At 39.8% G+C, this 1,103,883-nt stretch overlaps 5 protein-coding genes across 11 annotated transcripts; 3 read left to right on the forward strand and 2 right to left on the reverse strand.

The window, feature by feature from the left end:
* The first annotated feature begins 135,260 nt into the window (after window positions 1–135,260).
* Window positions 135,261–143,583, forward strand: LOC132829520 (uncharacterized protein CXorf65 homolog). Its single transcript, XM_060846740.1, has 5 exons — window positions 135,261–135,285; window positions 137,038–137,124; window positions 141,810–141,926; window positions 143,346–143,420; window positions 143,531–143,583. Exons 1-5 carry the CDS (start codon window positions 135,261–135,263, stop codon window positions 143,581–143,583), a joined length of 357 nt encoding a protein of 118 aa, XP_060702723.1.
* Window positions 143,584–148,243: 4,660 nt separating this feature from the next.
* Window positions 148,244–194,975, reverse strand: LOC132829488 (potassium-transporting ATPase alpha chain 2-like). The gene is made up of 17 exons (XM_060846702.1): window positions 194,796–194,975; window positions 191,636–191,749; window positions 180,246–180,444; window positions 176,218–176,327; window positions 168,194–168,328; window positions 166,610–166,802; window positions 164,598–164,773; window positions 163,706–163,842; window positions 161,868–162,018; window positions 160,593–160,761; window positions 159,431–159,585; window positions 157,534–157,657; window positions 156,011–156,156; window positions 153,102–153,235; window positions 152,594–152,695; window positions 151,306–151,397; window positions 148,244–148,465 (listed from the first exon to the last, which is right to left on the reverse strand). The coding sequence occupies exons 1-17, from the start codon at window positions 194,895–194,897 to the stop codon at window positions 148,437–148,439; spliced, it is 2,268 nt and encodes a 755-aa protein (XP_060702685.1). The 5' UTR covers window positions 194,898–194,975; the 3' UTR covers window positions 148,244–148,436.
* A 58,367-nt stretch (window positions 194,976–253,342) lies between these two features.
* scn3b (sodium channel, voltage-gated, type III, beta) lies at window positions 253,343–272,328 on the forward strand. Its single transcript, XM_060846741.1, has 6 exons — window positions 253,343–253,475; window positions 258,723–258,922; window positions 263,120–263,345; window positions 266,153–266,291; window positions 267,925–268,023; window positions 272,263–272,328. The coding sequence occupies exons 1-5, from the start codon at window positions 253,343–253,345 to the stop codon at window positions 267,989–267,991; spliced, it is 765 nt and encodes a 254-aa protein (XP_060702724.1). The 3' UTR covers window positions 267,992–268,023; window positions 272,263–272,328.
* Window positions 272,329–306,919: 34,591 nt separating this feature from the next.
* Window positions 306,920–906,180, reverse strand: LOC132829473 (protein Aster-B-like). Of its 6 annotated transcripts, none has more exons than XM_060846670.1 (23): window positions 906,074–906,180; window positions 631,952–632,029; window positions 588,782–588,808; window positions 433,756–433,963; window positions 390,949–390,969; window positions 382,416–382,439; window positions 350,252–350,336; window positions 348,692–348,795; window positions 343,015–343,110; window positions 341,159–341,239; window positions 339,898–340,013; window positions 338,157–338,313; window positions 331,467–331,644; window positions 330,800–330,838; window positions 328,548–328,691; window positions 326,047–326,165; window positions 325,474–325,616; window positions 320,610–320,713; window positions 319,504–319,707; window positions 316,507–316,597; window positions 311,747–311,854; window positions 310,823–310,943; window positions 306,920–309,285 (listed from the first exon to the last, which is right to left on the reverse strand). In XM_060846670.1, exons 4-23 carry the CDS (start codon window positions 433,864–433,866, stop codon window positions 309,199–309,201), a joined length of 2,133 nt encoding a protein of 710 aa, XP_060702653.1. In that variant the 5' UTR covers window positions 433,867–433,963; window positions 588,782–588,808; window positions 631,952–632,029; window positions 906,074–906,180; the 3' UTR covers window positions 306,920–309,198. The 6 variants fall into 6 exon arrangements, with proteins under 6 accessions (XP_060702653.1, XP_060702654.1, XP_060702648.1 ...); XM_060846671.1 differs by lacking the exon at window positions 906,074–906,180 and adding an exon at window positions 843,251–843,276; XM_060846665.1 differs by lacking the exon at window positions 906,074–906,180 and adding an exon at window positions 689,457–689,593.
* Window positions 906,181–974,276: 68,096 nt separating this feature from the next.
* On the forward strand, window positions 974,277–1,102,737 carry LOC132829584 (CXADR-like membrane protein). Of its 2 annotated transcripts, none has more exons than XM_060846848.1 (7): window positions 974,277–974,346; window positions 1,073,364–1,073,521; window positions 1,091,049–1,091,253; window positions 1,093,460–1,093,627; window positions 1,097,027–1,097,149; window positions 1,099,189–1,099,330; window positions 1,101,688–1,102,737. In XM_060846848.1, exons 2-7 carry the CDS (start codon window positions 1,073,408–1,073,410, stop codon window positions 1,101,971–1,101,973), a joined length of 1,038 nt encoding a protein of 345 aa, XP_060702831.1. In that variant the 5' UTR covers window positions 974,277–974,346; window positions 1,073,364–1,073,407; the 3' UTR covers window positions 1,101,974–1,102,737. The 2 variants fall into 2 exon arrangements, with proteins under 2 accessions (XP_060702831.1, XP_060702830.1); XM_060846847.1 differs by lacking the exon at window positions 974,277–974,346 and adding an exon at window positions 974,902–975,201.
* The last annotated feature ends 1,146 nt before the right edge of the window (window positions 1,102,738–1,103,883 follow it).

Below are 1,103,883 nucleotides of genomic sequence, written 5' to 3' on the forward strand. Positions count from 1 at the left end.
CGGTTACATTATAGTGGTTTGTAAAATCATGAAGAGAATAGATAGAGTGAAAAGCGAAGTCATTTTCTCAGCATAAGGGTGTTCAAAACTAGAGGGTATATGTTTAAGGTGAGAGGAAAAGGATTGAAAAGGGAACTAAGGGCCAACTTTTTCACACAGAGAGAAAAAAAACTCACAGAGGCAGGCACAATTACAGCATCTGGATGGGTATATGTATAGGAACAAACGGTTTAGAGGGATATGAGCCAAATGCTCACATATGGGACGAGATTAATTTAGAATATCTGGTTTTCATGGACAAGTTGGACTGAAAGGTCTGTTTCCATGCTATGCAACTCTATGACCTGCACCCACACCTTCCCCACACCGCCATCCAAGGTCCCAGTGGCAGAGATTTTTCTGCACATCCACCCACCTCATTTACTGTGTTTGCTCTCAATGTGGTTTCCTCTACATCTCACAGAACATTTCCGGAAACATCTCTGGGATACATGCACCAAACAACCCTGCCAACCACTTCAACTCTCCCTCCCACTCCACCAAGGACATATCAACCATACGGCAACATCGATTTCACTAGTTTCCAAATTTCCTCTCCCCTATCTCATCCCAGATCCAACCCTCCAACTCGACACTGCCCTCTTGACGTGTCCTATCTGTCCAACTTCTTTCCTACCTATCTGCTCCACCCTACCCATTGACCTGTCACTCTTACTACCCCCAACTGCATCCATCCCTACCTTCCTATTTATCTCTCATCCATCTCTCCCCTCCACCTTCCTGATGAAGAGCTTATGCCCGAAATGCCGACTCTCTTGCTCCTTGGATGCTGTCTAATCTGCTGCTTTTCCAGCGCCACACTATTCAACTCTATGACTCTACCTGGTAAACTATTTTGTTTTATTAAAATGAGATGGATACTGATGGTTGTTTTTTTTTAGGATTCTTCTGTGAAGGTATTGGGCTGTTTCATCCGACTGGCCTCTGTGTATCTGGTTATTACTGCCCAGGAGGACAGAGTTCTCCCACCCCAGCAAACCTTTCATGTCCTCCTGGGTCCAGGTGTCCAGCAGGAAGTCCCAGTCCTGACCCTTGTCCAAGAGGTAAACTACTTCTATTAAAAGAAAACTATCCAGAAATTTAGTGAATTTATATGCTTTTTTTTTGTTTTCTGCATTCACCCTGCTCATTTGAGTTACCTTGGCCATTGCTTCTATTTCCTTCTTCAAGTTACTTTGTCTATTAGATAGTGTTAAGACGGACCCGCGGGGTCCCGTCTTTGCATGTTCTTTTGGAAGGAGAGACCCACACTGGCAACTTTAGTTTGGCGCAGACTGCCGTTTATTCACAGAATCTTAACTGATACAACGAATTATCAAGCATGCATTCGTTGGAGAAGGCGTTCTGCCCCCTCGTTCGGACTTGGCACAGTTATACTTCGCGCTGCCTGGAGTCCCCGGTTAGATTTCCCTTATCCGCCTTCCTCATTGGTCCATTCATCTGCGCACGATGGGATCCGTCTTCCCATTGGCCGCATCGAGATGCCTGTCCAGCTCCCGCTGTGCTTGACAATGGCACAGACGTCCTGGGGCCAGCGGTTCCGATCCCGTAATCAATAGTTCATTGTTTAGAGAATCAACTCTCATTACTATGCGTCTGACAGGCTAGTCGTTTTCCGAGATTTAATCAATAGTTTCAGTAAGTAAATTAACAGGTACTTTTATCAACTATGAGTTCCGATAGAGCAATTCACACTGTCTGACAGTTACCGGTTCCTTTATCAATTATGAGTTCCGATAGTATGAGTTCCGATAGAGCAATTCACACTGTCTGACAGTTACAGGTTCCTTTATCACCTATGAGTTTCGATGGAACAATCGACACTGGCTGGCAGATACAGGCTCCATGATTTAATTAACAAAATGTATATCAATTACGAGCTCCAGACAGGTAGTCATGCAGTTGCCAGCATCAGCCCGCATGGCTGTTATTAACCGTTTCAGGGCTGGAACTAGAAGTGTCTGCTGCAGTAATAGTATTACCCTCCCTAGCCCTACATTAAACACCCCAGTAGTGAAATCACCCCAACAATAGATTGAGCTTATGACTTCAATCATAATTTGATGGTAGACAAATCAGCTCTTTTACCTCTCTCAGAATGAGATAACCTAAATATCTCCTCTGGAGATCACCAAACTCATCCATAAAACTCATACGTTGAACTCATGACTTCAACTGATCTTTCTGTTTCATCAACTAAATTAGAAGGATGATTTTTCTCATCCTGTGCCCAATTGTATTGGACCATCGAGGGAAAGTGAATGTAACAGTAGAGTGAAGTACTCATCAATAAAATCCATTAACTCAAAATGGAAGGAAAGTCAAAGGTATTCTATCAGAGCTGTTCCTTCTGCCTTGTGATTCTGTACACCTGAGTAGAGGTATATGGCTCTTTACCGCTCTTTCCTGATCTCCTTTAATAGTTTGATCCTTAAATCCATTTTCAAAATATCTTAATTGGCTTGACTTCAAAGAGCATGCTGTTTCATGAAAAGAATGCATCTGATTCACACCGGATTTTAGGTGTCTCATATTATATTTTTAAATTAATCTCTTTGTACCCAATTCTCTGACAAGTAAAGATGATAGTTTCTGTTTACACTTTTTTATGCAGTGCATGTGATGCAGGTTCTTTTGCAATGCTGTTCGGTAAGAAATTGCAGAATGTTGGTCCAGAGGCAATGAGTGTACTTCGGTATATCCGAGTCAGGATGTTGTGTATTTTGAAGGGAATCTTAAGGTGTTGGTTTTCTCTACATTGCCCTCTTGTCTTCCTGTGTAGCAGTAATGGTTTTTGGAAATGCTGCCCATGATAATTTGGTTAACTAACACCCAGTGTAGATATAAGAAACCAACCAGAACTGAGAAGCTAACCTATATCACACATCAGCAATTATTTTAGGTTCTTTATCAAAGTATTTCCTTTTCCATGGCTAATAATACTCACAACAATCTTTGTGATTAATAGGTTTCTATCAGGCACTGCAAGGCCAGTTTGAGTGTAATCCTTGTCCTGCTGGAAGCTACTGCTATACATCTGAATTGGACAAGTGGGGAGTTGAAGCCCCTCAGCGATGTCCACCTGGGCATTTCTGTCCACCAAGAACAGAATTTGGTACCCAGTACAAATGTCCTCCTGGAACTTTCAGCAACAAAGAAGGACAAATCTCAGCAGGTAAATACTTCTCCTCAAGAACTGTTCATTAAGAAGAAATAATGGTATTGTGACAGAAGAGGGCGGTCAATCTAGTACTATGTCTGTTCTGAAGGGCAACAAATAAATCTAGTGCATGGTTTTTAAAAGATGCTGTATTTCATCAGAATAATCGTTGTCAATATCCTGCTCCTGTTCTTCTGACAGTGTTGGCATCTCAATTAGTGCCCAGTTATGTTAAGTTGCCAATTGTGTCAGGTTAAGCTGGACTCATCAACAGGAGTTGGGTTGAGTCCATTGAGGTGACTCCTAAAAGTGAATGACATTTGGACCATAAGATCACAAGAAAAAGAAATAAGTAGGCAGCCATTTGGCCACTTGAGCCTGCTCCACCATTCACTAGTATCATGACTCATCCAGCATTCCTGACAACCACTTTCCTGCCTGTTCCCTGTAAACCTGGATTCCCCTACTATCAAGAATATATCAATCTCAGCCTTCAAAATGCACAAGAACTCTGCCCCCACAGCTCTCTGTGGCAAGGAATTCCAAAGACTTGCACCCTCTGAGTGAAGAAAGTCCTCCTCATTTCAGTCATAATGAATCAGGGATAGTGGAGGGAATTTGTGCCTGGAGTCAGAGGAGGTAGGGGAGATCTTTAATGAACACTTTGTTTCAGTATTCACTAGTGACAGGGACCTTGTCATTTGTGAGGACAGTGTGAATCTTCTCTGAACAGCTTCCAGTGCAATCATTGTTATACGTGCAGGCTGCTGTTTCTTTCCGTGGAGGTTTGATGCTTTCAACTTCGGTGTGCTACCTGCAAACAGTGTTTTCAATCAAAAGTGCTGTACCTAACAATTGGCTCTGATCTGTATATCTATTAATGTCCTGCAGCTAATTTGAACATTCACCTGTTCATGATTCAGTGTATTTAAGCACTAAATACTTAAAATAATGGGACTATTACATGCTAATAACTGTCTCTATCACTGCCATCTTCAATTGCTCCCACTTCTGTGTCCTCTTGTGTACAATGTAGATTTTTTAAAAAAGCTTATTTGAAGAATTTTTTTCTGTTTCTAGCCGAGTGTGACCTTTGCCCCCCGGGGCAGTTCTGTGGTCAAGAAGGTCTGATTGAACCTTCTGGTTCCTGTCTGACTGGTTTTTATTGCTTCAGGGGAGCAATGTACCCCAATCCAACTGACGGCATCACTGGTGATATTTGTCCAATGGGCAAGTTCTGTGCAGCAGGCTCTGTCGCAGGTAAGAAACCTTCATATTTTAAAACAAAATCTGTGCACATATATACCTGATATATGAAAGCATTGGCTTATTTCTATTAGCGTTGTGTACATAGTTTGGAATTATTTATGGGCCAGATAATTATATAAGTATGCTTGAACTGAAGTAGGATATTGTAAATGAGCACTTCCCCTAAATAAACGCCTTGCAAATGTGAAACTCCTGTAATGAAAAATGAATGCAGTTTTTGAAAATTTTGCTAATGGGCTCTTTAAGTAAAAGGGAGCACAAGGACTTGTAACAGTATTTTGTTGTAATACGCACTACTTATCACAGCTTGCTCCCCATAAGGGTCTTGTCAACGTGACTTCAATGGTTGCACAAAAGAATACCTCTGAAAATAAATATCTTACCTTTTATTACTCCTCTTAAATATTTGTATTTTTTTCCATTAAAGACACCAGAGTTGCTTTTTTCCTTTGTCACTATCTTTAGTTCTTGTCTGTCATTATTTTCCTTACTGCTCTAATCATTACCACAGACTATTGCCCAGATATATGGTCAAATATGGAATAATATGTATTGAGAGGAAATGACAACACAGGCCCATATAAGGAAATACCAACCCTCTTGCTTATTGATTTCAGTATAAGATAATTATAGGATAAAGCTTGCCAGGTTTTGATCCGACCCAACACATAAACCTATTCAAGGGAAAGTGATGTTTGGAGCACGGGATACATGGGCAGCACATTTTGATTATTTCTCCAGTCTTTAAAATAAATTCCCAGGAATTTGAGAGTGCCACAAGTCATTTACTTGGGTTGGAGTTAATGCAGCCAATCTTTATGACAGAATCGAAGGCTGATAAATTTTTGCTTATCAAGCTCACAAAAATGAACCATTTGATCTGATATTTTTCAAAAAACAAAATGCAGGTGTTGACTGTCCAATTGGCCACTACAGCAATAAGACTGGTTTGACTTCTCCAAGTGATTGCACCCCTTGCGATCCTGGCTTCTACTGTAGTCGTCCTGGATTGACAGCCCCACAGGGTCCATGTGCAAGAGGATATTACTGCAGACTAGGTAACAGCAAATTTCTTCACATATTTCCTTTGAACATGGGCATGTTGAAAAGTGTATGTTTGCAACTTATCCGTTTTGGGTGATGGTTTACATAATAGATTGGTTGCCAGGCAACTTCTCTCCATGTAAATTGATCAGATTTATTGCATTTAATAACTTGCCATACTGAATTTTAGACTATCACTCCCTGCTAGTTCAATACCAGTACTTAACCGTGTTCAATTTATTTGATTACGAGACTAATTCAAGTTTATATAGTATTCAGCAGTACAAAATGTATCCTACTCTAGAATATTGCAATGAATATAATGAGAAAACAAAACATTGAGGCTGCTTAACTTTTAAAAAAAAATGAGGTTGGAGCTAGGATTGTCCTTAAACATTCAGGTTTTGATTTTTTAAATCATTTTATTGCTTCAAATTTGTGTTGGGTGCTTACTGTATGTATATTGATTATCAGAAACAAGGTGGGCAATATGCACAGTTTGCTATCTGATGTGAAATTATTTATATCTGTATTTGCCTCTCTAAATCTAAGGTATAAAGATGTGTATAGATACAAAGTGTATCCATTTACAATTTTATCCTACATTTCGAACAGGAGAAACCACATTATTAACAATCCCTTTGGCAAAAAAGATGACGTGAAGCATTAGGCATGAAGTAGGAAGACAATTATCATTACATGCAAATAATGTAATACATCAAAATAATGTTTAGCACTTAATAAAATGCAACTGGTAGCTGCTGCTGCAGCCTTTCAAAAAGCTATTTAAACCATGATGGGATGAATTTGTAGAGTAACACTTGCACCATAGTGAGACCTGCAACCTTCTCCCTGGGCAGCCAAATTTAACATACGTCTCAATGATACAATAAGAAATATAAATTAATAGATTGTCTTTCTCTAGCTTAGAGTAACAATCTAACTGCAGTGTGTTTTAATGTGATTAATCATCATTTAATCCAGAGTTAGGGAGACTGTTTATTTGTTTGTTTGTTGGATGAGGAGTCTAGGATGTTCACCAGAGGATTGACATCAACTGAAAGGCTTTTCCCAATGCTGAAGACCTGAAGCGTTCAATCTGTTTTCTCACCACAAACCTCCTGAGGTTCTCCTGCAATTTCTGTTTCTGTTTCAGATTTCAAGCAACCACAGTTCTTTTTATATTATTATAACTGAATGTAGCATCATGGGTGAAAATGAGTCAGTCACAAGCAGTGATCTCTTCAAACTGAGAATGATTGGGCGTATCAGCAAGTGTAGAATCTAGAACCTAAACTCATACTGTACAAAGCTACGTTTTGTTGATGCATTTCAAGATCCTTTGAATGGAGAGAGAAAAATTTCTGGAACATATTGCATAGTTAATTATCTACTTTTGAATTATTAGGTATAACAAGAACAAAATGTCATTAACTATTTGGGATTACAGAGCATTGCTTGATCTTTACAGGTGCTCAGTCACCAAATCCAGATAATGGCATTGAAGGTGCTATTTGCCCTGCTGGTTATTACTGCGTGAGTGGGACTGAGAGGCCAGTGCCTTGTCCAGTTGGGACCTACAATCCTTCAGAAGGTATAAGTAACTTATGAAACATAAGTCAAAGTCATATTCAACATTTTAATACGTGAAATCACAAAGAATATCCTCTGTACAATATCAATATGCTTAACTTCACAACACATATGCAATTTCTCTTCCATGTTCACTATAGTTCTATTTTAGAAATAATTAAATTATAATAGACTGTCAGCAGCAACCTTTGATGTCAAATTTCTCGTGATTTTAGTCAACTTCCCAATAAAACTGATTCTGAGATCCATATGTCAGTTGTTAATATATAAACATAAATATTTGCAGAGATCTCCATTTGAGTTCATTTGGTGTCGGATGCCAGTCAAAAGAGGAAAATCAACTGGATTGGAGCACAAGCCTGAAAGACACCCAATTTTCTACCCTGCTAATTTACTTCAGAAATATGAGTTGCAACCCTTCTGATTTTCCAACTGTGTTGCATCCAGGCGAACATGTATGGCACTGAAAAGGGCTATCTGTGAACACCCTGCACCAGAATTCACTACTTTATAATGCCAGACCATTTTATTTCTAAAAGAGTGTGGTGGAGAAACACAGCAGGTCCAGCAGCATCTGTTGAGAGAAAAGTAGAGCTAACATCTCAAATCATCACCCTTCTTTGAAACGTTAACCCTGTTTTTCTTTCAACAGCTGCTACCGACCTGCTGTGTTTCTCCACCACACTCTTCTCGAAGTAAAATGGTCTGGCAATATAAAGTAATGAATTCTGGTGCGGGGGTTCACAGGTAGCCCTTTCTCAGTGCCATACATGTTTGCCTGAGTGCAACACAGTTGGAAATTCAAAAGGGTTGCAACTCATATTTCTGAAGTAAATTAGCAGGGCGGAAAATTGAGCGCACTCTGTTTTTGTTTTCTAATGACAACATCTGCAGTTCTTTGCATTTAATTTGTTTCTAACACGGGAATGATCCGGTGCTTTCTGTAGGAAGGGATTCAGTGGCTGGTTGTTTGCCATGTGATCCAGGACATTACTGTGGAAACATTGGCCTCATTCAACCCAGTGGCCTGTGTTTTGAAGGCTATTATTGCATAGGACACACTTCCCAGCCTACTCCACAAGGTATGTGTAAAAGTGTTTGTTATAATATGAATTCTTTCAATTGAAATATCTAAAGAATTTTCCAATAATCTATCCAGGTAAATGTATTACTTGTCACAGCCTTTTGACAGTAAATAAATTATATTTTCAATGTGAAATGAAGACAGTCTAACAGGCCAGAGAAATTATTTTTACACTAATGGATGTAGCAACTCTAGATATTTCAATGCTTGAACCCAAATGCTGAGATTTGATAGGAATGTCTATATTATTAAAAAATTAGCAATTTATCCTCAGAATTTCTTTTTCTCTAAAACCTCTTTCATTTAAGTGTTGAATTTGTCCTATGTTTTTTAACAAAATTTTTTTGGGGCTTAACTCTGTCACACAGCAATGTGTAAAACAGAATGTAACTTAGTATCAGTAAGGGAGAAGAGTCTAGAATCTACAGTCTACAATGACGAATCAATATTTGAAGAGCAATGTCTTAGATACTAAACTAGAGAGCTTTATTTGAAAATATATTATGTACACAGATAAATAAAGGTGAGTCAAAGCATAAAAGGAGTAAAAATACCTTTCTTGGAGATAAAGATCAGTAGCCTCAGAGACAGTGTACGTGCAGACATCCACAGCATGTGATATCAGACTGGTATCTCATTATGTAGGTAGGAGAATTGGTTTAGAGCATAAACTAAAGCCTGGTGACAGCCAGGGGCTGAATATCCAGAGCCAAGAGCTGAAGTTAAAAGATCCAGCCGTCACAGCTGCAAAGGGAAGCCTCCAAAGGTAGACCACGGAAGACATAGTGGGAAAAGAAGCAGGAAAATTAGAAGAACCTGATGATGAAGAAAGGCCTCAGAAAAATTGAGTTGCAGAACTACAGAGAGTCAAGTCTTTGAAAGATGGAAAATAACCTGAAATACTTTGAAACAAACTGGCAGTACTCTGGAGAAAAAAAACACAGGATTGGAACCTTCAACAGGAAGAGAAGAAAACTTAAAAAAAACTCAGAGGGTCAGTGAGGCATGATGGTCTGTGGGGACAGCAGCTCCAGTACAGAGTCATGGGAAGTTCCTGTGGTGTGGTAATATCACTAGATTAGTAAGGCAGAACGCCTGGCTAATGTTCTGGGGACATGGATTTGAATCCCACAACGGCCAACAATGAAACTTGATAGGGCAGTGAGATTTAATTAAAGACCTCAACATTGCGGGGAGATCAATAGAAATCTTTCCAACCAATTTATATCACTTCAAAGTTTCTTGCAGTTACAGAACTTTGAAATATTTAGAGACCCCTTAGTAGTTAGTGATGGGGATGAGAAGCTTTCCAATTTTCTATAATCTGAGGAGAATATAAGCTACTTTTCTATACAATGCATTCAGAGATGTTATTACAGACCACTGGAACAGGGGGGCATTGAACCTTGATCTCTTGGTCCAGGGGTAGGGACACAGCTATTACGCCACAAGAACACTCAGTAGGGCCATGGAGAATTTAATACTGGAACAGGCAATCTAATTCACATGCAACCAGTAATCAGGAACCAAAATCTACTACAAGGCAACATTGGAAATTCTTCTAATACAGTTGGATGGATCGGCCCCAAAGTGACATCATCACACTCCCAAAAGCCTGCACTGCACCAAAAGCATAGTAACCAATGTCATTGGTCATGTATTATATTCTATAAGATTAGGCTACAAGTTGAATCACAAACACAACAAATGTCCACCAAGGGTGGTAAGTGCTAGAAGTATGGCTAGTTGGTACTTTAGAAAATATTGCCAGTTGACTATGTCTTCATCGCTTCAGAAACAAAGACAAGATCTTGCAAAAACAAAATTTCCAGCACCAAGGGAAATGTTCGAAAAGTTAAGAATACAGAATAAGCGGTGAAGACAGCATTCCAAAGTGAGGTCAAAGTGAGTCAAAACAGATTCTAGACCAAATTTGAAAATGCAGAGCTTTGAAATGGAATTTAAACTTGACGAAAGAGCAATTGGTTCAATACTGGCAGGCAACTTGTCATGGTTGAAGTCTGCGAGAGTCAGAGCAACAGTTGTAAAACTTCCAAGGTTCAGGTGGCACAGATCATAAGATGCATGGGTAAATAACCACAAAGCTTAGTCAGAGAAGACGAAATATTAGTGTAATATTGTACATGCTGAGGCATCAGAATACCTCATTGTTGAATAGCAATGCACATCTTTGTCCAAGCCTCTTAATTTGAGTATATGCAATACTTCAGTTAAAATGGGAGACAATTTCAGCAAGAGTTTCCAAAGCTATTCCAAAGTTAGGCAAAATAAAGCAGGCGTATCCTATAATTCCATAACGATGCTAAACCCATCTATTTATACACTCTCTGAGGTTTTAAAAAATTATCCTTTGATGAGAGAAATAAAATCTCAGGCGGCCTGATTGAAGTGAGATCCTATCACGAGTAACAGTACTGACACACGTAAAGGTCTTATCATTTTTCTGTATTTTTAATGGACTGTAATGGGAAGCGAATGGTTTTAAAACCAAAGATTATTGAAAGGATTGGTGCATTTTTTAAAAACAAATTATTCAGCGCACGTTGTAAATGCTGTTTAGACAGCTACTTATTTAAGCAATGAAGGAAGGACTAGCGATGGACTGGAGCCAGAGGTGTATACAAAATGAAATTTAGCCAGCAAGAATTAGCTGACTGATCTGTACTATATTGAACAATTTTTCTGCCGCCTTCGCCTCCGTGCCTACTTTCACAACCAAGACTCCCGCCCACCCTCTGACAACCCCTTCTCCGGCCTCCAACGCACCCCATCCACCTGGACACCCCTTGCTGGCCTCTTACCCACCCTCGATCTATTTATAGCCAACTGCCGCCGCGACATTAACCGACTCAACCTGTCCACCCCTCTCACCCACTCCAACCTCTCACCCTCAGAACGTGCAGCCCTCCACTCCCTCCGCTCCAATCCCAACCTCACCATCAAACCCGCAGACAAGGGAGGCACGGTAGTAGTTTGGCGCACCGACCTTTATACCGCTGAGGCCAAACGCCAGCTCGTGGACGCCTCCTCTTATCGCCCCCTTGACCACGACCCCACCTCCCACCACCAAACCATCATCTCCCAGACCATCCATGACCTCATCACCTCAGGGGATCTCCCATCCACCGCCTCCAACCTCATAGTCCCACAACCCCGCACCACCCGTTTCTACCTCCTGCCCAAAATCCACAAACCTGACTGCCCCGGCCAACCCATTGTCTCAGCCTGCTCCTGCCCCACCGAACTCATCTCCGCATACCTCGACACGGTTCTGTCCCCTTTAGTCCAAGAACTCCCCACCTACGTTCGGGACACCACCCATGCCCTCCACCTCCTCCAGGATTTTCACTTTCCCGGTCCCCAACGCCTTATTTTCACGATGGACATCCAGTCCCTGTACACCTCCATCGCCCATCACGAAGGACTCAAAGCCCTCCGCTTCTTCCTTTCCCGCCGCACCAACCAGTACCCTTCCACTGACACCCTCCTTCGACTGACTGAACTGGTCCTCACCCTGAATAACTTCTCTTTTCAATCCTCCCACTTCCTCCAAACTAAAGGAGTTGCCATGGGCACCCGCATGGGCCCCAGCTATGCCTGTCTCTTCGTAGGATATGTGGAACAGTCCATCTTCCGCAACTACACTGGCACCACCCCCCACCTTTTCCTCCGCTACATCGATGACTGTATCGGCGCTGCCTCGTGCTCCCACGAGGAGGTTGAACAGTTCATCAACTTTACTAACACCTTCCATCCCAACCTCAAATTCACCTGGACTGTCTCAGACTCCTCCCTCCCGTTCCTAGACCTTTCCATTTCTATCTCGGGCGACCGACTCAACACAGACATCTACTATAAACCGACTGACTCCCACAGCTACCTGGACTATACCTCCTCCCACCCTGCCCCCTGTAAAAACTCCATCCGATATTCCCAATTCCTTCGTCTCCGCCGCATCTGCTCCCAGGAGGACCAGTTCCAACACCGCACAGCCCAGATGGCCTCCTTCTTCAAGGACCGCAGATTCCCCCAGACGTGATCGACGATGCCCTCCACCGCATCTCCTCCACTTCCCGCTCCTCCGCCCTTGAGGCCCGCTCCTCCAACCGCCACCAAGACAGAACCCCACTGGTTCTCACCTACCACCCCACCAACCTCCGTATACAACGTATCATCCGCCGTCATTTCCGCCACCTCCAAACGGACCCCACCACCAGGGATATATTTCCCTCCCCTCCCCTATCAGCGTTCCGCAAAGACCACTCCCTTCGTGACTCCCTCGTCAGATCCACACCCCCCACCAACCCAACCTCCACTCACGGCACTTTCCCCTGCAACCGCAGGAAATGTAAAACTTGCGCCCACACCTCCTCCCTCACTTCCCTCCAAGGCCCCAAGGGATCCTTCCATATCCGCCACAAGTTCACCTGTACCTCTACACACATCATCTATTGCATCTGCTGCACCCGATGTGGCCTCCTCTATATTGGGGAGACAGGCCGCTTACTTGCGGAACGCTTCAGAGAACACCTCTGGGACGCCCGGACCAACCAACCCAACCATCCCGTGGCTCAACACTTTAACTCTCCCTCCCACTCCACCGAGGACATGCAGGTCCTTGGACTCCTCCACCGGCAGAACATAACAACACGACGGCTAGAGGAGGAGCGCCTCATCTTCCGCCTGGGAACCCTCCAACCACAAGGAATTAACTCAGATTTCTCCAGTTTCCTCATTTCCCCTCCCCCACCTTGTCTCAGTCGGTTCCCTCAACTCAGCACCGCCCTCCTAACCTGCAATCTTCTTCCTGACCTCTCCGCCCCCACCCCACTCCGGCCTATCACCCTCACCTTGACCTCCTTCCACCTATCACATCTCTATCGCCCCCTCCCCCAAGTCCCTCCTCCCTACCTTTTATCTTAGCCTGCTTGGCACTCTCTCCTCATTCCTGATGAAGGGCTTATGCCCGAAACGTCAAATTTCCTATTCCTTGGATGCTGCCTAACCTGCTGTGCTTTAACCAGCAACACATTTTCAGCTGTACAATGATAACCAATTATCAGTGACAAAGGCCTTCTGTCTGCTAGCAACTGTGTGATTGGCTCTTGGGTGCAATTCATAGTTCATTTCAAATATGCTTAGAGGAATAGTTTAGTTCTGGAATAATTATTGTGGTAAAGGGGAGATTATTAAAATGTGCTTGGGCTTTTGTAATTGCCAGAACACCTGAAAAAAAAATGCAGTTCTGAAGATTGCCCTTTTTTGTTTCATAGATTGAAATAGACATATAATCTATAAATCAGCAGGTGGGTTTACATGTCAAGATTAGAGTGGTGCTGGAAAAGCACAGCAGGTCAGGCAGTATCCGAGGAGCAGGAAAATCGGCATTGATTTTCCTGCTCCTCGATGCTGCCCGACCTGCTGTGCTTTTCCAGCACCACTCTAATCATGACTCTGATCTCCACTTTCTGCAGTCCTCACTTTTGCCTAGGTGGGTTTAATTAGCTGGAGAAATTGTAAATATGTGATAATTAGATTAAAGGTTGTTTTAACAATAGTCCAGACCAGGGTGATTTGGCCTGAAGATGAACGAAGTATAGGAAGGCTCTTTACTCTCCATTTATCTGGTTGTTTTCTGGGAGAGATTGTTTGTTGCACTTCAGAACTTGTGTGCTTTGCAGGTCACTTAACACACATTAGTCAAAATAAAAAATGCTAGACCTGTGCTGTAAGCATAAAGAGCACTTGCCTCTTCATTAATTGCATGGAACAGAGATAGAGTTTGAATAAGTTAAAATCAGTTTGAATATTGAGGGAACATAAACTAGAAAATTTGAAGTTAGATGATAATCTACAGTAGGTCTCATAGTGTTTTGTTGGAAAATAAAGTAATCAGATTAGTTTGACAATCTTTGAAAATTACCATGAACAAGGGGCTGGCGCCCTCACACTCAGGAGAGTCATTTAAAGTTTCAAGTAACGGCTGGAGCTAAGAAGAATTTTCCAGATGACAGTGATATAGTTACCAATTACTTTCATGGAACATTATCACTTTAAGATGGATGTGTATGGACAGGAATTCTCGAGGAAAGTAGAAAATAAACCTGGATGCTTAGCATGATTAGCTTGCTTAATGCTGAGGAGTGGCAGATGGGGTTTAATTTAGATAAATGCGGGGTGCTGCATTTTGGAAAGGCAGATCAGAGCAGGACTGATACACATAACGGTAAGGTCTTGGGGGGTGTTTCTGAACAAAGAGACCTTGGAGTGCAGGTTCATAGTTCCTTGAAAGTGAAGTTGCAGGTAGATAGGATAGTGAAGAAAGTGTTTGGTATGCTTTCTTTATTGGTCAGAGTATTGAGTACAGGAGTTGGGAGGTCATGTTATGGCTGTATAGGACATTGGTTAAGCAGCCTTTTGAAATATTGTGTGCAATTCTGCTTTCCCTCCAATTGAAAGGATATTGTGAAACTTGAAAGAGTTCAGAAAGGATTTACAAGGATGTAGCCAGAGTTGGAGGATTTGAGCTACAGGGAGAGACTGAATAGGCTGGGGCTGTTTTTCATGGAGTGTCGGAGGCTGAGGGGTGACCTTATACAGGTTTATAAAATCCATGAGTAGCATGGGTAGGATAAATAGGCAAGGTCTTTTCCCTGGGGTCGGAGAGTCCAGAACTAGAGGGCATAGGTTTAGGGTGAGAGGGGAAAGATATAAAAGAGACTTCAGGGGCTGCTTTTTCACACAGAGGGTGGGACGTGTATGGAATGAGCTGCCAGAGGAAATGGTGGAGGCTGGTACAATTACAGCAATTAAAAGGCACCTGGATGGGCATGTGAATAGAAAGGGTTTAGAGCGATATGGGCCATAGATTAGATTAAGATATTTGATTGGCATGGACTGAAGTGTCTGTTTCTGTGTGTACATCTCTGTGACTCTAAGTCTTTTATATAATAATGTTTGTTTTGTTAAAAGAAAGTAACATCTTGTGATATAGTTGATCTAGTGAAAACAAGAGAACAGATTTATTTTTAAACATTGATAGTTCCTAACCAGATCATAGCACAAAGCTTTCCCTAACATCATTGCTGGTATTGTCAATTATAATCTAATCAGTGAAGGTGGAAACCTATAAAATCATTCAGCACAGATAAAAGTTATGACTTGTATCCCTAATACATTGCTTTATTTCAGATGGAGAAAATGGAGGTGTTTGCCCTGAAGGATTTTACTGTCAAGCTGGAACCTATAAACCTGTCTCTTGCCCAATTGGGACCTTCCTGAATCATAGTGGTGGAACAGAGTGTGTTGTGTGTCCTGCAGGATTTTATTGTATCTATGGCAGGAAGATTAATCCATGTCCATTAGGATTTTATTGTCCTGAAGGTACAGGAGCAGACATTGCACCTTGCCCTGCAGGTGAGTAGGAGACAAATATAATTGCTTTGTGACGTTGGTTTCAGCATGATCATTACGATTTATATATTTCAAATAAACAGCTGAATTTTTGTTAAATGTATTATTTCACAGTAATTATGAAATGCAATTGTAAATACCATAGTTTAAACTATTTCAAATTTAAGTAAACTTGGAAGTGGACTTTCCTGCTCATTGTAGTCTTGCGGTATGATTGTTCCAATCTCATCTGACAAATTTAGCAGTTGCTGATCGTGCCAAACTGAATTGTTTTCAAATTTTCTTTCTGCCAAACAGACCACAAGAGGGTCAGTGGTGTTATGGCAGATTTTATCTAAATATAGGAATTTTTTTTTCTGTTTTAAGTATAATAGTAGGAAAGTGATTAAAGCAAATCCTTCATTCATAAAATTGAGGGATATAGGGATAACACAGGTTTAAAAAAAATGTTCATTTTAATCCTGATTATATTGAATGGCAGTGGAGGCTGAGTAGATCGTATGCACAACTCTTTTTACATAGAACATAGAAAAATACAGCGCAGTACAGGCCTTTCGGCCCTCGATGTTGCGCCAATCCAAGCCCACCTAACCTACACTAGCCCACTATCCTCCATATGCCTATCCAATGCCCATTTAAATGCCCATAAAGAGGGAGAGTCCACCACTGTTACTGGCAGGGCATTCCATGAATTCACGACTCGCTGAGTAAATAATCTACCCCTAACATCTGTCCTATACCTACCACCCCTTAATTTAAAGCTATGCCCCCTCGTAATATGTGACTCCATATGTGGAAAAAGGTTCTCATGGTCAACCCTATCTAAACCCCTATCTACAGTCTTTCATGATCTTAATCAGAGCCTTGTAGCAAGTTTGCAGTTGCTCAGCCCATCATTCCTGTGGTAGCTTGAAGGAGCTATAGGATTAGATCCACTAAGCTGCTGGTCAGCCACGATCTGAATTCTTTACTTTCTTTCAGTCTTTATCCACTTCAGTTTTTTTTTTGAAGGCTACTGTTGACAAGAATTTAAACTCCTTCAACTCTCTGTAATTTTTTTTCAATTAAAATTCAACAAGTACATAAATAACTTAGAGAGATGTACTTTTTTTTTTACCTCAGGAACATATGGTGAACATATGGGTTTGAAAGAAGAGAATGATTGCTTTCCATGTAAAGGGGGATCCTATTGTGCGCGAGATGGTCTTTCTTCACCACAAGGGAAATGTGATCCTGGACATTACTGCATCTCAGGTAAAAGGAAAATAGAATTTTGATCCAAGCCAGAGTCTGTCAAAGCAATAACGAAAGGTGAAAACCTTAGAATAAATGATGGGAGCATTGTCAGTATGAATATATTTTAGATATTGTGATTTTGAAATTCTACAACCCTTCACCAATAATCATATTCATATACTTGAGTTCTTCAATATTTTTAGTGAGAAATTTTGTTCCAGAGAGATATCTTGTCTCCAGGAGAGGAAAAGTAATTAATCCATATGTTTAAATTCTCTTTACTGGGGAACTGGACAAATTGAATTGCCAAGGGTATTAATACCAGAGCAAAATATCGCAGTTGCTGGGAACCTGAAGTGAAAACAAAAAGTGCTGGAATTCTCTGCAGGTTTGGCTGCAGCTGCATGGAGAGACATGGAGTTAATGGGCTGAATTTTACCATAAATTGGTTACGTGTCAATTTAGGGTAGTTTTGTGGAGGACTTCCTTCCCTGAGCCCCCAGTGAATCTTCTCTCTCGATTCTCAACAGCTCACTTCATTATCTCTGCACCACATCTCTACACCAGCTCTGCTGCACCAACACTGCTCTACAGCTGGAGTACCCTGTCACTCTGGGAGCTTCCAGGATTCCTATCACCAGCACCATTTCTAAAGCCCAGTCAGTTAAGCACTACCAGGCAAGAGCTGCTCTTTGCAGTGAACATAGTAGGAGGGGATTGAAAAAAAGGCTTCTGAAGGCATATATGTGGCATAAGATGTGTTATTGCAAATACAATTGCACATTTGTAATTGAATTGTTCTTTAAGAACGAAGATACAAATGATTACCCATTCTTAGCATCATCCCATCTTAGAACCCTGTCCAAGGGACAGCTACCCTTTCTTTAATTTCTATTCATAGAATCCCTACAGTTTGGAAACAGGACCATCTGCTCATCCAGTTCACACCAGCCTTCCGAAGAGCACCCCACTCAGACCCACCCTCTTACTGTATCCTTATAACCCTGGATTTTCCATGGCTAATCCACCTAGCCTGCACATCTTCGAACTGTGGGAAGAAACTGGAGCACCTGGAGAAAAAACCCACACAGACACAAGGGAGATTATGAATCCATGCAGACAGTCTCCCAAAGCTGGAATTAAATCTGAGTCCCTGGGTGCTGTGAGGCAGCAGTGCTAACCACTGAGCCACTGATTTAGTTTTCCTTTTGTTTTTTTCTGATTTTTTTGGCTTGAGAGATGACTTTCAGTGGCTTCCAGCGAGGTAGATGCTCTGTTACTTATGAAATCCTGAGCCAGAATCATGTTGTCTATGAATGATTTAGCACCATGTTTCCCAGGAACACGCTGTATGTTTACAGTAGAGAGAGGTGGCCAACGTATGGCCCTGCTCCTGCCCTGAATCGAATGGCATTTTGCACTGGCCAAAGTCAGTTATCCCAGACCAATCAGTGATCCACAGGCCTAGGGTATTGTTAGATTTATGTAGGATTCTCACTAAGAGGCATTCAGTCATAATCCCACAGGTGGTAGCTTCACGCCATTGGTTCCTCAGTCAAGCACATTCACCAAATGTCAAAACCTGTGGTTCCTTTCATACTGAGCAGGAGTACCATTGCAACAACACATCAGTAGTAAGGTAAATCTAATGTGTCTCATGACGGTCTAACCCAGCTCACATTCTCTGATAACGGGTAATTCGGAAACAACAAAGTCAAAAAAAAATCAAATACAGGAAAGCTGTACTTGCTTCTTGGAATAGACAGGAATGGCTGGCCATTTGAGCAACAACAGATTTAAAGTTGGTGAAAGATCATGACATTCTAATGGAACCAAATGTCAAATAAGTCCAGACTGGCTTGTTACACCAGTGATGCACAATCGATCATGCAGAAGATGATGACACTCCTATTCAGTTTCCTCGTCTTTCTCTTCAGAAGATTATTACTGCTCGCCTAGCTCTTCAGTCCATCACATTCTCTTTTTGAACCTTCTGGTTGGGCAAAGCACAGCATGCAAAGATTATGCAGCATTCTCTCCAAGGAGTGTATCCCAGACCAATCTAAGCATCATATTCGTATCTTCAGTGGGCCTGCCCTCTACTCCACCATGACCCTGATTGAATAACAGGCAGCTTCATCAACATTCAACCTCAATCTGGTGTTTGTGCCATGGAGTTATCAGCCATGATAACAGAGAATCACTGGAGACTTCTAGTAAACATCTTTGCAAGACATCCAGACTTTGAAACGAAGCAGGAACATGGGAGTTTTCAAGGATATAAGTATCATGGGTGCTCCCAGTGATGTTTCTTCTTTTGGGAGGATCCAGGGATCACTGCTTAAAAATCAAGGATTTGACCATTTGAAACAGATGGTACAAAAGTGTTTCCTCTGTGGATCACAAATCTTTTAAATTCTCTTCCCAAAAAGGTGATGGAGGTAGAGTATTTTTAGCCAATGTTTGGATGGCACAATAGGAGGTCGGAGGAGAAGTGGTGGGAATAGCACAGAGTCTGCAAAGTCTAAAGACAGGCTAACTGATTAGATTCTGTATAGTATGGAAACAGGCCCTTCAGCCCATCAAGTGCACACCATCCCACCCACCCCCAATATTTACCCTAACACACTTAACACTTTGGGTAATTTAGTATGGTCAATTCACCAGATCTGCACATCTTTGGATTGTGGGAGGAAACCCATGCAGACACAGTGAGAATGTACAAACTCCCCACAGACAGTCACCCTGTGATGGGGCTTGAACCTGGGTCCCTGGCACTGTGAGGCAGCAGTGCTAACCACTGAGCCACCATGCTGCATCATGTCAATGAGTGGGCAAGAAACTTAGCACGTGTGATATAATGTCAAAAAATGTGAGATAATGCACTTTGGCAGAAAAAAATGGAGGAGCTGAATATTATTTAAATGGAGAAAGACTGCAGAAAGTTCCAGAATAGAGACATTTTGGAGTCTTTATCCATGAATCATAAAAAGCAAGTATTCAAGTTTAGCAAATAATATGAAAGGCACATCAAATGTTGGCTTTTATTTCCCACGGGGTGGAACATAAATTAGGGAAGTCTTGCCAAAACAATACAAAGCACCAGTAAGACACCACTTAGAATATTGTAAATAGTTTTGGTCACACATTGAGAGGAGAGATGAGAAGAAATTTTTTCTCTAAGAAGGTACCTATGGAATTTTTTATCGCAGAAGATTGTCAAATCTATATTGTAAGAATATCAAGACTGTATTAGATTTTTTAAAAATCAATATGTAGAAAAGGGATATGTAGAAAAGGTAAGAAATTAGAGTTGAGGATTCAAATCTGTCATGATTTCACTGAATGGCCAAACCAACTCAATGGATTAAATAGCCATCTTCTGCTCCTATATAGAAATCCTTCAATCCAACTAGTCCATGCTAAACTTAATCCCAAACTAAATTATTCCCATCTGCCGACCCCTGGCTCATATCCTTCCAGATCTTTCCTATTCATGTATCCATCCAGATGTCTTTTAAATGTTGTAATTCTATACACATCTTAAAATAAACACTAAGACTTTGTTGAAGCATATTATTTAGAAACTTGAGATGGAAAAGCAGTCATATGGTAAAAGAAACTGGAAATAAAGCATCTGGATAATTCTGAAATCATTGAAAAGGATTTTGGTTCTTCTGTGTTTGCAGGAGTAAACGTTCCCAATCCTGGTTCTACCCAGATCTTCTTGGGCAAAGGTGGAAAGTGTGGTGCTGGGCAACAGTGTCCCTCAGGATCAGTTCTACCACAAACATGTCCACCAGGAACCTATACTGAAGAGGAGGGACAGGAGCATTGTAAAACCTGCCCAGCAGGTAAAACATCTTTAAGTGATTAACATCTATCCTTATAGAGATGCTGTATCTTTCTATGTTATTCTACATATGCAACAGGTTGCTGCTCCCTCATCCTTCCTTCTAATTGATCTTGCTACGGTTTCAGAAGTGTTGACACCTGCAACAATTTCCACAGCTCCCTGTTGAGTAAGTGTAATTTGAGTGTTTGCTTAATTTCAATAGTGCTATGTTGATTATGCTATTTTTGTTACGTTTGACCTTTTATTTTGCACTTTCATATTGCTTCATGAATATTAATATATTATGTTTAGATCTGATGAAGCTTTGAAGAGTAAGAAATTACTTAATTGAACCATATGCCTGAGGCATCCCGACAGGGTATGTGTGAGGAGGATATTTCCTCTTATTGGAGAGCCTAGATCTAGGAATCATCACTTAAAGTTCAGAGAACACCCATTTAAAACTGAGATGATGCAAAAAGTTTCCTCTAATGATTATGAGTCTTTGGAACACTCTTCCTGAAAAGGTAGTGGTTGAAGAATCTTTGAATATTTTTAAGGCAAAGGTAGATAAAATCTTGGTGAGGATGTAAAAGGTTATCAGGGATAAGTGGGATTGTGGATTTGAGGTGTCAGTCGGATCACCCAGATTTTATGAAATGGCAGAGCAAAATTGAGGGACTGAATGGCCTTATACTGTTCCTTGTTCATATCTTCTTAGCATTCAGTTCTTCTCAATTGATTTTAAAGGGGCTACCCGAAGGATAAGTGGTCTGATCATGTCCTTTATTTTTAAATTTTTTTGTTTGCAATCCTTTTACTTGCAACCTCTCAAACTGCCAGCATTATGATTAGTAAATTAGTCATTTATTATTGAAGGTGGCAATGTTTTAAGTCTTTGATTCAGTTACAGGAGGATTAGAGACACAAACAAATTTAGTATAGCGCTAGTTGTTTTCAATCTCACCATTGATAATACAACTTATCCAAGGCAAATTATTTAAATAGCTGTTACTAAATTCACAATCATGAATGGTATGCAGAAAGGGCTGTCATAGTCCATCCATCGTGCTGTGGACTTGTCTTAATCATGTGATCAAAATGTTTGATTATAATATTGCAGACTACAACTGAAAATGATCACTCCCACTGCCTCTTTTTTTTAAGATATGGAAGAGCCAGTGTTGGACTGGAGTGGATAAAGTTAAAAATCACACGACACCAAGTTATAGTCCAACAGATTTGTTTGGAAGTTCTAGCTGAAAATGATATATTGAACAAATCTGGGTTTTACATATTAATGAACCAAAACCTGCAACCTATTCTAAAAGATGAAAGACTTAATAGCAATCTAGACTTGTCTAATCTTATCATTTCAGTTGCATGACACTATCTTTTGCTATAAATTCAGTGTGTTATAGTCCTGCTCTACAGCTACCTGATGAAGGAGCAGTGGTCTGAAAGCTAGTGCCCCCATAGGGGCGGCACGGTGGTTCAGTGGTTAGCACTACTGCTTCACAGCGCCAGCTCTTGTGATTTTTATATATTTTTCACAAGTGTTTTCAGCGCATCTAAAATTACTGTCACAATTTAACTGTTGTTGCAGGAAATTACTGCCCTTCCACTTCAATGATTCCTAAACTCTGTCCACCTGGTTATTATTGCCCCACTGCAACAGAGGAAGGCACTCAATATTCCTGCCCTCCAGGAACATACAATGGCCAGTCAGGTATTATAATCATCAATATTGTAAACATAGAGACATCAAACTGTTTCTCATATTGTGAGCTTACTGTGATCAATCCATGATTTTCTGATAGGATTTGACAATTTAGGAAAACTGCATTTATTTCTGAATAAAATTTTGTGGAGCTTGTTTGGAATTACTGAAAAGAATTTGGTGATTTCACTGAGAGAAAACGTTTCTGTAAATGTGGTGGGCTTTTGATGTTAAATTTTATAACAGGGCAATGAGTTAATGCAGGGTGTCTTGAGCCACCTCAGCACTAAGACAAATATTTTATCTTTCTTCAGGCAGCAGAAGTGAGAGAGAATGTCTAGTATGCCCTGCAGGACAGTACTGTAGTGGATCTGGTCTCTCGAAACCCTCTGGGCTTTGTGCTGCAGGTTATTACTGTACTGGAGGATCCACAACTAATAAACCAACACCAAGTCATTTAACGTCTAACATCTCCTTGAACCCCACCTCAGAGTAAGTGCTGAAATCCTCCTTTTGTTCTACTGTATTTAAAAACTATCAGGTACACTTTGTTTCATATGGCCTGAAAATGGATCTCGGTCATTAAATTTTAAGATGCAGGTAGATACTATTCAAAATAGCTGCTGGAAGTATTTTAACATTGCAGCAATTGTTTACAAATGTTTAAATAGATCTGGATTCAGTTGAAATTTCTCAACCTTACCTTGTTGAGGGAAACAGTCTGAATGGTTTCTTGTAATCACAGCAGAAAATGTATGGAATATAATGTTCAATACTTCTGAGACTCAACCTTATCAAGCTGCTTCATGGTGATTGTCCAATATATTGTGTATAAATCCGATGCATGCTTGTTTTAAACTCCATTCCTTCTGATCTTCCCCTTCCAAAGATCTATGGCAATTTATGGTGTATCCAATTTAAGAGGTATAATTCAATTATAAGCTTCCAAGGACCTTCAAAGATTTGAGTTGTCTGTTAACCAACATTCTCATCTAGCCTTACCTAGCGATCTTTTTAGATTGAGGGAAGAGCAAAACAACTGGCTCAGGGATATATTTTTAAGGTGAAAGGACAAAGATTTAAAAAGGACATGAGGGGCAACATTTTTCGCAGAGAGTAATTTGCATGTGGAATGAACAGCTAGAGTGCATGCTGGATGCAAATATAGTTATGATGTTTAAAAGATATTTGGATAAGTTGAATAACAAAGGTTTGGAGGGATATGGGCCAAGTGCAAACAGGTGGGACTGGTTTAGATCGGGAATATGTTCCATGTGGACTGGTTGGGCCAAAATGTCTGTTTCTATGGCTGTATGGCTCCATGACTCTATATCAGAAGACAGTGCTTATCAAATGTTTCTTCTTTTAACAAGATACAATTTAATTGAGCTCATTAGTATAATCAGAAAGGCTGCTGTATCTAGCCTTCCTGCTTCTGGCACTTAAAGAACATAAAAAATAGGAATATGATTGGGTTATAAGGCCCCTTGAGCCTGCTTAGCATCCAATCATGGCTTTACCCCTAATTTCCTGTCTTTCCCCATAATTTTTCACTCTTCTATAGTACATGTTGTACTATATTCTGATTACTAGCTGGACATATTTATGCCAGCTTTGGTAATCTAATTTTTTTTGTCCTCAAAGTTCTAAATAAGTGCAAACTTTCGCAAACTATTCCACTTATTTATTATTTTGATAACCTTACTAGGTACGAGTGGTGTTTCAAGCAACATTATGTGATGGGTGGGCTTTGCCCAGCTGGTTATTATTGTCCAACTGGATCATCTACTCCACTACCATGTGATGGAGGGAAATACTGTTCAAATCCTGGACTTAGTATTCCAACAGGTTTGTTCTTTCTTAATGTTTTATGTGTAACTTACAGTAGAATCAAAATGTCCATTAAAGTTTCAGAACATTTTCAAAAAGAACAATGATAAGGAAAAGTGGTTCATCTGAACAGAAAAGCTGTAGTTCTAATGTTCTTAAAATCTCCTTGAACAATAAATGTAAATTGGCTAGTATTTTATTGCGATCTTTTTCTGCTGTTGCTCCAATACTTTTGTAATCTAATTATTGTAAGAACAATTTCTACTTTCCTCAAATTACATGTAACTGTTGCTCCAGTTGCCTTTAAATGAACGGCTCCCTTGCACTCTGGGATGGGTTATTGTACAAACATTATGTTCTGCAGTAAAACGTAAAGGAGGACTGTGCCAGTTCTGATTATTATTTCCTCCTCTTGCCACAGATGGATGTTTTGCAGGATATTACTGTGATGCTGCCTCCACTCAGCCTGACCAACATATCTGCCCTGCTGGGTTTTACTGCCCAAACAGTACGACTATTCCTGTGCCATGTTTACCTGGTACTTACAGCAACAGCTCTGGTAACGAAAAAGAATCAGACTGCCAGCCTTGTCTGAGTGGACAGTTTTGTGATGGTAAAGATGACTAACAGCTGGATCTAAGTAAATCTTTGTATTTAGGCAAGATTCTGAGGCAGTATAATGGGAAAGAACTATTAAACATAAAATTAGTTTAATCACTTTAGAAATTGTACAAATTTTGACAAATGTTGTAAACATGTCTACTGCTCCTTCTAAGCCTATGCAATTAAAGTGGCAGCTGTTTTCATACAATATTTTTCCCCAAATGACCTGTTCCCAATCATTGCACATCATAATAGGAATGTTGATTACAGCACTCTAGGGGATACTTTACACTAACATTAATGAAGAGAAAATACTGATAAGTTTAGAACTTGCTTTGGCAATTCCAATGATGAAACCTTAATATCTTTATAATGTATTCCTCTGTCCATTACACAACTAGCATTTACTATTGTCAAAAGAACACAGTAAACAATGCACTACAAATGCTGCCCACACTAATTTCTATGCCAGATATTTTTCCCAGATTTTCTGGACCGTAGAGTTCTGTCTGAAAGAGAGCAGATGTCTCTTGCTGTGGGATCTTATGCTATTTTGTGACTACAATAGGATTTCCAGTCTGAAACAATGAATTCTCTGAACGTACAAAGTTAACAATCACACAACACCAGGTTATAATCCAACAGGTTTATTTGGAGGCGCTACCTTTCGGAGCACTGCTCCTACATCAGGTGGTTGTGACATGTCTACTCTCCATTTAACAACTCCTACCCCATCAGCACATCCTCACTGCAGCATGACTGAGAGCAGTGAATTAATATAAAGCAGTTGAATGGCTCTTGCATCTACATATGCATTGGGGTGTTGATGATTCAGTGTCTCTCTCTTCTGTTAGGTTGGTGCTATATTTCTCCTTATTTGCATAAGTGATGTGAAGTTTGTTGGAGAGATTATTATTTAAAAGACATGGGTTATTTAAATATCATCTCTAAAGTGGCACTACTTCCTTTTCAAGGGCCTGGTAATGTGATTCCTGATGGTCCTTGCTCCATGGGATTCTATTGCCCTCCAGGTCAAAGTTCAGCTCGCCCCATGTTGTTTGTTTGTCCAATAAACTTCTATTGTCCTGAAGGAACTTCCATTCCACTACCATGTAGAGGAGGAACTTACCAAACTAATAAAGGCCAAGGATCCTGTGACCCATGTCCAGCTGGTTTCTTTTGTCAGTTCACTAATGGTAAGGAAGTCAACATAATATTTTAACTGGTTTCTAAGTTTCATGGCTGAATACACATATATATGGACAATTGTTCATCAAAGTTTGGTTACTTTACAACCTGAAGAGCTATGCAATTATTTCTTTCACACTTGCTTTGACTCACACATTGTGTCAACTTCAATCTACGATTTTATGATTTTAGAACATGTGGTATATGATTATGTGCCCCCATTGCCTACACCACGACTTTCATGACTTGCTATGAGAAGAGCAATCATACATATTTACAAGGCAGGCTTTAGGCAAAAGAAGGTCAGATTGGAGAGTATCAAGACCACCACTGAATGCTGTCCACGTTCCAGCTGTTGCTCTGTGGCAGATTATCACTGTCAATATATGTGAAAAGATATCATTGGCACATTTGTATACTTTCCAGTTTTCCTGTCACATAATTTGAATCCATACAGATCTCAATATTGTTACAAGTAAGGGTCAGGACTGAACTGGTTGCAGCACCTTCCTGTCATGACCACTGCTATAGAGGAGAAAATTCACAAAGTACAGAGGAACATTGATTATCAGAAGGAAACGGATGGGGAATATTTCATTTGGTTAATCGAGTTCCAGATAAACAAATGCTGGATAACTTAGTTTAGCCAAGCATCCGGATCTTGTGATCCTACCGGATAACCCGATATTCGGATAATTGAATGCCGGATATTTGAGGTTCCTCTGTAATTAATTGTAAGTGAGATTTAGTTAAAGAGGACACTGCAGCAAGCTCTTGTATTGAACTAAGTTGTTAGCATGTATTTGCAAATGCATCTGCCATGGGCTGTTATCCACAATCCTCATTTTATCCAATGAAATGAATGATAAAGACTAGACTTTCATTTGAGGTTAATATGAATTAATTTAGTAAACTGAGCTCTTCAATTGCCTCAGATAATAGAATGAGATATGCTTGAAAAGTCTAATCCATTACATTAAAATGAAAAAGCATATTCATTAAATTATTCAGTAACTTAGAATATTTCAAGGCAATAAGTCATCTACTATTAAATAGCAGTTACACATTTTACTTGTTTTCTTTGTCACTTAAGGTTCTAGTGGGAAGTTGTATGAACCATGTCCTGCAGGTTTCTTCTGTCCAGCTGGCACCACTATGGGCACAGAGCATCCATGTGCCATGGGTACATTTGGTCCTCGACCTGGTTTAGCTCATGAATCAAGCTGTGTGCCCTGTTCACCAGGTAAGAAGCAACTTTAGAATGTATAGAGAAAAGCATGTAATTTCTCTGTTAGAGGGAGTAACCTTAAGCATGCCATATCCTTCTGAAGTAATGATTATTAAATGCTTAAGTTTCTTTGCTTAAAATTTAAAGTTAATATTGCTGAAATTAGATAATTTTATTTTTTGACCAAACTGCACAGAACAGAAGACAGATACTGATATGAAATACAAGTTTAAGAAATTGCATATTTTGCTTAAAGCACATTCCTTGACTTAGGGAAAGTCAAAACAATTTGACTTTTGATGCAAGTATTCTTTATTTGTAGGCAGACCAAAAGCAAATTTTATGCCAAATGAGATAAATATTTAATATTGTGCAATGTAATTCTTCTTCTGACATAACTGGTTCTTGTGCATGTATGCTTTAACAAACACAGTCTAATTTCATTAATGTAATAAAGACATCCCAGAGCACGTCCCAGCAGCCATTTTTTATATAAAAGATTGTTCTCAGGAAGTAGATCATTGCTGTCGTTTCAACCTATCCTTAGGTGCCCTTAGAAGATGACATAATGGGCCAGGATCACCCAGAAGGGATTCAGAATCAAGCATATCACATAAACTGGGTAGCATAGCCTAATACTCTCCCATCTCTGAAGGACCAGTTAACTTATACAAAATAATGGAAGTTTTCATCATCATTGTTTGCTGTTTTATTTAATCAACATCATAATTTGCCGTAGCAATTTGAGGTCAAGAGAAAGTTGCTGGATGAGTATCATGGTGACAACACTGCCCTTCACATGAAGCTCAGCTCGGTTTGTTCAGGCTCTTGTCTGTCTCCCTCACAGGTATGCATTGTGCTTCTCCTGGACTCTCTCATCCTACTGGATCTTGTCATCCTGGATACTACTGCACTGGAAGCGCCATTAGCCCAACTCCCATCAAGCATTTGGTACAATATAGAAACTGGGATTAGAATGCTATGTAATATTATTTAAACAAGATATTTTTATCAAATACTAGAGAATACTGAAGAAATTAATATTGCACATTAACATTTTACATTGAGTCTTCTGACCTTGTACAGTTTCAGTGAGATAATGCTCATGTTGTCATTTAATATTTTTAGGTTCTGAAGTTGATTTTCTTTGTTAATTATTATGCAATTCATAAAGACACTTCACTGAATGAAGAAAGTTTAAAGGAAAATGATGGGTGCTCAGATATACAGGCAGCGTATGTTGAATTAAACCAGAGCTTGCCTTAAAATGTCCAATGAAGGAATTATGAGAGAGAGAGAGAGAGAGAAAGAGAGAGACCATTATCCAACCTGATAGTCACATGACATAGCAACACCAGAACTATTCTTCTTCGTACCAATCAATCTCTAGCAATTAATTCACAATAGACCCAGACATGAAGTGAGAGAAAGTTGTGAGTGATGAGCAGTTTTGTGAACTCTGGCCAAATCTTCTACACTTATCAAGTCATTTATATGCATTAAATGTATCACATAATAACATTTTCTGAAAGTGAAATATCCAATTTGCATTTGAGTGAATCTACACCAACTACTTTCATCACCTTTTGATAAACAGTTGGACTGATTTACAACTCTGTTCTGATCAACCTTAATGCAAAACTTGATTAAAAATGTCGTCTCCTTTTCCTAGCAGCAGACAAGCACATTGAGAGAGTGGCTCAGTGAGATGCAACAGGCTTTTGGATTATCCCAGTTGTCTTCTCCGTATTCTCTTAATAATTGTAATATCCTTCCTGTGCTACAATGATCAGAATTGCTGGAGTATTGTGGGTTGAGTTGTGTCAATATTTTATGATGCAGCAGGATCGTCCCATTATTTCAGCTTTGCATTAAACTTATAGAGCATTCCAACATCTGATCCAGACTTCTTCCATTCCAATGTGAAGCAATATAACTTTCTCAACTAGGAACGTTATTTTCCACCTGCCTGCCAAATTCACGTATACATTAATTTTTCTCTTGTTACTTATCTGCTTTGCTTTGCCATATGTTCTTCAATATCAGTTGCATTTTAATCATGTTCTAGGATTACAGCATTCTATTTAGCTGTTATAGTACAAACCTACATGCTAGGTTTACATCCATAAACAATGAGATTGTAATCATTTATTGGATCGTCAATGTAACAAAGCAGCCAGTAATTATTCTGCTTCCACAATATGCACCCTGTTTGTAGTGTATGCATTAATGTGTTCATTAAAATACATAAATACAAATATTCTAGCACATGTTTCTCTGTCTACTATTCAGTATATTTAAAATTAGGAGTCTCCATAGGATCTTGAATCGATCTGTACTATTTTGCCACATGGCCACTGCTGGCACCTTGCGGTATTTTGTGGCAAAGGATTTTTTTGAGGTAATTCACCTCCACAAATTACGAAGAGAGGTTGACTGAACTCGGACTTTTTCCATTGTAAAAAAGGAAGGAAGAGAGGGGACCTAATTGAGGTGTACAAGCTAATGAGAGGCTAGATAGAGTTGATAGAGTTGAGACTTTTTCCCAGGGCAGAAATTGTTAACATGAGGGGTCATAGTTTTAAGCAGTTTGGCAGAAAGTATAGAGGGGATGTCAGAGGTGGGTTCTTTATGCAGAGAGTTGTGAGAGCATGGAATGCGTTGCCAGCAGCAGTTGTGGAAGCGAGGTCATTGGGGATATTTAAGAGACTGTTGGATATGCATATGGTCACAGAAATTTGAGGGTTCGTACATTAGGTTTACCTTACATGAGGATCAATGGTCAGCACAACATTGTGGGCTGAAGGGCCTGTTCTGTGCTGCACTGTTCTATTTTCTAAATTCTATTATCTGTCTTATTTAGTGGTTAGTAGTGAAGGATATATCACCATGGAATATAATAAACCACTGTGCTTAGATCACAAGATTTTTGCTTTATAGCAACAACAATATGATTTGGTCAAGTCCTACTTTTGATCTGACATAATTACTCGGACCTTATGGAGTTGTATAAATATATCTGCTCCCTCCAAAAGCTGGAGTAGAATTCCCTGCCTTTACCTATCAGTAAAGTGGGTGGAGCCCATGTATTTTTAACATGAACCTCTTCAGAGTTACTACCTTATACAACAATGTCCAGCTTTAATTTTGTGTGTAGCTTTTCGTTGAAGTAATGTTATAGATTGAATTATTAAATATGAGTCAGTAGAGACAGGATTTTGTGTGATGTGAGCTGCTGGATTAATTATACATTTTTTAAAAAATCTTTGTTTTAGGTTGCATTTGATAATACCACTTTTACTGGTAATGATGTCTGTCCCATTGGTCACTACTGTCCAGAGGGTAGTCAGCATCCATGGCCTTGTCCACAGGGATCATACTCACATACAATAGGGCTGGCCAGTGAATCCCAGTGTCAACGCTGTCCTCATGGACACTATTGCAACCAGTTAGGACTGACAGATTCGAGCCAAGCTCAACCTTGTGACCCTGGGTAAGTGTCAACCTCTTCAATCCTAAAATTGATTTGTTATAGAGTCATGCAGCACGGAAACAGACCCTTCAGTCCAACCAGTCCATGCCAAACATCATCCCAAACTAAACTAACCCCAGCTTCCTGCTCCTGGCCTATATCCCTCCAAGCCTTTCCTACTTACGTATCTATCCAAATATCTTTTAAACCTTGCAATTGTATCTGCATCTACCACTTCCCTAGAAAGTTCATTTCATACATGAACCACACTCTATGTAAAAAATTTGCCTATCATATCTCTTTTAGATCTCTCTCCTGTCTCCTTAAAAAATATGCTCCTAGTCTTGAAATCCCCCATCCTAGGGAAAGACAACTACCATTAACTCTATCTATACCTTCATTATTTTATAAATTTCTACCAGGTCACCTCACTCCAGTGAAAAAAATTCCAGCCGATCCAGCCTTCCTCCATAACTTAAACCTTCCATACCTGGCAACATCCTGGTAAATCTCTTCTGAACCCTCTCCAGTTTGATAATATCCTTCCCATATTTCACCTATGTCCTTTTGGATCTCTGACTCTCTCTGTCAGTTTGGGTAGGTTTGGTTTATCATTTTGCCTTCACTTTCTGTGATTATTGTAATTTCTAGCTGAGGCAATTTTGAGATATGTTTAAACCACAACATCCTTTATCACTGGTTAACCTATAGATTGCCAGTGCTTTAGACCATTTGAGCAGCAAGTTATGTTTGCCAATAATGTTGTCACTGTACATTGTCATGATAATAGAAAGAGGAATAAATGAAGTCCGCTCAATCTGTTGTCCAGTCAATCTGATACATGATGTTGCTCTTGTTGGTTGCAGATGATTAGTGAGACAGCCCTGAAAAATTGGCTTGTGTAAAAAGCAACTAAAGTTAAAACATTTCTAGACAATAGGTTCTAACAATTGATTACAATTTGAGCAATTTACTGCATGTGAAGTGCTTCAATGAGGCTAGAAATTAATTTGAAATATTGATACATAATGGTCAGCATCAAAATAGTCTTCTGTTCTGGCCACACTGGGACTGAATATCTGATGTTGTGCAGACCAGGAGGCTGATCCAATACACCCTGGTTTGTACCACAAACTGAGATGAATTTCTAGCCTATTATTTAGTAATATATATTTCTCTGTTCATTTTCAATATTTTCACTAGAAGAAGTCCTCCATTGTTAATATTGCTTATTCTACCAACTACCTGTATGAAAGTACTTTGGTTTCGTAAATAACTTCTCTTAAGCCTATATCTTTTTAAATTTTAAAGTACCTTTCACCATACCTAGTTGTTCTACGCTCATACATGTCATTCATGCAAATGTAACTGTAGCTCTCATCTGAAAATGGATAATTGCTGTTTCTGAATGTATCTATGTATTTTTCACAGGTACGTCTGCCATACTGGAAGTACTGTGCCTCGTCCCTCAGATGGTATTCAGGGTTATGTGTGTCCCAGAGGCCACCGCTGTCCTGCTGGTGTAATCAGAGAGTTAGCCTGTAAAGCTGGTACATACAATCCATCTCCTGGAGCTGGTATTTGCTTGCCTTGCCCTGCTGGTACTGTGTGTAGCAACAGCAGCACAGTGGAACCTACTGCTTGCCCAAAGGGTAACTTATTCTGATTTATCTCAAAGAAGCTCTCACTGACCAATTGCTGAATATGGCAGATGGGGTTTCATTAAGAAAGTGCCAGATTTATTGAAGTTAAGAAATCACACAGCACCAGGTTATAGTCCAACAGGGCAGAAGTGAGGACTGCAGATGCTGGAAACCAGAGTTTAGAACAGAGTGGTGCTGGAAAGGCACAGCAGGTCAGGCAGCATCCAAGGAGCAGGAAAATCAACGTTTGCCCAAAATGTCGATTTTTCTGCTCCTCAGGTGCTGCCTGACCTGCTGTGCTTTTCCAGCACCACTCTGATCTAAACTATAGTCCAACAAGTTTGTTTGGAAGCACTAGCTTTCGAAGCGCTGGTCTTTCATCAGGTGGTTATGGAACAGGCCATAAGACACAGAATTTATAGCAAAAGTTTACAGTGTCATGGAGCTGTAATGGTATGATTAAGCAAATTTAGATTAAGTCTTTCATCTTTGTTCTTATCTAAATTTGCTTAATATATCATTACAGCTCCATGACACTGTAATTCTTTTGCTATAAATTCTGTGCCTTATGGTCTTGTTCCACAACCACCTGATGAAGGAGCAGTGCTTCGAAAGCGAGTGCTTCCAAATTAAACCTGTTGGACTATAACCTGGTAATGTGTGATTTTTAACTTTGCTCGCCCCAGTCCAACACTGGCACCTCCAAATCAAAACGTATTGAAGATCGTCATGTTACAGCACAGCCCACTATAATCAGGGGCAGAGTGTCATAGAGTCAAACCTGTAACATTGGTGTAGCTGATCAAGTCCCACTTTGCCAGTATGTAAACTTCTTTAGCTGACAAGTGAACATTGAAACATTCTCTATCCATAAATGTGAAAGTTAAATGTGCATAAAATTCAACAATGGTGAGACACCATCTGGCCATACCAAATCAAGGTGTTACATTGCACAGAAATGGACTATCCTTTAGACGTAAAATTTGAAAGCTGATTTTCTCTGCATGCTTTAACACCTCATCATACCTTGTGGCCCTGTCAGGGTCTTTGCCTGGAGGTCAATCTGATTAATAGACTTGGCTCCTCATCAGGAGGGAAGCACCCCCCAGACGAGGCCACAGAGCCGATCCTTTATCCTGGGTAGTTAATAAGGCCATAAGAAAGAGCAACAGGAATAAGCCAATCAAGTCCTCAAGTCCACTCCAACATTAATTAGGATCATGACTGATTCAACACTTCTCATGTCCACTTTCCTGCCTTTTCCCTATAATCTTGATTCCCAAATGATCAAAGGTTTATCTTATCCTAAAATATACACAAGGAATTTGCAAATACAGCTCTCTATGCCAAGGAGTTCCAAAGGATCTCAACATATTGAAAGATGAAATTCTTCTTGATCTCAGTGTTAATTTGGTATTTTGATACTATTACCTCTAGTCCTATAATCTCCAATGAGGGGAAACATCCTCTCACATTTATCCTGTCAAATCCCTTAAAAATCCTATCTGTTTCCATGAGCTCACCACTCATTCTTCTAAACTCCATTGAATAGAGTCCCAACCTGTTCAGTCTTTGCTCATAAGACAACCCTTCCATATTAGGGATCATCCTGTTGAACCTTCTCTGAACTGCCTCCAAATATTTATATCCTTCCCAAAATAAGAGGGCCAAAAGTGCCCACAGTACTCCAGATGTGGTCTCACCAGCACCTTGTACAGTTGCAGTAAGATTTGCCTTCTCTTTTACACTGCAACCCCTTTGGGGTAGTACAATGGCTCAGTGGTCAGCACTGCTGCCTCACAGTGCCAAGGACCCAGGTTCGATTCCAGCCTTGGCAACTGTCTGTGTGGAGTTTGCACATTCTCCCTGTGTCTGCATGGGTTTCCTTCAGGTACTCTGGTTTCCTCCCACAGTCCATAGATGTGCAGATCAGGTGAATTGGCCATTCTAAATTACCCATAGTGTTAAATGCAATAGTGAGAGGGAAATAGATCGAGGTGGGTTATTCTTCAGAGGGTCGGTGTGGACTTGTTGGGCTGAAGGGCCTGTTTCTACACTGTAGGGAATCTAATCTAAATGTAAAGTAAGGTACTGCATTCAATTAGCATTCCTGATCACCTGCTGTACCTGTGCTTACTGTGTTTCAAGTGTTGCAGATTTCTGCAGTTTTTCTCCTACAAGTAATCTTCTGTTCTCTTGTTTTCCCTTCCAAAATGTCAACATTGCATTTCCCCACATTAGACTCCATTTGCCATTTTTTGCAAACTTATTTAATCTACCAGTTGATCAGATTCCCAACTCATAGAATAGTCTGTGTAATTTGGGGGGCTGCAGGGAAACACTCTCAGCTCTTCATGGTCCACAGCAATGGTAAGAAGACACTTCACCAGAAAGCTGTCCTCAACACACCTAGCTGCCAAGTTTTCTGAAACAGAAGAAATGCAGCCTTCTGCTATTAAACCTGTGCAATAGGCTAACTCCGAGGCTTCCAGCCTCATTAAAATGTTTACATTGCCAACTCCTCTAAGATCTAAAAATAGTTGTTTTTACTTTGGTTATAAATGGCAGTCTAACACTTGGATCCTGTGCCATCAAAAATGGTGTACCATTATAAGACCACTAAACAATAATACTCCTCCACCACCACCACCCCACATCCCACAAGAAGTGTTTGGTTGCTTCTTCCTTTTCCTGCCTTTATAGAACCCAGAAGTAGGATTGTTGGGGTCAGCATTCTGAATTTTAAAATCTGTATCCTCCACCTGGTCCAGGTCCTTCTGTTGATGTGGACTAATACTCCCCAGTTTGCTGCTTTGTTTCTTCATGCCTCTGTCTGCAAGATAAAATAAAATATTAAAAATAACATAGCTGCATCCATTGAAATTGATCTTCTTTGATCTTAAAGATTTTGTGTGACCCTTTGCTTTTCAGGCTACTACTGTTCATCAAGGACGACATTTCCATTGCCTTGCCCAGAAGGAACATATAATGCATTGAATGGGGCCTCCTCTGCTGATATGTGCCTAAGCTGTCCAGTTGGGTTATACTGTCAGGACATGGCAAATTCTGAACCAGATGGTGGGTATCACTACCCTTGAGTAAAATATACTAATAAAGGAATGCTTTTGTTTATAAAGGGACATGAACAAAAATCAGGAGCATAAAAGTCTGACCTAGTGTGGTAATATTGTATCTATGAACAACTATCAAATTTTACTCAAACCTGTTATTTTGTAGTCGTGTTGTTGGATTAATGTGTCGATCTTCTCAATGAGCTGTGTTATTCTTCCAATAGAGTTGTATTAATATAAGCTGAAAATATAATAGCTGTTAAATCTTTCTGTTGTAGGTCCATGTACAGAAGGATATTACTGTCAGGGAGGTGCGAGCAGTCCCATACCACAGAGCAATCCAAAATTTCCAATGAATGGTCCTTGTGCTGCAGGTTATTATTGTCCAGCTGGTACTAAATCACCAATTGCGTGCCCAAAGGGAACATTTAAGAATACAACTGGTGAGTGAAGACATTTAGCTTCTTTATTATTTGTAGCACAGAGTTTTCTCCCTCAACATTACGGTTTGAAGAATAAATCTAAGACACTTAAATATAATGTGATATGGATGTCTATGGGATCATGCTCCAACTTTCTGCAACTTGCAGCCTGTGGTCCCTGTTTGAAAGTGTTCCTGTGCTATTGTCACAACACAAATGGGAAGAGTGCATTGATAATCATCTCACTCTGTACTACAAGCCATCAAGAAATTATAAATGCCTAACTAAACTACCAAGGTGTTCAATTTACCAGCTTGACTACTACTTAGGATTAAAGCAAATGACATCAGATTTCACTATTACCACAAAATGACTCTATTTATAGTAACCTCCTTTAACTTTAACAAATGGCACAGTAAATAAAAGATTCCTAGTCCATTCCAATGCAAATTAATAAACCTTTAAAATCTGACAGCTTTATGTAAATATTTTAGATGAAGCAAATGCTGTAAACAGGAAAAATACAATTCCAAAGATCAGAAGTCCAGGTGTGAAGTTAAATTTAAAAATTTTTTCTCTCTCAGTTCATTTTTGATTTCAGCAGTGATGATGCGTCTTTAAAGTGATGGTCATCATTTACAACGATCATTGATCCAGTAGACTTCGATCTTTCCTTGTTTAAATTATACAGTTTAAACTTTGTTGGGTTTTTTTTTGCCCATTACGTTCACCCACGCAGTAGAGAAAAAAAAAGTTGTCTGTTTCCTAGCTCTGGAGATCTCTGGTTGCCCTTACACTTTGGTTGAGCTGCAATTGGTTACAAGGCTCTCATAAGGCAGAACTTGCTTACCTAAAAGATTTTCAACGCCACTCTGTGTCTTAAAATATCACCTTCACTGCTTCAATATTATCTTGCACAGTTAAACGTATGCAGTGCATGATTTTTCCAAGTTGCAAAAGCCTCCTGTTATTTTGGTTATATAGCGGCGCAACCTGCAGTTCAGTTTATAGCCCTAAAAAGAAAACATATGTGGTCCCCTGCACATAGCACATTATCCTTTGCCTATTTGACCATATTGCCCCTTTGAAAAGGGTCAGTATACTGTGTGCAGCACCCAGGTATCATATCCCAGGGGGAAAAGTTCCATCTCACCCGTACAACAAACCAATGATCTAATTGTTAGTTTTTCCCTGCAATCCCCAACCCAGATATCCTTTTGATATTTTGGAAAGTTCTTGATTAAGGAGCTGCAGGAGATGGGGGAGATGCTAAATGAGTATTTTGCATCAGTGTTTACTGTGGACAAGGACATGGAAGATATAGAATGTAGGGAAATACATGATGACATCTTAAAAGTGCTGGATATCTTGAAACACAAAAAAGCGGATAAATCTCAAGCACCTGATCAGGTGTACCCGAGAACTCTGTGAGAAGCTAGGAAAGTGATTGCTGGGCCCCTTGCTGAGATATTTGTATCATTGATAGTCACAGGTGAGATGCTGGAAGACTGGATGTTGGCTAACATGGTGCCACTGTTTAAGAAGGGTGGTAAAGACAAGCCAGGGAACTATAGACCAGTGAGCCAGACGTCGGTGGTGGGCAAGATGTTGGAGGGAATCCTGAGGGACAGGATATATATGTATTTGGAAAGTCAAGGACTGATTAGAGATAGGCAACATGGCTTTGTGCATGTGAAATCATGTATCACAAACTTGATTAAGATTTTTGAAGAAGTAACAAAGAGGGCAGAGTGGTGGACATGATCTATATGGACTTCAGTAAGGCGTTCGACAAGGTTCCCCATGGGAGACTGGTTAGCAAGATTAGATTTCATGGAATACAGGGTGAACTAACCATTTGGACACAGAATTGGTTCAATGGTAGAAGACAGAGGGTGGTGTTGGAGAGTAGAGGCCTGTGACCAGTTGAGTGCCAGAAGGATTGGTGCTGGGTCCACTACTTTTCATCATTTATATCAATGATTTGGATGTGAGCATAAGAGTTATAATTAGTGCGTTTGCAGATAACACCAAAATTGGCGGTGTAGTGGACAGCGAAGAAGGTTACTTCAAATTACAACAGTATCTTGATCAGATGGGCCAATGGGCTGAGAAGTGACAGATGGAGATTAATTCAGATAAATGAGAGGTGCTACATTTTGGTAAAGAAAATCTTAGCAGGACTTATACACTTAATGGTAAGGTCCTAGGGAGTGTTGCTGAGCAAAGAGACCTAGGAGTGCAAGTTCATAGTTCCTTGAAAGTGGAGTTGCAGGTGGATAGGATAGTGGAGAAGGCATTTGGTATACTTTCCTTAATTGGTCAGAGTATTGAGTTCAGGAGTTGGGAGGTCATGTTGCGGCTGTACAGGACATAGATTCGGCCACTTTTGGAATTTTACATGCAATTCTGGTCATCTTCCTATCAGAAGGATGTTGTGAAACTTGAAAGAGTTCAGAAAAGATTTACAAGGATGTTGCCAGGGTTGGAGGATTTGAGCTTTATGGAGAGGTTGCATAGCCTGGGCTGTTTTTCCTGGAGCATTGGAGGCTGAGGGGTGACCTTATAGAGGTTTATGTAATCATGAGGGGCATGGATAGGACCTGGGTTGGGGGGAGTCCAGAACTTGAGGCCAAAGCTTTAGGGTAAAAGGGTAAAGATATAAAACAGACTTGAGGGGCAAAGTTTTCACACAGATGGTGGTACGTGTATGGAATGAGCTACCAGAGGATGTGGTGGAGGCTGATACAATTGCAACATTTAAGAGGCATCTGGATGGGTATATGAATAGGAAGGATTTGGAGGGATATGGGCTGGATGCTGGCAGGTGGGACTAGATTGGGTTGGGATATGAGGTGAGGGAAGCCATTAGCGTCCCTGCTGAGTACACTTGCAAGAAGTGCACCCATCTCCAGCTCCTCCAAGCCCGTGTTAGGGAACTGGAGCTGGAGTTGGATGAACTGCGGATCATTCGGGAGGCAGAGGAGGTCATAGATCGGAGCTTTAGGGAAGTAGTTACTCCGAAAGTTTTAGACAGATGGGTGACAGTGAGGGGGAGTGGGAGGAAGCAGCCAGTGCAGGGACCCCCTGCGGTCATTCCCCTCAAGAACAAGTATACCGTTTTGGATACTTGTGGGGGGGATGACTTACCAGGGGCAAGCAACGAGGTTCAGGCCTCTGGCACGGAGCCTGGCCCCGTTGCTCAGAAGGGAAGGGTGGAGAAAGGTAGAGCAATAGTTCTTGGGGACTCAATAGTGAGGGGTACAGATAGGCGGTTTTGTGGGGGCGACAGAGACTCATGATTGGTATGTTGCCTCCCAGGTGCAAGGGTACGTGATGTCTCTGATCGTGTTTTCCGGGTCCTTAAGGGGGGGGGGGGGGAGGGGGAGCAGCCCCAGATCGTGGTCCATGTTGGCACCAACGATATAGGTAGGAAGAGGGGTGAGGATGTCAGGCAGGCTTTCAGGGAGCTAGGTTGGAAGCTCAGAGTTAGAACAAACAGAGTTGTTGTCTCTGGTTTGTTACCCGTGCCACGTGATAGAGAGTCGAGGAACAGGGAGAGAGAGCAGTTAAACGCGTTGCTACAGGGATGGTGCAGGAGGGAGGGATTCCGGTTTCTGGACAACTGGGGTTCTTTCTGGGGAAGGTGGGACGTCTATAAAAAGGATGGTCTACACCTGAACCTGAGGGGCACCAGTATCCTTGGGGGGAGGTTTGCTAGTGCTCTTTGGGAGGGTTTAAACTAACTCCGCCGGGGCATGGGAACCTGGACTGTAGCTTTAGGGTACAGGACCTTGAGTGTAGGGAGGTTATGAACAAGGCAGCAATCTCAAAGGAGGGTGCCTGTAAACAGAAGGGTGGCTTGAAGTGTGTATACTTCAATGCCAGAAGTATAAGAAATAAGGTAGGTGAACTTGCAGCGTGGGTTGGTACCTGGGACTTCGATGTTGTAGCCATTACAGAGACGTGGGTAGAACAGGGGCAAGAATGGCTGTTGCAGGTTCCAGGGTTTAAATGTTTTAGTAGGGTCAGACATGGGGGTAAAAGAGGGGGAGGTGTGGCATTACTTGTCAAGGATAGTATTACAGCGGTGGAAAGGACGATGGAGGAAGACTTGCCATCTGAGGTAGTTTGGGCTGAGGTTAGAAATAGGAAAGGTGAGGTCACCCTGTTAGGTGTTTTCTACAGGCCCCCTAATAGTCCGAGAGAAGTAGAGGAAAGTATTGCGAGGATGATTCAGGAGAAGAGTGAAAGTAGCAGGGTGGTTGTTATGGGGGACTTTAACTTCCCAGATATTGACTGGGAAAGCTATAGCTCGAGGTCGTTAGATGGGTTGGTGTTTGTCCAATGTGTGCAGGAGGGTTTCCTGACACAATATGTAGACAGGCCAACAAGAGGTGAGGCTATACTGGATTTGGTTCTAGGTAATGAACCAGGCCAGGTGTTAGACTTGGAGGTAGGTGAGCACTTCGGGGACAGTGACCACAACTCGGTGACTTTTACTTTAGTGATGGAGAGGGATAAGTGTGCACTGCAGGGCAAGAGTTATGGCTGGGGGCAGGGAAATTATGATGCGGTGAGGCATGACTTGGGATGTGTGGATTGGAAAAACAGGCTTCAAGAGAAGAATACTAATGATATGTGGAGATTGTTCAAGGAACAGCTACTGAGTGTCCTTGATAAGTATGTACCAGTCAGGCAGGGAGGAAAGGGTCTTGTGAGGGAGCCGTGGTTTAATAAGGAATTGGAATCCCTTGTGAAAGGGAAGAAGGCGGCATATGTAAAGATGAGGCGTGAAGGTTCAGTTGGGGCGATTGAGAGTTATAAGGTAGCCAGGAAGGATCTAAAGAGAGAGCTAAGAGCAGCGAGAAGGGGACATGAAAAGTCCTTAGCTGGTAGGATTAGGGAAAATCCAAAGGCTTTCTATAGGTATGTCAGGAATAAAAGGATGACTAGGGTAGGTATCGGTCCAGTCAAGGAAAGTAGTGGGAAGTTGTGCGTGGAGGCGGAGGAGATTGGAGAGACACTAAATCAATACTTTTCGTCAGTATTCACTCAGGAACAGGACACTGTTGCTGGTGTGAATATTGAGTCACAAGTGATTATAATGGATGGCATTGAAGTATGTAGGGAAGAGGTTTTGGGAATACTGGAAAGGATGAAAATAGATAAGTCTCCTGGGCCTGATGGCATTTATCCTAGGATCCTCTGGGAAGCTAGGGAGGAGATAGCAGAGCTATTGGCCTGGATTTTTATGTTGTCATTGGTCAACGGGAATAGTACCAGAAGACTGGAGGATGGCGAATGTGGTCCCCTTGTTCAAGAAGGGGAGTAGGGATAGCCCGAGTAACTATAGGCCAGTGAGTCTGACTTCTGTGGTGGGCAAAGTCTTAGAGAGAATTGTAAGGGATAAGATTTATGAACATCTGGATAGGAATAACGTGATCAAGGATAGTCAGCATGGTTTTGTGAAGGGCAGATCGTGCCTCACAAACCTTATTGATTTCTTTGAGCAGGTGACTAAGGAGGTGGACGAGGGTAAAGCAGTAGATGTTGTGTATATGGAGTTTAGTAAGGCGTTTGATAAGGTACCCCATGGTAGGCTAATGCAAAAACTACGGAGGTATGGCATTGAGGGTGCATTAGAGGTTTGGATTAGAAATTGGCTGGCTGGAAGGAGACAGAGGGTAGTAGTTGATGGTATAGGTTCATCTTGGAGTGCAGTTACTAGCGGTGCACCTCAAGGATCTGTTTTGGGACCATTGCTTTTTGTTATCTTTATAAATGATCTAGAGGAGGGGCTTGAAAGCTGGGTGAGTAAGTTTGCGGATGACACAAAAGTCGGTGGAGTTGTGGATAGTGAGGAAGGATGTGGCAGGTTACAGCGGGATATAGACAAGTTGCAAAGCTGGGCAGAAAGGTGGCAAATGGAATTCAATGTAGCTAAGTGTGAAGTCATTCACTTTGGTAGGAGTAACAAGAAGATGGATTACTGGGCTAATGGTAGGCTACTTGGTAGTGTGGATGAGCAGAGGGATCTTGGTGTCCATGTACACAGATCTCTGAAAGTTGCCACCCAGGTAAATAGTGCTGTGAGGAAGGCATATGGTGTACTGGGCTTTATTGGCAGAGGAATTGAGTTCCGGAGTCCTGAGGTCATGTTGCAGTTGTATAAGACTCTGGTGCGGCCTCATCTGGAGTATTGTGTGCAGTTTTGGTCGCCATACTATAGGAAGGATGTGGAGGCATTGGAACGAGTGCAGAGGAGGTTTACCAGGATGTTGCCTGGTATGGTAGGAAAATCGTATGAGGAAAGACTGAGGTACCTGGGGCTGTTCTCATTGGAGAAAAGAAGGTTTAGGGGAGATTTGATAGAGGTGTACAAGATGATTAGGGGTTTAGATAGGGTAGACACTGAGAACCTTTTACCGCTAATGGAGTCAGCTGTTACAAGGGGACGCAGCTTTAAATTAAGGGGTGGAAGGTATAGGACAGATGTTAGGGGTAGATTCTTTACACAGCGGGTTGTGAGTTCATGGAATGCCCTGCCAGTAGCAGTGGTGAACTCTCCCTCTTTATGGTCATTTAAGCGGGCATTGGATAGGCATTTGGAAGTTATTGGGCTAGTGTAGGTTAGGTAGGATTCGGTCGGCGCAACATTGAGGGCCGAAGGACCTGTACTGCGCTGTATTTTTCTATGTTCTATGTTCTATGTTCTATATCTGGTCGGCATGGATGATTTGGATTGAAGGGTCTGTTTCCGTGCTGTACATCTCTGATTCTGTAAACCCCTAGAAGAAGGAGGAGGACAAAAGCTGGGGAAACTATTCCATCCAGGTTTTCTGGTTGTTGACCAGCACTCATGTATTCTTCACATTGTTATTCTTCACATTGTTATTCTTCACTGGAGCACTGGAAATCAAGCCCTGCTATCCCCAGAGTGATCATAAAAGTTAAAGATTTCATAAAAGCAAATTGACAGAAAGTGTGGAGCAGTTTTCTATACTTGGAATTGCTACTTATTACAAATGAATTGATTTGTTAACATTTACATAAGAATATAAATGGTGAGTGAAGAGAATTAGCTTCATTACTATTTGTAGCAGAGAGATTTTTCATTCTGCAGTTTGAAGAATAAATCTGAGACACCTAAATGTATCATGTGATGTGATATTGGTCTTTATGGGCTATGGGCTATTCTATCTATGTAAACATTTGTGAAATGTCAATACATAACTCTTAATTAAAACTCTCCCTACACCCACACTAATAAATCCAGATAAACACAAGCAAGTTGTTTCATGGAAAGAGGGAAATTCGAGCAAGGCAGGACAATAGTCCCTGTCCACAGAGTTTACTGCTGTGATTCTTCTAGCTTGTTAAGCCGTACTGTAGCCCAATCCCTCACTTTAATTTGCCTGCAGGAGGCACACAAAATCTAGCTCACACTTATAAATTCACTGACCTATTAACTTAAGAGCACAACTAACAACATCTGTTGAAGGAAAATAAATTGGCTTTTCCATATTTGAAATGTCCTTTACCAAAGAGAAACGACAGAACCTTCCAATTAATCATTCACACTCAGACAGTGTTTTGCTATCTGGGAGCCAATCACATGGTTGTTGTAAAGCAGAAGCTTATGTCATTAACAACAGGTCACTGTTCCCCCAGATCGATCAGTTATTTGTTGCTGGCCAAATCTTAATTTGGTACACTCCTCTTGACTTCAGCCCATCTGCAAATAAGTTTCCCTCATTGCTGAACCAAACAGCATTATAATGATTGATGGTTACCTGCTTTTATAAAAGAGCAGTGATGCATTCCACAATCATTGGCTGTTAAAATAGTCCTTTTTCCTATTTAAGCCCACAGTCAAAAATACAGAAAAAAAAGGACCATCTTTGTAATGACTAGGATCTCAAGAGAGACACTAAACCATAGGAAAATGAACATGACTTGCATTTATTTGTATCATCTGTGTAACTATAACAGACAATACGTCAAAGATAATTGTTGCAGCAAATGTTGAGATAGCTATGTTATTTTAAAACATATTAAGTGCCAATACCATTTGCAGACAACAAATTATGTCTTGTATTAAAGACTGCACTTCCTGGTTAACAATGTAAATTTTTGCATGACTTTCCTTATTTCATTGTTCTTTATTGTCTCCTTGTATGTCATTTCTGGCTATCTTAATAGTCATTTATCTTTGAACACTTCTATAACATTGTAAAAATAAACTGTCAAAACCTAATTTCTCTGTAGATATAAAAGTTGTTTGCTTAATTTTTAGGCAATAAAAACTAATTCACTATTCATTTCATTCTCCCTAACAATATTGCAAATATGACTTTTTCTATGCAAAAATGTGACAAACAATAAGATTGTCCTCCAACATCTCACTGCCACTGTTGGAACAGCTCAATAGAAAGGAAATGCAAGTATCAGCTCAAACAAGTGTCCAAAATGATTTCAAAACAGACAAAAGAAATCTTTTTTTCTAAGCAGAAATGAGTGGGGAAAGAATAGTATTTGAACTAGAAAAGATACAGCATTCCAACAAAGGATTTTGTAAATTTACAAGGCTTAGGAGACGGAATGGGACTCATGGGTGGATATTTCAAAGAACCAGTACATACATAATAAATGGCTAATTACTGAATTAGAAATTCCCATAAAATGCCTTCTGACAATATATATAATGTAAATTTTGACATTTTGAATGTGGTGCAGACATAATAGCATATGGAAATAATACAGATTTGCCCATTAAAGACAATAACTCTTGAATGGCTCTGTAATGGTAAATACTGTAATGAGTATGATGGTAATTAGAAAATGCCTGGGAAACAATATTACTGGCTCAACTCTTTTTCTGTAATAAAATGAAATTGCATTCTAGAAATATGGACAGAGTAGCACTCCCATTCAAGATGTCACTGGTCTAAAAATTTGCGATGCTGTTATGAAAAAATGCATAAGAATGAGTACTTAGAGACTTCCTACAGCCATTATTTTAATATCGAGCTAAAAGACAAAAAGTACCATTAAGTGTACTGTAGACATTTCTTATAACATTGATAAATAGTAAGTAAAACAGAAGGTTATAATTGGATATTCATTTCATAGTGGTAGATTAATCGATGGCATGTTTAAACTGGGAAGGTAGAAATTACATATAATTGAGTCAATCCTCCAACCTTAATAACACATTTCTTCAATTGTTCCATTTGTTCTTAAATCAGTACATTGAAAGATTATTCAATTTCCACTCTCAAATTGGATTTTCAACTGTATTCTACCTAAAAAGGTTAAGAGAAATTTGAGAAATGTATGTTGTCTGTTCTGATTTTATTCTGCTGAATCTGTAGAGCTATGCCAATTAATTTGATTAACTCATAGGAGGAGCTTCATCAGAGTTCTGCGCACCATGCTATCCTGGCTATTACTGTGCAAATGAAGGTCTCAGCCAGCCTAGTGGACTATGCTTTGCTGGGTTCTATTGTCCTGGCAATCACAATTCAGTCAACCCCAATGTTTTCTCCTGCCCAAAGGTAAGTGTTGCCACTTGACAATCATCGCATATTGAAGACTTTTTACATCAATCAGGCTAATAATAGCTCATCAAAACCTATTGACAATAATTGTAGTAGCTGAGCTCCTTTTAAAATGAATCATGAATTTCAAGAGTTAGGCTTTAAATTCACTTTGCAGTGAGTGTTGTATGTAAGTGGAGAGTGCAGTCAGATGAAAAATACGTTACACAGATCTGATTATTATTTACTGCATTGAATAATTCATTGCTGAAATTATTGAATATTTGAGATGGTTCCTCAACACGTGTACAAATCTTAAGAATAGGTGAAAAAATGTAAGTAGAATTTGGTAATGCTTTGATATATACAATCAAAAGCAAAATACTTCAATATTTTTCTTGATATCAAAGAGACTTATGGAATAGAAGCAGACCTTTCAGCCCATTTTGCATGTACTAACTCTTCAAAAGAATGGTAATGCTTAGTCCCACATCCCCATATTTTTCCAAGTGCAGCAGTGAGAGAGCATTGCACTCAGAGGTCCCATTTTTCAGATGAGATATTAAACCAAACTGCCATCTACTTGCTCAGGTGGATGTCCTGGATTCTATGGCATTATTTCAAATTGCAAGGGAGTTATCCTATTGTCAGCCGTTTGTGAGAATTTGTTATTCCTGCTGTGTTTCCTACTTTACAATCAGTGACTACACTTCAAAAAGTACTTCATTGATTCGAAAGTGCTGTGAGTCGTTGAGTGGTTATGAGAAGTACTACATAAATGGATTACCTTTTTATTAACTGTTCCTTGTCCTCCAGTGCATGTTCAACTCCTCTTTTAAATTGTTTATGGCATCAATATCCATCATCTTTTCGGGTAGCAATCCAGATCAGAATAACCCTGGTTTGGAAAAAAAAAGCTTCTCGTCCCCCTTAGATCGCCTAAAGGTTTTGTATTCATAGCATCCATTTATTGAGCCACTCATCAGAGTGAATAGTTTTTTTTCTTTCTACTCTATCAAAATCTCCGTATCTGTTAGGCCTTGTGGGAATGAGTTTTCCGGAAATAATGTGTTCAGGAGACAGCAAAGCTCGAGGCACATGATAATTTATTCATGCATTTCACTGGTATCGTGCAGGGAGAGGCCAAAGACTACGCCAAATCTGGCCTTGACGTGAGGATCCAATCACCCCCTTAATCTGTAGTTGATATCAGAAAAAAAGTCAATGACACAGCGATTTCAAGTACAAGTAAAGTGTTTTTTATGCATTTTTCTTGTAACATTAATATGGCAGCACATACTCTCTCCCCCTGTATACTATTGGTTAATTAGTGCTGGGTTGCCCAACTATGATTGGGTTTCCAGTGGATCATTCAATTAGTAGTCCTGTTGATATGATCTGAATCAGCCCCTTTTAGTATGTGGGAAAATGAGCTTTCACATGGTCGCTTGTGACCTTTTATCTCTAAACTATGATGTCTGCATCTGCTGTTTTGTACAGGATTATAACAGAGTTCTCTTTGAGATTCCTCACCATTCCAACTCTCTTTGCCGCTGTCCTTAATAAGAGATAAGAAGGTCCCTCTCTATTACTATAACATACATAATTAGTTTTTAAATCTTTCTTTCTAATGTTTTGTTTAGCAATTATATATGTAGAAGTGTGTGTTACATCTATAATTTATTAGGAAACTATATCTATGATTATCTTAAAGAATCTTAATTAAAACATACTTGTGGTATTATAACTGATTAGAAAAACTTTAAAGAAATAACTAATTGGTGTGAAATGTTCTTGTCTTTGGGATAGCAAAGTATGTTGGACACACAAACTTACTGGGGAAACATTGTCCTTCTGTGCTGAGAACACATTAAACAAGTGTTTCTCATATTTTATCATTCCTATTAAACATGTACTGCAAGGCTTGTTGAGGCTGTCATCAGCCATTTTTGCTCTATTGTCATGGGACAGCCCTAACAGGCCTCCTCTTGCCCCTTCCTAATCCAATCAGAATTATGCTATCTTATTTAATCTCTCATCATTAAAATTCCTCAACTCTGGTAACCATCTGATAGACCAATTGTGGATCCAATTTTAGCCTGCGTAAAGTCTTTGCCCATTTCCCAAAGTTTGGAGCCCAGAATTCTGAGCAACTCTCCGGCAACAGTGTTTTTTAAGGGTTCTGACATATTCTCTTTGCTCTTGTGTTCAGCTCCTCTATGGACCAAACATAACCCATAAGCCTTTTTCGCCTGCATTTCAATATACTTTACCCATTTTAAATATTGGGTATGTGAACTCGAAGTTATTTGTGCTTCCAAATTTTGCCAGTTGAGCATTTTTGCCGTTTTTAAAACTCTCCGTCCATAATTGCTTTGAACTAAATTATGTTGTTGTCACTGTGAGTTAAATGGTCTCCTATTCCACACTTCAGTTGCTGTGCTTCATTTCCCAGGAACTCGCTCCTTGTTGGACTGGACTGGACAGATATTTAAGGAATGTTCTGGAAATCAGTGCAAGTGTGAAGATAGAATATATTAGACTTGAAACATTAGTCTAATGAAACAAATTTAATGTGCATCACATTAAAATTACAGTATCATTACTTTAATATAACTTTGACGTAATTTATGGTGCCTGTCTTCTTGTATAAATAATTGTGCTGCTCACGAGCTTGCTCTACAATATTTATTTTGTGACCTTTTTCTTCTTGACATTGACACCAACCAATGAATGGTTCTGGTGTAGTGCGTTTATGTTTGTGGAATGATAATAGTTGAGCAGCAAAAGATAATATGACTGTATGTACTATGGATTTTTCCATTCTCTGAATTGCAATCTGAGTTTGATATTCTGTTCCTACCTAGAATTTCCAAATTGTACACCTATCTATAGTCTATTGGTCATGATCTCTTTAAAACTAGGCCAATGCTTTTTATGGCCAAATTGAATAATTTCTGATGAATGGTTAAGTATGAATACTTCAATTTTATTTTCTCTGGCCAGGGATATTTTTGCTCTGAAGGTTCAGGATCTCCCATTGCATGTCCAGCTGGAAAATATCAACCAAATATGCGTTCTGAAGTGTGTATCCCTTGCCAGGCTGGGTTTTACTGTAAGGAAGCTGCAACTGTCAACCAGATAACATGCCCACCCCACTTTTACTGCCCCAATGGTTAGTAAATGCAGTGCTATATTACAGGATTGACTTTTGTATCAAGTTTGCTTTTTGACTGTGCATTTTCCTATAGTGCATTTCCAAATTATTATTCTAAAGATAAATTGCACTGTGAGTGCTGCCAAGAATTGCTTGTAACCTGAACTGCACTGAGGTTGTGATCACTAGAGAGATCTGTCTTTGTAATTGTTGTCAGTCAGACAATTCTCAATTTTCAGTTGGGATTCATATTTCTGTTCATAATTGAACCATGCTCCAAAGTAACATGTTAAAATCAAACTGTAGAAATAATATCCTGAGATCAAGTGGGGATAACTTGACAGAAAACACAATTCATTTTCTAAAAGCCTTTGCTGATATCAAAATTTAACCTCCTTCCTTATCATCATGTGGCAGAATGGATACAAAATCAGATGCAAAATCACCTTCAAAATAAGGCATCCAAAATTGCTAAGTAATGTTGTAGGTCTGTGCAGGCAGATTAAACTTGATGTTTCATGGAATTTTGGATATGTTAGCCAATGAGGTAGCAAATAGCTTTGAAATACTGGCCAAGGAAGCCTGCTGCCTGGCATGCATTTTTCTCAGTACAATTTAATTGAGCATATTTTCAACTGGAGGTCTGACTGGTACACATTAATATTCATCTATTTTAACACAAGCTGCAATACACAACGGTACCTAAGGTAGAAAAAATGTGAAAAACTACTGGGCATTTCACTTTTCAATTTATTTTAAATTTCCAATATAAGCTGGGCGGCGGCACGGTGGCACAGTGGTTAGCACTGCTGCCTCACAGCGCCTGAGACCCGGGTTCAATTCCCGACTCAGGCGACTGACTGTGTGGAGTTTGCACGTTCTCCCCGTGTCTGCGTGGGTTTCCTCCGGGTGCTCCGGTTTCCTCCCACAGTCCAAAGATGTGCGGGTCAGGTGAATTGGCCATGCTAAATTGCCCGTAGTGTTAGGTAAGGGGTAAATGTAAGGGTATGGGTGGGTTTCGCTTCGGCGGGTCGGTGTGGACTTGTTGGGCCGAAGGGCCTGTTTCCACACTGTAAGTCTAGTCTAATCTAATCTAAGCTCAGGATTCTATCAGCTATTTATTAACATTAAAAATGAGTAAACTGCTCATTTTTCTGAATATAGAAAAACTTAGATCATCAAACTAGCTCACTAAAAAGGATACTGTCATGAGAAGAGGAATAAAATTTACAGTTTAGAGCAAAATATCTCTGTAGATTAATGGTAAAACTCTGGTGGTTGATTCAAGTAGTTGTGAATTGAAGTTCCATTGCAAGATTTGAGTTTCTAAGTTCTGAGGGCTTCACTGTCAGAAGTACTGTCTTTTGGGTGAGATGTTAGACAGTAGCACCATCTTGGTGTGCTAATCAAGCTTAAAGATCCATTTTACTATTTGAAGAAAACCAGGGGAAATTTTCTTGGGATCCTGGCCAATAATTATCATTCATCAATACCTCCAAGCACGGATTAAGTGACTAATAGCTAATCGCTGGTTACAATGTGCCAATTGAGTTCTCCCTTTCCCTTTTTCAAAAGTGACTGTACTTCAAAAGCAAATGACCAAATTAACCAAATAATTCACTTTATTATATAAATTTAGCAACCATTGTTTCCAGTTACCTCCTCCAAAGCTGAGAAGGATGATCATTTTATTCATTGACTGATTCTATCTTCATCGATATCTACTGTAGAGTGTAACAATTTATTTTTCAGGTACCCAGAATCCTATTCCATGTCCTAGTGGAACATTCACATCAGGACAAACAACAGGCTTAAAGGAGGAAAAGGAATGCTTACCATGTCCCACTGGCAAGTACTGCAGGTTAGCTACGGCAGATTTCCCTTGTCAAATACAAGTTTGCAACTGTTCAATTAATATGTGTGTTCCAAGAAAATTGGAAATTTCCTCCATTTTTTACAGGAATCATGTGTATTATGCTATCAGTATCCAGATTAATGTAACAACAATGATCAACTGATCATTCATGTACCCTTCCATTTCATTGTCAAATGAAGATTCAAGTCTCAAGCCCCAGCACTACAAGTTTCTAATGCATATTACAGAAAATGGGGATTGCCTCAAGGAAACTTGGACCCCATATAGGCTGTGTTTTTCTTGACCAGAATACAATTGATAGACATTATTAGGGACTCTGTGTGCTCATTCTCTCAGTGACTTTGTTGTAAATCAGTCCTGGTCTTCCTGCTATTAAAAAAAAGATGATGTTAAACTTGAAAGGGTTCAGAATAGATTTATAAGGATGTTGCCCTGATTGGAGGATTTGAGCTAGAGTGAGATGGTGAATAAGATCATAAGACCATAAGACATAGGAGTGGAAGTAAGGCCATTCGACCCATCGAGTCCACTCCGCCATTCAATCATGGCTGATGGGCATTTCAACTCCACTTACCAGCATTCTCCCCATAGCCCTTAATTCCTTGTGACATCAAGAATTTATCAATCTCGGCCTTGAAGACATTTAGTGTCCCGGCCTCCACTGCACTCTGCGGCAATGAATTCCACAGGCACACCACTCTCTGGCTGAAGAAATGTCTCTGCATTTCTGCTCTGAATTTACACCCTCTAATTCTAAGGCTGTGTCCACGGATCCTAGTCTCCTCACCTAACAGAAACAATTTCCTAGCATCCACCCTTTCCAAGCCATGTATTATCTTGTAAGTTTCTATTAAATCTCTCCTTAATTTTATAAACTCCAATGAATACAATCTCAGGATCCTCAGCTGTTCCTCGTATGTTAGACCAACCATTCCAGAGATCATCCGTGTGAATCTCCACTGGACACACTCCAGTGCCAGTATGTCCTTCATGAGGTGTGGGGACCAAAACTGGACACAGTACTCCAAATGGGGCCTAACCAGAGCTTTATAAAGGTTCAGTAGCACAACGGTGCTTTTATATTCCAACCCTCTTGAGATAAATGACAACATTGCACTTTCTTAATCACGGACTCAACCTGCATGTTTACTAGCACTCTCAGATCCCTTTGTACTTTGGCTTTACGATTTTCTCACAGTTTAGAAAGTAGTCTATGCTTTTATTCTTTTTTCCAAAGTGCAAGACCTTGCATTTGCTCACATTGAATTCCATCAGCCATTTCCTGGACCATTCTCCCAAACTGTCTAGATCCTTCTGCAGCCTCCCCACTTCCTCAGTACTACCTGCCTGTCCACCTAACTTCGTATCATCAGCAAACTTCACTAGAATGCCCCTAGTCCCTTCATCAAGATCATTAATATATAATGTGAACAGCTGCGGCCCCAACACTGAACCCTGCGGGACACCGCTTGTCACCGGCTGCCATTCCGAAAAAGAACCTTTTATCCCAATTCTCTTCCTTCTGTCAGACAGCCAACCCTCAATCCATACCAGTATCTTACCTCGAACACCATGGGCCCTCACTTTGCTCAGCAGCCTCCCATGTGAATAAATTGGAGCTGTTTTCCCTGCAGAATCGGAGGCTGAGAGGTGACCTTCTAGAGGTTTATAAAATCAAGAGGAGCATGGATGTGGTGAATAGGTGAGAGTCCAAAACTTAGAGGGCATAGGATTAAAGTAAGAGGGGAAAGATTTGAAAGGGACCTGTGGGGCAATTCTTTTCATGCAGAGGGTGGTGCATATATGGAACGAGCTGCCGGAAAAAGTGAGTTCAATTACATAATTTAAAAGGCATCTGGATGGGTACATGAATAGGAAGAGTTTAGAAGGTTATGGACCAAATCCTGGCAAATGAGACTCGATCAGTTTGGGATATCTGGTCAGTGCAGACAAGGTGACCAAAGGGTCCGCTTCTATGCTCTATAACTCTATAAACCTATAAAAGAAGAGAATTCAGGACAGTGGGCATTTGAACCAGAAATCTAACTGGTTAATTAGGATACAAAAATCCCAGAAATGCTATAGAAACAAGGCTCTAACATGAAAGAATAACTGAAAGAAATCTGTATTAGAAAAAAAGAACTCATGCTGGAGAAATTACTGGTACTGAAAATTGGTAACACCCCTGATATTTGTTTCAAGTATTGAAAATAGTTACTGTTAAGATCCTGGTACATTATTGATGACTGTCTTCAGAATCCTATTGACTCCTAACAGTCCTGTGGATTGGAAGATAGCAAGTGTAAATCCATTATTGGGAAAAAAAGAATGAGTAAATGGGGAACCTAGAGACCAGTTAGCCTGATATCTTTGTGAGCAAAATGTGTGGATCTAAAAGGAACACACTGAAAATAATGGTAGAATTGGGGAGAGTCAGCATTAGTTTATGAAAGGGAAACCATATTTGGGGCAGCACGGTGGCTCAGTGGTTAGCACTGCTGCCTCACAGTACCAGGGTCCCAGGTTCGATTCCAGCATCGGGTGACTGCCTGTGTAGTGTTTGCACATTCTGCCCGTGCCTGCGTGGGTTTCCTCTCGGTGCTCTGGTTTCCTCTCACAGTCCGAAGATGTGCAGGTCAGGTGAATTGGCCATGCTAAATTGCCCATAATGTTAGGTGCATTAGTCAAAGGGAAATAGGTATGGGTGGGTTACTCTTTGGAGGGTCGGTGTGGACTGGTTGGGCCGAAGGGTCTGTTTCCACACTGAGGGAATCTAATCTAAACCTATTAAGAGTTTTTTGAAAGCTTATTAAAAGCTGGTGTATTTGCATTTTCAGAAGATTTTTGATTGGAATCAACAAAGGAGATTAGTGCACTGATTAGATCACCTGTGTAATATACTGGCACAGATTGAGAATTGATTAATGCACAGAACACTAAGCGTTGGAATAAATGGATTATTCTCAGTTTGGCAGGTTGTGGTGATAGGAGTAAAGAAGGAGTCAGTGCTTGGTCATCAATTATTGACAATCTGTATCACTTATCTGGATACATTGACCAATCTGTAAAACGTATTTGGATATACTGGCCAAATGTAAGAATTCCAACTTTGTTTGATGACACACATTAGGTGGGAAGGTGAGTTATAGACAATAGGTGCAGGAGTAGGCCATTCTGCCCTTCGAGTCAGCACCACCATTCATTATGATCATGGTTGATCATCCTCAATCAGTCTCCTGCTCCAGCCTTATCCCCATAACCCTTGATTCCACTATCCTTAAGAGCTCTATCCAACTCTTTCTTGAAAGTATCCAGAGACTTGGCCTCCACAGCCTTCTGGGGCAGAGCATTCCATACACCCACCACTCTCTGGGTGAAGAAGTTTCTCCTCAACTCTGTTCTAAGTGGCCTACCCCTTATTTTTAAACTGTGTCCTCTGGTTCGGGACTCACCCATCAGTGGAAACATGCTTCCTGCCTCCAGAGTGTCCAATCCTTTAATAACCTTATACGTCTCAATCAGATCTCCTCTTAGCCTTCTAAACAAGTCGCTCCAATCTTTCAACATAAGATAATCCCGTCATTCCAGGAATTGACCTTGTGAACCTACACTGCACTCCCTCAATAGCCAGAATGTCTTTCCTCAAATTTGGAGACCAAAACGGCACACAATACTCCAGGTGTGGTCTCACCAGGGCCCTGTACAGCTGCAGAAGAACCTCTTTGTTTCTATATTCAATTCCTCTTGTTATGAAGGCCAGCATGCTATTAGCTTTCTTCACTGCCTGCTGTACTTGCATGCTTGTGAGTTGTGAGGAAGAAGATGATTCAAAGCAATTTAGTTGCGCTAATTGAATTGGCAGATCAGATGTGATGTGGAAAATCTGAGGCCATTTTGGTAGAAAAAAGCTAAAAACACAGTAAGTGATAAAAACAATGATCTGATGATATACAGAGAAATCTGGGTATCCTGGTTCTTAAATCATTGAAAGTTAAAATGTAGATACAGCAAGCAATTAAGGAGGCAAATAGTATGTTGGCCTTCATTGATATATTTGAGTACAGAAGTAAAGAAATCTTGCTGCAATTACGTAGAGCCTTTGGGCGATAGCACGTCTTTGTGATTCTGGCCTCCTTGCCTGAAGAAATTAAAAATCACACAACACCAGGTTATAGTCCAACAGGTTTATTTAGAAGAACTAGCTTTCGGAGTGCTGCTCCTTCATCAGGCGTTTGATGAAGGAGCTACACTCTGAAAGCTAGTGTTTCCAAATAAATCTGTTGGACTATAACCTGGTGTTGTGTGACTTTTAACTTTGCCCACCCCAGTCGAACACCGACACCTCCAAGTCATGCCGAACAAAGGGTATGCTTGCCATAGAGGGAGTCCAAAAGCTGTTCACCAGACTCCTTTCTGGGATGATAAGATTAACCAATGGGTGGAGATTGAGAGTCTGCATTCTGAAGAGTTTCGAAGAATGGGAGGAGATTTCATGGAGATATTCAAAGTTCTCACAGAGCTCAGTAGGGCTAATGCAAACATGTTTCCCCTCATTAGAATTTCTAGAACCAGGGTACAAAGGCTCAAAATAAAGAGCAGACCATTTTATGAGATGAGGAGGAATTGTTACAGTCTGATATTCATGAATCTTTGAAATTCTCTACCCTTTAGAGCCTCGAAGGCTCAGTTTTTAAGTACGTTCAAGTCATAGATATTAAGGGATGGGGTAAGGGGATTGCTTGTCATTTAGCTGAGGTTACATGATTTCTTTGAAATGTTGTCTTAAGCTATTCAACATGAATTTCTGATCATTTTGAAACAAAAAAAGTCAGACTTTCATTAAACTGAAATATAAAATCCATTTTTCCTCCACGTTAAACTAACTTTTCAAATAATCATATATCAATAGCTTTTACCTCAGCTATACATTATGACAAGTATTATGCAATCATTGAAATTGTATTACTAATAAATTAGCTTAATACATTGTAAATATTAAAGTTTGCTGGATTAGTCAAAATTAAATTAGACTGAAATAAGCAGTAAAATGAAACCTGGTGATGACCCAATGGTTAGAAAGGTCATGTGTTTTTAAAGAGTTTATGTTGGCCTGAAGCAAATGTGTTTTTTTTTATTTGAGGCATTGTAACTCAAGCAGTAATGGACAGGACTGTCACAGCAATTCTGGAAAAATTGAAGTGGTAATGTGGACTATTATCAACTGATTTTGTGATTGCCATGGAATTGTGTTGTGTAAATATGACACAGTTAATGAAATGACGTATAAGTGGTGAACAGTGAGCACAAGCTAAACCTTATGTTAAAATTCTGTTAAGGAAAGCAGTAAGCAATTTCCAATGAGGCACAAGCAAGTCTTATGTGGGTCAATTGCTCAAACCAACGTGCAAAATATGACTCGTTTGTGATATTGACCAGTGATCAAACTGATCACTTTCTGGAGGCTGGATAATGTCAAGAGTTGAAAATACAAAGCATATTTGAATGGAAAGAGTATAAAACAAGCATGTCTCACAGGGAAAAGGTCAGCTAACTCAGGAAATGGTCAATTGATCAATGACTGGAAGTTGAGATGAATAGCGTCATAGAGATGTACAGCATGGAAACAACTCAACCTTCTGTCCAACCCATCCACACCAATCAAATATCCTTAATTGATCTAGTCCCATTTGCCAGGACTTGACCCATATCCCTCTAAACTCTTCCTATTGATGTACCCATCCAGATGCCTTTTAAATGTTGCAATTGTACCAGCCTCCATCACTTCCTCTGATAGCTCATTCCAGACACATATCATGTGTAAAACGTTGCCCCTTATATCCCTTTTAAGTCTTGCCCCTCTCGCACTAAACTTATGCCACCTAGCTCAGGTCTCCCCCACCCCAGGTAAGTGTCCCTCATGACTTTATAAACCTCTAAAAGGTCACCCCTCAGCCTCCAATACTCCAGAGAAAACAGCCCCGGCCTATTCAACCTCTCCCTTTAGCTCAAACCCTCCAAGCCAGGCAACATCCTTGTAAATCTTTTCTGAACCCTTTCAAGTTTCACATCATCTTTCCTGTAGGAGGGAGACCAGAATTGCACACAATATTCTAAAAGTGGCCTAATCAATGTCCTGCACAGCTGCAGCATGACCTCCCAATTGCTGTACTCAATACTCTGATCAATAAAGGAAAGCGTACCAAACGTCTTCTTCACTATCCTATCTATCTGTGACTCCACTTTCAAGGAACTTTCTTCAGCAACACTCCTCAGGACCTTACCATTAATTGTATAAGTCCTGCTCTGATTTGCCTTTCCAGTATGCAGCACCTCACATTTATCTAAATTAAACTCTAAATTAAACTCCATCTGCCACTCCTCAGCCCATTAGCCCATCTGATCAAGATCCTGTTCTGCTCAGAGGCAACCTTCTTTGCTGTCCATTACACCTCCAATTTTGGTGTCATCTGCAAACTTACTAACTATACCTCCTATCTTCACATCCAAATTATTTACATACAGAGGAACCTTGGTTATCTGAACAAGATGGACGGCACTATTTCGTTCAGGTAATTGACTATTTGGTTAATTGATTCAAAGTCTCTCCTCCTGGTGCTCGGAGATTTCTGAAGTTCTTTTCCCCTGCTCTGCCTGCCTTGTTCCCTCTCTCTTGGGGTTTGTTTCTAAGGAACCTGCTGCATTGCTGAAGCCTCTCACGCAACCCCCCCCCCACCTCAAGGTTCAATGGGATTGACACAGCGAGCACTTGCAAAGTCTGCTCCACATTCAGGAAACTAGGCAGCAGCACTCTGCGTGCAAGCCCCCACTCCCATTCCCCTTGTCCACCTCACAACTCATCCAAACCTGCCCCCTCCATGTTCCCCCACCCACCTCCTCGCCCCCCCCGTCTGACCCAGCCACACCCTCCTCCAGGGTAGCCAGACTGGACACCAACAGTAAGACTGCTGCTTGCTTTGGGGGGAGAATCTCAAAGTAGCACACGTGCACGCACCCGCACAAACACACACAACTTTTTACTGCAACATTTTGACAAGTTCCACCTTAGTCCCTTACAGGACAATGTTGGAGACATTATCTGGGGAAAGGGAGGTTTAGGTATATCCCTGTGTAGAACTCCAGGGAAAGTGTGGGAAGAGAGAGACAGAGGATGGGTTGTAAATCATTTTGAGATGGTGCCTGGGCTCCCCATCAATGTCCAAGACTGGTCTCAGCAGCATTTCAGTAAGATGAGTTCATTTTTAATCACTGTAAACAAACCTTCACAAACCTTGCACAAAAGAGGTGATCAGTATTGGAAACACCTCTTCATAAAATGTTTCTGTCGGGACCTTGAGCTCTTCTTCAGATAATCCGAAATTCAGAGAATTGATTTTCAGATAATTGAGGTTTCTCTGTAAATGACAAAAAGGGCTGATCACCTGTTTTCATCTGTTCTTCAGACCACATCCACATAAAATAATTCACTTGTGATTGTAAGCATTTATGGATGAGATGTTTGCAATACTTTTTATAATGTACTTTAATAGAGAACATTGGGTATATTCTGTTTTTAGAGTGTCTTGGATTATTGAAATCCAGAATTTATATCAAGAAAAGTGGAATAAAAGTGTACAGCATTCCATAAGGGACTAATAGCTACTTAAGTTATATAATGAATGACATTCTACATCTCAAAAATCACCATTATAGCCCAAATAATAAAATCATAACTGCTGCATTGAATGTCAGAAAGTTGATCTATTTCAATGTTTAATTTAATTTTGAAATAAAGGGATCTTCTGGATTAATCAGAGCAATACAGATACAAGGTCAATGTGATAAAATGGCCAATCAATCCATTGAAGCTCAATCTTCTGATATGTTAAATATCCTCTTCTAACACTGAGCTGCTCTTTAAGTTACGCAGGACTAAAACTCAGATGCATTGTATGGTGAGTTATCCAAAAGATGTGTTACTCATGGAAGAAAACTGTTTTCTGATTGAGTGATAAACAAATCATAGCATCTATTTCACTTCTGCTTTTTTTGGTCTTATTTCAGTGCTGCTCTTGAAATATTTACTTAGGGAGAAAACTCCGAACATTATATTTTCCCTATAATGATATCAGCAAGATAATGAGCAATGTTCTCAGGACTTGCTCCAGAAAAATGAACAAGTCAGTTTTTGTGCTCAAGTATTTGGATAGATTTAAACCTTGTGTTTGTTTTGTAGTAGAGGAAGGATTCAGGGATTCTGTGCTGCTGGTTACTTCTGTCTTGCTGGCAGCCATAGTCCTATCCCTCAAGGGATTTTCCCTAATGACACACATGAACGAAATCTCTGTGAGCGGGGCCAACTGTGTGCTGGACAATGTCCTGCAGGTAAGTTGTTTAAGTGACATATTATTAACTAATAAACCTCATTATTTCTCTGGTTGATTTCTGTTACTTTCTAAAAATTGGGTTTTATCAAGTGACTTTCAATCCTTCTTTGGGAATCTTTCACCAATTGTGTTGTGAGGTCATGTCATTTTCAAAGTTGGGCAGTTTTTTTTCCGTATTGCAAAGCCTTTGAGAATGACCTACATTTGTGTTGCATAATAAAAACAGGGAATTCAAAGGAACTGCATAGTCAAATTTTACAGCCTGGAGTCTCCCACAAATGTTGATCGTTTGTCTTAATCCCACTCCCATTAATTCAGAACATCCCTCATTCAAACTTTGGCATAACAAGAAGTTTTCTTTTAAATGCATACCCTCAGAAGAAAAGACATCCTGCTTTATTGATAGGTAATTCAGTAAAAAGAAAGATTCAGAGATCCAGTCATCCCATTGCGAAGTTTGCAGGGAACAGTAATTAGTCAGTCAACTTGATCTGGGAGTAAAACTTGACCTATCGAGAAGAAGCTCTCAAATATCAAGCCCTGAACTAGTTAGGATGTTTTCTCTGTTTCCAAGAAAAATCCACTGGTTCTTTAAATCAAGGAGCAATTTTACATTTAGCAGCTCAATGTTTCACAACTCACAAACTTTTTCAGTTTGCGTTCAGCCAAACTGATTAAGCATGGGACCAAAAATGGTTTCTGCCAGGAAATGAGGGTTACATCAGTAGCATTTGGAAACCTATCATGATATAGGGAACACAGAAAGATAGGAACAAGAGTAGGCCATTTAATTCCTGCTTCAGACATTTTAGGCTGATCTGTTAGCTGACCCACTTTGTCCCTATCCATAATTCTAGGGAAGGTGCATCGTAGAATAGTAGCAATATCTCTGAACTAATAATCTAGAACCCCCAAGCAAATGTTGTAAGGGCATGGATTCCGTTCAGATCAAATGATAACAATGAGTGGAATGTATGTGTAATTTATCAATTCAATAAATTTAAACATCTGGAATTAGGTGTGATCATTGTCATAAATTCCAATTTAGGGCACTAATTTTCTTCAGTCCTGTCACTACCTACATGTGATTTCAGACCCACAGGAATGTGTTCAACTCTTATCTGCTCTCTGAAATGGCCAAACAAGTCACTCAATTGTCATGGATAATTAGCAATGGACAAGAAATGCTAGTATTACCCACAGTAAAAAATGAGGTCTGCAGATGCTGGAGATCACAGCTGAAAATGTGTTGCTGGTCAAAGCACAGCAGGCCAGGCAGCATCTCAGGAATAGGGAATTCGACGTTTCGAGCATAAGCCCTTCATCAGGAATGAGAGAGAGTAGCCAAGCAGGCTAAGATAAAAGGTAGGGAGGACGGACTTGGGGAAGGGGCGATGGAGGTGGGATAGGTGGAAGGAGGTCAAGGTGAGGGTGATAGGCCGGAGTGGGGTGGGGGCGGAGAGGTCAGGAAGGAGATTGCAGGTTAGGAGGGCGGTGCTGAGTTGAGGGAACCGACTGAGACAAGGTGGGGGGAGGAGAAATGAGGAAACTGGAGAAATCTGAATTCATACCTTGTGGTTGGAGGGTTCCCAGGCGGAAGATGAGGCGCTCCTCCTCCAGCCGTCGTGTTGTTATGTTCTGCCGGTGGAGGAGTCCAAGGACCTGCATGTCCTCGGTGGAGTGGGAGGGAGAGTTAAAGTGTTGAGCCACGGGGTGGTTGGGTTGGTTGGTCCGGGCGTCCCAGAGGTGTTCTCTGAAGCGTTCCGCAAGTAAGCGGCCTGTCTCCCCAATATAGAGGAGGCCACATCGGGTGCAGCGGATGCAATAGATGATGTGTGTGGAGGTACAGGTGAACTTGTGGCGGATATGGAAGGATCCCTTGGGGCCTTGGAGGGAAGTGAGTGTGGAGGTGTGGGCGCAAGTTTTACATTTCCTGCGGTTGCAGGGGAAAGTGCCGGGGGTGGAGGTTGGGTTGATGGGGGGTGTGGATCTGACGAGGGAGTCACGAAGGGAGTGGTCCTTGCGGAACGCTGATAGGGGAGGGGAGGGAAATATATCCTTGGTGGTGGGGTCCGTTTGGAGGTGGCGGAAATGATGGCGGATGATACGTTGTATGCGGAGGTTGGTGGGGTGGTAGGTGAGAACCAGTGGGGTTCTGTCTTACCCACATCCCATGAAAAACATTAAGCCCATTTTAAGACTTTTCATTCATGAAAATACTTTGATTGGCAGTTGGTAAATCAAGATTGACAAATAATCTGATTGGTATTACAGAGTTTTCCTGTGGTAGATTAGCAATACAAATTTCTCCAAGAAACATTACTCTGTAAAATTGTCTGCATGTAACATCACGTTATTCTCTCATTGTAATATATTTAAATAAGGGCACCTGGCGATCAGCAGGTGTGTTACAGAATGGGCTAAGAAACTCAAGGGAATTTGTGCAGAACAATTTTGTTGTAATGTATCAGCAGATATAGCTTCTGCATCATTTTTTCTGCATTGCGCACTTTCTCCGTTTAACTATGCACTGGATGACACCAACAACAATGTGAAAATGCACCCTTTTAACCATTTCTATCCATTTAATTGGCTGTAGGATCAGAAGAACTTTTAAATTTCTATGACAAATATGGTGGCTGTCCAAAATTAACATTGGCTTTAAAATTTCAACAGATATATCTGCATTACCCAGCAGAAATATTAATTTTCATGAATCAATCTGTTTTAAAATACGGTGAGGAGTTTAGTTTCACAATGGCCTATCTCGATCATCTTTTGTCAAACAAACTGCTGAAATTCTATTAAATGCTCACAGCAACATTTAAACCATTTTGCTGGTGCTTTAGCAATTGTGCTGCTAAAGGTATAGAGGAGAGGCAGAGAGTGGAGTTAAGGTTAGGGAGGAGGTTCTCTGGAATTTCATCCTCAGGATTTTGGGGATGTCTTGTGTTGGGTGAATTGGGAAATGTGGGCCTGACCTAATTGATACGTTTCAATTTCCTGTTTAATGTTACCATCAGATTTGCTCTTCCAGGTTTCTATTGTCCTGAGGGGACTGAAACAACCAAAGCTTGCCCTGAGAACACCATTAGATTACAGCCTGGTGGTAGGCAGCTCGAGGAGTGCCAGCCTTGCTCACCTGGACATTGGTGTAAACAAGGTATCAGCTTAACTTACTAGGTCAAAATGAACTTTAGTACATTCTCAAGAGCATTAAACATTGTTGGTAATAACAGATTTTTCATGTTAATAGAATACAATTGTTTGCGTCTTCTCAAGGAAAATATCCTTTTGAAGTATTCAGTTTTAAATTCTGCAAACACCTGTAATTGTGTTAAATCTTTTGCTCATTTTGTTCACTGCTATTGATTTCATAACACATGTTTCAATCTTAAAGTGTGTTATAATACATGTTTGCCAAACTCCAGGTGATCCTATTCTACACCGCTGCCCTGCTGGGTATTTTTGTGATGACGTTGTCCGAGCTCCCTTTAACCTCCCTGTTGGACCCCAGAAGTGCCCTGTCCACACATATTCCAATATCACTGGAGCAACCAGCCAAGCAGCATGCCAGCCTTGTCCTCCAGGATATTACTGCAATGAGACAGGTACATTTCTGTTTCCACCCAAAAGCAGCACTAATTTAAAGGAAATGTCTAACAGTCCAGGAAGTCAAGGTCAGCATCTGATTTACAAACAAATTCTATAAATTGTAGTTAAAATGGACTTTATTTGTTTACTCATTGCTCCCATTTCGATGCATTCATTTTTATTAATCAAGACTTGAGCAATTCTGAAAAAAAGACACAGTTTATCAAAACTTTTTGTAATGCAGTCATCAGGACAATTCTGATGAATACTAATTTGTCTCTATCAGTCAGAGTCCACTTGCCAATCAATCAACACTGTCCATTTATGCAGTATTAACATCAGTTTTCCCTTGAATTGGTATTCTCATGAATTGCCTTGTGAAGTGGACTATGCAGAGTTTCAACAAAGTGTGTCTATTTTCAGCAATGCACAAGTTCTATACTATCAAATGGTTGAATGGAAAACGTTTGAAGATCTAAAGTCCATAAATGCTGTAAAATAAAGCCTCAGACATCCGTTCCTCAATGTCACTCAGGCATCATGGCATTCCTATGATTGATCTATGGTATTTCTGGGTGAAAGACTGCATGGGGAAACAGTTTGTGACATTGTTGGGAAAAGGAGGCTGCATAGGTCTGGGAGCTCAAGGACCACACTGCCAGTAATTAGAGACTGCCTCAGTCATTATTCATTTTGCAAAACTCCCAGTCTCAAACATTTAGCTGAATAGATTGACAGAGATCCTTAATAACATTTGAAAGTTAGCTGACATTATAGAAGCATTTATTTTAAATCATTCATTTAAGTTTAATATTTCACCCCAACTTATTTTTTTGGAAATAATTGGTTCCATTCATTTTTATTTATGATTTTTCTTGATGACTCTGAGTATGTAAATGCTGCCGCTCAATAGTCAAGCATGATAGTGTACTGCAGTAAACACCATGACTATTTCCAGGACTAACCAGCTATGAAAATTATCTCTGTCCACTGGGCTATTGGTGCCCTGGGAAAGGAAGCCATCACTTCTGTCCTGGTGGAACAATCGGAAATCGGACTGGTGCCTCCTTTTATAAACACTGTCAACTATGTCCACCTGGTTACTACTGCCCAGATCCGAGAAGAACTGGTCAACCAAATATCAATGGAGTGCTGTGCCGAGCTGGATATGAGTGCCCTGCAGGTAAGGTTACCCTAGACAAAGTCTTGAGTACTCTTGTGGAATGAGATCTCGGCCCACCAAAACATTACATGTTGAAGTCTCTTGTCTTACTCCCATTAACCTTAGTGAGCAGAAAATATTCAGTTTCTCACCTTGACTCAGGATATGCAAGCAAATGATTTGCCCCACTACAGCCAAATATGAGCAAGTAGAATTTAAGACCTTGATTTGACGCTAGATCTATATCTTTTTGACAATTTTTCAATTGAACAGAGTTAATTTGTTCTGGGATGTCAGCATCATTGGTAAGCCAGCATTTACAATCCATCCTTAAACTTTCTTGAAAAATGTGGTTAGTCAGCTTCCTAAAATGAGGATTGTTTCAAATTCTTACTAAGGGTGACCATTCTTTGAAACCGCAGTAATAACAACATGTCACAGGCTCAAAACAGCAAATAGGCAAATGAACTTTAATTCTAAAAATCCGTTTTTAGGCTCTAGTTTCCATTTTAGAATTTAATAAACAGCACTTAAAATTCAAATACGCAACAATGCTATTTCTGCTAGTTTTGTTTCATGAAAATATTACTGGTATTCAATAAATGCAGCCATCTTATTAACATCTTAATGCATGAATGAATTTAACTTACTGATCAACAAGAAATGATTTGATTTCTACAATTCCCAATTTCCTTTAGCACCTATGAAAGAATTTCTGGACCTATCATACTTGTTTACAAAAGCCTCCTTTATTTTATTGTATATAAGTCCACTTGTCATCTGTTAATTTCATGAACACCAGAGACATAGGGGGTTTGCAATAGTTTTTGGATGGTGTAAGAAAAAATTGCCAAGTTTCAACTTCCTCTTAATGAAGTACATGTAAATTTACAAATTAAGGCATAAAGTTCAGTCCAGCACAAAACACAGTTCTCAGAATTCACCACCTTCTTTCAAGGCTGATGTGGCTGCCATATGTTTGTTTCTCTCTGACACAGACATAGGAAATCCCATGGGATTATTTAAATAATTGGGCAGACCTCTTCCTTGTGTCTGTTCTGTATTTATCTCTGACCAACCTTCTGAAAACAAATGTTTTGGCCTTTATCGCACCATTTGTGGGAGCTTGCTAAGAATAATTTGTCTGCTGCTACCACCTTACACTAAAACAGTTTTCAAAAGTAATTCACAGGCCGTGAAGCACTTTGGAATGTCTTACGTACATAAAATACATTGTATGAATGTTATTTTTATTTGCTGTTTTTCTTTTTGAATTACACCTGAATCTTTCAGAAAGTGAATGTTACTCGTGTATTTGTTTTGTTGCAGGTTCCATCACTGAGATTCCATGCAGGCCAGCATCATACTGTGGTCCTAGAACAGGAAATGCAACTGTCTGCCCTGGTGGTTACTTCTGCCCACTTGGTTCCTCTACATACAACACCCCAAAGCAATTGTATGTATCAGCTTGAAGCTTTCCTTACAATTACATAAGACTAGATTTTCCTGCAAAAATAACAGGTTAGTTTCACATTCCTGATGAAGGGCTTATGACCGAAACGTCGAATTTCCTATTCCTTGGATGCTGCCTGACCTGCTGTGCTTTAACCAGCAACGCATTTTCAACTGTGATCTCCAGCATCTGCAGACCTCATTTTTTAACCGGTTAATTTCACTGTTGGTTAATAACTATTAGACTTTGAGAGTTACAGTTATTCTCAAGTATCCAGAGGTTGCTGACTGAGTTCACTGCTCCACCATTAATTTCCCCCAAAAAGCATCTTGCTCTCTGTATAACTAGTGAATAGAGTGTAATTTCTGCACCTGCATAGTAGACACATGCTGAACTCAACACAGAATGTAAATTCTTGTCTATTTCAACGTAACTACACTTTTAACAATGTGATAAATGTGAATAAGAGCCAAAAACTTCCCTGAGATGTCAACTTAATTTTACAAATATGGAGCCTTATTCCTTTGGATGTTTTATTGGAGATTTTTTAAATGTCAACCTTTATATTATTTTTCCTTTGTGTTTTCTCATAACCCAATCTCTCTATCTCTCCGTTTATTTCTCTTGTACATAATTGAACATTCATTGTATTTGCATGTGCTATTTCAACTGTTAATGTCTTTTTCTGTGTCTGTTTTAATTTGTTGTGGGTTGTCAGCATCATTGGTAAGCCAGCATTTACAATCTGTCCTTAAATGTTCTTGAAAAATGTGGTGAGTCAGCTTCCTGAGTTGGTGTAACCTGTGCGGTATAAATACAACCATAGTGCTTTTTTTCCAGAGCAATTTAAAACAAGTAGATTACTTGCTACACCACTACAGTGTGTAGTTAAGAATCAACCACATGGTTTGACGTCACATGTAGGCCAAACTATATTAGGGTGGCAGATTTCCTGCCTTGAAGTGAACCAGCTGAGTTGTTATGACAATCAGTATTTCGTGATCATTTTTGATTTGACCAACGTTTTCTTCTAGTTTTACCTGTTTATTATATTTAAATTCCCTCTGCTATCTTTGTGGGATTTGAACTCATCTCCAAAGCATTAATCCAGACTTCATAATTACTAATTTATAATATTAACATTATTCTATAGTGCTAATAAATTGGATACGTAAGGTGGTACATATTTGCTTGTCCTGTTTGCTCAAGTCTCAACTACTCAGGGCTGGATTTTCCTGTGGTCTTTTGGACAAAAGGGGAATTTCAAATCTGCAGTTAATGGCAGCAAGGTCAGAACAATCTCCTAACTGTTGCTTGCAAGCTTGCCATCTAATTAAGGATGGACAACATTCTCCTTCTGCTATTAGCCAAAGCTGGAGACTGGACAGCTGCAGGAGAGGTCGGCACTTCTGAAGCAGGTTAGGGAGTATGAGGGTCCCTGAAAACCATTCAGGTGAGATAAACATTCAGTGGAATAAAATCAGCCAGGTTGTGGAGAAGGTGAGAGTTCCCCTCCAGCTGAACGTCCAATGTCAGGACCATATTTGCACCCTTTCGTATGACCCATCCTCAGGGGATCATTCGATGGGCAGCTGTCACAAATGCCTGTGGGAGGGATGCATTCAGCCTACAACAAAATGCCTGTGAAATCACAAAGTCGCCCCTGATTTGAACCTTAACTAGGCAAATTGGTAACAAAAACAGAAAATGTTGGAAAAAGCTCAGCAGGTCTGGTAATAGCCGTGAAGAGAAATCAGAGTTAAAATTTCGGGTCCAGTGACCCTTCCTCAGAACTGTTGGTAGCTAGGATAAAAAAACTGAAACAACTGTGGATACTGTAACAGAGGTTGCAAGTAAAACTCAGTAGGTCCGGAAGCATCTGTGAAGAAAAATCAGAGCTACAGAATTTTGGGTCCGATGACTCTTCCTGGCTACAATCCGATCTATTTTAGTAGCTAGGAAAATGTCAGTTTTTATGTAGAAGATATCGTGTGGGAGGAAATGAAAAGGAGTAAATGATAGGGAGGGATGGAGCTCAAAGAGTGAGATAGACAAAACATCTCATTTTCTGCTTGGGGACCCTACAGCCTCGGGACTCGATATCAAGTTCAACAACTTGATGGCTTGAGCACTCCCCTGTCCCACACCCCACTCCCACACACAGGCCTTGTAATCACATAGTCTGCTATTACATACAGCCCATTGTGAGCCACAAACAGTCTCCATTAACAGCTATTCACCTTCTAGCCAGATCCTTATCTACTCCTTTGTCTGTTCAACAGTCTTTCCCTCTCTCTGGACTCTATTGTCACCTATTGTTTACTCCTTATCCCCTCCCCCACCCTATCTTCTGCATAAAAACCAGCATTTTCCCAGCTACTATCAGTTCTGAGAAAGGGTCACCGGACCCAAAATGTTAAATCTATTTTCTCTTCACAGTTGCTGTCGGACCCATTAAGTCTTTCAGCAATTTTTGTTTTTGTTTCTGATTTACAGCATCCATAGGTTTTTTTTTCATTTTTTAATGCAAATTAATAGCCTGCCTCTGTGTAGCAGGCAGCTGGTTTGCTTTGCACCTTAGACCATCTGGAAATAGGAATGCTTCAGAGAGATCAAAATGACATCCTCCCTAAATCACCTCAGCTCCCCAAATCCCCAAACACCTACCCCTTTTCCAAGTCCATCACCTTGTCGGACACATTCTCAGCTAACACCTCTTAACAAATTGCTACCTAAAATAGCATCAAATAAGTGACAGTGAGCAAGATCAGCAGATAAAGAGCATTAGGCATATTTTCTATCATTATCCTTTTCTGTCCTGCTTTAGGACTAAAATACATGTACTGAAATTAGCATAGGATTGTTTGTTCTGGACAGCAAAGCCGTACGACCAGCCATTTTAGAGAAAACCATACGAAATAAGAAAGGGATGATGACCTTATTGGGATTGTATTATAGACCCCCCCCCCCCCAATAGTCAGAGGGAAATTGAGAAACAAACTTGTAAGGAGATCTCAGCTATCTGGAAGAATAATAGGGTAGTTATGGTAGGGGATTTTAACTTTCCAAACATCGACTGGGACTGCCATAGTGTTAAAGGTTTAGATGGAGAGGAATTTCTTAAGTGCATACATGACAATTTTCTGATTCAGTATGTGGATGTACCTACTAGAGAAGGTGCAAAACTTGACCTACTCTTGGGAAATAAGGCAGGGCAGGTGACTGAGGTGTCAGTGGGGGAGCACTTTGGGGCCAGTGACCATAATTCTATTCATTTTAAAATAGTGATGGAAAAGGATAGACCAGATCTAAAAGTTGGAGTTCTAAATTGGAGAAAGGCCAATTTTGACGGTATTAGGCAAGAATTTTCGAAAGCTGATTGGAGGCAGATGTTCGCAAGTAAAGGGAAAATGGGAAGCCTTCAGAAATGAGATAACAAGAATCCAGAGAAAGTATATTCCTGTCAGGGTGAAACGGAAGGCTGGTAGGTATAGAGAATGCTGGATGACTAAAGAAATTGAGGGTTTGGTTAAGAAAAAGAAGGAAGCATATGTCAGGTATAGACAAGATAGATCAAGTGAATCCTTAGAAGAGTATAAAGAAAGTAGGAGTATACTTAAGAGGGAAATCAGGAGGGCAAAACGGGGACATGAAATAGCTTTGGCAAATAGAATTAAGGAGAACCCAAAGGGTTTTACAAATATATTAAGGACAAAAGGGTAACTAGGAAGAGAATAGGGCCCCTCCTCTAGGTTATCTCTCCACGCTTCAGGCTCACTGCCTTTATTCCTGATGAAGGGCTTTTGACCGAAACGTCGATTTCACTGCACTTTGGATGCTGCCTGAACTGCTGTGCTCTTCCAGCACCACTAATCCAGAATCTGGATTCCAGCATCTGCAGTCATTGTTTTTACCCCTCAAAAATCAGCAAGGCGGCCTTTGTGTGGAGCCACAGAAAATGGGGAAGAGACTAAATGAATATTTTGCATCAGTATTTACTATGGAAAAGGATATGGAAGATATAGACTGTAGGGAAATAGATGGTAACATCTTGCAAAATGTCCAGATTACAGAGGAGGGAGTGTTGGATGTCTTGAAACTGTTAAAGGTGGATAAATCCCCAGGACCTGATCAGGTGTACCCGTGAACTCTGTGGGAAGCTAGAGAAGTGATTTCTGGGCCTCTTGCTGAGATATTTGTATCATCAATAGTCACAGGTGAGGTGCCGGAAGACTGGAAGTTGGCAAACATGGTGCCACTGTTTAAGAAGGGCTGTAAAGACAAGTCAGGGAACTATAGACCAGTGAGTCTGACCTCGGTGGTGGGCAAATTGTTGGAAGGAATCCTGAGGGACAGGATGTACATGTATTTGGAAAGGCAAGGACTGATTTGGGATAGTCAACATGGCTTTGTGTGTGGGAAATTATGTCTCACAAATTTGATTGATTTTTTTGAAAAAGTAACAAAGACGATTGATGAGGGCAGAGCAGTAGATGTGACCTATATGGACTTCAGTAAGGCGTTCAACAAAGTTCCCCGTGGGAGACTGATTTGCAAGGTTAGATCTCATGGAATACAGGGAGAACTAGCCATTTGGATACAGAACTGGCTCAAAGGTAGAAGACAAGGTTGTAGTGGAGGGTTGTTTTTCAGACTGGAGGCCGGTGACCAGTGGAGTGCCACAAGGATTGGTGTTGGGCCCTCTACTTTTTGTCATTTTCATAAATGATTTGGATGCGAGCATAAGAGGTACAGTTAGTAAGTTTTGTAGATGACACCAAAATTGGAGGTGTTATGGACAGCGAAGAGGGTTACCTCAGATTACAACAGGATCTGGACCAGATGAGCCAATGGGCTGAGAAGTGGCAGATGGAGTTTAATTCACATAAATGTGAGGTGTTGCATTTTGGGAAAGCAAATCTTAGCAGGAGTTACACACTTAATGGTAAGGTCCTAGGGAGTGTTGCTGAACAAAGAGACCTTGGAGTGCAGGTTCATAGCTCCTTGAAAGTGGAGTCGCAGGTAGATAGGACAGTGAAGAAGGTGTTTGGTGTGCTTTCCTTTATTGGTCAGAGTACTGAGTACAGGAGTTGGGAGGTCATGTTGGGGCTGTACAGGACATTGGTTAGGCCACTGTTGGGATATTGCATGCGATTCTGGTCTCCTTCCTATTGGAAAGATGTTGTGAAACTTGAAAGGGTTCAGAAAAGATTTACAAGGATGTTGCCTGGCTTGGAGGATCTGAGCTACAGGGAGAGGCTGAACAGGCTGGAGCTGTTTTCCCTGGAGCATTGGAAGCTGAGGGGAGACCTTATAGAGGTTTACAAAATTATGAGGGGCGTGGATAGGATAAATTGACAAAGTCTTTTCCCTGGGGTCGGGGAGTTCAGAACTAGAGGTCATAGGTTTAGGGTGAAAGGAGAAAGATTTAAAAGAGACTTTGTCATGTAGAGGGTGGTACGTGCATGAAATGAGCTGCCAGAGGATATGGTGGAGGCCGGTACAATTGCAACATTTAAGAGGCATTTGGATGGGTAGATAAATAGGAAGGGTTTGGAGGGATATGGGCCCGGTGCTGGCAGATGGGACAAGATTGGGTTGGGATATCTGGTCGGCATGGATGGGTTAGATGGAAAGGTCTGTTTCCATGCTGTACATCTCTATAACTGTTTGATGCAGAATAGAAATGAAATTTAACACAACATGTACTTTATGGAGTGGGTTAGATGAATGAGGAAAAGGCAAATTTTCTAATTTATTCTATTACAACAATCAGTTTTAAATATGAAAGGAGTCAATGGAATATCACAACAGATCCCTCAGAATTAGTTAAAGGGTAGTGTCAAGTTGTGGAGACATATATTGTGCAGTTTCCACCGTTGCACGATCCTCATGTCTCATGAGAAATCAACTATAATAAACATGTAAGAATACTGAACTAATCATTGAGGTACAAAAACAACAAATGCATATGTCACATTGATTTGCATCCATGAAGATAAATGTGATAATTCAGTTGTGAAAGCAGGAAAACATGCATTTCAAAAGTTAATGCAGTTGGATTTTCGATGGGATTATGTGATGAGATTCTTTCAATTCCTTCTCAAACTCCGGCAATAATGCATGATTAGTTCCCTCAGCTGAAATACAGGTAATGTATTTTAAATCAGCTATTAAAGAGTAAGAGTAAAAGTACTTTTATTTAGTTTTACAAGACTCAATTAACAACCTTACAAGGAGGATACTTGGAAAGAGTTCCCCCTTCTAAAAAATATTAAAAGCAAAGTACAGAGGAACCTCAAAGTTTGTGCGAAGATTTGTAGCTCGGGTGCTCGTTGTTGTGGTTCTGTTCGCCGAGCTGGAAGTTTTTGTTGCAAACGGTTCGTCCCCTGGCTAGGTGACATCATCAGTGCTTTGGAGCCTCCTGCGAAGCGCTTCTTTGATGTTTCTTCCGGTATTTCTAGTGGTTTGTCCTTGCCGCTTCCTGTTGTCAGTTTCAGCTGTCCGCTGTAGTGGTTGGTATATTGGGTCCAGGTCGATGTGCTTGTTGATGGAGTTTGTGGATGAATGCCATGCCTCTAGGAATTCCCTGGCTGGTCTCTGTCTGGCTTGCCCTATGATAGTGGTGTTGTCCCAGTAGAATTCATGTTGCTTGATGTCTGTGTGTGTGGCTACTAGGGATAGCTGGTCGTGTCGTTTCGTGGCTAGTTGATGTTCATGTATGCGGATTGTTAGCTGTCTTCCTGTTTGTCCTATATAGTGTTTTGTGCAGTCCTTGCATGGTATTTTGTACACTACATTAGTTTTGCTCATGTTGGGTATCGGGTCCTTCATTCTAGTGAGTTGTTGTCTGAGCGTGGCTGTTGGTTTGTGTGCCATTATGAGTCCTAAGGGTCGCAGTATTCTGGCTGTCAGTTCAGAAACGCTCCTGATGTATGGTAGTATGGCTCATCCTTTGGGTTGTGGCATGTCCTCGTTCCATGGTCTTTCTCTTAGGCATCTGTTGATGAAGTTGCGCGGGTATCCGTTTTTGGCGAATACCTTGTATAGGTGTTCCTCTTCTTCTTTTTGCAGTTCTGGTGTACTGCAGTGTGTTGTGGCCCTTTTGAATAGTGTCCTGATGCAGCTTCGTTTGTGTGTGTTGGGGTGGTTACTTTTATAGTTTAGGACTTGGTCTGTGTGTGTTGCTTTCCTGTATACCCTTGTGGTGAATTCTCCGTTCGGTGTTCTCTGTACTATCACGTCTAGGAATGGGAGTTGGCTATCCTTCTCTTCTTCTCTCGTGAATCGGATTCCTGTGAGTGTGGCATTGATGATCCGGTGTGTTTTCTCTATTTCCGTGTTTTTAATGATTACAAACGTGTCATCGACATATCTGACCCAGAGTTTGGGTTGAATTTGTGGTAGGACTGTTTGTTCTAACCTTTGCATAACTGCCTCTGCTATGAGTCCCGAGATTGGTGACGAAACGTTTGCAACAAAAACTTCCAGCTCGGCGAACAGAACCACAACACAGAGGAACCTCGATTATTCAGCATGTGATTATCCGAATTTCAGATTATCTGGAAAAAATCATAAGGTCCCAATGCTTGGTGAAAATATGTTATTTGGTATTCAATTATTCGAACATTCGATTATCCAGACAAAATATACCCTGTCCGTGTTATTCAGATAATCAAGGTTCTTGTGTACAGCAACATTTCTGTCTTACCTTGTAACTCTGGTGAGTGTGTGCTGAAGAGAACATTAACTTCTTGTTGTAGGTGTGTGTTTCCGTACTTCTGTCCTGCAAATAGTTCTTCAATGCTGCCCTGTGATGGAGGGTACATGCCAATCAATGTGACAGGGCTGAGGGATCGTCTGGAAAAAGCTTGTCTAATTTGTGAGGCTGGAACCTATCGAAGTGGCTCTGCCAATGAGCTTCATTGCAGCCCTTGCCCAGAGGGTTTCTACTGTCCAGTGGGTAAGTTAGATGAGGATCAGATCAAATATCAAAGCTCCTATTTGAACTTGGAGCACATTTTGGAGAGAGGAATGGGAGAGGCCATCAGCAAATCTTAATGACTTGGTAGTGTGGGGTCTGGGTGATTTTAACTCCTAGGCCTCATCTGCTAACCCATAATGACCATGAGGTAGATGCTTGCCAGTGGATGCTGTTGTGATTTCTGAGCCTTTGTGATATCTTATGCTATGCCCAAGGTATTGACCATTCAGATTGGCATTGCTGCAATATGGTTTCTCATTCCTGCCTACCTTTTTTTTCTTTATTCATTTATGGGATGATGGCATCACTGGCTAGACAGTACTTATTGCCCATCTCTCATTGCCTAGAGGGCAGTTAAGGGTCAACCACATTGCTGTGGATTTGGAGTCACATATTAGCCAGACTAAGGAAAGATGGTAGATTTTCGTCCCTAAAGAACATTAGGGAACCAGTTGGGATTTCCGACAAGCAACATGGATTAATAGTCATCATAAGATTGTTAATTCCAGACATTTATTGAATTCAAATTCTACTTTATGCTGCGGTGGGATTTTAACCCAGGTCCCAAAAATGTTAGCTGGATTTCTGGATTAAAGTCCCACAATAATACCACCAGACCACTGCCACCCCTGCCAGCTTTTTGAAAGTTGCCAATTGTTTCTTGGGCACCTTGCTTCTGAGATGACCTTCAGCTCTGTCATATTCAAATCCAACTCACTCCAGATCTGATTTCCATGACTCTTGGTAATTCTAAAAGGAATTCATTAACAGTTCTTAAATGTTAATCTCTGATGCAGCACCATTGTGTATTGCTGTTATTTCATTGAAGGTATATTTGCTGCATTTCATTCCCATTAGGCTCTGTAAGTTACTTACTGAATCCTTGCCCGGTTGGCTACTACTGCTCTGAAATGACCAGATTACCGATCCCCTGTCCTCCTGGTACTTATGGAAACAGCAGCCATGCAAAGCACAACAGTGAGTGCTACCCATGTCCTGAAAACACATTTAACCATCTGGATGGACAGCGAGCTTGTTTTCCCTGTGGAAGCACCTCCTATTCAAGTCTAGGTAAGCAATCAGTCAAATAATTAAAATTAAAGAGGATAATAGATTCACACGTAGGAACAAAAGCAATCACATTTCGGATTAAGTACAGGTCATATTCAAAAGTCTATTTTCTGTCCCTTGTCCTAAAAGAATATCCACTTTACTGTATACAAAAGTCAGGAAAAGGAAGAAAAGACCAAATGACTAGATCCTTTTCCCTTTTGCATTGTCCTTGTTTTTCCAGAGCTTTCCAGAGAGAGCTTGTCCTGTGGTCATACTTTCCAGATGACTTTCCGATGAGGTTCTTGGAAAGGCTGTTCTGTAAATGAGGTGCTCTGGTTAGAGAATTGACAAATGCCACAGGATGGAGAATTTTATGTGCTATAAGTAGATCCGCAATGCCATCAGGGAGAGAATTCCAGGCGTTTAAGCCAGCAACACTGAAGGAGCACATTATACTGCTGTCACTGAGCATTGGTGTTGGCAGGAGTACATGGTTGTGGATGTGTTGCTTTGGGATCTTCTAACTGCTGATTACATCGGCAGCTGATAGGCCCTGATGGCTGAACCCTGATATGTAGCTCAAACCCTGCATTTTTTTTAATGCTCTTTCCCTCCCCACTGCACCCCCCCAACCCCCCCCAACCTTCCCCAAAACTTGTTCTTGCCAGGTTGGTAAATGGACCAGTTTGGAATTCATATTGATCCTGCAGCAGGTTTGTGGCAGGAAAAGTAAGGTAAGGGCCATTATGATGAACGTGAGGACTCTGGAAAAACTGAAGATCAAAGGGACCTTGCTGTGCATATCAATGGGTTCTTTAAGGTTTAATCAGGTGGATGAAGTGTTTAAGAAGGTGTATGGAATACTTACATTTATTAGCAGGGACATAGAGTTAAAGAGCAGGGATGTTTTGGTGGAACTGTATAAAAAGTTGGGTCGGCCACAGTGAGTGTATTGTGTGCCATGCAGGAATCCACATTATATGAGGGATATGTATGCACTGGAGAGTTTCTATTATAAAGAGAGATTGAAAGATTGGGCTTGTTTTCCTTGGAGCAGAAGAGATTGAGGGCATCATAACTGAGATGTATAAAGTTATGAGAAGCATAGAGAGGATATACAGGAAGAAACAATTCCCTTTGATGAAGGAATCGATAACTAGGAATTAAGGTAGAGATAGAGAAGATATGAGGAAAGGTTCTGTTACCTGGAGGATGGTGGGAATCTGGAACTCACTGCCTGTAAGGGTGGCAGATACAGAAACCCTATAACATTTAAAATGTATGTGGATACGCTCATGATGCCAAGAGTACAAGGCTATGGGCCAAGTGTTGGAAACTGGGATTAGAATCGTCAGGTGGTTGTTTTTGGCCAGCACAGATATGATGGGCCGAACGCCCTTTTTCTGTGTTGTGGACCTAATGCACTTCAATTGGATTGGTACTTGAGGGATATAAACAAGCAGGACATGGAGAAAGAACATAAAGGTAGGACAGACTGGGTTATTCTATGGAGAGATGGCATAAAGTTCATAGGTTGAATGACCTTCATTTGTTCTAGACTGACCCTAAGTGCATCTGTAATGTCAAAGATTGTTAGGGTAAGGAGTTGTGAATAGGGATGTGAGGCAAGAAAATCCTCTCTTCCATTTCTCTGCATTATTGTACAGCTGTACACCTATATGTCTTTATATCGGCATGTAAGGTAAGTTAAAAACCTTAAGGGAAGCAGGAGACCTCATGTGGCTTTTAAACACATAAACAATACTTAGCATCATAAATTAGCACAGCCATCTTCATACACAGGGTGGCACAGTAACTCAGTGCACCAGGGGCCTGGGTTCAATTCCAGCCTTGGGTGACTGTTTATATGGAGTTTGCACATTCTCCCCGCATCGGCATGGGTTTCCTTCAAGTGCTCCAGTTTCCTCCCACAATCCAAGAATGTGCAGGTTAAGGAAATTGGCTGTGCTAAAATTGCCCATAGTATTCAGGGATGTATGGGTTAGGTGCATAAATTAAGGGTAAATATAGAATCAGTCTGGGTGGGTCAGTGTGCAATTGTAGGGCCAAATGGCCCGTTTCCACACTCTAGGGATTCTATGATTCTACATTTTTGACAAATTCAAATATATTAATTATTCTGTTATAGATTGTTTTCTTTTTTCCAAAACGTCCCATGCGCCTGGATGACTATAGCTCTAATAACACTCAAAAAGCTTGACACCATCCAGGACAAAGCAATACTCTTTGGTACGACATTCACAAGCATCGACTCCCTCCAACACTGAAGCTCATTGGTAGATACTTGTTTAAATCATCTGCAAAACTCAACACAAAAATTCACAAAGGTTCCTGAAACAGCACCTTCCAAACCCATAACCACTTCCATCCAGAAGGAAAAAGGCAGCAGATACATGGAAATGTCACCACCTCAAGGTCCACTCGAAGCCACTCACCATCCTGACTTGGAAATATATCATCGTTCTTTTGGTGTCATTGGGTCAAAATCCTGGAACAGCATTGTGGATTTACCTACAGTACATAAGGCAGCAAGGTGGTTCAAGTAATTAGCACAGCTGCCTAACAGTGTCAGGAACTTGGATTTGATTCTACCCTCAGGCAGCTGTCTGTATGGATTTTGCACATGCTTCCCATGTCTGCATGGGCTTCCTCTGATGTCCAAAGGTGTACAAGCTATGTGGATTTTCTATGCTGAATTGCCCGCAGTGACAGGCTGGGTGGATTAGTCATAGGAAATATAGGCTTATGGGGATGGGAAACGATGCTGGGTTGAGGTAGGATGCTTTTCGGAGGATGGACACAGACACAATGAGACGAACAGCCTCTTTCTGGACTGCAGGGATTCTATGATTCACATGGACTGCAGCAGGTCAAGAAGGCAGCTCACCCTCACATTCTCGAAGGCAACCAAATGCGGGCCAGCCAGCAACACTCACATCCCACAAGTGAATAAAACATACCAGATTTCCTATGAGTTGTATCAAAATGAACATTTTTAAGCTTTCTCCTGCAAAGACTCTCCATCCACTTCATTCACAGGCTCAGAGAAGAGTCTGAGTCCAGATTGTCCCAACTGTGCCATTTCAAACAAACAGAGTTCATAACACTTCACGCAGATAATTAATGCCAATGTGAGTGCAATCTTACTGTAATCATTGTTACATCAAAGAGGGACCGATATCACTCAAAAAAGAACAGTTAAGTTCAGAAAAGGAATAAAAACACAGATGATGTGAAAGATCTGGAGTTTTATTGATGACTAAATGTTCATTATCTAATGATCTTTGCCTCCTGTAGGTTCCATAACGTGTAAGTGCCAAGGTTTCAATCGTGCTTTCCAAGAATCTGATGGATCATGTATCTGTAAGAATGGGCATGTTTATTATGATGAGACAGATCAGAAAAACTCAAATAGTAACAGTGACATGGACTGTTACCCAGAGGTGAGAAGAGATCATTGAGAAGTAATACCAGAAACTCTTATCTATTACGTTCTTGGAAGTTTGGGTGAAATTTTCACACCAGTTGCCTTCTGCATTAGGAGCTGATCTATCATCTGCAGAGTCATAAATTGAAACTCTAAACTTGCCTATTGATTTAATTCTCACCTGGTAGGGCAGGTTTCACTACAGTATGTTGTATAGGGTTAGATTTTATAGCTGGGTGTTTCCCTTGTAGGGCTTCACAGAGCAGGAGTATTTTAAGATTACAAGCACAGCAACTTCTTCCAATTTCTAAGATGCCATCACATCAAATTAGAGATCAAAGATGGCTGCCATTCAGCCCCTGGTATCTGCTCCTTCTTTGAGATATCCAGTCAGTCCTGCTCACCTGAATTTCCAAACATTGCTAGGCTCTGGAAAGTAGCAAATATAATCCCAGTTATTCAAAAGGGGACAGAGGCAAAAAATAAAGCTAAAAGCCCATAGGCTTGACATCCTTTGAGGGAAAGACATTATAATCAGTCATTAAAGATGTTACAGTTGCACATTGAGAAATATTCTAATCAGGAACAATATAGTTTTGTGGAAGGTAATTCATAATTAACCAGTTTATTGTGATACTTTGAAAGTAACATTCTCTGTAGATAAAGGGGAGCCTGTCAATATGGTATATCTGGATTTCTGGAAGGCCTTTGACATGCTACCACATAATAATGTATTACACAAAGAGGCGTTCATGACAAGGGGTGACATACCAGCACAGATTAAACATAGGCTGATGAGGGACATGCATACATGGTGTTCATCTAATTATCAAAATTAGAGTGTGGTGCTGTAAAAGGTGGCTGGGCCCTCCACCTTTTACAGTTTATATCAATGACTAAGATCAGGAGAGCAAAGGCACAGTAACTAAATTTTCAGATTGGAAAGTATGCTATGAAAAAGACAGAATGTGATTCTAGACCAATATAGCTAGATTAAATGAGTGGGCAAAAATTTGATGATTTGAACTATAATGTATGAAAATATGAAATTCTTCACTTTGGCAGGAAGAATTATAATAAATGGAGAACGACTGCAGAATTCTGAGGTACAGATGGATCTGGGTGTTATAGAGACACAAGAATTACAAAATGTTAGTATGCTGGTACAACAAGTTATTAAGAAGGTTAACAGATGTTATCCCTCATTATGGGAGGAATTGAACATAAAAATAAGTATCAAAAACAGAAATTGCTAGAAAACTCAGCAGGTCTGGCAACATCTGTGGAGCAAAATCAGAATTAACATTTCGGGCCTAGTGACCCTTCCTCAGAACTGTTCTGTTTTCATGTTTTAATTCCAGCATTAGCAGCTCCTTTGGTTTTTATCAAAGTAAGTATGTTCTGCTTCAGTTATACGTTGGATTGATGAGACCTTACCCCAAATAATGTGCGCAATTTGGACTCCTGAATTAAGGAGGAATATCAATACAATGGTGACAGTTCAAAGGAGGTCTATTTTGTTGATGTATGGAATTTCTTTGCGGGAAACATTCAGCACACTGGGCTTGTTTCCACAGAGGTTTAGAAGAGTAAGGGCCATAAAATCATGACGGTCTTAACAAGGTGGACATGACCTATTAAGGACGTTTCCTCTCATGTGAGAGTCTAGAGTTATGGAGCAATGTCTTAAATTAGGGTGAGTCCTTTTGGACAGAAATGACAAGATTTTTTTCTCAGAGGTCAGTGTGACTTTGGAATTCTCTGCCTCAGAAAGCCATGGAAGTAGAGTCATTGAATATTTTAAAGGTGGATGTAGATTTTGAGGCAAGGTCCTCAAAGGTTATCAGATTTGATGACACTGTGGAATTCAAACTGCTAACAGGAGCAACCTTGATCTTATTGAATGGCAAAGTCAACCTGAGCATCCAAAAACTCTATTTTTGCTCTCATTCCTATGTCCGTAAGACTGCTCATTTTTCAAAAGCTTTTAAATTGAAAACAAACTGTTTTAAGTTAAAGTTCAAAAGAATTGATTCAGCCCATTGAAATTTCAGATACTTAATTTTCACGTTGCCATGTATTTCTTTGAAATGGAAAAATGTTTCAAAGCAAGACAAATGAACAAGAAATGACTGCAACACTTACAAGACCACAAATCTTGTGCCCAGACAAGTAAACCTGATGAGCAGTGTGATAATTGGGCATTTCATTAGTGTTAAAGCTGTTCATTCATAGATTTAGATCTTTTGAATTACACATCGATTAAGAAGACCTATTCCTTTTTAAAGTCATAAAAACACCTAGCTTTGGTATAATTGAGATGGTTACAAGTCAAGCATAATAATTATTTAATGCTTGTTGATAGAGACAGCCTCCTCTTGTCTGGGTTACTAGATTGTTTTTCACTTTTTTCAGACTTGCATGTTTTCCAGATTTTCACTCATACTTATGTCCTGTCTCCCTCTAGGTGTATGATCGCTGCAGTGTTGGTGAGATTCGACTGGCTTCTACAAGAAAATGTGTTCTCCCAGAGCGTCACAACTGCACTCCAGCATGTGGGGAATATGGAGGCAGGCTGGATGTGGAACTGGGAATGTCAGTCACAAAGAATTATGTATCTAATGCAGCATCTCGAGAAATACAATAAGAGCAGACACAATTGCATAATGATTTGCATGTACTTGTCATTTTTTTCCATGATTAATTCCTGTGTTGATATGCATTCTGGAAATTGCCATGTTGTTACTGACTGAAGAGTGCAATTACAGAGTGACAGTCGGTTCATTGTGAATGTTATCAGAAGAATTTGTGTAAGCAATTTAACAGTGAGGAGAGAATACATTATTTTAAAATGGGGATTAAATTTCATTGGCATGTCCCATCCAATGATACCTTGGCCTTCAACTTTACTTTAATTGAAAGCTACAGAGTTCTGATTCCCTGCCGATAATGTGCCGATTAACCAATTTCCTGAAGGGATGATGCATTCACATGGTATTCATGGAATTTACATTCCTCCTGAAATATATCTTGTGGATAATTCCCTTCTGAACCTTGTAAAGGGAATGATATAACATGTTTCAGAATTAGAAGCAGGAGTAGGCCATTTGAAACATCATATCTGCTCCACCATTCAATAAGACGATAGCTGACCTGATTATAGATCTAACTCCATTTCCTACCAATGGACATGACAGATCTCTCACCATGGTTCTAGATTACTTCATGAGGGGAATCCTTTTCAGTATCTAGCCAGTCAACCCCCATCCTCAGACTCATACTTTTTCTCGAGTAATTAAGTTCCTGTCTCTCATTTGTTCCTTGACTTTCTCTTATTCTTGAACTGCTTTTTGTGTCATCTTCTTTGAAGACACATACAAAATATTTGTTTTAAATTGCTGCCATTTTCTTGTTTCCCTTTATTAATTCCTCAGTCTAATATACAATGGGACTTCTTAATTTTGTCTGCTGTCTGTTTTTATTTTACTTGCTAGTTTTTTCTCATAATCTAATATTTCCTTCTGTTTTTAGTCATCTTTTGTTCATTTCTAGGATTCTGTTAGTCTTCCTGCCAATCAATCAACCATCACCATCTCTTTCTTCCAGTAGTTCTTGCTCTATACAGTGTTGCTGCTTTTGAGGGCCTATAACATTCTTCCACCAGTGACTTGCTTTTTTTGCTGTTTTAGACCTCCACTCAATCTAGTTCCACACTTGCAATGTTATGTGTTGGCACCATCCTAGCCTACTGAGGAATGTAAAGAAGGAAGAGGGAACCAACTATTTGTATGTTTCTAGCAAGACTAAGCAAGCTGTTTTCCTGCTGAAAGACTCTTATGCTATTCATAAACTTCAAAGTCTTTTCTATTCTTATTCTCAGAAGTATCATTTCATGAAGATCTTATTTCTGACATTGGCCATTCTGTTAGTCTTCCTGCCTATCAATCAACCATCACCATCTCTTTCTTCCAGTAGTCCAGACAATTGGCCCATGAGCAAAGGATTCCTTAAAGCAAAGGGAAAGGTTAGAATATGAGAAAGCAATCAGTGCCTTAGTTTAACGTCCCATACAAGAGATAGCAGTTCCAAATGTGCAAAACATACTTCAATACAGTTTGTATTTTGTGCTTCATTCTTTGGGCTAAGACATAAACCTTAATCTTCAACAAGCAAATAGTAGCTGTTGAGCAAGTTAATAGAATGTGTATAACATCCCTCACACAATCAGACCAAAGACCAAAAATAACTATTTATCCTTGAACGTACTAATCCACCCCCTCCCTTACCAGTTTTTTTTGTTGCACCTAGTGGAGAAGTGTTGAATTTACACTCGGCTCAAATGTCTGTGGTTTTTCTCTATTTGCAGGTGTCATTGCAATAAATATATCTCTGCTGAAGAGCTCTGTGACAGAGTTTGTATGGCTGGAATTCTGAATGTGTCAGCACATGCCAGTCATACTGGGGAGCTTGTGTTAACTGTTAAGAATGGCATCTCCAGAGACCATAAAAATTGGGTGAGTCAGCAACATGAAAATTGTATGTTCCCTCTTTCTTCCTCTTTGTAATACTTCTTCCATGTCACTGTACATTCCTTCAGTAAACAGACAATTGGGCAGAATTTTGCAAGGCTTTTATATCCAAATCAATGGCTTTGATCGTATTGTGGAATTGTGCAACAAGATCCCTGAAATCAGCAGCATTCATCCCGTCATAATGTAGCAAAAGGTGACATCTTTCTTTCCGCTAGATATTTGATAATTGGGAATGAATTTCAGTCTTCATTCAACTAAATTACATGTGATAAAATGCAATTTATCTGCTTTGTCTCTTTGCAAACAGTACCAAATTGTTAATAACTACAATGTACAATTTTGGTTTGTCGGGATTATTTTAATTGGTCTATTTTAGGAGTGAGTCTTTTGGCAGGTTTATTTGGTGTGCAGCACCTGGAAACACTCATTGTTTGATTATTACAATAAATTTTTAAGATTTCTATTTCACCCAACTCTTCTTCCAGATACAGAGCAACAGAGTTTTTAGGAGTTGGCAACAACACTACAACATGAAGCTCCTTGCAGGAGGAGGGCGAATTATGGGGATGTGTGGAAGTAAGGAACATCATGGGGAGAGGGTAAAAATAGCTTAGAAAGGAAGATTATAGGAGGAAGTGTGGGTTGGGAATGAAGATGACCTTAGGATGGATTTGATGGGTTAGGGATAATATTAGACTGATGAAATAATTAGAATTGATGTGAGGTGGAAAAGATTTATTAAGTTGGGAATTAATTAAGTACTTTTGCAACAATATTCTAACTGCACCACTAGTTATATGTAAGTCTCTGCTTGTTAAAGAGAGAATTGGTTCAGTTTTGTTCGTCTTATTAACTGATTAACTGCTGGTGTATTTTGCCTTCTCAGGTTGTTCCTCATGTGCTGGGTCCAGATGGACACATTACAGATAGTCTAAGAGTTCTGTTTATCCTTTTCAAACCAAATGGAATTTTTGGTTTGATTTTATCTGGAAAGTATGTGGTTGACAAGTTCCTGACAGGTTAGTGACCAGGATGAGGTGAGCTCTGATTTGTTACAGCAGGTACACAAACAATGCCTGGTGTTGGATTTGGATGAGTGTTGTAATCAAGGCCACATGGAAAATATATTAAAGTAGGCCTTGGTAGCACAGTAGTGAATTTGCTCAAGTATTTCAAACTAGCCATTCTTTATTCACCTTTTTATGAAATAGGAGGTACATATTAAATGAGACACCGATACAATGAAATGGTGTTTCACGGTTTAAAAAGTTTTCACCACCTGTTTCTTGGGTCTTTAAAGTCATGGGGTGACATGTCCTGTCTGGAGGTGTTGGGGTGGTGGTGGTGATGGTACTGATTGGAGTCAAGGGATGCATGGGGCATATGGGGGAATAGGTGTGCAAAGGTTGGAGTTGGGGAGGGGTATTTACAAATACAGCATTAGCCTGACTCAACCTGTCACATAATTTTTGGTGGCCACGGATATTTGAAGTGTGGAGGACCAACCTGCTGTTTAGCCATTTGAGCCCTTAAGTAGCCAATTAATAGATGTTTAGATGTCTCATATATGCCCTCTTTGCTATGTTAACCACAGCAGAGTGAGATGATGCTGTGACATAAACAAGGCTGTTTTGTCTTTAGGTTTTTGTTGAGAGAGGTCATAAAGGCAGAGGTGCCGAGGTGTGTAAAAATAGCCTAGTAAAACAATGGCAGGGGAGTGGCCAGTTCTCCCAGATCAGTTCTTTTCTGGACTGATTTAGCTGTGACAGTCAGAAGATGCTGGAGTCCAGGAAAGGTTGCAAACTTTAAGAGATGATTCCTGACTGACTCTCTCTCTGATATCTCTTTGGATATTGTTCCTCCTGCCTATAAGAATCTGTATTTGTATTTTCCTTTTTGCCAAGGGGTGTATTCATGGAATGTTACTGGATTGGAACTGTTCCTTAGTTAAGTTGCTGTATCAGGTTTGTTAAGTTTTCCAATAGTGAAGTTATTCCAAATTCAGTTTTCTTTTGTTCATGTTTCAACTGTAGTGTTTAAATAAATTTTGTTTTGCTTAAAGCTGAATAGTTTGATCAGCTGCATCACTCCTGGAATATCCACTTCACTTCTACTTTTGAAATAAGAAAAAGTTAGTGTCAAGGCTACCGTCTTAATATATTTGTGAAGGATTCTGACCTCATCCATAACAGACGAATTCCCATGCTTACGTAGGTAATTCACCAGTTTTTACAGATCAGACTGGGTTCAGGCATTTTGGGACTAAGACCCCTGTATCCAGTAGAGGTATACAGCTGCAGAATATATTGTTCTTTATTACCCCATCTCTCAAATGGCCTCTCGAATCCTTCCCCTTAAACTTTCACTACTGGCAGCATGACTCACTTACAGTTTGATTTCTCTAGCCCGAGTTTTTTGGGGGATACTACAAGCTAATTGCTGCTGCTGCTGCTTTAAGGTGAGATGAAATCCCCAGATGGGGTGGGAAGGATGAACCTCAGACCCTTAACTCCCATATGAAATGGTGATGGCATTGTCAGTAAGTAGAAACAGGGCTCCTCAGTGACTTCAGTAAAACAAAGAATTATGGATGCTGTAGACCTGAAGCACAGATAAACCGAAATTGCTGAAGAAACTCAGTCGCTCTGGCAGAAATGAAGAAGGGTCACTGGACTCAAAATATGAACTCTGTTTTCTCTCCACAACTGCTGCCGGATGTGTTGAGTTTCCTCATTGATTCTCTTTAGGTAGGGAATCTTGCCTTCAAAAACATCTTTCCCCAAGCACCATTTATGGCATATAATGACGCCATTCAGCACATGGAGTCCATGCTGGCTCACTGTGGGGCAGTCTAGTCAATCACTCCACCTCTTGACCCCATGGCCCTGCAAGTTTATTTCCTTCATGGGCAGCACGTTCCAAATCATTACCACTCCCTGCATTAGAAAAAAAGTTCTTCCTCATATTCATCTATGCAACTTTTGTCCAGAATCTTAGATCTGTGTCCCCTATTCTTTCTACCATCAGCTAACGGGATGGTTTTCCCTGTCTAACTTGTATAAGCTGTTGGTAAGCTTGTACACTTCTATCAAATCTCATGCAAAATTCTTTGTTCTAATAAGAACAATCCTTGCCTTTCCTAATTGACGTTGTGACCAGGATACCCACAACCCCCCACAGAACCATCTGGTATATTTACACTACACTGGGGCCTTCATATCTTTCATGAAGTGTGCTGACCAGAACAGGACACAAAACTCTAGCTATGGTCTTTCAGATCTTTGTAAAAGTTCAAGGATTAAGACAAGATTTCCTTATAAGTGGTACCCCTACCTATAAATTTTGCAAAAAGTGTGCAAACGCACATTTTCTGTTGACCAACATCACTTGTCATAACTTGGGCATGATATTTATGTCAATTTTTAATTTTGGATATGTCTGCGTAATAAAGCCTAATGAAAATTTCTGATGTAACAGGTCACTTTGATACTGTGGTTGCTTTTTGAAAATGTATCTCAATTAGAACAATGCCATAGGATGTCTACCAGGGCACCTAAATCAGCTTCACAGTAACTTATATTTTCAAGTAGTCCAAATTAGATTTGTCAATGAATAAAGTGATCTTTTGGTGCAGGAAGCTATTGAGATAGCGAAAGGCTCAGATTTTCAGATCATCTTTATGTGAGTTGCTGTCACCATTAAAGTAAGATCATAGAAATGGGAGTAGGCCATTCAGCCCCACAAGCCTGTTCCATTGAGATCATGACTGATTTGTGGCCTAACTCCATACACCTGCCTTTGCCCCATATCCCTTAATACGTTTGCTCATCCCACCTGAATATTGCAGTTTTAGATTGAAAAGTTATATTATGCAGTGTATAGAATGGGAATCCAATGCATACTTACCAGCAGGGTTTAGTTAAAATCAAGACTTTTAGCATTTATTATACTGGCATTAATTTTCAAGTGTTGTCTTCATTTTTCTCTGTATAGAGTCTGAATGGCCTGATAAGTTTCAAAACCCACATTTCAAAACAAAAAGAAGCTATTTGCAAAGGCCTGTTAGTGCTGCTATAAATGGAGCGATTCCCAAAATTCCAAACCCCATTGTCTGTCTGAGGCCAAATGATTTAATCCTCTTCAAACTCAGTGTTCATCAAAGCAGTGAGTATCAATTTCCTGGGATGGGAAGGTTTATTTCAAACTGTGTGTGTTGTCTAACTACTCTGCTTAATTTCCTCCATTTTTTTCTTCAACATCTCTTCAGCTTTGGTCAAATCCCATACTTGGGACTACTACCTCAGGTGCCATGATTTGCGATGTGGGTGACCATAGTATTCTAACCATCATGGTTATTGATAATGGCCCAATATTTTGATGGTGTTCTCACAACCTCTACTGTTCATCTTAAACTGTAGGGTATCTCACTTTTACTGTGCTGCCCTCAATTTTACCTGGTACTGCTTGATGTTCAAGTTTCTCTTTCCGAAATGCTTAACGAATTGTAGTTGTGTGCTCGCTATCCGCTAACATTTCTCGTGAATTACAAATGTTATCCAGCCTATCATCATTGTCCAACTCATATACTTCCTTTTTGTTGCCTTTAATTTATCTTCATTTGTCTTTTTTATATTCCAACTGTCACATCCATAAACCCATGTTAACCAGATGGCTTATCCTTATCTTGGGTTCTCAATTACATGTTAAAAGTTGTGTCAGAATGAAGCACTTTACCTGTACAACTTCCAGACTTTGCCTTATTGAAATCTGGGATCCAAAGTTATATTTTCATTCCTCGTTTTCTTTTATCTTCCAGAACTGGAAAAAATAATCTAATATTGGGGAAAAGGGCCAAGAACGTGAGAAGTCTGGTGGGCAGTGTCAGTCAGTTTTCACTCTTCACCAGCATTGATTAAAGAATCAACTGTGCTCTTAGAGTGAAGGATGTTTCTAGCTGGTAGCTGCAACAGCTGGTATTATTGTCACTGGTGTTTGAAATGATTGGTTAATTTAAAATGCTAGTGTAGGGAGCTGAGAAGCATATGCGACAGCAAAAAGCTAGAACCATCCAGCGCAACAGCAATATACTGCAGATGCTCGAAGTCTGAAATTAAAATAGAAAGCATTGGAAACACTCAGCAGATCAGGCAGCATTTGCGGAGTGAGAAACAATTAATTTTTCAGGTTAATGACCTTCCATCAAAATGCAGGATTGGGTGACCACTTTGCAAAATGTTTCCAATTCAATCTGTAAACATAGCCCTCAATTTTCCACTAAGGAACAGGGCATTATCTTTCAATTAGGCACTTCACAGTCTTGAGCATTGAGTGCAATGATTGTTTCTGTCACCTCACGTTTGTTACGACACGGGGTAAACCCTTCTGCTAATTAAACCAAACACGCAGAAAAGCTCACCTCGTCCCGTAATCCATTAAAGTATGCATGACAGAGAACTAACCAAATTCCACGATTTAAAGAAAAAATAACAGTTTTATTCTTTAACTCTAAAATGAATACTAAACAACAACTATTCACAACTCTAAGCTTCCTTTCTCTTTGAGGTTTGTTATCTATCTCCTAGTCTATAATAATATACAGATCCAATAAAGGTTCTATTAAATTTACAGCAACTCAGTTTTCAAAACCAGACAGCAGCTGTCGTTTGGTGTTGATCTTCCTCTATTTGGAGACCTACCTGGGTTGTCTTTGGTCTTCTGCTACAAAGCCGTTTCAGACAAGAAAATATGCCCTTGACAGAGAGTGTGGTGAATGGCAGTGTTTCAAATAGTAGATGGTGTTCCTTTTGACTAACTGCCTGCTTTTTATTCCCAAATATTGGATCGTCTCAGTGGTTCCATGTTGTCAAAATAGAAAAATTGAAATTCAATTGGGCTTTAGTATCTTGAACATAATTTTAAACTGATTAAATTCCAACTGCTGTGAAAACAACCAGTACCTAGGTTACAGCCAAAATGTTACATCTTTCAATTTTTCAGCACACTGTTACATGACAAGTGCTTGCTAGCTTACACTCTCTTAAAGGTACAGTGCATGCATTCAACTTCATAACACCCTTTTTTCTTTTCACTTTTTAAAGATAGAATCCCTATAGTGTAGAAACAGGCCAATCATCCCAACACTGACTCTCTGAAGAGCATCCCACCCAGATCCATCCCTCTACCCTTTCCTTGTAACCTGAAGTTCCCATGGCTATCACACCTAACCTGAACACTATGAGTAATTTAGCACGGCCAATCCACCTAACCTGCACATCTTTGGACTGTAGGGGGAAACTAGCACAACTGGTGGAAACCCACGCAGTCACAGGGAGAACATGCAAACTCCACACAGACAGTTGGCCAAGGGTGGAATTGAACCCAGGTCCCTGGGGCTGTGAGGCAGCAGTGCTAACCACTGAACCACCATCCATCCATATTTGTTTTTTCTTATATTCTTGCTTCCTGTCCTAGAAATATCTTTTATTTGCCTCTTTTCTTGCTCCATCGCCATTCTCTTTCGGCCATTTCAGCCTAACTCTTTTGTCATTCAACTCTTCTATCTTTCTTCATTTTTTTTTGTCCTTGCCCCACAGACCCTTATCCCAAACCTAATTTATGTCTAACTTTTTGGATGAAAAATCAGCAGTCTGAAACATAACTCTTTTTCTCACTACAGAAGCTGCCAGAACTTGTGGAATATTTCCAGCATTTTCTGTTAATCTGGTACAATCCTTTGCTGTGGGATACACAGAGGTGGAAGAATATAGAGCTTTAAAACCAGTTTAGGTACAAATTAAAGTGTCAGTGGACTGAAATATTAACAGGATGCAATGCATGGTGGGATAAAAATCACAAAAGTTTGCAAATGCTTTTGCATCTTTCAAACAGTAATGAATCATAGACTGATACAATTTGGTGAGGAGGTGTGATTCAGCTTCCTTCTTTCTATCCATCTTAGTTGGCTACAACAAAGATTTGATGATCTTTTGAACATGCTGCTATTCCTCACTGCAATTAAAATATAGTTAACTAATTCAACAGAAGCAATTAAAGAGCAAATAACAAGGGGTTTTTTTGAGTGAAAGGGAAACAAAACTTATTTGCTATCCCTGCAAAAAATCTAAAAATGCAACAACAATCTCGCGCATGTGTGCACATGTGTAAGTACAGGTAAAAAGTTTTAAAAGCATTTTTTTCCAAGAAAGATAAAATGATATGCAGTTTAAAGTCCTGAGGATGTTCTTCAAGTATTAGTTTTTAATCTAACCACAATTGTTTAGGAATATTCTGGGATTATTGGAAGATGTGAATGTTGCAGATATCTCCAAGTTCTCAGTGATGGGATGTTTCTGTCTTGTTTGTGTTTTGTCTTTGATAATCCTGAGAGAAAGCAGGGAGACAAAGATAGACACTTCTCCAATTCCAATAGAAATCCTTCTTACCACTGCTCTGTCAATAAACGAGCTCTCAGAAATACTGCTGGTTTGTGCACTGTACTGCTTTCAAGGTTTTAAATCATAGGTAACTCTCTTTATCTCCAACACATGAACCTTCCATAAAGGTGTACATCAAAAAGGAGGTACAAATCTGGTCAACTGATTTCATTCTGTTTGATGGCATGTTAACTTCAGTTTAGACTGGTGCTTGTTTATTCATGATTTGATGAAGCTTGGCTTAGTGTTGAGGTGATCACTTCAGCCATTTTAAGTCAATGTACTTTTCCTTTTTTGAGCCATTTTAGTTCATGAAATGTAGGAAATCATATCAGATGATGGAAGTTGAAAATTGAAGTCCATGTTTTACCACTGTCATGTCAAGATGACTTCAGGACATAGCACCTACTATTTTAGTTGCCTGCTAATATTTTATTATAGCTGAAGAGTCAAAATTGCTGATATCCTAATTTAAGAAACAAAATTGATCAAAATGATGTCTATTGTCAATGGCAGAATCCAAATGATGGATCTTTGAAGTATTGGCATTACTCTGCCAATATTGTTAAAACCAATTTTTTGTGGAATTACTTACCAATGAAAACTTTGAAATCTATGACATCTCTTGTACAGTGCTTTTGAAATGGGTTAATACCTTGTTTTAAATAAAGGGTGGTGTAATGTCAAGACAGCTTTATCAGATTTTAGTTTTGCTGAAGAAATCATTTCAAAGCTTGTGGTATTCTCTCTGGGTACTTTGTTTCTGAGAAGTTCAATAAAGAGCTCTATATTTAAAAAAGTTTTTTTTAATTTTCTTCAATAGATCGCAGTTTAAGTCACTACCCCATCTATCAGAAAGACCATCTTTTCAACACAAATTCAGACTGGGACTTTGGGCCCTTCAGGAAGTTGGATCATTTCATTAAGGAAACCAATTTCAACATTTCCAGGTAAAGCTCTGGCTTCACATTTTTGCCCTTAACTGGCAGATAAAACATTAGGAAAGTTCCATTTACTGTCAAATAACTCATGCTTTTCAACAGTTTTCATGAAAAATAGCTCCTTGCTTTTTATTTAATAGCAAAAGTTCAATTATTAATTCTAAAGTAGGCACAATCTCTAGTTTGATCATTTGTCCACCTTGTCTTCATCCAGTTTGTCATCAGGTGCTCAAGTCAAATGTGTTCTTTTACATTTCATTAACCCATATGCACAGGCGTGAATTTTTCAAGGAAGTATTGACTCTGTGCACAGACTGAAATGTTACAGGCAATCCCATTTTAGCAACTATTAGGAGCTCCAACCCCATCCTGTAGCAATCAGACAATTATCTGCCTGCCATCAGAATGTCATCCCTTTAAGAACTGAGCTCCTGCCTCCAGGGCAACTGACCATTCAAAGGATCAGAAGCTCCTTTGTCACAACAGCACCATAGGGAGAGGTGATCATTGCTGGGGTTATGTTCAACCAGAAGAATCATGATGAATAAACCTTGAAACCAAAGTAGGTGATGTCAGGGTCCCTGGGACACATTAAATCGAGCAGGATAGGACATGTGGTAGCGGTTGGCAAGCGAGGAACCACAGAGGGCTTTCTGAGTTAGAAGATAGCCACACTCTCTCCCTCTCCCACAGACACACACGCACACAACTTTTCAAACCTCTCTCTGACACTGACCCACATATTCTACTTCATGTACGTTCTCATTCCCTCATATACACATTTTCTGACACAAGCACATATTCAAACTCTATTATTCACACTGACTTCCTTCTGCACATGCTTTTTTAGAGAAAGTTATACATATGAAGCACTTTTCAATGATCTCAGGACACCCTGAAGCAACTTGCAGCCAAAGAATTAAACATGAAATTTGGCAGCTAAATAACATACAAGATTCCATAAAGAGTCATGTGATTACAAATATATATACAACATATATATATGTTGTTTGAGAGATATTCATTGGACAGTATGTTTGGGCTGAATCCCCCTGTTAGAAGAGTGTTATGCAATCTCTTACATCCACTTGAGAGGGCGGATAGGTTATCGATTTAATATCTCATCCTAACCTCCAAGAATGTAGACTAAATTATGGTGCTCAGGGACTGGATTGGATTTGATTTCTGACTTTGAAACCAGACAAAGAATCTACGTCACCAGGAACCTACCGTGTATTATTTCTGCAGATTCTTCAATGTCACAATATATAATACTGATGTTCTCTGTTTTAACTTAGATTTGCTCATGTTTTCATGGAACCTGGGAAATATGTATTTTATGATAACGCTGAACCTGAACGAGCCTTAATAGTGAGTGTCAATAAATTTGGAGAGTGTGACAATGTACCTTCACTGGTTCAACCATCCTCTCCAATCCACCTGGTACAACATGGAATTCTGAAACAACAAGATCTCAATCTGGCACCTGATTGGGCTCTGATCATAGGTAAATAAAGAATTCTGTTGTAATTGTGATTAAAAAAAGATACATTAAGGTTTCTCATACTCGTGTCCTTACATTTATGCTTGAGATAATATATTTATTACATTGAGGGAGTTACATTTCTTTTAGCTATTCATAGGTAAGTTTGTGAAATAAGAAATGTAACAAGTCATTGAAGAATTGATATTATCGCTAGGTAGTTTTCAACCACAATTGCAATCTGAAATATAGTTCAAAAATCTCATTTTGATTTCTGAATGAAATCAGATGCAGTCACCTACACTGACCCCAACTTGATTGGCCAGGCAGAGTTTGAGTGCAGAAAGGATGAGATAAATCCTCTTCATCAATAAACAATACAGTATTAGATTTGTCAGTTCTCAAACTACTTTGTCTACAGACTACATGGATTAGGTAAAAGACTTCACACACCACCTATCCATCCAATTGTACCTGCTTTCGCTTGTTCCTGCAAAACCTCATCGCAGTTAATGGCAACTTATGGTTAGCCCCATAAATATATTGCAACTTTTATTCAAAGTGCAATAAATTTAAATGCATTTTTTATTAATTATCGCAAGTATTAATTCAGGCTAGAAAAAATAGTACAGACATTTCCATACAGAATTATTTAAAACATTCTGCAACAACATCACAATCTTTTTCTGTGAAAGTGATATTTACATCTATAAGCATGCAAACAAAATCAATAATAAAGCATATCTTGCTAATAAAACTATATTGGATGTGCCAACTCATGCCTTGCAAGCAGGAGCCAGTCTGGCCATGTAATCTCACGCAAGTGGTGAGAATGAAAGTTCTGGCCTGCTGTCTCTCATAACCTGATCTGAGCACATGTTGGTCCAGTCATTGGCCAGAGGGTACCATACTTTGAGAACCATTGTATTAGATATTAATTTGTGATTAACTTCTTCCACCGAGCACAATTTCCCATTCCCTGTATATCAATAATACCTGATCCCTGACACAAAGCAATTTACTCAAAGTTGATCTGGAGTCTGAAGTCTACAATCTCTCATGAACCTGAGAAATTTACCATCAGCTGCAACTGCCTAAATTTTCACTAACCTTTAAAGGAACAGGTCAGGTAGGATAGAGTTGAAAAGTGTGGTGCTGGAAAAACACAGCAGGTGAGGCAGAATATTCAACATCATCACCATGTTCCAGAACCTCAACCAATCATGAGTAATGAGGGCCAGGGGGATATGTAAAACCTTTAGCACATATCTGAATTTTTGGGCTGACTGTAAAAGAGCTTTGAAAAGCCAGTCAACCCAGTGATAGTTGCTTCTGTCAACCTTGGAAAGTAAAAATTAAAATTTATACCGTGCTTTCCATAACAATTTGAAATTGGAGTGAGTTCACTTGTATATTTTCCTTCAGGTACACTGTGTATCCTTGCTCTGATTACTGTACTGTTTACAGTGTCTGCTATGGTGATGACACCTATTCAGTCAGTATTAAATCCCATGCAAAAGTGGAAGCCAAAATGGCGCAGTTTGGGGGAACCTTATATGCCACCTGAGTATATCATACTAAAGGACAGGTAAGGAAATAAAACATGAATGTTTAATTAAAAAAAATTTGTTTGCCACAAATAAAACCTCAGAATTCAGATGTTGGTTATAAACTCCATGCAACTATTGCTCCTTAGCTTTCTTTGTAAAGTGGTGCTCTGGTGCTGAATTTTTTAGATCTCAATTGCACGGAGGCAGGTTGGTATAGTATGTCACCTTCTATAATGGTGGACTGACTCATGATCCTGTTTATTTTTATTTAAAATTTTAGAACTTATGAAGGTGATGCCTTCACCTTAGCTGCATTCTTTCCCTCCTGAAGAGGCAAACTGGTCAACCTTAAAAACTGGAGGGTTCATTTTAGTCCTCCAGCTTTGAGTCCTGACCTGTCATCCTCAATTGAATGGCAAGACCACAATCTGTGGCCATGAATTTGGCCAATTCAAGGAAAATCACAATGGGGGCAGTGTTCCTGGACAGCGTATGCTTCTGACCCCACTTGACAATTCAGAGAGACGCGTTCCCAAACCTGCAGAGTAAATCCTGCCTGTAGGTGTTACTTTTGTTTAACAAAAGAAGGAAATTTGGAGATATCGATGAAATATTCAAACTTGTTTTAGATACTGACAGAGATGCCCCCAATGTGGAAACTTTAGGGTAGCTTGTTTGCCTTTGCTGCTGTTGTGCAGCAGACATTGCATTCCAATGTATTGTGTCTTTGAGTGGCACAAAGGGGCTTTTGCCTGCACCTCACACTCCATTTTCCACAAAGAGAGACAGTACACAGAGGCAAAATCTCCTGAAAAGAGAAGGGAAACCAACAAGTGAGTAACCATGAGACAATGTCTAGTCAGTTGCAGAAGGCATTGTTAGAGGCCTTCAATCACATCACTTGTCAATTATCTGGACCAGCTCATGCAGGAGCTACAAAAGAAATGGTTGAAATGCAAATGCACAAATCCAGATGATGGGTTAATGTGTAGTTTATAGGTTTGATAATGATTGTGTTTATATCCTTGATTGAGAATATTGAATAAAGTTGTAACATTTTTCCCTAGTTTGGGTTTATATGAAACTCTTAGACCTCGAACTGCTGGAGAAGGAGCAGAAGCAGAAGAGGAGTCGACCCTAATAGTAGGTATGGATGATTTCCCTTCTCCTCCACATCTTTGCTCCTGAGTTAGCACATTGTCTCAAAATATTTACTCTTCTGGTCTTGTACCATTGCAATACTTTATTAAAAGCACTATAAAGCTAGATTAACTTTTCTCATTTTATAGAAATAGCTTTATGAAACTGAATTTCTTTTAATAGCAACGTCTAAGTTCAGCATTCAGTTCAAACCCTATCTATGGGCTTGAACACATTACCACAACTGAATTTCAGTCCAGTACTGAAGAAATGCTACATAGAAGAGTTAAAAATCACACAACACCAGGTTATAGTCCAACAGGTTTAATTGGAAGCACACTAGCTTTCGGAGCGATGCTCCTTCATCAGGTGACAGTGGAGGGCTCAATCCTAACATACAGAATTTATAGCAAAAACTTACAGTGTGATGTAACTGAAATTATACATTGAAAAATTGATTGTCTCTTAAGCCTTTCATTTGTTAGAATACAGTGATAGTTTCACTTCTTTCATGTATAAATCACAAAACCTTTTTTTTAAAAGCTAGTGTGCTCTAATTAAACCTGTTGGACAATAACCTGGTGTTGTGTGATTTTTAACTTTTTTTTAAAAGTTGCATTCTTGGGTTAGCTGTTAACAATGGTGATAGCTAGACAGTATGTTGAAGGTGTTGGCCACCATTGGGAGGGCTTCAACCGGGACCTTGGGTTCATGTCACATTACAGGTGACCACCATTGCACTATATGCACACACAGATACTCCTACACACACACACAGGCACTCCTATACACACATACACATGGACACACATACACACAGAAGCTTACACAGACACCCACACACACCCTTACAGACACACACACTCACACATACACTCCCTCACAGACAAAAGACACTCTGCACTCACTACACACACACATACAATTTCTCACACTCACAACCCCCAACACACACACACACACACACACACACATGCACACACATATTTTGTGGGGTGAATTTGTACTTGCAGGGTTACATTGCACTTTGCTCAAAAACTGCATGCATTCATGTAGAACTCTGAGCGCAAAAACTGCATGAATTTATGTAAAACTACGTTATCTCACTTTTTAGATTAGAATCAATCTAAACATCATGGCATAGACAGAGAACACAGGGCCAACGCCTTCAACATAGTCTAGCTATCACCATTGTTAACAGCTAACCCGAGAATGCAACTTTTTAAAAAAAAGGTTTTGTGATTTACACATGAAAGAAGTGAAACTATCACTGTATTCTAAGAGATGAAAGGCTGAACAGACAATCAATTTTTCAATGTATAATTTCAGTTACATCACACTGTAAATTTTTGCTTTAAATTCTGTGTGTTAGGATTGTGCCCTCCACTATCACCTGATGAAGGAGCGTCGCTCCGAAAGCTAGTGTGCTTCCAATTAAACCTGTTGGACTATACCCTGTTGTTGTGTGATTTTTAACTTTGTACACCCCAGTCCAACACCGGCATCTCCAAATCATACATACAAGAGGGTCAAGTATCAAATGAGACAGTAAATAAAAGTTCCACCTGTCTGTTTGGATGGTTACGAAAGATGTTTGTATTTCAAAGAGAAGCAACGTATTCTGCTGGTGTCCCAATACCATTCAACACTCAAATTAACATTGCCAATGTAGATAAACTGCCTATCATGTTTGTCTACAAATCAACAGTAACCACATTCCATTGACTGTGAAAACTTGAGGGCATCCTGAAATTACAATGTAAAATACAATATTTTTTCCATATTTCTTCCCTCTTTGTATGCTCCAGTGCAATGTCACTGTTAAATTTTTGCCAAATTAAAAATATCAGGACTTAAAGCCAGTATCCCCTTACAGTACCATTTAAGGAGTAGACACTTATATAGTATGAAAGAAACACTGAATTAGATAGTTAAACAAAGGTTTGTTCATGTCTATGATCCTTTACACTCCTTTTATATATTGCCAGGTAAAAGTCTAGCAGAGACCGAACTGGAGGATTTTAATGTTCGTACTTTATATGACAAACTGGAGGATCAGAATCTTCACCTTGCTGCTCAACTAAATAAACACAAGAGTGATGTTCAGGCATTTTATCGACACATCAGCCAACAAATCCAGGAGTTAAAGGTTTGAAATGCCAAGGAGTATATTAAGTGATCTAACTTGTAAAATAGGTTGAAATATTATGCAATCTTCACTGTTTAAAAATGAAATGCTATAGCATAACAACAAGTAAAATTGTTTGAAAAATGTTCAATCTGAAGCAATACTGTCATGATACAAGTTTGGGATTACAATAATATAGCTAATGTTGGAATCTTAATGCTGTATTCTAAAAGTGCAGTTCCCACTGACAGCATTGGAATGTGGTGTCAGTCCTAATTTTCTCAAAAAGGACTAAAATAAGCCTTTGAGCATCAGTCCTCGTTCCAGCATTAGTTGGATTATAATTGATCTGTACATCAATCCTACTTTCCCTGTCTCTGATCCAGATTCCCCTCCATCACACACCAAACAAAACTCTGTTGATTTCTGTCTTAAAAGTTTAAAGCCCCCAGCTTTCAAAGCATTTAGTGCAGATGGTATCAAACTGTCTTTGGTGTGCAAAAGTGGCTTCTGATTTCACTCCTGAATGACTATGAACAGATTTAATCAGTGAGATTTGAGATGTTATAATTTAGCATTGATATTTTCTATTCAGCAAATACTGCAGTGCTTTAATTCTTGCAAGTGCCAAAACAAGGAAGGAAAATGGACCTTCGTAGAGGAGCTGGAAACCATGAGCAGAGCACAAACTGAAGCTCCAAGTACAATGACAAGAGATCGATTTGGCAACTGTACCACCATTAACTTCTGGGAGAGAAGCCCAGTAACACAGAGTAAGAAAGACTTTTGCTTCGTTTCAATCCTGGCATAAGTACAATGCGAAATACATTGGGCCAGGTAAACTTGCAGCAAAGAAAAGGCACAAATATGACATAATTCCAATTTTCAGCATGAAAAATTGAGCATATTCTCACTGAAGTAATTTGCATTATGTTCAAATTTCCTTCAGCGCCAAGTTAGCAAAATGTCGCTGAAACCCTCTGCAGCTGCTTTTATGCCAGTTCTGAACAATCTGTTACTTTACATTTAAGATGTTAGGCACAGCTTTATCTAAAGTTAAATTCCTTGTTTTTAATGTCACTTCCTACATTTAAAAAAACAAAAATTATCTCTCAGTGCTTGGGGTAAAGTTTGACTTTCAAGAATCCAACTTGCAGAATGCATTGACTGGCCTCCCATGCAGCATTAAAGAAATAGCATTTGCCTGAGCCATCTATGGAATTCAAACAGGAATCCTAACGCAGTGAGCCACAGCTTGGCCTCAAGAATGTGAGCTTGCCAGAGTGCCAGCAGAAAAACATAAATAGATGCTGAAGCACAAATAGAAGGCTGAAATCAGTCTACTTTTTTTTTTGTTGGGCCTTGAAATGGACTGTTCTGTGTGCGTGTGTACACATGTGTGTGTTCCTTAAAATTGTGATCAAGGTGCTAGATCCATCATTAGGAGCCAGAGTTACATGCACAAAAGACTATGAACTTGATTCAGACAGTCATTTGAGGCAGTCCGTAGTAAACCAATGTAAAGATATTCCCAGCCCAACATTGGGGTTCCTTGGACCCATACAGTTACTGACTGATTTGATTAGACTTATAATTTTCACACATACCAAGTTACAGTGGAAAGTATTATTTTGCATGGTACTCAAGGAAATCATACTTGGACAAGTGCATCAGAGTGATAGAACAGTATGCAGAATATAATGATATCACTATAGAGAATGTGCAAATAATATATGGGAGATCCATTTAGAAGTCAACAGGAAAATGCAGTTCTTGAATCTGTTGGTGTTTTCAAACTTTTATATCTTCTGCCTGATGGAAGACGGTGGAAAACAATATAACCAGTGTGGGCGGGGTCTTTAATTATGTTGGCTGCTTTCCTGAGGGAGCGGGAAGTATAAATGGAGTCACTGGACGGAAGACTGGTTTGTATGATGGATTAGGTTGCGTTCACAATTCTATGTAATTTCTTGCGGTCTTGGGCAGAACATTTGTCATAGAAAGCTGTGATGCATCCAGACAGAATACTTTCTATGATGAATCTATAAAAATTGATAAGTGTACTTGTGCGCATGCTGAATTTCCTTAGCCTTCTGAGGAAGTAGAGGTATTGGTGTGTTCTCTTTACTAGAGTTTTAGGAGCTTTCCAACAGAAAACCAAGCCAAACATTCTTTCCTGCAACCTATTCACAGATGTTTGTCTTCAGAATGAAATAAATAAAAATTGAGATGTTTCACAGTTTTGTTTTTGACTATGATGTCTCCAGTGTGTAAAATTAAAATTGGATGCCTCCAAACTTCAATTTTCAAACACATTGGAGACTTAAAGAAAAGCGATATGAAAAGTTCCTTAATCGTTGTGCTCTGATTAGTTATACTGATATTAATTTATTTTATGGCAATTTTTACATTCCAATGAACACAAATATGACTTTTGGTACAAAGTGTTGATGGGAAGATCAGTATAAAGGTTTTAAAGTTTTTATGTAACCTTGCTGGTTATGCCATTTCATGAAAGTCTGTCCCAAATTACATTTATCCCAAACCAATTTCCTACTATTCATGTGCATATAAGCAACTCGCAAACAGAACAAAAGCAACATTCTCATGTATGTTTTGTAACTGTTTATTTTGAATGACTTCAGTGCCTCTTGTGGATTAATTCTATTCATCATAGTTACATGCAGGATATGGCCTAATGGATAAGAATTTTTCTGTAATAAACAATTATAGATTCGTCTGTAATTTATTTGGGAAAACTGTGAAGGTAACTGTTTTCAACGATGGAAAGCTTACCCAATTGCCATCAGCATCCTAGATGTGCCAAATAAATATGACAGTTGGTCATAACCTGGGAATTTTGTGGCGAGTAACCCATCTCCTGACTCTTCAGTCTCTCCAGTGTTCACAAGAAACAAGTCAGAAATGTAATAGAACATTTTCCACTTGCTTGGATGGATGTGATTCCAACAACACTGAAGAAGGTTCAGGACAAACCAGCCACTTGATGAGGACCCTATTTGCCACCTTCAACATTCACTCCCTCCACTATTGCTCAGTGGCAACAGTATGTACTATCTCCAAGGTGTGCCACAATAAGTTACCAAGGGGGCTTTGACTGCACCTCCTAAACTCACAGCATCTACCACCTAAAAGGACAAAGGCAGCAGATATATGGTGAAACCACTAGCTGCATTTCCTCCTCCAAGACACACATCATCCTGATTTGGAACTGTATCAGCTTTCCGACACCACGAATGGGAAATCACGAACAACAGTGTTGGTGTACCTACTGGTGGTAGTGGAGTGCAGCAGTTCAGGAAGGCAGCTCATTACCACAAGGGCATTTAGGAGTGGGTGACCGATGCTCGCCTTGCCCACAATTAAGGAAATGATTTCAAAAATCATACATTGTGGCTATTAAGTTGACTTACATTCAGTTTCCATCCCAGACAAGATAAGTGTGCAGCATTTTTCTGTTTATCAAACCCCTATTTTCTATGTAGTATTCTAAGATCATTTTGAAGATTCTTCTTGGTGAAGTATCCTATCTTCAGCCTTGCATTGAGCTAATGGCAGATTCAAACTCATTAACAAAATTCGAGGTTGACCTATTGGTCAAAAGTTGTGAAGCTGAATTCTGCCATCTTGACAATGTGAGGTATCTTTAAGTGTGTAGAACCACTAACTAAGGGCTCTTATGACACAATGGATGGTCCCTCCCTCTGGACCATAAGGCCTGAACATCTGCTCCTTGTGTACATCTAAAACTGAGAACATTAAATTCTTCATCGGGAGGGAATCAAGATTACTGGGAGAAGGCAGGAAAGTGGACATGAAGAATGTTGGATCAACCATGATCCTACTAAATGGCAAAGCAGGCTTGAGGGACCAAATAGCCTATTCCTATTATTATTTCTCATGGCCAAAAATTATAGTTAACATTTGATCATCATGGAAATAATTGTTTGGTAGTTACTATACCATAATATGACATGATCATCTGATACTGAAAGAAAGGTGATACATATTACAATCTGATAGAAACAGTATTAGCCATTGAAGACCTTTGGAAATGAAGAGAACAGTGTGAATGACAAGATATTTACTAGAGAAATGCCAATCCCTCATATGCAATAAATCTGTACAACTCCATAGTGATCAACTTTATTGTGCAGTGTTGCTCACACCATAATGGACCGAAGGGTCGGTTTCCATGTTGTACGAATGTATGATTATAAGTTATTTCACTTTTTTTTTTCAAAATTCTTTTTCTTATTTAGGAAACCAGTCTAGCCAGCATCTTGAGGAACTTTTCAATAAGCTAAATGTCTTGGTTCATAAAATCAATTCTGGACACATCACCATCTCCAAAGAAATGATTGCAAGAGCTCAAAGATTGTATATGTTTTCAGATGGAGTAACAGTATCAGCTCAAACCAACACAGAACAGGAGGTAAAAGTTAGATAAGGAGTGCAGTTTTTTTGCATTGAATAAGAGTTCTATGGAGAAGTAGTTTTGCCCACTCACTTAACGTTTCGGAAATTTTTCATGTAAATTCCCAATAAATCAACACAAAAGGTAGCAATAGTCCACAGAATAAGCCACACTCTGTCATGGAGCACAAAAAAACAGCAAGGTCGTGCATCACGATGAGTGTAATAGTTAAACATTTTAAAGCTTGCAGCACGTAATGTAAGAAAAAGAAATCACATATAGTGGGACAACTATCAAAATTACCATCTACTTTTCTCCAGTTGTGAAGGACAGCCACCTCAAATAATGCTAAATAATTATCCTTTTCTGCACGAGAATCTCATTTTAGCCAGGACACCTAAAGTAAATTTCATTCTGTAGGAAACAAATCCTGTTGAACAATTTGCCGTCGACAGTGCAGAAGTTTCAGGCAATATGGAGAAGTTGGGAACAATCTTGCCTCCAGTGAAAGGTGAGTCTGAAATCAGTGTTCACTGTTATTGAAGAGTAAATCATACTGCAACATCTGATGCCTGCACATAATCAGTTCAATTCAGAAAGCAAGATGTCACAGTCAGAATTGCCCAAGCTTACCTACCATATTGGTATTTCATGAAGAACCTAAGCATTTATTCAGGTTTAGAATATGATTGAAATTGTTCTTTGTAGTTCCATTGTTTTTATTCTGAAAGCTGGTGGAATTCCTTTCTCTTCACAAATGCATCTGGTCACTCGAGGTCCAACGGGTGGCCATCAGTGACTGCTTGGGTGATGTCTTATAGGGAGTGCCCATTAGGGTCATCATGGCCAAACTCAGCCTTGCTTCAGCCTCATGTTCTCACATAAATGCACCTAGAGCTGGGCAGCATGTGTCAGTCATGTGTCGAAATCTTGCTTTCTCCTTAGACCTGAAACTCTGAAGTGAACTGCAGTGCACTTACTGCCAGCCCAGCAGGAGTTAATGGTTGAGACCAAAGCTTAAATTCTTCTTAATCCTTGCTGAATCCTTTACCAACTGAGCTATTGCAGAAGCTTTATGTTAGTTTTTGAATATGTTAGCTGATATATTGGAGGCGCATATATTTTGCAAAATTAATTTCCAGGTTGTTGGTGTCATCAAAGAAGAATGTTTATTGGTGACCCCTCATGATCCTGAGGGCATGAAATGCAAATACTCGTGCCCAACTGTAGTAACTTGGTGAAGTTGTTCATGTATATTATGTGGTAAAAACAATGACTGCAGATGCTGGAAACCAGATTCTGGATTAGTGGTGCTGGAAGAGCACAGCAGTTTAGGCAGCATCCAAAGTGCAGCGAAATCGACGTTTCGGGCAAAAGCCCTTCATCAGGAATAAAGGCAGTGAGCCTGAAGCATGGAGAGAAACGCTAGAGGAGGGTGGGGGTGGGGAGAAAGTGCATAGAGTACAATGGGTGAGTGAGGGAAGGGATGAAGATGATAGGTCAGGGAGGAGAAGGTGGAGTGGATAGGTGGAAAAGGAGATAGGCAGGTAGGACAAGTCCGGACAAGTCATGGGAACAGTGCTGAGCTGCAAGTTGTAACTAGGGTGAGGTGGGGGAAGGGGAAATGAGGAAGCTGTTGAGGTCCACATTGGTGCCCTGGGTTTGAAGTGTTCCGAGGTAGAAGATGAGGCGTTCTTCCTCCTGGCGTCTGGTGGTGAGGGAGCGGTGGTGAAGGAGGCCAGGACCTACATTTCCTCGGCAGAGTGGGAGGGGGAGTTGAAATGTTGGGCCACAGGGCGGTGTGGTTGATAGGTGTGGGTGACCCGGAGATATTCCCTAAAGCGCTCTGCTAGGAGGCGCCCAGTCTCCCCAATGTGGAAGAGACTGCATCGGGAGCAACGGATACAATAAATGATATTAGTGGATGTGCAGGTATAACTTTGGATGTGGAAGGCTCCTTTAGGGCCTTGGATTGAGTTGAGGGAGGAGGTGTGGGCACAGGTTTTACAGTTCCTGCGGTGGCAGGGGAATGTGCCAGGATGGGAGGGTGTGTTGTAGGGGGGCGTGGATCTGACTGGGTAGTCACGGAGGGAACGGTCTTTGCGGAAGGCGGAAATGGGTGGGGAGGGAAATATATCCCTGGTGGTGGGGTCTTTTTGGAGGTGGTGGAAATGTCAGCGGATGATTTGGTTTATGCAAAGGTTTGTAGGGTGGAAGGTGAGCACCAGGGCGTTCTGTCCTTGTTACGGTTGGAGAGGTGGGGTCGGAGGGCAGAGGTGCGGGATGTGGACGAGATGCATTGGAGGGCATCTTTAACCACATGGGAAGGGAAATTGCAGTCTCTAAAAAATGTGGCCATCTGGTGTGTTCTATGGTGGAACTGGTCCTCCTGGGAGCAGATACGGCCGAGGCGGAGGGATTGGGAATACTGGATGGCATTTTTGCAAGAGGTAGAGTGGGAAGAGGTGTAATCCAGGTACCTGTGGGAGTCGGTGGGTTTGTAAAAAAATGTCAAGTCGGTCATCCATTAATGGAGATGGAGAGGTCTATGTATATTATGTAGCCATCACACGTCTGGTGAGGCTACGGTAGCAGAAAGTGAGTAACTTCGAAGAAAGTCCAGGGCATTACATGGGACTGTAGTCACATGTAGGGAAGTTCAGGGAATGGTGGACAAGTCCCTTCTCAAAATGGCATTAAGCTGCCAGTTGTCATTTGATTGTTATCCAGTCAATGTTCATGCCATTTTAACTTGTGCCATCCCATGGATGATCACACTGAATTCATTTTCACAAATTTCCATGGTGGGGTTTTACAGACACTGATGGAATCTTCGATTTTGATCTGGTGTCTCACTTCATTGCTGAAAAGGTGACGAGGCAGTAAAGAGGGCAGCAATAAGCTTTCCCCAGGTATCAGATTCCTGTGATGGCATTCCCAGTCAGTGAGAGCTGGAGGCCAGTCAGAGACTGGTAGCTCCTTCACTTGGCAACACCGTAGAGAAGACCATGCCAATTATCAAAAGATAACAAAGATCACCAGGACTGAAATTATAGGCAAATTTTGTGTTCAATAGGTGCATTGTTTCCGCGGCAAAAGAGTTTGAAGGTGGATGGATCTCAGTAGATGTTCTCCTACTCTTTGCCCAGGCCTTTGATCATGCACAAATGACCCCAATCCCAACTAATAGGCAATATGCACTGATTTGCCAATCAATTGGGCAACTTCTTACTTAGTCCACCTGGAGCTGAATTAATTACAACCCAGGCATGAATTGGAAGTGAGGCAGCAAGGACCTTCTGAAACAGAATCTAAATCTGGCAAAAGAATATCTCTCTGAGAAAGCTCTGGGGGAATCCTTTCATGTCAACTCATTTTGTCTTTGATTGAAATCCATCAAGACTTTTGAAAATAACTTAAGTTTTATACAGTGGCTCAGTGATTAGCACTGCTGCCTCACAGCACCAGGGTCCCAGGTTCGATTCCAGCCTCTGTCGGCTTTCTGTGTGTGTTTCCTCTGTGTGCTCCAGTTTCCTCCCACAATGCAAACTTGTGCAGGTTAGGTGAATTGGCCATGTTAAATTGCCCATAGTGTTAGGTGCATTAGTCAGAGGGAAATGGGTCTGGGTAGGTTACTCTTTGGAGGGTCGGTGTGGACTGGTTGGGCCGAAGGGCCTGTTTCCACACTGTAGGGAATCTAATCTAATCTAATATAGTGATGATGTGGAGATGCCAGTGTTGGACTGGGCGGACAAGGTCAAAAGTCACAAGACACCAGGTTATAGTCCAACAAGTTTGTTTAAAATCACAAGCTTTCAGACTGTTGTTCCTTTGTCAGGTGAAGTGTGATGAAGGAACAGCACTCTGAAAGCTTGTGAATTAAAATAAACCTGTTGGCCTATAATCCGGTGGTGATTGGCTTCTAACTTTACCATAAAGTGAAACATCCCAAGGTGCTCTATATAATTAAATTGGAAAAGTTGAATTTAGGGTCTCAATGCGTACCCTCAGCAAAATGTAGACCAATGTGTATTTCACTTTAGAACTTGAACCAGATTTGTACTCTATGTAAGCCTTAACTACTGTTTTTGTGTTTAATCTGAATGATATTTCATTCATCAAAAAACAGTAGGTACATTTGGCTAGTGTTTGTATTCCAATATGCTCTGTAATTAAGTTTCATAAACTCTTGATTTATCTCCTTCAGTCAACTGCCCAACAAATGACCAAAGCCTTGTAGAGTGTAGACTTAACCACTTCCCCAGAGTGGTAAAAACAGAAAGCCATACAACGTCTTTTTATTCCCTTGTAATATGTTGTGATTATTAATCTGAAGAAAAAGAAGAGGAGGTGGAAATTTTTTTTCCTTTGTCATTCCTCAATTTTGATTTCCTTCCTTGAATCCACACAGTTGGAATTTTGAATAGTCTGTTCCTTGATTGAACCACCAGAGGGTGCAACTAAACACCAGTGGGAATAGTTCTTCCAGTGTAGATTATCGGCAATGTGAATTGTACATTATAGAGCTATATTTACAAATGTTCTTTTTTTGACAGAAGACCTGTCAGTGCATGATTCATTCACTAAGTCAATCTTTCCCTATGATGAGGGTTTAACTGAGATTCTTGTTTCCTCGTCACTTCTGAAAAAATTAGAAGAACTGAAACAAGCAATCGTAAAAAACCACTGTGCCCTCAAAACAGGTATGAATAAGAGTTGCTAAAACACATACTGTCAAGATTTTCTGCTCTGAAAATACCATATTCAGCACTTAATATTGGAATAACACCAGCTATTATAAATTTAATTGTTTGGTAGTACAGAACTTGATTATTAGGTAAAAACAATGACTGCAGATGCTGGAAACCAGATTCTGGATTAGTGGTGCTGGAAGAGCACAGCAGTTCAGGCAGCATCCAAGGAGATGCTGGGTGGCAGTATGAGTGGCAAAGTGGCATAGCAGTTAGCACTGCTGCCTCACAGCGCCAAAGACCCGGGTTCAACTCCCGCCTCAGGCGACTGACTGACTGTGTGGAGTTTGCATGTTCTCCCCGTGTCTGTGTGGGTTTCCTCCGGGTGTTCCGGTTTCCTCCCACGGTCCAAAGATGTGCAGGTCAGGTGAATTGGCTATGCTAAATTGCTCGTAGTGTTAGGTAAGGGGCAAATGTAAGGGTAGGGGTATGGGTGGGTTTCGCTTCGGCGGGTCAGTGTGGACTTGTTGGGCTGAAGGGCCTGTTTCCATACTGTAAGTAATCTAATCTAATCTATATCAGAACTTGATTATTGCTGAGAAAAAAAAACATAACTTGTCAAAGCTTTTCTTCCTGTATTATCAGGTCAATTTGCAAGAACACCTATCTAAAGGGAAAACAGCATTCATATTGTGTAAAAAGATAGTGCCAATTGGCTGGGCTTTACCCTGGAGACTGTACCAGTTTAGACAATAACTAACAGTTAACTGCAAAGCTTGTATAAATTTTAAATTTAGATTAGGCAGATTGACTCAGATCGGTCAAGACATTGTCTTTTAAAAAGAACCAGGGAGTGGCTGTCAATTTTTTTAAAAAACTGATATCTGGCACTGTACATGTACATGTAATTTTCTGACTGCAAAGAACAGGGCAGCATGTTTCAATATATGTAGCACTTGTGCATGGAAAGGATATAACAGTCCAACCGATCTTGACATCTTGGCCTTATAATCATAACTTCCATCAGTCCCACCCGCACCAGGCCAGAGCCTCTTCCAGGCCCATGGGTGGGAACTGCGAATTTCTGGCACAAGGTGATCAGTAGGACATGATGCACATATTTATACAGAGATGTGCCATTCTGAAAAGACAATGTTAACATCAAGCCACTGCAACAGGACAGTGAGAACTGAACTTATTTTAACTGAGCTTCCTACCAACTTTCTGTAAAGTGGCAGGGTTCAAGTCCAAGACCACTAACTTTAAAAATAGTTGTCATTTCTTTGGACTGGAATGAGAATGAAGCTAAAATTTACCCAACACTGAAAGTTGTATCCATTGTTGGGAGGAAGTTCTGCATCTGAGAAAAGAAACTAGGACCAGTCTGCTAGGACAATGTCAACTGTGTCGTAAGATTCTCATCATGATCCAGTGAGTAACTCAACCATACAGACTGTGAAAATGTGGGGTTCATTCAATATCTATGCTGAATGAACTCATCTTGGTCAGATGGCAGTAGCACAATCTCCAGGGATGAACAAAATTAGGATTGAGAAATATGCATAGTTTTACTTGATTATTCTCTCACACACAAATTATTTTAAATTCTTAATTGTATTCATTAATGTCTATTTCATTATAGAAAGCTGTGATGTTAATCCTTTGAATCCCATTCCATGGAGCAATCAAAACCTGATTCCAGCTGACCTGGGCAGTCTGCCCCCACACCACTTTGTGATCTATAGATTTGGGTGTTACATTGCCCACCTGCTCTGCAGTAGCTGCAATCATTCTCCTCTTACCCTCCTACTGGCAGACCACATTCCCACAGAAGTAAGGGCCCTGTGCCAGAATATTTTATACAAAAATAGTTTTTACTATGACGCCAACAACAGGATATTGTATATCAAGACAACCTGGCTCAACAACGCAGGAGGGTTTATAGTCAGCATTCTTCACACAATGGCACATATTAAAGCTGGTAAGTGTACAAGCTACTACACTTTACTGTTGTACAAATATCAATATAACTGGTCATATGTATCTCTATGGGAAGGACATTTGGTCTATCTCATATTCAGTACTAAGTGGTATATCATAGAAGTTCATTGACTTTGGTGTAAGATTTTGTGGTTATTGGTAAGGTTGATGTGTCTGCCCACTGCTCACAGGACTGGAAAATCTGTACTCTTATGGCTAGATTCTTATGGAGCGAGATTTTCAACTTCTTGCTGCAGCATGGGCCTCTCACAGAGTGCAAGTGTGAAATTGTTTCCAAATTGCCCAACAAACCTCACCCAAACCAGCTAAAACCTCAAATAAAAATGTTAAAACTTTTTTTATATATATATAACTTTGTTAAAGTCACTTCAGTCTTTTTTTCAGAATCAGATAAGTAAAGTCTATTTACGATGTGTGGTAAGTTTTGCTACAAGTGGAAAGTGACCATTAACAAATGAAATGCAATATTTGAAACATCAGCACATACCTCCTGAAAATTCTCATATGCTGCAGTTGTTTTATGTGTTTCCTAATCGATTATCTATTTATCTGAGCAAACTTTGTGCCTGATAATACCAGATCCAAAGAAGACAGCAAAGAAGTCTGCTTTAGTGGTGACAACAACACATAATGAGCCAATGAGCCATTGTTCCTTGCCAGTTTATAAAAGCAGTTGGGGAGAGCAGCAGAGGCAGTTTTAGAGCATGCTATTGTATTGTAGCTTCTAGTTTTCACCACTAGCATGCATACCAGCTGTTGCAGTGTTAATGTGACCCACAAAAGTGGCAAATGCATTAACTTTGATCACTGTTGCAATCACAAAATCAAGCCCTGCATAAATACCAGTAACAAGCAGTTAACTATACATCATTGTTTGGTAGGACAGAACTTGAGTAGTGCTGAAAAAAGAGACATTTTATCAAAGGTTTTCATCAGAACATTTTGCAACAATACTGATTCAAGGGGAAAATCAACATTTATGCTGTATATGAAGAATGAGGTAATTGGTTGTCAAGTGGCTCAGGTTGAGGTGTTTCCATGGTGACTGCAACCATTAATGCTGATTGACAGTTAATAGCCAGGCTTTATTATATTTTCAACAAGGCAACACTGACAAATGAGCCAGCAAATGGCTAGCTCTTGTTTTGTTGAGTTGAAACTGGCTCAGTAAATATAGATATTCTTTCTGTCTGCAAAACACGTGGCACTGTATATTAATATGTGGCTTTGAGTACACACAAGTGTGATACAGTGAGGCCTCAAAGCTAACATGGACATGCATATGGTTAATCCAACAAAGAGACTAGAATATTGATTCTTAACATACGAGACTATATATAAAAAAAATGCTTGCCATCCTCAGTGACAAATCCAAATTTGCATCCACTGTTGTTTTGAATAAGAAATAGACTTGAAACATTAACTTTGCTGCCAGACCTGCTGAGTTTCTTCAGCATTTTCAGATTTCCAGCATCTCCCATGTATTTGTTTATCTGTATTCTTTGGGCCTGCTGCTCAGCATGGCCAGACAGCCTTACTATAAAGCAAACTTTTTTTAAAAAAATGAGCATTTGCTGCATGTGAGCACTGAGCGACTGGGTGAGATTTATGATAAGGTTCACTGCTCTATGTGGCCATGTATGTACAGATTGCTCCAGGCACACAAAAGTCTTGTCTCTTTACATCCGCTCTTATCTATGATGGGTACTTCACAACATGAACCGGTCAAATCAAGAAACAGGAAATCAAGCAGCAGTGTACAGAACAAAGAATGCAATTTGTCCTAACTTTGTATGATTTATTTCTTTTTTATAATTTATGTACTTAAAATGGTCCTGGCTCATGGGAAATTATTCACATTTTACTGTATTTTCATAAATATATGTAACAATATTTTTCTATTACTACGAAATGGTTAAGTGAATTGCTGCAATCAGTTTTGAAAACGTTCTGCATTTTCATAATGAAGCATTCCTGCACATTTGTGAAGAAAATACAGGATTTGTATTTAATTGGCTATGCAGCATCATCCATGTGGTCAGTTGACATTGCTAGCTTTATCATCAATGTATCACTCCATTACCTAGATATGTAATTATCCACAAAAGAATTTGACGTTTCGAGCATAAGCCCTTCATCAGGATGAAGGGCTTATGCTCGAAACGTCGAATTCCCTATTCCTGAGATGCTGCCTGGCCTGCTGTGCTTTGACCAGCAACACATTTTCAGCTGTGATCTCCAGCATCTGCAGACCTCATTTTTTACTCGAAGAATTATCCACAAAAGGCAGGGCAAATCTAACTTGACAATTACCACACCACCAGTGATATAAGGGGTACAGTTTAGTACTATCTGTGGCACTTGCTCAGCCATAAGCTGCTAATTGATCCTTAGTTCAGTTTCTGCCACATCCACTAAGCTCCTGAACTCAGTTCAGCTTTGGTCCAAACATGGACAAAAGAGCAGAACCCAAGAGGTGAGATGAAAGTGACTATCCTTAACATCAAGGTGCCATTTGAGCAAATGTGAGAACAGAGAAGCTAGGCAAAATTAGAATAATATGAAATGGAGGTTCACTCTCCACTGCTTGGAATCATCCCTAACATGAAGGATGGAAGTTGTGGTTATTGGAGATCAGTCATAGCCTCAGCACATCACTGAGTTCCTCATGATAATGTCCTAAACCCAACCACCTTCATCTACTTTGTTAATGATGTTTACTTCCATCAAGAGATCATAGGTTGGGATGTATGCTGGTTCAGCACAATTTATGACTCTTCAAATACTGAATCAGTTTGTGCTTATATGCAGCACAACTAAGACAACATTTAGGCTTAGGGTCATAAATGGGAAGTAACGTGCATGCTACACAAGTGCCAAACAATGACTGTCTTTGACAACAGAGAATTGACACATCTCTCATTAACATCTAAAGGCCATTCCATCACTGAATTTCCAACAATCAACAATCTGATGTTATCTTTCACCAGATACTGAACAGAACCAGCCATATAAATGCTGAGATTTCAAAACCAGGTCAGAGGTTAGGAAGTCTGCAATGAGTAACTCATCTCCTAACTCCCAAACCAGTCCATCATTGTTCAGGTACATGTCAGGGATGTGAGAGAATCATTTCCACTTGTCTTGCTGAGTGCAGCTCCAATAACACAGAAAACCTTGACACCAGTTTGGATGGCAGCCCATCCATCACCCTAATCATTCACTCCCTCTACAAATAACTAACACACCATCTGCAAGATGCACTGCAGCAGCTCAGTAAGATTCCTTCAACAGAGCCATCCAAGGTCCTACCTCAACATCTAAACAAAGACATCAAATCCATGAATATCACCAAATGAGGGATCCCCTCTGAGAAACGAAGCTCACTCACTTCAATAATTTCAGTCTGAGACAAGATCTGAATCAGTAGTCTCACTTATTTCTCTCTTGCAAGAGGGGTGTGGTGTCTACTGTGTACAAAGGCAGTCACACACTGAATTCAACTAATATGCAATATTTATGTAATTTATTTCCCTTCTCTCCTCCCATTGCTCCTCCCCTGTTTATATCTCCCACTTCTCTAAGATCGGCGCCCATTACTCTTGTTTATCTCTTGCCTTATCCAGCCTTGTCTGTGACAAAATGCTTATTTCTGGCCTCACAAGGCTGTTTGGCCACATCCTGCTGTGGGCCATTGTTAGGTACATCCTTCTTCACTGCCATCTGTTTCCCTTACTTTTTATGACCTCATGACTTCTTGATTTGTGCTTTGTTCATGTTTTTGCAGAAGCAGGAAATAGATGCTTATAACTACTATTTGTACAGGCATATCTAACTTAACCTATACCCTCACAGCACCTTATCTATTTGTGTGTGACATCTACCATTGTTTGCAGATGCATTTCATTCTTGTGTGCACATTTGAGATAATATAAAAGCAATTACGTATTTCCTTCACATAATTTTCATTCTCGTTGACTTAGCTCTTGGCTGAAACAATTATACACTGGTATGAGGTCATTTACCTTGCATAAGTAATTATGATTGCAGAAGTAACACTACTTTACCTATATCCCACACCCTCCAAGTTATGCACTATCCTGGCTTGAAACTGTATAGCCATTCCTTCATTATCACTGGGTCAAAATCCTGGATCCCCTGTCCTGGTAGTGCCTATGTCAACCCCTACCTTGAACTGCAACAGTTCAAAAGGAGATCTCACCATTTCCTTCTCAGAGGCAATAAATCTCGGCTCAGCCAGTGATGCTTACATCTTATGTAGTAATACTAAAAAAAACAAACATGATCCTGAACTGCTTAAATAATTAGTAAATTACAATTGTAAACAAAACACAATTATTTAAAGTCAGGGTTTGGTTTGTATGAGGGTCTATTTTATTTGAAGTGCATGATATATATTTCAGCCACTATTTACATAAATGTGATGTGTTTACAAATTAATGATAATTTGGTGCTGTATTAATCAGGAATAATGCATATTCTTTGTGTAACTTCAGGCTAAAACACTCATTCTAATCATGTATTTCTTTGATAAATATACAAAATATGAAAGACAGTTCTAACATAGGGTAATTTCTTTCATCTCCACTCAGGCTCACTTTGAAGTTAGACTGCTTTGACCCATGATATAAAAGTGTGATAACAAGGGAATTAAAGAAGTCACCATAACCATAATGTACTTCCTATGAGCAAACTTGAGGTTAATCACAAATAAAAGTATAGAATTGCTAGTTTGTGTGGGAAGACTAGTATTGCTCTGTGGTTGAAAGAAATGAAAAAGATACATTATGTAAGACAGTACTGATACATTATTGTTAAGCTTGGGCTTCAAAGGCTCAAATTGTAGCAAAAAGAAATGATTTGACAGAAACTCTAGTTGTGCAGTTCTGAGGTTAAAAGAGCAATCAAGTAGAAGTGATTGAGATGAATGATAAATTTAGGAATGAAATGAAAGCATTTGAGCAGGTGTCTTTAAATTATGCAAACAGGAGGAACATCAACATCCTGTTCACATTGATGAAATAAAGGAAGTCTTAAAAACCTTCACTGGAGATCTAAGCAAGCAATCACCCATCAAATTGTGATGTTTTTCTTCTATCCTAACCATGATTATGTGAGAGATTAGAGAAGTTACTCATGAGATATCAGAATAAAATTTGTCTCAAGCAGACTGTTTTAAGCAAGTTAAGCGTTCTTAAAGAAAAATATGCTGCTTGACACAAAAAAGCAAATTGAACTTCTTAGACATTTCTACAGCAATGGAAAGTAAGTAGGAGTTCCCTTTGAGATTAGATTCAATAGCAAGGCCAGCAGTGTTAGATGGAGAAAGACTAAGCATTGAGACATCAACATTGAGTGACAAGAAGACATAATGTTTTAGAAAGATTGGAAGAAACAAAGCTTTTATTGAAATTGAAGGACATGTATAGAGCAAGACATAGTGCTTTGTCCATTGAATTGTTAGAGGAGCAGAGTGCAAAAACTGTGTGTGTAATCTGAAGAAAGTTGAGTGATCCAAGTGCATCATGCTCCACTGAATGGAACGGGTTATAACCCATTAGGGAAATGGAGGGAATACAGTAAAATGCAGTGAGGAAACAGAAATTAGAAGGCTTTTGTTTAATTGGTTATATGATCGAAGGCTTTAAGATAGAATCCTGCATGAAAGTAGACATTGTAGACAGAAGTACTGACTTGTCTACTTATTCGCTATGTAATATAAGGCAATACCAGTAAGGTCCTGCAACAAAACTACAAAGAAAGAGCAATCAATGTATGTAACATACTTCCATACTTACTATTTTGCATATTTTTCAAATGAAACATTGTTTGGAATGTGAGTCTTAGCAGGTAGTTACACAAAGAACAGCAATTACTCCTGATTAATTCTGCACCACAGTTCTTATTTAAGAAAGTAGTTAATGCCACTAGCACAGAAGGCAAAGCAGTTGATATGTCAAGCAATCTTGCACTATTGTCATGAATATAATACTTATAATGTTAGCAAATTAAAATGTGAACTGCATGCTTATGTAGTATTAAACTGGCATAAACATATTAAGTTTTTTTTTGCAAAGAACTGGCAGATGTGCTTTTATTAAATTCTCTCTATCTTTAGGAACCCAAATAAATGATAGTCATCACATCTTCACTGAGGAGTTTGAGCGTGCTGTTGCCGCTGTAGGCACCACTCTGTTCATAATGTGCTGTGACACCACTGATAACGGGACAGACGACAGCAAAGATACAAAAATATTGGTAACAAATCATGGAATGTCTAGCCTGTAGTGATATGGTCATTGGAATCTGGTAAAATAAAATTTTGCTGGTACTTCCATTAGGGTCTGAAATGATTAGACTTCCTGGAGTAGCATTTCTGCTTTAAGTGCAAAGAAGATTAAATTGTAGGAAAAGCTCAATAGGTCTTAAAGCATCTGTAAAGAGAAATCAGAATTAATGTTTCAGGTGCAGTGATCATTTCTCAACCAGACCCGAAACATTAACTCTGGTTTCTCTTCACAGATGCTGTCAGACCTGCTGAGCTTTTCCAGCAATGTCAGTTTCTGTTGCTGATCTACACCAGCTTTTGCTTCTTTTTGGTTTTTACTTAGGAACAGATTGGGATTTTTTTCACCCATATTTATTTGCATAATTACAATTAGAAAAACTCCCATGAATGAACACAATTGAATATCATAATAAAACATATTTGTAAACAAATCTCATTCAAGAGTGGTAATGTTAGAAAGTGTCTCACCACAGCTGAAAATATATTTATCACAAAAATAATAGCATTTTTAATCAGTGCTCAATTTTTCAGCTTTGAGAAACCTGATTTAAAATCATTGAATATGAGATAAAATCTACACTGAGCCATGGGCTCGTTTAATTGGGGTATGCAAACATTTTTACAAAATTAAATACTTTACTATTTAGAAACTTTAAAGCTAATCCCTAATAGAAAAACAGCTCCAGCTTAATTAGCAGAGCTTCCTTGAAGAATTGCAAATAGACTCAACCTTCTTTACATCGTGCAAAAGGTTGTGAAAACTCAGTGCATTCATGAATACAATGCATAAATCAGGAGAGAGGAATTGCCAGATGTCCATTTTACACTGTCACGTCATGAAAATCTACACCAACAATATCACAATACTGAATATTGTCATTTTCTTTCAAGAAATTTATTGATCCATTTTTATTAAGAACAGCTTCCACTATTGTTCAGTCATCATTTTCAACTAAGATAATGTGTTCGGCTAATAGAAGGCTCAGTCAAAACAACTGAAAAGTCCAATTCACTATTTTTATAGTTCTCTCTCACACACACACACACACACACACACCTGTTTAACTCAACCAGTTTGAATAAGCTTGACTGTGTGTTTATTTCTCATTTGTCCATAAAACAAGAAATCTACCACCTACATAGCTCCTCCTAAATTTGCAATTTTCAGTTTCAATTCAGAGTGACTGTTGCCTAAGGTGATGGTTCTGAAGTATGATTGTTCATGTTACGTTTACTCCATACATCCTACAGATGTCATTGTTGTTGGGTGGAAATAAAGAGTTCTAGCTAGTAAGGGAGCAGATGCATCTGTGCAAACTCTGTCAGGACCTAGTATGATGGACCAAATGTATTTGTACTGTTGCAATAAACATCCCTGTTATCTAAGACTAGCTATTCTCTAGATGCTGCATAGTGGTGTTTCCTCTACCAATAATGATTAGGTAGGCCCAAGACAAAGGAGGGTTGGTGGCAGTGCACAATCTCACAATCCAAACACAATGTCACATATCACATACTGGTACTTAGTAAATGCCAAAAGTACCAGAAGTAATCATCTGGGAAAATACTGTGATGTTTTAGTCTGTATTGGTCTTTACTTCTAAAGTTATTTCTCAATACCTCGCTAGAATTACCCGTTTCATGAATTCTTAATTAATTTTTCAAAGCTATTATATATATTTTGCAGAATAAATTTGTTACTCTATTATAAATGTTAAATCACAGAGCACAAGTAGTTGGTCTATTTAGTTTAGTTTGTTCCTCCAATTGTTAACCGGCATAAAGTAAAAAATTGTGTAACAGTAAAAAACAACTGTTTTAGATGTTTTTTTACCACAATAGATCACTTTGTGTCATAGCATCCACAATGCATTAAAACCATCTCCTTTTCCTACTTTTCATTTCATTGTAACAGCAGTGGCTCAATGTACTTGGGTTGGTTTCTTTGTTGAGCTGAGAACTAAGTGTGAATTATGGATGACCAGTAACTGAGAGAAGGCTGTTAGCAAAGAATGTCTAGACTGCTCCTCTATAATTTGTTTTAATGCATTTTTATGAACTAATATTTCTATCCTGACTGTGATCTCTGGAGTCCAACCAATTCAATTTCAAGCATCTCCAATTTAAATGCTGATGATTGCTGAACCATATCTGATGGGTCATATATCTCTGCAATAAAAAAAGTCATCCTCATCCTTTTCTTAAATTGAAGCAATAATTTCCACACTAACACTTCACATTATTGATAGCTGATTTTCATATATCTTATGATATTATTTGCATGTTGTTTTTTACTCATAACATGTATTCAGAAAATAAATCTCAAATCTTTCATTTCATCCATTCCTTTCTAATTTAACTTATTGGCTTTTACTTTATCTTTTTTCATTCTTTCCGATGAAGAAGCAAAATTGATTCCACCACTCAGTATTTGCACAAATTTGTGTTCAGCCCTAAAATTACCATAGTTCCTTTGTCTGTGACCTACCGCAATCTGTTTGTACGTTCAAGGATTCCTTTAGAATTAGACAAAGTTAAAACTCACGTGACGCAGGTTATAGTCCAGCAGGTTTATTTGAAATTACAAGCAATCAGAGCTCCTTCGTTCTGGTAGTTAGATGCAGTATTCTAATTGTTATTTCAATGAAAACGTGGTTGTTCCTCACTGCATTTGTGATTAGCTGCAATATGTCAGCCACACTCCCATTTTCAAGATTTTTCACTTGTAGTTTTTGTTAGAGACCCCTCTTGTTGCTACAGAATAATGCACATTGTCTTGCCTTTATCAACATGTGAAGCCAATTAACTGTTCACAGCTAGATGTTCCACTTTCTTATGTGTGATAACTGCTGCCTCTTCATACTTCGTCACTTAACCTTGTTATTTATAAGTCACTGTTTGAATGTGAACTGTGGTGCTGTTTCCATTTTACAGGATTCTGAAAACCGAAACAAAGATAAACAACTACCTTATGTTCAGTCAATTTTTGAGGATCTTATCCACATCAAAGTACCACCTGAAACAAAATTTACTGAAGAAATCCTAAAGGAAAGGTAGGTATCTTCCCACAAGACATTACATATAGTAACGTGGTGCTCTCTACTTTGAAGCACTGACTAATAGTCAACCACCAAATGCTAATATCTTTATAATTCCACTTTCCAAAATCTATTGAACAGTTTAGTTTCCCTGTAAAAATATTAAAATTGCAAGTTCAGTTCATTTTAATGAAACATAATCCAATAATGTGCAGGGATTTATTTAAATGGTGTAAACAGCATGACCATTCAATGGCGGCAAGCTCCAACTCAAGACTTTGGCGATGGGTTAAAAACTTTCATGCCCTTATCCAACCTTTCCATGTTGGCCCATTTACAGAACATGTCTAGCCAAATTTGCAAAAAAGCATAATAAGAAACAAAATGAATGAAGGTGTGCATACCAATAAGTCGTGGACAGAAATTCGTTGCCAAGATTTCAGCTGGCATCACCACTTCTTTCCTCACTCTACAAAGGCCAGTTTATCATCACAGAAGCTGAGTCCAGCCTAGAATCCAACACTGATCTGGTGCTTAAATCATATTCAATAATGTATTTATTTTCATTAAACAGGTTGTGTAAGTATAAGCCTGTATATGTTTTGCACCTTGTTGACAACACTGCATTTGTTGATGTGTGTAAAATATATTTTAAAAAGAGCAGGATATGCCCACCAATTCATTTGCAAATATTATGTTTTAACATGTCAAGCAGCACTCGACATGGAATAATTTTCTTCAACTCGACATAGACGTAGAGTCATACCTAGGACCAATTTTAAAATTAAGATAAATTGACTGTTAAATAATTGTGTTTGTAGCCTAGTTTGTGTTTGAAGATCCAGAATGTAAAAGAAAATAAGACAGACAATAAAATCAAAATACAATCTCCCTAATGTTATATTGCTAGAGAATTGGGAGAGACAGTCTGAAATGGAATCGTTGTTTGTGTTCTTTCCGCACAGTACTGAATATATCTTCTGGTGCTGTAGTTAATCAATCTGTTCTCACATTTGAAAGTGGTTAAAACAAGCTTTAGAATTTTATCCACAATTCCAATGAGCTGCCTTTGGCTTGTAGTGGTTTAGCATCATAAATCATTGATTCTGAGTATAAATATAAGCTAGAGAATATCCTAAAACCAAACATTTCCAAATAATCAAACTTGCATATAACATTTCACAGAAATTTATTGATGTTTAAAAAAAACATGGAATTTTATCAACTAGAGAGTCTCACAAGTGACAGTGGAGGTTTTTTTTTGTTGAGGAATTGGCCACCAAATGTATTTGTCATACAGCAACATGGCACAAAATATTGTCGATTTACCTCAAAGTTCCCATCTATAAGATATATAATTTCCTTACAAACGTACCCCTAACTCCCTCTCCTTTTTTACAAAGCACATTAGTACCTACTTTTTGATCAAACTTTTGACTACATGTCCTAATACCTCCTAATGTGGCTATTTGTCAGATTTTGTCTAATATTGCTCCTGTGATGTCTTTGTAATGTTTTACTATTTTACAGGTGGTGCATACATACAAGTTGCTGTTACGTTGCCTTCTGAATATATCAATATCAAGAGTTAACACTTTGGGCCAAGCAGAGAAATAAAACAACTTAAAATCTTCCTATGACAAATTCATTACTAAAAGGATGCGCGCAATAATGATTTGTAAAGAGTTAACATTGAAGTTGCATTAACCTCAACCCAGTTTAATGATGTCACATATTATTTGGGTGGATAATTGGGCAATATTACATGAGATCCCAATGGGTTTAGATTAGACATACCTGACTGCTGATAATTTTATATAATTATGCCTAACTAGTCAATGAAACTTGCCCCTATTGCTATCTTACAAGAGGCTTCCTTAAAGTTATGTAAGAGAGGTGCCTCTTCTGCTTAAGACTTGCCATGATTTTAACCTCTACCATTGATAAGTATTAGACAGGCTGTTTCGACTCAGTAGGTGCTTTAGTTACAGCACTATACACCAACTACCCAGAGCTCAACACATGACAGGCAGTTTTTTAAAATCTAATTTCACTCAGCATAGCTTGCTTTCTTTCACCTTCCCACCATTTAACACAACTTTTTAATTTTCAGACTTAAGAAATACACATTCTTTACATTGCACAGCATGGGACAACAGATCCTGGAGCCTTCAGGAACTTCAAGGAAATTTCCAATACTGGAGGGAGGAACAGCAGCTACAATTCATTCAGAAATGGGTAATTTATTAGCAGTTGAAACATTTCTATATAACATTTACATTTGTTTATGTTATAATCATGTCACCCATGTTCTTATTTAATGTAAAAAAAATTCAATATTTACAGAATGTTATGAAAAAAATGGAATGTAACTGATAGAAACGCGAAAAATGAGGAACTCATCATTCTGCTCATCTCCTCATCTCCCCTTTATCTGTAGCTCCCCCTACCCCACATCTATTCCTGAAGAAGGGTTACTACCGAAACGTTGACTTTTTCACCTCCTGCTATGTTCTTCCAGCCTCCAGCTTGTCTACCTAAGATTCAAGCATCTGCAGTTTTTTTTTGTCTCTATAGGTTATTTGCTTCATTATGTTATTCTCATGCAGTGGCAGCTAATTTGGCATCAAGATCAGTTTGGAAAAAAATTGGGGTGTGAAATTTTTTTAACATTTCTCATGAACAATTCTGATTGATTTGTTACTATAAATGGACATGAAATAACAACTAGAAGAAAGTGAGGACTGCAGATGCTGGAGATCAGAGTCGAGAGTGTGGTGCTGGAAAAGTACAGCAGGTCAGGCAGCATCTGAGGAGCAGGAGAATCGACGTTTCAGACATAAGCCCTTTATCAGGAATAAGGCTTATCAGTCGGGGCTGAGAGATAAATGGGAGGGGTGGAGTTTGGGGGAAGGTAGCACAGAAAGGGAGGGAGAAGGTGAGGGGGAGTGATGGACAGGTCTGGAGGGCAGTGCTAAGTTGGAGGCTTGGGAATCGGATAATGTGGGAGGAGAAATGAGGAAGCTGCTGAAATCCCATTGCGGTTGCAGGGTCCCAAGGTGGAATATGAGGCATTTGTCATCCAGGCATCGGGTGGTAACGGTTTGGCCGTAGAAAAGGCCCAGGACCTGCATGTTGTTGACGCAGTGAGAGGGGGAGTTGAAGTGTTCAGCCATGGGGTGGTGGGGTTGGTGGGTGCGGGTGCCCCAGAGATAATCTCTGACATGATCTGCAAGAAGTCGTCCTGTCTCCCTGATGTAGAGGAGACCACACTGGGTGCAACAGATGCAGTGGATGACATTGGCAGGGGTACAGGTAAATTTCTGATGGATGTGGAAGGATCCCATGGGGCCTTGGATGGAAATGAGGGAAGTGGTGTGGGTGCAGGTTATGCATTTCCTGCGGTGGCAGGGAAAGGTACCAGGAATAGGGTGTGGACTGGTGCGGGGTGTACACCTGATGTGGGAGTCATGGAGGGAATGGTCTTTTCGGAATGCTGATAGGTGTGGGGAGGGATGTATGTCTCTGCTGGTGGGGTCCGTTTGGAGGTGGTGAAAGTGGTAGAGGATGATACATTGGTTTGGTGGAAATGGGAGGATTAGAAGGAGAAGTTGTTGAGGGTGAGGACCAGATCAGCCAGGCAGATGAGGATGTCAGTGGAAGGGTACTGGTTGGGACGGCATGAGAAGATGAAATGGAGGGCTTGGAGACCTTCGTTGTGGCAGATCAATGTGTACAGACACTGGATGACCAAGGTGAAGATGAGGCATTGGGGGTCGGGGAAACAGAGATCTTGGAGGAGGCGAAAGGGCATGGGTGGTGTCACGAACATAACTGGGGAGTTGCTGGACTAAGGGGGACAGGATGGTGTCAAGGTAGGAGGAGATGACTTCGGTGGGACAAGAGCAGGCTGAGATAATGGGTCGACCAAGGGGAATCTTGGAAAGGAGGTAGAATTGGGCAATGTAGGGTTCACGGACAATAAGGTTGGAGACTGTGGATGGGAGATCCCCAGAGGTGATGAGGTTGTGGATGGTCTGGGAGATAATGGTTTGTTGATGGGATGTGAGGTCATGGTTGAGGGGCAGTAGGAGGAGATGTCTGCAAGTTGGCACCTGACTTCAGCAGTGTAGAGGTCAGTGAACCACACTACTACTGCGCCGCCCCCATGTCTGCAAGTTTGATGGTGAGGTTTGGGTTGGAGTGGAGGGAGTGGAGCGCTGCGCACTGTGAGGGCAGGAGGTTGGAGTGGATGAGCGAGGTGGACTGGTTGAGGTGTCGATGTCATGGCGGCAGTTTGAAATGAAGAGGTCAAGGGCGAATAACAGGCCGGCATGGGGTGTCCAGGTGGATGGGGTGTGTTAGAGGTGGGAGAAGGGGTCCTTGGTGGGTGGGCGGGTGTCTTGGTTAAAAAAGTAGGCACGGAGGCGAAGGTGGCAGAAGAAATGTTCAAGGTTGCAGCATGTGTCAAACTCATTAATCTGAGGCCATAGAGGAATAAAGGTGAGGCCTTTACTGCGAAGTAAATGTTTGTCCTCCATGTAAGGGAGCTCGGGGGGGATGGTGAAGACACGACAGGGATGGGAGCTAGGACCTGGAGTGGAGCTGGAGCTCGAGGTGGGGGCGGAGACAGTAGCTTGAGTGGGCATGGTTATAGGGTCAGTAGTGACATCACAAACACAACTGAGGCTCACAAAGGGGCTGGAAGTGGGTCTTACGGCTGGGTTAACGGGGGCGGAAGTGATGTCATGAGCAGTGAGGGCAACATTTCAGTTAAGTACTCAGTTGATGATGGAACTTGCGGTGAAAGTGACGTTGGCGATTGAGGCTTGCCACAGGGCGGAAGTGGCAGCAACTGTGGGGGCAGACTGGGGTGGGTGGGCGGTGGGCAGTGTTGGATGAGGGAGGGAGGATGAGGTGGAATTGGACAGATTTGCAGGGGCAGGCAGGGTTTGCAGCCCCATCTCCTGAATGGGGAGTAAACTTAACAGAAAATTCTAAGCCCCAGAGGAACAGCATTGAATCAATTAACTAAATAATCAATTATCCGAACAAGATAGTGCCCGCCCATCTCATTTGGATAATCAAAGTTCGTCCTTACTTTAGTTTAACGCTGAGTAGTTCTGGAAGCAATTTTCTAGTTTTAGAAGCAGGAGGAAATGGTAATTCTGGATAAGGGTAAACTGCTTCTCTATTTTAAGTACATTGTCAAAAGATCATATCCCTGATTAATCTTAGAAAATTGACTTTCTTACTCTAGATTCTGAAGATAAAGACGAAGGTGTTGCAGAATATAACATGCAGGTATTCCATCATTTAATTTCTCCCACATGCTGAATTATATTGTCTGACATGAGAGGTTACCTGATACTATGGAAGTGGCATATAAGGTTTGGTACTATATATCTTTCAGTGATCAAACATAATTTCAACATAGAAGCATGGAACTTAAAAGCAGGAGTAGCTTTTTGGCCTGTCAAGCCTGCTCTACCATTCAATCATGGCTGATCCTCTATCTCAACAGCAAATTTCTGCTTTCCCTTGATACCTTTAGTTTCTAAAAAATAAAGCATTCTTTTTTTTTTAACATACTCCATGACCAAGCCTCCACAGCCTGCCGAGGTAGCACTTTCCACAGATTGAAAAAATTCATTTGAATTGCATTTCCTGAAACTATTGTCATTGTTATATTAGGAGAAAGTGAGGACTGCAGATGCTGAAGATCAGAGCTGAAAATGTGTTGCTGGAAAAGCACAGCAGGTCAGGCAGCATCCAAAGAGCTTCCTGAAGAAGGGCTCATGCCCGAAACGTCGATTCTCCTGTTCTTTGGATGCTGCCTGACCTGCTGTGCTTTTCCAGCAACAAATTTTCATCATTGTTATTTAAAATGATTAAACATATTTCCAGAATTACTACAGTAGAAAATAGGTATAAATGGCCATTTGGTAACAACTACAGAAAACGGATTGAAAGTATGAATTTGAGCAGAGGCATATTTAGATTTCACTCGAATATATTGATGTATTGTAATTGCCTTCAGTCACTATTGAGTGGCATCACCTGTGTATGTATGGTACAAGTGATTCTGAAAAGGAGATTGCTTATTTGATGTCACATTGTCCATTATTGATGTTGCTATTGTGTATAAATTAAGAATTCACAAGTAGCATGAAAATCCTTGCTTGCAAACAAAAATGATATTAAAGTAGATTTTCAGAATAACCAGTCATTAAATTAAGCAGCATCTTCCTTCTGCCATTGTTCCTGAGAATGTGGTGGAGACAGAGTCAAACATGATTTCAAAACACAGTTGCATTATTATCTGAGGAGAAAAGAAATTACAGGGTGATAAAGGCAGGCAAGTGGTACTAGGTGAATTAATTTTGCAGACAGCATGTACAGTTTTGATCTCAGTTTTGGCTTCTTCCTTGCAATGAGAGTTTATCATTACCTCCTCAACTCTCAAACAGTCTTCTTTTCACAAGCACACTGTTATGATCCCAGCATATTGTAATCCTAAACAACTCAGATCCCAAAACGAAACCTGACTTGAAAACTCATACGTTTGTTTCCATTTAGTTTGTTAACATGATGCCAAGTCGCTGAGACATTTTCACGTGACGTTGCAGATTTCCTTTAACAACAGAACATAAGTTTATTATACAAAAGCATTTTAAAAAACTAAACTACTTAAATATCAAAGTTTGCTAACATGATATAAAACACAACAAAAATGGCTCCAACCAATTTCCTGACAGTATCTGTTTAATTCAAGTCCAGAGAAATTACATCCTAAACTCAACTCTTTAGAATTCTACTCAACTGACTCCTTCTGGATCCTTTTCTGTCATCTGTGGAGAACATTCAATGAGTCATTTCCAAATTTGCCAATCTGAACTTTTCCAGAGACCTGAGAGTCGAAATTTACCCAGTTCGAATAACCTGCAGGTTTCTAACCAAAGACTCCTGGTTTGAAAGTTGCACCTAAAAAAAATTCTTCTGCTGACATAACTGGCCCCCGAATGTCCATCATCATCTCCTAAAAGAGAAACTAAACTAACTTTGAAACTCAATGCTGGTGTCTTCTGAATTGAATTTTTAAAAAATTACTCATTCTAGGATCTGCTGCTCTGGAATCAAAGCTAAGAACTTACAGGCTTAGTCTGCCTGTCAACAGTATAGACATTTTCCCATTAACACCATGGGGTCTTTAGGCACTTTTCCCTGACAAATATTGGATTTAAGCACACTTTCATTATGGCCTCTCTGACATTTCTTTTGAAAGAAAACGCTTCACAGAGGAAATTAACATCAACTTACATTTATTTAGAAATCCAAATTCAAAAGACTACAATTAGTATATAAAAATTATGTACTTTTCATTACATTGAACTTTGTTATTTCGTTTCTTTAATCCAATATTACCAAAGCTGAATTTCGCCAAGTCAGCCTTAATGTTTCCCGTGACTGTACTTAATGTTTTGACTCTAGGTCTTGATTGACTAACTGTGCAATAATATTGGGTTCCACAGCAGAAGAAACACATTCCCTCTGGCACTGTGTCTAAGGAAGAAGAAACCCAGCCAAAAATGCAACTTCTGGTCTTAGCCCAGTGACCTTTCTTGGAAATTGGCCACCTTGGCACAATGCCCGAGAGCTGCCGACACTGCTGGATTGTGCAGGAGGATGATTCATTGCCCTGAAGGCAGGAAGAGGAAATACATTTAAAATAAAGTCACATTTGAAGTGCATCATTGCCCAACCATGCTAAGCTGCAAAACAAGAAAATCAACTTCATGTGACAAAAGATATATCCCACTGTGTTTGCAACGTATTCTAAGGGAAATATTTTTATAACATAATAGTTAGATTTTCTAACTTTAATGAAACAGTATAAAGTCAAGAGATCTTTAAGTATAACTATACACATGGCAAGGCAAACATCTAGCTATGTGCGTCAAATTCTCTTCAGCAGTATGCATTTCTATTAGATAATTGTGTCATGAGAACTGAGAAATCTCTGACTTGCTAAGGCACAATTACCTACTTTTATTGTAGACCAGAATTGCAGAACTGGAAGAAGAAATAGATAAAACAAATGAAGCATTTTCTCTTTACACAACCAAGATTGCAGAGGAAAACCAACAACTTGAACATCTGGAGCAGGAGCTAAGAATCCAGGCAAACTTGGCACAGGTTAGAGAGCCATAAATACAAAATGTTGGACAATTTTTCCCTGAGTGTATTTTGTTTCTGTGGAAATCATTATATAATAATGTATATCCAGGTATTTAATTTTGCTCTTTCCTGGAGCATCTGCACAAATTAGAACTGGCCCAACAGGATTCCTAATGGAATTGGCAGCTGACAGCTGAGTAAGATGTGCACAAAATCCAGTCTTTTTGACTCCTCATAACCAGCGCACTCTCTGTATTGTTTTTAAATTAAATGTGTCAACTAACTAGTCAATTCAGGGTAACAATAACTATCACAATTCGAAATACAATAATATTATATGAGCCTAAATTTTAACTTACCTAATATATTTACAAAATTTCTTGTTAAGTATCAAATCAACATAATTTTCTCTGAAATAAATGTACATTATTGTCTTGTCTTTAAAAAAGAGAGATCTTTTTCATTAATATTCTTGATTTGGAGATGCCAGGGTTGGACTGGAGGGGGTGTCCAAAGTTAAAAGTCACACAACACCAGGTTATAGTCCAACAGGTTTAATTGGAAGCACTAGCTTTTGGAGTGCTACTCCTTCATCAGGTGGTTGTGGAGTACAAGATTGTAAGACACAGAATTTATAGCAAATATTTACAGTGTGATGTAACTGAAATTATATATTGAAAAAGACCTGGATTGTTGTTATGTCTCTCATCTGTTAGAATGACCACATTGGTTTCAGTTCTTTCTTACGTAAATCATGAAACCTTTTTAAAATGTTACATTCTCAAGTGAACTTTAACAATTGGTGTCTGTCAGCTCAGTGTATTGAAGGTGTGAGCTCCCCTGTGTGATACTGTCTGTGCCACAATGTTTAGACTGGTACTAATCTAAACAAAATGAATTTACAGAATCTTACATGGATTCACACAGTTTTTGAGCGAAGTAAAATATAACTCTGCAAGTACAAATTCACCCCACAAACTTATATCTGTGTGTGTGTGGGGGGGGGGTGGTTGGGAGGGTGGAGGGGTGTGAGGGGTGTGGTGGTGGTGGTTGGGGGGTTTGTGAGTGTGAAAGAGTGGATGCATGTGTGTGAGTGTAAAGGGGTATAAGTCTCTGAGAGGGTGCATGTGTGTGAGTGTAAATGGGTATAAGTCTGTGAGAGGGTGCGCGTGTGTGAGTAAATGGATAGAAGTCTGTGAGAGGGTGCACGTATGTATGTGTATGTGTGTGTGTGTGTGTGTGTTTGTGTGTGTACGAGTGTAGGGGTGTGTGGAGTGCAATGGGTCACCTGTAGTGTGACATGAATCCAAGGTCCTGGTTGAGGCCCATCCCCAAAATTCTTCCCTCACTAAAAATCCATTGTAACATGAACTGGTGTAGTGATTTGAAAATGTTCCTAGATGTTTTATTAATGGCATTAGTAAAAGAAACTAGACCCTGCAACAAAAGAATAGATGTTAGGTTCTGGTGATCAAAACTATTGTCAGAGTTTTTAAAGAAAAAAATGAATTCTCAGGGAATTCTGGAACATTCCACGTGGTGGGAACATGGTACTCCAGTACTAGAACTGCCAGTAATATGTTGATCAGATAAGGATGCATAAGATAAATGGTTCCCTAAAAGGCATTTGCTACCTTGTCAAAAGCAATTTGTCCTGTCAATGCAGGGCCTAATTTGTGATCTGAAATGTTCCTTCATTGCCAATTATTATTCTGTTCAAATCATGAGGGACATGAATAAGATAATAGGCAAGGTCTTTTCCGCAGGGTGGAGGAGTCCAACACTAAAGGGCATGGGTTTAAAGCAAGAGGGAAACGATTTAAAGGGAAAACTTTTTCACACAGTGAACATGCATGGAATGAGTGCCATAGGAAGTGATAGAGACTAGTACAATTATAACATTTAAAAGGCATCTGGATGGGTATGTGATTAGGAAGGGTTGAGAGGGATATGGGCTAAATGCTGGCAAATGGGACTGTTTGGTATTGGACAGCTCAATGTCTCTGGGACCTATGCAAGCAATAATTAATTCTATCTGAAATTTTAGGTTGTCTTCATGTTTGTTCTGGAATTTCTTTGTGTTTCATTGATTCAGGAGCCTGGGGAAGAGTGTAAGTCACTTTTGGAAGATTTCCGCAATCTGTTGAAAAATCTCTCACAGGCAAGGGATGTGCTGTCAATGCTGGACTTACAGAGACGTTGTGTAATAAACAGGCTGACGGAACTGGAATCTGAATTAGCAGGTTTTTACACAGACCAACCAGAATCTCACACCTGAGAACAGAAGCACGGCCAGAAAGTAAAATGTTACGTCGAGGCAGATTAAACTAAGGAATATGCAATGTAACATCAAAATAATTTAGTTTTGTATTTCAGTATGAGAGAGCAAAGAAATCACACCTGCCTTTCCAATTATTCACAGACACTGGAGTCAAATGCTCAATCATCTATCATGGTTAGACTCTGACCCTGCTGATAAATAATAAAATGCTAATGTTCAGGATAAATTATAGTATTTAGGAAACATGTAACATGCATTCTGCATTGAGTTCCTCTAGGTTAACTGATTTCTCCCATTTTTACTTGCACCAACTTTGGGCTACAATAGAAACTCCAAGTTAAGGGACATAATTGAATGAGAGATAATCTACATTAGATGAATTTGCTGGTGGAACGTCTTAAGTCAACCTAACTTAAAATGATTGTCTGCTTGACCATATCGGAGCATGGTCAGGACTACTTCTGTCCTCTGAACAAGGAAGTCATATTTGGAAGGAGCCCTGTTCCTCTGACATACAAAGATATGAAGAGGAGCAGAAGTGGGCCCTTAAGACAGCTCCACCATTCAATAAGATCATGACTGAAGTGTTTGTGTTTCAAATTCCATATTCCCATCAATCTCCATAGTCCCCTTGCCTGACAAGAATCTATCTTTTTCTACCTTAAAAATATTCAGTGATCCTTTCCCATCAACTTCTGGGAACAAGAGATTCAAATTCACATGACCCTCTGAGAGAAAAAAAATTCTCCTGATCTCTGCCCTAAATTGGAAACCTCTAATTTCTAAACTGTGCTCCTAATTCTGGACTCATTCACAAAAGGAAACATCCTTTTTGCATCCACCTTGTCAAACCCATCCAGATTTCCATACACTTCAATTAAGTGGCACTCATTCTTATAAATCACAGTGGAACAAGTCCAGCTGGTCCAGTCTTTCCTTGTAAGATAACCCATTTGTTCCAGTAATCAATCTGGCAAACCACCTCTAATGTATTTACACCCATTCTTAAATAAGGAGAACAAAACTACACACAGTATTCAAGATGTGTCCTATTTTCTCTGTTCATTTGCTCTTATAGGAAAAGGCGAGCATTTCATTAACCTTCTTGATTACGTGCTGTACCTTCACACTAATATTTGTTGTGATTCATGCACCAGAACACCTAAATCTCTCTGCAACTCAGAATTCTGCAGTTGTTCTCCTGTTAAGTAATTCTTTGTTTTTTATTCTTCCTGTAAAAGTGAACAACTTTGCATTTTCCCACATTAAACTCCATGTGCTACATTTTGACCATTCCCTATTGGCCTGCATTCTCCTTATGTCCTCTTCACAACATTCTTTCCTATTAATCTTTGTGTCACCTGCACATTTAGCTATTATGCCTTCATCCCCCTCATCTAAGTCATTGATGTAAATTGTAAAAAGCTGAGGCCCCAACATTGACCCTGGAGAATTCCACTCATCGTATCCTAACAATCAGAAAAAGACCCATTTATGCATTCTCACTGTTTCCTGCCAGCCAATCCTCTATCCACATTAATATGTTACTGTTGACATCATGAGCTCCTACTTTAATTGATGCTCTTTTATGTGGCACCTATCAAATGTCTTCTGGAAATCCAACTGCAATATGTGTATAGGCTTCTCTTTATCCGCAGTGCATGTTATTCCTTCAAAGAACTCCAGTGAATTGGTTAAATGTGATTTCTCCTTGAGAAAAGCATGCTAATTCTTCCAAAATACTTTAAGTTCCCAGCTATGACCTCCTCAAAAATCAATTCTGGCACCTTCCTCATAACAGGTGCCAAGCTAACTGACTTATAGCTCCCTGTCTTTTTTCTTTCCTTCCTTCTCAAACAGAGAAGTTATATTTGCTACTTTGCAGTTGTGATGGAATCTTTCCAAAGTCTAGTGAATTTTGGAAAATTAACACTAACATATCTACATCATCAGCCACCTCATTTAAAACCCCAGGATTAAGTTCATCAGGACCTAATGAATTAGGTGAAAGTTAAGACTGCAGATGCTGGAGATCAGAGTCAAGATTAGGACAGTGCTGGAAAAGCACAGCAGGTCAGGCAGCATCCAAGAAGCAGGAAAATAGAAGTTTCAGGCAGGAGCCCTTCATCAGGAAACTAATGAAGGACCTGATGACTTGTCTGCTGACTACTTTGCTCAGTACTATTTCCTGAATGATTGTAATTTCACCCAAATCTCACTCCCTTCCAACTCTAAACTTGCAGCTATTACTGGAATGATTTTCATATCCTCTACAGTGAAGCAAAAGCAACATGTTTGTTTCATCTGCCATTTCCTTATGTGATAGTCTATTAATTACCCCTTTTCACTCCCGAGAAGACCAACACTCATTTTGTTTACTATACTTTTCTTTCAAAAATACCTACTATTTTTAAATTCTAGTTGCCATTTATATCCTCCACTTTTGGTAATTTAATGTATTAATATTTATATGCCCCAATGTTGTTCAATAACCAGTCGAACTGTTTCACTCAAAGATGCTTTTTTAAAATTTAATTCAAATTTTCACCAGTACCACTAAGTAGTGTTTTGTTTGCATCTTCATTTTAATTCCTTACAACTGAAGCAAAAGGAGTTAAAATGTATTCTGTACTGTAAAATGAGGTGAAGACCTCAGCCATTTCATTTAAGAGAAACCTAACTGAACTTTCTAAGCTTCCTACTGAAATGTGACTTGTGTTTATGTATCACACTATCACTTCTGATCATTATCACCAGGAAAATGAAAGATTTCTGCTTTCTAAATCATTAAGCTTAGAATTTTGTTTTCTTCAATATTTCAAAGGGTCATTTATGATTCCGATTTCAGTGCAGTACATTGTTCTAGTTATCTTGGAACACACTTTCCCTATTATACTGTTATTTGTTTATTTTAGGGTAATTATTGCCTGTACTTCTTCATGACATTAATTCCTTGAACAACTTGACTAATTGTCAAACTACAGCCACATAATTAAACCATGTAAGTCTTTCGTAAAAGCGAAATACTATGGATGCTGGAAACCTGAAATTAATCCAGTGAATACTGGATAAACTCAACAGGTCTGGCAGCATTTGTGGAGAGATAAACCAAATTAGTGTTTTGAGTCTGGCATAACTGTTTTTCAGCCTGACCTGAGAGTTTCTTGGGCATTCTCTGTGTTTGTTTCCTCTAAACCTATACCCGCGTTACTCTAAAGTAAAAACTAGAAGATGCACAAAAATAGACTAATATCAAGTATTTTTTTTCTTTCTGTCTCTGATTTGCTCCCTCTTGAAGCTTCAGTACTTTGTTAGGAATTAAAATTAGACTCTCAAGCATGGGTGCTTTAATCCTGTATCTCACAACTATCTTTATTCTTGTAAATAATTATATTTTTCAAAGGTTTTCCTTCACCTTTCTCTGCATAGCATCCTTGATTCTACCCTTCAAGTTTGTCCATTAAAGCATTTGTTCCATAAGCTTTGGTGGATCCTCCAACTACTGTGTCTCTATACTCTAAAATTCTCTGCATAAGTCCCTCAATCCCTCCATACATTTCAAAAGTCTTGCCAAGTCAATGTTCTACTTCATTCATTCCCTCTGTTGCATAGTCCAACTACCTCCTCCCATTCTTCAGTATCTGCTAATGCCCTATACCTTCAGGTTTAGGAACTTAGCGCATTCCCTGACTGCCTCAGGGAGAAATGAATTTAAAATAATGCAAGCTTGCAGAAAATTGATCTTGTTTTTTAATAACATAACAAACTCTCCCTCAGCTTTAACAGCTGGCTGCATTGTAGTAATATGGCAATTTAGAAATGTTTGCTTTTTTTCTTCTAATCTGAAACTTTGAGAATGTTGATGTTTTGAATTCAATGTGGACAATAAATTATTAATTGTGGTGGAAATGGAGATGTGTTTATATCAAGTATTAATTTTCTAATTCATTGGCTGAAATCGGATCTTTAACTTCTTTATAAAAGACACTTTTACTAAAGTCAACGAATTGATTTCAATATCGTGATGACCGCAACTAATTACCTCACTACACACTTCATCTGAAAAACATTTTCTTCCTTCAAAAACTCGTTTTACTGGAGATGTGCGAGCATGTTTCATCCTGCTTTATCAAAAGATATCCTTGGACATCCATAAAATATCGAAACATTTGGAAACAGGATGCTAATGTTTAATCTGGAGAGGGTGCAGAGAAGATTTATCAGGATGTTACCTGGACTGATATGAAGGAATGCCCTGAGGGAGTTTTGCCCTTCCCTCTGCCAGTGCACTATCAACACCTTTTCTCCCTCAGCACTCTACCCCACCTCACTATCACATGGATGCTGTCCCCTCCACACTAGAAAGGTTAGCTTGCCCTGTCTTCACAGATACTGCCTGACTAGCTCTGATTTGAGATTTGACTAGATTAGATTCCCTACTGCATGGAAACAGGCCCTTCGTCCCAGCAAGTCCACACCAACCCTCCGAAGCGTAACCCACCCAGACCCATTTCCCTCTGACTAATGCACCTAACACTATGGGCAATTTAGCATGGCCAATTCACCTGACTTGCACATCTTTGTGACTGTGGGAGGAAACCAGAGCACCTGGAGGAAATCTACGCAGACACTGGGAGAATGTGCAAACTCCACACAGACAGTTTCTGGCATTTTTTGTCTAATAGACTGGGGTTGCTTTCCTTACAGCAGAAGACCCTGAGGGATGACATGATTGAGATGTATAAAATTATGCAGGGCATAAACATGGTAGCTGGGAAGAAACTTTTCCCCCGGTGGAGGGATTAATCACCAGGGCATAGAGTTAAGGTTAGAGGCAGAAGGTTTAGAGGGCATGTGAGGAAAAAGGTTTCCACCCAGAGGGTGGTAGGAATCTGGAACTCTCTGCCTGTAAGGGTGGCAGAGGTGGAAACTCTCAATATTTAAGAAATATTAAGAACATAAGACATAGCAGTGGAAGCAAGGCCATTCAGCCCATCAAGTCCACTCTGCCATTTAATCATGGGTGTTTCAATTACACTTACCCACACTCTCCCCATAGACCTTAATTTCTTGCGAGATCAAGAATTTATTAGTCTCTGCCTTGAAGACACCCAACGTCCCAGCCTCCATTACACTCCAAGGCAATGAATTCCACATGGCTAAAGAAATGTCTCTTCATTTCCATTCTAAATTTCCCCCCTCTAATTTTAAGGCTGTGCCCACGGATTCTAGTCTCCCCACCTAACAGAAACAACTTCACAGCGTCCATCCAATTTAGATATGCACTTGCAATGCCAAAATATACAAAGCTATGGGCCAAGTGCTGCAAAATAGGATTTGAATAGTTAAGTGATATTTTTAATTCATGCAGATTTGATGGGCCATACGGCCTTTTACTGCGTTGTAAAGCTCTATGATTCTAGTCACTGGGGATCAAGACTAACATAAGCTTTGCAATTGTGAGCTAATCAGTATTACCATCTGAACCACTAATGGCAACCATGCTTGTGTGGGTGTCTACCAAGGTCATCTTGTCTCTGTCTATATTAACACCCTATGTGGTGTGTTTGATTATGTCCACATTCATTCAAATCAGACAAAGAACTCTTAAACAAAGATTTCAGTTCCAGCATTTCCAAAATAAGGAGAAACATCAGCTACGGCCTTTGAACTGTTGGCTGAAGACCAAAACCTTGTGGATAGTTAAATGGATACAAGACAGCCAGGTATAGCCGGTTAACTTATATTTATCCTTTCTTTATTATTGAAATTTAATATCAATTAGCCAACGTTAAAGTTCTGCTCTGAACTTTTTACTTTGCATGTTTGATTTGAGTATATTTGTAAGGGAGTTGCAGAGGTTGTGACATGTGATTGTATTTTTGATGATTTTGGTATTTTCACCTTGCTGGGTGTTAGCCCAGAAACTAAGCCTTTACTTCTGGAACTCCAGGAAATCTGTCTAGTTCTTTATAAACTGTACGGAAACAGATAGGCACACATTGAATTGACAAATACAAACTTTTGTAATTCAAAATCATGTTACAGACAAATGAGGAGCTAATAAAGAGGGGAGCCATTCCATCCCTTCTCAACTGGTCACAACACAGCACTCATTAAAATACATAATTAATTGTGTTTGAATGAATATATATGGCATATATATGACAATGAATGGTATATGACAAATGTATTCAAAACAGCAATGTAACTTATACTCCCACCAACTGTCATGCTTCTGAATAATAAAACAAAGCTCTGGAACAAAAATAAAGTTTCTGGAGAAGCTCAGCAGGTCTGGCTACTTCTGCGTAGAGAAAGCATAGTTAACATTTTTAGTCCAGTTGCTCTGCTCCTTGGATAGCATTCTAAAAGTTCACGCCGTCTATACAATGCTTGATTTTGCAGAGTTGTTCTCTTTCAGATTAAAAGTCAAACTGAGGCTCTGTTTTGAGAGAATGGCACTATTTTGAAGCAAAATAGGGGAGTTATCCCTTTTATGCTGGATAATAATTATCCTTGAATCAACATTCATAAATCGATTCTCTGGTCACTATTCCATTGTTGTTTGAGAGATCCTGTTGAGTGTATATATTGGCTGGCACATTTCAGTCACAATGCTTTAATAAGTAATTAATTAGCTGTTGAGCACTGAGAGATGGTTGTGAAAACTGCTATATAAGATGCAGATCTTTTTGAAAAGAAGGCCTATTTGGAGAGACTGCTTTTCTGAGTGAAATCAAATTAATTACTCGGTGCACTGCAGAGGTCTAACAGTTTGCAAGTGAAATGAGCCAACTGTGCAACAAACAAATTGTGAGAAACAACTCCCGAACAATCCAGTGGAATCAAACATTGTACTGGCAATTCACGCACTGCATTCAGTGTGCCAACCACCTTGGATTTTAATCCTCATGTCTCATTGTATTTCAGTCATGTTCTGTGGTCTTTATTATGTCCAACTGGAAAGGTGAACAGGTCCTTTATTGAAATGTGCATCCAAAATAAAGCATTCCCTTGGTATGACACTTAAGCATATTCAAGTCTTGGAATGGATCTTCGGGAACCCTGATTCAATAGTGCTACAAATTGGCCTAAGCTGAAAAAAGTAGGTCAGTGATTGGATAATAAATCATGTTTATTTAATAAATAATTAAATAAAGTTAAGTTCTACCCAAGCCAAGGAACAGAACAGCATGTTCCTCATACTCATAATATATTGTAAATGACCTTTCAACAAAACATAATAAAAACACTGAGGATTAGATTGGCAGATGAAAGCCACTCAACTATGACCCTTATTCTGCTTTCCTTCTGAAAAGTATCCAATAAACATTTGAGCCACTGCTTGTTAATAATTAACTATATACTGCATTTATCTTACTCATTGAGCACGTTTCCTCAGCTGAATCATTAATTTATTTACTTGCTTCAGGATGGGAGTGAACCACGGCATGCCCAGTCTTGCATTCCTGTTGTTAAATAAATGTTCCAATGATCATCTGAAGGACTTTTAACTGTCGAAGCTTCAGAATCGTGTTAGCATTTTACTGCTGCGATTAAAACCCCTCATGTTCATTACAGTATTACATGGAGGTAAGTGTGAGAATACTTATCAACAGTTAAATTAATTGCCCAATTCCCTGAATCTTTTATTACAGCTGCAGAATCCTGTATTGCTAAACCTGCTTGTATGTGGTAAGAGTTAGCAGTCAGATTTCAGTTTCACTCAAAGACACTCTGGGCAGAATGTTCAAAAAATTAAAATTATAATATCTCATCCAACTACAATGGATGTTTCATTCAGAATCAGGTTTTAAAAGATTTGCTGTAGCAGAAATAGTTGTAGTCATTGTTAGTTATCTTTCAACTTAAGGATAATGTCTATTTAGAACCATGAGTTTCAGCAATGTGCCTGCATATGACTGATCAGGTCAATTCTGAAATTGAAGATCTTCGTGCTCATCTGATAATTGGTCTGCAACAGTGACTCAGTGGTTAGTATTGCTAGCTCACAGTGCCAGGGACCCAGATTCGATTCTACCCTTGAGTGACTATCTGTGTATAGTTTGCACATTCCTCCCATGTCTTTGTGGGTTTCCTCCAGGTGCTCCAGTTTCATCCCACAGTCCAAAAGTGCGCAGGTTATATGGATCGGTCATGCTAAATTGCCCACAGTGTCCAGGGATGTGTCAGCTAGGTGGATTATCAGGGCATTGGATCTGGGAGGGATGCTGTTCAGAAGGGCAGTGTGAACTGCTTCCAAACTATTGGGATTCTATGGTCGCGGAGTGCAGGATTTTCTTTCTGGACACAGATAGACAGAAACCTCTGCATGACTTTTTGACTGATTTAAAAACAAGAAATTAACCATTTTATGCCCTCACATAATTAAACTGTAATTGTATGGTGCTATTATAGAAATATGTTTAATTTAAAGCTGCTTGCATTCTGAAACACTTGTGACAATGGTAAATGTGGCCAACATGAAGGGACAATGTTTCACCCAGTGGATGAGCACAAATGCTTCTCGTGGAAACACAAAAGGGGTTAAAAAGGTGTAAGAGAAGGCTTTGTGACCATTTTTCTTGCACTCCTTTTCATCTGAACCTACTGGGTAACATTTCAAAACGGTATAATGCATGCTCATACAGATTTGAATGGAGGAAATAGGAAGGAATTATTTCCACCAGTCATGGAATCCAGAGCAACAGGGGCAACTTTGAAATTAGAGCTGGGTTATTCCGAAGCAATCGTGATCAAGGAGTAATTTTTCACACAAAGGAAAGGGAACTAAAAATCTTGACCTGCTTTACCTGTTAACTCGACAGTCGCTGAGGCTTGGTCAATCAGAAATATTTTGATTTCTGTTTGGCAACCAAATGAAGGGCTAAGGAACCATGGTAAGTAAACATAACTAAGATGCTGATTAACTATCATCAGGTTCATAGGGCTGAATGGCCTCCTCCTGTCCCTAAAATCTGCAATGGCTGGATTTCCTTACAAAACAAGACAGACTTAGTGGATATCAGTGTAAGTAGGAGATAAAGGTTTTACATTATTGGGATCACATCAGAGTTTTCATTTCTATGTGCTCATTTTTGGGTCCTGTGCATGTACATGCATAGTGCCAATGTCTGACTGTGTAGATATCCATGATTGAGTATTTTCCCATGAGGAATGAATGGCCAACAGTGGTCAAGATCAATGAAAGTTAGGGAGAAGTTAAACACAATAATCAGATGGAATATATTTGTTAAATCCTCCAATTTGTATTAATTGATTTTCCAAGGTACACGTAAGGAATAAAAACTATCCTATGGCCTTTTATGTATATGTTGACTGCAGATAATGAACATGCCCTTTTCAATATATTCTGTAAAATTCCGGTTTTGCTGGACTGTATCAAACAGAACTGTCACCATGAGATCAAAGGTAAGAGCTACCTCAAAGTTTCCACTTTTCATGCTGTCATTATCACCAAAGAAAAATATTCCCTAGTTACCAATAGTAAGCAGCTCTATTTGTAGTGAATGTGCTGACTAGCCCTCATTAAGCCTCTGTGTGACCCTTTAATATTAATGCATACCCATCGCATTTTACATTTACGTCAAATTTATGATGATTTTCTTCATACACTCTTTCATGGGTGGCAGAACTATAAAACTCCTAAAAGTATTCTGGGACAAAGGATTTGTGAACGCTTCTGCCAGTGACTCTGGATGGTGAACACTCAATCTCATGATTTCAAGAGGTGCAAATTAGATGTTCATGTGGAAACAAAATGAGGCTTAGAAGGAAAGTCTGTCATGACCATTTTTCATGTTATCTAGAGCTGAAAATCTTTTTTGAATGAGCAAGTGATTAAAATATAAAAATGATGGTAGGAACATTCATTGCAGTATATAATGTGATTAAACCCAGGGATTCTCCCACATGTGTAATGTATCTTTGGTAGAAAAACCACAAAAATCTTGGAAAAATGATGAAGATGCAACCTGAGACTTCATGCATGCCAAGGAGCATAAGCAGCATATGAAAGGTGGGGATAAACAATCCCACAATCAGTGGATCAGTTCACAGCTCTACACATTCAGTTGTGAATGTTGTTGGACAATTAAACAACTAACAGGAGGTGGAAGTTCCACAAGTATCCCCATCCTCAACAATGAGGGAATCCAGCGTATATTACAAGAGATCAGGCTGAAGTATTTGTATCCATGTTCAGTTACAAATGCCAAGTAGATGATCCATCTCGGCCCTCTTCAGAGGTTCCCATCTCCACAGATGTCAGTCTTCAACCACTTCAATTCACTTCACTTGATATCAAGAAATGGCTGACGACATTGGATACTGCAAAGGCTATGATCTCTGGGACCCTTTTTGTTTGTTATAAATGATATAGATTAAAGTGTGCAGACAATGTTAAGCAAATTTACAGATGACACCAAGATTGGTAGAGTGGTTAATAGCGAAGAAGATGGTTGTAGGTTACAGGAACATACAGATGGATTGGTCAGATCGTCAGATCGGTGATAGATGGCATTAACCCTGATGAGTATGAGGTGGTGCACTGTGGAAGATGAACCAAGATGAGGGAGTATTTAATTAATGGGAAGTAATTGGGTTGCTATGAAGAAAAGAAGGATCTTGGGAAATATTCACAGATCCCTGAAGTCAACAGAACAAGTGAATAGGATAGTTAAGAAGCATATGGGACACTTGCCTTCATCAGTCATGGCAGAGAGTATAAGAGCAAGGAGGTAATGTTAGAGTTACACAGAACATTGGTTAGGCCACAGCTGGAGTATTATCTTCACTTCTGGTTACCTCACTATTGGAAGGATACAATAACATCAAAGGGGGTACAGAGGAGGTTAACCAGGAAGTTGACTGATGTGGAGAAATTGAGCTATTAGAAGAGACTATAGGTTTGGATTGTTCACTTTAGGACAGAGAGGTTTAGGGGAACATGATTGAAGTGTGTGAAATTATGAGGGGTGTGGACAGGGTGAATAGAGAGCAGCTATTCCCTTTGGGTGAGTGGTCAATCATAAGAGGGCATAGATTCAGAATCAATGACAGAAGATTCAGATGAGATTTGGGAAAAAAAAATCTACATCAGGTGATGGGAATCTGGAACACATTGTCTGAGAAGGTAGTGGAGGCCAGAAATCCTACAACCTTTTAAAAAAAATTGGATGAGCATTTGAAATATTATAGCATTCAAGAATACAGGACAAGTGGGAAATTGGGATTAGTGCACCTTTAGTACAGTTATAACAGTGCAGACCTGATGGGCCTTTTCTGCATTTTATGAGCCTGTGAATATCTAGCAATAATATCGAAGACATGTTCCAGAACGCTACCTGATGGAGGGCATCCCCAGTGTAAAGAGGGCACTTTATCTCCACAGGACTATGTAGTGATCATACTTACTGATATTGCCATAGATGATCTCAGCCACCCCAAGCAACTTGGTGAGGATGAGCACAAGTAGATATATCCTTCTAGCTGCATCACTTGCCAGGCTGTTCCAGTATAATTACAGTGCTAGCATCTACTCTCAAAATATAGGACAAGTTCGACTTGGCTAATTACCGACATTTAAGTCAACTCTCAGTCAATAGTAAAGTCATGAAAGGTGTTATTAACAGTGCTATCAGACTTGGGCTAAGAAGTGGCAAATAAAATGCACATAAGTGCACCTTCAACAAGAGAGAAGCTAACTATTGTATCTTGATTTTCAATGGCATTACAATCACTGAATCCCACAGGATTAACATCCAACAGACCAGTCAGATAAATACTGTGGCTACACAGGTCATAAATTAGGAATGCTACATTGAGTAATCCACCTCCTACTTCTCCAAATTTATCCCTCATTTGCAAGGCACTAGTCATGACACTGCTGTGATACTCTCCACTTGCCTGAATTATTGCAACTGAAAAATGGGTTGCTGGAAAGCGCAGCAGATCATGCAGCATCCAAGGAGCAGGAAAATCAACATTTTGGGCATAAGCCCTTCTTCTTGTTGCTTTTCCAGCAACACATTTTTCAGCTCTGATCTCCAGTATCTGCAGTCCTCACTTTCTCCTAGTTGAATTATTGGAACTCTGACAAAACTCACGCAATCTCAATCTTGGGTATGCCTAATACTGGTCTTGGCACACTGTCTTGCATTCTTCATTCAAAGTTTGTGAGAAGATTTGTAGCTCGGGTGTTCATTATTGTGGTTCTGTTCGCTGAGCTGGGAATTTGTGTTGCAGACGTTTCGTCTCCTGTCTAGGTGACATCCTCAGTGCTTGGGACCCTCCTGTGAAGCACTTCTGTGATCTTTCCTCCGGCATTTATAGTGATTTGTATCTGCCGCTTCCGGTTGTCAGTTCCAGCTGTCCGCTGCAGTGGCCAGTATATTGGGTCCAGGTCAATGTGCTTATTGATTGAATCTGTGGATGAATGTCATGCCTCCAGAAATTCCCTGGCTGTTCTCTGTTTGGCTTGTCCTATAATAGTAGTGTTGCCCCATTCAAACTCATGTTGCTTGTCATCTGAGTGTGTGGCTACTAAGGATAGCTGGTCGTGTCGTTTTGTGGCTAGTTGGTGTTCATAGATGAGGATCATTAGCTGTCTTCCTGTTTGTCCTATGTAGTGTTTTGTGCTGTCCTTGCATGGGATTTTGTATACTACATTGGTTTTGCTCATGTTAGGTATCGGGTCTGCGTTCTTCATTGAAATGGTTTTAATGATAGTGGTAGAGTGGGGATTGCAGGGCTATGAGATTGCAGATTGTGGTTGGATATAATTCTACTGCTACTGATGGCTCCACTCCTCTCATGGGTTTCCAGTCTTGAATTGCTTGATTTGTTCTAAGTCTGTCCAATTTAGGACAGTAGTAGCACCACACAACCTGATGGAGGGCATCCCCAGTGTGAAGATGGCACTTTATCTCCACAGGACTATTTAGTGATCACACTTTCTGATACTGTCATGGATGATTTCAGACACTTATATTGCCATGGATGATCTCAGCCACACCAAGTAGAATGGTGAGGATGAAGACAAGTAGATATATCCCTCTTGCTGACAACCCCACCACCTTCCACCGACCTCGTTTACTTACTGTCAGATCAGCAGCTCAATTAGGCCTGGTGCTAGCAAGCCACTCTCGGTGATGAACATTAAATTTCTCTAACCAGAGTACATTCTGTGCCTAGGCAACCGACAGTGCTTCCTCTAAGTGCTGTATAACATTGTGGAGGATCTGATTCAACAGTAAAGGATGGTAGTAACCAGAAGGTTTCCTATGTTTGACCTGGTGTCATGAAACTCAGTTTCCTGAATCAATGTTGATAATTCCCAGGGCATCTTTCTCCAAACTATATAACACCACACCTCTGTTGAGTCTGTCCTGCTGGTGGTTCAGAACATTCTTTAGCATAAGATAAAGGTAAAGTCAGCATAGTCTTACCATTCTATTAGAGAGAGAGAGAGAGACTAGTGATGCTTTACCATGCCTTAGACAAAGGTAGGGGTTGATGAGGGGAGGCCATCTTGGTGACCTCAGCTTGTACAAGAATTGAACCATACTGTTATGGTAGTGTCCAGACACTAAGGTACAATTACTTTTGAATATGAATGTATCTGGTTGTCACTTGACTGTCTGAGTGACAGTTCTCCAAATGTAGGTGGACTTGCAAGGTCAACAGAACTCCTTTTAGTGTTACCATTCCCAGTACACAGATCAGGTGGCCCACCCAGTTTTATTCTTCACAGAGTGTAGAAACTCCAATACGACTGAGTGGATTACTTGACCATCTCAGAAGATAGTGAAGAATCAAGCACTTTTCTTGTGCATCTGGAATCACGTTCAGTTCAGACCAGGTAAGGAAGTAGATTTCCTTCCATCAAGGATATTAATGAACTAGTTGGGTTTTCATGATAACTGGTAGTGGTCATATCATTGCCAATAAGCTACATTTGTGAGCATAATGTGTTAACTATTTTTCAATAATTTTGCTGCATTGTTTAAATCCAGTATAAAAGAAATTGAAAAGACAGAGGAGTTGATATTGGGATTTTACAACATTTTTTTATACTGATTTGATCTGCACTTCAGCTGAGATTGACCTAGCTGATGAGAGTGGACAAGTGAAGAATTTATTGCAAAACCAACATTGCTACGCTTCTGACATCCTGGCTGAACGAGAAGTTTATATTCTTCTTGGTGTGAACAGTAAGTAAATTCCACAAAAGAAATAGGCTAGGTAATTACACACAGGTCAGTTAAAAAGGAGAAATGTTCAAAGGTGTAGTAATGGGTAAGGTGAATACTTTGAATTAAGTCTGTTCATTTAAATCTGAACATTTAACAGTTTTCTTTGAGGTACTCATGGTTTACTGAGAGTGCTGTGAAAGGTTTTACATATTTTTAAAGCATAAAAACCATAGCAAACTTCGGGTATTGGAGAAACAATAACACCTGTTCACAAGTAACATTAATTATAGAGTTTTACAGCAAAGCAAGGCTAAAAATGACGAATAGTAGAATTTCAGTCAGTTTCAATTCCTGGAAGGAAAACTCAAGGATTCTGTTAATCTATAATGTTACCCTGATAACTAGTACAAAAGTAACACTTGGGAATATTGAAAATAGGAGCAGAAATACGCCATTCAGCTCTTTGAACCTGCTCCACCATTCAATACAATCGTTGCTGATCATCTAATTCATACCACATGCCTGCTTTCTCTGGTATCCTCTGATCCTGTTACACTTATGGACTATATCTAACTTCTTCCTGAAAACTGTCAACATTTTGGCCTCAGCTACATTCAGTGATAGAATTCCACAGGCTCACAACACTCAAGACGAATAAGGTTTTCCTCCTTTGTCCTAAATGGTCGAGCCAATATCATTAGACTGTGACTCCAGTTCTGGACTCCTGATCATTGGAACATCCTTCCTACATTTACCCTGTTAGAATTTTATAGGTTTCTATTGGATCCCTCCATGCACCTCCTAAGTTCCAGTGAATATGGTACTAACTGATCCCGTTTCTGTTCGTACATTAGTGCAGCCATCCCAGGGATCAGTTTTGTAAACCTACTTTGCTCCCTCCTTCCAAACCCAGATAACTGTCCTCTGATAAAGAGATAAAAATTGCACAAAATGCTCTAGTGTAGTCTCCCTAAGACCCTTTGCAGTTGCAGCAGGTCACCCTTGGTTCTGTACTTAAATCCTCTCACAGTGAAGGCCTGCTGTTCCTGCATGCTTACTCTCAATGGCTGGTATACCAGGACACCAAGGTTGCATTGCACCTCCCCTCTTTCCCAATCTATCTCCACTCAGATAATAATCTGCCTTCCTGTTTTTGCAACCAAAGTGGATAACCGCACAATTATCCACTCAATCAATTTTGACTCAATCACACTGAAGCATCTCTGCATCCTCCTCACAGCTCACCCTGCTGCCAAGAACCCCTGTCATCTATGAGCAAGACCATTTTACCCTCTGAAGTGAAGGAGAAAAGCAAATGAGGCAACAAAGCAATAATTGTTGGGTTACAAAAGGAAGGGAGGTTTAAAAATCACAATAACTGCTTTGTGCCTTGGAAAAGTGTTTTTTGCTCTGAATGTGCATTTTTGTATCTTCTAGAACCGAGCAGGGCATCAACACCTGTGTACATACCATTACTGAACAATGATAATATAGTCAATTCCAAATTCCTAGGTAGGTCAAAATATTTGTGTTCATTCCTTTCATTAAAAAAGTGGCTCTACTCATCAGTGTATAGAATGAGAATTAATGGAACAATCATACTGTAGCATTTTGTTTTTCAGCTGGTGTTTACAAAATGCCATTTAAGTTGCAATTGAAGATGCTTGCCAGGTAGAAAGCCTCTTCAAAGGCAGTGGGGATGTTCTTTAGCTGGCCTAATGTTACACATGGGTTAGGCTGTTTCATCATACAGTGATCCTCAAGTTGCCAAGATAGGATATCAGGCACGGTGTTGTACTGAAACCTCTGGAAGGCCAAAGGAAGCAAAAAAGTTCTTTCAGTGACTTGATTTGAGGGGGTGAGGGTGGGGGTGCATTGGCACTGGGGAGGTTTTAAGGGAGAGAGTGGGAGGGTGATGAGCAATTTCCTCCGGCACCTCCTAGAGTCTGGTTGGATGGTAGTGGTGGCTACCTGGCAGCAATTCATTTGCTACCAACTTCTTTCTGAAACAAGTGAGAGAAACAGGTAGGATATTATAATTAAAGTCAATGCAAAAACCAAAGAAACTACATTTTTTTTAAAAAAAGAGATTTCAATGCTCACATTATAAAATTAGTTTTGAAGATTAAGAAAAACGTTATTTCAGTGTTGCAGAAGGAGACTATTTAGTCCAGCAGGTTTGCACTGGCCTGTTAAATGAGCATTGTTATCTTGTGCTAATCTCCTTTTTTCCAACACTCTTGCACATTATTATCATCTAAATAATCATCTACTTTGAATGCTTCAATTCAATCTTCCTCTGCCATACTTAGAGGCAATGCATTCCAACCCTAACTATACGCTGAGTAAAAGCCATAACTCACTTTACCCTTGCTGCTTTTGCAGATCACTAAATATATTCCCTCTTATGAGTGGAAACAGTTTTCTCTGTCTACTCTATCTAACTCGCTCATGTTTCCTCCTAGCTGCCTTTTCTCCAAGGAGAGCAGTCCTGACTTTTTCAGTATGTTTGATAAACTTTAGTCATGACATGTCTTGCCCTAAATTAAGGATTCAAAATTCAAATAATTATTTGTGAAAACAAACATTGCATATAATTCAGTGTTTTTAGACATCCTATGGACATAAAAAACATGAACAGGTGATTTTGAAACATTGTCCCGTTGTGTATTGTTTGGCCAATTTGATCATTGTGGAATTCTGCAAACAGCAATGATCAGAATTTTTTCATAATGTTGCTTTAGTGAAAAATAGTGAATAGGAATCACGCAGCACAAAATCAGAACCTTCTCAAAACCTTGCAAGTTTTTTAAACCTGTTGGGCTATAATCTGATGTTGTGATTTTTAACTGTTTAAATTGGAGATCTAGTTCCCTTTTAAAAAGATCATCCTCCAAAACCATTCCAGATCACAATAAATAAATAAAATAATTATTTGTTGTCTCTTCTTCCCTGATGATTTTGCCAGAATTATTATTTCTCTTTGCTGGTAAGAGACATACTTGCCAACTTTTCACTAATGACTGTCAAAACTTTGGAGAATTTTGAACACCTCCATTAAATATCCCAATAATCTTCTCTCTGCTCAAAGGAACTCTAGCGAAGTTCTCCTTCAGCAAGTGGCTTGAAATCAATGAGTGACCAACCATATGAAAATCAGTTCCAAAATCACTGATGTCTCCAATAAATGACAGAGATGACAAAGTCTATCTTATTTAAAATATGTCATCCTCAGCTGGCATTTGGTAGAACTGTCTTTCACCACAACTGAGGGGTCTCATAATCAAAATAAAACAAAGAGATTTGATTGCAGATGCAAATCATTTTCTTTGTATTCTTTATCTTACAGCTAAACTTGGAGCTCGACTAGATCCTCCATGTCAACCCCAAGGTAAAGTAAAGAAGATCCACAAAAATTCTGCATCACCATCTCCCTCACGCTCATCCAACACAGATGGTGAGAAATCTTTCTAACTGCAATAATCCCAGTTCAAACTAAAAAAATTAGTCAAAGTAGCCCCTGTTTAATGCATATTTTTAATATCCATTAAATAGATACATTAGGGATATTCCTCAATCGTGCTGCCAACACTTTGAGTTCATTTACATCTTCGCTTGTTCCCCTGCTGACTCTCTCCTCACCTTTCCTTTCATAGAACATAGAACATAGAAAAATACAGCGCAGTACAGGCCCTTCGGCCCTCGATGTTGCGCCGATCCAAGCCCACCTAACCTACACTAGCCCACTATCCTCCATATGCCTATCCAATGCCCGTTTAAATGCCCATAAAGAGGGAGAGTCCACCACTGTTACTGGCAGGGCATTCCATGAACTCACGACTCGCTGAGTAAAGAATCTACCCCTAACATCTGTCCTATACCTACCACCCCTTAATTTAAAGCTATGCCCCCTCGTAATATCTGACTCCATACGTGGAAAAAGGTTTTCCATGGTCAACCCTATCTAAACCCCTAATCATCTTGTACACCTCTATCAAGTCACCCCTAAACCTCCTTTTCTCCAATGAAAACAGCCCCAAGTGCCTCAGCCTTTCCTCATACGATCTTCTTACCATACCAGGCAACATCCTGGTAAACCTTCTCTGCACCCGTTCCAGTGCCTCCACACCCTTCCTATAGTATGGCGACCAAAACTGCACACAATACTCCCGATGCAGCCGCACTACTCCAGATGCGGCCGCACACTCCAGATGCGGCTGCACACTCCAGATGCAGTTTTCTCACAGTGAGAATTTGGAAAAGGAGACTGTTGAAGAGAAATGATGAGTGATTTAGTAGACTTAGTAAGAGCAAATTTTAAGTTCTAATTATGTTCAAGGTTTTTGATTTTAATTACAGGTCAGGTACGTAACCAAAACTGATTGGACATATTTTCTGATGAAAAAGTAATTTGGTACATCTGAAGTTCTAAATGTGGGATAATTGTAATGTTCCTGTTGGCTATGCTCTGGCCATGTTTAGATAATCAAGGACTGTACTAAATCTAGCTTAATTGTTCACATATTTCTAGCTTGCAGAACTTGCTTCCTGCATCCTGCTGATTTTAAAAATGTGTTGCTAGATAAGCGCAGCAGGCCAGACAGCATCAAAGGAGCAGGAGAATCGATGTTTCGAGCTTATGCCCGAAACGTCGATTCTCCTGCTCCTTTGATGCTGCCTGACCTGCTGCGCTTTTCCAGCAACACAGTTTTAAGCTCTGATCTCCAGCATCTGCAGTCCTCATTTTCTCCCGCCTGCTGATTTTGCCTAGATTGTCACAGTGGCCACTTTTTTTTCACAAAGTAATTGATTGGGTGTTAAATAGTTTAGGAAGCCCAAGGATATCTCAAATGCGTAGAGTCTAAAACTAAGAGATTTTTTTTTCTAAAAAAAAAATTAGCAACAGCTCCTTCTCATTCAGCATAAATTGTCCGACTTGGAAAAGTCTACTATTTGAACCAAGGAAATGGTGCATCCGATCGTACTTGCTAAGATTTCAGTATCTCCCAGACTGCTTTGCAGCAAGCAATTTCTGAACAGCAAGGTCCCACAAAAAACAATCAAGGTTTAGATTGTGATTCAGATTAAATGTCAGTCAGTTTAGCTGAAGAACTCCCTTGCACTTTGAATAGAGTCTTGTCATCTTTTATGTCTACCTGATTGGGCCTCGTTTTGGTGTCATAACCTCATTCAAATATACTTCCTGCAATCCTTAGAAGCAGCACATCAAGCTCTAATACAGAATTAAATCTAACATTTGAAACCTAGAGGTTGACTGTTGAGTAAGTAAGCAATTAATTATGGCCAAGTATGATTTATATTCAGCCTTATTGTTTTACAGCAGCTTTGTGTTATTGTCGCCTGTCAGGTGGTAATACTGTTCATATTTTGTCTGTCAGGTAAACAGAGCACTTCACCACATGGAAAATGTAAAAATACCTCAACACCTTAATCAGGAGAGCACTGACCCTGAAGCACACTCATCGCAATTACTGAAGTTGCATTAATTGCGTATCATGATCATTAAAACTATTTTCTGGTCACAAACTTTCTGAAACTGTGGTTTTTCCAGTTATTCTACAAGACTAGGAGTGGAAATTAATAAGGCACATCAACTTATGTTTTCTTTTCATAACTCATTTACTTGGAGTAGGAATAAAGATCATTTAAAATAGCATTTTAATAGTTTATTTGGACAAGTTCGTATTTCTAACCTCCTTAGCTATTGTTCTTCTTTCCTTATAAGCAGAAGGTTTTATTTCACCATAGGGGTGGCACGGTGGCACAGCGGTTAGCACTGCTGTCTCACAGCGCCAGAGACCTGGGTTCAATTCCCGTCTCAGGCGACTCTCTGTGTGGAGTTTGCACATTCTCCCCGTGTCTGCATGGGTTTCCTCTGGGTGCTACGGTTTCCTCCCACAATCCAAAAATGTGCAGATTAGGTGAATTGGTCATGCTAAATTGCCTGTAGTGTTAGGTGAAGGGATAAATGTAGAGGAATGGGTCTGGGTGGGTTGCGCTTCGGCGGGTTGGTGTGGACTTGTTGGGCCAAAGAGCCTGTTTCCACACTGTAAGTAATCTAATCTAATAAGATTAATTAGATAAGTAATCTAATCTAATAAGATAGATGGTAGAAAAAGCGCAATACATTTTTTTTTGTTTTCTATTGATTTAATAAGGTGCTGACATTATTTAATTAGAAATTCATTTGTGCAAACTGCAAGAGCCTGGGATATAATTACATAATCATTTTTTAAAAACTAGGCGCAAATCTAAGTTGCTTCTAGAGAACTAGTAGAGTGAAGTAACCAGCAAACAGAAATCTTGCCATTTTCAAAATTACTGCTCCCCAACATTAGTTATATAGAAGCAAACCATGATAAGAGAAAATTGCAATGAGGTTTTCACACAGAGCAAAGTAATGATTCTTCCCTCCTTGCTGATGCTGGCTAGACTCGCTATCTTCTCCAATCTCGTGGGCACTTGACAACTTCAGTCCAGTAGTGAAGTAGTTTCACAAGATGACTGTCAATAGTACATATTTTTGTCCCACCAACCTGTCACAAACACATTGTCCTATTAATATTTAAAATTATTCCATACTTATGATTTTGTCATTAGCATTCTGTAATAATGGATTAAGCCTTGACATGTCCAGTAAAGTATGCATTCACTCACCACTTTCAATTTACGTTTCTTGCCAGAATTTGTCATGCCTTTTTCAAAATGTGTATGGTAACTCAAACAAAGTTTTATTTTGCATCCCTGAGACAGATTTTACTGTGTAATGTTACTTGTAAAAAAAAAAGTCATGTCCTGAAAGTCCCCATTTTCAGCTTGTGGAAATAGCAAACACTAATTGTTGTGTGATAGATCCCTTACCACAACTCATCAGGGTGTAAAGTTACGGGGAGAATACGGGTAAGTGGAGTTGAAATGCCCATCAGCCATGATTGAATGGCGGAGTGGACTCGATGGACTGAATGGCCTTACTTCCACTCCTATGTCTTATAGTCTTAAAATTCATAAGACATCCTCTTTCTTGTTCTTGCCTTAAGCAATATGTAGTTCCTTTTTATAGATTATAGCAACTATGGACAAAGTATGTTGGAATGATAAGCATTGTTAATGAGAGACTCAATATTAGGTGTTACTTCAAGGTCCAAATTGTTCTTTTGCCTATGACATCATATAAGGCAGTGCTTTCCTCAGCATTAACCCTATCAGATTCTTATAGCTCTTTAGAGGATGATCATCAGATTATAAACTTTAGCAAGGAGGTGATTTCATGGGTTCACATTACTGTTGTATTATGATACTATCTGCACTGGTCATTAATTTCGTTCCAAATAAAATGGCGACCAGGAAATTGGTTATGTCATAAGCTGTCTTTCCCAGCAAGTATTTAACTGCTGTTAGAACAAGACCGGAGGCCTGTGATCAGTGGGGTGCCACAAGGATCGGTGCTGGGCCCTCTACTTTTTGTCATTTACATAAATGATTTGGATACAAGCATTAGTAAGTTTGCAGATGACACCAAAATTGGAGGTATAGTGGACAGCGAAGAGGATTACCTTTCCTCATATTCAAAGGAACAAAATTGGAGTTAACTCTTAAAATAGCCAATTATTTTCTGCAAGGGCCAATTTATTGCCATAAGGGAATGTAGCAGAGATGGTTCTGTCAATATTCTGACCAATCAGAATCTACCTGCCTGGTCTGAGTTTAAGTTTCACAGCATCTCCATATTAACTATTGCTCAACAAATGAGCAGATACTTCTCATGTATAAATTGCTATTCCCTTCTAAGTTTGGTTTCTTGTGTCAACTGTCAGTGTTGAAGTGTGCAAAATGCAATCTTTGAATTTGTTTCAACAATGTTTAAGATAAAATTCCTTAGGCTACAAGATTACAACAGGTTCTGGACCAGATGGGCCAATGGGCTGAGAAGTGGCAGATGGAGTTTAATTTAGATAAATGTGAGGAGCTGCATTTTGGGAAAGCAAATTTTAGCAGGACTTATACGCTTAATGGCAAGGTCCTAGGGAGTGGTGCTGAACAAAGAGACCTTGGAGTGCAGGTTCATAGCTCCTTGAAAGTGAAGTCACAGGTAAATAGGATAGTGAAGAAGGCATTTGGTATGCTTTCCTTCATTGGTCAGAGTATTGAGTTCTGGAGTTGGGAGGTCATGTTGCAGCTGTACAGGACATTGGTTAGGCCACTGTTAGAAAATTGCATACAATTCTGGTCTCCTTCTTATCGGAAAGATGTTGTGAAACTTGAAAGGGTTCAGTAAAGATTCACAAGGATGTTGCCAGTGTTGGAGGATTTGAGCTATAGGGAGAGGCTGAACAAGCTGGGGCTGTTTTCCCTGGAGCATCAGAGGCTGAGGGGTGACCTTATAGAGGTTTACAAAAGGGGCATGGATAGGATAAATGGACAAAGTTTTTTCCCTGGGGTCGGTGAGTCCAGAACTAGAGGGAATAAGATTAGGGTGAGAGGGGAAAGATATAAAAAAGACCTAAGGAGCAACTGTTTCACACAGAGGGTGGTACGTGTATGGAATGAGCTGCCAGAGAAAGTGATGGAGGCTGGTACAATTGCAACTTTGAGGAGGCATTTGGATGGGTATATAAATAGGAAGGTTCTGGAGGGATATGGGCCGCGTGCTGGCAGGTGGGACTAGATTGGGTTGTGGTATCTGGTCAGCATGGACAGGTTGGACAAGGGTCTGTTTCCGTCTCTATGACTCTTAAAAACATACTTCTCAGTGACCAACCTAAAGGTGTGAAGCCTAAGGAATTTTATCTTAAACATTGTTGAAACAAATTCAAAGATTGCATTTTGCACACTTCAACACTGACAGTTGACACAAAAAACCAAACTTAGAAGGGAATAGCAATTTATACATGAGAAGTATCTGCTCATTTGTTGAGCAATATTTAATACCGAGATGCTGTGAAACTTAAACTCAGACCAGGCAGGTAGATTCTGATTGGTCAGAATATTGATAGAACAATCTCTGCTACATTCCCTCATGGCAATAAATTGGTCCTTGCAGAAAATAATTGGCTATTTAAGAGTTTACTACAATTTTGTTCCTTTGAGGAGGTAATTTCATTGTACGAATAGGAAAAAAATGACACCAATCTCCCACTGTAAAGCGATAAAGAAATCATTCAAGGAATAACTAACAGGATTTTTAGAACCGAAAAACCAAAGTGAGCACTCGGAACAGTTCACGCAATTCACAACATACAGAAATTTTTGAAGATGCTACGCTGACTGCAAAACCATTAATTCAGAAAAAAAGTCAGTAATGTCAACTCTTCACTACAAATCCATTTGCACTGAAAGATGTTTTTATAAAAATGGAGAATGCATTATGAAGACTTACTTCCAGGGTATTTGCGAATGAAGAATTTACGGATTTCGTCATATACAAATATTAGAATTGCAAAAGGTACCGCGACAAACCAGTACTGAAACCTGAAAAGAGTAGAAGTATTTAACATTAGAATTTATGCCATGTAATTAAACGTTTAGAGCTCTTAGTACAAAACTGAACAATAAATGCAAATTATTTGCAAGTACAGAATAAAGGGAAGCCGTGGCATTGGCCAATCCTTTGGGAATGTACGTTCAGATACCACCTGGAAAATGGTGAAATATAGAGTTGTACGGCACAGAAACAGACCCTTCAGTCCAACCAGTTCATGCTGACCATAATCCTACACTAAACCAGTCCAACTGCCTGGGCTTGGGCCATATTCCTCCAAACATATCTTATTCATGTACTCACCTAAATGTATTTTAAAATGTTGTAACTGCACCCACATCCACCACTTCCTCTGGAAGTTCATTGAATTTAATAAAAGCCTGGAATAAAGAGCTGTCAACAGTCACAAAAATGTAATGTCCTTTAAGAGAGGAAATCTGCCATCCTTACCCAGTCTGGCCTGCATGTGACTGCAAATTGGTTGACGCAGAACTGCCCTCTGGGCAATAAATGTTGGCCCAGCCAGTGCCAACCCCATCAAAAGCAGTCAAGCTTTTAAGTGTATTTTTGATTTCTGTATAATGGTTCCATAAAAATTTATTGAATAACACTCAGTGCCTGATTGCAAACAGGGCAACATTTAAAATTTTATGATGTTTTCAACAGTACTAATTTCACTTGTCACCAAGTGGTGATACTTACTTTACAAAGGTGTGATAACATTCAAAATGGGCCAAACTCCGCAACAAAATATGCTTGTCTGTCCTTCACATAATTGTGCTTCATAAAGTCTTTTCAAACAGCTTTGTAGCTGCAGATCTTAGAGTTCTGTTACAAATGGGCTGAAAAATCCATCTACTTGGTTTTGAAACTTAGATTTGTACTAGCTTTCAACAAGGAATTAATCAACTGCTTTTGGAATTGGAACAAGTTAGAGCGTTCTAATGCTTTAATCATTAGTTGAGATATTTTTTAAGGTTTTTATTATTTTCCAACTGGTCACCTTCTTGCCACATTAACGTAAAGTTCCTTTTACAATCAAATAATTTGAGTCTCAATCAGAGTTCCTTACACAATATTGCTCCTAGACAAAGCAACATAATTTTACAAAAATTGAGATACATTCTCAAAATATTGCAGGAAAAAAAATCTCAGCGTTCAAACAACACTAATGTCATTTCCTCACCTGAGAAAGGTGAAGTGAAGGCTATTTTGCATCCCAGGAACATAACATAGCAAAAGTGCAATGCCAACTTGAGAAAGAAGACCGATCCAAAGCATTTTATTTCTAGAAAATAAAGAAAACATGACTGGTTTAGAAGCTTTAAAACAAAATAATCCTACTAACCACTGACCTCACTACCTCCCTCTGTCGCTTCCAATTTACATTCTCAGAATCACATCCCTATTTATAGTCTATATCTTGTGGTATTTGCGTGATTACTCCTGAATCCCCCTCTATTTAACTGTCGCAGGAAAAGCATCACCCCATAAACAGTTTGGCAATAAATTCTGCACAAGCTCCAGATAATAATTGTACTGCCCTTGTCAGTGTTGATCCAAAACGTAATGTTAATTTTTCAAACTTCCTTAGTGAACAGCAACATTGGTCATTTGTAACGTTAAGATATAATGTGATTCAAAAGTGTAATAATCTAAACAATGCAAATGTTACAGAAAATCTAGTGACCTACCCAAATATCCCCTGCTGGAAAATAGAGTTCCGTCTGGTTTTACGAATGATTAAGTCAGCAAGCTGTTCGATAACAATTCCGACAAAGAAAGCAGTGTAGCAGGTCCACTCCACATGCAGCCTCTGTTGGTAGGTCTTTTGGAAAAGAGAATCAAAAGTTTTACAGATGTATCTTAGACAAGAGCTTTACCTCAAAGCAGTAGTTTCCCAATTCCACTCCATTTCATATTGACTTGGCCATCTATTTGCTTGCAATGGAGGAGGAGCACATTGGCCAAGGCAAAATTGAAGGAAGGCCTTAAGGTATTGAGATTCAAAAGGCACAAAGGTCTCTCCTGCAAAGTGTATTCGAAGGAGAGTGGGGCAACAACCTTGGAAACTGGGGAAGTTGGCAATCATGGTTTTTCTGACTGTGGAATGTTGCACAATTCCAGAAAGGTGATCTATCTGAATGTGGCAGAGTCTAATGTTAAAACAGTGCCAACCCTCTACAAATGGTACTAATGTGTTCCCAAGGAAACAAGTCTCTCTGAACTCAACCTTGAATGCTGATGCCTCCTTGTTCATGTTTTAGGGAAAGCAGCTGCTAGCAACGTCAAGGGATCTGTACTAACCTTGGGAGAGGAGGATGGAACACCAAAGGGTGCAGTATCAGATATTCACTCTGCACCTGGCACAAGCACAGATACACATCAACTCAGTCAGTACACCTGATTCAGCTGTAAAAGATCCATGCACTGGTGCAAGCACATTGACAGCTAATCTTCAACTATGAAGACTGAGATGGAATAGGCTTCACACAGTCACAGGGTTGCTGAACGTGACCCAGATGCTGAGTCCTAAGCTGGTCATTAGACTCTGGGGTCACTCAACAGGTAACAGATTGTGGATATACCTCGTGAGGCACATGGCAAAAATACCAGATTGTTTGCATATGTTGGAATAGATATTGGAAGAGTCCATCCAGGCTGTGGTCATTGTGATTACCTGCTCTACAGATGCATAGCTTCTTCCATTGAGTGTGTTATGGAACAGGCCAGACTCCCTCAAGAAAGTAACCCAGACCCTAACTTTGCTCATTGTTTTAAGTAGGTGTAACACAGATATTCCAGGAGATTTGCAGCTAGCCAAACCACTTAGTTTTAAACAAAACAGAATTTGTTTACAAGATTGACAAAAGTAACACAAACAAAAAAAAACAGAATACAGAATAACAACCTATCCAAAAATCCAACAGATTATACCAACTTAATGACGCTGTTCCCAATACTTGCAACAATCCCCATTAACTCCCCTTGGCACCAAAGGTAAAATCAAACCCGAGCCTTACAGGAAAGAAGTCAAAGAGAAGATGATTAGCCTGTACCTCCTTTTTTTGGGTCCAGCAATTTTTAAAACTGCCTGACTGCTTTCAATGAATAGTCAGACCACAGAAGAACTGAGCTGGGAGAATTGGCCACTCCACTTTCATTGTATAAGCGTTTTTTTTTAATTGAAAAGCCTTTTGCCTGAGGCAGTATCCATTTGTTATAATCAAATTGGCCCTAAAACCCTTTAAAGTTAAACTTTTCGGTGCGTATGTCTTTTTTTTTACTTGTGGAAAACAGCACCAAGGACACCATAATCTTGTTAAAGGAGCAGCATCATCACAAGAGATGAAGGATTGTCATGAAGGGTTAAACTCATGTTCTCAGGACTGGGGCCAAGAGCAAGATTAGAGTGAGAAGCCTGGAGTCAAATCTGGATCCTGCTTTCTCTAAGGAAAGCAGGGAAAACCAAATGGACCACACAGAAGCAGTGTACACTTTCAGAAGGCACCCCTCAGGACATCTCAGATACAGGCAGCTACCCAACCTCTATTTTATGGGAAGTTGTTCCATGCATAACATTCAACCCAGGAAGCCAATGAAGGTTACCATGAATAAAGATTTTAGACAAGTGGGAACATGTAATGGGAGATGACATGCGCAGAAAGGTATGTAGCACGATGCATGGCAAGTCAGCCAGTGCAACATAGCAAATAGTCATGACTCAAAAAGGGACAGAGGTACAGATGAAGGTTTCAGGGAAGGATAGGCTGAGGGAGGAGTAGAGTTGAGCAAGGTTTGGCTCAGGGGTTAGCACGCTGCATCACAGCACCAGCAATCAGGGTTCGATTCCAGCCTCAGGAAGCCATCTGTGCAAACTTCACAAATTCTCCATGCCTGTGTGGATTTCCTCTGGGTGCTCCAGTTTGATCCCACAGTCCAAAAATGTGCAGGTTAGGTGCATTGGCCATGCTAAGTTGCCAGTAGTGTTCAGGGGTGCCTAAGGTAGATGTATTAGTCAGGAGAAATGTAGAGTAATAGGGTGGGGGAATGGGTCTGGGTGGGTTACTCTTCAGAGGGTCGGTGTGGAGTTGTTGGGCCAAATGGCCTGTTTCCACACTATAGAGATTTTAGGTGAAAATAGAGAGCCTTCACAAGAATATATGGGGTCAGGTATTGAACTAAAGTTAAAAATGATGCCAATGTTGCATACAAACTGGTCCAGCTTAAGACAAGTGCCAAAAACTTGACCACATTTGTGACAGAGACCAAAGACAATTAATTTTATTTTTTTTTGCGTTTTACTGGAGGAAAATTTAATCTCATTCAAGTCCGGATTTTGGAGAATTTGGTCACTACATAAGCTGTCAAGAGATTAGGGCTGAGTGTTAGCCATGCACCAGAAGCCAATCATTAAAATGGTATTGAGTTGATATAAATGCCTAAGTATATGTAAATGAGATTATGTTCCACTTCATAAAAGTGACTACAATTCAACAACTTTAGTTGCAAAATGAACTGGGGTGTCCTGAGGACATGATAACATATTATATAACTATGAAGGTCTAAAGCTCAATGATGTCTCATTGGGAATAATTCATACCCATTCTTGTCCATAGCTGTCTTCAACATCATTGTTAGTGGAGTCTTCCCATGCTAGACGTATACCAATAATCCTTGAAGGAAGCCAGCCTTGGTCTGCCAAGACAGTAAAATAACAAAGAAACCCTCCAACGGACTGCGTCACTCCTGTATATACAGGCAAAATCAGTATTTTAGTTTGGTTCACACAGAAAACCATAAAGTAACTGACAATCACATACAAAAACAAATAATTATGGCAAAAGTCTTCATTCAAAATAGATTTAAAACTTCGCTTCTTTGAATGTTTTTTCAAAAAGTGTTTTCTGGTTTTAAATTGATCCAGAAACAGGATCAAAAATGCAATTTTCTTCAAAAACACTATTTCATTGCTCTTTACTCTCTAAGTAGCTGCTTCATTTGCCAGGTGAAATTTTACAAATTTATACAGATGCACACTCTATCATACTTAAGTACTGAAATTGCTGGGGAAACTCAGTGAAGGGACTCTGTGGTTATATTGAGATTCACAGATGTGTTCAAAGGCAATAAAAAGTAAAATATTTACCAATCTATATTGTTTTATTGACCAGTTTGCTTGTTGATTATGATGGTTTATATTTTTTTTTAAATAACAGGAATAAGCCAGTTACATCATGTATGCATTGAACAAATGACTGATGACCCTTCCTCAATAAGTCTGTCAATCTCAAACTTTAGAATTCCAATTAAATCTTCCAGAGTTCCAATATCCTATGTGTGAAAATGTACTCCTCAACAATCCAGGTCCAATAGTATCCCTTTGTTCTGGTATTCCCCAGAAGAGGAGGTAGTTTTTTAATAGAGAAAAACTATCAAATTTCAAAGACTTGAATGCAATCATCACTCAATTGTCTAAACCCAAAGGAATGCAAGTTAAATTTGTGTGAACTATCTTACTTTTAGAGGAAATGTGCTGTCTCTTGTCAGGTCTCATCACTTGAATTTTTGATACATTTTTTTCTCGTCACTGGAGCATGTAGATTAGTACACAGCACTATCCCACGCTAAATACAGGAGCTAGAAATGCCTGATGCTATTTTGGCAACTCTCAATCGACTGCTTCTGCTCACTATCTTCCTGTACACCTACTTAAGATCCATTCAACAGCTCCGAAGGTCAAACCTGCCAAGCTCCATCCTAGGGCACAAAACTCTAGTGTTTAGCGTCACCACTCTGAATATTTTCCATGTCTGAAAGGAGGCTTTGGCAGAGAGATTTACAAATGAAAAATGTTTAATGCAGTTGGTTTCCCACATAAAAAAGCATCCTTTTTTTGAATGGATCTTTTAAGATATTGCTCAAAGTAATAACTTTGAAAAAATGCATTGAACCTGGAATATCAAAAGTAAAGAAAATATACTAACCATCATTAAAAATGCACCTATAGCCTCATTGTATAACTTGGACTGACCATCTCAGTAGTGAAGAGAGCATTAAAATTCCAGCAGCGAATGGCAAATAGTAAGTTATAAGGAATTACAAGTGTGAAGGTTCCCAACTCACCAATTTGCAGATATGAATACGCTGCAAGCTGCAAGTTCACCAATCGATCTTTGCTGGGGTTCCGGGGTTGGACATGCATTATATCTCTTTCAGCTTTCTCATATGCCAATGAAATAGATGGGATCTGTTGATGAAGCAATGAGTTAATGTGAAGTCTTACCGACAATTGTGAATCAAATAGCTCAGTGTTTAGATAACACAGGGTTCAAATGCATAATAAAATAAATCAAAGGCTTTTTTATGTTGCTAAGAGAGATCTTGAGACACAGTAAAATGTTACCCTCTCTGAGCCAGGAGTTCCAGATTCAAGCCCCATTTGAGGATCTGATGGTCAAGGAAGGTGGCCAAATAGGCTGAGTATCAACTTGTAAAGACACAGAATCGATAGAGAGTGAGAGAGACTCCTGGTTGGCTGTGTGATTGAAAGAATTTGAGGTCTCTATCACTATTGACCATCGCTATTTATAGCTTGAGGTTACATTCATGTGAAAGTGCATGTTACCACAGCAACCTAAATTTTACAGGAGAGGTCAGTTGGCTGGATGGCCAGTGTTGATCAGATTGGTGCCAGTGACCCAGGGTTCAATTGCCATTGCAGCTGGAATAGATTTGGGACCTGTTTCCAGCCCTTGTGCTGCCTATTGTGGAGATCACGGCATTGTGCACCAGACTAGCCTTTGAACTGGAAACCTTAGTGACATCATCACCTTCAGCTTTCTGTCTACAGGGGAGTGGTATCCCTGATTCTAAAATTTGGCACTGCCATCATTACAATTTTGGATCTAAATTTCACTCACTCCTTTGTGGGGCCATAGTGGCATGTTTGTATAGTCTTTTTCAATTTTCACTACCAATTAGATTAGATTCCTACAGTGTGGAAACAGGCCCTTCAGCCCAACGTGTCCACACCGACCCTCTGAAGAGTAACCCACCCAGATCCATTTCCTTCCGAATGATGCACCTAACACCATGGGCAATTTAGCATAGCCAATTCACCTGGCCTGCACATCTTTGGACCGTGGGAGGAAACCGGAGCACCCGGAGAAAACCCACACAGACATGGGGAGAATGTGCAAACTCCACACTGACAGTCACCCGAGGCTGGAATTGAACCTGGGACCCTGGTGCTGTGAGGCATCAGTGCTAACCACTGAGCCACCGTGCTGCCTGCAGCCTAAACATGAGGAAAGTAGCATGACAAATAACTCTATCCCAGACCTAATTCCCTCACTCTTATCCAGAATCACTGCTGTTCTTCCTTTCTCCATCAATTCATTGTAAATGCTAATGGGAGCAAGGGTCAAACCCAACTTTCCTCTTACCCTATTACTATTGTTTCTTGGAAGGAACTGGTGTCAGGTTGTGGTTGCTCTGAGGCGCCAGTTGCAGGGACTCCCTTGTCCACAAACAGAACAGAAGAGAAATGCAAAATCTACTTTGCCATTCAATCGGATTCCCATTTAGTGGGCTTCACTCTCTACTCATGCCTACAGTCCTACAGTGGAGGGGTATTTCTTCCCTTTTAAAGTCCAAGATTACATTTTATAGTTCAGCTGCTGTGATAGGTCTCATTACAGAAATACAAGAACTCCCTCCTTAACCTTAGTAAGCTACCTATTGCTCAAATAGTAAAAGTCCATCTATGATTTTACAATAACCTATCTTGCTAGACTAAGATGTATGTTAAAATTAATGAATAAATTAATTATGTGAGTGTGAATAATGTGGTTTGAAAGAGAAAATGTAGTTTGAAATTTAACTTAAATTGCCCATTATCTTTCAATTGATTAAGAATAAAGCAATCATTAATCAGCAAGAATAGTTAAGAAAAAGGGGGGACGGAGGAAAAAAGAAGTTGGTACAATTCATTCTCAAGGATGAGTAAGTAATTACTTACAACATCTGTACCCAGGTCAATGAGGAGAATAGTAATAGTCCCAATGGGAAGTGGTATACTGGTAATGACGTACACAATGAATGGACACAGTTCAGCCATGTTCTTGGTCAAGGTGTAGGCAATGGCCTTCTTCAAATTGTCAAAAATCAGACGACCTTTTGAACACATTAAAATGAGTTAGTAATGCAAAGTAATTTGTAGTCTGATGCAAATTGCTTGAGTACTATGATCTTTATTCATTTACATCATTAAAAACACCAATCTAAAGGGATGATTCAATGCACAACTGATCATTTCTCAAGTTCCCAATTTAATTCCCATGAACCTTAACTAGATTTGAATAATTGGCCTGGAAGTATTTGAAGTTTGAAGACAATTATTCTTTAACATGACGTTCCTCCCCCAAATGCTTGTTCGGCATTCTTACTCTTCCATCTGATTTGAGATAATAATCTCATTCACCAGCTCACCAAGGCCTTTATAAAGTTACGACTGAGTGAAAAAGAGCAAGATGATTGTATATGCTGTAACCTTTGTAAAAGGATGTGTCCACAGTGTTTCTTACTCTTTAATCTGTCACTGCTTGATAACAACATTCTACATATGCGTTAGAATTGGAATCAATAAAGAAAAGACATTGAATTCAGATTTGCACATGATGCACTAGGTTTTGCCTAGATGCCGGGAGACTTGGTAATGGGCCAGAAACCTGACGACAAGAACCACCCCCCCAAGGACATGTAAAGTTAATGAATTGCCATCAGTTCACCTGTCCCTTTAATAGTCAACATCTTGCCTTCAAACACTAATAGTTCTTTGATTGGTTGGCATCTATTCATCTCTACAGTGCCACCAGAAGCAGTGGTCTTTTCTAAGTCAGGACCTCACTGATATGCAGCGGTGAATGCTGCCTGTGGAATAAAATGAGTTGCATCGTACATCACCAGACCCTGACAAGGAGAGATATGTGGTTGGTGAGTACAATGGGAATATTGCCACAGGGGAAGCTATTACCATGATCCATGGTGTTCCTGCTTAGGAGAACGTCCATCCCCCTGCTAATGAGCCAGCAGAGAAGTCACCTGTTGGGTTCCCAAGCTTTGGTTTGCTTTCTATCTCATCCATAACAACATACATAATGCTACATTGTAATGTCTTGTACCTTCTTCTACTCCAGTGACTATCGAGGCAAAGTTATCATCCAGTAGAATCATATCTGCTGAATTTTTGGCTGCATCTGAACCCACGATCCCCATAGCTATTCCAATGTCTGCTTTTTTCAAAGCAGGTGAGTCATTAACACCATCTCCAGTAACTGCCACAATAGATCCCTGGTGTAGAAAAAGGAAGGAGAATCCAATGAGAACATCAAAACCTGAGGAACCTTGTAACTGAACAAGCTACAAATCTTCATGTTCCCTGATCTTACTCAAATACATGTCAAACTTACAGTAATAGCAGTAGTCAGTCACAATAAACAATATTTGAGGTCAAATGACAAAGTAAGCAATCAAATGAATTAGGGCATGAAAACCATTGTACTAACTCATTACGTCTTTGTAGGATTAATGACGTGACTAAGAACTAAAGAGCTGGTTCTCCACAATCTGTTCCATTCAATTCACACAGGATCAATAACGTACTGCAAACGTTACACAGCTCCATGGTATCCAGCGTTCTCAAATGGCTTTTTTGTTCTAAGCTACTTATTGCAGACAAGTAGTAAGATGCTCAACTGTGGGATGACTCCCTGTGATGTTTAATGATTTCAACACTTATAGTGATGCTTACGTAACTCTAGGGTGTTATACTAGGTTTAGTTGCTAAACTGAGAATGTCACAAAGTTACTTCAACCTGGTGAATTCCTTAACTGGAAAGTCACGATTTCAATTAGACTGGGGCATCTAAGCTGTAATCTCTGGATCACATTCAGCCTCTGAAGCCCTCAGCATTGTGGCAATTGAGCGGTAAATTCATTTTATCTGAGAGAATGTTGTAGGCCTGGAGACGTCAAAATGATGCCTCCTTGGTGTTTAAATTGTGGGTCAGAACACCATCAATGGTTAGTTACCATCCCAAGAAAAGACACGAAAAGCCCAGGAAAAAGTGGACAGATTAATGTCTAATCTGAGAACGTGGTTACCTCAACAACATTACACTTCCTTAGTGTATACAAGAGCATTAGCTTAGATTCTGTGCTCCATGCCTGATAGTGGACTTCAATCCATGACCTTCCAACTTAGTGATGAGAATTTTCCTACTTGTCCAAGCAAACCTATTGGATTTACACGTAATGGTTACCAGCCAGATTTATACATAAATGGCAATCTGTCGGATTTACATGTGAATGGTTACCTGCTGGATTTACATGTGAATGGTAACCTATTGGATTTACACGTGAATGGTTACCTATCAGATTTACACGTGAATGGTTACCTGTCTTTGGCAGGCTTCTACGATATATAATTTCTGCTGAGGTGATGTCCTGGCAAATACGATTTCAGTGTAGCTTCTCAAAATGTCATCCAGGAACTCAGGGTCCATGTCTTGGAAATTCGAACCATTTATGACAGCAGCTTTGGCATCACTTCAATATTCAAAACAAAAAGAATAATTATACCAGTTTTCTTTACTGATCCAATGATTTGACATTCTCACATCAGAGGATATACAGTTAGCGTAAGAGATGTCAAATGTTCAATTTCTATATTAAAGCCTCTCTGTTGCCCCTGTTACCAGTACATTTCAAATCTGTATTAGTGAGCTTAATGAGAAAAGTTTATCCTATTAGGCAGAAATTCACTATTATATCAAGGGATACTATGTGGAAGTAATCAGTTTTACATGTCTGAACTCGTCTTGAGATATTTACCTACCTGTGGAATTGTGTCTTAGTTCAGGGCATCACCTGAAAATCTAGGTATAATTCTATAATTCTACACCCTTGGAAGAGAGTGAGCACTGCAGATGCTGGAGATCAGAGTCAATGTGGTTCTGGAAAAGCACGGCCAGCCATGCAGCATCTGAGGATTAGGAGTCAACATTTTGAGCATAGGTCCTTCATCAGGAATCAGCACATTTCTGAAGAAGTGGTATTGCTCGAAACAGTGACTCTCCTGTTCCTTGGATGCTGCCGGACAGACTGTGCTTTTCCAGCACCACACATTTTGAATTCTACTCATCTGGCAGGGAGCTGAATTGATAGGGAGCATTGATTAGAGGCATTCAATTTGCAATGTGTGAACCTGTCTTCAAATCTAATGCAGTGCCTGTCCCCACTTTCCTTACTCCAATCTAAGCGTGTAAGGTCATGGAATTCCATCCTGTATTCCTCATATGTAAAATTTGAAACTGTTGCAAAAACCATTAAATCCCAATACAAGTGTGGAGGCTTGAACAGCGATTCTCCCATCAGTGAGAAAACCCATTAGGTCAAGTACCAATCAAGTACTTTTGTGGTAGGCTGCTTGGCCTGTCACATGCCCTGTCAGTGAAGGCCCATCCCTCCTGAAGCTGCCACCAATCAAGGGCTGGCAGTTACTCAGACACACAGAGGGGGCACAGGGGCCTAAGCTAGGCAGGCATTAAGATCTGGACAAATGAAGGGGGTGTGTGTCACAAGGAGAGAGTAGGGCATCTGAGGGTTCAGAGGCAAGGGCAAGTGGGTTGTTTTCAGGAGGTATCGTCTGCCCCTAATTGCCCCAGATTGAGATTAATTGACATTTCCAAAACCCAGGGCAGACCACCCTGATTTTCCGAGGGGGAAAACAGCCCTTATCTGTCTATACAAAGGCAGGTTGAGACCATTAAGTGGTTGTTGATTGGCCACTTGAGCCATACTTCTTGGAGCTATGAAGTTGTCACCCAGGGGATCTTCAATCAGCACTTAGTGGCAGGAAGGAGGCAGGTATCTGTCAGGTGCCAACTGATCCCAATATTCGCCCTGTCATCTTGCCCATCGCTTCTGGAATCAGGGACATTCCATCTGTGAAGGGCTAGAACTAAAATACTGCAGACACTAAAAAGTGCTAGAAACAATTAAAAAAATCAGCCAACATCCAAGTAAAGAGAAAACAAATGAACATTTTAAGTTGATGACCCTTGTACCCAAGCCAAACTGAGGAATACTTGCAACACGAGGAGAACTGGAGAATGCAATGAATATCTTATAACAAATTCTTGTTGATTAGCCAGCACACTTTTCGCACTAGTTAAGTCTCAGTAAAAGTACTAAAGAAAGATTATTTTGTGTAACACAGATTACCTCAATCTACCTTTTATTCACTTGGTTGACTGAGATATTAAGACGCTTTGCAATGTCTTCCACTGTCTCACTACCTGCAGAGATAATGCCTGTACTTCTTGCTATAGCGGTTGCTGTGATTGGATGATCACCAGAGACCATAATGACCTGTGGGGGAAGAAATAGGAATCGATCATCAATAACAGGTCTTTCTAAAAAATCAAAAATTCAAGACTTTTAAATACATCTCATTAGTTTTGAGGTTTTATTTAATTTTGTTGGTTCTGCAAAATTCTCATTCAGATCAAAAACATTAAATCACTACATTTTGGTTTTAAAATTCAGACATTTCAGGTTTTATACCTTTCTATGCATTGTCCTTTTGTAACTTAATATGCATAGAATGGCAATAAGTTAAGACGTTAGAGTGCATTGTCATCAATCTTCTTTCTCCTTTCCTACTGTGTCTCTCTTTCTCTTTCCTTTCCCATTCTCTCTACCTCTCTCTCTCTCTCTCAATTACCTGCTCTGTCTCTTCTTTCCACTCAATTTCTCTCCTCCTTTCAGAACTTCTCTTTTTAAAAAATGTTATATTTCTGGTTTTTCAAGGAACCAGTCAGGTTATGCCACCAGTTGACTGTGTAATGGGATTATGCAGCACACACAGTGTCAAACCAGAATAATAACCAATAGAATGTCTTACATGACCATTCAGTGGGAACATTTTAAGATTTGAGCTGACTATTTTGTCTTTTGATTGTGATATTAACAAATAATTGGTCATGAAAAGTAGGTTTGGGATATTGAAGTTGTATAATTATGTATCATTCTCATGGCATAATAGTAAAGAACTTCAAGGCAAAAACATATCAAAATTCACCAAAAATATTAAAAGCTAATTACATGCAATGGAAGACACATACTTTAATTCCTGCACTTCTGCATTTTAGAACTGCATCTGGTACACTCGAGCGAGGTGGATCAATCAAGGACAGAAGACCAACAAAGCATAGATTGGAAATTGGAAAATTTCGGCTGTCTGCATCAAATATGTATAAATCTGGATATTTGTCTTTTGGCAAATATTGATGACAAAATCCTAATTGAATTTTAAAAGAAGTCAGTCAAAACTCACAATATATAATTGCAATTAATTTCCAACAAAATCTAGATTGGGCATAGAAATGTTCAGCACAGAAAAAGACCCTTCAGCACATTGTATCTGCACTGGTTAAAAACCACCATCTAACTATTCTAATCCCATTTTCCAGCACTTGGAGATGCAGAGGATGCCCAAAACAAGGGAACACAGATGAAGTAGCTGTTTGATTTGAGGAAGAAACTTTTAAAGTATTTAAAAAGAAATTTACAGAGATTAAGTACAAAATATCAAGAATCGTGCAGAGAATCAGTACAAATGCAATGGGTTAAATGGCTGTTCTCTGTGCTGTAACCATGCTATGATCATATTAAACTTATCTCAGAAGAAATGTCAATTAACATTTATGTTGAAAATAGCACCAGTCAGCAATTTAGTCTCAAACAAATCTATACAATCATCTGCTAAATAGATGTCCAACAAAAATTAGGTGAAAAATGATCACTTCCTTTTGAATCTGTATAAAACCCTATCAATAAATTTAATACTGCCATAGGAAAAAATAAGTAGAATGCAGTGTGTTTCAGAGCTAATTTTTCATACACAAGTCATTTGAATTCAGATAGTCTTTCTTCAACTCAATTGACATTGATTTCAGTGTCAAAAAGTGTGGAGCTGGAAAATCATCGCAAGTCAGGCAGCATCCGAGGAGCAGGAGAATCAATGTTTTGAGCATGTCTTTCATCTCCACGTTCCTGATGAAGCACTCATGCCCATCAATGTTTTGAGCATGTCTTTCATCTCCACGTTCCTGATGAAGCACTCATGCCCAAAATGTCGACTCTCCTGCTCCTCGGATGCTGCCTGACCTGCTGTGCTTTTCCAGCTCCATACTTTTCAACTCTAATCTTCAGCATCTGCAGTCATCACTTTCTCTCTGACATTGACTTCAGTAATATATTTTAAAAAAGGATATTGGAACATGGGAAGCATCAAAGTAGGAACAAAATCTAAAATCACAAAAATACTCTTGGGCTAGGCCCTAGATGAGCAAACTGTTTAAATCACACTCTTGTTGGACCAATTAATTGAGTTAAGTATTACCATCTCCAATTGATGATGAACCTCAGTAAAATAATCTTCTCAAGTTAATGAATGAATAATTTATTGTCACATATATCTAGAGAGATACAGTGAAGAGTGTTCTGTTGCTACAAGTCAGCACCAGTTTGAGAGTAAAAAAAAAATTAAATGTAAAGTTCAGCTCCATTGGCCAGGATCCAAACATGGCTCCAACAAGGTTCCCGCTCTGGGCCTACTGCAGCCAGGTGTCCCCACTCCGCCATTGCTGCAGCCAATACGTCACTGCCAGTTCCAGAAGTCATTCACTGCTAATGCTGCTCCAGCCTCACTGTGACATCAGGAAAAAGAGGAGAAGAAAAGAAGAATTTGTAAAAGAAACAAAAGACAAAAAAAGGAGAGAGGGAGGGAAAAAAAAATGCAGTCAGCCTGGAGTAGATGGGCCCACCGGGCGGATGTCACTATCTTGAATAAAAGGGCTTGCTCTCACCTGTTGCCACCACTACTGCACATGCCTGGAAGGCCAGGCCTGCTCTTGATCTGCGAAGAGGCTGCCAAAGGCTTTTAAAGAGAAACAAAGAAGAAAAAGGAAAAAGAGCAAAAGTATAAAGAAAACAAATGAAACAAAGAAAGCTGAGGAAGGCGGACAAGCCCTGGACCAGGAGCTCGAATGTAGCACTGCTATTCTGCTGCCATCTTGGAGTTAATGTATGTAGTAAATACTGTAATGATTAGTAAATGGTGCAGTCCTCTTACCTAGAACTCTCTCACCCAACCCACCATATTCATGATAAGCCATCTGAATGACTTCTATCTCACTTTCATCCAGTGGAACTTCTCTGCCCTGGAACATTACAGTGGAACAAGACTCCAAGATACGTTCTGGTGCTCCCTTCATCACTAAGAGGAGACGTTTGTCATATGGATTGTTGGTCCTATGAATGGACAGCTAAAATATAAAGTATATTAAACATCTATTATATTGACTTTATTTTGATCAAAGAAGGAAAGATGCAAGTGAAGTACTTTGTGATCAATAACTCTTCTAGTTAAAGATTTTAATAAAAGGAGAAATTGGACCTTCCTACTCTTGCTGCCAAGGAACAGCCAAGGAAACCCAGTTTCATATTACATCATCATGTGTGCCCAATATCCACCTCAAATTGAGATGGATGATTTTTAAAATATCATTGGTGGCTATGTAAACCAGACTCTAATCAATTAGTATAATGAGTGAGAGGCCTAGCACCTGTTTTAAGATCCTATTCCTAAATTAAAACTGCATGGAGGTCTCTATGCAGGATTCTTCAGCAGCAACCACTGAAAAGCACTTTTTTCAAGCTTAATATTAAGTCAGGAGTTGAAGTTACCAGCCAACAAGATACCACTCTTTCTTCTATCTTCTGGTCAGGACTTACCCAATGGCAGTACGTAGCAAAACAAAATTGCCATCAATTACATTTCCTCAAAAAATATTAAAATAGCACCAGCAGCTCCATTTAGGATGAGTCACATTTGGTTATGTGCTTGGAGACAGATCATAACTAAATTTCTACTCTTCAATTTCCAGCTTTCTTAGTGGAAATTAAATTTTTTATCATTATTGGAATTTAGCATCCAGTCATTTCATGTTTAAAATGACAACCAGCTGCCATTCAGTAATCCAGAGTCTGGTGTTTTGTGATAACTACAGTGGTGATTACAAATGTTTTACTTCTTCAGGATACCTGTAGCTTATATCAGCTCTGTACTAAATTTGTGATTCAGACTGGCCTGAATCCAGAAAGCTGTCTTTCTATGGATCAGATTAAAAGATGGCAGAATTTTGAGTGAATTATTCAGATAAGAACAATAATCCCTAATTTTCCATAAACTGTTCTGCTTAAACAAGGATCAGCTTATATAGAGATGTAGGTTATGGGTTCATCTTTATTCCTGGATTTCCAGTTGTTTATGCTGAATTACATGTTCTTTTGACTTTTGAGCTATTCAACTGAAAATGGCAAACGGGGTTGATAACACTTTGAACATGACAGTATTGGTATCATAGACAGATGTTGGGTGCACTATGCCTGCAGAGGTGGGGGATGCTCTATTGTTCCTGAGGATTCTCATTGGTGGTGAAAGCTTCAGGCACTCAGATTGTGAAAGGGGCAGTGCATAATGCAGGTTGTTTCTTCTATAATTAACAACTTAATAGAGGGAAGAAAAGCAGATTGGAGACGGATCACATAGCTTATTCCCATCAATGGAGCATGACATGGTTGAATTGATACGTTACTCTAACAGAGGCTTTCACATCTGCCAAAATCATATGGCCCTGTGAAGCTTGTACGTTACCTGAAATTTGTTGGTTGAGTTGAATGGTATTTCAAATATTTTAGTATTCTCCTCTCTGAATTCCATCACATTGCCAAATACTGTTTCAGAGAATTTCAAAAGAGCACTTTCAGAGGCATCGCCAACTATTTCCCGCTGTGTGCGAACAAAATTAAATAACTGAGTGAGATAAGCTCTTTTCAGAGAGACATCAAGCTTTAAACCAAAGGTACATTAACTGATCACTATTCTTAATAACAGAATGAAAGGCTTGATTCCGTCCAGCATTTGTGCATGTTTACATCACTAATAGTTCTATTTGAAGCTTTAAGTCACATGAATTATAAAGCTCATTTATTTGGAAACTGATGTGACAAATAACCCACTTAAAATAAAAACTTATCAAACAGTTCAGTTTAAGTGTAAGTCCGAAGAAGTCCCATTAATAATTCCCAATCCATTGGATGTTGCCAGGAATTAGAAGCTTTGAGTTATAAGGAAAGGATGGATAGCCTTGGTCTTTTTTTCACTGCAGTATAGGAGGTTGAAAACGAGGTTGAGAAAATAATGAGGGGTATAGATAATTGAATGTCAAGTGTCTTTTCCCCAGTGTGGGGATTTCAAGAAGATGGAATCCAAAATGGAGGACAAGAAAAAATTGTGGCTGTAAGAGTATTTGAGGTATTTTCATTGCTGGAGCTGACTTCCTCAAATTCTAGGAGCAATAAATAAGCTTTTGAATTATTTTGGGACTTTAGGAGAAAAAAAATCAAAACAACAGCACTTTAGAAAGGAGGAAGAGAAACAAAGGCAAGGACTACATGGAAAGTGATTTGAACAGAGCAATAAACCTGCACAGCTGCCTGACCCAGCAGTAACTGCCTCTGCTGTTTGGTTTCAAGTGTTTTTGGATATTAGAGATTATCTAAGAAAAATTAACAAACAGAATAGGCCCCAGCTATGCCTGTCTCTTTGTTGGCTACGTAGTACAGTCCATCTTCTGTAGTTACACCGGCACCACTCCCCACCTCTTCCTCCACTACATCGATGACTGCATCGGTGCCACCTCGTGCTCCCATGAGGAGGTTGAGCAGTTCATCAACTTCGCCAACACATTCCACCCTGATCTTAAATTTACTTGGACCATCTCTGACACTACCCTCCCCTTCCTGGACCTCTCCATCCATTAATGACGACCAACTTGACACTAACATTTTTTTTACAAACCCACCGACTCCCACAGCTACCTGGATTACATCTCTTCCCACCCTACCACTTGTATAAATGCCATCCCGTATTCCCAATTTCTCCGCCTCTGCCGTATCTGCTCCCAGGAGGACCAGCTCCACCACAGAACACACCAGATGGCCTCCTTCTTTAGAGGCCGCAATTTCCCTTCCCACATGGATAAAGATGCCCTCTAATGCATCTTGTCCACATCCCACACCTCCGCCCTCGAACCTCACCCCTCCAACCGTAACAAGGACAGAAACCCCCGGTGCTCACCTTCCACCCTACCAACCTTCGTATAAACCACATCATCCACCGACATTACCACCACCTAAAAACGGACCCCACCATCAGGGATATATTTCCCTCCCCACCCCTTTCCACTTTCCGCCAAGACCATTCCTTCCGTGACCACCTGGTCAGGTCCATTCCCCCCTACAACCCATCCTCCCATTCTAGTACTTTCCCCTGACACTGCAGGAAGTGCAAAACCTGTGTCCACGCCTCCTCCCCCACCTCCATCCAAGGCCCTAAAGGAGCCTTCCACATCCATCAAAGTTTTACCTGCACATCCACCAATGTCATTTATTGTATCCGTTGCTCCCGATGTGGCCTCCTATACATTGAGGAGACTGGGCGCCTCCTCGCAGAGCACTTTAGGGAACATCTCTGGGACACCCGCATCTATCAATCTCACTACCCTGTGACCCAACATTTCAAATCCCCCCCCCACTCTGCCGGGAACATGCAGGCCCCGGGCCTCCTCCACCGTCAGTCCCTCACCACCCGATGCCTGGAGGAAGAACGCCTCATCTTCCACCTCAGAACACTTCAGCACCAGGGCATCAATGTAGATTTCACCAGTTTCCTAATTTCCCCTCCCCCCACCTTACCCCAGTTCCAACCTTCCAGCTCAGCACTGTCCCCATGACCTGTCCTACCTGCCTATCTTCCTTTCCACCTATCCACTCCACCCCCCTCTCTGACCTATCACATTCATCCCCACCCCCATTCACCTATTGTACTCTATGCTACTTTCTCCCCACCCCAACCCCTCTCATTTATCTCTCCACCCTTCAGGCTCCCTGCCTCTATTCCTGATGAAGGACTTTTGCCTGAAACATCGATTTTCCTGCTCCTCGGATGCTGCCTGACCTTCTGTGCTTTTCCAGCACGACTCTAATCCAGCAAAATTCACAGTTCACCTTGGAGAAACCTGTGCGGGGGAGCTCACAGCAGGGGACCAACTAGGTGGCTATTTTTTAAGTGTAACCCTACTTCTTTTTTATACACTTACAATAGTGAATAGAGCAGGTTCTTTTTTGATTATTTGTTTTTAATCAAGATCTGAATCAAGAACTAACTAGTAAGTTAGCGTGGAGCAGTGATTTTAGAGCAGTAAGACTATGCTATTTTCTGGATCAGTGGATTGTTAAGGTACACAGATGGCCTTTAGTAGAGTGATGTGCTCTTCCTGTCAGATGTGGGAGATTAGGGAAAGTTTCCATGTTACCGATGATGATGTCTGCGGGAAGTGTTTTTGGTTGCAAATCATATTGGATCACATGGATTGGTTGGTGCAGCAGTTAGAAGCAATGAGGAAAGGGAGATAGTGAGGAAAGAGATCAATTCATGACTGATACAGTTGGGAAAAGGGACAAGTCAAACAGTCAGGGCAGGCAGGAACAAAGTTAGATGTAAGACTGATAAATAAAACTGCATTTATTTCAATGCAAGGGGCCTCACAGGTAAGGTAGATGAACTCTGGGCATGGTTGGGAACATTGGACCAGGATATCAGAGCAATTACAGAGACATGGCTCACATGGACAGGACTAGCAGCTTAATGTTCCAGGGTTTAGATGCTATCGGTAGGATAGAAAGGGGACGGAGAGAGGAGGGAAAGTGGCATTTTTGATTATGGATAACATTATGGCGGTACTTGTGGAGGATACTTTTGGGAATACATCGAGGGAAGTTAATTTGGGTAGAATTATAAGAAATGGATGATCACCTCTTGCGCCATACCACCCCTCCACCACCTACCCCCCCCCCACCCCCACCCCTGGCGCCACCAAATTGTTGGCAGGAAATTGAGAAACAAATTTGTTAGAAGGATCTCAGTTATCTATAAAAATAATAGGGTGGTGACGGGAAGGGATTTTATTTTTCAAACATAGACTGAGTGTTGAGAGCTTGGATGGAGAGGAATTGTTAAGTGAAGACAAGAAAATTTTCTGATTTAGTATGTAGATGTATCTGCTAAAGAAGGAGCAGACTTGACCTGCTCTTGGGAAATAAGATACAACAGGGAACTGAGGTGTCAGTGGGGGAGCACGTGGGACCAGTGACCAAAATCCCACTAGTGATAGAAGAGGATAGACTGGATCTAAAAGTTAAAGTTCTAAATTTGAGTTCAGCCAATTTTGATGGGATTAGGTAAGAACTTTCAAAAGGTGGTTGGTTGAAGATGTTTGCAGATAAAAGGAGGGCTGGAAAATGGAATGCCTTCTAAAATGCGATAATGAGAGTCTAGAGGTAGTATTTTTCTATTAGGGTGAAGGGCAAGGCTAGTAGGTGTAGGGAATGCTCGGTGACTAGAGAAATTGAGGCTTTGGTCAACAATAAGAAGGAGGCATACGTCAGGTACAGAGAGCAGAGACTGAGTGAATCTTTACAAGAGTATGTAAATAGTAGGAGTTTACTTAAGGAAATCAGAAGGGCAAAAAGGGGACATGTGATAGATTCAGCAAATAGGGCTACGGAGAATCCAACGGAATTCTACAAAAATATTTAGATCAAAGGGTAATTAAGCAGAGAAAGGGTCTCTTAAAGATCAGCTAGTTTGGAAATGTAGGAGATGGGGGAGATTCTAAAAGGGTATTTTATATCAGTGTTTACAGTGGAGGAGGATATGGAAGATAGAGAATATGGTGAAGTAAATAGCGACATCTTGACAAATGTCCATATCACCAGAGGTGGTGCTGCTGGATCTCTTAAAATGCATAAACGTAGATAAATCCCTGGGACCTGATCAGGTTTACCCTAAAGCCTCTGTGGGAAGGTAGGGAAGTGATTGCTAGGCCCCTTGCTGAGATATTTGTATCATGGATTGCCACAGGTGAGATGCCAGAAAACTGGAAGTTGGCTAACATGGTGCCTCGATGTAAGATCAGTGATAAGGAAAAGCCATGGAACTACCGACCAGTGAGCCTAACATCAGTGGTGGCCAGATTCTTGCAAGAAATCCTAAGGGACAGGATTTAAATGTATTTGGAAAGACTTGGACTGATTAAAGATAGTCAACATGGTTTTGTTTGTGGGAAATCATGTCTCACTAATTTGATTGAGTTTTTTGAAGAAGCAAAGAGGATTGATGAGGGCAAGTGTTGTGGACTTAATCTGAATGGACTTCAGTAAGGCATTTGACAAGGTTCCTCATGGGAGACTGGTTAGCAAGGTAAGATGACATGGAATACAGGGAGAACTAGCCATTTGGATAAGGAACTGACTCAAAGTTGGAAGACAGAAGGTGGTGGTTGTTTTTCAGACTAGAGACCTTTGACCAGTGGTGTGCCACAAAAGTCAGTGCTGAGTCCACTGCTTTTTGTCATTTACATAAATGACTTAGATGTGAATATCAGGTGTATGGTTACTAAGTTTGCAGATGACACCGAAATTGGAAGTGTAGTGGACAGCAAAGAAGGTTACCTCAGAGTATATTCCATCTTGATCAGATGGGCCAATGGGCTGAGGAGTGGAAGATGGACTTTAATTTAGATAAATGTGAGAAGCTGCATTTTGGAAAGGCAAATCAGGGCGGGACTTATACACTTAATGGTAAGTTCCTGGGGAGTATTGCTGAACTAAGAGACCTTGGAGTGCAAGTTCATAGCTCCTTGAAAGTGGAGTCGCAGGTAGATAGGATAGTGAAGGTGGTATTTGATATGCTTGTCTTTTTGTTCAGTCCATGAAATATTGGGAGGTCATTTGCAGTTGTCAAGGACATTGGTTAGGCCTCTTTTGAAATACCACATTCAATTCTGGTCTCACTGCTACGGGAAGGATGTTGTGAAACTTGAAACGGTCCAGAAAAAGATTTAAAAGGATGTCACCAGGGCTGAAGAGCTTGTGCTATAGCAAGAGGCTGAATAGGCTGGAGCTATTTTCCCTGGAACGTCAGAGTCTGAGCTGTGATCTTGTAGAGGGCATAGGTTTCGGGTGAGAGAGCAAAAGATTTAATGGGGACCCAATGGGCAGCTTTTTCCATGTAAAGGGTGGTGTGTGTATGGAACTATCTGCCAGAGGTGGTGGTAAAAGCAGGTACAATTACAACATTTAAAAGGCATCTGGATAGGTATATGAATAGGAAGGGGTTAGCAAGATATGGGCTAAATGCTGGAAAAAGAGACTAGATTTCTTTAGCATATCTGGTCGGCAGAGACCACATTTTCCTACATTTCATATCTCGAGAATACCAAGTAATGGCAGGGAACACAGCTCCTAGTGGACAATGACAGCACTGGGCTTTCCCAGCCACCAGGTTTCCCTGTACCAGAATCATCATTTACCTCACACTACCACAACAGCCCATATCAACCCAGCTCCCCTCCCTTCATGTCACAATCCAGTTTTTATGCTGGATGAACATTGTCTCTAACTATACATCCCCACCCCCACCCCTTTACACCACAACCTCTGTTCTCTCCTTGTAAATACGATAGTGGTGGTCATTGTCAGTAACCCCTTCCCATAGTCTAGCATGCTCAGTGAAGCTGTAATTTTCCCCCATCACCACTCTTGTCCCCATCTTTACACATGCCTTTTGCCCTACAATTGTCACTTGTACCCTCCTCAATGATCAATAAATGGACCCCATGGAAGGTATTCACCCTAAGACTCTGGCCTGACTTCGGTGAACAGCCCCTACACATGACTGACTAAATCCACCAGTGTGCAGCTCCCTGACTGACAATGTCTTTCTGTGAATGCCTCAGGAATGATTGCTGTCCACCCCCTGTACTGCAGTGGGACATATCCCTGACTGTGTCGAGCCCACATGGAGAAATGACTGTGGTCAAGCCCTGGTCTGTGTGCAGGCTATGCTCATTACTGATGGTATCAGGGCCCCTGATAAGACTGAGTACTAGCCCCTACATACTTTCCAATGTGGCTGTTTGGTTGAACTAGTTGGCCTGTTTGACCACTGCTCCAAAATCGTGGTGTTGATTTTTAAACTGAATGAGAACTATTAACTTTGTTGACAGGTGTTAGTGGGATCAACATTTACTGAATTTTTTCATGTGACGTCTTGTTGCTGCATGAGTGCCTTGGTCTCCCATCATTCCTTGCAAGGTGCCTCACAAAAAAATGCAAGATATTAAAATTTTAGTCAGACTACATTTGTGTAGTCTTAGCAAATTGCATGTACTATTCCAATTCAGCTCCCTAAGATTTCTTACTCACTAAATTAGGCCACAGTGGAATACAGGCCAGTTAGAAAATGCCAATCTATCCACAACATCAACAAAAATATCAGGTTGTTTTATTTATAAATTATCAGAATGTGAGTATCTCTGGCTAGGCCAGCATTTATTGCCCATCCCTAATAACCCAGAGGACAGTTAAGTGTCACTCACATTGTTATTGTACTGGAGTCACATGTAGGCCAGACCAGGGAAGGATTGCAGTTTCCTTTCCGAAAGAAAATTAGTGAACCTGATGGGTTTTTCTGACAATCGGAAATGGTTTCATGGACATTGTTAGACTTTTAATTCCAGATTTTTTTTTTATTGGCAGAATTCAAACCTGGGTGTTTGGAGTAACAGTCCAGTGATGATACCACTCAGCCATCACCTTGAGCATAGAAGCAGCAACAGCAGGACAGCCCCAAGTTATTGTCACAGATATTCCTCCACCTTTTTAATCTTTCTCCATGACCATCTGCAAAACATGTATGCTCCATTTTCTCCAAATGTTATTTGAAAATAGCCATCAGTTGGGAGAAGCAAAAGATGCACACTTTTCCCAACCTTCAGCACTTCAGTGATTTTGAAATGGTTTGATTTTTGCATTCTCAAAGTGTTCCTGTACTTGGCACTGTTGCAAGTACAGTTCAGTAATGATGTAGGGGTAAGAAATCGATGCAAAGAAAATTATTTATAATTGAGGGATTCTGATGGCTAAATCTTAAATTGGTCTAAACAATGTAGGAGCGCATGGTACCAGTTTGGTGTATCACATTCTCCTTTGGAAAGCCCCAGTAAAGCCATGCACTCTGTACCAAAATAGTTTTTGTTGTTTCTTTATTCAGGTGACTACAGTAGCTGAATTATAATTAGCCTGATCAACTCAGGAGGTCATGGCAATTGTTCTGATGTATCACATGCCACATCAGAAAGTTCTAATAGGGCTGCATGAAAACATGCCTTACACATACACAAGTCGCCTATTTAGAGTAGGTACATGCTGTGTGTTTGCCTTGAGGGCAGCTGGCATATATTGAGGTGTTAGATGGATGTCTTGGTGTGCCATACAACAAGATGTTCTTCTCCCAGCCCTCCTCCAACAGATCTCTATTGACAAGCAGACAATATGTCTGTTCAAAAGAGCACATTAATATGGCATTGAATTTACTTCACTCAGTTACTTGCCTCATCCATTTACTTCCTTGCCTGTGATTTCCCTCTCTACATCTCCGACATTTCCTATTCACCATCAAGCTCCATTTATTGTCACATTTCTCAGTATTTATTAGGTGCCTTCTTAGTATTAAAAAAAAGACTTTTGGAAGTGGAATAGTCAATTCTGTTGTACCTTCATAATTGGAATATCCTCCTGCCCTGGTTTGAATTCTGCTCGGTTACAGAGTGCAATAATCCTGGCCAGAACTGCCCATGTTTGTGATGTTTGGTCAAAGTGTTGAGCTGTGGATGGATACAATAATTGTACATCAGTGATTCTTTCTAGTTTTGTATTTGCCCAAGACATTCTGCCAAAGAACAAAATAAATACCAAACTAGATTTTAACTGGAAATATGTCCCTGGTGCACATCCAACACATTCACACAACACTCAAAACTAAGTTGCTTATAGGAGAGGCAACTTCAACAAAGAAAAACAGCCGCTCAAATGTCTGAGTTCAGCCATGTTAAACTTTTTCACTTATAACTAACCTTCATTTACACTATAATTTTCATGACATTAGGATATCCTAAAATCATCCATAATGCACAAATCAAGATTTTGATGGAATAGTCTCCACTTGCCTGAAATGAGTACAACTCCAACACACTTGAATTTGATCACCATCCAGGACACAGCAACCCAATTGATTGTCATCCCATCCACCACATACAATGTTCATTCCTTCTGCCACCAATAAACCACAGTAAGAGTACGTATCATCACGATCTAGGGAAACTCACCAAAATTTCTACAACCACATCTTCCAAACTTGAAATATCTACAGCCCAGAAAGACAGGGGTAGCAATGGAATGGGAAAGCTACCATCTCTAATTCTTCTCCAAATAAGATTCGTAACATCCTAACCTGGAAAGATATCACCTTTCCTTCTGTTAATGGGTCAAAGTCCTTGAATGTGCTATCAAACCACATTATGGATTTACCCACTCAGCACTGACACTAATGATTCAAACAGACTACTCCTTAGCAAGAGCCAGTGGGATTGGATTATAAATGGTGGCCTTACCAGAGATCTCCACATCCAATAAATAAACAGGAGGGTGCTTCACAGCCAATTTGAAGAGTTGTAATGTTAGCAACCAAATTGGACACAGTATCTTTCCCCAGACTGTGACATGATAAAAATCAAAATTCTTAAAGAGATTGTTTGATCATGAGTAAATATTGACCATAACACCAGGTTGATTATTTTTCTTTATAATATTATATCATCAAATGTTTTGTATCCAATAAAGAGAACAGACCAGACAATGTTTTAATTCCTCACCTGATTTGGACCCATTCAGCACTCCCTCAGTATTCCATGAGAGTATCAGCCTAGATACTTAGGCTCAAGTCTCTAAAGTCAGACTTAAACCCAGAAACATCTGTCTCACAGACAAGAGTGTTACTAACTCAGCCATACTGACGTAATGGAGTTGATACTTCCACACAAAAATACATGGTCCCATTCTACATATGTACAGATGAAATATAAAACTTAAGGAATGACCAACAAAAAACATTTCTGAGCACCTCTAAGGTGCTCTAGATGCCATTACTCTATGATTTAGCGGCTTCACCTGTTCTCAAGCTTCTTGCCTGACCTTTCACCTTGGATGAGCCGAATTTCAATCAATAATCGGGAATGCTAAAGCCACTGTCTTTGGCCCATCATAAACATTGTTCCTATTTGATTGATTCCAGCACTATCCATGGTCACTGTCTCAGGTTATATGTTATCAGTTATTCTGACCAGAGGTGGACTTGCAATCCTACATGCTCTCCAAGATGGCCTAAATCCAACATTTTAATGTCACCATCTCCATCTCATTCAATTCCATCTGTTGCTGAAATCCTCATCCATGTCATTGTTAACTCCAAACTTGAGTGTTGCAACTCTTCTAGTTAGCCTCCCAACTACCATTTGTAAACTCAAGCTCATCCAAAATTCATCCATATTCCAATTCACACTAAGTCCCACTCATCCTTGATTAATTACATAATTACATATTACATTCCTGAAGAAGGGCTCATGCCCGAAACATCGATTCTCTTGCTTCTTGGATGCTGCCTGACCTGCTGTGCTTTTCCAGCAACACATTTTCAGCTCTGATCTCCAGCATCTGCAATCCTCACTTTCTCCTAATTACATATTGTCTCATAGTACAACCAACAGCTAAATTTTAAAATCTTCATCTTTATTCTAAGATATATCTATACAACCTTAAGGAACTCTGTGTTCCTTCAACTCTTTGCTTCTCATGTAAGGTCATGTTTTACATGCCATTGTTGGTGACCAAGCCTTCAGCCATCTAGTACAGTCTAAGTACCAATCTAATCCTGAAATTGCCTTCACACAAAATCTTCCCTTCCCTCATCTCTTCCATGACTCTGATTAAAAGCCAAACACTTAAATACTTACCTTAGTGTCTCCTTCCTGGGTCCAATGCAAAATTTTGTCAGCTAACAATTATGACAAAGCTGCTCCCTTGACAAGATTATGCTGTCCATGTCATTTTTTTTCCAAAGCAGTCATAAATGACACAGACTCTGAAAGGTCTGGGGTTGAAGGGTTTTCGGGCCAAGTTGATAATAGCTAACAGATAATGCCTGAGGCAGAAGGCTTTCGAGTCTTAAAAAAGAACACTTTTACAATGAAGGGGGAGTGGCCAGTTCTCCCAGATCACCTTTTTTCTGGTTTGGTTTGATTTTTAGCAATGTGAAAAAAGCTGCTGGAGCCAAAAAAGCAAGTCCAGGCTGGTCCTCGCTCTCTTACGTCTGTCCTGTAAGAAGCTGTATCTGATTTTAACTTTTGTGCCAAGAGTGTTTGTGGGCATTATTGCAAGTATTTGAAACAGCATCATTAAGTTGGGATGATCTGTTGGATTTCCCAAGAGGTTAAGTTATTTGGTATTCTGTAGTTTGTGTTTAATTCAGTAACCATGTAAATAAATTCTGTTTTGTTTAAAACTAAGTGGTTTGACCAGCGGCATCGCTCTTTGAATATCCACTTTACACCTGCTTAGAACTACTGGGGTCTGGGCTACCTTCTTGAAATGTTTTGAGAGGTCTTTCCTGGGCCATATTATAATATTGTGATTCTGTGTCTGCTCTACTCTAAAATACCTTACTGAGTTCAAGCCGCATACAGGTATGTATACTTGTTCATAACTCTGTTGTATTATATAATAAAAATAGGTTAGCAAAGTAAAAAAAAGCACACCAACTTCTAGGAATGCATTTATTGCTTTTAAAGATATGCAAAAGCCTGGAAAATGCCAATGGTTTAACAATAAATATGTTCAATTTATGATTTCATATCAGTAATTTCAGGAGTATAGAGTAGTGGATATTTAATCTTGTCTTATACACTCTGGCAAATTACAGTGTGAAGTTGTTGGCTGATCAACACTACAGATGCTGAACTCATGAGTTTGTCAAGTCAGACTGATTAATGTTGGCATCATTGGTGCTTAAATATAACTTGCACTATTTTGGAAGGTACAGAATTCATGCGTGAGCCTAACTGTCATTTCACACCACATTGCAGCAGAGGCAGCAAACTGCTTGGTTGCACTGATAGCTGGAGTGCTATAAATTTGAGCTACGATTCTAAGGATTTTCATCACAAGAGATATTGGAGTCAATGTCCCACTTGCATTGCAATGGATTGAGAATAGCCAGAAAATGTTGGAAAAGATACCTTGTGACATAAAAAAAGTAACTTATAATTATTGAGATTGCAGTAAATGTATGGTTAATTTTAGTGATAGTGCTAAAGTGACGTGCATTAAACCCTTGTATGTGTTACTTAGTTGGCGGATAGCCTAATTAAGGTGTGAGCTAAAAATCACAGAGAGCGAGTGTAGAATGGAATTATAACATGACTGCATTACTCAATACAGCTAGCACTCAAAATTAAACCCTCTTGATTTTTTGTACTTATTTACAATTCAAATAATTATCCATGTTAAAAGTAGCTGCACAGAAATCAAAATTACTGTTTCAAGTTATCTTTGGGCAATTGACAAAAATTTACTGAAAAAGATGATAAAGCTAAAATACGTGAATCATCTCTGAGCTAAGAAGTCAATCAGAAAATAATCAGTAAAATTAGGACAACAGGAATACAGATTTAATCATAGTCTTCCATTACCTGACTGTTCTTCACTAGTATCTGCTGCATGGTTTTGATTATCAAACCAAAGATGTGCTACAGTCATGCGATTCTGTGTAAGTGTCCCTGTTTTATCAGAGCAGATAACAGATGTGGATCCCAGAGTTTCAACAGCCTCCAGATTCTTTACCAAGCAGTTCTTTTTGGCCATTCTTTTGGCTGTCAGTGTGAGGCTAACCTGCAAAAGAAAAGTGAACTTATGTTTGTTATCCGAGGTCATATTAACATGTGATAAAGATCTAAAACCATGTCATCAAATAATTCTAAATAACAACAATGCAAGCATCTAAATAGCAATGATATTAGATTTTTGGGAAGAAAATGATCAGATTTATGAAAAAAAACAATAATCCATAATTTACACTTGGAGATATTTGTTGTGTTAATGTAAAATTCCTCATCCACCACTTTTGAGAGAATTAAGATTTTGAGACAAACACATCATATTCCACATTTATATATAAAAGCCCAGCAGTTGAACCCATCACTCAATGGCCATTCAAGCCATAGCTTCAAGAGAGACTGTTATGACCCTGGCAGATTTTAGTACTGGACAAGTCAGGTCCCAGAGTGAAATCTGGTTTGTTAGACCCTAACTTTTTTTTTCCAAAAAAAACGGTGGCAGTCAATTCCTGAACACATTCGCAATGTACTTTTAACACAAGTAAAAAATATTAATTAAAACGAAGGGGAAAGAACTATGTCCTACTGTATACTCAACAAAAAACTTGAAAAGTCATCATTGATAACACCAGAAAGAAAAATCAACTTCTCACTATTCCTTTTATCCCAGTTAAATCTTTACAAATGCCAAATCTTAATGAAGAGCCTTCACTAATTCAGGTTTGTTCTGTTGTAACCACTTTCTTGTCAATGCATTTTGGTATATTTACTGGCAGTACTTCCTCAGCTGATTTCACTCCCTGAAACACCTAAACCAAACCGTTAATTAAACTCACTATTACTTGTAACTTTGGGAAAACTTGAGTTCCCTTAATGACTGCAGGAAGCAGAGTTTGAGTCATAGGGATGTACAGTACGGAAACAGATCCTTCAGTCCAACTCTTCTATGTAGACCAGATATCCTAAATTAATCTAGTTCCAGCATTTGATCCATATCTCTATAAACCGTTCCTAATCATCCACCCATCCAGTTGCCAGTTAAATGTTGTAATTGTACCAGCATCCACCACTTCCTCTGACAGCTCATTCCAGACACACACCACTCTCTGCATGAAGAAGTTTCCCTTTAGATCTTTTAAATCTTTCCCCTCTCACTTTAAACCTATCCCCTTTAGTTTTGGTCTCCCCAACCCTGGGGGAAAAAAAACCTTGACTATTCACCCTATCCATGCCCGTCATGATTTTATAAACCTCTTTCAGGCCACCCTTCAGCCTCCGACATTCCAGGGAAAATAGCCCCAGCCTATTCTGGCTCTCCCTATAGCTCAAACCCTCCAACCCTGGCAACATCCTTGTAAATCTTTCTGAGCCCTTTCAAGTTTCACAACATCCTATCTATAGCAGAGAGGATAGAATTGAATACATTATTCCAAAAGAGGCCAAACCAACCTCCCAACTCCTACACTCAATGCACTGACCAATAAAGGCAAGCATACTAAATGCCTTCTTCACTATCCTGTCTACCTGGGACTTGCCTTTCATGGAACTATGAACCTGCACTCCAAGGCATCTTTGTTCAACAATACTCCCCAGGACCTTACCAGTAAGTGTATAAGTTCTACCCTCATTTGCCTTCCCAAAAGGCAGCATCTCACATTTATCTAAATTAACTTCCATCTGCCATTCCTCGGCTCATTGGCCAATCTCATCAAGGCGCCATTGTGCTCTGATGTAACCTTCTTCACTATCCACTACACCACCAATTTTGGTATCATGTGCAAATTTACTGTCTATACCTCCTATGTTCATATCCAAACCATTTATATAAATGACAAAAAGTATTGGACCCAGCACCAATCCCTCCAGTCTGAAAAGTAACCCTCCATCACCACCCTATGTCTTCTACCTTTGGGTCCGTTATGTATCCAAATGGCTAGTTCTCCCTGTATTCCACATCATTTATCCTTGTTAACCAGTCTACCATGAGGAACCTTGCTGAACACCTTAGTGAAGTCAAAATCCACTGCTCTGTCTTCAATCCTCTTTGTTATTCTTTCAAAAAACTCAAACTGAGTTCGTGAGATGCAATTTCCCATGCACAAAGCCATGTTTACTATCCCTAATCAGTCCTTGCCTTTCCAAGTACATGTGAATTCTGTCCCTCAGGATCCCCTCCAATAACCTGCCCACCACCGATGTCAGGCTCACTGGCCTATAGATGCCTGGCTTTTCTTTACCACTTTTCTTAAATAGTGGCACCATGTTAGCCAACCTTTAGCCTTTCAGCACCTCACCTGTGATGATTGATGATACAAGTATCTTAGCAAGGGGCCCAGCAATCACTTACCTAGCTTCCCACAGAGTTCAGGTACCTGATCAGGTCCCAGGGATTTATTCTCTGGCACACACCACACTGACTCACTTACTGAATTGTTCTGTCACTGTGTCACTGTCACTAGGCAACAGCAATTTTTCCTATCCCTTTTCTTTAGATGCACTGAAGTGTTAAGCGCTATCTCCACTCCAAATCAAGTTGTAAAACCTCTTAAAACATATGTAAGCAAACCAAGCCCCCAGCTTCCAAGCTCACAAAACACCTCTACAAAAATGAGCAAAACCACATTGTCTCTCGTTAGCACAAAAAAATACAAAATATAATTAAAGTTACATTAATATATTGTCCTTAACAAGATCAGGAGCAAGATCTGGTGTGGTGTTGTGAACTTACAGTGAGGGTGGCCAGGAGGCCTTCAGGCACATTAGCAACAATGACGCCAATCAAAAAGATGATGGAATCCAGTAGTTTGTATCCCAGACTCATGGCAAGGATGAAAAACACCACTCCTACAGTTACAGCCATTCCCGTAACAATACAGACAAAGTGTTCAATTTCAATCGCAATGGGTGTCTTCAAATTATGTACTTCTGATGCAAGAGATGCAATTGCTCCAATCATAGTTTGATCGCCAGTGCTGATCACCATGCCAGTTGCTGTGCCTTTGAAAATTATAATTTTAGAATGAGAAACAGACACATTTGTGGCAAGACATTTTTGATTGCAATTTGGCCCCTATCTTAATGCCCCCTATGACATCTGACAGAGGGTCAGGGTGAGACGTTAATATGTTCTAGCTCCCTCCCACCTTTAAAAATAGAAGTCCAAACATTACAGCCTGAAAGATGTGCCCAAAAAGGTTGGGTTTCAATCTAATACTAAAGTACATGGCCTAATGACATTTATCATCATGAGGCTCTGTGGGTCTGGCACTCAAATCTGTGAAGCACCACAGAATGTTTTATTACATTAAAGGCCCACCCCACCAATATTTATTTCATCTGTAAGCAAGCTATTAATCATAAACTGACTTATGTCTTAACCCAAGAGTTTCTCTCAAATACGTTTGTTGGGAAATGTTGAATTATTTAATAATAAGAAGCTGGCTAAAACCCAAGATTACCTCCTCATTCTTTGCAAATCTTCTCATTTTCAGTAAATCACATGAAAACTTCCTTCACATCATGAAGATAATTATAAGAAGCAAGATTTATAAAGCTTGCATTAACAGAATTTATTCTCAGGCAAGAAAGTACCTACTTTTAAAATATTTGAAACCTAAACCTACCAAAAACTTTGAGTACAACACTCACATTTTCCATTTAAACCAGGAACTTGTTACAAATAAAACATAAATACTTCATCATACAGAATAAATTATATATTGCATGCATATTTACAACATATAACCATAAAACAATGCTGTAATTTATTATTTTGATTTGTCTCAGCTATGAGATGCCCTTTCTATGACTAGCCAACTAACATTCAAGTGGATAAGCTGACGCAAGAAGATAGTTATCATCATTTGGACAAAGTCACCTCGAAGTCAGTAGAATCACATCAGAGTGTGATTAATAAAGTAATAAGGAAAAGGAGAATTAGTAGGTCATTTTGCTTTTTGAGTCTGTTCTGCCATTGAATAGGATCTGAAATATAGCTTTAACTTCTCTTGAGTACAATTGTCCATCAAAAAACCTGTCTAACTCAGTAACAAATATGTTCAATGGTCCAGACTCCAGTACTTTTCCTGGTGGAAGAGGAATCTAAAGTCTAACAATCCTATGAAAGATAAATAAAAATCCTGCTCATCTCCATCATTAACGAGAGAACTCTCATTTTCAAACAGTGTTCCCTAATTCTAGGTTCCCCCACAATAAAATATCCTCCCAGTATCCAGTCAATGAAGCCCTCTATCAGAATCTTAAATGCTTCAATAAAATCACCTCTCATTCTTAACCCCATTGTGTATAAGTCCAACCTGTTCATTCATCCCCCAGATTACAAATGGCTCATTGCAGAAATCAGCCTACAGAACATTCTCTGAACTGCTTCCAATTCAACTATGTTCTTCTTTAAGTATGCAGTATTCCAGATTTGGGTTATACTAATTTTCTTTGTACATCACAGAAGACACACTTCCATAAAACTATGGACATCCTGAGGAGCATACTCCTGCCACTGCCTATCATTATCTACAAGACGTATATCAAGAATGCAATGGAACACTATCCAAATGCTCAGATTGGGTGCAGCTCAAACATTCACAAAGTTTGACACCATCAAGACAAAGCAACCCTCTTGATTAGCACCCCATCCACGACCTTTAACATTCACTCCATTCACCATTAACTCTCAGTGGCAGCAGCGCATTCCCATCTACAAGATCAATGTAACAACCCATTCAGTTTTCTTGGACAACATTTTCTCCACACACAACCTCTGCCACCTAGAAGGGCAAGGGCAGCAGATGCATAGAAGCACCATGGTCTACATTGCTCCCCTCAAAAATGTACTCCTTCCTGACTTGGAACTATATCATCACTCCTTCACTGTTGCTGTGTCAGAATCCTGGAATTCCATCTGAACAACATTGTGGGCATCCTTAGACCCCAAGGATTGCAACAATTCAAGACAACCACATTCTCCAGAGTTATTATGGTTGGATAATAAATACTGACCTAACCAGCAAAGTCTACATCCATAAATGAATGAAACAAAAAAAAAGCTTTTTTGCAGTAAAGACCAATATTCCATTTGCCCTTTGAATTAATTGCTGTATGTGCAAGCTAATATTTTGTGAAGCAAGTACATGGATATCCAGATTCCACAGTATTGCAGCATTTTGCTATCTCTATCAATTTTAATAATATTTTGTTTTTTATTCTCCCTGCCAATTTTGACAAGTTCCCATTTTCCTATATGAAACCCAGCCTACCATTTTCCTCTGTTCACAATCTATAACCCTTTGCAGGCTCTCTCTCCCAACTCTCTGCCCTGCATATCATCAGTGAATTTGCTGATATTTTCCATCCCTTCACCCAAGTTATTCATTTAGATCTTTATTTGTTAAAGTCTGTTAGGGATGCCCCATGACTGAGTAGCACAAAATGGCCGACAGGTGCCCGTGGCTAGTGGCTGACAATAGTCAGAGGGCTTGGGAAAAATATTTGCTTAACATAGTCTTCACAAGTAAAACAACAGTAGCTCAGTAGACTCAAGGCTACTGGGATAGAATGAGCAGATGCAGTTGCTTAGCATAGAATATAGAGAACATGTCTCAATAATTAATTGTTTCTCTTGATTACTTACTCCATCTGTTACATGATAAAGAGTAGGTTTTAGTTAGGATTCTTCAGATAATCATAGATATAGATTCTGAAATAGTTATAGAGCCACCTATATACAAAAAAATACTAAAAGCATTAGAGGAAAACATTCAAACCAGTCTCAGACAGTAAAAGTAGCCCCCATATCATTGCAAGGAGAAGTGAATCATAGGTATAGAGACAAGCAGACATTAGAAAGTGGGTTGAATGAACACATTAAGACATAACTTGTTAGCTAAAGAATTCTAACATTAGGTGCAACCACATAATTTTGTGGAATTGATCAAAAATCAATATTCTTTTGCATTTCCTGTAATGAGGAATTTAATAGGCTCTGAAGTGATTGGCAAGTATCCAATTAATTGGCAGCTGACACAATGCAGCGGGTAAATGTTACTTGGTATGCAATATCTATTGTGAAACGCCTCAGGAAGGAAGACAAGAAAGTCTGGGAAACAGCACGAAGGACTGTGGGTGGACCGCAAGCCTGTCTATCTCTTTGTCATTCAGTGATATGATTAGCTTAATTGGAAATACATTGAAATTGCTGAGGAAATCTTGAACTGTATAACATGCTGTACCAGAGAACCAATTACAACTCGATGCCACTGATTAATAGCAATCAAAGAGGGGGCATGTGTGCTTTAAGCTTAAATTGTATAAGTTAAGACATTCTGAAGCTATCTTATTTCTCTGGAGAAATTAAGCTGTAAATCACAATGAAGGTTACCTGACACCATCCCACGACTCAGACGCTATGAGATCTAATAAAGCCCCAGCACATATCCAAGTGGTGGTCCACTAATTACAGCTTGCCCACTTGAAAATAATCCATTTTCCTGATTCTCTTCCAATTGGTTAGCCACTCCTTTATTCATACTAATACAGAGGAAACTCGATTATCTGAATACCAATTATCCAATGGAAACATTACATCAAAGACGTGTTTCCAACAGTGTCTTTTGTTTACAATGCTTAAACAATCACCATTTCCAAATGACTCTCTCTCTCCCCACACTTTCCATGGAGTTCTACATAGAGGTGAACTCTAAACCCCCTTACCTAAACAATCTCTTCAACATTGTCCTGTACAAGGCAAAGGTGGAACCTGTCAAAAAAGGTGCACTAAAAAGTTGTGTGTGTGTGTGTGTGTGTGTGTGTGTGTGTGTGTGTGTGTGTGTGTGTGTGTGTGTTATTTGTAGACTTACCCCACAAAGGCTACAGTTGTTGGTGTCCAGTCCAGGTGTCCCGGAGAGATGGCAGTTATATATGGGGTTGGGGGGGGTTGGGCGAGGGGGTGTTGCACGGGGTTGGGAGTAGGGGGGGTGTTGGCAGCGGGGTGGCATGGTGTCGGGAGCAGGGAAGAGGTGTTGCACAGTTTTGGGGGCGGGGGGTGTTGGGGGCAAGGACGGGGTTGGACAGGGTCGGTGGGGCGGTGTTGGGGGCGGGGGGGCGTGTTGTACGGGAGTGGGGGGTGGGTTTGGGGGTCAGGCGCTGTGTGCTGCTGCAGTCTCCTGAAAAGGGAGCAGACTTTAAAAACTCCAAGCCCCAGAGGAAAGGCATTTGATCGATTAACCGAATAATCGATTATCCGAACGAAATATTGCCTGCCCATCAAGTTCGGATAATTGAGGTTCCCCTGTATATCTTTCTCAAAATGGAGAGCTCTTACCTTCTGAGTAATCTTTTAAGTCATGATTTCTGTTGCACAAGTGATGAGGAACTAGAAAGTACTAAGAATAGCTGTATGGAACTGTGTCTCTTTCTACCCATCCCCTACCTTCAAGGCAAGTGGTGGAGTAGAACACAATATTCTTTGTTTCAAGGATATTCTCATGTGTAAATTCAGTGGAACGAGACTGTGCTTCAGATTCGCCAGTCAAGCTTGAGTTATCCACCTGCCAGGAAGCAGCAAGTCAATTAAATCTTGTACAGAACTGCATTCAAATCATTAGTAAAACTATCTGGATCATTTCAAATAAATTTGAAATTGCTTTCTGAAAACGTAACCCGGACTACTTTGTGAAGGAGACATATTCAAGAGAAATGGTAACAGTGGTAATTTCATTCGAGTGAACCAGAGGCACTGACTCCAGAGAAAAGCAATTGAATCCTCCCTAAGTAGCCAATAGAATTTAATAAACTTGTAACAGTGTCATGACAAAAATCATTTGCAACATTGGTTCACTTCATATTCTTTCATAGGATATGGGATTTATTGGTATTTTTTGTTAATCTTGATTCAACCACATTACTGTGACTCTGACAAGAGCCTGAAGTCTTTTGTAGGCCACACCAGTTAAAGGTAGCAGGATTTCTTCTTAGAAAGGACATTGGTGAACCATATGGAATTTCATCACCATTGTTGATAGTTTTATCAAACTGTACTGAGATCAATTCAAATCCTACCAGCTGTAATGTTGGCCTTGAATGTACGTTGAGAAAGTGAGGTCTGCAGACGCTGGAGATCAGAGCTGAAAATGTGTTGCTGGAAAAGCGCAGCAGGTCAGGCAGCATCCAAGGAACAGGAAATTCGACGTTTCCTGAAGAAGGGCTTATGCCCGAAACGTCGAATTTCCTGTTCCTTGGATGCTGCCTGACCTGCTGCGCTTGAATGTATGTTCCCAGGATATCAACTTGAGCCTCTGGACTTTCAATCCAGGTACATTACCACCATTTCCCCTGCTTTATCAACTGAAATTTGCCATTGGCTAGCCTACTATGTAACTTCAAATCATTTGTATGCTCAAGACATCAATTGATAGCAGGATACCAGCTTTTCCTATTTGTTATCTATAATGCAAAAGGCACCAAATAAAAAGATTATTTTAAAGGTTGTACTGTGATCTCTAAAAATAGATTCTCTTTTACAGCAGTCTTTGCTGGCTTGTCTGTTAATTTTTTTAAAATGGTCTACCTTGCAACCCTGAGCAGAGAGCAGACGGAGATCTGCTGGAATTTGGTCACCAGCTTTAATCAACACAATGTCGCCAACAACCAGTTTATCTGCTGTAATCACTTGCTTCTCACCATCTCGAATCACAAGGGCTTGCTGAAATAGAATATGGACCATTATAACAAAATTCATTCAACAAGAACCTATGTCATCTGCATCTATTTCTCAGTTTTGTACAAGTAAGAAATGATTTTCTTGACCAAACAGAACCAAGATTAATGTTGAAGCTTACACAGAGAATGGTGGAGACAATTTTAGTAGTATTTGTGGACACAGAGTTACCATTTTGAGTCTGGTTTGACTCTTCTTTAGAATTTTTAGAGATTAGATTACTTACAGTGTGGAAACAGGCCCTTCGGCCCAACAAGTCCGCACCGACCCACCGAAGCGCAACCCACCCATACCTCTACATTTACCCCTTATCTAACACTACGGCACATTTTTGGACTGTGGGAAGAAACCGGAGCACCCGGAGGAAATTCACGCAGACACGGGGAGAATGTGCAAACTCCACACAGTCTGTCACCTGAGTCGGGAATTGAACCCGGGTCTCCGGCGCTGTGAGGCAGCAGTGCTAACCACTGTGCCACCATGTCACCCACTAGAAGCATTGAAAATCCTAAGTTACCTGCTATCACTTTCAAAAGGCAATAATTAATTCTTTAGGATGGTAGAATTGCTAGCGTTTATTTTCCATTCTTTCTATCTCATGTCCTAAGGTGATGGTGTGCAGCCTTCTCCTTAAATCTTCCTGGTAACTAATGCATGTAACTGTTCATTGTTTAGTCCCTTTCATAACTCCTCAGATACTGAGGCAGTCTGTATCCAGATACAGAAAGAACTTGATAACATTGAGGCTTGGGCTGGCAAGTAACATTCATGCCACACAAGTGCCAGGCAACAACCACCTCCAAAAAAGATAATAATCTAACTATTATCCCTCGACTGCAGTTTCCGGGTATTCCATCCGAGGAAGCCGTTAACTGAACTGTGATGAACCTTGTTTTAAGTTTACTTTTTCTTTTACTATATACGAATTCTGCCATTATTATAGGCACCATGGCATGGTGAGTTATAAAACTTTTCACTGTATTTTTTATGTAAAAGCACATGTGACAATATTCTAGTCTACATTTAATGGAATTACATTGCTGAACTCCCCCACTATCAACATCCTGGAGGCTACTATTAACGAGAAACTGTACTGGACCAGCCATATAAACACTGTGGCTATAATAGCAGGTTAGAGATTAGGAACACTGTAATATCTGTCTCCCTAAAGCCGTCCACCATTTATAAAGGCATGAGTAAGGAGTGTGTTGGGATATTCTCCACTTCCCTGGGTGAGCATAGCTTCAGCAACAATGAAACAGCTTGACACTAGCAGGAATGAAGCAGCCTGCTTAATTGGTACCCTACCCACCATCTTCAACGTCCACACCCTTTGATCCTTATCCACCGTGGCAACAGTGAGAATAATCTGCAAGATACAATGCAGTAGCTCAGGAAGACCCCTGCAACAGTACCTTCCTAACCCAGGAACTCCAACATCTAGAAGGATAAGACCCACATGGGAACACCACCACTTACAAGATTCTGTCCAAGACACATACCATCTTGATTTGGACCTATATCACATTCTTTCAGTGTCGCTGGTCAAAATGCCTTCCTAACAGCATTGTCACATCTCTACACACACAGAACTGCAGTGTTTCAAGAAGGCAGCTCACCACCATCTTTTCCAGGGCAATAAAGGATGGGCAACAATGAAACTCGCATCCCACAAATGGATTTAAGAAAAACAATTGATTGCATAGCCAATCCAGTCAAGAGTTAGTATTAGATTGGAATTACTTAAAGGCTACACCAGCTGAATTTCCTTTCTCAACAGGCATTAGTGAACTAATTGCATTTTTAAAACCACAGTGTCAGAAGCTCAGGCCCATCCAAAAGCTGGGAACAAAGGTCAGCGGATGATTTTTAAAAAATAGGTTAGTACAGACTGTATTCTAGATTCTTAGATCCATCCAGCCCCAGGTTATTTTCCTGGAATTGAGGCAGGGCTACCCAACTGCATGATTGAAGGAGCTGACTGCTTCCTAGGCGGACTGAGATTTCCATGAGTGGTGGGAGCCAGATCAGCCACTTGAAGTTGGCCTCCCAAAATCATGGCAAGGCTCTCTTTGCATAGCCACGTGCAGCAACATTCACTAGCTACCCCATAGACAGTTCCTTATCCAAACTCCACCACTCCTCCACTGTTTAGGATTGATAAGGTTGAGAACAGGCACCTACATTCTGAACCATCTTTCCCCCTTACCTTCCATTACATCCTGATCCTACATTCAGCATGCGAGGCCCTCCAGTTGGTGCTCTGCATCAAGAGCTTACTGCCATCAACAGTAGATGGCAGAGCAAATCACTGGCTATTAATCAACGTAGGGAAAATCATTGGTAACGGGTGGCTGTTCTCCACACAGCATTAGCTTTGACACCCATTTGAGCTCAACGGAGAGACTCAGAAGCCCCAGGAAAATTCTGCACTCACGTTTTGGTTCAATTGAATTCTAATTCTTATAATGCCATTAGCACCATCGATAGTTGAAGAATAAATTGTATTACCCACCTGAGGAACCATCCTGTGAAAGCTGGCCATGATATTGGTGCTCTTTGCTTCTTGGTAGTAGGCAAAACAGCCCGTGAGTATGACAACTCCAGCCAGCACAACACCTAAATATAACTGATGAGATAAAACCGTTACCAAGAGAGCTCCAGTTTCATATTACTCCTTAACATATTAGAAGTGATATTAATTAAGTCAAACCTAAGTCTGAACGCTTCAATATTTCTGCTTGTATGTGCATCCCCAACCATCTTTTGCCACACAGTGACTTGTCGTCATCAAGCCCATTTTCCTCTGAGATTTTCCTCTGATTCAGTTCTCACAGAACTGAACAATAACTCCATTCCTTCTGCCATGACTCAATGCTCCAGCTGCAATGGGCTTCCTTCAGGTCTGTGCACCCTCACATTTACAGATACACAAAATGTCAGATTAATGATCATTTGTTAATGCAGCACCTCTCAGTAATTGCAATAGAGCCGATTCTACTCAAACTTAATTTCAAACATAGCATGTTTAATAGCTAAAAAATACTTCATATGTTTCCTTGCATCAAATCACAAAATAAATTCAGTGCAAACTAAATGGTGGTTCAATTTGTAAATGAACAAGTCCACAGGAGTCTACGTTGACACAGATTTGAGACCATGTCAGGATGTATAGAGGGCTGAGCTTAGAATGGAATGCAAGGGGTGGGCTAAAAACTCAGGAGGAAGTGGTGGGAGCGGGGTTACAGAGGAACCTCGAATACCCAGCATTCGATTATCCGAATTTCAGATTATCCGAATAAGATCGCAAGTCCCCAGTGCTTGGCTAAACTGTGTTATCCGGCATTTGCTTATCCGAAGAAAATACTCCCCACTTATGTCATTCAGAAAATCGAGGTTCCTCTGTACATGTTGTCTTCCCAGCACTAGCATTTTGCAGCAGTGAGGAAGATGGAAGAAAGAGCACTGACTGTCCAGCGATTAATTGCAATACTTAAAAAATTGAGGGCTTCTTCCTGTCATCACTGACATTTCTGACCAACAGAAACAGGACCCTCAGACATTGGGTTATTGTGCTCTCACCTCATAAATAGTATTTGTCTCGAGTAGGTCTTCTATTCTGGCCTACCACATCTCATACCTTGCTGCAAGGTTGACATCCAATGAGTATCAAAACCAAGCAGAGTCCCAGCCATGATCACCGAGGTCAGTGGCACTGCTTGGACCAAAAAGCTCGCAGTTCTTGGAAGCAGGGTGTTATCCCTAAAGTGTGGGTAGCCTGAACACAGCTCATTAATTGCTAGATTGGTGCAAAGTGTGGTGGAATCCCAAACCCAAGCAACCCAAGCAGTATTGTCCACAGCAGCTCATCATTGGAGTCTACAATCACCCCACAAAATCTAACTCAGGGACTACAATGATGAACAGTAAGGTCCAGACCAGGCCTGACAGTCAACCCCAGCCCCACTTGCAAACAGGCAGTAACTGGCAGTTCCTCAGTGAAGTGAGTGTGTGACAACCAACACACTGTAATTGGAATGGAAAACATTACCTTTGTATTGGTATTAATGGAAAAGTAAATTGGCGGCCAAGGCTAATGCTGTGGTGAAGCAATTAAAAATCCTACCCCAACAGCAGAGGAAACTTCAATTCATACATCTGGAACATGCAAAAGAATGTCCTTCAGGGAAGGTATCCCTATCCATTCTGGACTGCCTGTGACTCCAGACTCACAGCAATGCGGTTGACATTTAACTGCCTTCTGAAATGTCCAAGCAATCCATTCAGTTCAAGGGCATTTGGATGGGCAGCAAATGTTGGCCTTCCAGTGAGGGTCCTATCTTGTGAAATAATAAAAATGTTCAATTGTCTTGAGTTTGCTGTATTATACCTGATCCTTCTTCTCTGTACTGCGTGCAATTAATTAAGCCTAGATATGATGATTTAGGTAACAAATGAAGCAATCAGCTGTAATCATGAGAGTGCAGATATTTTAGAGCCTTGAATATAACCCGTGTCATCTTAGCATATCTCCAATATACAATAATTCAAAACAATAATAGTTATTAAGGGGAGCTGAAATAAGCGATTTATACCCTTGAAACTATTCACACATTCCATGAGACAATGGTTGATCTGTGACCTAACTCCCATATCTATTCCGTACACGTTTGATGAATTTCACTAAAAACAATCTCAGGTTTAAAATTAACAATTGATTGAATAGTAACTGAAGATTGTGGAATAGAATTTCAATTTCAACAACTCTCTACACCTAGAAGTGTTTCCCAATCTCACGCTGAAAGATCTGGCTCTGATTTGGACCGCTTGCTGTCATGTTATAGACTTTCTAAACAGCAAAAAAAAAGGTTTTTCTCAACTCTACATAGGGTGGCAGTCTAAGTAAATGGGGTAAGCTATTGAAGGTGAAATCAGGTGAAATTTCTTCATGCAGGGAGCGGTAATTTTGGAATTTTCAGAGATAAATAAACTTCCGAGGTCCAAAGGCATCAAAGGATATGGCGAGAAACAGGAACAAGTATTGAGCTGGATGATCAGCCATGATGTTGTTGAATGGTGGAGCGGAGTCAAAGGGCTGATTAGCCTACTCCTGCTCCTATTTTCTACGTTTCTACATTTCCCTTGATATTTTGAAAATTTAAATCAAACCCACACATTAACTTCCTAAATTCCAGGGAATATGATGCAGGTGTATGCAATCTCACCTGGAGTCTAGATATCATCCTGGTATAAATATGCTGCACTTCCTCAGAGGTCAGTGTCTCCTCTCTATGGTGAGGGACAATGAAAAGCACAATGGTCTAAATAGGAAAGGGATCCCATCAGGGTTGAAGTGAAGTGGCTGCCTGAAAATAAACTAATTTTGTGGTGGTCTCATACAGGTACTGGGCTCCTTATTTAAATTTTTACTTGCACCTGTTTGAAGCATGGGCAATCCATGTCTTTTTCTTGGTCCCTCCCAAATACAATAGACAATGCACTTTGTATCTATTATAGTGGAGGCTTTCAAAGTCATCTACAGACAAAAAAGAATTAGCTCTATAGGGCCAATTATTGGAGCTGTTAATTTCCTATTCATTTCATCTGCGAATAATTCAACCTTAAAAATAGACACTACCCAAATTTCACTGAAAATCTTAGCATGACTCACTTACATTGTCTTTGGCTGCATGATTGCCTTCTCCTGTTTGAATGACATAAGCAAGCCAACAGAGTATAGCTCCAACCCAAAGCAGAAGGGAGAATCCACCAATCATTTGCTTCAAGAACTTGACTATCTCAGGGATCTGTTTGGGAGGCGTGAGCGCATTGGGACCATCCCGAGCCAGGATCTCAGCTGCTCTTGCACTAGTCAGACCCTGTAATAAAACCATTAGAGCTATAGAAGTAATAAAGGAATTCATGCCAAACATGATAGCACTCAAAGTAACCTAAAGGTTTAACCAGGCATAAGCTAATCTATTCAATTTGACCTGGCTCTTAAAGTTTTTACTATTCATCGAAAACTTCATTCTATTCTCAATCATTATTTCCCTTTATTGAAGATTAATGCGAACTCATATCCTTGCGATTCATTTCTAAAGGCTGAAGTTGAACATCAACACTGGCAGACAACCACAAATTAAACAGTGTGCATAGACAGCAAGTTCCTGAATTGAGACGCTACTGTGAATTTACAAAAACAAACATTCTGTTCATGAACAGTACCAGAAAGCCATATTACATTTGAAAGGGTCTTTTTGTGAAACGTACACATTGCAAATTTTGGCTACACTACAAATATAAGAAAACCTAGTTTCATAATCCAAGCAGACCATCAAAGGCATGTTGAAGAGTGATATAGGCATCAGCTACCATTACACCTACCACCCATTCTAGGATTTAGCAGAGACAATTGAGTTATCTTTTTCTCATCGATTATTTTATCATGAGCCACACAAACACACTTAAATGGTAGCATTCAGGCTTTCATGCTAGATTTTCCATCCAGGAGCAAGAAACAGGAGAAGTCTTAGTTTCCAGGTTTCAAATTTGCCCCGAGGGGTAGAACAGTCACTCTTTGCAAATTTCATGTGAATACTCCATAACTAGACTAGAGAGTGTTTCCTTGTTCAACTGATGGCAGTGGATGGATTCAAAGTTGAGGGCCAGACAGTGGCCTTGTGAACTAAAAAGGAGCAATGGGTTAAAATGTTTGACAAGTAACAGGGAAAGTGCTCTAGCAGGGAGACACCCACTTTATAACATTTTGTAAGAAAATGACAAAACAAATAAATCCATCAAAAAGACTACTGTTGTTAAGATGGAAAGATATTTCTCCATTGACTGCACCCACACTGCACCTAAGCAGACAGACCTATCTGACAGACAGACAGATGGATTTGTTAACCTGTCTAGAGAGCTACTGATGACCAAGAATGATGTCTAAATAGACATTAAGAGACATACATTAAGGCTTACAGATAATTTTTAAAACTAAGAGCATGTGAAAGCAAAGAAATTGATTGGGTGAGAGGTGACAGAGTATCAATAATGTATCACACAGATTAACTGGATATGAAAACTATAGATTTTCATCTTCAAGTTTTAATGAGCACTGCAATAAGTAGGATGAAAAGCAAAGAATCTTTTTTTGCAAAACAAACAAAGAACACTGGAAAAAAGAAACTCAGCAGGTCTGGCAGCATGTGTCGAGAGAGAAACATTTTGAGTTTGTTATGACTCCTTTAAAACTGAAGAACTGAAGAGCGTACTTCTCTTCTAGGTATGCCCACATTGAAGAAGTTCTGCTCTTCTCTCCAATTTTCAACATCCATGGTGTTTTAGTTTTAAAATTTTATATTCAGGTTTGTGTATAACACTAAGCTAAGATTCACATAAAGTTGTGTGTATGGAATATGAAAGGTGACAGAATAAGCGTGAAAGAATCAGGGCTTTCAATTTAGAGTTTTCAGACCAAATATTAAGGTAGCCTAAAAGAAGGATTTGAGCAGATTTGACAGATAGGATGGATATTATTGTTGTCACACATTGTTCTCACAACAAGTGATTGGTTGTGCTCAAGATCAAAGATAAAACACTTATCTCCTGAATCTTGGCCTAAGTACTATCAGTTTAATCTTGCAGTAACAAATGGGTATAAAAACAACTGCATTAGCACCATTTTAAAAGAAAAAGTTAAGTCATGAACACAGTTTAAAGATTAGTTGCTGGAAAAGCGCAGCAGGTCAGGAAGCATCAAAGGAACAGGAGAATTGACATTTCGGGCATAAGCCCTTCTTCAGGAATGAGGAGGGTGTGCCAAGCAGGCTAAGATAAAAGGGAGTGAGAAGGGACTTGGGGGAGGGACGTTGGGAATATGATAGGAGGAAGGAGGTTAAGTGAGGGTGATAGGCCGGAGAGGGGTTGGGGGCGGAGAGGTCGGGAAGAAGATTGCAGGTCAAGAAGGCGGTGCTGAGTCTGAGGGTTGGGACTGAGAAAAGGTAGGGGGAGGGGAAATGAGAAAGCTGGAGAAATCTGCATTCATCCCTTGTGGTTGGAGGGTTCCTAGGTGGAAGATGAGATGCTCTTCCTCCAGGCTTCATGTTGCCATGGTCTGGCGATGGAGGCCAAGGACCTGCATGTCCTTGGCGGAGTGGGAGGGGGAGTTAAAGTGTTCAGCCACGGGGTGGTTGGGTTAGTTGGTGCGGGTGTCCCAGAGGTGTTCTCTGAAACCTTCCACTAGTAGGCGGCCTGTCACCCCAATCTATAGGAGGCCACATCAGGTGCAGCGGATGCAGTAAATGATGTGTGTGGAGGTGCAGGTGAATTTCTGACGGATATGGAAGGATCCCTTAGGGCATTGGAGGGAAGTGAAGGGGGAGGTGTGGGCGCATGTTTTGCATTTCTTGCAGTTGCAGGGGAAGGTGCTGGGAGTGGAGGTTGGGTTGGTGGGGGGTGTGGATCTGACGAGGGAGTCCTGGAGGGAGTAGTCTTTCCAGAACGATGATAGGGGAGGGGAGGGAAATATATCCTTGGTGGTGTGGTCTGTTTGGAGGTGATGGAAATGACGAAGGATGATACGATATATCTGGAAGTTGGTGGGGTGGTAGGTGAGGACCAGTGGGGTTCTGTCCTGGTGGCGGTTGGAGGGGCGGGGTTCAAGGGCAGAGGAGCGGGAAGTGGAGGAGATGCGGTGGAGAGCATTGTCAACCACGTCTGAAGGGAAATTGCGGTCTTTGAAGAAGGAGGCCATCTGGATTGTTCGGGATTGGAATTGGTCCTTCTGGGAGGAGATGCGGCGTAGGTGAAGGAATTGGGAATATGGGATGGCGTTTTTACAGGGGGCAGGGTGGGAGGAAGTGGAAAGTTCAGCATGGAACACCATGGCTAAAAAAAGAACTGTAATACTGAACTTTGAACTTTATTTTTTATGCTTTGTACTTCAGATTTTGTACCTAGGTGCCTTTGTAACTATGATAGTGCCAGGAATGGCAACATTGTACACTTTACACTGCACTCCTACATGTGACAATGTAATCTAATTCTATATTCATTTGAGTTTAGATATTTGAAGGGTGAAATAATTGACATTTTTCACATTATGAAAAGGTTTTAATCGAATAGATAAAACCAAGCTAGTTCTTTATTGTATAATGTGGATGTGAATCCAGAACAAGATTGCACAACCTTAAAATTTACATATCAACACAACAGGTGGTAGAAATCTGGAAATTTTACAAGTTCTCTGACCCACAAAAGGCTGTCATTGTAGGTCAATGGCATTTGTAATTCAGGGGTATCAGGAATGTGAATCAAAGACAAATAAAAAGAATGAAGGTAAAAATCAGTTATGATCTGAGTGAAAAGCAGAAAATGTTTAAAGACTGATTGGGTTGCACCTGTTTTGTACAATACGATACTATAGCCCATGCAAATCTAACACAACAAGTTACAAATTCAAGTGAACAGCCTTGAAGAGTATAATTTTGTCAAGACCATTCCACAATCATGTGACACTGGCTAAAATATTAACTACTTTTACTCTTTAATGATATTCACCCACTCACAGACTTTCATCACCTCATTCACCTTTAATTACTTACTTTAATTACATACTTAATTACTTACTAACTAACTACTACTTAATTACTATTAGTTACTGTTAATTCAAAGATTGCTAATTATATTTTTTTAAACTAGGAATTTCAGTATCTAAGTTTCACAAATTCAAGTCATTGGTTAATTCATTTTATTAGTGCATAAAATCTTAGAATTATCAAGTTTGCAATACAACAAGCTAACTCTTGGCTACATCCAATTCACTGGTATTAGAAGTTGTGAAAATGCCTTTCATGAAGTCTAAAGGTTGAATTGCGAAGCTTAATATACTCACATTTACAAGGTTGGTTTCATACTTTTTTACCAGTTCTTTAATGGAAAGTTTGTGGTCTTGCTGAAAAGAAGAAATATGCAAAATTTCAAAAATGCACTTAAAGTATTACGAGCAAGATTTGAATTACATTTCAGTTTTCTTCACTATTAATTTTGTATATTCATCTAACAGTAAGGCTCATGTTACTGATCCTAATCATTATCTGTTCACATTTTGCCAACAAATGGAGTTCAATTGGGTGCTAGTGGTGATTAGAATCATCATTATGAGGTACTCAGCTATTATTCTTGAGTAACAGGGATGTGGAGGTGCCAATGTTGGACTGGTGGGAATAAAGTTAAAAATTACACAACACCAGGTTATAGTCAAACAGGTTTATTTGGAAGCACCAGCTTTCCGAGCGCTGTGGAGCAGGACCATAAGACACAGAATTTAGTTTCACGTAATCTTTTGCTATAAGTTTGCGTCTTATGGTCTTGCTCCATAGCTACCTGAAGGAGGAGCAGTAGTCCGAAAGCTAGTACTTCCAAATAAACCTGTTGGACTATAACCTGGTGTTGCATGATTTTTAACGTTAAGTCAAGTAAGAGTAAGAGCTGATGATGACCAAACCACAGGTTCCCTGTCTTCTGATACCTATATCATAGAAGTGACAAGCTTAAAAATTTTTCAAAATCTGTAATCGCAAATAAATAAAACATTCTAATCACCTTTTTACTACTAATAAAACTAGTTCAGTAAAATCCTCCATGTTTTCAAATCTGGTCCGATGGAGGGTTCTGTTCTTTGCTGCAGTAAGCTGATAGATAAATATTTAAACTGCATTACACCTCAGATCAAGTCAATATAACTGAACCAGGCCTGATAGAAGACAATAAAATGGTATAACTTGTCAGTCAGCATCAGAATATTTTTCCAATCAATCTCTATATTTCCTTCTTATATCTAAGTGTATTCTTTCAGAAAAGAATTTTTAATAATTCTCCTTCTTGTTGGTCTCAAAATCTAAAATGAGTTTCTTACTTTTTCATTTCAAAGTCAGTAGTTATTTAAAGAATACATTTCACTCAGATAGCTCAATAGGAGGACCTTTTCCATAGGATAAAGGCACTTCTCTTTCCTGAAAATGAGATAGACAAGGAAGGAAAAGAGAAAACAAACTTCATTGGAGTGATACTCCTGACAAAATGTCCAGGATGTGACCTTGTCAGCACCAATATCTGTTCCCCCAGACACACAAGCAGAAGACACAAAAAAGCCCAATACAGGCATTTGCTCAACTATGTTATCATTCGAGCAAGCGACCACAGAGTTGTCCACATCACCCATACCATGATTGATATTGACGACCAGCTTATGCAATCCATGATCTCCATCTATCTGCTCCCAAACAATGAAGGCAACAGAAACAACGCCATAAGAAAATAAACATTGACGGCCTTACAGATAACACCAAGGAAGTCCTCATCAATCAGCACCTCACTAAATGACTTCTTAACCTCCAGCCACCAAGGGTTACAGTGTTCCCATAAATGGCTGGTCAACCTGGAAGTCCATTACAACAAGGACCTAAGGAGGTTCTTGGTCTCTCTCTGAGGAAAAATCATGATGAGCAAGAAACGCAGACCTAGTTGAGCATAAGTGCAAAGCTTTCATTGACTGGACAACACAGCAGCAGCAACATGGTTTCATCAGTGTTGTCAAAATGATCTGTTGCCCAGACATTCAAAGGCCCATCCCAATAATAGCCGAGCATGGAGAGGAGTTCAAAGACAGCAAGACAGTCAGCACTCAGTGAAGAGAGCATTTTGAAAGGCTCAACCACATCTCTGTCCTTAACTTGAACATCCTCAACTCTGTTCCTCCAAATTCTGTCTGGTTCAGTTTCAGCACTATCCTGTTCTGCAGGAAAGTTTAAAAATGCCATTTGATAGCTAAAGGACAATAAAGTCTTTGGAGCAGCTGGAAACTCAGCTAAAAATTCCAAAACACAGAGATACACTCCTGGTTACAAAACTTCATGATCCCATTTTTGGAAGCACAAAATTTGTGGACAGCACGGTGGCACAGTGGTTAGCACTGCTGCCTCACAGCGCCAGAGACCTGGGTTCAATTCCTGACTCAGGCGACTTATGGTGTGGAGTTTGCACATTCTCCCTGTGTTTGTGTGGGTTTGCTCTGGTTTCCTCCCACACTCTAAAGATGTGCAGGTCAGGTGAATTGGCCATGCCAAATTGCCCATAGTTTGGGGTAAATGTACAGGAATGGGTGGGTTGCGGGTCGGTGTGGACTTGTTGGGCTGAAGGGCCTGTTTCCACACTGTAAGTAATCTAATCTAATGGATCTCAGGATACCATGATTGGGACGTTATTTAAAAGAAGTGACAAAGTTTTAAATTGTACTAACTTTCGAGGGGTCTCCCTACATTCTGTCACATGGAAGATCACCATAACTGCCTCTTCACCTTGGCCAGGGAATTTTTCCAAAGTCACCGTGCAGTTCTCACATTGAGATGCACCAGAAACATTATCTTTTCTACGTGGCAAATTCAAGAAAAGCATGAACAGCACCAACTATTTTTTTAACCTCACAAAAACCTTTAAATCTACCAACTATGAAGGATTATTGAATATCTCCTCAAATTTGCCTGCTCTCATAAATTTGCCATGACCTTTGCCAATTCCGCAATGAAATGCAAATGTGATCCTTCCTAAAGCAACCTCACAAGCCATACCACAGTTAGGGTTAACCATGGCTACAGCATTGCATCAACTTAATTGTCCATCTTCCTCATTGCAATACTGCATCTCACCTCCTCCAAATTGCCATAAACAGGGGGACAAATCTATGGAACAAACAAACTGTTCAGTCTATGCCACCTTAAATACAAATTAAAGCCTCTCCAATCACAGAGTTTGGTATGCAGATGACACTCGTGCACACTCACTCACAAACTGAGCTTTAGATCATTGTTGAAGCATTCTCAGAAGCATATGGGAAAATGAATGTTTCACTAAACACCCAGAAATCCAAGATCCTTTCAAGCCAGCTCCTGTAGTAAAATGCCTTCATAGGGAATCCTGGTTTGCGACTGATCAAAGTGGAGAAGACTCTTTGGAAAAGGTTTTGAACACATTGATAGACTTCACTGGGAATATGAAGCGGTGAGGTCAAGGCATTGAAGAGAGTGAACAAAAATTAGGAAAGTGTCCTGAGTGAGTGAGTAGGGAGCACAGAGGGAGTGTTGGGTTAGTCAAGCTGCGGTTGGTGAGAGTGAGTGAAGTAGAGCAGGAGTCATGGTGAGAAGTCAGTACCATGGAAGAGATAGAGTAAGTGAGGTATCCAAGAGGAGATGGTGACACTTATGATGCTGGAGTGAAGAAAATGATTGACTTTCTTACTATAAAACTTGGTATCCATCAGAGAGCTGAGACTAATTAAGCCTGGGTGGCAAGCTGGGACTGCGGCATGGTCTGGTGTCATGGCCTCCACTGTTGGTCCTGGGGCTCCACTCCATCCAGCAGACACTCCACATTCCTGCACACACAGGCACCAATTTCCCTGTCTACCATATCCAGAACAAATGCCTTGAACTTTGCAGGACAGCTCCAGGCTGACAGTGCTCATCTTGGTGCACAATAGGCTTTTAAAGATTCTGCTGGCAGAAGAGATGCAGGTGAATTTCAGGATTACGTTGAGGATTTAAATGCTTTGGGAATGCTTGTGGTAACGTGGGGCTGAAATCAGACATGAGGGATGCCATAGGAGTGGGGGAGATAATTAATGATGCAAATTTTGAAAGATACAGCGAGAAGACTTACCAGGCTTCAGGGCAGAAATCCTTCCAAAGAACCTGACTAAAAATAAAGATTCATCCCTGGATTACTGAGAGTCTAAGGATCATATTGATGGCCCATTATTTGAAAGGGTATGAGAATAGAGTCAATAAATATGGATAACATTATCTGTACTTGTGGAAGGTAAATGACGTCATAGACTAGTCGGGCAAACAACAATCTTGAAATATTATCAGGTCATGCACTTTTGGAATATTGAGTTCAGTTATGGTCTTCCTGCTATAGAAAGGATGTTGTGAAACTTGAAAGGACTCAGAAAAGACTTAGAAGGATGTTAGTCAGAGTTGGAGGATTCGAGCTATAGGGAGAGGCTGAATTGCCTGGGGCTATTTTCCCTGGAGCATCGGAGGCTGAGTGGTGTCCTTATCGAGGTTTATAAAATCAGGACAGGCATGGCTAGGGTGAATAGACAAGTTCTTTTCCTCAGGATAGGGGAGTCTAAAATTATAGGGCGCAGGTTTAAGGTCAAATGGAAAAGATTCAAATAAAGTAAGGGGAAACTTTTTCACACAGAGAGCAGTATACGTATGCAATGAGCTGCCAGAGGAAGTGGTGGAGACTGAAACAATTACAACATTTAAAAGGTATCTGGATGGGTATATGAGTAGGAAGGGTTTGAGGGATATGGACCAAATGCTGGCAAATGGGACAAGATTAGTTGAGGATATCTGGTTGGCTTGGACAAGTTGGACTGAAGGGTCTGTTTCCATCCTGTACAGCTCTATGACTCTAGAGTAAAAAGAAAATCATATAGATCTATTAAGGGAACTGTGGTGAAATGTAAAAATGCTAAAAATACTTCATGAAGTGAATTTTCCATTCCCCAACATCAGAATGGAGATTAAAATAAACAAAAAAGAGGTGATTTGAAAACAGAGAGATAAAGGAAATATAATAGCATCCTTTTGTCCAAGAACATGAGTACAGAGACTGTTTTCAGTAAAATTAAAGCACAAGTTCAATAAACATTAATTCATTTCTAATGTAAATTATCAATATAGGACTTGTTCCATAGACATTGTAATGTGCTGATTGCCCCCAGGTTTGTTTGTATGCCTTGAGCTAATTTTTTTTTAGCTGTGCTTGTAAGTAATTGCCCCTAACTGTGAGAGGAACACTGGTTGATGACTGCCAGTAAACAAGTTGGCTCCATGGAAAAGAGCACATGTAAGTTGAATCTGTATTTGTATCTGTAACTGTGATTAACCACAATGAGCCCTTATTTGTACCAATGTCTTAATTTCTACAATTTGCATAAGCTGCTTTGCTTTCAATACAGTAATTTGAGAAAGAATACTAAATACGTTGAAAGCCATCACTAACATAAGCATATCACAGTATGTCTTATTTTCTTAGCAGTGTCTCTGACTTAAATAGAGAAATACATGATAATATGTGAGAATTTCAAAATATAATAGGTAATGCTGAAAACTCAATTCCAAGAAGATAACACTAATGGAACATAAAATCAGGTTAACTAGCAGAGTGATTCCTTATTTTAGTAAGGCTTGAACTACCTCCAGCACAGAAATGGCTGACTGCCTAACTCCAGAGCTTTCCTTACCTCTTGAATGTCCATATGTTCTTGATAGCTCATTATTTCTGGGATAAATTCCACAGGTAACAGTTTCACCCATGTGTGGTCCATACTGGATCATTGCCCAAATCCATGGACCAAAACAGGCCCACAGTGGTGTCTTCCATTTTTGGAAGTGTCCTCCTCAGAACCACCATGCTTGACCTTGCTTTACAGCCTTTATCAGCTGCTGCCAATTATAAGGTACCAAATAATGTCATGTTCAATTAAGGTTGCTTAGCAGCCCATTGTTTGCCTGTCTGGGTGATGTGGCAAAATTGCAATGAATGGACTGATTAATAGTTCAGGAGGTCATAAACATTTAAGCTAGCTGTCTCCCTTTTTGTTGCTCCTTTATCCTGAATGCTGCTACAGTATTTAAAACTGACTGTCATACAATTGAGGAGATATGTCTTGCCTACCTTTTAGTTTCACTGGCTAACTGTACATCATTACAATGGGTTTTTCTTTCTCTTCCTTTTGGAAGTGGAAAATGAGGACAAATATATGCTGCACTGGATATTGAATACACTATTTTCTTAAAGTACTCCTTGCTAGGAGTAAAACAATAGGCTTACTTTGCCAGGTAAATCTTAATTATTATAGCTTAAATTATATGAGATTTGGTATCTGCTTATAAGACAAGAAATAAGACTTTTTTTCCCCAGTTGCCTTCTCCCTCTTGAATTATGTTGGTTGATTGAAGTGGTATCCAATATAATCCCTTTACTTTTGTCTTTAGATACATTCTCTCTGTAGTGGAAATAGCGAATAGCTGCTTCTAGTACTCTGCACTTGCACCGTCTCATTTGTATGCAGATTAGACATAAGAATTTTTGGTAGAGCTTATTACCAGTTATTAATGTTATAGTTCAGAAAATGTGGACATGACTACTGAGAATCTATCCATCATAAAGAAAATATATCGGTCTGAAAAAAAGCAATAATGCTCAGCACAGTCTGAGTACAGGTGCTAAACTAATTCAAATGAACTGCAAGATATTGTTTATAGTACATTGTGATAGTTTAGTATATGTACCTGATGACTATAAATTAACTACGTTTGCCTTATTTACGCTCCAACTAGCAACTCTCAAAAAGCTGACATAAGTCCAGGCTGCCTTAAAAACATTCTAGATAAATCTGAATACTTTCACTTTCAGAGAATTGTAAACTTTCGATTTTTAAAAAATTAATTTTACTTATAATGGATGAATAGAACCAGAGAAAAGATCTGAGGAAAGTTGATTGACTCAGAATGTTAGTATTATTTCTCTCTTCACCTATATCGCCCAAACTGCTTTGCTTTTTCTAATGTTTTCTAATTTTATTCCAAAGAGAAATATTATTGTGACTTATTCCACACCCTCTGAAAATGCATGGCTAAGTAATTTGATCCATTGAGTCGATTATTTATTTTTCATCCATTATTATCAATTCAAAATGTTATTTTAAAATTGCAAGAATAATTGACAAATAACCCATTTGGTAAGGCATTTTGTTTCCCTTTCATCACTCAGGTATCATGTATTCCTCTTACTTGTACTTTGGATTTCATTGGTTTCACCTCAGATCTTTCTTTTCTAAGTTTTTCTGTTGCTTCAGTTTCTTCAGGGTAAAAACGTGCAGGCGAAATACTAAAAGCTCTTTAAGAAATTCTTGATGAACACTTTTTTGAAATGTTTAAATTTATTATATGTGGCATTGTTTATTTAGCCAAGAATCTGAATTTTAAACTAAAATAAAAGGCCATCTTGAAAAAGTTCTGAATTTTAAAGTCCTGGAGAAAGATAACTTCCTACCCTCAATACTGACCATCTTTGTATCAACAAATCTTTTTTTTAAACTCAATTTTCATTAGTATGATTGTGTCATCTATTGGAATTAATCATTGACGTTGATTTTTTTTTCCAAAGGGCAGAATTCTTTCAATTGTGACATTCCGTTTCCTGAATGATATAGTCAGAAAATCATTGCAAATATTTCCTGCATATTGCTGGCCAGGCCAATGGAAAATTGAGAGCGATAAACAAGGTCAAACAGGATGCGTGCAGCCGTCATAATAAAGTAAAACGTTCTGCTTACATCAGTCATACACATTGTAGAGATGTCAATCGCATTCCTGATTCAACTCAAAGCGTGTCAGCCACATTTAGCAACAAAGCAATGTTATTAACAACTATATACCAAATTAAACATGATCCAGGGACATTAGAAGTACACTGCCTGAGGAGATGAAGATAACAGTAATTTATAAAAGGAAACTGGACAGTACCTGAAGAGAAAGAATGCAGGCCGTGTGGATCTTTCGAAAGAGCGAGAGTCTGACAAACTGAGGTTCTTCCGAAGAGTTGGCACAGCCAACAATGTTTTTATCATTCTCCCAGTTTTTACCGATTCCAAAAATCAGAAACAGAAGGCTAAACCCCTGTGTATTTTACTTTTGCGCTATCCACCTGCTGTGTTGCAAGTTGGAAAAGTCCAATGTCTAAACTGAACCTATCACCAGGAATTCTTTCACTCAATAATGTTAACGTTCCAAAACATTACTAGATTGAAAATTAATTTATTTTATAAAAGTAAATAGTAATTGCTCCTCGGTCGTCTCCGGGCATCTGTTTTGTTGAGAAACCATTTGTTGTTTTAGAGATGGTTAACCTACAGAACCTTTCCTCTGTGTGAAATTAACCATCCCTAACATATTTTCTTTTGAGACTTACTGTACATGTCAATCTGACCAAGCCTCCTACTATTTGCTCAGGTTGACTCCACGCGTGGATTTAAAACCCTGTCCTGCTGGTGTAGGACAGTCTTTAGCCCTCACTCTGACCTGAATCAGAGCCTTTGTTACGCGTTGGCGACCTACACACGTCCCTGAGACGCCTGCACACGGTTAGTTCCATTACCGGGGGACAGCGGCTTCTCTCTCCTTCTCCACTCACGTTCAGACGATATCTCACAACACAAGGGGATAGATGCAAGATTCTGTCAATGAAGATTTCGTTCAAATGGATTCCCGTGTTACCACTGATCTGTTCATACAGTTCTGTAATTCCCGGGCTTTTATTATTGTTCGGTCTCCTAGCATCATCCAAGTTCAGCTCCCATGGGATTGGAAGGGCCGACTGTTGAGAGGGTCTTGATAATAGGGGCTTACCTCAATAGTTTCTCTCTTTCTCTCTTATCTGAATTGTTCAGGTTGTAACTGAATGCTTTCACTTGAGTGTCCTATTTGGGATTTATTTGAAAGAAGCGTGTCAATTTAGTAAAAGCGTTTAGACTGTATAGTGATGAGTGTACAATTTACCACTGGTAAATGTGTGCTCAGTCCACCCCCTGTTCTGACCTAGGGACGGTCTGTTCAGTGTTGCAGGCTAGAGGTGATAATTTTCCACAGCAGTTATTTTGATTTATTTTCTCTCCACCTGACTAGGTTTCAAGTTACTGATTGAGAAAAAGGGTAGGGGGAGAATCAAGCCCAAAACATTCATTCAACCTGAACCCTTGAACAAACTCACCTGTACAAACATACAAAATAGGAGAAATAGACCACTCGGCCCCTCAAGCTTGCTTTTATTATGGACTAGGCCTGACTCCCTCAAAACATTTCAAGAAAGTGGCCCAGACCCTAACATTTTTAGTTGCTTTAAGCAGGTGTAAGGTGGATATTCAAGGAGTGATGCAGCTGGTCAAAATACTCAGTTTTAAACAAAACAGAACTTATTTACAAACTACCAAATGAAACAAACAAAAGAGAACAGGCTTGTGGAGTAGCTGAACCTATCTGAAAACCCAGCCGACTCTATCACAACTTAATGATGCTGTTCCAATTTCCTGCAACATTCCATAAACACAATCCTTGGCAAGAAAGATAAATTCAAACTCTTATAGAAGAGATGTTAGAGAAAAAGAGGGTCAGCCAGGGATCATTTGCTGAAGCATGGAACCTCATTCCACCATTGCAGCTTTCTTTAGGCCCCCAGCTAAAACTAAACCAAACTAAAAACTGGGAGAACTGGCCACTCTCCTTGCATTGTACAACTGTTTTTAAAAAAACATAAACACCCTTTGTTTGCCTCGGGTAGTTAGCCATAATCAAAGATCCTAAATCCCAGACAAATCAGGACCTCTGTGTTTTACAACCCCTCTTGAAGAAAAGCAAGGACAACATAACCTTCCCTTTTGTTAAAGGAGCTACATCATCACAATTTGTGATTCAATAAAATAATGGCTCAACTGTTCATGCTTCAAATTCCACATCCCCACATATTCTCAATAATCCCTGATTCCCATATCAGCAAGAATCTGTACAGTTCTGTCTTCAAAAGAAATTGACTCACAGAGTCATAGAGATGTACAGCATGGAAACACACCCTTCGGTCCAATCCATCCATGCCAACCAGATATTCCAACCCAATCTAGTCCCACCTGTCAGCACCTGGCCCATATCCCTCCAAACCCTTCCTATTCATATACCCATCCAAATGCTTCTTAAATGTTGCAATTGTACCAGCCTCCACTACTTCCTCTGGCAGCTCATTCCATACACGTACCACCTTCTGTGTAAAAAAGTTGCCCCCCTAGGTCTCTTTTATATCTTTCCCCTCTCACCCTAAACCTATGCCCTCTAGTTCTGGACTCCCCCCACCCCAAAGGAAAAGACTTTGTCTATTTATCTTATCCATGCCCCTCATAATTTTGTAAACCTCTATAAGGTCACCCATCAGCCTCCGACTCAAGGGAAAACAGGGAAAACAGCCCCAGCCTGTTCACCCTCTCCTATAGCTCAAATCCTCCAACCCTGGCAACATCCTTGTAAATCTTTACTGAATCCTTTCAAGTTTCACAACATCTTGCTGTTAGGAAGGAGACCAGAATTGCATGCAATACTCCAACAGTGGCCTAACCAATATCCTGTACAGCCGCAACATGACCTCCCAACTCCTGTACTCAATACTCTGACCAATAAAAGAAAGCATACCAAACACCTTCTTCACTGTCCTATCCACCTGCGACTCCACTTTCAGGGAGCAATGAACCTGCACTCCAAGATCTCTTTGTTCAGCAACACTCCCTAGGGCTTTACCATTAAGTGTGTAACTCCTGCTAAGATTTGCTTTCCCAAAATGCAGCACCTCACATTTATCTGAATTAAACTCCATCTGCCACTTCTCAGCCCATTGGCCCATCTGGTCCAGATCCTGTTGTAATCTGAGGTAACCCTCTTCACTGTCCACGACACCTCCAATTTTGGTGTCATCTGCAAACTTACTAACTGTACCTCTTATGCTCGCATTCAAATCATTTATATAAATGACAAAAAGTAGAGGGCCCAGCACCAATCCTTGTGGCTCTCCCCTGGTCACAGGCCTCCAGTCTGAAAAACAGCCCTCCACTATAACCTTATATTCTACCTTTGAGTCAGTTCTGTATCCAACTGGCTAGTTCTCCCTATATTCTGTAAGATCTAACCTTGCTAACCAGTCTCCCATGGGGAACCTTGTCGAAAGCCTTATCACATCTACCGCTCTGCCCTCATCAATCCTCTTTGTTACTTCTTCAAAAAAACTCAATCAAGTTTGTGAAACATGATTTCCCACACACAAAGCCATGTTGACTATCCTGAATCAGTCCTTGCCTTTCCAAATACATGTACATCCTGTCCCTCAGGATTTCCTCCAACAACTTGCCCACCACCGACGTCAGGCTCACTGGTCCATAGATCCCCAGCTTGTCCTTACCACCCTTCTTCAATAGTGTCATCATGTTAACCAACCTCCAGTCTTCCGGCACCTTACCTGTGACTATCGATGATACAAATATCTCAGCAAGAGACCCAGAAATCTCTTCTCCAGCTTCCCATAGAGTGCTCAGGTACACCTGATCAGGTCTTGGGGATTTATCCACCTTTATGCGTTTCAAGACATCTAGCACTTCCTCCTCTGTAATATGGACATTTTGCAAGATGTCATAATCTATTTCCCTACATTCTATATCTTCCATATCCTTTTCCACAGTAAATACTGATGCAAAATACTCATTTAGTATCTCCCCCATTTTCTGCAGCTCTACACATAGGCCGCTTTGCTGATCTTTGAGGGGCCCTATTCTCTCCTTAGTTACCCTTTTGTCCTTAATGTATTTGCAAAAACCCTTTGGATTCTCCTAAATTCTATTTGCCAAAGCTATCTCATGTCCCATTTTTGCCCTCCTGATTTCCCTCTTAAGTATACTACTATTTCCTTTATACTCTTCTCAGGATTCAATTGATCTATCCTGTCTATACCTTACATATGCTTCCTGCTTTTCTTAACCAAACTCTCAATTTCTTTAGTCATCCAGTATTCCCTATACCTACTAGTCTTTCCTTTCACCCTAACAGGAATATACCTTCTCTGGATTCTTGTTATCTCATTTTTGAAGGCTCTTCTCATTTTCCAGCTGTCCTTTACCTTCGAACATCTGCCTCCAATCAGCTTTTGAAAGTTCTTGCCTAATACCATCAAATTCAGAGCTTCAACTTTTAGATCTAGTCTATCCTTTTCCATCACTATTTTAAATTGAATAGAATTATGGTCGCTGTCCCCAAAGTGCTCCCCCACTGACACCTCAGTCACCTGCCCAAGATTAGGTCGATTTTTGTACATTCTTTGGTAAGTACATCCACATACTGAATCAGAAAGTTTTCTTGTACACACTTAACAAATTTCTCTCCACCTAAATGCTTAACACTATGGCAGCAACCCGCACCCCCCCCCCCCCCCGCCACCTTACTAGTTTAAATCCTCCCGAGCAATTCTAACAAATCCTTGCCAGTATATTAGTCCTCCTCCAATTTAGGTGTAATCCGTCCTTCTTGTACAGGTTACTTCTACCCTGAAAGAGATTCCAATGATCCAAAAATGTGAATCCTTCTCCTATACACCAGCTCCTCAGCCACATGTTCATCTGTTCCTTCCTCCTATTCCTGCCCTCACTAGTTCGTAGCATCAGGAGTAATCCAGATATTACTACTCTCGAGGATCTCCTTTTTAAATTCCTGCCTAACTCTCTGTAATCTCCCTTCAGAATCTCAACCTTTTCCCTTCCTATGCCATTGGTTCCGATGTGGACAATGGCCTCTTGCTGGCCCGTCTCCCCCTTGAGAACATTCTGCACCCTCTCTGAGACATCCTTGATCCTGGCACCAGGAAGCAACACGCCATTCTGATTTTTCGCTGCTGGCCACAGAAACATCTATCTGGACCTCGGACTAAAGAATCCTCAAATACAATTGATCTCCTGGAACCCGACGTACCCATCGTTGCATTAGAGCCAGTCTCAATACCAGAAACTTGGCTGTTCATGCTACGTTCAACTGAGAATCCATCACCCCCTAAATTTTCCAAAACAGCATTCTTGTTTGAAATGGGTATAGCCACAGAATACTCCTGTACTAGCTGCCTACCTCTCTTACTTTTCCTGGAGTTAACCCATCTATGTGACGGTATCTGAGACTTTCCCCCCCTTCCTATAACTGCCATGTATCACATACTGTTCCTGTTGCAAATTCTTCATTTTCTTCTAATTGTCTCTCCAACCGATCCATTTGATCTGATAAGATTCACAAACACAGCAATTACTGCAGATAAATCCGCAGTAACCATTAAACTCTCTTTAAACTCCCACATCTGACAAGAAGCACATATCATTCTACCAAAGGCCATTTTTGCTCCATCACAATCTACAGACCCAGAAAATAATACTGTCTTATTCCTCCACAAACACTGCCCCAGGTTAAATTAATAGTTATGGCTTATATTTGAAGTTTAATCAGGAGACATATCTCCAAAGACATATAGTCAAGAAAGAACCCACTCTATTCACTACTGCAGACTTTCTGTAGGCCACACTTAAAAACAACAATTCACTTATCTGATTCTGTGCTATGAACATCACCCAACAGTTCCTCCAAGATCAGTTGTGAATTTCACTGTTTGTTCATTTTCCCAAACGCACTTCGATGTCCAGCGATACATGAATTTAAACAGCAAAGGCAGTAACTGTGCAGGTACATTGTGGTGTTAGTTTCTTTTTTTCTCTCTCTCTCCTGCACTGACCTCACTATGTGCTTCCTTTGTCTGTTCCTATCCTTTTTAAAACTGCTGTTGTTTAAACTTTTTTTCTCCAAAGTTCCAAAACAACGCAACAACATATAAAGCAGTAATTGCTCCTCCTGGAATTCAAGGAAATCACCTCCAGCACCTAAAATATCTCAAAAAAGGAGCAGCTGTTACAGCTGTTTCCCGTCCTCCATCTTGGATTACAGATTGGTTAGGCCAAGGATGTGTCAATTTTCTCTTTTGTTGGTTCCTCACTACTGAGACCCAGTTTAACAGCTGGGTCCTTCAAGACTAGGAGAAAGTGAGGACTGCAGATGCTGGAAATCAGAGTCAAAAAGTGTGGTGCTGCAAAAGCACAATGGTCAGGCAGCATCCGCAGAGCAGGAGAATCAACATTTAGTGCAGAAGCCCTTCATCAGGAAAGAGGCAGGGATCCTGTGAGGTGGACAGATAAATGGGAGGGGATGGAGCGAGGGAGAGGAAGGTAAGAGTGCAATAGGTGCATGAAGGTGGGGATGAAGGTGATAGGTCAGAGGGGTGGGTGGAACACATAGGTGGGAAGGAAGATTGGCAGGTGGGACAGGTCATGAGGATGGTGCTGAGCAGGCAGGTTGGAACTGGGGTAAGGTGGGCGAAGAATGAGGAAACTGGCGAAGGCCACATTGATGCCCTGGGGTTGAAGTGTTCTGAGGCAGAAGTTGAGGCATTCTTCCTCCGAGTGTCAGGTGGTGAGGGAGTGGCAGTGGAGGAGGCCCAGGACCTGCATGTCCTCGGCAGAGAGGGAGAGGGAATTGGAATGTTCAGCCACGGGGCAGTGGGGTTGATTGGTGTGGGTGTCCTGGAGATGTCCCCTAAGGCACTCTGTGAGGAGGCGTCCAGTCTCCCCAATGTAAAGGAGATCACATCGGGAGCAACAGATACAGTAAATGACATTTGTGGATGTGCAGGTGAAACTTTGATGGATGTGGAAGGCTCCTTTGGGGCCTTGGATGGAGGTGAGGGGGAAGGTGTGGGTGCAGTTTTGCAATTCCTGCAGTGGCAGGGGAGGGAGCCAGGAGGGGAATGTGGATTGTTGGGGCGGGCGTGGACCTGACCAGGTAGTCATGGAGGGAATGGTCTTTGTGGAAAGAAGATAGGGGTGGGGAGGGAAATATATCCCTGGTGGTGGAGTCTGTTTGTTGGTGGCAGAAATATCAGCGGATGATGCGTTTTATGGGGAGATTGGTGGGGTGGAAGGTGAGGTCCAGAGGGGTTCTGTCCTTGTTGTGGTTGGAGGGTTGGGGTTTGAGGGCAGAAATGCAGGACGTGGATGAGATACGTTGGAGGGCACCTTCAACTACGTGGGAAGGGAAATTATAATCTTTAAAGAAGGAGGCCATCTGGTGTGTTCTGAGGTGGAACTGGCCCTCCTAGGAGCAGATAAGGTGGAGATGGAGGAATTGAGAATACAGGATAGTATTTTTGCAGGAGGTGGGGCGGGAGGAGGTGTAATCCAGGTAGCTGTGGGAGTCGGTAGGTTTGTAAAAAATGTCAGTGTTATGTCAGTCTTCGTTGATGGAGATGGAGAGGTCCAGGAAGGGGAGGAAGGTGTCAGAGATGGTCCAGGTGAATTTAAGGTCCGAATGGAACGTGTTGGTGAAGTTGATGAACTGCTCAACCTCCTCACGGGAGCCCGAGGTGGTGCTGATGCAGTCATCAATGTAGCGGGGGAAGAGGTGGGGAGTGGTGCCAGGGTAACTACAGAAGATGGATTGTTCTACATAGCCAACAAAGAGAAAGGCACAGCTGGGACCCATGCGGGTGCCCATGGCTACCCCTTTCGTCTGGAGGAAGTGGTAAGATTTGAAGGAGAAATTGTTAAGGGTGAAGACCACTGCAGCCAAATGAATAAGAGTGTCAGTGGAAGCTTACTGGTGAGGTTGGCAGGAGAGAAAAAAATGCAGGGCTCTGAGGCTCTGGTTATGGCGGATGGATGTGTCGAGGGATTGGATGTCCATGGTGAAGATGAGGCATTGGGGGCCGGGGGAATGGAGTTGGAGGGCGTGGGTGGTGTCGTGAAGGTATGTGGGGAGTTCCTGGACTAGGGAGGATAGGACAGTATTGAGGTAGGTGGAGATGAACTCGGTGGGGCAGGAGCAGTCTGAGACAATGGGTTGGTCAGTGTGGTCAGGCTTGTGGATCTTGGGAAGGAGGTAGAATCGGGCGGTACTGGGTTCCCAAACTATGAGATTGGAAACTGTGGGTGGGAGATCTCCTGAGGTGGTGAGGTTGTGTAAGGTCTGGGAGATGATGGTTTGGTGATGGTGGGTCAAATCATGGTTGAGGGGACAGTAGGAGGGGGTGTCTTCAAGATGGCATCTAGCTTCAGCGGTGCAGGTCAGTGCACCAAACTACCACTGCACCCTCTTTATCCGCTGGTTTGATGGTGGGGTTGGGATTTGAGCAGAGGGAGTGGAGGGCTGCACGTTGTGAAGGTGAGAGGTTGGAGTGGGGGAGGTTGAGGCGGCTAATGTCTCGGCGGCAGTTGAAAACGAAGAGATCCGAGGGCTGGTAATAGGCCAGCACGGGGTGTCCAGGTGGATGGAGTGTGTTGGAGGCAAGTGAAGGGATCCTCAGAAGGTGGGTGGGAGTCCTGACTGAAAAAGTAAGCTCGGAGGTGGAGGCGGTGGAAGAAGTGTTCGACGTCACAACGCATGTTGAATTTGTTGATGCGTGGATGGAGGAGAATGAAGGTAAGGCCTTTGCTGAGAACTGATCGTTCATCCTCAGTGAGAGGAAGGTCTGGGGGAATGGTGAAAATTCAACAGGGCTGGGAGCTAGGAGCTAGGAGGTGGTATAGGTGCGGAGGTGGGAGTGGGGGTGGAACCTATAACTGGAGTGGGTGTGGTGGTAGGGGGGATGGGGTGGAGTCATTAGCATGGGTAATGTTCCCCTCAGGGTTCTGGGGGATGTTGACAGTGGGATCCGTAGGGGCACGTGTCGGCAGTATGCAGGTGAGTAGCATTGGTTGGAGCAGAAGTGGTGGCGATGACAGCAGTAGGTGAGGCAAAAGTCATGGAATGTGTGATGTCAGCGATGACATGAGGGGCAGAAGTGATGTCATGCGTGGTGCATGTGAAATCGTTAAGGGCAGAAGTGACTGCGGAAGCGGCCTTACCCCAGTTCCAACCTACCAGCTCAGCACCATTCTCAAGACCTGTCCTACCTGCCAATCTTCCTTCTCACCTATCTACTCCACCCTCGTCTCCGACCTATCATCTTCATCCCCACCTTCATCCAACTATTGCACTCTTAGCTACCTTCTTCCCCGTTCCACCCCCCTCCCATTTATCTCTCCACCCTAGAGGCTCCCTGTCTCATTTCTGATGAAGGGTTTTTGCCTGAAATGTCGATTTTCCTGCTCCTTGGATGCTGCCTGACCTGCTGTGCTTTTCCAGCACCACTCTAATCTTGACTCTGGTCTCCAGTATCTGCAGTCCTCGCTTTGGCCTATATCAGGCTGGTGTTTGACTAGCCTAAGGGACAGATCTCCCAATTTTGGCACAAGCTCCAGATGCTGATAAGGAGGACTTTGCAGAATTGACAAGACCATGTTTCCTGTGGCTATATCCAGTGCCTAGGGCATTGGCAAGTGGGCTATCTGGATTTATTTCCTTTCCTTAGACTTTGTAGGATGTTAATACAACTAAGTGGCTTGCTAGGGCAGTTCAAATTTAACATATTGCCATGGACCTGTGTCACATATAGAGTAACCCAGGTAAGGATGGCAGGTTTCCTGCTGTCAAGGGCATGAGTGAACCAGGTAAATTTTTACACCAATTGACAGTAGTTACATGGTTGCCATTAAGATAGCTTTTCATTCCAGACTTTTTAAATATTTAATTGAAATTTCACTATTTGCCATGATGGGATTCAAACTCATGACCCCAGCACATTATCCCAGGATTCTGGGTTATTCGCGCAATGACATCATGATGCATACCACCTCTTGAAAAATCCTAAATGGGCCTGCATTCATGGATCCTCTCACTAAGTCTCCAGTGCAACAGCAAGTATCATAAAATGAATATGAAGCAAAAGTGAAACAATATTATTTTCAAGTTAACAATAGAACATATGAATAACCTGTTAGCAAAATATTGCTGTGCTAAAAATGAAGTATCTAGACAGTTTGTAATATAATATGTGGAGCTCACATATCTGGAATCTCTCACCACTATTTCAGGATGTCACCTGATAATGTTGACAAGTTAAATAATACTGCAGAAATCACTTTGATATTTCATAGGATGTGGGCATTGCTGCCAAGGCTAGTATTTATCACTTATGCCCAACTGCCCTTGAGCAGCTGATGGGGAATCATTGCAGTCCTTGTGTGCAGTTACACCCAAAGAGTTCACTGGAAGTGATTTCCAGGATTTTGACCCAGAGAAATGGCACAGAACTGCAACACTTGTTGAAAATACTCATCCTTGCTGCCCTATAAAACAACATTCTACAGATGTGCAGGGCAGTTGAATTGGCTATGCTAAAAAATATTGCCCATAGTGTTAGGTGGAGAAAGTGAGGTCTGCAGATGCTGGAGATCAAAGCTGAAAATGTGTTGCTGGAAAAGCGCAGCAGGTCAGGCAGCATCCAAGGAACAGGAAATTCGACGTTTCGGGTATAAGCCTGAAGAAGGGCTTATGCCCGAAACATCAAATCTCCTGTTCCTTGGATGCTGCCTGACCTGCTGCGCTTTTCCAGTAACACATTTTCAGCATAGTGTTAGGTGCATTACTCAGAGGGAGATGGGTCTGGGTGGGTTGCTCTTCGGAGGGTCATTGTGGACTTGTTGGGCCGAAGGGCCTGTTTCCACACTGTAGGGAATCTAGTCCAAACTAATCTAATTTAAATGTCAACTGAACATATTTCAATATAGTCATGTGGCCTTGTACAGTGACGATTCAGAGGTTACACTACTTTGAAAACAGTGTTAATAGATATCAGAAAAAAAAACCAAAAATGTTACCAGTCTTTTCCAAATCATTCACTTCTTACAACATAAATGAGGAAAGAACTAAAATAGAATTTATATACTTGAAGATGGCATACTAATGTCAATAGAATCGCAATATTTCAATATTGAATGGGACATTTTAGATTTATCGCTTAAACTGTACATGTTCAATATGAGCACTCAAATCTGTAGCCTGTTCTAAATGTATTTAACTGAAGTGCTGGTTTGTGATAACTTCTTATTTGCTGAACTATACAAAATCAGATACTTGATCAAATAAGCTTTAGTTAGTGCTGTTAGTTGAGAGAAAAGTAATAGTCAAAACAGGAAAATTTCAATGTCCTTTGTCAAATAGGATCTTCTATGAACCCTGAAGGGACAGGCAGGATCTTAATTCAATATTTCATCCCAATAATTCCATTGTTCTATTCTGACATTTCAGTCTGGATGTTGTTCGCAAGTCTTTGTATTAGAGTTGAATGCACAAATATCTGACTCTAAAAGTAAATGTGTCATCACTAAGCTAAAGCTGCTAAGCTGTGAACAGATAAACATCAGACATACAAGCTTCCACTGGTCTATGGGAAATATTGAACCCTTCTTGTATAATGGAAAAAATAACAAATGCCTTTGTCCTGCAACAATGCAGAAATCTAATCTCACCTTTCAGGTAACCATTATCAACCTACTATAAATCTCACTACTTTTATGATGTTTGAAAGTTTTGATTAGATTATGCCAATTAGCCCCACATATTCAATGTTGTCTATTTGTTCTAGGGATGAATGATTATTCCAACAGCCATATATTAGAAAAATGTGTTGAATAATTACCTTTGAGCCCACAGCTGCTGCAACATTCTAAAATTATCCCAGAGCTTGGGAATGATTCTGTCCCATTAAAAGAAACCTTCCTGAGAACGAAGAGTTTTAGAAGTACATGATCATAGCTCATCCGCAAACATGATGCTCTTGAATTATGAGTCATTCATATTTTGCGTATCCTTCATTAATTAAAATCACATTACAGGAGACAGCAGGTGCAGTAGAAAGTAATAAATAGTTCACCTGTTATTTGTTAAAATGTTTACATTGGTTAGAAAAGGAATAAAATAATTATCTAGAACTATCTTAGGAGTCTTCATAGTTTGTTTTCAATTGTTTCAAAATTATGTCTGAGTCAAATAATATTATTAGGGATGAAATATTATGACACATAAATCCATTTTATTACAATACCTATAGTGGAGGTGTGCCTCAACTAAAAGTTTTTCATTATTAATTTGTAATTAATAAATACAAGCTGCATGCATTCAGCAACACAAAGATTTTATAAACAACTAACTCATCCCAGTTGAAACATTCTTGCAGTCAGAAAACTCCAATGAATTATTATTAGATGTTGCTGCTGCTTGTGGTTACTCTTCCCAGAAATTTTGCTGTCATGATATATCATTCACCTTGCTCCATCCTCATTTGTTTTTCTGCAAATGCTTTGTGGTCTCTGTCATACACCTACAACTAAGTTGATCCCTCTTTCTGCTGCCACTATTATCAGGCATTGATAAATTCATAGCCCAGATCATCCACCCTCCGGAAAAGACAGTCGATGGCCTAGTGATATTAATACTAATAGTCAGTGGTACAATCACTTTGTAGAAATTTCAGATGGCTTATCATTCACCTTTAAACAAATAAAAAGATACATGATTAAACTTAAGATAACTATGCAGCTCGATCCAATCATTGGCGGTCTGACAAGGAGACCTGCCGGCCCAGCATAGCAATCTCCCAGCAGCCCATTGTGGTGGTCTCTTGGCCCAGCATTGCCTCACGGTGGACTTCCAGTCTCGAGGTGATTCTAGAGTGATCTCCAGGCCTCATGAACTCTGAGGTGAAGCCCAGCGCAGTGTAGAGTCAAGGCTTGGTGCAGATGGGAGGATAAGTGCCAATATGGACTGTCTTGGAAGACTGGATTTTGTTTTCTCCATTTTATTCCTAAGTTATTCCTAAAATCTGCAATGCTGGACCTTTTACTTCTCTATTTTTCTGAGAACTGCAACTAAAGAAGCAGTACTTAGGGACCTTGCACCTAAGACGACACTACAAGCAGTGACTTATACACTTTTCACTGTATGTCAGTTCTTCTTTAATGTGATGGTTGTGTTCTGGTGCAATCCCCCATTATAGAAAAATAATGTTTTAGAAACAGTGCTTACATCCAACATGTTTTAAAAGTTTGCACTTTAGAAACAGTGTCTGCAATTCATCAATTGTGTTACAGCAAATTCGGATTGACAAAATACATGTTATAGCAGAACAACCTGAGTATGTTTGATACTAAAGCTCATTCGAATTCATTGCTGTGAAGAAGGCATATGGTGTACTGGGCTTTATTGGTAGAGGAATTGAGTTCCAGAGTCCTGAGGTCATGTTGCAGTTGTATAAGACTCTGGTGCGGCCTCATCTGGAGTATTGTGTGCAGTTTTGGTCGCCATACTATAGGAAGGATGTGGAGGCATTGGAACGAGTGCAGAGGAGGTTTACCAGGATGTTGCCTGGCATGGTAGGAAGATCGTATGAGGAAAGGCTGAGGCACTTGGGGCTATTCTCATTGGAGAAAAGAAGGTTTAGGGGAGATTTGATAGAGGTGTACAAGATGATTAGGGGTTTAGATAGGGTAGACACTGAGAACCTTTTTCTGTTAATGGAGTCAGCTGTTACTAGGGGACACAGCTTTAAATTAAGAGGTGGTAGGTATAGGACAGATGTTAGGGGTAGATTCTTTACTCAGCGGGTTGTGAGTTCATGGAATGCCCTGCCAGTAGCAGTGGTGAACTCTCCTTCTTTATGGTCATTTAAGCGGGCATTGGATAAGCATATGGAGGTTATTGGGCTAGTGTAGGTTAGGTAGACTTTGGTCGGCGCAACATCGAGGGCTGAAGGGCCTGTACTGCGCTGTATTTTTCTATGTTCTATGTTCTATGAATTCAATTCAAGAAAGCTAAACTACTGAATCTAACAAATGGTGTACAGTTGAAAAGTTAACCATCTTTTTGCAGATCCTTATGAATTTAATTTTTCCAACATTTCATAGATACAACATTGGCAAGTATTTTCAATTTAGTTCTACTGCCTTAATCAACATCCCCAGTCACAGAACAATATAGCAAGTTTTGTGGCACTGTTTTTCTCGTGATGGTTACAAATCCCAGAGGAACTGCTATGGGGAGTCAAGGACCTCAATCAGAAGGGAAGTCATTCTACAGGGTGGTCACACTTCTCAATAATGTGTTCATTTGGTATCAATGCAAGTACCAATGAATGTGTAACATTCAACTCTATAAACCGTGTGACAATAGGTGACTTAAAAAGGAAATGGATTTGTATGAAACAATTAAGTGAAATTCAATCGTTGTACAAATTTATTCCATATAAATATTCAATATTTAATATCCAAAAATATTAAGATCTGAGTGTCATCCATTGGTGAATTATCTCAGCTTATTTGTTACTCAAGCCCACTCTCATGTCTTCATTACCTCTAGATTTGACTATATTAACGCAATCTTGGCTGGTTTCGCTTCAGTCTATCCTCAATAAACTTATGATCATCCAAGTCTCTAATTCCCACATCTTAACTGGCACCAAGTCCCAATCCTCACAAGACCTATGCTTACTCATCTACATTGAATTCTGGTCAAGCAATACATTAACTTTAAAATTTGCATTGTTCTTGAATCCCGCCAGCTCTACAACTTTTCAAGATAACATCCCTCCTCTACTTTTCGGTCTCTTGAGTATCTATGATTCTAATTGCTTTGCCATTAGTGGCCTACTTTCAGTTGCCTAGATCCCAGCTCCAGAATACATGCTTGACATCTCTCTATCTCATTTCTACTGTTTAAGACAATCCTTCAAACCTATTGTTTTGCTACACTTCTCATTATTTGACTGAATATTGCCTTACATGGCTTGGTGACTTGTTTATAACATTCCTATTAAAGGTGCTAGATCAAATAAACTTGTCATCAGATTAAGTTGCTCAGCTATTGAGTTTTGTTTAAAATTTTCACTTAAGGTTGCTTTGAGACTGTCCAAACTTACTTTACAGTCAGCAGATAAAGGAGTCTTCATCCTATACCATAGTGTTGGTGTTTCTGAATGCATACCATAAAAGGAAAAATCTGAGTCCAATGCATCATTGGGTTCTGTAAAGCTTGTAAGGGGAAGGATTCTCTGTACCCCCATTGGATCTTCAGCATCTGCTCCAAACAGATATATTTTGAAAGCTATGAAATGAGTTCTGTAATAGTTTATTCTCCACCAATGTTCCAATTGTGATCATTGATCGTTTTCACAAGCACTCTATTTTTTACTTTCATTTGCTATCCACAGAAAGAAGAATCTGTTCTGATTATTTGTTCCAGAAGGCAGTTTGCTGCATAAATTACATGGCTGTGGTTTATCTCCAACAGCTGCTCTGTGTGAAAGATAAAACTGGAAAAGCTGATGACCTGTCTTCCTGGCCATGTGCCAGCCCCAGCTAAATAAAGACATTCCAAGCAGAGATACAAAAGCCAACAGCATTAAATGTAACCAGGATCATGGCAGCCTTAAAGTAGATATTCTGTTTGCTACAGTTTCAATTGTTAGGAATAAATTCTGTTCTGTGCTTGGTTCTTTGTGCAGCTAACGATAAAAACCTTGCCAAGTAATAATGTTCCACGTAAATTATACATATTTTTATTCAGAGGCAGACATACTAAAGTAGTTAAAGCCTGAATTAAAACATCTTTTTAATCAGCAGCTCATGGTAGAAATTATGCAGATTGTTAAATTGCCTTAATGAACTGTAATCACCATTCCAAAAGCACATTGCAAAGTAACTTCTACTATTGTTGAAGTTCTTCACATCTTCAAAATTGCCAGAACTCACTTCAGGTTTCACACTTTGGTACAGTTAAGGATGGCAGAAGTGAGATAGACTTGCATGTCTAGCCATCATTTAGAAAGCTCTTAATTTGTTGTTTGTTAGAATTTAGAATGAGAAATCAATGACAATTTTTTTTAAAAAAAGAGCTTGAAGATCAAATCTCATGCTGATATAAGAAAAAGTGCATAATTTAAAAGAGAGGTCACTGGACCCAAAACATTAACTCTGCTTTTTTCCTCCATAGATGATGCCAGACCTGCTGAGTTTTTCCAGCACTTCCTATTTTTGTGCTCACAACTTTGAAAATGTATTAACTGGCAAAACAAAGTACTCATATCCAGGACTGACTGAACACTTTCTGACATCATTTCCAGAAGTCTAATACTTCCCAGTGAAATGTACGTATTGGCTTGGGTTCCTCACTTAAGCATCTAACCCTCAGCTGGCAATTCAGTGTGTTCTGAGGGACAGCAACTTGTTTCATACTCTGTCTTTCAGATGAGAAGTTAAACTGTGGCATTGTCCACTATATCAGTTGATTCAATTAACATGAGAGACCCCATGTACCATTTGAAGACTAGGGAAATCACCCAGTCCTATACTAAATACATTCACAACCACCTATCAATATCAGAAGTAGATTTATGCTTGTGAAATCTTGCGATGCACAAGTTGGCTGTACAAAATGAAATGGATCAAATTTTCTCAAAATTTGCCCAAGTGTCAATTTTTGGGAGTTTCATGGATGATTCCTTTCTGTAAACGCTAATGACTTTTCTTGCATAATTTTCAGACAACCATAAAATCCCTGCAGTGTAGAAACAGGCACTTTGTCCCAACAAGTCCACACTGACCCTCCAAAGAGTAACCCACACAGACCCATTCCCCTACCCTATTAGTCTACATTTACCCCTGACTAATGCACCTAACCTACACACCCCTGAACACTATGGGAAACTTGTCATGGCCAATGCACCTAACCTGCACATCTTTAGACTGTGGGAGGAAACCGGAGCACCCAGAGGAAAATCACGCAGACACAGAGAGAATAGCTGTGTGGAGTTTGCACAGTCGCCCGAGGCTGGAATCCAACCAGGCAGCAGCGTAAACCACCAGAATTTGCAGCATACTTTGATAGTTGTATGCTCTGATAGTCATCTTGAACAAGGAAGTGCTTGCTGGGGCTGGGTATTCTGGTGTATATATCATTGCCACCATATTTAAAAGCCTAACTCCTTACCAGTTCAAATACAGCAAGTCAGGAACAGCCCTTCGTAGTTCCAGAATGTGATCTCCAGGCAAACTGGCTAATCGAGGCAAAGTGGCATTTCAGTTTCTGGTGAGGAACCTGGATGTCCTGGTGTTCAGGATGGTGGGGAGGTGTGTCATTCTCATTCCTCAACACCATCAGAGCAAACCACTGTACTTTACCCTGCTATCCCTGACCCAAAATTACCAATCATTTCCATGGGTCAGAGGAGTACCAAACAATGCAGGAAGAAGGTTAATGACCTATTGCAATCCCAAGGGTAAGTGCCACCATCTTCTACTATTTTTATTCACTCCTGGGATGTAGACATGGCGAGCTCAGCCAGACATTATTGCCCATTCCTAGTTGCCTTTGAAAAAGATGGAGGAGAGCTGCCTTCTCGAACCCCTGTGCTGTAAGTTGGCTCACAATACTGTCATGGAGAGAAATCCAACATTTTGACACAATGACACTGAAGGAATGTAATAATTTCCAATAATCTCAGGATGGTGAGTAACTTGGAGAGACACTTGCAAGTGGTTGTGTTCTTTGTATTTCCTGGCCTTGTCTTTTTTTATAGAAGTGGTCATTGGTTTGGAAAGTGTGTTCACACTGAGTTTAACTCTGCAATTATGCCCACCTCCCAACTGGCTAATAGTCTACTTCTCCCACTACTGTATGCAGCATCTTGCCTCAATATTCGAATTACTCCATTCTCCCAAATTACTAGCCTTCCCTGTCCTCTGATGTTCCTGCTCACTTTCTCTATGACACCTCACCACCTTTCCCTCTCTGCTACCAGCTTACAAAACTAGAATCCTGTCTGAAGGAGCACTGTTCTTGCTCTGGCACCCATCCTAGCATAATAATATTGTTGTATCTGAATGTAAGCGTATTAGATGTTGTGACGCTTTCCCACAGTTTGTAACATTAACTTTTATTACACACAGGAAAAGCAAAGAATAAATCAAAATGTTGCATTTGCATTTGAGAATAATGAGGCTGTTTGCTTGCCAAGCCTCACACATTTGTAGTCAATGCATAATGATATCACTCATGACTGTTCCTTTGGAAGCAGGTGCCAAATAAATCTTAAGTTTTTGGAAAAACCCATGTCCTTACCCCAACACACTTATGGTCCCCATAAGTAGATATTATTTCTCCCGGCCTGACCTTTACTCAACCATTTCTCTCTCTCGGCTCAATTTCACTTATTGTTTACTTCTTCCCCCTCCCCTTCTGCAGCATATATATCAACTTTTCCATAGCTACAACCAGTTCTGAAAAAAGGTCATTGGACCCAAAATATCAACTCTGCTTTCTCTTCACAAAGGCTTCCAGACCTGCTGAAATTTGCAAGGAATTTCTAGTTTTGTTTCTAATTTCCACCATCTGCAGTTCTTTTGGTTTTTGTTTTGTCAAATGATTCTTGTCTGGCTTGCTGCTGCCGATGCTATTGCATCTATCATGGTGAAGCTGATATTCCTCCCGATCAGTATCCTCTTCTTCCTTCTTGGAAAAGTGCTGCTGTTCTCACAGCCTTTTGTCACCCGTCAGATCCCCTCTTTTCTTGCTCCAGTGTTCAGAAGACAGCATACAAGGATTGTGAAGTGCATTCTGTTTTCATGTACTGCAAGGTAGGCCCAGATGTGTCCTACTATATTCAGGAGCCCTATTGTATGGTCCCAATGAAAGAATCTCCACTCATACTCTGTCAGACAGTTGCATAATAGTGAAAATCAGCCATGGTTGAAGAGAGTAGGAACCCTTCTTGTGAAGCATGTGGCTCTTGGAATGAAGCAGGAATCCAAGATTATCAAGAATATAAGCATCATGGAAAGCTTCCAGGGTACCTGCCATAAACATATATATTGTGGTCATGATAATCACAAGATAGACCTGAATGGAAGTCTTTCCTATTAATTAAGTCAGTTGTCTTGTGGCATGGCACTTTCAATGTTAACAGGCCTCCTGACTGACTATAATCCCCCTTGACTGGACTAAGGACTATTTGCTGAGATATGGCCATTCGTTTGAAGCACAAGCAGTGTGTTTGGCACATAAGCTGCTGGCTTATGTGATGATGTGATGCTGCAGAGTATTGTGTCCATTCCCTTGACTGTTTATTACAGGCAAACATGACTAGCTGTCTGACTTTCTGTCTATATTAAGAGGCAATGCAAGACAGAACTGTGAGTTTGTAAGCACTGAACAAAGCGGCAATATGCAAGAAGACAAGTTAAGGCAGATGCTGTGAGCATTCACAAAATGCAACATGAGTGAGTTCTAAGCAAGTAAGGTAGAAGATCTAAGATACACCATATTCCAATGCATGAAATGGATAGTTGTCCCTGTGCACAACATTACCTTACAGCAACATTACAATATAAGATGTTAGCGAGCTGCGAAGTACACTACTGAAGTGCTGACTTGTATTATAAGCATCTGAGATATGCCATTGAGATGTGTTGAGGTTGATGTTTTGCTAATGCTGACCTTGGTGGACAGATAATGCAACCAGTTCCTGCCCTGTATGTTGAAGAACACTGGCCAATATGAAGGCTCAGAGAAGATACTGGGGAGCTGCAGTGTTTGGTAGCCACTCTGACCATCTCAGAATCAGTACCATCTATTTTTCTCTGGTACCTCAGAAAATGTTAACTTGCGACATCAGTGATGTGAAATGTGACAATAATGAGATATTAAAGTATGCAAATAAGCCTTTGCCACTCAATAGTGAGATTCTCATCCAGCTATTATGTCCTTCTGCGGAAAATTGGCCTTTATTTTCTTGATGTTGAGAAACCGACATTTTCATTCTTGCTGTATTTTCTTAACTTGCTATATTTTCTCTTAATCACATCATTCTTTGTATCCAGGAACTTCTTTACTGCCTCTGATTGACCCTTCAACTTTAAAAGCCCATTTAATTGAACAAGGAATACATCTCTATGCCAGCAAAGGAAGGAGATGGGTATAGGCAGAGGGAAGGGAGGGTTTGAGAATTCTAATGAGCAACTAATTCCCCCCCCCCCATGTTGGGTTCAAAGCCTAGAAAGAGTCCGGTCACCTGATTCCTGCCCCAAAAATGAAATTCAATTCATGGAATATGAATTTGCAATAAATAATCATCTTAGTTGTCAAGTACAATGATATTTTTGTGCTATAGCTTTGAATATTCAATCTTTTTCAATATGCTGGAATTTGCTAAGCGTAAAGTAATCAATAACTGTAAAACTTTTGAAACAAAAATGTTTTCTAAATTCTGATATCTTATCTGGAAATGTCATGAAAGAAAGAGTGAGAGGTTTAAGGATCTGTTATGACCTGTTAGAGCATTGTTCTGCTGAATTGGCTGACCTCAATTAAAGGCACTTCTTGTTCTCGTTCCCTGATATTGTACATACCATTGTGCAGCCCAAGGGCAGGCAGGCAATTTGCTGCCAAATCTCTGTCAATGTCCCTTGAGCCAGCAGCTGAGAGCTGTGCATGAGAATCCCTCAATGACTCACTCTCTGGGTATTCCTGTACAGAATCATCTACTCTCTACTTGGCCCATTCCTTTGATGGCCCAGTCAGCTAAAAATAAAATTGTTGGCATATGTGAAGACCTACAGAATACAACACAAACACAATTTAGAATACTACCAGATAAGGAAAGCGGATTATGCCAGGAGTGATGGAATTCTGCGATAGCTGAAAATTTAATGCCAGCACAGTGCAGAAAACCATGCCAGTTTACAAGGCAAACTGCACTGTTCTGCAAGCAGCAAAACGAGACTTTAAAATTCCAATTCTAGTTACAAATTTTAGCAAGTTTATCTTCTTGGACAATACTTTGGGATCAAGAATGGCTTGTGCAATTCTGGGTTGATGAGTTGTGAGATGTCTGGTAAGCCCAATGCATGGTCTGCAGGCTCTGCCACATTTGGAGCTTGACAGGTTGGTTAGATAGGTTGCAAAGAGGTTTGTTTGTTCCCTTCAACCTTGCCTCTGCATACTCCTGAAGAAGTTTCTTAGTGTGGTCTGTATCGTCTTAAATAAATCTTGTCCATTTTGATTGATCACAAGCCAGGGTTTAACACTGGGGCGGGGTGACCACTTCAGGGTTGCTTTGAGGACAAAGCATTTCCGCTTCCTGCTGCAAATTTCTTGCCAGAACTGAGTTCCAAGTAGAGCAGTTGTTTAAGGAGTCTTGTGTCAGGCCTGACAGTTATATGTGCTGCCCAGCAGAGCCCATTTTGAGCAGTTAGCACTTCAACGCTGAACAAGTTGGATTCATTGCTGCTTTTCCTGTCACTAGATATGCAGGTTTTTGTGGTGACTACTGCAGATCATCCAAGTCTCCAAACCATATTGGAGCATGAAGATCAGTGCTGCCCCATATGTCATGACTCGAGACTCAGGTTTGAGATTCTGTTAACCTCAGACAGCTGAAGACTGTCTGAGCTGATACTTTCAGAGTGGTGTTGAATTTCGTTGTCTGTGACTATCTTTGTCAAGTGTACCCTCCCAAGATTCAAACTTTTCAGGATCTTGCTATTGGTTGTAATCAACAGAGAGAAGCTGCTTCCCTCTTTCCAAACTGAACTGGAGCCATTGTGATTCCAATGAAAAAGAATTCAGTGACCACATAGTAATGGAACACATATAAGGATGTTATTACACACCCTAGTTAGCTGTATAATGCAATAAATGTGCCAGAGAATTTCTGTAATTAAATCCATACTTGGTACTTAGATTGTCAGCACACTGTTTTGTACTGTTAAGAACTGTAAGAATAGCTTTCACACTGACATTCAAGAATTGTGAATACAGAATTACACAATATTTCTCATGATATTTGTTGAGTTAATCCTGAATTATATTAATCTTCAAATCATCACAAGTAGGGAACCAAGTGAAAAATAAGCTCAAAGGTTTAAAGTCTTCAACTTCATGCTCAACATATAATGCTATTACCTTACAATTAATGGCTTGCTATTCTGGTGCCATGAGATGCATACCAGTGTCATCTCCTGATTTATTCAAATTTAGTTTTTGTCATTGCCTGTGATTCCTTAGCTGCTACAACAAGAACGTAATGGGATTTCAGGTCCAATTTAGAAATGCTCTTCATCAAAGTAAAGTTATTCAGTAGTATGAAAATACTATTCTGCTTGTTAACTGTAGAAAATTCTTTAATGCACAGACTTTAGTTGTTATGGACCAAGCCAGACCCTCTCAAAACATTTCAAGTAGCCTGGACTCTGATTTTGCTAGTTGTCGAAAGCAGGTGTGGAGTGGATATTCCAGGAGTGATGAAGCTGGCTCAACCACTTAGTTTTAAAGAAAACAGAATTTATTTGCAAGATTACTGAATGAAACATAAACAAAAGAGAACAGAATGCAGAATAAGTTAACCGATGCAAGGGTCAGTTTTGGGACAACAACTTCTCACTTCATACATTAAGGACCTAAATGAAGGAACTGAGGGTGTTCTTGCTATGTTTGCAGATATAGGTAGAGGGACAGGTAGCATTGAGGAGGCGGAGACACTGCAGAGGGATTTGGACAGGTTAGGAGAGTGGGCAAAGGAATGGCAGATGGAGTACAAATGGCAATGCACCTTGGAGGAAGAATAGTGACATGGACTATTGTCTAAATGGGGAGAAAATGCAGAAGTCTGAAGTGCAAAAGAGTTGCGAGTTGTGGATAATCGAGGTTCCTCTGTATTCTACGCAGTTTTGGGCTCCATGTTGTGAGTAGAGTGGGGTCTTTCTTGATTATATGTTTTTATTGAGATCTGTCTCTTGACTAAAGTTTAAAAATATAAGCCATCAGTATTAAGTTAGCATGGAGCAGTGTTTGGTACAGCACTAAACTGGCTCTGTAGATTGGAAGGAGCAAAATGGCTTTGAGTAGAGTGATATGCTCTTCTTGTTGGATGTGGGTATTTCAGGAGAGTTGAAGGCTTCCTGGGGATTGTATCTGCAATAAATGTCTTCAGTTGTAAATCCTGTCATATTGAATGGATAGGTTGGAGCGACCGTCAGAGGCAATGAGGAATTTACAAGAACTAGGGGTGAGATGGCTGGCAGTTATAGGAAGGGAGAAAAGCCATATATACAATCAGGAAGATGGGTTAACTCCAAGAAAGGTAGGAGAGGTAGTTGGGTAGTACAGGAGTCTTCTGTGGCAAACCCCATCTCAAACAAGCATTCTGTTTGGAAAATATAGGGGTTGATGGACTTTCAGGAGAATGTAGCAAGAACAGCCAAGTTTCTGGTATCAAGACTGGGTCTAATGTAATGAGGGGTATATCGGATTCCAAGCAATCAATTGTCTTAGAGTATTCTCTAGTCAGGGGCACAGACAGATATTTCTGCAGACAGCAGTGAAAACTCAGAATGGTGTGTTGCCTCCCAGGTGCCAGGATCAAGGATACCTCAGAGATGGTGCAGAATGTTCTCAAAGGGGAGAGGGACCAGCAGGAGGTCATTGTACACATTGGTACCAACGACATAGGAAGGGAAAAGTATGAGATTTTGAAGGGAGAATATAGAAAGTTAGATAGGAATTTAAAAAAGGTCCTCAAGGGTAGGAATATCTGGATTACTTCAGGTACTATGAGCTAGTGAGGGTAGAAAGAGGAGGATAGAGGAGATGAATGTGTGGCTTAAGAACTGGTGTATGAGAGAAGGCTTCACATTTTTGGATTATTAGAATCTCTGGGGTAGAAGTGACCTGTACAAGAAGGATGGATTGCACCTGAATTGGAAGGGCACTAATATTCTGGAATGGAGACTTGCTAGAGCTGCTCAGAAGGATTTAAACTAATAAGGAAGGGGGATGGGACCCAGGGAGATACTGAGGAAAGAGGTCAATCTGAGACTGGTATAGTTGAGAAAAGAAGTGAGTCAGGGCAGGCTGGAACAAAGCAGAGAACAAGGTAGGACTGATAAATTAAACTGCATTAATGCAAGAGGCCTACCAGGGAAGGCAGATTAACTCAGGGCATGGTTAGGAGCATGGCACTGAAATATCATAGCAATAACAGAAACTTGGCTCAGGGATGAACAGGACTGGCACTTTAAGGTTCCAAGATACAAATGCTACAGCAAGGATAGAAAGGGAGGCAAGACAGGAGGAAGTGCGAAGTTTTTGATAAGGGATAGCATTACAGCTGTACTTAGGGAGGATATTCTCAGAAATACATCCAGGGAAGTTATTTGGGTGGAACTGAGAAATAAGAAAGAGATGATCACCTTATTGGGATTGTTTTATAGACCCCCTAATAGTCAGCAGGAAATTAAGAAACAAACCTGTAAGGAGATTTTGGTTATCTGTAAGAATAATAGGGTGGTTATGGTAGGGGATTTTAACTTTCCAAACATAGACTGGGACTGCCACAGTGTTAAGGATTTAGATGTAGAGGAACTTGTTAAGAGTGTGCAAGAATTATTTCTGAGTCAATATGGGAATGTACTTATTGAGGAGTTGTAAAACTTGACCTACTCTTGGGAAATAAGGCAGGGCAGGTTATTGAGGTGTCAGTGGCGGAGCATTTTGGGGCCAGTGACCATAATTAGTTTTAAAATAGCAATGGAAAAGGATAGACTAGATCTAACAGTTGAAGTTCTAAACTAGAGGAAGGCTAATTTCGATGGTATCGGGCAAGAACTTTCAAAAGCTGATTGGTTCACAGGTAAAGGGACAGCTGGAAACCTTCAGAAATGAGCTAAGGAGAGTCCAGAGTTAGTATATTCCTGTTAAAGCTGAAAATGTGTTGCTGGAAAAGCGCAGCAGGTCAGGCAGCATCCAAGGAGCAGGAGATTCGACGTTTCGGGCATAAGCCCTTCTTCAGGAATGGAGAGTCTAAGGAGAGTCCAGAGTCAGTATATTCCTGTTAAAGTGAAAGGAAAGGCTGGTGGGTATAGGGAATGCTGGATGACTAGAGAAACTGAGGGTTTGATTAAGAAAAAGAAGGAAGCATATGTCAGGGATAGACAGGAGAGATCGAGTGAATCTTCAGAAGAGTATAAAAAGCAGTATGATTATACATAAGAGGGAAATCAGGAGGGCAAATAGGGTGAAGGAGAATCCAAAGGGTTTTTACAAATATGTTAAGGACAAAAGGGTAACTAGGGAGCAAATAGGGCCCCTTAAAGATCAGCAAGGCAGCCTTTGTGTGGAGCCACAAAAGATGGGGGAAATACTAAACATGAATTTTGTATCAGTGTTTACTATGGAGAAGGACATGCAAGATATAGAATGTGGGGAAATAAATGGTGACAACGTGAAAAATGTCCATATTACAGAGGACATGCTGGATGCCTTGAAATGCAGAAAGGTGGATAAATCCCCAAGACCTGATCAGGTGTACCCTAGAACTTTGTGAGACGCTAGGAAGGTGATTGCTGGGCCCCTTGCTGAGATATTTGTATCATCGATAGTCACAGGTGACGGACGACTGGAGGTTGGCTGACGTGGTACCATTATGTAAGAAGGGTGGTAAGGACAAGCCAAGGAACTATAGACTGGTCAGCCTGACATTGGTGGTGGGCAAGTTGTTGGAGGGAATCCTGAGGGATAAGATTCACACATATTTGGAAAGGCAAGGACTGGTTAGGGTCACAGACGCTCCCTCACCACCAGACACCTGGAGGAAGAACGCCTCATCTTCCGCCTCGGAACACTTTAACCCCAGAGCATCAATGTGGACTTCAACAGTTTCCTCATTTCCCCTTCCCCCACCTCACCCTAGTTCCAAACTTCCAGCTCAGCACTGTCCCCATGACTTGTCCTATCTGCCTATCTTCTTTTCCACGTATCCACTCCACCCTCCTCCCTGACCTATCACCTTAATCCCCTCCCCCACTCACCTATTGTACTCCATGCTACTTTCTCCCTACCCCCACCCTCCTCTAGTTTATCTCTCCACACTTCAGGCTCTCTGCCTTTATTCCTAATGAAGGGCTTTTGCCCGAAACGTCGATTTTGCTGCTCCTCGAATGCTGCCTGAACTGCTGTGCTCTTCCAGCACCACTAATCCAGAATCTGGTTAGGGATAGCCAACATAGCTTTGTGCGTGGGAAATCATGTCTCACAAACTTGACTGAGTTTTTCGAAAAAGTAACAAAGAGGACGGATGAGGACAGAGTGGTAGACGTGATCTATATGGACTTCAGTAAGGCGTTCGACAAAGCTCCCCCCGGTTGGAAGGTTAGATCTCATGGAATACAGAGAGAACTAGCCATTTGGATACAGAACTGGCTCGAAGGTAGAAGACTGAGGATGGTGGTGGAGGGTTGTTTTTTTTCAGACTGGAAGCCTGTGACCAATGGGGTGCCACAAAGATCGGTGCTGGGTCTATGACTTTTCATCATTTGTATAAATGATTTAGATATGAACATAGAAGGTATAGTTAGGAAGTTTGCAAATGACACCAAATTTGGAGGTGTAGTGGACTGCGAAGAAGGCTACTTCATATTACAACAGGACCTTGATCAGATGGGCCAATGGGCTGAGGAGTGGCAGATGGAGTTCAATTTAGATAAATGCAAGGTGCTGCATTTTGGGAAAGCTGATCTTAGCAGGACTTATAGACTTAATGGTAAGGTCCGAGGGAATATTGCTGAACAAAGAGACCTTGGAGTGAAGATTTATAGCTCCTTGAAAATAAAGTCGCGGATAGACAGGATTGTGGAAGAGATTAGATTAGATTAGACTTACAGTGTGGAAACAGGCCCTTCGGCCCAACAAGTCCACACCGACCCGCCGAAGCGAAACCCACCCATACCCCTACATTTACCCCTTACCTAACACTACGGGCAATTTAGCATGGCCAATTCACCTGACCCGCACATCTTTGGACTGTGGGAGGAAACCAGAGCACCCGGAGGAAACCCACGCAGACACGGGGAGAATGTGCAAACTCCACACAGTCAGTCACCTGAGTCGGGAAATGAACCCGGGTCTCAGGTGCTGTGAGGCAGCAGTGCTAACCACTGTGCCACCGTGCCGCCCACAAATGGGCGTTGTTTAGTATGTTTTCCTTTATTGGTCAGAGAATTGAGTACTGGAGTTGGGAGATGATGATGCAGCTGTACAAGACATTGGTTAGGCCACTTTTGGAATATTATCTGCAATTCTGCCCTCCCTCCTAGAGGAAGGCTGTTGTTAAACTTGAGAGGTTTCAGAAAAGATTTACACGGATGTTGCCAGGGTTGAAGCTATTAGGAGAGGCTGAATATGCTGGTCTACTGAGAGGTAACCTTATCGAGGTTTATAAAATCATGAGGGGCATGGATAGGTCTTTTCCCTGGGACAGGGGAATCTGGTTCTAGAGGACATAGGTTTAGAATGAGAGGGAAAGATTTAAAAAGGACCCAAAAGACAACTGTTTCACACAGAGGGTGGTGCATGTATGGAATGAGCTGCCAGACGAAGTGGTGGAGGCTGATACAATTGCAGCATTTAAAAGGCATCTGAATGGGTAGATGAATAGGAATGATTTAGAGGAATATGGGCTAAGTGCTGGCAAATGGGACTAGATTAGGTTGGGATATCTGTCGGCATGGATGAGTTGGACCGAAGGGTCAGTTTCTGTGCTGTACATCTCTATGACTCTATGACTGTACATCTCAGGAAGGATATACTGACCCTGGATCATAGGCTGCTCTCCCATTAGGGAGGGATGATGGATGGTGAATTCAACAAGAAGGGTCACGAAGGGGGGTGAGGTGGGGAGGCAAAGCTTTCATGGTGACCTCAGTTAGTACAAGGATTGAAGTCTTGCTCTTGGCATTACTCTGTATCATGAATGAGCAAACTAAACTAACTGACCATCATTCCAAAGTTCAAGGGCACTAAGGCTCACTGTACTGTCTCCATTGTCATTCTGGATGAAAGCAGCTAACGTAACACTGAATTGAACTGAGTGTATGTCGCGCAGTTAAACCCTGGTATTGGCAACTGACTAAATTGCAAGTGATCAATATAAGCTAATTGATTTGTAAAGGCAATATATTTGATGAGCTAGAAGATCATAAGACAGAGAAGCAGAAGCTAGCCATTCAGCTGAGTCTGCCCCACCATTCAATCATGGCTGATATGTCTTTCAACCCCATTTTCCTGCTTTCTCCCTGTAATCCTTGATTCCACTGATACACAAAAACCTATCCATCTCAGTCTTAAATATACTCAATGACCTGTCCTCTTCCAGCATTCTGTGACAATGAATTCTATAGGTTCACCACCCTTTGGCTGAAGAAGTTTCTTCTTATCTCCATTCTAAAAGGTTTACTCTAAGGCTATGCCCTCAGGTCCTAGTCTTCAACGAGTGGAAACATCTTGTCAACATCTACTCTGTCCAAGCCATTCAATGTCTTGTATGTTTCAATTAGATCTGCCTTATCCTTCTAAGCTCTATTGAGTATAGACCCAGAGTCCTCAAATCTTCCTTATATGTTAAGCTTTTCATTGCTGGGACCATTCTCACGAACCTCCACTATATTGGTAGAAGACTAGGATCCGAGGGCATAGGCTTAGAGTAAACCTTTTAGAATGGAGATAAGGAGAAACTTCTTCAGCCAAAGAGTGGTGAACCAAAGTGTGGAATTCATTGCCACAGAAGGCTGGAAGAGGACAGGTCATTGAGTATATTTAAGACTGAGATGGATAGGTTTTTGTGTATCAGTGGAATCAAGGGTTACAGGGAGAAAGCGGGAGAATGGGGTTGAAAGACATATCAGCCATGATTGAATGGTGGAGCAGACTAGGCTGAATGGCCTAATTTCTGCTTCTCTGTCTTATGATCTTTTGGTCATCAAATATATTGCCTTTACAAATCAATTAGCTTATATGGGGCACTTGCAATTTAGTCAGTTGCCAAAACCAGGGTTAAACTGAGCCACATACACTCAGTTCAATTCAGTGTTACGTTAGCTGCTTTCATCCAGAATGACAATGGAGACAGTACAAAGAGCCTTAGTGCCCTTGAACTTTGGAATGATGGTCAGTTAGTTTAGTTTGCTCATTCATGATACAGAGTAACACCAAGAGCAAGACTTCAATTCCTGTACTAACTGAGGTCACCATGAAAGCCTTGCCTTCTCAACCTCACCCCACTTTGTGACCTTTCTTGTTGAATTCACCATCCATCATCCCTCCCTAATGGGAGAGCAGCTATGATCCTATAGCAAGTTACATTTCACCAAATTATGGAATTGGTTATGAGTCAAGTTTACCACCCTGACTAAATATGGCTGGAAAATACACAAATGAGTAGTGTACAGGGCTGATAAACACCTACTTTCCAATACCCTGCAGATATTCATTGTCTAGATTTATTCATGATAAATGCCTCTTAGGCTGCTAGTTAGTGACTTTGGAGTCACTGTTTGTCAGAAGACCATTAGAAATAGGAGTAGGCCATATATCCATTGGGCATGCTCAGCCATTTCATATGGTCATAGCTCATCTTCAACATCAACTCCATTTTCCACCTCATCCTTTGAATCCTTGGTTCCATTAGAGTTCAGAAACCTGTTTATCTCAGCTTTAATTAAGAATTGATATATCAACAAACTGGGAGCAAAAGAAAACTTAAATAAGCAAGTTCAAAAAGTGCAATCACGTAATTGAGGATAATTATTGTAACATTTTTCTAATAAAACAAAAACAAATTATCAACCTCACGGGTTTATTTAATTTGAAGCTTTCAATGAGGCACTTCCTACCACACAATCCAACATTGTCTTGTCATTGATGTCTTCCCTATTGAAAACTTCCTCAAGAAAGACAATGGTAAAATTACACATGAGCTGTGTTCTGCTGGAATGTTACAATGGATTTGAAAAGGAGGTTGGAAGAAGAATTACAGAGGTCAATTAAACTTTTTTTAAATACCATGCTGAAGGTCACTTGAAGGGCATGCTTTTACACAAACAGCAAAACAATTAGAGGGGAACCTCGATTATCTGGCATTCGATTATTCGAATATTGGATTATTTGGCAAGTTCCCGACACTCGGCTGAACTATGTTATCTGACATTCGATTATCTGGAATTTGATTAACTGAAAGAAATACTCCCTGCCCATGTCTTTCAGATGATCAATGTTCCTCTGTATTACATAAATATCCAAGATTCCCTAGGCCTAGCAATAAGGAAGGCAATATAGATTTAGCTGCTCAGACAACCGCATCGATGAACCTAGCCACCTTTTACCAGGTTAGCTTCATATTTCTTTTAATTATTGCCATAGATTTGAATCAAATCATAGTTATCACTGTATGAATAATTACATTAATACTCTGTTTCTGTTTTATTTTATGAGAAATAATAAGGTTTGAAAGAAACACCATGCCAGCCCACAGAAAATCCCAAAGCTACTTTTGCTATGAGACAGAGATAGCTGAACCAAATCAGACTTTCTACTCTGTATTCACAACATGGTAAAATTAAATAAACACCAAAAGAACAATGGATGCTGTAAATCAGAAACAAAAACAAAAGTTGCTGGAAAAGCTCAGCAAGTCTGGCAGCATCTGCAGAGAGAAATCAGAGTTAATGTTTCCAGTCCAGTGACTCGTCCTCAGAACTGAATGCTAGGAAAATGTTGGTTTATGTGCAGAAGATAGGGTGGGGGGAGAGATTAAAGAATAAATGATCCATGGGCTTAGAACCCAAAGAGAGAGAAGAACAGGTGTGGATAATGATCTGGCTGGGACAGTGAATAGCTGTTAATGGAGACTGTTAATGGCTAACAATAGGTAATGTGTAACAGCAGACTACGTGATAACAAGGCCTGGTGTGGGGGGAGGTGGGCAGGGTTGGAGGCTAGGACATAGGAGAGTTCAGGCCCTTAAATTATTGAACTCCATATTGACTCTGGAGAGCTGCAGGGTCCCCACATTCTTCCAGCTTGAGCAGCAAGCTTGAGACAGAGATGCTGGCCAGGGAACAGGGTGGTGTGTTAAAGTGGCAGGCAACTGGAAGCTCAGAGCCTTTTCTGCGGGTAGAACATAGGTGTTCTGCAAAATGGGCACCTGGCCTACACTTCATTTTCCCAATGTAGAGGAGATCACATTGTGAGCAGCAAATTTAGTAGAGTAGATTATGATAAGAGTCAAGATTAGAGTGGTGCTAGAAAAACACAGGTCAGGCAGTATCCAAGGAGCAAGAAAATTGACGTTTTGGGCAAAAGCCCTTTATCAGGAATGAGCTCACATCATTCTTCCTGTGCTTTTCCAGCACCATTCTAATCTTGACTCTAATCTCCAGCGTCTGCAGTACCCACTTCTGCCTAGATTGTGATAAGTGTGATCAGTGCAGGTAAAGTGCTGCTTCACCTGGAAAGTATGTTTGGGCCCTTGGATACTGAGGAGGGAAGAAGTAAATGGGCAGCTGTTACACTTTCAGCAGTTGCAGGGAAAGGTGCTGTGGAGAGGGTGTTGGGAGTGATTAGTGAACCAGAGTGTCCCACAGGAAATAGTCCCTGCAGAAGGCAGACAAGGGAGGGGAGGGGAATGTGAGTCTAGTGGCAGCATTTCGCTACAGATGGCAGAAATGGTGGCTGATGATCTTCTGGATATGACTACTGGTGGGATGGTAGATATGGACAAGGGGAACTCTATGGTTGTTCCGGAGGGAAGAGAGGGGATGAGGGCAGGAGTGCAGGAGTGCAGGAGATGGATTAGACCCGGTTGAGAGCCCTGTCAACAGGATAAAGGGCTCTGTTGAGGATAAAGGTAAAATTTAAACATTCTAAGATGCACTCTGGCCACCCTCTCAGTGAAAAAAAAGCCCATTATTCCGCTAATACCTTAATCTATGTACCTTATTAACAGTTGTTTTGTTAATGAACCCCGTTAGTTAGAATCAAAATGCAGCAGTGTTATTGAGTGGATATTTCTGTTCCCAATGTTGCTGGTGGACTGACAATTATTAGAAGTTCATGATCACAGTGCATCAGTAAATTGGGCACTCCGTGGGTATAGATTAGCATAACAATCAATTCCTAGCTCTTTAAGAGAGTAACAGTATGTATTTCATATTAACCATCATATATAACATAGGTCCCTTGCACCCATTATCCAAATCAACCAGGTTTCCCGGACAAATTGGGCGTGTCTGCTCATCTCAGTGCAATTGAACCTCTCGTCACTACAATGTAATTCCCATTTTCCAAGCAAGTTTCAGCACGAACAAAGTAGACGATGGCTTCTCACAGTAAGGGCTGTGTGTTCAACTCAAAAAAGGAATTAAAAAAACAAACAAACATCTGATGCCATTCTTGGCGTTGTTTTGCTTGTGCCAACTCCCCGAGGAACCACACGGTCTCTGGGGAAGGGTGGGGTGGAGCATTGCTAACAAGTATCATTTTGACGAGGACAGGAATAAATATTACTGATAAATACAACCAGAACTCGTTTTAAAAAGGACGTAAATCAGGCGGGGATGTGTACCGATAATCCAGCAGCATTATTCAAATTTCTAATTCATACGCTTCAAAATAAAAAAGGCTTAAAAAGATGGCATTCTCTTCCATTTTAAACGGCATGTGTTCCTTCTTTTATTTCATCCAGCTGAGCAAACCTGCTCAGACAAATGAAATAGACACCGACTTCAACTCGCCACAATGTAGGCTGCCAACGCATGCGTGTTGGCATTGTTGCCCATTCTAGAAGGAAGGTGGAGTAAGCGTGGGAATATTAATAGAGAAAGCGAGACAGACAAAACGGCACAAAACAAACAGGAAACCACGAGCAACTCGACCGAGCAACTCGACCGAGCAACACTAGCTGTCCCTTGAATTCATCAATAACAGGGCGATCAGTTACACATCAGATCGATACTTTCACAAAACAAAGGGAGAGTGTTCTTTGTTCTCGCCCGAACACATTTGAAGATGCAATGATTAAATAGACTGGACATTTTGATGGCATTCGACGAGTTGGCTTACTTCTGGGCTGTGTCAGGGTTGATCATTGTTTGAGCGGTTTTGGGGGAGTCCTTTTGTTGCTGTGGACGAGGCGCTGTCTGTGGTGCTGAAATCCCAAGCGAAACAACGGCGACTCGACAACTGAACAGCACAAGAGAATCCAACCCTGAGTGGATTGAAACCTGTTGGGAGGCTGACTTCAAATCACCACAGGGGGCCTTTCCATTGCAACCCCAGTCGATTGCTATAAGCGACGTTCTTCAGCGAGCCTCAGTCTGTGGACTGACAGGAGGAGTTCTCAGTAAACAGCTACAAGTGGATTCCGTAAAACGTTTCGAATTCAGCTGTACTTGTTCTGATTCTTCCTGACCATGCGTTTCAGGACCACCTTTCTTTATTCTGTTCCATTGTTCTTCATGCTGTTGGGTAAGTTAACGTTGTTATTAAAAAGAACCTCGGTCGCCAATGTCAAGTGTTATGAGATGAAAGGTATTAATAGGATTTTTCAATGAATAACAGTGCATTAGAAATGGAACAAAGCAATGACTTATTTTCTGACGGTAAGTATTCAACTATTATATTACATAATAAATCCAATATGATGGCATATATATATACAGATCCTCATCAATTAAACTTTCAAAGGTGATGCTAATCACTTTCAATATGGACTTTTATGACTGTTTCACATTCTTTTATATGATTTAAATAGTGAATATTGTTGACCTGATGGGATTGGGAAGTCGTGCTGAAATCATCAAGAGAACATTAGCATCTGAAGCAGCCATTAACCTCACCTTATTACGTGTCTTACATTTGTTTTTGCATTCGTCAGATATAGTTCCGTTCCAGTTACGTAGAGCAATCTCCCCATTTTCTTGTTCATATTTCACACTAAACACTGCGTTTCCCAGGTCGAAAAGTTGCACACTTTATATTAATATACTTCTCCAATGGCTTGAGCAATAAAGTTTTAAAAGGGGGCGGGGTCCTCGTCAGATAACAGGAAAAAAATCGAATTAAAAAGGCTTCCAAAATGACAAATTTCGAATTTGCTGTTCGATCTCGCCACAAGCATGAAACCCCCGGAACAGTTTTTTTTAAAAAATGTATTGATAGATTAACAAATTAGATATGGAAATTATTTCCTGCGACATTCAGAAAATGAACATATTACAAGATCTGACATGTTGAACAGGTTATCTGTGGACTAAGCTTCTGGGAGATTCTTTACCACCGCCAGTTTCTCCAGAGCACCCCTTATTTCCGCGTGTAGCTGTAGCTGGAGCATATATGTGGCTCTTCGCAGTGGTGGGGGTGGGGGAACCAGCGTTGCATTTTGCCAGTGTTGGAATGTAAGAAGCCCTTCCTCCCAACCCATAGTCTTTCATCCCCATTCCAGAAACACTACACACAAGAAAAAGACAGAACTTCAATTCAGGAGCAGAAAGGCTATTAGCACGTGAAAATTGTCTGGAAATATGTTTAGAACGATGCCTTAAAAATGCATAGAACAAATCACACAAAACATTGTAGGTTAGAAATAGTGCTGTATTAAACCAACTCTTCCCCCAATTGCTTCTTCAAAAACTGAAAGGGCATCAGGTGTAATTAAAATAAGGTTTACTTAATTATTAGTTGACTGGTATAGTAACATTATCTTATGTCCACCCTTCCTACTCAGCATCTGTATGAATACATAAAAGAGAAATGATTAAAATGCTGTACATCTCAACACAATCAAAAAAGACAGGTTTGAATTTGTTAAGCCGCCTTTGATTTTCTGACTTGGATTTCTGCTAGTTAGCGACTTTCATATTTGTGATTGTGAATACAGTACAAGTCATAGTGTCCTACTGACATTGAAGAAACCATGTAATGACACTCCTTCTGTCTGATCTGACACCTGTTGCTTGACCACTTCTTGCCAATGCAAGTAGTTTTTACAAGTTTTTTTTATATGTAACATTTGATAAACTATAAAATAAAATTTCTAAAAATAATGGTCGTAAAAATGGTGAGAAATGATTTTATGTTTAAAATAACAGATACACTTGCAGAACATTTGCAGTTTGTAATTAGAGAATGACATTCTCTGTAACAGAAGTTGAATTTTTAAGCTGCCTTTCTTTGAGTGGGATGATGTTTGGAGTATTCCAGTTCAATCTGGTTTTCCATCGCTGGTACTGTCAGAATCAGACAGACAGCTTGATATCACCACATCACTGATCACTTCTCTGAAAAGCATGTTAACACCCCTGTAGTAGAGTAATAATCTCTGAATTCATGTTGGTGTTTTGTAAAGATTACTTTAAAATAATTGGATTTTAGTGTAAATATCATAATAATTTAAGCATTATTTGAATAAATGAAGGAGACATTTTATTTGTGTTAATGAATTTCTGAAAGGCTTTAAAAAAACAATTGTTGCAGATTTTGGAGAATCTCAATCAATCTCAAAGGTGTTCTTAAATAAAAAAATTCAAAACATGAATATCTTGACATAAGTACTCCATATTCCATTAAGAAAAGGGCCTTATGATACTCTATTTCTGGATCAAAAGGTCCAGGGACTTTTTTTCACCCAGAGAGTGATGAGCTTGTAGAATTCATTACCACAGAATGCAATCTTATCCAAAATGTCATATGATTTCAATACAGAGTCAAATTGAGCACTTGGGGTGAAATGGATCAAAGGAAATGGGTAAAAGCAGGAACAAGTTGTTGAGTCAGGTGATCATAGAATCATAGCGATGCACAGCATAGAAACAGACCCTTTGGTCCAACCCGTCCATGCTGACCCAACATCCCTGATCAGAATGAGTGGGAAGGGAGAACTCCTGCTCCTTTTTCCTAAGCTTCTGCATTAAGTACCATTTGCCCAGATGTATGTCATAACATGTTTGAACAGATTCATTCTGATAGTTATACCATTAAAAGAAAAATGGCTGTATTTTTCACTTTTTCATTGTTAAGAGGCTACATTTCTTGGATGTACGTAAGGATTTTATTGTGAACTCTGCAGCTTCTCAACTTGACTTTCTGTAGGTGAACCCTATTTTGAAACATCATATTCACTGTTGTGTTAGAGGATGTGGTTGACTAATACTAAAAACAGTTTATCATAGAATGTACTGGATTTTACCACATTCTGAGCTTCTCCCAACAATATTAATAATGCCAACTTCTGTGGGGACCATTCTTGAGGTGATGATGCAATTTAGCAAGACAATAGAAACTAAATAATTACCATCATTTCCTAATTAACAGCACCATAAGTTACTTGCAGATATACTTCATGTCACAGAAGTAAAACCTACTAAGTTTAATGTTTAATAGAGATAACTCAGCCTGAGTCTACATGCAAGGCCTCGGTGGCATCCTCTGAATGGTTGGGAAAGCAGTAAGAGAAAGATGAGAGAAAACTATGAATCTTTAGTATTTTGAACAATGTTCATCAGCAGCTGTGAAGAGAAAAATGCTTTGAGATTACACATGTTGGTCCTTTGATTGAACTGAAATTGTAAAATAATAAATAATAATAGCCTTGGAAGAGTGTGAACATAATCAAAGACCCCTCCCACCCTGGTTACACTCTCTTCCAGCCTCACCCTTTGGGCAGAAGATACAAAAGTTTGAAAACATACCAACAGATTAAAGAACAGCTTCTTCTCTGCTATAATCAGACTTATGAATGGATTTCTCATATATCAGACTTGATGTTTCTCTGTACCTTCATCTATAGCTGTAACACTATATTTTGCATTCTGTTCTATTACCTTGATGTACTTATGTAGGTATGATTTGTGGGGATAGCACACAAAACATACTTTCCACTGTAACTCGGTTATCCAAATAATAGGACAAATTTTTCTCTCTTTAATACTGCAGAAAAGAGGTGCATGTTGCTGAAGATGTTCATATTGCATTCATCAGAACAAATGCAAAAATAACAAAATTCAAAAGATATGAGCAACTTTATTACATAAGAAAAGCATTCTGTTTGGTTGGCAAATCAACTCTCATTGTGCATGGCATTGTCACAGAGAACTCAAAGATGAATTGTAGACTATCCATAACCTTGGGTAATTCAAAGGCCAACTGAAAAACAATCCAACTTGTGCTAGTAAGTGCATGAACAATCAATTTAAGTTAATCAGTCGAGCTGATAATGTGGCTCATTGACGCTTGCCAAGTGACATACATTCATACATTGCAGCACTCTGAATACATAGCAGGCAGTGAAATGTCCAGGCAATTTCAATCATGGATGACCAGTCAGACAAGTCTTCCCTATAAGTGCAGCTAACATGATATGCCCCAATCACTGGCTAGTTCAGTTGCATCAAAGTGAAGCAAGAAATAGTATTTGTTTAGCGGAACAGTGAATAGAAAAGGAATGTAAGCAAACTAAGTGGGCAGCAGTGATGGTGGTAAAGGAAAGGATAGGAAGGAAGCCATTTTCCTGGTGACATTGGTAAATGCCTTTTGTTGTGGGGATAGGTAAGACTTTTGTTGTACACAGGGCAGAGAAGAATTATTTTGTATCCAGGGTGTGTGTTGGGGGTGGGGAATAATGAGAGAGAAAATCTCTTCTGCCAATGTTGGGAGGGAGATGTCTTTTACTGCTGGCATTGGGTGAAGAAGCCTTATGCTTTCAAAGGGCTGAGGTTGGGTTAAGTGTCTGATGTGAAGGAAGAAAGAGGCTGCAGGGGAGGGTTAGTGTTAGGGTTAGGCTGCAAAGGGGGAGAGCAGGAAGCTGCAAGGGAGAAGAGAGGACAGTGAGGGCGTGGGGGCGTTCAAAATGGTGGCTGTAAAGTTGTGGGAGAGGGAAACTGCAAAAGACAGTTTTTTTTTCTACTTGTAAACAAAGGATAACTCTCTTAAGTACCAGGAAAACAGAATTGTTAAGATAATGAATTCCTTGGAAATTAATGAGAAATCTGAAGCTTTAAGCAGTGTATGTTCAGAATGTAATAGATTTAATTGAAATAAACTTTGTGTCATTAATTAGATTTTAATCTGAGGTGCAATGAAAATGGTAGTAATCGTCTGATTAAAATGTTCCAGCTTTGTACATATCTGGTGCAAATGCACTAACTATGACATCTGCAGAAGGTATCGTTATTATATGAATGCATCACCAAATAATTGAGCTGGTGAGGCTGAAAAAGTAGACCCTCAAAATCAAAAGAATAACTTTTGAGAAACTCTCAAGATGATCTCTCAAAAAATAATATGTCCTGTTGCACAATGTCCTGATGCCCACAAACAAAAGGAATAAGCTAATCTTATGTCTTTCTGAATTCTGTGAAGCTATTATTTCTCTGTTACTTTCCCTATGGCAATGGTCTTATGGGCCAACCAATCAGAGTCAACTTTATAAACAATCAGCACTCTTTCTTCTTAGTCCAAATTGTTTAGGTCTGAGTATCAATTTGTGAAACCTTCCAACATTCACTGATGGCAGGTGGTAGGAGTGGGAGAGATTCCTGATCAGCCAAATGGCAGAAATAAATTGGAACCTCTGCCAAAGCTGTAATAGATCCAAGCTACAGCATGCATGTTTAAGTGCATGTTGCTATAACAACTCAGACTCCTTGGGGTAGATGCTTAACTCAATTGGATGGATCTGTTGTGGATCAGATTGGTATCAACAGCATGTGGTGCAATCCCAGTTTCAGCTAAGGTGGATTCCAGAGTAGCCTCTTTGTCCTACCTGCAGCAGAGGTTATGGTGCTATGGGTTGGACCTTCCTATAGCAGAGACCTCAAGGAAAAGGATCCAATTGTAAACAATACACAAAGCAGAAAATTATTGAGTATTAATTAGATGCACAGTGTGGAAGATGGACAGTTTCTACACATTGATAAACCTCAAAGAAAATGGTCAATGCTAACGTTTTGCCTTTTGTTTTAAAATTCACATGTTGGAAGCTTTATGTTCAAATTTGGATATTTAATACAAAAGCAACATAGTGAGTAAGATCTTTTACCAATTTACTGCTGACTTGTGTTGTGGATCAGACCAAACCCCCTCAGAATATATTAAGAAGATAGCCTAAACCTAACTTCTTCTTATTTTAAATAAGTGTTAGGCATTGTATTTCAGACACAATTCAATTGGTCAAGCTATTCTAGTTTAAGCAAAACATACACTATTTTTACACTTCAGTTAAAATACGGATGAAATAAAAATAAAAGAATCGGCTTAACTGTAACTCTATTAAAATGCTGAAGATGATAATATACATATATATTAGCTACTGTTGATTAGCAGTTCTAATATAGTAACATCCCATAAACACACCCTTGGCAAAGGCAAATTCAGTAAAATAGATTGCTTTACATGCAATTCTAGCAGCAGGAGGAGAACCCCAGTTGTATCAGAGAAACCCCAACAACTGCTGAATGCTGAGACTAAAACTCCTGGTTCTGTAGGATCTTGACCCCACTCATTCAGACTGCTTCCATTGTTCTAGCCTCTTTTTTAAAAAAGACAAGGCCTCACAAGCTGTTTACTCAACTGGCGTTGAGCACTTCACTCAGCACCACTGTCTCAACCTTTCTTTGTGAAAAAAAACCACAACAAAACACACCTGTCAAAGCCATAGCATCATCACACTTGGCCAGACTGCATAGCTTCATATATCAATTTTCATAGATTTCAGCACAAAAATTGACTAACTGCATTTCTGTTACTTACCACGTGGCCTTGTTCTTCCTCACAGACTTTAGCTGATATTGCAATTTCATAGCATCCAAGTGTATTTATAGGTCAGTGGATAAATTGTTGCTGAATGTCTAAAATTGATTCATTTATTAAATTGTTGAGTAAGCCAATTAGCAGAAAGCTGACCTATTTCATGATTTAATTCAACAACTTTAGCTTCCGAATCAGGAACAAGTCACAGAAGCTTTTCTTTGTATAATAAGATAGCATTTATAAAGATTATCATTTTGATTTCTCTACACGAACATGCAGAGCCTCAAATTCCTCTTTGAAGATTTAAAAATAAGAATTGTGTGTGTCAGGGTCATTGGCTTCACCTTTCAGACTGGAGGATGGTGGGCAGTGATATCTCGAGGGTCAGTGCTAGGACCACAGGGTTTTTTTTTCATGTATCAAAGTGACTTGGATATTGGAACACAGAGTACATGTCAAAAATGCAAAGAATACTGAAGTCATGTTATGGAAAACAATGAAGATGATATGAATTGATTGCTACAAGACAAGTGGAAAGATGAACCAGATAGAATTTAATATTGAGCAATGTGAGATTATGCACTTTGGAAGAACAGAAAGGCAATATATAATGAGAGCAGGGTTTCCCAAAGTGCACGTTGAAACCTCAAGTGGGATTGCCTGTTGAAATTTTGAAGCTGTGAGCATTAAGATGGGACAATGATGGCTACTGTGGAGCTCTAATTGATTAATAACAACTGCATCTCCTCTCCATCAAGCTTCCAGTCTCACAGGACAGCAGCCATCAGCATTCCCTGCCCTATCCCCTGTCACAGAATTTAATTTGGCCCCATAATCCCACTGAGGAGTTATATCAATTCCCATAACTTGAACTAAAATCATAGTTGGAAAATAAAGTACTGATTTTAAAGGCATGGCTCAAAGAATGTGCGGATTCAGGTATATCGCACATTGAATATGGTAGATCATGTTGGAAGCATGATTAGAAAAACATACAGAGAAAACTGCGCTTCTTAGAGGTTAAAATAACACCAAAAAACTGCAGATTTGAAACAAACAAGATCAGAAATTGCTGGAGAAACTCAGCAGTCTGTCATTACCCGTGGAGAGAAATGTTTTGAGCCCAGTGACTTCTTCTCCAGCAATTTTTGTTTTTGTTTATTTTATAATATGTTAGGCAAAATCCTTACAAAGCTCTAATTAGGCCACAACTTGAATGTAACATTCAATTTTGAGCATCACATTTTGGAAAGAACATGAAAGCTTTCGAGAAGGTACAGACAAATTGGAGAATGGTACCAGGAATGACAGTCTTCAGTTTCATGGATGGATGATGGCATATAGTCTATGGGTCAAAGGTCCTTTTCTGTACTGTCTGATTCTATGATTGAAATTCTCCTCAGAAAAAGAGTAGCTCCAGAGAAGATTTTGTAGAGATATTCAAAGTCAATGGATCTGGAGAGATTAGATTGAAAGGAAGTGTTCCCATTGCTGGAAGAGTTGAGAACCAAGGTATTTCAAATTAAGGTGAATAGCAATAGACACAATAGTGACATAATGAGTAATCTGTTAAAGGAGTTTAAATGGAGTGAATGCTTAGGATGTGGAACACACTGCTTGAGAATGCGCTGAAAACAGATTCAATCATGGCTTCTATAAAGGGGCTGGATAATTATCTGAATTGATAAATTTGCAAGATTAAGGGGAAAAGGCAACACGATCTGTATTTGTTCTTGTGGTGAGTCAGCACAGGCACAGTGGACAAAATGGCTTCTTTATGAGTTGCAACCACTCCATAATTTTTGTTAAAAGCTTTGCTTATTCTGGTAATAGGTGGTTCTTTATTCATAGGTAGCAACATTTTTCATAAATGTAGGAGACTTGATTACCATTTAAGACTGTAAAAAATATGAACAGAACATAGGGTTTTGGCCCCTCAAGCCTGAACCCCCATTCAAATTGACATTCCTCAAATCCACTTTCCTGCCCTTTCCCTGTCACCCTTGATTCCCCAACTGACCAAAACTCTAGCTCAGCCTTTTTAGTAGTCTTGGAACCATCTATTTCTGAGTAGCTGCTTGAAATTGAAAAATTAATTTCTTGGTACAACTACCCAGACATCAAAAATATGTTTTTAATTACAATATTAATTATTGATTACAATAATAAACATGGAAAATATGCTTTTGCTCTCGTTTACATTTCTCTATTTCCAGATTGCATTATTTCCTGTTTTTTTCTCCCTCTGATATTCAGATGTGACTTGATAACTTCTTTCTTGTGTTATAAATGGTGTTACATTTTCCTCCATCAGTTCGCATTTGCATAATTATTCTTCACATTCTCTTGTGCTTTCACAGTCATAATTTACACTTCTGATTGGAAAACCACGTGAGCCAAATGTTGTGTCTGATGAGCTGAACATTGACAATTATTATTTTTCAGCTCTGTACATATAAAGACATTTGACTTATTTATGCTAAATCCTTGAATCAAACATATGAAGCCTAGGATGATTTATATTTCACATTTTTGGTGCATTGTCAGTTGCTTTAACTTAGTGCCTATGATAGCAGACACTGTAAACCTATCAGCCCTTTCCATGATCATGCTCTTCTATGAAATATTCTCTAATGTTCAGGACAACAGAGCACCCTGTTTTAGTTCTCATGTCATGTTTCCCATACAGTGTGATTCTGAACTCTGTTGAGCCTTTGGGCATTGAAAATTAAGCATCCAAGGAACAGGAGAATTGACGTTTCGGGCATAAGCCCTTCTTCAGGGCTTATGCCCGAAACGTTGATTGTCCTGTTCCTTGTATGCTGCCTGACCTGCTGCGCTTTTCCAGCAACGCATTTTCAGCTCTGATCTCCAGCATCTGCAGTCCTCACTTTCTCCCCGTATTGAAAATTAAGCCTTATTTGACAGATAAGGGAAATGACCAATGTGATTGACTCTCACAAAGCTCCGAGCAAGTGAATCATTACTTGAGAATATCCATTTAGACTAAGATGCAGACTTTGCAAATTTCCCAACCCAGAAAACCCATCTCTGTTTACAGACCCTATTGAAGCCCCAGTTTCTGTTCTGTGGGGGCTGGAACAGAATTGACTTAATGCCACCTGTTTAACCAACAGGTATAGGGGAATAGTGAGGCAGGCTGATTAGAAGACCTGCCTTGTTTCCTTGGGACTTATTGCTAATTGTTTTGGAAGCTGTAGGCCCTCCAGCTCTCTCTCACCCCTTACTCCCCACCTACTTGTAATGATCCCATCCACTCCCCATGTTTCATTTTACCCCATGACCCTTTCAGGTCAACTCATGACTCCAGCCTCATTTCTGCTTATAACATCATGCCACCTCCATAGCCAGAAAACTAGCATTCACCACAACAAGCTTCCAGAATGAGAGATTTTAAAAAAAGCTTCAAATGATCAAATATACTTTTCACTCATAGCTACCATTCATTAAGGCCAGCGAATGTTTTTAAATCTCATTTGCCTAATAAAAATGAACAAACCTCTATTCAGAATCTCCATTAAATTCCAGAAATGTTGCAATTGGTTCTTTACTCCGTCATTGAGCCTGTGAACTCAGAATTGTCTGGAGAATTAATTGTGGTTTTTGACACTCAGCCAAGCATTCATAAATACATACTAATGTTCCTTCAAAAATGTCAATAAATCACAACAACAAATGGCCTGTTTGTCAAAGTAGTCCAGCAGACTTATTTAAAAAAAATAGCTGTCACAGACAACTTTATTTTGCTTTAATTTCAAGTTTAGAGCATGGGGTTTAAAAAAAACTCAGATCATAACATTTAAACCGACCCTATTTGCCCTGAAAAATATTTATGAACTCTCTCACTCTGTGACACCAACACCGAATGTTAAAGCCTTACAACAGCCAAAATAGGGTCTTTTACAACTAACACTAAGTTCAAATGGCCCTGCTAAGTTCAGCTTGCCTTCCTGTGCATACCATTTCCCACCAGCAAAAACATCCTTCAGAATTCTGGACAGGAATTTCACATCTGGTTGCAGTCACTAGTTTTAAAGATCCGCAGTGTTTTTCCAGGTCTGTGAAAAGAAAGCTAGTCTAATTGTAACGTTATGACACCAATTCTCTTTCAATGCATAAATAATCTATTCCTCCTTAAGTATTTTTTTTTGCATGTATCGATTGATACTTGCGAGACCAGAGTTTCAATTTGCTTTTTATTTTGTCTGTTAACCAGGAATTGTGCAAAATTTGTGGAGGCCTTGACATGATTTCCTGTCCACTTCAATCTTGCAAAATCTATGACTGATGCCCACGGAATTAAATGTATTCCCATGCTGCTTTATTAAAATAAAGGAAACAGGGTAACAAACTTTATGGAATATTCTTATTTTTAAAATTCATTTTGTGGGATGTGGGCATTGCTGGATGGTCAGCATTTTTTGCCCATCCCTAGTTAAAACTAGTGACTTTGAATTTTGAACGACAGATTTAAGAGAAAGATTAGAGATAGCAAATATGAATTGATGTGAACAATTTTGGGGTTAGATTAGTAAATTTTATAGAGAGGCTGAGGACATTAAATTGATTCCATTCCAAGAAAGGAAGATTTAGAGACACTAATGAAACATGAAGAAATGGAAGAAAGGTTTTATGGCCAAGAAAGTATGAAGAGCATCATTGGGCAAACTGCAGAGACACAAATGATGAACATTGAGACCAAAATCTATGGTGATATTTTATTTTTAAATCAACCTCCAGTGGTTGTTTAACTCCCTGAAGGTAATAGAGATTGTTGATTTATTCCACAGTAATTAAATTGGTAAGATAGGAGTTATTTATTAATTTTTTAAAAAAGTCATAAAATGTTATCTTGTCAGATTTTCATTTAAATGTTTGTCTTTAGCAATTGGATACTTAGTGGCACAAACAGTGTGTTGCACGTGAAGTTGAATAATACAGATTTCGATAAAGGTAAAATATTGCGGATGATGGAAATCTGAAACAAACACAGAAAATGTTGGAGACATTTAGTGGGCCTGGAAGCATTTGCAGAGAGAGCAAACATCTGTAGATGTAATACAGAAGGAATGCAGATTGTGATGGTATGTTAGCTATAGTTGTTTAGACTCTCTGGGAGTCCAAACACCTTTCCATTGATAAGGAAAGATTGTCAAAGGAAAATTATCCTCAAGTATTTCATGTACTTTACGTAGCTATGATTGAGAAATTGTATTACCCAAGATTTGAGAGTCACAGTCTGTTTGCATTTAACCCAGGTTATGGCTCAACTTAAGATTAGAAAGAAGAAAAATATTTATTGTTAACGAATAGTTTAATAGATCTCAGTAGTGCAGAAAAACACTGAACTAATTGATAATTTTAATTCTGCTCTGGGGGAGTTTAGGATCTTTATAAATGAGTGAGTCAAAATGAAGTATTAGAGGTAGACGTAAGTTAGCAATCTCATGTTTACTTAAAACTATCATTGGAATTAATAAGGAGTAGACCTTATTCAATTACTTCCTCATTGATACAAAGAAGCAATGACTAAATTCTGAAATAATTAGCAAATATTTCTGAAAAATAAAGATGGTCAAATAAACAACAAAAATATTGATTTGGATTTCACCAGCTGAAGAGGGATATAAAGAAATAACTGGAGTCATGTTCTTAAAACAACTTAAAACATACAACATTTTAAAGTAATTTAACTGCATGTTTCCACATCTTTTGCATGTTTAGAATGGTAAAAAAAAATTGATATATTAAAACTTAGATCTGTCGTTCATCATTGCATCATATGAATGGAAAATAAGGAAACACATTTTCTAAATAAAGATGTCTTTGACCCACATAACAAAGAATAATCAAGTACATCTAAAGCTGGATGCTCTCAAAGGATCAGTGAAATGAAAAAGTACAAGTATAAACTTATGTAAAGGAAATGTGTATACTTAGACATGGATCATTGAGGATAATATCTGTGAAGCTGCTTTCATATTGGAACTATAGTGAATCGAAACACTAAATTTCTGAGTACAGGCTTGTACAATATTTGCTGTCCTGCCACAAACTAGATAAACAATTACAATTTTGTTTTTTTCAGTTGAGCATATATCACTTTCCCGAACATGCACAAACCAACTTATGATAAAGGTTGACACGTTGACTGATAATAAAATGAATTGGATGAATAAGCTGCTCACTTTACCAAATTCAAAGAGGCAACAGCTTAGATCTCAAAAAGATTGGCTGCAATAATCCATGAATGTTCTTATAAATGAATGCTTTGAAAACAAATCCTGCCAAACGACTCTTAACAAAATGTTAAAATCAGCACTACAATGGAAAAAATAATCTGTTGAAGTGACTAAAACAAAAAAAGTTAAAATTGTCTCTATATCAAATAAACTAAATAGAAGCAAAAATAGATCACTCAGCTCCATTATTCAAAAAGATCATGGTTGATTTATTTGTGTTTCAAATTCTACATTCCTATCTCCTCCCAATAACCTCAGACTCCCCTGCCTAACAAGAACCTCTGGCTTCAAAATATTCAATGACGCCTAACTCCACAGTCTTCTGAGATGGAGGGTTCCAAAGTGACTCAACTCTCAGAGAAAAATATTCTCACGATCTCTGTCCTGAAAGCAAGACTCATAATTTTACAATAGCAGTCAGACTGGACTGACTGATAAGAGGAAACATCCTTTCCATATCCACCGAGTCAAGAAAAATTCAGGATCTCTAAAACTTCAATCAGTTCATCTCTTATCTTCCAAATACCATAGCAAACAAGACCAGCATGTCCTCGTTATCTTTAAGACAGCATGTGTTTATCTAGAAAATCTCTTCTGAACCTTCTTCCAAGCATTTACATGATTATACAAAGCAACCAAAACTGCACACTGCATTTGATATGTTCTCAATCTAAGGAGCCAGCACTCAGACTGGGAGGCTGGAATATACAGACCATGGCCACTGGCATATCAGATGACCTTCGGGAGATCAGCAACACATGCAAGACAGCAATGATTAACAATGAACTGCTGAGAATCCAAGTGGACATTGCAACGCTCCAAGAGACACGCCTCACAGAATTGCATGGTCAGAGAGTGTGGTCGGCTTTGCATGAAGAACTCGCTGCTGATGGTGGAGCCTTGGGAGAATGGGACAGAGTGAATTTTCTCAAATTGACTCCACACATCCAATGGGCCTGTCAACCTTGTCAATGTCTGTGCCCCAACTCTCTACTTTATACAAGACACAAAGGAAAGGTTCTCTGACCAGCTCTCAATGATTATGTAGGGGATCCCAAATCAGGAATAGTTGCTGCTACTTGGTGACTTCAACACCAGAGTGGGTGTCGACCATGACTCCTGGCCTAAGCTGCCTGGGGCAGTATGGGATTAGCAGTATGAATGACAACGGGCAATGAGCTTTGCACACTCCACAAACTGTGCATCACCAACGCCTATGTCCAGACCAAAGCTCAGCACAAAGTGTCGTGGTGACATCCTTGCTCCAAACACTGGCACAGATAGACCTGATACTCACCAGACACCGACATCTGAGAAATATACTCAAACCTCACTCCTTTCGGAGTGCCGACAGCGACACAGATCACTCTCTGGTTTGCTGTAAGATCAGACTTCGACCAAAGAAGGTGCACTACGCCAAACTCCAGGCAAGCAGTGCAGTGATGCCAGTAAGATTCAACACCCAGACAAAGTGGCAGAGTTCATCAAGTCACTGGAAGATGCACTCCTTGCAGACCCACCAGAAGGAAATGCTCAGCAGAAATGGGACTCTCTCAGGAATACTATGCACAGCACTGCATTTAAGGCCTTCAGGAAGAAATAGGGCAAGATACTGGACTGGATCAAAGCAAGTTCAAGTAAGTTCACTGCTGTCATTGGAGAAAAGCATGTTGTACAACTAGAGCACAAACGCCACCCTACCCAGGCAGCACTGCAAGCACAAAGGACAGCACGAGGCAAGGCCAATCAAACAGCCAATCGCTGCATAAATGGATTACTGGCTACAACTATGCGGAAGACATTATTTGATACAGGCAACATCCGTGGAGTGTACAAGGGGATCAAGAAACCATAGGTCCAACCCAGAGCAGGACAGCCCCACTGAAAACCATAACAAGCGAGATCATCAAAGACAAAGGCAAGCAGATGGAGATGGGTGGAGTATTACTCCAAACTCTACTCCAGAGGAAACAGCATCTCAGACAACGCGCAAGATGCCATGGAATGCCTGCCTGTCATGGGGGAACTGGATGCATTGCCAACTGCTGAAGAGCTGAGTAAAGCAATCTACAGCCTTCCTACTGGGAAGGTACCAGGATTGGAAGGCATTCTACCAGAAGCCAGCAAGTGCACAAATGATGTCCTGTTAAACCCCCTGCACCAACTACTGCGCCACAGCTGGAATGACAGAGCAGTGCCACAAGACATGAGAGACTGAAACATTGTCAACTTATATAAGAACAAAGGGGATAGAAGCGACTGCAACAACTACGGGGAATCTCTTTGCTGAGCATCGTTGGGAAGTCTTCACCTGCGTGGTCCTGAACAGACTGCAGAAAATCGCCAAAAGGGTATGTCCCGAATCTCAGTGCGCTGTCAGGTCAGAATGCTCCACAATGGACATGATTGTCTCCCTTCAACAGCTACAAGAGAAGTACAGAAAACAAAATCAACCACTCTACGTCACTTTCATCGACCTCATGAAGGCCTTCGACCTTGTGAGCAGAGGCAGGCTGTTCAAAATCCTTGCCAGGATTGGTTGCCCCCCCCAAGGATCTCAGGATAGTTCAATCATTCCACACACCCACATGAAGGGCGTCGTTTAGTTTGACGGTCTTCTTCAGAGGTCTTCAGCATTCACAACGGTGTGAAGCAGGATGTGTACTTGCCCCCATACTGTTCGACATCCTCTTCACAGTCACACAGAAGCACTCCTTTGGAACATCAACTGATGGTGTCTACCTCCACACCAGATCGGACAGGAGGCTGTTTGGTCTGTACCAGCTGAGGACGAAAACCAAGATTTGTGAAGTACTCATTAGGGAAATGTTGTTTGTAGACAATGTAGCACTAGCAATACCCTCTGAAGGGCAACTGCAATGCCGCATGGACAGCCTCTCAAAAGCCTGCCAATATTTCAGATTGACCATCAGCCTGAAGAAGACCAACATGTTGAGTCAAGGCATTGAGCACCTGTCTGCCATTACCGTCAAGAGCTATGGGCTGAAGTATCTTGGCTCCACCATCATGGATAGTCTCTCCCTGGACTCTGAGATCAGCAGATGGATCGGATGAGCAGCTTTAACATTCATAAGGCTGACAAAGAGAGCCTGGGAGGACGGAAAGCTGATAAAACACAATAAGGTTGCAGTCTGGGGGCCTGCATCCTCAGCACACTGCTTTACGGCAGCGAGACCTGGAGCCTCTACTCCAGACAAGAGCAGCATCTCAACGCCTTCCAGCTCCGCAGCCTGAGAAACATTCTGGACATCAAGTGGACTGACTATGTCACCAACAATAATGTCCCAGCGTGCGCCCAGATACCCAGCCTCTTCACCCTGTTCCAACAACACCGTTACCACTAACTGGGCCTGACTCGTGCCCAGATACCCGCCTCTTCACCCTGGTCCAACAACACCGTCACCGCTAACTGGGCCTGGCCCGTGCCCAGATACCTATCCTCTTCACCCTGCTCCGACATCACTGTCTCTGCTGGCTGGGCCTGGCTCATACCCAGATACCTAGCCTCTTCACCCTGCTCCAACACCGTCACGGCTGGCTAGGCCATGTACACCGCATATCAGATGGGAGGATCCTGAAAGACCTGCAGACAGGGAACTGGCCGCCAGCAAGGAAGTACAAGGGTGGCCCCATCTTCGTTTCAAAGATATCTTCAAGACAGACATGAAGTCACTGAACATGAACATTGAAAGGTGGGAGGATATTACAAGCGATCGCTCTCGCACAGAGGTCTAAAAAGAGGAGAGAATCTGAGGCCTGCTGTTGAAGAAAAGTGCACACACCGAGCAAACAGCACCAAGACAACACCAGAGGACAGCGCCTTCAAGTGCAGTCACAGCAGGCAAGACTGCCACTCCCGTGTGGGCCTCTACAGCCACAACAGATGCTGCTCTAATAACAAAGATTGAAGCAAGACTTCCCAGGTGCAGATCCATAGTCTCGCAAGACTAACGGATGCCACTATACCCTGTGCAACTGAAGCATAATATCTTTACTTTTATGCTCAATTCCTCTGACAATAAAGGATAGCATTTCAGTTGATTTCCTGATTCAGTACAGTGTCTATGGGCTTACATGTTGTGACCTATGCACTGGAACACCTAAATCCCTCTGCATCCTGAAATTCTGCAATCATTCTCCATACAAGTAAATTTATTCTTCCTGCCAAGGTGAACGAGTTCCTGTTTGCCCCATGTGAAACACCACCTGCTAGATTTTTGCCCACTCACTCAGACCATCTGTATCCATCTTGACAGCTGCAACACTGTATCCTGCACTCTGTTCTGTCACCCTGACACACTTGGATAATACAATTTGCCTTGTAAACCACATAAGACAACACTTCTCATTGCATCTCTTTTTAAACAATTAACCTCCCTACCCACCTTCGTGTCATCTGAAAATTTAGCCACCATGCTTTTACTCCCTTTATTTAAGTCAGTAATGTAAATTGTAAAAAGTTGAGGCCGCAGCACATATGTGCCGACTTCACCCATCACATCTTGACAATCGTTTATGCATTCTCTCTGTTTTCTGCCTGGCAGCCAATCTTCTTTCATACTAACATGTTACCTCCTATACAAAGAGTTGTTATTTTGTGCAATAACCCTTGAAGTGCTACTTTATCAATGCCTTCTGAAAATTCAAGATTAGTAAATCCACAGATTCCCCTTGATCCACATCACATTACTTCCTCAAAGGACTCCAAAACATCAGTTAAATTTGATTTCCCTTTGACAAGAGCACTCTGGATCTTTCCAACCACATAAAGATTTTCCAAGAGCACAGTATAGCCTTCCAATGACTGGCACAAATCTAACTGACTGATGGTCTCCTGTTTTCTCCTTCCTCCCTCCCTGAATAGAGGGATTATACTACTATGCTACTTTCTAGTCTGTTGGAATCTTTTCAGAATCCAGGATTTTCTCCTTAAAAAAGACACACTTTTCTAGTTGATGAATAACCTCTTTTCAGATTTTAAAATGAAATCCATTGGACCCAGAGATTTATCAGCCTGTCAATTCAACCATTTTCTGAGTACAACTTAATACAATTTTGCTAAGTTTCTTTCTCCTGTCCTGTAACAGTAATGTTAGCTTTATTCTCTTTAGTGAAGATAGCAGCAAAATATTTGTTCATTTTGACCACCATTTCCTCATTATCTGTGATTAATTCCAAATTCTCATAGTCTAGAGGACCAATACACATTTTACGAAGCCTAACATAACCTGTTGTCCACATGGTTCTAAAATGTTTTGGTCTGAGAAAATATAAGTGCTTTATGCCTTCAAAACGTCTTAATGTACTTTTTGTCCAATGAAATGTTTTAGAAGTGTAGTCTCTAGTTTAATGTAAGAATGACAGCAAGTATCAAAGTGAACCAAACAGTAATGTGATACTGACCAAACAATCTATTTTTTGTGATGATGACTGAGGGATAAGCATATACTGGATATAGAGTATAACTGCTCTGGTCATCTTCTATTAGAATGCTTTGAGGTCTTTATCTCCAGTTGAACGAGCAGATAGGCCTTGGATTAAAATCTCATGTGAAAGCTTATGCCTCCAACAGTGTTGCATTGGAGTGTCAGCCTAGATTTGTGTGTTCAATATTGGACTTGAACCTGCAACATTATGACACAGAGGTGAGGCTGCCACCAACTGAGATGCAGCTGACATTCAAAAAAACTTACCTCATTGCTACCACACTTAGGGACAAGAACAAGTTTTTCTTGTTTATGAGATAGTGTAACTTTTCACCAAAATAGCCTTTACTTCTTTTTTTCTTTCCTCTAAAAATAATTCTTTTGGTAAACAGTTATAATCATCTGGGTCTGTGGAGATAAAATCAACTTGTTCTATCCAAATTATGAACTTATGTCAAAAAAACACCCTGTGGATTGTTGGTGTGGAAAAAATAATCAGAATGGTTTATTGGGGTTTTCTGAAATGGACTTTTAAGAACATCATTGCGGAAAAGTGGACACCATTATGTCATTCACCTAACACATGGCATACTTTCAGGGTGACTTTGCTGCAGTTTATACTTAGTACAGGGGGGATGCAATTTGAGGTGAATTTAGACTGATACTGCTTCTATTTTTTACAGTCCGTTGTTGTTGGTTAGTCTGTGTTGAGGTTCCTTCAGACACTGAAGCATTACATGGGACCAACATGAAACTCACTTGCATTTCCTGCGTGAAGAGAGAAGAAGTGAATACAGACACCATGGTTGAATGGACCTACATCACGAATGATGGGAAGGAGGTAGCGGTAAGTGTTTACATTCAAATAAAAATACAGATGTAAATAGATTAGGTGCTAAGTAATTGTAACAAAAGAAACTAAATCTGTCAATTACATAGATCAGTTTTCAGAAGTAAAGGTTGTACAAAGGCTCAATACATATATCTTGTTCACAGGCTATATTGGGTTTTTCACAAGAAAAATTGTACTGACCTCAATATATCAGCTCAAAGTACATAACCTAAGCCTCATCAATCCCCTCTGAATCTTTCCATATTGTAAATTAGTGAACCCCTAATTAGCCATAAGGTTGATGAATTAAAAGAAACCACAGGAAATTGCTCATTGCAGAGAGAATATTAGCTGTGCTAAAACAAAAGCAGACCAATATTCCATAACATGTGATTCTAAAAGCAATTTTAACTCACGCAACAATTTTATTTGACCTAAAATGCACTGCTTTACTTTTTCACTAGAGCTGGGAGTTCGTGGTTGTAACTGAATAAACCAGATGGAATCCCAGAACAGGCGAGACTAATTGATAGGTTGATTTCCAAGTCTCCACTATTCACATCATACCTTTCCAACATTGTCCAAATCATTTGTTGCATACTCAATATAAAGACAGTCATACTTTTGAAACTGAATTTGTGCTAAGTTGATATAAGCAAGTCGACACTGTTTTTAAGAGCTTGTATGTGTATGAAAAATAACTAAACTACAAACTGTGCTGGATTTACTGACAACCGGTAATCTCATTCAGATTGTCACTTTGTTCCTTCTTTATACAATTCCTTTCTCACAATTCTGACAGAGATGCTAATAGGTCTCCTTCAGAAATGTGGAGCTGTCCTTCCATTCAGAAAGGTCTCTTGTAGCATAAAACAGTCAAGGAAGGACAGGTTATGCCACCTTTTCCATAGCAGTTAGTCATCCTGTTCTGAAATTTAAAGATCCAAAATCAGAGTCACTTCGACAACTAGAATCATAGAGTGGAAAGAGGCCATTGAACCCATCAAGTCTGTACTGACAGTATGAAGAGCATCCTATCCAGACATAGCGCCCCCAATCCCCCCTTAATCCCTCTGACCCTGCATTTACCATGACCAATCCACCTAACCTGTACGTCTTTGGATTGAGGGAGGAAACCGCAGCACTCGGTGGAAACCCATGCAGACACGAAGAGAACATGCAAACTCCCCACAGACAGTCGCCCAAGGTGGAAATCGAACCTGGGTCCCTGGAACTGACAGGTACAAGTGCTCAACACTTTGTCGCAGTGCTGCCACTTTTTGCAGTCAATACGTATATACCTAAGGTAAGTGACAGGAGGATAAGGTGCCAACTGGATAGGGGTAAGGTGGGAGGGGTTTATTTCAGGTAGATTGGGGTGGGTCAAATATTTTGAGTTTAATTAGAGATGGTGGTGTCAGGTTCTGGAGGTGGGGGTGCAACAGAGGTCTGCAGTATTGGGCAAGCAGGCTGCAGTCTGGCAGTAGGGCTGGGTATGGGGTTCAGAGCCAGGGAGAGGATCAGATCTGGCAGCAGACGAAGATAGGCTTGGTCTGGAGTGGGTGGGAGTACTTTGGGACCTGGGCAGGCTGGAGGGAGGAGAGTATATTAGGTCCAATGTGGAGCAGTGTTGGGTCCAAACAGTGGGTGGGTGGTGGGTTTGGAGTGTAATGGGAGTCGGGTCCTGACTGGGTGGGTGTTTTGGTCGGGGAAGTGTCGTTGGGCATATGTGAGCTAAATTGGGATTTCAGTTTAAGAGTTACTCAGGTATTAAACTAGATAGCTCGCTAATAGTCTAACCTTTCCTTAACAACTACAGAGGAAACCCGATTATCTGAACAAGATGGGCGGGCACTATTTCGTTCGGATAATTGATTATTCAGTTAATTGATTTTCCTCTGGGGCTCAGAGTTTTCTGTGAAAGCTGCTCCCCATTCAGGAGACTAGGCAGCAGCACACTGTGCGCGAGACCCCGCCCCCACTGCCTGTCCACCCCCCACCCCAACCTCACCGCCCGCCTCCCAAACTGCCCCCAACCCTGTCCATTCCCACCCTGCCCCCAACCCAGTCCACTCCCACCCCGCCCCCCCAACCCAGTCTGCTCCCACCCCGTCCCCAACCGTCCCCAACCCAGTCCGCTCCCATCCCGCCCCCAACCCAGTCCACTCCCACTCCGTCCCCAACTCCACCCAACTCCATCCAACACCACCCCCATCTACCCAACACCACCCTCACCCAACTCTGTATCCCCGTTCGTCCCCACCCACCGTCCCAACCCTCGTTTTGTGCCTCTGCCACACGTCCGACCCCTCCCCTGGTAGGTTAGATGTGTGTTTGAGGGCAAAGACCACGGGATTGAGTGTGGCAGTAATTACAGCAAGCAAATACAGAGTTTCATTCTATTCTGCTGAGCATTGGTTTGCCCAGTGACAGTGACATGGGCAGCACAGTGGTACAGTGGTTAGCACTGCTGCCTCACAGCGCCATAGACCCGGGTTCAATTCCCGCCTCAGGCGATTGACTGCGTGGGTTTCCTCTGGGTGCTCCGGTTTCCTCCCACAATCCAAAAATGTGCAGGTCAGGTGATTTGGCCATGCTAAATTGCCCGTAGTGTTAGGTGCAGGGGTAAACATAGGGAAATGGGTTTGGGTGGGTGCGTTTTGGCGGGTCGGTGTGAACTTGTTGGGCCGAAGGGCCTGTTTCCAGACTGTAAGTAATCTAATCTAAAAAATCCTCTTGCGCTCGATGTCGTGGGCATGATTCACACTTGCAAAAGAGAGCAAAAGCAGACTAAGCCCTTACGTGCAGAAATTAATGACCTGATACCTGCTTCTGATTTGTGAAAAGGATAAGGCTGGTTTAGCCTTTACCAAAATGGTGGACACCAAGACCTGCACCAGAATTCTGGCTGCATAAACTGACAGCTTGGCAGATTAAATAAGCCATTGAGTACCAGAGTGTCACAATTCTTTCATACAAAGCAAATCCCACGCTGAAATCCCAGATCTAAAATGAATGATCAGAAGTGGCTATAGAATTATCTCCACACCTCAGGTCTGGGAAGGAAGTAAATTGGCCAAGGTTCCTAATCCCAGTCAGTATCCAGTGTTTCCCGATGGGAAAAGTGCATGTGGCTACAGATAAAGCGTAAGATTGAGAAAAGCTCAAATATGACATCCCCTTTGTCAAAGAACTCAATGCAAATCAAAAAGTAATTTCAAAAATGTCGACCACAGAATTAACAAATTGGAAAAGGTCCCAGAAAACAATGTTTCTATAATCATTGAAAATTAGAAACATTAAGGAAATGTATCAAAGTTGAAGGCCACGAGATGAATTACTTAGGTCATATTTAGTATATTAAAATTGGCTATATTAAAATTGCCTAGATAAAATGATTATTAAGGCATCAATGAGGCAGAATTCAAATTTCCATCAGGTTAATTTTGTATGTAATCAAGTCTCAGATGAAATAACTTTCTAACTGATTGCAAGAACAGATCTCCGAAGTAATATATTTTGTTGTGTAACTGAAAGTGTACAATAATGAATCACAATGATTATCATTTATGAACATAATACCAATTTTTTTCCAGCACTGTTTTAAATGAACTGCGTATTAATTTGTACACATCATTCAATGTGACTCCAATAGTTCATATTTCTCAGTTTTGATCTTTAGAAACTAAGATTATGCCCATTATTTTATAGCATTTTATTTGGCAAATTCATAGTTTCATCACTGCAGAAGCATTCGTTCATCAGGTAAGCCCCTTGGGTAAAATTCTCCAAAACGTCCCAGATACTGAGTACCTTCCACAAGTGTGGAACCAAGACAGATGGCAGGTTAATGGTTGGTTAAATATTTTCACTGGGGTGGTCATTGAGATACTGGAACAACCTCAAGGCCTTTGGGCTTGTGAAAATAATTAAATGGGTTTTCCTTGTTTCTCTTGGTCAAAAGCAAGTCCCTAGTGAAAAGCATGCGTGGATGTTGATGGAAATAGGAACACGCTTGAATATGTCCCTGCTGCATGGTCAATCAGCCTGCCTAAGCTAACCGTCTTGGTTTATATGTTGTTAAGACAATCTCAGCAAGAACCCATGCCTTCAGGGTAAGAGGGGATAGTACTGAGGGGAAGGAAACTCTGAAGTATAACATTAACGTTAAAGCAATTCATCGCTTGATCAAAATCTGTGTCTTTGTGACAGATTTATGAGTACAACGGAGAGCCACGAGAGTTAAAAGGACCTTATCAGGGCAGAATTCTGTGGAATGGAAGTAAAGATCTGCAAGATGTATCCATAACCATAGTGAATGTTACACTAAACGACAGCGGTCTGTACCGATGCACAGTCAAACGGTATTTTAATTATGAGATACACAGACCTTCTGTGACAGATGTGAAAGAAGTGCAGCTAACAGTCCATGAAGACGGTGAGGAGATTAAGTTCTGTGTGCTGAGAATTTCAGAAATAAATTCACAGCATGGATCAATAAAAGTAATTATATTTGACCATTGAAAGGTACCAGAATTTTGAGTACCCCATAACGGGGAAAGAAACCACATGGAGCTGCTCTTAGCCTTCCAAACATAACAAGTCCAAAACTCAATGCTGCTCCTGTGCTGGTCTCATCCTGGTGATCAATTAGGTGGGAAAATTGGGTTCAGTGTCCTGGGACAAAAAAAAAACCATAATTATGATCCTGCTTACTATCCAATGACTTCCATTGTTATAAAATCCACAATGTGACAGGCAGCTGACAACCTGGCAGGGATGGTCTAGGGGTGTGCAGAGGGGGTTGGTGGTGTGGGGATTGTGGGGTGGGGGGGGGGGGAGGGGAGGGGGAGGTGGTGGTGTTGCATGTTGCCTTTTTAACCAGGTAAGAGCAGGACAGGCAATGGGTTTCCAGCAGAATGTGGGAAACCCAGCATTTGGAACTTCCTCCTACATGCTATGAAGCCTGGTCTTTAGCTGAAAGACACGAGGGATAAGATGCCATGAGGAGATCAGATGTCTGGAGATGGGGTGTGGAGGGGAAAAGCATAATAACAAAGGGGCAATCAGAAGGAAATGAAAGGTGAAAAGGTAATATATCCAAACATGAGAGCGGAGATTGGGCGAAGATTGTTGGCAGGTTGTCAAGTAAGTCAAACGAGATCCAGTGGGTAAACCCTCACTTTTGTTTAGCCAGCAGGTTCTTTTCCAAAGGACAGGAAGTGTAGCCAGCCTGGGTTACATTTGAAATGATGAATAAAAACAAGGCACACGGCTTCATTACAGTATTTTAAATAGCAACCTGCATCCCGAGAGCAGGAAGACTGCTCCCATTTCTGTAAAATCAGGGTGACAGGTGAATTAGGGTTGGGGTACAGGTTTAATTCCCTCCAGGAGCCCCAGTTGAGCATCCTGTACTTTGGGGTTGAAGTCCCTCATCACCATCCGCTACTCTTTAGGCTCAAACAAAAGATACCAAAAGGTCAAATGTCATCGATTTAGCAAGGACAGCATTTTCAGGAGAGAAGGGGAGGTAATACAAGGAAAGATACATTTGTAACTTAAAAAAAAGTCCTTCTTTCAGTTTTTTTCATGTTAGATTAGAAAGGGTTATATGGTGCTTAACATATCTGAAACAAGAAAATTCATTTGGATATGACAATTATATCAAATAAGTGGATTACCTGTTCACACAGGGCCCAGATACAATGTTTTCCTTGCTGTGTTGTTATCAGCTCACACTTTCAGTAACTTTGTGGAAAAATGACCATTGAGCTAAAGTGAAGAACAAAACTAACTTATGGTAAATACCATTAGATGTCAAACTACATGAAAACGTGGCCCATTATCTCACCTAACAGTTATTAGGTAGATTAATAATGTGCTAAATAAGGGAAGTGCCATGCTTGAACGTAGGTAATTGTCGTGCACAACGATTTCAGTAAAGCAGCTATAATGGTTTACAATTTGCTCTCGTAGCCCTGGGGCCAAGGAGGAGAGAAAAGAAAGTAGCCAGAAATTTTGCTGCCGATCACTATACAATGACCAGGCCCCATCAAAGAGAGCGCATGGAGACATGTCAAATAGGACTGGGTAGATTAAACAGAAAGAGTTGGCAGTGCTGCCACTAATTGTGCAATTGTGCATCAACACATTGACGTGTGGGGTAAAAAAGGAAAGAAACAAATCATATTAGATTTCAGGTGCAAAGACAACTTCTTTGCAAATATTACACTGTAGAGCTGTGAAGATGCAGATTTTCAAGTTGTAGCCTATGTACAAATAAGTCCTCTAATTAGAGTAGCAGCTCAGGATAATCAGAGGTGTTAAGTGTCATAAAATATACCAGTGACCAACAGATGTTAGACATCAAATTCAAACCAAATAAATTCAGAAACTAACACTTCCTAGATGTAAATAGGGCATAAATTAAGAGATGAAATGTGTGTCTAGTATCCTATATGGACTTCATACAGGATCCAATTACATTTGACTTTCAGTTTGAAAAGCATGTGTTCTCACCTGTTTTGAGTCAGACCAGTACCCTTCAATATATATCAAGGAGATAACCTAGACCCTACTTATAACTTATTTAAAGGCAAGTGTAAGGTTCTGTGTTGCAGATGTGATTCAATTCGTCAAATTACAGATTTTAAGCAAAACACACTTTATTCTTACACCACAGTTTAAACAAAAAAAGGCATAATTTTAATGCTATAGAAATGCATAATAAAATAATATACATTTTAATGACTGTTTCAATACAGCAGCATCCCATAAACACACCCTGGCAAAGGCAAATTTAACAAAATAGTGTCATTTTCACATTCGGTCTTCTCACTTTAATTCAACAAAATGAAACACTGAGACAAATAGTCTAGCAGCACATAGAGTCCTTACGCTTGTTACTGCCTCCAAACTCCAACTTCAACAACTGAAAGTTAAAAGTAAAACCTTGGGGCCTGATTCCACCCACCCCCTCATGCTTCTTTTTTATATGAAGAAACCCAAAGCTATTTACTCTGCTTTCTGTGGAGCAGATAACTCAGCACCAGGTCTAGAACATGTCTCTTCAAGAGAAATGGGACAGAACAAATCCCATCAAGGCACATTTCTTCACACAACAGAGAAATGGGAAAACAGAATATTCGGAAAATTGGAATGTCTAATCTAGTGAAGGGGAAAGGATTTCAAACAGGATAAGCTTTGCAAAAGGTAACTGATTTCACTTCTGTTTCTTTCTAGCCCTTGAAGATTTTACTGCATACATTTCGGAAATCATGATGTATCTTCTCCTTGTTTTCCTCACTCTATGGCTTGTAATAGAAATGATATATTGCTATAGGAAGATCCTGAAATCAGAAGAAGCTGCACAAGAAAATTCGTAAGTTATCTCAGGACATTATTTGTACACACATTTAGGCAAATGCTTATTGATCTACAGCAACAACAATTAAATATTTTACGTTGAGTTTAGTACCTGACAGATACAGATAGGAAGTTAAGGAGTTATTATCTTATTATCATTTATTTTTTGCACATATTTCTAAAAGCTAATTTGCCTTCTGTACAAGTGTGTTCCCTAAGACACAGATTCAACCACCCTTCTTCTTGAATTGATTGCTCTTTTTCATTGATGTTAAGCCTTTGCTATTGGCGCAGCAGCCTTTCTTTAATCGTGTTCATTGGCTCAAAGAGAAAATAGCCTCAGCCTATTCAGTCTCTCCCTATACTTCAAACCCTCTAGTCCCAGCAACATCCTTGTGAATCTTTTCTGCACCCTTTCAACAACACCATTCCTATAGCAGGGAGTCCGGAACGGAATGCAGTATTCCAAAAGTGGCCTCAACAATGTCCTGTACAGCCACAACATGGCAAGCCAAATCTATGTTCAATGTCCTGATTAATAAAGGCAAGCATATCAAATGCCACCTTCATCATCCTGTCTACCTGCAGCTCCACTTTCAAGGAAAGGTGCACTGCACCTCTTGATCTCTTTGTTCCCCAGGTCCCTACCATTAACTATATAAATCCGGTCCTCGTTTGCCTTACCAAAACACAACACCTCACATTTATCTAAATTAAACTCCAGCTGCCGTGCCTCAGCCCATTGGCCCATCTGATCAAGGTCCTGTTGTACTTTGGAGATAATCTTCTTGACTGTCCACTACACTGCCTATTTTGGTGTCATCTATAAACTTAGTGACCATTCCTCCTATAATCATATCATAAATGACAAAAAGCAGTGGACCAAGCAGGATCCTTGTGGCATACCACTGTTCATAGGCCTCTAGTCCAAAAAAAGCCCTCCACCACCACCACCACTCTCTGTCTCCTACCTTCAAACCAATTTTGTATCTAATTGGCTAGCTCCCCCTGGATCCCATGTGATCTAACCTTACTAAACAGTCCATTGTATGGAACCTTGTCAAGCGTTTTGCTGGGGTCCATACAGATGATGTTTGCCAATCTGTCTTCATCAATCTTCTTTGTCACTTCTTCAAAAAACTCAATCAAATTAGTTAGTCATGATTTCCCACACACAAAGCCATGCTGGCTACCTCTAATCAGTCCTTGCCTTTCCAAATGCTCACAAGTCCATCCCTCAGAAACCCGCCCAACGACTTACTCACCACTGACAGAAGGCTATAGTTACCTGGCATTCCCTTACAGCCTTTCTTAAATATAGACACCCATATCAGTCAGTCTCCAGTCTTCTGGCACCTCACCCGTGGTTATTGATGACACAAATATCTCAGCAAGGGGCCTAGCAATCTTTTCCCAGCTTCCCATAAAGTTCTGGAAAACAGATGATCAGGTCTCTGGGATTTACCTAATTCCTTTGAAATCACATCATATTGTAAATGAGGACAGTTCTTTCAAGAGGTTTACTGGGCAATTATGAAAATGGTTACGCCTGTATTTAGCTGTTATTAAGTCAGTCATTAAGTATATAATACACAAAACACATACATTCTGAGTATTCAAATTGATTTCCAATTCAATTCTTATTACAGGACAGACTACCTGGCGATACCTTCTGGAAACAAAGAGAATCACTCCACGGTTCCTGTGGAGGAGTAGGAATGTATTCAGTTTTGACAGTGGATAACTTGGTAAGAACATAATATGAGGCTGGTAACAAGGAGTTTTTTTTAAACAAAAAAGAATTTAATGCTGAAAAGCAAGAAGCATGAAGAACAATCCATAACATACAAGCTTTTAGCAGTATACTTTGAGGGGAACGCTAGAGAATTTAAAAAATCTAAATGCTTTATTTACTTCATCTGGCGATTATTTAATTTCTGTCAAAAGCAGATCAGGGATTCGGATATACATAGCAGACGCTGTTTGTTGAGCAGCCGGCATTCAAAATGATCCCATACACCTATTATTAGGCTCTGTTAGTTTATATGTTCAACTTAGATTCACACATAAGCAAATTCCTTCTGATTAAAGGTGAGTTTATTTTTTGATAAATTGAATGCACTTTTAATTAAATTTGCTCATGGGATGTGCTGTTGCTGGCTGGGTCAGCATTAATTACACATCCCTAGTTGCAATTAACTCCACTTAGGTATTGTTGATGCGATGCTCGACAACTTAAAAGATGCCCAAAAGAAACAACATTTCAAAAGTATGTATGTAGAATAAGTAAAGTTCAAATATTTCATTGCGCATCATGATGTCAGATTCCTTCTAGATCTGAATAGCATCTGGTTACAAGCTGATTAATGTTAGACATTTCCTGACCTTCTCTTAGAAGTTTACATATCTCAAATTAGTCCAGGAGCAGATGACAAGTGCAAATTTTATATAGTCTACTGGAAGAAATTAGCTTGAAAAGTGCTTTTTCCTTGCTCCACATTTTGTTGCATTCATATTCAATCTAAATCATGTCCAACATCAAAGCCTTCATGATACAGAAATACCAATCATGGCAAAAAATGTACTGTTACCTGTGAATAATTTTTTAAAAAGTAACTGCACATGTAATAAATCTTTCTAGAAGTGACAGCATCTCCCATTCCCTGGACCTCATTCTGAACAGCCTTCACCAGGTTTTCAATATCCAAACTCTGAACTATATTGACCTTTCCCCCAACACCTTCAGTAAGAAATCATTTTATATCAGAGAAAGGTAATTTCTATTAGGATGTAATCTTGATGGTTCCAAAATACATCTTAGATTTTTAAAATCAGACAAGTACAAAAATTATAATTCCAATGCTTACAGTGTCACTTTATTTCACAAGCACCAATGAGCATCCACTCCTAAACATGCCTTGTATTGATTTAATATATGAACAAGAAGTGGAACGGGGCCAGATTTCCACATGAGGTAATCAGTTACAATTTCACTGGTGTAACAATATTTCTAGGATATGCACCATTTTTTAAATTTAATTGGTCTTTTTCTTAGGGTAGCAGAGTGAAACACTTGTTTTGTTTGTCAGATCCATAAAACAATCGGGGTATAGTGAGAAAATACATTGATAACATAATACAGAGGAACCTCGATTATCCAAATGAGATGGGTGGGCCCTATTTCGTTAGGATAATTGATTATTCGGTTAATTGATTCAATGCCTGTCCCCTGGAACTCAGAGTTTTCTGAAGTTTCCTTTTTCCTCATTCTGCCTGCCTTGCTTCCTCTGTCTCAGGGTTTGTTTCTGAGCAGACACACGTTTGAGTGTAACGGGTCTGCAACATTGCTGAAGCATCCTCACCAGCATCCCACCCCCATCAATTCAATCAGATTGACACAGCCAGCACTTGCTTAAGTTCAGGAACCTAGGCAGTAGCACACTGTGCGCGAGCCTCCACCCATGCCCTCGAACTCCGTCCAACCCTGCTCCCCGTTCTGCCCCCAACCCTGCCCCCCACACCATTAGCCCCTTTGAGCCCCCATCTGCCTCCGTCCCTTCCCCCTCTCCGAAGCAGCCAGACTGGACACCAACAGCAAGATTGCTGCTGCATTTGGGAGGTGAGTCTCAAAATAGCGCATATCCACACAACTTTTTGACAAGTTCCACTTTTGCCCTGTACAGTACAATGTTGGATAGATTATCTGGGGAAAGGGGGGTTTAGGGTACCCTCCTGTGTAGAACTCCAGAAAAGTGTGGGACGGTGGGAGGTCAGTCATTTGGAGATGATGTCTGGGCTCCCATCGAAGTCCAGGACTATTCTCAGCAGCATTTCAGGAAGCAGACTTCATTTTTAATCATTGCAAACAAAAGATACGATCAGTGTTGAAACACCTCTTTGATGTAATGGTTCCACCAGGGCCTTGAGCTCGTCTTCTGATTATCCAAAATTCGGATAATTGATATTTGGATAATTGTGATTCCTCTGACACATCTGTACTAGCTAGTTAAACATAGACAAGCATTTCTAAAGTGCACAACTAGTCTGTCTGTGCTACAACCCTGGTGTCTTTTCAACATTGTTTTCTGTTGTTCAGCTATTACTGGTAAACGCAGAAAAGAAACACTATCAAACTGTAGTACCAGTTTTCATGCAGTATTAGCAAAAGAACCAAAATCAATGTTCTGAATACTTCATGATAAATCACCATAAATATATATAAAACAAAACCAAAAATTGAAATGGACTTTGAGTCGAATGTCTCAGAATAGTTAAGATAATCAGTTGCAGAAAACAAAATGCTTTTTTAAATAGAATTGTTTTAGACCAATAATTCCTAATTTTATATTTTAATCAATGAACATCAAATACCTATGCCAATTATAAATGCATTTCTCTTCATTTACAAAATATCAAATACAATATGAAAATTGTGGAAAAGTTGCTTCCTCTATTTTAGACCAGTTATATTTGTGATTAATAGAATTTTCCACTTTTAACTAAGGGAAAAATCCAAATATCAAAAAGTCTTGGTTAGTACACATAAGTGAAAAATTAGGCAATAATGTTTGTTGTGGCGCCATAGTCTTACCAGACCACAGGGACCACTCTCTGATTAGAGAGAGAAGTGACTGATGGTGACTTAACCTGAGGGCCAAGAGAAGAAAGTGAGGTCTGCAGATGCTGGAATATCAGAGCTGAAAATGTGTTGCTGGAAAAGCGCAGCAGGTCAGGCAGCATCCAAGGAGCAGGAGATTCGACGTTTCAGGCATAAGCCGTTCTTCAGGATTCCTGAAGAAGGTCTTATGCCCGAAACGTCGAATCTCCTGTTCCTTGGATGCTGCCTGACCTGCTGCGCTTAACCTGAGGGCCATCGGACTTCAGGCAAGGGGAGAGGTTGAGAAGGAGAGTCCTTCATGGTAACCTCAAACCAGCGATGGGAACTGAACCCATACTGTTGGCACCACACTGCTCTGTAAACCGACAAGCCAGCCAACTAAGCTAAACCAAGGCAATAATGCTGTGTACATCAAGTAGAAATAATTAAAAACTTTCATCTCAAAAAAAGGCTAAGCTAACCCATTGTTTTAGGATGCATTCTCTTAACTAATGATCATGCTACAAACCTATCAAAATATGAGTCAGTCAGCTTGCCTTACATTCGTGGTGCCTGGATGAAATCTGGTCAGATGCTCCAACACTTCCCCCACCCCCTAAGCCCCTACCTGAGGCCATACAGAATTATGGGTGAATTAAAAAACAATTACAAAAGAAACTCAAGGTCAAACAAGATTAAAAATCTGGAAATTCCTCTCTGATGATTGTGTAGGTAGTCAGAACAAGTTGGGGAGACATTTGCAGTTGTTGATATTTTTTCAGTTAATCTTGTTTAAAAAGGAGTCAGAAATAAGTAATTAATAGGGATAAATCACAAATGTTAACATTTTCACATCACTGTTTTAAAATTAAACAGAAATGCTGATGTATATTGGTTCCTGTTTAGACAAAACCACACATTTAAATTTCTCATCGTTCTCTCAGCCCAATCATTATCCGAGATCTTTGCACTTCTTGGACAGCCTCTATTTTAATCCCAATTCCAATGGTGCCCAACCTTTCTGCTGCCAATTAAGGCATAAAATTTGGAATTCTCTTCCGAAACCTACTTATCTCTCAGCTTCACATTCTTCTTTTATGGTAGTCCTTAAAGTCTACCTCTTTGACCAAGTGTTTTGTCATCTGTCCTAATATGATAAAGACGTTCAATGTTAAATGTTTTTTGTTAAATGTTTCGGGAAGTTTTATTACTTTAATGGTTTGTAAAAATATAAGCTGTCATTCTTGTGCACCCAGTGGATTTCATCCAGGGAATTACAATATTTTTTCCACAGTTTTCTTGTGATGAAATAAGTGATAGAATATAGGCTTGGCATCTTGTTCATATTATTTCTCTTTTCAGAGTCAATGACTGACTTTCCTTTGTTTAGGTTCTGCAATCCCCAGGATGATCAGCCACTAGCATTGTGATGGACTGAGTTGTTGAAAAGCAGAGAAAACCATGAAGCCTTTGGCTTTGAATCCATGCAGCATTCATTATTTTGCTTATAATTAACAAATCAGAAGAAATTTATCACCTGGACTCAGAAAATTTCCCTTTGTTTACTTTACAGAGGATTCTTTATGTGCAATTTTGGAAGTTTTATCTTTTGATTACTCAATCTCCAAATTTAATGTCTGACTTTATTTTCACATGCACTGTTTTTGCAAATTTATTTCTTACCTGATCACATGCATATGAAGATGATTTCAATTGGAGTGCAGATTCACTGAAATTCTGATTGTTTTTCTGAGTTCTCTTAGCCTTTTCTATTCACACAATGGATAAATAATTTTAATTTGTTCACAAGAGATTGCAACATGTGCTCTTTACATTATTTGCTGCAGTAAATTGTATGCATCTGATCATATTTGACGATAGATTGCTCAGAGATCTGGAATATTTCAAGTATCATACAATTGACCAAGGAGCAAGGGGGTTGTGTTACTTGTGAACAGCTGAAAGCCAGCTCTGCTTTTCCTCGACCTTCTAAGTAATTCTGAGGCCTATTCTTGACCACTATTGTACCGTCAATACAACTTTTGTAGTGAAGTGTTAAAAGGAAATAGTTATTGAAAAATGCTATAATAAGAGTTAGTGTCAGTTGTTCGTGTATAGTGTTTCGACATGTTGCTAATCAAGTATTATTTGTGTGCATATTTCAAATTGTTCATGTAGAAATCACATTGATAATTGTGATGACTGCATGATTTGTTCTATTTTATGAGCTACAACAGTACGTCCAATTGTGACATTTCCTTAAATAGGACAAGTCTTAGCATCGTCAGCAGATGAATGAGAGAATTGAAAACAACTGACACAGCAACACTCCAGTAAGCAACAGTTAAAAACAGAAGACATACAGAAACTAGAAGTGAGATTCATTTTATTCAACTGATTCCATACTGTCAATTCTCCACATCAGCCTGGTAGTTGGAGAACTTGTCACTTTGTTGTGAATTAAGAAACTGACTCTTATTGAACCAATTCAGAACTGCTAAGGATTCATAATTGTAACATCAGACCAATTAGATCTTTGTCCTTGAATTCGATACATAGAGCTTTTAGGCTCCAACTTACTTATTACATGGATGACATTAACCCATCAATTTTTCTCTCTCATAGCCTTTTTCTAATATTAGGAATAATTTAAACAAGTTGAGGCAATTTTCAAAATGTTAAGCACAATTCTTGTTTTTTTTTGTTATCTTTATTTATTCAGTCACAATGGATTTAGAGATGCATTCATTCAAGGTGGATGATGTATGCAAAGCATACCTGATTTTCAAAGGATTGTTCAATCACAGAAGTGTCACATATTAGAACAAATTTTAAAGAACACTGGAATAACTTTAAATGACATTTAAGAACAGCATGCCATTCCAAACCCCAAAATTAACTTGGAGGCAATGCAAGATGCCTTGTCTGATTTGTGACAGCAAAAATTATATTTCAATTAAATTCAAAGACAGTTAATCTCATTATGCTTAAAGGCAGCAGGAGTTTTACAATTTCTTTATTGGACTTGCAGTACTCATTAATAAGAGATGTCTACTAAATAACGGACAGCAATGTCAGTGCAGATAAGTGTTGAGAATTGTTACGCATAAAATCTCTGATCAGATTTTGGTACTGTAAAATCGTCCACTGCTGTTTGCCTACCATCATTTGCATAGTCCCTCACATGATTCAGTGTCAAATAAAGAGATTCAAAGTTTTATTTTAATCCAGATAATTTTACAATTCCTAACATCAAAATAAACAAGGATATCTTTTACAAGATGCATGATTTTTTTTTCTGTATTTCAGAAACTTTCCGTGTATTTTATCCAAAATCAGAAGATTATTATAAATCTTGATACAATACAACATAATCATGATTTGGACAACTTGAAGGTTATTTCAGTTTTGATAGTAAACTGCTAAATCTGAAACTAACTTACCCATCAACAAGTCTTACGAACAATACTCAAACAAGGTATTGAGTGCAATACATCTTGCACTTTAAAAAGAAATCATATTGTCAGCTGTAACAAAGTGTTTCAGAGTCAATTGAGATATAGGTAAATAATAAAAGCTGTGCAAAAATGTTGAATCCAATCAAACCATTGTAATTCAGATGCACTGATTTTACTTAGCCTGCATTAATAAGAACATTAGACATTTCCCAAATCAAGATTAAGCAAGCTGACATAAGATTATTTTAAAATTTGTTCACCTTTAAACATTAATGCTATTTAATAATTAAATGTGTAAATTATACTGACACTTAAGTAAAAACAAAGATATACTTTAATAATTATCTTCTTGAAATCTATACGTTCCAAGGGATTCCTCCTCTTCAACTGAATGCTATAGTTAAATTAAACTTAGACTAGATTAATTTGTAGATTTATTTAGACTTTTACAATGAAGAAAATCGGATTGCTTTTACTCATTTCTCCCTGAAACCTATTGATAAGGTTTATTTCAAAGTTTTTGTTTTACACATAGCTTTAACAGATGTTGTATTAGCAAAAAAAGTACTTTAAAAAATGGCATAAGATAGGCTGTCTGAAAATAAACTAAATGGTTTAGATAAATATCACATTTTAGAATTAGATGCATATTAGAAGACATAATTGATATTTTGTATTTTAAAGTTGTACAACATGGTGAAACGTACATTGGAGTTGATTTTCAATTAGATTCTTGGCTTACTTGCAGAGATTTGATCAAACTTCACAAATACAGCAAGGAGGGAAAGGACAACAGCCCAGGTATTCTTCCCCTGCTCAAGTTTATCTTATGGTTGTTCTTGCCAAAGAGTATGCTCCTTCTGGAGTAATCACAAAAAAAAAATCAGAAATAGGCTATTCAATATAATCCTGCTTGGTCCTCTAATTCAACCTTTCCCAATACAAACTTGATGCCTTGAGTGTCTACAACTCTCCCTCGTTTTTTTTTCTTAAATATATTCAGTGATATAGCCTCCACAGTCTTATGTATTAGAGAATTCCAAAGGTTTACCACCCCGAGAGTGAAAACATCTCTCATTGCAGTCCGAAATGATCCACTCTGTATCAAAAGACCATGACTGTGTTAGATAGTGGGCCATATGCTGAGCCTTTCCAGCTTGCCACTCAATGTCAAGAGCCTGGATCTGAAGGATAGTATGAACTATGGAATTGCAAAATATAGCAGCAAACAAAGCAAGTAACACAATTCATTCAAGAACATAATTTTGTGGAAGTCTTGGCATTAGTTCGGACAAGAAAATTCAATTTAACCTTTATGGTCAACATTTGAAAGTGTGCTGTGTCTATTCCTGAGAACCGATATACTATAAAATACTGTTATTGTGAAACAAACCCTCAGAAATACATTTTAAATTAAACTTTTATTACTGACTTATCAGTCACACAAATATAATCCAACCTACCCCAGAGAATGAGCTAAGCATAACATTTATAGAAGGCCTCTCAACAGCTTTTAATTGAGACTAACCTTATTTTTACGTTCACTCCCATATTTAGATTCTCTGGTGACTACATTATCATTGAGTCAGCATTGCTGACAGAATGCTATAACACCTAAATGTCAACCAAAAGGAATAAAACAATTGCACCCAGCAGTACTGTATAGGCTTGACTTTACTTGTGTGAATAATTGTCATATTAATTGCTAATTTGGTGGTTCACTAAGTACATACATTCTTTGCAATGATTACCGCAGTGGGAGATACTTAGTAAACCTGAAAGTGCACATTTTTGTCAGGTTCTTTAGAAGGCAAATGTAACAGCATTCTAATTTTAGGTCCCTTTTGCTGCCTAAACAGCAAGTTGCTGCTCCAAACCCTGGACTGAAACTGAATTTTACTGAAATCATCTTTTTGAGGCTTTCCTTACAGCCCTCTTCCCATAGCACCCTAATCTTCCAAACGATCAACTACAGCTTCAGATCCGAGACAGATATTTTTGTAAGCGAATATGGTTGGATGCTAGCTATATACTGTTCATTGCATTGGAATAAAAAAAGCAAATTCCTTTAACGTGAGCTCAGGAAAATTATTATTGGCCATCTCATTGAACAATGGAGAAATAACTCCATGGTGATACCATTTGAGGGTTTTTCAAGTATCGTGGCTCAGTTGTTTTGACAGTAGGTAAATCAAATATTGGGAGTTCTCTAATGAAGAAGTGATACTGAAGTGAGATGTGTGGTTAGAAGAATATCACAGATGTAATTCATTTTTTTAAGGCATTGTTCTAAGAGTATTTTAAAATTCCATATTACTTCATGAAAATGGTGGATCCATTGGTGACAAGACTGCCAATTGAGAGATGTGGTAATATCAACCATTCTGCTTTAATTTTGTAGGAGATGCTGGAATAAATCCCGTCACCCAGCTAATTACAGACCCATGCAGTTACGTCAACTTGTGATCCATTATTGGTAGTGACTTAATTGGGGAACAGTCTGTTGCATCTTGGTTTTTGAAAGTTCTTGGAAAGTGAAATATTCCTTTGCAAATTGACTCCTCATAGAAATTGCATTTTCCTCTTGAAAAATTAGAGCTGATATCAGAAAAACCATTACGTTCCTTGAAACATTATATTTCCAGCAATTGCAGGAACCTTTGCTCTGTAAACAGCCATTTTAGAACAGCAGGCTAATGAAAATAATGATTTGGCTTCAGAAAAAAAGCAAAATCAGCCAGTACTGCATCAGTCACAGTACAATTCCTCATTGCATTAAACAATTACCAAAATAGTAGTATCCAATAAAACAAAAAATGGCTTTCAAGAAGGGTCACATTGAATTAAAGTATACTGATATCAGAAGGACTCAGCAGATCCACACTCTTTATAAAATGCTCTGCATCTCAGATGATGCCAACAGAACTCTACAGATTTTGACTACAAGTAGATCTCTCTTACCATCGATCATTTACGCACCAGAAATTAAAACAATAGTGTTTTGGCTAAACAGGTTTGAGGCTAACCATGCAATAAAAAAAGAGGAAAGCATTTTTTTGCCCATCTTTTATACACCTCACTTTGAGAATCAAAACATTCATTTAAATTGATGTCAACAATTTCATTTTCAGTTTATTTTGACATTGATTGTTTCAAATGCTGATTTATAAGCACTAAGAGTTTGGTCAGTAAGCTATCAACTATTAAATTGGGACTTTACTGTTTAGAAATTGACTACACTGGAAGAGATAAGCATTCAACGGAGGATTTCCAGCGAAGGTTTTTATAAAACATCTGTGAAAGTCACTTTTTTCAAGACAATACTGAAAATCAATCAGGACATTTTATTGGTGGATATAAAAAATCTACTTCTCTTCCCCCTCTCGCACAGGAAGTTGGGACCTGGCTCATTTTTAGAAGTTGTGTGTTTTGTTTGCATGGGATTGTGTTATGTGGGATCTAATATTGTTGTGACAGTCTTTCACAAGACTTGGTGCTGGCGCATCCCAAAAGCTGTAACTTATTTCTAAAACTGGTGTCCCAGCCAGAGGATTCATACAAGACCATAGCATACAATGCCGGTCTGGGAATTATTACAATGTTCAAGAGATAGGTCAATGTAAATGGCAAGATTTTCTTCTGTGTGAGGCAAAATTAACTTGACCTAAAGGTAACAAAGAAGCACTTTTGAAAAAAAAACTCCCTGGCCAGTAGAACAATGAGGTAATTGATGTTAGTGCTAGAGATAATTTGTGTTGTGTGACAAATGTTTGTATCCAAATAGATCATTTTCTCTAATTTGATTAATTTATGATCTATGTGCTGACACCGGTCTACCATGGCTGTGGGTCCAAGGGTAGATAAGGTGAATTTCATTGGGTCGTCTATAGAAAACCAAAATGACCTATGAAATAGAAGTCGGCTCACAGAAAGTTTTTAATTACAAGTTTCCACCACCTGACACCATTTTAAATGAGGAGTCCTTCTTAGGTGAAGATTGATTAGGAACCAGTAATGTTATCACATTGATACATTAGGACATGAAACTGGAGCTTGATCAGTTTATAACCAACAGTAGCTATTTTGAAGTACCATGTGGCATTTACATGTATATAGTGGTTGGCAGCAGCAATCTCGTTCCATTTTCACTGACAATGTTAGACATCATTGTGCCTATTGAGAGCCAGTTTCATGCAAGATAATCCCTCAGTCACAAAGATTAAAGGATTAATAATTGTAACATGTTTTATGATATGATTCTGACTGCTTTCACCTGGAGTGAATTTCCCTAAATGTGCTGCGTACTTAAAATATGAATTTCTGTCATACTAATCAAGGGTTATGCTAATTACATTGAGTCGCTATTTAACTTGTTAACAAGTCTATGATGTAAATTGCTCCTTGTTGTCATAAGTCTTGATTCCTCACGTGCTTTGGTATACTGTAGATAAAACAAATGTTTTGTAATATGAAAGTGAAGGTGTTGAATTAGAGCTGCAAACCTGCTCAAATGATTTTAATATGGATAACAAAAAAATGACATTATTAAACTACAAATTGTACAATAGAAAATAGTGTGTGAATTTTAGATACAGAGTTATTTACAGAAATATTAATCGTGAAGATATGACTGAAAAGCAATTGATTTAAATCCCATCGTACTCACCAGGCAATTCAGAGTAAGGAGTGCAAAGTAGATTAATTAGTTTAATTATAAAAGCCTGACTTTCTTTATGAGGTTTCTAATTCCTATATTATAAAATTTTAAAATAGTAACCCTGACTTTTTCAGGCTCTATTTCATGTGGAGTTCCGAGATATTCACAACAGTTTTTACAAAACACAAGCTGCCTGGTTCCTGAAAGCCTTCATTATTGAGGTGGAGTTTGTATTGTGAAATCCAGATTAGATTAGAATTGATGTAATCAATCGAATTCACCTGGATTCTACCCCACCTACAAATCAGATTCAGAACATGGGAAGTCTCCAAAACAATTCATAGGCCCCTATGAAAGTTTTCTGGAATAGTGTCCTCTCCAAAGACTTCAGGATGCCAACAGAAGAATATTTAATTGTGTCAGCTGTACAAAATTTAAGTGTCAATGAATGGACACTTGTAATATTTGAAATAACATGCTGCAGACCTTTTTAATTCTTGATTTGTTGTGTGCTATACTATCCAAATGTGATTGTTCTGAAATATTACTGAGACTGCTCATAGCAGCAAGGTATATGACTGCTTCACTGTTCTATTCTCTATTCCTGCCATGATCAAACTTGCATTCAATTGCACCTGTGATTGCCAGAGTGGCTCATAAATGCAGTAATGATACACAAACATTTTAGAATGAGCCTTTCACTGGTCTATAGCTTTTCTGCATTTTTGTGGATTGTATATGCAAGAAAATGTTGTACAGAGTAATGGATACAACTCGGGACCAATTCCTTTTCATAAGTGCATTTTTAATTGAATTTTAATGCAAGTATGAGTTGATCAAACACCTGCTGAGAAATAGTGTCTGTGGTCATTATTATAAGCATTTGAGAATCATATACAGTTGAAGAGAAATTATTGGAAGCAGGCTTATATCAAATTCAGAATTATCTGTCTGCTTAAACAATATGCTTTGTTGATATTTTAAGGGAATGATTTTTATTTGACATGCAAGTATGTGAGTAGGCATGAAAGCGAGCAACTAGTAAGGGGATTAGATAATTTATTAAATAACAACCAATTGGTACTGGATCATTATTGATTCAAAGACTGCACTTTTACAATTTTTCGACTCTGGCTGGTGAGTATTATACTTACCATGATCCTGGCATTTTGCTGTTTTTTGGATTCTCTGTATGGTCACAGTTAATACTGATGTACACAGGATATATTGTGCTATGTGTTTATATTGTGTTTTCCAGTGAAATAAATGTCTTTACAACTTTAAAGGATAATTGTGTTTCATAAAGGTTTTGGGGGGAGGAGTTTGGCTTTAAAAAAACATTCTTTGTGCAAGTTTCAATCAGTTGAGGTCTGAAAGTCAAATTGAATATCCAGTAGAAATCCACACTTAGCAGGCTTGTGAGAATCTCCATAAAACTAGTGGAGAAGGGGCAAGTGCTGGCCCTGTTCTGCCCAAGTTCTTCTGCAACCTCCAATGGAACATTTCAATGCTGTTTTTTTTAAAAAAACTTTCCTGTGGAAACAGGAAAGGCAGAGTCAGTATCCCTGATTATGTAATAGCTAGGACAGTCCACTTGTATCTCAATTTCTTTGACTTGATATTCAGCTTTTGTTTGTCAGAGATGATGTGACACCACAAGATTTAATCTTTGGTTGGCCCTTGGTCTCTGGTAGACTCAATGCCTGAGTTCTGTTGCATCTGGCCCCAAAATCAACCAAGACTAATTGCAATCCTTGCAGCCATAAATTATTTGAAATTTTTCTGAAAATACATTTCCGCTGTAGCTCTCTGAGAAGTTTAGGTGTTGGAAGTCTTAGCTTCTCACAGCCTCTATAGCATTACAGGTGATATATGACACAGAAAAAAGGCCATTCTGCAAAACCAGTCCATGCTGACGTTTTTGCTTCACTTGAATTTCCTCCTATCTTATCTCAGCCACTCTACCATCATAACCATATATCCCTCTCTTCATCAAAGAGTTGCTGAAAAGATTCAATACGTAGCTCATCATGTAATTCTGTGCCTACACCTCTCAGAATGTGTATTTATTTTGACAACAATCTTTCTCATAACATGCAAGAACATATTATTTTAAGTCTTATTTCTTTGAGTGTGTGAATATATATTTATTGATATACAAAAAAAAACAAGATTGATTAAGATACTCCAGAAAAATAATGAAAGAAACATGATACTTCAAAGAGAAATAAATGAAACAATTAATGCAGAGTTGGAGTAAGTAATATTAGGAAAGATACCTAAAATTTGGCCAAAGAGTTAAATCTCAAATATGATTTTACAGGATGAAGAGGGGTAGGAGCAGACATAGAATGGCTTAGATAGCTGAAAAAATAGCCATCATTCAGGAAGGAATGGCAATTAAGGTACTGAAAAAATGTTTCGATCAAATTCCACCTGAGCCACTGCATCACTTCTATCCAAACAAACAGGAAAAATGGGTTTAGTGAGTTTAACTGAATGGGTCAGGTAACAGATTAATTATACTGTGAGGAAAAATGTGAAACGACCTACTTTGGTAGGAAGAATAGAAAATCAGATTTCTTTTTAAAATGTGATAGATGAGCAGATGTTGTTATTCAGAAGAAATTGAACATGAATCACAGAAAGTTAGTGTGCAGGTACACCAACAAGCAGGAAGAGTAATGGTTTACTATCCTTTATTGCCAAGAGGTTGGAATAAAAGTGTAAGTTTTGCTTCAATTATTCAAGGTTTTAATGTGACACCACCTAAACAATTGAGAGTTGCTTTGGTTTACTCTCTTATGGAAGTATATTATTTGCCTTAGGAGGAGTGCAATAAAATTCTCTAGATTGGTTCTTGTGTGAGGGTTGATGTATGAGCAGAATTTATGTCGACTAGGTTAACATTCCCTGGAGTTAGAAAAGGACCAGATCTTATTAAAACACTTAACGTTCTTAGAGGCTCGTGGAAGGATGTCATGAGGCTGTTTCCCTTGATTTTTCAAATATCAGAATAAGGAGTCGGACATATCAGCTTGAGATAAGAAGTAATTTCTTCACTCGGTGTTGCAAACCTTTTAAAGTTCTCTTCTTCAGAGGCCTATGTATGCATAATCGCCGAGTACATTCCAGAATTCATCAGTAGATTTTAGGACATGAGCCGAATTAAGGAATGGGGAGAGAGGGCATGAAAATAGAGTTGGAGAAGATGATCAACTCAAGGGGAATAATGCCGAATTACTGTTCTTAATCCTAATTTTTTATGATACGGTTGTAATATCTCACCCAAAAGACTGTCTTCAACTGTGCAGCATTCCACATAACTGTATTGGACTGTCAACTTGTATTTATAGATTAAGCACTGAATTATGGTTTAGATCAAAGCCTTTGCCACTTGAGTCAAGAGTGCCTCAAAAGGAACATCTGACCGGAATTTGTTTTCAAGTCTAAAATATCAAAACAAACTCAAGCACAAGCAACTCAACATTTTCTGAGGTAACTTTACCAAATAACACACTAATTGAAGCTGAATGAGTTGTTTATTTAGATATGACAGTATGTAGTGCGTGAGACAAGTAGAACTTTGTGTAACAATTTTGACATTCAGTTGTTTCGTTTTGCATTTTGTTGTACAAGATTACACTTCTTCTATTCATGTTTCTTTCAAAAAACAAGAAAGCACTGAACCAAAAATAATAAGTTGCAAACCCTGGAAAGATTGTACAAGTACTTAGGTTTAAAGGGACATTTTGCTCAAAAATCGTGACTTTTAGTTTCAAAGTTAAAGCTAAATATTTCCATAAATTCCCCATGAAAAAATCTTGAAGTCAGAAATAAAAATAAATATTGCTCAGAAAACATGGCAAATTCTAATGTGTTCTTTGAGTTTTATGAGCAATTTTTATTTTATTCTTGTGAAGTACCTGAAGAGAAGACAAAGGTTAAATCAAATACGTCCAATAAGAAGAACAGGCAGGGTCAGGTTAATTAACATGGTGGGATAACGGTTTGAAGTATATTTATTTTAATACAAGTAATGTAACAGATAAGGCAAACAAGATTAGAGTTTGGATTAGTACATGGGGTTACAATCTGGTAATTATTACAGAAATTCAGTTGAGAGAAGGGCAGGACTGGCAACCTCATTGTTCCAGGATATAGCCGTTTATAGTGAGATACAGGGGGATGCAAAACGGGTGCAGCAGTTGCATTATTAATTAATCAGAACAACAGAGCTGTACAAAGAGAGGACATTTTTGAGGGCTTATCTAGTGAGCCCAAATGGGTAAAATTGAGGAATAAGAAAGATGCAATCGCTATGATGGGGTTAGACTATAGGTCCCTCCAATAGCCAGCAGGAGATAGACAATAGACTTTTTAGCAGCTCACGGAAAAAAATGTAAAAACAGAGTTGTTGTAGTAGGTGATTTTAACTTCCTGAGATTCCCTTTGTGTGAGGGGCTGAGGTAGGACAACATTTGCTAGGTGTATTCAGGAAGGTTTCTTGAAAACATATGTAGACAATCCAACTAGGAAAGGACTGGGTTAGAACTTGGGTTGGAATGAGCCAAGCCAGGTAATCAATATTTCAGTGGTGGGAATATTTTGGGAACAATGATCACAACTCCATACGTTTCAAGACAGTTATGGATATGGGTAAGACTGGTTTGGAGGTGGAAGTGCTAAATTGGGGAAAGGTTAATTACAACACTATTAGACAACAACTGGAGAAATTAATTTGGGGAAGGTTGATGAGGGTAAATCCACATCTGACATGTAGGAGTCTTTTGAAGGCCAACTGATCAGAGTTCAGGACCAGCATCTTCCTGTGAGGATGAAATATAAGGATGGCAAGATTTGGGAACCTTGGATGACAAAAAGTGTTGAATGTTTAGTCAACAAAGATAAAAAAATGTAAAGGTTTAGGAAACTGAAATCAAACAAGGAGTATAAGGAAGCAGAAAAGAATTTAAACAAGAATTTAGGATGGCTTGAATGAGTTCTTGGTAAGTCAGATTAAGGAGAATCCTAAAACATTTTACAGATTCATTAGGAATAAGTAGGTAACGAGGGAAAGGGTACGTCCATTCAAGGACAGAGAAGGGAATTTATGCGTGAAGCCAGAGGAAGTGGGTGAGGTCCTCAGTGATTACTTTGCATCAGTATTCACCAAGGAGAAGGACATGGATAATGATAAGCTTAGAAATATGTATATTGATATTCTAGGGCCTATCAATATTAAGGAGGAAGTTGTGTTGTATATCTTGAAAAATATGATGCTGTAAAAACACAGCAGGCCAGGCAGCATCCGAGGAGCAGGAGAATTGACGTTTCGGGCATAAGCCCTTCTTCAGGAATGAGGCAGGCGGGCTGAGACAAAAGGTAGGGGGAGAGGATTTGGGGGAGGGGCGCTGGGAATATGTTAGGTGGAAGGGGGTGAAGGTGCGGGTGATAGGCCAGAGAGGGGGTGGGGGCGGAGAGGTTGGGAAGAAGATTGCAGGTCAAGAGGGCAGTGCTGAATCTGGGGGATGGGACTGAGATAAGGTGGGGGGAGGGGAAATGAGGAAGCTGGAGAAATCTACATTCATCCCATGTGGTTGGAGGGTTCCTAGGCGGAAGATGCGCTCTTCCTCCAGGCGTCATGTGGTCAGGGTCTGGCGATGGAGGAGGCCAAGGACCTGCATGTCCTTGGCGGAGTGGGAGGGGGATTTAAAGTGTTCATCCACGGGGCGGTTGGGTTGGTTGGTGCGGGTGTCCCAGAGGTATTCTCTGAAATGTTCTACTAGTAGGCGGCCTGTCTCCCCAATGTAGAGGAGACTACATCGGGTGCAGCGGATACGGTAAATGATGTGTGTGGAGGTGCAGGTGAATTTGCGATGGATATGGGAGGATCCATTGGGGCCTTAGAGGGAGGTGTGGGCGCAGGTTTTGCACTTCCTGCAGTTGCAGGGGAAGGTGCCGGGAGTGGAGGTTGGGTTGGTGGGGGGGTATGGACCTGACGAGGGAGTCACGGAGGGATGGTCTCTCCGGAACGCTGATAGGGGTGGGGAGGGAAATATATCCCTGGTGGTGGGGTCTGTTTGGAGGTGGCGGAAATATGATGTATCCGGAGGTTGGTGGGGTGGAAGGTGAGGACCAGTGGGGTTCTGTCCTGGTGGTGATTGGAGGGGCGGGGTTCAAGGGCAGAGGTGCGGGAAGTAAAGGAGATGCAGTGGAGAGCATCGTCGACCATGTCTGAGGTGAAATTGCGATCTTTGAAGAAGGAGGCCATTTGGATTGTTCGGTATTGGAATCTGTCCTCCTGGGAGTAGATGCGGCGGCGGCAAAGCAATTGGGAATATGGAATGGCGTTTTTACAGGGGACAGGGTGGGAGGAGGTGTAATCTAGGTAGCTGTGGGAGTCTGTCGGTTTGTAGTAAGTGTCTGTGTTGAGTCGGTTGCCCGAGATAGAAATGGAGAGGTCTAGGAAGGGGAGGGAGGAGTCTGAGGCAGTCCAGGTAAAATTTGAGGTCGGGGTGGAATGTGTTAGTAAAGTGGATGAACTGTTCAACCTCCTCGTGGAGGCACTACTTGAGGTAGTGCCGATACAATAATCGCTGTAGCAGAGAAAAAGGTGCGCGATGGTGCAATTGTAGCTGCGGTACTGGTTGGGTCGGCGGGAGAGGAAGAAGCGGAGGGCTTGGAGGCCTTTGTGATGGGGGATGGAAGTGTATAGGGACTGGATGTCCATCGTGAAGATAAGGCGTTGGGAGCCAGGGAAACGAGAATCATGGAGGTGTAGGATAATGTCCTGAACGTAGGTGGAGAGTTCTTGGACCAACCTGTACCCTTCAACTGACATCCTCCTTCGACTGACTGAACTGGTCCTCACTCTTAACTTCTCCTTCCAATCCTCCCACTTCCCCCAAACCAAAGGGGTTGCCATGGGCACCCGCATGGGCCCCAGCTATGCCTGCCTCTTCATCGGATATGTGGAATAGTCTATCTCCCGCAGCTATACTGGCACAACCCCCCACCTTTTCCTCTGCTACATCGATGATTGTATAGGCGCTATCTCGTATCAAGGAGGTTGAACAGTTCATCACTTTACTAATACCTTCCACCCCGACCTCAAATTTACCTGGACCATCTCAGACTCCTCCCTCCCCTTCCTAGACCTCTCCATTTCTATCTCGGGCGATTGACTCAACACAATTATCACAAACTGACCGACTCTCACAGCTACCTAGATTACACCACCTCCCACTCTGCCCCTGTAAAAATGCCATCCTATATTCCCAATTCCTTAGCCTCCGCTGCATCTGCTCCCAGGAGGACCGATTCCACTAATGAACAACTCAAATGGCCACCTCCTTCAAAGACCGCAATTTCCTCTCCATGTGGTTGATGATGCTCTCCACCACATCTCCTCCATTTTCCGCACCTCCGCTCTTGATCCCCACCTCTCCAACTGCCACCAGGACAGATGCCCACTGGTCCTCACCTTCCACCCCACCAACCTCCGGATACATTGTACCATCCTCCGTCATTTCGGCCACCTCCAAACAGACCCTACCACCAGGGATATATTTCCCTCCCCACCCCTATCAGTGTTCCGGAGAGACCACTCCCTCTGCGACTCCCTCGTCAGGTCCACATCCCCCACCAACCCAACCTCCACTCCTGGCACCTTCCCCTGCAACCACAAGAAGTGCAAAACTTGAGCCCACACCTCCCCCCTTACTTCCCTCCAAGGCTCAATGGATCCTTCCATATCCATCGCAAATTCACCTGCACCCCCACACACATCATTTACTGTATCCGTTGCACCCGATGTGGTCTCCTCTACTTTGGGGAGACAGGCCGCCTACTTGCGGAATGTTTCAGGGAACACCTCTGGGACATCTGCACCAACCAACCCAACCGTCCCGTGGCTGAACACTTTAACTCCCCCTCCCACTCCGCCAAGGACATGCAGGTCCTTGGCCTCCTCCATCACCAGACCCTGACCACACGAAGTCTGGAGAAAGAGTGCCTCATCTTCCGCCTAGGAACCCTCCAACCACACGGGATGAATGTAGATTTCTCCAGCTTCTCATTTCCCCTACCCCCACCTTATCTCAGTCCCAACCCCTGGATTCAGCACTGCCCTCTTGACCTGCAATCTTCTTCCCGACCTCTCCGCCCCACCCCCTTCCCGGCCTATCACCCTCACCTCCTTCCACCTATCGTATTTCCAGCGCCCCTCCCCCTACCTTTTATCTCAGCCCGCCTGGCACACCAGCCTCATTCCTGAAGAAGGGCCTATGTCCGAAATGTCGATTCTCCTGCTCCTTGGATGCTGCCTGGCATGCTGTGTTTTTCCAGCATTACATTTTTCAACTCTGGTCTCCAGCATCTGCAGTCCTCACTTTCGCCTTGTATATCTTGAAGAACAGTAAGATAGACAAGTTCCCAGGGCCTGATGTGATTTATCCCAGGATACAGAATGAAGCAAAGTAGGAGATTGCTGGGATATGGACAAAGATCTTTGTGTGCTCTTTAACCACAGGCAAGGTCCCAGAAGTCTGGAGAATAGCTAAAGTTATTGGTTTGTTTAAGAAGGGTAACAGGGATAATCTAGAAAATTATAGACGAGCACGCCTGACATCTGTGGTAGGGAAATTATTGGAGAAGATTCTTCGGAAAAACATTTACTCACTTTTCAAGAAGAGTGGGCTCATTAAGGAGGATGAATATGGCTTTATATAGGGGAGATTTTGTCTCAAACTTGATTGAAGTTTTGAGAAAGATGATTGATGAGGATAGGGCAGTGGAGGTTGCCTACATGGTTTTTATAAAAACATTTGACAAGGTCTGTCATTGTAGTCTGGTCCAGAAGATTAAGTTGCAAGGAATCCGTGGTGAATTGGCAAGTTGGATACAAAGTTGGCTTGGTCATAGAAGACTAAAGGTAATTGTCGAGTGATCTTTTTTCTGGCTGGAAGTCTCTGATCAGTCGTGTTTCTCAAGGATCAGTGCTGGGACCCTTTTTATTTGTAATAAATGATTTAGATGAAAATGTAGGTGGCCTAATTAATACATTTGCAGATGATATGAAAGTTGGTGGAGCTGTGAATAGTGAGGAAGCTTATTAAAGAATTTAGCAGGATATGGATCAGTTGGAAAGGAGGGCAGAGAAAGAGCAGATAGAATTAATTTGAACAAGTGTGAATGATGTATTTTAAAAGATCAAATGCAAATGACAAGTAGACAGCAAATGGCAGGACTCTTTGGAACAATGATATACACAGGGATCATGGAGTCCAAGTCTACAGCTCCCTATAAGTGGTAACAAAGTGGAGAATGTGGTAAAGGATGTGTACAGCATTCTTGTCTTCATCAGTTGGGGCATTAAGTATAACAGTAGGCAAGTCATGTTGCAGCTGTACAAGACTAAGGGGCAATGTTTTCATGCAGAGAATGGTGTGTGTATGGAATGAGCTGCCAGAAGAAGTGGAGGAGGCTGGTAAAATTGCAAAATTTAAAAGGCATCTGGATGGGTATATGAATAGGAATGGTTTACAGGGCTATGGGCCAAGTACTGGCAAATGGAACTAAATTAGGTTAGGCTATCTGGTTGGCATGCAAAGGTTGGACCAAAGGTTCTGTTTCTGTGCTGTACATCTCTTTGACTCATTGACTTAGACTTTAGATTAAGAAGAGACTTCAGTTAGGCCACATTTGGAGTTGTGTGTGCAGCTACGGTTGCCACACTAGAGGAAGAACGTAAAGGTTTTGTAGAGGATGCAAAAGAGGATTACCAGGATCTTGTCTGGATTGAAGTGTATTAGGTATAAGGACAACTTGGACAATCTTGGATTGTTTTCACCAGAGTGTTAGAGGCTCAGGGGCAACCTGAAAGAAGTACATAAAATTATGAGATGCATGATAGGGTGCATAGTCAGAGTCTTTCTCTCAGGATGGAAATGTCAAATACTAGGGACATAGGTTCAAGGTGAGAGGAGGAAAGTTCAAAGGAGATGTGTGTGACAAGTCTTTTTTTTTACACAGAGGGTGTTAGGTGCTTGGAATGCACTGCCATGGGAGGTGATAGAAGCAGATATGCCAGCAAAGTTTCAGACGCATTTAGACAGAGATGTGACCAGACACATGAGGGATATGGACCACGTGCAGGGATTAGTTTAAAATTCGCATCATGGTCCATCCATGCTTGGAAAGAAACACCACTGGATAAAAATGTTCCAGATAGCATTTAATACTAAACATTTTGTATTTGAGATATCTAGAATTCAGGTGTTAATAGATTCCACAACTAACACATTCTTGAACAGCTCGTACAGTAGATAATGGTCATGCACAATTCTTTCTCCAGACCGTAAATTATTTGATCCAGAGCCCATTATAATGATCAATCATTTACACTACCATCAAGATAGAATTCAAACACTAGTTTCTCTTCTAAGCAAATAGTATTTAAAAAACTTTTCATGCTATTGGTCCAGTTGTAGATATTTGTTGTTTACAACATTGATGAAGTGTAAACTGTCTGACCACGCAGATTGATTCGAGTAAGTTGTGAATTGTTTTCAGCTTCTCTCAGTTTCATCTGTTTATGGAAAGTCACTTACAGCAATGTCACAATAATAAAACAGTGAAAACAATGGCAGATAGAATAAAACACCATTAATTTTGTGGAACTTAGTGTAGATACAAATCTTTTGGCCGAACTAACCACGTCTGTGCTTACATTCTCCATTTAGGTCTCCTTCCACTCCCTCTTCAGCTGTCTTTCTTTCTTCCTCAAGTGCCTATCTGTGCTGTTACCCTTAAAAATCCACTGTGACATCAAGTTCCAGCTTCACTCTCTAAGATATTGTCCTGAATTCCCTACAATATGCACACATCACAACTTTCCTTTCTTAATATATTGTGCTTTGTCCCCTCCAAGGCAGGCTTAGAAGAGGTTTCAAATAATTCTAAAATGTAAAAGTTTAAAACAAGTCATGAGATGAATACAGAGGAACCTCGATTATCCAAACGAGGTGAAACCCTGTCTCAGGGTTTGTTTCTGAGCAAAGACACAGTTATATGTAAGGGGCCTGCAGCATAGCTTAAGCCCCCCCTATCCGTGCCCCCAACCTCGGGGCAGCCAGACTGGACACCAATAGCAAGACTGCTGCTGCCTTTGGTGGAGGGAGTCTCAAAATAACACACATACAATCACACATCTTTTTGACAAATTCCATCTCTGCTCTGTACAGGACAATGTTGCAGAGATTATCTGGGGGGGGGGGGGGGGGGGCGGTTTAGGGTACACCCCTGTGTAGAACTCCAGGGAAAGTGTGGGGACAGGGAGACAGTGTGGGTGGTCAGTCATTTAGAGACGTTGCCTGGGTTCTCATTGATGTCCAGGATGTTTTTGGCAGCATTTCAGTAAGCCAAGTTCACTTTTAATCACTGTAAACAAAAGGCGCGATCAGTGTTGGAAATACGTCTTTGACGTAATGTTTTTATTGGGGCCTTGAGCTCTTCTTCGGATAAGCCGAATTCAGATAATTGAGGTTCCTCTATACACAACTAAATACTGGTGACTTTTGAGCACCACAATTTCTCACAATATGAAGAAGCATGCTGAGAGGTCTGACATAGAAAAGAAATCTGACACTCTTAATTAAAATGTTATTATAAGACATCATTGACCCATAGAATGCAACAGTACACTTGGAAGCCATTTGGTCCATAGACTCTGTGTCAGCTCTTTCAAAGTCATCAATTCAGTCCCGCTCATCTATCCTTTCCCCAGAGACTCACTTTTCTTTTCACTTTGAGTATTCATCCATTTTCCATTTGTAAATTATCATTAAATCTCCATCAACATTTTTCAGGAAATGCTTCTAGTTCAAAACTAACAAACAAAATCTTTTGAGCTACATTCCCTATATGTCAACAAGATGTCAATGTGCATTTGAAGAGATGTTTTAGAAACATTTACAAAATGATAAAGAGATCGTGTCCTATCAGTCAATTCTGCCAGTTCCATGTAAATAAAGCTTTGAATTTCTCGTGTTTCATTTCACTATCTACTCATACTATTCTGATAAAATTCCATTGACCTGAAAATAAATTAATTTATCTCTCCATAGATGTTACCTAACCAGCTGAGCAACATCCCTGTTAAACTTCATTTCAATGTGCAAGACCAGTACATTTGAATACATACTTCTTTTAATTGAGAGCATCTTACAGGGGACTTGTATGCTGTATACCTAATGGTATTTCCTAGGTTGCAATGTGCCGTTGAATATTTCCAGTATCACCAATTTTATTTCAGATTGCTGGCATTTTGCTGAGCTACCCATTTAATTTAGGAGATCTTATGGAAGTACTGCTTCAAAAGAGGAAATGGAAGATTGGAGTTCTGCCAAAAGCTGCTTATGGGGCAACTTTTTACAAACATGTGAGCATCTGACTATCTTCCATTAAAAGGGTGAAATTATGCAGTAATTTCTTTATTGCTGATTTCTGACTTGCAGCAATTCAGTTCCAACCATTTACGAATTGAATCGGGTTCTGGACCTCATCAGTGTCATTTAAGAGTCTTTGGGGAGGCACAGTCCATCCACGATGGCATATCATTTCAATGTGGTGTAAAGTTGGATTCCAAAATGCTTGCAATATCAATTTACCTTATACATTGAAGGAGAGTTTTCTTTTCACAAGTTTTAACAGCACTGATTCTGGTGCAAAAACATTCAAAATTCGAGCAGATGCTGTCTGCACTTAGGCAAGCATTTGCATCCAGAACTTACTTCTGATAATGCAAAGTATGATTCAGCCTTTAAAACTCGGGAATTGTTACTCTGAAGTGTTTTTTCCAGGTTTTGGACTTTTACTAATTCCACAATACTACAAAATTGCATTGGAAAATCTAAAATAAGGAATGGATATTTTAGATGAAGATGAATGGGCTGCAACTACATTCAGATTACCAGATACTTCCCATTCAAGAATGAGTTATAGTGCTATGGTTAACAGTATTTAAGTCCCATAAAATTTGCCACCTGTCTGTGAAATACAGATGCATACTTTAAATTTTGCTTAAATTATTATAGAGCCAAATGTAGTTCATATAGAGTCATTAACAATCATTTTCACTTAAATGGCTAATTTTCAAAATGACATTTTTAAGAAATGTAAAACAATTTTAAATGCGAATGCAATTGTGTAGTGAAATGACGAACAAAACTTGACTTTATTGACTAATAAAACAATTGTGGTTAGTTGCTTTTTGTTGATATACTGTAACAATGGGATGTCCTACTTTCATGGACTAGCCTGCATCAACTATCTCATGAGAGTTGGGTGTCTATACTGCAATCCTGAGATTCTTCCACATAGTTAAATTGTTCCTACTGAGTTTGCAGTTTATCTATCTGAACATTATCCAAGAAGAGCAAAACTTTGCTTTTTTTGTAAACATATTTATTAGCAAAAAAACTTGTTTTTGACTTTACAAAAATATGAAGTTATAAAAAATAACAAATACCAGTATAATAAAAAAAAACAAATTACAATATGAGAAAATGCTGGAAAATCTCAGCAGGTCTGGCAGCATCTGTAAGGAGAGAAAAGAGCTGACGTTTCGAGTCTAACTGACCCTTTGTCAAAGCTAGAAAGGGGAGAAATAGGGAGGTATTTATACGAGGCGGAGAGAAGATGAGTCATGGCTCCAGAAGCCAAGGTTCTCGGCCTGCTGCAATGTTCGAGTGAAGCTCAACGCAAACTGGAGGAACAACATCTCATCTTCCGACTAGGCACGTTATAGCCTGCCAGTCTCAACATTGAATTCAACAACTTCAGATAATTTTATTTCATTTTTTTTAAATATATTTTTTCACTGTTCTGTACCTCATATTTCTTGATTGTCTCTCTTTCTCTCGCTCCCCACTCTCTCATCACCTTTGTCCTCTTCTCTTCCCACTTTGCTACCCTTCTCCCGTTTTCCATTTTGCCTCTTCTTTACCCATTCCCCACATACTTTGTCACAAAGCGCTGGCTTCAGCCTTGGTTATTCACAGTTCCTAATCTCTCTATGCACTATCATTATCACCTCTTTATTGCTCCCTTTGCTTCTGGAGCCATGACTCATCTTCTCTCAGCCTCATATAAATACCTCCCCCTATTTCTCCCCTTTTTTTAGCTTTGACAAAAGGTCAGTTAGACTTGAAACATCAGCTCTTTTCTCTCCTTACAGATGCTGCCAGACCGGCTGAGATTTTCCAGCATTTTCTCTTTTGATTTCAGATTCCAGCATCCGCAGTAATTTGCTTTTATCCACAAATTACAATATAACGACTGTCTACTACCTACTAACCTACCCTATAAAACCAAACCAAAACCAAACACTGTGCAAAACAACACTAACAAATAAGTGGCTAAAAAAAAACACAGAAGAACACAAAATAACAAATGCTTGACACAAAGCTCCCAAACAAAAGAACCCTTATATATACCCTTATTAAGTCAGGAGCCCCCCCCCCTTCCAGGGCCCAGGGCTCAGCAGGTCTAATCATCCTGGTTAAATGAATGCCCTAGTTAAGATAGCAGACAAATCTGTGTCCAACTAACTCAAAAATGGCTGCCATTTCTTATAAAAAAGACTTGTTGTGTGGTGCACCATATATGTGAGAAAATCCAAGGGAATGTAATCTTCGCTGTCGCAAGCCTGGTGGGTTCTCAGATACCCAATTCATCAGAACATTCTTCCGCGCACAGTAAGTGAGAATATTGAATGGTTTCTTCCCATGCCTGTCAAAAGATGATAAATTTGGTAGACCTAGAAGGAGAGATGTCAGGTCTACTTTAACTTCGGCCCTCAATACCCTCCCTATCTCTCCCACCACAGTGCTCCAATAAACACAGAAGCAATGGGTAAGAGTACCTACACTTATTTTACATTTGGGGCACATTGGAGATGCCCCTTTTTTAAACTTCACCAGACGGTCCAGTGCCAAATGAGCCCTGTGCAGAACTTCTAACTGCGTAATGTACGTCCTATTACAGATTGAGATCTTTCACAGGTTCTCCCATATGTCCTCCCACGTTTCAGAAAAGATCTCCACTCCTAACTCTTACTCCCAAACTTCACACAACCGGTTGATATACTGCCAGGCCCTACCGCTAGACAGCACTAACCGAAAGGGTGCTTGTGGCACGTAGCAACAACTTCTCTGTATCCGGCTTATAGGGCTTACTGAGAAGCGTAGTCTTCTTCTAGATAAAATATCTAACCTGAAAAAAACGGAAAAGATCTCTGCTGGGCAACTCTTATTGCTCAATTGCTGAAAGGACATCGTAACCTCTACCTCAAACAAGTGACGCAAACTAGAAATTCCTCTCGCTGCCCATAGTTTGAACACTGAGTCAAGCATCCCTGGTCAGATTCCCAGCATACCAACAATGGGAGTGAGTGGCAAAGCCTTGGATAAACAACCCTCACTCTGACGCAGTGCCCTCCATGCCTTGACTGTTCTAATAACAATAGGGTTCCGTCAATGGTCCATGACTGTCTTCATCTTATCCATGAACAACAGGTAATAAAAGGACACTTTATCTGGGAGGCCTCGATATCCAGCCATATTGAGCCTGGATCGTTACCTGCCCAATCGCACACAAAGGACAGAATGGAACGCAATTGATATCTTCTGATGTCTGGGAAATCAACTCTTTCCCATCCTTGAGGCAACTGCAATTTAGTAAGTTTGATGAGGGGCCTCCCACAATGCCAGACGAAGGAACTAAAGCAGCCTATGAGTTTCCGCAACGTTGACCTGGGAAACGTTATAGGGAGCATACGCATGGGATTAAGCAAATGAGGGAGGACATTCATCTTAATAAGGGCTATTCGGCCCAACCTCAAAATTGGAAGAGCCTTCCATCTCTGGAGATCTCGTCTAATATTGACAAATAGGTGTACAAATTTAGTCTGAAATAACCGATCAAACATGTAGGTCATAAAAATACCTAGGTATCGGAAACCCATCTGTGACCACTTAAAGGGGAATCTAGGGCCACCTTCAACTTCCGCCACTTCCTTAAGGTCCCCCAAAGGCATAGCCTTCGACTTTGCAAAGTTGATCCTATATCCTGAAAAAGCCCCAAATGAATTAATACATTGTATCAGATGGTGTATGGAAGTCATCAGGTCCGATAAAAATACAGTGATGGCATCTGTATGCAGTGTAATCTTGAGTCCACTTGATCCCCTTCCGGAGTGGTTATGTGGACGTTCTGAGGAATGGCCTCTGCCAGCGGCTCTATCACCAATGTAAACAATAACGGTGAGAGGAGGCAGCCTTGATGACTACCCCTACTAATCCTGAAGTTCCCAGACTTCACCCTGTTGGTGATGACCGTGACCAGATGGTGGCGATATAAAACCTACACCCACCAAGCAAAGATCCCATCCAGCCCAAACCGCTCTAAGACATAAAAGAAATATGGTCATTCCATTCCCGCAGTCAAATGCTTTCTCTGCATCTAAGGAAATCTCCAATCCCTGGATTGATGATTGCTACATGTTTCGACAATTTTCAGCAACCTTCTAATATTATTAGAGGACAATAGACAATAGGGACAGGAGTAAGCCATTCTGCCCTTCAAGTCTGCACCACTATTCAATATGATCATGGCTCATCATCCTTAATCAGTATCCTGTTCCTGCCTTATCTCCATAACACTTGATTCCTCTATCCTTGAGAGCTCTATCCAACTCTTTCTTAAATGAATCCAGAGACTGGGCCTACACTGCTCTCTGGGGCAGAGAATTCCACACAGCCACCACTCTCTGGGTGAAGAAGTTTCTCCTCATCTCTGTCCTAAATGGTCTACCCCGTATTTTTAAGCTGTGTCCTCTGGTTCAGCACTCACCCATCAGCGGAAACATATTTCCTGCCTTCAGACAGTCCAATCATTTAATAATCTTATGTGTCTCAATCAGATCCCCTCTCAGTCTTCTAAACTCAAGGGTATACAAGCCCAGGCATTCCAGTCTTTCAGCATAAGGTATTCTCGCCATTCCAGGAATTGACCTCATGAACTTACGCCGCACCCCCTCAATAGCCAGAATGTCTTCCCTCAAATTTGGAGACCAGAACTGCACACAATGCTCCAGGTGTGGTCTCACCAGGGCCCTGTACAGCTGCAGAAGAACCTCTTTGCTTCTATACTCAATCCCTCTTGTTATGAAGGCCAGCATGCTATTAGCCTTCTTCACTATCTGCTGTACCTGCATGCTTACCTTCATCAACAGGTGTACAAGAACACCCAGATCTCTTTGTACTGCCCCTTTACCTAAATTGATTCCATTTAGGTAGTAATCTGCCTAATCAGGACACATTGGGGACTCAAGGGTTAAACATTTCACTACCAAATATTGCAGTATCAACTGAAAGCCTGTACTCTTACAATAAAGATAGAACATCTCAGGAGGGGGGAGGCTGCCTGTAACTCAGAAATAGAGCCTAGTGGAGCCACACATGTGGATTCCCCCTGTAGCCCAAGAAGTATTTGCCCTTTCCAGACAAGACCGATAGCCTTGGCCGCAACCCTGTTAAACTGCCTCCTGTTCCCATTGCCTTAATTCCTCTCCATGTTAGCATAAGTCATAGAGATGTACAGCATAGAGATGTACAGCATGGAAACAGACCCTTTGGTCGGCATGGACGGGTTGGACCAAAGGGTCTGTTTCCATGCTGTACATCTCTATGACTTATGCTAACATGGAGAGGAATTAAGGCAATGGGAGCAGGAGGCAGTTTAATAGGGTTGCGGCCAAGGCTATCAGTCTTGTCTGGAAAGGGCAAATACTTCTTGGGCTACAAGGGGAATCCACATGTGTGGCTCCACTAGGCTCTATTTCTGAGATACAGTCAGTCTCCCCCCTCCTGAGATGTTCTATCTTTATTGTAAGAGTACAGGCTTTCTGTTGATACTGCAATAAGTCTTTTGGTAGTGAAATGTTTAACCTTTGAGTCCCCAATGTGTCCTGAAAGAGAAACATATCATGGAACTGATCCCTCTGTGGTATTTTAACCTCCTCAGTAGGTCCTCTAATAATATTAGAAGGTTGCTGAATATTATCCAAGCATGTAGCAATGATCGATCCAGGGGTTGGAGATTTCATTAGATGCAGAGAAAGCATTTGACTGTGGGAATGGATAAGTATGTGAATCCCCCATTTATAGCAGCCAACACCCTTCTCCCTTAATCTCTTCCCATCAACCCATAATCAGTTTCTGTAATCCATTCACATGTTATCTATCACAGGACATCAATATTCATTGGGCTTTGTGAATTCATTATTACCTCCTTTAAACTATGTGATGACAGACTGATAAACTTTTTGTTTAATTCCTCTAAAATATACTGTCTGTATGTGTAGAGCAGAGATTCATGGAGAAGTGTCACAAGTAGACATGGCTACTTTGGGGACATATTAAATCTCTTGCCGGCTATCCAATATTAAAGCATCTAGCATTGTACAGAAACTTGTGTCGTCTGGATTTGTGGAACAAGATATACATCAACTTTATGGCCCCTTATAAAACCTGTCTGGTCCTCTTTGACAAAATAGAGCAACACCTTCTCCAATCTCAATGCCAAAATCTTAGAATCTTAAAATCTGAACTTAATAGAGACATGGGCCTGTATGAAGCACAACCCTCAGGAGCCTGCCCCTTAAGAATGAGGGAAATATTAGCTTCTCTCAAAGATGGTGGTAGGCATTCATGCATATAGGAGGGATTCTACATCCCCAGCATCGGCCCTGACAGAATCCCTATAAACTCTTAATAAAACTCACCCAGCAGATCATCAGGGCCAGCCGCTTTCCCACTTTGAAGTTGCCTAGCTGCCTCCTGTATTTCCTGAAATGTCGGGGGGGGGGGGGTTGGGAGCCGTCATTAAGGAGAGAGACCTGTTCAAAGGTTACTCCTGGGATGTCCAGGCTCTTAAAAAAGGTTTCCAGCTTGGCCCTCCTATCTTCACAACCTTTTTACAATTCAGAGTTAAAACTCTGAAAAGCCTCATTAATCCTTTCGGTATCATATGTAAGGACCTCGGCGCTGCCTCTAATTGCAATAATGGATTGGGGAGTATGCTTTTTCCTAGTCAGATAAGCTAAATATTTCCCTGGCTTATCCCAATACTCGAACAGCCTTTGTTGAGCATAAGCAAGTTCTTTCTTTGTGGTTTGTGTAAGTACTGAATTCAGGGTAGCCCAGAGGGCCATAATCCACTGTAGCTTGGTCACCGAAGGCCTTGCAAAATGTGCTGCCTTAGCAGCTTTCAGCCGTGTCTAAAGTAGACACTGCTGCTCCCCCTTTTGTCATTTCTGGCTAGTCGAATAGGAAATTGCTAAACCTCTAGCAAAGGCTTTAGTGGTCTCCCATAGCAGAGACAGACTACTAACCATGCCTAAGTTGATAGTCAAAAACTTCTGAAACTCACTCAAAAAGTATTCCACAAATTTGGAATCCTTGAGAAGAGAAGGATGTAGACACCAATGCCACGAACCTAGCCCCTCATTCTTGGCCTTAACCTCCAAATATACCTCCATGTGATCAGAAATAGTTATGTTCCCAATTTTACAACCCATAATCAAATCCAGAAGGGTCGAGGGTGCCAGAAAAAGATCAATTCTCGTGTGACATTTATGCTGGTTTGAAAAGAAAGGTGAAGTCCCTGCCAGTAGGGTGAAGACATCTCCAAATGGCCAACAGCCCAACTCCTCGCATAAGTCAGTCACCTTCTTAGCCAGTGAAAAGAGAGTTGGGGTCCACTAGGCATCCTGTCCACTGTTGGATCCAAAAGGCGATTGAAATTCCCCCAATAATAATGTGGCATGTTCCAAAGGCACTCAAACATTTGAGGAATGTGTCAGGTGACAGTAGACCTTTAAGATGCCATATTCCTCCCATGTATCACAGCCTTAAGTATCACAAACCACCCTTGCTCATTTTTCACCTGCTCTAATAATGTGAATGGAAGATTTTTCTGGATAAGTACCACCACTCCACTATTTTTAGTAGTAAAGGATGAAAAGAATACATGGTCATAACCCCCCACTGTTGTAACTTCAGGTGTTCTCCATCATCAAGATGGATTCCCTGTAACAGGATGATTTCAACACTCCCCCTCTTAAGGCTAGAAAGCACTGTTTTCCTTTTAACAGGCAAATGACTTCCCTTGATGTTCCAGTGTACCATTTAACAAGATACTTAGCCATATCCCCTGTCAGAGACCCTTGAACCCCTGGGAGGGAGAACCCTGCTTGAAATGTGTCAAGCACAAGTCGAGTCGTAAAATTGTGTACACAAAAACTATTCAAATATAACTACAAACTACTATTGCTACCAAAAAGCTAGAAAGAAAACCAACTGTAAAACCTTGACCGGGAGACTCTTCCCCCTTGCTCATATGGGGCACTCCCCTTACCCATCTTCCCACCACCCGCTATAGCTCCTTCAAGCCCAGACTGTTCCCCAGCCTTAGACAAAAAAAAGTAAACAAACAAGGAGATGGTCCTTAAAATCAACAAGAGAAAACAAAATCAGGATAGGCACTCTACCTATCCCTGCTCTGTGTCAACTCCAATTATGATTAAAAGAGAAAAAGAACAAAAAAAGGGGAAAACAACAAAGGGCACCCATAGAATTTCTCAGATAAAATTCAGTTATAAAAATAGAATAGCAACAACATATTCCAAGATTTTTCTTAAAAAAAATTATTAGGGACAGAGGAAAAATGGGGTAAAAAGAAAACACAGAGAAAGGAAAAGAGGACAAACATTAACCATATTCTTCAGTTCAGTTGGTCTATTTTAAAGTGTACACAAAGTTCTTGGCTTTATTTGCCGAGTCAAAAGTAAAAACTGAATCCTTGTGGCTGAAATGGAGCACCACCGGGTACCTCATGGAGTACTGGGTGCCCAGGTTCCTCAGCCTCTTCTTAACTTCATCAAAGGACTTCCTCTTTTGGATTACTGCTGCCAAGAAATCTTAGAAGAACATAATTTTTGACCCCTTGTGCAGCACCGCCTGTGGATCTTTCCCCAGTTATATGGAGGCTTCTATCACTCTTTGCTTCTCCTTGTACATAGGAAATGCACTAGGATTGGGCAGGGGCACAGTACAGCCCGGACCTGCACACTGCCACCCAATAAGTCCTTTCAATCTACAACTGTCCGGACTTGATTGGAAGGCCCAGGAACTGTGGCGGTAAGCGTTCAAAGAAGCCGACTTGGTGCTCATCTTCTCCACCCTCTGGGAGCCTGCCAGTCTAAACATTTGTCCTCTGACTCAATTTTCAAGTATGTCGACCTGACCTTGCAAGGCACACACTTCCTGTTTTAGGGCTTGGATTCATCCGGACGAGGACTCAGTCACCATTTCCGAGGCCATGGTTTGACTTTTCACTTCCCCCATCCATGACCAGAGGCTCTGGAGATCCCGTTCATGCTTCTGCAGCATGGACACGATGGCTTGAATCTGGGCACAAGTCTCCTCGAATGCAGCCTCAACCTTCGCGTTAAGTCTCGCAATCGCCACCGCCAATTCCTGCGGGTCCGTGAAGTCCCTCGGGAATTTGGGAGAGGCCGCTACTGTGTGCCTGGTGCTGCAAGGGAATGTCCTTCCTGCTGCTGTTGACTCACTACCTTTCCCTTTGGCATCCTTCCCACTCTAAAATGTGAACAAATATGTGTTCTCAAAGTTTAAATTAACAATGCTCTCATAGAAGTTAGCCAGGGATGGCAAAAAAACCACCAATATGCCTTGGATGTTAGGTAGAGCCGTCTACGGCAGTTCTAATGAATTGCTGCCATCTTGCCAAATCCAAAAATTTGTTTCAATCAGCACATTATGAATCAGCACTCTCGACAAATCAGCAAAAATGATATAACTCAAATACCAAAGTTTATTGTACTGTTCTATTTAATTATTATTTATTTTCTAATTTATTTACCTCAGTCTATATACTTGTTGTTCAATTGAACAAATGATTCAATTTCGAGTCAATTTCTCCTCAAATATTGCAATGTTCGAGTAGTCAGTTATGGGTGCGAATGAGAAGGCTCTCTACTACTAAGCTCTATTTAAGACAAAGTTGCATTATTACTTAAGCAATTTATAAGGTAAATGAAGTATACCCCCTTGCATTATGTTTCTATTACTTAGTGTGTGTTTTCACAATATGTGGGCCTCTTAATTATCTGGAATATTTGATTAACTGGCTCACTTCCAGTCTCATAGGGTGCCAGTTAATAAAATGTTTGCTGTACTTACATTCTGATATACAGAATAGTGATTCAACTCTTGAGTGCAGTGTCCCCAATTTTCTCTTCTTTGAATCTCAATAGCATTTGACTGTTGATGTCAGCGTTGCATCATCATGTACATTATTTTTAATGTATAAATTCTCATTAATAAGCACATACAGAAAAAGAATTGAAGGTGGCACAGTGGTTAGCACTGGTGCCTCACAACGCCAGAGACTTGTGTTCAGTTCCCGCCTCAGGCAACTGTCTGTGTGGAGTTTGCACATTCTCCCAGTGTCTGCGTGGGTTTGCTCCGGGTGCTCTGGTTTCCTCTCACAGTCCAAAAATGTGCAGGTTAGGTGAACTGACTATGCTAAATTGCCCGTAGTGTTAGGTGAATGTAGGGGAATGGGTCTGGGTGGGTTGCTCTTCGGAGAGTTGGTATGGACTTGTTGGGCCGAAGGGCCTGTTTCCACACTATAAGTAATCTAATCATAAATGATGGATTGAGAATGGCCTAAGTGCTTAACCTCATCATTCATATTACAGGGCCCTGATTACAGGTAAGAAATACGACACTGATGACGAAAAATAAATTCCATTGTTACCAAGGAAAGACAGATGACAGAATAATTAGGCAATTTTTTTTCAACACTTTTATTCATACCTTGTGTCTACATTAACGTACATGTGGGTTGCCATAGTAACCTAAACTCTAGTAGGCAAGGTTATTAAAACTAAACCTGCGCACAGCGCAAAGTTTACAATTACATTTCATGTGGAGATCAAAACAGTTCTAAAAAATGTACCTTGTATTTGAGTGCACATCGTGATACTTTGTTACATAATATCAGACATAGTTAAGCCGCACAATCCAATTTTATCTCATTTCAACTGATGTTGGTTGCATAGCCTATTGGCTAGCATTAGGCAGCATCAGACACACATGCAACATATTTAAAAAAGAAATATCTGCCTGGAGTGGGCACCATGGTTATTTGACCTAAATTACATTACAGTGCAGCATCAGCCAACTAGCAGACACCCTGTACAACGGGAAGGTTAATTTTAAAAGGGGACTTTTCCTCAGGCACCGGTTCATTCTCCATGCATTTATACAGAGTTTACATAACTGAGAAAAAGGGATAAAGGGATAATTTAATATTATCAGGACATTTGCAATACAGTATCTACTGTATTCTTGTACACATGAAAAACGTTTTGCACATTCATTTAATAGCATTGAAGAGTCAATAATTAGAATTAGTTTTTTTAGTAAAGGACTCCAACTGTTCCAGTAAATGATTTTGTTCAATTCTTCATGCACTGTGCCAGTTTAAAAAACAGTGCAGCAAGAAATAGTAATGACTTTTGTGGTTCATTTCATTATTTGAAAAGAAACAAGTTTAATAACCCACATGAGGCAGACACTGTCCCTTTTAAACTATACTGTCATCATATTCACATTTTCAAATCCTGCAAACAGCAAAACTGATCATTACTTCAAGTCTTGTAACACGACGGCAATCAGTGTAATAAAAAAAACTTACCACAAAGTTTTGAAAATGTACAGCCCATAAAATTCCTCTGAGCAACAAATTCTTTTCATGATTTTAACGATAAAGAGAAGTCAACTTCGTGGTATCAGTATCAACATTGTGAATATTGAGAAATAACTGTCTACACAAGACCTTATATGGGCTGTCAAACGTTTTCAGAAATAATACTATATTCAAGGAAAAGAAAATACAATATACTTTTTACCTTGAGAAATCGTAAGGAGGATGACTATTATGGATTGACAGCACATGTTTTAGATTTAACAGTAGGTGTAAAGAAAATTGTAATGTATTCAGCAAGAAATGGTGAAAAACTCAAAAACACAGCCTAGAAACATGGGTACACCATATTTGGGCATAGTGATGGTGGGCTTTTGTGTTTTTGTGTGTGTGGGGTGGCTGGGGGTATTTACAACGTCAACTCCCTACATCTGAATGTTCAGATCTGAGGCACATCTGTTAATCTGTATCAGCTCTCATTAGCATTGTACAGTGAGCTTGTAGTAAACGGGTCAATAGTTAAGTAAAATTGATGATTGGCCTGCTGTGATAACAAGTGAGGCTGCTCAAAATTAGGATCATGTTGGGAAAGAAAAAGAAATGTCAGGATGAGGGTTTAAAGGGAGGCTCGTAATGCTGATGACCAGCAAAAGAAAATAGCAGCATTGATAAAGGCTGGGGATACAATACCAATTCACTTTGCATTCTGAATGTGAGATCATAAATGGAATTCCTACTCCCCCGGTTTGACATGTAAGTAAATAGATTTGAAATCTTATTGATTAAAGTCTAACAGGTGGTCCCCTTTTAGACACCCTACACTGTTGTGTGTTTAATTTACCTGAGTTTAGCTGGTGCCAGCACTGGCTAACTCAGGAAAACGCAACACAAAATGCCAAATTGCAAACACAGGAAATCTGAAATTAAACAGAAAATGCAGGAAATACTCAGCGGGTCAGCAGCATTTGTGGAATGAGAAACAGTGTCAATGTTTCATGTCAACGTGAGTTTGCAAACCTGAAATGTGAATCTGGACAATGTATGGGGCGGATGGGGTTCATGTGAAGTAGAGCAGATGGCTGTTCCACCATTTTCTCATTCACCCCCATAATAGATGATGAATGGGTCCCAAAATCAGCACCTTGCTCATCACATCTTGATTAATAGGGGAATCAAGGAGTGCAGGGAAAGGGCAGTAAAGTGGTCTTGGATGTGTTGGATCAGTTATGATCTAATTTAATGGTGCAGCAGGCTCAAGAGGCTGAATGGCCTACTCCTGCTCCTATTTCTTATGGTCTTATGATACGTTAAGAAATAATGAATTTCAAAATGATCTTATTAATAGTTCAATTCCACTCAATATTATCCACTCATGACATAAAACAGTTGGGGTGGGCAGGTGACTGGGAATCTGGCAGTCCATTGTTTTGAGGGAAGGAATGAGATACTCATCTGCAAAGCCACACAGACAGCAGAAGGCCTACCTCCTTCCAGATGGTCTTAAAAATCCACTTCCACCATGCCCGACTTACCTGGATCTGGGATCCAATGGGCTTTCTTCATGGCTCTTCTTTAAATTCTATCAGTGCTCACCACTGAGCTTTACTCTGGCACTTAGCTTTCAGAGCTACCAGCTCAGCGGATCAGAAATCCCCGAGTGAGGGCTGTAAGTAGCACTCTGCAAAAATGTGGCCTACTCACCGTGCTTGGAGAAATGAGGACTACAGACGCTGGAGATCAGGGTCGAGAGTGTGATGCTGGAAAAGCACAGGTCAGGCAGCATCCGAAGAGCAAGAGAATCAATGATTCGGGTATAAGTCCTTCAACAGGATTCCTGATGATTCCAGTACCACACTCTTGACACTGTTCATGGTGCTTTCTTGCTGCAGGACAAGCTTGTTATTCAGCTGTCAATCATTGCTGTTTTCCTTCTAGGAGTGGGGGCAGGCGGTGTGGGATCTGTCTAACCTCTGTAAATCTTTTCCTTCATCTATGTTTCTCTCTCCACGTATGCTGGCTGGCTCGCCAAACATTTACAGCATTTTTTATTTCTCATTTGAGGAAAGGCCAAATCTGCAGTGGGAGGACTGAAGGGCTAGACTTCTTATCTGTATGATATTTGACTCTACTAATGTGATCATGCACATTCTACCCATTATATTAAATTTAGCAGGCTGTGTGACTGGGTTTCTAGGGCCAAATTGAGAATATCACATGCAGCAAAGCTCTATGTTATCAGAAATGGTACTTCATCTACCTCCGTCTGATTTTAGATTTATGCTAAATTTGGGAATCAGTGAAACATGTGCTAATTATGTTTAACCATAAAATGCAAAAACTGAGAGATAAAAGATGGACAACGGGCATGCCTCAAGAATTTGCGAATAAATCACAGTAAACGAGGCAATGGTTCTAAACATACGTACACATTATTAGTATGTTTTACAATACAGGATACGGTTTCTGCAAATGTAATGTAAATCCAAGTCGTATTAATACACAGATTTCAAAAGTGTCATATCAATACAAAATGACTAGAAATAACTGCTTTGAAATAGTTTACTCTAAATCATTGGACCAGATCTGTTTTACTGTTGCTCTATACTTTTAGAATTCTTTTGGTCACAAGTTATTTTCAGGCACAGGGGTCACTTTACCACCTTCATTATAATATGATTACTATGTCATGGTAAAACACACTGTGCTACCTTAAAAAAATTAATAAATTTAAACCAAATGATCCTACACTCAAAGTAACACTTGTCATAAGAAAAGAAATTTTAAAAAAAAGCTAAGTCAGTAAATTCCATGTAAATAAATACAAAAATCAACCTTTATCAAATGTCCACTGGAATAGATTTTGTTTCAGAATTTGTCCTAAGACTTCAGATAATCCAGTTAGGACATTTTACTACTTTTTAAACAGGATAGGTATGGGATATCTCTGTAAGGGTAACACACCAAGAATGGTACTGTATTTGAAGAAAATTAGCCCAGTTTAACTGGAAAATATTTTCATTCAGACTGCTTCAACAGCGTCATGTGAGGAACTCAAAAGTTGATTCGCTGACTATCACCCAGTTGTCAGCACATTAATTTATGCATTTTATATAACTCGTCTCTTTCCTTCTGACAGATACAGGCACACATGCACTCATTCACTCATTTATTCATGGCTTGGAAATTTACTTTCAGGCCTGCATTATTTTTTCCTGATTCTAGCACTTCTCTACAATTCTGCTCAACTGATTTTTGATGTTGCACATAATGTAAACTCTAAAATCAAAACAAACCATATAATTGAACAGGTTTAAGAAAATGTTTCAACTAATAATATGCTGGCAAAACTATGCCATACTAAGCACAGACACAAAAATACTAAGTAGCTGAACAGTGTCAAAATATCCAATTTTGTTTTGCAGTGCCAATATTTTTTCAACTATTTTTAAATTTGATTCCATTAATTGAAAATATAGTCTCAAATATTAAAAACAACACAAAAATGTAGCAATGAGTTTAGAATTCAAAAAATTATTTTAGTACAAAAAGCAAAACCTGTGTTCATCGACATGATACTACTGTATATGGAGTGATTGACATTTTGAACCTATCAAGTCTGATTTGTGACTTTACTGCAAAGTATCTGCCATTTGATTCTACCATTCACATTAAACATGGTTTCAGTGCATGACAAAAAGCAAGATGAATGCAATATCTGAGAGTGAACTGTTCACTGAACAATGATACTATAATTCAGGTAGATCAAACTTGTCAATACTTATTAAAATAGCTGAATTCTACATTTGAATTAATCATGGCTATTTCTATTTCCCATGATTGAAGTCGATTGTGGGATGTAGGCTAGGTTTGTCCTATAGACAACTTAATGTGGGCTTATGGATGAATTGCACTGAAATATTCTGACAATAGGTTACAATGCACTGGCTATTTGTGGTCACACTTACAATGCAAATAGCTCATCGATCACACATCTCATTTTAATTTATTAAATATTGTTAAATAATTTCAGATTGACAACACAAACTTTGGAACTAATAGAAAGTTTTGTTCTTTTTAGAAATCCATTTCTTCTAAGAAAAGGTTGTATCAGTCATACTAAAGCACCTTAATTTTGGTATCATATCTTATTGCATCTGACTGCATTGACATAGTACACATTGGCAGCTGTATTATAAATCTATTCATTGCCCATGCAGGGATGCTGTCAGGTACGAGGAGTTTATAGAGTAAGTTACTGAAGTTTAATTCCCTTCAAAATTCTAAAGCACATTGTTGTTCCTCCACTATTCATTACAAGTCTTACAAACATCGGTTTCATAAGACTAATAAAAAAGCACTAACAAAATCCACAATTCTGGGGGGGGGGGGGGGGGGCGGGGAGAGCATCTACACACATCAAGTTATCATAAGTTTCATGTTGAAAAGCACTGAAGTCTGACAACACTTTTTTTTGCTCTGAAACATCAGATATCATACCCCCAATATATCCCAACATTACTGAAACATATCAAGACTAGAGTGGCCATTGAAATGAATGCTCAACAATGCTGGTCAATCTTGGAGCAAGAAGAACCAATCAGCATCAATCAACCTACACACACACTTTCTGATTCAGTCAGCTCACAGACAAGACATTATACAATAACATATCATAAGTGAACTATTTAAATAGTACATTTTTTGGATTATGGGAACAGGAGATAATTTATTTAGTTCTAAACAGTTTGCACCAGGTGAACCTCCATTTCCAAGGTCCCACATGGTTTTGTTTTATTCTTGTGCATATTGTTGCAAATGATCGACCAATGTGTCAGCATGTATTAATTCAATGATGATACTGGGGCCTGGGTGGATTAAAGTGCTTGGCTGTTGCCACTTCATTTTATCACCTCTCTGTCCCTATTCCACAAAGCAGCATGTATGCTCCCCCACAACATTCCTCTTATCACATTTATTTCTGTTCTCATGAGATACTCGCATTGAGTTTTGGTCACTCAACATTATATCCTTGTATCTTCCATGTGCTATGTTAGCAAGCAGGGTGTTTTTTCTGTTCTTCAAAGTGGCAGGACATTCAAATTAAAAATCCCACTGAACTGATAAGATCCTGCTTGGTCTATCAACCAAATCTCACAGGGAAATTCAAGATAAATTCTTAACTCTTTCTTTTAATAATTTAGAGCGATGGACTCCTGCTGGGAAATTTAAGTCTCATTAAGCCAGTCAAAATGAATAACATATGTATATTTAGAAAGAAAACTGTACTAATTTGTAGATTTTTCTATTTTCTATGATACAACTGCAGAAATAAAAACAGACCATCCTGTACTTCTGCAGTACTGCTAAACGTGACAACACAGATGTCCTCAGCCTTGCACTTCCCAGAAACTCCCTCAGCATTTTAATGGTACTGATAATGACACTTTCATCAGCAGCAAACTGTTACCATTTTAACACAGAACATGGAATGCCTCACAATCAGGGTCCACACATGCATTCTATGAGCATAAGGTGGGCAATTTGCAGCATCAAGACACTGCAATGAGAATGACAGAACAGAGACACACTTTTGCTCTATATATTCTGTGACCTGCCTATGATAGATTGTTTAGTCTGTATATACAATAATATAAATATTTAAGTCAGTCACATCAGGATTCCAGTTACTTCTCTGTAGTTTTTCAATTTTCTACTGTACAACTGTAGAACTAAAACTGAACAGACTGACGTGCCATATATCTGCAAGTCACTTGTAACTTAGAATGTCTTCAAGTTTTACCAATACAGATATTCACAGTTTCTTTATCCATCATTGAGTCAGAATCAATACATTTGATTAATTTGTTAATAATAAATGGTGTGTTTTCAGGCATAATGACCTGTAGTTTCAAGATCCTCATCCTGCTCCTATTTGTGTTTGATGAATATCTTACTTTAACACAGAGCACATGGAACTTCAATTCACATGTCTTCCACAACAGAGACAGCCCACAAATTATTACATGCTTTTGTTACATGTTAAAGCTTACAGTACAACATTCTAGGATTTACAAGGAGTGTGTAGTCAGATTAGTGAGGCTGTTGTCTTCTCATGATGCTTCAGTGCTGTCAGAATTTAATTCTGTCACAGTTTCTAATCAGTAAAGGATCTTGATTTTGCCAATTGTGATTCCGCTGACTGGGCAGCAGTCCTGAAGGTCCAACTCAGCGTGTGATTCCAGTGTCTTTTTTAATTTTTATATATATATGTATGTGTGTCTATGTATATATATATAAAATTTATACATAACTATATTGCACACTATTCCCTCTTCGGCCTTGGTAATGCCCATCAGTGAAATCGATCTCGTTTGTCTGTTTCAGAACTGTAATCACGCAAACCGATGCCTTTTTGTAGAGTTACTAACGAGTCTCTCATCTGTAGGATCAATTTAAAAGACAAAAATGAAATTCCAAAGTCTACTTTAAAAACTCAACTTTCAGCATCTTATACAAGGAAGGCTTGAATCCAGCCTAGCTGATGACCAGGTCTTCAAGACAAAGCAGAAGCCAGAGTTCCATTTCTGCCAATGTCACACACGTCCTTAATGGATTAAGCATTGATTACAGAGAAACATCACAGCAATGTGCTGCTCCTTTTACTGAAATCAGAGAAAGAAAAAAGCACAGTCTTCATGAAGACCATTGAACTTTATAGGGAGGAAACATGAGGTTGACCAGGGTAGCTCTGTATAAACAATGGTAATGGTCTGTGAAGCAAACATCACAACACACTATAACAATATTTATTTAGGCAGTATTCTCAAAAAATCTATTCCACTAATTGGCAGTCATTTAATATACCTCACATTTTCTCTCACAGCCTGGAGAAGCTCTGATTGAGGCTGCACCACTTGTTAAAACCTAATAACAGTTAAACATAAAATAAATTTCCTCACTTCATCAGTTTAGTGTTAAATAATTTGCAGGGGTTAATTTTCCTCTCATCAGACTGAGATGAAATTCTGAATTGGCAATCTCTTTAGCTTCAGCAGTTATTTTTACAAAAGCAAGACTGACATGGCTATAAAGCTTTCCAGGATTCACAGCTTATTATTCATGCTCTTGAGATACAGAATGTGAGCACACCAGTTTACATGACTGTTAAGGTTCAGATTTAACAACAAATTCATCTAAATGCGATAAATTTTCTGTTTGGAACAAAGAATGATAGGGTTGGGAATTGGTACACTCTCATTTCAGTCAACTAAGTTGAGTTTTCAACCTTTCTGTTGTAGAAACAAGAGGGAAACTACCAGAGGCCACATTATACTGTATCTCCATTTCTCTGATCTTTGTTAGTAATTCAGTCTGACGAAACCTAGGCCCTAGTGTTGGAAGCATGCATATATAGGTTATGCACAATCTACTGAGATGTACGCTGAAGCTGAGATGTACACTGATACCTCAACACTGCGTGTCAATGTTACTTTCAGAACACAGTACCTTACATCATTATCTGGTTGTTTGCCTCCTCCAGCCCTTCTGAGTGAAGTTAACAACTTATCAGCAATTCATGCTGTCTTGGGGGCAGTTTTATGAGACAAGGCCCATTGAGCAATGCATTAAGGTTCCCCAAATTCATTTTGCATATTATTGTTTTACCCTTTCGAGACACTTTTATTATAATAAAAAAGATCCTTTGAAGCTAGATCCCTGAGGTGAAAAAAATGGATTTAACAACTCCAGTAGAGAGCCCTGAGAATATTTGGTACAATATGTTAGACTAGCTTAATAATCTACTTTTACATACCACAAAAATGTTTGCAGTCAATTCTATTAAGTTTAAGAAAAAAATATTCAAGGAATGGAATTTAATCCAAATTTTATCTTCAATATACTAGTCAGTTCTGTCACACTTGTGGAGCTACTGAGAAAATCTGTTCCCAGTGTTTGTCAGTAAAAAAATAAGTCACCTGATCTAGAAGCACCACTGATGATTTTAAAATCTCTCTCCATTTTTGCAGCTCAGCATCATGGTAACGTTGCTGTGATTCTAATAATTGGGCCCACTCCACCTGTGACTGGGGAAGTTTGCTGCATAGAAGAAAATAAACATGTAATAAAATGCATACAAATTGACTTAACCAGTACAAATTTCAGCAAAATTCATTCAGTCCCTGAATGAATTAATCATTATGACAAGTTTAATAATTATGTTAATTTGTGACCCGTTGAGGAGACTCCTGAATTAAGCTATATTTTAAGCTCGATGACACTAAAAGTTTAGTGACACAGATGTTAAATATTAAAAATACGAACAAAACTGACGAGTGTATGCCGGTGAAACGAAGACCAATGACCTCGCTTTGTTGAAGCAGCAGCGCCCATGAAAAACAGTCTGTTTCCAGATTGAGCATTGGAATTAAAGAAAGTTTCTTGATTTACTGAACTACTGCCCACTGAGTATTTCCACAGGTGCTATGCAAATTGTCATGTTTTAAGTTCTGATTATTTAAGAACACAAGTAGGAACAGTGCAATCCAGCACCTCAAGCATGCGCGACCATTCAATAAGATCATGGCTAATCAGATTTTGGCCTCAACTCCATTTACCAGTTTTGTTTCTCATAAACTGGCTTCCCTACAGTTCAAAAATCATTTGAATGGATTAAAAGGACGCAGTCTTCATAGTATTGTGGGATAGACAATTCCAAAATGTCTCAATCTTCTGACAGAATAAATTCTTCACCTCTATTTAACTGGATGATACAATATTTTAAACAATGCTGCAGTTCTAGAGTTTTCCATGAGGGGAAACATCACCAGCATTTATTCAGAATCCTAGATCTTTCAACAAGATTATCTTTCATCTTCTAAAAATGTCAGAGTCGAAAATACCTCTCCTGGAGCCTGATCCCATGCCAGGTAGTGAGACTCTGTGTGGTATATTCCAACATCCATAGCTTGTAAAATAGCATCATATTCAGAAATACTAATAACACCAAGCTGTGAATAGAGCAACAGTTAAGATTAGAATTTGAGAAGTAGGAGAAGGAGCATGTTATATAGCTCTTTGAGCCTGCTTCACCATTCAATACAATTCTGACTGATCTTCTAAGTCAATTCCACCTTTGTGAAATACCCCACATTCCTTTCGCTCCCAAAATTCTACTTCCTTTGCCCTGAATATGTGTAATAAGGAGTATTCATAGTCAGCGGTAGAGAAATCTAAAGATCCACAACCCTTTGAAAATTTCTTCTCATCTTAATCCTAAATGGTCAACATCCTAGTTTAAGGCCTTGATATCCAATTCTAGACTTCTCAATCAGAATAAACATCCTTTCAACATATACCTTTATCAAACTCTTAAAGAATTGTCTAGGTTTCAATGAGATTACCTCTCATCATTCTAACTGCAGAAAACATGGCACAGACTACTAAATCTCTCCTTGTAGGACATCGATTTCTGGGTTGAGTGTAATCTGGAGAATGTTCACTGCGCATCCGTCTTGGTGTGTAAATCCTTCTTTGGCCAAGGGGATCAAACAGCAAACAGTACTCCAGGTACAGTCTCACTAAAGTCCTACTCAATTCTCTTGCTGTATCTGTCATTCTGAAGGATGAGACCATAATAGTTAGCACTGCTACCTCAAAGCACCAGGGACCCGAGACCGATTCAAAACTGTCTGCGTGAAGTTTGCATTCTCCTCTGCATGGGTTTTTTCTGGGTGTTCCCGTTTCCTCCCACAGGCCAAAGATGTGCAGGTTAGATGGATTGGCCATGCTAAAAATTGTCCTGTTGTGTCCAGGGATGTGCAAGTTAGTTGAGTTAACCATGATGAAACCCATGCAGGGTTGAATGCTTTTTGGCAGTCAGTGCAGACTTGATGGGCTAAATGATCTCTTTCTGCAGTGTAGGGATTCTACAAGTCTAATGAAAGGTGTTTAAAAATTAAGACAGATGGCCAGACAACAATGTTTGAAATTCCTTTCTACCTAGGTGCCACCAAGAGGCAATATAAGTTACGGTATCTTCCACCATGAAAAATAACTGAATTATGAATTTATGATATTTGCTGGCTACAATTCAAGGGCAGGTGACAGCTTTAAATCAAAGCAATACCTGAAAGGTTTTGATTGTTCATATGCAACTTCATCTTACTTGTATTCAATACAGATGTTGTCCAATATTATGGTGAATAAAATTTGAATATAAAGTTAAATATCATAGAAAATAATAATCTCTGAATATCATATAAAGAACTTTATTTGTCGCACATTAATTCTTTCCTCTCCTAAGGTGTTGACTCCTTGCTGAGGTAGTGTGATTTTAAGGATATCATCTTCCACTGGGACCTAGTGCAAGTATTCACTAACAGAGAACAACATTACAATAAGTATACTGCACAGGAACAGATTGGTGTTAATGCCTTCCTCCATTTTTTTCCCATCTAAATTTGCTATCCGTTCTTTCTCGGTTCCTTGCCTAGCTGAGTGTGGAGAACTTGAATTATCCATACTTTATTTTCCAAGTACTATAAAAATGTTAATTTGCCTCTGTTCTAATTAACAAAAAGAGGAAGTGTAAAAATAACTTCTTATTAAAACAGAAATCAGGTAACATCCATTTCAAGTTCAGTTTCTGCTCTGATTGTTTGGAGTAGAGATTTTAAAACAGGCTGTCCAGCAAGTCAAATTATTTTAACCTCTATCTTAAATTGGACATTTAGTTTGTCTATTTTAAAAACTGACATTGATTCATTTCTGCTATAAATACTCAGTTATCTAAATCATTTTGCTGTTTGCCTAATATGGAATGCATGCATTGTACAGAAAACAAAACTGAAAGACAGTGCAAAAGAACTACAGATGTACCTTAAACAGATCCTAAAGTGAGCAGTAAACAGAAGAGGAAAATAGTAATCAGAAGGGAAAATGTATCAGTGATGCGAGCACAGTTTGGTTAAAGCAATTAGTAAAGCTTGGTGTCTCAAATGGAGAGGTTGACATATTTCTATAAATTGTTGAATCAGCATGATTAGGCTTATAAACAATAGACATTGGTCAAAAGTATCTCAAATCAATGTGAATTCATTTTAAATAAGGAAATTTGACAAGTAAGTTAGTTGATGTAGACCTGTTCCCTGATATGGTCAGAAAATGCCTTTCTGAAATTTCTAAATATTCATAGACAGTGAAAAGTACAACAGATCCTTAACCAATTTTAAGTTTAGAGTAGATTTAACTATTTGATAAAAATAGTAAGACAATTCATACACTATTCAAACATTTACCCTGGAAGAATACTATTATTTAATACTAGGATCACAATCTCATATACCCACTGAAGCCATATACATACATGGACTATGAATCTAGCCTATTCGCTTACCTATCTTTCACATTAGGTTAGTGGCATACTGAGAAGACAGAATTGTGGAATTATCCTTTTCTATTTCAAAATATGTCTTCTGCATAAATTATTTCTAAGTTAAAAATAAGTACAACATAAGGCTATACAGGTTTTGCAGAAAATATAGTGGACTTCTGACATTCCTCATTATGGCTTCAATCCTGTTACAACAAAAGAACATTTTCCAGTCATACAAGGAAACTATTCACATTAAGGTAAACGAGGAAGTCTTGGATATAAACAGACACTTATTATACTTTGCCAGAAAGGTCTTGGACGGTGGTCTTTCCCCACTGCGCCATGAACTACCAAGCTTCAGTGAATGAGATTCCACTGTGCTAACTGCTCCTCTTCAGGGTTGGGGTGAGCAAGTCAGGAATCAATGGTGATTAGAAGTGTGAGCCCTAACTAGTTGCAGCAAATTTAAGTTAGCCTAAAGCACAAATGTAAAAGGTTCTTTCCAGCAACTTCAAACAATGAACAACTTAGCATAAATGCCCCTTACCGTAAATTGCGGGGTCACCTACACACTAATAATGGAATGCATATTACTTTCATCCTCAATTTTCCAAAACATTCTGAGCTAATAATAATTTTCGCAGTATTTGTATTTGTTTTTCTCAACAGAACTTTACGGAAATCTTAAATGATCTCTTTGACAAACTACACTTACATACAAAAAGTTTAATATATTATTTATACACCTACATTCTCATCATATCTACGTTTCCTGGCATTTTCTGGAGCCAAAATTCCTTTCTGTCTAGATGCCACCAAGAGGAAATATAAGCTATGATATCTTCCACCATGCAAAACAAATGAATTATGAAGTTGTGCACTGAGCATACAAGTGAATTCACATTCTCATTGAATGTTCAGCAAATTTTAACAATGACTGAACATTACATAGTAAAAGTTTGGTCATAGTGACAAAGAGATTTACAGCACGGAAACAAGACTCTTCAGTCCAACTCGTCCATGCCGACTAGATATTCTAACCTAATCTAGTTCCATTTGCCAGCACTTGGCCCATATCACTTCAAACCGTTCCTATTCATATACCCCTCCAGATGCCTTTTAAATGTTGCAATTGTACCAGCCTCCACCACTTCCTCTGGCAGCTCATTCCACACACACACCCCCTTAGGTGCCTTTTAAATCTTTCCCTCTCACCCTAAACTATGTCCTCAAGAACTAGACTCCCTCACCCCAGTGAAAATACCTTGTCTATTTAAAATCATGCTCCTCATGATTTTAAAAACCTCTATAAGATCACCCCTCAGCCTCCGACATTCAAGGGAAAACAGCCCCAGCCTACTCAACCTCTTCCTCTAACTCAAATCCTCTAACCATGGCACCATCCTTGTAAATCTTTTCTGAACCCTTTCAAGTTTCACAACAAACCTCTGATAGGAAGGTGACCAGAATTGCATGCAATATTCCAAAAGTGGCCTAATCAATGTCCTGTACAGCCGCAACATGACCTCCCAACTCCTGTACTCAATGCTCTGACCAATAAAGGAAAGCATACCAAATGCCTTCCTCGCTATCCTATTTACCTGTAACTCCACTTTCAAGGAACTATGAACCTGCAACCCAAGATCTCTTTGTTCAGCAACACTCCTGTTCTGACTCTGATTTGCTTTTACAAAGTTTAGGAGTCAGCAAATTCTTTTTCTCTCAAGGGAATGATACTCTGGTTAAGGTACCAACAAAATGATATAGCATTGAAAGAAATAATATTGCTGATTTCATTTTTCTTGTGTTTCTGACAAATTTATCCAGTTAAGTTTTATTCCCTAAACTTCCATTTTCCACACACTGGGATACATCCTTTATAAAAATTATTACGGATGCTGTTTCAGGAGAGTATTCTATCCAATTACAAAGCCACCCTACCCAATAAATAAGTAATTTAACCTATCTATTCCTTTGATGATGATACATTTTTACCTTTCCATAATCTATTGACTGACCAATGGAAATAATTTTCTCTTATTTACGAACCAAAGCCATTCAGAACATTGAACATTAAGATTAAGAACCAAAAAGCCCAACTTGTTAATTCAATGTATTTCCTGTCAAAATAACTGAAATAAATTGTTTCCATTTAATTATAAATTCACTGGGGATATTCACTAAATGATGTAATAGTTTACAAAGACCACTCTTGCAACTTCCTACATCTCAGAATCAATTGCAATGTGTCTATCAAATAAAGCACTATGTATTGTTGTTACTCACACAAAGCTTACGATGAGCAATAACTTGGAAACACTGTAAAGTTGAATTCCTCCTGGAATTTCTTCTGGGATGTATTTAGTTTGTGTGGAACCTGTGGCAAAAAAAAGATGATTTTTCATGCAAGCAACCATGATGTTTCCAATAGTTGTGTTAGTGTTTACGCATTAAGAACTGATTTCATCTGATTAAATTTCCCCTTGTAACTCACAAAATTGGCAGACAGCCTGAGTGCAAAAATAAGGGACAAAAGCAGAGTGTGAAGACAATGGGCCAAATTGCCTTGAAATTGAAGCTCTTGTCAAGAGGAAGAAGGCGGCTTTTGTGAGGATGAGGCATGAAGGCTCAGTTAGGGGGCTTGAGAGTTTTAAATTAGCCAGAAAAGATCTGAAGACAGGGCTAAGAAGAACCAGGAGGGGATAGGAGAGGTTATTGGCATATAGGATCATGGAAAACCCTAAGGCCTTCTGTAGGTATATCAGGAATAAAAGAATGATTAGAGTAATATCGGGACAATCAAAGATAGTAGTCGGAAGTTGTGTGTGTAGTCTGAGGACGCAGGGGAAGTGCTTAATGAATAATTTTCGTCAGTATTCACATTGAAAAAGGGCAATGTTATGAGAATATGGATTTACAGGCTACTAGATGAGATGGGATTGCGGTTGACAAAGAGGAAGCTTTGGCAATTTTGGAAGATCTGAAAATAGACAAGACCCCAGGGCTGGATGGGAGCTATCCTCAGATTCTCTGGGAAGCCAGCGAGGAGACTGCAGAAGCCTTTGGCTTTGATCTTTATATCATCATTGCCAACAGGACTGGTGCCAGAAGACTTGAGGACAGCAAATGTCATCTCCTTGTTTAAGATGGGGATTCGGGACAACCCTGGAAATTATATACCTGTGAGCCTTACTTCGGTTGTGGGTAAGGTGTTGAAAAAGATTATAAGAGATAAGATTTATAATCATCTGGAAAGGAATAATTTTATTGGGCATTTGTGAAGGGCAGGCCGTGCCTCATTAAACTTATTGAGATCTTCGAGAAAGTGACAAAACAGGTGGACGAAGGTAAAGCAGTTAATGTCGTGTATTTGGACTTCAGTAAGACATTTGATAAGGTTCCACACAGTAGGCTAGTGCACAGAATACTTAATTTCAGGATTGAAGGTGTTATAGCGGTTTGGATCAGAAATTGGCTGAACGATGACAGAGGATGGTGGTTGATGGGAAATGTTTATCTGGAGCTCACTTACCAGTGGTGTGCCGCAAGGATCTGTTTTGGGGTCACTGCTGTTTGTCATTTTAATAAATGATCTGAATGTGAGCGTAGAAGAACGGATTAGTAAATTTGCGGATGACATTAAGGTAGGTAGAGTTGTGGATAGTGCCGAAGGATGTTTTGGTTACAGAGGGACATAGATAAGATGCAGAGCTGGTCTGAGAAGTGGCAAATGGAGTTTAATGCAGAAAAGTGTGACGCAGTTCACTTCGGAAGTAGTAGTAGGAGTGCAGAGTACTGGGCTAATGGTACAAGTCTTGGCAGTGTAGACGAACAGAGAGATCTGTGTCCAGGTGCATAAATACCTGCAAATTGCCACCCAAGTTGATAGGGTTGTTAAGACTGCATATAGTGTGTTGGCATTTTTTGGTAGGGGGATTGCGTTTCAGAGCCACAAGGTCATGCTTCAGCTGTATGAGATATTGGTAAGGCCACACCAGAATATTGCATACAGTTCTGGTCACTGCACTATAGGAAGGATGTGGAAGACTTGGAAAGGGTTCAGAGGAAATTTAGCTGGATGTTGCCTGGTATGAAGGGAAGGTCTTACAAGGAAAGGCTGAGGGAACTGAGGCCATTTTCACTGGAAAGAAGAAGGTTGAGAGGTGACTTAATCGAGACGTATAAGATAATCAGATAAGGTGGACAGTCAGAGCCTTTTTCTTTGGATGGTGAAGGCTAACATGAGTGGACATAGCTTTAAATTGAGGGATGATAGATGTAGGACAGAGATCAGGGTAGTTTCCTTACTCAGAGAATAGTAGGAGAGGGGAATGGCCTGCCTGCAACAGTGGCAGACTCGTCGATGTTAAAGGCATTTAAATGGGCATTGAACATACATATGGATAATAATGGAATGGTGTAGGTTCGATGGGCATCAGATTAATTTATTTTGCTTTTCTATTTACATCATACAAACAGCAGCCTGCTCTTGACCTCCCTGTTATTTGTAAGTGCATGCTTATTTGAGCATTAGTTGTCCACCAATTTGCCGCAGAAAGTCAGGGCTCATAACTAAAATTGAAAGTACCCTTTTAACTATTTCTGCAATACACTTCCAGCCCAGAAGGAAAACAATTCAAGTTGCTCAGTTACAAGACTGCATGCAACAAACTGTCGCTTCTGAAGATTCTGAAAATTTCAGATATTTGTTATTTTCTTGTCTGTCTTCTTCACTTTTGTCTCTTCATGCAAGCTTTCTTCTCCTGTCTTTATTTTTCTGTCCCCAATTTGAGTCTAATTCACACTGTCTGATTCTCGCTTCTTCTCTTTTTGTCTCTTTTTCTTTTCCAATCCTTAAATACTATAGGTCAAGAAGAAACACATTGGTCCTGTTATTGACTGAGGATCCAGATGCCCCATTGACTTCATTTGTACAGCTAATGAGGTATATACACAAAAACATGAGTTGAAGGATGCAGACAAAAATCTAACATTAACAGGATGCAACCAATAATTCATGATCTACAAATAACTCAGTGCTAAAGGAATTCCTTAGTAGTGGGGGTATGTAGATAAAACTAGTTATTAAAATAAATAACGAACTGGTCATGTGCTACCAGTGAATTAATTTTGCAATATAAATTAATGCCATGATTCATATCCATTCAAAATTGTCCAAAAAGCATGCTTTTATTTAAATATAAAAATGAGTAAGAAAGAGACTGGAGAGCCACTGATAGAATATTTTCACCACTGACATTGCTTCTTCACTTTCAATTTTACCTGCCACATGTTTAATCCTCTGGGCTACCTCTTCGTCAGTTGGTGTAGTAACAGGGCTGACTGTTTCAACAAGGTGTTGGCTTCGCACATGCATGTGAGGCCGTTTTCTCCTTCGAATTGTGGATGATTTGTTAGGCTTTTCTTTCGGAGATTGCCTGTGCAGTTCAGCAGCATATTGTTTCTCTATTTTTGCAAGTTCAATATCTATGGATACCAAAACGGAATGTTTGAAGATGAAACCAATCAAACAAAACCACTCCGATTAAGTACTGTTAAGTAGAATAGAACCAATATATTCATCATCTCTTTTTTTTAAACACATTGCCTGTAAGTATGCCTATTTTGTTTAGAAGTTCACAAATTAAGTTAGAGGAGAGAGGAGATCATGGGGAGGTTTGGCTCTTGCTGACTGCCAATTCAAAGCACCTGTTCCTGCATCTACTGTCATGTCCTGAATTGTCACAATTAGTTTAGGAAGCAGTTAGTAGTTAACACAATAGTCTCAAAGGAGCATTATACTATTAACGTATCTAGTATAACTTTCAAAAGCATTTTTAAAGTTAATTTGTTTGGATACGTTCTGATAGACCTTCAAGTAAAGTGGGACTTTAACAAGAACCCTCTTAAAAGAATTTTTAAAAAATCAACCTGTTCAGCCCAGAGACTGGGACAACCACAACACCCAAGGTGTTCCTAGTAGGTTACACTTCCATGGTGTGCTTAGCAATCTTCTGTTGTTATAAGAAACAACGATTGCACCGGGACAAAATAACATTCCTTACCAAGAAACAAATCTTGTTTCTCAGTCTTCATTAACTTAATCTCAGATACTATACCTTAAGCACACTTAAAACATGTGGGGGAAGAATGTAATGAAATTTCCACTCCTGGATCAATATTCAGAGATCAAGAAACAACACTTAGATATTGACTATGTGCAGGATTGTGTTTGGCTGTGTTGGCACATGGGTAAAAAAATTTACCAGCTTCCAACATTGTTTTTCATGCATGAAAAACAGTTGCTTAGATGAGATACCATATTTCAGGCAGAATTCATGAAACTATACTTCACAATAAAAAAAGCGAGAAAATAAAATATTGCTCACCTAAATGTCTGAAGTAGTCATCTAAACCACTCCAAAAATTCTTCTCAATGAACGATTTCACTAACCCCCATGGCTGTTTCCTATACTTCAGTTCAGTTGAAATCCTGGATACAAGAAGTTATGTTAATTGATTAAATAACATGTTTATAGTTCAGCTATCAAATATCCTGGATATAAAAAAATTAGTCAATTGACTAAGTAATACCTTAACTGTTCAGCTACCTTGCAAAACTTCATTTATACATGCAATCGATAACACCATAGCAAAGTGTATGATGCAAATGACTGACCAGCTAAATTTAGCAAAGATCAGAATGCTTGAATGTGATTTTATGCTCAGTTAGGTTTTTGACAACTATCTGCATGCAGGTGACACATTCTCTCTGTGTCAGTGTGGATTTCTTCCCACAGTCCAAAGATGTGCAGGTTCGGTGGATTGGCCATGCTAGATTTCCCATTGCATCCAGGCTTGTGCAGGCTAGGTTGATTAGCCATGGGAAGTGCAGGGTTTCGGGAATGGGGTGGGTCCAGGTAAGCTGCTCTTCTGAGGGGCAGTACAGACACCATGGAATGAATGGCTTGCTTTCACACTGGAGGGATTGTATGAAGTCAACTGATTCTGACATGCTAACTTTGCACTCATCACCAAAGAACAAGGAACAACTTTGCAGTTTGGCAAACAAGTAAATCTCTGCTTTAGTATAGATTGCTCCCCCATGAGAAGAGCTGTGAAAACCAAATTCAATTTAGGATAAGTAAAAAGTCACATGCTGCTTGCTACTTACAACATGCTTTACTGTATAATAATGGAGAATCAGTGATTCACCGGTATTCTGCGATGAACATGACATTTTGATCAAAATTCCAAGTTTTAAGCTCTTTGATTTGAATGACAGGCATTACAGGTCAAAATCAGTTGAACAGAAAGATCATTGTTCTCTTACAACTATACTTATTTTTTAAAAGAGTGGATAAGATTCAATGTAGAACAACTTGACACAATGGCAGCTTTGTTCTGTCCATTGTTCAATAAAGTGAAAGGAATTTGTAGCCTGATGACAAATGATTCTGACATTTATTTGATCGATTTTGTGGCTCAAGAAGCAGTCACTGGACCTGAATTTATTCCATCAACCTTTAAATGAAGAATTGGCAACTTTATTGCATTTCAACAGGTACAGTTTGATCCTTTACTTCCCCTTCCTTAAATTTCAAAGGGTACTGGGTGTGAATCTCCAGGAGGATACACCAAAACATTTCTAAGGTAATCAGAATGAAGAAGGAATACAGGACCAGGTGTCACCCATTTAGCCTCCTGATCCTATTCTGCCATTCAATTCAATCAAGATCACATAAGGAAATACTTCCATGCTTAGTCAGAGATGTTCAGCATGGAAACTGACCCTTCGGTCCAACTCATCCATGCTGACCAGATATCCCAACCTAATCTAGTCCCACTTGCAACAACTTGGTCCATATCCCTCCAAACCCTTTCTATTCATATACCCATCCAGATGCCTTTTAAATGTTGCAATTGTACAAGACTGGACCACTTCCTCTGGCAGCTCATTCCATGCACATACCACCCTCTGCATGGAAAAGTTACCCCTTAGGTCCCTTTTTATATCTTTCCCCTCTCACCCTAACCCTATGCCCTCTAGTTTGAGGCTCCCCGACCCCAGGGAAAATACTTTGTCTATTTATCATATCCATGCTCCTCATGATTTTATAAACCTCTATAAGGTCACCCCCTCAGCCTCCAGCGAAAACAGCCCCAGCCTATTCAATCTCTCCGTAGAGCCCAAATCCTCCAACCCTGGCAACATCCTTTTCTGAACCCTTTCAGGTTCCACAACATCCTTCCAATGTCCTAACGAATGTCCTGTACAGTCGCAACATGACCTCCTAACTCATGTGCTCAAATACTCTGACCAATAAAGGAAAGCATACCAAACGCCTTCTTCACTATCCTATCTACCTGCGACTCTACTTTCAAGGAGCTATGAACCTGCACTCCAAGGTCGTTTTGTCCTAGGACCTTACCATTAAGTGTATAAATCCTGTTAAGATTTGCTTTCCCAAAATGCAGCACTTCATGTTTATCTAAATTAAACTCCATCTGCCACTTCTCAGCCCACTGGTCCATTTGATCAAGATCCTGTTGTAATCTGAGGTAACCTTCTTCACTGTCCACTACACCTCCAATTTTGGTGTCATCTGCAAACGTATTAACTATACCTCTTATGCTCACGTCCAAATCTTTTATATAAATGACAAAACGCAGTGGACCCAGTACCAATCCTTGTGGCACTCGAGTGGTCACAGGCCTCCAGTCTGAAAAACCACTACCACCTCTTGTCTTCTATCTTTGAGCCAGTTCTGTATCCAAAAGGCTTCTTCTCCCTGTATTCCATGAGATCTAACCTTGCTAACCAGTCTCCCATGCGGAATGTTGCCAAACGCCTCACTGAAGTCCTTATAGATCACTCTACCACTCTTTGTTACTTTTTCAAAAAACTCAATCAAGTTTGTGAGACATGATTTCCTACGCACAAAGCCACGTTGACTATCTCTAATCAGTCTGTACCTTTCCAAATACACGTACATCCTGTCCCTCAGGATTCCCTCCAACAACTTGTCCACTATCAACGTCAGGCTCACCAGTCTACAGTTCCCCGGCTTGTCCTTACCACCTTTCTAAAATAGTGATATCACATTAGCCAACCTGCCATTTCCAGCATTTCCCCTGTGACTATCGATGATAGAAATATCTCAGCAAGGGGCCCAGCAATCACTTCCCTAGGTTCCCATAGAGTTCTAGGGTACACCCGATCAGATCCTCGGGATATATCCATTTTTATGCATTTCAAGACATCCACCATTTCCCCCTCTGTAATATGGACACTTTTCAAGATGTCACTACTTATTTCCCTACATTCTATATCTTCCATGTCCTTGTCCATCATAAACAATGATGCAAAATACTCGTTTAGCATCTCCTGCGACTCCACACAAAGGCGCCTTGCTGTTCTTTGAGAGGCCCTATTCTCTCCCTAGTCCTTAATGTATCTGCAAAAACCCTTTTGATTCTCCTTAACCTTATTTGCCAAAGCTATCTCATGTCCCATTTCTGCCCTCCTGATTTCCCTCTTAAGTATACTCCTACTGCCTTTATACTCTTCTAAGGATTCACTTGATCGCTCCTGTCTATTACTTAAGATATGCTTCCTTCTTTTTAACCAAACCCTCAATTTCACCCTAACAGGAATATACTGTCTCTGGACTCTCGTTAACTCATTTCTGAAGGCTTCCCATTACCAAGCATGGCTGAAATTTTAAACACTTTCCTGAAAAGTGCAACTGATGCTCAATCAGTTTAAAGGTTATGGAGAAAAGCCAGGTATGTGGAGTTACTTTGTAGATCAGTCGTGATCTCACTCAAAGACCAGAACAGGCTCATGTGGTAAATTGATTCAAAGGCTGATTGACATTTTACTTCTATTTATCAGTGAGTTTTGAGAAGATTTATAGCTCAGGTTGAGGTTCTGGTTGCAAGTTTGTTTGCTGAGCAAACTCAGCAAGCAAACTTACATCTATTTATCAGTCTTGTTTCTGTAATCCTTAATCTCCTTGTCAATAGGAATCTACTGATTAAGTTATGACTTCAACCAGCATCTTCCAAGGATTGCACGTTAAACCCAATTCCAGAGTACTCAAAACATTTGGCTGTGTTTCCACTAACACAGCCGATGGCCCTGATGTGTTGTCCAGTAAACTTCATAAGATGACATCAAACACTTCGGGGCTCGGGAAAAAATTTCATTGCCAAAAAGAGTTCAAATCCTCCAGGTGGAAAAAAAAAGAGGATTTCAGTGCACTGGAACCATTTTCTTCACAATCAGCTGCAGTTTTAACTGATACAGAAAGCAATGTCTTTGGGAAACTGGTTGCTCTGCACAGTTCCAAACAAACCAAAGGATGTAACATATTTATTCCCTGGTATTGCAGATGAGGGGTTGAGAGCTGAATAGAAGGAGGATAAGATAGTGAAGAGGGAAAAGTTGACAAAAAGCCAAAGAAACCTCCAGATGGCAGACTAACATTTTCCTTGATCTGAGGGGGCTGTCTAATCTGTTTGATCCCAAATGGCTTTGCTTTAGACTCAACAGTTTTTTTAAAAATGGACAAGGTTTCGTATTTCCATTAGCCATTATATGAAGTAGTAAGAGTAATACAAGCTATAATAAGTTGCACAAGGGGCTTATTTTTAAGGGATGTCACATTGGATTTGGAATTCGATATTCTTAATACAGACATTGTTAATATTCACTATTTTCTGTATTCAAGGATGAATGGATTTGCTCTGGGAAATTCAGTGATCTTCTCGATTGACTTTGTTATTGCTAAATCCTGGCAGACTTTTTCAGCAAACTTGTGGTGAAACAGTGTTGTTTCTACTGCTTTCTAACATCTAGGAGGCCAAGAGAGGACTCATAACATATACAGATAAATACAGGTACAAGAGTTTTTGCTTGATCGCCTGACGCACTAGGTTTTGAAATGAGGTAAATGGCTCAACTCCAGAGATGATGCTTGACACTGAATAGAAGACAATGTCAGACTACCAAAGCAACAGTCTAAAAAACATAGCATTGCACTGGGTGAAGAACTATTCCAGTTCCATTCTGATTCATTTGATTTAAACTTACTTCCTTTGTGTTAAATTATGCTAACTGAGATGAAAAATGATGAAGGATCTTAAAACTGTTGCGTATCACTTTCTGCACTTAAAAAGGCACTATGATGTGAAACCCAATACACTTTTGCACAAAAACAACTAATTGAGGAGGATTATCGTTCTTACCTCAGTCTGCTTTTGTTTTTTGCCACCCGCGTAAGGCTGTATCTGTTGATTGTGTAGAAGTAGTCATGATATGGAACATCATGTGTAATCACCTCTGCATCGATCACATAACACTCACTCTCCTGGCTGGCTTTGTACAAAGTCTGTATTGAAAAAAAAACTTCAAAGCATGCAGATAACTTTAACTGCAATGAAAGAATACTCTGGGGACACAGTTATTACACGATCAGTCCTCGAGAAATAATCTGAAGTGCTATATTAAACTAATGAGTTACTTAGCTTGATGATGGTGAAAATTACCAGCCTCTAGCTTGCTGACAGCAAATTGAAAGGATTTGTCCAACAGTGCTATAAAATGCTCATTTTAACTTGTTACGAATAGCAAAGCCTTCTCTTTAATCTTTTGGAAGTCTCCATCACTAAATGTTATCTCATTAAGTTGGTGTTGGCAGACAATAGGTGCTTAAACAGCTGGAAACACTGTACTGAGCTAACCTGCTTCCATAACACTGACCCAAGTAAAATGTATTCTTGGTCAAATCTTTAACGTTGGCTTTGATCAGCAAGTCTTACCTGGGTCTCAGTCACTGTGGCAGTTTTTGGCGCAAGTGGGTTTGAGAGAGCAATAGTGTATAATATCACTCGGGTCTGATTGCCATTTACTTCTTTCTTCCAGGGATGACTAACCATGTCTAGAAATAGAAAGTAAAATATCTATGTTGTTGGCAATTGTTCATCTGGAATTAGGATTTGTAGAAATACGCTGCATTATGGCTAACATTCATGCTCAGTTTCATTATACATGTATGTTCTTTTCTTAACATCTCTGCCAATGAGGCCATGAAAACAGGTTGGAGATGAGAAAAATCTTCGATGACAGTGTTCAATAGAACAAGAAAAAACATTTTTCTTCCGTTTTGAAATATTTATTAATGGATTATGTTGTTAAAAATGAAACCTGTTTGCAATCTCTGCCCACAAAACCTCACTCCTGTCAGTGCTTTTCACAATCTGAATTCTGACCTTCACATGTTTAAATGTTCTGCTTCCATTCATCCTACTGTATTTGTATTGTATTGCTGCAGCTTTGCATGTCCAGCTCTTCGACTTGCATTGCAGAAAGAACCTCATGTCTCAAACAGATGCACTTGTATACTTCCAAAAATGTCATATGTTTTGCAGGGGCAACAAAGGACCTTGGATGAATGGATACTGGAGGGAAATAAACTTGCAAGGACGAACCTGGGGAATAGCACTGATTCAATTTCTCTACAGAGAGCTAGCCTGAATTCAATGGCTCAAATGACTTCTTTTTTGCCATAATAATTCTAGCATCCAGTTATGAAGAAACTAAAATCAGATCAGTGTAAATAATTAAGAATGAAATGGACAATTATAAAATAGGAATTGATGCAAGCTTTCAAGTGGTCCACATGGTTGATTGAAACATCCTATTCCAACGCCTCTTGATTTGTGTCTATCGAGATGGGACTGCTCTCTTTCTAAGTGTAGCCAGACAATTATTAGCAATGGCTTCTCTTCTTGGTCCTGCACTATTACCTTTGATGTCCCCAGTGATTTATCCCTAGTTCCCTGCTATTTCAAATCTGCAAGCTGCCCCTTGGTGACATTATCCAAAACCATTGTGCTGTTCTACTCAGTTCTACCAGCTTCTCAAACCCTCCAGTGTTGCAAAATCATCAGATTGCTTATGCAACGTACATCGCCAGAAAGCAGAAATTTCCTTCAATTAAATATTGCTAAGACTTAAACCATTGTTTTGTTCTTTGCTACGAACTCTGTTCCATACTTAATGATGCCATCAATCCCCCTTTCATTTGTCTGAGATTAAGCCAATCTGTCCATAACCTTGGTGTTACATTTGATGCCAAGGTGAAATTCCAACTTGATATTTCTATTTCTAAAACTGCTTGACCTTTGGGCAGCACGGTGGCTCAGTGGTTAGCACTGCTACCTTACACACCCAGGGATCCTGGTTCAATTCCAACCTTGGGCGACTGTCTGTGTGGGGTTTGCACATTCTCCCCGTTTCTGTGTGGGTTTCCTCCGGGTGCTCCAGTTTCCTCCCACAGTCCAAAGATGTGCAGGCCAGGTGAATTGGCCACGCTAAATTGCACGCGGTGTTAGGTGCTTTAGTCAAAGGGAAGTGGGTCTGGATGGGTTACTCTTCAGAAGGTCGATGTGGACTTGTTGGGCTGAAGGGCCTGTTTCCACACTGGGGAATCTAATCTTATCCCCGTCTCAGGCCATTTGCTGTTGAAATCCTCCTCTAAGCCTATTACCTCTGGACATAATTATTCTAATGCACTCTTGACTGGTCTCCTACATTCTACCCTCTGCAAACTTGAGGTCATCAAAAGTTCTGGCATCTGACTTAACTTGCAACTAGCCCCAATTCATTGCAAGTCCTGGTGAAGCAATGTCTTGATTTTAAAATTCTCATTCCTGTTTTCAAATCCCTCCATGGCCTTCGCTTTTCATTTCTAATCTCCTCCTTACCCACAGTCCTCCCCGAAATGGGTATTCCTCGGAATCTGATATTTATTGTGCATTTCCAATGATAAATATTCCATCATTGATGGTTATGCTTTATGTTATCTAGACCCCAAATTTTGTGATTCATTCCTATACTTCACTACCTCGCTATTTGCTTTCCTATTTTAACACACTCTCTAACACATAATTTGACCATATTTTGGTTGTCTAAGCTCATCCTTGCACACATAACACAGTATCATACATTGTTTTGCAATGCTCCTGTTAAGAACCTTGGGACGTTTCATTATATTAACAGTGTTACATAAATAATATGTTGTTGTTGATGTGATGGCAATAAAATTTGAAACTGTAACTTAAATCATTTTCCTTTTAATTAACTCTGGAATTTAAATAGTTTTAATGCATAAACTTCATATTTGTTCTGAACAACAATATTTGTGTTTGAGGAAAATAAACTTGTCTAAGCCATATAGAATGGAATAATTGTCCAGAAAACACTGAACTCTCCAGGTATAACTGGAGTCTATAACAAAGTCTTATGAAATCCAGTTTACCAGTGAATCTCCGCTGCTCAAAGAAATCACGCAGAAATTGGGAATCAGTGAAGAGTAAATCATACAGCTTGTCCACGTTGACATGAAAAACCTCATTAATGTACTGTCTGCCATTGAGGTCATCGTAAAATGCTTGCACTTCTCCTGGAGTGAGGCAGCAAGAGATGTGAAAATAAAGTTAAGACATAAATTCACCTCACCCTACAAAATCAAAACTCAATATACAATTTGTTCAAGATCATAGTCACAGCTTTAAAAGATAATGCTGATTATCATTCAACTTCCCTTAATTTAGCTTCGTATCTCGAGTTATAGCCAATTTTCTACGGTTACAATATCTCATCAACTAAAACGGCCAGACTGAGGAGCTGTTACAGAAAGCAGTTCTTGGAATTCTACTACCTTATAGATGCATTTTTCTTGCCGTTTCTTGAGTCATTTTTCATTTGTCCATTTAAATAAAAATGATTTTGTCTGGCTCCTTATTGTTACTCAAGTAGTAATGGATTATTTTCCAATCAGAAGCAATAAACAAAAGATATATGGGATGGCAGAATTGCAAATCTATACATCACTAATATTCATTTACTATTACTCAAATTAAGTGAGATGGGTAATTGACCACACTGTAGTACTAGCAGTTGACAGTAGCTATCCATAAACATGAACGTCCTTCCCAACTATCATTACAGAAAATATCACAACCTCTCGGCCGAATTTAGTCCTGCTCCCCAAGTAAGAAAGAATAGTTTGATTTAAATTCTGATATGTCCCGTAACCAGCATTCAAGTTTATCACTAGTTTTACTGTAGGAATATTTGTGCATATGTATTCCATCATAATTTGAAGCAGCGACTTATTAAAATAAAATGTTCCTGACTTCTTCCTCCAATTGAGTATCAGTTAATGATCCACATCATGATGTCAACTTTGGGGCTGAGTTTAATGCAAGGAGAATCAGCCATGCGCTACAAAAAAGAGATTTAAAATAAAAATAATATTGCATTGGTGTTGTTGCATCTCAATCTCTTAATGCTTTAATTGACAGTTTGCCTTTATATAAGACTGTGGAAATTGTAGAAATGAAAACAACACTGCAAATGCAGCAACTTATTCTGTTAACAGCTTTTAATAATATGCAAAAATAAATTTATTTTATTTAGAAGAAATTAAAGGGAATTTCAACTCCACTTAAAATGGAAAAGATGAACTATCTACTCACTAAAATAATTGTTTACTGTGCTTATTATTTTATACTTCTAACATAATTATGTTTGAAATGGCTAGCAGTAATATACACATATATAGATTTAAAACAAACAATAGATTCAATACAAACAAGCTTTGAGAATCCTTCTGGATCTCTCGAAAGGGCTGGGATTCAAAAAATTGAAGGGAAAGAAATTAATAAGTAGGCACTGGCAGGAAGCAGAAGAGGAAGGACAAATGCTACGTCTGCAAAACTTGTCTGAAGTGAACAATCCTATGTTACAATCATTCAAGGAATGAAGGGTTTAAATCTCAGGGAAGCACTGCAAGGCACAGTCTACCATGTTTTATAAAACACAAATAAACTCCCCTGCACAGTAGTTGGGCGGCATGGTGGCTCAGTGATTAGCACTGCTGCCTCACAGCGTCAGGGAGCTGAGTTCAATTCTGGCCTCGGGTGACTGTCTGTGCGGAGCTCGCACATTCTCCCAGTGTCAGTGTAGGTTTCCACCGGGTGCTCTGGTTTCCTCCCACTTCACAAGAGGTGTACAGGTCAGGTAAATAGGCCGTGCTAAATTGCCCACAGTGTTAGGTGCATTAATCAGGGGTAAAGGTAGGGAAGTAAGTCTGGATGATTTATTCTTTGGAGGATCACTGTGGACTTGTTTGTGCCAAAGGGCCTGTTTCCACACTGTAGGAAATCCAGTATAATCTACTTCTCCAGTCATGTCAAGTGATTTTGAAGTTCCTACTCTCAACATAATAAACAATGTAAGATTAACTATATTGGGAAAATGTCTTGGAAAAATAGTTATATATGGCAATATAATAGAAGCAATTTTGCAAAAACATGAGGTAGTTCAGTGTTTTGTGTTTGTGACTATACTGTGGAACTTGATAATTTATTTTAAACTGAGTTGAATTCCCCTTACAGGTATGAGACCTGTGCTCCGTTTTAGTATTCACATGACACAAAAAGATTTATTAAATACTCTTTAAATCTAAAATAAAATTGCATATCTTTAAACTCAATGGTTCCATACCTGTTTTCAGTTTTTTAAAATCAGCTGTAGTTAGTCCCACTGAAATGAATGCAGACAGGAAAAATGAAAATGAAAATAGGACAAAATTTTCGATTGAGCGCTGTGCTTAGAGTAGTTTTCATCACGGGTGCCAAACGTACATGAGATTCCATTTTTTAAAAAATGGCCGAGCAAGCCTTCAAAATTCTGTTTGTGTACGTTTGATGCAATCAAAACATACTGAAAATAAACCAAGCTGCTCCTAATATTCCATAAAATAAAAAAAAACACAATTTGAAAATGCACATTCACCTCTTATTTTACATGCATTTTTTCCTTTAAAAAGAAACCTTTTTCTCTCCCTGAGAGGGCATGGCCCTCATGCAATTTCAAAAGCAAATCAAGATAAATAAAGTTATGCAAAACATGCCTTGGTTAATTTAAAATAATCCCCACAAAGTTCACAGTTTCAGCATGATGGTTGATCAATATCACATGATTAATATTGTCTAAATCAATTTCACAGGCCCTACGTAGTATTTACCAATTAATCAATATCTGCCTAAACAGATTTGCTGATATCCCCTTTCCACCTTCTCAGTCCAATCCTGGTTTTAGATCTTAAATATTAGAAAATCTCATAAGTCATGTTAAAAATAACATCAGATGCACTGGATTAATTACACACCTTCATCATGTGTTTCAGAGGAATCACTAAGTTCAGTTGGAATGTCCTCATTATCGTTAAAGTCCAGGGAAGGAGTGTTTACTGGCAAACTGATTTCATTCTTCTCAATGGCCTGAAGGGGTTCAATTTCACCTTCTAGATGACAGTCAACCTCCTCATCTGGTGGAATGCCGTCAAACTATGACAGTAGAAATAAGAGAAACTAAACCTGTAATGTGAACTTTAAAATATATTTGAAATCCAAACACACCATCCATATTTAGATTTATGATTCTGTTTTCCCAACATTATTGCACTTAAAATATTTGCGTACTTTCTAGGCTCAAATCCCTCAAATTCAGGTTTGTTATTTTTTCCATTTATAATACTTACCCGAAATTGATGAAGTATGTCAATTAAAAACATTGCATAAAAATCTTGCTTCCACACAGTGCAGCAAGAACGATGTTGTGATACTGCTGCTTTAAATTGAACTTTCTTTCAATTTCATGTATAATTTAATTAATTTATGACTAAAAATGGATCCAAATCAAAGGAGAATCCAGATATTGGATGAATTGGGATGATGAGCTATTAGGGACACGAGAAAATGCAGAGTAATCAGATCATGATGCATCGCATTGAATGACGGAGATGGATCAAGGAGCCAATTAGCCCATTTCTGCTCCTAATTCAAAGGTCTGTCTATGAAGGCCACTTCACATGCCCGAATGAGGCAGCTGCCAGGACAATACCAATTTGGCCGAACACCCTCATTAGCAGAGAAACATCAAGGGTCCAAGACATATATTGGGGAAACAAAAGAGCAACTGTTTTGATTTGCAGGTAGAGAGAAGAGACAGAATGGTGGTTATCAGTGGCCTTCAGTTTAAGGAACATTTTCTGAACTTTTTCTTTTAGTGTCAGCCTTCAGAAATCTCTGTATCGTGAGACTGAAGATGTGATATCTATATAATTAGCATCATGTTTCAACTTTGTGTTTCAAACAAAGTGGTACATTGGTGTTGACTTTGTTTTAAATATACCCTTAGAAAAGCAAACAAGTTCAGACAGTCCTTCCCGAACTGTCATTTAATCCAATATATGTCAAAGAGCAGGTTACTGCAAAAAGCATGGGGTGTTAACGGTGAAGTATTAATGACATGAAGTAAACATTGAAAGACATTAGTTTGCTTTTGATTTATAATGATTAAGGATTGATTTTAGCTTAGAAAAACTCAGAACTCAAAAGCTTTTCAGCAGTTTTGCAGGAGGCCTGACTGGGGTCAGAAACAAATGTAATCTCACTCCCAGAGAGGTCTATAGATTGTTCAAGGAAAATTCAGTTATGTTTGGTTGGGTAGATTGGTTAGAAATCACTGTATAATTAAAAGTCTAAGCTTTCATTTCCCTGAATTTCATTTAAGATGACTTCACAAGTCACAGGACAGAATTGTTGAGAAGCAGTTAACATAATATTTGATATATAAGGTTTAATTTGCCATGCTATAAAGTTCTGGTGTTGGGGTGTGGATGAAATTGTTTTGCTGTGTATTTTAAGATTTTTCAAATTGTAATTGAGATAGATTGGTTTATTTTATTGTATTTTGTCTATCTTTTATAATAATAAAAAAATTCTGCTTTATTGTTAATCAAAATCTGCAGCCTTGTGAGCCTGTGAATGAACACCACATCAAATGCAAAAAAACAAAATCTTCAAGCTTTGTTTCTTCAGGGAAATAACTTGTCCAGTTAGATCAGCTGGGATAAGAGCAATGGACTGCTGGTTAGGGTGCCCATGGAACAAATAGTTCTGTTCCAGTCACATTCAAACCTATTCTGGAAATGCACCCTCACATGCTTTTTTTGTGAAGACAGTTTTATATTATTAGGAACAATAATCTATTTTATTGTTCTTGGATCTAGCTCTTTGAGGTCAATTGTATGAATGCTCCCGTTACCTTAAGCAAAATAAACCAACCCAGCATAAGCCAGGAGTTGAACTGGGACTTCATTTATGGGTCTTCATTTTGGAATTACTGGGATATCAAATACCCTTTTTTTTATATTCTGTAGTTTTATTCAATTTTTTAAGGTTATTCACAAACAGCAAATCATCAAATGCCATGTGACTTGTTGATTGTTTGGGAGTGGTTCAGAACAGTCCAGGGATTCTCCACAGTTTATGTCACTTATTGTTAAGCACTGATCTTCACATTGCTTTCCATAGTAGTGCAGCTAATACTCAAACTTCAATGCAGTAGATTCAATTGCACTGACTTTACACTGTTTATTGTGTCTAGTTCATTTTAATGTCTAGCAATTTATAGCTAGACTTAATGTCATTTATTGAATGGCACTGTTTCTTGACCAAGGAATTGAAGTAGCATATTTGTGTTGCACTTACTCAACATGGTATTTTCGGGGGTAAATTGCCAAATTGAAAGTTCTAACGTTCTACAATAATTTATATAAAAATTCTGAAGAATTATTTCCAAAGAATATTATAGTAAGGATCAGGTGGGGCCCAGAACGGTTCAAGAAGGGTAAACTACTTACTGAAGCAAAGGGTACAGCGACGGTTCTAAATTAATACTTTGCTTCTGTCTTTATCAAATTAGAAGATGATAACAACAGCCCATTTTGGCATTGAGTATTGAACAACTGAGTAGTATAGTGGTACATAAAGTGGAGGTGCTAAAAAGGCTGGCAACATTCCAGATAGAGATGTTGCCAGGCCCGGTTGGGATGCATCCGAGATTGCTGAGGGGGGTAAGGGAGCAAATCACAGAAGCAGTGACAGAAAGTTTCTAGGCCTCTCTGAACAAAGGATTACACCTGGAGGACTGCAAATATAACATCATTGTTTAAGAAAAGGGCAAAGGAAAACCCGGGAAATTATAGACCGGTCAGCTTGACATCAATGGTGGGGAAACTGATGGAGGCCATAATACGGATACGATAATCAGACACTTCGAGATAAATAAGTTACTACTACACAGTCTACGTGACTCTGTCAATGACAGGTCATATGTGACAAATTTAATTGACTTCTTTGATGAGGTGCCATAGGTAGCTGATGAGAATAATGCTGCGGATAGTGTGGGTCCTAAGCAGAATGGATTAGAAGTTAGCTAAAAGATACTAAACAGAGGATAAGTGTAGACAGACATTTCTCAGACTGGAGACTAGTCAAAAGTGGTGTTCCCTAGGGATCAGTGTCGGAATTCTTGTTTTTTCAATTTATATAAATGATTTGGAGATGGGTACTGAGGGCAAAATCTCGAAATTTGCAGGTCATACTACATAAGGAGAACAGTGAATTCTGAGGATGACACTGAGTGACTTCAGAGAGAGATTGATCAAGTTAGCCAAATGGACTGACACGTGGTAGATGTATTTCGATGAAGAGAAATATTACATTTTGATAGAAGAAAAAAAGAGATAATACAGGCTCACTGGTAAAACTTTGAGGGGACAACTGGAGCAGAAGCACCATGGGATTCAAGTACATAATTCTTTAAAGGTGGCCTGCAAGTTGAAACAGTTGTTAAAAAGGCTTATAAGATCCTTGGCTTTACAAATAAAGGCAGAGACTATAAAAGAAAGCAAGGGATGCTACATCTCTACAAATCATTGGTCAGACCACATTTGGAGTATCATGTTCAATTCTGGGTACCTTATTCAAAGAATGATGCCTTGGAGACAATGCAAAGCAGATTTACTAGGATGATACCAGGATATCAGGAATGAGGGATTTTAGATACAAGGAAAGATTACAGCAGTTGTGATTATTCTCTTGTGAACTGAGAAGATTAAGAAGTGACATTACTGAAGGGTTCACAATTATGAAAAAATTTGACAGGTAAAGAAAGATATTCTATTTCCATTAGTTGATATACCACTAACGAGAATGACAAATTCAAGACTGTCAACAAGATAGCTGAGTGAGATTAGGAGAAACTTCTTTATTTAGAAAGCTGTTACATTTTGGAATGCACTGCCAGGAGACTGGTGGAGGCAGATTGCATAGGAGGTTTCAAAAGATAGCTGGATATATATTTAAAAGTGACTAATAGAGGGCGACAGAGTTAAAGCTGGAGAATGGGACTAGCTGGGTAGCTTGTTTGGGAACCGGTACAGGTATGAAGGGCCGATTGGCCTCCTTCAGGACTATATAATTCTAATCCTATTTAAAGTATAGTAAATTTTTCAACTTTGACGCAACACTGCTTCAACCCACAGTGTGACTTTCTGATTGAAGTCCGAGAAAAACTTTTAGATTTGATATCCAGACACTCAACAATTAATAAATAATCATCAATGCCACCAGCCAAGAGCAAACCACTGAAGTGTTGCTAATTAATATAGTTGCTTTCTCTTAGCAAGGTTTAACAAACAAATAATGCTTTAGCCACCATATTAGATAAAGAGTTAGACACAGATGCCTTGGAGAGATGGGTCAGCCTGGAGGAAAGGACTGCTGATGAGCAGATCTTTTCGAACTACCCTTAGTACTGGAGGTGGTAGAAGGGGAGGGAAGAGTTGAAAAGGAAGCCTCAAGAACTACATCTAAAAGATGCTCAGCCCTTATCAAAAAGCCAAAAACAGCATCGGAACATGGTATAATAGTATCAATTATCACACTGATTGCTTTCTTGAAAATTGTTCTGAAAATTGTCAAATAATATCTTGATTCCACCACGAGGAGCTCAGGGAACTAGTTAAGTATACTGCAAATTGAATGTTTCTGAACTTTTAAATTAAAATTTCCTTCTAGAATACATTGTTGAGTTTATTCAATATGTCTGATTACAGTTTCAGTGACATAATTTCAGATTGACAAATTGCTACCCATTATGAAAAATAAATGCTTGAGATAAACTAATCCATCAGGGGGTGATTTTAATTTTGCTCATTTTTTTCCTTTTTTCTTCCTTTTATAAATTATTGATTCTTGCTGGAATATCGATCCTGGTACCTCAGCCAAGTGGAAAGACTGCACAATGACTACCAAAAGGCTATTTGTAAAACAATCTACTCCTGTTCTTATTAGAGCTCCCAATAAGTGCAATTCTGAGCAAGAAATCTTGAAGAGCAATTAGTGTTAAGAATCTGAACTGATTTGTCTTCCAATAAACATTGTTAATGTAGTGATTTACAATGCCTGACTGCCATCTTGCAGTGGAGAAGTAGACGTTTTGGGTGTAATCTTTCTTCAGGCGTGCTGAAGGGTTAAACTCAAAACGCTAACTTCTTCACCACCTGATGTTGTCTGGTTTGCTGTGTGCTTCCAGCCTCCTGCCTGTCTGCTTTGGATCCAGCATATGCAGCTTTTTTGTCTCTGACTGCCATCTTGGCTGGGATTGTTTAACTCAGTATAGCCTGGAACACGTCTGTGTTCTCAGCTGGAAGTATAATGAAAGCAAAGATTTGATATTGCTAAATATTAATATGCAATTTTCCAAATTCTAGGCTTTGGCTTCTAACAATATTACCTCTAAGGCATGGTATATTCTTACTCTGATTTTTCTCAAATGACAAAGAAGTTGAGGTTAGGATCACGTTAATTAATTTGAGGATTTGGAGGTATAATTACAATTGAACATGCAAAAACAACTATGCTTGGATTTTCACAGCTGGGAGTTGAGCATGGGACCCTGCAGAATCCCACTAGTAGCAGACTCCAAAGCTACTCCAGGCAGAAGATTCTGCTGTGCAACACTCCTCCATTTGGAATGCTCTGAAAGTATTCATCTGATTTGGAGAAGTTGAAAGGTTTGGAGGGGAGGATCACAAGTAAACACTTACTTAGGTAACATTAGACTATTAAGTATACAGCCTAACTCTGGAGTAACTATTCAACAGACCATGTATTGGGTCACATAATAGCAAATGCACTAACCCTCCGACCTCTTAAAACACCCAGACCCTGACCCAACACCCCCTTCAGCTCCTGCTTGACTGAACACTCCAGACTCAATAGCCTTCCTCTGTATCCCTAGCATGACTGAAAATCTCCTACCCACCCCAATCTACCCTAACTTGGCATCACTTATTTGGCCTTTATCACCTTGTACTCTTGCACGTCTGGCAGCTTTGCAACCCCCCCCTCCCCCCACCCCATTTGGCATCCTATCCCCAGTACTACTACCCCTACCCACTTGGTACCTTACCTTACCTGCTAAAGTGGCTGCCTGTGATTCTGGACCTTTACATTTCAGAATCCAACTGCTGATTTCTGTGAAAAGGGGACTTGAGTTGCCTTGTTGAGATGGTGCTGCACTATCAGAGAACTGTCAGAACAGAAATATGGCTCTGCAGTTCTGAAAGAGCCCAAATCAAAATCTCCTGTCAGATGTACATATCTCTCCTCTCATTGAAATAAAAGGTCAGACTACTTGGGAGTTCATTCCTTGGAATCTGGCCTATTCATTCATTCTTTCCTGAACTGCCTGTCAAGTTTGCATGTTTCTCTGTCTATTGTTTCTGCCAACTAAACTACTTGAGTTTGTCACATTAAATGCAAAATAAATTAATACATCAGTAATAAATAATTTTAATATTATGAAATATGGTGCATTTCATTCTCTTAAATGCAAATTTCATTGATGAAATGCCCTTTTTACAACAAGGCTTGCAGTATTTGAGTTTTATTTACATACTTTTGAATAATATAGCAAATTAAAAATGTCTTGGTTATTCACATACTGAGGTAGGGGCCTCACTACTCGCTGTGGAGGTTATTGTGCTGTTTGTGACTGATTTCTTCTGCAACTGTGGACTGGCATCCGTCTTTACTTCTAAGCTGCTTTTAGACGCATTATCATTCACCTCTACTTCTTCCACTGGGATTTCTTCACAGAACCTGCCAGAAACATAATGTATGCTGTTTCATATATGTCAGCACTTTATCATATTTCACAACAGACAAAGAAGGCAAACACTGAAAAGCTCTCTGCTTTTATTTTTATCGATACTTTGCATATAGTTAAGATGATATATTTGCTAATAGTCATTCATCTTGTGACGATGACGCTCCTTTAACAAGGTTATGTTGTCCTTGGTGTGAGGTCGTAAAAGACACAGACTCAGAAAAGTCTAAGTTGAAGGGTTTTAGGACCAAATTGATTATAGCTAACAGATACTGCCTCAGGCAGAAGGCTTTGAAGTAAAAAAAAACGCTTGTACAATGAAAGGTGAGTGGCCAGTTCTCCTAGTTTAGCTTTTCTCTGGTTTGATTTGCTTTTTAGCACAGTAGTGCTTTGAAACTACTGGACCCAAAGAAGCAGCTCCATGCTGGTCCTCTCTCGCTAACATCTCTCCTGTAAGACTGTGCTTGATTTTACCTTTTGTGCCAAGGCGTGTTAATGGGAATTGCTGCAAATATTTGGAACAGCATCAATAAGTTGGGATGATTTGTTGGTTTTCGGATGGGTTAAGCTACTCTGTATTCTATTCTCTTTTGTTTTGTTTCATTCGGTAATGTTGTAAATAAATTTTATTTTGTTTAAAACTAAGTGGTTTGACCAGCTGCATTCCTCCTGAATTATCCGTGTTACACCTGCTTACAACAACTAGCCAAGTTCAGGAAATTCTCAGAATTACTTTTCTTCCAAACATTTCAGCTCAATGCTTCTGCCACTAATCAATTCTCAAACAGAATGATTTCAATTTAGTGGAAATTGTAGAGATTTGACTTATTTGAATGTGCATTTGATTTTGTTGCTTGTTGTACAGTAGATGTGTGCTAGATTCTAAGGTGAGAAATTCCATAATTTTATTCAGTCTTACAAACAATTAGGTGCACAGACTTTGCAAAAATGTATAAAGAAAATATCCACATTTTAGATTTAAACACTCAAGATGCAATTCAACACATCTTGAAAGGTCTGGCACACTTAGTGACAATGTTATTTTAATTTACCTTTGAGAATAAGATTGGAAGGCCATAGAACATACGTATTTCCCATGTTGTACCATTGGATAGTTTTCACTCTATCTGTACATTCCTATTGACTGGACAATCCCTATACTAAACTATGAAAGGCAACAATTTGAAATGACATGAATTTACAATCTTTTTCCCAACTTTCTAACTGTTGTCAAATTATTTGCCGCAACCAATATCTCCTACTTTCATTGAGCAGCCTGAGGATTCTAGATTAGAGGCATTTATATTGTTAATTAGATTTGATCAGTGTGATTTACTAGTTCTCTTAAATGTAGTATTAGATGTAATAGATAACATTCAGACATTCCAACACAAGTGAAAGGAAAAAAATAGTACTGCAAATGCCATTGACCTGCTTTACATATATATGTTTGAGCACAGTTATTCAGCAATCTTCACCACTTCTTTCCATGTTCTGTGAGCCACATTGGTTTTACATCATGGAGGAGCAATGCAAGGAAACTGGGGTTTGCTTAAAGGAAATACAGAATTTCTTACCCCATTGTATTGAAGTCATCATCTGGAGGAACATAATCTTCATCATCACTGGTCAGACCAAGTTCATTCCCATAACACTGATGAACAAAGTGCCACAGCTCTTTGGGACAAAGAGGCTGCAAACAGAGACATGAATTAATACAGTATTATTACTGATACTACATCTCAGTTCACAAACAATTGCAAGCAAAGAAACACTGGTCTTATTTTAACTGCCAATAGCTTGGCATCAGAATTACATTTTCCGTTTGAATCTGGCACACCTGTTCAAAAGTATTAAATATAAAGAAACCTTCTCAATGTGATATTGTGTAATGAAAATGAAGCATTTATTTCTCTCCTACGTGCTTATCACAAATCACTTAACTCTGTTCAAGGATGTGAAACATGCCTGCAATACCAGTTTCAAAAAGCATTTCTACAAAATATTTTGTATTAATAGTTTAGACAGGAATAAATTGCATCTTGCAGGAGTGGAAGTGGTGTAGGAAATTCAACCCAAGTAGCTATAAGATGTAAAGAGAACATGGCCAGATCCTGACAACACTTTCTCCATCACAAATTTTTGTCACTTTTTATGATGAAAACCTGCCATACTGCACTTTATCCTCTTCCTCAACACAACCACCAACCTCCAATTACCACCATCCCACCCTCCCACCTACCCAACTGAACAATCTGTAGTGCAGGTTGTAATTACAGAACATTAAGTTTATCTGGGCTAGCTGTTCCCATGACAAATTTATACTGTCATTGTGTACTGTCATTACGACTGTGAACATGAGCTCAGAACGTGTACATTTTAAACTGGGAATTAAAATTTATCCCCATTCTTACCCTACTTCACATGAAGGTAATGTTTTGGCTCAATTTTAATTCTATATAAATTAATGGGTCGTGAGCGAGTTAAAACATTGCTCTTTATTTCAACACGTTCTATTTGACAAAGTGAGAATTGGCTATGTTTTTATTCTTTTTAAGATTGATCTCCCCATATTTTTCCATTTTTGTTTATCTTCTGGAGCTATGTCAACAGATTTTTAATATATGACACATTGAGTGATAACCACAGAGTTAACTTATGTGGCCTGGAAATGACTATTTTTCTCGCGCCATGATTTCTTTGATCCCAAAATGATTTAGCAATGAAGGTTCAGACACAAGAATAGGGGAAATCAAGCCTACATCCCAAATGATACTGCACCATCAATTTTTATTTCTTCAGTAGGGAGTTTGATTTTCAATAACTTTTTATTGATACCTTTTCAAGCAGTGCATTTTGCCAGAGTCTGAACATCATCATGTAGGTTCTGTCTCGGGCTCCAAATGAAGTAAAAAAGTGCTACAAACAAACAACAAATACAAAACATTGCCACAGAAAGTAAATAACCAGCTTCATAAATTGAACTGACTGAAAATGATTTTACAACAACTCATTTAGTGTTCTTAGAAAGTCAGTTGGTGCAATCATATCCTTTCTGCACACTTGTAACAGAAGTCACAAATTTCAATCACGCTGATATATCATTAGTGCTAGTGAAATGGTCTTACTGAATCATAAAGTTACTCATGATTCAGCTGTCTCTGGTTAAGATCAACAAAAAACTCACTTGCAAACTGTCTCATTTACAGAAGTTAATACAGGCATCAGATATCAAAATCCAATTAATTAGAAGCAGGAATTCTTTTCCAGCTTTCCAACCCCAAAGTTTGTTAATTGCAGGAGAAGAGCAAAGAGAGGGTACTTGACTTGACAAAAAAGGAAATTCTGCAGGTACTGCCGCTGAAACACCAGGCTAGTTAAGTGTAGCGCTAAAGAGCAGAGGTGCCTCTGATATTGTCAGATTGTTCGACCAAAGCCTCGGTCCAACATGCGAAATTTGTAAGTTTGGGCTGCCTCCCATATCTTTCACTGCTCCTCGGATGCTGCCTGAACTGCTGTGCTCTTCCAGCACCACTAATCCAGAATTCCATATCTTTCAGACAGGTTCTCTGTATTAGTCAGTGTTAATCTAAATCAATGGAGGAGAAACAAAAATATGTCAAGTACCTGGGCCCTTCCATGCCCTCTAACACACTGAATTCGCCCGACCATCACCATTTAATATGGTAGGAAGGGAGGGAATGGTCAATGGCAATCCGAGCAGGGTTGGAAAAGGAAACTATCTTTCAGGTGGCATTGCAGTGATATACTCACTGCCAAAAGTTCCCCTGATTTCTCCTTATATCCAGTATAGTGTCAGATGTGATACAAGAAAAAAATATTCATTATTCATCAGGCAAAGCTTGACTTTCATGTGCAAGCTGGACCAAGTGTAAGGTCAAACTGTGAATTTATGTCCTTCTGTACAGAGAGCAGATGCATCTTAATTCAAAGTCACTTAATGCAGATTAACTGAAAATGTACATTTCTAGCACTAAATTATTATTTTGCCAACCATGTTGCTCAATTCTTATTTTTTGGGTAATTGTTTTTATTTTAAAATTATCATTTTTACAATTGACTAACAATATTTCATGTACAAATATAATTGTTTTTCACAACCAGTATTTTTTACATGTTCCACAGTTAAATTTTCTTGAGTAGCCATGAATGCACAGTACTAAACCTGGAAAAAGGTTTGTGCTGTACTGTCAACACTACTACCTGTGTCCACTTATATTCAGCCTAGTAAGAATATAGTGACTAGCCAAAAACAGAACATATTTTGTATATGAGTAAGGGTGATGTGATTGCATAGTGGCTGTTAGATCTTAGATGAGTCTCTGCTTCAATGCCTAGTCATCTTAAGGTTCATTTAAAATCATTTTGATAAGGCATGGTTTTACCAGCAGTAAGAACCAAGTGTAAAGGGGTCAGAGGAATAATTGATACTCATGCATTTAGCATTGCTGAAACAACTTTACAGTTTTCATAATAATTACATCCACACTAAAATGGATAATTAAAGAATTACAATGATTTATATGTAAACAAAAAACATGCATTTTAATTTTAATTTCTATCTCACTGGCTTTCCAGTGAATCTAATTTACTGCATTCCAAGCAGTATCATGTTTTACCCTATATATAGGTTGGCTAGTTCTACCTGAATACCTTATGTGACTGCACCTTACCTTTTCAGTGTCAGTGCAAACTTGGACAGCATTGGGAATGAGGCGAGCTGTTTTCTCCTTTGTCATTGAGCAGACATCCTTGAGACGTACAGTGAGCTAGGACCACACAGAGATCTTACAATCAAAGATTGCCAACAGAATACAGCATGCTGTGAAATCAGTCAATGAGAAAATCCTGTTTATGCAAATACGTTTTTCTCTTAAACTGGACATTTGTACATCTTAAAAGGCCATTTGTCACATGGTAACATGCATTGCAAGGCACATTGCTGTAAATAGAAGAAAGTTTGTGAAAGATTACTGTATCTTTAATGCAATTAAATATACATTTTCTAAAAATGCCAATTTGTAAATGAAAACATATTCCTTCTCAAATGTCAAACAGATATTTTGTTCAACAGATATGGGACCATGCTACCTCATCTGCAGCATGAGAAAATAAACAATCAGCCACTTTTTCACACATTTTCAAGTTTCTACTGACTGTTACAACAACTCAAGATTTAATTTAAATCTCAATAATTTAAACCCTAAATATAATAAGCAGCAGCTTTCCAAAGACAAGGGCCTAACTTTCAATTTCACCTCAACAAAAATATCAAAGAAGTGTAAGATGAAAATCAAATGGCATGCATGTATTTGGAAATCTGGACATTTCATGATCATGGCTCCATTAACTTGTGGGAAGGGAGTAATTCGTCCAGTGAAGTCAATTTCATAAATAAAATGAGCACCAGTAAGTGATACAAAAGATCACATCCTGACTGCAGGACTTACTGTGGAATTAAAATTCTAATATGTAGATTGCCAGGAAAAATTTTCACGAGGATCTAGTTGTTGTGGTCCACGTTGGGACAACATAGGACCTGTTTGGGGATTATCAAGCACTAGGAATGAAGTGAAGGAGCAGGTCCTCAATGGTTAGAATCTCTGGATTACTACTGAGCCATATGCAAATTGGCTTGGGGATAAGAAAATTAAGGAATTAAATAAGGAAGTGGTGTTTCCATTTCATGGGGCATTGGCATCAAATTTGCAACAGGAGGGATCTGGACCGATGGGATGGTCTCCACCTGAACTGATCTGGAATCAATGTCGTAGTGAAAAGGATAAATAGGGTGGTCACTCGAACTTTAAAATAGTGAGTTGAGTGGAAGGGAAGGGGAAAACGACAGAAAGTATGATGGTAAATAAAAAGGTGACCAGCAGGTTAGCATGTGTGCAGGAGGATTTAACTACTATGAAAGTAAAAAGGAAGGATAACTGAGAAGATATTATTAGAGATGTTGAAAACTAGCATTCAGGCATTTTACCTGAATACTTGTAGTATTTGTCACAAGGTTGATGAGTTAACTGCATAAATCATCGCGAATGAATATGATTTAGTAGCTATTATGAAGACATGGTTACAGGATGGTTACGACTATGAGTTAATTATTCAGGGGTATTAGACTATTCGGAAGGACGGACAGCAAGTTAAGGTAGGTAGTGTAGCTCTGATATTCAAGGACAGCAGGACAATACTGAGAGATGATATAGATTCTATGCAGAATAAGGTTGAAACCATTTGAATGGAAATTAAAAATTCCAGGAAATAGTCACTGACAGGCATAGTCTATAGGCCACCAAATAATAACATCACAATGGGGCGGGCAAAAAACAAAGAAATAACTAATGCCTGTAAAAATAGTATGGCAATTGTCATGGGGGATTTTAATCTAGACGTTGATTGGTGGAACCAACTCAGTCAGGATAGCCTTGAGGGGGAATTTGTTGAGTGTACTTGCGAAAGTTTTCTTGAACAGTGTGTAATGGAACCGACGAGGGAGCAAGCTATCCTAGATCTGGTCCTGCATAATGAGACAGGATAATTAAAGACCTCATAGTTACGTAATCTCTTGGAAGATGCAATCACAATATGGTGGAATTTAGAACACAGATGGAGATTGTGAAGATCAATACTAGAGTCCTGTACTTACACAAGGTAGACTACAATAGCATGATGGAGGACTTGGCTAAAGTAGACTGGAAACAAAGACGTTATAGTGGGACAGTTGACGAGTGTACAGAACCTTCAAAGTAATTTTGCAAAGTGCTCAGCAAAAGAATATTTCAGTGAAAAGGAAGGACTGTAAGAAAATGAGTAATCTACCATGGGTGTCTAAGGAAATAAGGGAGGTTATTAAATTGAAAGTGAAGGCATACAAAGTGGCCAAGTTCAGCAGGAAACTAGAAGATGGGGAAAACTTTAAAGATCAACAGAAAGCTACAAAAAAGTTTTAAAGAAAAGATAGAACATGAGAAAAAGCAGCACAGAGTATAAAGACAGTTAGGAAAGATTCTTACAAATACATAAAACGATAAAGAGTGGCTAAAGTAACCATTGGTCCTTTAGATGATGAGAAGGGGCATTTAGTCATAGGATATGATGAAATGGTCGAGGCATTGAACAAGTATTGTGTGTCGGTCTTCACAGTGGAGGACACAAATAACATGCCAGTAATTGACAAGGAGTCAAAGGTAGGTGAGGACATGGAAACAATCATTATTATGGAAAAGGTAGGGTTGGGCAAGTTAATGGAGCTAAGGATAGACAAGTCTCCTGGCCCTGAAGGAATGCATCCCTGCATTAAAAGAGACGGCGGGAGAAATAGCAAGTGTACTTATGGTAATTTTCCAAAACACGCTGGACTTTGGGGCAATTCCAGCAGATTGGAAAACAGCAAATGTGACACCACTGTTTAAAAAGGGTGGTAGACAAAAGATGGGAAATTATAGACTGGTTAAGTTAACTTTTGTCGTGGGGAAGATGCTTGAGTCTATTATCAAGGAAGAAATAGCAAGGCATCTAGATAAAAATGGTCTCATTGGGCAGATACAACATGGGTTCATGAAGGGCAAGTCATGGCTTAACTAATCTTTTGGAATTCTATGAAGACATTATGAGCATGGTGGACAACAGGGACACAGTAGATGTGGTGTACCAAAAGGCCTTCAACAAGGTGCTGCACAAAAGGCTGCTGCATATGATAAAGATGAATGGTGTTATGGGTAAAGTAGTAGCATGGAGAGAGGATTGGCTGACTAACAGGAAACAAAGAGCAGGGATAAATGAGTGCTATTCTGGTTGGTAATCAGCAACTAGTGGCATGCCTCAGGGATCAGTGTTGAGACTGCAATTATTCACAATTTATATAGATGATTTGGCATTAGGGACCACGTTTAGTGTGTCAAAGTTTGAAATGACACTAAGAAGAGTAGCAGAGCAAAGTGTGCAGTGGACTTCAAAACTTTGCAGAGGAGCACTGATACTTTAAGTGAGTGGGCAAAGGTCTGGCAGATGGAATACAATGTTAGTAAATATGACGTTCTCCATTTTGGTCGGAGTAACAGTAAAAAGGACTACTACGTGAATGGTAAAAAGTTGTAGCATGCTGCTCTGTAGAGGGACCTGGGTGTCCTTGTGCATGAATCACAGAAGATTAGTCTGCAGATACAACAGGCAATTAGGAAGGCAAAATGGAATGTTGTCCTTCATTGCTAAAGGGATTGAGTTTAAAAGCAGAGAGGTAATGTTGCAGATGTATAGGGTGTTGGTGAGGCCACACCTGGAGTACTGCATGCAATTTTGGTCTGCTTATGTGAGAAAAGATGTACTGGCACTAAAGGGGGATGCACAGGAGATTCACTAGATTGATTCTGAAGTTGTGGGGGTTGGCTTATGAGGAGAGACTGAGTAGACTGCAATTATATTCATTGGAATTTAGAATTGAGGGGGAGTCTTATAGAAATGTATAAAATTATTAAGGGAATGGATAAGATAGACATAGAGAGGATGTTTCCACTGGCAGGTGAAACTAGCACAAGAGGGCATAGCCTCAAAATTAGTGGGAGCAGATTTAGGGCTGAATTGAGAAGGAACTTCTTCACCCAGAGGGTTGTAAATCTATGGAATTCCTTGCCCAGTGAAGTAGTTGACACTACTTTAGTAAAGGTTTTTAAAGCTTGAATAGATTTTTTTTCAACAATGAAAGAATTAAGGGCTATGGTGAAAGGGTAGTAAGTGTAGCTGTGGCCATGAAAAGATCAATCATGATCTTACTGAGTGGCAGAGATGCTCGAAAGGCCACATAGCCTACTCCTGCTCTGAGATCTTACATAAAATTAGGCATACAGGAGAAGGAAAATTTCAATATTTTGTTCCACAACAGACATAAAAGCTTTCATCTTTGCATTTAGTTACGTCAACATTGGCAGAAAGCAGATCAAAGCTGAAGCTCTACCTTGTGGTTCATCCAAGACTGCTGCCAAATAATTTCAGTGAGCTGTTGAATGCATCACTACCTAAGCCTTGAAGGAATATTACCTTTGGAAGAGATTCTATTTTGCTAACAATATAATGTTTTAAATGCTTCTTTTGGTAGATTGACAAGATCCCTACACAGAACAGATTCCGTAAAATCAATTTGTTGACTATCCCCCACCATTCTGCATTCATTTCAATCATTCTAAACCTTGCTTCGTTAAAAAGGTTCATGACTGCATTTTATGAGAAAATTATTTTATTTAAAATTATATGCAGACATCAATGAAATGCTAAAGATTAGTGCATTAGGACCTTTTTGAAGTAAGTTATAAATAATAATTATCTCATTCTTTTAAAAATTTACAATTACAGTGAAGTAATAATGATAAAATTCAAAGAGATTACTATTTATTTAAATTGTTGGGTTTCTTCAATGTCCACCCACAAACACCTTTTATTTAGAAGATCTCTTATGTTTTAATAGCAGTGCTGAAATTTCAATAGAGAACAATTTGAATTTCTGATTAACAGACCGAAATTTTTATTTTGCCTCAGTAACCAGTTACTTATAACTTTTTAAAAAAAATCTTAGTTTTATCTTACATGTCCTCTCTGCTGTAGCTCCTCAAACTTTCTGACAATTTACTTAGCATCCACACTCTAAAATGGTGAACTATACAATTAGCTTTGCTGACTATGATGGTAACCTATACATTTGGTGTTCCAAAACAGAAACGCAGTTTGTTTAGTTCCGTACCTTATTCGAATTCAATGATAAATCTCTTACTGATGAAGTTAAATTTCCATTTGGCTAAACATAATCTATTCCAATAAATTTACATGATTAATCAAATATATTAAATAATGCAAACTTTCATCACCTTTACTTAAGCTGAGCAAAATTCAATTAGGAAATTAGTGTATATGATATTCCCTGAAGTAGTAATGTGATCCCATTAAAGCATATATAAATGATCACTTTTACTTCAAAACAATCCATCTGATCTGTTACAGTTTATCCTGTAGCTTACAGACCAATCAATTAAACTTCTCATTGGCTAAAGTGGATAATTCTACTTTACGAGTTTACTCAGTGTCTCACAAACCAAGCACTACACTATTAGTTACTTGCTTAATGAAATAAATTTTGTTTGGGAAAATTATTGTACAAATAATTTTATAACATGATTTTATTAGGTGACAATACTGTCTACCTGACTTTTTAAATTACATTTATAAACTTACCTGTAAGAATGCTTAATTTGTCAATAAATACAAATATGAAGTACAATATTTTGGCTCAGCTGTGGTGCATATTTACTTCTTAAAACCATAATAAAATAATATTTGTATTAGTTCAGAATTCCATACCAGTGTTTCCCATCTGAATATGTTGCTATAGAAACAGATCCAATTTTCTGAGAGGTAGAGACGCCCCTGCAGGAGGATGTCCCTTTGAAGGGCACATGAGTAATCTGCAAGGTCACAACAAAAACACCATTAATATTATGTGTAGGCATAAAACTGCCCACTAGAACCAGGAATCCAATAGAAACTCCTGAAAATCTAAAGGAACATGCACTCTTTAGATCACTCTTTAAGTGCTTATGTTTGTTAATGCTGGCACTGAATTGAAATAGTAAACCAAAGGTATTGAGTGACTGGAACAAGCAAAACTATCATCAAATTGAGGTGAAACAACTTACCATGAAAATGGTTTCAGCCATCCGCAACAGTCAAATATCAAGTTTCCAGAAAGAGTTTGTGTTTTAGAATTGAAATAGTTTTTAGCCAGCACCTATTTTAGTCCATGATTGAGGCTGTTTCTGTACCAATGAATGAGTTAATTGCAGTCATTGGTACAGAAAGGCTCTAATAGGAAGAATCTATTTGTCTTAGCAGAGCGCTCCATAAATTCCAGGGGTTTGTCAATTTAATGTAATTGGTGGAAGGTTTAGAGGAGAGCATTTTTCCACTCTGAAGGTGTTGAGAATCTGGAACACACTACATGAAAGAAGTGGTGTGGTAAAGCCTCACTACACTAAAATAAACCTGGGTTATTTATACGTGATGTCATAATGTACAGGGCTATTAAGCAATAGCTGGAAGACAGAATTAAACAACATAGTCTGTTTTCATCTGCATAAACAATATATGAGTCCCCATTTTGCTATTATATGTCTATATCATATTACACCTGTGATAAGCCAAACTGATTTTGAAAAATAAATGTAACTTTCAAATAAATAAATGCACAGCAGCTTTAAATTAAGTGAAATAGACATAGAATTTGTTTTGGAACTAAAACCATTTGACATAAAAAAAGTTACAGAAACTGGTGATAAGCAGCAAATGGCTTTTACTAACATTCAGCCGTTGACAATTCTGGCTTCATCCCAACAGGAATAATGACAAGGAAACATCAGATATGATCATTCAAACTGACTCTGAAATAAAAGGTGTAACTCCTGCTTCCAGTAATTCCAGTCCACTTCACTCTCATGCTAGTTTAGGTTCCGATTCTGGTTTCAGGCCATTTTTACATGACAATGCAATGTTGGAGTAGGAGAACATCACTGTGCTCTAATTATCCAGTGGATTTCATTCTAAACTCCTCATAAAATGATTTCAATTGAATCTTAGAGCATGCAACAATTGCAACAAAGTCATTTTCAATGTTTCTTGTGAATTGCCACAAATATATAAGCCAAAATCGAGACGTTAAGTACTACTGTAAAAATCATTGGAACTAAGTGTTTTTCTTTCATCTCAGGAAGACCAGTTTATCAGTGATTCATTCCTTTCTTGTCATCCAAATTTACCTTATTTAGTATGGAAATGTTTATCTAGTGATAAATACTTGGTCTTTTCATGTAACTGGTCTTAATTGAAACATGCTTATCGACATTTTAGCAGATGCTTGTTCATTACCAACAATGAGGCGTTCTGTGTCTGGCAGCTGCTTAAAGAGTTTTCTGAAATCCTCATTCCGTTGTTTGTATGTTGGACTCAAAACCTAAAATATAAAAGCAAGTTATTACAACCTAAAACAACTATTTTCTAAATTATCGAAAAGAAGCCTTTTCAGAACATTTAACAAGGTTTTCTTTATCTGAAATAGGAATGGAATTCATCTGCATCTAGAAATACAATATGAAATATCAATTTAGTACAGTTTGCCAATCAGAAAATCCATAGGATTGGAACAACCATACTTTATGTTATTTATTAAGGGATGTGGGCATCATAGGCAATAAATGTCCATTTATTTCCAATCTCTAACGGTGCAGTGAGATGCTTTCTTGCACCACTATAGCTTATGTAGTGAAGGCCCTGACAGTGCTGTCAGGGAGTACCATGATTTTTACCAGGTAGAGATGTGTGTGACTTAGAGGGAAACTTAGATGCAATGGTATCAAATAAATTAGCTATTTTGACCTGAATATTTTTGGGATTGAGTGTTTTTCGAGCTGCACTCATCCAGTTGGTTGAACAATCTCAATTGCATTCCTGATTTTGTCTTTGCAAAGGAAGAAACATTTGATATTTACTACCCAACCCTAACTGCCCGAGAGAAGGTGGTGGATACATTATCTTCTTGAACTGCTGCAACCTTTGGGGTTAGATTCTCTCTTGGAGACAGTCACTGTCTCATGGTCATGGATACAATAGGACAGAGTTACTGGGCCTGAGATGGTATTTGGCCCATATCAATTTTCCCCTATTCTCAAAGTTAGCCCACGGGGCAGTGTTCAATACTTTTCATGGGTTCTTGGTTAATGAGAATGCAATACCAATGTTAATTACCTATAATCATGGCAAACATGTTAGCTAGGGGTAATGGGAATATGATGACTAAAAAGCAACAAATATTTAGATGTTCCAAATGTCAACTTGCATTATTAATACACATGGACAGTGAAATTTAGCTTACAACATGTTATGAGAAACCATGTCCATTAAATATCATTGAATACTGTCCAGAATAACAAAAGGATGAATGCAACCAAGATGGGTAACACTATCAAGAATAACAACCTACATTTATATTGTATGCTCAATGAAATGAAACATCCAAATGTTATGACCCCAATTAATGTTAGTACTGAACATGTCAGATCCCAGATTGAAATCTGCCTTGATGGATTTTTTTTGTTAAACTTGGTGGTGTTAACATTAAAACAGAAGTATATAATCCTACAAATTTTATTTACAAATAATAGGTAAAATTTTGAAGCACAGCATAAATACAATCCCACCTATCCCGACACCATCTCTTTATACTACTCACTTATTCGAGAGTTAGCGTCTTTGTCACATCTATAGCTTGAGCTTAACTGTTTCTTTCAATTTCTGGTCTTCAGAGTTTAGTAGTCTCTTCCTTGATTAGGCACACAATTGAGCTTAGACTTTGTCAATGTCAAATAACATCCTCAGGATTCTACGGAAATCTTTCTGATCTATCTCCTTTCTTCAAGAGAAACAGTATTAGACATCTAACTTTCATTAGAAACTCTGGCAACTGAAGAACAGAAGCTTCCCAAGCATTGCCTTTTTACCTCAGCAAAAGCAAAGTTCCTGAACCTTCTAAACAGAGAACAAGCTAATAATTTACAATGTTTACTTTGTTCATTTGTAAAACTCTCAATACAAACAAATATCCAACACCCACCATACAGACTCCAAATCTCTCTGATTTTTAAAAAAATGGCTCCAAAAGCACTGACACGTTAATTGTTAAACTCCTCATGGACAGAGTTTTAAAAAAAATCACCTGTCACTAGCTCAAAATCTAACCTCTAACATAACTAATATTAACATGTACATAAATCACATACCTTACATCACACAACGTATTGCAGGAAGAAAACTGGCACTGAATATTATTTATGTGGAGAAGTTCATAAGATAAAAGAGCAGAATTAGGCCATTCCGCCCATTGAGTCTGCTCCGCCATTCGATCATGGCTGATATGCTCCTCATCCCCACTTTCCTGCCTTCTCTCCATATTCCTTCTATCCATTGCCAATTACAAATCTGTCTAACTCTTCCTTAAATTTACTCACTGTCCCAGCAGGCATCCTACTTTGGAGAATCGAAATCCACAGAATCACAAATCTTTGGAAGAAGTAGCTTCTCCTCAACTTTGTTTTAAATCTGCTACTGCCAATCCTAAGATTATGACCTCTCATCCTAGAATGCCCCACAAGAGGAAGCATCTGCTCCACGTCAATTTTATCTACAAGTTTTATCAACTTGAATACCTCAATTTGATCTCACCTCATTCTTCTAAATTCCACATAGTTAAGGCCTAAACTGTTCAATCTCTCTTCAAATGTCAAACCCTCATCTCTGGTAAACCTTCTCTGACCTGCTGCCAATGCCACCTACATCTTTCCTCAAATAAGGGGACCAAAACTGTGCACAATACTCCAGGTGTGGTCTCACCAATACCTTATATAATTACAACAATACTTCTTTATCTTTATATTCTATTCCTTTGGTTATAAAAGTCAACATTCCATTCATTTTCTTTATTATCTGCAGTACCTGAATGCTAGTATTTGGTGACTTATGAATTAGAACAGCTTCAACCTCTGCACTGGAGCACCCCAAAATCTCTCCCCATTAAGATAATAGGTTGCCGACCCAAGTGCATGTTATGAGAAACCTATTATATAATGTATCCATGTTAAACTCCATCTGTCATATTTTGGCCCACTCTCCTAACCTATCTGTATCCATTTGTAAGGTTCTTATTTCCTCATTGCAATTTACAGTCCTGCCTATTTTTGTGCCATCCTCAAATTTGGCCATACAGCCTTCAATCCCTGTATCCAAATCTTTAACGTAGATTGTAAATAGCTGGAATCCAAGGATCGAACTCTGCGGCACCCCACTAGTGACATTTTGCCATTCAGGAAAAACACCATTTGTCCCAACTCTCTGTCTTCTGTCCATTAGCCAGTCATCGATCCAGGCTAATAACTTACCCCTAATCCCATATGATCCGACCATGTGAATTAACCTTTCGTGCAGCACCTTCTCAAATGCCTTCCAGAAGTTCAGATAAATTATATCTATAGCATCCCCATTATCTACCCTGCTTGTTACAACTTTGAAGAACCCTAGCACATTAGTCAAACATGATTTGTCTTTTATAAAACAATTCTGACTCTGAGAATGACTGCAGTAAGATATAAAACATAACAATTTGGGAATTTTATCCATGAATTGCAGAAAGTTAGCACCTGACTTCAATGGGTAATAGGGAAGACAAATGGAATATTGACTTTTATTTCAAAGGGAATGGACTATAAAATAAGGAGGGTTTGCTAAAACTATAAGGCACTAGTCAAGCTACAGCTGAAAGTCTTGGTCACCTTCTCTAAGGAAAGATGTTCATAGCACTGGAGCCAATCCAGGAAAGTTTCACTAACCCGTTATAAGGTATGGAGACATTGAGTAAATTGATCTTTTACTTGTTGGAATATAGGAAAATGAGAGATAACCTAATTTAAAGATAGGGGATTTAACAGAGTAGATGCAGACAGATAGTTTCCTCTTGTGGGAGAGTCTGGACCAGAAGCATAATCTCAGAATAAGGGATCACCTTGTTAAGACAGAAATGAGGATGAATTTCTTCTTTCAGAAGGTGGTCAATCTGTGGAATTCTTTATCATAGAGTGCTGTTGAGGCTGGATCATTAGAGTCATTGAGATGTACAGGACAAAAACAGACCCTTTGGTCCAACTTGTCCATGCCGACCAGATATCCCAACCCAATCAAGTCCCACCTGCCAGCATCTAGTATTAGGTGTATTCAAGGCTAAGGTAGACAGATTTTTAATCAGTAAGGGTTTAAGAGTTATGGGAAAAGGGCACTAGCATAGAATTGAGGATTATCCCTTCAGCTATGATCTATCTCATTCAATGCTGGAGCAGTTTCAGCTGAGCTGAATGGTCTTATTTTTTTCTACTTCTTATGGTCTGGTATCATATTTACCAACAGAAAAATCAATAAAAACTCAAGTCACAGAAGAAAATACAGAATCATCAAGGACAAAGCAGCCAGTTGAATGGTATTCCAGCCACCATTTTAGACATGCACTTCCTGCAATAAAGGCACATTTGAGCTGCATATCTTTGCAATTTGCCAAAGTTTCTTTGCCAACTAGAAAGTTAAGGGTAGCTAGGGTACAGGAATTCTACCACCTCCAAGCTTCCTTTGAAGTCACACACCATCCTGATTTGGAAAAATGCATGCATTCCTTTAGAGTCATTGGGGCACTACCCTAACAATATTTTGGGTGTACTATCACCATGGACTGCAGTAAATCAAGATGGTGGCTCACCACAATTTGCAAAGGGCATTGATGGAGAGGCAATGATGCCCACGTCATGAATGGTATAAAAAATTCTAAAATGAAAAATATCAGCGTTTGAGGTAAAAAAAAAATCCATCTAGGGCACATATTTAGATTTCAGTATGCACAATAAGTACAGAAGAGGGCAGTTATTCAATTTTATATGTTAATAAGTTACATGCTAAGCCATTTGTCCGTCAATTGACATGTGAGTCGATAATTTTTAGTTGGTTAAGACATGAATTTGTGATGTACCATGAAATTCTAAACTGCAAAATAAACAAACAATGTAAACACACATTAAACAGCATTGCCATAGACAATGGCACTGCCTACAATTCATTTCTGGGCAACACAAGCAAAATTTAAATCTTCCATCTAGTTCATACCTATTTCAGTATAGGTAATGAAAATATAAGATAACTCTGCTAATTTCATTTTAACCTGTGACACTTGGAGTGGCAGCTAAGGGTGATAACGGAAACACCTTTGGTTCTTCTCCTCTCTCCCGAAGAAATTCTACACTTCAAGGAAGTGACATACATCAATCAAAGCTTGTTCCCCTACTTCTTGTCCTGACCAATACAGACAAACAATAATTAGGGCTTTTTTACTTAAAACAGTTCCTGTTTGAAGCACCATTACTCTGTCAGACTCCAAGAATTGCCTTAAGTTGAAATATTAAAAAATACAATGTACTTGAAAGGCCACAGACAGATAAATTTTAGGTATAATGAAATGATGAACCACTTATGGCATTAAGTTGATGTGCCAGCTAAAGTATCAAAAACATAAAGGTGCTGATTAATGTTGGAGCTTAACACAATAATAATCAGACCTTCCGATGTGTTGTGTGCATGGTCATTCCACACACTTATCTTGATTGGTAATGACAAAAGACTGACCATTGATAATATCATAGCAAATTCAATCTTATCCATACTGCCAACCACAAACATACAGTTTCCAGATAAATCACTGGTTGGTGATGAGCAACAGGATAAAAACAATGACTGCAGATGCTGGAATCCAGATTCTGGATTAGTGGTGCTGGAAGAGTACAGCAATTCAGGCAGCATCCAAGGAGCAGTGAAATCGACGTTTCGGGCAAAAGCCCTTCATCAGGATAGCAACAGGAGACTGCTTCATTTATTTCCTCAACAGAGATATGTTGTGGTCAAGGCACCTTTGTTACTCACCCACCTGAAGCAGTGAACATAACACTGCCGAAGTGCAAACCTGAAACACCATCACCTTTCTGATCAAACATTTCGATAACATTCACATTGGTATCAACAGACAGTTAGTTCAATAATTGTGATGTGTAAAAAGTATACTTATAAAGGAATACCAAAATACTATCTCTAGAATAAATAAGGTGAGACAAGATTCTAATGCATCATTATTTTTCAGCTGTTGTTTAGTTTTCTTTTTCAGGAATAATGTCTACTCTTGACTTGCAATCCTGTAATAAATAAATACAAGCAGCACCACTCATGATGCTAGGAAAACTCCAGAAAAATGCCTTAACTCAAATTACTAGCTTTTGTGTTTATAGAACCAATGTACAGATTTTGGTATAGGTATCTCATACACTTTAGAAGATTAGCTCTCCTTCGCATTTAATCATATTGCAATCAGAACAACATATTCAGATTGAAAACAAGTCCAAAAAGAACAAACTCCTTTTACTAATTACTTTTCCTGTTAAGGAGGAGTGATTATTCAGACTGAATCAATAATCCAACAAAGCCTAAAATCTAAATAACTAATGAAAACTACTTAGCTGTTGGCTGGATGATTAGCATGCAGTACAGAATAACACCAACAGCATAAGTTTGCTACCTGTTCCAGTTGATGTAGACTTGGGAGCTGCCTCCATGGCCTTCTGGCGAGTGGAAGGCAATGACAAACCACTATAGTCAAAAAATGACCAAGAAAGTAGCTCAGGAAGAAGCATCTGCAACCAATGAATCAAGAACCCACCTTCAGGCAGATCACCCATACTATAAAGTATATACTAATTTAATATCTGTTGGAAACATTTTTAGAGCAGAAGCTAAGAACACTTGCTTCTGATAATCTTACATACTTCAACAGCAAAAGCTTGGTTGGTTTCTGATTACTTGGACCCAGAAAATATGCAAGACATCTGACGCACTCTCAGACATTTTTTCGCCAGTGTGTATCTTCTATGTCTATTTGTGAAATGTGTTATGCAATATTTTTCGTTTTCCTCTCACTATTGTAAATCCTTAACAATGAATTTTACAGCACAGGAATTCATGGTTAGGTCCGTCATGTTGACTCTCCAAAAGAGATATACAACCAGAATTCACCTCGTAGCTACATGACATGTAAAAGGAAGAAGTTTACTTCGTGCTCATCAAGGCAAGAGATTTTGGTTTTGGGTAATGAATACCAATTTCAGCATCAGCTGATAGTATCAAACTCAAATTACACGCAGAGTAAAAATCCCTCTGTACATACTCTACACAGTAAAGTGTCGCATTTTAGAAATTGCCCTGTACTTGCAGCCTTTGTAAAGTAACATCAATTAATGTCAAGTTTGATATTTTTTGATATCCAGTTTGTGTAGGTAATGGGATTGAAACTCTCCAAATTTGTTTTGCAGTCAGAGAGTTCCTGCTGTGCAGATAGAGGCCATTCAGCCTATTGAGTTTACAGTGACACTCTGAAGAGCATTCCACCCAGACTGGTCTCCCACCTTATCCCCGTAACCCCACATTTACAATAGCTAACGAATCTAAATCTGCACATCCCTGGACACACAGGGCAATTGAGCATGGCAAATTCACATAACCTGCACACCTTTGGACTGCGGGAGGAAACCCAAGCAGACACGGTGAGAACGTGCAAACTCCACAGTCACCCAAGGCTGGAATTAGACCCAGGTTCCTGGCTGTGAGACCGTGCCAACTACTGCTAACCAACAGAAGTCTTGCAAACAAACAACTTGCATTTATTGCTCTGGGTTATATGTAAAAGCAGACCCTATATGCCGCTAATCAGTTCCCTTGTTCATAAATGCCGATCTGCTGACAATATTAATTGACATGAAGATCACAGTTCATTAGAAAACATAGCCCATTTTATTAGTTAATTCTGTTCCAGTATTATCCTCCTTAATTATAGGGTGTGTAAAGAGCCAAAATAATAAAATAGCTGAAATATGCCTTTTGAATATCATCAAAACTGGTAATTACACCTATGGATGCTTTCCCCTGAATTTATAACTTTTATATTGCATGGACATATTTGTCATTCGTTTTTTTTTAAATAGTTGCATTACACTAACCTGGTATAAAACTTAAGAATTTATATGCAATTCATTTTGACACTATTTTGAAAAATGTAAAATGCATTCAGACCCTTTATCTATTAGCTTAAAATTTAAACTATCCCCCTGTAGTTTATAAGATGATGATTCTGTTATTTCAGACTGTTACAAACTATGGGAACTTGTTATCTGAAAACAGACATTCACATCATTACCACAAGCAGACAGTGTGGTGGACAGAGTTCAATTATGGTCTTTCATCTCTAGTTCTCAATTAAACCTCAGCCTAACCCAGCCTGCTGGCTGTGAGGGACCTATTTGCAAGCCCACAATACAAATCACATTAAATTTAATATAAAATCAAAAATCAATGAGGATGGTTGAATGGTCAGTATTGGAATAGAAATGTCAGATGAAGTGGCACGTGCTTTAATAAATCTGGGGTTGAAGCATGTCACTTCAGTGCAAGATATAGAAGGTCCTCCACTCCATTATTTAGTTTGAATTGCTTAAGTTAAATTTATTATTTATTTCTGCAGCTCCTGGAGGTCCACATCCACCATCTAATTTAAACTATCCCTGTTTACATTATCTTAGCAGGTTAAATGAATATAAAATGAAATACTGTAAACACTAGTGCATATGTCGTACTGTCAGGAATATTCCTTGATGCTCCAATGACAGGCAAGCAATTTAATTTTTAAAAAAGTGTACAAGTTAAACACCAGACAATTCATCAGACTTTAACAAGCTTTAGCTGAAATATTTTCCCTTTTTCTTAAACGCAAGATGAGAAATTCTAATCAGGAGTCAATTCAATTAAGAACAATACTCTCTATTCTCTAAAATTCTACTTGAGCTTAAACAAAATTGACTGCAGTTAGGATCGAGGCATGGATTTAATGAATAGTCCAGTCGAATAGCTAATAGGTCACTTGCATTGCAAGCTTGTGGTTATGGACTGAAGTCCCAGTGCCTACTGCTAGTCCAATCCACCAGCCTCATGTGCAATGATTGTCAGTTCTCAACAGGGCCATCAGGTGGGACGGTGGAAAAACATCGTCCAACTCACCCCGCAGCAAGCGCAACTCCTATCAACTGAACATGGAGCATCATCAGAAGTCGTCAAAGAGAAGCCTGTGTTCCCGTCCGCCTCGCCCTCCAGGATTATGGAGGATGCTTTGGGGTGAGTGGCCTTGGTGTAGGGGAGGGGAGGGAAGGGAAGGGAAGAAAAATGGAGGGCAAAAAATACATTTGAATTGAATTATTACAAATGACTTTGATATAGACAACAAAACTGCAGAAGATAAAATGTTGAAGACTAATTTAAACAGGGAAGTTTACTGCCAAAGCCAGTTTCAAATAAAAATCTTGTTTCTCCAGACAAGAGCAGAAAGATGCTGAGGATGGGTTAACACTAGCCAAACTAACAGAGTTGCTATAACTATCTTTTCATTTGAAGTAATTCAGCCTCTTTACACATGTGGAACCTGGAATTTCTCCCAATGAATTATGCCAATTAGATCATTAGTACCAACTATTCCAAAAAAATACAAAGAAAATTGACAAAAAAAAAGCTCAAAGAACATAGCACGGAAGAAAAAGGAGTCGATATTTTAAAGAGTACTCCATACTTCAATGCTTAACCATTTTATATACAAAAATATAAATACCTAGTTTCTCAACTCCTCACTACTAGGCCACTCCAAAGCATCAACAATAGAAAGATACACTATAAACAACTCCAATCATGGAGAGCTGGTCTAGAGTCAGAACACTGCAAAAGCACAAACATTCGCATGGGTTCATTTCTTTAAATGCATACAAAGGAGTGTTTCAAAATAAAAATGCACCCCAGACTATATCTCCTTATCTGACATCAGTCTTGGTAACTGCATGACATTAAAACACCATTTATGATGACAATTCATCATTTGTTGATCACGTCATTGTCCGTTACATTATGTGTTTAGTAGCATTCTAAAGCTTACGTGGAAGACAAATTTCAAAATAATCTATTTAAAGACAGAAAGTTGGTGAAATGCAGAAATACTAAGTATGAGGCTCATGGATCAGAAAGCTACTTTTGGGTATTTTGACATCTTGGAAAAGCGGGCACTTAAGGTGACAAATGTGCGGTCTACAGAGAAATACTAGGGTGGCTTACTATCCAAAAACAAACATTTCAGAGCAACCGTGGTTGTATAGGGGTCTGGGGGGATGACCAACAACACTTTGTGAAACTGCCTTCATACTTGGCAGCAACAAATGACCCATATTGTGGTATCAGAAACACTCTGTGCTGCTTGTGAAATATCTGATATAGTTTCCTCATATTTTCATGCATACCAAATAGATAGATTAACCTCCCATATATTACAGTGCATATTGCTTGTTAATATTTCACCTCACATGACTTAGTGGAGGCTGGTACCTGGTACTTACTATTTTGTCAGCCTCTCCTTACTTGAGTAAACAAATCCAGGAATGTGGTTTCTAGCCAGTTGAATAATGCAGTTAAAGATAATCCTCAATTTTCCAAACTGCAATTCATAAATTAAACATGATAAGTACAACAAAAAAACTGAATTCCTTATAGTCAGCTTACATCTAGTCACCTGTCCAATAGCCAAATCAGGTTGAAGAAATGGCATCCTACATGGAATTCTATTAAATGTTTCACAATGACAGTCAATTACATTCCTAAATTTCCTATTCAAATGAACTGTCGAATGAAGATAGACCCAGCTGTGAAGAATTGAGCCGGACCAAATAAACTTCCTCGAAGTATAGAAGTCCTCACAATATCATCGAGATGTAAAGTGAAATGAAATGAATTTTCAAAAAAAGAATATAAGACAAAGAGATGGATAAAAACAAACCTGTTTATGGATTTAGTTGAAGAAGCATTGAAAGTTACTGCTAAGATATAACTAGGTATGGTGATAGTGCTGAAGCCAGTTTTGAAACATTAATCTGTATCAACTTGAATCTTCATTCCAAGTCACAAAACTTCGAGGTAAATGTCAAACATATACACAGAAAGTTCATAAGTAATCAGCCACTTAGAAGAAACAAAGAGAAAACACAAAACGTAACTTTAAACGTTAGTGAAAGCTTAATCTCTTCCTTCATATCTTTGTAATACAAATTTTCATCTGTTTCTGTTTCTGTTCCAGAAACCAGTGAACTATTGCAACTGCTGTTTGAGCAGCCTACATGAGTCATGATCACAAAAATTGCTTTTTTTAAAAATCATTGTTGACTTTTTAGAAGTAATTTTTTTTGATGATAGGAAATTAGAATATTGTTCTGAAGTATCATTGCCCATTGCTGTTCACAGTCTGTAAGTTTGTTTTCAATTATCAGTGCACAATGCTCCATAAAATTTAAGCAGTGTTACTTTTAGAATCTCTTCATTCACACATAATGAAGACACTCACTAAAGATGGTCCAAGGTAGTACATGAATTGCATGGAAAATAGCAATGAATGTAATTGCTTGCTTCCACACACATGCACAACTTCATAGCTTTTAATACAACCTTTTTCCTTACATTAAAACCAGAAACTGCACTTTGAATTTTGTACAAATACTTTAGTTGCACCATAAATTCATTTCCATCATTTGAGACTCGACACATATAGAAGACATTATACACGTTGCCAAAACTCGCCTAAGGTCACAAGCAAATTAAGGCAGCAAGATAAATGGCAAGCACAGTAAAAGGACACCCTCTTGTCATTGAGCTTGGCAGTAGATGCTTCATATTGAGCATGTGCATTGTAAAGTTAACTTTGCTTGCAGGCTGAACCACTTCTCACATCATATCCAGAAGTAGACTTGAATGTGCTAAATATGTTTGCTCATTACCATGACTGAAACATTGAGAGAACTTTGCACAGTTGGAGATGTCATTGCTTGGAGAAAGCATTAAACTGGATCTTGGCTCCCTTCTCAGGTGGATATACACAATTCCAGTTCACTACCTGAAGAAATGCATGGACTCTCCTGGCTTTTTAGCTAACACTTAACTCTCAACCAATACCACGAAAAGCAGATTCTCTGGTCATTTAGCTCATTGTTGTTTGTGGAGCCTTACTGTGCACAAATCCAATACTAGGTTTCTTAACCTTACATTTATCACATTTATCAATGTCTTCAAGGCAGAGATTGATAGATTCTTGATGTCTCGAGGAATTAAGGGCTACAGGGAGAATGTGGGTAAGTGGAGTTGAAATGCCCATCAGCCATGATTGAATGGCGGAGTGGACTCGATGGGCCAAATGGCCTTACTTCCACTCCTATGTCTTATGTTCTTATTTTCAAAATATTCTGCTAGTTGTAAACAGTACTGGAATGATTTAATGGCTTGAAAGGTGCTACATAGAAGAAACATTCCTCTTTCCTAGTTCAAAATGAATATTTTCTTGAACAAAATGAGTTGATCCATGTTGAAAGTGCAAACATAGCACATGTAATGAAATGAGCTGATTTTGACTGAAGATACAATACTTTGAAAGTACACTGCCAACACTTTTAAAAATTGAGGTAATAGGATTACCCTGCCGCTGTGTACCTGGCCAGGAAGTAAAAATCAGGAACAAAAACATGAAATTACTCCAAAAACTCAGCGTCTGTGGAGAGAAAGCACAATCAACATTCCAGGTCCAGTGACCCATTTTCAGAACTGACTGCAGATAGAAAGATTGGTATATAAGTTTAAAATGGATTAGAGGAGGGGCGAGGATAGGTGGAGATGGAATGCAGGACAGAACAGGAATTGAACAGAGAAAGGGATGTTAAAAGGTCAGCCTGGGGGAATCAAAAGCTGTTAATGATGACCATTAGTAGCTGACAATGGGTTTGTTGTGGTAGCAGCCCTTGTGATGACAAGGCTTGGTGTATAGGGGTTGGGATAAGGAGATGGGAGGAGATGCTCAGGCCCTAAAATTATTGAACTTGATACCGAATCCAAAAATCAGTGCTTGCTGTCTAACTCAAAGAGCATACAAGGATAATGGGTGAGCTGAGATGAAAAACAGGTAAACATTTAGCAGTAAAATTTATCAATAAAGTTGCTTTCAAAGGCCAATGTCTGATCTCGTCAGACAAAGCCAATTATAATGTTATGCAGTATGTCCAAACAATGACGGGAGAAAAAGTGAAACTGGTCACTTTTAGGTAATCAAATATTCTAACAGTCTCAGTGGATACGATATGTAAGTGGAATTACTGTTATTCAACTAAGTACATATTAGGTATGTAAACATTTCTTTTCAATGGATATTATCAGTTTTATATCGTCAACCTAGAACTGTGTTATATAATTTGGTTAATGTTATCATTAACAGTAAAATTAAAATAAACAAATTATCTTCAACTAATCTAGCATTCTAAAATTGCCAAAAACTAAGCACATTTTCTGTTTTAAGAACGAAGGGATGACCCTTTAGAACTGAGATGAGGAGGAACTTCTTCAGCCAGGGGTAGTTGATCTGTGGAACTCATTGCTACAGAGAGCTGTGGAGGCCAAGTCATTGAGTGTGTTGAAGACAGAGATAGACAGGTTCTTCTTTGGTAAAGGGATCAAGGGTTACCAGGAGAAAGGGGTTGAGAAACATATCAGCCATGATCAAATGACAGAGCCGCATCAATGGGCCAAATAGCCTAATTCTATGTTATGGGCCTAATCACACACTGTAATTTTGGAGGAATTCATTGTGATATAGAACAGTATCACCAGCAATTTGTAAGTTTCACATTGAAAACAGTTACTTACATGAGGATCACAAATAATATAACTCTCCTTTTGAGAAAATACAATACAATCATTGTACAAAACTCAATATAACATATCTGATCAACTCTAATAGAACATAGAACAATACAGCACAGAACAGAACAGGCCCTTCGGCCCACGATGTTGTGCCGAACATTTCTCCTAGCTTAAGCACATATCCATGTACCTATCCAATTGCCGCTTAAAGGTCACCAATGATTCTGATTCTGCCACTCCCATAGGGAGCGCATTCCATGCCCTTAATCTTAAATATAGTCATGATTTTAATTACTGTTAACAAATGTGACCTCCAACTCACAACAGGATGTCAAATCTTAAAATAGATAAATCCCTAATGAGTGGAATGAATGTTGTGCTTCCTAAACTTGCAACAAGCTCTGGCTGATCAATACATTTGACTTCTGATTCTGAACAATGTGAATCATTCAAAGAAAATCTGTAAAAGGTTCAACTTTTAAGAAAACATGGCAATTTAAACATTTTTAAACTGGATGCTTATTCCTTCATTACAGCAATTCTCAAAGCGCCAAGACACAATGAGCTTTAACAAAGTTAAAAATCACACAACACCAGGTTATAGTCCAATAGGTTTATTTGGAAGCACACTAGCTTTCAGAGCACTGCTCCTTGATAAAGATGCAGCGCTCTGAAAGCTAGTGCTTCCAAATAAACCTGTTGGACTGAAACCTGATGTTGTGTGATTTTTTAACTTTGTACACCTCAGTCCAACACCGGCATTTCCAAATCATGAGTTTTAACAGTAATACAGATCTGAAAACACCAAATATCACTGGTTCAACAATTGCAAGAAGTTGGAAAATGTTTTATTAATTGTGGCTTACAAATCAATATTAATTTGAGTGGCTTCAGACAATACCTATGGAGCGTAAAGACTTCTCCGATTCCCTTTGAGCTATGGAGTCTAACCTTCTGCACCATTGCCTTCTGTTCCCAACCTCTTATTGTCTACCACTGCTGATGAAGTCTTCAGCCTTCACGACCCTCCTCTCTGGAACTGCCTTTCTAAATTTCACCACATTTCAACTTTCCTCTCTATCTTTAAAGGTCTTCTTAAGAAATACTTATTTGGTTAAAAGTCCATACAGTCGATAAACTCAAAACTCAATGTCTCATCTTTTCAAACACTGTGAAGCAATTCTGCCATCCTACATTAAAATTACTGTCTTGGATATTTGACGAGCAGGGCATCGCAATGCATTAGACACTTTCTTGCACTACATCATTTTGCTGGTAATGTGAGCTTATGACATAAGGGATCTGGGCGTTTATGAGATGCAAAATTATAAATAGAAAAATAATGAGACAGGAAAGTGAATTAGCTCAGTTGAATTAGAGCCAAATCAGTAAAGGAAGCGCAATAAAAAGCAAGAAAGAAATAGCATTAAGGAATTGAAAAAAGACAGAAAAGAACTCAATTTAAAGGTTAAATAAAACATGACATATAGCACAGCGTTTTAATTTACATAGTATTCTTCTAACCATTTGCCATAGATGGACATGGAATATCACATGTAAACATTTTGACAAAGAACAGGCAAGTTACCTCCAGTGGTCTGGACATTGTTTGTCCATCAATAAACATTACAAAAACAGATTATTTGGTCATAATCATATTATTATTTGTTGGTGTTCACAAACTGATTGCTACACTTCCTACATTACAAAACTTCAATTAGTACTTTGTCAAGCTGTAAAATGTCCAGATGTGTGGTGATCATGGAAAACACTAAATTAATGCAAGATTTTTTTCCCTCCTGTAGCTTCAGTGGAAGTTCTGCAGAAACCTTGCAGAAATTACAGAATCACAATATCTCCAAGGTTCCTCTAAAGATTGTACAGGTGTTGCTGCAGAAGATTGAGGAAATCCTTGTGGAAATTCAAGCTCTTAGGGCACTTACATGACAAGCTATTACTGCTTAGATTACAACAGATATCTCTGAAGTGCAGAATCATGGTGTTCAGTTAAAGAAAGCTGTATTTTTCCCACATAGGAAATATACATGTTTCAAACAAATAAAACTCAAAATACATTTCAGAAAATTTCAAGTATAAGGGTGCATGTGAATTAACCATTGACTATTAAGTGCAGTTTGTGACTGGGCAGCCTCAAGTAATTATACCCTGAAACTCTTGGGCAGTTTCACAATATAATCTGGTTCTCAGTTTGAGAATGTGCCTTCTGCTTACGAGAAGGAACAAGCTGCACTTATGAGAATGACTGCCCTCAATAATAAACACATGGTTCCCACTAAATGTGCATACAAATGGGTGATATACATGAAGTAATTTTAAAATTACAGCGCTTATTAAGACAGATAAAAACTTATTCCTTTTGACAAAGTTAACACATCATCTCCAAATAAAAGTTAAATTAATTTTTATAACCTGTATCTGACACTGCTTTCATCAAATATAAAAGTTCCTAATCTATTGAGAGGTATTTTGAAAAGATACATGTAATGCAGCAACAGTTATACAAAGATCAAGTAAGTACTTCACTCACTGCTGGAATTTCTTCATCATCCATATCTGGGTCAATCCAGATAGAAGCATCGTCTGGCAAATAGCAAGCCGTGGTCATTTCATTACTCTGACATGAGAAGTCCCAGCCAGGATATACCTCACTTCCAATATTCATAATTTACAACGAATTAAGCTTCCAAAGACTTCTAAACCTTTTCTTAAATTTCCCCTGCCTGATGATGTTTTGCAGTTACTCCTGAGGAACCATGCTTGGATGTCTAATTTATTCTCAATTTAATTATTTTGCAATTTACCAGTAACACTTGAAGATGGAATTAGCCTGACTCCCACATGCAACAAATTAGGTATCTGACTGCCTTGATACTATGCGTTTCCACTGTCCTATAGTAACCTCAGCTCACACACATTGCCAACTACAGATGTTTCCTGTCAACAAGAATGAAGGAAGATTCTGTTCCAAGAATTAACTTAATGTAACTCCGCAATTATACACTGTTAAGTGTTTCCCTCTGTACTGTTAACTAAGCATCAGAACATCTTCAGTGTTTTCAAATATATAAGCAGTTCTGACCTCTCGTGGGAGGAGTTTGGTGTGGTTTCACAACCTGAGCAAACACTGGCTGTGCAGATGTGCCAAGGAAGTGATGGCAGTATTAACTATTAACCTATTGGCAAACAATATACTCTGGGACCTGTTGGTACGTAAATAGACTCTCTCCTCCTCCCTAGCATGGTTTATCCTGGAGTGAGTCAGATAATTTTAACTTCACAAATGACAAAACTTTGTTCTCCAGCAGTTAACCCAGCATACATGCATGTGTTATCGGGTGCACACCCTCATAAACACTGCACAATGAGTCAGAGTGAGGCCAGATGATATTGAAACCAGATGTGATATTCATTGCAAGGGAGGAAAGGCACCAAGTTCACAGGGTGAATGAACTTCAGGTTCTGTTCATCTGCACTCCAGATAACAAGCAGAATACAGAGATGAAAAGGTTTTTCACATAATATTATTTTAACCCCTTCAGATACATCCCCAATAGGTTTCTGATTTTTAAATTCATAGTGGGGCACAGTACCCCTTTAACAAACTACAAACAAGTTTAATAGTTCTGCACTGATTGCACCACCCTTTTTGTACTGTACAGTCCAGCTGACTTCCAAGTTAACTGCATATAACCTCAATGAAAAAGTGCTATCACATGAAAGCACAGCTTATAAGATCTATCACTATTACTGATATGGCAAGTAAGACAGGATCAAAGTCAAAAAAGTCTATAAAATTTAAACAAAGTTCAAACTCATTACTACTACAACGGAAATTTTGAACCAATCTCGGAGTTCAGACAATCAAACAGCAATTTATTATTCAATTGGAGAAAATAACAAGAACTACAACATATCACAAGGAGTTTAAAGACTCTCTACTTTCAATGTTCATTTCACAAGCTGCAATCCCAAATGATCTTCATTTATATGGCCTCTCCATGACATTTTGAAGGAAAATTGAAATATTCTTCATATTGACCCCTCCATGGCCTCATATGGGGATAAACTTGGAATTTTGTGGTCACCTGGATTATGCTAAATAGTTGCTATGGTTGAAGTGGGTTTATATCGGCTGTCTTCTGATTTTTTAGCTGTTTTTCAGACGCTCCATTTTTAGCACTCAGGAGGCTCGTGTTGGATAGCAGGAAGAGACAGTGAGGTTACTTTGTGCAGATGCATCACTAAGTGTCACTATTCAGAATGATTTTTCTACTTTTACTGTGAGTAATGATTCACAGCTTCCCCTTCAATGATTTCTCTTCCATAATATTACATCTCTTGGGAAAAACAGGGTAGGTGACCTGCTTCTAAGTTTGTAAAGTACATCTGGATACCAGAAAATGCACAAAAATGTGATGTGGTAACACTCTGAATCATCTATCCCAAAGTAAGAGCCTTTTTTCTGAAACTTGCCAAATTGACAACATGACTGAGACCGGAAGAGGACAATATTGATTCGTACCAATGATGTCAAATGAATTCATTCATTACTTCAACTTTCATAATTCACAAGTCACTAGATCTCTCTTTGTTGCTCTCTATGGATCTTCATTCTAGCCAACAATGAGAAGTCTCTTGTAACTCCAGACTGAGATTGCAAGAGATATGTTGCAGATTTCACGCCACCTTATTAGGTCTCCTTAGTCTTTCAGATGACAGACAGTAGTGGGGATCCTAACAGAGAAATAGGAAAGGACGAATTGGGCAGTTAAAACTGCTGATATGTAGAAAGTATTAGTGTATGCCTAACCAGAGGACACCGCTGCCCAGTCTTAGAAATTCAAACCTGAAAACATGCTTCTAGTTATTGAACAGAATTGTGTTTAAAAATGTTTACAAAAGACCAAGAAACACAAAACATTACGAATTTGTTCATCACTGTTGAAACTTTGATGTAAATGACTCTCAAAGAATAATACATCTTCAAAAGTCTTTAATTAAAGTCAACGGCATTCATGGGAACTGTGCTCCTGAAGAACATCATATTCAGACAATGTTTGCAAATGGTTAGCCTTGTTAACTGCACATGGGTAGTATGAATTTTTGCACCAGGAAATACACATTTTCTTTCCTACTTTAAGGTGAAGATTTGATTCACAGTCAACGGAAAGGTGTACATTAAGTATTATATGGATTCATGAAGGATTTAACATGCAAACAGCAGGTCTTTCTTCCAAAAGATGTAATTAGAAAGCTAGCCAATTACACTGGAAAATGAAAATTATAAGATCCTGTAAATATTAGTTTTGTGAAAAGCCTTCAACAAAAATATCTATTGTACAAAAACATGTATCATGTAATGTGGTAAAAATCATAAAATGTTTGAAGTTCTACAAATATATTGATATTAAAAAAATTGGTAAGTTACTTGATATGAGCTTGCTAAAACATCACAGAGTTTCTTCACAATCAACAACTAAAAACCTGCAATGCTTGTAGGAAAGCCTCAAACTGGCACTGCATAGCTGACATTCCACACCTTCAACCGACAGAAATATGAGCACTCTTTCAAGCAAAAATGTAACAACCACAAGACATTCTTGTACATTACTTGTGTCATGTCACATTTAATATGATCCAATTTTGTGTGGATCATCAAAAATCATTTGTAATATATTTCACTACTAACATGAAGAGTGTTATTGGGTATTAGTACACTCATTCAGGCAAAAGGGGAGTTGTCCATCACACTCCTGATTTGTTTCTTGTAGATGGGAGACAGACACTGGAGAGTTCGTGAGCTGCTTGCTGCAGGATTCCTAACCTCTGACCTGTGAGTAATAGTGCTGAACATATCCATGAATCAATGTGATTGGATCTTGATGCTGGAGTGTCAAATTTCAAACAATTACAACAATTTGTACAATAGAAGATGGGTAGTTGCTATAGGGAAGTAGTTGCCATAGAGAAAGCAATGGACTCCCATGCTACCACATTGTTTGCAAGAGGCATTTGAGATCAAGGAGGGTTTTATTAATTCAGCTGGGGGTGAGTATTATAAAAAAAGCATTTTTAACCAGAATGTTTATTCTTTCCTCTATGAGTAAGCTAATGTTAAATCACTGAAAAATGTCATAAACATGGGAAACAGGAACAAGGGTAGACTAATCAGCCCCTGAAGCCTGATCCACAATATGATTGGGACTGATCGGATTGTAACTTTACTTTCCTACCCATCCTCCAAAACTCTCCAACATTCCGTTATTCAAAAATTTGGTCTTGAATATATATGAGCCAGCCTCCACTGCTCACAAGGGAAGACATTTCCTAAAACTAACAATCTTCTGAGAAAAGAAAGTCCTCCTCATCTCCGCCTTAAAATAGGAGATACTTTACTTTGAAACTGCTCCCTGTGGTTCTAGATTTCCCCAGGAGGGGAAACATCATCTCAAATTCAATACTCTTAAGCTTGAAAAACTACACACAATAAATTACTAATTACATTGGTATATTTTAGTCAGTTCCTACATAAAATATTTGTCCATACACAGAAACTTAGTGATGTCTGTTCAAGTACTTCCCACCCAATAAAGAGCTTTTAGAGAATCCTTGATTGTCTGCAGAGTGGCACCTTCAGTGGAAGCGTAGCCAGATTTGTGGACAGAGCTCTTTTCCAAACGATATGCATAGAAATCCAACAGGTGTAGTATGTATTCAAAATTTATTTATTGTTTTGCGTGCTTGGCTGTTTTGTGGCCATAACAAGAAACATGCAATTCCAGAAAACTCAAGCCAATACACTTATCTACAAACTAGATCTTCAGTTAGACAGATGGCTTCTAATTACTGGTGTAAACACTCTCTTACATTTCCTCCAGAATCAACTTTCTGGTACCAATGGCAGATGTAATTTTAAATAAATAGAGAAGAATTCCTAATTACGACACCAATAGCCTGGGTCTTCTTGAATCAGGTACAAGTCCCCTCTGTGAGTAATCATTTTAAAATAAATAAAAACAATTTACAGATGGGGTAAATTAATTCCCAGTTTAAAATACTATTAATACTCTGCTGATTTATCTGATCACAAATATGTGATGCAAGCATACATCACCTAATATATCTCTAAATAGCTATTATCCAGCTAAAATCAAGCCCAACAGCTCTTTCTTTCAAATTGAGAAAAAAAACTTGACTCATTCATGTTTTTAAATTTTTGACACTCTCTTTGGTAGTCCTTCAGGGTCAAGAATGATTTATTTCCCCTCTAGTCTGATAGGTTCCATGGTAGATGATAACTTATGACTACTCAAAAAGTAACAGGCTTCACAGAATCTCAGAACTTGTATGGCACAAGAAGCAGCAATTCAGCTAACTGCGCCTGCACACTGGCTATTCAAACAAGTAACACTACTTAGTGCCAATCTCTTGCATCTGTCCCATATCCTCGCACACTATTTCTGTCCAAATAATCCTCCAATGCCATCTTGAATGCCTCAGTTGAATCTGCGTGCACCACATTTTCATGCAGTGCATTCCACACCTTAACAACTCGCTGTATGGAACAGTTTTTTGCTCATCACACTTGCTTCTTTTGCACATCACTTTCAGTCTATACTCTCTTGTCTTTGTATCTTTTATGAGTGGGAACAGTTTCTCTCTATCTAACCAGCCTGCTAATGATTTTGAACACCTCTATCAGATCTCTTTCTATCCATCTTCCTTCCAGGGTGAACAGTCACAATTTCTTCAATTTGACCTCACAACTTATGTTTCTCTAGTCCTGGAATTATTCTTGTAAGTCACTTCTGCAGTCTCTCCAATGCATTCACATCTTTCCTATAATGTGGTGCCCATAATTTTATATACTGCTCTAGCTGAGGCCTAACAAATGACTTATACAAGTTAAACATCACTTCCTTGCTGTTATATTACATACCCCTATCAGTAAAGCCTAGGATTTTGTATGCTTTATTAATCGCTCTCAACACCTGCCACATTAATGATCTATGCACATAAATACTGAGGTCTCTCTGCTCCAGCACCAACTTTAGAATCAAACTCCTGTTTTATGTTGCCTGTCATTGTTCTTCTTCCAACATGCAACACCTCACACTTCTCCACTTTGAACCTCTGGCCAATCCACCAACTTGTCAATGTCTAAAATTCCACACTGTTCTCCTCATAGTTTACAATTTTTCCAAATTTCAAGTTACTTGCAAACTGTCCCCTGCATACCAAACCAGATCAAGTGTATGTCAGGAAAACCAAGGATCTTAACACTGACCCCTGAGGAACCCAAGTACAAACATTGCTCCAGTCCACAAAATATCCTTTAATCAGTACCCAGTTTCCTATCACTCAGTCAATTTTGTATCTACTGTTCCTTTTATACCATGTGCTATAACTTTCCTCAAGTCTGTTCTGTGGCACTATATCAAACACTTTATTTTACAGACCAAATCAACAATGTTACCCACATTGAACCTTTCAGGTTACTTCTTCATAATAACTCTAGCAAGTTGCTGAACATGATTTGCCTTCAGAAATCTATTGTGACTCTTCATAATTGACCCACCATTTTCCATGTGATTACTAATTCAAATAAATGTATCTGGAAGCTTCCCCATGACTGAAGTTAAACTGATTGGTCTGCATTTGCTGAGATCATCCTGAAAAATGTTCTTGACCAAGGACATACATTTGTGATTCTCCAGGATTCTGACACCTTACCCACCAATCCAGGGAAGTTTGAAAGTGCCCCACAATTTCTACCCTCACTTGCTTCAAAATCCTTGGATGTATTGTAGCCGGTCATGGTGCCTTGTTAATAAGGCTTCTTCCTTACTAGTTTTGAACTCTCTAGCGGCAGTTTCCTCCTCTGTTACCATTGCCATTACCTTTATGTCCTTGTTCCAAGTTTCTCTAGATTAAACAGTACCATTAGTAAGATGATGATGATCAAACACTCCTCTGGTTACTTCTAAAAGCGGGAGCAGCACAGCCCTTTCTTTTCTTTTAAGATTAAATCCTCAAAGAATTTCAGAGTAAAGATGCTAAGATTTTGATGAAATCATGAAGAGTCAGAAAGTTAATTACTGCTGCATCCCAGCTTTTGACCGGTTCCTGTAGCCACAGTATCATACAATTGCCCTAGTTAAAATTTCTGGTCCATAGTAACCACCCACACTCCAAGATATTGATTGTGGTGAATTTGGTGATAGTTATGCCATTGAATATCAAGAGGTGGTGGTGGTTACATTCTCTTGTTACAAATGGTCAAATCCTAGCACTTTGCTGATGTGCATGTTACTTGCCACTTAGTATCCTAAGCCTGTATTTTGCCCAACTATTGCTGCTCTATCTCAGCAAGTTGCCGAGTGTATATTCTTCTTTCACAATATTAATTTTTATTATTCCAGTTCTAAATCCATTCCTGGCTTTCATTCTACTAAATGCACAAAGCAATTCTCTAATTTATGTTGCATGCTGTCTACAGGAGGCAACACTTCCTGTGAATTACTTAAATGTTTCTTTGTGCATAGACCCAAAGCTTAGATTTCAACTCAAAAAATGCTGAAATTAAAAAGAGCACCTTAGATTTATATTAACTTTCAGCTGCTGTCTTTATCCAACTGTGAAACACAACCTGATATGGCAATTTGAGCAGAAAATCCCAACATCAGGACATGTTGAAAAATCAGCTCATTGTTTTATTTCTACCCAACACTTGAAAAATCTTTTTTCTTTAATTCAAAGAAATAAATGTTGACTTTTACTTCAGCTTCCCTCAAATATTGTAATTATGCCATGCCACGTGGTCTCATTCTGTAAAAAAAATAGCAGAAACACTCAGCAAGTCACAAAGTAACAAGCAGAAAACTATGTATTCATTTCAATTCAACTGTGAACTGTTTGGTGGGCACAACATAGATTATGATGTTAGGATAGTACTACATGGTTTACCACTGCTAGCAGCTAATAGTTTCTTAAACCTAAATCAGCACACACAGATGGAAATATTTTATTTTTTCTGGCAATTCATATACACAACTAAAATGTTTTATTACAATCCCAAGTGAATTTGAGTAAATTCAAACTCCAAGTAGATATATCTTATTCTTGGAACTCACCATTCCCAGTTGAATCAAACAACTTTTTTTCAACTCATTTCAAATTCCTTATGGAGACTGCAATTCAAACAACTTACTGATGGCTGTCAAGCTTGATCTTGCCACCTCTACGCTAGATTCACAGGATTTCAAAAACATTCTAAGAAGTTACTTAATTTGTCAGCACTATGTTCCCTACCCGAGTAATGAACTCACATGTGCAGACACATCTGGCCATTGACTGGGCTAATGGTGAATTTTTCACGAGTAAATATCAACTCCTGTGTGCACAAAGATTTCATTGAAAACCTGTCAAAACACTTAAGTTAGTACTGTGATCTGTAGTCAACCATTTGTTTATTGTAACATATTCTAAAGTAGATCTATAAAAAAAACTAAAGATCATGGAATTTTAAGTGTAATTGAGTTGTGCCCATAATCACAGGATGCGGCATAATAATCTAATACACTGCTTTCACATCTCATCATGTTGAATATCCCATCCTCATAAATGTCAGCACAACCCTGATTAGAAATGCAAGTTCACACCAATTGTGTCTATTAGTTAGTGTGGAGCACATTGCATCCAGATACATGGGTGCATGTGATAACACTGATCCAATGCTAACCACTTGGCCCGCAGAGGCAACCCATCAATTGAAGCTGTGTCTAGGTCTCTTTATTCTTCCTGTTTGGGAGGTCATGTTGTGGCTGTACAGGACATTTATTAGGCCACTTTTGGAACATTGTGTGCAATTCTGGTCTCCCTACTATCGGAAGGATGTTGGGAAACATGAAAGGATTCAGAAAGGATTTACAAAAATGTTGCCAATGTTGAATGATTTGAGCTACAGGGAGAGGTTGAATAGGTTAGAGCTGTTTTCCCTGGAGCGTCGGAGGCTGAGGGGTGACGTTATAGAGGCTTATAAAATCATGAGGGGGATGGCTGGGAAAATAAACAAGGTCTTTTTCCCTGGGCGGGTGAGTCCAGAACTAGAGGGCATAGGTTTAGGGTGAGAGGGGAAAGATATAAAAGGGACCTAAAGGGCAACTTTTTCACACACAGGGTGCTACATGTATGGAGTGAGCTGCCAGAGGAAGTGGTGGAGGCTAGTGCAATTACAACATTTAAAAGGCAGATGGATGGGTATATGAATAGGAAGAGCTTGGAGGGGTATGGGCTGGATGCTGGCAGGTGGGATGAGATTGGGTTAGGATATCTGTTCGGCATGGACGAGTTGGAGCGATGCTGTTTCCATGCTGTATATGCTCTATGACTTGATATATTTACTTCAGGCTAGAATACAAAAACAGAATGCATTGCTGCAGCTGGAAAAGGCTCTGGGCAGACCACATTTGGAATATTGTGAGCAGTTTTGGGTCCTATATCGAAGGAAGGATGTGCTGATCTTGGGGAAATGGGAAATCAAAAAGAAGTTCACAAGAATGTTCCCAGGGATGAGGGTCTTGTCAAGTGAGGAATGGTTGAGGACTCTAGTTCTGTATTTGATGGAATTTAGAGGGATGAGGGGGGGATCTCACTGAGGCCTAGATAGAGAGGATGTTGGGAAGACGTTCTCATTCGTAAGATAGACTAGGATCCAAGGGCCTCAGAATGTGGGAACAACTCTTAGGAACTGCAGGAGGAATTTCTTCAGCCAGAGGATGGTGAATCTATGGAATTCATTGCTGCAGAGGTTGTGCAGGCCAAGTGATTGAGTGCATTTAAGACAGAGATAGATACATTTTGATTAGTAAGAGTATCAAAGGGAACAGGGAGAAGAGAAGGTTGGAGAAACAAATCAGCCTTGATCAGATGGTGAGGCAGACTCATGAGTCACACAACATAGAAACAGATCTTTCAGTCCAACCAGTCCATGCTGACCAAATTCCCAAACTAAACTAGTCCCAGTTGTCTGTGTTTGGCCCACACCCCTCCAAACATTTCCTATTCCTGTAAGTATTCAAATGTTGAAACTGCACCTGCATCTACCACTTCATCTGGCAGTTTGTTGTACACATGAACCACTCTCAATGTAAATAAGTTACCTCTAATGTCCTTTTAAATCTTTCTACTCCTCACCTTTTGAACAGTTCTTTTCATTCTGAACTTCCTCACCTGAAGGAAAAGACTCTTGCCATTCACCTTATCCATTGCCCTCATGATTTTATAAATCTCTATAACATTACTTCTCAAACTCCAACACTCCAGTGAAAATAGTCCCAGTCTCTCCTTCCTACTTTCATAACTCAAACCTGCCATTCTCAGCAACACCCTGATACATCTTTTCTGAACCCTCTTCAATTTAATAACATCTTTCCTATGGCTGAGCGACCAGAACTGCACACAGTGCACCAGAAGAGGCTTCATGAATACCAAATAGCTCATTACTGTTTGTAAGTCTTCTAGTTGCATGGTTTATTGGCACACCCAAACCTGATGAGATATTGCAACAAGTGGCAGAGATACAATTTTTTAACCGTAAATTCAAATAAAATCCACACTAATAATTTTGAAAAAAATGAACAGTGTTTTTTGCTTGATGCAAAAAGTAACAACTTATTTATCTATCTCTACCCTTTGTGGTGAATCACAGATAGATCCCTGATTTGATTTGAAACAATTCTTCAAGCAATTGCCAATACTTCTACAGCATGAGAGAGAGATGTTAATGTCGCTTGATTACTGCCGTATAACATTCGAAACGTGCTTCACAGGTATGCTATCAAATAAAATTTGACACTTAGCCATGTAAGATTAGAACATATGACCATGAGATAAAGATATTTCGGAGGAAATTGGAAAGCTGTGGTTGGGGGGTGATGTTGGTGGCCGGAGGTGGTGTTGGACAGAGTTGGGGTCGGGGGGCGGTGTTGGGGGCTGCGGGCGGCGTTGGATGGGGTTGGGGTCAGGGGGCGGTGTAGTGGGCCGGGGCAGCGTTGGGGGCCAGGGGCAGTGTTGGACGGTGTTGGGGGCAGGGGCTTGCACTGTGTGTGCGGCTGCAGTCTCCTGAACAGGGAGCAGGTTTTAAAAACTCCAAGCCCAAGAGGAAAGGCATTTAATCAATTAACTCAATAATCGATTATCCGAACAAAATAGTGCCCGCCCATTTTGTTCGGATAATCGAGGTTCCCCTACTTCACAGTGAATGTCAATGTTGTTTACAAAATCTGAGAAAATTGAATCAATGAACATTTTTGTAGGAACATTGAAGGATCTCATAACAAATAAGGTTATATTGTATAGCCAATAGCTGTTTGAGGACAAATTTAAGCCCACTTCAGAGTACAAAACTTCAGCTACCAGGATCTGCAGCTGTCATCCACAATTTTGTGTATTGTATTTTTTTCAACTAGTCTGGAATGCTTTTACTGAAATGAGAAAAGTGTTACTGGAATTTTCAACTTTAAAGCATCTTTTCTGTCAACCAGAAAATAAAGAATGTGCCTTGATCCCTCATGAATTCTTCTGAGATTTTAGCCTATTGGTGAATACTGTAATTCTTAAAAATTTGTTGGCCAGTTTTTGTTACATTCAAGATCAGCATATATGAAGAACTGTCATCACTTTTTCACCGACAGACTTGACAATATGGTATCATCAATGAAACTAACTGGTTATGATAATGTCCATCAGAAAGAAGTAAAATAATAAACTGTTTTAGAAATAACCGGATACTGTGTGATATGAATGTATACAGATCTGAAATCGTATTTTTAAGGTAATTACTAAGTGTGCTCACAGTTAGGTGGACAAGCTGGAAAATTCTGTAAAAGGGGCCTTTCCAATCTCCATTATTCTTCAGTTTAATATGAGAAGTAAGCTCTTAATAGTACAAAAATCCAGAAATGAAGCATGCTGCAGCCACAGCTGCTCAGAACTTAGTGGATGGTTAATCACTGATCAGTCAGTGCCATGGAAAGTCATCATTGCAGTGTGCAAACACCATTACTGGATATAGCTTAGTCAGAACTTCAATTCAATGTCTTTTGCAATTGAAACCACATCTCAAAAATTGAAAAATGTTTCAAATATCCCTTTTGTTAATTTATTGGAGAACTGAACCCCAGATCTTCTGCTCTCTGGCTTGACGGATACTGAACACAGACCCAAATGTACAAGTTGGAAGTCCTGGCATAGTGACTCTGCAGGAATTGCCTAGGAAGTTTCAACTTCCAATGGATAATTCCTAAGCTCCTTGGAACACTACATGAATGACTCCAACTCTGAGTTCAAGTCAGAGACTTAGGAGAAATCTGACTCATTAAGCAAAGAAATATTAAACAAACTAAAACCATGTCTAACTCTGGACAATCAACAATCTAACCAATCACTCATGTTGACCCTTAACCCTCCGTCTTTTCCCTTGACTCTGACACAACCTGACTGTCAATTCTCACACAGCATCTGATTATCCCTGACCCACACTCACCTGTGTTGCTTTGTCTGAGGATTACTGTACATATCTCACATTTGAAAATGAGCCAAACACAGAGAAAGGTAAGTTGGCAATTTTGCATCTAGTCAATATTGGAAAAAGGTGTGCTGATACTGACTGGAAAATGTGGGACTTAAAAATGGTTTAAAATAACACAACCTAATCTAACAGCAAAGAGAAACAATGAAGTATTAGGCACGTTTTTGCACTGGCTGAAAACAACTTTTCGGTTCTCATTTCTGATTCATTGTCCATGGATATGGAGGAACACAACTGGAGAGCAATCAGTGTTAACAATCACTAGTCATCTGCAGCTGAATAAACCAAAACCCCAAAGACAATTACAAAGCCCTGTTACTGGTGCTTTGGCCAACATTGAACACACAGTTGTCCATTTGTGAATGCAAAGTGTACAGGTACACTGTAATTAGGGACAGCTTACCAAAACATATTAGAGGAAGGAACATGGAGAAGGGATATGCAGGTTAAGTGCATTAGTCAGGGTAAATGTAGGATAATAGGGGAGGGGAATGGGTCTGGGTAGGGTACTCTTCGGAGGTAAAAATAATGACTGCAGATGCTGGAAACCAGATTCTGGATCAGTGATGCTGGAAGAGCACAGCAGTTCAGGCAGCATCCAACGAGCCAGGAAGGGCTTATTCCCACACTGTAAGGATTGTATGATTCTATAAAATGCAGTTGGAGAGAATGGCAATCATCACAAGCAGTTATTGAAAAACCAGCAGAGTAACTGGGATCTGTTGAAATTCATCCAGTAAGAAACACATGGGTGCGCAATAAAAATTTACAGGGTATCATAGTCCACATAATATTGGATGAAGTGGACAAGGAGGTTGACATAGGGACATCTGTTGGTTATTTGGATTTAGAGTCGGAGATTTAGGAGAGATCTGAATCATTTACCCAACAAACACTGAACAAACTAGAACTATGTCTAACCGGAGCATCAACACAACTGACCCTCCAGTCAATCACTTACGCTGACCAGAATCCTTTGACCCTTTGAAAGAAAACAAGCCAGACAAAAAAAAGGAGTTATGAAAGGAGTGGAGTAAAAGAAGTAATTGAATCAAAAGGTGGTCCCCAAACTGTTGCAAAAATGTGATCATTACATACATTGAGTCAGGACAATTGGCAGCAGAACAGCTACATTTGTACTTGAAATCATGTTTTACCATCAGTGGGTCTTGAGGATGATGGGAGTTGGTTAGAATAAAAAGAGGCTAATGATTGGGCAGTTGGGATACAATGAGATACTAGCAGTCATTCCAATGCAAGTTCATTTTAATAGAATCCTACAGTATCGAAGCAGACCATTCAGCCTGTCAAGGCCACACCACTCTTCCGAAGGGCAACCCACCTGCCTACCCTATCTCTGTAACCCTGCATTTCTCTTGACTAACCTAGCTTTCCTAAACATCCCTGGACACTATGGGCAAAGCAGCATTGCCAATCCATCTAACCTGAATATTTCTGAACTGTTGACAGGAAACCAGAGCACCCGAAGGAAACCCATGCAGATATGTGGAGAATGTGCAAACTCCATGCAGACAGTTTCTCAAGGCTGGAATCAAACCTGGGTCTCTGGCAACATTAGACAACAGTGCTAACCACTGAGCTACTGTGCCACCCTTATTTGTGCCTAAAACTAGTTCAGACCTGACTCAGACTGATATGTGATGAAAGGGACCATTCAATTGAAAGTCAAAGATAAAATAAGTTCTTGCCAGAAAAAAATTTTGCTCAGTTTCAGGCCAGGGCAGGTCAAGGTCCTTCCCCAAATTCTGAAAGTTGGAGTCCTTTTATTAATATGGAATCAGTGACTAGATTTGTAAACAAATAGTAGACAAGAGATGCAAATAAATTGTGTGGAATTGTGAACATGGTGCAATATTTTCATGAAAAAGGAGCATAATAGCACACTCTTGTGGCCATTTGTACATACGTATATAACTGAATAAACTGGATTTTGTTCAATATTGACTCTCCATAGTGTTAAACACAATTACATCTGTCCTAAAAAGATATCATTGATACCACTGGTATTATTCCCCCACTAGTACTCAGTAAGTTTTACATACTTTTCCTTGGAGTACATTTCTAACCACATTCACTTTCCAATGTCCCTATAATTAACATGTGAAGTGACCAAACACTACTGAGAAAAGCAGAAAAATAATTCCACTTTGCAGAGTGCTGCTCTCTCATTTAAATTTACACTACATGGTAGCTTGAATTAGAAATAACTACTTTCTGACAAGTACAGCTGATTGTACTGATGAACAGGTGACTCAGCTACTTGTAGCTGTTGGGCATGAAGTGGTGCTCACCACTTCATAATTTGAACAATTCATCTCCAATTCATACAAACTTCAAATCATGAATTCAAAGTAGCCTGAGTATTGGAAATTTCTACAGCCATCACAGGGAATATGTGGTTTGCTAGCCACAGATAGGATAACAACAGAGTGAAGTAACTTTTTTTAGGTTTTCATGTGAGTATTAGAATGTAAGAGCAGTCAAGCTGGAAGCATAATGTTTAAACATCAGCGAATCCCAGACTCCAATGGGGAACTGAACTAGCTGTGAAAAAGATTCTTTATGCTTCGTGGTTTAGATTAAGCATGCAGCACTCAATTTTGTGATACTCCTCAACATACTGATGCTAATCATTCCCATTTGACATAGTCAGCATTTTGGATTCAGCATTCAGTAGCTTGTCTGTGGCTTCTACGGTCCTAACCATGGCTCACAAAGTTGATTGTGAACAGTGCATTACTTTCAGACTCATCTGCAAGGCAGGATGGTGAAGATTCTTTTCAGTAGCTTAGAAGCAATGGTTAGGGGTAGGGAATAAAGTAGGCTGTGGATGTCATGCCAGTATGAGCTCAGATGGTGGGAGGAGAAGAACAACAGTAACAAGTGAGAACATCAGAAGTATATGATAGCTGACAGGACAAAAGAAGAAAAGTATTGACATGGGGGGGTGTTATAGGCAGCTATTTCACTGCATTCAATTATTGGCTCCAAGAAATATAAGTGGAGTGTTAGTGAGTTCTGAGATACAGTGAAGCCATGTGGTGCGGTGTTGAAGACAGAGAAAAGGTTGGCAGTGAACTGGGGGAGGAGGGGGAAGAATGCTTTCATGTCACTATGACAATCATATGAACAATTGTAAAGCAACTTGTCAACACAGTGAACACTAAATCATATAACTAAAACAAAATTATCCACAGGAAATAAAGGAACACCACAGTAAAAGCCACAATCATCCATAAAAGCTATTTTATATGCATATATAAAGTTACGACAAAAGTTTCATGTTGTGTTTCAGTTGTTAATGATATAGTATGCAACATACTACAAAATCAACTAAATCGTGTGTATATGGAGTATAATTGAATGAGTATAATTTTATAAATAGAGCAACTTATGACTGCCAATTATTGTAATATGATGACTACCATCTCATAAAGGCCCTTTCAAAGTCAGGCATTAATTAGCTTCCTAATAATGCAACGAAAAATAACAACTGTAAAACAATAACAGGCCTTTAAAATCATTGTTACTTTGCTTTAGAACTGGAACATATTTTTGTTATATAATTCTCTGAATTAGTTGACAGCATTGTTGAATACTGCAGAATAGCAATATTCTTTCCCAGTCTTCAATCAATGATATTCCAGCTTTGCTTTCAATTATCATCAGCACTTCATTTATTGTATTACAAATGCAGTACATGATGGAATATGAATAAATTAGTGTTGATCATGTGAAGGGAATAATACTTAATCTCTAGCATCACATCACATTATGAAGTAGTTGAATTCAACTCAGCATATGTGATATCATCTGAACTAAAGCATTTTCTCACAAACAATTCAGACACTGTCACTTCCAAAACAACAGAAGCAACACATTTATAAACTTGAAGGGAAAACAATCATCTGAAGCTCTCCATCATATTTATGTGCATTATAATAATGTTTTTTTTTCCCAATATGCAAGAATGCATAGCCTTAATGCAACATGAATAGAAAAAGAGATGATGCTTACTCTCATGATGTGCTGTCTTTCATGCTAACGGAACATGTTATAGGAGAGAAAAGAAAGGAAACATAAGACAGATATGGTTTCACAACAATACAGCATAACTCAAACTAAGAACAAAGTCTAGATAGATTTAAAAAGGAGCAAAGAATAATAAAACTGCACTAAGCAATTGTTAATGGAGACAGCAAACAATCAGAGAGCATACTCAAAGAAATGCAGATTTTATTGAGGGAAGAACTTATTATATGTCACTTAGAGTTATAGTCATAGAGATGTACAGCATGGAAACAGACCCTTCGGTCCAACCTGTTCATGCTGACCAGATATCCCCATCTAATCTAGTCCCACCTGCCAGCACCTGGCCCATATCCCTCCAAACCCTTCCTATTCATATACCCATCCAAACGCCTCTTAAATGTTGCAATTGTACCAGCCTCCACCACATCCTCTGGCAGCTTATTCCGTACACGTACCACCCTCTGCGTGAAAAAGTTGCTCCTTAGGTCTCTTTTATATCTTTTGCCTCTCACCATAAACCTATGCCTCCTAGTTCTGGACTCCCTGACCCCAGGGAAAAGACTTTACCTATTTATTCTATCCATGTCCCTCACAATTTTGTAAACCTCGATAAGGTTACCCTTCAGCCTCCAACGCTCCAGGGAAAACAGCCTCAGCCTGTTCAGCCTCTCCCTATAGCTCAAATTCTCCAACCCTGGCAACATCCTTGTAAATCTTTACTGAACCCTTTCAAGTTTCACAACATCTTTCCGATAGGAAGGAGACCAGAATTGCACGCAGTATTCCAACAGTGGCCTAACCAATATCCTGTACAGCCGCAACATGACCTCCCAACTCCTGTACTCAATACTCTGACCAATAAAGGAAAGCACACCAAACGCCTTCTTCACTATCCTATCTACCTGCGACTCCACTTTCAAGGAGCTACGAACCTGCACTCCAAGGTCTCTTTGTTCAGCAACACTCCCTAGGACCTTACCATTAAGTGTATAAGTCCTGCTAAGATTTGCTTTCCCAAAATGCAGCACCTCGCATTTATCTGAATTAAACTCCACCTGCCACTTTTCAGCCCATTGGCCCATCTGGTTCAGAGCCTGTTGTAATCTGAGGTAACCCTCTTCGCTGTCCACTACGCCTCCAATTTTGGTGTCATCTGCAAACTTTCTAACTGCAGATCTGCCTAGGGCAGAACACAGCTTATGGGATGATGGCAAGTTTCTATTGAAATTCACCTTTTCATTCAAATCTAAGAATTCCCAAACTAATACCATGCTGTCAGCAACAGTGACACAGACAAGGGTTGAAGAGAAAAAGTCTTACAGTGGATAATAAAATGGTTCCATATTAGCAAGAAGTAACGCAATAAGAAAATAAAAACCTGCCCTGATTTAGCAAAGCATCTTTCCAAGTGTGTTGATGAACTCTCAGAGAACAGTCACTAAATTAGTCCAACAATATAATAACTATAGCAAGACAATAAGTACACCTCTAAACTGATGAATAAGTTCAGAATTGCAACAAGCTCTTGCTGTGGTGATTGGAATGAGGTCAGCCAGATGGGCCTCATTGAATATGGGTTCCCTGATTGGGACTGTTAGCCTGGTCCCATCGAAGAGTCCTGGCTGATGTAAAGAGTCTCATAGGTTCTGCTGACTTTAGGAGCCAGCTCTGAGCTTGTGTGTCACGTACTAGGCACATGTAAATAAAGGGTGACTTGTTGATGGCCTTCATGCAGTTATTTCATTTGCCACTGTGGTACTGTTCCAACTCTGATCACAAGGGGCAGAGGAAAAAAGAAGAATTGGAGTGGAAAAAAACAAAGCCAAGTTGAAATGTAAATTTTACTGAATTCCAAAAGAAGTTGTAATTAGAAAAGAAATGACACTAAATTAACGTATGAGTTTAGACAGAGACTTCAAAATTCATTCTAATCAAAGCACAGATTCAATCTGCTTTGCTCCTGTAAACACAAAATCAAATGAAGAAATATTGAATTTGATGATTGTCAACTATGAAGGTAAACATAGACTGGTTCACTACGGATTGACTCAGTAGGTGTTTTGAATGCTTGGGCAGATACTAAATTGCTATTAAGTTATGGAGTGGCATAGGAATAATCACAATAGAACTACAACTAACATAAAGTCATCCACCACTTTCTACTATTATGCTCAGTTAGAGGGTATTTCCTTTGGTGGAAGAATCAGGAATAAGACTACTTAGTATGAAAATGAAAAATAATCTATTTAGATATAGATCAGTCAGTATTTGTGCATACAAAGGATAACAAAAATTTTGAAATCACTCCCCAACAGACTGCAAATGTTTGGTTAGTTGACATTTCAAGAGGTGTCAAGAGCATGAAATTTAGGTAGGTAAATGGAATTGCAATGCTGGTCAGCAATGATCTATATCAACCTCAATATCTGAAAAAGCTTGAAGTTGCATGGCTGCCTCCTGTTTCAATAGATTCAAACACAGAATCTCGTCAGTTCATACTTTAGTGCCACCTAGAGGTAGATGTTACTGCTTAACCAGCATGCTTCCACGTGAAGTGTTTAACCTAAAGTCAAGATTAGAGTGGTGCTGGAAAAGCACAGCAGGTCAGGCAGCATCAGAAAATCGACATTTCAGGCAAAAGCCTTTCATCAGGAATCATCAGGCTTTTTGCCCGAAACGTCGATTGTTCTGCTCCTAGGATCCTGCCTGACTTGCTGTGCTTTTCCAGCACAATTCTAATCTTGACTTTAATCTCCAGCATCTGCAGTACCCATTTCTGCCTGTTTAACCTAATGCCAGGATTTCCTATTTCTTCTATCTATTATCTTACTGCAGTCAGAAAGTTGCAAACTGACAAAAGAAAAAGAAAACTTTAAATCACATGCTTAAAATCTGAACACTTTTCAGGATCAATCCAAAACAATGACAATCTTGGCATTGTCACCTTGGGCACACAATCTTCTGCTCCCCAAAAGTGGCAAGCTTTCAGCCAGAAAGAACATTTGATTAGGTGGGGTGATAGCAATCCCAAACCTCAAGGACTCCTTGATTTCACCAGATATAAGTTACCACAGGAAGACCCGTGATCGACTCTTCTCAATCTTTGACAATTGAGTCTCTTAAATGGCCAAATAAGGATTACTTTAGGGCCTCAGCTCAATGCCACTGTGATTAACCCAGCTGCACATGGGCCTGTCGCTATGGGCTATCCACACTGGTCAACTTTGGTTGGAGCTAACCCTTGTCCCTGTTTCTGGCCTCCCTGCCTCTCTCTTTCCACAACACTAAACTGACAAAATGCCAGCCTACAATCTCCGTCCTGCCGACACTGCTTAGCTTACTCTTGGATCCAATACACACTTGGGAGTCAGAAGGCTCTTCTGGCAGCACCATAGCCTTCTGCACAGTGTTGTTGACAACAAGAGCAGCCAGCCACCGCTTGGCTCCTAACATTTGCTGGGCAGGACTTCCACCCCAGCACCTTCATTCCAGGTGAAGGGCTGTCGATGGCCTTGCCAATGCATGGTTGGCATGTGATTCATTGGGCCTTCCCTGGGAGGGGCAACAAGGGTCTCTTTCTGGTTCTCCAGCTGGCTTATGAATTCCCCACAACCTCAACAAGATTCCACACCTCAACAGCAGATAAATCCTAAATCAAAACAGTGAGATATGTTAGTATCACTATCTGAATTTTCAGTTAGATTTACATTTTTCATGTAATTTCCGTGGAGCAGTTGCAGGAATAGATGTGATGAGATGGAGAAAAGAGATTTGTATAAATCAGACTTCTTCATATATTCTGTAACTATAGAGTCATTGAAATGTACATAATTGTTCAACTTGTCCACGCTGACCAGATAACCTAAAATAATCTAGATCCATTTTTCAGCTTTTGGCCCATATCCCTCTAAGCCCTTCCTAATCATGTACGCACACAGATGCTTTTTAAATGTTGTAACTGTACTGGCCTCCATTACTTCCTCTGGTAGCTTACTCTATACATGCACTACCCTCTGTGTGAAAAAAGTTACCCCTTAAATCCCTTCAAGCTTTCCTCTCTTATCTTGAACCTAGTTTGGATTCTCCTAACGTGGGAAAAAGACCTTGACGATTTACCCTATCCAGGTCCCTCATGATTTTATAAACCTCCATAAGGTTACCACTTAGCCTCCAGTGATTCAAGGAAAATGCCTAGCCAATCAGCCTCTCCCTGTAGCTCAAACCCTCCAGACCCAGCAATATCCTTATAAATCTTTTCTGCACCCTTTCAAAGTTTAACAACATCTTTCCTATAGCAGGGAGACCAGAATTGAACGCATTATTTCTAAAAAAGGCCAAACTGACGTCCTGTACGTAACACTTCAACTCCTATACTTAATGCATTGCCAATGAAAGTAAGCGTTTTGGAAAATAAATCCTTTGGCATGAGACTATGCTCTTTCTTGAAACACTGCTATGTTACTTTTGCACTTGTCGGAGGAGAAATTAATCCAGTGAAAGATCAGTGCTGGGTAATCAGGCACACTTTCATTCCCAATAGTTAATGGTAGGAATTTGAGACAAGATAGATAATGCACCATTCTGAATGAATGAGCTTAAAAGAAAGCGATGCAAGTGTTTAACTTAAACTAAATCAGCATTTAAAAGTATCACAGAACAACATTTACTCCTCTTACAATCTGAATCAAACGGAGACTTGAAATACAAACAAAAGAAAGCATTCTTCTGTTATGTAGAGACTTGAACATCAAGCCAAAACAGAAGCAATGACTTGTTAGATAAGGGATCTAAAAATAACCTTTCATTATCAAAAGCAACTCCCTTGTATATCATCTAAATGTGGTTGAAATGTCATTGCTGTCAATGAATACTTGACCTCAGAATTAATTTACTTAATGCTAGAATCTCATGGTCAATTTCTACCTCAGTATATTATACAAGTGAAGAAAACTATACTTGAAAAACCTTAACTCAAATATAAATGAACAAGTTCATAAAGTATGAGTCAATATAAATTTAACTTACTACTTTTATGTGTGCATTTCCAAATGCTGTGTTTACATCATCTTTCACAAAAAATAGAATAATAACCACTTCGGCCATTTGTCAGGCCTTAGAATGATACTGTTTTGCAACCCTCTGTTGTTTAAATTTAGAAGGTGAGCTGGAGGGAGTGACAGTGCAAATTAATTAGGATTAGGCTTGAACGTTCAAAGTTGCTGCTGATTGAACCATTACTGGAAATGCACATCTTTAGTGCCACGATAATTAGAGATGAAAAATTTTCAAATGGCCTTACATATTAATCCACATAACAGCATGGGTTATATTCTGCTCCCCATATTCTTAACAGAACAACATCTAATTTTGCAATCTGCCATCACAGCAACTTCTTTACAGCCTCAAAGTAGGTTAACCAATTTTACTGTTAATTATTTTTACATAAAGAAATGCTGTCTTACTCACTGTAACAGGAGTCCACATGCAAATGCACAATAATTTTGTTTTAAAAAGCATGCAATTCAGAATCGCCTGGAACACATGTATTTCTTTAAGTTATTAATTCTCCTGGAGGAGAGATGCACTGAATCCTTTCCATTTTCCTCTTACATATGCTTTGTCCAAAGACTGATGATTAAAATGGACTTGACAAAGGGAAGAAAGAGATTACATATGTTTTTGTATTGTTATATAACCATCTCATACATCTGATGATATACAGAAACAGGCCATTGGATGAAACAAAATCAGCATCAAATGTGACAGTCTAAGACCGGTTGCTTGTCTCCATGTTATTTAAGTCAAGGAACAATACAGCAAAGGAGGAAACCATTTGGACCACTTTGCTTGCAAAAGAATTGCTATCAATCATGCTCCCTTGCTGTTTTTCCATAGCCCTGCAAATATTTTCCTTGAAATATTTATCCATTTCCCTTGAAGTATTTATCCTTTTCCCTCTTGAAAGTTACTTTTCAATAAGTTTCTACTAATCCTCAGGCTATAACAACACAGAAAAAAACCAATTCACTTCTCAAATCCCATATCACCGCAGATTTGTTTTGCTGACTATTTTAAATTTGATTCCTTTTGATCTTGGCCCTTCTGAACGTGGTGCACCAATATTAAAAGGAACAAGCATGTTACAAAATGTTTTTGGCAAACCTTCTTTTGGGAAAGAATAAAAATCAGAAGAAGCCATGCTGCTCTCACCATGTTGTGACAGTATCGTACATTTTGAAGAGATTAATGCAACTATGTAGTGGAATTTGAGAACAATTGAAAAAGGATGGCATGATGGCTCAGTGGTTAGCATTGCTGCCTCACAGCACCAGGGTCCCAGGTTTAATTCCAAACTTGGGTGACTGTATGGAGTTTCACATTCTCCTCATGTCTGCATGGGTTTCCTCTGGGTGCTCCAGTTTCCTCCCACAGTCCAAAAATGTGCAGGTTAGGTGGACTAACAATGATAAATCATCCATAGTGTCCAGGGATGTGCAGGCTATGTGGATTATCTATGGTAAATGTGGGATTACGGGGATGGGGTGAAGTGGATGGGCCAGAGTGACCTCTTCCTGCACTGTAGGGATTCTATAATTCTAGGTTGTCAGACTCTGAAAGGTGTTTGAATAAATAAACGTTAATCTGGTTTGAATCCACGAGAATGGAGGAATTGGGAGCTCTCGGGACAGATGCAAAAAAGAATTTTTTCCAAAATACAAGACACATTGGATGACAACTGTCCTCTAAACACACTTTATTTCTCAAGCACTAATCACCTGATTAACTTTAATCATGAATTCTGCCCAACTGTAACCCTACCTACAAACTACACAGGAAAAACATCAGTAGATATGAAAGTTTGACGTAAAATTACAGCAATCAATTTTAAAAAGCAATCCTCCATTTTATTGGTGCGGTTTGCAATGATCAGACACTAGGTGGCTTCAAAACATATCCTACCATTTGTTCTGAGAAGGCAACAAGAACTCTACATCGTTAAACACAATTTTCATGTAAACCTCACACAGAATATCTATAAACATTGTCAGGGCAGGCAATGCATTGTCCTCTGAAACTGCTTGTCAGTTTTTATGACAAATTCAGATACTTGGATATCAAATTCCATTACATGCAATGAGTATTGAAATACAGAATACTTTCCCCAACTATCATGCTTCTTGAGTTACCTTTTGTTACAAGGCTAGTCATGCAATCTGAATATCCTCTACAGGATTACTCTTTTTTCACATAAAATATACCCTCATCTAGTACTATTTCAATATCAGAAAGCAAATACTGAGTGCATTCTATCAATAGCAATACTAGTATAACATGCACAGGGTGAGCAATGCAATTATTCTCAGCCATCTTGTGATAAAATTATATTCTATAATATTGTAATCTGATATGTAATGAAGCATAACTGTAGCTTAATATAATCAATAATGCACTGCTCAAGACAAAAAAAATCTTAAGCATTCGATTTACTTGCTGCATGCAAGAAGGCAAGGTTAGTATAAGTGCATGATTTCAGCATGCACCACTGATACTCAGGAATAAAATGCATTCCGAGAAATCATTGGAGGAAAAAAAAAGTTCTTAACTGAAAGGATTCAGCATTTACTACTGGATAGTGGTAAAGATTAATAACTAACAGCTACCTCAGAAGCTGGACGATGGGGATATCTAAAACACGACTGTTCCAGAGAAGACAAAAAGTAATCAGTGATAAAGCAGGTCCTTAAACAAAAGCCAAATCTTCTGCTCACATGAGTTGATCTGTGTTGTGAAAGAAATTAAGTCATTCTCTTCAACTGAAGCCCAAGTGAGACTCAAATAACATGTGTATTAATGCTCATGAGAAGTCCTACTTTAGTGCATCTGCAGCCCAACTTGAAAACTGAGTCAGTGAAGGAAATAGGAGATATATTGATGAGAATGAAGGTCACCCTTTGCATCGATAATTCAGTTGAGGTATTTATGGTTACTAACATTTTGTGCTTTTTCCGTCCCTGCAATGGTAAATTAAAGTCCAATAATAATCAGTATAATACTCTTTTAAGGTTTTACTCAAGTACTTATTACTAAAAGGGAAATGGAAAATGTCAATCTATGAAGCTTCTTTTTTGAATATGTAGTTTGCCTTGACATAACAAAGAAGTATTACAGAATACAGACATCAACTGGAACCTGCACCTTGACACTCTGCAAACTCATCACGTGCTTAAGATTTCTTTCATCAAATTTATTCAAAAGGTCTTGTATCATACACAACTGGAAATAGAAACTTAAGTTTGTCATCGGCCTTTCAATGACGTTTCATCATAATTTATTAAATCTAAATTATTCACTCATGCAGCATGTTCAATTCATATTGAAGTATTTTTATTATTTGAGAGCATGTGCAATTAAGTAAAAAATAGTTGACTAAAAACACCTACAGCATTAAAGTGGGATTATTTGTGTCTGATGGACAATTAACACAAAGAAAACATAGATATTAAACAGATAGACTTACGTTGTACCAGCTCTGGCTTTTCTGTAAAAGAACAAAGCAAAAAAAAATGTAAATATCAGTAGTGGAAAACAAAACATTCAAGGAAAAGGTGGGAAAAATTTACACATTACCATGTTCTATTTGGTACACTCTAACAAAGCAATTCCAAACTAACCCAGCTATTGGAAAGCTGACAGGATTGTATGTGACACTGGTTTTGTATTCCACCAAATTTTACTCTCCATCTAAAACAGTGAGAACCAATATTGGATTGGATGTAAAACAACATTCTACCCAATCCTGAGACAACTGGCAAATTAGTTTAAATTTCCTCCCTTACTGTCAAAGCAAAAGAGGCCCATTAACCTTCAAACTATTTCAGAAATAGGGAAAATATTATTTCAAGCACCAGGGTGAGTTCTGCTAAGTGCAAATCTGTTATACTGTGTGGTACAAACCAACTTGTATTCCAATTTACAACTTTTAACAAAGTCCAGCAATTCTGTCATTTTCAAAATCATTTTGGTTGCGAATGGTTAAATTCCAACCATATTTTAACCCAGAGTCTAGATGAGAGTGGTGCTGGAAAAGCACAGCAGGTCAGGCAGCATCTGAGGAGCAGGAAAATCAACGATTTGGGCAAAAGCCCTTCATCAGGATGGGCTTTTGCTCGAAACATTGATTTTCCTGCTCCTCGGATGCTGCCTGACCTGCTGGGCTTTTCCAGCACCACTCTTCTCTAGACTCTGATTTCCAGCATCTGCAGTCCTCACTTTTGCCTAATGTTTCAACTCAGCAGAATTGCTCATACAACTTACATATTACCATGGGATATTATTTTTTTTAAAGAAAGTGGACGTTTGCTGACTAAGTTTTTGCTAATAAAATCTGCTTCCAAAAGACCGAAAGAGATAAATGGTCTTGTCAGTAACACTTCTGCTGTGATCATGGGTTTCAAAGTGAAAAAAAACCCACACACTAGTGCATTTCAAAACTAAGGGTTTTAGCATTTATAACACAGAAAGGTTTAACCATATGATACAGATTTCATTTTTTCCATTTCAGCTACCGAAGTGAAAAGAACTGATACTTCAATATAACCTTTTTACTGGGACAAAAAGTGGCCCATAACACAAAAGATAAGCAGAAGAAAAAATAATTTGTTTTGTATTGGCAGAAAAACAACAGAGGGACATCCAATTTAAAATACCTGTAGAAATCAATCTTTTCACATAAAATGAACAAAATATTTCAATTTTTTTAACTTACATTGAATCTACATGTTTATAGATGCTTTAAAAAAATAACAAAAACCATTTATCAGTCCAAAGTCCATCTCATCAAACCAAAATAGAATGCATGTACTTTAAAAACCAGACAGGTTAGGTTATAGTAAATGTCATTGATATAATCACAAATGCATCAGCTTCAATGAACCACTGCAATTAGGCAGCAGCTGTTCTGACTTAAACATTTTTGAAATAGAAAATCTTTCTTTGTGCTTAAGTGCATGCACTCCTAAAAAAGTATGTAGCAATTTGATAAAGCTTCCAGGACTAGAGGTCTGGTCATCATTACAGGGTTATAAAGGAACCTGCAGTAGGAAGGAAAGGATCCAGTGGTCATGGCCCACCTAAGTACCAATGACGTAGGTAGAACTAGGGAAAGGTTCGGCACACAGGTTATGAGAAGCTAGGCATTAAATTACAGAACAAAATCTCAGAGTTTACAGCTGGATTATTACCTGTATCATTTGCAAATTGGTGTAAGGTTCATAAATTACGGACACAAACACGTGGTTCGAAGACTGGTGTGGGAGAGGTGCGTTATATTTTGTGGGCCACTGATACCAGTACTGGCAAAAACAGAGGCTATGCAGTTGGCATTAAATTATATAGAGTAGGTACAAATAAGATAGAAGATTAGTATTACAGGAAATGAGAACTAAAGAATGGCAGGTAGGGGCAGAGAGAATAAAAAAAACTATGAATACCCCAACAGTCAAGATATTACAAAGATACCAAGACTAATCTGAAGGTTCTCTATCACAATGCATTTCCATAACACAGTTCTGCTGTATTATATGAATGTCTCCAAAGTTTTGATATTTTTAAAAAGTGCTGTACCACAACTGAACTACACATGAAAGAGAGGTACAGTGCAGTCTTTTCACCTTACAACAGTGTATTGCTGAGATTATTAGAAATTATTTAAGAGGCAAGAATTAGAAAACTGCTTGAAGAGGAAATTGATAGAGTACCTTTAAAATTTTATAAAAGCACGGCAGAATGGAAAAGGTGAAGTCTTGAATGATATTTTAGCAGGAAACAAAGGACGTGGGAAAATATTCCATCTAATGTATGGGATATCTCTACAGGAGTTCCTCAGAATAGTGTTCTTGGCCTAACAATCTTTAGCTGCATTATTAACTACTTTTCTTGATCATAAGGTCAGAAATGGGTATGTTTGCTAATAATTAGACAATGTTCAGCACTAATCACAACTCCTCAGATAATAAAGCAAATACAGCAAAAGCATGGTTAACATTCAGGTTTGGGCTGGTAAGTGGCAAATAATATTCACATCATGCAAGTGCTACGTAATGATAATTTCCAACAAGGAAGTATCCACCTACCACTCAGTGATATTCAATTGCACTACCATTGCTGAATCCCCCACATCAACATTCTCAGAGTTACCATTGACCAGAAGCTAAACTAGACCAGCCACATAGCTACAAAGGCAGGAAATGGGCTGGGAATTCTGCAACAAGTAACTCATTTCCTGAATCTTCAAAACCTGTGTGTTTACCTACATAGTGCAAGTGCAATGGAATATGCTCCACTTGCCTTGATGAGTGCAGTGCTAACAGTATTCAAGAAGCTTAATCTCATCCAAGACAAAGCAGCATGTTTGACGGCATCCCATCAAACATTTTGAACATGTACTCACTTCACCATATCTGTGAATCAACAATAAAGAGGGACCAAAATTGACATTGGGAAAAATTAATGAGCTTCTGAATAGAATTCATATAGTTAAAAAGCAATTCAAAAGAATGTGAAATTTTAGCATGGGTAAAATATCTAGTTTTCATTGAAAGACTGAGACAAATGGACCAAATGGCTTATCCTTAATAAATTCAGAATCTATTTAATATATTTGTTGGAAAGATAAACAGTCAAATGATATCAAACGTTTTGACCCTATGAATAGAATGTTAGGAACCATTAATGCATTTAGAATTGATCAGTGATTATTACTAGGAGGTTCCAAATCCAAAACAAAATGAATTAAGTAATGAATGTTTTGTATAAATAATCAAACTGTTATGCTAAACAATGGGCAAACTAAATTGTGGGAAAATGCAATGAAGAAACATAAAAAAAATTATTAAAAGGAATAGGAGCTGGTTTCAATGCACAATGGAGTGCCTCACAGGTGATCTCTCTGCACCTTTAGGTTTTCCTCTTCCTAAGTTTCAAATCTGATATTTCACATTCGCCCCTCCAACTTATCTTCTCCCATCCTCTCTAATGTTTAGAGTCAAATCCTTTTTGTAATACCTCGTAATCAAACTAATCCTTAGTCAGGATATCATCATTGAAGATCATTACTCTCTCTGTGCTCTTTCCTAGTTAAAATCTTCATGCTTTTAAAACCTCAGCTTGGTATTAGCTAACCTGAACTTCTCTTAAAATACCAAAGGCACCATGCAATTTGGTCTTTCAGTGAGATTTCTTACATGTTAAAACTCTCTTAGAACATTTAAGCTTGGCCTAATCCATGTTCCAAACATCACAATGACCATCTGAGTATTTACTAACCATACTCAAGTTAGCCTGACCACAGAATTTTATTAGTCAATCTAACACCTTGAAATGCACTTCGTTAGAGACAATCTATCCTTGCAAAACAATTGCGATGCAAATAAATTATAATATAGACTATTCAATTAATTCAAACTGAATTGTGCCCACATCAAATAATCTGTACAGATAAATATGATTGGAGGATGTGATAAGGGAAAATTCATTTAATAAATTTCGAATTGAAGGGACCTGCTACAGAGGTAATAATATTACAATCTATGCAGAATTGTTTAAATTATGTCAAAGCAACATTATAACATTGCAAGATAAATCAATGCATCCTTCAATTAACCTGTACCATTTTATTTTTGAAACTATTCAAAGTCATTAAGCAAGCAGTATTGTACAGCTATTAAAGGTATTTTTATTGAATATATGTTTGTGTTTCAACATAGTTAAATATATATTCATTCAACAAAATTAAACAAAGACAAATACAAAGGAATGAGCACTGAGCTAGCTGAAGTGGACTAGGAAAGGAGTTCAGCAATAGAGTAAGTTGAAGAACAATGGCAGACATTTAAGAAAATAGTTCATGGTTCACCATAAACATATATTCCAGTTGGGAAAGAGGATTCTTGGAAGGGAATAAGCATGGTTAATCGGCGAAGTTAAGATTCGTGCCAACTTGAAAGAAAAACAGACAACGTCGCAAAGATTAGTGGCAAGCTAGGGGTTTGGAGAAGTTTTAAAAACCAACAAAAAGGAGAACAAAAATCTCGAGGTTAAATTCCAAATAATATCAAGACCAACAATAAGAACTCATTTAAAATATATAAAATCAAAGAAAGCAGCAAAAGTAGGGCCTCTAGAGAATGAGGCTGTGAAGGTAATAAAAGGGAAGCAGGAGATGGTAGAGAAGTTGATGAAACACTTTGCATCAGTTTTCACAGTAGAAGACACTGACATTATTCTAAAATTACTAAATAATAAAGGGGTAAAAGGAAAAGAACAAAGAAGAATAAAAACATTCACTCAAAGAAAAAGTGCTAGGAAAACTAAGGAGGAGAAAGACCGGACCTGATGGAATGCATCCTTCAATATTAAAGGAAGTATCTACAGAGATATTGGATGCACTGGTAGTAACCTTCCAAGAATCCTAAGATTCTGGAAGATGACCAGAACACTGAAAAACTGGCAACATTAATCTTTCTTTAAAAGGGAAGGAGACAAAAAATAAGGTAATCATAGATCAGTTAGCTTACATCTGTTAGGAGAAAATGCTGAAATTTATTATAAAAAATGTAATAGCACAGCACCTGAAAGTACATTATATCACATACTTTACACTATGGTACAAAACAAGAAAGGTCAGCAACTTACCCCTCTATATAAAAGTGTTACAAGATAAACCTCCATTTTAAAGTAGCTAACATATCGAATGCATGTTATTTATTTGACTAATTTTCATAGTTCCCATGGTCCAGCTAATACTTTTGTTGAGTTATTTGCTTTCTGATACACCTAGCTGTTTACGAGGTCATAAAATATAGAATTGACTGGAACAACATGACAGTGGATGGAATACACCATTCCAAACAGTTTCTTTTACAATGAGTTTTTCATTTCACTATTGCTGTTGAGAGAACACAATTGTCCTGTGGCGGCAAGGGGGTGAAACTAACCTGAATGACATCTGGCACTAATGTTCCTTGCCACAGCAGCACAAAAAGATTTTACGTATTGAAAAAAACTGGTCATATGCAATAAGAACAATTTAGAGGGAATACTGTCCTGCAAACAGCATGGCTGCAGTATTTTACTGAACATGTTTCACAATTGAGTTATCTTTGAGGAACTAACCAAGAAAGTTGATGAGGGCAGAGCAGTAGATATTATTTATATGGACTTTAGTGAAAGCTTTGGTAAGGTTCCGCATGGTAGACTAATCAGTAAAGTTAGATCATGAGATTCTGAGTGAGCTTGCCAATTAGATACTAAAATGGTTTGATGGTAGAAGACAAACTGGTATAGAGGCTTGCTTTTCAGACTGGAGGCCTGTAACCAGCTGTGTTGCACAGGGATTGCTACCGAGTCCACTTTTGTTTGTCATTTATATCAATGATTTGGATGAGAACATAGGAGACTTGGTTAGTGAGTTTGCGGATGACACCAAAATTGGTGGTATTGCAGACAGGAAAGAGGGTTGTCTATGATTATAAAAGAGATCTATATTAATTGGGTCAATGGACTGAGGATGGCAGGTAAGAGTTTAATTTGGATAAACGTGAGGTATTGCATTTTGGTAGAACAAGCAAGGGGAGGACTTGTACAATTAATGCTAGGGCCCAAGGTAGTATTGTCGAATACAGAAACTTAGCAGTTCAGTTACATAACTTGCATCACAGGTAGACAGTGTGGTTAAGAAAGCATTTAGCATGCTTGCCTTCATTACTCACATCTCTGAGTTTAGGAGTTGGGACATTAGTGTTGAGGTGATACAGGACAGTTGGTGAGGGCCCTTCTGGAGTAGCGCGCAGTTCTATTCGCCCTGTTATAGGAAGATTATTATTAAACTGGAGAGGGTTCAGACTGATTTACGAGAATGTTGCTGGGAATAGAGGGTTTGAGTTATAAAAATAGTCTGTATAGGCTCAGACATTTTTCACTGCAGTTTAGAAGGTTGAGGGGTTACCTTATCGAGGGTTATAGATTAGATGAAAAGCAAGGTTTTTTTTCCCTAAGGTAGCAGAATTCAAAACTTAGGGGCGTATTTTTAATGCGAGAGGAGACGATTTAAAAAAGACACGAGGGGCACCATTTTTACATAAACAGTGGTTTGTGTGTAATGAAAGGCCAGTGGAAGTGGTGAATGCAAGTACAGCTACAATATTTAAAAGGCATTTGGATAAGTACATGAATAGGAAATGCCTGGAAGGATATGGGTCAAACGAGGCAGGTGGGACTGGTTTAGTTTAACAAGGTTGACATGGACAAGTTGGACCGAAGGGTCTGTTTCCATGTTTTATGACTATGACCCAATAAATTGATTCATTATGATTAAAAAATGATGTAATAGAATGCAGTGAGCCACCGAATAAAATACAGAAATGTTAAAGTAACGAAAAAATCTATATTACTGATAACCCAAAAATCCTTTGAAATTAAAAAAAAATGACAGATATGATATTGGTTCTGAAGGGAAAAATTATGTATCAACTTTAAGTTATGGCTCATTTTTCAGTTTAGTCTATAAGTGGACTTGAAACCTGGTGAAGCTTTAATTCATTTTAGTTTCTGACAGTGCATCAATGTAAGACTAAGTGCTGTGGGCGCAAATGCCCACTCACCCAAGTGTCCTTTTATTTAGATACTACACTCTTATTTTTCAAGAACTGGTAATTGCAAGACTGCCTTTAGAACCCTGAACTCACTCACTTAAATTCTGGAGATCAGAGACAGTAAAAATTAGTACTGGTTTACTTACAGGTAATGTACTTTAGTGATGCTGCTGAAAATGTGTTGCTGGTTAAAGCACAGCAGGTTAGGCAGCATCCAAGGAACAGGAGATTCGACGTTTCGGGCCAGAGCCCTTCATCAGGAATTCCTGATGAAGGGCTCTGGCCCGAAATGTCGAATTTCTTGTTCCTTGGATGCTGCCTAACCTGCTGTGCTTTAACCAGCAACACATTTTCAGCTCTGATCTCCAGCATCTGCAGACCTCACTTTTTACTTTAGTGATGCTACCAGGCATGGGTCAGAATTCGGTCATTTCACAACAAATAAACTTAGCCACAGAATTCTGTTGTTTAATTGACATTTTAATTAGTGAAATATCACCAAACATATGTGAAAATATAACTTTGTGTTTCTAATTTACAATTTGCACATTGTAGTAAAATATTTGCTTAACCTAAGTATTACAAAAGAACAAAAAGAGATTGCAATACTGTACTGAATTTCATTCCCTCGATTCTTAAAATCACTGAACTAAAAATCTTCATTATACTCAATGTTTCCCCTTGCCCAAATTCCACTCTGATGCAACAGTTAAGGTCAGATGTCTATTAACAATCAAAGGAAGAGGAAAGGAAACGAAACAAAGGAAATTTCCGCATTTTTGGAACTAACAAGTTACAGCTGACTTTGTAAAGGAGAGTATTTTATGACCTTCCCTCACAGGACTTTTTAAAAAGCAATGCAAAAATCCCAGAAAATGAATGCATCTGATCCTCTTACTCAGTGGTTATAAACAGATGTGTTCTGCATTTTGAGGGTGATGAGCACTTTCCTACATACTGTACACATATCTGGATTACAATTCCACATACAAACAAACAGATAGTTTATGGACTCAACTATTCATTGGTAAAAAAATTTAAAATGTTACTTCCAATGTGAAAAACAAATTCAATACATAAAGAACCTATTTTTATGGGATGCCATACTCACTTTCATTCTTCCATTTCTAGTGATCCAAATCTTGACCATTGTAACTGTGTGCAATTCTATAAGGGCAGACCATTTAGTATAATTCATTTAAATCCTGCCATGGTTTACTGGTATGTAAACTTTGCTAGATGAACCAGATTTCATCCTCAAACAGTTAGTATGTTTTCTCGTTCGACAAGAAACCTGGCTTACCAGAAGCAGAGCTACATTTGGAGCACCAACATCTTGAGGGGGTGGGGGAGGGAGGTGGGGGTGGGGATTTGCTAATGCTCTCCACGTGGGCTTAAACTAATTCAGCAGGGGGATGGGAACCCAAATTGCAGTTTGCGTATACAGGAGGTTCAGAGTAGTGAGGTCCAAAATAGGGTTTCAAGGCCACATAAGGGGATCAGGAAGCAAAATGTTGGTTTGAAGTGCGTCTACTTCAACACCAGAAGCATGGTCAGTCAAGGACAGTATTACGGTGGCAGGAAGGACGTTTGAGGACTCGTCCACTTGTGTTGTATGGGTTGAGATTACAAATAGGAAAGGAGAGGTCACCCTGTTGGGAGTTTTCTACAGGTCTTCGAATAGTTCGAGAGGAAAGGATAGCAAAGATGATTCTGGATAGTTGTTATGGGGGACTTTAACTTTCCAAATATTGACTAGGAATACTATACTTTAAGTACTTTGGATGGGTCAGTTTTTGTTCAATGTGCTCAGAAAGTTTCCTGACACATTACGTCGACAGGCCGACAAGGGGCGAGGCCACATTACATTTGGTACTGGGTAACGAATCTGGCCAGGTGTTACATTTGGAGGTAGATGAGCACTTTGTTGATAGTGACCACAATTCGGTTATGTTTACCTTAGCAATGGAAAGGGATAGATTCATATTGCAAGGCAAGAGCTATAGCTGGGGGAAAGACAGCTATGCGATTAGGTAAGATTTAGGAAACAAAAGATGGGGAAGGAAACTGCAAGGGATGGGCACATGTTGAAATGTTGAGCTTATTCAAGGACCAGCTACTGGTTTACTAAGGAAGTTGAATCACTTGTCAAGAGGAAGGCGGCAGCTTATGTTAGGATGAGAGGTGAAGGCTCAGTTAGGCTGCTTGAGAGTTACAGGTTAACCAGGAAAGATCGAAAGAAAAAGAGTTAAGAAGAACCAGGAGGGGACATGCAAAGTTGTTGGCGGATAGGATCAAGGAAAACCCTAAGTCTTTCTATAGGTATATCAGGAATAAAAGAATGACTAGAGTAAGATTAGGGCCAATCAAGGACAGTAGTGGGAAGTTGTGCATGGAGTCATAGGAGACAATGGAAGTGCTAAATGAACATTTTTCATCAGTATTCGCACTAGAAGACGACAATATTGGTGAGGAAAATATTGAGATACAGGCTACCAGACTAGATGGGATTGAGGCTCACAAGGAGAAGGAGTTAGCAATTCTGGAAAGTGTGGAAATAAATAAGTCCTCTCGGATTCTCTGGGAAGTCAGGAAGGAGACTGCCGAGCCTTTGACTTTGATCTTTAAGTATTCATTGTCTACAGGAATAGTACGAGAAGTCTGGAGGATAGCAAATGTTGTACCCTTGTTCCAGAAGGGGAGGAGAGACAACCTTGGTAATTATAGACCAGTGAGCTTTACTTTGGTTGTGGGTAAAATGTTGGAAAAGGTTATAAGAGTTAGGATTTATAATCATCTGGAAAGGAATAAGTTGATTAGGGATAGTCAACATAGTTTTGTGAAGCGTAGGTTGTGCCTCATAAACCTTATTGAGCTCTTTGAGAAGGAGATCAACCAGATGGATGAGGGTAAAGTTGTGGTGTATATGGATTTCAGCAAGGTGTTTGATAAGGTTTTGGAGTATTGTGTAAAGTTCTGGTTACCGTGTTATATGAAAGATGTGGAATCTTTGGAATGGGTTCAGAGGGGATTTATTTGGATGCTGCTTGGTATGGAGGGAAGGTCTCATGAAGAAAGGTTGAGGGATTTGAGGCTGTTTTCATTGGACAGAAGGTTGAGAGGTGATTTAATTGAAACATATAAGATAATCAGATGGTTAGATAGGGTGGACAGTGACAGCCTTTTACCTCGGATGGTGATGGCTAGCATGAAGGGGCATGCTTTAAATTGAGGAGTGATAGATATAGGACAGATGTCAGAGGTAGTTTCTTTAGTCAGAAAGTAGTAGAGGCGTGGAACACACTGCCTGCAACAGTAGTACACTAGCCAACATTAAGGGCATTTAAATGGTCATTGGACCATTTGGATGAAAATGGAATTGTGTCGGTTAGATGGGCTTCAAATTGGCTTCACACGTCAGCACAACATTGAGGCCAAAGGGCATGTACTGCGCTGTAATGTTCTATGTTCTATTTGTCAATGCGTGAGGACATGGGATCCTGCTATCTCGAGCACAAGAATGATGTGCATCAAGAGGCTCAGTTACATAAAGAGAACTCTGCAATTCTAAAATTCTAAAAGTAATATTTTCGAATGGACTTTTCTTTTACAGTAAGTTTAATTTTAGTCAAGGCTTTAACGTAATAAAAATGACTCAAGTGTCTTCACAGAAGTGTTAGCAGGCCAAATTTCTACATAAAGATGTTAGGACAAGTGACCAACAATCTGGTGAAGGAGGTAGGTTTTAAGAAGCAACAGAAAGTGTTGTGAAGTGCTGCAGAGTCTGAAGGGACAAGCTCTTGAGGTTAGGTTAGCTGATGGCATGGTGAAGAATTAAAATCAGGAGGAGGAGGAAAACCTGGAAGAATATAGATCTGGCAACAATTACTGAGATAGGAAAAGATGAAATCGTGGAAGGATTTGCAAAAAAGGCTGACTATTTTCAAATTGAGTAGCGGATTAAAAACCATTATAAATCAGCAAGCCAAAAGTGAAGGAGACTTGATTTGTGATATTGGCAGCAGAACTGGGAACTGTGGACCAAATAAGAACTATTATTCTTGCATGCGTGCCTTTGCTTGTTGTTTATTTAATGGACATTCTAAGCATTTTTGGATTAGTTCCACATGCTTAAGCATCACCAGGACCTCGTATCACAACTCTATTTACTATTTAAAAAGGACAGTCAAATGGCTTGTATAGCCTTGAGTTTAGAAGACTGAGAGGGGATCTGATTGAGACATATAAGATTATTAAAGGTTTGGACACTCTGGCGGCAGGAAACATGTTTCCGCTGATGGGCGAGTGCCGAACCAGAGGACACAGCTTAAAAGTACGGGATAGACCATTTAGGACAGAGATGAGGAGAAACTTCTTCACCCAGAGAGTGGTGGCTGTGTGGATTGCTCTTCCCCAGAGGGCAGTGGAGGCCAAGTCTCTGGATACTTTCAAGAAAGAATTGGAAAGAGCTCTCAAGGATAGTGGAATCAAGGGCTATGGAGATAAGGTCAGGAACAGGATACTGATTAAAGATGATCAGCCATGATCATATTGAATGGTGGTGCAGGCTCGAAGGGCAGAATGTCCTACTCCTGTTGTCTATTGTCTAAGTCAATTTCTTTTAATCCAATTCAACACGCTGTTAATTATGACTTAAAGCTCTAGTTGTGCATGCATATTTCCACTATGAGAATACTGATGCATTTGCGAAATGGAACAATTTCACTTTTCACCATGGTCACATCAAGATACTCAGGAGAGATGGAGCATTAACCTGGTGTTCTTCAGGGTTCTATCTGGACACAAGTGGAAAATTCAATTTTACACAATGTACATGAATAGCACTGATAGAGAAGATATTGGGGCTATTGCTGAGCTGGGAACAGTGAGGAAGATAGAGAAATGAAATGCTAAACTCAATTCCCCAGATGCCTTTGATCTTTTTTATTTTGATAAAAATAATTCATCTCCCATTGGACACAGATTTCGGAGTTCCTTTCAGCTATTTTCCCTTGAGGACAAAACTAACACACAATGTTTCAACAACATCCGGAAAAGCAAACTGGCAAACAAAAGTAAGTCAAAACGACTCATAAATCTTCCTAACTGATGCTTCTTGAAATAATGGGGTTCCAACTATGCCCAATCATCACGATTTTCTCATAAACCTGCAGGACAGTGCTCATGGAGCTACTGGATGCCAAAAATGGCAAATAGCTGTGGTTCTCAACACGAACATTCGATACTTTCATGAGTACAAATAACTGTAGGCAGTTGACTTGGAAACCTAGACCAATTACTTGAGGCAGCATTAATACCAGAGCAAAAGCAAATACTATGGAAGCTTGTTATCCATAATAAAAACAGGATGTGTTGGAGAAACCCAGCAGGTTTGGCAGCATCTGTGGAGAGAGAAACTAGAGTTATGATTTGAGTCTGATACAAATCTTCTTAACGGAAACAATGAAAAAAACTTTGTTTTAATGTTGTTGATCAGAGGAGGAGAAGGAAGAGGAACAAGTGAAACAGATTGTAAGGGTGCCCAGAGTAAATGACAAAGGGAGTGCTAATGGTGGTAAAGGATGAATAGTGATGTAAAATAGGTGTAAGTTAAGATGAGAAGATGAGAAAATGAGAAATGAGTTCACCACTTAGAGCAAAGTCAACATGACATAAGCTAAGACAGGAATTATGCATTGGAAATTGTACTTTAGCATTCAAAAATTTAGTATTTCCCGTGTAGCATGAAACCTCAAATAAGTATTACTAGTCTTATATGAACATAAACAAATGATTTATGCAGCATCAGATTACCTTTTTATGAGTGTGGTGTTTTTCAAAATAAGAAGGTTTTGTTCTTAGAAGGACTGAAAATAAACCTGCAAATGGAAGTGGACAAAAAGGCTATGGCCATTCTGGCATCATGCGTCTGAAAGTGCTGAGTATGATTAACACAGAACACATGAACAACACCCAGAATAAGGCATATCGATAGGGATCAATGCACAGGAATAGTCACAAGAGGATCCAAGGAACTGTCTTTTATTGGAAAGATCAGGAAATCCCTGACATCAGCCTGAGGAAAGAACAAAACCTTTGCTAACAAAGACTTTAAGACATCTGGGATGTGCCAACAAGCAGCATCTATTCATAGATCATAGAATCCTGATAGCGTAAAAGCCCAGGCCCCCTAATCTATCCCTGCATTTCCCATGACTAATCCACCTCACCTGCAAATCCTGAACACTATGCACAATTTAGCATGGCCAATACAACTAACTTGCACATCTTTGGACTGTGGGAGGAAACTGAGCACCCGTGGAAACCCATGCAGACACAGGGAGAATATACACTCCATACAGAGAGTCACCTGAGGGTAGAATTGAACCCTGGTCCCTAGTGCTGTGAAGCAACAGTGCTAACCACTGATCCACCGTACCTCCTCATATTCCTCCATTTTACAGAATGGCTTTGTGATTAGTAAAGCGTTCTCATTTATTAAGGGTCATATATTTCGTTTTTTTAACAAATTAACTATTGTACCACATCTAAACTGCTGCTTCTCAATGAGCTATCACAAAATTTCAGACAAATCAAACAAACTGCCAACTGCCTACATCAGGCAATTTCAATCATGAACCCACTGAAATCAATGGGGGAGGGTAAGGCATATAAGAAAAATAGAGAGCAAGGTCATGGACTGAAATGGAGTCTGAGAGGCTGTAAAGTGCCTGCATTGAAATTGAGGGGCTATTCCTCTTGGACACTTGGACACTTTACAGCCTCTGGGACTCAATACTGAGATCCACAATTTCAGAGCATGATCTCTGTACTCCATTTCTCTTCCATCTCCTCACCCTACCCCAGCCGTATATTGTTGACTTTACACTCAGCAGGGCATACCCATTTTCTCCTTTTCACATCTTCATTTCCACCAGTTTTACATTTCCATCTGATGACATCATATCGGGCTTGACACATTTTTCTCTCTCTCCACAAATACGAGAGAACTTAGCAATTAAGTCATTTCAAAGGTATTTGCAAATTAGAATTTTAACTACTACTGGGGTCAGTAAATTACCTATGAGGTTTCCCAATAATACTGGGACATTGTTTTAAAAGCATCTTAAGGAAAGCACTGGAACCCTAATTTATTGTCAGTGTACTGGTGAAAGAGTCAAATAGAGAAGTGTTCAATTTGGAAAAATACTAATGTACAGATCTCCAATTGTGGTTCCATACCCGAACAGGTCAGATAAAATGTAACCACAAGCAGAAAAACAAACCAAAATATCCCAAAACTGGAAAGAAGCTAATAAAATTTTCTGGTTGTAAATTGATTTAGCTTATGATCCTACTTCATTCAAATCTGCTCCATATTTGGTGAAATACTATTTCATTATACGTTTCGATGATGAAGAGGGTTGGTGACATCTATATGGCTTTAAGTCTAGGAAACGATTCAACAGATATCAATTTTAAGTGGCTCCATTCTGCCAGTCAGCCTCTCTCTATCCGTGCCCTGGATTGATCCGCATTGTCTAGCTATTCATGTTTTTAAGAATGAATCTTTTTTTGCTGTGGTATATTTTTGCTTTACATCTGTATCAACTTCTGAGTTGCAGCTCCTTCTAATCTCAGATGATGCAGTTATAGTCAAGTTATGATTTAATCTAATATAGCATGCAAAATGATATATTTGATCAGCATGCATATAAATTATCTTAACCAAATCTTCTGACCTGCATAAAAGCTACAATAATGTTGTTAAAGAAAGTGTTCATTTTCCATTTCATTATACTCAAGCTCCCCTTAAAATGAAGTTACCATTGTTCCAGAGGACCAAAGGTTGCTCTCTCATCACGTTCCCCTTCATGGTGACCTTAGCCAGTGTAGAAATTGAACTGCACTGTTACTGCCATTCTGCATTGAGAACAAGCTGAGCAGCCAACTGAACTAATTGATCTCCTAAGCTGAGGTAAATGTTAATTTGTGTGAGCTCTCTCTATCCATGCCCTGGATGATTTTACAAACCTCTATAAGATCATCCCTCAGCCTCCAGGGAAATGCCCCAGGGAAAACAGCCTCAGCCTATTCAGCCATTCCCTATAGCCCCAACGCCTCTACATGGCAACAATCTTGCAAATCTTTTCAGAATCCTTTCAAATTTCACAACATCCTTCCTATAGCAGGGAGTCAAGTTACAAGTGATGCTGTTCTGGGATTGGATATTCTGTGAAGGATACTGCTGGGAAACAGATTGAAACGTTGCTTTGCCGCTGATGCTGAGCACTTTTTAAACTCATATATAGAGCTTCTCTTTTTTTTGTGCATTAAACTTTTGTTCTAGTGTTTAAGAACATTAGCGGCCTCACGTTATGTTCAGCTTATGGCAACCAATTGAAAAAAATACAATTTATCAAGTTAGGTTCAGTCTGAGGTTTGAGTCATCTGGGATGACCATCAACTGGAATCATTACAATCTAAACTCAACATATTTGACCAAGAGTTTGAAGGAAATCTGCCATTCTCATTTGATTTCACCTAAATCTGACTCTAGATCTGTAGTCATATCACTGTTTCAGAGACAGTTTGGAACAGTCTAGGAAGCCACTCAGTAGTAGGTGGCTGTCCGCCATTTTCTCAAAGGCAATTAGGGATGACCAACAAATCCTTGTTAGCCTTGTATTTCACGGAAGAATATAAAAAGTTGTTAAACGACTGACAACAGTATATAGCAAATCTTTCAACTGCTTTCACTTTTCCTCTCTTGCCACAGCACCCTTTAATCAAAAAGATCATATGTTACAACTAAGATGTAATTCTTTGGAAGTGGGATTGATTAAAATCATGCAAATTCCCATCCTGGATTATTTTTTGGCACAGTTTTCAATGTCTTAACATAAAGCACACTGTAGATGCAGTTTTTGCAATGTGCTCCAAGCATTGTTTGATCTTTCACATATTGTTAGGCGTGCTCAAGGGGCAATGTCTCAGATGTACTTCCATGTAACTACTTGATCAGATTTCTTGATTAACTAGGAAGCCCTGATGAAGGGCCATGGCCTATCAAAATTATAGTACAAAAGTAAGATAAAGGATGACATTATTCTGCAATAAATATTTGAATTTATGTAGCATTTTTAATCTAGGAAAAGATATCTTCAGTGTTTTACTTCAGTATAACCATAAAGTGCAACCTTCTCTGGTTCATCATCCAGCGTTTTGGTGATAATCTGTTGCAAAGAGAGAATTCCTTCAGCACAGTAACCATGGTGGGTGTTAAATACACAATTATCATTCATACATTGATTAAAATGTAATAAATGAGTATTTAGCTTATAAGGCTAAATATCTGAAAATAGATGCAAGGGCACAAAGTGGAAGCTACCAGCATGGGACAGAAATTAAATAAGGACAAAAAAGAACACTTGTAAAGAATGCCATTCCAAACTATCTAGACAAAAGAAGGGGTAAAAAAGGACAGCAACTTGAGTTGGCCTTACTTTTATCAGGTTTAGGCGGTCATACTGAGAAAAGAAACACAAATAGAAAAAAATCAACAGGAGAAAGCAAAGAATTACAAGTAGTCATGCACTAGTTTCAGTTAAGAAAAGAATAATACATTCTACAAGAATTTGGTGGTTACACCAAATTTTAGTTTACAAGATTATTTATTAAGTAAAGAGTCCCAGTCTAATATAATCTTATAATCTTCGCTATGCTACTGCAGGATTGAAATTCCATTAAAAACTAACAAGGTCAAGTTCACAAATGACAAAATTCAGATAGGTAATCAGCTCTTAGGCTGATGGCAAAGTATTGTGGATGCTTTCGACAAGAACAAAAAAAATTATGAAACATTTCCAAGGATTGCGACTCTCACAACAACAAGAAGAATATCAGTTGAAGTTCATAAATGACCCACCACACAGGGATACTTCAGGGGTTTTTATTTTCCTATTCTTGCTTATATACATCTCAAAAACTGAGACTAACACCTGTTTGCAAATATTCCTTTGGACTCTTTAAAATACTTTGTTCTCTCACAACAATGTACAAGACAAATTTTACTTGAAGCAAAAAATGATTTAAATCCAAGTTATTTCTGAGTGATGTTTACTGCAATTCTATGAAAACTTGCTCTGAGGAGAGGAGACAGCAATGTAAATCAAGAAAAATTGCATCTAATTGGATATGAAAAGAACATGCATTTGTTCATAACAACTAACGTGAATAAAATGTTAAGAGAATGACATTAATCAAATAAACAGTGAACAAAAACTGTTAAAAGATACTGGACCTTTACAGAAAATAGCTGAAGATGGATGTGAAATACATTTTACTTTTCATCTATTTTTATAAATTGTTTTCATCGGAGCCTCTGTAACTTGCAGAGCTGTGAACTATCATATTGTCACTTTTAATGATGCACATAACATCGACACAAGTTCATAATTAATGACATTCCACTGTTGACTGATCGAAAAATTGCACTGTCCCATCCAGGAGGCTACTAGAAATTAACAGCCAACACAAGCAGCTGGCTGTGCGACATATCATTTCTTTCAATGGCATCATTAACTGATTTGCTCATGATCAAAACCATTAATTATTCATACAAACTTATTCAAAACACCACAAGAGCATCAAATGTTAGGATGATATAAAACTTCTTTCTCACTTATTTCCTCTTTTATTTCTGCTCACCAGCTATATTAGTTATCTGTGAAGTGGGCTGACCTGTTGTAATTCCCACCCCAAGATGGTATGAAGTGTCATGATCACAGATCATAAGTCCTGATCACCTATAGACATACTGCACTCTAATACAAACTTCTGCTTTTTGTTTTAAAATAAAGAGAAAAATGGTAGCTCATGTAAATCTAGTGGCAATTTGGAGAGACACCCTGCAATGTGATGATCAATACGTTGTCATCAAAGATTCAAAGGAGTGAACATAAAGTGGAGAAATGTATTGCAAACTGAACTGTAATCTGGCAGTTACCTCAGACTGTGAACATTATGGAAGAAAAAATAGCAGTCTGGGTAAGAGACACGTTTGTGCCTTCCCCTTTCAAGAATACACACTAACAGGCTTAAAAGCCTGTAAATTAGCTCGCTGAGCTTGAAGGTTTGTTTTCATGTTTCGTCATCATACTCAATAATATCATCAGTGAGAGTGCCTGGTGAAGGGCTGGTGGTATGTATCGCCTCTCTATTTATAGGCCTTGATTTCTTAAGGTGGGTGATGTCAGTTCCAGTTGTTGTTTTCAAGGGAAGGTAGATATGATCTAAATTGATGTGTTTCTTGATGGAGTTCTGGTTAGAATGCCAAGCCTCTAAGAATTCTCATGCATGTCTTTGTTTCGCCTGCAGTCCCAGTCAAAATGGTGTCCTTCCTTGTCAGTATGTATAGAAATTACTGAGAGTGGGTCGTGACTTTTGGTGGTTAGTTGGTGTTCATGTATCCTGGTGTCCAGTTTCCTGCTAGTTTGTCCGATGTACTGTTTTTTACAGTTCTTACATGGTATCTTGTAAATGATGTTAGTTTTGCTGGTTGTATCTAATGGATCCTGTAGGTTCATTTGTCGCTGTATAAATGTGTTGATAGGTTTGTGGGCTACCATAATGTCAAAGGGTCTGAGTAGTCTGGAAGTCAATTCTGATATGTCTTTGATGTAAGGCTACGTGTATATAATTTTTGGTTGCGTTGTGTCTACTTGTTTGGGTTTGCTTCTGAGGAATCGGCGGATTGTGTTTACTGGATACCAGTCTTTCTTGAAAGCATTGCACACATTTTTCTTCTGCTTTTTGTAGTTCTTGGGTGCTACAGTGTGGTGTTGAAAATAACCATAGCCTCCTTACCTGGTCCACCAACATAACAGACTAGCCAAACAACTCTACCAAAAACTAAAACACCTAAGTGAAGACTCATGCCACTCCATTCACTCCACTCAAAAAATTCCTGAAAACCATCAAAGACACCAAGACAGAAGAGGATGAAATAATGGTGTCCTTTGACATTACAGGCCTTTTCACATCAATTAACATTGACCTGGCCAAAGAAACACTGGCATAATTACTAGGAAAACCAGGACCATAAACACCAGACAGCACCAACTTCATCAGCAAAGACAACATACTCAAACTAGTGGACCTGTGCCTTACAACCCACTTCACATTCAATAAAAAACCTACAAACAAATCAATGGAACACCAATGGGATCACCAATATCAGGGCTCATAGCAGAAGCAGTAATGCAGAGACTTCGACAAGCTGCTCTCCCATTTACCCAATCCAAACTTTGGGTCTGCTATGTAGATGACACCTTTATCTTCACAGAACAGGAAAAATTAGAAGAAACATACAACACCATCAACAATATCCTGACAGGCATGAAACCCACAAAAGAGGAGGAGAACAACAACAGATTCCCATTCCTAGACATGACAGTTGAACGTAGTTAACGGAGAGCTTCAAACCAGCATCTACAGAACAACAACAATCACAGACCAAGTATTTAACTTCAGAAGCATTCAACACAGCACCCACAAACGGAACTGCATGAAGACATTATTTCAAGACACTGCAGCACCCAAGAACTAAAAAAAGCAGAAGAAAAATATCAATACAACGTTTTCAAGAAAAAACAGGTGTGCAGTAAACACAATCCACTGATTCCTCAGAAACAAACCCAAACAGGCAGACACAATGCAACCAAAAACCATAGCCACACTGCCTTACATCAAAGACATATCAGAAAGGACTTCCAGACTACTCAGATTCCTTGGCATCATGGTAGCCCACAAACCTACCAACACAATTAAACAGCGACTAATGACCCTACAGGATACATTAGATACTACCAGCAAAACTAACGTCATCTGTTTCCATGCTGTACATCTCTATGACTATGACTATTTACAAGATACCATGCAAGAACTACATAGGACAAACAAGCAGGAAACTGGCCACCAGGATACTTGAACACCAACTGGCCACGAAAAGACATGATCCACTCTCAGTAGTTTCTATACATACTGACAAAGAAGGACACCATTTTAACTGGGACAACACACACATCCTTGAACAGGTGAAAGAAAGACACACATGAGAATTCTTAGAGGCATGGCATTCTAACCACAACTCCATCAATAAACACTTCGATGTAGATTGTATCTACTTTCCTTGAAAACAACAACTGGAAATGACATCACCTATCTTAAGAAATCAAGACCTATAAATAGAGAGGTGGTACATATCACCAGTCCTACACTGGATACTCTCACTGATGATATTATCTAGTATATTGACAAAACACCTGAAAACAAACCTTCAAGCTCAGCGAGCCAACTTATAAATTTATCATCAACCTGAGTTCCAAATCTTCTCAAAAATGGCTGAAAAGCCTGTTCAACCCTACTCTACATGTGCACGTAGAAGGAGATGCGTGAGTTGAGGTAGTCATATGTACTAGCCTGTGTTCAAGTACTGGTGTGTTGTGAAGGCCACAGTAAAAGCACCAGCCTCTAGTTACTCCTGCACTGCAAGTGAAGAACTCTTCACTCAATGGTACAAACCTGCTAGCCACCATTTAAAAAGAAAAAGGACAAAATAGCTTCAAACAACCTGATCAAGAGATTATTCTTTCTGCTGTTGCATCAATACATGATACGATGTAATTCTGTGGTGCTAAATGTCTTGTGCCGTCTCCTTATAGTAATTTCAGCAAGATCTAATCAAATTTTATCTCCCCTACCCAAACATAACAAAGTCAAGTGTAGTATTTCTGTGATAATCATAACCATGACAAGAGGAAGAATTAAATCTGACATATTTCTCGTCTAAATGACAACACTACAAAAGGCAATGTAGTTCAAACAATAGCTACACAACAAGGAAGGAGGCCAGTTAACCCATTACGCTCATGATGGCTGTCTATACGTGCAACTCAGACAGTAGCATCCCTTGCATTTTTCCTGCAGCCCTGCATTTAATCATAGTCATAGAGATACACAGCACGGAAACCGACCCTTCGGTCTAACCCATCCATGCTGACCAGATATCCCAACTCAACCTAGTCCCACCTGCCAGCACCTGACCCACATCCCTTCAAACCCTTCCTATTCATATACCCATCCAAATTCCTTTTAAATGTTGTAATTGCACTAGCCTCCACCACTTCCTCTGGCAGCTCAGTCCATACATGTACCACCCTGTGTGTGAAAAAGTTGCCCTTTAGGTCCCTTTTATATCTTTCCCCTCTCACCCTAAACCTATGCCCTCTAGTTACGGACTCCCCCCACCCCAGGACAAAGACTTTGTCTATTTATCCCATCCGTGCCCCTCATGATTTTGTAAACCTCTATTAAGGTCACCCCCTCAGCCTCCGACGCTCCAAGGAAAACAGCCCCAGCCTGTTCAGCGAGTCCTTATAGCTCAAATCTTCCAACCCTGCCAATGTTCACCCTGGAGTTCAGTTACCCATGGCATCCGTAATGACCTGCTTTGTCACTGCTGTTTGTCATTCCCATAAATGACCTGGATAAGGACATAGAAGGATGGGTGAGCAAATTTGCGGGTGACACCAAGGTTGGCGGAGTTGTGGACAGTGCGGAAGTGTGAGGTGATTAAGTTTGGAAGGAGTAACACGAACACAGAATACTGGACTAATGGTAAGATTCTTAGTAGTATGGATGAGAAGAGAGATCTCAATGTCCATGTACATAGGTCCTGAAAGTTACTACCCAGGTTGATAAGGTTGTTAAGAAGGCAAACGGTGTGTAAGCTTTTATTGGTCGAGGGATTGAGTTTTGGAGCCATGAGGTCATGTTGAAGCTGTATAAAACTGTGATGCAGCTGCACTTGGGGTATTGCGTATAATTTTAGTTGCTACATTATAGGAAGGAGTGGAAGCATTAGAAAGGGTGCAGAGGAGATTTAGCAGAATGTTGCCTGGTATGGAGAGAAAGTCTTATGAGGAAAGGTTGACGGACTTGAGGTTGTTTTTGGTAGAGAGAAGAAGGTTAAGAGGTGACTTAGTACATACATACAAGATAATCAGAGGATTAGATAGGGGGAGAGTGAGAGCCTTTTTCCTCGGATGGTGATGGCTAGCATAAGGGGACATAGCTTTAAATTGGTGGATGATAGATATAGGAAATATGTCAGAGATAGGTTCTTTCCTCAGAGAGTAGTAAGGGCGTGGAATTCCTTGCCTGCAACAGTCATACACTCACCACCTTTAAGGGGCATTAAAATGGTGGTTGGCTAGATATGTGGATGATAATAGAATAACGTGGTTTAGATGGGATTCAGATTGGTTTTGCAGGTTGGCGCAACATCAAGGGCCAAAGGGCTCGTGCTGCGCTGAAATGTTCTATGTTAGTAGGAATTCTGTTTTGCTGAAGCAACACCCCTACAGATTTAATCCTTTCAAAGCCACACAGGTCCAGAAGGAAGTGGATGTGATGCTCAATGAAGACTGAACTCAGTCAGAGCAAGTGGAGTTTGCCAATCATGTTAGTTCCCAAACCTGATGGGACTCAATAATTTTGTGTGGACTATTGGAAATGTCAATGCCAGAACAAAATCAGACTCATATCCAATATCAAGATTGCAAGACTGCTTCGAGGAAGTTGGACAAGCCACTTACATCACAAAGTTGGACTTACTACATGGTTATTGGCAAGTAGCTCTATCAGAGAAAGTGAAAGAAGTTTCGGCATTTCTAACTCCAAATGGGCTATATCAATTCAAAGTGGTGCTGTTGGAATGAAGAACGCACCAGCCACATTCCCAAGACTCATGAACAGAGTTGTGGCTGGATTAACAAATTGTGCAGTCTATTTGGATGATGTAGTGACTTCTCATGAGTCATGGAAAGGTGATACAGTTGGCAGAGCTCTTTGAAAAATTACTTCTTTTGCTATTCAGACAATTATCCAATCTCATGAAAGAAAATATGTCTGTAGAACAGTTTTGTTTTATAGACATGAAAAACAGCTGAATAAAACATCTGAATGAATTTAACAAAAATGAAATGCAAGGGATTTGTACAATTATTCAAATCTCTACTCATCTTAAAGTTCTTAATACAAATTACCAATAAGGCAAACTTTTTTAACATTCTCTTTCGTGAAGGAGAATGTGAACCTTTCCATAACAAAGAATGTTGAGGTCAAGTGTGGTGCAATTTCTAATACAAGGAAACACATGCAAATACAAGAATCTGAAATTAAAGGGATTGTGAAGGTACACAGAACACCAAACAATACCATGTTTATTGCCACAGATGTATTTATTTGTTACATATTATTTTATCATGTCAATGTTCAAATTTAGAGATGGCTGTGAAAATGCAACAGTTTCAATTCAGTTTCCTCTGAGAAATAAACTGAGGAAATAGGTCTTTAAACACACAGATGAATGGAAATTACGTCCTCACCATTTGGCAGCTAGTCTGCATTCGGTCATGTTTAAGAAACAGAATTAATTTCCCACCAAATTAAGAGATTACGATTGACTATAACTCATAGGAGAGAGGTGGTCAGTAGGGAAATAGGAGAGGGTAGGGTGGTGAAATATGTGACCAAAAGAATGGCAAGCCATCACAGTCACCCAGGTGATTTTAATAAGTGGGATTCATTCACATTCAGCAAAAGCTCTTGTGGCCGAGTGGTAACATCCCTAGCTCAAACTAGAAGGTCTGGATTCAAGTCACACCTGCTGCAGAGGATCCAACAGCATCATCGAGAAGGTTGATTAGAAAATATTCACCATTTGGCAAAATGGCCTTACGTCTAAACTTGGACAGAATGACATCAGGGTTAAAATAGTTACATTATGTAAATACTTAATACAGGTTAGGTTTATAATTTCTTGAGTTTAGAAGGCTGAGGTGTGAACTAGTTGAGTTTTGAACTAGTTCATAGGATATGTCGAAAAATTATTTCTTCCACCTGCACAGAACACAGGGACTAAACATTTAAAGGATAGGCCAATCAAGGGTAATGTCAAGATGCTTTACTTCTGGAAGATTAGATTAGATTCCCCACAGTGTGGGAACAGGCCCTTCGGCCCAAAATGTCCACACCAGCCTCCGAAGAGTAACCCACCCAGACACATTTCCCTCTGACTAATGTACCTAACACTATGTAAAAACAAGGATTGCTGATGCTGGAAACCAGAGTCTAGATTAGAGTGGTGCTGGAATAGCACAGCAGGTCAGGCAGCATCCAAGGAGCAGGAAAATTGACGTTTCAGGGAAAAGCCCTTCATCAGGAAGAGGTAGGGTGCCTGCAGAGTGGAGAGATAAATGAGAAGGGGGTGGGGGAAGGTAGCAAAAAGTACAATGGGTGAATGGGGGTGGGGATGGAGGTGATAGGTCAGAGAGGAGGATGGAGTTGATAGGTAGAAAGGAAGATAGGCAGGTAGGACAGGTCATGAGGGCAGTGCTGAACTGGGAGGTTGGAGCTGGGGTGAGGTGGGGGAAGGTGAAATGAGGAAACTGGTGAAATCCACATTGATGTCATGGGGTTGAAGTGTTCCGAGGCGGAAAATGAGGCATTCTTCCTCCAGGTGTCAGGTGGTGAAGTGGCGGCGGTGGAGGAGGCCCAGGACCTGCATGTCCTCGGCAGAGTGGGAGGGGGAGTTGAAATGTTGGGTCGCAGGACGGTGGGGTTGACTGGTGCAGGAGTCCTGGAGATGTTCCCTAAAGCGCTCTTCTAGGAGGTGTCCAGTCTCCCCAATGTAGAGGAGACCGCATCAGGAGCAACAATACAGAAAATGATATTGGTGGATGTGCACATAAAACTTTGATGGGTGTCGAAGGCTCCTTTGGGGCCTTGGATGGAGGTGAGGGAGGTGGTGTGGGCACTGGTTTTGCGATTCCTGTGGTGGCAGGAAGGGATGGTGGGTTGTTGGGGGGCGTGGACGTGGGTAGTCATGGAAGGAATGGTCTTTGCGGAAGGCGGAAATGGGTGGGGAGGGAAAAATATCCCTGGTGGAGGAAATGTCGTCGAATGATGTGGTTTATGCGAAGGTTGGTAGGATGGAAGGTGAGCACCGGGGGGGGGTTATGTCCTTGTTACAGTTGGATGGGAGGGGTTTGAGGGCAGAAGGACATGATGTGGATGAGATGCTTTGGAGGGCATCATTAACCACATGGGCCGGGAAATTGTGGTCTCTAAAGAAGGAGGCCATTTGGTGCGTTCTGTGGTGGAACTGGTCTTCCTGGAAGCAGATACAGCAGAGGCAGAGGAATTGAGAATACAGGATGGCATTTTTGCAGGAGGTAAGGTGGGAAGAGGTGTAATCCTGGTAGTTGTGGGTTTGTAAAAAATGTCAGTGTCAAGTTGGTCGTCATTAATGGAGATGGAGAGGTCCAGGAAGGGGAGGGAGGTGTCAGAGATGGTCGAGGTAAAGCAGGGCATTCTGTAACAAGCAATTGGCAATGCATGTTCCACACAGAGTGTAGACACGCAACTGCAAGACATCACCTCGGAAATAGAATGAAATTTAAACTACTGGATATGTATTTCAGCAAGCTTGGCAATTGTTGTGGTTCTGTTCGCCGAGCTGCGAATTTGTGTTGCAGACGTTTTGTCCCCTGTCTAGGTGACATCCTCAGTGCTTCAGAGCCTCCTGTGAAGCGTTTCTGTAATCTTTCCTCCTGCACTTATAGTGGTTTGTCTCTGCCGCTTCCGGTTGTCAGTTCCAGCTGTCCGCTGCAATGGCCGGTATATTGGGTCCAGGTCGATGTGTTTGTTGATAGATTCGGTGGGTGAGCGCCATGCCTCTAGGAATTCCCTGGCTGTTCTCTGTTTGGCTTGTCCTATAATAGCAGTGTTGTCCCAATCGAACTCATGTAGCTTGTCATCCGCGTGCATGGCTACTAAGGATAGCTGGTTGTGTTGTTTCGTAGTTAGTTGGTGTTCATGGATACGGATCGTTAGCTGTCTTCCTGTTTGTCCTATGTAGTGTTTTGTGCAGTCCTTGCATGGGATTTTGTACACTACATTGGTTTTGCTCATGCTGGGTATCAGGTCCTTTGTCCTGGTGAGTTGTTGTCTGAGAGTGGCTGTTGGTTTGTGTGTTGTTATGAGTCCTGGTGGTCGCAGTAGTCTGGCTGTCATTTCAGAAATGCTCTTGATGTATGGTGGCGTGGCTAGTCCTTTGGGTTGTGGCATGTCCTCATTCCGTTGTCTTTCCTTTAGGCATCTTTTGATGAAATTGCGGGGGTATCCGTTTTTGGCGACTACATTGTATAGGTGTTCTTCTTCCTCTTTTTGCAGTTCTGGTGTGCTGTAGTGAGTTGTGGCCCTTTTGAACAGTGTCATGATGCAACTTCTTTTGTGTGTGTTGGGGTGGTTGATTTCGCAGTTCAGGACTTGGTCTGTGTGTGTGGCTTTCCTGTATACCTTTGTGGTGAATTCTCCGTTCGATATTCTCTGTACCATCACGTCTAGGAATGGGAGTTGGTTGTCCTTTTCTTTCTCTCTAGTGAATCGGATTCCTGTGAGTGTGGCGTTGATGATCCAGTGTTTTTAATGATTACAAAGGTATTATCTATATATCTGACCCAGAGTTTGGGTTGAATTTGCGGTAAGACTGTTCTAGTCTTTGCATTACCGCTTCTGCTATGAGTCCAGAGATGGGTGAGCCCATGGGTGTGCCATTGATTTGTTCATATATTTGATTGTTGAATGTGAAGTGTGTTGAGAGGCACAATACTCAAACTACTGGACCTGTGCCTCACAGTAAAGGAATTAAGGGTTATGGGGAAAGGGCGGGTAAGTGGAGCTGAGGCCACAAAACAAAACACCATATTCATACTGAATGGTGGAGCGGGCTCAATGGGCCAGATGGCCTACTCCTGTTTCTAGTTCTGATGTTCATTTAGCTACAAGTGTGAAATTAATGTTGGTGTAAAGTTCTGTCTGCATTTGTCAAATCGTTCAAAGTTACCAGGAGGAAAGTGACGCAAAGTACAATTTAAACAGCTCAACAAAACAAATGCATTATTTAATATAGCAAATAGCTGTTGTTTTATCTCAAGGTTTAGGGAAACAGTATTTTAAAATCAACCATTAGGGAGCTGTTATGATGCATCCCTGGAGCAGGTGGAACTTGTGCCTGGGCCTACTGGAGCGGAAGCAGGAACATTACCAGTGCACCACAAGAATCCCTACAAGGTTTAGGCAAACTAGTTAATTATCAAATTTGTCAGCTGTATCACTAAGTTTTATTGTGTTGCCAAACCAGATATTATCTGTTATTTCAATTTATGATTCAGAGAATGACTTGCTTGGGTCAAAAGGTGAGAATCTTTCCTTTTAGTTTTCAAGCATATGTCTTTGAAAGCTTACAAAAAATCAGAAACAAAAGAAAGTTATTAATAATCCAACTTACGCACATTGATCATCAAGATTTGTGTGCACACTCAGGTACTCTAATTTGGCTTAAAAAAAACAACAGGACAGGGCAATAACACAAAACCCTGATTGTGAAAATTAACATTTGAAATAAAAGGTGTAAAAGAGCAAATGCAGAACTGTTGCATTCCTCTTGAATAATTCTTCACAAGCATGAAAATTAAAACAAAATACAGAAAACGTAGGAAATACACAACTGCTCAGCCAGGATCTTTACAGAGAAATGCCTTGTGATGACAAGAACACACACATTATAACTTGTCTTTGCTTAATTGATGTGCTGTGCATTTTCAGTATTTTGTATTTTCATCTTAGATTTCTAGTTTTGTTTCATCACCTTAGTTGAACTCAAAAGACTGAAGTATAAGATAACATTTATTTTTAGAAGTAGTTTGCCAGATATTTTATTAGAAAAAAAGTTCATTTATTTTTATGTTTTATTGTTGAAAATGTATTTTATTATCTGTAGGAGAGGCACACTTCAAAACATTAAAATGGATATTATGAGATGATGATGGTACATACTTAGAAGTACCAATTCTTTAGTCATTCCACAATTTGACAATGCACAACCTGACCCTAATTAAGCCTGTGTCTACATTCATGGCACATTTTCAAAGGCGTTAATTTTTAATAGGTCTTAGCATGAAAGAAAAAGAGATTTGCTTTCGAAAGAGCTTGGACCAAGAAAGCTGCTGACTGACTTGAGATAGTCAATGTATTTGTGCATGATATGTAACAATACAAAGAATGCATCAGAAACCACAGTCTAGTAAGGAAACAGAAAAAAAAATGCTTACTTTTGAAAGTCGCTTGTGAGACTAGTAGAGACAGAGCATGCACAGAAGAAAACAAAGAAATCACAACATAAAATTTGTTGAAATGTTAAGGAAAAAAAACACTTAGAAATTGAACTTTAAAACCAAGATGTTAGTGGGTTAAAAAGTCAAAAACAGTACTGGTTCCATTAACTAATTGAACCCATGGGAATCATTATTCTGAGCTATACTGGGTGCAGTACTTCATATTCATGTGAAACATACACTTATAAAGGGAATTGATTAAATATTTGTATTACAGCTTGACATTCAATCCAGAGATCCCCACCTCGGCCTTGTGCTATTTGTTACCTAAATATTATAATTGGTCAGGTATGCCTTAGTGTTCAAAATGATTACTTTCATTGCAGGAGTGCAAGTGTACAAATATCAATTTATTTATACTGTATGCAGATTTCTAGAAGCTCAGTAAAAGTTTGTGCGAAGATTTGTAGCTCGGGTGCTCGTTGTTGTGGTTCTGTTCGCCGAGCTGGAAGTTTTTGTTGCAAACGTTTCGTCCCCTGGCTAGGCGACATCATCAGTGCTTTGGAGCCTCCTGCGAAGCGCTTCTTTGATGTTTCTTCCGGTATTTATAGTGGTCTGTCCTTGCCGCTTCCTGTTGTCAGTTTCAGCTGTCCGCTGGTATATTGGGTCCAGGTCGATGTGTTTGTTGATGGAGTTTGTGGATGAATGCCATGCCTCTAGGAATTCCCTGGCTGTTCTCTGTCTGGCTTGCCCTATGATAGTGGTGTTGTCCCAGTTGAATTCATGTTGCTTGTTGTCTGTGTGTGTGGCTACTAGGGATAGCTAGTCGTGTCGTTTCGTGGCTAGTTGATGTTCATGTATGCGGATTGTTAGCTGTCTTCCTGTTTGTCCTATATAGTGTTTTGTGCAGTCCTTGCATGGGATTTTGTAAACTACATTAGTTTTGCTCATGTTGGGTATCGGGTCCTTCGTTCTAGTGAGTTGTTGTCTGAGCGTGGCTGTTGGTTTGTGTGCTGTTATGAGTCCTAAGGGTCACAGTAGTCTGGCTGTCAGTTCAGAAATGCTCCTGATGTATGGTGGCGTGGCTAGTCCTTTGGGTTGTGGCATGTCCTCGTTCCGTTGTCTTTCCTTTAGGCATCTTTTGATGAAATTGCGGGGGTATCTGTTTTTGGCGACCACATTGTATAGGTGTTCTTCTTCCTCTTTTTGCAGTTCTGGTGTGCTGTAGTGAGTTGTGGCCCTTTTGAACAGTGTCATGATGCAACTTCTTTTGTGTGTGTTGGGGTGGTTGCTTTCGCAGTTCAGGACTTGGTCTGTGTGTGTGGCTTTCCTGTATACCTTTGTGGTGAATTCTCCGTTCGATGTTCTCTGTACCATCACGTCTAAGAATGGGAGTTGGTTGTCCTTTTCTTTCTCTCTAGTGAATCGGATTCCTGTGAGTGTGGCGATGATGATCCAGTGTTTTTAATGATTACAAAGGTATTATCTATATATCTGACCCAGAGTTTGGGTTGAATTTGCGGTAAGACTGTTCTAGTCTTTGCATTACCGCTTCTGCTATGAGTCCAGAGATGGGTGAGCCCATGGGTGTGCCATTGATTTGTTCATATATTTGATTGTTGAATGTGAAGTGTGTTGTGAGGCACAATACTCAAACTACTGGACCTGTGCCTCACAGTAAAGGAATTAAGGGTTATGGGGAAAGGGCGGATAAGTGGAGCTGAGGCCACAAAACAAAACACCATATTCATACTGAATGGTGGAGCGGGCTCAATGGGCCAGATGGCCTACTCCTGTTTCTAGTTCTGATGTTCATTTAGCTACAAGTGTGAAATTAATGTTGGTGTAAAGTTCTGTCTGCATTTGTCAAATCGTTCAAAGTTACCAGGAGGAAAGTGACGCAAAGTACAATTTAAACAGCTCAACAAAACAAATGTATTATTTAATATAGCAAATAGCTGTTGTTTTATCTCAAGGTTTAGGGAAACAGTATTTTAAAATCAACCATTAGGGAGCTGTTATGATGCATCCCTGGAGCATGTGGAAGCCAAGAGCACTGAGACCATCCAGATGGGGGTGAGGGCGTCCACAGCACCCCACCCCCCTACCCTTTATCTCAGGTTGCTTGGCACACCAGCCTCATTCCTGAAGGGCTTATGCCCGAAACGTCGATACTCCTGCTCCTCGGAAGCTGCCTGGCCTGCTGTGTTTTTCCAGCACATTTTTCATTTCTTCTCTTGTTCTTACCTCCCATTCCACCAGCATCCACACATCTAGAGAATTATTCACTGCCACTTCCATCATCTCCAGTGGGATGCCACTACTAAACAGATTCTCCTCCTGTCAGCCCTCAATAGGGACCGTTCTCTTCAGGACATCCTGGTCCCCTCCTCCTTCATCTCCAACATCCCACCACAGCCCCATGGCACCCTCTCCTGAAACACAGAAGTTGTAACACTTGCCTGTTTACTTCCTCAGTCCTCAGTATCCAAGGGCCCAAAGACTCCTTCCAACTGAAATTGAGCTTTACTTGCACTTCACTCAATCTAGTCAACTGCATTCGTTGCTCACAATGTGGGGAAACAAAGCCTAGAGTGGGTGACTGCTTCGCAGATTACCTACATTCTGTCTGCAATAAAAGACCCAGAGCTTCCAGTTGCCTGCCACTTCAACACACTACCTTTTTCCTTGGCCAACACCTGTCTCAGGCTTGCTGCAGTGCTCCAGCAAAGCCTAGTGCAAGCTGGAAGAACAGCACCTCGTTTTCCACTTGGAAACTCTAAAGCCTTCTGGAATCAATATAGAGTTCAATAACTTTATGGTTTGAACTTTCCCACCTCCCAGACCCCAACCCCACCCCAAGGCCTTGTGATCATATAGTCTGCCTTTTCACATAACTCATTGTCAGCTATTAACATGATGTAGAGGTGCTGTGATGGAGAAAGTTAAAAATTGCACAACATCAAGTTCTAGTCCAACCAGTTTATTTGGAAGTACTAGGTTTTGGAGCCATGTTCTTTCATCAGGTAGCTCGTGGTGTCAGATCAAAAGATGCTATAAATTGTGTGGTATGGTCCTATCCATTAGCTACCTGAGGAAAAAGCAGTGCTCCGAAAGCTTGTGCTTCCAAATAAACCTGTTGGACCAAAACCTAGTGTTGTGTGATTTTTCAGGTTTGTGGCACCTTTTCCACATCCTTACCTCAACCCTCACATACCAGGCCTTGTTATCACATGGTCTGCTATTACACACAACACATTGTTAGCCACTAATTATTGCGATTAGTAGCTATTCATTCTCCTAGGCTGCTTGTTATCCACTCCCTTGTCCGTCCAACTATTCTCTCTCTTTGGGCTATATCTCAACCTATCATTTATTCCTAACTCCTCCCACTCACCACATCTGTATGAAAAACATTGTTTTCTCAGCTTCCATTAGTTCTGAGGGTCACTGAGCCTAAATCGTTAACTGATTTCTCTCCACAAATACTGCCAGAGCTGCTGAGCTTTCTCAGCAATTTCTCTTTTTGTTTCTGAAGAAGTGTCACACTGGATTTGAAACATTAACTCTGTTTGTCTCACCATAGATGCTGCCAGACCTGCTGAGTTTATTTCATATTTTCAGACTCCCAGATGATTTTGCTTTTACTTAAGGGGAGATGGGTAGTCTCTAGATTCTTGTCACCTGACACAAGACTGAACAGTGCCCAAGTCTTGCTGCATGCTGCACAGACTGTTTCAGTATCTGAGAACGTTTGAACAATAATCAATGATTAAGCCTACTTCTGACCTTATGAAGAGGAAAGGTTATTGATCAAGCAGTTGAACATGTATTAGCCTAGGACCAGAGAGGAATTCCTGCAGTGATGTCTGTGATTAGGATAAAGAAATGCCCTAGATGAAGGGGGAAATAAGTTCCATTGTGGCATCCCAGCTGCTACCAAAATTGAGATTAGCCAACTCCATACAAATTGAAAATGGAACGTTCCTGATCTGCACCCGTTAGTTCCTCACTGGACAAGAGTTCAGCTCCAGTTTTTTTTCAAAAAAGTGAACACGCTGTGGGAAAAGAGTAACACACTACTGTCAAATTGAAAACTATTTCCTGTGGGGTGATTCTGTGAATATCTGTTCAAGCAAATGATTAGTAAATGCGATTGCACTCCAAACTTTCATGAAGAGAAGTGGTCAGTCATATTTTAACTTTTAATGTGATGCTATGTTCCATACTTCACTCAGAAAGGATCATACATTGACAACATATTTACATCCTACAAATATTAGTGTGTACTGCTAAAGCAAGAAACACGTTTCACAGGAAACCACTGTGTGAAACTAGCATTAACCTACTTTTTGTTCCACCCAGCAACAGTTAGTTTATAAGGATTTAACTTTTTATTTACAAAACTGGTAAGCAGCATCCATAATAAGATGATATTCATGCATTAAAAAGGAAATATCAGAGTAAAAAGCTCCAATATTAACTCCAACTTGGCAAACATTTGACTTGATTCTAGTGCTCAATTTTTATTTTGCCTCCATTTTACATTCTATTGTAATCATGACTAGTCAAAACCATTTTGATTCTTCTGACCAATTTCAACATTCTAACTCAGGTGCTCAAATCTAATTTGGTTGATATTTCCTGCATTGAATGTTGCACTTACAGAATTATACAATGGTGATAGTATAGGAGTTTATTTGGTATTACAGACCTGTGTGGTTCTCTATTAAAACAATTCAGATAGACCACTACCCTATCCTTTCTCTATAGCGCAGGACATTTTCTCTTAAGCTCCAGTTGCCCTTTTAAAGTTGTGATTGAATGTGCCTCTATCATACACTCAGGTAGTGTATTCCAGATCCTAACTACACGCTACATAAATAAAACCATCTCTCTAGTGCGTCCAGACCCCTTAATAATTTGAGTGCCTCTGTCAAATCTCCACTCAACCTTCTCTTCTCCAAAATGAACAGGTCTAACTCCTCCAATTTTCTTTCCTTCCTTTAATGCGACTTCAGAATCAGAAGCTATCATCACAGATTTAAAGTGACGTTTCCTAAGCCAGTCTCAGCAGCAAGTGTAACTCCAGCGTGTACCCTCAAATTAAATCGCTGGCTAGATGTTATTACATGGTCCACAGATTTGGTCAGGGTTTTGGCAGTCACAGCCAAAATGAGGCTTTGGAATGTCATTTGTACATTAGATGGCCACATTGGACATACCCAGTCCATATTCTATTGAGGAGAAAGTGAGGACTGCAGATACTGGAGAGTCAGAGTTGAAATATGTGGTGCTGGAAAAAGCACAGCAGATTAGGCAGCTGAGAGCAAGAGAGTCGATATTTTGGATATAAACCCTTCTTCGGGAATGTGGAGGGTCAAGGGAGCTGAGAGATAAAGAGGAGGGTGTGGATGGGGCTTGTGGGAAGATAGGCGGCATGACAATAAGTGGATGCAGGTAAGAGGTGACTGTGATAGGTTGGTGGGGAGGATGCAGCGGATGTGTGAGAAGGAAGATAGACAGGTAGTCAGGTCAGGAGGGCAGTGCTAAGTCAGAGGGTTGGATCTCGGATTAGGTGGGGGCTGAAGAGGTATTGGAAACTGGTGGAGTCAATGTTAATACAGTGTGGTTGTAGGGTCTCCAGGCGAAAGATGAGATGCTCTTCCTCCAGTTGGCGGGTGGCTTTGATTTGGCAGTGGAGGAGGATCAGGATTTTCATGTCCTTGGGGAGTGTGAGGGGGAGCTGAAGTGATTGGCCACAGGGCGGTGAGGTTGTTTGGTGCGTGTGGACCAGAGATGTTCCCTGAACTGAACTGAGAGTTGGTTTCCTTGGGCCAATTGCTTCAACTCCCCCTCACACTCCCCAAAGGACATGCAAATCTTGGCCCTCCTCACCAGCAAATCGAAAGCCACCCACCGACTGGAGGAAACGGAGGAAGAACTCTCATCTTCCATCTCGGGACCCTACAACCACATGGCATCAACTCTGACTTCACAAGTTTCCATATCTCACCAACCCCCACCTCATCCCAGATCCAACTCTCCAACTTGTTACTGCCCTCCGGACTTGACCAACCTGTACACCTTCCTTCCCACCTATCTGCTCTACCTTCCTCACTGACCTTCCTCAAAATCACTTCCCACCTTCATCCATCTATCACCATCCCACCTACCTTCCCCCTCAGCCTCACTCCCATACCCCTATTTATCTCTCAGCCCCCTTTCCCCTCCACAGTGCTGATGAAGGGCTTAAGCCTGAAACATTGACTGTCCTGCTCCTCAGATGCTGCCTGATCTGTGGCACTGAGAAGCTAGACACTAAATTCCCAACATGTGAATCAGAGCAGGCATCTGATAATTGTAGCTCACCAAATACTTGGTCAGACGACCATACTTCTCCACAATAACTTCCCTGCATGCTCCATGGTCACAATTCTTCTTAGCTCTTCATCTCCGCAAATTGGCATCGGCAAAACAACATCCTTATCACATAATCATGCCTGCTCACAGGTCTCTGCAGATACCAATTTAATTTGGGGATCAGGTACACGTATGATTTGCATGTTTCTGCCGGGTTGCTTTATGCTGGGATACACACGCATCTCAATCAGCTGCACAAGATGCGTCTTATGGCTCTTAGCTTGTTTAGCATTCACTTGGACAATGCCAGCCTTTGAGTAGTTGTGTTTTTTTTAAGCACACAAATCTTTAATGCTCAGAAACAAGCTAACAGCCTTATGGCTTACGTTGCATTTATTACTGAAAGAGATACAGCCAGACTTTGACAAGGGGGTGCGTTGAACACTCAGATATATCAATCACAATGGAAGTGGACTTGTTGCTGTGTGATGCAGTACTATATCACCACCAGCATGTGCCAGGAGAAAGCGAGGACCGCAGAAGCTGGAGATCAGAGTCGAAGAGTGTGGTGCTGGAAAAGCATAGCAGTCAAGCAGCATCCACAGAGCAGGCGAGTCGACGTTTTGAGCACAAGCTCTTCATCAGGAATGAGGGAGTGGCCCAATGGGTCTGAGAGATAAATGAGCGATAGCTAAATGAAGGTGGGGTGCATGTGATAAGTTGGAGAGGAGGGTGGAACGGATAGGTGGGAAGGAAAGTGGCCAGTTAGGACAGTTCAAGAGGGCGGTGCCAAGTTGGAAGGCTTGACGTGGGACACGTTGGGAAAGGAAAATGAGCAAACTGGTGAAACTGATGAGGCGCTCTTCCTCCAGGCATCAGGTGATGAGTGTTTGGCAGTGGAGGTGGCCCAGGACTTTCAAGTCCTTGGCAGAGTGGGAGGGGGGAGTTAAAGTGGTCAGCCACAGGGCGGTGGGGTTGTTTGATGCGTGTGTTCTCTGAAACATTCCACAAGTTGGTGTTCTGCCTATCCCCAATGTACAGACGATCACATCGAGAACAACGGACATACGTAGATGATGTGTGTAGATATCGAGGAAAACCTCTGTCGGATGTGGAAGGATCCTATGGGGCTTTGGACGGAGGTGAAGGGGGAGGTGTGGGTTTCTTGCAGTGACAGGGGAAGGTGCTGGGTGTAGAGAGTGGGTTGGTGTGGAGACATGGACCTAACAATCATGTCGCGGAGGGAATGTTCTCTACAAATGCAGACAGGGATGGGGAGAGAAATATATTCTTGGTGGTGGGGTCTGTTTGTAGGTGGCAGAAATGGCGGAGGATGATGTGCTGTATCCAGAAGTTGGTGGGGTGGAAAGTGAGGACCGGGGATACCCTTTCCTTGTTGTGATTGGAGGCGTGAGATTCAAGAGCAGAGTTGCAGGAAGTGGAGGAGATGCAGTGGAGAGCAGCGTCAATCACATGGGAGGGAATTGCAGTCTTTGAAGGAGGAGGCCACCTAGGATGTTCTATAGAGGAACTGGTCGTTCTGGGGGCAGATGTGGCAGAGGTAGAAGAATTGAGAATAAGGCATCATGTTTTTACAGGAGGCAGGGTGGGACGAGGTGCTATCCAGGAGGTGAGTCCAGGTAACTGTCGGAGTTGGTGGGTTTGAAATAGATGTCTGTGTTGAGTCGGTCACCGGAAATGGATATGGAGAGGTCCAGGAAGTGGAGGGAGGTGTCCGAGATGGTCCGGATGAATTTGAGGTCAGGGTGGAAGGTGTTCATGAAGTTGATGAACTGGTCAACCTTGTCGTAAGAGCACAAATTGGTACTGATACAGTCATCAATGTAGTGGAGGAAAAGGTAGGGAATGGTGCCGATGTAGCTGCAGAAGACGAACATGAAGGAATAGCTGGGGCCCATGTGGGTGCCCTTGGCTACCCTTCGGTCTGGAGGAAGTGAGAGGATTCAAAGGAGAAGGATGAGTACCAGTTCAGCCAATCGAATGAGTGGGTCAGCAGAAGGGTACTGGTTGGGTTGGCGGGAGAGGAAGGAACAGAGGGCTTGGATTGCCAGCAGGTTACGTGTTAAACAAACTTCACCTGCTTTAAGAAAATCACGCGTGAAAGTCAAAGGGTGCAGTCCTTGGTGGGATGAAGAGTAAGGGGAATCGTCACAGTCAATCAAGAGGTTTGTCTAATTATACTATGGGGCTTGGCCAAAGTACCAGGGCTAGAATGTGAATTTGCACAAAGTTGGTGGAAATTTTCTTAATGGAGTACAGAAAATCATTGGTCTTTTTTATACAAGTCTAGGCCTTCATTTTCACCTGGGACACAGCACTGCCCCAGACTACAATGTTTCCAGGCTTGCTGTATGTGGCCTTTGGTGGCAGTCAGCTGGATAATGGACTGCCCTCATAACCTCCAATCCATTCACAAATTCATTCAAGTGCTCATCAGTGAAGTGAGCAGTAAGCTTCCCTTTCCTCTAGGTCATGAGTTTAGTTGCAGTGTGAGGTCCAGTCACAGACATGCAGCATCTGAAATGGTGTGCAGCTCATTGTTACATTCAGGGCCAGAGACACAAAGCCAGAGTTCCCAGCAGTGGAGAATGCTTGTATCTCTTCAGCCAGGTAAGGGGAGGAAAGATTCAAAAGGGACCTAAGGGGCAACCTTTTCACACAGAGGGTAGTGAGTGCATGGAATGTGATGCCAGAGGAAGTGGTGGAGGCTGGTACAATTAAAACATTTAAAACGTATTTGTGAGCTTTGAGAAAATTTATAGCTCAGGTTAATGTTTTGGATTTAGGTTTGCTCACTGAGCTGGAATGTTAATTTCCAGATGTTTCGTTACCCTATTAGGTAACATCTTCAGTGGGCCTCAGACGAAGCAATGCTGAAAATTCCGGCTTTCTATTTATATGTTTGGTTTCTTCGATTTGGTGATGTCATTTCCTGCCGTGACGTTATTTCCTGTGGTGAAGTCACTTCCTGTTTCTTTTCACGGGGCAGTAGATAGGGTCATATTCGATGTGTTTGCTGATAGAGTTCCGATTGGAATGCCATGCTTCAAGGAATTCTCAAGCATGTCTCTGGCTTGTCCGAGGATGATGTGTTCTCCCAGTCGAAGTGGTGTCCTTCCTCATCCGTATGTGAGGATACTAGTGAGAGAGGGTCATGTCTTTTTGTGGCTAGTTGATGTTCATGTATCCTGGTGGCTAGCTTTCTGCCCGTTTGTCCAACGTAGTGTTTGTTACAATCCTTGCACAGTATTTTGTAAATGACATTTGTTTTGCTTGTTGTCTGTATAGGGTCTTTCAGGTTCATTAGTTGCTGTTTTAGTGTGTTGGGTTTGTGGGCTACCATGATACCAAAGGGTCTGAGTAGTCTGCCAGTCATTTCTGAGATGTCTTTGATGTAGGGGAGAGTGGCTAGAGTTTCTGGACGTGTTTTATTTGCTTGTTTGGGTTTGTTGCTAAGGTATCGGCAGACTGTGTTCATTGGGTACCCATTCTCTAGCCACTCTAGGAAACCCTAACCACTCTCCCCAACATCAAAGACATTTTGGAAATGACTGCCAGACTACTCAGACCCCTTGGCATCATGGTAGCCCACAAACCCAACACAATAAAACAGCAGCTAATGGACTTGAAAGACCCTATACAGACATCGAACAAAACTAATGTCATTTTCTAAATACCATGCAAGGACTGTAACAAACACTACATTGTACAAACAGACAGAAAACTAGCCACCAGGATACATGAACACCAACTAGCCACAAAAAGACATGACCCTCTCTCACTAGTATCCTCACATATGGATGAGGAAAGACACCACTTTGACTGACACAACACATCCATCCTAGGACAAGCCAAACAGAGACACGCACGAGAATTCCTAGATACATGGCATTCCAATCGGAACTCTATCAACAAACACATCGAGTTAGAACCCATCTACCACCCCTGAAAAAAGAACAGGAAGTGACTTCACCACAGGAAATAACATCACCAACTCAAAGAAATCCAAACATATAAATAGAAAGCAGGAATTTTCAGCATTGCTTCGTCTGAAACCCACTGAAGATGTTACCTGTCGGGTAATGAAACATCTGGAAATGAACCTTTCAGAATAGCGAGCAAATCTACATCCAAAATCCATTTTAAAAATATCTAGATGGGTAAATGAATAGCAAGGATTGAGGGGGATACAGGCTAAATGCTGTCAAATGGGAATAAATCAATTCAGGATATCTGGTTAGCATGGACAAATTGGACTGAAAAATCTGTTTCTGTGCTGTCCAAGTCTACGACTCTATATGTTTCCTCAGGAAAGGTGCACAAGAGCACCAAGTGCTTAGTTGCCAAATTTGTGAACTGAAGAGCAAAATGTTGCATCAGAAAAGTTGCTCCTACATACGGTGGACCAGGTATCATGAATTTCATACAACAGAACACTATAACTGCAAATAGAAAGATTCCAAACTCTTAATTTGGGAGGATATTTTCTAACAAAGTTTTTCTCCAGCTATATTATAAATAAAGTTGGGGGTTTTTGTTTTGTGTCCCAAACAGGTGTTTCATAGAACCAAGTGGTAAGTTTGGGGTGGGCTTAAAATGCAATGTAGATGAAGAAGTCAATGTGCAGCTGATATTGCTGTGTCCCATCAAATGGAAGCATGATATTTAAGAATATTAGTAATCAATGTCTTGGAGTTCATCACAGAGACTCAGAAATCATTTGTATTAATGAGTGAAAAATAAATCACCCTATTTATCCTTAAATATCTCCTAAATGCTCAGCTGATGAGACTTTGCAAAGGCCCAAGACTAATTTCCCGCCTTACCACTCTTTCAGAGGACAATGATGTGTACAGTATGGTTGGGGAAACTATGGAGAAAGAAATATTTTAAAAATCAGAAATATAAAAAAAGTTGGAAATATGGCAGACAGAAATGAAATCAAACTGATTGCACTTAGTTACAAACAGTTCAAAATCTGACAAGACTGTCTATTAGAATGAATTCTGCAAGAAATTAAAAATTCAAATCATTACCCTGTCATCCCTATTTTAGTATTATCTCTTCAGGTATATTAAAGTAGTTGCACATTTTAGGTTTTTAAGATGGCTTTTTTAGTTTTTTTGCATTATGAAAAGATGGATACTACAAATTTGGTTAAGATTATCAAAATAATTAGTGATAGCGTGCAGAGAGAAAATTACCATAAATAAACAAAAAAACAATTTATCTCGGGCCCTTTGCTACAAAGGGATGCCTGAAGTTAAATAACAACAGACATTATTTCACAAACAGCTCAGTGACAATAACAGATAACTGTATTTTTGGAATGTCACTTGAGGAATATATATATTAGCCATGGCACTTCTTGGTCATCTTCAAAATGGTATCATGGCAACTCCTTACCTGAGAGGACAGATGCAGCATTTAATTATTGACTCTTTCAAAGATGACATGTCTAGAGTGTACCATTCTTTCGTATTTCACTGCAGCCTAGATTTTTGCGCTCAAATCTCAGGAGTGGAATTGAACTTCAAGCTTCCAACCCAGAGGCAACAAATCTATAATTAAGCCATACCTAACATCATAACAACATATATCAGTAAACAATCTTGATAGAAATCATTGATTTGTTTTTTAGCAGGCTTATCACCCTATGGAACAAGCTACCTTCAAAATTCTCAGAGAAAGGCATCAAGGGCTATGTTCATTAGTCACATTTAGCTGCTGAAGGATTATAGGTAGTTCTGGCTCCTGAAGCTGTCTTAAATGTTTTATAAAAAAAAAATTCCTTTCGACTACGGTTGCTGAAGTTGTGTGTCATTTTGTTATAAACATTGTGCAGCTGCATGACCAATTACAGAGTTTGGAAATGAAGATCTACGAATTTAAGTTAACAGAAATTTTTTAAAATACTATGTATTCGACAGGTAGCTAAGTAAATGAGGAAAGTCAGAATATGGATAGGTACACTGAGGAACAGCACATTAAGCTTAATAATAATTACATTAGAATGACTTTAAGTATTACAAATAACTACGTTGTCTCAATATTTACCTGAGAAATTAATATGTTACTGCTATACCAGATAGTTTATTGCACTATTTGAAGACACTTAAAAAAAATCAATAACTAATAGCCATGTCATAATTGGAGGGAACACAATCTGTCATCTGGATGGATCATATTATAAATTAGTACATATGTTTGGTTTCGAGCCTAGACATCTCACAGACTATTGAACCAGCAGAGTCCCAGGGAAAATGCTGCTTCCTTTACAATTCTGGCTGTCTGATTTTTTTTCTGTCAACTGCAAAATGTTAACGTAGTCAAGAATAATAGGTTGCAGGTATCTACAATTTCTGCTACCGCTAATTTAATAGGTCTGAATAGATTAATAGGTTAATAATAGGTCATTAATATAATTGATTTGAATGTAAATGTTGGAGGTATGATTACTAAGCTTGCAGATGACACTAATATTGGAAATATAGTGGACAGCCAAGAAGCATACCTCAGAGTACAATACAATCTTGATCAGGTGGGCCAATAGCTCGAGGAGTGGCAGATGGGGTTTAATTTAGATAAATATATGGTGCTGCACTTTGGAAAGGCAAATCTGGGCAGAACTTAACCACTTAATGGTAAAGTCCTGGGAGTGTTGCTGAACAAAGAGACCTTGGAGTACAGGTTCATAGTACCTTGAAAGTGGAGTCACAAGTAGATAGGATCGTGAAGAAGGTGTTTATGCTTGCCGTTCCTGATCAGTGCATTGAATATAAGAGTTGGGAGGTCATGTTGCACTGTACAGAACATTCGTTAGACCACTTTCGGAATACTTTGTGCAATTCTTCTCTCCCTGTTACAAGAAGGTTGTTGTGGAACTTGTAAGGGTTCAGAAAACACTTACAAGGATTTTGCCAGGGTTAGAGGTATCCTCGCTTCATTAAACAGTTTAATGTTTGATTTTTTTTTAAGGAAGCATTAAATAATTTTCAGAATTGACAGTTTTGCTTTTATTTGTACAATTGGTTAGCCTGATCTCCAATTCTAGGTTGCTCCCAAATCTCCGAAGTACTCAACTGTTAGGATATGTTTCCACAGATAAACAGTCCAAATGATGATTGTGTAAATCTAGCAGTGTCAGTGGGTTATTTAATTATGAAATGCATTGCCATTAAAGCCAATCCAGTCTTCACCGGACAAGCATTAAAAACTAGGCAGTCATAAGGAATGGGGCAATGATTCTTGAGGTGCTGTGGGTATGTCCCTACCTCTGGATTAGACAGACCAGATGCAATCCCATTTTTTCCAGAGGTGTGCAATAACATCACTGAACATGCAGATTAGAAAGTATCTGGAAAATATTCGGTGAGGATTGGATATTTTGACTGGTTTTCTTCTCTGTAACCCAAGTGAGGTGAAGTAAATTTTAACCTGCGTACTTTTGATGCATCTGAGATTATTCATCTTAACATAAATTGGAGATTCAATGGGGACTTGCCCTCTCTGAATGTTTCAGGCAGATCTAAAGAAGCCTAATCAAATTAATCAGTTAATAATCCCTAAAGTTTTGAAACAAACAATTTGTGTGAGATGATAAAAGACAAACTTGATCATGGTCCAGATCACTATAAATTACATCAGAAATATGAAAACTCGTTCAGGACATTAGTCAATTAATAACTACAAACATGAGTAAAATGAATAAGATTTCACAGGAACACAAGTACAGCACCCAGGGGAATCTCTTTGAACAATATCAGATAACTACTTTTAGGAGTTGTAAAAACAATTAAAAATATTAACTGGCAATTTTAAACAATTAGGACTAAAAAAAATTCTGAATATTTTAACTTAATTTCTTCAATGTAAGTGTGCCTTTCCTCAGAATGATTATTTGTGAGGCTTTTACCACATACCTATATTGCTCAATAATGGGCCTTCAGTACTGACATAAAAGGTATAAAATCTTTTCATATTAGTGACACCCCATAACCTCCTTTCACAACTAATTCCTCGATTTTTACCACAAAACCCCACTCTCACCTTGGAGTTCTTGCTGCTTCGACCTGACTGGGAAGAGTAGCTCCGTTGGATACCCTGTTCTGGGGTGGAAGGTGATTTGTCTGAGGAATGGTCCGAGCCCTTCTCCACCATTGTCTCACCCTCTAGGTTCTGAGGAATTGGGGATCTTGATCGTTTCCTCAGGATGGGTGAGCAGGCTGGGGTGCTCCGAGCAGAATTACTGGCAGTACTGTTGACAAAAAGACAGAATCTTGTAAGAAGGTATCAGAGCTGCAAGTGTATAGCCACTTACAGACTTTGTGCCAACATTTCTTTTCAGTTGTTAATCAGTTTAAAATTCCTTCCGTTCTGCATCCCAGGGGATTAACAAGTTTCTGACCTTTATTTTTCAATAAGTAAGCTTTCATTTCCGCTTGCATATTCTATTGTATATACACGATTGAGCTCACAAAAGAAATATGTTCTGTAGTCTTCCTCCATGAATTAGAATTAGAATCCCTACAGTGTGGAAACAGGCCCTTCAGCCCAACAAGTCCACACCGATCCTCTGAAGAGTAACCCACCTAGACCCATTCCACTACCCTATATTCATCCCTGACTAATGCACCGAGCATACACATCCCTGAACACTACGGGCAATTCACCTAACCTGCACATCCTTGGCCTGTGGGAGGAAACCGGAGCACCCAGAGGAAACTCACTAAGACACAGGAAGAATATGTAAACTCCACACAGACGGTCGCCCGAGGCTGGAATCAAACCGGGGTCCCGGGTGCTGTGAGGCAGCAGTGCTAATCACTGAGCCACTGTGCTGCCTTTAAAAGTAATGACTCAAACTCCACCATGGCAGGATTTGAACCTGAATCCCCAGGACAAGGTCAGCATCTCAGGATTAATAGGCTGGTGATAATACCATGAGGCCATCACCTCCCCTTCCCATGACACTGCTTTTTGGGTAGTTTTTCCCTAATAATAAAGGGCAGCAAGGTATTCAATCTCTAGATTATGCAGCCTCTATGGGGTGAAACTAATACTGTTAATAGTTGAGAACACGTCAATCAAAATTATCAATAAAACAATTTTCACTCTTGCATAAAAACACCATTGTATGAACTATGTATACAGAACTTAGAACATTACAGCACAGTACAGTCCCTTCAGTCTTTGACGTTGCACCGTCCTGTGAAACCAATCTGAAGTCCTCCTAACCTGCACTATTCCATTCTTGTCCATATGCCTATCCAATGTCTATTTAATGCCCTTAAAGTTGGCGAGTCTACAACTATTGTAGGCAGTGCGTTCCACACCCCTATTATTCTCTGAGTAAAGAAACTACCTCTGACATCTCTCCTATCTATCACCCCTCAAGTTGAAGCTATGCCCCATCTTGTGAGCCATTACCATCCTCGGTAAACGCTCTCATTGTCCACCCTTTCTAACCGGGGCCGGGGGGGGGGATTGAGGTCTGCAGATGCTGGAGATCGGAGCTGAAAATGTGTTGCTGAAAAAGCGCAGCAGGTCAGGCAGCATCCAGGGAACAGGAGATTCGACGTTTCGGCCATGAGCCCTTCTTCAGGAATCCCAAAGAAGGGCTCATGCCCAAAACGTCGAATCTCCTGTTCCCTGGATGCTGCCTGACCTGCTGCGCTTTTTCAGCAACACATTTTCAGCTCACCCTATCTAACCCTCTGATTATCTTACATGCCTCAATTAAGTCACTTCTCAACCTTCTCTAATGAAAACAGCCTCAAATCCTTCAACCTTTCCTCATAAGACCTTCCCTCCATACCAGGCAACATGCTAGTAAATCTCCTCTGAACCCTTTCCAAAGCTTCCACATCCTTCCTATAATGCGGTGACCAGAACTGCACGCAATACTCCAAGTGCGGCTACACCAGAATTTTGTACAGCTGCAGCATGACCTCATGGTTCTGAAACTCAATCCCTCTACTAATAAAAGTTAACATAATGCATGCATTCTTAACAACCCGATCAACCTGGGTGGTAATTTGAGGAATCTATGTACATGGACACTGAGATCTCTCTGCTTATCTACACTAACAAGAATCTTACCATTACCCCAGTATTCTGCATTCCTGTTACTCCTACCAAAGTGATTCACCTCACACATTTCTGCATTAAACTCCATTTGCCACCTCTCAGCCCTGCTCTACAGCTTAACTATGCCGTCTATAAACTACAACATCCTTCGGCACTATCCACACCTGTACTGACCTTAGTGTCGTCCACAAATTTATTAACCCATCCTTCTACACTCTCATCCAGCAGTGGACTTAAACAGATCATTGCAGTACACCACGAATAAGTCAACTCCAGGATGAACATTTCCCATCAACCACCATGATCTGTCTTCTTTCAGCTCGCCAATTTCTGATTCAAACCACTAAATCACCCTCAATCCCATTATTCCGTACTTTGTGCAGTTACCTACCATGAGGAACCTTATCAAACACCTTACTGAAATCCATATACACCACATCAACGGCTTTACCCTCATCTACCTGTTTGGTCACATTCTCAAAGAACTCAATAGGTTTGTGAGGCATGACCTACCTTTCACAAAACCTTGTTGACTTTCTCTAATCAATTTATTCCTTTTTAGATGATTATAAATCCTCCCTTTTCTAATCTTTCCCAACACTCTACCCATAACTGGAGTAAGGCTCATGGGTCTATAACTACCAGGGTTGTCTCGACTCCCCTTCTTGAACAAAGGAACAACATTTGCTATCCTCCAGTCTTCTGGTACAATTCCTGTGGACAATGACGACATAAAGATCAAAGCCAAAGGCTCTGTAATCTCCTCCCTGGCTTCCCAGAGAATCCTAGGATAAACTCCATCCGGCCCTGCAGATGTATTTATTTTCACACTTTCCAGAATTTCTAACACTTCCTCCTTGTGAACTTCAATTCCATCTAGACTAGTAGCCTGTATCTCAATATTCTCCTTTACAACATTGTCTTTTTCCAGTGTGAATACTGATGAAAAATATTCATTTAGTGCTTCCCCAAATCCTCAGACAAACTCCTACTACTGTCCTTGATTGGTCCTAATTTTACTCTAGTAATTCTTTTACCCCTATTATACTTTTCTAAAGCTTTATGGTTATGGCCAACAACTTGTCATGTCTCCTCCTCGTTCATCTTCGCTCTCTGTTTCAGTCTTTCCTAGCTACCTCCGAACTCTCAATCGCCTTAGCTGGCCTTCACATCTCAGCCTAACATAAGCCTTCTTCTTCCCCTTGACAAGCAATTCAGTATTTGAATCGAATTGAATTTGAATTGAATATATTTCCACGTATACTGAGGCACAGTGAAAAGCTTTGTCTTGTGAGCAATACAGAGTTAAGTAGCATAGATAAGTAAATAATAGGTAAACAGCAGCAAAAACAAAACACAGGCGAATGTTAAGAGTTTGAGAGTCCATTCGATATTCTAACAACAGTAGGGTAGAAACGATTTCGAAACCGGCTAGCAGGTGTGTTCAGGCTTCTGTACCTTCTCCCTGATGGTAAAAGTTGTAGAAAAACATTGCCAGGCTGGGATGGATCTTTGAGAATGCTGGCGGCCTTTCGTTGACAGCAGGCCTGGTAGATGAATTTCATTGATGGGAGGTTGCCCTTTGTGATTATCCGGGCCGAGTTCACCACTCTCTGTAACCGTCTCCGATCTTGAATGGTACAGTTGCCATACCAGGTAGTGATACATCCAGACAGAATGCTCTCAATGGTGCACCTATCAAAGTTGGCAAGAGTATTCGCTGTCATGCCAAATTTCCTCAGCTGCTTGAGGAAGAGGAGACATCGTTGGGCCTTTGTAACCAATGTGTCCACATGAAGAGTCCAAGAAAGCTTGTTGTGGATGACCACTCCCAGGAGCTTGACATTCTCCAACCCTTCTACCTCTGCGCAGTTAATGTGTAGGGGGGGCACGAGCAACATTCAGCCAAAAGTCCTTAGTTCTGCCGGTATTGAGAGCTAGGTAGTTCTCTGCACCATTTTTCCAGGTTTTCTACCTCCCATTTGTAATCTGCTTTGTCGCTATCTGAGATTTGACCGATATTTGGTGACGCAGTCATGGGTATACAGTGAGTACAGTAGGGGGCTGAGTACTCACCCCTGGGGGGCTCCAGTGTTGAATGTTAATGTGAATGAAATATTGTCCCCAATCTTCACTGATTGTGGCCTCTAGGCCAGGAAACTGAGAATCCAGTTGCAGAGAATGGGGTTTAATCCGAGATCATTAAGTTTAGTAATTAGCCTCCAGGGGATAATAGTGTTGAAGGCTGAACTGCAGTAAATGAGTAGGATTCTTATGTAGCTGTCCTTGGTATCAAGATGTTCTAAGGAGGAGTGAAGGGCAAGCCATATGGCATCTCATGCGGCTCTGTTGGTCCGATAGGCAAACTGGAGTTGATTAATGCCATGATCAGCCTTTCAAAGCACTTCATAACCACTGAAGTTAGGGCCACTGGACGATAATCATTGAGACATGCTGTTTGAGCCTTCTTAGACACAGGGATGATATTGGCCCTCTTGAAACAGGCTGGGACAGTGGCCTGCTGCGAGGAGAGGTTGAAGATGTCCAAGAAGATCTCTGCCAGTTGATCTGCGCATGCTTGGAGTGCACGACCTGGTACTCCGTCTGGTCCCATCGTTTTCCTTGGATTCACACAAAGGAAAACTATTTTGGCCTCTCATGCAGTGACTGTTGGGTCAGGTGCTTCAGGACCTGTCGAAATAGGTGTTACCTCTCCACCGAAATTCTGCTCAAAGCGAGCATAGAAAGCGTTGAGATGATCTGGGATGGGTGTGTCATTGTCTGCTATCTTGCACTCTCTTTTCAGAATCTGTGATGTGATTCAGTCCTTGCCATAGTCGCCGGGTGTCTGTTTGGTAAACCACAGCTCCTGCGCTCAACAACATCCTCCCTGTCTGACAGGTACATACTTATCAAGGACACAAAGTAGCTGTTCCTTGAATAAGTTCCACATTTCTATCGTGCCCATTCCTTGCAGTTTCCTTCCCCATCCTATACATCCTAAATTTTGTCTAATCGCATCTTAATTGCCTTTCCCGCAGCTGTAGCTTTTGCCTTCAGGTGTATACCTATCCCTTTCTATCACTAAAGTAAACATAACTGAAATGTGGTCACTATCACCAACTTGCTCACCCACCTCCAAATCTAACACTTGGCTGGGTTCATTACCCAGTACCAAATCCAATGTGGTCTCATCCCTTGATGGCCTGTCTACGTACTATGTCAGAAAACCCTCCTGCACACACTGGACAAAAACTGACCCATCTAAGCTACTTCAACTATAATATCCCAAGTCAATATTTGGAAAGTTAAAGTCCCCCATAATAACTACTCTGTCACTCTCGCTCTTATCGAGAATCATCTTTGCTATCCTTTCCTCTACATCTCTGGAACTATTTGGAAGCCAAAAGAAAACTCCCACAGGGTGACGTCTCCTTTCCTGTTTCTAATCTCAGCCCATACTACATCAGTTGATGAGTCCTCAGATGTTCTTTCTGCAGCTGTAATACTGTCCTTAACTAACAATACCACACCCCCACCTCTTTTAGCATCTTCTCTGTTCTTACTGAAACATCAAAACTCCGGAACTCGCAACAACCATTCCTGTCCCTGCTCTACTCATGTCTCTGAAATGACCACAATATCGAAATCCAAGGTACTGACCCATGCTGCAAGTTCAATTCTTTTGCAACTCAATACAGGTGCATGACGTACTATTAAAGTCCACATGGAATATCTTCTGCATTACATGTGTGCAATATTCCTGTACAATGCACATGTTTCAGTTCTCCATGTTTCAATTTTTCTGGAATAGTTTTTGATTGCGTATAATTGCCTAACATTCTTTTATATTATAAATTCCTATGCCACTGTTTGTTATAAATATAGCAAAATGCACCTAATTGAGTGATCCATCCTACATGAGATGAAGCATTTGTGAGCTTGACTCTAACTTGATCTGAAGGATACATTTTCCCTCATCATTCTTTTAACCTTAGTCATTTATCCCATTTTCTCTCATCCTGTTGATTGTTGATTATAAAGGCATTCTTAGAATCCCTGCGAAGATTGATGTAACATTTAAACAAAAAAATCGAATTTTGGGTTGTTAGCTGAAGAGGATGACACAACAAAATTTCACATTTTAAAAACTGAAAGTTCCATTGAGTACACACTATTTTCTTTACAAGATAAGTTGTACTTTAAAATTCAAAAAGCAATGTTCCTCTCTTGTACTTATCACACTTTGTGCTTTCAACAAAATTACACTCCTAATGGCAAATACATTCCTTCTAGCCAGCACATGGTCCCAGCTTTCAATTCCCTGTTTTGTTGAGTAGTAGCTTCATATCACTGTCCCCAGGCACTTAGCTTAATTTTTGGAGAATTTACCAAATTTCAAAACTGGAGACTATCAGAATTCCACTATCAGCACTAAACCCTGTCCTGATGATGGGCGGCATGGTGGCTCAGTGGTTAGTGTTGCTGACTCACAATGTCAGGGACCTGGGTTCGATTCCCACCTCAGGTGATTGCGTGGAGTTTACATATTCTCCCCATGTCTGCAACGGTTTCCTCTAGGTCCTCCGGTTTCCTCCCATAGTCCAAAAATGTGCAGGTTAGGTGAACTGCCTGTGCCAAATTGTCCATATCATTGAGGGACCTGTCAGTTAAGTACATTAGAGGGGGAAATGTAGAACAACAGCATAGGGGTCTAGGTGGGATACACCCCAGAGGGTCGGTTGGGTAAAATGGCCTGCTTCAACACTGTAGGGATTCTATATTCTTACCCTCTGGTCACACCAAAATCTCCTGGGAACATTCGGTGGCCGCAGGATGTGTCTTTTCAGCCAAAGACATCTATCTCCTGCATCCAGCTATGGAAGTTCATAAGGTTAGAGACAAAAAAAAACTGCAGATGCTCTAATCCAAGACACAAAGCAGAAGGCTAGAAGAACACAGCAAGCCAGGCAGCATCAGGAGGTGTCAAATTTTTGGGTGTAGCCCTTCTTCAGGAGGTTCACAAAGCCAAGCTGCTATTTTCTCTGTTGACCACACAAGTCTGCTGCCAGTCTGTGAATTTCACTGATTAGTTGATTAAAGTATAAAATGACCTCAGAAATGGTTTCTGCTGCACTAATCCCCACGAGCTTATGCTCGAAACGTCGAATTCTCTATTCCTGAGATGCTGCCTAACCTGCTGTGCTTTGACCAGCAACACATTTGCAGCTGTGATCTCCAGCATCTGCAGAACTCATTTTTTACTCCCCACACATCAGCCTTGCATCCTGCTAGAAATGCTGATTAGCTATTCTTCACCCTAATTATTTTCCATCTTCGGAGTTAATGAACAATTCACAACAACTTTTTTTAAACTCAATACTTTTTGCAACTTTGGGAGAACTATAGTCTATTCATTATAAATACAGAGACCACTATCCTGATCTCCAACCATGACCATCTTACAGCACTCTGCTTAAATACCCAAGAGAAAGTGAGGACTGCAGATGCTGAAGATCAGAGCTGAAAATGTGTTGCTGGAAAAGTGCAGCAGGTCAGGCAGCATTCAAGGAGCAGAAGAATTGATGTTACGGGCATGAGCCCTTCTTCAGGAAAACTCCCAAACCCAGCAGATTTCTGATGAGGTCACATTGCCTCCTCAGTTTACCTCTAATTAAAGACATGATTACAAACCTCAACACTGCACTTATATTACTTCTTTTGGTACCTCATATTATTTCGGCCTGATCCCTAATACATCGTACCATCCAACTGCTCAAAGCACGGGAGCTTTTCTGGTCAACGTTCCAGCTGCGTTCTCCTTGAAAAGACTCCTTCTCACTTTCCTACTACTGCTTAGCCAAGAGCAACTCACTCAGCAATTCTCAGGCCTTCCTGGTTTTCATGTATTCAGAATCTGACTGATTAGTCTTTCTGCATCACCAGGGGAGCCACATGTATGGCCTTCTGATATAATTGTATTTAACTCTTCATTTTTTTTTAGAGTATTCCAAACACAACAGCATTTATAGAAATTAAGCGTGCTTGCAAGAAAAACACTCTCCATTATATGAGTTAACCAGGCATCATGGAACAGAGTACAATTTTTTTTAGTTAAAAACTTTACTACAATCTGTTGTGCAACAATTGGGAAATATAGCTCATTTAAGAGTTATTTTTAAATCTTCATACAGTGTGTTAACACATTTTCTAATCATAGGTTTTGGAGAAAAGGGGGTAAACAGCATGACTTTAATGTTTAGATGACTATAGAGCATCCAGGCATCTGCACCAAGCAATACAAATCACTTACTCACTGAAAAATTAATTATTTAGCTCCGCTTTAAGAATAACAACTCCAAAAATGCTGCTCCAGGATTCTCAAGTTTTAACTTGAAAAGAGTTGTTTTGCCCTTAATAGAACCGGCCTCATTTCATGAGCAACAAGTCAAATACTAAGCCTTGAGCATTAAGATAGAATAAAATCAGGAATGGGGAAAAAGTACTCACTTGTTCGATCTTGTGGTGTCAAACCCTGGATTTGTAAGTAACTTTAAACTTCTGCTGGCAAAGTTGGCTTTGTCTCACCAATTTTTGTAGATTTTAAAAAAATGTGGGGAACGAGGCAGGGTGACATTGTAACTGTTGCTGGGAGGTGGAGCAATGTCCAACAGTGGGAAGTGTTGGCAGGGAGGTTTGGAAATCACAAAGCAGCTCAGGAGGAGGATTGTGTTTCCAAGAGCAAGAAAAAGGAAAGTACAGTAGAATCTACTTTAAATATTACACAAATGTGATTCTCTTTTGGCTTTGGGTAGAAGATAACAGAATGAAAAAATTGTACAGGAAACAGCAAAATGGGTATATCCTCATGCCACTGTGGTGCTTTTTTGATTCCAGACTGGGGCCATTAGAGAGAGGGAGCACACAAAGGGAGGACTGACAAAAAATACTCTTCTCGGGCAGATGTCAAGGAATCATGGATTGTATCATTTCAATAAGCTAACAAAAATAGGCTGATGGGACTGGAGATAGAAAGTAAGCAATCATTTCACCCTATTAACATATGTTGAGCCAAAATCTTGATCCCTTGTCGCACTGAGCAAGAAAGATGACACTTTTAACAAATAAAACATTTCACAACTTTTTTAATGATAATATCATTATCAATGCAACAGTAAAAGAATTCTAACTCTTTCACAACATACAGAAGTACTTTCATTCAAAAGTTTGATTTTGTATTGAAGTAATGAACTCTTGCTTGCAAGGCAATGAAACATTTTTGTAGCTTTTATCCAGAATGTAGAATTCCGATTCTCAAAAACTTGCATTAAAGAACGAGGAATACTGTTGCAATAAAGAGACTAATTTGACCAGCAGGTCTCTGTTGGTACCAAAATAAACCAATTCAAGCAGAAGTATAGAGCAACAAGTCCAGCAGTTTGCAATAAAACAGAAAGTGCTAGAGAAACTCAAGAGGTCTAGCAGCATCTGTGGACAGAGAAACAGAATGAATGTTTCAAGTCTGAAATGACTCTTTTTCGGAGCAGTCCAGCACATTTTTGGTACTTCAGTGAATGCATTCACTAGAAAAGGAGACCTGATAACAGTACACTACCTGACAAAAGTTTCTAATTCATTTTGATGGGAATAATCAGAATAAACGATGATACCTTTTTACATTGTTAACCACTGTTTGATAAAGAATTGAAATTTTTTTGAAAAGCAAAACAATTGAACGGCTACGTTACTATTAAAATTGCCAACAACCTTACACAATTAATGTGGTGATCTAAAAAGTGAGATAATGCCTGGCCAAATGGCAGTGCATCAATATTTACCAGGTTTCTTACATTTTTTGCTGTCTTAAGGTTAACAACAGATTCTGAACTGCCTTGATGACATTTTAAGCAATCCCAGCATCACTTTGGCATTTTTTAAAAAAGAAATATATCCAAATTCTTCTGCTGTTTAACATTTTCTAGGTTTATGAAAAGGTTGCTGAATTACAAGTATGTCTAGTACATTTTGTACAAGAGTACAAGATGCAGATGGCTGAATTAATCAGTAGTACAGAGGATACCGATGCAATGACACAGCTGTTACTTCATGTTGTTTTCCGGCTATGGGAAACGGAACACAATGTAAGTTAAATGCCCATCTGAAGAGAGGGGCAACTAGTCATTGGTTCTCTGTTAATATGAGTTTGAATCTCTCTAAATTTAATTTGGAAAGTTGCACTCCTGATTCAAAATTTTAAAAAAATTGAGATGGTATGTATGTGGCATGAATATTCAAAACTGGATATGAGGCGAATAATATAGATGCATCCAAGGAAAAGCTCGAGAAACACATTAGGGAGAAGGTAACAGAAGGTTATGCTGACAAAGTTAGATGATGAAGAACGGAAGATGGCTTAAGTAAAACTCAAATTGAACAACCAATAATTTCTGGCCATATTTATTGAACATACCAATATTGCATTTGGATTGAGACACCCAAGATTCATTCAATCTTCTGTAAAGTCTTGTTTTGTGATATGCTTGTAAATAATGTTAATGCAAAAATATTTCATTCATAAGTGAAACACAAACATGGTTGGAACAAAGAACATGTGCTGTATATTTTATATGCAATGCTCCCCGCTGATTTTCTTTCCACTTAAGCCAATTTTATGTCTGTGCCATAAGTTGAACGACTTCCCAGTGACCCAAACACTAGTTTCACAAGTGTAATATTTGTACATTAAAATCACTAACAAGGATTGGATACTAATGCATGATTTAGGTTTTCTGTTACCAATCTCACCTTTTGGTCTCCTCAACATATGCAATTTAAAAAACATGGCAGATGGGAATGATAGGAAATGGAGATATCACAGGAGTGTATTAATCCCTGTCAACAGGACAGGGAATGCATTCTTCTGCCAGACAATTTGCATGCACTTGACATGACCTGACTCATGTTAAGATTGGTATCTGGATGCAAATACTTTTCATTCCTACAACTGACAGGCAGCATCACAGTAAATAACAACAGAAAAAGAAAATCTGCTGTTGGAAGAGGCAAATTTTATGCTTCTTCAGTTGGCATTTTCTCAAAAATAATTACTATATTTTTTCACGAAACACAGCTGAAGCATATTGCCTGAAGCTCAACTGTGTTGCTCATGTAGTATGAAGTACAAACTGTCCAAATTGTACCTAAATATAGCTTTATTCATTACCTTGTTTTCAGCTATTGGCCCATTATATAATTGTGGAATGAAAACGTGTAACCCTGGAGCTTTGACAATTCTCTCATTGTTCCAAGGTAATGACGTTCTTACCAGAACAAATGGAAACATGCAAAAGTAAAATTATTGAACCGGTTCCAGTGAATATCTTGCACAAAACAATCTGGTAATAATGTACAAAACCTCTCCTACAAAATTAACAGGTTTGATTAATGCTACCGTCACTCAATCTTCTGGAACTGAATGTCTTCAAATCTTGGTGAATAAGAACCAACTTTTATTCATTTGAATATGAATTCAACTATACACAGATGGTTACAATAGTTACTCAGAAACAGTAGCCAGAAGTTACCCTTTTACTAAAATTATCAACTGGAACAGTCAGAACACTAGTTATGCAATGAAAATATTCTATAAAGGTAAGGGAATTTCATGGCATGAGGAGAATGATATTCAGTGCTCATCCAAGCATATTGCAACTGAAAGATGGAGGGCAAATCCTGAAAACAGTGTGGTTCTAAGAGGGAGTATGGGGAGCCAGTGAGGAGAGAACAAGCTCTGCTGCATTAATCCAAAAATATATGATACTAATCAGGCAGACCTGTGATTTGATGAGCAACCAAACTGTCCATCTGAAACATGAGTATGACTACTTTTGGTTCTGTGCCTATTACATGGCCTCAAAGTGATTCTTCCTTCGTTGATAACTTCAAGGCAATTCTATCTTAGTTGTAGGACAATGCCAGTTATAAGATTTTGATGCAAGATTCAGCTACCAACGATAGAAGTTGCACATTGCAAGTTCTTGGCTGCATGAGATCTTGAGACATCTAATCATTGATTCTTAAAGATATGACTGTCATACGCAGCAAGTAATTTTTTATGGTCCCTATATATTTTTCCCATTTAATTACAACACATTACACAAAAAAAAACAAGTCATCATCCATTACTCGAACATAAGGATCTGATTTTTAAGCATGCTTGTTCCTGATCTTGTAATTAAAAGATTTATTTAGTAGAGGAAATTCACTTTGTCAAGGTTTTTATGGTAAGAATTTATTCACGGAATGTGTGCATCATTGGCTAGGTCAGCAGTCATTGCGCATCCCAAACTGTCTGGAGAGCAGTTAAGAGTCAATCATATTGCTGTGGGTCTGGAGTTACATATCGACCCCACCAGATAAGAACAATTGTTTCCTTTACTAAAGGAGATTAGCGAACCAGTTAGGTTTTTCAGCCAATCCATAATGCGACTCTGAACTAATAGTTTAGCGATAATACCAATGTCATGGAGAAATAAAGACGTACAACACGGAAACAGACACTTTGGTCCAACCCGTCTAAATATCCTAACCCATTCTAGTCCCATCTGCCAGCACCCAGCCCACATCCCTCCAAACCATTCCTGTTCATATACCCGTCCAAAATGTCTTTTTTCTTGAGATCTGCTATCAAACTGATTTTTCTAGTCCACATGCATATGGAACACCCCCATTAATACTGTAATTGTGCATTTTCCCCATGCCTTTTCTTTCTCTTGATTTATTTTCTTCCCCACATCCTCACTACTGCCAGGAGGCCTGTGTATAAATCCCATCATGGTCTTTTCTCCTTTTCAGTTCCTCAACTGAACCCACACAGATTCTACACCTTCTGTCGCTACATGTCTCCCACTATTATAGTTATGGCACATCACTGTTTCTTAGCTGCTCATGCGAATAATACAGATTTCTGTGTCAGCTGCAAAGAGACACCATTGGATTGACCATTTGTATGAACTCAAAATCTATAATGGAAAGGTACATTCTCAAAAGTATTATTTCTTTAATCAGTTTTAAATCAATAATCCATGTATTTTGATGGCTTGTTTCAGGTGATCAGTAGAGGATGGATCAGTGGAATTAAGCAGTAAGGCGACATTGAGCTTCACTGCATTTAATGGTTCATGCAAAGTGATCGCCACAACACCATAAGGAAGTTAGTCACCCATTTCAATAAAAGATAAACACACATTTCTATTGATGTATTCACAAAAACAAGCATGTTGCACACACATTTACTTCCACACAGAAAAGGATTGAGAAATGAAAAATTAAGTCAATTCAAGATTTATGTGCAACAAAAATTGAAGAGAATTTGGTTACAATTTGATATAGTAAATCTTTCAACAGAAAGCAGAGCTCTTTCGTCAGCTCAAGAAACACCAGATTTTATTAATAAATGATTCATATTATGAAAATGGCCAAATTTTGAATTACTGTCATAGAGAGGTACAGCATGGAAACAGATCATAGGTCCAAATCGGCATGCCGACCAGATCTCCAAAATAAATCTAGTCCCATTTGCCAGTATTTAGTCCAAATCCCTGTAAACCCCTCCTATTCATAGGAACCTTTCCATCCAGATGACTTTTAAATGTTGAAATTGTACCAGCTGCCACCTATTCCTCTGACAGCTCATTTCATATATGCACCACCCTCTGCATGAAAAGTTTGCCCATTAGGGTCCCTTTAAATCTTTCCCCTCTCACCTTAAATCTGTGTCCTCTAGGTCTGGGCACCTCTACCCTGGGGAAAATGAACTTGATCATTCATGCTATCAATTTTGCAAACTTCTGTAAGGTCATCCCTCAGCCTCTGACAGTCCAGGGAAAATAGCCCCAACCTATTCAGCCTCTCCCTATAGCTCAAACCCTTCAACCCTAGCAACATCCTCATAAGTCTTTTCTTAACACCCCCAAGTTTCACAACATCTTTCCTATAGTAGGGTGACTAGGACTGAACACAGTATTCCAAAAATGGCCTCACCAATGTCCTGTGAGCTGCAAAATAACATCCCACCTCCTATACTCAATGCAGAGAAAGTGAGGACTGCAAATGCTGGAGATCAGAGACAAAAAGTGTTGCCCTGGTAAAGCACAGTCAGACAGGCAGCATCCGAGGAGCAGGAGAGTCGACAGTTCGAGCATAAGCTCTTCATCAGGAATGCCTCATTCCTGAAGAAGAGCTTTTGCTTGAAACATCGATTCTCCTGCTCCTCAGATGCTACCTGACCAGCTGTGCTTTTCCAGGGCCAATCTTTATGATTCTTATACTCAATGCACTGATCAGTAACGCCAAGAGTACCAAATGTCTTCTTCATTACCCTAACTCTATGACTTCACTTTCAAGTAAGTAGGAACCAGAACTTCAAGGTCTCTTTGATCGACAACCATTAGCACGAAGACCCTACCATTAAGTGTATACGTCCTGCCTTGATTTGCCTTAGCAAAATGCAGCATCTCATACTTCTCCAAATTAAACTCCATCTGCCATTCCTCGACCCATTGGCCCATGTGACTAAGGTCCCGATGTACTGAGGTAACCTTCTTCTCTGTCCATTACACCACCAATTTCTGCAAACTTACTAACCATACATCTTATATTCACGTCAAAATCATTTATACAAATGGCAAAAAGCAGTGGACCCAGCACTGATCCTTGCGATACACCACTGGTCACAGGCCTCCTGTCCAAAAAGCAATTCTTCACCACTATCCCATCTCCAACCTTTGAACCAGTTATGTATCCAAATAGCTAGCTTGCTCTGTAGTCCATATGATCTAATATTATTTAACAGTCTACCATGCGAAAGCTTCTCAAATGTCTTACCTTCATTAATCTGCTTAGTCACTTCTTCAAAAACCTTAATCAAATGAGACACGATTTCACATGCACAACCCCATGTTGACTATCTGTAATCACTGGATTGATTTAGTTATTGCCAGATATAAATTATGATACACATGAGATTTGTACAAGGGCTAGTTGTTGAGTGAAGCAGGTGAAATTATTTAAAATAGAGCATGGGTCCAATCAGAATCCTAGTAAATAAACAAATACACCTTTGTCACAACAGTCTCTGCTTGATGGTCAGGAAAGTCAACCCCAACTCATTTCTCTCATCCAGCATTTTGGTGCTGAAGCCAACAGCAATGACCAAATATTCACTGCCAATTAGGAATCAGGAATAAAACTTTCTGATCTATATGGTTTAGCACTATACTGTTAGTATCTTCAAGGTCACTGAGAGAACTCCCAAAATGCTTTCGCTACACAGCAGGTTACTAAATGAATTTTGTTTTGTGCTTTGTGTCTGTTTCTTCACGCTTTATAACTGTGTAACAATAATGGTGATGTCATGGATATGAGGAAATTAATATCCTGATAAATTATTCAAAATGTGCAGAGTCACTAATTCAGTTGTGTTACATAATCTGATGATGCCTTATCCTAGTTTGGAAAGCAAGTAAATAAAGGGTTAAATCAGAATGCAATGGTGTTATTAGATAAATCACAAGTGGCATTGCATAAATGGAAAAATCAATAACCAAATAAAGTTACTAAGACCCACAGGCAAAATGAAACACACATGACGGCTCAGAGAAGGAAGAGGTTTCATTTGAGATGCTAAAGATTATTGCATGTCAAATAATTGGTCCAGTTGATTACCGTCTGTATGCTTACATAAGTCTTGCTATGTAGACATGTGTTGACTTTGTATTAGTCTATACCAAAAAAATGTCTGCACACATTATCTGCCTTTTCCCATTAATAATATTTTAGCCTTAATTCCTCTAAATTCTTATATCCACATTTGTAATAGAAATGGTCTAGCAAATTTGTCATAATTACACCCTCCTTCCACCGAAGGCAATGCAGGGCAGCACAAGAGAGTTGCTGCATTTACAACAATAACTAATAATTCAATGTATAATTGAAATATGATCACAGGGTCAGAAATCACGACTTTAAAGTAAGAACTCAATTATGTCTGCATACCCTCGGCCTAATTACCTTTGGCTGTTTACACGGCTCGCTTAGAAACAACATTTGGGAAATCAAGTAATATTATTCATGATAAATATCAAAACAAAACATTTAGGTTCAGGCTTTTCTCTGTTCTTATGGCCATTTAAATTCATAGACATTCTTATGAAAGACATCTATTATCAGTTTTTGCTGTGCAACGTTTTGGAGATGACATCCACACTCATGGATGTTGTGATACCATTGGGATGAACACTATAATCAACTGGTAAATAACAATATATTTTAATGAAATTCGTCTAAGCCAGGTAGACTGCTGTGTATTTCAATGATAGTTCTGACAGTATATTAAGTATACCCAAACACATTTGGCTTCTACTACCACCAACATTCTCCAAACACCAACACACACTCCCAGCACCACCATCACCTCCATTTACCTTACTGAATGTTCCACATTGAATGTTTTAAACTTGTTCACTCTTACGAGGGTTGTTGAGAATTTTTTTGCAAGCCTTTTAGGCAGTGTGAACAAATGTAAACATAAATGCCCAGCTTAAAAGCTAATTCCAACAATCCTACTGACTCTTTCTATTATAAACAATAGTGTGCCCATTATCAAATGAATTTATTGCTACTTATGTCTTTGAAGCAATCTTGCTCTCTTCACTAATTCCACTAGTTCCTTAAAAATTTCATTTCATAGAGTAAAGATACTATGTGTAGGAGAAAATGAAGACAGCAGATGCTGATGATCAGAGTCATAAAATGTGTGGTGCTGCAAAAGCACAATAGGGTAGGCAGCGTCCGAGGAACAGGGCAATGGACATTTCAGGCATTCCCGAAGGTCTAATGCCTGCAACGTCGATTCCCCTGCTTCTTGAATGCTGCCTGACCTGCTGTGCTTATCCAGTGCCCCACTTTTCAACTCACTCAGGTGTAGGCAGTTAAGAATAAAGGAATTGTTTGTAACGCTCTGGCTAGTCTGTTCAAATTTACTCATTTTAATCTTAATGTGAAGTGTGAGAAATTCTAATGAGGCCACAATATTAAAGCAGATTTTCACATCATGTGAGTGATCCCACTATGTGCAGCTATGTCATCGAAACCACCACAACTGTAATGTCAATGGACCATCCAGCATTTCAGAAACTACTCAATAAAATGAACATTACCGGCAAGTTTAAAAAAAAGCTTGTCAAAAAGAACAGAATACACTATTAATTTCCATTCAACACCAATTGCCAAATGACTTGCAGTGCTCCACTGCTACCCTCACAAGAACTACAAAAAGACAACAGTGTTGTGTTTCCACCATGCATCATGAAATTGCACAACTTACATCATTAATATGAATGAATTTTACTGTAGCTCGTAAAGGCTTGTAATTCTGGTAATAACAGCTCTGTTAATGAAGAGTGACTCAATCTTGAAGGCTCAAAAAGAGAACAATGACACAGTGACATGATATTCCTATTGGTATTCATTGAGATTTTTAGTGAATCTTTTCGAAATTTTTGTTTTTCCCTTCTCTTGACCATACTTCTTCTGTATCTAGTCTTATTTTAATTTGCCATATTTTCTTCTCCATCTTTCACTGCGACTCCCTCCCCTTCAATTTAATTAGTTCAGGAGACAGATCATTGGACCCAATATTCAGAAAGTCCCAAATGTCTCGTTAACATTTTGCATCATAATTAAAATGAAAATACAGGAAATAAATGTTTAATTCAGGATAATTGCTGCAAGGCAGCCTACTCCAGCTAATGCAAGGTCATTCTGATTCTTGGATTGCATAAAGTTAACTTCAAAGACAGAAATGTTGCATAATCAAAGAAAGAATTAACTGGATTTCCAGCTTATGAAAATTGTAATAGATGATATAAAATGGTTCAACAGCATTTTTGAAATTAAACAAAAGTAATAAATGACCACTGGCATTCATACAGAAGTAGTTGATATGGGAAATAAAGATGTTGCAGAATGCAGTTCTCAGGTTGGGAAATAAGAGTGTGCTTTACGTTGCATGCAACTTTGCCAGACCTGGCACAAGAATATTTCAAACTGATATTGACACCCAAAATGGAAGGGACTCTACTTCCTGACACTGCCATTCTTCATCTTTATAAGTTCAAAGGTTTAAGACATCACCGCACAAAAATAACAGTGGTCATATCATGTACAATACTCTAATAGCCTTTCAATTAACTTTAAAAGATACCTCGCCTTCAGTAACTTCCTTTAGAGAACAGTCTCAACTCAGAAAAATAAAATGTATTATTCTTCAACGCACTGTCAAAAGTCAACTCCACTGTAATTCAGCCTCATAGGACAGCATTGAAAGAAGAAGGCAAATTTAAATTCAACATAGCAAATGACAGATACAAAGTTCAACACTAAATGGTCATGAATGGAAGACTGAAAACATAATTATTCAACATTTGTTACATAAATATCCTTGAGTAGACAGAAATCAGGATCAAAACATTCCCCATCTACCTCCTGTATGCAGATTAAGCTTAACTGGAATTTGTTGTTAAAGGAACAGTCACATTCTGTTTAAACTGTATGAATTATTTTCATACTTTTCAAGGTATAATAAATTGAAAAAACAGTAACTTAAATAAGAGGATTATTTTCATCTAAAGACAATGGGGTAAAAATTGTACAATCTAATAATTTAACTTACTATGAAGAATGCTTGCCTGGATGAAAGCAACTGAACATGAATTGCACCCAAACATAAAACTGAAACACTTGCGTTGGTTTGTGCCCAACAAACATTAAAAAAAAAATCACACAAAGTGGACAACTCACTTCAAAATATCACAACTTTATTTTTATATATATATATATATATATATATATATATATAAATATATAATATATAAAAAATAAAATTATCTAATGGTTCAAACATTTTTTCTGAAAATATCAAGATTAACTGAATACTGGAAATAGCTGAAGTGCTATGAATCAATAAGTTCTCAGCCTCAGGACACCACTTTTTTGGCATCTGAACAGGCTCTTTGTCTAAAGTTCAACTTAATTTCTTAGTTTAAATATATTTTCTGCTGATATGGAAGTTTCAGACAGCATTAGCAGTAAGAAAGCAGCAACATCACCACTCTGTGTTTAACTTCCCACATGTAACAGTATTGATGGTCTCCCAGAATGCATATTAAGGCTGCCATTTTCTGGTCAAATTAATTTACTTTATATAAGAAAAATGTACAATGAATGGTTAGTCTTGCTGTCAAACATCTGTGGATTGGTATTGACATACTGGCATTTTGATCACTGCTCAATTTAGACAGCATTCTCACTATGCGCTATATTATAGAGAAGAATTGCTTCAAACTGGAGCAATCATAACTGTCTTGCCTGTGAGAGCTCTGAAATATATCCATTTAGACTCCAGTGTGGATTCCAGTTCACCATCAGAGGAAAGAAATTATAAACTGAAGCAATTATACACACTTGATACTCCTGTTTTCTGGCTGCCAGCCTTCAAAGGTAGCAAGGAAAGGGTGCAAAGTCAGCAATGAAAGATCAATAATGATGTACTGATGGATAGGGTGAAAAATAAACTGATAGCTGGCAGTGGCAGTCAAAGCCATTCACGGTTTTGTAGGCCAGCTCAAGAGGAATCACCTCATAATTAATTTGTCATTTAAGTTAAATTAGGAAGATTTGTTTAAAAATTATTTCACAAGCAAAGATCCTGCAAATAATTTTTAAAAATATATAGATAGGTCTACTTAAAATGCTGCAAAATAATGCTTACTGAGATATCCAAGGGTTTCATCCAGGGACGACAGCAGCCAATAGAAGATTAATAGATGGAGCTAAAAACTACAACACCCACACACTCTCGGAAACCGTTCCGATATTTCTACAATGACCCATAATAATATTCTGAATGGAGGGTGTTATTTTGTCTCTTGGGATTAAATGTTATGCCACACTCTGAGGAGGCATAGGGACAATAATCTACATCAGACATGGTATTGACTCTGAGTACAATACTTGATGCCAGTCAGACCCTGCACCCACTCTGTGACGCATTCAGAATTCATTTTTTTTTGAGGACCAGGTATTTTAATGATTTAAAAAAAAATGCATGGGATATCATGAATAAATCAATTCAGTGTAAGCATGGAAAAACAAGATGTAACTAAACCTCAAGATTATAATGATTCTTCTACAAACACCCTCCCCCCAACCTCACCCATTCTAAAGAGCTTAGAATTAAATCGCTTCAACAGACATGTCTGGTAAAAGCAGGCATTAAAGCAAATACACCACCAATGAATACTAACAGTTCCATCTTCGGCTTGACATGAAAATACGCAACAACAGGAATAGCCTCAGGATTTTTTCATTCTCAACAAGGCAGCAAATAAATATATAAAAACAAATTGTCCAAACAGCAGAACTAACCTGGAAGCCATTAAGGACTGCACCACACTGACAAGCACCTACAGCTTCATTCATACATTCAGGGCCTGTGAGGAGGTGGGAGGATACTCACCTCCACAACCATCACAAGACTAGAATTAAAGGAGTCAAAGCTTGGTTTGAACAGAAAATTCGACACTGTAGGCAACCAGTCGGGTTCACTTCGATCATTGCTATATTGTGGCTGTTTTTCCAGTCTTGTTGCTCACACACAAAAAAACCACACCGGTTCAGCTGTTTTACAAAATGCTGCTGCTTGGTGCAGTCTGTCCGTTGCTGAATTATTCATGCTCCTCATGAATGGAGGTGACATCACTCGCCTCAGGTCAATTTACACCCCTTTCCTGGCTTGATTTGTCTGCACGTTCAGATCAGTGCTAGCTAAGCCAATATGTCTGATGAACTGCATTATTTCAAGACCTCCCTGCTGCCTTCATTTTAACCCTTACAAATCCAAATACATACCCGTTATCTTAACCTGCTATCTGGAATTTTCAATTATCATGTTCTGATATTCTTTTGCAAATTAAAACATTAGCTTTGAATGTTATCAGAACGAAGGATCAGGTTGAAAAGAAAATCTAAAAAAAACTCAAAGTTTTGTTAAATCTAGACATAAATTGGTATCCTATTCTGTGATTAGCATATGAAGCTTCTTGTAGGACAGTGTCTAATGACACATGGTCTCTTCTTAGCTAGAAGGTATTGGAGGTTTCTGATCACAGATACAAATAGGCTGATTACAAAAACTTATTAAAAAAGCTACTTGCATCTAAATGTAGAAAGAATGAAATGTATTTATGATAATGTGACACACTGTGCCAAAGTAGTCCCTGGGCAATGGTCCACACACAGAGTTCCACACCTGGCAGCATAATGTCAACAGTGCCAATTTAGGGAGTTAATAAGCAAGGGACCAATTCTTTCTTCACAGGAAACACCCACTAAAATCAAGGTGGGGAAGGTACTCTTTAGCTTTTCTATTGCAATTTCTCATGGTTGGTTATGCAGTTAACAGTAGTCCTGGAGGACTTATCAAAATCACAAACATAATGATTGCAAAAAATCTCAAACTGACCCATCAGATAAAACGCTGACATTTATGAAGCAGCTTATCACACCTAACCATCATCTCCAAAATGTATTACACACAATTATTTTAAAAGTCAGTCACTTAGAATGAAGACAAACTATTAAAGAGACAAATGGATAGCCATTTGCCCCTTTTATAGTTCCATCTTACAAACACCAATTGGTTGTACGAAGTTAAAAATCACACAACACCAGGTTATAGTCCAAGTTTAAGCTTCCGGAGCATTGCTCCAATGGGTTGAATAACCATTTGTTATGCTGAAAAATAAGTGACCAACACACGAGGACAGTGATACTTTCAAGATCCTTCATAACCATTTGATCCATTAGAACATGATGAGACAACCTAACTTGAATGGCTTGTGTGAAGAAACACCATTAAACTGTCAGACATAACTATTGCTAAGATGTTGGTAAAAGGTTTAGAATCTACGATCTGCTAACTGTGGGATGACTGTGCTATTAAATGTGCCAATCTGACACAATTGTTAATTGTGACTATGCTAAACTGAAACACTAAAGCTAAAAATATAGCTTTTGAGAGCAAAGGTTTATAATATTCTGATATTTCAGCAGCTAAGGGTTGTGAATACTTTACGACAGCATATCACAACGGAATTTGTGACATATCGTATTCTGACTACATTCTCAAGTGACCTGAGACAATGATTGTGTTCTCTCTATATATGAAAAATTTACATTATTTTGACAGTCACACAATAGTTCATGAAATACTCAGCTCTGTTTGCAGCTCAACACCTGCCCATACCTGTAATCGAACTTGACCTATGTTGCACTGCAATTGCTAAATATTTCAAACAGTAATCCATATTTCCATGTGAAATTGCTTTATTTTCTACACTACGTACTGCTATTTAAACTCGTGTTGTCTCCTTTAGAGAATTTTTTTTTCCCTTTAGAATCCATTTTCTAAAGCCACCTAAGATTTATTGAAGTCGCTGTACAGATTCGAACGGTTATATGTCAGTTTCACTTTCACACATACTGACACAGAATACTGATAAGGTCAATTTTACATATAGCATGTAGACAGCAATCAGAATTATGATCTCCAAATAAATGTATTTCAGAGCATTATGAAATCTTTGCAAATGATTATGTAAGATGTTAGAATACAAAACTAACAAACATATGAGTCAAGTTTCCTTTTATTGTGTTCAGCCTCAGATATGAAGAAGATATGTAACAAATTACCAACTTAAATCCACTTTAGGTTGTGCTGAAAAAATCCAGGTTACCCATATTTCAAAATTTTCAGCACCTGCAAATTTGCCAAAATATCTTTATTCTAATTTGAACAAGCTTTGAATTTGAGAGCAGTGAGGAGTGGCAGATGGAATTTAATATAGATATATGTGAGGTGCTGCATTTTGGAAAGGCAAAACATGGGACAGGACTTATAGACTTAATGGTGAGGTCCTGGGGAGTCTTGCTAACAAAGAGACAAGGAGTGCAGGTTCATTGTTCCTTGAAAATTGACTCGCAGGTAGATAGGATAGTGAAGAAGGCGTTTTGTATGCTTTCCTTCATTAGTCAGAGCATTGAGTTAGGAAGCCATGTTGCGACTGTACAGGAAATAGGTTTGGCCACTTTTAGAATGTTGTGAGCAATTCTGATCTCTCTCCTATAGGAAGAATGCTGGGATACTAGAAAAGGTTCATAAAAGATTTACAAAGATGTTGCCAGAGCTAGAGGGTTTGAGCTACTGGGAGAGGCTGAACAGGTTGGGGCTATTTTCCCTGGAGCATTGGAGCCTGAAGAGTGACCTTATAGAGGTTTATAAAATCATGAGGGGCATGGATAGAGTAAATATACAAATTTTTTCCCCTGGGTTGGGAGAGTCCAGAATTACAGGGCATAGGTTTAGGGTGAGAGGGGAAAGAGTTAAAAGGGACCTAAGGGGCAACTTTTTAACACAAATGGTGGTGCATGTATGGAATGTGTTGCCAGAGGAAGTGGTGGAGGCTGGTACAATTACAACATTTAAAAGGCATTTGGACCAGTACTTCAATAGGAAAGGTTTACAGGGAAATGGGTCAAATGCTGGCAAATGCTGGACTAGATTAACTTAGGATATCCGTTCAGCGTGCACAAGTTGGACGGAAGAGTCTATTTCCATGTTGTACATCTATGAGACTCTATCCAGCTTTCCAATCTTTTAGCTGTGTGGTTTCATGTAATTTACAGAATAGCTGGACACAATCACTAAGACAATAAAGTGATACATTCAGAAACGTCAGTTAAAAACCTAAATTAGATTGAAGCACCCATTATTTAGTTCTGTTCAATTTGCTGAATCCTTATCTTTAAATTTAGACTACTGTCAATAGTTTTAGACTACTGTCAATACAGTCAATCCCATTTCTTCAGCAGGATCCTGGGGAGGTTCACAAGACTGATGCTGGGAATTAGGGTTTGTTATATCAGGAGCAGTGGAGGACACTGGGTCTGTACTCAAAGGAAATTTAGAAGAATGAAGGGGATTTCATTGAAACTTATAGAATGCCGAAAGGCCTGGGGACCGTGAAGTTGATGTTGCTACTAGTAGGTAAGATTAGAAACAGAGGGTACAGCCTCAGAATGAAGGGACGACCCTTTAAAATCGAGTGAAGAAGAATTTCTTCAGTCAGAGGGGGATGAATGCTTTGCCACAGAAAACTGTTGAGGGTAAGTCATTGAGTGGATCTCAGACAGACAGGGATAGGTTCTTGATTTATAATGCAATCACGGGTTACAGGAAGGAGGCAGGAGAATGGGGTTGAGGAACAAATAATCCATGATCAAATGGCAGAGTAGAGTCAATGGGCCAAGAGACCTAATTCTTCTCCTATATCTTATGGCCTTAAATGAGTCATGACATTTCATCAGGTTTCATAACATTACTGAGGGGACTGAATTGATGGGTGAAGTTGATGCCAAAGAATCCTTATATTAACAACTATATTACTTGATTATAATTCAGCTCACATACTCTGCTAGATTTAGCAAATAGTTGATTATTCCTACAATGTAATCACTACTCACAGCTTTTTATAAAGATAGACAAAATTTCATAAGACAGGGAGAAGGAAAAAAATTAGTGTTGATAAGCAGAACGCTCACACCCATTTTGAAGAATTCATGGCAATCAGATGTTACCTAAAAACTAGCGACAGGTATCGGCCAGTTGGTCCCCCAATCCTGTTCCACCATTCAAAATGTTAACAGATGATGTGACTAGTCAACATTTCTACCCCCTTCCTTATTGAAAATCTATTTCTCTGTACCTTAAAAATATTCAAGGAGTTTGTTTCCACAGTCTTTTGAAGAAGAGAATTCCAAAGACTCATGACACTTTGTGAGAAAAGAAACCTCATCTTGGTTTTAAATCTCTGTGGATTGAGATGCTTCCTTTTTAAGCTTAATACTACCATTAAATGTTTCTAAAGTTAACTTTGGTTGGTGGGCAATTTCTCTTCCATTTGAAATGAATCTATTCCGTGTATTCAAAACTTTCCCCTTAAATTTCTCCCAGTACATCTCTGTTGATCTATCTCTTAACCTAATTTTGCCAAGCACTTTAATTAGCTCTGTTTTCATGCCTCATAATTATCCTTATTTACATTTAACATACTAGTCCTGGATCCACTCTTCTCTCCATCAAACTAAAGTGCAATCATATACAATCATATTATGGCCATTGGTGCCTAGGGGCATCTTAATTTCAAGATAATTAATTAATCCTATGTCATCAAACAATACTAAATATAGATAAAAGTGAATTACTGCAGATGCTGGAATCTGAAACCAAAAGAGAAAATGCTGGAAAATCTCAGCAGGTCTGGCAGCATCTGTAAGGAGAGAAAAGAGCTGACGTTGAGTCTGACTGATCCTTTGTCAAAGCTTTGACAAAGGGTCAGTTAGACTCGAAACGTCAGCTCTTTTCTCTCCTTACAGATGCTGCCAGACTAAATATAGATAGCTTGCTCTCTGCTGGACTCTAGACTCATGGAGTCATAGAGAAGTACGGCATGGAAATAGACCCTTCAGTCCAACATGTCCATGCTAACCAGATATCCTAAACTAATCTTACTCCACTTCCAAGCACTTGGCCCTTACTGTTCTAAACCTTTCCTATTCATATACCCATCCTGATGTCTTTTAAATGCTGCAATTGTTCCAGCCTCCGCCACTTCCTCTGGCAGCTAATTCCATACATGCACCATCCTGTGCATGAAAACATTGCCCCTTAAGTTCCTTTTATATACTTCCCGTCTAAACTTAAACCTTTGCGCTCCAGTTCTGGACTCCCTCCATCCCAGGGAAAAGACTTGGTCTATTTATCCTCACCATGTCCCTCATGATATTATAAACCTCTACAGCCCCAGCCTATCTAGCCTCTCCCTGTTGCTCAAATCCTCCAACCTTGGCAACATCCTTGTAAATCTTTTCTGAACCTTTTTAAGTTCCGCAATGTCCTTTTGACAGGAAGGAGACCAGAACTGCTTGCAAGATTTGAAAAGTGGCTTAACCAAAGTCCTGTACAGCCACAACATAACCTCCCAACTCCTATACTCGATGCTCTGACCAATGAAAGAAAGCATACCAGATACCTTCTTCACTAACCTATCGACTGATTCTACTTTCTCGAATGGCTGTTCCAAAACAAACTATCGCAAAAACACACAATATTGCATCACAACTAATTATCGACTTGCCTTCTCTCCTACTTTAGTGATATTATAGCTTGGGGCGGCACGGTGGCTCAGTGGTTAGCACTGCTGCCTCACAGTGGGTCCCAGGTGCGATTCCAGCCTCGGGCGACTGTGTGGAGTTTGCATATTCTCCCCGTGTCTGCATGGGTTTTGTCGGGGTGCTCTGGTTTCCTCCCACAATCCAAAGATGTGCAGGTCAGGTGAATTGGCCATGCTAAATTGTCCATAGCGTTAGGTGCAGTAGTCAGAGAGAAATGGGTCTGTTGTGGTTCTGTTCGCTGAGTTGGGAATTTGTGAAGCAGACATTTCGTCCCCTGTCTAGGTGACATCCTCAGTGCTTGGAAGCCTCCTGTGAAGGGCTTCTGTGATCTTTCCTCCGGCATTTGTAATGGTTTGAATCTGCCACTTCCGGTTGTCAGTTCCAGCTGCCCGCCGCAGTGGCCGGTATATTGGGTCCAGGTCGATGTGCTTATTGATTGAGTCTGTGGATGAGTGCCATGCCTCTAGGAATTCCCTGGCTGTTCTCTGTTTGGCTTATTCTATAATATTAGTGTTGTCCCAGTCGAATTCATGTTGCTTATCATCTGTGTGTGTGGCTACTAAGGATAGCTGGTCGTGTCGTTTCATGGCTAGTTGGCGTTCATGGATGCGGATCGTTAGCTGTCTTCCTGTTTGTCCTATGTAGTGTCTTGTACAGTCCTTGCATGGGATTTTGTATACTACATTGGTTTTGCTCATGCTGGGTATCGGGTCCTTCGTCCTTGTGAGTTGTTGTCTGAGAATGGCTGTTGGTTTGTGTGCTGTTAAGAGTCCTAGTGGTCGCAGTAGTCTGGCTATCAGTTCAGAAATGCTCTTGATGTATGGTAGTGTGGCTAGTCCTTTGGGTTGCGGCATGTCCTCGGCCGCAAGAGCATTTCCGAACTGACAGCCAGACTACTGCGACCACTAGGACTCATAACAGCACACAAACCAACAGCCACTCTCAGACAACAACTCACCAGAACGAAGGACCTGATACCCAGCATGAGCAAAACCAATGTAGTATACAAAATCCCATGCAAGGATTGTACAAAACACTACATAGGACAAACAGGAAGACAGCTAACCATCCGCATCCATGAACACCATGCTAAAGGAAAATAACCAATAATTTGAATTGTTTTCTGGACTAGTTGTAAGTTAAAGATAACTAATAACCACAAGAAGCTGCTTTCAGTGGGACTGACAGAAATACATCTTGGCATCACTCTCCAGCTAATAATTGTACTTTTCTGTACAATGTCATGAAATCTAAGACAGATGCTTTTCAGAATGAAGAATAAAACCGAGGGTCTGACTCATTGAGTCTCTCAATTACATGGCCCTCTTTTGTTCTGGACATTAAACATTCATGTGCTCCTCCCATTGGTGAACCAGCTCAGCATATGTTAGCCATCAGTTCAATTTTAATTTTTATGCTGAGTTATGTGACCAGAAACAATAGATTCCTCCTATGAACTCAGTACTGAAAGTCATTATAATAAAAGCAAAGTACAGTGGATGCTGGAAATCTGAAATAAAAATCACAAGTTGGAGAAACTCAACAGGTCTGTCAGATTCTGTGAAGAGATAAATAGTGTTAATATTTTGAATATGATACAACTTCTTTGGAACAAGAGAAAGTGAGGGGATGCTGGAGATCAGAGTCAAAAAGTGTGGCACTGAAAAAGTAGAGCAGGTCAGGCAGCATCCAAGCAGCAGTACAGTTGACATTTCGGGCATAAGCCCTTCATCAGGAAGCTATGCTTTTCCAGCGCCACACTTATTGAGTCTTTAGAACAGTCCAGCAGTTTTTTTGTGTTTTCTTCATATCTGAAAAGTGCTGGAAAACAATGGTATTTATGCTGCTAGCAAAGGCAGAGGAGGAAGGATTAGAACAGATGCTCAGATGAAAAGACAAAAAGAGAGAGTGCTAATGACAGTAAAGGAATGACCTCATTGCAAAATTAGTGTTCTCGATAGGAAATGGAAAGTTGAGTGAGGTGGGAAGAGGTAAAAGGGCAAGTGTCACACTTCCACCATTACTTGCGAAAGTGTCAGAGGTGGTGAGGAAGATTGAGAAATGACAGAGGAGTGGAGCAGAGCGTCAGGGAGGGAACTATCCCTGCAGACTACTGACAAGAGAATGGAGGGGATAGTGTTTGGCAGAAGCATCTGGATGGAGATGGTGGAAATGGCAGAGAATTGAATGAGGACATTGGCAGGTGAAAAATGAAGACAATGGGAACTCTACTGTTGTTCAGGGAGAGAAGAGAAAGGGTGAGGGAAGAAATGTGGAAATGGGATGGTCATGGCTGAGGATCCATCAGCTGCTCTGCTTCAGCGAAGTCCAAAACAAACTGGGAGGAACAGCATCTCAATTTCCAACTAGGTATTTCACAGCCCTCCATTTTCATTATACTCTTCCTCATCCCCCTTGCATCTTTACATGGGCATGTTCTCAGTAAGCTAACCTAACCTAGCCTAATCTCAAATGATCCCCAGTTATCATTAACACCTATTTTGCATTGAGACTTCTTCATTACTACCGTTAATATTCCCTATTTCTTTTGCTCTGGGCACCCTGACCACTTGCCTCACTAACTCCGACACCACTTTGTCAATAGCATAAATACCATACCAAACGTTCACTAAATTGCCCACTGTGTTTCCATACTGTACATCTCTGTGACTCTATGATCTAAAATTACTTTCACTGAATTAAACAGAATTTGAACTGAAGGGGAATGCAATGAATTGTAATAGTAGCAATATGTAATTTAGTAAAACTTAAAATAAAAAATAAAATTGAAAATTAAAAGAAAAGATAGTATTAAAATAAATTTCAACAAATGCATTTCTAGGAGTTAATGTTTTAAGTCTGAGAAGACTTCTTCAGAACTGAAGATGTTCTGAAGAGTCATACAGGACTCACAATGTTAAGTGATACACTCAACAGATGCTGCAAGACTTAAGAGTTTCTCTAGCAATTTGACTTTATTTCCAGCATCTACAGTATTTTTGCTTTAATAATAGGATATGACATTATGAACAGTGATAATCAACAAAAAACACACAGCATCTCTAGATCTTGGATTGGTTGTGGTAACAGATCATAATGCGTTTAAGCCTGAGGCGATATGTCCATAGTTCTGCAAAAATCATGTAATTTACAAAATACCTTGCAAGAACTGTAACAAACACTAAATTGGACAAATAGGCAGAAAACTAGCCACCAGGATGCATTAACATCAACTAGCCACAAAAAGACATGATCCACTCTCACTACTATTCTTACATACAGATGAGGAAGCACAACACATTGACTGGGACAACACATTCATCCTAGGACAAGCCAAACAAACACACAAGGGAATTCCTAGAAGCATGGCATTCCAACCGGAACTCAAATCAACAAACACATTGATTTGAACCCTATCGACCACCCTCTGAGAAAAAGAGCAGGAGATGACATTACCAACACAGGAAATTACATCACCAACAAAAGGAAATCTAAACACATAAATAACAAGACATAACACCAGCGCTTCACCGGAGGCTCACTGATGATGTTACCTACTATGGTGACGAAATGTCTGAAAACGAACCTTGCAGCTCAGTGAGCCTCAACCTGAGCTCCAATCTTCTCAAAACCCGCTGAGTTCAGAGTTTTCAAAATATTGCATGACAAGGCATCGTACAAAATCTTCAAATATTATTTTCCAATTGATTATCAAAAAAAAAGGAAAAATAGACCAATAGTGGCACTGAAACATGTTTGCAAGCCTCACAAAGCTAGTTCAACCTTAAATAGAACAAAGTTATACCAATTTTAACTTCATAAAGATAACAAAGTGTTATAGTGTATTTTGTAGAAGAATGCACATGACTGTGCCAGCTTTGAGTCTAGCCATGACAATGTGGACACAAGACCAAACAGCTAATTTGATCGATCAACCAAGAAGGCGTTTGGTATGCTTTCTTTTACTGGTCAGAGTACTGAGTACAGGGGTTGGGAGGTCATGTTGCGGCTGTACAGGACTTTGGCCACTGTTGGAATATTGCTTGCAATTCTGGTCTCCTTCCTATTGGAAAGATGTTGTGAAACTTGAAAGGCAAAGATTTACAAGGACGTTGCCCGATTTGAGCTATGGGGAGAGGCTGAACAGGTTGGGGCTGTTTTCCCTGGAGCATCGGAGGCTGAGGGGTGACCTTATAGAGGTTACAAAATTATGAAGGACATGGGTAAGATAAATAGACAAAGTCTTTTTCCTGGGGTGGAGGAATAACTAGAGGGAATAGGTTTATGGTGAGAGGGGAAAGAAATTAAAGGGACCTAAGGGGCAACTTTTTCACACAGAGGGTGGTATGTGTATGGAATGAGCTGTCAGAGGAAGTGGTGGAGGCTAGTATAATTGCAATATTTAAAAGGCATTTTGATGGGTATATGAATAGGAAGGGTTTAGAGGGATATGGGCCGGATGGTGGCACGTGGGACTAGATTGGGTCGGCATGGACAGGTTGGACTGAAGGGCCTGTTTCCATGCTGTACATCTCTATGACTCTTTAGTCACAGTACTCTCTATCTGGCAAGGTAGGACACACACTGGGCTAGATTTACTCTACTTCATTGAGCATCTGAAGACTGATGCGCTCATTAAATCCAACAGGCAGCTTGCCCACTGCCAACCTGACCTTTCTAAAACTCTACAAGGTGCATGTGAAGACGCAGGCAACCTACCCACCCTTGGACCAGCCAGGGTCTCGAACGGTCAATGGAGGGCCTCAACCCATTGTCACAGATATTTTGTTCATAGCACAGAGAGGCACCTTCCCATAAAATCTGAAAGGTGCAACAGCATTGACTGAGAGGGCTGGTGTAGGGTAAGAGGTTGCTCGATTTCCTATGGGGGCTTTGGGTTCATTAGCGGTACAGCCACCTTTAGTGCTTACATTATATTCGTAAACCTCGGCCCCATACTCCATTTTGCCAAAAGCTCTGATACTGGACGTACTTGTCCATTTGGTCTTCTTCACAGGCTGCCTGCAATCACAACAATGGCTATTGGTCTCAATTTGCTAACTCCTGTCTAGGGTGGGACTTTCTCCCAGCATTAAATTGTTGCAAAGGCAGCCATTGAGGATATGGGGATATCTGCCTTACGTTTTGAGGATAGCCCAATAAAATTTTGCTCATTATTCCTGCTCAATATTCAACCATAATTTATATTGTATATCCAGTTTATGAAACATAGCCTGTTGAAAGTTAGATCAAAATACTTGGCATCCAAGTGAGTACTCTATTTTCTGTGGATTGCAACAAAAGTGAGATGAGTTGGTCATTCATCTGGTTTTCAACTTTCATGCAAAATTGCGTTATTTCTGGACAACCTATGGAAATGATCATGATTTGTGTCAACTAATGCGTGCTGGCATGAGCCTGGGCATTGGCTGAATATGACTCACTCCAAGTCCAACATCAGGAGCAGTAATAATTGATGACTTATCATTTTATCCAGCAGACAAGAAATTCAATGTCACTACATAGTTAGGGTGGCCAAGCCCAAGAGATTGTAACATAGAAAATAGGTGCAGGAGTTAGTCCTTCGAGCATGCTCCACCATTCAACATGATCATTGCTGACCATACAATCTCAGTATCCTATTCCTGCCCCTTGATCCCTTTACCTGCAAGTGCCATATCCCTCTTGAATATATCTAAAGAACTGGCCCCAACAGCTTACTGTGGGAAAGAATTCCACAGGTTCACAGGAGAAATGTAGGAGAAATTCTTCCTCATCTCAGCTCTGAATGGCCTACCCCTTATTCTTAGACAGAGAGCTCTTGTTCTGGACATGCCAACATTGGGCACATGCTTCTACATCTAATCTGTCTAGTCCCATCAGGATTTTATAATTTTCTATGAGATCATTCCTCATTTTTCTAAATTCTAGTGAATACAGAATCCAGTCTTTCCTCATGTCAGTCCTGCCATCCAGGTAATCAGTGTGATGAATCTTCGCTGGACTTCCTTAATAGCAAGAAATTCCTTCATCAGACTAGGAGAGCAGAACTGCACACAATAATCAAGGTGTGGCCTCACCAAGGCCCGGGATAACTGCAGCATGACATCCTTAGTCCCCTTACTCCCCAATACTCCAATTCTCTTGTTATGAAGGAGAGCATGTCATTAGCTTTTCTCACTGTCAGCTGCACCTGCATGTCAACCTTCAAAGACTTTTCCATCACACCACCCAGGTCTCGTTGCATCTTACCTTTTGCTAAATTTGCTAAATTGCCACCATTCAGATAAAATGATGGAAGCTTTTTGGGCTGTGTAATTCAGAGTTGTATTATGTAGTGCAAATATTAGTCATTTATCAGAGACATAGAACTGATTTCTTAAAATAGGCCTGCAACTTTCCTAAGAACATATATCCCATTCATTAGAGGGGTATTTGAAAACTTCTGCCAATGTCTGATTAAACTGCATGAAAATAACATGGGGACAACACATACAAAGATTTTGCATGCAATCATTAGCCAAGTCCTGTAACTCACTCAGCAGCACCTCCCTCCATAATAATTGGTCTGGAACATTAGCAGTGAATGATCATGCACTTAACAGTCAGCTCCCAATGATATCCAATCCATTGGTCTTTTAATGCATTTCCATTTCAATAGCAAATTGGATTATTGGATGGGAACTCAGGAGGCCTGGTTCATAAATTTGCAGGTGACAACAAAAGAGGTGGTATAGTAGGAAGTGAAAAGGATTATTGCAGAGTACTAGAGGACCTTGATCAGATGGGCCAAGGAGTGGCAAATGGAGTTTAACTTTGATGAATGTGAGGTGCTGCATTTTGGTACGGTCACCTCAGCTGCAGGTGCGTTGTTCCTTAAAAGTGGAGTCACGGATAAACAGGGTGGTGAAGAACTGCTTTCGTTGGTCATAACATTGAGTATAGGTGTTGAGGTGTCAAGTTGCGGCTGTACGGGACACTGGTGAGGCCACCTTTGGATTAGCACATTCAATTCTGGTTGCCCTTCTGTAGGAAGATTAGATTAGACTTACAGTGTGGAAACAGGCCCTTCGGCCCAACAAGTCCACACCGACCCGCCGAAGCGAAACCCACCCATACCCCTAAATTTACCCCTTACCTAACACTACGGGCAATTTAGCATGGCCAATTCACCTGACCCGCACATCTTTGGACTGTGGGAGGAAACCGGAGCACCCGGAGGAAACCCACGCAGACACGGGGAGAACGTGCAAACTCCACACAGTCAGTCACCTGAGTCGGGAATTGAACCCGGGTCTCAGGTGCTGTGAGGCAGCAGTGCTAACCACTGTGCCACCGTGCCGCCCACGGAAGCATGTTGTTAAAAACTTGAGAGGGTGCAGAAAAGATTTACAAGGATGTTGCTGGGATTGTAGGATTTGATTACAGGGAGAGCCTGAACAGGCTGGGGCTTTTTCTCCTTGGAGCATTGGAGACTGAGGAGTGAACTTAAAAAGGTCTATTAAATCATGAGGGGAATGATTGGGTGAATAAGCAAGGTCTTTTTCCTAGGGTGGGGAGTTCAAAACTAGAAGACATAGACTTAAGGTGAGAGGGACAAAATTTAAAAAGAACTTGAGGGATAATCTTTTCACACAGAGGATGGTGTGTATGGAATAAGGTACCAGAATAAGTGAGAGAAAATGAGGACTGCAGATGCTGGAGATCAGTGTCGAGAGTGTGGTGGTGGAAAAGCATAGCTGGTCAGGCAGCATCGATGTTTCGGGCATAAGCCTGATTCCTGTTGAGGTGCTTATGTCCGAAATGTCGATTCTCCTGCTCCTCGGATGATGTCTGTCCGGCTGTGCTTTTCCAGCACCACACTCTTGGCAGAATAAGTGGTGGAGGTAGGTACAATTACAACATTTAAAAGGCAACTGGATGGTATGTGAATAGAAGGATTTAGAAGGATACGGGTCAAACCCTGGCAAAATGGGACTACGTCAGATTCGGATGTCTAGTCAGCGCGATTAAGTTAGACCGAAGGGTTTATTTCCATACTGTATTACTCTATGACTCAAAAAAATCAGTATACATCATTCATCCAGTTATTTTTGACTTACATGAAAGCTTTATTATGGAGTAACATTTCCTCCAAATCGATTTCCCCAAAAGCAACAGCATTATGGAGTTTCCATAATGATCTTTAATGGTAATATTTTTGGATATGATATGAAGTGTTCATTCTATTAATCCAATTACCCATGTCCATTATTCAAATCAAGGAGTGAGGGAGGACATTGCAAGCCGGAATGTATACACATAACCACCTCTGCTACAGCTTTACAGCAAATCTCGTTTGTGAAAGATGTTCCACTGGTGAGGAATAAAGCCTTTAACCTTATCAGAATTTCACCAGTCTTCCACAAGACAATAATAAAAGAAAAATAGGACTGAAAATAATTAGCCCTGAAACAAAGGGGAGGAATCTGTGTTGAAGATAAATTATGCACTAGAACAAAAACTTTGGTGAAAGAATGAATGAAAAGCAAGTTTGATAAATGAATGACCCAGTTCAATACCAATTTTAACAAGACAGTTAGTATTGGATAAATATAAGTGCATTATTGCATTATGAGAAATAAACAAAAATCAAGTAATTATATTGGCAAAGTGCCTTATAATGAAATGGAAGGTTCCTCATGACATTTTGTCACTTGCTTAGGTGATGAAAAAGCAAAAGCAGAATCCAAATAAGAAAGCAAAGTCATGTATTTATTTGTAGTAATTAACAAATCAGCCAGTATAGATCAGCTACTAAAAGCATACTTCTAAACCTCATTTTATAGCATATCGTGATTGTAACTTATTTGGATCATTTGAGCTTTGACTTCTAGGTTATTGATCCTATGAAAGACCAAGTGCCTCTTGTGAATTGAAGAATTGATGGCCCCTTTTGTAATTATTTTCCTGACTACAGAATGACTTCTGATAGGTGTCTTATTTAAGACAATACGGAAGCAAAGATTATGATGTTTGCTTTAGAAACAGACTTACCTTTGTTGAGTTATTAATTACTACAAATAAATTCATGACTTCGCTCTCTTTTTTTGGGATTTTATACTCTTTTCTAATTCAACTTCCTTTATCAGTTTCTATAATCAATTTAAGAGCATACAGAATTTTTTATAAGACTAAATTATAATTGGTATGACTAATTATGTGCGCTTTTCAACCGATAAATCTTTGAGGGAATCTGAGCAATCCAGTTAATCTGTGCTTGTTTTAAATTTAACTCTGTGAAACAGCAGCAATAGACGATTTAAAAATAAAGCATACTTTAGAGAATCACGGATGTTGATAATTGGAATCAAAAGCAAATTGGCAACGAGCTGTGTTCTGTGCTGCACGTTTAGATATGTCTTGCATGTATTTGAATGTTATCATTAATTGGGATGTACTGTGAAGTGAATGGGATGTTGTCTAGTGTTTTAACTTGGTTCAGGTGATCGCTGCAGAATGGAATTTGGGTGTCCATTTTCCAGACATCTCCCTGTGGCACTGTTACATAATATTGCAGTGGGCTGGAGTATTAAGTACAATCTACATTTGTCAGATTTATTCCAGGATAGCACATTAGCATCATGATGTGCCAAGGAATTTACTTAGGATGGAACTTGTGACAAGTTGATTTGCCTGAATAACCAGCAACACATTTTCAGCTCTGATTTGACTGAATGCAAAGAACGATAGGTGATTCATGGTTTTTTAAAAAAATTTGCTCAGATTATTTTGGCCCATCATGTATAGAAATATTTCCAAAACATAAAATGCATTTGAAATTCATTCCTGATCAGCCACCATTTTCTGCAGCGATCACCTGAACCAAGTTAAAACACTGGACATCAGGTTCACTTCACAGTACATCCTAAATTGATGATAACATTCAAACACATGCAAGACATATCTAAACATGCAGCACAAAACACAGCTAGTTGCCAAATGCTACCATTAGAAATATGATTACATAAACATGAAGTATAAGTTTTGGTTCAGTATTTTCAGTTTAAAATCAACTTATTGAGGGAATAGCAAATACATTATGGTACAGAGCTAACATTTACCAGGTTTACAGAAATTCTGATCAAAGCCTGATTCATCTTACCAAGCTAGTGACACATATGCCAGGATTTAGCGAAATAACATAGCATGTCATGAAACACCACTTTACCAGGATGTGGCAGGCCTGAAATTCTTGGAGTCAAATAGGGCATAAGTCAAATTTATGATCAGAATCTTCCAGCTTCTCCCTTACATCAAGTGACCATACCAGGGGAGATTGTAGGCTCCCAAATACATAAATGTTTCTTTTATATCCATGAAGGATCTTATAAAACTTTTGTCAGTTCAAAACTTAGAAACTGTTCTTGAGGTCCAAATGCATTCCTACTCCAAAATAATTCATGCATTGTGGACTTGAAGAGAGTAAAGCATCCCTGCTTGGATGGCCTTCTGAATGAGCCAATCCCCAGAATTTGGTACAGATAAGAACAGGGAAAGATTCCAGCACTGCAGAGCTCTGGAGATGTCCAGATCTGATACTGAGGTCACTGAGCTGTGAATTCCTTCATTTTATACTCTAAGTCACTTCGTGGAAAACACACTACACCTTGAGCATGTACATCAATGGATTCCCCAATACAATTTCAAACATAACATGTGCAAGCTCTGTGGATTCTAAAGATATTTACTTTTATAGAAAACCACTCACACTGCATTACCGCTTAAATTAACCTTTGGCGGAGGGCTGAAATTAATAGTGGCAATAAGCTAACAATTCAATAACCATATTTTGTAGATAGGCGAGGTCGCCACCAACATAACAGAATGGAAAATGAGTACTTGAACGGCAAAATTACAAGGAAAAAGGTGCATCAACTAATATTGGTATTTCATAAACTCTAAAGATTAAACGTGTCACAGAAAATACTAGGCAATTCACGATGGAAACAAAATTACCATAAAATGCAAGGAATCAACGTCTCTTTACATTTGTGCACAGATTTTTATTTAGTTGTTTTGCAGTTTACAGTAACAGAATATTTTAAAGTTGAATTAGACTGATTGCCCTTTGCTTGATATTACAATTGTAAATAGGTTTCCCCATTGGTGTTTCGTAATCTAAACTGCTCATACTTTCCAGAGTCTAGTCTCTTTGTGTGCAGCAGTTGGAACATGTTACAAGTCAGCTGGCTACAGCTACTCATAATTCACACTGAACAACACACATTAGTCAAAGACTTATGAATGAAATTGGAACTGCTCCGCAAGAGGCAAAGCTCAATTTCTTTGGCAGTGCTGGCCAGAAATGTACCCATCTTGATTATTCAGAAATAAAGTATTTAGAAATGGAGTATATGCCCATTTGATTTTCATAGTATTTGGGAGTCAGAACCAAGCAGTAAAAGTAAATTGACTGATGATCTGAGACACATTGGAAGATATAGCCCTTAAGCAAAATCATGCCTACCTGCACTGAAATAGCCTCGATAATATCAGCACTTTTGCAATTATAAAACTTCCAATATTGTAACCTTCTACACTATGTCTGAAAATACAGCAAGGACCTTTCTCCAGCCTAGCCTGTTGCAAACATCTTGTACTGAAGTGTAATTGTTCCACACAAAATTGCTGTGTTTATATCACTCAAACCAGTCTGTTTTTCAATTCACAAGTTGTCTATTCAATTCATTCCTGGCATAATTTTCTAATTTACAATTATTTTATGCAGAAAAGTGAACAATTTTCCAATTCAGATGTATTGCTTTCACTCAAACCCTGAAGGATTTTCCTTTTTTTAATAAACAACTTGTTTAATGTTTTTGAATTATTTAAAAGAAAATGTACTGCAATTTGAAAAAAAAACCTGAGAGGCTCCACTTTGCCTGGTCTGTTCATTGTAGAAACAGTTGCAGCAAAAATAATTCTCAGGTTTGTCTCCAAGCTGTGAAAAATAATAAAGCACACAAACTAAGGAGATTGCAGCTTAAGGAGTACATGCTGAGTTCTCTGGACGATTATCTATTACAATTTGGAGTTGGGTTTACAATGGCATTTATTGTGAAGTACTCCCATTGCCAAAATAATATGGTAGGTCTTGGACTAAGGGCAATGAAGTCATGTATTCAAACTATCCAGTGAAATAAGCGTGTCAGCATCTTAATTGGGGCACAGGGGAAACTGAACATCTTTAACCTGTTTAATGTAATGTCCTATCCATAGGAATATTTTGTGCACACAGACAAAAACATATCAATTATATTTTATTACTGGATAATAATCTAGTTAATAACTTTGTAAAATCTGATATTTTGCAAATATTCTATGTATTTGGTAACAACGTCACATACAAGTACATACATATTTTTGATTGCTTTGTAATTGATGACAGTGGGCACATATTGAACTATTGTCTACCTTTAAGTCAATTCGCGGATCCATAAATTGTAAATTATAGCATGACTTCATCAGTGCACTGCACACTAGTGAATAACAAGTGTCTCCACCAATTAGTTCTGCTAGATGTCTTGTGAGCCTAAAAGTCTTAAAGATAAAGAATAAATTTTGTAAAAACTGTATCTCATTATTTTTCTGTATTTTAGATTATGGACTGAAATGAGAAAAAAAGACTTTTACAAATTAAGGATTGTGAAAAGGATGACTGCATTTTTTGAAAGTAAGTGATCTGACACTCATTCTAAGTGTTGTTTACCACGCTGTTGGTTCAAGTAGTGCGAGGAGGACAGCTGGTGGGTTGGAGCCAGTGGCTATGCATAATGAGATTTGGCTGGCAACCATTCCACCAGCAAAGGACAAAGACATCTGAAATAACTTGACAGAAGCCAATATCCTGTCACCAAGTCACCCTTTATTTACACATGAGAAGTCCTTGACATTGACCCAGCTTCCTCAGAGTGAATAGGTATCTGATACTGCTATACTTTACTGTAATCCAGGGCTTACTGATTGGACCAAATTAACAGCCCCAAACAGGGAACTCATTCTAGGAAGTCCACTTGGTTGACTTTGTTATAATCACAACATCCCTCCCCTCTGAATCGGAGGACGTTGCCTGTCCTGGAGCATTTTAGCAATGGTAAAGTTCATCCAACTCTGCCTCGGATATAGGTGTTGCATAATGCATAGAAGTTTGCCTTTTGCACCTGAAGCATCTCAGAAGAAGTAATTATTTTCTTCAGGCAGTAAAGGCCACTATGGACACCTGCTGTGTCCACAGATTCTGAGATACCTTCAATGCTTAAGGAACAGGGAGAACCCATAGGTTCTAACAGCTTCTCTGACAGTTGCAAGAAGCTGAGCAAGGTTTGCTCCAGCCCCATTGGCAAGTTTGCAGCACTAATATGCTTGTTCAGAACTGTTGTACTTTTCCAAACTTAATACATCACTGGACCTGACCTTGTGCCAACAATGCCTCTAATCCATTCAGGGCCATTCAATGGTTCCTACACCAGACTTCATCCCCTGAAGTAAACTGCCTTTCTCGCTTGTGTGTCTGGAACTGATGCTCCTGACGCCCTTTCACCCTCAAATTCGTGCTGGTAAATGATGGCCCATTGTTTGTCACCAACACTTTCAGGAGTCCTATTGCAATAGACACACACAGTTTTCTATCAGTGTCCCCACATTTAATGAATAAACTCAATACATGTCCAGCCACTTTGAATGGGCATCCACAATGAGCCCATGAATGGACCTACACAGTCAACTTGTAATTGAGTCCAGTCTTTACCTGGGTATTCCCATGAATGTGGGGAGCTGCTGGCAGTAATTTTTGTCCTTTTTGGCACTCTGAGCACTGTCCCACAAACACAGCTATGTCTGCACGGGACAATCACTCTTGCTCCCCCTAATAATATGCCATCCTTTCATGTGATGTGGTCTCTCTGGTTCCAAAAAGGTTTCTGTTCTGGTTGTGACAGACTTTTGGTTTCCCCCAACATCACCAGCTGTTTCAGTTTTGCCAGGACAGAATCTTTCAGGAGTCCAAAGTTTGATATTGTCAGCTGTGACTGGAAGTGTGTCCAGGAAATTTAAAACCATTACAGACCCTTCAAGTGGTGGCGTAGCTGCAAGCAGGAGATGGCTCAATACACCTGCTACTTGAGTCCGGATGTGACTCCAAATGTGACCGTCAAACTTTCCTTCTCTGGGCGTATTAACACTCTGCATTAGCCAAAATCCTGGACGCATATGCTATTGGATGCTCCCCTCCATTGAGCCACATGAGCTAATAATATATTGCTGCCATACAGGGAGGCATTACGACAACACCAGATTTCGCTTGGGATCATAACGTGCCAATACCTTAGAGGATGATAGCTGTCTCTTCACTTCCCGGAAAGCTCTGGCTTGGCTATTGACCGTTTTCAAGGCTGACCTTTTTTTTTAAAGAGTTGCTGGAAAGGTAACAGGATGGAGGCCAGTTTATGTATGAACTTTTAGTAATAATTCATCAGCTGAAGTAAGACCTAACCTCTGTAATTGCTGTGGAAGCCAAAGTACTTTTGATCACCTTCCTTTTATTTTCCGAAGGGTGAAAAGCACCAAGTAGGTCACTGGGTGCCTGTAACACACATTTTTCCCTTTAAAAACATATACCCAGCTGGGAGATAAGTCTAAGGGCTATGTCCAAGCTCTCTAAGTGTTCCTTATTGATCTTTTCTGTTATTAGCACATCATCTAGATAACTGGTGACCTGGTACAAACTCTTAGTGGTATAAATTGTAGCATATTCACCTAACTGCAACTGTAAGCTGACATGGCTAATGTCCAGCTTTGTAAAGGACAGGACCACTGCCAGTTTGCATATAAATCCTCGAGAGATTGGGCATTTATCCAGCTGCTGAAAGTGGTTTGCTGTTTGTTTAAAAGTGAACCTACCAGTCAGGCTTCACAACCAGTACGACAGATGTTGCCCATTCTGCAAATTGGACTGGTTTGAGATTCCTTTGCATTCCAGCCTTCCGATTTTTTCTGTAAGGCAAATGGCACTGGGCAGCCACACAGGCAGCCATTTTCTAATCAAAAAACATTGAGCTAGTCAAAATGAATCTTTCTCCATCAATTTTGTCCCAATAAGCTTAGGCCAGAGCCTTTTACTATAATCAGTAGTAACTGAACCAGCTGCTTCTCATTAAGGATACAAATTCAGTCCCAGTCTTTTATCTGCAAAGGTTCCCTGGTATAGGTTCTCAGTTCAGGCAAGGTCTTGTACGAACCTAAGAGTGGGAGTCCAGAGAGCATTTTATTAAAGACCAGTTTTGCGTTCACTGAATCGGCCACTATGGTATCGACCTCCATTTGGACCAGGTGACCATTTAACCAGATGTTTATTTTGATTGCTTAGCAACATCCATATCAAAACCAATTTCCAAATCAGATGTAGGTGGATCTTCCAGGGTGTGAACTTTCCTGGATGCCAGTCTGACTGTTCTCTTACTCAATTTAGGTCTAGTAGGGCTCTTTTGCTGTTGAGTCTACATACCAGCAGCAACTACAATGACTTACCAGCTCGAATCCTGAAGAAAATTTTAATTGTTCAGACAAGGCTTGGCTTTGTTTTGGGGTTTTGCTCTGGGCTGATCTGGAGTCTCTCTGTTCAGGATATAGAACATAGAAAAATACAGCGCAGTACAGGCCCTTTGGCCCTCGATGTTGCACCGATCCAAGCCCACCTAACCTACACTAGCCCACTATCCTCCATATGCCTATCCAATGCCCGCTTAAATGCCCATAAAGAGGGAGAGTCCACCACTGCTACTGGCAGGGCATTCCATGAACTCACGACTCGCTGAGTAAAGAATCTACCCCTAACATCTGTCCTATACCTACCACCCCTTAATTTAAAGCTATGCCCCCTCGTAATAGCTGACTCCATACGTGGAAAAATGTTCTCATGGTCAACCCTATCTAAACCCCTAATCATCTTGTACACCTCTATCAAGTCACCCCTAAACCTTCTTTTCTCCAATGAAAACAGCCCGAAGTGCTTCAGCCTTTCCTCATACGATCTTCCTACCATACCAGGCAACATCCTGGTAAACCTCCTCTGCACCCATTCCAGTGCCTCCACATCCTTCCTATAGTATGGCGACCAAAACTGCACACAATACTGCAGATGTGGCCGCACCAGAGTCTTATACAACTGTATATGTCCTGTGTGAAGCTGTGCAATTGCCTTCACTCAAGTGGTGTTCCCAAAGCTCAGTCAGCCTGACAAGGGTATCCACATCTGCCTTGATACCCTACAAGTCATATGCTCCACTTGTTGCATTTTCTAATGATAAAGCCAGTTACTGTGCCTGTTTGAAACCTAGTTGGGCTTCAGCTAGTAGGCATTTGTGTCTGGTTTTGTCATTAATCCCACACACCAAACTGTCTCAACATCTCATTCAGGGTTAAACCAAAGTCACATGCCTCTGTCAATCACCTTAACCTCATCCAAAATCCTAATACAGATTCCTCCTATTCTCAAATTGCTAACAGTGTCTCAGAATTAGAGGCAGATTGGAATCATAATATTCCTTAACTAAATCAGTCAGCTCTTGAAAGGTTTTAGTAGCTGGTGCTACAGGGAAAGTTAGGCTCCTAATAACTGAAAAAGCTGCAGGATCACAACTCGTTACTTTTCATCTACCCCAATGTCATTTGCCTGGAGAAAATGATTCATTATTTCCGTATACCATGCTCAGCCTTAACAGTAGGAACCGGAGCCACAATATGAAGGAGTGATTTTATGTTGGTAGCTATCAAGATAATAGTTGTGTTAAAGTTTTATGCAACAGGCTGTTTTCAAGGATCTACTAGGGACCGCTGTGGATCTCTCAGTTCAAGACCTATAAACATATTGCTTCATTTCCCATAATGACATCAGTGCTGAAGCCTGAGCAGTTGACTTTGTCAACAATAGCTGGTTCCCTCCAGGTACAATGTGCTGACTGTGCAGATGTTACATTGAGAGTGCCATATTATATCGCATCTGACTTCATCAAAAGGATTCTGTTCCATTAATATTCAAGTCATTTGTGATCAACGGTATTACATCTTCGATATCTATGCCAGAAACCCCAGCAGCTGCCAATTATTCCTATACCTTTGAGAAAGCCAATGTTTCTGCTTTGTTTTACTTTACAACAATGAAGGGCTTATATCCGAAATGTCAACTCTTGTGCTTATCTGATGCTTCCTGACCTGCTGTGCTTTTCCAGTGCCACACTTTTTGACTCTGATCTCATACATCTACAGTTCTCACTTTCTCTCAACAATGGTTTGTGGAAGAAAAGGAATATCATTTGCAATCATGGTCAATGGTCCTGTTGCAAAACCCTTCGACTGATGCTGAGCATTGATACAACACAGTTCATTATATAAATCAGGGGCATTGTACAGCTGGCAGTAAGTCTGCTGAAGATGAGATTTCGATCCTTGTATTAATCTGGGGGGACTCTGCAGTACACTCCAGGGAGTGTGTGCTGCATAATCATGGCATGCTGTGCTTTGCACAAATGGAGTAGGCAAAGAGTCATTGTGATAGACTCTAAAGAGTTTGGAGAGGAGCAGCAGTTATCTGACGAGCAAGGTTAAGACATTTAGCAGGAGGAACCTTAACATCTGAATGATACAGTGCTGCGGAGGCACAACAAACCAGACAGGAGTTAACTGACACCCAGTTTCAGGAGATGTAAGTTGGGTGCAATGACCTCTCCTTGACTATATATCTGTTGCTGCTTGAGAAACAAACAGACCTACTTGTTCCCAGAGGTAAGTGCAACTTCAGTCTTTGTTTGTTGTTCACTCCTGCTGTTGCTAAATAAAAGTGAATGTTTTGAACTATTTGAAGGCTTTTCTTCTTGTGATGGTCCCATATTGAGCAATGAGAGAATGTTGGGTTGCAATGGGGATAGGGGAATGAGGAGACAGGGTTCTCAGATGGAATGGGGCAAAAGATAGGTAAGATGTATTGATCAATTCTTAAACAGAAGTAAATGGATAAAAGTGCACTTGTACTTGCAATGAAGTGCCATCCACACCACCAATTGAGCATTTGTTTTTGGTTACCATCTCATTACCTGCATGGTGAATAGTGACTCCAGACTGTCATTGCTTGACCTAGCATCCAGCTGGGCTTTAAAGATGGTACTTGTACCCAAAATGCTAGGAGCTCGCAACATTGGCGAGTACGTCCAGCTGTGGCAATTAGGATCATTGGTAATCTGGCAAGTTCGGGAAGATAGCTGGAAAAATCTCACCAGATGTGTCAAAGAAAACCTTCCAACACAAAGCCAATTTCCAGGAAAATTTGATAAAGAATGACAGCCAGGAAGTTAACTTAAGTAGGTTATTTAAAGGTAATCCAGGTATTAGATTGTTGTTTTTATTGTAGATCGTTATCCTGTTTTGGATCACTTTCACAAAAACAGAAATTCATTATTTGCACCAAACTTAAAAAGATTCATATCAACAGAATGGTGCTAATTTTACAATGGACATTCTGTAATAGAATGACATTTTGGAACACTGATGTGAAGCATTATCATATACATCCTACACAAGCCAACAATTTAATGGAAATAGTTTGGGAGGCAATACAACCATAAGTGCAGCATTCATTAGATTGGATATGTGTGTTTCTTCTGGAGTAATCTGGTGCCAGATATTACTGTGTAACTACTTCTTGGAAGAATGTGAGACAGCTGACAAGCATGCTTTCCAGTTCAACGGACATTGATTGACCACAAATCTAGTTTGAAATAAAGTGACAGCTGAGAGATGGCTGTGTTTGTGCAATTCTGCAGTAGCTTTGTGCTAGTGACTATTACCAGAAGAATGTCTAATTCCACACAGTCCTCAGAATTTTAAATTCAATTAAAAATTACCAATATGAATTCAATCAACTTACAACAATATGAATTTTTCATTACCTTCATAAAGAATTCATTTAAAAAGTTCCTTTTAAATCAGCCTTTTCAGGTTAATGCACTGCTGTTCTACCTCTGGGACAAGAATGTCAATGCAGCTGATTAATGGAACATAAACCCTCTTACTATTGTTGGGATTCTATGTGAATTGAGTGTAATCGTAATTGCATGGAGGCAGAATAAGAAACACATAAAAACAGTATAAAATTTACAATTTAACTTTGAGAAATCACAAGGACTATTATGGTCAAAAATAAGGGATTGGGCTTGGTAGTGAAATAAGAACTAATACATAAAGATTTTCTTGACAGTAACTTTATTCCCTTTTATGTCATCCTATAGATTTAAATCTTGGAGTACCAACTGGTCAGATTTGGAGATGCCAGCGTTGGACGGGGGTGTACAAAATTAAAAATCACCCAATTAAACCTGGTGTTGTAAGCACACTAGCTTTCGGAGCGACGCTCCTTCATCAGGTGACAGGGGAGGTCTTGATCGTAACACAGAATTTATAGCTAAAATTTACAGTGTGATGTAACTGAAATTATACATTGAAAAATTGTCTGTTATCAGACAATCAATCAATTTTTCAGTGTATAATTTCAGTTACATCACACTGTAGATTTTTGCTTTAAATTCTGTGTTACGATCGAGCCCTCTATTATCACCTGATGAAGGAGCGTCGCTCTGAAAGCTAGTGTATTTCCAATTAAACTTGTTGGACTATATCCTGGTGTTGTGTGATTTTCAACTGGTCAGAGAGGAATTAAAAATGCCTGAGGACTCTGTCTGAGTCAACCACACACATTATTCTCATGCACTCTCTAATACAAGTACAATATAGGCCTGAATCTACTTAGGTTCTGAGATCTGATGAGATCAGATTTTTCAGACTCATACAGCCATAGGTAAAAGACCTATGACAACCAAAAATCAAAACAGGGTAAACTGCTTGGAAAGCATCTATGTTCACGATCATATTTTCATCACATACAGTCCCTTTTTTATTCCTATTTTGAAATAATTTGGTTTAATTTGGCTAATGGTTAACTGGAAGTAGCCCCGTCAAAGGTAACTTAAATAGAAATTAATTCTTCAAAGGAAATATACATAATTAAAGCAAAATATTACTCCTGAGGCAAAGGATGCACTCCAACCCCCTAAAGGCATCTTTTCAGTTGTACTTGATATAATTCATATCCACCATCAAGTTACCCTTCACCTTAGCATTTTTAGAATACATATTTTTTATTCATCTATTTTTCCAACAACTGTAATGGGGGACCTTTGTAGCTAAGATGGCATTGCGAGTGGCAACTTGTACATTTTTCACTGTACTCATTTGGGTACATGTGACAATTAATTCTAATCTAATTCATTGCTTGAGTATAGGTTGAATCTTGATAAACTTCCCTAGGAACTCTCCCAGCCCATTTCAGACATTTTTTTCTCACAGCTGCTGCAATGTTGAGTATCATATAGCGTGGTACCTTCTGAAGTTGAACTTGATGTTGACATCAATACCATATCTACTCCCAAAAGCTGATTGCTTTTATTTAAAGCACTAGTGATGAAATGCCATACAAACACTCTGGTTAAGTGTTAGCAGGCATTTTACCATTTAACTGGTTAGCTGTTTCTAGTATTGATTTTTAAAATTCCTACTCACGAGCGTTTGAGGTTTCACTTCCTTTACTTGTGTCTTTAACATGTCAGTTCAGTCTACCTTAACCATTTGAGGCATACTTTCACTCTACAACTGTGGTGGTGGTGTCAGGCAGTCTAGTATTATATTGATATGGTATTTACAGCTCATGAGCAACTGAATCTAGCATTATTCTTTGACCTGACAATGGAAACTGTGCTTTGTGAGATGTCCTGAGGAAAGCAGCATGAGTCCATTTTACTTCAGAGCCAAATTGAACCTAAGCACTTTCAGGTTAAGATCTGATGCAAATGCACAGTCAGTCGTAATGGTTGCTAAACTTGAGGAATTAGTTGGTAACCTGGGTTCTATGAACTTTCCAAGACAGTCGCAGATAACAGACAAAATGGAGTTTTTGTTTTAAATACATAAAAACAAACACTCATTGTGTCTTGGATATATTGTTGTTATAATCCATCTTTGATACGCATGACTGCTGACTAGTTCACTGCTTTGCAGATGCTGACCTAATTAGTTTCTACAGAATGTTCTAGCCAGTCACATGTGGATACACATGGACTCCTTCAGGTACCTCACAAATTGCTGCCCATTACTATACCAATTCATTTCCCATTTGGCAGTACCAATTATTCTTTTCTCGCACAGTGATTTTAAAAAAAAATACTTTTAAATATTTTTTGAGTCAAAAACAATTTCCTCACATTCAGGGCATTAAAAGAAATTTTACTTTTGAAAAAATGCAAAAATGCAAATTTTAATACTACTAAATAGAAAACACTAGCCTTGCAAAATCTTGAAATGATGATTCAATAACTTATCATTATTATTGCACAGTCTATATGACTTAATTCACAGTAGATATTTACACAATCACTTCTGTGTTTTTATTTTGTTAGATTTGCTATAAACCCAGTTGAGTTCTATACTTAGCCATGCAGGGAACTTCGATGCAGCACTATCAATCTATAGCCAGACTGCATGAAAATATAAATCATGGAACTAAACTCTTCGAGTGCAGATTCATAGCTCCTTGAAAGTGAAGTCGCAGGTAGATAGGATAGTGAAGGTGTTTGGTATGCTTTCTTTTATTGGTCAGAGTATTGAGGACAGGAGTTGGGAGGTCATGTTGCAGTTGTACAGGATATTGGTTAGGCCACTGTTGGAATACTGCATGCAATTCTGGTCTCCTTCCTAACAGCAAGACATTGTGAAATTTGAAAGGGTTCACAGTAAAGATTTACAAGGATGTTGCCAGGGTTGGAGGATTTGAGCTACAGGGAGAGGCTGAACAAGCTGGGGCTGTTTTCCCTGGAGCGTCGGAGGCTGAGGGGTGACCTTGTACAGGTTTACAAAATTATGAGGGGCATGGATAGGGTAAAAAGACAAAGTTTTTCCCGAGGGTGGGGACTCCAGAATTAGAGGACATAGGTTTAGGTTGAGAGGGGAACGATATAAAATAGACCTAAGGGGCAACGTTTTCACACAGAGGGTGGTACAAGTATGGAATGAGTTGCCAGAGGAAGTGATGGAGGCTGGTACAATTGCAACATGTAAGAGGCATTTGGATGGGTATATGAATAGGAAGGGTTTGGAGGGATATGGGCCGGGTGCTGGCAGGTGGGACTAGATTGGGTTGGGACATCTGGTCGACATGGACGGGTTGGATCGAAGGGTCTGTTTCCATGCTGAAAATCTCTACGACTCTACTCTTATTATCCACTGAATAGCTGCATCGAAGTTATACAAAGGCATCCAGGTGTTCCCAGATGTAATGGGCTAGATTTTTCTGAACATAATCATTTCTCACAATCTCTCCTGAGGTTATTCCCAATTGCCAGCTTTACAGTTTATGTACCACTGAACTGAAATGGAAGAGGGACAGAAGTCAGGCATATCAGTACACATCTGACTGCATCAAATCACCATAAAGACATCACAGGTCTACTAAACAATTAGGCTATTCTCTCATGAAAGTAGGAGAGAGACAGACAACTGGTGATGGTTTAACATGAGGGTCTCCTGCCTCAAGCAAGGGGAGAGGGTGAGAAGTGAAGGCCTGCACCATAACCTGAGCCAAAGTGGAACCTGAACCCAAATCAAGCAAAGTGTAGGGTGATTACCATTCACCGACTTCATGAAGACGCAACCAAAAATCAATCAAATAGTGTCACTGAATACAGCCTACCGAATTAATCGGGCTGTCTGCAATTTTCTACTGGCCTGTCACAATGTTTGTCATGGTTTGCATAGTATACAATGCTCTTTTTGAAAAAAATATGCAAAGTACTCCTGTAATCATAATTAAAACCCATTTATATTGGAAACTTCAGTGGATTCTGACAAAATTAAATAAAGCAGTAGTCAGACCCTCACCCAGGAAGTTCACCTCTACCCCAGGGAGCTGATACTCTGTGTCCTGCTCTGCAGCCAGTCACTTCATGTGCTGTCAGATCTGATCCAATCATCCAACCACAACCACAACCCCAACCCCCATCTCAGGACAAAAGCTAACACCTTCCAGAATCGACCTGACATCATGCTTCCTCCCCACTACCTGACTGCCTCTTCCCTCAAGCAACCTGACTGGACACAGCCTGCTACCCTGCCCAAGCCACCATTCCAGATCACGCCAGGCCCCCCACCTAACCTGACCTGCCCTAGACACTGTCACTTACCTTGCTGCAATGCTCCATAACCCTTGTCCACCTCGCATCCTATCCCTAGAATTCCTGCACACTATCCAGCTGTCGACCTACTAACCTAACACCCTTTTCCTAATCCTTGGCATCCTACCTCAGCACCCTTCTGATCCCAGTTGGCATTTAACATTGGACATCCTGGCACCATACCCACGTCGCAACCTATCCCCTACTTATCTGGCACCTTAGACTCTTAGCACCCAGATGTCACTCTTACCTATGCCAAATTGGCTGTCAGGATCTAAATGTTAGCATTCAGCAGCTGACTGCTGTGAAAAGGGAGGCATGGTTTGCTTTCTTCTAAGATTTGTACGCTACTAAAGCACTGTCAGAATGGAAGGGTGACTCTACGTTTCTGACAGTGGCCTAACCAAAATCTCATCATAGAAATGTAGAGTTCTCTTCTTTGGTTTTAAAAAAAAAGGCTGGAGTGGTAATTCATATGAGTTGCATCTGGTCCCACTATTGTGCCACCTTGGCACAGGAAAACTGGAGCTTTCCTAACCCCTGGAAAAGCAAATAAATATTTGCAGAACTACAAAAATACATAGTTTATTTAAAGCTCCAACAATGCTCAAGCAGCTTGAAACCATCCACGACAAAGCAGCCCATTTGACTGGCACTACATCCACAAGTATCCATTCTCTCTGCCACTGATGCTCAGTAGCAGCGGCATGTACAAGACACACTGCAGAAATTCAAACATCCTTAAACCCATGAACACTTCCATCAGAAGGACATGGGCAGGAGATATATGGGAATATCACCATGTTCGAGTTCTCCCACAAGCCACTCACCAACCTGACTTGAAAATATATCACCGTTCCTTCACGATCACTGGGTCAAAATCCTGAAATTCCCTCCTTGGCATTGTGGGACAACCCATTGCAGGTGGACAGCAGTGGCTCAAGAAGGCAGCTCACCAGCACCTTTTCAATTTGGGACGGGCAATAAATGCTTGCCAGCCAGCAATGCCCACATTCCACAAATGAGGAAAAAGAAACAAAGGTCCCAATACCAACCGTTGCAAACCTTCGCCAAGTCTGAAAAATTCCACTGATCAGAATCCATTGATCATGACTCTTTTCTCATTGGTCAGCCAATTTTGCATTCATGTTGCTACTGTCCCTTTTATTCCATGAGTTATAACTTTCCTCATGAGTCTACAGTGTGCAACTACATCAAATGCCTTCAGGAAGTCCCTGTATATACATCAACAGCTCACATTAAGCCTCTCTGTTAATTCTTCAAAGAAAAAAACTCCAGTAGGTTCGTAAAACATTACTCCCTCTTTACAAATCCATGCCTACTCTTCCTGATCACCTCATCTTTTTCTATGTGGCTGCTAATTCTATCCCAGCTAATTATTTTGAAAAGCTTCTCACCCACTTTACTTAAGCTGGCTGTGCTATAATTGCTGGATTTATCCTTACAACCTTTCTTGAACAAGAATATGTTGCATACAACCTGGCCTGCACAAGCCAGGGAACAAAATTCACTTTATTCCAAATGCCTCAAAATTAATCACATCTTGAAGCATTTATCAGAAAAGGATGCATGCTGATATTAGTGGTTAGCTGAACAATGGAGGATCAGAAAATGAATGAATAGACTAGCTAGTGATTATTTGGGATGATGTAGAGCATTTCATGTTCCTTTGCAATGTTGAGGTGGGGGGAGGGGTACTCTTCTGGTATAGTGGTAATGTCCCTGTTTCTAAGCCAAGAGGCTCAGGATTAAATCCCACTTGTTCATAATATCTCTGAACAGGTTGATTAGAAAATAACATCAAATTAACTTGATTAGCAATTCCAAGTAGGCTACCATGTCAACATTTGGAGATTTGATAGGATGAGATCTCAGCTCAAAATACATTAAGGGAATCACATGAAACAACTCACAATAAAGGATAATTATCTTTAAGACAAAAATAGACAATACCAGAAATACTCATCAGGTTTGGTAGCATCTGTGGAGAGAGAAATAGAATTAATCTTTCATGTTGCGACTTGAGCTCAATGGTCCTTTCAGAGTGCCTCAAGGGTCTTTTCTGGACATGTAAATACGGGACATGCGTAAGAATATGTAGCAGACATAGTGCAATTTAAGCTTGTGGGACAGAATCCAATTTCTAGTCAAGTCAAGGGCAATGTGGCACAGTGGCAGTATTTCTACTTCTGAGCCAGGAGGCCCAAGTTAAACTCCTAATTGAGGGTGAGTAACATCCCTGAACAAGTTATTTAGAAAATACCTATACAGAGCAAAATTCTTAAAAAGGCAGATGGGTTCCTATGGAACCCAATGAGCTAGGAAACCGGATTCAAGTGCCAGCTGTTTGAGAGTCATGTCATAACATTCTTGAACAGGGTTGATTAAAAATATCTATTGAAATCAACATTTATCATATTGGTCCTGCAGGAAACCAGGGTTATGTGTTTACTATATAACCGTAAAGATTCATATACAATTGGTGTCTCATCAACAAAGTAAGCTATAAAAGTGATTCCTTACACAAGAAACTTCAGCCATTAGTTTAGTAACACCAAGATTTCCTGATACTTTAATTTCTGCCAAGTCTTCAACGGTTGAACTACTAATTCCACTCCTATAAATACCAATAATGAGAATGAGCTTGCTGGATTAAAACAACCAATACAACTACCAGCTAGATGGCTAAACAATGGCCCTGATGGGCAGAGTATACAAGAATCACATCAAGAGGATTTTTAAAAGAGGCTACATACGGTTTAGATTTTCTTAAGACTTATTGTAAATTTGCTAGATTCATTAATTTTTTTGAAGGTATAATACAAACCTGTCTTATTTACTTCAGACATTCTAGATTTAGATTCCCTACAGTGTCGAAACAGGCCTTTTGGCCCAACAAGTCCACACCGACCCTCCGAAGAGTAACCCACCAAGACCCATTTCCCTCTGACTAATGCATTTAACACACTATGGGCAATTCAGCATGGCCAATCCATCTGACCTGCACATCTTTGGACTGTGGGAGGAAACCGGAGCACCCGGAGGAAACCCACGCAGACAAGGGGAGAATGTGCAAACTCCACACAGGCAGCTGCCCAGAACTGGAATCGAACCTGCAACCCTGGTGCTGAGAAGCAGCAGGGCTAACCACTGAGCCACCATGCCACCCTAACATCAGAAAACAATTTCAAAAGTAATGCAAGCATGATAAGAGGAAATTTCAACGTTTCAAGGATTAATCTATTCCTAAACACTGTAATCAAAATAGGATAATCCCTGAAATGCTGAAATTTCCTCTTGGCATGATTGCATTACTTTTGAAATTGCTTTCGGATGGTAATCACTGTTGAAGTGCAGCAAGCTTATAATCCTCAGCTACCAGCCACAGCTTCATGACATACAACAGGTATTACCAAAGATCTGTTTGCTCTTAGACAATATTTATTAAGTAATAGTCCCTGTATAAACAATTCACTGCCAGAAATACTGCCAGATATTAGGTTGAAATTTCTGCAGATATCAACAATCTAAAATACACAACTATCTACAGTATTGGCTACACTGCTCCGGATCTGTTGTGCTTCTATGACATATCTGAATTACTTTACCAGTAGATTGTGGAGTAAATGCACGACTGGTGAATCAAGACACAGAACAGTCTCATGCATGATAGTCAACACCAGCATCACAATTATTGAGAACTGAATAATATTTAATGAAAAAAATTTAATTTTAAAATCGATAAAAAAAAGGTCTACTATTGACAGCATCTTCTATAATGTCAACACAGGCAAATTCTCTGACCAACAGAACAGCTACTGTTAGGGGACCTGTGGACTAACTTCTTCTTCCCCGGTTACTTCTTGCCACTACCCATGTGGATTCTACATCATCTAATTTAAAATCATTCTTGTTAATGCACTAATTTCCTCTCAGACTGACAAAGCCACCCCAACACACTTCCCTTCTTGCCTTTCTTTCGAAAGGTTGCAGGCCCCTGAATATTTGGTTCCCAGCTTTGATCTCCTTGTGACCATGGCTCTGCAATGGCCAAAAGATCATACACATTAGCCTATATTTGTGCCATTAATTCATACTATTTCTGTATTTGTTCTGTTTTGACAATTATTCACATTCAAGTAATGATCCATTAATTTTGCCTTTTGTTCCCCATTTTGTTCTTTGTTGTTGTTTTTTTTAAGTTGTTACATATGCTGCCCCTACCTGTCTCACTTTCGATATCATTGCCAAGTAGTTGCTCTGCAAATGCAAGCTGAAAGTTTCCTGTCCTGAATGCTGGCCCCTCTAGATCATTTAAAGCCCTACACATAGTCCTCGTTATTTTGTTTTCCATAGAGTATGCTCTGATATAACACAATAGTTTCATTCCCATGTGAGCCCACATAATAAGAAAATCATGTAATAGCAGCAGCATTTAAACCAATGAGACTGGAATTGTGTTATAGTCAATACAGGTAAGGAAAGTTTGCATTCTACAAATAATAGCCTAAATTCTTCAATTCCTTATAGCCTCACAGTGCCAGGGTCATAGGTTCAATTCCAGCCTTGGGTGACTGTCTGTGTGGACTTTACACATTCTCCCCGTGTTTGCGTGGGTTTCCTCTGGGTGCTCCGGTACAGTCCAAAGACGCGCAGGCCAGGTGAATTGGCCATGCCAAATTGCCCATAGTGTTAGGTGCATTAGTCAGAGGAAAATGAATCTGAGTGGGATACTCTTTAGAGGGTCAGTATGGACTTGTTGGGCCGAAGGACCTGTTTCCACACTGTAGGGAATCAAATCTAATACTTGATGTTACATGAAAAGCTTAATTAATTAAATCACACAGACTAGTTGTATCTCAAGTCTGTTTTAAGATGAATATCAGCCAAGGTTTGCTGAGTGCTCAGGGTGAATTTGATGTCACAGTGCTGGAGGGAAGTGGAAGAGTCATTGTTTAAACCCGTTGGTTAACCAGTTAACTTGTTTGACTATCTGTAATTTGAGCAAGGTTAAAGAAAAAAACAGCGAACCCAAGCATGAGTCAGTCCCCTTGTAATTAAACAGGAACAAACAATAGAAATAATTAATCCCTCTCACCTATGCCTGGTATGTATTCCTGTGTGTAACTTTCAATTAAGATGCACCCAGAATCCATTAACTAATCAGTAAAACAACAGCCACATTGCTTGGTGTGGAGAAAAAGCTCTAAATGTGCATCGATACAATATTTTGCCATTCTAAATCATATATAACTTCAGTCTTTGCATCTTTCACTTTAAATGCAAGTAAGGTTACGGATCAAAAACTACATCATCTTAAATCAGTAAACATGCAATGAGAAAGTTAACAGATCCCCACTTGAAGCCCATCACTTTTCAATGTTTGCTCTCAATCTGTCATGGGAATTTTTGATTGTGCTAAAAAAAACCTGAATCAAAGAGAGACTAAGATCTCCAGTGCACACTGAATGGTTGGTTCCATACCAGTGCATGCTTTGACAGCACTATTTGGCAAGCATCCTAGTTCCTACTCATCACACCTGTTGTGAAGTCCACAATTCTTGCCAACAAAGTGACTAATACTCTATAATCACATTTCTGCTACATAGCTATTTCACCTAAAAATATAACCTAGAATGAAAAAAGGCAATGGTTAATAAGCAGAGTAACTTCCCAACTGTAAGATATGTTGAATTTCAGACTTTGGGGGTCAGAGTTAAGTATTCCTGCCAGACAGATAATAGGCACAAGAGGGTTACATACCCACACCCCAATCAATTATCCTTTCTGTTTCATTCAATGAAGAGTTGTCATCATAAATTTTGGTTAGAGGTTACCAGATCTGTTTGAAATGTATGGATTCAATCACCATGTGATATGTTTTCACAGCTGCTCCAGAAGAAGATTGATGAGGGCAGAGTGGTGGACATGATCTAAATGGACTTGAGTAAGGTGTTCAACAAGGTTCCTCATGGTAGACTGATTAGCAAGGTTAGATCACATGGAAAACAGAGAGAACTAGCCAGTTGCATACAGAACTGGTAGAAGACAGGGGGTGGTTGTGGATGGTTGCTTTTCAGACTTGAGGCCTTTGACCAGTGGTGTGCCACAAGGGTCAGTGCTGGGTCCACTGCTTTTGTTATTTACATAAATAATTTGGATGTGAACATAGGAGTTATACTTAGTAAGTTTGCAGATAACACCAAAGTTGGAGGTGTAGTGGACAGCGAAGGTTACCTCAGAGTACAACAGGTCCTTGATCAGATGGGTAAATGGGCCTAGGAGTGGCAGATTGAGTTTAATTTAGATATGAGAGGTTCTGCATTTTGGAAAGGCAAGTAAGGGCAGGACTTATACACTTAATGATAAGGTTCTGTGGAGTGTTGCTGAACAAAGAGACCTTGGAGTACAGGATTGTAGCTCCTTGAAAGTAGAGTGACAAGTAGATAGGATAGTGAAGGTGACATTAAGTATTGTTTCCTTTATTGGTCACAGCATTGAGCACTGGAGTTCGGAGGTCACATTGCAGCAGTACAGAACATTGGTTAGGCCACTTTTGGAATATTGTGTGCAATTCTGGTCTCGGTCCTATAAAGTGTTGTGAAATTTGGAAGTGTTCAGAAAAGATTTACAAAGATATTGCCAGGGTTGGAGGACATTAGCTATAGGGAGGGGCTGAATAGGTTGGGGCTGTTTACTCTGAAGGCGGAGGGGGTGACCTTATAGAGGTTTATAAAATCACGAGAGGCATGGGTAGTGTAAAGAGTTAAGGTTTTTTCCCTGGGTTGGGGGAGTCCAGAACTAGAGAGCATAGGTTTAGGGTGAGAGGGGAAAGGTTTAAAAGGGACCTAAGGGACAAGTTTTTCATGCAGAGAGTGGGTGCATGGATGGAATGAGCTACCAGTGGAAGTGGTGGAGGCTGGTACAATTACAACATTCAAAAAGGCATCTGGATGGGTGTATGAATTAGAAAGGTTTAAAAGTACTGGCAAATAGGACTGGATTAATTTACAATATCTGGATGAGTTGTACTGAAGAGTCTGTTGCTGTGCTGTACATCTCTATGTATCTATGACTTAAGGAAAAGTGGAATTAAGCTGTAATACCCTTTCTAACATAGCAAGTGGTTGACACAGTTTGAGGTTCAGATATAATCTTAAGATAACTCAAGGCAACTTTTTCAAGGTGAAACCCATAAAGAACCAGGAAATATGGAAAGGTAGTGATGAGAAACAAATATAAAATCACTAAAAATTATAGCAAAAGCCATCAGTTGACAAGGTTTTTTGATTAAAAATAATAATTCACAGAGTCATAATTCTAACTGGTTTTTTTACTCATTTCAAACATCATTTGCTTATTATACTGTCATTCTTCAAGGGGGAGGATCTCCATTCAAACATGTTTTTTTTTGTTCTTATTGTTTGGAAATAGTTTCCTTTTTATTATACTGTTATGAGTGTATTAGAGAACATTTTCTCTTGTTTGAAGGATGTAAGTGACTCAACTATACACTCTGGATAATTGTGGATTAGATTAGTAGTTAACTGAGTTTCACTGTTTTTCTTTCTTCTTTAGTATCATTCCTTTGAATTTTGATGATTATATATTTAAGATCTATTTTTATATTAATGTTTGTGCTTGAAAGTTCTGTTTATTTTTGTAAATCTGTCAAAATATTAAATTTCTAATAAAAATATCTTTTAAAAAAAATACTGTCATTCTTAAGCACAAGAGGCATTCAGGATACAAGCTGAATTTTACCAAACGCTGTCTTGGTGCCAATATTCAGGGTTTTCATGGAGGGTTTCCCTTTGAGCTTGAGTGAATTATCCAACACAATTCTCTACTGCTCACCTCAGTTATGTATGCACTATGCCTCCATGACATCTTGTGCTCACCAGCAGTGGAGGTACTCATCACTGCCAGGACCTTACAGCATTTCCACTGCTAGTGCTGTATTGAAAGCCTAGTTATGAGCCAAGTCAATCACTGACAGTCATGAATTGCTCTCCATAGTACACCAGTAGGTGGAAACCAAAAAGGAAAAGCTTCTGAAGGCACATAGGTGGCACTGGTCATTAGAAATATAAGCTGACAATTGTAAATGTACTGCTGCTTCAGATCTTCACCTGCCTAATTGCCATTGTATCTCTAGCTACAAGAATCAAGTTACATAGGTTGCCCTTCCTGAGCATTTTATCATATTAAAACTATGACTAAGGGAGTGTTGCTCTTTTCCTAGCGCAGCATCCTATCGTAAGTCAGAATGGACCCCTATCCCCTCCAGCCAACTTGTGAAGACAGCTCCAACTGATGAGTGGGCAGACCTGACTGATTTCTTTGCCGTTTCTACACTAACCCATTATTAATTGCTTGGTTGGTTGCACAGTAACTGCAAGATTGTCTGTGGCCCACTGTCTGCACTGCAGGAATATGGAACCCCTGACCCTGAACACACCAAGCAGCCAACAGCCAATGTCCAAGCCTTTGGACGAGATTGGATGATGCCTTTGGCTTGCTGTACCAGCATCCACTGATTGACTCCCTTTGTTTTGGCTGAGGAACGACTCCCTTAGACATGGAGATATGATGAGGTGATTGAAGCATGGTGTGCTTGCTGCATAAGCTGTTAGCTCATGTCGGTGTGACATTGATGTATTATGGTTCTCCAAAGCAATACGCTCAACTTCTCACTGCCAGCTAACATGATGAGTTGCCTCTGTCTGTACTAAAAAGCAAGACAAGTAAGAAGTAGTTTGAGCCTGTCAGTTCTGAATGAGGCAACATTGCACAAAAAGGTACGGCAAGACACGACAGAGATGGTACTAAGTAAGCACGTGCCAAGAAAGCAAACAAGGAATCCTGTTTTTCCTTTATATTTCTCATTTGGGGTTTGGAACTATGAGCTGAAGTTGTGAATTGAACTTTGAGCAGGAGCTTGCTTTGGAGAGGAGAGAGCAAACAAACCAATGTTGCTTTCTGGGAATTAGCCTGGAAAGATAACTCCAGGTTAACGAATGTCCTCAAAACACTACAAATACTTCAGAACCATGATGTTTTACACTCAGGACTGGCAACTGGTTGCATGTTGAATTGGTTAATCAAGAGCAGATTGCTGCTAGATAGTCACAGAGAACATTGGTAAAAGAAAAAAAAACAAATGGGCAAACAAGTTCTCAACGGGGTTTTGAAACAATAAGTATGCTTGCTGTCTCTCTGTTTGGTTTTCACTGCAACTGTTAAGCAGTTGATTGTTCTGATAAGAAATTCCCCATCTGTAAGAGGTGGATGAATAATCCTAGAAGGCTACAGATCCTGTTTGCACGAATCAATGGCTTCAGAATTCAAGATGTGGAGCAGCCAGTGTTGGACAAATTTAAAAATCACACACCATCAAGTTATAGTCCACAGCTACCTGATGAAGGAGCAGTGCTCTGAAAGCTAGTGTTCCCAAACAAACCTGCTGGATTATAACCTGATGTTGTGAGAGTTTTAACTTCAGAATTCAAACAAAAGCTACAGTTCACTGGTGTGCAAAAAAATTCATTAACCAAAGATTTCCGAAAGCCTGGTACCCATCACGAAACCGCTAAACTGGCAAATTACAACATTTTTTTTCATTCAATACATCCCAGAACCACATCTGTCTGTCTGTGATTAGGGGTCTGGTTAAAGAAGACTGGGCTTAGATCATATCTAATAAGTAGACTACTCTGTTGTCTACATTCTGCAAAAATTATATTATTAATAATGAATTGTTAATTTCTGTTTAAATTATAAACTTAGTGTCTGTTATCTGTATTCTTTAAGTTTGGTTTGGAGCAACTAAACTGGGCAATTTTGAGGATCAACACATGTTTTAATTTCACTAGGTTGCGAATTCAGTGACAGTGAGTCTTACCCTATAGCTGTGCATAAGATGGGTTTCTGTATTTGTGAATAAAGTGGCCTGGCAGCAGCATTAAAAATGAATGTAAAAGCAAAATACTGCACATGCTAGAAGCCTCAAATATAACCAGAAAATGAGAGAAAAATTCAGCAGATCTGCTAAGACCTGTGGAGAGCGTAACAGAGTTAATACAGAGTTAATGTTTGGAGATGAAGCAAAAAGTCACTGCAACTTGAAATGCCAAATGTGTTTTGGATGCTGTCAGACCTGCTCAGTTTCTCCAGCACTTCTGGTTTTATAACAATGAAAGGAGTTGGTGCACTCCAAAGAGCAGCACTGAAGTCAAGAACTATAGCAATGTTAGCAATGTGATAATGATATTGTCAAGTTGCAGCTTGTACAATGCCAACCTACATAGATAGACAATTGACGCCCATGAAGTATTCCTCGAAATGTTGAGGACTGCTAGCCAAGCCAGAGGCATGAAGGAACTAGAGGTGAGCTAAAGCCGCTAGATATCCGCTTCAACTTTTATGTCAGAAATTGTCACTGTATAGTTTCTCTCTGCTCCATTGGAGAATAGTAAATTGAATATTATGAGACAAGGATATGTGATAATAAGATGGTATTCTCAGAATAAAGAGGCATCAATTTAAAACAGATGATGAGGCATTTCTTCTCTCAGAAGGTTGAGTGTCTTTGGAATACTTCTATTGGTAATCATGATGCTTGTTTTGCTGGCAAACCTGACACTCTCAAAAGAATCTTCACAACAATATCACTTGGCAATTTAATGAGCTCCTTATAAGCAATATAAATGCAAAATCCAAAATAGCAGTACATTTTGAAAATCAACACCTGACTTTCCCTGGCGAGTAAGGCACTGAATGTAAATGAAACATAGAAGTAAAGTGCAAAAGTTTTTTTTCAAGAACACGATGTTCTGCCTAATTTTTCATTGATTCAATTTAAAATTATTAATAAGTACCTGGAAGGACTTGGTCTAACAATTGAGAACAAACAATAAAATCTCACAAAATAACTCAATTAACAGTACCCGTCACATTTCTTCTCTGCTTTTTAAAACATTGATCAATATTTTATAAGCGTTTTAATGAGAGAAAATCATACATCTTGGAAAAGTTGTAATCTGTAATAACTGTGAGCATACTTGTGTTATGTCAATGCTCCAATAACATCTGTTGTGGAATTATGAAACAAAATGAATCAATTTTCAGTCATTATTTCACACATGCTGAATGCCAACTACTCTTTCCCAATTAACCATAACTACTTCATAAATCTGGGTAAGAAAATCTATTCACAATACTCTTCCAAGCCAGTCTTCAGTTTCGCTGTTAAACTGGAAAGAAGTGATTTTAACTGCCTCACATTTGTGTGCGAATTTCTTTTGCACACATTATAGATCAAGATCAGACACTTGACTTAATGGAGTGGGCACCAGAAATTCAATTTTAATGCTATTCTTCAGTGAGCTTTCTTCATGCTAACTCCACTAATGTTACCAAAGGCAAGTAAATTTCTGTTAACATTTCACATACTTTCAGCTTTACAGACACAAAAAACACGAGAGGAAGAATAGGTCATTCAATTCCTCCAGTCTGGTGTCCCAGATCTTCAGATTATGGAATAGCTCAGATCTATTCACCATTCCATTCTGTTCTATGTCTCTTAATTTCCTGACCTAACAAAAATGTAGCAATCAAGTCTTTAAAACATTTATACTTAAAGGCACAAACTATAAAATGGTTTCAAAGGAACAAACCAAGGTTGAGTTCAATACAAAACTGCTCCTGACAATTGTTGCTGCAATTCCATGTGATCCTGATTGATTTAAGCTGAATGAGTAATATTAGGAGTCACTTTCAAAAGTTGATTGGGGGCAGATGTTCGCAGGTAAAGGTACGACTGGAAAATGGGAAGCTTTCAGAAATGAGATAACGTGAATCTAGAGAAAGTATATTCCTGTTAGGGTGAAAGGAAAGACTGCCAGCCAAACAAGCATCATGATTACTAATAGAAGGTATAGGGAATGTTGGATGACTAAAGAAATTCAGGATTTGGTTATGAAAAAGGAGAAAGCATATGTAAGGTGTAGACAGGATAGATCGAGCGAATCCTTAGAAGAGTATAAAGGAAGTAGGAGTATATTTAAGAGGGAAATCAGAGGGCAAAAAGGGGCCATGAGATAGCTTTGGCAAATAGAATTAAGGAGAATCCAAAGAGTTTTTACAAATACATTAAGGACAAAAGGGTAACTAAGGAGAAAATAGGACTCTTCAAAGCTCAGCAAGGCAGCCTTTGTGTGGAGCCAAAGAAAATGGGGGAGATACTAAATGAGTATTTTGCATCATATTTACTGTGGAAGAGAGAGTATGGAAGATATCGACTGTCGGGAAATAGATGGTGACACCTTATAAAATGTCCAGATTACAGAGGAAGTGCTGGATGTATTGAAACACATAAAGGTAGATAAATCCCCAGGACCTGATCAGGCGCACCCTAGAACTCTGTAGAAAGCTAGAGAAATGATTGCTGGGCCTTTTGCTGAGATATTTGTATCATCGTCACAGGTGAGGTGCCGGAAGACTGGAGGTTGGCTAACGTGGCGCCACTGTTTAAGAAGGATGGTAAGGACAAAGCCAGGGAACTGTAGACCAGTGAGCCTGACATCGGTGGTGGGCAAGTTGTTTGAGGGAATCCTGAGGGACAGGACATACATGTATTTGGAAAGGCGAGGACTGATTAGGGATAGTCAACATGGCTTTGTGCATGGGAAATCATGTCTCAGAAATTTGACTGAGTTTTTTGAAGAAATAACAAAGAGGATAGATGAGGGCAGAGTGGTAGATGTGATCTATATGGACTTCAGTAAGGCGTTGGACAAGGTTCCCTAAAGACTGATTAACAAGGTTAGATCTCATGGAATGCAGGGAGAACTAGCCATTTGGATACAGAACTGGCTCAAAGATAGAAGTCAGAGGGTGGTGGTGAAAGGCTGTTTTTCAGATTGGAGGCCTGTGACAAGTGGAGTGCATGAGGAATGCAGATGCTGGAGATCAGAGCTGAAAAATATGTTGCTGGAAAAGCGAAGCAGGTCAGGCAGCATCCAAGGAGCAGGAGAATCAAGTGAAGTACCACAAGAATCTGTGCTGGGGCCTCTACTTTTCATCATTTATATAAATGATTTGGATGCGAGCATAAGAGGTATAGTTAGTAAGTTTGCAGATGCCACCAAAATTGGAGGTGAAGTGGATAGCCAAGAGGGTTACCTCAGATTACAATAGGATCTTGACCACATGGGCCAATGGGCTGAGAAGTGGCAGATGGAGTTTAATTTAGTTAAATGTGAGGTGCTGCATTTTGGGAAAGCAAATCTTAGCAGGACTTATACACTTAATGGTAAGGTCCTAGGGAGTGTTGCTGAACAAAGAGACCTTGGAGGGCAGATTCATAGCTCCTTGAAAATGGAGTCACAGGTAAATAGGATAGTGAAGGCGGTGTTTGGTACGCTTACCTTCATTGGCCAGTATATGGAATACAGGAGTTGGAAGGACATGTTATACCTGTTCAGGACATTGGTGAGGCCACTGTCGGAATATTGTGTGCAATTCTTCCTATTGGAAAGATGTTGTGAAATTTGAAGGGTTCAGAAAAAGATTTACAGATAGAAACAGCAAGGACTATTTTCCCTGGAGCATCGGAGGCTGAGGGGTGACCTTATAGAGGTTTTCAAAATTATGAGGGGCATGGATAGGGTAAATAGGCAAAGTCTCTTCCGTAGGTTGGGAGGAGTCCAGAGCTAGAGGGCATAGATTTAGGGTGAGAGGGGCAACTTTTTCATGCAGAGGATGGTACGTGTAAGGAATGAGCTGCCAGAGGAAGTGATGGAGGCTGGTACAATTGCAACATTTAAGAGGCATTTGGATGGGTATATGAATAAGAAGAGTTTGGAGGGATATGGGCCAGGTGGTGGCAGGTGGGACTAGATTGGAGGTATGATCAGTAAGTTTGCAGATGACACCAAATTTAGAGGTGTAATGGACAGCAAAGAAGGATACTTCAAAGTAGAATGGAAACTTAACCAGATGGAGAAAGTGAGGTCTGCAGATGCTGGAGATCAGAGCTGAAAATGTGTTGCTGGAAAAGCGCAGCAGGTCAGGCAGCATCCAAGGAGCAGGAGATTCGACGTTTCGGGCATAAGCCCTTCATCAGGAATCCTGATGAAGGGCTTATGCCCGAAACGTCGAATCTCCTACTCCTTGGATGCTGCCTGACCTGCTGCGCTTTTCCAGCAACACATTTTCAGCACTTAACCAGATGGGCCAAAGGTCTCTGGAGTGGCAGATGGAGTTTAATTCAAATAAATGAGAGAGGCTGCACTTTGGAAAGGCAAGTCAGGTCAGGACCTATACATAAGGTCCTCGTGGAATGTTGCTGAACAAAGTGACCTTGGAGTGCAGGTTCATAGTTCCTTGGAAGTGGAGTTGCAGGTGGATAGGATAGTGAATGCAGCATTTCGTATGTTTTCCTTTATTGGTCAGTGCATTGAGAATAGGAGTTGGGAGATCATGTTGCAGCTGTGCAGGACATTGGTTTGGCCACTTTGGGAATACTGCATTCAATTCCGGTCTCGCTGTGACAGGAAGGATGTTGTGAAACTTGAAAGTGTTCAGAGAAGATTTACAAGGATGTTGACAAGTTTAGTGCTACAGGGAGAGGTTGAATAGGCTGGGGCTGTTTTCCCCGGAGTGTCAGAGGCTGAGGGGTGACCATATAGAGGTTTACAAAATTGAGTGGCATGGATAAGGCAAGGTTTTTTTCCTGGGGTGGGGCAGGCCAAAACTAGAGGGCATAGTTAAAGGTGAAAGGGGTAAGATTTAAAAGGGACCTAAGATTAGATTAGATTTGATTCCCTACAGAGTGGAAACAGGCACTTCGGCCCAACACGTCCACACTGACCCTGCGAACAGCAACCCACCCAGACCCAATCCCCTAAATTTTACCCCTGCACCTAACTTTACGGGCAATTTAGCATGGCCAATTCACCTAACTTGCACATGTGTGGGAGGAAACCCACGCAGACATGGGGAGAATATGCAAACTCCATACAGTTGCCCAAGGCGGGAATTGAACCCAGGTCCCTGGAGCTGTGAGGCAGTAGTGCTAACCACTGAGCCATCTACCCACCCAAATAAATAAGGGGCAACCTCTTTACGCAGAGGGTGGTGTGTGTATGGAATGAGCTATCAGAGGAAGTGGTGGAGCCTGGTACAATTACAACATTTAAAAGGCATTTAGATAGGTGCATGAATAGAAGGGTTTAGACGGATATGGGCCAAGTGCTGGCAAATGGGACTAGATTAGGTTAGTATATCTGGTCGGCATGAATAAGTTGGCCCGAGTGGTCTGTTTCTGGGCTGTACATCTCTATGTTGCTGACTGCTGAAAGGGCGTACTGATGGATTAGCTATTGTTGCTGGTAATGCAGTGATGTTTGACATGACTTGTAGCAGTGCGTCACGGAATTTTGTAAACTCACTTTCATTTGTGGGTTCACTTAGAGTATTGGTTCACAGCTCAAAGGTCAGTCAAATATGACTGATATTGAAAATAAAAATGCTGTATTGGAGCAAAAGGCTAAGGGTGCTTTCATTTCAAAGCTCAGTGGTGACACACTGAACTGCGAGTTGTTTTCAGCACAGGTGAACAGATTTTAGTGCACACATATGCTGACAATTGCTATATCCATTCACTATCATGACTATCATAATCTTAGACTGGACTTGTAGGTCAAGGAACTCAACGATTGGACTAGATTGAAACTATTTCTGAACCACAAAATGTGAGTCACTTAACACTGTAACCAACAATACTTGTGTTAAGACGATGATTAAAAACTCATCGTAATGAAATAAAGGCTGTGGTGCTACTCAATCTTATTAGCATTCAAAGCTACTTAAGTGCAAAAGTTTTTAACCCAATCCAGACAGTCTGAAATATTTGATTTATTTATTGTTACACATATTTTGTTACAAAACAGTGAGAAGTGCTGTGCAGTGTTGCCACTCTCCAGTGCCATCAATAAGAAAACTTGGTCTTGGAACAGAGACTCGGGGGTTCAGGTACACGGTTCATTGAAATTTGCATTGCAGGTTGACAGAGTGGTAAAGAAGGCATTTCACACACTTGCCTTCACTCTTCAGACTATTGAGTAAAGGAACTGAAATATAATGTTGTGGTTGTGCAGGATGTTTACAATTCTGGTCACCCTGTTACAGGAAAGATATTATTAAATTGCAGAGGGTGCAGAAAAGATTTACAAGAATGTTACTGAGACTGGAGGGTTTGAGTTATAAAGGATAGACTGGGACGTTTTTTGACTGGAGTGCAGGAGGTTAAGGGGTGACTTTGTAGAAGTTTGCATAACTTTAAGTAAAAGAAATAAAACTATTTCTTTATTTTTTCTATTTTATTCCTATGACCTATAATGCTGGGCTATTTATTTATTTAGTTTCCTAAGAATTTGATCTTATGAATCTGTACCTAGGTATCTTTGTGCCTAAGATGGTGCTGTAATGTGGCAACTGTAAACTTTTTCTGAAACTCCTTTGAATGCATGTGACAATAAAGCTGATTCACTTCACTTCAAAATCATGAGGGACACAGATAAGAGGAAATCGCAAAAGTGTCTTCCCTAGAGTTGGGGAGTTCAAAACTAGAGGTCGTAATTTTAAGGTGAGGGGAGAAAGATTTAAAAGGACCTGAGGGGCACCTTTTTCACACAGACGGTGGTTCATATGTGGAACGAATTGCTAGGTGATAATAAAAATCTAAATAATAATAAATGATAGATGCAGGTACAGTTACAACAGTTAAAAGACATTTGGACAGATATATGAACTGGAAAGGTCTCGAGAGATACGGGCCGAACACATGCAAATGGGGCGAGCTTAGCTCTGGAATCTTGATCGGCATAGACGAATTAGACTGAAGGGTCTGTTAGATAAAGAGTGGAGCTGGAAAAAGCACAACAGGTCAAGCAGAATCAAAGGAGGAGGGGAGTTGACATTTCCACGCTATATGACTCTGTGACTTTTTATTCAAATTCATTAATCAACTTGTCTTTTTCTCTCTCTTTATGCAGCCCTTCTTCTCTCTTCTCTCCCACCAACCCCCAACCCCCACCCCCTCCATAGGACCCAGAAATCTCATTTGTCTAATGTAAAGATTTACTGTTAATGGTTTTATTTTCTAGATTGATGTACAAGGGCCACACTTCATTAACTACAGACCAAGTATATGCTGTTCTCATAGGAGTGAAGGACTAAAACCCATTACTGGAGTAACTGCTGGGTAATCTGGCTGCGAAACTTTGTTGTGCTTGACCTAAACAATTATAGAGTCAGAGAGATACAGCACAGAAACAGACCCTTCAGTCCAACCAGCTATCCCAAATGAATGCATTTCCATTTCCCTGTAGCTCAAATCCTCCAACCCGGGCAACATCCTTGTAAATAATTTTTGAACCCTTTCAAGTTTCAAATCAATATTCAATGAGGGAATTGTCATATCCCATTATTCCAAGGCTGGAAGTGAACTTCAGTTTCAGAGGAGAGAATGTGATTTATTCCAATGAAGTGGCCAATGCCTGTGCACTAAGAGCTTTAATTCAGTGGTATTTATGTACCATATTATCACAGGGCTGAATCAAGTGCAGCTGTATAGGTTAATAGAGTCATAGTCATAGAGTCATTACATCTTAAGTAATTTTCCTTTAATCACTAGCTGCAGGTTTAGTGCCTGCATTGTTTAAACCTGTCTACATTCCTTGGCTGTTTATGCTAAGCTGTTACTGCTAGAAAACGAGGTAACTCATCTCATCGATCCTTGTGTACATTAGTGCATGTATGGGAGCAGGACAAGCTGATGAAAACAATTATCTTTTGTGAAAAGAGAACAATCTGACCAAGATTTACACATTTTACCTGGAAAACAAAAAGAGTTATGCAGATTCCAGCTGAAAAGCACTGCATCAAATCAGTTTTGGTACAATTGTTTCTTATTGAATAAGGGTGTAAATCTCTTTGCACTGCAATAAAAATTAAGAATTTCAAACTATATCTACCTACACCAATGACACAAGGCCATGAATCAGCACATGGCAATACAGCTGAAAAATTGTAAAGGAGGCAGCAATACAGGGTGCAGTTATCTTCCAGCACAGTATTACAACTGCTATTATGAAGTAACTACCAATGCTCATCAGTTGAAAGCAAATTAGTCTCCAAAAAACTGCAGACAATGGAATGAAACCACTTGCTCACAATTATCAGCAACAATTGCCCATCTTTTTCTACAAGCCTGTTTCAATGAAAAATGCATGCGGGCACACCAGGTGCAACGTCAGGCACACTTAAAAATGAGGTATCACCTGGCGAAACAGTAACAGAAAACTATTTGCACGTCAAGCAGCAGAAGTAGCAGGCGATAGACAAAGTGAAGCAATTGCACAATCAATGGATCAGACTTAAACGCCGCAACAGTCACAACCAGTCTTAAATGTGATAAGCAATTAAATAAGTCAACGGAGAAGGCAGCTCCACCAAATTTTCTCATGTTCAATGTTGGGGGCAGCCCAGCACATGACACATTTGTGAAAACATGCATATATGCCAGATGTGTGAGTGGATGATCCATCTCTACCTTCTCCAGAGGTGCACAACATCACAAAATTCAGTATTCAGTCAATTCGACTTACTCCAAGTAATAACAAACAGCTGAAGGCACCGGATACTGCAAAAGCTATGAGCCCAGAAAATTGCCCCACAACAGTTTTGATACTTTGCCATAAGTTCTGATGAAATTCCAGCATAGGACTGAAGATCTGTGCTCCAGAACCTATCACAGCCAGAGCTAAGCTGCTCCAGTGCAGCTACAACACTGGCTCCTAACTGACAATGTGTGGAAAATTGCCCAGGTATGGCCTATACTCAAAAAGGACAAATCCAACCAGGCCAATTACTGCCTGATCAGTTTTGTCTTGAACATCAGTAAAACGATGGAACACATCTTCAAGGGTGTCATCAAGCAGCAGTTGCTTAGCAATAACCTGGTCACTAACACTGTTTAAGTTGTGCCAGGGCCAATCAGTTTACATCCTTTGCTTAAACATGGACAAAGCAGTTTAACTCCAGAGGTGGGGAGAAGTGAGAATGATGATCCTTGATATCAAGGCACAATTTGACTAGGTATGGGACTGAGGAGTCTGAGCAAATCTACAGCCTAAACTAAACTTGCCTATTGACTTCCCAATGCATGCTCATCGATAAGGCAGAAGTCAAGAGTGTGGTGAAATATACCTCATTTGCCTGGATGAATACAACTCCAATAACATTCAAGAGTTTAGCATTATCCAGGTCAAAATAGCCTGCTTGACGAGCACCTTAATATCCACTACTGATGGGCAGCGTGCAGGTCATGCCATCTGCAAGACATACTGCAAAAAATCATCCTCTCTCGTTTGGCAGCAAAAACTAAACTAATAACAATAAAAATAAACCAATAATAAAATTTAAACTCGTGATCACTACCATCAAGAAGGGCAAGGACAACAGTTATAATGGGAACATCACTACCTGCAAGTTCTTCTCCAAGGCACTCAATTTGACTTGGAATATGTCGTCATGCCATCAATGTTGCAAAGTCAAAGTCCTGGAACTCCCTTCCTAACTGCAGTGTGAACATACCTCCACCAAACATACTGTAACAGTTCAAAGACGCACCTCATACCACCTTCAAATGAGTATTAGGGATGCACAATGAATGCCGGACAAGCTAGCAAAGCCTACATCGCCGAATGTATATAAAAAACAAATCCTGCCTCAAATTTTAAGTCTCTGGAGCTCTCTTTCCTCCTTTAAGATGCTCACTGAAATCTAGCATTTCACCAAATTTTTGATTATCTGCCCCAATATTGTTTCATGTGTCTTGGTATGGCATTCTGCTTCCTAATGCCCCTGTGAAACACCTTGGGAAATACCACTATGTTAATGTTATATACATGCAAATTAGTTACAAAACATATACATTTAATTAGATTCCCTACAGTGTGGAAACAGGCTCTTCAGCCCAACCAGTCCACATCAACCCTCCGAAGAGTAACCCACCCAGACCCAGTTCCCTCTGACTAATGCACCTAACACTATGGGCAATTTGGTATGGCCAATTCACTTGGCTTGAACATCTTTGGACTCTGGGAGGAAACCGGAGAACCTGGAGGAAACCCACACAGATACGGGGAGAATGTCTGTGTGGAGTTTGCACAGTCACTCAAGGCTAGAATCGAACCTGGGACCCTAGTGCTGTGAGGCAGCAGTGCTAACCACTGTGCCACCCTATTTGTTGTCATAATCTACTTAATTATGACATCATCTTCATAACATCCAACTCCACCCTTACAAAGTGACAAGGGATACATGAAAAAAATACTGCCATTACACCACTGAGCATTTACTCAAGAAACAATTTGATGTCAAAATACTAAAATTGCATAACATAAGTAAATAATGCAGCTCCCAAAAACAGAACTAGTCTACTAACATTTAGGCTGAGAGAGCTCACAGGATCAATAAGCAAACGGCACCAAATTTACAGCATTCACTGCAGCAGATAATACAGTTCTTATACTTGTTGAGAAGTTTTCTGCCAGTGTTAAGTTGGGTGCAGAGCAGTGGGAAGCCATTGTTGCTCCTGATCGAGCAGGAATCAAAGGCTTCCAGAATATGTGAATAGGGAAGGATAGCTAAAGAAAGAAAAACACTGACAGGCAAAATTCTTTGAAAAAAAACTAAAATGAATAGTTTCTAAACGTACAATATGAGCAGTTGCCAATGCAAGATTAGAGCCATTTAGTTCTGTTTAGTAAAGAGTAATAATATTATACCCCATCAGTCATTATTATTTTTATATTCTTTCGATTTACAATGATGATATTACTGTTTTGATAATCACTTATAAAATGACAGTATGTTTTTTAAAAAATATGTAATTTTAAAAACCATATCTTGAGATTTAGACATCGGATAAAACCTAATCAAGTTTTATTCTGCTGCCATCTGAACTCTGTAATGAGACCAGCTTTGAGGTAACCATCATTCTCTTTTTTTATTATTCATTCACAGTAAAGACATTAGGACAGGTACATGGATAGGAAAGGTTTAGACAGATATGGACCAAATGCAGGCAAATGGGACTAGTCCAGTTTAGGAAACTTGGTCGGCATGGGTGGGTTAGGCTGAAGGTTTTGTTTCCATGAGGTATGACTCTATGTGGACATGAAGGGTCAGAAGAGTATTTACTGTCCATCCTTAATTGCCCACAGTACAGTTGAAAATCAACCACATTGCTATGGGACTGGAGTATGGGTATGGATGGCAAATTTCCTTCCCTAAAGGACATTAGTGAATGAATTCTTCTGACAATCAAACAGTTTCATGGTCATCTTCTTAGAGCCTTCCATGTATCACTTGATAACATTAATCTGCAAAAATGAAAATCACATTGACCTCTGTGTCCAGTTCTGGTCCTCCAGTTACAGGAAGAACATTACGAAGATAGAAATGGTTCAGAACAGATTTACCAGGATGTTGCTGGGTATGAAAGGTTTGAATTATAAAGGCAGGCTAGATACGCTGGGACTCTTTTCATTAGAATGTATGATGTTGGAAGGTGACCTTACAGAAGTTAATAAAATCATGAGGGGTATAGGTAGGGTTAATGGTAGGTGTATTTTCTCCAGGATGAGGACTTTCAAGATTAAGGAGCATACTTTTAAAGTGAGTGGAGAGAAATTTAAAAAAAGATACAAGGGTTTTTTTTTTTACAGAGGGTGGTTTGTGTGTGAAATGAACTGAAAACACAGTCACAACGTTTAAAGAACACTTGGTTAAGGAAATGAGTAGGCAAGGTTTGGAGGGATATAGACCAAGAGCAGGCAGGTGGGTCTAGTTTAGTTTGGGATTATGTTCAGTACAGACTGGTTGGACTGAAGGGTCTGTTTCAATACTGTATGACTCTGACTTTTGCAGTCAAAAGTAATTTCAACTTTACTCTTCAGTGATGTAATTCCAATTATATTATTTCAAACATCATTGTAAAATACATCAAACTATATGCAAAAATATACAAATGGTAGCCAAGTCAAGGTTGGACCATGCTATTTTAAAACAATTTTAAGATTCTGTGTTCAGGATGTGTTCCAAGCTTAGATTAGACTTACAGTGTGGAAACAGGCCCTTCGGCCCAACAAGTCCACACCGACCCGCCGAAGCGAAACCCACCCATACCCTTACATTTACCCCTTACCTAACACTATGGGCAATTTAGCAAGGCCAATTCACCTGACCCGCACATCTTTGGACTGTGGGAGGAAACCGGAGCACCCGGAGGAAACCCACACAGACACGGGGAGAATGTGCAAACTCCACACAGTCAGTCGCCTGAGGCGGGAATTGAACCCAGGTCCCTGGTGCTGTGAGGCAGCAGTGCTAACCACTGTGCCACCGTGCCGCCCAAAATTATATTATTTCCATTTCTATGTAACAATAAATCATAATGCACTCGGCTTTAGATGAGTCAACAGATTAGTACAGATTATTGGAGGCTGTTTCTAGAAATATCAGAAAACAGACAGTAAGCACTGTCCAAGAGAAATGCTTGGCTTTACAATGAGTGAAATAGCAGTTTAGTGAGTGTTTAAAAACAAAATTACCCATTTTGTCTCCTAAGGGATTGTTTTGCAAATGTTCAGACATCTTGTATAAATGATTATACTTTATGTATGGGCATAACTACAGAATGTTCACAAGGTATTTGAATTTATGGGCCATTTTCGCTGTGAAAAATAGTGATTTTACTTGACACCCACAGATAGTTAGCAGTGGATAGGTGACATATTATCCCTCTTAAGCTCAAAGATGTAGAGCTCAAACAAAGTTAAAAATCACACAATACCAGGTTATAGTCCAACAGGTTTAATTGGAAGCACACTAGCTTTCGGAAAGCTAGCGTGCTTCCAGTTAAACCTGTTGGACTATGACCTGGTGTTGTGTGATTTTTAACTATGTACACCCAGTCCAACACCGGCATCTCCAAATCATGAGCTCATACTAGACCAACTACCTCAGAACAAACTGGCAGTTAACTGACTTTTGTAAACAAAAACATTTGAATTAGGCATTTGAGAAAAACCTTCAACTAGATCATAGCTAATCTATAAGACCATAAAACTAGGAGTGGAAGTAAGGCCATTCTGCCCATCAACCACTTAATCATGGCTGATGGGAATTTCAACTCCACTTAGCTGCACTCTCCCAGTAGCCCTTAATTTCACACGAGATCAAGAATTTATCAATTTCTGCCTTGAAGACATTTAATGTCCCGGCCTCCATTGCGTTTCGTGGCAATGAATTCCACAGGTCCACCACTCTCTAGCTGAAGAAATGTCTCATTTCCATTCTAAATTGACCGCTCTAACTCTAAGGCTGTGCTCATGGGTCCTAGTCTCCCTGCCAAATGGAAACAACTTCCCAACATCCACCCCTTCTAAGCCATGCATTATCTTGCAAGTTTCTATTAGATCTCCCCATAACCTTCCAAACTCTAATGAACATAATCCCAGGATCCTCAGCCGTTCATCGTATGTTAGACCTACCATTCCTGGGATCATCTGTGTGAATCTCCGCTGGACATGATCTTGTGCCAAAATGTCCTTCCTGCAGTGTGGGGCCCAAAATTGGACACAGTATTCTAAACGGGACCTAACTAGAGCTTTATAAAATCTCAGAAGCACATCACTGCTTTTATATTTCAACCCTCAAGATAAATGACATCATTACATTCACTTTCTTAATCTCCGACTCAATCTGCAAGTTAACCTTTAAAGAGTCCTGGACTAGCACTCCTAGATCCCTTTTTACTTTGGCTTTATGAATTTTCTCACTGTTTAGAAAATAGTCCACGCATGTATTCTTTTTCCAAATTGCAAGAACTTGCATTTGCTCTCGTTGAATTTTATCAGCCATTTCTTGGACCACTCTCCTAAACTGTCTAAATATTCCTGCAGCCTCCCCACCTCCTCAGTACTACCTGCCTGTCCACCTACCTTCGTATCATCAGCAACCTTCGCCAAAGTGCCCCCAGTCCCTTCATCCAGATCATTAATATATAAAGTGAACAGCTGCAGCCCCAAAACTGAACCCTGCAGGTCACCACTTGTCACCGGCTGCCATTCTGAAAAAGAATCCTTTATCCTAACCCTCGGCCTTCTGTCAGACAGCTAATCCCCAAACCATGCCAGTAGCTCACTTCGTACACCACGGGCCCTCACCTTACTCAGCAGCCTCCCCTGATGCACCTTATCAAAGGCCTTTTGGAAGTCTAGGTAGTTAACACCCACGGAGTTTCCCTGGTCTAACTTACTTGTTACCTCTTCAAAGAATTTTAACAGGTTTGTCAAGCATGACCTCCCCTTACTAAATCCATGCTGACTTGTTCTAATTCCACCCTGCACTTCCAAGAATTTAGAAATCGCATCCTTAACGATGGATTCTAGAATTTTATCAACAATAATTTTCCATCTTTTGTTTTGATCCTTTCTTGAACAAGGGGGTTACAACAGCAATTTTCCAATCATCTGGGACTTTCCCTGACTCCAGTGATTTTTGAAAGATCACATCCAATGCCTCCACTATTTCTTCAGCCACCTCCCTCAGAACCCTAGGATGTAGCCCATTCAGGCCAGGAGATTTATCAATTTTTAGATCTTTAAGCTTTTCTAGCACTTCCTCTTTTGTAATGGCTACCATGCTCAACTTTTCCCCCCGACATTCCTTAATTGTTGGGATTTAATCATATCTTCCACTGTGAAGACTGACACAAATACTTTTTAAGTTCTTCAGCTATTTCCTCATCTCCCATCAATAGCTTCCAACATCAATTTGAAGTGGTCCAATGCTCTCATTTGTTTCTTATGTATTGAAAGAAACTTTTACCATCATTTCTAATACTACTGGCTAGCCTAACTTCATATTTGATCCTCTCTGTCCTTCTTTCTCTCTTTGTTATCCTTTGTTAGTTTTTGTAGCCTTCCCAATCTTCTGATTTCCCAGTGCACTTGGCTATTTTGTTGGCTCTCTCTTATTCTTTGATACATTTCCTGACTTCCTTTGTCAGCCATGGCTGTATAATCCCCCCGGGATAATCCTTCTTTTCTTTGGAATGAACCTCTGTACAGTGTCCTCAATTACACCCAGAAACCCCTGCCATTTTTGCTCTACTGTCTTCCCTGATAGGTTCTGCTTCCAGTTGATTTTAGTCAGTTCTTTTCATGTCCCTGTAATTACGTTTATTTAACTGTAGCACCATTACATCTGATTTTGCCTTCTCTCTTTCAAACTGCAGACTGAACTCTACCACATTATGATCGTTGCCTCCCAAGTGTTCCCTTACTTTAAGATCTTTTATAAAATCTGGCTCATTACATAGCACTAAGTCCAGAGTAGCCTGCTCCCTTGTAGACTCCATCACAAACTGTTCCAAAAAGTCATTCTGTAAGCATTCCATGAATTCCCTTTCTTTGGATCCACCGGCAACATTATTCACCCAGTCTATTTGCATATTGAAGTCCCCCAAGATCACCGTGACCTTGCTTTTCTGACATGCCCTCTCTATTTCCTGTACATCTTGCGTCCCTGGTCCTGACCACTGTTCAGATGTCTGTTCATAACTCCTGTTATGGCTTTTTGCCTTTGTGGTTCCTCAACTCCACCCACACAGACTCCACGTCATCTAACCCTAAGTCATTCATTGCCATAGATTTAATTTCATTCTTAACGAACAGGGCAACCCTGTCCCCTCTCCTGTCTTTTCAATAAGTTGTAAATCCCTGAATGGTTAACTGCCAGACTTGAACCCCCTGCAAACATGTCTTTGTGATGCCTACCACATCATAATCATTCACAAAGATTTGTGCTGCTAATTCATCTACTTTGATACGAATACTACGAGTATTCAGGCAAAATGCCTTCATGCTAACTTTCTTATCATTACTTGAGATATTGGAAATCATAAGATGTCCTAAGTTATCCTTTTGTGCTGCATTCCTAGTGTGCCTCGAGCTTAAACCCACCTGCACAAGTGCTATCTTGCTGCTTATCTTTCCATTTAACTTCATACTCCCTGACACTTTCACTTTCCATTTCCTCCAACTCAGTTTAAAGTCCTACTAATCACCCTATTTATCCTTTTTGTTAGATCACTGGTTGACTGACTCAACTCTACATTCTCACCACTATCAATAACCACTGACTTCCTTATTCATCAAAAGCCTAGCTATCTCTGCCTTAAAAGTTTTCAATGGCCTTTCAGAGACTCTCACATCTTGGACAGAAAAAAATAATCTTTAACTCCTCCATTTCATCCAATTTGTTTATATAAACTAACTGTGACAAAGCTGCTCCTTTAACAAGGTTATGCAGTTCTTAGTTTTTGTTCAGAGAGGTTGTAAATAACACAGACTCCAAAAAATCTGCAGGTTGAAGGGTTTTAGGGCCAATTTGATAATTGCTAACAGATACTGCTTCAGGCAGAAGGCGTTCAAGTTTAAAAATGAACACTTGTACAATGAAAAGGATGTGACCAATTGTCTCAGCTCAACTTTTCTCTGAGTTGTTTTTTTATAAGCAGTAGTGGAAAAGCTGCTGGGCCCAGAAGAAAGGCTTATGCCCAAAACGTCGATTCTCCTACTACTTGGGCGCTGCCTGACCTGCTGCACTTTTCCAGCAACACATTTTTCAGCCCAGAAGCAGGTCCAGGCTGGCTCGCTCTCTGACTTCTATCTTGTAAGAATTTGTATTTGATTTTACCTTTTGTGTCAAGGGTGTTTATGGGGATTCTTGTAAGCATTTGGAACAGCATCATTAAGTTGGGATGATCTGTTGGATTTTCAAATAGGTTAAGTTATTCAGTATTCTGTTTTCTGTTGTTTGTGGTTCATTCAGTAAATAAATTCTGTTTTGTTTCAAACTAAGTGGTTTAACCAGCTGACTCTCTCCTGGAATATCCACTATACACCTGCTTAAAACAACTAGCAAAGTTAGGATCTTGGCTACCTTCTTGAAATGTTTTGAGGGATCTAGCCTGGTCCATAACACTATAAATAATTTAAATAAAAGCCCATGTTTTTAAACATGTCCCCGAATGATAATCCCTTCTACAAGAGTAAACATCTTTCAGCATCAACCCTTCCAAGTCTCCTTATAGGTTTCAATAAAATAAACTCTCATTTATCTGAATTCAAATGGATAAAAACCAACATGGCCAACCTTTCCTCACAAAGGTAACCCTGTTTCCTCAGGAATCAACTGAACGAACTGGTTCTAAACTGCCTCTAATGCAATTTTGTTGCTTCTTAAATAAGGAAATCAGTACTCTAGATTCAGTTTAATTAATGTATTTGAACATTTGTATATTGTTAAACATCAGCACTTACATTTTAGACCTCCTCCAATAAACAACATTCATTTGCCTTCCAAATTACTTGTTGTACCTACATACTAACATTTTATGATTCATACACCCACGTCACTCTGTATCTTTCTCCATTTAAGTAAAGGATTTAATTTTCTATTATTCATCCTAAAATGGGTAAGTTTACATTTTCCTATGTTATACTCCATCTGCTATTTTTCCCTTCGCTTAATCTATCTGAATCCTTTTAGTGATTCTAGAAATCCTCTTCAACTAATTTCCTATTAATTTTTGTATCAGTATATTTAGCAAACATTCTTTTGAGCATTTCATTTCTATAAACTGCAAATAATTTAAATATAAGGCTGCAACACTAACCCTTGTAGCACATCACTCCTTCACCCACTCCCACCCTGCTTCCTATGAGCCAAATCAATCGATGTTAATATACTACCCTCTAAACAATGAGCTCTTATCCTGATAGTAATCTTTAATGTGGCACCTCACTACATGTCTTCTGAAAATTTAAGTACAGTCATATCGTGTTAATTGAATGTTTACAACATTGAATCCTTATGAAATACAGAGGGAATAAAAGATCAAGGGCTACTAGTTTTCTAATTCAGCTCAGAAGAATCAAGTTTATTGGTTAAAAAAGGTTTCATTGTAGCGGAAAGGCAGGTTAGTTTGTGAAGAACCAAAGCAGTGAAAGTTTGCATAGATAATGATAAACAGAACAAAAAATAAATTTTGGCCATCATAACTGTTTTGACTTCATTAATTATAATCAAATCCTGGCATTTATTTGTACAATGTTCACTCACTTAAATACGCTTGAAATATCAATTATATTTATAACAATTCAAAATCACAGAGCAGTTGGAAAACAGTTGATATGACACAATAGTAGGAGCCACTGAGATAGTGCAATTGCTTGTGCCTTTACCCTCTGAATTATATATATATTCAGTTCCTGTAAATTCAATCTATCCAGTAGAAAATAAACAAGCAACTTTATTAAATGGTGTATATTTTTTCACAAATTCAATTCAAATGAACAAGTAACTTGGAGATGTATAAATTAAAATTCAGCTGCAAATGGCACATTTCATCATGCAGCAACTAAAAATTGTCACTGAAATTGCTAACTTATTGTTTGCAACTTCCTTCAGAGCAACAAATCAAAAAGTTCTCATACTACACCTCTCTTATTACCCTACTTGTTACCTTATTCATAAAAATAGGTGGCTTCTCAAAAGGTAAGAAGTCCAGAACAAGAAGCCATAGATACAAGAGATTCAGAACTGAGTGGACAAGACCACTATTTTTGTTGACACATGCCAACCTTTGCAAGCATATAACATTTAATTCCAAGTGTATGTAAATGAGACAGAATATCTTTCTACATTCAGCATACATGAATATCAAAATAATGCTATCTCCAAATTCTACAATCTGACCCATCATCGTCAACTTAGTTGTAGCTATGCCAGTAGCTCCTATCAACTTGCATGCTTTCAATGAGTCTGTTGGTTTGGAAAAGGCTGATATTGGAAAAATTCAAAAACTCATTACTACCAGCAACACTCCACCGCATCTCCTCCACTTCCCGCCTCCACCGCATCTCCTCCACTTCCCGCCTCCACCGCATCTCCTCCACTTCCCGCCTCCACCGCATCTCCTCCACTTCCCGCCTCCACCGCATCTCCTCCACTTCCCGCCTCCACCGCATCTCCTCCACTTCCCGCCTCCACCGCATCTCCTCCACTTCCCGCCTCCACCGCATCTCCTCCACTTCCCGCCTCCACCGCATCTCCTCCACTTCCCGCCTCCACCGCATCTCCTCCACTTCCCGCCTCCACCGCATCTCCTCCACTTCCCGCCTCCACCGCATCTCCTCCACTTCCCGCTCTCCACCGCATCTCCTCCACTTCCCGCTCTCCACCGCATCTCCTCCACTTCCCGCTCTCCACCGCATCTCCTCCACTTCCCGCTCCTCCGCCCTTGAGCCCCGCTCCTCCAACCGCCACCAAGACAGAACCCCACTGGTTCTCACCTACCACCCCCACCAACCTCCGCATACAACGTATTATCCGCCGCCATTTCCGCCACCTCCAAACGGACCCCACCACCAAGGATATATTTCCCTCCCCTCCCCTATCAGCGTTCCGCAAGGACCACTCCCTTCGTGACTCCCTTGTCAGATCCACACCCCCCACCAACCCAACCTCCACCCCCGGCACCTTCCCCTGCAACCGCAGGAAATGTAAAACTTGCGCCCACACCTCCACACTCACTTCCCTCCAAGGCCCCAAGGGATCCTTCCATATCCGCCACAAGTTCACCTGTACCTCCACACACATCATCTATTGCATCCGCTGCACCCGATGTGGCCTCCTCTATATTGGTGAGACAGGCCGCTTACTTGCGGAACGCTTCAGAGAACACCTCTGGGCCGCCCGAACCAACCAACCCAATCACCCCGTGGCTCAACACTTTAACTCCCCCTCCCACTCCACCGAGGACATGCAGGTCCTTGGACTCCTCCACCGGCAGAACACAACTACACGACGGCTGGAGGAGGAGCGCCTCATCTTCCGCCTGGGAACCCTCCAACCACAAGGTATGAATTCAGATTTCTCCAGCTTCCTCATTTCCCCTCCCCCCACCTTGTCTCAGTCGGTTCCCTCAACTCAGCACCGCCCTCCTAACCTGCAATCCTCTTCCTGACCTCTCCGCCCCCACTCCACTCCGGCCTATCACCCTCACCTTGACCTCCTTCCACCTATCCCACCTCCATCGCCCCTCCCCCTAGTCCCTCCTCCCTACCTTTTATCTCAGCCTGCTTGGCTCTCTCTCTCTTATTCCTGATGAAGGGCTTATGCTCGAAACGTCGAATTCTCTATTCCTGAGATGCTGCCTAACCTGCTGTGCTTTGACCAGCAACACATTTGCAGCTGTGATCTCCAGCATCTGCAGACCTCATTTTTTACTCGAAGATTTTAACCTACTGCGAATCCTCTTACAAGGATGCCTTCCTTGAAGAAGCTCTCTTCCTCCCTCTACAAGGAAATCAATACGACTATGAATTACATCTTTTTATTTGGCCTTTAACCAACATAACAGATGAAAAGTAAAAAGCCCCAATACTCCTGACATAACCAGATTAATATGGCTTTAATGCTGATCACAATTTTTTGTCAGTTATGAAGTGGTCTCTCCAAAAAGGAGCTTAAATATTGTAATGGATTGGAACAAATCTTTGCATAATTTTCCAGCTGCTCAGAAGAGGATTGCACTGGATAGTCCTTTCAGTCAGCTTCAGTGGATCTAAGCAAAGCTTAAAGCTCGAAGAAAAATGCAAAATATTTATTTCATTTTTATTTTAAATTTTAAATTTAATTTGCTCATTTTAAAATATGCTTTGTCATACTACCTTTTGCTATCACTATGCATAATTTTTTTGCAATTTTACTTCCAATTATCAGTTATTTATAACTGATTATTTTGGTCGTAAATCTGATCCATGGCTCTTGGCACACGAATCTTACAATGGTCAGGAAAAATGAACTGTCAGACAGGGTCATCACAAATTGAAACCAGTCACTTTCAGGGTATCTGTACTCTATATGTGTCATTGTCTGTGGGAATCAATTTTGCCTTCTTCTAGTTCTTGGAAAAAAGTTGATTTTCAGTCTGTGGTAACCTATTGTCCACATTTTACTTGATAGGTCTCTAGTTCTTATTTCACCATGATTGGAATCTTTAATTGCCCTACTCTGCTTGATGAAGTTCCCCAGAATCATTCTACTAATGTTCTTCGCAGTTATGCAGCCATCTTACAGCTCATCACATGTTGTAAGTGATTCTGCATGATCTACCAAAGTAAAAATATAATGATGTTATGCGCAAAGCCCTTTAAATGTGGCAAGAGTCCAAGGTGAAGCCTGAATGTGATCCATTCTGGACATGAAAGATTGACCAAAAACAAAGCAGCAACATTGAAAGAGGATTTGGAATGAGCTAAGAGTAAATGAGAAGCAGATGAATAGCAGGCATACCACAAAATACTGTCCCTCAGCCATCTACTGGTGGATGTTATATCCTGGTACAGTTGTCTACTAAGCTTCCTTAGTGTATGCCATTTCCTTTGTGTATATTCACAGGACTTGAGAGAAATTTAAAAGGAATCTAACCACAAACTCCTGTCAGCCCTAGAATAACAGAGGGCAATTCTTCTGAGATCAAAGGGTTAGGAAGGACTAGGGTGATGAAGAAAAGTGAAATGTTCTTCATTCACAAAAAGTCACAATGTCAGAATCGCAATAGTTTCTGCTATTCAATTCATAATGCCCAACTTATGATGATCCCTGTATACAATTGTGGGCAGAAGTGTGAAGGTGGGTGCTTAGTGCCTCTAAATCAGCTCCATGTCGTCAGCCTTAATTGTCACTCTACCCAAGGATACCTGGAGCCAACAGCTTTGGTAATTTCATAAGGTATACATCGGCGGACAGTTCAGAAGATCAAAATGAATGCTGTGATGTCAAGGGTTTATGTGGCTTTTCAGTCTATTCAGCAACTCATCCAGGTGAATGGCAAGTCCAATGTCAAATCTGCACCATTTCAGCTATTACAGTTGTGGCACACATTGCACCAGTGTAGTATTATCTGCCTTGTATTAAGGGAGTGCACAATCCCCACCCACTTAAACACTCAAATGTGCAGGTTGTTCATCAAGTTATGCAAATCAAGTTTAAGTTTAATGTCATTTGAGCCAACATTAACCTAGATCATAAACTTGTTTTTTTTTGCTCAACAATCACCTGTCAAAACAACAGGAGGATCTAGTCAAAGCTAAACCAGGAAATTTAAGGGTTTGGGTCACAGAGAAAGCCAGTCCACACTACTGCCCAAGAAATAAACATGAGAAAAAGAGTATTTGTTAACAATTTGGTTAAAAGTAAACAATCAGTTGTCTTCCAGCAATTTCTGCTTGCTTCCAATATCAAACTAAAATACAGTAATCTTGTTTATTACAAGAAATCAAAGAACTTAAACAAGGTTCACTACTCAAATATATCACACAATAACACTCCATAATTCCAACATTTTTTATGAATCTGACTGGATTAGTCAGATTATTGTCACATTACAATCATCAATACTTGAAATTACTTGGTTGGCATTTCTACCTGTTTGTACAGCCAATATACAGTCAAACAGAAATTCCACAGCAGTTTAATTTGTTCCAACAGTATTTAACACTCAAAGAGGGGAAAAATAACTGAATTCAGCCCTCCCCAAAACCTTCCACTTCCATGTTGTCAGTTCTGTTCAAATATTAGGCTAACACATAACCTAACAAAGTGAAAAGCAACAGAGGTTAACATCAAGTGCTTAAATTTAAAACATTATAACTTTCCTGTTTCAAAGGAACACAGGAACAGGAGCAAGTTGTAGAATGCTTGGGACTACTGGTTTAAGTCATAACTGATTTGTAACCTAATGCTGACCTAATGCATACCAAGTCCAGCAGTGAGGCTAAGGAGGGCATGACTTTTGTTTGAATTCTACTCAGAGGAAATAGTCTCAGCTGTTGTACTTCCCCACAGTTGGCAGACTGTTTTACTAACGTACAACAAATGTGCATAATGATACATTTGTAGGCTTATAGCAGTCATTCTTTTTGGTATAAAACACACAAGCAGTGGAAACTACAACATACTGTTTAAAGAGTCTAGCAAATTTCCACTAAGTTTCATTTTATGACAAAACCCCTTTAAAGATGTCATATCTTCCACTGTCAAACAGGCTTGCGCATAGCATTAGGGAGTTTGACAGTATTCAGGGAAGAGGATAAATGTGAAGTGATGCATTCTGGAAGATCGAAATTGAATGTTGATCAAAGACAGGCTTCTTGGCAGTGTGGAGGAACAGAGGGATCTTGGTGTTCAAGTACATAAATCCCTCAAAAGTTGCCACCCAAGTGGATAGGGTTGTCAAGAAAGCATATGGTGTTTTGGCTTTCATTCACAGGGGGATCGAGTTTAAGAGCTGTGAGGTTTTGCTACAGCTCTGCAACTCCCTGGTGAGACCACACTTAGAATATTGTGTCCAGTTCTAGTTCCCCCCCATAGAAAAGATACAGAGGCTTTGGAGAGGGTGCAAAGAAGGTTTATCAGGATGCTGCCTGGACTGGAGGGCTTGCCTTATGAAGAGAGGTGACCTGATTGAGATATACAAGGTAATGAGAGGCATGGAGAAAGTCAATAGCCAGAGACATTTCCCCAGGGCAGAACTGACTGGCACGAGGGCCCATAGTTTTAAGATATCAGGAGAAAGGTATAGAGGAGACAGCAGAGGTAGGTTCTTTACACAAAGAGTTGTGAATGCATGAAATGCGTTGCCAGCGGTGGTGGTGGAAGCAGAGTCATTAGGAACATTTAAGCAATTGCTGGACATGCACATGGATAGCAGTGAATTGAGGGGTGGGTCAGTGTGAACTTGTTGGGCCGAAGGGCCTGTTTCCACACTGTAGGGAATCTAATCTAATCTAATCTAATCTAATCAAATTAGGGTTAATCCTCAGCACAATATTGTGGGCTAAAGGGCATGTTCTGTATGTACTTTTCTATGTTTTATATTCTAATACACAATACATCATTGGCTGTTCCTCAATTCAAGGTCTCCAGTTCCTTGTATTCGTGACTTAAAAGGCCACTCCTCAACACGCAGATCATTGTGCACATGGAGTAGGACATTCCACAACATTGTGCTTTCCAGAATGCAGAACTTTGCTTTGTTTCCTTTCCTTCCTTGACCCTGCTTTGACTCATCCTTAAGACACTGAGAGTCAAAGGGTGATGCAGTTGATGGATAAGGTTTCACTATTCCAAACGACTGGTAGCAGGTTCCTCACTGTCATTCATGTCAATTCCACCACTTTTAAAGAAGAATTTCAGAGTGATTTTGAAGTGTATTCTTTAAGATTGCCTTGAAAGTTGATCATTGGCAGGAAGAATGGTTCTCAAACGTACAAGTGTCCAGTCTATGGAAATTGAATACCCAGAAATTTTGCCTGAATGCTTAGGGAAGTGATTTCAAAGATATGTTTGATGGTCCTCACATTGAATGTGGAGGATGGAGCAGACACATCGTTGCTGGGAGTTTCTACTGCACTCCTAAGTGCCACTGGTATGCAGTTGTCATAGTTACAAAATATGGTATATTAATCTTTAATTCTATTCAGTAATTTAATATCCACGTCTTTTCATTGAATAAACACACATTTAACTGAACCATACTCTCTTTTAAACTGAGTGTCGTGCCAATGCCACCACGGTGACTTGCTTGCACATACACAGATGGTGCCGGTGACATCAGCAAAAACAATTCTCTTCCTAATCTGTTTGAATCACTGTAAGCAGCAGTTTTATTTGTATTTCCTTTACAGCATTAATGAAACATGACTTTCAGGGGCCATAAGTGGATTTGGCCCATCTTAACAAGTCTCCACATGAACTCTAGTTGCTACTCTCACTTTCAAATTCAAACTGACCAAAGCGATTCCTGTATCCAGAAGCCAGTTACAGGCATTCATTTTTAAGCTTTGCACTGTGCACGACTGACATTGAGCCTTTAGTTACTTTCCCCCCTAAGGTTAGCAGATAAAAAACACATTGCACAAAATGTGGAGGCATGGGATTGAGGGTGATTTGTCAATTTGAATCAGAATATGGCTGGCTGAAGGAGGACAGAGGGTGATGGTTGATGGGAAATATTTATCCTGGGGTTCAGTTACTACTGGTGTGTGGCCTGGATCTGTTTTGGGTCCACTGTTGTTTGTCATTTTTATAAATGACCTGAATGAAGGCATAGAAGGATGGGTTGGTGAGTTTGCGAATGACACTCAGGTCGGTGGAGTTTTGAATAGTGACAAAGGATATTGTAGGTTACAGAGGGATAGAGATGAATTGCAGATCTCGGCTGAGAGATGGCAAATGGAGTTGGTAGCAGAGAGGTGTGAGGTGATTCACTTTGGAAGGAGTAACAGGAATGTAATGTATGAGGCTAATGGTAAGATCCTGTAGATGAGCAGAGAGATCTTGGTGTCTGGGTGCATAGATCCTTGAAAGTTGCCACCCAGGTTGATGGGGTTGTTAAGGAGGGATGCGATGTATTAGCTTTTACTGGTAGAGGGATTGAGTTTCGGAACCAAGCGATCATGCTGCGGCTGTGCAGGGCTCTGGTGCGGCCATGATTGGAGTATTCTGTGCAGTTCTGGTCACCACATTATAGGAAGGATGTGGAGGCTTTGGAGGGGGCTCGGAGGTCATTTGCTGGGATGTTGCCTGGTTTGGAAGATAGGTCTTACGAGGAGGGGCTGAGGGACTTGGGGCTGTTTTCGTTGGCGAGAAGAAGGTTGAGAGGTGACTTAACTGAGACATATAAGATAATGAGAAGGTTGGATAGGTTGAACAGTGAAAACCTTTTTCCTCAGATGGTGATGGCTAGCATGAGGGGACACAGCTTTAAATTGAGGGGTGACAGATATAAGACAGATGTCAGAGGTAGTTTCTTTACTCAGAGAATAGTAGGGGCATGGAATGCACTGCCTACAACAGCAGTAGACTTGCCAACTTTAAGTGCATTTAAATAGTCATTGGATAGGCATATGGAATGGAATAGTGGATGTGAATGGAATAGTGTAGGTTAGATGGACTTGAGGTTGGTTTCATAGGTTGGCGCAACATCGAGGGCTGAAGGGCCTGTACTGTACTGTAATGTTCTTGTTATATCATTTATTTAAGGAATTATTGTTACTGGCTTCTTCCTGGTCCATTAGAATTAATTAACTATACAGCACCAAGGACCCGGGCTCAGTTCTACCCTTGGATGACTCTCCGTGGAGTTTGCATATTTTCCCCTGTGTCTGTGTGCATTTCTCTGGGTGCTCCAGTTTCCTCCCACTGTCTAAAGATGTACAGGTTAGGTGGATTGGCCATGCTAAATTGCCTATAGTGTTCAGGGATGTGCAGGCTAGATGGATTAGCCATGGGAAATCATGGGTTTGCTCTTTGCAAGGGTCGGTGTAGACTGAATGGGCTGAATAGCTGAACCTGCTTCCATACTGTGGGAATTTTATTCTATGATTCTTTTAGTGGAGAGGTGTACAGCCTTGATCAAAAATCTTAGTAGAGATCAACCAGGAAGATTGTAAAGAGAGAAGCTGATTTATCCTTCTCCTCACCTGGTCCAAAGAAGCAGTCGTGGCTGAGACATTAACATTTAACCATCTTTGCTTATGGCAAATCAGATACAAAGAATTAATTCACTGTCTTTCTTGGGAACACCTTAGATTGTCAGAACTTCTGATAGCACATGCAAAAAAAAACCCCTGCAGTCTGCTTGGACCATAACTGTGCAGTTTGAAATTCAGTCATATGACAGCATTCATCTTTCTGGAAAGCATTAAATAAAAGTCAGTAAAGCAGCTTTTTTTTTTAACAGCAGCTTTCAAAAATGTTTGCAGATTGAAATCAAAAATGACTCCTTATGAGATGTAACTGCACTTCTCTCTTCATCTTTAATTCTCAAGTTAGGACCCTATTTCCATTGCAAGTTGGAATACATTACAGAGATTGAGAATGTAAAACTAAAAGAACATCAGATGTCACATCACCCATGTAAGGAAATGAGTCGAAAAGTGTGGCACTAGAAAAGCACAGCAGGTCATGGAGCATCGGAGGAGCGGGAGATTCAATGTTTTGGGCATAAGCCTTATACCAGGAAATGGCCTGACTGCAGTTTAAAAGATCAGAAGAACCAACTCCACTAGAACTTCAAGACCACCAATGGAATGCGTACTCCATTTTCTCTTTTGTGCTTTAACTTTCTCGACGATGCTTGTTAAAATGAGACCACACTGAGCACACTTTGTTAGTAGAAAGATGTCATTTACATTGGCTTTTCACACCTCATTTTGCCAAATGCTACCACAGATTCATGGCCAACCCTGCCAATGAAGTCCCCAGACAAATTGATTTTGTTTTCTTTTGGGACAGTAGTGTAAAACATTAATTGATTATCTTCGGAGTCAAGGGTTAGGGCATAAGTGCTGATGATAATGGCAATAAGACTGAACTACAGGTGAAGATGGTTTCATTTATGGAGTTGAGGACCTACATCAACAATTCAATTCCAGATGCCAAAACCAACTCTGTGGACTCCAACTTTGATGTCAGTCTTACTCTCCAGTGGAAAGTATAACCACATGCTCAATCCCTCAGACAGCGAAATCACTAAACATGGCGATAACAAATTGGAGCCATGACAGCTCATGATAAAACTTCAGGTCTTCCTTCCAGGTGTTGGCTCCTGTAATTTTCAGGAATATTCAACATCCCATGTTGGAAAACATGTATGGAAAAGACAGGGAGATGTGGACGATTGTGATGGCAGCAGGGAAAACCAAAAAGACCAGAAAGGGGATGACCCAGCTGAATTTAGTGTCAGGACCTCATAAGGTTTGCTTCCCATTTCCTACCTGGTAGCTGGCCAAATTAGGCAAAAAAAATCTGTAGCAGGAGAATTCTGACTGATAAATTCTGACTGGGGACGAGACCCAGAAATCAGGTGTTAGGAGGATATAGATTTAAGATTGGTTTCCATGCAGGGAGATGGGCTACGAACTAAAGCAGGCACGAAGAAGGCCAAAGGTCTCATCGATGGACCAGGGAGTTTCTAGAGCAACCTATGCATGCCTTATATCTGTGGCCAAGTTTTCCAATGCCTGGAAAATCTGTGCAATAAATGATAAATATAAGTCAGGTGCCCAACTGCAATTACTTTTATAAAGTACATCATCTTCTAAGCCACGAAACTTGTATATTTTACTACATACTGCTCATAAAATTGGCAGTATTTGTGCATATCTCCCTTCCCAGTATTGTTAATATTTGGCTATTATTTCTTGCCATGAAGTTGTCTCACATCACCGTAACATTTGCAATTTATTGCACCATAAACTGCATGAGTATCCACAAATTAAAGAGATACTGAACTTTCTTTCCAAAATATATTCTCATGTAACATGCGTAAAAACAGAATAGGTTGGCATAATGGGAAAGGTGATTATGGAAGAACAACAAAGATTCTAATTCCATCAACCATTCTGTGAAGTACAAGATTTATCTCTTAAAGTAGAACAATACAGTTTCAACCTATTTTATGGCAGACATCTCAAATTTGATTGAAATGATGTGCCTTTGGCTCCAGTTCTTGTAACTGTACTTGCCTTATTTTCATGACTTGTACTGTACTCATTCTCAAGCCTGCTTGGTATCCATGACACAGGAGTAAATTACAATCATTAATCTGTAAAACAACACACTGAAAACACCCTAATGACTTAGGGAGAACTATGTGACATTTAAATCAGGATAATGTACATCATTACTGAACAGGTGCAATGGCTTGTTGGTCTACCGGATGAATTCCTTCAAAATATTCATAGAATTGGATTTTCCAAAGAATGGCAGTTACTCTGCTCATTTTTTCCCCACTATGTCTGTGCTCCATATATGTTGCAGGAAATCCTGTAACAATTCCTCCAGAAGTATGGAGTGCACCTAAAATTTAACAGATTTCCTGTAGTGCACGATAGTTGGGTAAAGTCAAACAATACCCCCCTTGTAAGGGAACACACAGTTTTGCGGTTCAGACTTAGACAAGAACGTAAGTCACACAATGCTCGATAATCAATGCACCAGAGGAGATGCAACTTGGAAATATCAATTCGTACATTTTTAACTATACCAGGCTATGTTACTTTTTGAAACAGTGAGGTGTACACTTTGACACAGAGTGGCACCAGGAGTCTGAGTTAGGGAGAATTTGTTTAATGACAGCCCCTTGATTGGTCCATATGCAATTCGTTACAGATCTATAATTGTGCTGCAGCAGAGAAATTCAGAATTAATAAACTAAAAACACCTGTGTCTCCCTCTCCCAGCATGAGTGAAAATAAAAATTAATAAACTTAAAATAAATTCCAGCTTTTTAAAATTTTTCCCTCAGAGGGCAGCAAGTTGGCTTAGAGGTTAGCACTGCTGTCTCACAGCGCCAGGGACCAGCGTTTGATTCCAGCCAGGGGTGCCTGTCTGTGTGGAGCCTACACACTGCCCCCATGTCTGGATGTTCCGGTTTCCTCCCACAACGCAAAGATATGCAGGTTAGGTGAATTGGCTATGCTAAATTGCTCATAAAGCAGCAAGGTGGCTCAGTGGTTAGCACTACTGTCTCACAGCACCAGGGACCATGTTTGATTCCCACCTTGGGTGACTGTCTGGATTTTGCACATTCCCTGTGTGTCTGCGTGGGTTTCCTCCGGGTGCTCCAGTTTCCTTTCACACTGTGCAGTTTCCTCCCACAATCCCAAAGATGTGCAGATCAGGTGATTTGTCCATAGTGTTAGGTGCATTAATCAAGGGTAAATATAGGGTAGGGGAATGGGTCTGGGTGTGTTGCTCTTTGGAGGGTTGGTGTGACTTGTTGGGCCAAAGGCCCTGTTTCTATATTGTAGGTAATCTAATCTAAAGGTCAGGGATGTGTAGGTTAGATGCATTCGTCAGGGGTAAATGTAGATAATAGGGAGGGGAATGGGTCTGGGTGGGTTATTCTTTGGAGGGGTCAATGTGGACTTATTGGGCCGAGGGGCCTGTTTCCACACTGTAGGAATTCTATTCTATTCAATCTAACCAGCCTGTTGAGGGAAGTTACAATGCACGCATGAAGCAGTTGGGGCTTGAAATCAGAGTAAGGTCACTACCACTGTGCCACAAGACCTGAAGAAAGAATCCCACTTATTTTTCTAATCAACTGTTCATAAATGTTATTACATGCCACTGAAGCAGTGGGACATGAATCCAGGTCTCAGTCTGGGGTAGAGACACTATCACTGTGCCACAACAGGCCGCTAAGAACGAATTCCAAGATAAGAAAACAAATTTGCTCCATCTGATTAATGACTAAATTTAAGAATGACTATGACTCTACGATACAAGACAATAGCATGTCCTCATACTGGCAGCTGGAAGTAGAGTGAGATTTGATTCAAGGTCTGAGAATGTAAGAGGTCTCATGGAGATGCACTGCATGCAAACAATCTAAACATTTGAAGAATTCTACACAAGCTATATGAGCTTGGAAGTTGGATAAACTAACACTCTGGCTAGTGATAGCTTGCCTTGAACTGCACACTTGATTCAACTGCTTGGAGTACATTAGTCTCCATTCTGAAGTATGATTCTTGTTACCAGAACTGAAGTGAAAACCTAAGATAATAGCTTCTGGTCAGTATGTAACCATAAAATAGATATTTTCTAACCAACCTGTTCACAGATGTTGTTATACACCTCTTCAGATAAAACTTGAACCTGGGTCACCTGTTTCCAAGGTAGGACACTACAAGGGCTCTGAATTCCACAGGTTGATATGTTAGACTAAATCATCTTCAACCAGTTCATGCATGACCCTCCATAAGATCAGAAGTGGGCCTGTTTGCTGATGATTGCACAATGTTCAACCACTATTCACGACTCCTTAGGCACTGAAGCAACTTGTGTTTATGTTGCATATGCAACACACGTCCTGGACAACATTCAGGCATGAGTAAGTGCCAGGCAATGAACATTTCAAACAAGATAATCTAACCCATCTTTTGACATTTAATGGCATTACCATCACTGAATTCTTTACTATCTATATTCTGGAGGTTAACAATGACCAAAATGAATTGAACCACCCATATACACACCGTTGCTAGAAAAGCAAGTCAAAGGCTGCAAATTTTGCAGTAACTCACCTCCTGACTCTCCAGTACCTGTCCATCATCTATAAGGCACATGACAGGCATGTGATGGAATGGAATACGCATCACTTGCCTTGATGGGGGCTACTTCAACAACATTCCGAAAACCCAGCATTAAATAGTACAAAAATCAACTTTCACATTCACTACCTCCACTATCAATGCACAGTGGCACCTGTATATACCATATACAAAATTGCAGTAGTGCATCAAGGTTCCTTCAGCAGCACCTTTCAAAACCACCACCTGGGAGGATGAGGGCAGCAGATGCATGGAAACATCACCACCTCCACATTCCCCTTCAATCCACACCATCCTGACTTGGAACTATATCTGTTACTTCAGATCCCTAGTACTGGAGCGGTGCAAGAAGGCAACTCAGCATTACCTTCTCGAAGAATGGGCATTAATTGCTGGCAGAGACAGTGATATCTACATCCCATGACTGAATTTTTAAAATCCAAACAAGCATTACATCATTTAATAACATCACAGTATGTTCAAATTTAACAATCTTATGAATTTCACAACAGAAATGAAACTAGCAATCATAAAATATAAGCATTCCCCTTCAAAGGATTAATGCAGTGGCAATGAAAAAATCTTGTCTCAATCCACTTTCGGCGGTGGGGCTGGGGGTGTGGGGAGGCCTTCAGCCTGCATTTATCAAACTAAGCGTGGGAGGAGGAGAGTCAGCCAACCGTTTACACCGATTTGAATAATTGCCATTTATTAGTACTCTCATGGTCTCATTTAAGTCACTTCCGTATAGTCATGTACGCCACAGTTCCTAACTGGACAGCACTTTAACAGAGTATCACATTTCAAAACAAGATTAGATGGAACAGAACATATTTAACTGTATGTACAACTTTAAAGTTTTATCAGGCTATTCTTCTCGACATGCACCCAGTTTTAATATTTGTAAAGAGTAATGTAAGGAACACATTCATTACGTGCCTGACAACATTCAGAATCTGCTGCAAATGTGTTGCTGGTCAAAGCACAGCAGGTTAGGCAGCATCTCAGGAATAGAGAATTCGACGTTTCGAGCATAAGCCAAAGTAAAACTACATTTTGGCCTTCATAACATTTTTTTCGATTTAGCTTGCTGGCTTAAAAAAAATGCATTTACAATAGCTGATAACATTCTGCAGCTTTGATGCTCACAATGGGAAGTTAATCACCAGCAGTGACCACAGACTTGATTCTGCAGCTGTCCCAGGGAAAGAAAATAACTGGGCTGATTTAATTTTCTTGGAGTGCATTCTGTGGCGTGATTTAGCTGCGGATGTTGCGTCCTACTTACCAGGCAAGCTTGAAGCTTTTCATCAGTACAGTACACGGTAGCCGACATCCATTGCCTCTTCTCTCCAATCGCCAGGATGAACTCGCCACAACATACTAGCAAGCAACTGTCAGGGCTGCTCTAAAGAGAGGCAAGTGCTTCACCTTCACTTGACACTTCACTGTAAGCAACAGTTCTGTGCGCACCAAACGCTTTCAGTCTGCAGCTGCAAACTCTGCTACTGACATTCCACGCCTGACTCAAACACGCTGACAAAGCTGATCGCCGCAGGAAGGATGGACCCGGAGCATCATCGTCTCCCGCTGTCCTGTGCTCAATGCCCTCAAATGAGTAAAGGATTAAATGAACCGAGTGCAGCCAACCACAGCACACGTCACTGGAAATCGGTGGTGGCAGTTGAGAGTGTAATCTCTTAATCAACGCAGAAATGCTGCACAGAATGGATCGGATGTGTTTCCCAGCCCCCATCTTGAGGCTTTGACTCACCATAGATTTTAACTCCGACTGAATTTGCATGGAAACTTGATGAGACAGTAGATCCCGCGTGTGCAATTCTCACGAGCTCATGCAGTCTGAGAAAGAAATCTACGTTCAGTGTTATATCATTACTACTTTCTTTTAATTGGAACACATGGAAATTATGTTCCAGGGAAAAAAAATAACTAGGCTGATTTAAGTTTGACTTCTCACATAATAGATCAAACAAAACTGACAAAGAATTCATTCTAAGGATGTATTAGGAATGCACATAACTTCCATACGAACTGCAGATTATTTTTAATTACGAGTGACAAAAAAGGTCAAGAGACAGTAAAAACTTGGTGAATTTCGTCAAGCAATGACAAGGAGTAAGAGTCATTTTCTTTCTGTGACTCAGAATACGTACTAAACGGGAAACCATCACGTCAGATATACGAAATTGGACTTTCTTTGAAACAATCTGTGAGAGAACGGGAGAACACGCTTCAAATATATCACAGATTCAACTCAAATAACTGAATAAGTTGCAAAACCTTGACATTTCAGAGGGCAAACCAGGTAAGGAAAACAGATTCCCTTCCAAAAAGGACATTGGCAAATCAGATGGGTATTCACGATAATGGTCACATGGTCATCATTAGATTGTTTTTGATTATTTTTAAATTTCACCATCTGCCAGGGTAGGTTTTAAATCCATGCCTTTAAAACATTAGTCTGGGACTCTGGATTACCAGTCAAGTGACGTAACTGCTTCTGCCCTTCCTGTGTTATTGTCAAGGTTTTTAAAAAATCAATTATTTTGGAATAAAATATGCAGCGCCACTGGAGACTAAGTGGGAGTTCATGACCTTAATCTTTCATGCAACCAAATTCCTAATTTTAATAAGTGTTGCTGTGGGGAAGTTCTGCATTTCCCAAATTGTCGGAGTCATGATTGATATAGTCTTAAGTGCAGTATGGTGACTGATTCAAAAAAGAATGAAGTGGCATGGGAGATGGCATGTCAGTCAGCTTAGCCTCCTGCTGATGTCATTGGCACAGTGTAGGAAAACCAGAAAATAGGATAGGGCAACAACATGAAAACTATTGGTCGAGAAATATCACCAAGTGCTTACATGATGTCTTCAAACAAATTCACTGCATTTGTTGGACAAGTTCATTTTTTTCAAAAGGTTGAGGGGGTAACACATTTTTGTGGCTAATCTGCAATTAAAGAATTCTAATGGCAAAAGTTGATGAGACATACCAAGGCCTGATTATCTCAAATCCAGCAACCTTGAGACCAAGTCCATACTAGAGTTTAGCATTTATGATTCTTGAAAATAAAATTGGAATCTCTCTAATTCAGCGTGTGAAACATGCAATGCAAAAATTCCCTTAATTTTCCTGAACTAGGTTGGGTGAGGGTCTAATTCTGCCAAGCCTCTTGGAATGCAAGAAATAAAATGCGCAAAGCTGATAAAGTACTCCATATGGCATTCCACTGCTGCGGCAACTCCACAAACAAACCAGCAAACCTTTTACTAGCTGGTCCACTGAAAAAGATTTGTCAGTTTTTGGCCACCCCAGGCTGTAAGGATTCTGGATTTGAAGTAAATTATGTATAGAATTAATGATCTACCATTTAAAATCATGGAAGGCATTCAACTTATTGTACAATAGCTGGCCCTTTGTCTCACTCCATCTCCTCATTTATCATAACACTGTAAATTTTTGTATTTCAAATATTACCTACTTCCATTTAAAAATGTTACTATTGTATTTGCTTGTACCACCTTTACAGGCAGTGTCTAGCAATTTTTGAATAAAATAATTCTCATCTGCCCTTTTCTTTGCAAATGACTTAAATAAGTATCCTGTGGGTATTAGATCCATCTTTTCAACTGCAATTGTATCCAAAGCAACAAGCATCACAAAAGAAGTTGTTACAGTGCAAGTCTGCATCAGCTCTCCTAATTAGCTGAGTGACTTTGTGCCATTCTACTGGCCTTTCCCCTGTAACCTTGCACATTGAGTAGAGACAAATAATTACTAATACCATCTTGAATGCATCAATTAAACCTGCCTCCACCACACTTCACGGCAAAGCATTCCAGAAAGAATTTTAGTAAATTATTGATGACACAGACCAAAGTGAACATAGAGAATGGTAACACAATGGCAATGTTGTTGGACCAGTAATCCAGAGCCTGGACTCATGATTCCGATACATGTGCTCAAATACCAACACATCCCCAAACGATTGCTGGGGAATTTGAATTCAATTGAAGAATGGAATAAAACATTCTTGACGTAAGGAGGGAAGATGTGTTGGATAGGCTAAAGGATATTAAGGTGGATAAATCCCCAGGACCGGATGGGATCTATCCTAGGTTGCTGAGGGAGGCGAGAGAGGAAATAGCTGGGGCCTTGACAGATATCTTTGTAGCATCCTTAAAATCGGGAGTAGGACCAACCTTAAGTGAAAAATCAAACGCGCTAAAAGGCATCATGAAATAAGTTTAGCAAGCAGAAATAAAGAAAATCCCAAAGCGTTTTATTCAAATATAAGAAGCAAGAGGGTAACTAGAGAAAAGGTTGGTCTACAAAAGGATAAGCAAGGAAGGTTGTTGTCGAATCTGAGAAAATGGGTGAAATTCTCAATGATTACTTTGCATCGGTGTTCATTGAGGAGTATGGCATGATGAATGTTGAGATTAGAAATATAAGTTTGTTTACTTGGATCACATTGGCATAAGGAAGGAAGATGTGTTGGGTAGGCTAAAGGAAGTTAAGGTGGATAAATACCCAGGACCACATGGGATCTATCCCAGGTTGCTGAAGAAGGCAAGAGAGGAAATAGCTGGGTCCCTTACAGATATTTTTGTAGTATCCTTAAACACAGGTGAAGTGCCGCAGGACTGGAGGGTTGCTAATGTTGTCCCCCTGTATAAGAAGGGTAGTAGGGATATTCCAGGTAACTACAGAACAGTGAGTCTGACGGCAGTGGTAAGAAAGTTGCTGGAGAAGGTACTGAGGGATAAAATCTATTCATATTTGGAAAAGAATGGGCTTGACAGTGATAGGGAACATGATTTTGTGCGAAGAGATTATACTTTGCCAACGTAATACAGTCCTTTGAGGAAGTGACCAATTTGATAGATGAAGGAGGGGCTGTAGATGTCAAATACATGGACTTTTGTAAGGCATTTGATAAGGTTCCCATGGTAAACTAATGGAGAAAATGAAGTCACATGGTGTGCAGGGTGTTCTAGTTAGGTGGATAAAGAACTGGTTGAGCAACAGGAGACAGAGGATAGTAGTTGAAGGCAGTTTCTCCGGTTGGAGAAAGGTGACCAGTGGTGTTCCACAGGGATCAGTGCTGGGGCCACTATTATATACTATACATAAATAATCTTTAAGAGGACATTGTTGGTCTGATCAGTAAGTTTACAGATGACACGAAGATTGGTGGAGTAGCAGAAAGCATAGGGGACTGTCGAAGAATACAGGATAATATAGATAGACTGGAGAGTTGGGTGGAGAAAAGGCAGATGGAGTTCAATCCAGACAAATGGATGTGTTTTGGGAAGTCTAATTCTCGAGCCAACTATACTGTAAACGGAACAGTCTTGGGTGAAATTGATGAGCAGAGAGATCTGGCAGTTCAGGTCCATTGAAGACCTGAAGGTGGCTGCACAGGTGGATAGAGTGGTCAAGAAGACATATGGTATGCTTGCCTTCATTGGACGGGGTATTGAGTACAAGAGCTGGCAGGTCATGTTAAAATTGTACAAGGCTTCGGTTCGGCCGCATTTAGAATACTATGTACAGTTCTGGTCGCCACATTACCAAAAGAATGTGGACAAAGTTTACGAAGATGTTGCCTGGTATGGAAGGTGCAGCTATGGAGAGAGGTTGAATAGGTTAGAATTGTTTTCATTAGGAAAAAGGAGATTGAGGGGGGTCCTGATTGAGGTCTACAACATCATGAAGGGTATAGACAGGGTGGATAGAGATAAGCTTTTTCCCAGGGTGAGGGATTCAATAACGAGGCGCCACGCGTTCAAGGTGAGAAGTCTAAAGTTTAAGGGGGGTACATGTGGAAAGTACTTTACACAGAGGTTGGTAGGAGCCTGGAATGCATTGCCAGCAGAATTGGTAGAGGCAGGTATGGTTGATTCATTTGAGGTGTGTCTGCACAGAATCATGAGTAAGTGGGGAGCAGAGGGACACAGATGCTTAGGAATTGGGCAATAAGTTTAGACAGTGGATTTAGATCATCTCAGGCTTGGAGGGCTGAAGGGCCTGTTCCTGGGCTGTAAAGTTTCTTCGTTCTTTGTTCTTGATAGTAGGGATTATGATAATTGAAAACAGTATATATGTGATTGCATATTGGAAATGTTCAGCAGTTTGGGGGCTCCGAGTGGGGTTGTGGGGTAAGGTAGGATTTAAGGGAAAGAATAGTCTTCATGGTGGTATTTGTGCAAAATGGAAAGTCGTCCTATTAACCATAATTTTAAAATCTCTTAATTTAGCACATTGAAAACTAATATGCCAGCATGCAAGTTAAACAGAAAACACACGAAACAAAGGTGTGGGGCAATATTAGGCACTAATCCTTAAAAGATCTTTAAGAAAATACACAATACCAGACAAGTAATGATCAACATCTAAAAGGTTTAATTGGAAGCACTAGCTTTCGGAGCGCTGCTTCTTCATCAGGTAGACAACCACCTGATGAAGGAGCAGCGCTCCGAAAGCTAGTGCTTCCAATTAAACCTGTTGGACTATAACCTGGTATTGTGGGATTTTTAACTTTGTACACCCCAGTCCAACACTAGCATCTCCAAATCATGGTAAACATCTATAGTAGCTCAGCATATCCAATTAACAAATTAATCCACTCAAAACCTTTTGAAAATCTCATGGACCATGTGGTAATTGATATTAATTAATGGAAAAAAAGTACATACTTAGCACTGGAATTCTCCATGTCTTTTCAAAACTGATTAACAAAACATAAATGTGAACTTTAAAAACATGCTCTAGTAGGTACATTGACCATTCTGAAACAGTGACAGACTAACAACCCTTTTTAAAAACTCACTAGGAGTAACAGGCTTTAATAGAAGCAAATTATTGCAGATGCTAGAGATCACAGTGGGTCAGACAGCATTCATGGACAGACAGCAAGCTGACATTTTGAGTCTAAATGACTCTTACTTGCTCTCTCTCCATGGATGTTGTCTGACCTGCTAGAATCTCCTGCATCTGCAATAATTTGCTTCTGCTAAATTCTTCTATTCTATTCCCCATCCGACATCTTCTTAATTGTACAATTCACACCTCTGTTTACTAATTCATCCACTGCCTCACCCCTCCCTCACTTTGTAACTGCCTCTGGTTGTTTATCTCCCAAAGATCTCTGCGCACCTCCAATTCTGTCCTCTTGTGATTTCTTAATTCTCATTGCTCAACCATTGGCAGCCATGTCTTCGGCAACTTAGACACTAGACTCTGGAATCACCACCCTGAATCTTTTGATGTCTTTCTCTCCCTCTTTGTTGAAATGCTTCTTAAAACCAACCGCTTTTCATCTACCTAGGTAGAAAAAAATGATGAGTTGCTACAATTTGCAGAACTTTGGTGAAATTACATCTGACAGATTTTTGTTTTTTTCAGAGAATCAAACAAAGTGTGGAGTGGGCAAAAAAGTGGAGTTCATGCTTAAGATTAGTCATGATCATACTGAATGGTGGAGTAGACTAAATGGGTCACATGATCTACTCTTGCTCCTACTTTTTGTGTTTGTTCTGGTCTTGTATTTGATTATATAAGAACATGTAAAGAAAAGAGTAGAGGAATACTATATACTCCTTGAAAACTGCTCCAGCATTCCAGGAGAAGACGAGGACTGCAGATTCTGGAGAGTCAGCATTCTTCAAATCACGACACTCTGATTGTGACTTTAACTTCTAATTCTGTTGGGGTGAGAGGGGAAAGGTATAAAATGGACCTAAGGGGCAACCTTTTCACGCAGAAGGTGGTGGGTGCATGGAATGAGCTGCCAGGCAAAGTGGAGGAGGCTGGTACAATTACAGCATTAAAAGGCATCTGGATGGGTATATGAATAGGAAGAGTTTGGAGGGATAAGGACCAAATGCTGGCAAATAGGACTAGATTAGGTTAGGTAATCTGGTTGACATAGACGAATTAGACCAAAGGGTCTGTTTCCATGCTGTACATCTCTATAACTCGATACCTTGGACTTGACTAGATTCAATGATCCAGTTCACTGCTGTTAGGCAAGGAGAATTCCACATACGTTCCTATGAGATTCCCTGCTCATCCTTCCAAACTCCTTTGAGGACAGACCCAGATTTATCACATTTAAAATTTAGCTTCCAAATTTTTGTCCACTCACTTAAGCTATCTACAAGTAGTTCTTCCTCTAATGCTGCCGTTGCATTCCAGATAAACCTCCCTTAATACAAAATTGCTTCTTGGAAATAATGGGGCCAATGGGAATAGTGGTGTTGGGACCGACCAGCAAAAATTAACACTCATGATGGCTAAGAAATCACCCAAAAGTCTAACAGAAAGTATAGCACAGCCTGGATGAAAGTTGAAATCATATTAATTAATGAAACAGAAGTAAATTTAACACAGTACATTTAAAAAATGTAAGCAAGCTGCTCTCTGTACAGTGCTTCTCACAGAAAGCTGCTCTGTCGGCAGCTGACATCATGCATACGCATAACAACACAAAGACCGGCACTGACACCATACATGCACAGAACGGCACAGATAAATATCGGTGCACGCATGGAATGGCATGAAGACTGGCACTGATGTCACGCATGTGCGGAACAACGCAGACACCGGCGCATGCACAGAATGGCTTGGGCATCAGTGAATGCACAAAACGGCGTGGAGATTTTGGCACATTCGCAGAACGAAGCATGTGAACCGATCCCCTCTGGCATTGCACCATTGTCAATAAGGGTAAGCGTTCTTGAAAATATTGTTCCCTAATTCTTCAGGGATGTAATAGCCAAATCGTGCTGCCGAAACGCATTATCCTAGAACTACCCGTATATCCCTTTGTAGTCTCTTGCCTATCTTAAAATTAGCAAATCTAGCTACAATATACTCAGTTCTTTAATCCAAGTCTATTAATATAATTTGTAAATAGCTCAGGTTCCAGCATGGATCCCTGTGGTATTTTACTAGTTACAGTTTGCCAACCTGATAATGACCCATTTATCATGACTCCTTTCTGTTAAGTAGCAATTCTTCAATCCATAAACTCAGCACAATAAGCTGTTGTGCTTACCGTTTTGATTTTTTTTGAAAATCAAAATATAATGCATTTCCTTCTAGGTAATTCAAATTTTGTTGAATATAAGTCTGAAGTACCTGAAGATATGTTACATTTAGAATGACATATAAATCCAAGGTTTGTTGTTTATCTTCCACACATACCTAGCTTCCCCTAAATTGTATCCATGTTGTTCACCTCAACCACTCAAGCGACAGTGAGTTCCACATTCTCATCATGGAGTCAAGGTGTTTTTCCTAAATTCCTTGTTGGATTTATTGGCAACCATTTTGTGTGCATGGACACAAATAGGCACATATATTCTACATCAATTTTAGCGCTCTTTCAGATCATCTGTTAGCAGTTCCGTTTTCTGGAGAAAAAGGCTTCAGCTTTCTCAGTCTTTTGTGCCAGACATTTAAGAATCTCACAAAATGTAATAACTTTAAAATAAAAATTATTTGGGTTTATCCAAAAAGGTATTACTGTGCTGCAAACTGGCATGTATACATGTATGCACATGTATTCAGGGTTATATTTAAATGTGAATGTCATGTTGTAACTACTGGTGTAGAATAGCGTTATTCAGCAATTAGCTTTCTGACAACTGTGTGATATGATATTGAGTGCCAGCTGGCAATCTGACACTACACAGTTAAGTGCAGTTTTGGCCTTGTCTAATGTCACTTCCGGTTAGGAGTAGCAATTATGCTTTTTAACCTCTTTCTTAATCTGGGGCGCCAATTGAGTTCAGTTAACTCAGCACACAGCAAGAAGTGATTCTATAAAATAAACAATGTTGCGACAGCAGTGTTGTGTCATCCTAGGCAAAAAGGAGCCTTGCTGCATAATAAATCAAATCTGCCCTTATCAAATTAGCGCCCTCTGGACATACATATGAAGTTAATAGGTTTATTTGATTGTATTTGTTAAATTCCTCTGTTTGAAATATGTTCATATTAGATTCAGTTTCAGAACACATTATCAATTTTTGAACCTTACTCAAGACTATTAGGAAAGTAATTGTGCAACAATACTGGGAAAATAAGTTATGAAATCCTAAAGATCCCAACATTTCAGAGTTTGTGCTGTTGGACAACAACTGTATTGCATTGGGGATGTGATTCATGAATAAAACATGTGACCTTAAAATTAATTAATAAATGGTCAAAAATTCTTTTAAACTCCATTGACATTTAGTAATGCTATTGGAAATGTAATTGAGATACCATATATGTACAAACTGGTGTTTCCTTCAAACAGAACCAATGGTCATGGATTTACAAAAACTTGCAGCTTTAACATAACAAATCTTCGAAGGAACTTCACATACGCATTATAAAACAAAGTATGACAGTGAGCCAAAGTAGGGAAAATGACCAGACCCTTGACCAAGCAAGCAGGTTCTAAGGTGCATCTTCAAGGATGCCAAGCAAGGTAGAGGTGGAGAGGTTTATCGAGGGAACTTCAGAGCTGAGGGCCTCGGCAGCTGTAAGCATGGCCTTCAAGTGGTGGAGAAATTAAAATTGCAGGTGTTCAAGAGGACACAGTTGGAAGAGCACAGATAACCAGAGAGTTGTAGGGTTGTCAGAATTTACAGAGCAAGGCATGGGTAAGGTCACTGAATGACCTGAAACAAAACTGAAAATTTTAAAATTGAAAAAGCAAATGCATTTCACCCATCATTACACTGCACCTGCTTCAACTGGAGCAGCAGCAGAGTGATGGATGAAATGATGGGTGCTAGTTAGAAAATGCACAAGAGAATTGGATGACCCCAAATTTATGGAGGATGGAATGTGAGAGATTGGCTCAGAGTCCATTAGATTTATCAAGTCTAGAGGTGACAACGGTATGAAAGAAGGTTTCATCAGCAAAAATACTGGGTGGGTTGGAAACAAGTAGTTATGGAAAGAGAAATAGGCCATGTTATTGATGGAACATACATGTGGTTGATAGCTTATTCTGCAATCAAATATCTGGTAATCTCCTGTGGACATGGAGATATCTACTGTCCACTAATTCCCGCCTATTGAGAATCCCTGACTTTTAAGGATACTGGTGAGGATCCAGTTGTTGTGGACCATGTTGACACCAACAACATAGTTACGAGTAGAGTTTGGGGAATATTAAAAATGAGGAAAAATGTTTAAAAAAAGGAATTTCAAGGTTATTATTTCTGCATTATTGCCCGAGCCACCTGCAAATGAGCTGAGAGACAAGAGGATTAAGGAAGTAAGCACATAGATAAAGTAGTGGTGTGGGAAAGAGAGATCCCATTTTATGTGGCACCAGCATCAGTACTGTAAGAGAAAGGAACTGTATTTTTGGGAAGGGCTCCAGTTGAACTGATCTGGGACCATGATCCTAACAAAAAGGCTAAGTAGGTGATTACAAAGACTTTAAACTAGTTAAAGGGGCGAGGGAGGGCCCAGGAGAGGGTATTAAACTTTATCGAACAAATTATAGGACGAGAGAGTATGGAAACAGTCAAGAATCTAACTTCAGGCTATGAAAAGGGCACAGTCAACACAGGACTGAGGATGTTATACCTAAATGTGCAGTATATACAAAATAAAGTCAATGAGCTTATAACAGAGGTTGAAATTAGCAGGCATAGTTGCGTAGGCATCAGAGACTGCTCGGGATCAGAGCTGAGAACTAAATATCCTATCAAAAGAACAGGCAGATGGGCAGTAAAATTAAATCAGTAGCAAAAACTGATATAAGGAAGCAGAGAATCTGTGTGGACTGACAGACGTTATGTACAATCCCACCTTGCAGTCGTCAGGATATGGGGCAGAAAATAAATCAGGAGATAGAAAAGACATGTAAGAAAGACACTATTGCAATAATCATGGGAGATATCAATATGCAGGTAGACAAGGAAAATCAGGTTGGCAGCAGATTGCAAGAAAAGTAATTTGTGGAATGTCTATAAGATTAAGAGTGAATGTTGCACTGCTAGAAAATGAGGCTAGTTCTGAGGAAGAATCACTGAAATCGAAATGTTCACTTTGATTCCTCTTCACAGATGCTGTTAGACCTGCTGAGCTTTTCCAGCAACTTCTGTTTTTGTTTCTGGAGAACCAGTAATGGAGAACAAAGAAATGGTAGAGGAATTAAATAGGTACTTTTGCATCAGTTTTCATAGCGATGACACAGTCACATATCAGTACTTCAAGGGAATCAGGGCAGAGTTAAGTATAATAGCCATCGCTAAGAAGAAGGTGCTAAAAGGTCTGAAGGTGGATAATTCACCTGGAGCAGACAGACTACACCCCAGAGTTCTGAAAAAGGAAGGTGAGGAGATTGCAGAGGCACTGAAGTCAGGAAGGCTGGAAAATAGCTAATGAAACATTCTTGTTTTAGAAGGGGAGAGGCAGAAAATAGAAAATTATAGGCTAGTTAGCCTGATCTTAGTTATTGGTAAGATTTTGGACTTCATTATTAAAGATGAGATTGTGGAGTACTTGGAAGTGCATGGTAAAATTGGGCTGAGTCAGCAATGGCTTTGTTAAGAGGAGGTCATATCTGACATATCTATTAGAATCCTTTGAGGAATTAACGAGCAAGTTAGACTAAAGAGCATCAGTGGATGTGATCTATTTGGATTTCCAGAAGATCTTTGATAAGTTGCCACAAAGAAGGCTGTTCAACAAGGTAAAAGTCCGTGGTGTTTGGGGAAAGATAATGGCACAGATAGAGGTTGGCTGACTGGCAGACAGCAGAGAGTGGAGATAAAGGGGGCTTTTCGGGATGGGGGTAGGATGGAGGCTGGGTTTGGGTGGGATGCTCTTTGGAGGGCCGAAAGAATTTCTACATGTGTAAAGAAACCAATGATCTGAATGTTTCAAGTCAGAGACTTGAGGGGTGATGGTATACTGTACAAGTAGCTATAAAGGGAATGTATAAATGCTATTTATGGGACAAAGGTCTTGGGTGTGCTGCATGAGGTAATGGCTCCAAAAGGGTTAATAATGGAGACTATATTACATTTCTCCTAATCTGATGACATATTCTTCAGGGTGGAGAACGAGGAGCCAAGCTTGAGATCCTGAAGGGGTCAAATGTGTCATCCCTGTTTTTTGGTACTCTTAATCATGGCTTCTCAAAATGGGGATCAGGGCAAGTGAGTTCACCTGTTGAAATTTTGATGTTATGAGCTCTGAAGCAGGAATGGTTGCTGTAGTGTTCTGACTAAGTTATGTCAGTTGTTTTCCCTTTACAACAAGCTCCCAGTGTCACAAGTCAAGCACCTCCGCCAAGCTCTCATAGGCCGACATTTGTTTCCCCCCACCCACGCACCACCTAAGAGGTCAGGGCAATTTTCCTGCCTTGAAATGGAGTCATAGTGAGAAGTGAGAGTCTAAGTAATTATGATAACACACCAATAAAATTTGTACCTACTATCATGCAATAAACTACACCTTGTTGTGAAGACAATTGTCTCCTTCTTAAGACTCACTAATGGTTCATTTTCTGTTTATCTTCGCATACCAAAGAGGCCATTATGCCCAGAATACAGATGGGGCTTTTGTGGTGCAATGATAGTGCAGGGCCTGGAGGCTTGGCTTCAAGACTCACCTACTCCAGAGGTATACCAAAACATGTCTTCATTAAAAATATCTCAAAAGTAGGGTTGGTGGCAGCAGTCTTCTCCAACCATTAGCTGGTAGTGGCTGTTTCTGCAGCACATATGACAGAGATCATTCTCCAGCTCATGTTTGAAATATTGCTATGAAGACAAGAATATCGATAATGTAGCACATCTTCAGTACTGTACTTAAACATTATCTCAAGTTATGAGCAATCATCTTAACTAAGTCTGTTAATTTCATTTTGCTTTGAGTAGTTACCAATTGGATACAATTTTCAATTTTATTTTCTCTACCATTCCTTTACTTACTTAATTCAAGATCCACAAACCATTTTTCATACATTATTAAATCAGCTAAGGAGGTACATAACAGCAATCCAGGTTACACACCCTTGATCTGGTTTTTCATAGTGTTTGTGGAGAAACCTCATTAATCTTGGTTTGCCATCCACCTCCGACAGACCTGAAAACAGTGCCATGATATATATGACTTTCTGGAAGTCCCATTCGAGAAGCTGGACTCAAACAACAGTCACCAGCCTGGTGAGAGATCACTGCCAAAAGCAGGTGACAATTGCTTTAAAATATCCTGAATTCCCCTCAATTATAAATTGAATCAGCAGAGACACTTAGTAACTGCAAAACCTTCAGTCTCAAAAGGGAAGAAAATTAACATGGAAATTCTCACATGGAGAAGTGCATTAGCAGCTGGCCACAGAGTTAAAGCAAGACTTAAAATTTAAATACATTTTTTTGCACCAATATTTATGTTGGACTTTCTCAAAAAATTAACAACCTTTTACTCTTCAGACCACTGCATTCTCCTGTTTCTTTCAGCTTTTCTCTCTCAAAGGCAATTTTTTCCATTGCACAATAAAATTCATAGGAGAAAGTGCGGATTGGAGATGCTGGAGATCAGAGCTGAAAATGTGTTGCTGGAAAAGCGCAGCAGGTCAGGTAGCATCAAAGGAGCAGGAGAATCGACGTTTCGGGCATAAGCCCATTTCCTGAAGAAGGGCTTATGCCCGAAACGTCGATTCTCCTGCTCCTTTGATGCTGCCTGACCTACTGCGCTTTTCCAGCAACACATTTTTCAACAATAAAATTCATGTCAATATTTTTTATTAATTGAATAATTAAGCTGCAAGACTGGGCTTTATGATCAATGACACCATTTAATGCGTTTGCCCCAGGAATTGTTTTCTTGGTGATGAATGGCTTTGTTTTAAGGTAGAAATATTCAAACATGCATTCTTAAAGTGCTGTATTTCCATTTTTGACAATTGAAGGTTATATTTAAATCTCAAATTATCCAACATTCTTCTGTTTCTAAGGCATATCAAAAACGATCATGAATCTTCTCATGTGAATTCACAATAATCTAACCAAAAAATGTCACATCAAGTACTTTAGACAGACTATTTTCTAATGTGGAAAAAAATAGATTAGGAAGGCACAGAACAATGATAGGCTCCATCTGCACACTGTTTGTCTTTGTATAATGCTGATTAAAGACTTTCCATCGTTTTACGTTACACGTGAATCAGAAGACCAGACATCAGCAGTGCTGTGAACAAGGGTCAGACAGAATGTGATGGCACTCCTGATGCATACAGGGATATCAATTCTCCATGATTGTCTTATAGTCACCAAACACTGCTGTGAACATCCCTGCATTGGCTGAGGTGTTATCTTTCAGATGAGACTTTAAACTGAATCCAAATTTATCTTTTCAGATAACATAAGAGATCTGGAGTCAGGCAAGGCTGCCCATTCTCTCCTGCCTGTTTTGTGTGTTGTACTCCTTTTATTCAGTCCATCGGGAAGGATGCAAGCCTGAAATGGGAGACTATTCCAGGCAGTGGAGGCCTGCAGGTCAAAGCCTCTGTGTATGTGGATGACGTTGCCATTTCTGACTTGGATCCTCTGTCAGTGCACATATGCACAAGCATCTGCGACAACTTTGAACTGGCCTCAGGAGCCAAGGTAAATTGAGGCAACAACGAGATACTGTTCATTGGAGACTGGGATGACCGATCCTTTATCCCTTCACCATCAAGACAGACTATCTGAAATGGCTGGGTATGAGGTTCGCAGAGGCTGGATGTGCACAAAATTTGAAAGCAGTGCGTCAAGGTGAGGCAGAAGCTGGGTAGATGGCAACACCGATCCCTCTCCAGAAGTAGAGGGCACAGGTTTAGGGTGAAAGGGGAAAAATTTAAAAGGGACCTAAGGGGCAACTTTTTGACACAGAGGGTGGTCCATATATGGAATGAGCTGCCAGGAGAAGCGGTGGAGGTACAATCACATACAGACGAACCTCAATTATTCGAACGAGATGGGCGGGCACTATTTTGTCCGGAGAATTGATTATTTGGTTAATCAATTCAATGCTTCTCCTCTGGGGCTCAGTTTTCCATTAAGTCTGCTCCCCATTCACACTGCCAACCCGCCCTCATCCAACACCGCTGCCCGCCCCCTCTGCTCCCATCCAACACTGCCCGCCCGACTCCACTGTCCCTGCGCCTGCCCAACAACCCCCTGCCCATCCCCAACCCATCCAACAAACCCCCACCCGCCCCAAACCCAGCCTCCCCACCACCGCCCTGTGTTCCCTCACATGCCCCTGCCTCTCCGGCACAGCCAGAGTAGACACCAACTGTAAGACTGCTGCTGCCTTTGTGGAATAAATCTCCAAATAGCACGCACACACAGACAGATACAACTTTTTGACAAGTTCCACCTCTGCTCTGTACAGACAATATTAGAGAGATTATCTGGGGAAGGCGGGTTTAGGGTTCACCCAGTGTAGAACTCCAGAGAAAGTGTGGGGACAGGGAGAGAGGAGGAAGGGAGGTCAGTCATTTGAAGACTGTGCCTGGGCTCCCATCGATGTCCAGGACTGTTCTCAGCAACATTTCAGTAAGCCGAGAACGTTTTTAATCATTGTAAACAAAAAGATGCGATCAGGATTGAAACAGCTCTTTGATGTAATGTTTCTATCGGGACCAAGAAATCTTCTTTGGACAATCCAATATCCTGATAATTGATATTTGGATAATTGAGGTTCCTCTGGAATTTGTAAGGCATCTGGATGGGACTATGAATAGGAAGGGTTTAGAGGGATTTGAGCCAAGTGAGGGCAGATGGGGCTAGATTAGGTTAGGATATCTGGTTGGCATGGACGAATTGTACCGAAGGATCTGTTTCCGTGCTGCACATCTCTATTACTCTATGAAAGGTAAAGGTCTGTGAGGTCAATAATTTTGTATGTGGCACAGATCTGGCCTTCTCCCAAACCTAGGCCACTGCAGTCAGTTGAGCCATTTTCTATTTCATCTGGAGATCAAAGATGACCGTGTCAGCTGGGACACAACATATAAACATATAGGTGGGTGGATGGGGTGTCATACCAAATGCTGCATTCATCCTGATGGCCACCTTTGTATATGGCTGCATCAAACTATGTGTAGACCCTTGGTACGTAAACATCAAGTGTCAATACATACTAGATTCAATCTATCCCAGTGTTATAAAGGATGGCCCTGGGGCCTTGTTGCCACAAAATGCTTCAAGTAGTTGGATCATTCTATATCACCTATCCTTAATGAAAAAAATTGCAAAAGAAAACACTTTTGACCATGAGTTCAACAGGTCAGCATGCAGTGTCTTTGAGCACCTGCAGGAAAAGTAGAGGGTTGGTCCTGTCATGTGGCTCCCTGAGCAGAATGTCAAAGTCATTTAGCAGAAAGCCTCATCACCAGCCCTTTCCAACAAGCACCAAGATATAAGCTTGACCTGTCAGATCCTTCATTATGCCTGGAATCTCTATGCCACCGCACGCTGCCCTTGAAGTGGCTGCAGGAGAGGGATGAGACTGTCACATATCTGCTTTTGAAATCTGGTTTTGCCAAGAAGATCTGGAGAGACATGCTGTAGTTTTTGTCATGGTTCATCCTGAGCAACTCTGTGATGCAGGTCCCTGTGGTCTATGGATTATTATTCAGGATGCACACCAAGACAATCAACAACTCCATTTGGGAGGGCCAGTAACTCTCTAAAACACGCGCTTCGGTCTGCCCAAAACGTATCAGTCTTCCAGTGCAAAGAGTTGACCTTGACCAGTGTGGCAGACTGGCACATTCCAAGGTTGAGGACCATGTGCTGAGGGATACATTAAAGCTTGGGGCAGCTGCCACCAAGGTGCAGTGGAAAAAGACTAGGGTCTTTCTACCAAAGTACAACGAGGGTCCATTCAGTTATAAGACCACTCATTGCCTCAAAATGTTTATGAATTGTGTCCTATACTAGGGAAATGACTTTTGTTTGCAACTGCAAGAAGTCAAGAGGAATGTCAAATTCCAATGCTTTTGCTTTTTCTCCTCTGCAAAGACTGTATGGAACTATTTTAGTATAGAACTTCTTGTATGTACATAAAGATACTTTTTGATAAAACACATTTTTGCAACAAAAGAAAGATCGTATGGCACTTACTGAAGAGGAGCAAAATACCTTTCTGGTCTTTTAGCCAGCATTTATGAACTGATTAATAGGCTATCACTATTGCTGTGAGTGAACCTTGCCATACAACAGCAACACATTTTCAGACTGTCCTATTCATCTACTTGAGAACAATGACAGCATTTCAGACTAATTCACCGGCAATGTAGTGCTTTCAAACATTCCGAGGCCATGAAAACTACCATAAAACTATTTATTGATTTACTCAACTTACGTTGACAATGACAGATGGAGAAAGCCACCCTTTACAAAACTGCTACTTGCAGAGGACAATACATCACTCCAGTGTTGAATACAGCACTCCAGATTTGCCAATGCACAAGGAAATCTCAATTCCAAGGCAGTTCTAACTTCATGGCCAACTGTGAGAGAGTATCTGCACTTCTGAATTAGTAGATTTTCTACCACATTAAATTGTAACGGGCTGTGAAGAGATGAACAATTTTTTTTTAACATGATGTTCCTGCATTAGTTGCCTGGCCTATTAAACATTCAGCTCATGGAAGAAACACATCAATAATAATGGCAAGTTAAGAACAGCTTGGCCCTGTGGAGCTTTAGAGTCAAGAGCATGGTGCTTTAAAAGCACAGCAGGTCAGGCAGCATCCGAGGAGCAGGAGAATTGACGTTTCGAGCATAAACTCTTGACCAGGAATGAGCTTTATGAAATTTTATGAACTTTGAGGTCAGAGAGAAAATTACACTGTCTCAGATTATGAAAATTAGTCCAATAAAACTTGCATTATTTTCAAAATCCTCATTGTTTCAACAAAAAGTAGACTTTGTCTAAATCTGCAGGCCACTCCTGCAGATCTGACTATTCCAATTGGAGTGAAAATTAAAGTCAACCATGATTAATATACTGTCTTCCTTATATGCGCTCATTATCTCCTAATTTATGTTCAGGCTCACTGAATAGCTGCTGTTCTGTTGTGGGGGGGGTCTATTATAGACTATTCCTCCCAGTGATTCTTCCCCTTCTTACTTCTGACCTCCATCCATATAGATATTACATCTTTTGATCCAAAATCATTTCTTTCAGGAGTATTTATTTCATCTCACACTAACAATATTACCCCACCATCCTTTCCTCCCTGCCTGACCTGCTTAAAAATCAAATGCCCCATAATATTTAGTTCCCAACTTTGATTTCCTTACAACAATGTTACTGGTTCTGGCTTGTATTTATGCTATTAATTTGTTTATTTTATTTCAAGTACAATGTACATTCAAGTAAAGAGCTATTAATTTTACCCTTTGGTAACATTTTTTCTTCATTGATCCTATTTACTGCTGTGTTCTACTTTTGTGTACCTTGGCCCACTCTAGGAATTATCAACATTGATGCCCTTTTACGCTGCTGTGTCATCTTGCTTTGTAAGCTTACACTATCCTCTCCCAACCCAACCTCCCAACACCCAATTAGTTTAATTCCCTTTCAATGACTCCTGTGGAAGACATCTCCTAGCCCAGCAATGAGTCGTCTTCCAGTGGCCTGTCCTGATAGTCTCCTAGTGCAGTGGTCTTATCCCAATGTAAAGGTCTCATCCCTATGTGGAGTTCTTCTTCAGTGCCAGCTTCCATATATACCAGTAGCCCCGCAGGTTTTGGCTAAGCATGGTGGTCTTCTTCAGTAGAGGCGTTTGGCCCAGTATTCCAGCGTCCCAGCATAACGGCCTCATCCCAGAATGGCGGTCTCCTCCTAGCTGTGTTTTCTGAGTATTCCATTGTTCCTGAATCTGCTTTCCTCGAGCAATTAACCAAACTGTGATGAATTCAGTCTTTACTTTTTTTATTATGATGTATGACCTCTTATTAATATAGGTGCCATGGTGGGGGTGGGGGATGTGGATGGGGGAGTGGCAACTTTTGAAACTTTTCATGTATTTTTTGTGTAAAAGTACATGTGACAATAAATTTCTAATCTATCATTTACCCTAAATTAGCCTAATAAATGACACAAATGCCAGGCAATGACTATTTCCAAGACAGAATGTAACCATCATGACTTGACATTAAATAGCATTACCATCACTGAATCCCCCACTGTCATCATGCTGGAGTTTCTACTGATCAGAAGCTGAACTGAACCAGTCATATAAACACTGTTGATACAAGAGCAGGTCAGAGGCTCAGAATCTTCAGCAAGTAACTCACCTCCTGACCCCAAAATGTGTCCACCATCTCCTTGGCCCAAGTCACAAGCGTGATGGAGTCCTCCCCACTTGTTTCCATAAGTACAATTTAAACAACACTCAAAAAACTTGACAACATCCTGGAGAAAGTAGCACACGTGATTGGCACTATCAATGCCTCATAGCAGCAGTGTGTACCATCTACAAGATGCTCTGCAGAAATTCATCATATCTCCTTAAGGAGGACCTTCCAAACTAATGACCACGATAATCTAGACGATAAATAGGAACATAACCACATGCAAGATCCACTCACTCTGTTAACCTGGGGATATGTTGCCGGTCCTATGTCATTGCTGAGCCAAAATCTGGGAACCCTCTTCTGAAGTGAAATGTGAGTATAACTCCACCAAATGGAGCGCAGCAGTTCAAGAAGCCCGCTCACCACCAAATTCTCAAGGGCAATTGAGAAAGGACAATAGATGCTGATCCAGTCAGTGAAGCCCACATCATAGGAATAATTTTTAAAAGGCTGGAGGAGGCTTATATAGTTAGTAACATCATCTGCTTGAGATTGGTGAAGGACAAGGAGGGATATTTTATCTTGATTGCACAGGATGCCATTTGTGACATTGATAAGAGGAGTCTTGGCATCATGAGAGTTGTGAAATCCTTGTTGGATGGATTCCAGCATTACAATTACGAAAGATGGATGTGGATTTGGGAAACAATAGCATGAATCCTGAATCAGAAAGGGGAGTTCAGATTTCTGCCAGTTAGGTTAAAGGCGTATATTTGAGAAGAGGGATGATGCTGCCAGATGTGAAAGAAATTAAGGCCTGGTACTTGAGGGGAAAAAGTTTCCATTATTGTTTGTAGCAGAATTACAAAGATGAATACTAGAAAAACATTGATTTTGTTTAAAATAGTTGTTACGAATTACTTTCCCAATATATTAGCTCTGGATTAAATGTTCACAGGCTAGGGGAAAAAAAAGGCACAAAATAAAGGAGAGTAAAGACAGTGAAGAGGTACTAATCATTCGTGATAGTGCAGCTTGGTAATTAGTTTCAGAGTTTCACCCTATCTGCTGTCTATGACCTGTAAAAATAACCAACTCTTTTTTTTCTTTCTTGTGTTTCACCTTGGACTATGTTTGTTTTTGTTGACAAATTCTGCACAACATTGCTCCAAACTACAAAAACAAACTAGACAGCAAACAAAGAGGTGTTGTGTAGCACCTTTGTTTGACAAAAACGCACTGAACAGAACCATATGCCACACATTCTGATCCAAACTGAACCTTGAAGTAGTTGACATGCTTGACCAGAATCAAAGTCAAGTTTTAAATATTAATGTACACTATACAGCATTATTACAAAATGTTTTGCAGAATTTTATCAAACTTAAGAAGTTAACTTAAGTTTAAAGAAAACATTATAGTTGACTTAACCACTTGAGAATTGCAATCATGCCCAAACATTACAGCACTGTCACCATTAACACAATTAGCCAAAATGAATGGCTATACTGTGCATCTGGAACATCAGAAAAATATTTCCCCAGCCAAACCAGGAGACTTTCTAATCACCAGATCTCCTTCACTTTTATCCAGAGACAATAGGATACAAAGGCATGCTTCAGATATGTAAGTAGTGCAGGAAATTAGGCTTGACTGCAATTCAAGATTCGTATCTTCAAATTACACTACCTAGAATGCTACAAATAGCACTCTCTAGCATGCAGAGTTTTAAATTAAATATTTACAGATAAAGCTGTGTCTGTCTATCTTTTGGGTAATGCCGAACACTTGTTTTACCTGAATGAGGTCTCTTCATGAACAGATGTTTAGTTTAAACGCATATTGACTTTTTCTGTAGCTCATCGATTCCATTTGTACATTTAGATAAACATTACAGTTTTTCAAGATTCAACAGATAATTAAATACAACAAGAATAGCGGTTGATGGTTGTGTCATTGCAAAATTGATATCATTCAAAGTTCTACAGGCCACCTTTGAACTCTCAACAAGTTCCACTTCCCAAGCCTGCCTGTGCTCAAAGGCCAACACTGGCTCTTTATTAAGCAACACTTATATAATTTTTCAAATCCCAATAATGACTGCTCTTTAAAACACTTTCTGAACTTAAATTTTTAAGCAGTAACTTTGGAGTCGAAACATTTATTGTTTTTCTCTCTCCACAGATGTTGCTAGACCTAAGTTTCTCAAGTATTTTCCCTTTGTTTGCGATTCTTGAGAGGATTTGCAGCTCAGGTTGAGCTTTCACCTCTTCCAAATTTTCAAAAGTGCTTAATTAAAAGCAACATACTGTGGATGCTAGAAATCTGAAATAAAAAGGGAAAATCTGGTTGTACATTTGCTCATTGAACTGGAAGGTTTGTTTTCACATGTTTTGTCATCATACCAGATAACAACATCATTGAACCTCCAGTGAAGCACGGGTGTTATGTCTCGGTTTCTTTTTATGCATCTTGGTTTCTTAATGTCATTTCAAGTTCTTTCTCTCAGAGGATGGGAGATGGGGTCCAAATCGATGTGCTGATTGATAGAGTTCCAGTTAGAATGCCAGGCCTCTAGGAATTCCTGTGTGTATGTCTCTGTTTAACTTGTCCTATGATGGACTACTTTAACTTGTCCTAGTCAAAGCAGTGTCCTTCTTCATGTGTATGTAAGGATACTAGTGATGGTGGGTCATGTCTTTTGGTAGCTAATTGGTGTACATGTATCCTGGTGGCTAGTTTTCTGCCTGTTGTCCTTGCATGGCATTTTGTAAATGACATTTGTTTTACTGGTTGTTTGTATAGGGTCCTTTAGGTTCATTAGTCGCTATTAAAGTGTGATAGATTTGTGGGCTATCATGATGCCAAAGGGTCTGAGTAATCTGGAAGTCATTTCAGAGATGTCTTTGATGCAAGGTAATGTGCTTAGAGTTTCTGGACACATTGTTTGGGTTTGTTGTTGAGAAATTGGCGGATTGTGTTTATTGGGTACCCATTCTTTCTGAATACGCTGTACAGGTATTTTTCTTCAGCTGTTTGTAGTTCCTGGGTGCTACAGTGCGTTGTGGCTCATTGAAATAACATCCTCTTACAGCTCCGTTTGTGGGTGTTGGGATGATTGCTTCTGTCGTTAACTATTTGGTCTGTGTGTGTTGTTTTTCTGTAGGTGCTCTGCATTAACTGTTTGTTCTACTGTGTCATCTAGGAATGGGAGTCTGCTGTCGTTCTGCTCTGCTGTGAATTTTATGCCAATAAGGATATTGTTGATGGTATTTTTGCTTTCCTCTAATTAGTTCCGTTTTGTGATGACGATGATGTCATCCACTTAGTGGACCCTAAGTGAGGGCTATTTGTTCGAGCCTCTACATCACTTCTTCTGCTACAAACCCTAATATTGGTGATCCTGTGGGTATTCCGCGAGTTATTTGTAGATCTTGTTATTAAATGTGAAGTGGGTGGTGAGGCACAGGTCTACTAGCTTGAGAATGCTGTCATTGCGGATGAAGTTGGTGCTGTCTGATGTTTGTGTCCTTGATTCCTCTAGTCGTGCAGTCAGTGTTCCTCTGGCCAGGGTGATGTTAGTTGATGTGAACAGGGCTGTTGCATTAAAGGAGATCATCATTTCAAGTTCGATATTGGTGTTTTTGATAGTATTCAGGAATTCTTGGGTGGAGTGAATGGAGTGGCGTGAGTCTTCTACTAGGTATTTCAGTTTTCGGTGGAGTTCCTCAGCTAGTCTGTATGCCAGTGTTACAGGTAGTGAGAGTATGGGTCTGAGGAGGGCCTCTGGTTTGTGTACTTTAGGTAGTCCATAGAAGCGGGGTGTGTTGGATCCATCTAGCTTCATTTTTTGGAAGTCTAAGAGTTATAGAGATGTACAGCCTGGAAAGAAACCCTTTGCTCCAATTCGTCCATGCTGACCAGATATCTTAATCTATTCTAGACCCATTTGCCAACACTTGGCCCATATCCCTCTAAGCTCTTCCTATTCATCAACCCATCCAGCTAACCTTTAAATGCTGCAATTGTACCAGCCTCCACCACTTCCTCTTGCAGCTCTGTATTTCATCAGATCTAACCTTGCTAAACAGTCTCCCATGCAGAACCTTGTTGAACGCCTTACTGAAATCCATATAGATCATGTCCAATACTCTGGTCTCAACAATCCTCATTATTATTTCTTCGAAAAACTCAAATCAAGTTTGTGAGACATGATTTCCCAAGCCCAAAGCTATGGTGACTCCCAAATCAGTCCTTGTCTCTCCAAACACATATACATCCTGTCCCTCGGGATTCCCTCCAGCAACTTGTCCACCACCAACATCAAGCTCACCAGTCTATAGCTCCTGAATTTTCCTTACCAATTCTTTACCAATTCTTAAATATTGGTACCACGTTAGCCAACTCCAGTCTTCTGGCAACTCATCTGTGACTACTGAGACAAATATCTCAGCAACGGGCCCAGCAATCACCTTCCTAGCTTCCCTTTTTTATTTCCTGATTTCTGAAGCCTTTTCAATGTGGATGTGATATGGTTTTCTAATTACGGAGTCAGGTCTATCGCCACCTCTTGTCTGCTGATTTCTCAACAACAAACCTAAACAAGCAGACACAACGGGTCCAGAAACTCTAGCCACATTATCTTACATCAAAAGACATCTTTGAAATGACTTCCAGACTACTCAGACCCTTTAGCATCATGGTTGCCCACATTTAAACAACGGCTAGTCAACCTAAAGGACCCCATACAAACAACCAGCAAAATGAATGTAATTTACAAATACCATTCAAGGACCGTAACAAACACTACATCGGACAAACAGGCAGAAAACTAATCACCAGGATACATGAACACCAACTAGCCACCAAAAGACATGATCCACCATCATGAGTATCCTTACATATAAATGAAGAAGGACATCACTTTGACTGGGACAACACATCCACCTTAGGACAAGCTAAACAGAGACATGCACAGGAATTCCTAAAGGCCTGGCATTCCAACTGGAACTTGATCAATAAACACATTGATTTAGACCCCATCCACCATCCTCTGACAAAAAGAACCAGAAATGATATCACCCACCTTAGGAAACCAAGACACACAAATAGAAAGCGGGACATAACATTAGCGCTTCACCAGAGGTTCACTGATGATGTTACCTAGTATGGTGACAAAAAGTTTGTAAACAAACCTTCCAGCTCAGTGAGCAAATTTACAACCAGAATTTTCCCTTCAGATTTCAGATTTCTAGCATCCACAATATTTTGCTTTTATTTATGCACTATTGAAACTTTGGAAGAGGTGAAAACTGATGTATATTGCAACATTCCACTTATCAAATAGTGTAGTACCTAATCAGAGTCATGAGGTAAGAAACAAATACAGAAAATCTTCCAAAATTAAGGCAAGTAGTAGCAGAAACAGACGGCAAGGAAACAAGGGAAGTAATTGTTAAAAATTGCAAAACTGAAATAAAAAAGAAATCTATATCCACACAGCAGATCCATCACCAAAAAAAATGAAAAGGTTTTGCATTGTACAGCTTCCTTCTCAACCTCCAGATGTCGCAAAATTCTTTACAGCTGGTTAAGTTCTTTTGAAACAAAAGATGGATACTGACTTTTGAAAAAAAAACATTGCTAGAAATACACAATAGGTCAGACTGCATCTGCACTGAGAGAAACAGTGTTAATGATTCAGATAAATGACATGTCATTAGAAAATAATTCTTTTGAAATACAGTCACTGTTGTAATCCAATGAAACACAGATGTTTGCAAGCAGCAAAGTCCCCAGAAACGAAAGATGATGAACTATATCTATTTTATTTTTAATGATGCAAATTGAGAGGTAGCAATCACCAGGAGACCAGAAGGTGACTATATTCTGAGGATGCCAACTATGCCTTGTCCAACCCAAATTTCAGTGGCTCCCTCAATAGTGTACTTCAGTATCAGATTCTTTCCATTCATGGGATGTGTCTTGCTGGTTAGACCAGTATTTAGAGCACACTCCTAACTTTCCCTGAGAAGGTAGTGATTAGGCATCTGCTTGAGTCGCTGTTGTCCCTGTGGTGTAAGTAGATCCATGTTGTTGTTGAGTTTCAGAATTTCAACACAGCAGTGAAACATCAGCGAAGCATTTTCATAACAGGATGGTATCACTCAGACTGAAACGATCAGGTGTTGGTAGTAATATGCATCCATTGCCCATTTTTTTTCCCCTGCATAGAGACCATGGGTTTGGAAGGTGCTGTTAAAGGAAGCTTGGTGAGTTTCAATAGTACATATTCTAAGTTATACATTCTCCTGCCACTGGCCACCAGTGGGTGGATAGAGTGTCAATGAATTGCTTTGATCCACATGATGTTGAGCTTGTTTTCTGTTGGAGTTAGTGTCATTTAGGTAAGAACAGCGTATTTCATCACACTTTTGAATTGGACCATGCAGATGATCAACAGGGGAAATCAGGAAGCAAGTTACTCACAGCAGAATTTCTTGCCAGCTCTTGTTGCCATAACATTTGTATGGTTAGTCCATTTCAGTTTCTAGTCAATGTTAACCCTGTGATCTTTGTTAAAAGAGGATAGTGACGTATGTGTTTATGTCTCTGGAGTGGGATTTAAATCCCTAATTCTTTTGACTCATGCAGTCATACAGCAAGGAAACAGCCCCTTCAGTCCGATTTGTACATGCCAACCAAGTTTCCCAAACTAAACTAGTACCACTTGCCTGTGCTTGGATTATATCTCTCTATATTTTTCCTATTCATATATCTATGCAAATGTCTTTTAAATGTTGTAACTTTACCTGCATCTACCACTTCCTCTGGCTGTTCATTCCACATATGAACCATGTTCTATGTGAAAACATTGCCCCTCAGGTCCCTTCCATCTCTTATTCTCACCTTAAAAATATGCCCTTAGTTTTGATCTCCCCAACTCAAGTGAAAAGACCTTTGCTGTTCATCTTATTTATGCCTCTCATGATTTTATAACCTGTACAAAGGTCACCCCTCAAACTCCTATGTTCCAGTGCAAAAAAATCCTAGCCTATCCTTGTAACTCAAACCCTCCTGTCCCAGCAACATCCCAGTAAACCTTTTCTGAACTTCCTCCAATTTAATATTATTTTTCGTAGAATATATGTTTACTGGAACTATACACAGCACACTAAAAGTGGCCACTAATGTCCCATACAACCTCAACATAATGAGCCAAATCCAACACTCAGTGGTCTGAGCAATGAAGGAAAGCTGCTAACTACCTTCTTAGCTACACTATCTTTCTCTGCTGCAACTATCAAAGAACTATGTATCTGAATCTCTAGGCCTCATGGGCATGAGTGAGCCACTAAGCCAAAACCACCAGTAGAGAAATACGTCAATGCTTTGCACAGAACAACCGACCACAGAACTCTAGAACTTTAACCCGACAGTTGCAGCACATAATTTCTGCCAGTTATTTTCATCACCATCTCAACCATCTTCCTCATTTCCTCAGTGCATTTACAAACAACTTTTTGAACAACTGATTCTTTTGGCAAACAGCATATTGAGCAAAAGGACATCAATGCCAACAAGAACTGCAATTCCATTAGAAACCATTACATTTGTTCAGTCCTTGACATTTTTCATCTGGCTGAAATTCAATCTTTCACCACAATGACTGGAGCTCAGATTTTGATTCATATCTCAAAGCTACAGATGAGTATTATCGGTGCTATCAATCGGCACTTACTGTCACTGTTAATTTGATTTACAATGCAAGGGGAAGAAAAGCTTCCGTGAGATCACAATTAAGTGCTGTTTGCTGCTGTGAAAGGAAACAAAGAAAAGACTTGCATTTGTATAGAAACATATCACATCATCAGAATGTTTAAAAGTAATCTATTGATCGTGAAGCACTTTGAAAGTGAAATTACTGTTGTTCAGTATGCGAGTACAGCAGCTAAATTTTCAGAAGGAACATACGAATGAATAATTAGATAATGTCTTCTTGTCAATGCTGGTTTAGTGATAAGTATTAGTCAGACCTCCAAATGAACCCTCTGCTTTTTTTCCAATAATATCACCCAAAACAGGCAGACAAAGCCGAGTTAAATGTCTAATCTGAAATATGGACCTCAGAAAAACAAAGTAGGATTTAAGGCTTGTTGGTGCAGTGGCAGTGCCCCAAATCTCTTAGACAGGAGTCCCAGGTTCAAGACTCACCTACTGTTGAAGTCTGCAATTACATTACTAAGCAGGCTGATTAAAAAAAATAAAAAACATTGATACAAAAGTACCATCATAAATTATATGTTCAAGCTGATATCAGTGTTTGAACCGACAACTTTGAGTCAAGTGAGTGTGATCAGTGAACCCAACTGATGCTGAGGGTTAATAATGACAAAATTGGTTGCATAATGTCATGTTTACACACTATAATAAAATTTTGAATTAAGGAAAGATAAATGAATGTCATCATATAGCACACAATCATTCAAGGTAGAAATCATTCCATTCCTATCACAATGGTGTTAATACCCAGAATCAGAGTTGAAGCTTTAACAGTCACCCAGTGGAAAAATGGAAAGAGATGCAACTAAAAGTCAACAACAGAAATGTTATTAAGTATGCATTCTAATGATTATGGCATGCTTTAAAATATTTAGAATGTAAGACTCCAGTAATACACTGGAAGTATTTCTACTTGCCCAGTTAAACAAATCTTATTTTACCTAGTGTCAATATAGTCTAACTTATGTTCAGGTGGATTTCTAACTACACATTTGTATAAGATGTTACAATTAGATATTAATAATAGATATCAGATATGTTGAAAATGAATTTTGCTGTAAATTCTAATAATGATACATAACAGAACCTTATCCATAAAACATCCAACATTCTACTATGCTTTGTGTGAAGTAAAAAGTCACATGAAAAATCTATCAAGTCTATATGTCTTTTATTGTGAACGGATTTGCTAATCTATAAATGAGGGTCTTCTGTCACAAATCTTCCAACTAGTTAAATCATGGACATAATGCAGAAAAAATCCCTCTTATGTTAGTGCATAACTCAAAAGATGGATAGGTCATTTTTAGGCAAAATAACCTCATGGTCCACTATGGCAATTGGATGCTAGCAGGTTCTCAGGAAGATACATGCATTATAATAAGAAGGTTGCTATGACAGATATTTCTCATAGTCACAATGATCAAGAGGATGAATCATCTCCAAAGGTTGTCCGGCTCTGGGGATAATTGAAAATAAATCACTTTATTTCCACCTCATTATTATTTAGAAAAGGAAGGAAACTTAGTAAAGTTGAAGACTTTTTGGGAACAAGAACAAAATAACTCAAAATAGCATTGAAAAACAGACTTTCAAAATTAATTTCCAGATGGCAGCAATATATTGAATTTCTTATTTCTAGACTGGCAAATATCTGGCTTTCAGAAGCTGACAAACATTCTGTTCTCAGGGGTGAAAAATTTAGGTGAAAGATTACACCCCATTTTTCTCAAAGAAAATATGAGGGAACCCAAGTTAGTCTTTTTTTTGAAACTGTGATGCAAAGCATTTCTTTCAGCTCAGAATTCAAAAGCGTTCCAGTTTACATTAACTGTATCCGAAAGTCCATAGATTGGATTTTTATCTGCATATGTTGTAAGGAGGAAATGCAGACCAAGGAGAAACATATTCTAGCTCCAGGAGCCCATCCAGTTCAGAACAGTAAGTGAACTCCTGAGGCTGGAGAGTCCAGAAGAGGCTTTCTCACTCTCAGAGACTACCAGTTTTACTAACTAAGATAGGAACTGCCAATGTGGAGAGCAGAATGAGATGGAAATGTTATCTAAAATTCTGTCACATATTTATAAAAATTAAGAGGCCACAGCTGCCTGTCCATTATGTCTTGGCTTCACTGATAGGTCCATATGTGGACTGGAAAATTCCAATTTGTATCAAGTGGCCTTAATAGACCCTTCACTTGACCTAATTGCCATGGGCAGATAACCATCACTCTTCCCTAAATCCCACCTACATCAAATATGCCTGGAGACAAGACCATGTCAACAAATCATCATGCGAAGCAGTAACAGGAAATTGCTAGTCCATCTTCAGCTCTGCCTCCACATCCAAATGAAAATTTGGCCATGTGGCCCCTTCATTGTAGTGTCTCCGGGATATGTAATCTCCTTCAGTTGCAAAATTAGAAGATATTATATGTATTATTTTATTTAAAATAATATATAAATGAGAGCAAATATGGTCTGAATGCTGTTCTTGTGAATGAGGAAAGTATATCATGGACCCTATGTAAACAGCCAAATGCACCAAAAAACTAAACAAAAAATGTATTTACTAAATTCATCATAAATGCAATCCAAAATTACAAAGACAGCAGACCCAATATAGTCCAAATTTACACAATTGTATCAGGATAATTATGGGACATTGAAATGATGCAGCATACTGTTTTCTAATCATCATAACATCTGAGAAATCTGCAGATGAGCCAAAACCCACTCCATTGGGGGGAATTTCATTTGTCAAAGCAACACAGAAAAAAAAGCAGCAGATAATGCTGGAGTGGAGGAAATAGGAATACCTGAGGAGTGAAAGATACGAGCAGGGGCATGAAGCTCAGGGCAGCCATTGGATTTAGATGGAGAAAATGCTTTAATATATGTAATGGTGTTGATGTTAAAACAGCTTCATGGAGGCACATGGAATTACAGTAGGTTCATGAGGACAATAGTGGGACTTTAAGTTCTAAGAATATGAGTAACATTATAGGTGGACCTCACTAAAAATATCGTTCATTTTCAGAAGTTCTTCCCAAACTGACACATTATTGAACTTGTGTTCCATTACAAACACTGTCAGTGCCCTCAATTGCTTTAACCAATCTGATAACATTGAAAAATCGCTTACCACCAATCAGAAATATTCAAGTGAGTCTTACCTAATTATCCTTCATGAAAATGGTATACTGATTATTTTTTAACTATGAGAAAGCATATTAGACACAATACTTTTCAAAATGGTATTTTTTAAAAGGTACAGGAATGCAAACTGTACCTTTTACATACAAACTTATGGTGTGATTGATGAACTAATTTCAATTGAGCGGAATACAAGGGTGCTTTTGTAGACTGAGATTGTAGTCAGTTCCTCATTCAGATGAGCAGGGTAATTCTGAAGTGAAGTCAAATTTAAATCATAGAGGTACAAAGGACAATCTTTCAACTTGTCTGCATCAGCCTGTATTTAACACGAGCACATCAATTTCTAAAAAATTGTTTCTATGAACATAATGAGTCTAATGATGACCATAAATCCATTGCTGACTATTTTAAAAAGGCATTTGATTCAGTAATGACATTTAGGGAAGGAACCTTTTCTGCTCTGGCCTACATGTGACTCCAGACCCATAGCAATATGGTTGACTCTTAACTGCCCTCTGAGCAATTACAGATGCTCGTGTAGGCAGTGGCACTCTCATCCAGTGAATAAATATAAAAACACACATATAATAACTTGCTGATTCTCTTAATTTGCAGTTTTTAACATTAACCACTTCTGTCTTCCAATGTGACATCCTGAATGGGAGAAGTAATCAAATGGGAGGGGGTAGAAGATAAACCCATTTGAAATAAAGTTGTCTGCACATTGCTCCATGCCTACAAAGCCAAAATTAATGGGAGGAAGCTAGTTATACAGAATCATAGAATCCCTACATTGCAGAAAGAGGCCATTTGGTCATCAAGTTTGCATTGATCCTCTGAAGAACATCCCACCAAGACCCACATCATCCCTGTAATCCCACATGGGAATTTTACAATACTAACCCACCTAACCTGTACATCACTGGACACGAAAAGACAAAATTTTGCAAGGCCAATTCACTTAACCTGCGCATCTTTGGACTGTGGGAGAAAACAATGCAAATGAACATGCAAATTTCACACAGACAGTCATCCAAACTGGAGTCAAACACAGCTGTTTGCCGACTACAGACAGCAGTGCTAACCACTATGCCACCGTGCCACCCCAAAAGGGGCCACAATGGAAAAAGATCAGTTACTTACCTTAAATTCAACATGACCAGTTTGGACTTAGAAACAACACCAGAAAATGCGTACAAAAATCAATTAATTTACTTAATCACTTCTGTATATCAGGCAGCATTTATGGTACACGTCCATGGCACAATTTCCCTAATCAGATAGTAAAGCATTTCTGGAATCATGAAGACATGACCAAGAAGATCAACTATTTACTGGTAGTCTAAGCAACAAGGTAAAAGACAGATGATGTATTATCTTGCTTTGCCTCAATTCAAATTTTTCACTAAATAGCTTATTTATATCTGAACAAGAGTTTGTATTGTGTTTACTGTTTTCTTTAAGGTTTTGCAGATTGAGAATCAAAGAATAAATTCTCCAATAAGAACTCTCCCTCTTTGAGAGGGTTTAAACTGGTTTGGCAGACAGTGTGATTTTTTTTTACACAAGTGTCAGGAATAAGGGTGATGGCCTTAAAGCATGGATCAGTACTTGGAGCTACGATGTTGGAAGCATTACAGAGACTTGGATATCACAGGGGCAGGATTGATTATTGGATGTTCCAAGGTTTAGATGTTTCAAAAGGAATAGATAGGGAGGGAGGTAAAACAGGTGGGGGAATGGCATTGCTAATCTGGGATAATATCATAGCTGGAGAAAGGGAGGTTGTTGAGGAGAGTTTTTCAACTGAGTCATTATGTGGAAGTCAGAAACAAGAAAAGAGCACTTTATTGGGAGTTTTCCATAGCAACACCCTCAATAGCAACAGAGACATGGAGGAGCAGACTGTGAGGCAGATTTTGGAAAGGTGCAGAAGTAACAGACTTGTTGTCATGAGTGACTTCAACTTCCCAAATATTGACTGGAAACTCCTTAGTTTAAATCGTTTGGATGGAGCAGATTTTGTCAGGTGTGCCCAGAAAGGATTCCTGTATGCAGATAGGCCAACTCGAGGGGGAGCCATATTGGATTTGGGGCTTGGCAACGAACCAGGTTAGTGAGAGAACATTTCAGTGATCACAACTCTCTGATGTTTACTATCATCATGGAGAGGGATGGGAACAGACAGTATGAGAAAATATTTAATTGGGGGAAGGGAGAATTACAATGCTATTAAGTGGAACTGTAGATCATAAATTAAGAACAGATATTCTCAGGGAATTGCACGACAGAAATGTGGATGTTGTTTAGGGTGCACATGCTGCAAGTGCTGGATAGCTTTGCCCTGGTGATGCAAGGAAAGGATGGTAGGGTGAAGGAACCTTGGATGACAAGAGATGTGGAACATCTAGTCAAGAGGATGAAGGATGCTTAATTAATGTTGAGGAAACAAGGATCAGACAGGGTTCTGGAGGGTTACACGGTAGCCAGGAAGGAACCGAAGAATGGACTTAGGAGAGCTAGAACGGGGCATGAAAAAGCCTTTGGCAGTTGGGATTAAGGAAAACCCCAAGATGTTCTTATGTGAGGGACAAGAGGATGGCCAGAGTGAGGTTTGAGCCAAATAGGATTAGTGGAGGAAACTTCTGCCTGGAGTTGGATGAGGTAAGGGTGATCCTTAATGATTACTTTGCTTCAATATTCACTAGTGAGAGGGACCTTGTCATTTGTGGAAAAAGTGTGAAACAGGCTGATATGCTCAAACAGGTTGATGTTAAGAAGGAGGATGTGCTGGAAACTATGAAAAACATGAGGATAGGTAAGTCCTCTGGACCAGGCCATATCTACCCAAGGTTACTACAGGCAGCGAAGGAAGAGATTGCTGTGCTTTTGGCGATGATCTTTATGTCCTCACTGTCCATTGGAATAGTGCCAAATGATTGAGAATGGCAAATGTTGTTTCCTTGTTCAAGAAATAGAATAGGGATAACCCTGGGAATTACAGACTAGTCAGTCTTAGTTTGGTGTTGGGCTAATTATTAGAGAGGATTCTTACAGACAGGATTTATGATTATTTAGAAAAGCATAGCTTGATTAGAGATAGTCAGCACGGCTCTGTGACGGGCAAAGTCATGCCTCACAAGTCCTACTGAATTCTTTGAGGATGCGACAAAACACATTAATGAAGTTAGAGCAGTGGATGTGGTGTATGTGGATTTAAGAAAGACACTTGATAAGGCTTTCAATGGTAGGCTCATTCAGAAAATAAGTAGGCCTGGGATACAGGGAAGTTTGGCTGTCTGGATACTAAATTGGCTGGTCCATAGAAGACAGGTGGTGGTAATGGATGGAAAGTATTCAGCCTAGAGTTTGGTGACCAGTCGTGTTCCGCAGGGATTTGTCTAGGACCTCTGCTCTTTGTGATTTTTATAAATGACTTGGATGAGGAAGTAGAAGGGTGGATTAGTAAGTTTGCCGATGATACGCTGGAGTTGTGGTTATGGTGGAGGACCTCTGTAGGTTGTAATGGGACTTGACAGGATGCAGAGCTGGGCTGATAGGTGGCAGATCGAGTTCAACTGGAAAAAGTGTGAAGTGATTCATTTTGGAAGGTCAAATTTGAATGCAGATTACAGGGTTAAAGGCAGGAATCTTGGAGGTGTGGAAGAACAGAAGGATCTTGGGGTCCATGTCCACAGATCCCTCAAAGTTGCCACCTAGGTCGATAGGGTTGTTAAGAGGGCATATGGTGTGTTTGTTTTCATGAGCAGGAGGATTGCGCTCAAGAGCTGCGAGTTTATGCAACAGCTCTGTAAAGCCCTGATTAGACCACACTTGCAATATTGTGCTCAGTTCTGGTCGCCTCCTTATAGGAAGGATGTGGAAGCTTTAGAGAGGATGCTGAGGAGATTTATCAGTTTGCTGCCTGGACTGGACGGCATGTCTTATGAAGAAAGATTGAGGGAGCAAGGGCTTTTTTCATAGGAGCAAGGAAAGATGAGAGGTGATTTGATAAAGGTGTGCAAGATGATGAGAGGCATAGGTAAAGTGGATAGCCAGAGACTTTTTCCCAGCAAGGAAATGGCTCTTATAAGGGAGCATAATTTTAAGATGATTGGTGGAAAGTTTAGGGGAGATGAGAGAGGTAGGTTCTTTACACAGAGACTGGTTGGTGCGTGGAATGTACTGCCAATGGCGGTAGTAGAGTCAGATACATTAGGGACATTTAAGCACTCTTGGATAGGCATATGGACGACAGTAAAATGCAAGGTCATTATAACATCAAGGGCCGAAGGGCCTGTACTGTGCTGTACTATTCGATGTTCTATGTTATTATCTAATTGAAAATTGCAAGAATTATGGATTGCTCACTTGTGTTCAGAATTTGGTTGCTTCATCAAAAAGATTACAATAGTATTTCAATTCCAATATCTTAAAACATTTGCAAAATGAAAACAATTTCAAACAACTAACACACAACATAATCGTGAGACTTCACAGTTTTTCTGATTTAATTTGTTCTGTACAAATATGTACAGGTTATTTATAGGATTGCAATGTTTAAAGTGGGTAGTGACTCAAATGCCTGACTAAAGCGAGTGCACCTTGCCACATAATTTCCTTTTTGAAGATGTTGGCATATGCTCAAACCACCATTCTTTGTCAAAGCTATTCTTGAACCACTTACCCAAATAGATTTGAAAAGGGAAGAACTACGATTTGAATGCACAGATATTTGCGAGGCAGAGTGGTCATCTTACCTCTGCTGTTTCCAAATCAGCTTTCTCCATTTCTTCTGTTTTATCTATCAATGGTCAGTGGAGTTAGGGAGGGTCGGGAGCAAATGTCATGTGGGAAAAGAAGGAGCACATTTAATAAAGGGAAATGCTTTTACAGCAGAGTTCGACATGAAAAGTCCATGAGAATTCGAAAGGGAGAATATTTGATATTTGTTTTTATTAGCCCCTTGCATTAATAATTCACAAGCAAAAAATAAAATTAATATTGAACACAGCATATTAATCATTTGTACCACCTGAATTCTCAATTTATGATTGAGGTTTAATTAGTAATGAAAATAACTCATGATTCATTATTTACAGAACCTGCCAATGAGTTTAAAACTTTATGTCAACAAAATAAAACCACAAAATTATTTTTGGTCGTTACTGGACTTACTCGTGAAAAACATAATTTGTAAATATATATGCTTCACAATTCACTGTCTGGAATTCAACTCCAATAGTTCATCCAAAAATAATTAAGTACCTTCTTAATGCTGTTATGTGAATTGCTGTAAGCTTAACCCACAAAAAAGGAAGAAGCATGGATTAGAAAAATACCAAAAACAATATCAAACAAAAACAACGGACTTAGTTTATAGCATCCCTTTCTACTTGGTGATGGGTTGGCAATTGGGTGAGGCCCATAAAATAGCCTGGCGCGCGACACACACACACACACACACACACACACACACACACACACACACACACACACACACACACACACACACACACACACACACACACACACACACACACAGTCCATACACAATTTAACCAGTGATAGGAAGCTATCAGAGGCCTTCCAAGTAGAGGGTCATTATAGTACCTCGCTCTTCAATGCTAGGATTTAGCTAGTGACAGGAAAGATGCATAATGAGTCTTCAATTTAGTCACTCTCACTGTCCAGGCTGATGGCAGAAACAGCGTTTTTCTTTGGGGTGAGGTTGTTCCTTCCTTCCAAGGCTTTTGATTCACCCTGGATTTTATATTTCGGGATAATGTGGGCCCAATTTAAAATGCAGTGCTTTGTTCAGCCAATATTTCTTTGATAATTGATAATAGTGAGATGTTTTAGAAATCAAGAATTTGCAAATAAAAAAAATGCTCAGATGAAAAAAGATGGCAGACAGGTAGCATTAAATTCTGCCTTACTTCAAAGAACTTCCAAGGAGATTGCAGTGGAAAATAGTGAGCAACAAAATTCCATATAGCAACTAAACAAATAATGCATTAGTGGAAATTGACTCAAGTAGTCACTTTCAAAATGGCTGTAGGACATGAGAGGTTACATGGCTTTGTTGTGTCTTTGTTGGTTCTCTGCAACACCAACTTACCAAATATTCCTCCAGTCTTTCCCCGTAGTTCTGCAAATTCTCTCTTCAGGTTATTAAGCAATTCCCTTTGAAAGCCATGATTGGATTTACTCGGACGGTACTCAAGCATTGCGTTCCAGATAGAGTCACAGAGAGGTACAGCATGGAAACAAACCCTTCAGTCCAACCTGTCCATGCTGACCACATATCCCAACCCAATCTAGTCCCAACTGCCAGCATCCGGTCCATATCCCTTCAAATTCTTCCTATTCATATACCCATCCAAATGCCTCTTAAATGTTGCAATTGTACCAGCCTCCATCACTTCCTCTGGCAGCTCATTCCATACATGTACCACTCTCTGCGTGAAAAAGGTTGCCCCTTAGGTCTCTTTTATATCTTTCCCCTCTCACCCTAAACCTATGAAATCTAGTTCTGGACTCCCCGACCCCAGGGAAAAGACTTTGTCTATTTATCCTATCCATGCCACTCAATTTTGTAAACCTCTATAAGGTAACCCCTCAGCCTCCGATGCTCGAGGGAAAAAAGCCCCAACTTGTTCAGCCTCTCCCTGTAGCTCAAATCCTCCAACCCTGGCAACATCCTTGTAAGTCTTTTCTGAACCCTTTCAAGTTTCACAACATCTTTTTGGTAGGAAAGAGACCAGAATTGCACGCAATATTCCAACAGTGGCCTAACCAATGTCCTGTACAGCCGCAATACGACCTCCCAACTCCTGTACTCAATATTCTGACCAATAAAAGAAAGCATACCAAACACCTTCTTCACTATCCTATCTACATGCGACTCCACTTTCAAGGAGCTATGAACCTGCACTCCAAGGTCTCTTTGTTCAGCAACACCCCCTAGGACCTTACATTAAGTGTATAAGTCCTGCTAAAATTTGCTTTCCCAAAATGCAACACCTCGCATTTATCTGAATTAAACTCCATCTGCCACTTCTCAGCGCATTGGCCCATCTACTCGAGATCCTGTTTGTAATCTGAGGTAACCCTCTTCACTGTCCACTACACCTACAATTTTGGTGTCATCTGCAAACCTACTAACCGAACCTCTTATGCTCACATCCAAATCATTTACGTAAATGACAAAAAGTAGAGGACCCAGCACTGATCCTTGTGGCACTCCACTGGTCACAGGCCTCCAGTCTGAAAACAACCCTCCACCACCCTCTGTTTTTTTACCTTTGAGCCAGTTCTGTATCCAAATGACTCTTTCAACCTGTATTCCATGAGATCTAACCTTGCTAATCAGTCTCCCATGGGAAACCTTGTCGAACGCCTTACTGAAGCCCATATAGATCACATCTACTGCCATGCCCTCAATCTTCTTTGTTACCTCTTCAAAAAACTCTTCAAAAGTTTGTGAGACATGATTTTCCATGCACAAAGCCATGTTGACTATCCCTAATCAGTCCTTGCCTTTCCAAATGCATGTACATCCTGTCCCTCAGGATTCCCTTCAACAACTTGCCCACCACAGAGGTCATGCTCACCGGTCTATAGTTCTCTGGCTTGTCTTTACCGCCCTTCTTAAACAGTGGCACCATGTTTGCCAACCTCCAGTCTTCCGGCACCTCACCTGTGACTATTGATGATACAAATATCTCAGCAAGAGGCCCAGAATCAGTTTCTCTAGCTTCCCACAGAGTTCTAGGGTACATCTGATCAAGTCCTGGGGATTTATCCACCTTTAACCATTTCAAGACATCCAGCACTTCCTCCTCTGTAATCTGGACATTTTGCAAGATGTCACCATCTATTTCCATACAGTCTATATCTTCCATATCCTTTTCCACAGTAAATATGATGCAAAATATTCATTTAGTATCTCCCTCATTTTCTGTGGCTCCACAAAAAAGGCCACCTTGCTGATCTTTGAGGGGCCCAATTCTCTCCGTAGTTACCTTTTTGTCCTTAATATATTTGTAAAACCCTTTGGATTCTCCTTAATTCTTTTTGCCAAAGCTATCTCATGTCCCCGTTTTGCCCTCCTGATTTCTCTCTTAAGTATACTCCTACTGCCTTTATACTCTTCTAAGGATTCACTCGATCTATTCTGTCTATACCTGACATATGCTTCCTTCTTTTTCTTAATCAAACCCTCAATTTCTTTAGTCATCCAGCATTCCCTATACCTACCAGCCTTCCCTTTCACCCTGACAGGAATACGCTTTCTCTGGATTCTTGATATCTCATTTCTGAAGGCTTCCCATTTTCCAGCCGCCCCTTTATCTGTGAACATCTGCCTCCAATCAGCTTTCAAAAGTTCTTGCCTAATACCGTCAAAATTGGCCTTTCTCCAATTTAGAACTTCAACTTTTAGATCTGGTCTATCCTTTTCCATCACTATTTTAAAATGAATAGAATTATGGTCATTGGCCCCAAAGTGCTCCCCCACTGACACCTCAGTCACATGCAATGCCTTGTTTGCCAAGAGTAGGTCAAGTTTTGCACCTTCTCTGGTAGGTACATTGACATACTGAATCAGTCTATTTTGATCAAATTACAATATTCTGCCTTAGTGGGCGCAATAGTTTAGGACAAGGAAGTTCTATTCTTCCTGGTAAAAACAATGACTGCAGATGCTGGAAACCAGACTCTGGATATTCTCAGGAATACAGATGATGAAGGGCTTTTGCCCGAAATGTCAATTTTACTGCTCCTCGGATGCTGCCTGAACTGCTGTGCTTTTCCAGCACCACTAATCCAGAGTTCTATTCTTCCTGTCATATCATGGATCAATTGTAGAATCCCTACAGTGTGGCCCAACACGTTCATATTGACCCTCTGAAGAGTATCCCACCCAGACTCACTCCCACAATTACTGTATATTTCCCATGACTAATGCACTAGTCTACTCATCCATGAACACTATGGGCAATTTAGCATGGCCAATTCGCCTAACCTGCACATCTTTGGGCTGTGGGAGGAAACCGGAGCACCCGGAGAGAACCCACACAAATAAGAGGAGAATATGCAAACTCAACGCATTCAGTCGCGCGAGATTGGAATCAAACCTGGGTCTCTGGCACTGTGAGGCAGCAGTGCTAACCACTGAGCTACTGTGCCACCTGTGTGCCGACTGCACACTGACAATTGTAAGAGGAACAGGAATGAACAAGATATCATAAAGAGATGAGAACTTGCTGCCACCATTTTCAACAGCGCTCAATTGTTTTGCAACTGCAAATCAAAAAAGGGAGGACAGAAAATGCTGATGCTGGTAATGAGACTAGAGAGATCCATTAGAGAGATTGGGGTTGGAGGAGGGGCAAACAAATGGAGGCTAAAACAGCACTGAAAGAAATGGAAGTACAACAGTAGGAGGAACACAAAAACACAACCCAGTCTATACTACTTTCTGAAGAAGCGAGTTCCACAAGCAAATGCACTCCTTGTTATTCTTAAACAAGATCCCTTAGTTGTAGACTGCCTCCACGAGTAGAAATATCCTGCGGTATCTACCCTATGAAGTCCCCTGAAGATATATCAAATACCAATAAGATCACCTCTCATTCTTCCAAACTCCAATGGGCCCAGGTCTAAAGGAGCCTGAGAATAATGTTGGGAGTTACAGATTGAAGATTGAGAGTATAACATATGATTTGAACACATAGAAGGTCGAGAGATCACAAAGCAGGGATTCTTGATTTCACTAGTACCGGGTCATTACAGACTGAAAGGAAAATTGAGGTTAAATAAGAAAGTATTTACTGTTTATATGGCATGAAGGCAATAGTTTACATTAGTCTTAAGTACCTTTGTTTGACTGCTCCTTCATTCCATGAGGCTAACCTTTTGAAAAGACACTTTTTTAAAAACCAGAGAGGCTCTTTCAACTGTTCCAGCTGCTCTCCCTGACTGCTGCCACCTGCTGTTGAATGAGCTGGCATATCTGCTCGTGCTTCCCTTATCAGCATGTTCTCTCATCATCGCCACTTGTTGGAGGCTCCATTTCAAAAGCATCACTTGGCAGGTGATGTAAAGGATCTGGAATGCCTATGAACTACATAGTGCTGATTGGATTCTTGTGCTTAAGGACTAGTCGTGAGAAGGTACAACAGAAAATGTTCATGAACTGTCTCTGAACAAACCAGAACAACTACTAAGACCTTTGCAGAAATTTGGGTTGTTTTTCTTTCACCAAAGCAATCATTTCTTCAGTTTTTAACATATTGGAAATAAACCCAAATGAGATTGTTAAAGGTGAACTGGAATGCATTCATGGAATGTCTAAGTCAACATTTTTTGGGAGTTGTTTACAGCCCTGGTTCCTGTTAGAAATTAAATCTTGAGACTTGAAAATGTGAATGTTACTCTGTGGTACTGCAGTCAAAGCGTTCGCTTATACTCACGTTTTAGGTTATGTTTGAGGTATTTTTATAATGCTCACTTTTGTGTTACATTTTTGAAGCTATCAATCAGCCTGCACAGTGTCTTAGATTAGCATTTTGCACTAGTTTACTTCATAAATGTATTTTAAAAAATCAGAGCTAGGAAAATTATTTTAAAAACTTGCAAACTCCTGATGCCAATCTCTGGTGCACGAACAATTGTGTACACGCACTCAGTGTACACTTTGTCCGATGGCCCACGTGTAATTGCTTACACTGATATGCTGGTACCAGTATGGTTTGGCCCTACTCACCATGGCAACACTCACTGGCTGAAAATGGCAGACTGCCCTGTCCATTACTGGCCTGCTTCTTTCAGTGTCTCACACTTGCTCTCCTAACATTATTCTTCTCCCTTTGCAACGTGCAGAAACTTTCTCCTACAGTGAAATCATCAATTGGAGTACAAAACTGGAACAAAATTGTGTAAATAGAAAAAGTGCGATTATGCATCCATTTACTTTACAAATATAACCATTAACAGTAAACAGTATACAGTTATGAATTTGTCTCTACTAGTATGCTCCCAGCACTTTTACATCATATTGTCAGTTTATTTTTCTTCGTAAAATATAGATGCCATCTTGCACGAGTTCACAATATAGATAGAAAATGTTAAGCTTTAAAATGGTGCATTATAAGAGAGGAAATATCTGGAATCCTACAGACTCAGGCTCCCATTCCCGTGTGACATCACTGTTACTTATCTCCTTGTGCACATGCTCAGCAGCTATTCTCAGAGTAAAAGTATACTTATCCCTTTGCTCCACATTAAATCAGCCAGTAAATGGAACACTCATTGCTCTACACCATTTAAGAGCTTCAGTCATTAGTGTCAGCAGTGTTCGAACTGTGCAGCTGTCATTAATTGTAATGGAAAGTAAAATATTTATAGCAACACAATTGCAATAAGCCAGTCAAGTAAACACAATTTTGGTTTATCAAATCATCTTGTGAATCAAGCAGCTATCTTCTGTGGAAAATTTTCATCTGGATTAACATCTAGAACTATGATCAAGATCTAAAGAAAGCAGCAAATGGATACAGACAGTAAATTACTGATTACTTATGATTCACATTGTTATAAAAAAAATAACACTTGACTTTGTGATAGTCAGCAATTAAGTAAAATCATAAATGTTGTGTGTTTAAGGGATTTTGTATATGTAGTATAGGTAAATTATGTACCAATCAGCGTGTACGCATTTTTAAGATTTTAAAATTGTGGCCAACTGCCTGAATTTTAACTTGTGTTTCTTGCAAAACTATTCATATCTGGGATACTACATTGCATGACTGATGGGAAAGAAAAACTTTTATTTTGTTATAGAAACAAAGCAATCAAAAGTTAAAAGGGTCTGTGAGAATGCTATGGAGGAATGCAATGAAAACTTGTACTTAGACCAAAAAGACCAAATTTATGAAGAGTTACAATAACGTAGTTAAGAGGCATTTTACGTGTCCTCTTAGAAATATCTCTGTAATTCTGTTATCACACACCAGTCTGCTGTTCTTTACGTGAGCAAATGAGGTGGATGAGTATGGAAGCCAGGAATAACATAATGTCCAAATATCCCCAATGTCTTTAGGAGATTTCCGAAGTCAGCAATATTATGTTATTACTTATTAGTAGTATTAAGAAACCGAGTTGTGGACTCAGAGTCAGTGAAGAGACTGCAGTTTTGCCACATTTAATACTGTTATCAAACCCAAGGAGATGGAAAACATTCAAAAAGAAATTTAAACTTCCAACTTCGAGCTGAAAAGCACAATATCAGAAAATTTCACTTATTAAAAACTGACTGCTAATTAATCGGTAAAACTACGAGTGAAACACTAGTTTGTGGGCAATTTGTACTTTAAACCTTAGAACAAAATACCACACTCCACTTCTTATTCTTAGCCAAACTAGAAAAGAAACACACTTCACAGTTGGTCTTCATGCTCTTCTTTACACGGATATTTAATTTTCCTAAAACAATCCAATCTAAATCTTTCCTTTTTTCAGTGTGGTATCTTGAAATCTCAGCACTGTCTTTTACAGTAAAATTGAAGGAGCAGCACTCCAAAAGCTAGTGTTTCCAATTAAACAAGTTGGACTATAACCTGGTGTTGTGTGATTTTTAACTTTGTAAACCCCAGTCCAACACTGGCATCTCCAAATCATTTCCTTTCCTTGATATTCTTCCTCCAACATAGGGTCATTCTTTCAACCCTATCTGAATTTCCCATGAATATGGTATTTTAAATGCATATTCCCGCAGTGTGAACAAAAGAGACTAACTTGGCTTTTAGTTGCTTTCTCTTCCAGATCTGGACTAACGACAAAGACGTATGATATTCAGTGATAGTCTAAGGAATTACGTAAACTGACTTTTAAAAGGCTTCCTTTACATTTTCCCCTGGTGACATGATTACTTTATATTTAAGTAGAAATGCTACCTCGCCATGCTTGACAGCCCAACTCTATTTCACCTTGGAAATATATGGACAGTTCAAAGTCAAACTGTTTAGAACCTGACATGCTCCATCTCTGGGTCTAAGAAAACAATCTACACTAACAGTCTCCAGCAATTTCTGATTCTGTTTCAAATTTCTTGCATCTGTAGTTGTATTTCTCATCTACACCATGAGCACACAGGTGCTATTGTCTCCAAGCATGAATATCTTGCACTTCTTCTCAGTATAACAATCTACTTTCCTTTGATCTCAACAATCAAATTACCTAGGCTTACTGTCAGACAGAATTTAGAACAGATCACATGACTTCCTTAATTTTATCTTAATTTCAAATACACATTCTGAAAAGGTAACAACCTTATAAACCTTATGTCATAACAAATATATAATTAATCCCAGCGAAGAGAACTTCACCTGGTCATGTATACATAAGTAAAAGGGATCTAAATAAAATTTCTGTAGTTAATACAAAATACTGGCAGAAAACTTTTCAAAGTAGCACTGTTGTGAATCACGTGACTGCTTAATTCTCCTGAAAAGTTTTTTAAGCTATGTTAATAATGAAATTTAAGATCTTTGATGGGATCAAAGATTTTGAGAGTTATAATGAATATGTTATCCTTCTCCAAAACAGTACTACTTTAAAAAGCTGAAATGATTTAACAATTTTGCAGTTAGATTATGTTTGCCTCATCTGGTCAATTGTGCCTTTGTGCATTGTATTACATAAAGCACCAAACCTATCACTACTGTTAAGAGTGCTAAATGCTATATCCAAATGAATCAGGCTGCAGAAGGTTGAACTGACAGGTGTAATCAATTGCTCAGAAAATCATGATACAAAAATAATAAAAACCAAAAGAACTGCGGATGCTGTAAATCGGAAACAAAAACAGAAATTGCTGGCAGAAATTGCTGGAAAATCTCAGCAGGTATTGCAGCATCTGTGAACAGAAATCAAAGTTAACGTTTTGGGTCCGGTGACCCTTCCTCAGGACAAAAGTAGTATTTGATACCTAACTTACAAGTGGATAATAACTCAAGTGCATCTGGCAAATTGGTAGCTGCAAATTCATTAAAGCTTTACTAGAAATCTACAATCTTAGCTTTCAAATGTCTTAATAGATAAATGCAACATATTTCGGTGAACTCATGCAATGGTTCCAGACTTGATTCCCTGTTAATGCTCAATTAGCGAGTTCAGTAGGGAAAACAGCAATTCTAAAGAGCACCCCTTGATGGGATAGTCATTAAATAATTGCCATACAAATATACAGATGCCATCCATGCTTGGACCTCTCTCAAATAGTAATCCTTTATATGCAAGTCTCAAAAAATGAGTCACAAACTATTCAGTCATGAAAAGTATCCCAATGAACTGTGACATTATCTGACAGGCACAAATAAGTGCTCTCCGAAAGGGAGAATTCCTCCATTTTGGAATGTTTAGAATAAAATTCCCTAGCTTATTTCCTAAATGCCATTCCCACTTCCCAAACCTGTTCTGCTGTCAATTTAGCATGGGGATTCTGAAGGATAAGTCAAGCAACCTTATTAGTACTTCAGGGAGATTTGCAAACTCAGCACAGGCTTTAGTTTGAACTTGGGACCTGTATAGTGATTCATTTATAACTCCGACATCTGTCAGTTCTTTTTTTCTCCTCAAGTGAAAGGTGTTCTACAAAGTAAATGATTCTTTTCTGCTTGATTTGGCAGTGATCAGTTACAGCAGCCCTTAATAAGGAACTGAATGAATAATAAATTCTAAAAAATAAAGTCTGGTGAGCACCGAAAACAGGCATGATAAACAACTGTAAGTGCAACTGAAAAAAGTATCTAAATCTACTGATTTTGAACAAATATGGTTCTTAAAATATTAAACGATTATAATCATTTATCACATCTGAAGTTTGGGATGACATCTTTTTAGCTATTTAATTGTCAGTGACACTGAAAGAAGCAATATAGTACTGAGGTTGTAAACAAGGACATTTTTTTCTGAACAATTGTTTTGTAACACTACACAGTTAAGTTGATTTTTAAAAATCAATTTAGCTTTCAATACCACCATTTACAATACAACTTACAAATAATCTTATGCATTGTATTTAAGGACACAAGATTATAACAAATTCAGATTAGATATCACAAGCAAAAGATTAAAAACAAAAAGAATTTCAACATCTTTTCCTCCAAAAGTTTCAAAATATTAAAACGCGATATATTGCATAATCTGATCAAGGATAACTTGTTTACTCATCAGGAATCATTACAAAGAACATTGTATGATTCTTACATTGATTATAGAATAGCTACACTAGAATGCTGAACCTTTACCAAATATTATGATTAATATTACACACTTGTATTTTCTAAGCCATTATCTAAGATTACTATACAATAACAGTCCATTATCAAAAACGTTGTCACATATAAATATAAGTAAACCAAATAACAATAATCTGTTAAACAGAGACTCACACAGTGCCAGATATGCAGCAATGTGTCACAATTAATCTGGGGCAGTGCTAGGCTGACTGTAAGAATACCTGACCTTGTGTTGGTGCATTGTACTGAAAGTGACTGCTGAGTGACCATGCTGCACCTCTGCTCCTGGGCATTGCTAGAAAAGATAAAGTTCTGTCAACACCAGTTTATTTAACAGCTAATCCTCTGTAAAGCATTCCACTGACATCTTGTACAGCACAGCAGTTTCAAAAGTATTTACTGTGATGCAGCACTGCTACTGATTGGATGCTCATGAGCCTCTACAACTGATGGAGGGCCAAATCCAATTTTGAAACATCTCACACTTGCTGAATAGCTGACACTGTAGAAAGCATATGAGGATCCTGATCAGACATTTACTATTCAGTCTGAATTATTAGATTGAAGCAAAGCATTACCTTTAGGATAACATTTGTTTTTAATTCAGCAGTCCTACTATATATAAGAAACTTCCCAACTCATGAAGATGAATGATAGCATGGCTTTCTCCAAAGAGACAAAAGTCCAAACAATTGGTAAACATCACTAGAAAAATCATCCATCTCATACATAGTTGCACAAAATACTGTTTGCCTACCTGTGCATACCTACTTCCCCTGACATGGGTGACAGAAAAGCTAATAATTCTATTTTCCTACATTTCTGCAGCTCCAGTTTTTAATGAATAAACTGAATGTTAAGATACATCATGAAACAATTTCAAATCACAATACTCCCAATTGGCATTTTGAATCCTTTAATTTGATACTTTCATTAACCCACCAATATATTCTAATTTTATGACCTTATTTCAATCCCATTACCTCGATTACAAGTTTGTTCAACAGTCTAAAAATAAACCCAGTGTCACGCAGTAATGCCTCAGTGAGCAATCAAAGCAGATCATTCCCTCAATAATACAGACAAACATCCGGCACAGTTTATGGGTTTTAGGAAAGCACAACATAGAAGCTCACACTGAGGTTGCTGACTCTTACAGAATCTAAATTTTCTGCTGAGCTGCATGTCGGCAGATCTGCTGCTCTGATTCAACCCAAAATAACAGTTAAACAAAAGAAAATCCAAAACTGTCCAGTCAGATCCTGTTCAGATTGTTTTGTGTCAACCGAGAACATTTTTGTTGGCAATCAAACTCCCACAGGAAGGATTCCTCTTCAAAATTTCTAATCACTTCAAAGAATCTTAGAATCCCTACAGTGTGGAAACAGACTCTTTGGGCCAACAAGTCCACATTGACCCCTCTGGAGAGTACCTTACCCAGACCCATTCCCCTACCGTATTATTCTACATATACTCCGACTAATGAACCTAACATACATATCCCTGAGCACTATGGGCAATTCAGCATGGCCAATTCACATAACCTACACATCTTTGGACTGTGGGAGGAAACTGAAGCACCCAGAAGAAACCCACGCAGACACGGAGAGAATATGCAAACTCCACACAGAAAGGTGCCCGAGGCAGGAATTGAAGCCGGGTCCCTGGTGCTGTGACGCAGTAGTGCTAACCATTGAGCCACCATGCCGCCCTACTTCTCCATTTTAAACAGCCATCCTGGAAATTAATGACCACTTATCTAAATGTACAAACATATACACATTCTATAGTTTGAGACTGAAGGACCTAACCATTCAACAGCCAGGCTTGGAATCAAAGAAGCGAAATATTTGCAAGACATTATATGGTTGGAGAATCAAATCTTGTTTGATTATCCAGAAGTAACTGTGAATGTATTACAGAAATTGCAGCAGGTTATGTTTAGTCCTCCATCTAAATTAGTAAGGAGAGAAATATTGAGACTATTGCAGTATGTAACATGTTCTCACAAATAGGATGTGATCATATCACATAGGTACTTATGAAATAGAGACAAGAAAGGTTCAAGAACAGCTTGTGCCTATATGTACTGCCAGTTTTGGAAAGGGGGTAAGGTTTGGAGTTCATGAGAAAATGCAATTGGATTTCCTCCACTTCAATTATTTGTTGTTAGGATATAAGGAATTGGAATCAATCTCAGTCTAGAAGATTCAACATTGAGGAAAGGGAGAACCTGAAACAAACATCAAAACGTCAATGCAGGAAACTGCTAAAGATATCTTATAAATTGCTGCTCAAATACAATATTAAATCTTATCTATATTGAATAACTGTTTTCCATAATGTATCCGTTTTCAAAAATTGGGAAAAGTCCAAAGCGGCTCTAAAGCCTTCTCCAGTCAATATTTGGTAAAGTCACAGATTCTGCAGAAACTTGGTAGGACTGGCTATATCCGTATACACAGAAACACAACTAATGTTTTAAGTCCAATATGCCTCTTCTTCAGAATTTCAGTATGTTTTGACAAAGGAATTAGAAATAAAAATGAACATTTGTATTTTAAAGACCTCCAAATTTGGATATCAGTGAAAATTGGAAACTTTTGAAAATGAGTACTGAAAGTGATACGTTCCTGACCTCAACTAATTAGAGACTTGATTTTAAATGTCCACTGAGCAGGATTCTGGAACCCAACCTTTCTCTCTTTGTTTTTATTCAAGAAAACCCATTTTTAACACTTCCTTTGAAATAAATCTATGATTTCCATGACTGAGAAAACTGAATATAGTCAACAGTCTGTTAAAGTATAAGCAGCATGCACAGAATTTGTTAGGTGAAAGAAGAAAATCAGAAGCCATAAAGATTTCACAAACCCCAAAACTGCCACAATAATGAACATTCCAGTTGTTTATCTAACCGTGTTGGAGATGTAAGGAAAAGTAACTCACTTTGTAATTATTGAACACAAGAAAAGCTCACCATTGCACTTCAAAGATTTAAAAGTTGATACATCACAAATATTCCTTTCTAGCTCAAGTGGTTATATTTATGATCAGTTTACATAGAACAAAGGCAACCAATAAATGATTGTTGAGTTTTCAATCTTTCACATTTCCATAGGTAACTTACTCCTTAAAATTACTGGCACCAAATTCTAGAATTATTCAACTGTAACTCACAGACAGTTCAACAGATTGAAGTCTTGCTAAAGTGATGAAATGCACAACAGGCATCGAGTTACTCACATGTTTTCTGTGCTCTGCATGAAGTCAACATTTTGAATACGTAGCACAATGATTTATATGAAAGTGTGCAAAATGTCAACAGTGCGGATGCAGGATACTAGCTTTTGAAGATAAATATAATCAGAAGGATATATGCCAAATGATTCAAAATAATTTATGAATTATTTTATGACAGCAGAGTAGTATTGTAAGGGAAAAGTATAAAAAAATGCACAAAATAATGCATAATGGATAAAATCACAATTTGTTTCTTTAACAATGTAAACAAGTATGTCTGACGTAATCTTACATTACAACAGGTACAGGAATACTGACACAGATGCATTTCTGGGTGCCCAGAGATACAATGTTCCATGAATATTTATTCAGAAGTGACTTGCATTTAAGCTTTGTTCAATGACTTGTTGCTCGTTTAGTTTTGGAACTGGAACTGCACTTTGCCCAGTAGAATAATAACAGAAAATAGCACACATAAATTGTAAATGATATTTGTAAAATACATTTTCTCATCAACCTCACGCTATAGAAAATTGTGCAATGGAAAACCGCTATAGAAAATCATGCTGCAGAAGATTGCTAATAGAAAATTGTCATACCTGTTCAGTAGAAAGTTTGCGTTATCCAAACAATGTCCACAAGTTATCAATCGTGTTACAGGCAATTCATGCTGACGAAGTGCACATTATAGTGGAACAACCTGCACACACCTTTGGTACAGAGGTATGGGCACTAACACTGCACCACAATTAGCTTTCCCTGATCATTACCTAACATTGAATAACTTAATCTTTAATCTTTGTTTTCCTTTACTCAGCAGAACTAATGCCCACAGATTCTTTGCTTCTTCTGAGGCTAGGCATTATCAGAATGATCACTGAATGCTGACTACTGTAAATTCTTTATTTATACAACTTTAGAAAGCAATATGATCAAAATGTTTGTTGATCTGCTTCATTTAGATGTAATACTTTCTGAATATTCAATGGATACAAGTACTTCATATTTTAAGTTTACTTAAACTAAGAGCATATGAAACATAAAAATATCTTAAACAAATCAATATTCTGCAACCCGTAGTCTGTTTAATTTTACTTGATGAGGTCGGACTCTTCTTGTAAATCTAATCCGAATGTAAAAGTATCATACTTATGATCTCCCACACAGCAAGTCAGCTACCCTGAGCTGTTCATGTGCTGAATTCAATGATTGTCTTCCCTTCTAATCAAGAAAGATTAAGTGGCACAGGTTACATGCAAAAAGGAAATTAAAGCAAAATAATTTCATCAAAACAATCTGCAGAATAAATCTTGCTCATGCTCTATAAAATGCAAAAACATTTTCAAAGTAGTGCATTGATATTCAGAATCAGGCTTGCAGTTATTTATAAATTTATGCTTTCAGGTATTGTTGAACGTTTGTGTAGGCTTCTAGTATATATTACAAGATATCAACACAAAAGCTTAAAATACACCTTTGTCACACTTAATGGCTATTTACAGCTTCCCTGTTTAGTTTTGCAATTTACCAAATGAATTAGGATGCTGGTTGACCTGGAAGTCTCAGAATTTTTACTAGCTTATTTCAACCTTAAAACATTTAAGTTTTCAAATTAGTGCAGAAAATAGTGATTGGTTTTAATTTTGGCTTTTTATTTCATAGAAATATAGAAAATAGGTCCAGAAGTAGGCTCTTCGGCCCTTCGAACCTGCACCACCATCCAATATAATCATGACAGACCATGTAATCTCAATATCCCATTCCTGCCTCTCCCCATATCTCCTGAACCCTTTAGCCTCAAGGGCCACATCCAGCTCCCTCTTGAATATATCTAATGAACTGGCCCCAACAGCTTACTGTGGGAGAGTCTACAGTTTCACAACTCTGAGTGAAGAAATTCTTCATTATCCCAGTCCTGAGTGGCTTATCTCTTATTCTTAGATTGTTTTGACCCATTTTTCTGGACTTCCCCATCATCAGGAAATTTCTTCCACATCTAGCCTGTCCAGTCTCATCAAGATATTTTATGTTTCTACGAGACACCCCCCCCACCCCCCTGCACGCCCCCCCCCCCCCAACTAATTCTTCTAAATTCCAGTCTTTCCTCATATTATCAGTCCTGCCATCCCAGGAATAAGTCTGGTGAACCTTCACTGGACTCCCTCCTTCCTCAGACTAGGAGACCAAAACTGCACAAAATAATCAAGGAATAGCCTCACCAACGCCCTGTATAACTGTAGCAAGACATCCTTACTTTAATTCTCAAATCCTCTTGTTATGAAGGAGAGCATACCATTAGCTTTCCTCACTGCTGCACCTGCATGCCAACCTTCAGCCATTGTTCCACCATGACACCCAGGTCACATCACACCTCACCTTTTCCTAAATTGCCACCATTCGGATTATAATCTGCCTTCTTGCTTTCGTGACCAAAGTGGATAACATCACATTTATCCACATGATATTGCATTTTTGAAGTATCTGCCCACTTAACTAATCTGTCCAAGTCACCCTGCAACCTCTAAGCATCCTCCTCACAGTACACACTGCCACCCAGCTGAGTGTCATCTGCAAATTTGGAAATATGGCATCCAATTCCTTCATCCAAACCACTAATGTATACTGTGACCAGCTGAGGTCTCAGCACTGAACCCATGGCACACCACTCTCACTGCCTGTCACTCTGACAAGGACACATTTATTCCAACTCTCTGCTTCCTGTCTGACAACTAGTTCTCTATCCATGTCAATCCATTACCTACAAAAACATGAGTTTTAATTTTGCTTTTTAAACTCATGTGGAACCTTGTCAGAAGCCTTTTGAAAGTCCAGATACACAACATCCACTGATTCATCGCTATCTACTCTACTGGTCACATCCTCAATAAAAATTCCAGAATATTTGTCAATCATGATTTCCTTTCAGTGAATCCATGCTGACTTGGACTGATTCTGTCACCGCTCTCCAAATGCTCAGTTATTACATGTTTAATAATTGATTCCAGCATCTTCCCCACCACCACCAATGTCAGGCGAAACAGCCTATAATTCCTCAATAGTCTGATGGTGTGCGAGAGTTGCTGCTCAGATGAGGTCATGACATACCTGAAGAGAAATCAGTAAGTGCAATTGCAGGGAATATTGTTCTGAGAATTATTTTGGATATCACACTTGAAATTGTTATGCTACTTAACTTTCCTACTTTCCAGAGGTCCTAAACCTTCTTTGTGTCCTATCACTAGGTTCGAGAGACCACATTTCTGTTGCTTAGTTTATTAACCATTTGCATTGCTGCATGGTTAAACAGGTTATCCTCTTCCTCCTGTGCTTGGAAAACATCACTGCATTGCAGTCCTTCATATTCCACAGCAGGGCTTCCATCTAACAGTTGGAGATACAAAAAGCAGCCTTTTCAGGTTTCCACTCCTTTCTGTAATTCCCGCAGTCTCAGAAATCTATGTCCAGATTACCTATTATAATCCTTGGTCTATCAAGCACCTCATCCCACTTTCATTGTCTGATTGATCAGGAATCCAGAGGTGGAATGCTAACACCACAGCTCAATATTAGGCCACTGCAGAGTTCAGTATGTTTCGAATTCATCACCACTGGTCCTGGTGTTGCAGTTCAGGCCAAGATGAAAAGGTTCATCCTAATAATTAATGAATGAGCTTAAAAAAATGATGTCACGTGTATCTCAGTTCTACTAAACTATATGGAAATATCAACTAGTCTGAAAAATGTGCCTTAGATCAAATAACATTTGTTTATTGCAGTAATGTGTAAGTGTAGCCACTGTACAGCAAGTGCACCTGCTTCAGAGCAACAATGAGAAGTGTCACTCAGGAGCCTTTTACATCCAAGGCAAGTAGGCCAGTTGTTCTACATTTACTCCTTTATTTATAAGTTGCCATACTAAGGATTCAGGCTTCAGCTTGGGGTGTGGACAAGAGCAAACTGATGACAGGAATCCCACCAAGTCAACGTTCTGGTGGTTGGTAGGATTCCTAATTTTGGGCCACTATGTCTAAAGTTGATGTATTTGAATCAGAATGGTTTCCCTTCTTCAGTGTTTGTATACCATCACTACCATATATATAGTACATATATTATGCTTCTAAAGCAAAAATGTTATCAAACAAAATTTGATACCAAACCCCATAAAAAGCTATTAAGCTGATCAAACAAAAGTGACAACATGGAGAGATTTGGAAAGAAATATCAGAGTGTAGAACTTTGGAGCCAATAGTGCAGATGTCAAATGGTGAAGATATTAAAATCCAGAATGTGCCAACAGCCAGAAATGGAGAAGTACACATAATTCAAAAAGATAACTGGTCTGCAGAAGGCCACACAGACAGGAGGATGAGAGGCCCTGGATGGATCTTAAAAAACAAACAATAATCTTAAAATTAAGCATTTCTTAATGAGGAGCCAATAAAAGTCATGGATTTGGAGCAACAGTGTTTTTTGATTAGCTCAATTTGAAGGGAGCAAAACTTAGGAGACCCGATTGCAATGACATGGCCAATTTTAGTGACAAAAAGAAATGATGAGATGCAATAGCAACTGCAATCGATTTGAGGCAGTAGTAGTTTTGGGTGATGTTAGAAATATGAAAATAAGTAACCTTAATGTGGCATGTATATTTGGAAGTTCATCACATGGTTAAATATGATGCCATAGTTGCACATTTTATATAGTTGCTTGTACAGAGATGGAGTTGGGATCTGGAGAATCGAGTTTAGTGGTATATATTGGTATTCTAAATATTGAGTTGGAAATAAATTCTGCTAATGCAGTAAAGTACTGCAAACAAGTTGTTTGCTAATTTAAGTTTTGAAGTGAGTTGAAAAATAGAACTTGACATTGTCAGAGTACACATGGAAACAATTTTGTTTTCACAAGACGTGATTGAGAAATGCGGCTGGAGGCAGAGTAAATGCTACATTCTTGGAGGAGACCAGAGTTAACACTAGAAGTGTGGGAGAGAAGCATTTACAGTTAACTCTTCAGCATTGAGTGGAAATGAGTGAAACAGTTGAGTGAAGCCCCACCCAGCTATAAAGCAGTACAGAAGCATTGAAGAAGAATAGTATAGTCAACCATGTTAAAGAGAACAAGTGAAGAACACTAGGAGGAAGAATTTATCATGGTTATAGTCACAGTTTCTAACTGTGGCAGGAAAAGAAATATGAATGCAAGGATTCCATCATGAAATCATAGAAAAGTGTGAGGTTAATTTGGGAGGTTACAGTCGGTTCAAGGTTTCTGAAGAGGAAAGTTGAAGATGGGACCATAATTTCTAAGGTCATAGAAGTCAAAAGCTTTATTTTTGAGGAAAGAGGTGACAATGATAAGAGGAATCATGGGAATAATGCTAAAGGTAAAAGGGAAATTTTGCATAAACTCTGTATGCAGTGTGGCATAATCATAATAGATGTGGCAGATGTGAAAACTGGGAATAAGAAATGAAATCTTTACAAGAAGTGGATCAGAAGCATAATTTAGATGCTTATACTATTCACTAATTTTTTTTTCCCAAGCCACTGAAAAAGTCTATTGTGTGAAAATAGAGAAAGAAATGTCATGGAGGAACATCAAGCCGTGATATACCACATAATTTGTAGTGCATGAAGTTAGAACCAAAGGAAAATGTTTCAGCCCAACTGTCAACATAGAACAACCCAAAAGATGTACCACAGAATTAGTTATTAACCCACTGAGTTTGAGAATTCATTTTCATCTTTCAAAATAATATGTTTTCTCCACACTTAACAGCTGTGAAAAATTGTGAAAAAATAATGAACATTAAGGTTGCAAGTAGAAACTTACTAAATCACATACTATGAGCATTAAACTCTGAAGGGTATCAGTTCACAATGAGTTGACCTGACAGAATAACACATTACCAAAAGACAACAGTAGTGAAAATCAATAGAACTATGTTTAAAAAGACACTATTTCCTGTTCTAACCATGTATTAGCATCTCTTCATTATCTGGAAATGGGCCATGGGGTGGAGAAAAACAAGAATTTTGATGTAAATTAAGGCATTGTAATTACTGGTCTCCATGATACAGCTGAATAGATGGATAGCTATTGGGGTTAAGAGTCTAGGCAGCCATTACTAGGATCTTTTTTTACCACCCAGAAAACCTTTTTATTTTATCAAAACATGCCTATGTGATTTGATGTTTAATAGCTTTGTATACAAGAACTCCATTTGGATTTGTGTTGAAAAAGTACAATTTTCCATAAAACATGACAGTGGATGTATAGATCAATATAGTTGAATAATTTAATCTACGTAGCTAAGAGGGTAATTTATATTTTAAAAATGTAATACAATATAAATGGCGTAGGCTTTGCATGGCAATAAATCTTTCCTGTTTAACAATGAGTTTAGATTATCCCTGCTTATTCTATCATTGTACAACTGCCTATTATTCTGAAGAATGAAACTTATTTTAAATGGGATTCTTTAACTGGTTAAGGAATAAAGGCATGCACACATAAATTGTTTTTAAACTGAGAAACTGTGTGATAATATACAAGGTCCAGAACAGTATTCAAACAGCATGCATTCTGTAACAAAAACAGAAAGCGATGGGGAATCTCAACAAATCTGGCAGCATCTATACAGACAGAAATAGAGTTAATGTTTCAAGCCCGTCATCAGAACTGAAAGTATTCTATGTATTGACAACTCCTACATAATAGTAAACGCATGATGGATTTTAACTTGAGGTAGCATTGGTAGGTGCAGGGAGCTGAAAACAAAAGAACATCTGAAAAGAAAACATATTTTGATGCCATTTCTTTTTGTCTTGTACTCAGTAAGATTGTCAATTGGCTTTGTAGTGTGGCACACTTTCACATTCTACATGTTACTTGTTGTGATAATCCGTATAGGGCCCATGAGGAATCACTAATTAATATCCCTGTGGAACTGGTAAAGTATGAGTTTCCTTGGTATTATCAATGGCAACAGGCAAAAAAAAACAAACTCATGTAATGATTTGTTAGTTCAAATGGTTAGCATGTACCCCTGGAAATATTAGTCGTCGGTTCAATTCCAGTGAATTCCAATTTAATGAGTTCTCCGTTTTTTTTCAAAAATTGGTGGTGGTTATTGGTTTAAAAAAAATTAGAGAAACAAAAGTCACAATGAAGTTTGGTGATTGGTTGGTAACTCAGTTGTGTGTAATGGCACTTCTGGGTAAAAACAAAAGTAAAAAAAAAGACAAAACACACCCTTAATTCTCTTGATGCCTTTAGAAAGAGATGGAGACTGCAGGGGAAAGAGTGCTTATTTCTCCATCCAATTCCATTTTGATTTAGTCCTTTCCCACTCTCCTTACCCCTCCCCCATCATCTCTGATAGCTCACGTTGCCCATTGCCTTGCTTGTAAATACTCGGTTGGCTGCACGGGTGTTTTGACTGGTAGCTGTTAACAGTTTACAAACAAAACAGTTATGGTGATTTTGGTGGTGGGAATGTCGCTCACTTATGTATGAAAAGACTTTTGGATAGAAAGAGAAAAAAATGAAGCAAACCCTTTCTAGATAGAAAAGATAATGCAAACCCCTTGGGGCTTTTGTGGTACAATGGGAGCATTCCTTCCTTTGAGCCAGGCGGTTCAAACTCAAGTCCCAACTTCTTAAGAGATGTGCAATGACATCTTTGAACAAGTTGATTAGGAAAAAATAAAGCAGACCTATTACTGGTGATGGTTAATAGGTTTAAAAAACATTGATTTTGATGGTGGGAAGGTGACTTAGTTGTGCACAATAGCACTTCTGAATATTAAGAAACTAAAGAAGAACCCTGGAGGGCTCTTTTGGCACAATGTTGGTGTCTCTACCTCTGAGTCAGGAGGTCTGGGTTCAGGTCCCACCTGCTCTAGAGTTGTGTAAGTACATGTTTGAAGCAGTTTAAAAAAAATGATAAAGAAGACTCCTCACACCTTAATGTGCTTATTTTCCAATAGACAGCAGAGATCCCTAGTGGACGGTTTTCCATGTGGGAGTCCTCTCATTTTTCATTAGGAACCTGGGCTGGAGGATATTGCATGCAGCAGTGCCTTATAACTGTAGATTGTGGCAGTTCACAAACTCCCAGCCCAACTGCTTATTTTTCAGTGCAGTCCATGAACCATGTTATTATTAGTTCCAGGCAATTGCAGTCCCTTTTTCGTTATCTGAAAAATCTTTTGTTTTGTTTTTGGTTGCAATTCAGTCTACTGTGCCTGATCTTTAGGCCCCCGATATAGAGAAGTGCAGGCAGATCGGAGGGCCTCCTCGTGGGTCTGCTCCTGGGCCTGGCCAGGCTGGCTATAAACAGATCCAGGCAAGGGGCTGTGGGGGGGTTCATATCTGCTGACTGCCTGTCCCTCTTCTATGGTTACATTTGTGCCCAGGTGTACTTAGAGAGGAAGCACACAGTGTCCATCAATGCTCTCGATGTCTTTAGAGTGAAGTGGGCACCATGGGGGATAAAATTTATCTCCCCCTCCAACTTCATTTTGATTTAGCCCCTTCCCTCTCTCCCACTGCCCACAATGAACTTTGCTTGTAAATATTTGGTGAGCTACATGGGTGATTACCAGTAGTCATCAAAAGAAAGAACAAGCAGAAAAAAACATCTCAGTGGTTGAGAGTCACTAAGTTGCTTCTGATCACACTTCAGGATACAGAAAAAACACCAAAATAAACAAATAAAGCAAACCCTAGTTTAAAAAAAAGAGATAAATCAGTGGGTGACACTGGTTTAGTGGTTCACTGGACTAATAAACAAGAGGACCACAGTAATGGCCCACTAGCTGATTAGCCAAGACGGTTACAGCATGATGGTTACTGCAAAGGTCATGGTTTTAATCCCACAGTGGCCAATCCTACTGGCTTCCGATACTCTAATATTTCCCATTTAAACAAAAAAGTGAACTTTAGTACTCAAAAAAAAGACCCTGCACTGGTGGTGGTTAGCAGTTAAAAACAAAAGTCATGGTGATTTGGTGGCAGTAAAGTTGTTTGGTTTTGTGATACCACTCAATTAAAAAAAAGCTGACCCTCAGGGACTGTAATGATGCAGTGATTGTGCTGAGCTAATGGGTAAAAAATGAGGTCTGCAGATGCTGGAGATCACAGCTGAAAATGTGTTGCTGGTCAAAGCACAGCAGGCCAGGCAGCATCTCAGGAATAGAGAATTCGACGTTTCGAGCATAAGCCCTTCATCAGGAATAAGAGAGAGAGCCAAGCAGGCTAAGATAAAAGGTAGGGAGGAGGGACTGGGGGGAGGGGCGATGGAGGTGGGATAGGTGGAAGGAGGTCAAGGTGAGGGTGATAGGCCGGAGTGGGGTGGGGGCGGAGAGGTCAGGAAGAGGATTGCAGGTTAGGAGGGCGGTGCTGAGTTGAGGGAACCGACTGAGACAAGGTGGGGGGAGGGGAAATTAGGAAACTGGAGAAATCTGAATTCATACCTTGTGGTTGGAGGGTTCCCAGGTGGAAGATGAGGCGCTCCTCCTCCAGCCGTCGTGTAGTTGTGTTCTGCCGGTGGAGGAGTCCAAGGACCTGCATGTCCTCGGTGGAGTGGGAGGGAGAGTTAAAGTGTTGAGCCACGGGGTGATTGGGTTGGTTGGTTCGGGCGGCCCGGAGGTGTTCTCTGAAGCGTTCCGCAAGTAAGCGGCCTGTCTCACCAATATAGAGGAGGCCACATCGGGTGCAGCGGATGCAATAGATGATGTGTGTGGAGGTACAGGTGAACTTGTGGCGGATATGGAAGGATCCCTTGGGGCCTTGGAGGGAAGTGAGTGTGGAGGTGTGGGCGCAAGTTTTACATTTCCTGCGGTTGCAGGGGAAGGTGCCGGGGGTGGAGGTTGGGTTGGTGGGGGGTGTGGATCTGACGAGGGAGTCACGAAGGGAGTGGTCCTTGCGGAACGCTGATAGGGGAGGGGAGGGAAATATATCCCTGGTGGTGGGGTCCGTTTGGAGGTGGTGGAAATGACGGCGGATGATACGTTGTATGCGGAGGTTGGTGGGGGTGGTAGGTGAGAACCAGTGGGGTTCTGTCTTGGTGGCGGTTGGAGGAGCGGGGCTCAAGGGCGGAGGAGCGGGAAGTGGAGGAGATGCGGTGGAGGGCATCGTCGATCACGTCTGGGGGAATCTGCGGTCCTTGAAGAAGGAGGCCATCTGGGCTGTGCGGTGTTGGAACTGGTCCTCCTGGGAGCAGATGCGGCGGAGACGAAGGAATTGGGAATATGGGATGGCGTTTTTACAGGGGGCAGGGTGGGAGGAGGTGTAGGCCAGGTAGCTGTGGGAGTCAGTCGGTTTATAATAGATGTCTGTGTTGAGTCAGTCGCCCGAGATAGAAATGGAAAGGTCTAGGAAGGGGAGGGAGGAGTCTGAAACAGTCCAGGTGAATTTCAGGTCGGGATGGAAGGTGTTAGTAAAGTTGATGAACTGTTCAACCTCCTCGTGGGAGCACGAGGCAGCGCCGATACAGTCATCGATGTAGCGGAGGAAAAGGTGGGGGGTGGTGCCAGTGTAGTTGCGGAAGATGGACTGTTCCACATATCCTACGAAGAGGCAGGCATAGCTGGGGCCCATGTGGGTGCCCATGGCAACTCCTTTAGTTTGGAGGAAGTGGGAGGATTGAAAAGAGAAGTTATTCAGGGTGAGGACCAGTTCAGTCAGTCGAAGGAGGGTGTCAGTGGAAGGGTACTGGTTGGTGCGGCGGGAAAGGAAGAAGCGGAGGGCTTTGAGTCCTTCGTGATGGGGGATGGAGGTGTACAGGGACTGGATGTCCATAGTGAAAATAAGGCGTTGGGGACCGGGGAAGCGAAAATCCTGGAGGAGGTGAGGGCGTGGGTGGTGTCCCGAACGTAGGTGGGAAGTTCTTGGACTAAAGGGTCCCGAACGTAGGTGGGGAGTTCTTGGACTAAAGGGCGAACGTAGGTGGGGAGTTCTTGGACTAAAGGGCGAACGTAGGTGGGGAGGCCACTCCGGCCTATCACCCTCACCTTGACCTCCTTCCACCTATCCCACCTCCATCGCCCCTCCCCCTAGTCCCTCCTCCCTACCTTTTATCTTAGCCTGCTTGGCTCTCTCTCTTATTCCTGATGAAGGGCTTATGCTCGAAACGTCGAATTCTCTATTCCTGAGATGCTGCCTGGCCTGCTGTGCTTTGACCAGCAACACATTTTCAGCTCAGCTAATGGGTGTCTGATTCAGAGGTGTGTAACAATGTATCTAAACAGTTTGATTAGAAAATACATTAAGAAAATAAACAATAGACTGTCTTCCCCTGCAATTCCATTTTGATTTAATCCTTTTCTGCTATCGCTATCCCTCCCCTCAATTTTGATGGATCACAATGCTCATAATGGGCTTTGCATGTAAACTTCTAATTGTCTGCACTGTGGCTAATAGGTAAACAGATTTTATAAAGTCACGTGATTCGGTGATGGTAAAGTTATTTCTGATAACAATTTCATACAAGAATAAAGCAGCACCTTGCCTATGGATTTGTAGTCTGATCTTGTCTGGTCTCAAAAACTAAGGCCTGGTTAGTACTTGGATGGGAGACCATACGAAAACACCAGGTGCAGTACAGGGTAGGGATCTTATGGCACAGTGGTAGAATCTCTACTTCTGAGTCAGGAGGTCCATGTTCAAGTCCCACCTGCTCCAAAGGTGTGTAATAACATCGTTGAACAAGCTGATTGGAAATATCTATAAAGCAGACCCACAGATGGGTTCACAGAACTGTTTCTCCCAAGCTGGGAAAAGTCTATGCATGCCACAGATAGTGGCTTTACTTTGGTGTTCAACAATAAATAATGTTTCTTTCCAGTTGGGCTTCCTGAGTTCTTACACTTATCTTGGTACAGAGGTGTCTATTCCCTGGAGGCAAAGAGAACATGTTCAGGCACTGCATCTGTTTCAACTCAACACAATAATTGAGTCACTTGCTGGTACATTTCTCAGGGTAATGCCATGACCACAATTAACATAGCTAGTTTAAAATTTGAGCAAAGTTTCGCTGTTAACTATCAATCATCATCAACATTCTCCATGACAGAGCCTCTATCGATCAAAGCCCTCTTTCCAGTCAAAAGCGCTCTATGATATAAATATAATACTTTAATTAATACTGCCAAACAGCTATAAAAAGTAAAGTTTATACACAAACGTTTTTCATTTTTTTGGGATTCCATCTCTCCATCTGATTCATCTGAAGTAAATCCTGACATTTCAGGATCAATTAGAAACAAGAGTGAACTTTTTTTTCACTTTTTAATCCAATGAACTTTGCATTTGACATACCAGATTGATTGTTTTATATATCCTGGTATAACTTGGAGCAGAGTTTTTTACAGGACCAAATAACTGAATAAGAACCACAATCACCCTCTGGGTCTACTTTTCTTTTTAACATTCACCAGTTCAGAGCTATTTTTGGAACAAAATATACATAATGTATCATTCTCCTGAAATACAATTGTGTTCTATACCACTTAAAATTTGGATTGCCATTAAATAAGCAAAAACTTGGGTCAATAAAATTTCATCTTTTTTTAATTAGCATGTTGAAATGTGATTTTCAGTTTTAAATCTCAAAACTCTGATTCCATTACAGCACTCAGATTCAGCACACTTTTTCTGTGAACTAACAAATTTTTTACTGCAATTCCTCAGAGTAAGATTATATTCCCTTTCATAAGGAAAGGAACATTCTCTCCTACACAATGCAACATCCTGTTATTCAATGTTAATCTGTTTCTTTTTAGGGCCATGAAGCCTAAGTGTTGTAAACAATCAAAGACCTCACAGATGATTAGTTACTTAGGCTGTATTATCTGTATTTTAAAAAATGTGAAGGTGAAGTCGGTAATCGTGCACCCTGGGGAAATGATCAGATACTACACTGTGATCTTTAAGTGTCTATCTGTTAATTCTAAATGATTGGTTTTTTTCAGTTTTCAAGAAAATTTGACTGACAAACAAAAATATGCACTGAATGTCCTATCTTGAATGTTATAATAGATCACCTATAACATTAGTGAACCACATCAAGAATGTGAAGTACAATTGTGTGTAAATCAGGTAGTTTGCATATATGAAATTTTAAAAAATCATATTGGCATAGACCACAATAAATTTTGGAATTAACACTTTGATTTAACCTTAGCAGCCAGTATACTTTTCTTTTGAATGAAGAGAATACATTCATTTTTCTGACACATTTACTGTATAAGTGTATGAAATAAATGCAAATAATAAATAATCGATATTTAAATTCAGTTTCTGACATTATGTTCTATGATAAGTAAATACAAATTTTAAAGCATTGTAAGTTGACTTATCTCATTGCTGGTAAATAGAAAAGGGACTTGCTGCATTTCAACAGATTTTACTTCTACAAACATAGAATTTTAAATTTAACAAGATAACAACATTACTGAGAAGAATTAATGGTATGAGTGCTTGCAGTGCAGGTATAATGTAGACTAAAGCACACTGATGAATGCTCTATCTGCCTACAAACCTCAAATTCAATAAAGCATCATCGACAACACTGATGTAAGTTCTCCATTTTGCACAATATAAATATAATTAGTCTTGGGTTGACATTATTATTGTATATTAAACTGTAGACTTTGGTGTGGATTGTATCCATTAGAAACTTGTTGGAGATTGGAGGAGTGGTTGAGACAACCAGGAAGTGGGGATTAACTCAATTAATACAGCGTTGACAGTCAAGTGACAGAGACTATACTATTCAACTGCAACATTCTATTGCTGAAATTTTCTCTTCTTGAATGGATACGTTCAGAAGATGCACTTAATTATCATTACTAATGCAACCAATAGATAAACAGAAACCTGGCCAGATAAACACTGGATATTATTACAGATACTTACAACTGCACAAATATTCACTCTGAACTTTATGGTTCTCTTATTTTGATGAATAGATTTCCATCACCAATACACCATGTCTTAGTAGTACAAGGTCACAATCTTAAGTATAGTCCACCAAACCTACAATGTTACACACTAAAATGAACTTCATATTCATGCAGGATCCAATTTCATTTTTCATTATATAAGATACAGCAACCACTTACCCAAACCTGTCGGTAGCACTGTCTGACCTGAAATAGAAGTAACAAAATATTTTATAAATCACGATTCAAACGAAATATAGAACTGTACATCATTCAGTTTACTTACCTTGTTTATTTTAATTAATATTTGAGATAACCTAGTGAATTATCAACAATCACCCAACTGATTGGCAATATAATATATATTAGAATTCTATTTAAATTGTATGAACTAAAATGTTAATTTTAAATACAAATCAGTACCTTTGGTTAACCAAGGCCAACAAAAAATGCTGTTTCAGACTCTTAAGGAAATAAGAAAATTAATCTACTTTTGAAAGTTGTCAAAAATCCAATACCACACAGACTTCTCAATTGTTAACAATATTTCAACAGCTCGTGTGGCACAACATACAACAAGGGTACATATGGCAATAACAAATGTTGTACTCATGCCAATCTGATTGTCAAGGGCAAGGAGATATTTTTCATATCCAAATGTCGTCATGTTGTTATTTGTGGCTTAGCTTCCGTTCTAGAGCACTGTGAATTGCATGTGCATAAACTAAGTTTTATTGTTTAGCATAGTTTTCCCAATTGCATTATAATTGAATTACCAAAAGTAGTGATGTCTATCAATCTAAACTTATAAATTGCAAATCAATTTAAAATAGAATAACTTTATTGTTAAAAACATTTGCATTTTTAAATCACAGGAGATTAATAAACAAGCCAGGGAATATAGACCGGTGAACCTGACCTCAGTGGTGGGCAAGTTATTGGAGGGAATCCTGAGGGACAGGATGTACATGTATTTGGAAAGGCAAGGATTGATTAGGGATACTCAATACGGCTTTGTGCATGGGAAATCACGTCTTACAAAATTGATTGAGATTTTTGAAGAAATAACAAAGAAAATTGATGAGGGCAGAGCAGTAGATGTGATCTATATGGACTTCAGTAAGGCATTCGACAAGGTTCCCCATGGGAGGCTGATTAGCAAGGTTAGATCTCATGGAATACAGGGAGAACTAGCCATTTGGATACAGAACTGGCTCAAAGGTAGAAGACATAGGGTGGTTGTGGAGGGTTGTTTTTCAGACTGGAGTGCCACAAGGATCGGTGCTGGGTCCTCTACATTTTGTCATTTACATAAATGATTTGGATGCGAGCATAAGAGGTACAGTTAGTAAGTTTGCAGATGACGCCAAAATTGTAGGTGTAGTGGTTAGCCAATGGACTGAGAAGTGGCAGATGGAGTTTAATTTAGATAAATGCGAGATGCTGCATTTTGGGAAAGCAAATCTTAGTAGGACTTATACACTTAATGGTAAGGTCCTAGGGAGTGTTGCTGAACAAAGAGACCTTGGAGTGCAGGTTCATAGCTCCTTGAAAGTGGAGTCGCAGGTAGATAGGATAGTGAAGAAGGCGTTTGGTATGCCTTCCTTTATTGGTCAGAGTATTGAGTACAGGAATTGGGAGGTCATTTTGCGTCTGTACAGGACATTGGTTAGGCCACTGTTGGAATATTCTGTGCAATTCTGGTCTCCTTCCTATCGGAAAGATATTGTGAAACTTGAAAGGGTTCAGAAAAGATTTACAAGGATGTTGCCAGGGTGGGAGGATCTGAGCTACAGGGAGACGCTGAACAGGCTGGGGCTGTTTTCCCTGGAGTAATGGAGGCTGAGGGGTGACCTTATAGAGGTTTACAAAATTATGAGGGGCATGAATAGGATAAATATACAAAGTCTTTTCCCTGGGGGTGGGGAGTCCAGAAGTAGAGGGCACAGGTTTAGGGTGAGAGGGGAAAGATATGAAAGAAACCTAAGCGGCAACGGTTTCACGTAGAGGGTGGTAAATTTATGGAATAATCTGCCAGAGGATGTGGTGGAGGCTGGTACAATTGCAACATTTCAGAGGCATTTGGATGGGTATATGAATAGGAAGGGATTGGAGGGATATGGGCCGGGTGCTGGCATTTGAGACGAGATTGGGTTGGGATATTTGGTCGGCATGGACCGGTTGGACCGAAGGGTCTGTTTCCATGCTGTACATCTCTATGACTCTAAATAACAAGAACAGAATGTGAATCTGGCCTGAAAAGAAACATTAATATACATAGATTCTTGATGTCTCGAGGAATTAAGGGCTACGGGGAGAATGCGGGTAAGTAGAGTTGAAATGCCCATCAGCCATGATTGAATGACGGAGTGGACTCGATGGGCCGAATGGCCTTACTTCCACTCCTATGTCTTATGGTCTTAATAAGTTTGGTGAAAAGAACTCACTCCACATAAATTAATTTCTATATCAAGTAGAACTCTAATTCAACTGCAGAATTCCAGTTTGTCAAAATCATTTATTTTAGGTCAAATATCTAACCTGAGACTATTGCAATAGAAAACTATCATTTTAGTGTATGGATTATGCTAATTATTTGCCAATAGTGCCCATATTCAATACCCATTTATCACAATCAACAATTAAGTCATGCATAAGTGAGATTAAGTCATAGATAGATATGGCAGAAAAGTAATGAACTTACTTAGCAAGTAAAGTGAATTGATGACTTCCATTTAAAAGCTAAGAATTTACTTTCAGATTGGGCAAGTTGTTGGAGGGAATCCTGAGGGACAGGATGCACATGTATTTGGAAAGGCAAGGACTTATTAGGGATAGGCAACATGGCTTTGTGCATGGGAAATCATATCTCACAAACTTGCTTGAGTTTCTTTGAAGAAGTAACAGAGAATTGATGAGGTCAGGGCAGTAGATGTGATCTATATGGACTTCAGTAAGGCGTTCGACAAGGTTCCCCATGGGACACTGTTTAGTAAGGTTAGATCTCACGGAATGTAGGGAGAACAAGCCATTTGGATACAGAACTGGCTCAAAGGTAGAAGACAGAGGGTGGTTGTGGAGGGTTGTTTTTCAGACTGGAGGCCTGTGACCAGTGGAGTGCCACAAAGATCGGTGATGGGTCCTCTACTTTTTGTTATTTACATAAATGATTTGGATGCGAGCATAAGAGGTACAGTTAGTAAGTTTGCAGATGACGCCAAAATTGTAGATGTAGTGGACAGCGAAGAGGGTTACCTCAGATTACAACAGGATCTTGACCAGATGGGCCAGTGGGCTGAGAAGTGATAAACGGAGTTTAATTCAGAAAAATGTGAGGTGCTGCATTTTGGGAAAGCAAATCTTAGCAGGACTTATACACTTAATGGTAAGTTCCTAGGGAGTGTTACTGAACAAAGAGACCTTGGAGTGCAGGTTCATAGCTCCTTGAATATGGAGTCGCAGGTAGATAGGATTGTGAAGGCGGTGTTTGGTGTGCTTTCTTTTATTGGTCAGAGTATTGAATACAGGAGTTGGGAGGTCATGTTGCGGCTGTACAGGACATTGTTTAGGCCACTGTTGGAATATTGTGTGCAATTCTGGTCTCCTTCCTATTGGAAAGATGTTGTGAAACTTGAAAGGGTTCAGAAATGATTTACAAGAATGTTGCCAGGGTTGGAAGATTTGAGCTATAGGGAAAGGCTGAACAGGCTGGGGCAGTTTTCCCTGGAGCATTGGAGGCTGAGGAGTGACCTTATAGAGGTTTACAAAATTATGAGGTGCATGGATAGGATAAATACACAAAGTCTTTTTCCCTGGGGTGAGGGGAGTCCAGAACTAGAGGGTGAGAGGGGAAAGATATAAAGAGACCTAAGGGGCAACTTTTTCACACAGAGGATGGTACATGTATGGAATGAGCTGCCAGAGGAAATGGTGGAGGCTGGTACAATTACAACATTTCAGAGGCATTTGGGTGGATATATGAATAGGAAGGGTTTGGAGGGATATGGGCTTGGTGCTGGCAGGTGGGACTAGGTTAGGTTGGGATATCTGGTCGGCATGGATGAGTTGGACCGAAGGATCTGTTTCCATGCTGTACATCTCTATGACTCTAAAAGAGCCAAATAAAAGATGTTGAGTGTGCTTTTTTAAACATGATAAAAGAGAAGCCCTGCACCTGACAGAGTTATAACAAATAAAGAATGAAGTGGCAGTTTATTGCCAAGAACTACGATCTATAACCTCCTGCCTGTAAAGTATCAGTCCCTGACAGTCACAGAGTGGCTGAAAGACTAATGGCTGTAGTTGAACAGACAATAGCCATTCAAAGAACTGACTAGGACTGCACATCTCATGATTTAGTTGCCCCTTAGCCATTTAATGTTTGGCGAAATGTTAGAATTCCACTTCTCACTTGGAGGGAAAACCCATGATCGAAAACTGCTAGACATCTAATTGGTCGGCAGCTCTGGGCAAGTGAGTCCAGTTGAGTTTCTGGTCAGTGGTAAATCCAGAATGTTTAAAGTGAGGGATTCAATGATGGTCACAACATTAATGTCAAGAGGTGGTGGTTAGATTGCATTTTATTAGGGATGGTCATTATCTGGCCATTTTCTGGTGCCAATTGTCAGCCTAACCCTGGATATTGTACGGGTCTTGTTGCATTTGCACATGGACTGCATAACAAGAGTTCAACTTGTACATGGTAACATACTTATGGATAAAGGATTGGTTAGCTGATAGGAAGCAGAGAATCAAGATTAAATATGTCTTCACTGAGTTGCCAAATTGTTACTGCTGGAGTGGCAGCGCAAGCTTGAGAAGCTAAATGGCCTATTCCTGCTCCTATTGCTTATGAATCAGTACTGGGGTATCAATTATTTTCAATCTAAATCAATGATCAAATTGGACGTGGGGATACAGTAATTTAATTTGTGAATGATGCCAGGTAGGTAAGAAAGTGAATTGCCAGATGAGGCGAGGAATCCGCAAAGGGATACAGATAGGTTATTTAGGCAATAATAGAGTATAATGAGGAAAAATATGAACTTGTGCACTTTGTCACGAAGGTTGGAAAAACAGTATACCATTTAGTTGGCAGAAAGTAGAGGTACAGTATGATTTGCATGCCTTGGTTCATGAATCATCAAAAATCTAGTCTGCATATACAGTAAGAAAACAACTGGAATACTGGTATTTATGACAAGGGGAGTGGAATATGTAAATCAGGATGTTTCACTGCAGCTGTACAGGGACTTGGCAACCCACATTTAGAGGTACAATTTTAGTCTCCTTACTTGAAAATAGATTCCACATAAGTACTTCAGAGAAGGTTGATTTGACTTATTCCCAGAATACAGGTTGAACAGATTGGACCTGTACCATTTGGAGATTAGAAGAATGAAAAGTGATCTTATTGAAACGTGCAAGACCATGACAGGACTTAACAAGACAGATTCCAACAGCATGTATCTCCTTGTAGGAAAGACAAAGGTTAGGGGACAGAGTTTAGGATGGGAAAGTGCAGAGATACAGAGAAATAGAGAATAAGATGGAGATGAGGATTTTCTTTTCTTTCAGATGGTCAGCAAGTCTATGGAATTCCATTGCTCAGAAATAAATGGAGAATGGGTCATTTAATAACTCAAGGTTGAATTATTTAGATTATAGATAAGGAATAAAAGGTATAGTTTGTGGGGGGAGACAGAATAGTGGTGGTGAAAACACAATGATCACAACATCATGATTATGCTGAATGACTGAGCAAGTTTCAAGGGCCAAATGGTCTATTTGTCTTAAATACTTTTCTAATTAGATGTGCTTCAGCTAGGATATAAAATCAATAAGAATAGCCAACAAGGTAAACTGATTTTTTTTTAAGGAAAATCATGATATCATTTGAAAAACATGACACATTTTCAGAATCAAACATTGTATAAATTTGATTGCTTCGGATACAATGAAGGCGTGATTTTTTTTGAAAAAAACCTCAAAATCTTTCTGGTTTCGAAACAGGAGTTGAAATAGTTGTGCAAACTACAAAATAAATACTCCAGATTTTTCCTATTTCTCCACCAACCCTTCATTTCTGGAAACAAATAACTTGCTCTGAGCTACAGTTCCAAAAGCATCAATAGTCACTGTTACTCTGTCCACCAAGTATTTTTCTATGCAATTCTTAGCAAAGTTGTACAAGTAGAAAACTTTGAAACTGTTGACTACATCTTTCTTAGAAGAAACAGAAAATGGTGCCGAATCAATTAAACAAACAATTTAGTCATGATGTTAGTACTCTGGTGCAAATCATCATTGTCGAAATTGGGGAACATTTTGAATACTATTCTTTTGAGACTTGTTTTTTTTTCCCTTCTGTACACACAATGTTAGATTTATTGCAAACTTGTTACAGAGAAACCAGTGGCTGGACCCACTTAATTGTGGGACAGGCCATTCGTCAGTCTCCGACCATCAACAAATCCTCCCTCAATTAACTCCAGGTAGAGGTAGAAGGGGGCTGATGGGGGATTTTGGCTGAGAGTCTGCATGCTAAATAGGTTGATTAATGACCCAATTGACAACCATTATCCCTGAACCCACCACACTTCTGTGTTGGTTCAAGAATTTAATTCGGCCTATGGAATTTTCATCCCTTTGGGTCCCAGTAAATATCACTGCATTTGATTGAGTATGACATTCAGTGATTCTCATTTTATTTTTGTCATAAGACAAATAATGCAACATGACAGTTGACTCTCATGGGTAATTCAGCAGAAATGCCTAAATTAAACTAGTTTAAATACATATCAAATGATATCGCATAATTCAATTATCTACTCAAAGTTTGGGAGAAGATTTGTAGCTCAGGTGCTCGTTGTTGTGGTTCTGTTCGCCGAGCTGGGAATTTGTGTTGCCGACGTTTCGTCTCCTGTCTAGGTGACATCCTCAGTGCTTGGGAGCCTCCTGTGAAGCGCTTCTATAATGTTTCCTCCGGCATTTATAGTGATTTGTATCTGCCGTTTCCAGTTGTCAGTTCCAGCCGTCCGCTGCAGTGGCCGGTACATTGGGTCCAGGTCGATGTGCTTATTAGTTGAATCTGTGGATGAGTGCCATACCTCTAGGAATTCTCTGGCTGTACTCTGTTCGGCTTGTCCTATAATAGTAGTGTTATCCCAGTCGAACTCATGTTGCTTGTCGTCTGAGTGTGTGGCTACTAAGAATAGCTGGTCATGTCGTTTCGTGGCTAGTTGGTGTTCAAGAATGTGGATCGTTAGCTGTCTTCCTGTTTGTCCTATGTAGTGTTTTATGTAGTCCTTGCATGGGATTTTGTACACTACATTGGTTTTGCTCATGCTGGGAATCAGGTCCTTCATCCTGGTGAGTTGTTGTCCGAGAGTGGCTGTTGGTTTATGTGCTGTTATGAGTCCTAGTGGTCGCAGTAGTCTGGCTGTCAGCTCAGAAACGTTTTTGACGTATGGTAGTGTGGCTAGTCCTTTGGGTTGTGGCATGTCCTCATTCCGTTGTCTTTCCCTTAGGCATCTGTTGATGAAATTGCGCGGGTATCCGTTTTTGGCGAATACACTGTATAGGTGTTCTTCTTTGCCTTTTTGCAGTTCTGGTATACTGCAATGTGTTGTGGTCCTTTTGAACAGTGTCTTGATGCAACTTCTTTTGTGTGTGTTGGGGTGGTTGCTTTCGTCGTTCAGGGCTTTGTCTGTGTGGCTTTCCTGTGTACCTTTGTGGTAAATTCTCCGTTCGGTGTTCTCTGTACCATCACGTCTAGGAATGGGAGTTGGTTGTCCTTTTCTTCCTCTCTAGTGAATCGGATTCCTGTGAGTGTGGCATTGATGATCTGGTGTGTGTTCTCTATTTCTGTGTTTTTAATGATTACAAAGGTATCATCTACATATCTGACCCAGGGTTTGGGTTGAATTTGCGGTAAGACTGTTTGTTCAAACCTTTGCATTACCGCTTCTGCTGTGAGTCCAGAGATGGGTGAGCCCGTGGGTGTGCTGTTGATTTGTTCATATATTTGGTTGTTGAATGTGAAGTGTATTGTGAGGCACAGGTCCAGTAGTTTGAGTATGCAGTCTTTGTTGATAGGTTCCCCGTCTTGTTGTCTGTTCTGTGTGTCCAGCAGGTTGGTTATTGTTTCTCTGGCTAGGGTTTTGTCGATAGAGGTGAACAGTGCTGTTACATCGAATGAGACCACAGTTTCTTCCTTGTCTATGTGTATATTTCTGACGATGTCCAAGAATTCCTGTGTTGACTGTATAGAGTGTTTGGATCCACTGATCAGGTGTTTCAGTTTCTGCTGTAGTTCTTTAGCCAGTTTGTGTGATGGTATCCCTGGTAATGATACTATGGGTCTGAGTGGGATGTCTGGTTTGTGCACTTACGATAGTCCATAGAATCTGGGGTTGTTGTTGCTTTCAGGTTTCATTCTCTACAGGTCAAACCTGGTTATCTGTCCCTTTTTTTGCAGGTTCCTCAGTGTGTTGTTTATCATATTGGTGAGCTGTGGGGTGGGGTCAAACTCCCTCTTTTGGTAGGTGTTGGTATCTGCAAGTAGTTACTGCGTTTTTTGGATGTACTCTGCTTTGTCCAAGATGACCATCATTCTGCCTTTGTCTGCTGGTAGTGTGATTATGTTCTTATCATTTCTTAGTGCTTCCCTCTCTTTGGTGTTAAGGTTATGTGTTTGTCTTCTCCTTGTTATCAGGGGTACGATACTTTGTCTCACTGTTTGTTGCGTCTTTTCTGTCTGTCCATTGTTTCTGAGTGTGTATTCTAGTGCTGCTAGGAAGTCTGCTGTCTTGGCATCCCTGTGGTTGTAGTTGAGTCCCTTGGCCAGTATTGTTCTTTCCGTGTCTGTGGGAGAAGTTTCTAACCCAGGTATGTGTTGTGGTGTCCTCTCTGTTATGTGTTAGCTTGGCCATTTTTTCTTTTAGTGCCGTCTTTTTGCGGTGTGTGGTCCTGTTCTGTCCTATGGTGATGGCCTGTTCTTTGGTGCAGGTCCATTCCTGACTGGTGGTTTTTGAAATTAACGATTTTTGGCGCACAATTTCTTGTCTGTATTTGTGTAGACTGTTATGTGCGTCTGTAATCATTACTTGGATCATCCTGAATCCGTTCTGTCTGGCTGTGTCCCTAGCTTGTGGGTTGTTGACTGGTGGTCTGTATCTGACACATGGTGGAAGGATTTGATTCTTTCGGCACCCGTGCGGGAACCGGAGTTGTTCGTATGTGGCGCTTAGGCGGTTGGCACAGGATTCCCATTTCCTGGCTTGTCTTAGCGCCTCTCGCCCATAGGTGTTCAAAGTTTGGGAGAAGATTTGTAGCTCGGTTGCTCGTTGTTGTGGTTCTGTTCGCCGAGCTGGGAATTTGTGTTGCAGACATTTCATCCCGTGTCTAGGTGACATCCTCAGTGCTTCGGAGCCTCCTGTGAGGCTATTAATTACTGACTTTCCAAGACCCTTAAATTAATTGGATTCTGTTTTTCAATCCAGATTAGGGGCTGTGAGATCAGCATGCACTTGAATTTGAGGTTGAACTGGTAATGAAAATTAGGTATCTGCATTATTTTGTGTGTTACTGCCCTGAATATACTGATTGATTGGACACCTTTAATGTCAAGCCAGTTGACTCTCAAACAACAGACCATTCTCAAGAGAGAAGATTCAAGTTGTGGGACATGAACACAATCATAACCTGTATCGGAGAAGCACTCCTGCTCCCCTTGTGGATAGGGGGTGCTTGACAAATAAATAGTAGTCAACTCCATTGAGGTAGGGCATGCTGAAGCGCCATGCTTGGGCCCAGCCAAACTCCCAAACGTCTGCTGCATGTTTACATCCTAGTGGAATCATTCAACAGAAATTAGGACCAAATTTATATATTTAAACGGCATGAATACTTAAAATTGCTTCTCTTGTAGTTGACCAATGCCTGTTGAGCCTATATCAGTATTAAACTGGTTTGCTTTTGCTAACTTTTTGAGGAATAGGCATAATACAATTTCTAGCACTATAATTCCTCCGATAAATTATTTTAATTGCGAGCCTGAAAATCAAATGACCAATGAAGACTAGAATATCACAGTAAAGCAAAAAAAATTTTTTGTAACTATTACGTTTTTGCCATGGGCATGTTTTCCCAGTGGATGTAGAGCCATTTTAAAATCCTCTAACTGATATCCTCATCTGAAAACGATTTAACAATGTTCCAGTTTGCTCTATGATCAAGATTTGAGTCAAATATTTTAGAACTTTGAAGTACGGCCACAAGGAAGGTTTAATATTTTATCTAGATTAATTGGGACTACCATGAGTGGGAACTTATAATCTATTCATTTTAACCAGAAATGGAACTTTGTACAAGCAATGAGAGATTCACCCAAACCTAAATCATACAATTATCCCCCAGTAAAAAATGAGGTCTGCAGATGCTAGAGATCAGAGCTGAAAATGTGTTGCTGGTTAAAGCGCAGCAGGTCAGGAAGCATCCAAGGAACAGGAAATTCGACGTTTCGGGCAAAAGCCCTTCATCAGGAATGAGGAAAGTGTGTCCAGCAGGCTAAGATAAAAGGTAGGGAGGAGGGACTTGGGAGAGGGGTGATGGAGATGTGATAGGTGGAAGGAGGTTGGCAGGTAGTGCCATCTTGTATTTCAGCATTTAAAAATCAGTAAAGGCAGCTACCAGGTATCGATATTGCCTTGCTCAAACCATATTTTTTCCATATTTCCAAATCAAAGGCCAATTCCAGTTTTACTCTCCCTCCTGGAAACTAGTTAAAACTTGATTAACCAACTGTTATGCATGTTCCAACTGCTTTTTCCAGGTCTCACTGGAGGCCACCAAAAATATCAGATTGCATACAGAATAGAAGAAATTAGGTCAATGCAACAGCAGTGAACAGCCAATCCGTCTAATTAAATGTTGGGGGGAGGGGGGTGGGGGTCTGATTCCCTTAGCGCTGTAGTGGATAGAACCTGGTACAGGGTCATCAGAACCTCAGGGTCCTTGTCCATATAAAAAGGATGAAAAGCCACACCCAAAGGCAGCATCAACATTTAGGAGGTTTCCCCATCTATTTTAATAGCCTTCCATGTTTGAGCCTTATTTTTAGTTTGGTATTTCATAAATGTTTTCTTCATTTTTGAGGCATATTCACAGTCCTTCAACCCCCTCAGAATAGCCACCTTCCCCAGCTGAGTTGCAGCTATCCACAGCTGCCGACCTTCTGATCTGTCCTGCATCCACAGAAGCCTGCCCACTATCCTTGGTTGGACAACAAACACGGAGTTAGTTAGCCAAGCTTAAACTGCTTTTTTTTTCTATAACTAGGTTCACTGTAGAAGTTTTTAAATATGGGCATCTCGGGTGGCAGTAATAAACAGAGTACTGGCAATTGAATGAGTCAGAGATTTATGGAGGAGAAGAAAAAGATGCTCTTCTGCTAGTTTTTAAACATGTTTGAAATGGGTTCTCACTTTTTTTTTAAGCAGGAAAGAAGCTAGGTGATAGCTGACTAGCTGGTAAGTGGGTAACGTCAATTTGATTCCTACTGTTCAGAATAGTACAGGACATCTAATACAATAAGTGTAAAAAGGAATAGAAATAAGTGAATTAAATAATTTAGTAGTTAATTAAAACACTTGTGAAAACGGGACCCTCAAATTCAGGAATCTTTTAAAGTGCATCTCAAGGTTATATTTTCTGAGTAACCCATGTCTCCAAGACTTCAGAGATAACCATTCGTGATTTGCTAGAACCTCTAAAGGGACTAACTTAGGAACATCCTAATCTTTATTCCTTGAGCTTCAACTCCAATCCATTGGCCACAGTTTCCTTTATGAAAGCAAGAATCTGCAGAGAAAAGTGTTTCTTATTTCTTTTCCTGAACTTTGATGGCTTGTGTGTTATGGGGACATTTCAGTGGATGAACATTTATATATTCCTATATTACTAACTATACAATATTACGGAGCAGGCCAGCCCCCCCCGAAGGTTTTTAAGAAGGCACCCTAGACACTAACCTTTTCTTATTTTAAAGGTAAGTGCGAAATGGGTATTCCAGCTGTAAAGCAACTGGTCAAACCACTCTTTACGCAAAACAGAATTTATTCAAACACTATAGTTGAAACACAAACAAAAGAAAGTGGAATTTGGAATAACTTTATTCTTAGAAAACTTAACTGACTCGATATCTCAAATTAACTAATTAACTGTTCCAATATGGTAACATCCCATATATACACCCCTTGGCAAAAAGATAAATACAAACACAGATTCTTACAGACAGGAGGGAACAATATCCAGAGAAATTTCAGAGAAAGTTAGTTAGGAATTGTTTACTGAAGCTTGCAACCCTTCTAGTATTCAAAACATCTTGTGATCACTACAGCTAAAAAAAACTAGAAAACCCTAAACTGGGAGAACTAGCCACTTCCCTTCTACTCTTAAGCTGTTTTATCTTTTCAGCTCCCAAGACTCTTCGCCTTTGCCTTTACAACCTCTCTTCAAAAAACCTTAGGACAAAGTAACCTTTTTAATATGACAGCATCATGACAACAATAACTGGTCCTGAGAATGTGCCTCCATGTTCTCGATTCCCCACTCAGGGAAACAATTTCTCAGTGCCTACTCTCTAAAACTCCTACAGAAGGATGTTTTATTTCCCCAAAGAGATTCCATTTGGAATAAAAGGTCCAATCTAATCAGCCTGTCAGCACAGGATAATCCAAGAACAAGTCTACCATATTTTTGCTCTACTGTCTCAAAGTCTTGTACAATTTAAGATTCTATTTTTCTTGTATGCCAGTTTCCTTGCAAAGAAGGACAACATATCATTTGTCTTCCTAAGAACCTGAATGCTAACTTTCTGCATCCTTGTGCAAGTAAATCCAATTTCCTCCACATATCAACATTTATCTGTTTCACACTTTTTATAAATATATTCTGCCTACTTATTCTTCTGGCCAAGTAAATAATGTTGTGTTTTACAATATTATATTCCATCTGTCACTTTGTTGCCTACTCATATGTCTTTTTGTCTACGTCTCTTTCCAATTTCTTTGTGCCTTGCTCAAAACTGTATTCCCAATCAACTTTTAATCATCAGCAAATTTAGATACATTATTCTCTCCCCTTTTGTCTTAGTGATCAAGATTGATGGAAAAAGCCTGAGACCCCAGCATTAGTCCATGAAACGCTGTAATAGCTAAAACCTGCTGACCTGAAAATTGTCCATTAACCCCTACTTTTAAACTGTTGACCAATTGTGTTGCCAGACTAAAAGATTAGCCGAAACTCAGTGAGTCCTTATCTTGTGCATTAACGTCTTGTGTGACAGCTTTTTGAATACTCTTAGAAATCCAGATACACTTCATCTATCAGATCCTCTTTATCCATCTTACGAGTGATATTCAAAAAAAAATCCAATTAATTTATTGGACACAAGTTTGCTTTTGAAAAATCATGTTGATTTTGTTTGATCATAATCAGATTTTCTAAGTCCATTATGCATCTCCAATACTTTTTCTTTTCTGATACCAAGGGTTTTAAGTTTCTCCCTCACTGAAGCATTTCCATGTGATTTTTCACTTCAAATACCACAACAACCAAATCCAATAAATAAGGTCTTTCCCAAGACAAGGTGAGATTACAGATGAACTATATGCACAAAAACCCAGGATTAAAATATCAACTGGAATGAATGTGATCCCACTACCTGCCAAAGAAACCCTATTTAAGAAATGCACAGGTCTCAGTCAGAGCCGCAAGATTGTAGCCTAAATACTCCAACTGCATGCAATGTATCAGATCCCCATATCCTTCGATCACTTTAGTCTGAAAACCTATATCAACAGCCTGTATTGATTCGATACAGAATATATTATATTCATTTGTATTTTACAGTTGACAGCACAGTACAGATTATGTCAGAATTATTAAGGGAAAAATACCCTATTAAATACTCTAATTGCTTTTGCAGATGTGAGGAATTCGACTGTTGATAATTACATTGAACTGAACAATCCTCCAATATGATATAAACGGTAAACATATGGCTCACACACAATTCAGTTTCAACTTATAATTTTCATTTATTTTTTTTTCAAATCCCTTTCCTTTAATTTTCTAGACAGCAATTACTTTTGCTGCATTCATGCCTGAATTACTTGATTCCAATCAAACACCCAATATTAGGAAAGAATAGATTATGCAAATGCAAGAGAGTGAATTAGCAACTGCTCCAATTTGAGACTAAAAATAGGGTTCACTTCATTTTGGTGCAGGATTAAGAAAACATATTTGCAGATAGCAGAAAAATCAATAATTTCACATACAATCCTCCATGGAACTCAAAAGCTTCATGGTTCCCTGTTAAAATATTGCTCATCTTATGGAAGCTGACAGAAAGTTTCACAGATATATATTCACAAATTATGATCTATGCACCACAGTAAGCAAATACAATTAGCTTAAGTTTTGGGGAGGGCGTAGAACTTTCATTCTCAGTCCTTTACATCAGTTTCCTTGTAGCATGTGCTGTGGCAGATTTGTAAGATTTGCTTAAGGTGTGCTGCTTTCATTGCTAAAGTGGACTCTTTGTTCCCACTCTTGTATGATTGTGAAGGCAATATGGTTATGCACCATCAGTTTCTCGGTGGATATGTAGTTCTTGATGAACTTGTAGTTCTTGCATAAGATAAAAACTGGATTAATGCCCAGACCAAACGTAATAATCAGTAAACAACTCATGAATAAGAGTAGTCCTAACTATGTACTTCTAGTTATCATTAACCTTAGTAAGCATCCCCTGGTAATGGGAAATAAAACCTAGTCCATAAACAAACAACATTCTTACACTGAGTTCTTTGTTTAGTGTTTACAAAGGTCTCTCTACTTGCTATCAAAGGATTCCAATAGTTTCTGCCATTTGAACAATACAGATTGATAATTAACTTTCTGAGTGTGTCTGGGGCCAAAAAGGTTTGTTTTTTATAACTGCTCATTAAGTTTAAAAGCACAAATAAACTAACACAAATATGAACAAATGTTTGCATGTGAGTTGAATGGTCTTACCCTATAATTTATATACTGTTATAGATCAATCAACTATAATTACATTAAGTTATATCAGCGATGCCAGTTTTTAAACTGTTTGAATGACACGAGAAAATTAAAAGGCTAAATGTCTTTCATTTTAGTTATAAAGACTATAATAACAACTGACAAAAACTGCTACCAACGCATAATTTTACAATCATTTTATTTGATGCCACTTGCAAAAGTGTAAGTTATGTAGTAGAAAGTGAAATACAAAGTTTCACCATATTTCACCATGACAGGAAAATCTAAGGTTAACATTGAGAAACTGATGATGTTTTTTCAAATATTGTCCATTGAAAGAAATAATGGTTAAAAACAAACAGAAACTGTTATAAGTACAGATTGGAATCCTGGATCTCCTGTAAACATATCAAACTTTAATTAACATTTATTAAGAGGAATGATACAGCCAATTCAGTGGCTTCTAGAGAGACATTCAGCTTCAAATGGAAAGACTGTAAAGGTACATATTTCTATTAAAGTATAACTGAGTGTGTGTGTGTGTGTGTGTGTGTGTGATGATTAACATGTCATTATTTCCAAATCCATAATTATTTTTAAACTAAGGTGAACAAGTGTTCTGAGAGTGATCACAGAATTTTTTGCATTCTAAAAGTTTTACAATTGGACAGAGAAAACATGAAAAGCATTAGCTCACACTTAGTACAAACTGATCAAGAATTTCTTTATGCTTTGACGAAAAACCATGAATTGGAAAGCTTTTGCTTTCAGTTCACAGAAACCTTGGCTGACATTAGATATAACAGCACAGATTCTCCTGAAAGGAGTGCAAGGGTTTTATGGTTTGAAAATTCCAGACCACAGGTGTTTGATTAGAAACCTGAAGAATTTATTTGAAGCTGAGAAAGTCTAAGCTCAATTTTAGTTCTAGTCTCTGTGTACATTACTTTGCTTACTATTTCTTTTCACGTTTCTAATTAATAAACACATGTTTTATTAATTCAAGAAAGCCTGGTTTTACTGGCTCCTTTTAAAACATTCAGTTGGTCTGGGGAAAGATATACATAGGGGAAGGGGTCACTTTAAAAATTAATCCCCTCCACCTCCAGTAAACCAGACCCCTTCGCCTTCAGCAACAGCAGCCAAGGAGAGTATGCCTACATCTATACAGGAATTTCTCACCAGGTTAAGGCCTTTGGGTCCAGAGTCCACTCAACAAAGTCTTAAAAATCACTAGGTTGAAACAGTCAGCAGTTTCCACATACTCCAGCTGTGAATACAGAGGTAGATGTAGTGGGAGGGAGAGGCAAGAAAAACTTACAGCACATTGGTTAAACACTTGTGTCACCAATGTATACATTCTGCACCTCTCTATATTTACTTGTATTATTCTAACTTCTGTGTATTATTACACCAGTAACAGCTGAAAATATTACTGTAAGTGACGTTATGATACCTCTTTCACTCTCAGATAGATGTGTTGCTTTTCAATCATTATACCTTGGTGAGTGACTAGAGATCACCCCATCGATCAGGGTACCTTACAACATTTAGCTAGAGAATTGGAATCAAAATGCTCCAGATTACGGTCAGGAATATTAACTGATATTAATGTTAACCTTTAGGGAATGACCCAAGGACTGAGCTATCCAAGTGGATAACCCTGCATGTGCATCATTGTGGACAATGGGGAAAAATTGATGGTGTATTTATTATCTCAAACCCTAAACCATGTTCAGGATTTTCAAAAGCATGGTAGAACTACAATATGAGGTTGGCACAACCATATCAGAGTCAATTTCTCATACATGTAGAGCCGAATGGTGGGAACAACTCAAAACTTCATAACCCATGATAGTGTAGTTGCTCAGGCACTGTAATGCTGCACTGAAGGTTCATAATTCCTGCAGTGCTATAAAAGGCAATAAGGAAATAAGCTGCATAAGCAGCAGTCTCGAAATGTGGGACAACCCAGTCGTATTCAAAAGGGAGTAGAGTTTCTAATGTTACTCATATGTCTTTGAAGTGCCACATGCTCCCCTACTCTCTACATCATACCCTACTATATTCAATTTTTCCATGACTTTAACAATTCCATTAGTTAACCAACACAGCCAGATTCATCTCAGACTTAAGCTGCCTACAGGCTAAATTGCCATGGACAGGACCTAGAACTCTCCCCTCCCTGCACTTGTATTGCTGACACAAACCACATCTCTGACTTACCATGTCTCATACAAAAAATATAGAACAGTACAGCACAGTACAGGGCCTTCAGTCCTCAATGTCATGCAACCTTTTATCCTACTCTAAGATCAAACTAACCAACATATCCTATATTTTACTTTCATCCATGTGCCTATCCAAGACTCGCTTAATTGTCCCTAGTGTATCTGACTCAACTACCACTGCTGGCAGTGCATTCCACAAACCCACCACCCTCTGACAGCTTCCCTAAATCTTCCTCCAATCTTCTTAAAATTATGCCCCCTCATGATAGTCATTTCCGCCCTGGGAATAAATCTCTGGCTCCCCATTCTATCTATGCCTCTCATCTTATATACCTCTATCAAGATATATATAGATAAGTTGCAGAGTTGGGCAGAAAGGTGGCAAATGGAGTTCAATGTAGCTAAGTGTGAAGTCATTCACTTTGGTAGGAGTAACAAGAAGATGGATTACTGGACTAATGGTAGACTACTTGGTAGTGTGGATGAGCAGAGGGATCTTGGTGTCCATGTACACAGATCTCTGAAAGTTGCCACCCAGGTAAATAGTGCTGTGAAGAAGGCATATGGTGTACTGGGCTTTATTGGTAGAGGAATTGAGTTCCGGAGTCCTGAGGTCATGTTGCAGTTGTATAAGACTCTGGTGCGGCCTCATCTGGAGTATTGTGTGCAGTTTTGGTTGCTATACTATAGGAAGGATGTGGAGGCATTGGAACGAGTGCAGAGGAGGTTTACCAGGATGTTGCCTGGCATGGTAGGAAGATCGTATGAGGAAAGGCTGAGGCACTTGGGGCTGTTCTCATTGGAGAAAAGAAGGTTTAGGGGAGATTTGATAGAGGTGTACAAGATGATTAGGGGTTTAGATAGGGTTGACAGTGAGAACCTTTTTCCGCTAATGGAGTCAGCTGTTACTAGGGGACACAGCTTTAAATTAAGGGGTGGTAGGTATAGGACAGATGTTAGGGGTAGATTCTTTACTCAGCGGGTTGTGAGTTCATGGAATGCCCTGCCAGTAGCAGTGGTGGACTCTCCCTCTTTATGGTCATTTAAGCGGGCATTGGACAAGCATATGGAGGTTATTGGGCTAGTGTAGGTTAGGTAGCTTCGGTCGGCGCAACATCGAGGGCTGAAGGGCCTGTACTGCGCTGTATTTTTCTATGTTCTAAGTCACCTCTCATCCTTCTTTGCTCCAATGATAAAAGCCCTATCTCCCTCAATCTTTATAAGATATACCCTCCAGTTCTGGCAGCATCCTGGTAAATCTCCCACATCCTTCCTATAATGAGGCGACCTGAACTGAACACAATATTCCAAGTATGATCTAACCAGGGCTTTATAGTGTTGCAGCTTAACCTCGCAGCTCCTAAACTCAATCTCCCTGCTAATGAAACTGGATCTAACTTTGCCCTAACCATTATTAATCTCTTGCATTTGTAAGCCATCACTCCTAGCTGGCTTACAACCAGCGAGGCTGATTTTTCTTGATATCTAGGACTGACTGCACGTCAGTCCCCAAACTTCAATTGAACCAACTGTCTGATTGACCATGAACAATACCCTCATCTAGAAATAGTAGGAATCAATTGATGTTTAACTCTGCCCAACAGCCACAAGCTACTGCCTTGCTTCTGTACTAATTCAACATCTCTAAAGCATAAGTTAATGCATTGTAGTCCTCCAGCTGAGTTCTGAGGTGACCCAGGGATAAACCTGTCTGGGTTCCCTCAGACACACCTACTGCACTTACAGTGCTTACAGCAAAAGTGAAAATAATAAAAATTTACAACATTTCACAAGAAGGGAAAGAACTAACCTAGGCTGGAATACAAAGACCAAGTTTCCAGGTGCGTGCCTGCTATATGTGGTCCATTATTGAAGTATCGTGATTTGGCAGAGGTTAATGGGGAAGCTGAGTTGATTCCAGCGAGTTGCATAACTAATGAGTTGCAAATGGATGCAGATGAGGCTTTCAGCATCAGATGTCAATATGACTGACCCAGCTTTTGAGGAGAGAGAATCAAGTGAACAAATTCATCTCAAAGGCGACAGCCCGATTTTTAGACTCTTGCCCAATTAAGTTTACATGTCCCGCATTCTTCTTGCTTCTTCTGAAAGCAGAAAATCATGCCCATATATAAGATAATTGAATTGAGAAGGTAAAAGTAACTTATGAAAAAACCTACCAAAATGACAGTATCTAATTCAGTATCAATTATGGATTGAAACTGCATAGCAAGTTATTCTTTACTGACTAAGCTAAATTTCATAGCTACTGACAAAATAAGTTGCTTTTCAAGTGTAGAAGGCTGTATTAATATATTACTATATATTACATCCCAGTGAGTTGATTTTATATAGCATAACCTTTGCAAGAACAATGAAACAACTACAATTGTCAATATGTTAGATATGACTCAGTTGCTATAAATCCCACCTCTGTGCCTGAAAGTTCAAGTCCCATTCCAGGAATTAAATGCAACCATCTAGGCCATCTGAGGAGTGCAGCACCATCACATCTGCCAACAATCTACTTTCTCGGTAGATGTAAAAGAGCCCATTGCAAGAAAAATCGGGTCAGCATTCTCTGATGATCATCTGAGATCCCTCAACATCATAGAACTGATTATTTGATCTCTCTCATATTGGTGTTGCTAGCTGCAAATTGGTTGATGCATCTCTTACATTATAACAATGACCACTCTTCAAAAATAATTATTCCATTGGTTATAAAACATTTTTGAGACCAAACACTTGTTGTGAAAAGTACTATATATGCAAGTTATTCTTTTATTTTTCAATGGAAAGGAATAAATGATTCCCCATGCTCTAGAAGCAATACTTCTCAAAGATGTTTTTCACTTTTAAATATTCAATTAATTCTCACAATGGATATTTTTGAAATGATGCAATTGCACAAGATAATTTTGAAAAACAATGAGAAAAAAAGTGATGGTTAATGAAATCTGATAGCTCAATATAGCTGAATTAACACTTACTGACCTTCCAGCATTGGAAGGCACCAGGGTTTTTTTTCTGTAATGTTATTTTATCAAATGTTGAGCTAAATAAAACAACTCAGGAGGTATATTTTGAAATTTGTTTATAATGAGCCCAAGATGACTGAGTAAATGCACAATGGTATGCATAACGAAAACAAAGTGCTGTTGGAACTCAGCAAGTCTAGTACTAGTCTCTCATTGGGATTTGGGTTCTGCCTGTGGTATCTCACTGGGGTTAGGTTCCCGCCTGTGGTCTCTCACTGGGGTTTGGGTCTGGCCTGTGGTCTCTCACTGGGGTTTGGGTTCAGCCTATGGGTCTCTCTCTGGGGTTTGGATCCGGCCTATGGGTCTCTCACTGGGCTTTGGGTCGAGTATGTGGTCTCTCACTGGGATTTGGGTCCAGCCTATGGGTTGCTCATTGGGGTTAGGCTCCAGCCTGTGGTCTCTCACTGGGGTTTGGGTCAGGCCTGTGTTGTCTCACTGGGGTTTGGGTCTGGCCTGTGGTGTCTCACTGGGGTTTGGGTCCGGCATGTGATCTCTCACTGGGCTTTGGATCCGGCATGTGGTCTCTCACTAGGGTTTGGGTCCGCCGTGTGGTATCTCACTGGGGTTTGGGTCCAGCATGTGGTCTCTCACTGGGGTTTGGGTCCAGCATGTGGTCTCTCACTGCAGTTAGGCTCTGGCCTGTGGTCTATCGCTGGGGTTAGGCTCCGACCTGTGGTCTCTCACCGGGGTTAGGCTCTGGTCTGTAGTCTCTCATTGGGCTTTAGATCTGTCCTGTGGTCTCTCACTGGGGTTTAGATCCGGCATGTGGTCTCTCACTGGGGTTTGGGTCCGGCATGTGGTCTCTCACTGCAGTTAGGCTCTGGCCTGTGGTCTATCGCTGGGGTTAGGCTCCGACCTGTGGTCTCTCACCGGGGTTAGGCTCTGGTCTGTAGTCTCTCATTGGGCTTTAGATCTGTCCTGTGGTCTCTCACTGGGGTTTAGATCCGGCACGTGGTCTCTCACTGGGGTTTGGGTCCGGCATGTGGTCTCTCACTGGGGTTTAGATCTGACCTGTGATCTCTCAATGGGGTTTGGGACCAAACGGAGGTTGGTGACCAAGATTGGGACCAGTATGTGGTCTCTTACTGGGCTTAGGTCTGGTTTGTGGTCACTTAGCACGTTTTGAGACTATCCTGTGGTTACTCCCAGGATGTTGGGACGAGCCTGAGCTCAGTGACTGGATTGTTGGTCCATGCTGCAATCATCTTTGGCAAGTGTACTTAATTTGATACACCAGTCAGTATGTCAGCCAAATAGAATGTGGGCTTGTTATTTTTATACGTTATTTTGTTGAATTGGTTTTTATTGTCACATTGGTTGGAAGGTTTCAGGATCTAAAAGTAATGGAGGTTAATTCAGTCTCTTTATGAAGCTCTGGATGTACATTTGTTCACTGACCTGGAAGGTTCGTTTTCAGACCTTTTGCCACCATACTAGCTAACATTACAAGTGAGCCTCTAGTGAAACATTGGTGGTATGGCTCACTTTTTATTTACATATTTAGGTTTTCTTGGCTTGGTGATGTGGTTTCCTGTTTGTTTTCTCACGGGGTGGTAAATGGGATCCAAATCAATGTGTTTGCTGATAGGGTTCTGGGTGTAGTGCCATGCTTCTAGGAATTCTCACACATGTCTCTGTTTGGCTTGTCCTAGGATGGATGTGTTGTCCCAGTCGAAGTGAGTTCCTTTCTCATCTGTATGTAAAGATACTAGTGAGAGTGGGTCATGTCTTTTTGTGGCGAGTTGATGTTTATGTATCGTGGTGGCTAGTTTTCTGCCTGTTTGTCCAATGTAGTGTTTATGAAGCATTTATTTTTGTCTGACAAGTGACAGCAGCCTGAGCTCTAAACTGGTATAAGATCTTGTGTTTGGGCTCGGTATGATTTTTATCGGTTGGATGTTATAAATTGAGCATTGCTGTATTAGGGCTGGATTGGAATTGCTGAAGTTTGTATCTAGAGGGCAATCAATCCAAATTCGGTACCCATTTCTTTACTCCACTCCACTGAAATTTATTTAACGTTGTATGCTACAGAATAGAATATTCTCGTGTTCCAAGTTTTGTCAACTTTATACATAGCCTTTTTCTTTGTGGAATGCTGACTTGTCAATCTTGGTTGTCCTTTTGGGGTTGATTTTGAGGAAACCTGGTTCCATTCTAAGTTATATTTATTATCAATTTAGTGTGGCAGTGATGAGGAACTCTCTGCAGTTGCTTTGGCTCATAGTTACATGAGCTGGTGATTATGATGAGTTTTCGAGAGCGACTAAATAAAAGCTTTGCTTGTGCCAGTAGAATTGTTATTGACAGCTTTAAGTTACTTGTACATATTAGTTATTAAAATGATGCATTTTAGAAATATACTAGCAAGCTTTCATTTTTAAATTTTTTTTAAGTGAAGACTTCTGCAAATGCTAGTTGCAAATGTTAGGGTAGTTGTTTTTCAGAGTAGTCATGATTTGGAGAGGCCGGTGTTGGACTGGGGTGTACAAAGTTAAAAATCACACAACACCAGGTTATAGTCCAACAGTTTTAATTGGAAGCACACTAGCTTTCGGTGCGTCACTCCTTCATCAGGTGGTAGTGGAGGGCTCAATCCTAACACAGATACTTTAGAGCAAAAATTTACAGTGTGCTGTAACTGAAATTATACATTAAAAATTGATTGTCTGTTAAGTCTTTCATCTGTTAGAATACAGTGATAGTTTCACTTCTTTAATGTGTAAATCACAAAACCTTTTTTAAAAAATTGCATTCTCGGGTTCGCTGTTAACTATGGTGATAGCTAGACAATATGTTAAAGGTGTTGGCCCCCATTGTTCTCTGTCTATGCCATGATGTTTAGATTGATTCTAATCTAAAAAGTGAGATAATGAAGTTTTACATGAATTCATGCAGTTTTTGAGCAAAGTATAACATAACCCTGCAAGTACAAATTCGCCCCACAAAATATATGTGTGCATGTGGGTCTTTGTGTGTGTGTCTGTCTGGGTTGGGGGTTATGAGTGTGAGAAAGTAGGGGTGTGTGTGTGTGTGTGTGTGTGTGTGTGTGTGTGTGTGTGTTGAGTGCAGAGTATCTTAAGTCTGTGAGGGGGTGCATGTGAGAGTGTGGGAGTGTGTGTCTGTGTGCGTGTCTGTATATATGTGTGTCCATGTGTATGTGTATACGAGTGCCTGTGTGTGTAGGAGTGTCTGGGTGTGTGTATATAGTGCAATGGTGGTCACCTGTAATGTGACATGAAGCCAAGGTCCCGGTTGAGGCCCTTCCTATGGGTACTGCACGACGTGTCAGAGTCCAAGGACCATCACCAGACCATAGCTTGGACTCCTCCATCGCCAGACCATAGCTTGGATTCCTCCATCGCCACACCATAGCAACACGACAGCTGGAGGAAGAGCGCCTCATCTTCCGCCTAGGAACCCTCTAACCACAAGGGATGAACCCAGATTTCTCCAGTTTCCTCATTTCCCCTCCCCCTCACCTTTTTCAGTCCCAACCCTCGAACTCAGCACCACCTTCCTAACCTGCAATCTTCTTCCTGACCTCTCCGCCCCCACCCCCACTCCGGCCTATCACCCTCACCTTAACCTTCTTCCACCTATTGCATTTCCAACACCCCTCCCCCAAGTCCCTCCTCCTACCTTTTATCTTAGCCTGCTTGGCACACTCTCCTCATTCCCGAAGGGCTCATGCCCAAAACATCGAATCTCCTGCTCCTTGGATGCTGCCTGACCTGCTGCACTTTTCCAGCAACACGTTTTCAGTCTGATCTCCAGCATCTGCAGTCCTCACTTTCTCCCATAAAAATCCACAATTAAGCTACATCTGTTCATGTGACTACTAAGTTAGCATCAAATTTGTGTTCCTTTTTAGATTAGACTTAGATTAGATTAGACTTAGTGTGGAAACAGGCCCTTCGGCCCAACAAGTCCACACCAACCCGCCAAAGCGAAACCCACCCTTACATTTACCCCTTACCTAACACTAGGGGCAATTTAGCATGGCCAATTCACCTGACCCACACATCTTTGGACTGTGGGAGGAAACCAGAGCACCTGGAGGAAACCCATGCAGACACAGGGAGAACGTGCAAACTCCACACAGTCAGTCGCCTCAGTCGGGAATTGAACCCGGGTCTCAGCCGCTGTGAGGCAGCAGTGCTAACCACTGTGCCACCGTGCCGCCCACGAAAAGAGTAAGTGACAGACTCCCCAGGTGGGACTTGAACCTACAATCTTTGGCTTAGAAGGCCAGTACTGTATCCATGAGGCCACTGGGGCCACAATTGTAATTTTCCCGAAGTTAAACTGGCTGGTCTGTAATTGTCAGGCTAAAAAAATGAGGTCTGCAGATGCTGGAGATCACAGCTGAAAATGTGTTGCTGGTCAAAGCACAGCAGGCCAGGCAGCATCTCAGGAATAGGGAATTCGACGTTTCGAGCATAAGCCCTTCATCAGGAATGAGAGAGAGTAGCCAAGCAGGCTAAGATAAAAGGTAGGGAGGAGGGACTTGGGGGAGGGGCGATGGAGGTGGGATAGGTGGAAGGAGGTCAAGGTGAGGGTGATAGGCCGGAGTGGGGTGGGGGCGGAGAGGTCAGGAAGGAGATTGCAGGTTAGGAGGGCGGTGCTGAGTTGAGGGAAACGACTGAGACAAGGTGGGGGGAGGGGAAATGAGGAAACTGGAGAAATCTGAATTCATACCTTGTGGTTGGAGGGTTCCCAGGCGGAAGATGAGGCGCTCCTCCTCCAGCCGTCGTGTTGTTATGTTCTGCCGGTGGAGGAGTCCAAGGACCTGCATGTCCTCGGTGGAGTGGGAGGGAGAGTTAAAGTGTTGAGTCACGGGGTGGTTGGGTTGGTTGGTCCGGGCAGCCCAGAGGTGTTCTCTGAAGCGTTCCGCAAGTAAGCGGCCTGTCTCCCCAATATAGAGGAGGGCACATCGGGTGCAGCGGATGCAATAGATGATGTGTGTGGAGGTACAGGTGAACTTGTGGCGGATATGGAAGGATCCCTTGGGGCCTTGGAGGGAAGTGAGTGTGGAGGTGTGGGCGCAAGTTTTACATTTCCTGCGGTCGCAGGGGAAAGTGCCGGGGGTGGAGGTTGGGTTGGTGGGGGGTGTGGATCTGACGAGGGAGTCACGAAGGGAGTGGTCCTTGCGGAACGCTGATAGGGGAGGGGAGGGAAATATATCCTTGGTGGTGGGGTCCGTTTGGAGGTGGCGGAAATGACGGCGGATGATACGTTGTATGCGGAGGTTGGTGGGGTGGTAGGTGAGAACCAGTGGGGTTCTTTCTTGGTGGCGGTTGGAGGAGCGGGGCTCAAGGGCGGAGGAGCGGGAAGTGGTGGAGATGCGGTGGAGGGCATCGTCGATCACGTCTGGGGGCAATCTGCGGTCCTTGAAGAAGGAGACCATCTGGGCTATGCGGTGTTGGAACTGGTCCTCCTGGGAGCAGATGCGGCGGAGACGAAGGAATTGGGAATATAGGATGGAGTTTTTGCAGGAGGCAGGGTGGGAGGAGGTGTAGTCCAGGTAGCTGTGGGAGTCAGTCGGTTTATAGTAGATGTCTGTGTTGAGTCGGTCGCCCGAGATAGAGATGGAAAGGTCTAGGAAGGGGAGGGAGGAGTCTGAGACAGTCCAGGTGAATTTAAGGTCGGGATGGAAAGTGTTAGTAAAGTTGATGAACTGTTCAACTTCCTCGTGGGAGCATGAGGCAGCGCCGATGCAGTCATCGATGTAGCGGAGGAAAAGGTGGGGGGTGGTGCCAGTGTAGTTGCGGAAGATGGACTGTTCCACATATCCTACGAAGAGGCAGGCATAGCTGGGGCCCATGCGGGTGCCCATGGCAACTCCTTTAGTTTGGAGGAAGTGGGAGGATTGAAAAGAGAAGTTATTCAGGGTGAGGACCAGTTCAGTCAGTCGAAGGAGGGTGTCAGTGGAAGGGTACTGGTTGGTGCGGCGGGAAAGGAAGAAGCGGAGGGCTTTGAGTCCTTCGTGATGGGGGATGGAGGTGTACAGGGACTGGATGTCCATAGTGAAAATAAGGCGTTGGGGACCGGGGAAGCGAAAATCCTGGAGGAGGTGGAGGGCGTGGGTGGTGTCCCGAACGTAGGTGGGGAGTTCTTTGACTAAAGGGACAGGACCGTGTCGAGGTATTGGGAGATGAGTTTGGTGGGGCAGGAGCAGGCTGAGACAATGGGTCGGCCGGGGCAGGCAGGTTTGTGGATTTTGGGCAGGAGATAGAAACGGGTGGTGCGGGGTTGTGGGCCTATGAGGTTGGAGGCGGTGGATGGGAGATCCCCTGAGGTGATGAGGTCCTGGATGGTCTGGGAGATGATGGTTTGGTGGTGGGAGGTGGGGTCGTGGTCAAGGGGGCGATAAGAGAAGGCGTCCGCGAGCTAGCGTTTGGCCTCAGCGGTATAAAGGTCGGTGCGCCAAACTACTACCGTGCCTCCCTTGTCTGCGGGTTTGATGGTGAGGTTGGGATTGGAGCGGAGGGAGTGGAGGGCTGCACGTTCTGAGGGTGAGAGGTTGGAGTGGGTGAGAGGGGTGGACAGGTTGAGTCGGTTAATGTCACGGCGGCAGTTGGCCATAAAGAGGTCGAGGGCGGGTAAGAGGCCAGCATGGGGTGTCCAGGTGGATGGGGTGTGTTGGAGGTGGGAGAAGGGGTCGTCAGAGGGTGGGCGGGAGTCTTGGTTGTGAAAGTAGGCACGGAGGCGAAGGCGGCGGAAGAATTGTTCAATATCTCGGCACGTGTTGAACTCATTAATCCGAGGGCGTAGGGGAATGAAGGTGAGGCCCCTGCTGAGGACTGATCTTTCATCCTCAGAGAGGGGGAGATCTGGAGGGATGGTGAAAATCTGGCAAGGCTGGGAGCTAGGACCTGCTGTGGGACTGGAACTGGGGCTGGGGGCGGGGTCAGGGGCGGGGACAGAGATCGAAGTAGGGGCGGAGTTGGACGTGGTGACGTTGCTCGATGTGGGGGCGGAGTCAAGCGTGGGGGCGGGGTCATGCGTCGTGACGGAAATAAGCGTGGGGGCGCGGTTACGTGTGGGGGCGGGTTTATGCGCGGTGACGAAGGTTTGCGTGGGGGCGGGGTTACGTGAAGTGACAAAAGATGGCGTGGGGGCGGGGTTATGCGTGGTGACGAAGGTTCGCGTGGGGGCGGGGTGCCGTGAAGTGACGAAAGACGGCGTGGAGGCGGGGAAACCTGAGGATTTGTGCTCCTGCAGGTTAGTGATGTCAGTGGGGGCGGAAGTGGCTGTGCCGACGGCAACCGGAGGGGCGGAAATGGTTGCGGCGACGGAGGAGTGGTGGTCATTCCCGGTAGTCGCGTGGGTCGTGGGTCCGTCTGCGATTGTGGAAGCGGTTGTCTGTGCGGTGGTCACCGGGGCAGTTGTTGGGGCGCCGATTGCGGGGGCTCCGAGGTCGGTGGGGGCGGAAGTGACGTCACGGTCGGCGGCGGCCTTTGGTGCCGCGGGCGCTGTGGAGGCCACATGTGTAAAGGCGTCCGACAGGCCGATAGAAGATTCTGGATTAGTTGAGGAGCCACGAGTGTGGGGGTAAGTACATGAAAGTTCTTGGTACTTACTGTCTTTAATCTCTGATATGGCTAGGAAGAACTGTTTGTTGAGTTTGTGGATTCTTCTGTAGATGAAGAACAGCAGGGGTCCTTTGCAGGTCTGTGAGAGTGTTGTCTAGGGCTGATTGCAGACAGCGTAAGTGGCGACGCATGGCTGCAAGGGTGGAGCGGAGGATCCGGAGGGAGGTGACTCCCTCGTCAGATCCACACCCCCCACCAACCCAACCTCCACCCCCGGCACTTTCTCCTGCGACCGCAGGAAATGTAAAACTTGCGCCCACACCTCCACACTCACTTCCCTCCAAGGCCCCAAGGGATCCTTCCATATCCGCCACAAGTTCACCTGTACCTCCACACACATCATCTATTGCATCCGCTGCACCCGATGGGGCCTCCTCTATATTGGGGAGACAGGCCGCTTACTTGCAGAACGCTTCAGAGAACACCTCTGGGCCGCCCGAACCAACCAACCCAACCACACCGTGGCTCAACACTTTAACTCTCCCTCCCACTCCACCGAGGACATGCAGGTCCTTGGACTCCTCCACCGGCAGAACATAACAACACGACAGCTGGAGGAGGAGCGCCTCATCTTCCACCTGGGAACCCTCCAACCACAAGGTATGAATTCAGATTTCTCCAGTTTCCTAATTTCCCCTCCCCCCACCTTGTCTCAGTCGGTTCCCTCAACTCAGCACCGCCCTCCTAACCTGCAATCTCCTTCCTGACCTCTCCGTCCCCACCCCACTCCGGCCTATCACCCTCACCTTGACCTCCTTCCACCTATCCCACCTCCATCGCCCCTCCCCCAAGTCCCTCCTCCCTACCTTTTATCTTAGCCTGCTTGGCTACTCTCTCTCATTCCTGATGAAGGGCTTATGCTCGAAACGTTGAATTCCCTATTCCTGAGATGCTGCCTGGCCTGCTGTGCTTTGACCAGCAACACATTTTCAACTGTCAGGCTAATCCTTACAAACAAATTTGAACAAGTGCATTATGTTTGTAGTGCTCCAGTTGAACATACACAAATATGAATCATTTTAAGTTGAAAATGATTCAACTTAAGAACCCCATTCACAGCAACTCAGCTCTCAATCCTAGACTTAAATTTAATAAGGTGATAATTAGAACAGCATCGAATCCACTTTTTCACATACAGATCTTGAAACTAGACAGCTGTGAGCTAAATAGACTAGATTCCCTACAGTGTGGAAACAGGCCCTTCGGCTCAACCGGTCCACACCGACCCTCCATAGAGTAACCCACCCAGACCCATTCCCTCTGACTAATGCACCGAGCACTATGGACAATTTAGCATGGCCAATTCACCTGACCTGCACATCTTTGGACTGTGGGAGGAAACTGGAGCACCCGGAGGAAACCCATGCAGTCACAGGGAGAATGTGCAAACTTCCCACCGACAGTTGCCCGAGGCTGGAATCAAGCCTGGGACCCTGGTGCTGTGAGACACAACCACTGAGCCACCGGGAATATTTCACATTCATTTTCAAGGAATTCATTATCTTAGTAAATTTAAGTTTTCTTGGCTCCCTGTTGGTTCAGTATTTCTTTGTTTACAGATTTAAAGCTGTTTTCCTCCTTTGCAGCTTCTTTACCCTGCACATTGGATTCTCCTTCTTATCCTTCATTCGCAGCTTCCCCTTGTAGCCTTTTCCTTTACTCTCTCCTCTGGAAATTTCATCTTTTCCCCTGTCTACACAGCAAGCTCCTTCCAACCCACCCCTACAGCTTCTTCCTTTCCCCATCTCTGTGCATGCCCCTCCTTTCCTTTCAATCTCCTTTTTGCACCCATCCACTGCAACCACAATCTTGTCAGCCAGAATATCACAAATATCAGCTGGATCTAATTAATGCACCGACCTTTCAAATGTTAATTCTGAAAACAGAACATAGTTGTTAAATAATTTCCTAAGGTCTCCCTGCATTATGCGTCTTTTTCCCATTGAACAACATTTTAAGAAGTGCTGATGATGCTCCACTTACTTCCACCAGTCTTTACCTCGCTTGTCAGTGGGCCACTACAATATCAGCAACAGTCAAATCCTCAAATAACAATCAGCTGCAGCTCTGTGCAGCTGATGGCTCCATGGAAATGAGGACAAAACCTAACAATAGGAGAAAGTGAGGACTGCAGATGCCGGAGATCAGAGCTTAAAAATGTGTTGCTGGAAAAGCTGGATTCCTGAAGAAGGGCTTATGCCAAAAACATTGATTCTCCTGTTCCTTTGAAGACCTATAAATATCATGGTTGCCTCAGGCCTCACCATTCTCTGCACAACAAATGAGACCACTGACCTGAATTTCAAGGCCAAATTTACAATTAGACCCCATACCAATTTGTTGTATTTCTGAGAGTATTTTCATAAACTTCAATTAGCAATCTGATTTGTCTGTTTCATTAATACAAAAAAGAGAAATAAACGACAACACACCCTTGCCCCTTTCAAAATATACTTGTCACATACATTCCAAAGAGGAAAAATGTACATTTCCTCTGTGGTTAACAACAAAAGTTAAATATCAAACTTAAATAAAAACATAGAATTGCACAAAGATCAGAGTAAAATCACAAGATTGGTCAGAAACTGAATGAAAAGAAAGGAATGACCAAAAAAAAAATTCTTTAATTAGAATACAAACTAGAAACAAAAAGCCAAATAGTAACACATTTTTTCAATGTTTAATAAAGAAAAGAGTTGAAATGAGAATTGGTCCTTTTGAAAGTGAATGCGATGAATAAATAATATAAAGGAAGATTTGTCTTTAAACGAATACCAGTTACATCCCAAGAAACCACTATAAATCAATAAAGGAAAGCAGAGAGGAACTCAACAAAATTGCTAATGAAAAAGAAGTGACACTGAGCATTGTTGGAACTGCGAGCTAAAAGTCTGTGGAATCTGATGGACTTCACCTTTGGGTCATGAAGAAGCGATTACTGAGTTAATTGATGCACTGGTTTTTAATTTTTCAAACTCCTTGGATTTTGGGAAGGTTTCATTAGATTTCAAAACAACCAATGTTAATGCTTTTACTCAAAAAGAGAGGGAGACACAAAGCAGGAAACTCTAGGCCAGTTAGATTAACACACATGGTAGTGAAGACATTAGAAACTATTACTGAAGATGCTATGGGAGGGCACAGTGAAAATTTTGAGGTCATCAGGCAGAGTCAACTTAGCTTTGTGAAAGAAAGATCATGTTTGACCAATAAACAGGAGTTCTATAAAGAAATAATGAACTGGTGAATGTACTGTAGGTTTTCAGAAGGCGTCACTTGAAAGATTAAAACGCTCATGGTACAGGGGGAACATATTAGCAAGGACAGATGACAAGTTAGCTAACAGAAACTGAGAGTAGGCATTAAAGAAAAACTGCAGATACTGGAAATCAGAAACAAAAACAGAAATTGCTGGAAAAACTCAGCAGATCTGGCATCATCTAGCAGAACTGAAAAAGGGTCACTGGACCCAAAACATTAACTCTTCTTTCTCTGCAGAGAGTGGGCATATATGTGTCATTTTCTGGTTCGCAAGATATATTGAATAGTTAGCGAATTTTGAGAAGATTTGTAGCTCAGGTTAAGGTTCTGGATGTAAATTTGCTTGCTGAGCTGGAAGGTTCATTTTCAGCCGTTTCATCACCATACCAGGTAACATCATCAGTGAGCCTCCAGTGAAGCATTGGTGTAAGTGACCGACTTTTTATTTATATGTTTAGGTTTCCTTGGGTTGGTGATGTCATTTCCTGTTCTTTTTCTCAGGCGGTGGTAAATGGGGTCCAAGTCCATATGTTTGTTGATAGAATTCAAGTTGGAATGCCATGCTTCTAGAATTCTCATGCATTTCTGTGTTTGGCTTGACCTAGGCTGGATGTGTTGTCTCAGTTGATGTGGTGTCCTCCTTCATCTGTATGCAAGGATACTAGTGAAAGTAGGTCGTGTGTTTTTGTGACTAGCTGATGTTCATGTATCCTGATGGCTAGTTTTCTGCCAGTTTGTCCAATGTAGTGTTTGTTTGGACTACATACATACATACATATACCCTAGCATACAGATGAAGGAGGACACTATTTCGACTGGGACAACACATCCATCCAGGACAAGACAAACTGAGACACGCATGAGAATTCCTAGAAGCATGGCATTCCAATCCGAACTCAATCACAAACACATCGACTTGGACCCCATTTACCACCTTCTGAGAAAAAGTACAAAAAAAATGACAACACCAACCCAAGGAAACCTAAACACATAAATAGAAAGCATGTCACCAACACCAGTGCTTCACTGGAAGCTCACTGATGAAATTACCTAGTATGGTGATGAAACATCTGAAAACAAACCTTCCAGCTCAGCGAGCAAACTTACATCCATAATGGGTAGTGTGCCACTGGGTTCATACTGGAGCTTCAACTTCTTCAGAGATTATATAAATGATTTGGATGGAGTGACGAATTGTATGGTCTCTAAGTTTGCTGATTACACAAATTCAATCAAAATAAATTGTAAAGAGGACATAACAAGGCTACAGAGTGATATAGCTGAGTAGGCAAAAATCTAACAAATGGAGTATAATGTAGGAATATGTGAAATTCACCATTTTGAATAGAAGGATTAAACAAAGCACATTATCTAAATGTTGAGAGATAGCAGGTCCCTGAGATGCAGAGGAACATGGTAGCCTTGGTTCATGAATCAAAAAAACACAGCACTCAGGTCGGGAAATAATTACAAAAACTAAAACAATATCGTCATTCATAACATGGGGAGCTGAATAGAAAACTGGATAACTGAGCATAAAAAAGGGAGGTTATGCTTCAGTTATATAGGAAATTGATATTCAAGGTGTCATCTTACCAATTCATAGCAGAACTCATCTGAATCACTTCCAATGATTTTTCTATGTTTCCTTAAATATATTTACTATACTAATACTGAGTTTGGGTGGGCTGTCTTAAAAAGAAAGTTTAAAGCTTTTTAGAAAGGCTAAACTTGTATCCATTTGGGATTCAGAAGAATAAAAAGTGACTTGACAGAAACAGATGTTTCTTGACAGATGGGTCGTGAAAGGGCCGACGTGGAAAGGACGTTTCATCTTTTGAGTAATCTAAAACTAAGATTAACTGTTAAAAAGAAATAATTGACCATTTAAGAGAGATGGGTAGAAATTTTACTTCACCCACAGGGTCCTGAGTCATTGGAGCTATCTTCCTCCAAAGGCAGTAGAAACAGCACCTTTGAACAGTCATAAGGTAGAGAAAATCTTCATAAGCAAGAGAGTGAAAGGTTATTGAGGGTAGATAAGAATGTTGTTTTGATGTTATATACAGATCAGCCATGATCTCATTGAATGGCAGAACAGATTTGAACAGTAGAATCCTGCTCCTAATTTGTATTCATATGCATATTTTTGAGCTCCAGTTCTGTTTTGGGATATAAACCTACAAACTTTGGATAAACGAGTCTATAGTGCTATCAATTAAGGAGAAAGTGAGGCCTGCAGATGCTGGAGATCAGAGCGGAAAATGTTGCTGGAAAAGCGCAGCAGGTCAGGCAGCATCCAAGGAACAGGAAATTAGACGTTTCGGGCATAAGCCCTTCATCAGGAAGGGCTTCCTGATGAAAGGTTTTTGCCCAAAACGTCGAATTTCCTGTTCCTTGGATGCTGCCTGACCTGCTGCGCTTTTCCAGCAACACACTTTCAGTGCTATCAATTAATCCTTGGCTAAAACACATGTAGTAGTAGTTGCATTAAAAATAGACAGAACCCATAACTGCACTCAAAGTTTGAAAATAATTCCTCAGAATACAAAGAAGTAAATACCCTCTTCATTTGTCCTCTCTAAAAATATATTTCATCGAATATATGATTTGCAGGTTTTGTGATCGCATATCCAACATTTGCAAGCCTTTTCCTATGGATATATTTCTCAAACTGAAAAATAAAACAAAAGCATTACATAAATAATGGATCTATCCATAAATCTCGTTTACACTCTCATGTACTTTGAAATCTCTGGAGAAAAGAATACTGAAACATAACGCAGATTTAAGAAGCGTTTATGTCCCAGCTATCTAGCAATTTACAGGACACAGGCTAGCTTTCTAGAACTATACTAGAATAAACGGTGAACAGAGCTCAAACCAAAGTGGATATCAAGGGATAATAGATGTCTCTCAACAAATTACAAGTAAATAAATTAATCAAGGTGTTCAGTGGTATCATAGTTACAACAATAAAGCTTCCCCTTCCATATGACTATGGATTTCAAGAGTCAAATAATCTTCAATGCAATATCCAAACACTGAGGTATGTTATTTCTCGCAACATAACAACTCTTCAGTTATGAAATCAGAATCTTTGATCCTCAGAGATGGATATCACAATCAAATGAATAAAAGCAATTTGCATCAAAAACATTTGTTCACAAATTTCCCTTTAAATTGAATTACTAACATTATTTACAAGCTTTACAAACATTAACAGGGAAGGAATGAGGGATACACAATAATTCTTTCTTCAGGTGGCCTATTCCTTTGAGAATTTAAATAACTGGGAACACAAAAATCTGATTATATCTAGCATTTCTGTTGTCAGCAAAATAGTTTTAATTCCCTCCAGTGCCAATAATTAAGAAATGGACATTAGCAAAAAGGAAAATGGGGTTGATAGAATTACGGGATTCTATTGAAACAATAGGTATAGAAACAGCTTGAGTAACTTCTAAAATACAAATAGATAAAATTTTGTGATTTACTGGATGGAAAGCCAAGATTTTTTCTGATTCATGCAAAGGTACACTGATTTTGGAATGGTAAAGCAGAGGAAGTAATGGCAGAAAAAGTGCCCACCATTGTTTCCAAGCACTCTACCAATAAACAAAACAATGTCAGAGAAGCAAATGATGCAATCAGGGAAGCAGAAGGACAGGGTGGGAACAAGGACAGGGTGGGAACAAGGACAGGGTGGGAACAAGCTATGAAGATATTCAAAGCAAATGAGAAAAGTTTTTAATTGTTGAGAAATGATGTCGAGAAACAAAGCACAGGACTCCCTCATACCTAAGTAATTAGTTTAAAACCTCATGCAAAACTCGAGTTATACTATATAACCAGCGTGGTTCAAATGAAACCTACTCCATCAGCTCTCTCCTTCCCAGCACTGGTGCCCCATGTATTGAAATCCTGTCCTCTCATAACAATTTTTGAGCCATACATTTACCTCTTTGATCTTATTTGTCCTAAATCAATGTGAATCTGGCTCAGGTCATAACATAGGAATAATTACCTTTGTAATTCTGTATTTGAATTGAACCCAAGCTGCTCGTAATCTTTCGGCAGAACCTGTTTCCTAGTGTAATTTATGTCATTGGTACATATGTTGCTCATATTAACTGGATTCTTCCCCTTTTTTTTAGATTACTTACAGTGTGGAAACAGGCCCTTCGGCCCAACAAGTCCACACCGACCCGCCGAAGCGCAACCCACCCATTCCCCTACATCTACACATTTACCTAACACTACAGGCAATTTAGCATAACCTGCACATCTTTGGACTGTGGGAGGAAACCGGAGCACCTGGAGGAAACCCACGCAGACACGTGGAGAATGTGCAAACTCCACACAGTCAGTCGCCTGAGTCGGGAATTGAACCCGGGTCTCTGGCGCTGTGAGGCAGCAGTGCTAACCACTGTGCCACCGTTTTTCTCCAAGCATCTATACAGTTCAGACAAGATGTCCTGAGCATTGGTACCAGGTAGGCAACACAGCCTACAGGGCTCTCCAATTTTACTACCTTTTGCTACAGTGACCAGTATCTACTCCCCTCCCTCTGCTATCCCCTATTAGTACTATACTTTCCTTCACTTTCCCACTTGAACAGCATTCTGGATCACGTTGCTGTGGTTGACACCTCCCAGACTACAACACTGTCTCAGTACTGAATTCAGGAAACAGATTATTAGCTGAAATCTCTGGAGCAAGGTTTGCATGCACACACATGTAAAAATGCTCAATTGAACCAAAGCTGTTCCCAAAATCATCTTCTTAGGCTCACCATCTACCTTTTGAGTGGTTTGGATTCTGTAAGGGCCACTCGAGCAATGTTTCAAACATCGACAAAAAAAAAGTTGAATTCCAGAGGTGAGGTGAGAATGACACTTGACATCATGCCATTTCACCAAGTGTGACATCAAGGAGTCTAAGCAAAACAACAGAGAATCAGGGGAAAACTCACTGCTGGTTGGTATCATATTTAGCAAAATGCAAGGTGCTTGTGGTTGTTGCAGTCAGCCATCTCAGCTCCAGGACATCACTGCAGGACATTGCTCTGAGATTATTGTGTGCAGTTTTGGTTGCCATACTATAGGAAGGACGTGGAGGCATTGGAACGAGTGCAGAGGAGGTTTACCAGGATGTTGCCTGGCATGGTAGGAAGATCGTATGAGGAAAGGCTGAGGCACTTGGGGCTGTTCTCATTGGAGAAAAGAAGGTTTAGGGGAGATTTGATAGAGGTGTACAAGATGATTAGGGGTTTAGATAGGGTTGACAGTGAGAACCTTTTTCCGCTAATGGAGTCAGCTGTTACTAGGGGACACAGCTTTAAATTAAGGGGTGGTAGGTATAGGACAGATGTTAAGGGTAGATTTTTTACTCAGCGGGTTGAGAGTTCATGGAATGCCCTGCCAGTAGCAGTGGTGGACTCTCCCTCTTTATTGTCATTTAAGCGGGCATTGGATAAGCATATGGAGGTTATTGGGCTAGTGTAGGTTAGGTAGGCTTTGGTCGGCGCAACATCGAGGGCCGAAGGGCCTGTACTGCGCTGTATTTTTCTATGTTCTATCCCAAGGTCCAACTATCTTCAAATATGTTAACAGTGGCTTCTCTCCATCATAAAGGAAGGAAATGAGGATCTTCCCTGATGATTGCATGATGTTTAGCACCATTTACTACTCCTCAAATCCAGAAGCTGTCCATATCCAAATTCAGCAAAACTCAGATAATATCCAGGCTTGTGGACAAGTGGCAAATGCCTTAAGTGCCAGATAATGACCACCTTGACAAATGAGAATCTAACCAATGCATATTAATGTTCATTGGCATTTCTCAAAATAAATCATTCGCTCTCAAATTCCCGATGGTCACAATTGACTAGACAGTGAACTGGACCAGCCATATGCACGCTGTGCCTTCAAGAGCAGGTCAGAGGCTAGGAATGCTGCAGTGAACTCACCTCCTAATTCATGAACTCCAAAAGCCTGCCCACCATCTACAAGGCATCAATCAGGAGTGTGACAGAATATTCCCCCACTTGCCTGGATGAGTGCAGCTCCCTGACATTCAAGAAGCTTGACACCATCCAGGGCAAAGCAGACTGCTTAACTGGCACGACATTCACAGCTGTTCACTCTCTTCACCACTTACACAGAATAGCGGCTTATAAGATGCACTGCAGAAATTCACCTTTGCACCTTCCATACAGACAGCCATTACAATCTCAAAGGACAAGAGCAGTAAATATATGTAAACACCATGACCTACAAGTTCTGTCCAAGCCACTCACCATTCTGATTTGGAAACATATCACCATTCCTTCACTGTCCCAGTGCTAAAGTCTTGATACTTTCTCATGAACAGCACTGTGGGTACGCCTAGTTGAAGTGTAGCTGAAATGTAATTACTGTTCTAATGCCAGAAACACGACAACTAATGTCCAAATATCATGTTCCTACAAACACTAAACTGATGATGAACAGATAATCTAATTTCATAATAATAAAAGCTCAACAAAATTTAATTAAAAAGGCAGAAAAATCTGCGAGAAAGTAGTTTCAAGGTTTTGTTTTCAGGTTACCACAATCATTGAATAGATGTATGAGGTAATTTTCGACAGATGGTATAAACATAAAAGTTACCAAAAAGCTTTAAAACTTTGTGGAGCTCTTGAAACATAAATAGGTTTTGCCATCTATTATCGGAAAACTTTGAAAGAACCACTGACACCATTGAAAAACTCAAAGGAAATGCCAACAGGCTGTGTGGCTTTTCTACTCCTCCAATATACAAAGCAGTGTTTTTTTTTGTCTTTTGAAAAAACTGTTTTAAGTTTACTGCGAATAATATTTATTGTGAAATTCAAATAACAATACTGCACCTTCGTATAATGCTCTGTGCACATATCCTGTCAGCACTGTGAGATACTGTAAGCAGTTTAAAATTCAGCTTATGAAGCAATGGTATCTCTTCAAACAGAAGAGTTAAAATAGTTTTAAACATCTGGATAATCAACTGAGAGCCTCTGACCTGCTTTTGAAGCCACATTGTGTATATGGCTGGTCTAGTTCAGTGCCTGGTCAATTGTAACTAGCAGGATTTTGAAAATGGGTGAGAAATACCAATGAACATCAACGTACACTGGTTAGAATTTACTGTGATATTGTTCTGAGAAGACAATCTGATGAAATGCTTGATAGACGAAGTGTGATGCTGACATCCATAGGACATTGCAGTAGAAGTAAGAGCAGTGCAACTTTTTAAAAATCAAAACTTATAACTTATCAAACCCTTGTCAACAATATTCTATAGCTGAAAGGATGAGTTATATCAAAATGGCAAATACCTTAAATGCAGCTTATTTGATTTAGGCAGAAAACATTAGGGCAGAAAATATAAGTACGTACATTTGTGCTTTATTTCAAAGGTCTATAAAGTGATCATCCGTGTATTTGTGACTGGTGAACCAGGAGACAAATTATAATGTTCAGATTTGTACTACTATTTAATGAATCTTTGTATTTTTCTCAATCAAAAGTGGGTGCACTTATGAAATGATAACCTCACCTTCCTTCAGTACAATGACTGTCAGACATTATATTCATGTAGACAGAGTGGTTAACAAGGCATTTGGCATGTTTGACGTCACTGCTCAGATCACTGAGTAATGGGAGTAAGGAAGTCATGTTGATGTTGGACAGGGTATTGGGTTGGGGGGGGGGGGGCGTGCTCTTTTGTATAGTTCTGGTCTTCCTGCTATAAGAAAAATATTATTAAATTGGAGAGGGTTCAGAAATAAAGTACCAGGATGTTGCTGGGACTGGTGGGTTGAGTTATAAGGAGAGGCTGGATAAGCTAGGACGTTTTTCCACAGGAGCATAGGGGGTTGAGAGGTGATCTTTAGGGACATAGACAAGATGAATAGCAAACGTATTTTCCCTAGGGAGGGGGAGTGCAAAATTGGGAGGCATATTTTTAAGGTAAGAGGAGAAGATTTCAAAGGGACCTGAGGGGCGATGTTTTCACACAAAGGGGTGGTTACACATGGAATGAATTGTCCAGGGAAGTGATGGATGCAGGTACAGTCACATTTAGAAGACAACTGAATAGGTACATAAATATGAAAGGTTTAGAAGGATATGGGCCAAAGGCAGGTAAGTAGGACTGTTTAATTTGAGAAAATTAGTCAGCATGGAAGAGTTCGACTGAAGAGTCTGTTTCTGTGCTATGTTACTCCATGACTCAACAGGGGTTTGATTTATTGGCCAGCATTTACTGCCCATCTCTACTTGCTCTGGCAAAGCTGGTGGTGACCTGTTTTCTTCAAATACTGCAGATCTTAGGGTTACAATGAGAGATCTAGGATTGTGACCCAGTAACATTGACAGAACAGTGATATAGTTCTAAGTCAAGATGATGCAGGACTTGGAGGGGTAATTGGGGGTGGTGGTGTTCCCATTTATTTGCTGACCCCTGCCCTTCTAGGAAGTCTAAGTCATTGATTTGGAAGGTGCTGGGTATCAGCTGAGGTACTTATTTCATTGGCCAACTTTTTAGCTGGTCTCCCTTGACTTCCAGCAGCCAGCCAATAGGTCTACTTGGCAAGGCAAAGAATAATTAAGAAGGGTACAGAGTTGTCAAAAAGCCCAAAAGCTGGTTGAAACCACCCATGCCCCACCTCATTTACAACTCCATTATGACCTGTTAAATCCACCTGCTGCTTGCCTTCTATCTCAATGCTCCATATGATGCGACTTTCCTGAGGAAGATCTAGCAGCAGGCATCCTTTAGGTGTCGGAAAAGAAAACATAAGGACTCAATAACAAGTTAATTGTGGAAAACCTCATCTGTTGAATGACAGCATATACATGCTTCTTGCTTAAACAGATTTGGGACAAGCCAGAACTCTTGCACAACCAGTCTCTACCACTGAAGCCTCAGTACAAATACATTATGCACTTGTGGGGTGACTCAAAGAATGCAGTATATTATTGAGCTGTGTCCCTCGACAGATTAATTGGCAGCCAAGAGCTCCAAAGTTAAGCCGTTCATACCACTAAGCAAGAAAGCAGTTGTGAGGTTTCTAGATTTATTGGCATCTTGTCCTATCATATCTTTGGCCCCTCAACTAGTATTGTGTCCTCAGCTTGTTTTCAGTGATGAGTTGCAGGAAACTTGCAAAATGCACAGACCTAAAGTTAAATTCCAAAGACTATATTAATATTATAGTTGACACAATAGCACATTAAAATTGGCAACTACTCTTCATCGAAGAGAGTTATTTACACACAGCCTAACAAGAAACAGTTAAGTGTGGAAGATGATAGCTTGCAGCCAGCTTTCTCATGTATTGTCAATTTCCTCAAATTTTAGCCCTCAGTTCCAATCCTATCAGATCCTATAAACTGGAATTTAGATAACTTTCCTTTGGTGCATAAGTGATTATTCTTAAGAATGGATATGACTTTGTGACACTTGACATAAATGGCACACACAAACAGCAAAATCAACTTTTCGAACAAAATATGTTCTTCTTAAGAAGTGTCCCCTCATAAGATTTCATTTTATATCAATTTAGACAGTACAGATAATGCCATTTATCTTATTATTCCCTGTATCACAGAGTATGCTAGAAAGTTATAAAAGTAGGACCTATTTGAATCAGCTGGTCCTCAGTTAAATGACCCAAACTTCCTGAATAGATATTAAGAAAATCCTTTTATTTTTAAAAGCTCTATTTACCTTTTTCATTTATTGTGGCATTATACAGTGATGACATGACAATTTTGATTACAATTCAGATTATTACCCTGTGCATTTGCGTATTGAAGAAAAATAAGTGTGATGAGCATTTTTTTCTGATAAAGTCCCTTTAAGTTAATGTTAGCATAGGCTCAGAAGTTGAATGTTGAGAGAGCATTTCTATCACATCAACAGCAGAGAACCCACATCCTGCTGCAGTGCAGTTATGAAATGTTGATATTTAGCAACTAATCGAAAATATAATCTCAAGCTTCAATCTTCATTCACTACTTTCCAAACCAATTATAGCACACTACTTTAGAACTAAGAATTTGGGTTTGAAATTAGACAACGAGAAGCTATACCTTTATCATTCAGTTAGTTATCAAGCATTTAAAATTATCAAAGTTTCAACCACCCAATTCTAGAATTATTATTGTAGGAAAACCAGAATAATTAACTGCTAACAGTAACAATTTAAAGTAATGCTGTAGTTCTACTGCAGATTTGCAATTCTCAAGTAGTCAATCCTTGGAATTATCAAGTACTATCTGGGAAATGCAAAGATTTCAAATTAATTCTGACTAGTGTTGAGTTAACATTAGAGAGATAACTAAGAAGATCAAAATACAGTTACACCTAGAGTATGATAAGGGATTTACAATTAATATTTACATTCTTCAACCTCTTCTTATTCATTAATGTGAATACATCACTGGCCAGACAACAAAATACACAGGCTTTAATGTTTACCTCTTCTCCTGAGCCAACTTCATCATTTCTTTCTTGTGATCTCTTTCTCTGCCTGTGCACTACCATTCTAAATTATGTTTGTTTCAGTGCTTTCCTGTAACTGAAATGACAGTTACCTTATAGATTAAAAAAAAACAGCTCTCCAATAGCTAAGATGGATTCTTGTGTCCCAGTTTAGACATAGACACACAGTCCTGGATCCTGGGGGTGGGGAGCAAGAGGGGCAGAACATTTTGATTTGATTTTTTTTTGGGAAGAAACTCCTAGGTATCATTAAAACGAATGGCACACAACTATACAAGTTCAAAACTACCCTCACACATCTTATGTCTACCTGAATCCTAAAGACCAAAGGTTGCATTATTAAAATTTTCCTCACGTTGATTAGAATCCTTTATCTAATGAATTGAAATTCAGAATAGATCAATTTCATAGCATTTTTAGCCCTCAAATAAATAAAGAAATCAAAATTATATTTCAGCAGATGATAAAAATGCTTTCACAAAGTAATTATTTACTGAATTACATATTTCAGTCATAACAGTCTCTGCTGTTGTCTAAAATTCTACTCACCCTCAGGTTTACAGTACTACTCTCTCTGGTCACATGTCAGTCCCTTCCTTTAAGCTAATACAATTGTTCAATGTTTTCAGTAGTAAGCACTAGTGGACCTCTTTCCATGGAGCTTTTCTTCTTAATGAAATACTGTTGAAAACTACAAAATGTGTCTTTAAAACATGGCCATTGCTCACCTTTTGTCAAACCTTTTAATCTAGTTCATCCAGCTACCACAACCAAATCGTCATCTAATGCTATGTAATTTATTTTGGGTTCAGTTTTATAAGCTTTCTTAGCTTTACTGGTATTCCTACTAAAAAAAAACTTGTTTTTCCTAATCAAGTAAGTCTTTACATCTAAATTTATAGAACAATTGATTCGTGCTATAAAATGTCCATGTCAGAAAATGAAACTCCTTACCTCCCTGATAAATTTAACAGGTTATTAATATCAGCAGTGATCTGCAAATGAAGTGAAATCAGACTACAGAACTCAATTTTTCTAACTGATAAACGAAAAGCAAAGCAAATTACTACTTTTCAAATATTAGGAGTGTGTTTATCTTCCTCAACCAATTCCACACTTTTTTTCATATAGCTGATATATCTGTCAATTTGTTTTTATTGCAAGACCTTAAAAAATTATTGATCATTCTAAAATTACACGTTATTTCTTCTTCCATGTACTTAAAGTGACTTCAATATCAAAATTCAAATTGCGTGAATTTATCCAATGATGAGTTACTCATAAACCCATACTCAGTGTGTGCAGAGAAATTACCAAAGAAATACTGCAATACTAATTTTTTAAGAATGTAACAATTAAGAACACAAAATGCTTTAATTAAATTAAGACCTTACCAAGAATACATCTAATATTTCCTTTGACATTCAAAAATGGCAGAATTTCAAGAGATATTGTGGACACTAAAATCTATACAATTCAAGTACTGCCATCAAGTGGTAACAGTAAATGATTGCTTTATAAAGTATAGAGAATATGCAGCTATTGCTGGCCAAGGCCAGTGAGTGCACAGATGTTAGTGGAATTAAATTTAATAATTGCTCTTGAACTATCAGTTACCTTTCCTCTCGTATGTATGGAGTCAGGAACCGAGAAGAGTCATCGTCATGGCTGCTTTGTTGGCTACTCTGCTGGCTGCTGAAGATTGAAAAAGAATTGTTGTTAGCTTAGTAACATTAAAAGTAACAGCAATTTAAAGTTTGGTACAGTTATAGTTTTATTACTCAAACTTGCTTTTACATATCTGCGAGATTCTTTTCCACAATTGTCAGATTTAACCCCCAACTTCTCGAGAAACGTAATCTATCAGCAGTTCTGCTCCCAAAGGTACTAATTACTTACATGTGTCACCTGCACCTATTACCTCATATGATTATACACTTTATATCAGAAATGTGCTATTAATCCCTAATATTTGGTAGAGTTACCCTGTTTAAATACAATCATTTATTTGTCAATTAATTTTATCAATTGTTAGCCATTTTTGAATGATTGAAAGGCTTGACTATGCAGGTCAAGATTGTGCAGTAAAAGTGACAAGGTTATCCAGGCAGCATCCAAGGAACAGGAAATTCGACGTTTCGGGCAAAAGCCCTTCATCAGAAATGAGGAAAGTGTGTCCAGCAGGCTAAGATAAAAGGTAGGGAGGAGGGACTTGGGGGAGGAGCGATGGAGATGTGATAGGCGGAAGGAGGTCAAGGTGAGGGTGATAGGCCGAAGTGGTCAGGAAGAAAATTGCAGGTTAGGAGGGCGGTGCTGAGTTCGAGGGAATCAACTGAGACAAGGTGGGGGGAGGGGAAATGAGGAAACTGGAGAAATCTGAGTTCATCCCTTGTGGTTGGAGGGTTCCCAGGCAGAAGATGAGGCGCTCTTCCTCCAACCGTTGTGTTGTTATATTCTGGCGATGGAGGAGTCCAAGGACCTGCATGTCCTTGATGGAGTGGGAGGGAGAGTTAAAGTGTTGAGCCACGGGGTGGTTGGGTTGGTTGGTCCGGGCGTCCCAGAGGTATTCCCTGAAGCGTTCCGCAAGTACGCGGCCTGTCTCCCCAATATAGAGGAGGCTACATCGGGTGCAGCGGATGCAATAGATGATGTGTGTGAAAGTGCAGGTGAATTTGTGGCGGATATGAAAGGATCCTTTGGGGCCTTGGAGAGAGGTAAGGGAGGAGGTGTGGGCGCAAGTTTTGCATTTCCTGCAGTTGCAAGGGAAGGTGCCGGGAGTGGAGGTTGGGTTGGTGGGGGTGTGGACCTGACGAGGGAGTCACGAAGGGAGTGGTCTTTGCGTAACGCTGATAGGGGAGGGGAGGGAAATATATCCCTGGTGGTGGGGTCCGTTTGGAGGTGGCGGAAATGACGGCGGATGATACGCTGTATACGGAGGTTGGCGGTGGTAGGTGAGAACCAGTGGGGTTCTGTCCTGGTGGCAGTTGGGGGGGGCGGGGCTCAAGGGCGGAGGAGCGGGAAGTGGAGGAGATGCGGTGGAGGGCATCGTCGATCACGTCCGGGGGAAATCTGCGGTCTTTGAAGAAGGAGGCCATCTGGGCTGTACGGTATTGGAACTGGTCCTCCTGGGAGCAGATGCGGCAGAGACGAAGGAATTGGGAATATGGGATGGCGTTTTTACAGGGGGCAGGGTGGGAGGAGGTGTAGTCCAGGACACCCGGACCAATCAACCCAACCACCCCGTGGTTCAACACTTTAACTCCCCCTCCCACTCCATCAAGGACATGCAGGTCCTTGGACTCCTCCATCGCCACAATATAACAACACAACGGCTGAAGGAAAAGCGCCTCATCTTCTGCCTGGGAACCCTTCAACCACAAGGGATGAACTCAGATTTCTCCAGTTTGCTCATTTCCCCTCTCCCCACCTTGTCTCAGTCGATTCCCTCGAACTCAGCACCGCCCTCCTAACCTGCAATTTTCTTCCTGACCTCTCCGCCCCCACCCCACTCCGGCCTATCACCCTCACCTTGACCTCCTTCCACCTATCACATCTCCATCGCCCCTCCCCCAAGTCCCTCCTCCCTACCTTTTATCTTTGCCTGCCTGGCACACTCTCCTCATTCCTGATGAAGGGTTTTGCCCGAAACGTTGAATTTCCTGTTCCTTGGATGCTGCCTGACCTGCTGCGCTTTAACCAACAACACATTTTCAGCTCTGATCTCCAGCATCTGCAGACCTCACTTTTTACTACAACAAGGTTATCCATTCATGTTCACAATTATTTAAACAACTTTCAGTGACTGCACATGGACAATTAAAGAAAGAGTCATCAAATTATTATCTGGACTGTTCTGGTCCTCCACAGACTTATTTTACCTGTATCTCACGAAGAAAGTCAAAATTCAAATATATGAAATGTCATGAATTTTCAGCATTTGATCATTAGATATCTATGAATTATACCAGAAACCATTTTTTACATCAATTTAGAAATATGGGTGTTGTTCACCATCCATTTTTTGCCTAAATGTCCTTGGGAGGGTGGTGAAAAGTTACACCTTGAACCACTGCAGTTCATGTGGTGCAAGTGCATTCACAATAGTATTAGGAAAGGAGTTCCAAGATTTTGACCCAGTTGAGAAGGAACAGTGATACAGTTACAATACAGTGTTACGACATGGGGTAAACCCTCCTGCTTAATTTAAACCAGTAACAGAAAAGATTTATTGCATGCGGTCATGTGTGAAAATTCAAGAGGCCAAGAACTATTTAAGGTAAAAATTAACAACTTTATTTCTTAAAGTATAACTGAAAGGAATTAACTGATAACTATTTACAACTCCTTCCTCTAACCTATCTTTTACTTTCCCCTCTACAATACTGGTCTGATAAAAATCTCAATTAAAATTTACAAAACAAAACTACTTCTTATCTGAAAACCAGGCAGCTTTCGGTTCTGCTCTGTATTCCTGTTTTCTTTTCTTCTTCTAGATTCTGCTTCACAGGTTACTGATCAATAAAGGTACCTTTAAGAGAGCTTTTTTTTCAGGCAGTCTTTACGTGCTGGTGGCTTGGCAATTCGCCTCTTAACCGTTCAATTTTCTCCAGTCTCAAATCCCCAAAGCATCAAATGTTGTCACTGGCTTTTTAAGATTGTCAATATACTAAATTCAAATTGGATTGGAGTTTGGCTTTTTTTGTGGGGGGGAGGGGGGTATAATTTAAACTGATTGGCCTAATTCAAATCTGTTTTTGTCTCCAGGCAACCAGCTACCCTAACTGCTGGACCAAAAGGTTACATTATACTTTTTTTTCAGAACACTTGGTGTTGTCAGGTAGTTCTGTTGCTTTTGACTCTCTTAAATGTAAAGTTAATCCACATCTTCATAACAACAGGATGGCGAGTGGTAAGACATATGTACTTGCAACCTTAGCCCTTTCAGGTGGAATAGGTCACAGACTTGGAAGATGTTATCTAATGGGACTTGTTGAGATGTTGCACTACATCACATAGATGGTAGACACTATTGCTTCCATTCATTAGTGGTGAAGAGAGTGAATGTTGAAAATGTTTGGTATGGTGCCAATAAGGCAGGTTGCTTTATTATGAATAGGACAGAGTTTCTTTATTGCTTTTGCAGTTGTATTCATTCAGGCAAATGGGGAATATCCCATTGCACCTCTGAATTTAGACGATAAGTCGGAGGAGCAGATGTATGCCATTTGGCCCATCAAGGCTTAGTGGCTCAGTGGTTAGCACTGCTGCCTCACAATGCCAGGAACCTGGGTTTGATTCTCACTTATGGCGACTCTGTGGAGTTTGCACATTGTCCCTGTGTTTGCATGGGTTTCCTCGACATACTCCAGTTTCCTCACTTAAACCAAAGATGTACAGGTTAGGTGGATTGGCCATGCTAAATTGTCCATAGTGGTCAGGGATGTGTAGGTTAGGTACATTAGTCAGGAATAAATGTAGACTAATAGGATAGGGGAATAGGTCTGGGTGAGTTACTCTTCGGAGAGGTTGTTGTGGACTTGGGCGAAATGGCCTGTTTCCACACTGTTGGGATTCTATAATTTTATGAAAAGTCTGTGTTGCATTCCAAGAAATCATAGCTTATCTGGTAATCCTCAACTCTGCTTTGCTGCCTTGAATATGCTTAACCACCCAACTCTTTGACTCCTTAGTAAAATTAAAATTCAATACCCTCAGAGAAGAAAGTCCTCTTCAGCTTGTCTTAAATGGGTAATCTATTAAACTGAAATTATGCCCCTTGTTCCCGGACTTCCCTTCAAGAGGCAACAATCTATCCTGTCAAGTTCCCTGAGATTTTCAATGCTTCAGTGAGATCACCTCTCATTCTTCTCAAGTCTGATGAGTACAGGCCAAACTTACTCTACCTTTTCTCATAAGGTAGTCCTTCCATACTTAGAATCGATCAATGAACTTTCTCTGGACTGAATCCAATGGCAATGTATCTTACTTTAGATAAAGGGGACAAAAACTGTTCACAGTACTCGAACTGTATTCTAACTTGTGTCGTGTATAGTTTTAGGAAGAGTTTCCCCTTTTTTAAATGTGTCATTCTATTCCATTTGTCTTTCCTATTATCTGCTGACCTTGTATATTTTTTGTTCACTCTCTTAACTGTATGTCTCGCTGCAGAATCTTTATGCCATCTTCACCAATTGCCTTCCCACCTGCATTTGCAGTTCTGAACAAGAGTTATACCAAACTCAGAAGCATTAGCTCTGTTTCTCTCCCCACAGATACTACCAGACTTAAGTATCTCTGTTTATTTCAGGTTTCTACCATCCACAGTATTTGGCTTTTCTTCCTTGTGAAACTGTATACATCAATTAAGATTCATTACCCAGTTTACACAAATTCTCGAGGATGTGGAGGAAAATAGCTGTTTTAGCTCTCAGATAACTGCATGTTCAAGTGAAAAAGCCCACAGAAGGTCTGTGAATAAGTGCAAGTATAATTAACATCTTTTCATTTGTTGCAAAAATCCAGATGATAGAGGCATAGAGCCATACAGCACAGAAATAGACCCTTCGGACCAACCAGTCCATACCAAACATAATCCCAAACTAAACTAGACCCATCTGCCTGCTCCTGACCCATATTCTTCTAAACCTTTCCTATTCATTCACTTATGAATGTCTTTTAAACTATGCCTGCATCCACCACTTTCTCAGTAAGTTCATTCCACACGCGAACCACCCTCTGCGTAAAGCATTTGCCCACGTCTTTTTTAAAGCTTTCTCCTCTCACCTTAAAAATATGTCCCCTACTCTTGAAATTCCCTATTCACGTATAAGTATTGTTTTAATGGCATGCATACAAAAATAATTAACATAAAAACTGAGTGTCAAAATGTGGCACTACCCATATGTAATCTTTAGGAAGTTCCTGCAGGGTCAGACTCCAATTTCTACAATCTACACCACTATCCAGTTTGTTGGGGCCAACTGAAAGGACAATTGACTGTTACATCAGGAGTGTTTTAATTTATGCAAAATTGATGTCTATTGGTATAAAAGCAATCACAGAGCATGTGAATTAATGCTTATTGCATTATCACTATTCTGTAAATGCTACATTTATGATGGGAAGGTGATTATGAAAGTTTCCACTAGGTGTCAGCTTTGGCCATAAACAAGTGTACTATGCATTGTAGAAATTTTCAGTTCTGAAGAAGGAAGTGCATTTGATTTTATATTTCAATATTGTAATTACTGGAACTAACATTGAATTGAACTTTATTTTGAATGAGGTTTCTTCTACCTTGGAAATACATTTTCCATTCTCCATGAAGATCAGAGATTACAAGATGATTAGAGGATTAGAGAGGGTGAACAATGAGAGCTGTTTTCTTCGGATGGTGATGGCTAGCATGATGGGACATAGCTTTAAATTGAGGGGTGATAGATGTCAGAGGTAGGTTCTTTACTCTGAGTAGTAAGGGCATGGAATATCCTGCTTACAGCAATAGTAGAACTGCCAACTTTAATGGCATTTAAACGACCTTTGGATAAACATATGGATGATAATGGAACATTGTAGGTTAGATGGACTTCAGATTGGTTTCACAGGTCGGTACAACATCGAGGGCCGAAGGGCCTGTACTGTACTGCATTGTAATGTTATGTTCTATATGTTCCATCTGCATTCAGCACAATTCCCATGAAGAACAGTCAGTCATAATTTCATATTTTTTTCTCTAGACAGAATTCCAGGGCAAAAGAACTTGTTCCTGTTATTTAAACTCGCTTCAATGACTAATTCCTTCACAATGGTTAAAATCAGCTTTACATAACCGGGATCATTCTGCTGTGATTACTGCACTCATTCAAAGTAATTGGTAGACTTTGTTTGGGTGTGCTTAACGCTTGAATGATATTTCTCAATTGTTAAAAAACACTGATTTTGCTGTAGTTTGTGATGTGCTCATTAGCATTTTCAAAGGCAGGGAAGTGATTCAATTATCAATGCTTTTTGGTTGAAAGCAATACATCTAGCAAAGTAAGATCATTAAGAAAAAAAACAACTAACACTCAGCTCTATGGGTCAGGCCGCAGTCTGTGGAGTCAGCAGCACAGCTAACAATAGTACATGGTGTAACCACAAACTGCAACGCTAAGTTGTTTGTTTGCTGAGTGGGAAATTTATAATTGGTGGAAATCAAAATTTGGTGCAGAGGGGAAGAAGGAGATGATCCTTGGTGTTTTTAACATTTGTAATTTATTGCATTAATTTGAAGCAAGAAGTTCTTGAAATTCTGAAGTGTTTGAGAACTTAATGCAAGCTACTATGTAAAATAAATTAAAATAGACTTTATATGGCATAAAGTGTAGACTAAAATAAAAAACAGATACCTAAACCATACTAAACAGCATGGGATTGTGTAGTAATAGCCAGCTGTCTCGGATAAACAACCCATCAACCCAGTGACATCACATAATAGTACATTGGTGTGTAGTAGATGTTCCTTTGTTTTAACGTGGGTAACAGTAATTTATTTTTAAGAGAAGCAGTCCATCCAAGGAGGGGCATTAAGCACAGTGATTAGATACTGATGCTTCGTAATGCCAACAGCATGAGTTCAATCCACATATGAGATGAGATACTTCTCTAAGCCTACCTCTCTTCCTTGACCCATTGGGGTATCATGGAGCCATGACTAGCAAACCCTAGACAACAAAGAAATTACAGACATACAAAGAACAGAAAGAGAGACACACACAGACCGAACGACCACATAAACAAATGTATATCAGCCACTTCTCAGCCCATTGGCACATCTAATCAAGATCCTGCTGTAATATGTGGTAACCTTCTTCACTGTTCAATACAGCTCCAATTTTGGTGTCGTCTGCAAACTTACTAACTGTACCTCTTATGCTCACATCCAAATCAGCAAAGGTTCACCAAGGGGAGGTCATGCCTGACAAATCTGCTAGAATTTTTGGAATAAGTAACAATAAGATTAAACTAAAGAGAGCTAATGGATGTCATCTACCTGGACTTCAGGAATCCTTTGACAATGTGCCATACACGAGGCTGTTGCGTAAGATCAGGGCCCATGTGTTCGAGGCAACGTGCTAGCATGGATAGAAGATTGGCTGTGAGGTAGAAAGCAAGAGAGTGGGGATAAAACGGTCTTTCTCAGGATGGCAGTAGGCGACAGGGGGTGTTCTGCAAGGCTCAGTGTTGACCATAATTTTTCAGTTTATACATTAAAGATCTAGAAGAAGGAACTGAGGGCATTCTGGCTAAGTTTGTAGATGACATAAAAATAGGTAGCAGGACAGGTAGTACTGAGGAGGCGGGGAGGCTGCAGAGGATTTTGACAGGTTAGGAAACTGGGCAAAGAAGTGGCAGATTGAATACAATGTGGCAATGTATGATGTCATGCACTTTGGTAAGAAGAATAGAGGCATGAACTATTTTCAAAACAGGAAGAAAGTTCAGAAGTCTGAACTACAAAAAGACTTGGGAGTTCTAGTCCAGAATTCTCTGGAAGGTAAACTTGCAGGTTGAGTTAATAGTTAGGAAGGCAAATGCAATGTTGGCATTTATGTTGAGAGGACTGAATATAAAAGCACGGGTGTACTTCTGAGGCTCAAAAAGGCTCTGGTCAGGCCATACTTGGTGTATTATGTGCAGTTTTTGGCCCCTTATCTCAGGAAGGATGTACTAGCCTTGGAACAGGTTCCGCACCCATTCCCAGCTCCACACCTATACCAGGTCCTGGCTCCCAGTTCTGCTGAGTTTTCACCATCCCCCCAGACCTCCCTCTCACTGAGGACGAATGACCAGTCCTCAGGAAAGGCCTTACCTTTATCCCCTCCATCCACACATCAATGAATTGAATACATGTCACGATGTCGAACATTTCTTCCGCTGCCTCAGTCTCCGAGCTTACTTTTACACTCAGGACACCCAGCCACATTCCGAGGACCCCTTCACGCGCCTCCAACACACTCCATCCACCTGGACACCCCGTGCTGGCCTTCTACCCGGCCTCGATCTCTTCACTTCCAACTGCCGCCGAGACATTATCAGCCTCAACCGCCCCACTCCAACCTCTCACCCTCACAACGCGCAGCCCTCCACTCCCTCTGCGCCAATCCCAACCTCACCATCAAACCAGCTGACAAAGAGGGTGCAGTGGTAGTTTGGCGCACTGACCTCTACACCACTGAAGCCAGATGTCAACTCAACGACATCTCCTCCTACTGCCCCCTTGACCATGACCCCACACCCCATCACCAAACCATCATCTTCCAGACCGTACAAAACCTCATCACCTTAGGAGATCTCTGACCCACAGCCTCCAACCATGTAGTCTGGGAACCTCACACCGCCCGATTCTACCTCTTTCCCAAGTTCCACAAGCCTGACCACCCGGGCCAACACATTTGGGCAGGAGCATGCTGAGACACCGAACTCATTCCTACCTATCTCGATACTGTCTTACTCCCCTCCCACCCCAGTCTAGGAACTCCCCACATATGTTCAAGACACCACCCACACCCTCCACCTCCTCCAAGATTTCCGTTTCCCTGGCCCCCAATGCCTCGTCTTCACCATGGACATTTAATCTCTCTACACCTCCATCCGCCATAACCAGGGTCTCCAAGTCCTCCGTTTCTTCCTCTCCTGATGTCCCCAACAATATCCTTCCACTGACACACTCATTCATTTGGCTGAATTGGTCCTCATCCTCAATAATTTCTCCTTCGAATCCTGCCACTTCCTCCAGACCAAAGGGGTAGCCATGGGCACACATATGGGCCCCAGCTATGCCTGTCTCTTTGTCATCTACGTATAACAATCCATCCTCTGTAGTTACATCGGCACCACTCCCCACCTCTTCCTCCGCTACATTGATGACTGCATCGGTGCCACCTCATGCTCCCGCGAGGAGGATGAACAGTTCATCAACTTCACCAACACATTCTACCCCAACCTTAAATTCACCTGGACCATCTCTGACACCTCCCTCCCCTTCCTAGACCTCTCCATCTCCATTAATGATGACCAACTTGACACTGACATTTTTTACGAAACCACCGACTCCCATAGCTACCTGGATTACACCTCTTCCCATCCTAACTTCTGCAAAAATGCCATCCCGTATTCCCAATTCCTCCGCCTCCACTGTATCTGCTCCCAGGAGGACCAGTTGCACCACAGAACAAACCAGATGGTCTCCTTCTTTAGAGATCGCAATTTCTCTTCCCACATGGTTGAAGATGTCCTCAAACGCATCTCATCCACATCCCGCACCTTCGCCATCAAACCCCACCCCTCCAACCGTAACAGGGACAGAAACATCCTGGTCCTCACTTTCCACTCTATCAACCTTTGCCTAAACCACATCATCCAATGACATTTCCGCCACCTCCAAACGGATCCCACCTCCAGGGATATATATCTCTCCCCACCTCTATTCTCTTTCCGTAAAGACCGTTCCCTCCGTGACTCCCTGGTCAGGTCCACACCCCCCTTCAACCCACCCTCCCGTCCTGGCACCCTACCCTGCCACCGCAGGAATTGCAAAACCTGTGCCCATACCTCCCCCCTCACCTCCATCCAAGGACCCCAAAGGAACCTTCCACATCCATCAAGTTTCACCTGCACATCCACCAATATCATTTATTATATCCATTGCTCCCAATGCGATCTCCTCTATATTGGGGAGACTGGACGCCTCCTCACAGAGCACTTTAGGGAACATCTCTGGGACACCCACACTAATCAACCCCACCGTCCCGTGGCCCAACATTTCAACTCCCCCTCCCACTCTGTCGAGGACATGCAGGTGTTGGGCCTCCTCCACCGCCCCTTCCTCACCATCCGATGCCTGGAGAAAGAATGCCTCATCTTCCACCTCGGAACACTTCAACCCCAGGGCATCAATGTGGCTTTCACCAGTTTCCTCATTTCCCCTTCCCCCACCTTACCCCAGGTCCAACATTCCAGCTCAGCACTGTCCTCATGACCTGTCCTACCTGCCAATCTCCCTTCCCATCTATCCGCTCCACCCTCCTCTCTGACCAATCACGTTCACCCCCCCCACTCCCATTCACCTATTGTACTCTTTGATACCTTCTCCCCAGCCGCGCCCCCTCCCCCCACCCCTTATCTCTCCGCCCTGGAGGTTCCCTACCTCTATCCCTGATGAAGGGCTTTTGCCTGAAACGTCAATTTTCCTGCTCCTCGGATGCTACCTGACCTCTTGTGCTTTTCCAGCACCACTCTAATCTAAACCCTTGGAACAGGTTCAGCGGAGGTTCACAAGAATGGTCCCAGGACCGAAAAGCTTAACATATAGACTCTGGGTCTATACTCAAGAGTTTAGAAGGATGAAGGGAGTTTTAATTGAAACTTACTGTCCTGGATACAGCAATCACTGATAAGATGCTTCCATTGTAGGAAAGGCTTGGACCAGAGGACATAGCCTTAGAGTAAAGGGAAGGCCATTGAAAACAGAGATAAGGAGAAACTTCTTCAGCCAGACAGCAGTGAATCTATGGAATTCACTGCCACATAAGGCTGTGGAGGTCAAGTCATTGAGTATATTTAAGATGGAGATAGATAGGTTCTTGACTGTCAAAGGGATCAAGGGTTGTGGGGAGAAAGCAGGAGAATGGGGTTGACAAACTTGTCAAATATGATTGAATGGTGGAGCAAACTCAATGGGCTGAACGGCCTAATTTCTGCTCTTGTCTTATGGTCTAATAATCTGGAAGCAGTTGGGAAGTCCAGTTATCATCGTCCACTGCAAAACAAAACACAACAGAAGATTCTACCAACACGGTTTGCAGCTAAATTTAAAAGCAAGCTCCCATGGATGGCAGTCTATGGATTATTGGACAAGTCATGTACAAATGGGCAAAGGTTCAGACAGATCAGAAAAGTCAACATGTGGCTACAGGATTGACGTGGGAACAAGGGACTAATTTTTGTGAACACTGGTGCTAATACTGGGACTGGAAGAAGCTGTACTGATGGAACTTATTTCACCTGAATTAAACTGGGTTCAGAATTCAGAAGAGACAGGGGAGTGGAAAAGGTTTTAAATAATATATTCTTTCTCTCATCCTTCAAGAAATGGAACAAGCTTAAATAAACAATTTCAGTATAAACTTTGGTGTATCTTTAGTATAGTTGAGTCTAAGTGTGGATTTCAGATCTTAGAAATAGCAACCTGTAGGTTTTTTTATATTTGTCAGTACTTAACTTGCCAGTAGTTTTTAAACAATTTTTTTGCAAGGTTTGTGTGCACACTAGTAGACTTCTTTGTTTACCACAGATGTTTTGTGACACAACAAGAGAAATAATGGGGTCGCATGATATGTAAATACTTCTAGAACATTTCTTTTTAAACTTAAGGGAAACACCAAGCTCAGAGAGGGAGAATATTGGTTTCAGTTCCACTTTTAAGTTCTCGGAAGTCCTGTGAAATCCTTGGAATAGGATTACTGCATAAATCAGCCTTTTTGAAAAGGGCAGCATGTATAGTTAACAAGGTTATCTTACAGTGAAGAGTTAGTGTTTGTCCCAGACGAGAGATGTTAGGGTAAAATCTTGACGAGGTTACTTGCAAATGAGTACATTTAAGATTTATTTAGTGGTATAAACCTACTAAAGGTGATGGATATAAACACATTTGTGTGAGTATTGTTTGAGTGGTATTTGGAGAACTGAACAAAGTCCATGTTTCTTCTTTCAATTTATAAAGGGAATTTTGGGAATAATGGGAATACATTTTTCCTCTGTGTTTTAAAATCATTGAATTAGTATTATAAGTAGATGGTTAATTTTATTTTGATTTCATTTCTTTTGTTAAGAAACCTTTGTTTTATTGTTAAACAAAAACTGCAGCATTGTGTACTTATGTTCTAGGGACAGACCACTTTGGTAAAACTGAAACAAATCAAAATATAATCCATTAAGCCAAATATCTGACTTATCCAGTAATAACATCAGCTGGGATCATAACGCAAGAAAAGAGAGCGCATGGACAGACTGACCTCAGTCATGACATAAGGAGCTAGAAGTTAAACAGGCTACATAAAAATACACAGCGTGGCCATCAAGGGAACTGTAGGCGATATTAGGTTACAAAGAAGCAGACCGAGCAGCAACTCCTGAGACTCCATTACATAAAGACCAGGACCAGAAATAAAATGTTAAAGCCTGCAATATTTAAAGAGAAACGTGGAGGGGGTAGAAGCGGAGATGCAGTAATTGCACTTACTACAAAAGATAATGGGAGTAGAGAAATTGGTGTTGTCATCAATAACACAGAAACAGAAACCCAGTGTATGGAATTTTCTTAAATATTTAGAATAATTTACCCAAATGAACACAGTTCACAGGCCACCTGGCACAGTGGTTGGCACTGTTGCCTCACAGTGTCAGACCTGGGTTCAATTCCACCCTCAAGCAACTGTCTGTGTGTGGTTTGCACTTCTCCCCATGTCTGTGCGGGTTTCCTCCAGATGTTCTGGTTTCCTCCCACAGTCCAAAGATGTGCAGGTTAGGTGGATTGGCCATGCTAAAATTGCCCATAGTTTTTAAGAGTGTTTAGGTTAGATATATTAGTTATGGGAAATGCAGCGTTACAGGGATAGGGTGGGTATGCGTGGGATGTTCTGCAGAGGAGAAAGTGAGGACTGCAGATCAGAGCTGAAAATGTGTTGCTGGAAAAGCGCAGCAGGTCAGGCAGCAAACAAGGAGCAGGAGAATCGACGTTTTGGGCAAGCCTCCAAGCCTGCACCAATCCAGGTTAGATTAGATTAGATTACTTACAGTGTGGAAACAGGCCCTTCGGGCCAACAAGTCCACACCGACCCGCCGAAGTGCAACCCACCCATACCCCTACATTTACCCCTTACCAAACACTACAGGCAATTTAGCGTGGCCAATGCACCTGACCCGCACATCTTTGGACTGTGGGAGCACTCGGAGGAAACCCACGCAGACACGGGGAGAATGTGCAAATTCCACACAGTCAGTCGCCTGAGGTGGGAATTGAACCGGGGTCTCTGGCGCTGTGAGGCAGCAGTGCTAACCACTGTGCCACCGTGCCGCCCACAAACAGTGTAACAACACTGGTCACAGTTCTCCATTTTGAGTTCTTCTATCTAAACCTGTTGTCTATTTTCCAAGGATCTGTATCCCTTTGCTCCCTGTCCATTCATGTAGCTGACTAGATACATCTTAAATGACACTATCGTGCTCGCTTCTACCACCTCTGTTGGCAACGCATTCCAGGTACCCACCACCCTCTGTGTAAAGAGCTTTCCAAGCTTACTTCCCTTATACTTTTCCCCTCTCACCTGAACTCATGACCCCTAGTAATTGAGTTCCCCCACTCTGGGGAAAAAGCTTCTTGCTATTCAACCTGTCTGTACCTCTCATGATTTTGTAGACCTCAATCAGACCTCAGTCTTTCTAATGAAAATAATTCTAACCTACTCAACCTTTTTTCACAACTAGCGCTTTCCAAACCAGGCAACATCCTGGTGAACCTCCTCTGCACCCTCTCTAAAGCGTCCATATCCTTTTGGTAATATGGCGACTAGAACTATACGCAGTATTCCAAATGTGGATGAACCAAAGTCCTATGCAATTGTATCATGACCTGCCAACTCTTGTACTCAATACCTTGTCTGATGAAGGAAAGCATGACATATGCCTCTTTGACCACTCTTCTGACATGCGTTGCCACCTGAACACCCAGATCTCTCTGTACATCAATTTTCCCCAGGGCTTTTCCATTTACCGTATAGTTTGCTCTGGAATTGGATCTTCCAAATGCAACAACTCACAATTGCCCAGATTGAACTCCATCTGCCATTTCTTCAATCTATCTATATTCTGCTGCATTCTCTGACAATCCCCTTCACTACCTGCTACTCCACCAATCTTAGTGTCATCTGCAGACTTGCTCATCAGACCTCCTCTACCTTCCTCCAGATCATTTATGTATATCACAAACAATAGCATTGATCCCTGTGGAACAACACTGGTCACAGTTCTCCATTTTGAGAAACTCCCTTCCACTATTACTCTCTGTCTCATATTGTCTAGCCAGTTCTCTATCCATCTAGCTAGTACACCCTGGATCCCATGCAATTTCACTTTCTCCATCAGCCTATCATGGGGAACCTTATCAAATGCCTTACTGAAGTCTACATATATAACACCTAAAGCCCTTCCCTCAATCAAGTTTGTCACTTCCTTAAAGAATTCAGTTAAGCTGGTAAGACATGACCTTCCCTGCACAAAATCATGCTCCCCGTCACTGATAAACCCATTTGCTTCCAGATATAAATAGATCCTATCCCTCAGTATCTTTCCCAGCAGCTTCCCTACCACTGACATCAGGCTCACCCATCTATAATACCTGAATTATCCTTGCTACCCTTCTTAAACAAGAGGACATTAGCAATTCTCCTGTTCTCCTGGACCTCACCCATGTTCAAGGATGCTGCAAAGGTATATGTTAAGGCCCCAGATATTTCCTCTCTTGCTTCCTCAGTAAACTGGGATAGATCCCATCCGGACCTGGGGACTTGTCCACCTTAATGCCTTTTAGAATATCCAACTTTTCCTCCCTCCTTATGCCGACTTGACCTAGATTAATCAAACATCTATCCCTAACCTCAACATCAGTCATGTCCCTCTCATCAGTGAATACCGTTGCAAAGTACTCATTGAGAATTTCACCCATTTTCTCTGACTCCACGGATAACTTCCTTCCTTTGTCTTTGAGTGGGCCAACCCTTTCTCTCGTTACTCTCTTGTTCCTTTTAAAAGAATAAAAGGCTTTGGGATTTTCCTTAAACCTGTTTATGAAAGATATTTCATGAACCCTTTTAGCCCTCTTAATTCTTCATTTCAGATTGGTCCTACTTTCCTAATATTCTTTCAAAGCTTCATCTGTTTTCAGTCGCCTAATCCTTATGTGTGCTTCCTTAGCCCTCTCAGATAATCGCACAATTTCACCTATTATCCACACTTCTCTATCTGTTTCTATCCCTCATTTTCACAGGGCGTATCTGACCTGCACTCTAATCAACCTCTCTTTCAAAGCCTCCCACATATCAAATGTGGGTTTACTCTCAAACAGCTGCTCCCAATCCACATTCCCCACCTCCTGCCGAATTGTGCTATAGTTGGCCTTCCCCCAATTTAGCACTCTTCCTTTAGGGCCACTCTCATCTTCATCCATTAGTATTCTAAAGCTTAAGGAATTGAGATAACTATACTCAAAGTATTCCCCGACTGAAACATCAACCACTTGGCCAGGCTCATTCCTCAATACCAGGTCCAGTATGGCCCCTTCCTGAGTTGGACAATTATGTACTACTTTTTCCAAGCACATAATAACCTGAGACTTTGTTCAATTGCCTGTTCTGTGGATCCTAAAGTACTACTGAAAGAAGGGCACAGAGTTTTCTCCCACACACCTCACTATGTGCATCCCTCACTCACTACCACAAAAATAAAGACGTCATTTGTCTAATTTGCTGATTGTCTATATGAATGTCACACAAATGATTGTTGGGTAACAGAAGTGACCATGCATCAGAGTTGCAATTCTATCATTGTGATTTATTATGGTTATCACAATTTTTTTCAGACCTCCAAGAAGAATCTCATTCTTGTGAGTAGCTGCATAAAGCAAGCAGTTATAAATAAACTACTCTTCCTCCAGGAAGCAGAAGCACAAATTGAGATAAGGAAATGTAAAGATGATCTACAGTAAGACATCTTTTGATTTTCATAGCAACAGGACTGCAGTGTCATGGAATGTAATATAAATTTAATATTACCTTCCATTATGCTGCAATCCTGTTGTTATAAAGTCTGTGTCTTATGACTCTGTTCCACAACCACCTAATGAAGGAGCACTTCGAAAGCTAGTGGTTCCAAATAAACCTGCAGTACTATAACCTGGTGTTGTGTGCTTTTTAACTTTGTCCACCCAACTCCAACACCGGCACCTCCAACCCATACCCCCAATAACGCAGATTCCCTTGTAGATTAAAAATCCATCTGTCTGGGTCAGCTTTGAATAATTTCAATGATGCAGTCTCCACTGGTCTTTAGGATATAGAATTTCAAAGGCTAATGATATAATGATAAAATTCCTCCTCTTTCCCATCTTTAATAGGAAAATCCTTAATTTTTAATTTGACCCTTAGAAATTAATCCTGAATGTCCTTGAAAACTCTAATACATTTGTCAAACACAATTTCCTGTTTGCAAAATAAAAATCTGCCTGATTACATCATGATTTTCTAAAAGGTCTGCTACTGACACCATCATAATAGATTCTAATATTTCCTAATAAAAGGCTAACTTCAAAATAATTTCCAGCTTTTTGTCTCCCTTTTTTCTTAAACAGAGGTGTTGCATCTTCAGTTTTACAATTCAGTGGGACTTTTCGAGAATCCAAGAATATCAACAATAGCCTCTGGTCAAACACAGATATTGTATTTTATGGAAACTGAAAACTGTTTCCAGAAATTCCTGCTGGAAGCACTGAAGTGGTTTGAAACTAGCCAGGGTACTTGATAACTATAATTGCTAGGTTTGATAGTCAGAATGGTCATTTCTTTAATAAGTTTTTCTTCACATGTTTGAAGTTTTACCAAATAATGACTTGGTTGATGATGAAAGCAAGATTTTCATTACTACTCAGTAACAGCAAAAGTCAAAAGACTCTCATCAAAAATTGAGGTAAGAATTTCAAATGACCAACTTTTATTGTGTTCGATATAGTATCAGATTATTTGTAATTATTAATTGAGTACATCTGATCATTTCTATAATCCAGATGTCAAAATATTCTAAATTGAGTTTGTTTGAAATGATTTGAATATATATTCATCCTGTAATGAACACAGTAAAAGCCATGTTAACCAAGAGGATTCTGCATACCAATTGTAGTTCAGGAAATACACCAGGAAAACCACAATTATACAGAGCAATGCACTGAAACAAGCTATATAATGGTACTGTTCTTAATTTGTTTTGTGCATATGGTTACAAAAAGAGTGAGTCATTAAGGAGGACATTTGTATTTGGACCACTTTGTGATTTCAACAGTCCAATTTAATTTGCAGCTATTCTGCTGAGGAATTCAATGTTAGCTATTTCTGTAAACTAGTAATGCGCCTTACTCTGATACGAAACCTGATCTTTAGACTATTTAACTACAGTTTTTGCAGAATCATTGTTATTTTATGAAGCAGGTCCCTCGAACTATTTATTTTAAGTGTTCTATAACGATGATGTTCTTGGAAAATAAATATATGTAAAAAATCTGTTTGATGTTTGCCACACAAAGATAAAATATATCAATTTCATGAAAAACCTGATTGGAACAACTGGCTTAACATAGTGCAGGAAGCATCAGTTATAAATATAGAATTGGGATGTGGTTATAATTTACTTAAAATGACTGGAGGTTTTCATGACCCATAAACTACGTCAAAAATATGTCAATGACACTAAAAGAGGATAAATGTTTCCTCTTCACAAAGGCATGGCAGAAAAGTCAAGAATCTAGCAACTCCTCAGATTACAATCAACTCAATGAAACTTTAGATACCCCAAATCCAGGGAAACATTTAAACCTTCTTGTTTGGTAAATAATTGTTTAGGTTTACTGTCCACAGTGAAAGCTGAATCATAATCCTGAGTTTTCCACTGTTATAAACTATGCCTTGCATGTTTAATTGTTTTACTTCCATAAAAATCTGTCCATTCCCTTATCCTCAACGTGCATTTAAAACTAAGTCTAGGGATCCATATCCTGTGATTAATATCAAAAACTCCCAATTCCCATACCTCTTTACCACTTAGGAAATTCAAGTTAGGATCTGATGGAATGCTCTACATTAAAGTTATCAAGGTTGTGCAGAAACCCAGGGCTTCAGGTACAAGAGTCTTGAAAGTGATAGAGTATTGAAAGAGTAGTTATCATCTGGGATTTTAGGCCTTATGAACAGAAATATTGAGAACAAAAACAGGACTATCATGTTGAATCTTTTTAAAGCTCTTGTTTGTTTACAACTAGAACAATGCAGTTATCTCTGGTCACCACACTTAAAGGATATAAGGGTTCTTGAAACGGTGAAGAAAAACTTTTACAAAAATGTTTCCAAGGATGGAAGATTTTATCAACAAGGTTAGGATGGAGAAGCTGGAATTTTTCTCATTGGAGAAAAGGATGTTCAGCAGGAATTTGATGGAAATGTACGAGTGTAGGTCAAATTTAGATAAGGTAGCCAAAAACTGTTCCTATTATACGATAGTATAAAGACTAATAGACATGGATTTAAGGTGTAGTACATGAGGTAGAGAGGGATGTGAGGATTTTTTTTATACACAATGAGTGGCAATAACTCTAAATTTTCTGCCTGCAGGGATAAAGAGTGCAGTCAGTAACTTCAAAAGGAAACTGGATGGACATTTGGGAAAAAATTCATTTGTAGAGTCACGAAGATATAGTGGGTGGGAATGAGATGGACTGCTTGATAGAGAATTTGTGCTGAACGGACTCCTTTTTATCCTTATGACAGCCTTCTTGCCTGGATAATTGCAGCTGCAACAATGCTCAAAAAGCATGACAAAGCAAAATACTTGATCAATGACCCCACCTCTTCCCAATCCCTCAGACAACAACTAAAGTATCCACCTCCAATATTTATAAGGTGCATTGCAGCATACATGCTAGGCTTTTTTGAAGTACCTCTGCAATGTTAAAAAAATTCCTCCATCATCTCCAAGGTGGAGCTCAGTAGGTGCATGGTAAGACAATGACCTCCAAGTTCTTCTCAATTCACAACTCCTGAAACACTAGAACTGACACCCTCATAAAATGACTGCAGTGGTTCAAGATGATATCTCAGGACCTCCAACAGCATCTAGGGATGGTTAGTAATAGGCCATTTTTGTCAATGAGCCCCACGCAACAAGAAATTAAAATTAATGAAATAAAAAAATGAATAAAACTACATGCCAAAGCTCAATTTGTAAATAAGCAGTGAAAAATTCCACTCTTTTCACAATCCCCACCTGAAAAAGGTCTAAATTTCTACACGTTTCATGTTATACAATGGTCATTCTTGAGGCACAATTATCAAATTCTGGAAGTTCAAAAAACAATTATAATTGAACTCTTACAAGCTAAATATAAAACAGTTTTAGTTTGTGGTCGTCTAGCACAGCTGAACCAAATGTACTCCGCAGATTTCATCGAACCAAAGTATTCCAAAAATACCTACTAGTTATGTGTTGAAAAATGACCAGCTTTCTAAACTTAGAGGTAGAACCACAGCTTTCAAACTGAAATATTCATATACACTGAGTAATGACCTTGATCAGTGTTTCAGTTAAATGTCTCTACACGCTGAAAGTATTAAGCAGCATTTGGTTAATGCCAGCAAGTTTTGAGAGCCATGTTGCTAACCAGATATTCACAAAGGAGGTGAAGCATTTTTACTAAAACCTAGGAAAAGTCCAAAATGATAAAGAATATGTACAGAAGTTTAAAAAGCTAATAGGGAAAAAAAAGTAATCTGCATGGTGAGAAAAGATTGTGGTGAACTGGCTCCAGAACATTTTTAGTTTAAAACTTACAATGGACAAAGTGATGGCTCATACTAGTTGTCATTGCATTCATTTTGAAAATGTATAGAGTTGTGCGCCAGCAAGATAGCGTCTGATTAAAAATTAGGGTTTGTATACTATTGCAATGATGCAGAAGTGCTTATGTATGCCTGCAACATAAAGCTCAATGCAGTGGGGAACAGATTTACATTAATGTAAAACTCTTTAAATGTGTAAAATATTACAAAAATATCAATAATTTTAAGAACAATATCAGCCTATGTGAACATAAAAGCATCATCTTAGAATACTTTCTGTATAAATGCTTTTGATGCATTCTATTTTAGTTAGTTTTGGGACCTACTATTGCAAAGCTATCAAAAGTTCAAGCCCGGGGATCCAAGATGGCAGCGACCCAGCAAGACTGAGTCTACAGTGCTCCTCCCAAGACTTGGGCGAAGTGGGTCACCCACCCCCACCACACTCACCAAATCATTTAAAATAGCTGTTTAATGTAATTAGTTGCTTAGTATTGAATTTAAACAATTTAATCTTCAGTAAAAATGACTAAAGGGAAAGGAGCCCGCAGCTCTCAGCAAGCAGGAACCCCTCCCCCACCCTCTCCAGCTGCAGCAGAGGCATCTGCAGCCGCCCCGGGGAACTTACCTATGGTGGCGAGCCTTGTGGAAATCATCTCCAAACTGGATGCGAAGATCGACGCTTTTATTGAAGAATCCCGAAGTGGATGGAACTCACTCTCGGCCGTGCTGCAAACGCACGACCGAGACATGAAGGAAATCAAGCACCAAGTCGGAGGGGCGGAGCTAAAGGCCACGACCTCCGAAACTACAGCGCAATCGGCCGTGGATCAGGTCCGGACTCTAGAACAACGAGTCCAGACCTTAGAGAACCACATTGGTGACCTCGAATAAATATTCGTTTGCTGGGCCTTCCCGAATGGGAAGAGGAAGGCCAACTTACAGCGTTCCTTGAACAGTGGCTTCCACAGCTGTTAAAGCTGGAGGCTGGATCAGGCTAGGTAAGGGTAGAATGGGCCTACCGGGTGGCAATACGCGAGCCCAGCTCGAACCAGCACCCCCACCCGGTCCTGTTCCGGCTGCAGAGCTATAAGGAGAGGCACATACTCCTAGAAGCCTCTAAAAATCTTGACAAAGATCCCCATGCCACGATCTACAAAGGATCCAAGATCATATTATTCCTGGACTTTTCCCTATCTCTGGTCCGAAAGAGGAAGGCATTCGATGAGGCGAGGAAGTGTTTAAGGGACTTAAATATTCAGTACTCCTTAGCTACCCAGCAACGCTACGCTTGAATCATGAAGGATCCGTGTATAACTTCAGATCGCCGGAAAAGGCTAAGGAATTTTTGAACTCTCTTAGATAAATTGTAAGAGATAATTATTGTTGGTTTGCCTTCCCCCCACCCCAGTTTATACCCCCCTTTTCTTTTTTTACCTTACTGTTTAATACTATCTTGGGAGGTGGGGAGAGGGATTTATTTGTTCTGTACTTAACGATTTTCTCCCCCGCCTTGTTTTCTTTTATTATTCTATATATATATATATATAGGCCGGGGAGGTCTAGTTAATGTTGGTGGGGGGAGGTGGTTACCTTATTCTATTTTACCTTCGTCTCTAGGAGCTGGGTTGCTTTCCCTTGTTTTTTTGTATTATTATATTTAATTATTACTTGTTGAGGTTATAATTTTATAGTTATGTATGTTTATACATGGTATTAACATTACTAAATATATCCAGGTGTTGGTGTGGGTGGGGGTAGGGTGCTCACAGTTAATTCTAGCTCTGTAGCATATTTGAATTTTCCTCATCCTATTGAGGAGCGCCTGGGTCAAGGGTGGGGCACTGGTTGGGAGAGGATACGATGGACTTTTGGAAAGGAAGTGATACTCCCTGGGAACAAGGGGGAAAATCTCCATTTAAATATGTTTTATATTTTTTTTATTTAGAAACAGTTTTTTATTTTACTGTTGTGAGTGTATAAGAGAGCCTCTATTTTTGTGAATTTTATATGCTCTATGTGCGGAATGTTCTGGATAGGGTTTCCCCTCCCGAGGGGTCTCGGATTTGCCTGGACGATTATGGTTGAACAGTCGGATAAGTGGTGCACCTGGAATGTCAAGAGGAGTAATTCGCCAGTCAAAAGGAAGAAAATATTATCAAATCTCAAAAAAGAAAGGGTTGATATAGCTCTCCTACAGGAGACACACTTGTTGGATAAAGAACACTTGAAATTACTACAGGATGGATTTGATCAGGCTTTTTTTCTTCTTTTAGCTCAAAAAGCAAGGGAGTTGTTATTCTTATTCGGAAGAATTTCCCTCTCAAAATCCTCAATCAGATAAAAGACAAATCTGGATGATATATTCTGATTAAAGCCCTTATAAATAGAGACGAATATGGGATTTTAAATTTGTATTGCCCCCCCGGAACATCCATTTAAATTTATAACGGAAGCCTTCTCAAAATTGATGGCTCTCGGTGCCCGTCATACAATTATAGGGGGAGACTTTAATTGTATTATGGATCCGGAAATAGATAGATTCCCAAGAGTACTGCAGGAGTATCTCCCAGATCTGGACAATTGGTGGATTTGAACAAAGAATTAGGATCAGTAGATGAAGACATCCACAGGGCAGAGATTTTTCTTTTTACTCTAATCCACATAAATGTCATACCAGAACTGATATGTTCTTTGCCCCCTCGATTTTTTTAAATTCCATATCATCCTGTAAAATAGGTAGTATAGCAATTTCCGACCACGCTGCTGTATATATGGAAATCAAGGCGAGGAACAATGGGACATCCCCTCGGCATTGGCGTATGGATCCCTTCCCGATGAACGATAGTAAATTTGTAAAGTACTTTTCTCAAGAATTTGAAACTTTTTAGAAATTAATTTAGGTACCGCTAGCAACCCAAAAATGATGTGGGAGACCATCAAAGATTACGTGCGAGGTTTGATCATCTCATACTCAGCGACCCAGAAAAAATTAAAGGGAGAACAACAGCGCCTGCTCAAAGCTCGCTTAAAAGCAGCTGAAACAGCATACGCTGATAGACCTTCTATTATCAAATTGCAAAGGATTACGGCCCTTAGGACAGCTCTAAATACCACGCTTACCCAAACGGCTAAGAGGGAAATATTATTTGCAAAACAAAGGTGATATGAATTTGGCGACAAACCGGGTAGATACTTAGCATTTCTTGCAAAGAAAAAAAAGGCTCCTCAAACTATCACGTCTATCAAGGAAAGTATGGGTATTTTGACACATGATCATAAAAGGATTAACGCAATCTTTCGAAAATGTTATTCTGATTTATATAAATCGCAGGATTGTGAAGACAGGACTAGGAGGATGCAATTATTTTTTAAAAATTTGACCTTTCCGGACCTAACTCCGGAACAGGTATCGGTCTTAAATGCTCCCCTAACAGTCCAAGAAATACTTGACGCAATCAGACAACTTCAGAGTGGTAAGGCACCTGGCCCAGATGGTTTTCAAGCTGAATTCTATAAAGAATTTACAGGAATATTGGCTGCTCCACTTATGGGCATGTATAACTATGCATACAGTCAGAGCTGTCTCCCGCCTTCGGTGAAAGAGGCAAATATCTCTCTTATCCGTAAAAAAGGAAAGGACCCAGAAGATTGCGCGTCATACAGACCAATATCCTTGCTAAATGTAGACTTTAAAATCCTTTCTAAAACGTTAGCATTGAAACCAGAAAGGGTATTGCCACATATCATAAAGGAGGATCAGACGGGGTTTATTATGGGCCATAGATCGTCCAATAATATTAGAAAGGTTTTGAATATGATTCAAGCCTGCCATCAGGGAAAGATACCAGGAGTAGTAGACTCATTAGACGCGGAAAAGGCATTTGATAGGGTTGAATGGTCATATTTGTTTTACACATTGGAAAGGTTGGCGTTGGAAAGGTGTTTACCAAATGGGTCTCAACATTGTATAGTGATCCCAAAGCAGTTGTGGTCACCAACGGATTAAGTTCGGATAGCTTCAGTGTGGATAGGGGCTGCTGTCAGGGATGTTCTCTCTTGCCATTGTTATTCACGCTAATAACTGAACCACTAGCAGAAGCTATACGGGCTGATCCTAATATAACAGCCCCGGGGATTGGTACAGGTAAACATAAAATTACCCTTTATACAGATGATGTTCTTCTGTTCCTCAGTAATCCTCTGATGTCCGTGCCTCGTTTAATCCAAGTTATTAATACATTTAGTGCATTCTCAGGCTATAAAATTAATTTCTCAAAGTCAGAGGCTATACCAAGGGGTGGCCTTGCTGTGATACCCCACTTAGTGGACGGATCCCACTTTCCCTTTCGGTGGTCCCTGGAGGGTTTCTTATATTTAGGCATTTTTATTGCCCCAGTATTTGGTCAGTTATACAAGGCGAACTTTGTGCATTTACTGGAAAGGATAAGGCAGGACGTCCAGCGATGGGGAGACGTTCCAATTTCCTGGCTGGGTAGAATAGCAATAATTAAAATGAATGTCCTGCCCCGTCTCCTATACCCTATGAGAATGCTTCCGGGGATGCTGCCGAGGCTGGCACTCCATAAATTATATGGCTGGTTGGGTTCCTTATCTGGAATCATAGACGACCCCTTATTAAGCTAAAGATGCTACAGCTTCCACAGGCAAGGGGAGGATTGGACTTCCCAGATTTTAGGAAATATCAGTTAATTTCCCTATTAAGTTACATAGCTGATTGGGTCTTGTCTGACCCGCAATCAATCTGGCTGGACATCGAGGCTTCTCAAGTAAAATGCCCACTTATTAACCTTTTACTTTCAGACAAGAGGAAAATCATTATGGATCACTGTAAAGACCCTATAATACTAAACACAATTAAAGCTTCAAATATAATGCGGCAAAATGAGGGCAACTCACATAAAACACCCCCCATGCTCCGATAGTGGGAGCATGGGGATTTCAACCGGGCTTTACAGATGCCACTTTTAAACTCTGGAGATCCAGGGGTATCTCATGTCTAGGGGACCTATTTAAAGAAGAGGTCCTGATGTCTTTTGAACAGCTGAGTCAGAAATTCGGATTACCCTGGAGACCTCTTTTGATACTTCCATATTCGAGATTATATACAGAAGAAGACTACGTTATTAGATAGTCTTTATAAATCAGACAGAGAATGTAGAGTGCTACGACCAATGCGGGTATCCTCCGTCAGCACTATTTATCATTTACGAAATGAAGTAGTCTCGGGAGATATGGACAATCTGCTTAAAACATGGGATCAGGATTTGGGACTAGAAATCTCTATAGAAATGTGGAATGACATTTGGGAAAACGCCAGAAGAATCACCATCTGCAACAGAACTCAGGCTATCCAGCTGAAGATACTTCAGAGGGCCCATATAGCACTGGATTGATTGACAAAATTTAAGGCAGGAGAATCTCCAATGTGTCCCAAATGTAAAATAGAGGTGGGCACTCTTGTAAATTACTTATGGACCTGTCATAAGATCTGTAATACTGGACTAAAGTAGCAAGTACCCTGACAGAAAGTTTAGGAACGGAAATTAAAGTAGAGCCTGTATCTCTCCTTTTGGGCTTTTCAAATCTACCCTCTCTGGATCTGCATGAGAAGAGATTATTTTCTATTCTCTCTTTCTGTGCAAGGAAAAATATTTTGGTAAACCGGGTGGCTGAAGGCCCCCCTGGACTTTCAAATTGGCACAGATTAATTATGGAATGTATTCCCCTTGACTTCCTTACAAATATGGTGCACTGAAAGACCGAATTATTTCATAAAAATATGGCAACCCTTCTTGAATTATATAAATACAGGTATTTCGGCTATCCTAACAATGGCTTTTATTTAATTGAGATTGAAAACCTTGCTGGTCCGGGGCTCCTTGGGAGAGGAATCCCACACGAATACGGGTTTTGTTACATTTGATGTAACACATTCCGAGCATGTATCTCACTATCCAATTTCTGTGTTACCCGTTGTTTTTTTTTCTTTCTCTTATTTGAATAATTTAAGAGACTTAATTATACACCCTGGTTAGTTGTAAGTTACAATAGTAGTTAGTTGAGTTTTGTTTTTTTCTCTCGGTATTTTTCTTTATTTAAATTTTGGTTATTATTTAAGATTTAATGGTATATCAATGTTTGTACTAGAGAGTTTTGTTTATTTTTGTAAACTCGTAAAAATGTTAAATTTCCAATAAAAAATCTATAAAAAAAGTTCAAGTCCATAATATAAACTTTAACTTATAAAAAGTAAAGCAGAGATACATTCATACAATTATAAAACAATCAGTGCAAGAAGTGGTTTTACTTTGTGCTGTAGACAGCAGTTATAATGCATAAGCAACTGAATCTGATGATAGGATTCAACCTGAGAAGGGGTTTCAATCTACAGAGTTAGCTTGGACCTTGAGAACTGACTACACTCCAAGCTTTGAATCAGGGTGAAGTAGTTCTGGCGTAGCATAAACAAAAATCATTTTGACTTTGAAAGCATAGTATAAACAAGAATCAGAATGTTGCTGTCTCATAAGAATTCAAACTCTATTGCAACAGCAATAGTAAAGTATTCTGGATATCATCAGGATCACCTGAGTTACTAATTCAAAACAGCCCATTGCTCTGAAGATACTCAATGTTCAAGATAATTTATTTAAAGACAGACAGATTTCTGAAAAGAATCTAATGAATGAAAAAAAGTTTTGAATAAGATTAGGAAGGGTACTTCAAGCAAGCCGGATTGAATCATTAATCATTTATTTTACAGCAGTGGGTAAAATCAGTACTGAAGCAAACTAATTGAAATCTAGAGTGAATGGCATTGACACCTAGATATAAGATGAAAAAAAGCGCATCAAGTTCATCAAGGTCCACTCTGTTCATCTGATAGAGCAATGATGTGTACTGTCTTTCCCAGTTATTTTTACATTATTTAATATCGATGAACAGAGTCGGGAGCTCGCTCATGAATACCTTAAGTAGTGACATGAAGCTAAATGGTCTATTTCCATGTGCAACTTAAGAAATTTCTAATATAATTTTGCATTGAATTACATTCATGAAATCCTAACCATTCCCAAGATTATCCAAACTAATGGCGGACATTTTCCAACCATCCAACATTATAGTACAAGATAGACTACAAAACTAAGCCTCGATGTTATACTGGTTAAAATACTTTCATGTTAAGGATGCGTTTTGGAATCCAGGTAGACTAACAGGATGGAAGTCTTCTTCTTACTGCTTTTAACAGTTCAAAATGATGATGCAAACCTGAATTAGTACAAAACGGTCAATTATTTAACATTAACATGCAACTTTACTTATGCCACAATCGCACAGCAGAGAAATCAAAAATCACGCAGATGCATTGGACTGTGCTCTTCTAATATAGCACTTGAGTAACTGTCATGGAAAAAAAATGGTTTGTTCTGGGGTACTGTAAATAGAAATGCATACGGTACTTGTCAAAAGTTGATACCACTTGTAATCACCATAATGGCACTGTCAGACTAGATCACAGCAAAGCTACAAAGTACATAATTTTAACATGTTTCAAAAATTTTTATGGAACCGAAGGCGGCCTTGCAGAAAACTTGTGAGAAAATCCCACATAAGAGGTTACTGTGCAAAATCAGATCATATGTGGTTGGTGTTAATGAACATAGGCTGAGAGTTAGTTAGCACACAGGAAGCAGTGAAAATAAATGGAATGATTTTGGAGTGATAGGCAGTGGCAAGTCAGGAACCACAGGAATCAGTGTTTCAGTCTCAGCTAGTCACAATATATATAATGGCATGGATGAAGGAATTAAATGAAATATTTTCACGTTTGCAAATAACACAAAACTGGGTGGGAGAGAGAATAGTGAGGAAGTTGCAGAGACGTTTCAAGGCAATTTTGACAAGCTGAATGCATCGGCAAACATGTAGCAGATGCAGTACTGTGAATAAGTCTGAAGTTATTCATTTCACTAGGAACTAGAATGGCAGAGTATTATTTACATGGTCGAAGATCAGGAAATGTTGATATAGAAAAAGAATTAGGTATCCTTGTAGCCTTGTTACTGAAAATAAGCATAGGATACAGCAAATGGTATCTTGGTCTAAGTTGTAAGACAGTTTAAATACAGGGCAAGGAAGTCTTACTGCTGCTGTACAGGGCCTTGGCAAGACGACCCAGATTATTGTACACAGTTTTAGTTTTCTTACCCAGGAAAAAGATATACTTGCCTTTGAGGAAGTTCATCGAGAGCACATCAGGCTAATCCTGGAATGGCAGGTTTGTTGTACGAAGACAGACTGGGTTGACTAGGCTTATATTCATTGCGGTTAAGAAGAATATGAGAGTATCTGGACAGACTGGATGCAGGGATGATGTTTGGCTGAAGAGTCCAGATCAAGGGACCACTGTCTCAATTTACACAGTAGATCACTTTGAATTGAGAAAGAAATTTCTTCACTCAGAGGTTGATGAACCTGTGGAATTCTCAACTGCAAAAGGCTATGGGGGCCAAGTCACTGAATGAACATAAGAGTGAAGTAGCTTAAAGGTGTCAAGAGGTATGGAGAGAGTGTGGGGGTATGGTGTTGAGGTACAGAATCAGCCATGGTTCTGCTGAATGGCAGAGCAGGCTGAATGGACTGAGTGACCTCTCCCAATCCTAGTTTCAGTTTTTCTATTCAGCGCATCGTGTTGCAGTGGTTCTCTGAATGAATATCTTGATTTGCTGTTAATCTCCTACATTTCTCCTGTACCCCTGCAATCATCTCATGGGCTTTTGAATACATTGACTGAATGTGATTCCAATACACTTCCAGGCAATGTATTCCAGACTTGAATGACTTATTGCGTGAAAAAGATATCCACACACCACTCTTTCTTTGCTTCTTTTGCAAATCACTTTAAACCTATGCCCCCTTTTTCTCGATACTTTTACGACATCAAAGGAAGACGGTAGCTGAACAGTGTGGAAGTCATGTGCACATGTTAATAAGTGAGTCACTTTTCATAAGTATCTGCCTTTTAAATGAATGTGAGGCACAGAGAAACCATAAAATAAAAAATTGATTCATGAATTTCACAAAGACCCCCATGCAAAGAAATTGTTCTTTTATCAAGGATTATGACACATTTTATAATAATGTATGTTAATTGGAAATTAAATAGAAACTTCCATTCAGCTTTGAACCTTAAATAAAAGCTTCTATTCAAGAGACAGGATACATCTCCGACATCAATTGCTAATAGTATTTTCTCACAATATTGATGTTAAGAGTTCATCCATTGTTGTCGAAACACAGGAACTTGGATCTGTAGGAATTTTATTCTCTGAGGAGAATTCAGCATCTGCATTAAGATTGATCTATTTTTCATTATTTGTTTAAAAAAAACTATTATTGTACTTCTGCTTTCTTAAATGTCTCTGCAACCAACACACGCCACACAGACTTCAATTAGGAGCAAAATTTAAAACCTCACTGGCAGACCAGCTCGCAAATCAGGAAAAGAGAAACATTCACATTCCATGACAATGAAACAGAGGAAAAGTCAATTGGTGACTAGACTGCTCTGAAATGGAATTTGATTGGATTTGTTTAATCAGACATCACTGCTTTCCTATTATTGAAAGCACTTGTTTTAACTGAAATATAACCTTTCTCTACTTTATAGTTGTATTACCTTTTCCAATAACAACAGTCAAGTTTGTCAGTGATTGTTCATGAAAATCAATTGATCTTACAATTTACAAAAATGACTTGGATGAAGGGAGCCAAGATATGGTTGTTAAACATGCTTCCTCGAAATGCAGAAATTGGCAAACTATTATTCTTAAGTTTCATGGAAGGTTTCTCCTAAGCCCTGGCAAGTTTTTTTGCACCCTATCTTCCCAAATGCACCTCATTAACTATGCTCCACGCCTCGATCGTGCCCTGTTTGTCATATTTTCCCACTAGCCACATTTGGAAGTATGAGCCATCATTGAGATCACCCAGGATATTTGGTGTCAATGCCATCTTTAAAGTACAGCCATGTGTTCAGTCAAGTGATGGCCCAGCCCACAGTTTGTTTTATCTCTCCCAACATGTCTGCCATAGGGTAGTTGACAGACTGCTTTGCTAACAGAAATTGAAGCTCATGCTGGATGGGGTATGCATGTGGTTGTTACCCAAGAAACATGCCTCAAGGTGCTGGTTACTGATACAGTGCTGGAGGAGCAAGCAGTAAGCTAGAGATGCCAGGATACTACAAAAACTTTCATGTCACAAATTGTCACAGTGGGAAAATGCGAGGTGATATAATGTGAGGACATTAATGTATGCTGCAGTATGATAATAGGCATCTCACTGCTCACTACAGAGAATTTTGTCTTACTGTTCAACACCTGGTTTGAAATTGGGGCACGTTGTTCTTGATAATAGGAAGCTCCTGACTGCCAATCTAATGCAATTGTCCCAACTTTCTTGCCAATGCCTACATTATTCAAGAGTCAGAAAGATTCCACCCAGAGGTGTTGAATACGTTTCGGCAGAATTAGATAGAATCTTCATAAGCAAAGGAAGGAAAGATTATCAAAAGTCGGAAGGAATGTGGTGGAGTGAGTTCAAGGGGCCAGATTGTGTGGCTATTCATATCCTTCTTTGTGCCTTAACATCACTGAGAAGGCACTGTAAAAAAACAAAGATTCTACTGAAAGTGCATGATCTTCCTAAAAGGTGTTTGTTTTTCTTTTGGTCGAGTGAACGATGTGATGTCAGAGAAGCACCAAACATGCTCCACTTTACTTTGGTCTCAAAATATTAACAAATGTGTAGGAGTGTGTCAATATTTTCAGCTGTATTTAGGTACAACTTTAGGAGAACTTGGAAATGTACCAATACTTACAGAGCCTTCCATGATGAGCATAAGGCTTGTGATGCTCATGACTGCATCAATATTTGTCAGAGGCTGCTAGTATTGTTATAAGTTTGTTTTTTGCCAAGCCTTCAAGTGTTATTACTCTTTTAATTAAAAAAAGAATGAGAAAAAGATAATTATCACTTGGTGTAAGCTTATTGGAAATCTATAACACAACCGCTTCTCAGGTCTATGGATCAATTGTACTTAAACAATCCAAATCTTGTCATTAAGCAGTTTCCTTTTTCAAGACACATGGTACTAACCAGCAGCAAAAACCAGTTTCAGCAAAAGTTTACCACAGTTCCACTTGCTTTTGAGTTACTAAAAAAAATTAATAATACAAACTTCCATTCTCATTAAAATACCTGCAGTCCTCACACCATTGACAATGTGCTGTCCACGTATCCATTCAAGACTTGGTTTCATTAGTCTTCGAAACCTGACACCCTACAAGCTATAAGCATTCCTACTGGGATAAAAATTATATGCACAGATTCTTGACTATCTATTGGTATTTATAAGGACTTCACAGTATCTCTTGATGAAACCTTGAACTTTAAAACCTTTGAGGTTAACTTAATTTTAAGAGACAATTAATTCAATCATAACTAGCAAAATGCAAAGAATTGTGTCTCACTTTAAAGCAACGTTTGCATTATAAAAGTTAAAGTTGATTCACATTATAACAATAGAAACATGGCATAAAATTCAATGTAGAGGACAATAAATTCAAAACTGGTTCATCTGGCCTACAATGAAATGCAATTAAGGGACCCAAGTACTAGAGTCGTCCCTAATTAACCAGACCCTTTTTTCAGACCAGATCACAGTTCAGATGGTAAGGATGTGTGCATGCAAGGAATTCCTGCTGCCTTTGAAACTAGAAGCTTGTTTATGTAAGACATTGTCAAACCTCTACTAGTACACACAATCCTGTTGCTTTGCTTAATAATATTTCAGCTGTTAGCCTCATTAAACAACAGATAATTTCTCGTTTTTATAGTTGTGTCGCTGTCGTACAAGCTGGATATGAATTCAACCTCTGCAAATAATGTTTGAGTTTTTTTATAATAAGTTTGAGAACTTATCCTTATATTAAAATGTACTAACCAGTTCGTTGATTAAATACAGGCTAATCGATCTGTCAATCATGCCATATTTCCAAAAAGTCTCAATTTACATTCCGATCAATCAGAAAGGAACATTTCCTATTCTATTTAAATACCCTCTCACCTTCATGAGTCAATCTGTTGGTCAATCTGTGTTTTTTATATATAATAAAGATAAACACCTTCAGTTCCACAGCTAAATAATATTGAAACTCTCTTGCAAATAATACCCATTCAGAAAACACCAAACCATCTACTTAAATACTCCCTTTTGTAACTGATATACTGAGCTGGTTGACAGTGCTTTGTAGAAAAAAACAACAGAAACAAAAGTAGTTATTTGAAGTAGGCATTGGTGATGTGTTTACTCAATTAATAGAGCTGATGTAAACACAATCTCCCAAGTAAAAATGGCCCATTGTAACATGCATCCACTATCAGTAGACATCACTCAACACAGACATTTAAAAAAGCATAAATTTAATACATTTAGTGTTTTTAAAAACATTTTCCCAGGGAAGGAAAAAAGTGAGTGGGAAGTCCAGTAAAGCAAAACCTAAGTCATATTAAAACTGTGAGCTAATAAACAAAAATAATGTCAAGACATTGGAACTGAACCCTTTGAAAAAATTGTATGTGGGAACAGGAATGACTGAAAAGGTTTAGTTGGGAACCTGAGTCATAGCCAAAAAGTCTTGAGCTTGAGTTACAAGATATCATATTACTTTGGCTCATTTTCTCTCAATGAATGCGTTTCACCACAACTTAATTTCATTACCTCATTCTTCCCACACACCCATTTTTTATTGGAGACAAAATCAGGTATGATCCAGATGTCTAGGAGGACCATACCTGAAGTTTGTGATAAAGCATCAGGAACAACAGCTGTGGCAAGAGTGATCTTGCCTCTGAATAATTGGCAATTTAACATTACAGACAATACAAATCATCATTTGGTCGCACAGAACTTGAGCACTGTTAGAAAAGGACAGCTCTTCCCTTGCAGTCATCAGAGTAATTTTGTTTAGTTAGAATAGGTGCAAGTATGCTTACATATATGATAGATGACAGCCATTCTGCGGTTAATTTCACAGGAGAGTGCCGCAACAAATCAGAGTCAACCTCTCCTGTTTAAATGTGGATAAAGCTTGGTAGCTAATTGTCAATCATCACTAACTGGTGCAATATCCATGGCATTGCATCCATGGTATTCCATGCAAGTTGCTTTCAGGAGTGGAAAATAAAAAGCTTGGACAAAAAAAGCGCAATTTTTCAGCAACACTCAAAATAGGCAATGTTGGAAAGCCTAAAAATAAAAAAGAATAAAAGAAGTGGTGCACTGTCTCGCAAACACATGAGTCATTAAATGCAGGCCAGACACTTTCAAACAACAGGAGGATGCAGAACAGAAAGCAACATTGCCAGAGATCTGAAAGTAAAGTTCTGTCTCATGAAGTTATAAATAAAACATATAAAAGAAGAAGAATATTCTCCCATCTATGCTTTTAAGATGGAATAACATCTTATTTGTGGATTTTTAAACTGAGTTCATCATCTCTTGATTCTGTTCCCTGATGTCATTTCAAAACTTCCCACGATTTTGCAAAATAGGTTCAATTAGGCCATCCTCTAAAACCCGTTGATTATGTCGGAAAACAAAACATTTAGATTGCACTTTGTTTTTTTTTCACTGAAGAATTCTGTTTATTCATTATACTTCAGTCTATCTTTTCCCCAACGTTTTTCTTTATTCCATTTTCTAGTCTTTATGTTTTTTTCCCTCGTATTTGCAAAATTGTTCTTTTAAATTATTTTTGTTACAGTATGTTTCAGATTTTATCAACAACTTCCTTGAAACATATTTTCTTTTTAGCATCAATGTAAAATACTAAATAGCTCACTTTGTCTTTGATACCAATTATAGAACAATACAAACTAGTGACAGTTACTATACAACCTTGAAGCACAGAGCACTGCCTTTTTTGTGGTGATGTACAGGAAGAAAACAAAAGGAAGAAAACTTGTATTCATTTGGTGCCTTTCATACCCATAGGACTTGCCAAAGTGCTTGACAACCAATTAAGTGCCTCCTTTTCAAAAATAGGTAGCACTGTATATTGCAAGCCAAATAAACACCTGCCAGTAAGTTATGATTTGGAGGCACCGGTGTTGGACTGGGGTGTACAAAGTTAAAAATCACATAACCACCTGATGAAGTAGCAATGCTCCGAAAGCGCGTGCTTCCAAATAAACCTGTTGGCCAGTAAGTTATGCTAGTAATTCTAACACATAATTGACTGACTTATTTTGAGCTTCGTTTCCACCATCCACAAGAACACTAGATCTGATTAGTTTTTCTTGAATTTGTAACACACCACAGTTTACATTGAAGTTCCAGAAAACACACACACATTGCCCTCACAATAAATTAATAATCACTAAATTAAATATTTTGTAGACAAAGAAAATTGCCACATGCTTGAAGTTTTGAATAGCTGTTTTCAAGACAACAGGAGAAACTTTACATATGTTCAGAGACAGTATTCACATTACATATGTTAAAAGGACTCCACTCCAACTAACGAAAGCGAAAAAATTTGTCTCTGATCTTACACTACCCCATTTCTTCCTTCACATTTAAACCCAGAAGTTCTAAATAAATATTAAATTTCTTTATTCCATTTTCCAGTCTTTTTTTTCCCTTGTATTTGCAAAATTGTTCTTTTAAATTATTTTTCTTACGTTGTTTCAGATTTTATCAACAACTTCCTTGAAATATGCTTTGTCTAAAGACACACTGCTATCAATTTTTGCTGTTGAAAAAGTGTGACATTAGCAGTTTCATTACTGGAATTCAATAACACCAAACATGGCTGGCGCAGGTTTCCCATTGTGTGATAGCTCAGACCACAATGAAATGGTACTATAATTCTTGAAAGAGTAACCAGAATAGTTTAAGTATTAAGCTTGTCAAGTATTATTCATTAACCTTTAAATCTAAACTTACATTCACTCACAATTCAACTCTCATCTTAATCACATACGGCCTTAAAAACTATCTGCTACTACTTCATCAAAAGTGGAAAAAGGTATAGTTAACAGTCAGGACAGCAAACTTTCTTTAATGTTTGAATTTAAACTCACTCCAAAACAACTGTAAAGAAGTAAGGGTATAAACAGTACTGATGTGCCCTTCATTAGTCCAGTCTTCTACTTAAAATTCTATAAGCTTTGAAAAATCTTTCTAAAAACAAATACAGGAAGCTTACTACAATGATTATCAATGCAGAATAACACTTCCATTGTAGGCATACAGTGTATGATTTTTTTTTAATGGTAGCATCATAAACTTTTTTTTGATTCATTCACATGATATGGATGTCACATTTATTGTCTATTCATAATGCTCTCGAGCTGATGGGTGAGCTGCTTCCTTGTATCATTGCAGTCCTTGTGGTATATATGCATCCATAGTGTTGTCTGGAAGGGATTTCCAGCATTGTGACTCAGCAATAGTGAAAGAGTAGCAATATAGTTTCAGGTCAGGATGGTGGGTAAGTTGGAGGAGAACTTTCAGGTGGTGGTGCTCCCATGTTTGCACTGCTCATCCTTCTTAATGGTAGAGGTAGCAGGTTTGGAAGTTGCTACCGAAACACTCTCCATGAGTTGCTACATTTTGCAGATGATACTCACTGTGCATCAGCGGTCAAGATGGTAGATTGAGTGTCAACCAATGGGCTGATTTGTCTTGGTTGAAGTCGAAATTGGGTGTTGGAATGGCACCTATCCAAATACATGGAGAGTATTTCATCACACTCTTGGCTTTTGTACTTGGTGGTGAGTCATTGGGGATGCAGGAGGTTAATCACTCAGCCTTCATAACACAAGGAACAAGGAATATAGGGACACTTGGTATTTGCATTCCGATGGTCTATGTACAGCTTGATGCAGCTGCACACAAAAGTGGCAGTAAGGGCAACATAGGGTAAATCTGTCTTATTGAAACATAGAAAATAGGAGGAGTAAATTATTTGTCATCTTGTCAATATTCACTGTGTTGAACATTTTCAATGTGTTCTCCCTCTCCTCAACTAATATTGAACACAAATACCAGAACTGTCCCTTCAAGCCATTAAGTATCGCAATTCCCAGAAAAGAATGGCATTGGTCATGGTGGAAAGGGTCTTATTACCAGTAAGACATTTCAGCAAACAAAGTCATCAAGCCATTATGAGGGTATGTGCAGGTGATCCTCGCTGACAATGTGGTTTGGGTACTAAATGACTTGATCAGTGATCGGGTCGAGATGGCAAAAAGTACAATATAATTGGGAGGAAGTAGGGTAGCCATTACATTCATCATAATTCAGTTGGTCAGTCTCTGTATTTGCTGCTACCAGAGACAATTGGTATTCCTGGTGTGCAGATAGTGATGGTGGCTAACAAAGGTTGCAGACTGGTAATCACCTCAATTTAACCTCCTTCCCAAGGAATATGAACATTGAAAACATTATGAAGACTTACTATGAGATGGCGGCTCCAGACCCAACCTATTCAGACTTCTCTGAAGAAATAAGAGATGTGAAGGCCATGAAACTCCTGTAGAAACCTGGTGCTATTGATGGGGGGTAAACCTGGGAATATCCTGACTGGATGAGGCTGAACTTGTAAAGCAGGGTTTGCAGTAGGGGTACATTGTAGGGGTTAATAATGGGGTTAAAATTCAAGTGTATAATAGTATTGAAATAAAGTGTTATATTTAAGTTTAAATTCCTTCATGTTCGAACAATAATAGTCCATGTAAGAAAATTATTTATTGTTAAACAGAATAAGGAACTAAGAGAGCCAACAACAGACAATATGGTTGAGTTACTTGCAAAATTAGCAGATCCAAGCATGAAGATTGAGATAACAGAGGCTTGAATGAAGTTGAGAAGTATCAATGTGTTCTGAAAATGTGTAGCTTCAGTCTTCTCCCTTGATATACTTGAATAAAATATTTGCTTGCATAAACCATGCAGATATGAGAGTGGTTATGTTTCACTATAAGATTCAATGTTCCTATTTGTCTCAAAATAAATTCAGAAGATTTAAATAATATATTTGTGCAAATATTTAGATCCACTGATCTCAGCAGAAATTTAATATTATTAGATAACAGATGGATTTTATGATTTGGAGACGCTGGTGTTGGATTGTTAGACCTATTAATTAAACTTGTTGGACTATAACCTGGTGCTGTGTGATTTTTAAAGATGGATTTTAGTTATGTTGAACTTTGATCTTTTAATTGTGGCTGAGGCTGCTCACATCGGACATGTTTTGTTTTAAAAATTTAGGCATTGTTGACCTTAATACAACTATCAGTCTATTTTAAGCAAAGACTGTGGTAGCTTACTTTGGTCTCCAGTGAAAGAGATGTTTTATTGCCTGCATACATGCTGAAACAGGAAGTACAGGAACTAAACTAGAAATACTGCAAATACCACAGAAAATGATCACTAGTAGAATTGGGACACATCTTTCAGACTTTCAGGGAACATTAATCTTTCATGCTCTCAAACCTTCGAGACAAAAACATCTTAGCTGGAAGTTGAATACAACAGCCATCACAATATAAAATCATTTAGAGCAGGCATGGATCCCTTTACTGTGGCTGGAATGTACTAAGGGGTATTTTGACAACAATGCTGATTGAGGTGGTGTGGGGATATAGAGGAAAGCATCATACAACAGTTCAGGTAGCAACTGGGGCTTGAACACTGAAGATGGGAAGCCAAAAACAAGCATTCTCCCCTTACCCTGTTAAGCTTCCATTGGTAGTTATGAACAATAATGAGGCCCACTTTGCACAACCCCTTTCTGGCCATGAACTTTGCTGGTGTCAGCTGAGGCTGAAGGCACATGAATCTCCGTATTTTTCAGCATTGACTCCCATCAACATTTTAAGGCTGATCTACAGAGAAACAGTCATCCCTTATAGATTTCAGAAAAGAAAAATTAGTGAGTACTGGATGTAAGTTTGCTCGCTGAGCTGGAAGATTTGTTTTCTGACGTTTTGTCACCATACTAGGCAACATCATCAGTGAGCCTCCGGTGAAGCACTGGTGTATGGCCTGCTTTTTATTTGTGTGTTTAGGTTTCCTTGGGTTGTTGATGTCATTTCGTGTTCTTTTTCTCAGGGGGTGGTAAATGAGGTCTAACTCGATGTGTTTATTGATAGAGTTCCAATTTGAATGCCATGCTTCGAGGAATTCTTGTGTGTCTCTCTGTTTGGCTTGTCCGAGAACTGATGTGTTCTCCCAGTCGAAGCAGCATCCTTCATTATTTGTATATAAAGATACTGGTGAGAGTAGGTCATGTCTTTTTACGGTTAGTTGATGTTCATACATCCTGGTGGCCAGTTTTCTGACTGTTTGTCCAATGTAGTATTTGTTACAGTTCTTGCAAGGTATTTTGTAAATGACATTAGTTTTGCTTATTGTTTGTATAGGGTCTTTCAAATTTATTAGCTGCTGTTTTAGTGTGTTGGTGCATTTGTGGTCTACCATGATGCTGAGAGGTCTGAATAGTCTGGCAGTCATTTCTGAGATGTCTTTGATGTGGGGGAGAGTGGCTAGAGTTTCTGGACGCATTTTGTCTGCTTCTTTGAGTTTGTTACTGAGAAATCGGCGGACTGTGTTCATTGGGTACCTGTTCTTTTTGAATACACTGTATAGGTGATTTTCCTCTGCTCTTCGTAGTTCCTCTGTCCTGCAGTGTGCAGTGGCTCATTGAAAAATGTTCTAATGCAGCTCCATTTGTGGGTATTAGGGTGATTGTTTCTGTAGTTCAATATTTGGTCCATATGTGTTGCTTCCCTGTAGACTCTGGTCTGAAGTCTCCCACTGGCTGTTCGCTCTACTACGACATCTAGGAATGACAGTTTGTTGTTGTTTTCCTTTTCTTTTCCAGAGATCAAAGACATCTTAAATGACTGCCTGACTACTCAGATCACTTGGCATCATGGTAGGCCACAAACCCACCAACATACTAAAACAGCAGTTAATGACTTGAAAGACCCTATACAGACAACGACCAAAACTAATGTCATTTACAAAAGACTACATCCACGAATGTGGATGCAGTAACAGTACTGCCTGTGCTTCAATAACGTAACATTTGCTGTGAAGCACTTTGGGCATCTTGAGAACAGGAGGATCATAATATAAACACATCTTTTAACTATCCTCTTTACTAATAGCTTGGAATTATTTTTCATATACTACTATTCATACCTAACATTTTGATTTATATTAACAATTGGTGTCAAAAATAACTAAACCTCATTATAACTCATATCTTGTGTATACAGAATAATCTTGGTTATCCGAAAATGAATTATCCGACAAGATCTCAAGGTCCTTGTACGTGCATTTCAACTGAAGTGGCAAAATTCTATTCCTCATCCATTTAATGCATCATTTGTAAATATGAACACGAATATAGATGCATGTACGCTTTAATAAATAACTAATTTCAAATATATACTCGAGACGTGAGTTAAGTCTTACACTTTTTATAAAAAGTCTCTCCAATACTTATTGTCCCACAGGACAAAGGTTTGTGACTGTGAACGCACAAGAACAGCATATGTGCAAGCCCGAGCTGTGCATTCTAATAGCAAGATTCCCTCTCAACATTGACTCGCTCCATTTTGCAAGCCCAACATTGGAACCAACACTACATTGGACAAATAGGCAGAAAACTAGCCACCAAGATAGACGAATGTCAACTAGCCACAAAAAGACATGACCCACTCTCACTAGTATCTTCACATATAGATGAAGGAGGACACCACTTTGACTAGGACAACATACCCATCCTAGAACAAGCCCAGCAGAGACATGCGCGAGAATTCCCAGAAGCACAGCAATCAACAAACACATTGACTTGGATCCCATTTACCAACCTAAACACATAAAACGTGGGCCATACCACCAGTGCTTCACCAGATGCTCACTGATGTTACCTAGTACGGTGACAAAATATCTGAAAACGAACCGTCCAGGTCAGCAAACAAACTTACATTGAGAACCTGAACTACAAATCTTCTCAAAATTAGTGAGTATGTTGTATCCCTTCACACTGTCTATTTTCAATATTATTCCATTTTACTAAGTAACAGGTTTATTGTATAATGTCCCTGGCTTTGTTAAAATCAACATTTTAATTATTGTGAGCAATATTCACCATTATTAAAGAAAAAAACAGATGCGTCTCAGCAATTCAGATCCTGGTGTTGTGATAGTGGATTATTTATCACAATTTATGAAGGCTGCACGACTGTTCAAATATCATCCTTTTATAACATTATGACGTTGTGAAAGAAAATCTCACAGCTGAGCCCTAGCTCACTTCCTGTTGAAAATTAGGTTTATAGCTTAACATCATAAAGCAGTACAAGATTTACAAGAAAACAATTGCCTACACAACACTTGATAGGCTTTGAACAACTTCACCATATCTCCTCGAAAATTTTTTTTATCAGAAATCTAAATCTGGAATTCTAGCAGTTAGCAGAACTGCCAGTTCAAAAATCTTAGCAAAGTGACTGATGTAATGATCATAACTTTTTTGTGATTGACAACTTGCATTTAATACTATGAAATATCCCACAGTACTTTACAGGAGCATTCTTCAACAAAATAGGAGGCTGAACCACGTAAGGAGATTTTAGGTTACATGACCAAAGTTTGGTCAAGGACGAAGGTTCCTTAAAGTATCTTTAAAGAGGAATGTGAGGAGGTTGAGAGGCTTATGCAGAGTGTTTCAAAGCTTGGGGCATGGATCAGGTATGGCCATCAATTGTGCAGCATTGTAAACCAGAAATGTTTAAGAGGCTGAAGTATAAAAGGGAGTTGAGAGGCTGAAGGAGATTTCAGAGATGGGAAGGGAAAAGGCCATTAAAAGGTGAAAAAAACAGGGTGAGAATTTGACACTGAAGACACTGATTAATTGGAAACCAGTATAAGGTGAGCACTAAGGTGAAGGGCATACTGTTCAAGGCAGCAGAATTTTATAACCTCAAGTTTACATAAGGTAGAATGTAACACTAGTCAGGGGTGCACTGGAATAGTCAATGACAAGAGTGAGGTTTCACAAGCAAATGAGCTGAGACAAAGATGAAGTTGGCCAATGTTTCAGAGGCGGAAACAGTCACTAGTAATGATGGTGTGACTACAAGATAAGAAGCTCATCTTTGGACCAAATGTGACTTCAAGAATGCAAACAGACAGATTTAGTCTCTGTGTGCTATCAGAGAAAGGAACTGAGTCAGAAGCTTTGGAACAGAGCTTGGTGCTGGATGCAAAAAATATGGTTTCAGTTTTCTCAGTCTTTAGTTATTTCTGTTCATCCAGAACTGAATTTCAGTTAAGCGGTTTAATAATTTGGTAAGGGTGTCAAAAGTCAAGAGAAGTGCTGGTGATGGTAGAGCTAGATATTGTCAGTAGATATGTGGAAATGGAATAGTGTGCTTTCAGGTAATGGTAATAAGGAGCAGCATGTAGATGAAAAATAGCAAAGAGCCAAGGATAGATTTTTGAGCGGTACAGGAGGAAATAGTGCATGAGCAACAAGAGAAGCAGCAGTACTTTGCCCTTTATTTTGATCATCTCTTGCAAGTTATGATCAGTGCAATATAAAAAAGCTTCATTACCTACCTTTCTCAGCAATGCTAAGAAAAATGAAAGCACATTGCATGTGATTGCATGACGATGATTATGTATGATGAGAATAGAACCAGGTAACCAGCCAGTTACAGAGTTTTTCTGAACTTAGTTTATAATTCCAAACTCTTCCTTACCTAATTGAGCATTTTCAAAACAAGGAAGACTTAAATTATGAAAACCTTTACAAGTATTTCATTAATATCCTTGCAGAAAAAAAACTGTCACTTTATCAGTCATGTGACCTTAATCCTTCACTATCATGTTTTACCCTTAACTGACTTCTGAAGTGCCCGAGTTAACTGTACTAGATACAAGACCCAACACAACTTTCAGTGGGCAATCACAGACATATATTAAAAACAAGTGAAAAAAGCTTATTCAAAGAAGTTGGTTTTAAGGGGCATCTTAGAAAAGAGAGGGCAGGAAAGTTTCGAGAGGGGAGTTTCAGAGTTTACAACCAGGACAGAAAGAGGTATGGCTGCCAATGGCGTAGCAAAAGCTGCATAAGAGAACATAATCAGAAAAACAGAAAGAGAGTGAATTTAGCAGGACCAGATGAAATAATAGGAATGGGGAGAATCAAGGACCTGGAGAAATTTCAACAGAGCTAAAAACTTTAAGTGTGAGTATTGTTACTCCAGGAGCCAATGTACTGAACACAAATTTGTAAAAGGAAGAAACAATACAAGTGATGATCCTTTTCATACATAAGCTTAAATTTCCATGGTGGTTGCGGCAGTGGGTGTAGAGATCAAATAAGAAGTCACTTACTATGCATAGAATATTCAAGTCTGGAGGTTAACAAAAGCCTGAACAACGATTTCAGCAACAGATGGGATCAGGCAAGGGAGATTACGAACAATGTTACAAACATTGTAAAGGGGAATCCTGGTGAAGAGAATACAAGGTCAATAGCTCAGTTCAGGGTCAAGTGAAACACAGTGGATGAGAACATAGCCTGGTTCCACATCAATGACCAGGAAGAGGTATGGAATTGGTCCTAGGAAAAGCAGTTTGTGCTGGGGAACTAAGGTGTTTACTTGTCGCTTCCTAATCTTCAACTGGAGGAAATGTCTGCACATTTAATACTGAATGAAAAGCAACATGAAAAGTAGTGACAGTAAATTGCTTAGAGAAGTGGTAACATTGTATAGCATCAGCTAAATTGGAACTGAGTTTTAACCTAATAAAAAAGATGAGTTAGGTGAGGAAGCAGGTTGTAAGACCTCAAGAATCTGTTTCCTGACCTAAACCTAGCCATCTTGGACTTTAACTGAGGCCAGAAAATGGGTATGCCTAATCCAATCCAAGAGGGAGGGCTAGATTTTAAATACATTGCTTTGCATCTCACATCTAGGTTTTCAACTTCAACTGCATTTTTTAATTTCAAAAATACACCTTCTTCATAAAAAAAAATCTGTGTATATACATTGTTTAAAAAAAACAGTTCTATTCTGTACAATTGCATATCAAGTAATTAAACAAAACATTAGACTTTGCCTCTAGCACTGCTGTCTCACAGCGCCAGGGTCCCAGGTTCAATTCCAGCCTCAGGCGACTGTCTGTGTGAAGTTTGCACATTCTCCCCATGTCTGTGTGGGTTTCTTCCAGGTGCTCCAGTTTCCTCCACAGTCCAAAGATGTGCAAGTCAGGTGAACTGGCCACGCTAAATTGCCTGTAGTATTAGGGGCATTAGTCAGAAGGAAATGGGACTGCATGGGTTACTCTTCGGAGGATCGGTGTGAACTTGTTGGGCAGAAGGTTTGATCACTGTTGGGAATCTAATTTCCAGAATATTATAAAATTTCCAAAAACCAAAGACCTCTCTTACACATACAGTAATATTTACATAGATTAAATATAACTGAACAGCCCTCCATTTACCTTCAGCAGGAAGACTTCAGATAGTACTCTTTCCGCTGGCAGTAGATGCCCCAAGCTTTAGTGCATCCCTCAGCACAAAGACCTGGACCTTGGAATATGCCATTCTGCAACAGTCAGGGTCAACTCCGTGTTCTGGAAGACCAACAAGTTTCAGGCAGACCAAAGAGCGTCTTTCATCTGGATGACAGTCCTCCAGGCACAGGTGATATTTGACTCTGTTTATCTTGACTTCCAGAGCCATTAGACGAGGTGCTGCACAAAAGGCTGTTACACAATATATAGGTATACAGTGTTGCGAGTAATATATTGGCATGGACAGAAGATTGGTTAACTAACAGAAAGCAAGGAATGGTGAATAAATAGATATTTTTCCAGTTGGTGATTAGTGGCTACTGATTAGTGTTGGGACCACAATTTACATAGATGATTTAGTTAAGGACCAGGTGTAGTGTGTCGAAGTTTGTAGATGACATTAAGAGGAGTGGTCGAGCAAAGTGTGCAGTGGACACTGAAAGTTTGCAGAGGTATATAAATAGCAAGGTCTGGCAGATGGAGTACAATGTTAACAAATGTGATGTCACCTGTTGTGGTTGGAATAACAGAAAAATGGACTATTATTTAAATAGAGAAAATAGCAGCATGCTGCTATGCAAAGGGACCTGGGTGCTGCAGATAATTAAGGCAAATGGAATACTGTCCTTCATTGCTAGAGGGATGGAGTTGAAGAATAAGGAAGTTATGCTCCGTCTGTATAAGGTGCTGGCGTGGCCACACCTGGAATACTGTGTACAGGTGTCTCCTTACTTGAGAAAGACTGCACCAGCACTGGAGGGGGTGCACAGGAGATTCAGTCAGTTGATTCTGAAGTTGAGAGGGTTGGCCTGTGAGTAGGCTGGGACTATAGACACTGGAACTGAGAAGCAATCTTTTGAAAACATTTAAACTTTGAAGGGCAAAGAAAAGATAGAAACAAGGAAGTTGTTTCCAGTGGCAAGTGAAACTAAGACTTGGGGGCATAGTCTCAAAATAAGGTGAAGCAGATTTAGGACTGAGTTGAGGAAGAACTTCTTCAATAAAAAGTTATGAATCTGTAGAATTCCCTACCACTGAAGCATTTGAGGTTACATAGTTGAATGGTTTTAAGGCAAAGATAGATAGACTTTTGAACGGTAAAGGAATTAAGAGTTATGCTGAGCGGGCAGATAAATGGAGCTGAGTCCATGAAAAGATCAGCCATAATGTTAATGAATGGCAAACCAGGTCAAATTCTTATGTTGTTATAACTGATGAAACAGTATAGTTTACCTCACTCAAGTACTCAGCATTTTTCTTGTAATACTCAATGAAGAATTTTCTCTTTTCATTAATTATTGCCATTGTCAGGAGTCTAATTCCATCTCAAATTTACTTAAAGGAGAATTTGACCTCTATGCTTCTTTCAGATCTGAAAAACCATCATCAGCAATTACCAAATGACGCAAGTTTAAAAAATTGTAGACTACCTCATTTACACTGAAAAGTGGGATGAGCTGGTTGTGGGTATTATGCTAATACATAAATAAGTACTGCAGTACTCCAGACAAGAAAAGATATCATTTCATGGGGGGCAGGTCAGAAAAGTTTCACTAGATTGATCCCTGGTACAGAGGGATTAGCATCTGATCAAAGTTAAAGAGGTTGAGGCTATATTCAATGGAGTTAAGAAGAATGCAATATGATCTCCTTGAAATATATCAACTTGACAATGTAAATGCTGAGAGGATGTTTCTCCTTAAGAGTCAGACCAGAGGGCATTGTTGCAAAATAAAGGGGCATCCAATTTAAGAATGACATGAGGAGGAATTTCTTCTCACAGAGGGCTATGAGTCTTTAGAACTCCTCGCCACAGAGACTGGTGGAGGTAGAGTCCTTATATACATTTAAAAGGCTGAGATGGATTCTTGATCAATGGAGGATTCAAGGGTTACAGGGAAAGGACAAGAAAGTGGAGGTGAGGAATGTTGGATCCTATTGAATGGCAGAGCAAGCTCGAGGGGGGAATTGGTCTACTCCTCTTCCAACTTCTTATGGTCTTTTTATGGTAATATATTAAGATTGTAATTATTCACACTCTGATCACAAAAATTGCTGAACGTTAAACACAAACTACATTTAATGCAACTAGAGTTTTTGTGATATATAATGCTAGCTTTAAGAAACAGCACTAGAAACAGGCTCCAAACAAAGAACTTGATTTGCTACTAACTGTGCTAATTTACAAGTTCTTCAGGACTTCCAAATATGACTCTATATCTTTTGAACGGGAAGACGTATGTTCTGAAATATTTCAAGCATTTCTTTAAATTTACTAAGGAACTGATTGCTGTAATCCAATACTAGAAAAATATCTTTATAATATTTCAAAAAGTTATTTTCAGTCATTTAAAATCACACTTCTCGAGATGGTTGAATTACATTATTTTCTGTGATAAATCCATTTTTATTTGCATTTAATCAAATTTCCAACTACAACTTAAATGCATCAAGGAATATATTTGAATATTTTTAAAAATTACATATTTAATCACTGATAGTGCTGATTCATGCCCGATTTTGTATTCAGTATTACACAAGGGGAAAAAAAATTTCAAAACAGGTGTTGCTTTCAGTGCAACTTGAGCTAGAACTGCCAATGTGCCCAAAATGTAAAGATGGCCCCCAATTTGTTCTATAATAAAAGAACATTCTCTCGCTATCTTTTCTGGTACTCTCTAAGTTAAATATCAATCCACCATTCAGGAAGCTACAAAAGATTTCCAGTGATGAAACAGTTGCATCAAGTCAAGATGATGTTCTGGTACCAGGAACAAGATCCAGGCCCTGATTTGTTATTTGATTACCATTTTGAGATGCATCACACTGTTGGCCACAATAAGTTATGAAATAGCAGATATTAAAATAATGATTTCAAATATATAACATGGATTAAATGGATCAAACTAGCAATCCACAATTTATTAGACTCATTCCACCCCTCACAACAATGAGGAGTTCAAAAATTGAGGCAACATATCTGAATTAAGTAGCTGTACACAGTTAAGATACATGTCCCACACTTCTGCCAAATATTGTTTTAGTATTTATTACATTTCCAATTGATCTTAGATATTTGCCAACCTATAACAAAGGAGAACAAACATGTGAGTTGATCATAGGATCCAAGTAAAAGGTAATTCAACATAGATATAGAAAATAAATTCTAAAAGCAAGTGACAAAGCATTCAAGTAGTTGATGGGTATTTGATGGCTGACATGACAGACATGCAATCGTATGGAAGGAAGAAGTTCAAAACAATTCATATTTGCCGTGAAATACTGACAGTTTTCAAGATATTGCATCTGTAAGGAACAGCTCCTGACTGCTTATTCTAGAAATTTGCTTGTTAATTCTTTAAGAAAACCATAAATAGTTTCATTGAAAATTCATAAGTATTAAATCAATTGCCAAAGTATGTACGAGAAGCCTGAACCTAGCTGCTTCTTCCTTCACCAAAAACCCAGATCTAGCCTCTTCCTCCCTCTTCATTGGTTTGCTTTGTTTACAACTTTTATTGCTTATTCAACAAAGTTGTTATTAAACCGTATAATGGAATCGGGTGCCAAAGGGATCATAGATACCTTGAGAGAGAGTATTGAGTCTCTAATTAATTAGGTGTTTTGTTTTCTTTGTTGTCCGCACTACATTATCAATATAAGCTGCAGTATTGCGACTTGTTGGACCATATGATTAGCTATAAAAATCTTTTAAAAGATCAGAGTAGTTATTTTGTTATCACATTTACAGTATACCTCGTGCCAGCACTTGGAAGTAAGATAAAGTTAGCAGCACACTGTGTCAAAGTACAAGCTAAATGACAGCAAAGCTGTTATTATCTTGTAAGCTGTGGAAGAAAAAACACCTACCTCGTCACAAAATAGTGCACATAACTGGAAGCAAGTTGTCAATCTTGAATTCTGAAATGATTTACTTTCAGTTATCATCTTATATTCAGTAATTAGTACGTCATAAGAAAGAGAAAGCAGCTAATGAACACCACTTTTGCTGCAAAGTAATCAATTTATAGAAACAATGCTAAACTATGATCATGTGCAGACAATCTTTCAGAAATCTACTTCCAAAAAATAAATACAGCCTTTTCCCCCCCAGGGTTAACAGTTTGCTTTGGTGCAAAAGTCATGGCACCAGAACATGCTAAGCTGTACCAAAGTCACCAACCAGATTAAAACAGTCGCACCAATCTGAAGGAATGCACAGCAATGTAGCAAAAAGGTCAATGACCTTCTCTGATCTATCAGCATAAGTGCCACCATCTCTCTGAAACCACACATTCAATCTCTAGAATTAAATTCATCTCCAATCAAGGGTCAAGCTGTACCGCTCTCACTAATACCTGCAACATCTTCTCCACTAGCCATCACCCACTTCAACTTCCAACACCACGAACCCTGAATGTCCTCTGCGCAAACTAATCACTCACTCTGGACACCTTCCCAGTTACACCATAAATAACAGGAATGCCACCCATGTATACATGCCTCTTTCTCAGTCCCATGAGGAAAACAGGCCCACGAGGGCAGAGAAACTTAAGTCAGATGATTAGCTGCCTGATATTCAGCTCCTCACTTCTTATACAGGGAGAATCATGACTCTGACTGCTCTAAGTGAATGACTGACCATTTCCAAACCCCTGGACTGGTATTAGAGCAGTGTGACTCTTCCTGTGACTCCTTACCGAAGACATTCCCTTTGGTTTGAGTAAGGCCTGCTGACAAGCATGACAATTTTATTTTCCATTATGTCTGCAATAAACACCAAGGCAAGACAGAAATAATATGACCCTGGTATCTTTGGCTGATGGTGCAAAGCACACAAAAAGCAAGAAAATCTAAGGCAGAGATGCTTTGAGCATTCAGGTAGGCTTACAGTGAGAGAGCCATACAACATCTGGATTGATCGTGCCACAAATCTGAACAAAGCCAGTGTGGTGCAGAGCCCTATAAGATACGACTCTTGGTCATGAGATAGATGCATGGATTGATTTTCAATGCTACACACATTAAACCAAGCAATGGGGCGTAGTTGCCAAATGAAAATGAACTAAAAAGTACAGAGTTACCAAGGTCAATCCACCATTTGGTGCAACTTCCTGATGAAAACACAAAACAAAAGTTTTACAAATGGTCACAGTGCCTTGAGTTTAAGTGGGCGTAGGTGGGCAGGAATAAAATAGATATGGTGCAGTAGCTCAGTGAAATTTATTAAGAGTACTGGAGATACTTCTGTGATATCCTAAAATTAAACACTGTTGCAGCAAATATCGATTAAACATGAAGAATGCTTACGTAGGAAAGGTACCAATGCAGCCCGTACCCACCACATGAAACCAACTCTTCAAAACAGAAATGAAGAAATGGGAAAGTGTAAAACATAACTGGGTCAAACTGGAAATTGAATAATTACAACTGAAAGAGCAATTTAGAGTCATAGAGATGTACAGCATGGAAAAAGACCTTTCGGTCTAACCCATCCATGCCGACCAGATATCCCAACCCAATCTAGTCCCACGTGACAGCACCCAGCCCATATTCCTCAAAACCCTTCCTTTTCATATACCCATCCAAATGCCTTTTAAATGTTGCAATTGTACCAGCCTCTACCACTTCCTCTGCCAGCTCATTCCATACAGGTACCACCCTCTGCATGAAAAAGTTGCCCTTTAGGTCTCTTTTATATCTTTCCCCTCTAACCTTAAAACTTTGCCCTCTAGTTCCGGACTCCGCCACAACAGGGAAAAGACTTTGTCTATTTATCCTATCCATGCCCATAATAATTGTCAACCTCTATAACGTCACCCCTCAGGCTCCGATGCTCCAGGAAAAACAGCCCCAGCCTGTTCAGCCTATCCCCATAGCTCAAATCATCCAATCCTGGCAACATTCTTGTAAATCTTTTCTGAACCCTGTTGAGTTTCACAACATCTTTCCGATAGGAAAGAGACCAGAATCGCATGCAATATTCCAACAGTGGCCGAACCAATGTCTTATACAGCCGCAACATGGCCTCCCAACTCCTGTACTCAATACTCTGACCAATAAAAGAAAGCATACCAAAATGCCTTCTTCACTGTCCTACCTATTTATGACTCCAATTTCAGTCAGCTATGAACTTGCACTCCAAGGTCACTTTGTTCAGCAACACTCTTTAGGACCTTAGCATTAAGTGTATAAGTCTTGCTAAGATTTGCTTTTCCAAAATGGAGCACCTCGCATTTATTTGAATGAAACTCCATCTGCCACTTCTCAGCCCATTGGCCCATTTGGTCCAGATCCAGTTGTTATCTGAGGTAACCCTCTTTGCTGTCCACTACACCTGCAGCTTTGGTGTCATCTGCAAACTTACTAACTGTACCTCTTATGCTCGCATCCAAATCAGCTATATAAATGGCAAAAAGTAGTGGACCCAGCACTGATCCTTGTGGCACTCCACTGGTCACAGGCCTCCAGTCAGAAAAACAACCCTCCACCACCACCTTCTGTCTTCTACCTTTGAGCCAGTTCTGAATCGAAATGGCTCGTTCTCCCAGTTTTCCATGAGATTTAACCTTGCTAACCAGTCTCCCATGGGGAACCTTGTCGAAAGCCTTACTGAAGTGCATGCAGATCACATCTACCACTCTGACCTCATCAATCCTCTTTGTTACTTCTTCAAAAAACTCAATCAAGTTTGAGACACATGATTTCCCACGCACAAAGCCATGTTGCCTATCCATAATCAGTCCTTGCCTTTTCAAATACATGTACATCCTGTCCCTCAGGATTCCCTCCAACAACTTGCCCACCACTGATGTCAGGCTCTCTGGTCTATAGTTCCCTGGCTTGTCCTTACTACCCTTCTGAAAGAGTGGTACCACGTTAGCCAACCTCCAGTCTTCCAGCACCTCACCTGTGACTATCGACGATATAAATATCTCAGCAAGAGGCCCAGCATCACTTCCCTAGCTTCCCACAGGGTTCTAGGGTACACCTGATCAAGTCCTGGGATTTATCCACCTTTATGCATTTCAAGACATCCAGCACTTCCTCCTCTGTAATATGAACATTTTGCAAGGTGTCACCATCTATTTCGCTTATTTCTACATCTTGCATGTCCTTTTCCACAGTAAATAATGACGCAAAATACTTGTTTAGTATGTCCCCCATTTTCTGCGGCTCCACACAAAGGCCGCCTTGCTGATCTTTGAGGGGCCCTATGCTCTCCCTAGTTACCCTTTTCCACTTAATGTATTTGTAAAAACCCTTTAGATTCTCCTTAATTCCATGTGCCAAAGCTATTTCATGTCCCCTTTTGCCCTCCTGATTTGCCTCTTAAGTATACTCCCACTGCCTTTATACTCTTCTAAGGATTCACTCGATCTATCCTATCTATGCCTAACATATGCTTCCTTCTTTTTCTTAACCAAACCCTCAATTTCTTTAGTCATCCAGCATTCCCTATACCTACCAGCCTTTCCTTTCGCCCTGACAGGAATATACTTTCTTTGGATTCTCCTTGTCTCATTTCTGAAGGCCTCCCATTTTCCAGCCATCCTTTACCTGTGAACATCTGCCTCCAATCAGCTTTTGAAAGTTCTTTCCTAATACCGTCAAAATTGGCCTTTCTCCAATTTAGAACTACAACTTTTAGACCTGGTCAATCCTTTTCCATCACTATTTCAAATCTAATGAAATTATGTCACTGGCCCCAAAGTGCTCCCCCGCTGACACCTCAGTCACCTGCCCTGCCTTATTTCCTAAGAGTAGGTCAAGTTTTGCACCTTCTCAAATAGGTACATCAACATACTTAATCAAAACATTTTCTTGTACACACTTAACAAAGTCCTCTCCAGCTAAACGCTTAACACTATGGCAGTCCTAGTCGATGTTTGGAAAGTTAAAATCCCCTACCGTAACCACCCTATTATTCTTACAGATAGCTGAGATCTCCTTACAAGTTTGTTTCTCAATTTCCCTCTGACTATTAGGGGGTCTATAATACAGTCCCAATAAGGTGATCATCCCTTATTTCTCAGTTCTACCCAAATAACTTCCCTGGATGTATGTCCAGGAATATCCTCCCTCAACACAGCTGTAATGCTACCCCTTGTCAAAAATGCCAATCCCCCCTCCTCTCTCTATCCTTCCTGTAGCATTTGTATCCTGAAACATTAAGCTGCCAGTCCTACCCATCCCTGAGTCATGTCTCTGTAATTGCTATGATATCCCAGTCCCGTGTTCCTAACCATGTGCTGAATTCATCTGCCTTCCCTGTTCTGCCTCTTGCATTGAAATAAATGCAGTTTAATTTATTAGTCCTACCTTGTCCTTGCCTGCCCTGACTGTTTGACTTGCTTCTGTTCTCAACTGTATCAGTCTCAGATTGATCACTTTCTTCACTATCTCCCTGGGTTCCCCCCACCTCCCACCCAAACTTACTAGTTTAAATCCTCCCAAGCAGCTCAAACAAATCTCCCTGCCAGTATATTAGTCCCCTTCTAATTAAGGTGCAAACCGTCCTTCTTGTATAGGTCACTTTGACCCCAAAAGCGATTCCAATGATCCAAAAATGTGAATCTTTCTCCCATACACCAGCTCCTCAGCCATGCATTCATCTGCTCTATCCTCCTATTCCTGCCCTCACTAGCTCGCAGCACCAGGAGTATTCCAGATATTACTAATCTCGAGGACCTCCTTTTTAAATTCCAGCCTAACTCTCTGTAATCTCCCTTCATAATCTCAACCTTTTCCCTTCCTATGTTATTGGTTCCAATGTGGACAATGACCTCTTGCTGGCAACTCCCCCTCTTGAGAGCATTCTGCCCCCTCTCTGAGACATCCTTGATCCTGGCACCAGGGAAGTAACACACTCTTCAGATTTTTCGCTGTTGGCCACAGAAACGTCTGTCTGTACCTCAGACTAGAGAGCCCCCTAACACAATTGATCTCTTGGAACCCGACATACCCCTCATTGCATTCGAGCTAGTCTCAATACCAGAAACATTGGCTGTTCATGCTACGTTCCCCTGAGAATCCATCACCCCCTACATTTTACAAAACAGCATACTTGTTTAAAATAGATATAGCCACAGAAGATTCCTGCACTAGCTGCCTACCTCTCCTACCTTTCTTGGAGTTACCCCATCTTTGTGACTGTATCTGAGACTTTATGCCCTTCTTATAACTGCCATCCATCACATACTGTTGCTGTTGCAAATTCCTCATTCCTTCTAACTGTCTCTTCAACCGATCCATTTGACCTGATAAGATTCACAACCAACAGCATTTATTGCAGATATAATCCGCAGTAACCCTTAAACTTTCTTTAAACTCCTACATCTGACAAGAAGCGCATATCACTCTACTAAAGGCCATTTTTGCTCCTTTACAATCTACAGACCCAGAAAATAACACCATCTTATTCCTTCACAAAACACTGCTCCAGGTTAAATTAATAGTTATGGCTTATATTTTAAGTTTCATCAAGAGACATATTTCAAAAAACATATAATCAAGAAAGAACCCACTCTACTCACTACTGCAGACTTTCTGGAGGTCACACTTAAAAACAATACACTTATCTGTGTCTGTGCTGTGAACTTAACCCAAACAGTTCCTCCAAGACTAGTTGTGAATTTTACTGTTTGTTAATTTTCCCAGACACACTCCGATGTCCAGGATTCAGTCAACATTGTCGACAAGCTCCGTGTCATTCACAGGATGAGGGCATCGCTGGTTATTACCTATTGCTAATTTCCCGGAGAGCAGTTACCAGTAAACCACATTGCTGTGGGTCTGGATTAACATCTAGGCCAGACCAGGTAAAGATGGCTGATTCCTTCCCAAAGGACATTAGAGAGCCAGGCGTTTTTTTTCCCCCAACAATTGACAATGAATTCATGGTCATCATTGGACTCTTAAACCCAGATTTTTTTTTAAATTCACATTAATCATTTGCCATGACAGGATTTGAACCCAGGTCTCTAAATTAACAGTCCAGAAATAATGCCATTATGCAATCACCTCCCCATGAGGATTTTACCACCCTCACACTGTAGGCAAAGAAACTCCTGACAAGCATCTTCATATTTTCTGAAATGTTTTATTTTACTGGTTAAGCAAATGATGTACTTCTAAACTGATGGCTTTTAAAAGGAACTGTTCATGCAACATTGGCTTCGCTGAGTAGGTCAATTTATATTGCCCATGCATAATTGCCATGAAGAGGGTGGTAATGAACTGTCTTCTTGAGCTAATGCACTGTCTTCTTGAGCTAATGTAATTCTTGAAATGGGGGCATACTGTTATGGACCAGGCCAGACACCCAAAAAAAACATTTCAAGAAAGTAGTCCGGAGCCTAACATCTTGTTGTTTTAAGCAGGTGTAAGGTGGATATTCCAGGAGCGTCGCAGCTGGCCCAATCACTCAGTTGTAAACAAGAGAGAATTTATTTACAGATTACTGAATGAAACACAAACAAAAGAGAACCAAATTGAGAATAACCTAACCTGTCTGAAAATTCAATCGACTCTATCGCAACTTAATGATTCTGTTCAAAATACTTGCAACATGCCCTTGACAAAAAGTTAAATTCGAACACAGGTTCTTACAGAAGAGAGGTCAGACAGAAAACTTCTGTTGAATCCAGGAAACTTTTCCAACTTGCAGCTTTCTTTGACCAGCAGCTTCAAACAGACTGCTAGATAAAACCAAGCCAGAAAAAAACCCTGAACTGGGAGAACTGGTCACTCTTCTTTCATTGTACAAGTGCTTAAAAGAAAACTTTAAAGCCTTTTCAGGTAGATATTTCCAGACATATCAGGATCTCTGCCTTTACAAACCCTCTTGAAAAAAAAAGGGCAAAATAACCTCTTTAAAGGGGAAGCATAGTCACAATATTCACAACACTGTCAGGCAGGGAGTTACAGGAGGAACGGTGATGTAATTCCAAGTCAGATGGTGTCAGGGGTGCAGGAAAACTTGCAGAGGTGACACTCCAAGTCACTGTTACCCATGTCCTTTGAAGTTATAGAGATAGCACATTTGGAAGGTGCTGTCAAAAGAGCCTTGGCGAATTACTGCATTGTATCTTGCAGATGTTACACCGCTGCCAATCTATGTCAGAGAGTTTGGTCAAATTTTGCCTTGATGTCAACAGCAATCACTCTCAACTGACCTTTGGAGTTCAGCTTTTTGTCCATGTTTGGACCAAGGCTGTAATGTGGTAAGGAGCTGAATGGCCTTGGCAGAACCCAAACTCAACTAAATGGAGGAAAGTTGGAACAACAGTGTTAAATAAATTTAGCGCAAATGCTGGAACCTACCAATTATTTTCAGTCGTGAAGTTCCTGAAAAGGTCAAAACAATTTTTTATGTAATTGAACATTACAAAAAGGAAAAAAAGTAGAAATTATGGGTAACAAATGAAAAAAAGGGTCCTCTGTTGCAACATATTTGCTTTTCCATCACTGAATTTTTGGTGTATCATTCTGGCTGGAATGTGTTTAGCTTCCTATTTCTCCAAAATTCAATAATTTTCCTCAAGTCACAGTTCTTTAACAAAAATAATTTAACAGATAACTCTGAAATCAGGCTACGGTACAATAGTAAAACACACTGTATGTGACATGTCACAGTACAAAAATTCAGTACATAACCCAAATAGCAACCCTTTCTCAAAAACATATGACTGCTTTGTAGCAGCCTATTGAAAGGTTCTGCACAATTATAGTTATTTTTAACATGGTATCTTAATCACAATACTAAATGGAAAAGCGCTTATCAAAATCAAAGTGCTTTCTGACTCTTACTTCAATAGAGTTGTATCAACCTGTCAAAGAATTATATAAGTACAAAAATTATTATAATAAGAACAATACGAACAAAGCTCTTGGAGCTTGTTCTGTTAGGTGGATTATGGCCGATCTGGCTAAATCTATATGCCTTTGATACTTTTAGCCAATTTTATTTGGTCGAGCATTCACTGGTGTTTTGGAGGTATGTTGGTCAGGAAAATTTTCAGATTTTCATTTAAGTAGCAATTAATTATTTCACTCATGAATGAGCTGGCTCTAATTTTAAGATACCCCAGAAGAAATGGTTTCCTTTATGCATTTTTATGAATTTAAACATATCAAATAAAACACCACCCCAACTTCTGAAACCCATCGAACACAAGCTGGTAGGTCTCTAAAATGCAAACACCCTTTCTTCAGAACATAACCCTTTAAGCCTTCATGTCACTCAAATAAATAAATTCAACTCTAATCTCATTCAAGGTCAGCATATCCCTTCTGAAATATAGGGCACAAACTGAACATGATACTCCAGATCATGGTACTGATATCACAATTCTGATAGCATTGTACAGTGCCTTAAATTCACAGATCACCTTAACAAATCAACTTTTTCCTCACTCAACAATTCACCTTTATTAAACAACATTTTTTAGTTCACTTGACCTCTCTAATCGAGAAACTTTAACATTCTTCATTTCTTCTTTTGTCAAGACTATTGGTGACCAAATCAGACAATAGTAAGCTGCTGTCATAAAAGGTTACTATGGAAATTGGCCAGTTATTTAAATAATAATGAACCAAGCTCTGTAAACAATTTGCAGGAAAATTAAATCATTTTGCTCCTAAAATTAACTTCTACCTTAATTTCATATGGATGAAGGGTAGTTTGGTAAGTTTTATACTTAACATTTTGATTAGTCATCTGCCCAAAACATGGTAACAGCTTTCATAATTACAATAAATGTTTCCACATGGACAGTGCAAACCAGATGTACCTCTGAAAGCTTTTTATCTAAGCCCAAGCAGTTTAAATGGAAAATGGCACAGCACAGACATCACTTTAAATTTTCAGGATTTATTATTTTTATAAATGGTGCAAGTCAGACAGCCCTAAATTAGAGGCTATTTTAATCCACATAAAATGATGCAATGAGCAAAGCAGCCAGGCTCGATGCCTTCTACGTGATTGAACCAACGATGAATAAATGGAAGTGTGTGATTTTCAATTTTTTTTAACATGTTTCAGTCTTCTTGTTCAACCCTCTCCTCATCTGCTAATTTATCAATCCCGATCGCAACCACCCCTCCAACCAACCTGCACCTTTCCAAATACATATTCTGTCTCTTAATTGCAAGTCTGAGGTAACGGGCAACTGGATGGTCATTAGTGGGTATGTATGAAAGATAGAAGTAAAGTAAAAATGTTCCATTGCTCAAGTATTTCCACTCTCCAACAAGCCTGAAAATGTTTGCAGTTGTGGTCCCTAGTAGTAAATTTCAACAACCTTTCTGCAAAATTCTACTCACAATTTAATTAGGGAGTGATATATACTTTTCACATCATCACTGTAAATGTGTTGGATTATTGCTTGCAACGACATAAACACATGCAGGTGAATAATGAGGAGATTTGGGTATCAAAAACTAGAAACATGTTGGTAACTTGGTCTCAAAGCCACATTTCATAATTCAGTGCATTTTCTTTGTAAGAACAAGTAAATGATAAACAGTATTCAACTCATGGGTCTACTTTTGTTTTAACTTAAGATAGAGTTCGTAATCACTACATAAGTAGATAGGCATTCTGATTGCTATGTGTCCTAGCAGTTAACTGGGCTTTTTTTTTTTAAGAGTTAGCATTTTTATGATGAAATCTACATTACAACACTTCATATTATAACGTTCATTTCTCAGTACTATTTTCAATATCTACCTGGTCTCACTTGCTTCTCCTTTCTCACGAACCTTCAGCCATTTCTTCAACAGGAAGCGTTTGCGGCGTGGAGAAGCACTTGGCGTGGAACAGTTAGACCAAGGAGTATCCTCGTCACTTGATGGAGTAATCTCAATAGAAGGAAGCTGTAGGTACTCTTTGGTTATTGGGCCACAGTAAATGTTGCTCACCATTTGTTCTTTCTCACTCTGAACATTCTTCCAACGTTTCATTTTGAAACGCTTTCTGCGAAGTGTTGGAGTTGAGGATCTTGACCAGGCCACAGTGCCATTTCCTGAAGATGAGATCTGTACAGCAGGAAGCTGTAGCATATCAGTCATCGCTATAGTTTGCAAAATTTCTTTACTGTACTGTAAAACACAGTTCTAAGAGTCTTTTACAAGAAAAGTAAATGTTCACAAATCATGCACCACAAATGCTGCCGTCACTGTGAAATCACTTACATTGTAAAATCAGATGCAGTATGGTTAGTTTACTTATTTTTGTTGCTCCTTTAAATAATGTGATGTTTTGTGCAATCCAACACTTAGCATATATTGAATGAAATATTTTGCAAATTGTAGTCTTTTATAGCTGTTCATTACATTGAAGTACTGTAGCTGGAACTTCTTCAGTGCACTTGAGCCCTCCAGTGCTGGTAACTGTCAGTAGCACGCTAGGAGCAGTCTGAATGTCTACTGACACATTTTGATACAATAGATACGATAAACAAAAATTAAAAGCAATTAAAATCCACAGAGGAATATGAGCAGCAGCAGTGTGATGAAGAGACCGATGCTCATCAGGGAAGCTGTAATATTAGATAATGCTGAAGATAAAACATGCATAAGCAATTGTAGCATGTAATTCTAGTCTCTGCCACATGGGACCAGCTTACATTATTCAGTGGTTGTTAACGAACAAGACTGCAAGTTGTCAAACCTTCATCAGATGCATGGACAAACTCTTAATCCCACCTCTACATGGTATGCCATTCTTCTTCCACATCATGGTGTCAATTATTTTTCATGTTAACATAGTATACTTTTCGATGTAAGCAGAATGAGAGAGTGAAGATTAGTGACTCAATTACCAGGATGCACACACAAGTTCAACCAGCAGTGCTCCCCTAAAAAGAATAAAGATTTGTTTTATCTATTGTAAATATTCACATGAATGATAAACAACTAATTATGCATTGTTCAGTGAGCATATCACAGATTGTACATTGTTACATTCACACTATATCTGTGCAGTTCAAGGAGACAGTACACTCTGCTGACATACCAATGTTGTGATTCAAACCTGCCAACAAAAAGTAACATTTAGGGTGGGGGTGGGGTGGAATCGTACAATGGTTTATAAAGTATTCACCTAAAAAGTTCTCCTTGTATGAGACGATTTTAAGATGAAAAATATGTAAGTAAGTTTTAATTTTTTTTCAAACCATACATCCACTTACACAACTTACTCGGACAAGACCATGCAAGATATTTCCAGAAGAATATTTTGTCTTGCCTAGAAAACCAGTGTTATAATCTTGTAAGATGCAAGATCTTTCTAACTGAAATAACTTTTAAAACAACAAAATGCAATAAATCAAACAAAAGATTAGAATAAACCATGATATGCTGAAAGCCAAAATCTATATACTAGTAACTACTGTCAACTATATGCTCAGGATCTACTACAAACCCCAGTTGATGTGAATACATATCCAATGGAACTATAGGCCAGAAACAGGTCAAAAAACGAATGGATCAAGACAACTTTGTAAACTGTTGTCAGAGTGCACTCCTGTGAAGCACTTCAGGGCATTTTTCTCAGCTGAATGCATGATCTAAGAGTACACTGTTGACACATTTGTCCTTTAAAACATTTGACCATACTACTGATTAGTCTATCGTTTTTAAAATAGGAGTACCGAGGATGCTGTCATCATAAATATCAAATTATTCTATTTAGTATGTAAATCAACAACCTTTGTGTACTGGAATTAAAATAAAAAGTATACTTGACTGAACTAAGATAACTGAAAAAAAATGTATTTATGGATGTGAAATTTTGTGTTTTCAAAACAAGTTCGTGACAGTTTGTTCAGTGCTTTCATACAAGTGCCATTACCTTAATCAGAATTGAAGTTAAAATAAAGTTATCCTTCAAAATGTATTCGTTCCAACCATAATTTCCAAAAAGCTTTTGGCAAGCAATGCAATAACTACAGCAGCTGAAATTTCTCAGTGTCAAGCAAAACTTAATAACTTGAAAAAGAAACATGTCACTGATAACACGTAGGCTAACTTCAACTAAAATCCAGAGATCAATTAGCGATTTTTAAATACCGAATTTTTGGTTAGCAAAGGTATTCATTTTCCTCAATCTCTGTTAAGCCAGGAAAGGCAAGGAGGCAGAGTGAACGAAAAATTAGTGGACATCTAACCTCACTCACTTCCAGATGCCAAGGAGACAAATGAATTTGCAGAGGTATAGCCTTACAGGAAAGATATTTTAAAAGAGGTGGAGAAAGAATAAACTAAAAGTATGAACTAAGGTAACAGTAAAATTGTGAGTACAAATAGTACTGAATGATGTTTAGTAGATGTTATTTCCTTAACTTTCGTCAATTTGATCTGCTGAGCTCTGAGCAACATGTAAACATTCTGCGGCAAGGACACCAATGTTCTAAGAGCTTGCTGCCAGGAATTGGAGATTCAATAGGATCAACTTGCCTTCCCAATTTTCACTCCATGTCAGGATAAACCATAGCCATCTCTTGGGACAGCCCTATGTCATTTCCATGTTGACAATTGGAGCAGGCCAGGGTGCAATAAAATTAATGCTGAGGAGATGAGTCTGCTCAATATCCCTGGACCATCAGTTTTGGGCTGTGGTGAATTCTCAGGCTTTTCAGCTTTCACTGGCCACCAAAGCCCATAAAGTAAACCTGAACAAAAGCCTCAATATATTATGGGACACCAGCCATCAATGGGATCATATCTCTGCACCAAAGTGAGTCGTGCCAAGACCTGTCACACTGTCAAGATAGCACAAAGCTTCTGTCTTTGTTTCATGTCGTACAGTTGACATGGAATGTAAAATAAATTTATAAAGAAAAATACAACCAAGCTTTGTACAGTGTACTCCTTCAAACTAATCTTGTCGGACCGTCCTTCAGGTTGATGTAGCAATTGTTATCTTGATCCTGACGCAGATGCAATTGAAATAGCTGACATTGCAATAACCTGCACTTAACTAAGGTCAAAAATATATTCATATTACGTAAATAATGAATGGTTAAAAACTAAAGCTGCTGAACAATGGCGGTACAGTGGCTAGCACTGCTGCCTCACAGCACCAGGGTCCCAGGTTCAACTCCAGTCTCGGGCGACTGTCTGTGTGGAGTTTGCACATTCCCCCTACGTCTGCGTGGGTTTCCTGTGGGTGCTCCTGTTTCCTCCCACAGTCACAAAGATGTGCAGGTTAGGTGAATTAGCCATGCTAAATTGCCCATAGTGTTAGGTGCATTAGTCAGGGGGAAATAGGTCTGGGTGGGGTTACTCTTTGGAGGGTCGGTGTGGACTGGTTGGGCCGAAGGGCCTGTTTCCACACTGTAGAGAATCTAATTCCTTCAAAATCAGATTTTTCTGAGCAATGAATAAAGGGATGTTGTAGTTGTGGTATGTTTGCTGAGCTGGGAAGTTGATTTGAAGATTTTTCAACCCATCTGGGTGACATCTTCAGTACTTTGGATCCTCCTGTGAAGCACTGCTGTACTGTCTCTTTTGGAATTTACTTGGTTCCATTCCAGCTGTTTCCCCTTGCCAGTTCCAATTGTTTATTGTCATGGCCGGTACATTGGGTCGAAGTATAGTGCTTGTTGATGGACTCCATGGATGAGTGCCATGTTTCCAGACATTCTCTGGCTGTGCTCTGCTTGGCTTGTCCTATGATCATCCATGGACTCCATCAACAAGCACATAGACCGAGACCCAATATACTGGCCACTACAAGGAACAACCAGAACCGGCAACAGGAAGCAGCAGGAAACGGACCAAATAAATTCGAAAAGATACAGTACAGCAGCATTTCACAGGAGGCTCCAAAGCACTGAAGATGTCACCTGGACAAGAGGATGAAACATCTGTAAATCATCTTCCCAACTTTGCGAACATATCTGCACCTATGACAACCGGCACCCGAGCTACAAATCTGGATACATATCTTGAATATTAAAGGATTTAGTGTATTGTTTAAGATCTACATCCTCTTTCAGGTCCATTCCTCAACAAAATCTTTTTTCTACCTTCACAGTACAGATCTTCTCGTCAGCACTTTTTTAATGCTTCAACTAAACTTTTCCTATATCCTGTTTGCATACTTATCATTTCCATCATACATTAATGATAATTCATACAGAATGTTTTGACCTGCCTTCCTACCCTGCTCAATCGCCATCAACTGTCTGTCATCACAAGTACTTCACTTCTAAATCAGTCCATGGCCTCAATACCTTCTGGTCAGTCAATAATGACTCTTTTTCCAAGAATTCCCCTTCACAAGCTGCTATTCTTTTATCCACCTTGCCTCTATATCCTGGAATTCCCTATCCTAGTTTCTCTGCTATTTTGAAGACTGGGGAGTTTACCCAAGTGTCCTATCTCATAATTAATCCTCCAACAACATCATATTTGGTTGTTTCCAGATTGATCGTCCTGGGATTTGTTTTGTGCAAATGTGCTGTTGTATTTTCTACCTTATAACTGTGACTATACTTGGGGGGAAAAAAACTTCATTGTAAGCATATCCAATGTTCAATGGTGCTAAACAAGCAGTTTTTCACTTATTCTCCTCCCCTTCTCAGGATCCTCAAATTCTTTGATCCTTGTATCCCTTGATAAATATTCCTTTAATGTTGAGCTCTATTTACGTTGATTTGTCTCTTTCTCTTCTTACGTGTAAACAGTGAACTTGTGAAAAGAATCACACAATCAAAAAATCCAACATGCTACAAATATACACTTCATGATGACTTAGGATACAGAATAGGTTAAAACCTTTGCTTCCAGCAAAAACTAACACGAATCTAACACTGAATTCAAATTCAAATGAATTCAAAGCACCTGAATTACTGAATAGGAAAAAGGTTGAGTGATACTGCTGTCCTCACCTCCATCCAACATTGCTACATTACACACTTATTCAAGATGATGTACGATAACAATTGTTTTACTTCAGGAGTGGGAAAACTTACAGAAATAAAAATCTGGAACAAAATTAATAACATCTTGTAAAAACATAGATTTATTAAGGATAGCAGACACTGACTTGTAAAAGACAAAATAGGTTTGGTTAATTTGATTGCATCTTTTGATAAAGGTAATGGCAACGATGTTGTGTACATGGACTTCCAGAAGGCATTTGATAAAACACCACATAATAGTCTTTTCGGCAAAGGGATCGTGGCAAAACAGATATAGGGTTTGCTGAATGACACAAAAGATAAGCAGTTTCCCAGGGGTTGGTACTAGGATTAAAGCCTCTTATGATCCACATTAAGGACATAGACTTGGGCATATACAGCACAATTTTAAAATCTGCTGATGACACAAAACATAGGAGCATTGTGAACTGTAAAGAGGATAGTGATGAACTTCAAGAGGACATGCACAGTCTTGTAGAATTAGCAGACACATGGCAGATGAAGGTTAATGCACAGAATTGTGAAATTTGAAAGAAGAGGGGTCTGGACAAAGTAGATGGAGGAAGATGTTCCTTTTGATGGAATGGTGCAGAACCAGGACACCAATTTGAAAGAAACGCCAACATAAACAAAAGAACAAAAAGAAAATATTCTTACACAGTAAGTGATTAGGTTTTGGAAGGCACTTCCTGACAGTGTGATGAAGGTAGATATAATGGACTTTCAAAGGGATTAGGTTAAGCTGGAATAAAAGCATTTACAGGGCTACAGGGGACAAATGGATTGGACTAGTTAGCCAGCACAAACACAATGGACCAAGTGGTTTCCTTATCTGTTGCAACCAATGTATAATTGGGTGAGAGAAAGTAGCAGCAGTCATCCAAACTATAAACTGCAAAATCTTCAAAGACACCACTAAACAATCAGCAAAGATTAATAGTTTGTAATGATAAAAATAAATAAGCACATGATCCATCATAAACATTAGAAGATGCTAACTCACACATACTCATTTGCAGAAATTTGCAAAAGTAGTTATTCTCACGAGCATCATTCAAGCTCTGTATCCCCTTAGTCTTGTTCCTTATGTGTGCACACCAAAGTCTGCTCCATTTCTGGTAAATGCTGAAAGCAAACACACAGTTGCTATGCAAATTCCACTTTGCATAACAAATAAAAGTTCTGAAAAAGAGTTCCACAAATTTGTAGGCTTACGTTCAGAAGCACTACAGCAATTTATCATCGTGCTTTCAACTGTTTTGCCCTGAATGATTGTTGTCTGCTGGTTGCTGAATTTTGCAGCTGAAGGTGTTTGCTTCCAACGTGCTCCCTTGGTGACAATTCTACTGCGGGAGCATATATCAAAGCAAACAACAAGCCTCAACCACTTCTCCACCTGATCCTATTCTCCCATCTGCTCCAGATAAAACTACACACTATCTGCAAATCTTTCCCCCTTCAACTCAGGTTTTGTCCTATTGCGGCACTGCATTTAAGAACAAAAAAAATTCTTAAGTGTAATATGTTTGCCCAAGAGAATTTATCCACACATGGAAGACATCATCTTTAATTATGTCATCTTGCCTTTGCTTCTCATCATGAGCTGTGATCATTATTCTGTTTAAAAACATTGGAACCTCACATGCTAGATACTAAACTATCAGCAAGTTGGCGGGTCTAACATTACAGAAGAAATTTCAAAAAATACCATTCATTGTAGTACAACCTTTCAGCCAGTGTTACACATATTGGAGATAATAATTGAAGATTGTTGAATTTTTAAACAAGATATCAGGTGTTTCAACAAGGGTAGTGTAGATAATGTAGTCTGTATGAATTTCAGCAAAACCTTTCACAAGGTCCAACATGAGAGACTGATAAAGAAGGTAAGAGGATGTGATCCAAGATAACTTGACAAGTTGGATTTGAAATTGGCTTCCTGGCAGGAGATAGAAAGTTGGGGCAGGCTGTGTGTGTGAGACAATGTAGATGAGAAGGTGGGGTGGCACTCAGTAAGTTTGCAAGTAATACAAAGAATGGTGGATGGAAAAAATCTGGAAAAAAAGGTTTTAGGTTACAGGATATTAATGGATTGGGTAGATGAAATGTAACTTTGATAAGTATGAGGTGATATCTTGTTACTTCTTCCAAAGTGTAAGGGCATAGTCAATGAACAGCAGGACACTAGGAAACTCGGAGGAACAGAGAGATCTTGCGGTGCTTGTAGTCATCTATGAGCTAATCCCTTTCAAAATGCTCTGTGGCCAACTGTTACATCAAATTGATGCCTAGATCAACATCAAATTACAAATTACAATTTTATTCAGGTTGTTTCAACGATACATTGCATTGCCTACTGAGTTAAGACAAGAGATGATAAGAACAACCTGATACATAAACAGTCGGCATCTTCTAAACTGCTTTGAGAGTCCATTACAAAATTTCTATGATTGTTGAAAATCTGTTTGATTGTGAGATATAAAACCAAAACTAGTCTCTCTAGGGGGAGTTTTGAGAGGACTGGGGCCTTACTTCCATGGAGATGTCTCTTCCAAGGAAGACCCACCGAATGTAATGTTAATCAGACATTGGTCCAGCCGTTTGTAGCCTTCCCTTGGAAATAAGTCTCTGAGGTGGAAACCTCATCCTGACAGAGTTGCTAGCCAGTCAGACACCAGCAGCACCACAAGGGAGGCAGTGGCTACTGTCAGAGGAGCATGCAGGAACACAGATGATCTTGGAGAAAGGTGCAATCTATCGGTGTAGAATAGTTCTTCGAGTTGGAGGGGTCAGAGGGAAAGGAAGGCAGGGCAACGTCACAAGCAAGGGCAGAGTGTGGCTCCTAGTAGACCCACTAACTGCCTTTAATTGAGGGAATCTCAATCTCTCTCCAACACTCCCCAATCCAACAAATTGTTTACCCAAGGTGACCAATTGACCTGGATTGATGCCAATGAGTGCAGGTTGAGGCCTTTAAGTAGCACTTAATTGGTCACAATGTCCTCAACTGATGGCAACATGGGAAAACTGACAATGAATTTCTCATCCTAGACTTAATTCCGGATGTATACACCATGACATGATCTAATTACGTGCCTCTCTCACCTCTAAGCTTGCCATCTTGAGGAATAGAAGATTTCACCTGAGAAAACTGTACATCAAGCAAATCAGTGAAATGGTGTGAAGATCAATCAATGCATTCTCGAATGGTTGATATCACGAAGCATAAAATGAAATGATTCCACATATTATTTTATGAATGATGGTTTCTTCAAGAAAGGTAATTCGCTTAAACACAGTTACACTCAAAGTGGAAAGCTGCAGTTTTGAAACTAAGTGTCTATGAAGCTGATTAAGATCCAATTCCAAAATTTCAGCAAGTCTCAGCTCATTCCGAAGCTATTTAGCTCTAGAATATTACCTCTGACAGCTCTTGGCTCCTGTGCAATTGTAATTGTGTTTGTATTCCAGACTCCAAACGCTAAAAATGTATTGTAATAATGATACATTGCACCGACTTCCTGGCTAAAGCATTCCGGTTTGGTGTCCTTATGTGCTCTGATACGTCATTTTTTTAAAAAAAATCTGCAAGCTAAAAACATATGTATTCTATTCCTGGGAGTGCAATTTCAAACATGAAGTCTCAAAACATTAGCTTAATGGGATGGCTTCAGACAAGAGAGGTGCTTGGTTTGGTCCATGTATCTCAACTATCTACATATATTTGTACCAACTGTTACTCCCATTTGTTATTTCTTTCCACCAATCTCTTTCATGTTTTTAATTTTTTGTTTGAAAATTCTCCTTCATGTCTCTATTTAAATATCCTTAAACATGACCCTTTGTGCTTAAATTATGTGTACAGCAGAAAGCTGACTTGGATCTATTTTATCCAAACCATGGTTAATTGTAAACACTTCTACCATATCTTTCCTTCTATATCATTTTCTTATATTCTGTAAATCAGATTCCCATCCCTGCAATGACTGAATAGGATTTAAGGGATGGAAGACAAAAATTGCATGACATCCATCAGATAAGGACTCAACGGGGTTCAAGGCAGTTTCTAAATGACCTTGCCTCGACTTTTATGTTTAAATGTTACATTCTATTTGCTTTTTTTAAGAGGAGTGCTTGGGAACATGGTGATGATGGATTTTTTTGACCAGTGCACTCAAATTCCAGATTTGTGGGCGGCACGGTGGCACAGTGGTTAGTACTGCTGCCTCACAGCGCCTGTAGACCCGGGTTCAATTCCCGACTCAGGCGACTGACTGTGTGGAGTTTGCACGTTCTCCCCGTGTCTGCGTGGGTTTCCTCCGGGTGCTCCGGTTTCCTCCCACAGTCCAAAAGATGTGCGGGTCAGGTGAATTGGCCATGCTCCGTAGTGTTAGGTAAGGGGTAAATGTAGGGGTATGGGTGGGTTGCGCTTCGGTGGGTCGGTGTGGACTTGTTGGGCCGGAGGGCCTGTTTCCACACTAAGTCTAGTCTAATCTAATCTAATCTAATCTCTATTTTGCTCTGATATCTTAAGTTTGAATTTGTGCTAAATTGGAATACATTAACCTTCATAACCTCCGTACCTCAATCCAAACAAAAGACTGGATCTGCCATTTCTCCAACTACTTATCAAGTTTATCCACAGCCTTTTGAATTGGCAGTGACTGATATTCAACATTGTTTGCAATTTGAAATTCCTTCTGTGCCTAACTCCTTCCTTTAAATCCTTTCAAAAAATTTCTGAGGACACTCTGTAATTTGTAACACTCCACTGGCAATTGGCTGTAATGTATGCCGACTCAATATTGTATACCAAATAACCATTTGCTCATCAAGTTTAATACATTTCGATATACCCACAGACCTCATGCAGCAATTCAGTTACGAGACAGGGTCAACTGCCTACTCAAAATCCAAGTATAGAACAGACACCTTCTTTGCATTTAATACATGGTTCACAGGGATGTACAGCACAGAAACAGACTCTTCAGTCCAACTCGTCCATGCCAACCAGATATCCTAACCTAATCTCAACCCATTTGCCAGCACTTAGCCCATATTCCTCAAAACCTTAACTATTCATATATCCAGATGCCTTTTAAATACTGTAGTTGTACCAGCCTCCACCACTTGCTCTGGCAGCTCATTCCATACACGCACCATCCTCTGCATGAAAAAGTTGTGCTTTAGCTCCCTTTGATATCTTTCCCCTCTCACCCTAAACCTTTGCCCTCTTGTTCCGGACTCATCCACCCCAGGGAAACGACCTTGTCTATTTATCTTATGCATGCCCATCACAATTTCCTAAACCTCTGCAAGGTCACCCCCCACCCCCCACCCCAGCCTCAGGCACTCCAGGGAAAACAGCCCCAGCCTATTCAACCTCTTCCTGTAGCTCAAATCCTCCAACCCTGGCAACATCCTTATAAAATCTTTATGAACACTTTCAAGTTTCACAACATCCTTCTGACAGGAAGGAGACCAGAAATGTATGCAATATTCTAAAAGTGGCCTAACCAATGTCCTGTACAGCGGCAACATGACCTCTAACTCCTATACTCAATGCTCTGACCATCTGTCATCTTTTCAAAGTAATTTAATAAAATAGTGAGGAGTGACATCACACTCCAAAAATCATCCCAGAATAGATGATCAAATTTCTACCTTGTATTATTGCTCATTGAACTAATACTTTCTCAATTGGGAAAGAAAGCTTAAATTCTCATAATATGACAGTGCATCCCTCTCTCAATTTCTTTGAAAAATGAAATTTTCATTGTGTCAAACTTAACTTGTATTTATAAAGAAGTGATGGTCCAAATTATTGATGAATTGCATTCCCACCAATGTCTAGCACTGTTAAAAATATATAATTTAAGAAAATGAACAAAAACAGCAGAGATTATAAATGTTCCATTAGTAGGAGAGACTAGGACCCAAGGGCATAACCTTAGAGTAAAGAGAAGACCTTTTAGAAAAGAGATAAAGAGAAACTTCTTCAGCCAGAGAGCGGTGTATCAATGGAATTCATTGTCACAGAAGGCTGTAGAGGCCAGATAATTGAGTATATTTAAGACAGTGATAGATAGGTTCTTGAGTATTAAGGGGATCAAGGGTTACGGTAAGGAAGCGGAAGAATGGGGCTGTGAAACGTATCGGCCATGATTGAATGGCAGAACAGACTCGATGGGCTGAATGGCCTAATTTCTGCTCCTGTGTCTTATGGTATTTTGAGAGCAAAAAGCGTGAAGCCAATCTTTTCAACTTCAAGTTGAAAATGCTCACGCCGACCACTCCAGCTGTCTATGGTTAGCAGGAACCTGACGACACTTGTAGTTCCCCAGCAACAATATGAATGCCATCTAATTTTAGACATCTAGAGTTAACAGAACACTCCAAAACTTCACAGGTACATGTGGAACACGCCCATATCTTCCAATCTCTCAGTACTCAAATATACAGTTGTACTGTAGTGCTGTCAGGTCTCTTTATCACAGAGGTTCAGGCAGCATCCGAGGAGCAGGAATATCAACGTTTCGAGCAAAAGTTATTCCTGATGAAGGGCTTTTGTCCGAAACATCGATTTTCCTGCTCCTCGCATGCTGCCTGAACTGCTGTGCTTTTCCAGCACCACTCTAATCCAGAATCTGGTTTCCAGTATCTGCAGTCATTGCTTTTACCTCTTTATCGCAGAGGGCTGTCTAGACTGGGTCGTTCAGTATATTCAAGGCCAAGCTAGATAGGAATTTCAATCAATAAGGTAATCAAGGGTTAGAGGGAAAAGCAAGATCGTCGCGTTGAGGATTTTGATCTCTGTGGAGCCAATTTACTGAAATTAATAGCCTATCTCTGCTCCTAAATTGTGAGGTACCTACTCTGCAGTAATCTCAAAAGCAGATGCATAGTTCAGTACAGTACTGGTATAAGAGTCTCAGCCAGGTATAAAGTTTGTTTTCTTTTGTGAATGAAAACCAATTACAAAACCAGACCTTTTTTTTAACCACTCAGCACAATCAATAAACAGGAGTTTGCTTAGTCCATATTGTACAACCAGTTATCTGAATGAGTATAACCTGCAGTAATACAAAAATTGTCCACTTGCTTTTCTGTCAGTGCTCTGGACTCAGTGCAAACATCTGATTGACACATCTGGTGGGACAAAAAGTATATCTGTAAAACATTAACTAGTTTAGAAAAAATCTCTACTAAGGTAATATGCAGCTCTCACACTATTTCATTGTAGCTTCAAGTGCAGATCAGAGGTAAAGTAAAATGTTTTAGTTACAGAATTTTTGGATTAAAGTGGAAAGTAGAAGACTTGGATGTAATTGTTCTTTCTAAATCTCAACAAATGAATTTAGTAAACACCACCTATTTTAAAAGAGAGAAAGTGAGGACTGCAGATGCTGGAGATCAGAGTTGACCATTGTGGCACTGGAAAAGCACAACAGATCAGGCAGCATCCGAAGAGTCAACATTTCATGAATGTGGGGACAGGGGGAAGGGGGCTGAGAGATGTATAATAGGGTGGGTGTGGGGGAAGGGTAGCTAGGTAGGTGATAGGTAGATGCAGGTGGGGAGTGATAGCGATAGGTCAGAGGGGAGGATGATGTGGATATGTGGGAAAGAAGATGGGCAGGCAAGACAGTTCAAGAGAGCGGTGCCAAGTTGGAGGGTTGGATCTGGGATGAGGTGGGGGGAGGGGAGATAAGAAAACTGCTGAAGTTAATATGAAGCGTTCTTCCTCCAGGTATAGGGGTGCCTTGAATTTGGCCGTGGAGGAGCCCCAGGATTTGCATGTCCTTGGCAGATTGGGAGGGGGAATTGAAGTGGCTGGCTACTGGGAGGTGGGGTTGTTTGATGTGTGTGTGTCCCAGAGATGTTCCCTGAAATGTTCTGTGAATTGGTGTCCTGTCTCCCCAATGTACAGTACACCACATCGAGAGCAAAGGAAACTGTAGATGAGGTGTTTGGATGTGCAGGAAAGTCTCTGCTGGATGTGGAAGGATCCTTTGGGGCCTTGGACGGAGGTGAAGGGGGAAGTGTGTGCACAGGTTTTGCCTCTACTGCAGAAGTAAGGGAAGGTGCCAGGAGTGGAGGGTGGGTTGGTAGGGGCTGTGGACCTTATGAGGGAGTCGCATACGAAATGATCTCTGTGGAATGCAGGCAGGAGTGGGGAGGAAAATATATCTCTGGTGGTGGAGTCTGATTGCAGGTGGCGAAAATGGCAGAGGATAATCTTCTGTATCTGGAGATTAGAGGGGTGGAAGGTGAGGACCAGGAGAATTCTATCCTTGTTGCTGTTGGAGGGATGCAGATCAAGGGCGGAGGTGCAGAAAATGGAGGAGATGCGCTGTAAGGCATTGTTGATCACATTGGTTGGGAAATTGCAGACCTTGAAATAGAAGGCCATCTAGGATACAGTGGAGATGGAGAAATTTATAGTAAGGGATAGCATTTCTACAGGAGGGGGAAGATGGGAGAAGTTTAGTGCAGGCAGCTGTTGGAATCTGTGGGTTTAAAGTAGGTGACCGTATTGAAACGGTCGCCCTTTCCTCCAACCCAACAAGGATAGAACCCCCCTGGTCCTCACCTTCCACCCCACTAATCTCTGGATACAGCATATCAGCCTCTGCCATTTCTGCCATCTACAATCAAACCCCACCATCAGAGATATATTTCCCTCCCAACCCCTAATTGCATCCCCTTCCCTTCGTGACTACTTCATTAGGTCCATGCCCACGACCAACCCACCCTCTACTCCCAACATCTTCTGTTGCCACCGCAAGAGATGCAAAACCTACGCACACAGCTCCCCCCCACCTCACCTCCATCTAAGGGCCCAAAGGATTGTTCCAAATGCGGCAGACATTTTCCTGCACCTCCAAATACCTCATCTACTGCTTCCATTCCTCGCGATGTGTCTCCTTACATTGGGGAGACAGGACGACAATTCATGGAACATTTCAGGGAAGATCTCTGGGACACACACTCCAAACAACCCTACTGCCTTGTGGCTGACCACTCCAACTTCCCTCCCAATCAACCAAGGACATGCAAGTCTTGGGCCTCCTTCACTGCAAAATCTAAGCCATCCTATGCCTGGAGGACGAACACCTCATCTTCCACCTTGGGACCCTTCAAACACATGGCATCAATGTCAACTTCACAGGTATCCTCATCTCCCCTCCCCACACCTTATCCCAGACCCAATCCTCCAACTCAGCACTGCCCTCTTGAACTATCCTACATATCCATCTTCTTTCCTACCTATTTGGTCCAACCTCCCATCCAACCTATCACTATTAATATTTATTTGCATCAACTTATCACCTTGCCAGCTACCTTTTTCCCACTCCTACCTTCCTATTGATCTCTCAGTCCCCTTACAGCTACCGCCCTCCCCCCACCAACCCCCTCCACATTCCTGATGAAGGGCTTATGTCTGAAACATTAACCTCCCGCTCTTTAGATGCTGCCTGGCCTGCTGTGCTTTTCCAGAGCCACACTTAACTACATTTTTTAAAAGACCTTTAAATATTATGGTTTATTCTCCACTTTTCAAAGCTCAAAACAGAATAAAACCTGTAAACTGAAACAACGTGGAGGACATGCTGATTTCTTAGCATGAATATACTTGAAATCTGGATGAATAACAGTACATTCTAGGAAAAATATAAGTAACAAATACATTCTATCAGGTTTGTCTGGGAATAAATTTAGATTTTATTAAGAAAAAAGTACAATCATAACATCAGCTTTATTCCAATAAGTGAATAATGCAATATTCACCACAACAGGTTAAATTTATTAAGACTTCCACTAAAGTCCCACAGGATGTCCAGCTGGAAAGTGATAGACACACTCAGAAGATAGTAGGAACCCAGCTGCACTGGTTTGCTGCCATCTCTGGAAATTTGTTATGCTTCATACAAAGGATGGAACGAAACATAAGAGTTGCAAGATCTTTAGATTCAGTGTGTCTTACACTGTAACTGGCAATCAAGGAGCAAAGCCACAAAGATACTCTATCCAGTGGAAGATTTCAACCCATTGATTTTGCTGTATCCTATGATATTAATGGAAGCTAGTGTGATAAGTAAGTGGTGGTACTCTGGAATTTAGCAAAGAAATATGAAGAGTTGAACTGAACTCCACCCATTTCCCCTTCCACAATATGTTAGACAAGAAACTGAAGTGGCGCTACCATCCACTTGCCTCATTATAATGAGCCATCCTTCCAATTAACGTTACAAACTGGAACAGATCAATGCTAAAAAAAAACAGATGACAAGATCCCAAAAACCTGAGATTGCCAATGATCTTTGGTAACCCCAATCCTTCAAAGTCAATTATTTCCCAATTTATACTTTTTGTCCAACAATGCATGTAATATTAGTCTGAAAACTCCTGATCAGAAGCAGAATAAAAACAAAATTAGACTGTTGTAACAACATTCTTCTACTCCAACTCGTGTTTCACCAGCATGACAAGTTTAAGTTTGATTATCTATGGGATTTTAAATCATCTTATGACCATTTAGGAAATAAAATAAAATTGTGCAACTGATTTTCTCCTTTACTTCATAATTAGGTTTGAACCAACAGCTCAAAGGTGAAACTGTTGTCCAGTGACCAAAAAATAAACTTTGAAATGCATTTGAAGAGACAATTTCCTAAAATTTGTGAGCTTTTCAAAAATAATTTCCTAATTGCTTATTGAATCAGTTAGCCAAGAGTCAAGTGGATCAACAATCCTGCAGAATATCACTGATTATTCAACAGGTATTGACATCAGATGACAAAGATAGCAAGTCTGTAATGATAATTGACAGTGACTCTTATTAAAAGTGAGATTACAAATTTGAAAGATACATGAGGTACACGTGTAGGTTTCCAAATTGACAGTGAAAAAAATCAGCATGACAAAAATGTCTCACTTAAGAGTGTTCATATACTGAAAAATGCAGTAAATCATTCAATATTAAGGATATGAATCAAAGAAGCAGTATTGCTATATTAAAAAATTAACTGCACTAAACTAAAATCTCAGAATGCATGCATGCAAAAGAAAAATATTTTTCATTTCACTACAGTAAAATTAATAATAAATAAATGTTAAAACTAAGTTTCACAAGAGATGTAAAGGTGTTGAAAAGTTTTGGATAGTTTCACTATGCTAAATTAATTTTTGTCAGTACGAACATATACAGGGGCCATTTCAAGGCTGATGGAATTAGTTCTTTTAAAGAGCTGGCACACAGGCTGATCACTCAAATGGTCTCTTTCAGAGCTGTAAAATTCTACAATTCTAAGGATTATGAATTGCATTGTAGTAGTAATTCTGTATTTTAGTGGTAGACATTCGACATTTTTAAACTGGCAACAGGCTGGTGAAACATCAAAATGGCAGATGCCATGATTAGTCAGACGTCTTCACAGCAAGCAGGTATACTCTATTCTTACTGCTGAATAATAGCTGTCTTCACATCGTTATCAAGTTAACAGGCAACAGCAGGGCCTCACTACTATTTTAGAATGAGAAGTATTTGAAATTTTAAAAAAAGTTGTTACAATGAGAAGTCTTTAGTTTCTTATGCTTTCCTTCCTCTTTAACCTCTCTCCTGCCAAAACAGTCATGATGGGACAATTACAAAATCAGGTTGCATGATTATACCTTCTCTCCTGTCAGGGATATTAAAATGTGTCATATTGTAAATTGTCTTGAAAGGAAAAATGTAATGTGACTGTGCTACATTTCATCCAACCTAGCTTTAAAAGAAGAAACACATCAATTGAAATTTCTCGATCTTGGTACCTTATCAAGGGATGCTCTTCCATAAAGAGTACAACAGCATAATGATTCAACCACCAAATGAATAACTGAGAGGCATGCATTAATAATCCAGAGATTAAATTTCAAATCTTACTGTGACAGCTGAGAAATTTAAATTCAGTTAATCCTCAGCTGTTTCATCAGTGACCTTCTTTCTATTATAAGGTCAGAAGTTGTGATGTTTACCTCTGATTACACAATGTTCAGCTCCAAATCCAAGAAAAATTATTTGTATTTACAACAGCAGTTTTAAATAATGAAACAGCCCAAGTTATGGAGGTCTTCAATACTCAAAAATGTCCCTACAAGCCCTCAAAACACATCAAAAAGACTACAGAAAACAGAACAGCCGGAAGTGGTGAAATATGGCAATCCAGTCATAGGTTGCTTCGTACATACTTTGTACATACATGAAAGAAACACATCGGCTGTGGCATGACTAGTCTACAGAAGATATGTTTACTGTAATTGATGTTTTTGTTTGTTGTCAGTTATTTAAAAATGAACTTAGCCTTTTGCTTTGTGCCAATTTAAACACTGTGGTGTCCAAAAATAAATGCTTTCCTTTTGTGTTGTCACGGAGTTTAAAGGAGGGATGTTTATTATGAATATTAATCAATTCTTCTATTTCTGCTTCTGTGAGTCCAAATACCACATATTAACACAAAGCACAAATACGATATGATGATATGATCGAACAAATAAACAAATTGACAGGAAAAAATTAGCTCTTGAATGACAAGCCTTCAAAGAAATCTAATTTAGAAACCTTTGAAAAAGATTGTGTCCTGAAATCTTCATAAAATTAAAAGAAACATTTGGATCAATGGCAAGAAGAATTAGCCAAAGAAGTTCTATTTTAAGGTGTAAAAAAGAAGTGAAGTAAGGAGGTGGAGAGATTGAAGAGAGGGATTTTTATATCTGAGAATTTAGGTAGATGAAGGATTGGTCAATATCCCCTTACAGCCCTTCAGGTACTGAAACAGTTCATGCTCATATGCAGCAAGATCTCCACAACATTTAAGCTTGAACTGATAAGTGGCAAGTAACATTTGACTCATTACAGGTAGAAGGCAACGGCCAAGGGAATATCTAACCGTATTCCCTACCCCTGATCCAGCTCTTAACATTCATAGGTATTACTATCACACTATCTCCATCAACATACTGGGGTCATAACTGATCAGGAATTGAACTGGATTAGCCATGTAAATACTGTGACTATAAGAGCAAAAAAATTAGGATTCAACAAAATTCCACTTCCTGACTCACTAAATCCTATAATGTACAAGGGACAAGTCAAGAATATGATGGAATGTTTACCTTGATGAATGTATTTAACATGCTTGACACCATCCAGGACAAAGTATCCTGTTTAACAGGTACCCTTTCCACCATATTAAACGTTTCCTCTTCTCACCACATGACACTGTATATACGAAATATTACACTGTAGCAATTCATCAAAACATCTTCAGCAGCATGTTCAAAAACAATACTGCCTAATCCAAGAGGTCAAGGGCAGAAATTGCATGGGAACTCTATCATCTCACCATCCTAATTTAGAAATGTACAACCGTTTCTCCATTGTTGCTAGCTAAAAATCCTGAAACATCCTATCAGCAGGTGGGTCACACAGAAGTTGTTATATAAATATCTTGATAACCCTGCTTGTATAAGGCATCCAATTACGGAAATATACGAGATGAGTGATTTTTCAATTTATTTTGTATTTAGTTAGATAAAGGTATTGTGAGAAAATGATTCATTCTTTTTTCTATTTTTGGCACGGTCATTTAGAATTGCACACAATTCACAACAGAGAAAGGCTGAGGGAGTGAGGGCTCTTCTCAGTGAAAGAAAGAAGTAGAATTTAAAGAGAGAAAAGAGATGGAAGAAGATTACATGGATCACACATACAGAAGTTACTTTCAGGGCCAGACTGGTTGCTGTTCCACATTAGAATCGTGATTACACTACAAAAGTATTTTCATGCCAATAAAATGTTTGGAGTTGTGATAGAAACTATATAAATATAAATTCTATATTTTTGGTAGCAATGATTACTTTTCGCAGTGGTAAAAATACAACTACAATTGAATTGGCAAGTACTTGATTTTTCTGGCAGGGTTAGTAGTAACTACCATCAATTAAAGATCATCATGTATTTAATGCTATATCACCTGTCAAGATTCCAGAATTGTGCACATTCTGGAGCAAAGCAATTGTTATAATCTGTGTAAAGAGCAATAACTTCTTTTAAAAGAAATTAAATTTCTAGTAACTGGCCAGATTGATCAAACAGGATTTCAACATTGAACATGGAACAGTACAGCTCAGTGCAGGCCTTCAGCACTAGATATTGTACTGACCTTTTATCCTAATCTAAGGTCAAACTAACCAACAAAACCTTCATTGTACTGTCTTCCACGTGCCTAAACAAGAGTCGTTTAAATTTTCCTCATGTATCTGACTCAACAACAACTGCCGGTAGTGCACGTCACACACCTACAACTCTCTGTGTAAAGAACCTACATCTGACACTTTCCCTATACCTTCCTCCAATCACATTAAAATTATGCCCTCTCGTGATGGACATTTCTGCCATGGGAAAAAAGTCTCTGGTTATCAACTTTATCCATGCCTCTCATCATCTTGTATACCTCTGTCAAATCACCTCTCATCCTTCTTCGCTCCAATGAGAAGAGCCCTCACTCCCACAACCTTTCTTCATAAGATATGCCTCCAGACCAGTCAACATCCGGATAAAACTCCTCTGCACCTTCTCTAAAGCTTCCACATCCGTCCTATAATGAGGCGACCAGAACTGAATACAATATTCCAAGCATTGTTGAACAAGGGTTCTGTCGAGTGCTGCATAACCTCACAGCTCTTAAACTCAATCCCCTTGCTAATAGAAGCCAACACACTATCTGCCTTCTTAATAACCCTATCAACTTGGGTGGCAAATTTGAGAGATCTACGGACGTGGACCCCAAGATCCCTCCGTTGCTCAACACTGTCAAGAATCCTGCCTTTAACCACGTATTCTACATTCAAATTTGACCTTCCAAAATGAATCACTTCACACTTTTCCAGGTTGAACTCTATCTGCTATTTATCAGCCCAGCTCTGCATCCTGTCAATGTCCTGTTGGAACTTACAATAGCCGTCTCCACTATCTACCACTCTACCAATCTTTGTGTCATCAGCAAACTTAGTTAGCCACCCTTCCACTTCCTCATCCAAATCATTTATAAAAATCACAAAGAGCAGAGGTCCAACAACAGATCCCTGCGGAACACCCAGGCTGAATATTTTCCATCAACTACCATCCTCTGTCTTCATCCTATGCCTTACTTTCTGAATGAGCCTATCGTGTGGAACTTAATCAAACACCTTGCTAAAATCCATGTACACCACATTAACTGCACTACCTTCATCGATGTGTTTTGTCACATCCTCAAAGAATTCAGTAAGGTTTGTGAGGCATGACCTGTCCCTCACAAAGCCATGCTGACTATCTCTAATCCAGCTATGGTTTTCCAAGTAATCATAAATCCAGTCTCTCAAAATCCTCTCAAATAATTTGCCCATCAAACACAAAAGACTGATTGGTTGTAATTCCCAGGATTATCCCTATTCCCTTTCTTGAACAAAGGAATAACATTTGCCAGCCTCCAATCATCTGGCACTACTTCAGTGGACAGTGAAGATGCAAAAATCATTACCAAAGGCGCAGTAATCTCTTCTCTTGCTTCATGTAACAATCTTGGGTATATTCCGTCTGGCCCACGGGACTCATCTATCCCCAAGATCTTCAAAGTTTTCAGCACATCCTCCTTCTTAACATCAACCTGTTTGAGCATATCAGCCTGTTTCACACTTTCCTCACAAATGCCAAGGTCCTTCTCAGTAGTGAATACTGAAGCAAAGTATTCATTAAGGACCTCCTCAGACTCCAGGCACAAGTTTCCTCCACTATCCCTGATCAGCCCTACACTCACTCTGGCCACCCTCTTGTTCCTCACAGAAGTGTAGAATGCCTTGGAGTTTTCCTTAATCCTACCCACTAAAGCGTTTTCGTGTCCCCTACAACATCATAATTTCAAGTACTGATCCATGCTCTCAGTTCGTCACCTTTATGCCTGATACTTCTGGCATTAAAATAGATACACTTCAACTCATCACACTGACTGTACCTTTGCCTTATTAAGTGCCTGTATCCCTCTTCACAGACTCTCTGCAAACTTTATCTGCTATTCACTACCTCCTCCATCAACTGATATGCAGCTCAGGTTCCTAAACCCCTGCCAATCTAGTTTAAACCCTTGTGAAGAGCTCTACCAAACCTCCTGCCCAGGATATTGGTGCCTCTCCATTTCAGTGCAACCCATCCTTCTTTATAAGTTCCACCTTCCCCAGAAGGTATCCCAATGATCACATATCTGAAGCCCTCCATCCTACACCAGCCCCACAGTCACAAGTTCATCGGCACTCGCTCTCTGCTCCTAGCCTCACTAGCCTGTGGCACTGGTAACAATCCTGAGATTATTACTCTGCTTGTCCTGCCTTCCAGCTTCCAACCAAACTTTTTATATTCTCTTTTCAGGTCCTCATCCCTTTCCCCACTTATGTCATTGGTACCGACATGTACCACAACTTCTGGCTGCTTAAGCTTTTTAAGACTTTCGCTATGTTTAACAGTCAAGAAAACAAATCTATTAACTTCTAGACTACAGGAAGATGCCTCATTTAACTTTTAAAATGACCTAAACTCCCTCATCACACTTATGCTCTACTCTGTTGTTTATCAGACACTTAAGTCTTAGACCATAAGACATAGGAGTGGAAGTAAGGCCATTCAACCCATCGGGTCCACTCCACCATTCAATCATGGCTGATGGACATTTCAACTCCACTTACCTGCACTCTCCCTGTGTCCCTTAATTCCTTGCAAGATTAAGAATTTATCAATCTCTGCCTTAAAAACATTTAACTTCCTAGCCTCCACTGCGCTTTGTGGCAATGAATTCCACAGGCCAACCACTCTCTAGCTGAAGAAGTGTCTCCTCGTTTCCATTTTAAATTGACCCCCTCAAATTCTAAGACTGTGCCCACGGGTCCTAGTATCCCCACCTGACAGAAAGAAATTCCCAGCATCCACCCTTTCTAAGCCATGCATTATCTTGTAAGTTTCTATTCAAACTCCGCTCAACCTTCTAAACTGTAATGAATACAATCCCAGGATCCTCAACCATTCATCGTATGTTAGGCCTACCATTCCAGGGATCAGCTGTGTGAATCTCCACTGGACACGCTCTAGTGCCAGTATGTCCTTCCTGAGGTGTGGGGCCCAAAACTGGACACAGTATTCTAAATAGGGCCTAAATGAGGTTTTATAAAGTCTCAGTAGCACATTACAACCCTCTTGAGATAAATGACAACATTATGTTTGCTTTCTTCACTATGGACTCAACCTGCAAGTCAACCCTTACAGAATCCTGGACAAGCACTCCCAGATCCCTTTGTACTTTGGCTTTATGAATTTTCTCACTGTCTAGAAAATAGTCCATTCCTATATTCTTTTCTTCCAAAGTGCAAGTCCTCACATTTGCTCGCGTTGAATTTCATCAGCCATTTCTTGGACTACTCTCCTAAACTGTCTAAATCTTTCTGCAGCCTCCCTACCTCCTCAGAACTATCTGCCTGTCTACCTAACTTCTGTCATCGGTGAACTTCACCAGAATGCCCCCAAAACCCTTCATCCAGATCATTAATATATAAAGTGAACAGCTGCAGCCCCAACATTGAACCCTGCAGAACACTACTTGTCATTCGCTGCCATTCTGAAAAAGAACCACTTATCCTAACTCTCTGCCCTCAGTAAGACAGTCAATCCTCAATCCCTGTCAGTAGCTCATCTCGTACACCATGGGCCCTCAACTTACTCAGCAGCCTCCCGTGAGGCACCTTATCAAAAGCCTTTTGGAAGTCTAGGTTTCCCTAATCTAACCTACTTGTGACCTGGTCAAAGAATTCTAACAGGTTTGTCAGGCATGACCTCCCCTTACAAAATCCATGCTGACTTGCTCTAATTTGACCCTGCACTTCCAAGAATTTAAAAATCTCATCCTTAACAATGGATTCTAGAATTTTACCTACAACCGAGGTTAGGCTAATTAGCCTATAATTTTCCATTTTTGTCTTGATCCTTTTGTGAACAAGGGAGTTACAACAGTGATTTTCCAATCTTCTGGGACTTTCCTGACTGCAGTGATTTTTGAACTCTAGGATGTAGCCCATCTGGGCCAGGAGATTTATCCATTTTTAGACCTTTAAGCTTTTCTAGCACTTTCTCTTTGTAATGGCTACCATACTCAATTCTGCCCCTTGACCCTCTTTAATTGTTGGGACGTTACTCATGTCTTCCACTGTGAAGACTGACGCAAAGTATTTATGAAGTTCATCAACTATTTCCTTATCTCCCACCACTAGTCTTCCTGCATCAATTTGGAGCAGCCCAATTTCTACTGTTCCCTCTCGTTTGTTTCTTATGTATTGAAAGAAACTTTTACTATCATTTTTAATATTATTGGCTAGCTTACCTTCATATTTGATCCTCTCCTTCCTTATTTCTCTCTTTGTTATCTTCTGTTTGTTTTTGTAGTCTTCCCAATCTTCTGATTTCCCAGTGCTCTTGGCCAATTTATAGGCTCTCTCTTTTCCTATGATACATTTCCTGACTTTCTTTGTCAGCCATGGCTGCATAATTGCGCACCCCCCACCCTCGACCCGGATAACCTTTCTTTTCTTTGGGAGGAACATCTGTACGGTGTCCTAATTACACCCAGAAACTCCTGCCAATGTAGCTCTGTCTTCCTCACTAGGCTCTGCTTCCAGTCCATTTTCGTCAGTTCCTCTCTCATGCCCTTATAATTATCTTTATTCAACTGTAATACCATTGCACCTGATTTTGCCTTCTCTCTTTCAAACTGTAGACTGAATTCTACCATATTATGATCGCTGCCTCCTAAGTGTTCCCTTACTTTAAGATCTTTTATTAAGTCTGGCTCATTACATAGCACTAAATGCAGAATATCCTGCTCCCTTGTGGGCTCCATCACAAGCTGCTCCAAAAAGCCATCCTGTAGGCATTCCATGAATTCGCTTTCTTTGGATCCATCGGCAACATTATTCACCCAGTGCACTTGCACATTGAAGTTCCCAATAATCACCGTGACCTTGCCTTTCTGACATGCCCTATCTATTTCCTGGTACATCTTCCTGGTCCTGACCACTACTGGGAAGTCTGTACATAACTCCCATTATGTTTTTTTTTGCCTTTGTGGTTCCACAACTCCACCCACACAGACTCCACATCATCTGACCCTATGTCATTCAGTGCCATAGATTTAATTTCATTCCTTACTAACAATTCTTGCAGATTCAGTACATAGCTTGCATCTCCCAAAGGTTTACTTCCTTTTTCTTTTCCCAGCAGGAGAACTTACTGGTGGCAGTCATTCTCAAGATTCTATCATGGTAAATAAATCTGCAGTTTAAAAGTTAACTGTTTATAAAATCTGACATTTCCAATACATCCCTGCAACTTGGAAATGATCAGTCTATCCATTGTCAGAAGATTAATGTGGTCAGTGTTTATTGGTATGAATATCTTGCATATTCTTCCTTGTAAGACAACTTATCCTACTCTTCATTAGCTAAGCTAATTATCTGGCAGTCAGTTCAGTTCACAGTTCTCCAATGTATCAAAAACTATGGCAGACTCAAAACATAACAATAATAAACTTTGTAGAACAAGGGAGCTAATTCCAAACTTGTGTTTAACTGTGCATATGCAATTGCAAGAAGTTGCTGCCAATTTTATTCTTTCAAAACAGTGAGCTGTGCAATACAGATAACGAGATATTAAAATACAGTCCATTATTTTCTTCTAACTGCATATTGTGAGTGTTATTTAGAATAATAAAAAAACTTCATCTTCAACAATATTGCCCATTTCTGGTAGGAATCTAACATTTGATTATGTGCCCCCATCCCTTTTACCTAAATGCTGAAATCTCAATGGGGCTGCATTGAATCTGCAACTGGGTTGATAGCCCAAAATTTATTCACTTTACTCTCATAGGACACAACCTTAGCCAATGTTCGCCTTATATGAAACCACGTTATAGAAGTTAAGGAGAAGGTGATGAGAGAGAGAAGGGAGACTGACAGCAACACAAGGAAGGGAGGAGAGAAGTATTTGCTGTAACTTAATATAAATATCTTTATTGTATTGCCTTACATCAGATTACATTACAGTGTGGAAACAGGGCCTTCGGCCCAACAAGTCCACACCGACCCTCCGAAGAGCAACCCATCCAGACCCCTTCACCTAATACTACAGGCAATTTAGCATGACCAATTCACCTAACCTGCACATTTTTGGACTGTGGGAGGAAATCCACGCAGACATGGGGAGAATGTGCAAACTCCACACAGACAGTTGCCTGAGGCAGGAATTGAACCCAGCAGATGTTTTAATATTACAGCAAGTACCCATTTTCCCTGCTTTGAGGCCATTTGGATTATTTCTGAAATGTGCCTGGCTGTAGCTACTCATTCCGAGAGTTACTTGAACAATAAATGAAAAAAATCAACCACACAGTGCAGCCTCATTAGTAGCAGTAGGGGAACAAGAAAACACAAACACAACTTGTTTTCAATTGCTTTTATCATTTTAATGCAAATCATGTATCCCAGGATTTTCCCCCGTGTTAGAAACTCTACTTTCTCAAAAGAAATGATGAGTGAAACTTTCTGCAAATAAAATCATTTTCAAAAATTTAATCAAATTAGCAACTATATTAAAGAAATATAACTTTACAAAGCTCATGAAGCAAATCACTGAATAGAAAAACAAAGAAGTAAATGAGGGATCCATTACAGCCAGAGTCAAGCAATTTATAAAGGAGAAGAGAGAAATGGCAGAGAAGTTGTGATCATTTTGTGCCTGCCTTCACTGAAGATGATACATGAAATCTCCAAGAATAACATATCTAAGGGTCTGAGTAGAATAAGAAATTAAAGGAATTTAGTATTTATAAGATGGTTGTATTGGAGAAATTGATGGAGCTGAGGATTGATAAATCCTGGGAACCTGATATGTTGTAACTCAGAATGTCTAAAAATTGAAAAGATTGTGGATGCATTGGTGATCAACTTCCAAAACAATGTAGATTTTGGAATGATTCCTTTCAGATTGGTAAATTTTAGCCACTACTTAAGGAAGGGAGGGAGAAATAAAACAAGGAAGAGAACAGTTAGCCTTACATCAGTAATTGGGAATATACAAGAATCTCCTATAAAGGATTTATAAATGGGCACTAGGGTAGCAATGATTAATTGGGCATAGTCAACATGGATTTTTGATTGAGAAATTGCATTTGACAAGCCTGTGGGAGTACTTTTAAATGCTACCAACAGAATTGATTTAAGGGAGTTGGTTGGCATTGTGGTCTTGGATTTTCAGAAGGATCTTGACAGAATTCACAATAGGAGGCTAATTAGCAAAATTAAAATACAGACAATAAGCAGTAATGCACTGGCATGCATTAAAGATTGTCCAATAGGCAGAAAAGTGCAGAAATAAACTGATCAACCTTACATTGGCAGGCTCTGACAATGGGTACCATAAGAAGCAGAACTTGAGCCCCTGCTGTTCACAATGCATATTAAAGATCTGGATGGGTAATATTCTCAAGGTTGCACAAAGCACAGAGTAAGGTGGGAATGTGTGCTGTGATGAAGGTGCAAAGCAGTTTCAACAGGATTTGGATAGATTGATGAGTGCACAAGAACATGGTGGATGATGTAGAAAAGTGTGAGGTTATCTATTTTGGTAAGAGGAACAGGCATATTTATGGAATGATCAACTGTCAGAAAATGTAGATGTATGAAAGGAGGTGACTATTCTTTTTAAAAAGTCACTGAAGGTTAATATACAGGTAAAGAATGCAATTGACATGGCTAATAGAATTTTAGCTTTATTGCAACAGGATGAGCAAATCTTACTTCATTAGATTGATAGATAGGACCTGCAGTACAGAGTGCAGTTTTGATCCCATTATCTTAGGAAGGATATTTTTGCCATTCAGGGAGTACAACAAAGCTTCACCAGACTCATTCCCAGGTTGGTAGGACTGTCCTGTGAAGGAAGACTGTGAAATTAGGCCTATATTCTTGAATGTTAAGAATGAGAGTTGATCCTATTGAAACTTATATACTCCTTAGATCAACAGGGAAGATGCAGTTAAGATGGTTTCCCTGGTTGGGTAGTTGAGATCCAGAGGGTACAATTTCAAAACGAAAGTAAAATCATTTCGGATGAAAATGTGGAATTTTATTTTTACTCAGAGATTTGAGAATTTTTGGAATTTTCTAGCCCAGAGGATTGAGGGAAGCTCAGACACAGTTCATTTCAAGTACAGAATGACAGCTATCTAAAATGAACAACATAAAGGGAAAAGGGGATAGAGTGGATGAAAGACATTAAAATGGATGATCGGTCATGGTGCAGCTGACTCAACAGGATGAATGATTTACACCTATTCCTATGGTTTTGTGCATGCTTCTATTACATTTTCAGAAAAATAAAGGGATCAGAGAAGATATTTTAAACTGCTTGTTGCCAGGTTTTGATGCCATCAGACATACACAGTCCAACGTTAATACTGTAGTTCAGCAACCACATTTTAATTATTTCTATATTTATGCATGTAAGACTACTAACAATGAAAATACCTTCTTGTGCTCTACATTTCAGCCTCACTAATGTACGTAGAAGATTGGTGAACAACAATTAACCAGATCAGAAATTATGGAAAGCCAATTAACAGAAAGAATGGTCTGATTCTCATACTTACACTAAAAATCTATGTTAATTTTAAATAAATTCTGCTCAGAATGGCATTATCCTCAGTTGACTACACTGTCTAAATGCCCAACAGATTTCAGTGATTTCATGCTTCAGTGACTTTTTGAGTAACACACAAATCAGATTTAGTTCTGGAAAAATTTTAAGACAGAAATTTAGGAAGCAGATGAATAATCAGAGTTGGAATGATATTTTAAATTTGCAAAAGCAACTTTCTATTGGTTTCTCAAGCTGATTCTTAGCTTTTTTCTGGTAAATGCAAATGGCATCAAGTTTTATTTTGGAGTAATTCTCACCACAAAGCCTAGTTAGACTTCTCATCATATCTTCCCAAACATACTCCATTAATTAACTCCCACACCCCCACAACGTCCCTAGTCCCATTCAACACTCTATCATGAATGATTCCTGGAAAGATTGGTCATTCACCTGTCGACTGCCAAAAGAACAATGTTCCCTAACAGCTGTGACACATTTAAAAGATCTTCATGTATCAAGATGAGAATTGCCATTCCAAAACTGCCCTTTTCTAATAAAGTCAGAATCTGAATATATTAGAGAAAGGGAAGTTTGCGCTGCGATTCTCCGAAATAGACTTGGTCAAGGGGATGGTGGAGAGGTATCCTCTTCCCAAAGAATAAGCAAAGGACAGCATGCCACCAGATCATGACAGCCTGGACCGAGGCCACTATCCAGATCAGTGTCATCTCAATAATGGAAATAAACATTGCCAGAAGGTGGCAAATAACCTTATTTGCTACACTCTTCTCTCTGGTACTACATAAACTTCCCAAATGGTCATGCTCTATCAATCTCATATTGAATACAACATCTCCCCATACTTGCTCTCATTACCCCAACAACCTCCTACACTACCAACTCTAGCACGGCTATCTACACTGCTTACTCATTCCTTTTGAGCACTTCACCACCTTTTGGTGGTGCACCAGCACTAACGGCCCCTGAATTGTTCCCTGCGATGTTGTTTGGTGATGACTAACATGGTTACTCCTCACAGCTAGTGGCAGGCTTAAGTGGCCAGCTACCTGCACTGGCTTCCATGCCAAGAATTCTCCATATCTAACTTTGGCAAAATAGAAACTGAATATTAATGAGGAAATTAGAGCAGTCAACAAGGCATTCAGCAAGCTGTAATATCCCTTATTTGTCAACTCATCCTGTCCAGTGAGAAACTCCCCCCTGTTGTTCAGCAAAAGCATAAAAGATGCAGCAAGATGTCCCTAATGCTGAGACAGATTTTGTTAGACCTCTTGTTTGATTCTGCCAGAAATCACACCATAACCCACATATTATTTGATTTCAGGATACATTACTACCTTGTTGTCCAAGAAAAAGACTGGCTTTATTAGGCCAAAACGTGGGGAAAGGAGAAGTTTCTTTAACATAGAAAGGACTGTTTGGTACACTGGATGTGGAAGGTGCTTTCAGCATTCATTATGAAAGTGTTTATCCTCTAATTGTCAAAAGGCAATAATAGAGGAGATGCCGAGCAATGCCATTAATAGTTCACAGCAATTAATGGAAACTAATATCCTATAGTAATAATAATGCCAGTGAGTATTTGACAAAATGTTTTTGTACACATGAAAGGAACTTTTTACTAATAAGAACGTTGCACTGTTTTGACAAAATCTGCATTATCAGTCCTTTCAGCCATTCTACAGGCTAATCTATCATTGTGGAATGCGATGACAATGCAGAATTACCTTCTTAAGGTAAGGGTCAACAACAAAAGATATGTCATTTTGGATCAGTGCTCTTTTCAAAAGTTCAAGATAAAGAAATACCATTGCAATCAAGCATGGAGAAATAACACAGGCCTTGGTAAATAGCTAAACCCTCTTTAAAGACTGTTGATTGAACAGGAATATAGGAACATATTTCTTCTCAAGTCCAAGGATGTGATGAAGAGAATGTAAATTCTCTTGTTCCTTTCACCCACAGATGCACATTTGATCAATGATAATCAGTAATACATCTGTCAAGTTCTTTAGGGCAAAGAAACAAGCCATAATTACCAATGTTGTCAGCAGCAAATACCTGTAAAAGAAAATGCAAACTCCATGGCATTAAGATTTTTAAACATCATCGCAGAGGGCTCTTCAATCCTTTGGGGAAGTACCTACTATCAGATAAATATGTTTGCAGGCATAATTTTGTATGTTAGCCTGAATTCATTCTGTCCTCATAATAGGAATGCCAGAGTTCTATTATAACACAATGCTGTTTCAGATAAAATAATACCCACTTCCTGGGTTTATTATAAGCAATGAGTCTCATTTATAATAATTATACGGAGACCTTTTTTTATCATAGATAAAATATCAAAGCTCGGAACTTCCGCTGGCTCACAATCTAATTTGTGCATCTATATTTTTAAGCCATCTTGAACCAAACTATTTGCTATATCCACAGCTTCAACATAGTAGCTGCCAAAACATTCGACAGCTGCATCAGACGGAAGACGCAGTTCAAAACTTCCTTTGAGGATTATCCAGAGATAGGAACATTGCTTTCAGTTTCCCACTACTCTAACCGCAGAGAAGCCATTTCAAGCAGCACATTTTCACACAAGGATTGTTAAATCCCCTTCCCTCACGTCCTCCCTCACTTTAGTGCTCACCTTTCTCCAATATCTCTACCTTATTATCCATTTGGAGGAGACTGCTTGTACCTGATTTCATTTTTAACAATCAGGTCAAAGAAATATCTGCAGCAACAGCTGTTTTCATTTCTGTACTGATCCTTCTGAAATCCCTCCCTAATTCTCAACTGTACACCATCTTCGTTCACACTGTCATTTAAAACTAGAGTTCAGATTTCACATGCAGGCTGATGATACCTAGCTGTCCTCACTGCCACCAGCTCTCCTGACTGAATCTCATGTAGTTAATCAGAAGAAACTTAATGTCATGAAAACAGATCCTTTTGCCCAACCAATCCAAGCCAACAAAGTTCCCAAACTAAGCTAGTCCCACTTGCCTGCTTTTGGCCCACATCCCTCCAAACATTTCCTATTCATATACTTACCAACGTCTTTTAAATGTTGTAACTGGGGGGATCCAAGATGGCGGCGACCCAGCAAGACTGAGTCCACAGTGCTCTACCCAAAACTTGGGAAAAGTGGGCTATCCACTCCCACCACACTCACTAAACCATTTATAATAGTTGTTAACCTTAAATAGTTACCTATTAGTACATTTAAATAGTCTAATACTAGCTGGAAAATGAGTAAAGGGAAGGGAACAGGCGGCTCTAAGAAAGCAGGGACCCCTCCCCCACCCTCTCCCTCTTCATCTGCAACAAAGGTGTCTTCAGCTACTTCAGGAGATTTACCAATGAAGATGAGCTTTGAGGAGATGTTTGCCAGGTGGGAGGCGAAGATTGATGCTTTTATCGATGAGTCTCGGCAGAGCAGAGAAGCACTATCAGCCGAGCTGCAAAAGCAGGGCAGAGACATTCAGGAATTGGAGTGCCGAGTCAGAGAGGTGGAGTCGAAGGCCGCAGCCTCAGAGACTGGGATAAAATCAACAGCCGACCACATCCGTTTTCTCGAGAATCGAGTACAGAACCTAGAAAACCACATTGATGACCTCGAAAATCGATGTCGTAGAAAAAATATTCGGTTGTTGGGCCTGCCCGAACAGGAAGAGGAAGGTCAGCTAACAGCATTCTTAGAGCATTGGCTGCCACAACTTTTAAATCTGCATAATGGATCAGGCCGGGTAAGGGTAGAATGGGCCTACCGGGTCACAGTACGTGGGCCCGGCTCAACCCAGCGCCCACGCCCGGTCCTGTTCCAGCTGCAGAGCTATAGGGAGAGGCAGATGCTCCTGGAAGCCTCAAGAAATCTGGGAAAAGATCCCCAAGCTATGACCCACAAAGGATCCAGGATCATGCTGTTCCAGGACTTCTCCCCAGCTTTGGTCCGAAAGAGGAAGGCATTCGATGAGGCGAAGAAGCGTTTAAGGGACTTAAATATCCAGTACTCCTTACGATATCCAGCGACGCAACGCCTTAGCCACGAAGGATCCATATATAACTTCGGATCACCGGAGAAGGCTAAGGAATTCTTGGACTCTCTTAAATAAACTGTAAGAGATTGTGGACGCTGGTCTGCCTTTCCCATTATTTTGGTTTACATCCCTTCATCTTTTCTTATCTTTCCCCCTATGTGTGTATGTATATATATATATATGTTGGGGCGTTTGGTTAATGTTGATGGGGAGAGGTGGTTACCTTATTCTATTTTACTTCTGTTTTTAGGAGCGGGGTTGTTTTTCTTTCCCCTGTTATTTTGTGGTATTATATTTAAGTATTACATGTTGAGATTGTAATCTTATAGTTATATATGGTATTAATATTCCCAAATATATTTAGATGTGGGTGTGGGTGGGGGTGGGGTGTTCACTGTTAACTCTAGCTTTATATTATATTTGAATTCTCCTCATTTTATTGAGGAACACCTGGGTCAAGGGTGGGGCACTGGTTGGAAGAGGGTAAGATGGACTGTGGGAGAGGAAGTGACGCTCCCTGGAAACAAGGGAGAAAATCTCCAATTCGGAATGTTTTATATTTTTTATACTTAGAAAGAGTTTTTTGTTATATTGTTTTGAGTGTATCAGAGAATCTTTACTTTTGTAAATCTTGTATGCTCCATGCTCGGGATGTTCTAGATAGGGTTTCCCCTCCTGAGGGGTCTCGGATCTGTCCAGATGATTATGGCTAAACAGTCGGTTAAGTGGTGCACCTGGAATGTCAGGGGGAGTAATTCGCCAGTTAAAAGGAAGAAAATATTATCAAATCTTAAGAAGGAGAGAGTTGATATAGCTCTCCTACAGGAGACACACCTGTCGGATAAAGAACACTTAAAATTACGACAGGGCGGATTTGATCAGGCCTTTTTTTCCTCTATTAATTCAAAAAGCAGGGGAGTCGTTATCCTTGTCCGGAAGAACTTCCCTTTGAAAATTCTAAATCAGATAAAAGACGAATCTGGACGATATATTTTGATTAAAGCCCTCATAAATGGAGAGGAATATGGGATCTTAAATGTATACTGCCCCCGGCACACCCCTTTAAATTCATAACGGAAGCTTTTTCAAAACTGATGGCCTTTGGTGCCCGTCATACAATTATAGGGGGAGACTTTAATTGTATTATGGATCCAGAAATAGACAGGATTCCCAAGAGTGCCGCTGGAGTATCTCCCAGATCTAGACAACTGGCGGACCTGAATAAAGAATTAGGATTGGTAGATGTATGGAGATGTCTCCATCCACAGGGTAGAGATTTTTCTTTCTACTCTAATCCACATAAATGTCACACAAGAATTGATATGTTTTTTGCCCCATCGATTTTTCTAAACTCTATAGCAACCTGTAAAATAGGTACTATAGCAATCTCTGACCATGCCGCTGTATACATGGAAACTAAGATAAAGAACAATGGGACATCTGCTCGGCATTGGCGTATGGACCCCTTCCTGATAAAAGATAGCAAATTTTTAAAGTACTTCTCCCAAGAACTTAAAACTTTTTTAGAAATTAATACTGGTACGGCTAGCAATCCGTCAATGATGTGGGAGACCATCAAAGCTTATGCACGAGGTTTGATCATCTCCTATTCAGCGACCCAGAGGAAAATGAAGGGAGAGCAACAGCGTCTGCTCGAAGCTCGCCTAAAAGCAGCCGAAACAGCATACGCTGATAGACCTTCTATCACAAAATTGCAGAGGATTACAGCTCTTAGGACAGCTTTAAACACCGCGCTTACTCAAACGGCTAAAAGGGAAATATTATTTGCGAAACAAAGATTATATGAATATGGCGACAAACCGGGTAGATACTTAGCATTTCTTGCAAAGAAAAAGAAAGCCCCTCAAACTATTCCGACCATCAAGGAAAGTACAGGTACCCTGACTCATGATCATAAAAAGATCAATGCGACCTTTAAAGAATTTTATTCTGAACTATATAGATCGCAGGATTGTGAAGATAGGATTAGGAGGATGCAGTCATTTTTTAAAAATTTGACCTTCCCGGGCCTGACTCCGGAACAGGTGTCGGCCCTAAATACCCCTTTAACAGTCCAAGAAATACTTGAGGCAATTAGGCAACTTCAGAGCGGAAAAGCACCGGGCCCAGATGGTTTTCAAGCTGAATACTATAAAGAATTTACAGGAATATTGGTTGACCCACTTATGGATATGTATAATTTTGCGCATAGTCAGGTCTGTCTCCCGCCCACGCTGAAAGAAGCAAATATTTCTCTTATCCTCAAAAAAGGAAAAGACCCAGAAGATTGTGCATCTTACAGACCAATATCCTTACTAAATGTAGACTTTAAAATTCTCTCAAAAATGTTAGCACTAAGACTAGAAAGGGTACTGCCATATATTATAAAGGAGGACCAGACGGGATTTATTAAGGGCCGCAGGTCATCCAATAATATCAGAAGGGTCTTGAATATGATCCAAGCCTGTCATCAGGGAAAGATACCAGGAGTAGTAATTTCATTGGATGCGGAAAAGGCATTTGATAGGGTTGAATGGTCATATTTATTTTACACATTGGAAAGGTTTGGCGTTGGACAGGTGTTTACCAAATGGGTTTCAACATTGTATAATGACCCCAAAGCAGCTGTTATTACTAATGGGTTAAGATCGGATGGCTTCAGTGTGGGTAGGGGCTGCCGTCAAGGATGTCCTCTCTCACCATTGTTGTTTACACTGATAATCGAACCATTAGCAGAAGCCATCCGGACTGATCCTAATATAACGGCCCCGAGGATTGGTACAGGTAAACACAAAATTACCCTCTATGCAGATGACGTTCTCTTATTCCTCAGTAATCCTTTAATGTCAGTGCCTCATCTAATTCAAGTTATTAATACATTTAGTGCATTCTCAGGCTATAAAATTAATTTTTCAAAATCGGAAGCCATGCCAATGGGTGGTCTGGCTATGATACCCCACTTAATGGACGGATCCCCTTTTCCCTTCCGTTGGTCCCTGGAGGGCTTCTTATATTTAGGTATTTTTATCACGCCAGTATTTGATCAGCTGTATAGGGCTAATTTTGTACAATTAATGGAAAGGATAAGGCAGGACCTCCAGCGATGGAGAGACCTTCCGATTTCCTGGCTAGGGAGAATAGCATTAATTAAAATGAATGTTCTGCCCCGTCTCTTATATCCTATGAGAATGCTCCCGCTGATGCTGCCAAGGCTAGCCCTACGTAAATTATATGGCTGGTTGGGCTCCTTTATTTGGAACCATAGACGGCCCCTTATTAAGCTGAAGAAGCTACAGCTTCCACAGGCAAGGGGAGGACTGGACTTCCCAGACTTTAGGAAATATCAGTTAAGCTCCCTACTAAGTTACATAGCTGATTGGATTTCATCTGATCCACAATCAATTTGGCTGGATATCGAAGCCTCCCAAGTAAAATACCCACTTATTAACCTTTTATTTTCAGATAAGAGGAAAATCATTACAGACCACTGTAAAAATCCCATAATATTAAACACAATTAAGGCCTGGAATATAATGCGGCAAAATGAGGGTAACTCACATAAAACATCCCCCCATGCACCAATAGTAGGCGCACGGGGATTCCAACCGGGGATTACAGATGCCACCTTTAAACTCTGGAGATCCAGGGGCATCTCATGCTTAGGGGACCTATTTAAAGATGGGATCCTGATGTCCTTTGAGCAGCTGCGTCTGAAATTCGGAATACCTAATGGGGATCTCTTTCGATACTTCCAAGTTCGAGATTATATACAGAGGAAGACTACATTAATAGATAGTCTTTATAAATCAGACAGAGAACATAATGTCTTACGACCAGCGGGGGCATCCTCCGTTAGTACTATATACCATTTGCTACATGATGGAGTCTCAGGAGACATGGATGACCTGCTTAAAACATGGGAGCAGGACTTGGGGCTAGAAATCTCTGAGGATATGTGGAATGACATTTGGGAAAATGCTAGAAGAATTGCTATCTGTAACAGAACTCAGGCTATCCAACTAAAGATACTTCATAGGGCCCATATAGCTCCGGCTCGACTGGCAAAATTTAAGGCAGGAGCATCTCCAATGTGTCCTAAATGCAAAATAGAGGTGGGTACTCTTGTACATTGTTTGTGGACTTGTCAGAAAATCCGCAGATACTGGACTAAAGTGGCAAATACCCTGACAGAAGTTTTAGGAACGGAAATTAGGGTGGACCCTGTATCTCTCCTTTTGGGCTTTTCGAACCTCTCATCTCTGGATATGCATGGGAAGAGACTATTTTCTATTCTCTCTTTCTGTGCAAGGAAAAATATTTTGGTGAACTGGGTGGCTGAGGGCCCCCCTGGACTTTCAAATTGGCACAGATTAATTATGGAATATATCCCCCTTGACTTCCTCACAAATATGGTGCACCGAAAGACTGAATTATTTTATAAAATATGGCAGCCCTTTTTGAATTATATAAATGCAGATATTTCGACTATCCTAACAAGGGCTTTTATTTAGTGAAGAATTCAGACCGGGCTGCTCCGGGGCCCCTTGGGAGAGGAATCCTGCGCGAATACGGGTTTTATTATATTTGATGTTTATACATTCCGAGCATGTAAGAGACTTAGGTATACACTCTGGTTAGTTATAGGTTAGATTAGTAGAAAGTTGAGTTTTTTTTTCTTTCTTTTTTCGTTTCTTTTTTTTTCTTTTTTTGTTTTCTTTCTTTCTCTTTTCTTTGTTAAATTATGACTATTGTATATATGATTTAATTGTACATCAATGTTTGTATTTGAGAGTTTTGTTTATTTTTGTAAATTTGCAAAAATGTTAAATTTCAATAAAAATATCTACAAAAAAAAAATGTTGTAACTGTATCTGCACCCACCATTTCCTTTGGCAGTTCATTCAACACACAAACAACTGTGTAAAAAAGTTGCCCCTCGTTCTTTTGAAAAACTTTCTCCTCTCTCCTTAGTTATGAATTCCCCAATCTCAACGTGGAGAAAAAATACACAATTTTCTCCAAAAGGTTCATATAGCAATGTCTCCATCTCACTAATGAGCAATCTTATTTCCATGTATTTGCATGTCTCAACGAGTTGCCTCATTTCATGTAATTTTATATTTTCCTTTCCTTCCTAATTTTAGAGTGCACCAGTTTCCAAAGTGAAAATCAGAGCAGTTACATGGAGGCAACAACCCATCACTTGTTTCTCCAGACCTTCGTCCAACTCGTGCCTTCATTTAAGTGTCCTTGCATGCTCTACGGACTCCAGCCTTTGTAAAAGCAAACTGACATCAGCAAACAACCAGGCTCATTATACCTTCACACCTTCCCTACGACCAACACACATACATAGCTGAGCCCTTCAGACTTCACTTTGGAGCTCAGGGTCACCTGCAACTTGCATGCTTCTTCAGGTCACTCTGTGCACAGGCAGCAAAAACATTACATACATTTATATAGGATGCTCCTTATGACTGTTACTTTCATTTCTCAAAATTCACTCACTTTGTACTTACTTGGAAGCCAACACCACTCTATGGCTCACATTGTTTTAAGCACACATTAAAAGGAAAACAGCTAGTCACATATCAGAATACTGAACAGTCAATGGGATGGCCGCCTTTGCTGTTTTGCATCATGCTACGCCAGTTTCACACCTACAGAGTGCCCCAGCAGCTTACACAGCAAACATACTGCATGTGATTCAAGCCAAATTCATGTGTGAAAGTCAAAGGGGGCCAGTCTTTCGCGGGGTTAAAGAAGGACCATGGTAAATCAGGTGCCACCAATCAAGGGACTCAACTGATTCTAGTCCTGGGTGTTGGTCACAATCAATTTTGTATTTGACACCATCAGAGTCGCAAGATTCTGGTCAAGTATTGTAATCAAACAAAGTGAGGGATTCAATGTTATGACAAATGGATGGAAAAGCAGTTATTGATGATATAGAAGAGGTTGCGAGGTGGCCCTAGTGAATAGAAAGTGTAGAAGGCAGTAAGTTCCAATGAATGGAACTTCAATAAAACAGTACAGTTGCTATACTGTTATTATATAATAAGCTGCATTCTCAATAGAGAGAGAGAGAGAGAGAGAGGATTGATGGTGATTTAACTGAAGAATCACCATGCTGCAGAGACAGGGCAAGGTTGAAAATGGAAGACCTTCATGGTAATCTCAGTGAGTATGAAAATTGAATCCATGCTATTAGCATCACTGTATAAAGACTAGCCATCCAACCAACTGAGCTAAAGGACCCCAGGGTTAAAAGTGAGGTCTGGCGATCACAGTTGAAAATGTGTTGCTGGTTAAAGCACAGCAGGTTAGGCAGCATCCAAGGAATAGGAAATTCGACGTTTCGGGCATAAGCCCTTCCTTATGCCCAAAACGTCGAATTTCCTATTCCTTGGATGCTGCCTAACCTGCTGTGCTTTAACCAGCAACACATTTTCAACTGTGATCTCCAGCATCTGCAGACCTCACTTTTTACCCGAAGATTTTAACCTACTGTGAATCCTCTTGCAAGGATGCCTTCCTTGAAGAAGCTCTCTTCCTCCCTCTACAAGGATTTCAGTGAGTCTCTCTCTCACTGCACCCCCCAGGTGATCTCCTCCGCACAGAAGCTCTTCAGCCACATTCTTAAACAGACTCGTTACCACAGCCACATCTCCTTCCTCAGCACCTGCCTACGGAACCGACTGATCCCACACGGACTCTGAACTACATTCCAACCAACACAATTTGGACCCAACCAGGACAACCTGTAAAGGAAGGGCTTATGCCCGTAACGTCGAATTTCCTATTCCTTGGATGCTGCCTAACCTGCTGTGCTTTAACCAGCAACACATTTTCAACTAAAGGACCCCAGACCAACTTTACATTATTTTATATCACCACATACATAAGACACAGAATTTATCACAAAAGATTACGGTACAGTGATATATTGAAAAATCCTGGATTGCTAAGACTTTCATCTTTCAGAATGCAGGTTTCAGTTCATTGATATATAAATCCCAGAACTTCTTTTAAGTCACCTTCTCGAGAAAACTTACGGTTTTATAACATAAGGTGACATTTCAGCTCTAACAATGCATTAAAGATGTGAGGTTAGAGTCTGTCTGTATCCCAATTTTGAGTCAGACTGGTTCTATTTCCAAAGTGGAATTTATAAAATATTATATGCATTGACTGCCTGCAGACTGTGCATTTTTGAGCAAAATAGAAGGTATTTGCAAATAAAATTCACCCCATAGACTTGTAGGCGTGTGTGCGTGTGTGTGCGTGCGTGCGCGCACGCGTGCACATGCAAGTGAGAGTGCATGTGAAAGAGTGTATGTTTGTGTGTGTAAAAGCTTGGTGAGTTGCGTGTGGGTGTGATGAAGTATAAGCTTATGAGAGGTTGTGTGGGGGTATGAGTCACACGCACACACTCTCACTCTCTTGCATACACACACACACACACACACACACACACGTATCTATGGGGTGAATTTGTATTTGCAAAATCATATTTGCAGATACATTCTATTTTCCTCAAAAAATGCAGAATCTCCAGGCAGTCAATGCAGACAGTGAATATATGTAATATTTTGTAAATTCCACTTTGGAAATGGAACCAGTCTGACTGAAGATTGGGATGTAGACAGACTCCAACCTCACACCTTTAATGCAGTATCTGAGCGGAGAAGTCACCTGTTGTTATAAAACCTGAAGTTATCGAGAGAAGATGACTTAAAAAGAAGTTCTGGGATTTACATATTAATGAACCTAAACCTGCATTCTAAGAGATGAAAGACTGAACAATCCAGGTTTGTTCAACATATCACTGTATGACACTGCAATCTTATTGTTATAAATTCTGTATCTTATGAGCTTATACTACACAGCCACCTGATGAAGGAACAGCGCTCCAAAAGCTAGTGCTTCCAAATAAACCTGCTGGACGATAACCTGATGTTGTTTGATTTTTAACTTGGTTGTAGATTGATGTGGAGGAGCCAATGTTGGATTGCGGTGGACAAAGAATAGAGAGAAATAATCATTGGAATGAAAGGGCTCTACTGAAGTTGGGTTGAGAGCCATTTTGATCAACCTGTCCAGACATAGGACATACCACATGAGCAGTTCGGATTTGAACTCGACCTTCTGACCCAGAGATAGTATATCACCACTGTGCTACAAGAGTTAAACAAATTAAGTCAATTAGTATTACTGCAAAGCTGCAACTAAATGCAACCCATTAACGATCAATCAATACACTTCTCCAGTCAACTCTCAAAGCTATATGGCAGGCCCACACGCTAACCTGTTCAGTTCCAGTAGTGAATACGGAGGCATTAAGACAATGATTCCATGTTTAAACTGTTTCTAGCCTCACTTGGTCTATTAGGCTTGAAGGAATCTGCCTCACTACAGAAACAAAGGAAAATGAGAAAGTGAATTACACCAAATCAGCCAGTGTATGTTATGGCAAATGATAAGACAGTTACTATAATCTAATTCCTCTTGTGTGGGGAAGGAAGCAAGTCAGAAAGGGATATGCAAGATGAAGCTAAAACATAAATGTAAAAGGCTGGTTTAGAATATAATTACCAAACAAAAATGAGCAGGGTGTAATGCTTAACAACTACACTGAGTAGTTGCAACTGAAGTGGGTAGGAGGAAGATTTTAAAGACTAGCTATAGCACTGGAAAGAGAGGAAAGGTTACTGTAGTGTAGGGACAGGTGTGGGTGTTACTGGTACTGAAAACTCTCCTTTAAATAAACAGACAAGTTGGCCAAGCAAAATAACAGTAAAATGAATTGCATACGAAAGCAAATCATCCGCACACTCTCCAAAAAAAAAATTAGAAGGAACATTGTTTAGAAGATGTAAAACTTTAGAGGTTTGGAAATTGTGCTTTATTAAAATGTCTTACAATAAACATGATGCATGAGAGAGCTTGGCAATCTGAAGCTATTATTAGTTATTCAAGGGTATTAACAATGCAACTGATTTGTGCCTTGAAGTATCTGTTAAGACAGAAGGTAAAACAGAAGTGTCACTCTGTTACAAACATAATTACTGTGAACTCTTTTTAACAAGCTGAAAACTGGAAACGAGGTGGGATCATCATTTTCAACTGTTTATTATTAGAAGCCACAATCTACTATATCTGTTGTGTTCGTTCTCACAGTCAGTATATCAGCATTCCTTTAAGAGATGTGCTCACAATATCATCATTGTATCACAGTACAGAATCTGAAAGTGTAAAGACTACAACCTCCATCATATCTTGGGATCACTTAAAATCACCATGCTATTCGAAACGTAAATCCATAACTTAATGCGATCGCAGACACTTGTAAATGTAACATTTGTATATAATAGGAGCTGTCTAAAAATCTGTTTGTTTCTTCAACACCACAGCATCCATGCCCTGTTCCTTATGTGATTAAAATAGGCATTGCTGCATCAGGTAAAATACCCTGCGAGAGGCAAATGCACATCAGCACCCCCTTTCATTTGACAGCATATGGCTTTAAATCACCATATTTAATCCCTCAATCGTATCATCCCAAAGGAATGATTTCTTGTTGCATGATCTCTTTGAACCATAGGTGACAGTTTTTACATTAGTTCCATGGATTTTGCAAATATTTCCATAGTTCAGTGGTGCATATCATGTGTGTAATCCTATATGTTGATTTACTGGAAACTTCACGAGTGCACCAGAGGGCTTCAGTCAAACCTGTACCAGATGAAAATAAAACTAAGTGGCTCAGTTGGAATGAATATATGTAATAATTGAACTTGACAGCATGATCTGGAACAGGATACAGATTCCAGAAAAGATACATTAAAACCAGGTGTATATGATAAGATGTCATAACTCAAAAGTGGATGAAACCACACAAATTATGGGTCAACATTCATTCACAACTGGATGATGATAAACCATATCCAGATTGCTTCTGCAAAAGTTGCATTTGTACTCAACTCAGTTTTAATGTTTGGCAAACTGATAATAGAAACAATACATGAAACCTATTTTGGAACGTGCATTTATTTCCCATACGATTGTTCAGATTTCATCCATTAGTTCTAGACACTGAAAAATTCAAACTGTTAGCAAAATGAATCTCTCAGTTCAAGAAATTCAGTTCTATGCTTTCTGACATGTTCGTCAGTTTCCACATTTGACATTCTTTTTCAAATTCATCCCACAAGTGGATCGTACATTCCAATGATCCAGACTGCCCCACCTGCCTACTATTTGGGTCAACAATGGCAAGACCCAGCATTTGAAGAAAACTCTTCCTCTGTACATCAGCTTTGAAATGCAACATGTGGCCTTGTACAATACTTTAACTTCAAGAACAGACAGGATGCACTCTTACTAGACAAAGGTCTCATGAATTCGAACCAAATTATTTTACTGACTTAACACTAATAACAAATGGTAAAGTATTATGAAATGTAGTTTTCTATCTTATGTTCCAAGGAGGATATTATAAGAATTGATGATTTTACTCTCTGAACATAAGCTTTGAATTATTGATCCACTTCTTACTTTGTAAAATCGTACTTAAAACTCATCTCTGCTGCTGGTTTCCTCACAGTTGATTACTGTAATACAAGATCCAACTTGTGTCAATTGAAATCAAACACTGCCTGGGGGAACCATTCATGGTGCCCAACATAATCCACAAAATGGGATCTCTAGCCTGAACTGTACTAGTAGGAGTACTCAACTTACCCTCTTGCCTCCCCCAGAAATCCCAGACACAGCTATCAATTTAAATTACTCCCCCTGCCTAGTGCTATTCTCGTTGTTAAATTGCATGGGACACTCCAATACCCATCCTTAAATAAAGCAGTATTATTCAATATTTCTTATGATTACATTAGATCAAACAGCTAACTGCATAAGAGAATAATATAAAATAATTGAAAAACTATTGCAATGGATTGACAATTGGCTATGGACAATAGTAGAAAGTTATCAACAATGAACTTGCACCTGTCAATAATGGAGTCCTACATGACTTGGTATTAGGATCTTTACTCATCAATATTTTCATTAATTACTCCTGTACAGAAGAGAACAATCTTAATGTGGTCTCAGCTGCAAACAATATGTGCCAGTATTAGGTGTGAACAGGATGTTCAACTAATCTGAATGTATTGGGGCAAGTGACCTGCATTTAATAACGAACATTTAACTTCGAAAAAGCCTGCGTTCTCCACATAAATTAGTCTACCTACATCTTCACTTAACAGGATTAAAGATAGTAGTGAAAAAAAAATCTAGACAGAATAGTGATTTATTCTTTAAGGGCTTATGACCAATCCATCAACTTACTGCGTAGAATTTGCACATTCTCCCCGAGTCTGCGTGGGTTTCCTCCAGGTGCTCCGGCTTCCTCCCACAGTCCAAAAATGTGCATGTTAAGTGAATTGACCATGCAAAAATTGCCCTTAGTGTGAGTTGAAGGGGTAAATGTAGGGGAATGGGTCTGGGTGGGTTGTGCTTTGGCTGGCCGGTGTGGACTTGTTGGGCCGAAGGGCCTGTTTCCACACTGTAAGTAATCTAATCTAATCTTATATTAAAAGCAAACAGGGCACTGTATTGTGTTCAGAAGTCTATTAATTGCAAAACAAGGCAACTTGCCTTTTCTATTCTGAGATCTTATATAACATCCAGACTGTTCACAATATGGAGGTTATCAAGGTTTTGGAAAGGATCAGGGAAGGATAACAAGATTACTTCTCAGTTTAATGTCACTTAGGCAGCAACACTCGAAGAGGTGGTCTTTATATTTGGGAGAAGCACATATTGTACACTGCAGTTTACAAAATAACAAACGAGCTGGATTGCTCATGTGTGAATTAATTATTTCAACTGAATGAATTATAGAAGACAAGGGAGGCATTCACATGTTATGTACAGTGATGCTATCTCTGAATTATGGATAAGGACAACTGCGTAACATATTTACAAAAGTAAATTACTACAGATTCTTGAAATTTGAAACAGAAACAAAATGCTTCAAATTATGAACAGGTTTGAGAGAATCTACAGAGAGAAACAGAATTAAGTTTTAAGTCACTTACTGTTCTGATAAGGGATCAGTAAGCTGAAATGTGAATCCTATTTCGCTTGTCACTGACATCCTCAGAGTTTCTAGCATTCTCTATTTTATTTGTACATTTCTCTACAGCTGCTTTCACCAATTTCAACTAAGCCATATGGTCAATGTTACACTTTCTAATGCAATATATGGCCAAAGAGTCCAATAATTTCACACAACATTACGCACTTCTGTCAACAATCTATTCAGGTCATATTCCCAGATATCGATCTCACAGATTTCACAACTGTTCTATTTGGCTTAAAAAAATTAAACCAGTGATTATTTTAACCACATTAATCATGAAAAGATCAAAAATTCTTAACTGCAAAAATTTAGATCCAGGTCAAGTGAAAGGAGTCTAATAAAAATGCTATCATCTTTACTTATGAGAGAGTGACTGAAGAAAAACAAGTAATCACTTTAACTCACATAAACAACTGTTATCAGGAGCCCCTTCAAAAACCAGTCTTGGCAAGTCTAAATTACTTCCCTCAAAATTACAGATGTTGTGTTTCCAGCAAAAAAAATCCCAAAGACAGCTAGATTAGCTTATTGTTGTATCGACATGAATTCATTTTTCTTGCAAATTACAATATCAGTTCCCAACATGGATGCTGGAGTTATAATTAGATCACATCATAAAGAGGTCAGTTGGAATTAGCTTATGGAAACACAGCATACAGAGGCAAACAGTGCACTATCATCTGCTGTTTTTAAAAACTACAGCAATCAGCAAGTTGTGAATGGTTTCCACACAAATCTATTTGCAAGTCAGAACATAACATGGACAAAACTAATAAAACTATTTCTGTTATGTTTCAGACAATAATGCGTTCTGCACTTGAGACAGCACCCAAGTTTCTTGACAAAAATAATATCAGCTTCCATCCAGTAGTCAGGTCATAATATCATTTTTGAAGCATCTGCTTAATTCTATCAATCTATTTTATTAGGTATTACCCCAAAACATGGTTATTGTAAACTGAACTCCTATGCTGCTTTGCAACAACTTAAAGGGGCCATGCTCTCAATAATTATAGCAGCACATATTTTAGTTGATAAAATGAGCCCACAAACAAATGATATTCTGGATGTATGTTTGCTCAATGATCTGGAAGGTTCGTTTTCACCATACGAGGTAACATCATCAGTGACTCTCTAGTGAAGCACTGGTGTTATAGCCCACTTTCTATATTTGTTTAAGTTTCCTTGGGTTGGTGATGTCATTTCCTGTTCTTTTTCTCAGAGCGTCTATATATGGCATCCAAATCGATGTGTTTGTTAATCGAGTTCCAGTTGCATTGCCATGCTTCTAGGAATTCACGTGAATGTCTCTATTTGGCTTGTACTAGGATGGAAGTGTTGTCCCAGCACAAGGTGTCCTTCCTCATCTGTATATAGGGATACCAGTGATAGTGGGGGTCATGTCTTTTTGTGGCTAGTTGACATTCATCTATCCTGGTGGCTAGTTTTCTGCCTGTTTGTCCAATGTACTGTTGGCTACACAATTGGGTTTGCAAAACGGAGTGAGTCAATGTTGAGAGGGAATCTTGCTATTAGAACACAGGCTTGCACATATGCTGTTCTTGTGTGTTCACAGTCACAAACCTTTGTCCTCTGGGACAATAAGTATTGGAGAGACTTATAAAAAGTATAAGACTTAACTCATGTCTCAAGTATATATTTGAAGTTAGTTATTTATTAAAGCATACTTGCATTTATATTCCTGTTCAAATTTACAAAATGATGCATTGAATGGATAAGGAATAGAATTTTCCAACTTCATTTGAAATGCATGTACAGGGACCTTGAGATCTTTTTCAGATAACCAGGTTGATATGTTTTCACAACATAGAAGTTATAATGAGGTTTAGTTATTTTTAACACCAAATTTTTAATATAAATCAAAAAGGTAGCTATGAATGGTATTATATGAACAATAATTCCAAGGTATTAGCAAAGAGGATAGTTAAAAGATGTGTTTATGTTATGATCCTCCTCTTCTCAAGATGCCCCAAATTGCTTCACACCAAATGTTACACTATTAAAGCACAGTCACAATACTGTTAGTGCATCCACATTCGGCACAATGTCCCACCATTTGCAATAAGATCAATTAATCAGCTTGGTTATTTTTGATTGAGAAATAAATACAACTTGTCGAGTCATAATGCAGGAAACAAACACTTCAGTCAAACACATCTGCACTGACCAAACATTCCAACCTGATCTAGTCCCATTTGCCAACAATTGCTCATATCCCCCTAAACCCTTCCTATTCATCTACTCATCCTGGTACCTTTTAAATGTTGTAATTGCACCAGCCTTCACCGCTTCCTCTGGCAGTTCATTCTATATATGCATCATCCTCTGTGGACAGAAGTTACTGCTCAGGTCTTTTTAAAATCTTACTCCTCTTACCTTCAACCTATGTCCACTCGTTTTGGACTCCCCTACCCTAATAAAAAGACCCTGGCTGTTCACCCAATTCATGCCCTTCATTTTTTAAAAAATCACTTGTGGGAATGTGAGCATCGCTGGCTGGCAGAATTTATCGCCCGTCTCTAATTGCCCTTGAGAAGACAGGAGTGAGCTGTCTTCTTGAACATGTGCAGTCCACCTGCTGCGAGTTGACCCATAATGGCACTGGGGACAGAATATCAGGATTTTGACCCAGCAACAGTGAAGAAATTATGAGACAGTTCCCTGTCAGGAAAGTGAGTGGCTTGGAAGGGAACGAGAAAGTGATGATGTTCCGATGTATCTGCTGCTCTTATCTTTCTAGACGGAAATGGTCATGCTGTCTGAGGGTCTTTGGTGTATTTCTGTAGTGTATCTTGAAAATAGTACACACTGCTGCAAATGAGCTCGGGTGGAGGAGGAAGTGGATGCTTGTGGATGTAGTGCCAGTCAAACATGCTGCTTTGTCCTGGATGGTGTCAAGTTTAAGTGCTGTTGGAGCTGCACTCACGCAGGCAAGTGGGGACTATTCCATCACACTCCTGACTTATACCTTGTAAATGATGGACAGGCGTTGGGGAGTTACTTACCATAGAATCAAAATTCCTGATGAAAAGCTTTTGCTCAAAATGGCGACTCTCCTGCTCCTCAGATGCTGCCTGACTGGCTGTGCTTTTCCAATGCCACTACTTTTGACTCTATATCGCCAGCCCTCATTTTCTCCAAGTTACTCACCAAAAGTATTCCCAGTCTCTGACCTGCTCTTGTAGCCATTGTATTTATATGGCAAGTCCATTTGATAGTGGGGATTCACTGATGGTCATACCATCGAGGCAGTGGTTAAATGATCTCTTGTTGGCATTTGTGTGGCGTGAATGTTACTTGCTACTTGTCAGCGCAAGCTACGATATTGTCCAGATCTTCTTTCATTTGAACATGGACTGCTTCAGTATCTGAGGAGTCGCGAATGGTGCTGAACATTGAACATGCAAACATCCCCACTTCTGAACTTATGATCGAAGGAAGGCCATTGATGTGGCATTGTTGAGATGGTTGGACCAAGAACAATTCCCTGAGGAATTCCTGCAGAGATGTCCTGGATCTGAGGTGACTGACCTCCAAAAACCACGACTATGTTCCTATGAGCCAGGTATAACTCCACCCACTGAAGAGCTTGCCCGGATACTCATTAATTCCAGTTTTGCCACGACTCCTTTTTTCCATACTCAATCAAATGCAACCTTAATATCAAGCGCAGTCATTCTCAATTCACATCTTGAATTCAGCTCTTTGTCCAAGGCTGTATAGGGGTCAGGACCGGAGTGGTTCTGACGGAACCGAAACTGAGATTCACTGAGCAAGTTATTGCAGCTTGATAGCACTGTTGATGCCATTTTCCATCACTTTACTGATGATCAAGAGTAAACTGATGTAACTGGCTGGGTTGAATTTTCCTGCTTTTTATGTAGAAGATATACCTGTGCAATTTTCCACATTGTTGGATAGATGCCAGCATTGTAACTGTACTGGAAGAGATTAGCTAGGACAGCAGCACAAGAACATTGTCAGAATGTTGTGATGGGCCACAGCCTTTGCAGTATCCAATTTCTCCAATCATTTCTTGATATCATGTGGAGTTAACTGAAGTGGCTGAAGACTGATATCTGCAATGATAAGGACCACTGGAGGTGGTCGAGATGGATCATCTACTCAGCAGTTCTGGCTGAAAACTGCTGCAAAAGCTCCAGCCTTATCTTTTGTACTGATGTGGACTCTTCCATCATTGAGGGTGGGGATATTTTTAATTATCCATCACCACTCACAAATGGATGTTGCAGGGCTGTAGAGTTTAGGTCTGATCCATTAGTTTTGGGATTGCTTAGCTCTGTCTATTGCGTGCTCTTATGCAGTTTGGCATGCAAGTAGTCCTGTTTTGAAGCTTCACCAGATTGACACCTCTTTCAGGTATGCCTGGTGCTGCTCCTGACATTCCCTCCCACACTCTCCATTGACCCAAGGTTGATCCCTGGTCTTGATGGGGTTGGTTGAGTGGGGAAATGCCAGGCCATGAGGTTATAGATTGTAGAGTACAAATTTGCTGCTGTTGATGGCCCACAGCAACTCATGGCTACCTAGCCTTGATTTGTTAGATCTGTTCAAAGTCTGTCCCATTTTGCACTATGACAATGTACACAACACGATGGAGATTATTCTCAATATGAAGGCAGGACTTCATCTCCACAAGGACGGTGTGGTGGTCACTCTTACTGACACTGTCATGGACAGATGCATCTGCAACTGGCGGATTGGTAAGGATTAGGTCAGGTATGTTTTACCCTCTTGTTAGTTCCCTCATCAGCTGCCACAGACTCAGTCTAGCAACTGTGTCCTTTTGGACCCAACCAGCTTGATCAGTAGTACTGCTGCTGAGCAACTCCTGGTGGAAGACAGTGAAATACACCACCCAGAGTACATTCGAGGGACAATTGTATGTGGTAATTAGCAGGGAATTTCTTTGCACAATTTAAGCTGAAGACACGAGACGTCAGGAGGTATGGAGTCAACATTGAGGACTCTCAGGGCAACTCCCTCCCAACTATATACCACTGTGCTTCTACCTTTGCTGGGTCGATCCTGCCTGGTGGGAGACATATTCAGGAATGGTATTGGTGGTATTTGGGGCATAGTCATGGAATCATGCATTACAGACAATGTCAGGCTGTTACTTAACTAGTCTGTACTAGCCTGTTTAGCACAAGGCTCCAGGTATTAGCAAGGGTGACCAGGCTGTTTCTGCCATTGTCTTTTCTGATGCTTAGTTAATAACAGGTGATCCATCCAGTTTCATTTCTTTGAGACTTTGTAGCAATTGGTACAACTGAATGGCTTGGTAGGCCATTTCAGATGGCAATTGAGAGTCAACCACTTTGCTGTGGGCTTGGAGTCACATGCAGGCCAGACCACGTGAGGATGGCAGATTTCCTTCCCTGAAGGACATTGGAGAACTAGATGGTTTCTTCCAATAATCAACAATGGTTTCATGGTCATCAGCAGATTCTTAGTTCTGGATTTATTTTATTATTGTATCAAATTCAATATTCCAGATTCAAACCCTTGTCCCCAGAACATTAACTTAATTTCTAGACTAATTGTCTATCAAAAATACCACCAGGCCATCGCCTCCTTATGACTGTATAAACCTCTGTAAGGTCACCCCTCAGTCTCTGATGCTGCAGGAAAAAAGCCCCCATCCTATCACCTTCTCCCTATAGCTCAAATCCTCTAGTCCCAGCAACACAGTTGTAAATATTTTCTGCACCCTCTCAGCTTTAACAACATCCTTCCTATAGAAGGGCAATCAGAATTGTCTGCAGTATTTCAAACGTAGCCTTATCAAGGTCCTGTACAGCTGCAGCATGATATCCCAACTCCTATACTCAATGTCATGACCAACAAAGGTAAGCATGTCAAAAACCTTCTTCACCACCTCATCTACCTTTGACTGACTTTTATGCACCTGTACTCCGAGGTCTCTTTGTCCAGCAACAATCCCCAGGGCTTTACCACTAATTTATAAGTCCTACCTTTGTTTGCCTTCCTAACTTCATCAATTCAAATTGATCTAAATTAAACTCTATCTGCCATTACTTGACCCTTTGGCCCATTTGATCAATGTCCTATTAAACATCTTCACTGTTTACTATACCACTATTTTGATGTAATCTGTAAACCTACTAACCATACCTCCTATAGTCACATCAAAATCTTTTATATAAATGATGAGCAGCAGTGGAAACAGCACTGATCCTTGTGGCACACGACTGGTCAAAGCCTCCAGTCCAAAAAACAATCACTCGTCACCACCCTCTGTCCACCTTCAAGCCAATTTTGTATGCAATTGGCTAGATCCTATTCGATCTAACCTTATTAACCAGCCTACCAAGCAGAACCTTGCTGAATGCTTTGCTGAAGTCCATATGAACAATATCTACTGCTCTGCATTCAGCAATCTTCGCTGTCACCTCTTGAAATAACTCAATGACATTAGTCAGCAAGAAAACTCACTATTCTTCTTTGGAGACATAGATGGGATCATCGACATGAACCCAGAAATACTGGCCCTCAGTTTATTTTCTCATCTGAAAGATGACAACCCTGACAATTCAATAATGCATTAAAACAGGAGCTTAAATCTGAGTGCTCAGGTTTGGGGCACAAACCCATAACCTTCTATAGTAGCATTGTGTCAAGTACTATGTGCAGAAGTTTAAATGAAAGTAGGTTAAGAAAGATTCTGGAAAGAAACAATAACTGAGACAGTTTGACCAAGGATGAAAATCAAATACTGTGTATACAAATGAAGAAGTCCTTAGTTTATGAAAGTGTTTTACGGTATTATTATTTCAACTTACATCACCACTGCAATGTGTCTTTTTCATTTTCAGTGGAACCTCCCCAACACACTAACATTTACACAGAGTAAAAGTTGCATTTTCTCCTATTGAATTGTAAACTGTCATGACAAAAGATTGTAACTACATCTGTATTTCAGCTTACTATATGAAAGTGACCATAAAGGTTCACTGGACACCCCTGGATTCAGTTTAATTAAAACACAGTACCAGTTGAAATTTTCCTTTTCCAATATCCAGCACTGTTTTATTTTCTAAAATAAAAAAGAAAAATCAGGAAATGGATCCGTGTTGCAAGTCATGTCAAAATTCCCACCTTTTTAATAATAAGGTACTGAAATGCCAAAATAAATAGCAACTAAATTTATGATCTTCTTAGTTAGTCTTTATCGTCTCATCTCAAATAACTAGCTTGTCTATGAGGTAAAATTTCTCTACCTTAGAATCAAAATTTACGGTGTTCAATCTCAAGCTTTAAGACAAAAAACAAGTTGAGACGTTGACAGCATATATACCACAAAAGGAATCAGCAGCTTTACACCCTAATGCCACTCACTTCAATAGAAGATTTAGAAAAATTACGCACGGAGTAAAACAAGCTGCTGATTTGCTGTAACCACGAAGAATTTCTGAAATTTCATAGTACCTCTGTTTGCAAACTGTGGCTAAACTGTAGTTTTAACTCCTTTCTCTATGCACAATTATGAAATATTTTGGTGCTTTTTTTATTTTTCTATATTTTTGGTTGTGGTCTGAAATGGGAAAAAAAACTATTTTAAATACCAAGTGTTGCTGAAGGATAACTGCCTATTTTGAAAGTAAACTGACACTCAATTGTATCCCCTGTTTACACACCTATTGATTCAAGCCGTAGTAAGAGTAGGTGCAGACAAGCAGATCCAAGGATGTTACAAATAGAATTCAACCATCGACAAGTTTCTCAAATGGTTTATTGACCAGTGACCAATCACTGATGACAATAGCTTGCAAACAGATAAGTTAAAATTTTAAGGAATGCTAAGAATGTATAAGGCTGCATGAGAAGGGGGCAAGAAGAATGGCTGGATGCAAATCTTCAGTTTTGTTGGTAATGTATCACTTTTTTGTAAAGAAGCACATTTTAAGTTTGCTTTTCGGGTGTAAGCATATAAAAGCCCAAACTTTTCATTCTTCTGGATTTTAATTGTGGATTGAATTGGAAAAGAACCAAAGATCACTGAAGGATTACTGCACATTTTAAAAGTAACCTGACACTCATTGTTTATACAGTTGTTGTTTCAAGTAGCAGTACAAGAAAGTGGAGATAAGTTGGACCCAAGGTGCATATGAATGGTGATGCAGCTGGCAATAAATGATTGATTGTTGGCAATAAGTGGTTAGTAGTCCACAGACCAGGTCTTCTGCTCGCCAACAATTATATGATTAGTTCTGTCGTAGCTGAACAGCTTGGGGCTGTGAACAAGGAAGAGAGAAGCCATCCAAATTCCACTAACTCCACTGCTTTCTCTGTTCATGCAGTAAAAGTCACTTCAACCATGAAAAAAATCAATTTAATTTTCCTTCAATAGTTGCTGTAATTCGTAAATTTAATAAGTAAAAGACCTTTTATAAGTTTGAATTAGCCACCTTGTGCCTCCTGCAAACCAGTAAAAATGTCCAGAGAAGGAAGACCAAGAATAGTGTTCTGATCAGAAGAATTATCTCCACCATCCTGTCTGTGAACAGAAACATCCGAAGTACCTTCTCAGTTTTGCCTTCCCCACCACAAAACACATATACTTTTCTACGTGCACATTCACTAAGGGGAATTTATAAGCAGAATAGAGTTTCAACTCGTAGAGTTAAATGCTGATGGTTTACATTTTTTGACCTGTGGCTAGAATCTATTTACTTCTAATAAATTCTCATTTCTGTTAAGTACAGGAACCTTGGTCTATGCTGTCAACTTGGATCTAAAAGACAGATAAATTGGAGAATTCCACATATTTTTAAAAATATGTGGTGATGACTCCAGGAACAGCAGGGATTGATTTCCAGTGTGTCACACCGGTGTGGCATAACAATATTGTGAAAGGGAGTCAGAATCCATTGAAAAGACATGATAGTCTAATTTTTCAAGTGCTACTGAAAAAATCAACCTGAAGCATTTACTTTGTTTCACTTCAGAGATGCTGCCTGATTTGTTGACTATTTTCAACAGTTTTTGTATTTTTACTACAGTACTTTGGATTCCTTTGAAATTAATTGAACCATATCATAAAATTTACACACCATTACTCTGAATTCTAAGCTCCTTGGGCTCAAAATTCGAATTCATAATATTAAAGGGTCTTACGAGTCATCACAAATCAACATATGAAAAACCACTAAGCCGGGCAATATTTGATAGAATGTAAGAATTACGTCAATCAAAATTGTATGATCCAAGAGAGATACTTTCACAGATACAATGATCATCAAATATTTAGCATCTGTTTTTATATATTGTCTCAGGAACACTGATGCTTATCACACCCCCAAGGGATTCAGACATCTTGCATTTAGGTTGGTGCTCATACCAATCAATATTTAATCAAATAATAGCGATGCTTGGGTTGTAACAATAGCACCCCCTTGTGATCTGAATTAGATATCTTTTCCATATGCCTTCCCTTTTTCAAACCATATTCTTTCACCACAGTCGGCTTCACTGGCTGGGCTAAACAATTGGCTCCCCTCTTTTAAGTATTCCAACAAAAGAAACAGTTTGGTGACTAACTTTCTGATCACCCTTCCTCTTTGTCCAAATTTAGTACAGTTCATATTTTTGTCTTAAAACCTAATGTGAAGCTGCAGAGTATGTATTTCTGTGTTAAAGACATTATATAAATAAGTTTTAAAATATTCACAGGAACAGTAAAAATATTTATGTTAAAAATTAGCAATATTTAAACAAAGACACCATCTGAAAATGGCTGTTTCAAGGGTATGGAATCACTTAGCTGCTATAAGTGAAAGAAAATTTATTCACATGGGGAATTATAATAATCAAAGCTGAAAGAGACAGTTAAATCAGAAAGAATTCAAATTATAAGACCAATAAAGAGATCCTATATTTATATTAGTGGAACAAAGGGTAAAAGGCATTTGTGAGCATCTGTATTTCTAAGGATTGAGCAGGGAAATTTGATGGAAGAAGATAATGCTGATCTGAGATCACAAGAAATAGCTAGTGCAGTTTGGTGCACATGACAGAAAATGACAACAAACATTTAATATTTCTCTCAGGAAACTGACTTTTTATTGATAGTGTCAAGGCTCTCCACTGTACTACTTAATCGGAGTGGGCAGTGATGAAAAATAAGCAAGAAAAGGTTATAAGGATTTTTTTTTGCCAGTTTCTCAATTCTTATCCAAGTCAGATTCAAGCAGTAGCCTTGTAAAGATTTGAAATTATTCAGTATTTTTACATCAAAAAATTCACCCACCATAACAAATGATCCAATCAGAAGTTGAATTCACATTGGCCATGAATTAAATTCCAAAATTAGAAAGAGATTAGGATTGAAGTTTAAAGAGGTTGACAAGGAACAATGAATGCAAACCACTCAGTATTTCAAACCTATATTTCCCATAAATTGTGTACTATTTTTGTTGCACTAAATCCATTTATCCACATCCTGAAGAGAGATTTTGTAAATGTTTCTGCTGTTTTAAAGGTAATTATGTAAAATGACAGTGAATAAAGTTCAAAATGACATGCTGAAGATTTCTAAAAATGAATACAACTGTACTTCAATATGCCAATGAGGAAAATGCTTTAAACTAGTTTATTTTCCATCACACAAAAAAAAACTACACTGCATATTCATTTTGTCTAAGTGTCAACTGTGGGTAGAAGGTACCTTCCATGAGAATAGGCAATTTCAGTAAGGTTTTCCCACTTGACTGATTTGCATCAGTTTATCAAAGTCTTAACTTCTTAGATATAACATGTCATTTATGGGAATTAATACTTCTTACAGTTATTTTATAAATAACTTCCATATCAGTTTCAGTAGAGGAGCTAAGGATAGTATCCCATAATTTTTTGAGGTGTAGCAATTCAATAATTGCCCTCCCTTTTATGTTTGCCAGTATCAGTAGTAATGCTGGGCACGTGGACACGATGTTCAAGGTTTTGAAGCAACGGTCAGGAGAATATCAGAGAGTGTGATATGTGCACCTGGATCAATATTTAAAATATGAAACTTGGCTCTGTCACCTTCACCAATATATCAAAATTATTTCTGAGACTTCTCTATTAAGATGCCGATAGAGCAGACAATTCAAGCCAGTCACAGCTGTTAGTGTAACAGAATGTCTCACTGAACACACAGTTGATTCACACAACTTTCCCATCACTTAGTTGGGAATGTTTTCTGATCACCGGGTAGAAGAACAAAGAATTGGGGGGGACTACTATGGAGGTATGCAACTTCACGTGACTGTCATGCTCCTTACCACCTGTGTAATGCCAAACCATTTCATGTCATTTTATTTGTTAAATACAGTTTTAAAATTTCACACCATTACAACTATCTGATATGCAAGTAACTATACCTGGGACAAAGTGGAGATCATCTTGCATCTGCCAATATGAATTCAATATCTTCCTTGTTAGATTAACTTTCTTCATCTATCTACAATTGAATCTGAAAGGGCAAGTGTCTCTAGACACAAATTTTAGTTTCTGAACATAGCCTGAGTAAGCACATATGCTTTGTACAATTGCTGATTAACAAAACAGAAGCTTAGATCCAGACATACTACCACTGATCCTACGTAATTCTGTTTGGAGGTTATTTGTACTGTAATTATATCAGAAAATCAAAGATGAATAATGTTATCTTTGAAAAGCAGCCTCTGCTCAAGAATTCTGCCTCCTTTAAATTTAATGTGCTTCTTCAGAGGCCCATCAAAAACTTTAAATCCCTCACTCACAATCTGGAAGATCATTTCATATGTGTGTTTCTGCATTGAGAACAGTTTACTTTCTCAGAACTCTGACTTGCTACATTAGGATTGGAAAAGTTTTTCTAAATTCTAAGCAAATGTAAGCTTTCAGAGTCTCCATTCACTCCACTGTTAGAAATACAGTCTACTTTTAACAGTTTATTTCATAATAGGATAGGAAACCACTGCCTTGATGTGAAGCAATCAGCTCAACAGATAGAATAGCAAATGAAGAGACTCCAAAAAAGTACACCATGAAAAGACCAGGGCATTCTTGTGCATTAAAAACAAAAGCAAGCATGCAGCCTCAGCAAGTAATAAATAAGGCAAATGGAACTTTGGCCTTTATTGCTAGGGGTTTGGAGTTTAAAAATAGGAAGTCTTACTACAATTTCATGAGTACTATATATAGTTTTGATCACTGTATTAAGAGGTAATGGCATTGGAGGCAGTTCAAAAGAAATTCATCAGGCTGGGTTCTTGGGTTGAAGACGTGGTCTCTTATCAGGAACACTAAACACCTTTATACATTAGCATTTAGAAGAATGAGTGGAGATCTTCAATGAAACATAAAAGAATCTAAATAGGATCAACTTTTTGTTCAATTATGTAACTGAACAACACCTGAGGTGGCACAGCGGCTCAGTGGTTACCACTGCTGCCTCACAGTGCCAGGAACCCAGGTTCGACTGTCTGTGTGGAGTTTGCACATTATCCCTGTGTCTGGGTAGGTTTCCTCTGGGTGCTCCCACAGCCCAAAGGTGAGCAGGCTCGGTGAACTGGCCATGCTAAATTGCCATAGTGTTCACGGTTGTGTAGGTTAGGTGCATTAGTCAGGGGTAAATGTGGAGTAATGGAGTAGGGCTTGATTGGGATACTCTTCGGAGGGTCAGTGTGGACTAGTTGGGCTGAAGGGCCTGATTGCACACTGTAGGGATTCTAAATTTAATTCAATAATTTCTCTGTGAACTTTTCATATTCCTCTTGCAACTTGCGTTTCTGCCTACTTTGCAAATTTAGCATGTTCAAATTTGGCTACTGTACATTCACTTCCTTCCTCCGACCCATTAATATATTATAAACAGTTGCAGTCTCAGCGCAGATTTCTGTGAAACCCCAAAGGTCACAGGTCGCCAACCCGAAAAAGAGCATTTCTCATCTCCACCCAAACCATTTTGCATCCTAGTTTCCTGAATGTAGGTCTTTCCCCTCTACTGCACCTTTTACTAGCTTCCTGTACTAACTACATGTTGTGTACACTTCAATAATCAGGTATAAATCCATATCATTCTGCATTTATTTCTGCATAATGGAGACCAGATGGTATTTATTTGTTTCTGTTTGTACATTCAGATCCTTTGAGTTTCTTTTTAATACCACGTGCATTCAAATGGAAATTAGTTAGCTTTATCCTCTTTTTAAAATGGTAACTGTAGCCTTATTTATTGATTTACTCAAATCTATGAACCTGATCTCTTCCTGTCATAGTCTGTTTTCCATTAATTGGATTAATATATTTCTCTTTTCCCTTGTGGTTTGCTTGTGCCTCATCTTTCCAAAGTTGAACAGTTGCCCCAATATTTTACTTGCCCGGCTACTAAGTACACTTAATCTTCACTATCCGTGAGGGGTTGGAGAACAGATTTCCCACGGACAATATAAGAGAGTAGACTGCACTACAATGGGAATTCACTATCTATCCCAATGGATTTAGAAGTACTGCATAATCCATCAAGATCTGTCAATGAAGAAAATAAAATCCTGTCTGAGCTGACCTAGCCAGTTCTTTGATCCAAGTACAACAAAGGATCAAGTATAACTTGTGCACTAAGTAATGTTTATTCCATATTGATTTTAGTGAAGGAAAACTCTTAAAATGTGAAATCTTACCATGTGTTTTTTTTTGCATCGATCACTGGGAAATTAAATTTTCTTTTTAAAAGTTAGCTGTCTCTATGGGAATCATAAAAACTTCTTTGTTTCTTTTCCTCTTTCCACAAGAAGGAGTAATGACACCATGTTACTCTAGAATTCAAATACTTAACATTTCGACAACATGTTTTTCAGTGTTTCTATTATATTCATTTAGTTAAATTAATTGTAAATGACTATTATCTTGTCACATTAGAAGATCACAATGTCTGATTTTAAAATACCCATGTTTCATCCCAAGGATAGACAGTCTCAACGATGAAAGGTTTCAGATCTCCGAAATGCAATTGGTTCTAGGTTTCTGAGTAAATGAAACACAAAAGGCCAAATGCATGATAAACAAGTAATGAGGAAACTCAATACAATGTCATATTTTAAAGCAGACAAATACAGGGCACTGGTGAGATCACATCTGGAGCACTGGGAACAGAACTGGTCTTCTCATCTAATGGAGGATATGAATAAATTCAAAGCAGTTCAGAGAACGTTTACTAGATTAATACCAGGAACAGACAGGATGTTTTAGGTTAGGTTTGCACCTGCAAGCTTAAGAGGAAACTGGATTGAAATATAAAACATTTGGTGAGGTCTTGAGACGGTTAGTTTGGAAAGAAAGTTTCCTATTGTTGAAGTATCTCAAACCAGGGGTAACTGTTCAAAAATAAGGGGTCTCCCATTTAAGACAGAGGTGAGGTGGAATGCGTTCCAAGTGCCACTGATCTTTGCCATTCAAGTTCAGCAACAGAATTTGAGTTCAGGAATAATAATGTCCTGCTTCAACTGATGAGACTGAATTTGGAGTATTGTGTACAGTTTTAGTCTCTTCATCCAAAGAAGGCCAGAAAGACAGTGCAATAGGGGTTCACCTCATCAATCTCTGTGATGGTAGGATTGTTTTATGATGAATTGGACTTGTTTTCCACAGTTTCAAAAAATGAAAGGTGATTTCATTGAAACTCATTCTAGACTGTGAAAGGGTATAATATGGATAACATGGTTTCCTCTGCCTGATTTTACAAAGCAGTGGAGAAATCTCAAATTATGGGGCAGGCCATTTAAGATGGAGAATGGGAAAAAACAGACTGAAATGATGGTGATTAAATCATTATGATGGCGGCAAATCTTTCGGATTCTCCACCATGCAGGGCTGTGACATTTCAATCACTCAGCTTGTTCAACACAGACACTGACCAATTTCTGGACACCAATGATTTCAATAAATATGGGAATAGGTGAAATGGCTGAAATGGTGATTTCATGTAGATAATCAGCTATGACCTCTTTTCAATGGTGAAGGTTATGGAAAGCCCATCCTGTAGTCTATGTAACAACCATCTACAATTGCCCAGAAACAAAGCCTTAAATTTTGAAGATCAGTTGCACATACATACTTTGTGTGTGTGGCTCAAAATTTGTTTTATTCATTGATGTAACTTGGGCTTTGCTTGGGGGCTTGCATTTACTGCCCAACTCCAGTTGCTCTTGAGAAAATGGTGATGAGCTAACTTCTTGAACCACAATCAAAAATCACATGACACCAGTTTATAGTCCAAAATGTTTATCAGAAATCACAAGTTTTCAGAGTGTTGCCCCTTTATGAGGTGAAGTCAGCACCTCCACTCTTGAACCACTATAGTTCATGTGATGTAGAAACATCCACATGCTGTTAAATAGGAAGTTTCAGGATTTTGACCTAATAACACCAGAGGAACAGCAATATCTTTCTAAGTTCGGATGGCATGTGGCTTAGAGGGAAATTTGCAGTTGGTGATTTTTCCATGTGTCTGTTGCCCTTGTCTTTCTCAATATTAATGTTGTGGGTTTTGAAGATGCTGTCAAAGAACTTTGGTGAGTTTCGGCAGTGAATCTAGTAGATGGTACTGCTGCAGGGGTTTGGCAGTGCAGTAACTACATGCTTGTGGATGCGGTGTCTATCAAGTGGGCTGCTTTGTCCAAGATGGTGTTAAGTCTCTTGAGTGTTTTTGGCACTGCACTCCTCAAGGCAAGTGGGAAATATGCCTTGTAAATCGGGACAGGCTTTAGGATGTCAGGCCAAGAACTAACTTGTTGTGCTTGAAGCTGCAGTATTTATGTGGTTGGTGAATTCAATTCAGTTTGTGCTCAATGGTAGCCTCCAGGATGTTGATAGGCGGAGAAATCAGTGATGATAATACCATTAAATGTCATGGGGTGATGGTAAGATTCTGTTTTGTTGAGAGGTAGCCGCTGCCTGGCACCTGCGTGACATGAATGTTACTTGTCACTTGTCAGTCCTAAATGGAACATTAGCCAAGTTTTTGTTTGGTTTGCTACATTTTGGCAATAGACTCTTTCAGTATCTGAGGAATCACGAATAGTGCTAAGCAGTCTCCAATTTTCAGCAAACATCCCCACTTCTGACATTATGATGTAGGAAAGATCACTGATGATGCAACTGAAGATGGTTAGGCCTCAGACCTCCTCTGAGGAACTCTTGCAGAGATGTCGTGGAGCAAAAAATGACTGACCTCCTTCACCCACAACAATCTTTCTTGCTGCTAGGTATGACTCAAACTTGGGCTCCTCCACAACATTATCTGTGAAGTGCAGTCTTGATGTCAAGTGCAGTCACTCTCATTGAGTATAGAAGAATAAAAGGTGAACTAAAGGCGGTATTTTAAAATAATCAAATGAAATGAAAAGGTGGATAGATAAAATCCGTTTCCTCTTGTGAAAAAGGCCAAGACAAGACTTCACAACTGAGAATTAAGTCAAGTCATTCAGGAGTAAAGTCAGGAAACATTTCTTTCTTCACATCTTATCGGAAATCTGGAACACTCCCGCTCAGTAGGTTGAGGAATAATTCAAATGAAAGCATTAAAACTGGATTTGTTTGTTTTGTCTGATAAGGGATATTAGACAATAGGGAGCTAAGGCAGTTGAGGTACTGTGCCTTTGATTTAACTGAACTGTGAAACAAGCTCAAGAGTTGATGTTCCTAAATTCCTTGAATACAGCAGGAGTAAAACACATGAATTGATGACTAATATCAATATTGCTTTAAAACTTAAGTTCAATAATCAGAATTTGACAACAGCTCATAGCTACAATCATAATATTTTTGTGCGATGCTGTTCTAGAAAATATGTGCAATATATTTGCTGAGTCAAGAGGTGTTTAATTAGTTTATTGGTAAATATGTTCTGATCAATAAATAACGAATGACAACTAAATGAGAGGTATTTTGATTTTTTGTCAATCAGAAAACTCCACGAAATACCATTTTCAAATCATGGCACACTTACTGATTAAAAATTAATCACAATCACCCAAAATTGACAACAACAAACACAATTGCTCCAAATAAGGCAAGTACGCTACAGTAATCAATCACAGGAAATTGAGATCATTGAATCCTCATTGTCTGGATAGCTCATGAATTATCTTGCCACAGAAGTTGAAAAGTCATTACACAATCACCACTTCACATTTTCATGACAAAAGCCAAAAAGACTCAAGCATCAAGGAATGTGACTACACCTGTACCATTTTCTCAGATCCTTCCAAAGTCAATTGAATTCGGTAAAGTATTAAACGATCAATATTTTGGTAGTAAAATACTTATATAACACATAAGAAAAATGTTAATTATTTTGATATAGCAAACCATCAAAGATGCCACTATGATGGTTTCTTAGCAACATGCAATGACTAGCTGTTTGCTCAGGAACAGTGTGACCCACTAGAAAACCAAACAATAAATGATACGTTACACCATTGCTGTTCCAGTGTAAAGGCAGTATTGTAGGTTGGCCCTAAACCAGATTTTTATTTGAGTGTAAGTTTCACTTTCTAATATATAAAAATGCAGATGCTTTATTTGACTTGCATCAGTTAAAAGTGCACCATCTCAAGGAACAATGAATTTTCTTAACTTTTTTCTCATTCATTTACAAACAGGCAATGTGTAGCATAGTTTAAAGTAAAACACATCACTGCGCCTTTCAGGCGATATCATCACGCACCTTTTCATCAGACCTTTCCCTCTTTCCAAACTAAGACACCAAAACATGTTTCTTTCACAAACAGGATTGCTTCTTAAGGAGGAACAAGGTGCATGTTGTTAATAAACTCAGCAACATTACAACAAATGAATGTTGCATAAGAAATATAAATTACATTAAACCTATGAGAAATTGGGAATGTTCTAGTACCTCAGTGGTGAGAATTCTAATGGTTACAAACCTGTACAGAGATTCCAAAATACTGCCGTATAATATTGGGAGAGTAGTGAACTAAATTAATAGTGAATCAATTGATAATGTAAGGATTCTGTACCTGTTAACAGCACAACACAGTAACAGGCGCTTTGGCCCAACATGTCTATGCAACAATGATGCAATTCTAAAATAATCCCATCTGCCTACACATAGTCCATATCCCTCTATTCTCTGCCTATTCATGTTTCTGTCTAAATTCCCCTTAAACTTTGCTATTGTATCTGCTTCTACCACTTCCCCTAGCAACTTGTTCCAGGTACTTGCTACCCTCTGTGGAAAAAAAACTTTCCTTTGTTACCTTAACCTTATTTCTTCTAGTATTTGACACTTCCATCCAGCCTATCAATACCCCTCATGATTTCATATACTTCTAACAGGTCGCTCATCAGCCTCCAATGTTGCGTCAAAAATAATCCAACTTTTTCCAAACACTCGCTGTAGCTAATACACTCTAAACCAGGCAACATTCTGGTAAAGCCTCCACATCTCTCTGATTGCATGGCGATCAGATGGCACACAGTACTCCAAATGTAGTCTGACATATACAATTGCAGCATGACTTATCAACTTTTGTACTCAATCTCTTGACTGATGAAGGTAGACATTTCAAATACCTTCTTTACCACCTTATCAACATGTGCAGGTACTTTCAGGCAGCTACAGACTTACACTCTTCTGTATATCAATGCACCTTACAGTCTGGCCATTTACAGTACACTTTGCTGTTGCATTTATCTCCCAAAATTGCATCACCTCACACTTGTTCGGATTAAACTCCATCTTACATTTCTCCGCCTAACTTTCCAGCTGATCTATATCCTACTTCATCCTTAATATCCTTCCTCATTATCGACAACTCCACCAATTTTCATCCAGTTAATATTTTAAGAACAAACAGTGAAAGAAGATGCAGCCCGTAGCAGTTGGATTCTCATAGAAAGCTAATACTGAAAACAAACATATCTATTTTGCATGCACATAATACGGAATTCACACATTCACTATATCAATAAATGATTCAGTCATTTTAATAGAGTTCCTCATTTGGAATAAGCTGACGAGAAAGGTTATACTTGAACAAAACCAGAGGATGAGATGCTGATTCAAAGGCAGATAAAGGGCATAACAAAGACTGTTTCTTTTCCCACTGCATGTTATTTAAACATTGGGTTTGTTCAATATATTGTTTTAATTGCATGGAACTGTAATCTTTTGCCATCAATTCTGTGTCTTATGATCCTGCCCCACTAGTTACCTGATGAAGGAGCAGTGCTCTCAAATTAGTATTTCCAAATAAACTTGATGGATTATAACCTGATGTTGTGTAATTTTTAACCTTCATATAGACACAGTTAAAATTCAAACCAGGAATGCTGATTAGACTCTAGATTAAATTGTAATGGTGTGTCCCAGATCTGACTCAGGCAATAATTGCTTGGCTGTCATCTAGACTGCTTTGACAATAGCAATGAAGACACTGTACATCTAAAAATAGCACACCCAGTCAGGTTTTTAAAAGCTTGCCCTAAAAAATATTTTTCTGCCAGTGTCTATACATTTTTCATTGACAAATAAACTTTTCATTGCATATAAAAACAGACAACAATGAATGCTCCATTCCATATTCAGCTATCTGGCATTAATTTAGCACCTATTTTCAGTTCCACTGCCACTATCAGAAGCTTACAGGAGGATGGGAAACAAAGTAGACTTAGATGGGTCAGATTCAGATCAGGAAACAGGAGGTAGAACATTAACAATGTACTCAGCGACTAGGAAGAAATGAGGATTAAAAAGCATCCAGGAAAGGAAATTGACAAACTGAGCTGTTTATACTTCAACACAAGGTGTATGACAATCAACACAATGCAGAACAACATCCATGTGCTTCAAATGTTTCCCTGAGAAAAAGCAACATAGGTCTATGATTTGGAGATGCTGGTGTTGGCATATACCAAGTTAAAAATCACACATCACACATCACCAGGCTATAATCCAACAGGTTTATTTGGAAGCACTAGCTTTCAGAGTGCTGCTTCTTCAGGTAGTTGTGCAGTATACCACTGTAAGACACAGAATTTCTAGCAAAAGTTTACAGTGTGATGTAACTGAAATAATATATTGAAAAAGACTTGGACTGTTTGTTAAGTTTCTTATCTTTTAGAATGAACATGTTAGTTTCAGTTCTTTCATCCAGTTGTTGGGCCGAAGGGCCTGTTTCCACACTGTAAGTCTAATCTAATCTAATCGGCATCATGTCAGCCCAGAAAATACATTTAAGGTGAGGTGCCCTGTGTGAGGCCTATGCCACAATGTTCAGACTGATTCTAATTTTAAAAAAAGATTTACAGATTCTTAAATGAATTCATGCAGTTTTTGAGCAAAATGAAATTTAATTCTGCAAGTACAAATTCACCCCACAGACGTGTGTGTGTGTGTTTTGGGGGGGTGGGGGGGGGGGGTGGGTGGGGAGGGTGCGTGAGAGTCTGGAAGTGTATTTGTGAGCATAGAAGAGACAGCTTGTGTATGAAAGAGGGTCTGTCTGAGTCTATGGGTCTGTCGAAATTGTGTTGCTGGAAAAGCACAGCAGGTCAGGCAGCATCCCAGGAGCAGGAGAATCGATCTTTTCGGGTCAGAGCCCTTCATCAGAAATTTCGGGCTCCAGCCTGAAACATCAAACTGCTTGATCCTCGGATGCTGCCTGACATGCTGTGCATTTCCAGCAAAACACTCTCAACTCTGATCTCCGGCATCTGCAGCCTTCAATTTCTCCCTGGAGTGAGAGTGTGTGTGTGTCTGTCTGTCTGTAGGAGTGTGTCTGTCTGGGTGTATGCGACTGCATCTGCGGCAATGTGTAGTACAGTGGGGTCACCTGTCGTGTGACATAAACCCAAAGTCCAGGTTGAGGCCTTCTCCATGGGTACCAAACTTGGCTATCAGCCTTTGCTCGACTACTTTGCATTGTTGCCTGTCCCAAAGTCCAAATTGGAGGACGGTCACCCAAAGGTCCGAGGTCAAACATCCCAGACCGCTGAAGTATTCTCCACCGGGGAGGGTTCCTGTCTGTTGATTGTTGTGTAGCATCCATTCATCCATTACTGTAGCCTATGCTCGGTCTCGCCAATGTACCATGCCTCAAGGCATCATTGCCTGCAGTGTTTGAGATAGACAACATTGGCTGAGTCACATGAGTACCTGCCACGTACATGGTGGCGTCTGTGACAACACTCTGACATGTCTTGCAGCGTCTACCATGACAAGGTTGTCTGGTGTTGTCCTGAAAGCCAGGCAGTTTGCTATGAACAATAATCTATTTGAGCTTTATTGGGTGTTTAAAGGCGAGATGTGGAAGTGTGGTGAAGGTCTTGGAGAGGTGTTCATCCTCATTGATAGGCTGCAGAGTGTTGCAGGCTGCGGAGAACATGCCATATTTTTCAGCTCCTGGGAAGTACTGGACGATGAAGCATACCCTGTTAGTTGCAGCTCATGTCCGTTTCCTGAGGCCATCATTACGGTTTCTCGCTGTGGCACGTCGGATGGCCTCAACCGGGACTTTGAGTTCACGTCACACTATAGGTGACCCCACTGCACTACGCACACGCACACACACACAGACTCCTACAGACTCATACTCAGGCAGACCCTCTGTCATACTCTCACACATGCACCCTCTCACAGACTTATACACCTTTACGCTCACACACATACAGACTCTCTCACAGATATTCATAACACCTCCCAACACACATAAACACACGTATAAGTTTATGGGGTGAATTTGTACTTGCAGAATTACATTTATTTTGCTCAAAAACTGCATGAATCCATGTAAGATTCTGTAAATCTGTTTTTTAGATTAGAATCAGTCTGAACATTGTGGCACAGACAGTCTCACACAGGGCACCTCACACCTTAATGCATTATCTGGGCTAACATGACACGAACTGTTAGTTACATTCTCAAGTGAAGTTTAACAAAATCCTGCTATTTACATATAAAAGAACTGAAACCAACATGTTCATTCTAAAAGATGACAGACTTAATAAACAATCCAAGCCTTTTCAATACATAATTTCAATTATAACACCCTGTAAACCTTTGCTATAAATCCTGTGTCTTGTGATCTTATACTCCACAACCACCTGATGAAGGAGTAGCACTCCAAAAGCTAGTACTTCCAAATAAACCTGTTGGACTAGAACCTGGTGTCTTGCGAATTTTAACAACATAGAACTACCTGAACATTGGTAAGAGCTTCATATACATGGTTACCTTTATTCTATCTCTTGGCTGTGATAATGAGCCATTTAAAATTGAAATAGGTACCCTATGAGGAAAATAATACCTATTAAATAGCTTTACAGTATAATTTATTCAGACCCTAGTGCTTTAGTGGCTAAGTTTGAGCTTTAACATGGGTTTTTAGCTTTGTTTTTTTTTAAATATAAATTTCAAAGATTTTTTAAATATAAATTTCAAAGACAATCAAGCCAATCCCTTGCTCCCCTATACTTGTGCTTGCTGGTTTAGTCAGCAACCATGCCAACTGTCACATCCCTGTCCTTCAGTTCCTCACTCTTTTCAGATCCTGTCTCAGCTTCCATCAGTTTTTTTAATTGGTAAACCATTCCAGATCCTGACAACACTGAAAGGTTTCTCCTCCTGTCCCAGCTAGAAAACTTGCCAATCATTTTAAATATATGATCTTTAGATGGTAAGCCACTTGCACAAGGGACAGTCTTTCTTTATCTTTTCATTTAAGTCATAAGTCACTTTCTTCAAAATATTTAATATTGTTGAAAGGCACATTTGAATTTACATGAATAGAATGTGAACTAATGGATGTTAGGATGCTTTATACATACATATAGTGTTTAGAAATGGGTAATGGATTTCTTTGTATTAATATAGATCATTAAATAACCAAATATTGTATGGTACTGTGTACAGTTCAGGTTGCTTTGTTATAGGAAGGATATTATTAAATTGGAGAGGGTTCAGAATATTTTTACTCATTTGTTGCTGGGAATGGACGGTTTGAGTCATAAAAATAACAGGATAGGTTGGGACATTTTTCACTGGAAAATAGGAGGTTGAGGGGTGACCTTACTGAGGTTATAAGGTTATGAGGGGCATAGATTAAGTGAAAAGCAAAGGCCTTTTCCCTAGGGTGGGTGAGTACCAAATTGAGAAGAGAAAGATTTAAAAAGGTCACGAAAGATCATTTTTTATTTTAAGAGTGGTGTGGAATGTGTGGAATGAACTGCCAAAGAAAATAGTGAATGCAGTTACAATATTTAAAAGACATTTGAATAAGTACATAAATAGGAAAAGTTTGGAAGGATATGGGCCAAATGTAGACGAGTGAGACTAATTTAGTTTCGGAACATTGTCAGCAGGGATTGGTTGGATTAAAGATCTGTTCCATGCTGTATTACTTTATGACTAAGTCAGATGAATTAAGGGCACAGATAGACACATGGCAGTATAATGTCATTGCTTTAATATAAACCGGCTAAAGGAGGGGCAAAATTGGCTGCTTAATATCCTGAGATGTAGAATTTTCAGGCAACATAGTGTGTGGGTGACAAAAAAAGAGGAGGAGGAGGGTTGCAGCTTTCTTTAAAGAATCAATCACTGTTGTAAGACGGGATGACATTCCAAACGGGTTAGCAAATGAGGCTTTCTGGATTTAGTTTAGGAATTAAAAAAAAGAGGCAGTCACACTACTTGGAGTACACTACAGAACCCCAAATAGTAAGAGGTAGATATAAAAGAACATATATGTAGACAAATTTCTGCCCATTAGAATAAAACAGCAATAATAGTAGAAGACTTTACCCCGATATCAACAGGCTTTCAAACAATATAAGAGGCATTGACGGTGGAAAATTCATGTACTGTGTCCAGGACTTTTTTTTTTAAAATGTGACAAGCCCAGCAAAAGAAGATACAATTCTGGATTTAGTTTTGGAAAATGAAGATAGGCTAGTGGGTTAAATGACCGTTGGTGACCATATTGGGGATAGTGACCATAATTCAGTTAGATTTAATATTACTTTGGAAAAGGACAGAGATAAACCAGGAGTAAATGTTTTAAAATGGGGTAAGGCAAATTTTACAAAACTGAGAAGTGATTTGACTGAGGAGGACTGGAGAGGGCTGTTTAAGGTTAAATCAGTGGTACACTAATGAAAGGCACTCAAAAGTGCGACCCTGAGAGCACAAAATTGACATATCCCCTCCATAAATAAGAGTGGTACTGCCAAACCTAGACCCCTATCTTTGTCTCGAAAAAGACAAGGGAAAAGTAAACAGAAAAAAAAAGCTAATGATAGTCACAAAAACTTCAAAAGCTGCAGATATCCTAGAGGAGTACAGAAAGTGCAGGGCTCAAGAAAAAATAATAAGGAAATCAGAGCTGGCATGAAAAAATATTAGCAAGTAAGGTAAAAGAAAACTCAAAGATGTTTTGCAGAAACATAAAAAAAGAGAACTTGTGACAAGATACAGAGGATATGGGAAGAATTTTAAATAAATTCTTTGCCTCCACATTCACAAATAAAAAAGATAATGGGGATATAGCAATCCACAAGAAGCAGTGTGAAATGTTGGACAAAACAATTGTAACAAGAGGTAAAATGTTAGAGGAGTTAGAATCTTTGAAAGTGGATAAATCAAGAGGGCTGCACACATTGTTCCCTATGATGTTGAAGGAGGAAATAGCAGATGCTTTTAAAGATTGTTTTCCAAACTACATGAGACACAGGTGAGGTGCTGTAGCATTGGATGAATGCAAATGTGATTTTGTTGTTTAGTAAAGTACAAAGGAAATACTAAGTAATTATAGGCAAATTACTCTTACTTAGGTGGTGGCCAAATTGTTGAATCAATGCTGAGTGAGAGAGATTAAATAAATTGTCATTTAGAAAGGCATAGACTCGTCAGAATTGTCAGCAGGGCTTTGTGAAGGGAAGGTCATGGAAGTGACAAGGAGATCAATGAAGGCAGTGCAGTGGATGTTGTCTACATGGACTTTACTAAGGCATTTGACAAGTTCCCACCTGGCAGACTGGTTAAAAAAGTAAAGCCCATGGAATACAGGGTAACATGCTGAATTGGATCCAAAGTTGATTTAGTAACAGAAAACAAACGGTAATAGTCAATGGCTGCCCTTGAGAATGGAGAAGTGTTTTCAGTGGTGTTCTGCAGGCCTCAGTATTGGAAGCCTTGCTATTCGTTTCATACATTAACGATTTGGACTTGAACATGGGAGGCACAATTAGGAAACTTTCAGACAACACAAAATTTGCCATGGGATAGGTGAAATAAAGGATAGCTGTGAACTCCAAAATGATATAGATGAATTGATGGAGTGGGCAAGAAAGTGGCAGATGGAGTTCAACTCTGATAAGTGTGAGGTTATATATTTAAGGAGGTCAAACAATAAAAGGAGTACACAATAAACGGGAATATATCGAGAGGGGTAGAAGTGAGAGATCTTGGTGTGCAAGTGCACAGTTCCCTAAAGGTAGAGATACAGATAGATAAGTTTGTAAGAAGGCATATAGAATGCTCTCCCTCACCGGCAGAGGTAGAGAATACAAAAGTATAGATATAATGACGAACCTGTGTGAGACACTGGTGAGGCCACAACTTGTGCAGATCTGGTCACTGCATTACAGGAAGGATGTAAGGATCTGTTTATACGCTATATGAACTCTAATACACAAGTGCTCTTGATGGAGTGCAGAGAAGATTTGCCAGAATGTTGCCCAGGATGCAGAATAGTAGCTATGAAGAGAGATTCGGAAGATTGAGGCTGTTTTTCTTGGAACAGCAATGATTGAGGTATACAAACTTGTGAGAGGTAGGCATAGATTAGTCAAGAGGAACCGGCTTCCCTTGGCAGAGAGTTCAAAAACCAGGGGTCACAGATTTTAATTTAGCCACAGAAAGATTAGAGGGGACATGAGGAAAAAATGTATTTTTATTAGGAGGATAGTGAGTGTCTGGAATTCACTGCTTAGATTGGTGGTGGAGGCAGAGGGACTAAACTCTTTTAAAATGCACCTGCATCTGCACCTTAAAGTGCTGTATTCTGTAGTGCTATTGGCCGTATGAAGAAAGATGGGATTACAAAGAGCATCTGGGTGTCTTTAGGTCAGCATGGATAAGATGGACTGAATGGCCTCCTCCTATGCAGTATCGGTTCTATGGTTCTACATCCAGCACATTACATTGCCATTACTATGTGTATTTTCATTCTCTTCTCTGAGCATGCATAAACAATCAACATTTGTATTTAAATTAATTGCCATACCACTGCTAATTCTGTAGTTGTATTCATCCAATGGCCGCAGAGTCTTGTCTGCCATTCAATTAGATCATGGTTAATTTGAATGTCCTCAGAATTTGCCAAACTTCGTTCTATACTTTCTTCAAGTCATAAAAGTATTGACCTCAGTCTTGAAGAGTTTTGCTTATGCACAAGCATACATACAAGTATTTTTTGTCAGGTTAAGAGAAAAGAAACAGACTGGTCTCAGAGACTGGCCTTCTAGGAAAACACACTACAGGCAATGGGATTATTGTTGAAGGCATAGGGTAAAGTGCCAAGTGTTCTGGCATCTACTGCTCTGACATACTGGCAAGGGTAGTTAAGTCATTATTGTCTCGGATCTCTTGCAAACCCAGCCTGCTCAGAAAATATAACCTCAAGATGTTCTTCCAAACACTCCTAAAAAAAATTAACATATTTCTATGAACTGACAGAGAGTTTACCTTTTAGAAATGAGAGACACCAGCAGGATAGCTTGTACATAGTTAGCTTTCATCCAGTTCAGCTAGTACTTAGCCAGCTCCGCTCCAACTCAATTAGTTAAAACAAGAAGTTCTCCAGACCAATCAACGTTCAAAATACCCATAGCAGTGTCTCTAGCAGAGCAAGCCATTATTACCAGTCATGGGCTTTCGAGGAAGCTTTTTAATAAAATAAACTCCAATGTCCACATTAAATTCTCACTGACCTCTTTTAAAGAAACCATCCCAGGTAGTGAATTTGAAATAGTTTTTTTTCTTCATAATCCTTCAAAACATAAGCCCTCTAAGTGATATTAAATATAAAGCATCTTTGTAATATTATTGTCAGTACACATTTGCAACACAAATAAGGGACTGCCACAGAACAGTAACATGTTCCTCCAACTATTTTGTGTATTGGTGCAGTAAGAGAAATTTGACGCTTATTCTATTCCCATTTACCAACAGTGCGTTACTGTTTCTCACGCTCCTAATGGCATTTCTATTACATTACCAACAACAGAAATATAGGCTGAGCCAAAAGTAGGGAGTGGCGTTTTTTGATAAGGGATAACATTACAGCTGTACTGAGGAAGGATATTCCCAGAAATACATCCAGGGAAGTTTTTTGGATTGAACTGGGAAATAAGACAGGGATGATCACCTTATTAGGATTGTATTATAGACTCCCTAATAGACAGAGGGAATTTGAGAAACAAATTTCGAAGGCGATCTCAGTTATCTGGAAGAATAATAGGGTGGTTATGGGAGGGGATTTTAACTTTCCAAACATAGACTGGGACTGCCATTGTGTTAAGGGTTTAGATGAAAACAAATCTGTTAAGTATGTGCAAGAAAATTTTCTGAATCAATATATGGATGTACCTAGTAGAAAAGATGCAAAATTTGACCTACTTTTGGGAAATAAGGGCAGGACAGGTGACTGAGGTGTCAGTGGGGGAGCACTTTGGGGCCAGCGACCATAATTCTATTAGTTTTAAAATAGTGATGGAAAAGGATACACAAGATCTAAAAGTTGAAGTGCGAAATTGGAGGAAGGCTAATTTTGACACTATTTGGCAAGAAGTTTCAAAAGCTGATTGAGGTCAGATGTTCGCAGCTCAAGGGACGGCTGGAAAATGGGAGGCCTTCAGAAATGAGAGTCCAGAGATAATATAGTCCTGTTCGGGTGAAAGGAAAGCTGGTAGGTGTAGGGAATGCTGGATGACTGAAGAAATTGAGGGTTTGGTTAAGAAAAAGAAGGAGGTATATGTCAGGTATGGACAAGATAGATCGAATGAATTCTTAGAAGAGTATAAGGGAGCAGGAGTATACTTAAGAGGGATATCAGGAGGGCAAAAAGGGGACGTGAGATAGCTTTGGCAAATAGATTTAAGGAGAATCTAAAGGGTTTTTACAAATACATTAAGGACAAAAGGGTAACTAGGGAGAGAATAGGGCCCCTCAAAAATCAGTAAGGCAGCCTTTATGTAGAGCCACAAGAGATACTAAACAAATATTTTGCATCAGTATTTACTGTGGAAAAGGACATGGAAGATATAGAATGTGGGGAAATAGATGGTGAGATCTTGAAAAATATCCATATTAGAGAAGAGAAAGTGCTGGATGCATTGAAACACATAAAAGTGGACCTGATCAGGTGTATCCCAGAACACTGAGAAGCTAGGGAAGTGATTCCTGGGCCCCTTGTGGAAATATTTGTATCATTGATAGTCACAGGTGAGGTGCCAAAAGACTGGAGGTTGGCTAACATGGTGCCACTCTTTAAGAAAGGTAATCAGGATAAGCCAGGGAACAATAGACCAGTGCGCCCGATGTCGGTGGTGGACAAGTTGTTGGAGGGAATCCTGAAAGACAGAATGTACATGTACTTAGAAAGGCAAGGACTGATTAGGGATAGTCAACATGGCTTTGTGTGTGGGAAATCATGTCTCACTTGACTGAGTTTTTTGAAGAAGTAAGGATTGATGAGGACAAAGCGGTGGACGTGATCTATATGGACTTCAGTAAGGCGTTTGACAAGGTTCTCCATGGGAGAATGGTTAACAAGGTTAGATCTCATGGAATACAGAGAGAACTAGCCATTTGGATACATAACTGGCTCAAAGATAGAAAATAGAGGGTGGTGGTGGAGGGTTGTTTTTCAGACTGGAGGCCTGTGACCAGTGGAGTGCCATAAAGATCAGTGCTGGGTCCACTACTTTTCATCATTTATATAAATGATTTGGATGTGAGCATAAGAGGTACAGTAGTAAGTTTGCAGATGACACCAACATTGAAGATCTAGTGGACAGCAAAGGAGGTTACCTGAGATTACAATGGGATCTTGATTAGATGAGCCAATGGACTGAGAAATGGCAGATAGAGTTTAATTTAGATAAATGCGAAGTGCTGCAATATGGGAAAGCAAATCGTAGCAGGACACTTAATGGGAAGGTCCTCGGGAGTGTTGCTGAACAAAGAGATCTTGGAGTGCAGGTTCATAGCTTTTTGAAAGTGGAGTCGCAGGTAGATAGGATAGTGAAGAAGGCATTTGACATGCGTTCCTTTATTGGTCAGAGTATGGAGTACAGGAGTTGAGAGGTCATGTTGTGGCTGTACAGAACACTGGTTAGGCCACTTTTGGAATATTGTGTGCAATTCTGGTCTCCTTCCTATCGGAAGGATGTTGTAAAACTTGAAAGGGTTCAGAAAATATTTACAAGGATGTTGCCAGGATTGGAGGGTATGAGCTATAGTGAAAGGTTGAATAGACTGGGGCTGTTTTCCCTGGAGTGTCGGAGGCTGAACAGTGACCTGCTTGAGGTTTATAAAATCATGAGGGGTTTTGGATAGGATAAATAGGCCAAGTCTCTTCCCTGGGTTGGAGAGTCCAGACCTAGAGGGCATAGGTTTAGGGTGAGGGGTGAAAGGTATAAAAGAGACCTAAGGGGCAACTTTTCACATAGAGGATGGTACGTGCATGGAATGAGCTGTCAGAGAAAATGGTGGATGCTAGTACAATTAAAACATTTAGAAGGCATCTGGATGGGTCTATGAATAGGAAGAGTTTGAAGGGATATGGGCCAGGTGGGACTAGATTAGTTTGGGATATCTGGTCGGCGTGGACAAGTTGGATCGAAGGGTCTGTTCCATGCTGTACATTTCTATGACTCGAGTCCTCACAATTTTTAAAAGCAATCAATGATTTTATAAAAGGATATTTTCATCAGTTATATATTTAAAATCTGAAAAATGAAAGAAACAAAATATAATCAATAGCTCCCTTCATGGCCCCAATGCCCCACAGCACCTTCCCTTGCAACAGCAGAAAGTGTAACATCTGTATGTTTACTTCTTCCCTCCTCAGTATCCAAAGGCCCAAACACACATTCCAGGTGGAGCAGTGCTTTACCTGCACCTCACTCAATCTAGACTACTGCATTTGCTGCTCACAATGTAGTCTCCTCTATATTGGGGAAACAAAGCATAGATTGAGTGACCACTGAGAGTCATAGAGATGTGCAGTATGGAAACAGACCCTTCAGTCCAACCCGTCCATGCTGACCAGATATCCCAACCCAATCTAATCTTCCCTCCAAACCCTTCCTATTCATATACCCATCCAAATGCCTCTTAAATGTTGCAATTGTACCAGCTTCCACCACTTCACAGAACTTAATTACGTTTGTATGTAAAAAAGACTCAACACACCACCCTGTTCCCAGTCCAACATCTGTCTCAGGCTTGCTGCAGTGCTCCAGCAAAATCAGCGTAAGCTGGAAGAATAGCACATTATTTTCTGCTTGGGAACTCTACAACCTTCTGGGCTCAATATCAAGTTCAACAATTTTATGGTTTGAGGGACCTGCTCCCATGGCCTTACCCCAACCCCACGCACCTTGCCTTGTTATCATACGGTCTGCTATTTTACACACTATCCGCTGTTACCCACTAACAGTCTCCATTTGCAGCCATTCATTTTCCTAGGGTAAAAAATGAGGTCTGCAGATGCTGGAGATCACAGTTGAAAATGCGTTGCTGGTTAAAGCACAGCAGGTCAGGCAGCATCCAAGGAATAGGAAATTCGACGTTTCGGGCATAAGCCCTTCATCATTCCTGATGAAGAGCTTATGCCCGAAACGTCGAATTTCCTATTCATTTTCCTAGACTGATTGTTATCCACTCCTTTGTCTGTCCAACCTCTCTATGGATAAATTAATTGTCTAAATTAATGTAAGGCTCATAAAGGAATAATAACACTGAGGGCAAAATGCCAGAGAGTAAACAGTAACTAATGTCTCCTGGACAGGGAGTTAATGCCTTCAGGATTGAGAAATCAACAAAAAAGCATTTGAAAGATATGTGAAGTCTTCAAAATATTGAAGATTTCATTTCTCCATATATAATTTTCTTTCCTTTTCTGAGTTTATATTTGTCCCCAGCAGATGGCTATCACCATCACATGACTACCACAAGGGCAACTAGGGATTGGCAACAAGTGCTGGTCTTGCTAACAGCATTCAAATTCCAAAAGCACATCATTTCTGGAGTTTAGTGATCATTACATTCACTTCATGAGCATTCATCTCCGGTTCAAAATGAGACAGAAACATCAAAGGTTGCATTAAGTTGGTTAAAAGTTACACCCATTCCAAGCGTAATGAAATATTAACTGAATGCAGCATTGTACAACCATGTGACAGTCTCTCTTCACAAAGTGCTGAAAAATATTCACATCCCAAGAAAAGTGAAAAATACCTCAATACAGTCCTCAATGTCAACCTAGCAGAGATCAGTTAGTTCTGGGATTAGACTCATCATCTTTAAAGTTTACTTCATTAACTTTCAGAATGGTACAAGGAGTCCTTTGCCCACTGTTCAACTTGGAAGGACATTTCAAGATTAAACTTATGAAGTATATTTTAAATGGAGGATTATGATGCCAAGGAAGGACAAAAGCGTTTGATTAGGGGTATGATTTTCACTCAAAATAATTATGATAGGCTAATGAGGATTCTACCTGTAATGAATCGAAAAACTAATCCACTCATAAAAGGAACTGGCATCAACCTAGTTCCTGGACACACCACATAACATTGGTGTAGGAAACAGAAAAGCCATTTCACACAGTAAGGGCACTCCTGGTAGACTGGAATCAGAGCACAACTATAATGTACATAAAGGGGCTTTACTCAGCGCCCAATTATGCTATCTATACTTACACTGGGAGTGCTTTAAGTTAATTTCATAATGGGATATGCTCTAATCCGCTGCCGAAACATTAAACTTGATGAGATTCTATACAATTATTCATTCATGCCCTTTTTGAAGAGACCTCCCTTAATGATAAGATTTCTCCAAGATTAGACTTCAGAAAAAAAATCACCATGTCAAAACAGTATTGTTTCTTTGTTCTCCAAGTAAATTAACAGATAAGTAGGAGTTTACCATTGTTCATTACTGTTTTAACTGGATTTCTGATCAGACTAAGCAATAGTCTACTAGTATTGAGCTTATGTAATTTTTGTGCAATTCTTTACCTTAAAATTATGTAATTTTCCAGAAAACTGCTTTTCTCAAACAATAGCCCAGCAGTGTTCTACTTTGTTGTTTGTTATTTATATAAATGATTTGGATGAGAATATAGAAGACATGGTCAGTAAGTTTGCAGATGACACTAAAGTTGGGTTGTACAGTAGACAGTGAAGAAGGTTTTTAAGATTAAAAAAGGAATTTTGATCAAATGGGTCAATGAGCTGAAAATGGCAGATGGAGTTCAATCTGGATAAATGTGGGTTATTGCAATTTGCTACAACTAACAGGATAGGATGTATATAATTAATGGTAGGGGCTTGGGTAGTATTGTAAAACAAAGGACCTTGAGGTTCAGGTACATAATTATTTGAAATTTGCATCACATATGGACAGGGCGGTTAAAAGGTGTCCAGCACATTTACCTTCATTGTTCAGTCCCTTTGGGTAGAGAAGTTGGGAAGTCACGTTAAAGCTGTGCAACACATTGGTGAGGCCTCCTCTGGAATACTGTAACCAGTTCTGATCGTCCAGTTACAGGAAGGATATTTTTATGCTGGAGAGGGTTACGAATATATGTACTAGTACGCTGCCAATTATGGGAGGTTTGAGTTATAAAGAAAAGCTGCATAGGCTAGTTTTTTTTAATGGAGTGTAGGAGGTTGAGAGGTAACTTTATAGAAGTTTATACATTAATGAGGAGTTATAAATTGAGTTAATGATCTTTTCCCTAGGATGGGGAATTTCAAGAATGGGGGCCTATTTTTAAGGTAAGGAGAGTGAGATTTAAGAAAGACTACATGTTGGGAAAAACGTTTACACAGAAGCTGGTTCACACATGGAATGAACTTCCTGATGGAGTGGTGGATATGGTTACAATTACAACATTTAAAAGACATTTGGATAAACACATGAAAAGGAAAGGTTTGGAGGGATATGGGTCAGGAGCAGGCAGATGTAACTAGTTTAGATCTGGAGATGCCGGTGTTGGGCTGGGGTGCACAAAGTTAAAAATCACACAACACCAGGTTAGAGTCCAACAGGTTTAATTGGAAGCACACTAGCTTTTGGAAAGCTAGTGTGCTTCCAATTAAACCTGTTGGACTATAACCTGGTGTTGTGTGATTTTTAACTTTATGACTAGTTTAGTTTGCGATTATGTTCTGCATGGACCAAAGTGTCTGGTTCCATGCTGTATGACTCTAAGAGAATACCAACGGTAGTGAAAGACTACTAAGAATTCTCCAAACCCATTGGTAGATCTGCATCGATATTAAAATGTATTGTCTTTTACTCAAGACTATTTCCCATCACTGACCGAAACTGCACGATTAATTTTATTGCACAGTATTTTCTACCATACAATGAACCGTAAAAACAATTCAATTTAAACTATTAACAAATTTATCAAAAATCATGGATAATTGGACCAGAGTTAAAATACAGGTAGGTGAATTAGGCTTATATGGAGCATGAGCCTAAATGTGGTGGGTTCAATAATGTTCTGTTTTGGTTTGTAAACTTTATGTAACCACGTTTAAAATGATAGAATGGTGAAGCTCAGATTTCAGATCATAAAAGACATGATCTGTTTCAAGAAAACATCAGGCCACTCGAGCATGAAAATCTAAATGTTAACACAGACCTTTCCCTATGGTAGGCTTCCATGTTCCATTTTACTCAACTCAGATGCATTGATCCAAATAAAATACTAAAGTAATGCAACTTACTACTATGGCTTTACAGAACAGTGATTCACAATGTAAATAAGAATTACAGTGTTTGACATCAGAACAATACTGAATAATTTGGACCTACAGATCCCTAGATGAGGCAATAATTGCACAATGTATCATCCTTGGGATGAGCCTAACAAATAAAATAAAAATTGGCGGTGACAGGACCCTATGTTTTGAAAAAAAAAACCAAGCAAGGTCAGCAGAAGGCTAGACAAAGCTAGAAGAGTAAATAATTGGAAAACTTGATAAAATTTGCTATGACGTGGAACTGTGTGGTATACACTCCCAAGGTTCCTTTAAAATCTGGATTTCAGTACAGTTTAGGCTGGTGGGATAAATGCCTCCCTTCTAATGGTCATTGCACAAAGGTGCCTTTTATTTGGTGTGACCATATTAGCACTGAAGTCTAACTTAGTGGCTCAGTCGGGGTAAGAACGAATGGTGAGAGAATTTAAAATGGGATGTGATTATATTTCTGAAAGTTTCCTTTTGGTTGGGTTAAATCTTACCCTACAGTGGCACAGCAATAATTCATCCTGCATTAATCCCACACTATACATGATCTGGAACTATCTCAACTTGATCGTGGACGCAAATTGTGCAAAATGCTGCCCTCTCTAATGACATCCCTCAACTTTATGAAAACAAAACAAGATTTTCTTAATATGCAAAATGTCCAGAAGATGACAAAGTTTGTTTTTAGTTTACTGGCAAGGATATAAAGCACAAACCATTATTCCCTAAACTACTTTTTACTGATGGCATCTGAATTGAAGGAAATCAATATAATGTAAAAGATGCTACAGTATAATAATTTTCCTCAGCAACAATGTACTAATTTACATATGATGCAAATTACAAATTGAAAGAATTCTGGGATCTGACAGTCATAATTTTAGAAATCTCAATCCCTGTTCCTGCAATAAATAGGTGTACCTAACTCAAATTTATTTACAAAGATTTTCCCTGGTATCTTACGTAACAATTAAAGATAAACTATGTCTAGTTTCTTTTGATAGGTCATTGCAGATTTTCTTTTGCCTTTTCTAGTGTGAATTTAATACCATTTGAACAGTTGGGTGCCAATTTTTCAATTCAACATTTCTTATTCTTATAAAATGTCCTCAAATTGTGCTTCTCAAATTAGTCCTTTTTAAAAAGTCTATTTGATAGGTAATCCTTGTGTGTCAATCATCGTAAATTTTCAAGTTCATAACATAAACTTTGCATAACTAAGGTTTACACACAGAGACAACTTAAAATCTCAGCATTGCCCTTAGTTACAATATTTTAATTAAGGAGTTCTGACAATTCCATAAGCCATAAAAATGAAAATTGAATGGTTATTTTTTGGGCCTAGTGAACAAGCATTTGTCATTGCCAAGATCTTTTCAAAAGTTTTGTAATATCATAACATCAAAATGGTTGAAATGAGGGTGCCAAAAATGCAAATGTTGTTCCAGGCTGTGGGTGTTCCTCATCTCCTTTATCAAATGAATATGCAAGGAACTGTACTTCAATTAAAATTCTGGTAATTAGGCAAGAGTTATTCATCGGAGTATTAACACTTATGAGAAAGTTCAATACTGTTAAGAACAATGATACCAACCATACCATAAGGTAACATTGCTAAGGTTCTGCATCGTCATAGGGAAGAACCTTGAACTCTAAGTATCAACTGAATAATACCGATTCTTTCAAGTTCTCACACGATTTTGCTGAGCACCTCCCCATCCCCAAATCAACTATAAGTGATTTGAAGCAGTTATTACTTCCAGATGATGTTGTGACAATGGTTGCCAATGCAGGCTAAATTAATCCCAGTATTTGCTACTTCACAGTTGTATAAGACAGAACATCAGGGAGATCCTGTAAAGAGGTCAGGAAGGATATCCGATCTTGGAAAGAAGCACTTTAATTCCCCGCATAACTGTTCTTCCTGCGTGCAGTAACTTTCCGTGAACACACAATTTATCAGCGTGGAGCTGTCATTCGACAAGTACTCAAACCTCCAGTAACTTTTCTACTCTTTATACCTTTCACTTACCTTAACTTTGAGCATAAAGTGAAGTAGTCTTGCTTTAACACTATATTTCAAGAGGAATAGCACTCCTCTTCTTTCGAGATGTCTTTTTTGTTTCTTACCGTTTTAGATTTCCTGTCAAGTACAGCAAACATTTACCGGCTTGGGGAAAGGGGTGGAACTGAACGTTGTGGCTCATTGAACAAGTCAGCCAGCTTGTGTTTAATCACAAAGCTCTACATTTGTGTGTTTGGAGGGTCAATGTGGTGATTTGTTTAGCATACACGAAAAGCAAGTTAAAATTATATGTTTGCGGAAGTTAAAATTGATAATTGGATAATTACCCTACCCCCAAAATATATTAGTTGCTTCCATTCACTCTGGCTCGCCCAGCGGACTAAGTGTAGGGCTACAAAAGATGATTGACGGATCATTTACCAACCACTGGCTAGAAGCTCGGATCAGTCGCATCCGTGCACCAATCATCCCTAACCTGAGGCAGAACCTAAACTGATCCATTGGATACAGTACATCTCTTATGTTCTGAAGTAAAAATGCAGCAGACCATTGAAGTCAGCCTATCAGCAATCAGAGTAAACAGAATGTAACTAGAATTTAAAAGAAAATATCCTACTACATTATAGGCAAGTTTTAATATAATCTACTAACTTATCTTTTAGAGCGGAAAGGGACAGTGAATATCATCAGTGGCACAGGCCACTTTCATGCCATTTATTTATCGGACTCAATAATAAGCGTGAATCTTAGAAGTTCCCCATTTCTTCCATTATAAGCAACGGTATGTTGTCACTTAAAATCTAACTTTACAAGTAATCCAACTGTGATGAAAGGCTGTATAAAATAAACCCAAAACTACTTCTCGTCTTCCAAACCACACATTATTACAAAGGACACTATCACAATCATAAATATTGTGATTCTAATCAGTGTTACACAACTTCTATCCTTATCGACTACCTTTCGTTTAAAGAATCATCTCAATTACGTCAGTGCATTAATTCCTGACTAATCTATCCACAGAAAGGTAAGAGATTGTATATCTCATTGATACCTCAGTATACCTGTATCAGCTGGGGTTCAAATGGAAGTACTCATACCCCCAATCAGAAGATTGTAGATCAAATACCCAATCCAACACTTGAGCACAAATATTAATATGTGCATTCCAGTTCAGGACTGAGGGACTGCCAAAATGTTTTTCTGAGGCTCTGTCTCACCTTTCAGATGTTTACAGAAAATAAAATTACATTATTTCCAACAAGAACTCTACTCTACTGCTGGCCAATGAACAACATCAAAAGAGAATACCTGCTCAATTTTATTGAAGGTTGGCTACATACAAATTGGGTTCTGTATTTTGTACATTTCTACATTAATCAGAGAAGATTCAAGTATAGCATAAATCAGACATCAGCTATTGGCGCCAACTGTCCCATTTCTGTGTGGTAATCCTATGCAACCTTATATAACAACATGCAAATATGGGTACATAGAAACATAGAAAATAGGAACAGGGATAGGTATTCAGCCCTCAAACCTGGTCCATCATTCATTGTGATCATGGTTGATCATCCAACTCAGTAGCCTGTCAGTGATTCACTGAATCATACAGTAAAGAGGCCTATAACCTAACTTGTTCCTGATTTTCCCTATATCTTTGATACCTTCTTCTCAAGTGCGATATCCAACTCTGTGAAATCATACAATGTTTTGGCCATGACTGCATTTTGTGGTAGAGAATTCCACAAGTTCACCATTCTGAGTGAAGAAATTTCTTCTCATCTCAGCCTTCCCTGTATCCTCAGACTATGACCCCTGGTTCTAGACTAGCATATCATTGGAAACATCCTTCCTGCACCCACCTTGTCTTGTTCAATTAGAATTTTATATGTTTCTATGAGATTTTCTTATTCATGTTAATTCCAGCAAATATAATCCTAACCGATTCATTGTCCCCTCATAGGTCAGTTCTGTCAAACCAGGAATTTAGTCTGTTAAACTATGGCTGCATTCCCTCTATCGCATAAACAACCTTCTTCCAGCAAAGAAACCAAACCTACACACAATACTTGAGATGTGGTCTCGCCAAAGCCTTGTAGAACTGCAAGAATCTCTGCTCTTGTATTTAATTGCTCTCACCATGAAGACCAAGATACCATTCGTCTTGTTGAACGCCTGCAAGCTTACCTTCGGTGACTGGCCTACAAGGACAACCAAGTCTCTTTGCACAGTCCCCTCTCTCAATAAATAGGAGCATAGGGAATAGGAGAATGATGACATTTCACTCATTGAGCTTCATATGAGTAAGACTTAAACAACTACTATGGACTTGTGGAAGGATTTTGCATACATTCTTTTAAAGTAAAGGTCAATGAAAAGCATAATGCCTTTTTTTAAAGCCAGGACATTTCTTGGAGACTACATACTTGCTACTATAAGTTGTCTGAACTCATTTCAGGATTTTTTAAAAAACACAAGATAAAAGGTTATTTTATTCCTGAACTATTGCTGAAATTTGCTAACTGAAATGTAATAGTTATTGGCTTAGATAAAGATACAAAGATCAACGGTAAGTACTGATAAAATTAGTCTCCACCATCATTGGTTTGCTTAAAGATTTCTCTTTTGGAAGTGATTGTATTGAAAACCTGAAGTCAGAATGCAGCACCTGCATTGGTTTCTGTGGTCTGAACAGAACAAATTCTGGGAAGGAGTGAAGCTTCCTTTATTTCACTGTTATGGCACTGTAGTTGGTGTCTGGACCTTGGTCGTCTGATTCAGTAGATCAGCCTTGAAGCTGGTTTACCTTCTTTGTCCTCATTACTAAAATACTCCCTGATGGTATCTCAGAATTCTTCCTGGAGATCTACTCAAAACGGTGTCTCACCAAACTAAAACAACGATGATGTTAATTCCAAATGAGACATTGTTCGGCATTACAAAGAGGTTGTGGTGTGCTTCTAGTTTCCTGGTCTCAGAAGCTTCGAATTTTCATATCTTCATTACGGCCCTTGCTGTTGTCTTCCCCCCCCCCCCAGTTTCCAATGGTGAACTTATTGACTGGCTGCATATTTAGCTCCCATTGAACACTGCTTTTGAGGCAAGAGATGGTTTTCTTTTTCAGTTCAGGAAGAACTGCTTCAGAACAAGCTATTCATCATGTGTCTACAATTTCTGAACCACATGTGGCAAATTCAGTATAAAATCTGATAACCTTTTTGAATGACTGAAATACTTCTTGATACCGTGTTTCTTGAGCAAGCTGCATCTGCCAAATTTCCAGAGACAAAAGCCTAAATTTGGTGAAATCCAGTGACACCAATCATTCAATCAGTGTTTGATTATTGTTTAATAATCTTTTGTCCATTAAAACAACCAAGTTGATCCTTTTTAAGACTAACAAAGAGAAAACAAACAATTGAAAATATCAAAGTAGTGAAACAAGAGAAAGACCATGCACTCCTCCAATTTTGGTTATAATTTTAGAATATGTATTGATCCAGTGATGACAATGCTACTAACTGGGCTAATACACAAATAAATGACTGATAAGCTTTTAGTGTCAGTATTGGAAGTTTTATTCTTGTATGGGTGAAGTACTGCTGATTTAGATCAAATTACTCGTGGTACATCATTTTTCATTTAATGGAACATTTCTTTGAATTAAGGGCTCCCAAGTTAGTTTTGACAGAGGTCATACTAAATCACTCTTTGAGCTTCAGGTTTTCAATGCAATCACCTCAGAAAAAAGAAATCTTCAGGGAGAGGCTGAAAAGGCTAAGGCTGTTTTCACTGGACCATCGGAGGCTGAGGGGTGACCTAATGGAGGTTTATAAAGTCAAGAGGGGTGGGGGAGTCCAGAACTCAAAGGCATAGGTTCATACAGAGGGTTTTGTGTGTGTATGGAATGAGCTGCCAGAGGAAGTGTTGGAAGCTGGTACAATTCCGATATTTAAAAGGCATCTGGTTGGGTATATGAATAGGAAGGGTTTAGAGGGATATGGGCTAAGTGCTGGCAAACAGGATTAGATTAGGTTAGGATATCTGGTCAGCATGGACAAGTTGGACCAAAGGGTCTGTTTTGTGCTGTATATCTCTATGTCTCTGACTCTATGCCAGTGAGACCAAAGGCTGATTTTATTTTCATTTTTTAATCCATATTTACATTGATCTTTATATTCCTATTTAGGCTAATAACTGTTACATTTTAGGGAATTTCAGCAATAGTTCAGTAACAAAATAATATTTAATTACTGACTTTATTACAATTTGAGAAGATTGCTGATTTATGTGCAATTTTATTTTACGAACATACAATCACGAAGAATTGGGTTATAGCTACTAAATATATCTCAAAGAGAAAGTATATTGAGGGAAATCAGGTAATGCATCAGTTAGGTTGGACTAGAATTCAGTCTTAGAGATCGGAAAATATAGTTGAGACTATACAGATCAAATTTCCAATTTGTTCTGTTCAAAAAATAAATTGTGAAGTACTTCTATAGTATCAAAAGGATATTGATTTTTTGCCAAAAAAAAACTTTTTAAACTTCAGGTTTTCAATGCAATCGCCTCAGAAAAAAGAAATCTTCAGCTGCTACCAATAGTCATTTACTCAGATGCTTAGTTTTGAAATGTAAATGGAATGACAGCACTATATTTCAAATACAGGCTGAATGTTTACTTGCGCTACCCAGGAATTATTTGAAACTGAATATATTGTTGCATTATATCCACTTGGGTAGTCAAACACATTTAATCTACTTTATTTTTTAAAATACTTATTTGATTCTATGAATGATAGTGATAGATTAGTAGACTGAACAGATCTCAAGGATCAGCAAAGAATGGAAGAAAATCACAGGGAGAACATCAAGAATGAATCAAAGACACAGCAATCTAAAAAGAGAGAGCAACATATTCTACGATTCCCCACAGGTGTTTAAACTGGAATAAGGGAACTAAAATTTGCATTGATCCCCCAGAGAAATTGAAATTCTTGGTAATTTACGACAGAAAACTAGGAAATGGTTCACAGTTGTTTTGTGTTTGCCCTCAGTGCAGAAAGTTTAGCAAAGTCCCAAAGATACTGAAAATCAAAAGGTAAAAGGGAAGGAGGAAATTAGAACAATTGTTATCACCAGGAAAAGATCCTCAGATCTTAAAATAAGTAACTGTCGAGGCTGTAGAGTCATTTATCATCTCCGAAATTCCATAGATTCCGTAAAGTTCCAACAGATTGGAATAATCATCCAATGCCCACTTTATTACTTCAATTGAAGCAGTCTCCAATACACAATGTATTACATATACAAACCTCTTGTGTGTAATTTTTTTTAAACTTACATCTAATTGCTCCTTTTGCAAATTATTTTAAATCTATCCCCACTCATTCTTGAACTTTTTACTAGTGGGAACAGTTTCCACCCATCTATTCTATCCAGCCCTTCATCATTTTGAAAACTTCAATCAGATGTCTTCACAACCTTCTCTCCAAGGAGAACAGCCTTTCAATCCTCATAACTGAAACTTCTCATCCTTGGACGCATTCTTGTAAATCTCTCTTGCACTCTTTCCAATGTGTTCACATCTTTTTTGTAGTGTGGCACCCAGAACTGTACACAATATTCCAACTGAGGTCTAAGAAGTATCTAATGCAAATTCAGCATCACCTTTTTGCTCTTGTGCACTACGTTCCTATTAATAAAGCCCTTATACTGTGTATTTTAATAACTGCTCTCTCCACCATCACTGCCAACTCCATGAGTTGTACACATTTACACCTTTTGTTCCCACATCCGTTGAGAACTGCATCCCACCTTTGATTTTGTCATTTCAAGTTCTTCTTCCAAAAATGCTACACCTCACTTCTCTGCACTTAGTTTTATATGCCACCTAGCTGTCTACTCCACCTACTTGTCTATGCCCATTTGAATTTAAAAAATAGAATTTCTAATCAACCCATTCAAAAATGTTATTACTACCTGTGGAACATGTGGGACTCAAATCCAGGCCTATGGGTGGCACAGTGGCTGACTGGTTAGTACTGCTGCCTCACAGCACCAGGGACCCAGGTTCAATTCCCACTTTGGGCGACTGTCTCTGTGTAGTTTGCACATTCTCCCCACGTTTGCGTGGGTTTCCTCCAGATGCTCTGGATCCTCCCAGAGGCCGAAGATGTGAACTGGCCACACTAAATTCAGTCCAAAAATGTGCAGGTTAGGTGAATTTGCCATGCTAAATTGCTCGTAGTGTTAGGTGACGGGGTAAATGTAGGGGAGTGGGTCTGGGTGGGTTGCGTTTCGGCGGGTTGGTGTGGATTTGTTGTGCCGAAGGGCCTATTTCCACACTGTAAATAATCTAATCTAATCGAATCTAATCTAAATTGCCCATAGTATTAGGTGCATTAGTCAGAGGGAAATGGGTCTGGATGGGTTACTCTTCAGAGGGTTGGTGTAGACTTGTTGACCTGTTTCCACACTGTAGAGAATCTAATCTAATCCTGGTTCAAAGGTAGGGATATAATCAATGTGCCACAACAATCCTAGGATTACACTGTCCTCCTTATAGTTTACAATGCTTCCAAGTTTCAAATCTTCTGCAGACTTTGAAACTGACCCCTGCACACTAGATCATTAATATAAAGACTGGAAAATAAGGGTCCCAATATCAATCCCTAGGGTACTCTACAAAAAAGAACTTTTTCCTAGATCTCCAACACATACAATGATTTGCTTTATTTGGAATTTAAACTATGATTTTTACCCCCTCTTTTTTTCACGACAGTGAGCTTTTGCTTCAGTTACACCTTTCCTTGTTTATTCCCATCCTTTATTGAGGTAGGAGAAAGTGAGGACCACCTCTTACTGAGGTAGGCCAAAAAATATTCACCAAATCTGGTTTGTCAATTCCAATGCTGAAATAATCCATTGCAAAATGCTACAAAATAAAATCAAAAATATGGTTTATGATCAAAACATTTAAAATGCAGTAGACTTGCTTTGCTATTTTATCCGCAAACAAGCACTCAGGAAATTAAGGTAGACAGGACAGGAGAGAAATTTCATGTTTGATAAATAAATAAGTATTGAAATGTCCGTTTATAGGATTTACAACTGCCCATTGGTCAGTGTCCAATAATAATACCATCATTAAGTTGGGCTAAATCATTTTCCTTTCTCCAGGTAAAGCACAGGCATCTTTCCAGCCAGCAACTGAGAGAGATGGGAAGCTGTAAACTCAGTCTGTCGTCCTGTCTCCCCCTGGAGGTCAAACAGCAATTGATTAAGAGCCGCAGAATTTCTAACCAACCTGTTCAGCGATGTTGTTACACTACCTTATTTTTAATTACTCGTTCATGGAACATGACTGTCACAGCCTGGCCAGCATTTATTGCCCATCCATTGTTGCTGTGCATGTTATAAACCAGAACTTTAATGACTGTTCACGGATTGAAAGAATCATCGAGAAACAATTACAGATGAAAAGAATCAGCAATAACTGTCTGAAATTAACTATTAAGGGACAAAGCCAAATTTATTAATTGAAAGCAATTAGCCATGTCTGAGAAAAGAGGAAGTTGAAGCCATATGAATAAAACTATTTTGATATCTGCTTGATAAATGGCTCCTTTATGCAACAAGGACAAGTGATTGCCCTGCAAAAGAATTTAAGGAGTTAACTGCAGGAAAGCTGTGCTTCAAACAGAGAGTTAAAGTCAAATCTAACAAGGAACAAAGAAGTTACTTCTGATTAGAAGGCAAGTTACAGACCTGTAGAATTTTGGATGAAAGAATCTAAAGAATCATCAATAATATCATAACATTGACCTGAAGGACAGAAGTCTGTATATAAGAATCCAACTTAGAACCCTTCATTACCAGAACTTTGAAGAACAACACTGCAAGAGGACTGAACCCGACACACTTACAGAACCAAACACTATTGCTTATTACGGCTAAATTCCACTATTAATTGGGGAATAGCTAAGTTGAGTTGTGAGACTTAACTTGCTTACTTGAGGGGTGTTACTTTAGTTGCTACATGCAATAAAGTTTAAATCATTATTTCAGTACTTGAATGTCTGTGACATTTTTTAATAAGTAGCTTAATTTATGGTGATTTACCCACAACATTGCTCTTGAGAAGGTGGTTTTGAGCTTATTTCATAAACCCAAATCAAGGTAGGTTTTTTCTAAGCTGCTGGTCTACTGTTTAAAAAATGCAGCTTCTATACACTACAGGAACTCATACATCAATGTATTATTACTCTGGGATACTGTCATACATATTGCCGAATGGAAGAGAAAAGCCTATTGTGTTCACACCAAGGACACTAATGAAAAATGGAAAAGTATGCCCAAGTGGAAAAAGATGAATTGGGCATCATGTTCAGTGTTAAGAAGTTTACCCATTTCCTTTACAGTAGGTATTTCTTGCTGCACACACTACCAACTGCCATTTTGGCTTGTATACAGAAAAGCCTACAATGGCGGCAGCACACCTGCAGAGATGTGCACTGGCTGTATCAGCCTAATCATGTAAAATCAGATATCAGTAGTCTGAGAAGCACAGCAATACAGATGCTTTGACAATGTTATCACTACTGGGAAATAAGGATGTTCCCAGCTGGAAGCTAAAAATTATATAGAAGTTACCAGTGTCAGCGAGTCAGATGCAGAATGCTATCCAAAATGACCAATTCTTGAGCCTAGTCATGGACTTAGTCCTGAGAGGGAGAATTTGTCATAGAAACTGCCTAAACTTACACCCTTACATTCCGAGTAGATGGGACTTGTCCACAATAGACAGGTGCTTAATATGGGGAGTGAGAGTTGTTATCCCTCCCCTGATAAGAGAAAAGCTGCTGAAACAAGTACATCAAGGGCATCTGGCATGGTGCAAATGAAAGAAACAGTCAGGAAATATATTTGATAGCCAAAGGCAGACTCCCAGATTGAGGAGAAAGTAGGATCATATGAATCCTACACATTAACTGGGAAGACACCATGTTTGTCACCCCTTCACCCAAGGGAGTGGCCTCAATCACCACTGCACTGGATTAACATTGATTTTGTGGGACCAACAGAGGGACTCTCAGAAAACCAAACTGATGTAGATGGGACCAGTGTTATCCAATTAGGCATGCGGCTCCAAGCCAAGGTCGACAATACCCAGGGAGACATAACAGGAAGGTCACAGGGCAACAAACAAGTCAGAGAGGGATGTATCTGCATAATAGCAGGAGATTCCAGAAGCCTGGAAGACTACACTAGAACACCTTCCTGAGATGAAGAAACATCTCGGAACCGCCATAGCCCCCTACCCTACTCTGAGAGATTTATCAATTCAGTATAGATGTTGGAAGGGTTGTTTTGACCTTCCATTTTTTTTTGTAAATATTCCTGCCGATATCCATATGTTAGCTATAATGCTTGTACAACAAATCGAACTGTTGGATGTGTACATGTATTGAAATAAAACAGGACGGTGTTATGCATGATGTGCCTTTAAGAGGTGGCCTCGAGCGAGAACTTGGGCAGACAGTCTCACAATCAATTTTGGAGCTGAGAATACACACAAAGTATTCTCTAATTTAGTTTTACCTCCTTCCAACTTATGTTCTATTTATGATTCTAGGGAACTACAAACATAATAAATACATCCTTCCTGTTGTACTCTATACCTTTATAAATAAAGTTGACAAACATTGTATGCTTTATTTATTGCTTTTTCCTCCTGTTCTGCCACCTTCAATGAACTGTCCATACATACAGCATTTCCAAAAGGCATCCAATGTAGTCCCACACAGCAAAATTGTGAGAAACTCTATAAAGACAAAGACTAGATAGCAGCTGAAATTCAATGCAGAGAGGTATGATGTGCTTGTATGTTTGTAGGAAGGACACAGACAGATAATACAAAAGGGTTACCTGTCCTACCATCTTCAATGAACTGTCCACAGATACAACCATTTCCCTCTGTTCCTTGTTCCCATTTCGTATTGTCTGTCTATGATCTTCCTACCAAAATACAATACATCATACTTCTCTGCATCGAACTTCAGCTGCCATCTATCTGCCCATTCCATTAACTTGTCTTTGTCTTTTCAGAGTTTCGAACAATTTGTTGTGTGGGACTACATTGAATGCCTTTTGGAAGCACAGGTGCACTGTGTCAATAGCATTATCCTCATCTTTCTGGTATCTCTTTAAAAAACACAAGTTAATTAAACAGGATTTCCACTTTAGCAATCCATGCTAAGTAATCTTATTCATCCCATATTTATCCACATAAGTAATTATTCTGCCTGAATAATTGTTTCTAGCAGCTTTGTGACACAAGTTAAATTAGCGAATAGGTGATGCTTTTTGGTTAATTATGGGGAACAAGTAATTAGTCTGTTGGAATTTGTGGTATGTGCATAAAGCTTAAACTCTAACTAGAAAGGTTAAACTCTGGACTCTAACTAGCAATTTATCTGTGGTATTTAACAATGGTAGCAGGGGATAGTTTGCTTTTTGAAAATCAAAGATAAGAAAACTTTAGAAATATGGCTGAATCTAAATGTGAAAAAACAGAGTTCTGGTTACCCACCTTTGTTTTCTGAAAGCTAGCCTCATAATGTACAGAATGAAGAAGTAACCAGTTTACTTCTTCATGGACGAGGAAACAAGTTATGATCTTGGCACTTCCGCTATCACACAAAAGCAAGATCAGAAACAAAGTATTTTTAAGAATTGGTGCCCATCGATATGGACACAGAAAAGATTGGACAAATTATTATCTTTCATTGATAAAATTATTAACAATCAAATTAATAAATATTTAAGAGATGTGGTCACATTTTCATCAACTCAGAGTGTAGGTAGTTTCATTCTAGAATCCATAATGAAATTCAGTGAATTATATACAAGACTTCAGAAAATTCAGCAGAAATTTCCTAATTTGTGCTGGCATTTAGTTTCCTGGACGGTGTTTACAAATACCTCTCATATTGGCAGACAAAATGCAATTGCAATACCGAAAACTACTTTCACTAATATAAAAGGGCCATATTCTTTCTCTGTGCAAAATACAATGTGCTCACACTGCATATGGTTTAATGCCACAAAACAGGTGACAGCCAGTCTCTGGTTAATTTCCCATGGCAATGCACTGACCAGAGTCAACCTGCATTGTTTAAAGATTAAATGAAGCTTGGTAGTTAACTGTCAGTCATCAGTAACATTCTCTTGACATTTACAGTATTCTTACATCTTCATCAGCGTTCACTTGCTAACCATTTCAAATACTCACCTTACAATATAATCCATTTATTTTGCTATTTCCTACCTTGTTCCTGATGAGTGCAACACAATTTTGACAAAGTCTAATCTTTTCAGTAATATTCAACGACTGTACTACCGAGCTACTACCAGTTTCCATAATGTCCATAGGCCATTTTATCCCAAAGAATAGTTTCTTCAACTCGAATTTCAAGTATGTAAATGTAGCACATACTTCACTTAATATTTTAATGAGGAACAGGAAGTTCATTGGTTTTCATAAGGTTATAGTTCAATTAGCAAAAAAAAATGCTTATGCTTTCACATCTTTAGAGTGCTCACTAAGCACAATCATAACTCAATTGCATCTCCAACCTGTTAATGTTTAAAACTGGTCAGTAGTCCCTGAAAAACAAATGACCAGATGATAAACATCTCGAGGATTTTACAAAGCAATACTCCAGGAGCTTCTGAAAGATAATTAAGCAGAACAAAAGAAGAAATAGCTTCCACACGTTGTACGTTCCACACATTATGCCTCATTGGGAGAGCACACTGGAATTCAAGTACCACTACTCCCAGAAGTCATCACAAAAGTCAAAAAATGTTGTTATCAAAGCAAGCTAAGTCTTCATTTATCTCTGTGATAGACTCAGGTTAGCAGAGAAAATGATCCAGGTTTCTGTACTTAATAAAAACTACTATTTATTCAAATAAAGAGATTTTAACCATAGATAAATAACTGCGAACTGTTAACGTACAGCCATACTAGTTAAAAATTGTAACCTTTCTAAAATGAAATGCGACATTCAGAGATAGAAAAGACCTTGGCTATTTATCCTATCCATGATTTTATGAGAGAATACTCTGGGGAAATAGCCCCAGCTTATTGAGCTTTTCCCTATAGTTCAAACACTCCAATTCAGCAACATCCTTGTAAATTTTTTCTGAACCATTTCAGGTTTCACAACATTTTTCCTATAGCTCGGAGACCAGAATTGAACACAGTATTCCAAAAATGGCCTAAACAGTGTCCTGTACAGCCGCAACATGACACCCCTATTCCTGTATCTAATACACTGACTAATTAAGGAAAGTATACTAAATGCATTTCACACTACCCTGTACACCTGTGACTCCACTTTCAAGTCATCATGAACATACACCCCAAGTTCTCTTTGTTCGGAAACACACCCAAGACCTTACCAATAAATGTATGTCCTTCCCTAATTTGCCTTTCCAAAATACATAACCTCATATTTACAGAAATTATGCTCCATCTGCCACACTTAAGCCTACTGGCCCATCTGATCAAGGTCCCGTTGTACTTCAGAACATATAACAGTACAACACAGAACAGGCCCTTTGGCGCACGATGTTGTGCTAAGGATTATTCCTAATCTAAAATAAACTAACCTAACCTATACATCCCTCAATTCACTGCTATCCATTGCATGTCCAGCAGTCGCTTAAATGTCTCCAATGACTCTGCTTCCACCACCACCACTGGCAACGCATTCCATGCATTCACAACTCTTTGTGTAAAGAACCTACCTCTGACGTCTCCTCTATAACTTGCTCCTGATATCTTAAAATTATGACCCCTGTTGTGGTTCTGCTCGCCGAGCTGGAAGTTTTTGCTGCAAACGTTTCGTTCCCTGGCTAGGGAACATCATCAGTGCTGTTGGAGCCTCGTGTGAAGTGCTGCTTTGATGTTTCTTCCGGTATTTATATTGGTTTGTTCTTGCCGCTTCCGGGTGTCAGTTTCAGCTGCAGTGATTTGTATGTGGTCGATGTGTCTGTTGATGGATGTTCTTGCCGTTTCCGGGTGTCAGTTTCAGCTGTAGCATTCATCCCCAAACTCCATCAACACACACATTGACCTGGACACCATATACAAACCACTACAGCTGAAACTGACACCCGGAAACAGCAAGAACATCCATCAACAGACACATCGACCTGGACCCCACATACAAACCACTACAGCTGAAACTGACACCCGGAAACGGCAAGAACATCCATCAACAGACACATCGACCACATACAAATCACTGCAGCTGAAACTGACACCCGGAAGCGGCAAGAACAAACCAATATAAATACCGGAAGAAACATCAAAGCAGCGCTTCACACGAGGCTCCAACAGCACTGATGATGTTCCCTAGCCAGGGAACGAAACGTTTGCAGCAAAAACTTCCAGCTCGGCGAGCAGAACCACAACAACGGATACCCGAGCTACAAATCTTCAATCAGATTTTAAATTATGACCCCTCGTGCCAGTCAATCCTGCCCTGAGGAAAGGTTTCTGGCTATTGATTCAATCTATACCTCTCTTTACCCTGTATACCTTGATCGGTCACCTCTCTTCCTCCAGCGAGAAAGGTCTGAGATTAGTCAACCACTCTTTGTAAGATAAGCCCTCCAGTCCAGGCACCCATCCTGATAAGCCTCCTTTGCACCCTCTCCAAAGCCTCCATATCTTTTCTATAGTAGGCCGACCAGGACTGGACACAATATTTCAAGTGTGGTCTCACCAGGGTCTTGTAGAGCTGCAGCAAAACCTCAAGGCTCTTAAACTCAATCCCTCTGTTAATGAAAGCCAAAACACCACATGCTTTCTTAATAGCCCTATCCACTTGGATGGCAACTTTGAGGGATCTATGAACTTGAACACCAAGATCCCTCTGTTCCTCCATACTGCCAAGAATCCTGTCTTTCTTCCTCTATTCAGCATTCGACTTTGACTTTCCAAAATGCATCACTTCGCATATATCCAGGTTGAACTGCATCTGCCATTTCTCAGCCCAGCTCTGCATCCTGTCTATGTCGCACTGCAGCCTGCAATAGCCCTCGATACTATCAACGGCACCTCCAACCTTTGTGTCATCTGCAACTTTACTAACCCACCTGTCAACCTCCTCATCCTGGTCATTTATAAAAACTACAAAGAGCAGAGGCCAAAGAACAGGGCCCTGTGGGACACCACTCACCACTGGCCTCCAGGCAGAATACTTTCCAACTCCAACCACTTTCTGTCGTCTGTCAAGCCAACTAATTCTGAATCAATACCTCCTAACTTTATGAATGAGCTTAACATGGATACCTTATCAAATGCTTTGCTGAAATTCACATCCACTGCTCAACCTTCATCAACCTGTCTCGCCACCTCTTCAAAGAACTCAATACGATTTGTGAGACATGACCTGTCCCTCACAAAGCCATACTGACTGCCTTTAATCACACTATGCTTTTCCAAACAGTCATAAATACTATCCCTCAGAATTCTTTCCAAAACCTTGCTGACCACAGACATAAGATGACTGGTCTGTAATTGCCAGGGATTTCCTTATTACCCTTCTTGAAAAGAGGAACAACATTCGCATCCCTCAAATCCTCCGGTACGATTCCCATGGAGAGTGAGGATGCAAAGATCTTCGCCAGTGGCTTAGCAACCTCCTTTCTCGCTTCCCGGAGCAACCTGGGATAAATAGCAACCTAGGGACTTATCAATCTTAATGTTTGACAAAATTTCCAACATCAACTTCATCAATCTTGATCTGTTCAAGCTTGTTTCCTAGCTCCTCAAAGTTCTCATTCACAACAAGATCCCTTTCCCTAGTGAAAACCAAAGCAAAAAACTCATTTAGGGCTTTCCCTACCTGCTCAGACTCCACGCACAAGTTCTCTACGCTATCCCTGACCGGCCCTACCTTCTCTCCGATCATTCTCTTATTCCTCACATATGAGTAAAATGCCTTTGGATTTTCCCTAATCCTTCCTGACAAGCTTTTTTCGTGACCCCTCCTGGCTCTCCTCAGTCCATTTCTGAGCTCCTTTCTAGTAAGCCTATAATCCTCTAAAGCTGTGCTAGATCCTTACTCCCTCCACCTAATGTAAGCTGCCTACTTCCCTTTGAAGAGAAGCTTCTCTGTTCTCATTATCCAAGGCTCCTTAATCTTACCCCTTCTTGCCTGTCTCAGAGGAACAACTTTGTGCATCACTCACAACAACTGACCCTTAAACAGTTTCCAAATGTCTGTTGTGCCCTTCATGTGGAACAACTGCTCCCAATCTGTACTTCTCAACTCCTGTATAATAGTGTCATAATTTCCTTTTCCCCAATTAAATATCTTCCCTTGGTAACTGCTCCTTTCTCTCTCCAAAGCTATGGTAAATGTGAGGTCACTGTCAACAAAGTGTTCTCCCACCACGAGATCTGACATCTGTCCTGGCTCATTGCCAAGCACCAAATCCAAAATGGTCTCTCACCTTGTCGGCCTGTCTACATACTGAGTAAGGAAACTCTCCTGAAACCACCTGACCAAAACAGCTCCATCCAAATCATCTGCACTAAGGAGACAACCTTCTTGGCTGTGCACTATACCATCAATTTTGATATCAACTGCAAATTCAAAGAAATTACAAAAAAAATCATAAAATTTAGGCTGATGGTGGAAATGACAATAAGCAGAGTAAGAATACTCAACAGGGCAAAAGCTGATTTCAATGAGGGAATAATGAAATTGACTAGATTGATTCATAAAAGGCTGACAAGAGAAATTGGTTCATGTACAATCAAAATGGAAAAGGGAGGACAAACAAATTCAGAAATTCCTAAATGAGAAGGGAGATAAAAATTAAAGAAGTTGTACTTGTGTCACATGCCCTGTAGAAAATATAACGGTGAACCAAGAGGAATTGATAAAGGTCCAGATGGGAGATGAAAAAACATATGAGAGAAGAAATGAGGATTCGTGAGAAGAGACAGGCAGCCAACATAATGGGGAATCCTTGAACTTTCTTTAGACACATCAATATTAATAGGGTGACATGAGGAATAGTGCCGATAAGGGACCAAATGAGGATTTACATACGGAGGAAAGAGGTGTTAAATTAATATTTTGCATGTGCCATTAACAAGGAGTTAAATGCTACTGAGATATCAGAGGGAGAAACTCTATCACCAGAATGATTCAAAATTGATAAGGAGCAAGAAGTGGCTAGGCTGTTGATACTTTAAGTTGTTAAGGCACTAGGACTATATGAGATAAATCCAAAGATATTGAAGGAAGTGGGAATGGAAATTGCACAGCCACTATCCATAGATTTTCAGTCCAACTCATCCATGTCAACCAGATATCCCAATCCAATCTAGTCCCATCGCCAGCACCCGGCCCATGTCCCTCCAAACCCTTCTTATTCATATACCCATCCAAATGCCTCTTAAATGTTGCAATTGTACTAGCCTTCATCACTTCCTCTGACAGCTTGTTCCGTACATGCACAACCCTCTGCATGAAAAAATTAGCCCTTAGGTTTGTTTTTATGTCTTTCCCCTCTTACCATAAACCTATGCCCTCTAGTTTGGGACTCCCCCACCCCAGTGAAAAGGCCTTGTCTATTTATCTATCCATGCCCCTCATATTTTATCGCAGGTCATCCCACAGCCTCCCATGCTTTGTGGAAAACAGCTCCTGCCTATTTAACCTCTCCCTGTAGCTCAAATCCTCTAACCCAGGCAACATCCTTGTAAACCTGTTCTGAACCCTTTCAAGTTTCACAACATCTTTCCGATAGGAAGGAGACCAGAACTGCAAGCAAAATTCCAACAATGGTCTAACCAATATTCCAACAGTGGTCTAACAACAGGGGCAACATGACCTCCCACCTCCTATACTCAATACGCTGATCGATAAAAGAAAACATACTAAACGCCTTCTTCACTATCCTATTTACCAGCGACTCCACTTTCAAGGAGCTATGAACCTGTACTCTAAGGTCTCTTTATCCTAGTACCTTACTATTAAGTGTATAAGTCCTGCTAAGATTTGCTTTCCCAAAATGCAGCATTTTGCATTTATCTAAATTAAATTCCATCTGCTATTTCTCAGCCCATTTGGTCCAGATCCTGTTGTAATCTGAGGTAACCTTCTTCACTGTCCACTACACCTCCAATTTTGGCATCGTCTGCAAATTTACTAACTATACCTCTTATGCTCACATCCAAATCATTTATATAAATGACGAAATGTAGTGGATCCAGTCCTGATCCATTTGTTCACACGAGGCACAAAGCGACTCATTTACAAAAGATAAAGTCTCCGCCTTACGGATTAGAAGCAATAGCTGGCAGTAACTGGTAGGTGAAAAACAACCAGCTTTCTTTAGTTTCAGGTATCTTCACTAGGGCGGGTGGTACTTCTTCCCTTTCCAGAGATTCAAAAGGCTTCATTCGCATTCACAAGCTGATCAATAACACAGAGTTGTCAAATCAAAGAACTAATCAGAGTTATCACCAGGCTAATGACTTAGTCATCCACGACTGATCACAATTCCACAAAACAAACTGGCTGAACCTAGTTTCCTGCTGAATCTCTCTCTTTGTACACACACCCTACAGCTCTGCCATTTATCCTATTGCACACTGCTTGGAAAGAAACATTCTAGGTGGAACCCCAATTAGTTTCAGTAATTTGCTTTTTAAAATTACAACAGTTCCTTCCTTAGTCCTTTTCTGTAAAAAAAAAGTCTCTTTCCTAATTCAGTAAACAATCAAAAATAAAATAAAAATGATATGGCCTTCACACACATCCTCAAGAAGCCTAAACATACATTAAAAAATCAAATATTTTTGAATTATTACCACCATTGTAAGGCAACGCTCTATCCCCCATGCCCATCCATGAATCATAGTTTGTGCTGTAATTAATTATGGACACTACCTGGTGTCGTTATGAGTTGTTTTCTGTTTAAAGTAATCAAAATATGTGGTTAGTGGTTCCTGATGCCTAAAATCCAGAATAATTTAATATTTTGGTCCATATATTAACACTGTCCTATTTTTTAAAAATCCTTTGTCAGATGTAATCTATTCTCAGTTATGAGGCAAAATTCATTACATTCGTGACACACTTTTTAATCAGAAGCTACAAAGCTGAATCCAGCCTGCAGTTTCCAGCAATTTATTTTGACTAAACAAAATGAACAAATATCTGTCACAGGATGCTGGGTGTTAGATTTTTCAGATTAAAGGGCTTTTAAGATTAAAGCTGTATTTCATCATTTGCTTGTCACCCAGCTGTGCAATAGAAATGGAATAGATATTGCAGCGTCTAAATAAATTGTACAAATAAATTCTTGCAATACTTCTGTTACTTTAATAACACTGGCAACATCGGCACAAGAACATACCAAAAATATATCTGCTCATCAAAGCAGGGAACAGAAAAGAATCCAACACTTGTAGATCTCAACATTTTATGTGCATCAGTGTTTGCGGTCTATAGCAATTCTGCAGAAGATATTTAGAGACTCACTATTTATTACTCATGGTGTTTCACAATAAAGTGTTTCAACAGTGCTACCAAACATTGTGCCATGCAGAAGCCAGACAGACAGGACAAAACAATTTCATGAATTCAACAGCATTTACTTTCTCACCACAGTTATAGCAGTCAAGGAAAGGCCCATGAACTAAACATTCCCTCTCTTCTGTATACAGGAAACTAATGGTCAGTGACCTAATATAATAAGGGAATTAAGTGAAAACCAACAATTCCAAGAAATGTAAGTAAATAGAGTTTTTCCATGTATTATCTTTTCCATTCCCAGTGGCTACACATCATTTACCATACCTGTTAAGTTGAAAACTACTACAAATAACTTTGAGATGCATTTGGATAGGTATTGATAAAATATCTTATAGAAAACATGCCAAAACTACCTTTCTCATCTGTCTCAATTGTGGTATACTTAGTTAATTTGTATGGTTCAGCATTAGTGAGAAATGTAAATGGGAATTTACAACTAAATATGATTCTCATTCAAAATGTGGAATCAACCCAAAGATTCCAGATTAGATACATAAACCACTGAGTTGCCAAAAGTCTCAAACATTCCAAGTATCTGGCTATCAGTACCGGGAATAATGTTCATTATCTGCATTGTGCAACAAACTGGCATTTAGGGGGATATACAAGAGGGTAAAAATGCTCAGCTAATTTGCTGTAATATTTATTTTGCAATGATAAAAAAAAATAAAACCAACATACTTGAAAGCTAATGCAATACAAAGAACAGACATTCAGTTGATTGTGGCATATTGATTACTCATTTGCCTTGTATGTGAAAAGAAACTAACCTATACTTTGATTTCTGGTTTAAAGGGAAACAAAGATCAAAGAATTTCAATCACAAACAAAAACAGAAGTTGCTAAAAAAACTCAACAGGTCTGACACCAATTTTAGAGAAAATTCAGAGTTAATGTTTCGGGTCAAGTGATCCATATTCAGAACTTCAATCCTTTGAATGCATCGAGATTGATGTTTCTCTAATGTGAATCTTACACTGATGTTCACTAAACTGAATGTAGCCTACATGGGAGTGTGCAGATATCTCATTTACATAATTACCAGATTCACCTGTAAATTAGACAGACGTACAGAGCATGCATCGCACTGTGGAAGAAGTAAATAGTGAATCACGGAAATCTAAGAGGAGGTCAAATAAGGTGACAATCGTTCCAAAACCCTTCAGAAAGTCTCAAAACAGATTCAAAATGAATATGTTAACAAGGCTGAAAGACCAAATATGAAAAAGTAATCAAAAAAATTTGAGGATAACAAACCAAACTGCAAATGGAGCCGCAAGCATTCCACATTCAATCGCATCCACATACGGACCATTCTCTGTGAAAAACAGCTGCTCCTGTAGTCTCTCTTAAATCTTTGTCCTCTCACCTTAAAAATATGCCCCCTGGTTTTGAATTCTCCCACCTGAAGAAAAAGATCTTTGGCACAGTGGCTCAGTGGTTAGCACTGGTGCCTCACAGCACCATGGACCCGGGTTCAATTCCAGCCTCGGGTGACTGTCTGCGTGGAGTTTGCACATTCTCCCCGTGTCTGCGTGGGTTTCCTCCCACAGTCCAAAGAAGTGTGGGACAGGTGAATTGGCTCTGCTAAATTGCCCTTCGTGTAAGGCGCATTAGTCAGAGGGCAATGGGTCTGGGTGGGTTGCTCTTCGAAGGGTCGGTGTGGACTTGTTGGGCCGAAGGGCCTGCTTCCACACTGTAGGGAATCAAATCTAATTATCTTATTTATAAACCTCTATAAAATCACCAGGCCCACTATATCCAACCTCTCATTATAACTCAAATGCTCCATTCCTGGCAACATCCTAGTAAATCTTTTTATTAATCCTGTCCAATTTAATAATATCCTTCTTTTGGAAGAGCGACGAGAACAATATCAGCATGACTCCTATACTCAATGGTCTGAGCAATGAAGCAAGCATGCTAAACATCTTCTTTACACTCTGAATACCTGTGACACTACTTTCAAAGGACTATGTACCATAAACTTAAGTTTGTCCCATTGAGCTTTTCCTAACATTTATTTGCATTAAAATTAATTTTTCTAATGCTGCAGAACAGTTATTTTTCACAGCATATTCATTATGCATTGACAAAGTAGCATAGTTCAGATGAATGATGCAAATTGCCTTGACGATATAAATGTCAGTTGCTGGTACAATATCTTAACTATGCTCCAGAGTTCAATGTATATACGAGTTAATCTCTCTAACCAATGTACATTATTAGACAGCAAATTCTTCTAATAGAAGTCTCCTACATGGTTTCAATGCAGAAATATTTGAGCAAATCACAAAAGATATGCAACTCAGAATCATAAAATCCCTACAGTGCGGAGGTCATTTGGCCCATTGAGTCTGCACCAAACCTCCAAAGAGCAACCTATCATGGCCAGTCCACCTAACCGGCACATCTTTGTACTGTGGAAACAAACTAGATCATCCTGAGGAATCCATGCAGTCACAGGAAGAGCATGCAATCTCTACACAGTCATCCAAGTCTGGAATCGAAGTGGATCCATGGTGCTGAGGCATCAGTGCTAATCACTGAGTCATTGTGCCACCCTGAAAAAAACTTCAAGAATTCATTTTTATATTTCAGGTTCATCTTTCACCAGTCAAACACAATGACGAGAGGTAAAAATTGAGAATAAAGTTTTTTTCTTACCCATGACACTTTTCCTAAATTAAAGAAAGTAGAATTGTCAGCTCAATGTTGAACAGAGTTGGTTTAAACCAATGAAACCCCTCATGCTGCCTCATGGGAAATTGACAAAACATAATGATCACAGCTTATCTTCTGTCTTGCAAGACTACTGGTATCAACAGGCAAAAATCCACCGGTACTACTGGAGTATCAAAATATCGCAGATGGCCATATACATATCTCACTAGATATCCACTGCTTTTCATAAGAACACCACAACGGCCATTTAGTTAATGATTTCAACAGATAGTACTTTCAGAAGAGACAAAATATATGCTTCATACCTCTAACTAACTTGTTTTACATTTAAAAAAATGATCTTCTTTGGAAGTGCGCACAAGTTAATTCTCATTACGTTCAGTACATTATTCTAGTCGGATATGTATAGTGAGCAATTTTAGGAAACCAAAAAATTGCTTTTCAACTTCCAAAGAAATAGCAGAACCCATTCTAATTAACAAATCATGCTCATTTTTCCTATGAGTTGCATCTAAATTGACAGAAAAAGTGAGCTGGACTGTTACGTACCTTCCAACAATCTTGTTATATAAATTTGGGACTTTTGCAGAAAATAGGTATTAGTCCTAAGGAATGATAAGGCATCAGGCACTAGTTACTTCCCTGATTGCTTTTCAGTTCTAATGAAGGCAATGGAGTGATGTCATCAGTCTACTGTGCAGCATTGTCCCACACAAATTTCTATCTCGTTGTGTGCAAGTTCATAAATAATTCTGGGTTGCTTCTGGTCATCAGGAGGGAATCATAATTAATATATATAGACCAAAGTGGATTCAATTAATTGACAAACTGTTCAATTGAAATTAGAACTTAGAAAAACAACAGGAAAAGTGTGACTGAACAAGGACACATCTCGGCAGGTTTGTTACTCAAATATTCTATATTCACACAGTAAACTTTAATAAAAATAACTTTGTGACTTTTGTGTGGAAATTCTAACAAGGTGACACAGTTGCCCTTAGCATAAACATTTGCAAAGAGAATGAAATCCATTCACTTCTCCAAGTCCTTGCCCCTTTGCACATATCCTACTTGAGTCTAACATAGAGGTAAAAACAGTGCAAGATCATGTCTTGAACCATTAACAAAGTTTCTCACTCAGATGCTAGCTCCTAAGCATTTCCAGCATTTATACTTTCTTGCTTTTGAGGCTGTTTGATGTGCCATTATCAAGATCTCTTATCCTGAGACAGCCAACATTTCAGGCTGCCCTAGGGAAAACTATTCATCTCAAGCAAAGGATCACCTGCCAAAAAGAATGCAAGAAATTCACCAGAAGATGTGGATCTAGGCTGGGCAGAAGCCACCTTCTTGATCCCATATTTCAACAAAACAAGATACTACAGAAAAAGGAATACCAAATGATTAATGACTTTTTAATTCATGATTTCTAAAAAAAACTTTAGTGTATCTACTTAATTAGCCCTGATGTTAACATCTATATCACTGCTATCTTTTATTCTCAGAAGTATTCATTAATTCTGATCTGTCACTTGCTTTGAATCATTGTCAGCTTGCCATACTTCCTGATAAGAGCTTTTAGGGAAACCAGGGAACAGGGTAGGCAGAAACAATTTATTAGACTCCATCATATTTACAAAGGTTCTCATGGCAACCAAACTGATGGGGGCTCAAGATAGTACTTTAACGTTTAAACATGGTTATTTATCAGCCCTCAACCGACAGCTAACAGGTAAGAAATTATCTTCAATTACAGTACTGAACTTCAATTGTGTTTTGTAGCTAGAAATTTCAAGGCAGGTATAGAAGACTAAAATGTAGGAGAGAAAGAAAACAGTAGTGAAAAACATATTCCACTTACACTACATTCGGCAGAAAGATCACACATAATAGCCTTGTTTTTAAAAAACTTTCCCCTGTACATAAACAAAAGATAATTCTATATCATTAGAAGAGGTTAGCAATCAATACATATTTCAAAATTTACTTCACCAGTAACTTGAACATCCCAAATTTAGCAACAAAATATTGACATACTTTTGATTTCTGGCTGAATACTCAAAGCTACATTGTAATCCTAGTTCAAAATACCAAGTGGCCTTGACACTTGAAAATTGCTACCAATTGTCATTGTGTTATGTTGGATTAGAATGTTTCTCCAAATTCTATTAATATTTTCTCTTCCAATGCCTGAGCTACAGCATTTACACAATTTTGGGAAATAACTAATAGATGATGGTACGAGGAAAACAAGTTGGATTACAAGAATTTTTAAATTTACCAGCTACTACATTGACACAATATTTGACTGGAATGGAGAAACTTAGTTGAATTCAGTTACAAATTATGTTTTATTCATTCCTCCATAAATGCAATTGTATCCCTATTTAATGTTCTATGTGTATATTTACATGAAATTGCTGGGAAAACAACAGAAACAATGTTCGGGTCCAGTGACCCTTGTTCACTAATGATGGGAGCTAGAAGAAGGTTGGTAAATATGCTAAAGAAGGGTGGGGGAAGAGGAAAGGAGTAAATGAAAAGTGGAAGTAAAGGCCAGAGAGAGAGAGAGGAGAGAACAGTTGTGTCGACAAGCAAATGAATAAAGGTCAGCCTGGGAGAATGAATAGCTGCTAAGAGGACCATTAGTAGCAGAGAATAGGTTGTTTGTGTTATCTCGTATGATAACAATGCCGAATTGGGTAAGGATGTGGGAGAAGATGCTCGAGCCCTAAAACTATTGAACTAAAATATGGAGTCAAGATGGCCAAAGGGGTCCCAAGCAAAAAATGAGGTGCTGTTCTTCCAGCTTACGCTGAGCCTCACTGCAGCAAGCCCGAGGCAGAGATGTTAGTATGAAAACAGGCCATTCGGCCAGTCAAGTCTGCACTGACCCTCTGAACAGCATCCCATCCCAAAGACAGCTCCCTACCCTATCCCTTTAACCCCACATCTACCTAGCCTGCACATCCCTAGACATTACAGACAATTGTGCATAGTCAATCAAACTAATTTGCACATTTTTGGACTGTGGAAGGAGATCAGAGTATCCAGCAGAAACCCATGCTGACGTGGTTGGAATATACAAACTCCTATCCATGCCCCTCATAATTTTGTAAACCTCTACAAGGTCATCCCTTAGCCTCCAACGCTCCAGGGAAAATAGCCCAATCCTGTTCAACCTCTCCCTGTAGCTCAAATCCTCTAACCCTGGCAACATCCTTGTAAATCTTTATTGAACCCTGTCAAGTTTCACAATATCTTTCCAGTAAGAAGGAGACCAGAATTGCATGCAATATTCCAACAGTGGCCGAACCAATGTCCTGTACAGCTGCAACATGACCTCCCAACTCCTGCACTCAATATTCTGACCAATAAAGGAAAGCATAACAAACACCTTCTTCACTATCCTATCTACCTGTTACTCCACTTTCGAGGAGCTATGGACCTGTACTCCAAGGTCTCTTTATTCAGCAATACTGCCTAGGACCTTATCATTAAGTATATATGCCCTGCTAAGATTTGCTTTCCCAAAATGCAGCACCTCGCATTTATCTAGTACTCCACTGGTCACAGGCCTGCAGTCTGAAAAACTACCCTGCACCACCACCGTCTGTCTTCTACCTTTGAGCCAGTTCTGTATTCAAAAGGCTCATTCTCCCTACATTCCGTGAGATCTAACCTTGCTAATCAGTCTCCCATGGGGAATCTTGTCAAACGCCTTACTAAAGTATATATAGATCACATCTACCGCTCTGCCCTCATCAATCCTCTTTGTTACTTCTTCGAAAAGCTCAATCAAGTTTGTGAGACATGATTTCCCATGCACAAATCCATGTTGACTATCCCTAATCAGTCCTTGCCTTTTCAAATACATGGACATCCTGTCCTTCAGGATTCCCTCCAACAACTTGCCCACCAATGGTGTCAGGCTCAATGGTCTATATTTCCCTGACTTGTCCTACCACCCTTCTTAAACAGTGGCACCACGTTAGCCAACCTCCAGTCTTCCAGCACCTCACCTGTGACTATCAATGATACAAATAACTCAGCAAGAAACCCAGCAATCACTTCTCTAGCTTCCCACAGAGTTCTAGGGTACACCTGATCAGGTCCTGGGGATTTATCCACCTTTATGTGTTTCAAGGCATCCAGCACTTCCTCTTCTGTAATTTGGACATTTTGCAAGGTGTCACCATCTATTTCCCTACAGTAAATACTGATGCAAAATACTCGTTTAATATCTCCCCCATTTTCTGCGGCTCCACACTGATCTTTGAGGGGCTCTATTTTCTCCCTGGATACCCTTTTGTCCTTAACGTATTTGTAAAAACCCTTTGGATTCTCCTTAATTCTATTTGCCAAAGCTATCTCATGTCCCATTTTTGCCCTCCTGATTTCCCTCTTAAGTATACTCATACTGCCTTTATACTCTTCTAAGGATTCACTCGATCTAGCCTGTCTATACCTTAAAGATGCTTCCTTCTTTTTTTTTAACCAAACCCTCAATTTCTTTAACAATTTTTAAATTGCAGAGGGAAACAATATTATTTGTCACATTACTGCAATAATATATTCATGATTTCAGATTGCTGTGCTTTGACTAATTACACTGGGAATACAACACATAATTCCTTAAAATGTAAATTGTTCAAAATAATTTTCAATTCCATTTGATGATTTAGTGAAGACAGTTTTATTGCATTCTTCCAGACTGGTATTAAGGCAACAAATAAACTAATTTTTGATCACTGCACGAGATTTCAGCAAAAGAAAGTGATTTTCAAATTACAATGCAAGGTATAATTTCCTCATATTCCAAAGTTTAAAAGCTAGTTTTCTACATTTTGGCAAACTAGGACTTTTCACTGGAGCACAGGAGGTTGAGAGGTGATCTGATAGAAGTTTATAAAATGATGAGAAGAACAGACAGAGTTAATAGTTGTTGTCTTTTCCCTAGGATGGGGGATTTCAAGACTAAGGGATAAATATTTAAGGTGAGAGGATAGTGATTTAAAAAAGACATAAGAAGCAATTTTATTTTCACACAGTGGGTGGTTCACATGTGGAATGAACTTCCTGAGAAAGCGGTAGATATGGCACAATTTCAAGACCTAACAGACACTTGGATAGAAACATGAACAGGAAAGGTTTGGAACAGGCAGGTGGGACTCATTTAGTAGGACTCATTTTATGCAGCATGGACTGGTTGGACCAAAGGGTCTGTTTCCATGCTGTATGACTCTATGACTACGTATGAAGCAATCAAACTGTCAAAAGTGATGCCTTGATATAGTTCTACAATTTTTGTGAACAATTAGATTCAATCTGAATCTTTCTGCTTAATTTTATTGTGAATGTTGCTTCTGTACCAACACTAAAAGTACTGCTAGTCATAGTACTCATACTATCTCTGCAAAAAGCAGTTTATCTTACTGTCTACCTTCTTTGATAACTTTAAAAAAACATTTATTTTACTGTGCTTTCCCAATAGGTCCAGTTGGTGGTGGAAATGGAAAATCATACAAGATAGTCATAACAAGTGCAACCGAAGGCAATAGCCAACAATGCCCACACCTCAAGAATTTTTTTAAAGTTTTTTTCTGTTCTAATTGAGGAAGCTAATTAGCGAGCTGGTGATGTTGTTCTCTCTATGGATGCTGACTGACCTGCTCTATGTTTCCACATTTTCTGCTTTCACTTTTCCAATACACTGCACACTGCTCAATGCACATGTGGTTTTACTTCCATCAGTATCTCTCCCTTTCAGGAAGGAAATTACACTTCCTTAGATATTACATAGATTCTATTGCAGAATTATTAAGCTATTGGGCTAGTCTTGAAACCATGACCACTACAGGGGCTTCTTTTCAGACTCTATGCAGAGGAGAGTAAATGGCAGAATGTTAAGAAGAATTAGCATACAAAAGGGATCTGGGCTTGCAGGTACACAGTTCCTTGAAAGTGACACATAAGTAGATAAGGCAGTCAAGCAGGTGTTTGGCACATTTGCCTTCATTGGTCGGTGCACGCAACATTAAAATTGACAACTTGTATTGCAAGTGTATAATACTTTAGTTCAGCCACATTTGGAATGTTGCATACAGCTCTGTTCACCACACTACCAGAAGGATGTGGAGGCTTTGGAAAGGATATAGAAAAAGTTTACCAGAATATTGTCTAGTTTGAAGGGTATTAGCTATGAGAAGAGACAGGACAAACTTTGTTTGTTTTCACATGAACATTAGAGGCTGAAGGGCGACCTGGTAGAGGTTTACAAGATTATGCGAGGCATGGATAGAGTGGACAGTCAGAAACTTCTTCCACGGTAAAAATGTTCATTTAAGGTAAAAGGGAGAAGTTTAAAGGAAATTTGAGAGGCAAGTGTTTTACATGGGAGGTGGGCCTGTATATTGTATGCACAGCCAGAGGAGATAATAGAAGCTGATGTAATAGCAATGTTTAAGAGGCATCTTGACAGATAGATGAATAGATAGGGTATAGAGGGATACGGACCACGTAGAAGCAAAAGGCTTTTAGCCTAGAAAGGCACCATGTGTCAGTGCAGACTTGTTGGGTCAAATGGCCTGTTCCTGTGCTGTACTGTTCTTTGTCAAAGCCATTCGACAAAGAATATTCTTTTGCATTGCAGCCAGCCCATCTCATTGGTATTTATTTTTATACTAATGTTTTTAAGTGTCCCAGGATGACCTTAAAACAGATCCAACATATGTTTGGCAAATCCAACAATATAGTGGTTAAGAAGCTTTGTTCAATTTTTTGTGGTCTCTGGTGTATCTTACAAATAACGCTCCACATATGTGAGAAGTGGCACTACTTCTTACATAGTACAATAGCTATTTGAACTGCTTTTCATCCAAACTAAATGAAGAAGCTCAGGACTGGTAGAACTTGATCCTTGGCTCAAATTACCAAAACTGGTCCCATCCCACAATTAGGTAAAAACAATGACTGCAGATGCTGGAAACCAGATTCTGGATCAGTGGTGCTGGAAGAGCACAGCAGTTCAGGCAGCATCCAACGAGCAGCATGCTTCCGGCTCACTGCCTTTATTCCTGATGAAGGGCTTTTGCCCGAAACGTCGAGTTCGCTGCTCGTTGGATGCTGCCTGAACTGCTGTGCTCTTCCAGCACCACTGATCCATCCCACAATTACTTTAAGTTTGGTCTCCTGGCTAACTATCAGCAACTCAGCTATATCCTTGGAATGTGGTGGAGTAGGCACCAGGTGGGGTGGGGCACTGGGAGGGAAGGGTTAGGTCAGATTGGGGAGAGGCAGGTCAAATAACAAAAGAGGCAGAGGGCAGGGAGGGATGGTGAACGGATCGGAGAAGGGACAGGCAGGGATGAGAATTGAGGGGTGAGGATTGATGATGAGGAAGCAGATGATGAGAGGGATAGGAAGGAGAGAGCCTGGGCCAGTTTTACAGAATGGGGCCCAGAGGACAGGACAGGGAAGAGGATGGGAGGTGGGAGAGGAGTGGGAGAGGGGGGGGAAAGGAAGGGAGAGGGGGGAAAAGGAAGGGAGAGGGGAAGAGGAGGAAGGGAGCAGGAAGTGGAAAAGCAGTGAAGTGATTATGCCTCAAATAGATTTGGGTGGATTCTCTCTCCCAGCATGACCAATTACAAAAAATGCTGTCACTATTTCTCTTTGGTTCCCTGAGGTCACTGGAGGTTCCTGAGCCATTTCATTAGCTAATTTATGGAGGGGTCATCATGCCTTACTAAACGTAAAAATAAACCTTATTCAGTCCATATCCCTCTATTCTCTCCCTATAGGATAGTCAAGAAGGCGTTTGGTATGCTTTCCTTTATTGGTCAGAGTATTGAGTACAGGAGTTGGGAGGTCACATTGCGGCGATACAGGACATTGGTTAGGCCACATTTGGAATATTGCGTGCAATTCTGGTCTCCTTCCCATCGGAAGGATGTTGTGAAAAGATTTACAAGCATATTGCTAGCATTGGAGGATTTGAGCTATAGGGAGAGGTTAAATAGACTGGGACTGTTTTCCCTGGAGCATCAGAGGTTGAGGGGTGACGTTTTAGAGGTTTATAGAATCATGAGGGGCATGGATAGGATATATTGACAAAATCTTTTCCCTGGAGTGGGTGAGTCCAGAACTGGAGGGCTAAAGTTTAGGGTGAGGGGGAAAGCTATAAAAGGGCCTAAGGGGCAACGTTTTCGTGCAGAGGTTGATACGTGTATGGAATGAGCTGCCAGCAGAAGTGGTGGCAACTAGAATAATTGCAACATTTAAAAGGCATCTGAATGGGTATATGAATAGGAAGGGTTTGAAGGAATATGGACCGGATGCTGGCAAGTGGGACTAGATTGGAGTAGGATATCTGGTTGGCTTGGACATGTTGGACCAAAGGGTCTGTTTCCGTGCTGTACATCACTATGACTCTATTCATGTAACCATGTCTCTTAAGTGTCACGAATGTGTCTGCTTCCATCATCTCTTCTGGCAGTGTGTTCCAGGTTCCAACCACTCCCTGCATGAAAAACTCCCCACATACATCTCCCTTAAATCTTCCCCCCTACTAAAGTCCTTACAAACTACATCCACAGCACTTCCTTCATTAATTATCTTTGTCACCTCTTCAAAAAATTCAATCACGTTGGTGCAACATGAGCTTCTTCCATGCAAACTGAAGCATATGCCTTGTCCCACAATATCTTCTCCAAGAGCTTCCCCATCAAAAATGTCAAGCTCACCACTATAATTTCCTCGAATATCCCTGCTTCCTGCCTTAAACAAGGAAGCAACATTGGCTGATCTCCAGCCCTGTGGAACCTCACCTGTGATGAAAGAGGATGTGAAGACATCTGCTAATGCCCCAACTATTTCTTCTCTTGCCTTTCACAGTAACCTGGGATGGATTCCCATCTGGGCTTGCAGACATGTCTACCTTAATGCAATTGAGGATACCCAAAATCTCCTCATTCCATATACCAATATTCTCTGGAGTATTCACACACTTATCTCTGACTTCAACATTTGTCTGTCCTTCTCATGGATGAACACTGATACAAAGTATTCATTGAGGATCTCTCCACCTCCTGTGGCTCCACACAGAACTTCGCTCCTTTGCCCTCGAGTGGGCCTACTCTTTCCCCTGCTAACCAACTTTATCTTCCCTTCTCCAATTTCACTATGTAATCATTCACTCTGAGCAATAATATAAAACATCTTCAAAAGTATATTAACACACAGTTCAGGCTTATTTTATATTCCATCTACTCACTTCCTTTGCTTATCAGCTCTGCAGTTTTCCCTTTCCTCGTTACATTGATGCTTTTTTCAAACTTCTGTTGCTCTCCTTCTCATCTGCTACACCTTTCAATAATTATCCTTTCCCGGTATTCTTTTAGCTCATCAAGAAAATTAAATGACTTGGGTTTGATCTACAAAAGATTGCTCTTGATTTGTGGAAGGCACAGCTTAAATGGCCCACATGGCACATTCTCATTTCGTGGCTGGACTTTATACTGTCCTCAGAGTTAGAATTTCCTTTTCTGTTGCACACTTGAAAGTAGGGTACAATACAGTGGGTGGTCTGCCTACAATCCCAACTTCTCCTGTCCCAAACAATTTATACCAGTGGTGAGGAAGGCATCAGGCACTTTGCTTGCCTATGGGCCAATTGAAGCCGACAAATGGATAATTAATTAATATTTAAATCCTCATCTCATTGATGACCCATATAAATGGCAGTATTGGAGGCTCATGCCAAGTGATCAGACTGCATGATCTCTTACTTAAGCTGGTCCTGAGCAAAGAGTGGTTCCTCCCTAACTGGCTCTTAAGTCCATTGAAGAATATCTCCAAGGTATAGATAGCACCCCAGTTTACCCTCCTCCAGGCCTTCTCAAATCCCAGCATCCGATTCCCTCACTGAACCCACGCATCAACATCCAAAGACATGCAAACTTCAAATTCATCTCGACTTACCTATTCATCAAACTGCATTACCAGCATTGGACTCTACTTCTGATGGTGCTACCGGTACGTGATGGGTAACCTCCTATCTTTGTGAGTCAGAAATCCTGTCTTCGGACAATGACAGATTATCATTAAATGACTGAGATGCTGCACTTTTTTCCGAGGATACCCAGGAAAAATATTGTACTTTTTCAAGAAGCAAATTATTATATGGCAAACAATAAATTTTATTGGGAAAAGCGGAATGTCCAAACAATTTTAAAACTGTTCAGTTCTAAGTATCCACTAAACTGCACAGAATTAGATAATCTTTGTAGAACTAGATAGGCTATTTACCCCAGCATTCAAGCTTCACATGAGATACTTCCCATCCTACTTCATCAAACTCCATCAGCATATTCTTTCTCTCTCAGAACTATTTAGCTTCCCCCTAAATTTATCTTTTTTTGTTTTAATTACTCCATATGGTAATTAATTCCATATTCTAAACGCCCTCTAATAAATTGTTCTTTCTTCTTTAGTGGAATTGTTATTACTTTGTTTATAACACCCTAATGTTTACCCTTAACTATCATACAACACCAGGTTAATGTTTAACAGATGTATTTGAAAGCATTGGCTTTCGGAATACTGCTCCTTCATCAGGTGGTTCTGGATATTGGGATCATGATCACAGAATTTATAGCCGAAGATGTCCAGTGTCATGGAGATGTGATACATTAAACAATTTTAGATCAACTATTTCATCTTTTAGAATGGGATATGCTGGTTTCTGTTCTTTCATATGTAAATCCCAGAACTTCTTTTAAATTACATTCTCAAGATAGCTCAGCTTTTCTAACAACAGGTGTGAAGTCTGTCTGTATCCCATTGTTGAGTCAGACTGCCAAGCCCTCTGCATAGCTTTACAAACTCTGGTACAACCTCCAATGGAGGATCTCACTAGTACAACCTCCCTTGAACCTTGGCATCAAGTATTTACAGGAAAATTTTATATTGAATGAATACAATGCTCCAAAAGTTTAATTTTCCAGATGGGTTTTTACTTAGCTACATGATCCTTTGGTACAACAGTGACTACTCTTCAATTGTACTTCATTGCTACAAAGGGCTTTGAGATGTCGAAGATTTGTAAACATCACTTTGTAATGCAAGTATTTCTTTTTTCAAATACTTTTGTACCTGGTGCTTTCAGGTGGGAAACCTAGACAATTAAAAATCATGCAGGTCAATATAATGTCCAACCCACCTTCAACATAAAGAGAAGTTGCTGGAAAAGTTCAGCAGGTCTGGTAGCATCTGTGAAGAGAAATCAGAGTTAACGCTTCAGTGCAGCAACCCTTCCTCAGAACCTTCAACATAGTTGGAGTACAGCAGAAAACAAGGCAAGCTTAATCTCTCATTGTACACCAGGAGCTCAGTTCACAGTTAATTGAATTTCCAAGCTGTGGTATCAACAGTGAGTTAAAAATTCACATTTGACATGGAGAAAATGTATTTGGAAGGAAGTGATGTGTCAGTGTAGACTGCATATTCACAGATGGCCTCTTGAGCCCCATCTTGGTTTTGAAGGTTTGCACAGTGAGGATATCTTGTGTCAGCAGTACAAGTGGTGTTAGATTATTGGCAAAAGCAGCTGTCACCTCTTTTTGTCTCTCCACGTCACTTTCAGTGGTTGCCCTTGTTGATTAGCAGATCTGGATACCATTTTCAATGATGAATAATCTATTTGGCTGTGATTGAACATCTGCCTACGAGGTGTTGACGGTCTTTCATAGATAGTCTTTCAAATGTTTTGGTTACTGCCACATGATCAGGCACTCAAGCATGGCTCTGAGTAGAGCACCTATTGGGCAGGCATTCTGAGGACATGTTAATGAGGTTATCATCATCTCTATAAATTACATGTTTGTCACTTGGAGGAAGTTCATGATTGTTTTGCTCTCTCACTTGATTCATACCACTCTTCTAATGATTTTGTTCCGAACTTTTGTGTGTGCTTGAGTGTTTTGGAAGTGAATTCAGTCGTCACTCTCATGCACTTTATTGCCACAAATCTTGAAATCAACAAACATCGAGACACTAAAATTTAACAGACCTCGTAAAAACCAGTGATAATAAAGACGATCACCTCACACGTGTTTGGTTACCGCCAATGAATGATGGCAAAACCAGAGTCATTCCTTTGCCATTGGTGTTTGAGGCATGCTCCAAGAGAACAGTGGTAAAACCAAGCAGAAAGTGTTCCAAGGTTTCCAGCCTGTCAAAATGACACCTAGCTCAAAAAGTCCAAGTTGTCTGGTACTCACTGAAATCCATCATCACTTATACACTTAACAAATCAGTAGATGACTAAAACCAAGGCCGATTTAATGAAAGCAATTCAGAAAAATTCAAACTCGTCAAATATAAATTGTGGTCCAAACCTGGCAACTGAGCTAAAATCCACAGAACAGATTCTTACCCACAAAAGAATCAATGTTTGAGTTTTAAAAATAACCTGCGATTTGAAGAATATATGGTGTAAATGAAATTCTATTGCTTACTGACATGCAGGTTACGCACATCATTCTGAAGGCAACCAAACGGACCTATCTGCAAGGCCCAAAGATTCTCTCCAAAGACAAGGACTACATTAATACCTGTTGCAAAGAGCGCTGTATGGAATGAGTCAACCAGGACTCCACAGAGGACGTGGGTCTACTAAACAATTTCCAACAATATACAAATTTGGGAATGATTAAAAGATCAACAATGTGATAACATTTGTCAGCTCGATGGAAAACAAGAAAGTTTCCAATCCTGATAATATCCTTAGAAAATAGTGAAACAATATACAACTGTTTTCAACAAATCAAACAAATTCTTGGCTTCCTCCTTAGTGATTTTAGATCAAAATAATACCCAAAAACACAAATATCAGCAGCCCACTAGAGAACTCCAGCACTCCAGTTCTATCAAAACTCAGAACCATTTTCAGCAGATGCCAAAGCTTATTATTCCCAAATTCAGGACTCCCCCAATTATTCCAAAATAGCAGGAACAGCTACATTATCTCAAAGCCTAGGACTGTTACCATTAATCTTAAAACCCTTCTCATCTACTCTCAACTTCTATAGCTGCCCAATACTCAGGACTTGCTCCATTATTCTCAAAGCCAACCTACCCCCATTACTCCAAATGCCCAGGACTGGTCCCATTTACTCAGAATACCCAGGTCTTTTTCCCATTACTTCCGGTGTCTAAGAGTGCTCCTAAGATCTTATATTCATAATATTCATGGAATAATGGAAAGCATTGTAAAATGTTATTTTTGAAGCACCAGTGATATGACCAGAATGCATTTATAATAAAAATGGAAATTACTTGTGCAAATCAGTCACCCAGATGTAACCAAATGTGTGCCATAAAACAGTAAACCCCAGCTCATGTGGGTAATGCTAAACAACCTCCATGTATTGTCATTAAGGAGTATAATAATGGCACACGCACCCTTCATCATCTGCAAACATAAAATAATTACATTTATGAATGACAAAGTGTTCTTGTTAAAATCTAATTCAAAAACATCTGTATTGCCATGCAATTTGCAAGTATTGCTGGTGTAGTAAATAGAATTGTTTTCTTTTACATGAGTGAAATATATAATCTATTAGTTATACTACGTACTTTATTAAAAGTACAGATGGTGTATTGAGGTTAATATCCAAATCACGATAACTTTTTTTTGTGTTTTTACTTGATCAAAAGGTTTCTTATCTCTTGTATCTATCCAGTGCTAAACTTTCTCTTTCCTGTTTATTGTTGATTTATACGGTGTAATGCCTTTTCATCATGCTGTGCTCATCCCACTGCTTCTTTAATTTTTTTAATCAGACCCATTCTCATTCTTCCATGAATCTAAATTTTTATCAGTTTAAATTGCTGAAGTGGCTTTCTTGAAAACACTGCAATTACAAATTTACTTAATTGTCTATTCGGAACAATACCGTTATATAACGTAACACTAATAGGTCTGATGAACATCGTGAACTACACACCAATGATGAAAAATATCTCTTGTGTGGGTTTATGATGAATCATAATATATCGCTAGAGGTTCCAGTGTCACATCACAAGCTCTATTCAATTAAACAAAACAAAGAACAGAGGGCGGAATCTAATAGGGGTGTAATCAATGTGGGTTATGTTGAGAAGTGTGGGAGAATTGTGTCATAAGTATAGTGAGGCATATCCAGATATCAGGAGCAATTTGCTGCATCTTCAATGGAATTGCTCAGCGTTGAGGCATGATTCTCACTCGGCATTGGTGAGTTGCCTATTAAGGGGATTATTGCTTATTAATAACTCTATATATGGCACATCACACCTCAGTAGTAATTTTTTTCAATAGCACCAAGCAAAGTAAATTCCAGAATTCTCAACATGGAAGCCAGTGCAGAGCACCTGGCAACTTCAGCTCACCACTTGGCCAAAAGCTTCTCCATGTTTGATATGGTACACCAACATCTCAGGACATTCTTGATGTGCATTAGCCACATGCATCCCACATTTGTGGGAATGGGAATCTGACACATTTCAGCCTCTCAGCACATCTTGGATCCACTTATTGTGTGCTTCTTCATTTCTATGACACACCTCAGCAGCTGTCATTGTAATGCTCCAGCATGAACACCACTCATTCAGGGACACACACCCAGCACGGCGCTTATTCACTTTGTACCTACCCAGTTTGTTTTGCCTTGCCTTGTTTTGTATCTTGCTCTTCAGCCAGTGATAACAGTCTCTCAGTATTGCTGTGCCATTTCGTACAAATCAATGCTAAGAAGCGAGTAATGGTTGTCAGGAGTCCTCAGTCAAGACATGAGAGGTAGTCATAGGTCAAGGACCCTGGCACAGCAAGTCAAGAGCAGCCTTCAATACTAGTCCAAGGGCTTGCAAACACTCAGTCAACCAGTTGGTGTGGTCAAAGTCATAATCCGTTACTCACAAGGGGCGAGGAGCTGAATGTCGGGCAGCCCCCCGCCTGCTTGACTCTTCCTGTTATACTTTGAGTTGTTTTCCATCTAAGTGAGAGATAGGTATGTATCAAGGAAGATGAAAGTGGGTTGCACAGCTGTTATTTTGGTTGCAGTTAGAATGTTTCCCAAGCAAGAGATTATGCAGCACAGAGGGCATGGAGGGTTGGTGGTGACAGTGATTGGGGTGGGTGACAACAATTGAGGGAAGATGACACAGGCAGCAGCATTGGCAAGCATGAATCTTGCTGAAATGTGGGTATGTTAGCTGAGATTGAAAATGTGAGGTCCAAGAAAGGCAGTGGTGGTACATAGCTGGCAGAGGGGCTAAGGTCACTGACTTTCATCCAACAATACTGGACATTTCACCAGAAGGTTGGACTGCACTGACTGACATGGTAACTTCTGATCAAGCTAGCATGGTCTGATGTGGTAATCTTCTCTGTTGGTCCTGAGGGGTAGGAGGACAACCAACCTTTGCAACATCCTGTCCACCAGAACGTCCAAGTCCCTATCCACCAGAACGTCCAAGTCCCTATCCACAAAATAAAGCACAAATTTCCCCTTCTCTGCTATGTCTGGATCAAATGCAAGGAAGCTTGCAGACAGCACCAGACTGACAATGCTTGCCTGGTGCACAATGTTTTTTTTAGGGATGGTGCCAGGGATGCCAGGATATTCAGGCAGTAGTGAGTTGTTTTGAGTGTAGCAAGTGATGGAATAGAGTGAGAATTGTGTGAGAGGGATGCCAAAAAAGTGGAGTATGTCGTTCATGAGGCAAGTTTGGTGAAATACAGCCAGATCCTCAATGAAACGCGACAAAACTGACATAGCCAAACGAATAACAACATTCAGGAAATAAAATGTGTATTTGCGCCACTCATGGCTTCAAAGTGATTTTATTCCTAATGTAGGAGGTTTAGAACATTGGGAATGATTACATAAAATCAATGGGGTCTGCTTTGTAATAATTTGTCAGATAAATGTTTTAGGTTCACTGGTAGTAAGCACTGGTAATCTGTTAAACATTGTCACATAGAGTCATACAGCACGGAGACAGACCCTTTGGTCCAAACAGTCCGTGCCGAATGTAATCTCAAACTAAGCCAGTCCCACACGCCTGCACGTGACTCATATCTCCCTAAATCTTTTCTATTCATGTATTCATCTAAATGTCTTTCAAATCTTGCAACTGCACCTGCACCCACCACTTCCTCAGGAAGTTCATTCCACGCGTGAACCACCCTCTAAAAACATTTGCACGTCATGTCTTTTCTAAATCTCTCTCCTCCCACCTTAAAACTGTGGCTCCGAGTCTTGAAATCCCCCATCCTAGGGAAAAAATGCCTATTATTAACTCTATATTCCCCCATGATTTTATAAGCCTTTATGAGGTCACCTCTCAACCTCCTATACTCCAGTCAAAAAAAAGTTCAAGCCTATCCAGCCTTTCTTTATAATTCAAACTTTCCATAACTGGCAATATCCTGATAAATCTCTTCAAACGCTTTCTAGCTTACTAATATCCCTCCTATAACTGGGTGACCGGAACTGGACACAGTAGTCTAGAAGAGACCTCACCAATGTCCTGTGCAACGTCAACATAACTTCCCAAATCCTACATTCAAAGGACTGAGCAATGAAGGCAAGTACGTTAGATGCCTTTTTAACCATTCTGTCCACATGTGACATAAATTTCAAAGAATTGTGTACCTGAACCCTATATCCCTTTGTTCCACAACACTACCATTAATTGTATGAGTCCTGCCCATGTTTGTTGAACCAAAATGCGATTATCCAAATTAGTTTAGTAAGTTTCCCTACAGTGTGGAAACAGGCCCTTCAGCCCAACAAGTCCACACTGACCCTCCGAAGAGCAACCCTCCCAGGTCCATTTCCTGCGAATACACCTAACATTATGGGCAATTTCGCATCGCTAGTTCACCTAACCTGCACGTTTGGACTGTGGGAGAAAACTGAAGCAGCCAGAGGAAACCCAATCTGACAAAGGGAGAATGTGCAAACTCTACACAGTCATCCAAGGCTAGAATCGAACCTGGGTCCCTGGCACTGTGAGACGACAGTGCTAACTACTGAGCCACCGTGCCGCCCTCCATTTGCCATTTTTTAGCCCGTTGACCCATTTGACAAGATCCTTTTGTTACCTTAGAAAAGCATCTTAATTGTCTATTATGCCATCAATTTTGGAGTCATTTGCAAACTTCCTGACCATGCCTTCTATATTCCCATCAAAATTATTTATATAAATGTCAAAGAAAAGAGGACACAGAACATATGAATTGGGAGATATCTTGCAACAATTAGAAATGTCCAAATCAACAAATGTATAATTGTATGCAAACAAACTAAAAAAAAACTAAACACCAAGCACAAATAATTGTTAAATTAGCTTCAGAAGCATAGATTATATTGCATAAATTGCCAATCATCAGTCTGCTATTCAGATGATGGTGATGAACTACAAACTGAGAATATATAATTGCACTTTATAGCATTCAAAGCTTCTTAACAGCAGATTGCATCAGTTTGTAGACTCATAGTTCACAATACCAATCTTGTAACTCTGCAGAAGAGTTATTAATAGGATTTGCCTCAGTAAGAGAAACAAGAGAGATAAAGACAAAGCTTGTATTTGTAGGCTGGGTTTTCATGGACTAATGGCAACACATTGGAAAGCACAAAGGCTAGCAAAATGGTACGAAGTAGACATGTGGCCAAAATATCTTCATTGTTATGTCACATTACCAGCAGAATGTAAGTTTATAGCCTGGCTGTCTGCTGGGTGGCTACCTGAGTGACAAGTCAAATCAGGGCCACTGCTTGCCTTGGCAAGCATTTTGCCTGCATTAAGAGGGCCCACCACCATATGGGAAACCGGATAGTCTTTCAGTAGACACCTTTGCCCTCAACAGAGCCTTCTAATGGCAATGGCCTTCCCTGCCTCTGCCACCAGCAGAAAAACCCCCAACACTGTGTTTCATCTGAACTAATGCCCAGATTTAAATCTCACCTGCTCCAAAGGTGTGTAATAATAGCTCTGAAGAGGGTGGTTAGAAAATATCACTAAAAGGCAAGATAACTGAAATAGCAATACTCACTCAGTAATGTACTCAAATGTCAGACTAGATTATATGTTCAGATCTCTGAAGCGAGGACTGAACTGTGCCATTCCGAACCAGAGGTAGAAACATTATCAGGAAAGCAAAGTGACAAAAAGTTAACATCAGGCATCAATCTGTACATCAAATTACCTGGTGTGGGTTGTAACTTCTGTGCAGAAATAACAGATAAGACAACAATGCCTTCATTTTAAACAAGGCAACAAATATTTTCCCACTTTTACTTCCACTACCACCAATATTTGTCAAAATTGGCAACAGAAATGAAAGGTTAATAGCATAACAAAGACTGAGAGCTAAAATCAGACATAACAGCTAGTGAATATGCAACCTTTGAAAATTAAGTTCGGACTTGCATCTTAAACCTTAATTAGTGAACCAAGTTCTCATAAATTTTCTTTTCTTTAATCCCAGATTTTCAGCATTGAATGCTTTTACTTCATAATGAAAGGGCTGATGTAGCACTATCAGTCCTAAGCAACTGATCTATACCGACTAGGGGTGACAAAGGCCTTGTGCTATTATTACTAGATTATTAATCCAGTACCCAAGTCATGATCTGGGGTTCTGGATTCAAATCTCACCATGCCAGATGGTGGAACTTGGATTCAATTAAAAATTTGGAATTTAGAGTTGAAGACATTAAATTGGTGTTGATTGTCAGGAAAACCCATCTGGTTCACTAATGCCCTTCATAGAAAGAAATCTGCTTTCCTTACCTGGTCTGCCTACATGCAAACCACACAGCAATGTGGTTTGACTCTTTAACTGCCCACTGGGCAATTAAGGATGAGCAATAAATACTGGGCGAGCCAATGATGCCATATGCAGTGAGTGAATATTGCTGCCTTCTTCTCAAGTTTGTTAAATCTTAGGGCTATCCTCTATTATTTTGCTCATGGGACACTTCCAACTTTCTAAGGATCATCGATGCAAATACCAGTCACTATGCCCAGAAGTTACAAACCCACACCAAGTCATTTGATGTACCAATTGATGGCTGATGTTAACTTTTTGTCACTTTGCTTCCACTCACCAGTCAGCTATTACATGAAATTAAAGCCCAGGATCAGTCAATATTATTGAGAAAAGATCAATAAATTAAGGAGAAAATGGAGGGGATGAAACTTACTGTCATTTAACAAAGAACAATTACTCTGTAGGGTCTTCAATTAACTTTGCTGGAAATAGAAATGTTTTAAACGCTCTACTCTCTTCATGTTTGCCTAGCAAAATACAAAATTCAAAAATGAGTATTAAAAGGATTAACTAGTATCTCTGACAATTTATGTCAGTTACCAAGCCTTAGCCTCATTTCTCAATTTTCCCTTCGATTCAGAAGGACTTTCTCTTTTCTTAAGGACAAAGAAACAAAGATCTGGGTTGAGAAACTCAGTGCCAAGTATTAAAAATAAATAAATGTTTAATATTTATTAAAACTGTCTGGGAAAATGAATACTAAACTTTGACAAGTTTGTCAGATCTCAGCTGGGATATAAGCTGGATCTTTACACCGCTAGAGAAATGTTTCAACATTTTCTCACCCAACTAGAAAATGACATCAACCTTCTGCAGAAATACACAGCCAAAGAAAACTAAGGTGGGAGTCATGATTCATACACCATACTCCTGGTCAATGAAACAAATGTGACTTTGTAAGGCAGAGGAGAAAATTGTATGAAAATAACAGCTAACATTTGTCTCAAAAACAACATAAAACTATCTGAGCAATATTCTGCAATTTCAAACAAATTGTTGCTAATTTAGATAGGGAAAAGGAAAACATATTTTTTAAAGGTATGAAATTTCCAAAGTGGCATCCCTTCCAATCCTCAAATACACAAATAATTGCAATGTCTTAAAATATCAAATGAAGTCAGCTTAAAAAAATTATTTGTCCAGAATCTTCTGGACTCAATCCGCATGCTTAGAAAGGCAGAGGGGGAATGTAATTAGATGGAGGTCAAAATTCAGTTCCCAACATTAAATGTATGCTCTCAAATTCAAGGAAACCTTCAGACAGGTTGGGATTCCCCACCCATACCTTGTTTGCACTCTTTGCATGCCTTGAATGGTTCATTAACATCCAGTTGAATAACGTTAAAGGCTTAAACAGCTGAATGAATGCTCCTACTTTTTGTATTTTTATATTTTGACTGTATAGCTAAACCTCAAAAGACCAATTAGAAAATATGCATAAAATAAACAAAATGTATTGAAAATTTTGAGAGAGAGAAAGGGGTCATGAAACAAACATGGAACTTCCATTTCTATTTGACAGTGTTTTTGGTTTTAACTAACAGTTTATCACTTTGAGATGTACCTGGGTTTGCTTACAATTAGAAAAATTACTTTAGAAGTCAGAAGTTGCCCTGGTAGTAATGCATTAAACATGCTCAATGATATCTAGACTTATAAATAGATACAAACATCAACACAAAGGTGAACAGAAGAAATTAATGCATTTGTGGTCCTACAGATACAGCTTCAACGTTTAGAGAACTATTAAATTGTTAAACAAGAATCTTCTTAGGCACAAAATGAGGTGACAGGCCATGAATAAAAAATCTTCCATCAAGTTAAATTCATGTCTATTTTTCAATCCCTGTTGTTATTCATTCTAACAAAATGAAAATTAACAACTAACTTTGGTCACTCATTTTTAATATATTTATTTTTTATATGTATTGATTACATTTTGCTCCAAAGAAATAACTATAATTCTACCAATTTATAATAACACTTAAAACTAAAGTAGTTGATTTTTCTAGTGCCTTAAGCATCTTTAGTCTCCAGGCATTAATGACAGGAAGGGACTGTTGTGGTGCAGTGGTAGTTTCCCTACCCCTAGACCAAGAAACCTGAGTTCAAATCCCACCTGCTCTAGAATGTGTAAGAACCTTTCTGAACAGGTTCATTGGAAAGATAGGTTAATACCAGGAAGGGACTCTTGAGGTGCAGTTGGACTGTCCCTCCAGCTGGATAACAAGAGTCAGATTCAAGTCCCTGCTGCTCCAGAGGCATGTAATAACATCTCTGAAAAGGACAGGAACTGTGAAAAACACATGATGCTAGGTGTCTGTCTTCTTTATATGGGCACAAGGTTTCCTCAAGAAGCTCAAGGTAGAATGTCTGCACTGCAGTAGATCAATAGATTACCTGATATGGGCAGAAGCAGAAGAATGCCAAATTTTATTTCATTTTTGCCACCAAATTGAAATCTGGATAAATCTTCCAACTGGAAGAACCTTGATGGCATTAGAACTTTATTGTTTTATTTTTTTCTGGCTTTATATTCTGTTTTGGTTTATTTTTTGTGTTTTAAGATGGCAGCAGATAGTGGAAACACTAAACAATACTTTTCACTATATTTGTAGTAAATACACATGACAATAAATAAATCAAAATCAAATCAAATCAGAGGATTTCTTATTGCTGATTTGCAAAGCATGGGTGCATGACGACAACAACAATTTATCATTGGCTTTCTTAGTCCACTTCCAGGTGCTACCAAGAGCAGTCTGTATTTTTACCATGGAAGTAACTCATTTAACCAGATTTAGGCAGACAGCTATCTGCTGCAACAAAGATTGGATGCACTTCCACTGAAAAATATCTGTGAAATACAGTGATGGAAGATGTAAAATCACACCCTCACTATCCTCAATTATTTTGTCAGATATCCCATTACATTACATCTTCACTGAGACATTTAACCAAGGTATATTTATAAATAATTTTGTTCACATCCACAAGATGTACCAAACCAATTTGCATCCAGTAACTTACTTCAGTCCAGTCACTAATTTTATTATAAATGCAACGGCAATTTGAATGCAAATACATCAGACAATAGCAAATAAATGATGAACAACCAGTTATTCCCTGCCTAGGAAAGCCTGTCCAAATGTTGAGCAAATAATTATGGACACAAACCTATCGCCTGTACTGGGTATACTTCTATCCACTTCCTCATTTTATCAGGCAGTGACATTAATTTTAAATATGATTTACAACTATTAATTAATTACCTGTAAATTAGACAGAGTGTTTATAAACAAGCATTTAAGAAATTGAACCTATTTCAAACATTTTCAGCACAAATTGTGAATTTGGACTATTCATTTTCCATTCTATTCACTTAAAACCTAGATCATTGTCATCAAAGTGGTTGATTAAACTCTTTCACTTTTCATGATTTGGAGGTGCTGGTGTTGGACTGGGGTGTACAAAGTTAAAAATCACACAACACCAGGTTATAATCCAACAGATTTATTTAGAAACACTAGCTTTCGGTGCGCTGCTCCTTCATGAGAGAACAGTGCTTTGAAAGCTAGTGCTCATAAATATATCTGTTGGATTATAACGTGATGTTGTGTGATTTTTTTTAACTTTGCTCACTTTTCATGACTGCTACATTTGTTTTAATTACTTTCCACAGAATTGAGTTTTACAGGACAGAAGGCCATTCGACCTACCGTATACTGTAATACTTTACAGTAGAGCTGCCCAGCTAATCCTTCTCTCCAGCCCCATCTCCATTGCCCTCTAAATTCATCACTTAAAAGTATATACTCAGCTCTTTTGAAACCTCCAATGGAATCCCCCTCCACAATTTTCTCAGGCACTGCACTCCAAATCCTAACAACTCTCGGAGTAAAGAAGTTCTTCCACAACTCACTCCTAGCTCTTATTGACAACTATAAAATTGTGACCTGAAGTTATTGACTTAACAACTACTGGAATCATAATATTCTTTACCCTGTCAAAATTGTTCATAATTTTGAACATCTCAATGAGGTTATCTTTTAATATTTTCTGCTCAGTTTGTGACATGAATAGTTATAGAATCATAGAGTCATAGAGATGTACAGCATGGAAACAGACCCTTTGATCCAACCTGTTCATGCCGACCAGATATCCCAACCCAATCTAGTCCCACCTGCCAGCACCTGGCCCATATCCCTCCAAACCCTTTCTATTCATATACCCATCCAAATGCCTCCTAAACGTTACAATTATAACAGCCTGTACCACTTCCTCTGCCAGCTCATTCCATACACGTACCGCTCTCCGTGTGAAAAAGTTGCCCTGTAGGTCTCTTTTATATCTTTACCCTCTCACCCTAAACCTATGCACTCTAGTTCTGGACTCCCCAGTCCCAGGGAAAAGACTTTGCCTATTTACCCTATCCATGCCCCTCAAAGTTGTGTAAACCTCTATAAGGTCACCCCCTCAGCCTCCAACGCTCCAGGGAAAACAGCTCCAGCCTGTCAAGCCTATCCCTTTAGCTCAAATCCTCCAACCCTGGCAACATCCTTGTAAATCTTTTCTGAACCCTTCCAAGTTTAACATCTTTCCGATAGGAAGGAGACCAGAATTGCATGCAATATTCCAACAGTGACCTAACCAATGTCCTGTACAGCCGCAACATGACCTCCTAACTCCTATACTCAATACTCTTGACCAATAAAGGAAAGCATACCAAACGCCTTCTTCACTATCCTATCTACATGCGACTCCACTTTCAAGGAGCTAAGAACCTACACTCCAAGGTCTCTTTGTTCAGCAACACTCCCTAGGACCTTACCATTAAGTGAATAAGTCCTGCTAAGATTTGCTTTCCCAAAATGCAGCATCTCGCATTTGTCTGAATTAAACTCCATCTGCCACTTCTCAGCCCATTGGCTCATTTGGTCAAGGTCCTGTTGTAATCTGAGGTAACCCTCTTCACTGTCCACTACACCTCCAATTTTGGTGTCATCTGCAAACTTATTAACTATACCTTTTATGCTAGTATCCAAATCATTTATGTAAGTGGCAAAAAATAGAGATCCCAGCACTGATCCTTGTGGCACTCCACTTGTTACAGGCCTCCAGTCTGAAAAACTACGCTCCACCACCATCGTCTGTCTTCTACCTTTGAGCCAGTTCTGTATCCAAATGGCTCGTTCTCCCTGTATTCCGTGAGATCTAACCTTGCTAATCAGTCTCCCATGGGGAACCTTGTTGAACTCCTTACTGAAGTCTATATAGATCACATCTACTGCTCTGCCCTCATCAAGCCTCTTTGTTACTTCTTCAAAAATCTCAATCAAGTTTGTGAGACATGATTTCCCACGTACAAAGCCATGTTGACTATCCCTAATTAGTTTTTGCCTTTCCAAATACATGGAGAAAGTGAGGACTGCAGATGCTGGAGATCAAAGCTGAAAATTTGTTGCTGGAAAAGCGCAGCAGGTCAGGCAGCATCCAAGGAGCAGGAGAATCGATGTTTCGGGCATGAGCCCTTCTTCAGAAATCAAATACATGTACATCCTGTCCCTCAGGATTCCCTCCAACAACTTGCCCACCACCGACATCTGGCTCACTGGTCTATAGTTCCTTGTGGAAACCACACTTGCTACTTTATCTAAATTGGCATGTGAAATTAGCACAAAGCAGTCTGTGAACAATGATATATTGTACTCAAAAACAGCTGTATTTAAAGACATTTCCTAACTGCAATTGACTCAGGAGCTTGAAACTATAGAGTCATTGCTATCAGGTTGGTAAATTATTCATGCAGTTCTCACTTTTGCATGCACTTTATCCTGTGAAATGGCCAAAACATTCTGTGTTGTATTGAACTACATGGTAAACTTTTTACTCATGTCTTACACAACACTCAGTTGAGCTGCACGTTTAATTAAATGAATTAATCTTCATTGCAGTTTAAAAAATACTGGCTTTCATTTATATTTGTTGTCTTGTAGATAAGTTGTTAACTGAAATTTTGGCTCTCAATCTGACAAAACATGTCACACAACTTCCTCATGACTAAGTGAAAACAATTAGCTGTCAAATTTGGAACTCTCATTGCTCAATATGCTCCAAGGATATTGTACCACAAAATTGCTATTCAGATTATTCACCATTACAATGTATTCGTAAAGAGTAACAATGTAAACAATGCTTAGGTTTACAATTTTGCAGGTCAAAGCCAGTTACTCCAGCAATGGATTACAAGAATAATCTTGTCTAAACAAAACAACATGCTTACTGGTTGTTACCCAGTCTGGAATAATAATCCTTTTGTGGTCTGGTTAGGAAAATTCAAAATCCTTTGAGAACAACAGATTACAGTTATTATGTAAACTTTCATTCATATACAAACACCCAAACTTCAAGAATTTCGTAGCACATTTAGCATTCCTTTAGTACAGAGGTGTAAGAAAAGCAATTGTGCTAATTTGGGGTTAAAGGAGGATGATGCATTTCAGTTCAGAAGTGGGAAAATTAGCTTCTTATTGCTAAACGTGAAGAGTCCTTGTTAAGGCATCAGACCAATACATCTCTTAAAAATGTAAATAGGAACCTAACAATTATTGAAAAGTCCTGAATTCTCCAACAAAACACAAGTTTAAAGGAATTGTTGAAGAAATCTTTCTGGGGGCCAATTGCTTTGCACAAAAATGTGAATATTAAGAACTAAAAATTATAATTAGAGGATAGTTATACAGAAGGAGGTCATTTGGCAGTCGTGTCTGCATCCCCTCTCTGGTAGAGCAAATCAGTTAATAGCACTGCCCTGTCTTTTCCTCATAACATTGCAGTTTTCCCTCAGGAACTTATCTAGTTCCTTTTTGAAAGTCACAACTGAATTTGTATTTACCACACTCTCAGGCCCAATCAATCATTCAAGTCTCTGATTCTAACCACTTCCTCATCTCGCTATTACACTGAAATCCTAGATCATACATTACAATACAGCATAGCAGCAGGTCCCACCTAGCTTGCACTGATTCCTAGTCCTTATTTAGGCCCATTACTTATTGTCCATGCTCGATGTCTATCCTTTGTTTGTCTCACCTTAATGTGTTTATCAAGATATGTCTTTAACATTGCTAACATGGTTACTTCCACCAACTTCACTGGCAGTGAGTTCCAGGCAGCCACCAATGTTTGCTAGAAAACCTTTTTCCTGCATTTCTCCCCTAAACTTACCCCCCTTCACCTTGAATCTGGGCCCTCTTGTAGTTGACCCTTCCAGCCTGGGAAAGAGCATCTGACTATCCACCCTATCTGTGCCTCTCAATTGTGTAGACCTTTATCAGGTCACCCTCCAGCTTCCAACTTTCCAGCAAAAACAATCCAAGTCTATCCAATCCCTCCTCATAACTAAAAACTCTGCAGACCTGGCCGCATCCAAAGTATCCACATCCTTCTGGTAGAGTAGCAACCAGAATGACATGCAATATTCCAAAAGCAGACTAACTAAATTTTTATAAGCTGCAACATAACTCGTCAACTATTATATGTGATGCCCTGAGCAATGAAGGCAAGCATGCTGTATGCCTTCTTGATCACCTTATCCACCTAAGTTGCCACTTTCAAGGATCTATACACGTGTATGCTCAAATCCCTCATTACATGTAGTTTTGTTTTGGCAAAGGGCATATTGTCTTCTATGCCAGAAAATGAGTTAATGAGAGATACAGCTCGACTCATGTCTTACGCACTTCCATATTTATTTGCAATTAGACATTACAAGCATACACCTCTTAACCCAACACAACCATTTATAGGTATTCAAATTAAACACAATTTATACATATACATACATATACATACATATACATACACATATACATATATCATGTCCTTAATGTGCCCCTTGTGATTAGTTGAAAATATTGACGATGTTGAACTGATGTTCAGTTTCAAAACAAACTGTACACTTTCATGCTCAAACTTCTATAATGACAATTCTCAAGCTATTGTAGTACTTGCAACTGAACAATTCTACCAAGGTTATGCCTCCAAATATATGTCTCCCAAATTAGTTTGTTTTCAATGAACTGAATGGTTATCAGATCTCAAGGAGGCAAGAAATTCTAACTACCAGAAATTTTGCAAATTCTACTATTTCATTTTTTTGGATCAGAAATATTTAATCAAACATTGTGCTTGAAGATCGAAATTGGGTCAACCTCTTGTGCTGAAAGCTAAATAAAAGGTGCAATTCCAGGTGACAATTGATATATAAACTCTGAAGTTCAAATTATGTGTCGGCGATGGGATCACACCCACATCTTTCAATTCAGCGTGTACTAAATCAACTGAAACCTTAACTATGAAAATTCAACATATATATTTTAATTACGTCTACCCACAAAATCTGTAGGCTAAGAATTGACTACATTTATGGTCATGCTGCAAGAATCGACTGATTCATAAACTCTTATACCTCTATGTGTTGGCGATAGGGTTCTCCTAATATTTTGTGTGAAATTACACACAAATAAATAATCAGTTATTTGATAGTTCAGAACTTGAGCATTGTTGAAAGAATGCATTTTGTTGAAGCTTTTTGTTTTGCATTGTCTGATGAGCGTTTTTTTTTTCAGCAGCATACAAATAATTACTCAGGTAGCCAAAATATATACATATATATATAATGTGAACAGTTAGTAAAGAAAATTTACAAAGTGTAAATGCTTCTTCTGCAGACATAAATATTCAGTTTTCTGCATTGTAAACATTACCTAAATTCAAGTCATATTGCATGCTTTTTTTTTTAAACTTGCTGTTTTCTACTTTTGCTGTTCATGTTCTTCCTCCACCCATTCTGCCCAGAAGCTATTATTTTCTTTCCACCAGATTCCTTCAAAACATGTCAAAAATACTTCACTTACCTTCATCGTTTTTTAAAGATCTTTTGATCTTAAAGCCCTTCCTCCATTTTTCCCCCAAAAATAATTATTCCCTAGATTTTTTGTTAAGTTGGTCAGTTTTCCACAGAATTGCTTTATTAAAAACCTTGTACTCCATGATCTTTTGCTAAATATCCTTTCCCTAAAAAAGTTTTCATATTTAACTCATATCCGTGAGCTTTCTGTTCCTCCAGGCATCAGAATAACTTCTTAGCACCTCACTCCACACATTTATTTCTGCTACCACATGCTGGTCAATATTCATTTCTCCAATATGTTTTCCACACTTCAAGCACTCACTAAATCTCCTTCTCAATTCTCACAAACTAATGACAAGCACAAATAACAAAAATATTCAAGATAGGTTCTGCACCATTATCTCAATTATTTCCCAATTTTAAATCCCATTTTTATTTTGAATTCATACAAGTTAAAATCATGAGACAAGCCTCACAAACACTGAACATTCAGAAGGTAGGCTGACACTCAGTAATCAAAATATCCATTGACAACTACTTTAAGCACTGTGTCTATTACTCTTTCATCAATACTGTAGTTAAGATAATGTTCCAGAAATAATATTCTCTGTTAAAAGATAAAATATCCAGCCCACACTATCAATTAATGTTCAGTCAGCATCCAGGAAAGAAGCACTGTGTTAAATAGAGTCAGAGAGATGTAAACAGACGCTTCAGTCCAAACAGTCCATGCCAACCAAATATCCCAACCCAATCTAGTCCCACGTGATAGCACTTGGCCCATATCCCTCCAAACCCTTCCTATTCATACACCCATCCAATTGCCTTTTAAATGTTGTAATTGTACTAGCCTCCACCACTTCCTCTGGCAGCTCATTCCATGCACGTATCATCCTCTGTGAAAAAGTTGCCCCTTAGGTCTCTTTTAGATCTTTCCCCTCTCACCGTAAACCCATGCCCTCTAGTTCTGGAGACCCCCACCCCCGGGAAAAGACTTTGTCTATTTATCCTATCCATGCCCCTCATGATTCTATAAACCTTTGTAAGATTACTCCCTCAGCCTCCTACACTCCAGGGAAAACAGCCAAAGCCTGTTCACCTCCCCCTATAGCTCAAATCCTCCAACCCTGGCAACATCCTTGTAAATCTTTTCTGAACCCTTTCAAGTTTCACAACATCTTTCTGACAGGAAGGAGGCCAGAATTGCACACAATATTCCAACAGTGGTCTAACCAATGACCTGTACAGCTGCAACATAACCTCCTAACTCCTGTACTCAATACTCTGACCGATAAAAGAAAGCATACCAAACGCCTTCTTCATTATCCTATCTACCTGTGTTTCCACTTTCAAGGAGCTACGAACCTGCACTCCAAGGTCTCTTTGTTCAGCAACACTCCCTGGAACCTTACTGTTAAGTGGATAAGCCCTGCTAAGATTTGCTTTCCCAAAATGCAGCACCTCGCATTTATCTAAATTAAATTCCATCTGCCATTTCTCAGCCCATTGGCCTATATGATCAAGATCCTGTTGTAATCGGAAGTAATTCTCTGTCCATTGCACCTCCAATTTTGCTGTCATCTACAAACTTACTAACTATACCTCTTATGCTCGCATCCAAATCATTTCTATAAATGACGAAAAGTAGTGGACCCAGCACTGATCCTTGTGGCATTCCACTCGTCACAGGCCTCCAGTCTGAAAAACAACCCTCCACCACCACCCTCTGTCTTCTACCTTTGAACTAGTTCGCGCGCGTGTGTGTGTAAGTGTGTGTGTGGTCTGTCTGGATGAAGAAATTTAATGATTAACTTGCAAGGATTTCTGGTGCCAAGATGATATCTTTTAAAACACAACATGAGAGTGAGAACTCCTGGAAAGTAAGGAGCTTCTGTTTTCATTGGGTGAATTTTACAAGTGAATGCGATAAACAGTTATGTATTAGCCTTAATTTAGAAAGGCTATTGTTATTTTGGTTTAGGGAAATAACCATAACTTGAAGAAACCCTTTGTATTCAGTTTTGCAGATGCTCACCATGAAGCTGGCAGTGTAGAAGAGTATTTCCTCCAGAAAGGAAATAGTTTACAACTGTTACTCACTGTATGGATTCTAATTTGAAAGTTATCGACCAGAAGTATTTGGATAAAATCCTGAAAAGCTTATTTAAAGCTGAGAAAATTTAAGCTGAACTGCATGAAGCCTTAAGGAAGATGCTATCAGATTCTTGAGAACAACAATTGAAGCAATTGTCAAGTTAAACCTTGTAGGTGAAACAGAAGGGAATTCTCTGTGTTCATCTACTTCTAAAAGCAACTCTTGAAATTAAAAGGATTGTATTTTCACCCCATATTTCAAAATCTTTAAACCTGTGTTACACGTAAAGTTTGGTTTAGTCTATTGCATCTTTATATTTTTTATATGTTTTAGGTAATAAACATGTGTTCTATTGTTAAAATCAAATTTGCAGCATTGTGTGTTTGTGTTTGTGCCAAAGAGGACTTTCTTAAAATTAAAAAAAAATTCTGATCTACCAATCACAATCTCAGTGATTAAATCAGCTGGAATCATAACACTGGTATACAGAAATATGCAACAAGAAATGTGAATAGATGTTTCACATTTAAGAGTGAAGCAGGCACATGATTCCGAACATATCGTGTAACAAATTGAAATCTGAACTGAGCCCAAACATTGAAAAAATGGACCAAACAACAAGGAACCAAAGCAATTTCTCTAAATATGAAGCTTCCAAACAAAAGGTTATCAGAAATAAAAACCGTCTATAGCACATTGCTCCTGCTGTTGAGAATGCAAGTAGTTCTATATTGTAATTTCAACAGTTTGATATCTCATGTTCTGGACGTCTAGTGCTGCTTCTGGTATGCCCACCTGCACTCTTCATTGAACCAGAAGTTTTTTCTCCTACTTTGAAGGTAATAGAAGAATTAGGAATATGCTGTGTTAGAAAGGTTCTGAAATATCTACTTTTTGAGGTGATGTTCATTCCATCCAGAAATATTTCCAACTCTTACTTGAAGTAATTCAGCAAATCAAAATCCTCAATAAAATTGCAACTTATTCCAGAAGTCCACTATTTTCTAGTAAAGAGCTACCTCCTTAAATAACTTAATTCTGGATCCTACTTCTCATTTTCCTATGTTTTTGAACAAAATTCTTACCCATACATAATCGATTCTCCTCATCATCATATAAACCTCAATTAGGTCACCCTGAAGTCTGAAGTGAAGCATTCCAGTTCTTCTACTATGATAACATCTTCCAGATTGATGCTCCACACACAGGCACTAAAACCATCAGTAAAATAGGATAGCTATTGTCACAAATGAGCCTTTAGAAGCAGACAGCACTTATCGTTTTTCATAAAATATGCACTGAAACCAAATATCATAGTTTATATCTTCATTTTAAGCCATCACCAGAAGATTGAAGAAATACATTTCTTTACAAAGACTTTGGAAGAATTTGATAATTTTACTTTCAAACTTTTTGCAGTCAGCACATTTAGAAATGGAACAATATTTCAGCAACAAATATTCACAGGGCAGTTACAGCATGGTTAAATGGACAATAAATTTCCTTCTATTCAATTAAACACATTATAAATTTTAATCTCAGAAACACACTCCAATTGTTGTATGTCTGCTTTGAAAACTAAATATGCTATATGAGATACATTTTAAATTCTTAGCTAACAAGTGATGCAAGTTTTGTTCCAAAGGCCCATGCTATCTGGAACTGGATTGAAACTACCCTAGTTTAAATTACAGCACATCATTATAGTCAGCTAAGGGAATCATCACAGCGAGTTGAATTGGACTGGAGTAAATCAATTAATAAAAAGATCATTTCTGCCTCCTGCTCGAGGATAATATTGCATGTAATGTGCATGGTTAAAGATGGTTAACTCATAAGACATAAGGACTACGCTTGTTAGTTCTCATTCTGTTGTTTTACTCAGTATTTCAAAGGCAAGGTTTGATTTTCTAATTTGCATCTGTAGGCGGCATCAAGAATGTCAACTGCTGGAGCAATGAAAAGCATCAAGTGGAATGGGAGGTTCTCCACAGGACTAATTAAAATAACATTTAAATCAATTCCTGCATTTATTAATTGATCAAAAAGAACTAAACTTATTTATGGCATTGATAAAAATAATTGTCCTTTTAGTTATTTTCCTGGTGTCTCAATTAATCTCAAATCTCTCTCACTAATGTGTATATTCATTTGCAAAAAAAAATCTATATCTTGGAAAGCAGACTAATCTAACAACCAATATATGTGGCCAGTGAAGTGCTCTGAAAGCTATTAATTACACACCTCATCCAGGAAAAGCAAAGAACACATTTACCAAACAAGGTATTCTCTCTTACAGTAAGCCTTGCATTCATTGGATTCATTTATTGAGGGGTTTGTCCTGAAGAAATCAATGCAAAATATATGTTTTCATTAATGTAAAGAAGAAACTGAAGTAATATTCTGCACTGTGTTTCGTAAATAACAGTGATTAATCACAACACATTTTGCGTATTAAATTAACCTTCCCAAAAATGGATAAAAGCTGTTTTTGCACTAAACTCGGTCATCTCACAGCTGGACTATAATCAACAAACTCAAGTAGAAGTTACTTTCAGTAGTCCAGTATGTTAAATAGCCAAATATTGAGTCAAATTAAGAAAGAATTCTGAACAGCATTCCAGCAAACCCAAAATATTTTAAGTTGTTATATTTTCAGCGTACTTAAGTTTTACTCGAAGTGTACAAATACCAAAGTTAACAAGTGTATATTTCCACTGTACATTTACAGTTAGGCCAGATGCAATACCCTAAGCAACCAAGTGACTGAATACAGTTCTAGATTCTGGTCCAGCAGTCTATTAAAATGGCCAACAAAGACATCACAAGGGAAGAAGGCAATCATAGTTTAGAAGGCTAGGAAAATTATAATTGTTCTTGTGCATTCGTTGATGCCCAGCTACAGCATGGTACATACCAAGGGGCGTGTTACATTGTTATTTAGAATCAAAGCTGGTTTAGCCAGGGAGGGGAGGGACTCTCTCTCAAAAACTAATAAGGATATAAGATACAAGTACTTCAAGTGCACGAAACGTAAAGACAATTCACAAAACAAATTGTAGTGACACAGTTGGCTGTTATTTGATAAGTCTACTAATGTCATGCCTTTCAATAATTCAAAAATAAAACATGAATCACAAAAGTGGTATGTCACTGGTCATTCAGAACAACCCATTCAAGCAAGAAATTTTATAATATACTGCAATTAATATTATACCATTCCTCTCTCAATTTGCACAGAAATAAAGTCAAACATAATAATATCAATCATTATTTGCTCATATAAGTCTATAACTACTGAATGGTTTTTAAAGCATCTTTCCATTAGTGTTCAATATGCTGCACTGTACTCACAAACTTTGAAAGATAAAATTACTGATGAGAAAGTTTAATGTTCCACCTTGGCCTAATTTCAATCTGGTAAAAACAGAAAACAGCACAAGAAATTGATAGGAACAAAATCTCCAAATGTAGATAGATTTGTTTGTACCTTAATTCATTTTGTTATTTAAATACAGCTTTGATCCATAAATAAATTAAACCAAATGCACATGCAAATGTCTCCAAACCTGACCATAAATAATACAACACAGGCGCAAAATTCAAAGGCATTAACATTCAAATTTTAGATAAACATCTGAAGAACACTGTAATATTTAAAGTCAAGCTTTCATTGGATACTTCAAGAAACATTAGTTAGTTTCTTAATCCCATCCCAAAGGAAGATTTTCATAACATTCTTGTGCTGAAATACAAATTAATAATTACATTGCCTTGAAATGTATTTTCTCCTCCTCTTGATACTGATGGAACTAATAAATATGTCTGCAAGTCTGCATCCTCTTCTCTGTCAACAAGATTTAATTTTATCAATGGTGGATAGAGAGGTATATTGATTACTTGTGTAGAAAAATACATTGCCTTCTAATCAAGGACTTGTCTCAATGATATTTAGTCTCAATCCTCAAATTTAAAGAAAGTCCCATTTCCTATCACACAAAGCATATCGACTCTTATTCTATTTAAGATTAGCCAAACAAATCTGTGAACACAACCATGCTGAAAGCATTGGACCACTTTGGAGTAGTCAACTGAGCCTCAAAGAAGCAGCTTGAGTTAATGTACTGAACTGTTTCCTTGTGAAGATGGCCTTTTGTTATTTTAGATTCTATAAGAGTTTGTTGCACACTGACTGAATTCAGATAGAACAGGTTTGTGTACAGCAGGTGGTCAAGGAGTCCAATGTGGTCCACCGAGCCATGGTTCAAAACCTTGATTAGCATAACAAAGGTTTTGCTATGGCTGCTCCTCCAATCAGAAGCCAACAGTGAACCAATGAGCACAATCAGCAGTAGGAAAGAATCTGTGACTTGAGATGTTGTAATCCGTACACTATAAGTGGCTTCACTCAGCCCAAGACCTGGGGAAGTTATGACTCTGACTTTATGACAGTTTGGCTGTGACAGCCAGAAAGTGGGAATGAGAGATGTGTCAATAAATTGGAATAGTTGAGGGGGGGGGGGGGGGGGGGGGAGAGAAAGGGGGTGTGCGAGGAAATTGGAATGCAAGCCAGGCCACTGGAGTGGAGGGGAAGAAGCATGCATGTCATGAGGTGTGGCAGTTGCAGCAACACCACAGCCTGAGAAAGTTGAACCTTGAGACTGCCTTGGTACCATCACGTCTTTCCTGCACTATTCCTCAGCAATATTAATCACCAAAACTCTCAGACCGAGTCAGAGTGAAAGGGGTGTGTGGCTAGGTAAGCACAAAAGATTGTGTGGGAGCGTAAGAGTAAAAGTATGTGTGGGAAGATAAAAGCAAAAAGGGTGGGCGAGAGTAAAAGGGTTGGTTGATTGCGTGATTAAAAGTATATATCATATTTAAAGGCAAATGGATGTTGGTTCCTTGTGTTAAGAGTTTTCTTTATAAGAAAGGTAAAAGTCCATGTGAAAGTGACTAAATTCAGCATTTGTCAGAAAGGAGGGGACCTCAGATCCTTGTGGTGTTTATGGATTAATTTTATACTATATTTATACTGATGGATTTAAGACAGATACAGTAAGTATGGAAGGCCAATAGTTTTGTTTTCAGTTCAGAACGATTGACAATCGCACTAACGTTTTTTTAATAAAACAAAATACTGCAGATACTGGAAATGTGAAACAAACAGAGAACATACCAGAGAAATTCAATAGGTCTAGCTACATATGTGGACCAAAAAAGATTTTAACATTTCGAGTCCAACATGTCTTTGTAAAGTGCAGTGCTGGGAATCACACTGAAACTGTTTTGTTTTGAAATTATTAGAACTGTATTTTATATTTAAATAACTCAGTTCATTTATTTTTCATTTCTTGTCTGCCTCATGAGATCATATCTATATGACCATATAAAATAACTAAACAAAAAAAACTGTCAAGCCAAGTTTTATTTTGGGCGCAGACTAGTCCAGTAATAGCATGGGCATATGGGGAGTGTGAAAATGACTGGGGCATATGAGTCAATGGGGTGTGTGGGTGAGTGTGAGTGTAAGAATGAGCAAAACACACACACATATTCCCCACTTGCAAAGCAGGCTGAGCGAGAAAGAATGCTCATTCTTCAGGTCAACCTACTTGCATATGAATTCTGCCAGTCAGTTTTGGCAGTGACCACCTCCAAGTAAACCAAGGTTACTGTATGTTTATTAAAACCAGTTCATTAGCTTGCCCTTGTCCTCATCACCTCCCTATTGGAGGATGGAGTATTGTCATTTTCCCTATTCAGCTCTATTTTCTAAACAAAGCAAAAAGCAAAAACAAAATAATTTTCAGTTAGGTCTGCTGCCTGGCAATATTTAGAAGTCATTTTTCATTCACTACTTATCCAAATGATCAATTTATTGTTTTGGAATTTATTTTGTTATGGCTCCTCTTTATGAAATTTGCTCACTCGCGTTCTGAATAAGAGAAAACTGAAATGTGATCCTCCTGCAAAACAGTTGGAATACTCCATGGTGGAATGTGCTCTAATATACTTGTCTAATACGTATTCAACAGAATAGCACCAGCTATTTGTGATTTCCAAAAACTGCATCTTTGATTTCATCAAAACACTTGAATAATTTATGCCAGTCCTGCATACATAAATAAAAATAGCATAAACGAACAGACTGCTTAAAAATTGGCATTTAACTGAAACAGATATTAGATTAGATTAGATTACTTACAGTGTGGAAACAGGCCCTTCGGCCCAACAAGTCCACACCGACCCGCCGAAGCGCAACCCACCCATACCCCTACATTTACCCCTTACCTAACACTACGGGCAATTTAGCATGGCCAATTCACCTGACCCGCACATCTTTGGACTGTGGGAGGAAACCGGATCACCCGGAGGAAACCCACGCAGACACGGGGAGAACGTGCAAACTCCACACAGTCAGTCGCCTGAGTCGGGAATTGAACCCGGGTCTCAGGCACTGTGAGACAGCAGTGCTAACCACTGTGCCACCGCCCACTATATTGTTGAGAATATAAGTACCAATTATTTTTTAATCAGAGTCTACTCTTCACTTTTTTAATAAATCAGTTTATTCATTCCTGATTGTTCATATAAGTATTCATTATTGTGGCAGAGTACCCCAGTGTGAAGTCCTGAGGAAACAGGGTTCAAGTCCCATCATAGCAAATGGTGAAATTTGAATTCAATTTTTGAACGTCATGGCACCATTTGACTTACTCTGGCATTTCGGAACCCAAGCAAGGCTTCAATCAATGGCAATCAGAGGAAAAACTCACTTGGTTAGAGTCATGCCTAATGCAAAAGAAGTTAATTGTGGCTTTTGGAGGTCAATCATCTCAGCCCCAGAACATCACTGCAGGAGTTCTTCTGAAGAACTGGATCATATGCTATAATGTTACAACATAGAACAGTACAGCACAGAAATGGCCCTTTGGCCCACAATCTTGTGCCGAACATAACACCAAATTAAAGTAATCCCTCTGGTTGTCCTTGGTCCATATCCCTCCATTCCTTGCATATTCATATGTTTACCTAAAAGCTCCTGAAATGCCACTATTGTAAGTGCCTCCACCATCACTCCTGGCAGTGCATTCCAGATTTCTATCACTGTGTAAAAACTTGCCTCTCACAATTCTTTTGAAGTCCCCCCCCCCACCTTAAATGCGTGCTCCCTAACATTAGACATTTCAATCTGGAAAAAAGATTCTGTCAACCGTATCTACGCATCTCAATTTTATAGATTTCTATCAAGTCTCCCCTCAGTCTCCACTGCTCCAGAGAAAAAAAACCCTAGTTTTTCTAGCTTCCCCTTACAGCTCATACCCTTTAATCCAGTCAGCATCCTGGTAAATGTCGTCGGCACCCTCTCTAAAGCTTCAATATCCTTCCTGTAATGTGGCAACCAGAATTGAACGTAATACTTTAAGTGTGGCCTTAAAAAGTCTTATAAAGCTGCAACATGACATCCTCACTCTTGTATTCAATGCCCTGACCAATAAAGGCAAGCTTGCCATATGCTTTCTTTACCATCCGATCAACTTGTAACCTCATCCAAAATCCCAACACAGATTCCGCTGGTTTTGGATTGTCACATAAAAGTGATAGTACATCAGAATTAATGATAGTTAGGGGTTGCAATATTGCTTAACCAAATCAGTTAACTCTTGAAAGGTTTTAGTATCTGGTGCCTCCGACAAAGTTTGACTCCCGATAACGAAAAAAGCTTCAGGTCCACAAGCTGTCATGAGAATTACTCATTGCTTTTCATCTGCCCGGAAAAAAAAAAATTTTTTCCAAATACTGGGTCCAGTCTTTGATGGTTCGACTGAACGAGTCAAACTACCCAAATAATGAAATGATGCCAGAAATGCTTACCCTAACTCAAAGGCAACTGTTGCAAGCAAACTTTGTTTCTCATCACCACTTAAATAACTCCATAGGCCGGTGTCCAATCACCAAGTCACCCTTTATTTACATAGGGAGAGGTCTTCGAGTCCAGTTCCTTCACGGCCAGGTCTCAGAGTGAGCAGGATGCCTAACACTCCACTTTTAAAAAAATCGTTTTTCCTTCCATATTACCGCCTAACTGCAGTAGTGCTTATTCTTCCCCAGCACCCATGTTGTGTGCGTATACAGATGTGAGATACAGGGAAAGGCACATGTTGTACAAATCTTTATTCGATTTCCACCACCAGGAAGAAAGGAAACACCCAAGTGGCCAGTGACAAGCAGTGACAAGAAGGGAAGGGCAGGGAAATAATACACTCCACTCCCCTTGACGCCCACCTCTCCCTGAACTCCAGAGTGTTAGTGGCTACCGCGTGCTCCTTCTCCAAACACACCTGGGTTCTAACATAACCGCAGAAGAGGGGCAGGCAATCAGCCCTAACGAGCCCCTCCACAGCCCACTGCCTGAACCTATTTATGGCCAGTTTGGCCAGCCCAGGAGCAGATTCATGAGGAGGTCCTCAGACCTGCCCTCCCCCCCCTCTGTATCAGGACTGAAGTGCAACCAAAAACAGAGAAGGAGGTTCTTAAGGAAATCAAAAAGGGAGTGCAAGCACCCACACTCCATATATACATGGTCCAAGAACTCCACAGCACAAGGAGTTGGGCTGGGAGTCTGTGAACCACCACAATCGGCAGTTGCAGGGGAGCGCTGCATTGCAGCACCCACCACCCCAGATCCCCAAGAGAAAGGCGGAGGACTCCCACATAGAGAGCCCTCCACTGGTGATCCCCACCGCCCGGGTAACACTCCTCTTTTTTTTAAGCTCTCAGAGTGAACAGAACTTCTGACACTCCAGTACTTTTTGTTTTTATTTAACCACCACACTACCGCCTAACTGCGGTAGTGCTTATTTTTCCCTAGCACCCATGGTGTGTGTGTGTAGGTGTGAGACACAGTGAGAGACACAAGGTGCACGAATCTTTATTCAATTTCCACCACCAGGAAGATAGGAAAACACCCGGGTGGCCAGTGACAAGCAGTGCCCTTCACATCAAAGGTCAATGTTGTGTGATCAAACAGTAAAAGGGAGGGCAGGGATTAAATCAAAATAGAGTTGGAGGGGGAAATAATGCACTCCATTCCCTGCGACGCCCATCTCTCCCTGAACAACTCCAGGGTGTTGGTGGACACTGCGTGCTCCTTCTCCAAGGACACCCTGGCTCTGATGTACCCGCGGAAGAGGGGCAAGCAGTTGGCCCTAACGACCCCCTCCACGGTCCACTGCCTGGACCTGTTTATGGCCAGTTTGGTCAGGCCCAGGAGCAGACCCACGAGGAGGTCTTCAGACCTGCCCTTCCTCCTCCGTACTGGGTGCCCTAAGATCAGGAGTTTGGGACTGAAGTGCAACTGAAAGCAGGGGAGGAGGTTTTTAAGAAAATCAAAAAGGGAGTGCAAATGCCCACACCCAATATACACTTGGTCCATGGACTCCACAACGCCACAGAACAAGCAGTTGGGCTGGGAGTCCGTGATCCACCGCAATCTGCGGTTGCAGGGGACCACTGCATGCAGCACTCTCCACCCCAGATCCCCGAGAGAAAGGGGGAGCCCTCCGCTGGGGATTCCCACCGCCCGGTAACACTCCTCTTCTTTTCTTTTATTTAATTTCCACCACCAGAAAGATAGGAAAACACCCGGGTGGCCAGTGACAAGCAGTGCCCTTCACATCAAAGGGCAATGTTGTGTGATCAAACAGTGAAGGGGAGGGCAGGGACTAAATCAAAATAAAATTGGAGGGGGAAATTTTGCACTCCACTCCCTGCGGCGCCCATCTCTCCCTGAACAACTCCAGGGTGTTGGTGGACACCACGTGCTCCTTCTCCAAGGACACCCGGGCCCTAACGTAGCCGCGGAAGAGGGCAGGCAGTTGGCCCTAACAACCCCCTCCACGGCCTGCTGCCTGGACCTATTTATGGCCAGTTTGGCCAGGCCCAGGAGCAGACCCACGAGGAGGTCTTCAGACCTGCCCTCCCTCCTCCGTACCCGGTGCCCGAAGATCAGGAACGTGGGACTGAAGTGCAACAAAAAGCAAAGGAGAAGGATTTTTAGAAAATCAAAAAGGGAGTGCAAACGCCCACACCCAATATACACGTGGTCCACGGACTCCACAGCACCACAGAACAAGCAGTTGGGCTGGGAGTCCGTGAACCACTGCAATCTGCTGTTGCAGGGGACTGCTGCATGAAACACCCTCCACCCCAGATCCCCGAGAGAAAGGGGGAGGACTCCCGCGTAGAGATCCCTCCATTGGGGATCCCCACCGCCCAGACACACTCCTCTTCTTATCTGTCAGCCAGGGCTCCCCGACTGAACCAGATTAACAGCCACAATCATTGAACTCGTTCTATGTGATCCACCTGGCTGACCTCATTACAATCACTATACATATTACCAAATTAAAAAAAGAAAACCACTGGGTCATGAAAGGTACTGATATGCAAACCACAATTTTTTCACAATTACCCCAAAATTCACAAGATGAGGGCATTTCTGGTCAGGCCAGCATTTATTGAGAGGTTAAGACTCAATGACGTGTAGGCCAAATCAGGTAAGGGCAACAGATTTTTTTTTCCTCTAAAGTGATATAAAATTGGGGGAATATTTCTGTTACAGTGAAGGGTAAGGTTGAAAACATCAAGGAACAGTGGATAAAAAAAAAAATTAAAGTTCAAGTCATGAATAAAAGAAAATCTAATTTTCAATATCGAAACTTGGGTAAATTGAACCTCAATCTTCCTACCGGCAGGGACTTCACATTTTTTTCAATCCCACATAGATGTCACACGAGGAATTACCTCTTTCTGGCTCCCTCGGCCTTTCTAGAATCGATTATGGGTTGTAAAATTGTGAATATAGCTACCACTGATCACGTGACAGTATATTTGGAGGTTAAGGCCAAGTGTGAAGGGCTAGATTTGCAGCATTAGCGTTGGACCCTTTGCTCCTTAAGGATTTGAAATTTGTGGAATACTTTTTGAAGGAGTTTCAGGATTCCAAACTGTAGGGAATCTAAAAAGTAATTATTGACTATCAACTCAGGCACCGCTAGCAGTCCATCTATGCTATGGGAGATTGCTAAGGCCTTTGCTAGGGGATTAGCTATTTCCTATTTGGCTAGCCAGAAATGACAGAAGGAGGAACAGCAGCATCTACTTGAGACGTGGTTGAAAGCTGCCGAGGCGGCACATTTTGCGTGGCCTTCAGCAACTCAGCTACAGCGGATCACAGTCCTCCGGGCTGCCTCGAATTCAATACTGACACAAAACGCAAAGGAAGAACTTGCTTTTGCTAGACAAAGGCTGTTAGAATATGGGGATAGGCCAGGGAAGTATGTAGCGTACCTGACCTGGAAAAAGCGAGCTCCCCAAACCATTACTGCAGTCAGAGGCAGCGCCAGGGTCCTTACATACGATGCTAAAAAGATTAATGAGGCTTTTCGGAACTTCTGAATTGTATCGGTCTGAAGGTTGCGAGGACAGGAGGGCTAAAATGGAGACCTTTTTAAAGAACTTAGATCTGCCAGGGGTAACCTTGGAACAGGCCTCTCACCTTAATGCCCCCTTGACAGTTCAGGAAATACAGGAAGCAGCTAGGCTACTTCAGAATGGGAAAGCACCTGGCCCTGATGGTCTCCCAGGTGAGTTTTATTAGAAGTTGAAAGGGATTCTTTCAGGGCCATTGTTGGAGATGTACAATCACCCCTATATGCATGAATGCCTTCCTCCATCTTTGAGAGAAGCTATTATTTCCTTAATTCTTAAGAAGGGGATGGTTCCTGAGGATTGTGCCTCATATAGGCCCATCTCTCTATTAAATTCAGATTTCAAAATTCTGTCCAAGATCCTGGCGCTGAGATCGGAAAGGGTGTTGCTCCATATTATTAAAAAGGACCAGACAGGCTTTATAAGAGGCAGTAGGTCCTCTAATAATATTAGAAGACTGCTGAATATAGTCCAAGTTTGTCAGCAATGATCAATTCAGGGGTTGGCGATTTCCTTAGATGCAGAGAAAGCGTCTGACCAGGTGCAATGACCGTATCATTTTTATGTCTTAGAACAGTTTGAGTTGGGTGGGGTCTATCCCAGGTGGATGGAAGTTTTATATCGCCACCCTCTGGCTGCAGTCATCACCAACGGGGTGAAGTCTGGGAATTTTAGGATTGGTAGGGGTAGTCGGCAAGGCTGTCCCCTCTCACCATTGTTGTTTATGTTGGTGATAGAGTCGCTGGCAGAGGCCATTCGTCAGAACGTCCTCATAACTGCTCCAGAAGTAGGATCGAGAGCACACAAGCTTACATTGTATGCGGATAATGTTTTTATCCAACCCGATGACTTCTGTACCCCATTTGATACAATGTATTGATTCATTTGGAGCTATTTCAGGATATAAGATTAAGTTTGCAAAATCGGAGGCTATGCCTTTGCGGAACCTGAAGGATGTGCCAGAAGTTGAAAGTGGCCCTAAGTTCCCTCTTATGTAGTCATCAGCAGGGTTCCGTTACCTAGGCGTTTTTATTACCCCAAGTTTGATCTGTTATTTCGGACTAACTTTGCTCACTTGCTCGGCAATATTAGGCGCAATCTCCAGAGATTGGAGGGTCTTCCAATTTCATGGCTGGGCTAAATATCTCTCATTAAAATAAATGTTCTTCCTCTTTTGCTTTATCCATTGTGTATGCTCCCTATAGTGTTTCCCAGGTCAATCCTGCAGAACTTATGGGATAGTTTGGTTCCTTTGTCTGGCATCGTGGGTGGCCCCTCATCAAACTTACTAAATTGCAGTTGCCTCAAGGAGGGGGAGGAGTTGATTTCCCGAACATCAAGAGGCATCAATTGAGTTCCCTGGTGTCCATTGTCTGTGATTGGGTAGATAACGATCCAAACTCAATATGGCTAGATATTGAGGCCTCCCGGGCAAAGTGCCCTCTGATTAACCTGTTGTTCATGATAAGATGAGGACAGTACTGGAACACTGCCAGAACCCCACTGTCATTAGTACAGTCAAGGAGGGCAATGCGTCAGAGTAAGGGCTGTTTATCCAAGAATTCACCACTTACGCTTGTAGTTGGCATGCCAGGGTTCCAACCAGGGATGATGGACTCAGGGTTCAAACTATGGGCAGCGAGAGGAGTTTCTATTTGGGAGACTTGTTTGAGGAGGAGGTTATGATGGCTTTTGAGCAACTGAGCCGCAAATACAGGTTGTCCAGCAGAGATCTTTTCTGCTTTTTTCAAGTTAGGGATTTCATCCAGAAGAAGCCAAAAGAGAAAATGCTGGAAAATCTGAGCTTTGACAAAGGGTCAGTTAGACTTGAATCATCAGCTCTTTGCTCTCCTTACAGATGCTGCCAGACCTGCTGAGATTTTCCAGCATTTTCTCTTTTGGTTTCAGATTCCAGCATCCGCAGTAATTTGCTTTCATCTAGAAGACGACTATGCTTCTCACTAAGCCCTTTAAGCCCAATACAGAGAGGTTGTTGTTACGTTCCACAAGCAACTTTTTGGTTAATGCCCTCTAGCGCCTGCTGGGTGTCAGGGCCTGGCGGGATATTAACTGGTTATGTGAAGTCTGGGAGCAAGAGCTAGGAGTGGAGATCTCTTCTGAAACATGGGAGAACATATGAGAGAATACTGAAAAGATCTCAATTTGTAATAGAACATGCGCTACGCAGTTAAAAGTTCTGCACAGGACTCATCTGGCACCAGATCAGAAATTTAAAAAAGGGGCATCTTCAGAGTGCCCCAAATGTAAAATAAGTGTAGGTACTCTTACCCATTGCTTCTGGACATGCTACAGGCTCCGTATTTATTGGAGCACTGTGGGGGGAGAGATAAGGAGGGTATGGAGGACTGAAGTCAAAGTAGACCCAATATCTCTCCTCTTAGGTCTACTGAATTTACCATCTTTAGACAGGCATAGGAAAAACTATTTAATATTCTTGCATACTGTCCACGGAAGAATATTCTGATGAATTGGTTCTGAGAACCCGCCGGGCTTGCTGGGATGGCAGAAATTAGTTATGGAGCATATTTCTTTTAACTTTTTTACCAACAGGGTGTACCACACAACAGACCATTTTTATAAGACATGACAGCCCTACTTGAGTTATTTGGATTTAGATTTGTCAGTTATCTTAACTAGGCTGCTTATTTAACCAGGATGGTTGGAGTCGTCAAACCCGGGGCCCTGGAGGGAGTCTCCAGAGTTAATACGGGTATATATACAATGCTCCCGTTCCTTTATTTGGGAGCTTTGCGCCAAGCACAGCTGTTCTATATTTTGTGGTTTTGTTTTGCTTTTCTTCCATTTTTTGGTGTTGCTTTGCACAGTGTTAGGGTTTGTTTTGTATTATAGGGTAGGTTAGTAGTTAGTAGACAGTATTGTAAACTTGTGTTTTTTTTATTATACTGATATTTTTTATTGATTGTATTTTTTAATAATTTTATATGTTTGTAAAGTTAAAAAAATTTGCTAATAAATATATTTACGAAAAAAGGCATTTGGCATACTTGCCTTCATTACTCAGTCCTTTGAGTATAGGAGTTGGGAAGTCATGTTGATGTTGTTAAGGACATTGGCGAGGTCTCTTTTGGAATACTGTGTCCAGTTTTCGTCTCCCTATTCTAGGAAGGATATTATTAAGCTGGAGATGGTTCAGAAGAGATTTACCAGGAAGTTGCCAGATATGAAGGTTTAAGTTTGGGACATTTTTCACTGCGGCATAGGAGGTTGAGAGGCAACCTAATAGAAGTTTATAAAATAATGACAGGTATAGATAGAGTTAATAGTAATTGTCTTTCCCTAGGATGGGGGAATTTCAAGGCTCGAGGGCACATTTTCAAGGTGAGAGGAGAGAGATTTTAAAAAGACACAAGAGGCAAATTTTTGACATAAGGTGGTTCATGTGTGGAATGAACATCCTGAAGAAGTAGTGGATGCGGGTAGAATTACAACATTTAAAAGCCATTTGGATAGGTACAAGAATAGGAAAGGCTTGGACTGGTTGGACCAAAAGGTCTGTTTCTGTGCTGTATAACTCTATGACACTGTGAGAAAAGTGAACCAGACATATTTTTCTCCAAAATTAACAATGGAAAGATGATCATCATTAGTCTCTTAATTCCAGATTTTTTATTGAGATCGAATTAAACCATCTGCCATGGCAGGATTTAACCCTGGCTCCCCCAAATATTACCTGGGTCTCTCAATTAACAGGCCAACAATAATATCACTAAACTGTTACCTGCCCCTAAGACAAGTTATTCATAACTGAACACCATTTACTAATATATACTGGACTTAAAACAACACATTGCTAATGTGTTTTAAACAATTAATTAGAAAAAGTTTATAGAAAACACCTAAATAACAAGATTTTAAAAATTACATTGAAAGACAAAAGTGGTGTGTCTTCTGATTATATCAATTTGCTCCTATATGATTACAAGTAAAGGGAAAAAAAAGTACTGAAATTGCTTCAAATGTGCAAAGAAAACTCTAAAAAGAGGCACACAATCGCAGTGATTGTAATTTATGATACTTAATTCATCATTAGTGTTGTTCACTTCAAAAAGCACCGAGGTTGAGATAATGGAGGAGTGACAATCTGAATCTTACACACATCTAATCTACTTCTGTTAGTTAATTACGATTATACCCACAAACTTTCATCAGTGCACTATGTTACAGAATAACAGATTTGTACTTGTGATTCTGCAGACAACTACTTCCCAGTCTCAACTAGGCAAAACAAGCAGATGCCAGGCACTTCCATGCCGTGAAGGAGGAAGAAATAGTGAATGACTCATCCAAGCTGCTCATGTGAGATCTATTGCAATAAGTTAGAAAATAACATTGGCAAAGACCTGACAGCAACGTACTTGACCAAACCTTTGGGTATGTGACATTACGGGGGAACTTAATTAAGACCAAACTTTAACTTGGGAAACAGTGCTTTCATAAGTTTCATCAGCACTAAGAATGAACAAACCTCCGCTTTGAACAACATCAGAATGCTTTCCAAATATAATTTTATTCCAAAAGGTGACACAGTTTTTACTGCAGTACTTCAATTATTGATTATTCAAAGTTTGGGAGAAGATTTGTAGCTCAGGTACTCGTTGTTGTGGTTCTGTTCGCCAAGCTGGGATTTGTGTTGCAGACATTTCGTCCCCTGTCTAGGTGACATCCTTAAGTGCTTGGGAGCCTCCTGTGAAGCACTTCTGTGATGTTTCCTCCTGCTGGAACTGACAGCCGGAAGCGACAGATACAAATCACTATAAATGTCGGAGGAAACATCACAGAAGCGCTTCACAGGAGACTCCCAAGCACTGAGGATGTCACCTAGACAGGGAACGAAACATCTGCAACGCAAATTCCCAGCTCGGCGAACAGAACCACAACAATTATTAATTATGATTTCTTCTTGTAATAAAGGTGTTATATCTGGTCATTTATTATCATTTTAGCTACTGCAACTTACTAAAATATATTTTGAGGCAATAAAGATGTTAGTAACAACTGAAAAATTATTTTGCTAAATACACACTACTGTATTAGCAACATAATTTTAAAATAGAACAAAATACCTTAAAATCAATTTGCCACTAATACTTAAGGAACTTTGTGCTAATTATCGTAGTTTATTGGCCAGATATGACTGTTCTACATTTTAAATACTCATGGCGATGAATTTCCATCATATAACGATCCTAATAAAAGTCCTCCTTTAAATATTCTATATTCGTTTGTAAATTTATGCACAAAAGATCACTATTTTTTGAAGATTTAAGACCCTTCTTCCAACTAAATGAGGAGAGAAATGCCTATTTGAAGTCAATTTGACTTTGAGAGTTAATGCTGATCTAACCTGGGCTTCAGGCTGTGGGCTCTTTGACAAATGCAGCAGAATGATTGGTGGTGGGTGGCTAGAGCCACTGTGCTGAAGGAGGTTTAAAAACAGAAATGATTAATGGTTGATTGGGCAATGGGAAGCAAAGGGCATACAGCCATATTCCTGTCTTATTAAAGCACAAGTATCACTAGACTTTAAAATATTTATTCAAAAATTGTTAGCTGGCTTAACCATGTCCATAGCATAAAAAGAAGTAAAAATATTTATGATGAAATAGAAGTGAAAGATCCTTTTCCAAACGTTAAATTTGCAATAATGGCAAACTGTCAGAAAATGCTCAAAAGTATGCATATCAATGTGTGCTATGTTAAGGCTTAACAAAGCTGAGTAGGTACTTTGAAAAATGGTCATGTCATAGACATTTGACTGTATTTTCCAGTGCAGTTGTCATGCCTGTAGTTGTTTTCCCTCTTGACTAAATTTATGGTTCACTCCATTTGTTAACTAGCAGACAAATAAGTAGCATTACAGCAAGTGGGGCAATTATAAAATGGTTAGAACAGCCATCCATGAAAAATCACAACAAAACCTTGGAACAACAATGAATTGATCACCGACAAATAGAAAGAGATTTCATTGAAAATAACTAAAATGTGGAATCTGCTACTTGAATTGATTGATATAAATAACACATGGATTTAAGGGGAAGCAAAGAGAAAAGAAAAGACAAATGCAGACAGGATGACATTAAGTATGGTGGAAGAAAGTAGTGGAACGCAAATATCAGCACATATTTGTTTTGGCAAATGACTCATCTGTGTGTATCGCAAGAAACAACCTCTGCCTGAATTCCCTAAAGAGTCTGCCACCTGCATTTGCCAAATAAGAGACATTAGTTCTATTCAACTGGAATTTTTTTCTTACACGTGCACCTGAGTTGATTCTACCACACCCAGAGTCCTAGAAAAAATTGATACTTTAAAATTTATTTTGTTCTTTCATGGGATGTCAGTATCTATCTCTAATTTCATTGAACTCATTGGTTTCCCAAACCATTCCAAGGGACAATTAAAATTGCACATCATGCTTGATCCGTAGCCACATATGTGTAGACCAGAACTAGGTCAGGTTTTCTTCCCTAAAGGACCAGATGGTTATTTCTGATAATCGATGATAGTTTCATGGTCACTATTACTGATACTAGTTATACACTCCAGAGTTTTTCATTGAATTCAAGCTCCACTATCTGCCATGATAGGTTTTTATACTCATGTCCCCAGAGAATTAGCCTGTTAAATTATTGGTCCTGTGATATTGCTATCACTCCTCCTAAATTTTATACCTGTTAGCATATTTAGTGTCCTTTTTAATCTTCTGAATCTTAATTTACAATTTTTTTTTAAAAAAGGTCACAGGAATTACTTGGTAATTAGAATTCAAATTGAAGAAAATTATATGTGCAAGTGCAGAACAAAGCAATTCAATAAACGTTAACGATGCTATTTTAATTAATAATCACCCTATCTGAAGAAGGTAATCTTGATGTGTAGCATCTTGATCATCCTTTGACACAGTTAAGAAATATTTGAATTTGTTAATTAATCTTGTCGCAAAAATCAGTAAAAAAGGTAAAACAAATCTAAAATTCTAGGTTAGTCAACTCACCAGTTTTAGTCAAGGAATTACATTAAAATGGAGGGTAAAGGCTAATTGAACCTATGAAAGATACATGTCAGAGACTGTAGTTGACAACAAAAAGCCTCAAGTGCTGCTGATTGTATGAGTGCCTCAGACACCAACTTATTTTGGTTTATCTTTAACAAAATACTAGTTCAGAGATAACAGTATATTACAATGCAATAAACATTGCAAAAGAAGATTATTCCATCCACTCAAACTTCACTACTGAATTTTTGGTTTCATTCTCCTGTTAGTCCTCCAACTTAAAATATATTTATAAAAATAATGTAGGTCAATTACAAATATTCATTACCTTACACAGCAGAATCATTAATTTTTAAATTTAGAAACCTGCCAAAATGTTAGAAATACATAATGCAAAAATAATACAGATGATTATGAAAGACAGCAGCCATTTTAGCCAAGATGTAAGTGTCAAGGCACATTTCAGAATCACATTTAAAAAAAGGAATGCTAATACTGAAAAATCTGTATACTTATGCTAAGATTTTACTCTTATTAATATCCATTTTTTGTGGCTTAAAAGGTCAGCTCAAGAAGAAAGGAGACTCAGAGGCACCTCATGAACCTGAATCTACCCACTGCAGTGCAACAAAACAGAAGAGTTGAATAATATTTACAAAGTCAATTTAACACTCATGAGCTAAGACTATATAACCATCTTAAAGACATTTCACCATTCATTCAACCATCATTTGAGAATCCTAATTTGTATTTAATTACTTCCTTATTCGCAGCATACATAGCAATTAAATAATCTAAACAAAACAGCAACTCCACCATTATATGAACAAGTCTCTAACACTATTCAATTAATCTCATAGTTTTACTTGTTTCTTTTCAGAGGAACTACATAAAGCTATATGAAGAGAGTTGGAAATGTATTTGCAAAGATCAGTTTGTTTTTATAACTAAACCAATAAAAATCAAAAAAATCTAAGCCATTTATTCAACGATACAGTATTTAAACCCAAGAGTGACTGATCTCTACAATATTTTTTCTAATGATATGCTGGAACATTTATGATAATAGGAGTCAGGGCTACAATCTGCTTTCCACAAAATTCAGACTCTGTTATCAGGATGAACAATAATAGGAGAGGAAGTGTATAACTTTGATAAACATCATCACTCAGTAATATTCCTGTTTTACGAGTTCTCTGACATGGTTAAATGTTGGCAAAATACAATTACATAGAACATTACAGCGCAGAACAGGCCCTTCGGCCTTCGATGTTGCGCCACCCTCTCACACTAATCTGAAGCCCATCCCACCTACACTATTCCATGTACGTTCATTTGCCTGTCCAATGACAACTTAAATGCACTTAAACTTGACAAATCTACTACCGATGCAGGCAAAGCATTCCATACCCTTACTACTCTCTAAGTAAAGAAACTACCTCTGACATCTGCCTTATACCTATCTCCCCTCACTTTAAAGTTGTGTCCCCTTGTGTTTGCCTTCCCCATACTTGGAAAAAGGCTCTCCCTGTCCACCCTACCTAACACTCTGATTATCTTGTACGCCTCTATTAAGTCACCTCTCAACCTTCTTCTCTCGAACGAGAACAGCCTCAAGGCCCTCAGCCTTTCCTCGTAAGACAATCCTTCCAAACCAGGCAACATCCTCGTAAATCTCCTCTGCACCCTTTCCAAAGCTTCCACATCCTTCTTATAATGAGGTGACCAGAACTGTACACAATACTCCAAGTGTGGCCGTACCAGAGCTTTGTACAGCTGCAGCATAACCTCCTGGTTCCGGAACTCAATCCCTCCACTAATAAAGGCCAAAACACTGTATGCCTTCTTACCAACCCTGTCAATCTGGGTGGCAACTTTCAGGGATCTGTGTACATGGACACCGAGATCTCTCTGCTCATCTGCACTCCCAAGAATCCTACCATTAGCCCTGTACTCCGATTACTCCGGCAAAAGTGTATCACCTCACACTTGTCCACATTAAACTCCATTTGCCACCTCTCAGCCCAGCTCTGCATCCTACCTATGTCTCTCTGCAACTTACTACATCCTTCGTCACTATCCACAACCCCACCGACCTTAGTGTCGTCCACAAATTTACGAACCCACCCTTCTCAGCCCTCATCCAGGTCATTTATAAAAATGACGAACGGCAGTGGACCCAACACCAACCCTTGTGGTATGCCACTAGTAACTGGACACCAAGATGAACATGTTCCATCAACTACAACTCTGTTTTCTTTCAGCAAGCCAATTACTGATCCAAACTGCTATGTCTCTCACAATCCCATTCCTCCGCATTTTGTACAATAGCCTACTGTGGGGAACCAGCAAACTCCTTGCTGAAATCCAAATACACCACATCAACCGGTTTACTCTCATCTACCTGTTTGGTCACTTTGTCGAAAAACTCAATAAGATTCGTTAGGCACGAACTTCCCTTCACAAAACCGTGCTGACTGTCCCTGATCAGATGATTCTTTTCTAGAGGGTTATAAATCCCATCTCTTATAACCTTTTCCAACACTTTCCCAACAACTGAAGTGAGACTCACTGGTCTGTAATTACCAGGATTGTCTCTACTACCCTTTTTGAACAAGGGAACCACATTTGCTATCCTCCAGTCCTCAGGCACTATTCCTGTAGACAATGATGATTTGAAGATCAATGCCAAAGGCTCAGCAATCTCTTCCCTTACTTCCCAGAGGATTCTAGGATAGATCCCATCCGGCCCAGGAGACTTGTCTATTTTCACATTCTGCAGTATTCCTAACACCTCTTCCTTATGAACCTCAATCTCCTCTAGTCTAGTTATCAGAAGACAGTTATAAGAGTGTGTGGGGAGAGAAGCAGATAGAGCAGAAGGGAGACGCACTCACTCAGAAGATCCTGTTCCACAAAATATTCATTGATAAATCAAAAAACCGCAAAATATTCCTGAGATGACAACCCCTTACAAGAAAGAGGTTCTTACATATTGAATATCAATTACAGAATTGGTTCCATACATACTTAGGCAATGTTTGCGGAGCAAAACATGTCCATGTGTTATCTATTTTTAATCATAACAAAGTTATGTTTCTTTTAAATCAAACGTCCTCAGATTGGGTGAGATTTACATTGCTTACCAATATTTGTTTAAAACAAAATACCAGGAAGAAAAACTAAAATATTCCACAATTAGTTTTGTTTTCCCACATTAAATCTCTTAATTCTGGAAAGTACAACACTCAAAGCAGAAAAATTGACTTTTTAAGCACAGTAACAAATTTCATAGCTGTAACAGTAAGTATCATAGGTTTGGAGACACTTGCATAGCAGAGTGGTTCGATCTTAAATGAAATTTAAAGAGGTGCAGCTTTGAGGACAAGGAGAACCCATGGCCGTTTTTTGGAATAAATCTAAATACTCGTAAAAAACCAAAGTCCTACACATAATTCCCAAACTACGTGGCACGTCGTCATTTACTATCTGCGTAAGGGAAAGTAAAAATCCATTACCAAATCAAATGTATTCCAAAAAACCAACAGATTATATCCAATTATTTTTACTTTCAATTGTATTTCTTTTCATTCATTCTATATCTCTGAAAGGCATTTTATTATTCATACAACGTTTGTACAAATTGGGAAATTGAGTCTTCAATTGAATGTTGCGAATGCAATTAAGCAGTTCTTATGACTGGATCTGCTGAAATAGTGAATCATTACAATTCATTGAGCAAAAACTCACTGAAATGCTGTAATCCTCCGACGAACTCCATATGCACAGAGATGCAGAACATCGAGAAGCTGTCTCCTCACCTAAGTATATTCGTTTTGCACGGAAGAGGTGAGCACTGCGCGGTCTGTAGCGATCGGGATTTACCAGGGAGGGGAGAAGGAACATTTATTATCCAAGTACCTCCCACTAACAGAGCTCCGCGCCTCTCTGGCGGCGCGCACACTTACACCCACACACAACTCGGGAGGGAGGCCGTCCAGGGCACACTCAGTCCCGGTAACAATCAACACCAACTCCTCGCTACTTTCACAATGCTCACAAAATCCAGAGAGATGGGGGACACGGTTGGATCCCTGAGAATACACAAGTAAACACGAAGAAATGAAACGAGATGAGAAACCTCTGCTGTACGCATTTCATTTTAACTAGAAGAACAATTATATTGGGTGGATGTATTCACAGCGATTTTATTTCACAATAAAATAAAAATCATGCCAGAATGCATGCTCAGTCTATTTAACATTTACCCTCATTGCTTGGAAGATGAAACTTAATATCGTAGACTTGCAATGCATTATTTTAACGACTTGATAGTGGAAATGCAATACTACGGATATATTTTTTCTTTAAAAAGACACCTTATGTGGCAGTTTCCATTGTAAATCTGACAAACACCTTGCGTTAAGACTGATCACGAAGCTGCAGCTTATTTTTGGACAAATAGGCATCAACTTCTGGTGTACGTATATGTTCAGTTTAATGTGGAAATCAGGATGTTTCTGTCCACCTTACTGTACTGCTCCTTCAAAAACTCACACCAGTACCACAAATTCACCTGCACCTCCACACACATCATCTATTGCATCTGCTGCACCCGATGTGGCCTCCTCTACATTGGGGAGACAGGCCGCCTACTTGCGGAACGTTTCAGAGAACACCTCTGGGACACCCACACCAACAACCCAAAGCGGAACACTTTAACTCCCCCTCCCACTCCACCAAGGACATGCAGGTCCTTGGCCTCCTCCATCGCTAGACCATGGCAACACGACGCCTGGAGGAAGAGCGCCTAATCTTCCACCGAGGAGCCCTCCAACCACAAGGAATGAATGCAGATTTCTCCAGCTTCCTCATTTCCCCTCCCCCCACCTTATCTCAGTCCCAACCCTCGGACTCAGCACCGCCTTCTTGACCTGCAGTCTTCTTCCTGATCTCTCCGCCCCCACCCCCATCATCCTCACCTTAATCTCCTTCCATCTATCGCATTCCCAACGCCCCTCCAAGTCCCTCATCCCTATCTTTTATTTTAGCCTGCTTGGCACACCTTCCTCATTCCTGAAGAAGGGCTTATGTCCGAAACGTCGATTCTCCTGCTCCTTGGATGCTGCCTGACCTGCTGCACTTTTCCAGCAACCCATTTTTCAGCTCTGATCTCCAGCATCTGCAGTCCTCACTTTCTCCTAGTACCTCAGTAGACTCGGCCTTAAAACCGACAAGAGCATTTGAGTTGTTGACTTCGCCACGAGAGGTGCCATAAAAGGTAGAACCGTGCATTCACGTCTAAGTGAATTTTAAAAGGTTCTGAAGTGTGCAGAATATTTTTTTTTCCACTATTATCTATCCCTCACTTCATTCTGTTTGCCATAAATGATCTTACAATAAATTCAATATTCTAGTTTCTATTTTCTGACTCAGACTGCATGGTGAGATTTTAACTGTAAATGATTGGGTTTTGAATTCGTTAAAATCAAACTCTGCCTGGGACTATTCAATGAGGTCGCTGCTCTTTGACAGATGTGAGTGTATGCAATCAGTATCTTTACAGTGCTGTGGATAATTTGCTGAAACAATTATTTAAACTTTATTGCATGCAGCAACCAAATAAGACCCAGTAGCAAAACGGATTCAGCCTCACACCCATTTAAATGGTGGAATTTAGCTACAATCCCAACTAACAGTGTTTGTCTCACTGTGTCCAGTGTTCTACCCTTGTGCAATGTTGCAGTTTGAATTTCTACTGCTAAGGAATTGTGGAATTGAGTTTTGATACAATTTTCACAGTTTCAAGTTTGCGATGTGATATTATTTATGATCCTTTAGATTTTTTCATCCAAAATATTGATGACTCCCGAGAACCATCAAAACTGCAGCATGCTTTCTTATCAGAAATAACACCCCTATTCAATGACTGTCCTTTTGAAGATGCAATTTTTCCTGTAATTAACTCTATTAACTCAGAACATGCTTCCTGCATGCAGTCTTATTTACCCATTTGTCATGAGGCAGCAAGTTATCAAGCAGTGTTACCTCCTCTGTCCCAGGCAATAGCTTGTTTATGTTGTTTTGGCTCCATCTTCCCAGAGTTGCTTAATTAGCATGTTGCTTTTAATTCCTTTCTAATAGTTTCTCCTTGTCCCTTTCATCTCAGGGAAATAATCCCAGACAGAGTTCTTGCTGATCTTCTCAATCCATAAACAGATATTCAAAGTACTTTATTTGATATCCTTTTTAGTTTAATATGATTAACTCAACAGACTTAGAGTCATAGAATGATACAGCATGGAAACAGACTCTTCAGTCCAACTCATCCATGCCGACCAAGTTTCCCAAACTAAACTGGTCCCATTTGCCTGTGCTTCTTTGTTTTAACTTTGTAATTTTTACTTTTCTTAATCTAAGGAAAAAAATACTGTAACACTGAAGAAATAACTTACAAATCATCAAATCTAAAAGCCACAAATGATTTCCCCACTTTGACAGTTAAAAATTACACAACACCAGGTTATTGTCCAACAGGTTTATTTGGAAGCACTAGCTTCAAATCACCACTTCTATTAGATATTTTCTGCTTAAATCTTAGTTGAAAATGCATTTAAATATGAGCCTTGCAAGAAGCTAAGGACAGTCCTGGAGTGTATATCAACTCTAGTGATAGCTCTGGAACTGAGTAAATTTAAATTTAACTTTTAGCTTGATAGTGTCTGAGCATATGTCAATTATTGTTTGCTATAAGTCAAGAATTCTAATGTAAACACAGTCTCAAGTTCCATTAACTAGATCGGGGGAAGTGCTGAAATATGAAAAACAAAATTTACACTTAATACACAAAATAAATTGAAAACCTTGTTGAAGATCACATATACTAAAACATTTCTCTGATGAATGATTTCTGGAGCAAATGCTATTTAAATAATAGCATCTAGGACAATTTAACATCAGTGCATCCAAACTGCACATACTTTTTGTTGTGTAGCTGGTGATGTTTTCGTTGGTTACTTTGAATTGTTACACAAAGAATGAACTTTTGCTATCGGCACTGCATAGATTTGACAAGGTTATTTTTTAGTGGCAAAATGAAGTGCAAATAATTGCATATATAAATTCAAACCATAATTTTTGAAGACATTTCCTGTGGAATATATTATGTACAGGAGAGAAAGAAAAACAAAAGGGGGAGTCAAGAGAAGGTGAACCAAGGAAGAGACTGAGGTGAAGGGTGAGAGAAGTATAATCCAAAAGCAAACAGATAAACATATCATGAGTAGAACAGTAGAAAACAACATTACAGTTCCAGAACAGACTCAAGAAATCACAAGTCAATGGACAACACAGCGCTTTTACCTTATTGCGCCCAAGTTTTTTTTCAATTTGGCTCTTCACTACTCCAGTCTGATGAATGAGCTTCAACCTTAATGCAAAAAATCAACTTAAAGACAGAAGATCAGTTTATTCTAACAAGGTCTAAAATAATTAAATGAATCAGCAGAGAAACAGAACATACATTAAGTTTCATTGTTGTTCCTGCCCTTATGATGGGATGTGGAATCTACTCTCAGCAGTTAATTGATCAGTAATGGGAATGACGGTTGCAGGAATTACAGGCACTTGTACTGAAAGACTCCCTGGTAGTTGAACCTAAACCATCAGCAATGTTAGATGAGCTGTAGACATCACCAGAAGTCAACTTTGGACAATGCAAAAAAAAAACAAAAAAAAATTCCAATTGACAAATAGTGAGTTTTTATTTGATTTGAAAAATAAGAAACTTTGAGATTTTGAGAGAGGAACTTTAAATACAAATTATACACAGTATTGACTTTTATTTTTTAAGCAAGTAATGTTCCTCTGCTTAATTCTTAATCCATGACTGAAATTTTCAGTTTTGTTCAGGCTAGTACATTTCAATGTTCTCATTCGAAATGAGTTTTAAAGTTTCTAACTTCTGTTTAAAAGTATTAATTCACTTTGACAAATTAGTCAAAAAGTCAGGACCACAAATATAGGGCAACTATTTTTGAAGCAACGAGGAATTCAAAAGAACATGCTCATGCAGCATGTGATTAGAATGTAGAACTCATTGTCACAAAGAGTAATTAAGGCAAATTACACAGATGCATTTAAGGGGAACCTCAGACTCTGGGAGAATTTCCTGGGCAGAGTGTTTCAGGAGGTAGTCACAATCCCAAGATTGATTACCTCAAATTCGGTCAGTAGTCAGGGACAGGAGTGTGTGACTACCAGCTAGACAGATAGAAGGATCCAAGCCTTATCCCTCAAACTTGTCTAATATGTTTAAAGATTCTAAACAAAAAGAGAAAGAACTGTGAATGCTGAAAATCAGAAACAAAAACAGAAATTGCTGAAAAAAGCTCAGCAGGTCTGGCAGCATTGGTGGAGAGAGATCAGAGTTAGCATTTCAGGTCCAGTGAGCTTTCTTCAAAACATTTTGCTGTCTGCATGGACGAGAGCAGGGGATGTAGAGAAGATAAGCAAACTGACCATCATACCATGGTTCAGGGAGCCATTCAAAAGGGGGAGAAAAGAGAAATGTAACTGTGATTGGCAACAGTATTGTCAGGGCAAAGTCAGGGTGAATAGACACCGTTCTCTGAGGCCAGGATTGAAGGTCCCAATGAATATTTTGTCTGCCTGGTGCCTGGTTCCAGGACGTCTCATCCGGGGCTGTAGATGAACTGGGAGTGGGAGGCAGAAGATCCTGTTGTCATGCTCCACATAGGTATCAGTGATTTAGGTGGAAAGAGGTTCTGCAGAGAGTATGAGAGCAGCTTAGGACTAAACTGAAAAGAATAAACAAAAAGGTAATAATCTTCAGATTACTACCTGACCCACTATGTAACTGACACAGAGTCAACAAATTTAAGAGGTAAATGCCTGACTCAAAGACTGGTGTGGGAGAAAGAATCAAATTCATGGGATTTTGTCACCAGTACTGGGAAGGGAAAGAGCTGGTATGATGGGATCTGCTCCAACTAAATCTTGCTTGGACCAGAGTACTGGGAAGTAGTAGAACTAGGGCTGTGGCTAAGAATTTCAATAGTAGGGGGTGGGTTCAATTGCGTATAAATATTTATAGAAAAGCCTAAAGGGGGGGAATGACTAAGGAAAGGTGATCAATGTTTCTCAAACAAGTAATAAGACAGAGTAAGGAAAGGTTCAGGAACCTAACTTCAGACACAGCAGATAAGAAGAAAGTATGATAAGTGTTATAGTATTGGGTAAACTCTCCAGCTTAATTTAAAACCAGCAACACAGAAAAGATTTATCTCATGCAGTAATCTGTAAAAATTCAAATGGCCAAGAACTATGTAAAATAAAAATTAACCTTATTTCTTAAAGTATAACAGAATAATTAACTAACCACTATTTACAATTTCTATAATACTAGTCCGATAAAACTCCCAATTAAGATTTACAAAACAACACCATCATCTCAAAACCAGGCAGCTGTAGGTTCTTGTCTTTGGATCTTCTGGTGTCTTCTTTCCTCCTTGTTGGGAATTTCTGCATCACAGGTTACTGATCGAAAAGGTACTTTTAAAGAGAGATTTTTTTCAAGCAGTCTGTTACATGCTAGGACTTGTCAGTTCTCCTCCCAACTGTTCAATTTTCCCCCTGTCTTAGACCTCAGAGCCTCAGATTGTGTCATGGGCTTTTAAGATTGTCAATACATTCAATTCAACTCGATTGGGGTTTGCGATTTCTTGGGGTTTAATTTAAACTGATTGGCTGAATTCGAATTTGTTTTTGTCTCCAGGCAATGAGCTAATTGTATTGTCTGACCAAGTATTACATTGTTACTTGGTGCTGTGTCTGGTAGTTCTGCTTCTTTTAACTCTCTTAAAAGTACACGCACAACTTCATAATACCTCCCCCCTTAAGAAAAAATGGATCATCATACTGAGAAAATGTTTTTTTTAAAACCTTTTAAACACATTACCCTAACATACCAATAACTTTCTTAAGTTCACCTTAACTTCTTCCCATCTATCTAAACTCTCTCAGTTAAATCCACAATAACGCGTTTGCGATTACATTCTTCCCACCTGAAACATGTATGACTTTTAAATTCAAAGTCTATAACACAAGACTCCAATGAAATAGTCTCACATTCTTATCTTTAAAAAATTCTAAAAATGGAAGCAGATTGTGGTCAGCGTACACAATAGTCTTCGACACATTGAGGATTGTTATCGATGATGTTATCGTCAGGTATGGCCTCCACCTCCATCTGGACCTGAATGGCTTTGAGAGGACACATTGTTCGTGACATACTCATTAAAATGCTGTAAGGCCAGTACTAAACTCAATAGTTCCTTTTCGATTGTGGAGTATTTCCTCTGGTGAATGGTCATCTTCTTCGGAAAGCAACCAACTGGCAGTTCAATCCCATCCTCATTTTCCTGTAGGAGTACAGCTCCAACTCCAATGTCACTAGCATCGATGGCGACTTTAAAAAGATGTTGAAAAGTTTGGTGTCGCTAAAACTGGTTTGGTGGTTAACATCGATTTCAAATGGTCAAATACCTCCCGGCATAGTTCTGTCCACCAAAACTTTGTGTTCTTCTTCAGCAAATTATTAATGGTACCACTACTCTGCTGAAGTTTGGAACAAACTTCTGATAGAATCCACTGAGTCCTAAAGAATCAAAGCACCAGTTTCTTCAAGGATGGTCATGAAAATTTCTCAATGGCCTTCATCTTTGCATTCCGTGGGGTCAACCTTCCATGACCGATGTTATGTCCCAAGAACGTCACCTCTGTTTCACAAATTCCATTTTATTTAAGTTTATCACCATTTTTGCTTCTCATAATCATTCAAAGAGCTCTGCCAACAGTACCATGTTATCCTTCCAGGACTTACTGAAGATCATTACATCATCGAAATAGACTGCACAGTTTGTTAACCCAGCCACAAATCTGTTCATGAATCTTTAGAATGTGGCAAGCGCTTTCTTCATTCCAAAGGACATCACTTTAAACTGATTATAGCCCATTTAAGGTTACAAATGCAGAAATTCTTTTTGCTATCTCTGATGAAGGTACCTGCCAGTAACCACACATTAAATCCAACTCGGTGATGGAACTCGCTTGTCCAACTTTCGTGGTACAGTACTCCAATCTAGGAATTTGATACGAGTCCGATTTTCTAATGGTGTTGACCTTCCGATAATCCACACAGAATTGTTGAGTCCCATCCGGTTTGGGAACTAAGACTATCGCCGAACTCCACTCGCTCTGGCTTGGATCGATGATGTTATCGTCAGGCATGGCCTCCACCTCCATCTGGACCTGAATGGCTTTGAGAAGATTAAGCCGATAGGGGTGTTGCTTTATTGGAGCAGTATTCCCTATGTCTACTTCATGTACAATAGCATTAGTCCTCCTCATCTGATTCTTACATATGTCCTTATACTGTAGTAACAAATCTATGCTCCTGAGACAGATAGCTTACTAATCTATCCAACTCCTGCAGGACTTTTTCATTTTTTTATTTATTTTGAGGCACCTGAAAATCCGTATCATCTGGATTTGATTTTTCACTCTGCAGGGCAAGAACTAACACCTGTCACTCCAGTTCTTTCTCTCTAGTAGAATACGGTTTCAACACGCGCACATGAAATACCTAATACCTTTTTATCTATCTGGCATCTTCACTCAGTAGTTGAAAATGTGTTGCTGGTTAAAGCACAGCAGGTCAGGCAGCATCCAAGGAACAGGAAATTCGACGTTTCGGGCCAGAGCCCTTACTCAGTAGTTCATCTAACTCAACCTTTTCTCAATTTAATAGAGACCACTAAAGCTGGCTTTGAAGGGATCTTCTATCACTACTAACATGTTATCCCTTCAGGAAAATGTCCAAGTCTCAAGAATTTTTATCTGCCATCTGCTTCATTCTACACTTTGCCTTATTTATGTGCTGCATAGCTAACTCAACTACTCAATTTATTATCTTTCCTTCACTGATACATAATCTAATTGTGAGATCTCCGACTTTGTTCCTGTCAAGTTTTCTTTAATTAATTTCAAAGGGCCTCTCACTTTATGACCGAATATTAACTCAAAAGGATTGAACTGAGTAGATTCATTTAGCGCATCTCTCATGGCAAACAATACAAATGTGATACCTTTACCCCAATCATTCAGGTAATCCGGACAGTATACTCTTCACATGATCTTCAAGGTCTGATGCCACCATTCTAAAGCACTTTGGGATTCAGGATGATATGCACTGGATGTAAAGTGCTGTGTACCTTAGCTATCCATAACCTCCTTAAACAGCAGTAAAATTTAACCCTTGGTCTCACTGAATCTCTCTGGGTAGCCCATATCATGAAGCTGAGCGAAGCTTGCAATTGTCTTCACTCAAGTGATGTTCGCGAAACTCAGTTGGCCTGGCAATGGTGTCCACTTCCTTGGGAATACCCTGTGACTCATATGCTCCACTTGTAGCATTTTCCAATGACAAAATTAGTTGTAATGCCCGTTTGAAGTCCAGCCCTTCAACAAGTGGCACTTTTGCATAATTATCATTAATACCACAGACCAAACAGCCTCAGCATCTCACTAAAGATTAAACCAAAGTCATAGTTGTCTTAACCTCAAAAATCCCAACACAGATTCCCTTAGTTCTGAAATACCAAGTAAAATTGATAGTGTCTCAGATTTAGGAGAGGCTTGGGGTTACAATATTCCTTAACCAAATCCATAAACTTTTGAAAGGTATTAGTATCTGGTGCCTAATAACTGAAAAAGCTATGGGTTGTCAAAATGCCAGGATAGTTACTTATTGCTTTTCATTTGTTCCAATGTCATTTTCTCAGAAAAAAAACATTTATTCCACCTACTGGGCCCAGTCTTCGTTGGCGGGATCAACAAATCAGGCTTTTTAAATAACGGCATGAAGGCAGAAATGTTTACCACAACTTCAAAAACAACTGTTGTAAGCAAATGTTTTTCTCATCACCACTGAAATAACTCCACAGAGGCCAGCACTATCACCAAGTCACCTTTTACTTATACATACATCGTACATGACATTGCTTCCGGATTCCTCAGAGCCAGGTCTCTCAGTGAGCAGAACCTCTGACACTCCTGTTTATATCTGTCAGCCAGGGCTCCCTGATTGGGGCTATTAACAAAACAGAATGTTTCTGCAAATGTAAATTCACCCCATAAACATTTGTGTGTGCATGCAGCGGAAAGATATTTGCATATACATTCTATTTTGCTCAAAAAATGCATAACCTACAGACAGTCAATCCATACAATATCTTGTAAATTCTACTTTGGAAATAGAAATGCTTGACTCAAGATTGGGGTACAGACAAACTTTAACCTCGCATCTTTAATGCATTGTCTGAACTGGGATATCACCACCTGTTAATAAAACCTGAAGTTAGCTTGAGAATATGACTTAAAAAGAAGTTCTGGGATTTAGATATTAAAGAAACAAAACTAACAAACCCATTCTAAAAGATGAAAGACTTAATCTAGGTTTGTTCAATATATCATTTCAGTTGCATGATACTGTAGTCTTTTGCTTTAAATTCTGTGTCTTATGATTCTGTTTCACAACCACCTGATGAGGAAGCAGCGCTTCAAAAGCTAATGCCTCCAAGTAAACCTGTTGGACTATAACCTGGTGTTATTTGATTTTTAACTTTGTCCACTCCAGTCCAACACTGGCTCCTCCAAATCAGAATTATGCAATGCCCATTTTGGCAAAGGCAGTTCGGGAGGTAAATGTGTGGCTTGAGGGATGGTGTAGAAGGGAGGGGTTTAGATTTTTGAGACATTAGGACCAATTTAGGGAAAAGAAGGCAGTTGTTCAGAAGAGATGGGCATCACCTGAGCAGAAATGGAACTAATCCTCTGGCTGAGAATAGACAGATTTAAACATTTAGCCTGGCGGTTGAATTGACTAATGAACCTAGTTTTAGAAATACTGAAGAGGGCAAAAGAGAGAAGACAGGGAATGGGGTAAAAGTAGTAAAGGATGGCTTCAGTGTTGATAGTGAACAAAGAAAGTTATCTTTTTCTTGTCCATTGGAAGACAAGGGCAGGGTAAATTGTGTGTATGTAAATACACAGTGCATCATAATAAATAAACTGGGGAATTGGAAACAGAAATTGCTCTGGGGTACATTACAGTTTGGCTTCAGCTAGTAGATGCTTCTGCATGGTTACATTATTAATCCTGTGGACCAAACAGTCTTTCAGCATTTCATTAAGGGTTAAATCAAAGTCGCATGGCTCAGCCAGTCGTCTTAAATCTCGTAAAAATCCCGACATGGATTCTCCTGCCAAGTAAAACCTATAGCAGCTCAGAATTAAGGAGCCTTGGGGTCATAATATTCCTTAATTAAGGATGTAGGTTTCCTCGCTGAGCTGGAAGGTTTGGTTTCATCTTCTCAAAATTTGCTAATTCCTTAACTAAATCCATCAACTCTTGAAAGGATTTAGGATCTGGTGCCTCGGGAAATGTTAGGCTTCTAATAACCAAAAAAACCTGCAGGTCCACAAGCTGTCAGGAGAATTACATGTGCTTTTCATTTGCCTCAGTGTTATTTCCCCAGAAAAAAATAGCACATTCTTTCCACATACTGGACCCAATTTTCGGTAGCAGGATCAGACAGGTCAAGCTTCCTAAATAGTGGCATGATGCCAGGAATCTTACCCAAACTCAAAGACAACAATTGCGAGCAAATTTCTTCATAAGCTTATGCTTTTCACTCGTCGCTATTGAAATAACCCCACAGAGGCTGGTTTCTCATTACCAAGTCACCCTTTATTTACTTTCTTTTGGGCTTATTGATGTACACCCATTTTTTAGATTAGAATCGGTCTGACCATTGTGGTACAGACAGCCTTACGGGGAGTTAACATCTTCAATACCTTATCTGGGCCAACATGACACCAATTGTTAAAGTGCACTTGAGAGTGTAACTTTCAAAAAAGGTTTTGCAATTTACATATAAAAGAACTGAAACCAACATGGTCATTCTAAAAGATCACAGACTTAACAAAAAATCCGGGTTTTTTCAATATATAATTTCAGTTACATCACACTGCAAACTCTCGCTATAAGTTCTACTTCAGTTGCATGACACTGTAATCTTTTGCTATAAATTCTGTGCCTTACAATCTTATTCACCACAATCACCTGATGAAGCACTCTGAAAGCTAGAGCTTCCAAATAAACCTGTTGGACTATAACCTGGTGTTGTGATTTTTATCTTTGTCCACCCCAGTCCAACACCGACATCTCCAAATCATGAAGCTTCTACAGTAAGCAAAGAATTAATGGTGAAATAGAAATAGAAATAAATCGTATCAGAAGAATAGACTGAGGATTTATAAAGTGCTTATTGCTTGAAAGATCAATTTTGCATCCAAATTCTGATTTCTAAGACTATTTTTTTCTCCAGATGTCTCCATTCTTCAATTTAGTGATGAATGGTGTCAGAATTTCCATGTGGTCAGGACCTGTTTTGACCTGGCAATGTTTTCCACTGATATGTCTGTATCTTTTTGAATGACTACAATCATTCACTCAGATCTAAAGACTGAATCTCAGTCTGAGGGTATCCCAACAACTTTTACCAACTTTAAAAAAAAATCCCCTTTTGAGCACAAGCACCTGGCCAACTAATTTTAAAAGGAGGCTGAAGAATAAAAATGTCTCGATTCTTTGCTAGTTTCAATGGACAATGATCCTGCACATTTGTCACCTGCTCTATTCTATTTATATGTGCAAATCCTAATTCTTTCCAAATAAATCCTGATTAGACCTCACCTCCAGTAATTTGACAGGTTAAAAAGATTCCCTAAACATCTTCGTCTAACATCTGTAATGATCAAATTTGACATCAGAGGTATATTGCTATATTTCATTTACAGAAACAGAGTGTAAACCAAAAGGCTTTCAAATATATTAATTTGGAAACAAACCTCTTAAAAGACCTAAAAACTTTGCTGGCACAAAGGATGACAACGAACCGCTCTGTGGAAACTCAAGGCAGACCAAAGAGGCAATACTACCAGTACCACCCACTCATAGGACAATTATTGAGCAGGCTTTCCCGATGCTGCCTGGGTTGATGTGTTCTTCTAGCCTCCAGCTTGTCTATCTTTTGGTCCATTGTGTCCACCAATCAAACACCTGTCTACCTCTAATCCCATTTCCTAGGGCTTTGGCCATGGCCTTATATGCTATGGCATTTCAAGAGACCACCTAAATACTTCTTAAATGTTGTAATGATTCCTACCTCTATCACCCTTTCAACACTAAATCCTTCCTTGGTGACTCCTATATTCTCTACTCTATAGACCTAAGTATTGAGCCAGTGAGATCTGATTATGGCAAGTATCATTCCCAAAAATATTCCTCCCTTTACAGTAGAGTGTTAGTTGAATACACATGAGTTTGAATACACATTCAATATGCTCCCTAAGCTGGTAAACAGTCATGCTAGATCCATTGCTTGCCAAGTTTACTAGTTTATTGTTGCTGATACACAGAGGAAACCCAAGTTGATATATAGGTGCACAATCCTTTATCTGAAATGTTGAAATCCAAAGTTTATTTTGTCAAGGTTTCTCTCCATAATAAAGTCGTTTGGCTTGCAAACAGTTAACCCAACTCCACACCCATTCGACCCATGTCACTCAACTGTGACGTGGCGGCGTGGCCAAGTACTGGCAGGCTCGCGGTACTCACAGGTGTGTCTGCTGTAAGATTTTTTAAAATTTCCACCATTAAACTGTCACCTATTCCAACATCCGAAAAACTCAGAATTCCGAAAATCAGCTGGTCCCAATGATTTCGGATAAAGGATTGTATACCTGTATTTGTCTTAAATTCTCCCAGGATTGTTCAATCATGCATAATCTATGAAGTTCAAATCATACAACACCAGATTATAGTCCAACAGGTTTATATGGAAGCACTAGCTTTCAGAGCACTGCTCCTTCACAAGGTAGTAGTGATGCATAAGGCACAAAATTTATGGCAAAAGATTACAGTGTCATGCAACTGAAATGTTGTATTGAACAAACCTTGATTGTTGTTAAGTCTTTCATCTTTTAGAATGGGTACAGGTTTCAGTTCATTAATTATGTAAATCCCAGAATTTCACTTAAGTCACATTCACAAGTTCATCTCAGCTCAGACAATGCATTAAAGATGTAACGTTAGAGTCCGTATGTATCCCAATCTTGAGTCAGACTGGTTCTATTTCCAAAGTGGAATTTACAAAATATTACATGTATTGACTGCCTGCAGATTTTATGTTTTTTGAGCAAAACAGAATATGACACAGAGAGAGAGACAGAGAGAGAGAATGTGACTGCACATGAGAGAGCATGTGTTTGCATGGGTGTGTGCATGTAATGGAGTACAAGCCTGTGAGAGGGTGTGCATATATGAGGGAGGGTCATCTGGAGTGTGAGTGAGTGAGTGAGTGAGTGAGTGAGTGAGTGAGTGAGAGAGAGAGAGAGAGAGAGAGAGAGACACACACACAGAGAGTGAGTGAGAATAAGAGTGAGAGAGTGTGAGAGAGTGTGAGAGTATATAGTGTAGTGGGGGTCACCTGTGATGTGACATGAACCTAAGGTCTCAGTTGAGGCAATCCTCATGGGTACCAAACTTGGCGATCAGCCTCTGCTCAGCCACTTAGCGTTGTTGCCTATCCTTAAGTCCGCCTTGGAGGATGGGCACCTGGAGATCCAATCCAAATGTCCCAGACTGCTGATTGGGAGGGAGCACCCCTGTCTGACAATTGTTGCGCGGTGTCCATTCATCCATTTTCATAGTATCTGCTTGGCCTCACCAAAGTACCATGCCTCAGGGCATCCTTGCCTGCAGCATATGAGATAGACTACTTTGGCCAAGTCACATGATTAGCTGGCGCATACATGCTGGGTGCTGTCCCCACATATAATGGACACACTGGTACGTTTTTCAGTGATTGACATGGCAGGGTTGTACAGTGTTCTGGTTGATGTTGTCCTGAAGGCTGAGCAGTTTACTGCAAACAATAGTCTGGCGAAGGCTCAGCAGGGGAGGCGTAGCAAAGGCATTGGCGAGGTGCTCATCCTCACCAATAATGTGTTGCAGGCTATGAAGACCATGGCATAGCTTTTCGGCTCCCAGGAATTACTGGACAAGAAGGGTACCCGATTGGTTGCAACCGGTCTGTCTCCTGAGGAGTTCATTTACAGTCTCTTGCTGTGGCACATCAGAACTGGCAATTGAGGAGTTGAGCATTGTACTCTGTTCTTATGAGGGCATCCTTGAGCACCTTCAGGTGTCAACTTATCGGACCACACCCTTCAAACCGAAGAGAATGAAGTTCTCAGTCAAGGGCTCAATTTCTGCCCCACCAACAAAATGGACCCCACTGGTCTTGCAGCACGCATGGGGGAATTCATCATATGAATGAAACTCCGGGAATTCTTCCAAGATGTCCACAGTGATCACAATGAGACAAGCAATAAACCAGAACAGTCAGAGATTCATAGAGGAGCGACCAAAGGAGTCGTCGACTTAGACCCCGCCAGAGGGCTGCTGCTGCTCTGGGCTTGACATGTATGCTCAAACTGGCAGGAAATGTGTAAATGCCAGATTCATCAGCCAAGGTAGAGCATAACATCACCCAATCATAAGACAACGCCATCCTTGCTCACAAAATCAATCGCAGCATTGTCATCAAACCTGTAGATAAAGGTGGAGTCATCATCATTCACAATAGAACAGACTACTGCAAGGAACTGTAATGACAATTGAACAACCAAGAACACTGCAGGCAACTACGTTGGTTGGACGATACGACCAAAGAACATAGCCGTGAACTAAACACGTTCATCAAGACTTTTGTTCCAGGCCTTCAGAGTTCCCTACGCACTCTTCGATGTTCTTCCCTAGGCTGTTCTTCGCAGCCTACGACATTTTTGATGAAGATGAGCACCTCACCTTGACCTTCCCTATGCCTCCACTTTTTGCCTTCAAACAACCGCCAAACCTTAAACAGATGATTGTTCACAGCAAACTGCCCAGCCTTCAGGACAACATCAACCACAACATCGTACCACCCTGTTATGGCAACCTCTGCAAGATGTGTCAGAGTGTTGACAGGGATACATTACACATAAGGACACCATCCACCGTGTATGTGGCATGTACTCATGTGACTCAGCCAATGTTGTCTATCTCATACGCAGCAGGCAAGGATGACCCGAGGCATCATAAATTGGTGAGACCAAGGAGAAGCTATAAAAATGGATGAATGGACACGACGCAACAATCACCAGACATGGATGTTCCCTCCCATTCAGGGACATTTGGCCTCGGATCTTCAGGTGACCATCCTCTAAATCGGACTTCAGGATAGGCAACAACGCAAAGTGGCTGGGCAGAGGCTGATAACAAGTTCAGTACCCATGAGGCTAGCCTCAACCAAGACTTTGGGTTCATGTCACCCCACAGGTCACCCCACTACACTATTCATTCTCTCTCTCACACACACACACACACACACACACACACACACACACACAAAGCACATAGACAAACACATTCTTACACACTCACACAGACCCACTCTCATGTACACACACGTTTGTACTCCACCACATACACACTTTACCAAGCTTTCACGCGTGCAAACACACTCTCACATGCACTCACATACACTCTCTCCCTCTCTCATGCACGCACACATATAAGTCCATGGGGTGAATTCTTATTTGCAAATACATTCTATTTTGCTCAAAAAATGCACAATTTGTAGGCAGTCAATACATGGAATATTTTGTAAATTCCACTTTGGAAATAAAACAAGGTTTTATAACAAAAGATGACATCTCAGTTCAGACAATGCATTAAAGGTGTGAGGTTTGAGTCTGTATGTTTTCCAATCTTGAGCCAGACTGGTTCTGAGATGTCAGCATTTGTTCTAAAACCTTGTTATCCTGAGAATATAGAGTCATAGAGTCACAGAGATGTACATCATGGAAACAGACCCTTTGGTCCAACCTTGTCATTTACATAAATGATTTGGATGCGAGCAAAAGAGGTACAGTTAGTAAGTTTGCAGATGACACCAAAATTGGAGGTGTAGTGGACAGCAAAGAGAGTTACCTCAGATTACAATAGGATCTGGACCAGATGGGCCAACGGGCTGAGAAGTGGCAAATGAAGTTTAATTCAGATAAATGAGAGGTGCTGCATTTTGGGAAAACAAATCTTAGCAGGACTTATACACTTAATGGTAAGGTCCTACGGAGTGTTGCTGAACAAAGAGACCTTGGAGTGCAGGTTCATAGCTCCTTGAAAGTGGAGTCACAGGTAGACAGGATAGTGAAGGCGGCATTTGGTATGCTTTCCTTTATTGGTCAGAGTATTGAGTACAGGAGTTGGCAGGTCATGTTGCGGCTGTACAGGACATTGGTTAGGCCACTGTTGGAATATTGCGTGCATTTCTGGTGTCCTTCCTATCAGAAAGATGTTGTGAAACTTGAAATAGTTCAGAAAAGATTTACTATGAGGGGTATGGATAGAATAAATAGACAAAGTCTTTTCCCTGGGGTTGGGGAATCCAGAACTAGACGGCATGGGTTTAGGGTGAGAGGGGAAAGATATAAAAGAAACCTAAGTGGCAACGTTTTCATGCAGAGGGTAGAACGTGTATGAAATGAGCTGCCAGAGGATATGGTGGAGGCTGGTACAATTGCAACATTTAAGAGGCATTTGGTTGTGTATATGAATAGGAAGGATTTGGAGGGATATGGGCCGGGTGCTGGCAGGTGGGACTAGATTGGGTTGGGATAGCTGGTCGGCATGGACGGGTTTGACTTAAAAGAAATTCTAGGATGTCCATATTAATGAACTGAAACCTGCAACCCATTCTAAAAGATGGAAGACTTCACAACAATCAAGGTTCATTCAATACAACATTTCAGTTGCATGACACTATAATCTTTTGCTTTAAATTCTGTGTCTTATGGTCTTGTGCACCACTACCACCTGGTGAAGGATCAGCGCACTGAAAGCTAGTGCTTTCAAATAAACCTTTTGGACTATAATGTGGTGTTGTGTGATTTTTAACTTCGTCCACCCCAGTCCAACACCAACTCCTCCACATCATGGCTATCATCATCTACAGTTGCTGCAGACATCATTCTAATCCAATCTCACTAAGCATTATGTTCCTCATGCAATATCTCTGACGGTATGAACATGGCTTTCAATGATTAAAACTATTGGGCAACAGAATGGCATACTCCACTGACTTGCTTTGTCCACAATCTTGTATGAACCATTGTGTGCCATTTAAATCACTCCCACTCTTGCATAATCTCAAACTAATTACATGCTCTCCAACATCCCAGAAATCAAAAGCAATTTGTTCTGACTGTATTACTTTCTAAAGGTTGCTACACTTGATACAATAGTTGCAACAGATGTCTCAGATCTCAGATCAATTTCTGCTGTGTCACCTCCAGGTGACAGGTAGGAATCAAAAAGACTTCTTGGTTTCTTCCTTTTATCAGCTCAAAAGGGGGGCTTCCAATTCCCTATGGCCTCTGATCTCATATGCTTATTACAACTAAGGCTAATATTTTGATCCTTCTCTAGGATTGGCCATCTATTCTTTCTCTAAAAAATAGTGTTTTATGACCTAAATGTGAAAGTTCTGGGAAAAAATGAATTAAGTCTAACTTAACAAGGTCTAATTCAAAAGTTAAAAACTAGTCAAAACTTACAAGCCAATTTAAATATGGCCATTGCAAATTAATCTTGATGAAATAAGAAAAGCTACTCTTAAATATAAAGGTCAATGCGTTGAGCATCATACTCTGTTGTTATGAGGACATCCTTGAGCACCTTCAGGTATGTCATGTTCCTCCTAATCTGAACAGAACTCATGTATGCATTGGGCTTGTCCGTTGGGGATGGCTGTTTCAATATGCTTAGGTTGGAAGCTAGGTAAGTGTAGCATTGTGAGGTTATCCATGGGATTGCAGTGGAATGAAGTACTGAGGGTCCCATGCTTGATGGAGATGCATGTGTCCAAGAATGAGATAGGTACTAAAAGAGTAGATCATGGTAAATCTGACAGTCTGATATCGCTGTGTAATTGTTTCAGTGACTCCTCACCATGGGTCCAGAGGAAGAAAATGTCATCAATATACCTGGTGTATAGTATTGGTTAAATATAAAGAGTTGTTGGTTACTTTCCAAAGATATCAGATCTATTTAATTCCTTCTCATGGTATGCATACATTCCAAGTTGATCTCCTTGATAGATTCAACCCCAGATGATACCCATCACTGTTATTTGAAGGAAATGGAGAGAATAAGTGCTCTAGAAACACACCAGTTACCAGTCCTAGGAATCCTATCATTGAGAAGTACTGAAGTCTAACATTTCTCCATAGGGGGGAAAAGGGAAAAAGTTCCAGATAATTTTGGTTCCTCTTTATAATTAGTATTAGCAGGAACCTCAATGTACTGCAATTGGTCTAAACTCAGTCTAAAAGTGTAGCACTAGAAAAACATAGCAGGTCAAGCAACATCAGAGGAGCAGGAGAGTCGATGTTTTGGGCAGAGGCCTTTCATCAGGAATGTGGGTCTGCAATACAGTAGCAACATATTACACTCCTTTCAAGCAGAATGCAATAGTGTTCTATTGCCAGAAGATGTCAGCAAATACACATATTCAACAGCTATGATTTCATTTTATGCATAATATGTGGAATTGCATTTTTAAATACTTGGTCAAGTAATTTAGGTAAGGAGCAAAAAAAAAGGATACATTGGCACAGCTATTTCAATATTCCTGCTGAACCATTTGATTTCTCCCAAAATCCAGCAGAATCATTCTTGAAATCTTCACAAGCAGAAATGTATGATCTTTGTATGGCAGTAAGCAAAAGGTCTCATATCTTTTATAAGAAATTCCATGTTGCAATAATCCAATAGAACTAAGATTACGATTTATAGAATACTTCACCTGTCATGAAGTAGGTACTTAAAATCTAGAGAAAGTAGAAATGGCAAGAGTTCTGTCAAAATAGTTCTTTGCCATCCATTTAATATCTGAGTTACCAGAGACAGTGGCGACAGGGAGAGAATGAGTCAAGCTGTCATCCTTTCAGCAAAACAAATATTTTTTCATTTTTAAGCTTTTTTTTCTCAGGTGTTTGATGCAATTCATTAACAGATTTCAGCAGTCCGCAGTTTTCAAACTAATGCAAAACTATAGCTTGCAACAATACACTAACCATTTCAATAGATTCCTTGCTTCTGATTGAGATTTGAGTCCAAAAGTATATGTCTTTCTTATAATGGCACACTTTACATACACAATCTAAACTTGTAGGGATTAAATATTTGCTCTCAGTAGATGAAAACAAAATAAAATTTTCGTGCTTTCAACAGTGAAGTCTGCTGGCTCTGTGTCACACAAACTTTGTCAGACGCCTTAGTTTCTCAGCACAAGCAGCACTGAAATACTCATGTCCTTTTTCAATGATGGACAAATGGCACGATACTAATTCTGCTGCAAAATCACGGACAGAGTGACATGCATTTTTGTTCTCTCAAAAGTAATGTTAAAAAACATCTTCAAAGCATCTCTATCTGAAACGATTAAACAGTCCCCCATCCTTCCTCAAATCTAAAAGAATCATATCTGAAGTGACATAACTAAAACGAATCTGGAATTTAACTTAATTTTGATCTGGAAATCTACACGATACTGTTAGATCCTAATCATCATTTGCATAATGACTGTAAGTGACTACCACTAATATAAAGTATTGTGAAAGAAACATTTATTTCAGATGAAACAAAATTTATAAACATAGATCGTCACAATGAACCATGAATATTTAGTTTAGTGCTATGTAAACTTTACAAAACAACACTCTATTGCAATTCTTTTTTACATAAAGCTTAATACTTTTACTTCAACCTCACTCGTTTTTAAATCTTTTACTGTTCAATAATTCAAATTTCTTACCCATTTTATTGTTTTAACTATGCTAATAAATCCTAATAAATGACTTGTATATTAAAAACAGAAAATGCTGAAGAGACTCAGCGGATCTAGCAGCATCTGTGTAGAGAGAAACAGAGTTAAGAACTCCAGAATTTTCCATTTTCATTTCAGACTTCCAGTTCTTTGCTTTTATTGAATATATGCATCAGCATCTCTTGATGAACATTCCACAGTTCTCCCAAGATCAAGTTATTGAATAATTATTTCATGACTGATGCATGACACGATGTAATCATCTATTATTCTGCTACTGGTTATGATTAATATGAACTGTCTCCTGAAGATGACCAAGGCAAGTTATGAAAAATTGAAAGATAATTTTCAGCTTAATTGCTGTTGACAAAACAATTTTGCACTTTATAAATGTGTCTCAAGCAAAACCTGCTTAAAATACTATCAGCAGAAATATTTGTGCGCTCTCAGTAAGAAACAACCGCACTCCTTTTTGAAAAGCAAATTATACTTTGCAGTGGGTCATTTCAAGTTTGATGGATTATCAATTGTCTTTCTGCAGATTTCTTGCAACCATAATGTAGTTAAGATTGCAGGTGACCATGGAAAGGTCTGTACTATTGTCTGGTCAGCCTTAATCTTAAGCTTGGCTTGTCCCAGTCCCAATAATGTTGAATTGATTAGTTGTCATTATCTGCTTTATCTACCCCTTACTCCACAAGATGCTTGAGCATAGAGAACAGTTCAGGCACCTGAAACATGCTTGCAATATGTTTTTGGTAGCTGATTTGACCTTATTATACTGATAACCAGCTCAAACCAAGTGTCATACAGATATCATCAGCTGTGGCAAGGAAGATACGCCCCAACTCCCAAAAGTCACCCAAAATTTTCTTTTCTACATTGAATTGTGCAAACATGCTGTGTTGCTTTAAAATAAGTGAATCACTGCAATCAAGAATTCACTTTCAAGATGGTGTAATGTTGAGGTTTCCTAATTTTACACTTCCTAACAGTGAAAGCAGTAATTATCTTTTAAAGTTTAAAAGAACAAATTACAAATCTACAAGCATCACCTCCATGAATGTATTATACTCTGTATATTTAAAAAATGGTAAAAATAAGATACCAATTCTGATCATGGTGGCAAAACTGTTCTGTGAACCTGACAATCTTGGGTCGAAACTGGATAACCAAGCTTTTGTCACTTCTCAATTAGCCTGTTATGGATCTTCCACTTTGTCAAGTTATACAATATGTCTGTAATTATCAGGTATCTGCTCCTGTTTTCTGCACTCACCCAACTTTTTGAACAGAGTAGCACAATCACAAAGTACAGACTTCTCAGAAGTACTTAGAGCAATTTCAATTTTTAGTCAGGAGAGGAGAGAAAGCTGTATATAATCAGTACAATTGAGTTTGTGCTGGAACAGGTGACACAACATCATGGTCTTCAGGTTTAAAACAATGCAGCATATTTGCAATATAATTTATATTCAAAGTACTAGTACTTTAAGCAGCATTACATACTAAGCACTGATCTAATTAATTTCTAATACTTGATAATGTTTTGTATATTTCCAACATTTTTTCTTACCTATGAGAAACAATCATATAAGTGTACTTGAATTGTTACTCTACCCACAAAAATGTCTGGTCATCCAGTCACATGCATTTAAAGTTGCAAAATTACAGTTTCAATTCAAACAAAGGTAACGAAGAAAAATGAATCTCTCCATTTTAAAATTAAATGTGCTGACAGTATTTTGCATATTTTCTATTGATTACAATGTACTCAAAGTATTCTTTTACAAACAAATTATATTCATTCAACTTTTAAATACATTAAAAGGTGTACAAATAGCATTTAAGACAACCCAGAAAGAAATCAAACTTAGTGTCTGTTGAGCACTGAGTTCTGAAAATAATCAATCAATTAGCGCATACATAACACATCAGTGCAAAGCATTAGCTGAGCTACAAACACCTGGAAGTCAGTTGATGAGAGACGAAGAAGTTCGAAAGGCAATGCATCACTAAGTATGATAATGGAAACTAACTATCCCATAAGGATATTCAGTTACTGTACTCCATGCCAAGTTTAAAAAAAGCGTGGGTGGGCAGGTGCAGAACTGTTTGACAGAATGTGACAGCAATACTACCTTGTTGATCAACGAATTGGTTCAGAAAAACACACCAGTATTACAGAAGTAACTCAGTTCAAGGGTTGATTTACAATTGTCCACAATATTATAGCTGCACAAAATACATTTTTTTTCACACCCAGTAAATAGACGATGAAAAAGTGGTGCTTCTGACAATGCAGCACTCCCTTAGTCCTTAAATGTAGTGTCACTAGCCATGGTAATAGACCAAACATCATTACAGTTTTAGAGGTGGCAGATCAACAGGTGACATGCTTTTCTCACTCCAACAGTTTAAAGGGGAAGAGCCACAAACAGTACACACTACACTGTCAACATAGACCTCGCCAAAGCCCTCAAGCACACCAGCAAAGACAGACTCTTTAAACTGCTTCGTTAAATAGGCTGGACTCATGGTATCAATTTTTTTTTCTTCAGCAAGGACATGCACAGTTCCATGAGTTCCAATGAAGCAACACCAGACATGTTCAAGATAAGTAGTAAGGTAAAGCAAGGCTGTATCATTTTGCCCATTTGGCATATTTTTCACAATGTTGCTACAGCACATTTGCAGCGACTTAAACGGGAGTGCTTACCTGCATGTCAGAGCTGGGTAAAAAATGTTCAACTTAATGTACCTAACCCAGGAGTTGCTCTTTGCTGATAATGCCATATTGGCATTCCATACAGACATTCAACTGTGATAAGTTGCATATTGACTGTCGTTGTAATTGCAGTACATAGAGTCATAGCATGGAAACAGACCCTTTGGTCCAGCCATCCCTGCTGACCAGATATCTCAACCCAATCTAGTCTCACTTGCCAGCACCCAGCCCATATCCCTCCAAACCCTTCCTATTCATATACCCATCCAAATGCCTCTGAAATGTTACAATTGTACCAACCTCCACCACTTCCTCTGGCAGCTCATTCCATACCTCTGCCACCCTCTGTGTGAAAAAGTTGCCCCGTAGGTCTCTTTCATATCTTTCCCCTCTCACCCTAAACCTATGCGCTCTAGTTCTGGACTCCCAGACCCTAGGGAAAAGACTTTGCCTATTTATCATATCCATGCCCCTCATAATTTTGTAAACCTCTATAAGGTCACCCCTCAGCCTCCGACGCTCCGGGAAAACAGTCTCAGCCTCTCCCTATAGCTCAAATCCTCCAAACCTGGCAACATCCTTTCTGAACCCTTTCAAGTTTCACAACATCTTTCCGATAGGAAGGAGACCAGAATTGCATGCAATATTCCAACAATGGCCTAACCAATGTCCCGTACAGCCACAACATGACTTCTCAACTCCTGTACTCCATACTCTGACTGATGAACATACCAAACACCTTCTTCACTATCCTATCTACCTGCGACTCCACTTTCAAGGAGCTATGAACCTGCACTCCAAGGTCTTTGTTCAGCAACACTCCCTAGGACCTTACCATTAAGTGTATAAGCCCTGCTAAGATACAAGAACTTAGTTTCTGAGCCATTCTATATTTGAACTGAGTGTTCCCAATGTCCAACAAGTTTATCATCTTGTCACTCAGGACTGAGTGTAGTCCATTCCCAGATTGTAATGATACAGAACCCATGATTTCTACTATGCTAAACACCCAAATAACAGTATGCAAGCTGAGCCTAATATTGGACAATGTAGTTTACCTACAGAACCAAGACCCCTGAATGAAGACAACTTCCTTTAGACTTTCAAATATGGTTATTTGGTTGAAGTACATTCAGTGTGTTTGCAAAGTAAAATGCTGTCACATGCTACAAGTGAGACATATCTATCACTTGACTGATTACTGCTAGAAAACATGATAGCTACTTGGCTTTGTGGTCTACCTAAGAGGCATGGCAATACAGAACTGGATGAACCTGTAATTTCTGAGTGATGCTGCAAAATACAATAACTAGGGCAGGAATGCTGAAAGCATCCAAGTCGGCGCACGGTGAGTTAATACCAAGGGATGCAGCCTGCTCGAGTCAGGAGATGTGTGCCTGTTCCTGCATTAGATTGCAAGGTATTGGCATGCTCAAAGTGCACCACTGAATTGGAGAATTGTAGTCGAAATGCATCAGCAATGTGTCATAATGATGCACATGAGGTTGATGTATGTCCAATAGCAATCTCCATGGATGAGGTTACAGGCAGTTGTCATTCGTGGAATGTGTCCTTAAGTGTTGGAGCCTACTGATCAAGATGGAAACTCTGAGGGAAATGCAGCAAGCTGGAGCCAACAAGTATCCACACTAACTTTCATGTCTGTCCAGTTTCTCTCCACCATGTAGGAGAACAGGATGTTGCATATAAATGGGGCAAGAATAGGTAATTGTGAGATTAAGCATTTGTGAATTGATCTCTCACCACTCATTAGTGAGTTGTACGTCTCACCATTCAAATCTTGGTGAAAAATCAGACTTTTTCTCCACATCATGAATCTCATTTTCCACTCATTATATTTTCCTCAACTGACTCACCATTGTCCAAGTTGTTCAATGGCTGAGAAAAATCAGCACACTTAGGCTTTATAAAGAGAGATATAATAAATGTAGAATACAAAAACAAGGTGGCTATGCCAAATGTTTATAAAATATTCAGCTTCAATTGGAGTACTGTGTATAATTCTGTACACCAATTTAGGATGGATGTGAGTGTGTTATGGAGAGTACAGAAAATATTTTCATGAATGACAGGTTCCAGTTACAAAAGTAGATTGGCGAAGATTGGGTGGCTATCCCTACAGAAGAACGAGTAGAAATTTGATAGACTGTTTGATATCATGAGATGTCAAGACAGAGCAGATAGAGTGAAATTGTTCCCACTGATAGAAAGGTCAAGACCAGAGAACACTGATTTAAGGCAATTGGTAAACACACCAACAGTGACATCAAGAAATCTTTTTTCAAAAACATTGTAAGTGATTAAGACCTGGAAAGCTCCATTTCACATTGTGTAAAGGCAGATTCAGAGTATTTGCAAACAGAAATTAAATAAACACCTGAAGAAAAATAAATTGCAGGCCCCATAGAAAGGGTGGGTAAGTGGAACTAGACCAGCAGAGAGGTGCCACTGATCTCAGCAGCAGAGTGACTCTCTTCTATGTGGCAACCCCATTTTATGATTCTAAAGCCAATCATCACTGGTAACATTTGAGAAAATCTATGCTCTCTCTCAAAGGTCCTCAGCTCATTTCCAAGGTAAGAAAAGGGATAAAGAGGAGCACCACTTTTCAAATTAGAAGTTAATCACAGATTAATACAAGTTTAAAAATGCCTCTTTGCATTTTCTCCATATCTCAATAAGGGAACTTGGAATCCAATATCCTCGTGTTGCACATTTATTATCTTGCCTTTTGACACATTTTTCCTTAACTTCTAAATCCCTGTGCCATTCTATTCCTTTCAGGATTTTTTTTTAAAAGGAGGATTTCAAACTAGCTTGGAAGGGGTGTGGGAACTAAGAGACCAAGAAAAATGTTAGAGTGACAGGCACAGACTGTCACTGAAAATATGATGTTGTGGCAATAGGATGTTGTGACGATAGGAAGGGCAGGACTAGGTAGGTGAAATTAACACCAGAGGCCAGTCATGAAGTCACCCTTTATTTACGGAGAGTCCTTGACATTGATCCAGCTCCCTCAGGGCCAGCTCCCGGAGTGACAGGATATCTAACACTCCTGTTCTTTTTCTTCCTTTTTTTTCTTTCCCCACACTACTGCCTGACAGCGGTAATGCTTATTTTTCCCCAACATCCATGAGCAGGTGTCGGACACAGTGAAAAACAAGTGTGTAAATTTTTATTTATATTCCGCCACCAGGAAGAGAGGAAACACCCGAGTGGCTAGTGACAAGCAGTGCCCTTCTCAAAAGGCAATACTGCATGATCAAACAGTGAAGGGGAAGACAGGGATTAAATCAAAATAGAGTTGGAGAGGGAAATAATACATTCCACTCCCTACAGTGCCCACCTTTCCCTGAAAATCTCGAGGATGTTAGTGGACACCACGTGCTCCTTCTCCAGAGGCACCCTGGCTCTGACATTACTGCAGAAGAGGGGTAGGCAATCGGCCCTAACGGCCCCCTCCAAGGCCAGCTGCCTGGACTTGCTTATGACCAGTAACACTCTTTTTTAATTTTTTTTTAATATGGGGAGAGCCCTTGACACTGATCCAGCTTCCTCAGAGTCAGCTCTCAGAGTGAACAGAACCTCTGACACTCCTGGTTATTTTTGTTTTGCCTATTTTACCCCAGCACCCATGTTGTGCATGTACAGGTGTGAGACACAGTGAGACACAAGGTGTACAAATCGTTATTAAATTTCCACCACCAGGAAGAAAGGAAACACCCAAGTGGCCAGTGACAAGCAGTGCCCTTCACATCAAAGGGTAATACTGTGTGATCAAACAGTGAAGGGGAGGGGAGAGCAGGGATTAAATCAAAATCGAATTGGAGAGGGAAAATGGAAAGAGAGGACAAACAAATTAAATACTCCTTAAATGAGAAAGGAAATTAAAAATAAAAAACTACATTTGAGTCATGCGTCCTGTAGAAAATATAACTGAGAACCAAGAGAAATTAATAAAGGTTCAAATAGGAGATGAAAAGGCATAGTAGAGAAGCAATGAGCAGTTGAGAATGGGAAATCCTAAAGCTTTCCTTAGACACATCAACAGAAAAAGGAGGAGTAGTGTCAGTAAGGGACTAAAATGGATTTACAAATGAAGTAGAGGTATTTAATTAATATTTTGCAGGTCTCATAACCAAGAAGGCAAATGCTACCAAGAGATCAGAGGAAGAAACTGTCACTAGAATGGTTCAAAATTTATAAGTGTTAGACTGTCGATCCTGAAGGTTGTTAAGGCACCAGGACTGGATGAGGTGAATCCAAGGATACTGAAGGAAGTGACAATAGAAATTGCATAGGCACTTAGCCATGGTCTTGCAATCTTGCCAAGATTCAGGGCAGGTGTCAGAGTAATGGAGAAGTGTAGTTTCTGCACTTTATCCTTTGTTTAAGGTGATTTAAGGATAAGCTAGTTAATAACAGACTAGTCAGTCAATTTAACTTCAGTGGGGAATGCTTCTAGAAAATAAAATTCAGGATTAATTAGTAATCACATGGAAAAATACAGATTGTTTAGGAAGAGCTAGCATGGATTTCTAAAGTGGAAACCCTGTCTAACTAGCTTTCTAGAGTGTTTTAGAAGGAGATAACAGAAAGAGTCAATGAGGGTAACACTATTGAGGTGAAGTATGTAAATTTTCAAAAGGCATTCAATACTATGACACAACAGACTTGCTAAAAATGTTCAAGCTTATGTAATAAAATGGACTGTTGTAACATAAATACAAAACTGGCTGAGTGATAAGAAACAGAAAGCAATGGTCAATAGGTATTTTTTGGGCTTGACAGAGTCTAGAAGAAATTCCCAGAGATCAGAATTGGAACGGTTGACTTTTCTGTTAAATACTAAATGATCAATAACAAATTTCGAAGTTTGCAGATGCTATTAAACTTGGGGGCATTGTGAATTGTGAAGACAATGCAGAACACCAAAAGGACTTGGACAGGTTGCTTGATAGGTGGCAGATGAAGTTAAATATAGAGAAGTGTGAAGTGAGAAGTGATGCATTTTGGTCAGACAAACATAGACAGATAATACAAAATGGGGTATCAATACTTAAAAGGGGTAGAAGAACAGAGGAACATATGTGTATGTGCATAATTCATTGAAAATATCAGGACAGCTGGAGCAATTAATAAAGCATATTGTATTTATTAATAAAGGCACAGAATACACTGAAGCAGAAAATCACCTTCAAATACTACATTCCATGTGAGCCTTAAGCATAAGCCAACTGTGTAATGTCCAGCTCCAAGCCCAAAGCATACCTAAGATAACTAAGGAATGCCATTAATGCCTATGACACAACAATCACCACCACCTTTGTCTACCTGTAAAAATGGAGTATAGTTGTCAAAATAGCAGTCACCTGTGATTTATCATTGGCCTGCACGCTTCACACCTTGGAACACGGAACATCATACCATGCTAAGGATGGGTGGGTTCTGTACCTTCTATCTATATTCCAGAAACTCTCACATAAATGATAGCGAAAAGAGAACACACATGTACAAGTGCGTGTAAACTTATTTGCAGTGAAGTGTCACCACACTACCTGTATGCCCTCACATCACCTCCTTCCTTTCTCTAACACTGTCTCGCTGCATTCATGGGATCCACAACTGAAAAGGGAATCTGCTTATACTGGAACCCAATGGCCTTGGAATATCTAGAGTACTCGACCACTTCTGGAGTCTCCTGAAAGCAGACTTCTCAGGGCCCTACATGCAGTTCCTCCGCCAGATAACTCTCTACTGGCACCATCCTGTCTCGTGTGAGGCAGGGAAACCTAGCCTGAGGTAAAGGTCCTTCATCTCCTTATTGTCTTGCCATTGGTGTTGAGCAGTACAGTGCAGATCTGTGCATGCATGCAACAATGTATGAGACGGATGACATGAATACATGGCAGCCACCAACCTATTTACGAAGGCCAGCAGACACTGAGGCAGCAGAGTTCCAACCATGCTTCTACAATCTTGTAACTGGTGTATTTGATTGCCCAGTGTACCCAATAAACCTACATGCTGCTCTTATAGTTGCTTGTGCAATTATATGAAGTATTAACTGTTAACATTATGGGATTCTCTCCCGCCTGGGGCTCAGCAGCTGCCCAATCTCTGGCAATCCTAGGAATTTCTCCCCTGGACAGCTGCAGAAATAGGACGATGGAGCACCATTAGATGCTCTTGACTCTAGAAGCTGAGAGAAAAGTACCCACTGAGGCATCAACACCAGAGCTAGAGGAAGGTGAAGGTGCTTCTGAATGCAAGTCTTCTCACCAGAGATGGAGGAGGGCATATCTTGTTGGGTGTCTCTTGAGATTAGGGCAACAAAAAACATCCTGCTGTATCTGCAGGAGACAACAAGTGAAAAAGTTGTGGCTAAGCAGTAGGGATTCTGTCATGTTAATATTAAATGCACTGTGGGGGTAATGGGACAGTAGCACAATGAACAAACAATACATATTACTTAGTTGCCAGGACCTGGAAATTTCCACATCCTCATTGATGCATCGCAATATGCACTGGTTTATGCCTCAAAGGCTGTGAATAGCTGAATGTTGGTCACACTACCACGTATCCTGACCTGTTTGTCTTCACCTGCAAGGGGGGAAAGGGAGCAATCAATTGATATGAAAGTGGGTGGCAAAACTTTTAATGCTGATACAAGTGGAAGGAAGGTGGTAAGGCAGTGCAGAGGGCATACAGGATTAGTAATATCAAGGAATTGAGGTGGGTGGGACAGAGTGAAAGAAGATGTTGCATCCAATGATGAGAGTTGCAGCATGAGCCTTAATAGGAAATGGGTACAATTGCAGAGATAGAATGAGTGGGAATTATAGAGAGAAATAATGATACTTACCCTGGCAGAGCACAGAAGGTCACTGACCTTCTTTCAGCATTATATGGTCTTTGTCTGGGCAATAGAGACTGCGTCAATTCAGCTGGCAAACTTGGATTAGACCGTAAAGTTGTGCTGGCATGGCCTCTTCGGCTGGATCTCTGGGAAGCAGACAGCTCTCCTCTGCACCATCCCATTCAGTACAACTTAGAGAAACCTTCCATAAAAAAACATTTTGCAAGGAATGGTAAAAATCAACCTTACGTCCTCCTGAGATCATTTCAGACCTATTCATAATGTCTATTTTTATGCAGTTTATAATTTCATTCTTGTACCCTAATATCCCAGAGGATGAGAGCACACGTCTTAAATTTGATGGCAGGTTTACAGCACTCCAGATCAGTACTATTATCCAATAACGGCTACTGCATGCATGTCCCATTTCCTCTTCCATGTTGCCAGAAGTCTTTAAATCTTGTGTCCTAATTTTATCAACAAGCCACTTAGAGAATCTTAGTTTTTAAAAAAAAATCCAATGCCTTTTCTCTTCGAAGAAATCTAAAAAATTTCAGATACATCACTTTTACAAATTTAGGTTGGCTCTAAGTGACAAAAACAGAAATTGCTGGAAAATCTCAGCTGGTCTGGCAGTGTCCATGGTAAGAAATTAGAGTTAATGTTTTGGGTGCAGTGACTGAATAACTATAAAACTGGTCACTGGACCTGAAATGTTAACTCTAATTTCTCTCCATGGATGCCATCAGTCCAGCTGAGACTTTCCAGCAATTTCTGTTTTTGTTTCAGATTTCCAACATTCACAATTCCTTCAGCTTTTTGTTCTAAATGAGCATTATTTGTAATCCATTAAACATGGCTCTGAAAACATACCCAGAGTCAGATACTTGATAGCTTAACTCTAGATCTCTCTCCACACATGCTGCCAGATTTGCTGACTCTTCCCAGTATTTAGACTATTGTGCTTTTCTATCCATAATAAAATTGGGTTACTGAGTCTCTTATTACCTTGATTCATCCTTTACATCCTTCTCAATATCAGCCAGATTTCAAGCACAAGGGTTTGGCGTAAGGATTGTTCCCTGAGCCCAGGTTGCACTGACTAGTCAGCACATGTGGCACTGTGTCACCTTTCAAACAAAATCAGAGGTCACACAACACCAGGTTATAGTCCAACAACTTTAGTTGAAATCACAAGTAAGTGAGCGGTGCTCCTTCATCAGGTGAAGTAACTTATGGGGTTAGCATTTCTAGCATCATGCCATTATTTGGCAAGCTTGATCTCGTTCAATCCTGCCATTGAAGACTGGGCCCAGTATGTGGAAAGAACATTATTTTTTCTGGTGAAATGATACTGGTGCAGATGAAAAGCAATAAGTACTTCTCCTGACAGTGTGTGGACCCTCCTATTACTAGGAGTTTAACTTTCCCCCTGAGGCATCAGATACAAAAACCTTTCAAGAGTTGACAGATTTACTTGAAGAATATTATGAACCAAAGCCACCTCGAACTCAGATGCTATGGGTTTTACTCGGCAATTCAAGAACCAGGGGACTGACAGATGACTTTGGTTTAATCCATAATGAGATGCGGAGAGACTGTTTGGTATGTAGGATTAATGATGTAACCATGCAAAAGCGCCCACCATCCGAAGCCCAGCTGGACTTCAAACGGGCACGATAACTGGCTCTCTCATTGGAAAATGCAACAAGTGAAGCATAAGTTGCAAAATATTCCAAAGAAAGTTGACACATTCAACAGTTCGAATGAACGAGGGGACCACCACTTGGGTTAGGCAATTGCACAGCTTCACTCAGAATAGATCCTGAACTGAGGTACTCTAGGTTAGCCCACAGCAAAAGCCCAAAACAAAGCTAAGTCTTGGCCAAACATTTAAAATTGTCTCCAGGATTCGGGCCAGCAAGCCATTGTAGTTGCTACCATTATGCAGACTCAAAACAGCAAAAGAAAAAAAAAGAGTCCCACTGGATCCAAATTGAGGAAGAGAACTCAAGTTGGTGGCCAAAAGAGTCCACACTCTGGAAAGACCACTTACATCTGGCCTGGAACAGTTAAATTGCTTAGCAACATTTAAATCAGAACCAAAAATAAACGTGCGGTTAAATGGTCACCTAGGTCTAATGGAGGTCAATACCGGCTCAGTGTTGGATTGCAGAATCAGTCTTTAACAAAATTTGCTTTGGACTCCAGTCCTTAAGTTTGTGCAAAACCTTGGCTAGACTGAGAACCTACACAGAAGAATATTTACAGATTAAGAGTATAACTTCAGTTCTTGTCTATTAAGAATTACTACTACTTGCAGTAAAAGGTGGACGCCCAAGCTTGATGGGGCAAAATTAGTTGAGAAAACTTCACCTTGATTGACTCCTAATTAAATATCTGTAGGTCGTTTTTAGGAAGGCCTAGAAACAAATAAAGGAAGCAATTCTACGATTCTGCAAAGCCCACCCAGTGCCATTTGCCATACAGGGAAAGGTCGAGGCAGAAATCAGGAAGCTGGAAAGTGAAGGAATCATCAAACCAATCCAGTTTGCAACACGAGTCATTCAGATTATGAAGCCCGATGGGTCTGTTTGCCTTCGTAGGATTTTAAACAAACGGTAAACTTTTCACACCTGGATACGCACCTTGCATAGAGAATTTATATGAAAGCTGGAAGGGAGGCTGTCCTGCACAAAGCTGGACCTGAGCAATGCATACTTGCAACTGAGGTTAGATGAGGATTCCCAGAAATATGTTACAATTAATACCATGAGGGATTGCACCAATGTACAAGACTGCCATTTGGGGTATCATCAGTACAACAGCATATGCATCCAGGACTCTGATGAATATAGAATGTAAAAATGCCAACATAGAGAAGGAAGGTTTGGCAGTCACATTTGGAGTCAGAAAGTTCCACCAATAATTTTACGAATGTAAATCTATAATAATAATGGACCACAAACTCCTGTTAGGTCTACTTAGAGAAGACAAATCTATGCCGTCGATAGCTTCATGCAGAATTCTGCTGTCGCCTCTCATACCAAGTACATAAAATTACAAGGTAGAACACTGTCCATGAGGCCAAGTAGCAAAATCTGATGCATTGAACTGCCTCTTGCTGACAGAGGCACCATCAATGGTACCGCTACTGGAAAAGTCCATCATGATTTTAAATTTTCTGTGCATATTTCCAGTCATAGCTGATAATATCAGGCTTTGGATATGGAAAGATTCAGTCCAGGCAAAACTGAGACAGATGGGGGAAACCAAAGGACCACCACAATCAGTACTGAAACCCTTTTGGAGCCAGAGAAAACAGAATACAGTAAAAGACAGAATATTATGGGGAGAAAGAGTGACTATCTCAAGTAAAGGGCACTGCCTGAATTCCACTAGGGTCATTCCAGGGTATTCCAAAATGAAGGTGTTGGCAAGTTCGGTCTCATGGCCAGAATTGGATGCAGACACAGCTGTATTGTTGAGGCAGTGCCCAAAAAGTGCCAAAAAAGAATAAAACTTACCGCCAGCAGTTCCCCCACATTTGTAGGAATGGCTGCATCTACCTTAGACTCCGTTGCATGTCGACTGTATAGGTCCTTTCACAGGCTCAATGTCCTTAGTCATTGCGGATGCCCACTCAAAAGTGGCTGGACGCACAGAGAGTTCATTCATCAAACATGGAAAGGATGATAGAAAAACTGTGTGCATTTTTGCGATATACACTCAGAAATGTCAGACATAAATGACTCTGCTAAGTGAGAAAAAGTTTACTTCAGGAGCCAAAGTTTGGTGAAGGAGCTGCACAATTAAGAGGCATGATCAATGTGAGGTCAGGTCCAGTGATGTAATAAGTTCAGGTCAGTGCCCTGTTTCTGAACAAGATGTGGACCACATGAAAGCTGCAAACTCTCAAACCCAATGCAGGAACAAAACATGCCCAGTTCCTCAACAGCTTCTCTGACTTTTGCCAAAACCATAAGTTTTCCCTCTCCATCAAGCATTGAAGATACCATGGAATCTGAGATGAACATGGTGGATCCTGTCACCTCAATGTCTTTTCCACCCGAAGAAGAGAATGAACTTCTTCCAAGCCGTTCCCAGTGCAAGAAGCGAGCTACTGTGCATTACACACCAGCTGTATTCAAAGCTGAGTTGAAGGAATCTGACACAGTGCTAAAATGCCAAGGGAAGAGCTCCAAACAAAAACTGGCACATGCCCTCAGACTCAGAGGGGGAGGGATATAGTATTGTAACGAGGTGAGCCAGGCAAACATCATAAAATACAAGTTTCATGATTGGACCAGATTAACACAGGGTGGCCAGGTGGCTCAGTGGTGAGCACTGCTGCCTCACAGTGCCAGGAACCCAGTTCAATTCCTGCCTCTGGCAACTGTGTGGAATTTGCACATTCTCCCTGTTTCTGCATGGGTTTCCACCAGGTGCTCCGGTTTCCTCCCACAATTCAAAGATGTGCATGTCAGGCGAATTGGCTGTTCTAAATTGCCCACAGTGTTAGGTGCATTCGTCAGGGTGAATATAAGGTAGGGGAATGGGTCTGGGTGGGTTACTCTTCAGAGGGTTGGTCTCGACTTGTTGGACCAAAGGAAATCTAATCTAATCTAACAGCCCCAATCGGAGGCCTGGCTGACAGATAAGAACAGGAATACCAGACATCCTGTTCACTGAGAGCTGGCTTTGAGGGAGCTGGATCAGTGTCAAGGACTTTCCATGTGTAAATAAAGAGTGATGGGATACCAGACGCTGAGTTATTTCACACACCACACAACTATTAGACAATGAACACCTCCAACAAGACAGAACATAACCATAATCACCATGCCTTGAAGTTCAATGGCATTACCACCATTGATGTCCCACATCAACATCCTTGGGGTTAGCATTGACCCGAAAATGAAGTGGACGAGCCATATAAGCATTATGGCTACAATAGCAGGTCAAAGGCTAGGAATCAGGAAGCGAGTAACTCATCTCCTGACTCCTCATAACCATCTGTGAGGAATCAATCAGACGTATGATGGAATACTCCCTACTTGCTTAGATGAATGGAGTTCCAACAACACTCAAGGAGCTTGATACTGTCCAGGACAAAGCAACCTGCATGATTGGCACAACATCCACAAAATTCAGTTCCTCCAGCAATGAGGCTCAGTGGTAACAATATGTGCTACAGATATTCACCAAGACTCCTTAGAAACATCTTCCAAACCCACAAACATCACCATCTAGAAGAATAAGGGCAACAAAACATGAGAACATCACCACCCAGAAGATCCCTTCCAAGTTACTTATCATCCTTACTTGGAAGTATATCACTTTCCTTCAGTATGGCTGAGTCATGTTCCCTCCAGGGTGACAGGGAATAAAAAGTCCAAAGGACCATGGATGACTAGAGATATTCATGATACAATGAGGAGGAAAAGAGGCTTTTAGCAGGTACAAGGGGAACAAATCAGCAGAGGCATTAGTGGAGTACAGAAAGTGCAGGATGGAATTTAAAAAAGAACTTGAAAAGCAAAGAGGGAAAATTAAAAAGCTCTGTTGGTAAAAGTAGAGAAAATCCAAAGACACAGTTAGCAATGGGAAGAGAATAACCAGGGAAAGAGTAGGGCCCATTAGAGACCAAGGAGGCAATCTACTGGTGGAGCCAGATGAGATTGGTAGAGCATTGAACCAATGCTTCATATCAGTCTTCACTCAAGAGAATGACGACGAAGGTATGGAGTCCAGGGGGAGAAACTGAGATGCTTAAGCAAATTGACATTGGAAAGGACAAGGTATCAGAAGTGTTGACAAGCTTAGAAGGTGGACAAATCTCCAGGTCCGGATGAATAAGATTCCAGGCTGCTGTGGGAGGCAAGGGAGGAAATTGCAGGGGCATGGACCCAAATTTTTTAATTCTCTCTGGCTAAGGGGAAAGTACCAGAGGACTGAAGAACAGCTGCTGCGGTTCCAATATTTAAGAAGGATGAAGAGATAAGCTGAAGAACTACACACCAGTGAGTCTCTTGTCAGTGGCAGGGCAATAATTGGAGAAAATTCTGAAGTAGAACACATAATTCTACTTGAAGAGGCAAGGCTTGATCAGGGAGAGGCAGCATGGCTTCATCAGGAGAAGATCATGCCTAACAAACTTGATTGAATTTCTTGAGAAGGTGACCATGAGGGTAGTGTAACTTAAACAGATTTCAGTAAAGCTTTTGACAAGGCCCCCAATAGGAGACTTATCAAGAAGGCAAATGTACAATGAAGACAGGGTAATTTGATGAAATGGCTCTGTTGTAGGAGACAGAAGGTAATGACAGAAGGCTGGTTTCATGACTAGAAGACAATGTTCAGTGGTATAGGACAGGGGTCTGTACTGGATCCCTATTATTTGTAATTTATAGAAATGACAGATGACTATATGAGGCACATGTTCTCCTACCCTTCCTTATCAGCCTTCCGCAATAAACATTCCCTCCAGGACACCTTGGTCCACTTCTCCTTCATTCCATACACATCCCTACAGTGTCAGGCGCTTTTCACTCCAATCAGAGAAGGTGTAACATCTGCCCATTTACTTCCTCCCTCCTCACTATCCGAGGCCCCAAATACACTATCCAGGAAAAGCAGTGCTTTACCGGTACTGCATTCAATCTAGTCAACTGTATTTGCTGCTAACAATGTGGCCTCCTCGACATTGGGGAAACGAAGCACAGACTGGATGACCACATTGCGGAACACTTATGTTCAGTCTGCAAAAAAGACCCTGAGCTTCCAGTTGCTTGCCACTTCAACATGCTACGACATTCTCCAAACAACATTTCTGTCTCAATCTTGCTGTAGTGCTCCACCAGAACTTAGCACAAGCTGGAAGAACAGCAGCTCATTTTCCACTTGGGAACTTTGCAGCCTTCTAGACATAATATCGAGTTCAACAATTTTAGGGCTGAGCACCTTTCCCCATGCTTTTCCCCATCTCCACTCACCAAACATTGTCAGCACATAAGACTGCTACCACACACTCCCCATTAGCAACTATACATCCCCCTAGGCTGACCTCTAACCGCTCTTTTTTCTGCCCAACTGTTTTTTTTCTCTCTTTGGCCTCTATCTCCACCTCCACTAAAAATGACCCAAGCTCCTGGAATCTCTATGAGAGCAAGAGTTGGTTTGAGAATCAAACGTTTTGCTGCTTTTGCATTTGAATTGTGATTTACATTGTCCTAATGTGAGTAAGATGTTCCACTATTTCCAAGTTAATACTTTTATCTTTATCATATTTTGTGTAATGTTACTAAGCTCTATGACTGTCCATGTCCTGAACAATGAAAATGTTTCAATCTAGCCTGTCAGTGAGCAACATTATCCAGTCACTTCCAGCTGGATATCCTCTTGCTGCTGAACAATCCCTAGGTTGGAAAGGAGCAAATATTATCCCACTGGCGAACCAGATGATGATGCATTAGTTGGATTCGGCAGAGACAATTGAGAAGGTGCCACACAAAATCATGTCTCACGAATTTGATTCGTGTTTGTTTTGAAGAGGTGACAAAGCAGAGTTATGAAGGCAGAGCGAGAGATGTTGTCAACGTGAATTTCAGCAAAGCATTGGACAAAGTTCAACAAGGTTGACGAGTTAGCAAGGTTAGATCACATGGAATCCAAGCTAATTGGAAACAAAATTTACTTGAAGGCATGAGACATGGTAGTAAAGGGTTGTTCTTCAGACTGAAGATTGCAGAATCCCTACAGTGAGGGAAGCAGGCCATTCAGCCTATCGAACCCACACCAACTCTCCAAAGAAAATCCCACCCAGACCCACCCCCTACCCTATCCCCATTACACTGCATTTACCAAGACTAATGCACCTAGCCTACACATCCATGGACACTGTGGGCAATTTAGCACAGCCATTCCACCAAACCTGCACATCTTTGGAATGTGGGAGGAAACTGGAATATCTAGAGGAAACCCATGCAGGCATGGGGAGAACATGCAAATTCCACACAGACAGTCATCCAAAAGTGGAATCGAACCCAGGTCCCTGTCAATGGGTTGAGGAGTGGCAAACCAGGGCAGGACCCTACACTTAACGGTAGGGCCCTGGAAAATGTTGATAAAGAGTGGAGCTGGACAAAGCACATCAGGGCAAGCAGCAGAGGAGGACAGAACTCAACGTTTCAGGTCAGCGTTGCCAAACAAAAAGACTTAAGGGTGCAGCTGAATAGTTCCTTGAAAGTAGAGTCAGAGATCGACAGAGTGGTGAAGGCAGCATTTTGCATGTTTGCCTTCATTAGTCAGTGCATTGAGTATAGGAGTTGAGTCCTCATGTTGTGGCTGTACAGGACATTGGTCAGAAATACTGCATTAAATTCTGGCCTCCCTGCTTTTTGGAAAGATGTTGTCAAACTTGAAAGGGTTCAGAAAGGACTTAAGGGTGTTGCTGCGACTGGAGGGGTTGCGCTATTGGAAGAGACTGTGTTAGGTTCTTTTTCCGAGGTTTCACACATGAGATGTAATTCACGCACACCAATTTCTGCAAACAGTTAAAGTTTATTAAAGCTTGTACAAGCTCGGTGACCCCCTTTGGCCCTCTTCACAGGAGTGTGAAATCAGGTCAAAGTGAGACCCTGAACAAAGAAAACACATTCCCTTTATACAGGTCAGTTAGCCATGCCTACAGGTGTTCTGACCACTCCCCCCACAGTCACATGCCACTCAAGACAACCCCCAGTTACTCTCAGTCAGGTTACTCCAGGTACAATGGTAGGATGAGATCATCCTCAGAGATAATATTAATGTGAATGCCCTAATCCTGGGGAATTGTTATGCAGACGATTTCCTGACTCAGTGATTCCTCAAGACAATGCAGGTGCAACATACCTCCGGCCAGAAAGCATTTCTGGATGAAAGAGATTGAATTTTAGTTTAACTTGATGATAGCCGGGGAAGAAAAGCAAAAGACAGTCTACATGAAGTGTAAATTACAATGATTGTCATCCACACCTAAAGACAGTGCAGTTTAACTCTTTAATATTACATTAACGTCCAGAGAGATATTCCCATTTAATACTTTAACATTACAGCTGAACAGGCTGGGGCTTTTTTCGCTAGAGCATCGGAGGCTGAGGTGTGACCTTATAGAGGTTTATAAAATCATGAGGGGCATAGACACAGTGAATAGCCTACGTCATTTTTCCTAACATGGGAGAGACCAAAACTACAGGTTTAAGGTGACGGGGAAAGATCTAAAAGGGACCCAAGGGGCAACTTTTTCATGCAGAGGGTAGTGTATATATAAAATGAGCTGCCAGAGGAAGCGATGGAGGCAAGTTCAATTACAGCATTTAAAAGGCATCAGGCTGGGTACATGAACAAGAATTTACAGGGGTATGGGTCAAATGCTAGCAACTGGCACTGGATTAATTTGGGATTTTGGGTCAGCAAGGATGAGTTGTACCAAAGCATCTGTTTCCAAGCTGTATAAACCTACAACTTTATCATTTAATCTATACTCCCACCCCAATCTTTTGTATAGAAACCACACTTTACCAAGTTACAATCAGGTCTAAAGGAGGATAACTAGATGCAAAACATCAACTCTTGGTTCTCTTCACAGATCCTTCCAGGCCTCCTGAGATTTTCCAGCAATTTCTGTTTATGATTCAGATTTCCAGCATCCGCAGTTCTTTCAGCTTTTTGACTTTGTGGAGTCAAATTTGTGCACGACACAAAAATTAGTTGGGTGGTTAACAATGGAGGTTAAGCGTCTTGGGTTAGAAGATATAAATAGGATGGTCAAATGAGCAGGTTAGTGGCAGATGAAATTCAACCTTGAAAAGTGAGAGTGGTACACTTTAGAAGGATTAATTTGATAAGAAAGTATTTCAGTGAATGGCATAAGACTAGGAGATTCTGGGGAACAAAAGGACTTCAGTGTGTTTGCTTAAAAATCTCTGAAGGAAATGGATACTTTATTCTACTTTACTTTTGCCTCTGGGAGCGGGGTTGTCTTCCTTGCTATGTTATTATACTTAACTGTAATCTGTTGGAGTTGTAATTTTATAGTTATGTGTGTTTGTACGTGGCATTGATGCTAGCAGATATACTCAGGTATGGGTGGGGAGGGGTGGGGGTGCGGCGCTCACTGTTAACTCTAGCTCGGTATTATATCTAAATCCTATTAAGGAGCACCCGGGTTGAGGGTGGGACTCTGTTTGGGAGAGGATATGGTGGAACGTTGGAAAGGTAGTAAGGCCCCCTGAGAACAAGGGGGAAGATCTCCATTCAAACATGTTTAATTTTTTTTTGTTCTTATTGTTTGGAAATAACTTCCTTTTTATCATACTGTTATGAGTGTATTCGAGAACATTTTCTCTTATTTGAAGGATGTAAGCGACTCAACTATACACTCTGGATGATTGTGGATTAGTTGAATTTTGATGATTATATATTTAAGATCTATTTTTATATTAATGTTTGTGCTTGAAAATTCTGCTTATTTTTGTAAATTTGTCAAAATGTTAAATTCCCAATAAAAATATCTATATAAAAAAAAATCTCTGAAGGCAGAAGAGCATATTAGTAAGGTAGTAAAACCAAATGTGGGATGCTTGTCTTTATAAATCGGGGCTTAGATTACAAAAGCAGAGAAGTCTTGATGGAATTGTATCGCTACTTTGCTGAGACCACAGCAAGAGTACCATGTGTAGTTCTAGTTACCACATTGCAAGAAGCTTGCAATTATACTGGAGGGGGTGCAGAGGAGATTGACCAGGATGCTGCTTGGAATGGAAAATTTCAGTTACGAGGAAAGGTAGTAAAGGCTTGGGTTGTTCTCATTGGAACAGAGAAGACTAAAGGGTGATTTCATTGAGGTGTGCAAGATTGAGGGACATGAAAAAAGTGGATAACGAGGAGATGCTCCCCTTAGTTGAAGGATCAATCACAAGAGGACATAGATTCAAGATGAGGGACAGGAGGATTGGGGAGAGAAATGTGAGGAAAACTTTATCCAGAGGGTGGTAATGCATTACCAGGGAGGCTAATTGCCTCACATTTTTTAAAAAGTCCCTGGATCAGCAACTGGTACGTCGTAACTTACAAGGCTATGGGTCAAGTTTTGGTAAATGAGATTAGGTTGAAGGTCACATGTTTCTCATGTGTTGATGTTGACTTTGATGGGCTGTAGGATATCTTCTGCACATATGGTTCTATGAAGTATATGACATGTCAGATATTTGCTCCAGAACCACTGGTTTATAGGTTCAGTGTACATCTTGACCCTCTCTTCCTTTCCTACTAACATTCCCCTCTGAAATTTTTCCCTAATTTTCCTGTAAAATTTTTAAGCATTTATGCAATGTTAGAAAATCTCATTGCAGTAACTCCAATGTCAGTTTGTATCTCCAATAGGAATTCATTACAGCACTAAGACAACTGCAAACAATTCAAAATAGTTGTTCATAAATAGCTTAGAATTCAAAATTAAATAGGTTCTTCAAACCTTTTGCCACAGGTCTTTTTTTAATTGTTTTCCTTTTACAATATTAACAGATGCTGGAATATGGGGATAGTATTTACTTTCATTGGGATTAAACATAGTGTATTTTATGCTAAGTTGTAAAAGCAGCATCGAATAGCAATAGCTTATCTCTCCACGCTTTAGGTTCACTGCCTTTATTCCTGATGAAGGGCTTTTGTCCGAAACGTCGATTTCGCTGCTCATTGGATGCTGCCTGAACTGCTGTGCTCTTCCAGCACCACTGATCCAAAAATTGTAAACCAATTCAGCTCGGGTAAGCTAAATATCCAATTTATATATACAGAAATACATTTCTTGAGATCACTCAAGTCTGCATGCAACAATATTTGCTTCATTCTAATCATTCCATGCTGTTCATTGGTTTACTCTATTTCAAGTAGCAGTTAAAACATCAGAATGGAGCAAATGCCAGGTGGTTGCCTTCATAAGTATAATTAGTTCTATTTGTTTCAATTCATGGATGCAGGACGGAAATGACAGTATACTTAGAACCCTCAGTCTCTCCATGCTCATCTATGGATTTGCATCTATTGTTTCAAGATGAACTATTTGTCTTTGACTGCAGGTCACTGACAGAGTTCAACAGAAGTGACCTTATATTCCTGAGCTGACCCACTGGCAATCTACATCCTGCTCCTCATCTATACTTGTTCTTCCTTCTCCTTGTAAGTTTCACTTACATTCTTCTTTCAAAATCAAATCAGAATTCCCAGAGTTGGTATGTGTTAATACTTACAGTAATTGAAGCCATTATGTGGTGTGACATGACAAGCTCAGCATTCTCCGACTATATGCAGCTGGCACACTTTGAGGACACCTTTGTGGAAATGCAGCTGGAACAACCATAATCATGATAGCAACACACAACTTGTAACATAACTGTTCAATGCATCCTGTGCCACAATGCTATGATGTTGGTCACAAAGTTTGTCATGAATCTCTGACAGTACGAAAGATTAAGCAGATGGCGATGGGGCAAAATATCGGTAGCTTACAGTTGCACATTAAATTCTTCCATGATTCTCTATTTGACTCTACCAATTCCAGTCCAAAATTCTCAGCATAATTTCTCAACATGTGCTTGCTTCATTCGTCTGGAATTATTTTCATGTAGGTTGAAATTTGAAGAGCTTTGGCAATGTAAGCAGACAGCTTTCCTCCCAAAACATGTAAACGAGCATGTAGCATGAAGGCCATTGCTAATTGAAAATTATTTCTGATAAATGAGTCATATCATGAAATAGGTTTCTTGGAAGTTGGAAGGTGTTGGATATTTAAATACACAAAGGCTCATGGCGATGTGAGACTAGCGTTCCTGAATATAAATTGTATATCCAAAGGCAAGGTAGAGTTCATTGAGTTGAAAATATATTTTGCAGCAAATATGCTTATCCAGAACAATCCCTCACAGCTTTACATGTGAAATATCGAAGAATTGACAAAACGCTAAATGGATTTTTTTGTCATTTGTGCCAATAACTTCAGGCGGACCAACATTCATTTATTCAACTAACATTTCCTAAGCAGCCCAAGCAGCAAATCGTTGAGAAATTTCCCATACTTAAGACAAAGAATAGAGAATAACGTTTGTTCAATTTCTTTTTAACACAACACTGATTTTCTCAGAATAAGAATGCACTTATTGCCTGCAGTACACTCAGACATCTGGTTAAAGACAGTCCTCAGAATTTTCTTGCCACAAATGTTCAAGATTAAAGTTGATATACATTTTTAGGGATGCTCAAAATCAGTTACTGCAACAGATGTCCTACTTGCAGCCTGAGGTTATTAGGTGGTCCAACTGAATCTGACAGTAAGCATTTAATTGAACAGAACTTGAAATTCACTGTATCTAAGGTTTCTCATATAATTTTGAAAAGTTCCCGGCATCTGCCTCCACAGCCCTTTTGCAAATTGACTCCAAGACTGGAATTTTATGCAGAAGGGCAGGCTCTATCCTCAGCTGGAAAGTTGGAGGCAAGCCTGCATCTATTTCACCAGGTTTCACTAATTTTACATCAATTGTGCCATTAATTGACTCATGGAGAGACTTCCACCCTCATCAGTAGTGTCCCACAAGATTGTGTGTTAGGGCTTCACTTATTCACATTATTTATTAATGAATTGGACAATAGCATCAAAATCATACATCCAAATTTGCTGATAACACAAAGTTAGACAGTGTAGATGAAAGTTCATCACTATCTATTTGCAATTTGAAGCTAAGTGAATGAGAAAAAGTACAGCAGAATGAGTTCATTGTAAGTAAGTGCAGCGAACAGTAAAGAAGATTATCTCAGAGCACAGCAGGATCAAATGGGCCAAGGAGTGGCAGATGATATTTAATTCAAATAAATGTGAGATTTGCTTTTTGGTAAAGTAAACCAGGACAGGACTTATACAGATAATTTTAGGGCATTGGGGAATGTTGGTGAACAAAGAGACGTGGGGGTGCAGGTGCATAATTCCTTGAAAGTAGAGCTGCAGATAGACAGGGTGGTGAAGAAGTAATTTGTCACATTTGCCTTCACTGGTCAGTACATGGAGCATAGGAGTTGGAACATCATATTGCAGTGGCATAAGACATTGATGAGGCTACTTTTTGAATACTGCCTTCAATTCTGCTTTAAGAGGGTTGTTGTGAAACTTGAGAGGGTTGCAAAAAAGGATGTTGCTGGGATTGGAGGGTTTGGCTTACTGGGAGGGGCTGAATAGGATGTGTTTTTTTTACCCTCGAGTAGAGGCTGAGGGGTGACATGGTATTGGTTTATAAAATATGGAAGACATGGATAGGGTAAATAGCTAAGATCTTTTTCCTACGGTGGGGGGAATCCATAACTAAGGACATTGTTTAAAATGGGATGCTAATAATTTAAAAGAGGACCTCAGAGTAACCTTTTCCACACAGAGTGTCATGCATGTCTGAAACAAGGTGGTGGTGGAAGCAGGTACAATTACAACACTTAAAATATACCCAGATTGGTATATGAATAGGAATGGCTTAGAGGGATATGGGCAAAATGAGACTAGATCAGATTGGGATGTCTGGTCAGTGCAGGTGAGTTGGACCAAACAGTCTGTTTTTATGCTGTAAGGCTCTTTAATTTGAAGTGTGAAGATGTCCAAAGAAAAAGAGGATAGAAGAGGCTAACTTTAGGATAATATCAAGTTAAATACAGTGATGTCCAAAGACAAACAGGAGGGAGTTTCAGGGGGTTCCAATCATAGAGCTTAAAAGTCATTCGCAGAAGCGGAAAATAATCAAGAACGCTAATGGAATGCTGGCATTCATATCTAGAGGACTTGACTGGACTCCAAGGATGCAGAAGTTATCCTTTCCAAAGAAGTGGTGTACACATCAAACTATTGTTGAAGTAACTGTGAGGATTCTACTAACAGAAGTCAATTTGAGAAAATACACATAAATTTGAAGTTTGGAAATGTAGTGTTGGTTCTCTCAACGATGAAAACCACTTTTGGCGTCCATGTGGCCTGATTTAATTGCCTAGGAGAAAGTGAGGACTGCAGATGCTGGAGATCAGAGCTGAAAATGTAGCTGCAGATGCTACATCAGGGTTGAAGAGAGTGTGGTGTTGGAAAAGTGCAGCAGGTCTGGCAGCATCCAAGGAGCAGGAGAATCAACGTTTCGGGCATGAGCCCTTCTTCAGGAATGAGGAAAGTGTGCCAAGCAGGCTAAGATAAAAAGTAGGAAGGAGGGACTTGGGGGAGGGTGCTGGAAATGTGATAGGTGGAAGGAGGTTAAGGTGAGGGTGATAGGCCGGAGTGGGGGTGGGGGCGGAGAGGCCAGGAAGAAGATTGCAGGTTAGGAAGGAGGTGCTGAGTCCAAGGGTTGGGACTGAGAAAAGGTGGGGGGAGGGGAAATGAGGAAGGCGGAGAAATCTGCATTCATCCCTTGTGGTTGGAGGATTCCTAAGCGGAAGATGAGGCGCTCTTCCTCCAGGCATCGTGTTGCCATGGTCTGGCGATGGAGAAGGCCAAGGACCCACATGTCCTTGGTGGAGTGGGAGGGGGAGTTGAAGTGTTGAGCCACGGGGTGGTTGGGTTGGTTGGTCCGGGGGTCCCAGAGGTGTTCTCTGAAACGTTCCGCAAGTACGTGGCCTGTCTCTCCAATAAAGAGGAGGCCACATCGGGTGTAGCGCATGCAGTAAATGATGTGTGTGGAGGTGTAGGCGAATTTGAAGTGGATATGGAAGGATTCCTTGGGGCCTTGGAGGGAAGTAAGGGGGGAGGTGTGGGCACAAGTTTTGCATTTCTTGCGGTTGCAGGGGAAGGCGCCGGGAGTGGAGGTTGGGTTGGTGGGGGGTGGCCCTGACGAGGGAGTCACGGAGGAAGTGGTCTTTTCAGAACGCTGATAGAGGAGGGGAGGGAAATATATCCCTGGTGATGGGGTCCGTTTGGAGGTGGCGGAAATGACGGATGATACGATGTATCTGGAGGTTGGTGGAGTGGTAGGTGAGGACTAGTGGGGTTCTATCCTGGTGGCGATTGGAGGGCGGGGCTCAAGGCGGAGGAGCGGGAAGTGGAGGAGATGTGGTGGAGAGCATCGTCGACCACACCTGAGGGAAATTGCGGTTTTTGAAGAAGGAGGCCATCTGGGTTGTTCGGTATTGGAACTGGTCCTCCTGGGAGCAGATGCGGCAGAGGCAAAGGAATTGGGATGGCATTTTTACAGAGGGCATGGTGGGAGGTGGTGTAGTCTAGGTAGTTGTGGGAGTCAGTCGGTTTATAGTAAATGTCCGTGTTGATTTAGTCGCCCACGATAGAAATGGAGAGGTCTAGGAAGGGGAGGGAGGAGTCTGAGACGGTCCAGGTAAATTTGAGGTCGGGGTGGAAGGTGTTAGTAAAGTGGATGAACTGTTCAACCTCCTCATGGGAGCACGAGGCAGCGCAGGAAAAGGTGGGAGGTGGTGCCAGTGTAGCTGTGGAAGATGGATTGTTCCACATATCCTACGAAGAGGCCGGCATAGCTGCCTGATTAATTGCCTCCCAAACCTCCTTACAAATGCAACCCTTCCTCCAGTTCACTTCCTCCTTCCTTAATAATTTCCCTTTCCCAATCACTTCACCCTCCAACCTTGCTGACCACTTGCTCCCATAGAAGTTGAATGATTTCCTCAACTCATAACTGCCTTTCTCCTGGACCTGGCTGAAAGCCACCAGTAGATAAATAACAGCACAAAAGCCAATGTCAAATAAGCAGCATGTTACCCAGGAACCTATGTGCATCTGAAGTTTGTAGATCTCATTGAAGTGAATGAATGAAAGAATAAATGATTTTACTAATCACTTGTGTTTTATAGTGAGAAAAATAGTAAAATACAGTGAAAAGCTTTCTGTCACCACAATCTGGCGCCATTTTGAATTGTTTTCAGAAGAAAAAGAATAAAAAATTTGGCTTAAAGATACTCCATCAGCCCTTAATTGAAGATGATCATTTGTGATTTTTTCTGTGTTTTCCTAATTTAACATACCATTACTTTCATAAGCAATTTTGTTTATCAGCACATATGATGTATATAATGTTCCTAATGTATCAAAATTCAGACGCCTTTTTATTCTTGTTAAGGTAGTGCTTGGAGCTTTGGGTCTCTACACCAATGCAAATACTAATTGGCATCAAAGATGCCTGCACCACCATCCCTCCTCCGCCAACTTGCCGCCTACAACAGACTCTTCCAACCTTGAAGTCGCCAATTTTCAGGGCGCCATCTTTTGCTACTGGGCCAATTCTCCATCATCACTGGTTCGCTGCCAACTGTTCCTGACCAATCAACAATAAAGTTGCATCTCTCATTGCTGAGACCACCTCAAAGTCACTGTGACACCCCTCTGCCACCACTTTGCCATCACTTGGCTGCAGCCAGAGCCAGACCCAACCAATGACAAACTGTCAATCTTCAGGCACCACTTTTCACCACTGGGTTTACCTCACCAATGTCTCCTCTACCAATGCAGCAGCCACCAATTCTAATGCCAGATCCCATTCTTGCCCCAGAAAAGTAAATAGGGGCTCACTCAAGTCCACTCTGGGCTCACTCGCTTCTATGACATCTATGCTGAACCCACTCACCACCACGACAACGTCCATGCTAGGCAGAGGCTGAATGTTGGATCTGCCTCGAGTCTAATCTTTTCAGGATATAGATTATTGTCGATACCTAGTTCGTGTTGGCCTCTCAGTTGTGAAGCTATCATTTCACCAATACTTTCTCTTAGTCAAAACTACATTATCCTGCATTTTCTGGACACACAGTATGAGTACGAATATACAAGTTAAGCAAAAACTTAAATCAATTCTATATTTGTACTGTATTTGTTACTGGGTAGGGAGAATAAAAGAAAAAAAATCATAGTTTGTGATTATCTAGATCTATGAATTATGTAACATGGACCTTTCGTTATAACTGTACATTCCAAAACAGCCACAAACTTGGGCACTTTATTTATTTTGCCTAATTTGCTTAATTGAAGATGATCATTTGTGATTTTTTCCGTGTTTTCCTAATTTAACATACCATTACTTTCATAAACAATTATGTTTTTCAGCACATATATGCATATAATGTTCCTAATGTATCAAAATTCAGACACCCTTTTATTCTTGTCAAAGTAGTGCTTGGAGCTTTGGGTCTCTACATCAATGCAAGTACTAATTGGCACAGGAATTCTCATATGAATATGATTCTCCCAACTGGTGTTCAGAAAGTCAATTGGCTGCTATATTGAAAAGGGTCTCCACAGCAACCATAAAACCATTAGGCACAATTATTTAATTCTTTTGATAGAAAAGCAGATCCTATGATACATTCAGAAAATTCAATAACTTACATGAACTTAAAACTATTTTTCAATTCTAAATATAAGGGTTTCGACTAATAAATTGAAGAAAGTTCTGATCAGAGATCAAAAATATAACATTGCTCACAGGAGTAACAAAAGATCTGGAGGAAAAATGTAGATGGTGTGATTATTAAGTTTGTGGATGACACCAAAATTGGCGGGAATAACAGAGGCTTTTCAAAAAAATGCAGCGGGATAAATTGCAGATTTGACAGGAAACTGACAGATAGAGTTTAATCCCGATGAATGCAAGTGATGCAATTTAGAAGAACAAATTCAAGTGTGAATTATACAATAAATGGCAGAACCTTTAAGAGCATTGACATACAAAAAGGATCTGGGCACATAGGTCCACAGATCCCAGAAAGTGGCAGCACAGGTGGATAAGGTGGTCAAGGAAGTATATCGCATGCTTGTCGCCATCAGCCAATGTGAAAGTTGGCAAGTTATGTTACAGCTGTATACAACTTTAGTTAGGCCACATTTGGAATATTGCATGCAGTCATGGTTGCCACAGTACCAGAAAGATATGGATACTTTGGAGAGGGTGCAAAAAAAATTTACCAGGACGTTACCTGGTCTGGAGGGTTTCGTTATGAAGAGAGTTGATAAACTCAGATTGTTTTCACTCACAAGATGAAGGCAGGGGGCAGCCTGATAGATGTTTACAAAATTATGAGGGGCATAAATAGGGTGGATAGTCAGAGGTTTTTTTTCCCCTGGATGGAAAAGTCAACTACAATACAGCACAGGTTAAGGTGAGAGAGGGAAAGTTTAGGAGAGAAATGAGGAAAATCTTTCACACAGAAGGTGCTAGCTGCCTGGAATGCACAACCAGTGAAAGTGGTAAAAGCACATACATCAACAATATTTAAGGTGTACCTTATTAAACAGATGAACGTGAAGCGAACAAAGGAATAGATACCAGGCTTGGGCATTAAATAGCGAGTCTAATTAAGGAATAGGAATCAGTGTAGCCTTGGTAGGCCCAAGAGCCAGTTCCTGTGATGTATCATAGTATTTGAAAGAAAGGCTTGTAACTTGGTATCTTAGAAATTGCCTCAGGACTTTTCAAATACCTGACAGTCAATCAAGTACTCCTTAAATGTACTTTTGAATGATTTTGGAAATCTGATAGTCAATTTGCTTCAGAATTGTAAAAAGCACTTGCAAATGAACATGACAGAAAAACAAAATTGAAGCTAATTAATGGCCACAGTAAAATTTGATTTTATGCAACATAAGTAAAACATGCAGACTGGTAAGTTACTATGTACAAAAGATATTACCCAAATGATGCTCACAATCACTAGGTTCCAGCGTCACTCAGCTGAAGGTCTTTTGAATCAGTGCTCAGCAAAACCTGCCCCTAAGTATTGATAACTTTTGTGACTAGCAGAAATGTGATCTTTCAAGTCTTGTTTAAATACAAAGAAATTAATCAGGCAAACAGTAAGGTGATGTTATCAGCATTTTATTTATTAATGGTGAGTACTGTGAACTTAAAAAAAACAAAATGTTGTGTAGCTTTCTTGCGGAGAACCATTCTACTACTGGTACTGTGGCAGGCTCAGATCACCTAGCTCAGCACAGATTATGGATTGAATGAGATTTCCCTATTTATATGGCTTAGTACCACATTCGGAATGCATATGAACAATAAACTCTCATGGCAGCTCAATCAGCTAAAGAACATCTAAAGCTCACATTAATACATTATGTTATTTCCTTCCGCAATTAATTTCACTAATTAATCATATTAGCTGCACTGAAGAATGCATCACTCCACAGTATTCTTAAATTGACTATTATAAAAATGAGGATCTATATTTGCACAAGGTAATGTGAGAGAAAGCAGGAACATAATAGTCTCCACAGCTGGGCTGCATTTTATTTCAAAAAGCCTTCCCACATGGTTTCATAAGATTGTCTCATATTAAATTAGTGAATCCATTTTTAAAATCACTGTTTACATAAGGAAACAGAATATCTTGAAGGCAGATTCATTAGATGTGCTTTCAGCAATACTGTTAAAATAATATCAATGAGATATGCCAGCAATAATAAAGCACAATGTGGTTGGCATTTTTCCAATTATACTTCAAGCAAAGCTTTTTCAAAGCATCCTTGATCACAATCAAGGCACCTTTGCATTGTCCACAATTTAAATCTCCCAACGGATGTACAGACATGCATATAATTTTACATCAAACATTTGTACAGATCCATGTATTTTTTTTCCCCGTCTGTTGTTACATTTTGTCAATATATCAAACTAAGGGTAATTTTACAAAATTAACCATGTAAATAACTATATCCATATATAAATTAAATGGTTGAGTATTTTAGGAAGTTGTGAAAATTGTTAGATACAAACAGGTTTTCTTTAACAGGAAAACAGTGAAAATGGTTAGAGTAACTCATCCACCAGCTTCCCACAGCTTGTCAACTAGCTTTAAAACATGATTCAGGAGTGTGATGAAATATTCTATAATAACTGGTTGAATGCAATTCCAAGAACATTCAAGAAACTCGACACCATCCAGGACAAAGTATCTTGCTGGATTGGCATCCTATCCATTAAAATAATGACATCCTCCACCAATGGTGCAACATGGCTAACTTTTCCCATTTTTTGGTGAAGTACTATTTTTGGGGAGATTTATTGGTAGATCATCTGCCAGGGATCAAATCAAATTTTCTCATAATTGTCCATCTTCAGCTCATTAATTATGCAACCGACCTCTTCAGTGTTCATGCAAACGTATGGAAGGAGTAGCTGAAGTGCTCACTACTGCCAAGATTTTGCAATGTTCACACAAATGTGCCATATTTAAACCTCAGCTCCATACCACTACAGACATTGCAAGCCAGGAACTTGCCATTTTATGGAGATTCTGCATTGTTCAAGCTCAGGAAATGGTGCAGAAAGGGAAACTGGCATCCTATTACTCCAACAAAGGGCTGAAAGTGCTCCTGGATAGGTACTCAAAAGAATGAGGGTACAGGCTACCAAAGGGAATGTCACCACCAGCCAGTCAGGAGAAAGTGAGGACTGCAGATACTGGAGATAAGAGTCAAGAGTGTGGTACTGGAAAAGTACAGCAGGACAGGCAGCATCTGAGGAGCAGGAGAATCGACATTTCAGGCATAAGCCCTTCATCAGGAAGGCTTTATTCCCAAAACGTCAATTCTCCTTCTCCTCAGATGCTGCTTGACTTGCTGTGCTTTTCCAGCACCACAATCTCAACCACCAGCCAGTCAATCAATCTGGATTGAGATAGCAATTCTGCCAAGTGAAAAAAGCAAGTGGCAGAGTCGAAAGATTAAATTTCCTTCTCTGCTATACCAGGATAAGTGCCTCCATTTTTTTTCCACTATCGCACATTCAGAGGGCCATCACTACTCACTAACTCGACCACAGCACAAACTTCTCATAAGGTTTCATGCTCTGTAGCTTTTACAACACGCATGTTTACTCAACAATTCGCACACATGTAATCCTCCCTCTTCCTTCCCATCTTCTGTGATTCCTAATCACTCACGAGGGACACAACAAAACCTATCCTACTTATATTATGATTGGGAGGTGCTGGTGTTGGACTGGGATGTACAGAGTTAAAAGCCACAACACCAGGCTATAGTCCAACAGATTTACTTGGAAGCACTAGCTTTTAGAGTACTGCTCCTTCATCAGGTGATTGTGGATTATACGATCATAAGTTTATGATCTTATACTCCACAACCACCAGATGAAGGAGCAGCGCTCCAAAAGCCAGTGCTTCCAAGTAAACCTGTTTGACTATAACCTGGTATTGTGCAATTTTTAACTTATATCACTAATGCTTCTCCCATGCACTTCCAGTGTATTGGATCACTCCCTTCATTTTCTTGCAAGAAAATTTCTCTACTCATCCGCAGTCAAAGAGGACCCCATAGTGTCAGCATGCATAACTTCAGCCAAATGCACAATGAGACACAGGATTAGAAGGCAGAGTTTGCAAAGACACTCGACAAACTGATTTGGAAGTTGAACGAGTAGAGCAACATCCTTTGTACCATGCTACTTCTGGCATGCAAGCATTTGGTTCCTTCCATGGATTGTTTGGTAGCTACTATGCATAGCCAGGTTCAGCACACAAAGTCTGCTGGAAAAGTGTAATGACTAACAAACCATTTCTCGTGCCTTTGGTGAACAGGAGCAAACAGCAGGGTGACAGGAAGATAGGGACCTTGCATGCAATCCAGCTACACCTTCTTCACAAGGATACCAATACCCATCTGGAGGATAAACCACATACAGGGCCCACAGAGGTCTCCTCTCAGGACACTCCAAAATTGGCTGGGCCTTCCACCTCCATCATGCTTGCCAACTTCAACCCTATGGGAGTTCAAGCCACAATATCATAAGACATAGGAGTGGAAGGAAGGACATTCAGCCATCAGCCCAGCGGAAAAAAATTCCCAGCGTCCACCCTTTTTAAGCCATGCATTACCTTGTAAGTTTCTATTTGATTTGCCCTCAACCTTCTAAACTTTAATGAATACAATCCCAAGACCTCAGCCGTTCATCTTACATCAGGCCTACCATTCCAGGGATCATCTGTGTGAATCTCCGCTAGACACGCTCTAGTGCCAGTTTGTCCTTCCTGAGGTGTGGGGCCCAAAACTGGACACAGTATTCTAAATGGGGCCTAACCAAAGCTTTATAAAGTCTCAGTAGCACATTGCTGCTTTTACATTCCAACCCCCTTGAGATAAATTACAACATTACATTTGCTTTCTTAACCACTGACTCAACCCGCAAGTCAACCTTTAGAGAATCCTGCACGAGCACTCCCAGATCACTTTATACTTTTGCTCTATGAATTTTTTCACCGTTTAAAAAAATAGTCCATGCCTGTATTCTTACTCTCAAAGTGCAAGCATTTGCTCACGTTGAATTTCATCAGCCATTTCCTGGACCCCCACTCTCAACCTGTCGAAATCTTTCTGCAGCCTCCCCACCTCCTCAGTACTACCTGCCTGTCAACCTAACTTTGAATCATCGGTGAACTTCGCCAGATAATTTACATATAAAGCGAAAAGCTGCGGCCCCAACACTAAACCCTGCAGGACACCCACTTGTCAATAGCTGCCATTCTGAAAAAGAACCTTTTATCCCAACTCTCTGCCTTCTGTCAGACAGCCAATCCTCAATCCGTGCCAGTAGCTCACCTCGAACACCATGGGCCCTCACCTTACTCAGCAGCCTCCCCTAAGGCACCTTATTAAAAGCCCTTTTGGAAATCTAGGTAGATAACATCCAGTAGGTTGCCCTGGTCTAACCTACTTGTTACCTCTTCAAAGAATTCTAACAGGTCGAGAAGGGTAAACCCGTATCTGGACAGGACACACCTCTATGTCTAGGCTCGCTGGGCACAAATGCCCTCAGGGTTGTCTGTCCCAAACTCCAAGATCAAGAACTACACAAAAAGACAAGCTCCCTGCACTACAGCTGTTAATGTGCAGAAAGAGGTGTTGAGAAGGAAAGAAAGATGACCTTCTGAGAGCATATTGGTGGCATGGGAGATAATTCTTCGTAAATAAGTTAATACATCTGTAAATATTTATTCCCTTTTCATAGTCAATTGTGTAAAGAAATGTCATTTAACTGTGACTACATGAATGAAGAGAGATGCTAGCCAACCTTAGCATCCTAGAATGTTCTAACACTATTAAATCTTGTATTTTCCATAGGACCCATACAAGCATGAAAGTTCATCAAGATTAAATTAAGGTGCATTGGATGTTGTGAGGGCATCATTCCATTTATAATTTTAGTTTTAATTAAACAGTATAAATTGTATAGAAATATTAAAATATTAACCAGCAATTGCACTCAGAATTATACAGGAATATAAATTACTTCCATTGAACATCTTCATAAGATAGGACCCCTTCCTAATTCCCAATCCCTACAGCGCCTAAGGCAGACAGAATATTGAGGACATTTCTATGGTCCAAGATGTGAAATAAGCAGCTCCTACACCTTATGCAGGCTTTGGGACCTTGAAAGAGGATTGCTACTTTGGCCAGCTTTGTGCCCCACAGCCATTATTAGGATTGCTTCAGAGTGTTGAATAATGTAATCAAGAGTCCTTGGAGACAGGACTTTTAATCAACATTATAGGTCAATGCACAAAGGTTCACAAACAGCATGTTGTGATAACAGATGTCTTTCATCCATACCGTGTGGGCGTTTGTTCAATGCTATTGCCACTGTAAGGGCCTCACATTGCACTCAAGTGGATACTCCTCCCTTAGAGAATTCCATTGTGATTTGCAGGATGGAAAACAACAGCGGTCAAGCTTTATAGATTAAGTCATAGGCTCAGCCTCCCCATTCTTCACATTCCTTGCTTTCTTGCCCTTCCCTCAAACCAATTGGCTTTGAATTTCTCCATGTTCCCATTCAACCTGTTTATTTAGCTGTATCCACCTTTCCCTGAGTTTCAGCCATACAGCGCAGTCATGACAAACATACTCATGCGCTGCCCCACATCAATGCCAGTTTGGTAATCTGGCTTTGGGGCTGCACTTACTGTCAATTACCCAACCTCCTGAGTATATCTTACCTTGTTACGCTCAATCATCTTCCACCCTCAAATTATTATTCCCTCTGCATTCCAGCAGGCTACTTCCATTTGACTTTCCTGATATTCATACCCCAGCAGTGGCCCCAGATAAACCCCTCTTGACTTTCATTGAACTAGCCTCCTGGATTCACAGTTATCCACCCCTTTCATCCACAGACTAAGACAGACAGACTGACTGAGCGAGAAGACCCCTCTCTGATCTCTATGCAGCTCCACATCAGAGTTACTAAAAAATCCAGATTGATTAAAATGGTCCAACATGATTGACATTAGCCCATTCCTGAACTGTAGAGGTATGAAACCCCCAGGCAGTGAGCATTCCAAATGGCTGACTGACCATGTCCAAGCACCAAAACTGATATCAGACAATGGCATTGACATAGCTGGTCAATACCTACTGATTGAAGGCTGTCTGCCTTGATCTAACTGAGAACTAATCCTTTTGGACTATGAGACATGGCCATTTGTGTGAAGTATATGGTGCAACATTGACATAACAGTGTCATATAGCACATCCCCACCACTTGACCCCACCCATTTATCGCTGCTGAAAAGCATGACAAGCTGCCTGGTTTGGGTCTACACTAAAAAGCAAGGCAAGAGAGAAGTACTGTGAGCCTTTAAATTTTGAATAAGGCAGAAAAGCATAAAATGGCAAGGCAAGGCAGAGATGCTATAAGCAGAGTAGGTAGAAAGTGAGTGAGTGCTAAGAGAACAACCGAGGAGCTCTAAGATGCAGCATAGTCCAATCCACGAAATGGGTGCTTATCCCTGCACGCAAAAGTATCCTACCAGCAACATCATAATGAAAAGTGCCAGTGCCTTCCATGTTGCAGCACTGAAGCGAAGCATGGTATTTCAGTACGTGCCATACCCCAATGATACAATGAGGTACAGCGTGCCCGATGCCAACGTCTGTGAACAGGGAATGCAGTCAGTCACTACCCATGGAGGACAGCCCAAGATGTTGATGACTGCTGATCGAAGATGGAGACCTAGAAGAGTAAGTGGCGAGTTGGAGAAAACAAATACAAATGTATCCGTTTTGTGTACACACTGTGCACCTGCATTTCAATGAGGCAAAATTGGGCAATAATGGAAGGCAAATACTTGCAAATAAACTTCTCAGCATTTGTGAGAATCTCATCTTGACATTCAAAAACTTTGTCTACAGCATTCAACATTTTCTTTCTCAACATCAAGAATCCGATTTAACAAAGTCGTCATATTTTCCCAATTGACTTGCCATTGACCACATTTTTCAGGAGTTGGAAAGATTAATGTGTGTCTATATTTCTTCAAGATTATTTTCTTTTGCTTTATCTATTTTCATTTGCATGTTAGATTTTTCTCTCATCTTAAATAATTTGACTTTTTCCATTCCTTTTTAACTTCCAACTCCATTCCAATTTCATGTGCATACTTTCATTGTCAATCTCACTATATTGTATTGATACTCCATTGCATAAGGTCACTGTGCTATTCTATGTAATTCACATAATTTCAGATTTAAGCAAATTTAAAGCAATATAAATCAAATATTTCTTTTTAAAATTCGCATGAAATACCCAAGTCATTTGATTAATAAAAAAGTTCCTTCATTGAAAATTCTCAGGCATAGATTGCACTCTTTTTCTCAGCCTGTGTCACCCTTTGCTGTGAATGCCAAAATTATAGGTTGCATTTCAGAGAAGGATAGGTAGATGGAGGTGGGGGTAATGGTGATAGATCGGAGAGGAGGGTGGAGCAGACAGGTAGGAAGAAAATGGACAGGTGGGAAAGGTCATGAGGGCAGTGCCGAATTGGAAGGTTGGAACTGGGATAAGGTGGGAGGAGGGGAAAATGAGGAGACTGGTGAAATCCATATTGATGCCGTGGGGTTAGAGGGTCTCGAGGTGGAAGATGAGACATTCTTCCTCCAGGCATCGAGTGGTTTGGGAGTGGCGATGGAGGAGGCCCAGGATCTGCATGTCGTAGGCAGAGTTGTGAGGGGGGGGGTTACTTTTAACACTGGTCAACCAGCTACTTCCCATTCATTTCGTGTTTTGTGCAGAAAAAATGTGTTTTCTGTACACTATTGTTATCTGAAAATTTTATCCAGAATGCTAGCAGCCAGTATGTGTTTTGGTAACATTAAGGACCATCTTGAGATTCTGGCAATGCCTCATTTTACATTTCAGCTTAGAAAATGGTCCATACAGCACTAGAGTTTGGGAGACTTCATAGGCTACTGAGGCCACAATATGGAAAGCATAAAGCAGGTGCACACTTCTAGAAAGAAGTGTGCATCCATATATGGAGGACAAAAATATCCACTCTTGCCAAAATTAAACAGGGTGCTAAAAGGTTACTATAAAAGATCCTCCTCCTCAAGACTGATTTGCTTTGAGGCTCCATCATGAGCCCATATCTTTGTGACATACTCATTGTAACAACAGCAGTGGCCAAATGCTTGCATACACTTTACTGGCAAGTTCAGATAGAATACATGGTCCATTATAACGTCTGGGCTCTCCAGAGATTAATCATTCTAGTACAGGGAAATAAATGTCCCACTGCAGCAAAACATATGTTGTGGACCAGGCCATAGCCCTCAAAACATTTCAAGAAAGTAGTCCAGGCCCTAACTTTGCTAGTTGCTTTAAGCAGGTGTATTGTGGATATTCCAGGAGTGATGTATTGGCCCAATCGCTTAGTTTTAAACAAAACAGAATTAATTTGCAAGATTACCAAATGAAACACAAACAAAATGAACAGAATACAGAATAACTTAACCTATCCAAAAACCCAAGAGACTATCCCAACTTAATGTTGATCCAAATATTTGCACCAGTTCCTAATCAACTAGGAGAAAGTGAGGACTGCAGATGCTGGAAATCAGAGCTGAAAAATGTGTTGCTGGAAAAGCGCAGCAGGTCAGGCAGCACCAAAGGAGCAGGAGAATGACGTTTCGGGCATAAACCCTTATTCCTGAAGAAGGGCTTATGCCCGCAACGTCGATTCTCCTGCTCCTTTGATGCTGCTTAACCTGCTGCGCTTTTCCAGCAACACATTTTTCAGCACCAATTCCTAATCTCCTCTTTATAGAAAAGGAAAAATCCAACACAAATCCTTACAGGAGAGATATCAGAGAGAGGGAGGATCAGCATGGATCTGCTTCTTTGGGTCCAGCAGCTTCACAACTGACTGCCTGCTAAAACCAAATCAAACCAGAGAAAAGCTGAGCTGGGTGGACTGGCCACTCAGATTTCATTGCTCAAGTGATTTTTTTTTAAATTTGAAAGCCTTTACAGGTAGACCAACCCCAGACATTTTGGAAACTGTCTCTTTACGATCTCCTGAAAAAAAACCAAGGACAACATAACCCTGTTAAAGGAGCAGCAGCATCACACAAAATGTGCCTCATTTTGGGGCCACGATTACCAAGTTTACAATAGCAATTTCTAGGACATTCACATTTGTCCATTTATCTTGGTCTGGATCATTGAGCTTTACGACAATTTATTCTTCCACCCTCTACAAAATTAGTTACAAGAAAGTCTTATATCATGCTGTATCATGCAAATACAACAATACTCCTTCCAAATGTAATTACCCTTCAAGATCTAATTTTTGCCAAAATGACAATTTTCCAAGATTGCAAATTTTGAAATTTATTCAGTTAATTTGATAACCAAGGAATATTCTATGGCTAAAATTGGCTTAGATTTTTAAACTCTATTTTACAGTGGGAATATTTTCACAGAACTTTTGCAAATTCGTGAAGGAAAAGAAATTTTCATTTAAAAGACACGAGACTCAAATGGTGTCTTTCAAAAACAGAAAAAAAAACACAATACGTAGTTTTTTAGATTAGATTCCCTACAGTGCGGAAACAGGCCCTTCGGCCCAAGTCCACACCGACCCTCCGAAGAGCAACCCACCCCCCTACATTTACCTCTGACTAATCCATCTCATACTGCAGGCAATTTAGCATGGCCAATTCACCTAACCTGCACATCTTTGGACCATGGGAGGAAACCGGAGCACCCAGAGGAATCCCACGCAGACACAGGGAGAATGTGCAAACTCCACACAAACAGTTGCCCATGGCGGGAATTGAACCTGGATCTCTGGCGCTGTGAGGCAGCAGTGCTAACCACTGAGCCACCGTGCCTAATTCAATTTTACTAAGCCAGGCTGCCATTCTTGATAAGGCTTTTAGTCACCCTTTAAAATGATTTCAACCTGTGCGAAGATCTGGTAAACTACAGGATATACACTGGGCACAGAGGTCAAGTTGAAAAATCTGCAATGAACTACAGAGCTAAAGTTCTCAAATGTAAAATCAAAACCATTTCAGTGAGCTAAGTGTAGCCCAAAGCATTAAGCACAGAATATAAAATCATTTATGAAAATAATCCATGCAATGATCATCATCAGATCAAATTCTACAGAATTCTTTTGACAAAGGAGTTCAGTGGAAGAGGAAGGGAAAAGGACTCGAGATGATGAATCTTGAAAGAAAAGCCATGCATTCTCCTGGTGCTCCAAAATGGTCCTGAATCATGAGGAAGTGTTGGCTGAAGACATCGAAACTATGTTCTGCTCATTAAGATCTGTTTACAAATACGTTAACATAGGAAAGGTATCCTGTGTTCAGACAAATATTAAAGTCTTGAAATTCATCTGCTATAGTTTATGTATTTTGAGATTAAAACAACTGGCTGTAGCCAAGCTGAAATGATTGCCAGCTTCCAAAAAGGAATGTTTAAAAACACTATATAAACTTAAGGCAAAAAAGCCAAAACCTGACCTCCTGCACAGTGGGAGGTGAAGGCAATGGAGGTGAGGATTTTGTTAAGGCTATGAAAACGCAGAATGATAGGTGATGCAGTGGAGTGAGTAATTAGCAATTCCACACTACTCGTTCGACTTCATTTCCACCAGTTGCAAGCTGAATAAATAGCTGACACAGCTATTTTTTAATCAGGCATAAAGTCTCTTAAAAACCTTTAGATATCAAAGACTAGTTATTATTGCTTTAATGTGGACCAATTGCATTCATTTTATGTTTCATATAGATTTACCCCAAAGGTTTACAGAAAGTAGAATGAAAATTAGATGCGGTGAGTCACAAATTTGTTGGCAAACTTAGGGTATTACTTAAAATTAGTGACATTTGTTTTTGAACGCCTGCATATTTCATGTCACTTTACTCAAAACATACCAATGTGCACTGTCTTGCCTGAATACTCACGAGTGAAATATGGCTCACTGTTTCATATAGTTAAAGCTATAAGCTAAATCATGAAATTATGATGGGAATCGGTTTATGGGAGCTGTCATAGCTTCCAAACAATAGGAAATAATGCCTCTCTGCCAAAAAAAAGACTGAAGCTATCCTTCCATCATCCTGACACCTGGCAAACAATCCAATAAAAAGTAAAATTGACTGTACCAATTACACTGATCAAAATAACTTGGATTAATTTAATGGTGGCAATTAGTGCCATATCAAAAAATCAAAGTCTAGTTTGATAAGCTAATCATGAAATTTAATTATTGGTACATCAGTGTAGAAACACAATTATAAAACAAAATTACAAAATACATCACTTACAAAACTGAATATACAGATTACACTCCAGCATCTTGGAAGACACAGAGCAATCTGATTAGTGCTGTAATTTTGCAACACTAATAAATTTCACATACCAACTATTGTTGTATTGTAGTAACTTGGCTATTCCTTGAGATAAAGATTGAATGACCATATGCAAATCAATGTGATTTTGTTTGTTGAGAATTTCATCTATCCATTCAAGGTGACCATTATTTCAATAATACAAATAAGCAATTGCCTGCATTATTTTATGCTAGTTTCTTTTGCTAGAAATGGGGTGTATCATTCATATTTCCAAAACAATGCACTTTGCTTTTCTGAAATTTCTCCTAGAGGCTCAGCTTTCTTTAACTGGCAGCCTGAGTTCAACAACACACATCTAAGAATATTTCAAAACATGTTTTACTTAGAAAAAACATTAAAACTAAATGTTTTTACAAAATACTTGTTCTCATGCTACATTCATGCAATGTCAACAGGACAATGCAATTTTGCTTAAATTTCAAACGTTTCATTACTAGGTCCTTTAGTTTCTCTATTTCTTGCTACCATTGCAGCAAATTAGAATTAAAGAATAGTCACCATGTATTCTCATTATGGAATGGTACATATTGCTGAGAAATAATAAATGCAATTTAACTCATGTTAATCATCACTCACTTCAGCAATGTAAAGGGCATTCATTAATTGATCATTATTTTATGAATACTTGAAACAAGTTCAAAGCATTAATATCATTGTCATGAGTTTTGGATAATGCCATAAACAATGGGAACAACTATCTAGCAGAATGAAAATATGAATTCAATCCACTGACGAAACTACATTAAAAATTACAGATACCTGGCTGAGACTGCAAGGTAGAATTCTAACATCAAGCAATGCATTACATAATCATCCAAACCCCTAACCCAAGTTTAGAAAACCAATTTTTAAAATCACTGCATAGTGTTCTTAAAAAATGTGATAGCTTGCAAAATGGAAGGTGTTTGTGTTCTGCATGGATCCAAGCCCAAATATGTTAAAGTATGATTGCACTCAAATTGAAGAAACATTCTCACTGACATTACTCAAAACTCTTAAGAAATAACCTACAGTTAACTCTCTGGAGAATATATATGCAGAATATATCACTGCTCTACTCTGCACCTTCCTTGTTTCCGATTTTGGTTTTTAAAAACACATTTATGTTTTACAGTTATTCATGGCAATTACCTTTTCCCCAGAGGATTATATGAGTATAAGGATACTTATTAACTGGACATTCTTGTATCTGTTTAGTGGTGTTTAGTTCAACTAAGAACAAACCATTTAATAATACACAAAAAAAAATCAGTGCACCAGTTAAACAATTGGTTTGGGGCAAACAAAAACTTGGCCATGAGAAATGTGTAGGGGTTTATGATGTAAATCAATGTTTGTAGTAGAATAATCTTGGCTACTTCCCACTATTAAAATGGTTCACTTGCAAGCTTAGGTAAATTACAAGGGGTATAGAAAATCAAATACACTGATCAAAAATGTTTTAAAAAACTAATAATTGCTGGGAATATAGAAAGAGAAATATTATGGGGCATTAAGATTTAATTTATAAATTTCTGAATAGCCATAACAACTTACCGCAGCATTTGGCAGGTACTGTTTTACAAAAAGCTATCAAAAGGTCATTACAGATCAACATTTAGGATGTAGCAGAGAGGGAGCATCATACCAGATTCCTGTTGCCACATTTACTAAAATCTGTATCTTTCTGCTCAGGTACAGGAGGCGGGAAGGCTAAGAAAACCCAAACAAAACAACAACCAGTTAAGTATACAAATTGTTTCACAAGGCAGGATCTGAAAACATATCGAAATTAGCAGGGCAGCTTTTAATTATTCAGAAGTTTTTTTGGACGGGTAGGATGGGATAGAATAGATGTGAAGGAGCACCTTCCTGGAAATTGCCACTGTCACAAGAGCTTACAGTATCAATTTTGTTTTTGCGACCAACGTGTCAAAAAAGTTTACCTTTCCAAAATCAAAACAAAGACGCAATGTGTCAATATCCCTAAATAGACAACGATAATCAATTGCATGGAAGCCTCTTAGCAAACTGCCAAGTTTTTTTTTCCCACAGCTTGACAACTACCGTTATCCCTGGCACGGAACATTCACAAAGTGCAAAGCATGAGGACACCCAGAGAGAGGGAGGGAAAAAATGGCCAGTTCTTTCGCTTCTCTCCTACCTGGGATGTCTCAAGCCGGCCGGAGAAGGCGGTTTATTCCTCAAGTGCTGGAGCTGCTGGAGCGACCTCACCGAAATGTTCTTGAACAAACTGTCCTCCGCCGCGTCTTCCAGCTTCAGCTGCGGGATGATGTGCCCCGCGTTGGTGAAAGCCATTCGGTTTCACTTGAGTTTATTTCAACAACACAATTCGAAACTGAGTTCTTGTCTCCTCTTTCTTTCTCTCTTGCCCACCCCCCAACTCCCCCGGATTAACGAATATCCCGTTTTGTGTGTTTATTTGTGATAGTTTTCCCGGAGGACATGTTAGGCTGGTTCTGCTAACGTTAGACTGATGCTGGATGCTTACTGCTGCTGCTGCTGCCGCCGCCGACGCCGGCCGCGAGTGCGCACACAACGCCAGAACCGGAACGTTGGGCGCGCGAAGACGCGCGTGCGCCCGAGTCCCCGACTCCAAAGGCCGTAAGCTCGCGCACCACGCGTCTGCCGCGAGGAGCGGCGCGCCCGGGAAACCCGGGTATCCGAGTGCACATGCCCTTTCCCTTCCCCCACACTCAACCGCCCCATCTCCCTCTCTCGTCCTTCGGGCCTGGTGCGTTCTTTGTCTGATTCTCGGCCTGATTTTAACCCCTTCTGAGTGAATGTGCAAAATCAAAGGCTGCCTGCTTCCTATTTTGTGTGCATCATGCATCTATGTGCCAGTGCAAACATACATCTGTGAAGAACCACTGGGATGGCTGGAGAAAATCAGATCTGGCAGCTTCTGTGGAGAGAGAAAAAGTGGAGTTTTGAGTCCAGTATGACTACAAGAAACAGAATTATCATTTCATACTTTAATGTTAACTGTTTCTCTCTCCCAAGATGCTGCCAGAACTACTGAGTTTCTCCATTGTTTTCTGTTTGTTTCATATTTCCAGCATCCACAGTCTTTTGTTTTTTAATTTTTATATGTCTATAAGGGTTTTTACAGCTATTACATATTATACAATTATATACTGTAATGAATCCTCAATATATTCCAACGTTTAGAATCATAATTTGTAAACCGCTTTCCTCATGTTCACAAACCCATCGATTGTAATTACCCCATCAGGCACATGGATGTACAAATGAATACAAGTGTTGTCTGATGTACATTTTGTTCTTATTTCAAATCTTCAGTATCTGTAACATTATGTTTTACACATTTAATACCAACACCCTGTAATTTGGGTTAGTATTTCAAATCATGTTTCATGAGAATCACCTTTTCTAAAAGTGGAAACAAATATATATGAACAGGTAAGTCAGCATCTGTTAAAGAGACGAGTGGTTAAACATTTGGGATGTTGTAAATTCTCTTTTCTTTGGAAATGCTGATTGATCAACACTATACTTTCACCATTTTTGTTTTTTTCTAGTTTGCTGTACGTACGAATGATATTTCACATTCATTGATCTATTTATAGGAAGATATTCCAAGAAAAAGTTCACAATTTCTTTTTCAGCAAAAATTAAGAATCATCCTAATCAGCATCAGCATGCCTTATGAACATTCTTAGAAATTTAAGGTATTTTGATTTATTGGACCAATTTTGGAAAAAAGTAGATAATATTTTCATCGAGTCATAGAATCATACAGTACAGAAGCAATCCTTTGGCCCATTGAGCCTGTGCAGCCAAAAATACCTAGAATAGTCCCACTTTCCCATTCTAGGCCTTTAGCCTTGAATGTTACAATCCTTGGATTTGATTGTTCATGAAACAGATTGTTTATACTTTGTTTTAGAGAATAAATTCAGCAGTAAACCAATTAATGTTATCTCCAATAAGCAAATGTTAGTCAACAGAAAATTGCTGGATGCTGATGAGAGTGTATTGTCATTTAGATATTCATATATAAACAGGGTTAACCCAGGTTAAAATGATCATGTTATTTTACTGATTAAAGGCAATAGAAGCAACTGTTTTGCAAGCTTGTGTTGGTTTCAGCATTATCATGTCACTAACCTAGTTAATGAACAGATAGAGATTCATAAGTGTAAGTTTACTCTTTCAGTGAACATTCTATTTTCTTCAAAGCTAACAACCTTTAAAGAAGTGGAATTCTCCTGAAAGAAGTAACTTGAGGTTTTAGCATATAAGTTGATCAATCCAAGTGCTACATTCGTGAAGCTGCTGTTCTTTGAATGAAAGGGTAAGTTAGGGCCTTTCTGAAGGATTCATGAGTTCAGTAAACACAACAAGCCCACATCCCTCTATAAGGTCACCTCGCAGCCTCCAAAGCTCCACGGAAAACAGCCCTAGCCTATTCAACCTCTCCCTATAGCCCAATTCCTCCAACCCTGGCAACATCCTTGTGAATCTTTTCTGGACTCTTTCAAGTTTCACAACATCTTTCCGATAGGAAGGAGACCAGAATAGCATGCAATATTCCAATAGTCCCCTAACCATTGTCCTGTATACCCTCAACATGACCTCAACTCCTGTACTCAATACTCTTACCAATTAAGGAAAGCATACCAAACACCTCCTTCGCTATCCTATCTACCTGCGATTCCACTTTCAAGGAACTATGAACCTGCACTCCAAAGTCTCTTTGTTCACCAACACTGCCTAAGACCTTACCACTAGATGTATAAGTCCTGGTAAGATTTGCTTTCCCAAAATGCAGTACCTCACATTTATCTAAATTAAACTCCATTTGCCACTTCTCAGCCCATTGGCCCATCTGATCAAGATCCTTTGTAATCTGAGATAACCTTCTTCACTGTCCGCTACACTTCCAATTTTGGTTTCATCTGCAAACTTACTAACTGTACCTCTTACGCTCACGTCCAAATCATTTATATAAATATGGAAAAGTAGTGGACCCAGCACCAATCTGTGTGGCAATCCACTGGTCACAGGCCTCCAGTCTGAAAAACAACTCTCCACCACCACCCTCTGTCTTCTATCTTTGAACCAGAGCTGTATCCTAATGGCTGGTTGTCAATTCTCTTGCAATTGAGCTGTTGGTACGATATATCACAATTTAAATAATTTAAAATTAAAACTCTACAGTGCATCCTCATTCTAGCCATTTGAATTTGGATCTATAGTTGGTGAACATTAGCCATTCCAGCTTTGTGTTTTTAAGCCAAGTTTTCAATAAGACTCAATATATAAATTCAAAGCATTTCACAAAGAGTTTGGGGAAGAGAAATTGGTTTGCTTTATTCCTTCCATGTATCAGTTGAGAAATTTTTGCCTTACTCATGATTCTATCAACTTTCCAACATTTTTACTATAAGAGCAGGAGCAAATAGATTATTTTTGATACTATTATATCTTTCAATGTCTTGGATTTGGCCTGCTCCAGTTCTCTTTCTTTATACTATATATGAAAGACTTTAATTTTCTTAATATAGCTGTACCCAAAGCACATCTATTGTTGATCACTCTAGATTAGTCAGCAGATTTAGAGAAAAAGAATTGCTTTGTGAATGTCTGCCAGGTAAAACATTAGTGTTTCTGTTTTCTATTTGAACATTTACCTTTTGCCAGCCTATGGTCTGGAGCTTTGATTTATAATCCAACAGCAAATCCCCAAAATCTGATTATAAGAGATGTTTAAAGGACCACACAAAGATTGACATAAAACATTCAATCAATTTGATATTGTCAAAGAAAAATTTTCAGCAGCACAATTTTGGAGCATCAACATGCAATGCCATGGTAATGGGGTCACAGTTTCAATTCCATAGTTGGCCAACTTCCAGATCTTCATCACGTTACCATGGGGAAGGAATGAATGGAAGCCATTGTGGCCTCAGAGAAGAAAATCGCAATCAAAATTATTACCAGATTACCATTGAGCATTTTTAACTGCTAAACAAATTATTGTTCAGACACATTTCTTGGAATGGGTAATTTGTCTTTTGGATTATTATAAGACCATAAGAAATGGGGTGGCATGGTGGCTCAGTGGTTAGCACTGCTGACTCAGTGGTTCAGTTGAACCCTCAGGCAACTGTCTGTGTGGAATTTGCATATTCTCTGCATGCCTGCGTTGGTTTCCTCTGGGTGCTCTGGTTTTTTTTCCCACAGTCCACAAATGTGTAGATTCTGTGGTTTGGCCATGCTAAATTTGCCAAAGTGCCCAGGGATGTGCAGGCTCAGTGCATTATCCACGGGAAATGCAGGATTACAGAGATGGGGTAGATGGGTGCGTCTGTCTGAGATGCCTTTTGGAAGGTCAGTATGGATTTGATGGGCCAATTAGCCTACTTCCATGCTGTAGGGATGCAATGATTCTATAGGAACAGAGGGAGGGGTTTAGCCCCTGCAGCCTGCTCTGCCATTCAAGAAGATCATGGAGATTTGGCATGATTCACATCAATATTCCTAACCTTTCCCCATAACTCATGACCCTCTACTGATCAATCTCAGCCTTTCATGTACACAAGGACTCTGCTCACACAGCTCTCTGTAGCAAAGAGCTCCAAAGACGTGCAGCCCTCTGAGAAAAGGAATTTCTTCTTTTTAATTGTGAATTTGCACTTTTTTATTCGGAGACAATTCCCTCTAGTCCGAGATTCTTCTATGAGGGGAAACATCATCTCAACATTTGCCCTGTCAAGCCGCTTAAGAATCTCATATGTTTCAATGAGACCATCTCTCATTATTTTAAACTGCAATGAATAGAGTCCCAGGCTGCTTAATATTTGCTCATAAGACAAACCCTTCATAACAGGGGATCAACCTAGTGAACATTCTCTGCACTGTGTCCATTGAAGTAGTATCTTTTCTTAAATAGAGAATCAAAACTGCTCAGAGTAATCCAGACGTGATCTCTCTAGTACCTTGTACAGTTGCAATAAGAGTTCCCTACTCTTATTACTCCAATCTCTTTGAAATAAGTACCAACATTCCATTACCTTCCTGATTACCCGTTACACCTTTGTGCTAGCTTTCTGTGTTTTGTGCACAAGTACCCCAAACACCCTTTGTGAAGCTTTCTGCAAGTTTTTTTCAATTTAACCGTTATTCTGCTTTTTTTGTTCTCCTTTCCAAAAAGAGCAACTTTATATATTTCTATATTATACTATATTTGCCAACTTTTTGCCCAGTTCCTTGTCTTCCTGAAAACTCTTTGTATCGTTCCCACAACTTCCCTTTCCACCTATTTTTGTGTTATCTGCCAACTTGGCTAGTACATTAATTTCCTTCCTGCAAGTCATTGATATATGCTGTAGACAACTGATGTCACCAATGTTAAAAGGAATACCTTATCTCCATTGACAGTTTCTTACCCATTAGCCAATTCCCGATCCATGATAATATTTTATCTCTAACACCTTGGGCTCTTATCTTACGATTTAACCTTTTATGAGGTACCTTGTCAACTGCCTTCTGGTAGTTCAAATACAATACATTTACTGGTTCCCCCTCTATCCACTCAAAAAGTTCTGATGCTGCTTGGTTAGATTATGATTTTCCAAAAGTGTTGCTGTTACTTTAACAATTGATTCTAGCTCTTTTCCAAAAATAAATTTTAGTTTAATCACCCTTTTGTTGCCCGCTTTTTGCCACACCTCCTTCTTGAATAGGAGTTTTGTCATAGTTAAGGGAGAAAATTAAACATCTGTTTTATGTTATAAGTTTTAAGATACAGCCAGAAAGTATTTAATGCTCAGAAGTAGATAGTGCACCAAACATCAACTACAGATCTTTGTGACATCTCATATTTAGCAGCGCATCATTGCGTCTTGCAGACCGTTGATGCCCTATTTATGAAAGCTGGGCACAATTTTAATCAAACAAGAATTAGTAGAATTTTCTTACATTATTGGAGTCTGACAAGTACAAGGCATCATGGATTGCAGCCGTGTGATCATCAAGATGCCAATTGGATAGGCATTGAGATTTATTCAGGTTCTGTTGGTCTGCATCCACAGCAAGTACTTTGTACATGGTTGTACTCGTTATCCCAGCAGCTGTCATGATGCCTTTGTCCATCACCAGTCCATGCTGGCACAGCTCTTATTTGCATAAGAATAAGAGTTGTTTGAAGGCTCGATTATTGATATATCAATGGTCCTCTTTTATAGGTTTGTAGGAAAATAAATTTAGCTTTTAAAAAAAGATGTGTGAATGTGCTTTATTTTCCTGTGCACTTGATGTTTGCTGTTGTTCCTATATCGTTAGTTGGTTCTGCGCGTAGTGTATACGGGGTGAATGGATTGTAGAAAGAAACATGAGATGGAGTCATGAGTTGGCATGACTTGGCATGGTGGCTTTAAAGGGCTAATGGACTTTTTATACCCCAACCAGCATCTTACTGATGTTGGAATGCACCACCTCTATTCCATGGGAGAAGTCTCGTCTATCAAAGCAGCCTCCCAGTGGTTTCCTGAGAGGAATTTTATTTAACAGTGCTTAATTGCCAACAGAGCAGTGATCAATTCTGTAACACCAAGACACGTGCTGAAGGGTTCACCCTGCCCCAGAGCCTGGCTAGCTGTTCCTGGCACATTCAATAAAATTTTCTCCAGCTTTTTGAGCATGCCTCCAAATGGAGATGCCCTGACCTTTCCTTTGCAATGTGAGCAGCTGACAACTGTATTGTTGCTGCTGCGGAAAGACAAGTTATCATCCTTAATGTGGTGATAGTCCAAGCAGTAGCCTTATGATTTAACACTCCCTATGTTCCAGCTATCCTGTGCATGGACCTGAGAGCCACATATAGTCCCAGACTGTGAACCACAGAGTGCCGGTAAAATTCTGGCCAGATGAGCGTTGTAGGCTGACTGGCTACCTTTTGCAAAATCAAGCCAGGCAGCAACATTTAAAGGAATGTTGTTCATTTATAGAAAACACATTTCTTTTAGCTTTATCACCTGAAACCTGAAAACGGCAAAATAGAAGCTTAAACAGACGAACCAACAGGTTCAAGAACAGCTTCTTCCCTGCTGTTATTAGACTGATGAATGGACTCTCTAACTTCAGATAATGTTGATCTTGTTTCGCTCACCTCCCGTGCAGTGTAACCTGTATGGGTCACTCTTTCTAAGCACCCTATAATCAGTATGTCCTTGCTTACTATGATCTGTCTGTACTGCTAGCAAACAAAGCTTTTCACTGTGCTTAGGTACATGTGACTACAATAAATCAAATCAAATCAAAGTCAAAACATGGAAGAGGTGCAGCAGACAAGGATTGTTGTTTCCAGGAGGAGTCAGTTCCTCCTATGTAAAGTAACACAAGTCTCATAACGAAAGGTGGCAGTTCTTAATGGGGTTATCCAATGAGAACTTAACTGATGTCCTTAAGTTAACAACCCTTTTCCCCTCTCCCCTTTATCCCCAGCCCTGAATGAGCTGAACCAGAAAGATGCTTACAAGGATAATCAATGAAACGTAAACTGAGGGAAAGACAGAGAAATAAAGACTATGGAAAATTCATGACAGACGGCTGTATCACTTCAAATATAGCTGAATACCCATTGCAACCTGATGCATATACAGACCACCTCATCGCATATAAGCAAATAAAGGAGACCAAAAATTATATTATCTGTCAGAATATAATGAAGAAACATTTACTTAATAGAAGAGATTTGTGCTCATTGTGAGGTTGGATAGTTCAATTGGTTGTCCAGCTTGTTTACCTAAACAGAATGACACCAAGAGTGCAAGTTCAATTCATGTACTTGCCCTAACTTCTCATCGTCAAACCCCTATTTAAGGTACAGTAATCATCAGGTTAAACCAATCACCAGACATCCTTGTGTAATCAGAAGATTTTTACATTTTCCAATATTTATAATCGGGTATGGAGACATAGGTCTAAATTTTGCAGATGGCATCAGAGCCCTACTGCCAGGAAGATATGGGATCCTGATTCCAATGTTGACCCAATCTGACACATCCATGCACGTTTCCCGGCAACAACTAGTTAACATTCTACTTCCAAATCTCCTGTCTAGTTAGAGAAAGGTAGATATCCTATGTAGAGATCCAATTGGAGCACCTGATGTTATAGGCTGCTGGTAATTCCACCAGGAGAAGTGAGTGCTACCAATGAATACAGGGAACAACAAAAGCAACTTAAGTTGGAGCCTTTCTCTGAAGACTTTGAAAGTAAGGCCTCAGCTGCCAAGCCATTGTGAAAACCTCTCCATACGGCCACAATTGTAACCTGCCAATTACAATCACAGAATCATTGAGGTCTATAGCACTGAAAGAGGTCCTTTGGCCCACCAAGTATATGCCAAACAATTACAACCAGCTAGTTATTCTAATTCCTATGGCTGTGTCAGGAATGATTTGAAGGAGGCCTTGTTGATTCAGCCTGTACCAGGAGGCCATTCTCTGGTAACAGCCAGGCTTTGGTCTTTAGTGGGAGAGGGGAGGGTGTGTGTGTGCATGCGCCATTGCAGAAAAATTGCCGACATGAGAAATCAGACCTTTTCATGACAAAATTAGAATAATTGATGTCTTCTTAATTCCAGCAGGCAGCCTTCCCTTCTAAGATGCCACCTCATGAAAATCCTGTTGGAGGAAGTCATGCCATGCTCCTGTCCAAACCTTCTGCCCCCTAACCATCTCCACATGAAGATAAATCTCATTCACAGTATGGGAATATTAAACAAACTGAACCATCCCTTCAATACATTTCATAAGTATGATATTTAGGAAGGCTTCTCCTGTCTCTGCAAAACAGATGACCAGAACCAAAAGTAATGTTATCTCATTGCCTGAGGGCTCAGCTGAGTTATTTGATGTGACTCAATCCAAGGCACGAGGGCGTCTTAGCTGAGATTAAGATGTTCCCAACGGAACAGAGAGATTCATTCCAGCCTTGGCAGACGCTAAGGGAAACTGGAAACTTCCTGTAGTTCTAAAAAAAAACACCACAAACAAAATGATAGGAAATTATTTTGAAATATAATATTCTGAAGGTATGTACTTTTCAAGTGGTGTGATAGTAGGTCACATATATTAGAGCTGATAAGTGTGTTGCTGGAAAAGCACAGCAGGTCAAGCAGCATCAAAGGAGCAGGAGAATCAATGTTTCGGGCATAAGCCCTTCTTCCTGAGCAGGGTGTGCCAAGCAGGCTAAGATAAAAGATAGGGATGAGGGACTTGGAGGGGTGTTGGGAATGCGATAGGTGGAAGGAGGTTAAGGTGAAGGTGATAGGCCGGAGAGAGGTTGGGGGCGGAGAGGTCAGGAAGAAGATTGCAAGTCAAGGAGGCGGTGCTGAGTCCGAGGGTTGGGACTGAGAAAAAGGTGGGGGGAGGGGAAATGAGGAAGGTGGAGAAATCTGCATTCATCACTTGTAGTTGGAGGGTTCTTAAGCGGAAGATGAGGCGCTCTTCCTCCAGGCATCGTGTTGCCATGGTCTGGCGATGGAGGAGGACCTGCATGTCCTTGGCGGAGTGGGAGGGGGAGCTAAAGTGTTGAGCCACGGGGCAGTTGGGTTGGTTGGTGCAGGTGTCCCAAAGGTGTTCTCTGAAATGTTCCGCAAGTAGGCGGCCTGTCTCCCCAATGTGTAGGAGGCCACATCGGGTGCAGCAGATGCAGTAAATGATGTGTGTGGAGGTGCAGGTGAATTTCTAATGGATATGGAAGGATCCCTTGGAGCCTTGGAGGGAAGTGAGAGGGGAACTGTGGGTGCAAGTTTTGCATTTCTTGTGGTTGCAGGGGAGGTGTCGGGAGTGAAGGTTGGGTTGGTGGGGGTGTGTGGACCTGACGAGGGAGTTGCGGAGGGAGTAGTCTTTCCGGAATGCTGATAGAGGAGGGGAAGGAAATATATCCTTGGTGGTGGGGTCTGTTTGGAGGTGGCGGAAATGACGAAGGATGATATGATGTATCTGGAGGTTGGTGGGGTGGAAGGTGAGGACCAGTGGGTTTCTGTCCTGGTGGCGATTGGAGGGGCGGAGTTCAAGGGCGGAGGAGCGGGAAGATGTGGTGGTTAGCATCGTCAACCATGTCTGAGGGGAAATTGTGTTCTTTGAAGAAAGAGGCCATCTGGGTTGTTCGGTATTGGAATTGGTCCTCCTGGGAGCAGATACGGCAGAGGCGAAGGAATTGGGAATTTGGGATGGCGTTTTTACAGGTGGCAAGGTGGGAGGAGGTGTAATCTAGGTAGCTGTGGGAGTCAGTGGGTTTATAATAAACATATATTAGAGTTTATAAACTAAAATTAGCATTCTTACTTAATCTCAGTTTTAAGAACAGGTTTTCAAGTGATTCTGTCTCATTGAAAGTTCTTTGACAGGAACATGATAGCGTAAATTACTAGTTTGGCTAATATCTATTGAGTAACACTATGAACTGAGAGAATTGCTGAATTTGCTGCAGTGTTTCTGGTTGGTTTATGTAGTTTCACTATCTTCCAGCAGAAGGAGCCAGAAATGTTTGTGCCACAAAGCTTGAGTTCACTGTCAAAATATCACTGACGTTATTGGTACTCGTTTTACTTATACACAAATGATGCAACAACTGCAGATGCAGGGCACATACTCATACAGATAGAGTTGAATATAAGAACCTAAAATTCCAAGAACCAATCTAACTAAGAAAAAAAATATCATTAGGTGCTCTACAACAATTTAGTTTCATGAAGGAGATTTGAGTTGAGATTTAAGTGACCATCAATTCGTAAAATGTGTTGCTGTAATGGAAAGAAAGAGATGGTGGCTCAGTATCAGTTGTGGCTCAATGGTAATACATTCCACATTGATTCAGAGTGATGATGGTTCAATTTCTATTCCATAGATATAGGCACAAAGTCTAGGTAATGAGTCTGTTACTTAAAGGCATCCAATGAAGGTGTATTCTGGTTGCAGGTAGCCGGGAATGTTTGTGAGGAGAGAAATGTCTGCAACAAATCCAGAAAGGAGAGATTGTCTAATGGAGTGGTTGAGGCCACAGTCTATAAGCCTGACTGCCCTGGCCAATCCATCATCTCAGCCTGCTCCTGTCCCACTAAACTTATCTCCACATACCTTGAGACTGTCCAATCCCCCCTGGTCCAGGAACTCCCCACATATGCTCGTGACACCATTCACACCCTCCACCTCCTCCAAGACTTTAGTTTCCCTGGACCCCAATGCCTCATCTTCATCATGGACATCCAGTCCCTATACACCTCTATCCGTCATGATGAGGGCCTCGAAGCCTTCCATTTCTTCCTCTTCCGAGCTTCCCACCAGTACCCCTCCAGTAACACTCTCATTCATTTGGCTGAACAGATCCTCTCCTTCAATAATTTCTCCTTTGAATCCTCCCACTTCCTTCAGAAGAAAGGGGCAGACATGGGCCCCAGCTATGCTCCCACGAGAAGGTTGAACAGTTTATCAACTTCACCAATACATTTCACCCGGACCTTAATTTCACCTGGATCATCTCAGACACCTCCTGCCCCTTCCTGGACTTCTCCATCTTCATCAACGGTGACTGACTCAACACGTACATCTTATACAAATGCACTGACTCCAACAGCTACCTGGACTATACCTACTCCCACCCTGCCTCCTGTAAAAACACTATCCCTTATTCCCAATTCCTTCACCTCCGCTGCATCTGCTAAGAGGACAAGTTCCACCACAGAACACACCAGATGGCGTTCGTTTTCAAAGATTGCAATTTCCCTTCCCACGTGGTCAATGATACCCTCCAGGGCATCTCATCCACTTCCCGCACCTCCGCTCTTGAACCCCACCCCTCCAACTGCAACAAAGACAGAACCCCCGGTCCTCACCTTCCACCCCACCAACCTCCGTATACATCGCATCATCCTCTGGCATTTCTACCACCTACAAACGGGCCCAACCACCAGAGATATATTTCCCTCCCCGCCTCTATCTGCTTTCCATAAAGACCATTCCTCCTCAACTCTCTTGTCAGGTCCACACCCACCACCAATCCAACCTCCCCTCCAGGCACCTTCCCCTGCCACTGCAGGAATTGCGAAACATGTGCCCACACCTCCCCCCTTACCTCCGACCAAGGCCCCAAAGGAGCCTTCCACATCCATCAGAGTTTTACTTGCAATTCCACACGTCATTTACTGCATCCGTTGTTCCTGATGTGGTCTCCTCTACTTTAGGGGGACAGGATGCCTACTTGCAAAGTGCTTCAGAAAACATCTCCAGGACACCTGCACCAACCAATCCCACCACCCCATGGCTGAAAACTTCAACTCCCCCTCCCCCTCCACCAAGGACATGCAGCTCTTGGGCCTCCTCTATCGACACACCCTAATCACCCGATGGCTGGAGAAAGAATGCCTCGTCTTCTGCCTTGGGACACTCCACCCACAGAGCATTGATGTGGATTTCGCCAATTTCCTCATTTCCCCTCCCTCCACCTTATTCCAGTTCCAACCTTCCAACTTGACACTTCCCTCATGACCTGCCCATCTTCCTTCCCACCTATCTGTCTCTGACCTACCACCATTAACCCCACCTCCATCTACCTATCACACTTCCAGCTACCTTCCCCCAGCAACATCCACCTCCCATTTATCTCATCACCCCCTCACTCAGAAGTCTCATTCCTGATTAAGGGCTCTTGCCTGAAACGTTGATTCTCCTGCTCCTCGGATACTGCCTGACCTGCTGTGCTTTGTCAGCAACACACTCTTGACCATTGTCCATAGTACACAGGAGATTCCTTTTTCTTAGAAAAAGAATCCTAAACTGTATTTTTGCAGTCAATAGGAAGCAGTCAATGCCTGGAGTTTAGCTTCCTAGAGATAGCTATTGTGTTAAAAGACGTTCAGTGACTTCACCAGAGTTGTTAAGGTTAGATAAGGTGTAAGTTACCAGCAGTAAGAGTAAGTTTAATGGCAACAACACAACATGGTGTCAAGATCCAGACCATCGCTTTTTAATTTACCTCTAAAGAATGTTCTGAAACCCTTTTCTTTGAGATGGAACTTTTTTGTGTCTAAGGCATACCCTTTATCCCCACTCCCATTTATCTTCAACAAACACAAAAGTTTTGTTTCTCAAGACCAGAAACTGAATTAATACTACTTTTCCTATAACATTAGTTCAGAGGATAACAGAATAATATTCAATATTCATAACTTATTCTCATTTGCTAAGCTGAATACTAAAATTGAAAGACTACCCCAATTTTAGTTTTATTTGCTTCAGTGAGGTGAGGATTGTTCTCAACTATCCAAATGATAAGCAAGGTGAAAAATGGGGACAATGGAATTGGTTCTCACTGACTGCATAAGAGAAATGAAAAACGCGTCATTCCTCATAATTTGGATAAATTGAATGTTAATTTCCTTTGGACAATTAAGTATCTCGGTGTTGTCTTATGTATCAAAGTTAGTATATCAGTATATCTTTCAGAAATATGTACATGCATTATCACTGAATCATAGCATGTGATCTAAAGTATAAAGATCTCGTATGCCAACATACTTTGGATCACTAAGAATACTATACTCTATTGAAAGTGTAGCTCTCTGCAGTAACATAATAGCTTAACTTTAGCTCATACAATTGTGCCTGAGGAGTGTAATGGTTACCTCTAATAGTTATTTGTAGTAATTGTCTTTTGGATTCTTAAGTACTGTAATATCCATGCCCAGTTTTTTGTGTTACAATTCATAACACAAACATTGTCACATCAGTTAAAACACCTTGCTAGAGGCAAACTCACATTATTCGAGGATTAGGATATCTAAACTATACAGTGTTTCTTTGCTTTGAAATTAAAATCTCTTAGTATTGTTTCTTAAGTATGAAATTGTCTGTAATTTGTCAACAAACAATTAGCAGAACGTGTATATTTAAACGCATACTGTGCACAGGTGCGTACTAATATGCATACTGAAGTACAAACAATGCTAATAGAACTAATAAATAATTGCTAATTCCAAACCTTGTCTTATTTCTTTTTAGGTAACTTAGCAGAACTGGACATTGTACTCCAAAAGAGGCCTTATCAATGTTCTATACAATCTTAACATGACTTTGCAACTCCTGTACTCAAAGGACTAAGCACTGAAGACAACCATAACCACCTTATCTAAATATGACACAAACTTCAAAGAATTATGTACTCAGACCCCTAGGTCCCTCCTACTGTTAATTGTATAAGCCCCACCCATATTTATTGTACCAAAATGCAGTACCTCACATTTATCCAGGTCGAACTCCATCTGCCATTTTCCAGCCATTGATCCATTTGATGGAGATCCATTCATAATCTTAGAAAACCTTCTGCACTGTCTACTATGCCACCAATTTTGGTGTCCTCTGCAAACTTACTAACCATACTTTCTATGTTCTCTTCCAAATCATTATATAAATGACAAAAGAGGACTCAGAACCGATTCCTTTGGAACACCTAGGGTCTCAGGCCTCCAGTCCAAAAAGCAACCCTCTGCCACCACATAACCCTCCTGCCATTAAGCCAATTATGTATCTAATTGGCAAGCTTACCCTGAATCCTGTGTGACCTAAATTTACTGATTAGACTACCATGCAGAACCTCATCGAAGCCTTTACTAAGTCCAAGTAAACAACTTCCTCCCTTGCTTCCCATAACATTCTGGGATACAGGCAGATCTTCCATAATGCGATTGTGTAACACTGCATTATAGAAAAATCAAGCTTTAGAAACAGTACTTAAAGTGTTAGTGATGTAATCACGTTTCAGCCAGCACACAATTAAAAGTTTGTGCTTTCAATACAACGTCCCCAATTCATCAATTGCATTATAGCGAATTCACATTAATAAAATGCACATTATAGCAAAACAACCTGTACGTTAGATCAGATCAGAGTGGTTCATTTGTAGAATGATCTTCCAGAGGAAGTGGTGGATGCAGGTACAATTGCAATGTTTAAAAGACATTTGGATAAGCACATGAATAGAAAAGGTTTGGAGCAGGCAGGTGGGACTAGTTTACTTTGGGATCATGGTCAGCATGCAGTGGTTGGACCGAAGAGTCTGTTTCTGTGCTCTATGACTCTATAATTCTATAAGTGCTTAACTCATTTCCCCTATTGTATGTGGATACTATGGGAAGCTAACAGTAGGTGTTACAATATAATTTCATTTGATTATAGAAGATATCTCAACAAGCCTAATTTAGGCAATATTCACAATTTGGCATAGACTGAGAGGTAAATCCTTGATGATTCCTTGATGAGGAATTTTTGTGACGGTTGGATGATTTATTTAATGCATGTGTATTACCTCAGCAACACAGATAAGATTAGATAGAGGAACACTATCCAATTTTCCTCTTTAACTGAATGGCTCGACTCCTATTGCGACCTGATGCTATCTAAGAGGAGAGCAGAGACCAGAGTTTGAATCTGGAGGCTTTCTAATCTCTCTTTAGCACATATACTCACAACTTTAATCTGCTAAACTATCTGAGCTATCCTTAATCTGCTGGGCTGTCAGGGGATTTCAAACGGATATAATATCTGAATTAAATACGATAGAATACCTAATTTATTTCTGCATAATTAATGTCATACAATCTCTCAGCTATCATGAATATTCTCCTTACTAACCCAATTATTTTATAAGCATGGGCAGTAACCAGGAGGCACAGATTCTCGGTAGTTATCAAGCTGGTGAGATAGGGAAGATTTTCTTAATGCAAAGACTTATTGTGATATCGAAATCATAACCTGAAAAGGTGATAGAAATGTGTTCAACTGTAATTCTTCAAAAATATTGGATGGATGTTTGAACAGTAGAGAATTGCAGAGTTAGGGGAATAAGACCAGGAGAGCTGGGAGGTAATTGGATAAACTGGATAACTCTTTGAAAAAAGCCAAGAGAGGTGTGAAGCGCTGAATAAACTCCCATCTGTCCTGTAAGATTTTATGATACTGTATACCAGGAAAGTATGTTTTGTATTCTAATCAGGTTGTTGTAAACTACATTTTCTTGTCAAATTGACTGTCTTCATTTATTGTTTTTGCAAGTGTGCATTTATGTGCACTGTTAAGTAACACATTAATGGAATGGTAAAAATTAGAAATGTAGGTGAAGGAGTAAGCCAATCGGCCCTTCAAGCCTATTCTGCCATTCAATATGATCATGGCTGATAAATCCTTGGATCAACTCAAATGAAATCTCCACTAAAGATAAAATTTCTCTCATAATAAAAACAATTATTAACTATCAAAGTCTACTGGGTGGCAAACCTTCAAACATATGAAAATATTAAATAAGAATAAGATTGGACCATTTTGAGCATACATTGACATTCATAAAGATCTTGGCTGATCCAATCCTGACCTCAACTCCACTTTCCAGTCTGCTGCTTCCTCAGATTTTAAGCTCCAACCATTTAATTGTTGCTTATTACTGATACAGAGCTGTACAAACTAAAAAGGCAATCCAATGTCTGCCTTATAAGACACTTTATGGGAAGTTGAATTTATCAAGACTGAATACTGGCTTTTGTAAAAATAAAGAATATTTCTTGGTATCCTGTTGCAAGAAAAAATACACCTCTCAGTTTAATCTTGGTTTACAATCTGTGTTATTGGATTACTGGAAACAAATTTACTATTTTCATTGACTTAGGTAAGTTTCCATTATCTGCCTCACATGTTTAAAATAAATATCTTTTTTCATAATTTCTGCACTCCCCTGTGAAGAAATGTGGAAATGAAACTGAATGTATGCAAGGGCCAAACTATGCAGCATTGCATTCGTTGTCAATATATACCCACTCACTATTCAAAACAAAAACAGAAGTTGTTAGCAAAACTGAGCAGGTTTGGAATCACCCGTGGAGATAAAGCAGAGTTAATGTTTTGAGTCCTGTGACCCTTCTTCAGAACTGATACTAGCTGGGAAAGGTAGTATATTAGCTGAAGTTAGGGTTTGGGAGAAAGGAATGAGCAGATGCGCAGAGGTGGTGCACAGAGAGAGAGAGAGAGAGAGCAATTAGGCAGACAAAGAGATGGATGACACTATGATAGAGGAAGAAAAGCTGATAATGGGGACCATAGCTGAAAATGTGTTGCTGGTTAAAGCACAGCAGGTTAGGCAGCATCCAAGGAACAGGAAATTCGACGTTTCGGGCCAGAGCCCTTCATCAGGAATGAGGAGAGGGTGCCAGGCAGGCTCAGATAAAAGGTAGGGAGGAGGGACTTGGGGGAGGGGCGATGGAGATGTGATAGGTGGAAGGAGGTCAAGGTGAGGGTGATAGGCCGGAGAGGGGGTGGGCGCGGAGAGGTCAGGAAGAGGATTGCAGGTTAGGAGGGCGGTGCTGAGTCCATGGGAATCGACTGAGACAAGGTGGGGGGAGGGGAAATGAGGAAATTGGAGAAATCCGAGTTCATCCCTTGTGGCTGGAGGGTTCCCAGGCGGAAGATGAGGCGCTCTTCCTCCAACCGTCGTGTTGTTATGTTCTGGCGATGGAGGAGTCCAAGGACCTGCATGTCTTCGGTGGAGTGGGAGGGAGAGTTAAAGTGTTGAGCCACGGGATGGTTGGGTTGGTTGGTTCGGGCGTCCCAGAGGTGTTCCCTGAAGCGTTCTGCAAGTACGCGGCCTGTCTCCCCAATATAGAGGAGGCCACATTGGGTGCAGCGGACGCAATAGATGATGTGTGTGGAGGTGCAGGTGAATTTGTGGCGGATATGGAAGGATCCCTTCGGGCCTTGGAGAGAAGTAAGGGTGGAGGTGTGGGCGCAAGTTTTGCATTTCCTGCGGTTGCAGGGGAAGGTGCCGGGAGTGGAGGTTGGGTTGGTGGGGGGTGTGGACCTGACGAGGGAGTCACGAAGGGAGTGGTCTTTGCGGAAAGCTGATAGGGGAGGGGAGGGAAATATATCCCTGGTGGTGGGGTCCGTTTGGAGTTGGCGGAAATGGCGGCGGATAATACGCTGTATACGGAGGTTGGTGGGGTGGTAGGTGAGAACCAGTGGGGTTCTGTCTTGGTGGCGGTTGGAGGGGCGGGGCTCAAGGGCGGAGGAGCGGGAAGTGGAGGAGATGCGGTGGAGGGCATCGTCGATCACGTCTGGGGGGAATCTACGGTCCTTGAAGAAGGAGGCCATCTGGGCTGTACAGTATTGGAACTGGTCCTCCTGGGAGCAGATGCGGCGGAGACGAAGGAATTGGGAATATGGGATGGAGTTTTTACAGGGGGCAGGGTGGGAGGAGGTGTAGTCCAGGTAGCTGTGGGAGTCAGTCGGTTTATAGAAGATGTCTGTGTTGAGTCGGTCGCCCGAGATAGAAATGGAAAGGTCTAGGAAGGGGAGGGAGGAGTCTGAGACAGTCCAGGTGAATTTGAGGTCAGGATGGAAGGTGTTGGTAAAGTTGATGAACTGTTCAACCTCCTCGTGGGAGCACGAGGCAGTGCCGATACAGTCATCGATGTAGCAGAGGAAAAGGTGGGGGGTGGTGCCAGTGTAGTTGTGGAAGATGGACTGTTCCACATATCCTACAAAGAGACAGGCATAGCTGGGGCCCATGTGGGTGCCCATGGCAACTCCTTTAGTTTGGAGGAAGTGAGAGGATTGGAAAGAGAAGTTATTCAGGGTGAGGGCCAGTTCAGTCAGTGGAAGGAGGGTGTCAGTGGAAGGGTACTGGTTGGTGCGGCGGGAAAGGAAGAAGCGGAGGGCTTTGAGTCCTTCTTGATGGGGGATGGAGGTGTACAGGGACTGGATGTCCATCGTGAAGATAAGGCGTTGGGGGCTGGGGAAGCGAAAATCATGGAGGAGATGGAGGGCGTGGGTGGTGTCCCGAACGTAGGTGGGGAGTTCTTGGACTAAAGGGGACAGAACCGTGTCGAGGTACGCGGAGATGAGTTCGGTGGGGCAGGAGCAGGCTGAGACAATGGGTCGGCCGGGGCAGTCAGGTTTGTGGATTTTGGGCAGGAGGTAGAAACGGGCGGTGCGGGGTTGTGGGACTGAGGTTGGAGGCGGTAGATGGGAGATCCCCTGAGGTGATGAGGTTATGGATGGTCTGGGAGATGATGGTTTGGTGGTGGGAGGTGGGGTCCTGGTCAAGGGGGCAATAGGAGGAGGCGTCCGCGAGCTGGCGTTTGGCCTCAGCGGTATAAAAGTCGGTGCGCCAAACTACTACCGCGCCTCCCTTGTCTGCCGGTTTGATGGCGAGGTTGGGGTTGGAGCGGAGGGAGTGGAGGGCTGCACGTTCTGAGGGTGAAAGGTTGGAGTGGGTGAGAGGGGTGGACAGGTCGAGTCGGTTAATGTCGCGGCACCATAAGCAAGTTATGACTGTAATGGAAGCAGCCCATGTTATGACAGGGCCTGGTGTGTGGGAGTGGGTAAAGGACTTGGAGGAAGATATTTATAGAATCCAAAAATCCCTAAGCACTGTGGGCCATTTGGCCAATTAAGCCCATACCAACCTTCCAAACAGCATCCCACCCAGACCCACCTCTCTTAACCTATTCCTGAAACCCTGCATTTCCCATGGCTAATCCATCTAGCCTGCACATCTTTGGATTGTGGGAGGAAACCGAAGCATCCAAAAGAAACCCACGCAGACACAGGGAGAATGTGCAGCAAATTCCACAGAGATTGTCGCGCTAGGCTCGAATCGATCTCAGGTTCCTGGTGTTGTGAGATAGCAGTGCTAATCATCGAGCCACTGTCCTGCCATTCAGGCTCAAAAATAATTTACCTCGATATTAAGTCGTGAAAGCTGCAGGGTCTCCAAGCCAAAAAAGAGATGCTGTTCTTCCTGCTTGCATTAAACCTCACTGGAGCACTGCAGCAAGCCTAAGATGAAAATGTTGTCTGTTTGATATTCTTTTTAGTGCCCCTTATTGGATCTGTATTTTGGATGTTTCCTGTTGTGGACAAGAAATGCAATTTCACCTGTTTGGATTCCAGGATCATGTCCAATTTTGCCCACATGACTAATGCCAAGGTACAAATAAATTGTCTAAAATAGTAATGAAGTGCCTGATCTAAGTTGGCTGTTCTTCATCGTTGATCTTACACAGTGAGCACTGCCAAGTAATTTGATTATGGAGAGTAGGAAAGCCAAGTAATTTGATTATGGAGAGCATGAAAGCTAAGGCTGATCCTGTCCTCCCCGAAAGTCTACACACATGCACTTTGCAGCTGAGGTCATCACAAGAAATAAATCAAAAACATATAGAGTGAATGTAGCTTGACTGATGGTGAGAAGGACACTTTGATCAGATTCCTTCTCCACTGCCTGCGTGTCATGCCTCCATGTTGGGTGGCTGTGGTGGGGAAGAGACCATTATTTATCCTCTCCTGAAATGTGCCCTCACTGGAAAGGAATGCAGTAGGTGAAGGTGAAGTGGTGATCTAATTGAGGTTTTCAGGATCTTAACAGGGAAAGACAGGGTAGATAAAGATAAACTTTTTCCACTGGTTGAAGATTCTAGAACCATTCAGGAGAGATGGTGGTGTGGTTTTGAAACTCTCTTTCTCAACTGGCAGTCGATGCTAAGTCAATTGTAATATTTAAATCTGAGACAGATAAATTTTTATTAACCAAATTTATCAAGGGAAATGGGACGAAGGCAGGCATATGGAGTTAGGCCTCAGATTAGCCATGATCTTACTGAATGGCAGAGCAGGCTTAAGGGGCTGAAAGGCCTACTCCTATTCCTACAATGAGGTACTCAGGGAGCTACATACTCTATTGAATGAAACTGATCTCCTTTGCTCTTTATGTAATGTTCAATTTGAATTGTGACATAACCTACCATTAAAAATTGTCTGAGTAACATATATACTTGAAACAAAAAGACAATGCCTTTCAACTGCTAATGACTTCAGTGTTTTCAAACACTCCAAGGTGCTTCACAGGATTGTGTTTACACAAAGATACCTAGGGTTTTAAGGTGATTCATAAAGGGTTAGAGAGACAGAAGTATTTAACAGGAATTCCAAAGGAAGCATCGTGGTGGTGAAGACACATCAGGCAACAGCACATAAGGGAAGGGAATGCACAGAAGGTTAGAGAGAAAAATGAGGGGTCGGATTTAATGAGGAACCTGGGTCTCTACCCCCTGGCAAGAAAGTCAAGGGGGTGAAGTCTGTTGTGACTCCCTGCAAACATTTAATAATCAAAGGAACATTAATAGATTTAACGTATGACTTCTAGCTTCATTTAGGCAAGAAGTCTTGCCTCTGAGAACTGTTAGCTTACCAAATGCCGAGTCAAATAATGGTCCCAGTGTTGCCACAAGGAGCAGTGGCTACTTCTAGAATTTCAACAGATCCCAAAGAAGGGCTTCGCAGGAGGCTCCAGAGCACTGATGATGTCTCCTAGCCAGGGGACGAAACATTTGCAACAAAAACTTCCAACTCGGCGAACAGAACCACAACAGATCCCAACAAGGAAGAACTGGAGGTGACAGCCTTAGATGGTGTCTTGGCAAGGGAACTGAGGATTATCATCATTGTAGACAGGCTGGTTTAGGGAGGGTGATGGGTGGTAGTCATGAATCGGGATGGGGACAGACTCAACTTATGAAGCCTGTGAATGTGCTCAGTGATCCCTTTAAGTTGGTGCTGGGTCCTAGATACATTATCCAGTGTCGTGAGATTAGTCAGGGTGCACACTTAGAACATAGAGAGCAGAGAAAAGTACAGCACAGAACAGGCCCTTTGACCCATGATGTTGTGCCGAGGATTAATCCTAATGTAAAATAAAATAACTTAACCTATGCACCCCTCAATTCACTGCTACCCATGTGCATGTACAGCAGTCGCTTAAATGTCCCTAATGACTCTGCTTCTACCACCAGTGCTGGCAACTCATTTCATACATTCATAACTCTCTGTGTGAAGAACCTTCCTCTGACATCCCCTCTATACCTTTCTCCTCATATTTTAAAACTATGACCCCTTGTGCCAGTCAATCCTGCCCTGGGGAAAAGTCTCTGGCCATTGACTCCATCCATGCCTCTCATTACCTTGTATACCTCGAACAGGTCACCTCTCTTCCTCATTCTCTTCAGAGAGTAAAGTCTGAGCTTAGTCAACTTCTCTTCATAAGGCAAGCCCTCCAGTCCAGGCAGCATCCTGGTAAACCTACTTTTCACCCTCTCCAAAGCCTCTGTATCTTTCCTATAGTAGGGCGACCAGAACGAGGCACAATATTTCAAGTGTGGTCTCACCAGGGACCTGTAGAGCTGCAGCAAAACCTCCCGGTTCTTAAACTCGATCCCCCGTCAATGAAAGCCAAAACAGCATATGCTTTCTTAACAACCCTATCCACTTGATTGGCAACTTTGAGGGATCTATGTACTTGAACACCAAGATCCATCTGTTCCTCCACACTGCCAAGACTCCTGTCTTTAATCCTATATTCAGCATTTGAGTTCAACCATCATATTTATCCAGGTTGAACTCCATCTGGAATTTTTTAGCCCAGCTCTGCATCCTATGTCACGCTGCAGCCTGCCAAAGTCCTCGATACTATCAATGGCACCTCCAACCTTTGTGTCATCTGCAAATTTACTAACCCACCCCTCAACCTCCTTATCCAATTCATTTATAAAAACTACAAAGAGTAGAGGCACAAGAACAAAGCCCTGCAGGACTCCACTCAACACTGACCTCCAGGCAGAATACTTTTGATCTATAACCACTCTCTGCCTTCTGTCAGCCAACCAATTCTGAATCCAGATAGCTAAATCTCCCTGTATCCCATATCTCCTGATTTTATGAATGACTTTAGGCATGACCTGCCTCTCACAAAGCCATGCTGACTGCCTTTAATCACGCTATGCTTTTCCAAATAGGCATAAATCCTATCCCTCAGAATTCTTTTCAAAAGTTTGCTGACCACAGATGTAAAATGACTGGTCTGTAATTGCCAGGGATTTTCCTATTACCCTTCTTGAAAAGAGGAACAACACTCGCCTCCTTCCAATCGTCTGGTATGACTCCCTTGGAGAGTGAGGAAGCAAAGATCTTCGCCAGTGGCTTAGCAACCTCCTTTCTCGCTTCCTAGAGGAGCCTAGGATAAATCTGGTCTAGTCCTGGGGACTTATCAATCTTAATGTTTGCCAAAATTTCTCGCACATCAACTTCATCAATCTTGATCTGTTCAAGCCAGTTTCTCAGCTCCTCAAAGTTCTCATTCACAACAAGGTCCGTTTCCTTAGTGAAATCCAAAGCAAAAAAAAACTAATTTAGGGCTTCCCCTATCTGCTCAGACTCCACACACAAGTTCCCTATGCTATCCTTGATAGGCCTTACCTTCTCCCTGATCATTCTCTTATTCCTCATGTATGAGTAAAATGTCTTTGGTTCTCCCTAATCCTTCTTAGCAAGCCTTTATCATGCCCCCTCCTGGCTCTCCTCAGTCCATTTCTGAGCTCCCTTCTAGCAAGCTTGTAATCCTCTAAAGCTGTGCTAGGTCCTTGCTTCCTCCTCCTTACGAAAGTTGCCTTTTTCCTTTTGACGAGAAGCTCCTCTGTTCTCGTCATCCAAGGTTCATCAATCTTACCCCTTCTTAGCAGTCTCAGAGAAACAAATTTGTGCATTACTTGCCACAACTGCTCCTTAAACAGTCTCCACATGTCTGCTGTGCCCTTCCTGTGGAAAAATTGCTTCCAGTCTGTACTTCCCAACTCCTGTCTGATAGCATTATAATTTCCTTTTCCCCAATTAAATATCTTCCTTTGGTAACTGCTCCTTTCCCTCTCCAAAGCTGTGGTAAAAGTGATCACTGTCACCAAAGTGTTCTCCCACTGCAAGATCTGACACCTGTGCTGGCTCATTGCTGAGCACCAAATCCAAAATGGCCTCTCCCTTCGTCGGCCTGTCTACATACTGAGTAAGGAAACCCTCCTGAACACACCTGACAAAAACAGCTCCATCCAAACCATCTGCACTAAGGAGGTTCCAGTCGATATTGGAAAAGTTGAAATCACCCATAACAACAACCCTGCTACATCTGCATTTTTTCCAAAATCTGCCAGCCTATGAGTTCTTCAATCTCTCTACTGCTATTAGGGGGTCTGTAGAAGACCCCCAATGAGATGGCTGCTCCCTTTCTGTTTCTAACTTCCACCCATACTGACTCAGTAGACAAACCTTCCTCAACAACCTTTGTTTCTGTAGCTAAGATGCACTCTCTAATTAGCAATGATACACCCCCTCCTCCTTTTCCACCATTCCTGATCTTTTTAAATGTTCTAAACCCTGGAACATCTAGCAACCATTCCTTCCCCTGTGAAATTCATGTCTCCGCTATGGCCACAACATCATAGCCCCAAGTACTGACCCATGCTCTAAGTTCGTCACTCTTATTTCTGACACTCCTTGCATTAAAGCAGCCACACTTTAACCAATTCCTTTGTTTCATCACATGAGAAACCTTCCTGACAGATTCACTACCTCCTGTCACTGCCCCATCTACAACTGCACCCCCTCTCAGATCCCCACCCCACTAGTTTAAAACTTCCCAAACCACACGAGCAAATCCCCCGCCAAGGACATTTGTACCCCTCCAGTTCAGGTGCAACCCATCCTTCATGTACAGGTCCCATCTTCCCCAGAAGGTATCCCAATGGTCTAGGTATCTGAAGCCCTCCCTCCTGAACCAGCCTCGCAGCCACGTGTTAAGCTGCATTCGCTGACTGTTCCTCGCCTCACTAACTCGTGGCACCGGTAGCAAACCCGAGATCATTACTCATCCTGCTCCTGAGATTCCAAACTAGCCCTCTGAGTCACTTTTCAGATTCTCAATCCCTTTCTTGGCTATATCATTGGTGCCAATATGTACCGCGATATTTGGCCGCTCACCGCCCCCCCCTTCAAATCCTGTAAATCCGATTGGCACCGGGGAGGCAACATACCTTCCGGAAGTCCCTTTCCTGACCACAAAATCTCCTGTCAATCCATCTAACTATTGAATACCCTACCACTAGCCCTTTTCTATTCTCCCCCCTTCCCTTCTGAGCCGCAGTACCATGCTCAATGTCAGAGACCTGACAACTATGGCTTTCCCCTGGTAGGCAGTTCCCACCAGCAATATCCAAAATGGTATACTTATTGCTGAGGGGAACGGCCACAGGACATCTCTGCTTTGACCGTCAGCTCACTTTTCTCCCTCTGACTGTAACCCAGCTGTCCTTATCCTGTGTCTGAGGAGCGACCACCTCCATGTAACCCTCTCAATTTCTCCCTCAGCCTCCTGAATGATCTGTAGATCATCCAGCTCCAGCTCCAGTTCCCTAACTCAGTTTTCAAGGAGCTGGAGTTGGGTGCATTTCCTGCAGGTGTGGTCAGCAGAGACATGTGAAGTGTCTCTCCCTGCTACATTCTGCAGGAGGAACATGCAATTGCCTTAACATCCATGTCCCGGTACTCTGAAAGCCTGAACAGGGCTAAACAAAGGAAGAGAAGAAAAGAATAAAAAATGAGAAAACCTGAAAACTTAGTGAGTTTACAAAATCTTAGTCAGGTTAGGGGAGGTGGGTGGGAGGGAGACCCTATGGTGTAGGGTCTCGTGTTTAGATCTCACCCACTTAAAAACTTCCCGGCAGCCCTCGTTTCTCTCCGCCCTGTCTCCTCGCCGCTCTGTTCAAAACATTTTGTTTTTTTACTCACCTTCCCAGCAGTCCTCCGCTTCTCCCTTGCACATCTCGATAAATGGAGGCCCTGATGCCTGAGGTAAGTATTTTAAACTATTATACTCACCTTCCCAGCAGTCCTCCGCTCCTCCCTCCCACCTCTCGGCAAAAAAAAAACACCTTGAAGTGGTTAAATCTGAATGACAGCAAGTTGTGGTCCTTGAGTGGCTATTAATTGGGCTTCAACACATGGGCTCGTGGCCATCCTGAAGTCTCTGACACTGCAGGTAAAATTATAGCAGGGAATTGGCAGGGGCATGGCGGTAAGCAGCAGAATTGGCAGCCATGGCATTTTACAAGTCCAACCTTTTCACACCTGCGTATCCCATTTATGGGTTTGTTGAGGATGATGGAAAGAGGCATTAAATCCAGCCCACTGATATTTTGAGATAGTTAAAAACCTACAAATTGTTACCAAAAGCAGGCATATATTTGACTAGCATTTGGAAAGTTCACCACACATTCAGACGAGATATTGACATAATATTGAATAAATAAGGAGAGGAAATGCACTTCACTCATGCATTGAGTGAAGGAAAGAATTTAGATGGTATTAGGCAGGGTATTGAAGGAGTCTGATGTTTCAGAGCACCAGATATCTAGGCAGCAATGATGATCCATTGATTGTATCTCTCTTGTTCATCAGGAGCCATACAAATGCCCATGATACAAGAATAGCAGAAATAGGAGAAGGAGTAGACCATGCAGCCCGTTAAACCTGCATTGCCTTTCAATATGATCAAGGCTTCAACTTCCTCTTCTCTCCCACTCCCCATATCCATGAAAGACCATACATTTATCTATCTTAACCTTAAATATATTCAAGAATGGAAATGTCACAACTCTTTGAGTAAACTAATTTCTCCTCATCACAGTCCTGAATGATTGACCCTTTATCCTGAAGCAATGCCTCTGCATTTCAGACTCCCTGTGTAGTTGAAACAACCTTTCGGTGTCTACCCGATCCAGCTTCTTCAGAATCTTGTATGTTTCAAGTCTGGCAAGATCCTTACAGATGTGTGGAAAAAAATGAATAGATCATTGCTTTGTCCTGAATTATAATACTGAGCAGCTAGACAATAAGTATAGAAAAGCCAGTTTTCCAATAATAAACTAAACAGCTGCATCTTCCACCAACCCTAAAATGGGCCTACTTATACAGCCATAAGAAATGTCTCAGAATGTTTCATGGTACACTGGAATATGTTCAACTGACTAAAGCCCTTGGCACTGGCTCAGCTTTAAATAATCTTTCTTTTTAATACTCGGCCCTATTCATTACAAATAAAAAATAAATCAGTAACACTCATCTTCAACAATGAAAGTGTAATTACCAAAGTTTTGTAATATTCCCATGTAACATTGTGTTAAGAAACTCCCAGTCATGGAAATGCCCCTTGTGAACTGAAGGTGCTGTGCTGTTGTATAAGCTAAGCTTTTTTTTCATATGTTCATGGTAAATGGGTGGTGCTAGCTAGGCAAGCATTTATTGCAGATCCCTAATTACCTTGGGGAAGGTAGCTCTTTCTTGAACTGCTGGACTCCTTGGGGTGTTGACACACCCATAGTACTATTAAGAAGACATGTTTTTGACTCAACAACAGTAAAGGAACAATAATACAGTTACAAGTTAAGATTATGTGTGAATTGGAGGAGAACTTAGAGGAAATGTGTTCCCATGCACTGCATGTTTTATCCGTCCAGAGGGCAGAAGTTAGACAGTTGGAAGGTCAAAAAAAGATTGGTGAGTTACTGCAATGCTTCTTGCAAGAATCAAGGATCAAACTTCATATCCAAACTATTCAAGGAGGTTATGGATAACTTGGGAATAAAGCATTTCAAGACTACTGCATACCATCCAGAATTGCAGGGAGCACTAAAGAGATGGCATCAAACACTAAAGACCACATTGAGGGCTTCGGGCCAGGATTATCCAGATGATGGGAATAAGGGAGTTCCATTTGTATTTTTTGCGATCAGAGATGCACCAAATGAATCGACCAAATTCAGTGCATTTGAATTAAATTTGGGGCATGAAGTAGGAGGACCATTAACATTGGTTAAGGAGAAATTATTAAGTCAGAATTCAGAGACCACACATTTGGACTATGTGTCAAATTTTAGACAATGATTAAATAGTGCTGGAGAGATGGCTAGACAGCACACAGTGAATCAGGAAGCAGATAAGAAATCACAAATTCACAATTTTGCAATTGGGGATTCGGTATTGGTGTTTCTTCCATTAAAGGCGATCCTTTAAAAACAAGGTTTAGTGGACCTTATCAAATCGAGAGGAAACCGAATGAGGTGAACTACTTGATAAGGACTCCAGACAGGAAGGAATCTCAGAGTATGCCATGTGAATATGAAAAGGTTTTTTGATAGTGAAGGAAAGCAAGAGGAGAAGGTGTTAGTGATTACAGCACAGAAGGAAGAACCAAGTTCAGAGGATTCTGAATTGGACATTCCTCAAATCAAATTGGACAATGAGTAAGTGTCAAAAATTGGGATAAATTATCGAGTTACTTTCCACAAGAAAATCAAAATGACATGAAAGAGTCATTACTAGCACATGGGGAGATCTGCGGAAATAAACTGGGAAGTACTAACCTAATTTTGTATGATGTAGAGATAGGAGATGCTGTTCTGATTAAGCAACATCCTTATAGGCATAACCCTCTAAAGTTGGCACAGGATCAGAAGGAGATAGAGTGCATGCATCAAGATGGCATAATTGAAGTGAGTTACAGTGGCTGGAGCTCACGCGTAGTGCCAAAGCCAGATGGTACCCAATGGTTTTGTGTGCATTATCGTAAAGTCAATGCCATTACAAAGACTGATGCATATCCAGTTCCACAGTTAGACGACTGTGTTGAAAAAGTGGGACAAGCAACTTACATTTCTAAGTTGGACTTACTCAGAGGCTACTGGCAAGTACCTCTGTCAGAGAAAGCAAAGGCAATTTCAGCTTTCGTAATGTCAAATGGGCTATATCAATTCAAAGTCATGCCATTTGGTATGAAAACCGCTACAGGCACATTTCAGAGACTGACTAATAAAGTCATTGATGGATTACTCAACTGTGTTGTTTACATTGATGATCTGGTGATTTTTAGTCACTCATGGAAGGAGCATTTACATCATTTATTGGACTTATTCAATCGACTTCCGAAGGCAGGCTTGGTGGTAAACCTAGCTAAAAGTGAATTTGCCAAAGCCCAAGTCACCTTCCTGGGCCATGTTTTTGGACATGGACAAATGGTCCCATGGGATGCAAAAATAAAAGTAATTGGGGAATTTCTCACACCATCAATGAAAACAGCGGTACTATGGTTCCTGGGACTGAGTAGATTTTACCAAAAGTTTGTGCCGAACTTTAGCAGTGTGGCTGCTCCACTCACTGAATTGTTCAAAAAAGGGCAAGAACTTTCAGTGGACAGCAGACTGTCAAATGGCATTTGACAGCCTAAAAAATGTGTTAATTACTGCCCCAGTATTAGCCACCCTGAATTACACAAAGCTTTTCAAGGTGGCTATCAATGCCAGTGATCTGGGTGTCAGTGCGGTGCTTCTGCAGAAGGATGAGGAGGGGATAAAAAGACCCATTGGGTATTTTTCCAGGAAGTTGAATGTTCATCAACTGAAATATTCAATGGTGCAGAAAGAGACTTTAAGCTTGGTGTTGGCTTTACAGCATTTCAGTGTTTGTGTTACCCGTAATGCACCTAAGACAATTGTATAGATTTATCATAACCCATTGACATTTGTGGAAAAATTTAAGGACAAAAATGCCAGACTGTTTAGATGGAGCTTGTTGTTGCAGCCATTCAATTTGACAATTGTGCATGCGGCACGTTGCAAAAAATGATTGCCGATGCGTTATTGAGACTCGAATGAGAGGTGGAGACATTCAGTGGTGGGTGGCCTGAATTTGCATGTCGTTATGCATGCTTGCATTTTTATAGTTAGTATAGTATATGTGTGTTTAGACTACTAACCGTGATTTTGAAGAGTTTTAAAAATGAAGCCACCTTTTGATATTGATGGTTTTTTTTTAAAAGGGGGCGGGTGTCACAAAGCTGATCCCTTTTTTCTAAAAGCTGTTCCTTTTCTCAAGGATACTGTGTCCTTGATTTTTTTCAGAGAGATTGTAAACGAGCTCCTGGTTCTGAGGTGACCGGTTTGGTAAAGAGATGATAAAGGATTTTGAGAGGCCTTTTGTTTATATGAAAACAGATGAGACTTCAGGCCAAAGTGGTCTTGTTTCAAAGTGACCTGTATAATGAAAGAGGAGTGGTCAGCTCACCAGCTGAGCAGTTCAGTCCAGAACTCGTTAGGAGTGGAAACAGGGTCTTTCTCTCCTTCTACCTTTCTAACTTCAAGAATGTAAGCATTTGTTCCATTTTTACTGTTTTTTTTAAATGGGGTTTGCTTCTTGGGACTGTTGTGTATATTTGGAACAGCATATTTAAGTCTAGTTTGGATAGACTGAGTTCTGTCGGGGTTCTTCATTCTGTTCTTTGTGTTTCATTGTGTAATTTTGTGAATACATTTTTATCTGTTTTAAAATCTGGTAGTCAACCTAGTTAACTTACTCTGGGTAATTTTCACTGTACACTTACTGAAACAAATTGCAAATGGTCTGGGCTGCCTGCTTAAGAGTGTTTAGAGATGTCTGGCCTAGTCCATAACACATGAACAGATATGATTTGGAGGTGCCAATGTCAGACTGGCAAGTACGAAGTTAAAAATCACACAATGCCAGGTTATAGTCCAACAGGTTTATTTGGAAGCACTAGCTTTCAGTGCACTGCTCCTTCAAGTGATTGTGGAGTATAAGATCGTAAGACACAGAATTTATAACAAAAGTTTACAGTGTGGTTTAACTGAAATTATACATTGAAAAAGCCCTGGATTGTTTGTTAAGTCTTTCATCTTTTAGAATGACCATGTTGGTTTCAGTTCTTTCAAATGTAAATCCCAGAACTTTCTAACATTACATTCTCAAGTGAACTTTAACAGTAGGTGCCATGTTGGCCCAGATAATGTATTGAAGGTGTGAGGTACCCTGTGTGAGGCTGTCTGTACCCAAGTGTTCAGACTGATTTAAACTTTTTTAAAGTTACATTTTTAAGTGAACTTGAACAATAGGTGTCATGTCAGCCCAAATAATGCATTGAAGGTGTGAGGTGCCTTATTTGAGGCTGTCTGTGCCCCAGTGTTCAGACCGATTCTATTTCTAAACAAGGGATTTACAGAATCTTACATGGATTCATGCAGTTTTTGAGCAAAATAAAATGTGATTCTGCAAATACAAATTCACCCCACAAACTTATGTGTGTGTGTGCAGGGATGAGGGGGCGCGGCAGGTATGAGTATCTGTGAAAGAGTGTGTGTATGTGTGTGAGTGTGAGTGTAAAGGGGTATAAGTCTGTGAGAGAATGAGTGTGTGGGTGTGAGTGTGGGAGTGTATGTGTGAGTGTATGAGAGAAGGTCTGTGTGAGTCTGCGTGCGTGTGTATATGTAGTGGGGTCACCTGTAGTGTGACATGAACCCAAGGTCTCAGTTCAGGCCATCCCCATTGGTACCGAACTTGGCTATCAGCCTCTGGTCTGCCACTTAGCGTTGTTGCCAGTCCCGAGTCCACCTTGGAGTATGGTTATCCAAAGATCCAAGGTCGAATGCCCAAACCGCTGAAGTACTTGCAGAATTACATTTTATTTTGCTCAAAAATTGCATGAATCCATGTAAGATTCTGTAAATCTCTTGTTTAGAAATAGAATCAGTCTGAACATTGGGGCACCTCACACCTTCAATACATTATCTGGGCTGACATGGCACCTATTGTTAAAGTTCACTTGAGAATGTAATGTTAGAAAGTTCTGAGATTTACATATGAAAGATCTGAAACCAACATGGTCATTTGAAAAGATGAAAGACTTAACAAACAATCCAGTTCTTTTTCAATGTATAATTTCAGTTAAATCACACTGTATACTTTTGTTATAAATTCTGTGTCTTACAATAGACAATAGGTGCAGGAGTAGACCATTCTGCCCTTCGAGCCAGCACCACCATTCATTATGATCATAGCTGATCATCCTCAATCAGTATCCTGACCCTGCCTTATCCCCGTAGCCCTTGATTCCACTATCCTTAAGAGCTCTATCTAACTCAGATTCCCTGCTCATGTATGACCTGATGCAATTTGAACTCACGGAGTCAGGAATCAATGTTGAGGACTCCCACGGCAGCTCAATCTCAACTGTAAAGAGCAGTATCACCTACTCCACTTGGTCTGTCCTGCTGGTGGGGCAGGACACAAAGAGGGGACAGTGATAATGTTGTCTTGGACATTGTCTATAAGATATGATTCTAAGAGTATGACCATGCCAGGTTTGTGCTTGACCATGCTACTGGGGCAACTCTCCCAATTTTGGTTCAAGGGCTCACATTTGATAAGAAGGACTTTGTAGAATCAATAGGGGTGTATGCCATTGCAGTTTCATGTACTTAAATTGATGCTGTGGATTCTGTCCTGTTTAATTTCTTCTTTAGATTTGGAGACATCTTGCAGACATTTTGATACAACTAAGTGGCTTGCTAGGCCATTTCAGAGAGTAGTTAAAAATCAATTACGTGCTGCAGGTGTGGAGTCAAATGTGGGCCAAACCAGGTAATGGCATTAGGGAACCAGATGTTTCATTGTGACATTTGTTATGTGGTCACCATTAGACTTATTTTATTTCCAGATATTATTGAATTCATATTTCACCATCTGCCATGGTGGCATTCAAATCAATGTCTCAAAGGTTCTGGATTACTAGTCAAATGATATTAGTACAATTTCATTTCCTGCTCCCATAGCTGGTTCAGTTCAGTTTCTCATCAATGGTAATCCCTAAGATGTTGATAATGGGATTTCAGCAATGATAATGCCATTGAATATCATGGAGGAATGGGTAGTTTCTCTGTTATTTGAGGTGCTTGTTGTCTGGCACTAGTGTGGCATGAATGCTACTTGTAATTATGAAACAGGCACGTGTGAAGTCATTGGATTTGTGGAGGCCAACATGAAGTTTCGCAAAATATTCTTAGACATATCACTTAATACTTCAAAAATATATTCAACATGAGGTGTTTTGTTGAAATGAAAAAGGTATCAGGTCTGTCAAAACTCAATTTTGGCTCACCTTTACAGACCTGGGAATTGACGTTTGCTCCCTCAGCCTGCTAGTGGATTTGCAGGCAAAGCAATACAGCCCCATAGGCCTATCCCGACATCTGAGTCCACCCTATTAGATTTTCTCTTGTTGTAAGCTCTTATACTACAATATGAGTGCAATTGTAAAGTGAAGACTGGAAGATAACATTGTGTTTGGTTTGTAGCATTAAATCACCTAATTAATTTGATACATTAGCTGTAAGAGGAGTATATCAACCACAAGTTAGTACATTTCAAACAAGCTTACAGACTTTTCAAAATTAGCCACTTTTGCTTAATTGGTAATTCCTTAATTAAAGCTTAATTGAGGTAAACTACTTCAAATTAACTGTTTCTGGCTTGTTATAGTCATGATCATGAAGTAGATGGCACTAAATCATTCTTTGGTACAGGGGTGATAGAAAATGTTTTTCTTGACCTTGTTGGCTCACTCCTTTGGACATAACATAATAAGTCCATAAATGGTCAAACTAAACTACTGCCCAGACCAACTTATGGTTATTGTTCAGAGAGTCTGGGAGGTTGTCTGCCAGAGCTGAGGGGTTGCTGATACATTTGTCATTTTGGACCACCAGGAAGATTGTATGTACAAATTATATAGATGTTTAGATTAGATTCCCTACAGTGTGGAAAGAGACCCTTCGGCCCATCCAGTCCACACCAACCCTCTGAAGAGTAACCACCTAGACCCATTTCCCTCTGACTAATGCACCTAGCACTATATGTATGCACAAAACATTTGGAACAGAATTATGGGCCAAAGTATAACCTGGCCGGTATTAACACAGGACATGGGCCTCAAATAATCCAGGAAGGTTGGTCACATTGGTTTCATTCCCTCACAGGCAACTTTCTGAGATTGCATTGAACTGTAACTGTGAGTTGATCTGGGCTGTTGATTGTTAGAATGACCTGACCATTTATGGACTATTTTCATGTGGTGTCCATTGTAAACCAACAAAATCAAGATACCATTTCATACCTTGGACCATAATTACTCACATGCATAAATCAAGAATGACTAATATTAGTAACAGGCCAGAAACAGTTCAGTGACTAAGTAGTGTATCTCAATTAAATTTAATTGAAGAATACACAATAAATAAACAGTGATTTTATCAAGGCTTTTTTTACCTTGTCCATCACTTGTTTTAAAAATCTGAAATTGTTGCTGCAAGATTCTGTCTGTGGGATGAACAGATACTGTGTTCTACCTCAGAACTGTTCTGACCTTGATAAAGTTGAGATAAGGCTGGTTAAGGAATACAGAATTATGACAGATTGGATAGAAAAGACACTGCTGCAAATAGTTCCATTACTGCTTATGATGGAACAATGTAAGCAATTGCCTAACATTCAATTAAACTGATTCAGTAATTAAATTGACTAATTGTTCACTAAAAATAACTTCAATTTGAGATGAAATAAAGGTAATTTAAGAATGAAAAGTGGAAGTTCTGAAATAAATCTTTGCAAGCTTGTGGCATTGCCTAGGGAAGGTGGTAAATTTGAAGTACTGATCATTCTTAGGATCATCTAACTCTACAGATTATGTTGTGTGAGAACTGGAAATAATAGTTAGTTGAATGTTTAAACCTCTGCTTCCATACTTTTTATTTAATCAGAATTTATTCAGTGTAGAATTGTCACATAAGTAGTCTGATATATTACATCATTATTCTACCTTCATATTAACCTTCTTCTAATTTCAGCACTGAAGTTTCATGTTGTAGTCGGTTTTGCAAGAGTTAAGAGGAATGCTGTAAGTAAAAGCCACTATGTTGATATCACATAGACCTGTGGGCCGAACAGGTTAGGATCCCTACGAGGGAGACCTAAAATCTGGTCTTTCTCAAATTCTCCATAACAATGTCTATCATATCAATGAAAGCTGTAATTGGTGGTGAACATGAAATAATCTACATTTAGACAACTAGAGGAACTCTTTGAGTTAGATCAAGTCATGTTTTTTTTCTCTTTGTTATGGACCAGACCAAATCTCCAGCAGAATGTTTTGAGAAGATAGCCTAGATCCTAACTTTTTCTTATTTTAAAGGTAAATATGAGGTGTAGCATTTCAGATGCAATTTGATTGGCCAAACTACTCTACTTTAAACAAACATGGTTTATTTTTACTCTGTTTAAAATACAGACAAAATAAAAATAAAAGAACTGGCTTAACTGTAATACTATCAAAATCCTTAATAAAATAATATGTATATTAAGTACTATTAATTAACTGCCATAAACACAATCTTGGTAAAGGCAAATTCAGTAAAATAGATTTTCTAGTGTGCAATTATAGCAGCAGGAAGAAACTCCAGCTTTTAGCTGTAACAGAGAGAGAAATAAGAGTTTCAACATCCAGCTTCAAAACACCAGCAACTGCTAAAAGCTAAAACTAAAAATCCTGGTTCTGTGAGCATTTGACCCCATGCATTCAAGTTACTTTTATTGGTGTTCCAACTCTTTTTAAAAAAAGACCTCACGAGCTGTTTACTTTATTGGTTATGAGCAGTTCATTTTCTATCTCTGTCTCAACCATTCATTTAAAAAAGGCTAAAATGTGCCTCTTAAAGCCGTAATATTGACACATCTGCCGTACTAGACCAAAGAAGCCCTGCAGTTTCCTAAACATAAAGAGGATGGTGGATGCAACCTTTGTCATGGGCAGCACCTCATACCATGTAGTAAGCTGACACACCCATATAATAACATAGCTGAACTTTTATGGTTAAAGCCTCAAAGAATTTTATTAAGATAAGTATTGTTAAATTGCTTTATGATTTACAATGTTACATAATGTAAAAATCATATGTACAAGGTATACATCCCAAAATATTAATCTAATCAAAACTCTCACACAACCTTGGTGCCATTTTGACTCTGAGAGGGATTTGCAACCATATATCTGTTATATTAATAAGACCACCTGTTTCCACCTCAGTTTATCTCCTTCTCAGACTCTCATTAATGCCTTTGTCATCTCTACATTTCAATATTGAATTTTCTTGCACATTCTAACTCCTGGAAACTTGGGATCATATGAAACTCTGCTGCTCATATGCCAATTTGTACGAAGTCTTATTCATCTTATTAGCCCTTCCTTCATTGACCTCCATTGGCTTCCAGTTAAGCAAAACTGTAACATTGTTTCCTTGTTTTCAAACTCATCATGCACCTACCTCCTTTACTCCACAAATCTGTAATATCCTTCAACCTACAGACCTTTGAGAGAGCTATGCTCCTCCAATTCTGGGCTTCCTGAGTATTGCATTTAGTAATAGCCCCATGATTGATAAAACAAAGAACAAAGAAGATTACAGCACGTGTACAAGCCCTTTAGCCCTCCAAGCCTGCGCTGACCTAGATCCTCTATTTAACCTGTCACTTATTTTCTAAGGATCTGTATCCCTCTGCTCCATGCCCATTCCTGTATCTGTCTAGATACATCGTAAACAATGCTATTGTGTTTGCCTCTACTACCTCTGCTGGCAATGCATTCCTGGCACCCACCACCCTCTGTGTAAAGAATGATAGCCATGCACTCAGCTGCCCAAGTCATTATTCCTTAGAATTATCTCCCTAATCCTTTTTGTTTACTGATCTTTTTCTCCCTTTAAGACACTCCTAAAACCTACTTCTGATCAGGCTTTTTATCATTTGTCCTGAACTGTCTTTATGTGACTCAATGACAAATTCTTCTTAATATTGTTCATATGAAGCCTTCAGAATATTTTACAATACCAAGAAATACAAGTCGTTGTTGGGTTTATTATTATCCAAATGTGCATGAGTAAGACCTTTGCTCAGACTCCTGAAGAAGGGCTTATGCCCGAAATGTCGATTCTCCTGCTCCTTGGATGCTGCCTGACCTGCTGCGCTTTTCCAGCAACACATTTTCAGCTTTGCTCATATGAAACAGCTTTTACTTTCTCATTAATGCATTGCTATTATTGATGCATTAAGATTAAGAAGATTTTCACTTTTATACAACTCCGCTTCTGTATTGTTCCATTGATAAAGTACACATATTATTTTCCAGAAATCTTTGTTGGACCAAGATACATTCAACCAGTAGCTTTTATTTTGATATTTGTTTATGTTAAAAGCACATTATATGCATTTTATGTAAAGGCAGATATAGATGAGTCATGCTTCTCAATCATGCCACCAAGTCATAATATTTCCTGCCTGCTGCACTCTAATTAAATTTCTACCATGCCAATTAGAACCAAATCTACTACTATATTTATACTGAAACTCTGAATGACCTTGAAAGCCTCAATTTCATTGTGCTGTACTGATGCAGATTTCAGGCATTTTGAATCCAGTCACATATGTTGCTAGCCATCATGTTTATCTCATGAATCCTGTTGCCTGGAAACAATAAAAGAAATCAAAAGCTCTGTCTGGTTGACAATCAGACACCTAACTACATTGAGTTAATATTGGTCTTTTACAGCTATAAAATAAAATATCAAATAACAAATGAACAAAAAACACTTTGGTATTTCCTTCTTATTTGTTCCCATTGAATTTATTTCTAGTTTCCAACATTTTTATCCAACATGATGAATGATGTAATTACTGGGGAATTTAATTTTTTACAATTTTTGGCATGTAATATCAATATCAGAAAGCCCAAATCTGGAACCATAAATGCATCATAAACCTCCCTGGATTCTGTTACAACAATACACCACAGATGAGCATTTATTATGTACAGTATGAATGTTTCTACTTCAGCTTGTGATAGACACAAGGCTCAAACATGTTTCACATCCTAAAATAGTTCTGTTATCTTATTTTGTAAAAAAAGTTATCCATCTATCTCAGAAAATAAAGGCATGCCTGTCTCTAATTAGTTATCACCTAGAAACAAAACCAAGTAAGATCATCGTCGCTTACTTTGATCAGTAAATGGCATTAATGGAAAATGTTCATTACCTCTGAGAAGAAGTAGATCTCATTAGTTGAGTGCCAAATTGACATCGTGGCCATGCTAATGTTTGCTTGGACCTAACACTGAGAAGATAGAATGACCATTCCAACAACCTAGTGTTAAGCTCCATTAAAGTGCAAACTATGGCAATATGATGATATTCATAAGACCCCAATGCCATTATAGAAGAGAATTGGTAGAAGTGTATGCTGTTTGGGCTCCATGTGCTTTCACTTACATTAGAGCTATGTCTATGTACAGATAACCTTTATCTACTTTTCTGCAATAATATGAGGTTAGCATTACCTCTACCAAGTGTTACCTTGATAGCTACCTTTCTTGCTGAATATTACTGGTCAATGTCCACTGCTGAAAGCACCTATGATTTAAAACTACAGATAAAGAAAGTAAAATCCAACAGATCAGGAATAAAATTATGATCAATTTGGCCATCCTAGAAATATGGGACAATTTCAGATAAAAGGATACAAGTACAATGGATATTCATACTGTCCATAGACCTTTTTCATGAAGGTTGAAATAGATCATCATTATTAATTATTAATGGAATACAAAGCTATTAGTAAAGTATAGATCTCACACATTAACTTTTTCATCTTGCATATCTTACTATAAACTCCCCCTCTTTGGAGATATATGTGAATAATACTGTATGAATTTTTTTTTGTAAGTAATTGCAAGGTTTGTTGATAGGTCTTAGTCATTTTTCAGAGACTTGCCACTGCAGAAAAGTAACAGAACTTTATTAAAGTAATTGACAAGATATTCCACAGACATTATAATGTTTGTAAACAGAAGCAGTCGTGTGATTTAAAAATCAAACTGTTATTAAGAAAAGCAATACAATTTACAAAACTGACAGGATATGGAAGAAATTGTACCTAAAACAAGAGAGTTATTACACATTTAAAAGATTTGCAATTATGCTATGATCGTAACCTCTTCAATGGAACGTGGGATTGTGATAAGTTAGTAACCTATTTCTTCAATACCTCTGGTATTAATCACTCCAAAGATCTGAGTCCAAACTAGTTGCAGTATACAATTGATTCCAACAAAGACTTCAATAAAACTTCATTAGTTTTGTAAGGCAATTCAAGTAATAATGGGCTTTGACAGGACTTTGTGGCCAAAATTCTTGAACAATTTCTACATTGTTTGAATCAAAGTGTATCCTGAAACTCTAATCCAAAGACTCTGGTGGATGGAGTTGAAAAGTTTGGTCAATTTCCAAGCTCACAACTCATGCTCTTTGGCAACAGCAACAACAGGAAAGGAGCATAATATTTTCCTTGCATTATTAGCTGTATCTTGCCAGTGATAACAATGAGCAAACAGGTAGTGAAAAAATAAAGGATATTGCAATGTAGTTTACTTTGAATGCAGATACTGGAAGGTAAAATCTTTGTTACAATCTTTGTTCAATTTCTAAACACACAAATAAATAATGTTGTGAATTTATTTCCTGCAAGTGTTCTTTTTATATTGTGAATTTGTGATCGTAGTTATATACTATTAAAGCAATTACTTAGGAAGATGACATTTTGGGCAAGAACAGTGCTGTGCTTTGTTATGTTATGCAAAACTGTAAACGGTGAGCACAGAATGATAAAAAAAATTAGTAAGATAAGGGAGCTGTCTAGTCACTGATAGTGAAAGCAAATTGGAAGAAGTACAACTAATTTTTAGACTTAAGAATTTGCATCAAGTCAACTGTCTCACATAAAGATCAATTGGTTCAGCTTAAATGAAACATGATAAATGATACCACATTTATCCAAGGTAACTCATGTACCAGGTTCACAAATTGGTGGAATGGTACTTTGATCTTATAGACTCATTCTCAAGGAGGAGAATTCTCAACTCTGTATTAAAGTGATTGACATTTACCACTCTATTGGGTGCCAACATTTTTCAAAGGAAACATCTCCCAAATGCAATATTTTGCAAATTCCAAGTTTTGCAATCTTGTCTCATTTAAGTTCATGATTGTGCCCATGTATTCTAAACCTATGGCAAGAAACTATTTAATGTTGATGCAATTGTAAACGGTCAAAAATAGATGATAGATTCACTGAAGGTTAATTACATTAATTTGGTTATAATTTTCAGAGTTGCTTCTGCTACAAAGGGAAGTGACCAGAGAGTGTTGATCTATTGCCAAGTTTGGTGAGGCACTCAGGGAAATCTGGGGTGAAAACCTCAGAATGAATTTCCTCTCTGCTGTTTGCTAAAGTAGTTTAAAAAGGGTCTGTTCACTTGTTCAAAAAATAATAACTAAAATGGCATGAGATAATGTTTTGTTGGTTACAAGCAACAATAAAACATTAGAAAACATGTATTTATTTACATAATTTATTCAGCATTTTGTCAGTCCAGTGGTAAGTTTTAAATCTGAATAACAGATGTTTTTTGTTTTCATATTGTATTATCTCCAATGAAGTCATACCACTGAGACAGGAGACTTTGTTCTATTTAAAATGATAGCATTAAAACAAAAGCAATCTTGGTTCTTAACTGTGGAAACAAACATCTAAATTTCCCAAATTATAGCAACTCATTTATTTTGCACACAAATCACTGTAATTGTTCAGGATGTGGGAGACTATGGTAAGTCTTAAACTTAAGAAGAATTAAATGATTCAATGCTTGTTTTATTGCATTGATATCACATGGCTTTGTGTAGCTGAATTAGTTCATAAAACAAAAATCTTTTTCAGGAGAGTAGAAATGGATACGTTGTGACACAATTGTCAAAGACACCTACCATTCCAATCACTGCCTGCATTTTGATAAATCAGATATAAGGTTGTGCTCCTACTCCAGGTTACAAGCAAAAACAGAAGCATGAGGATCCAATACAGAAAGTTGTACATTGCTAGTCCAAGGAAATGGATGAGCTCCTACTTGACTGCTTGGAGTCTGTGGACTGCTCTAAGAACTCTACACCCAACCTAAATATGTCGGCCGCTAATGTCATGGACTTCATCAGTAAGTATGTAGAGGTCTGTGTGACAAAGAAGTTAATCTGAATGTTCTCCAACTGGAAACAATGAACCAGAAGATCTACTCTCTCCAGGTCTGAGTCATTCAGGTTGGGTGACCCTAACCTATACAAGAGATCTAGATATGAACTTCACAAAGCAATCAGGAAAGCAAAGAGACAGTGGCAGACTAAACTGGAGTTCTAGATTAATCACATGAACACAATTCAACTATGGCAAGGCTCATTTGATATAAGGGGCAACATTGCAAAGTCAAATAGAATCACTGACAACACTGTATCCCTTCCCGATAAGCTCAATGCTTTCTATGCTCATTTTAAATGGAATGTCAATGAAATCGCGACAGCTACCCTGACAGCCATTGGTGCACTTGTACCCACAGTAACTGCTGCAGACATCAGGTCAGTCTTCTTGAAGGTGAACCTATGGAATGTGACAGACTTGAATGGAGTCCCTAGCCGTGCACTCAGATCCTGTGTGGACCAGCTGGCAGGAGTATTTGCAGACACCTTTAACCTTTCCTATCTGGAATGTGAGGTTCCCAACTGCTGCAGGAAGACCACTATTATCTCGGTGCCAAAGAAAGATCAGGCAATGTGCCTTAATAACTACTGCCCAGTGCTCTGACATCATCATTATGAAGTGCATAGAGAGGTTAGTAATGGCACATATCAATCCCAGCCTCTCAGATTATATTGATCGAGTACAAGTCACCTACAATCACTATAACTCCATGGCCAATGGCATCTCATTGGGCTTATACTCATCCCTGAAACATTTGGATAACAAAGACACCCATGTCAGGTTCCTATTTATTGACTTTGCCTCTGCCTTTTGATGAAGGACTTTCATTCAAAATGTAGATTCTCCTGCTCCTCACATGCTGCCTGACCTGCTGTGCTTTTCCAGCACCACACTCTCGACTCTGATCTCCAGCATCTGCAGTCTTCACTTTCTCCTAGTTACTTCAACACCAGGATTCCAACAAAACTCACCTCCAAACCCCGAGACCTAGGACTTTGCTTCCCCCTCTGCAACTTTGTGACCCACAGTTCGCCATCAGTAAGGATAGGTGACAACACCATGTCCGCAATAGTCCTCAACACTTGATGCCCCACAAGGCTGCTTACTCAGCCCCTTACTATATTTCTTATACACTCACGACTGTGTAGCCAAATTCAGCTCTAATTCTATTTACAAATTTGTTGATGACGCCACTGCAGTGGCTTGAATCTCAAACAATGACAAGGCAGAGTACAGGAAGGTGATAGACAGCTTAGTGGTATAGTCCAACAATCTCTCCCACAAAATCAGCAAAACAAAGAGGCTGGTCATCAATTTCAGGAGCAGAATGGAGGACACGCCCCTGTCTATATCAATGGTGCTGAGGTGGATTTAGTCGAGTCCTTCAAATTCAAAAACACCAATGATCTATCCTGGCCCATCCATGTTGTTACTACAATCAAGAAAGCCTACAAATGCATCTACACCCTTAGAAGGCTGAGGAAATTCAGCATATCCAGAATGACTCTTTCCAATTCTTATAGATACATCATAGAAAGCATTCTATCCAGCTATATCTCATTTTGGTATGGCAACTGCTCTGCCCAAGTCTGCAAGAAATTACAGACAGTTGTCAAGTCTGTTATGAAAACCAGTCTTCCTTCTATTGATTCTATCTACTGTCTTGTTCCCTTGGAAAGCAGCCAACATAATCAAAGACCCCTCCTATTCCATTTATACTGCTTTCCACCTCTTTCCATTGAGAAGAAGATAACAAAAGTTTGGAAATACATACCAACAGATTTAAGAACAGCTTCTTCCCTGCTGTTATCAGACTTATGAATGGATCTCTCATATATTAGACTTGATCTTTCTATGCACTTTCTCTGTAGCTATAACACTATACTCAGCATTTGTTCTATTACCCTGATGTACTTATGTAAGGTATGATTTATTTGATTAGCATGTAATACAATAACCTTTCACTGTATCTCGATACATGTGACAATAATACATCAAAAAATGGGTAGAGTCACTTGCTTCTAACAGCCAACAAAAATCCTAAAAGAGTAGAGGCAACTGACACATTACAATACTTTGAGAATTATTCACATATTTACCAGTAATGCAATGGTACTCATTTTATAATCAAATGAAGCATGTTAGAGGTAAATTACACTTGATAGGCAAATGCACTTTTTCATTTTTCTTGCATCCATATCCTATACAACTTTATAGCACTAGATGCAGACACTGGTTTAAAAACTTATTGAAGAAATTCTAGAATGATAAGGACAGCAGATGTGTGGGAACATCACTAATTTGTCTTCTAAGTCTCACACCATCCTGAATTGAGGTATAGTCTGTTCTGATATAACACGATAATTCTGTTCCCGTGCAATTCCATGTTAAAAGAAATTTGTGTAATAGCAGCACCATTTAAGCTAATGGGGCCGGAATTGCCTTATAGACAATGCAGGTAAGGAAAGTTTGCATTCTACAAATAATGGTGTAAATGCATCAATCGAGCTATAGCCAATTCGTGTTGGAGAAATGTGCATAATAGCAGAACCGACTGTATATTGCCTTTCATTCACCATTGTTCTGTCAAAATCTGGGAATGCTATCTCTAATGGCATTGTGGATGCATCTAGACCATATGCATTGAAGCAGTTCAGGAAAGTTGTTATCAATGGCAATTAGAGATGGGCAATAAATGCTGTCCTTATCAGGAATGCACATATTCTGTGATTGAATGAAAGGAAACTAATGGCAAAGATTGTGTCCTTCAGTGTATCAACATAAAGTTGGTCCATGATGTATTAAATACACTATTAGCCATTGATATACATGTTCAATACTTATTTGGACAACTATTTTGCATAAGTTAATTAAACTAAATAATTAAAGTCAATTGTAGTATTTTTCCACACAATTGAAAGTCAGTGAGTTGGCATTACAGATTGTACCATTTTTAAATAATGGCAATATCTTTTGCAGCAAGAGCTTTAAGCTATAATGGGCCACTATTAGAATGGTTCTCAAGAGATGTGCAGTCAAACACTCACCATCTGGAGCATTCATAACTCAAAAGGTCTTAGCGACAGATTTAAATATGGTCCTACCATAAATGGAGAATTTCATTAATTTCCTTTTCATATGAATGATATGATATAGCTGAAGTAGGGCAGCCTTTTTCCCATGTGGCTGTTATCATTATGACACGATTGGGAGAAGTCAAGAGATGTGAACTGATGGAATACAAATGTTTTCTTACTTGAAAAATGAAAGAATAACTTTCTGAATTAATGACAAAATACTACTGTAAATAAGCTACTAATTTATAGTGAAGATGGAGCAACCAGTTAAAATGCAACATGGCAATACTGATTGAGTTTCTTTTATTCAGTCAGGTATGTAGGCATCAAGCCAGTGTTTATTGGCCATCCCGAATTATCCTTGGGAAGGTGTCAGTGATCTAATTTCTAATGAACTAATTTGCAGTCTATGTGGTGTAGGCATGCACCCACAGAGTTGCTGATTAAGAGGTTCTAGGATTTTGACACAGTGGCAATGAAAGAATAGCAATATAGTTGCAAGTCAAGTCATGTAGGTCATCAATGCAAACTCTCAAATACATTGGATAGCCTTGCCAATTGTAGGTTTGAAAATTACCAACTCATATTTAATATTCTTCAAAGGACTGAAGAATGTTGGCTTTGTAGCTTTAACCCAGGAAGTTCTTGGGTTGGAAGATTGTTTACTTGTAGGATATGCACATACCTAGGCAGTTAAGGCCCACAATTCAATAGGATCAAGGCTGATCTAACTTTCCTCATATTCATTTTCCTGCCTTTTCTCCATAATCATTGATTCTCCTTTTTGTAAGCTTTGTATATATTCTTACTTGCAGTCAATTGCACAATCGTCTTTTTAACTTAAATGAATCTGTTATTTCACCCTTTCTGTTGGCGAGCCTTCTCATGACAAAGATACTTCTAATAACTGGGGCTTTCACCGCAGTGCATTGGCAGTATCAGCATGATGATATCACTTTTTTAAAAAATGCAAACCTGGGCAGTCTGCAGGTCAATGTCAACTGTACCATGACTGCAGAGAAAAGCTGTACCCATCTTGCCTTTCAAGAAACACAAAGCTTAAAATTATTTTTAGAGCCTTCTGCAGCCTGTTTCCAAATAATTCCAAATTCATCTGCAAATAAATTGGATCTCTGGTTACAACAGTCACCAGGGCCTATCAGCTTGAGCTGCTGAACAATCTTCAAATGTGAGAAGCTCTGCAGTTAATCTGGATCTGAACCTGGCCATCTGGCCTGAGCTGAACTATAACGCTAGAGTGAGAACATCTCATTCCTTCCTTTGAACTCTCAAAAGCACATGAACAGTTAACTATTTTGTTTGATTTTAATTCTTGTTTAAGTTCACTACCTTCTAAAATTGAGTCTTTCTTGGGTATGTGACATATCATTGACATAGCATGGAAGTTTGCAGTGTGTATGAATAAACAATTCTCCTTGTTTAAATCCATGAAAGCTTGCTTCTGGTGACTGCAGTTTTTATATCTGACAGGGGCTTGGGAATATATACACTGCCTTTTCAAATTTAAAATTTACAGTCAGAAAGAAAGAGGAATAATAGGTTGCAGTTAATCTCTATGCCCTGCCTGTAACACAAAGTCAGATCTTAAATAATTTGACACATTCTTGATTAATTCATGATTGACCTGTTGTCTAAAGTGTTAATGCATTCCCTGTAATGACCCTTAAAGATGATGGGATGGGTTTTGGCTGACTTCACCTGGCAGTAACAGAAGAGAAATGACTTCAAAATGGACCCTGTATCTTTACTATTCCATTAATGAAGGTAACAGGGCCATTTCATTTTTTAAAGGGACCTTACAGTCGGAAAAATAAGGTCATGCGTCCCTTTTATGATTATTAGAATGTAGAACAGTGCAGCACAATACAGGCCCTTGGCCCTCAATGTTGTGCCAACCTTTGAATCTTACTCTAAAATCAGAAACCTGTCTTCCAAGTTCATATCCAAGAGTTATTTAAATGTCCCTAATGTAAATGACTCTACTACCACTGCTGGCAGTGCATTTCACACACCTACCACTCTCTGTGTGAAACCTACCTTTGACATCTCTCCTAAATTTTCCTCCGATCACCTTAAAATTTTGCCTCTTCATGATAGACATTTTGGCTATGGAAAAAAGTCTCTGGCTATCTATTCTATCTATGCCCCTCATCATCCTGTATACCTCTATCAAGTTGTCTCTCATCCTTCTTTGCTCCAATGAGAAAGGCCATTGCCCACTCAACCTTTCTTCATAAGATATGCCCTCCAATCCAGGCAGCATCCTGGTAAACTAAATTGGCATTTAGTTGTTTTATTCATTGAAGGGATTAAGGTGTTGCTGGCTAACCCAGCATTTATTTCCCACTAACTGCCCTGAACAAGGTGATTGTAAACCAGATGCAAGGACACACACAATGCTGTTATTAGGAGTTGAGGATAGTAATGGGATATGATTTTACTGCTGTTGACTGCCCACAACATCTCACAGATGCTCAGTTTCATTTTGATAGATCTGTTCAAAGTCTGTCTAATTTAGCAAGGATAGTAGCACCATTCAAGACATGGAGTATATCCTCAAAGTAAAAGTGGGACTTCATCTCACAAGTTGTCACTCCTATTGATACTGTGAAAAGTGCATTTGCAATGGGTAAATTGATGAGGATGAGGTCAAGTAGTTTTTTCCTGATTTGGAGGCGCTGGTGTTGGACTGGGGTGTACAAAGTTAAAAATCACACAACACCAGGTTATGGTCCAATAGGTTTATTTGGAAGCACTAGCTTTCAGAGTGCAGCTCCTTCATCAGGAGGTCGCTAGGCTTCCAAATAAACCTGTTGAACTAAAGCCTGGTGTTATGTGATTTTTAACTTAGTTTTTCTCTGTTGTTGATCTCTTACCATGCATTATGGACCCACTTATGTTCTTTAGGATTTGGTCAGCTACTGAACAACACCTGAATTCCCCTATCCACAGTATAATCTGTGTCTTTGCCACTCTCAGAGATTCCACTAAGCAGTGAAATTATGTTTATATTCACTCGTGGAACATGGGCATCAGTGGCTGGCCAACATTTATTGCCTGTCCCTAGTTGCCCTTGAGAAGGTAGTGATGAGCTGCCATCTTGAACCCACAATGCACTCCAGGAGAGAATTCTGGTATTTTGACTCAGTGACTTTGTAGGAAAAGTGACATATTTCCATGCCAGGATGGTGAATGACCTGGAGGGGAATTTGCAGGTGGTGGTGTTCCCATGTATCTGCTGCCTCTGTCCTTTAAGATGGAAGTGGTTGTGGATTTGGAATGCGCTATTTAAGGATCTTTGGTGAATTTCTGCAGTGCATCTTGTAGACAACATGCACTGCTGCTAATGATTGTCAGTGGTGGATGGAGTTGATGCTTGTGGATGTCATGTCAACCAATTGGGTTGCTTTGTCCTGGGTGGTGTCAAGCTTCTTGAGTGTTGTTGAAGCTGCATTATTCCAAGCAAATGGGGAATATTCCATCACACTTCTGACTTGTGTCTTGTAAATTGTGGACAGGCTTTGGTAAGTCAGGAGGTGAGTTACTTGCTACAGAATTCCTAGCCTCTGACCTGCTCTGCTAGCCAGTCGTTTCTGTAGCAATTCCAGTTGAGTTTCTGGTTAATGGTGACCAATGATGTTGACAGTGGGGGATCCAGTGTTGGTAACAATATCCAGGAGTGGTGGTTAGATTGTCTCTTATTGGAGATGATCATTGCTTGGCATTTTATGGACCAAATATTGTTTGCTACTTATCAGCTGAAGTCTGGATATAGTCCAGATCTTGTTGTAGTTGAACATGGACTGTTTCAGTATTTGGGCAGTTAAGAATGGTGCTGAACATTGTGTAGTCATCAACGAATATCCCCACTTCTGACTTTATGTTGGAGGGACAGTCATTATTCAAGCAGCTGAAGATGATTTGGTCCAGGACAATACCCTGAAGAATCCCCAGAGAGATGTCCTGGAGCTTAGGTGACTGACCTCCACCAATTACAACCATCTTCCTATGAGCCAGGTGTGACTTCAAACAGCAAGATAAACCCTGGAGAAGTGGAGAAATACTAATTCATCAGCTGAGAAGGAGTATTTGTGTAGGGGGAGGGGTGAGAGATTGGATTGTGGTGGTTGGGGCTCAGCAGTAGATGTCCTTGCCATTGTTTAGCATGAGAGGTGTCCAGAGTCGAGGTTGAAGACTCCCAGAGCAATTCTTTCCCAGCTGCATATCATTGCACTATCACCTCGAGTGGGCGTGTCCTGCTGATGAGATAGGACATATCAAGGTTTGATTCCATGAGTATGACTGTCACTCTTTTGCTTGATTAGTCTGTGGGCAGCTCTCACAACTTGGGCCAACCACATGTGTGAGGAGGATTTTGCATCAGCAAGACTACATGCATCATTGTCATTTCCAGTGCCTTGGTCAATGTCAGATGGTGTGTCCAGTTTCAATCCTTCAATTAGACTTTGCTGCAGTTAGACACAACTGAGAGGGAATTTAACAGACACTTAAAAGTCAGCCATATTGATTTGCAAGTGAATTATAATGTAGGCCAGATCAGGTGAGGATGGCAAATTTTCCTTCTTGGGTGAGTGAATTGGACATTTTGAATGATAAACGACAATGGTTTGAATTACAGATTTATTAACTGTGTTCAAAGTTTGTGATTTGCCATGCTGAGTTTTAAATTCATGTCTCCAACTCTCTGGATTACTAGACTGGTCATAATACCATTGCACCTTTCCTGTTAAATATAAATAGAACTTCAAATGGCTGATAAGGTCAGATTGTTTGGAGCCTGGAATGGAAAAGGAGGATGAAAGTTTTGGGATTATTTTTATATGTTTTTATGCCTTGGAGGAGCAGGATTGATCTGTGTTCCTTAAGATTAATGTGGACTGTGGCAGTTCTGGGTTTCCACCTTCTGCATTCATGGCCTGGAGTCCCACAACTTGCCTTACTGATGGTCCATTCTTGAATTTTCAACTCAGTGAGTCATACTGGGCTCCTGCTCAGCACCATGTAGTTTCTCTTTCAGATTTATCTGAGGCCAACACCTCAAAATCACCAGCAGCCTTTTTGCTGTCAAACTGGATAGCCATCTGTTGGCAGATGGTGTGACAAAAAATCTACACAGGCTCCACTATTTCCTCCAATGATTCTTCCCAACTCTCTTCATATAAGATCTGTAAATACATAACAAGCACAAAGCGATATGGAGAATTATGTTCAGTAAGAACTTATCTATACTCTAGTTGGGGATATTAGCTGGCTCACAATTCTTTTAGAGTTCTTTCATACTATGTGGTTATCATGGACAAGGCCAGCATGTATTGCTCATCCTTAATTGCCTTGAGTAGGTGTGATGAGTTGCCTTCATGTGCAGTCCATGTGCATTGGTACATCCCCAGTATTTTTCGAAAAGGGTTTATTGATCCAATGACATTGCAGGAATGGCAACGCAGTTTAAAGTCAGGTTGATTGATGGTTTGAAAGGGAACTTGCAGATAATAATGATATCGTGGATTTGCTGCCCTTGTCCTTCTAGTTGATAAAGTTCATGGATTTTGCTATTGGTGTTGTTATTGAAGGAGCATTTGGTGACCGTTCAGCAGAATGCCACACAAAATGATAAAGTGACTGGCCTTTGGAGTTGGAGGCACTATATTAGCATGGTTAGACGATTGATTATCAAGCAAGAAAGATCGATGTTTTGGGCATAACCCCTTCATTAGGCTTATGCCCAAAATGTCCATTCTCCTGCTTCTCGGATGCTGCCTGACCTGCTGTGCTTTTCCAGCACTATGCTTTTTGACTCTGATCTCCAGCATTTGCAGTCCTCATTTCCAATCAAACAAGAAACAAAGACCAACAACAAACAGATATTTTCAAGTTGGCAAGCTATAAATAATGGAGTGGTGAAAAGTTCATCTCAATATCATATTAATAACAATGAAAGAGACAGAGTAACACATCAAAATTTGCTAATGATATAAAGCTAGGGAGGAAGCTTATTTAGACAGGCGAACAAGGGCACGGCCACATCGGATTTGGTACTGGGTAGTGACCAGGTGTTAGATTTGGAAGGAGATGAATACATTGGTGATAGTGACCACAATTCGGTTATGTTTAATTTAGTGACAGAAAGCGATAGGTATATTCCGGGGGGCAAGAGTTATTACTGGGGAAAGGCAATTATGATGCAATTAGGGAGATTCAGGATGCATAGGATAGGGTAGGAAACTGCAGGGGAAGGGCATAATTGAAATGTGGAGCTTATTCGAGGACCAGCGACTGCATGTCTTTGATAAGTATATACCGGTCAGACAAGGAGGAAGTGGTCAAGTGAGGGAGCCGTGGTTTACTAAAGAAGTCGAATCTCTTAGGATGAGATATGAAGGCTCAGTTAGGGTGCTTGAGAGTTACAGATTGGCCAGAAAAGACCGAAAGAGAGAGCTCAGAAGAGCCAGGAGGGGACATGAGAAGTCATTAGCAGATAGAATCAAGGAAAACCCTAAAGATTTCTATAGATATGCCAGGAATAAAAGACTGACTAGAGAAAGATTAGCGTCAATTAAAGATAGTAATGGGAAGTTGTGTGTAGAGTCCAAGGAGATAGAGGAAGCACTAATTGAATATTTTTTTGTCAGTATTCACACTGGAAAATTATAGTGTTGTCGAGGAGAATATTGAGATACAGGCTACTAGACTAGACAGGATTGAGGTTCACAAGGAGGAGGTGTTAGCAATTCTGGAAAGTGTGAAAATAGATAGGTCACCGAGTCAAAATGGGATATTTCCTAGGATTGTTTGGGAAGCCAGGAAGGCGATTGCAGAGCCTATGGCTTTGATCTATATGATGTCATTGTCTACAGGAATAGTGCCAGATGATTAGGGGATAGCAAATGTTATTCCCTTGTTGAAGAAGGGGAGTAGAGACAACCTGGTAATTATAGACTGATGAGCCTTACTTTTGTTGTGGGTAAAGTGTTGGAAAAGATTATAAGAGATAGGATTTTTAATCATCTCGACAGGAATAAGTTGATTCGGGATAGTCAACACGGTTTTGTGAAAGATAGGTTGTGCCTCACAAACCTTACTGAGTTCTTGAAATAGTGACCCAACAGGTAGATGAGGGGAGAGCAATTCATGTTGTGCAATTGGATATCAGTAAGACGTTTGATAAAGTTCCCCACAGTAGGCTATTGCACAAAATATAAAGGCATATGAGGGTGATTTAGTGATCTGGATCAGAAATTGGCTAGCTGGTGGTTGATGGGACATGTTCATCCTGGAGTTCAGTTACGAGTGGTGTACTGCCAGGATCTGTTTTGGGGCCACTGCTGTTTGTCGTTTTTATAAATGACCTGGATGAAGACATAGAAGGATGGGTTAGTGAATATGCGAATGACACTAAGGTCGGTGGAGTTGTGAATAGTGCTACAGGATTTTTCTAGATTACAGAGGGACATAGACAAGATGCAGAGCTGGGTGAGAGGTGGCAAATGGCGTTTAATGTGGAAAAGTGTGAGGTGAATTACTTCGGAAGGAGCAACAGGAATAAAGAGTACTGGGCTAATAGTTAGATTCTTGGTAGTATAGAAGAACAGAAAGACCTTGTTGTCAATGTACATAGATCCCTGAAAGTTGCCACCCAGTTTGAATGGTTTATTAAGAAGGCATAAAGTGTATTAGCTTTCTTTGGTAGAGGGATTGAGTTTTGGTGTCACAAGGTCACACTGCAACTGTACAAAACTCTGATGCGGCTGCATGTGGTGTATTGCACACGGTTCTGGTCACTGTATTACAGGGAGGATGTGAAAGCTGTGGAAAGGATTCAGAGGAGGTTTACTAGGATGTTGCCTGGTATGGAGGGAAGGTTTGTGAGGAAAGGCTGAGGGACTTGAGGTTATTTTCGTTGAAGAGATGAAGGTTGAGAGGTGATTTAATTGAGGCATATAAGATAATCAGAGGGTTAGATAGGGTGGACAGTGAGAGCCTTTTTCCTCGGATGGAGATAGCTAGCACAAGGGGACACACCTTTAAACTTAGAGGTCATAGATAAATGACAAATTTCAGAGGTAGTTTCTTTACTCAGAGGGTAGTAGGGGTGTGGAACACACTGCCTGTGACATTAGTAGACTCGCCAACTTTAAGGGCATTTAAATGGTCATTGAATAAACATATGGATGAAACTGAAATAGTGCAGGATAGTATGCTTCAGATTGGTTCAACACGTCGGTGCAACATTGAGGGTTGGAGGCCCTGTACTCTGCTATAATGTTCTATGAACATAAGCTGTGAGGAGAGCACAGAAAGGCTGCAACAATATATCGGAAATTTCATCAAGTAAACAACAAGCTCAATTATTTAATATACAGGATGTTTTGTTTGTAAGAATAACAAAGCAGAATATTTTCTAAAAGATGTGAAATTGTAAATGTTGATGTTCAACAGGATGTGGCTATATTCACCCAAGGAACAAAGAAAGCTAGCATGCAGGTGTAACAAGTAACTAGGGAGACAAATATCTCAAGGATTATTGGAACACAGGTATAAAGATATCTAGCCACAATTCTCCAGGGGCTTGATGAGATTGAATCTCAAAGGCTGTGGAAGCATACTGAAGGCACTCATCTATCATGAAGTGTTCTTATTTGCTGCAGTTAGAATAGTGGCAGCTCTGGGAATAAAGAGATATTCTGGCGATCATTCAACAAAACCTTAATTTAGGTTTGGATATCCAGACTTTGGAACTTGGTAGTTAAAGAATGCTAACTGGATTAAATGACTTACAGCAACACATATTGATTCAGTTTGTGTTGTATAATTCTACAGTACTCAGATTTCAGATCTGATTAGCCTGTTTTAGAAACTTTGGCAATTTCATATTGAAATACTAGATTGCTGATTAAAAGTTGAAATGGTATGTTTGGCCTTACTAAGTATAATGCCTGTTTGGATGCCAGACCACTTACAACAACATCAGCTAAGAGGAGGATGGTGTTTTGCTGAGTGAATACCATTTTGATTTGGCTATAAATTATTCTTGCAAATTACAATTCAACAAACCTGCTAAGACGAGTGCATGCTCAGTTACTAATGACCAGCAAGACCAGAAATTGTTTCCAGACAAATAATGGTATTTACAAATAATTATCGTAATTATCCTTATTCCATGAACAACTCAATTAACTAAACAGTGCTATGCAGATAAACTATGATTGGGGTTCGTATATAAATTTGAAGAAACCATGCACCATACCCCAACAAGCCGAGTAACTAAGGTGACCAGTCTCATGTAACCATCTCCAGAATTATTTAGTTAACATTTTGGTGGTAGAAGTGGTGGCAGAAATAAAGCAATTCAGTCCATTCAATAGATTTTGTGCAATTGTCTATGCCCATAACACTTGTTGCATTAATACTTCTGGGATGAAAAGTAAGCAACAGCACGGAACTTGAAGCTTCTTCCCATCATATCTTGATTTTGGTGCTTGAAAAATGTTCGCTCAGAAAGATGCTTATTAATATAGCGAACTCAACACTTCCATAGCAAAATCTTTCATCATGCCCAAAGACACAAAAGGCAACTTTATAATGTATAATTTTAAAACAAAATTTTGTCACATTTTGGATGCAAGGAGCACCAAGTTCTACACAGTCCTGTTGATTTTGCAAGTTTATGGTGAAAGACTTGGGCATAATTTCGAGGTCTCCAGGGAGCAGCAGAGCCTGTCGGGATACGTGAGTATACGGTTTAAATTTCTTTTCATTTCGGTGTTTTTCAGTTCCTGGACGGAGTCGGAGAGGAAAAAATTCTGTGAGTCAATTGGTAAGATGACAAGTGTTTTCTTTCATGTTTCATTTGTTTTGTTTTCCCAGCAATCTATTTGGGATATTAGAATAGTAGGAATGGAAGTTAGGGCAGTTGAATGTTCCTCCTGCAGTATGTGGGAGGTGAGGGCCACCTCTAGTGTCCCTATAGACTTCATTTATGGGAAGTGCACCCAACTCCAGCTCCTCGAGAACTGTGTTAGGGAACTGGAGCTGGAGCTGGATGAACTACATTCGGGATGCGGTGGGGGTTATTGAGAGAAGTTACAGGGAGGTAGTTACTCCACAGCAACATGAAGAAGATAGGTGGGTTATCGTCACATGTGGGAAAGGGAACCAACAGGCAATGCAGGGATCTCCTGTGGTGGTTCTCCTCAGCAACAAGTACATCATTTTGGATACTGTTGGGGGGCTGACTTACCAGGGATAAGCAAGGGGTCACAGGTCTCTTGTGCAGAGTCAGTGCTTGTTGCTCAGAGGGGAAGGAGGAAGAGGAGCAGAGCTTTAGTCACTATAGTTAGGGGGACAGATCGGAGGCTTTGTGGGAACAGAAGAGACTCATGATTGGCGCATTGCCTCCCAGGTGCCAGGGTCTGATGTGTTTTTGGGATCCTTGAGGGGGAGGGGGAGCAGCCCCAAGTCGTGGTCCACATAGGCACCAACAACAGTGACAGGAAGAAAGGTGGGGGGTCTAAGGCAGAAATTCTTAGTTGTGGAAGCTTAGTTGTTATCTCTGGCTTGTTGCCTGTGCCATGTACTAGTGAAGCGAGCAACCGGGAGAGCATGAAGCTGAACACGTGGCTGCAGGGATGATGCAGGAGGGAGGGTTTTGGATTCTTGGATAATTGGAGCTCTTTCTGGGGAAGGTGGAACCTTTGCAAACAGGATGGTCTTTACCTGAACCAGAGGGGCACCAATATCTTGGTGGTGGTGGTGGTGGCGGTGCGGGGGGGGGGGGGGTAAATTTGCTAATGCCCTTTGTTGCGATTTAACTTAATACAGCAGAGAGATGGGAACCTGAATTGTAGTTCCAGTGTACAGGAGGTTCAGGGGAGTGAGATCAGGGATAGGTTTACAAAGTCATAAGAGGGCACCAGCAATCAGTACGTTAGTTTGAAATGTGTGTACTTCAGTGCCAGGAGCATCTGGAATAAGGTGGCTGAACTTGCTGCATGGCTTGGTATTTGCGATTTCGATGTTGTGGCTATTTCAGAGACATGGCTAGAGGGGAGGCAGGAATAGTTGTTATGGATTCTGGGATTTGGATGTTTCAGCAAGAACAGAGAAGATGGTAAAAGAGATGGGGGTGTGGCATTGTTAATCAAGGGTACTATTACAGCAGTTGAGATACCATTTGAGGACTCATCCACGGAAGTAGTTTGGGCTGAGGTTAGAAACAGGAAAGAAGGGGTCACCCTTTTGGGAGTTTTCTATCGGCCTCCAAATTGTTCCAGGGATATAGAGGAAAAGATAGCAAAGGTGATTCTCGATAGGAGCAAAAGTAACAGGATAGTTGTTATGGGGGACTTTAACTTCCCCAATATTGACCAGGAATAATATAGTTTAAGTAGTTTAGATGGGTCAGGTTTTGTTCAATGTGTGCAGGAAAGTTTCCTGACACATTATGTAGACAGGCCAACAAGGGGTGATGCCATATTGGATTTGGTACTGGTGAATGAACCTGGCCAGGTGTTAGATTTGGAGGGAGGTGAGCACTTTGGTGGTAGTGACCATAATTCGGTTATGTTTACAATAGCAATGGGCAGGAATAGGTATATACCATAGGGAAAGAGGTATAACTGGGGGAAAGGCAATTATGATGCGACTAGGCATGATTTAGGATGCACAGGTTGGGGAAGGAAACTGCAGGGGATGGACACTCTTGAAATGTGTAACTTATTCAAGGAACAGCTACTATGGTATATATCTATCAGGCATGGAAGTGGTTGTCGAGGGAGGGAGCCATGCTTTACTAAAGAAGCTGAAGCTCTTGTCAAGAGGAAGAAGAAGGCTAATGTGAGGATGAGACATGGAGGCTCAGTTAGGGGGCTTGAGAGTTATAAGGTAGCCAGAAAAGGTCTAAAGACAGGGTTAAGAAGAACCAGGAGGGGACAGGAGAAGTTGTTGATGGTTAGGATCGGGGAAACCCCTAAGGCCTTCAATAGGTATATCAGCAATTAAAGAATGACTAGAGTAAGATTAGGGCCAATCAAAGATAGTAGTGGAATTTTGTGTGTGGAATCTGAGGACATAGGGGAAGTGCTTAATGAATACTTTTTGTCAGTATTCACATTGTAGAAGGGCAATGTTAGTGAGAATACAGAGAAGTAGGCTATAAGATGAGATGGAATTGAGGTTGACAAAGAGGAGGTTTTAGCAATATCTGAAAATAGATAAGACCCTGGGGCTGGATGGGATTTATCCTTGGATTCTTTGGGAAGCCCAGGAGGAGATTGCAGAGCCTTTGGCTTCAATCTTTATGTCATCGTTGCCGACAAGAGTAGTGCCAGAAGACTGGAGGATAGCAAATGTTGTTCCTATGTTTAAGAAGGGGAGTTGGGACAATCCTGGTAATTATAGGCCAGTGAGCCTTACTTCGGTTGTGAGTAAGGTATTGGAAAAAGTTACAAGAGATAGGATTTATAACCACCTGGAAATGAATAATTTGATGAGGGATAGTCAACACAGTTTTGGGAAGGGTAGGTCGTGCCTCACTAAACTTATTGAGTTCTTCGAGAAGGTGACAAAAAAGGTGGATGAAGGTAAGGTGATTGATGTGGTGTATATGGACTTCAGTAAGGCATTTGATAAGATTCCACATGGTAGGCTATTGCACAAAATAAGGAGTTTCAGGATTAAAGGTGATTTAGCAGTTTGGATCAGAGATTGGCTAGCTGAAAGAAGACAGAAGGTCTTGATGGGAAATGTTCATCCTGGAGCTCAGTTACCAGTGGTGTGCTGCAAGGATCTGTTTTGGGGCCACTGCTGTTTGTCATTTTTATGAATGATGTGGAGATGGCTGTAGAAGGATGGGTTAGTAAATTTGCAGATGACACTAAGATAGGCAGAGTTGTGGACAATGCCAAAGGATGTTGTGGGTTACAGAGGGACATAGATAAGATGTAGAGTTGGGCTAAGAAGTGGCAAATGGAGTTTAATGCAGAAAAGTGTGAGGTAGTTCACTTTGGAATGCAGAGTACTTGGCTAATGGTAAACTTCTTGGCAATGTAGATGAACAGAGAGATCTTGGTGTCCCGGTGCATAAATCCCTGAAAGTTGCCAGTCAGATTGATAGCTGAAAATGTGTTGCTGGAAAAGCGGAGCAGGTCAGGCAGCATCTAAGAAGCAGGAGAATTGACGTTTCGGGCATGAGTCCTTCTTCAGGAATTCCTGAAGAAGGGCTCATGCCTGAAACATCGATTCGCCTGCTCCTTGGATGCTGCCTGACCTGCTGCGCTTTTCCAGCAACACATTTTCAGCTCTGATCTCCAGCATCTGCAGTCCTCACTTTCTCCTAGTCAGATTGATTGGGTTGTTAAGAAGGCATATGGTGTGTTGGCATTTATTGGTTTGAGTTTTGGAGCCATGAGATTATGCTTCAGCTGTACAAGACACTCATAAGGCGGCACCCTGGAGTAGTGTGTGTAGTTCTGGTCACCGCATTATAGGAGGGGTGTGGAAACTTTGGAAAGGGTTCAGAGAAGATTTACGAGGACATTTCCTGGTATGGAAGGAAGGTCTTTCGAGCTAAGGCTGAGGGAACTAAGGCTGTTTTCTTTGGAGGGAAGAAGGTTGAGAGGTGACTTAATTGAGATGTATCAGGTAATCAGAGGGTTCAATAGGGTGGACAGTGAGAGCCTTTTTCTAGGATGGTGAGGACTAACATGAGGGTACATAGATTTAAATTAAGGGGCAATAGATTTAGGACAGATATTGGGGTAGTTTTATTTTGCTCAGAGTAGTAGCAGCCTGGAACAGCCTGCCAGCAGCAGTAGTAGACTCGCTGACATTAAAGGCATCTAAATTGGCATTGAACATACATATGGATAATAGTAGATGTTGTAGGTTAGATGGGCATCAGATTAACTTCGCAGTTTGGCGCAATATCAAGGGCTGAAGGGCCTGTACTGTGCCGTAAAGTTCTGTGTTCTAATTTAATATTCTTACCCTTTGTTATGATCCCACATAATTTTATTAATGGACACTTCAGAAATTCAAATTTGGCTTGATAGATCATGCTTTTTTTTTGGTTTTAATAAGGTGGTCTCTCATTGAAACATTGCATTTAATGTTCCAAATTTGATTTTAACAATTAAACAGAAATTTATTATGCAACAGAAATGAAGAAAAAAATAGAATAAATCAAACTATACACATATAAGGAAAGTTTAAATATTTCAAAGCACATCATAAAATGCAATACCATTAATCCCAACAGTACCTCTTCACATTCATGAAATACCAGAGAGATTTCCCTTCTCTATCACTCTTATAGTGCTTAACTTAACTGATGAATTTGGATGCTGCCTGAACTGCTATGCTCTTCCAGCACCACTGATCCAGAATCTGGTTTTCAGCATCTGCAGTCATTGTTTTTACCCCTTCCACTTTTAAGAGCCTGATCACCTCATCTTTGAGACTTCCTACAGTTGACCTTAGACTTTCTCAGTTTCAAATAACCCATTCGGAATTTTACTAAGTGTTTTCAGGTCTAGAATTTTCAAAATAAATTCCTTACACTGAGGTAACCCATTTTTAAAATTGTCCTAAACCCTCTCCCTTCTTCAGGATAAACCATTTCACACCTGCACCTACAATCCGGGTATTTGCAAACTGAACTGAAGCCAAAAGCTTTCATCAAGGTATGGGTATTTCCCCTAAGACAGCACAATTTCACAACTGTCTAACTGAAGCCTTACAAATTATTTTGTTTACTTTGTTCACTTGTAAAGCTGTCACATTGTAAACAAATTCCCATTAGCTGAAAAGACCTCTCTCATACTGTTTTTTTTAAAGAAATCACCAGGCTACAGATATATAAGTTAATCATGAAATTCATTCATAGACAAACCTACATGCCATTATATACTTGCATACATACATACATACATATATATACACATACACACACACACAATAAAAATCATTTACTTTAGAGTTTGGATTTTGAAATAGTGGTATGTATGATTTATATATATAAATCATATACCTGACACCATACCTTCTAAAACCTGTGTCCACTGACAAACAAAAAGCATCACCATGGGGGATCAACTAAGCAACAAAGGAAATAAGCATTGAGTGCATTGAAAACATACTGGAATGAGTTAAAATTTTGCTTTCTCTTATCTTCTACCTTTAATTTTCTTTTCCTGGCTTCCTGAATTTATATGACTTTTGGGTTCTGATTAAAGGTTAATTGTGTAATGATAACTCTGTGTCTCTCTACAGATGCTACCTGATCAGTTAAGTATTTCCACTTATTAAAAATAAAATGAAATAATTTTAATTTTCGAATGTACAATTTCATAACTTGCAGTTTTGGATATAATTCACTATAAGTGCTTTTTAAATTGAATTTAGATTAGATTAGATTACTTACAGTGTGGAAACAGGCCCTTTGGCCCAACAAGTCCACACCGACCCGCCAAAGCGCAACCCACCCATACGTTTACCCCCTACCTAACACTACGGACAATTTTGCATGGCCAATTCACCTGACCCGCACATCTTTGGACTGTGGGAGGAAACTGGAGCACCCGGCGGAAACCCACGCAGACACGGGGAGAACGTGCAAACTCCACACAGTCTGTCGCCTGAGTCGGGAATTAAACCCGGGTCTCAGGCGCTGTGAGGCAGCAATGCTAACCACTGTGCCACCGTGCTGCCCACTTGAATTACCTTTCAAATTCTCATGCTACCAATAAACAGCAAAGAATTATTCTGTTTCATCATTAAAAAAATTATTACTGAGAAATGGTTGATTTAAAAGAAAACACTTGTCATGCAATTCATTTCACATCCTCGACATTCCAGAGAGCTTCACAGTGAATTAAACATTGTTGAAATGTATCACATATAGTCGTGTAGAAGTCAAATTTTACAATTGACTATCTTTTAAGGTTAAATTTATGGAATTGACTAATACATGGATACTACTTTTGAGGGGCTAAAATTCATGCTACAGTCCAAAAAGCCCATTTTCTACCAATTTCTGATTACAAACTGGTGAAACTGTAATATCATATCTTCTGGTTCAGCAGGCAGCTTTTGTGCAATCTTGGTTCTCTGCCGAAGTGCTAAGTCATGCCTTCTCATGAACCTTGTGCATCATCCTGCATTTGCCTTAAAATACGGAATTCCATCCTTCTTTGATTTGTTTCATGCATGGATTTGAATGGCTTCTTAAATAACACTATTTCCATTTTGACGATTTTCAAGTACCTACACAGCAACGTTTTTTTCCAGATTCTGGATTAGTGGTGCTGGAAGAGCACAGCAGTTCAGGCAGCATCCGAGGAGCAGTAAAATCGACTTTTTGGGCAAAAACCCTTCAACAGGAATAAAGGCAGAGACCCTGATGGGTGGAGAGATAAGCTAGAGGAGGGTGGGGGTAGGGAGAAAGTAGCATAGAGTACAATAGGTGAGTAGGGGAGGGGATGAAGGTGATAGATCAGGGAGGAGGGTGGAGTGGATAGGTGGAAAAGAAGAAAGGCAGGTAGGACAAGTCATGGGGACAGTGCTGAGCTGGAAGGGAAGGGGAAATGAGGAAACAGTTGAAGTCCACATTGATGCCCTGGGGTTGAAGTGTTCCAAGGTGGAAGATGAGGCGTTCTTCCTCCAGGCGTCTGGTGGTGAGGGAGCAATGGTGAAGGAGGCCCAAGACCTCCATGTCCTCGGCAGAGTGGGAGAGGCAGTTGAAGTGTTGGGCCAAAGGGCGGTGTGGTTGATTGGTGCAGGTGTCCTGGAGATGTTCCCTAAAGCACTCTGCTAGGAGGCGTCCAGTCTCCCCAATGTAGAGGAGACCGCATCGGGAACAACAGATACAATAAATGATATTGGTGAATGTGCAAGTAAAACTTTGATGGAATTGGAAGGCTCCTATAGGGCCTTGGATGGAGGTGAGGGAGGAGGTGTGGGCACAGGTTTTGCAATTCCTGCGGTGGCAGGGGAAGGTGCCAGGAAGGGATGATGGGTTGTAGGGGGGCGTGGACCTGACCAGGTAGTCACGGAGGGAATGGTCTTTGCGGAAGGTGGAAAGGGGTGGGGAGGGAAATATATCCCTTGTGGTGGGGTCTTTTTGGTATGCGAAGGTTGGTAGGGTGGAAGGTGAGCACCAGGAGTGTTCTGTCCTTGTTACAGTTGGAGGAGTGGGGTCTGAGGGCGGAGGTGCGGGATGTGGACGCGATGCATTGGAGGGCATCTTTAACCACATGGGAAGGGAAATTGTGGTCTCTAAAGAATGAGGCCATCTGGTGTGTTCTGTGGTGGAACTGGTCCTCCTGGGAGCAGATACGGCGGAGTTGGGAATACGAGATGGCATTTTTGCAAGAGCTAGGGTGGGAAGAGGTGTAATCCAGGTAGCTGTGGGAGTCGGTGGGTTTGTAAAAAATGTCAGTGTCAAGTCGGTCATCATTAATGGAGATGGAGAGGTCCAGGAAGAGGAGGGAGGTGTCAGAGATGGTCCAGGTAAATTTAAGGTCAGGGTGGAATGTGTTGGTGAAGTTGATGAATTACTCAACCTCGCAGGAGCACGAGGTGGCACCAATGCAGTCATCAATGTAGCGGAGGAAGAGGTGGGTGTGGTGCCGGTGTAATTATGGAAGATCGACTGTTCTACGTAGCCAACAAAGAGACAGGCATAGCTGAGGCCCGTACATATTCCCATGGCTACCCCTTTGGTCTGGAGGAAGTGGGAGGATTTGAAGAAGAAATTGTTAAGGGTGAGGACCAGTTCAGCCAAATGAATGAGAGTGTCGGTGGAAGGGTACTGTTGGGGACGTCGGGAGAGGAAAAAACAGAGGGTTGGAGGCCCTGGTCATGGCGGAAGGAAGTGTAGACGGATTGGATATCCATGGTGAAGATGAGGCGTTGGGGGCCACGGAAATGGAAGTCTTGGAGGAAGTGGAGGGTGTGGGTGGTGTCTCGAATGTATGTGGGGAGTTCCTGGACCAGGGCCTCCAAGCCCTCCATTTTTCCCTCTCCCAACATCTTTATTGTTCGAAACAAATCTTCCTTAGCTTTAAAAATATTTACTGAAGTAGTGTCAACTACTTTACTGGGCAAGGAATTTCATAGCGTGACAACCCTCTGGGTGAAGAGATTCCTTCTCGATTCAGTCCTAAATCTGTTCCCTCAAATCTTGAGGCTATGCCCTCTTGTCCTAACTTCACCTGCCAGTGGAAACATCCTTTCTACTTCCATATTATCTATTCCCTTTATATGTTTCTATAAGATCCCACCTCATTTTTCTGACTTCCAATGAATATAATCCCAGTCTACTCAGTTTCTCCTTACAAGCCAATCCCCTCAACTCTGCAATACACCTAGTGAACCTTCTCTGTACCCCCTCCAGTGCCAGTACATCCTTGGTCAAGTAAGGAAAACAGAACTGCACACAGTACTCCAGGTATGGCCTCACCAGCACTTTGTACAGCTGCAACATAACGTCTCTGCTTTTAAAATCAAACCCTTTAGCAATGAAGGACAAAACTCCATTTACCTTCTTAATTACTTGCTGTACCTGTAGATAAACCTTCTGTGATTCATGCACAAGGACATCCAGGTCCCTCTGCATAGCAGTATGCTTCAACCTTTTACCATTCAAATAATAATCCTTTCCACTCTTATTCCTATCAAAATGGATGACTTCACATTTATTAACATTGTATTCCATCTGCCAGACCTTTTCCTACTCAGTCAATGTATCTATGTTCCTCTGCAACATTTTTACAGTCCTCTGCACACTTTGCTCTGCCACTCATCTTAGTGTCACCTGCAAACTTTGACACTGTACATGTGGTCCCCAACTCCAAATCATCTACATAAATTGTAAATAATTGTAGTCCCAACACCAGTCCTTGAGGCACATCACAAGTCACTGATTGCCAGCCAGAATAGCACTCATTTATCCCCACTCTTTGCTTTCTTTTGACATGATACATACTTGCAGTAAAAAGCAAGAAGATGACCCAGGGAATTCAGCAGCCAGAAGAGTGCAGTCACAGAAGACAACAGTGGCTGTGTGGTTTTAAAATTAAGTTGATGTAATTTTAATAAGTGTCTTATTGGAACAGCATATTATTACAGAGTTGGAGACAGGTAATAAGCAGTTAAGAGAAAGGGGGACTTAGTGTTGTGCATACTTGTTGTTTAATGTTCATTTTTAGAGTTAAAGAAATAAATTGATGTTATTTTCTTTAAATAGTGGTATTTGGGAATTCTCTGTCACTCATATTTTAACAGATTATGAGGCGGGGTGAGGTTTTCTGGGTGTTTGGTTTAATTAACAGAGGGGTTCACCACCGTGTCATAATAATAACTGTGCCAGAACCTCAGGGAAAAGGTTTTGAAGAAAGAGGCTCTTGCTCCTTTTCAAAATGGGCAGCTCAGTGTTAACATTGCAAATATGAGTTTAAAGAGGTAACTTTCAGATATATACACATTAGATAATGAGTCAAGAAAAGTTGAAGTAAAAGTTGACTCTTGCAGTTCACATAATTCTATCCTCCATGGCGTCAGTTTCCACTGCTCATTGAATCATTATTGATCAATTTTGTTTTAAATAGTTCAATTAAGTCAGTATTGTCCACACTAGATGGCAGTCTATCACATAAATTAATTTCTTGACAAGGAGCGTTTCCTTCTGTTAAGTTCAACATGTTGCTGTTTGACTTTCTATCTGTGCTTTCTAGATCATCTATGTGAGTTCGACAACCTCTACATCACTTTATCAATGATCTAAAGCCTGGAACTGTTTTTGTTTTTGCTGAGTGGATCCTTTCAGATGTCAGCATTGGGTTAAAATTCCTCTATTCACTAAAGTGAATAAAGTGTATCTCAGTGCTAACTCATTCAACAGCAGAAGATTGCAGGTCAATATTTATCCTTCAGTTAACATCACGATGACAGGTTACATGGTCATCACCATCTTGCAGATTTCAGCGAGCTTGCTATGTGCAAATTGCAACAGTAATTTTGCATTTCAAAAAGTAATTAATAACTAGAAAGAGTGAAACCCTATGGGAGCCTGAATGACATGAGCTATAATGTGATTGTGACTAAGTTACATGAGAAATTCTCTGAAGTCTATCCAGACATCAGGAGCAGCTCATAGTGTCTATTATGCAGTTCCCCATTAGTGGGGTGAGTTTTTGCTTGGCAGTAGCAAGTTGCCAATTAAGAGGGATGATAGCTTAACATCTGTTAAGCTTGAAAGTACTATTCATCAATGAGTTCATGATGCTCATGACCTTGAATGGGATGCCGTTGCAGGTTGAACCTGCTTCATCACTTTGCAAATGGAGGTGGAATAACTTTCTTGGACATTGTCCTCTTCTTGCCACTCTTCACTGGCTTCCTCTTCACTGCTTTCTTAGTTCCCTTCTTGGCAACTTGTCCATTTGTTTCCTCGATCATGGTCACAGTCATATGCTCACTCATTCTGAACATACCTGGGTGCTCACAGCATTATTGCCTCACTATTTCATGCCTCGCCCTTCTATCCCCCCAGCCAGAGTAACCAGGCTCATATTACTCAGTCGTGCCTTGCCATTTAGCACAGGCAGAAAGGTAGGATACTTGTCATGGTTGTCTTTAAGCTCAGTCAAGTAAAACGAGATAGCCTTTTGTCAGAATCTCCCACTTCAGTATGCCAAGGACAGCCCTTATATCAATCTAGCAGCTTGGACATAGTCAATCAGCTGTGTGACAAGGAGGTGTGCTAATTTCCCCTTTTCTGCTACGTTCAGAGCAGCTGTAAGTAACTGTGCAGGGTGCCTCTGCACTGACACTTCTTGGCTGAGTTCACAATAGGCTGTTAAGAATTGTGCCATGACCAGGATGCTTGTAAATTCTGAGATATCCATAAATAGCGAGTTGCTCTGGGTATGGTGAATGGTAAGATGGGGCTAGAAATGGACAACGGGGATGCCATCAGAAGAGGGTGAATAGTTACTGAGATGAGTTTGGTAAGATACAGTGATGAAACTCATTTGATGTTGCAACAAGGATGTTGCCAGGAATGGAGGATTTGAGCTCTAAAACTAGACTGGATATGCTGGGAATTTTTTCACTGCAGTGCAGGAGATTGAAGAGTAGCCTTATACGGTTTATAAAATCATTAGGGGCAGAGATAAAGTGAACAGGTGGGGAGTTCAAAACTTAGTGTCATATTTGTAAGGTGAGATAAGGAAATTTTAAAAAGGACACTAAGAGCAACTGTTTTACACAGAGTGGGCTCATGTGGAGAAGGAACTGCTAGAGGAAATAGTGGATGCAGGTACAGTTAGAACATTTAAAAGACATTTAGATAGGGACCTGAAATGGAAAGATTTGGAGGGATATGGGCCAAATGCAGACAAGTGGTTTGAGTTTCTTTTGGGAACATGATTGGCATGGACTAGTTGGACCAAACGGCCTATTTCCATGCTGTATGATGCTATGACTCTGACTTTAACTAAAAGACAAAAAGTCAATTCAATTTACATTTAGCCCAATAATATACGATTCAGCCCAGAAAGTCTTATGGTTGTGGAAGTTGCTACATAAATGCAAGTCCTTTCTACTAATATTAGTGGAAAATCAAGCATAAGTACAAAGTTTAATCATAGTTATTATTTTTACTAAGATTATATCATCTTATAATTTATCTTAAGTATGGTAACCATATCTGAATACTGCACAAAGTTCCATGGGTAATCATCATGATGATTCTTCAGTAACCATCTGTTAAATTATATGTTATTTTCTAACTGAAGTTCGCATCCTGAATTTGCTATACAATGTAGTATATAGATTTCTATAAGCCAATACAAGTAAATTTTTCTCTTTAGCTCACCTTATTATTGATAGGTATAAGAAGAAACAAATCCATAAAAGACTATCTCTCAGGCATCAAATGTTTCTTTTTCTTTCATGTCCAATTATCTCATGATCTATGCCCAAAAATTGCAACTTAATCACAGCAACTCAGAGGCCTCTTTGTTTTCTTCATAATTTGACTTGATCATCTGTATGTTCTCTCCGTCTACAATTCTCTACGTAATAATCAATATATCCAATTGTCTTTAAAAAATAATTACTTAAAATGTCATTAACTGCTTCTTCTGGGAGTGCCTCCCTTTCATGGGGATAAAGATTTTTTCTGAGCTTGAGTCTAAGGTGATTCTCGAACCTATAATATTGGGAATCAGAGGTAAAATTGCATCCCAAATAATTAAGTGTAAATATCAAAATAAGCCTCTGTGACTTTGATATGAAATGTTGTCCCATAAGCTAAGAGAACAGCTAGCCCCATAAGCACTTGACAAATGAAGTTCCAGCTCAATAGATTTTTAGGCTGGAGCTTCTGAGCTACTGCTAACCTTGAATATGGAACAAAATAAATCACGTTTGCCAGTTTAGTTCTCTTAATGAAGTGGATAATTTTATGTCAGAAGGAGCTTTGTGGGCATTAAGGTCAACATGCTCTGTTCTCACTATCTTTAGTTTCAAGGGTTTTAATTTTGGCTAATAATTTCTTGTGTAGAATCTTTGGAAATGCCTTCTGGAAGTCAATATAAAGCACATCCATTGATCTGTCTACTATTTTACCTCTTTCCTAAAACATGAAGGAATTTTGTTAGGCATGGGCTATTTTTTACAAATCTTTGTTCACTGTTTGAAATCAGTTCAAATCTCTCCAAGTGCTGAGTCACGCTGATCTTAGTTACAAGCTCCAACAGCTTTTCCACTGTAGATGTTAGCCTGACAGGTCAAAATTTCTTGGTTTCTTACCTTCCTTTCTTCATACTTTTGGAGAGGTTAATACGTTCACTAGAATCGTCAGCTCATGCCTGGAACTAACCATCTTGTCCTGTTTAATGTCATAAAGAGTATCTGAACTGGTATCTGAACTGGGTTTGTAAGTGAGAGGATTGACAACCTCTACCACACTAAAATTCAAAGGCAGATTAGCCAGAACATTTCTTTGAAATGCCATCATTTTTCAAATGCATAGGTCCTCTTATACATGCAGGTTCATATCCAATACATGGATAGTATTATACCTCCCTTAACATCTGGTTCTGGTTTTTCTGTGAAGATATCATCTTCACTACCTGGCAGTTTTATCATACAGGAATTAAAATTATTGGAATACCACCCATTAACCACTACAGAGCAACATTTAATTCAATGCTAGCATTAAAATCTGGTTCTAGAAGGTCACGTAGCAAAAGTATTATACTATTGTTACAACTGCACCCTCACTTGAATCCACTCTATTAATTGGCGTGAAAGATATTGTTTATCCAGCATTAGTAAGTAATGTAGAATGAAACCCATATTGAAAAATATGCTGTGCTGAAAGCATCAAAACAAGTTCTAATGCCAAAAATATTATTTTTGCTTGGCACTACTTACATCAAAGTTATCGCCAAAAAGTCCCAATAATATTATTCTGGATAAAGCTAAAACTTTGCAAATGCAAAGCAAAAAAACTTGACTTGAATTTGCAAAAACAACAAAATTTAAATCTGTGCAGTACCTTCTCAAGCACATTACTTAGCTCATTTGTGAAAATATAAATCACAGCCAAATGTGAAAATAAGTAATTCAATTGTTTGTCATTTTTAATTGAAGCTGAGGTTCTCTGTTATCAAATTGGATTGTTGAATTTTATTCAAATGTTTGCTTTCATGACTGTGAACATTGTTGGTGGGGTCGTATGAAATCCATCCTCCCTCACCTCACTTTGAAACCTTCTGTCTATATTAAAACGTGTCTGATTGAGTTAAAAGGAGAGGAAAGCTCCACCTTTTTATCCATTTATTATATGAGAGGGAAGAGCTGTGCTAATGATGGCTTCCCTTGCATCCCTTGATATTGGATGTTGATGTACGGTAGAATTATATAACACAGATGGAGGCAAAATACTGCTCATGCTGGTGATTTGAAATAAACGGAGAGAATGCTGGAGAAACGCAGCAGGTCTGGCAACATCTGTGGAGAAAAGAATAGAACTTATGTTTCAAGTCCAGTATGACTCTACAGAATTCTTCAGTATTATGAGGACGAGTCATACTAGATTTGAAACGTTACCTCTGTTACACTCTGCACTTATTTGTTAACGCAGAAGGGGGGTTGTGGGGAGGGAATCAACCCATTCGTAACTCTGCCAACTCTTCCATAGTGCTGTCCAAGTAGCCCCATTCCCTACTTGTACAGGGCACGAGTTTCTCTTCAGGAAGCCAGCACTCTCCTCTCAAATACAACAGATTTCGGTTTCAGCCATTACTGAGAGATCAGGCATTCATATTTTAAGACCATTCTCCATCAAGACAGTACGATTTCAGGTGATCAGGTTTGTTTATAGATTTTTTTTCAACCGTTTCTATTTTAATTGACAATAATTACGATAAAAACAGCTAAGTAGAGGAAATATCGGCGGGGCTGATGTTCTTGTGATATATCTGAAGAAAAAACATTGGGAAGATAATTATTTGCAGATATTGAACAGAATGAATCAAACGCATGATGATAAAAAAATTCAAAGCTTTTGTAATTAAAATTTTGCTTGTGGAAATCGATGAGATTTATTTTAAAATGGAAGTTTAACTTGGATAGTTATATATTTTTTCGTTTTCTAACTCGGCCTGCTACGAATATGAAATGTTTGTTTAGACCACTCTTAGAGACAGCCATTCATAGCCAGCAATCATTCACTTGTGATGTTAGTTTAGACAGAGAGGAAAGAAAAACACCCTATACTTTTTTTTGCAGACTTGTGGTTAGACTTGCTCTCTGCAACTTGCAGATAGGAAAATGTGTGTAATTTCAGCTCTGGCGATCACTGCCCTCTCCATTCACTCCCCTGAAACGAGTCAATCAGCCCTCAACGTAACGGACCTGTCCCACCAACTCTCCAGGAAAGGCGACCCCAGTGCTCTCCACTTTGCATCTGGGCAGTTGGAGTAAACTTAACAGGGTCGACAAGGAGAGCCTCTGCAGTGATTTGGAGAGATGTAAATATCCCTTGGAGGCATTCCTTCTGATGGTTTAATGTGTTCAGGTCTGTCCCAGCATTCCAGTCCCACTAATTCAGGAGGCGGAGAACGAAGCACGAAGATTTCCCATCAAGTTGTGGATTAAATGTCGAATTTTTAAAGCTACCATGATTTTGTCCTCTCTCAGTTTTGTGCTGCTTCTCGGTAAGTGGTGTTTTGTTTTAGCCCCTTTAAGCCAAATGATTCGTAATGATGTGTAAAACTTCGTATAAAAATACTTGGATTGTTTCTGTGTCTTGATTTTTTTGGAGTCGAATCATTACTTTGTCCCAGTGTGGGTGAGACTGAGGGACCTGCATGAAATTTATTTTATTCAAAGAATGCTTGTTACATTAGGAAATATGTTTCCCTCATAGATTTGTTTTTTTGTCTAAAATTTACTGAAACTTTTAGTGAGTTTTGAAAAGATTAACAAAGCCTTTTATTGTAGCCTTGACAATGTGCCATATGGGAATAATTTAAGAGTGCTATTGTGTGCATAATTGTCTTAAAATCTTCTTTTCAGTTCAGTTTCAAACTTTTTCAGTGCAATTGACTTAGTAAAATGCAGCCTTGTTTCCAAAAGATGTAACTCGACCCATATTGGAAACAGATGTGGGATGTTAAATTAACAGTTTCCAGACCAATGTATATCCGTATATACATACACATGTACAAAGCAGCAGACTGGGTTAATGAAAGGGCGGAGGATAAGCTTTATGAGGAAAAAAATGAAAACGTTGAAGAAAAGATTAATATCGCTTGGCTGTTCTGCAAGTGGCTGTTTATCACTGAGAATGTGATGGTCAGCCTTTTAGTAGTGGCCCTAGGGCCTCTGCAGTCATGAAACTGGAGCGAGTCCAAGTCCTTGACCTGGCGCGCGAGGCTGTGGCACTTGGGTGTGAGCCATTGAGATGGTTTGCAGCGCTCTGTGAGCTGTCCTGACCCTGCATGCTGTCCCTGCACCATCCTATGAGACCAAGGGACTTGAAGGCATGTCAGCCACATAGGGATCAGTTAGTTGCTGTTTCTTTTGTTTTTGAAAGACTTAATTAACGTACAGTTGCTTGAAACTAAACAACTTTGATTTGTATTAAAGCCAGAATGCTGAATGGCTTTCAAAAGGGATGCCTTTGCTTTCAATGGATGATATTATTTGCTCTGTTTCAATTCTAAATAAACATTATGAGAAGAAATTGCAAAGACCTTTGCTTCTTATTACTTTTTGATGTGCTTTCTAACAGTACAGATTTAGATGGCATAGGTTAAAACCCACCAGGCATACTGGTTTCTGATTCAATGATTTTTGTTTTTCCGTTTCTAAATATTTAGTTTCTTGGTATTTTTTGATATTTACACTCAGTATTGCATTGTTTGCATTTGGACATTGGTTACTGAGTCTACAAACTTTGGACTTTATTTGAGTATTAAATCAATACTACAGCATGCCCTTTAACTATTAGTTCAACACCAGCACTATTAAGCTTCACTTTGTACATGTAAAAATATCTGAAATATACTCTAGAAAGGCATGGATAATGGGCGGGTGAGGAAAATGTTGAGTTGAGAACATTCACAGCAGAAATTAGAAGAGGTAGGTTTTGATGGAGTTGTGAAGGTGAGGCAAAATTTGGTAAATTGAAGAACTTTAAGGGAGTGAGTTCGAGAGTGCTGGATTACAATAGCAAAAGATATTTCCTCGAATGGAAACCCATAACAGGTTAGAGACAGGAGAGAATGAAAAGAGTTGAGGCAAAGGGCTGAAGACAAGTTGAAGAATTAGATTTTGTGAGGCCACGGAGAAATTGGAAAAATAGTACAAAGGTTTTGAAATCAATGATTTTGATGGCAATGAGTAATGGACAATCATGGGTATGGCTCTACACTGTTATAGCACAAAGCAACTCAGGCAAAATGAATGAATGACGAAATCACTCAAGTTTACTTCTTTTCTCTGTATTGAATGAATACAATGTCACTTACATAGTGACCAAAAATAAATAAAAATATACTATTCACCCAGAATCCAATTTGAAATGGATGTAGGTTTGCTCGCTGAGCTGGAAGGTTCATTTTCAGATGTTTCGTCACCATACTAGGTAATATCTTCAGTGACCCTCCGGATGAACCTGAGCCACAAATCTTCTCAAAACTCGCTAACCAATCTGAAATATTACATTCACATTGCTTTCACACAATTCTTTATCAAATTTTTATTTACATATAGAATTAAGACACAGCTTTACACTAAAGTATGCTAACTATATCAAACTAACAGCTTTCTCAAATTTGCAAATGTATATGATATTCCTTAATGTCAAGGCAACATTTGACTAAGTGCAGCATCAAGGTGACCATGCAGAATTGGATGCCAATGGAAATAAGAGAGAACTCTCCACTGGCTAGATGATTTCATAAAGTTCAGCACTTTGCAATTCCTTGGATATTGAAGCACTATATGTCAGCCTGTAGCAAGACCTGATCAATATTCAGGCTTGGGATTATAAATGGCAGTCAAAATTTGCACCACACAACATCATACAATGGTAAGTATTACCACAAGAAAATCAAACTATCTCCACATGACTCTCAATACTTCTAACCATTGCTGAACTTCCATCAAAATCCCACGGTATTATCATTAACCAAATGTATACTGGACCAGCCTTTTAAGTGCTGTGACTATAACAGTAGGCTGGAGCTTGGGAATTGCATACTGTGTAACACACTACCTGGCTCTCAAAAGCCTGTCCAGCTCCTACAAGGCACAATCAGGTATGTAGTAGAAGACTCCCCATTTGTCTGGTTAAGCACAATTACAACAGCGTTCAATAAACTCAACACCATCCAAAACAAAACAGCAGCTTGATTGGCACTCCATCTACCACTTAAACATTCACTTCCTTCTGTCACGTTGTCAACACTCTTGTCACATCTTGCACGTTAACAAAAGTGTTTACATGGTGAAGCTTTGTTTTTTTTCTCCAAGTGTTAAATGAACAAAATGTCGTCAACTTGTGACACAGGATATTTCCTCTGCTATTTAGGGGTCAGTTAGCCAATCTACCTGACCCTTCTTACCACATTCAGTCTTTAGATCCTCCAGAATAATGGATGGGAATGTGATCTTATAACATCATTGCCTAGTAGACCAGTGGGAAATGAGGTGAGGTTATTCGTGTTTGAAACTCTGTAGCTGGGCTTTGTTCTATCTTTCACATGTGGGATGGTGGCTCTTCAAGGACAGCAGGAATCTTATCCTGTTATAAGTTTAAAATCACACAACACCAGGTTATAGTCCAAAGGTTTAATTGGAAGCACTCTAGCTTTCGGAGCGATGCTCCTTCATCAGGTGAAAGCTAGTGTGCTTCCAATTAAACCTGTTGGACTATAACCTGGTGTTGTGTGATTTTTAACTTTGTACACCCCATTCCTGGGATTAGGAGAAATTACCTTTTAAAACAAAACTCCATTTGATACCTCAACCTGAGCTACAGATCTTCTCAAAACTCTTCATTTATGCACTCAAAAATAGTGTAAGCTTGAAAATGAAAATTTAAAATCTTCTCGCAACATTGCTGTCCACATCACATTGTAGCTCATGTAGGCAATTTGGGTCTAAATGATGAACATGATCTGCTTCCTTTCCCGGTGGCCCTGATGAATAAAACTATTAAAGAAAGCATCGATTAACATGTGCTTGTAACCAAGCTAAAGCTGCAATAACTATTTTGAGAAAAACATTAAACATACTTTGGATGTATAATATGGCTTATTCAAAAAGGGCGACAGCTTAAGGCAGTCACGTCTTGAAGATAGCATTTCATCCAGCAGTACAAGAATCAAATATTCCTGCTTTTAGACCAGATGTGTGCTGCAGAATACCACATCCCATTTATCTAATGCATTGTGATTAACTTAACTCCAGCTCAGCCAAAGACAAGCTGTGGCATTGGTGAAAGAAGCAAAAATGCCTGGTTGATCATAAGCTTTTATAATGCAAACTTCCCTAACAACTCATTGAGCTGCAGTGCATCTAAATTAATATTTAGCACCCGTAACTGTTCTTGTGCACTTCATATTAGTGATGGGAGTTAGTATTCAGAATCTGATTGTGCCATGCCTGGTTGAAGTAGCACAGGATGTAAGAGAAATTAAACTTGAAAGCAGAATTCTGAAGATTCTCAGCAGGTATGAGATTGCTTGTACCTGTATTTTTTTAATGGTGATATCCATACCACAGTATTTGCTATCTTGACATGACTCATATTGAACATCCATGTCATCTGCTGTAAGGATAGTGTTACTTGTGTAAAGATATCCTCTTCCCTCAGCAATTTTCAATTCCTTTCTTTTGTCACAAATTACATGTAAGCCATCATTGCTGCAAAGGGTAACCCTTATTTCCAGAAAGGCCAACCTTACTCATCTGTGTTTCACATAGCAGTACTTGCACTTTCTCTGACAGCATGCATTTAACTGTAGTAGATTCATCTCAATGAAGTGCAAACTTATTGGTCCAATAGGGCTCTGGAAATGCAACGTGCAGTGCTGATTGTTAGCATATAAGATGAAGCTTGATCAAATAATTGATTTATCATCTATAATCTGGAGTTTATAAAAATTCTACTTGTGAGGTGCTGAAACTGGACATATTTTAGACAATTTGTGAGAATTGAGGGAAAATGACAGAGAAAGAGAGAGAAAGAGTGACAGAGACAGAGAGAGAAAGTGCATGACCAAAACAGAGACTAAACAGAAATTCAGTGGCATATTCCTTGCTGTTGTTTTTGCTTAGGCCAGTGGGTTTCTTTGTTTTTTATTGGAGGTACATGGAAGTCATTTAACATGCTGAAAATTATATTGTAATTAGTCAGCTAGAAGAGTTCTTTTAGGTGTTTTGTCCTGACTTGTGTATGCAGTTAAATTTAAGCTAGGAAGTACTATAATAGTACATGGAAAAACTTGTACACTGTAAAATATTTTGCCTCTAACTTGCTGAGTTAATGTCCGCCAGTTCTTTCATGGATTATTTTGTCATTTCTTCCCCACATAAATAAATCTTCCTTTTATACGCTGGACATCTATCTGACTACAGTGCTCTCTACTAAAGTCACACCCTTCATTTTTATCCGCTTATGTATGATTTAAGGAATTTATGATCAACATTTCCACTTTTATATAATTCAAAGCTCTCAGATTTCACCTGCTGCATTCGTTACCTGAAGTGAACTTTTCCTGTCTTATACACATCCATTACAGCTCCTTAAGCCACAGCATTCCGAATGCAATTAGTGATGAGCAATACATGCTGAAGGTGCCAGCAATGCCCAGATTCTCATTTGAGCAATTCCTTCTTCGCTCTTCATTTCACAGGTCTGTCAGATTCTGAACATAACATGTTTTGTGAAATTGCTGTAAAGGTAGTGTTCAGTGTGTTACCATGCACCAACTGGCAGTTACTTGGCTTGCCATTTTGCAGAGCTGCAAATGAATAAATCCAGAATCAAAGCTATTGTATGACATTTATTTTGTACAGCTAGTAACAGCGGCTGACTCAGTGCACAATAGCTCAAAGAAGTATCCTGTTGTACTTCACTGTAAACCAGGTTTGTTGACTGTTTTAATTTCATCACATTGTGCACTTGAAACAAAAAGTAACACAAACAGGATGTAAAAAAATAACATGGGCGACATTTGGATAGTGCACCACATATGAAGCTGCATTTCACTTTACAATTTGCAGTTGTAAATTCTGCTGATGCAGAATTTAAAGACAAATGTGGTTTTATAGAGGTATTAAGAACTAAAGACAATAGTCAAATGATTTTGTTTGAATTTAACTAAACTATGGATGGCACAAATCCAAACTTTATAGCATGTTCTACTTGATTTGCAGTGAAACTAATGAATTGCCCCAGTCAGGTAGACATGATGACAAAGTATTCTTTACAAACTATTCCATGGATATTTATCTTGTGTTAAACATAGACACATCAGGAGTAGGCCAAATAGCATTTCAAGCCAGCTATGCCATTCAATACGACCATAGCTGATCATTCAACCCAATAACCTATTCCTTCTTTCTCCCCATTACCTTTGTTCATTTTAGCCCGAAGATCTATATTTAAATCTTTTTTGAAAACATTTAGTGTTTTGAATTCAACCACTTTCTGTGGCAGATAATTCTACAGCTCACAACTCTGAGTGAAATGTCAGTCTTACATGGTTTACCTAAATCCTTAAACTGAGACCTCTGGTCATTGGGAACATCCTTCCTGCATTTCTCCTGTATAGTCCTGTTAGAATTGTATATGTTTCTATAAGATGTTCCTCATTCTTTTAAACTCCAGTTAGCAAAGGTAAAGGAAAAGTCACTATAATCTTCCCAGTCCAGGCTGCTCTCCCATTAGAGTGAGAAAGATAGCAGTTGGAAGTTTAACCTGAGGGATATCATGTCTCAGGCAAGAGAAGGGGATAGTCTTCCTTGGTGATCTCAGCTGTTTTGGGAATTGAACCCATGCTATTGGTATCAGTCTGCATTGCAGCTGTCAACTGACTGAGCTAACTGAGTTCCTTTCCTTCCAAAATATATTGTCCTGACTGATTCAATATCTCTTCATATATCAGCTCTGCTATCCTTTAAAACGATCTTTGTTGCACTCCCTTGTATCTGGATGCAGCAACCTTTTAAATAAAAGCAAACTGCTGCCAGCTCTTTCATGGATTATATTGTCATTTCTTCCTCACATAAATAATAAGTTGAAAGAAGCAGAGGAAGTGCTGTTGAAGCTCAATGGGTCTGGAAGCATCCTGAAGAAAGAAACAGAGTTAATGTTTCGAGTCCAGAATGATGACTCTTCAGAACTCTGTAGTAACCATGACTTAATCCAATATCCCTATAAAAGTTTGGTTTGAATCTTATTGTACAATCATGAATAATGCAGAAATAATAACAAGACAGGTCAGAATTCCACTGACCTGCGGTTGAGAGGAATGCTTGTTCTTTACAAAAACCTTTGGAGCTGGCTATGTGGGAATGGACTCTAAACTTTAAGACTTATTTTCTTCCCAGACCAAATTCTTCCTCAGGTATGGTTACAGACAATACCATTGATACCTGTGTGACATATATACTGTTGTAAAGGTAATGGCTGTAAAACAGCTAATAAGTTGCATTAGCTCTACTCAATGTCATGATTTTGCCCAGTTTTATGATGCAGAATGAGGTAGTCTCAACTACATAGTCTCAATGGAAATAGATGTTATGTCTCTAGCTCCTAATTGTTGTGATTGTGTCTAACTAGTTAATATTATTTATACTTATGGTATCTGCAATAAACTACACCTTGTTGCAAGGCAAGTGGTTCCTCTTGTTAAGACTGTCTTGTGGTTTATCCTGTAACACTGATAATTAGACAGGCTCCTCATTTCAGCACAGAAAGAAAAGAAACCACAAGTCATCAATGGTTGGTACTCAGCACCCAATCCAACATGGTGGTCAGTAGTGGGTGCCATTGCTGAAATATCTCAAACAACAGTGGAGTTAATCTATTTAATGCAAAGGAAAATAAACAATCATTGGTAAAATTAATTTACTACATTAAGAACATTGCCGCTTTAAAAAGACATGGTCAGTTCGCAAGATTTGTGAGAGCAACAACAGGGTGAATGCAGCACTCTGGTATGAAAGCCTTTACTTTTGAGATAAAGGAAATGCAATGTGAGCTAGAAACAGAGTAAGAGCTAGTGATACTGGAAAGAAGTAGAAATCTTAGAAAATATGCCTCTGTGGGAGCAATTGGGAGCACCAGGACTGGAGTATGAGCTCTTTTACAGTAAGGGGGATAAACTTTGCAATAAAGTGTAAAAGGCCATGCTGGTGAGGAGTGAAGTGCAAAGGGAATATTATCCCTTCAAAACAAGTGTGGGTGCCATTATGGTACTATAAGGCATAGTTATAGTAGAAAGAGCGAGGGAGGCCATAATATTGGGAAAAAAAAATTAAGGGATATAAAGGCAAATTTGAAAGATTGTTGAAAGAGAATAATAGAAGAACAAAATTAGACAAAGTTTAAGACTTCAAAAAGCTCAGAACATGTAACATAAACAAGAATTGGAGTTGGGGAATATTTATTAATACAGCAGCAACAGAAGTTTACTTAAAATTGTGCAAAGGGATTTTCATTTTGCTTGGGCTACAAAAGGCAGCAGAGGGAAACCTCCATCATGGCTGCAGAAAGTGGAAAACTTCTCCAGGATATGGAAATGCACTATTTAATCTTTACAAAAAGCAGGAGATCCTCAGTGAGTAGTAAAAATTATACAGTATTGTCAGTTAATTCAAATTAAAGAAGCTTGTAAGAAGTAACACAACACAATTTTGCCAGGTAACTGAATTTAAAGTATCATTGAAGGTTTGCTTATGGTATTGCCATAATACAGAAATCAAAAAAATTGCAGACAGAAAATATTGTTACTTTGTTATATTGCAAAAGTTGGACTTCAAAAACGACAAAATTTAAACAGCATTGATATAATTTAAGAATACAAGCTTGACGATAATTGACTACAAACAACTTTGAGAGGCAACATTTTTAAAAAACTTTAAAGGTATAAAAATAAATAAACACATTAAGAAGGAACTGAAAGAAAATAATAGATTGACAATAGATAAATGAGAACACAGGGTTGGACACCATGGAGAAAGTGAAAAATCACTCAACACCAGGTTATTGTCCAACATGTCTATTTGGATCATTCTGTGTCTTATGATCCAGATAGCTGTGGAGCAGGATCATAAGACACAGAATTTAAAGCAAAAGATGGCAAAAGTGAATCCATGCAACATTTTAGAAATTCCTACTTTGGAAATAGAACAAGTCTGATTCAAGATTGAGATATAAACAGACTCTAACCTCACACATTTAATGCATTGCCTGAGCTGTGATGGCACCTTTTGCTATAAAACCTGAAGTTAACTTGAAAGAAGCTCTGGGATTTACATATTAAAAAATCAAAACCTGCAACCCATTCTAAAAGATGAAAGACTTAACAGCAATCTAGGTTTGATTAATATATCATTTCAGTTGCATGGCATTAACCTTCTGCTAGAAATTCTGTGCGTTATGATCCTGCTCCACAGCTACCTGATGAAGGAGCAGCACTCCAAAAGCTAGTACTTCCAAGTAAACCTGTTGGACTGTAACCTGGTGTTGTGTGATTTTTAAGTTTGCCCACCCAGTCCAACATCGGCACTTCCACATCAGCATGAAGAAAACAACTTTTAGGATCCAAATTACTTGAAAATGTAACTCAAAATCTGGAATTGGACACATTGATCCATTATTCTTTTCAGTAGATCTTACAATGGATAATATTATAAATTACCAAAATACCAAAAAAGGAACAAATATTCTTGATGGAAGTTTTAAAAGCCTTTGGTACTTTTTTTCAATTTGAGAACAGAATCGAACAAATAGAATTTTCAAACATGCAAGACCTAAATGTAAAGGTCAGCTTCCAAGTCAATCTGTATATAATTTCAGTAATGACCTTTACAGATTCGTAGAAAACTTAACTATGGAGCTTTGAAAACAGAATTCAACAGGAAGACTTTTGGAATTACTGATGAGTTTTCATTAGATTTCATGCAGTTAGAAAATATTTAAAATTGGACAAATAATTGCTCTGAAAGCAGAAGCCACATAGGTTCTCAGACATATTCTGAGAGTAAAAGAATTACCTTCTGAGGAGAGAAACAGAATCTAATTACTTTATAAGGCATTGACACTCCAAGGAGACATATGATAAGACAATACAGAGTGTAAGTTAAAATATAGGTGCTTAGATTCAGTATCAGCTCTATGGTATAAACAAAGTCTCACAGGCATAAACAATATCCAGTAGCATTCCCTCCAATTTTGTTTGCTTTTTTAGTTACTTCCAAGGTCGCTGATCACTGTGCACAGAACACTGAAGCATACAGGGAGCTTTGGGACCCAGCCATGACAAAATAGTACTTCTGTAAAATTATAGGTCACTTCCAGAAGGTGTGATGATGTAGGACATTGTTTTAGAGCTGTAAAATGGGATAAAGTTACACACAGAAAGATTAGTATAGTGGAATAGTTTCCTTTAGAAAAGGTGTCCATTTTAGATGATTCATTCAGGAATTTAAACGGAAGTTAATGAGCCACTCAAATGGACTTTCGTAGAACTTGTGTAGGCCAATAGATATCATCTCATTGTCCACTATCACCTTAAGAAGGCGTGGTACTCCGAAAGCTAGTGTGCTTCCAATTAAACCTGTTGGATGATAACTAGGTGTTGTGTGATTTTTAATCTCATTTTCAAGCTTGGTACTGGAACAAGTGTCACTAACCTGTCCAATCAGATACTAGGAATGAAGAAGCAGCAGTTCCAGCTGACAAAGATGAAACTATATGGTTTAAGTGGATCACTTTGCAAGATTAAAGTAATGCTACATGTACAACACAAAAGATGCACAAGAGTTGAAAATATGTATGTGGCTCACAATCAACACTTCTCACATTTGAACCTGCTCACATGTCCTGGGCCATACCATCCTTGTGGTAGCAAGAGTTTAACTTGTTCACCAAGAACAACTGCGTCAAAAAAAATTTTTCTTCATCAACTGGTCAAGGAGCAACCAGTAGATGAGTTTACTAGTCTCCCTAACCCCAAAAGAGAAAGAACATTTTGAGATTATGTAAGAGATTTACTTCATACTGCCAACAGGAAAGATGTTATATATTTTACTGAACTGCTGGAAATATTTTCCACTCCCATCACCACCAAATAGCCTTTCAATCATTGTCTATTGAAGTGGACTTGTCAGTATCAGTGACAGAAGTGGAGCTGAGAGAGCAGCGATCCTCCACTGACATGACTGAGAATGTGAAATGTCTGATCCATCAATTTGACAACTGCAGAGTGTGAATGAAAATATCTGACCTCGTCAACAAGTTGAAGAGCTAATATACTTTAAGACAGATGTGTCAGCACATTGAGAATGAAGGTTTGTTTCAAAATAATAAAGATGGAGTTGTACAGAACATTGGTTAGGCCACTTTTTGAATATTGTGTGCAATTCTGGTGTCCCTCCTATGGGAAGGATGTTGTGAAACTTGAAATGGTTTAGAAAAGATTTATAAGGAGGTTGCCAAGGTTGGAGAGTTAGAGCTGTAGGGAGAAGCTGAATATGTTGAGGCTGTTTTCCCTGGAGCATTAGTGGCTGAAGAGTGACCTTATTGAGATTTATCAAATCATGAGAGACTTGGATAGGGTAGATAGACAAGGTCTTTTCCCTGGTTTAGGAGAGTCCAGAACTAGAGAGCATAGGTTTAGGGTAGAGGGGAAAGATATAAAAGGGACCTAAGGGGTAACATTTTCATGCAAAAGGTGGTGCGTATTTGGAATGAATTGCCAGAGCAAGTGGTGGGCATTGGTACAATTACAACATGGATACATGATTGGGAAGGTTTTATCAGGATATGAGCCAAGTGGTAGCAAATGGGACAGGATTAATTTAGGATATCTGGTTGGCATAGATGAGTTGGAGCTAAGGGTTTCTGTGCTGTGTGTCTTTATGACTGCATGTATCTCCATGGAAGTCTGATCATCATTATCAGACTCAGGTGATGATCACTAAAAGATAATGTCTTGTCTGAACATTTAGGATGCTATAAAAAAAGAGAATACTATTCAAATCAACAAAGACTTACCTGTTTCAGAAATCCAGGAACTTCAAGGAAGAACATCCTTGTTGTAACAAAACAATCATATTCCATGATGGACATTCATGGGACTGAGTGTGACAGATGATGTGATGGGACAACTATGTAAGATAGCAGGGAAGAGTTCCTCTGAAAAAGAATTTTGGGATATATGGGATCCTCCAGATAAGTAAATGGATCAATTACTGAGTTAGCAGAATCAACATTCTCTGGAAAGGGCACAAAAGCAATAAAAGATTCACCAGAGGTGAAATGATTCACAGACTAATCAAGATCAAAGTTTTTAACAGTCCTCAAGGTAATAACCTACCAATCTTCCACTGGTTTAAGAGTTAAAGACTAGGAGAAATTATGAAACATGAGTGTCAGGTCTTCCATGAGTGAAATACTTCCACAAATAATGAGTGGTGAAATTTAGAACTCTGTTTTGGAAACAGCGATTGGTGCAAGGTCCATTGTCAATTTCAAAACGGGGATTTATAGATTTTGTTAGCCTGAAGTATTAAGATAAGTCTTCTCAACTGTGAGGGATGACCTCCATTTGGGTCATAAGATGGGATTTTGGGGTCAGAAGTATTGCAGCAGCAATGGCTACTACACTGCTTGGAACACATGTTAACTGCTTAACTAGAAATCAAATGTGTTCAAAGTAGGGGAAGTTTGGTGTCACAAAGGTGAAGAAGGAGGAGATGGTGGTGCACAAAGGAAAGGGAAATGAAGTGTGAAGGAAAGTGATATGGGGAATGCATTGAGAATGGGGAAATGGGGCAAGCTCAATTTCTTAACTTCCATCCCATTCAAACTCAACAAGTAACTCTCGCACCAATTAGTTATTACTCTCAGCTTGCACAAAGTCTGAGGCATTAAAATCAGCAGTCATACAAGGCAGAAGTTTGGGAAGTTACTTTATCAAGGAATATTGGGCAAAAAGGGATACATAGGTTTAAGTTAGAGGTCAGCCATGCTCTCAGTGGATGTCAGAATTAGATTTTAGAGGCTAAATGACTAATTCCCTTTCCTAAGCTCCAATAACAATGTCTTGAAACATTTTACTATCTAGTTGTCATTAGATCTGAACCTTGTGATATATATCAGGTATGTTGTATGTAACACAATAACATAGGGATTATTACATTCTATTTCTGAAAATATTGCATAAATCTTTGTACTATTTTCAAATTTTTCTTTATGGTATTTACTGCCTATGAAACCCTAAGTTAAATTTCTACTAGAAGTATTAGAAGAAAAAAAACCATATGTGAATGCCCATTTAATGCTGAAATGCCAGATTGAACCATAATTCCTCTCTGCTCCATTTAGTCAATTAGAAACACATTTCTATACTTCATGACCCCTAAATGTTAATAGATCTTGTTTGAGGTCATAGTTATGTTTGTTAACATTCCAGAAATGTTATGCAGATGAACAATAAATCAAGAAAGTTTACGAAAAGAAAGCAAAAAAGGAATGTTGCAACGCAATTATTTATACAGAAAGTGGGAGGAAAATCAAGCAACAGTAGATAAAAATCAACTGAATAAATAACACTGAAGGAGGTCCGTGCTGTCTATGTCTTTGCTGTTCCATGTGTGATGATATTAAATGTCTTGCAACATGCTTTAATGGTGAGGTGGTTATTTAGCAATCCAGCAGACTTATTACACATATTTGAGTTTTGATGCCTTATTTCTGCCAATTGCATAAACTACCTGCACAGCTGCTAACACCTATTGTAAGATATTACAGATTATATTATCTGACCAGGTAACTCATGTCCTTGTTCTTTATCTGCCAATATAAGGAAAGGTTATGAATATCTTAATTGATGGATGATAATTAACAGAATGTGTATTGCCTACATCAAGGTGGCTACCTATGCACATGTAGATGGCAGTGAGGACTTCATACTGCTGTAACAGTCTTCAGGCTGCCCCACCATCCAATAGATTACCCATCCCTCCTCCCCTAACCCACCTGACAGCTTTGTTATTGAGCTCATTCCTTGCTGCTCAGGGAGCGGGGCAATTAGTAAGGTGATGGCTAAGCACCGAAGGCTCTTTCTGTGAAAAGCCACACACTGACTAGTCAACTCTGCCACATTGAATGTCTGCTGATTTTAATCAGCCAACTGAAAAGTTGTATATTCCGAGCAAGTGTGGTCATTCCGTTTCTTAGTCACAGCATTGACATAAAACACAGCTTAATGATTCACAGCAAACATCTTTGCAACATTTTCAATTTCCTTTAATGCCTGTATACCATGGGGTGAACTCATGCAATTCAGCATTGAAAGGCCATTTCCTGCTGTGCATTACTCACTGCAACCTCATATTTGCCTTCTTGGACATGAAATCAGTCTGATTAATCCACAGGACACTGAGGAAATCGGCAACCAGGACACTTGGGGATGATTTCCATTATCAGCAGGCATCAAGTATTCAGTAGTTGGAGATATTGCACCTTACACTCAATGTCCACAGTTAGAGGCCAGAGCAGTTTTAATGTTTAAAGCCTCATTTATATTTGAAGAGTGAAAAGACAGAGATGGAAAATCATAAAGGAGGAAGGGAATGTCTGATGGGTTGAGAGAGACTCAAACATTCTTGCAGCGGGCTGTTATATAAGGTGATGTTATAAAAAGGCTAATGCTAAAGACTATATTAAGAATCGTATTAAGCTCCACCCAATCTGGTGATCTCAGAAGGAGATGGGTAGAAAAGGCAGATTATCTTTGCTTTTCAAGAGGACAGCCCTGTTATCTTGTGTCTCCAAATCAACTTAGTGACAATGTTTAACTTACTAATGTAAATTGTACCTGATGGTTATCATGTAATAAACTACATCCTGTATAAGACAAGCCTCTTCGCATTAGACTGCCTGATGGTTTCCTTTATAGGTCTACTACAAGTAGACCCAATCAGAAAAGGAGGGTAGTAATCTACCCAATTACATGTTGCCAGTAGTTAGCATCTCTTGCAACATTGGCTGGAAGATTGGTTAACATAGAAGAATATTTAAGCTCTTATTGTGCTGAAGAAATGCAATAAACGTTTGGTCCAAGATGGAAAGATGGCCACCAGCCGACAGATTCTGAACTAGCCTGACCCACAGCTGTAACAATCTACCAGCAGGCTGAATTAGTGTACTGTGGAACTTCCACCCCACAATGCAAAGGAGACCTGCCTTCTGGATCTGCCAGTCAAACTGATTAGCCAGCAGGTCTGACCATCCTGGCTGTGCCAAAGCTCCATCGTGGGGACTGTTGGTACTGCAATTAATCTCAAGATGAAGGATCCCAGACCCAAGTAAGGAAAGGGCACTGGGTGGGGAGGGTTTTTAATTTGTTCATGGGATGTGAGTATCATGGGACAACCGTTTAGTTACTGCATTGCCTATCCCTAGTTGGCCATTAGACTGTGACAGTGGGTCACATCCTTGAACTGCTGCGTAGGGGTGTGGCTGCAACAGTGTTAGGAAGGGATGGATTTGAAATTCCACATAGAGAAGAATGAAGAAGTTATACTCTGTCTTGGGGAGTGTTCTCTTTGATGAGTAGAGGTCATCCTTCAAAGGTAATATTCCACTCCTTCCCACACATTTAAGTTTTCTTTTAAATCAGGCTGCCCACACTTCCCTGCCAACTCAGGCCATAGGTGTTGCAGCATGGGCAGGATAATAGTGGGGGTCAGTTGAGCTTTTAACAAGTTCAGTTGACAACTTCTTATTTATTTATGAAGGCTCCTACACCCACCTACCCTCCATATTATGCAGGTGATCTTGGAAATTGTGGGAGAGCCATGAGCTCGGCATCCTCTCGATTTTATGTGCTCTCCATCTGAAGACACACCGAGATGAGGCATGTTATATTTAGTCTGATCATCCTGAAAGCAAATGAAACCAAGGCGATTCTCTTGAAGATGGCTGCTTTGATCAGTCTTCATCCAGTATCAATGGGCAGTGAATGAGCCATGAGTTATTTGGGGTTTCATGTAAGTCCTGAGACCTTGTTTTGCATTAAAAAGACTTGGTCAAAACAGTTGCAGTTTTCAAAGTGCTATCACTCAGTTCCTGGACAGTGATTAGTTGCAAACTAGCTTCCCTGTTTCTGTTGGCTCAAAAACCCATATGATTAATGATCCTTATGATGCTTGCAAAAGTTAGGCAAATTGTTCGTTTGACACTTGACTGATTTACAGAGTCACTCAAAACACGAACTGAAGAAACAGGCAGATAAGAAAAAGCAGTAGCTTCTTATTGATCATAGGCAGTAAAACAAATCATTTATTGTATCGCTGTTAGGTGCCTTTCCCTTTGAGTTATACACTGTAAACACTATCTAGTGGAAATTTTCACAACGCTAATTATTCACACAGAATAACACTCAAAGTTTAAAAATAATTTAATATGCTACAATATTGAAAAATACCAGTTAATTTATTTAGCATTTTTGAAGTAGATTTTTCTTGACTCATCTCAATCCCAAATCCTAGATGTGGCTGAGTGAAACCAAGTTCAATCAATTGATCTGATACACCAAGGACTTTATATTTCAAGATTTTGGTCATTTACTTATGCCAGATAATTGAGCAACACAAGTCCCTTCTCTAGTACAATATAGTTCTTTAAGGCAGGCTAGAAGTTTATGGCAGTAGTTATAGCCACTATTTAAATGGCGTTCTAGCTACTATATATAAAAGAACACCAGAAGCTGTCTGGTCCTAATCCTCTTTTATCCTGCAATAGAAAGTACTTATCAGGATATCTCTAACAGGCCTTCCCAATATCCTCTGATCTGTCAGGATTTGGGTGCAAAGTCAGAGGTTCCTTTCTGCTGGGTACTTGTTCCATCACATTTATATGGTATAACTTTACTTCCATCGTATGAGTGTATCTGTTCCACTTCCTATCCGATTCACCAGGGACCCTGAGGAAATCATTACTCAAGATAAAGGGATGATGACTTGGTGTAATGAATCTTGGTCCCCTTTGCCGCCAATTCATGCCTGGGAACAGAGTGCAATTAGAGGAAAATTAGTCTCAGTGGCTGTTTAATAAAGAAACTAGCTGCTAATAAGTATGCCAGGCCACAATAGTTGGGGACTGAAAGTTAGCCATAAATGGACCTAATTAGGTCTTACTCAATTTATTGTATATGTACATAGATGAGCTGGTGAAATGGCAGGAAATTAAATGTTTTCTTCTTGATGCCAACTTTCAGCTTTAAGTATTCTTAAATTAACCATAGCATAACACCAATAGTGTCAAAGCACGCTCCATCTTTGCATTTTCTTCTTGTATTCACCTTATTCCCAAACTGATATTAGTATTTAGTTTTCTTAACCATTCAATGTTGAAATGCACATTATCATCCACATACTACTTTGGTTTATCAGCTGTTTCATTTTTCGATGCTTTGTGAAAGATTTGATTTTTAAAGATTTTTAGTCAAAAAACTTCAGCCTGCAAAGCCATGATGAGCTTCCTTTACTATGCCAGGATTTGTACAAATTCACAATTTGGCAACTGCATTGAAGTTGTGTTTCTTTATGTGGCATCAGGAAAAAACTTTGTCCATGCATTTCTTTAGTGACAGAAACTGCTACTAATAGAGGGTGTCAATCCATCCATACAACATCAATTGGTCACAACTGAAAAGACCAATAAGTTCATGGTGTCTACTAATTCTTTGCTATTGCAATCCAGAGTCAATCTTATTACTCTCCTCTTTCTCCATAACACTATTTTTCTTTGCTTTAAATATAAATGTCAGTATCTGATATGGTTCATTTGGAGCATGCTTAACTCCAAATCACAAGGTTTTTGGGTTCAAATCCTACTCTAGGGCTTGGTCCCAAAAATCAACACGTACTCTGGTCAGATATTGAGAGATTGCAGCAAATGCTTTTGGATGAAATGTTAAACTGAGGCTTACATTTGTATGGCTGGGTAGTGGTTTCATGGCGCTACCTGGAAGATTTTAAATGATCTTGGTCTGTGACAAAGCAATCTCATAGTCAGCTGGAAGTTAACAGTTTCCTTCAATGGACTGAATTAATGAATGCATTATTGTCAAAAAGGTGGGATGTAGAGAGGATTCCAAATGCTCTGGGCAATGGTCAAATTACTTGTGGCAATTGGAAAATTCACCATGATTCTAAATTGAGTTTTTCTGGCCTTGAGATACCTATTTTGGATCTATTGCTTCTTGGCCAAATCCTTCCTTTTTGTCCGTGAAAGCTAAGGGGCTGCTTACTGATGCCACTTGAGAAAATCTTGTTCAGTTCATGCAGGTTTCATGCTGACTTAACAGATTCATAAAGAAACCTTCAAACTGCAGACCAACCTAATTTAGCACCAGTATTGCAGATTCCTCAACAGGACTCCACATACAGACCCAATCTGGCAAATGTTCCAGCTACTGTTGCCTTTTTTTTGGCCCTTACAAACTTAATTCAAAAGGTTTAACATTTCAATTATTGATATATTGAACTCCTCCACTTCTTCGGAATTTCTTGTCTTGTCAAACATAACTTATGCAATTTGTTAGCTTAATACATTTGTTTGCTCCGTCTTGCTGTCTCCTGTTCTTAATTATGTTATTCCATTTCCTAGGTTATCTTCTTAGGATTGTTAATACCCTTCAATAGCTTGTTCCCTCTATCAATTCAAATTTAATTATAAATTAACTTGTGCCATGGGGGAGGGGGATTGGGTGGGGTAAGATTTCCTAAATTCTCTACAAAAAAGTAAATTGAAACCATATTTAATTTAATTTCATGTATTCAGGACAGATGTTGACCAGAGGACTTTTTTTTCTACCCAGCCTTTTTATTTTGCAAAATCATCCCTGAAGTGCACATTTTTCTCCATGTACTCACTAACAAGACCACAATCTCTTGTTCTTTTTTCAATGTAGTAAAATGTACTTTAAAAACATGAATATAAAATGTTGCTTCTTTGAACTGCCAGTTCTATGAATTAGGGCCTTGTTCCTTTCTATCATGTATAATTATGTGCAATTTTGGTCCCCTTAAGGAGGGATGTAGTTATATTGGAAGAGATTCACTGGATTGACTCCAGGGATGAAGGGTTTGTCTTATGAAGGGAGATTGACTAGTTTAGATGTATAGTCTCTGAAGTTTAGAAACATTAGACGAGATGTAATTGAGGTATATAAAATGCCAAAGGGGATTGATAAAGTTGATATAGAAAGAATGTTTCCTCATGGGCCAACTTAGAATGAGAGGCCATACTTATAGGTTAATGGATAGTACATTTAAAACAGAGATGTGAACAAATCACTCCTCTTAAAGAGTTGTGCACTTGGAATTCACTATCCCAGAGTGCGATGATTTCTGGGACACTGAGGAATTAACAGATTTTTAATTAGTAATGGGACTAGGACTTTACTCAAGGTCTGTAAACTGGAGGAACAACATCTCATCTTCAGACTAAGCACTTTACACTCTTCTGGACTTGACATTGAGTTCAACATCTTCAAGTTGTGAACCAACTCCCATTTCTTCCCTTTCTTTTAGCTTTACTTGGTACATTCTCTGTCACCATGTCTTCTCTCCCCTCCTCCCACTCCAGTGAGACTGTCTTCTCTTTCAAGTCTCATTCCTGAAGAAGGGCTTATGCCCAAAACGTCAATTCTCCTGTTCCTCGGATGCTGCCTGGCCTGCCTTTTCCAGCCCCACACTTTTCAAATCACTTCTCTTTCAAGTCTGTCAATTAGATACACCATTCTGCCATTCTCAGATTCTGACTACTTAATCTGAACTATCAACATCTTTCATTCAACAGCACCTTACACCCCACCACTGCTACATCTGCCCCTCCCCCACCCCCATTATAGCATAAATGCTGCCTCCTCCCCCCTTCACTTCAGCTCTGGTGAAGAGTCATCTGGATTCGAAATGTTAGCTTGCTCTCTCTTCAAGGTTGCTGTCTGATTTGCTATGATCTCCAGCATTCGTTGTTTTCAGTACAGATTCCAGCATCTGCAGTAATTTGTTTCCAAAGGTGATATAAATTTAGCATTCTCTTCTGTATACAGAAATTGATGCTTGATAGATTTTTGTTACTCAGATTATGCTAACAATAATGGATAAAGACTGAAAATGGAGTTAGGTCACAGATCAATCACGATTTTGTGGAACGGCAGTACAAACTGGAAGGGATGCTTGTGCTGAGTTTCGATCCAAATTCTAAAGATGGGAGTTCGCTGGCTTAATCCATTTTGTTCATGCAGTCCTCCTGTAGAGTATCACTGAAAGCCACGGGATTGGTTTCTTGCCTATTATTTCTTGAGGTTGACAGTCTAATTCCGCTATTTTTGTAAAAAGCTTGTCTTGTATCATTTCTGCACACAACTTTTAAACATTACATCGATCAGTAACCATTGACTGAAAAAAGCAACCATAAGAAATCTATATCTGTTCATCAAGTTGGTAAAATCGAGAAAAACAGAAATAAACATTCCTGATTTCTTCCCTTTCATGAGCTTTTAATATGGAAAGGTAATAATAACAATTTTTTAGCCATAACTTATTCAGATTCGACATTTTTATTTTACAAAGGCTTATGGATGTCATAATGTTTCACTTGAAATACTGCCAGCTATTTTGGGTGTTCACATTTTCTGCAGCTGTTTCTGTTGGCATACTCAACTTTTGGGGCTTCAGTTCGAATAATTTATGTTGTAGGCAAAATGAAAACAGACACAAAACAGCAAGCACAATGCAAAGGATTTTACAAATTATAAATTGGAGCTTTATCCTTAGCTGTCTTCAATGATTTTACCTGCTCATTACACCAGCCAAGGTCCCTTGTCACAACATTGGTTTTTCTCAGATGTTTCATAGTTTAACATGGAATTAGAAGTGAAATGAACAAGTTTTAAAGTCATTTGGTCATACTTTTAATTGGACCCCATCTATCCTATGTTCAAGTGTAAAAATGTCAAATAATATTTTCAGAAATTCAGCTATGAAAGGTAGCAGTGCAAGTTGAAACTTAAATTGCTTGTACTCATTCTGTTTTTCCTGAAACCATAACTGGACCAGTTAGCATTTAGACACAGCAAGACCTGAACAACATTCAGGCTTGAATTGTTAGGTGGTAAGTAATGTTCATGTCACAAAAGTGACAGACAATATTCATATCCAATTAGAGGGAATTCAACCATTGCCCATTGGCATTCAATGGTATGACCGTAACTGATTGCCCCACTCTCAGAATCCGAGAAGTTCCCATTGACAAGAAACAGAATTGAACTAGCCATGTGAATGCACTGGAGTGGATGCAAAGAAAATTCACTGGGTTGTCACCTGGCTAAGAGCAGTTTGACCATGAAGAATGGCTGGAGAAGTTTGGGTCATTTTCTTCAGAGCAGGGAAGTCTGAGAGGGAACTTGATAGCGATGCATCATGGACAGGGTGGATAGGAAGCAGCTGTTCCCCTCAGTTGAAGGGTCAATAACACGGTAATATAATTTTAAGGTGAAACACAAGGTTCAGAGAGGATTTGAAGAAATTTCTTTTCACGCAAAATGCTTGAATCTGGAGTGCACTGTCTGGGAAGGTAGTTCAAGCAGGAAACCTCATAATCTTTAAAAAGCATCGTGGATAAGCACTTAGTCATAGAGTCATACAGCATGAAAATAGGCCCTTCAATCCAACTCATCCATGCTGACCCGACATCCCAATCTGACCTAGTCCCATTTGCCAAATTTTGGTTCATATCTCTCTAAAACCTTCCTTTTCATATATTCATACAAAAGCCTTTGAAATTTTTGTAATTGTACCAGACACCATGACTTCCTCGTACAGTGCATTCCATACTTGCATCACCCTCTATATGAAAAAGTTACCCCTCATGTCTCTTTGAAATCTTTCCTCTTTCACCTTAAACCTATGCCCTCTAATTTAGGATCCCCCAGCCGAGAAAAAAGACTTTGGCTTTTCATCCTATCCATGACTCTCATGATTTCATAAACCTTGGTAAGGTCACCCCTCAACTTCTGACACTCCAGGGAAAAAAGCCCCAGGCTATTGAGCCTCTCTCTAAAATTCAAATCCTCCAGTCCTGGCAACATTCTTGTAAGTCTTTTCTGTACCCTCTCAAGTTTAACAACATCTTTCCCAAAGATACGCCATTGGAATTATATGAAGTATTCCAAAAGTGGCCTCGCCAATGTCCTGTACAGCCGCAACATGATGTCTTCACTTCTATACTCAATATTCTGAGCAATGAAAGCAAGCGTGGGCACATGCTGAAAAGTGAAATTAGTATAGATTTAGAATAGTTTTTGTTGGTGCAGACTCAATAGGTTGAACTGCCTCTTTTGTATTTTATGATTCTATGATATAAATACTATGGCTATGATATTAAGTGAGAGGCTAGAAACCTGCAGTGAGCAACTCACCCTTTGACTCCCCAAAGCCTGTCCATCATCTACAAGGCACAAATCACAAGTGCGATTGAAAGCTCTTCACTTGTATGGATGAATGCAGCTCTAACAACTCATAGGAAGTTTGCCACCATCCAGGACAAAGCAACCCATCCAATTCACTCACTTTACTAGCGGCACACAGTGGCAGGAGTGAGTAATATTTACAAGATGCATTGCAACAGTCCATTGAGATTTTTAGACACTGTTGTTCAAACCCTACCGAGAAGAACAAGGACAGCAGATATATGGGATCACTACCACCTGTAAATTCTCCACCAAGCCACACAATATCCTGACTTGAAAATATATCACTATTATTTTAGAGTTGATTGATCAAAATCTTGGAACTGTTTTCCTAAGAGTACTGCAGAATTACGCCAAGGATGGCAGCAATTCAAAAATGCAACTCACCACCACCTTCTCAAGGGCAATTAGGGACGATCAGTAAATTCTGGCCTAGCCAGTGACACTTCAGCCTATGAATAAATTAAAATATAAATTAAAGGTGCATTGCTGGATTGGAAAAATACCACATTAATAAGTTGTGCATGAAGAAACATATAATCCCCTGCTTGGTGATTTGATATGATGGTAACTTTTGTCCCTAGGTGTCACTGCATGGATTTCCTCTGGTTGCCCTGGTTTCCTCCCACAGTCCACTAATGTTCTTGCTGATAATATCTGTTGGGTTATTTCTTATACATTGAGATGTGGCCCATCACTGCAAGAGATGAAGAATTAAATGATTCCTATTTGGTTGAGTAATTTCTTTTTGTAAAAATTTTTCAAGTAGGAATAGTACCTGTTCTTCATATTGAAAGTTCATTTCTGTTTCCCATTTTTCTCTCCACTAGCAGTTTTTTGACTGGTAGAGCAAATTGATTAATTAGACAAGTTGTATTATAGTATAAAGGTAGTTGGACAGAATTTAATTTAAGTATGGAGTATTGGATAATTTGTGATTCCTATTTTCCCTTGGTACCATCTGGTTTGTAATATACAAATAATAAAGAAAGTGTTACAATCAGGTGAGCAGTGATGGATCTTTTTTAATCCCCCTCTCAGCTGGTCACAACCAAATGTTTTTAAACTCATAACTATCACGTTTTCATGAAATATTGCCAACAAAGGAAAAAACAATTGAAGTTTTTCATTTCGCAATTATTCAGGTGATTCACATAAATACCAGTTTAAAGGGAATACAACAGTTGTATGAGTGGAGAGTGCTGTTTGGTTGGCAAGCGAACCTGATTGGTAGAGGTGATGCCAATGGATTTGACCCAGTTACATGGTGACTGATAGTGAACTACGAAGATTTAAATTTTAAACCGGGCAAGTTGACTCCAATAGGTCAAGGTATTGCCCTGAGAAACAAACCTGAGATTGGCTGCCATTAATTATGTTGAGTTGAAACAGGCGCAATGCTTGTGCACTTTCTTTCTGTCTGAAGAGGACAGAGTCCTGTCAAATAATATATGTACCTTCCAGTAAAGGGAGGTGCACTAAACTGTGAGCCCAATTCTCAATTTTAATTTAGTTCTTAGTGTAATTCTTTCAGGCTGATGATTATATCGTGCATGTTGTCTAATTGTAGAATCGCAACTTTTTGTGTTTTGCAAGTTTAGGCTGGTTGGGTAGTTAGTGGCTTGCTTCGAGTCATAGAGATATACAACACAGAAACAGTCCTTTTGGTCTAACTCGTCAATGCTGACCAGTTATGCCAACCTAATCTAGTCCCATTTGCCAGCACTTGGCCCAAATCCCTAAAAACCCTTCCTATTCATATACCTATCCAGATGACTTTTAAATGCTGTAATTGTACCAGCCTCAACCATTTCTTCCAGCAGCTCATTCCATACAGGCACCACACTCTCTGTGAAAAAGTTGCCCCTTAGGTTCCTATTATATATCTTTCCCCTCTCACTCTAAACCTATGCCCTCTAGTTCTGGACTCCCCATCCCAGGGAAAAGACGTTGTCTTAGCAAATTTTGAGAAAATTTGTAGCTCAGGTTGAGGTTCTGGATGTAGATTTGCTTGCTGAGCTGGAAGGTTCATTTTCAGACATTTCATCACCCTAATAGGTAACATCTTCAGTGAGTCTCCGGACGAAGTACTGCTGGTATTTCCTGCTTTCTAATTATATGTTTGGGTTTCATTGGGTTAGCGATGTCATTTCTGGTGGTGACATAATTTCCTGTAGTGATGTCATTTCCTGTTCTTTTTCTCAGGGGGTGGTAAACAGGGTCCAAGTCAATGTATTTGTTTAGAGAGTTCCGTTTGAAAAGCCATGCTTCAAAGACCTTCTCTCTTTATCCTATCCATGCCCCTAATGATTTTATAAACCACTATAAGATCACTCCTCAGCCTCTGATGCTCCAGGGAAAACAGTCCCAGCCAATTCAGCCTCTCCCTGTAGCTCAAATCCTCCAACCCTGGCAACATCCTTGTAAATTTTTTTTCTGAACTCTTTCAAGTTTCATAACATCCTCCTTCCAATAGGAAGGAGACCAGAATTGCATGAAATATTCCAAAAGTGGCCTAACCAATGTCCTGTACCCCTGCAACATGACCCCCCCAACTTCTATACCCAATGCTCTGACCAATAAAGAAAAGCGTACCAAATGCCTTCTTCACTATCTTTTCTACCTGTAACTCTACTTTCAAGGAACTATGAACGTGCACTCCAAGGTCTCTTTGTTCCACAACACTCCCCAGGACCTTATCTTTGTAGACTAAAAGAACATATTCATGCACTTTACCTATTTAAACTCAACAAGATAAGTGGCAGTTAACAAGTCTTGTTTTGAATGTGAACAAAGTTTGACGTTGAGCTGTCAGTTGTCATCTATCTGGTGCATTTTCCATAGGAATGCTCTTACCAAATGCTGTTAGCAATCTGTGATACATATTTCTGCCTTGTTGCTCAAAGTCTTCTGTTGATATATCATTCTTTGGCAGATTCTGGTATCTGTGTCAATGTTTTATTTCAAGCTGTATAGTTGTAGGTAACATTTTATCCTTCAATATTCAAATTTATTATACAAATGGGAGTAAAAGAAGGGATGCCTCTTTGAGTTTGTGCCTTTTCAGTAAAATGATAACAGCCAGTTCCTCTATTCCATGTGGGTTTTGTCAGGTGATCACAGCAACAAGTTAAGGTCACTAGTGTCATTTCAGAATCCTACTTTTAGTCCATGAAAGTCTCACGCATTAAAGTCAAATGGTAAAAGTTAACTATTCATAGTTAATTTTCACTATGATCATAACCAAAACATATTTCTCATGAAAATTGCAACACAGCTAGGTGGGGGGAGGGGAAATGAGGAAACTGTTGAAACCCACATTTGTCCTCTTGCAGGGTCCCAAGGTGGAATATGAGGCGTTCATCCTCCAGATGTCAGGGGGTAACGGTTTTGCAGTGGAGGAGGCCCAGGACCTGCGTGACCTTGACAGAGTGGAAGGGGGAGTTGAAGTGTTCAGCCTTAGGGTCCTGGCCGTTCCACCACCAAACTGTTACCACCCGATGCCTGGAAGAAGAATGCCTCATATTCCACCTTGGGACCCTGCAACCACATGGAATAAATATGGATTTCAACAATTTCCTCATTTCCCCTTCCCCCACATTATCCCAGTTCCAATCCTCGAACTCAGCACCACCCTCCTGACCTGTCCATCACCTTTCCCATCCATCTGCTGCAATCCCCCCTCAACCTATCACCTTCCCTCTCACCTTCATCTATCTTTCGCTTTCCCAGCTACCTTCCCCCCAACCCCCACCCCTCCCATTTATCTCTCAGCCCCCCGGCCCACAAGTCTCATTCCTGATGAAGGGCTTATGCCTGAAATATCGATTCTCCTCCTCTGATGTTGCCTGAACTGCTGTGCTTTTCCAGCACAACACTCTCGACTCTAATCTCCAGCATCTGTAGATCCTCACTTTCTCCTCCTGCCCAATCAAAGTCAATTTAACATTTCAATAAAGTCTGGCAGTTAATTGACAACCAGAATTAGGTAGGAGAAAACTACTGCAAATTCTGGAATCTGTACTGAAAACAAAATGTGCTGAAGATCACTGCGGGTCAGGCAGCATCCATGAAGAGTCATCTCGACTTGAAACATTAGCTTGCCTTCTCTCCATGGCTGCTGCTTGACCCAATGTGATCTCCAGCATTTTTTGTTTTCAACCATAATTAGTGTGCTCATTCACCATGGCAACACCAATCAGAATCTGCTTGCCAACTATCAGCACTGTCCTCATGTGCAGTATGAATGTTCTTAGCCCTTTGAATTTGTATTCTTTTGGCACGTCCTGATGTGTGTACGATGTGTGTTTTTTCAACAATATTCATATTCTGTACTGCCAAATAGCAACATATTGGCAAATAGAATTAAGGAGAATCCAAAGGGTTTTTACAAATATATTAAGGACAAAAGGGTAACGAGGGAGAGAATAGGGCCCCTCAAAGATCAGCAAGGCGGCCTTTTGTGTGGAGCCACAGAAAATGGGGGAGATATTAAATGAATATTTTGCATCAGTATTTACTGTGGAAAAGGATATGGAAGATATAGACTGTAGGGAAACAGATGGTGACATCTTTCAAAATGTCCAGATTACAGAGGAGGAAGTGCTGGATGTCTTGAAACGGTTAAAAGTGGATAAATCCCAGGACCTGATCAGGTGTACTCGAGAACTCTGTGGGAAGCTAGAGAAGTGATTGCTGAGCCTCTTGCTGAGATATTTGTATCATCGATAGTCACAGGTGAGGTGCTGGAAGACTGGAGATTGGCAAACGTGGTGCCACTATTTAAGAAGGGCGGTAAAGACAAGCCAGGGAACTATAGACAGGTGAGCCTGACCTCGATGGTGGGCAATTTGTTGGAGGGAATCCTGAGGGACAGGATGTACATGTATTTGGAAAGGCAAGGACTGATTAGGGATAGTCAACATGGCTTTGTGCATGGGAAATCATGTCTCACAAACTTGATTGAGTTTTTTGAAGAAGTAACAAAGAAGATTGATGAGATCAGAGCAGTAGATGTGATCTATATGGACTTCAATAAGGCGTTCAACAAGGTTCCCCATGGGAGACTGGTTAGCAAGGTTAGATCTCATGGGATACAGGGAGAACTAGCCATTTGGATACAGAACTGGCTTAAAGATAGAAGACAGAGGGTGGTGGTGGAGCGTTGTTTTTCAGACTGGAGGCCCGTAACCAGTGGAATGCCACAAGGATTGGTGCTGGGCCCTCTACTTTTTGTCATTTACATAAATGATTTGGATACGAGCATAAGGGGTACAGTTAGCAAGTTTGCAGATGACACCAGAATTGGAGGTGTAATGGACAGCGAAGAGGGTTACCTCAGATTACAACAGGATCTGGACCAGATGGGCCAATGGGCTGAGAAGTGGCAGATGGAGTTTAATTCAGATAAATGTGAGGTGCTGTATTTTGGGAAAGCAAATCTTAGCAGGACTTATACACTTAATTGTAAGGTCCTAGGGAGTGTTGCTGAACAAAGAGACCTTGGAGTGCAGGTTCATAGCTCCTTGAAAATGGAGTCACAGGTAGATAGGATAATGAAGAAGGTATTTAGTATGCATTGTTGGTCAGAGTATTGAGTACAGGAGTTGGGAGGTCATGTTGCTGTACAGGACATTGGTTAGGCCACTGTTGGAATATTGCGTGCAATTTTAGTCTCCTTCTTATCGGAAAGATGTTGTGAAACTGGAAAGGGTTCAGAAAAGATTTACAAGGATGTTGCCAGGGTTGGAGGATTTGAGCTACAGGGAAAGTCTGAACAGGGTGGGGCTGTTTTCCCTGGAGTGTTAGAGGCTGAGGGGTGATGTTATAGAGGTTTACAAAATTATGAGGGGTATGGATAGGATAAGTAGGCAAAGTCTTTTCCCTGGCGTCGGGGAGTCCAGAACTAGATTTCATAGGTTTAGGGTGAGAGGGGAAAGATATAAAAGAGACTTAAGGGGTAATGTTTTCATGCAGAGGGTGGTATGTGTATGGAATGAGCTGCCAGAGGAAGTGATGGAGGCTGGTACAATTGCAACATTTAAGAGGCATTTGGATGGGTATTTGAATAGGAAGGGTTTGTAGGGATATGGGCCAGGTGCTGGCAGGTGGGACTAGATTGGATTGGGATATCTGGTCGGCATGGACGGGTTGGACCGAAGGTCTGTTTCCATGCTGTACATCTCTATGATTCTATGACTCTATATTTTCTAAATATAATCTATCATGTTTGCGTAAATGTAGGTCAGAATTTGTTCAGTGCAAAAATTGGTGTAAGTCTCAGTAAAGTGTTAGTACAGTTAAAAAAAATGCTTACAATTTGGCCTTGAGTTTGTGGGGGGCAGCTCATGAGTTGCTGATATGTGACTAAATATGGTCACGTTTTAAAACCAAAGTTAAACGCCATTGATTAAATCCATTTATAGGTGTGAGAATGGCCCATATGGAATGCATAAGCTCCGTTTCTAATCATTAAAATGGTACGAATGAGCACACACCTGCTAACCGACAGAATTAGTGCAAGGAAATGGAAAATCCTTTTGCATATAAACAACAGGGAAATCAGTCCCTGTGTCACAGATGACAAATAAATTAGGAAGCCTGTTTTGTGATAGGTATTCCTTCTGAAAGATGACAAGGGATTGTAATTCATTTTATCATTTAATTTTTAAAAGTATTTTTATTTGCCTCTTCAAGATATTTTAGTAATTTTGCAATTTCATCCATGTATAGCAATCCATCTGCCCATTCTCTAGATTCAGCTATTTCTGTAGTTGGTTCCATTAAGACTTCATCATCATTGTTCAAGATAGAGAATCATTATTGTTACATTGTAATGAGCCAAATAAAAATATATGATTATTTCATTCCTTCTTATACTAATAACTAATGTTTTGAAATGGGTTTAGACAATTGTATTAAAGCACAACCTGGAGTCATCTCCAATCCACAGTGTGACATGTTACTATTTTCTGCAGCAACTGCTTTTGAGAGACTGACAATTTAATGCCAATTACTGACAAATTAGAGCAGCTACTAGAGTTATTCAGTTTCATTTTGCTGAAAAACAGTTAAATAGGTTGTCTTCTAATGTTGGAAGATTTCCATTTTTAGCCATTTATTGATTTTGAAATATTCTGTGCGAAAAGAAAAACTCCGTAATCTGGATTTATCAGCTGGCACTTTCCATCCTGTGCAATGCACAATGGAATTAGATTATTGGTTGCTTCATCAATTACTCTTCTCCACATAGAATCAGTGTCAGATTTTCAATTACTGCACATATTTCAGTATATTCATGAAGCGTTATCTGTATGTGAAAGAAAGGCAGTCTATTTTTACACTTTAAACAAGCTTTATCAATGGCAATCAATTCACAATGCTTACCACAGCAGTTTAGAAGCAATGGTTTTCAAAGTTATAAATCCAGTGCTAATAAACAAAATATTTTGAAACTAAATGCTTCAATGCTTTATTTTGATTACTTCAAATTTCCAACAGTCAATCTTTTATTTAACGAATAATTGTCACAGCTGCTTTTGTGAATTGAAGTTGTGCTGACCACAATATAAACAGAGTTGAGATGGTTTTAACTGATAAGCAAGTTTAATAAAGTTCCTCGTTAGAGCTGTTAACAAAAGCTGAAATACATGAATCTAGGGATAAATTATTGTGCCAATTGAGAGTTTTTAAAAATTCATTTGTGGAATGTGGGCACCGTTGGCTGGCCATCATTAATTGCCCATTCTTAGTTGGCTTTGAGAAGGTGGTGGTGAGCTGCCACTTGCTGCAGTTGATCCCCAATGCCATTAGGGAGGGACTTCCAGAGTTAATGCTCAGAACAGACTATTCTGATGAAAGAAACTTTGTTTCTCTCCTGATCTACTCCGTATTTCTTGTAATTTATCATATAAAATTAAACCATCTTTTTTCTATAATCCACATAATGTCATATCGTGGTTGGTTGTTCTGCATATCATTTCAGTTCATATGCTGTTACAGCTGAATTGTGCTATGGTTCATAAGACATGTACATTCATACATCTCATTAACAAAAGCTCACATAATGTTATCCTTTATTGTGTGGTTTGTTGGATTCTTTACACACAGACTGATTGGGGAAAGGCAAAGTCAAGGACTGTCTTTAGGCTTAAACTTTGAAGTAACACTTCATTTTATATAAATATGCTTCTGTATCTGGTGATCATAGGTAAGTGCATAAGAGGTACATTTGATAAGTTTGCAGATGACACCAAAATCGGAGGAGTGGTGGACAGTGAAGAAGGTTACCTCAGATTACACCAGGATCTTGACCAAATGGGCCAATGGGCCAAGAAGTGGCAGATGGAGTTTAATTCAGATAACTGAGAGGTGCTGCATTTTGGGAAAGCAAATCTTAGCACACTTAATTGTAAGGTCCTTGGGAGTGTTGCTGAACAAAAAGACCTTGGAGTGCAGGTTCATAGCTCCTTGAAAGTGGAGTCACAGGTAGATAGGATAGTGAAGAAGGCGTTTGGTATGATTTCTTTTATTGGTCAGAGTATTGAGTACAGGAGTTGGGATGTCATGTTGTGGCTGTACAGGACATTGATCAGGCCACTGTTAGAATATTGTGTGCAATTCTGGTCTCCTTCCTATTGGAAAGATGTTGTGAAACTTGAAAAGGTTCAAAAAAGATTGAAAAGAATGTTGCCAGGATTGAAGGATTTGAGCTACAGGGAGAGGCTGAACAGGCTGGAGCTGTTTTACCTGGAGCGTCAGAGGCTGAGGGATGACCTTATAGATGTTTACAAAATTATGAGGGGCAAGGATAGAATAAATAGACAAAGTTTTTTTCCTGGGGTCGGGGAGTCCAGAACTAGAGGGCATAGGTTTAGGGTGAGAGGGGAAAGATATGAAAAGGACCTTAGGGGCAACCTTTTCACACAGAGGGTGGTACGTGATTGGAATGAGCTGTCAGAGGAAGTGGTGGAGGCTGGTATATGAATAGGAAGGGTTTGGAAGGGTATGGGCCGTGTGCTGGCAGGCGAGACTAAATCAGGTTGGGATTTCTGGTTGGCATGGACGGGTTGGACCGAAGGGTCTGTTTCCATGCTGTACATCGCAATGACTCTATGTTCAAGACTATGATCTGTAGTTACATTAGGTGAAAACTAATCTAATTATTTTGTGAGTTCATGTCCATATTGTAGTCTGGTCTGGTGCAGAATTCCAGACTGTCCAGACACGGTGATTATGCAGCTCTGTGATTAATCACAAGGTTTGCCATGGTCCTTGAACCCAGCTGCAAATGTGTTGCTGGTCAAAGCACAGCAGGTTAGGCAGCATCTCAGGAATAGAGAATTCGACGTTTCGAGCATAAGCCCTTCATCAGGAATAAGAGAGAGAGCCAAGCAGGCTGAGATAAAAGGTAGGGAGGAGGGACTAGGGGGAGGGGCGATGGAGGTGGGATAGGTGGAAGGAGGTCAAGGTGAGGGTGATAGGCCGGAGTGGGGTGGGGGCGGAGAGGTCAGGAAGAGGATTGCAGGTTAGGAGGGCGGTGCTGAGTTGAGGGAACCGACTGAGACAAGGTGGGGGGAGGGGAAATGAGGAAGCTGGAGAAATCTGAATTCATACCTTGTGGTTGGAGGGTTCCCAGGCGGAAGATGAGGCGCTCCTCCTCCAGCCGTCGTGTAGTTGTGTTCTGCCGGTGGAGGAGTCCAAGGACCTGCATGTCCTCGGTGGAGTGGGAGGGGGAGTTAAAGTGTTGAGCCACGGGGTGATTGGGTTGGTTGGTTCGGGCGGCCCAGAGGTGTTCTCTGAAGCGTTCCGCAAGTAAGCGGCCTGTCTCACCAATATAGAGGAGGCCACATCAGGTGCAGCGGATGCAATAGATGATGTGTGTGGAGGTACAGGTGAACTTGTGGCGGATATGGAAGGATCCCTTGGGGCCTTGGAGGGAAGTGAGTGTGGAGGTGTGGGCGCAAGTTTTACATTTCCTGCGGTTGCAGGGGAAGGTGCCGGGGGTGGAGGTTGGGTTGGTGGGGGGTGTGGATCTGACAAGGGAGTCACGAAGGGAGTGGTCCTTGCGGACTCCCTTGTCAGATCTCCGCAAGGACCACTCCCTTCGTGACTCCCTTGTCAGATCTCCGCAAGGACCACTCCCTTCGTGACTCCCTTGTCAGATCTCCGCAAGGACCACTCCCTTCGTGACTCCCTTGTCAGATCCACACCCCCCACCAACCCAACCTCCACCCCCGGCACCTTCCCCTGCAACCGCAGGAAATGTAAAACTTGCGCCCACACCTCCACACTCACTTCCCTCCAAGGCCCCAAGGGATCCTTCCATATCCGCCACAAGTTCACCTGTACCTCCACACACATCATCTATTGCATCCGCTGCACCCGATGTGGCCTCCTCTATATTGGTGAGACAGGCCGCTTACTTGCGGAACGCTTCAGAGAACACCTCTGGGCCGCCCGAACCAACCAACCCAATCACCCCGTGGCTCAACACTTTAACTCCCCCTCCCACTCCACCGAGGACATGCAGGTCCTTGGACTCCTCCACCGGCAGAACACAACTACACGACGGCTGGAGGAGGAGCGCCTCATCTTCCGCCTGGGAACCCTCCAACCACAAGGTATGAATTCAGATTTCTCCAGCTTCCTCATTTCCCCTCCCCCCACCTTGTCTCAGTCGGTTCCCTCAACTCAGCACCGCCCTCCTAACCTGCAATCCTCTTCCTGACCTCTCCGCCCCCACCCCACTCCGGCCTATCACCCTCACCTTGACCTCCTTCCACCTATCCCACCTCCATCGCCCCTCCCCCTAGTCCCTCCTCCCTACCTTTTATCTCAGCCTGCTTGGCTCTCTCTCTTATTCCTGATGAAGGGCTTATGCTCGAAACGTCGAATTCTCTATTCCTGAGATGCTGCCTAACCTGCTGTGCTTTGACCAGCAACACATTTGCAGCTGTGATCTCCAGCATCTGCAGACCTCATTTTTTACTCATGGTCCTTGAACCCCCCCACTCAACATGTTATAGTGCATTTTTGCATCCTGGGGCTAAAAACATGTATTCAGGTGTTTCCCCTTTGACTTCAATGAAGAAACCCTCACAAGCCATTGGTGCTGGGGAATGGACATGGTCTACAAGCTACAGAAAAATATTTTTAGATTTCTAGTCTGTACATGCCTTGTGTCTGATACAACAAATGTTTATATTCAATACATTCAATACCTGAAACTTACAGGGAAATGTGTCTATATATTTAACCAACCACTCAACAAATCATAAATGCAGATCTGCAGTGGGCAATGACCTTTCCAAATGTTAAGGCACATTTCAAAGCAAGACCCACAGAATCAACGGAATTTGTCCTTGTTAAAGAAAAGAAACTTCCCTCACAAATTCAGGGAACAGCAATATCAATCCTTGATCTTCCCTCGAGTTTCCAATGGCAACTGGTTTCTGTTGGTGTTTGATTCTCAGTCAGTTTTGAATTCCCATTAGGTAGTGGTCAATTTGTAGCTGTTTATCACAGAATGTTTTTTTCAGGAGCTGCTTGGGCAAGAGCTGAGATTGCCCAGCCAAGCAAATCTAATTCAAAAGAAAATCCATTATTCAATAGGAGCTATTCAAGAATGGTTCAAGTAGAACCATCATTACTTCCATTAATGCAACAATTCAAATAAGCAAATGAAAAGATAAAACTGTCTTTTTGGACAAAATAAAACTGTAAAACATGGCTCTGTTTCACTTGGTTTTAAATAACTTTGCTTCTAGTCACTGCATTATTCTGTAATTAACAGGGTTAGAAGCTACCTGATGATAGATAGACTGCATTATTAGATCACAGAGATTTCAGTTCACACAGAACTTCAACTTGAATAGAGAAGATTCAAGTGAAGTCTTGCTCTCCCATGTCTCTCCATCCAGTGCAAACAGGTAATAAATATTCATCAGTTTCTATCAGCGCAGTGCCCAATCCTTATTGGTCTAAAGCTCCCAGAACCAGTTTTTGATAACTATCCATACTTCAGGAAACAATTAGATGCATAAATCCTGATCATCTGTACTTGTCTTTCAAACTGCAGAATTAACTGGAAGTGTATTTGATTATATTAGTTTTCTCTGGATTTATCTAATGTTTACTTTATTTGATAGTGGTGGTCCAATATATAAAAGAAACATTAACTCTGTCCAGGACACAATCAAACTTGGCCTTTAAATTACAGCAATTGTTTGGGAAATTTGGTCAATGTTTTACAATCCAGCTTCATTATACTCAATTAATGAGGACTGCACAATTAATTAGTAGGATTATCCTATAATAGAATCACCATGTAATACATCACACAGAGAGGGCATTTGGCCCATCAGGCCTATGCTGTCTCATTGAATAGTTCCACTTCTTTACTACTTCTCCGTGGCTTTGCTAAAGAAAAATCTCCTAATGGAACTGATTCTTTTGAAGATTCTTTTAAAGTTGAGACGTCCAATTATGCATCATTCTGAATGTAGAAATAGTTTCTCCTTGTTTACTCCTCACTTCTCCTCAAAACCCCTCATGATTTTGAATTCCTCATCTCTCTTCAACCTTCTGTCTTCTAATTATTTTTCTACATAATTGAAGCATTTTACACTTGGTCCCATTTTAATAAATCTCTTCTGCATAATTTCTAAGATATTGTTATTCTCCAACTGGGTCTACTAACATTTATTCATGAACTACCTTTCTCTTGTGCTGTTTGGCTCTACCTATGAGGCCAAGAATCCTGTTTATCTTTTTCCAGTTTTACCAGCTTGTCCTGCCACCTTCAAAGAGGTTTTATATTACACATATCCACGCCTACCCCTGTCTCTCTATGCCTCATTACAAATTGTGCCATTTAGTTTATATTGACTCTTCTCTGTTGTTACCCAACTGAATACTATCACAGTTCACTGCATTAGGTTTCATCTCATGGGTCAGACCATTTACAGCCTGTTCGTGCTCCTCTGAAATCCCCATTGTTTACTCCATTCTGAGTCTTGTGGCATTTGCAAGCTTTGAAATTATGCCACATATGTCCAAGTGCAGATTAATAATGATATAAAGGTTATAGTCTGTCTTCAGACTGCAAATGAACCAATACAAAAGTTAGGGATGATCCATAATGCAATTTATTTGAATAAAGTTGGATACCTTTGCTACTTTGGATTTTTCATCGGAAAGGTTTCCTTGTTAATATCATAAGGAATTAAGTATAGAAGGGAAACAAGTGATGCTTGGATATAAAGACACAGACCACAACAGTTTTTTTGTGATACAATGGTATTGTCTCTAGCTCTTAGCCTAAAGAGTCTGTATTAGGTCTTACCTGTAACCCAAGTATATCATAATATGCCTGAATGGTTTGAATAAAAATAACTATTTCCGAAGGAGGAGCAGCTGGTACTCGGGAGAGAACAGTGGAACTGATCTATTCAATTGACTCCCTATACAAAGACTGGTGATGTTGCTTAGTTTCTGTTTGAACAACTAAATTAGAATTTGTTAATATTCCTACTACACATCAACCTTGAGCAGTTAATTAAACATTTCCAAAAACAGCTAGCTGCTCAATTTGAATTTCATCATAGCACTGATCCTTACAGTACAGGCTAAATCTATAATTACATTAGTTTATTACAACAGTTTTCTGATTCTGAACACAGCCTATATATTGGAGAGGAATCAATGCATACTGAGGACTGAATCTTACCAGAAATCAATTAAATATCATTTTTGTTGAGTTTCACAAAGGGATTTCCACTGTGTTTTCTTGTGCTATCATTCCAAACATGTCTCATTAACTAGGCCAATTCTAGCCTGATTCTCCCATTTTTCTTTGGCAGAAATACTCACCATTTACTGAGATACCCAGGGTTCCTGGCACCGGTGCTATATTTAAAAATACATTGTGTACCTCGTCAAGTGCTGGCAATCTGCAGCTCCTCTGCTCTGTTGAAGACATTGTGTCACAAGGATTGGATCAGGGTCCAATGCTGTTTGTCATTTATACCAATGATTTGGATGTGAATATAGGAGGTATGGTTAATAAGTTTGCCGATGACACCAAAATTGGTGGTGCAATGGACAGCCAAGAAGGTTACCTCAGATTACAATGAGATCTTGATTAGATGGGCTAATGGGCTGAGAAGTGGCAGATGGAGGTTAATTCAGATCGATATGCATTTCGGTAAGGCATATCAGGGCAGGACATATAAACTTAACGGTAAGGTGCTGGGGAGTGTTGCCAAATAAAGAGATATTGGGGTTCAGAGTTCTTCAAGATTGGAGTCCCAGATAGACAGGATAGTGTTGGAAGTGTTTGATATGCTTGCCTTCATTGGTCAGTGTGTTAAGTATTGGAGTTGGGACATTATGTTGCAGCTATACAGGGCATTGGTTAGGCCATTTTTGGAAACTGCATTTAAATCTGGTTTCCTAGCCTTAGGAAAAATGTTGTAAAATTTGAAAGGTTTCAAAAAAAATTGGCAAGGATGCTGCCAGGGTTGGAGAGTTTGAGCTGTGTGGAGAGACTGAACTGGCCGGGGCAACTTTCTCTGGACCTTCTGAGGCTGACACATGATCTTATTGAAGTTCATAAAATCATGAGGGGCATGGATAGGGTGAACTGGCAATTTTTTTTCCTTTGGGTAGTGGAGTACAAAATTAGAGGGCATGAGCTTTAGGTGAGAGGGGAAAGATTTAAAAAGGTCCTAAGGGGAAATATTTTCATGCAGAGGGTGGAGCATGAATGGAATAAGCTGCCAGAGGAAGGGGTGGTGGCTGGTACAATTACAATGTTTAAAAGGCATCTGGATGGGTATCTAAATAGGAAGCATTGAAAGGGATATGGGCCAAATGCTGACAAATAGGAATAGGTTAATTTAGGATATCTGGTTGGTATGGGTGAGTTGGACCAAAGGCTCTGTTTCCATTGCTGTACATCTCTATGACTTTATGACATTTACCCTGGACCTGGCAAATAAATGAAATGGACATCTCAGTCAGCAGTTAGGGATATGGAGGTCCTGGCAGATAGGGTTGTGCATAGGAGGTCCATTCTGTACTTCTAGAACTGCTGGAGGTGGTCATGGCACTAGGCCATGCCAGCTTGGTCAGAGCTTGCCATCCAGGTTAATGCAGTCTGAAATGTCTGTTGGAATGCTCAGCAATGCAGGAAGAAGGTCAATTACCTTTTCCTCTTCACCAAGGTATGTTACCATCACCTTCTCTCTGTCAACTCATGCTCACTTTATTTTTGCTACTGCATCCATGTCCTGTGAAAGCTTACATGCTACAGATCTCACTGTCGCATGTAACAGAGATCTTGCAGCATGGAAAGAGGGTCTTACACCAGAGATCAATACTTATCTACTTTAATCCCATTTTACTGCACTTGGCCTGTAGCCTTCTATGCAATGTCATTTTGAATGTTCGTTTAAATACTTTTAAATGTTGTGGGGGCTCTCACCTCTATCACCTTCACGAACAGCAAATTTAAGATACTCCCCATCCTTTGAGTGAAAATCTTTTTCCTCAAATCTCGTCTAAATCTGTGTCTTGCAGGTTGTTGACCTCTCTATTAAGGGGAAAGGTCTCTTCCCAACTACCCAATCTGTGCTTGTCATAATTTTGTACAGCTCCCTCAGATGCACCTTTAGATCACTCTGCTTGAAGGAAAACAATGCCAGCCTATCTAGTCTCTTTGCATAATTGAAACATTCCAATACAGTCAACACACTGGTGAATCTCCTGTCCATCCTCTCTAGTGTAACCACATCCTTCCCATTGTATCATGACTAGAACAGCACACAATACTTCAGCTGTAATCTAGCTGACTTTTATTTTACAGGCCCTGCTGTTGTATTCAGTGCTCAACTAATAAAGGCAAGTATCCCAAATGCTTCCTTAACCATCTTATCGATCTATCCTGCTGGTGTGATAATCTGTTCAAATATATCTCTTCCCTCTCGTTTGGTTGGGAACTGGGATGTTTTGATCTCAACATTGAGAAGGTCTCACAGGACATTTCATCCTGTTTTCCCAACTTTCTCACCATGGTCCATGTCATTGAGAGGCGATGAAGATTCCACTTCAAACCATTTCTCCCATGTAAAAAAGGATCATTGGCATGTGAATCCACCCCACCCCATTGTCTCTTGTTTCTTAGCTAATGAGTATGAAACATGATTGTTAAAGTAGGTAACCATCCACACATTTTATTCTAATTAGTGATGTGAGAGCTGTAAAGGTTGGTGAGAATGTTTCATTTGTAGAAAATAAGCAAAAGATCGACAAAAAGCGTTAAGTATTCCAGTTGACTGAAAAACAAATGAATGTTACAGTGGCTCGGTGGCTCAATGGATAGCACTGCTGCTTCACACCGCTAGGGACCTGGATTCAATTCCAGCCTTGGGTGACTTTTTGTGTGGAGTTTGCACATTCTCCCCATATCTATGTGGGTTTCTTCTGAGTGCTTCAGTTTCCTTCCACAGTCCAAAGATGTGCAGATTATGTGAATTGACCATGCTAAATTGCCCATACTGTTCAATGATGTGTAGATTATGTGCATTAGTCAGGGGTAAATATAGGGTAGGGGGAATGGGTCTGCATGGGTTACTCTTTGGAGGGTTGGTGTGGATTTGTTGGGCCAAAGGGGCTGTTTCCACATTGCAGAGATTCTATGATTTTAAAGAAAGACACATACATGACACAACTGTGCCTCCCAAGCTCATGACATTACAAGGCATTTTAGAGCTAATTAAGTTCTTTTGAAATGTAGCCACTGTAGCAGTAAGGAAATCTTGTAATGAGTATCTTGCATATTTTTATATAACTGCAGAAGACTCCAGGGCTTGTACTTAACATTTGTGAGTTTGGCATGAAGTCATACTCCCTTGCTAACTTTGAATGCAAAATTCACAAAGCGTGTCATTAAAAACAATTAAATATGCTCATAACTGTCCATGGTAATGTAGAATTTCAGTCCAGAATAGTTATTAAATAGCTGGGCAGTAATCAAAAGGTTAAATCCTGATTTTAAAAATGCACACAGATGTGTTTCCACTGTATTCTCCAGGGATTTGTTCTGTGCATATTTCACTGGAAGGAAGATGGATTCATGGGGTGCACTGTAAAAAAATGTGTAGACTACTACTAGTTGGTTAGATTGATGGTCCGTGTACAAATCAACAGCTGAAACATTTTGCAGCAGTAGGGACTGAAATGCTACTATCAGAGTATTACTGTTTTTGGCACAGTTGAAGTTATGTGGCACTTTACATTTGTTTCCTCTTTTCCTTTTACCTCACTGTTAAGGAGAAGTAGCAGTCAGGGTGATTCTGAGTCTGTTTAATACAGGCTCTTGGCCCATGTAACATCCACACATGTTGTTACTTGTTCTTTCAATCAGCAAGTGCCCTGGATATACAAACCTTTACAGTCAAAGAACTACAGTAATTAGATTTCACAATGAAAGACACCTGGCCCACCCAACCAGAAAACCCTATGTGAGACATCCAAACCTGCCAAGTCAGTTTTCCATGCTTGTTCATACGAGGTTGGAGACAATAGTTTTATTAGAGGGAATTCATTCAGATTATGATGAATAACATTCGGTTCCACATAAGTAAATGTGTTGTAGCTGTTGTAGTACCTTGGATGAAATAATTACTGTTCACACTTATTTAGCTTGAAATACTGGATTTAATTTTAACTGTTTTATGCCATTTTAAAATGTTTCTTTTGTGTTTTAAGTGCAGAATATTCAGTGATGGGGTCTGGAGCACATGACACAGTCCCAAATTAGTTAAAATAAAGCTGGATTCTGACTAAAGCTTCTTCTCATTTGGCCTAGACTCCTGGCACTAAAGAGGACTCTTTCTTTTGTATCAGTTCAAGAGATTAGATTCAGATGTGGAATCACTCTGCCACTTCGTTCACTTGTCTGTGTGGACTGTACTGAATGCAAAAGTCTTGAGTTTCTTCTTCAGTCTGACAAAAAGTACAACATAACCCACCGCCAAACACATGATAAGGAGAATGATATCTTCCATTGCATGACAGAACAGGAACTGATTGGTTCTAGTTGCTGCCCATTTCCCTCTGATTTTGTCAGAGACAGAGCCTCATTGATATAAGTTACTCAGGATCCTGTGTTACCTCTTGCTGCCCAGTGGCATTTCAATTGTGCTGTTCTGCTATCAGTATAGATTCTCAGTAAACTGCATTTGAAAAGGAGTGGAGAACATAACATAAGAAATAAGAGCAGGTGTAGGGTTTTGGAACCTGACCTGACATTCAATAAAGTCACGATTGGTCTTCTGCATCATCTCCATCCTCCCAGTACATCTTCATAATGATCGAGTTCTGTCTTCAATGACTGAGCATCTGTGGTCTTCCAGAGTAGAGAGTCCAAAACATTCACAAATCTTTTAATGTAGAAATTTCTCCTCATCACAGATTCAAGTGGCAGACTCCTTATTCTGAAATTGTGAGCTTGGTTCTCAACTCTCTAGCTAGGAAATCATCCTCCCATCATCTGCTGTCTCAAACCCTTTAAGAATTTAGTCCATTAAATCACCTTTCATTCTTTGTAAAGCAAGAACTAGTCTACTCAATCTCGTAACATAAGATAACCCTCAGATCCTTTGATTCAGTCTTGCAAATCACTGTTGCACTCTGTCCAAAGCAACTATATCCTTTCTTGAGTAAGGAGACCAAAAGGTTTTAAATATAATGGAGCAAAGAGCAGCAGATGTGATCTTATGAGTTCCAAGAGCAAAGTGTGTGCTGCTGTTGCTCAAGACTTCCTTTCAATTGCTACCCTTGAGACCCTATAAAACTGCTATGCCATAATTCATGGACTGGAGGTAGGTAGCGCTCAGAGTATCCAGTTTTGCTAACTGACACTTTACAGTCATGCTGACTGGCAGCTACAGTAGTTCTAGGCAGTGGTAGAGGGAGAGAGAAGTGCTTGTATATGCCGCCTAATTGAAGATGTTGCCAGTAGGTGTTGCCAATGACAAAGGCAGGAACCTACAAATAAGTCAATGGAGCACTTATGAGATCACCAATATCAGGGGTCATAGCAGAAGCAGTAATGCAGAGACCTGAACAAGCTGTCCTCCCATCTATGCAACCTAAACTTTGGGTCCGCTATGTAGCTAACACCTTTGTCATCACAAAACAGAACAAATTAGAGGAAACATACAACACCATTAACAATCCCCTGACAGGCATAATATTCACAAAAGAGGAGGAGAAGAAGAACAGACTCCTATTCCGAGACGTGACAATTGATGTACAGTTAACGGAGAGCTTCAAATCATCGGCTACAGAAAAACAGCAAACACAGAACAGATACTTGACTTCAAAAGCACTCATCCCAAAACCCATAAACAGAGCTGCATCGAAACATTACTTCAATGAGCTACATTACACTGCAGCATCCAAGAACTACAAAAGGCAGAAGAAAAATATCTGTACAATGTTTTCAAGAAAAATAGGTACCCAATAAATACAATCTGATGATTCCTCAGAAACAAGCCCAAACAATCAGACACAACGCAACCAAAAATTACAGCCACATTACCTTACATCAAAGACATATCAGAAATGACTTCCAAACTAATCATCATGGTAGCCCACAAAGCTATCATTTAAACAGAGACTAATGAACCTAAAGGATCCATTAGATATTCCCAGCAAAACTAACGTCATTTACAAGATACCATGCAAGAACTGTAAAAAAAACTACATCAGACAAACTGGCAGAAAGCTTGCCACTAGGATACATGAAAATCAACTGGCCACCAAAGGTCACAACACACTATCACTAGGTTCTATACATACAAACAAAGAAGGACACTATTTTGACTGGGTCAACACACACATCCTAGGACAGTCGAAACAAAAACATGTACGACAATTCTTAGAGGCATGGCATTCTAACCAGAACTCCATCAAAAAACATATTGATTTAGATCCTATCTACCTTCCTTTGAGAAAAAGAACTGGAAATGACACTGCCCACTTTAAGAAACCAATACCTATAAATAGAGAGACAGGATATACCACCAGCACTTCATCAGAGACTCTCACTGATAATGTTACCTAGTATGGTGACGAAACATCTGAAAACAAACCTTTCAGCTTAACTAGCTAACTTACATACATATTGTGGTTTCTTTGTCATTTTCTTTGAACCTCCTTATTTACCAGATATAAAAGTACTGAAAATGTCATAAAAAAAGGTTGTTTCACTCAGAGTAAAGCATCAACTAATTGGACAAATAGGCTTTCTGCTTTCCAGTTGCTATGGGAAGGTAGTGGGTCACAAAGATTGACGTATTAGTGAACTAATGTCTGGAGCATGGAGGCAAGTCATGTGATGAAACCTCCAGAAATGTTTAATTATGGTTGGCAACCCTATGCTTTCACATCTATTATGCTGTTTTGAGCACTGATTGTAGTTTAAAATATCTGTTAAAGATACATATCAAATTAGTGACTGGCTAAGATATATCATTTCAAAAGTAATTAACTATATTTCATCGGAGGCTTATTGAACAGCATGCAATTTGGAAATACATGTACCTTAAACCTATCTTTTGTGTACACTAGGCTATTGCAATACAGTTCTTCTGTTGAAATTTTCACCATAAAATGTTTTGGAGTAGTGAATCTGTAGCACTTAAATAATACAGCATTAATGTTATAAAAGCATGAACTTCCATAACTAGAAAGACTAATGCAGAATATTTATGGACACTGCTGAGGTAAGGAGAAACTAACCAATTGAAACATATCTTACGTAAACTTCATCTTACCATAAAGTTATAGAGGAGTGAGCAAGATCATGTGACATTATAGCACTTTGTGTGATAATTTTAACAGTATCTGATTTGCATCGAAAGTAGCACATTTTTGAAGATTTGTGGTAACCTTTGAACTTTTGCCTTTGAATAATCAATTCTGGCAGTATGTCACTAAATTAGAAATACAGCCTTGCATTTATATAGCATCTTCCATGATAACTGGGTGGAACAAAGTTCTTTACAGCCAATGATCATTTTGAAAGTATGGTCACAGATGTTGAAATAACTGCACAGAGGCCAGTATCCTGTCTCCTAGTCACCCTTTATTTATACATGGGGAGAGTCCTTGACACTGATTTAGCTCCCTCAGAGCCAGCTCTCAGAGTGAACAGAATGTCTGACACTCCTGGGGTTTTTTTTCCATCTCCTTCAGAGTCAGTTCTCAGAGTGAACTGAACCTCTGACACTCCTATGTTTAATTTTATCCCCCCACACTACCACCTAACTGCGGTATTGTTTATTTTTCCCCTGCACCCATGTTGTGCGTGTGCAGGTGTGAGACACAGTGAAAGACACAAGGTGCATGAATCTTTATTCAATTTTCACCACCAGGAAGAAAGGAAACACCTGAGTGGCCAGTGACAAGCAGTGCTGCGTGATCACACAGTGAAGAGATGGCAGGGATTAAATCAAAATAGAACTGGAGGGGGAAATAATGCACTCCACTCACTGTGGTGCCCACCTCTCCCTAAACAGCTCAAGGGTTTGGTGGACACCGCGTGCTCCTTCTCCAGAGACTCCCGGCTCTAACGTAACCGCAGAAGAGGAGACACTCTTGTTCTTATCTGTCAGCTCCCTGATTGGACCAAATTAACAGCCCCAGCAGGGAACTCATTTTCTATGAGGTCCAGCTGGCTGACCTTGTTAACAATCACTACAGTTATGTTGTGTGAAATGCAGCAATCAATTCTTGCACATTACTCCCTCAACAGCAATATAGCATTGACCAGGTAATCTATTTGTGATGTTTAATGAGGAATAAATGCTTGGCAGGACATCAGGTATAACTCTACACTTTTTCAAAATCATGACATGAAATATTTAATGGACAGGTCAGATAGGGCTTTGACTTAATATCTCCTCTGTAAAACAGTTCCTCCCACAGTGTAGCACTCCCACAATACTGTACTGGTGTGTCAGCCTTGAATATTTCTGTCAAGTCAGGAATGGAACTAACCTGGGACCTCTGCCTCAAGAGGCAAGAGTACTACCAAACTTAGCCACAACTGACATAGTGATTTTTTTCTAGGACCTCAATAAATCCATTATATAATTGGATCAAACTGCAAGTGAAAACTGTATGCTTTCTGTCATGGGCACAGAAACTGCAAGGCTGTTTAATGCCCAGATGTAAATTGAAAGAGGGATCCCATTATTCCAGATTAAGATAAATCAAGCTATACACAAGGAGAGTGTTTTTCTTAGTTCTGTCTTTGATGATGTGAATAATATATAATTACACTCTATCTGTACAGGTCTGGCAACATCTGTGGAGAGAGAGAGAGAGAGCGAGAGAGACAGACAGACAGTCAGAGTTGGCATTTTGACTGTGATACGACTTTCTTCAGAACTGAAAGGGGCTGAAAAATAATGGGTTTAATGCTGTTGATAGAGTGGCAGGAGGAGGAGCGAGTGGAACAGCTGGTAAAGGTGCCTATGGCAAAAGATGATGGGATTTGTCTGTCCTCCTCCTCTGTCAACTACATTAAAATCATAATTTCCAGGCCTTGTCAGTTTTAAATAACTTTAATATTGGACTTGAAACATTGACTTTTCTTTCTCTCAATAGATGCTGCCAATACTGTTCGGTTTTGCCGGCATTTCTTGCTCTTTTTTCAGATTTCCAGCATCAGCAGTATTTTGCTTTTAATTGTCTATTTTTGCAATGCATAATTGATTCATACACTATAACCCAAGATCTTAGTTCACTGAGCAGACATATTTGTTGCACTGTACTGTACCTTCTCCATTACAATCTGTTGCCAATGACAGTGATTCTGTTCTTCATAGAAACCCGTCATGCCTTCTGTGGCTTTGATGCTTCTCATCACAAAAGCAGAAAGCCATTTGTAGTCATCATACGGTCAGGGAAGCATTAACCATAAATCTTGTCGCGAATGATAGAGGTGAATGTTCCACTGTTACGAGGTACCCTTAATGGATCATTTGCTCTTCCTGCCATTTTCAGATATTTGCAAGAGTACAGGATGTGCTAGAGGCTGAACAGAACTCAATGCAGCAGCTTTCTTTACAGAGCTGTCTGTGACTGCCTTAGGAATCAACCTTAAAAGATTTGATTTCATTTGTCTAAATTATGTCACACAGTTTTTTTGTTCATTTGTCAAAATTACTATTAGACTGGTGAAGTAAACATCGTTTCTGGAGTCATAGCAGCTCTGGGATCTTGTAAGTGTCAGTGCTGTATATGTTTTGTCTAAACTTGCAGCCACTTAACTTGCCTGTGTAATTTAGCACACTCTAGTCGATTTCGCACAATGACCATGTATAGTAACAAGATGAAATTGAAGGAGCAAAGTCACAGTAACATTTATTGGCAAGTATGTTAAGACAAGTCCATAATATATTACAGATTTGTGTTTAATTGCGCACACAATGTTTAACTGTTTTTATTATTATGCTATTTTAAGACTGTTTTAAGGGCTATTGGTTTTGTTATTCAAGATTATGCACAACAGAGAGCTGTGAGAATAAGCTACAAATGGTATCTGGGAAAAGATAATGATAACATAATAGGGCAAGGAATCAGGGTATGGTCCTAAATTGACAGCATGAACTGAGTGATATCCTACCGTGCTAGAAAATTTTATGATTTGAGGAAAGTAAATTCAGAGAGACAATGGTTTTGTTGTGCTTAACTTTACTGTGATGTTTGTATATCTTGTCTACACTGTGATTCCCTTGTGTTGTCGAGCTGTAGGCAGTATATCTTCAAAAATGAGACCTATAACTCCTGGACCATTTAGTTACATTGATATAGGCGGTAACCTGTTTCCTCACTGATGGTATACAATCTGGTAGTATAGTGACACTCACCTCGTATGAAGCTTAATATTAATAAGCTGTCCATTGACATAAAAACTCTTCTTGCCAAGGAACAATCCACACTGGCAGTGACAGAGATCTTGCTCAGTAAGAAGTAATCCTTAAGTTCTATGACTGAGGAAGTCAACATGTTGAGTTCAGCAGGAAAGCAAATACAGTGCAAGTCTCCACACTTCAGCACAGTTTGACGAGCAGATTGAAAATAAATATTTGTTTGCACAGATTGAAATTGGACTGAGTACAACTCCATGGAAGACACCATTGTGATGGGGTGACCAGTATACACAGATAGGATACTGTCATGGAGAAATTACCTGGTGCAAGGATCCAGTAAACTGAAAGTAAGAAAATACTTATTCCAATAGGGAAGGTGTCTTCCATGATGGATATTCATGAGATTAGGGGTCCTCCAGATGATGCTGTGCACTATTTGCTTGCTTCAGGAAGAACTACACCCTCTGCAAAGGACATGCAAGATAAGAGGTCCTCCTGTTTAAAGGATTTCCAGGTCTTACAGAATCAAGTTCAATAGTGCTTAAGCATAGACCAACCAATCTTCCACGTCTAAAGAACGTGCATTTTGGGCAGAATAGTGAAAAGTCCAGACTACCCAAATCTGTGAATTCAGAGACTTGGGGGAAATGGGTCATGGTACCTGTACTTATGTACGTGAATGTACAAATGCTAATAATGGGAACAACCATGAGGGAGTTGTTCTCAAGTGGGTTTGGTTCAGAAAAGGCTGACCAGTACATTAAACATCACCTAAATGCCGATGAAATAAAATTTGGATTGGAGAACAGTTCTGGATGGTGGGATCCACCGTCGAGGTCTCCTCATAGCCTTTGTGACAGTGTCGAGCATACCAATGTACCTTGTACCTGATAGCTATCATACAACATACAACATCTTGTTGAAGATAAAAAGCCTCTTTGCATTAGTCAACCTAGTCATTTTACTTTACCTCAGTAGTCAGTGTAAACCCTGTACATCCTAATCTAAAAGGAGAATGGTGGTAGCAAATCTACCCTCACTACTCAAGAATCCAGCTACCTTGTACAGCATTATGAACAACTCTGAGGGTGCATCACATAGCAATCTACATTTTGGAATATTTTAAGATATTAAACTTTGAGTTAATATAATCACTGTATATTTTGTTCTGATAATATAATTATAGTTGAGTTAATATAATTACTGTATAATTTGTTGTAAATTTGATCATTGTGTCTTAAAAGATGTATATCCAACATTACTGTTATACTTAGTGAACTTGTGAACATCAGCAAAAACCATATTGTTGCAGTGCTGACAGCTGCGAGTTCTGTTTGGCATGAGAAGTAGTCATGTGAACAGGCAACAGTGGTACTAAATAAGTTTTGGAGGAGGAAACATTGAGAATACAGCTAATCCTGCATATTAATTGTTTTATCAATGTACTTTCTGAAGGCAACTATAAATATTTATTATTTACTTAAATGCTGTATACTGCACATTGTGCCCGTGTCAACTCCTTGCTAATTTATTTTCAACCTGTTTTGATATTTAAAACCATGTATGTGCTTGCAATTTGTTTGATATAATCTTTTGGCCTCAATTTAATAACAAGGGAAAAGATGAATGTATGCCTTTATGACAATATTTTGCAAGTTAATTCTTTAGTAAATTGAAGATATTGATGTATTAATATCTGTGACATGGTGTTGTGTGTCATTTTCAATCCTGATGAAGCGTAATCCTCAGAATGTTAACCTGCCATTAATCCTTGTTGGAGAAGTAGCTTGCATATTTCCAGCATTTTGGTTCAAGTTTCTGATGTTTTTACACTTACTTTGATTAATTGTTCACATTGCAATTTAATTAATTAAAAACCTCAATGCGGGAATAGTGCTTCTGGCTGAATTGTAGCTGAGATGTTGTGATTTAATTTTGTCTTGACACTGAATCAGCACTCAAATTTGTCATATTAGATAGACAGACAGTGTGGTAATTAACTTCTGCTCTTTATCTGGTTATAGCCCTGAGTAAGTACTAAATTATTCAAACTTGAAAAGGTAGGGTAAGAAAGTTCATCCATAGTTGTCTTACACAGGAAACCGGATAATTTCATCTTGCTCTTGCTGCTGTATCAGGTCTTTTTGTTTATTAAAAATACTTTTTGTTCATTTTCAAAATAGTGCCATATGGAAGAACTACAGGAGGGAGAATCATTTTGTACCAGGGTAACAAATTAATTTTGACAACAGTGATATGCAAACATCAGTTGTGTACTACAATAAAAACATTATGAAAGCCGTGATCAATATAGTACTCTTCCAGTGTTGGTGAAGAAATACTTAAACCATAACAGGAAATTAGTTTATTCTTTTTAGCTCACTTGTTTAAAATTGATGGTTATGCCTGGAGCTCCATTATGACAATGGACAACGGAACGTCCAATATCATAACAGTGCATGGCTAAATATCAAAACTGATTCATTAGTTATAAATCACTCACAGGTATCTAGACTTTTTGATCTTTACACATTAACATTTAACATACAATATAAATGTACTCCAGGTAACAGTCCTAGTGTACTCAATATTGTAAAACTTTACACCAAAGTCAGATTATTAGGACACTGTTGGGGTTTTTTTTAAAAATGGGGTAGATCAGTGCATTAGTGATCAAATGTGATTGAACTGGATGAATAACCAACAATTGTGCTATTTTCAACCCGATGACACATTACTTTTGCTTCCAAAAATACAATCTTCTTTCTACAGCACTAAGAGGTTTGCAGATTGAATGAGACATTGATGCTTTAATTCCAGGTTTACTGAAAAATAAAGTGACACAAATTCCAATTTTCCAAGTCATGCAAATTATTTTACTTTAGGCTTGGTAATTAATTTTAAACTGAAGATGAAATAAAGAAGGATTAATTATCTCTTTGGGAGGTCTCCATTTTATGTATGGCAAATGGGAAATTACAAAATTAGCCAAATTGCAATATTTTCACAGGAGTTCTCAATCTTTATGTTGCTGTCAAGGGAGACAAAAATCAAAAGTCAGAAAAGAGAAAAGGTTCATGGACAATTCAATCAAGGCCTTCTGACAGGTCTTTTAGCATCTAACTCAAGGTTTGCATTATTTGCATGGCTATGTTGGAATGTTTAATTATGTTCAAAGTGTTACCTAAATGTGAGTTGTTGGTGGAGAAGGTTTAGTAGCAGGTTACACATTTACAGTGGACATTGGTGCATATTGCTTGTTCTCTGCCTCAGCTGGGTTCTCTGGAGTGTCATATAGGAAGGAAATTGTAAATATGATACTATTTCATTTACTTTGATTTGATTTGATTTGATTTATTGTTGTCACATGTACTGAGATATAGTGAAAGGCATTGTTTTGTGTGCTATCCAGACAAATCATATCCTATAGAAGTATGTCAGGGTAATAGAAGTGAATGTAGAATATTCTGCATACAGCTGCAGAGAAGGTGCGACTCTAATATATGAGATGTCCATTCATAGGCCTGATAACAGCAGGGAAGAAGCTGTTCTTATACTTGTTGGTACTTGCTTCCAAACCTTTGTATCTTCTGCCCTATGGAAGAGAGTGGAAGAGAGTATAACTGAGGTGGGAGGGGTCTTGGATTATGTTGGCTGCTTTCCCAAGGTAGTGAGAAGCATAGGTGGAGTCAATGGAAGGAAGACTGGCATTTGTGGTGGACTGAGCTGTAATTTCTTGCGATCTTAGGCAGGCAGTTGATGTTCCAAGCTGTGATGCATCTGGATAGGTTGCTTTCTATCGTGCGTCTATAAGAATTAGTAAGAATTTCCTTAGCCTTCTGAGGAAGCAGAGGCATTGGTCTGCTTTCTTGACTGGAGCATCAATGTGGATGGACCAGGATCTATAGTTGATGATATTTATTCCTAGGAACTTGAAGCTCTTGATCACCTCCACCTTAGCGCCACTGATACTGACAGGGGTATGTCCTCTATTCTGCTTCCTGAAGTTGAAGACCAGCTCTTTCATTTTGCTAACATTAAGGGAGAGATTGTTGTCTTTACACCATGTCACTAAACTGTCTACCGCCTTCCTATACTCTGTCTCGTTTTTGTTTAAGATCTGACCTACTGTGATAGCGTCATCAGCAAACTTGCAGTATAGCAGTATTTGGCCACACAGTCAGCAGTAGAGTGAGGGTCTGAGTATATAACCTTGCAGGGCGCCTGTGTTGAGGATCCTTGTACAGGAGGTGTTGTTGTATATCCTTACTGACTGCAGCCCATTGGTTAGGAAGTGGAGTATCTAGTTGCAGGGTGGGGAGCAAAGTCTTAGGTCATGGAATATGGAGATCAATTTTGTTGGAATTATGGTGTTGAAGGTGGAGCTAAAGTCAAAACATAGAAGTCTGATGTAGATGGCCTTGTTACCAAGATGTTCCAGGGATGCGTGTAGGGCTGGGAAGCTGGTGTCTGCTGTGGACCTATTGTGATGCTACGTGAATTGTAGTGGATTAAGGCAATCTGAGAGGCTGGATTTGATGTGTGCCATTACTAATGTCTTAAAGCAGTTCATAATGATGGATGTCACAGCCACTGGGTGGTAGTGATTAAGGCAGGCTGTCTGATTTTCCTTTGGCACCGAGATGATAGTGGTTTTCTTGAAGCAGGTGGGACCCTCACATTGGATTAAGGAGAGGTTACATATGTCTGCAAATACTCCCTGCAGCTGGTGTGTGCACAGGATCTGAGTACATGACCTAGGGCTCTGTCTGGGCCAATCATTTTCAACGGGTTCACTGTCAAGAAGGCTGATCTGATGTCTGCAATGGTGACTTTGGGTATAAGTGCACCCAAAGCTGTCAGTGCAGGTGACATAATTTCACTGATCTCCTGCTCAAAACGAGCATAGAATGCATTGAACTCATCTGGGAGGGATGTATTGTCATCAGTGATACTACTCAATTTCACTTTGTAGCCCGTCGTAGCATGTAAGCCTTGCCACAGTCGACGTGTATTTGTGTGATTAGTCTGGGACAGTTAAGTCCGGTATTGTCTCTTGGCATCCTTGAATGCTTTGTGAAGATCATACCTAGATTTCCTGTATAGGTCAAGATCACCTGACTTGAATGCCTCAGACCTGGACTTCAATGGATCTTCTGGATCATCCATGGTTTTCGGTTGGAGAACACTTGGATTAACTTCTTTGGTATGCAGTCTTCTACACACATTTTTATGAAATCTGTTATGGTAGTGGCATACTCATTTAGGTCGGCTGCTGAGTTCTTGAATATGGACCAATCCACCGACTCCAAGCAGTCATGTAGGAGCTTGTCCCTTACCTCCGACCAGCACAGTATGACTTGCTGTTCCAGATCCTCACACTTCAGTTTCTGCTTGTAAGCCAGGAAAAGGAGTACAGCCTCATGTCTGAAATGCAGGCATGAAATGGTGCAGTAGGTGTTTTTGATGGTTGTGTAGCAATGGTCCAGGCTGGTTGGTCTCTGGTGGGACAGGACACATGCTAGTGGCATTTTGGTAGCACATTGTTGAGGTTGGCCTGGTTGAAGTCACTGGCTATGATGAGCAAGACCTCAGGGGATTCTGTCTCAAGGCTATTTGTAGCAGTGTATATTTCATCAAGTGTACATGGGGTGTGATTTAAAGGGTAGCAGAAATAAACTCCCAGAACACCAGCAGTACATCATAGATATAACACCATTACTCAATGTAATTGCAAATTCTAGTTCTGATAATTGTGATTTATTTTAAATGTGTATCTCAGTTATGAATGGGAATATCTCATCATCGAATAAATAAAAATCAGCACTTCTTATTAAGTTTAGTAGACTTTCTCAAATTATAAAAATATTCCAAATTCTATTCACTTATCCTTTTGATATTTATACTTGGTGAACCATGAGAAAGATTACTTGAAGTTATATAACCCCTGTTACAGCCAGTGCATGGCCCAAAGCATTTCAGAGCCAACTTAGAACTTTTGAATGTTGCTAACATTATATAAGGAAATTGTGTATACCTGAATCTCACAAAAAGCAATGAGGTAAATGATCAGATTCTCTCTTTCAATGATTTTGGTTTAGGGTTAAACATTGGTCACAACATTGGTTGAAGAAGTTGACTACTCTTCTGGTCTCTAGGGTAGTGTTAGAGAGTTGAGAGGGCCTGAGATTAATGGTCACATGAAACACAGGCTCCCTCAATAATCTGCTGACTGCCAAGATTGTGAGCTTAAATTTTTAGTTAGGCCTTGAAATCATTGACATCATTATGTAATGGTTCCCTATACTGATTTGAGCATTAATTCAGAATTTTTTGGATTTTGATTGATATCACCATGTTGCTTCGTTCTATTCCTGAGGAAGTTCCTTGTAAATTGATACTTCCTTTGTTTTTAACATTCCTTGAAAATAGTGAAATTCTAGACACTTGGAACTAAATGTGTTTTCTATGATGAATTCCCAACCGTTGCATGATGTAAATGGTATTTCTGTACAACCCTCTATTCTGAAGTAGTTGGCTGCATTTATCTGCTTCTGAGAAGTAATGATTTTTGCAATAGGTTCTTCACTAATGTGGTTTGTACTCATTTGGCTAGAAATATTATTGTGAAACTTGAAATATTCCCAGTTTGCTCACAATGGTAGTCAGCAATGCATTTATCTCGTGATGTAATTAAGTTATTTTGCTGTAAGTGTAGTTTCCCTGATACGCATAATGTGCATGTGGTAGACGATTGTCTGGATTTTGTGAAAATGTAGCATCTGGTCTTCTGTTTCTGGTTAGATGATATTTTTACTCCAAAGAGAAATGAAATAAGCTGTTCCACCAATCTGTAACTTTATTAACATCAATAAACTCAAACATGAAAGTACTGTGAGACTATGATTAATGTGGACTGTCAGAGACAAGAACATCATTTTGCAGGCTTTAAGAAAGGTGAACGCTGTGAGGCTGGAGCCTTTTTGTTCATCTAGTAAACACATTCCAGGTTGTAGGAATTGAATTGGGGTCTAATTTCAGGATTTAACCTTCAATTGAGCGGACCTAAGTGCACTGAGTTCTTGTCACGAGCTTGTTGGAACTCTTAAACTCTACTCAAATTCACAATAATTTCCAAGACAAAAAAAAAACTATGTTACCTATATAACAACAACAACTAATATTCACATATTAAATTTGTCATTATGAAATAGCCCAAGGCTCTTCACAAAAATGCAGTAAAACAAAATTTGACACTGAGCCACATCAGGAGATTTCCAAGGCTGAATTTTATGGGAAAAAGACTACTTTGACTCTAACCCCTCTCTCCAACTCATTTGAGGAGAAAAAGATCAGCCATAACTCCACATCATAATATGCTGTGCAAGCTGTATATGGTCTCTCTGCCAATTATATTGAGGGTCTGTTCTGTTGTCAGATCCTTTCATTGCCTCACAATGAATCTAAACAATTTCCTGTAAGAGTAGAAAATGCTTTTGGTTTGCATGTACAGGGCAACTCTGAGGAATGTCAAATTCCAATGCATTGTTTGTTTTTGCTCTGGAAAGACGGTACAGAACTGTTTTAAGAGCACTTATATGTACTTATCAAATTTTTTAATGAATAAATTAGATATTTGAAATAAAAGAAAGCAAGAGCAAAGTTGAACCATAGCCTTCAGTGGGAAAAAAGCTCTCATCCCCTGGAGTTGTTGGTCAGAGCTCAGTTGTGGGCACTGCTCGGATGGCCCAAAAGGGTCCAGGACCAAGGTCCCAAAGGAACCTGGACCCAATGAAGCTAGAGACATTGGACAGGGAAGGTTTGAGCATCTTAGGAAGGGTAAGGAGTGAATATGCCAATGCTACTCTCCTAAAATAGTTACCGTTTTCCTTCCTGACCTTGTAAATACATTTTAAAAAGAATAGGCTTCCCACTTTTACCCACTTGCTGAAGCCAACCATATAATGACATGGGCAGCATACTACAAAGCTGAATTGCTTCTTAATTACTGATTTATATGTGCACTTCTTGTTTTGGCACTCACCCACCCCCTGTATTATGGAAAATAGCTTAGAAGTGAAATAGTTCTACAGAGGCTGGTAACAAGTCACTTTATTTATACTTGAATGGTCCTTGACTGCAGTACTGCATCATACAAAGGCAGGCACCAGAGTGTCTGTGTATATGACACTCAAATATTTTATAACAAGTCTCCCCGACTGTACTAGATAAACAGTGCCAATCAGGGAACTCGTATTCTATGAGATGACTGACCTTGTTACAATCACTAGAAGAAGTAGTCACTGCAAAATGATGGCAGAGGCACATAAAATACAAGCTCAGATCAGATGACTAAAATGTGTCATGGTGTACCCTACAGGAGAAAAATGGGTAGGGAGGTGAGTGGTGATGGAGTTGAGGGCTAGAGTTCTAAAACTTTGGGCTTAGGCAACTGATTGCAGAGCCAACAAATGTAGAGGAGATATAACCCCAAAAGGCCAGCATTAAAGGAGTGCAGAATCTCACATGGGAATGGGGCTGAAGGAGCTTACAGACATGATGGGATAGGGTGGGATGGGGACAATTGAAACAGAGAATTTTAAAATCATGACATTGCTTGCCCATTGAAATAAAATAAGTCAATGTACATAAATGCTAAAAGAGAAAAGGAGTTGCTGAAGGTTAGGGCATCAGCAGTTGGGTTTTGAATAGCCTCAAGTTACTGGAAGGCAGACTATGGGTGACCAGCCAGGATTGCATCAGTATAAATGAGTCTCAAAATATGGAAGAAGGTTTTAGCAACAGATGAGCTGAGACATTATATTGAAAGTGTATTTGGCTTATCATTAGAACCATCTACATCATATGCTTACTTTGTTGCATTATTTTGTTTAATTTAATAATAATCAACAGTAAGGACAGCATGGTGGCTCAGTGGTTAGCACTATGGCCTCATAACACCAGGGACCTGGATTTGATTCCTGCATCAGGCAACTGTCTGTGTGGAGTTTGCACATTCTCCCCGTGTCTGTGTGGGTTTCCTCCGGGTGCTCTGGTTTTCTCCCACAATCCAAAGATGTGCAGGTTAGGTGAATTGGTCATGCTAAATTGCCCATAGTGCTCAAGGACGTGTAGGTTAGAGCTAAATGTAGGGGAATGGGTTTGAGTTGAAGGATCGGTCTGGACTTGAAGGGCCTGTTTCATGCTGTAGGGATTCTATGAGTTACAGCATTCCAAAAATCTTATCACTTAATCTATGATTTTTAAAGTTCATTAATGGGATGTGAGCATCATTGGTTTGGCCATTATTTACTGTCCATCCCTAATTACCCTGTAGAAATTGATGGTGAGCTGCAGTCATGAACAGCTACAGTTCTTGAGGTAGGTTCCAGGGTTTTGACCCAGTGTCAATTAAGAAAAGGCGATGTGTGGCTTGGAGGGCAAGTGTATTATGTTACTCGTTCAGTCACAGCATTTATGGATTAAAAATGAAACATACTGGGAAAAGAATGAGTTGGTTTCATTTGTTATACAATAGTCTGAGGAAGCATGTTAAGCCATTGACAGAAATCCATTGAGGTAGTCAACTATTAATCATATGGGTTTATTTCAATATATGTTTAATCAGCTACTTCATTTGGATGTATGAGACTTTGGAAGATTATTTGGAGAAAACTAACGTGAAAGGGTAGACAGTGCCATTCACCTGCTTTCTCAAAGTACTGATGCACATTTGCCAGAAAGACTCCATTGAAGTTCAACAGCAAATCTTCAATTCAGGTTAACTCAGACTATTCATGAATCTTCAAATTACAGATATGACTAGGTAAAAACAATGACTGCAGATGCTGGAAACCACATTCTGGATTAGTGGGGCTGGAAGAGCACAGCAGTTCAGGCAGCGTCCGAGGAGCAGTAAAATCGATGTTTCAGGCAAAAGCCCTTCATCAGGAATAAAGGCGGAGAGCCTGATGCGTGGAGAGATAAGCTAGAGGAGGGTGGGGGTGGGGAGAAGGTAGCATAGAGTCCAATAGGTGAGTGGGGGAGGGGATGAAGGCGATAGGTCGGGGGCAGGGGTGAGGGTGGAGTGGATAGGTGGAAAAGACGATAGGCAGGTAGGACAAGTCATGGGGACAGTGCTGAGCTGGAAGTTTGGAACTGCGGTGAGGTGGGGGAAGGGGAAATGAGGAAACTGTTGAAGTCCACATTGATGCACTGGGGTTGAAGTGTTCTGAGGCAGAAGATGAGGCGTTCTTCCTCCAGGCATCTGGTGGTGAGAGAACGGTGGTGAAGGAGGCCCAGGAGCTCCATGTCCTCGGCAGAGTAGTAAAAGGTGTTGAAATGTTGGGCCACAGGGCGGTGTGGTTGATTGGTGCGGGTACCCCGGAGATTTTCCCTAAAGCGCTCTGTAGGAGGCGCCCAGTCTCCCCAATGTAGAGGAGACCACATCGGGAGCAACAGATACAAAAAATGATATTAGTGGATGTGCAGGTAAAGCTTTGATGGATGTGGAAGGCTCCTTTAGGGCCTTGGATAGAGGTGAGGGAGGAGGTGTGGGCGCAGGTTTTGCAATTCCTGCGGTGGCAGGAGAAGGTGCCAGGAAGGGAGGGTGGGTTGTAGGGGGCTTGGACCTGACCAGTTAGTCACGGAGGGAATGGTCTTTGCAGAAGGTGGAAAGGGGTGGGGAGGGAAATATATCCCTGGTGGTGGGGCCTTTTTGGAGGTACCGGAAATGGTGGCGGATGATTTGGTTTATGCGAAGGTTGGTAGGGTGGAAGGGGAGCACCAGGGGCGTTCTGTCCCTGTTATGGTTGGAGGGGTGGGGTCTGAGGGCGGAGGTGCGAGATGTGGAGGAGATGCGTTGGAGGGCATCTTTAACCACGTGGGAAGTGAAATTGCAGCCTCTAAAGAATGAGGCCATCTGGTGTGTTCTGTGGTGGAACTGGTCCTCCTGGGAGCAGATACGGCGGAGGCGGAGGGATTAGGAATACGGGATGGCATTTTTGCAAGAGGTATGGTGGGAAGAGGTGTAATCCAGGTAGCTGTGGGAGTCGGTGGGTTTGTAAAAAATGTCAGTGTCAAGTTGGTCAACATTAATGGAGATGGAGAGGTCCAGGAAGGGGAGGGAGGTGTCAGAGATGGTCCAGGTAAATTTAAGGTCAGGGTGGAATGTGTTGGTGAAGTTGATGAATTGCTCAATCTCCTCGCGGGAGCACGAGGTGGCGCCAATGCAGTCATCAATGTAGCGGAGGAAGGGGTGAGGAGTGGTGCTGGTGTAATTACAGAAGATCGACTGTTCTACGTAGCCAACAAAGAGACAGGCATAGCTGGGGCCCATACTTGTGCCCATTGCTACCCCTTTGGTCTGGAGGAAGTGGGAGGATTCGAAGGAGAAATTGTTAAGGGTGAGGACCAGTTCGGCCAAACCAATGAGAGTGTCGGTGGAAGGGCAGCTGCCATCCCCACGCTGATTGATGATGTCACTTCTGCCCCCCATCATGGCTACTCCCACAACCACTTCTGCCCCTCACAATTCCTCATGCATCACACGTGACATCACTTCCGCCCCCCACATCATCGCTGATGTTACATGGTCAGTGACTTCCGCCACCCCTACTGCCGTGTCTGCCACCATTTCCACCCCCACCAGCGCCACTCACCTGCATTCTGCTGACACGCCACCCACAGATCCCACTGTCACCATTCCCGGCCCCCAGAACCCCGAGGGAAACACCACGCCTGCTCATGACTCCACCCCCATTCCCCCCACCATCACACCCACTCCAATTACTGGCTCCGCCCCCACTCCCAGCTCCACACCCACATCAGATGCCAGCTTCCAGCCCTGCCGAGTTTTCACCATCCCTCCAGACCTTCCCCTCACTGAGGACGAACAATCAGTCCTCAGCAAATACTCACCTTCATCCCCTTCAGTCTACAGATCAATGAATTTAATACACACCGTGACGTCGAACACTTCTTCCGCCGCCTCCACCTCCGAGCTTACTTTCACAATCAGGACTCCCGCCCACCTTCTGAGGACCCCTTCGCCACCTCCAACACACTGCATCCATGTGGACACCCCGCGCTGGCCTATTACCTGCCCTCGACCTCTTCATTTCCAACTGCTGCCGGGACATTAACCGCCTCAACCTGTCTACTCCCTCCCCCACTCCAACCTCTCACCCTCACAACGCGCAGCCCTCCAATCCATCTGCTCCAATCCCAACCTCACCATCAAGCCAGCAGATAAAGGGGGCGCAGTGAGTAGTCTGGCGCACTGACCTCTACACCGCTGAAGCCAAATGCCAACTAGAGGACACCTCTTCCTACTGTCGCCTAGACCATGACCCCATCCCCCATCACCAAACCATCATCTCCCAGAGTATACAGAACCTCATCACCTCAGGAGATCTCCTACCCACAGTTTCCAACATCATAGTCCGGGAACCCCGCACTGCCCGGTTCTACCTCCTTCCCAAGATCCACAAGCCTGATCACCGTGGCTGACCCATTGGCAGCATGCTCCTGCCCCACTGAACTCATCTCTACCTACCTCGATACTGTCCTATCCCCCCTAGTCCAGGAACTCCCCACATACGTTCAAGACACTACGCATGCCCTCCATCTCCTCCAAGATTTCAGTTTCCCTGGCCCCCAACGCCTCATCTTCACCAGGGATATCCAATCCCTCTACACCTCCTTCTGTCATGACCAGGGCCTCCAAGCCCTCCATTTTTTCCTTTCCCGACGTCCCCAATAGTACCTTCCACCGACACTCTCATTCGTTTGGCTGAACTGGTCTTCACCCTTAACAATTTCTCCTTCGAATCCTCCCACTTCCTCCAGACCAAAGGGGTAGGCATGGGCACAAGTATGGGCCCCAGCATTGCCTGTCTCTTTGTTGGCTACGTAGAACAGTTGATCTTCCATAATTACATCGGCACCACTTCCCACCTCTTCCTTCGCTACATTGATGACTGCATTGGCACTACCTCATGCTCCCGCGAGGAGATTGAGCAATTCATCAACTTCACCAACACATTCCACCCTGACCTTAAATTAACTGGACCATCTCTGACACCTCCCTCCTCTTCATGGATCTCTCCATCTCCATTCATGATGACCGACTTGACACTGACATTTTTTACAAACCCACCGACTCCCACAGCTACCTGGATTACACCTCTTCCCACCCTACCTCTTGCAAAAATGCCATTCCGTATTCCCAATTCCTCCGCTCCCAGGAGGACCAGTTCCACCACAGAACACACCAGATGGCCTCTTTCTTTAGAGACCGCAACTTCCCTTCCCACGTGGTTAAAGATGCCCTCCAATGCATCTTGTCCACATTCCACACCTCTGCTCTCACCCCCACCCCTCCAACCATAACAAGGACAGAATGCCCCTGGTGCTCCCCTTCCACCCTACCAACCTTCGCATAAACCAAATCATCTGCTGACATTTCTGCCACCTCCAAAAAGACCCCACCACCAGGGATATATTTCCCTCCCCACCCCTTTCTGCCTGCTGCAAAGACCGTTCCCTCTGTGACTACCTGGTCAGGTCCACGCCCCCCTACAACTCACCCTCCCATCCTGGCACCTTCCCCTGCCACCGCAGGAACTGCAAAACCTGCGCCCACACCTCCTCCCTCACCTCTATCCAAGACCCTAAAGGAGCCTTCCACATCCATCAAAGTTTTACCTGCACATCCACTAATATCATTTATTGCATCCATTGCTCCTGATGGGGTCTCCTCTACGTTGGGGAGACTGGACGCCTCCTAGAAGAGCGCTTTAGGGAACATCTCCGGGACACCAGCACCAATCAACCATACCGCCCTGTGGCCCAACATTTCAACTCCCCCTCCCACTCTGCCGAGGACATGGAGGTCCTGGGCCTCCTTCACCGCTGCTCCCTCACCACCAGACGCCTGGAGGAAGAACACCTCATCTTCCGCCTCAGAACACTTTAACCCCAGGGCATCAATGTGGACTTGAACAGTTTCCTCATTTCCCCTTCCCCCACCTCACCGCAGTTCCAAATTTCCAGCTCAGCACTGTCACCATGACTTGTCCTACCTGCCTATCTTCTTTTCCTCCAATCCACTCCACCCTCCCCCCGTCCCTGACCTATCATCTTCATCCCCTCCCCCACTCACCTATTGTACTCTATGCTACTTTCTCCCCACCCCACCCTCCTCTAGCTTATCTCTCCACACTTCAGGCTCTCTGCCTTTATTCCTGATTTGAAGATGCCGGTGTTGGACTGGGGTATACAAAGTTAAAAATCACACAACACCAGGTTATAGTCCAACAGGTTTAATTGGAAGCACACTAGCTTTCAATTTTTAACTTTATTCCTGATGAAGGACTTTTGCCCGAAACGTCGATTTTACTGCTCCTCGGATTTGCCTGAACTGCTGTGCTCTTACAGATAAGACTGTCCATTCTATCATTCCTAGAAAGATAGTCATATTTGTTACTGTAAATCTCTTTTGCTACTGTTCACTTATCCACTTTATGATTATTAAATTTGTTTTGTAGTTTGCAGTTCTGAGTTTGAAAATTATGTAAGATCATGAGATTATCCAATAACCTGAAAAGCACTGATCAAGAACACTGTTAGATATTGGACAGCTGAGAGTATCTTCCTACTAATGGTGATTAGATCTCATTTACAGAAATGGTGAATCTGCTAAACCTAATAATATTTATGGTGTTTAATTCTAATAAGAGACTTGGTGCTGAATAAAAAATTTGGAAATTACAGCACAGAAAGAAGCAATTAAGATCATCATGACTGCCATGGTGCTAATTTTCTCACAGTTGTTCCCCACTTTTCTTTGTTCTTCTCCCAATCCCTTTATATAAATCATTTTTAAGGCTTATCTTGTTGCATGGACTTGCCAGTACCCTGCACTGTGTGAGCTGCTGCTAATGGTAAAGGTTGCTGCCAACAACCTTTTTAAATGTAGGAAATCCGAGGCCGTGTGTGGTTTTTTTAGATTAGATTAGACTTACAGTGTGGAAACAGGCCCTTCGGCCCAACAAGTCCACACCGACCCGCCGAAGCGCAACCCACCCCTTACCTAACGCTACAGGCAATTTAGCTTGGCCAATTCACCTGACCCACACATCTTTGTGACTGTGGGAGGAAACCGGAGCACCCGGAGGAAACCCACGCAGACACGGGGAGAACGTGCAAACTCCACACAGGCAGTCGCCTGAGTCGGGAATTGAACCCGGATCTACAGGCGCTGTGAGGCAGCAGTGCTAACCACTGTGCCACCGTGCCGGTCTGGTGTGGCAGAGGAGAATCTGACCCAAGTAGAAGAAAATCTTGTTGTTAACAAGATGTAATTCAATGCATGTTAGCAACTAGCTACTGGGTACATTGATGTGACAGACATTGTTACAGAGCTTCGAGGAGAATGAGATGTTAGATGCCTCTCCTCAGGAGCCCAAGCTGTTCTGCCAACTAATTCACATGGTATCATCACAGTGACTGGGACTTAGGGCACTCCTCAGCATTTAACCCTTCTAGATTGTTTCAGACACATGTACAATGTCATTCCTCTCCCCCACCCTCCAAGATGTTTTCTCATTAAGATTACACATTTATACATATAGTTACTTATCCATCATCTCCACACTTCCTTACTCTATATAACTTTACAATTCCAAATGATATGGGCTTCACTTTCTCCAGAATGGATTCTCTTTTGACTTAGAATACTGAAAGTTTGCTGAGTGGAGACCATTGACTTTTAATAGTCTTCCTGACAGTCTGAAGTGTGTAGGCCCCTTTCATCTCTTGTATTTCCTTCATGGAAGATATCTTTCCTGCTAAAACAGGCAATTTCTTCTTTGCAGTATCTTGAATCTCTCCCTCGGATTTTGGTCTCCCTTTTCGGTGGAAGTTTCTACGGACCCATATGCATCATTCCTTCAATTTGTGTCTCCAGGTTTCTATTCTTGATTTGCCTGGAGATTTGTTGTGAAGAATGCAATTTCTTTTTACTTCAATTTGTTAATTGATTTGGACTCTCTCCTCTGCCCGCAGTGATTACATTATTGATGAAACCAACATGTTCATTTTCTCAGTTCCATTTCTGGATGATCATTCCTGCCTCGGTTTGATCTCTGTCACAGTTAATAAGGATCATTCCCGGAAGGATAAGGAAATCAAATATTCTGCTTTAACTTACCTCTTCTAAGTCACTCGTCATCCAACATCAGGTTGAATCTCAATTTGTTCTCAAATTGATTTGCACTCTGAGTTGAATCAGTAATACATGAATCAATTGGCTCAAATGAGGAATGTTGTTCATTGGTTTGCTCATTGGTGTTTTCCTCACACGCTATGCTGCATCTTGCAGTCTGACTGCTCTTCAGTGTTGATATCTGTAAGAGCTGGCCATATTTGAAAGGCACATAATGGCCGACAAAGGATAGTCAGAATTAAAAAGCCTGCTCCAGCATTTAGATACAGAATGGCTCTCAAGTGGTTAAAATTGAATTAAAATGCCTGCTTCAGCATTTAGGTGAAACACACTGGTACCTTTGAGCAGGGATTACTCCAAGGTGAACAGGACTCCCCGCACAAACAGCCATCAGCGACAGTTTGATAAGAGGAAATCTTAGGATAGACACAAATGCACTAAACTACAACAAGTGATTGATTCCAGCCTCATTAATGAAATGATCTTGTCCCATTAGGTGAAAGGAATCAGTCCATAAGACTAGTCTAATTCATTGTGCAGTGGTGAAAACAACGGCTAAAGTTATTCTGTAGTAAGCTTCTTTGAAATAGGTTCCAGTTAAAGATTCTTCAGATAATCACAGAGAAATATTGCAATGCAATTATAGATACATGCATATATGTGTAACCAAAACATAACAGAAACATTAAGGGAAAACATTTAATCATAGATGTGAACATTAATTAGCCTTAGGAAACTTCTGCCTTATCATTAAAGGGATGCCTGACATAGCTGAAGGGTATTAATAATATAAGTAGCTCTAGAACATTTTAAATATAACTAACTTTATAACAGAAATTAAATGAATCTTGTGGAAGTTAGTTAGAACCAACTGTCTTTCATTTCTATATATATTATACATAATTGTGACAGTGGGAATATACGAGGACTAACAGAATTTGATAGACATAGCACATGGAATACAATGAATAATAGAATTCAATCTATCTTAAGAGATAAGCAAGTCTGGAACATGTCCGAAGGAGTATAGACAGTGACTTTGGAATGCGAATTAATAGGATGCATAGAACGATCCCAAAGCCTGGAGATTACAATGTCTGTAAACACCATGAGATCATGGGAACAGATGAATGTTCATGGTAGTTTGCACCATGGCTTATGTGTTTCATAGGATTGAATATATAGAATAATGGGAAAGTCACAGTGACCATGTTGTATGTGATTATTGTAACACAAAATATATAAAAATGCTGTATTTCATTGTAAAAGTCAGAGTGTCATTGATCTGTCTTCCAATCTGTGCCAAAGATTAAGGGAACAACTGCTTTCTCATGTTGAGGCCAGATTTTGGGGAAATCTTTTCTCCTCTCCCTGCACAAACTGGTGATTGCTTGAATAACGACTGCCATGTGCCTGAATCCGGCTTGCCTCCTGAGTCTTAGTCTCCGGTCGGGAGGTTTCATTCTTACAATATCAGTGAAAAACACGTGCCAATCTAGTATCGTCACAGGTTCCTATCCCATTGACAGCATGCAATAAATGTCATATACCAACATAGCAAATGGGTTCTGAATCATCTTTGGCTTCCACGATAATTCTAGGGAGTACCAAGAAATATTCTACTGGATGCCCTTTGACTGGTTGTGCCTCAATCACCTGCTCCTTGGCCTGTTGTTTCCTGACAAACCACTCCCTAACTTCATGTAGTTTAACTCCTGTCTTTTGCAGAGGATTGAGGCCAAGCAGTATTTTTGTACACAAGTGTGAGAATTCTTGGTTTTGCAGTATGTATAGATTTTCTGCCAGGTGGCATTCCTGATATGGGAGATCATACCTTTAATCTGAAGTGCTATGCTTCCTTGATATTGTGGTTGCCTACTGTTGGCTGTGGTCAGTGTTTTCTTAATTAGGCTCACTGTCTAATAATATAGTTAGACACACTCAGATGCCTGACTTGAAATTCATGTGATGATGGTTGACATAAATATCAGCCTACCAAATGTAAGGCCTGGGTCACCTATTTATCTGAGAAACACTTTAGATTTTTCTTCTGTTGCTGACTGTTCAACTTCAATAACTTCTTTCTGTGAAATAAATCTACTTGATTTCTTGATTTTCTGAAACTGCATTTCATTTCTTCACATTTTCTGAAAGTAACCTGTTGTGTAATAGCTGAAGTTTCTACTTATACTTACTGGGCACTGTCTGTGCCTGTGAAGTTACTTTGTTGAACAGTGCTAATGAGGACTTTTAGGTCTCTGGTGCCTGTATATTCCCTGTACTTGTTTCTCATGTTGAGCCGCTTTAATAAATTTTCCCTGCTTTATTCACAGTTTATAAATGATTCCCTCTCCTTGTAATTTAAAAAGAACAATTTCCCGCCTTTTCAACTTAGAAAACTGTGACATTCATCAGGTCTGACTCCATGGCACATGATTCACCTGAGAATTTTATCCAGGAAGAAATGCTGATTAGCATCCTTGAGACACTACCTCTCTTTTGTCTTGGAAGTAAAGGGACCAGTTTAGAACCATACAGAGTTGATGCAAGGGGGATATTTCTCCTGTTGGGGTAGATAGAACAAATGGCCATAGTCTCAGGATATGGAGTAGGAGACTTAAGACTGAAATGAGGAAACATTTCTTCAGCCTGAGGATAGTCAACTTGTGGAATTTACTATCACAGAAAGCTGTGCAGGCCAGGTTACAAAATATTCAAGAGATAGATATATATTCAAATATTAAAGGCATCATGGGGTATGGTGAGAAAAGTGGGAATCTGATGCTGAATTAAATGATCAGCCATGATTATATTGAATGGCAAAGCAGGCTCAAAGAGCTGAATAATCCACTCCTGTTCCTATGTTTCTTTTTGAGGGAATGCCATAAGATTTCCAGAGGAAGTTATCAGACAATCCTGTTATAATTGCATCAGAAATTCCCTCATGTCTTTGAATTTAAAAATGTCTGTAATAAGGTCCAAGTACCTGTCAGATACTCTTGGGCATTTTGTTTTGAAAATTAAACTGTTTCATATGCAGATATTAAAAGAAAATGAAAGGATGTTGAACTCAGTGGACTGCTATTCACATGTGTATGTGGATGGTAAAATTAATGAATAACATATTTACTTGCTGACTTGATGGGAAATGGCTGCTTTGATGTTTCAGAGTTCTTTGAAGAAATCAGCCCAAAGTCATGGAAGACAAAGTTGTACCCAAACTAAGACATTTCAGTGTTACTTTTCTACTTTAATCTCTTGCATTCATGAGGGGCAATGTGGATCTCAAATATCTATGTAACAATGATTAAAATCTCAACTGTAATGTCCTGACTAGGACATTAAAAGTTTGAATATTAGTATTTCTGAATAGTCTGAAACATTATGTATAGAAAGTATTCATATTTATTTACTGGAAAGGACTTTCAGCTAATGGGATACTATGAGAGGCATTACCCACCAATGAGCAAAGGTGAAGAAAATGCCTGAGAAGCTGTCGTAAGATGCTTGGAAGGTTACAGAGGCAAGGCAGGGTAAGTTTATGGAGAAGAATTCAGGCCTATATTGACCTTCCAGCTAAATAGGAGAAAGTGAAGACTGCAGATGCTGGAGATTAGAGTTAAGAATGGGGTGCTGGAAAAGCACAGCAGATCAGGCAGCGTCTGAGGAGCAGGGGAATCAGCGTTTCGAGCATAAGCCCTTCATCAGAAATGTGAGCCGGGGCTGAGAGATAAATGGGAGGGGCGTGGGGCTGGGAGAAGGTAGCTGAGTGTGCGATAGGGAGATGAAGGTGGGGACAATGGTGATATGTTGAAGAAGAGGGCGGATTGGAAAGGTGGAGCAGAAGGAAGATGGACAGGTAGGACAGTTTATGAGGGTGGTGCCGAGTTGGAAGGTTGGATCTGGGATAAGGTGGAGGAGGGAAAATAAGGAAACTGGTGTAATCCAATTAATCCCTTGTGGTTGGAGGGTCCCAAGGTGGAAGATGAGGCATTCTTCCTCTAGGCGTCCGGTGTTTAGGGTTTGGCAGTGGAGGAGGCCCAGCACCCGCATGTCCTTGGCGGAGTGAGAGGGGGAGTTGAAGTGTTCGGCTACAGGACGGTGGGGTTGGTTGGTGCAGGTGTACCAGGAATGTTCTCTGAAGCACTCTACAAATAGATGTCCTGTCTCCCCTATGTAGAGGACACCGCAGTAGGAGCAACAGATCCAGTAAATAACATATGTGGACGTGCAGGTAAATCTCTGATGGATGTGGAAGGATCTTTTGGGACCTTGGATGGAGTTGAGGGCAGAGGTGTGGGCGCAGGTATTGCAATTCTTGTGGAGGCAGGGGAAGGTACCAGGAGGAGAGGGTGGGTTGGTGGGTTGGGGCGTGGGATGGACCCTGACAAGAGAGTCACGATGGGAATGGTCTTTAAGGAAGCACATCGGGGTGAGGAGGGAAATATATCTCTGATAGTAGGGTCCATCTGTAGATGGCGGAAATGGCGGAGGATAATGCAATGTATCCAGATGCTGATGGGATGGAAGGTGAGGGCCAAGGGATTCCGTCCTTGTTGCGATAGGAGGGGTGAGGTTCAAGGGCAGAGGTGCTAGAAGTGGATGAGATGTGCTGGAGGGCGTCATCGACCACATGGGAGGGGAAATTGCGGTCCTTGAAGAAGGAGGCCATCTGTGTGTTCTGTGGTAGAACCGACCCTTGCAGGCACCACCTCCTCCTACTGCCCCCTTGACCATGACCTCATCTCCCATCACCAAACCATTATCTTCCATCATGTTCTATCCTTCTGCTCCACATATCCACTCCACTCTCCTCTCTGATCCATCACCACTACCTCACCTTCATCTACCTGTTGCACTTTCAGATACCTAACTCCCAGCCCCACTCCCCTCCCAACTTTCTCTCAGCCCTCATTCCTGAAGCCTCATTTTTATGCCCAAAACACAGAATCTCCTGCTCCTTGGATGCTGCCTGACCTGCTGTGGTTTTCCAGCACCAAACTCTCAACGTCTGGCTAAATAGGGTCAGAACTGGAAATCTGTCCCTAGTGGCAGAAAGTTGCACTCTTTCTGCTCCGAGGTCTAGCAGAAATTGTAGTGAAATGGGAAATGAATGTGTTAATGGTGATGATGATGATATAAATGATAGCAACATTAGCTGAGCAGAGAATGAGAAACAGGTAATGGAGGTTTGAGAAGGATACTGTTGAGAACTGTGTTCAGTATAATGAATATTTTAATGTTAATAAAGGATTTACAGTCCTAAGAAAAACAAAAAGCCTTACTCCAAGTTAAGGGATCTAAGTGACTTCGATCAGTGGCAATGTAGTAAGACAGTGAAACCATTAATAGCTTAAGCATAGACACCCAATGTCCCAAAAAACCTAAAGAGTACAGAATCCATGAAGCTGAAAATGTGTTGCTGGTTAAAGCGCAGCAGGTCAGGCAGCATCCAAGGAACAGGAAATTTGACGTTTCGGGCATAAGTCCTTCATCAGGCTTATGCCTGAAACATCGAAGTTCCTGTTCCTTGGATGCTGCCTGACCTGCTGCGCTTTAACCAGCAACACATTTTCAGCTCTGATCTCCAACATCTGCAGACCTCACTTTTTACTCGAAGAATCCATGAAGGACAACCAATGGGCAGGAGAAACACAATTCATAGAATGATTGCTGCAAACCAAGGCAATGTTCTCTCAAAGCAGAACTCAAAAGGTTGAAAAAGATAAATGTGGTGATGAAGTTGAATATATATAAAGCCGCAAGATTTTGAATGAGCTGGAATTTATGGTTATAACCACAAACATCTCAGGCATTGGGCATAATGTCTTAGCATGGCTTGAGGTTTAGTTTAGAAAAGAAAATGATTGGAAAATGCAAGATTTTATGCTATTGACAAAGGTAGAGCAGGATTAAGTGGAAAGATAGTGAGAGCATCCAGAGCAAAAGACAAAAGAGAAGTGCTGAGGTTGTTGAGTCCTAGAGACCGGAAAAACCACAGTGGAAAATGAGGTATTGTTACCTCAGATTGCTTTGAGCTTCATTGCAATACTGCATCATTGACCATTTCTCCAAAGGAAAGCAACATTATTTATTGAAGTGGAAAACAGCTGTAAGACTGGAGACATTCTTATGCACAAAGTGGAAGTGTGCTGCAAAGAAGCCTCTCAGTCTGCATTTGGTCTGGAGTTTGTCCAGCATTGTTTGTTTTTATTTCAGACTTCTGGCATCTACAGTACTTTGCCTCTATCCCCTCAGCATCTTATATGTTTCAATAAGATCACCCCTCATTCTTCTGTGCTCTAATTCGACATTGGTCTTGCCAATGTAAAGAAAACTGCATTGAGAGCTGTGAATGCGACAGACTAAATTGAAAGAAATATATAGCTATTTCAATTGGGAGGTATGTTTAGAGTCTTGCGCAGTGACAAGGGATGAGGTGAAAGGGCAACTTCTATAATTGCATTGGAAGGTGTCATGGGGAAGTAAGAAAGTGTTAGGAATGATGGAGGAGTGGATCAAGGTGTCATGAAGAGAATGATCTTTGTCAGATGCTGACAATGGAGGAGAGAGAAAGATGTGGTTTGGTGATAGAGTTGTATTGCAGGTGATGGAAATGGTAGAGGATGATAAGATGAATGCAGAGATTTATGGGGTGGAAAGTGAGGACAATGTGAGCCCTTTCATTGTTCTAGGAAGGAGTGAGAACACAAATGTTGGGCGTTGGACATAAATACAGCTGAGAACCCAGTTCCATGATGGGGGTGGTGGGGGTGGTGATGGTGGTGGCCTTGGTTCAGGATAAAGAAGGACATGCCAGAGACACGCTGATGGATGGTGAAAATCATCAGAGTAGGTGCAAAGCAAACAGAGAAACTGGGTGAATACAATGGAGGAAAAGGAAGCAGGGTATGAAAAGGTCTAGTCCATTAAATATAGGAGTCAATGGGTTTGTAATGGATATTGGTGAATAGCCTATCCCCAGAAATGGAAACAGTGAATTCAACGAAGAATCAATGGATTCAGTGAAGGTGATAAAAGGATGGAAATTGGAAACAAAACTGATTATTTTTTCAAATTCTGGATGACAGCAGGAAGCAGCACCAATGACAATTTAAAAATCAGAGAAAATTGTGGGAGGAAGCTTGATAGGACTGGAACCAGGAATAGTCCACACACCACACAAAGAGACAGCCATAATTGGAACCGATGTGAGTATCTGAACCTTTGACTTGGAGAAAATGAGATAAGTTAAAGGAGAAATCTTTCAAAGTGAGAAAGAGATCAGCGAGGTGAAGGTGGGTAGTGGTGAATGGGGCTTATTCATATCTGTTTTCAAGGAAGAAGTGTAAAGCCTCAGGACCATTCTGATGGAGATAGGTTCTGAGGGGGGTTTGAGAGGGTATATGATGAAAAGATAACTTTTACTAGTGGGCGAGTCTCAGCATAGGGACATAATTGTAAAATAAGTGGATACTCATTGAATACTGAGATGTGAAGAAATTTCATCTCCCAGACTGGAGTTAATGTATGGAATGCTCTGCAGCAGAGAGTTGTGGAGTCTCAGTCACTGAAAGTATTTAAAGAGGAGGTAGATTGATTTTTGAAATATCAAGGAGGTAAGTGCTATGAGGAGTTAGCACAAATGAGGAGTTGATGCTTGGGGTAGATATATTATTGAATGGCTGAGAAAGCAACTGCTGTTGAGACAGAAATGCCTGGAGAGCTAACACCTTGTTCTCTAAGAAATTACAAAACACTCTCTATCAAAGGTACCTTTTCATATGAAGCATATTCGCATTAAAGAGAAAGAAGATGACCCAGGAAGATCTTCAGCTGGAAAAAGAAAGACACAGAAGAAGACAGCGGCTGTGTGATTTTGAAATTAAGTTGAAGTAATTTTGGTAAATGTCTTATTGGAACAGCATATTGTAATAGAGTTGGCGGTAGGTAATAAGCAGTTAAAAGAAAGGGGGTTTACAGTTGTGAATAGTTGCTTAATGTTCACTTTTATAGTTAAAAAACATAATTGATGTTATTTTCTTTAAATAGTAAAATTTGGGAGTTCTCTGTCACTCATATTTTAACAGATTATAAGGTGAGGTGAGCTTTCTGTGTGTTTGTTTTAATTAACCTTCTTTGGAGAGGGTGCAAAGAAGGTTTACCAAGATGCTGCCTGGACTGGAGGGCTTGCCTTATGAAGAAAGGTTGAATAAGCTTGGACTTTTCTCTCTGGAGAGAAGAAAGAGAGGAGACCTGATTGAGATGTACAAAATTATGAGAGGAATAGATAGAGTCAATAGCCAGAGACTTTTCCTCAGGACAGGATTGACTGGTACAAGAAGTCAAAGTTTGAAGATATCAGGAGGAAGGCACAAAGGAGACACCAGAGGCAGGTTCGTTACGCAGAGAGTTGTGAATGCATGGAATGCGTTGCCAGCTATGGAGATGAAAGCAGAGTCCTTGGGGACATTTAAGCAACTGCTGGACATGCACATGGATAGCAGTGAGTTGAGGGATGCGTAGGTTAGATTACTATATTTTACATTAGGATAAAATCTTGGCACAACATTGTGGACCAAAGGGCCTGTTCTGTGCTGTACTTTTCTATGTTCTATGTCTGTGTTAACAAAGGGGTTCACCTCAGAGTTCTAACAGTTTGAAGAGCTAAATGGTCTACTCCTACTTTTGTTTCTTGCATTCTTTTTTCTTACGTAATACTGTTACATTTCTGATCAATTGTGGTTTTGCAGGTCTGTTGGACTGCTATTTTAGCTGCAATATAGCTATTGCATTTTGCACCTCTGGTACAACCAGGAATACATTCAGGTGTGAAAAGTCATAGTAAAGAATAACTCTTTGTCCAATTTGTAGTGTACATAATGTTGTATAATATAAAGCTACTGGTCCAGATCGACTTTTGCTGTGAATGCAAGTAAAATGTGTTTGGACAGAGTCTAAATCAGTGGTCTCCAACATATATAAAACTATGGCCAGGTATAGACTGTTTGTCCTTTCAAGTTTGCTCTGCCATTTGACTTGATCATGGCTGATCCTCTATCTCAATACCATATTCCTTCTTTCTCTCCACAAACCTTGTCGCTTTAATATCTAAAAATTTGGTAATCTCTTGTTTGTATTCGTCAGTGACCTAGCCTCCACAGATTTCTGTCGAGAAACCTTTTTAAACATAAGACTACTTTTTGAATTTGAGTGTACCCAAGGATTGACTCGAAGAATGTATAGAAGAAACAGTTACAGAAAGTTTTGGAAAAAGTGTATGTTTTAAGTCTGATAACCTTCCTTTTTTGTTTTTTGTTTCAGAGCTTCAGCATCTGCACTTCTTTTATTTTATTTCGGAATAAACAACTAATGTTTTGTGCTCTGTAAATCTAAGTCAAAGTATATGATTTGATGTTTTATCCTCTACTCACAAAGTCTCAGTGTGACATCTGTGATTGCACATTATCTGCCACTGCTTTGAAGTCTCGGTTTGGTTTGTGCATGCTCGGTGTATTGAGTCCAACAAATGGCTATTTGTGAGGTGGATGGATATGATTATCTTTATTGGGCAGAACATATTTTTCAGAGGAATGAAGAGTCAAGCAAGCTTTCACTTTAAAAGCTTGGGATGATAGGAGTCAATATTTTTCTCTTTTTGTGACTCCCCAAAAAATGCTGCTTCTTCATCTGACTGTCAGCGCAGTATCATTTTGTAGAGTAGTTACCTCTGTATCAACTCCACTGCTTTTTCAGTCAAATGGAATTTGGTGGTCAACCCACCACTTGAAGGAATCGATTTAAGACGAATGTGATGATTTGTTCCATTACAGCTAATTCCTAAAATCACCTGTTTAATTCCTTTCTTAAATTCCATCGGCATGCACAGGGGCTTTCTGGATGGAGCCATTTCTTTTGTTTTTGAATTTTACTAATATTTTTTCCAGACTCAGGAAGTGTTGCATTTTTTGTTTAATTGGAAGGACTGCACAGCTATTTTCAATATAAATGCATTCATAGCAGTGATCAAATGCACCAAGTATTGATCCTTTTTCTGCAGCTCACCATGCAGCTCATTCAGTATGGGACGTTTGTAAGAAACCTGAAGTCAAGTAATCACGCATTGTCTGACAGCTCACTGTACACATCATTCATTTCTTGAATTAAGAAAACTGACAATTATAGTCATCAGATCTAATAATCTTTGCAAGACCTTCCCTCAACTTAACCACTTCTCATCATGGAGGATTAGTACATTGTAGACAACACTGAGTTCATCCATTAAGGATTTAAACAAATGGTGCTGATGGGCTCTTGCTCAAATCCAATTTACAATCTCAACAACAACTGCCATTGAATGAGAAAAGCCTATACTTTGCTTGCTAGCACTTCTGATTGATTTTATAGTGGTAATTGACAAAACAGGGGAAATCAGAATCATTTCTGCAAAATACAACAAAGCCTGCAATTTCCAAGCATGGCTGGTGTACCTTCAGTTGTGGATGGAAACCAATTTCTTGGTTGGAATGCTTTTTCAAGCATGTACCTTTTAAATCCATTGTTGATATCCTCACCATTGTTCTTTCTCTAAGAATCAATAGGAAGAGAAGATCCTCTTTAGTTATGCCTCTAAAAAAAGGTGCACAAAAACATTCTGCTGGGCTGTGTAGGTCATGTTGATGAATGAATTGAACTTTGTTGAGGAGCATCCACAATCCTTCGAGTCTTGCTCTAATTGCTGAAATATATCTTTGGACAAAGATTCCATTTGTCTTGATTTAGGGTGTAGGTTTGCTCGCTGAGCTGTAGGTTTGATCTCCAGACGTTTCATTACCTGGCTAGGTAACATCATCAGTGACGACCTCCAAGTGAAGTGAAGCTGTTGTCTCCTGCTTTCTATTTATGTGTTTGTCCTGGATGGGGTTCCTGGGGTTTGTGGTGATATCATTTCCTGTTCATTTTCTGAGGGGTTGATAGATGATATCTAGAACTATGTGTTTGTTTATGGCGTTGTGGTGGTAACCCATGGACAAAACCAATGTCATCTACAAAACTCCATGCAAAGACTGCCACAAACACTACGTAGGACAAACAGGAAGAAAGTTAGCCACCAGGATACACGAACACCAGCTAGCCACAAAAAGACATGACCCTCTCTCCCTCGTAGCCCTACACATGGATGAAAAAAAACCACGATTTCAACTGGGACAACACATCTATCTTGGGACAGGCTAAGCAAAGACATGCCAGAGAATTCCTAGAGGCCTGGCACTCCAACCACAACGTCATAAACAAACATATAGATCTAGATACCATCTATCAACCCCTCAGAAAACGAACAGGAAATGACATCACCACAAACCCCAGGAACCCCATCCAGGACAAACATATAAATAGAAAGCAGGAGACAACAGCTTCGTTTCACTTGGAGGTCGCCACTGATGATGTTACCTAGCCAGGTAATGAAATGTCTGGATATCAAACCTACAGCTCAGCGAGCAAATCTACACCCTAAACCTCAACCTGAGCTCCAAACCTTCACAAACCTTGCAAAAATTTGTCTTAATGCAATGGAATCACCAAGTGACATTATTCAGTCTTTGTTCCTAAGGTTTTTGAATAAAAAGTCAGCAGCCACAGTCAGTTTTTAAAATTACTTTGCCATCTGTGAATGATTTCCTGTGCTTTGTCGTGGAATGACAAATGCAAAATGATGCTCCAGGCAGCCTTACTTTTTGTTGCTGGTCACAAAACATGACTATTGAATAAAGCCTTGAATTTTGAGTGCATTGTTATGCATTCTAACTGTTCCCTTTTACTTTACTTTCATGAAGTGTAAGGCCAATACAATCATCTTTTTCTGTTGTGAATAGCAATTCATTTTTCCATTTCTATGGAGGTTGTACATTTTTGGTTTCTTTTTAGATGGTTCAGGTTCCTCACTTGATATTATTGCCTCACTTTGTAGTTTCTGATGTCACTCTGTCGGTGGTCATGCTGCTGGTAGGTCTCTGAATCTGTGCCTCTGAAACATCAGGGATGCTGCTGCTGCTTTCAAATGTGGAGGCACAGGAGGTCACTTCTGTGATTTTTACATGTTTCTGGAACCCTTGGTCAGCTTATGCTGCTCAGAAATTGGAGAGAGAGTGTGGCAGCATTCCCCATAATTTTTATTCATCCTGCATAGACCGGTTAGACAAGGAGCTGACTAAAACAAAACATGTAAGTCTGCAGAGAATGAGCAAAGGAGTGGGACTAACTGAGTTGCTTTTGCAGAAAGTCTGCATGGACGCAATAGGCTGAAGAGCCTCCTATGTTTCCAGTACTGTACTTCATACATTAGTTCTTGGCTTACTTCTTCATTTGTTTGCATTATTGCTACAAAACTTACTTTACTATGCTGCAGACAAGGATGCCATGAGGCATGGTACATTGGCGAGACCGAGTAGACACTATGACAATGGATGAATGGACACCGTGCAACAATCACCAGGCCAAGAGTGTTCTCTCCCAATTGGGGAACACATCGGCGGTCTGGGCTATTTGGCCTCGGACCTTCGGATGACCATCCTCCAAGGTGGACTTCGGGACAAGCAACAGCGCAGAGTGGCCAAGCAAAAGCTGATAGCCAAGTTCGGTCGCCATGGGAATGGCCTCAACCTGGACCTTGGGTTCATGTCACACTATAGCACCCACTGCATGACACACACACACACACGCACACACACACTCACTCTGACTCTCTTACATGCACACACATAAGTTTATGGGATGAATTTGTTTTTTTCTGAATTACATTTTATTTTGCTGAAAAGCTGCATGAATCCATGTAAATCCTATTTTAGAAATAGAACCAGTGTAACTTAACACTGGGACACAGACAGACCTGACACCTTAATGCATTGTCTGAGCTGAGGTAGCACCTAATGTTAGAAAAGCTAGACCTTCCTTGAGAATGTAATTTAAAAGAAGTTCTGGGATTTACATATCAAAGAACAGAAACCAAGATATTCCATTCAAATGGTGAAAGACTTGATCTAAAATTATTTGATGTATCATCACATCTCCATGACACTGTACCCATTTGTCTATAGATTTTGTGTCTTATGATCTTATTCACCACAACCACCTGAGGAAGAAGCAGCACTTTGAAAGAAAGTGCTTCCAAATAAACCTGTTGGACTATAACCTGGTGTTGTGTGATTTTCAACTTTGTCCACCCCAGTTCAATACTGGAACCTCAAAGTCATGGTTACCCTGTAATGGCAGTCCATCTAGACTAAATCAAAACACACTGCAAAAGCTAGTAAGGCCTTTTAAGAGCAGGCACTTCTCTCTAGCTGTGCAACTTCTGGAAGCAGAAACCATGCAGTGGCAAGGCAATTGATATGTGCATAGCAAGGAACATTGGTGGGTGGTGAGATTGACGGTCAGGGACTTTGCGATTGACCATTCGATCATGATATATGTCCATGGGTCTAAATGATAGCAGAAACACATGTTAGCTTAAAACTAAACTGAAGCAGATCAAAGTCAAAGGAGCTACAGGAAATGCTCGAAAGCCCACAGTCCCTCATTTACAATATTCTCCATTGTGACTAAACCCAAATATAGCTGCAGAGATCATTATTATAATGATAATACTTGAAACTTCAATATTGCAGATTTAATGAATACTGATAAAGTTCTTACTGTTACATTTAAACTGACAATGTTTTAAAAAGATTCACATCCTTTAGAAAAATCCACATTCTTTTTATGAATTCATTGTCTCTTAATTTGCCAGAAAAGGGAGGAGACTTTGACTCCTCCACAATGGCAGTGATTATTGGAGTAGGATATGATTTTCCTTTGAGCTTGTAAATTGTATTTCATCTTTTTGACAGTCATCTCACCTTTCAACTGCTTAACATTAGTGTAATTTCAATAATTAGCATTTTGGAATTGCTGAATTCTACCTTTTTTCTGTACATTCATAATACTGCATTTAATTCGATCCTCCCTCTGGATAACATACAACGTGTTTTTATTGGTTCTTTCCAATTATTTGAAGAGATATTAAATGACTTAGTGACCTTTCTATTTCTTTTGTTAATGGGTGTCTCCTGCAACATCCGTATGCTCCCAGTATCCACCCGTGCATACTTTTCAAAGAGACAGTTTCTGGATGAATGAAAATTTAGTTTTCCCAGTATCTAACCATCGGTGAAATTCTAGAATCTATAAATCAATGCACATCTGCAAAAAGCACAATCCCCACCCCACAGAGTCCTGGGAATACAGAATATAAAGCTATACTGGACTGGAACTGAAATCACTGAAAACTGTGTAAGGTTTCAGGCATCAGAGTGACTCTCTCTGTTTGAATAAAGAGATCATGACTGCTGAATCGAAGAAGGAAAAGGATCTCCACTCATTTAGCTTTTACAATTGGTATGACAGTTATTATAAATGAAGGGAATGTAACTGGCAGTACATTTCAGTCTTACATTACTTCTTAGTTTCAATCATTATATGACTTAACAAATTTAGTTGTTCATAAGCTACAATCACAAATACCCAATAGGTTCATTTATACAAATCGTTCATGCTATAATTATCATCAACTTCAATATGCAAAGGGATGGAGTATTCATTCATATCACAAATGCATCCTTCAAATTTGATCAAAGGTCTATTCTGCATTATTTAAAAGTATATTACCAGAATTTACTGCAAACTGTAAATTCTAAAGAAGAGTCAGACAACACTTGAAATGTTAACTCTGTTTCTCTTTCCACAGATGTGGCCAGCACTTTCTGCTTTTATTGTAGATTTATGGCTGTTTTGATCATGCTTTGTATCAACTTATAATCAGAATCATGCTATATCAGTCCAATGCTGTATTTGTCTTGTATTTCAGATTAAAGTAGAACTCTTTTATACAGCTTACAAAAGATTTCTCTGAGATCAAGTGGAAGGAACACTAAATGATCATGAACCTATTCACAAGCATCAAATTCAAAACTGTATTTAAGCCTGAACTCAAAATCATCGTTATTCATCTAAAAGTATTGCATATGATCTATTTCAGACATTATAAAGCTGCTTTTTGAACTAGAGAAAAAAAGGAATTATTCAATAATTGGAATGAAGATCCATGACTGCCTGAGTTTGTGGCTCACAGATGTGAATTCTTAGTTGGCAACCACACATGCAAAAATCTGGCTGATTTTTCTGAACCTATTGCAGGGTGGTGAGCTAAATCTAAATCTGTAGCTGGGATTTTTCTGACCTGTATCTCACTCACCCATTGTATAAATCTGCTGAATTACCTGGAGAAAATTAGAGTTTTTCTTTAAAGTCTCACTTGAATATAAAATTATGGTGAATTCTATAAGTCATTGGTTTGAGACAGGCGCAACTTATTTCACAAAGGACCTTATAATCATTGGATCAAGAATTTTTCACATTATCAGGCTGAGTTGAATTTCAACCCAGTCTGAGTAATTTGAGTTATTTTTTTAAAAAATGTATTTCCAAATCAGTTTACAAATAATTGGATGAGTAATTGGTGATCCTGACCAGTCTATACAGAGTTCATAATTCAGGATGACAGGATTGCAGAGGCAACATTGAACTTGTAGCATTGTAGGTTTGGTAATTGAGATGAGAGAAAATGTACATTTGTACTTATTCTGAGATGTGCTGCTATGGATTTCTTGGAGCTTTACACAAAGCATGCTAACATCAATTTGCTCACGGCTGTGTGGAGCAGCATCAGTGCATAGTTATGCAGTATATGTTCACAATGCCATTGAGTCTCATCCAAGGCAAAGAAAGAATAGCCCAAACTAGATGAGTTACACAAATATGAGTTCCCCTGATGATTAACCAGTCCCAATCCTGTAAACAGCAAAGCATTATGGACAAGAAGGTTCCATCGCTATGTGAGGTGGGGCAGCAATAAGACTGCTGTGACCCCGGTAGATATGGGGCAAGCAGCCAGCAGTTCCATTTGAATAGTGACCTCTTTGGGAATTTTTGATCTGTGAATGCAAACAGGACTGGGCTCAGCTGTGGTTCCCTGATGGCCACACTTGGGTAGAGGTTACACAGGCCAGACATCATATATTTTGCACCAGCCAGTGAGCAAGGAAGGGACGTAGGACAGATACTGGCAGAATTTTATAGAAAGGAGAACAATACCAATCTACCTGTGCAATACAGTGATATGATATTTTTGCCCATATAATTGCAAATGACATATGATCACCCCACCCCTGAATTTAAAACAGAAATGATACAAGTGTACATTTGAGAACTTTCCAGTTTCTTCTGGCATATAAACCCATGTGTGTTTAATTATGTTCTGTAATTTAGCGAACATGTTTCCAAGCTATTCTGAGATGGATTTTCTTGTCATTGCTGTATCTAGTAACAATACTTTAGGGGATTAAAAAGTGAGTAAAGAATGTGTGTTTGTCTCAAGTAGTGATTCAGAAAGTGGGTTTAGACATGGGGTTTATGCAGGTCTTTCTTCAAGCATAATGCAACGTGTCCCCATCAACAGCCCTGTGTGAGGGAAGCTTGATCTCTTTTGGCTCAAAGCCATTCTTCTGCTCTCCAAAGAAAATAAAATATTTTATATCCCAGAACCAGATGTTGCAAGAAGCTGAAGCCTGCCTTTAAAATTGAGCAAAATTGCTTACATAGATCTTGAATGCTAAAAGAAACATTTCTCTTCCTTATTGGATGTTCATCTAACATCGAGTTGAAAATCTAATGTAGCTCGACAAAATTTATTGTCTGCAGTGAACATTTTAATTACTTTTGTGAAAACCTTTGGATTAAAAGAGAGGAGTGTGGACTACAAAAGGAAACACCTGGAAGAAAGGGAGATAATTGCATTAAAAACAATAAACCAGGTATTATGATATAAACTGGAAAATATGTATGGATTATATAAAATTCATAACAAGTGGTGCACTTGGAGTATCATTTGCACATAATATTCAGCACAGCCTCTCTGCTTTGAGGGATCTAGAACTCCCATAAGCTAAAGGAAAGTACTACTGGCATTATTAGAAGTGCCAAATTCTTTTCCCAAATGTGGACAGAAAACTTTACTTGTAAATACATTGTACAAATTTTTATAAGTTTCATCGCTCCTCCAGTGTTTCAAACATGGAAATCACTTCTGCTCCTGAATTATATGCACAACATTATAGGCAAAACCAGCATATTTCTTTTTGGTGTTAATTCTGGTAGTGTGATGACAAAAAGAGATGTCCTTCTCACCCTGGCATAGTGCCTGCATATCATTGTACCTGGTGTGTTGTGGTCATGTCATACTTATCTTGGCATTTTTTGCAACGGATCTAGTTGGTTTAACATGTGTCCTGGCATCATACTCCATTGAATTAATATGAGAAGTTAACAAGTCCTCTGGCATGCTATATGCCAAGTCAGCCTCATCATAAAAGTTTTCCATCTGCATTTCTTTCATTCTAGCTCGCTATGATTCATTTGAATAAGTAAAGAGGAATGTTAAGTAGCTTCTTAATTTTTAACCTTTTGTCCTGGGTAACATCTGAATGGGTCTGTACTTTAGTTTTTCAATTGATTTAATATTCCTCCTGCAACGCAGTGCTCAAAACTACATAGAACATGACAACTCTGGTCTCAACAAGTTCTTGAAAATTTAACAGTATCTCCTTGCTTTGTATTCTGTGCTCTAGGTCCAAAACTAAGGATTCTGTCTATGTTCTATGCCTTTAGCTATTTGTGTGGTCATCTTAATGAACATGAAGGGCCCTCTGCTCTTTTACTCCATTTTAAAATATTATCATTCAACAAGAATTTCCGCTCTTTTGATTAATCTCTTTACAAACTAATTCTATCACATTTGCCTTAAGTCAAAGGTGAATCATTTGCCAAAGAATACTCAACCCCGACCAGCTCCTTTGGCCACAGTGTTTATGTGCCTGGTCCAGTTATGTCTGTGAATACTCTCCATTTACTAGGAGGAGAGCAGTACAAACAACATTCCGGAAGCTTAGCACTATCCAGGATAAAACAGCTTACATTATCAGCACTCTATTCTTTACCTTGGAACAGTCATTTCCTCTACTGCACCACAATTTGTATCATTTACAAGATGCATTGCAACAACGTGCTAAGGAATTTTTAATAGCATCTTCAAAACCCATGATCTCTACCACCAAAAATAACAAAGGAACACTACACTCTCCTGGAACAATTCACCAGACAGACCTGCATCCCTGGAACTTGATCAACTTTAAAAGTTTGCTATGCACCCAGGCAAGTATGGGTAAGTTGCCCCTCATTAACAATGTAATGGTATATTACCCACAATTCCTTGCATCCACAGCACATAGCTGCCATGGCTGACACCACCTCACACATCCAACTCCATTCTCTCATACTTGTTGCTGTTTAACTGTGGGTCACACAGTTTGCCTGTCCTTAGCTACATCTCTAAACACCCTCTATATATCACTGCTACACTGTCCCCAGTACACAATGTAGACTCATATTTTGTCTTTTCGCAGAATGGGAATTTCTCATACAGGCAAACAATCAGACAATTCCAAATGTGAGCTTTTATTCCCTAATAAGTATACTATTTGTGTGTGTGTGTGTGTGTGTGTGTGTGGGGCGGAGGGGGGAGGAGCAGGAAACCTACCAGGAGAAAGTCACAGTGCCAGGTCTCTGGCACTGAGCCTGGCTCTGTGGCTCAGAAAGGAAGTGGGGCAAAAAGGAGAGTGATAATATTAGGAAATTCAATGGTTTGAGGAACAGACAGGAGATTCTACTCTTGCGATCAAGACTCCTGGATGGTATATTGCCTCCCAGGTGCTAGGGTCAGGGATGTCTCGGATGGAATCTACAGGATTCTTAAGGGGAGGATTAACAGCCAGAAGTCATTGTCTCCATTGGTACCGATGATATAGCTAGGAAAAGGGATGAGGACCTGAAAAGTGAATATAGGGAGTTAGTTTGGAAGCTAAAAGGCAGGACGAAGAGAGTAGTAACCTCAGGGTTGCTACTGGTGCCATGGGCTCCTGAGGCCAGGAACAGAGAGCAAGTGCAGCTGAACACATGGCTGTAGGGTTGGTGAAGGAGGGAGGCTTCAAATAGGTGGATCATTGGAATACCTTGAAGGTGGGACTGTACAAGGAGGCCAGGTTGCACCTGAACTGGAGGGGCACCAATATCCTGGGCTGAAGGTTTGTGAGAGCTCTTTGGGAGGCTTTAAACTGATTTGGTGGGGGGCTATGCGGTAGCTGGTGAACAGGCAGATACAGTGTGTAGAGAGTCCGTGAAGAAGGACAGACAGTTGATAGGGAAAAGTTGCAGTCAGTGTGATGGTTTGAAGTGTATCTATTTTAACACAAGAAGCGTCAGGAATAAGGGTGATGAACTTAGATTATGGATCAGTACTTGAAGCAACGATGTTGAGGCCATTACGGAGACTTGGATATCACAGGGGCAGGGTTGGTTGTTGGATATTCTGGGGTTTAGACTTTTCAAAAGAAATAAGGACAAAGGTACAAGGGATGAAGGAGTGGCATTGCTATTCAGGGATAGTATCACAGCTACTGAAAGGGAGGTCGTCAAGGAGGGTTTGTCCACTGAGTCATTATGGGTGGAAGACAGAAACAGGAAAGGAGCAGTTATTTTATTGGGAGTTTTCTGAAAACACGGCAATAGCAACAGAGACATGGAGGAGCAGATTGGGAGGCAGATTTTGGAAAGATGTAGAAGGAACAGGATTGTTGTCATGGGTGATTTCAACTTTCCTAATAACGATTGGTACCTCCTTAGTGTGAACAGTTTGGATGGAGCAGACTCTGTCAGGTATGTCCAGAAAAGATTTCTGACTCAATATTTAGATTGGCCTCCCCTCTCGTCAGCCTTGTTGAATTTGGTGCTTGGTAACAAACCAGATCAGGTGTCAGCTCTCTCGGTGGGAGAGCATTTTGGTAATAGTGATCACAACACCCAGATCTTTACTATAGTCATGGAGAGGGATAGGAGCCGACGATATAGGAAAGTATTTAATTGGGGGAGGGGGGGATTACAATGCTGTTAGGCAGGATCTGTGGAGCATGAATTGGGAGCAGATATTCTCAGGGATATGCATGACTGAAATGTGGAGGTTGTTAAGGGAGCAATTGCTGCAAGTGTTGGATAGCTTTGTCCCACTGAGGCAAGGAAGGGATGATAGGGTGAAGGAACCTTAGATGACAAGAGATGTGGAACATCTAGTCAAGAGGAAGAACGAAGCTCATTTAAGGTTGAGGAAGCAAGGATCAGACAGGGCTCTAGAAAGTTACAGGGTAGCCAGGAAAGAACTGAAGAATGGACTTAGAAGAGCCAGAAGGGGACATGAAAAAGCCTTGATGGGTAGGATTAAGGAAAACCCCAAGGCATTCTACACGTATGTGAGGAACATAAAGATGGCCAGGGTGAAGTAAGACTGATCAGGGATAGTGGAGGGAACTTGTGCCTGGAGTTGGTGGAGGTAGGGGAGGCCTTTAATGAATACTTTGCTTCAGTATTCACTAGTGAGAGGGACCTTGTCATTTGTGACGACAACGTGAAACAGACAGATATGCTCGAACAGGTTGATCTTAAGAAGGAGGATATGATGGAAATTTTTAAAAACGTGAGGATTGATAAGTTCTCTGGGCCAGATGGGGTATACCCAAGGTTTCTACGGGAAGCAAGGGAAGAGATTGCTGCATTATAGCGATGGTCTTTGCATCCTCACTGTCCACTGGAGAAGTACCAGATGATTGGATGGTGTCAGCTGTTATTCTCTTGTTCAAGAAAGGAAACAGGGATAACCCTGGACAGACCAGTCAGCCTTCTGTTGGTGGTGGGAAAATTATTGGAGAGAATTCTCAGAGACGGGATTTATGATTATTTGGAAAAACACATCTTTATTAGAGGTAGTCAGCATAGCTTTGTAAGGGGCAGGTCATGCCTCACAAACCTTATTGAATTCTTTGAAGATATGACAAAACACATTGAAGAAAGTAGAGCAGTGGATGTGGTGTACGTGGATTTTAGCAAGGCATTTGATAAGGTTCCTCATGGTAGGCTCATTCAGAAAGTGAGGAGGCATGGGATACTGGGTAATTTGGCTGTCTGGATACAGAATTGGCTGGTGCATAGAAGACAGAGGGTGGTAGTTGATGGAGCTCAGTGACCAGTGGTGTTCTGCAAGAATCTGCTCTGCGACTTCTGCTCTTTGTGATTTTTATAAATGACTTGGATGAGGAAGTCGAAGGGTGGGTTGTAAGTTTGCCAATGACACAAAGGTTGGTGAAGTTGTGGATTGTGTGGAAGGCTAATGTAGATTGCAACAGAGCACTGACAGGATGCAGAGCTGGGCTGAGAAGTGGTAGATGGAGTTCAACTTGTAAAAGTGTGAAGTGATTCGTATTGAAAGGTTGAATTTGAATGCAGATTACAGGGTTAAAAGCGGGATTCTTGGCAGTGTGAAGGAACAGAGGGATCTTGGGATCCACGTCCACAGATCTCTCAAAGTTGCCACCCAGGTTGTTAGGATTGTTAGGAAGGCGTATGGTCTGTTGGCTTTCATTAGCAGGGGAATTGAATTTAAGAGCCATGAGATTATGCTGCAGCTCTATCAAGCCTTCATTAGATGACACTTGAAAATTGTGTTCAGTTCTGGTCCCCTCATTATGGGAAGGATATGGAAGCTTTAGAGAGGGTGCTGAGGAGATTTACCAGGATGCTGCCTGGATTGGAGGGCATATTTTATTACGAAAGATTGAGGGAGCTAGGGCTTTTCTCATTAGAGCAAAGAAGCATGAGAAATGACTTGATAGAGGTGTACAAGATGATGAAAGGCAGAGATAGAGTGAATAGCCAGAGATTGTTTTCCTGGGCAGAAATAGCTATCACAAGGGGGCATAATTTTAAGGTGATTTGAGGAAGGTTTAGGGGAAATGTCAGAGGTAGGTTTTTTACACAGAGAGTGGTGGGTGCATGGAATACACTACCAGCAGTGGTAGTAGAATCAGAGACATTCACAACATTTAAGCGACTCTTGGATAGGCACATGATAGATAGTAAAATGAAGGGTATGTCATTTAGTTTGATCTTAGAATAGGATAAAATGTGCAGAACACAAAGGGCTAAAGGGCCTGTACTGTCCTGACCCGTTCTATGTTCTATGAAGGAGTATATGCCAACACTGCACCTCTGTCATCCACATGGGATGGAGTTGGGGATAAAAACCTTGATTCCTGCAATGGATCACATATGTCCTGAGGGGCGGAGGTGGGTACTGCAGATGCTGGAGATTAGAGTCAAGATTGGAGTGGTGCTGGAAATGCACAGCAGGTCAGGCAGCATCTGAGGAGCTGATGTTTCGGTCAAAAGCCCTTCATCAGGAATGTTGATAAAGGGCTCTTGCCCGAAACATTGATTTTCCTGCTCCTTGGATGCTGCCTGACCTGCTGTGCATTTCCAGCACTACTCTAATCTTGACTCTATAGCCTGAGGGGCCTTGTTATGTGACTGCTGTCTGAACTGGGTGCTTCTTATCCTCTGTGATGGCTTGGGATAGCTGCGCCTAAGCTTTCTGTCAGCCTTGGCCCCCTGCATCCAACTTCACCTTTACCTTTGTCTTCTGAACAAAGCATCCACAGCAACCAGCAGCTGGGAACATGGCTATTTCTGACAATGCTCTGTGCTGGGAACATCAGGAGCAAAACAGCTCTGAGAATAATCAGTGATGACATGATTGCGCTCCCACTCCAGTAGATGCAAGCTGCACACATTCCTTCCCACAGTGAGACATGCTGCACCCTGATGGCAACAGCCATGTTGCCATCATTCCTTCAGCATCAACATCAAAAAGTACAGCAACTTGGTGAAGGTTCCATGCCAGCTGACTGACCAACACATTACATTAAAAAGGGAGTGCATGCATTGCTTCGACCCTTTTCCTATCCCAGACCCACATCAATCATGATGGTGCATTCCTAATGAAGGGCTTATGCCTGAATTGACAATTCTCCTGCTTCTTGGATGCTGCCTGACCTGCTATGCTTTTCCAGCACCACACTCTTGACTCAGATCTCCAGCATCTGCAGTCCACACTTTCCCTTTGACCAACATTTGAACCCTAAGCATGTTCATTCTGCATGCATTGCACATGGAGAATGAAATGATTGCAAGTTAAATGTGGCAGCAGTTTGCAAACACATGCCTCATGCATTTTCCTCTTTAGTGTTTTAGCCCCAGCAGACATGGATCCTGTTCTTGCATCCATCAAACTGACTCCACCTAATCTGGTCTCAGCCAATTTTAGTTATGGTTGGTGTCTACTGACTGACAAGTGATGGCATGGATTGCAGCTTATGGTGGGCACAGGAGACACATCAGATCAAACTTTGCCCTCAATTTTCACCCATTGACCCCTGAGCCACGGCATCACCCCATTATGAGGTGCACCATAGACCAGTATTCTCCCCTCTGCTCTGTTTTCTCCCCGTCAACTTTGATTGCCCCATTTCCTTTTGTTTATTAGCACTCTTTTCCCCGAGACCACCCCCCTTGCACCCTCCTCACTGATCAACACACGGATCCCCAGGACTGCATCATCTGACTGACATTAATAACAATCCCGAGACATGGCTGATAAGACCTACTGCTGTCTTTGTAAATCCCCAACTGAAGATAAATGATTCTCTTGACTGCTTGTGATGGTCCTAAGGGACTGACTATTGCCCACTCCCTCGACTACAGTTGAACATATTCCCCAATCTCAACCCATCCAAACAGGTGATTGCCTATTGCCAAAGGCCGGGATTGTATTTTCACTGTGCCCATGACTAATGTTGATCAGGACCTCCTGATTGACACCAGTCCTCCATTCATTGGACTGAGTACAGCCCTTGACCAACTTTCTGATATGGTTGAATAAACCTGTAGTGGTACAAGCCAGCTGTACAAGCTGTAAGTATTAGATTGATGTCACCGTGAGACATACAACAAGGCAATACTGATAGCCAATATGATCTGGCTAAAGTGCCAACATACTCGTGGGATTGGCATGTCAAGGCAAGGTATGGATGCTGTGAGCATGCAGATGGATGCCAAGTGAGTGAACAAATGAGCTGTTGTGAGCCACAGTCTGGTCCAATCTTTCAGCTGGATGCCTGTCCCTTTGTGCAAAGTGTCCTTGCATCAGCACTTCAATGCTAGTTGCTGGTGCAACTTGAATCACAGGTTTATACTTCCTAAGCATCCTGCTTAGGGATCAGAGAGGTGCTACAAGGATCCTGAGGGATCGGCAATTATTGGATGCCAATTTCCATGGAGGAGGGGTGTGGTCATCTGGTGCTTGTGGATTGTACATGTAGGTAACCAACATGAGAGGCTCTTTGCAGTCACCAGTGAACTGAATTTGCCAAGTAACCCTTGTTAGTTCCATATTGCGAATTCTCAGCATCGAGTTCCCGCATAGTAGGCGGTGGAATTGGAAACAGCATTCTTTAGACGTGCGATGATAAGGTCATAAACAAGCAATAATCCAGTTTAATATACAACATATCAACTTCGAGCACAAATCTCACTTCAGAACTGAAGATAAAATTGCAATGAGTTGTTTCAGACGTTGAGATAGGCCTCACTGAAATTTTCATGAAATTTTGCCACATTTCTTGCCATAACCCATGCCATTCAAGCCCCAGTAAGATTCTGCCCACTGTTGTTGCTGGTGGGTGAAAACCCGGAATTCCCAGTCTCACAGTACTGAAGGTTCAAGCACCCAACCCCCACCCCCCCCACCCCCCCACCACCCCCAAGAACTTCAGTGGTTTACAAAAGCAAATCAGCATCTTGCCAAGGGTATTTAGGGATTGATATTAAATACTGCATTTGCCAACCATGTTCATGTTCCTAAACACAAATCCATAATTTAATAAACACAGAGTTTCAGCTGACAGGAATACTTGGAAGATTATTGAACTAGATATGGGGGGGTCAGGCAATGAATTTATTCATGAATACAATTAATAATACCAAGCCCATTTGCTAGATATGCATTTTCTGGCTCGTCATGTACTTTTCATATTCTTTTCAATTATTTTCAGCCAGGTTTAAAGAGTACTCGGCTTGATGCCCTTATAAATTCTTACTGTTGACGTTCTTGCAAAGAGCTTTAAATCGATTGGGTTGAATTTCAAATGTTTTGACTGAAATACTTTAATTTTTACATTGCATTGAATTAACTGCAACTTTGTCAAGATTTTACAGATTGGAACTTTAAACTGAAATTCTTCTGAATTGTTTTAGTGACTGTATTGTTCTCGCGGTAGCCATAACATTCTCACAAAGTTGGAATGTATATTCTGATGAAGTTCCTCACATCTACTGCATTAAACTATGTCCATGTTGTCACTTTATTAGTGGTGAATATGGTATTAGGAGAAAGTGATGACTGCAGATGCCGGAGATCAGAGTTGAGAGTGCTGGAAAAGCACAGCAGGTCAGGCAGCATCCGAGGAGTAGGAGAATCGATGTTTCAGGCAAAAGCCCTTTATCAGGAATGAGGCTTTTGTCTGAAGTGTCAATTCTCCTGCTCCTCAGATGCTGCCTGACCTGTTGTGAATATGGTGTTGTTGGGAATTGATCTAAATCTGCAGACTGTGTAATGCTGAGTTCTGTAACTACTCCTAGGCTAGTCAGAATGTGTGTAGATCTCTGGAATATGCCAACATTAATAAAACATGAACAGTAAAAATAACAACTTTAAACTCCAAATCTGGGTAATGGCTGCTTCATTTATCATTTAGTCAACATTTATACCACTCTACCATGTGTGGTCCATCGTAAATCATCACATAAACAATGTGCTTATTAAAGCCCAGGGAATGTCATGATGGTATTTGTTTTTGTCCTAAATAAATTATTGCATACAATAGTCTTCACAAAATATATTACTGTCTACCAGAAATTAATAGTACTTTCTTTGTTGATTAAATAATACAGCTGTGACAGTAAGACAAACTATTTATTCCTGCTTCTTTAAATGTAGTCAGTTTCTTGTCAGCTAGTCTTGAGTCTGCATACTTTCATTGACATTTGTTGACAAATTCAGAAATAAAAACTTGTTCCGGAATTTTTAATGCTTAGGTGCAGATTTTCCTCCCTAGCTAGAAAGTGAGGTAAGTTTCATAGAGTCATAGAGTCGTTGCAGCACAGAAAGAAGCCATTTGGTAAATGGAGTCCATATTGGTTCTCTGTAGAGCAATTCAATTGTTCCATTCTCTTACTTTATCAACATAATCCTGCAAATTAATTTTCCTCAAATATCATCCAATTTCCTTTTTCAAATCATGGATCATCTCCCCCTTACTGCTTTTGTAGGAATAAGCTTCTAGGTCACATGATCATGTCCCCTTACAACCGTTGCACAACATAATTACCTTTTTTACCCATTATGTTCCTGTGAAGTGAACATCACTGGTGTAGGCTAATATTTATTGCTCATCCATAATGATTTACTTTGAGGGGAAAATCAATATAACATTGCAGCTAAAATCACTCAATCCAGGAATCATTCTGATAAATCTCCTTTTCACCCTCTCAAAAACCCTAATACTTCTTTCCTAAAGTGTAGAGACCAAAGCTGGATGCACAGCTCCAGTTGTGACCGAAATGAAACTTTGTAAATGTTCAGCACAACTTCCCTGCTTTTGTATTCAATTGCTTTATTCTAACACAAGTGTTGCCCATATCCATGTTACATTGTCTATTGTGGGTAAAATCAACAATTATACTAAATCCCATTTGCATGCTGCCTCTAAGAGAATAGAATAAACAAGCAATGCATCCCATGAGGGTGCAGTGTTAATTGATGCTGAACCAAGATAGAAGATATTGAGTGGGTGATCAAAGCCTGGTCCAAGAAATGGATCTTAAAAATGATAGAAAGAAAGAGAAGTAGATGGGATGGTTTGGCAGGGAGATTCCAGAACCTTGGATACTGGTGACTGAGTGACTGGTAGAGTCAGATGGAACGAGTGGAGGGAGTGATGGAAAAATGGTCAGTGTCAGAAGAATTAAAGTTCAGAGGAAGTTGTAGGGCTGTTGGAGGTGACAGTGAAAGGAAGGAGTGGACAGTGGAATGACTTAAACATGAGATTGAGAGTCTGGTAGCCTGTGGGGTTTGGTGAGAGCAAGTTAGAGTATATCAGCAAGGGTAGGGATGAAGGGCTTGCCCAACCTGACAAACTTAAGATATAGGCAACAATTTTTGAGTGAGCTGACATTTACAGAATGCATTGAAAGGCGAGATGGAAGAGAACAGCAGTGTGAGAGTCTGGAGGTGACAAATTTATGAATGAGAGTTTTATCAGCAGATGGACTGAAGCAGATGAGGAGTTCAGTAATTTCTGGGTTTGTGTATCTTTGTGATGGAGATGATGGAGAGTTGAAATGTTTAAAACTGGATGAATTATGTGCAAACCAAAGTTTCATTACCCAGAGCTTTTGGGTGCCAAACTATCTTCAGCTTGTTTAGTCTTGTCTTAGGAAAAGAGATCTTGAATCCTAATGGTAGTGCCTTGTTTCTGAAAACTAGAAGCTCCAGGTTCAAGCCCAATTCCAGGACTTGATGGTCGAGGAAGCAAACACTTTAAATATCAACCTGCAAATCTTTCTAATTTGCTTATGGCAGGTGGTAAGAACAGGAAGATCACTTGGTCATCCAGAATCTGTAGGAGGATAGGAAACCAATGCTGTACCTTTCCAAGCTTAATCATGATCTAGTACTTGGTGTTCCATGATTGCCAATGCCCATTTTTGGCATGAAACCTGGAGCGAGAGACAGACAGACAGACAGACAGGCTAGACAGGAAAAAAGATAAAACAAGAGCCTAACAATATGTCTTAGAGATGATGCTCAAAAAATTCAGTCTTTTACATGCTACATAATAATATTAAGTGGATCAAAAAACATTGTTGATCTTAATAAGTCATGGAAAACCAGGAAAGTGATGTTATACAGCAGCTACCAAAAACAGAATAGTTAAGTGCAACAGGGCCCATTACTTTTCATTAAATTACGATGTTGTTTGCTGGTTTTGCCAATTTAATTATTGCAGGATTCAGAATTGATATGAAGACATTTTTGGTTTAAGCCTAAACAAACAAACACACACATACATTCAGATACTCACACACATACAGAAACACAAAACAACCAAAGTCTACATGTTTACGTGCTGTAATGTTGAACTGAAGTGGGAAGGAGTGTTGCAGAACTCAAGCCATGAACATGTAGCTCGATTGACCTTGGGCAGTAAACCAATGGGTTAGATTTTCTGAGGAGTGGCAATCTAACACAGAATGTCACTCTAATTCTTCTTTATTCTGATTATTTTTTAAATGGAAGGGAACAGCTCTGCGTTTCTGGCAGGAGATTTTGTTGAGGGCTTCTTCACAAATAAGGAGCCAATTTGATAGCTGCTGTCATGTGAGAAGTATTTAAGGTAAGCATGAGGTTAGGAGTTTGGGAGAGTAGGATGCCAGCTTGGTAAAGATTATGACGGCAGGAAACCAAGTGTGTATGGTGCCGAGTGGGTATGAGGTAGGTTACCAGGAGTAGGATGCCAGATGAGCAAAGTGCTGAACTACAAAGCCACCAGGTAGGTGATGCAGTGCTTCCAGTACAACAGAGCAGATTGTAGGAATTGCATCCAGTGTTGGGCAGCGGAGGTTGTGTTGGCTCATGGGGTGGTTGGTTACAGCAATTGGAGAAGGTAGGATTTGGTTGGAGGCATATCAGGTCTGGAGTGAGGGAAGTGGATTCTGGATCATGGCTGCTGGGGACGATCTTGTCCAGAGTGGGCTAATGAGAAGTGGGGGAGTTGAGGAGTTGGGGAGCTGCGGTCGGGGAAAGGAAGGTTGCAGGGGAAAGGGGTGTTGTTTCCTGGGGATATCAGGTCTAGAATGAGGGAAAGGGGAAACCAGGGAAAGGGCAAAGGGGGATTGAGTCCAGTGAGAGAAAAGGAAAGCTGTTTTTCAGGGAATGACAGGGGATAGTTCTGGAGTAGGGCAAGCAAGATTAGGTCCCAAAGGATGAAGGGATGTCCTCTGTGGTACTGGGGAAAGGGACAATACGGTCATTGGTCAGGTCAGGGTTTGGGGGGTATAAAGACAAATATGTGATTGGGTGTTTGTGAGGTGAAGTCATTTGAATAGTTACTCAGAAGTTAGATTAAGCATTTAATTGTCTAACTTTTCCTGAGTAACTATTTATTTAAATTTCTTCAGAATCCTCTAAATTCCCCAATGTAAATGGATATTTGCAAGGATTCCAGGTTTAGGGGATTTTCTCAGCAGAATCTTCAATCTATATTGTCATAGGGTTATACAGCATGGAACTGAACAATTCCTTTGGAGTTTGCTCTGATGGGGATTCAACAGACTCCTTACATCAACTCACAACTGTGCTATAATAATGACTGTCTGGCCATTGGAAAATGCAGACCATTGGGTATGTCACTGATGAGGGGCTGATGACACACAGCAGACAGACAGTTTCTTTCAATCAACAGTGAATCGAAAGGCAGCTAGACCAAAAATGAATGAAATGGCAGTTTCAAACCAGCAATAGGTATACAGGTCATCTTGCTTAAATTAATCTGGAAGACATTGGGCCAAACCATTTGCATTATTTGGCTGCAGCAGGAAAAACTTTTGGCACAGTATTGGTGCCAAAAGTGCTTTATAACAATAGTATCAATATGTGCTCCAATGAAACTCAACATTTCAGAAGAGTGAAGAAAGAGGAATGAAGATTATATTCAGAACACATACAACTACATGGAATGGAATGATGCACTACACAATAATATTGTGTCACATATTATAATCATTTTTGGATCAATTCTTGATTGTAAGACAATCTCAATCATATTATAAAACATGTTCCTCCTCTCACGACTATTTAAGAATCTACAGTATTGCTTTAGACATGCATTGGAGTCTATTCCTCTACAAGTTTTGAGCTGTCCTATATAAAGATGTAAGAGGATTTATATCTGAAGTGCTGGAGCAGTGAAAGTTAAGGCTAGGGGATCAATACTGAACAATTTTCTTTAAGCTATTAATTCTAAAGCAGAGGACAAAAGAGAAATGCAATTATTATTAAAAATATGAAATGAATGATTTTGAGAAATTTTGTCTGCAATGTTGTTAGATTATTGTAGCATGTTAGCAGGAGTTGTCAAAGGATGGTTTTGACTAATCGCTAGTTTATTGATTGTTTTGATTGCTCATTGTTATGATTGTGGCAAATAACAACTATTAAATTTTAATTTTCATCACTGACTTTAATACTTGAGGTGTTTCATACAGAAAAAATGGTTTTATAATAGACAATAGACAACAGGTGCAGGGGTAGCCATTCTGTCCTTCGAGCCTGCACCACCATTCAATATGATCATGGCTGATCATCCTTAATCAGTATCTTGTTCCTGCCTTATCTCCATAACCCTTGATTCCATTATCCTTGACAGCTCTATCCAACACTTTCTTAAATGAATCCAGAGACTGGGCCTCCACTGCCCTCTGGGGCAGAGCATTCCACACAGCCACCACTCTCTGGGGGAAGAAGTTTCTCCTCATCTCTGTCCTAAATGGTCTACCCCATATTTTTAAGCTGTGTCTTATGGTTCGGAACTCACCCATCAGTGTCCAATCCTTTAATAATCTTATATGTCTCAATCAGATCCCCTCTCGATCTTCTAAACTTAAGGGTATACAAGCCCAGTCGCTCCAGTCTTTCAGCGTAAGGTAGTCCCGCCATTCCAGGAATTGACCTCGTGAACCTACGCTGCACTCCCTCAATAGCCAGAATGTCTTTCCTCAAATTTGGGGACCAGAACTGCACACAATACTCTAGGTGTGGTCGCACCAGAGCCCTGTACAGCTGCAGAAGAACCTCTTTGCTTCTATACTCAATCCCTCTTGTTATGAAGGCCAGCATGCTATTAGCCTTCTTCACTATCTGCTGTACCTGCATGCTTACCTTCATTGACTGGTGTACAAGAACACCCAGATCTCTTTGTACTGCCCCTTTACCTAAATTGATTCCATTTAGGTAGTAATCTGCCTTCCTGTTCTTGCCACCAAAGTGGATAACCATACATTTATTCACATTAAGCTGCATCTGCCATGCATCTGACCACTCACCTAACCTGTCCAGGTCACCTTGTAATCTCTTAACATCCTCCTCACATTTCACCCTGCCACCTAGCTTAGTATCATCAGCAAATTTGCTTATCTTATTACAAATACCATCTTCTATATCATTAATATATATTGTAAAATGCTGCGGTCCCAGCACTGATCCCTGCAGTACCCCACTGGTCACTGCCTGCCATTCCGAAATGGGAGCCGTTTATCACTACTCTTTGTTTCCTGTCAGCCAACCAACTTTCAATCCAAGTTAGTACTTTGCCCTCAATACCATGCATCCTAATTTTGCTCACTAACCTCCTGTGTGGGACTTTATCAAAAGCTTTCTGAAAGTCCAGGTATACTACATCTACTGGATCTCCCTCATCCATCTTCAGAGTTACATCCTCAAAAAATTTCAGAAGATTAGTCAAGCATGATTTCCCCTTCATAACTCCATGCTGACTCTGACCTATCCTGTTACTACTATCCAGATGTGTCGTAATTTCATCCTTTATAATAGACTCCAGCATCTTTCCCACCACTGAGGTCAGACTAACTGGTCTATCATTTCCTGCTTTCTCTCTCCCACCTTTCTTAAAAAGTGGTACAACATTAGCCACCCTCCAATCCGCAGGTACTGATCCCAAATCTATCAAACTCTGGAAAATAATCACCAACGCATCCACGATTTCTCGAGCCACCTTCTTCAGTACCCTGCGATGTAGACCATCAGGCCCGGGGACTTATCAACTTTCAGACCTAACAGTCCCTCCAACACTAATTCCTGGCAAATATAAATTCCCTTCAGTTCAGGTCCTTCAGCTACTGTTACCTCAGGGAGATTGCTTGTGTCTTCCCCAGTGAACATAGATCTGAAGTACCAATTCAATTCTTCTGCCATTTCTTTGTTGCCCGTAATATATTCCCCTGTTTCTGTCTTCAAGGGCCCAATTTTAGTCTTAACCATTTTTTTGCCTTTCACATACCTAAAAAAGCTTTCACTATTCTCCTTTATATTTTTGGCCAGTTTACCTTTGTACCTCATTTTTTCTCTGCGTATTTCCTCCTTAGTAATCCTCTGTTGTTCTTTAAAAGCTTGCCAGTCCTCCGTTTTCAGGATGTTGTGTTGATTACAGATTGAGGCAAATCCAGGAGACCCATGTAGAATAAGCAAAACTGCCCAAACTGAAATTATTTTATCTAAAGACAATCAGAGTGAAGCAAGTGAGTTAATGTCAAGAAATTTGCATCATCTGTTTTGTTCTACACTTGTATGATAATATCACGATTTGGGAGATGAAATGCTCAGCCTGCCAGCTTGCCTTATTGGAAGTACAATGAAAACAGACTTGGGAATATATAAACAAACCATATTTCAGGAGCTGTTTTTGGTCAGAATAGCACAGAGAGGGAAGAATAAATTTGTAACAAGAGCTGAATGTTTCGTTTCCTTTTTCACACATTATTTCATATGTCAGTACCTTATGAAAACACAATTTGAGCAAACAGCTCAAAGATATTTAGAAACATTGCCAATGCTGAGGACACATGTTTACAATTGAAACATTGTGGTTTCAGGTTAAAAAATGTGAAGTGTCAAAGGTTCTAAAGAGTTTTAAATTGTTTAGCTTTTATTCTTCCTAGCTGCAACAAACACACGGTCCTTTTAAAACTTATTACCTGTGTTTATATGTATGCTTAATGTTGATTCTTTTGTTTTTTTCATTCATGTTAATAGGTAATAAAATCCCTCTTCCTTTCATTCAAGAATCTTGTAATTGACTCCTTAATTTTGACTAGAATGATGGCTTGATTGATGCATCTCAGCTGCATGCTAACAGGAAATAAAAATATTTGTTACAACCAACTAAGAGAGGAGCTGAATTACTCTTCCTCACCTGGTCATAACATTGCAATATTCTGAGTGTACTAGAAGAAAAATATTATGTCACATGGAGAAAGAGCAGGAAAATGGGACCAAGAAGAGTGTGAAGAGTGTGGGCGGCACGGTGGCACAGCGGTTAGCACTGCTGCCTCACAGCGCCTGAGACCCAGGTTCAATTCCCGACTCAGGCGACTGACTGTGTGGAGTTTGTACATTCTCCCCGTATCTGCGTGGGTTTCCTCTGGGTGCTCCGGTTTCCTCCCACAGTCCAAAGATGTGCAGGTCAGGTGAATTGGCCGTGCTAAATTACCCCTAGTGTTAGGTAAGGGGTAAATGTAGGGGTATGGGTGGGTTGTTCTTCGGCAGGTCGGTGTGGACTTGTTGGGCCGAAGGGCCTGTTTCCACACTGTAAGTAATCTAATCTAATCTAATTGTAAAGATTGCCAAGGCAAGGCATGATGAGCCAATATGGCCTCTTTCTGTACTTAACGGTTCCATAATTCAACATCTGTGCAGTCTGGACAGTTCAATTGGAATCTCAGTTATGTCTTTCTCCTGATCTTTTACTTCAGGTTATGTGGTGGAAAAGATGTTTGAAATAATTAAATACTTCTGTTGCCACCAATACAGTGCAATTGGGTTTTATTGGTGATTCAACCATTCAACTTCAAGTACAGATCTCCATTCTCAACTCAATGTAATTTGTCTCTAATAAAGTACTATGGCCCATATCTCAGTACTGGCATTGCTTTAGTCATCATTAATAATTCTGAAAATTTCTTATCATATATTATTGAACTGCATCCCGCCGTAATATATATTAGAGCTGTAACTCCACAGTGGTCTATGCAACCTTTATTGATGATTTACTTTAAGCAGTGAGATACGTAGCTACAAGTTATAGGTTGATCCATGAATTGTGTGAAGATATATAAAGAGACAAGAAGCAAAACTGTGGGATAATACACGTCCACTGTATGGCACTGAGCAGTGTCAACAAAACCAGTACCTCTGTTGGAAAAAGAAATTGTTTTCACTTCTTTTGGAGCGTTATTCTGTATTTATTTCCTTTTCCTCAAAGGATTTGGAAGAGGCGGTGATTGTTGCGTTCCAGTGGCATTTTCACTTGGAAGAAGCATAATCATTCATTTTTACCTTCATGGTATTGTCAAACTGTTCAGCATCTGTAATATTGGATATGACCCAACAAAATGCATTGTATGTTTTTGATCATGTTTTAAGATTCATACAGTGATAGATCTGGCCAAGTTACTACACTCGGCTCATTTCCTGTAGTTATCTCTGTTTTGGAATTATTTTTAACAAACACTTTAAAGAAAAAGGTGGTGCTGTGGCTAAAGCAAAACCATGCATCAAAATCCCTAACATCTGCATTCTTTAAAAGCTTTGTTCCATTAGCAGGAACATTCATTTTTTGCTTTGACTTGTTTAAGCCACTGTAAGAGTCTCATTGACCCCTGGCTCTTCTCCATTAATGTGTCGCATTCAATTCAGATTGAAATTGAGAACCCTCTCCTTGTTTCAATTGACTACATTCCTGAGATGATGATTTTCCAAATTTTGTTAGCAGCATTTAGTCACCATTCTGATTATTTCCCATTTTCAGAGACTCACTAATTTTTTTCTTTCCCCAGTGAAATTCTTGTTTTCTTGTTAGTGAAGGGAGGATCGCATGTTGGGGGAAGAGTGGAAATATTCTGACAATAAAAGCTTATTGCTTGTTGATTTTCCACTAAAAATATTACCACTCAATTTGAAGGAAATTAATTATTCAGCATCTGTCAACTAAGCCAGTTACGTATTCAGATCAACGATGGTACTTTACCCACTTTGACCCATGAGTTACTTATATTTGATTTTATTAATTCAATTTCTATAGCACAAAAAGATGAAAACACATTTGTCACTGCATTAAGTTAAATTAAAACTCATGTCCTCCACAAAGGGCAGGGCCCCTGCCATTGGTTACCAGGTAGCTTGAAAGAGAAATTCACGAATATTTTCTTTTCTACCCTTGTGAAATTTTGAATTAGATTAAACGAGTGTAATTTTGACTTGATAAATAAAGATATAACCATCTGTTATAAATCCCTCACACTTTTTGTTTCCTTTAAATTCAATTGGCCTAAAATTCAGGAGAGAAGGGTATTGGGCATTGGATTGATATCGTCCATGTTACACTCATGCCCAAAACCAACATTACCCCAAAATGTCAACCATGTTAGATACTAAAACATATGAATACTGATGCCGAAATCTTTTACATATTGCAATAAATTAACTTTATCACCTCTATTTGCATTGTGTGTGTAGGCAGATTGTTGAAACTGTAACATTCGAGGCACAGAATGTTTCAGTGACTGTTGCATTCAATGCTGCCTAATAATAAGAGCAGGCTTTGTTATGCCAAATGACCTATTATTTCAAATTTAGTGTAAGGTTAAATAATAACTTGGGCCCTCTTGTCGCACTTTGATAGTGTCCCTTCTCCCTGGACCAGGAGGCCAGGGTTCAAGTCCCACCTGCTCCAGAAATGTGCAATGACATCTTTGAGCAGGTTGATTAGAAAAAAATACATAGGTTGAAAAGAAATTAGGAAATTCACTGAGTTTTGTCTCTTTTGGAAGCTTGGTCTTCCTGGGGCGATCAACTATACTGGTTGAGTTTATGACACTGCAGATTTAGAATATTGTATATACAAATCAGTCTGATTTAAAACTTTCTAACATTGTTTTAACATTGCTCCTTTCTATTTGGTTTGTAGGCTATGCTCATCTGCGGACTGCAAAACCCCAGTCTGAAATAAGAATGGTTGAGGAGCAGGATGTTGTTCTACCATGTCACCATCGCTTTGGTCACTTAGTATCAAAGAATCTGGATATTGAATGGCTTTTGCAAGATTCTGAACCCAATCAGAAAGTGGTGAGCATTCCTTTCAGAGGTGTTTACATTATCATCATTTGAATAATGATTGGCTATAATGTTCAATGAAATGACTAAATTGTATTATTGTTCACTCAGCTACCGTATGATTGATCTTTGACCCTACTCTACACCGCTTTTAAAATTACAAGAAGATTCTTTATAATTCACTTTCTTGTAATAAGTATCAGGTACCATTGTATTCACATAGCCTTATTAAATGTTGTGGTTCTGTTCGCCGAGCTGGAAGTTTTTGCTGCAAGCGTTTCGTTCCCTGGCTAGGGAACATCATCAGTGCTATTGGAGCCTCCTGTGAAGCGCTGCTGTGATGTTTCTTCCGGTATTTATAGTGGTTTGTTCTTGCCGCTTCCGGGTGTCAGTTTCAGTTGTAGTAGTTTGTATGTGAGGTCCAGGTCGATGTGTCTGTTGATGGATGTTCTTGCCGCTTCCGGGTGTCAGTTTCAGCTGTAGTGGTTTGTATATGGGGTCCAGGTCCATGTGTCTGTTAATGGAGTTTGTGGATGAATGCCATGCCTCTAGAAATTCCCTGGCTGTTCTCTGTCTGGCTTGTCCTATGATGGTAGTGTTTTCCCAGTCAAATTCATGTTCCTGGTTGTCTGAGTGTATGGCTACTAGGGATAGCTGGTCGTGTCGTTTTGTGGCTAGCTGATGTTCATGGATGCGGATTGTTAGCTGTCTTCCTGTTTGTCCTATATAGTGTTTTGTGCAGTCCTTGCATGGTATTTTGTAAACTACGTTAGTTTGGCTCATGCTGGCTATTGGGTCCTTTGTTCTGGTGAGTTGTTGTCTGAGTGTGGAAGTTGGCTTGTGTGCTGTTATGAGTCCTAAGGGTCGCAGTAGTCTGGCTGTCAGTTCTGAGACGCTCCTGACGTATGGTAGTATGGCTAGTCCTTTTGGTTGTGGCATGTCCTCGTTCCGTGGTCTATCTCTTAGGCATCTGGTGATAAAGTTGCGTGGGTATCCGTTTTTGGCGAATACCTTGTATAGGTGTTCCTCTTCCTCTTTTCGCAGTTCTGGTGTACTGCAGTGTGTTGTGGCTCTTTTGAATAGTGTCCTGATGCAGCTTCGTTTGTGTGTGTTGGGGTGGTTACTTTCATAGTTTAGGACTTGGTCTGTGTGTGTTGGTTTCCTGTGTACCCTTGTGGTGAATTCTCCGTTGGGTGTTCTCTCTACTAACACGTCTAGGAATGGGAGTTGGCTATCCTTTTCCTCTTCTCTCGTGAATCATATTCCTGTGAGGAACGAGGACATGCCACAACCAAAAGGACTAGCCATACTACCATACGTCAGGAGCGTCTCAGAACTGACAGCCAGACTACTGCGACCCTTAGGACTCATAACAGCACACAAGCCAACTTCCACACTCAGACAACAACTCACCAGAACAAAGGACCCAATAGCCAGCATGAGCCAAACTAACGTAGTTTACAAAATACCATGCAAGGACTGCACAAAACACTATATAGGACAAACAGGAAGACAGCTAACAATCCGCATCCATGAACATCAGCTAGCCACAAAACGACACGACCAGCTATCCCTAGTAGCCATACACTCAGACAACCAGGAACATGAATTTGACAGGGAAAACACTACCATCATAGGACAAGCCAGACAGAGAACAGCCAGGGAATTTCTAGAGGCATGGCATTCATCCACAAACTCCATTAACAGACACATGGACCTGGACCCCATATACAAACCACTACAGCTGAAACTGACACCCGGAAGCGGCAAGAACATCCATCAACGGACACATCGACCTGGACCCCACATACAAACTACTACAGCTGAAACTGACACCCAGAAGCGGCAAGAACAAACCACTATAAATACCGGAAGAAACATCACAGCAGCGCTTCACAGGAGGCTCCAATAGCACTGATGATGTTCCCTAGCCAGGGAACGAAACGTTTGCAGCAAAAACTTCCAGCTCGGCGAACAGAACCACAACAACGGACACCCGAGCTACAAATCTTCAACCAGACTTTAAAGCCTTATTAAAGCCCAGTTACATGCTTGACAATATTTCCCAACTTCAGAAAGGCCTGTCTCTCAATTCTAATACTATTCACTTCAACTGATTAATGTTTACACAAAAAAGGGGGAGTTTTTGCTTATGTCTGAGGATTCAGGCTTACTTTTGATTGCAAGCACAGCAGGATATAAGAGAGGGGAAGTGCAGCTACAAAGTTAAAATCTAGCCAAGGCAGGTCTGAGTGGGGTAAAATGTGTGGACATTAAATGACCACTGTTATGCATATCGACAGAGATGTACATCAGGCAAAGTGTGTAACAAGTGGCTGATATTTTCCAATTTGTTTTAGCTCTGGTACTCTTTCCTGAATGTCCCGCTTTTAGGAGGATGTACATTTAGGGCTGCATGGTTACTTATGCCTCAGAGTTCCCCGGACCTGAGTTCAATTCCAGCTTTGGATGACTGTCTGTGTGGACCTTGCACATTCTCCGTGAGTCTGTGTGGGTTTCCTCTGGATGCTGTGATTTCCTCCCACAGTCCAAGAAAATGTAGGTTTGGCGATGCTAAATTGCCCATTGTTTCCAGGAATGTGTAGGTTAGGTGGATTAGCCTATGGAAAATGCAGGCTTACAGGAATAGAGTAAGAGGGTGGGTCTGGGTGGGGTGCTGTTCAAAGGCCTTGTGTGAACTGGAGGGGCTGAAGGGCCTACAACTGCAAGGATTCTATGATCTTGGAGATATTACAACAAAGTGGAAACTGAAACACTGTGATGAGAGAATGGATAAAGTTGAAGATTTGGGTAAGCTTATACTCCTTGAAAATGAAGGGCTATCACCCTCACCTTAACCTCCTTCCACCTATTGTATTCCCAACACCCCTCCCCCAAGTTTGTCCTCCCTACCTTTTACCTTAGCCTGCTTGGCACACCCTCCTCATTCCTGAAGAAGGGCTTATGCCCGAAACATCGATTCTTCTGTTCCTTTGATACTGCCTGACCTGCTGTGCTTTTCCAGCAACACATTTTTAAGCTCCTTGGAAATGAATTAAGGATTACTTTATTACGATGCAGAAAATAACAATGAAAATTTATTGAGTAGATAGGACACAATTCTTTCCATTATGAGAAGAATTCAGACTGGGGGAGTTCAAAACTAGGAGGCAAACTTTTAAGGTGAGAGGAGAAAGATTTAAAAAGGATAGGGAGTGGTCCATGTGTGAAATGAATTGCCAGAGAATGTGGTAGATGCAGGTACAGTTAAAAGATTTAAAAGATATTTGGATAAGTTCATGAATAGGAAGAGTTTGGAGGGACATTGGCCAAGTGAAGGCAGGTAGGACTAGTTTAGTTTAGAAACATGGCTGGGGTAGACTGGTTGAACCATGTTTGCATGCTGACTGACTCTATGATCACAGGATTCAGGTTTCAAGCTGGTTAGAATTGAATCAAGGAAAAATATTTTCATTCAAAGGCATGTGAAAAAGTGAGATCCACAATGCCAGCGTTATGTATATAAAATGAGTTGAAGACTTTGAAAGAGTTTTATATATTTATTTAGGGGAAAAAAGGAAATAATAATTGAAAGTGTAAGGCTTCCAGGGGCTAAGAAGCTGATGGTTAGAGTGAGAAGGCTCATTGGTTAAAGTGAGGTAAGTCATGTGCAATAAATATACACAGTGTACTGAACATACAATAATTATAGAGCATGTTACAGTGGCTCAAGATGACTTCCTTTAGCCCCAACTTGTACTTGACCACTGATTGGTATCTCAGGGACTCTCAGTTGAGTGTCAATATTGTACTATTTTGCAAGAAATATAGGTCCTATATGTTAATATTTCTCTTCACCACGTTAATATAGCTAACCATTGTAAAGATATCACTGCATCACTTTAAATATTATATTGCCAGGAGCACGATTTGTTTGAAATAGAACAGGAAATATGTATTGCTTGCTTTGGGCCTGTAACAAATATACCCTTGAACAGCGTAGGTTGACTGACCTGACATTTTCCCTTCCTCTCCTCTGGGTATAGTTTCGCAGTCTAAATTCTACTCAATCACTCCCCCTACTGCAAGATTGAGGTAAAATATTACTCTTTGAGAAATGAATATTTTAGGAGCATTATGTGTTACCACATGACATCCCACAGGGTCTCCAGATCCTGCAGATGACATTAACACAGTTGACAATCTTTCTAATAAAATTCAACATAAAAGATTAAATGTTAGGTAAAGACATAATAAACTTTATTTTTTTCTTATTTTACTCATTTTGAATTGTTTTGCACATGCTGGTAGTCAATAAAACAAGTCACCCTTTCCATAGATTAACTTGGACAAGGGACTGATCAGAGTTAATTTATTAAGTTCATCCCAGGATATGATATGGGATTGTAATTAACTGGTGAATGTAAGGTTGAATAGGATTATATTGAATGCCTAGCATCCACATCAGTGTTTATGTTCCATAAAGACCTCTTCCCAACCTTCTTCATCTAACACTATCATTTAGTCATCGAGTCATACAGCACAGAAACAGACCCCTCAGTCAGGCTTGTCCACACTGACCAGATATCCTAATCTGACCTAGTCCCATTTGCCAGGATTTGGCCCATATCCTTCTAAACCTTCCTATTCATGTACCCATCCAGATGCCTTTTAAATGTTGTCATTGTACTCAGCTCCACCACTCCCTCTAGCAGCTTGTTCCTTACATGCATCAGACTGTGCATAAAAGCTACCCCACAGATCCGTTTTAAATCTTTCCCCTCTCACACTGAACCTATGTTCTTGAGCTTTGGACTCCCACACCCTAGGTAAAAGACCTTGGCTATTCACCCTATCCATGTCCCTCATGATTTTATAAATATCTATAAGGTCACCCCTTAGCCTCCGATGTTCCAGGGAAAATAGCCTCAGCGTATTCAGTTTCTCCCTACAATAATATTTTAATCCTTTCACCTTTGTGTATGCATACTTTTTGGGGTGGCATAGTGGCTCAGTGGTTAGCACTGCTGCCTCACAGCACCAGGAACCTGGGTTCAATCCATGCCTCAGGCGACTGTGTGGCATTTGCATGTTCTCCCCGTGTCTGCGTGGTTCCCTCTGGGTGCTCCAGTTTCCTCCCACAGTTCAAAGATCTGCAGGTCAGGTGAATTGGCCATGCTAAATTGCCAATAGTGTCAGGTGCATTTTCAGGAGTAAATATAAGGTAAGGGAATGGGTCTGAGTGGGTTACTTTTCAGAGGAACGGTGTGGACTTCTTGGACCAAAGGGCCTGCTTCCATACCAGAGGAGTTTTAATCTAATCTTCTTCTATTGATTTGAAAACAATTCCATCTGATGATTGTTAAAGTTTCAGAGACAGCATCTGATATTCAAGACTTTTGATGCTCCTGTAAAAACAGAAAGATTATAACTGCTGCACAAAGGAACATATAGGATTGCCAAGACTATGTCTTGGATGTGGCAATTGTTATTGCTGCGTCCTGTTCAGCTCTGAATTCTGTGAACCTTGGATTAAATTCTTCACTGCTCTCGTTCAGACTTTCATAAGAGTATGAATTTCATTTGTAAAGAAAGAAAAATAGAATGTTGTTATAAGCGGGAAGAGAAACAGAAAATTTTGGAAATGCATGTCGAGAGAAAAGCCATATTGAGTAGAATCTACCTTTGTAAGGTGGTTGGCTAATAATATGTGTAAATATAATGTTATGAAGGTGTAGGTGTGTACTGTCCTGTTAAGAGAGAGAGGAAGCTAGCAAGGACTAACCGAAAGCAGAGAGAGTGCTGAACAAGGTAAAAATGTAACACTTGTTTGACACAAATAGCTGGAGTTGCTTTGCCATGGAACAAAAAACAAATTCAAATTCAGCCAATCAGTTTAAATTATGCTCCAGATAGCTAAATCCAAACGAATTTGAATTTAGTGTTTCAATGACATTAAACCAATGAAATGATCCCATGTTTTAGGTGTAAAACCAGACGTTTAAACAGTAAAGGAGAGAACTGCCAAGAAAACCAATAAGTATAGACTGCTAGCCAAATAGCTCTCTGAAAGATACCTTCCTTAAGAAAGGTTGTGCAGGAGAAGAGGTGACCCAAGGAAACTCAGAGGAAAATCTACAGAGGAAGATCAACAATGTTGACTGGTTTTGAAACGTGACATTATTTTTGTAAGTCTTAATTGGGGTTTTTACCAGACCAGTATTGTAGAGTGGGAGGTAAAAAATAGGTTTAAGAGAAAGGAGTTGTAAATAGAGGTTTTAATGTTCTCTGTTGGCTTAAAGAATAAAATTGTTAATTTTTACTTTAAATAGCAAAACCTGGGGTAGTTCTTTACCTCTTGAAGTTTAACAGATTATGGTGTGAGGTGAGCTTCTCTCTGTGTCAGGTTTAAATTCACAGAGGGGTTTACTCAGTGTCACAACAGTTTGGGAACTTTTGTCCATGATTTGAACAAGTTTTCAGTCTGAGATTTGACAGATTTGAATAGATTTTGGGTGTGCAAAAAAATGCTCAGTAGATTTAAACACTTGCCGGTTAGTGTCTTAGATCTTTAAATAAAACATAGGTGAGACAATTTGTTTAATTTCAATTACTTGTGGTTGGTGAAATTAAAAGTGAGAAGAATGGCTCTTAAAATTGTTAAAGAGGTTCTGGGGTTTGAAGATGAGTCTCAAGTTTGCCAAGAAAGTTTAGAAAGAAAAGACCATACTCTTAGAAGTAGCAAAGTGGTTAGGTTTGGGTTTAACCAAGGACAAAAGTAAAGCTGAAAATGTAATGAATTATTCAAACACTTAGCTGTGTCAGAGAAACAGATGAATGCAGTAAAGTGAGAAAAACTTAAATTACAATTGAGGAAAATGGAGTTAGAAGATAAACAAAGGAAGAGAGAAAGACAGAGAGAGAGGAAAAAGAGAGAGAGAAGGAAGGGACAGAGAAAGAGAGAGAAAGTTCTTAGCTGAGCAAAAAGAGGGAGAATTTGAACTTGAGAGGTTGTGACTTAGTCAGCAAAGTCAAGTCAACAGGATGGAGATTAAAACAGAAGATAGTGATATATACAAATATGTCAAAACTCTGCCACATTTTGAAGAGGAAGATGTCAAAGCCTTCTTTATTTTATTTGTAAAATTGGCTAGGCAGATGGGGTGGTCTGAGGATTTATGGGTAACGCTAGTTTAGACTAAACTGGTAGGCAGAGCTGGTAAGGTATTTGCTTCATTTTTAGATGAGGGGTCAAGAGATTATGAAGAGGGCAAACAGGCTATTTTAAGTGCTTATGAGATGGTACCAGAAAAATATAGACAACAGTACAGGAACATAAAGAAGGAACTAGGTCAGACTTACACTGAGATTGAAAGAATTAAACATCATCATTTTGATGTTTAAAAATAGATAAGACCTATGAGGCTCTCAGAGAGATTATTCTGCTGGAGGGTTTTAAAAACAGACTTCCAGAGATGATAAAAATTCATGTGGAGGAACAGAAAGTTCAGGAAGTGAGAAGGACAGCAGAATTAGCAGATGAGTATATGGTGGTGCATACCTCAAGCTTCCTGCCAGAATTTCATCCTGAGGGATAGAAGTTGGGAAAAGGGGAGATCCCACACTATGAAACAAAGAGTAGAAAACACTGGTAAGTATTTACCACAGGTTAAAAAAGAGGGTGGAAAGGAGGTGAAAGGTCTCAGGTGTTTCCACTCTGGTAAAATGGGACATGTAAAGTCACAATGCTGGTTGTTCAAGAAAGGCGCTGTGGGAAAGATGTAGTAAAAGAAGCTAAGCCAGTGTTATTAGTGAAAGTAGTAAAGGAAACCCTAAGAAGAGCTGAGGAGCTGCAGCAGAGCGCACAGCCTAGGCAGGGGCTGGATATGGAGTTAGTGTCTGATCTCTGTAAAGAATCTGCCTTTGTGGGTAAAGTTTACTCAGAAAGAACAGGAGGAGAAAGTAAGAAGTTATAATTTTGAAAGATACACAATCTAACCAATCCTTAATATTAACAGATGGTGAATTTGCACTCTTTCTGATTTGTTACCCAAGAATGTGGTAATTTGTGGGATAGATGGACAGAAATTAAGCATTCCCCCATGTAAGATCAAGTTAGAGTGCCAACTCAAGGCTGGGGAAATAACAATGGATTGACAGAGTCTCAGTTCCAGAAATCCAATTTGTTCTTGGGATTTAGCAGGATCAAAGGTGGGAGTGACACCCCTTGTTATGGAAAAGCCCCAGGAAGACCAAGAAACCAAGAAGTTAAAGAAAAGTATCCTGGTATTTTCCCAGACTGTGTAGTAACAAGGTCCCACTAACATAAGTCACAGCATGAAGCAAAAACTAAAGAGAAAGATGAAGGAGTTGAGGTTCAGTTAGCAGACACCATGTTTGACATAATAGTGCAGGAAAAACCTGAATAGGCAGAGGGTCAGACAGAAGTGTTTAGTCCTAAAAGGGTAAGGGACTTGCAATAGAAAGCCAAGACGACAAAAGATATATATGTGGATGCATCCTCCGAAAAGGGGGCAAAGATTACTCCGGAGGGTTATTATCTGAAAGATAAAATCCTCAGATGGAATTGGAGACCACGGCGGTTAGTGCAGAGGAGAAATAGGTTGAAGTGCACCAGATTATGTTGCCAATAGCATACAGCTAGGAAGTGTTAGGGTAGCACATGAAGTAGTAGATCACCTAAGGTACGAAAGACTCAGGCTAAGGTACAAAAATATTTTTATTGGCCTGGAATGGTTAACTTTTGCCATATTTCTCAGACATGTAAAAAGTGGTAGAAAAGCCACAGGCAGTAGTAAAACCTGCACTTTTGTTGCCAATTCCTGCATTAGAAGAACCTTTCACATAAATTATAATTGATTGTGTAGGACCCTTCCAGAGAATGAGAAGAGAGAAAGAACTGGAGAAACAGGTGTTAGTTATTGCCCAGCAGAATGAAGAATCAAATCCAAATGTTGTGGATTTTGATGTGCCTCAAAGTATGTTAAAAAATGAAGGCATCCTTCAAGAGTGGGCTAGATTAGTAAAATATCTGTCTCAGGAGAAAAGAATGCAGTTGAAAGGTTTGTTACTGATGTATGAGGACATATGTTGGAATCTGATGGAGAGGATTAAAGCTATTGTATATGAAGTAGACGTAGAGAGTACTGTTCCAATAAAACACACCCCTATCAGCTTAATCCTTTCAAAGCCAGACAGGTCCAGATGGAGGGGGAGGCCATGCTCAAAGAGGCTATCATCGAACCAAGCTAGAGCGAGCAGAGTTCACCAATCATCTTAGTTCTCAAACCAGACAGGACTCAATGATTTTGTGTGGATTGTCGGAAGGTCAACGTCATTACAAAATCAGATTCATATCCAATACCGAGATTGGAGGACTGTATTGAGAAAGTTAGACAACTTTCTCAAAAGTTCAGTTACATCACCAAGTTGGACTTATTGTGGGTTACTGACAGGTATCTTGATCAGACATGGCAAAAGAAATTTCTGCGTTTGTAACCCTAAATGGGCTATATCGATTCAAAGTGGTGCCCTTTGGAATGGAGAACATGCCTATTACATTCCAAAGACTCATGAACAGAGTTATGGCTGGATTAACAAACTGTGCAGTCTATTTGGATGATGTAGTGATCTTTAGTAAGTCCTGGAAAGATCACATGGTACAGTTGGCAGAGCTCTTTGAATGAGTGTAAGAAGCAAAATGGTAGTAAACTTAAACAAAACTGAATTTGCAAAAGCAGAGGTGATGTTGTGACATAACATTGGTCATGGAAGGTTGACCCTGCGGAACGCAAAAGTGAAGGCCATCGAGGAATTTTCATGACCAATCCAGAAGAAAGAGGTGCTTGATTTCTTGGGACTAAATGGATTCTATCAGAAGTTTGTTCCAAACTTCAGTAGTATAGTGGCACTGTTAACTGATATGCTGAAGAAGAACACAAAGTTTTGGTGGATAGAACAATATCAGGAGACATTCAACCATTTAGAAGCAGTATTAACAACCGCAACAATTTTTAGCTACTCCACACTTTTTGAAATCTTTCAAAATTGCCTTCGATGCTAGTGACATAGGAGTTGGAGCTGTACTGCTACAGGAAGATGATGATGGGATTCAACTGCCAGTTGGTTACTTTTTGAAGAAATTCAACATTCACCAGAGGAAATACTCCAAGATCGAAAAAGAACTATTGAGTTTTATACTGGCCTTAGAACATTTTAATGTGTACATCATGAACAATGTGTCAGAGATGGTTGTGTACACGCATCACAATCCTCTTACATTCTTGGAAGGTTTTAAATACAAGAATGCAAAACTATTCTGTTGGAAGTCTTATGTTACAGATATTTAGTTTACAAATCATACATGCTTCAGGTCGTAAGAATGTAATAGTACATGAGTTATCACAGATTTAACTAATAGAGTATAGATGAGACAAATCTATTCAATGTTATATGTATTTGAGAAGAAGTTAACATGAACTTAGATTAAAGTTATATATATGTCATGATAATGTGGTTAAGGAACAGAAAAAAAATGAAGCCATCTTTTCATTATGATGGTTCATTTTTTTCTTAAGGGGGGGGAGTGTTATGGTATAGGCGTATACTGTACCTTTAAAAGAGAGAGAGGAAGCTAGCAAGGACTGACTGAAAGCAGAGAGAGTGCTGAATAAGGTAAAAATGTAACACTTGGTTGAAACAAATAGTTGGAGTTGCATTGCCATGGAACAAAAACAAATTCAAATTCAGCCAATCAGTTTAAATTATGCCCCAGTTACCAAAATCTAATCGAATTTGAATTTAGAGTTTTGACGACATCAAACCAATGAAATGATCGATGTTTTGGGATATAAAACCAGACATTTTAAATAGGGGGAGAACTGCCAAGAAAACCAACACATATAGACTGCTAGCGGAATAGCTCTCTGAAAGGTACCTGTCCTTAAGAAAAGTTGTACAGCAAAAGAAGAGGCGATCCGGGGAAACTCAGAGGAAAATCTAAAGAGAAAAATCAATAAAGCAGACTGGTTTTGAAACATGACTTTTTTTTCTAAATTTTAATCAGTTTCTATATCGGACCAGTATTGTAGAGTGGAAGGTAAAAGATAGGAGAAAGAAGTTGTAAATAGTGGTTTTAATGTTCTCTGTTGGTGTTAAAGAATAAAGTTGTTAATTTTTACTTTAAATAGTGAAATCTGGGATAGTTCTTTGCCTCTCAAAGTTTAACAGATTACAGTGCGAGATGAGCTTTTCTGTGTGTTGGGTTTAAACCAGCAGAGGGGTTTACCCCATGTCGTAACAGTAACTAGAGTTTGAATAGTCTTTTGGGCAGAATTGACTTTACAATTACAGAGATGAATGGAGAACAAAATCACATCGTTCTTCGTGGGAAAAAAATTTGAACATAAAAATACCTCCCCAGGAATGGATCAACCTTGGGGACAGTAGCACTGTGGAGTGAGGGGGGATACTATAGAAACATATAAAATTATAAGATAGTCATAGAAAGGATGCTTCAACTGGCAGGTGAAACTAGAACAAGAGGGCATAGCCTCAAAATTAGGGGGAGCAGATTTAGGACTGAATTGAGAAGGCACTTCTTCACCCAGAGAGATATGAATCTATGAAATCCCTTGCCCAGTGAAGTAGTTGACACTACTTCAGTAAATGTGTTTAAAGCTAAGATAGATATTCTTTTGAACAATGAAGTTACTGTGAGAGGGTGGGTAAATGGAGCTGAGGCCACAAAAAGATCAGCCATGATTGAATTGAATAATGGAGCAGGCTCAAAGGGCCAAATGGCCTCCTCCTGCTCCTAGTTCTTATGTTCTTTCCTCCGAAGCATCACTGCTAACAGACACACAGACAACAATCCCCTGGTGGCTGGAGAAATGGGCCACAAAGAGTTGTGCAACTGAAAACATGGGCCTTTCAAAGCTATCAGCATTTATTCTGACTGTTTGCAAAGAGAAAGTGATGCCTTTACTTGTCAACCCTACTTGTACACCCATAAGCACATTCAAGGAATTCTACATGATGCTAGAGGGTGTTAAAGAACACATCCTGTTGCTAAAATTCGTATGAATTCACTTTACTAAACAGGGTTATCTTAATATAACTTGTTGACTGTTGCTAGTTTTTCAATGTTTAGGTGTAAATTAAGAATAATTTTGCAAATGGAACACCTGCAACTTTGAACTGATTCTCTCCAATAAAGTCTGTTCTGCATACTTCTTTTTTGATTCACTGCTTATCCATACTTATCTGTTTACTGAAGTTAGAAAAGTTGAAATGTGAATTGTAAGTTTACATATAATGACATGTCCAAAAGTTCAAGAAGGGAACTGGAAAAGCAGAGTGGACTTCATCTGACACAGGGATAAGGAAAAGGCGGAGGCACTGAGCTTCCTCTCTCAAACCAATCCAAGGAGCACCTCACTGTCATCATTAATTGCTGTCATTTCTGTGAAGCTAAAGTAAACACATGTACACTACAGTTCACAAAGATAATGCATCGGTCGCACAAGGACATGGAGATCATTTTTTCTCACCTTGGGCATTAATGTTTGCTAACATGTTTTTATTGGCAATGTTGCTTTTATTGGGTGAAGTGTGTGTTGGGGGGACAAGCACTTACAATCTCCTGTATTTGTATGATATGGCTTGTGTTGCATTCATTGGAATAAAGTCCCTATGTCAGAGTTCCATGTAGAGGCATTTCGGCATTTCATTGCCCTCCTTTATGTCCCAATATTTGGTTTCCCATCATTTATGAGTGCTGCGAATGCTGATTGCTCACATTGCAAAGGACTTGTTCTGTTTCTGATATTTCCCTGCACATAGTCATTGGAAATGTCATCCAGCAGAGGTAACCATTGCTAATGCTGTGGTGCTATGGACACGCAGGGAAACTGAAGAACAGGTGTATCAGATCAGCAGCAAGCTAAATAGCCCCCATATGAAGGGAGCACACCTGTAGGTCCCCTCAGGACATGGAGGTGGTACAGGAGTCTCAGAGCCTATTGTAATTGATGCCATTTCCGCCAGATGAGTGAGGCACAGTTTCATTGCACAGTGAGGATGCCTCAGGCCACTGTCATTGATTTATTTCAATTGCTGGAGCAGAACCTAAAGCAGTGCATGGTCACCCTATCCCAATGACTGGAAACATTTTTAATATTCATTCACGGGATGAAGTCTGGCTCTGCAGGCATTTATTGCCCCACCCTGATTTCCCAGAGGGCAATTAAGTGTCAAACACATTGCTGTGGGTCTGGAGTAACATGTCAGCCAGACCAGGTGAGGATGGCAGTTTCCTTCCCTAAAGGGTATGAATGAACCAGTTGGGCTTTTCTGCCAATTGATAGTGAATGTGAGTCAACCATTAGAATCTCAATTCCAAATTTTTATTGAATTCAAATTGTAATATTTGCTGTGGTGGGATTCAAACACAGGTCCCCAGAGCATTTCCTGGGTCTCTGGATTAATAGTTTAGCGATAATACCATGAGATCATCATCTCACTTGCACTAAACATCATGTAATTGGCTGCTTCCAAGTATCCACTTGGGAACTTTGATCCACAGATACATCAAGGATACACCACTTCATCTCATTTCCCCAATACAAGGTCAATGCTATAGCTGGACAGTTCGCTTTGTCAACATTACTACATTTTCCCGACATGTGGGATGGTGTAGGCTATATACACATTGCATTGAGAGTGCCATATCAAAATACAGCAAACTTCAGCAATACAAAAGCATTCCATTTCATCAATGTGAAACTCATTTGAGGTCACATCCTAGAACATTTTCCAACACCACATCCTAGAAGTTTGCACTAGGTACCCTGGAAGCTTCCACGTATACTTGAGAACTCTCAAATTCCTAGTTCATTTCAAGGGCCAGATGCCTTACAAGATGGTTACAGGGAAACCTGGTCTACACTCTGAGAATGGCCACTGACTCTGATACTGCTGAGCGAATGCAGCCCATTCCTAAACCAGGCCACTATGGCGCAGAAGAAGGACTATCTGAAGATGGGTTACATTTGCTTGGGCTAATTTGGGGTGAGCCTTGCAGTGTTGCATTGTGTTAGCATATTGCACAACAGGAACAAGCAAAGAGAGGATGTGATGGACACTGAAGAGCTGGCAGTCCAGCATCAGTCTTCCAAGGAGCCAGGTGAGGACATTAAACAAATGAAATGTCATATTTGGTATGTTAGAGTGGTGCAGTATCAGATGCAAAAAGCCAAACAAGACGTAACTGACATCCAGTTCCAGTAAATGTAAGCTGGATGCAAAGATCACTCATTGACTGTAAATTCATTGTTGCTCAAAGGCAATTGGTCCCTTGGAAGATCTGCAGATAACTTGCCCTCCATAATGCATTCCACTGAAACAAACATTAATACTCTGCAGGATGGGGAGTCCATTCGACCTGCTGTTCCTTTGCATTCTCCTTACCACTTCCCGAAGGCTAGGTATACAATCCAACATGCTCATTTAATCAATTTCCTGAGGCAAATGCAGCTTTTGTTTGTTTTTCTTCATGTTTGATGGTACTGAATAAATATGAACTTCGTCCACTTTTGAGAGCTTACGTATTTGATGTGCCCACTTTGAACAATGAGAGGATGTTGAACAACACTAGGCATTAAGGAATGAAGAGCAATCCCATACACATCGTTGTAAAATGGGATGACATGAAGGATGTTAAAATGTTTAGCTTGGTTCTTATAACTGCAGTAACAATGATTGTTGATCGGATGGGTGAATGATGTAAAATAGCAATATGCTTCTGAAAGTGAGCTTGTATTTGTCATGAAGTGTTAGCAATGCCGCCTATGTACCCACAGAAGCATTTTTTTTCTTGTTCCTCTCCCACAACTGGTGGTAAAAATGGTGTCCATGCAGAGAATTCTGGGAGGTCCGAAGAGTGGAAAGTACTACTGCCATTGTTTGGGGGAAGATAGTGTGCAGTGGGCTCCATAGAATTGTGGTGTTCAGTTAATGAGGTGAGCTGTAGAGAATACTTGAGAAAATTGGCAAGGACGCACAGAGAGAAACCCTAAAAGTCAACACTTAGTAAATTTCAGGTAAAATTTAGTCCTAAATATTTTGTCTTACTAGTTGGCGGTTTCGCTTCTTTCTCAAGTTTGCGGTCAAGAAATATGGTTTTAACTATCCCAATCCTTTACTGAGAACTTTAAACATGACATTATTCTCTTCTTGATGCAAACTGGTTTATGATTTTCTGCTGATTGGTTACTGTATTCCCAAGTTGCCTTCGATTCACTTAGCCATATAAATAATTCTTACTGTCCCACTGTGATCACCTATCTGACTTTGATGAATTTGCTGTCATCAACCGTTCTATTTTAACATAACTTGACCTGTTCAATTCATCAGCATCATAGCAATTAAGATATATCTATGTAATTATCAAATATTGTAGTCATCGAGTTTCCACATAACAAATAATGCTCTGAACTTGTAGTCAGTCCATTAACCCAATTCCTTTCAGACCTGACTTTACCTTGCATGTTTTTGCATTCCTCTTGCGTAATTGGTAGCCTATCATGTTGAGTTTCTTTATTATAATTTCAATTATGTCATTCAATCTGCAAGAAAAGAAGAATAATAACATAATCATAATTTGCCTATCAGTTATAGATTGTGCTGTAATGTAACTCATGATCTCTCCATGAGAGACCAACTTAAAAAAAGGAAACGTTGAACAGCAGGAAGAGCAGCATTTTTTGCACTCCAGAGTACTGCAGCATCAAGTGCAACAAGCCATATAGCACTTATTTAACAATCGGTTTCTGTAGATGAGAGCTGGGTGATCATTCATTGACTGTAAATGAATTGGTGCTGGAAAGGCTAGCCATTCCCCTGTGTTCCTCGAGGCAAATTCAGCTGGTTTTTTTTGCTACATTTGCTGTTGCTGAGCCAAAGTGAATGTTTTGAATGATTTCAATGCTTTCCTATTTGTGATGGTCCCATATTGCTGGACCATTGCTGCAATGATATTGGGTCACAGTGGGAATTGGAGAAAGAGTAAAACTGACAGAGACATGTTAGTAAAATGGACTGAGGCTAAGGTTGAGTACGCTGTATAGGCTGGCATGTACATAGCAATAGATGAATGATTGTGATGTGCAGTGAAGTATCAGCTCTGCCAACTATGTGCCCTTAGAAGCACTTATCTGTGATTGCACAATTCGCTATATATATAGCAAAGGATAACTCTGGACTGCCAACATTTGATTGGCTTGACTTTTAAGTTGGTGGGAGTATCAGGGATCCTGGAATATCCTAGCGGCAGTGAGTACTTCTGCCTGTGGTGATTGGGAGATTATAACAAGCAGGTACTAAACAGGCATGGTGCATCGGTAGTGAGGTGATTTTGTGAAAATTATATGAGGAACTCATTCAACATCCCAGAGAAACACTCCACAAAATTCACAAAATTGACAGATAATTGGTTTTTATTAAAATTCACCGCTCTAATTCTGATTTCTGTAAATAATTCTTTTGACTAAAGATTGGCCCCAGTTCTATCCTCAATTATCTAGCTTTTAAGAATGCAAAACATTGCAGCAAACATGCATTATGACCTCCTACTGAGTTAATAAGTATCAATATACATTATTAGTTGCCATTATAAAATTGGCATTTATTGGTTTTAGAAGTGCTTATGAAGCTCATATTTATTGGATGCAGAATAATGAATACCTTCTGCCCAATAGTGTCCCTGATATAGGTCTGACAAACATGACTTTCACATGATGAAGGTGAAAAAGTTTTAAAAATGATAAGGATACCTTGACCAACAAACATTCTCATTATTTGGCAGTCTACGATTGCTGATCACCCAAGAAAATTACAAGAAATCTAGTTCTTTTTTGTCTTCTATTCGGTTTTATCAATCAATGTGTCTTTGGAGAAATGCAAATTAAAGAGTATGATCATATCAGATGAAGATTAAATTACAGGCAGAAAGCCACATTTAAAACATTTGGCTCACTTACTGGAAAGACTGATACTATTGTACCCTAAAGACCAAAATTTGTAATACTAACCTTGACCCCAAACATCAGGTCATAACTTTAGATAATATTAGTTTAAGCTAGCAATTTAGTGGGGGGTGATGGCTCAGAGATATTTTTACTAAACTGTTAAAACAGAGGCCTAGGTAATATTCTGGAGACTTGGTTCAAGTCCAGCCATCGCAAATGTTTGAATTTGCATTCAATAAAATTCTAGAACTAAGTGTCTAATAATGACCATGAAACGATTGTCAAAAAAAAATTGGGTTCATTAGCATCCTTTAGAGACAGAAATCTGCTACCCTTACCTGATCTGGCCTTGATGTAATGCCAGATCAACAATAATGTGATTGGCTCTGAACTGCCCTCTGGGATAGTAGTAAATGTCAGCCAAATCAAGAATGCTCTCATCTGAATGTATTTTTAAAAATTGATCTAATTCTATTCTGTTTGACTTACAGGTGATTACCTACTCTTCTGGTAGAGTTTACACAAATATAAGTGCAAGGCAGGGAGGAAGAGTTTCCTTTGCAGCAAATTACCAGATGGGGGATGCTTCCATTAAAATATCATCCCTACATTCGACAGACTCGGGGCTATACACGTGCAAAGTGAAAAATGAAGGCGTGTATGACTGGAAGAATGCTATTAATCTTGTTGTTTTAAGTAAGTGTAAGCACAAATATAACTTTAATTTTGAGTACTTTTGAAATGTAATTAAAGCTTTTATGGGCTATGTATTGAAAATGTGTAATAGTAATGTCAAAATATATGGCAAAGATCAGGCAGACACCTTTAACAAAATTGGTTTTGATTTGATTTTCCAGTAGACTGGACAACATAAATTCATTTTTCAAAATTCTTACCTATTTTTGCCAATAATAAAAGTGATTTATTCTTGCATTCCATTTGTGTCTTCAAACCTTATTTCTTGCTATCCTGCTTTTATTGCCCTCAACTGTTTAGAGCATAGAACATAGAACAGTACAGCACAGTACAGGCCCTTCAGCCCTTGACGTTGTGCCCACCTTTTATCCTACTCTAAGATCAAACTAACCTACAAACCCTTCATTTTACTATCACCTATGTGCCTATCTAAGAATCACTTAAATGTCTCTAATGTATCTGACTCTACTACCACTGGTGGCATTCCATGCGCCCCATTTTCTGTGTAAAGAACCATCCTCTGACATCTCCCCTAAACCTTCCTCCAATCACCTTAAAATGATGCCCTCTTAGGATAGCCATTTCTACCCTGGAAAAAATCTCTAACTATTCACTCCATCTGTGCCTCCCATCATCTTGTACACCTCTATCAAGTTGCCTCTCATTCTTCTTCACTCCAAATGAGAAAAGCCTTAGCTCCCTCAAACTTTGTTTGAGCTATTAATTCCATTGTTCTCATGCCGAACAAAAATCACTTGAGTAAAATTATCGCGTTATTGTTACTCTCTCCAAATGACTGCAGCACTGTATTGTTTCATGTTGAATCTTTTCAGCTCCTCAACGTATACCTGCAACCCTCCAATCACTCAACCGCTGTTTCCCAAATTCCTCAAAGTTTTATAATTAAGGAGAACCAATCGTAAAACATAACAGCATTATTTAAAAATAAGGACATGATATGTAACTTTAGAATGTAGCATGTAGAATGTTTGTGCTCGGTTCAATTGTCTCCATTGAGAAGTTTCACTTTAACCAAAGACATTTACTTTGAGTGCCATCTGCTGTATGCTTAGAAGGAAGTCATGAAATAACTATTGCAAATTTTTTTTCTCATCTTCTGCTCGAGGTTTGAGATTTTGCTTGTGAGGAAATGCTAGAAAACTTTAGTGACTTTTTCTTAGAACTAAAAAGATTAATGGGAGACTGAAGAAAGGTATAACACTGTCAGGGTTTTTTATAAGGTTAGTCAATCAAGCCAAGCTCTTTCCACTGGTTGGTGAGAAGGCATTTAACATACAATGAACAAAAATTGAGGTTAGTAAAATTTACTTTATTTGGAGATCCGGATTCTATCAGAAATAGTGGTGGAAGCAGAATCCATAATAGTTTTTATAATGGAAGTAAGTAAAAGAATATAAAGCTGATTAATGCGTAGCTTGATTTTGATCTCATGGTATTCCATTTGGTGTATATGCACTTTATTGAACAAAAGAATTACAACTGGATCCATTATGCTGTAACATGCCACTGTGCTTTAAAATGCACTCATACTCATTTAGAAGATTGAGAGGCAACCTTATTGAAACATATAACATTATTAGGAGATTGACAGAGTGGATGCAAAAAGGTTGTTTTCTGGGAAAGAAACAGCAGGGGGGATTCAGAGTAAGGAATTGCTCATTTAAGACAGAGATCAGGTGGAACTTATTTGCTCCAAGGGTAATGAGTCTGTGGAATTCTCTACCACACAATGCTGTAGAGATTGGAACTTTAAGTATTTTCAAGGCTGAAATAGATAGATTTTTAATCAGTAAGGCAGTCAAGATTCTGGGGAAAAGACAGGTAATGTGGAGTGAAGATTTTCAGATCAGGCATGATCTCATTTAATGGTAGAGCTATCACCATGAGCTGAGTGGCTTGCTACTGCTCCACATCTTATGGTCAAATGCAACTTTCTTGTTATCAATAGCAAACACTTCTTATACTAATTTCAAAGACATATTGACAAACAGGAACTTATTGAAAGTCTACACAAAGATACAGTGCACAGAAATACCTGCAAGTAAGTAATATAGCTGAATTCCAGTAACTTATCTAATATGCAATGCTATTATCTATAAGAAAATTAATAAAAATGTCTGTCGTAAAAATTAATAATCTGATTAAAATCCGTGGACTCAATTAAAATATTTCTGCTTTACTTCAGTCAAACCCTCCAAGCCTAAGTGTTGGATCCAAGGGAAACTACTGAAAGGGAATGATATCAAACTTCAGTGTAAATCTGACAAAGGCACTCAACCCATCTTGTATGAGTGGAAACCTGTTTCAGATACAGAAGAACATCAAGCCAAATTACACCCGAGTTTACACATAGGTTAGTGAATTAATGTTTTCAAAAACTGGATATGTTTCATACACACAGAAAGCACACAATCCAAATCAGGATGTTACATGTTTACCCTATTTCTGAACAGAATAATGTGTTTCAAATCGAATTTTTGCAGCTAATTTGTTGGAACATTTAATAGGTCTTCAAAGTTTGTGAGAAGATTTGTAGCTCAGGTGCTCGTTGTTGTGGTTCTGTTCGCCGAGCTGGGAATTTGTGTTGCAGACGCTTCGTCCCCTGTCTAGGTGACATCCTCAGTGCTTGGGAACCTCCTGTGAAGCGCTTCTGTGATCTTTCCTCCGCCATTTGTAGTGGTTTGAATCTGCCGCTTCCGGTTGTCAGTTCCAGCTGTCCGCCGCAGTGGCCGGTATATTGGGTCCAGGTCGATGTGCTTATTGATTGAATCTGTGGATGAGTGCCATGCCTCTAGGAATTCCCTGGCTGTTCTCTGTTTGGCTTGTCCTATAATAGTAGTGTTGTCCCAGTCAAATTCATGTTGCTTGTCATCTGCATGTGTGGCTACTAAGGATAGCTGGTCATGTCGTTTTGTGGTGGCTAGTTGGTGTTCATGGATGCGGATCGTTAGATATCTTCCTGTTTGTCATACGTAGTGTTTTGTGCAGTCCTTGCATGGGATTTTGTACACTATATTGGTTTTGCTCATGCTGAGTATAGGGTCCTTCGTTCTGGTGAGCTGTTGTCTGAGAGTGGCTGTTGGTTTGTGTGCTATTATGAGTTCTAGTGGTCGCAGTAGTCTGGCTGTCAGTTCGAAAATGCTCTTGATGTATGGTAGTGTGGCTAGTCTTTTGGGTTGCAGCATGTCCTCGTTTCGTTGTCTTTCCCTGAGGCATCTGTTGATGAAATTGCGCGGGTATCCGTTTTTGGCGAATACATGAATACATTGTATAGGTGTTCTTCTTCCTCTTTTTGCTTTTCTGGTGTACTGCAGTGTGTTGTGGCCCTTTTGAATAGTGTCTTGATGCAACTTCTTTTGTGTGTGTTGCCACTCTCAGACAACAACTCACCAGAACGAAGGACCCGATACCCAGCATGAGCAAAACCAATGTAATGTACAAATTCCCATGCAAGGACTACACAAAACACTACATAGGACCAACAGGAAGACAGCTAACGATCCGTATCCATGAACACCAACTAGCCACAAAACGACACGACCAGCTATCCTTAGTAGTCACACACGCAGATGACAAGCAACGTGAATTTGACTGGGACAACACCACTATTATAGGACAAGCCAAACAGAGAACAGCCAGGGAATTCCTAGAGGCATGGCACTCATCCACAGATTCAATCAATAAGCACATCGACTTGGACCCAATATACCGACCACTGCAACGGACAGCTGGAACTGACAACTGGAAGCGGCAGATTCAAACCACTACAAATGGCGGAGGAAGGATCACAGAAGCGCTTCAGAGGAGGGTCCCAAGCACTGAGGATGTCACCTAGACAGGGGACGAAATGTCTGCAACACAAATTCCCAGCTCGGCGAACAGAACCACAACAATTTAATAGGTCAGCCAGCATCTATTACAAGAACAGGTGAGTTAGTTCTTCAGGTGCCGAATGATCATCAGAAGTGGAAGTTAATAGACACAAACAGCATTTAGAAATAAAAGCTATACATCTGTGATACCTTCCAACCTGAATAGAATTGACAGGTTTTATTTATTCATTAATGAGATATGGATGTTGCTGGTAAGACCAGCATTTGTTGCCCATCCCTCATTGCCTTTGAAAAAATGGTGGTGAGATGCTTTGAACTGCTGTCCATCTAGTACATGTCCACCCAGAGTGCTGTTAGGAAGTTCCTAGATTTTGACCCAGACATAATGAAGGAACAGTGATATAGTTCGAAGTTAGGGTGATGTGTGGCTTGGAGGAAAGCTTGCAGATGCTGTTCTCATACTACTGCTACCCTTGTCCTTTTAGGTAGTAGAGATTATGAGTTTGGAATGTGCTTGGTGAATAGGGAGAAAGTGATTGTTTAAGATGGTGGGTAACATGCCAATTAAGCAGGCTACTTTTACCTGTTTGGTATCAAGTTCCTTGCATATTGTTGGAGCTGCATTCAGCAACAATAGTGGAGAGTATTCCATTGCACTCCTTGTAGAGATGGTGAATAGTATTTGGTGAATCAGAAGTTGAGTTACCACAGGATGCCTAGCTTCTAACCTGTTCTTTTAGCCACAGTATTTATATGATTGATACAGTCCAGTTCCTGATCAATAACTCCCTGGATGTTGATAGTGGGGAATTCAGTGATGGTAATATTATTGAATTTTAAGGTGAAATATTATTCTCCCCATCATTGTTGAGTGTTTTCAGCATTTTCTTTTACTTTAATTCAAATTTCCAACAGTTACAGTAATTTATGCTGTTTCCTTAATAAAGAAATTTAATTAAAAAACAACACTACTGTCGAAATATCCAAAATATGTAACTGTGAGGATGCTTTCCTTTTGGAGTCATGACCTCCTAGATTTTCCATGATTTTATTAATTTGGAATGGTACCTTTTTAAGGCTGGGCATTAGAAGTTAAAACAATGCTCTTCAATTTTTCAATGCTTTGTAACCAAAAAAAACAGTAATTTATCATTGTATTGTCTAATTTGTTATGATAGACATCTTAATGCCTGAGAACAACACAAACAATGTGGTTCAGAGTCAAGCCAAGCCAAACTCTCCCTCCTTGGACTACTCCATTCATCAAGTCCAAAATTCAACATTCATTCCTGATGGAGGGCTCTGGCCCGAAACGTCGAATTTCCTGTTCCTTGGATGCTGCCTAACCTGCTGTGCTTTAACCAGCAACACATTTTCAGCAAAATTCAACACTGGCAGGCGATGGAGGACTGCAGAAAACAGGATCAGGAAGTTATAACCAGGCATTAAGATGTCTATCATAACAAATTTCCCTCAGGCAGAACCCATGAATGCTGCTCTAACAGAAAGGCAGATGCAGATGTGCTTTAAAACATAGATGAAACTCAAAAGAAACCTTATTTTTGGACCATTCACATACTTGTGAGTGCACAATAATTACGTGGCACTGACACAGAACAAAGAGCAGGTTGTCTGCTTGTCTTGTTGGCAGGAAGAATGACATGTACATAAGAGACACACTTGCAAAAGAAAGAAAACAATTTCAGAGATAAAAAGTTCAGAATGGGAACTTAATTTAGTGGAAATATTTGATATCATTGGAAATTATTCAAATTTATTCAGCAAAAAATGATAGAAATTTTACAATGTTACTGACATGTTACAGTTTTCATTTACAGCAATGTACTCTGAAGGAACTTGACTTGTCAAATGCTTTGCACAGAATTCACCATTTAACAAGAATGTACTTTCTTCTTCAGATTCAAAAACTCCTGAAATGCTTTTGCTGAAGAATTTGAGCCAGATGAATGCTGGTCTATACAAGTGCAGTGCCATAAATGAAGCAGGAGAAGAAAACTGCATTGTTAATGTTGTAATTATGAGTGAGTCATCAATCTGAATAAATCGCATCAAAGAACTTGAGAATTGCACCCAAAAATGCGCTACCAAACAACTTAAATCGGATTTATTCACAGTTGCCCAGATTTTGCTGTTGTAATGATAATGAAATACTATATGCTCACCATTGTTACTCTGTGAAATTTACATTTTGTTGTGGGCCTATATGGTGCTAAAAGGGGAACTCAAAAAGTTGCTGCTAGTGATTATGAACTCCTCTTTCTGTGGACTGTCACCTTGCTGTGATGGAGAAACTTGAGTATTCCATTGATCATAAGAGCAATGTTGTCAGGAGTTCTGAATTCCTGGCAAGTTCTGATGTTATGATGGTAGGGTGAGAGGAGAGGTACCAGACAAAGTACAGTCCAAAGCAAGATCTCAACAGTGATCCAGGCACTTGTTACACATGTGATACCAATAGCTGCAATAGCAAGTGAAGGATGCAACTTTTGGAGATCCCCACTCATTGAGGTTTTCTTGCCACCGGAGCCAGATCTAGCTTCTGTCAAGGACCAAATGAGTGTTGAATGTGCAACAGCATTCCCATTTTAAAAGATGTCCTACAAAAGGCATCTATCTAGACCAAGAACCTCCTAGTAACACCTGCCAAATGTGTTTTGGAAGTTGGCTGTAAGAACAGGTTCATCAGCCACAAAAGGAACTATAGAACTCATGACATGGAATTTCTGAGATGGGCAATAATACATGTTTTAGAGTGATTGCTGATGACGACAACATGCTCCTCTGCTTTTAAAGCCATATTGATAAAAATTGTTTGGAAATCACTGAATTGAAATAAATTTACATTTATTCCATTCTGTGCCCACAATGAAAATATTGAAAACCTTAAACTTTGTTGACTAAAATCTTATTGTTGAATCATATTGTTGGGATATTAACATAACTTTATGGAATCAGATTTTTCTATTCCATGATTAAAAAACAGTTCAATTTTAAGTTTAGTAACATTTTACAATTTTCAGTTTTATCTAGTGTATGTTGCAGCCTTTATTTTTCTTTTTGTAAAACAATGAATGATAAAACCATTTTGCTACTTTCTGGTTTACTGTCTTGTGAGACATCCTCTGTGTCAGTGGTTGCTTTGCCTGTATGATGGCGTCATTGTTGCTGGATGCCGGAGCTCCCCTGGAGTTGGCATCAGAATGAAATTAATACCAGGAAAGGAAAAATCCACATTGCAGAGTTCATGAGATGTTTTCGCACAGCATTTGTTTTATTCATTGGATGAAGGTGTTGCTGACTAGGCCAGCATTTATTGCCCAACCCTAATTGCCCAGAGGGCAATTAAGACTCAACTACATTGCTGTGGGTCTGGAGTCATGTGTAGGTTAGACCAGGTCAGGATGGCAGCTTCTTTCCCTAAAGGACATCAGTGATCCAGACAGATTTTTACCAACATTTATTCATGGTCATCATGAGATTCTTTAATTCTACATTTTTATTGAATTCAAATTTCACCTGCTGCCAAGGCAAGATTTGAGCCCAGGTTTCCAGAACATTACCCAGGTCTCTGGATTAACAGTCCAGTGACAACCATTCGGCCATTGCCTCCCTGCAGGGAGCATTATTACTTCAACACTGACAACAAAATCTGGGCTAATGAAACTTATAGTGACAAAGAACCAATTATGATGTTTTGTGGGGAAAATAGAAATCCTTGTGCTGCATGACTGCATTTTACATTCAGCGTGTGCCACGTTAAAAAACAGTTTAAAGCATTATCTTTTTAGGCAAGGTCCTTAACCTGCTTAACTATGAGAAGTTCAATCTGTTAGAAAGGCAAAATAGAAATTCTGAATTCACAATTATCATATAGATCAATAATGAGCATAGAGAAGGGAAAAAAACAAGTTAATGGAAAATATATGTTGTGATAAATTCACAAAGATAAGTACTAATGGAAACGCGCAGTTTGCTAAAATAACCATAAGCATCCTTTTATGCACATTAATCTAGTTGGACATGGATATCAATATTAATTTGTCTGCTTATTTTTTTCCAGATGAGCTCGATCCTTGGATCATTGCTGCTGCTGTTATTGGAGTCATAGTTGGGCTATTATTAATCTTCCTAATCATCTGGTTAACACTGTACCTGAAAGAAAAGCATAAATATGAGGAAGAAGAAACTCCAAATGAGATCAGGTAAAGTGGTAATGTGGTCAAAAAGATACACATGATCACCCAGTTAACCTGGAGATTTTGAGTATTGACCATGACCTTGTCACCAAAATCAGTCTGAGGGAAACATACTGAAATAAACATTTATTTAGTCAAAGGAGACTGAAACCAATTAACCAGACCTGTATGTCCTGTTTGATTTATACCTTTATGAAAAGTCTATATGTTGGAGATAGAAAATAAAATCACCTACAATTATCCAGCTTAAAGAGAGTAAATGAAAAATATACAAATGAGCAATACTTCATTCAACTTTTTTTCAGCAGACCTCAAGAGCTGGATTTGTAACTGAAACAAGAAAGCATTCTCTCCCTCTATCTCCGCTCTCTCAGGAATTACATTGAATTGGAGCAATGTTTGAAAATTGATAACTCAAAAATATCTGCATACTTCAATGCTGCCACTGATCCAGAAATTCCTAACCAACTGTGATCTCATTTAAAACCTGATAGCTCAGGAATACACTTAGAATGTAAAACTACATATGCTTTTATCTTTCAAAAAAGCATCAGTGAGCTCGAAACATTATCTTTGCTCTTCCTGCCACAGATGTTGCCAAACCTATAGATTTGCTCTCTCACTTTCTATTTAATTTCAGAGCTCCAGCATCCATAGTATTTAGCTTTTATTTTACTTATATTCTTTTTGAGCTGAACATTATTCCCTTTATTACTTGATAAATGTTTCTGAATATGTTTGATGCTTCATCATATTTTTCTTGCGGTTGAGCAAGTCACAAAGTTTCTCTTCTTTCACTCAAGAAAACCTTATCATTCTCTCCTTACAGCTTCTGGTAAACTTGTTAAAGACAATTTAATTAGAGTGAAATATAGCGGCATGATAAAAATATAAAGCATTTTGATGTAACCAACTGAGGAAGGTGAAAAGAGAGGAGCTAATTCACCTCTCCTCACCTGATCATAACATAGTTGCAAAATGATTTCATGGTATAAAAAGCAAAGAGAGTGCTCATGGTTGTAAAAATACCAAACGTCTGTCCATTGTCGGTATGAATAACAAAAATAATGAACAGCTATATCCAAAAAGCAAAGCCCTGAGACACAAAATTAAGATTGGCATATGCAAACATACAAGAAACAAAATGGGGGCACTGTATTATTTCCAGAATTATCAGCATTCTGCTTTGCAGATACTTCAACCTTGTTTCCTGAGTAAACATATGGCAAGATCTACCATTGAGCAACCCATATTAACTTTGAATCACCCCAACTCATGCAAGTTCAGAATGGTTGCTTAACTGGAGGAAAGGCTGCCAATTATAAACCCAGAAAAATATTACATGCTCTAGGACTGTGGACCAGATAGACAATAAGGAACCACGATCCTGCCACTTGAGCAGCCTTTGACAAATATTCAGTTCATTCCTGAACAAAGTCCGTCTAAACAATGTTTACCGACATTTGTACAACTGTCATTTCCAATACAGTTCAAGACACCAGTGAACTCAGATATCTATTAGAATCAAATGAATAATTACAAAACAGAAGGAGACCATTCAGCCCAACCTGTCTCTTAATTAATCCCAAATTAAATTAATCCCATGTGCCCAGTCTTTCATTATAGCCTGCTGGATTTTCCTCATCACGCGATTATCGAATCCCAGTTTGGAAGCCATACTTTAATCTGCCTCAACCACATTCTCAGGCTATGCATTCCAAATCCTAACAATGCATAAAAATGCTTTTCCTCATGTCACTTTTGGTTCTCACCATGAACACATAAGCAGACAGCTGTCAGGAAACGCTTCTTCAAATAATTTTCCTTTTGAATGCCACACTCTCAGTATATTGCTGTCAAAAATGGAACTCTTTACTCCAAGCATTAGCACTGTGTGTTTAACAACTCTTTACTCCTCAACTGAGGAGAACAAGACACCGATTACTGACTCACCAACAGAGGAATCCAAGATTTGTAGGAATGGGCCAACTCAGGCACATATGGGAAGAATGGGAGCAGCCTCTATCATGACTGCATACTCTCAAAACAGCTGGCTACGTGGACCATTTGTAGTGTGCATATTTCTATTAAACAAATAGAAATCATATTATTACAAAAATGAATGAAATTCACCATTTGTCTCATTCTCCCTTTCCATGATGAGGGACTAGCATCCAGTTGCCTGCTTCATGGTGGTTAAACTCAGAAAACTCAGCAGTGGGAATTCTAAACAGAAATTAAGTCCATTGATCTGCTTTACCATTTAAGAATTTGTTCCAAAGCTAGATTCTTTGCTTCTTTACATTCCAAATTCAAACCTTGATTTATATATTTTAAACATTTTTTTTCATTGCACTGAACAGGGAAGATGCTGAGGCGCCAAAGGCAAAGCTCATTAATTCACCATCTTCAGTGGGGACAGGAAGCACGGGATCTGGTTCCTGTTCAGTCAATTCTGTCAAAAATGCAACGCTTTACCCTAAGCAGCCTCAAACATCATCAACTGAGGAGAACAAGACACCTATTTCTTACTCACCGATAGAGGAGGCCACTATTGATAGGAATGGGCCAACTCAGGCACATATGAAAAGAATGGGAGGAGTTCCTGTCATGATACCTGCCCAGACAAGGGCTTTTCAGACTGTATGAGCATTATTTGGGGGGAACTATTCTCCAACTAATGTACTGGGAAGTTTCATCAACTTTGGAAACAGTTGAACTTAAAGCTGGAAAGTCTGACCTGCAACCTGCCCATGTCTGAAATTTGACATCAGTGAATTTTGTTGACTAAACAGGATTGTTTTACCTAGGCACCTTCTCACATACTGATTGCATTAGGGAAAAAGTCCAGAAAAAAATAGATTTCTATTGAACAGATGAATCTACTTTGCACAATAGAAGTTCTGAGGCTGGCTTCGCTGATTCTTACACATAGCTAGACACACATAGACACACATATATAAAAACACGCAATTCTAATTGAATTCTGTCTGAATTTGCTGAACTTGTGGAATGTTGAGAAACAAATGATATTTTAATGTTGCCCAGAGCTGGGGAAATAAATGACTTATTCCAGAATGTTCTGAAAGAAAACTGGGATAAGTTCAAGATTCTCGGCTTGCCGCTGGTTTTGGTTTTGTAAAATGTACACAAGGACTTTCCAGTGGACATCCCAACCTACTGGCTATAACAGGGTTCCTCTATGATTGTAGGCTATGCACATGTTATACTCTCAGAGAAGGACTCTGATGGAGGATAATCTTAGAACTGGGAATCCACAATAAGTAGTGCATTTTCATTTATTTGAAAATATACAGGCACCACAACACTGATTTCATTAGATACAGCTCAGTAAAAATGATACTGGAGGATATTGCTACTGGCAAAATAATTCAGAGGTTATATATCTTTAAATGGACCAATAATGACAATTTATGCCAAATGATATACAAAATTTAAGTTGATACGGAACCTGCAAAAACTAGGGATAAACTTTCTGCTGATTTTTCATGCAAACTTGACAATCATACAGTTCATGTGGTTATTGCTTTTAAATCAAAGAAACATGTGTAATACAGGCATGGCACATATCTTATGATCAACTTTTAATATCTTTGCTATTCAAAGGTGAGTGATTGACAACAACACAACTTTATTTCTTCTTTAACTTTCATGTACTAACCACTCTCTTGATAAATAGGTTTCTCTGAATTCTTTACAGTATTTTGTGCTTATGGTTTTTAGTTTTGAATATCTTCTCTATCACTACACAATCAAATCCCTTCAGTGTTTTAAAGTACTCTATTAAATGATCAAATGTTGCTATAGCATGAATCAAGTTGTATTGAAGATCAAACTGCACCTTCACTTGCTTTGGTTGATATCAATTACACTTAGTGAATTACATTTCAACAGAAATATTAAGGGTAACAGAACATTGGTTGATGCTATTGAATTTTTGTTATGTATTTTTTGCTAACTCTAGTACATACTATTTTCCTTAACAATGTCAAGAAATAGAACAAAGGTTTTTTGAGAGAGCGAGATTTTTCCATAAAAAGGAATAGGGAGGAGGAGAAATCATCTTCAGTAACTATTGTGGCCCTGATAAGAATATAAGAACATAAGAACTAGGAGTAGACCTTCTGGCCCTTCGAGCCTGCTCCGCCATTCAATAAGATCATGGCTAATCTTTTCATGGACTCAGCTCCACTGAACTCCATTTTCACCATATCCTTTAATTCCTTTATTTTTCAAAGAAGTATCTACCTTAGCTTTAAAAGCGATTACTGAAGTAGTGTCAACTACTTCCCTAGGCAAGGAATTCCATAGATTCACAACCTTCTGGGTGAAGAAGTTCCTTCTCAGTTCAGTTCTCAACCTGCTTTCTCTAATCTTGAGGCCATGCCCTCTTGCCCGAGTTTCACCTACTAGTAGAAACATCCTATTTCTATTTTATCGATTACCTTCATAATTTTATATGTTTCAATAAGATCCCCCCTCATTCTTCTGAATTCCAATGAATATAATCTCAATTTACTCAGCCTCTCCTCATAAGC

Source organism: Hemiscyllium ocellatum, chromosome 29 (assembly GCF_020745735.1).
Source record: "Hemiscyllium ocellatum isolate sHemOce1 chromosome 29, sHemOce1.pat.X.cur, whole genome shotgun sequence".
Lineage (NCBI taxonomy): Eukaryota > Metazoa > Chordata > Chondrichthyes > Orectolobiformes > Hemiscylliidae > Hemiscyllium > Hemiscyllium ocellatum.

What these genes read in the sequence shown, in the direction of transcription:
- LOC132829520 (XM_060846740.1), top strand. Translation starts at nt 135,261, where the DNA reads ATGTTCATTACAGTATTACATGGAG. An exon ending in CTGTCACCATGAGATCAAAG is followed by an intron (nt 137,125 to 141,809) that starts GTAAGAGCTACC and finishes TCTGCACTTCAG; the next exon opens with CTGAGATTGACCTAGCTGAT. An exon ending in AGTCAATTCCAAATTCCTAG is followed by an intron (nt 143,421 to 143,530) that starts GTAGGTCAAAAT and finishes TTTGTTTTTCAG; the next exon opens with CTGGTGTTTACAAAATGCCA.
- LOC132829584 (XM_060846847.1), top strand. Translation starts at nt 975,165, where the DNA reads ATGATTTTGTCCTCTCTCAGTTTTGTGCTGCTTCTCG. An exon ending in ACACCCGAGTTTACACATAG is followed by an intron (nt 1,093,628 to 1,097,026) that starts GTTAGTGAATTA and finishes TTTCTTCTTCAG; the next exon opens with ATTCAAAAACTCCTGAAATG. An exon ending in TGTTAATGTTGTAATTATGA is followed by an intron (nt 1,097,150 to 1,099,188) that starts GTGAGTCATCAA and finishes ATTTTTTTCCAG; the next exon opens with ATGAGCTCGATCCTTGGATC.
- LOC132829488 (XM_060846702.1), bottom strand. Translation starts at nt 194,897, where the DNA reads ATGATTGGTGGATTCTCCCTTCTGCTTTGGGTTGGAGCTATACTCTGT. An exon ending in TTCACAGGATGGTTCCTCAG is followed by an intron (nt 180,445 to 191,635) that starts GTGGGTAATACA and finishes TTTCTTTTGCAG; the next exon opens with GTTAGCCTCACACTGACAGC. An exon ending in TTCCAGCAGGGGATATTTGG is followed by an intron (nt 152,696 to 153,101) that starts GTAGGTCACTAG and finishes TTTATTTTCTAG; the next exon opens with AAATAAAATGCTTTGGATCG.
- scn3b (XM_060846741.1), top strand. Translation starts at nt 253,343, where the DNA reads ATGGCCACTGGCATATCAGATGACCTTCGGGAGATCAGCAACACATGC. An exon ending in ACGCCTCACAGAATTGCATG is followed by an intron (nt 253,476 to 258,722) that starts GTCAGAGAGTGT and finishes ATGCAATTTGAG; the next exon opens with GTGAATTTAGACTGATACTG. An exon ending in GAAGCTGCACAAGAAAATTC is followed by an intron (nt 266,292 to 267,924) that starts GTAAGTTATCTC and finishes TTCTTATTACAG; the next exon opens with GACAGACTACCTGGCGATAC.
- LOC132829473 (XM_060846667.1), bottom strand. Translation starts at nt 526,123, where the DNA reads ATGAAAAGCTTCAAGCTTGCCTG. An exon ending in AAAATGCACTGCTTGAAAAG is followed by an intron (nt 340,014 to 341,158) that starts GTATCAATAAAA and finishes CTCTGTTTGCAG; the next exon opens with CCTCTTTGTCCCAAAGAGCT. An exon ending in GGGATCAGGCTCCAGGAGAG is followed by an intron (nt 310,944 to 311,746) that starts GTATTTTCGACT and finishes TCTTCTATGCAG; the next exon opens with CAAACTTCCCCAGTCACAGG.